The sequence below is a fragment of the Spermophilus citellus genome (assembly GCF_964194105.1).
Source record: "Spermophilus citellus genome assembly, chromosome: 9".
NCBI lineage: Eukaryota > Metazoa > Chordata > Mammalia > Rodentia > Sciuridae > Spermophilus > Spermophilus citellus.
The window spans coordinates 114,319,874-115,473,306 of NC_138191.1; the positions used below are offsets into that span (position 1 = coordinate 114,319,874).

General features: G+C 46.6%; 8 protein-coding genes, 1 long non-coding RNA gene and 1 pseudogene across 27 annotated transcripts; 4 read left to right on the forward strand and 6 right to left on the reverse strand.

Annotated features, from left to right (window-relative positions):
• Positions 1-272,211: 272,211 nt before the first annotated feature.
• Positions 272,212-307,738, reverse strand: LOC308657041 (uncharacterized protein C1orf94; the record flags this gene model as incomplete). Its single annotated transcript, XM_081308498.1, has 7 exons — positions 272,212-272,287; positions 277,075-277,283; positions 280,687-280,764; positions 284,960-285,135; positions 286,148-286,396; positions 289,615-290,297; positions 307,410-307,738. The coding sequence occupies 7 exons, from the start codon at positions 307,736-307,738 to the stop codon at positions 272,212-272,214; spliced, it is 1,800 nt and encodes a 599-aa protein (XP_081164624.1).
• Positions 307,739-324,241: 16,503 nt separating this feature from the next.
• On the forward strand, positions 324,242-871,147 carry CSMD2 (CUB and Sushi multiple domains 2; the record flags this gene model as incomplete). Its single annotated transcript, XM_081308594.1, is given in 71 exon segments — positions 324,242-324,428; positions 385,859-386,075; positions 432,058-432,170; positions 510,566-510,760; positions 521,479-521,686; positions 581,826-581,938; positions 595,203-595,280; positions 600,710-600,797; positions 601,497-601,621; positions 610,754-610,875; positions 626,955-627,058; positions 627,809-627,921; positions 643,952-644,134; positions 668,439-668,765; positions 672,634-672,828; positions 683,186-683,324; positions 684,215-684,402; positions 685,369-685,557; positions 685,741-685,857; positions 691,993-692,208; positions 693,645-693,833; positions 699,175-699,344; positions 709,113-709,269; positions 710,470-710,661; positions 715,081-715,207; positions 733,315-733,517; positions 738,825-739,016; positions 742,822-742,960; positions 746,263-746,450; positions 761,425-761,619; positions 762,798-762,914; positions 765,433-765,546; positions 772,331-772,426; positions 773,638-773,841; positions 774,262-774,386; positions 775,271-775,367; positions 776,399-776,503; positions 780,663-780,781; positions 781,302-781,371; positions 782,055-782,171; positions 785,474-785,683; positions 791,555-791,743; positions 794,541-794,718; positions 796,018-796,163; positions 806,290-806,370; positions 806,854-806,967; positions 811,670-811,858; positions 815,391-815,537; positions 818,612-818,800; positions 821,470-821,655; positions 822,515-822,709; positions 824,791-824,968; positions 826,797-826,841; positions 826,843-827,039; positions 833,110-833,283; positions 834,650-834,838; positions 843,108-843,281; positions 847,701-847,883; positions 851,979-852,155; positions 853,373-853,552; positions 853,965-854,138; positions 857,098-857,271; positions 857,596-857,669; positions 860,423-860,534; positions 861,073-861,252; positions 864,155-864,217; positions 866,297-866,458; positions 867,893-868,005; positions 869,234-869,321; positions 870,620-870,758; positions 870,988-871,147. Coding segments are annotated over 71 exon segments (10,893 nt in total).
• Positions 566,123-566,701, reverse strand: HMGB4 (high mobility group box 4; the record flags this gene model as incomplete). Its single annotated transcript, XM_081308157.1, has 1 exon — positions 566,123-566,701. One exon carries the CDS (start codon positions 566,699-566,701, stop codon positions 566,123-566,125), a length of 579 nt encoding a protein of 192 aa, XP_081164283.1.
• Positions 871,148-889,851: 18,704 nt separating the features above from the next.
• On the reverse strand, positions 889,852-920,310 carry ZSCAN20 (zinc finger and SCAN domain containing 20). 6 transcript variants are annotated; one of them, XM_081306906.1, is made up of 8 exons: positions 920,234-920,310; positions 912,509-913,027; positions 897,203-897,389; positions 896,671-896,747; positions 896,296-896,377; positions 894,277-894,963; positions 892,731-893,156; positions 889,852-892,021 (listed from the first exon to the last, which is right to left on the reverse strand). In XM_081306906.1, the coding sequence occupies exons 2-8, from the start codon at positions 912,917-912,919 to the stop codon at positions 890,748-890,750; spliced, it is 3,144 nt and encodes a 1,047-aa protein (XP_081163032.1). In that variant the 5' UTR covers positions 912,920-913,027; positions 920,234-920,310; the 3' UTR covers positions 889,852-890,747. The 6 variants fall into 6 exon arrangements, with proteins under 6 accessions (XP_081163032.1, XP_081163029.1, XP_081163031.1 ...); XM_081306903.1 differs by having other exon boundaries at positions 892,731-893,159; XM_081306905.1 differs by having other exon boundaries at positions 892,731-893,159; positions 920,250-920,303.
• Positions 920,311-923,585: 3,275 nt separating this feature from the next.
• LOC308655268 (toll-like receptor 12) lies at positions 923,586-926,694 on the reverse strand (the record flags this gene model as incomplete). Its single annotated transcript, XM_081305239.1, is given in 5 exon segments — positions 923,586-924,002; positions 924,004-924,243; positions 924,247-925,038; positions 925,040-926,560; positions 926,677-926,694. Coding segments are annotated over 5 exon segments (2,757 nt in total). The 3' UTR covers positions 923,586-923,816.
• A 30,465-nt stretch (positions 926,695-957,159) lies between these two features.
• On the forward strand, positions 957,160-1,062,272 carry PHC2 (polyhomeotic homolog 2). 9 transcript variants are annotated; one of them, XM_081305089.1, is made up of 17 exons: positions 957,160-957,291; positions 972,612-972,715; positions 983,090-983,182; positions 1,010,003-1,010,230; positions 1,012,707-1,012,865; positions 1,014,043-1,014,120; positions 1,014,565-1,014,729; positions 1,016,509-1,016,661; positions 1,017,757-1,018,069; positions 1,030,605-1,031,008; positions 1,031,252-1,031,417; positions 1,051,614-1,051,816; positions 1,053,474-1,053,603; positions 1,054,438-1,054,552; positions 1,056,207-1,056,348; positions 1,057,268-1,057,544; positions 1,060,876-1,062,272. In XM_081305089.1, exons 4-17 carry the CDS (start codon positions 1,010,057-1,010,059, stop codon positions 1,061,028-1,061,030), a joined length of 2,634 nt encoding a protein of 877 aa, XP_081161215.1. In that variant the 5' UTR covers positions 957,160-957,291; positions 972,612-972,715; positions 983,090-983,182; positions 1,010,003-1,010,056; the 3' UTR covers positions 1,061,031-1,062,272. The 9 variants fall into 9 exon arrangements, with proteins under 9 accessions (XP_081161215.1, XP_081161213.1, XP_081161219.1 ...); XM_081305090.1 differs by lacking the exon at positions 957,160-957,291 and adding an exon at positions 957,314-958,120; XM_081305087.1 differs by lacking the exon at positions 983,090-983,182.
• LOC308655203 (large ribosomal subunit protein eL39-like) lies at positions 1,040,325-1,051,605 on the reverse strand (annotated as a pseudogene). Its single transcript has one exon. The product of its transcript is annotated as a large ribosomal subunit protein eL39-like (transcript).
• Positions 1,062,273-1,064,159: 1,887 nt separating the features above from the next.
• On the forward strand, positions 1,064,160-1,074,835 carry A3GALT2 (alpha 1,3-galactosyltransferase 2). The gene is made up of 5 exons (XM_081305412.1): positions 1,064,160-1,064,439; positions 1,071,044-1,071,130; positions 1,071,313-1,071,402; positions 1,071,691-1,071,828; positions 1,073,616-1,074,835. The coding sequence occupies exons 1-5, from the start codon at positions 1,064,417-1,064,419 to the stop codon at positions 1,074,301-1,074,303; spliced, it is 1,026 nt and encodes a 341-aa protein (XP_081161538.1). The 5' UTR covers positions 1,064,160-1,064,416; the 3' UTR covers positions 1,074,304-1,074,835.
• Positions 1,074,836-1,078,289: 3,454 nt separating this feature from the next.
• On the reverse strand, positions 1,078,290-1,114,586 carry ZNF362 (zinc finger protein 362). Of its 4 annotated transcripts, none has more exons than XM_081305408.1 (9): positions 1,114,431-1,114,583; positions 1,102,444-1,102,569; positions 1,097,327-1,097,390; positions 1,096,904-1,097,150; positions 1,093,142-1,093,475; positions 1,092,181-1,092,405; positions 1,083,249-1,083,327; positions 1,082,991-1,083,149; positions 1,078,290-1,079,815 (listed from the first exon to the last, which is right to left on the reverse strand). In XM_081305408.1, the coding sequence occupies exons 2-9, from the start codon at positions 1,102,479-1,102,481 to the stop codon at positions 1,079,699-1,079,701; spliced, it is 1,263 nt and encodes a 420-aa protein (XP_081161534.1). In that variant the 5' UTR covers positions 1,102,482-1,102,569; positions 1,114,431-1,114,583; the 3' UTR covers positions 1,078,290-1,079,698. The 4 variants fall into 4 exon arrangements, with proteins under 4 accessions (XP_081161534.1, XP_081161535.1, XP_081161536.1 ...); XM_081305409.1 differs by lacking the exon at positions 1,114,431-1,114,583 and adding an exon at positions 1,114,229-1,114,367; XM_081305410.1 differs by lacking the exon at positions 1,114,431-1,114,583 and adding an exon at positions 1,103,023-1,103,756.
• Positions 1,114,587-1,114,921: 335 nt separating this feature from the next.
• On the forward strand, positions 1,114,922-1,123,636 carry LOC308655346. 2 transcript variants are annotated; one of them, XR_014023455.1, is made up of 4 exons: positions 1,114,922-1,115,544; positions 1,116,407-1,116,568; positions 1,116,944-1,117,047; positions 1,122,448-1,123,636. It is a non-coding gene; the product is annotated as an uncharacterized lncRNA (long non-coding RNA). The 2 variants fall into 2 exon arrangements; XR_014023454.1 differs by having other exon boundaries at positions 1,114,922-1,116,568.
• Positions 1,123,637-1,153,433: the final 29,797 nt, after the last annotated feature.

Below are 1,153,433 nucleotides of genomic sequence, written 5' to 3' on the forward strand. Positions count from 1 at the left end.
CCTTGGGGATGGTTGGGGAACATAAGCAGGATGGCCTTGTGTGAGTTATCTGGAGAGAGGTGGGGTACTGACTCAGCCCTCTGTGGGGATGATTACAGCAGGCAGCCAAGGCGAGATCTGCTGTCCACCCAGAGCTCCGGGCCAGGTCCTGTACCGAGTAGGTACATAATAAATATCTCTTGAACAAACACTCAATCCCCCCATACTAAGGCCCACCAGAAGCAGGCACCTCATGGCAAAAACAAAAACAGTTTTTTTTTTTAAAAAAAACGATGTTTTAAAAGGTTAGTAGCAACGGGAGTGACATGTGGCGATAAAAACACCTATTTCATTGGGAGATGAGGTAGGACAGCTCTAATTCCCAGAATATCAAATTAAGATTTTAGTGAGATTTCCAATGAGATGAGGATTTCTAGGCATCCATGCTGCCAAAGTTTAGCTCTGATTTGAAACACCTACATTGCAAATAACGCTGGCGGGGCGCAGGCTTTTTAGAATGCCGAGAGTTGATCCAGCCTCCTTCCCGAGAAGGAGAGGATGAGAGAAGAGAGGAGAGGGGGGATTTTTACCCTAGCTGTGCCAACACCAATGATGGAAGGGGGTTTCCGCCTCTTGCTCCTTTCCCTTCGGTGTCTCTGCTTCCCTGCCCATGTCACAGCCTCTTTATTTACCTGTCACTCTTTTCCTGCCCCCCCTTTCCCTCTCTCCCTCTGCCCACCTCTCTCTCTCCTCATCCTCTGGCACTGCTTTTCTCCCCTCCTGTCTTTTGGCATCTCTTTCTGTATTTTGTGTCTCTCTCCTCTTCTCCTTTCCCTCGTTTCCCAGGTTTTCTTTTCTCTCCAAAAATCAATCAATCTCTCTCTCTCTCTCTCTCTCTCTCTCTCTCTCTCTCTCACACACACACACACACACACACACACACACACATACACACACACACACACATAATTTCTTAAAACAAACACAAACCTCTTTTATATTTACCCAAAAGGAGGTGAACTGTCTTCGACCTGCTTCCCTCTTAAAAAAACAAAGCCAGGGAAGGCACCTAAATCCCCGCTTCCTCTGTCTGGGGCCAGTAGAAATAGGTTTGCAGCTGCTTCTTGGCCCCGAGACTGGTGAATTCACTTTTAGTTGTGCTCCTTCTGTTTCAGACTTTGGACAAACCCCAAGAAGCCCCGCCGGTGGCAGGGCTGGTGGCAGGGCTGGCCATGCCTGTCCAACGCATTGTCACGTGTGAATGAGATTCCCCAAAGGTTCAAGATGTCTTCCTTCTCCTCTAAGAGAATCATAGCACAAACCACAACAGTTAGACATGGCACTCCATGAGTATGTATGCTTTTTATGTCTTTATGTGTCAGTTAAATAATACATTTGATTTCAATGAAAAAAAAAGAAGTATTGTTTGGGGGCAAAAATGGGCAAATTCAATGAGCTGTTTCAAATTAGCTGTCCCACCACCACCACCTGTCATTCTGCATTTAATTCCAAGTTCCAACACCTACCAGCAAGTGGCAGGCAAATTCGCGACCTCTGAATGCCTGGGATTTCCACCTGTAAGAAGAAGGTGATACCTACACAGAAGGATTCTTTCTAGAATTCCACGTGGTCCTGGGTATAAAGCTTTCAGCGCAACACTTGCAACTGAAGCGTAGATGTAACGAGGAACATTCTTTTCCGTCTATTGCACACAAGTGGCGTGAAATGAATTGACATTGGGCAATGGGTTTCGAAAAAGTACCAGGTCCTCCATCAAGTTTATTCTTATTATTCAGAAAATACCTCTAATAGCTAACAGTTATTGAGGCACTTACAATGATATATTTAAAAAACCATTTGAGGTGATTATCTATTTTGCAGATGCAGAAATGGAATCTCAGAGAAGCCAATCCATGATCACGTGGTATGCTTTGAATCTGGAATGTCCTCCGAAGTCTCATGGATCCAGAGGTGGGGTTTGGGGGAAGTGATTGGGTCTTGAGAAGGCTGACCTCCTCAGTGGACTAACCCATTGATGGTTGAATGGACTACAGAGAGCTGGGACCTGGATGGAGGAAGTAGATCCCTGGGGGTGTGTACTGGGCGGTGTTATCTTTGCTCTGACCCCTTCCTCTCTCTGTTTCCCAGCTGTGGTGGGCTGAGCAGCTTTCCTCCGCCATGGTGTTTCTACCTCGGAGAGAGAGGACCATGGACTAAAATCTCTGAAACTGTGAGCCAAAATAAATCTTTCTTCTTTTAAGTTGTTTTTAATCAGGTACAGGGACAAAATATTAATGAACACACCAAATCACACATAGAAAATAACAACATTTATTTATTACCACGTGCCAGACACCATGCTCAGGCTCTCACATGCATTCTTACTTAATTCCACAGTGGCGCTAGATGGCTACTATTTCCTTCGTGTGTGTGTGAGAAAACTGAGGTCTGGAAGTTAAGCAGTTTGCCCAAGATCATGTGACCAGAGGCAGAATCTGTCAGATGTCAAACTTGTTCTGGAAACTTCCTACTGTCCCACCTAACAGGGACTGAGTGGCATGGCTGACTGGAATGGGGCTGGATTCTGTGCCTTTTTACCTTGTCAGACGGAGCTGGCAGGGGCTGTATGTGGGTGGTCCATGGTGTCTGAGGCTGTGGGCACTCTGGCCTCTGGTGCATGAAGTCAGAGACACAGACTTTCTTTTTGCCTTTCCTTCTCCTACCCAGTTCCTCTCTTGCTGTTCTTCCTTTCCACGTGCCTCCTCTTACTCTTCCCTCATGTCTTTCCTCCTCCTGCTTCCGTTAACCTCCTGTGACTGCCTCTCTCCCCTCCCCCATTCCTCTGACTTTTCCTCTCTCTTTCCCATTTTATTCTCCCCCTCCTGTCCCCTGTGTCCCCTCCTCTCCTGGTTTCCCCCATGCCCCTTTCTCTTCCTCCAGGGCCTCTCCCATTTCCCCAAGCCCTCCCCATCCCGCCCCCACTCCCTCCTTGCCTCCAGAGCAGCGCTGCCTGCTGTTGCCATGGAAACACCTCCACTGCGTTGGAGCCTTTCCCTGGGTCTCAGCTGGCCGAAGACCAATAGGAGAAGCCTAATGAAGTGGCCCCAGAGCTTCAGTCCTCTCCTCTGCCTCACAGAGACCTCAGGAAACCTCACATGCTCCAAAGGCCTGAACCACCTGTCCCTGGAAGTGCTAAGGACAGAAGCCTGAGGGGTTATCCAGCATTCAAGAGCAGGCTTGGGCATGGGATTGGGCACAGTCACCTTCACTGGCACCATCAACGTCCCCTGCAAAAGACTCTACTGCACTTTTGTGTACAATATAGCCTAAAAAGAATCCTCCAGCACCCAGCTGCTCACAGAGGTCTCCATGAAGCTGGTTTGTGCCAGTCTCATCCTAGCCAAGTGCCAGGTACTGATCATCTCCTCTGTATGCTGGTGAGAGGGGTCCTGGTCAGAATTCAGGATCTATGCTTGGATCCCACTTTTACTGGGTGACTTGGAGTTTTAGACTAAGCCTGTCACGTGAAGAAGTCCCAGCCACTGTGGGAACCATAGGACTGTGTTGGTGTTGGTGGCTTCTTCTGCCTCTCTGCCTGTTCTTGAACACACTCTTCTCCAGGGCAAAACCCTTTCAACTCGGGCTTGTTCTCTGCATCTGCTGGAGCCACCTACGAGGGAAGGGAAACTTAAAATACTTTGGGCACTACCTCCTTCCTCTTGCCCCAGAGCTGTCTGTGACTTCATTATTCTTATTGCTAAATTTGAAAACATATGCAGATCACTAATTATGTACCATAATGCTCCAGGCGGGTATACAGCCCACCTTTACAACCAAATGCGTTATTATTTTGCAAAGCAGCAAGCTTGGATTATCTTCCCCCTAGGTCTGCTCCTCACAGAGGAGGCTACCTGGTCTGTTCCCTGCCCCTGGGACCATGTCTGCATTCACCAGCGTTTCCTGTGGCAACAACCTCCACCTGCTCCTGCCAAATCTCAATGCCTTACAGCAGCAAGCATTTATTTCCTGCTTGAATTGTGTGAGGGTGGCTGGTCAGCAGTAGCTGTCCTTGGTTCTTCTGGGCTCTGCTAGGTTTGGCTCAGCTCCACTGATCTCCTGTTATTCCAGGACCCCAGCTGAAGGAGAAGCTCTCATCTGCAGCATGCTGTTCTCATGGCAGGGACAGAAAGAAGCTCAGGAGAGAAAGAGCTAAACTAGCACATGGAAAGGTTCTGCTCAGATGTGTAAGTCCTGTCTTACTGCACAAGAGCAAAGCAAGTCATGTGCTTGAGTCTGACGTCCAAGGGCAGGAAGTAGGGCTGCTCACAGGAAGGGGGAAGAGACAATTATGAGCAAAGAATAGAAACTACTACTATGTCCAAACCATCCGAGACAGGAGTGAGCTTTTTGCTAGGACTGTTCTCATCTTACTCTTTAATTCTTACCTGAAATCACAAAAGGGTGGGCAAGTGTGGAGTCAGCTAGACCTGGGCTGCAATCTTACTAGCCATGTGACTGTGGGCCAGGGAGTTGACGCCTATGAACCTCAGTTCCTGCCTCTGTAAAATGGAAACAGTAATAAGTTTTTGTCACATGGTTGATACGGGGATCAAATAGGCGTATTTGGTGTTAGGCACATAATAGGCACTCAATAACCCATAGTTACTGGCATTGTTAATACATAAAAGTGAACACATTATTTTTCATAAAAATAAATAATAGACATAATCCAACCAGCTACTGGTTTTTTCTACTTACACAACTGGGTCATATCACTCAGCCAGGCTATGGGAGGGGACAATATGAATAGCAATCACCACCAGTTAAATGGCACTTACTGTGCACACGGTACTATTGAGGACTTGATGTACTTTAACTCATTTCATCTTTACATGTCTACACATGGAATCATTTCTTCATAGCTGTGAATTTGCATCCATAGATTCAACCAGCTGCAGATCAAAAGTATCTGGAGAAAAATTGCAACTGAACGGAACATGTACAGACTTTCCCCTGTCACTCCCTAAAAAGTACAGTGTAACAGCTATTTAAACAGCATTTACAACGGTTAGGTTTCATAAGTAGTCTAGAAATGATTTCGAGTATACAGGAGGATGTGAATAGGTCATATGCAAATGCTGCACCATTTGATATAAGGGACTTGGGACTTCAGTATCTGGCTTCACAGGGTACGGAGAGACTACTATAATGCCAGTGTTAGCAATACTACTATGAGTTTCATTTTGCAGGGGATGGAACTGAGTTCAGAGAGACACAGAAGGAGGTCAAATGACTTATTCATGGTCACAGAGCTTCTTAGTATAGCAGAGCGAGGACTTGAACCCAGGCCGTTTAGCAGGAGGCCTGTGCTCTTAAGCACTGTGCTATGCTGCCCCTTTGCCCAGGCAGACAGTGGGTCTACTGTGCTACTGTGGCCATGACATCTGCAGAAAGGGGAGAGCTGATGTGTAAGCCTCGCTTGTTGGGCTGAAAGGAAGCTGAGAGTGGTCTGAGTTTGATATCTATTTGAACATAAAGTAGACACTGGAAGCAAGAGATTCTGTGCCTCCTAGAATCTGTGAGGCATGGAGCATGATCCCAGCTGGGAGGCACGGTAGGTTTCCTGGAGTCAGGGGAGGCCCTCTCTTTTCTCCCATTCAGCCTGGGCCTTTCTCTGAAGCTGCAGCCGCCGCCCTGTGGAAGGCCTTGTGGCTACTCTATCCACCTCGCGCATGAGGCAGGAGGGCACAAGCTTCTCTGGGAAGTATCCTTGCTGCCCTTTCTCAAGGAAGCAATAACACTGTCACCCCAGCAGACTCGTGGTGGCTTCAACATGTGCAGAAAGGGGAGAGCTGATGTCACTACAGGTGACACCACCACCACCAGGGGAGGTTGCCCATCGCCTTCTCCTGTTAGGCCACGAGCTGACCTCCAGCTCGCAGCCTGGCCACTGAGGAGGGGACAGCAGCTCACGCCCGCCTGGCTCTGGGCCCTCACATTAGGCTAGTTGGTTGCTGTTGTCTGGAAGTGGAGTGTGGCCCCCAGGGTTCTTGCATTGAAACTGATCCCCCACTGGGAGGCATCAAGAGGGGAGAAACTTAATCTGACTGTGGTGTTTAGAGCCGGGGTCTCTGGGAGGAAATCAGGACTAGATAAGGTCATCAGGAGGAAAGGTGTCTTGTGGCTCCTGATTTCAGATGTCTCAGTCCATGGTTGGCAGACTCCATTGCTGTGGGCCTGAAGTAAAGCAGAATATCATGACAGAAGGGCATGGCAAAGCTGCTGGGTTCACGGAAGCCAGGAAGGAGGGAGAGATGGGAGGCTGGGGGTGGGGAAGGGAAAGGGGAAGAAGGAAGGGAGGGCACACACTTCCTCCAAGGAGGCCCCACCTCCCAGTAGCCCATTCGGCTCTCAATGGACTATCCATGGACAGCTATCAATCCACCCACTGAATGGATTAATCCTCTGATGTGGGCAGAGCCCTTTTGATCCAATCATTGCCTAAAAGTCCTACTTCATGGGGGACCATGTTTTCAACACACGAGCTATTGAAATGTTACAGATCCAAACCATCACAGGGACCAAACCCTGCCCCACTCCAGGTCAGGCATGACCCCTGGATTTTTGCCAAAGCCTTCCTTAGTCATTGATAAGCCAAAGCCCAGGGTCTGAACCTGATACCCATCATGTAGGTATAGCATGACTGTGCCCGTCATTATTCCCTCCTTTAGACTGGAAAGGGCCTAAGTTGGAAGAAATTATCTAGATATTTTCTGGCGGAAGGCATCTCCTGGCTCAGTAGACTCAGTCAGGAGTACAGTATATTCCTGAGTCGCTCTGCAACCTGCCCTTCATTGAGCCAATGAGGGCTTAGCCTGGAAGTCTTCAGGGTCCCTGGTCAGTCAAGTCTTCAAATCATTAGTGCCAGGACTTCAGGCCTGCCCAGTGTGTAGGGGTTATTTAGCCCCTGGGTGTCCAAGAAGGTACCAGGCTGCAGCCTCGTAGCCTGAACCTTGAGGGTAACTGTCTCTTGTCTAGTTCCTTGTTTACGATTTTGCCCGGCTGCTTTTATCTAGCTCTGTAAGCCACACCAGCTGTGCAAGCTCCTCTGTCTCTGTCTCACTACCTTTTATCTCGTGTGTAAGGTACACCATCTCCCTGACCCGTACATGGCTCCTGCTAGCCCTCACACTTGCTTAGATGGCCCTCTCAGATCTGAGACTTCAAAGCCCATCAAATGCCAGAAAAATGTGGCCCTAAGAAAATCCACCAATCCCCATGGGTACGATAGTAAATGAACCAGAACACACCTGACTACCTCTCGTGGGTTTCACGGTTTGGGCTTCTAGTCTCCTCCTTCAGGGAGCCGAATCCTCATCTAAGATAGCTTCTTCAGGAAAACTCTCTGCAAGCCCTTCTTTGCCCAACAGAGGCTCCTGGAATCCTCACGAGCACTGCCAAGACATGTAGTTATATCATCTCCTTCGATGGGGCCTTTCTTGGACTATTAAATTGTCAAATTTAACAAGACGGAGACATCGAGTTTTACCCATCAGATTGGCAAAAACGAACATGATTGACAGTGCCTAGAAAGGCTGTAGGGAAACAGACACTCTCCGACGACATCTGTGGGAGTGTACATTAGCACACATTTTTACTTTTTTGGCGTGCAACTTGAAAATATATATCAAAACTTTGACCTCAATGATTTTCCCTCTAGGAATTTATGAGAGAGTTAATTGGACACATTTTCCAAAAAAGCATATATGTAGGAGAATGATCCTTTCGATGATATTTCTGATAGCAGAAAAAGCTACGAGGTTTGTTAAATAATTTATGTTCCAGCCATTCAAAGAAATACAGCGCAGCTCTTCAAGAGCTTGTTATGGGGAAAATGCATCATATGGAAAGATGTCCATCCCATATTGCCGAGGAAAGAAGTGATTTACACAACAGTGGGTCTAGGATAATCCCAGGAAGTAAGTGTGTGTGTGTGTGTGTGTGTGTGTGTGTGTGTACTTCAGGGAGATCATAGTCTAGCAGTGATGGCAAACACAATAAAAAAGACCAATCAAGAAATCTCGTGGTGTATAAGACTTTGGAGAAATCCAGACAGGAGTGGATCAGGAAGATCTTTCCAGATGGAGTGACAACTAAGTTAGGCACTGGTGAATGAGTGGAGGTGCTGAGAGGGAAGATGCAGAGGTCCAAGGGAAGGTGTCTGGTACATGCTTGGCTTTCTGGACCTCTGATTGTAGCCTCGACCTAGGCTCAGTGAGCTTCCTGCTCTAGCCACTGAGACTCCTGGCCACATACCATAGAGGATGCAGAAAGCATCATTGAAATGAGTCACCAAAATGAGCCACTTGGCAGAAGGAAGATTTGGCCAGGAACATTAGACTTTGGCTCTGCACCCATTGCGTGGAGCAGAGAGTCTCCGCCTTCTCTAAGGGACTTTCCATGTCCTCCTTCCTGTGCCCGCCCTGCTGTGCCCTACAGCCAAATGACACTTGGTCATCCAATCCATTCCATAGTTAAACTTGCACTTTATTAAAATGGCTCTGAATAACTCTGGGGGGAAAATTGTATCCATCTCCATTCATCTTCAATGGCTTTTACACCTCACTCGACATAACTGTCTCCTTTGATTAAGTCTCCATTAGGACTCTGTTCCATATTCAGCAGCTCTATAAGCCAATTAACCCACCGTTCCATAGGTTAGGGCAAAGAGCAGTGCTTCTTCAGAGAGAGAGAGAGAGAGAGAGAGAGAGAGAGAGAGAGAGAGAGAGGGAGGAAGAGCAATAGGAAGGAGAAGCTTCTCTCCCCTGCTCAGGCCACGGTCAATCAGTGTTTGCCATCATGCTGTCGTTTCCCCACACTTAACCCAAAGGCAACGGGAAGGAAATCACAAGCAGGAAGCGATGTCAGTCTGGCAAAGTCTGAGCCTGGCCTGTTACACCAGACTCCACAGATGAGATGCAATTTCTTGAGTCGATATGTTTGGGAGTGATCACGTTCCTCCCCACTCCTTCCTCTCCTGGATCATTCACGAGTCCCCAAGGGCACTCACCCCTAGGCTCAGCCCCTCCATACCCTGCCCGGGCCTGCATGTTAGAAGCCTATTTCTGCTGGCTGAAGTCCAGTCTCATGGCCCCAGATCTGGGGCCCAGTGGGTCTGGAGGCAGGAACCTGGTTGTCCATGAGTGAGCAAAGCAAGTTAAAAATGTGTCCTCCAAATTTCATGTGTTAAACACTTCATACAGTAGTGTTGAGAAGTGGTACCTTTAAGACCAGGTCACGGGGGCTCTGCCCTCATGAATGGATTAATGCTGTTATCTTGGGAGTGGGTTGGTTACCATGGAAATAGGTTCCTGATGAAAGGATGCATTTGGTTCTCTTCCCTCTTTCTCACCGGCCTGCCACCATGAGATGATGTAGCAAGAAGTCCCTAATCAGATGTGGGATCCTTGACTTGGACTTGCTGACTGCCAGAACTGGAAGAAATAAGTCTCTGTTTTTTCTCAGTGGGAGAGATTCTGTTAGAGCAGCACAAGACAGACTAGACAGCCCCTCATCCTCGCCTTACTGAGCAGATTAGAGGGCCAGCTTCTGCTGGAGACTTGGGCAGCATCTGAACACTCTTTAAGATCTGGAGCGCCTCCATGCCTCTGATCCTCAGAGTGGCTGTCAGGAACCCTTCCCCAGCCCTGAGCCTGCTAGTTCCTCTCACTGGGGATGTACCTGAGTCTTCACTCTTGACAATAGGATGGGGTTCTTCCCTGGAGAGACAGCATCTGTCCACCTTTTGATGATGCCTGGAGTTGGAGAATCCCACTGATTCTCAATACCCCATAGGAGTCAGGAACACCACTTATTTGAGACCCCAAATATCTCAAAACCTGGATCCGAGGGCTAAGCCAAATGAGGTGACCTTGAACAAGGATTCTCCTCAGGACTTGTGCTAAGGTCAAATGTTCTTGATCAGGATGAGTAGCTCAGGGTCAAAGCAGGATAGGAGGTCAACCCAGGCTCAGGATGAGAGGATAAGCTGATTTGGACCCGAGTCCTTTTGGGTGCTCAGCCTGTCTGGGTTTGCCAGTCTTGGTTCCCTGCCTTCACACCAGGGATAACGGAAACAGAAAATGTCCAGCAAGTTGTCCAAAGTTCTCTGTCCTCTATCAAATGGCCTTGGGAAGATGGTTTCAACTATCTTCATATAGATGCAAGAGGACTGAAAGGGCTCGTGGCAGCATCTGAATGCATCCCTGTAAGCCTCCCTAAAGTGGTTGGCTAAAGATGGTCTGGCATGGGCACCTGGGATCCTTCAGCCTAGTCCTCTGACCCCTCAGTAGAAGAATGACTTTATGACATTTGCTGGTAAATGGACTGTGGAGAGAGGTGACAGTGATTTGGAGACCAGTGACTGAGATTGGAGTCCCTGGGAAAGTTTCTGTGCAAAGGTACAGGATGCCCCGTTGCTATGGTAATGCCCTCCATGGGGAGGCTCTGTGCTAGAGTTTTGTCAGCCTCAACCTTGCTCTCAGGCCCACAGCTTCTTGGAATGAAGGAATTCTCTTGCTAAAACAACTACAATGTTTCACCAGCTCTGCTGCTCCTGAACCTGCCTGAGTAATAGTAACTTTAAATAATGGACTTTCTAATTCTAGATAGGGAAGAGGGGTGGGAAGGAAAGGGAGGAGGCAGGGGATTAGTAAGGAATGTGATGGACACCATTATCCAAAGTACATGTATGAAGACACGAATTGGGTGTCAACCTACTTTATATGCAAACAGAGATATGAAAAATTATGGTATATATGTGTAATAAGAATTGTAATGCAAAAAAGTACATGTATAAAGATATAAATTGGTGTGAACATACTTTATATACAAAGATATGAAAAATTGTGCTTTTTATGTGCAATAAGAATTGTAATGCCTTCCACTGTCATGTATCTAAAGAAATAAAATTAATTTAAAAAATGGACTTTCTTGAGAGCTACACAATGCTCCTAACATTGCACATTGCAACTGTAGAATGTAACTGAGGAATAAGCTGCATAATGTTGCTAACTCTGTAACTTTCATGCATACAAAGAATAATGCTAGCATAGTCTTTAATCTGATTAACGAGACCTATATAATAAAGATTGCTGGCATAATTCTTTAGACCTGCTTCTCTCTCAGACAACAGCACTCCACCCAATCCCAGCTGTTTTATCTTCACAATCTGTGTATGTGAGTCTTATTTCTTCTTCCAATCTCCCATCTCCCCTCTCCGGAACCTGCTAGTTTGGCTGTGCTGGTCAAGGCAGTGGGTGCATCTGGAGACTATCAGGTTAAGTGAAATAGGACAATCCCCCCCAAACCAAAGTTTGAATGTTTTCTCTGATATGTGGAAGCTAACCCACAGTAAGAAGGGAGGGTTAAAAAAATACTAGGAGTTCAGTGGAGTAGACAAAGGGTAATGTAGGGAAGGAAGCCAGGATGGGGAAAGGAAAGCCAGTGGAGTGAATCTGCCATAACTCTTCTATGTGCACATATGAATACACCACAGTGAAGCTCAGCATGTGTACATCCACAAAAAAATTAATTTGAAAAAAATAACTGGGTAAATGGTAGAAAGACCAGTAGAGGGAAGGGGCAAGGGAGTGGGGGAGGGAAGGGGAAGGAGAGGTACTGAGGACTGATTTAAAACAGGATATATTATTCCATGCTTTGTGATTATGTCAACATGGATTCTACTGTCATGCATAAATAAAAAGAACCCATAAAATTTAAAAAAAACATGAAAAAGACTTCAGGATATCTACCAAAAAACTATAAGAAGTTATAAAATAATACTTTTTTTTTTTTTACCAATCACTTAATATGTATTAACCCTCATTTTTAAATAAAATGATAAAAAAGACCAGCAACCATTCCCAATACAGCAGGGGTATTCTCCTGGGGTGAACCAGCCTTGGCCTCCCTTTATTGCCTACTGAGGCAGGCTCTGTGCTTGGCGGCTCACCTCTCCTTCTCTGCCCCAGGTTCCCCTCTCTAGACCAGGACTCTTCAGACACCAAACTGTCTTTAGGGGGGAGCTCTTGCATGACCCTCTCTTTGGGTCTTGGGGATTTTTGTTCCTTCACTGAATGACACAGAGGAACACATTTAATCTCAGTGTTTGCTCTTTCCCACTTTTAGATCTCATGGATCCTGGATATCACATGCTGGACCTTCATGGCCCAAGCTGTACTCCTCCTGGGACCCATTCTGTCTACTGCAGCTGCCATAAAACCCACGAGCTCAGAGACAGCATTAGTACAAGTGCGGCTTCTGAAATGAAGGTGAATCTCTCCCTGCCAAACCTTTATGTCCTGCAGGTGGAGGATACAGGGTTTTGGAGGCCACGAGGGGACGAGCAAGGTAGACAAGCTGGACCACATACTATGGAGGGTATGGGAGATGGGGACAGGATTGCACATCTTCTGTTGCACACCCAATTTGATCCTCAGTGTCAGGGCTGAGGATCTAAATTAGTGGCAGAGTGCTTGCCTACCATGTGTGAGGTCCTGGTTTTGAGTCCCAGCACTGGGGAAAGAGATGAAGATTCTCAATATCTCAGCCATAAAATGGGACAAACAATATCTGCTTCACAGGATGATTGCTTCAGTCAGCTTTTGCTGCTGTGACCAAAAGACCTGACAAGAACAATTTTAAGGATGAAAGGTTTATTTTGGGGCTCATGGGTTTAGAAGTCTCAGTCCATAGCTCCCCGACTCCATGGCTTAGGGTCCAATGTGTGGCAGAACATCATGGCAGAAGAGTGTGCAGAGGAAAGTGGTTCAGGACATGGTACCAGGAAGGAGAGAGAGGGGTGATGAACTCCCCTCACCACTGACAAAATATAAATACCAAGGGCACACCCCACTTGACCCAGCTTCTCAGACTACACCCTACTTGCCTACAGTTACCACTCAATTGATCCATTCAAGTGGAAAAATGCACTGATTAGGTTAAAACTCTTATAATGCAATCATTCATCTCTAAACTTTCTTGCTTTGGGGACATCTAATACCTAAAACATAATAATAATAGAGAGCATTTAAGGAGAACTTGTATGTTATAAGATAAAGGATAACCATTATAGGGAGGATAGAAAAAAATACTCAAAATCATTTTTGTTAGAAATCTTTTGGAGCATGGGAATGATCCACTTAGAAAAGTCTAGGGGGAACATGATGGGGATTTTTCAAACCCTGGGACTGTGCTCAGAGAAGGGTCTAGAATCAGCCCAGTATATTGGATATTTGGAAAGAATTATTTCTCTACCAGCCTCCCCCTATGCATACAATTATTTTCAGTAAAGGACATAAAAGTAACAATAATCCTACAAAGGAAAAGTAGAGAACAATTCCTTTATTAACATTAATATACATAATCATATTAAAATATGTAATTATTTTAACGTAACCCAACAAATATTATAAAAAGGAAAACAGTGATGTTCTCATATTTTTATTATAATGGTGTAGCTTTGGGGCAAAGGGAAAACATATCCATGGAATGTGACAGTAGTAAATAATAACAGTGCAGTTTTATTTTCCTGATTAATTCTTCAGTTAAAAAATGAGCAATTTAAAAGCAAGTATGAGTTTCAAGATAGCCTTCAAATTCAATGCAGATGATCTAAAAATTGCACTCACAAAAAAAAAAAGAAAGAAAGAAAAGAAAAAAAAAAACCCAAACAAAAAAAAAAAGCCCTATTTCACTTTGTGGTGTTCACTGTTCTAAATTTTAAAACTTCAAATGCTCACAAAGACTGTCAGAATTGAAGTAACTCATTTTCTGTCTTTACCAATTACAGTGCTTATTTTGAATTTACCATTTTAACTCAGGGATGTGTAGCACCATAGCAATTGAAGACATGAACTGTGCTCAGAGCAAGCTGGAACGGGTCCAAACCTTAAGAATTTACTCTTCAAATGAACACATAGAGCTGAGTTTGCATGTGTTGGAGACCAACTGTAGAACTGGGACTTCTCCAAATTAGTACCAGTGTAGAGCACGATGTCATTAAAGGATGAGTAATAAAAAATGTGCTAAATGAAAGCTTATTCCAAATTCATTATTATTATGAAAATTCAACAGTAACTGTAATAATTATTTAGAATTTGACCAACAAAAGCTTTTGTTAAAGAGGAATATTTTACCACTAACCTTCTTCAGAATTGCTGGCGAACGGTGATAATGAAAAGCAGAACAACTTTTAGTGGGTTTTATTATTGTTTTTGCATTCTCTATAGACAATGTTCCCTCCTATTGCCCTCACCCGGGGCTGTCTGCTCCTCCTCACCCCATGATCTGCTCTGATTGGCATGGTGGCCCCAGGTGAAGAGCTCAGCCTGGGTGGGGCATAAGGAAGAGCGTTCGGACTGCCAGAGATCTCCAGAATGGACGGATGGCCAGCCTTGGGAGGTGGTAAATCTGTCAGCAAAGGTGCTCAAGCAAAGATGACCTTTTAGCTCTTTCCAACCTGGGAACTTAGTGACTCCATGAATCAGGAATGACAGAGCCTCCTTCAGTCATTGGGAGAGACTTGGGGACTTAGCTGTGTCTGAGGCTTGTGTACCAGTGATGTCCTGCATAACTAGAACCCCAAACTCTAATGCCAGCTCCACTCCCATCCTCTACCCCAAACCTCTACTTTTGCCAATGACTGGCAGTGTTGTCCATGGTCAGTGACCAGAAAATTACAGACTGCTGGTCACAGCAAACAAGGACAGGCTGGAGCCTCCTGCAGGGTATCATCAGGAAGACGGTTAAGGTTAAGTGGCATTTCCTGGATGGTATCTCTTCCCTCACCTAAGTCCTTCCCTCCATCCAGTGCTCCTCCTGTCAGCCCCTGGAGAGTTGGTATGCTCCCCACTGTTTAGACCTCGGGGGATAAAGCAATTTTGGAAAATGAGTATTGCCCCCAGATTCTAATAGTTCTTCAATCTCGCTGTGGAAGGCTCCCATTATCTCTCTAGTACATGGTACCTTATTAATGGATTACACCTTCACCAGTAAAGGTCATGTTTTAATGCTTTTAATGATTTTAACCTGGATTTTCTTTTCAGAGATATTATTTTCAAGGTTCCCACTGGAAACATCAGTGCAAAAAAGAATGGAGACATCCAAACGCATGGCTGCTTTCTGGGAAATACACCCATCCAGGTATGTGCTGAGCAAGCATTTGGAGACATCCGTTCTGGGTCACAGATGGTTGTAGGCACCAAAAATTCAGACATGTGGAATAAGCCCAGACACTGAAGGTCCCCAAGCCTGCAAACAAACGGAAGGCCTCAGAGGGTGCTGATAGATACACTGTGGAGAGATGTTCCAGAGCGAAGTGGATCTGCTAAGTCGGCTTTATTCACTGAAGCAAATAAAAATGGATTTTGGATAGATTCAGTGGAAGACGTGAGGATTTCTTTTGGAAGTCAGAGAAAATCTTGATCGCCAAGCTTATGGGGCAGAATTGGCTCTGGGAGTTCAAGAACTGTCTGGAAAGCAGCAATTTATTGATTCTTTTTCAATGATACCCACCTCCCTAACCCCAGAAGCCACCTCCCCATCCAGTTCCTGTGTCACTCTTTTCAAATTTCAAATCCCAAGAGAAGGAAACTGATCGACCCAGCTTGACTCACATATTCTTGGCAGTCTGCAGAGAAAGGGCCATCATCCTGGGTCAGGCAACCCATCCTCCAGCAGGGTCAGAAGTTCTTCCAGTAGCAGCAAATCTTGACCTTGAAAGATTGGTCTGGGCAAAAAGAACATCTGCAAATTTCTGGAAGAATTAAAGAGTGTGGCATAATGTGCAGAACTTTGCAAAGCTCTTTGTAAATTTGGAGCAACCATAGCACAGCGCTGGAGTGTAGACTCTGAAGCCAAACTCCCTGGGTTTGAATTCTGTCCCCACCACTTTCTAATCTTCAAAAGTTGGATTAGTTGCTCAATCCCTTGGACTTTAGTTCCTCTCCTGTGAGAAGAGGATCATAATAGCATTTATTCCATAAAATGCATATGGAGATTGAATGGGACTGATGCATAAAAAGGATGTGGATCAGTTCTGGTACATAGTAAGTGTTCAATAAATATTAGTTGTTATTGTCATGGATGAAACATTGAGGGACAAGGGGACAGGGAGAACTCCATCCCTGTCCGGCTAGTCATCTCCAAGGCACCAGATATATGTTGGAGTGTGGGAAGAAAATAACAAGGGCTTTATTTGATTTTAGTTCTCATTTTGAAAATGACAAAGAAATTAAACTTTGCTAGTATTTAATAAATGAAGTGACACCACTACCCTCAATTTTCTACTCATTAGACACCAGTATCTCTTAGGGTGCATAAGAGATAGAGTGGGAGTCTCCACCTGCCCCCACACAGAGGGCTACAAAGATACCTCCTGTGCTTTCAGTCTAAGGAGCCACATAGCAGTCGCAGGGGCTGGCAGAGCAGAATATTGTAAGCCGGAGTTTCTTTGGATGTTTGTAATGAGAAGAGCAGTGATCTTGCCCTGCCCAGAGGGTCTCTGGCTAGCTTGTTGAACTTAACAATGAGACGTATAATTTTCTTTTACAAAAAGAAAAGTTTTCCAAATTTGCTGACCTTTCCCGTCATGACAGGTAGCTGTTGCTATTATATATTTTCAAAAAAAAAAGTAAATATCTGTAACCTGCCTTTTTGAGGTAAAGGTGACATTTTTAACAATGAGTGAGAAAGGGACTGCTTTGGGAAGAGGCTTACATGAGAGAAAGAGCATTTAAAAATGGGCGTTTGAAGTGTTTCCACCATTATGTGATCTTATTGCCTAAAATACTGTCAGTGTGTCACTTGTAAAATCTGTCATATCTGTATTCTATGAAGATTTGGAAACGGAATTTTCTAAGGTGTTAAAAAATCTTCTAAATAAAGAATTCTAGAGCGTTCTGAACACATTTGTTCAAAACATAAAAATGCCACACCTTCTGATTTGTTTGCAAAAAAAAAAAAAGATTGACATGTGGAATATGGAAATCTACTAGGCAAATGTCCACAATGTCTTTTGTATAATTGGTAGTTACTGAAAAATGAGCCTAATGTGTAGAAAGTGCAGCCAATAATGTATATCTTCTGTGTTTACTCTCCATGTCTCTGGGATGCCTCACAGCCTGTCAAATCCAGAAAAACCATGGACAAAATAAACATCCTTTCAACCTGATTTCAAATGATTCTTTAAAAAAATAGCCTATTTTTTTTTCGCCCTCCAGTTCTAGGGATTGAACCCAGGGATGATCTACTATGGAGTTGTATCCAGCTCTTTTATTTTTTATTTTGAGATTAGACCTAATTAAGTTGCCAAGCCTGGCCTCAACTTGCTATCCTCCTGCCTCAACCTCCTGAGTCACTGGCAATATAGGAATATGCTATTGTTCCTGCCTCAACCTATGATTTTTGAAAGCAATGAAGCATTTACAATGAATAATTATACTGATCTCATTCTTTTAGCTAATGACTGGACATTTTTATTTATAAAGCCTATTTTTTTTTCAACTTTGTCTATTCTTTAAAATTTTCTACATGTTGTGCAAAATTTTCCCAACACGCTGGCCCTTTACACACCGACACATTAATTGTACAGAGAACTTAGAAGTAAACAAACAACAGGTTTACATGAGATGCGTTCTCAATAAGGTCTTATTGCTGGGGTGTTTATCATGACCTTAGGTAATGTTCTAAAGGAGTGATGGCACATTTGTGTATTAAAGAGGTGAGACTTGACAGCAGCCTGGGAAGCCCCTGGAACCAGGGAGCCCGGTGAGAAGGTGGCTTCGATGACATTTGTAAGGCCATAGAAAGAAAGTCTGTATTAAGACTCAGAAAGCAGGAAGGAGAAGGGACAGATTTGGAGAAGCTCTCCCCATCTGTCGTGCCTTTCTCAGTTCCCTTCATCCTCCAGGAAACCTTCCCCGGCTTCCCTGGGCTGCCGGGAGCCTCTCCTCTGTGCTCCCATAGACCTGGGACTGTCCCGGCAAATCTCCTATATCCCTGTTCTGCAACTGTCTCTTTTCTAGGTGCCTCGGGAGGCAGAGAGTTAGCATCTATTATTTCTGACTCAACAGTAGGTGCTCTAGTAGCAATTCTTTAAAAAATATTTTAAAAAGTTTTACAATTAATGCATATTTTAAATGGATATATAGGAGTTGCACATGTTTGTGGGTACAGTGTGGCGTTTCAATCATGTATACAATGGGTAATGATCAAATCAGGGTCACGGGCATGTCTATGGTCTCTGGCATATATCATTTCTTTGTGTTGGGAGCAATTAAAATCCTCTCTATTGGCTGTTTCCAAATGTCCAATTAATTGTTGTCAACCACAGCTGTCCTCCTGCGCCGTCGATCAGTACTTCTGAATGGGCAAAGCAGAAGGTGACAAGTCTGATTGAATGTTGAGGAAGGGAAGAGACGCTGGGAATTTATGAGATCAAATCCTTCAAAACAGAGATATTACAGCAGGTCCACGGACACTTTCTCTTTGCCTTCAAGATGTTCTCAAAAAATTTTTAATTAGCTTTCCAGCAGGGTTGTGCATTAACTGAGTGCCACCTAGGACCAGTGGTACCACAGCAGAGAAGCATTGTACTTATTAGGCTGCGTCAATCACCTTGAATGGGAACGTGCAGAGAAGTTGTGTGTGGAGCTGGTGTGTGTGTGTGTGTGTGTGTGTGTGTGTGTGTGTACATATGTTTGCAGTGGAGAGGTGAAGGCAGATTCAGAGGTCTTCAAATGTGCACTTGTCATGTGTTTGAAAGTTCAATCAGAAAGATGCTCATTATGCGAGCCCCATCTTCTAGTAATTGGGATCATCCAATTAAAGCCATTTGGCCAGCGCGCTTATTTGTCATTGTTGCTACAGCAGTGGCTTTAAGAAGCCAAAGAACACCTTTTCAGTTTTCCTCCCTCCTAAATCAATAGTAGTAGTTGGCAACAGAATCTGGATGAGGTGTCTGGACAGAAGGTGGCTGAAATCTTTGAAGTCCATTTCCTGGAAGGGTCTTTGGAAAGTCATGAGCTCCATCTCTCTTGCTTCCAGTCATGCCGATTGTCAAGAAGGGCCGTGGAGCCCTGTTATGCACCAGAATCAGCACTGGGTTCTCTGGTGGGGAGATCAAGGAACAAGGTGCAGCCTGATGGGCGGTGTAAGTCCTGGACTGACAATCAGGAGGGCTGCCTTGAGTGGAAACTTACTCTCTACTGGTTCTAGCCTAACCACTCCTACATCATGGGACCTTCGGTACATCATGCACCAATCTGAGCTGCAGGCTTCTCATCTGTAAAATGAAGGTGATGAGTGGTGCTGGTGCTTTCTGCCTCTTCTTCCCCGTGGCAGTTGTGATGCAAGTTCTCAACACTTCCATGATAACGAAGAGCTGCCAATTGCTGAGCACTTCCTTTGCTCAGGGCATGTGCCTTGTCTCACTCCATGGTCACAGCAACCTTGTGGTGTGCGTTCTGTTATCAGCTCATTGTACAGATGAGAAGCCTGAGTCCAAGGTCGGAAAGCTGGGGAGCAACACAAGTTAACCCAATGATTCGAACCCAAGCCTGTCAGACCTTGGAGGCTCAGACGCTTTGGCACTGTGCTAGACTGCTGTGTCGGGATTTTGGAAGGTCACCCATGAAATAACTGGGTAGTATTTCCCAATCTTTAAAATCCACTCCCCCCTTTTTTGTTAGATGTGCAAATCTCACACTGCCCTGCAGAGATTCTGTTATGGGCCCCTAAAGTGGTGTGCTGACTTGTTCACAGAGTCACCATGTCTCTGAAGTCTATTTTAAATCTAGTAATTGAACGAGAGTGTTTGCACAAGGCATGCAGCTATTGGCACACAGTAGGTCCTCAATCTCTGGCAGTTTTATTGGCCATTATTGGGTGCTTTTCTGGCATCTATTTCTCCTTTCCTTCTTCTTAAGAAAACCCCAAATCTGACATTTTATCCATGCAGCCTGGCTTTAACCCATGTCCAGCTCAGGAGTGAGTCTTGATTGGCTGAAACTAACACGATCTCTTTCACATCTGCATATCACACTCTTCCAGCCATGGCTATTGGTTCAGGGAGGGCCATATGACCCAAATTGGCCCAATCAGAGAAAATCTCAGGATTTCGTTCAGAATCTCCTATTGGTAATGGCAGTGACTGTTATGTCTTACTAGGGATTTAATAAAATCTCCAGAGGAAAGATCTGGAAAACATTGGTAGCACCATTTTTAATCCCAAAGGGAGACAACCAACCCATGAGGAAATTGTGTGTATCTTACAAATCAAATGGGAGGGAGTGACTTGGGGGAAGGGCACCTTCCTTTTGTCCCTCTGTCCTCTGGCCTCCTTACAGCTGAGCCCTCTGGACCCTCACCTAGGTGTGTGAACCTCACCTGTCATGAAGATCCCAGACCAGCGTGAGCTGAAAGCAGGGGCTGAGGGAGTGGAGGGGGAGACATGAGGGCTCTTGCCACTCTTAGGTCAACCTCCACTGTGACTCAGAGACCACAGCCGACTCAGAGCTTTTGACATGTCACCAGAGTCACAGATTGTTTCCTCTGGAGAGCCAAAGAGCTCCTACCCAATACCACCCCAATTTACAACTGGACTTCAACTTTGAGTCCCCCAAAAAGAGTTTCCAGGAACTGTCACAGTTCCCCAGACCCTGGAAGACTGAGGTCCATTCTTGCCTAAGGCCTTGACCTTGAATGGTGCCAGGTGCTGGCTGCACATGCCCTGCTGTCCCTGTGGATGGTAGATACCTGCCTGGGTATCAGCAAGCCCTGCCGCTGTTCCTGAGTCACCCTGAGGCTCGATTGGGTATCGCTAGGCCCTAAGTTACTGTCCCCCACCCCATCTCTGAACCTCTGCCTTCTAGCAATTCTGTACCCCGACATCTGCAGCTCTAGACACCCCCCTCCCTACCAGCCTTATGGTAGAAAGACGAATACGCTTCCCTGTTGGGGCTGCTGCTGGTGACAGGTATAACCTGCCTGGGATGCCCTGGGACAGGGTGGATTTGGGAATCTCTGGGCAAGAACCAAGGGGCTGACGCAGGAATGGTTTGGAAAGGGAGTGATGGATGCTGGTTTGGGGAGCTGGGTGGGCAGTGTGGGAGCCGGTCTAAGCTGGCAGCAATTTTTCCTGTTTCCTGGCTTTAAGATGACAATCTTGAAACATGGCCCGGCACAGTGGCTGGTCAGCTTGAGTGCTTTATTTTTATTTCCTATTCCCCATCAACAATTGTACCGCTTTTATTAGCAATCAAGGCCCTGACAGGAGTGCTGACGCAAGAGACCTGGTGGTGGACTCTCTGACGGCAAGGAGGCCAAGGAGGGTGAGGGGGACAGGAGGGGGAGGGGAGGGGGAGGGGGAGGCAGGACCCTGAGGAATGCTATTCTAAGAGGTTGAAGGAAGCAGAGGTCCATGGAGCTCCAGGGTGGGGGGACAACAGTGGCCTTGGTGAGTGGGGTGAGGCTGGAGGGGCGTCTCAGCATCCATGGCCCACTACCCACCCCCACCCCTTCCCAGGAGTTAGCATGGCCTCAATGGGGACTCAGTTCCCTCCAGAAGTCTGCAGCAGGACGATGTTCCTAGAATGATTCTGTTTTCTTTTTCCCTACGAAGAATAAGGGAAAATGACCCATTTTGGTGAGAGAGAACAAAATCTGTTAATATATTTGAAATGGAAAAGGTCAATGGCAAAGAGTACTTTCTCCCTCCCCATTACAAGCCTGGGGCTTAGCTGGTGGCCTAAATCCTCAGTGGGTCCATCAACATTTGGTGGGTTGGGGGGCATAAAAGGATCCTAACTCTGTTACAGCCTGAGATCCAAGCTCTTGAGGGGTCTGAGCAGAAATTCAAATTTCTACTTCATAGTGGAGCAGTTAAAAGAATGGGCTGGGGTTGGATCCAGCTCAGTCTGAATCCTGACTCTGCCCCCTTGTTGGCTGGGGGACCTTACACCCATGTCTTAACTGCTCTGATCCTGAGCTTCTCAATTAGGAAAATGGGGGCTAGAATGAGATCAAGGAGGCAGAGGGTCCTGTGCATCCATGCTTTAAAGACAAGCAGGGTTCAGATCCCCCTTCTGATCCCCCACTTAGTGGTGGTATGGCCTTGGGCAAGCCACTAAATCAATTATTAAGTCTCAGTTTCCTCATAGTTAAATGGGAACTGATCGTAGTACCTCCCTCCTTAGGTTCTTGTGAGGGCTCAATGCCTGTGAAACACCCTACAACAGGGGCTGGCTCACAGTAAGCCTGTTGCAGGTGGCCTTGTTAGTAACCTGGGACCTTAGAGCAGGAGGGGGGACAGCAGCCACATCATTAACTAAGATACTATTCTCTTATTAAGAAGAAAGTAGCCAGTGGCCCTCATCATAATGCTCTAGTGGCCAGTGGCCCTCATCATAATGCTCTAGTGGCCAGTGGCCCTCATCATAATACTCCAGTGGCTTATATGTTTACTATGCCCTGCCCTGGACCTTATACTACTGATAGAGATACAGATTCTTCGGCTTCATTCCATCCCCTCCAGACTTTTTGATTCGGAATCTGCTTTTTGGCCAGATTCCCAGGAAATTGTATGGACATCAAACCTTGAGGAGCACTGAGCTGGAGTCCCTTAGGAGGAAGGAGGGACTAGGCAGTGTCTAGCACCATGTCTAAACTGGCGCACTCCTGGGAACTCCCCTGGCACCTGCCAAGCACCAGCTATCTCACTCTGTCGACATCACCCTTCTTCTGCCATCTCCCCTACCAGCCTTGAGGGCAGACCCTGTCTCAGTCACTGTGGAGAGATGGTAGCATGTGATGGTCAAGTTCACCAGCTCTAGGGACAGACTGCCAGCCCCCTATCCCCCTATCCTCTGCGCTTCCCGGCTGCATTGATCTTGCTACGCTTCATTTTCTTCATGCATAATTGGAAAATAATAGTATCTGTCTCATGGGGTTGTTGGGAAGATTAAGGAATTAAATAAGTGCCAGGCACGAGGGAAGCACTCAATATATGAACCCTTCTACCGCCGCTGCTTTTTTTTTTTTTAATAGAGGGAGGGAGAGAGAGAGAGAGAAATTTTTTTAATATTTATTTTTCAGTTTTTGGCGGACACAACATCCTTGTTTTGGATGTGGTGCTGAGGATCGAACCCGGGCCGCACGCATGCCAGGCGAGCGCGCTACCGCTTGAGCCACATGGTAGTCATCGTTGTCATTGTGTCCCTAGGACACAGCAGCTCCATGCCAGGCACCCGGGTAGACGATTCATAAACGTCGATTCCATGAATGAATGACCACAGCTGGGTGCACATTCATGTTTTCCACACTCTTGACATTGACAAAGCTCTTTCAGGTATTGAATGGTCAACTCTGCTTCTGTTGTGTGCCTCCAATTCTCTGGGGAGGTGGAAGGATGGGAGGCAGGCTCTTCATTTTCCTGGGAAAAATGACCTGCGGATTGTGGAGGATCACGGTGGCCTCTGTCTTCAGGGCCAGGTGGAGGGAAGAACAGAACTTTAAAAAGTATGGTGATTGCAGTTTGGGGAGACAGACCTTTAGAGCCAAGCAAATGGTGCTCATTTATATTGAAGGAGAAAGCATGGGGCAAAGTTCAGACCCAGCTGGAAACTGTCCTCTTGCTCTTGAACAAGACCGGGTGCTTTCAAAATTTTAATTTTTTCCTTTTTTTTTGTCACCCAGGATCAATGGCTAGAGGAGGGACCTAAGGATCCCCTTATTGAGTCCTTGGCTTCTGGACCTACCTCCATTTCTCAAAGTGATTGGAATGCAGATTTCTGACTCATTGTCCTCCCAGGCAGTCCAACCCTCAGGGACACGGTGTTTAGATGGCAGAAGACATCAGCTTGTGTTTCCAGATGCAAACGCGGACTGCAGCAGGTGCGGAAAGTGTGTCACCACGAGTGTTCATGTCCCTGTCCTCCTCTGGACTGTGAGTGCTGGGGGGTCATTATCCTGTCTTATCTGTGATTGTATCCCCAGCGTCCTAGATGGGGCCTGCCACATAACTGGTGCCAGTAAATGTTGATGTGAATTGAATTCAGCCCTGAGAAGAGGGGGCACTTCTTAGAAAACACGTTGGTCTAAATTAAAGGTCAGGGACTAGAAGACAGGAATCCCGGGCTAGCGACAGTAGTAGCCATTTCCTGAGAGCCTCCATGAGCCAATCTCTGACATCCACCCACAACGTGTATCACCTCTTGTCCCTATTCTACAGAGGAGGAAATCAAAGCCCAGAAACCTAGAATCAAACAAATGCACATTTCCCCCCCCTATGTCTCACATATTCTTTGATAACAAGAGCGGTAATTAAAATCATGGAAACCTGACTTGAGAGGGCAGAATCCCTGCATTTGAGTGCCTACACGTTTCACAGGTGGAACTAGCAGGGGGGTTGCAGAGTGACAATGAGCGGCGGAGCCGTGGACAAGTGGACAGTAGCTCACTGTGAGAACATTCCAGCAATGAAAGTAGGTCCCCATAGAATCAAGGGATGTTTTATTGAATAACTTTTAACTTTTAACTGAAAAAAAAAGTGTTCCAGGGAACTTTAGGTGTATCCTAGCCCTGGAGAGGGGGAGGTAGGGAGGAAGGTGGGAAATTCCGATAGTTTGAGAAGTTGCATCAAATTCCAAGGAATCCTAGGAAAGGAATACTTGTTTCACTTTCTTGAATCCCGTGTTTTTTTCCAAGTGGCATCTTTTGAACATTCCAAGAAACGAATGCTCCTCTAAAAAATGTGGGGAAACTTCTCCGGAACGTGGTCTGGAAGATGCCGTCTGTGTCGCCTCCCACCCTGTGGTCGAGAGAGTACGCTGTGCAGCTCAATGACACAAAAGTCCCACTTAGCCCATTTATAATGATTTCCTAAATTGGGCAAATAACCTCATCCAAATGGCCGAGGCGATAAGCTCGCAGGAGGAGAATGCGCTGGAGGAGGCGCGTGTCCTGCCGCACGCGGTGCCGCTGCACCTCCCAGTGAGGCAGAGCTGATAGCAATGTTTTCCTTGGGTGTTTGAATTTTCCATCCTACAATTATGTTTTAAGCCATAGATAAAATTCACATCCACGTTTCACTCAAGATAAACCTAACATCATAATAATACAAAAAGATTAATTCATGGGAGGAAAATAGAGAAAAAAATGGTCTCGGCTTAAAAAGATGTCAACACTCAAGACTGCTTGTAGAAGGGGATTGCTTCTGCGCCACACCCTGTCCTTGATGGTGACTAGGCCCAGGGGGGTCTTCAGCACACACATGTTCGTGCACGAGACGTGGCATGCTTCCACGATACACCCACAGTGTGACCAACAGAGGTCCGCTTTTGAAGACCCTAAACTCTAAGTGGAACTCACTGTTTGGGACTTACTGAAGGCTTTCTCCCTGAAGTCTTCTTTGACCACACAAACGTTGCTAATTTTTTTCCTTTTATGATCATGTTAGAGAACATATTAGTTAGCTATCATACAATCATGCTATGTAACAAATTCCCTCAAACAAAAACTCAATGGTAACTAACAAAAAATATTTATTTTTTTCCTTCCTTCCTTCCTTCCTTCCTTCCTTCCTTCCTTTCCCTTCCTTCCTTCCTTCCTTCCTTTCCCTCCCTCCCTCCCTCCCTCCTCCCTCCTTCCCTCCCCCCTCTCTTTCTTTCTCCCTTCCTTCCTTCCTTCCTTCCTTCCTTCCTTCCTTCCTTCCTTCCTTCCTTCCTTCCTTCCTTTCTTTCTTTCTTTCTTTCTTTCTTTCTTTCTTTCTTTCACAGTGTGGGGGATCAAACCCAGGACTTTGCATCTGCCAGCCAAGCACTTTACCACCGAGACGCAACCCCAACCTTGCTTTTTTGCTGTTACATCTACAGGTCAAGTGGGCGATGTCTGATGTAGACTGCAATTTGTTGTAGCTCAGTTGAGGTCTCCTTCTTCTGGTAGCAGGGTTCAGTTTATGTCTCTCATTCTTTTGGTGCCCAGAGGCTACTGTGGGCATGTTATTTGGGATAAGATGCCACTCAAGATCTGGAATTTGACTTATGCACTATTCATTCTACCCATGTTCTCTTGGTCAAAGCAAGTTTCATGACCAAGCCCAAGGTCTGCAGGGTGGAGAATGCATTTCCCCCCAAGGAAGCTGATGGGGGAAGTCAATATCTGATGAATAGTATGTGTCATACCACACGGGGTTCATGGTCATGCCCCTGGTTTAGGTGGTTGGTGAGGTACCTCTGTACTCTCAGGAACTGTGTCCTGAGTTTGTTGGAGGTGGTAACATTGGATCTGAACCTTGAAGAATGTTTTCCTCTTTGTGGCCTTATGTTCATTCACCACAGAAATTCTGAGGAAGGGATGTAATAAAATGCCAGGTGCACAGGCAGCCTGGTTGGCATGCTCATGTGTCCCAGCTCTGCTGTGTGCAAGCAAGGCACCCATGACAAGCCTTTTATTGCCTCTCAGTGTTGGGGTTTGGAAGAATCATAACAAATCGCACTCCTCAAGTTTCTGAGCCAATGATACACTGGAGTTTGATGGGGAGGAGAATCTTGGCTTTGTAACTGGTAAAACTCAATTTGACAACAGGTGGGACCTGAAGCTGAAGTGGTTTCCTCGATACCTTCCTTCTCATATGGACCTGAAGCCCACCTGAGGGTAGTGCTGGGACTTGATCGTGCACTGCTAGCCGGATGCATGGAAACCTGTGGCCAGGAGACAGGTCACACCTGGAGAGGGGCGTTTTCGCATTAGAGAAGCACAGACCAATGGATGTCAACCTCCTGCCACCTCAGCAATCACCCCAGTCTCTCCTCCACCCACATGGAGGGGAGAATGAAGGGTGGAAGGAAAGATGGACATATCTCTCCTCTTCTCATTTCATCTGAAAGGGAAACTGGGCAGCATGGGCAGAGGAGGTGGGAAGAAAGGAGGAAGTGGCTCCGATACCCATAAAATTGGACTGAAACTACGTAAAAGGACCCTCCCTTTGCCACTGGTTATTAGCTGGGCCATCAGGTCATTTCCAGCATAACCCTCAGTAGCCCTCTCTGGCGGTCAAGCCCAGATAGATAGGGAACATCCTAACCCTGCTCCCCACCAGGCCAAGTGCTCATGCCACTCTTTGCCTGTTTCCAACTGAATGAAGCCACTTGGGTGTGGTGAGTTCACCTGCCGCCTTCCAGGATGGAGCTCCAGGGGAGGAGATTCCTGAACTCATTGTGCAAAGTCAGACGCTCTCATCTCAGAAACCAGTTTGTCCTGCAGCCATTCAGAAGGTAGAAATGCAGCGTGGTGATGGGTCAGAGAAGACACAGTGGTGACGAGAGGACACAGGGAGCGACGAGGCTGGGAATGACTTCTGAGAGCTTGTAAAAAGCTGCATACTTGCCTGGGAGCCACCCTTGTTCCTCAAGGGCTGGACACTGAGTGAGGCAGAGCTGACCAGGGTTTCTGGGGAAAGGGGCTTGTATTTGCTGAGGTCACAGGGCTACTGCTTACAAAGTCGCAGCTGATCATCCCAACAGCCCATCTGTCTAAGCCCATAGGGTTTAATGGTTGTTCAGAGCACATGGAAGCCAGCTTCCAGGCTCCTTACAGACCAGCTCTATGTCCTGGGGTAAATCCCTGGGCCTCAGTTCCCTCTGTTGAATGGTGACAAAGGAGGATACTCAGAACCTGCCACGTAGTATTGCTGTGGGGGTAAAGTGATTAACTAATGTTGTGAGCAGCCCATGATGTGGCTCCCAGTGGCCCCTGCCTTGAGGAATCCCCTCCCCTTGAACATCGGCCAGGACTAGTGACTTGCTTTTAGTGAAGAGAATATGTCCACATGGATAGGTTTTCACTTCTGGGATTAGGTTACAATCTGTGACTTCCACTGGATAACCTTCTCTTGCTCCCTCACCTGTTCTGATCAGAGCCACCCGCATGTTTGGGCTGCCCAATGGTGAAGCCCACCTGGGAAGGAACGAAGAATGGTAGTTTTGCCCATATTCCTGACCCACAGAAATGGATAATAAATTCTTGTGGTTTTTAGGCCAAATTTAAGGGTAATTTTTTAGACAGCAGTAGGCAACTAATGTAAAACACGTGCAATTTTAGAGCAGTTCCTAATGCCTCGTAAGTCCTCAAGGCATTGACTGTATTTATTATGAATACAGACATGTGTTGCTTAATGACTGAGAAATGCAATGCTGGATGATTTTGTCATGATGCAAACTTCTTGTATTGACACAAACCTAGAGGGTAGAGTCTACCAGCCTCCTAGGCTAACTGGCATAGTCTATTATTGCTAGGCTATGACTGAGTTCAGCATTACTGTACTGAATACTATAGGAAATTGTGCCACAATGGTAAGTATTTGTGTATTTATACATATCTATACAGCTTTGTTTGCTAGCATCACCATAAACACATGAGTAATACATTATACTATGATGTTATGATGGCTCCAAGGTTATAGAAAAAATTTTTAACTCCCTTATAATCCTATGGGACCACTGTTCTACCTGTGGTCCATTGTTGACCAAAATTTTATGTGGTTCCTGACTATATTTCCATTTCATAAATGAGAAAAGTGAGGCTCAGAGAGAGGTGACACAATCAAGTTACACAATATTTAGCAGAATAGGGTCTTTTCCCTTGTTCTGTCTGATTCCATGCTCTGTGCTCTCAAAGTATTGCTACCCAGCTCCTGGGATGCATGTGTGGGGGGGTGCTAAGGAAGGGAAGGCAGGTTTCCAAGGGAAGAATTACCCCCTGAGGCTACAAAGGGCAGGGTCCTTGACCCGAGACAGCCACAGACATCCACCCCCAAGGCTCTGCATGGGGAGGAAGACTGGCTCTTGCCCCCAGACTTAGCGAGGGGTCTGGTCTTTCCAGTACATGGGAGAACCAACACATGTCTGAATCTCTCCCTGGCATATGTAAGATGCTGGCAACTGAGGGGTGGAGCCCTGGTCTCTTGGCTTCTCTCGTTTTGTTCAGGAGCTCATGAACCAGGACCGTGAGGTAAGCCTCACCCAGAGAAGATCTATCTGTCGCAAGATGATTTTCATTGCTGTCTTGTCATGGCACTGACGGTGGTGATGAGAGGGTGGTCATCACCACTCAGGACAGTGTGCCCCGGAGCACAGTGACTGCTGGGAACATCAGCAAGATCCCTCGGGTGGTCTGAGCAAGAAACACAGGAGCCTGCAGATAGGCAGGTGGCACAGCTGCTGAGATATGAGGGACCCGGCAGCAGGATGGGTGTAGATTCAAGCTTCATCACTGTTAAGGTTTGGATATGGGGTGTTCCCCAAAGCAACTGTGTTAAGGCAGGGATGCTCAGAGGTGAAAATGCTTGGATTGTGAGAGCTACAACCTAATCAGTCCATGTCAGTCGGAGTGGACTAACTGGGTGGGAATTGTAGGCAGGGGCGGTGTGGCTGGAGGGTGGGTCATTGGTGGGTCACTGGGGGCATACCCTAGAAGGGTTCATCCTCCCTGAAGCCTCTTCCCCTTGCTCTCTCTCTGCTTCCTGGCTGCTGTGAGTACTGGAGAAAGCTCCTTCACCATTCTCTTCTGCCATGATGCTCTGCCTCACCTTGGGCCAGAGCAGGCGAGTCAGCCCACCATGGACCAAACCTCTGAAATGATGAACTAAAATAAACTTCTCCTCCTCTAAGTTCTTGTCAGGTATTTTGCTCACAGCAATGAAAAGATAACACACACACACAAACACACACAAAATCAAACACACAAGCAGAGGTACACAAGCCCCTGTATTAATACAAAGGGACTCCCAATCACGCAGCCACACCCATAGGAAAACACCCTTTCAGGTATTTAGTGAGGGGCTGGGGATGTAGCTCTTGCCTACTGTGCACAAGGTCCTGGATTCATCCCCAGGCACTGCAAAAAAGATATTCAGCATAAAGACAACAATGCTTAGATAAATACCCAGACATTAGAAAAGAAGGTGAGCACCTCACGACTCCTGTTTCCAGGGATGGTGAGATTTTTCCCACTGGATAGTGGGGGAAGTAGGGGCCAAACTCCTTGCTCTTGCCCACCCCATTGCCTGTTTATCCCCAGAGAAGTGACTTTTTGGTTCAATGTTGAGTCTGGGAGAGAAAATGAGCTTACTCGACATCTCCGGGGCTTCTTTTTCTTCTGCCCTAGCTGCCTGCAGAGTGGGATCGACATTCTCATCAATTCTCTGGTTCAGGGTAATCTCCCGGGGTTGGCTTTGACCCTCTGGCTTTTGCCTGGTGTGGCTGGTGCCAAATGGATACATCTGTCTAATTCATTGGTGAAACATTTGCAAACCCATTTGGCTACAGATCTAAAGCCACATTCTCTACTTGACTTTGTTCAAGTACAGAGTTGACTTTCTGATCTCCACATTTGTCTCTAGGGCTTATTTTCTGAGTTGGTTTCAAATTCAGAATTCCCCAGTCCCAACATCAGACGTTTCCACCGATAGAAAGATACAGAAACATGGACATATGTTCACAGACACGCATGTGTTGGGACATACACAAGATGGTGCATTTGCTGTCCTCAGTGGAGGAGAAACTGCCAGAAGAGCAGTTCTCAACCCTAGTTGGGTGTTCGAATTACCTGGGAAGATTTGCAAACATATCCTAATGCCTGGATCCCAGACAAGTGGAATCAGAATCTACTGGGTTAGGGCCTGGGCAGTGGTGATTCTGAGAGCCCCCAGGTGGTTCTAACAGGCAGCTTCCCTGTGCCCAACATTCAAAGATTCACATATACTTTTGCCTCCTTAGGGATTCTAGCAGTCCCCACGACCTGATCAGTCTTCTACAGACCTCTTTTTGCCATTGCTTGCTCCCAGGTATGGCTCCAATTTGTCTTCCACAGTAGTCCTGGGGATTCTGGTGGTAGCTGACTGCTATTTACCTAGCAGGCAGTTGTAATTGCCAGTGTCTGCTGCTATTCTAACTCTTCTAACTTTTCTGATACACTCGAGGGCTTTTTGCCTCTCTTCAAACACAGATCTCCTCATCCTGCCTTGGGCTCCCCAACATACACGATGCTAAGGACAACTTGGTCCTGTGTGTCTTTTGCCTGCATCCAGTCCTGCCTCCTGCTGACCTCTGGCCAGCCAGCCCCGAGCCGTGCAGGGGCAGGGATGCTGAGCAGAGAAGCAGCTAGCAAACAGCACTCTCCTCACAGCCAAAGGCGCTTTCCTTGTAATGGATGGCAGCCAAACATCTCTGCCAGCAGCAGAGGAGGAAAGGCCAGGCTGATGACTGCAAAATGGGTGAGGCTCTCTGGCATTGGACCTGAAGCTGCCCAGATCCTTCTCTGTCTTTCCCTACACATTGGGGGAATCTATTGGCATTCTGAGCAGGAATCAAGACTTCATCTAGCTCTTGCTCTGGGCTCGGAATTGTCAACTTGTGTGTATGAGAATCACAGATCGCTGGGCCTCACTTCCAGAATCTCTGATTCTGAAGGACTGGGGTGGGGTTGATAGCTTTCATTTCTAGCAAGTTCCCAGGTAATGCTAATGCTGCTGATCCAGGGACCACACTTTGAGAACCACTGCTCTAGGCTGCTGCTTCTCCATTCTTGAGGCTGCTTGGGATGCCTTTGTGGTGTGTGTGTGTGTGTGTGTGTGTGTGTGTGTGTGTGTGTGTTTTCCTCTTGTCATTTGAGGATCCAGAGTGCAGTGCAGGAAGGAGGCATTTAGGTAAACTCAACAACAATATTGTGCTCATGTTTCCTTTAATTTACTCCCTTTATTTACTTCCTTTTATTTACTCCTTTATTTACTATCAGGTCTCATGCTGAGTACTTTGCACGCATCGTCTCATGGAATACTCCCAATTGTTCCATAAAGAAGTTATATCTATTTTCCCATTTTACAGAGAGGAAAACTGTAGCAAGGTTACCAACACTAGGTAACATAACACAGAGTTAATAAGCAGTTGAGCTGGGACTGGAACCTGAACCAACCATGGTCTTAAAATATACATTCATATATAACAAATGTATTTAACCAAATTGTATTAAGCATCATCCATATTACTGGTACCAAGTTCTCATGATATAGCAATGAACGAGGCAGAGCAGATGGCTACTCTCACAGAGCTTAAATTCAACAGGGGAAAGAGACAATAACTAGTATATTTAAAAAATGCACATGAATTTTGATCAACTGCTCCCTTGTGGTCCACAAGGAGAGAGACTTGACTCCTGGCATAGTCAGGGTCTTGAGAGGACCTCTGGAGGTTGGATGGGGTGTGCCACAGTTCTCATGGGTGAGGAGATGGGCAAGGGGCCAAGGTTTTTGGAGGCAGAGCAGAGCTCAGGGTGAGGGCAGCCTTAGGGTTAGCAGTTAGCCACTCCCACCCCCATTAAACTCCACCCCCTCAGCCTCACTGGATTCTGCCAGACTAAGGGACGCTCTGTGTTTGGGTAAGTGGCAGCCCTCGTCTTGGTGGTATGGCTCCTATGGCTCCGTCTGGGGTAAGATCACCTGAACCCGTTGCGTAAATGGATATGGCTTATTGAGCCACTTCACCAAACCCATTCACAGGGTGAGCAGGTGAAGGGGCTTGCCAGGCAGCTTATTTTAGAAAGCAGCCGTAGTCTGATATTTATACAACTCGTATTGACTATCCATGCACCCGGCAGCCTACGTGGTCTCCTATTGGTTGCGTACACCCTCAGCCCTGCCAGTTCTCCGCTCTCTCCATCTCTTATCAATACATGTCCCCGAGCTCACTGAACATTGTCAATTTAACTCAGTGTCAGGAGTCTGCTGCTCAGGGGCTCCTTGAGAGCACTGAATAGATCTTGAGAATCTTAATTTCTGCAGCACCCTGCAGAGTGCCTGACACTTGAATTTCAGTCAATGTTGGATGGATGAATGGGCGAGCGAACGAATGCTATATTCCCTGGTCCCTTGCCGTCCTGCTGCCCCGGGCTGAGGGCCTGCTCCACCGCAGACGCTAACAACCTCCAACACACAGGCTCAGCCTCATGACTCAGCCAGTCTGCCTGGGAGGGGCCGCCACAGGCTCTGCTGCTCTCAGTGTGGAATCTGGAGGGGGAAGGAGTGGCTGAGTGTCACTCCCCTCATTATCCCAGTTAAGCCCTCTCCCTGTCTGCCTCTGTTCCCAATTGCCCCCCTGTCCTCTGCAGGGACTGCAGATTGGCTTGAACCCCTGCCTGCTTTTCTAGAACTCTGCTGGCCTGCCAGGACCTCTCCAGCCCCCTATCTCAGGGGCTGAACCCTGTCCCCTGTAGTTTCAGCTGCTGGCTGGCTGGACCATCTGGAACCACAGCGGAGATCACTTCCCTTGATGTACACATTGGATCTGTAATATTTTGGCCTCTCTAGACTAAGGCTGCTATATTGAGATCCAGCATGGGGACTGGGTCACCCTTTACCTGCCAGGTTAGACAACCCTAAAGGGCTCAACCTCTCCTTTTTACTCAGTGGCCCACTCACACTTCAGCCTCTCTGGTAAGAGCCTACACAGGCTCCATCTTTACTCCCTGTTCTCATCTGCAGTGTCTCCATTAATCTCCCCCAGGGTCTAGGAGGGTCTGATAAGTGGCTCACTCTGGGTCAGGCCCTTCCCACTCCCCTGACCTATCAGTCCAACACTATTGGCCACCGCTTCCATCTCTACCTCTCCTTCCCACTGCAGGTTCCAACCAGACCCCTGTGGCCTTGCCGGTGCAATAAGCCATTTCAAACAAAAATCCAATCTTCCCCTCATCTAATGTATTCTTACCAATCTGCTCACAGGTGCCTTTGGCAATCCCACTGAGAAAACTTACTTTAAATATTTTAAGAAGCAGTTAATGGGTTAGTTAACTGCCCAGCGTCTGGTGTCAGACTGTTAGGGTTCAAATCCTAGCTCTGCCACTTTCTAGACGTCTATCCTAAGGCAACTGCGCATCTCTGGGGATTGACTCCCCCCCTCTGTAAAATAGGGATAATAATGGTGCCTTCTCTTAGGGCTTTTTCGAGAGCAAAATGATTCAATTTATGTAAAATGCTATAAAGAAGATCTAGTGGAAAAAATCACTTGATAAATGATAGATATTATAGTATGCTTATTGATTGTGACCAAATTGCTAGTTATTCATTCATCCATTGAAGACATGGTGATTAAGAACCTACTATGTGTCAGACCCTAAGAAGCGGTGAAAGATGAGCAAGATATGCTCTGGAGCTCCCGGCATGAAGTGGGATCAGGCGTGCATCTCTCCCAGGCATGAGTACAGTATGTGTAAGTGAATGAGGGGCGCAGCAGGGGGTGAAGTGCGGTGGGGGAGGGGAAACCCACCTGGAGGCTGCACACAGGGATGTTGCCTGCGGTGAAGGGGGAGGTATTGGTTAGACTGTGTCCTCAAGGAAATCCTGAAGGCAGAGAGTGCCCTGGTCTTGGAGATCAGGCTGGAAAGAAAAGAGCCTCTCAACTGTGGACACGGGAAGCACCATCCTCCAGGGTGCTGGACTCACAACTCCAATATGTCATGGTGCCACAAGAGCAGGGCATCTTGACTGGCAGGATCCAGTAGGGTTACCTCACCAAGATGTTGGTGCCACAAGTAGGATTATGTAGACAGGAGCCTCTGCACTGGATGTGTCCCCTGGAGTGGGCATCTGGTGTGCCATCCCAGGACAGGGGTCCTTCCCTCACCAAGGTTTCCTTCCAAGGGGTACAGGCACATGTCTCCCTGCTTCGCAACCCTGCCCTCACCTGCCTACACAAAATGAACAGAACTTCATTTTGTCTGCTCTTCATCTTTGTTGAAGCTTCAGGCACTTGAGGTTTTCTTCCCCCTTCAGAATGTAGTGGAAAAATTATGACGACTGATTGCCTCTCCACTTTGCTTGTGGTTAAAGGCAGATGGCTTCTCAGAGGTTACCTTTCTCTGGCCATTTTCTCTGCCTTCTTGAGTCAGGCTACTTCTGTCACCCCCATGCCACCCCACCTTTAATGAGCCAGTTCATCTTCAGTGAGAGAGAGGCTGGGAGGGTTAACTCTCTTGGGGTTGAGTCTAGCCACCCAGAGAGCAATTGTAGCTACCCACGATGAGATGAGTTGCTCTATCTGCTTATATAGAAGGTATAGGATGTTCGACTCCCCCAATAAACTCAGTGCGTGGAAGCAAAGTCTCCACAACAGCTCACAAACACTTGAGGACTTCATTATCTTGAGCTGTCCCTAAGAGATACCAGACATCTGATAGGGAACAGTAAAAAGCCCACAGTGGCTCCACCACTTTTGGCAAACCGAGCCTGCAGCTGAGGGTAGACCATCTTTTCTAGAAGCTCCCTAGTGGAGGGTGAGAGAGGATAGGGTGGTAATAAAAAGATTGAAAGAAAGCTTTTGTTGTGTGGGGGGAGTTGGAGCCTGTTGGAGATTGAGGAGCAGGATCCAGAGGGAGGGAGATGTTGACGATCGTTGAGTGTGTAATGCAGCAGCCAGGACTCAGGGGCTGGCGTGATGGAAGGGAAAGAAGGCCGCCATTTTAATAAGTCCTGTTGATAGTGAGCACTCTCTGCCCCAGATGCCATGCCCAGGACTTCAAACGGGTTGTATCTTTTGAGGCCTCAGGTGAGCTTTCTCATGGCTTGGTGTTCTGGACCAAACCCCTGAAGGTCAAGAAGGTTAAGTGACTCCCTCTAGGTCCCAGAGCTAAAGCATGACACAGCCAGGACTCCAGAGCTCATGTTCCCAACTGATTTATATTTGCCTGTATGCTGTGATTCTCACATCAGAAGACTAATCACTGCTCACATTATTCCACGCATACCCGGAGTTGACACTGTTTTTCCATGGGCTTACTCATTTATTCCTTAGCAACTGGGTGAGGTGCAAGAGACCAATGCCATCCTTGTTTTGCACACGATGCGGCTTACCTGAGTTCACTCAGCTAGTAAAGAAGTAGAATATGCTCTGGATCCTCATGGAAAATTCTAGATCCCTGCACTTAACCCAGTATTCAATGATTTTTTTTTTCAAAAAGAGAGCATGGGGTTAAGATGGGAGTCCAGTGGGGAGTTTCCATCCTGCGACCTTGGTGTTTCCATGAAGATGGAGTCACCTGTTTGGAGTCATGGATGGAGAATCTGATGGAGATGGGTGTGGTGCAGGGAAGGGTGAGTGGGAGGAAGCAGTGTGGACAAGACATTGGGAGAGTAGAAGAGACATAGAAAACCTACCCTACGAAGTATAAGCAAGGCTAAGGGATAAAGCAGAGGGTGGGCAGTGAGCCAGGCCTGGTGGGAGTTGACCTAAGTGTCTCCGCCTGAAGCTTCCTTCAAAGTCCTCTCCAGAAATCTGGACAGAGCTGATGTTCCTGGTCCCGAGTGAAGTACCCAGGAGTGAAGTCCTGAAGTCCCAGGTCTCAGACAGAGAGTTGGTGAGCACTCTGGGGACCCCACATTAGCCTTGAGAGCATCTAATGGACAAAAAGCGTTTTGCTCTGAGAAGACACTCTATGACATTTTAAGAGGCTGCTAATTCATGAAAGACCTGCAAGAGTGTGTCATTGGGGGTCATGTGGGTGATGCCACAGAGGCTCTTTGTCTTAGCATAGTTGATAACAGGCTGTCACCTGTCACAGGGAGCCACTTGAGCATCGGCTTCCTGATGAGAAGAGTCCTAGGCATTTTGAGACTTTGAATGTTTCCGGGCGCTGAGTCCGAAGTATTCTTGGCTTAAAAACCCCCGTGGGAAAGAGCTGACCCTTCAGAAGAGTCCCTGATAGGAAAAGTCCAGGATTGGTCTGATGATTGTCACCCCTCTTCCCTGGTCTTGCCCTGGCACTTTCTGTCTTTGTTCTTTTTCTAGGGGTGACTCCTAGCTCCTGGCCTTGGCTGATGGTGCACCTTTTAGTTTCTATCTCTGGTAACTCATCTCATTGGCCTTGGTGGCTCCATGACTCCATTTTTCTGGAATCATGCATTATACCTAGTTCAGAATTAACCACTTCTTGGCTGGGACCTGACCGTCCTTGCTGTGACTCAGCATATTCCTTGCACTAATCCCTGAACATGGAACACTCATGTCATCCGTGTCCATTGTTCAAAGGAGCCCATAAGCTCTGGGGGCTCCAAGAAGGTGTTGGGTAAAGTTTGATCCCATAAGTCTGCGGAGGTGCTCTGTGGACAGATGCGGACAGTTCTGAGGGCAGTCCCCTGGGGTTAGAGCCCTGGGGGGTTTTGCTCAGCTCTTGTCAGCTAGAAGAATAGCAGAGCCAAGCCACATCCTTGAAGGACTCTCAGATGTGATGGCAGAGAGCGCCCTGGACAGGGAGGCATCCAGAAAGCTCAGAGTATTCATTAGAGCATCATCTTGCTCTGCTAAGTTGGTAGTTAAAAATTCACCTGGAGGGGCTTTTATTGCACCCCATGGAGAATTTCTACCTCCTGCTAGGAGTGCATATTCTGAAGGAAGAATTTTATAGATGGTATAAATGGCTAATCATTCTGAGTTTTAGTTACTCAAGCCTTATATAATTATGCTCCTTGGACTTATAGAAACTCAATCCTTTGTTGACTGTGTGGCAATCACAGGGATAATGCTTGGGCAGAATTAAGGTTCAACAGGGGTAATAATAAAAATAGTAGTGAGAATAGTAACAGTAATTTATAAAGTGTCTAAGCATGGGGCACTCTGCTTAGCCCCTGAAACAGGCTGGATAATGGGCCCCCCAAATATCCAGGTCCTAATCCTTAGAACCTGAGAATGTTACCTTGAATAGCAAAAGGGACTCTGCAGTTGTGAAAACTGTGTAAATTGAGGATCTTGAAATGGGGAGATTGTTCTGGATTGTCTGGTTGGGCCCAAAGTATAATCACAAGCATCCTTACAGAAGGAAGACAGAGGGAGATTTGGCAAGGGGAGAAGGAAGTGTGACAATAGAGGCAGAGATTAGTTATGTGGCCATAAGCCAAGGAATGTTGGCAGCCACCAGAAGCTGGAAGAGAAAAGAATTCAGTTCTACCTTGGGGCCTTCTGAAGGAATCAGCTCCTGGCACCTCGACTTTAGCCCTGGATGACTCATTTCAGATGATGAGAGAATGAATTTTGGTTGTTTTAAGCTGCTAAGTTTGGGGTAATTAGTGATAGAACAATGGGAAATGAATGCTTCACCTTATGTATTAATCAGCTTTCCTTCACCGTGACAAAATGCTTGAGAAGAATAACCTAAAAGGATGAAAGGTTTGTTTTGGCTCACCATTTCAGAGGTTTGAGTCCAGGTAAATTGGCTCTGTGGGCTCTGGGTCAATATCAGGGTGCACTATCATGGCAGAAGGCATGGCTGAACAAAGCTGCTCACCTCATGGGGGCCAGGAAGGAGAGAGGGCCAAGGGAGGAAGGGACTTAAAGATATTACCTTTAAGGGAAGGGACTAATTTATTGATGAGGTTCAAGTCCTTATGATCAATCAGCCCAGAGGCTGAACACTGCTGCCTTGGGGACCAAGCCTTCAATACATGAGCTTATGGGGAAGATTTCAGATCCAAACCATAACACCTTCTACTCCTTAGCTTATTTCATCCTTCTTTATCCCATGAATTAGAAGTTATGCTTCTTATTTGCAGATGAGGAAACCGTGGCTCAGAGGGGCCAACTGGCTTGCTCAAGATCACAGAACTAGCAAGCATCAGAGTAATAAATCATACAAGGGCTTGACACTGGAGCTCATGTTCCTCACCGCAGGGCTATTTGCCTGGCAGATACAGCTCAATAATGGCCTTGGCAGAGGTGGTCAGGAAATCAGGCAGCCTTTGCAAGTCTGGGCTAGGAAGTCATAGAGTCAAAAGCAAGAGCACTTTACAGAGGCCCAGTTACAAGTGTCTTAACCAAGAAGTTGCAGGGGGAGGAGAAGGGGGTGGGTGTTAGGTTCTGGTGTAGACATGGTGGGAGCTCAGCTATAAGGGAGCAGAGGTAGTTGAGGTGCCAGGAAGGGTGAGACTGGGAATAGGGGGTCCTGATCCAAAAACTGCCAACCCTGAAAAGGGTTATGAGCATCCAAATCTCAGTAGGTAGCTCTGTGATGACTGAGCCAGTATTGGGGGTATTATTCCCAGGGAGAGCCCATCCTGGGTGGAGTGTGGGGTGTGTGTGACCTCAAGTGAGAAGGGCACAGTGCTTCTCATCCAAAGTGGTTGCTGCTCAGATCTTGCCTGAGGAGCAGGCAGGAAGGAGGTAGGACTCCAGGTCTGAGACCTTGGTGAGGGGTGGAGCTGGAAAGGGTCAGGTGGTGTGTTAGGGCCTGGCGCTAATCCCAAGGAAACTGAGATACTAGGCGGGTTCACCAAGGTGGACCCAAATGCCTGGGCTGACCCATCTGAAGGATCTGGAAAGCTGTGAGTCACAGGGCAGGCAGATGCCCAGGGTTCGTCTCAGGCCAACTGGCCGTTATTGGGCTAAGTTCAGCAAAAGGCTCAACCTGAAAGTGAGGGGCTGGGGTCAAGTTTCTTTGCAGGTTCTCAGCTGTGTTCAGTACCAGGTCCAAGAAAGATGCTGCAAATGATTGGCTCAGGAGAAAGGGTGGTCCAGAGCACAGGTTCTCAAAGTAGGTATGGTCCCGGATTAGCAACGTTAGCATCACGGGGGAATTTGCCACAAAATGCACATTCTCAGAATCAGAAACTCAAAGGGGTGGTCAAGGCCCATCAGCCCTCTAAGTGAACCTGCTCCCTGCTGAAGTCGAAGAACCACTGGCCCCCCTGTCAACTGGGAACACTGGGTTGCTCTGGAAGGACTGGAGCCAGAGCCGAATCCTTAGCATTTCCTTCCCCTCACCTGTACCACACAAGTGGCAGGTTGCCCAAAGATGTTCACAGGTGTGTCCGAAGCAATCCTCTACATCAAAGAGGCATTTTCCCTCATTTCAAAGATAAAAAATTCCTATCAGCAGATGAGCATCTCCTTTCACTGGGGTTTTTGAATTATACAGGCCTGTGGGAGGAGTTTGGGGAATCAGATATTAACTAGACCTTGAAATATATATTTTTTTTCCAAGTGGATGCGTAGACTTTATTTAAATAGAGAGCATTTCTGGCTAAATTTGGTGGCTCATTTGTAGGAAAACCAGCACAAAACTGACTTCTGGGAGTTGCTATGATTTAGGCCATGTTAATATTAGCTGCTGGTTGAATCACAGGGAGAAAATCGACAGATTTGTTCTCTTGGGGACAGGGAGGAGAGGGAGCTCCCAGCCAAGTCAAGAATCTGCAAGTGCTGTGTCTGGGTGATGAATGGCACCAGACCTCTGCGTACTCTTTAGCCATACAGCCAGTGGCCTCGGGGAACCCCTGCAGCAACGTTGGGCTTGTTTATGTGAAGCAGCTCCTGAGGGCTGGGTACAGGATGTCCGGGCATCAGGGAAGAGGCCCAGGGAAAAGAAACCATCTCCATCTTCCCTTCCCAGTGGAGCTGCCAGCCCGCAGCCTCATGTGCCATGAAAAAATGATGACTTGACTTCATTAAAGCCTTGTCATCTTTCCCCCACTGACAGCCTGGAAAGAGCACTCTCGCCCGAGCAGAATGGAATTCCAGAGGCCACTGGGGGCACAAAAAATCACAGACTGAAAAGCAAAATCCTTCTCTGGGTGTTAAGAAAATGCTGGTTATGAAAACGAAGAGAGGTGGGGGAAATTTCGGTCCCAGGGCCAGGGGCCTGCGCAGCAGCTGAGATGATTTGGGTATGTCCCGCTCAGGGGGATGACCTACCATCACTCCTCTCCTCTGCCTCTGGGCAAGGTGGCATCCCAGCTTTCCAAAACCCAACCTGGTCATGTCTGTTTTGATCTGGTTTTCCCCCAGCCCACGTGGAGGATATTCAAGTCATTAATATCGACTGAGCTTCTAGAAAGCTATATGGTGGTCACAGCCTGTGTGTGACCTCCTGGAGGCCCTCCTTGAATGTGGAATTGTTTCCTGTCATTGCGAAGTCATTTGTTGTTCAAGGTGACCCAGAGATGGGACCACATCAGGAGGCCAAGCCTGACTCCTGTGGTCTTTGGGTCAGTGATATTCAGAAACTCAGAAAGGACTGAGAGCTTTGGCCTTGGACAGAGCCCCAGAGAGACCCAATGCCTTGCCAGTGGCCACACAGCTCACTAGAGAACCCAGATCTTTGACTCATGGCTTGGTGATCTCATTCATTCAACAACAATAAAAGACCTATTTTTAAAAATTCAAACTTCTAAAAAGTGTTTTAAAAACAATGCAGATGGTAAAACAAGTCAAATACTAAAAGGCTTATAATGAAAAAGCAGTCTTTGAACTGATCATTTTAAACTCTTTTAGTTGTTTCTTCTGGTATTACTTTAATCCTTTATCTTACATTGATGCTCATCTAACCCTTGTATTCCTTGTGGGAGGGAAGAATTTAGCTCTCTCATGGTAGGTCTCCCCACCCCACACCCAATCCCAGCATCCCAATTTAATTCTAACCTTGCCTTTCCCTAGATAAATTCTAGGATTTACTATAATCCCATTTCCCTTCTTGAATGGTTTTTGTTTTCCTTTAGAGTTAATAACTCCCTAGCAATTTCATTTATTCTCTCTCTCTCTCTCTCTCTCTCTCTCTCTCTCTCTCTATATATATATATATATATATATATATATATATAATATTTAAAATTTTCAAAATCAGTTACATGCATCATCTACCTAATTTTTAATAAAAATCCCACCATGTGACGTATTTTATCATCACACCCTTTTTGATTTCCATCTTAAAAAAAATTCTTTTGCCTTATTTCCAGCTGCACTGGCTGATCTGAAGGCATGTTGCATGATTACCCTCCAGAACCTTCCAGAGCACCCCTTCCTGATCCTTTGTCTTATTCTTGGGCTACTCCCTAAGTTTGCTGGAGCATATCTTCCAGTAGTTTTTTTTTTAAAGAAAGACACATGAAAAACATCTTTTATTCTGAGTCTTTGATGTCGGATAAATGTTTTTATTTTATCCTCACTTAATTTCTAATTTGGCTTAAGATAGAATTCAAGGCTGAAAATAACATTTTATTTCAACACGTGAAAGCATTGCTTTATTGTCTTTGTTCTGTTACTTGGGAGGTGAAATGCCATTCTGGTTAGTATTTTGCATACAGTATGTTTTCTTTCTTCTTGAAAAATTTCAGGATCTATTCTTATCCCTGGTGTTCTGAAAACTTATATGAGTCCTGAAGTCTAGTTTCAGGAAAAAACTTTGAATCAGTTCTTTGACAGTGTTGTCTTCTCCTTTTTCCTCTATTCTCTCATTTGGTTTGTCCTATTAGTCAGATTCTGGAATTCTGGTGTAGTTATCTAAATTTTGAATTTTCTTCTTTTTTTCTTTTTCTCCTGCTTTCGAATACATTTCATCTTTATCCTCAAAAACTCTCATTAAATGATTGTATTCCCCCTCCTATTCCTAATTTCTTGTAGTTCTTTCTTGCTTCTTTGTAGTGTCTTCTTTTTGAGCCCCATTTCCTTTAATGAACTCTATTTTTCTTCTCTTATGGCTCTGAGTGAACTATTTGGATAATACTTTTTAAGATTTTTTTTTTCTGAGTTCTGCTTTATCTGCGTGTCCTTCTGTTCTTCCTGTTTTGATATTGGAGTTTTCATTTTGTTTGGTCTATCCTTTCTCTTTTGTGTTTGATTCTTCTCTCAAGTGTGTAGTGATTTTTCGTTGTTCATTCATGAAATAGGTTCTGAATATATGATGGGAACCTCCACTTGTGGGGTTGGGGCAGGAAGGATTATTTTCTGATGGGTGTCTATTTAAATCAGTCGTGGTTATGCACTTGTAAGGAGAAATATGATTAATCCATTAAAGTGACAAAGTCCAAAGCTGCTGATGTGGAACGATGCACACTATTTACTGTGGAGGCAGCGGTGGGGGAGTAGATCTCCAAACGGCAGGTAGAGCTCACTCCTACTTTTGTCAGATACCTGTTTGTAAACAGCACGCCTCCGACTTCAGCAACCTGCGAGAACACATTCCCAACCAACCAGCACCTCGGAATACGGCGTTCCCAGCCTTGCTGATACATCTGGGTGCTGCTTGACCCCAGGAACACAGCCTCCCTCAAAGGGTCCCCTGTCATTTCTGTCTGGTCACATTGTGTCACTCTGTAGGAGGCCAGCCTTCTACCTGGACCTCTGAGGTCAGGCCCCAGTAGCCATAGGACCTGGGAGAGGAAGGCAGATATGTTCCTAATTGTCCCTTCCAAGGCTCACCTGCCCAGGCCTTGCTGGCTTTCTGGGGATCTTTCTTTTCTGACAGTGGCTGGTGGTACAGATGCTCATTTTTCCTTCCCTGATGTGGCCAGGGCCTGCCTAATAGCCTCCAAGCGGACGATGTGTCCAGTACAATGGCTCCATATCAGTGCATTCCTCCGGCGCTGGCAGAGGGAGTCATTTGCTTAACGTTTTGTGACAAAAAGCCCATTCGAAGAGTTTTCCCAAAATAAACTGTCGACTCCTGAGGTCAATGCCGGTCTCTATCCCTTTCAAGACAAAAACTGCTTCTATCAAAGGTTTAAACATCCAGGTTGAAAATCCACCATGGATCCAGAATTTCAGTTAGACATTTATTTATACATGTACGTTTAGATATGGAAAGTTTGTGCAAATGTGTTAAGAAGAGAGGTCATTTCAGAGTCGTGAGATGGAGAGTGATTTTTTTTTTTTTAAATTTTCCTTTGGCCTATCTGCTTTTTAAAACATGCACTATTTGTTAAAAAAAAAAAATGAAGTTAAAAAAAAAAGAAGATGCTGAAGCACATTGTTCATGTTCCTTCCACCAGATTCTTAATAAAGATGCTAAGTGCAGTGGGAATGGGGACTGCCTCTCATTGGCCACGTGCCCCGAGAGAATCCATCACCCTTTCCATTTCCCTAGCAGTTGCCTTGGCGGCTGATTTCAGTCCCTTATCATGTCTCAGCAAACGTAAATGCATTTTCAAAGACTTGCATCAGCAAACATTTATTCTCAAGTCAGTAGGAAGAAGGCTACCAAGATGGAGGTGCTGCTCTCCGACAGCACCCCAGGCCTGCCTTGCTACTGGTGACCACTGAGCCCGAAGGCCAGGACCAACCCCAGAGAAGCCCAGCTCCAGGCAGGCTCCGGGCTGGGTACCACAAGGAGGCAGAGCAGAGGTGGCTAGTTTCCTGGGAACAGCGAGTCACGTGTGATTCGAGGGAGTCTGGAGGCAGAGCTCAGGCCTGTGAAAGGGCTTGCAGGACCTGGGGCATCCGACACAGAGCCCAGGTGGCCTCCGTCTAATTGATAGCTGGGGGCTTTAGCAATGAGAACAAGGACGAGGCTGAAGGTGATTGGATGCTCATGCTGGGCCCCCATCTCCAAGGCTCTTTGCAATGACTCTGGAAGGTGCGGCCTGCCTCTGTCACCATGTGCCTCAGGATCTTTGAACCCTCTCACCCCTGCAAGGGTAACTGAGGGCAGCTTCCCAGCCAGAGAGTCTCAGCCTGCCAACCTCTGCTCCCCTTGGCTCTGTGTGAGGGGGCAGATCCTGGATCTGTGGAATCCACATGGGGTACGTGTGCCGGTTACTTCACCTTGGGCTTATCAAGCAGTCCAACCTGGCTTCAGGCCACTGCTGATCTCTTTCCCATCCTGCTTGTGTGAGCTCCATTTGAGGCTCAAGTGAAGGAGTTTTGTGGATCCTTGTTAATTCTCCTTGTACTAGGTCCGTTCCATCTCTTGATCCATGGCTTTTGGATCCCATGAAAGAGGGACTACGGTGGACAGATAGGAACAGATGAGCTAAAGGGATTGTCTAAGTTCACTTGCTTCCTGTACTTGCATGCTGCAGGCTGGGTAAAATGCATAAAGATTAGAAGTTGATTTAGCTCCTGGTTCCAGAACCTGGGATTTCAAAGAGCTCGGTGCTGACATCTGGTGAGGCCTCATGCTGCAGCATAGCATGGTGGAGGGCATCACTTGGCGAGACAGAAAAAGCATGCTAGCTCAGGCCTCTCTTTTCTCTTCTTATAAAGCCACTAATGCCACCCTGGGGACCCCATCTTCATGACCTTATCAATTCCAATTACCTCCTGTGCTAGTCAGTTTTATGTTGCTATGATACAATGCCTGAAAAAATCAACTTGAAGGAGTTAAGATTTATTTTGACTCACGGTTTCAGAGGTTTCACCAGTCCATCCATGGTCACCTTGATCCGTTGTTTCTGGGCCCATGGTAAGATAGAAGATTGTGACTGAAGGGTATGAAGCGGGGAGCACCCCGTTTTATGATGGCCAGGAGGAAGAGAGAGAGGAAGGAACCAGGGTCCCAGGATAGCTGGCATACTCTCAGTGACCTACTTCCTACAACTAGGTCTCACCCCCTAAAAGTTTTCATCTCCTCCCAATAGCACCACCAGCTGGGGACCAAGTTTTCAACCCAAGAGCCTTTGGGGTCTATTTCAGGTCCAAACTATAATACTTCTCAAGACCTCACCTCAAAATACCATTAACACATAAACTTGGGGATTAAATTTACAACGATGAGCTTCTGGGGCACACATTCAAACCATCACAGTGATACTAAGGAGCCAGATGGGGGCTGTCTCCTTGGAGCAAGACCCCAGCGCAACCTGGGGAGGGGGATTCAATGTCCAGGTAGAGCTCAGTATGCTGCCAGTTGGGCCAGGGTGCAGGGAAATCAGGAGCCTGGGTGGGGGCATTAACACAGGCAGGACTGGAAGGCAGAGTCTGGTCCTACAGACAGCTCGGTAGGGTGGTAATTATGGGAAGGGAATTATCTAGGAATGAGGCCCATCCAAGGGCTTGAAGTCTATCCGACTTAGGAGTCTCTGAGGATTCTTGTGCCTGAGGATTAAGGCATTAAGAGTGATTCCAATCTCTACTTCGTGGGTGGGAATAGGGCTTCCAACTCTGTGGATCAGGCAGAACATGGCCGTTTATTAGGCACCTTACATCGTGTGCCTTGCGCTGTCCTGAGGGCTGCGTGCACATTAACTCATGCAATCAAACGCCAAGCGCATGTAAGAGGGAATGTCGGTATTTTCATTGAACAAATGAAGAAACGGGTGCAGAGAAGCCACACAAAATAATTTCAAAGTGACTACAGACCAACAGACCTATCATGTTCCTTAGAGTACCTCCCAATTTCTGCCCTCTCTCTCTGCCAGACCAAAGACTCATGATGCTGGAATGGAACCACCTTGGGGTGGTGCTCCAAACCTCCCCCTCTGCACCCATCACTCTCTTGCTTGCCAAACATTTCTTCCTGCAGTCACCTAGTCCCTCTGCCTGGTGACGATCTCCACTGGGAGCAGGTGTGGCCAGAGGGTAGGACTGCTGGGAGTTAAACCCCAGAAAACAGCCCTCAACCAGCCACCAGAAAGGATTAGCAGGTAACTACCCAGCTTTTTGCCCTCAGGTGTGACAGCTCTGAGCATGCGCCACACAGTCTCCCACAGGCTCCCTGCGGAGCTGAGTCCCAATTGCCTAAATCAGAATCCTGCGCTGGTCTCTTCCCCTTTCCTGTATTCCTATATAAACTACTCCTGCTCAAATCCTTGTCTCAGGGTCTGGTTCCCAAGGTACGTAGCCCCACCGCCTGGCTTTATGGGGCTGGTCCATCAGGACTTCTTGGGCCCCATCCACCACAGGGGGCCTCTTTCTTTCCAGGAGCACTTCTGGGGGTGTGGAAGGACGGAGGAGGCACAGTTTCTGGGGACCTGTCAGCTCAGTTCCTGAGTTGAAAGGAATAAGGGACATTACGCTGTCCGGGAGAGCTGCTGCCTTAGTCCTTAAAGGCGGGGGCAGAAGTGTCCTCTTCCTCTGCGTCTTCGAGGAATTCCAGTTCTCATCCGACTGAGGTGGTCCAGGAAAGATGCATAAAGATGAGGGCGCAAGAGGTCCGCTCTGCAGTTGAGCACCTTGGAAAAGGTCTGCTGTCTGCCTAATTTGACGGGGCACTCCGAGTGACAAAGCCTAAAGGAAATGGAGTCAGTTGTCCTCTTCTGATTTTTAGCTGGAGCCATGCAATGATAAAGGAGGAATCGGACTTGGAATCGGGTTTGCTTAATTACTCGGAGCCTCTGTTTTCTCATCTTGAACATGGGAATAACGGCCCCCTCGGGAGCACAGAGAGATGTGGCTGCAGGGAGGCATCTGGTGTGCAGAATGGGCACTTGGTGGGTTTGAGATGGTTAAACCAGGTTTTTGGCTTATTTTGGAAGTTGACATGGGAGTTCAGGGTCAGCGGGGATGGGATGGGTTTGAGGAAGGCTGTGAAATCAAGGCCAGAGTTCTCCGAAAGCTCTGTGACTGTGATCACAGAGTCACTCAAAGACCTCTAACGCTTCAAGGTGTTCAGGGAAATCATTGCTTGCAAGGCCAAACCAAGTGCATGTGTGTGTGTGTGTGTGTGTGTGTGTACACATGTGCAGGCACCTGACCCTGAGCCTCCACCCATGGGTTATCTGGTTCCCTAGACTCCCTTATCCCTCCTGCCCACCACAGGATCCCTGGTGCCCACACATTCTCCTTAATGCTGTGGACTTTTCTTCCATGAAGTCTTTGGGTTTAAGGGACACTGGACCCTTTATGACCTATGTGTGGGGCTATGGTTTGGATCTTAAATGTTCCTGTATGTTAAAGGCTCTGTGTCCAGCTTGGTGCTCTAGCAAGTAGGTTAAATGGAAATATTGACATTCCCTATCTCATGAGCTTTAAAGGTGGCCCTCATGGGAGTCTTCAGGTCATTAGAGATATGCCCTCAAAGGGAACTAGGGCACTTCTGTCTCTTTGTCTCTCTCTATTTGCTTCCTGTCCATGAGGTGAGTGGCTTGGCTCCATCCCCCCACTTCCTACCTCATCACAGGCCCCCAAACAATGGGACCAACCAACCATGAGCCAAAACCACCAAAGCTTCTAGTAACGGAGAGCTGACTAACAGACCTGGTCATCTGGCTCCTCTGCTCCTGGCTTGCTGGGGGAAAGTCCATCTTGTTCTCAGTGGTGGGGGGAAGGCTCTCACAGTTATCATTTCTTGGGGTGCCCCTTATGTTCCAACCTTTCTGCTGAACTTGAACTTGTAGGAACTTGAACTTTTCTTCCTACAGTTGGAGAAATCCATCTAGAGTTGGGTCTGAGGGCAGTCTCTATAAGACTCCATCTGACCCAAAGTGTCCTATGATGCTCTCTTCCAAATGGAACCAGGGAGCTAAGTATTCAATGAGTTCCTGTTTGCCTCCATTCAGATATGCAGATGGTCTGTAACTTACAATGGTTGACTTACGACTTTTTGATTTTGTGAAGTTGCAAGAGTGATACCCCTTCAGCGGAAACTAGACTTTGATTCTTGATCTTTCCCCCAGACTGGCAATATGCAGGATGATGCTCTCTTGCGAAGTGAGTAGTGGCAGCTGTCACAGCTCCCAGTCAGCTATGAGATGTTCTATGGCATATGGTGGCTAAGCTAGGATGAGCGATAAGTTAGGTGAATTCAATGTCTTTCCATCTTAGAATGTTTTCAATTCCGGATGAGTTTACCTAGATTACTTACCGATTGTAAGTTAAGGAACATGTGTATATATTTCTAGGTCTGCTCAATATCTACTCCTTGAACTCTTGCATAGACCAAGTCTCTGTCCTGAGACTCCTGGTGCTGAACCTAGGAGGCTGACCTCATAGATCACAAGGACTTTTGCCTTACAGATGCCAGCTGGGTTTGGCCAATGAGGGACACCAGTGGGAGATCCCGGGAAGAAGATGGGGGCAGGCAGACTATTCTCCAGTCTGTCTCCCGGTGGGATTGCCATCAGCTGGCGGATACCCTTGACAGAAAACCACCCTTCTTTCTGACTCCACATTCCTGAATCTGTCTCTTCCTGTCTTTCCTGTAGGCTTAGGGTCCTCCAGCATCCTTTGAGGTTACCCCATACCTCACCTGCCCCTTTATAAATTCTCCTCACCCAAGCTGAATATGCCACCTGAGTTCTGCTGAGACTCTGACTGGTACACAGAGCCCTGTCATTTTGACTGATGGAGAATCTTCGTTAAGAGACTCAACTTTGAGTCCCAGTGAAGACAATATTTCTTCCAGAATATTCTGGGCAAAGAGGTCATGACTCCTGTGCCCCAACACCTCTGATAGCCTGAAAAGTAGAGCCTGGCTACTTGGTTAATGAGTTAATGAGATCACATCTTTGTCATAACCATTCTGGCTCTTTGAAAAATGGCATTGATTATTATTTTTTTTCCCTATATGGACTTCTTTATAGACATCAGGTTTTGGGAAAAGGAATATCTTGAGCCCTAGAACCAGAGAATAAGGTTGTACTTTTTGGCATTTTTCTAACACTTAACAAAATGAATGGCTCTCTGTTAGAATTTTCAATCGATTTTATTTACTTCCTTGTACATCTGTATGAAAAGCCCTTTTTGAAGACTTATTTTTTTTTCTTTTTCTTTTCTTTCTTTTTTTTCTAACCAGAATTGCTACGAGTTATCCCAAGGGTCTGGAATCTGGCCGGAGGATGCGTGTGAAATTGCTGTAATTCTTTTTAAATCTTAACTTTTCTTTTAAAAAATCAATAAGCCTATTGTGATACCTTTACTAGAGATTAGATTAGCGTTTCTTTAATAAATATTAGCTTTTACTTCAGAACACCTCAGAATGGTATTTTGATGTTTTGAAGGATGAGAACTTCGATGGCCTTCCTTCTGAAGCTCCTGCAATGTGCTGTTGAGTTTCTTGCTTTGCTGGCCGATAAAGATTTAAAGTAAGTGCTCAATAAATATTTGTAGAGTGGGGTGGGGGAGGCTGGGGTTGTGGCTCAGTGGTAGAGCACTCACCTAGCATGTGCAAGACCCTGGGTTCAATCCTCAACACCACATAAAAATAAATAAATAAAGGTAATGTGTCCAGCTACAACTAAAAAATAAATATTTTTTAAAAAGTGTAGAGTGAATAAATGCAGCTATTTTTCTGTTCTGCTCTCCATGGTGAACAGGCACCTTCTACAACTGTATGGAATGTACCCAGTGCCTAAGACAGCAGGCTCCAGCCAAGACTGTGGGATTTTTGTACTTACTGTTGAGAAGAGCCACTCACAATCAGCAGAAGGGGGTTCCCTCTGTCCTTTCCCTCTCCTTTCCTTCACGTGAAACTGCAGGATCCCTGTTTAGTGGTTTGCTGACAGATGGGTCCCAGGCACCTTCTGCAGAATTGGAACTGGCCGGGGCATGGTGTCTTCCAACAGCGGTATCCTTCCCTGACATACTTCCCGCTGCTCTGGGTTGGCTGATCCCGACTCCAGGATGTGCCACTCAGGGTGTGGCCTCGGAGGGCCTCTTCCTGCCACCCTCCTTGGACCATACCCTGGGCAGCCTCCGTCAGGGAGAAGGAAGAAGACTCAGCTTCCCCATCTGAGTACAGAGGGTAATGTCCCCATCTCCCAAGTTGCATCTTAAGGAGGGAAGACTACTGAATTGCTTAGCACACGGCCCACAGTGACTATTTGTTAAGTATTTTCGATTATTAGTCATTATCACTTGTTTTGAATACAGATCCTCAAGGTGACACACTTATATCAAGAAAAATATAACCACATAACATCATAAAATAAGATTCTACATTGTCATTTTTCTGCATTTAAAAAAAAATTGAAAGCCCAAACATTTGGGAGGAATATGTTAATCTGTTTGTGGGTGGTTTATTCTCAGAAAGGACTGTCCCTTATTCTGATAGTATGTCGTGGGAGCCTCTTGTGCCTTGGGCACTGGGGACATCCCCATGGCTGTGGATTATGCCTGCTCACTATGGGAGCAGGATGGAAGACAACCAGCGCTCATTCACCCCCCAACAATTTACTGAGCATCTATGATGTGCCAGACACTGTCCTAGGGCTACAGCAGTGAACATTACAAAACTCTGCTCCCGTGAAGCTCACGATGTGGTGGCCCTCTCTGCCTGCAAGGTTTATAGTTTGACCCTCCAATAGCCCTGGGGACGTAAGTGTGAAGCCTTCACACTCAACATGAGAAACCCGAGACAGACAAGGTGTCACCAGTAACAGCTCGGTTTAGTGTCCTGGTCCACCGTAAAAAAATGGCGTTCCTGCCACGGAGCCAGGCCCCTCCCAGTGTCCATGTTGGGGAAGCAGTGGGATATGGACACTGCTCCCTGGTGAGTGTGGACAGGTTGGCCTTCCAAGCTGACCAAGCTCTGGGGTGATTTTGTTTCCCACGCCCTGGCATGGGCAGAAGCCCCAGGCCCTGATCAGCAGCTTGTGCTCTATCCCTGAACTAGTCTTGGGTAGCAAGAAAACAGTGGAAAAGTCCCAGGTGCCCTCACAGCTCTGTCCCTGACAGCTGAGTGACCTCAGGCCGTTCCTTCTCCTCCTCCTCTTCCCTGTGGGCGTAATGCCCTTGCAGGGCTTTTGCATCTCGTCATAAACCAGCATATGTGAAAGCAACAGAGCTCATGGCCTGGCCAATATAGTTGCTCAATAAATGTTAGTTGATTTTGAATCTGAAAAATTGAGGCACAGGCGGTGAGCCCAACTCCCGAGACTGCAGACTTCATTTGGCTCATTGATTCGCCTTTAAGCTATTGATTTTATATGCCAGGGCACACATCAGGATGGCGCAGGGAGCCTGATTTATCCAGCTTGTTTTCTCTGATGTGGATGTGATCTGTGATTGAAATAAAGAACATTTCCACAGGGGGTGTCCGGAAGCTCTGTGTACGGATGGCTGAGCGCACACACGGCTTAGCGCACACACCTGTGGATGGTGTCGCCGTGCCAACCACAGAGCACTTGGGTGCCAGGCAGCCCCTCCCCCCTCTATTCTGGGGCCAGCAGGAGTCTTGGGGAAAGCATAGGATTGCTTTAGAAAGCCAGAGAGGTCAAGCTCCTCCTCTTCTATCTTGGCTGCCTCTGCCATCTTACCATGACAGCCTGGTTCCCTCAGTGGACAGAGGACTTGGTACCCTCAAAGACCCAGGCGCAGGGCGGTCAGGAGAAGCCTCCACTCCCACCAACTTAGATGTTAGGACGGATGGCAGTGCTAATGCCAGGAGCAGGTGGTCCTACTGCTGGGTCACCCTCGGGGGGCCCACGGGATGGTTTCTTTGAAGCAAGGTCTGCCCCCTCTTTCCCACAGAGAAAAAAAAATAGACATAGCCATGCAGTGCCCCCCGCAGACCTGAGGAGGAGAATTGGGAGGCTGGGAGCAGGCACAAGGGCTGTGTCCGGAAAAGGGGGCCAAGGCTGGAGACAAGGGTCCCAAATGAGCCATCAAGGAAGCACGCTGGAGGAGAGTGTCAGGGGCAGAGTGTCAGAGGGTCAGAGGAGAGTGTCTGGGGCTGAGGTAAAGAAGAGGGGGTAGGAGACTGGGGTGGGGGTCTGCACTACCTTGGGCACAAGGCCAGGCAAAGGTCTAGCCACCAAGCTGAACTCGGGTCAGGGTGGGCATGGTGGCCATATGGTTTGAGGTGGAGGCCCAGCCGTCTCCTGGTGGAGATGAAGATTCATCCTGGAGATGTGGCTGTTCAGACGAACCCAATTGGGGGGACAGCAGGAGGCAAAGACCTGACCTGTGGACAGGAACAGAAGGCTGAGAGTGTTGGCGAGGACCTGGTGACTCAGGAAGCTTGGGGGACCTTTCTCTGGTCCCACCCAGCATTGGGTTTGTTCCAGCTCCTGGGCAGATTCCCCACCTTCATCTCAGGCTGTCCAAGTGTGAACCCAAGTGATTGATGTCTCACGCGGGCTGGCGGCCAGGCGGTGCGCTCTGACAGTCTCTGACACCCACAAGGCTGGTGGGTTTGGGCAAGTTCGAGTTCAGCCACTGGCAGACTTATTTGTCTTCTGATTGTAGCTGTGACAAGTTAAAAATTCCCTCCTTTGGTCCCTGGAGGACCCAGCAGGAGGCCCCCCTCCTCACTTAGCCTGAGAAGTGAAGCAATTACCTGGATTATTCAGGCAAATGTGGCACAATAGAACCACCCAGATGGAGAAAGGGAAGGCAACACCTTCTTTTCAAAACTGCTCCCTTCTCTATTTCAGAACCTATTGTGTTAAAGTGACTTTGGACTCAGCTGGGGTCGCCTTGTGTTCCCCCAGAATTCACACCAGCCCCAGCCCTCCCGCCACCCCCAGGGTGATTGCAGCATTGAGTTAAAATTGAACAGATTAGTAAATAGATTTCCATCTTTGTGCTACACAATAAACAGCATGGGAAGAACTCAGGGAAGGATTACTGGATAAAACCCTCATCAATCCAATCAGACGGGGAGGAGTCTCTCCTGCTATAACAGAACACAGGACTATCAGCAAAACACCCAGGAGAGAGGGGCAGCTGAGCAGCCAGAGTCACCCCCTGCAGGTCCCAAGGGTCCCGTCAATGCCTGCCTGTCCGTTTACTGACCCTTGGTGAAGTCCAATGACCTGTCCCCAGCAGACTCTGAGTCCATGCTGGCCAGCCAGGTCCTGGGGGGAGTCCCACCGGCTGCGGGGCCTAGACTCCGAGGCTGTCTTCTTGACCTGGTGTGCAGTACGTGTGCCAGGCCCAGGGTGTTGCCCCTTCCCGGGGCCCTGTGTGCCTGGCCTGTCCACCTGGCCTCCGCCTTTGGTTTTGGTAGCATCATCTGCATGTCACAATGTATCCAGAAGGGTGCTCGGCGCAAAGTCATTTTCTTTTTTTTTTTTTTTTTTTGCGTAATGAGGGGGATGCAGGATTAGGGGACTCCTCTCTGCTCATGCCAAGCCCCCGCAAAGGTAGTCAGGGCTTCAAAATCCATTCCAAATCCTCAGAATCCCACGCTGATGGCACCGCTAACTGGGAATCCGGCCGCTTGCAGGGTTCTACCCAGGCAGGGGTGGGGTGGGATGGGCGTAGGCTGATGTGGGCAGGCGTCTAGAGAAGGTGGTGGGCAGTGGGGGCTCACAGCACGCCCTGCCTGCCTGTCGTAAGAGCATGACCCCGTGGATCAGAACCAGGGATTGCATCCCTCACAGCAATTCCTCCATCCCGAGTTTGCCAGCACTTCCCCCGTGTCACATCCTCACGACACAAAGGAGTCATCCTAGACGTCTTCCTGCTTTTTAACTTGACAGACTGCGTTGGTTGGATTTATTTCCAGCCACCCTCTTGTCTGCTAATTCAGGAGGTGTCCATTTCCTAGTACCGAAACACAGATCCCTTTACTAGTGGGATCAGATTTAACTCAATATGACAATCACCAGCTCAGCACTGGCGTTTCATCTCTCTACCCCCTGAGATCTCCTAGGAAATGGATCTGAAAGCCTCTTGTGTCTTCCAGGTTGGAAGCTCAGCCTACACACAGGGCTTGACCCCTGGGAAGCCTCCCCTGCCCCACTGACTTGACCAGCAGAATATACACACAGGCAGCCGCCCGCTAGCACAGCTCGGGAGGGTGCGTGCAGGAGAGGTTGGTGGCTTTCTGCTGGACTTGCCTCACCTGAAACCCCTCTCCTTGCGTTTTTGGACTTTCAATTTCCATTCCAGCTTCTGGTCTCCAGCCCCCTGCCCTCACACCTGTTCTGGGGCCTGCACTTGGGTGGCTCCTCCTATTGACAAGCCCTCTTTGTGTCTCAAAATTCAGCTTTTCTTTGTTATCAGCTTTGTACACTCCCGTCTGATGTTCTCTGGAGTCTCAGGCAAGAAACTGTGTCTCCCTCTTGCTCTCACTACAAGGTAAAAACTGCTCAGATGTTTCCCAACAGAACTGCCAATAGCCCTTGGGATGGTCTCCGATCTGGCTGTTGTGGGCCACCACAGTGGTGGAACAGCTGAGGTTTAGATGTTGACCACGTCTGACTTTGTTGGGAGACATCTCCTTATAACCTTGGCTACTAGGCACAGAACCTGCCTGCTGTGGGCCCTTGACCCACGGTTTCCTGTTAACTCTGGGGAGTCATGGAGCGAGGAAGGGTGGATCTTTGGTTTTCCTTACCAGATGCTAAGGGCATCTACTCTCTTTGTCACAGGATACCTGAGACTGGGTAATTTATAAAGAACAAAGATTTATTTCTTATAGTTCTAGAACCTGGGAAATACAAGTTCAAGGCGCCTGCTATTGGTGAAAGACTTCATCCTGGGTCATCCTGTGATGGGAGCAGAGGACAAGGGAGAACACACGAGAGAGAGAAAAGGGAAGGGGGCCAAACTCATCCTTTCCTTAGGAGCCCACTCCCACTGTGCTAACCCCTTCTGCGGTACTAGCACAGGGACTCCAGACCTAAGCCCCTTCTAAAGGTCCACTGCTCGACACTGCTTCATTGGGGAGTAAGAGTCCAACATGTGGAGTTCAAGGGGCCCATTGAAACCACAGCATCCAGCACAGCTCACCTTGGAAAACTGTTGGGTGGGGGCTGCTGGTCCGAACTCTAGTACCCTGGTCATAGAGATGGAAAGTTGGCCCAGAGCTGGACAGTCACATTTTCTGTCCTTTCTTTTATTTCCATAAGCTTCCCACTGACTCTTGCTCCAAGAAATGGCACCATGACCCAAGTGCAGCCCCGCAGAGTCCCTCCTTAGGATTTGATACGTTGTGACAGGAGGCACAGGCTCCCCTCTTTATTGGAGTTGGGTAGTGCAGGAGAGTCCTGTCGGCCATGATCACAGAAGCTCATCTGCCAGGAGACAGTGATGCACATGTCCAGAAAAAAACAGGGAGGGAGGCAGGCAGGGAGGATGGGAGGAGGACAAAAATAGTGGCTGGGGTAAGGTCACTGGTTGAGGTGTGGAGTCCTTGATTTCCAGTTAGATCAGTTAACAAAACCTCTACTTTGCTAAAGTTAGTTTAAATTAGTGTCTGTCATCTGGGATCAGAAACGTCCTGGCCAGGGGGAAGCCATTCATTAGGGTCTGGCTTCCCATCTAGAAAACAGCAATGGCAGTAGCACCTCCGGTGGTCCAGGTCCAGGGCCGGGGCCTTGCATACTCTTCTTCATGTTGTCCTCACAGGGACCTTAGAGGGTAGGTACTATTGTGCCCATTTTACAGATGAGGAGACTGAAGCTCAGAGAGGCTCAGACCCTGTTCACAATGAAGACTACCTGTAAGTGGTGTAGCCCTGCTCCAGCTGTTTGAACCACAAACCTACACTCCATCCATGACTCTTGTTCTCCAGGTAGGGCACAGAGATCAGCCAGACGAGGCCTGGCTAGAGACAGGATTATAGGCCCTTGTGAGAGAAGGGAATCCCTTGATCCCTCAAAATTCTCCTTCTTTGGAGCACCTTCTAGAATCACCAGCTCTTGGGCTGTGAGTAAGCAGCATCAGGCCACAGGCAACCCTAACATTTTGGCAATGGCTGCATTTCAAATGGAGCTTCTGTTCTAACTAGAGAGGAAGAGGGAAGGGAATGGGCAGAGAGCGCAGGCCCTGGGCTCCAGCTCAGGGGCCAGTCAAGGTTCTGTCCAGGCTTCCAGGTTCCCTGCTGGGTTCCCCTCTCCTGTTTGCAGGCCACTCACGATGTCACCGATGTCACCTAGGTGGGCGTCTAATGAGGGAGTAAGCGTGGCCGAGCGGATGAGGGCAGCCTTGTGAGCAGACAGTTTGCCAAATACAAAAACAACTCCTCCACCCCCATCCTGAGCATTTATCTCAATACCCATTAGCCACAGGGGTCAGTTCAAGGCCAAGACGCCCCAGCTGGCGAGTGTCTGCCTAGGAGACGTCTGCATTTCACTAATATTTACTGAGCACCTACGATGTACCAGACTTGACTAATAGTAAACCTTTGGTGCCATTTTGGATATCACAGCTGATATAAAATCTCCTCTCTCTACTGCCTGCTCTTTGGCCCTAGGCAAGAATTATGCAGAATTCAATTTGCTTCCTGATGGAAATGGACTTGAGGCCCTAGTGAAATAAATAGTAAGCACACACCTGACGAATCCAACGCTTCTTCTTCTGTCCCTTCTGGCTTTGCTCTGGGCCTGGCTTGGGAAGCACAGGTTGTCAATGACACCTGTCTGTCCTGAGACCCTGAGATTTGATGGCATCCCTGAAACTCCTCTGGTTTTGACATAGCTGCCCCCTCCCTTCCCCAGCTTCCATTCCAGGCCTGGCTTTGGACATCATCCCTCTCGCTTCAGATTCTCTCAGTGTCTTTCATAATAACCTCCTGGGCTCTCTCCCCGGGAACCGGGAAAAGCTCTGACTTGCCAAGAGATGTTAAAATCTAGTTCACATGAGGCTCATCAGCAGTAAAGGACCAGTTATCTTCTCTCCATCTGGGCAACAGAGAGGGGGGGACTGACCATCTCTTAAGGGCTGGCCAGGGAGGGCCAGGGACTTTGGCAACCTGGGAAAGGCTCTTTCAGACCTACTCTGCCCTCATGTTTGGGTGGCTGCGGATGTCCACGCATACTGTGCAGTCCCCACCATGACCAGGTCCAGAGCTCTCTGGCTCACCTATGAGTGACAGCAGATAAACCCTTCAGCTGTTAGGCTACCCGTCCTTCTGCCTGATGACGTCTGACTGGATCCCCTTCCCCCAAAGTACAGGTCTCTCGCACCATCCCTGTTGTCTCTGTTACCCGAAGAGATTGGGATTCTGGGCCTCTTGAGGGACCTGGGACATGCTTGGCTGGACCTAGCAGTCCACACTTAGCAGAGCGAAGTAGTCTCCGGAATGTCTGCCGGGCTGCCACAGACTGGGTGGCTTAAACAACAGAAATTTATATCCTCATAGTTCTGAAGGCTTGAAGTCGAGATCAAGGCCAAGGTTGCTTACTGGTGGAGTCTCTTTTCCTGGCTTGCCGATGAGGCCTTCTACCTGTGTCTTCACATGCCCCTGTCTTTGTGTGCACATGTGGAGAGAGAGAGAAAGAGTGAGAACTCTGGTGTCTCTTCTTCTTATAAAGACCCCCGTCCTATCAGATAACACTCTACCCTTAAAACAACGTTTAACCTTAATGACCCCTTCAAAGGCCCTATGTCCAAATATAGTCACATTGGGGGTTACGGATTCAACATAGGGATTTGGAAGAGACACAATTTAGTCCATAACAATCTCCTAGCCTAGGATGAACCCAAATACTATCCAGAACTCTGGAGGCTATCCACCCTTCCCATCCCATCCCCTTTGGACTAGAATCCTTAGAAACCAAGATTTAGCCTGAGCTTTTCCCCATGAGATCCCAGCCATCCTAAAAGACACAGTCCTGACTCAGAAGGTTTCCCTGAGCCCTGAGCAGTTATGCAGATCCATTTAACTCACCACCAGTCTTACTCCACCACCCTCCAGCACAGCCTGCCTTCTCGGAGCCAAGGCTGATCTCAGTGCCACCAGAAAAGTGGATCAGACCTTGGGAGACTCCTCTGCTTGCCTCCCCCTCCCCTGGCACTTCTGCTTGGAAGCCCCTGCCTCCTGGGGTTGGGTAGGGAGAACCGAGAGGTGAGGACCTGCAGAGAAGGGTAGGAGGGCTTGGGACCAGGGGAGAGAACATGCCAAATGCCACTATGGTGAGCAGCAAGCATGTGGGTGGATGCTCCAGGGGACCAGGAAGGTCAAGTGGAGGTTCAGAGCAGCTTGTCTACAGCAAAGATATTTTCCCCTGCAGGTCTAGAGAGATCTGCCGGGGTCAGAGGTGAGAGCGCTCTCAAATCAGCAGCAAGCTAGGGCTCAGGGTCCCCTGGAGCAAGGTGGGACCCTGTGCTGACAGCTCTTTTGCTCCAAGCTCCAAGCAGGGCCTCACTTTCTGTTCTCTTTCCAACCCCAGTCAGATCCTGAAACTGCCTGCTTCCACCATTGTCCTCTTGACTTAAACTTTCCAAGGATATCCGGGGGGAGGCCTCCCTACAGGCCCTGTAGGGGGAGCTTTCCGCCTGCTTCAGGGTCATGTGATAGGCCAGGGTCTCTGAGATGCCCCAGCAGGGGGCCTGGACCTCCAGCCTGCAGGTCCTGCAGAATCTCCTGGAGACCTGTCAGCTGCCTCCCACTCTGTCCCTGTTTACACTGGCCAGCCCTGTCCCCTTCCTGCCAGGACATTCATTATTCATCCACTCACCACTCAACAGAGAGATTCTGATCATGAGCTGGGTTACCACAATGAGCAAGTCAAAGCAGCCCCTTGCTCACATGCAGATAACTGACTAATTCAGAGCAAATAAACCAACAACGAAAATACGAAGGGTCCACACTCAGACGAGGAAAGTAAAGGGTGCCGTGGCAGCACCTGGTTGGGGCCTGCCCCGGTTTCTTAGATCTGCTGTAACGAATCACCATGATTTTGTGATTTTAAAATCAAAGAAATCTATTCTCTCAGAGTTTGTTAAGGCTTGGTTCTGGAGTGTCTCCCACAAACTCATGTGTCGAAGGCTTGGTCCCTAGCGCAGCAAAGTTCAGAGTTGGGGCCTTTGGGAAGTGATTGGATCACAGTCTCTGACTTCATCAGTGGATTAAACCATCGACGGTTAACTCAGTGGCACCATAGGGAGAGGGTGGAAACTGCAGGAGGTGGAGCCAAACCAGAGGCAATGGGCTATTGAGGGTGTGCCTTTGAAAGACTTGTTTTGTCACCGGTTCCTGGCTCTCTCTCTGCTTCCTGGCTGCCATGAGGTGAGCAGCTTTGCTCGACCACACCCTTCCGCCATGATGTTCTATCATCTCAGGCCCAAAGCAGTGGTGTTAGCCAACTATGGAATGAAATCTCCTAACTGTGAGCAAAAGAAATCTTTCCTCTTTTAAGTTGATTTCCCAAGATACTTACTTAGTCACAGTGATAATACTGACCCAACAACACAAGAGCCTGAGAGGCCAGGAATCTGAACTCCAGCTACTGGCCAGGCATGCTCCCTGAAGAGGCCTGAGCGGAGGAGCTGTCCTTGTGTCTGCCAGGCTTCTGGTGGCTGCTGGTGAGCCTGGCCATTCCTTGGCTTGCAGATGTCTCTCTACCACTGTCACATGATGTTCTCCCTGTGCGTTTGTGTCCAGAGTTTTGACTTCTATGGACATGAGTCCTTGGAGGAGGGCCCATCCTAATCCAGTGTGACCTCGACCTGATGACATCTGCAAAGACCATATTTCCACATCGGGTCAGATTCACACATTGGGTCTTGAGAAATTGAGCACATCATTTAGGGGAACATAATTCAACTCACAACTGGGCTGTTCACATGGACTTGGATCAGCGGTTTCCTGGAAGAAGGGAAATTAACCTTTGAAAGTAAATAGGAGTCAGCCAGGTCAAGAATGAGCAGGGGAAAATATGTGTGAAGTCCAGGGCAGGGGAGATCTTGGAGCATTTGTGGGGATAAAGGACATACGGTCTTGCTGGAGTGTTCATTGGAGATAGGAATGATACGTGATGGAACCAGGCTAGATGGTGCGGAGCCCGAGTCACACGGTAAGATGTTTGGGTTCTATCTTCAGGGCAACAGGAAGCCACTGAAAAGTTTTGTGTAAGAGAATGATGTATAGGATATTTTTGTCATAGAAACATCAGCAAATGTAGCTGAGCTTCTACATCATTTTAGTGCCAACCTTTCAGGGTCTCAGTTATCCTCAATGTCAGCTCACTCTGGTGGCTACATTAATGGGAGAGAGCATCCCAAGGAATGGGGGCAGGTGAGGAAGGCTTTGTTGTGGTCCCAGATAAAGAAGATCTTGGCTTAAACTATGGTCAGGGCATAGGAAATGGAGAGAAAGAGAAAGGATTAGGAGAGGAGATATTGAGGTAGGAGAGGAGATACCACAGGGCGGAAAGAAGGGGCTTGTGGTGAGCATTAGGTGGAGGGAGCTCTGGATCTGCTACAGAATCTTTTTCTGGTCTTTTGTGCTCAGGACATTCCCCCAAGTCTTCTTCACCCCTCCCTCCACCCCCTTCAATGCTCTGGATCAGTGATTTCTGTGTTCCCTTCCCCAGCCTCAACCTCCAGCTGGACTTACCTGTCCACCCCTGGACTGTGGCTTCTAGGCCTGCCCAGATGCCGGGAAGCTCCTCCCAAGCCTCCCAACCTGATCATAGGCAGGAAGTCTCTGTCCCATGAGAGACTTTGGCAGCTGCCTCTCCCTACAGAAAGCAGCTGACCAAGAGAGATGGAAATGAAGTTGCATTTTTGAGTCTGAGAATGATAGAGGTTTTAGAATACCGGGTGGAAAAAAAAACACCAAGGATAATAAGAGTTGCTATTTATGAAGCCATACACTGTGCTAAGAGCTTTTTGCATGCATCATCTCATTTGATTTCCACAATCCCCTGAGTATTACTCTCTCACACAGATGAATAATGGAGGTATAGAGAGTTAAGTGACCTGTCCACAGTCACACAACTTGCTCAAGGTCATACAATGAGCATGTGGCAAAGTCAGAGTGGAAACCTGGGTCTTTTGGATGTTTAAAGCCTGAGCTGCTGATCTCTCCATTTCTCTGAAGATTGATGGCTCCACCCAGGAACTTGGTTGCACCCTGTCCCCGGCTTACTGCATTGGCCAGAGGTAGGAAGCCAGGGTCCCCAAATCAAGCCCACAGCAAGGCTTAGTGAAGATTAAAAAAAAAAAAAAACTCAGATACAAAAATTATGTTAACCATACTCCTCACATCATAGCTCATTATCATAAAAAGTCTGTCCAAGGCCTTTCATTGTTTTATGAGCTTTTTCTACTTTGTCTGCAGTCCTCACTCCTACTCCCTCCCCTCCCCTAGGTACACACTCCAGTGTTCATGATATATGGCCTTACATACTCTTGGATCCTTGTTAAAATCTAATGTTGTTTGTGGTGTGTATGTGTTTTTAATTTACACTAATGGTATTGTGCTATAAATCTTGTTCTGCTTCTTACTTTTTTTTCACCTCTCTGCACTATGTTTTAAGACCTATTTCTGTTGTTTTTACACAGCCAGTTCCTAACTTCAGAGGCCTCCGCCATCTTCTCCCTGTCCATCCCCCCAGGCCTCTGCTAATGAGAGATGGTGCCTGGATGGTCATTCTGGTCTGTGTCCCTTATAAATCTGTTTAGAAATGGCTCTGGACCTAGACACAAGAGAGGATTACTGGATCATAGACAAACTTAATTTTTACTAAATATTTCCATAGAACTTTCCAGAGTGCCTCTACCAATTTATTTTGTCACCAGCAAGGATCTCTCTCTCTCTCTCTCTCTCTCTCTCTCTCTCTCTCTCTCTCTCTCTCCCCACACACACACTTGGTTTCAGCGACCTCTCTAATTGTGTAATTACCTAGAAATTTGTTGGTACAGAAAGGATGGGGTTATGAGACCACTGGGCTGAGCCAGTCACCTACCTCAGGATAATTGCTTCTCCTCTGCTGTTGGCATCCTAAGCTGTGCACACATCTGCCCTGCCCTATGGCATCAGTGAATCTCCCTCTTTCTCTGTCTGGACTTCTCTAGCCCTGTTTAATCAGCACTAGCCATCAGCACTGAGCACCATTAGCATTAGTGGTGTTGTTTGCTGTTCTGTGTCTGGAGGTGTCCCATCAGTATTTCTCCCACCCCCTATACAAGGTTGGCTGCAAAGGTAGCTGGGCTTCTACCTCATTTCTATGCCAACCTTTCAGGGCTTTAGTTATCCTAGTCCCCTCTGTGACAGCTATTTATTCCTCCCTGTCCCCATACATACCATTCTCCCAGGTAGAAATCCCACATGCTTTTCTCCCGAGGACAGCTGATTATTTGCAAGAGGAGCAAAATGACCTGCTGCGAACTTGTTGTCTTTACACTATAGCAGAAAGGCATATCTTCAGATTTCCTTGGGGGGATACTCATCAGGAAGAAATGGAACTCTCTCAAGTTCTGCCTTGTGCCTGGGAATGGTAAGGAATCCTCTGGGTTTCTAAAGTTGAGTTCCTGGTTGATCGAACTCCAACATGGAACAGAAAGGTGGAATAAGTTCTCTGGGTTTCAGAATTTGAAAAAGGAACTGATCTAGGGCTGACTGAAGATTCCTGAAAACCAAATCAGGAATCATGGATGTTGTTCCATCCATGGACAATCATGTGTAAGTAGAAGAGAAAGAAAAGATGTGAGTTTTAGAAAGAGATTGCAATGAAACAGAGGAGCAGAGCAAAGCAGAGATGAAAGACCACATGGAACTGGAGAGCAAAAACATGAGAGTCACTGCTGGACAGTGGCACCAGTTTACTATTGTCACTAAATGCTGTATAAGAGACAAGCATGACCTCTCAGTATCATATGACAAGTATTGTTTAGATGTGCATCTTTCCATTAGCTAAGATTGGTTGATACAGGCTGGACTTAGCTAGTCGGTTCTGTTGGTCTCAGCCAGGCTGACTCATGTATCTGTGACTAGCTAGGGAACGGCTGATCTAGGTTGGGCTCTCCTGGTGGCGGATCAGCCCCATGTTTCTCATTTACCTCCTGGAGTTAGTGGGCTATCCCAGGCATGTTGTTCTCCTGGAAATGGCAAGGTGCAAGACAAGCCCATGCACACAGTACTTTCCAAAGCTTTGGAGTTTGAAATGACTCCAAACAAATATGGTTTGCTACATGAATGATATATTTTTTGCTCTGATAAAAACTTGGAGCATATACTCCTGGCCCCTTAAGAACATGGCAGTGAACTTCCCTTTTCCTTGGGAATGTTACATCACACTTTATTAGACCCCCAGATGTGAGTTACTGACCTCAACTGCTCGCCTTCAAAATACACATGAATCTGAGTTTGACAGACACTTTAAAAGCTTAGGTGTAACAGGTTGCCCTCTGTCAGCCACTTCTCTGAAGGCTGACAGCTCAAGTAGCAACAGGGTCGCATGTCGTTAAGTCTTAGAGCTGCTCTCTGCAGGCTCACCCACCAGTGCCCTCCAGTGTCAAGGGACCTGGCAAATTGTTGTGAATCTCCATTGTACCGGACTCCTCCTCTCCCAAGAACCACTGGTAAAAGGTAAACCCCGAGCTTTAATTACATTATTTCCCACTGAGGCACAGGTTATGATTTAGATGTCAGGTATCTCCAAAAGCTTATGCAAGAATGCAAGAATTTTCAAAAGCGAGATGATTAGGTTATGAGAGTTTTAACCTAATCAGTGGGTTAATCCACTGATATGGATTAACTGGGTGGTAGCTTGCACAGGAAGGGTGGGGCTGGAGGAGGCAAGTCACTGAGGGTGTGCCTTTAGGGTTTATATTTTGTCCCTGATGAGGAGCCCTCTCTCTCCCCCTCTCTCTCTCTCCTTCCTGGTGGCCATGTTCTTCTGCCACGGCCTTCCATCATGATGTTCTCCATCACCTCAGGTCTAGAGCCATGGAGTTGGTCATCTGTGGACTGAGACCTCTGAAACTGTGAGCCCCAAATAAACTTTCCCTCCTCAAAGTTGTTCTTGTCAGGTCCTTGGGTCACCGCATACTTCCATCCTGCCAGAGTAACTAGACTTTCATAATTTTGCAATTCACTCACCAGGCGGTGAACATGCCTGGTCTATACAGTGTGCTCCCTGCAACTTTTGCCCACATGATTCTCCTCCCACCCCTGCCCTGCCATCTGTCAGCATTATAAACCTTAAAAAAAATCTCTCTGTGTAGAAGTGAGTTGATTTGTGAAATCTCCCTCTGATTATCTCCTTATTGTCATTTGGTCCCATGATGCTTGTTGTGAGTTCATTGGCCCATGAGTGACAGAGCAGAAGGTATGGACATAGTGGAGGGGTGAGGATTTGAGGCAATTAAAAGGCTCTACTTTTAAAACTTTCCATTCTTCTGAGGCCTGGTTCTATTCCTTTATCTTATCTCATTTGAGTGGTTTTCCTTTTACTTTACCAATGGATTCCCAATCAAGGAAACAAAAAAAAATGTAATTCTTGTTCCTGTGAATTCCCTTGAGGCTTCAGGATACAGCTGAGTTGACCAGCTTGACTTCTACTTTGCATCTTTTCTCATGGCAGGAAGCACAGGGCTGGTCAGGGGATACTGGGGGAGACAAGGAGAGACTGATGAATGCAACCAGCCTGGGAGAAATGACCATGAGAGGAGAGTTGTCCCTGGAAACTTACCCAAATCACACATCCAGGGAGGCTGTGCAATCTGCTCCCTCCCGTCAGAGTTTCTCACTGGGGTTGTCTGTGGAGGCAGGGTGGGTAGGCACCGCCTTGGGGTTCCAGGTGTGGTTTCAGTCTCATGTGAAGTGTCAGAGAGTCTACACGGGTCAGTATGGAGGACAACAGAAGGATGCAGGTCTCCAGGGAAAGGAAGGACTGACGGATCATAGTCAGGATCCAGTGGGTCCAGTTTCAACAGAGTGCCAGGGTGAGGCCAGGCCCCAGGCTGTGACAGAGGGTGCAAGAGGGTTTCTAGCTCTGTGGGCCCACAAGTGCCCAGAGCTCTGCCTCCCCAGGTGCAAGAAATGGAGTCGCTTAAGACTCCAGATACAGGTTGATGCCTGATGTTTTTGTAGACCTGGCTTCCACTGGCCAAGGACCAGGGGGAGAAGCGTGTGCGTGTGCGTGTGTGTGCTTTCATTATGGTGCTTCTATGAGGCTGGGACAGGTTTCAGTACTACAGAAACAAGCATCCAGAAGCCTGGGTTTTCAGGCGAGAGTTTCTTGCCCTCTTCTCTTTCTCCAACTTCTTGGAGGATGGGAAGAATCTGGGCAGTCCCCCATGACTTCTAACACTGCCGTGGAGTTATTTAGTGGTCACCAAGGCCCTATCCCTCACCTACAACAACTGCTCAGCAACCAGATCCTTAGGAGTTTTATGGGTAGTCAGGATGTGTGAACCAGAACAAGTTTGACTCCTTGACCCCCATTGAACTGGCAATAGGAGAAGTGAAATCAATTCTGGTAACCTAAGTGGCGGGAGAAAGCAGGCAAGAGGAACGGGAAGCTGTCAAGGCCACTTTCTTTCCTGCACAACAAGGAAGAGGAGAAAAAAACGAGCAAATCACAACACAATGATTGTGTATTGATGCCCACAAAGAGGCGGACCCTGGGATGAATAATTGGATGCAAAGCTGCATGAGATGTGGTCCCAGAATTGGTGCCAGAACAGTTGAAGCTGGGGCACAGGTATAGACATTTACATACAACATGTATGTGGAAGAAGAGCCAGAGTGCTGTTTGAGCCTAGAGAAGCCAAGACTGACCAACTTGGTCAGGGAGTGCATGAGCTAGGTTATGCTGCAGTAACAAACAACCCCAAATCTTAAGGGTTGAAAGCTTTCCTTCCCCTATATGGGTTGTCAGGGGAAGCTGCTCCACATTACTATTCTAACTCTGGGACCTAGGTTAAAAGAGTAGCTGGCATCTGGACTTAACTGGTTTCCATGCCAGAAAGAAAGACGAATGTGAAGAGTCCCACATGGGCAAGCAGATGCTCAGGCCCAGAACTGCTACACATTACTCCTGCCCTTGACTCATTGGCCAGAACTAGTCACATGACCTCAGACACAACAGCCCTGGAAATGTAATCCTATTGTGTGACTAGCCTGTGGTTGAAATGGTGAATGGCACTCGGGAATGTCACAGGACGCTGGAGGTTCTTCCTAAAGGATGGACTTGGGATGGGGTGTGGGAATAGGCAGGCCATGAGGCAGAATGGGAGGGAAAGACCTACGAGGCTCAGAGGTTCATGGAGACATAAAAATGTATGGTCCGTTCCAGGAACCCTGAGGGCATCGGTGAGGCTGGAGTCCAGGGTGGCGGGTAGTAGAGGGTGTAGCTCCTTGGTGTGGAACGTCTTGTGAGCCCTGCTTGGGGATTTGGAGTCCACATTCAGCAATGTGCGGGCAGCAGGCAGCTTTGAGTGGCAGCACTAGGGATGCTTAAAAGGGAAATACCCAGGAGGATTTGGGGAGAGCTATATTGGGCACTCGGCTTCCCAGGCAGAGGCCTGCAGTCTGCTGGCCTCAGCCTTCATTGTCTTTGTTTCTCCGGATAATGCTTTTTATAACTCTGTAATACCCAACGCTTGCTTTTATTTTAAACATTTTTAAAACCTGCTGTTATGACCTGGGTGCAGTTTGGGATTCTTAGGGTGAATGCAATTATGCTTTTTGTGGCTTTGGAGACAAAACATATGAGTGATATCATCCATGCTGAGAGCCTGGGAGCTCTGGGGTGTGTCTGAGATTGCTCCCAGGTCCCTGGAGAGGGTGTACCTCCCGGGTCACCACAGGGCTGAGGGAGGGCAATATTATTTTGGGAGGAGGCTTCTGAGAACAAATGTCTCTGAAGAGACCGCACTGCATGGGCGCATTCCCATCTGCCATTTCTCTGGATGATTCCCTCGTCAATAACAAGTGAGGAGACGGAGCAGGGAGGGCACCTTGCATGGGGTTGCAGTGTGGACAGGCCTTAGCCTGAAACACCTTTTGCCAAATGTTGGAGCCATGCTGGAGGCCGGGCCCTGCGACTATGTTCACAGATGGCGCACCCTAAGGGTGAGCCCTTGGCAGCCCTCTCCTGCTCGCATATCCAGGAGAGGACCTCAGTGCTCCTTCCCTGGAGGGGTGAGGACTGGAGAAAGTGCTCCTGGTGTCCTCTTCCCGACGTCCCTGCACATGCTCCCTCTAGGACCTGTATCCATCGTTTCAGTCAGTGAGCTTGGCACTCTCTGCCCATGTTCCTGAGGAGCAGGAGGACACAGCCACCCTGGTCTCTCTTTCATTCCACCCTCTCTCACATAGACACCTCCTGCTTCAAAGAGCCCGCCTCCTCTCTGTCTTCTAGGCCATCAGGATGCCCTCTTCCATTCTGGGACCAGAGGGAGCAGTCCCATTTGTTACCAGCGGTGGGCCTGATTCTGGTTCATGGAACAAGGAATCAGACATTCCATCTGGGCCTCGGGTCATGTTGGCCTTCTCCAACATGCTACTACTAGAAACCCCCAATAAAGCTTCTCGTTGACTCCCCTTTTGCCCCTTAGAGTATTCAGAGAGAGGAAGTGAGTGGTCAGAACTTTTAACCACCAGGAAGCAGCATTAACAAGTTCTCTGAGGCCTGCAAGTCATAGGGGCTCTGTCCTCTCTATTGGCCTTGTGATTCCTGCCTGTGACCATGATAAGGAAGTCCTGGCACTGGAAACAAGAAACGTCAGATTTGTGTTTCCAAGATTGCCAGCTCAAGTCAGAGGGCGTGTCCCTGAGCATTCAATGACAAAAACAGAGCCAGGGGAGAAGAATTTGAAAAGATTCGTTGCCAGGAATTGGCCCACACGAGTGTGGGGTCTGGCTAGGCAAGTCCAGAGCCCACAGGCAGACCATCCGGAAGGCCAGGCTGGAAGTCTACAGTGTGGGGCGAAGCCGCGGCCCACAGGTCGACACTGGGTTTCCCGCAGGAAGCCCCAGCTCTGTTCTGAAGGCTTTTCCAACGGTCCAACCAGGCCTAACCAGATTATCCCAGATAATCTCCCTTACCTGATCCACTGATTATGGACTGGGATGGCATTGGCAGAACACCCTCACAGCAAACTCCAGAGTGGCATTGACTCAGTGACTGGGGACCGTGACTTAGATGAGCTGATGCACAAATGACCACCCCAGGGGGCTTTATCTTCTCTCCATACACCAGAACTACAAGGCTCACTCGAGAGGCTCTCGACTCTGCTTTGTTCATGGCCATGATAGCTAGCAAGCTCCAACTGCCTGAGCGTTGGTCTTCTCTCCGGAAATAAGAAGGAGCCTGGCTGGGGGAGTGAGGCTTACTCACTGCAGGCCTTCCCAGGGGGCCAAAGAAGTTCATGGCCTCCAGGCAGTGCCCTCTTTACCTCGGGGGTAGCATAGGGATACTATGCCCACTTCAGAAGGTCAAACGAGCTGACACTGACCTGTCAACTGCACCTGGACAGATGAATCAGGGTTTCCGTCTGATTGAGACTATAGCATAACACAGTTAGCACCAGCCTCCAGGTCTAAATGTCTTCACTGATGAGACGTTCCTCACTTAGTACCAGTCGCCAGAGTTTTGTTAATATGTTAGATTCTAGCAACATAATCACAAAAAATCAACTTTTAAATGCATGAACCATTATTCTAGAAAGTTATGCGAAGCTATTTCAAGAAGTGTGGTAGAAATGACATTTATGTGACTCGTTTCCTACATAATCTCAGAAAACACCCACTTATCTTCTCACATCTAACTGAAATGTTCCCTCCTTGGTGAAGGCTCTCCTAATGTCCCCAGGCCTGGTAGGTGCTTCGTCCTAGGATGACCACTGATGACAGATGTCCAAACACAGACTCAGCCACTCGCTGCCTGCCAGCCACACACCACCCATCTCCAGCTACCGTCCCCCAACTCACCCAGCGTCCACATTCCTGCCTGATAGTGTATTTGGAGACTTGTTCCCTTTGGTGAGTAGGATGGAAAGGGTCTGGAAGCCTGTTCCTTTTCTACCTGCTGTCTGTTGTGTTAAGGTCTTGAGCCCTGGGGTATCCTGGAGAACAGTGAGCTTCGTTTCTTCCTGCCCTACAGGTGGTCCACCATGTTTTGGGCACTGTGCCAAATGCCTTATATGAATTCCTTCAGTTATTCTTTAATACAATGATAATTGTAACTAGCATTTACCTATTTATGTCTTCTATACTACAGTCACCTTGCATATTATAACTTATGTAAATGTCATAATTCTACGAGTAGGTACTACTATTGTCCTCATTGTACTGATGGCAAAAGTGAGCTTAAAAGACTTGCCAAAAGTCTTACAGGTTGGTAAGTGACAGTTAGTTGGCAAATCCAGATTCATCTAACTCTATGGCCAATGTCTTTAACCATTACCCTCTACTGCCTCAAAACACAGCCTAGAAGCTTCTGTTTCAGTTTCACTCTGCCATTCCCCGCTCCAGTGCCCCCACACGCACACACCTACAGGTCCTTAAGCTATCACTGTTCATTTGAATCTGGGTAATCCAGACGCTGGGCCCGAGTCCTCTCAACCATCCCAGTCTCAGCCACTCCCCGTCCCCAGGTCCTCCGAGGAGACATGGACTCTAATGAGTCTCACAGCCACATGGACAGGGTCCTGTGACACTTGGTCCAGAGTTCTCTCCCCTCCCTCATTCCCACTGCACTGTCTGGTTGTGTCTCCATCTCTTCCTCTTGGACTGACATTGTCTCTTACCCACCTTCCTCTCCTCGGATCCTGACTCAAGGGAATAAGTGAAAGATGGGCAGATCTGCAGCCTTCTTGAGAAAACTCCTTCTGAGGAACGGGGAAGAAATGGGGACACTGAGCAAAATGAAGGGCACCTATGGGGCTGGCTGGGCTGTTGCGGCTGCGGGCTGACAGAGGCTTGGAGAGCCGCAGCCTGAATTTCCACCAGAGCTGGGGACTCATGGAGTTGAGGAACTCAAATGAGGGCGGGGGTTCTGCCCAAGTCTGGGGAGCTATGCAGTGACACTGACAGGGCCACCCCCTGCGTCAATCCAAGGATCACAATCTGGATTTCTCCGCTATTTGCATTTATTGAAATTCACTGTTATTTTCAGGCAAAGAATCATAGAGATACAAGTAATAACACTTTCAAAGCTTGGAGGAAGAAAATGAGAGAAGGAGAATAAAAGGAAGGAAGAGTGGATAAGAAGAAAGGGAGTGAGGGAGAAATGAAATCAACAAGGGAGAGGGAGAGAGAATATTTCTAAATGGACCTCAAGAGGATCCATGGCTGGGATGTTCAGATAAGCCATTGCAGCTTGGCAGATTCTAACTGTATCGCCACCATCTGGCTCCAGAGTCTCAATCTGCCCCCTGTGAAGTGGGCCCTAACCAACTTAGCCCTTCCTCTAAACTCTGCCCTGAAGAAGGACTTAGGTACGATCTCAAAAATAAGATTAAGTCCCTTGCCAAGAACATCACGGATCTTGTCGAGTTTTGCCAGACTTGAGAACTTGGCTCTGAGATGGAGAAAGAGTTATTTTCCCAGATATTCTGGATCAGAGGGGGTGTGGAAGGCAGGGAAGCCACACATGGCTCTTGGTTTGAGAAGCAACTGGAACAGGAGTCACAGAACCTCACCTCTCAGGGTCTGCCTGCAAGGGTCTCTCAGCAGGAGCAATACTTGAAAGAAAGTAGGGTTTAAATAGCAGTGAGCATGCTCCTGGGTCTCAAAACTTATTGAGGACGCCAAAGAACTTTTGTTTGCATTTCAAAAATCTACAGCCATTTATCATATTGGGAACGTGAACCAAAAACCTTTTCACGAGCACACACCCCGAGAGTCCTCAAGAGGGGACATCTTCAGGCAGGGCTGTAGACCAGGGAGAGAAAGAGTGGAGAAGTCAAAACACATCTTAGTGCAGGTAGGAAGACAGTTGAGACCGCTCAGGTACCCAGGTGCTCTCTGGACCACACTTTGAGAACCTCTAGGTCAAAGGCAGAGTGTGCTGATGATGGGACTCCTGTTGTAGCTCCTTAAGCCCCGACAAGACAGGGTCTTCATGCAGTTGCGCTGAGGTCGGATTACTTGAGCTATGTGCACCAGTGGATAAGCAAAGTATGAATGGGTCACCCAGCCAGAGGAGCCAAATCAGGGCGACCTAGGAAGCATTTTAGAAGAATTTTCAGAAGACACCAAGAGGGTCCTGAATCCATGTAAGCCGTAAAATGTGAGGGTTTGAACTCAATTTGTCTGAATCTGCTAGAAGCAGAAAGACCCTATATATTATCTAGGTTCCATCTTATTGTTGTGAAGTCCCAAAGGCTTTGATCGATATGGCATCAGCTGCATTCCTGCCAGGAGGTCAGTGTCCACCCCCAGCCCCACCTGCCCGTCCCCTTTCCCCATGTTGGAGGAAATAAGAAAGGGCTGCATCAAACGAAATGTCAAATGTTTTTCAACCCGAGGAATAGCTGTAATTTGCAAGGAGACAGAATGCAATTAGCATACACTTGTCAGAATGGGAGATGGCTCTGGGAGACCCATATTGCCTCGGTTTTATTAAGACTGGGCTGATTCCTGCAATTCAGTTTTCTTTCTGCCCTGTTAATGGCCAAACCAGAACAATCAACAGGAAGTCAGTGGAGAGTGCTTGTGAGCAGTATGACATGACCCTCGAGGGTCTTCATGGAGGAGAGAGAAGCACTCGGGCCCACATGTGATGTTTCGCTGGAACGAGGGGAAATGATGGCCTGGCCCATGATCCTTCACCCCACTGACCTGGCAGCACCTTTTGTAACCTTTGCTTCCTGGGTCACAGTACTTTGAGCAGCAGGCAAGAAAATTGGGGGCAGATGGTCAATAATAACAGCATTAACCTAGTATCTAGATGAGGCCCTGGGGGGAGAGGGGAAGTTATAGTTTCCTAGGCAGATTCCAGAATGGCCTTCCAATTGTTTCTGTCGGGACACTGTTCTTTGCTATGTGACATTTGTCAGCAATTGCTGCTGCCTGCTGTCCCTACCTGACCTTGGAGTTGGCTCTGTAGTTCCCCCCTGAACCCCATTACTTCTCTGATTGCTGCTACAACCGGGACTCAGCCCTTGCTGCACCCTACACTCCCTGCGAATATGTAGGAGATGGCACTTCCCAGGCCCCTTGTCTGTCCATGACCCTGCTGGATCCCCTTCCATTGGGCTCCATTTAGGGACATGAAGCCTGCTCCTTCCATGAGCATGACCTGAAGATATGGCCGAAGCATCGTTTTCTGTCTCTGCTCTCATTCTCTCTTTAAAATTTATTCAGTGAAGACCATTTTCCCCTTGCCTGAGGATGAAATCTCTGTCTCAGGCAGGTCCCATAATTTTCTCCTGGCTTTTAGGTAATAAAAAGATCTCTGAACACTAAACCACAAATACGGTCTCAATTCAGTAATTAAAATGTTCTCATCCGATAACAGTAATTCTGAACTTGTTTTAATGCCCGCTAATGGGGTCCTTCACCACAGACACGAGGCAGGGCCGCTGTCTCGTTTCCGACCACAGCATTCCTCCTTCTTTCCCAGCTGCACTGGGGATTTTGGAGGTTTCCGACCCTTTCAGAGCTGGGCTGGCAGGGACGGGGTCTCTGGGAAGCTGATGTGGGTCTGTGGGCTGAGGCTTCCTCTCTGGCCACACCGGTCCAGCTCAGGTCTCCTGGCTTCTAGTCCAGAAGCCTCCTCTGCCACCCAGCCTCATCAACACCCGGACACCCTTTGCCCAGGTCTAGATGGCCCCTTGGCAAAATGAAGACGGCTGCAGGATGTGAGTTCTCCTGGCCAGGGAGAGAGGCCTGCCATCTTGTCTTGCTGCGGCAACAATTTCCCAGGTCACACTGTCCTGCAGTTTTGCCTTCTCAGCCTGACAACCACAGCCTCTCCTTTGAAATCCCGTGTGTGTGTGTGTGTGTGTGTGTGTGTGTGTGTGATCAGTTTAAAGGGCTCCACAACATACAGAGGCCCCACTCTGGCTCTCTGAAGGTCCCTTAAGGGCCCCCCTATAGCCTGAGGTGGAGAAGATCATGTTGCCCACCAGACACTCACCCTGTTTGGATTTCCAACTCCAGTCCCTGTTTATTTCTCTCTTGCAGATTTTGATTTGGGGCAGAGGTTCCTGCTGAGAGGCCAAGGAATTGTGAATCGGTTCTCAGCTCCTCCCTCTGCTGTGCAGTACCCTTTATGTTGGCACTTCCTTTTCCAACACAGTCATGACATGCATGGGGTGCTGGGGGGTTGCTCCTGCTCCTTCTGGGGATGGTGCCCCTGTCAGTGGAGGAAGCCACCTTGCTTTCCTCCTGAGCCATGTGGCTTGATAGGTCCTAGCTCCAGCAGAAGGTCTAGATGGACTTGGATCAATCAGTGTATTCTGTCTTTCTAACCACAGAGACTGGCTTAGTCGTAGGCACTAACCTGTCCGAGAAAGAAGGGGTGCAGAGACTTGCTGGGGATTTACACAGGCTGATACAGCCTCTCTGTTCTGTGGGAGTGACCAAAAGAGACCACCTCTTCTCCTGGTCAGCAGAATGAGAGGCTAGGAGGCCTGGAATTGTGAGGGCCATTTCATGACCATGTGAGGAACATGTGGAGCTAAGGGGGACCTACACATGGACCCCGAGGATGCACTGAAGCCACAGAAAGCTTACGTCTTGGTTGTGAGAAACCAGGTCTTGGTGACATCTCTGCCCAGTTTTCCTGGGCAGACGCCTCCAACCGGGGTTGTTCTAAGTACCCTCCCTACAGGACAGTTGGCAATGTCTGCAGGTATTTTGGGTTGACAATAACTGGGGTGTGGATCGTGGGGATGCCATCAACATCTAGAGGGCAGAGGCCAGGGATGCTGCTAAACACCCTGCAGGGCATGGACTTCCCCCAACACAGAATTATGTGGGCCCAGTGTCAGTGGTGCTGAGGTTGGGAACTGTGTCTGACACCAGAACCATGTCTGGACATTTCAACTGTATGACCCAGTGTGCTCCCTGCCTGCATCTCTCCCTCCCTCCTTCCCTCCCTCCCTCCCTTTCTAATTCAGTTTGAGTTGGTGTGTGTGTGTGTGTGTGTGTGTGTGTGTGTGTGTGTGTATGCGCAGTGTGATTGAAAGACTCTCAGTTGACGGTTCCTGAGGCAGTGGCAGCTCAGGCCTGCAGACCGCCTCCCAGGAATCACCCTGCTTGACACAGTCACTCCTTCTGGCTCTTTGTAGGTACATCTTAGGAATTGTATGCCCCCTCCCTGAGTCCCCATTAAAAATCCCATCTCCTTCAGTCTTAGATGTATTTGGATACCCTTGTGCTTAAACCTTTCAAGGTCGCTATTTAAACTTTTTTTCTGAGAATTGTTTCACACTTACAAAAAAGAGTGATAGAATGGGCACCTTCTAGCTTGATAAATATGTCCCTTCCCCAATTCCACTTTCCCCTTCTCCCCGAGAGAAGCCAGCATCCTAAACTTGGTAGTTCCCTTCTTGTGCATGTTTCATATCATATCACATCACATCTTTGTGATTTCTAAGCATTATGTGCTATTTCTTTGAATAATATATAATTATATAAATGATATCATTCTGCGTGTATTCTCTTGCATCTTGTTTTCTTTGTTATATCTCCCAGAACCCTCCAGACGGCTTTAGATAGCTCCTTTGGGTTTATGTGGTTCCATTGCATGAATTTCTATATCAGTTCTCATGCTGAAGCACAGTCCAAGATTTTCTCAGGCAAAGAGGATGCTGTTCCGGAGATTCATGAGCCTGGGTCCTGGAGCTTCCAGGGCCTTCACTAGAGGGGAATTGTGGAGTTGGAGCGGGTGCGCACTGTCAGCTCTGCTAGCCATTGACAGATTGGTCTCCAAGGTCCCTTGGATTTTACTTAGGCTGTATATGTTGTGCAGATGTGTTCTTGGTCTTGGTTTATCTCAATCACAGGGTCTAATTTACAGGGTCTACTCACAGACTCTGTGAATAAGAGTGCTGGGAAAGAAAACAGTGACCTCTCCCAAAGTGTCCACTTCTAACTTCTGGAACCTCTGAGTATGTTACTTTACAGGGCAAAAGGAAGTTTGTAGATGTGATGAAATGTAGGGTGGTGAGGTGGGAATGAACCTGGAGAATTTACATCAGATGTAAACACGAGGCTTCTTAAAAGAGGGAGGTAGGGAGGTCAGAGCCAGAGAAGGCTGGGTGACAATACAAGCCTGGATTGGAGTGAAGTAAAGAACAGTCCAAGAGAACTAGAAGTTGGAAAAGGCAAGGAAATAAGTCCTCCTCTGGAGCTTCCAGAAGGAACCCAGCCCTGCTGGCCCATTTTAGATTCTGACCTCCAGAATTACAAATTAATACATTTATGTCATTTTAAGCCACTAAACATGTGGTCATACAACAGCAGTAGGAGACTAATACAGTAACCAATGCCAACTCAGGAAAATATGAAGACCGCAAAGCTTGTCTCCGGTGGCCCGATAGGTCCATTGCAGTGCCTGACCTAGAGTGAGCTGTCCGTTTATTCAGGCTGTTAAAACAAAGTACCACAAACTGGGAGGATTACCAGCCACAGACACTTATTTCTCACAGTTCTGGAGTCTGGGAATTCCAAGATCAAGGTGCCAGCAGATTTGGTGTCTGGTGATGATCTGCTTTCTCCGCTTTCCGAGGCTTTGTATATAAAGCCACTAGTCCTGTTGACCCATCATTTATGAAAGCATTTGTTATTCCTTCATTAATCCACCTCTCTGATCTAATCACATCCCAAAGACCCCCCTCCCACCTCCTGTTATCAGTGCTAAACCCTGGGCCTTATAAATCCTAACCAGGGAAACTTCCTAATACAGGTTTCAATGTGAGAAAATCTAGAAGATTCATTAGGAGGTCTAGCAAAAGAAAGACACTTTTATCATGAGTCAAGTACTGCCCAGGGACCTTCCCGTGGTCATTTCACTTGAGCTTCATTTCACCATGACAGAGGGAGGTAGTGATAATAATGATCTCAACTATAATGAGTACTTACTATTAAAAGCTTATGATTGGTTCCAGGCTCCATTCAAAGGATAGGTTTAACCCTTTATTGAGGAAGGCTAAGTGACTTATCCAAGTCCCCAAAGCTGGCATGACATGGAGAAAGGATATGTAACTCAGATCCTGCTTCTGCTTCTTTGAAGACAATGTCCTGAGAAAAATGGCTTTAAAGAGATTCTAACCATTCTTGTCCCTCTGTAGCAGCAACCATAGCCCTTGTTCTCTTGTCAGTCCCACCCGTCCACCATGAATCCCATCTCCTCCAACCCGTGTTGTGTGTTTATCTGTTGAAAGAAGAATGTATGGCTGCTGGTACTAAGCAGGTTGATAGGACAGTCCCAGACCAATACCGTAGTGGCTATAGAGAATGAGAAACCCTCCACAAGTGGTAATTCCCCTGCAAATACCTGCCTTCCATCTGCTGATGATAACCTTCTGGTTTACCACCGCTCCCATAGCAGGTATCTATCAGACAGCATCTTTAAGAAAACTGATGAGTTGCTATCAGCATGTTCCTGAGGGAGTGTGTGTGTGTCTGTGTGTGTGTGTGTGTGTGCGCGTGCATGCCTGTGCGTGCCTGTGCATGCACACACTCAAGCACACTTGTGAGAGGTGGGCTGCTGTCTGAATTCCTTTGTGATAGCTGGATTAGACCAAAGATCTCAAGCGTGGAGATCACTGTGGATTGTGATCCACAGATGAAGCTTTGAGACAGGAGAGGGGCTGTGTATAAATGAGAAGATTCTAGAGGTCATTTTCCTGGTAAAGGCAGTTTTATGGGCCAGAAAAATATCCAATCTCTTCTTGGAAAGTTGCTTAAAAGACAACTCGGCTTGCCTAGTTCCATGTAGGTGTGATCATGTGAGTAAGTACCAAAGCAATTCAATGTGGAAACTTCAGGGTCATTTCCAAACAAAGACAAACCACCTTTCCTGGATGTGGCTCCGTTTTTCCCTTCCAAAAATCTGGGACTGACTTCACCACCCTACACCATCTGGATTATGGTACAACTGGGAAATAAACCACTTTATGTAAGCCACTTCATCTTGGGGTGCTTTGAAATAGCAATGGAGTAGTTTTACTTTCATTGACATAACTTTACACAGTTCCAAGAGGCAATGACTGAGGCTTTACACTTGCAATAAGGATTAAAATTATTTGGGGGCATATACTTTGGTTTTTTGACCACCAGGGTTACAAATTGAAACATTCCCCCAACTCATTTCTACTTCATTTTTGACTATACAGTGGAACTGCATTCTTAAATGGGTTAATTTCTGTAGTTGGGTTATAAGGTGAGAATGATTAATATTTAAAATAGACTTTAATACTCTGGATAAATTCAGTGTGGCCAGAGTTTGCTTCCAGCATTGAAAGGTGGCTGTTTCCTGGGTTTTGCTCTTAATAAGGGTTGACATTTAAGACCCTTATTCTGTGAAAAAACATTTTACAGATGCTTATTCTGCCCCCAGCCCAACTTTCCATGTCTTGGATAGAATTGGGTTTAACCTAAGATTAATGCGTATGAAGCAATTGAGCATAAACACCAGTGGCCAATGGCCTGGCTGCTGGGAAGGAAGTGCACACTGAATGCTGGAGGCCAATCCATCTGGTTTGCTCTAGGTGTGGTCCTGCCTTGGGTGAGGGAGCTGGATGCAGCAACTTAATGAGGTCGCTTTGAGCAAAGGCAGGCAGCCCCCAGAGTGGCAGAGGAAGCAGTTGCTGGCAGGGTAATCATTCTGTCCCTTTCCCGTTCTCTCAAACATCTACCAAGTATATCACAATTTACACCCCAATCTCCTTACTCGGACTTAATGCTTTAATTGATGTTTCCACACACAGGTCCTCACAATATTTTCCATTGCTTGTTGCTTATATATAATTTTTACAAGCTCCACTTATTTATGAAATATTCATTGTGAGCATTTGGTAAAGAAAAAAAAAGAATATCACCCATAGTCCCATCACCCTGCCTTGACAACTATTTTCATTTTAGTTTACAATCCCATTTAGCCTTTGTTCAAATGGATATATTTTTTACTTATTTGTAATTATGTCAAACATGCTAGTTGATACGTGGCCTTTTTATTTAAAGTTTTATAATTGAAATCTTTCCATGTAACTACATATTTGTAATTATAATTTTAAGACTTGCATAAAAGTCTATTGAATTTATGTAATATATTTTACTCCACAGCTGCTACAGCCTGTAATGGAGAGAATAATATCCGCTCCTCAGAGTTGTTGAGCTGATTATATGGATCTATGGTACTTAGCCCAATGTCTGACCTCGCACAAGATTGGCGGATGGCGTGGTTTCTGCACCTAAGACTCTCAGATCTAGCATTTAAGAATCATCTCTACCTAAGTATATTTAGGGAATAATTTACCTTCTCTGTGCCAATTTCCTCAGCTTTTAAATGGGAATGGTAGGAACTCCTAACTCAAATGTTTGCTGTGAGAATCAAATAAGTACATGTGTTATCTGTTATGCTTATTTTTATTCCTCTCCAAGACACCTGGTCTTTGTCAAAGTTTGAGAGTCCTTTCAAATCACTAATTTTGTGTCTTATTGCTTCATCTAAAGCTCCCACAATTACAAAAATTATTAAAAGTTTATCTGGCATGATTGCTCTGTTGCTTGTTTTACAGTAGATAGGTTCTTAGAGTTATCATGAAGCATATAGTGGGATTTTTCTACATAGTGGGTATCCTTTTGGATACAAAAGTGAATATTTCTTTTTCTTTATTTAAAATTCTTAGCATAATAAACAGGTTTTAGGTTGTATCTAATGCTTTGTGTCACTAATTGGAGAAGTTGTGTTATTAACATTTTTTTGCTTACTATTAAAGTGATGTGCTTTCGTTCTTAACTAGATTTGCTTATAATTTATAGTAAATTTCCTTAGATATTTGTTCTTGTTATTCTTCTTCTGGTTCAGCCTGTAGCCTCTATACATACATAAATGGTAGATGTATTAGGGCCCTCCAGAGTGACAGAACCAAAGGGCATAGATAAATAGACAGACAGATACATAGACAAACAGCTAGATAGATAGATAGGTGGAGGGAGTAGGGGATTTAGTAAAAAGAATTTACTCATATAATTATAGACACCAAGAAGTCCCACAATCTGCCAGTCTATGAGCTAGAAGCCCAGGAAAGCCTGCAGAATAGTTTCAGTCTGAGCTAGAAGGCCTGGCAACAATGATAAAAGGTGATGAAAGTCCCTATCTTAATGCCCCAAAGCAAGAGACAGTGGATGCCCCAGATCAAGCAGATTTGAGGCTCTGTATTATTATACCGACCTCACAGACTAAAATGAACACCTTGACATTCTTTTCTTCACTTTGGAACAGTTTGTAGCACAAAGGGATCATTTGTATTAGGAATAATTAGCACATCTTTATAGGCATTGTAAATAATCTTCAACTTGAGTGTAAAACTCTTCATTTTTTCTTGAATCCTTTCCTATACCTTTTTGATCTATTCAAGCCCTCAGTGGATTGGATAATGCACATCATGTTAGTGAAGGTGAATTTCCCTTACTCTGTCTACTGATTCAAATGCTAATCTCATCCAGAACATTCTTACAGACACACCTAGGAATAATGTTTCACTAGTTATCTGGGCAACCCTTAGCCCCGTCAAGTTGATGCATAAAATTAAACAGCATAATAGGAAAGTTTAGGTAAGATTCACCTGGGTGTGGGGGTCATATGAACACCCCAATCTGTGAATGAGCAAGCACTAAGTGGTAAAGACCACTTCTAGTAATTTCTAATCAAGACTAGCAATGAGTACTAGTTAAAATAGTTTAATTCATTTGGTGCATATTTAGTGCTTATTAATGTTTGAAAATTAATGAACTTGGGGGGATTTTTTTATATGTGGTTCTGTGACTGTTACCAAAAAACTTTAGATTGGACTGCTCATTTCTTAGGAAATCTATTCAGCCACAGGCCACACTGCAAGGCTCTCTCATTAATTTTTCCCAAGATTTATGAACTGTTCTGTCTGGTAGGAATTTTGCTATTTGTGTTTACAAGCAACATGGGCACAAATGATCAAAACAGGCAATCTGAACTGTGAAGGTCTTTTAGAACTGTACAAGTTACAAGAAGTCTGGCTGATATGAATAGATTATTTTGCCAGAATAAATCCTATATGCTTTTGGTATATTATTCTTTCAACTTGCTGATTTTACTTACTGATATTGTATTTTAATACTTTCCATCTGTATTCAAATGTGATGTTGGCATAGACTTTGCTTTGTTGGGGTATCTTTATCAGATTTGAGGCTCTGTATTATTATACCGACCTCACAGACTAATATGAACACCTTGAAATTCTTTTCTTCACTTTGGAACAGTTTGTAGCACAAAGGGATCATTTGTATTAGGAATAATTAGCACATCTTTATAGGCATTGTAAATAATCTTCAACTTGAGTGTAAAACTCTTCATTTTTTCTTGTATCAAGTTTGGATTGCTATGTTTCAAAGATACTTTCCTCTACTTTATGGAGTTTTCAAATTATCTGACAATTGGACATAATTGTTTTACATTGGTTATTATATCAGTTTTAAAATTTTAATTGTGTTCATTTGAATTTACTTTTGATTAACTTTGCTTAGGTAGGTTTCTTCTATAATTTGGAACCTGAATGTCCTCGAAAGGTCCACATTTTATCCCAGTATAGTGTTATTGGGAAGTGGGGGAATCTTTGAGAGTTGGGGCATTTAGGATGTCCTTAGATCAATGAGAGCATGCCCCTGAAGGGAAATGTGTGATCCACCTCATTCTTCTTTCTCTCTTTTGCTTCCTGGCCATAAGGTTGAGTGGTTTTGCTCTGCCACACATTCCTGTCATAATGTGGTGCCTTGCCACAGACCCAAAATAATGGAACTAATTGACTGTAACCTCTAAAACTGTGAGCAACATAAACCTTTTCTGTTTGTAAACTGATTATCTCATGTATTTTGTTACAGTGACAGAAAACAGAATAACACAGTTTCTTTATTTTGTCACTCGTTGACTTTTTTCTTTCTTAATTCCTTTGTGTTTCTATTGCCATTATTATTGCCAGTAATATCCTTTGCCCCTGTGACTTGACCCTTTTTCCTTAGTCATGGATGTTTGGCTGATCTTCCAGAAGGACGGACTAACCATTATATCCTTACTAGAAATGTAATTAAAAGACTCAAAATCTATAATTTTTCATGGTGGGGAGTCAAGCTACAAGTCAGAATGTGTGTAGACCAATCTCATTGTCACCAGCAAAAGCCCATGAAAGTTAAAATAGGGGAAAGAAGGATATCAACCTGAGCTTAGGAAAGAATAAAAGAAAGCCACTTGAATCAATCTGTGAAATATGGTATATTAAGAACTATGTAATGTTTTGAACAACCAACAATAAAATATTATTAAAAAAAAAAAAAAAAAAAAAAAAAAAAAAAGAAAGCCAAGAATGTGCAGACAGAAGCAGAGACCAGGGACCATGCCACCCCAGCTGTCCCTGTCCTTTCATTTCCTCTGAGGTCTGGCTGTACTTGTACACAGTATTTCCATGAAGATCTCCCTCTATTTTTATATAACTCCTATTTTATCCTCAAGCTAGAATTTCTATTTCATGCAACCAAATAAGTCTTAAGATATTTTCTCACATTTTAAACCTTAATGCTTATCTGACTTAATTGATTTTTTTAAGAGGCTGAATTTGATGCAAATTCATTATTTCTTCAATGAATCACTCAGAAGGGTTCAGATCCCTTGATTCTTGGATAATCTTTGTTTTGCCCATTTTCTGCTATTCTTAGAAGTCATCACCAGGACATAGCTTATTTTTAATGGTTGTCTTAAATTTTTTCCCAAGAAGGTAAGGTACCAGATTCTTATTTTGAATTACAAGTCCAAATTAGGTAAAAATCAAATCTATATCTCTCTGTGTGCATATCTACACATACAGAGAAAAAAAAAGAGATTAGAAGAAAATAGACCAACATGTTATGAGCGGTTATTCATAGGTTTTATTTTCTTTTTTGTGTTTCTATTTTCTGCAAACAATGAAAGTGCATTATTTGATAACCAGATAAATGCAATTATGTTATTCTAAAAAAATGAACAATTAATTTCCTCTTGATTTTTCTATAAAACAGAAGTTTTTATATTTAATAATTTTGTTTTTGTTGATTTCCACATTTGTTTTTATTTGACCAAAAACATAATTTTGCGGAGGATTTTCTTCATCAACAAGCTTTAAGGCTGTTTTGTCTCTTTAAACTTATGTTACCATTAGAGCATTATTTGCCTGGCTGCCAGACTTGGGGGGAATTTTAGTCACAATACTTGTTACTGCCTGCTGTGCAGCTGGTCTTTTGGCTGGCTCTGACCTGTCCTTTCCTGGCCCAGGTAGAACATAAGTGGTTAGCCCAGGTGAATTTACTCCCTCATTACTTCCAACAATTAACTTGGGTGGGACTTTCAGTTTGCTTAGTATTATGCTAGGGTCTGAGGATAAATTCAGAAGGGAATAAGACAGACAAAACATGGAGTTGATATTCCTAACAGGGAGACAAGCAAATGACCCAGAGGGTAAATGCAGAAATAGGAACAAATCCCTTCTGCCAGAAAAAAAAAAAAAGTTTAACCAGGATATGAGAGAGATTGGGGTTTTTTGGGGAAGGATTCTTTGCAGTCACCATATTTACAATGAGCTTTGAAATCAGAGGAGAAGTAACTCCAGATAGTAGGGGCACCCGTGGGAAGAGCTTGAGTATGTGAGAAGGACCAAGGCGGCCCGTGTGGCAGAAGCTGAGTGGGCAGAGGAAGGACATTGAGAGGCGAGTCCAGAGAGGTGGCAGGGGATGATTCCTGAAGGCTCAGACCAGGAAGGGGTGTGGGATTTGGGGTGTGGGGTGGGGGAGTGGATAGGAAGTCACTGAAGTATTTTAAGAAGAGAAGAAATGTGATTTGTTTTATGTATTAAAAAGATAACTGGAGACGTCTGTTCTGGGCAGATGGAAGAGATGTACTTTTCCCGATTCTTTCTGCTGCACAAAACTAAAAACCCTGGATGCTATATATAAATAGCATATATAAGAAGATTCAGAAAGGTAAAGAGAAGAAGCCAGACTGGCTGGGAGCCTTAGGACCTGGGGAGCAACAGATGGTGAGTTTCCTATTGTTTTTGTACATTTTCAACTTTCTACCTCATCTATTGTAGACTTAAAGTAGAAGAATCCAGCAACTCACAAATGGGTACTAAAACCACCCCCCAAAACTCTAATAAATGTTTATGCTCTCTATCCTCCAAATGACCAGGAAAGGAACAGGTTCTCAAGACAGAAAATGTTTAGACCATAACCACAATGTAGCCCAAGGCTCCATCCCATCCAGCAAAGGGTACGTGGGAGGCCTCAACCTCCACTCTGTCCAGATGAAATGGGGCCCCAGCCCCTCCTGCAGAGTGTTGGAGAAGGCTGAAGACGGAGCTGGGACTTTCATCTTGTCAGGCAGAGGAAAGCTCTTGTGGTGTCCATGAAAACTGCATGGAAACCTGGACACACACCTCCATCTGGTAATAACCAGACACTTTTCTCCTTCCTCTCTGAAGTGGTGTCAGAGAAGGCCTCGGGAGACATGAGACTTCCACCCTTGCCCAGAAGGAGTCTACTGCCTTCCCTGTGGTGACAGTTGGAGCAGTAACAAGGCACTCATGCCCCTCCTAACTGGGAAGGTGCTAGTGAAGGTCTAGTGAAGAGTCAAAATGCTCAACCTTCCTGGCAGCGATGAGGGACACACCTCTTCAGGTGTCCATAGAGGCTGGCCTAGGAACCTGGACTTTTATCCCTACCTCCTAAGGAAGAGGTGACCCAATCTGCTTCCTCTGGTGCTAGTGAAGAAGAAGACAGAAGCAGCCAGCTTAAAGAGAAGGCTTAAATAAGCTCCATGAAATAATGCCCAAATGTCCAGGTTTCAGTGGAAAATTACTTGTCATACCAAGAACAGGAAAGCTCAAACTGAATGAAAAAAGATGATCAATAGATGAGAAGACAGTGGGTAGGACAATCTGACCAAACCTTGAAAAAGTCATCTTAAAAAATACATTCAATGAGCAATTATAAACAGCAACAACAGCAACAATAGCAATGACAAAACTCCTGATGTGCTCAACAGAAGACTAGAAGGGATAAAAGGGAGAATCAGTGAACTGGAAGGTAGAAAAATAGAAATTACCCTGTCTGCATAAGTAGATTAAAAACAAGCAAGTAGATCCTTGTGGACTTTGCAGGACTATGTAGCAAAGTATTAGAGTCCTGGAAGATAGGAGAAAGAGAGCAGGAGCAAAAAAGTAAAAACAAGAAATAATGGCAGAAACTCCCCAAATTTAACAAAAAACATAAACATACAAATTCAAGAATCTCAGCAAATCCTATACAAGATAAACTTAAAGAAATACACACCAGGGCTGGGGATGTGGCTCAAGCGGTAGCGCGCTCGCCTGGTATGCGTGAGGCCTGGGTTTGATCCTCAGGACCACATACAAACAAAGATATTGTGTACGCCGAAAAACTGAAAAATAAATATTAAAAAAATTCTCTCTCTCTCTCTCTCTCTCTCTCTCTCTCTCTCTTAAAAAAAAGAAATACACAGCAAGGCATCACCATCAAAGTTCTGAAAAATAAGAAATAATCCTGAAAACAGTGAGAGAGACAGGACACCTTATCTATGGGGGAAGAACAATCGAAATGAGAGTGGATTTTTCAGTATAAATTAGGGAGGCCAGAAGGAATTAGCATGGAATTTTTCAAGTGTTGAAAGGAAAGTCAACCTTGAATACCCAGTGAAATAATTCTTTAGGGATGAGTGAGAAACCAATAGTCAGACAAATGAAAAAATATAAGAACTAGTCACCAGCAGACATTCCCTAAAAGAATTGTTAAAGGGGATTCTCTAAACAGAAAGGAAAATATAGGAGGGAAATGTGGAACATCTAGGAGAGAGAAAGTATGAGGTAGACAAAACTAAGTCAATATCAATGACTCAATTCCTTCTCTGAAGTTTGCAAAACTGTGTTTGACAGTTGAAGCAAAAAAAATGATAACCATCTCTTGTGGGTGTTCAATATATAGAGAGGGAATATTTAAGACAAATTTGTATCATAAATGATATAGGGTAAAGGGCTATAAAGAGAGGTAAAGCTTCTATACTTTACTTGAACTGGTAAAATGATTACCTCAATGCATTAGATATTAGAGTATGAGAGCAGTATATAATCATATCTACAACAACTAAAAAAGCTAAACAAGGAGACATATCTAACATCAATAAAATAGAATTCTAAAATAATGTTCAAGTAATCAATAAAAAGTCAGAAAAAGATAATTAAAAAACAAAAATGAAACAGTGCAAAACAAAATATAAAAGGCAGACATAAGCTATAACATATAGTTATATTAAATGTAAATTGTCTAAATATGCCAATTAAAGACAGAGATATTGAGAGTGAATTAAGAAGTATAACCTAACCATGGACTATCTATAAGAAACTCCCTTTGAATATAGCAATATGGGCAGGATAAAATTTTCATTTTTTTTAAAGAGAGAGAGAGAGAAAGAGAGAGAGAGAGAGAGAGAGAGAATTTTTAATATTTATTTTTAGTTATCGACGGACACAACATCTTTGTTTGTATGTGGTGCTGAGGATCGAACCCAGGCCACACCCATGCCAGGTGAGCACACTACCGCTTGAGCTACATCCCAAGCCCTGGGATAAAATTTTTAAAAAGTAAAACTATGTATCAGCTGAACAATCATCAGAGCAAAACTGAAGTAGACTCAGAGCACCAAAATCATCATAGATGAAGTTGGATATTTCATAATGATAAAAGAGTCAATCTGTTGTGTATAAGCACCACATTTTCTTTTTCCATTCATCTGTTGAAGGGCACCTAGTTTGGTTCCATAGCTTCGCTATCATGAATTGAATATCTAAAAAGAACAAATAAGAAAGAAAAGAGTCAATCCACCAAGAAGATATAACAAATCTGAAATACATCTGCACAAAATAAGAGAACTAAAAAAAGTGTGAGTCAGGTGGGGTGGCACATGCCTATAATCCTATAAACTCAGAGGCTCAGGAGGCTGAGGCAGAAGGATCAAGAGTTCAAAGCCAGCCTCAGCAATGGTGAGGCACTAAGCAATTCAGTGAGACCCCTGTCTCTAAAAAAATTCCAAATAAGGCTGAGGATGTGGCTCACTGGTTTAATGCCCCTGAATTTAATCCCCAGTACTCCTCTTCCCAAAATGTGTGATACAAATGATTTTGGATTTGTATGCTTTTGCATTATAAGTAATCCATCTATCTTTACTACTGAATAGTTTTCCATTATTTAAACATTCCAAGATTGATTTGTCTATTCATTATTGAAGAGTATATGTTGTTTCCAGCTTGGGACCGCTATGAATAAAGTTGTTATGAACACACACACACACACACACACACACACACACACACATACACAAATGTGTGATGCAAAAGCTAATATTATCGAAAGGAGAAACAAGAAAATTGTTGGACCTTCAACATTCATCTGTCAATAATCGATAGAGCAATTAGATAGAAAAATCAAAAATATATAATAAGTCAATAATACTATCAAAGAATGGGATTTAATTGACTTTTATTATTCTAACTTGTTATGTATGAGAGTAGAATGCATTACAATTCATAGTACATGTATAGAGCACAATTTTTCATATCTCTGGTTGTCCATGAAGTAGAGTCACAACATTCGTGTCTTCATACATGTACTTAGAGTAATGATGTCAACCTCATTCCACTGTCTTTCCTACTCCCATGCCTCCTCCCTTCCCCTTTGCCCTATCTAGAGTTCCTCTAATCCACCCAATCTCCCCCAAAACTCCATTATGAATCAGCATCTTATATCACAGAAAACTTTCAACATTTTGTTTTTGGGGATTAGCTAACTTCACTTAGCATTATATTCTCCAATTCCATCCATTCACCTGCAAATACCACGATTTTATTCTCTTTTAATGCCGAATGTATTCCATTGTGTATATATACCACATTTTTGTTATTCATTCATCAATTGAAGAGCATCTAGGTTGGTTCTACAGTTTACTATTGTGAATTGTGCTGCTATAAACACTGATGTGACTGTGTCACTGTAGTATGCTGGTTTTAAGTCCTTTGGGTATAAACTGCAGAGTGGGATAGCTAGGTCAAAAGGTGGTTCCATTTCCAGTTTTCCAAGGAATCTCTATACTGCTTTCCATAGTGTCTGCACCAATTTGCAGTCCCATCAGCAATGAATGAACATGCCTTTTCCCCCACATCCTCGCCAACACTTATTGTTGTTTGTATTCTTAATACCTGGCATTCTGACTGGAGTAAGGTAAAATCTTAGAGTAGTTTTGATTTGCATTTCTCTAATTGCTAGAGATGTTGAACATATTTTCATACATTTGTTGATTGATTGTATATCATCTTCTTAGAAGTGTCCAGTTTCTTGGCCCACTTATTGATTGGGTTATTATGTTTTTTTTTGGGGGGGGTGTTAAAATTTTTGAGTTTTTTTTATATCCTAGGGATTAGTGCTCTATCAATGTGCATGTGGTAAAAGTTTGCTCCCATTCTGTAGGCTCTCTCATTGCCTCATTTTTTGTTTCTTTTGCTGAGAAGAAGCTTTTCAGTTTGAATCTATCCCATTTATTTTTTCTTGATTTTAATTCTTGCACCATAGGAGTCTTATTAAGGAAGTTGGGGCCTAATTCGACTTGATGGAGATTAGGGCCTGTTTTTACTTCTATTAGGTGTAGTGTCTCTGGTTTAATTCCTAGGACCTTCATCCACTTTGAGTTGAGTTTTGTGCATGATGAGAGATAGGGGTTTAATTTCATTTTGTTGCATATGGATTTCCAGTTTTTGCAGCACCATTTGTAAGAGGCTATCTTTTCTCCAATGTATGTTTTTGGTGTCTAATATAAGATAACTGTAGTTATGTGGGTTTGTCTCTGTGTCCTCTATTCTATACCATTGGTCTACAGGTTTATTTTGGTGCCAAAGCAGGCCATTTTTGTACTATTTCTCTGTAGTATAGTTTAAGGTCTGGTATAGTGATGCCACCTGCTTCACTCTTCTTGCTAAGGATTGCTTTAGTTATTCTAGGACTCTTATTTTTCCAGATGAACTTCATGACTTGTTTTTCTATTTCTTTGAGGAATGTTATTGGGATTTTGATTGGAATTGCATTAAATTTATATAGTGGTTTTGGTAGTATGGTCATTTTGACAATATTAATTCTGCCTATCCAAGAACAAGATAGATCTTTCCATTCTTCCAAGGTCTTCTTTAATTTCTTTCTTTAGCATTTTGTAGTTTTCATTGTAGAGGTCATTCACCTCTTTTGTTGATTCCCAAGAATTTTTTTTGAGGCTATTGTAAATGGGGAAGTTTTCTTCATTTCCTTTTCAGAGGATTTGTCACTGATATACAGCAAAGCCTTTGATTTATGGGTGTTGATTTTATATACTGTTTCTTTGCTGAATTCATTTATTAGTTCTAGAAGTTTACTGGTGGAGTTTTTTGGGTCTTCCATGTATAGAATCATATCATCAGCAAATAGTGCTGATTTGAGTTCTTCTTTTCCTATCTGTATCTCTTTAATTTCTTTTATCTGTCTAATTGCTCTGGCCAGTGTTTCAAGAACTATGTGAAATAAGAAGTGGTGAAAGAGGGCATCCCTGTCTTGTTCCCATTTTTAGAGGGAATGCTTTTGATCTTTCTCCATTTAGTATGATGCTGGCCTGGGGTTTAGCTTAGATAGTTTTTATGATGTTGAGATGTTTCCGTTATCCCTAGTTTTCTAGTGTTTTGAACATGAAGGGGTGCTCTATTTTGTCGAATGCTTTTTCTGCATCTATTGAGATGATCATATGATTCTTATCTTTAAGACTATTATTGATGTGGTGAATTACATTTATTGATTTCTGTATGTTGAACCAACCTTGCATCCCTGGGATGAACCCCACTTGATTGTGGTGCACTATCTTTTTGATATGTTTTTGTATTTGATTTGCCAGAATTTAATTAGAATTTTTGCATCTATGTTCATTAGAGATATTGGCCTGAAGTTTTCTTTGATGTGTCTTTCCTTGGTTTTGGAATCAGGATGACACTGGCCTCACAGAATGAGTTTGGACATGCTCCCTCTTTTTCTATTTCATAAATAATTTGAGGAGTTTTGGTATTAGTCTTCGTTAAAGGTCTTGTAGAAATCAGCTGTGTATCCATCTGGTCCTGGGCTTTCCTTGGTTGATAGGCTTATGATGGCATCTTCTATTTAATTGCTTGAAATTGATCTGTTTAAATTGTGTATATCATCCTGGTTCAATTTGAGCAAGTCATATGACTCTTCAATATTTTCTATTTTATTGGAGTACAAGTTTTCAAAATAATTTCTAATTACGTCCTGTATTTCTGTAGTGTCTGTTGTGATATTTCCTTTTACATCATGTGTGTTAGTAACTTGAGTTTTCTCTCTCCTCTTCATTAGCATGGCTAAGGGTTTGTCAGTTTTATTTATTTTTTTTAATGAACCAACTTTTTGTTTTGTCAATTTTTTCAATTGTTTCTTTGTTTCAATTTCATTGATCTCTGCTCTGAATAATTATTTCCTGTCTTCTACAAATTTTGGTGTTGGTTTATTCTTCTTTTTCTATGGCTTTGAGATGTAATGGTAGGTCATTTATTTGTTGACTTTTTCTTTTTTTAAGGAATAAACTCCATGCAATGAACTCTACTCTTGGTACTGCCTTCATATTTTCCCAGAGATTTTGATATGTTGTATCAGTGTTTCTCATTTACCTCTAAGAAGTTTTTAATCTCTTCTTTGATGTATTTTGCAACCCATTGTTCATTCAGTAGCATATTATTTAGTATCCAGGTGTTGGAATAGCTTTTGTTTTTTATTTTATCATTGTTTTCTAGTTTCATTCCATTATGATTTGATAGAATCTCTACTTTTTTATATTTGTGAAAAGTTGCTTTGTGGTATAATATATGGTCTATTTTAGAGAAGGATCCACGTGCTGCTGAGAAGAATGTGTATTCCCTCGTTGAAGGATGAAATATTCTAAATATGTCAGTTAAGTCTAAGTTATTGATTGTATTATTGAGTTCTATAGTTTATTTGTTCAGCTTTTGTTTGGAAGATCTATCCAGTGGTGAAAGAGATGTGTGAAAGTCACCCAGAATTATTGTGTTGTGGTCTATTTGATTCTTGAATTTGACAAGAGTTTGTTTGATGAACGCAGATGCTCCATTGTTTGGGGCATACATATTTATAATTATTATATCTTGTTGGCATATGGCTCCCTTGAGCAATATGTAGTGTCTCTCTTTGTCCCTTTTGATTAACTTTAGCATGAAGTCTACTTTATTTGATATGAGGATGGAATCCCTTGCTTGCTTCTGCAGTCCATGTGTGTGGTATGATTTTTCCCAACCTTTCACCTTCAGTCTGTGGATTTCTTTTCCTATGAGATGAATCTCTTGGAGGCAGCATATTGAGGGTATTTTTTTTGATCCAATCTGCTAGTCTATGTCTTTTGATTGGTGAGTTTAGGCCATTAACAATTAGGGTTATTATTGAGACATGATTTGTATTCCCAGTCATTTGGTTTATTTTTGGTATTTAACTTGGTTCTCCTTTGATTAGTTTTTCCTTTAGTGTAATATCTCCTTTTGCTGATTTTCATCATTGTTTTTCATTTCCTCTTCATGGAATATTTTGCTGAGGATGTTCTGTAGTGCAGGCTTTCTAGTTGTAAATTCTTTTAACTTTTGTTTATTATGTAAGGTTTTTATTTCATCATCAAATCTAAAGCTTAATTTTGCTGGATATAAGATTCTTGGTTGGAATCCATTTTCTTTCAGAGCTTGGTATATGTTGTTCCATGATCTTCTGACTTTGAGGATCTGGGTTGAAAAATATGCTTAGCTACAAATTGGTCTCCCCCTATATGTGATCTGATTCTTTTCTCTTATAGCCTTTAAGATTTTATCCTTATTCTGTATGATAGGAATTTTCATTATAATGTGCCTTGGTGTAGATCTGTTGCAATTTTGTACATTTGGTGTCCTGTAAGCCTCTTGTATTTGATTTCCCAATTCATTCTTGATGCTTGGGAAATTTTCTGATATTATCTCATTGAAGAGATTGTGCATTCCTTTGGCCTTCCTCTATTCCAGTAACTCTTATATTTGGTCTTTGATGCTGTCCCATAATTCTTTGATGTTCTGTTCATGGTTTCTTACTATCTTCACTGTGTGGTCAACTTTATTTTCCAGATTGTATACTTTGTCTTCATTATCTGATGTTCTGTCTTCCCAGTGATCTAGTCTGTTGGTGATGTTTCTATTGAGTTTTTTTTATCTGTTTAATTTTTTCCTTCATTTCAAGGATTTCTGATTGTTTTGTTCTTCAGAGTCTCTATCTCTTTCTTAATGTAATCTTTTGCTACCTGCATTTGCTCTCTTATCTCTTTGTTGGAGTGATCAATTTTTGCCTGTATTTGCTCAGTTAGGTCATTCTTTAATTCACAGATCATTTTAATTATGAACCTTCTGAACTCCTTCTGACATTTCATCAACTTCACTGTCCATGGGTTCTGTGATTGTAGTATCCTGGTTTGTTTGGGGCACTTTCCTCCCTTGTTTTTTCATGTTGTCTATGTGTCTTCCTTTCTTTCAGTGTGGATCTGAGATATTACAGTTTCTACCCTATAATCTTGTAGTATCTGTGCAGATTATCTGTACTTCACTTGATGTTGTACTTCTAGACCCTGCTGGTGTCCCTCAATGTATGCTACTACAACTAAAGTTGGTGGTGGCAATAGTGGAGGTAACTTGAGACAGCAGTGGGCATTCCTCAAGATGGATGCAATGTCTTTCAGAGAGGGGGATGAAAGGGTGGGCTTTACACTGTCTTTGAGATGCCTCCTCTGAGATGCATCTACTTTTAGGCCTTGTCTATTGTTGAAAGGTAAAAGCTACTGCATGGGGAAGGCTTTGGTGATGTCTGCAGTGTCCCAAGATGGAAGTGGGTTAGGTCTGGGCTCCCAGGTGTGTGTGTGTGTGGGGGGGGTGGCAGACTGAGACCTACCCTGGGCCTGAGTCCCACACAGGTAGGCAGAGGTGGTCCTGTGGATAATCCTGAGCTATGGTGGGTGTCTGCCCATGGTGAGATGGACCCGGGCTTACCCTGAGTATGGGGTTCTGTGAAGGTTGGTGTAGGCAGATCAGGACCAGGCCTAGGCTCTGGTGGGGGTCTGCTGGTCAGAATCTAATTGACTTTTAATAGAACACTCCCTCTGACAACAGCAGATTACACATCAAATATCCGCAAACAATGTCAAGATATACTATAACTAGGTGATAAAATAAATTTTTTCAAATTTAAAAGAATTGAAATCATACAGAATATGTTCTCAACCACAAGGACTCAAATTATAAATCTTTAACAGAAAGATAGGAAAATCTCCAGACATTAGAAACTTGACAATAGTCTTCTAATAATCATAGGCCCAAGAGGAAGGCTCAAGAAAATTAAAAATAAATAAATAAAATTGTGAGTCACAGACAAAGCAGTGATTAGAGGGGAATATACAGTATTAAATACACACACTAGGAAAGAGTAAAAGTTCTAAATAAATAATATAAGCTCTTTCCTAGCAATATAGAAAAAATATCAAGTGAACCTAAAGTAAACAGAAGGAAGAAAATAATAAGCAGCAGAAATCAATGAAACTGAAAAGAGAAAAAGAATATAGGAAATCAATAGAAGAAATAATTCAATGAGTTCATACTTTTGTACCTTTGAGCTGCCATGAGTGGGATCTGGCTAATACCAGAGGTACCCTCAAGGCATCTTTTCCTATTTTCTCCAGGTAAAGTACTTGGCTTCTCTGTAATGGTACTAATCTCTTTGGAAACCACACCTACCTTGGCCCGCAACTTTGCAAATGCTTCTTTTTCTAGTCAAATTGCAAGTTTTGCAAGTCTTTCTGCTTTGCTCTTTACTCTCACAGTAATTCTGGCTAAAAACAGCCAGCAATGCCCAAGCCAATACCTTAATGCTGTGCTGCCTTAAAATTTCCTCCAGATTAATTAGTCCATCACCTTTAAACTCAGCCTCCCACAAGGTCTCAGGGTATTAGAAAAATGTAGACACGTTCTTTGCCAGAATGTAACAGGAATGACCTCTATTCCAATTCCTGATAAAATCTTTATTTCTACCTAAAACCTCATGAGGCTGGTCTTTGCTTTGCATGTTCCTGTCATCATTCTGGTCTTCTGAGCTCACACTAGAACCATCCATGAAGGTCCATTAAAACATTTTAGGGCTTCTCTAGTTTGCATCTCAGACCTTTCCAAACTCTTCCCACAAACCAGTTCAAAATTCTGAACCATATTGAAGCCAGATTTAAAATTAGGTAGTCAGTGTAGTTAGGTAAATCGGGTCTAATATCATATCGAGTGAAATCTAAAATGGAGGCCATGCTGACAATGATTTCAGAAACTGCAGGACAACTCATGGAATGTTAATGAAGTTGAAGAAAAGCCCTAGGCCAAAGTCCACCCCAAAGGAATGTTAATGGAACCCAGGAAACAGCCCCCAACAGATTTGGAGGTAGCCCATCCCAAAGAAGTGATAATGAAGTCCTTCCTGCCCAGATTACTTGTTTGGCCCACCTGTGTCCCACCCCTTCCCCCTTACATTCCATCACCAAAACTATAAAAAGGGGAACGTCTGCCCTTCAGCGGATTCCACCTCTTGGGTCCCCTTCTTCCTCCGGGAGAAGTCTTTTCTGCTGTCCCGCATGCTCTCTGGTGTTATTCTTCAACATCGGGGAAGCAAGGACTCGTCACCGGTCAACAGCGGTAACAGTATGATCAGGTAGAGTCACCGTGACAATCCTACTCCTGGGGTCAGTTTTCCATCACTGTGGCAAAACCTGAGGGAAAAAACCTTAGAGGGGACATTTACTTTGGCTCAGGGTGCCAAAGCTTTCAGTCCATGGTCAGCTGGCTCCATTGTTTCTGGACCTGGGATGAGGCAGTGCATCATGGGTGAAGGATTTGGTGTAGCAAAGCTGCTCACCTCATGGTGGCCAGAAAGGAGAGGGAGAGGAAGAGAGAAAGAGAGAGGAAGAGAAGAGGAGGAGAGGGGAGGGACCAAGGACATTCAGATCCAAACTATAACAGGAATTTTACTGCTCTTTCTTTTTTTTTTTACTTAATTGGTTTTATTTTTTTTTTAAATACACAACAGCAGGATTCATTACAATTCTTATCACACATCTAGAGCACAATTTTTCATATCTTTGTATATAAAGTGTGCTCATGCCAATTTATGTCTTTATACATGTACTTTTTTTGCATTAAAATTCTTATTACACATATAGAGCACAATTTTCCATATCTCTGTTTGTATATAAAGTAGGTTGACACCCAATTTGTGTCTTCATACATGTACTTTGGATAATGATGTCCATCAAATTCCACCATCCTTGCTGATCCCTTGCCTCCTCCCACCCCTCTTCCCTATCTAGAATTCATCTATTTCTCCCATGCTCCCCCTCCCTACCCCACTATGAGTTAGCCTTCTTATATCAGAGAAAACATTCAGCATTTGTTTATTTTTTTTTTGGGGGGGGGGGATTGGCTAATGTAATGCTAAGTGAATTTACTGCTCTTTCTTCAGGTTCATTGAGTGTTTTCAGTTGTGTCCAGAAGTGTAGGGGACTTGACTTCATGACTTTTGATCTTATGATGAGTGTTATGGAAAGCTAAGGAGACCGTGGACAGACAAGAGACCTAACCTTACAAACATGTTGAGAATCTCACCCTTACTGCTGTGGGAGGAGCAGAGCAGCAGCAATCCCAGTCCTCCATGACAGATGGCGTCCCTGCGGATGGTGGGTCATGGTGAAATGTGGAATGATTTGGAAAGTTGAATCAGTTGCACAAAATCAAAAGAAGAAAAAAAATTTAAATTCTCTATTATTTTCATTCAGAATGAGAACTCCTTAGTCCGCTCTTTCACTGCTGTGACCAAAAGAAATGACAAGAACAATTTTTAGATGAACAAAAGTTTTTGGAGCTCATGGCTTCAGAGGTCTCAGTCCAGAGACAGCTGACCCCCAAAGCCCTATGCCCAAAGTGTGGCAGCAGAATATCATGGTGGACGAGTGTGGTGGAGGAAAAAGCTCAGGACGTGGCCAACAGGAGGGTGGGGGAGAGAGAGAGAGAGAGCACTCCATTCACAACAAACAAAATATAAACCCCAAAGGCACATCCCCAGGGACCCAACCTCTTCAGCCACACCAGACTGGCCTACAGTTACCACCCCGTTAATCCCTATCAGTGCACTGACGAGGTTAAAACTCTCCTAAACCAATCATCTCGCCTCCTAACTTTCTTTCACTCATGAGCTTTGGGGGTGACACCTCATAAGTAAATCATAACAAGTTGTATATCATTCTTGATTTCTAATACTTATGGTCATGTGTTGCCTAATGCTGGGGATGCATTCTGAGACGTGTAGTGTTAGGTACTTGCTGGTTGTGCCAACAGCATAGAGCGTGTCTACATAAATTAAGACGGCTACAATGTCACTAGGAAACCTAATCTTATGAGATCACTGCAGGGCACATGCAGTCTGTTATGCGGCACATGACTGCAAAAATATTTTCTTTGCTAATCTGTTTTATTATTTATTACAAACATCTTCCATGTAAATAAATTTTATTCTAAGGTATAACTTCAAATACAAAAATAAATGCATAGTACATAAATATGTAATATTTGATCACGGGATGTACCCAACTCTACTTAACCTCTACTGTTGGACATTTACATGATTTTCCATTTTTCCCTGACTTCGAAACACCTACTGCAATGTTTATTCTACTAACCAAATTTGCACATTTTTTACTTATTTCTTTAGGATACTTTCCCAGATGCACATAAAGCATTTGCATGTTCTTAAGGATTTTAATATGCATTTATTAATCACCCTTCAAATTATCCTCCTACTGGCAGTTTATAAATACTCTGCCTGCAGTACCCCTATTAAATTTTATCTACTAACCACAGAGCATTATCATTGTGTTTGATCTTTGCCAGGTTGATAGGCAAACCATGTTATCTCTTTGTTTTAATTTGCTGTTCTTTGATTATAAGCGAGGTTGAACATTTCCTTGAAGACATCGATGGACTCTTCCCTACTCATTGCTCAGGCCACAGTTCACCTGCACTGGCATGAAGAATATGCCTTTGTGGGGGCGGGGGCGTTTCTTTTGCAAGTGACAAACAACCCAACTCAGGTAACTGAAAAGCCTGTGAGTCGAAAAGCCATATTCAGGTCTAATTAGAGGCGAAGGACTCCGTTTCTCACTGTCGCCCTCAGTTCTCTTTTCCCTTGTACTGGGGTTTAAGGCTAAGGCTTTATATGATACCCTATGCTGACAGCCATTCCAAAAGTTCTCATCCTCAGGGTCAAGTCTGGCTGGCCAAAATGCCTGCCCCTGTCCCAGAAGTTGTGACAAAAGCCACAGTGCACCCCATTGGTTCCAAGGACTAAGCAGCCGGCTCTGGGCCCAGCACAATGGCCTGGGGAGGGTGGGGGCTGTCCTTGGTTTTGGCCCTGGGTTACATATTCTGGCTCTGGGACTGGGAGTAGAATCATCCTCATCTGAAACAGAGGGAATGAGAGAAAGGGGTGTAGGAAAGCCACAACTGATCACTGGGATGCCGTTGTCACTGTGGAGCCAAAGTGTGGAGAGGAAGTCTGTAGCTTTGCTTTCCACTCTACCCTCTCAGGATCTCAGGATCCATCAGAGACTTTTTTGCTAATATATGGCCCTTGGCTGGCGTGGTCAGGGTGGCGGACTAGCCTCATCTTCCCTGGGATGCCGTGGTCACCCACCATGGGTAAGAAATGGTGTCGCAGAGAAAGGGGGGTGGTATCCAGATGTTTGAGTCACAGACTCACCTGTTGGCAAGTTCCGGATCTCTGAAAAACACAGGAACAAGCAATCCCAATTCAAAGTGGAAATGAAGTGAGGACCAAGTGCAGGTAAAATGACCTGGGGAGGTGAGACAATCTGGAGTGGAGGGAGGTTCTGCAGGGGCAGCACCTGGGCTGAGCCCTCGGCTGACTCTGCGTGGGTGTTCCATAGGTATCAGGTATGGAGGGTGAGGGTCAACTCAAGCCCGCAGCCTTCCACGCGGAGTTTCCAAACCCTTTCTCACAGAGCTCTGCGCAAACGACGACTTGTAAATTATAGGCAATTAATTGCATCATCTATATTCCCCGCAGATCCAAGCCAGATCTGGTCTCAGCCTCTTTAACACAAACAGCACAGCCACACTCTTTCCCTATGGCAGATGCTACTTCTTTCAATTATTGAAGCTCATCTGGCCTGGATCGGGGGGGGGGGGGGGGGGGCCTGCCACCTCTCAGGCACTCTGTGCAGGCCCCGGGACTCAGGTCGCCAGGAGCAATGGGAGGGACTGTCAGGCAGCACCCGGTCGGCCCCAGCTGTGCTTGGTCTGATTCCAACTGGGAAAGACTTGTTAGTAAACAACCTTCTTAATAGTTACCATTTTTAATTTCTCCTGAAATATTGGCAGGGGAAGTCCCCACAGAAGAAAAATGAGCCTTGTGAGATTCTTCACTGACACGGGGTGCAGTCATGCTCACAGCCCAGCCGAGGTGCCTGATCCAGGGCTGCTCTATTCATTCCTGCCCCCAAATTCCCATCAATAACTCCCTAACAATAACAAATTGCTACATGACACCCTCGCCACGGTGTTGGGACTAAGCACCTGATGAGATGTTTGCAATAAATTCGAATCCTCGCCTTTCCTTTCCTGCTCATATTTCATAGAGTCTGCTAATATTTATGGAGTATCCACCTTGTTCCAGGCACATAGCAAACCAGATGAGGAAAGTCCCTTCTCTTGTCATGTTGGCATTCTATACAGGGCAGGGACTTAAACAAAGAAAAATAAGCTTAGCCTTTCAGATGGTGGGAAGTAGGATAAAGGGAACAAGATCGGGTAATGGGAGAAGAAATGATTGGGTGCGACTCTTTCCTACCCATCGGTTGTGTTAGTTCATTTTCCATTGCTATCACAAAATACCCAAGGTTGGGTACTTTATGACCCATGGGAATCAGCTAGGTGAAGGTCCCAGGGGAAGAACCTTCCAGAAAGAAGACACAAACCAGGAAGAGAGGCCCTTGGGGTTGACGGACTGTGGTCTGGGGAAGGTGGTGGTGTCTGAGCACATTATGTCCCCCAAATTCGCTTCCCTTCATTCCCGATTTCCCTTCCTCCTCCCTGTGCCGGTCCCTGTCCCCTCCCTTGCACCAGGCTATAGGATTCCTCTCTGCAAACGACCAGATCTTTGATCTGTGGTCTGTACCTTCCAAACTAATAGACTTTGGGGAGTCCAAGATTTTTTTTTTTTTTTTTTGAAGTTTGACTCTTGGCAAAGTGCCAGCGCTATTTCCATCTTGTGTGGAAAATATAGAATTACCGTGAATTATATTGAAAAATTAGATTCATTCACTGCTGTGATAATTTATCTCCCAATCTGTCTCAGAGAGTTAGCAGCTGGTGAGAAAATAAAATGTAATTTAGGCAAAAAAAAAAAAATCACTTTTAATCTATGTCTGGCAGGGAGAGAGAGGCTATTAAGTGAATTTACTCTTCGCCAATCAGGTAGTTTTCTTAAGCACACCCTCAAATGAAATGTTGTGGTGGAGGCTAATGGGGAGCTTGTTGTCCCTGGATGGGCCCCGACAGCCGTGGATGAGAAGTCAGGCCCCACTTACCAGCCGAAGCTCCCTGACCGGCGGCTCCTCCCAGGGCCTCTGCCCTGACAGCCCATGCACTGAGGAGACGCTTGATGGCCCGGCTTTTCCAGAGCAATTTGTGCCTTGAGAAAGGAGGAGAAACAGCCCCCAATTTTAAGCCTCATTGATTTAAGGTATTTGAAATATTCTTCTCCCATTGGTAATGATGGCCATTTTTCTTCTTCAGAGTGCCTGATTCTGTGCCCTGGAATTGTCCTGACATCACTGGATGAGTCAGAGCACTGAGCTAATTCTGCTCTGCCCAGAGACAGGTCCAGAGCTCCCTGCGCGGATGAGTCAGCGCCTCCGCTGTAGCAGGCCTGGTGGAGGCCTCAGGGGAACGGTGGGCTCTAGGTGTTGACCGGCGTCCCTCCCCCACAGCACCCAGTCCCGTGCTCCCTGAGTGCAGGAGCACAGTGTCCACACGTCCAGGTGGTTTGCTCTTGTCTGTGCCTCGGTTTTCCTAGCATAGAGGGTCATAAGCCAGGCAGAGTGGAAAGCAGCATATTTCTGTACCCGACCCCCCACCCTACAGCCTTGCCCCCACAGAGTACATTCCTCCGGAGCCGGACTTCTTGCTGCATGGTAACCTGGTGGATGGTATCACAGGGTAGGAGAACATGAGAGAGGAAGAGAGGGGAGCGCCCAACTAGAACACACTCTGGCCATAACCAGCCCCCTCCCATGGCAATTGCTTTAGTCCACTCCTGAGAGCATAAAGGCACCTCTTAAAGACCCCAGCTCTTACTACTGTTACATTGGCAATTAGATTTCAGCATTAATTTTGGAGGAGACATTCAACACATAGCATGGAGATTCTGCCTTTTGCTCCTTGTATAACCTGGGGGGAATTTTTTTCCCCCTTCTTGGTTGGAGCTGCCTCATCTAAAAAGTGAGAAGTCTGGACAAGATGGCCAAGGCCCTTCCAGCTCAGAGTTTATTTTGCTGTGAATTTGTAATTCTAGCTACTTAGATGCATATCCAGCTCCACTCTATGCACAATGCATAGAGCAGAGATATTGAATCTAAGCTCGGGCTTCCTTGCAGTCTTTGCTCAAAGGAATATGTCTCAGGTGACTTTGGGGAATGGATGGTGGATTTTAGTGTGGGGAGGGTGCAGAGCAGAGGGGGGCATCCACTTATCATCAGTGACTCCCATGCCGGGGCCTCTGATTTGATGCCACATTATGTAAGCTGTTGGTTTCCTCACAGTGAACTGAGGAGCCTCCTATAGCAGGTGACTGGGGAGCATAAACTGAGATCCTGGGTGTGGAGGGCCCTCTTCGAAGTCACCTAGACTACTGGGTACCATTCTGAGCAGAACTGTGCCTCAACTACTTCCCCAAAGATTGCTTTGGCTTCTTGAACATGACCTCCAAGGCCAGGGAAAAAAGAAAAGGTTTGATTTAAATTCAGTTTGAACTTCCAGGAAAACCAGAGTTCTCATTAGAGATTCTACCTGCCCCGCCTGCACCTCTCCACACTGGGTCAAGTTAAAATTACCAATAGAATATAAAACAGGGACCATGGATGGGTGAAATGTAAGGAGAGTTTTGAAAGATGGAGGCAGACTGGTCCAGGGGGAAAGAGGGCTGATCACATGCTCAAGCATGGACCAAACGGATCCACTCATTCAACAGATTTTTCCTGAGTGCTTTCTTTGTGCCTTGCATTGCTCTAGGAATTGGGGACACAGAAGAGAGAACAGGACAAAACAAGATCCCTGCTTTTGGGTATATATAAACCAGGTTGGAGAGACAGAAGACTAACGGACATATATGAAAAATATTCTCTGGTGAAAAACACCAGGCGATGTGATGGAGTTGAGTGGACAGTTAGGTTACACACCCCTGGATGGTTAGGAAGGCCTTTCAGGGGAGGTGAGCTTTGAGCAAATACCTGAATGACAGCAAGGAGCTGCCTCATGAGAAAGACAAGAGAGAGAATATTCCAAGAGAGGCTGAGATGAGAGCAGCCTGGCAGAACATGGGGAGTGGAGTTGGGGGCTTTTGAAGTTAGAGAAAGATCCAGGTGGAATGCTACTGTAATCATTCTTGCTATCACATCTTAGAGAAAAACCAGAGATGAGGGTGTACTGAGGGTATGTCGTCGGAGGTGTGTTTGGGTGGTGAAGCATTCCAGGGCTGGGAGTCATAGTGACACTGGTGTCTGATCAAGTTACAGGAAGCAAGCACCACTGTTCCATTGCTGTGAGATACAGCACCAGAAACACCAGGTCACCTCTCTTGGGCAAAGGGTCCCGAAACATCTTCTCCCCTAAACTGCTGAGTCTCTGGATCATCCAGTACATTCCCAGTAAATCTGATTTTTCTTCTTCCTTTTGCCTGAATCCAAGGGCCACTTTGACCATCCATCTCAGCCGGAATTGATACCAACTCTCAGTTCTGGGTACACCAAACTTCTCCCTGGGAGGATGAAGGGACAGAAAATAGTCAGACATTGGGGAAAGAAACAAGTTACTCATGGGACACATCGGATAACTTGACTTCCTAAACAGTAAAATTACTGAAAGAAGCAAGACTTAATTTTAGAGAATTTTTAACTGTCCTTTCAACAAGATTCAAAATGTCATTGCATCTATGAATTTGAAGCGGAAGCTCACCCATGAAGACATGAAAGGAGAACAAATTAGGACAATCTAGAGGAGGAGATGACTCAGAGAGATGGTGGGAGCCTGGGCTGCGTGTTGGCACCACATGTGTGGGCACTGTGGTCCCAAAAAAAGTCCTAGAGCCCATCAATATCCTAAAAATAGGGGGTTTAAAATAGTATCTTCTGCAGAGAGTGTTGCAAAGCGTAAATAAGGCAACAGCGTGCGAACAGAGCCTAGCGCAGTGTCAGGCACGCAACGAACACGGTATTCTTGGGAAGATGGACAGGACACAGCCGCTGAATTTAGAGATTACCTCGAAGGGCACCAACAGCGAGCTAGTGTCTTCAGAAACCGAGAGCAACCTGGAAGGCAAATTGGGAAAATTCTCCCTCGTTTCAAAAGAAAAGACGCAAGAGAGGAAAATGACCGAGATTTCACAAGAAGAGAGGTGCCCGTCACAGGGGCAGGAAATTCCAGAGAGATCTTGGAAGTCAAAAAGGCGATAACTTGACATTGAATTAATCATCACTATTATTATTTTTTTTAATTGGAAAATATATTCTGCTTTTTACGCCCGTGGAAAGGACTCCCGGAGCAAAAAGCAACAGACTTCGAACAGTCCAGGGAAACATTCGAATTCCAGCGACCAGGAAAAAGAGATCTGACAAATGCACAATTAAATTGCAAAGGGAAAAATCAGACCAGTTGGACTTCTGTCTTCGGAAGCCAACCTGGATAAGCAGGTGCCATACGAGAGGGAAAGAGCGATGGGGGATTCTGATTGTCATTCGAGGTCCGCGTTCCTGCGAGAGCAGCGGGAAGGTGTTCTGATCCATGTAAGGGCTTCGAGTACACTCCCCTCGGGGCCCTGATGGAAAAACCGCCCAAGAAATGGATTCTATGTAGAATTCAAGCCTGCAGAGGCATAAGTTAAAGAACTGTAGAACAAACTCTGGAGATGGAGTCGAAGCTAAATGATTTACCTTTCATCATATGCAAATATTTTCTTTTAAGAATGCCTTAAAATGATTTTAATATTAACCCAGATTTAATATCCTATATTTCTTTTTTTAAATTGACAAATGGGAGTAATAATGAGGGAAGCAAAAGTTTACTAGGTTTTTCCCTTCTCAAGTAAGTACTGATAAAGGTTTCTCTTCTCACAGGAAGCAGAGAAAATGATGTCTTTTTTAAAATTTAAAACCACTTTCCAGGACAAACACAGGATATAAACTTCATATTCTTCAGGCAAAAAGGACAGAGAAAACTATTTCCATAGAAGAACAAAACCAATAAATAAAATAATGTAAGCATAAAAACAAAATCTAAATAAATAAAAATAAAACCACCTTTCCTCTATTGTGACAATAAATGTATCTTTGGTTACAATTAAAAGACTCCTATTAAATGATGAATTGAAATCCATTGAAGTTTATATCACAGAAAAGTTAAAACCCTGCTCTAGGTCATAAAAGAAGGTGAATAAAGTAAATTAATGTCTAAAAATCTCATGTTCCTTGATAGGAAGCCTTAACATTTTAGAGATTCAATTTGTTTGTAATTAATTCATAAATAGAATATAATTCTAATAAACATTCAAATAGAATTTTTAAAAACTTGGCAAAATGATTTTTAAGTTATTCTGGAAGAATGAACATGGGGAAAATCAAAGTAAAAATTGAAGCAATAGAATAACAGAAGCACTTATATTTGATAGTAAGAATACTTTGCAGTGAATTAATTAAGAGAGTAAAAAAAAAGGTGTTATTGAACTCTACTAGAAATCCTGAGAATAAATAAGGTATTACTTCATGGCATTGGGTAAAGAATAGATTATTAAGTTATTTGATAGTTTTTGGAAATTATTGAAATTGGATCCCTACATTATAGTCTACATCTAAATGAAACAGAATGAATTAAAATGTTAAATGTAAAATATAAACACACAGAATAACTAAAGTCAAATAAAGGTAGAGCAAGAATAAAGATTTGCTTGATCTCTTGGTAAAGGAAGGAGGAAAAACTTTTTTCTTATTTATTTATTTATTGGTACTTGGAATTGAACCCGGGGTGCTCTACCACTGAGCTACATTCCCAGTTGTTTTTATTTTTTTTATTTTGAGACAGGATCTCACTAAGATTGTCCTCATGCCTCAGTCTTCCAAGTCACTGGGATTATAGGCATGTGCTATAACGCAGTTGGAGAAAGAATTTCTTAGCTAAAAAAAAAAAAAAAGCAAAAAAGAAGACAGAACAATAGTAGAAAATAAAGGGCTCGACAACAATATTCAATATTAGAAAATAATAATTTCTCTGTCACCAAGTTCATAAACCATGGGGATGGGGTTGTGGCTCAGTGGTAGAGTGCTTGCCTCATGTGTGAGGCCCTGGGTTCGATTCTCAGCACTGCATATAAATAAATAAAATAAAGATCCATTGACACATAAAAAATATTTTTTAAAAGTTCATAAATCAAACTTAAAAGAGAAAAAGCAGAACAGGAAAGTGATACACACACACACACACACACACACACACACACACACACTCAAACTTAATGTCCTGGCCATATAGAAATTAATACCAATTGGAGAAAAAAATAAAGCACTTAATAGAAAAAAAACTGGGCAAAACACACAGTGGAATGAGTTACAAATAAAGAAACACAAGTAGCCAATCAACGTATGAAAAATGTACAACCTCATTAACAGACAAACATATTCAAATTCAAACAACTTGTCTGCAAATTGAAAAATTTTAAAGACTGCACACTGCTGCTGAGGGTTGGGAGAGGGCCCAAGAAATAGGCACCCCTCCACTGGAATCCTTCAAAATGTTCACAAACCTGGATACAAATGTCCCATTCCTAGGAATTTCTTCTAGGAAAACAGGCAGGGATTCACAGTAAGATTTAGCTATGAGGATGATCTTTATAGCATTTTTTTAAGCAGGTCAAAATCGATGATAATAAGCAAATCTAATATTTATTTATTGAGCACATAAAATAGCCAGGCACTCTGCCAAGCCTTTCACATGCATTATCTCATTTGATCCTCAAACAGCCATGTGAGGTACATCCCATTATTATCTGTATTTTACAGATGAGGAGATAGAGGATTAAAACAACTCAAACGCCTAGCAAAGGGAATGGTTACACATAACCGTGGAACAAAAATAATGAGAATGTTTTAAAGCCATGCAAAACCCTATTTCTCAGAGAGTGTGGAGCGACATCCCTAATTGTTCACAGTACACTTGTAAGTGTGTGTGTGTGAGCAGAGTATCAAACATGGGGCCTCAAGACTTTGGAGAAAGTAAAATATAATGTCTCTTCCTAGGAAAGCTCAGATGATGAAAGAAAGGAGGAGAGAGAAGAAAGGATGCTGTTAGCACCGATTCCCTCTTTCTAGGAGATAGAAAGATGGTGAGCTCCATTTTCATTTTATCGCCCTTTGTCTTCACATTCTCTTCAATGAGCTATGTGCTTGCAGAATAAAGCAGAATTTAAAATAGGATTTTATTGAAAGGGGGAAAGGAACTGATGCCAATTTCAAAGGTCTTCTTTTTAATAGAGAAACAGGATTGTTCTCTGATTGACAGCCAAGCCCTAATGGTTGATCCTAGGTTGCTGGGGTCACTCAAGTTGTCAGAGCTACCTGATCCTCCAAGAAGAAGAGGACCAATTTATTTACCTTAGAATAATTCCACCCTTTGGTCCAGAGAGACTCCAACTTAAAACACATTCTTTGAATCACTAATCCTCCCTCTGGCGGAGGGTTTTGCTATGAGGCTGAAGCTCCTCCACGATCCTAGCTAAATATACGTGTCCTGAGGCTCAGGTTTTCTCTATTGACACTTCAGCTCCATTTTGGACCAAGGCAAAATGACCAATCCCATTGCAGGGTCTCCTGAATTTCCACGACTGATTATTTTCACTAACAGGGAAACGAGTCCTTCACCTTTCTGATCAATTCACAGCAGGAAGGTGGTTTGGGCTGTGGAGAGAAGGACTAATTGCAGAAGATGTCAGGGAGACTGTCTAGTCTGATGGGTTTGGGGGACGTAGCCATAGGCTGATCACACGGGGATCTGTCACGGTTGCTCCTAAGGCTCAGGCCCACGGGCAGGAGGGCTCCTTCCGGAAGGGTAGTTTCAGAAATCTCGTGGGTGGGTTTCAGGCTGGGGAATTAAGCCGTCACCATCTTTAAACGAGGCAAGAGCACAGAGAAGTGTGCTACCGATGGTGCAGTTGGGCACATTTGCACTTGAACCTTCCTCTCCTTCATTCAAAGTATACCCGTTGATCAGGCAGAATGTGCCAGATCCTGGGGATATGGGGTTGGGCAAAGAAGATGAGGTCCCTGCTTAGGTGGAGATTTAATAAAGATGTGAACATATAAAAAATAAGATAATTTCAGAGGGAGGTAATTGTTCAGAAGAGAACGTGGTCATGAGATGGAAGTGACTGGGGATTAGTGTTCTAGGGTGGCCAGGGAAGGCCACACTGGGTGGCAGTGGAGTGAAATATGGATGAAGTGGAGAAGTTGGCCACTCTACATGGTGCACTGATGCCTTCCTTAGCCTGCCATGCCTGTCCGTCAAGCCCACCTCCTCCAGGAAGTCTTCTCTGAAGTTCTCAGCATCTGCTGGTGCCTCCAGCCCAGAGCAGCGCCCACACTGTGCCCCACCAGACAACTCTCCCAATGATGTGTGTGTGTGTGCGCGCATGTGCAATGCACATGCATGTCCTACCCTTCCCCACAGGATCATGGATAGGCGAGGGATATATCCTGTGGTTAGTCTATAGTTGAGGGGTCTGAGTTCTTCCTGCGCCTTGGCCCAGACCCCCATATTCAGTTGCTCCCTGGATGGATTTCCCTGAATCTCCAACAGACACCTTGTACACCTCTGTACATCTCAAACTGAATCCATTCCCCTTTCCCCTCCCAGGCCTGCTCCTTTTCCTACACTCTCTGTTTCCACAACATCTCAGCCTTTGTTTCTTTAAGGATCTATCTGCCAGGATCACCAAGTGTGGTTGGGAAGATTGTGCACTGCACAAAGACCAAGGGGGAAACTGAAACCTAAGTCATATTCTTGGTAATCACATCTTTTGGTGTACAGCTGGGTTTCCCCAAAGGAAGGGGTGTCTTTGCTTTACTTGCCCAAAGATAGCATCTACTTGCCTGGCCTTACACCATATCCTTCTTTTACACAGAGCAGGTACATTTTCCTAATTTGCATAAAGATGTGCTGTGGCCATGCTGTGGCCCAGATCTCCACTTACAATGTGATCTTCCCAGCACATCTTTGTGTTGTGAGATGTCCAGTGTTCTCTCCAATCAGCTATTCCTTCTTCATCCTTCAAGGTCACCCCGAAATCTTCCTTCTCCAGGAAGTGTCCCTGGTACCCCAAACTCTCAATCTCGCCTCTTCTGAAGTCACAGCACAGTCTCTCTCTCTCTGCTCACCTTTCTTACCTTAAGGGATGCTTTCCCTAGTGAATTTTGTCATCCCAACTGGGATGGTGTGTTGGACCTCTATGCCTGGCTCTGAGTGATGCTTAGATCACAGAAGTCTCAAACACATCACTTGTCTCCAGGCCTGAACTTCTTGTGGTCTTGTATTTCTCCACGTGGTTTCTTCGAGCTGTCTGCGTCTGAATCCCCAGCGTGTTCTGGGCCCACCCTGCACATCCTGCACCAGGATCTCTAGGGGCTGGGTCTCTGGATCTGCATTATTAATTTCACAAGTGTTTCTCACTGAAGTGTGGGGGCCACAGTCTTATTCATGCTCAACCTCAGGAGGGGCCAGGAAATGCACTGTGATGGTTTAGCTGTGAGGTGTCCCCCAAAAGCTCATCTGTGAGACAATGCAAGAAGGTTCAGAGGAGAAGCGATTGGGTTGCAGAGTCGTAATCCAATCAGTGGTTTAATCCCCTAATTGAGATTAACTGAAGTGGTAGGGTGTGGCTGGAGAAGGTGGGAATTGGGGCGTGGCTTCGGGTATATGTTTGTATCTGGCAAATGGACTCTCTCTGCTTTCTGATCACCATCAAGTGAGCTGCTTCCTTCCTCCACACTCTCCCACCATGATGCTGAGCTTCACCTCCAGCCCCAAGAAATGAAGTCAGCCTTCTATGGACTAAGACCTCTGAAACTGTGAGCCCTCAAATAAACTTTTTTCTCTCTATAATTGTGCTGGCTGGGTCCTTGAGTTTCAGCAGTGAAAAGGCTGACTAAAACAGCATCCCTTGGGGGTAACTGGGGTGGCTAGTTCCTGCCCCTTGAAACGTCTGGTACAGCCCTGCAGTCCTCAGAAGGAATGAAGCGTTAGGAGGGCTGACCCAGAGCTGTTACTGAGCTATGTCTCTAAGTGAATAAAAGCAAAGTCCAGAAACCAAAACAGCAGAATGCAATAACTTGGTGACAAATGATAAATAGATAGATGGATAGATAGATAGATAGATACATGGATGCATGAATGGATGGATGAACAGATATATATAGAGAGAGATGATGTGCACACATGCTTTCAGCGGCAGAGACTATTTCCTGAAAGATATTTAAAAACTAGCAAAAGATTTTCCCCTAGGGAAAAGAACTTATGGGTTAGAGTAGTGGAGAAAGAGTTTTCCCCGTATGTCCATTGGAATACTAGAACTTTTAAAACTATGCACAAGTATCATCTTTAAAGAAAAACAGGAATTGTGATATGCAAGATTTCTCCCAAATAGTTATAATTAACCTTTATATAGTTTTGACTACACACCAGGTATTCCTCTCTGTGGCTTTATCTGTTTTACCAATCCTAAGGAATAGATACTACAATCATTTCTGTCTTACAGGTCTTATAGGTAGAGAAACTGCAGGCGAGCCAAGCAAAACAGTTTGCCAAGTTCACTCTGGTAATGAGCAGGCATTCAAATACAGGCAGTGTCACTTCAGAGAACGGGTTCTTGACCACTAGGTTGCACTACCCTTTGAACCACTAATCCTGGCTTAGTCCTTAAGAGGAGTCCATCTGTCCTTTGGTCCCAGCAGGATCCATAGACTTCCTGATCCAAGTATCATCTCCTTTCTTCTAATCGGTGGATCAATCATAATTCCAGGTACACAGCTCAACCCAAGTGTAGGATATGCAAAAATGAATGAACAAATCAATCAATTGACCTCAGAAAGTCACACATCTCTGGCAGCCGAGATTTGCTAGGTGAGGGTGGCAGTGAGGTGTTGTCATGGTTTGGATCTTTAACGTCCCTTGAAAAGTTCATGTTTTGCAAGTATGGTCCCCAATGCAGCAAGGTTCAGAGGTGCGGCTTTCAGGCAATGATGAAAGCTGTGAACTAATCTGTGGATTAATCCATTTGAAGCATTAATTATTTGAATGGACTCATGAGTGGTAACTGCATGCAGGTTGCACATGCCCAGAGGAAGTAGGTCACTGGGGTGTGACCTTGGGGATTATACATTGTCCAGGATCCTTGTGCATTCTCTCTCTCTCTCTCTCTCTCTCTCTCTCTCTCTCTCTCTCCCACTCTGGCTTACTGGTTGCCATGAACTAAGCACCTTTCCTCCTCTCGCCCTTCCACCATGACATTCTGCCTTACCTCAGGCCCAGAGTGATGGACTTGGCCAACCATGGACTGAACCTCTGAAACCATGAGCCCCAAATAAACTTTTCCTCCTCTAAATTGTTCTTATCAGGCATTTTGGTCACAGCGATGCAAAGCTGATGAACACAGGGGGACTTTACATGAAATGATGAGATTGGAGGGAACCCAGAAAACAAAGTGGAAAGAAGGTCAGTGTGAGGAGGGTACAGTGCCGGGCAGGAGGTGACCAGAGCTGAGGCTGGAGGGCAGCAGGGCTCAGGCCATTCAGGCCTTCACAGAGGATTTTGGAATGCGTATTATGAGCCAAGGAAGCCACGAGGGATCCGAGGGATCCGAGCTGGACCGTGACCTTCTTTGCAAGGCCAGCAGGGGTATGAGTTGTCACCAACAGGATCCGGCCTTGCTACATCCAATTAGTTCTGAGGCTGGGTGAGGCCAGTGAATGGGAAGGGCAAATGTCTCTATCCTTGTCATGCAAATGAGGAGCCTGGGAAGGGGCCCAGGTCTCTCTTTCCACAAGGAAGACCCTTGCAGAGGGTCCTGGAGTAGAACGTGCTAGAATCAATCCCCCCTATTGCCAACTTACGCAGCGGCTGCCCACCTCTGGCCCGTCGCTCCTCCCTCGTTGGCCAGGACTCGAGATGTTTATCCAGCTGGAACCCTGGCCAACAGCTGGCCTTTCAGACTGTGGCCTCGTTCCCAGGCGTTCTGAGTCACAGAGGCAGCCGTGTCAGGAGAGGTGAGGAGCCCAGGATACATTCTCAGATGTGACACACAGATGTGTCAGCGCCCAACAGTCTCCTGAGCTTCCGGGGCCAGCCCGACTTCGACTGAGGTCATGGAGACAAAGCAAATTGGAGCACCCGGCACCCCAGGAGAGGAGACAGAAGTAGGAAGCCCACCAGGCTCCAGGTGGCCTGTTGACACTAAATGCTGTGCTGACCTCAGCTCTTGACCCAGACTCTGGGCTCTTCTCAAGGTCACTGGGCCCCATCGAAGAGCCTAACAGCTGACATCTTTTGTGATCACCTTGGGGGAGTCAGGGAGACGGGATGCAATGGTAGGTGAGAGACTCCAAGGGATCTCAATTCAGTATATCATCGATTCTGGCAAGTTCTGGGGCTACAAAGACACAAACTCTGCCTCTGGAGCTACAATCCTTCTGGGAAGAGAGACCTGGGAGCTGATAATGGTAATAATGGCAATGCACTGTATATTTCCAACAGAAATGATCCACCCAGACCCTGAAGAAATCTGCCTGGGCAGTGGGGTGGGAACAGGATCCGGGAAGCCAGGCATGGAAGGAAGCATTTGATCTGGACCTTGAGGGATGAGTAGGACTTGAGAAGAGAATGAGAGGGAAAAGAGCATTCTAGAAGCAAAAGCAAATAAAGGAGCACAGCAGGTGGGCACAAGAACTTGGGAACCAGAGCACTAAGCTGGGAACAGATTCTGCCACTGACTAGCTGTGTGACCCTGCACCTGCTACTTACCGTCTCTGTGCCTTGGTTTCTTCATCTGTGAACAAACAGTACTGACTCCAGAGAACTGGAGGGGAGATTTGAAAAGTTAAAATACAGAGGGTGCTCAGAAGAGCGTCTGGCCTGTCGTGAGCAGAATGGGGGTATCAGCTGTTGCTGTTGTCATTGTTATCGCCATCATCTTTTGGCGCTGCAGAGCTGCAGGTGAACGGAGGACAGATGCAAGGCTTCAAAGGCAAACCAGAGCCAGACAGCGGGGGACATTGAGATTTCCACCTCCTTCTTCCATGGGGAGTTTTCACAAGCAGAAAATCCAAGCCGCAATTCAGGGAGGCTCACATGTGCCCATGCTCTGGTCCCCCCTCGCTCAGTCTGTACCCAGCTTTAGTCCTAGGAGTCGGAGGGAGAAGCACAGAAGGCTTCCTGCAAACTGGACCGTCTCGGGTGGGTTTGACAGACAGCCCGGAGGCCAGGTGGGGCGAGAGGAGAGATGGGATGTGGCTTGGATGTGGACAGGGCCACTGAAGGACAACCACACACCTAAGGGCAAATCGGAGGGTGAGCATCACATGGGAGTTCCCCACTGAAGCAGGAGGCGGGGAGGCAGCGCTCCCCTCCTAGCAGGAGGCACCCACAAGCTACCATTAGCCCGCTGGACGCCAGGGTCTCTCACCTGTCTTTTAATCCCTGCTTTCCCACCTCCTGGGCAAAATCTTAGGCAGATCTCAGAGAATTGTAACTCAGCACCCATCCTTTATAATAAAGCCCTCTGGTCCTTTCAGGTCTCAGGGTACCTCATTTCCATAATTAGCAACCCAGGGTAGAGTCATCCATCATCAGGGCTCAATGCTTCATTTACCAAGTTCTTGGCTTTCCCCAGCGTGGCCTGGGCCCCTTCCGTTGGTTGAACCAGGCCAGGGGGTGCAAGACTGCTTCTTTGCTTCTCCCCTTCCTCGCTCTTCCTCTGCCCATCTCCAGCAGGCTGCTCTCCTCCCCTCCCTGGATCAAGCAGGAGGCAGAGACAGTGAGGGCAGGCCAGGCCCCGCTGGGCCTGATGATTGGTGTGGACTCTGAGTGGTAACCAGTTCTGACTTGAGGACCCTTCTTGGGAAACTGCCTGTGAAGATGGCTCCAGGCCTGTTTCCCCCCGGGTCACTGGACTCATGGGGAACCTGACTTCCCCCACCACATGCTGCTCTGTTGCCGAGCACAGTGAGTCCCCAGAAGCAGTCCCTGTCCGCTGAGCCTTGACCTCTTGCTCTAGGCTAGTGTTAGGCCCCAGAAATTGTCTCCCCTGATTTCCAGGGCCCAGAGGTCCCCTCAAAGCCCCTTCCCCAATTTGGCTTAAGCTGGGGGCAGCACCCTGTTCCCCACTGGCTGGTGGTGGACACACTGGGGATTGACAGCTCCGGCTCTCGCCTGTCACCATGTCAAACACAACCCTTTGGGATGGTGCTGAGTGAACATCCTCAAAACAGTTTTGGCCACCCCATCTGTTCTGGTCAGCTTTTTCACCACTGTGAATGAAAGACCTGACAAGAACCACTGGAGGAGGAAACGTTGATTTGGGGGCTCAGAGTTTCAGAGGTCTCAGTCCACGGAAGGCTGACTCCATTCTTCAGGGCCTGAGGAAAAGCAGAACATCATGGCAGAAGAGTGTGGTGGAGGGAAGAGGCTCAGGATGTGATCAGGAAGGGGAGAGGGAGGGAGAGAGGGAGCGGGAGAGGGAGAAAGAGAGAGAGAGAGAGAGAGAGAGAGAGAGAGAGAGAGATCTCTGCTTGACAAAGACAAAATAGAAACTCTCAAAACATGCCCCCAAGGACCCACCTCTTCCAGCCACCCCACCTGCCTACAGTTACCACCCAGTTAATCCCAACAGAGGATCAATTTACTAATTAGATTAACTCTCGCAACACAGTCACCTCTAAACTTTCCTGCATTGTCTCACACGGGAGCCTTTGGAGAACATTGACTCTAAAGCATAACACCTTCCCACTTGCATAGGTGGCCAAGCAAGCCACCAAGAAGCCACCAGCCTCCCCTCTTGACTGTGAGCTTCTAAAGTCAGGGATTCGATCTGGGTTACTTCTGTAGTCTCAGATTCTTAACCTGCATTTGACCTTTAGCTGCTGATTAATTCTGGCCGACAGAGGATAAAGGCCCAGAAAACATCCACATCCTAGTCCCCAGAACCTCTGGAAAGCTTAGGCTCCATGGGAGAGGGGAGTCGAATCTGCAGGTGGAGCTAAGGTTGCCCATCAGCCAACCTTGGGAGGAAGAAGCTATCCTGGATTCTCTGGGTGGGACCAGTGTAATCAATCACGAGGGTCCTCAGAAGTGGAAGAGGGACATAGACGAGAGTCAGATCAGAAGATGCAAGGCTGCTGGCTTTGAAGATGCAAGGTGAAGGGATGCAGCCTCTTCAAGGTGGACACTCCCCCAGAGCCACCAGAGCCCAGGGAACATGTGGAACTTCTGACCTCCAGAACCATAAGACAGTGAAGGTGGGAATTATTTACAGCAGCCACAGAAAGCCGGTGCAATCAATGCTCAGTGAATGCTGGTTGAATCCTGGAGGTACATGGAATCAGGTTTTTTAATGAATATGGAATCCAAGCAAAGTAAGAACAAAAATTGGAGGGCTGAGTCCTCCAGGCCCTGGACACTCCTCTGTCCACCCTGTAGTGGCAGGATCTTCACGTCAGTCATGCTCCAAGGGGTCTCCTATGGACAGCCCTGGATCAGTAGTGCCAATTCCTGGTTTGCAAACTCTGCGCTTTCCAGTTTTCTTGTGGACCACTCTACTGCCATTTTGTTATCATTTCTCAAAATGATAAAAGAAAGTATGGCAATGATAACATTTTCTTGCAATTCAGATGAGCATTATAACATGAAAATAAAAGTCCTCTTTCTCCTAACCTTTATTTCTGATCTTCAGAGGAAAATGACTGCTATTTCTATGGATCCTTTCACATTTTTTTTCTACACATGTAAGGGCACACATTTCCATATTTATTAGGTATACACATGCACACACACACACACACATAGTGTTTGGACACAAAAGTGAACTGTACTATAGATAGTGATTTTTTTAAATTTTTTTATTTTATTGTTGGTTGTTCAAAACATTACATAGTTCTTAATATACCATATTTCACAGATTGATTCAAGTGGGTTATGAACTCCCATTTTTACCCCGTATACAGATTGCTGTGTCACATCAGTTACATTTCCATTGATTTACAAATTGCCTTTCTAGTGACTGATGTATTCTGCTGTCTATCCCATTCTCCACTGTCCCCCCTCCCCTCCCCTCCCCTCCCCTCCCCTCCCCTCCCCTCCCCTTCTCTCTCTCCACCCCCTCTATGATAAATCGTTTCTTCCACTTATATAATTTTTCTCCTACCCCTCCTTTCCTCTTATATGTAATTGTGTATAACCCTGAGGCTCACCTTCCAATTCCATGCAATTTCCCTTCTCTCTCCCTTTCCCTCCCGCCTATCATCCCTGTTTAATGTTAATCTTCTTCTCAAGCTCTTCGTCTCTACCCTGTCCTTGGTTACTCCCCTTATATCAAAGAAGACATTTGGCATTTGCTTTTTAAGGATTGGCTAGCTTCGCTTAGCATAATCTGCTCTAATGCCATCCATTTCCCTCCAAATTCTATGATTTTGTCATTTCTTATTGCAGAGCAATACTCCATTGTGTATAAATGCCACATTTTTTTAATCCATTCATCTATTGAAGGGCTTCTAGGTTGGTTCCACAATCTTGCTATCGTGAATTGTGCTGCTATGAACATCGATGTAGCAGTGTCCCTGTAGCATGCTCTTGTTAGGTCTTTAGGGAATAGACCGAGAAGGGGAATAGCTGGGTCAAATGGTGGTTCCATTCCCAGCTTTCCAAGAAATCTCCATACTGCTTTCCAAATTGGCTGCACCAATTTGCAGTCCCACCAACAATGAACAAGTGTACCCATTTCCCCGCATCCTCACCAGCACTTGTTGTTGTTGGACTTCTTAATGGCTGCCAATCTTACTGGAGTGAGATGGTATCTTAGGGTGGTTTTGATTTGCATTTCTCTGACTGCTAGCGATGTTGAGCATTTTTTCATGTACTTGTTAATTGATTGTATGTCCTCCTCTGAGAAGTGTCTGTTCAGGTCCTTGGCCCATTTGTTGATTGGGTTATTTGTTATCTTATTATCTAATTTTTTGAGTTCTCTGTATACTCTGGATATTAGGGCTCTATCTGAAGTGTGTGGAGTAAAGATTTGTTCCCAGGATGTAGGCTCCCTGTTTATCTCTCTTATTGTTTCTTTTGTTGAGAGAAAACTTTTTAGTTTGAGTAAGTCCCATTTGTTGATTCTAGTTGTTAACTCTTGCGCTATGGGTGTCCTATTGAGGAATTTGGAGCCCGACCCCACAGTATGTAGATCATAGCCGACTTTTTCTTCTATCAGACGCCGTGTCTCTGATTTAATATCGAGCTCCTTGATCCATTTTGAGTTAACTTTTGTGCATGGCGAGAGAAAGGGATTCAGTTTCATTTTGATGCAAATGGATTTCCAGTTTTCCCAGCACCATTTGTTGAAGATGCTATCCTTCCTCCATTGCATGCTTTTAGCCCCTTTATCAAATATAAGATAGTTGTAGTTTTGTGGATTGGTTACTGTGTCTTCTATTCTGTACCATTGGTCCACTCGCCTGTTTTGGTACCAGTACCATGCTGTTTTTGTTACTATTGCTCTGTAGTATAGTTTGAAGTCTGGTATCGCTATACCGCCTGATTCACACTTCCTGCTTAGCATTGTTTTTGCTATTCTGGGTCTTTTATTATTCCATATGAATTTCCTGATTGTTTTATCTATTTCTACAAGAAATGCTGTTGGGATTTTGATTGGGATAGCATTGAACTTATAGAGAACTTTTGGTAATATCGCCATTTTGATGATGTTAGTTCTGCCTATCCATGAACAGGGTATATTTTTCCATCTTCTGAGGTCTTCTTCTATATCTCTCTTTAGGGTTCTGTAGTTTTCATTGTATAGGTCTTTCACATCTTTTGTTAGGTTGATTCCCAAGTATTTTATTTTTGGGGGGGATATTGTGAATGGAGTAGTTGTCCTCATTTCCGTTTCAGAGGATTTGTCGCTGATATACAGGAATGCATTTGATTTATGCGTGTTGATTTTATATCCTGCCACTTTGCTGAATTCATTTATTAACTCTAATAGTTTCTTTGTAGACCCTTTTGGGTCTGTTAGGTATAGAATCATATCGTCTGCAAATAGTGATAATTTAAGTTCTTCTTTTCCTATTTTTATGCCTTTAATTTCTTTCGTCTGTCTAATTGCTCTGGCCAGTGTTTCGAGGACTATGTTGAACAGAAGTGGTGAGAGAGGGCATCCCTGTCTTGTACCAGATCTTAGAGGGAATGCCTTCAATTTTTTTCCATTCAGAATGATGCTGGCCTGTGGCTTATCATAGATTGCTTTTACAATGTTGAGGTATGATCCTGTTATCCCTAATTTTTCTAGAGTTTTGAACATAAAGGGATGCTGTACTTTGTCGAATGCTTTTTCTGCATTATCGAGATGATCATATGGTTCTTATTTTTAAGTCTATTGATGTGGTGAATAACATTTATTGATTTCCGTATATTGAACCAGCCTTGCATCCCAGGGATGAATCCTACTTGATCATGGTGTATAATTTTTTTGATATGATTTTGAATCCGATTCGCCAGAATTTTATTGAGGATTTTTGCATCTAGGTTCATTAGAGATATTGGTCTGTAGTTTTCTTTCTTTGAAGTGTCTCTGTCTGGTTTAGGTATCAGGGTGATGTTGGCCTTGTAGAATGTCTTTGGAAGTTCTCCCTCTTTTTCTATTTCCTGAAATAGCTTGAAAAGTATTGGTGTTAGTTCCTCTTTAAAGGTTTTGTAAAACTCTGCTGTATACCCGTCCGGTCCTGGGCTTTTCTTAGTTGGTAGTCTTTTGATGGTTTCTTCTATTTCCTCTATTGTTATTGGTCTGTTTAGGCTGTCTATATCTTCCTGACTCAATCTGGGCAGATCATATGACTTAAGAAATTTATCGATGCCTTCACTATCTTCTATTTTATTGGAGTATAAGGATTCAAAGTAATTTCTGATTATCTTCTGTATTTCTGAAGTGTCTGTTGTGATATTGCCTTTTTCATCCCGTATGCTAGTAATTTGGGTTTTCTCTCTTCTCTTCATTAGCATGGCTAAGGGTCTGTCGATTTTATTTATTTTTTCAAAGAACCAACTTTTGGTTTTGTCAATTTTTTCAATTGTTTCTTTTGTTTCGATTTCATTAATTTCAGCTCTGATTTTAATTATTTCTTGCCTTCTACTTCTTTTGCTGTTGTTTTGCTCTTCTTTTTCTAGGATTTTGAGATGATATATGAGATCGTTTATTTGTTGGTTTTTTCTTTTTTTAAGGAATGCGCTCCAAGCAATGAATTTTCCTCTTAAAACTGCTTTCAATGTGTCCCATAGATTCCGATATGTTGTGTCTGTGATTTCATTTAACTCTAAGAAGTTTTTAATTTCCTCCTTAATGTCTTCTATAACCCATTGATCATTCAGTAACCTATTGTTCATTCTCCAAGTGATGCATGATTTTTCCTTCCTTCTTTTATCGTTGATTTTCAGTTTCATTCCATTATGATCAGATAAGATGCATGGTATTATTTCTACTCCTTTATATTGTCTAAGAGTTGCCCTGTGACATAATATATGATCTATTTTTGTGAAGGATCCATGTACTGCTGAGAAAAAAGTGTAACTACTTGATGTTGGGTGGTATATTCTATATATGTCAATTAAGTCTAGGTTGTTAATTGTGTTGTTGAGTTCTATAGTTTCCTTATTTAAGTTTTGTTTGGAAGATCTGTCCAGTGGTGAGAGAGGTGTGTTGAAGTCTCCCATGATTATTGTATGGTGGTCTATTAGACTCTTGTACTTGAGAAGAGTTTGCTTGATGAATGTAGCTGCACCATTGTTTGGGGCATATATATTTATGATTGTTATGTCTTGTTGGTGTATGGTTCCCTTGAGCAGTATGCAGTGTCCCTCTTTATCCTTTTTGATTAACTTTGGCTTAAAATCTATTTTGTTTGATATGAGTATGGACACTCCTGCTTGTTTCTGCAGTCCATATGAGTGGAATGATTTTTCCCAGCCTTTCACCTTCAGTCTATGTATATCTTTTCCTATCAAATGCGTCTCCTGTAGGCAACATATTGTTGGATCTTGTTTTGTGATCCATTCGACTAGCTTGTGTCTCTTAATTAGTGAGTTTAAGCCATTAACATTTAGGGTTATTATTGAGATTTGGTTTGTTCCTCCAGTCATATTTGTTTATTTATGTTACTAAACCTGATTAGTTTTCCTCTTTGATTACTTTCCCCCCTTTACTGTCCTACCTCCCACTGATGGTTTTCAATGTTATTTTCAGTTTCCTCTTCCTGTAATGTTTTGCCAAGGATTTTTTGAAGAGATGGTTTTCTAGCTGCGAATTCTTTTAACTTTTGTTTATCGTGAAAGGTTTTAATTTCATCTTCCATCCTGAAGCTTAATTTCGCCAGATACACGATTCTTGGTTGGAACCCATTTTCTTTCAGTGTTTGAAAAATGTTATTCCAGGATCTTCTAGCTTTCAGAGTCTGTGTTGAGAGATCAGCTGTTATCCTGATTGGTTTGCCCCTAAATGTAATCTGCTTTCTTTCTCTTGTAGCTTTTAAAATTCTCTCCTTATTCTGTATGTTGGGCATCTTCATTATAATGTGTCTAGGTGTGGATCTCTTATGATTTTGCACTTTCAGCGTCCTGTAGGCTTCTAGGATATGGGATTCTGTTTCATTCTTCAAGTCTGGGAAGTTTTCTCGTATTATTTCATTGAATAGATTGTTTATCCCTTTGGTTTGGAGCTCTGTGCCTTCCTGTATCCCAATGACTCTTAAGTTTGGTCTTTTAATGTTATCCCATAATTCTTGAATGTTCTGTTCATGGTTTTTTAGCAGTCTTGCTGAGCTGTCTATGTTCTTTTCAAGTTGAAATACTTTGTCTTCATTGTCTGATGTTCTATCTTCTAAGTGATCTATTCTGCTGGTAGTATTGTCAATTGAGGTTTTAAGTTGGTTTATTGCTTCCTGCATTTCTAGGATTTCTATTTGTTTGTTTTTTATTACTTCTAACTCCCTGTGAAATTGATCTTTTACTTCCTGGATTTGTTTCTGTAGTTCCTTGTCAATGTGATCTTTCATTGTCTGATTTTGCTGTCTCATGTCTTCCTTGAGACTGCAGATCATCTGAAGCATGTATATCCTGAACTCTTTATCTGACATTCCATCTGTTGCAGCTATTACCTCTTCTAGAGTTGAGTTGACCTGCATTGCTTGTGGTCCTTTCTTTCCTTGTCTTTTCATATTGCTTGCGTTTCTTTCTGCTTGGTGAAACTGTTGTTTTTTTGAAATTTTTCCCCTATTTATTTATATTGCTCTTGTATAGTTGGGAGATCTCTCTTGTAGGGCAGGTAGTGGCTGTGCTCCTCCTCTAATTAGGGTGATCTATCTACCACGCTGGTTGGTACCTCCACAGAGGTACCCCAGCCTCAGGCCCAAGCAGCCCCGGGAGCCCGAGCCTGGCCGCTCCAAACTCTCCCAGCTCAGTGTACGCTCCGCCAGGGCCAGAGTCAAAGATGCAGTCCCCGCGGGCTCCCTAGCCCCAGGCCAAAACTGTTCCGGGAGTCAGAGCCACGCCGCCCCTCAGCGCACAATCCACTTGTAACTGGCCTCAGCCCGGAGTCCCCGAAGGATCCCCCGCCCTGGGCCAAAGCAACCCGGGGAGCTAGAATCTGGCCGCTCAAAGTCCAGCGCCTGCCTTGCCAGGGGCGAGCCCCGAAGAGTATTCTCCTCAGGTTCTCCAGTCCCGAGCCTGAGCGATCTGTCTGCGAGACGCAGGCAAATACCAGCCTGGAATCACCTGTTCCGTAGTTGAATGAGCTGAGATCAGTAGAAAACAGGGATGATTGCATCAGCTCTCCAAGATGGCAGCTGCTGTCCTCCTCCGTGTTCTGACCGGTGTCGGGAATCGAACTGGACCGGTTCTCTCCTCTGTCTCAAAGCCAGAACTCAGCACTCAGCGTGGCCAGTGCGCCGCTGGCAGGAGCCTCCAGAATCCGCTTTGCTGTAATCCCGCTCTGGTACCTCGCCGCTAACTAACTAGCGCGCGCCCCAGACTCCATCCGCGGGGCGGTCCGCCGACCAGGTACTGCTACCCTCCGTGCGGAGAAATCACCCACGACCGAGCCCCCGCAGCCGAATCCCGCGCGCTGGAAATCTGTCCTCTAGATTCTGGAGCACCTCAATTTCACTGGAAATTCCCACCAAGGTAGCCTTCAGCCGTTTCACCTCGTCTTTCTCCCGCACAGTGATGCGGCGCACTGGGGTGCTGCACTCCCATCGCCGCCATCTTCCGGTCCTCTAGATAGTGATTTAAACTTACTTCATGCATGTAATAGTATTTCCTGGGTCTCGTCTCCTACTATCACATGTAAATACACTTCATTCTTTTTTACAGTTGCATAGTAGTCCATCATGAGCCATAATTCATAGAACCCCTGCCATACTGGCACTTTGAGGGCTTGGTGTACAATCTGATTCTTAAATATTTCATCACAATCTCTGAAGACTCCATACTCACAGGCATTTTATAACTTTTAGAGACCCTGAGTACTCACTTTTGGAATTTCTACCTCACATCACATCAAACATATTTAAATACACCCACGTTCCTCATCAAATAAAAATTTTTGCTGTAAAAATTGAAAGGAACTTTATGATTTTGCTTTTGAAATAATCCAGCTCTAGGTAACTTACTTAATTTATGATTGACTACAATTTCTCAGTAATCATCGTGCATACTAGGGAATTCCCTCCAAGTGAGGCAATTTAACCAGCAAATACTTTTTAAGTGTACTGACGTTTTCATGAATACTAAGTTTAGCCACTAATGAAAGTGACATACTGCTATACTTGGTAGACGTTTAAATAAACTCTAATTTTGATTCTGTTGCTTTCTTGTGGATTTTGCAATTAGTAGTTTTGTTTTTTTTAGACCTAACATTTTTCCCTGGGCTTTGAGAAGATCGTATTCCCTACTGAGGATGACAAAGTAAGAAAGGGAAAAAGCACAGCATACACTCACTGTCTGTGACTGGTGTCTGGGCTCACTCTTGGGGTGAGTGGGTGGGAGAGTTGGGGTGTGCCCAGAGCTGGCCTCAGCGGGGAGCATGCCAGGTCTCCAACAGGGATGTTGCCCAAGAGGGTCGGAGGAAGAGAGCAGCAAATGGGTTTCATCAAGAGGATCTGGAGTCACCGTTAAGGAACATCACCTAGGGTTGGTGCTTCACAAAGTCAACAAGATAGGTCAGGGCTGGGCCTCCCCGGGTCCCTCAGCCACACATTATGGGCTCATCTCTCAGAGCCCTCTTTTATTTACTGTTATGGGGAGGGTCTCTCTTGCTGACCCCTTAAAGGGCAGCTACACCTTCAAGGTCTGGAGCTTGCCAATCTGCCACTCTGCTCAGAGCACCATAAAACAAGAGCAGGAGATGACGCTGGCACAAGACTGACTAATGGCAAACAGGGGGTCTCCATCAGGAGGTAAATGTCCCCATCTGCGTTGCTACATGTGAAAATGTCACACTGATGAGAGTGGGAAGAGCTCAGGAGGGAAGGGCAACATAAACGGCAGAGACAATTTGGCATCTCATTTAATTTTCTGACCGCCCCCCACCAAAAAAAAAAAAAATTAAAATTTTTGAAAAGATTGACTTTCTCCATGGAAATTCCTTTCTAATGTGAGCACTTGCTTGATGATGGGCTATTATAAATGCTTATGATGGTGAGGATGAGATTTCTAGAGCGTCAGATCCCGCTATTACTTTGAATGAAATCACCGTGAGGACGATATCAGGTCCCACCAGCATTTCTTAGCTTTGAGAAGTCCCTGTGGATCAGAATGCGATTTCCATAGCTCAGTCACCCAGACAGCCAGGAGGCTAGGCAGAGTCTTGGAGTGGGAGCTGGGGTTGGGGAGGGCTGGGGAAGCCCAAGGAAATGCAGCGGTGGAACTAGACCAAGGGAAGTAACATTTGGCTCCAGGGTTATCCTACCTGGGACAGGAAGAACTCACTATTTCAGGTCCACACTGCATTCCCACATTCACTTCTAATAGGACCGTGGGACTCTCTAGGTGCCTCCTGCTAGGGTCCATTGTGTTCTGGAGAGGATCCTTCGTGGTAACCCTAATGTCCATCTGCCTCGTCCTTCATCCTTTGTTACTCCAATGATGATTTCTCCTACTAACAACAGCAAACATGTCAGCTCCTGAGGAATGTACCAGTACTGTCACTGCTAACAGACCTGCTTCCAGACCAAGGCTGAGGCTGTCCAGTATGGAGGGTGTCTACACTGGTGCCTTCTTGTAGGAGAGAAGGGGTGGCCCCTCAGTACCTATTCTAGTCTTTCTTCTTAGTAAAAGGACTCCAACTTTTGGGTGGGCATATGGGCATCCCGTGAAAAGGCTGTTTCCCAGACTCCCTTGCAGTTACAAGTAGCTATAAAAGTAAGTCCTGACCAATCGTATATGCACAGATTTTGTGTTAGACTTCACAGACATTCCTTAATGTGACAAAGCTACACCCTCCATTTTCCTTTTCCTTTCTCTCAACTTTGCCCAGAATGCAGTGGATGGGATGGCTGGCACTTCAGCAGCAGCCATCTTAGACCTCCAGATGGTGATGGCCTTGAGAATGAAAGTCATGTGTTGAAGATGACTTTCATATGCCCCTAAGGGCACCATAGAACCACCATCCCAGTTTTTTAAAGCCACTTTCATTTTGAGACTTTATATTATATGCAGTTGAACATTATGCTGAGAATTACCTGTGGCTGGAAGTCTTGCTTCCAGAGCTTCTGGAAACCAGGCAGCACCAGGTCTCTGAAGTTATACTCACTCTCCATAGAAGCCCTTTTATCCTATATCCAGACAGTTCGTGGAGCTGCAGAGTAATAAATGAGGCCCTCTACTAGGATCTCCTTCAAATGTCTCCCCATGGACCACTCGGCACTTCGTGGACCTCCATCCATTCTTCCCTGTTGGTCCCTTGGCTTCCTATCCAGATAGACCTCTGGTGGATCATCTCACATTCATTCAACCATGCCTCGACCCGTTCATGACAGAACCATGACTTCTACTGTGTCCTTTCACCTGTAAAATGTATGTGGTCCCTACCTGATTCCTGACCATCATTCAAAGAACACCTTCTTGGAAAAACAGAGAGAAGGTCAGACTACTTGTAGGCACATTGGTCTTTTCCTTGGCAGAAATATCAGGATGTAGTGCATTCATGCAGAGTGCCATCACGTGGGCTCTGTTTCTTTTTGTAGCTTGGCAAGTTTGCCTTTGGGTCAGTGATGCCCCGTGGTGGTGACTGTGATAGTTAGATGTACATTCAATTGTGATATCTCCCCGCCACCTCCCCGTCATGAGTGGAGTGTCTAGATACCCCACTGGTGTTCTGCTTGGCCACGTGACTTGCTTTGACCAACAGAGTGTGGGCAGCAGTGTGTGAAGGTCGAAGCTGAAGATGAGATTCCTGGAAGGGGGTGTCGCATGTTTCCGCTGGTTCCTCTGGTCCCTCACCTGCCAGCCCCTCCAACACAGAGAGCTTATAACTCATTCCATAAGAATGTGCTGGGTTCCAGAATAAGTCACACGGAACAGAATTTCTCCAGTTAAGCCATAGATCTATGGTCTGAATTGGGGTGCCCCAGCTGACATAAATGAGTCTGCTCAATTTATTACATTTTGGGATGGTTTTCGTATGTTATTTCAGATAAAGTCCAACTAATGCATGTGCCTCACAGCATCTCTCAAATCCTGAGGTGGAAAGAGATCCTTAGAAATCCACTGGGTGTGAGTCCAGTGGATACGGACAGATTGGGTCCCGGCCTCTCCTCTGACTCCTCATTTCTCTTTCCTGAGAAATTACAGGAATGGGTCCCAAGACCTGCCGAGGAGAGCCTCTGTCATCTGATTTGTTACTGGTTCCTTCGGAGACCCACCACCCTCATGCTCTCCCACCAGTGGATTCTGTTCAAAACCACCCCCAGCACGCACCCAGGGCTGTCTTCCCAGTGTTCTTGAGAACATCTTGTCTGCTGACGTCCGGCCCATGCTGGCCTCCTTCAGCACCGCACTACGGGCACTTAGTGAATGTGTCCATTTCTTACCATCCAAAGTCCTTCAAGGTCTGACCGTCCCCGTCGACCCCACTATCCCCTCACCTGCCGGCCCCTCTGACACCAGAGAGCTCACAGCTCCGAGAGGTATTCGTGCTTCCCCCTAACGCCCCTCCAAGGTGTGTGCCATCTCCATGGCTGGGACGTCCTTCTTCTCTTCCTTGGGATATGACTGTCTCAAGGTGACAGTGATATGATTGATGAAAACATTCCAAAAGCCACAAGAAAAGGAAATGAACTCTTCATTTAATATAAAGCCAAAGATACAACTAGCTATTTATAGCTGGCTTCCCAGAACCCAGGTTCAGCAAGAGGCCCAGTACAAGGTGACATTAATTAGGATACAGATCTGCTGCTGCAACAGAGATACCCCAATTCCAATGTGCTCTTCAAAGCCCTGCTCAAGCCTCACCTCCTAAACCCTCTTCGGTCTTCATGACCTGCTGCCCAGTCTGTTACCTGGGCTCCTGAAGGACTACCACACTATCATGTCACTGGTCTGTTCAGGTTCAAGAGCCATTCTAGGAGCTTGGGGACAGCAAGGGAGCTGTCACATGCATTTTTTTAAAAATTCATTCCCCAAACATCTCCTTACTGGTGTTCAGTGCTTACTTGATCAACCAGGCTGCTCGCCTTGGACATAGGAAAGGTAGCAGCACACCTGGTTGACAGGTACCACCTAGATGACAGGTGCTTGGCATAGGCTGAGACTCGCACCCTGTAAGCTACCTCCTGTCTCTGGGCTCAACTGCACAGTGCAACCCAAAGCAATTTTCTACCGCACAGAGTTGGCCACAGCACTCTCCTCCTCAAAACCTTCCAAGAGCCGCCATTGCTCCGAGGTCAGAAGCTGAACCCTTCCGCGTGGCTAACCCAGGAGGGCTGCCATATTTAGTGAATCTAAATAGAGGACACTCGGGTGCATTTGAATTTTTACATAATCATCAAATGCTTCCCTTCGTATACATCTACTCTCTTGCCATGTTTAGAATATACTTATTCTAAAAACAAACTTGTTGGTTTTTACTTCTCTAAATTCAAACTTTGAATCTAAATATTTCAAATTTTTAATTTAGATAAATTTAAAATGGAGTTTAGATTCAAATTTTGAGTTTTTTTTTTTTCCTGGCAATCCTGTTTGCAAAGCCACCCACCTCTGCCTCTGCGGCCTCCGCCCTCGCTAAGCCTCCCTTATGAAACCCCTTCCGTCTCTCTCTTTCTTCCTCTGGACCTTTTGTTGTGGGGCGTCTATGAGAATGAAATGAGCCAATGTATGCAAAGTGCTAGAAGAACCCTGTGTGAGGGGCTGAGCGGGGTCACGGCAGGAGACACTGAAGTCTGGCTGTTGTTGCTCTTGCCAACCCTCCTGGGCCCCACCCCCTCAACCTCACCGCCCCACCTTGCCAGGTTAATTCTGACAAGTTACTATTTTAATTGTTAAATGGTCTGAGTGCCCCTCAAGGCTCCATTGTGACTGAAGGCTTGGTTGGCAGAGTGGTGCTATTGGGAGGGGACAGAGCCTGTGGAGGGTGGGACCTTGTGGGAAGCCCTTAGGTCACTGTGGACGGCAGGTAGTTGGATGCAACCCCTGGAATTCTCATAAGAGAAAAGGACACTTATAACAAGAGCAAGGCTCTGTCCATTCTCTTTTCTCTCTGCCCTTATTTGAGAAGTGACGGTTCCAATACATGCTCCCACAAGGATGTCCCACCCTCTGCCCTCACTGGACACCAAACCAATGGGGCCCCTAATCTTGGACTTTGAACTTCCCAAACTGTGAGCTCCATGGGTTTCTCTTTATAAGTAGTGTGTCAGGTATTTTGTTATGGTGATGGAAGCTGACGAACACATTCCTCTCACAGCACGATGGCCATCTCCATTGTCAGGCTCTTTGGGAAGCCTTCTCCAATCACACCTTAGATGAAGGACAGTCTTTGGCATGTGTTCTTGAGTACCTTGTTCTCATCCTATTATAGTTCTGCTATGTTTTGGATGTGATTTGCCCCTTTCAAGACTCATATTAAAATTTGGTCCCCAGTGTACATTGTAGAGAGGTGGCAAGGCCCCTATGGAGTCGTTAGGTTGTCAAGATGGCTTGGTGCCTTCCTTGTGGCAGTGGGTTCCCACTCTCACAGGACTGGATTGATTACTGTGAGTGGATTCTAGGGAAAGCCGGGTACCTCCCTTCAGTCTCGCTGCTCTTCCACCATGTGATGCCATCTGCCATGGGACACTCACCAGAAGCCCAGAAGTCTAGCATGCCATAACTGTGAGCCAAAATAAACCTCTTTCCTTTATGAATTACCCAGCCTCGGGTAGTTTGTTATAGAAACAGAAATGAACTAAGAAAAGCCCTTGTCACATTTGTCCCAGTTTCCCAGCAGTCTGCTTCTTCCAGGCCATAATGTTAGGAGAGAAAAGGATTTGCTTTGTTCATGCCTCTGACCACAGAGCCTGTGGTGGGGGTGGCATTTGGCCCACACTGAGTGAATGAATGAATGGCATTCTGCAACCCCAATATTACCCAGGGAACTGGTTTCCTAGATAACTCAACCCCTTTGTGGTCAAGGTCAAGAGAGATGCTAATGCTGCCCCGCTGGAGTGCCCATTCTGCTTGGGGTCTTCAGTCCTGGTCCTGGTAGAAAGGAGGCCGAATAGCAGTTTCAGTTTCAATTTTGTGTTTTGTAATCCCATAACGCATGAGGCTGGTATTGGGATTACAAAGATATTTCTTTGAATTCTAGCGTCCTCATTTGCAAAGTAGGGTCAATGGATGCATCTGGACTGGACGGGGGCAGAGTTTCCACGAGGTGATGCTGTAGCTGCAAGGCGTGCTGCAGAAACTCGTCAACGTGTGTTTTCCTCCTTTCCCTCCTGGTGGGCTCCCCAAAGCCTGTTTCCTGCAGGAAAAAAAAAATTAAGTTTGGAAGCACAGGACCCAGACCTGGTCAGTTTGCATAAAGCAATGCATTTCAGTTTCAGATCAGAATCAGGAAACCCCACACTTTAAAGATGAGAAGGGAAAATTGTGGACGCGAGAGAGGCCTCGTCTGGAGACTTGAGAGAGAGAGAGAAAAAAGGGGCTGGAAGCAGCGGATCAATCATCAAGGTGAAAACTTAAAAGACGATTGATTTTCCTCCTTGATGTCCACGTTCCAAGGGCCTGTTGGGTTCCTCTGGGGAAATCAACTTTCAGGTGTGTCTGCCACCAAAAGTCATTTCCTCTGAGCTCGGCTTCCAGGGGCTCCCTGGGCTCTGGACAGGAAGCAAACCCTAGTGTCCTTGGAGATCAGCAGTGTGACCTTGAGACCACACCTCACACGTTTTCTCTGTAGTCAGAGGGTGTCCAGAGTGCTGGGCCAGGACAGCTGCACTGAGACCAACCTAGTGGCCTTGTGTGCCTGCCTCACAAGTGCCACATGACCTGTGGGCGGTACCACAGGGTGTCTTGGATCAGAGGCAGATGGACAGGAGGAGGTTGAGGCAGATGATAGAGCAAGAGGTACTGTTAGGACACTCGGTGTCAGAATAGGACAGCCAACATCTCCAGGAGGACTTCCAAGAGAGAGCAAGCCAAGAGTGGGGGACCCAGGTGCAAAGTAGGGGAGGAGATCACAAGGGGAGCAGGCCACCCTGCTTGCTGAGGGCTGGGGAAGGCACGAGGGCGTGGAGGTCTGAATGCTCAGGGCCCAAGTAGGCAAGTCTGTTTTAAGTCCCAGGGTCAAGGATGGTGCTGGGATTGCCTGGGGTAATGGACACAAAGTCCTGTCACGTAGGGCTCCACAAACAGGCTCAGCCAGAAGAATATGAATCAGGCAGAGAACAAAGGAATCGAGTTGAAAGTTCTCTCCCTGACTCTCACACCATAGCCTGCTCCTCACCTGCGGTGCCTGCCCCTGCTTCCTAGCTGTGGGGGACCTGTTAGTGGGCACCTCCCAGCTCTACCTCTGGGGAACGCCCTCCTGACCCTGGGAGCATCTGCGTGCACGTATCTTAGGGAGTAGGGATTGTTTCAATCCACAGAACTCAGCCTGGGTTAGGACCTTGCCATGTTTCGTACTTTTCTTTCACTGAGCTGGTGAAGTCTGTCCATGCTCTTGAGTAGACACCTGATTCCGGTGCTTTCTCTGCCTCACGATGACTGAACCGGATCAGCTCCAGGTCCCTCGCCCACAGTTCACGTGTTCCTGGGTGCCTTGTGCATGCCCCTAAGGACTGGCATGAGAATTTCTTTGGGGGACTGCAGGATCATAGGGCATATATTTTCTTGTTTCCTCCACAGTGTGGCTACACCACAGGCCACCAGCCCATTGGATACCTCCAGCCACACCACTGACCAACCCCATCTGGAGTCCCTACTGTATGGTATACTCACTCCTTGAGTGAAGGCCAGAGTCTCGGGGAACCATCTAACTCAACCCCCCTGTTTTACAGACTAGGACTCCACAGCCCAGAGAAGGGACATTAGAGGTTCAAGTTCACATTGCTTGTACTGGCACAAGTGGAACAGACCACATTCCGTGATAAATCAAGGCACTTTTCATGCTTCTCCAAGGTCAAGGTTTTCTACTGTTTTTCAGAAGGGGAAGAGAGACTCCAGAGACGTGCAAACTTTGGGTTACATGGAAAATGAGAAGGGGGGAAATTGTGGCTCTATTGTCCCTGAAATTGCCTTCCTCCCTGATGTGAATCCCACCTACAGAGGAAGGAAGAGCTGACACAGGCGTCAGAGGAGCCTGGGGTCCAGGTTTGGCTCACTCTATGCTGTGCGGAGCAGCCTGGCCGAGACAGCAGACCCTGCTGTGCTCACCTGTCACCTCACCAGCCTCTGAGCCCTGGCTGATCGAATGGACTTTTCATCCGTCTGGTTTTTCTGAGGCTTCAGCTCTGGGTAGTGCATTTGGAGTGAAGTCTGTTTCCATGTAATTGTCAATTATTCCAATGGATCAAAGTGGGTCTGGGAAACCTGAGGCTAAATGTAAGTCCATTTAAAGCTTATAAAATTGTTTGGGGACAATAATAACACAAACAAGCGGGCTCTTTAATGCATTTAAAATGAAGCCATCGCAGTTTTCATCCCCTGTCCCCCACCACCCCTAGGACATCACTCCCACGAGGAGAGAAAATGCGGGGGGGGGGGGCAGGATGGCGTGGAGGACACAGGGATGGCTTCTCTGAGCACCTCTTCCCTCAGACCAGCCCCAGGACACCTCTAGACAGGGGTCCTCCCAAATAAGTAAAAGAGGGAACGCCCCGTTTGGACTCAGGCTGCCAGGTGCCCAAGGTCCTGCCGCTCAGGCTGTATCACCCTCCAGCTTTTGTGGCAAGAGCAGGGACTCTGGTCTCCTTTGCTGCTGCTCTTTATGCAGGAGCAGCCACGTCCTGCCTCCGCCCCTTCCCCCAGCTCCCCAAACCCTCCCTCCAGTTACAGGCAATTTAACAGGCAGATCTAATCTCACCGCCATTTCAAAGCCTTCCCGTCCATGCATCCTAACTCTGCTTTTCTCTGCCTGTCCTCAGCCTTCTCTTTCTCCTCCACCCTGCAAGCTGGGCCACAGCAAAGACCTGTCAAAGGGTTGGAGGCTCCCCCCTTGCTCAGCTTTGGCTCCATCAGAATTCACAATGGAGGAATGCAAAGTCCTCAGCATTTCTGAGAAAATGTGGATGGGAGCCAGGGAAGCCCGGATACTAGCTGTGAGAACTCAGGCACATCACTTAACCTCTCTGTACTTAGGTTCCCCAACCAACAAAATGGGAATATTAATACAGAAGCTGCCTGTGAGCAGTCCCTACCGCGCAGTCTGGTTTCTTCACTCACAAGCATTAACACCTGTGGTCAATGGGCAAGTGGAATACCTGGCTTTGGCAAGCCTGAGTCGGATGTTAGAACCAGGTGATTGCTGAAGAGGATGCTGCTGAGCAGCCTGGGAAGGGGAGAGGAGAGGGAATTGGCTGCGCTGATGGTTTCTGCATCCTCTTTACCTCAATGTCCTTGGAGCTCAGGGAACATGTGCAAAAGAACCTCTGGAAACCAGCACCAAGTCAGCTGGAGAGGAGTCTTCTGGGCCGGTGGTGAGTAGGTGCTCTGGACACACGGAGGGCGGCTCAGGAGCAGACCTGAGCTGACACAGGCTGGCTGGGGCTTTGCCTTCTCAGGAAAGAGAATGACCATCTTTGCTATGGAAAGGGTCCGAGGAGGAGTAACATGAACGGGAAGTTTGTCAGGGATGCAGAATCTTAGGTCTGTCCCAAGGGCACCTCATCAGAAGCTGCATTTTAACAAGATCCTCCAGGAGTCCTCTACGCACATGGAAGCTTGGAAATCACTCTTGCACCCTGAGTGCAGGGCCGTGGGCACAGAGGCCCTCTTTTGCTGTCCACTGCTCTGTGCCCAGTGTATCCTTGGTATTTAACATCAGCTCTCTCAAAGACCTGGCACCCAGGAACATGCAGCAATCGAAAGGTAAGTGAGGAACTCGGTAGATAAATGAGAGAACCAATGACTGCAGGGCTCCGAGGCTCCACTGCCTGGATTTGGCTCCTTGGTGAATACTAGTGGCATAGCCCAGCGGCAGGCAAACTGGGCCAAAGGGAACAACACCGTATGGCACACAACTCACTGTCAGTGTTGGGCGAGGCTGGCTTCCGAACCTTGAAGCTCTCTGCTCTGTGCAGGGACTGACCTCATGGGTACCATGCATCTCACTCTCTCGCTCAAGTGAGTGGCAGCACAGAGAATCAGGTCAGTGTGACATGACTTGTTCGGGATGTACCCCTGCAGCCGACAGTGTGCCTCGCGTCCTCATCTGGGCATTCACTGCCCACCCCCAGCAGACACCGGATATCCTTTTCTGGCTGGAAACAATGGCTTATAGAGATCACCCAAGGCTTTGAAAACACAGATGACATTTGCCTGTTCCCAGACTGCCCGTCACTACCAGACTTGCGCGACTCCCTCAAGATCAGTGAATTATGGTTAAACAATCACTTTTGCAAGTAAATATACTAGCATTTCATTTGTCTGGGCCAAGAGGCAGGGCAGACACGATGCTCAGGGTTTGACTGAGTTCCCTCTTCCCTTCTTGTAGATGTCTTTTATCCCCACTGATGTTTATGCTACCTTTGCAGTTTAAAGATTATGGTAAAAAAAACTGGGAGCCATTTGTAGCAGCCCCAAGGCCTTAGAAGATCTGTGGGCAGCTCAGGGGACCCCACTGCTCGAGGCTCTCCTTATCTCTTCCCCGCCAGCCCCTCCTGTGTGATCACTTGACTATACAAGATCCTTTAAGAATGGAGGCAGACTGGCAGGTGCTCTAGATTTCACGGCCAACAGACCAGGGCTATGATCCAGCTAGCCAGGGGCAGACCAGCAGCAGAGAGCTGTGGAGCCCAAGGGGACTCAGGTCCCCACACACCTGAGAAGTGTGAGGCTCATCCTCTCTCCTTAATCTACCAGCGCCGCGACCTCCCTGCACTTCCTTGAAGCAAAATATCCTCGCCCGTCTTTGCCCACGATATCCACGCCCAGCACTGCTTTCCTTCTTCCTAGTGACCCCCATTCTGTTGGCTGTCTCCCTTACCCAGACTGCCCATGTTCCTGGGGGGAAGAGGACACAGCCCTGGGTGGTCCATCCTGATGAGTCTAAACTAATTGTGGCCGTTCCCATTTCAGTGCCTGGGACTCCATTCTGGCCAGTCAGTTGTGGGGAACCCCTGCAGGGTTGTTTCTGGGAGAGATTGACTTGCTCCTAAAAGGAGGCACAGAGGAGGGAAGGTATCATCTTTCTTCTCAGTGTCAGGTCTGGATATGATGCCTGGAAATGGCTTTCGCTCCAGGGAGAACCCAACTTAAGACAACGCCAAGGCGCTCTGGACAGCAGAGAGGAAATATAAAAAGAGCTGGACGGCGTCTCCAGGCCTCTGAATTAACCAACCCTGGAGCTGCCCTGCCTCTGGACTGGTTGTAATATGAGATCATCAATCTTGTTGTCTGGGGCCTCGGAGTTGAGTTTGCCACAGCCCAAAGCAAAAGAGCAAAATGTGTGATTAGATACAGACACCTCCAGAGGAGGGTGGTGCCTCCGCCTCCTCCACGGTGACTGATCTGAAGAGGAGCCTAGTCCTGGGGTGAAGCGTGACGGTGCTTGTAAGTGTGCACATGCTAGGCAGGGACACGCAAGCGCATACATGTATACACACGCGTGCACACACACATACACATCCCTATCAGCCAAGAAATGGAAGCGTTCATGTGAATATTCCCACCAGAAGAACCTAGTTATGTTTAAAGACTAAGGAATAAGAAGCCTGTTTTGTTCAGATCAGGGAGTTGAAGCAATACCAGGTAGGATTGGGTGAGAACAAACCAATTAAGTTGTGACATTTATTAGTGTCTTGTCCCTGAGCACAGGGCCTAATTGGTACACATTTGTCTAGGAGAGGACTTCTGAAGCCATATTTCTGTGACTAAAACTGAATTTCATAATTCTGATGCTAAATGGTGCTTCTGTTCAGAGTCGAATATGTAATTCAAGAGATCGACTGCGCCCGGCGTAGTGGCGCACACCTGTAATCCCTGTAACTGGGGAGGCTGAGGCAGGAGAATCACAAGTTCAAGGGCAGCCTCATTAAATTAGTGAGGTCCTAAGCAGCTTAGTAAAACCTTGTCTCTATATAAAAAAATAGAAAGGGCTGGGATGTGACTCAGTGGTTAAGCGCCCTGGGTTCAATCCCCGGTATCAAAAAGAAAAGAGAGAGAACATACCTGAGGCGCCAAGTTCCCTGAGGAAGAAGAGGAAGGCGGGGGAAAGTCTGCTAGGCTGATCCTTGCCCATGCCACCCAGCTGTGCCCAGAGGTCACCCTTGCATCCACCCCTCATCATTAGTCTAGCAGAAGCCAAGACCTTACACCTTGTCTCAGGTGCTTTTCCTCTGGAAACACTCTGTGATGGAAATTTGCATTTGCGAAGTTTATTATGCAGAAGTGGAGGGAGGTGGGAGCCTGTGGGGGTGAGTGGGGGGGGTCGAGCCTTGGAACCATCTAGAAGAAAATGAACAAGGGCAACAGGATTGGGCGGTGGAAGAGTTCAGTTGGGTTATAGTAGTTGCAACTGAGACCTTAGGAGATCCCACTGTGGAACTGGGGTGGCGCTTCAAAGCCATCCTGTATTACAGTAAGGAGACTGACCTTCAACCTACTCATAGATCAGTTGTGGGGTAGCACTGACCCCAGGCAAGGCAGTGCCTTTTAGAAGATTCCCTGGGAAGAAACTATGAGCCTTCAGTGGCTAATATTGCTGACCACATGGGGCATAAATTGCCTTAGTCCCATGAGGGGGGGGCGCTCTTGGTGGCTCAGCCAGCATCCATAAGACCTTGGGGGGTAACCATGAGAAATAGAAAGTCCGGTGGTCCATTTTTAGAACATAACCTTAATTGGATCCAATCCTAGCCATTTTAATTATAGTCCTTCCCTTTGATTGCCCCAATCTTAAAATTAGCCAATCGCATAGATTGTGCCCCTCAGCTCCTCCAATCAGGGCGCAGGTCGCGATGAAGGCCGCTGCAGTATTGGCATATAAATAGGCTGACTGGCAGCCCAGGCTGCTGGCTAGGGAGGTTCCCTAGCACGTTCTTCTGGGGGGACTAAAAAGTTTGCCTGGCTCGCCCACTTTTGAGCACGTGTCTGATTCTTGCAGCCCTGCGGTATTTCTAGCATAACTCTCCATCTTACCTCAGGTAGGCAGGGTGTGGCTGGAGGAAGCAGACCACTGAGGCTGCTACTTTGGGGTTCTTATTTTGTCCATAGATCTCTCTCTCTCCACTTCCTGGTGGCCGTCCTGATCTGCTTGCCTCCACCACGCCCTTCTGCCCTGAGGATCTGCCTCACTTCAGGCCCAAAGCTATGGAGTCTATTGACTCTGAAACAGTGAACCAAAATACACATTGCTCCCCGTTGAAGTTTTCTTGTCGGGTCATTTGGTCACAGCAACGCAAAGCTAACTAAGGACTCCACTGAGGTGAAATAAAAGAGCATGCTCCCACCTGTCTTCAGCCACCCCCACCCCCAGGCAGAGAAGGCACGGCCATGTGCTGAGTGAGCTACCAGGTTCTGTGTAAACCACACAGATCTGCTGGATAAGGGGAGAGAGGATGACAGGGAGCTCAGAAGGCTTATTAACTATTTGAGTACATAATTAAAGTCACTGCCATTGCAACATTGTTGTATTGCAAACAAAATAAAATAAAAGTAAACTAAATTCCAGGTGGTTAAAGAGATAATTATTAAAAAAAAATTGAAACTGTAAGTGACTTAGAATAGTCTAGAGAGTTGTCTCTATAAACAGGGGATGGTTAAGCCTTCCTAAACATCCCTAAGCATTCAAGCACTTCTAAGCAAAACAATAAAGATAAAGATTGATGAATTTGATTACTTTAAAATAAAATCATCACTGGGTCAACAAAAATACCATAAGCAAAATTAAAAGGCGAATAACACACTGGGGAAAATACAATCAGCATGCATTCAGACGAAGGGTTGGTATATCGGCAGAGGTCTAGGAAGTCAAAGGAAAAGATAAGTACCCCCATAAAAATGGGCAATTGACAGAAATAGGCAATGCACTAAAGAAAAATTACAAGTAGACAATAAACATATGAGGAAACATTGAGTCTCACTGGAAACAAAAGATATGCAAATTAAATAAACAATGAGTGCAGGGAATTGGGCATATTTCTGGGCCCTGTCTGAGAGAGTGTGATTTGGTGCAACCTTTTTAGAGGGCAATTTAGCCATATCTATTAAAAGCCTTAAATATATGCACACATATCCTTGACTCAGCAATTTTACTCCTAGGAATTTATCTTAATGATCAAAGGAAATCTATGTGCAAACTATTCATGCCTAAGTATATTCAATAAAGTTTTATTCATATTAATGAACACTGGAAACAATCTGCATATCCAACCATAGGTAGTTGGTAAATTACAGAATATCCATAATATGAGATACTTTGTAACTATTAAAATGAAGTTGTTGAATAATATTTACCAACATATAAAAATGTTTGTAATATTGCTGAATGAAAAAAGGGGGCTACAAAGCAATATAGATAATACCATGGAGTGTGTGTGTGTGCGTGCATATGTGTCTATACACATGTATTTTCCAAATTTTAACTTTATTTTTCACTTGGCAGTGGATTACTGCCTTTTATTTCCTTTGTGTTTTTCTGTGTGCTCTCCCAATTTTCTGAATTAAGAATATTTTTATATTTAGCAAATAACATGTCATGAACAAAATAATTGGATTTGGGGGCATAGGTAATAGTAATGTAGCTGTGAGTAGTAGTTGCAGGGCTGGGAGCCCCTCCCAACTTCAAGGTGAGCCAGCGTTTGACCTGTCTCATTTGGAAGCTGAGGACTAAGAGCCAGAGGAGACCCCTGGTGTGAAAAGGCTGCTGGTTTGAAACCATCTGTTGTTTGAGGGCAGGATGAATCCCAAGCACCTCTGCGACCTGCATGGGACTGACAGGGAGCCGGATGAGGGTATGAATGAGTAGCATAATTAGAATCCTGCCCCCTCTCCTCGCCCCTCTCCTGCAAGGTCTATTGCGCTGGAAAAGGAGCCAGCAGGATGCTTTTGTCACCAAGGCAACCTGACTCTGAGCAGAGGTTGTAGCCCCATGGAGGCCAACTTCTGCCTCAGATTTCATCCCCCTACCTGTCTCTCCCTCTGGCCCTTGCCTAATTTTCTCTCCAGGGAGTTTCTGTCAATCTCAAGGAAGAGAGAGGGGGCTGCCCTGCTTGAGGACGTCTTGTGGGAACCCTGGCCCCCGGATAGAACTGCATGAAACTCCCGAGGGCCCAAGCAGAGACTGTTGATTCAGCTTCATGCGGACACAGAGGCTGACAATGCATGGAAGCGTGGGCATCCACCAGGCCTGGGTGGATGGCTGGGTGGTGGGTGGGTGGAAGAAAGGTAAGATGGAGAGATGAGTGGACAGTAGGTCAGTCTTCTCTAGAAGAAGAGTGTAAAAAATGCAGTAGAAGGTCTATAACTTGGAAAGGGAGGCTGGAAATGACTGAGAATGTTGACAAGCGGGGAAGGGGTGATCACCTGTACTCATCTTCCCCCAATTCCACTCATCCCTATTCCCTTCTTCAGGACTCAGGGGCACCCTCCCCTACACATGCACAGCCCTGAGAGCTCTAGCACCTCCGTTTATGTCCAGGGAGGAGCTACACAGCCTGGCATAACTGTTCACTTATTTCTCTTCCTATCTAGACAGTGAGAGCCCCCCAAAACAGAAAATTTTTCATGGTACCTTTCAGTTGCAAGTTAACGAAAAGTTACTTCAAACTGGCTTTGGTAAAAGAGTGTTTATGTGTCTATTAACAATTGAGATCCAGGAAATAATACTGGTGCAGCTTGATGCAGAGGCTCAAGCAATTCCACCACAAATGAACTGGTTTCTCTCTCCATCTCTGTGCTGTTTCCTCTAGGTCAACTCCACTCTCAGACAGGCCTTTCCCTTGTGTAGCAAAGAGGGTTGCAGCCGCTCCAGCAATCATACCTTCTCAGCTTCAAATCCAACCAAGGAAACATCTCAGATTCCCCCCACCAAAAAATGTCTCATTACCCTGCAGATTCTGATTGGTCTGCTTGTTCACCCTTGATCCAATCACAGTGATCCAATCACTAAGAGCTCTCTGGCTTATGTTTTAGACTAAAAAGAGGATGGTCACCAAGAGAGAAGCAGCCAGAAGAAAAGTCAGGATATGGACAGATACAAGGACCAGATGCCCACGGCAGACCTGTCCATTCTAGCATGGGGTCCCACACCTGGCATTGACACGTGATACTTCCACAACCCCATCCCAACTGGAGACACAGCATGAGCGTGTTGTAGAAGCCCTCCAGGATTTCACTAGACCCAGCTGGGCTCTGCATCCACGTCCACCAGCCCCCTCTATTTCCCTGGCCATTTTCCTGCCAGCCCTTGCACCTAAGCCACAAGGACCTGGGCAGGCCAGTCTACCCCTCCTCATTTCAGAGCACTGGTCCAGAAATGTTGAAAATGGATGCAAACCTAGAAAACTGAGAGTTAGGTTTCTCTCTCTTCCTCCTAGTTTGTTTTTTGCTCAGTGAGCCAGAACAGTTGGGGACTGACACACTGGCCCAGATCTGTGCCCTAATGACAATCTCACCAGTAACAACGAAGGTAGTGTTACAACAACTCCCACTTGAAGGAGCCACAGTGCACCAAGCCTGTGAGCCTTTCACCACGTTACTGTGCAATGACTTTGAAAAGTGGTGTCACCAAGATCACGACACACTTTGTTCACTTCTAGGTACAAATGGTATTATGCTACTAATTACTACCCAAACCTCACAAATTTGTTGCCACCAGATGCTGGAGCATCATCCAGCTATTTCTGTGGGTCCCCCATGGGTCCTGGGCTGCTTGTTGGTTTTCCTTGCCACCCCCCCAGATCTGCCAGGATCCATGGTTACTACCATGACTGTTCACTAGCACCCCAGTCCCTACTGAGCCACCAGGCACTGTGCTCACTACCATTGCTCTGGAAACTTGGCTCTGCCGTTCTGCATGGAGGAAAACCTGGGGAAGCTCTCTCCTCCTGTACTCCATACCACTGTCTTATTCCATTTGTCATTGCTGTAACAAAATAACAAAGGCTAGGAATTTTATAAAGAAAAAAGGTTTAGCTCACAGTTCTGGAGGTCCAATACCATGCTATGGATGTCCTAGCAAAGGCCCCACTGATTGAATCAGAACGTTGCATAGAAGCAGAAAGAACCAGTACATGCAGAAGGGACCAGCTACATAGCTCTTGCAACTGACTCTTGCAAAACGTAACTCACTCCAGGAGACCAGCATCAATCCCTCTGAAGGGTGGTGCTGTCATGACCTATTTACCTTCCTTTAGGCCCTGCTTCTTAAAGGCTCCACTGCCTCAACACTGTCACATTGTGGATTGAACTCCTAGCATGTGAACCTTCAGGGACACATGAAGACCATAGCAGCCACATAAGGTTAGTGGGGTCCTAGTAGTTCTGCTTGGGCTGTGGTATATTACACAGTTACTGAAATGTCTCCATCAGTGCCCTGTCCTCAACACATATATCCTTACCACTGGCACTGGCATGACACTAGAGGGGACTGGGCGGGGAGACAAGTATAAACATCAGAAACCATACTGCATCCAGGAACCTACCTGCCCTCTCCTCCCCTTCCTTCCACTCCTTCTTCTTTACTTCTCCACCCCTCAAACTCCACCCAAGGTTGTTTTGTTGGGTCAGTGCTTTATCTAAGTCTCCTTTCCTCAAGAGCATTTCTCCTACCTGGCTGAGATTAGGCAGTCAATAAATGTATCTTGAACGGTCGGATGGGTGGACGGATGGACGGATGGGTGGATGGATGGATGGATGGGTGGATGGATGGACGGATGGGTGGATGGATGGGTGGATGGATGGTCAGATGGATGGGTGGATGGGTGGATGGATGGATGGGTGGATGGATGGGTGGATGGATGGTCGGATGGATGGGTGGATGGGTGGATGGATGGACGGATGGGTGGATGGATGGGTGGATGGATGGATGGATGGGTGGATGGATGGTCGGATGGATGGGTGGATGGGTGGATGGATGGACGGATGGGTGGATGGATGGGTGGATGGATGGACGGATGGGTGGATGGATGGGTGGATGGATGGTCGGATGGATGGGTGGATGGGTGGATGGATGGTCGGATGGATGGGTGGATGGATGGTCGGATGGATGGGTGGATGGGTGGATGGATGGTCGGATGGATGGGTGGATGGGTGGACGGATGGACGGATGGGTGGATGGATGGACGGATGGGTGGATGGATGGTCGGATGGATGGGTGGATGGATGGGTGGATGGATGGTCGGATGGGTGGATGGGTGGATGGATGGATGGATGGATGGGTGGATGGATGGACGGATGGGTGGATGGATGGGTGGATGGATGGTCGGATGGATGGACAGATGGGTGGATGGATGGACAGATGGGTGGATGGGCCAATAAAATGCCCATTAGTTTCTGGTAAGCTAACTCCACGTCTATCTGAATCTCATTTAAACTCAAGCTGGGATTCTTGTTAGAGTTCTTAGGATTTTCTTTTACTTTGCAAAAGCAAAAACTGAGGCCCAGAGAAGTTAAGTGATTATCCAAAGTCATACAGTTAAATGGTGGCAGGGCTGGGATGGCGACCTGGGCCCAAGTGATGCTCAGAACCTAATCTCTTGTTTTCACTCTGCTCCCTCAGCAAGAAGATGTTGGTGGCTGTTAATGAGGAGACTGGTGTGCCTCATATGAAGCCACATCACGGGGTCCCCCTGCAGTAGGATCTCCTCGACAATGTGGCACCACTAGACATAACACATCCAGGCTGAAGACCCCCAGATGACCCGCTGCTGCTGCGCTGCTGCTCCATCAGGCTGAGTCTGCTCTTCCCTGTTCTCGCCCCTTGTCTGCTCACTGCCTCTGGGAGGCCATCCCTGCTCTGCAGTCCTCCTGGCACCACAGGCTGCAGCGTCTCTGGAGTTCTGGAGAAGATCCCTGTTGGGTCAGTTCCCAGCAGCCAACTCATTTCCCTGAGAGGCAGAATTAAACCTCCTATTGAAGTCTCAGCCCTACCCAAGTCCAGGACTCAGGAAGCCGGGCTGGCCATGGTCCGAGGCTCCTGCCATGCTAGTGAAGGAGGGAGCCATGTCCTCCTCATGAGCTGGAGCTAGCCACCGAGCCCAGGCTGTAGCCTCCGGATATTAGAGATGCTCTCTGCTCTGCTGACAAGCTCCTGACCCAGCTCCTGGCCATCCTTGGGACATCCAAGTCCTGGAGCAGCTTTGCTGCCTGTGCTCCTGAGACCTGCTATGTGCCTCTCTCCAGGTGGCTTGCATTCCCTGTGTTTTGGGCTGCTGTCTGGGACCCTAGTTCCTTATGGTCATGTCCCCCTTGCTCCTGAGGCCAACTGTCTGGGTGCCAGTGCGACCTTGATCAGACAAAGTTCACTTCCCTTGAGCCCAGCTGGACTGCTTTCCCCTCTCAGGCTGCAGTGGACAATCTGCCCTAAGTCACAGCCATGTGCAGCCCCCTCCTGGGCTAAAGTGGGGGAGCTGACACTAGGCGGAGGGCTTGCAGGCAGGTCAGGCCTCTCTCTGTAAGGCCAAGGACCCAATGCCATAGACCAGGGGCTGGACAGCACAGCAATAAATGACAGCTGGATTTTGGACACCGGCCTGCAGAATCACTAAGCAGGAATTAGGGATTGCTTTCCGTATGTGCATGCTAGTGTGTGGGTTGCTAGAAGCCTTTCTGCCCTTCTATTAATAACATTTACTCTGAACTTCCTGTGCGTCAGGCCCTGTTCTAAGGACTGAACTCAATGCTAAATATTAACACATTTCATCCGTATCTTGTCCTTTGAGAGAGCTACTGATATTATCCTCATTTTGTTATTTTGAAGACACTAAGGCACAGTGAGGTCGAGAACTGTGGCCACCCAGCCAGCAAGCCGTGGAACCGGAATTTGAACTTGCTTCTTTGTGACTCTGACTTCCATGCTTCTGACCTCTGCATCTGTTTACTCAAATCAAAAGTGAAGGGCCTTCATCCAGGGAGAAGAAGCAGGAAAGGTGGACAAGAGTCGTCTGAAGGCTTTTTCTTGCAGAGAAAGGGAGTGTTCAAGAGTCTATACCTACCCTGGGGCCTGTGGCGTGGTAGTGGCCATCTGCTACCTAGGTTTTGTATGCACCATTTTTTCTTATTCCTCATAAGGGCCAGTTGGAACAGGCCCCATGATCCCCATCTTATAGTGTGGCTCTGTAAGACTCAGTAAATTGCCCATCACCACTAGCACACCATGGGCCTGACATTCAATCCCAGACCCCTGCACATCTAAACCTGGGGCTATGTGAGGGTTCGACTTGCCTGGCTGTGGACCTACCCACATGGACGGGAGCAGTGGTATGGGGAGAAGGGACCCTGTGCTCCTCTCTCCATGCCATCCCGTCTTCTTCCCTCCTCCCCACTCCCCCTACTCACTCCCCAAACACCCCACCTACCCCTTTTGACTTGCTTGGGATTAAGTTAGGAAAACAGAAATGAAATGAGCACCGTCCTGCCAACCCATCCCCGGAGACGCCGACTTACACAGGTCTGGAGCTGTTGATGATGTTCTATCGATTTCCCCTCTAATTGCTGCAGCTGGATCTATATTCATTTTCTGTCTCAAACTTCTCTTTTGTTGGTTCAATCAGCTAAATGAAGGGCCCATTTGTCTCTGCTCCTGTCCTGAAAAGCCAAAGAAGTTTCAAATGAAGAGCTCTCTTCAGAAGTCAGCAAGGTCAGCAGACGGGGGACAGACAGGGCTAGAATTTGATGACCTCTTTTGAAGAATTGGTTAAGAATGCAGCTGGGAAAGAGAGGGAGAGAAAGGTTCAGTTGGCAAAAAAGCAGAAATATCCCACCTTGAATTCACAGATCATAAGTCCATTCATTCATTCATTCATTCATTCATTCCCTTTATTGAGGAATACAAGCACTAGTAGAATACAACCTACCGTTGACCGGACCCTATGGTAGGATCGAGATATGTCTAGATATATTTAGGATTATACAAATGATCTCAGCTCCTGCCCTCTTAGAATTAAATGTGAATTGAGTGGACATAGATCAATCAAATAGTTAGATATAAATATTCTATGCTGTGCAAATGTCTGGGTCAACCTCAAGAACCACAGGAAGGAATGTCAGGCTGGGAATCAGAATTGGTTCAAGAAAGACCCACCCTTCCTTTTGTTAGCTCAGCAAGGTTTTCTGCTCCACACTAACCTGAAGATGTGCGATGAAGAGAGAAAAACACAGAGGAAATCCTCCATCTGCTTGGGACTTTGTACTTTTCTTCCAGGAGCTCACTCGACAGAGGAGACAAAACTAGGCACAAGAAACTCTGAGTTAAGATAGACAGAGATAGATGTTAGAATAAAAGCATAGTCTGTGTGCTGTGAGGGATTGGGAAGGCAGAGGTGAAATCTGGGATGTGAGAGGAGTTCTCTAAGGAGGGAGAGTGTGAAGAGAGCTTTGAAGACTTCATAGAAATTTGACAGCCATACCGCATCTGCTCGATGCCCAGCCTTCTGACAAAGCCTGTGGAGGACAAAGAAGAGTGAGGGGCTGGCCACGTGAAATGATATCTGGCGACAGTGAGAATCAGTGCTAGGAACATTGCAGGGAAGCCATATACTGCAGTTTAGTCCACTGCCAGAGACCTGCTTTCATTTGACCATTCTTTCCCTTCCCCTCTCTACTCATTAGACCAGGTGAGAATATGAGGTGGACAGGGACATTAGTCAATATAGGTGAAGTTATGCTGCAATAACAAATAATCCCCCAAATACAAGTGGCTTAACTCAGTGAAGATTTGTTTCTTACCCATGTGAAGCCTGCAGCAAGTTCAGTGGCTTTCAAGGGCAATCACTTTTTAACTAGTGCCGTGGGGTCTGGGGGTTTCCAATCTGTGATTCTTGATATCTTAACACATGGTTTGCTATGGTCATTCAAGAGCTTTTGACTGTGTGGTTCTCAAAGTGACACACATTATTTCTGCTCACGATCTTGACCAGAATTAATAATATGGTTCCACCTAACTTGAAAGCTTCCCAGGAAGAAGAACCAGATATTTGTAAATTCTATTCATGTCTACTTAGTTCATCCAGCCTCTGAATAGGAGGCCTGTTTATAGATATTGTCATCTGGGGCCCCAACCTTTCAGCCCATCCTAGACCATCTTCTCATTTCTCATTCCCATTCATGGCCTCCGTCTCCATCTCCACTAGACATACTTCTCAGCCAGTACCTGTAAGCTGTGAATCAAGTTCATGTCTACCTTCAAAAGGAAAACTCACACCTTTCCTTCTACATTAAACTGCTTTTGACAAAAAGCCTGTATCCTCAAAGCACTTCTGCTCTTGTTGGTGCAGTACTGAGACATGCAATAAAGCTGGAATGGCTCAACTGCAGTGAGTAAGAGTGGTTTTTGGAGTGACACTCACATAGGTCCAACTCTCCACTCTGATATTTAGTGTTGGGTGACCTCGGCCAAGTGACTTAACCTCCAATTTGTGCATCTGTAAAATGGGAATTGTAACAGTCCTCACTCAGGGTGGTTGTGATGCCAAATGAGCTAATGTGTTTAGTAAGGGCTCAATAAACAGTAAGTGCTATTAGTATTATTATCGATGTCTGGAAGTCGATATCTAATCAAGGATTTGATAGTGTGTTTCAGACTCAAATGCTAAAGATGTTAGGAGAAGAGGGAGGGTGAAGCAGAAACACTTGGGGAATCTGAGTTTTCTGCAGGCTTTAGATGAGTTCTTGGGCAATTAAGCTGCCAAGGAAGACGGAATGGTCAGGATATGTCAGGCATGTACCACAAGAGTAATGGTGTTTGGAGGTAGGGTCGATAGGTCTCTGAATATAAGGGTACACAGATATAGCCTTCTTTGCTTATTCTGCATCCTTGAACTTAGGATGGCTCCCCAACATTGCTTGAAATGTTGCATGCTAATGCATAGCAAAGACCCAGGCCTATAACTTTTGCTCAATAAATAATAACAATTATCATTATGATCATTATCATTCTACTTCAGTAGGTTGGCACATTGATGTGGGGGACCATAACAAAGCAGTTATCAAGATTCTTATTCTATATATTGTTGAGATACATTCTCAGCATGTTAGGGAATCCTATTGGAGATCAAAACCTCCTTTAAATAGCATGAGCTTGACATGAAGACATGTATTGCTGCAGACCTTGAGGAGCTTAAAGTCTAGAAAGTGAGTTGGATGGGATGGTCATGACACTGTGTACCGAGTGCCTTGTTCTATCCTGTGCTTATCAGTAATATTATCTCCAGACTTCCCAGCAGTTGAACAAGATGAAGAGTTTTTAAAACCTCGATTTCCTCAACTCCAAAAAGGGTACAACAAGAAACTTGACCAACTCACTGTGAAGATGAGATACAAGACCAATAAAGAGCATGGAATAATTCCAGGCATGATGATATTACAAAAGATGACAGAGAAATTTCCAGAAAATAACAAGGATGTGTCTGTTTAGTTGCTGCTGCAGCAGGAAGGTATGTGGGGGCGGATGGTGACACAGGAGTCTGACAGCTGGAGTTTGGGATAGAAGGGTTGTGTTGAATGAACTCTCAGGCCCTGGAGGAGGTTGGGGAAATGAGGAAGGGGATGAGTGGGAGGGAGTTGATGTGAAACATGTCAACTCTTCCCCAAGGGAGGCAAATCTCAGACCCTCCAGGGCTGCCATCTGAGGCTATTGCAGGGTCAGGGCTGGGTATGAGTGTGGGACAGCTCTCTCCCTGTCCTGTCCCACCTCCACCACCCAACTAGGTCCAAGACAATCCAAAATTCAGGTCCACTTCCTTATCTGAGACCTGAGGGCTGTCTGCATCTCAGACTTCTTGGGTTTCTTCTAGGTTTTCTTTGCAACCAACCAGTTCTAGAAGTCACTGTGCCAGAGATCAGCCTTGGGTAGAGCAACTTCAAGTCTCCCCACAACCTCCCACTCCCTCCCCCTGTGCTATTTCAGAGTGCAGGTCTAGGTTCCTGCCTATCATTCCCACACCCAGCACTCCCGTCTGCCCTCGTGACAGAACACACTGGAGTGTGACCCTGGTATCATCCACTTCTTGGTTCTGCTCTATGTGACACATCTCTTTCTTCTCTGCTTTTAAGTACTTGACTTAAGGTAACATATTAATGGAAACACAATGAAGAGCTTTGCAAGAATAAGAGGTACACACCTTTTCAGGTTTAGCTGGAGATAGCTACCTACAGGGTGGACTTTCTGAAAGTTCTCTCATCTTGTTTGTTACAGGTTAATCAATTCCACCATCTTAGGCATTTTATTTAAATGTGAGTTAAGTATCATTAAAACTCAAACCTTTCTGACAAGAATAATAGTTATCAGAATTCAGGTCAATCTTAAAAGGGGAGTTTCTTGATAAGGTTGCCTGTGGCAGAACCCATAGTCAGAGCCTGGAAGGGCTGATAGTGTGAAGGTAGTTTGGAAGTCGTATGACCAGGACCACGGACAGTTCCTTTCTGGTAGGAGGGATTTCTCCATCTGCTATATTGCCTATAGGTGCCATCTGCCTCTCAGGAGAAGGCTTCTCTAGCAGACCCTTTTAGACTATGAAGCCTTCAACCCTGAGTAAAGGTGAGGGCCATTCTTCTGGGCGAATTGGAACTTTGCTTGAGTTTGTGCTCAAAAGATCCGCTGCACTGGGACCTGAGGATGATGCTGATGCTGATGCTGCTGATGATGATGGTGATGGTGGTGAAGGTGATTATGCTGAGTTCTTGTGGTTTAGATATCAGGTGTCCTCCAAAAGCTCATGTGTGAGACAACACAAGAAAGTTTAGAGGTGAAGTAATTGGGTTATGAGAACATCAACCTCATCAGTGCACTCACACACTGATACAGACGAACTGGGCAGTAACTGTGGGCAGCTAGGGTGTGGCTAGAGGAAGTCCATCTCAGAGGTGTGTGCCTTTGGGCTTTATAGTTTGTTCCTGGTGGACAGAAATCTCTCTGCTTCCTGTTTCCATGTCCTGAGCTGCTTTCCTCCGCCATGCCTGTCCACTATGATGTTCTGCCTCCCCTTGGACCCAGAGTCATGGAATCAGATGTCTTGAGACTGAGACCTCTGAAACCATGAGCCCAAATAAACTTTTTCTCCTCCACATTGTTTTTGTTGGGTCATTTGGTCACAGTAACAACAAAGCTGACTAAAACAGTAGTTAATGTTTATTGTGTATTTGCTAAGTGCCCACTATGATTTTAGGTGTATTAGTTCACCAAATACCTAGAATAAGCCAAGGAGGTGGGTGGCACCACCATCCTTATTTCACGGATGAGGAAGGAAAGCACAGAGGAGCAAGGTTTCCCGGTGCCTCTGCACCACACAGCTCCAAGGGTACCTGCCATTCTCACTGTCATCTGGATGGTGTCTTGTAGGCACACATTGTTCTGCCAGTCTGCAGAGAGACTAAGTGACTTTCCCAAGGTCTCAAAGCTCATTAGAGGCAGGCTTAGAAACAGGGTAGTGTAGTTCCCCAGCTGATCCTGACCACTGCACCTGATGGTGATGTCAGGGCTTTCTCTTCAGGTGAGCGTACCGTAGGCATGATGGGCTGTCTGAGTTGGCTTTCCGTGACTTTCCATTACAAATGCCTGAGATAATTAACTTCAAAAGAGGAAAGGTTTGTTCTGGTGCAGTTTTGGAGATTCTAATGCAAGATCCGTTGGCTCTGTTGCTTTTGGGCCTGTGGCAAGACAGCACATCATGGCTAGGTGCATACAGTGGAACAAAGTCAGTCCCCTTGTGGCTGGAATGCAAAAGTGAAAGGAATTGGCAGGGTCCCACCCTCCCTTCAAGGACATGCCCCCCCCCCCCCCAGTGACCAGGAGACCTCCACAAAGCCCTGCTTCTTAAAGGTTCCACCGTCTTCCAGTAGCACCAAAGTAGGGACCAGTCCTTTGACATATGGGCCCTTGGGGACATTTAAGGTCTGAATTGGCCACCATTTAAATTCATTTTTAATCTTTGTGTTTACAAAGATACTATGTGCTTCTAGAAAAAAGATCAAACTGTAAAAAGCAACGAATGCAAAGTCAGATGTGCCCCCGCCCCCGCCCCTTGCATTCCTCACTGTGGGTCTCTGCCCCACATGCTTCCATCAGCCTCCTACTGACAGGAAACAGACAAGAAGGAGATGGTGCTAGGTTGGCTGCATTATGGTGTAGGGAAGGGGTTTGATGTAAGAAGGAAAGACAATAAAGCTTGGGTTTCATGGTAACTCAGGGCAGGCTTCCTGACCACCTCTCCCCTGCCTGGAGAGATGAGATGGAGACTCTGTCAGATACACAACTTCAAGGAGTAGATTCAAAAGGCCTTCATGAATGAGGTTTTCAGAGCCGTTGGATCTTACTAGCACTTATTAGACTCCTGCCAGGAGGACAAGGTAAGCAGCAGTGTATGGTATCAAGAGTGAGATGTTTTGTTCTCATTCGATGGACTCCAAATTGTATGGTGCTTCTGAGCAGGTTCCCTGGCTAAATCTACAGCAGCTGCTGCAAGGACATTGCTAACCAAGGGTCATACAGTGGCAACAGGCGCCTCATCTGACAAACATTTGCGTGCGTTTTCTTTTCAGATCACACTCTTTTCTGTCTACAATCTTTCTGCTCCATTCTCTATTAGACACCACGCACATCTCCCCACGTCAGTATAAAAAAACCTACCACTTTTTCTAATAGGGGTGTGGTGGTCCTCTGTGAAGCTGCACTACAATTTTTTTTGTCAGCTTCCTGTTGATGGATATTTAGATTGTTTCCAATTCCTTTTTTTTTCCCCCTTGCGGTGACCAGCAATGCCATCACAAATGTTCTTACACATATCCTTTCACTCCAAGCTAATATTTCTGTAGGAAGGGGAGTTTCTGTGTCAAAGGGTACGCAATCAGTTGGTTTTAATGATGCATCCAGATGTCGTGAGAAACAAAGGAGAAGCGTTTGAATACGAGGGTGGAGGCGTAATGGCTCAAAAGTGGTCCTGGGGAGCGTGGCAAACCAAATGCTGACCTGAGATTCTGCACCTTGGCAGAATGAACAGCTGTGGCTTGAGAAGACGGTGGCGGAGCAGCGTCCTCTGGGGAGAGCTCATTCTCAGCTAAGGCAGGAGGTGGAAGGGGGCTTCTGGGAAAAGTTCAAGCAGGCAGGAAAGTCTGTCTGCCACAGAATGGGAAAGGACCGGAAATGCAGGGAGGGGACCGTGAGGTTGGGCCAGGACTGAGGGAGCCAAGCACAGTGTGGGGCAGGAGAAGAGAGAGGCTGGATGTGAGGGAGCACCTTGCACAGGGAGGTGAAGAGCAGTGAGTGACGAGCTTGTGAGGCTGGGAGACGGCTCCAGGGGTCAACTGGACCTCCAGGGAAGAATCACCCTCAGGGCTCAGGGACACTTGGAAAGCATGCTCTTAATATGGATTTCTGTGTTGGGTTTGATTCCCTGAAAATACAGCCCGAGGGATTTGAATGTGCCTACTTTGTTAAGAGAAGCTGCTTTAGGAAAACCTACAAGACAGAGAGAAGCAGGAAATGGAGGGGAGAGAGCCAAGTAAAGTCTACCCTCGCCTGACCCAAGGAGGTGCCCTGGGGTGGACACCACAGTGTGGAATGATCATTTGGTAGGACGACAGGGCCGGGTGTTTATCCACACCTCCCAGCCAGTCACTGAGTATAACCGACACATTTCCAGGATGGTTTCCTATCAAGCAAGGACAAATCTCCAAAGAAGGCCACGGTCATAAGCCATTAGTCACAGGCAGTAGCAGCAGCTCAGGAACATGCATGGACAGAGAAAGGACTTGGGAAAGATATCAGGCTCCAAAGCGTGGTTCAAGGAGCTGCTTGGAGCGACCCTATTAGGACACCTCCATTGATGTGCAGGATAGAGGTAGAAGGGAGGAGTCACTGGCTCCCAGGGCACACAGCCTGGAGGCACCAGTGGGCCGGAGGACGCCGGCTTCTTCAGATGAGTGGTGTGCCAGAGCCTGGCCTGGGCACACTTGGAAGATCAACCCCTTGGAGAGCAATGGCTGTTCTGGGAAGACGAAAGGCTGGTGCTGATGTGGGATGTGGCCTCAGGGCCACAGACCTTGTGGTGCAGGAAGAGCATACAGGTGATGCAGACGAGGTCTGTCCTTCCCTTGCCCCACACTTCACATGCCTGGAGCATCTCCAAGCCCCTCATGCCCTGGTGGGGCTCCTGCAGCATGCACTTCACAGGGCCATTCGGACATAGTTCTTCATAGGCTAGTGTGCTCCTGCTGCCGTCCACACAACCAAGGGTGACTTCTTGGGTGTGAAAGTGGGAAGGCTCTGTTTATTGGCCACCAAATAGCCATCTCCTCTTTCTCCCTTGCCCACTGTACCCTCATTTTGTTCAGAGCAATGATGTGCCCAGTCTTTGGAGGTGAGTCACGAATAATTTCTCATCTGAGCATGAAAATGCTAGTCCTTGTTTTCCTGGCAAGTAAGGCTGGCCTATGGACATTTTTGACTAGAAGTCTTCTGAGTGTTTCTCAGGAAAGCTTCTATGTCCTTGATAAAAGGGAAAAGGCAGAGCTGGATCTGTCTTCCTCTTTCCCCTCTCTCTTCCTTCCCATGTTGGGCTTGGGTGCCACGTCCAGAGCTGCAGTAACCATCTTGTGGCCATGAAGCAAAATGCAGAGGTAAAAATCAAGAGAATGGCAGAGATGCCATCTCTGACATCATTTAGCAGCTAAGCCATTTCCAGATGCCTCCTTTGTTTAAAACACCTTTAGCCAATTTTTCTGTTACTTGCAGCTGAACGCATTCCTAGGCAATAGAGGATCTGTGGGGACTCCAGCCTGAGCTCTCCATTCCCTTAGGAGCTCGGCACCAAGGTGAACAGCAACTACTTTGAGTGGGCAGGGCCAGGGCTCCCTGTTCAATCCTAGTCCTAGCTGGTCCTATCTTCTTCCTAGTCTTGTTGAATCATAAAGGTGCAAATCTCTTGTGATCAGTCATGTAAGAGGAGCAGCAAAGTGGGCCAGCAGAGTCAGGAAAGAGTTTGGAAAGATTCCCAGAGGAACAGAGCAGGAGAAACTCTTTTATGGGATGTTTGCTTTTAGGTCCATAGGCAGATGGCCAGCATAGATGCTCCCAGGCAGTGATAACAGACTGACTTTAAAATAGAGCCAGAAATGCTACTTCCACTTACTGAGCATCCGCCAAACATTCTGTGGTTCGTTTTCATTATCTCATTTGCACGACCACCCCATGACATGATTACAGCTAGATCCATGTTTCAGAAGAAATACTGAGGCTCAGAGAAGCGAGGTAACTCATCTAAGGCCAGCCAGTTAGGAAGGGGCAGGGCCTGAAGACACACCCAGACTGCTGACTCCACTCTCCCCAGATTTAATCTCTGTACCTAAGGGCATCAGCAGGTGTGAATGTGTTCTAGGGAGGTGAAGTGTGGAGAGAGGTAAGATATGCACAGCTGGCCTTGACTACACACTCTACAGGGTCCTTGGGTCCCCTCCCAAGCAGTGGCTGATTCCCCACATCCCACATCAGCATCAGCCTTTAGTCTTGATTCTCAGAAAAGCCACCCACCCCACAAGCAATTGCTCTTCCTAATTGTGCCCAAGCCAAGCTATATAAGCAGCTTACTGAAGAAATCCGAGTCCTCTCACCCACTGTGGGCAAAGTTTCCAGGAACCAGTGAGTCCCCAACCCCGTGCCTGGATTGCATGAGAGATCCTACCATCCAGGGCTCAACTCCATTCATTCCAGCCGGACTGACCAGAGGAAGGCAGAGAGGTGTCTGCCATCAAGATTTCCTGGAGGTACCCAGATCCTGTCAATGACAAGTTTGATTTTTTTCCTCTTTTTTGGTTTTGTGACCTCCCCATATGTTTCTAACAATATCCTTTTTGCTTAAGGTAGTCAACAAACCTTCTAAGATGTCTATCAACAATCGGTTCCCTTTGTGCATGCAAAACATGCCGTGGTCAATGGAGACTCTGCTTACCTGTCATGTTACAGACACTGCACAACAGAACCCGCCCCAAGCTTGTTTTGCCGACAGCAGCCCATGCCCCCTTCTGTCTCTGCTCTTCAGTACGCCTGCTCATGCCTGCTTTCCAACCAGAGTGTCTGTCTCCTGCAGCAGCCCTGTCTTGGGGTAGGCAGCAAGCACATGACAATTCCTCTCCTCTGAGAACTGCCTTGGATCCAGGGGTGGGGGTTAAACTATCTGAGCTGAGTCTCAGCTAAATAAACAGGAATGAGCCTCTGACCCAAGCTTGGCCAATCAGGTTCTCCTAAGAATCTGGGATTTTGCACCAGATACCCAAAACCAGGAGTCGGTGAAGATGTATCTCAATACAAGCTGTTTGAAAAGGAGGGTCATGATCTTCTCCCAGACTTCTGGATTCTTGCTACTGTTGAGATTTACTAGTTCATTTCTTCCTTGGATTCCTGAAAACAACCAGATTCTCTGGATAACTCTTATTTAAACAGACTGGTCAGTTTCTGCTACAAGCAAAATATTCAACACATTCCTGATTCTCTGGCCTTTTCCTCAAGACTGTTATGTTTTGAAGGAAACAGATGGAAAGAACTTAAGGAGCAAGGAGTGTGGAGGCTGTCTCAGGCTGCCCCATACAGTTGTGCTAGTTGAACACTGCATTATTTAGGAGCAGGGGCAAACTGTCTCTTCTTTGCAGAAATTGGCCAAGAAAGGAGCTTCACTACTGTCACTTGTTCAAGTGCAGAAATGATGCAAATGTCTCTGGAAGCTGGGTGTGTGGAGACCATTCTCTAACCCCCGTCAAGCAAAATAGTCCCCATCTTATTCTGTGTCCCCCCAAGACTGAGTGCTTCCTTCCATCGCAGTATTCTGAAGGCTGGGCCACGATGTGATATGTGTCTGGACTGCGAGGTCCTCAAGGAAAGCAGCAGCCTTATTTATACGTGTGTTCCCAATACCAATTTTACTGCCTGCAACATAATAAGTGTTTATTAAATTCTTCTTGATTGACTGATTAAACAATTGAATGAAAGAACAATTAGGGCTAAATTGGAGATAGGCTCCTGAAGGGTTAAACCCATTCCCTTTTCTGTGGTGTGTGTGTGTGTGTGTGTGTGTGTGTGTGTGTGTGTGTGTGTGTGTTTGTAGGTAAAATCTGCAGGGTGCTGTCAGCAAGAAACCAGCTCTGCTGGACTCATACCTTCACCACAATGAACTACTAGCTGTCAGAATCCCTTTGTCCTCGTAGAACTAAGTTGGTTTGCTGCCTGTTGCTTAGAATGAAAAGTCATAACATCAGGGACCGCAGAGTCCCTTGATCGTATAGAGATCTCCTGTTTGCAGAGGACCTCAGAGGGCAGACTCCTGGCCATCCCCTTGACTCATGGCTGTCTGGAGTGGGTCTCTGAGGAGCAGGGAGAGTGGCCTTTCTGCCTGGGGAAGGGGGTCTCACAGGGAGCATCAGAGCTGAGCCGTGTCTTCCATTCTTCAGCTGACAGTCTCCTGGCTCTGGTTCTGCATTCGAATTTAATGACAGCTACAACACACAGGTAAATAAGAAACTCCCAGCAGAGGAAGGAGTCCCAGAAGGACCCGTCCAGTGGATGTAACCGAGACCCACATAGCACAAAGCAAGCGCAGTGGTAGAGAAGCAGGGCGGGAGTGGACGGGTGGATCTTGCATGCGCCATCTGAGGCTGGGCCACCTGACCAAAGCATGGATGGCCACGGAGCTGCATCACCTACAGCAAGAACTCAGCCTGCCCCGACCCGTTGTGCCACTTTGGACACTGGATTCAAAAGGCAGAGATTGCCTGAAGTTCTCTGAAATGAGGATCCGGGCCAACGATGGCTGAGAGTTAGGACATAGTTATGATGATGGAGTGATCCTAATCACAACTAACATGCCAGACATGGTTCCGAGTACAGCAGCTGTGTCATCTCATTCAATCCCCATAGTAAACTCACGCTATCAATACCTCTGTTATCCCTGGTTCACAGAAGTGGAAACAGCCCCGGGTGTTACACAGCTCATCAGACTCACCCGACTGGCCGTGGGGGGTTGGACGGGCCAGGGAGCAGGATACTCATGCCCAGACTCCAGGCCCTAGATGCTCCTCCACCAGCCTGGGCTCCTTCTCCTCAGAACCTCTGCCTCTGCTGGGCTCTCAGTAACTGATAACAACTGTTTAGGACAGCACAAGTTTTGGCCAAGCCTCCGAGACCACAGATCTCAGACACCAGCCTGACCTGTGAGACAGATCTGCCAGCAGACCTAGAAAAAGTAGCCAAATCCTGGGTAAATAAACCTTAAACTTTTCATCCTTGTACAGTGAGTTAACAGAATCAGGAGAAATGAGAATTAAGGAAAAGGGGTTTTGGAGAGAAGATGGAGACACAGTGATTCTAACCTACTGATTCTAACTCACGTGACCTGGGGAAGCTGAAGTTGGTCTGCAGATTCTCCATGGCAGGCTCAGAGCTGCTGTTCATTAAAGCTCCATCTTTCCCTCCTCGACTCATGGCTGGATGGCATCTCCCAGCTTCCCCTGCCGCTGGGTGTGGCCATGTGCCAGAATTCTGGCCCATGGCACAAAAGCAACCATGTTTGCCAGGCTTGGCTCAGACAGTTCTTCCACTCGCTCTCTTTCCCCACCTGCCAGCAGGGATTCTAACAGAGAACTCCAGGGCTCTGAGGGGTGGAAGGACTGACCCCAGGGACGGACCTTCATAGAAGACCACCCTCCAAACACCCGTCTGGACTTTACTTTTCCTTATTTCTTTTTGTGATACTGAGGATTTAACCCAGGGAAGGCTTTACCACGGAGCTACATCCCCAGCCCTTTTTATTTTTTTACTTTTTAAATTTTGAGCCAGAGTCTTGCCAAGTTGCTTAAGGCCTTGATAAATTGTTGAGGCTGTGAAATAATAACTATTATTTTTAATAACAACAGCTGGAACTGCCTCAGCCTCCCTAGTCTCTGGGATTACAGGCATGTGCCACTGCACCTGGCCTGTCTAGACTCTTCACGGGTGAAAAATGGATTTTGTTAATCCACAGAAATTCACAGGTTTTAGCCTAAACTTTCTGAAAACTTTGCCAGGAGAAGAACATAGGTAAGCCAGCTCACCGTAATTACAGAGAGAAATCAACTGATGAAATTGCCAGCTATAGAGATAGGTGGAAAGACTGACTGTGGAACATTCCCCAGCCTCTCACAGCTCCTCCTATATTTTGGAGCAATCAATCTAGCAGTGAATTTTTACTGCGTGCCCGACTCATCTTACAACCACAGGAGAGATGAAAGATTCCTCCTGGCCCACCAGAGGCTTTTAAAGGAGACACAGTATGTCCGTGGAGTGAGATTCCAGAATGTTCCAGAAACCTGTGCAAATGCTTATCACACATACACCATTCATGGATCCCCTCATATCTTATCATCGGTGACCCTAGAGTTATATAAATTAAGACAGAGACTTCAGAATTTTTAACCTTAGAAGACTTGATCACTGCAGAGATCAAGGCTAAATCATAGTCAGTGAGAGAGGTTTTTATATATAATGTATAAGTTACAAAGTTCTAGCCACTGCCCGGGACCTTCTCATCCACCCCATCACACTGTCAGCCCCCCAACATGCCCACAATAAGCGCTGGGGAAGTGTAGATTCATTGAGAACTACTGGCCCTGTTGATCTAGCCAGAGAGATCAGGGAAACACTTTTGCTAAATATTTTTAAAAATCCGTGTATTCGGTCCCCAAATCTTGTTTCCTTGGATTATTCTGACCCCTGTTCCATGTGCCCTGGGCTTCCTCGTGGTTGCAGGACCAGCCCTCCCCATCAGTCTTCAGCTGGCTGAAGTTCCTCCACCAGGATAAATCTTTGCAGGTGTGTTTGCTTCTGATACCACCAGCACCCTTTTTGGTGACTCCCCTTGTTTAAGTGGTTGGGATCGTTCATTTTGCTTTCGGCATACTCAGGAAGACAAATGGACGCGCTGACCCCCGGGAGCTAGGCCCATCAGTGAGGGGAAGACCTAGTGGGGAGGGTTTGGGCCATGAACGTGAACAGACCCCAAAGCCAAAGCAACTGGGGAGCAAAGTGAGTCTGGGAGGGAAAGATGAGCCCAGAATGGACTGTTTATTTCCCTGAAGGCCCAAGAGGTCTCCAGGAGGAGGTTGTGAGTGGCTAATGGACATCCTTAATCTTCAAAGAGCTCAGCCTCCCTGCCCTTCCCCGGCAGGTCTCTGTCCCTCAGAAGGCTGCCATCAATTTGCACCTCCCTTCTGGACCCGCCCATGAAGGCAGAGCAGGGAGATGGAGCCCTACACCCCCGGATTTTGGACACTCAGCCCCATCCACTGACATAGCCTGAGCTGCAAGCCTGGACAGCTGGGCCCCAGCATTCGCCCTCCATTCCCCATGTTGCTTGGAAGGGAAGTGAGGCAGCCCCTGACCACAGACCCTTCCCCCTCCTTGCCATCTGGCTTCATGGGAACTGCTGGAGCAGTACAAGGAACAGGAGAGGATGCAGCAACTCAGAGGCCTCAGAGGAAGGAATCCCACGTGAGGGTCAGGAGTGAATCACAAGTTTTTGAGAAGCTCTGGGAAACCCAGGCAGAGCCTGGTGGAGGGGCAGCCTCCATGAACCACTGGTTGCCCAGTGCAGCATCTGCCTCGAACAGGCTCAAAAGCTCAGAATGTTCTGAAGCCTGCCTCGAAACGCATTTAGTGAAGTAACACATTTCATTATAGAGAAACCAGAAAAGCTAGAGGGGGAGAAAGTTCTAGAATCTCAGCCCATGGGGACAGACATCTTCTCATCTTCACACTTGTTTCTGATCTTCCCACCAGTACTTCTCTACATACATCTGCACATCAATATATTTTACACGGAGGGCTCCGTGCTACCCGTACTGTTTTGTAACCTTCCTTTCCGCTCGATGATACGTCATGTTCAGCTTTCAATGTCAGCACACACAGTGCTACATCATTCTTAATGACTGCATTGCGATCCTTTGGGTGGATACACTAAGATTCGTTTAACCAGCCCCCGACTGTTGGATATTTATGCTGCTTTCAAATATTTTCCTATTATAAACAAACCCCTAGTGAATATTTTTGCACATACAGTCTGTGCCCTTGAGGAACTCACAGCATAAGAATTTGGGAAGGGGAATTCCATGGCTTTGGAATATGGCAGGTGAAATAATAACTGTTATTTTTAATAATAACAATGAAAGTAAAAGTCACTTTTACTAAGCGCATACTTCATGCCAGGCGTTGCACTAAGGGCTTGGCGCTCATGTGTCACTTGATCCTTACAACAACTCGGCGAGGCAGGTATTATTAATATTCCTATTTTGTGAAAGAGGAAATGGAAGCTGAAAAGAAGGAAATGATTTGTCCAAGGTCACATGGTGATTAAGTGACAGAGACAGAATTCAGACCTAGGTCTGAGGCTCCCATAGTCCATGCTGTAGGCTATGCACTAGATTCTCTCTTGACAGTTACCTGGATCTCTTCCTGGATTTTGGCCTCATACTAATCCTTTTCAGGTACAGGTTTAGGCAATGAAATAGTGTAACAGACCATGTGTGGGTGGAAATGGCCACAGATTCTTTCTCTTCCCGTACCTAGGCCTGTTTGCAACACGAGTTCAAAGCTCCTCCCTTGGAGAGTGGAACTGGTTTCCCTGACCTTGAAACCAGTGCTGGCCTCTGTCACCTGCTTTACAAATGGATGGGGCAGATGGGATGCTGGGCCAGTTCTGAGCTTAGGCCTCTGGAAGCGCCTTGGCCTCTGCTGTCACTCTGACTCTCTGCACTGCAGAGCTCAGGTTTGATTGCTGGAGGTGGACAGCTGTGGCCCATGACCCATCCCACAGAGTCCAGCTGACTGACAGCTGTCTGATGATGAAGGTGGGCACCCAACCAGGATGGACAGACCCACCCACTGAATTGTGAGCTCATAAATACTTGTGTTTTAAATCTACACGTCATGGAAGGGTGGTTATGTAGCAAAAACTCATGGGAACGCTGCTAGTTGATCGGGTGGGTGAAGCAGACTGGGAAAAAGGGGGCTCTGGTGGGATTTGCAAGCACGTGGCCAGGAAGGCTTCGCAGAGGAGCGGGGTGAGCAATAACTTGGCAGGGGGGTGGGCCTGCCATGAGATCAACCTGGCTGCTGGGGCTGAGGGTTGCCAGAAACTTCTCTCCAGAGCCTGAATTAAGCAGAAACCTCCCTCTGGCCAGAAAGGCAGCTAGATGTCACTTACACACCAAGGCAAGAAATAAAACACCTGGCAGTTTCCCTGGCAGCCTCTCCTAGGTCTACCCCGAGGGCTGGAGCAGAGATAAGTTGATGATAGTTTCCCTTTCAAGTGGAGCATTGGAATTCCAATTCACAGGAAGACGTGGCTCCTTCTAGGGCTTCTCCTGCCCCTGACCGGGTCTCGGCCCTGCAGCATCCTGTGCCCTGGGAAGTCCTGAAGGAATAAGGCCTGTACCCTTCCACTAGGCACTTTGTGTGAAGTGTGCTTTCCAGTAACCCGTACCCAGGTGACCCCGTGTGTGCAGGCGGGAGGGGGGATGCTCCCCTCATTCACTCATTCCACCAACGTGCCCAGCCCAGGCACAGTGGCACTGTGCCTTGTCTAAGGTGACCCTGCACAGCGCACATCCCAGTGTGGAAAGCAGACTCAAGTAGAGGTCTGGGATCTTTAAAATCCCACCCTCGCTAGCCACCTCTTTCTCCTTTGCTTTCCCTGGTTGCTCAATTAAATGTGTCTCTTGAAAACTCCTGCACCTTGTTGCAGCTAAATCTAGCTGAGAACACAGGGGGTGGCCCAGGAATGGACCCAGTCTGGTCTGGGTGAGTGACGGAGCACCTCTGGTGTGTGCAGGAATCAGAGGAGCTGGATAATGAGAGCGATGGGAGAAGGGGTGGGGGAGTGGAGGCTGGAGGCTGAAGCTGCGCACTCTTGGGTTTTGGTGTCAGCTAGGAGAAAGGGGGCCCAGGCGGAGTTGCTGAGGCCTTGTTCTTGTAGGAACTCAAGGTGACAGGTTGGAGTCCAGGGGGCATTGCTCCCTGGTATTGTGCCATTGTACTAACAGAAACCATTTTTCACACTTAAAGTTATTTTTTAGCAATGTTCACCAATGCCCTATTGTACTAGCCTTACGGGAGGTACTAATAGCATCTTGCCTGTGAGAACCTGTGGTCCACCGACAAAGGACAGGTGTGCAGACAAATAAATGGCTGCATTCCAAGGTGACTGGCACATAGATGGAAGGCCAGGAAGGTCAGGGAGCCCAGAAGAAGGGCCTGGGTGGGCAGGGAGGGCTTTGTGTTGGAATAGGATATGTAAGAATTTTCAGGCGATGAAGAGGGATTCAGGAGGATCAAGGAATTGAATATACCAAGATGCAGTGGAATGAAAACACATAAGACACTCCAGGGTCCCCACGTTTAAAATGAACAAAGGTTAGTGGGAAGAAGCCTGGCAGGAGGCAGGCAGGAAACCAAGCAGGATTTATGGGCCCATTGGAACAGCCTGGTCATCCTGCAGAAAATTGAGAGCTCTTGAAAAGCTTTAAGCAGAGAGTGACTTGATCAGAGCTGTCTTTTAGGAAGAGTTGGGTGATAGCTATTGGGGGTGGGGATGATATGTAAAGGTGTAAGAGCAGGGTACTTATGCCAGCTAGGAGATTCTGTAAGAATCTCAGCAAGAGATGATGGAGACAGGCACAGAGGAGACCAGAAGCCTGCCTGCATCCCTTACCAGCTGTGTGATCTTGGATAAGTCACTTAACCTCTCTGTATCTGACTTTCTTCATCACTAAACTAAGGTTCATAAACACAAGTACCTCACAGCAGTTGTCCCATGAATGAATGAGATGATCCACATAAAGCACCGAGTACTTTGCAAATGCTCTGTAGTTAATCATTATTAAATCCATGGACCTTATAATGATTAGATAGGGCCAGTTAGCTAGAGGGTGAGTCTGGGGTTGGTTTCTACAGGGCTGGCTGTAATGGTGCCATTCCCAGGAGCAAGAAAAAAAAGTATATTGGAAAAAAAAAGTCTGTTCTCTTCCAGGAGAATGAAAAGGTGCCTAGTGTATAGATTAAGCTCTGCAGCTCACTTTTAAAGACACCTGCTAATGCCGTCTGGGTTGTGTAACAGGTCAGATTCCGGCCCAAGCCTAGCAGCAGTGAAGGAACCTACAGAGGCTCTCCTGACTCATCCCACTTATTCTCTCCCAACCCTGCAGCAAGTCTGTGATACAAGTGTCGTCTCCACCTTCACAGGTGCAGAGGCAAGGCTCAGTGCCATTGCCAAGAGAAGTGAGCAAAACGGGGGGGCACGTGTCACACTCAGATCTTCTGACCCTCCCATCCAGCAGATGTGACTCTTTGTGGGTTTCCCAAGGCCTAGGTGACAGCCGCGTCCTGTGGAAGCTATGATCTCTGACCTTCCTGACTCCCTGGAGTGGAAGGGACGGGGGCACGGGAAGGACCCAGCGGGGAAACCCTAGCTCTGCCTGAGCTTCCATAGAAGGAGTTCAACTCCTTGAAAGCCCTGCTACAAGCCCAGAGATCTCTGGCCGAGTTAGGAGTAGGCAGGAGAAGCGCCACCTGAGCCTCCCTTTGGAGATGCCCCAAAGAAGAACAGAGAGGAGGAGGCGGAGAGGTAGTGTCCTCCCAGCACCATGTTCCAGAGCCAGACAATCCAGACAATCGCCGGTTCACAGCCATCAAAAGGTGATCAGTGCCATTGGGGGGGTGGGGGGGTGGGGGAGGTATGAGAACATTGAGAGCCAGGAAGCCAGGCACCCAAATTGTCATCATTCTTCTGTGACAACTGCACCTTTGGGTGAGGACAGGAGCTGGGACACAGCAGGAGGAAAGCCTCCTTTAACTCAGTGTGTTTTGCCACTCACCCGAGAAAGTCTTCTACCTTTAATGACTGCTTTTGTGAGGATAGCCGGCTGAGTTAGCTACTGTTAAAGGGGCTCCGTGGAGCAGTAGGAGTGGGGAACGAGCTGGCTTTTTCATGGGGCTTAATGTGTATCTGTCTCCAGCCTGTAATAACGATGGTAGCTAATTAGGAAGGAAATTCAAATGGAACGTGCTGACAGCCAGGAAATGTAGTCAGTCCCTTCTATACATTATCCCGTGAACACTCCGACAACCCCAAGCATTAGATTCCCATCCCGTTTTCCATCTAAGGAAACTGAGGCTCAGAGAAGGGGAGTGACTTCTGGCTCCAAGCTCAGGCAGCTACAGGACTGGGTGGGCACGGTGCAAAGACCATCCATGGTGACTGGATCCACCCTGGAGACCACCGGGCAGCTACAGAAGCTCAATCTTTTTTTTTTTTTTTTTAAGAGAGAAGGAGAGAGAGAGAATTTTTTAATATTTATTTTTTAGTTTTCGGCGGACACAAGATCTTTGTTGGTATGTGGTGCTGAGGATCGAACCCAGGCCGCACGCATGCCAGGCGAGTGCGCTACTGCTTGAGCCACATCCCCAGCCCCCAGAAGCTCATTCTTAAGATGAGCCTGGAATAGGAACTCCTGACCCTGGATTCCATCCCTGAATGGAAAGACCAGGACCTGGGCATCTTGGATCAAACCTGTGGCCAAATTGCCCAGTCCACTGCTCATTAGTGGACAGTGATCAGAACAGGTCAGGAGATGTAAAAGACCTAAGATGTGAAAAGACCAGTCCTGCCCCTTAAGAGCTCTTTGACCTCAGAAAAGGGGTTTTACTTGGCTTGTATCTCAGATTCCCAGTCTATAGAACACAACCAATTACAACGCCTGTTGTTCTGATGACCATGGCTTCAGAAGAAATCATCCCTCAAATTGGCAGTTTACGACATTGTGGATTGGGACCTTGGGTAAGGTTAAGCTGGACAGACCTGCTGTGGGGCCACTGTCAGATGACTCTAGTTGAAAGTCATGTGGGGCTGCTGCCCTCGGAAAGCTCAACTGAGCTAAATATCCAAGGCAGTTAGGGTGGCTGCCTGAGGACGCAGCGGTGGAGCTGCTCCTGTCATGGGCACACATGTCCTCTCTAGCTTGGCAGCTTGGGGTTGAACTTCTTCCATGACACTCAGAGCTCCCAAAAGGGACTGTCCTTTCTGCCACGGGGAAACTGCATCACCTTCTCTGACCGAGAGCCTCAGAAAACAACCAGCCACTCCATAGCACTCTATTGATTATGAGTGAGTCACAGGACAGCCAGGTTCCAGGGGAAAACGAATTGTGCTTGTAAATGGACGAGGGGGTCCTGTGACACTGTGGCTGTCATTTTTGGAAAATGCAATCTGCCACCCGTGTATTATGGTCTTGCACGTGGGATCACACTTTTGTATAGGAAGCATTTAAGACAAGGCTGTGCCTGTAGGAAGAGATCGGGGAAGGCTGGCCACTGGGACTAGGTACGCCCTGCTTGGGAGACACCTTTCCACATAGCAGGTTGGTGGAAAGGGTTGAGGGAAGGATAAAAGGAGTTACTGGTGGTGGAGTGTTGGCAGCACTGGCTCACAGGCCCCGGCAGAGAAGGTAAGATTTCCCCCAAAGAGCAGAATTTTCAGTCAATGGGCCCCAAGGGAGAGGAAAACGGGAAGGACTTCTGAGAGAGCGCAAGAGTGAATTATCGTTTGTGCTGCTGAAGGGCCTGACATCTTGAGCAAGGGAGCTGTGATCTAGGAGCCAGGGAAGAGGAGGCGAGGACGAGAGCCAGGCTGCCTGAGGCTGCGGTGGGAGGAAGTAGCACCTCCCAGGCTCCCGCTGTATGGGAAGAAGAGGAGATGAGGCTGGGGGAGGCTGGGGGAGGCTGAGGGCGCCAGCCCAGCAGGACACCAGCATGCAGTTCCAGAGTATAGGGCTCAGTCCCCAGGGACAGAGTAGCTCTGGGCCTGTGTCTGGGCTGGTCCCCAAATCTGTTCATCAGACAACAGGATGAATCTGGCGGTGTTTCCTGCTGGCTTCCCTAAGATTCTCTATCCCAGGGAGTCTCAGCAGGAGGGGAAGGATGTCTGGATTTCCTAAGAAAGTCTGAGGAAGCACTCCTGTGTTTCACTACTACTCTTTTAAAAAATGTTTTAGCTTTATTTAATACCTTTATTTAATTTATTTACTTTTATGTAGTTCTAAGGATTGAACTCAGGTCCTCACGTGTGGGAGGCAAGCGCTCTACCACTGAGTCACAACCCCGGCTCTTCACTCCTACTCTTTTAAAAAAAAATATTTATTTATTCTAATTTGTTCTACATGACAGCAGAATGTATTTCAGTTCATAGTACACAAATAGAGCACAATTTTTCATGTCTCTGGTTATACACAGAGTAGAGTCACACCATTTGTGTCTTCATTCATGTCCTTAGGGTAATGATGTCCATCTCATTCCAGCGTCTTTCCTATCTCCATGCCCCCCTCCCTTCCCCTCCCTCCCCTTTGCCCTATCTAAAGTTCCTCCCTTCCTCCCATGCTCCCCCCACACACCCTCATTGTGGATCAGCATCTACATACCACAGAAAACATTTGGCATTGTTTTTTTGGGATTGGCTAACTTCACTTAGCATGATATTCTCCAACTCCATCCATTTACCTGCAAATGCCATAATTTTATTCTCTTTTAATGCTGAGCAATATTCCATTGTGTATGTATGCCACATTGTTTTTATCTATTCATCTACTGAAGGGCATCTAGGTTGGTTCCATAGCTTAGCTATTGTGAATTGTGCTGCTATAAACATTAATGTGGGTGTGTCCCTGTAATATGCTGTTTTTCTTTGAGTAAAGGCCAAGGAGAGGAATATCTGGGTCTAATGGTGGTTCCATTCCCAGTTTTCCAAGGAATTTCCATACTGCTTTCCAGATTGGTTATACCAATTTGTAGTCCCACCAGCAATGTATGAGTGTGCCTTTTTCCCCACATCCTCACCAATGCGTATTGTTGTTTGTATTCTTAATACCTGGCATTCTGACTGGAGTTGAGATGAAATCTTAAGAGTAGTTTTGATTTGCATTTCTCTAATTGCTAGAGATTTTGAACATTTTCTCATATATTTGTTGATTGATTGTAGATCACCTTCTGAGATCTGTGTCTGTTCAGTTCCTTGGCCCACTTATTGATTGGGTTATTTGTTTTTTTGTGTGTGTTAAAATTTTTGAGTTCTTTATATACCCTAGAGATTCATGCTCTATCTGATGTGCCAGGGGTAAAAATTTGCTCCCATTCTGTAGGCTCTTTCATCGCCTCACTGATTGATTCTTTTGCTGAGAAGAAGCTTTTCAGTTTGAATCCATCTCATTTATTAATTCTTGATTTTAATTCTTGTGCTACAGGAGTTTTATGAAGGGAGTTGGGACCTAATCTGACATAATGGAGATTTGGGCCTACTTTTTCTTCTATTACATGCAGTATCTCTGGTTTAATTCCTAACTCCTTGGTCCACTTTGAGTTGAGTTTTGTGCAGGGTGAGAGATAGGGGTTTAATTTCATTGTGCTACATATGGATTTCCAGTTTTGCCAGCACCATTTGTTGAAGAGGCTCTCTTTTCTCCAATATGTTTTTGGTGCCTTTGTCTAGTATGAGATAACTGTATTTGTGTGGGTTTGTCTCTGTGTCCTCTATTCCGTACCATTGGTCTACAAGTCTACTTTGGTGCCAGTACCATGCCGTTTTTGTTACTATAGGTCTGCAGTATGGTGTAAGGTCTGGTATAGTGATGCCTCCTGCTTCACTCCTCTTGCTAAGGATCGCTGTGGCTATTCTGGGTCTCTTATTTTTTCAAATAAATTTCATGACTGCCTTTTCTATTTCTATGAGGAATTTCATAGAGATTTTTATTGGAATTGCATTAAATATGTATAATGCCTTTGGTAGTATGGTCATTTTGACAATATTAATTCTGCCTACCCAAGAACAAGGGAGATCTTTCCATCTTCTTAGGTTTTCTTCAATTTCTTTCTTTCTTGTTCTGTAGTTTTCATTGTAGGGGTCTTTCACCTCTTTTGTTAAGTTGATTCCCAAGTATTTCATTTATTTTTTTTAAATAAAGTAGTTTATAAATCAAGTAGTTTACCTAGTTTCTTTTTCAGAGGATTTGTCACTGATGTACAGAAATGCCTTTGATTTATGAGTGTTGATTTTATATCCTGCCACCTGGCTGAACTCATTTATTAGTTCTAGAAGTCTTCTGGTGGAATGTTTTGGATCCTCTAGGTATAGAATCTTGTCGCTGGCAAATACTGATAGTTTGAATTCTTTTTTTCCTATTCCTATCCCTTTAATTTCTTTCGTCTGTCTAGTTGCTCTGGCTAGAGTTTCAAGAACTCGGTTGAATCGAGGTGGTGAAAGAGGGCATCCCTGTCTTCTTCCAGTTTTTAGAGGGAATGGCTTCAATTTTTTAAGTCCAATCTCCACGATAGAGCTTACAGGTTCATGCTCCTAATTTGGTCCCTGCTATTTCTACGCTCTCACCTTGAACTCTACCTCTCTTCAGACTTCAGTTCCATTGATTTCTTTCAGGTTCTTAACGCTAAACTGTTTCTCAGGGCCATTGTACCTGTTCTTTTATTGACTTCAAATGGTTTCTCCTCCTCCCTCCGTGTCCTCCAGATCTCAGCTGCAGCATCACCCTTCAGTGAAGACCTTCCTGATATGCCAGTCTGAACCAGCTTCTCCCTTCTGTCTCAGTCCATATTGTGCCACCAAAAGAGAATGCCTGAGACTGGGTAACTTGTAATGAAAAGTTGTCTATTGGCTCACATTTCTGGAGACTGGGAAGCCCGAGATCTAGGGAATTGCATCTGAAGAGGGCCTTCAGCTTACCACTTCATCCCATGGTAGAAGACAGAAGGGCAACAGAGTCAAGAGATGGCCACCTCCTGCCTTTTATTATGGCCCCAGGCCTGTCCACCAGGGTGGAATCCTTGTGCCTTAATCCCCTCTTAAAGTTTCTGCCTCATAATACTATCACAATGGCAATTAACTATCAACATGAGCTGCTGAAGGGACATTCAAACTATAGCACCTTCTTATTCCTTATTTTCTTTTAAAACACTCTATTGTTTTCTTTATATAATTTCATAAATTTTGTGTGACACACGAGTGCATCTTAGACTCCTTCTTCATTTATTTTCTCCTGTCCCCACTAGACTGTGAACTATCATGAGGATGGGGCGAAGACTGTTGTTCTTACTTTGTGTACTTAGCACCTGACTGAGTGCCTGGCGCTCAGCATCTGCTCAGTAAACATCAGTTGTGAGGAAGTCTATAGCTCCAAGACTACGAAGCCAGAGCAAGATAGAATGAAATGTGGAGATCAGCCATGGCCTTGACCCCTCAAGAGAGCCCACGGGATCAGAGGATGAAGTGGTTTTTGCTCCTGTGGGTCAAGACCCCCTCAAGGTGGCTGTCTTAAGCTGATCTCCATTCCCTAGTGTGGTCCTTTTGAGATGGTTTTCCGGAAAATGTTTCTGACAAAATTCAGACAAATTTTGTTTCAGATGTAGGAAAATGAAAACTCTATTACCCAATTGCTGTTGCTACCAGGAAACAGAATCTAACTTATGGCCTGCCACTTGAGATGGGCTTGGCGGAGGTCCCTGCGTTAGCACCCTTACAAGGCAGGCTGCTTGCCTTGGTCCTGCTTATCTCTGTGCTCCACCTATACATGTACACATGTTATAAACTCATCCACAGCACTCTCACGAGGGATGAGATGGCAGAGTGCATCTGACATGCATGCATTAAGCTCCTGCTGTATTTATGCTAATGACTAGGATGGTTAGACCCTTTCTGTAAGCAAGAGTAGAGCATATCTCTTGAGGTAAGTTTTTGTTTGTTTGTTTTGCAAAATGCCACAATTATTTCCTCCCTGTGTCCATGCCTCTTGCAAAATGATATTGCAACTCCTGCCATCTAGCAACAGTGTCCATTTTTCTTGAATCTGGGCTGGGCTGGGGTGATGGAGGTGAAAGTACAGCACTTTGAAGCCTGCCTCTCAGAAAATACCTTGGACATAGTCCTTCTTTCTCTGGGAGCTTACCCAGTTGTCATGGGAACAAGTCCAGGCTATCCCTCTGCAGGAGGAAAACCCCACAGCACAGAGATTAACCACCCTAGCTGAGCCCCTTCTAGATCAGCTGTCCCCATCAGACAGTAGTCACATGAGTGAATGCTGCGGGGAGCACTCTGGCCCCACCCAGACCACAAGAGCTGCTTAGCCAGCCCATGACTTATGAATACTAATCAGTGGTGGTTGTTTAAAGTTGCCATGTTTGGGAAAGTTACCTTAAAAGAGCAAACTGGTATGCTTCCTTACAGGAAAGAGTAAATCCAAGCTTTTCCTAAAAGTAGTAGGTTCTCAAAAGTCAAAGGTTTATTATGGGGGTCCTGAAGCAATCCTATCAATGACTACAAAGCCCCAGAAGCATGTGGCCAAAGAACCCTGCTTTGGAAGCAGAGACTTAACCTCTTATCCTGACTCTAGCTGGGTGACCTTGAGCAAGTCACTTGACATCTCTGGATCTTGATTCATTTATGTAGATAGTGGAACAGCAATGTAAGCTGCTTCAGGCTCTTCAGTTTCTGCCACAACCTCTGTGGTCCTGTGATTCTCAGTCTCTGCTACTTTCATTTTGAAAGCAAGAAAGGATAATCCACAAATCATTCTGTCTTACAGAATCATCCAGAAAGATGAAAGTGCCTTTTCCTTAATGGCACCTTTGCTGCTACTGAGACTTTCTAGAACCCGAGTGTCTCTGCAGCAGGAACAGGCACCCTGAGCTGCCAGCTTTGGGATAATTCATCAAGTTTTATCAACACACGTGAACACACTGATTTTCAGCTCATGTTAGAAGCTGGGATGGAACTGATGGCGGTGTCCCCCCAGCAGTCTCCATCATATCTCCCAGAAGAAGTGCCCGTCCCAGAGTGCACATCCTTGTCCCCCATCCCTTCTTTTCTCTTGGATTTGCTCTGGAGGCTAATAAAGTTTGATGTGCGAGGTGAGATTGAATTTCTTTCCCAAACAGGCCCAGGACCAGCACAAACCTGCATACACCATGGTTAGAAGACATGGCTGCTCAGAGCTCTTTACCCCGTGCTAGCCACACACAGGTAAGTACAGTTGTTTAGTGGGGGAAAGCTTCTCCTGTGGGCTGTTCTGAATAAGTTCTAATAACTGGACTCAAGTTTATTCTAGAGACGAATTCTCAGGAATGTCCAGTTAGAAAGCTAAACCTGGGGGTCTAGCTTACGATGGTGCCAGTAACCAGGAAGACATTATCGCAGACAGAGTGTGGTATTGCAGGATCAGGATAAGCACTCCCATGAGGACTGTCAATCCAAAGTCCAAGAGGAAATCAAGGTCAAGGACCATGCACCACAGTCAGCACCTTTACCAGGACCCAACAGTAGGGGAAGTACTAGGGAAGCTTGGCCTGGAAATGTTTTTGAACAAGATGAATAAATAGTGCACTTTCCAGGATTTGGGGGCAGGGGCTGAAAATCACAGAAAATTTCAGCTCAAAACGATCTAGTCAGAAAGGGGCTTTGTGCATCATAAAACTGAAAAGCTCAATGAATAAGATGTTTTCACACATTCCTGATGCAGGAGTTGAAACAATGTCACCAGGGCCATTTCCTCCACTCCCCACCATGTTGGTTCTTCCTTCAGGGAGAGAAACGGCTGCAGCCTCCGCAGATCTTCCATAGCTTACACGCTGCAGAATGAGAAACACTCTTGATGGTTTACAAAAAGTTCTGGGCCTAACTCTTTGGGCATGATGAGACCATGTGATCGAACTTGAACCAGGCCCAGTTCCTGAAGTTCTACCAGACATGGATGAGCTTCAGCTAATTAGGGCCCATCCAAGAGCAGGTGGGGCAGCCCCGCTCACATCACAGGAGCTTAGAGTGCAGGGAAGGAGAGGTCCTCCAAGGAAGTTTGGGATTCTTAGTTTTAAAAACCAGAAGATGGATTAACAGAGGCTGGGGGTAGGGCCCGGGGAAGGAAGCCCTCAGGTATTCGCTACAGGCAGCTATGGATAGAAATATGGGCCGCGGGGCGGGGGGAATCAGAAGAAAGTCTTAAGGTTTTCTGAAAGCAAAGAGGAAAAGTTGTTGCAAGCAGGCAACAGTCTAGACAAGGACTGTTAGTAAAAATAAGTTAAGGCATGGCTAGCAGGGAAGAAACAGGCTTCTTGGAGAACTCTTTCTGGACCGCAAGGCACTGGGGTCCCAGCAGTGCATGGGATCCAGAAGAAGCATCCACCATTAGACAGAGCATCTGAAAGCCAGTCAATGGAATGGGTGTTTCCAGGCACTGGGACTCAGAGAAAGGATGTCTGGAAAGAAATGGGTTGGATTTAAAAAAAAAAAATCGAAACATTTTGAGGCACATCAAGCAGAGCTCTGATTCTTTGGAATGTTGCTTATACCTCGAATGCAGCCTGAAGATGAAAAGGAATCACATTTAATGCTCAAATTACCATCGCTCCAAGCCTCCCACCTGCTGGATTACAGCATTTATAAAACAGGATCTCATTCTTCTCAACAACTGTGTCACACTCTGTCACCTAGGCTCAAAGCAGTTTGCTTCTTCCCCAAGTCCATGATATCTCTCACCCAAACAAATCAATCAGCTGCTGGCTTTAACCCTCTCTCCAGCAAGGCTCAGACCTGCCATCTGGAACCAGAGAGAAGTGGATATCAAGGGCATCTTTACCCCCAGTCTCTTCTGTCTCTACCCTGTTAGTTGGACCCCAATAAACTGCCATCCTCCTTCCACAGCCTCTCAATAGACACAAACAAATGTAAATGGGGGAGAGTTCATTTGTTTGACTAATATTCATGAGGGTATATTGTACAGGCTGCTTGAGTTTACTGTTCAAATAAGATGACAGAAAAAATTTAAAAAGTAAATGGTGTGTCTCTGTGTGTGTATGTACAACAGTAATAAATGCTGCTAAACACTACCTAGATCGGCCTGGAGTTGTGGCTCAGTGGTAGATCATTTGCTTAGTATGTGTGAGGCATTAGGTTTGATCCTTGGCACCACTTAATAAACAAAGTTATAAAAAATTTCCTTTAAAAATGTCTAGATGGAAATTAACCAATGCAATCCATCACATCAGTGGACTAAAGAAAAACAGAAGAATCATATTGCTAGAGAGAAACACGAAATAAGCGTTTAATGAAATCCAACACCTTTTCAGGATAAAAATTCTCATCAGACTATGAAAAGATGTGAATTCTTTCAATTTGACAGAAAATATCTACCCCAAAACCTTTAGCTAACAACATACTTAATGGTGAGAAACAAGATGCTTTCCTGTTAAATTCAGGATCAGTACAGGTGGTATCCTCTCACCCCTCCTATGAGACACAGTACTGAAAGTCTTAGGTAATGCAGTAAGAAAAAAGTTTCTTTTCTGTGTGTGCTGCTATAACAAAATACCTGACACTGGGTAATTTACAAAGAGCAGAGACTTCTTCCTAACAATTCTGGAAATTGAGGGTTCAAGATCAAGGCAGGAGAAGGTTCAGTGTCTGATGAAAGCCTGGTCTCCCCTTCCAAGATGGCTTCTTGTAGCTGCATCCCCCAGAGGGCAGGAACACCTTGTCCCCACACAGAAGGAGAAATGGAAGGCACAAGAAGGGGTGAACTAACACACCCTCTCTTTCTATTTCTGGAGACTCTTTTTTATGGGCATTAGTAGAACCCTCATGACTTAATAATCTCCTAAAGGTACCATCTCTTAATACCATTGGCTATTAAATTTCAACATGGATTTTATAGGAGACACAATCAAATTATAACAGATTATGAAGGAAGATATAAAACTGTCTGTAGATGACATGATTATCTACGTAGAAAATCCCCAAGAACAACAACAAAGACCCCTAGAACTGATTGATAAGCAATAAGTAATAGCAAGGTTGCAAGATACAAGGTTAGCATACAAAAGTCAACTGATTTCTTATATACCCATATTGAAAAATTGAAATTTGAAATAAAAATACCATCATTTACATTAGCACCCCAAAATTAAATACTTAGATATAAATATCACAAAATGTATATGTGTGTGTGTGTGTATATATATATATATATAATCTTATATATATATATAATCATATATTTATAATCATATGTATAATATATATATTATATATATATATAAAATCTGTGAGGAAGTTATAAAACCCTGGAAAATGTGAAAAATGAAATCTAAGCAAATGGAGAGGTTTCCCATGTTCATGGATAAAAGGATTCAATTGTTGTGAAGCTGTCATTTCTTTCCTTTTGGACCTATAGATTTAATGCAATATCAATCAGAATCTCAGGAAATTATTTTTATATTGATAAATTAATTTGTTCTTAAGTTTATATGGAAAGGCAAGAGACCCAGAATAGCTAGTGCAATATTGAGGGAGAAAAACAAAGTTGTAGGACTGACACTACCTAGCTTCAATACATACTATAAGCTACAGTAATCAAGGCAGTGGCACATTTGTGAAAGAATAAATAAATCAATGGAACAGAATAAAGAGTCTAGAGATTAACCCACACAGAGTTAACTCCTCTTTGACAAAGGAACAAAGACAATATAATGGAGAAAAGCTAGTTTCTTTAATAAATGATGCTAGAAAAAAATAGACATCCACTTGCAAAAAAATTGAATTGAGATACAGACCTTACACCTTTCACAAAAATTAGCTTAAGTGGATCAGAAATATGCATGTGAAATTCAAAACTATAAAACTCTTTGAAGATAACATGGAAGACCAGAAAAAAGACATGGATTATAATCTCCAGGGAAACTGCTTAAAATACTACAAAGAGATATACATTAAAAGCCAATGGAGTAACCAAAATGGAATAATAGAAATATTCATCTGACTTAAAAGAATACAGAAAAAGACTAATAGAGGAATCAAAAATTGATAAGATAAATTAGAAACAATTAGCAGAACTTCCATACATACAAGATGATATATATCAATTTTTCCTGCTCCTTCCTGGTAAATAGTTATAAACCCTTGGAATGGCACAAGAGACAACCAAAGAAATCTAGTAAGAATGAGTCAAAAGGAAATAAGAAGAAGGTGACCTGGTGTGTTGTACCATAAAACAAAGAAAACCCACTCAGCCTGGCTTTTTCTAAATCCCAATCCAACAATGGAAGGCAGTCCATTCTTCCCTGGATTGAATAGTCTCATTCCTCTCCTGGATCGAGCTGAAATTTCTTATACAACATCAATCAAGGCCAACGTCTCCAACATGGGAGACTGCTTGACCAGCAGAGGTATTTTCCTTTCCCATGGAACCTGAGGTTCTCCCAATGTTGAGCTGGCATTTGAGATAGTCCCTAATGGTTACAATCCCTGTCTCCACATTTGGCACCCTATTCCATCCCAGTTGCTTCTTTGGGCTGCAGTAGGAATATAGGCACAAAATCAACCAATGCCAACAATTAGTTCTACCAGACGTTGAACTCATCTGGCAGGTACTTTTAAGTAGCCATCCTTAGAATTTTTTAAACAAGTAATTTCAAATTTTTCTGAAACAAATGAAATACAGAAAATCTCAGTTAAAAAAAACAAGTTATAAAAATAATCAAATTGAAATCCTGGAACTGAAGAAAACAAAAACAAATGAAAATCTTACTGGGTGAGCTCAAGAATAGAGTGCTGATGGCAAAAAAAAAATAGAATCAGTTAATTTTAAGAAAGAATAACAGAATTTATCTAATCTGAATGAGAGAGAGAAAAATAACAGAGTGTCAGGCACCTGTGGGACAAACAGCAAAATATCTAACATCTTCAGAGTTCTAGAAGGACAGAAGAAAGCAACATTGAGAGAGTATTTGAAAAAAAAAAAGTTGGCTAAAAAGTTCTCAAATTTGGTTAGAAACACAAACTACAGATTCAACAAATTGGGTAAAAGATTACCCCAATTAGGGTAATCCTAAAGAAATCCACATCAAGGCATAAAAAAGACTAGTTAATTTTAATTGTAAAATTAGCTAGTCTTGAAAACAGAGAGGAAGGAGCACCAATTAGAATGATAGCAGATTCCTCGTCTGAAACTATGGAGTCCAGAAGAAAGTGGCACCATATTTTTTCATGAGGCAAAAAAAAAAAAAAAAAAAAAAAGAAAAAAGAAAAAAAGAAAAGAAAATCATCAACTGTGAATGGAAGGGAGGAATAAAAACATTTTCTGATGAAAGAAACCAAAACCAAACCAACAGACCTAGACTGATACACTGGAAAATTATGGACACAGACTATACACTGTACTTTTTCTCATCCATTTAATAAATCATATTTGATGATTAAAGCAGAAATTATAATATCATCTTATACTAAAGCCAAAGATATGTAAAAATGAGAAGGAGAAAGGGACCTGAATGGAAGATAGATTTCCATGCTTCACTCCCAGTGGCTTCCCGTGGTCTATCTGATAGTGTACAGAGAAACCACTAAGAAAACTCTATGAAGAGATACAATTAAATCCACTATAAATAATATAGAGAAAATTCTAGAGACCAAGAGTGAAAGCACGTGGATGCAAAGAAGGAGGAAGAAGAGGAGAAGGAGGAGGAGACTAGATAGATTTTATGCCTTTCACAAAAATTAACTCAAAATGGATCATAAATCTAAATGCAAAATGCCTAACTACAAAACTCCCAGAAGGCAAGAGAAGATGTAGAACACCCGGCATTTAGTAATAACTTTTTAGATACAACACCAAAGCACAGTCCATGAAAGAAATAATTGATAAGCTGGACTCCATTAAAATTAAAATGTTATGCTCTGTGAAAGATACTGTCAAGAGAATAGAAGCAGAAGCCCAAGATTGAGAAAAAATACTTGAAAAAGATAAATCTGATAAAGAACTGTTATTTAAAATACACAGAGAACTTTTAACACTCAACAATAAGCTAACAACCCAATTGTTAAAAAATGGGTCAAAGGTCTTAAGACACCTCAACGAAGATGAACATATGAAAAGATGCTCCACATAATATATCATCAGAGAAATTCAAATTAAAATAATAATGGTATACCACTACATATCAGAATGGCCAAAATCTAAAATTCTGACTATGTTAAATGCTGGCATAAATGTTTGCCACAGGAGCACTCCTGAATTGCAGGTGGGAATGCAGCGTGATGCAGCCACTTAAAATACAGCTTGATGATTTCTTACAAAACTAAACATAGTCTTACCATACAAGCCAACAATCATACTCTCTAGGATTTACCCAAAGGAGCTGAAAACTGATGTCTACACAAAAACTGTACATGGATGTTTATAGCATCTTTATTCACACTTGCCAAACCTTGGGAGAAACCATGATGCCCTTCAAAAAACAAGTGGATAAATCATCTATGCTTCATTTACACAATATAAAGCAATGAAAAGATATTGGGGAAAAATAAATGCATATTACTAAGTGAAAAAGATGGTCTGAAAAAGTCCATACTGTATGATTTCAATGATATAACATTCTGAAAGAAGCAAAGTTATGAAGACAGTCAAAATATCAGTGGTTACCAAGGATTGGAGGGTAGGGAGAAATGAATGCACAGAAAACATAAGACTTTCAGAGCAATGAAACTACTCTGTAAAAGACTATAATGGTGAATACACGGCATAAATTTGTCCAGACTTACAGAAGGTGCAATACTAACAGTGAACTCAATTGTGAATTACGGAATTTGAATGGTAATTATGTTTTGATGTAGATTCACCAATTGTAACAAATGTGCTATTCTGATGGGAGAAGCTGATAATAGAAAGGCTATGAAAGTGAGGGATAGGGATGTCTGGGAAGTCTGGGTTCCTTCTGTTCAGCTTGCTGTGAATCTAAACTTCTCTAAAGAAGTCAAGGCTAAGGGGGGTGTGGTGGCACATACTACCCATGAGGTCAAGATAAGAAGGTCACAAGTCACAGATCAGCTTGGGAAATTTAGGAAGGCTGTGTCTCAAAATAAAGTTTTAAGAAAAGGATAGGGACATATCTCAGAGGTAGAGTGCTTGCAAGCATGGGCAAGGGCTCAGTTTTGTTCAATCCCTACTAACACACACACACACACACACACACACACACAGAGAGAGAGAGAGAGAGAGAGAGAGAGAGAGAGAGAGATATCAAGTCTACTTTTAAGAGGTAATAGAGAAATATTATATAAGTATAAACAACTTTATACTCATAAATTTGACAAATTAGAAGAAATGAAATAATGCTTCAGAACCCACAAACTACCAAAACGAAACCAAGATGAAATAGACAATTTAATGATACAGAAATCATCATATAAATTGAATTCTTAATAATAAAAACTCCTGAAAAAGAAATATCCAGGTTCAGATAGTCACGAGAAAGAACTTGAGCAGTGTTCAAAGAAAAACTAATACCAATTTTCTACAATCTCTTTCAGAAAACAGAAGAGTGTGGCAGGCAGAAAGATGGCCCTGGAACCTGTGAATACATTAATTTACATGGAAAAAAAAAGACTTTGTTAACCATGATGAGATGGTAATTTTTTCTTGTATTTTCCAGGTGAGTCCACTGTAATTAATTATAAGAAGGTTTATCCTGGTGGAGCTTGCACAGTTTGTTGAATCTATAAGTTTGTGCCCTTAGCCACATTTTGGATTTCTTCAAATATTTCTTCAAATGCTCTTTCAACATTGTTCTTTTCCTTTCCTTCTGGGACTGAAGATACAGATGTTAGAACTTTTGTTATTGCACCACAGGTGCAAAAAGTCCTATTGGTTTTTTTTTCCAGACTATTTTCCTCTGTTATTTATATTGGATGAATTCTATTATTTTTTCCTTATAAGCAAAAGTGGGAAGCTGTGGGATCATGTCCAGGGAGAGATTTGAAGATGACAAACTGACAGTTTTGAATAAGGAGGAAGGAGCCAAGGAATGTAGGTTGCTGGGGGGAAAAAAACAAACAACAACAACAACAAAACAACCAAGAGAACAGATTCTCTCCTTGAACTTTGAACTTCCAGAAGAAATGACCCAGGATGACATTTAAAAAAAATTTTTTTAGTTGTAGATGGACACTATACTTTTATATTATTTATTTATTTTTATGTGATGCTGAAGAACGAACCCAGTCCTCACATGTGCAAGGCAAACACTCTACCACTGAGCCATAACCCCAGTCCCACATAGTGATATTTTAATTTGAGCCCCGTTAGTCTAACTTCAGACTTATAACCTCCAGAATTATAAGATGGCACATTTTTATTGTATTTTTTAATCATATAATAAGTTTGTGGTAATTTTTTACAGCAGCAATTGGAAACTAATAGGTATGGAAAACCAATACAAAGGTAACACTTCTCAATTCATTTTATGAGGTTAGTATTACAAAACCAGACAAGAACAGTACAAATAAACAACAGACCATTATCTCTCACAAATTTAGACATGGAAAATCTTCAAAAGATATTAGCAGACTGAATTTTACAATGTATAAAAATAATTATATTCCAGTGATATTACCACTATATTCCATAGTCAAATAACTTATTTCAGATATCCCAGATAGATTCAATATTTAAAACTTGATTAATGTAATCTATAATATAAGATTATAATATAAAAATCATATAATTGTAAAATTGTCCAGAAAAAGTATTTGACAAAATTCAATACTTATGTACGAGAAAAACTTTCAGAAAAATAGAAATGGGAAAATTACTTCAACTTGATAAAAATAAATCTTCAAAAAAATCTACAGTTAATATCACATTTAATAGAGAAAGATCAATGTTAGGAACCACACAGATATCTACTCTCACCACTCATATTGAAAAGAAGGAAGTTCTTGTCACAGCAATAAGACAAGAAAAAAATAAATAAAAGTCATACAAGTTGGAAAGGAAGAATTAAATTAAAACAATTCTAATTGAGGATAACATGAGTGAAAACATAGAAAATTTAGAAAAACCATCTCATATAAAAGCACATATCTAGAATTAATAAATAAATTTAGCAAAGTTGCAGGATACAAGATCAAAAGCAATTGTATTTTGATGTATTTTTATGCATTTATGGACAGGCAGTTATTAAAATTTATAAAATAAAATAGATTTTACAGTAACTCCAAAGAAAATACTTAGGTGTAAAATTAACAAAGCATATACATAATCTACATATTGAAAATTGCAAAAGGCTAGTGAAAGAAATTTTAAAAATCTAAACAAATGGAGAGACATACTATGTTCATGGATGGAAAAATTCAATATCATAAAAATGTGGAATTCTTCCTAGATTGATCTATAGATTTATGAACACCTATGAAAATTACTGTCATTGTGGGGTTTTTTGGAAACAAATAGAGGCTTATTCTAAAAATTGTGTGGAAACATACAGTCTCTGGAATAGCTAATATAATCTTGACAAAGAAGAATAAAGTGGGAGAAATGATCTAATATTAAGGCTTACCTCATATTTACAGTAATGGAAAAAAACAGTGTGATATTTGTGAAATAACAGACAAATATGTCAATAGGAAAGAATGTAAGACCCAGAAAGAGATCACACAAATATGCCCAACTGATTTTTGACAAAAGAGATGGAAAGAATAGGCTTTTCAGAAAATGGTGCTGGATGCCTATAATCAAGAAAATAAACTTCAACATAAGTCTTGCATCTTAAATAAAGATGACTCAAGATGGACCACATACAAATGTAAAATAAAAAAACTTTTAGCAAAAATCTTATGAGAAAAATCTTCAGGATGCAGCAAGAGGGAAAGAGTTCCTATACATAATACAAAAAAAAAAACAACAACAATGATACTTAAGAAGAAAAAATCTTGATATTTAAATCTCTCTTATCTCTGAAATAAAAAATTAAAACTCTTATTCAGTGATAGGCCATGGGAAAAAAATGAACATTCAAGACAGAAAGAAACTATTTGCCAACCACACATCCTGCAATGGATTGTTATCTGGAATATAGGAAGAGTTTTCAAAATACAACAATGAAAAAAAAAACCAGTTAGAAGATGAACAGAAAACATAAGCAGATATTTCACCATTGAGGATATACAGGTGAAAATAGGTGAAAAGAGTTGAACATCACTAACCATTAGGCAAATACAAATTAAAAACACATGAGACATCTTCATACACCCACCCAAATGGCTAAAACAAAAGATAGTGACAACCAAATGCTGGCAACGGTGCAGAGAATCTGGATCACTCACACACTGCTATGGGGAATGCAAAGTGGTAGAGCACTCTGGAAACAATCTGACAGCTTCTTTGAAAACGAAACACGCAATTACCATAAAATCCAGCAATAGCACTCTTGGGCATTTATCCCAGAGAAATGAAAATTTATGTTCACACAAAAGCCTATACATGAGTGTTCCTAGCACCTTTATTTGTAATAACAAAAACTGGAATCAACTCAGATGTCCTTCATCAGATACTGGTTAAACAACAGTGGCATATACATAGCATGGAAGACTTCAAATTTAAAAAATCTTACCCACTGTATGATGCCATTTTATTACATTTTTGAAGTGTTAAAATTTAGAAATGGAGAACAGATCAATGGTAGCCAGAGGCTTGGGAAGGGGAGGTGGCGAGACAGGGAGAAGTTGAGTATGGTTATAAAAGGGTAATGAGGGAACTATTCAGTACCTTACCTTTGGTGGATACAGGAACCTATACAGATGATAAAATTGCATGGAACTGAAATGTATATGCACACACACTCACACACACACACTTGAGTACAAGTAAGACTGTGAAAATCAGAATAAGACTAATGGAGGGTATCACTGTCACTCTCCTAGTTGTGATATAATCTATAATCTAGTTTTGCAAAATGTTATCATTGGGGAAAATGAGTCAAAAGGCACAAAAGAATACTGTGCTTCATTCCTTCTTTTCTTTTCTATTAATTTTAAGCATTCTTAAAATTACTGAGGTATGATTGTACTGTACATATTTAATGTGTATAACTAGTTTAGTTTGGAGATGAATTAACAGGCACGGAAACATGACCACCATTAAGGCATTAAAAAAATTTATCACTAGTCAAGATTTCCTCCTGCTCCAATATTTTTATTATTATTCCATTATTATTATTACTACTACTATTGTTGTTGTTATTTTGGTGGTAAGAATCTTAAACATAAGATCTACCCTCTTAACTTTTAAGCATACAATACATGCTAGCTATAGCACTGTGCTGTATCCATCTGCAGACTTGATCCATCTTACATACCTGAAACTTTGTATCCTTTAACACACTACTATTACATGTGAACATATAGTTACCTTAGTAAAATGTATATAAAAATTCAGCAAATGTCATATTGAAGCCAAAATTTATCAAAAATTATGCTAGATATAAATGGATTTGGGTTAAAAGTTAGATATATTTGGAAGGAAAAAATGGCCGAGCTATATGCTATCTATAAGATAAATACTCTAAATACAAAGATACAAATAGTTTAAAGGTGTTTTTTTAAAAAAGTAAAATAAATTTTGGTGCACAAAAACATTTTTTAAAGGTGAAACAACAGGCTGGGTATAATAGTGCATGCCTGTAATCCTAGCGGCTCTGGAGGCTGATGAGACAGGAGGATCGTGAGTTCAAAGCTAACCTCAGCAATTTAGTAAGACCCTACACAAGTCACCCTGTCTCTAAATAAAATACAAAATAGGGCTGGGAATGTGGCTTGGCGGTAGAGTACCCCTTAGTTCAATCCCCAGTCCAAAAAAAAGAGTGGGGGATGAAAGAACAGTATAAATTTCAGACAAAATAGGCTTTAAGTTCAAGAAGTAAAATCAAAAATTAATAAATGGGATGGTATCAAATTAAAAAGCTTTCTCACAGCAAAGGAAACAATCAAGAACATGAAGAAAGAGCCTACAGAATGAGAGAAAAATCTTTGTCATCTGTACATCAATCACTAGGATATACAAATAACTCAAAAATCTTAACACTAAAAAGACAAATAACCCAATCAACAAAAGGGCAAAGGAACTGAACAGACACTTCATAGAAGAAGAAATATGGTCAACAAACAAAAGAAAAAATGTTCAACATCAATAACAATTAGAGAAATGCAAATTAAAACTACCCGGAGATTTCATCTCACTCCAGTTAGAATGGCAATTATCAAGAATACAAGTAACAATACATGTTGGCAAGCATGTGGGGGGAAAGTTACACTCACACGTTGCTGGTGGGACTGCAAATTGGTGCAACCACTCTGGAAAGCAGTAAGGAGATTCCTCAGAAAACTTGGAATGGAATTATCATTTGACCCAGTTATACCACTCCTCAATATATACCCAAAGGACTTAAAATCAGCATACTATAGTGACACAGCTACATCCATATTCATTGCAGCTCAATTCACAATAGCTATGCTATGGCACCAACCTAGATGCCCTTCAACAGATGAATTGTTAAAGAAAATGTGGTATATATACACAATGTAATATTACTCAGCTTTAAAATTAAAGGCTTTAACTCACACTGCCAACTGCCATGACCTTATGTGACAGAAAACACATGCTTTTCATGGACACATATTATGTTCACAACAGATAATGTGTTGGGCCAAAAAAAAAAAAAAAAGAGAAAAGTCTTTATAATGTTTCAAAATATTATTCAAAATATTTGAAGTGTTACCAAAATAATTCTCTAACCAACACTAGAAATAAGTAACAATAAGATATCCAGAAAAGCCAAAAATATCTCTAAATTAAATAATGTACTTTAAAAGTATTTCTGTGTCCAAGAAGAAATCACAAGGGAAATTAGAAACTAGTTCACAATGACTGATAATGAAAAACACAAATTATCAAAATTTGTGGCACGCTACTTAAGCAGTGCCTAAAGGGATATCTGTATTTTTAAGTGCTTGTGTTAGAAAGGTAAAAAAAAAAAAAATCAATCATCTAAACTCCTACCTTAAGAAGCTATAAAAGCAGTACCAGTTTGGGGTAAAAGGGAGGAAGCACATTCCACCCAGCCTCTCCCACTGCATGCAGCTATAAAACTTGGACAGAATATATAGAGCAGCTATTTGAGGACTCTGAAAAGAAAATAGTAGCAAGCAGATTGGGGAAGAAGACAAAGTACTTCTAAACGGGTAGTGAATTCACCCTATTTTTTTTTCTTTTCTAGTACCCCCAGATCTACAGATCTAATCTCTAATCCCAATGGGGTCCCAAGATCTAAATGTGAGCACTGGGGTGGGGGAAAACAAACACAGAACAGGAGAAAGCCTCTGCTTCCCAAGGAGTGGGAGAGGAGCTGCTAACACTCAGAGTGAGTACAGAGGGTTTAGTCCAAGAAAAAGTGGTAAAATATGCCATGCTTTCCCCCCCCCCCCTCCCTTTTTTTCCTCATGCAGCTTGGCCCTGCGTGCAAGTATAATTACAGAATAGGGTAATTAAAACTCCAACTTGCTGTCCAAAGGACCAAAAAGGGGGTGCTCCCAGGGAGTCAGAAAGAATTGGAGAGAGAATGGAACTAACTAAAGAAAGCTCATGAAATCTTCTGGATTCTTGGGTTGACCCTCAAGCTGCACACGTGTGAGTACAATCCTCATCAGCATATTAATGACTTTTGAGAACTAAAAGGATAGACCCACACCCAGGTCCAAGACTAGCCTCTAGGTGGCGCACATACAGGGAAAGATCCAATGGCACAGAAAAAGCTTTGGAAGCTGAACCAGCTTTGGAATGACTGGCAGAAGTTCTGACCTTAAAACCTGCTGCCAACCGGGTGCATTGCCTGCTGAAGCAACATCAGCATCTGCATAGGAGGCAAAATTCCAGAATTTCATAACATAATTTTCAAAATGACCAGAATACGATCCAAAAAATTTCTCACAATACAAAATTTAAAAAAAAATAAGAGCATGTCAATCTCGACTCTCATAGTAAAAGAAAACCAACAGACGCCAACACTGAGATGGCATTGATGCTGGAATTAGCTGACAAAGTCTGAAAGTAACTGTTATAAAAATGCTCCAACAGGCTCTGTGAGCATTCTTGAAACAAATATTTCAGCAAATAATGGCTGAAAACCTTCTAAATCTGACCTATAGATTCAGTGAATTCAGTGAATCTCACTCGTGGTAAATCCAATATATCCATGCCTCTGATGCAACTTAATCAGATAGCTGACAACTAGAGACAAATCTCAGAAGCATCCAGAGGTAACTGCCACATTATTATAAAGAAAAATGATTTAGATGATGATCGTGGATTTCTCATCCCAAACCAGGAAGGTCAGAAGGAAATATCACTACGCATTTTAAATTCAAAAAAAATGAAAAATGTCAATCCAGCATTTCACATCCAGCAAATCAACAACAACAACAACAAAAAAAAAATTTCAGCAATGAAGATGAAATAAAGACATTCTCAGATGGAGAAAAGCTAAGAGAAGTTGTTGCCAGCAAAGCTGCTCTAAAAGAATTGCTAAAAGAAGTTCTTAAGACACCAGGGGAGAAATGCCAGAAGAAAACTTGGAACGTCTAAAATGAAGGAAAAGCAATAGAAATGGCAAATACCTGGGTAAACATAACACAGTGTTCTTCTCCTCTTTGATTCTTTATGATTGACAGGTAAAAGCAATAATTATAATATTGCATAATGGGATTTTAAGAGTATGTGGATGTGATATAAATTATGGCTATAAAATAAAAGGAGGAGAATATAAAAATACTAGAAAAGACAAGATCATCTTTTTTAAGAAAAGCAAGGCTGCATGACATACACTACAAGACTTGAAGATTTTTTATCAAATGATAGTAATTAAGGTAAGTGTGGCATTTGCATAAAAATAGACAAAAAAATAATTGCTGTAACAGAATATAAAGTCCAGGAAATGACCCTACTTGATTTTTGACAAAGGTGCCAAAGAAAGTTGGTTTTTTGGAGGTGTGGAATGAATAAGATGAAAACATGGTAGGCTCAAAGCTTTCAAACCCACCCCTGACACACACACACACACACACACACACACACACACACACACGGATATTGAAAGATAAGCAGAAAATGTCAAAATAATATTTGGCAGATTTGGCAGTAGTCTGAAAAACAGAAGTAAGATTTTATTAGAAGGGTTCAACAGCATACCTAAGGAGGCAGGAGAAAGAATCGGTGAAATGAAAAGTGGTATACTTGAAATTAGAGAGTCTGAGGAGAGAGGGGGAAAAGGAATGAATGGAAGCGAACAGATCTTGAGAAATGTGAGACATAATCAAGCAAATCAACACATTGGTCATAGGAGTTCTGGAAGGGGAAGAAAGAGAGAGAAAGAGGAGAAAGAATACCTGATGAAATAGCCCCAAATGGTCCAAATCTGATGAAAGACATGATTCTATAAATCCAAGAAGTCAACCAACTCCAAGTAGGAGAGAGTAAAAAAAGAATCACAAGGACACATTGTAATTATGTTGTCAAAAGCCAGAGGCAAAGGGAGAATCTTTAAAGCAAGAAGGTCCCCATCACTGGATCCTCAATCTGATTCATTTCTCATGAGGAACTCTGGAAGCCAGAAGGCAACGGGATGGTATGAAGAGCTGAAAAAAAGAAATCAAAATCCTACATCTGACAAAACTGTCCTTCAAAGGAGAAATCAAGACATTAGTAGACTTTAACATCCCACTTTCCAATAATAGATGGAACATCTAAGCAGAATATCAATAAGGAAATAGAGGAATTGACAGCACTGTGTACCAACTGGACCTCACAGACACATAGCTATAAACATCCCACAATAGAAAACACATTACTATCAACTACACATGGAACAGTCTCTGGAATAGTCTATGATATACCACGAAACAAGGCTCAATAAACTTTAAAATATTAAGATCATGCAGAGTGAATTTTTTGACCACAACTCTAATCAATAACAGAAAGAAAACTGAAACTCTCACAAATGTGTAGAAATAAAACAACACACCCTTAAGCAACCCATGATCAGGATAATCACAAGAGAAGATACTTAGAGATTAATGAAAAAGAAAACACAGCATTCCAAAACTTATGGTATGTAACAAAGACAGAACTCAGGAGAAAGGTATCAATGTGAATACCTACACAAAGACAAAGCTCTCACCAGTAACTTCATTTCACACCTTGAGGAACCAGAAAAATACAACTAAAAACAAAACTAGCAAAGGGAATAAAATAATAAAGAGTAAAGATTAAATAAAATAGAGAAGTAATGGAATCACTGGAAACATAAACTTGTTTTTAAAAAGATCAATAAAATTGACAAACCCTTAGCTAGACTGGTGAAGAAAAAACGAGACAGAACATAAATAGCTAAAAATATAAATGAAAATCAGGATATTAACATCCAGCTTTGCCAATCCATATAAAAAGGAACACAAGAAAATACAGATACTTGTATATATTAATATTCTTTGGAGAATTATTCATGATAGTCAAAAGGCAAAAAACAATTGTCTATCAATAGATAAATTGGTGAACAAATTTTGGGACATATATAAATATGTGGCAACACACACACACACACACACATAGATGCCTATAATCCCAGTGACTCAGGAGGCTGAGGCAGGAGGATCACAAGTTTAAGGCCAGCCTCAGCAATTTAGCAAGGCCCTAAGCAACTTAGTGAGACCCTGTGTCAAAATAAAAAACAAAAAGGGCTGGAGATGTGTCTCAGCGGCTTAGCACCCTGTGTTCAATCCCAGGTACAAAATAAAAGAAAAAAAGAACAACCAGAATCTGAGTGGGGAGGTGGAAGCATGAGAATTTACAGCTTAATGGTTGCAGAGTTTCTGTTCAAGGTAGTAAAAAGTTTTAGAAATAGATAGTAGAGATGGTTGTATGACACAATAAATGTAATTAATGCAACTGAATTGCAACTTAAAAATGACCAAGTGGCAAATTTTACACTATACATATTTTACCACGATAAAAAAAGCAAGTCTTTGAACAATTTATGCTGGACCAATTAGATGCCCACCTGGAAAAAAACTAAAGTTCAAATTTCATCTCACACTGTATTCAAAAATCAATTCAGGATGTATAGACAGACCTAAATGTAACCTGAAACTCTAAAGCTTTAGGAAAAAAAACCCATAAAATAGTATTATAACCTTGGATTGTCAAAGATCTCTTAGGGATGGCACAGAAAGCAATGACTATAAAATAAGAAATTGATAAATTAGACTTCATCAAAATTTAAATGTAGTGCTCATGAAAAGATACTATTAAGAAAATGAATGGGCAATCCACAGCCTAAGAGAAAACATTCACAGAGCATATATCTTACAAAGGACTTGTATCCAGAATATATAAAGAACTACAACTCCCAAATAAAACAGACAAACAACCCAATAAATACATAGTTAAAGGACAGTCCTCAGCATCTCTAGGAGAGAGAAAAAAATACATGAACCTCAGAAAGCAAATGAAAGATTTTCAAACTCATTAGTTGTCAGGGAAATGCAAATTAAAACCACAATGAGTTGCATTACTATCCATTAGAATAACAAAAAAAATCCAAAGATTGAAAACAGAATATCACTAAGATTATGGAGCAACCAGAACTCTCAGCTATTGTCCGTGGGGTTGTAAAACAATTCATGTGCTTTGGAAAAAGCCTAAGCAGTTTGTTACAAAGTAAAGCCTGGAACTAACCTGTAACCCAGTATTTCTGGTTCCAGGTATTTGCCTAAGAGAAATAAAAGCAAATGTGTATTCAAAAAGTTATTTGTGGCAAATTAATTCCAAACAACCAAAAAAAGGGAACAATTCAACTGTACATTGAGAATGGGTTTAAAAATTGTGATATATTCATACAATAGAATACTAATCAAAAGATATGCCATGAGACATGCAGCAGCACAGATAAACATCACAGATGTCATTCTGAGCAAAAGAAGCCAGACACAAAGATGTTGTACTGTATTAACTCATGTATTTGAAGTTCTAAAAAAGAGTGAAAAAATCAAAACTGGAGGTTTATCTCTAGGTTGGGGGTGGGAATTTAATGGGAGGGAACTTTCTTGATGGGTTTGTAGGTTACACAGATATCTGTCAATCTGTAAAACTTTGCAGCTCTTATTTGTTTATTTTGATATGTGTAAATTTTATTTTAAAATGAAGAACTTTTTTTCAATGTAAATAAGACATAAAATAAAAAGGACACATCATGCTCAGTGAGGGGAGAGGGTGAGATACACACAGGATCTGTTAAGCCTGGATACAACCAAGGCTTGCTCTGTCTGAGAAGGTTCAAGGTCACTGGGGCTGGAATGGATGAGAAAGAGAATGGAATGATATGATCCAGGTCTCACAGACCCAGGTAAGTCACCATCAGGAGTGCTTGTGTTGTGTTTTTTTTTTTTCCGTGTGTGTGTGTGTGTGTGTGTGTGTGTGTGTGTGCGCGTGTGTGTGTGTGTGTGTGTATAATGGAAAGCCACTGGAGGGTTTTAAGCAGGGAAACACCATGGTCCAATCTGTGATTTTTTTAAAAAGATTACTGTGGCAGCTGTGTGGGGGATAAATTGGGGAAGCCAAGAGCCAAATCAGAAAAACTAGAAAAGAGGCCAGTACTATTTTCTTGGTAAGAAATGACAGTGGCTGAGACTAGTAAGGAGCAGCAGGGAAAAGAAATTCTAGAATTTCAAGACATATGAAGGAGATGGAAAGAGATAAACTGGACATCAACATCAGATTCGTGTGGGGAAGGGATGGGAAGACAGGGAGAAGCAGGGTCAGTACCCAGGTTTCTACTTGAGAAACTGAGAGCAGGGTGGTGCCATTTGCAAAGGTGGAAAAGATTGGGAGGGATTTGGATGTTGGGAAGAGGAGGAACCCCAGGACTCTTGGACATGCTGAGTCTGAGAACCAAGTGGAGACGTCATTGAGGTGGTTGAAAGTGAATGTGTGGGAGTCCCAGGATAGTATTATCTAGGGATATAAATTAGGGAGTCATCATCCTCTGAGGGTGTTTGAAGTTCTGGAAATGGAAGAGAAGAAAGTTCAGAGAGACCAATGATCCCAGGCTGAGGGGATCCTGGGATTCACACAGCAGACCACAGAGAAGATGGGTAGAGAAGGGGAAGCCTGCCAAAAGATTGGTAAGTGGCCAGAACCTGGGGATGAACGGATGCAAGCGATGTGACAGAGAGCGTTTTGAGAACGAGGGAAGAATCAGTCCTGTTAAATGACGCTAAAGGGTTGAGGAACAAGGAGATTGTGACAATCAGCTATAGTTGGAGCATCATAGCTGCATCCAGAATGCACTGAGTAAAGGAATAACTGTGGTGACGAATTATAGAGCCCATGTGGGCAGCTCTTTTTAGATACTTTGCTTTGATAGGAACCAAGAAAAGTGGGGCATAAGAGGATTGCAATAGACTAAGCATGAGAAATTAATTATCTAGGCAACAGTGGAACATGCTGATTTTCACAGGTAACCAGTGTGGTGTTTCTTAAGTAGTTAAGTCTCAGTAAAGAAAGGAGTCAGCTTTAAAAATATAAAACAAGAGAAGTTGGTGGCCACGGATATGTGATGTATTTAACCTGCTTATATACAGGCATGGAGAAGATAAATGGTTGAGTTTGTCCATAGTTGGAGTTTTCTCAGAAAAGCATGATAAATGAAGAAATGAGCAAGGAGATTGAGGTTCTTTGCAAGGGAGTAATTATAGCAGTGAGCTACAATTCTCAGTGGTGCATAAGCTGGAGCTGAAGGTAGGTGAGAAAATGTGCTTGATTTGGGGATGGGATCAATAATTGGATTTCAGAGTGATCTAGTGGAGGCACGTGAGGGTAAACATAGGATATAGTCAGAGTTGAAATGATAGTATTGGAGGTAGCGGTACCATTACAAAGTCAAGGGGGAAAACTTGAAAATCATTGGTGGAGAGGAGAAAGTGTCATTAGAGAATGAGGAACTAAAAACGCAAAGGATAGTTGTATTAGTTTACTAAAGATGCTGTAACAAAACACAACAGACATAGTGACTTAAACAGCAGGTACTTATTTTCTCATCATTCTGGAGGTTGGAAGTCTGAAGTCAAGGTTTGTTTTTTTCCAGAGACCTCTCTCCTTGGCTCACAGATGAATGTCTTTTCAATGTATCCACACATAGCTATTCCTCAATCTGTGTTGTTGTGTTCTTCTCTCCTCTTCTTATAAGGACACTGTCATATTACATTAGGGACGCGGCATTTGGCCTCATTTTCCCTTAATGGCCTCTTTAAAGAACTTATCTCCAAATGCAGTCCCATCCTGAGATAAAACCTCACGGTACAAATTTGGGAGGGAGGGCACAATTTAGCCCATTACAACAGGGCCCACTTTATTCAGTTACTCAGTAATAGGGAAAATAATAAATTCACATGATTATCTCAATAGATGCAGAGAAAGCACTTGGCAAAATACAGCCTCTATTCATGATTAAAACGCTAGAAAAAATGGGGATAGAAAGATCATATCTCAACATTGTAAGAGCTATATACAACAAACCCAAGGCCAACATCATTCTAAACAGAGAAATATTGAAAGCCTTCTCTCTAAAAACTGGAACAAGACAGGTATGCCCACTATTCAATTCAGGCCTCAAATCTAGCCAGAGCAGTTAGGCAAAAGAAATTAAAGGGACCCAAATGGGAAAAGAAGAACTAAAACTATCTCTGTTCACTGACGTGATTCTATATTTAGAAGACCCCAGAAAAACTCTACCAGAAAACTTCTAGAACTCATAAATGAATTCAGCAAAGTAGCAGGATACAAAATCATTAATACTCATAAATCAATTTCATTCCTATACTCCAATGATGAATCAGCTGAAAGAAATAAGGAAAACCATCCCATTCATGATAGCCTCAAAATAAAAAATAAAATAAAATAAAATAAAACCTTGGGACTCAATTTAACAAAAATGAAAAAATCTCTACAATGAAAACCTATGGAACACTAAAGAAAGAAATTGAGAAATACCTTGGAAGGTGGAAAGAACTCAATGTTGTTGGATAGGCAGAATTAATATTGTCAAAATGGCCATACCACCAAAAGCACTATGCAGATTTGGTACGATTCCCATGAACATCCCAAGGACATTCTTCATGGAAATAGAAAAAGTAGTCATGATATTCATTTGGAAAAATAAGAAACCCAGAATATCCAAAACAATGCTCAGAGTGAAAAGCAAAGCCAGAAGCATTACAATATCAGACCTAAAATTATATCATAGAGCTATAGTAACAAAAACAGCACGGCATTGGCACCAAAACAGGCAAGTATACCAATGGAACAGAATAGAGGACACAGAGACAAACCCACAAATATATAGTTACCTCATACTAGAAAAAGGTACCAACAACATATACTGGAAAAAAGACCCTCTTCAACAAATGGTGCTGAGAAAATTGGAAATTCATATGTAGTAGAATAAAATTTAACCCCTATCTCTCTCCCTGCAGAAAACTAAGCTCAAAGTGATCAAGGACCTAGTCCAGAAAACCTGCACATACTAGAAGAAAATGCAGGCTCATAATTCCAACATATTGACTCAGAAATAGACTTCCTTAATGAGACTTCTAAAGTACAAGAAGTAAAATCAGTAATCAATAAATGGGATGGCATCAAACTAAAAAGCTTCTTCCATAGCAAAGGAAACAATCAAGAACATGAAGAGAGAGCCTACAGAATGGGAGAAAATCTTTGCCACTGCACCTCAGATAGAGCATTAATTTCCAGGATATACAAAGAACTGGAAAAAAAACCCACACAGATAACTCATTTCTAGCACTTAGAGAAATGCAAATTTAAACTAAGATTTCATCTCACTCCAGTCAGAATGACAATTATCAAGAATACAAGTAAAAATAAAAGGTGGCAAGAATGTGGGGGAAAAGTTACACCCATACATTGCTGGTGGGACTGCAAATTGGTGCAACCACTCTGGAAAGCAGTAAGGAAATTCCTCAGAAAACTTGGAATGGAACCATCATTTGACCCAGTTATATCACTCCTCAATATATATCCAAAGGAATTAAAATCAGCATACTTTAGAGACGCAGCCAAATCCATGTTCATAGCAGCCCAATTCACAAGGGCTAAGCTATGGAATCTACCTAAGTACCCTTAAAACAGATAAATGGATAAAGAAAATGTGGTATATATACACAACGGAGTATTACTCAGCCATAAAAATGACTTTATGACATTTGCCAGCAAATGGATGTATCTGGAGACTATCATGCTAAGTGAAATAATCCAGTCCTAAAGAGCCAAGGGTCAAATCTTTTCTCTGATATGTGGAAGCTAACACACAATAAGGGGTAGGGAGTTAGAGGAAGAACAGAAGCTCAGTAAATTAGATAAGGGGAAATGGAAAGAAGGGAGAGGGGTTAGGATAAGGAAAGACAGTGGAATGGATTTGACATAATTTTCTCATGTACATATATGAAATCCATCACAATGGATCCTGCCATCATGGACATCCGTAAAAATGGGATCCTAACTAGAATAAGATATAAGCCATGCTTGTATAATGATATCATAATGGATTCTACTGTCATGTATGACTAAAAAGATCAAATTAAAAAAAAAAAGACTGTCCCTCCTTCTGGAGATGTCCTTCATTCTCCCTTGAATATGTTTCTACTTTCCTAAATAAACCTCTGTCTATGCTCTTCAAAAAAGAAGAATTTTTTTTTTAAAAATATGATTTAAAATATAAACATGTAATTTTTACTCTAAAAAAATAATCAGGATATAAGTCTGCAGAGAAGAAGGGGATTTAGCCAGGTCAGTGGTAGCAGCAACGATAGTTTGTGTCTGATCGTGGCAGGTTAAATCCTAATGTGTGAGTCTCAAGGCAGAGAAATGGTCTGAAAGCAGCCCTAAGGAGTGAGCACCCCAGCCTCCCGGGTCCTGAAGAATTTGGAAATGCATTCTTGAAATTAAAAGCCCTTGATTCTTGTGTGATTTTGGAACTTTACTCCATTTCTTCATCAGTTCTAAGTTTTTTGGTGGAATCTTTAGGGTTTTCTATATATAAGATCTTGTCATCAGCAAATTGGGACAATTTTTCTTCTTCCCTTCCTATTTGCCTACTTATATTTCTTCCTCTTCTCTGGTTACTCCAGTAAGAACTTCTAATGCTATGTTGACTAGAAGTGGCAAGGGTGGACACCTGGTCTTATTCTGGACCTCATAGGGAAGGGTTTTAATTTTTTACCATTGAATATGCTGGCTGCGCTTTCATCTATGTGGCCTTTTTATGATGAACTCCATTCCTTCTATATGTACTTTGCTAAATGTATTTTTTAACCATAAAAGGCTGTTGAATTTTGTCAAATTATTTTTCTTTCATCTAATTAGATGATCTCATGTTGTTGTTTTTTATTCTGCTAACCTGACCTATCATTATTGATTTGCATATGTTGAACCATTCTTGTATCCCAGAGATAAACCCCACTTGATCAGGATGAATGATCCTTTTAATGTGTTACTGAATTTGGTTTCCTTTGTTTTTTCTTTTTCTTTTTTTTTTTTTTAAGATTTTTGTGTCTATGTTCATCAAGGATATTTTCCTAAATATCGTGTACATCCTTGTCTGACTTAGGTAGTAGCATATTTTTGGTCTCATAAAATGAGTTTTGATGGATTCTCTCCTCTTCTGCTTTTTGGAAATTCATGGATTGCTTTAAATGTTTGATAGAATTCAGCAAAGAAGCCATCAGATCCTGGGCTTTTCTTTGATGGAAGACTTTTTATTACTGAGTCAATCTCCTTGTTTGTTTCTCCTTGTTGGTTATTTGTCCAGTCTGGTTTTCGATTTCTTCATGCTTCAGCCTAAATTCCTTGATTTAGTCTAAGAACTTATGTACTTCTTCCAGGTTATCCAATTTCTTCCCATATAATTTTTCATAATAGTCACTTATAATCTTTTTATATTTCTGTGGTTTCAGTTATCATATCTTCTCTTTCATTTCTGATTTTATTTGAGTCTTTTTATTTTTCTTAGTCTAACTAAAGGCTTGTCAATTCTGTTTATCTTTTCCAAAAAAGTCAACTCAGTTTCATTGATCTTCTGTATTATTTTTCTAGTCTTTATTTAATTTATTTCTGCTCTGATCTTTCCTTCTGCTGACAGTGGGCTAAGTTTGTTGTTCTTTTTCTATTTCCGTTAGACGTAATATTAAGTCATTTACTTGAGGTCTTTCCTCTTCTTACGGTAGAAATTTACTGTGATAAACTTTCCTCTTAAAACTGTTTCACTGTATCCCATAGACTTTGGTATGTTGTGTTCCCATTTTAATTCATCACAGGGTATTCTAAAATTTCCCTTTTAATTTATTCAACATTCCAAATAGAGAAATTAAGAGATCAACTCCATTTACCATAGCTACAAAAAATATAAAATATTAGAAATAAATTTTAACAAAGGGGATAAAACACTTGTATACTAAAAACTATAAAATGTTAATGAAAGAAGTTGAAGAAAATCCAAATAAATGGAAAGATAGCCCATGTTGGTAAATTGGAAAAATTAATATTGTTAAAATGTCCATACTAAATGTCATCCTTAAAGAAGAATGAAATTAAGGCATTTGCTGATAAATGAATGAAGCTGCAGAATGTTATGCCAAGCAAAATAAGCCAATCCCAAAGAACCAAAGGCCAAACATTTTCCCTAATATGCAGATGCTGATTCACAATAAGGGGGAGTGGGCTAGGGAAGAAGAGATGTACTTTGGATTAGACAAAAGGGTAGTGAAAGGAGGGTAGGAAGGATAGTAGAATGAATCAGACATTATAATTCTATGTATATGTATGATTACATGACAGTGTAACTCTACATCATGTACAACCAGAAGAATGAGAAGTTATACTCCATTTATGTATGATGTGTCAAAATGCATTCTACTGTCACATATAACTAATTAGAACAAATAAAAAAAAAAGAAGTTGCCTGTGTTGAAATAAATCACTATTTCCTGTCTCCAAAAAGTCCACACAACCCAAAGCAATCAATAGATTCAATGCAATCTCTATCAAAACTCTGGTGTCGATTTTCTTAGAAAAAAACTATCCCAAAACTCCTGGGACCAGAAGAACCATGAATAGCCAAGGCAATCATGAGCAGAAAGAATGAAGTTGAAGCATCACACTATCTGATTTCTAACTATACCACAAGCAATCATAATTAAAACAGCATGGAACTGGTATAAAAAAATAGATGCAGGGCTGGGGATGTGGCTCAAGCGGTAGCGCGCTCGCCTGGCATGCGTGCGGCCCGGGTTCGATCCTCAGCACCACATACCAACAAAGATGTTGTGTTTGCCGAGAACTAAAAAATAAATATTAAAAAAAATTCTCTCTCTCTCTCTCTCTCTCTCTCTCTCTCTCTCCTCTCTCACTCTCTCTTAAAAAAAAAAATAGATGCAGCAACCAATGGAATAGACCAGAGACCCCAGAAATGAACCCATGCATGTACATATGGTCCATTGATTTTTAACAAAAATGCCACATACACAGATTGGGAAAAGATCAGTCTCTTCAATAAATGTCATGGGCTATCTAGAATGAAATTGGACCCCTAACTCACACTACAGGCAAAAATCAACATGAAATGGATTAAAGACTTAAACATAAGACTTAAAACTGCAAAACCACCAAAAGAAAACAGAGAGAAAAAGTACATGACATTGATCTGGACAATGAGATTTTAGATTTGACTCCAAGCAACAGAAACAGAAATAGACACAAGTTGGATTACAACAAAATAGAAAGCTTCTGGCCTGCACCTACTGCCATTGCTGCTCCCTCTGATCCCGCTGCTGCCAGCCCATGGTCGCCTAGAGGTCTTCTTTCTGGGTGCTGCAGCCACAGAAGAAACTGCTGCCCCAGATGCAACTGCAGCTGACACTGCTGCTGACTCTCAGAGATCACCTGGTGATGCTGCCCTCACAACTTCCCCCACAAGCTACAGCTGTCCCTATTACTGACCTGCTACCAACAACCACCACCACTACTGCTGCTAGCACTGCATAAAGGACTGCTTAGGGGGAGTCTCCAGGTTTGTTTGCATGTGGCTGCACCCATTTTGGGACACCAGCCAGGGCCCAGGGCCTGGGTGCCAGAAGGTTTACCACCACAAGAGCCTCTGAGTGGGGACTCCAGCTGGGACCTGCAAGTCCATTGTGGGAGTTTCCTGTGGGTTTAGAGGAGCCTGGAGTCTTTCTGCTGAGAGTGCTGTTGGCCCTTGTCTTGCTGCTGCATCTTGGGGTTGCTCCTTTGCAAGAGTGTGTCCCTGATGGTGTCTCTGCAAATAGGAGCAGCACTGAGATCTTGGGACTGTAGCATGGCTGAGCCTGAGGTATCTCAAGCCCAGATTGTTGGGATAGAGACTGGGTTTGTGAGGATTTATCTAGGTTTGGTGATCCTGAGAGACATCAGAGACAGGGCTGAGAAATTGTTGAACACTGGCAGAGACAGTTCGACTTTCCAGCAAGATTTGTTTAATTTTTTATTCACTAATCTCTCTACCATATTTGGAACAGGATGTTTTTTTATGCATCAGTGTGTGGAGAACAATGATATATGAATGGTGTTTTGCATTTTTGTTGTATTCTTACGTCTTTAATTTTTTCTCTTTGTTTGTGTTCTTCCTCTCTCTTGTCTATTTTCTTGGATTTTCTTTCCAACTTTTCTCCAACCAACAGCCAATCTCTGTCAGCTCCTCTTCCACTCTTACTCTGAATTTTTACTTCTAGCTTCTCTCTTCCTGCCTCATGAATACTACACTACCTCTGTTCTCTCATCTACCATTTGGAACTGTAAATCATTTTAACAAATATTGTGTTTGACTATAGATAGTTATTGAACTCATCATTTTGGTTTAATGTAAGAAAACAGTAGACGCCTTAGCGGGAGCTATTAGGTTTAAAGCTATATATTGTGTACACTGGGTGCTGTTGATATTGAACTTACCAGTAAAGGCGAAGCACTGGAAACATACAGGAACACTATAGGTCTATAAGGTAGAATTTATCCTGCCTAAGATCCATACTTTTAGGTGGGATAACACACTAACAACATGAAAAAAACAAGGGAATAAAACACCCCAAACAAACCAAGATGATTCAACAACAGAAGCCACTGATAACACAGTAGAAGAAATGTCCAAGAAGGAGTTCAGATTGTATATAGTTAAATTAGTATCTGAAGTAAAGGATAGTATAAGGAGTGAAATCAAAGGAAAAAAAAGGAAGTGAAAGACCACTTCAATGAAGAGATAGAAATTGTGAAAAATAAACAAGCAGAAATCCTCAAAATGAAGGAATCAGTAAACCAAATTATAAATTCAATGGAAAGCATCACAAACAGACTAGATCACTTAGAAGACAGATCCTCAGACAATGAAGACAAAATATATCATCTTGAAAGTAGAGTTGACCATGCAGAGACGATGATAAGAAACCATGAACAGAACACCTAAGAATTATGGGATAACATGAAAAGACCAAATTTAGAGTTTTGGAAATAGATGAAGAAGCAGAGATACAAACCAAAGGAATGAACAATCTTTTCAATGAAATAGTAGCTGACAATTTCCCAAACCTAAAGAATGGAATGGAAAATTAAAAAAACAAGAGGCTTACAGGATCCCAAATGTACAAAATTATAGCAGACCCACACCAAAACCATTATAATGAGAATGACTAACACAGAGAATAAAGATAAAATTTTAAAGGCTGTGAGAGAAAAATATCAAATTACATATAAGGGGAAACCAATTCGGATCTCAACTGATTTCTCAACTCAGACCCTCAAAGCTAGGAGGTCCTGGAATAATATATTTCAGGCTCTGAAAGAAAATGGATGCCAACAAAGAATTTTATATCCAGCAAAATTAAGTTTCAAGTTTGAAGATGAAATTAAGAACTTCCATGATAAACAAAAATCAAAAGAATTCACAACTAGAAAGCTTACACTACAGAGCAGTCTCGGCAAAATATTCTGTGAAGATGAAGTGAAAAAAAAGTGAAAACCAGCAAAGGGAGGAACTATACTAAGGGAACATTCAACCAAATGAGAAACTAAGACAAATTTTAAAAAAACAGATATAAATCAAAATGACAGGAATACAAATAATATCTCAATAATAAATTTGAATGTTAACAGCCTAAACTCATCAATCAAAAGACATAGTCTGGCAGATTGGATTAAAAAGCAAGACCCAACAATAAGCTGTCTTCAAGAGACTCACCTCATGGGCAAAGACATCCATAGGCTGAAGGTGAAAGGATGGGAAATAATTTATTACTCATATTGGTTGTGTAAACAAGCAGGGGTTTCCATTCTCATTTCAGATAAAGTAGACTTCAAACCAAAGTTAATCAGAAGAGACTAAGAAGGACATTTCATACTTCTAAGGGAAGTATATATAAGCTGGACATAATAGTTATAAATATTTATGCCCCAAACAATGTAGCATCTATGTACATCAAACAAACTCTCCTCAATTTCAAGAGTCAAATAGACCACAATACCATAATCCTGGGTGACTTTAACACACCTCTTTCACTACTGGACAGATCTTCCAAACAAAAACTAAGTAAGGAAACTATAGAACTAAAAACTAAATAAGGAAACTATAGAATTAAATGATAGATCAATAATTTAGATCTAACAGTCAAATATAGAATATTTCATCCATCAACGAGCAATTATACTTTCTTCTCAGGGCACATAGCCTTTTCTCTAAAATAAACCATATCTTTGGCTACAAAGCAACTTTTCGTAAATACACACACACAAAAAAAAAACAAAGATAATACCCAGCATTCTATCAGACCACAATGGAATGAAATTGGAAATCAATGATAAAATAAATAATAGAAGCTACTGTGACAAATAGAGACTAAATAATATACAGTTGAATGATGAATGGATAGTAGGAGAAATCAAGGATGAAATTTTAAAAAATTCCTAGAGGTAAATGAGAATACTGATACAACATATCAAAATCTCTGGGGCACTATAAAGGCAGTTCTAAGAGGAAAGTTTATAAAAGAATAAGAGGTCAACAAATAAATGACCTAACACTATATCTCAAAGTCCTAGGAAAAAAAAGAACAAATCAACACCAAAAGCAGAAGACAGAAAATAATTAAAATCAGAGCTGAAATCAAAACAAAAGAAACAATTGAAAAAATTGAAAAAACAAAAAGTTGATTCTTTGAAAAATAAATAAAATAGATAACCTCTGGCCATGCTAACAAGGAGAAAAAGAGAAAACTCAACTACTAAACTACAAGATGAAGAATGAAATATCACAATGGACATGTCTGAAATACAGAAGATAATTAGAAACTATTTTGAAAAGTTATACTCTAATAAAATAGAAAATATTGAAGACATCAACAAATTTCTAGAGACATATGACCTACCCAAACTGAATGAGGAGGTCATGCATTCTTGAACATATCATTTCAAGTAATGAAATAGAAAATTCCATCAAAAGCCTACCAAGCAAGAAAAGCCCAGGACCAGATGGATTCTCAGCTGAGTTCTACAAGACTTTCAATGAAGAATTAACACCAGTACTCCTCAAAGTATTCCATGATTTAGAAAAGGAGGGAAACCTTCCAAACTCATCTATGAGGCTAATATCACCCTGATACCAAAACCAGACAAAGACACATTAAGGAAAGAAAACTTCAGACCAATTTTCCATTGCTGGTGGGACTGCAAATTGGTGCAACCACTATGGAAAGCAGTATGGATATTCCTCAGAAAACTGGGAATGGAACCACCATTTGACCCAGCTATCCCACTCCTTGGTTTATACCCAAAGGACTTAAAATCAGCATACTATAGGGACACAGCCACATCAATGTTTATAGCAATTCACAATATCTAGGCTATGGAACCAACCTAGGGTCCCTCAATATATGAATGGATAACAAAAATGTGGTATATATACTCAGTGTAATATTAACTCAGCTTTAAAGAAGAGTAAAATTATGGCATTTGCCAGTAAATGGCTGGAGTTGGAGAATAACATGCTAAGTGAAATAAGTCAATCCCACAAAACCAAAGACCAAATGTTTTCTTTAATATGCAGATGCTAATTCACAATAAGGCAGGGGACACTAGGGAAGAATAGTGTTACCTTAGATTAGGTAAAGGGAAGTGATGGGAGGGGAGGGGAGGGGATGTGGGGATAGGAAAGATAGTAGAATGAAATAGACATTATAACTGTAGGTATATATGTGACTATATGACCAATATGATTCTGCAACATGTACACTCAGAAAAATGAGAAATTATATCCCATCTATGTACAATATATCAAAATGCATAAATGCATTTTACTGTCATGTATAACTAATTAAAACAAATCAAAAAAATTTTAAAACAGAAGAAAAATATAGAAAGCTTATTCACAACCAATGAAAGAATTAATAAAGTAAAGGGACAAGCTATTGATTGAGAGAACATGTTTGCAAGCCATATACCTGGTAAAGGATTTATATCCAAAATATGTAAGGAACCCAAATCTCTATAAAAAAAAAATCCAAATTTTAAAATGTTTGAACAAACATTTTTCAAAAAAGACACAAATGTCTGAACAAATGTTCAATGTCACTAAATCACTAGGTGAATAAAAATTAGAGGAATCACCTCACCTCCGTTAGAATGGTTATTATCAAAACAGAAGAAATTAAATTTGGCAAAGATGTAGGGAAAAGGGATTCTTTTAATCCAGGGCCTCATGCATGATAGGCATATGCTGAGCGACATCCCCAGTCTGAAAAGGGGATGTTTTTATATACTGCTGACAGGAAGGCAAATTAGGACAGCCATTATAGAGAAGTCTGTGGCGATTCCACAAAGATAGAATTACCTAATAATCCAGCAATTCCACTTCCGGGAATACATACAAAGGAATGGAATTGGAATCCAAAGGATATGTTTCCATGTTCCTTGCAGCACTATTAATAATAGTCAAGTTACAGAATCCACCTGCGTGTCCATCAACAGATGAATAGATACAGGAATGTGGTATATATACATAATGGAATACTGTGCAATCTTTAAAAAGAAGTTTTGTCACTTTATGACAACATGGATAGAACTGGCAAAGTGAAATATCCAGGCACAGACAGATGAATAAACATGTTGTCACTTGTATGTGGAATCGAAAACAATCAAACTCTAAGAGAAGACAGGATGATGGTCACAGAGGTTGGGATCCGGAGGGAATGAGCCAAAGACAGTGAGAGGCTACAAGGCATCAATTAGATAAGAGGATTTTTTTTTCCTTTGAGATATATTGTACTGCATGATGAATATAATAAATAAAATGTATTGTACGTTTCAGAATCACTGACAGTACATTTCACATGTTCTCCCCATAAAAAAGTAAAATATTTGAGGTGATGGATATGTTAATCGGCTTGGTTAAATTATTCTGCATTGTATTCATAAAGCACGTCACTTTGTTACCCTGTAAGCATATACAAGGATATTTTTTTTCATTTTAGAATTAAAATTATTTTTAAAAATTAAAAGAAAATACATGTTCCCCTGAGAAGGGTACCAGAGCAGTGACATCCTCAGACAATAGCCACATGCCACAAAAAAAGCAGCAGATGGGTGGGATGTTGAAGGAAGACGCAAAGGATAAGAGGAAGGTTTGCCAAGCAGAGCAGGCGCCTACCTTAGCTGTCTGGGCCAACCCTGCAGCGTGTGCGTGTAGTGTTCGTGTGTGTGTGTATGTGTGTGTGTGTGTGTGTTTATATTCTGAGTTCCATCTCTTTCAAAGCCACCAATCAGCCTGTCCCACCTCCAAAGTAATAACTCTCATTATCTACTGCCCACATGGGACATTTTTCAGCACTTTAAACCCTGGTCTGGAAGAACCACACTTACCCAGTGGTATGTGGGGCCCACCTGTGAAATGGCAGCTGACTCTGCCATTGAACTTTCAAATCCATTTGTCAATTTGTTCCTGTCGAGTAGGGCCCCTAAGCGCTCACAGCCAGCTTTCTCTCCATTATTCCAAGGATAGCCTGAAGTTAAAGCATCACATCCTGGGATTTGGTGTCTCCATTGGCCTCTCCCATCAAAATGATCCAGTTAAGGTGCCAAAGGCTGAAAGGCCTCTTTATTTCATTGACTAAGGCCAGGTGATTCCTCCCTTCCGATTTGCACATTAATGTCCAAAATAAAAAGTCAGCCGTGAGCAGTGGCTTAGGCAAATCCTACAAGATACATTTAGACAAATAAGCATGAGCAAATGCAGAAATTTGAGTTTGGAGCTGGAACATCTGAAGGACAGGATGTGCCTGCACAGTTAGTACATTTTACTCTCTGCAATGAGCCAGGCACTTGACAAAGATGATGCGTTGCTAAAGACTGTCTAGAAACAGAGACATGAACCCGAGCCAGGGAAGGCTCTCCCAGCTCACAGAGATGAACACTTTCAAGAAATGGGTTGAATTAAAATGGTCTTAATCAGCAGGAGAAAAGAAAAACAATGGCTTTTTTTTTTTGTAAGGAACTGAATATGTGAGAATATCTGGACATGTCAAGTTTAATAATAGTAAAAAAGATCATGTAAAGAATTCCATCTTCATTCATTCAGAACTTTTAAAAACCTATTTTGTATCAGGTCCTATGCTGGGTGCTGGGGACAGGAAAAGGCATGAGTCCTTTCCCTAAGAACCTCCCAGTCTGGGGAAAAACAGGTGGTCACAGACATGATCCCCTCTCCCACAGAAGGTAGTCAAGTAGAAGTTATGATTTCCAATCTGTACACTCGGGAGCAGGAGGCAGAGGGCATCCAGATTTGCAAAATTTTAAGGCACGAGACATTTTCTAGGGAAAAAGAAAAGGGTTTTTTTTTTTTTCACACATAGATGTGCTATTTTAAAGGAGAGTGGATGAAGTTGTGATTAACATGAAGGAAATCCACTTAAAAGCTTTTCTGAGTTCATTGAGCTTCTGGTATTGTGTATTTTTCCAATATATGGATATTAAAAGTATAGCTACACCTGTGCACCCAGGAAATAACCAAAGGGAGCTTCAGCTAGGGAGAGCTGGCAACCCCTAGCCTGGTCACCACCACCATGGGGTCAGTGTTCCCCAGGCTAATTCCAGCACCTCAGCCGGCAGGACCAGAGGTTTCCTGTGATCTGAGTCCAACGCTTCCACCTGAGTTTACAGACCCCATGTCCCTTTCCACCTTGAGATGGTCACTCCACCAAGTACCTTTTCTTGATAAGGTAAATCTCCCCCTCTCTCCTAGAGCTTTCCCCTTAGTCCACAGGCACCCTCAAATCTCCTCCATCTTTACAAGAGTATTCTCTACCATGTCAGTTCCACAAACGTAGTTGGCCTTCTGTACAACAGAGTCTGGAATGTCAGAGAATGGTCCTGGCGAGGTAGAAGTTGGCCTCGGAATAATAAGGAGGTCTGAGCCAGCAAGCACGGGAGTCGGGGTAGCCATAGTTCCAAGCCTTCTGTTTTATCTCCTGAACTATTTTTCAAAAACCACTCTCCTTTCCAATTCCAACTGGTCCAAGCTGCCATCCGCTCCTGCCTGAATTATTATAATGTCCTCATAACTGATATGTTCACAGTCACTCTTGCCTCCTAGGTGGCCCCGGGTGGTCTTTTCAAAATGGGACTCTCCTCAGTTCCTTGCATGACCTCCTCCAATTCCCGGTGGTCCAGGCCCTGCCTGTCAGAGGAACTTGTTACATGCTTCTCCAGCCTGGTGAGGAATTCGATTTTATTTTAAGAGCAATGGAATGTAGAGGATTTGAAGTGGAGGGGTGACGACATATGATTTTATTTATATTCCTAAAGGAGCAACTGGCTACTATGCTTGAGGAGGCAAAAGAGGAAACAAGGAGGCCAGTAGGGGGTCTATTTCTGAGGTTTGGGTGAAAACTAATGGCGGCTTAGACCCAGGTAACAGCGGCACAGATGGAGAGGAAAAAAACAAAACAAAACAAGACAAAAAAAAAAAAAAAAAAAAGATTTGCAATGAACTGGAAACTGGGACCAACAGAATTTGGTGATGGATTTGGTAAAAGAGAGTGAGAAAAATGGGGGAGTTGAGGATGACTCCCTAATTTTGGCTCAGGCAATGAAATGGGTGCTGGTTTCATTCTGCTGAAAACATGCAGGAGAGAGAGATAGATGGGGGCAGCTGTCATCTCTGCTGATCACCTGGCCTTACGGCTCTTTATGGGCAGTGAGTTGTCAGGGTAAAGAGGTGGTGAGATGCTTGAGAGGAAGGAAACGGAGAAAATACCAAAGTACAGGGAAGACCGAGGAGCCTGGGCTGTGCAAACTGTGAAAGTTCAGTCCTTAAAGGTGAACCTGAGAAGTCACCTTGCTGGTCCCTGCCACCAATTTTGTTTCTCCCTGTATACCAGCCCCCTCCTCCCCCGTCCAGCCCAGGTACCTCCCATCCTTCCTGTCTCTCTCTTACCAGTGCCCTTGCCCCATGCTTCCCCAGTACAACTTGTGGCAAAATACCAACTTTGGATGAATCCAATTATCACTCATCTCTGGTTGCTAAGCACTGCTGGAAATCCACACAGATTGGTGTCACTATAAATCTCTGGTGCCGCTCTGAATTTATGGTCTCCGACTTCCAAAGGACCCCAATGCTGCCTAGCGATCCTTCTGCGTCCCTTGTCAGCTCTCTCTCATCCTCCACAGTGGTGGCTCGTACAGGTTTTAACCCTTCCTTAAATCCTGCTTCTCCTTCTTTCTGAGCAGATGAATTTCCTCCTATTCACAGGGTGGGGGGGGGGGAAGAAGCCATCAGGAAGGGCTGGATCTGGAATATCCGCCAAAGGCTCACATGCTGAAGGCGTGATCTGCCCCTGGGGGTGGACCCTGGGAGGTGGTGGAAAATTCAGGAGGTGGGGGTCTAGTTGAAGGAAGTTGGTCAAGGGATGACAGGAGGGGCATGACCTTGAAAGGTACATTTTGTCCCTCATCCTCTCCATCTCTCCTTCCCTCCCCCTCCCCTCCCCCTCCCCCCTCCTCCCCCTCCACCTCTCCATTCCACATCCTTTGAGATGAGCAGCTTCTCTCCACTCTCGTTCCCTGCCATGATGTTCTGCCTCAGCACAAGTCCACAGCAATAGGGTCAAGTAATTATGGACTGAAACCTCTGAAACCATGAGCCAAAATAAATCCTTCCTCCTGTAAGCTGATTGTCGGAGGCCCTTTGCCACAGCAATGGGAAAGCTGACTCACAGAGAGAGCCTCCCCAGCCTTTTTCCCTCAACCTATAAACGTACTTAAGTCTAAAACCATCCATTCTTATCTCTCTCTGGTCCCATCTCTCTTCCTCTGTCTAAAAGGAATACTTCAGCATCGATCTCTTTTCTTATCACTTCTTTGAAATATTCTATTTATTCCCTCTCTTCCTGAATTGCCCAACCACTCTTCTATCAACCCCTTCACACCAACAGCATTGAAGCGTACTCAGGTCTCCCCACTTTTTAAACAAAACAACAACCACAAAAGGCACCTATTCAAATTGGCGCAACCGCTCTGGAAAGCAGTATGGAGATTCCTCAGAAAACTTGGACTGAACCACCATTTGACCCAGCTATCCCACTTCTCAGTTTATATACAAAGGATTTAAAATCGACATACTACTATGACACAGCCACATCAATATTTATAGCAGCTCAATTCATAATAGCTAAACTATGGAACCAAACTAGATGCTCTTCAACAGATGAATGGATAAAGAATATGTGGTATATAAACACAATGGAATATCACTCATCCTTAAAGAAGAATGAAATTACAGTACTTGCAGGAAAATGGATGGAGTTGGAGTTTATCATGCTAAGTGAAATAAGCCAATCTCAAAAAACCAAAGGCCAAATGTTTGCTATGTGGATATTGATCCATAATGGGGGTGGGGAAGGTGCACTAGAGAAGAATGGAGGAACTTTGGATTGGGCAGAGGGGAGTGAGGGGAGGGGAAGGGGTGGGGGAGTGGGAGAGATGATGATGGAATGAGACAGACATTATTATGCTATGTACATATATGATAGCATGAGTGGTGTGACTCTGCATTGTGTACAGCCTGAGAAATGAGGTGTGCTCCATCTGTGTACAAGGAGTCGAAATGCATTCTGCTGTCATGTATAACTAATTAGAACCAATTTAAAAAGAAAGGGCACCTATTCTTCCTCCTACTGCTGACTAGTACTACAAGATCTCTCTCCCTTCTTATCATCAAAATTTTCTGAAAACATTGTCAACACATTTTGTCCCCATGAGCCACCATGGCCTTACTTTCCCCATGACCTCTCCCTCACCATGCTCACCAGCCTTCATTTGGAATTCATTAGTCACCCTTTAGTCACCAAGTCCCTTGGATTCTCAGCAGCCTTGATGCTTTCACCACTTCTCCCTTGAAACTTCTCTCTTCCCATTGGCTTCTGTGACAGCCCAGTCTCCCAGTTTCCTCATACCCCTTGGTATTCAGTCTTCCTGTTCTTGACCTTGACCAGAATTCATGCACTGGTATTTCCTCTCTTTTCCTTCTATACCCTAATCTTGGATTGGTTCTATGGTACCGGGTCCTCCTCTCTCCCCCCATGCATCTCCTGCGTGCTTCTCCTCTCTCCCACCACCTTGTATTGAAATCAGAGTTCCCTCCTTAGACTGAACCTTTTGAAGCCAGGGACTCTGGCCTCAAGAATGGGCCATTGGGTGCTACCTACCTTTCTCCCAGCCAAGCACCATGATCCAACATATTCCAAAAGAATAGTTGCTAAAGTACCACGCAGCATAGTCCAAGTTCAGAGAAGTAAAGCCCAAGTACCCCAAACTGCTCAAATCACCAGCTACTCATGTATCGATCTAAATTTCAGTCCATTTGGCAATTTCTAAGGCAATGGGTCTCAAAATGAACTTTCCACAGACAAAGAACTTGCAAAGCCACTCACCCTACACTCACTCCGAAGCCTTAAAGAGAAACTACAAGAGATCACAGGGGTCCTGCTCTTTCTTTTTTATTTCACTAATGAACACTTTCTCATGAAAACAGACTCTAAAACATGCTAGAAATGGGAGATTTAAGGAGTGGAATTGGTCGTTTTGGCCATAACCCAGGCAATGCAAGATTCAGAGGGCACCAAAAGGTCACCTGCCTTTGACATAGAAAGCCAAACTTCTGTAAGATGGGTGCGGCTTCCTCAGAGTCCCTCATCTCAGAAGCTGCTGTCATCCTATTAGGGGAGGGAAGATGTCATACAGTATAGGGCCATCAATTCTACTTGAGCCATCTCTGATGTGATGAGACAGTGATGAAGGTAGCTGCCTTCAGGAGAGGAGATTCTTTAGAGAACAAAATTCTGGGTTCTAGAAAATGTCCCAAGAAGTTAAAAAACAAATCCATTACCAAGTGTGCAGAGAGCAAACACTGATATAGTGATATAACATGTCTAGAATACGTTTTACAAAGTTTTTCAGAGAAGCATCAGGGAATCCTTAGCCATCTACCTTTCAAGGAATTTCTCTTAAAATATCTTTACTCTAAAATTAAGAGCACACTAGTGAGGGGCTGTTTGGGGCCAGCACAATCATGAGTTGCTGTGAGTTAGTTTATCCTTGAGTTAGGGTGTGTGTTGTAATAATATTTTAGTTATTAATCTGGAATGCAGAAACATTATACATAAGTGAAGTGAAGACTAATAGATGCTCAACAAAATCGTATTTTCCTTTTCTTTAGTATACAGTCAGACTACATTTCCCAGGATCCCTTGCTGTTAGATGTGCCCTTGAGACTAAGTTCTAGCCATTGCAATATGAGAGGAAGTGATTTGTACCACTTCCGGGTTTGGCCCTTAAAATTCCTGTACCTCATTCTCACGAGATGTTAACAATTCTGGAGACACATGTTGGTGATGGTTGCACACCAACACATATGCACTTGATGCTGCTGAACTGTGCACTTAAAAAATGGTTAAAATGATAAATTTTGCAATAGGTATATTTTACCAAAATTTTAAAAATAAATTTTAAAAAAGCCCTCAGACTTGCTTGATCATGTGGCAAAAAGAAGGGAGGTCAATGTTCCCTTTCATTGCACTGACATGGAGGCAGTATCAAGGCCATCTCAGAAGCCATTTGGAGAGTTGACAATGCCAGTCTCTGCAAACACAGCGACAGATCCAATAGGTTTATACTGCATTTGAGCCATTATACTTATTGAAGTCTATGTAATTTTCTATTACGATGGGATACGTGGCCCCAGATCTTAGCGTCTGAAAACAACATTTATTCTCTCATGGTTTCTGTGGATCTGGAATCTAGGTGGGGCTGCTGTCAAAGTGTCAGGGCCACAGTCATCCCAGGCCTGCTGGGGAAGGAGGCGTCTGCTCCTCCAAGCTCACCATGGGTGGATTCTGGCAGGAGTCAGCGCCTCCTGGACTGTCTGCCAGAGGCAGCCCCCAGTTCCTGGCTGTGTGGGCCTCTCCACAGAGGAGCTCACCACACGCCAGCTTCCCTCATCCAGAGAGCAAGTCAGGGGAGGTAGCCAAGTAGAGCGTCTTCTGCAGCCTGTTCTCAGAACTGACCTCCCTTCTTTTCGCCACATTCAGTTCATTAGAAACAGGTCACTGGGTCTGGCCCACACTCAGGGCTAATACGCATGAGCGAAAAAGGAGAGTTACGCAGTGCATGAAGGCCAGGATCCCTGGATGCCACAGCATGTGTCCTGCCCCAGAGAGTACATTGAGCCTAATGGAGCAGCTCTCCAGTTCAGTACTGAGTAGTATTTTTGAAGGTTATTTAAACATCTGCCCTGTGTGTCCTGCCCATTCCCAGCCCAAGCCAGAAGTGGCCAACTTCATGTTATTCATGACTGAAGAGATGGATGAAGACACTTTAAAGAGAACCCAGGCAGCCCAGCAAGAGACACATCGGCATAGTGACCACCGCTGACCAGCTGCAAGACCTCAGGGAGACTTCATTTCCAGATGCCTCCACTTCTCTTCCGCCAGTGACTAGAAACCATGACAGCAGGACATTCCCCACAGTGGTGGCTTTGCTCCCCTGCTCCCTGAAGACCTGTTCCTGATTCTTCAGAAGGTGGAGAAGGGAGCCTGGCAGTCTGTCTCTCACCCAGCCTGAACTGGGGGAGGCCGTCCAGACAGCTGTCAGATGCAGAGATCCTTGCTATGTGCGCAGTTCAACTTAATTGCTCATCTGGCTAAGCCCAGCTCCTCTCCAGATGTTGCATCACAACACGGCTGGAACTGCCGCTCTCAGCCCCCTCTCATCACCCTAATTAAGCCAAAATAATAAGGTAACATGTTAGACACGATGATCAAGTTTTAATTAGACTTTGATAAACCCAATGTGAATTTGGTCTCGTCAGGTGCAACATTTCGGATGAGCATGGAGGCTGGTGAATCATGCGATGGTTTTGGTATAAATAGCGACTGTGGTCTCCATTTCCTCTGTGTGTAGGGAGGCCAGGGATTGGGTATGTGTGTCACCACGAGAACCCTTTACATTTGGGGAACCCTTTCCAGTTTGCAAAGTTTTTTTTCAGGACACTGCTGTGTGGCTGTGTGAGCTGAGGCTCATTTGGCACTAAGCAGGCAAGCCCAGATGGCGAGGAGACGAGAAGCTAACATTTAGTCAGTTCTGAAGACATGCCAGGCCCTGAGCTGGGAGCACTGTATATGGAATAGAAGTCAAATACCTCATCAAAACTCTTAGTCCTTAAGAAGTGTTGGAGTGAGGACTCCCACCTGGTTCTGTTCCTCTGCACCACCTCCTGTGAACAGTCTTCCAAAGCCACCGAGAAGATGACTGTCACAGAGCCACAGACTGGAGCTAAAAGTATCCCTAGAGATCCATCCTCACTGTACCAATGGGAAGACTGAGACTCAGACAGGCAAAGGTGTGCATCCTGGTCACAGAGCCAGGTGGTGGCTGGGTGTGGAGGTGAGGTGTCCCAGCCAGTCTGGGGTACAGGAAGTTAACCTGCAGAAGCCCTCATCTCCTGCTCACCCGCCATGCATGGCTGTAAGTCTTCCTCCCTGGAAAATTCCCCAGCTAACCCCCACCCACATCCCCCTTCCATAATTTCACCAGACCGGAGCTAACCCCACCATCAAAGCCTTGTTTGAAACCCCCGGGCGTCAGCTAGTTACCCTCGTAAGCTAAATGAATCTGTGGACTCCCGCGTCTATCCCAGGCTGCTAATTGGAGTCGACTGACCCCAGACCATTCATTTTCTCCCTCCTTCTAATATGTTGAAGTAGCATTCTAGAGATAAGTGGTCTCTGTCAGGGGCCTTCATATTACACTATGTGGGAGCAATAATCCTTTGCGTTTGGGTAGAATTTTACAATCGACAAGGTACTTTCACATCTATCATGTCATTTAAGCCCCACAAAAGTGCTAGGTCATTATTCCTTTTTTTTTTTTTTTTTTATTTCCCCTAGATTAGAAGGCCTACACTCTTAGTAGTGAAAGATTGGTCCAACATCACACAGCCATTGAAGCACAATTCAGTGTCCAGTGTCCTTTCCAGAACCACAAGCTGGCTGGCCCTGTGGACATTTGGTGACAGGTCACATGGACAAAATAGAGATGACCCAACTCCAAGTTGAGTAGAAATTAGTAGATCAGCATGAAACCCAGGAGGAGCCCAGTGTAGCGCTTCTCAAATTTCAGTGTGTGCAGAAATCCCAAGGGGAGGCTGTCAGAGTGCAGATTCTGTGTCGGCGGGTCTGGGGCAGGCCCTGAAATCCTGCATTTCATGAAATCCCCCAGATGATGCTAGTGCCACTGGCCTCAGACCACATGTCCAGCAGCAAAAGCAAGGTACAAGTCCACAGGTCAGATCCCAGCTCTGCCCCTGGTAGCCATTTGACCTCAGTCCAGGCTCTTCCCCAAGCCTCCCAAACTGGGCAACAGAAATGCCATCATGCACACTCGGATTGTCCCTAACAAGGGTGTCACACGGGGTTTTATGCACCCCTGCACAGAGGCAAATGCCCAAGATGGATGTCAGCTGAAATCAAGCCTCCACTCCACACAGTGTCCCCTGCACAAGGCCAAGTCCACCCAGAGAAAGCAGCACTGTATTCTTATTTACACCAGGGCACTGCATGGACCACCATGCACCATTCCACCTTGACAATGCTCTCGGCTGAATTGATCTGTCACTATCAAACTTGATCTCGTCACCCCAGTCCTCCCCTCTGCCTTGTCTCCTCCCTCCTGGTCCTTGTTTCTGAGAGCTGATCTCCAGGCCTCTGTGGTGTCCCACCACCATCAACAGCCTTGAGGGTAGGACCCATGTTCATTCATCGCCATTCATTTATCAACAGCAATTATTTATGAGGTGGCCTCTGTTTGCTGGGCACAATTGCAGGCACTGCAGTAGTCAACAAAAAAGACAAAGCCCCTGCTCTATGGGGCTACCATGTCCAAAGGAAAGAGACCAGGTACAAATAATGTTTATGATAACAGCAGACAGTGATGCACATAATGAGGAAGAGAACACAGGTGGCCAAGAGATGAAATTTGATCAGAGACCTGAAGCAGGTGAGGGCATGAACCCTGTGGAAGGTGGAAGGCAGAGGAGCAGCCTCCGTCACAGAACCTGGAGCAGCAATATGCTTGGCATGGTCAAGGGAGCTGGGGTCTCTGGAACGGTCTTTGACAAAGGGAGTGGCTGGGGAGAGCTCTGGGTTTTCTTCCTCATGTGGGAGCATAACTCTGGAGCACTGTACCATGGCCGTTCCTGCTGCTGTCATTGCACCCCCGCCCTTTGTCTCTGATTGAAGTGACCTAAGGGGTTTGGAGGGTGACATCATTTATGCAACAAATTTGGCAAATATTTCTCAAGTCCCTCTCGCGTGCCAGACACTCTTCCAGGCTCCATTCTGGACCTAACTTTGAGCTAGACCAGCATGTTCCTTGCTCTCACGGGGCTTCCACTGAAGGCACACCTTTCTGCTTCTCTCTCCTCCTTGCTGAGACCCACGTGGGGGTGACGGTTCGATGGGTGCTGCTTCGTGGAGCCTACTTCTCGTTAGATCTGGGGCCACAAGCCTGAAAGGGCTGAGGCTGCTGCTACCTGCACACCAAGGCTCCCTGTGGGAAACTGCTGTGCTTTAGATGCAATCTGTCCCCCAGAGTTCACATGGCAGAAGCTTGGTCCCTAGGGTGCTGGAGGGAGGGCCTCGTGGACGGTGGTCAGGTCAACAGGGCACTGTCCTCCAAAGGGATTGATGTCTTGCTCTCTAGGGTGCATCTTGCTCTGATGGGAAGTCCGTTTCCCTTTCTATTTCCCTGACAGATTGTAATGCAGCCAAGGTAAGGGGAGAGAGGGGAGGTCCTCTCCAGAGGCCAAACCAATGGCCTGCCTAATCTTGAACTTTCAACCTCCCAAACTGAGCAAAACCAACCTATTTTCTTCACAAAGTACCAGAGTCAGGTATTCTGTTGTAGCAACACAAAATGAACTCATACAGTGACTCATAATTATGAAACTCAAGAACAGGAGGTTGATACCGGGTCCATGTAAACCAGAGAGAAAAGAAAGCCCCAGGAGAGAGAAGCTTATGAGGAGCTGAGCTTCCTGAGGGAATTGGAATTGACCTTGTCCTGGAATATACATAAATTCTGGGGAGAAAAGGAAACAGGATGGGAGGTTTGACCTTGCTTGCATTTTGCATGTATATACATAAGCATTCTGCTCAAACTGTAATTTGCCCTTCAAGATCCAACTTAAAAAGCATCTCCTTTATAGGATTGTCCTTTACAAACTTGATGACTTCCTCCTTTCAATGGATGTCTCACTGTGTACCTAGCTCAGGGCCTTCGGTGCCCGTCACAGAGCCTGACCGACAGCAGGCACTCAGTGGATATGGGCTAGGTCAGTGGATGGACAGATGGATGGATGATATTAGGCCCTAGGTGTGGTTTCACCCCAGACCAGCTTGTTGGTTCCAAGGTGTAGGCGTGGGGGGGTGGGGGAGCCCTAGGAAAGGTCTGAGACTGATTAATTAGTCTCTCTTTCCTCCCAGTAGCACCTAGACTGTGGTCTTGTACATAATAAAAGTTCAATAAATGTGTGCTGAATGAAAGAAGATAAGCTTGGACCAGAAATATGAGTCCAAGGATTCAGCTTTGCCCATGAAACTTTAATGCCAAAAAGAATTTCTGCATATGAAATTCACCCTTCTCCGGTCACCTTTACATAATTCAAGCAGCATGTGGTTCTTTGGGGACTTCCTTGGACATTAAGTTCTCTCTCAACAGTCTGAGAATTGAACAGCTGCACTTAAGCAATTACCATCGATTTGTCATCATGAGGGGGGATGGGAAGTGCTGGGAGGCAGGGCACGGGGATGAGGGCAAGGTGCAGAAGGACCCAGGCTTCAGGAGGCACAGGGACGGGGGTCCAAGACACAGCAGAAACTGCATCTGTGGGGGCAGAGAGCTCAGCTTGGAGCAATCGGGATTCGGGACAAGGCCTTGAACATACCCCAGAGGTGAGGGGACCCTTACGCTCCTTCCTGTTTGGCTCATTACTCCCCCGCCCCCACAACCGTCTCCAGCTCCTGCCCCTCCACATCAACTTGACAAGCGCATCTCAATAAGGAAAATCAGAAAAGAGAAGAGGTTGGAGAGGTTGTCTTTGTTTCACAGTGAAAACCCAGGAGATGGGGGAAAGCATCCAGGCGCTCTTTGAAGATGGAAGTCCCTGGGGGGAGCTGTCAGAGGAATGGGAGTCGGCTGGGGAGGGTTTGCCAGCTCCCCACCCTCTGCTCTCGGGAACATCTGTGCTGAGAACTTGATAAGATCATCCAGGTTGGAGATGGCCAAGAGTGCAGAGGAGCAGCTGGCCAGGACCCTCCCAGAGGACAATGAGTGGGCAACCAGAACTCGGAAGCAAGGAGCCCTGAGAAACAGAAAGAGTGATTTCCTTTCCCGATTCCCTGATTAAAATGAAATGCTCTTCAGTGAGCCCATGTGGAAGAAGAAACCTTCATCCCCACCCACTGAATTAGCAGTGCCAGGTCCTCTTGAGAGTACAGCCACCTGGGGCTGGGGCGAGAAACGGGGAGAAAAGTGGCATTTTCACCCACCCACTCTGGAGAAGGCAGCTTCACATACAGTCTCTGACGCAAGCTCTGATCCCCATTTGTGTGGGTTGAATTGCAAACCCACCCCCAAAGACACATCCCAGAACCTCTCAGAGTGATGGTCAATGGGATGTTATTTAGAAGAGGCGTCTTTGCCGATGTGCATGAGTTAAGGATCTTGAGTGAGCTCATCCTGGGTTATTCTGGAGCCTCCTAAATCCAACGACAAGCATAGATGATGAACATCTCCTGTAGACATCTCCCCAAGCCAAGGAATGACCAGAGTCTACAGTCTGGGAGAACCAAGGAAGGACTTTGCCCTGCACCCTGCAGGAGGAGTAGGGTCCTATGACACTTTGACTGTAGACTTCTGGCTCCCAGAACCGTGAGAGAATGATTTTTTTGTTGTTGTTTAAGCCACCACGTTTGTGGTCATCTATTATGTGGAGTCACAGAAGTCAAGCAATCTCCCAGAAGACACCTGACAAGAATGAGTCTGCTCTGGGGACAGACCTAGGAGGGGGAGTAGAATGTCCACATTCCCCAAAAAGCATCCTCCAGAGAGGCCACCTGAAAAGAGTTCCATAACCAAAATATTTGGGAGAAGCTGTGCCTTGAAGGTTTCCCCTGGTACCTCACCTGCTTACCACTCATTTCCTCGCCCTGGAGTTGGTGAGGACGGCAGGCCTCTATTCCTCCTCGTCGTACCTCTGCTGGGCTCCCCCTCCTGGCACAAGCCTCAGTTACTGCAGGTTTGGAACTTGTGGTTTAGTATCTTCCGACTGGACCACAAGCTCCGTGAGATCCAGGACCACACCTGAGTTTTCCTCTTGTTATCGCTGGTGTTTCATATTCTTGGTACCCGGGAGGTGCCCACTGATATCCGCTAAATGAGTGATCAAGAAAAAAAAAATTGTTTAACTTTTTCAGACCAAGGTTTTCCAAACTTATTAAACCCTTTTCATCATAGCACAGAGAGCATTTGAATTGCAAGAAAATGGCAGGAGGTGGGGGGGGGGGGTGTTGATACCAGGAGCCTGGGCTGACCAACATACTTCCATCCAAAGGGCCTCTGAGCCCAAGAAGACTCTGCCCTGTCCTGGGGGAAGAGAGATGCTCATGGGGCCATGTAATCCCTGTGAACATACTTGCAGGGTTTGGGGGTAAGGAAGAACAGATGAGCTGATTTAAAGTCTACATGGAAAAATGAACATGTGAGGCTAGCCAGAAAATTTCTAAAATTAAAAAAAAAAGGAATAGTTGGGTGCAGGGGTGCATGCCTATGATCCCAGCAGCTCCCAGAGGCTGAGACAGGAGGCTCCTGAGTTCAAAGCCAGCCTCAGCAATGGCAAGGTGCTAAGCAACTCAGTGAGACCCTGTCTCTAAATAAAATTCAAAATAGGGCTGCGGATGTGGCTCAGTAGTTGAGTGCCCCTGAGTTCAATCCCTGACACCCCACCACCACCAAAGAAATAAAAAGGAATAAAGAAATAATAACAAGCTTTTTGAGATATCAAAATGTGATTTTAAAAACCCTATATATCTAAAACTGGGTACTAAGAGAAGACAGTAGAATAAAGAAAAATAGAATCTGCCTAGAAATCCAAGAACACCCAGGAATATAGTGTATGATAAACTTGGTCTTATAAATCAGTTAGACGAAAAGGATTATTCTGTAAGATGTGTTCAGACCACCAACCAGCCCTCTGGAAAAGTCAAGCTGGATTCTTTTCTCACACCAAAGCCAATTCCAGATGGGGCAAAGATTTCAACATAAAAAATAAAGCCATAAAAATACTAGAAGAAACGCAGGAGAAGTTTTTTATGACAATGGAGACAGCCTTTCGAAGCAAGGCACACTTTGTAAGCTGAAAAAAAAAACTACTAAAGAATTGATTCATTTGAGTAGAAAAATTAAATTTCCTGAACTTCAAAGAGTGCTATAAATAAATTCAAAAGTCAACACACAAACTCGGAAATAAATATAGGCAACTCATATGACAAAGGCCTGTTTTACTCAACATGTCAAAAGCTCTCCTAAGTCCATAAGGAAATAACAAACAGCCAACTGGAAAAAGGGGGTGGGGGGCAATAAAAACAAAAACCACAAACATACAACTCAGAGAAAAAGACTTGCAAACAGCTATTAATATATATTTTTTAAATATGTAAACTTTCATATTCAAAGAAGAGCATGTTTTTAATGAGACATTATTTTCATCTCGATGGGCAAAATGCAGAGCTTTTGAATCTCAGACCCAGTGGGAGCCTAGGCCGAGGGAAATGGGACTCCCAGATGCTGTTAATGAAAACAAATCAGTGCAGGCTTTTTGCTGGAGAATCTGGTGACATCTATCGAAATGAAAAGAGTGGACCAAATGCTCAGTGGATAAAATTCCTGCTTTGGGGCACTCACCCTGGCCAGCTCCTCGGGGGATCCAAGTTCACCTGACCTCTGCCCCTTGCTGGGACTCCACATACCCTTTAAACTACCACCAGTGCTGGGGACCCTCCTCATGCCAGACCAGCCTGGACCTCTGTTCTGTGCTCCTCATCCACTGCCTCTGTCATAAAGCTTTCCATCAGGATGACGTGGCTGTAAATAACACTGCCAAGGGGTTTCCTTCTCAAAGCCCATTAGGAGCGGGAACAAGCCGAGAAACCAGTGAAGCTGTGGAACCAATAGGGTGGCCAATGTCCCTTCAGAACATCAAGGAAGCAGCTGGTGGCAAATGGGAGGGGGCTGAAGGCAGTGAAGGATGCCCTGCGCCAGTGTGAATGGGTCATTATGGAAACTGCACAAACTGGCCACTGACACAACTAACCCTCACTTTGAGAATTCGCTGAGACCCATTACCTGAATGAGTAGATGCAATCCATCAAAGAACGGGGTGACCTTGGAGCCAAGTGCTCCACCACGGAGCTAATTTTCACAAGATGGGGCCCCGGGAGTGTGGCGTGATGAAGGATCTTTCTGACAAACACATCCTGGGAGAGAGTGATGGCGAGAGGCAAGCTCCAGGCTGGGTTCCTCTCAGTCATGGCAGTGAATTCCCAGTGCAGCCGGGGTAGCCTCGGGTTCCCTTCACCCTGTGCACATCTCTGTCACAACAACCCCATGTTATCTTTGTGCATGTCCACCATCCCTTCCATAAAGGAACCTCATGCTCACCCCTCCCCCAAAGAAATATTAAAACAGCACAGACATTTTTATCAATGCATATTAATTATACAGAATAATGGGATTTCATGGTGGGATATTCATACATACATATAGCAACACTTTCACCCTGCGATCTCTCTTCTGGAAACTTGTTTTTCAGATATGCTTAGGCATGTGGCAAAGACATGTGGGATTATAGGACTTCAAGTAATAGCAAAGGACAGGAAATAATTTAAATGACAATCAATGGAGAACTAGTTAAATAAATTATAGGACATTATGAAATGGAAAATTACGCAGCCATGAAAAAATATAAGACAGCTGATAACAGGTGCAACCAAGATATATTAATTTTTAAAAAGCAAGGTACTGAGTGTTCTATCGTTGATGCAAAAAAGGGATTATGTATGCATGGACTATTTCTGGAAGAAAAACTGTCAATATAAAAGGTATACAGTAATAAGGAGCTCTCTATCTCCCTGGAGATCAGCCCCAGACCTACTCTAAAGGAGGAAAGATCCATTCCTGAAGTGTGGAGTTGCTCCAATGGGGCCATCCCTCCAACCTAGTGGTCCAGAGCATAGCACTGGGCTCCTGTCTAGGATTGTCATCTAAAATCTGCTTGACTGGCCAGGCTCCAGTAAAGGTGTGGTTGGGCCGCTCTGTTCTGGCCAGGCCACGAACACCTGCTTCCACACTCACAGCCTGGAGGTCAGAAGCCCATTCCCAGGATGCCCGGGCCCATTTCTGGCTGCTCCCCACGTGTGGAACACAGCCTGTGAGGAGCCCCGGCGGGGAGTCCTGGTGGGCGCCTCCGGCTGGGGGACCCAGATCAGCACCTGGAGGACCAGGCGCTGCTCCCCAGTTGTGGCTGTACTTGCAGGCAGGTGCCCGCCTAGCATCATAAGCTCTGACCCCAGAGTCCCCGGCTCTGCTCCCTGGAGTTCTGTGCCCAGCCTGGACAGCAGGTGGCCGTCTGTGGAGGGTGCAGAACCCTGACCACTTCTCAGCACTTGCTGCCTACACCAAGGACTGTGCAGGGCCTAGGAGAGCTGAGCACCACGTGAGGACTGAGGTTGAGTGTAGCCCTGTCCCCGGGATCATGTGGTGGTGTACCTGGCTGACTGCCCCGCCCACCAGCACCACCTGCTCAGGACCCACCTATGGCTACTACTCTCTCCAACCCGGGTTTCTTCTTCCTGCCCATCTGACCTGCTGTTCAGCATCTTCCCCCAGTGATGACAATAACAATTTTTTAATACCTACTGTGTGCTGTGCACAGAGATAGCGTTGATACCTATTGTGTGCTGGGTACAGTGGAAGTCTGGTGAAATTTGTAAGTAATAACATGAAACAGGCCCTACTTCCTCAACCCAGGTTTTGCTTAGACATCTGCAGTATGGTCTGGTAGTTTTCTGAGCTTCTCAGAGTGAGTTTAGCAGTCAGCATATAGATCTTGGTTGGCGGAGCTCCCAGAAAGCTGAGGGCTAGAAAGATGGATTGACTTCATTTCAGAAGAGGCCAGGAGATCTGAGATCAGCTGTGAATGCTGATAGATTGGAGCCCGAGGTCTGTCCAGTTAGTCTCAGGGTGGATCAGGGAACCCCGCATCTCCTCTGGACCCGAGGCTAGGCCAGGGAACACAGGCTATCCCAGGGTACCCAAGACACTGTCTTCTTCCTGTCTTGGCCGCTGCAGAGCTCACTCCTTCCCTCCCAACACCAGTTTAGGCCACAGTTATAATTAAACCACTTCAAGTGTCTATAGCAGATTTCTTTTGCCAGGTGCTCCCGGGAGATGGTACTAACAGCTGTTTTGCCCCTGGGCTGCAAGCCTGGGCACATGGTCAGTGGTTGCTGCGTGGTAAATATAGCAGCCGATCTCTGCCAGGGGTCACTTTCTCTCCCTCTCTTTCCCAGTGCTGGCCCAGCTTTCTGGAAAAAGATGGCTCCCAGACAGTCTCATGCCTGCTTGAGATACGTTGCAAATTCTCATATCAATCAGAAAGCTTCTGCAGCCACCACTATTGTGTGTGACACTCCCATGGTGTCAGGTGGTAAATATGTGCACAAACAGCTGGCTGCAAATCTTAGTCACAAGCAAGTCACTTTTAACTTCTCTGTGCTTTAGTTTTTGCACAGGCAAAAGGGGAGAAAAATTGTATCTATTTCATAGGGTTGTTGGGAAGATTAAATGAATTAATATATCTAAAAGTGCTTGAAATCATGCCTGGCACACACTAAGTGCTCAATAAATATTAGCTAACATCACTACTAACAATGATATACTGAACCTTGGATACCATTCTTCACGTGTGTTATTTAATTCTCGCACAGTACTCAGGGCAGGTATCATCATCCCCCTTTGGCTGATAAGGAAACGGAGTCAAAGAAAGACAAAATAATGTGATGTCTAGGAAGGGATGAGGCAGAGAGGTGAATCCAGGGAGTCAGGCTCAGAGCCCACCGTGACCCTAACCACTGCAATGCACTGCCTGGGGGAAGGCGTCTCCTCTGAGGGGTTTGCTACAAACATCATTGAACACCATGTTTTCTCAGAAACAGAGAATCCTGCTGTGCTTCCCTTGGAGAATGCCAGGGACCATTCCTTGTACACAGTAGGGTACCTGGGCCAAGATCCCTGTAGAGTGGTCTTTGGTTCAGGTGAGATGACTCCAGAGAATGGAGGTAAATCAGAAGGGGAGCCAGCAGCCAAAATAGTGAAGCCTTGCCTAAGCACTGGATTAAACAACTCACCTGCATTTAAACAGCCCATGAGTTCACTCTGTAGATTATGAAGCTCAGGCATAGGCAAGTTAAGTAATTTCCCCTGATCACACAGCTAGGAAGTGGCAGCACCAGGATCTCAGCCCCACACAGTCTGGCTCCAGGGGCCATGCTTTAAACTGCCTGTGAAATTGACATACCTGACACCTACCTGGCCCAGAACACATGCACTGAGGCTTACGGGTTGACTTCCTAGCCCTTCTTCACTCCAGCAAAACAAGATGGAGCCCCAGGCACTGGGAAATGTAGCAAAGTTCAACCATCCAAGGGAACATGCGTTTGGGACCTAGTGTCAGATGCTGGAGGTGCAGGGCTCCAGTCCCCCGATGTGAGTCTGCCAGGAACAGGCTCCAGCCCAGCCAGAGGAGCACTGGGCTGGGAACCGGGGCAGCGGGGTCCTGGTTCCAGATGCATGACTGTGGAGGGGCATTTCCCCCTCTCTGGGCATCTATCTGTCTGCTTGTCTGTAAATTAAGGTGATCAGTTTCTGTGGGCTCTAAAGCTGTCTTTTGTTCTCTTTATTCCGTCAAGAGAATTATGGTCCACTCTGGGAACAGAGTCTGATGTGTCTGAGGTGGACACCCCACGGAAGATGGGGTTACCTTTTAGCTTTCCTGGGGAGGGCCCTGGCTTGGGCTAGATGCTAGTGATGTTAGATGGTGGGATGGTGATGCCTGCACTTGGGATGTGGTCCCTCCAGGGGCCCAAGAGGTGGAATGAATCCTGCACAGTCTCCAGACCCAAGCTTGACCCAAGAGGTGAAGTTAAAGGGCAGAACTCAATTCTGTCTGGGGAAATCGGTGTTATAAATTGCAAGAGGAACCTCCCATCACTAAGGGTGTTAAGGCAGAGAAACATGTCTGCTTTGGAGGGTCTCCAAGTTCCTCATTTCCCCCACTGGGTCCAGGATGTACCACTTCTTGGACCACCTGTTCATTGATCATTTGTTTACCATGAACACTGAATGAGCAGCTTCTCTGTGTCAGACAAGCAGGCTAGGAATTATTGACACAAAGATGAACAAAATACAGTTCTGATAGATTGGAGCCCAAGGTCTGTCCAGTTAGTCTCTGGGTGGATCAGGAAACCCTGCATCTCCTCTGGACCCGAGGCTAGGCCAGAGGTATATAAATATACCACAAGGTATATTTATAACAGGTATTTAGAAGGACTCTCCCCCACTGGATTGTAACATTTGGTGGGTCATGAACCATTGGAAGAAAGCTCTGGACATGCACACCAATGTGGTATTTCATATCCAAATTTGAAGTGTGCAGGGGAAGTGGGAGACGAAGTCTGTTAAGTCCATGAATCCCGCCTGTTAGCCCCATGCCTGCCCAGCTGAGCAGAGATTGGCTGGGGGCCGGCAATGCTGGGGAGATGGCAGACACATCCAGGGACATCCATGGAGCTAGCAGGAATGTGGGGCAACTGCAAACAGAACTAGTGTCAAGGGAAGCCAGCCATGGTGACAGAATCCAAGCTCTAGGAGGGCCTGGGCAGACCTACTCCATCAGTTCACCATCCAAGAGGAATCAATGCTGCTGGCAGGATGAGCACAAAGAGACGGTTCTGGAATGCAGGAGGTGGCAGGGGACAGCAAGAGCAGAGCCAGGTCTTTCGTGGAATTCCAGGAGGAAAACAAAACCAGGCCCATTCAGGTTGTGCTGGTGAAGGGAGCTGAGGACCCAGGCAGAAAGCAGGGTGCCCTCAGCCCCTTAGGGGGTTAGGAGGAGGAAGGGGCTGGTAGGAAGACACACATAGCCAAAGGCAGAGGGGAGCAGGGCAGGCCCTCATCTCCAACAAGGCTCTCTCTGCTTTTGTTCTGCAGAGCAATCCAGCTTATTTCTAACCCACTGATGTTTCCGGGCGCTCTGTGCTCTGTGGGAGGTTAGGGCTGGTCAAAGACCAGGAATGTCCCCAAGAATCGGGAACATGAATAGCTAAGGGCTGCCCAGAACCCTCAGAAACCCACCGACACCCAACCCTGCAGCATCAGTCAGGTTACCTGGGGGTGGGGCTAGGTCCTCAAGAATTCCCCTCTGGGTTCCCCTTAAAAAACAAAAGAGCCGGGACCTCCCCAAGGAGGCCTTGGAAACAGCAGAAAGCCAGATGAAAAGTTGGGATTAGAGGACCTGCTTCTGAAATGAGGTTCGCCTCTGATTCATCTTCCATCAAGGTGGGTTCAAAGAGCTTCTCCCCGGGTGACGCTCTTCCCAACATCGGGCTTTCATCACAAAAGCCCCTGGTAGCTGCTCTCGTTGGCAGGAGGGCCCGTGAGACAGAGGCGGCCTGTCTCCATGTACTGTTCCATTAATTTTAAAAAGACAGAGCCCCCAGCGTCCCTCCCACGGCGCACGGGGCACGGCTTGCGGCACTTGGCATGCGGGTCCCCGTGGCTGTCTTCTTTAGCCCGGGTGGAAGGGGAGAGCGATGTGGAGCGTTTCCGGGATTGTTCAAAATCATGAGTTAGCAATGGCAGAGCTGGGATTCAGTCCCGGGTCAGTCTGGGAGCTGGAAGCTGGGTCATTGGGCAACTAACTGCTCCTTGTCACTTGTCCTAAATTGGTGCTTCCCATGACACCACGGGGCATCTCGTTTCACGGCCTTTGCCATGGCATTTCTGTAACCACAACACCCAGACTGTCTTGGCGCCGGTCTGGACTCAGCTCTGCCCGGTCCTCGCCCTGGCTTGGCCCTCCCATGGCAGCAGCAGTAGCTCCAGGCAGCTGGGCTGCATCTGCTCGCTCACTCTGGCTTCCTCCACGTGCAACTGCTACCCGCTGGGCATCTATTCTTCTACCTGATGCTACTAATTTTTGTGATATTTCTTTCCAAACTTCACCAGTGCTGTCCCTCTGCCCAAGCCTCTTTGGAGTATCACCTGCCATCTAATGCCCCAGAGGCAGGAAGTCTGGACCTGACACCACCCGTTGTCTCCCCTTGGTGTCATCTCTCCCTAAATATCTGCTGATGACGTCACAGGCTTTAAACCTGAGTCTCATCCACATTTAGTCCAGCTCACCCCAGCCACAGAAAATTGCCTCTCTCCAACACCGGGTCTGCCAGCCGAGAGTTTTCAATCCTCAAATGGTCTAAGCCCAGGATGTCCAAAAACCTGTCTCTGAGTTAACTGGGATCTGCTGTGCTGCATCTCAGCCCAGTGGAGATCTGGAGGTTCTGCAGATGGGCCACCATGGTCGCCAGGAGAAGCCCAACCCGCTGCTCCATCTGGCACATCCCTGAACCAGCCCTGGCGTTTGGCCCTTAAACAAATGCCACTGTGAGTCGTGACTTCGCTATCATTTCCTGCCTTCTCTCCCTAACTAGATTGCAGGATCTTCACGTTACGCTCATATTTCATGTCCAAAATAAATAATTGAATCAATAACTGGAGGAAGAGGAGAAGGGAACTCTCATTTACCGAACATCTACTTTTAAAATGGCATTTAGAGCCTGCTATGACTGAATGAAAGACCCCCTCCTTCTCCAGTTCCTAGGCTGATGCCCTACCCTTCAGTGCCATGGTATTTGGAGGTACTGGGGAGGTAATTAGGGTTAGACGAGGCCATGGGGGTGGGTCCTGATGAGGGGATTAGTGCCTTATAAGAAGAGACACCAGAGATCACGATCCTGGGCTTGCCTTCCGTCTCTCTCTGTCCCTCTCTCCCTCTCTCCCTCTAGAGAAGTCGCGGGAGCACTGTGATATAGATGGTATCCAGGAACATACCTGGCCAGCCTCTTCCATCCTGGACTTCCAGCCTCTGGAACTGTGAGAGATAAATTTCTGTTTTTCAAGTCACCCAATCTCTGCCATTTTGTGATTTTGTTTTGAGCTGACAAGACAGGTGTATTCGTCTTTTAACCTTCCAACCACCCGCTGAGGTAGCGGTGAGACACCTCTGGTTTCTACCACAACCCATTTTCCCTTCTTCCTTAGTTTATGGAACCCCAGTTTGGTTTTCATAGTAGGTGGGTCTCACGTGCTATGAAAGGTAGGGCTCTTCTTCAGCCCCAGCGTCTCATCCTTCACCAGTGTGGACTCAGCCTGGAAGAGTTAACTTAATCGACATTCAGATTTCAAGTCTAGAACTTGAACTCTGTAGTCAAGCTCTGTAGTTTCAAATTTAAAAAGTGACAGTTACCTTTTGGGCAAGTTTTTCTTAACCCCTCAGTAGCTTAGAAATAGCAGCTATTTTGTGGTACTATGATATTAAGTCGACCCATTTAAGTATATGGAAAGGTACTTGTCCTGTCGTAGGTGCTCAATAAATGTTACTATCATTATTGGTATGAGCCATAAAGGGAAGCCTCCTGGAAGCTTCAGTGAGGGGAGGAAGGAGGTGACGAGGAAAGCTGCCTCCTCTTCTCTGCCTTGAACTTGATTGTGATGTAATTTGATTCCTGGAGCTGCCATTTGGGGATTTTGAAGCAAAACCTAAGGACAAAAACAGCAAGCCTGCTGAACTTGGAGCAGCCTACCTCAAAACTTCTTTGGTGAGATGATGTCAGCCATATTACCCCACTTTAGTCCCATGGGACCCATGAGGAAATGAGGCTGGGGGAGGAAGAGGGAGTGGTTGGTGTTGGCTCAGGATCCCACAGCTAAATGGGAGAGCTCGGATTCAAACCCACAGCCCAGGCGCTTTCCTGGAAGCAGCGGAGCTGGAAGTCGGGAGGAGGAGAGCGTGTCTTGGAGAGGAGGTGAGGGAGGGGCATGCTCTGCGCTTCCCCGGGAAGAGGTGTACAAGAGCAGGTGCCTGCCTGCCTCCAGTGCCTCAGCTGTCAATAAAACCCCCAGCCTGGCTGTGGCAAGCTGCAGATTCATGCAAATTCAGGGCCTATATTTAGCAGTAATTTAGCTGTCATCAGTCAGAGGGAGAAGAAAAAGCCCTCCCCAACGTAATGGTTATTCATATCGACTACCTACTCCTCTGGTGCCTTATAAATCCAATGGAATCTGACTCAAAGTGACGGTGGCACGCAGGGGGGGCTGGCTGGCTTGGATTATTCAACCCCCTAGAGCAGGGATGATGGGACCACGGTCTGAGTACAAAGGCAAGGAGGGGACATTTTTCATGGAGGGGTGATGATAAGGGAGAGAAATGGAGAAAGATGAGTCAGTTGTAGAAATCTAATAAAAAACCTGAAACAAGAAGGATGCCAGTGAGTCAGAGGACGCTGAGCGGGAAGGGCTCTTGGAAATCAAGCAAGCCCAACCTCTGGGGAAACTGAGGCCAGGGAGGGAGTCATTATAAGAACAGCTCTTGTCATCACCATTAATTGAACTCTTGCTTTCTGTGCCAGGTACTGTGCTAAGCACTTTACTGGCTTACAGTCATTTGATCCTCCCAGGAGTGGTATAAGATCAGAATTATTATCCCCATTTTACAGGTCAGGGACTGGAGATGCAGAGGCCCAACGTGGCAGTGGCAGGATGTCTGACACCAGGGCCATTGCTCACAACCGCCACACCACTGTGGGCCTGGTCAACAGTTTCACAGTTCATGAATGTCAGAGCTGGACCAGACCTTGGCTTGACCCCACTCCTCAGTGTATCCCCGCAAGCGAAAATGGATGGTGACCAGTGAGAGAGCAGAGGAAGGAAAGAAGGTAAGAGGGAGAAGGGAGAGCGAGTTTGTGCTGGAAGGGCCTGGAGGCCTGGGAAAAGAACCAAATACGCTATATCCCCCTTCCATGAGGCATCCAGTGAGTTTACTAGAGGGTGGCTGGGGAGACTGGGGGTTGGGGAGCACGTCAAGGTAGCCATGATGGGGGAGCACTTTGGCCATGCAGAGTGGGGAGATGTGGACCTGGAAAGGGAAGATGGCCAGGTGAACTGGGCCTCCCCCTGCAAAAGGTCTGCTCTCTTGCCTTAGGTAGACCTGGTGCCCCCTCACAGGAGGAGCCTCTGGAGAGGGGGCAACCCTAGGAGGGAGCGATGCCCAGGTAGCACACCTAACCTGATAATGCTCACCTGACCACCAGGTAGCACACCTAACCTGATAATGCTCACCTGACCACCGATTGGAGAGAACTCAGGCTGCACATCCTGTGCTGGTGCCAGATTCTCCACAAGACCCTCTAGGACTAACAGCATATGGACACTGGGACCAAAGTGCCTGGGCTCAAACCTTTGTTAGCTGTGCAACCTGGAGCAAATTACTTAACCGCCTCATGCCTCAGCTTACTCATCTATCCAATGGGACTATAGAGTCCCGACTTCATAGAGTTGATGTGAGGAGCAAATGAGGCCATCTAGCCTAGCCATCTGCCTAGCCCAGAATCAGTGCTGTGTGTTCACTGTTACTGTTGCTCTTGTTAATTCTCGAGATACTTGCCTGCTAAATGCAGGATGGAGCATTTTCCCTTCATAAACTCAGGATGATTAAATTACCCTCTTGCCACGCCACAGGATGTACATGCCAGTCATTCAGATAATATGCAGAAGTATTATATTTCTCTCCTGATCCTTTTCCCCACAACTCCCCGGCGTCACACACACCTCCTCCTCTCTGCATTTATCTGGATAGTAATAGAGGAAAAAATGCCCTGGTCAGGTGTCTTGAGGACAGTTAGCTTCTTTGGGGGGGGGGTATCTGGACTCTAAGTGACTCTACCTGCTCCTCTTCTACCCACACCCCCAGCCACTACTGCATTGTGCCCCCACCCCGTCCCTGCCTCATGCTGCTCTGGTCACCAGGGTCAGAGGCCGTCAGAGCCCCCTTTCTTTCCTGGAAGTTGCAGACATCACGAGCAGCTTCACAGTCAGCACTTTATATCCCCAGCAGCCAGGAAGAGAAATTGCCACAAATAACTGTGCTAATGGAGGTAATGGAAGGAGGGAGACTGATGTCCCCAGGTCACAGGAGAGCTGGTGGCACAAGCTCACCGAGCCAGGCCCAGTCTGAGTGCTTCAGCCAGCAGCCTGGCTGCTGGCTCCTAAAATTAAAAAAAAAAAAAAAAAATGCTGAGGATCAAGTGTATGGGGACAGCATCTCAGGAAAGAGTTCTGCAGTTCTCTGGTCAAGAAGGTACTGGGAGGACCTTCTGTCCATCCAAAAGGCCTGTTCCAACATCTGCCTCTCAAGCCCCTTGACCTGGGGACAAGTGTGCTAGACTGATGGTATCATCCCTCAGTGGCTCTCAGACTGAGGACTCTGGACCAGCAGCAGCCCCAGGGAATTTGTTAGAAATGCCAGCTCCCAGGCTTCCCCCTACATCTGCTGAACACTCAATCAGAAACCCAGGAGGTGGGTCCCTGCAATCTGGGTTTTAACAAGCCCTTCAGGGAATTTGGCAGCGTGCCTAGGTTTGAGGACCACCAGTCTAGTCAACGGTTCTCAATTTTTGCTGAACATTAGAATCATCTGGGGAGCTTTTAAAAATCCCAGTGGCCACTCCACAATCCAGCCCAATTAAATCAGAATCCCTCAGAGTGGGATGCAGACTTCAGTATTTATAAGGTGCCCCAGGTGATTCTGATGCACATGAGGGCTGCATATCATTCATCTAAATATTTAATAGACAAATCCACAATGTCCTCTTTTCAATATGATTGCACTTAGCAAAAGCCATAAGCATATTTTGTCTCTGTGTAAGAAAGGAGATAGCAAATGTATGCTATGCCCATTAGATGCCAAGGTATTATGGTGTCAATTTACCAAGAAGTCAATGAAGGCTTGAAAACTGTTAAGAAGTTTGTTCGAAGTCCAAAGCAAAGCTACCAGAAGGCAAACTGTGCAAGTTCTAATCTGGAGTCTCAGGCTAGACCCTGAGTCTGGAGCTAGACCACAATACCACATGCCGTAAAAAATGTGCACATTACTGTTTCAATAAAAGCAGTTATTTCAACTCTGCTTTAGTTCTTGTGAATGATGTCATCAGGTGACAGATCTCAAGTTCATTCAACTAATGAGAATACAGCAAGGCCAAGAACACCCACCAGTCAGATACTGAACGGTTTGTCTAACATGAGCATCACCAGACAGAAATAAAAGTGTAGCTGTAGAGGGTGCGTCATGTCCTCAGAATCTTAATTCATGACCTGTGGTTAGTACCTAAAAATATAAAGTAGAGGTATTTTTTACCACCACGAGTATAACTTCTGGCCTTGGTTTTACATCCGGTTTCTTTTTTGCAGTAAAAATTTGAATCCTCCTCAGTCTGATCCCAAAGTTTTAGGGACTTGGTTCTACTTTTGAAAATTAATCATTAGGAAACAATACAAGAAGAAAAAACCCTTCTGCATGAGGATGTTCATCAGAGTACCACCTATTATAGCAAAAGCAGTCGAAATCACAAGATGATAAAATATAATAGCGATAATGATAGTGCCTGCCCTTTACTGTGTGCCCTTTAACTGTGTTCCTGGAACACTGTGTAAGAATTTCACACATGTCGTTCCATTTCGATCACAATCAGCCCTCTGAATCTGTGGGTTCTGCATCCACAAATTCAGCCAACTGTGGTCAAACATGCATTTTTTAAAATTCACCTCCACTGAACATGTACAGACTTTTGAAAAATCATTATTTCCTATCACTACAAGATAATGACTATTTGCATAATGCTTATACGGCATCAGATTTTATAAGTAATCTAGAGATGATTTACAGGAGGTGGGAGGATGTGTGTAGTGATTTGAATTACTGTGCCCTTTTATTCGAAGGACTTGCGCTTCCAATGGATTTCGGTATCTTTGAGAGGTCTTGAACTAATCTCCCATGGATATTGAGGTATAACTGTATATGCTGCGGAAATAATTATAAGAATATATAGCTTCATGACTTTATGTTACAGGAAATGATCAGATATTTCTAATTCTCCTTTCCTGGGATACTACATAAAGTTGTACCAGGTCTTCTTTGTTGGTGGGAGGGGCCTATGATTCCATTAGGTGAGTTATAAATAGAAGTGGCATGTGGTTGCTTTGTCAGCCCAAGTCTCTAAGCAACTACAATGAGCAGTCACACCATCAACCCCTACCACCAACCCCACCCATCACTAATCAATCCACAAGGCACATGTAAGAAGAGGAAGAAATAAACCTATTTTTTAAGCCACACGAGCTGTTGGGGGTTATTTGTTATTGCAACATAGCAATGTTTCCTGATTAATACATACATAATATTATCTCATTTTTAATCTTGATAATATCCCTATGAGTGATTGCCATTGACCCATTTTATAGCTAGATATAGAAACTGAGCCTCAGGGAGATTAAAATGCTAATTTGCCCAAGTTCACAGAACTATTAGGTTTTAAATGAGGTTAGCTAACACTGAAGACCATCCATAACACTCTACTTAGGAAATGCTACACCCATTCCAAAGGACCATTAGGAAGACATTAAGATCAACGGTTTTAAAGATGCTGTGGAAACAGGAAGAGACTATGTCTCATGAAATAGATGAAAAAAGCAGATTACCAAGTGATGGGAAAACCGTATTTACAATTAGATTTATTTGTGTCTGCTATGGTCTAGATGTCGTCTGTCCCCTCCTAAACTCATGTTCTCAATAGAACAAGTGTCAAGAGGTGGCAGGACCTTTAAAAGGTGAGTAGGTCATGATGAGGGATGGAGTCAGATCTCCTGGGATTGGATTAGCCACAGAGAGTGGTGGTTAGTCTGAGGCGCCCCTCATGTCTTTCTCTTTGCACATCTGCCCTTCTGCTTCTCGGCGACAGCTATGATGCAGACAAGGCCCTCGGCAGAGGCCAAGCAGATGTGGGTCCCCTGCTCATGGACTTCCACGCCTTCAGAACTGGAGCTAAAATAAACCTATTTTCTTTATAAACTCTCCAGTCTCAAGTATTTTGTGACAGCAACAGAAAATGGACTGAGACAATGTCTAAGATGAACAAAACCTGGAGGGAAAAATAATGCCAACGCAGCGATGGCTGTTGTGTGAGAACAGTGGGATCCTGCGGGACCTGTCAAGTTTCTAGGCTGTTATTTCATGACTTTTTCATTAATAAAACAAATCAATCTTCTTTTTCAAATGCCTACATCTGCACAATGTCAAATATGTGGTGGAAGGTAAAAAAATGTGCCATCCGTCAGCATCGTGTATCTCTTGCCCAACATCCGACATCTGGAAAATCTAAATGAGCCAAATGACTGAATTTTTCATGCTTCGCGGAGGATTGGAGAGTGGGAAGGACAGCTCTCTCTGAATAGCTTGTGAACTTTGTGGAAAAGCAAGTTAGGTAGAAATGCTGCGGAGAGCTATGTCCTACCCAGAAAAGCACTGGTGGGAGGAGACTGGCTCCCACCAATCAGAGCAAGACAGGACGTCTCAAGTCCCAGGAAGAAGCATGGTGGCTGGGAAGTGGACATTTAGCTGGTGACAGATGTTGGGGTTTGTGGGCAGGTACCATCTAGCCAGGACTAGCTGATCTCCATCTCTGAATGTGGGAGGCACTGAGGACGGCCTCAACCCACCGGAAGGAAATGACGCCCCTGTCATCAAAATACAGAGCAGATGCAGCCTCAGAAGACTGGTGTGTGACCACTCCCTTACCATGGGGTCCTTCCACAGAGGGTGTCATGGTGGTACTACATGACATCCCCACCAAGACCCCAGCTGACGGACCCCCGGGAGCACCTAAGCTAGCTGTAGGCTTGGTCTAGCCAGAAAACTCCACTCCAAAAGACAATGTCATCTCCCGAGACCAAGCAAACTCTCTGGTGGAGTATTCACATAGGACAGGTACTGGGCAGTAGACAGGAAGCGGCAGCACAAGGACCCAGAAGGAGAGACTGAGAGGAGGATGTGTCCTGGTCCCCATCGTGACAGAGAACTGGACATTCTCTTGGTTCTTGGGGTAGGAGGGCAGAGCTGAAGAGGGCCCAGGCTCCCGAGCTCCTCTGCCTCCTGGGCAAAAGCAGCTTCCCCAGGTGAAACGAGGGAGACCTTTTCAAGAAAGGAAACACCATCTGCAGAAACAAGGCCTTATTTTTTTTGACTCCACCCCCTTTACACAAATCTTCTTGCTTGTGGAAAAGAAGATCTCTTCCAGGGCTCAGACACTTGCGCCTGTCACTTGTCCCAGATATGCCACACTGTGTGGTTCAAAGCCTCTTCACTGAGCACCGGGGAGAGGCAGAAACACTCCCCACCTGGGTGTCCAATCGACATCTCCTGATTTCTACCCCCTGAGCCCCAGATCAGCTCTTCCCTGGCTCTTCCATCTCATCAAAATGTCACCTTCAATTGCTCAGGTCTATGTCCTAAGGATCCTCTGTCTCCCATAACCTACTCTTCCAGTCCATCACCAAGTCTGACCAGCCCTATCTCCAGAGTTGACCTTGGGTCTCTCCCCCTGCCTTGGCCTCCACGGCCACTTCCTCTGCATGGGACTGATCCGCATCCCTCCCGGCAGCTTCCCTCCTGCTCCCTGAGCCCAGTGTGCTTATGAGGCTGAACGGCCACCCTGCCCTTCTCTCCACCCCCCACCTGCCACTCTCTCCTTTCCCCCCCTTCCTTCCCCACTCGCCTCCTTTCTGTTCTTGGCCTCTCCAGCTTTGGCGTACTTGCAGGTCCTCCGTGTGTAACGGTCCCTTCTGGCTCTTCACACGGCTGGCTTGTCCCCATCCCCCAGCTCTCAGTTCAAACGCCACTGTCCCCTAGGCACCGCCACATCTAAAACCCTGTCCCAAGGTCTGTCACACCACACCATCTGCTTTCTCTAGAGCTTTGTCTTAGTCTGAAAGGACTCTTTTGATATTTTTTAATATATGTTAACATCTATTGTTGCCCCTCCTGCTGGAATCTAATCCCCACGAAGGGATAAACTTTACCATTTGAGCTACTGTTGCTTCCCCAGTGCCTGGAAGAGTACCTGGCACAGATTACAGATTCTGTGTTCAGTAAATACTTGTCACCCTACAGCAAATGGGGGGAAGTATCCTGAGGTCCTCCCTTCCTTCTCTCTCGCTTCCCTCTACCACAGGACGCTGGCATAGACTTCCAACTCACAGGACAAAAGGAGGAACATTTTATCATTATTAGTATATAAGGCAATACAAGATCGGCCCTCTTAGCAAATCTTCAGGTACTAATGCTGCATGAGTGCTGGAGGCTGAGCGCACCCTGTGTGGCCGAGCTCTAGAATGCACTCACATTGTGTAACTGATACTTTACACCCATTGAACAGCCCCTCTCCTTTGCCCCCTTCCTGCAGTCCCTGGCAACCACCATCCTGCCCTCTGCTCCCATGAATCTGACCATGTTAGTCCCTCCTATTATCATTAGAATCATGTGACATGTACCCTTCTGTGACAGGCCTATCTCGGGTGATGCTCTCCAAGTTCATCCACGCTGTCTCACAGGGCAAGACTTAGGAAGCCCACCTAGTCTTCCTCCCAGCCAAGAGCGGAAGGAGTGGGACGAGCGAGGCTGTGTGTGGCACAGAGACCCAGGGCAGCAGTGGTCCCCACTGCCCTAATATACCCTTGGCCCCCAGGAACCCCCGCCTCTGTTTCAGCGTCCTCGTTGTGAGATGAAGACAGGATGGGGGACAGCAGTGAGCTGCGGCCAGCCCCTAGAGTTACCATCAAAAGCTAACCCCAGGAAATCGCCTCAGAGGGATCCTGGAAAGTTGGGGCGGGTGGGGTTTGGGACGCTATCTTGCTGCACATGTTGACCGAAGCCACTTTAAGGAGGACATCAGAAGACACACATCAGAAGCTCCAGAAGGAGAGACTGCCTTATCGTGCTCCATTCTCAGGGCCTCGCTGGAACAGCACCCCATGCATAGCAGGCTCTCAAGACTCGGGGGGAGTTAATCTGTGAATGCCTCGTGTTCTTGTTCTAGGTCAAGTATGACAGACAGAGACCCAGCCAATTAGCCTGGGTTAGCTCCACTGAAATCCTTGGCGCTTGGTTATAATCAAAGAAAGAAAAACAGGAAGATGAACGAGCAAGCAGGTATGGTCAGGACTGCGATGAGATATCCTGAACCTGTTTGGGAGTTAACTACAGGAGTTAGCACCTGGGAACCTTGTTTTTCTGGGCTGTTATTTTACCCTTTTCTCATCTCTTTTTTTTTGTTTTGTTTTGTTTGGACTCAATATATTTCCCAGCAGCGAGACTTCCATATTACTTTTCTACCACGCTTCACTTACCCCAGACAGACTCTGGGATTAACTCGGGCAATCCATTCTGTTCAGATGAGGGAACTCTTCATTTAGTCTGATGAATGTGGAAACACTCACTCAGAATCAGTCATTCTCTGTCAACTGTGGGGACGTTGCAGCAGCCTGGGCCCAAGTCTCTCCGCCTCCTGGCCCTGAAGCGTGGGACTGATGGCAGCAGGACACCTCCAAATGGGGTCAATTCTGAGAGCGGACAATTCCCTGCTAGGTCAAAGCCGTGCACCGCAGTCATTTGGGTGTCTAGACATAGTCCTAGGCTACCATCGGCGGCTCCTGGGTCTGAGCTGTCTTTGTTAGACTCTGTGCATGCGTGGAATTGAGAAAGGAGAGACAGGATCTCAGAGGCCATCTGGTCCCAAGCAGCCCTCAGTGTGAATGTCACGTGATCTACTTCCTCGGCAAGAAAATCTCTCTCCTCTTTTCTTATTTTTCTGTCTTACTTGTCACTCAGGATTTCCCATGCACTCTTCCAGGAAGAATCTAGGCTGAAGATTTCTTTCAAGTCTTCTCTTATCTCAGTGACCGAGCCAGGGCCCCCGTCGTCCCTGATCTTTGTGCTAGCCCCCAACACAATAAGATAAGGAACTTACCTTCGTCCTCTTCAGTCACCAATTTCTTGACAGGACCTATCACATAGCAAGCATCCTGAATTGATCAATGAAACAACTTTCTGACGACCCCAGCGTCCACAGGTGGCAAAGCCAGGTAAATCACCAGCTTCCAAGTGTGGTGAACGGCTCCCCAGTCTCCAGGCTTAGAACAACATACATTTTATTCATGCCCACATGGCAGATCCCTGTATTCCAGGTAGCTTCTCATTCTAGGACCCAGGGGAAGGAGCATCCCCTATGTGGGATGTGCCCTTCTCAGAGATGAGGGAGGAACGAAAGGGGGACACAAACCACAGGCGTAAAGCTTCTTCTCAGACACTGCATAGGTCAAGTCCACTTGTCTTCCTTCGGCCAAGGCAAGTAATGTGGCAAAGCCCAAAGTGAGAGGTCTGGGGACTTTCTTCCTCCCTCAGAAAAGACTGAAGAAGAATGAGACAGCCTAGAACAGCGGGACCGTCTGATCCAGAGCCACCCATCTGACCTCCAGCTTAGAAGCCACCTCCCTAGGGCTTGACCTTAGGAGACAAGAAAGAAGGATCCAGATAGAGAGAGGGAGGCTCATGGTGAAGAGTCATTGGGTCATCTTCCTGAAAGGGTGGTGTCTATTTACCGTCTTGATGGAGATTGTGTGACATTTACATCACAGCACGAGGACAGCCACCACTTCAGTTTCACGATTTCCGGAACTCATTTCATGTAGTTCTGCAAGTCCTAGCACGTTTCAAGGAACCATAAATTTTCTTTCTCCTCTGAGAAACATCCTCTCAAAATAATGTGCATATAGACAGGATCACAGGAAACACACGGAGCATAAACTCAATCCTCTTCCCAAGTCTGTACCCCTGAGCCCCCCAATGTCAGGTGATGTGAGAAAGAGCTGTAACTCAAGCCAAGAACACGGTCAGAGTCCCCAGTGGAGAGATGACATGTCTCCTCAGGAACATGAGCTTAGATTTCCCTCCCAGCTCCCTGCCCTGCCTATCTGTGGTCCATGTGGCATCTGGGCACCATTTTGACTCCTCAAGAAGCTACAAAGGACAAGAAAATCAGAGTGGGACTGATGTCTATTGACAAACTAGATTCTGACTACTAACAGGCAACGTGAAAAACAACCTGGAGATATTACTCAAAAACCCTAGAAAAATTAGAAGAGGAATCAAGGTTTCAATTTCCCAGATGGCAATAGTGTGGTGCCATAAAGTGATGATGTCTCTGAGGACCAGAACATGGGCTACTCTGGCCTCCAGCTGGACACCTGATATCTGCGGGTACACCTATAGAGAGCCTGCTTAATCATTTATGATACCGTCTGGGCACTGTAGGTACCTGTGGTTTTCAACTCTTTATTTACAATTGCATCTTGTGTTCTAGAAGCTACCTATTCTCTTGATTCAGTGAACCCCAAGAACAATGTAGAAGACATCCTCTTCCTCTCCAGACTTTCAAGCCCGTGTCTCTGAAGCCAGAGTGGCTGAATGGCTCAACACCCACAAGGTCCAGCGAATGGCCTCATGTAGATCACTGACATTACTCATCTCTGGAGCATCCCTAATGACTTACTCATGTTGGCTCTCATTGTTCATCTAGAATGCTAGTTAAGTTTGAAAAAATATGGATTTTTTGGTCAAACTGACCTGGACTCAAAATTCCAGCTCCATATTATATTAATTCTCGGAACCTCAGTTTCCTTGTTTGTAAAATGAGCATATTAATTCAGTACTGTTGTTCTGCTCTGTAGATGGATTAAATGAGGTCATGGATGTAAAAAGTAGATGACACATTATAAAATATTCAATAAATGTCAGCTCTCTTTAAAAATCCCATCCATTTATAGGCTCACAAAATATGGATACTCCATAGGTGCAGTAATTATACAGCAAGAAAGCTAGCTTACAGATATGAGTGGGAGAGGAGATGAACAGTCTCTCAAAAGGGTAATCGAAAACTAGGACAGGAATTCCCTCTGTTTTAGGAAATAAATATGCTCTTGCCCAGGAACACCAAGCCCCATGACATGATTTCCTGTGGACAGGCTAGTTCTGTTTGGGGCTCGGGTGTCCTTTTATTCATCGTTTGTACTTCTTACCATTGCACTTGCTTTATGAATCTTGTTAGTCTGGCATCCCATCTCACAGATACAGAAGATAAGGCTCCAGCATGTTAGCCTTGCACTCTCGCTGCAAAAGCTAAAAACCACTCCAGCTATATTTAGTGGAGCAATCCAAAGAATGCACAAGAGTACTGCTGAGCCCTGAAGGGACAGAAATTGGCAAGCTGGGGACCCAGGCTGCTTTTTCTTGCTGCTGCTTGTCTCTGATTACTTGGCTTGCAATTGGCCTGACTCCACCCCAAGGCCCTTTTAACTTAGAGGTGACCAAAAGCTATTAGGTTTTGCGCAGCCCAAGTTTGAGACTCTATCCTTGAATCTGAGGTTCTTATCCTGCTTCTGGGAATAGGATAACAGGTAGAAGACTTTACATAAGATGCTGCACCTGTTTTTTATGAGTTTTTTATACCCTCTGGCTATTCTTCATAGTAGATACAATGGAGGAGAGGCAATATTCAAAGAGAGAATAACTTGGAATTTTCCAGAGTTTTTAAAAAAAGGACCATATTGACATGTGGGTATAACCAAATAATTATTGACCATACAAATAACAATAATAACCATAACAATATCTAATTTTAGATATTTTTTAAAAAAAACACTGAACAATAATAGCCTTATTCAAAAAGGATAATTCTAGAGAGTCCTAAATTCCTTCATTGCCTTGGGTGGGAAGCATATGTACTTATTCTGTTAAAGTATGTCTTTATTCTGTTAAATATACATAATAAAATTTATAAGGTAACACTAAAGTAACAAAAACAGGATGTGAAATTTCTATGCTATTGAGGAATAATGAATTAGAGAGTCAATCAAAAAGAAGGTAAAAAGTAGAATAGAGTGAGAAAAGAAATAAAGAGAAACACTAATATTAAAAAGTAAGATGGTCAAGTTTAACTCTGTCAGTGATCCCAATAAGTATAAAGTAAATAAATTCTCCAGTTAAAATAAAAAGGTTGCCAGAAAATATAAAAACAGTTCACTTTAATGCTGTATATGCTGGAAAGTAATCAGAAGCAAACAAAAAGATTAAAGCATTGGGAAGGTATCAAATACTAACAAAAGAAGGCTTAATAATGTCTGATTAAACAGACCTCAAAGCACAAAGAATTGCCAGAGATAAGAAGGTCACTGCACACTGATAAAAGTTTCTTTCACTAGGAAGACTTAAGTTCGGAACCTACATGCATATGATGGTGATATAACTTCAAAAAAAAAAAAATGAAACAAGAACAGATAGCACCACAAGGAGAAACTGACTTCAAACTGAGAGATTTCAAAACAGTCTCAATAGTGCAGTAATAAACACACGAATCAAAAAGACAGTAGGAGGATTCCAACATGGCGGCAGGCGTGGAGAGATCAAGTCTCTGACCTCTTCAGCTGTGCAGGCATAGGGAGTCGTAAACAACCTAAATCTGTTTGCTCAGGATCAGTAGGCAATGCTGAGCTGACGTGGATCTGGGGCGAACAGTCTGGGCCTCTCAGAACACACACTGAGCCCGGATCGGCTGAATACAAGCTCCCGTTCGCCTGCTTCCCGCAGACAAACAGCTGTGACTCAGCACTAATCCATCCGGCTGAAACAACTGGTCGGCCCTTCTGATCCTACGGAGGTAAATGCCAACCGAGCCTTCATAGGTAGTGGCCACAGGTTTGAAACGGGGCTTGGGAGAGACAGTAAGGACCCACCCGTTGCATTGGTCACCCGGCAAAGGGAAACAAACTGTCGCCATTTGCAAGAGATACCACCATGGCAGAGAACTGACATCATCAGACTGCGGCGGAGGAGATAACTTCATTGAAACCTGCGGCTACAGGTGTGTAATCACCTAGCCTTCCCTCTCCACAAATCGGGGAAACCTTAAGGGCCCCTCCCAGCTCTCCCGTAAGGGCCCCTCCCAACTGTCCCATGAGCGCGATAGCCATCCCGAGGGAATCAGAAATGGCCCGGAACTACCGCTCCCACCAGTGCTGACAGCTGAGGTCTCTTGCACCAGCTACCGGGGAAGTGGCTACCGGAGGGCAAGTAAAATTCGCTGAGGATTCTCAGCCCCAAGCTCTACAAACTTAGGGTCTGAGGGAATGGCACACTGGAAGAGTGTGCCCAGTCGTTCATGAAAACAGGGCTCCCGGGAGCAGCAGACCTGGCGTGTAGCCAGTATTGTGGTGAGCGGCACCCGTGAGAGGGGCCTGGCTAGAGGAAAAGTGGGAAGTGACTAGACACAAGAGCAGGCCCTAGGCACTCAGGATTGGAGACTCGCCCAGTCTGGGAGGAGCTGCTGCACAGTGATTGGATCCCGTGTACTGACAGGAGAAACTTGACCTGGTAGGCACAGCGCCACCTACTGGAAGAGAAGTTAATCAAACTCCAAGACTGCATTTATTAGGTTTTTTTTTCTTTTTTCTTTTCTCTTTTTTTTGATTTGGGTTTTTCTTTCATTTTCATTTTTCTTTCTTGTTGTTTTTTTAAATTTTTTTTACAATTTTTTTAAAAATTTTTTTCTTCTAATTTTAATTTTAATTTTTTTAATTTTTTATTTTTTTAATTTTTTTTTCTTTTTTTATTTCCTATTTTTTTTCTTCTTTTGTCTTTTCATTTCTTTTCAATTACCTTATCCCCCCTTCCTAAATTCTACCTGATTACTCTCATTCTCTTTAGTGACTTCTTCCCTTCCCTTCTAATACCTTTCCTCCCAAGCATCAAATAAATTTATAAGAGTAAACAGTAACTCAGCAGTCAAACAGAACAAGAAGTAACATGAGCAGCTTCAAAAAGCAAGGAAGAAAAGGAGTACAAACAATGCAGGACAGCCTAAATGTTCAGGAGGACCTAGAGTCATCAGAAAAATGGTCATATAAAGAACTCAAGGAACACCTTAGACAGATGGAATGGAACCTTAAAGAGGATACAAGACAACAAATTCAAGCAGTGAAAGAACACATTGAGAATGAATTACATAAACAGATAAAAGAAGAAGTTAAGCATCTTTATCAGGAGATAGAGATTATAAAAAAATAATCAAACAATAATTCTAGAAATGAAGGAAACGATAAACCAAATTAAAAACTCAATTGAGAGTATCACTAACAGAGTGGAGCAATTAGAAGCCAGAACGTCAGATAATGAAGACAAAATATATCATCTTGAAAAGAGTCTAGCCAACTCAGAAAGGCTGGTAAAAAATCACGAGAAAAACATCCAAGAGTTATGGGATAACATAAAAAAAAACAAACTTATGAGTCATTGGGATAGAAGAAGGTACAGAAATTCAAACCAAGGGAATGAGTAAACTGCTGAATGAAATAATTACAGAAAACTTTCCAGAAATAAAAAAGGAAACAGATATACAAATTGAAGATGCATACAGGACACCGAGCACACAAAATCACAGCAGACCAACGCCAAGACACATTGTTATGAAGATATCCAATATACAGAACAAAGAGAAAATATTAAAAGCTACAAGAGAAAGGAGACAGATTACATTCAGGGGTAAACCAATAAGGTTAACAACGGATTTTTCATCATAGACACTGAAAGCAAGAAGGTCATGGAACAATGTATTTCAAACACTGAAAGACAATGGATGCCAACCAAGAATTCTGTATCCAGCAAAATTAAGCTTCAGGTATGACAACGAAATAAAAATCTTTCATGATAAACAAAAGTTAAAAGAATTTGCAGCCAGAAAACCAGCACTGCAAAGCATTTTGAGCAAAACACTACACGAGGAAGAAATGAAAAACAATAACCAAAACCATCAGTGGGAAGTGCCTCGGTAAAGACAGAGGGCAAGGGGAAAGATAATCATGGAGAAACAAACTAAATTTTTTTAAAAAAGGATAAACAATCAAACATGGATGGAAGTACAAACCATAAATCAATAGTAACTCTGAATGTGAATGGCTTAAACTCTCCAATAAAGCGACATAGGCTGGTATCATGGATTAAAAAAACAAATCCAACAATATGCTGCCTCCAGGAGACACATCTGATTGGAAAAGACATACACAGGCTGAAGGTGAAAGGATGGGAAAAAATATACCACGTACACGGTCCTCATAAGCAAGCAGGGGTGGCCATCCTCATATCGAATAAAATCGACTTCAAGACTAAGTTAATCAAAAGGGATAAAGAAGGTCATTATATACTGTTAAAAGGAACCATTCACCAACAAGACATAACAAGTATCAATATTTATGCACCAAATAATGGTGCTGCGACATTCATAAAACAAATTCTCCTCAAGTTCAAGAATCAAATAGACCACAACACAATAATTATGGGTGACTTCAACACACCTCTCTCACCATTGGACAGATCCTCCAAACAAAAGTTGAATAAAGAAACTATAGAACTCAATATCACAATCAATAACCTAGACTTAACTGACATATATAGAATATATCAACCATCATCAAATGGATATACTTTTTTCTCAGCAGCACATGGATCCTTCTCAAAAATAGACCATATATTATGCCATAGGGCAACCCTCAGTAAATATAAAGGGGTGGAGATAATACCATGCATTTTATCTGATCATAATGGAATGAAACTGGAAATCAATGATAAAAGAAGGAAAAATCCTACATCACATGGAAAATGAACAATATGTTACTGAATGATCAATGGGTTACAGAAGACATAAAGGAGGAAATCAAAAAATTCTTAGAGATAAATGAAAATACAGACACAACATATCGGAATCTACGGGACACAATGAAAGCAGTTTTAAGAGGAAAATTCATCGCCTGGTGGTCATTCCTCAAAAAAAGAAAAAACCAACAAATAAATGAGCTCACACTTCATCTCAAAGCCCTAGAAAAGGAAGAACAAAACAACAGCAAATGTAGCAGAAGGCAAGAAATAATTAAAATCAGAGCGGAAATCAATGAAATTGAAACAAAAGAAACTATTGAAAAAATTAACAAAACTAAAAGTTGGTTCTTCGAAAAAATAAATAAGATTGACAGACCTTTAGCCATGCTAACGAAGAAAAGAAGAGAGAGAACTCAAATTACTAACATATGGAATGAAAAAGGCAATATCACAACAGATGCTACAGAAATACAGAAGACAATTAGAAATTATTTTGAAAACCTATATTCCAATAAAATAGAAGATAGTGAAGACATCGATAAATTTCTTAAGTCATATGATTTGCCCAGACTGAGTCAGGAGGATACACACAATTTGAACAGACCAATATCAATGGATGAAATTGAAGAAGCCATCAAAAGACTACCAACCAAGAAAAGCCCAGGACCGGATGGGTATACAGCGGAGTTTTACAAAACCTTTAAAGAAGAATTAATACCAATACTTTTCAAGTTATTTCAGGAAATAGAAAAAGAGGGAGCTCTTCCAAATTCATTCTATGAGGCCAACATCACCCTGATTCCGAAACCAGACAAAGACACCTCAAAGAAAGAAAACTACAGACCAATATCTCTAGTGAACCTAGATGCAAAAATCCTCAATAAAATTCTGGCGAATCGAATACAAAAACACATCAAAAAAATTGTGCACCATGACCAAGTAGGATTCATCCCTGGGATGCAAGGATGGTTCAACATACGGAAATCAATAAATGTTATTCACCACATCAATAGACTTAAAGATAAGAACCATATGATCATCTCGATAGATGCAGAGAAAGCATTTGACAAAGTACAGCATCCCTTTATGTTCAAAACATTAGAAAAACTAGGGATAACAGGAACTTACCTTGACATTGTAAAAGCTATCTATGCTAAGCCTCAGGCTAGCATCATTCTGAATGGACAAAAGTTGAAGGCATTCCCTCTAAAATCCGGAACAAGACAGGGATGCCCTCTATCACCACTTCTATTCAATATAGTTCTCGAAACACTGGCCAGAGCAATTAGACAGACGAAAGAAATTAAAGGCATAAAAATTGGAAAAGAAGAACTTAAATTATCACTATTTGCAGATGACATGATTCTATACCTAGAAGACCCAAAAGGGTCTACAAAGAAACTACTAGAACTAATAAATGAATTCAGCAAAGTGGCAGGATATAAAATCAACACGCATAAATCAAAGGCATTTCTGTATATCAGCGACAAAACTTCTGAAACGGAAATGAGGAAAAACACTCCATTCACAATATCCTCAAAAAAAAATAAAATACTTGGGAATCAACCTAACAAAAGAGGTGAAAGATTTATACAATGAAAACTACAGAACCCTAAAGAGAGAAGTAGAAGAAGATCTTAGAAGATGGAAAAATACACCCTGTTCATGGATATGCAGAACTAACATCATCAAAATGGCGATATTACCAAAAGTTATCTATAGGTTTAATGCAATGCCAATCAAAATCCCAACGGCATTTCTTGTAGAAATAGATAAAGCAATCATGAAATTCATATGGAAAAATAAAAGACCCAGAATAGCAAAAGCAATTCTAAGCAGGAAGTGTGAATCAGGCGGTATAGCGATACCAGATTTCAAACTATATTACAGAGCAATAGTGACAAAAACAGCATGGTACTGGTACCAAAACAGGCGGGTGGACCAATGGTATAGAATAGAGGACACAGAGACCAATCCACAAAGTTACAACTATCTTATATTTGATAAAGGGGCTAAAAGCATGCAATGGAGGAAGGATAGCATCTTCAACAAATGGTGTTGGGAAAACTGGAAATCCATATGCAACAAAATGAAACTGAATCCCTTTCTCTCGCCATGCACAAAAGTTAACTCAAAATGGATCAAGGAGCTTGATATCAAATCAGAGACTCTGCGTCTGATAGAAGAAAAAGTTGGCTCCGATCTACATATTGTGGGGTTGGGCTCCAAATTCCTTAATAGGACACCCGTAGCACAAGAGTTAATAACAAGAATCAACAAATGGGACTTACTTAAACTAAAAAGTTTTTTCTCAGCAAGAGAAACAATAAGAGAGGTAAACAGGGAGCCTACATCCTGGGAACATATTTTTACTCCTCACACTTCAGATAGAGCCCTAATATCCAGAGTATACAAAGAACTCAAAAAATTAGACAATAAGATAACAAATAACCCAATCAACAAATGGGCCAAGGACCTGAACAGACACTTCTCAGAGGAGGATATACAATCAATCAACAAGTCCATGAAAAAATGCTCACCATCTCTAGCAGTCAGAGAAATGCAAATCAAAACCACCCTAAGATACCATCTCACTCCAGTTAGATTGGCAGCCACTATGAAGTCAAACAACAACAAATGCTGGCAAGGATGTGGAGAAAAGGGTACACTTGTACATTGCTGGTGGGACTACAAATTGGTGCGGCCAATTTGGAAAGCAGTTTGGAGATTCCTGGGAAAGATGGGAATGGAACCACCATTTGACCCTGCTATTGCCCTTCTCGGACTATTCCCTGAAGACCTTAAAAGAGCATGCTACAGGGATACTGCCACATCGATGTTCATAGCAGCACAATTCACAATAGCTAGACTGTGGAACCAACCCAGATGCCCTTCAATAGATGAATGGATAAAAAAAGTGGCATCTATACACAATGGAGTACTATGCAGCAATAAAAAATGACAAAATCACAGAATTTGCAGGGAAATGGATGGCACTAGAGCAGATTATGCTTAGTGAAGCTAGCCAATCCCTAAAAAACAAATACCAAATGTCTTCTTTGATATAATGAGAGCATCTATGAACAGAGCAGGGAGGAAAAGAAGGAAGAAAAGATTAACATTAAACAGAGACATGAGATGGGAGGGAAAGGGAGAGAAAAGGGAAATTGCATGGAAATGAAGGGAGACCCTCATTGCTATACAAAATTACATATAAGAGGTTGTGAGGGGAATGGGAAAATAAACAAGGAGAGAAATGAATTACAGTAGATGGGGTAGAGAGAGAAGATGTGAGGGAAAGGGAGGGGGGATAGTAGGGGATAGGAAAGGTAGCAGAATACAACAATTACTAATAGGGCATTATGTAAAATTGTGGATGTGTAACCGACGTGATTCTGCAATCTGCATTTGGGGTAAAATTGGGGGCTCATAACTCACTTCAATCTAATGTATGAAATATGATATGTCAAGAGCTTTGTAATGTTGTGAACAACCAATAAAAAAATAAAATAAAAAAAAGGAAAAAAAGACAGTAGGAATATAGATGATATGAATATACATATATACATCTAGGTATATATATTTTTTCTTTTCCTTTTCTTCTCTCTCTCTTTCTCTTTTTACAGTGCCAAAGACTAAACACAGGGCCTTGTGCATTGATTACAAATTTTAAACCTTGATCCAATTGAACTCTGTAGCAAAAAATGGAGAATAACAATTTTTCTCATGTTAATAAGGAACATTAAAGTCTGAACAAATTTCAAAAATTCTGTATTGCACAGACTATGAGCATAATGAAATTAAATTATATAAAATAACAAATGAATAACTAGAAAAAAATTACTTGAAGATAAAAATTCAGACTTCTAAATAGCTCATGTCAAAAAGGAGAATGTAATGAAAACTAGAAAATGCTGAAAAGTGAATAGTGAAAATACTACATATTAAAACTGTGTGATGCAGCTAATATTAGAGAAAAATTTATAGACTGAAATGTTCATATTTGGAAAGAATATTGCAAATTAATGAACTAAGTTTATTCCAACTTATAAATAAGAAACAAGGGAATAAAACATATTACAGGAAAAGGAAGGAAAAAAGAATAAGAACAAAGTTATTAAAATTAGAAATATACACAATAGAGAGAGCTGGAAAAAGTCAGAAGTAAATACTTCAAAAAGACCAAACTATTTGTCAAATACCTGATAAGACTGTTAAAGAAATGTTAAAATATTAGGTATAAAAAATGGAATATAATTGAAAATAAAAAGGTAATCAAAACCTATCATTAACAAATTTAAGGCAAATTTGACAATATAGGAAATAAAAAAATTCCTTTAAAAAATGCCAAAACGTATCAAAAACAAAACAAAAAACATAAACAGTCCTATAAAAACTAAAGAAACTGAGTTGGTACACTTAAATTGTCCTATATAAAAAATATAGGGCCTGGAAGGTTCCAAACATTAAATAAATGTGTCAATTCCAATATTACACCAATTTTCTCAGAGATTGTGAAAAGAGAGAATACCCCCAAACACATTTTATAAGGCTAATATACCTTGACACTGAAATCTAATAAGTCAGCAAAATAAAAGAAAATCACACCCCAATCTCACTTATAGCCATTAATGCAAAAATTTAAACAACATATTAGCAAATGATTGATGAAATAATACAACATCAATAAATGTAATGTACCTCATTAACAGATTAAGGGAGAAATAGCATGTAATTATCTGAGGAGATGCAGAAATGTACTCAATAAAATTTAACATTCATTAATTATTCTACTTAAAATATATTATTATAAACTAAGAATAGAAGGAAATGTCCTTAAACTGACATAGGGTATCTAGCAAACAGCATACTGAATAGTCAACTTTTTTAATGCTATTTAAAATTAGGCCCACACCAAGAATACTTTTACTCCTGTATTCAACATTACATTACAGCTAAGTAATACAAGGAAAAAATTAGAAGTCATAAAGATTGTGAAGGAGTATAGAAAATTATCATTATGCTTGTTGTGTTATCATTATCTTCAAAGAATACTCAAAGGGCCTGCAGATTATTCAAATTAGGATAACTTAATGAAGTTTCTGGATACTTCAATCAATATGTATATTGATTATTTCATTTGTACACACTGAAACCAAATTCTAGGAAAATGTAAAGTCAATCCAACAAAAGAGATGCAAGACAGGAAATACAGTGACATGACTACATTAAAAATTATGAAGATCTAAATAAGTGGAGAAATGTACCATTCATAGATATTGAGGGCTCAAAAATATAACAATATTGAGGCAATGCAAATTTTTTTTAATACTGGGAATTCAACCTAGGGGCACTTAACCAGTGAGCCACAAACCCAGCCCTTTTTATTTTGAGACAGGGTCTTGCTAAGTTGCTTAGGGCCTAAATTGCTGAGGCTGACCTTGAACTTTCGATCCTTTTGCCTCAAACCCCAGAGTCACCGGGATTACAGGTGTGTGCCACTGTATCCTCCTGGGATGTAATTCTTCTTATAGCAATCCCAAAATGTTTTGGGTGGAATCTGACAAAGTAGGCTATAAAAGGCATGTGGAAAAGCAAAACACACCTCCAGAGAAGAAAAGATTAGTATTGGGGACTTCTACAGAAGTTTAGAATGTACTACAAAATGATAATAATTATGGTGGTTTTCTTCCACAAACCTTGGCCTTCTGAGAAATTCATGGGGGTCCATGCCATCCACAAAAGGGTCCCCCACATACTTTTCCTGGATGACACATCTCTATTCCTGCTTGCTACAGAGATGGTTGGTTGGATCCATGAGCTACACACCTAATGTCTTTAACCAGTGGTTGCCCAGCCCCGTCCTTGGCCAAGCTTCTAGAGCACAGTATCTATCTAGATAGGCCAGGAGTCTTCCAGATCATCAAGTTATGGTTTGTTTTTGCTCAGAAATTCCTGTTTTGATATATTTCTCTCTTCTTCCAGCAGGAAAACACCAGGCTATACTTTCAACATCGTGTTTAGAAATCTCTTCAGCTAAATGCTCATATTCATAGCTTACTTTCTACTTTCCATCCAACTGAACGCAATTCAGCCAACCCCTCTGCTACTTTATAGTCAGGACAGTTCCTCCCAGTTTCCAATAACATGTCTTTCTTAAACTTCACAGAAGTGTCTTTGACATTCATAATTCTAGCAATATTCTGTTCGTGATGACATCTCTATTCTCTAAGGCAACAAAAGCTTTCTCCACTGTTCTCTTGTTTTTGACCCCTGGTCAGAATCTCCTTTAATCTCCATATTCCTACCAACAGCCTATTCAAGGTAATCCAGGATCCTGTTCAGTCCACAGCAGAGCTGGAAGGGTCAGATGCTATACATTATTTAAAACAGTCTTAATATGTTTGAGGAGTGAAAGGGTAAAGTTTCTAAGCTGGAAAGCTTGAATTAAAATGTAAAAGATTAGGTATTATTAAATTCCTCTGTTACACCCAGATTCCTGAGATAGTTAAGACAACGCCCTACTGGCCATTCAGCCTAGGGCCCTGTGCAGTTTGTCACAGGGCCCGAACCAATCAGTTTGAATGTGTACCCAGTTTAGAAGTGACCAATCACCCCTGCCCAGCCTGTTCCCGCCAATGAATGGACTAATCATGTATCAGAGTTGTTGTTCAATTTTCCCGCGCCTCATGATGATTTGTTCTGATGTATGCAAAGCCCCCCACCCTCTCCAAAAAGTGTACTTAAGCTCTGCTTGACCTCTGCTCTGGGCTCTGGGCTGCTCTCCCTTCTTGAGTGAGCACGGAGCCCCAGTGCGCTGGAACGGATCCCTAATAAATCCCCCTTGCCATTGCATGGAGCTAGTCTCGTGTGGTCTCTCCTTCTCCGACGTTTCGCCGGACCCTATATATCCCAAATCATACACTAAAAAATAAATAGATAAAATGATATGTTGTAAATAGGCAAAGTGGAAATAAAATGATATACTAAAACCAAAAAAAAAAAATGGAGGAGGAGGAGGAGGAGGAGGAGGAGGAGGAGGAGGAGGAGGAAAAAACAAATAGGATAAATAGAAAACAAATTATAAGATTGTAAATTTAAACTTTACCCTGCTGATAATTACATTATGTGTAAATAGTCTAAGCACTCCAATTAAAAGACAGAGATTGTCAGACAGAATTTTAAAAGCGTGGCCCAATTATTATTACACTGTCTATAAATAACAGATGCAGAGTCTAATGACACAGACAGGTTAAAATAAAATGATTGGGAAAGATGTACCAGGGAAATACTAATAATAGAAAAACTGGTGTAATTATATTGATATCAATGTAAGTCTTAATACCAAAAAAGTCAGGAATAAAGAGGATCATTTCATAAAGATGAAAAAGTTTCATTAATTTTAAAGAGATGTGGTAATCTTCAGTGTGTGTATGGAATAGAGGGGAAAAAAAACCAAAAAAACAATGTAACTGAGAGGAAACAGACAAACACACAACTGGAGTTTGCCATTCATAGAAGACTGCTCCAACAACAGGCCACGTGTTCTCCAGAGGACACGGAGCATTCGCCAAGACAAACCATGTGCTGGGCCATAAAACAAACCTTCACAAATTAAAAAAAAAGAAAGAAAGAAAGAAAGAAAGAAAGAAAGAAATCTTAGCGCATGTGTTCTCTAAATACAAAGGAATTGAATTAGAAATTAATAATGAAAACTGTACCTGGAAAATCCCTCGATGTTTGGAAACTGAGCCCAACATTTCTAACTCAAATCAAAGAGGAAATCACAAGGGAAATTAGAAAATATTTAGAATCAGATGAAAACAAAAACAAAACAAATTGAAACCTGTGGGATGAAACTAAAGGAGGGCTTGGAGAAAAATGTAGAGGTTTTTGTCCTTATTAAAAAGGCAGAGAGTTCTAAAGCCCTTCATCTCAGCATCTACCTTATGACTATATAAAAATAAAAATATTCAAGACCAAAGTAAGAAGGGGAAAAGAAAGAGCAGAAATCAATAAAGTGGGAAATGCACAAAAAATTGAGAAAATCAATAAAATCCAAATCTCATTTTTGAAAAACAAATAAAAAAAATACAGCTGAATTAATAAACCTGCAGGGAGTGAGCTTGATCTAGAAATGGACACAAATGACCAACGCCAAGAAAGCAGAACTATAGCAACATACTACACAGGACACATTATGAGCAATTCATGCAACAAATTCAACACCTTCTATAAAACAGGAAATTCCTTGAAAGACAAAATTGAGAAAAATCTCATTTAAAAAGAAACAGGAAATCTTAATAGTCCTTTTACCTATTTGAAATCAAATTTTTAATTTAAACCTTTCTCATGAAGAAAACACATGGTCCAGATAGTTTTGCTGGTGAAATCTATTAAATATTTAAGGAAAAATAAGCATAAGACCAGTTTCATTTAAAAAAAAAAAAATTCGGAAAATAGAATACAAGGAAACATTTCCCAAATTAATTTATGAGACCCAAAGTACAATGATATCCAAACTAGACAAAGACATTACAAGAAAAGCAATCTATAGGTTAATATTCTTTGTGATCATAGGCACAAAATCCTTAAGAAAGTGTTAGCAAATTGAATTTAGCCATGTACAAAAAGATAAGACATCTTGACTAATTGGGAAGGCCATATTAGTTTAATGTTCAAAAATCAATCAGTGTAACTCAGCAGAGTAACAGAATAAAAGAGAAAAAGCTTATAATCAGTTCAATAGAGACAGAAAAAAAGCATTTGAAAATTTCAAGACCTATTCATGAGATAATCTCTCAGCAAACTAGGAATAAAAGGGAACTTTCTCAACCTGATAATGGACATCTGGGAGAAAAAAATGCTAACGCTACCATTATACTTAGCAATGAAAAACTAAATGATTTGGCCCCTAAATTCAGAACAAGAAAAGATGTCTGCTCTTAACACTTTTATTCAACATCGCACTAGATGTTCTAGGCAGTATAAAATGACAAGAAGAGATAGAAAAGGCCTAAGTTGACTTGATCTCTAAGTATCAGATCCCAAGCAATGTACAAAAAGGCCACAAGTACTAATAAATGAGTTTAGTAAGGTCATTACACAAGGTAGATTTCACTTCTGCAAACTGCCTGCATTCAGCTGAAATAAGGAAACCAGGCCATCGACAAGACATCACAAAATATAAAATAGGGATGAATTTAATGAAATATGTTCCAGACCTGCATAACAAAAAAACCCTACAAAAACAGAATATAAAGAACTAAAACATGGAGAGACATATCATGTTTATGAATCAGAACACAATATTGTCAGGATGTCTGTCAGTTTTCTCCATACTCATCTAAAGATTCAACTCAATCCCAACCAACCCTAGACACTTTTATACAGAAATTGAAAAGCTAATTCTAAAATTTCCACAGACATGCTAAGAAATGGAATAACAAGGAATTTCTAAAAAGAAGAAGTATCTGATTTAAAGATTCACTGTAAAGCTAACTACAAAGGTAACAGACATGTGGCACTGCCCTAAGGCTGTCTATGTAGATCCATGGGACAGTATGGAAGTAGAGTCACAGGCATACGAACAATTTGTTTCCAACAAAAACCCTACACAGCATATATTCCTTCATGGTACTTTACAGACACTGGTTATTTACACAAATCGAAGGTTTGTTGCAACCCTGCATGGAGCAAGTCCATGGGTACCGTTTCTCCTAATTCTCCCAATATTTCTAATGTTTTTATTATGGTGATCTGTGATCAGTAGTGTAGTGCCTTTGGGGCACCACAAGCCAGGCCCATATAAGACAACTTTTAATCCATCAATATAGGGTGTGTTCTGACTGCTCCATGGTCCACCTATCCCTTGTCTCCCTTCCTTTCTTCAGCTCTCCCATTCCCTGATCACAAGACTACTGAATTCAGACCAATTAATATCTCCGTAGGGGTTCTAAGTGCTCCACTGGAAGGAAGAGTTGCTCACCTTGTACTTTAAACCCAAAGCTAGAAATGATGAAACCTAGTAAGGGAGCTGTGTCAAAAGCCAAGACAGGCCCAAAGCCAGGCCCCTTGTGCCAAGCAGTCAACCACTTTGTGATCGCAAAGAAATGTTTTTAAGGCCACTGCAAAGTACTACTCCAGCCAATACACAAGCCATAGGAAAGCAAAACAGCCCTACTGCTGATAGGAGAGTCATGTGGTCTGAATAGAACAAACCAGCCACAACATTCCTGTATGCTAAAGCTGATCCAGAGCAAGACCCTAACTCTCTGCAGTCCAGCAAGGGCTGAGAGAGCTGAGGAAGTGGCAGAAGAAGTCTGAAGCTACAGAGGTTGATACCTGAGGCTGTTATGCAGAAGATCTGGCTAAGATTATGGATGAAGGCGGCCACACTGAACAACCCGTGCTCTGTGTGGATGGAACAGCTTTATATTGGAAGAGGATGACATGTGGGACTTTCATAGCTAGAGAGAAGTCACTGCCCGGCTTTAAGGCTTCAGCGGACATGCTGACTCTCTTGTTGGAAGCTAATGCAGTTGAAGTCAGTGCTCACTTCCCATTCGGAAGATCCTAGGCCCTTAAGCATTACACTAAATCTGCTCTGCCTGTGCTCTATAAATGGAACAGCCAAGCCTGGGATGATAGCACATCTTGGTACAGCATGGGTACTGAATATTTTAAGTCCACTGTTGAGACCTACTGCTCAACAAAAAACAACTAAAAATTCCTTTCAACAATGCATCTGGTTGCCCAAGAGCTCCGATGGAGATGTACAATGAGGTTAATGCTCTTTCCATGCCTGCTAACACAATATCCAGCCTGCACCCCATGGATCAAGGAGTAACATTGATTTTCAAGTCTTAATATTTAAGAATTACATTCTATAGGTCTATAACCGCCACAGATGGCAATTCCTCTGATGGATCTGGGTAACATAATTGGAAACCTCTGGAAGGGACTATTTTCTCACTATTCTAGAGGCCATTATGAACACGGCATCCTGGGTGGATGTCGAAATAGCAACACGAACAGGAGTTTGGAGGAAGTTGATTCCAACCATCCTGGATGACTTCAGAGGAGGAAGTAACTGCAGGTGTGGTAGAAGTAGCAAGACAATTTGAACTTGAACTGCAGCCTGAAGATGTGGCTGAGGTGCTGTCAAGTCCTGATAAAACTTCAGTGGATAAGAAGTGGCTTTTTTTCTATTATATTTTATATTTTTATTGGTGCGCTGTAATTACATAATGAATTTGTGTTGATTGTACAATAAATACCATTGTTCATTGTTACATATTTGTACATGCACAAGATATTACAATATGATTTGGTCGGTTTTGTCCCCTGGCCCCATACCTCCCCTTTCCCTCCCTCCTCCCTGACCCTGGTCCCCCTCCTTTACTCCATAGCCTCCCCTCTATTATCATGAGATTCTCCTCCTTTTTCTCTCTAGTTTCCTCAGATGAGAGGAGCTCCCTCTTGCAGAGGAGTAAATAAAGTGGTTCTAGAGGTGGAATCGACTCCCCGTGAAGATGCCGTGAACAGTGTTGAAACGACAACAAGGGGTTTAGATGATTCCATAAACATAGTGGAAACGGCAGCACAAGATGGGGGGGTGGGACTGACTCCAATTCTGAAAGAGTTCTCCTGTGGGGAAAAAAAAAACAGCATCACACGCTACAGAGAAAACCTTCAGGAAAGGAAGAGTCAGTCTGCGCAGGGAGCTGCACTGCTGCCTTATTTTAAGAAATTGCTGCAGACACTCCAGCCTTCAGCTGCTACCTCCTTGACTGTCAGCAGCCATCCACCTGGAAACAGGATTCTCCACCAACAAATGAGCATCAGCATTTCTTACAAATGAAGTTTAGTTTTTATTTTTTTTAGTACTGGGGATTGAACCCAGGGGTGCTTAACCACATCCCCAGTCCTTTTTTTAATTATGGTTTATTTAGAGACAGGGTCTCACTGAGTTGCTTGGTGACTCGCTCAGTTGCTGAGACTGGTTTTGAACTCTTGATCCTCCTGGCTCAGCCTCCCCAGCTTTTGGGATTACAGGTGTGCACCGTGCCCGCCACCAATTAAATATTTTTAATTAAGGTATGTTCATTGTTTATTATACATAATACTGTGGCATTATGTAAGCATTGCTTTGATGTGCCCTGGAAAACCAAAAGAATCACGTCACTCTATTGCAATATTCACTTTATTGCAGTAATTTGGAACCAAACCTACAACTATCTCCAGGTATACCTGTGTTAATTTTCTATGCTACTCTAACAAATTACCACCAATTTAGTGGCTTGAAACAACAGAAATTTGTTACTTTAAAATTCTATAAGTTAGCAGTCCAGATCTCAGCCCAGCTGCATTCCTTCTAGAGGCTAAAGGGAGAAGCTGTTTTCATTGCTTCTCTACTTTTAAGGATCTTTTTGATTATATTAGTCCAACCCAAAGAATTCAACATAGTCTTTCTATTTTAAGTTTGGGATATTATCACCCAGAATTCCATCTGTAACCTTAATCCCCCCTCTCGATGTCACATGACCCATCCTAACATCCATGTTAGGTTTGGAGAGGTGAGTCTCCTGTCTACTACAGGTGCCAAAGTGATACCATGGGGAAACAGTCATCTGTCCAAGAAATGGTGTTGGTACAACTGAATCTTCATGTGGAACAGTGAACCTTGACCCTTGCTTTACCCTACTCACAAAAAATCATCTTGAAAAGGATCATGTACCTAAACATAAAAGCTGAAACTCTTAAACTTCTAGAAAATCTTTATGGCCTAAAAGGAGGCAAACAATAGAAAGGAAAAAAATTATAAATTGGTCTATGTCAACATTAGGGATTTTTGATTTTTGAAAGATGCTATTTTAAAAAATGGGAAGGCAAGTCTCATCTAGGAGAAAAAGTTCCCATGCATGCATCTGACAAAGGATTTGTATCCAGAATATGAAAAGAATTCTCACAACTCAGTAAAAGGAAGATGAAAGACTCAGTAAAAATGGATCAAAAGGTGAACAGACGCTTCTCCAAAGAAGATATAAGAATGAAAAATAAATACATGAAAAGATTCTTGACATTAATGGTCATCAGAAAAGTGAAAATAACTGAGATACCCCTATACACCCAGTAGAATGGCTAAAATTAACACAATTGATATTACCATATGTTGATGATACCACAGAACAAATGAAACCCTCATTGATTCCTGGTGGGAATGTAAAATGGAACAACCACTTTAAAAAATAGTTGGGAAGTTTCTTATAGGGTTAAATATCACTTAGCTTACAACCCAGCAATTCGTCTTCCAAGAGTTTCCCTAAAAACCATAGACATACAAAGGCTGGTACTCACATGTTCCTATCAGCATTATTCATATTAGCCATTAATTAGAAACAACTCAAATATCCAACTTCAGATAAATTTCATTATTTTATATGATGGGATATTATGCAGTAATGAAAAGGAATGGATTCTTACTAAATACATCAACATAAACTCATCTCATAATGTTGATTTAAAAAGCAAGTCTCAGAGGAACACACAGATTGGAGTCCATTTACAAAATTCATAAACATATTTATGCATTTATGTAAGTGGAGGAACTATGACAAAAAGCAACAGAATGACAAACTTAACCTGCAGTGTAGTAACAATCTCTGAAAAGGTTATTAAGGAATATGGGTTCACAGTGGGGTGCACAAAAAGAACCAAAGGTTGGCAATCCTATCTCTTACACCACCAAATCATGATAATATAAGTTTTTATTCTTTATGAACACACATAATTGCTTCTGTATTATTTGAACATTTTTTAAAGAGAGAGAGAGAGAATTTTTTAATATTTATTTTTCAGTTTTCAGTGGACACAACATCTTTATTTTATGTGGTGCTGAGGATCGAACCCAGCGCCCCGCGCATGCCAGGCAAGCGCGCTACCGCTTGAGCCACATCCCCAGCCCCTTATTTGAACACTTTAAATCACACATAATTTCAATGATGGGACTGGAATTTGAATTCAATCCTCCTGACTGATAAGACGAGCTTAAGGACCCTAAGCCCAGAGGAGAGAAGCAGATTGACCATCTCCCCTGCAGAATGAAGTCCAATGTCTGGGGCCATGGGTCATGTCCCAGTCACCCATGGGTACAGTCGACACCAGCTGCTGCTTCTCTCTAGAAAACAGCTCTTTTTGGTTCTAGACATTGGACAGCAGATGAGGTCCTATACAAATCAGACTGCGTCATGGGAAGTTGGGACAGTGAGGGTGCTGGCTTCCAGCATGGATGCATTCCCTCCTAGGCATAGCTGCTATCATGGGGTCACATTCAGAGAGGTGTCTAGCAACACTCGGGACCTTGGGGTTGAGCAGGTCACAGAGGAAAAGCAGTCTGTTGGGATCCCTTCCCTCCCCACAAGAATAGCAGAAAACCATCTCTAATACAAATGGGGGATTCAGAACTTTCTCTGGAAAAGACGGTCCCTATGCTACCCAGCTTTGGGGTTGAAATGAGGGGCTTCTAATTTGTTCTTCTCCCAGGACTTTAAAATTAAAATGCATGTTGTTTACCTTGGACAACCCGCAGGCCCTCTCCCATCAGCACAGCTACACTGATGCCATCAAGTCTCTTTTGAAACGGTTCCTGCGTTCACTCCTTCACCCTGACATTTATTAAGTACCTACTAATTGCAGACACTGTCTTAGAGGATGGGGCACAAAGATGACAAAGTAGTCAAGGTATTTTTACACAAGAAGCTTTTAAAGGGGGAGAAAATATATTGATGTATAATTGCAACACATTAGCTTTGGTGCTAATTGAGTTTTGTTCAGAGGAGAAAACAGTAAACTTCTGGACTCATCAGAGGATATGACATCTGAAATGTGGCTAAAAAAAAAAAAAAAATAGATGCTCCCAGGGGAGTGGTAGGTTCTGGTGTTCTCTGGTGAAACAAAAAGAGGTCCCCATGGCCGGAGCTTGGATCTATGTGGAAAGGCAATGTTCAGAGAGGTTCTTTAAGAGTGCTGGGGGCTGGGGGGGGGTACGGGTGCAGTGGCACACGCCTATAATCCTAACGGCTCAGGAGGCTAAGGCAGGAGGATCTCGAGTTCAAAGTCAACCTTAGCAATGGTGAGGTGCTAAGCAACTCAGTGAGCCCCTTTCTCTAAATAAAATACAAAATAGGGCTGGGGATGTGGCTCAGTGGTCGAGTGCCCTTGAGTTCAATCCCCGGTACCAAAAATAAAAGAGTGCTGGAGGGTACAAGAACTTTAGAGTTGAAGTTCTAGGTCAGTTTTCAGCCTGGGAGTCCCCAAAGAACTTGTCAGGACCACAAAGTCATTTAAAAGGAGTCCTCATATTTTTATGTGCACCGAACATTTCCCATTGAATGAATAAATATTGCAAATACGTATGCTGCTATTTTATCATATAAATAAATGTTGCAATGATTTCTTAAACCCAGAGGCATTTAAAAGTCAGTGCTTTCTGGCATCCTACATTTTCTCAGCTGACAGTTACTAAATGCATGGCTGCTATCATGGGTTCGCATTCAGAGAGGTGTCTAGCAACATTTGTGATAGGCGGGAGGCGGAGGGTGATGATCCTAATTGAAGTCTTTTCTCTGTGGCCATGAGGAAAATGAAACAGTTTTAAGAAGGATCAGGACATTATCATGTTTCTGTTTTGGAAAGGTCACATTGGTCATGAGGGAGCAAGATGGATTACAAAAGGGAAACCCCACCAGAGAAAGAGCCACCAGTCTGGGACTCCTGTGGTGACGGAAAGAGGTGGGTAGCCTGAGTTGGCAGGGGGCAGTGAAGACAGCAGAGAGAGAGAGGTATATACCCAGGAGGTAGAGTTGGTGGAACTTAGTGGACAGTTGCAGAGGTCGGTCATCGAGGCTTTCTGCATTACTTCCTGTTACCCTTACCCTGGGAGCTGCCCCTTCTAGAGATGGCCTGGACCTTGACGCTGGGGAATGACTAAGCTCTGCATTGAAAACAAACAGGTCAGGAAACCTGGACCACGTGTTTGAAGCCTAAAGAGGCAAAAGAATGAAGTCACAAAGTGGAGCTACTGAAGAATTCTTCAGGGGAGCAGGGGCTGAGCGACAGGTGCCTCCATACTAGTGAGTCCTATTCATCTGGATCACTCGGAGCCTGGAAGTCACAAGCTTGCCTGTCAACGACTCTCATTTGCTCATGGAGTGATACACTGCTGGAGGGTGACAAGGAGGGTAATTTTGAAGCTATGGCTTAGATTAAATCAGTTGCACAAGGTTTAACAGCTGGTAAATGATAGGGGGGCAAAAATCAAATAATAATAAAACCTAGCATTTACAGAGCACTGGCCAGGTGTCAAAAACATTCTCGGTTCATAACTCATATGAATTTATTTAATAAACCTCCTAGCTCCACACAGTAATAGAATTATCACTCCCATTTTACAGGTGAGAAAACAGAGGCCCACAAAGATTAAATGATCTATTCAAGAGAGCACACACGGTACAGTGAAGACACTAGGAATTGGACCCCAGTAACTTGGCACCAAAGTCCGCTCTCTTACCCACCACTCAATACCCCAGGTCCATCTGCCTAACTCTAGAGACTGTGCTTACCTACTGAGCCACACTACCCTGACACAGGTGAGAAGCCAGGTATGAAGGGAGGGGGTGAAACCAGTTCCAGCCAAGGTAGTAAGGGATGGGGAGCTTCCTTTGTTGAGTGAGGTGGGTCTGGTGGGCCTCTGGGTCCAGGGGTCCTGGGCGGGGGATCGGGGTGGGGAGCAGCAGGATTGAGGGTTCCAGCCTGCTCAGAACAGAGGCAGGTGAGGATCAGGAAGACTGCAATATTCCTCTGGGGCCGAAGTCAAGGCACAGCAGTGGGAGGGGCTAGGAGACTGGGGGCACGAAGCTTGTTGGGATTCTACGGGGGCCCTTTACAAGAAGAGCCAGGCTTTTCTGGGTCTTGTGAAATTGATTTTATTTTTATGTCTTAAGTTTGTGCCGGGATGTTATTTCTCAGTTGAATTCCTTTGACTACTTCTATCTTCAAATTACACTCTCATCTTCCTCCTGTAGCCGCGCATTCATTCCCACTTGCAAACAGGAACTGCAAGCAGACCAGCCTTGTTTCCTGTAGGCTGAACACGGTGACTGCCTGTTGGCCATGACCCAGAAAAGGAGCAGCGTTCTTCCGACTTCAGCAACCTGTGTTAAGTCAGACTTTACCCTTAACTACTCACCGCTCTGACTTTTTTCTTTAATTTCCATTTGCCTCATTAACTCTTCACTCCAGAGTCCTGACTTTTTTTTTTTTTTAACCATAGAAATTCAGTGATACCAGAGCATAAGAAGTTCTGGGAGCTCTCCCCTCTGCTCCCGGCCTCCGCCCCCAGCTAGCAGGCCCGATCTGAACTTCAGGGCCTGGGGCAAGGCTCCGTCCTACTTAAGCCTACTTTCCCTGAGGCTCTGAGAAGCTGCTTCAGAGGGAAACAGCCTTGGAACCTGCCGAGGGGAAGGGGGAGGGTGATGCACATTTATTGAGGTCTAATGATGTATCTGGCAAATACTGGGCATTCGCCAAGTTAAGACTCACATTTCCTAGGTGCCAAACTCCATGCAAAGTGATTCATCTACCAAAATGACTTTTAAAAAATACTAATCTGGGCATGTCCCAGTAGAAAAATTCAGACTTTGCCCCTGCTCCTAGGATGGGGTTCCAACTGGAGTTCTTACCGTGGTCTACAAGGCCCTGGGTGGTCAGGCCCCTGAGGACATCGGAGCCTCGGGGTGGCACCCCAGCCTCTTCCTTAATTCTCACATTCACCCTTCGGATCACAGTCCAAAGCCACAGTAGAAGGGAGGCGAGCGAGCGGGGGTTTCCTGCCGGCCTCCAAGCCGGAACTGGGTTCAAACCCCGGCTCTGGACCTGATTGGCCCCCATTTGGATCAGGTGTCCATGCATCAGCCAATCACTGGCCAAAAATAATGGAACTTGCTGATTGGTTTAGCCAGAGTCCCAGTGCTGCCCCCTGGAGCTCAGGAAGAAAGTCGACTTTGTGGCGGAGCGCGTTTGGGCCAAGAGAATTCACGAAAGCAAATCAGAAAAGTGTTTCTCCAAGAAGGGAGCTCACCTCCGGGCTCCTCCTCTGTGATACTCACCTCGTTCATGTACCAGGTGTCTGTTATTTAATCAGCATTTGTCAAGTCTCCCTTAGATCTTCATTTTTAAATACATTTATTTGTAATACAACCGCAAATGAGAAACCAATATTACTTGCCACAAATAGAAGGTAATCTTAATTGTTTTTTTTTTTACAGTGAAAACAAAACCCTGTTATTAAATTTGTGCTGGAGAGGGTGGCCTGCTAAAAACATCCTGAGACTGTGGCCTTGTTCTCTCTTTGTTAAAAAGAGACATTATCAAGTGTTCGAGAGGTGTAAAGACATACTAACACCAAACTGAGCCTTTCTCCCTGATGTAATCAGAAGGCCTAAGGAAGAATTGAAAAGGAAATTACTTTCTCACTGTGTGATTCAATGTGATGTGAGGCCATATCCATACAGCATCGAGAAGCCGTTTTCCATGCCACTCCCATGCCACTGGTGCTACCTGCTCAGCGCTCTAAAGAACACTGCCTGACCAAGGCTTTGAACTTGGTCAAAATTGTTGAATGAATGAACAAAGACGGGGCGATGGAGGACCATTTTGGTTATTACAGAGGATGGGGCAAAATAGCCAGTACATTTTATTAATAGTCCATTTTATTATTTGTCTAATTCACCCTTTAAGTGAAGGAAAGTGGCTGAACTTATCTGATTTCTCTCCCTGCCTTCCTACAGAGCTGGCCACCCTGGGTCAGATACTGTTCTCAGATGGCACCTTCACCGGCTTCCAGGAGAATGAGCCCTCCTTCTACCCATCGAGAAACCTGAACTCTACCCTTGACGCTTCCTTTTCATTCATCTCCTTCACCAGAGTGATTTTTTCTGGCATATTCAGCCATTTCTACCTCCTAAATGCTTTCTCTAATCTGTCCATTTCTGTTCCTCTCCCCTGCAATCACCATTACCTCCCTCCAGGGCTACTACAACTGCCTCCTAACTGTCATTCTGCTTCCCCTTTGCCCTAATTTCCCAGTCCACTTTCCACCTATCATCCAGAGTAACCTTTTTAGAAAGTGAGTGGGAGCTAGCTCTCCTCTGCATTAAGACTTCAGTTGGTTCTGTGAGATTAGAATAAAAGCTGTAGCAAAGCCTGCCAGCCTGGGTCCTGCATACCTACCTCGGGCTCACAGCTAAGCCCGTGTTACCCACCTCCTTCATTCCTGAGTAGGAGAAGGAGAAGGTCCTCTCCCGTCTCCAGGGTTCTCTCTGCACACTCTGATCCCCCGCCCCTCATCTAGCCCTTTCCTTCTCATTCTTATTCCAAATGTCACTCCTTCGATAATGTCTTCCCTGTCCCCCGATGCAAAGCATGTCCATTCCTCACGGGAACCCCCACTCTTTGCCTTTGTATATTTTAACTATATATTTGTATGTGTGGTTGTTTAATGCCATTCTTCCACATCAGACAAAAAGCTCCTTGGGAGGAGGAAAAATGTCTTTCTCATTCATTGATATATCCCCAACCATTAGCCCAGACCTGGCATTCATTTGTGTTTGGTAAAAGGCATAAACAAATACTTTCCATAAAGCAAATAATGTCCTTAATGTCTAAGTTGGATAAAAGGAAATATGTTGCTTTAGAAGAGAATTTGTAGGCTAAACATTAAGTGTGTTTTGTAAGAAGTTTGGTAGTGGATAAGGTTTAATCATGTGGCTTAAATATGTTTAGGGATGATTAGTATTTTATGCTTAGTCAGTGGAAATAAAAAATCTTTTAAGTTGGGAAATTCAAGAAAACAAAGAGTTCATTCAGACATTGGAAGGAACAGGTAAAGTAACTCAAGGATGCTTTGTGTTCATCTTCTTGAAACCATAGGATTAAGGTGAACAATGGCCATGGCTGGATTTCAGTACATAAAAGGAGGACGCCATAAAGGCTGAATCACGTGACCACCACTCCACCTGCTTTGCTTCACCTGGTAATTACACCGGAAATGGCAAACTCACCTACCAATAAAGCTGATGCAAAGTGGACTAAAGCTAGCTCCAACCCAGAGAGGGCTGGGTGGACAGAGGAGGGGTTTGGAAAGACATTACACTGTGACATCATATGCAGAGGACACCGAGAGTGACGAGAGCCAGTGTGCTCTCAATCTTAACCAAGTTACCTAACTGCACATCTCTCCTACAGGCACGTGCAGCCAGTGTTCATCAATCAAGGGTTCATGGGCCAGGTGTGGTGGCGCACGCCTGTAATCCCAGCAGCTCAGAGGCTGAGGCAGGAAGATTTCAAGTTCAAAGCCATCCTCAGCCACATCGAGGCACGAAGCAACTCAAGTGAGACCCTGTCTCTAAATAAAATAAAATAAAAAAATAGTTCTGGGGATGTGGCTCAGTGGTGAGTGCCATGGAGTTCAATCCCCAGCATCACCCTGCCAAAAAAAAAAAAAAAAAGAAAAGAGTTTATGAATCCCTATTTTGCTCCCTGTTCTGCTTACTATTATGGCTGCCCATGGAAAACCCCTCAGGGAATAGGATAAGGAAAAGCCCAGATAGTCTCACCTGATTTTTATAATTCAGGTATCTTCTCTGTATTACGTTGATACAGCCAATAGGGCCTGGGGATGTGATGGAGGATGAGTGAGCTCCTTTGGGACCATTACATACACACGATTGTGTGTGGTGAGTAAACAGTCCTTCTAAGTAGGGTAACTCTTCAACAGTGGATCGGTTAAACGTGTCAGGTGGAGATAAGTTTGGGCCATCAGCACAAAGCCCCAACTAGATAAACCCTCAGTAGGCTGGAGCCAGCTTATCATGGCTTGCAAGAGTCCATTCTTAAATTTTCCAGAATTTTGTGAACTGTTTATTAAACACAGACATTGTTAGAAGTTAAATTTGCTAAACCCATAATTAAATAAATGTTATTAAAAACAAAGATAATAAATACTCAGAACTCATCCTACTTATTTTACAGTTCGCTGCTGTTTAGGCTCTCGAGATTAGTTACACCTATTAGATTTGTGTGGTGAAATTCTGCATCGTGGCACGCTGCTGCCCATCTCCTCCAGTCTCAGTGTGCAGTGACGTCACCTTGATTGCTTGAAGTCAGCCACAGTGGGAGTGCTCAAACCACAGAAATCCAAAAAATGCTACAAACCAGCATTTGCTTCATTATTTTGTGGATTGTTAAGAAAGTGATGGAGAAAATATTAATAATGCAGATTAAACTTAAAAGCCTGTCATGTCTGTAAATGTTACATGGTTAATGACACAAAAATTGAGGGAACATTCTTGCATTATTTGGGAAGAATTATCCAGTTCAGCGGAGTAGACACTTGCATCAGTGATGAACCCAATAGAGTCCCAGCTTCGATACCATCTTATTCATTGATGTAACCAGAAGATCTCAGCTGCCAATCATGTCAGAACTGTACTTATTCCCCAAGTGTTCCATAGGTTGAATATAGATATAAGAGTTCAGCAAAAATCGATGGAAGTGTTCTTTGAGAACCAACAAACTGTACAGAATTGACAATAAACTGATATTTTATGATTTGTGAAATCTTGTGCTACGTGTTCGATCAGTGAAATTTTAACAAACTTAGATACATAGGTGCAGAATATACATATCTTTTTGAGAGCTAATCTTTTTGAGAGTACACAACTGGATGCCTCCCATAACAAAACAGGGGATCTGAAGCGTTGCTGGGTTCTAATCAAAGACATTGGTAGTTTTGCAGAAAAAAAAAAATGTCAACGGGGAAACTGTACTTCATAAAGCCCTAGGAGGATCCAGGAAAGGGAAATTGCACTGTTTCTCCAAATGACAGACACACTGAGACAAGGAGTAATAAGAATTTAAGGAGTTGCTGTTCGTTGGGGAGAAGAGAGTTTTCACTGAGTTTTGCTGTTGTCTAGATCATAGTTTCTCAGTCTTAGCTCTATTTTGGACCAGATCATTCTTTATTGAGAGGAGATGTCCTGTGCATTTCAGGATGTTTAATAGCATCCCCTGGTCTCCACCCACCAGATGCTGGTAACACCAACCAGTTTTAGCAACCAAAAATGTCCAAAGATATGGCCGCAGGTGTACAAAATTGCTGCTAGCCCAGATGCCACCGGACTTCACTTATCTCAACAGACATTATCACCTATGTGTGGAGATACCCTTTTAGGTGCTCAGAATATACCTCAGTAAGCAAAACTGACAGAGGCCTGTTCTCAAGAGCTTCCATCTTGGATTGACCACTGAGATGATTTTTCTACCAGAATGTGAGTTTCTGATTTTTTAGTTTTTTGAGTTTTTTGTGGGGGGGTTGGGGGGTCATGAAGGGAGAAGGTACTGGGGATTGCACTCAGGGCACTCAACCACTGAGCCACACCCCCAGCCCTATTTTGTATTTTTTTTTTTTTTTTTTTTTGGAGACAGGGTCTCACTGAGTTGCTTAGCGCCTCGAATTTGCTGTAAGGCTGGCTTTGAACTCGCAGTCCTCCTGCTTCAGCCTCCCCAGTTGCTAGGATTACAGGTGTACGCCACCATGCCCAGCAGAATGTGAGCTTCTTGAGAGCAGAAACTGGGTCTTATTCATCTCTGGGACTCCAGCCTCTCAGGGCACCAGGCCTTACACCGAGGTCCTCAGTGAACCTGTAGCACAGAACAGATCCAAACTCCATGCCCAGGTGAGGACACTGCCTGCCTCTGGCCGCATTTCCCTCTTTCTTCTGCTCCTCTCTTTCCCTGTGAGGCCTTTTTTACTGCCATTCTCTGGATGTGTCTGCTTTCTTTTGATGCTTATCAAAGTACTGTAAACCTAGCCCCTTAAAAACATAACTTGATCATCTCACAATTTCTCTAGGATCAGAAGTCCAGGCGCCTTCTGCCAGGGGTCTCTGCTCAGTGTTCATGATGCTGAAATCAAGGTGTCAGCTCGCCCCATTGACACCCAGAGCTCAGGGTCTTCTTCCAGACTCCCTCACATGGTTGGTAGGATTTGGTTTCTGGCTGGCTTTCCCGGGGACCACTTCTGCTCCTAGAGACCACCCTCCTGTCCTTGTCACTTGGACACCGGAGGGCATCCCATCCATCTCATCGCCTTCATGCTTCATCTCTCTCTGACTTGGAATCTCATTCTCTAGGAAAGACCTTGTCCATTTTAGGGGCTCCTGGGATTAGGCCGTAGATTCCTCCCCACTCTAGGTGGAGGGAGTTACTCAAAGGGGTGGGTCCTTGGAGACCATCTTACAATTCTGTCTGCCACCCTTGGAGTCCCCCATCCTCCTTCAGCCTCACTAACCTGGTTCTCCTGCCTTTTAAATCTCAGATGTTCCAATCTAATAAGTATTTAGTAATAGTTTACTTTTAGGGGACTGGGGTTGTGGCTCAGTGGAAGAGTGCTTGCCTGACATGTGTGGGACCCTGGGTTTGATCCTCAGTACCACAATAAATAAACAAAGTAAAAAATCCATTGACAACTAAAAAAAAAAGATTTAAAAAAATAATGATGATAGTTTACTTTTAGTATTTCCAAAAGCCAAGCACCATGCTTTATATATAATAGTGCATTTGCTTTTCTTAATAACCATATAAAGTAGATATAATTTTTAGTCTTTGCACTTAGAGTGCCTCTGCCTAGAACTCCTCCCCCCGTTAATCTCACGTGACCTCCCTCACTCTCTTTTGGTCTCCACTCAAACATCACCTTCTCAGAAAAGCCTTCCCAGATGACCCTACCTAAAAAAAAAAAATCATAGTAGAATGCCTGCCAATAAATTCAGAAGGGATAAGCATGAAATTTAGAAATCACTATTGGGCAACTATTGTATTAGTAATTGATTCACACACACAAAAAATCATCAGTGGATTCTAGAATGAGTGGGTAAAAGTTTGATGAAAGGGAAAAAAATAGTGCCTCTGTGCTTAAGAGCTGATGAACACCACCTTAACCAAAAGCTTCAGAGTTAATGTCACCCATAAGGGGAGAAAACCATCTCACGTGCATCCTGATACAATGTGTTGAGTGAGAAGAACATGATTACTTCTGTGGTTTTCCTGTCACATAAGATATGACCAAATTGAGAGGTCACTCTGAAAAATAGGTAGACTGTACTTTTCAAAAATTTCAAAGTTATGAAAGGCAAAGAAAGCTAAGCAACTATTTCAGATTAAAGAGAGATGACAACAAATGGAACTTGGGTAGTTCCTGGACTAGGAGGGAGAGGGACTTTTTTTTAAGGATTTTATTGGTACAATTGTTAAAATTTTAATGAGGTTTGTAGATTAGGTAATAGCATCAAGGTTAACTTTCTGGTTTTTATGATTATACTCTGACTATGTAAAGAAAATGTCTTTGCTCTTAGGAAACACATATTAAAGTATTTAGAGGTTAAGGAGCATGATATCAGCAACTTACTGTCAAACAGTTCAGAAACTAATAATATTTTTAAAAGAAGGATAAAGCAAATACAGCAAAATGATAAGTTAGGAAACTTTGAGTGAAAGCTATATTGCAACTTTTCTGTGTATTTGAAATTATTTCAGAATGAAATTTACCCCAAGAAAAGAAACTCTCATAAGGAGAGCTCACCATTCTGTCCTTTCTCCCTCACTCTGCTCTACTCTTCTGCAGGGTCCTTATCACCCCTGGTTATAGGATTTCTTTTATTTAACTGTCATAACCACCATGGGAAGTAGGTACTGTTATTATTCCTTGCATTTATAATTCCTGCCTGGAACACGCTTCTCCTCCAGGTACCTGTGTATTAATCCATCACATCTTTCTGCTCTTCAGAAAGATACCACTGATAATAGCAGCAATGATACTTTCTTTCTTACTAGATAGCAAATTCCATGAGGGCAGGAACTTGTTCATTGCTGATTCCTCAGCACTTTCCATAGTACTTACCAAATCAATAGTAGGTACTCAACAAATATGTGTTGAATGAAGCACCTCCACTGCAGAGGACAGAAAAACTGTAGGTTGTAGAAGCAGGCTTTGAATACAGCCAAAATGATTCCGGAACCACTAACCACTGTGCTCTGCTTTCCCAGGAAGCCTCTGGGCTTGCCATCATTCATAACAAGACAACTATGGCAGATGACTTTTGACATGGCCCCAGTAACCTCCACCTCCTGGAAATTATGTGTTTGGATACTCCTCTCCCCCGAGGGTGGGCTAGACCTTGTAATTCACATCTAACAAATAGAATGTGGCAAAAGTGATGAACACCACTTCATGATTAGGATAGTTCTGAAATACTGTGACTTCCCCCTTCTAGAAGATGCTAGATGGCACTTTATCTTGCCTTCTTGCTTGATTGCTGCCAGGTTGTGAGTTGCTCTGTGGAGAGTCCCACATGTCAAGGAACCAAAGGAGGCTACCAGCCAGTGGCATGCAAGGAATCAAATCTTGCTAACAAACATACCAGTACTCACCTTGGAAGCCCATCTTTCCCAGTCAAGCTTTCTGATAAGACCATGGCCTTAGCAGACATGGGATTGCAGCCTGCAAGAGAGCCTAATGCAAGAGGACATGCCCAGGTTCCTGATCCATAGAAACTGTGAGATAATAAACATGGTTGATTTAAGCCTCTGCATCTTGAAATCATTTGCTATGCAATACTGGACACCTGATACTAAAACCCTCTGCACCTCTGCAGCCCCTGCACTTCCCTCCATTAGTAGAAACCCTTTATTTATATATATTTATCTGTGATTCTCACCCTCCCTGTCACTCTGTGGGCATAGACTGTGATTTTCTTACCATTTTATCAGAGCACATTTGCAGTCTCATGCTTGAAATTCAATAAATGCTTGTTGAAACCAATTGAGGAGTCCCTCATTAAAAATAAATTTGCAATTGGATTTATACATTAACCTATGAATTTAAGGACCTGGTAAAGTTCTTGAGTCTTCAGGGCTTAGAAGCAAAACATGAACTGTGGGCACTTCACCATGGCTCTGCTGAACGTGAAGCCCCATCTGGGTGGCCAGCTGGTCCCCTAGACAATATCTACTATCTCAGCATCTTCAACATCATAATTCTTGAAAATAGTGTTTTTAATGCCAAACCACATGAGAGGACAAAGTGACCTGCCCATCCGCCGGTTCTAATTAATATACTTTTAAACCTTTCAAGGAAAACCATTTCTCCTCCTTCCTTTACACCACACAAAGATTTAGCTGTAAAATTTCAGCTTAGAGTAATCACATCCTGAATCAATGGCTTCTTTTTTGGAGTTTTTTTTTTTAAAATCCCTGTAACATGTTCATTTTAATTTAAAAAATGCTATTTTAAATGGTAGGGAGCCTTTTAATTCTCCACTCTGGGTTATAAAAAAATAATAGATAGGCAGAAATGTGTTATTAAAGCTATTTTTCTTGGCGTTCTGGTAATTTAATAAACTGCTGAAGCTAAGCCTTAAGACTTTATGATGCAGCAAGAAGAAGACTTGTCTGTTGATTAATAGCTTCTGATCGTCCCTCACCCAACAGCCCCCTCCATTTCCTGGGGTGATTCCTGAAGGACAACAGGCAATTTCTGAAGAAGGAAGATTTGGGGAAACGTTGTACAATAATATCACATCGGAGGGAGTTTTATCTCCTTCTCTAAGACCTGAGGTCTACAGAGCTGGCTGAGGTGAGTTCCAGAAGATCACATGGAGTGGTCACTCCCCCACTGGACCACTCCAGAGCACTTCACCAGCCTTAAGAGGTCTCTGTGTCCAGGTCACTGAAGGCCTTCTTTCTCTGCTCAGGCGGCCATAATAAAATACTATTGACTCGATCTTAAACAACAGAACTTTATTCCTCACTGTTCTGAAGGCTGAGAAGACCAAAGTCAAGGTGCCAGCAAGCAGGTTTAATCCCTAGCTGATAGGTGTCCACTGTCTCATTCCATACCCACGTGAGCTCTTTGGGAAAGAGGGCCAAGCCCTCCGGTGTCTATTCTTATAAAGACATTGATCCCAGAACAGGAGCCACATTTGACCTAAATATTCCCACTGGTAATTAGGCCCCACCTCCAAATACCATCATACTTCACCCTGTTAATTTGGGCAGAACACAAACATCCAATCCATAACAGAGGTTGTTCCAGTGACTAGACCTGTTACTTGGCTCCAAATGATCCTGAAACTCTACAAACCATCTCTGCTTTGCCTGCTGGGTCTCCGTTAGTCTCCACCAATAAGGGGCACTAGAGGGGGAGACCCAGGGCTGGAGGATGAAGAGGAATTCTTTATTCCTGTTCTGTTCTGACTATTCAGGTCAATTTTTCCCCAATTGTTACCCTCATTTGGCCATTTTCCAAACACTTGCAACACCAGCCTTCCTGCCTCCTTTGAACACCATCACCCGTAAGTAGGCATCTCCTACTCACAGGAATGGGCCCCTATCCCATGGAGCCCTCTGAGTCAAGACACTAAAACCCACCCCCAAACTGCCCTTTCCAAGATCCAGGTGTCTCATTTCCAGCTCTAATGGCTCCTCCTCCAGCCCTCTAGGTTTGCATAGTTCTACCCCTTTCCCTTTGAGTGACAGCTGCTTCCAGCCATTGTTCCTTCTGAGTCACCTTTGGGATTCTTTTTCTAACTTTTCAGCTTTTCAATACTGACTTCACAATTATTTATATTATCTTCTGTGAAAATAGCTGAAGTCACTTCTGTCCCCTGCCTGGGCTCTGACTGATTGTGGAAACCTGGCTGCATTCATTTGAAAGAAAGCCATAATCCCAGGAAATAAAGATAGGCCACCCTCACATTCTCTAAGACTGCTTTTCTTTTGGTAAAGTGAAGCAAACAGTAAATACATTACATTTATGAGACTGACCCCACAAAGCCATTTTTTCTCCTTCTCATTTTGGTAATGTCTGGGCAGTAGAGTTGTAGTAAATAAAGTATTCCTTGTTGAAAAGTCTTCTTTCAGCAAGTTAGCTCTGGAAGAGCAGGATATATGTTTGTCCACTGTGCAACTGAGTACCTAGCACAATGTTGGGTATAAGGGAGGTATTCAATAAATATCTACTAAGTAATTGAATGAGTATATGAAAAGATGGAATGATGGATGGATGGATGGATGGATGGATAGATAGATAGAAAGATGTATGTAAGTATGTATATATGGATGGATGGTTATAACCTGATCTCAAGAACATCAGATAGTGGAAAGAAGAAACCTTTCTTGAAAATTTACATTACTTCATTTTAAGTACATCAATTAGGATTGGGATCGGTGATGTGTGAAACAAACCCCAAATAACAGTGGTTTTAAAAGAGTTCACTGGCTTTTCTGTAAATAAAGCCCAGGGATGAGCACCCAGGGGTTGTCTGGCAACTCCATAATCATAAAGGTTCTAAGAGGGTCAGCTACTTCCACCTCATTGCTCTGCCCATCTCCTAATGTATCTTCTACCTCCACAACTTACATGCCACACTCTTCCTACATCCTATTTGGCTATAATTAAGTCCTATATTCTGGATGGTCACGTGTCAATTTGAAAACAGGATTCCATTACTAAGGAGAAATCGCGAAATGCATAGTTGGTACCAACCGGCAAACCCTATCATTCTGAGGCACAAAAAAATACCACAGAGTTTGCCCTCCCAAAGAGGAGAGTCTGAGAGTAGAATCTGAAGTTCTGGAGGAAGAGTTCAAAGGTTGAATTGGCTTCCTTCCTCTGGGAAGTGTTCCCTCCAGTCTTCAGCCCTGCCCTCCACTCTTAGGTCTTAAAAGTGGGGAATGAATTAGAAGTATTAGTTGTCTGAAAACTTAATAGCCATTAACCAGATGATGTACGTTCCAACAAAGATCTGTGCTATGTTACTGAAAAGAGGGAGGCAGGAGGAAAATCCAGTGAGAATATTGAGTTTGAGTCACCAGGTGATCTTAAATAGGATAACTTAATCACTCTGAACCTTAGTTTCTGCATACGCAATGTGTATTTCACAGTTTATTACAAACATTAGATGATAAAGGTGATGTATGCAGTACTGGGCCTGCACCACTGTAAGTGCTCCATGATTAGTAGCTGTTCCTATTTAATGAAGAGTTTCTGAGAGTCACAAAAACACACCATTTCTCAGCTTTCTTGCTGGAACCACATAGGGCTAGCATTCGTTTTAAGATTTGCAAATAGAATTGTGTTAAGGAAGGAGACTGGAATTATGACTTGAAAACAGACCACAGGAGAGAGAACTAGATGCAGGGATCAGGAATGTTAAAGGAGTAGATGTCACTTGTCTGACTCTCTGAACAGGGTTGCTGGTTAGGTGTTCTCAGAGCTCCCAGGTATGTTCCCTTGAAAACCTCATCACCTTGCACAGTGACTATAATTTAATGGCCATACGTAGGAAGTCATGAGGACACTGTATCTGTCTTGCCCAGATGTATCCCAGAAAATAAGTGTTCAGGAATATATGCTGAATGGATGAGATAGGGGACAGGGATGGGTTGGTAAGAACACAGAGGAGCTTGGAGTTTGCAACCTCACCCAAATCTCATGATCCTGAATCAGGAAAAGTGCTCAGGGTGCCTCTTCCCGATACTTCCCAGCTCTTTCTGAGATTCCTTGAGAGGTGAACAGAGTTGGAGAGTACAGTGTGTTGGAAAGGTGTTGCGCATTGACACCAGGGCCCCCCCTCTTAATGATTCCCTTCTAGAATTTCTTAAGAAAAGAAAAATACCATAGCAGTTTTAGAGAATCCAGTTCTTAGCTAGTCTGGGAGAAGGGCTGGCTGGGCCCTGGGCTCTGGCTGTGTCGGGGAAGCTCAATCCAATTCAACAGGCATTTTTGACACCCACCATGTGCCAAGCATTATGCTAGATATGTTCCACAGGCAATTTTTCTTTTTAAAATAAATGCTTATTTTTATTAAAGTAATACAGGCACATGGTTTAAAAGCCAAATAGTGGCAGAAGACTCAAAAAGGAGGCAGCAAGCCCTGGACCATCATCCCCCCACAAACCCATCCTGCTTCTCATAGGCAAACCCTTCAGCCCTCTTTAGCTCTCTATTCTGGGGTTCACTTCCAGATTTCTAGATGATTATGCAAATTCCATTGTCTCTTGAATCATTCATTTCAGATTATTGCCTCCTGGCCTCCCGTGACAAATGAGGACTTCAGCTCCATTCTCACCCTTCTTTCCACCTCCCTCTTCCCACCATGGTTATATCACCAATCTTGTTTAAGTCCACATTTGAGCTTTTTGTTATTATGGCTTGTAAATATTGTTCACTGCTGAGTTAATAACAATTGTTTCGTTTTTTATTTGAATGTATAGCTAAATCTTTCCACTCCCACCAACCGCTAAATGGACTCGCAATACAATTTTCCAGAATCAACTCTGAAAAATCTACCATTTTCCTTTTCTCCACACCAACATGCCTCTTTTCTAGAGGTGGTTAACTCCCTATTTCAATAAGTACTGGTGGTGGTGCTTGTCCCAAAGAGCTCTGCTTCATGTCCCTTAAGCTAAGACCTTCCTTTTTCCTCCTTCTTACCCAGGAGTCTCCTGGTCTTCTCTCTTGCTTTGGATACCTTTGTCTTTTTTCTTGGTTTACCCCCTAGTCTTCGTAGAGCACACACTTCCTTAGCTTTCTGACAAAGGCACAGAAGATACTTGTTTTGAGACTTTACATATCTGAAAACATTTTCATTTTGCCTTTATCATTAAGAGTTGGGGTTTAGTGGCTGATAATCAATGTGATCCTGCAATCTATACACGTGGGAATAATAAGAATTCATACTCCATTTGAAACAAATGTATGATATATGATATGTCAAGATCAATGTAATGTTTTGAGTAACTAATAAATTTCTGATGTTTAAAAAATAAAAATTAAAATTAAAAAAAAAGAAGCTCTTCACTTTTCTTACAAGTCTCAATGCTGGTTTCCTGATTTAACACACTAGATCCTCTAAGAATTAAAAAAAAAAAAAAAAACCACCATCATCAGGTCTTAAACTTGAAGAAATATCTTGCGGTTATTATTCACTAGAAAAAAAAGTTTGGGTTTAGAATTACAGGAGGGTGCCACTACGCTTTGATGCCAAGCGTAGTGGCACCCTCCTGTAATTCCAGTGACTCTGGAGGTTGAGGATTGCAAGTTGTGGCCACCCTTAATAACTTAGTGAGCCCCTGTCTGAAAATAAAAAGGGCTGGAAATGAGGTTCAGTGGTAGAACACTCTCAGGTTCAATTCCCAGTATTAAAAAAAAAAGAAATCATTTTCACTCAAAATTTTTAAAGTTCTGACATGTTCATCCCAAGATCTTCTAGGTTCCAAAGTTACTGTTGATAGATCTGATACCATTCTAACTCTTGGGCATTTGCATGTTCAAGGTCTTTATGAAAATTGTAGAATCATGTCTTTGTCTCTGATATTCTGGAAGTTCTTATGGTCTTCTTCATTAATTTTGTTGAGCACTAGATTGGACCATTCAACTTGGGAACTTTCCTAGAAATTTTAATCAATATCCCCTTCTCTGTTTTCACTCTGCAGCCTAGAACTCCTATTAGATGTTGGATCTTCTTGATTTATTCTCCCTTTTTTGCTATCTTTTAGCTCCTATGCTGCATCCTGTGTCATTTTTTATTCTTTTTCACAAGTTTCTCCAATGTCAACTTTCAGCCCATTCCTGAAAAAATTAAATCAATTATCACTGTTTTGATTACCAAAAACTCTTCCAAAAACTATTTTTAAACAATACACATGTAGAACATTGTACTTCTATTTTTTTATTTATTTTTTTTGAGAGAGAGAGAGAGAGAGAGAGAGAATTTTTAATGTTTATTTTTTAGTTTTCGGCGGACACAACATCTTTGTTGGTATGTGGTGCTGAGGATCGAACCCGGGCCGCACGCATGCCAGGCGATCGCGCTACCGCTTGAGCCACATCCCCAGCCTCCCCCCCTTTTTTTTTTTTGTACTTCTATTTTAAACACTCTGTCTTCTATTATGCTTTCCTTAGTTCCTTTTGAGTTTTGCTTTGATCTCTTTCTTTCTTGTTGGAAACTGACCATTCTTGTTAAGCATCAGGTCCTGTAAAAGGGCGTTAGTTGTAGGTTAACTTCTGTTGGTCCCTTCAAGGTCACTGGGGCAACTCCAGAGGACTCTCCAAACTCCTGCTCTTGAATAGAACATAGATGTTGCCATTGGAGTGTTTATACGCATGTTTCACTTAAACCCCATTTTTCACCTGGGCACTAATCTCCACAATCTTTATGCGTAGTCTAAAAGTTTCTCTAGAAAAACTTCCTTCTGCTCTCTATGGAGCTTTCTGTGGCCCTTGACTTTGTGGGGTCAGAAGCTACTTATTACATCAACCCTTCCCTTTCATTGTCTCCAGCCCCACCTCCCAGGTCCAGCACCTGGCACCTCCAGATCCTGAGACCTTCAGAGATCTGCAGGGAACCTTGGCTTGCTTCTTGTTGATATTTCCTTTGGCAGACATTTTCACTTTCACTTGACCTTCCTCTGTTCTGCTCAGGCACTTCCCATCCCTCCATCCCATTTCTGCCTTTGTATCTGGGACAGGATTGCTGGCTTCTTCCAGGTTGAGGATGGAGTTTATACAGGTTGTCTTGTTCTCCTTCTTATTTGGGAGTGAGTTTCAAGAGAAGAAGGACAGAGCCATCTTTCCTTTCTTAAACACAAATCTGAATGAAGTAGACATCCAGTCGACACAGAGTCTGCAGTATCTTTTCACCCTTGCAGCTCTTGCATTGCTACGAACAGAACTGAGGTTCAGAGGGGTTAAGTTCTCTCCAAGGTCAAAATTGGAAAGTGAAACCAGATCTTGCCAAGGGCAAACCCGGGTTCTCACACTCTCCTGCCTCCTGACATGCTGAGATCGAGGGAGGGTGGCAAACTAGAGCCAGCCTGGATCAATACCTGGACATAGAATTTGAGGACACCCTAAGGGGCAGACTGTTAATCAAGGATATCAGAAATTCTAGAAGTAGTGGCTGGAGGGCTCATGGAGAATCCCAAACCTAGACCATAGAGAAAGGGGGAAGAATGTAGTCCTCGGGGACTTGGGAGAGAAATTGGTTCCCAGGGATCCAGAAAGAAAGGCCAGTGGAGACAATGGTACCACACCGTGAGGTCAAGAGAAACACTGTGTGGACACTGGCTGAGCTCATCCCAAGAGACTGGTGTCTTCAGTTCCCCAGGCTCTCGCTGGCATTAGGACAAGAGCTCAGAACTGGCTCTCATTGTGGGGCTCACTATCAGGGTTTGTGCATCCTTACATCAACCCCTGATTCATTTCCTCTTGTTAGAGTTTGTGGAAGCACAACACACAGGCTCTATTTCAAGTCTGGTGAGTGACGGCTGCCTGGAGCACCCTGAGGAGAACGGATCTGTGGCTCTGTCCAGGCTCAGGGGAACAGAATGCCATCATTGATTAGCGACGCCTGCCTCGGGTGTAGACTCAGAGAGTTAAAGAACATGTGCTATCACCAATTCATTTTCTCTCCTCTTCCTGGATTGGTGCCCTCCACCAACATGATCAGGATGCCCTCGGTATCATGTCTGAAGTCACGGATAAGAGCTGTTATCCAAGGAGAGTGCTGTGTTAGGCATGGTGTGAGATTAACCTGGAGGTTGGCACTGAAGTCCCATCACTGGACACAGATGGCATTTAGGATTTATTTCGACGTTATTTTCCAGGGCACATTTTCCCATCTTGTGTCCAAGAGAGACCATGAAGAAAGGGAGAGGCATTAATTCTAAGGGAGCTTGGAAGAGAAATTGGACAGAGTCCTTTGATGGTGTCTATTCTTAAGATGCATAAACTGGGTTGTTGGGAAATGAGTGGGTCCCAGAGGAAAAGAGAGAAGCCCTCAAACTTGCCATCCCTGAGAGAGCAGCACTGGGAAGACTCCAGCCCCTGGTCTCTTTTCAGGTCCTGAAGAAATGTTGACTCCTTATGAGGAAAATGAGGGGTGAAGATTATGCAAATTGTAACAAAAATAAAGAGACACATGCCAATTCATGCAGCTCATAGTTTTATCATAAAATACAAACTTTCTAAAATTAAGTATCTTACTTCTATTTTGTTAACAACAACAACAACAACAAAAACAAACAAAAAAAAAATCACTCATGTTACCTAAATACGGGTGCATGTGTGATTGAACAGGTATGAACAAGAGGGTGTGTGCTATGTGTGAGTGCCGGTCAGCAGATGCATCTGGTCTTGCTGTTTTCTGCCTGTGACCTGGTCGGAACCTTGGCTTTCCAAACTTCATACCAAGCAGTTGCAGAATCCAGAATTCCAGAGCCCTGAGCCCTGATCCAAGGGCTAAGCAGGGAAGAAGGAAAAGAGAAGGAAGTCTAAAAATTTATGCCATTCCCACTGGAGGAAAAATAGGGGCTGTTCATCAGGGGCCCACCAGACGTCGAGCCGAACCTGGAAGACAAGAAGGATGGATTCCATGATGAGATTCCTGATGTTATTGGAGAGATTAGAAAAAAGAAAAGAACATATTAATTTTTTGGCTGTCAAAGACTGTGAAGACCGTGACAGACTTGCAGGCTGAAAGCTTTAGCATAATAATAATAATAAAAAAAAGTGTTGACTCTGGAGAAATAAAATATTAAAATGACATAATTAGAGGACAATAAAGAGCTTCTCCTGCCACTAACTTGGACCAGGAAGACCCTGGGAGCCTCTGAGGATTACTTCTATGAAGCCTACACTCGTCCCATGCCAGGACCACAGAGCTGGGATCCCTCTCTGAGCACCTTACCTGTATTTCTGTGACCACTCCACTGCCTTACGGGGCTAGCTCTGCTTTCAGGAAAATCAGAAAAGACAGGGCAGGTTCCTAGCATTAGATCTCAGAGTCCAGACAATCCCAGCACAACATCCCTGCTCACTTCGCTGAGTTAGGCTGCTCCATTTCAAGACCAGTCTGAGAAGCAAGCCTTGCCAGGTGTCTGGGTCTTTACTAAGCCCTCAAGGAAGAGCACAAGAAGCTGTGAGCCTCACCTGGTAAGAGCTGCGATACACACGCCTCTGCTTTCTCTCCAGACACACTCCTATTCGTACTTCAAAATAGGGCTCTAAAGCCCCCTCTTCTGGGAAGCTTGCTGGCCTCTCCAGATGGGAATGCTGTACTCATGCTTCTGGGATCTGATTGCAATTTCTTTACCCATCTGCTAGGATACTTTGAATGATGGGAATAATGGGAACAGAGCTCACTGCAAATTGCAGCAGAGCAAATGGCTAGATTTAATCTAATCCAGGGATTCTCAACCACTTTCCAGTTGGGCAGATGCATATTTCAGATGAGATTCACGTTCAAGGCACCCCTCCCATGAATTGATGAAACAATCAAAGGGGAGGTGGGGAGGGGAGGGAAGAAGCGATGGAGACAGACCACCGCATTAATTTATAATTCCTCTGTGGGTAAGGGTATCTGTTGCTCACTGTGAGCATCCGTAAACCACCTAGGCTTTGTTTCCTACCCTTCTCACTCAAACAAGTTCCACGGAAGAGGAATCTGGTCTGTTCACCTTGTATCCAGCACCTGGCACAAGGTAGGTGCCTAATGTGTAATTAATGCCAATGGTAATCATACCTCTTTTCCTCTCTTTCAAAAATCCTATTGGAGCATAATTAATTAAAAATTATTTTTAAAATACCTTGGAGTCCACTGATTGATACAATGAAGGTTGTAACCCATAACGACGATCCGTAACCACGATTCCTGACACATGTGGTCTCTGATTGCCATACCCCATGCATCTCACTTCTCCAGGTTCAGAACTTACAATCAGACAAACTGCCAAGGGATTGGGCTGGGCAGGATGGATGCATGCTAGAGGGTCAGGAGGAGGAGCAATGGTGTGGACTAGAACTATCAAGGAATGCTTCCTGGAGGAGGATAAGAAGGAGGAGCAACAGCTGGCCTGGCTTCTCCAGTGTGGTTGATCCTGTGCCCTGGTTTGCCTGGGACAGCCTCTGCAATGTTGTTCACAGTGTAATAATTACTAATGCCCCTTTAACTCTCAAGTTCATTACTGCTTGGAAGACCAATTGTGCGGCCGTCCTGTCCTGATAAAAGTATGCAAACTTCCCCTCCTTCCCTGACAACATGGAGGCCTCTTGCTCCTTCCTCTCCCACTTCCTACGCTTTAGTCTCTTGCTTCCTGCCTTCCCTATCCCCCAGACCAAACTCTCCAGTTAGGCCCTCACATCCTCTCTGCCTGGTGCAGCCTCGCCTGGCTCTCCATTCACTCGGCCCTGCTTGCTCAGAAGCCCCCAACGCCTCCTCGTGCTCTGCACTCAAGGAGCCTGGGTTCCCTGGGATAGTGCCCTGTTTGGCTTTCCACCACCGAGATCCCACACTCTCCTCCAGGAAATGCTTCCTGCTTTCCGGGACTCTTCCTGAGCCTCCTACTCTTTCTCCCACCTCACTAGAGGATCCTTCTTAAATCCTCTGCTGGTTCTTCCAATCTCCAGCCTTTCCTCCACCTGCTGGGTCCTCAGTCCTTGGGCCTGAAGGGCTTCTCTACACACATACATTCCCTGGCCACCTCATCCCACCCCCTTTCATTCCATTCCATCCCATTCTTGAAATATCATCAATATGCTAATGACTCCCACATTTATTCCCAGCCCCAACCTGTCCCCTGAGCTCTAGACTCCTATATCCACCTGTTCATCAATTATCTAACAAGCATCTCCAAGTTCACATGTCCAAGACCAAACTCTGCAGTACTGGGATTGAACCTAGAGTCTCACTCATGCCGGGCAAGTGACCTACCAATGAGTTCCATTCCTAGTACCTCACCACCTACCACCTCACGCTTTTCTTTCTCTCTCTCTCTTTGAAAATTTCGAGACAGGATCTTGCTGACTCAGGCTGGCCTCAGACTTGCGATCCTTCTGCCTCAGCCTCCCCAGTAGCTGGGATCACGTGTGTGTGTCACAGCTCCCGGCTAAAGACCAAACAGATCCTTGTGCTTTAGTCATATTGGCCTCAGCATCTTGCGGTGGCCACTCATCCATGCACACAAGTCCAGAACCTAGAGATCATGCCGGATTCCTCCCTTTCCATAGTCCACATCCAACCATCAAATCCCATCAACTTTGCCAAGATGAAGAACATCCCAGATCTTTTCATTTGTTCTCTTTCCTGTGGTCATCGCACAGTAGAAAAAGGCTCCTAACCTGATCCCCTGCACCACTTCTCACCCTCAGAGTCCTTACGTTGGCTAATGTGCTCTGTTGTATACAGAAATTTAGAACATGTCCTCACCCGTTTAAAAGTCTTCCCGGCTTCCCACTGTTCTTAGAACGGCCCATGCCCACCACATCCTGTCCGTCTGGCCCTGGCCTGCAGATTCCAATTCTACCCCCCTCCTTCCAGCTCTCACTGGGACCCAGCCACACATTCCATCTGGGAGCCTTTGCACTCAATTCTTTCTGCTCCCCATATTTATGCATGGCTCATTCTCTCATTTAGATCTCAGCTCAGGAGACCTCCCTTGATTCTCTGTCCCCTCCTCCCCGGCACCTGACTTCACAGGTGTGTTTATCTCCTTGTTGTGTCTCTCCTCCCCTAGAATGTGAGCTCCTTGAGAGAAGAACACCTTGTTCTTGTTCACTGCGGTGCCAATTCACTCAGATGTGCACACATCTTCCATGGATCCTCAGGCCAAGCAGCCAAAAGCCTTTAATAATCCAACCCCAATCTCCCTTTTCTAATCCTGTTTTCCACCTTTTTCAGGAACAAATCTAATACTTCCACCAGCAGCAGCCTTTATCCTCAGGCCTTGGGCTTGCCCTGTTCCTTCCTGCCTGGGGGGCGGGGGGGTGTCTCTCTCTTCCATCCTGGAATGCACCGGAACCTCCCATCCTGCAGGGCTCCTGCCTCTGGCCTCAGGCCACCTTGATGGTCTTCCCAAGTTGCCGGGGCACTGACATCCTGGTGCTCAGGACTCATCTGTTCTCAACTCTCTTTCCTATTCATGTCTTTCCTATTCCGGTGCAGGTCCCCTGCAGGCTAAATTCAAATTAACTCCAGGAATTAACACAGCACAGGGGAGGTGTGTTGGGTGCAACCCACCAGGAGGTGCTCTACAAAAAGAAGGAAGGGAAGAGGGGAGGAAGGGAGGGAGGAAGAGAGAAAGAAAGAGATAAAAGGGGCTGTGGATATCACGTTCAAACCACACTATCGACAACCTTCTTGAACCTTTCCCATGCACCCTAGGAAATTAAATGATCTGAGAATTCCAACAGTTAAGAAATCTGTTTATCTTTGTTTCTCACAGCTTTCCCCAAACAGATCTGACTGCAGAAACCTCTTTCTAACATTTATCCCTTTTAAGGAGACATTCAGGGGAAATGCAGATTGAAAGGGGGGGGGGGGGTTGGGGAATGTGGTAGGGACACTACAGGGAAGGGTCTGCGAGGATGGGAATCAATGTCAGGTCACAGAGTCGGATTCCAATCCTATTAAGTGAATTTCTCAAACTGGGGCACAGACCCCCCATCGTGTGCCTGGGAGACCACGGGGATGACACGCGGCCTGTCTCTTGGAACGTCAATATCAGTTGAAGATTTGGTGGCTGCGACGAGTGGCTAGTCATTATTATATTAAAACAAACACAAATGTGTTACTCAGCAGCATGTTAAATTTGAATGGAATTGTCAGCTCAAACATGGAGTTAGTGTTGGCTGTTTTCTGCTAAGCCCTCAGATTATCCCAGGAAATGAGTCTCTCTGCTGTTGGGGGCTGTGGTGGAAAAGCGTGAGCAGCTCTGATAAGCAGGTGAAGGCCCCTCAGCAGGGCCGCCCGGAAGTCAATGGGATGTTTGGGGGGGAATTAGGCTGGTGGGGGCTTAGGGTGTAGCCCGTGGAGGGACAGCCAGAGAATCACCTGGGCACGTCCTGTTTTTAAACTCAGCAAGTGGGTAGGGAATGTGGTCAAGCTCTCCACCTGCAGGGTGCCCATTGGCTTCTGCCTAGGCAATTGCCACTGGACTGTAGGGCCACACTCCCAAACAGTCCAATTGCCACTGGACTGTAGGGCCACACTCCCAAACTCCCAGGATCTAGACTCTGCTCACCTCCCCACACCAGGTCCTCGAATACCAAGAAAGGCTCTGTGGGGCCCTCCCCACTGGCCCCCATCCCAGCAGCTCCCTGGATACAAGTCCGACCCCCAGTGTGGGCTGAGGACTCACCCATATCCTTGGGGGAAGAGGTACTGCGGCCCATCTCCTGCCATGGGGGAAGGGTCTCGGGGGTTGGCGGACAGCTTTTGAGGTGTCCTCTGTGGGTATGGATAGTTGGGCTGGACGAAGGGGATGTAGCTTAACAGGGGGGTGTAGGACGAGCGGAAGATCTGCTGTCCCATCTGCTGTCCCATCTGTGGGGGGTTGTATGGTGTCACCTGCAGGTCAGAGAGGAGAGAGGGGCAGGGTCACCATTTTTCAGCCCTAACCCAAACTCCAGCGGACACCACTCCATGCCCCAGTTAAGTCACTGCAGAGTCCACAAAAGACAGTACGGTGGGGTGGGACAAGCCCCGAGCTCGACTTCTGCAGTGAGCTTGGCAAGTTTCCTAAGGTATCTGAGTCTTGGGTCCTGCTTCTGTCAGATGGGCAGACACTCTCTACCTTGTGTGGAAATGGAGTCAGTTGATAGAAGTGGAGACAGGCACAAAATAAATAGCCATTAAATAGTATTTCCATTCTTTTCCCTGCCTTCCTACCTCAGTAACCATTCCCAAAGGTTCTCGTTCATTTTTTAAGTTTTTATTCAAATCTTGGAATGTACACAATGCTGGCTTCTATCTTAGGATCTCAATAGAAAGCCAAGTCCAAGACAGCCCACCCACTGGACACACTGGTGACGGCAGGCATGTTCCCTATCTGTGCTGACCACTGTGGCAATCACCAGCCACACACGGTTACTGAGCACTTGAAATCTGCCTGGTGTGAACAAGGAGGTGAATTTTGAATTTTTTTATTTTAATTCATTTAAGTAAGATTTTTTATTTAAATGTATTTAAACTTAAATAGCTACACAAAGCTAGTGGCTACCTTATTGGTCCATGTGAGACAAGGCAAAAAAAATGGGCAATGGGCTCAGCTCGTATCCAAGGGAAAGACAGGAACTCAGTGGGGTTTCTGAGACTACGTGGAACAAGCTCCCTCCAACAACAGGACTCCAGCTTTCCTGCTCCCAATAAGGGATCATCCTTATCATACTTGCTGATATTGCTACGACTCCAAGACAGTGCCTGCCACTGTCCCATTTGGGGTGGGTTAGACAGTGGCTTCTCAGTAATTACATGCTAAATGAGCCAGGTGCAATGGCTCACGCCTGTAATCCCAGCTCCTCAGGAGACTGAGGCAGGAGAATCACAAGTTGGAGGCCAGCTTGGGCAACTTAGTAAGACCCCGTCTCAAAATAAAAAATAAAAAGAGCTGGGATATAGCTCAGCAGCCGAGACCCTGGGCTCAGTCCCCAGTATCCTCCGCACAACAAAAATGTTAAATGAATGCAACAAACAGGAGACTGGGGTGGTGGAAAGGGGGACCACTAAGCATCTGCTCACCTGAAGTGGTGGGAACCCACCGCATCCCGAGCCCTCTGTTCTCTACTCACAGCTTCAAATGGGAGAAAACCTTTTCTCATCTGAAGCGTGTGCTCATCTGGCCCCTGTGTGCTAAGGGGACTTTCAGCCAAGACTGGGGAAGCTTCTTGATTTCCACTTCAACAGGAAGGCCTGGAGTCCCAGTGCCCTGGGACAGCCCTCTCTTGCCCTGCATGCCTTTGTCTGATAAACACCCACTAGGCTAACGCTCACGGAGTTTCTAGGATGTGTGGGCCCTGCACACAGCCCTGGGAGGCAGCCATGATCATTCCCATTTTGGAGATGAGGAAACTGCTGAGGTTCAGAGAAGTGAAGTGACTTGCTCAGTGAACATCTCCAGTTCTGAGCTGGGGTCAGAACCCCAGCAGGGACAGCCCAGAGCCTGTGCCCTCCTCCAACATCGTTCTGCTATGTTCTCTCCAGAGGCAGAGCTCCTGCCCTGGTCCTTGCCATCATCCTCAGAGTAGAGATTCAGGGTCTGGTACAGACACAGGCACCAGAACCCCAAAGAACCAGCATGCCAGGAGCTTCCAGAAAGGGCTCAGGAGAGCACCTCCCAGGCAGCCCCGGTGGGGCACACGGAAGGAGATACCTCTGGTCTTCACGGCAGGGGAAGGCCCTGAGCCTGGAAGAGATGAAGGGATGAAGCTGGTCCCAGGGCACACGCATGCTGTGTGCAGAAATGTACCCAGGATCCCACAGAACCAATCAAAGCCATCAAACAGGGCTTTGTGTGTTTCTCTGGAACCATCTCTAAATATACCCCTCACTGACAAAAGCAACAGATCAGTGTGCCCTGAATGCCACATTTGTATAAAAATGTTTATATAAATAGATGCCACTGGAAAGACACATAAGCAAGGATTGCCTCTAGGTGTTTAAATTCTTTTTTACCATGTTTTATATTACTTTTCTCAAATATACACAGGCATATACACACATGCGTACAATTGTCGACAAGGACTGGAACCAGGTGGGAGATGTCACTGTTGCTAGGGTGGAGGTGACGGACCGGGAATTCCCGAAGGGGGTCTCTCTCATCCCCACTTCATCTCAGGATGCAAAGGGCTCCTACTGCTGACCAAGCAGTCCTGACCCAAGGAATAAAGTGCCCTACCATGAATACTTCTCTACCTTCTGGAACATTCTAGCGTATTCCAGGTAAGAGGTGCAGTTTGCAGAGAAAGTAGAGGAATCTTTGAGGAGGAAGGAGAGGCAGAAGAATCTGGAGTTGTGTGTGGGGTGCCCATCTGAGTGTGAGGTTCCAGGCCCTGTAGCAGGCTGGACTGTGGTGCCCTCTACACCCTCATCCTCAGCACCTTTCCTCACACTCCTACCCCTGCCCCAAGACCATCTGTGTGTGCACCTGCATGCACGTTCACTCAGGCAGCCTGGGGGCGTATGTACCTCTGTATGTACACCTGCTCTGCGTGTGTGTTTGCATTGCTGTCTCTGTCTCTGTGTATGTGTTTACAAGAGGCGCTAAGGCAGGTGACTGGGCACCTGGGACTGCAGAGGTCAAGCCCTAATTCTGCCACTCTGTGATTGTCCAACAGGTCTTCATCCCAACCTACCTGTGGAAGTAACCTTGCCAGCTTTAGCCAATAAGACTGCAGGACACCCAGTGAAATTTGAATTTCAGGTAAACAATAAATAAGTTTTTAGCATAAGTATAGGACATGCCTAAAACATTTTCATTGCTTATCTGAAATTCAAATTTCACTGGGAGTCCTGTATCTTAACAATCAAGCCTACCCGGCAGGGATGGGGCTCCCTGCACCACTGATGCAGGGCAGACTGTGTGATTGGCTTTGGCCAATGGAAGGTGGGTGGCAGTCACCACGCACCACCTCTGCACCTCCTGTGCTCCTGCCACCTAAGACAGGACGAGCAACTTCAGCCCAGACCCAAAAGAAGAATGTAAGGAACAGGATGGAACCTGATCCACAGCCCAGTTCAGCCAACCTGTCAACTCCAGAATGAGAAATCAACATTCAGTATTGATGTCTGTAACTCCAGTGACTCTGAAGGCTAAGGCAGGAAGGTCACAAGTTCAAGACCAGCTTGAGCACCTTAGCATGGCCCTAAGCAACTTAGTGAGAAGCTGTCTCAAAATTAAAAAAAAAAAAAAAAAGAGGGCTGGGATGTGGCTTAGTGGTTAAGTGCCCATGGGCTCATCCATACTCATACTCACCTGTCGGGAGTAACACCCCAGCTGGGGGTGCACAGGCTGCTGATAGGGCGTCCTGGCTGAGCGCTGGGGGTGCAGGCCCTGGGAAGACAGGAAGAGAGGGGCTTGGTGTTTCTGGGCAAGGGCTGCAGCCATGCCTGGCTCACACACCTGCATCTGCAGACAGAGGTGAGCTCCCCATCACACTGCACCTGTCACTGCCTGAGTCCACCTAGATTTAGGCCAAGATGAGCCCAAGTCATGCTGCCGGGAAGCCCTACTTAGGTAGTCTTCATAATGTTTAAACTGCTTCCTGAATCCCAGATCTGCCCTGCAGTGGCTCTGTGACTGGGGGCAAGCTGCTTGGCCTCTCTGAGCCTTTTTCCTTGTCTACAGAATTATGTGTGTTCGGGCCTGCAAAGCCCATGAAGAAAGCCACGTTCTCTGTTGCTGTATGCACACCTTTGCTAAGTGCTTTCCCCAGGCCCCATTCCTGCCCTAACACATGAGATATCCAGGTACATCCATGTGAGTGTGAGTGTGTGTGTGGGGGGGATTAGTGTGGGGATAAATGAATTAATGCATCTAAAGAGCTGAGAACAGTGCCCAGCACTTAGTAAGGACTTGGTAAATGTTAGGTCTGTCTATCATCTCCCGCTGACCCCTCCCTTGAAAAGGCTCTCTGGCAGCTTATGAAAATTTTATTCACAATTCTGTCAGGGTGTGGGTGCTTTGGGGTGTACATTTGTTCCCACACAGACACAAGATACACACACACACCGAGCATGCAGCCCATAGCCCTCCAGTCTCAGGTTCTGTCTACGCCCACCTTACCTGCCCTACCCCCACACAAGGCTCAAAGCCCAAAGCCCCTCCCAGCCAGGACCTTCCCCCCCAGCCTCTGCACTCTGAGGTTCTGCCTCCATTCTGGGCTTGGTTTGTGCCAGTTACCAAAGGGGTGGGACAAAACTCTGCCCTTGACTTTCCCAAGGTCCTCATGAAAAGCTGCGGAACCCCTGACCTGGTTCAGGGGGGCGTCCCTCAGCTCCCGCTGCCCCACCTTCTAGGTTCCCAAGAGAACAGTTGCTCTCAGAGCCCCACCCCACTCTCTGTTCCCCAAGAACAAGACGCATTCCTGCAGTGATCTCTTCCACGTCCACCAGCCAGCCCTTCACCACAAACCAGCTCCCTCCCTCTCCCCTGCACTCCAAGCCCTGAAGCTAGCAGCCTTACCTTTATGACCCAATGGGGTCCCCGTGACACCCACCTTGTCCTGAGCCTGGACAAAGAAGTCACACAGAGCGAGTGGCCTCGCCCATTCCCAGCCCTCAGTCTGCTGCTGCAAGGCCACTGAGCAGGTGGCTGAGTGTCCCTCCCCTGTCTCACCCCTCCCCCATGGACCCCTTTAGCACTTAACCCTGCCTTCCACAGCCACCTTGCCCAGCAGAGGACAGGTGGCCACCTCCACCCCACCCACCTCGGCCCCAGAACCTGCGGAGAAGGGCAGCTGCCCACCCAATCCTTGACTTTAGGACACAAGGGCCACAGTCAACAGGATAAGCAACACCATCTGACTTCCAGGACACTTGCGGTTGTTAGAACAGCACGTCTACAATCGCAATTTTGTAAACTCGGGCTAGGGTAAACATACATTCACTCTTGTTTGCTTGAGGCTGTGGCCTTCTGCTACCCAGCCTCCCTCTTCATCTTTGGGAGCAGAGTTCTTTTATGCTAAGTCCCCGGGGGAGCCGCTGGGCCTCCTCTATGCACGAGTCTTCCTCCTCCTCACCTCTGGTCCCTCTACCAAGGAGCTCTGAGTAAACTGGATTTATTCCTGATGCCACGTGGGGAAGAAGCCGGAAGAGAGTAGACCCCATTTGTCATCTTCTGCCACTTCAAGGATTGTGGAGACCCCCGACCCCATTTTCTTGGAAGATCAGGGCTAAGTAATGACGACATCAAAATCCACTCCATCTCACACTTCGGCTTTTACGGCCTGTTCCCATCCCTGGGCTCAATCCTCACCCCAGATCAATCTGTGCTGCTTCTGCTGCTGTTGCTATGATTACGATGAACCCATCTCACAAAGGAAGAAACTGGGACTCAGAGCAGCTAATTAACCTGCCCACGGCCACACAGTTTGGAAGCAGCAGGATTGTTCCATCCAAATCTACCGATTTTGAAATCTGCCTTCTATCATCTCGGACCCCTTGATCAGCTGTTTTGAAGCTACACAGCATTATGAGATCTTCAGAAGCTGCCAGAAGGTAAATTATGCTGTCTGTTGTTACTTCCTGGGAGGGTCAACTCTTTGCATGGCCCCCTTCAGCTGTGCCCATTCAGTGTGTGAACTGCCTCATGGAACCCAGCGGGTCCTCCAAGCCAGAGGACCCCTTCCACTGCTCCTGCCCAGAAGCTGGGGAACCTTGTCAGAGTAAACCCTGCAATGCAAACCTCTGCCTCTCTGAAGACAGGGGAACGTCATGCTCAGACAATATGTCCATTTCTCGCTCACTCCGAAAGAGTCAAAGCGGAAGAAATCAACACCGCAGAGTGATGCCACCCAGACTTAGCACAGCCAACCATTGCAAATTAGCTTTCCACGGTGCGCTCCCCGGGCGCATCTGAGAGTGGATGTGTGCACACCACCTACAACCCTGTGACTGTTCCTCCCTCGGAGGTGGAGGGGCGTCTGCTGGTCTGTGATGTACTTCTTGGTCATCTTTGAGTCCTCTCACCTAGCCCAACACTCTGCTTATAAAAGCGTGGAGCAAAGGTTTTTTAAAATTCCTTAAGTGCATGAGTAAATAGCAATGGGTAAATCACTAAATAGTGAAATAAATAAACCATGAATAAGCAAGCCTCAAATGCAAGGGTAGAAGAACACTGGTGAAGGAGTCAGTGAATCAACGAGCAACACGTTTCTCTCAGGACCTGTGTAAAGACAGCATGGCTGATGGGAGACGGGCAGGCTTTCATCTCCCCTTAGATCACCCTGCGCTGCAAGCCCTGGCCTCTCCGTGGCCACTTGTTCTCTTTAGCAAACAGACAAGCTTAAAAACAAAACAGAGGAACAGAGAAACAGAACCCTTTGGGATCCAGGAGCTAAGCCTGGTGGGCCAGCTCGGCGGGTCTTACCTAGAGTGGAAGAGACCCGCTTCTGCCTTCGACATCTAAGCCTCAAGGTTGGAGCTCTCTTGCAAAGAAAGAAATGGCTCAGGTGCCAAGGGGGTGGTGGGAGGGGAAGGGACGTGGAGGAAAATAAACTGAATACGAGTGTATTTCCTTTTGCTTTTCCTCTTTTCCCTTTCCAGGCTTTGCTGGGCCAGGAGGGTACAGCAGATGGCCAAACTCCTGGACATCGAACCCCAAGGACCTGCACCTCCCCACACAACTACGTGCCACTCTGGAGAGGAACGAGAAAGGGGAACTGAAGACAGAAATCTTAAATGCTGAGCATTTTTCCTGGGGGGAAAAAAAAACACCTGAGCACTACCTAGAGGGACTGTTTCAGTTATTGGATTGGACAAAGTCTTAAACTAGAGTGGACATTTATTTGATTCTTCCCTCCTTCTACTGAGTGGGCTGCAGCTCTTAAGGGATATTAAGTTAAATGGACAAAATAAAGAAACTACATTTTCCCTGCATAAATAAGTTCTGTGAGTGAAATTTCAAACCCTGCTACAAGTGCTTCACCTTTCCTTTCTGTCTGGTCACTAATTCCTTCTTAACGAGGAGCCTAAGACCAAGAATGCATGTCCAGGCACCTCGGCTGGTACAAGCAAAGGCTACTCAGATACGGTTTAAATAAGATGGTCACCATTTGACCTCCAAACCACAACACTGGGGAGTGAATGGGGATGTCATTAGTAATCATTCTGGGACCAAATGCCTAAGCTGAGATGGTCCCAAGTCGTCCAAGATGAAGGCCATCTGAGTCGCAGGAGGTGGGTGGGAAATAAGGACTATGCCAACCTCCTGTTCCGGGGGACCAAGCACTTAACCAGCCAAGACTGGCAAAGGGCTCTGGAATAATCAGCGTGGTGTGAAGTGTGTGTGTGATATGTGTGTGTGTGTGTGTGTGTGTGTGTGTAGCAAGTGATCTGGTCACAACAAAAATAGCAACAGACGAGGTAACAAGTTGAGAGTGTCCTGTTCTCATTCCCTGGGAGCGTCTGGGGTAAGGAAGTGGCGCCCAAGGATTCTTTGTGAAATAGGCTCCCTGCAAGTCACACCCCGTCATGGTGTGGAGCGCAGGTGGGATGACTGCAGGCAGAGCCCAGCCCCCCCCACTCACCTGATACTGCGGGAAGGTGGAGTGATTGGTGAACACCGGTGGAGGCGGGCAGTTCAGGTTGAGCCAGAAAGGCTGGTTCACTGTCGTGGAGGTCAAGGCTGTGGCAAAGCGTGGGGTGAAAACGTTCCCTGTGTACTTAAGGTTGTTCTTGTCGGCCACTGTTACCGGAGGGTTAACTGCAAGTCACAGGAGAGGTAAAGCCGTTCAGTGTTTGAGGCAGGGAGAGGCCAGGAGGCCTTCAGTCTTTTCCCCTCCCCAGAGATTCTCAGAGGTCAGGGGCTTTAAAGCTCCAAGAGGGTCCTTCAAAGTCCTGGTGAATTTCCAACCACAGGAAAAACATCATCAGTTCATACCTTGCCGATCTGAAGGGGACCCCAGCAGGGTCTCGCTTGGAGCTTCTCTTTCCATCATTGGCTAGTCAGGGGGGCGATTTAGCAAGGGATACAGCAATCCGCATTGCTATATGTCCCCAACTTAAAAAGCAAATTCTTCCAGGTGCTTTAGAAAAATCTAGCTGTGTCATGCAAACAAGTGCTATGTCACTGGAATTCATTCGGATCAAACCCTTCACACAGCCCCCCACCAGGGCCATGCGCTCAGCAGGGACTGTATATCGGGTGTCTATCTGGGAATGACTTTTAAAATATTTTAAAACAGGATAATTCAATGTGAGTGGCTCTAAATTAGTCTAGAAGAATGAGTTTTCTGGATATGAATTGCTTCCTGAGAAACATCTGTGTCCCGGGGGGGCTTATGGGATCAGAAATGGGCCCTTGGTTTCCCCTCCATCTGGCATCATTTTTAGAAAGGAATTTTTGACTGAAACGACTGGAGAGGAGCAAGAAGAGAGAGCAGGGACTTGAAAGTGAAAGTGATTGAAAGCAGGGATTTTTTTTTTCCCCTTGGCTTGGGCATTTTGAGAAGCTAGGGTATGATTCTGGGTTAGGGCTGTATTCAAAATCAACCACTGAAAATGTCCACGTGACCCCTGGAAGCCAACTACCTATCTCTTTAATTTTATTTCCCACAAGGAACATATGGAAAAAGCCATTTCCCCGGTTCTACAATTTAAAAATCCTGACATCAAGGAAAGGCAGTGACTGGCCCTGGTTAAGACAGAGTTACGCCTGGGTCTGAGAGGTCTCTGGGGTCCCTCCCTTGGGGTCCTTGCTGGCTAGGTCAGCTTACGTTTCAGCTCCAGCCCATCCACCTCCACTTTGCTGCGAAGCCTCAGCGGCCCGCTCGGGTTCTTGGCGGCACCGAGGAACTCATAAAGCAGGTTCTTCTCGGCCGGCCATGCAGGTTTCTTGGTGGACATGGTGCCCACTGGGTCAATGCAACCTTCCTCACTGCAGCTGTCCTTCCGACTCTGGGGCCACTGGCTGAGGAAGAGGCTCTCTCGACCCTTGGCCAGCTCCTTGCTGCCAGGATTTCGTTCTGGAGCAGGAGAGAAACGGAGTCAATGCTCCCGGGGTACCAAGTGCTAGATGCAGGGAGCATCTTCTTATGAACTAGGTGACAGGTCTTCCATAGTACTCACCCGAGGCTCGGACTGGCCTGCAGACTCTCCCTCGGCCTAATGGAACCACAGTCTCTCTCTCTCAGGCTTTCCCTGACCACTGCCCCTTCTGGCCTTCCTGCCTCATGATCTAGATGTCTGTCCATCCATCCATCCATCCTCACCTTCCCTCCTTCCTTCCTTCCACAGTGCCAGTCGGGGGGATATAAGGATGACTTGGACTCAGTTTCGCCATCGGGGGGTGCACAGCTTGGGGGGGAAGACACGCGTCCCTGCAGGACACGCGGTCTGAGCCCCACGGTTTGCTCCCTCACCATGGACTCCACCTCGGCTGTGTTGCTCACAGGCAGCTCGGCTCTCCTGTCAGTGCCAGGCCCTGCCCTGAGTACTGGGGACACAGGGATGAGTCAGAGCCAGACTCTGCCCTGCAGGAGCTCACAACAAGGAAGAAGAGAGAGACATGCCCAGAATAGCTCCAGGACAAGGCAGATGGGCACCACGAGGTGACAGAAGTACACAACGGGAGAAGACGGTGGCTGACATCACTTCTATCTGAGAGGGTCCTTTTTATTCCCAGAAGGAAGTGGGGTGCAGCTAGGCTTTGCATGCAGGGGTACCTGAGAGGAGGGTGCGACAGTCCCGGGTGACTATGGACAGAGACTGGGAAGCATTAAAGAGATGCAGGAAGGACACAGTCAGAGCCAGACGCAGGACTCGCTCCAAATAGACCAAGCATCCATCCCCCAGTGCAAGGACTGTCTGCACCACAGTGGGGGCCCCCCACCGCGCTCTCACCCCCCATGTCCTTTTAGCCTTGCAACTTTTTCTTCAAATGAAATTAAAAGCATGTGTGTGGAACAGTGATGGAAAATGCTCTAAAAAAAATTTGTATCTGGGGCTGGGGTTGTAGCTCAGTGGCAGAGCGCTTTCCTCACATACGTGAGGCACTGGGTTCGATCCTCTGCACCACATAAAAATAAATAGATAAAACAAAGATTGTGTCCATCTATAACTAAAAAAATGTTTAAAAATTGTATCTGTACTGAACATGGGTAGGCATTTTTTTTTCTTGTCAATGATTCCTAAACAGCACAGTAGAGCAACAGAATAGCTAACATTTATATCCTATTAGGTATCGTAGATCCTCTAAAGATGGTGTGGAGTAGGTAGGAGGGTGTGCACGAGTTAGATGCCATTCTAAATGAGGAACTTGAGCATCTGTATATTTGGGCATCTAAAGAGAGCCCTGAAACCAACATTTGGAGGGACAACTGTATATACATACATATACATATACATATATATATATATATATATATATATATATATATATATATATACATATATATATATATACATATATATATGATGATCATATGTTTTTTAAAGCACTACTCTGGTTGAAGCAGGGAAGAGGGTCTTTTCCTGCCAGCCCCTTCATTCCTTCCACCATCTGATGGTATCTGAAGCTCCTCAGAAATTGGCATGGAAACTTCCACCTGCCGACTAGATGGCAATGATCTGTGCTGGACACACTGCAGGCACCTGGGGACTCTGGTCACAGAGGGATCAGAAGAAGTGGGCCTGATCCCATCAGTTCTAGGACCTCCAACCCAGTGGCCTTGAGGGCTGAGCAGGGGCCAATTGGGTCTGCCTTCCCAGAACTGTCCCAGCAGAGGAGAGCTGCTCCAGCCTGGGCCAGTTTGGAAGCCAGTGGTGTTTTTAGTAAAATGCATGCCCAGAGTCTCTTCTAAGAGTTTCTCTTCTTGCTGTTTTGCCGCCAGCTAGTTTGCTGAAATAACACACCCACTAATAATAGCCCTTTCCTCAGAGAAAACACACACCTGCAGCCTCACACACACCTATGAGGGCCCCTCCTCCGAGACCTGGGTACACACAATGCTCACGTTCCTGCCTGTTTCTCCTCTGCCTCTCCCACATATACACAACTATACACAGGACAGACACATATGTCGACACGTACACACAGACACAAACAGATTCACCCCCTCTGCATTTTTCTCTAACAAACACACCTACACTGGCAAAGCTCTCTTTGGCACAATTTTGCCCATATATTTGTACACGCAGACACAAATGGTCAGGAGGGTGGGTGGGCAGGACCACTTCCAATCCCACAGCCCCATCTGGTAAGAATGCATCCATGGGTGATTCCAGAAGGAGGGGGAGGAAGGCCCTTCCCCCTGCCTAGAGCTCCACCCTTCCCCGCCCCACAACCCCCAAAGCCCATCATCTCAAAGCTCTCTGGCTCTCCCAGGCCTTCCCAACACTGAATCCAGCTGGTGATCCCTGGCTCCATTGTTCTGGACTCCAGACAGTGCTCAGAATACAGAATGTTCTCAGGGGTGATTGTGTTCTTATTCTCTCAGGGAGATGAATGTGGGCCCTCGTGATACGGGCATCTCTGTTATCTCCCCATGCTGACAGACTGGGGGTGATTCTTCTTTGGTTGGCATGAATATGATATATCCCCCTAGTTACTGCTCAATGTGGGCAAATGCCTCTGCCATCAGTCTGTCTTCTTGGAACCAACTACTCTGAATGACTAGATCAGGACAAAAGACAGAATCTAAGGGGAGAGGAAAATGTGAGAAGTGTCTGGGTAGCAGATCCCAAGACCAACAGACTGAGCCATGAGAACTTATGCATCCACTTTCTGCCCCAGAGAGAGTGACAACTAGACCTAAGGGCCAGAGCAGGTGCCTCCATCACAAGCTAAGTGACCCCAGCTGCCAATCAAATTCCTCTCCAGCCATCTCCATGAGGCAGCCTCAGCCTCACCGTGGACCCAGCTAGGATAAATACTTTCTTCCTGGTGGAGTCAAAACACGGAGCCAGGTACTACATACATGGTACCGATCCCTCTTCCCAAAGTGGTCTGGATCAGGGGCTCTGCATTTGCTCACACAAGCTGTGCCCTGCCCACGGGCATCCAGCAGAGCAGGCCTGCAGGGACTGAGAACAGCCTGCACCTGGGAACCTGTGCCCACCAGAGAGGCTGCTTTGTCCTGCTTCACCCAATGATGCTTTATGTGTGTGCTGTGGCCCCGACGGCTTCCTAGGAGGCCGCCTCCATGCAGGCCCACTCTGTACCCCTGATCCCAGCCCCACTCACCCATCGAGTGGTGCCCCTCCAGGGTGGAGTCAGACTCGGCCTTGGAGCAGATCTTAGCAAACACAGGGAGCTGCCTCTTCTGAGCAGGGAGCTCCAAGAGTTTGTCAGGGGGTGCAGGAGGAGGGGGGGGTGGCAGCAGCAGGAATGGGCCCAGCCCTGCAGGCTCCCTGAAGCTCCCAGAGCCACTGAACATGCTGTTCTGCAGGAAGTCCTTGATGACCCTTGCCTCCTCCAGCACCATCTTGTTGTCGGGGGTCTTGGACATCTCCGTGGACTTCAGTGGAAACTGGGCCAGGAGCTTGCTGATCTCTGAGTTGGAGGCACCCAGGCTGTGGCCCCCATCCTCAGTCTCTTTGATCTTGGCAGCACGCAAGATGCCTGTCACTGTCGACAGGGCAGAATCGCAGTCCTGCCGGCTGCCAATCACAGACACGGCCACCTTCTGCTCCCGCAGGTTGTCACCAGCAATGATGGAGGCTCCAGGGCGCTCACTGCTACCAGCCACCAAAGGAGGTGCAAGAATACAAGGAACTGGTTCTCTGGTCCCTTGGGGAATGCCTCCAGGTGCTGCCAGGTCCCCTGAGCTCTCTTTGACCAGGATGAGGTGCTCTTTGGTGAGACTCAAGAACTCCTGCTCCACCAACAGGGAGATCTCATCCTTGCTGCTGCTGAGTTCCAGAGCTCTGCAAACAGGTCAGAGAGAGAGAGGCGGTGAGAGTGTCTGCTCACCAAGGGGCGGCTCTACAGCAGGACACGGGCCCCAGGGAAAGGGGACGGATGTGGCACTTGATGGAAACGTGTTTCCTGTTGAGGGAAACCTATTGCTTTCTCAAGCAAAAAAAAAAAAAAAAAAAAAAAAGACTGACAGTCTGGCTTGGCTCCTAGATCCCGATCTACACTGTAGCCCCAAGGCTACCTGAGTCCCTCCTTGCTGGCACTGTTCTGGCAAGATCATGGACCCTGGACTGGCCTCACCTCAGTCATGGCTGGTCCAGCAGTTGAGTGGTCCCTGCGCTGATTCCTAAGGATCTCCCGATACCCAACCACTGGCCTCCACCTGTAACTCAGACCTGGACACCTGGATAGACATTGCTGGCCAGCAGAAGCCCAATGGCCTCTGGTGGTCCCAGGGACACCAGGTTCCTGATTGCTGCCAGTCCTCAGCCCCACCTTCCTGCCATCATCCCTGGCAAGGGGCACCTTCTTGCCTGGCACTCTCAGGGGCGCCAGAGGCACTGAGCTTACCACCATCTGTTCTCCTACTCCGTGGGCTCCTGTGAGGGCCGGGTGAGGTGGCCTACACCTCGAACACCTGAAAAACTGCTCAGCACGCTAGCCCTGGGGATACTGAGGAAGAAGATGATGAAAGGCAGACCCCAGGAGTGGAGACGGCACTGGTGTCCACAAAACAGTGCCCATGGAGTGCCCCAGCAGGGGTCTTGCCTTCCTGGCAATGCTGTTTGGGTAGGGGTCTGCATGCGAGTGCGCGTGCATGCACATGCACATGCGCACATACACACAATGGACATATACATACTCATGTGTGTGTTTGACGCACGCACACCTGGACAGGAGCAGAGAGGCACATGATTCATGTGTCAGCACACACAGCATCAGAGCAGTGGCCCCCGCATTGACCACCCACCAGAATGGGCGTTTGGTGTAGTCTAGAGGCTCCCTTTATCTCGAACCCTTTACCCTTTATAGTTACTGGGTCCTGCAGAGGCACATGGGTCCTGAGGTAGGGAGTGGGGAATCAGGGTGCTGGTGCCAAAAAATATGCAGGGAGTGTGTATGAATCTTCTGAGCCCTGAGGCTCCCATCCTTTCAGCACCTCAGTGAGGCTAGGAGCAAGCCCCCTCCAGAAAAACGGACCTGGGTTTGAACCTGGTCACCATTCTTATTTCCTGCCAGACCAGGGAATCTCAGCATCCTCTCCAGTAAAATGACAGTGACGCTCGCCTCCTGGGATGGAGGGGAGGATGTGGAGGGGGAATCCACACTTGAGCTCACTCAGCACCTGCTGGTATGAGCTGGACCGGCCACGCCCCCCAGAGGGCCATCAGGCTGCGTGATGGTGATGTGGGGCCAGTCCCTGCTCTGGATTTTCTCCTTCCTCTCCCTCTTCACTACCCCCTCACTTCTCCCCTTCCTTTTGCCTCCTTCTCATGTCTAGACTTAGGGCTATAAATAGGTCCCACTCTCACTGCTGTGCCCCTGGGAACAATCAGAATAAAGAGGTTGCCAATCTGTGGCCCCAAGTTTCAGATCTCCTTCCTCCTCCTCCTCCTCCTCCTCCTCCTCCTCCTCCTCTTCCTCCTCCTCCTCTTCCTCCTCCTCCTCCTCCCAAAGCAAACAAGTGAGTCTCCATCCCCAGGAACGGGGCATTTGAAGGAATAGCATCTGCCTTCCCTCCCTGCCCCCACTTCCAGTACCTTGCAAAGCCAGCCATATGCCAATAGCTTTTCTGGATTTGAAAGACTCATTTCAATTATGTTAATTTTTAAAAACTGTGATAATGGCATTGTGGTTCTACTTAAACAACAATAACAAAAAAAAATGAGTACTTATCTCTCAGAGATACCCAGGAAAGTATTTACAGATAAAATCATGTCTGGCATCGCCTTTAGATTAATCCAGCAGAGAAGGAGGGCCTGACAGATCAAACAAGATTGGTCTCACTTTGCATATGCTGATCACCACTAAAGCTGGGGAAGACACATGGGATGGCCACACGCAAGCCACTCTACTTTTGTCTACATTTAGTTTCTGTTGTTTTTATTTTTAATGAAAGTACACACACACACACACACACACACACACACACACACACACACACCCCTCACTACTGAATCACAGAGCAGAAAAGCAGCTCCTAAAAGACCCTTGGGGTCCTGAGGTCTTTGTACCAAAAAAATTCTGGGCATGGTCCCTTTTTAGCACTTAAGTGGACACTCCCAGCCCACCCAACCCAGAAGCCAGGTAGCTAGAGAGGAACCAGGAAGCCTTGGGTGCGAATCCTGGTACTGCCCCTAGATAGCTGCCAGCTAAGCCTTTTATTTCTCTTCTGTCAAGTGCCGATAACACCTACCTCTCAAGGTCAGACCATGAGACTGCTTAGAGATGAGTTATGCAAAATACTCAGCATGAGCCTGGTGCATAGCAAGCCCTGGAGAAATGTCTGAGGCATCATTGCTATAATGCCATTACTCTCAGTGGTCAGCTCTCAGTTACAGTGCTCCCGGTGCACTGCTGGGGTACCTGGAGCAACGGAGAAGGCACCTTCTCCATTTCTACTCTGCATCCTTGTGGCATCTGAGAAGATACTCACGTCCCTCCCAGCTTCCAGACCCCACCCCTCCAGGTCATTCTCCTCTGGACACACCACAGGGACTCTTAGAATCTAAGTGGCATTCCTAGGAGCAGCAGCTGTGTGCCAAGAACAGGTGTCCACCCTGGTTGTACCCTGAAAGGCCACCCAAGGGCATCATTTGTCATGAGTTCACCAAAGGCCAGATGGGAAGCCAGGTGCCCACAGGTGGCTCACAAAGAATGTCTTAAAGGCCACAGATCTTGTCACTGGGAGAGGGAGGAGGTGGTGTGGGGCACTGTCTGGTCCAGCTGCCCTGGATCCCTCCTCCCGCCCCAGCTGGGGCTTCCTTTCCAGGGGGAGTTCTCCAGCGAGGTCTCCCCGGCTGGGTTTTTCTCCCGATCTGAATGCAATCAGGGATGTGGCTGCTCTCATCCCATCACTCCAGCCGCGGGAGGATCATCACGCCGGCCGAATCTTGAGCCTGTCATCCGTGGCATTAGCTGTCCCTGACAGCTCCGTGTCAGCTGCATGTCTGATGAGCACATCTTCCGAGTCTTCCGCCAATTTACAGATAGAAATGTTGAACGGCAGAGAGTCCGGGGCAAGGCCATGGGGACACTGCTGGAGACCCTCCTCCCAGCCTGACGGTAATCCTGGATCAACACTTCGGGGAATAAATCAATCCAATACTATCATCCCTGCTCCACTCCTCCATGAGAAGAGCCTTTATCAAGAAGCCCGCTGCAATCAAGATTTGCCAGAGAGTTAGAAGTCCCTGGTCCCAGTGTCTCCCCAACCTTGCACCCTCCACACCCAAGAAAATAAGATTTGCTTGTTCTTATTTGTTCTGGAAAACTGCATGCTCCACAGAGTGAGGACATTCTCAGAACACAGATCAAACCATTCCCCTGCTTAAAACCCTCCTGTGGGTTCTCATTACACACAGGATAAAATTCACCCTCCTTTCTGTTCTCTAGGACACTACTCAGACTGGCCCCATCTCCCCCTTCTTCCAGCCACAGGGGTCTTTTACTCTTCCTTGAAATACCAAGTTCAATCCAGCCCCAGGGACTTTGCACTTCTTTTGGAATGCCCCACCCCCATTCTCCTGAACTGGCTCCTCTTCCTTATTCAGGCCTGGGTTCGAGCGTCATGTTCTCAAAGTGGCCTTTCCTAACCATTTTTTAAAAATCCCCTTCACCACTTACTAGGCTCTCGCTAGGCATCAACTTGCTTATTTTCTCCACAGAGTCTATCACTGTCATATAGTATTATTTTTACATCTTTACTCTCCATAATTAAATGCATTCCTCAAAGGCAGGGCCTCTATCTTGTTCAAGATGGGGGCCTCTGAGCCTAGAACAGAGCCTGACACAAAACTCCAGCTCCATAAGTACTTTTGAGTGATTGAATGAATGAACAGGTTCACTTACATTTACCCTTGCAGGCCCCTCAGAGCTCTTTAATTCCCTGGTGCACATACCTGTTCCTTTCTCAGGCCAGAGGGCCCCAGCTTTCTCTACTGGTTTAGTTTTGGATCCTTTTTCTGCCCTTCTATCCCCTGTTCCACCTCTGGCCTGGCATCCCATGAGCTGATCAGATGACCCTGCTTGGCCCTCCCAACCTTTGCAAAAGCAGTCCCCTATGCAACTGGCAGAGACTCAGAGCGATCACTTGGGGGCTCACAGGACCATTTTGCACACCGTGCATGACTTTGCTGAGTTTGATGTTAAACCTTCATTTTCTGAAATCTATCTTTAAAAAGATTTTTTTTTCCCTGAGAAATTTTGCTGGTCCTGGCACCTCTCCTGTGCTGTTTGCTTTCTCCTTCAGATTGGTTAAAAAAAAAATCTATCAGACTCTATCCAGTGAATCATTCAGGGAGGGCAATCCAGCTCCTGGGCTCTTGACAAAGGAGCTAGTTAGAATCTGTGCCGGGGCTCCAGGGCTTCAGCTCCATGCTGCCACCTCTGCTTCGCCCACCTCCAGAAATGATAGGTGTCTGATCGTGGCTCTGTACTCAAATGCTGTGCATTATTCCTGCATTTGCAGTGTGCAGAGTTGTATAAAAATAAAGGCTATTGACTGGCTGGCACCCCTTCCCAGAATAATGACTAAGCAAGCGTGCTGTTAGCTCCCTCAGCAACAGTTCTGTGTACATGATAACACAGAGCAAAGACGAAAACTGCTATTCATCCGAGCCAAACAACAGAAAATGCAAGCAGAAAATTGTCAGTGCTAGAGGAGACACCAAAACAAATATTTTCTTCCAGCTATGGCATTTTAGACCCACGACACATACAGTCCCCAGGCCGGATGTCCTGGCCACATGACTGATTAAAGAGTGAAGCAGGTAGAAAGCTCTGGAGTCCCACGCAGACTTGGGCTTGGATTGTAATCTGACGGCAGACTGACCTCACAGCTGCGGGGGAGACTCCCACTTCTGTGTGTCTGCGTGAGAAGAAGAGCATTGCCGGGTGGTGAAGAGGTCAGTCTCCAGAGAGAAACTGAAGCAGATCCTCTCTGTTTAAAGGAGGCCTGCCTTGAATAGGTCCGACCGAGCATCAGGTCCTACTCTCATGTCACAAGATAATAGTCAGAGTTAGCGATCATCGATCATCGTGTACTAACAAGCCACCATGTGTGTCTAAGCACTTCACGTGCAAAACGCTCTTCATCTTAATCTCCACGGGAGCCCTTCCTGTATCTAACCTCCCTTGGATAGTTGCCTCTGTTCTTGATTCAGTAAGAAGCAGAAGCTTGAAGTGTGCCTGGGCACCTGGGCTTCGCCTCATTTCTCTTGGGACTAGGAACCTCTATGCAGACAGGCCCAAGCTTCCTGCTGCAAGATGACGTGTCGGATGGAAGAAAATTCCAGGGTGCCTTGTCCAGCTGTGGGCCAGAGCTAGCTGACTGCAGATGCATGGATGAGCATGTGCCAGCTTCAGCTGAACTCAGCCCACAGAGACGCTCCCAGCTGAGCCCAGCCCAGTTACTTAACTATATAAATGGGGGCCAAGTGTCTAGTTGTAGTTTTGAGCCACTACATTTCTGAGTGGTTTGTTATATCTCAGAAGTTAACTGAGCTGGGTGTTCTGGAGAATGCCTGTAATCCCAGCCTCCTGAGTTGCTGGGATTACAGGCATTCTCCAGAACACTCAGCTCAGTTAACTTCTGAGATATAACAAGTTCAAAACCAGACTCAGCAACTTAGCGAGGCCCTAAACAAATTAGTGAGAACGTGTCTCTAAATAAAAAATAAAAAAGGGCTGGTGATGAACTCAGTGGTAAAGTACCTCTGGGTTCAATTCCCAGTACCAAAAAAAAAAAAAAAAAGTCAACTGATTCAAATAGATAACAATCATCCCAGTTTTTTAAATGAAAAAAACTAAAGAAATTAGGTAATTTTTCCAAGGTCACGGAATTAGGAAGGGACAATGCAAATGAACGGAGGCCCTCTGGCTCAGTAGCCACTCTCCTAACCACTAGGCTATCCTGTTCTGAAAACCACGCGTGAAATGCTGTGTGTGAGATTACCAGTCACACACCTAAGTTAGGAGGGCAAGGAAGGCCTCTGTGAGAAGTGTCATTCAAACTGGGCCTAAAGGTCCTGAGTGCTTAGTTAAAGGATGTGAGGAAGAGGGTGCAGCTGGGAAGGAGCTTGGCTTGAGTGGTAGGGCATGCTGTTGGGGCAAAGGGGAGTGGCAGGAGGGAGGTCAGAGAATAAGGCAGGAGTCAGAGTCTGCCAGGCCCTGAGACGGTGCCAGGGAGCTTTATTCTAAAGGGAAGCCACAGCTGAGATGTAAGCAGGAAGATGCAGGCTGCCGTTTCCATGAGGGCAGGCATCTCTCCCAGAGAGCCATTCAGAGGTGTGATGGCAGCCGAGGACAGAGGCCTGGGCCACTCTCTGTGATGACTCAACTCGGTGCCTGGTATTCTGTTTGTCACAGGTCCCCACCACAACATGAAGGACAGGAAGCATCTTCAATCCCAATTTGGAAGGAGGTAACTGAGGCTCAGGAAGGTGAAAGACTTGCTTGGTTGGCCCAAGAGGATCAGTGTGGAGTAGGATGGGATCCCAGGCCCAGGTGGCCCCAAACCTCCCCGAGTGGCCACTTCCCTACAGTCCCTAAAGCAGTATAAGAGGGATACTCTGTGGGCAGCAGACTTAGGTTAACACCCCCTCTGTGCTTCCTGACAGGATGACCTTCTGTAAGTCACTTCCCTACCCTGAGCCTCAGTTGTAGGAGGGCAGAGGCCTCCGGGGATCAGGAGGACAAGGTACCAGAAGACAGAACTCAGAGGACAGGCAGGTGTCCAGTGTAGAGACCTGCTGGAGCCGCGGCAGTGAGTGACAGAGGAGGACCAAGGATCCCAGAAAAGAGGAGGCCCTCCTAGTGTTGGCAGAGGCTCTAGCGTCCAGTCTGCATCTTCCCCAGGGGAGCCCCACCAGGCTCCAGCCCAGGCTGATGGCTACTGCCAGGTCTTCCTGTCTGCGTGGTATCAGAGGCCCACCTTCCAGTCCCCTGGTGTATATGCCACAGCATTCAGGGTGACCCCTGTCCAATATGGAGGGAAGGGAGGCAGCCACCTCTGCCAAAGCTCCTTGTGTCCTTCTCCCTCTTCCCTCTGCTCCAAATCCAGGACTCATTGAACTGCCGGGGTCCCCTCTCCCCATAGACACACACACACACACACAAGCACACACACACACACACACACAAGCACACACACACATATGCACACATATGCACATGAACACACATGGACACACCACAGCCATGCATACACACACGTACACATGTCCACTGCACCCACGTGCGTGCTCACACATGCACACACATACCACCATGGCATCCTGCTTGGAAAACCAGCAGGAGGGAAAGAAAGCAGGGGAGGAGGGTGGATTCCACCTCTCCAGCCACCTGAGAGGTCTGGACCACTCTCAGTTTGGGGGTGAAGGGGCCATGGAGAGAAGCTGCAGGTGCGCCCGCTATCCGAGGTCTGTAGCCCGCATCCCAAAGCTACCTCGGATCTCTGGCCAGGGGCAAGGGGTACACAGATCCCCAGAGGTCTCTGCCCTCCCTACAAGGGAAAGCTTCAGACACCCCACCCCCAGTCCTCCTCCACTCTCACAGACTCTGAGGATTAAGGGGAATGATGAACGGGAAAGCACTTGGTAAATTGTAAGGGCGCTATGCAAATGTTAGCGGCTCGGACTGAGGCTGTGGCACGGGAGAGCAGAGCCTGGCTGCCGGCCTTGGCCTTGGCACTCCGCTGGCCAAGAGTCCCACTTCCTAAAGGTGCAAAGTCGGGCAAGGCACTGAGACCTCAGTCTCTTCATCTGCTAAGCAGGAATGGGATGGTGACACTCACCCCAGGTTATAGGAGACAACACTATGAAATCCCTCGGCTCCCTTGCGGCCAAGCCCGGACTTTGTGTTCATCTAATTTCTTAGCAAAGGTCTTCACACGTAGTAGATTCAATTTTTTTAAAAAATGACATACACTTAGAACTCACAAAAGGTCAGTCTCCTTCCTTCTTTCCAGGCTTGTCTTTGAAATACTTCCTCCTCAAATTTGTGCCTCACTATTGATTTTTAAGCCTGGGGCTCCTCCTCTTTGGCCCCTAAAGTATCAGAGAAACTTCCCTCCATGTGCCTAAGAGAGGCCTGTGTGCTTGTTTCAAATGCAGAGTCCTGGGCACCCCTGGAGAAAGGGCCATTCGGTGCTCTGGAAAGGGGTCCAGACATCTGCATTTTGAGCAGTGTCCTTTCTCCACCTGTCCCCTCCCCCACCTTCCATGGCCCCTCTGAGGCTTTGCGAGTGTGACTTTCCCTCTATGCTGCAGCCATTTCTCTGAATGTGGGTCAGGGCGGGTGGGACAGCCTTGGAAGGCACATTGGCACATGGAGGTGAGATACCCCTTCCTGATTCTTCCCCCCGGGGACAGACATTGAATTGGACCAAAGACTGAGAGTGTTGGGGGTGGTCGATGAGGGACTCAGTGAGCTGGGGAATGAGACAGGAAATACTGGGGAATAAATACGCCAATAAAGGAGCCTGGGCTGGGAGCTACAGAGTGATTCTTATTGTTCAAATTATCTTTAAAACTTTTCATTTGAATCTGTTTAATAAGGGAAGGCTTACCCCAAGGAAGAGGTATTTTTTTAATGTGACTTGGGAGCTGAATTGGAAAGAATGTTGCAACAAAGATATTAAAAAGGGGATTAAACCAAACCACTGGTGGCCCATCTCTGCAGGCTCCCACAACCTGCGACACAGCTCCCGAAACCATAAAATTAAATTACAAAGGGGGACATGGGAAGTGGGACGTTAATCATGATTCATCTCCCTTCACTGCTCATGGCTCCTGGTGCTAAGCAGACGGGGAAGGAGATTCTAAAGGGCTCCTAGTGTTCCTTGGAGTGCAGGTCTCCCACAGGACTCTTCGCTCGGCTCCCTCCCAGCTGGTCAAGTTGCCGAACCTCTCTGAGCCTCACCTTCCTTCTCTGTAAGATGGGAGTGATAGTGACTGTTTGCTGGGGAGATTGCTAAGACAGTTGAGAAGACAGAAAATTCAAATGTAGAGCCTGACACCTCCAAGCTGCTACTTCCCTTCTTTGTAGCTTATGGCACAAGGAGAAAAAAAGACTGCCGTGTCTGGGCTTATTGATATTCTGTCCCTATGTTCCTGAGTGCTTTCTCTGATGGCCATGACCCTTTGCTTGGATCCTGGCCACCTCTGGGCCTCACCCTCCTTGGGGTGGCATTTTAATGGCTCATCCATCATTCACTTCCTCATTCATTCGTATACACTGCAGAGTCACCGAGTGCCAGGAACTTGGCCGGACACTGGGGAGACAAAGATGAGTAAGACTCAGCCCTTGCCCTTAAGGAGCCCATGGTCAAGTGGAGGAGGAGGGATTTGTTGCCACAAGGCAGGGTACACCATGTGCCAGATGACCACCACCTCATTAGAAGTGCCACTCCAGAACACACCGAGTGGTGTGCCGGGGCGCTGGGTTCCCTCCTCCAGCCAATGGGCAATGAGGAGCTGGTTTCAGGCCAACTCTTCTGTTCCCTCACCCTCATATAAAGACCCACACCATATGGTCCTCAGAGCCAGGGCAGTGTTTGTCTCCAATGATGATCTCTTCAGCTTTCTCTCATTAGATAATGAGTTATGAAAAGCAACTCTTATGTTCTCCCTTTTCGCCCTGGCTTGCCAAGAATCTCAGAACAAAATGCTGTCCTCACCAAGTAGTTTCCTTTAGCCTAAGTCTTGTGATATGTAAAGTCTCTCCCCATATCATTTTTGTCTTGTCATTTTATCCTTGATAATAATAATGAAGACAGTGACAATGGTGATCATGGTGGTGGTGATGATGATGATGATGGTAGTGGTGGTGATGATGATGATGGTGGTGATGGTGGTGATGGTGATGGTGGTGGTAGTGATGGTGGTGATGGTGATGATGGTGGTGGTGATGGTGGTGATGGTGATGATGATGGTGGTGATGGTGGTGGTGGTGGTGATGATGATGGTGATGGTAGTGATGGTGGTGATGATGATGGTGATGATGGTAGTGGTGGTGGTGATGATAATGGTGATGATGATGATGGTGATGATGATGGTGGTGATGGTGGTGGTGGTGGTGATGATGATGGTGATGGTAGTGGTGGTGGTGATGATAATGGTGATGATGATGATGGTGATGATGATGGTGATGGTGGTGGTGGTGGTGGTGATGATGATGATAGTGATGATGATGGTGGTGGTAATGGTGATGGTGATGGTGATGGTGATGGTGATGGTGATGGTGATGATGATGGTGGTGGTGATGGTGATGGTGATGGTGATGGTGATGGTGATGGTGATGGTGATGATAATGGTGTTGGCAGTGGTGATTGTCCTGATGGTGGTGGTGATGACAATGATGATGAACATGGGGTCCTTATCTTAATCCAGGTGCTATGTAGGGTTTACATGGGTCTCACTATGTGCTTCAGTTTTGCCCTATCACTTTCTATTTTTCAGATGAGCAAAGCAGGGCACAGACAGTTTGAAGAACTTGGTTACAGCTAGGAAGTGTGCTGGGATTCTAACCCACCTGTCTCCTTATTTTTTGTTATGAGATACCTTTAAGACCCTTAGGGAAGATGTAGAATATTATTTTTTATTTAAATTAAAAAGAGAAACAAGAAAGAAGAAGAAAAAAATGTTGAATGGGATAAACAGTAAAAATTCCCAGGCGGACACACTTACTTTAAAGATGGACAATAACTTGGAAGACAGACAGAGAGCAAGGCACTCCTGACAGTGGAGGCACTGAGCAAAGAAAGGCAGGGCCATGTGTGCCCGCTGGGAGCTCATCTTGGTTGACAGGGCATGTGAAGGAGAACAACAGGACTTGAACTTGGAGAAAAAAGCAGGCCCACTGCAGAGACCCTAGCAGACCAGACTGAGGGACTGAAGGAGAGTGGGGAGCCATGGAAGGAGTGTGGGCAGTGCTGTTGGTGTGCTTCAGGAGGATGAAGCTGGAGAGGTGAGGGACAGGGAGGCAACGGAACCCAGGGCAGCAAGATGAGATGAGGAAGTGACAGAAGAGGGATGAGCAAGGAAGGAAAGGTTCAAAGACCTCGCTTAAGATAGACTGATGGGATGTGGAGGGAGCTGGCCGAGAGAAGGGCCAGGGGCCTCGAGCCTCTGTCCCCCAGCCAGCACTATGTCACTTGACAATCAAGGATGGGGGTGCCTAGACAGCAACAAGGCAGAGTGCTGAGTCCCAGTGCTGGGGGTCAAAGGAGGGGGACACTTGCCAAAGTGCTGGGTCTCAGAGCAATGTGTTCCTCCTGCAACCCAGGGGACCCCCACAATCGTTCTCAAAATACTGGGAGCCTTGGAGATGTGTCTCAGGCAGAAGGGCGTCCAGCAACCTTTCGCAGACTCTCAGAGAAGCACTGGACTCCTCAAAGGGAAGAAAGCACTGTCCTGGGGTTTTACACTCTGGAGACTTTCAGTGCTGGTTTCTGCTATGGGATAACAGCCCAAGTGTGAGTCTTGTTCTTTCCATTCCCATCACCAGGTCTCAAGTTTAAAAATAATCATAGTGACGATGATGATGACGATGATGATAGAGGATATATATTCCCACAAAACAGGGTCTCTCCATTAGTTTAAATAATACTAGCACCAAGAAACTGATTTGTTGGGAGAGCAATTTGAATAAGGCTGAGACATGGGTTCCCGAGACTCACTGACTGCACCAGCGTGGCGGCCTGGCTGGCGGGAGCTGACACTGATCTAATAAGAAAGTGCCAAACAGCCTCTTCCTTCTTGTGACTATCCAGAAAGCTGCGAGTCAGGAATCATTTATGGTTTTTTTTTTTTTTTTTTAATGGTTAAACAAATTTCTTCTTTCTGCAAATTTGTCTTCTTCCTTGGATCTGGCTCGAAATGATGCTCATCAAAACCTTTTGATTCTGCAAACTAAGTTCTGCCTGATTTGCATAGATGAGAAAGTCTTGGGTATTTGTGCCAAAGACCTGGGAGCAACCAGGAAGGCTGACCACACCGGGCCAGGTGCAGCCCATCTTTCCTCTCTCATGGCCCCTCGCACATGCTACATCCTGTCCTGCACCTGCATAAGTTGTCCCTTCTTTCTTATCAAGACCTAGCTCAGGGGAGGCCTTTGATGAGGGAGACCTTCACAGTTACCAGGATCATGACCTCTTCTGCTCCCAGGAACATCTTTCATCACATTCACAGTTCAGAGATCATGTCTGTGGACCCTTCAGCTTGCTCCCCTCACCTTGTCCAGGCAGACTTCCCCAAGTCTCAAGCCTAAGTCAGTTCAAGTCCCCTTGGCGTGCTGCAGGGCTCTAGGATGTCTTTATCACAACACTTATCGTCAAGTGTTGCAAGATGCAGGCAGGAGGTCAGAGGTGACTCCATCTTTTCCTTTCTTGCATGTTTTTCAACATGGGCAAATAGTAGGTGTACAATAAATGTTTACTGGATATCACTGGGAGTTCTTTGACAGAGGACTTCTGTCCTACTTATCCCTCTATCCCTGGGATCCAGCCACAGGGCTCTGGCTGGGAAGAATTAACAAATTCTTTTCCACAGTCAGAGCATGGAGTCAACAGAAAATCCAAAGGCCTCATTTGGAGGCTGTGAAATTTTGGTGATGAGAGGAATGAAAGAACAGGTAATCCTTGAATGTGAGTCAGGAAGCGGCTTGACACAATTCTCCAAGCTCAAACTTATGATTAATTAAAAAATAACTGAAAAAGATTCTGAAGTTTCATTGATACCAGGAAAAACCATTAATTTCTTGCCAGAACTAATTTCTCGCCCTTTCTTCCCCTACCTCGACAAGTGGCACCATGGTCAACCTAGGCCTTGAGCCAAAAACCCAGGATCAGCCTCAATGCCCGCAAGTCAGCAGCGGGTCCACTGGCTCCTCTGGTATGGGACTCTGAACCCCCACCTCCCAGCCATGTTTCTGCTGTCCTCACTCTGCTCCAGTCACCACCACTGCCACCAGCCTCAACACACCCACAAGCTATCTCCACACATAAGCTGGATACATCTTAAAAAATATAATAATAATAATAGTAATAATAATAATAATAATGAACCTATGTTGCTCCCACATCCTGAAAGCCTCCAAACATGACCCACCATATGCAGAATAAAACCTGAACCCCCTCCAGTGATGCTCAGACCTCTAGAACCTTGTCTGTTAGGCTCTGAGATTGCCTACACCATGTCCCCATCCATCACTGCACTCCAGCCAGGCTGTGTCTCTCAGGGTCTTTCCGCTTGCCCTTCCTTCTGCCAGAATGTTCTTACCAGGATTGCCACCCGACCGGTTCCTTCTCAGCATCCTGGATTCAGCTCAAGAGACCTGATCCTCCATCTAAAGGGTCTCTGACTATTACTTTATTCTATTTTATTTCTATCATTGCACTCATTGCTCTCTGAAATTATCTCATTTATTTTTATGTGCTTATCATTGGTTCTCCTCCGAAGGAGAATACTAGTTCTTCTCACACTCCAACGTGATCACAGTTTTTATTTACTTCCTTTTTGGTTGCAGTATCCATCGCCCTAGCTCTATCCCCCAAGCTCTTAGCCCAGTGCCAGGCACGTGATTAATAAATATCTGTTGAAAGAATGAATGAAGTCAAAAAGTGTCCACAGAACAGTCACTGTGGAGGGACAAGAGCATGTGGTATTAATCACCATCACAGGGATACACACAGTAGCCGGGACCCCTTCTGCATGCATTGGACCTCACCTGGAAGACTGCTGTACAACCACACCGCCACGGGCCCAGCCACGTGGATAGGAAACCAACCACACCGGCAGGTTAAGGGAACTTAGAAAACTAGAAGCATTAGCTTGTAGAGACCAGAGAGTCTAGGAGGAATATTGCTGCCATCTTTTATCATCTAAAGAGCTATTGAGGGAAGGGAGGATAGATTCGCCTTGGAGCCCTGAGGGCAGAATCCAGATCACTGGATATTCGTTTGATGGACACAGATTTCAATTACCGGAAGAAAATGACCTTTCGAGAGAGAGTTCATAGCAAAGGAAGGGGCTGCCCTAGGAAAGGGCAGCTCCCCACCTAAGAAAGCATCTGAGTGGATAGCCACCTGGCAGGGATGTAGGGGAGGGGATTCAAACAACACAGGGTCACCTTCAAGATCTCTATCAAACTTGAGACACCTGGGTTTCTATGACTTATAGGACCAGGGTCAAGGAAAAAATTCTGGCTAACAAGAGTTCTAGAATTCACTTACTTAGCTATCCCCAGTGGAAGAAAGTGTCACCCAAACCCAATCTACAAGTTAAGCAATGCAGAGCTGAGAGGTGTCTTGTGGACCTGAAAGCATCCCAGACCTGCCATAGACAGCACCCTGGGTTCCAAATCTATGTGGAATCAACTCAGAATATGCCTCCAAATATGACGCATCTTTGGATAACCATCTAGGGGAAGACAGCCACCATTATCACATCATGACTAAGAGGTCCCCGGGTTTCATTTCAGAGACTACCACTTCCTAAGTGTGTAGGATCCCCAGCAAAGAAATCAACCCATCCAAAGTTGGTTTGCCTCATCTGTAACAGAGTTTCACCTAAAAATGGGGCTAAGGGACCAATGAAGCCCAAATGGCACAATTTGATAATCACTGAAACTCAGCATTAAACATGTTACTATTCACTATACTACTTGATGTTTTGTTTTAAAATTACTATAATAAAAGTAAAAACGATAGGGAATTTCAAATAATACCTACTTTGTGTAATAGTAATAGAAACATTGCCCATCATCGTTATGGGGACTTTCAGGAATCCTAATTATTATCAGGACAGTGGAAATTATCCTATTTAACCACCCCAACAGCCCTGCAAAATGCACAGTAATCATCTCCCACCTGGCAGATGAGGAGACCAAAGCTCAGATTAATTAAAGAGCCTCAAATCCTGCCGCTGGCGTGGGGATGAAATGTGATCTGAAATCAGAGTTGTCCGACTCCAGCGGCACAGCTGCCTTTTATTTCAAGAATAGCTCATTGTGTTCTCCTTGGTTGATATCTACACGATTATAATATCGTTTATTCATCTAAGTCAGTGGCTCCCCGGCTTTTTTCTCAGTCGAACTCTTTTCAAATGTAACCTTCCTCAGAACTCCAGTAAGTAAAACCCATGAAAGCCGAACAGCTCCAGCTGAAGTGGGAATTAGGGCCCAGAAACAGGCCACTTGATTCTGGGTGGCTGCAGAAGCACCCTGGGGTCAATGGAGCAGAGTGTGAAAACCCCAGATGGAAGCCGACCACGACAGCAGAAAGCCCCAGACTCTATGAATTACGTATCAAGGGCAGCCTCATTTGTCTAATGCATCTTTCATTTCCTTGTCTCCCATCACATTTGATCCTCATTATCAACTCTAAGGTGGACAAGGCAGGCCATATCATCCTCAATTTGCAGATGAGCAAATCAAGGCCAAATGGAGTTAAGCAACTGGCCGAAGGTGCGCCAGTTCAATTTTTCGGCCAAGTGCAGACTGGAAGTCGAGTCTGTCTGCATTAATTCAGTGTGACCTGGCAGAGAGGATGCCATCTACTGGAAATTGCTACTGACCCTGGGTCCACAAAGTGGCCATTCAGCTCCTTGGCCATTGAGAGCTGAGCACAGCCCCAAGACACCCCCTGCCAAGGCCCTGTCCCAGAGCAGATGGCCATGGGCAAGGGAAAAGAGCTCAGGATTTTGGCTGTGGACAGGCCATTCCTGTCTGAGCCATGTCATGCTGAGCACAGGGCAGGGGAGGAAGGAACAGCCCAAGTGCCTTCCACCTTCATCTGCAGCAAGTAAATAAGCCTGCGAAAAGACGGCAGGTAGTGCAGACCTGGGTTTCAGTTATACATCACTTTTGCTCTGAGCTCTTGCTTAGACATCCCTGAAACCAGTAGCAGCTGACAAATGCCTGACCTCCCCCACCCCCCACCCCCTGCCACTCCAGAGCATCATCTCTGAACTGTGCTGGAGCATGTGTTGAAGCAGACAACACTTAATTATCACTTAGTCTTTAATTAGCACTTAATTATTAACACTTAATCCATCTGTAAAATGGGGACACTAATACCTGCTTCATAGGGACTCTGGGAAGATTAATTAATGCTTGTGGCCCACTTTAAAGATGCAGAGCATTGAAGAAGTGCTCCACGGCGGCATTAATAACTGCAGCAGATTTACTTCCTTTTCCCAATGAGGTTCCCCTTTTCCTCTTTGCCCCTTCCTCCCTTTGCAAATACTCTTCTCCCCGACAATATCCATCCAACTTTGCCCTGGGGGAGAAACATTTAGCTCTGTGTTTCCCAGACATAGGATTTCCCATCTAAGAAACAGGCTATTTACAGCCATCTTCCCGCACTTTAATTTTCTATTATGTCCTCTGAATATGTCAATGCCTTCCCAGTAAATATTTTGATGCACGCTCTTGCAGTAGCGTATGTGGAGGCTGAATGGGACAGCTGCTCCCCATATTAGGGAATTCCAGATGTGGTTTAAATCCACCAGTCTTATCTGCACGAATGCCCAGACTTAGCATGGGAGAAGGGAGGGATCTTTTAGTTGCCTCTGGGGATGATCAAGAACTGTCCAACCCTCAACCTGGCTAAAGTGCTTTTCAAGGACTCCAGATCCACCTCTAGGTTGCCTATTTAGAATGAGCAATATCCCCTAAGCTGGCTGGTGACAAGACGGTCTGGAATACAACTTAGGTCAGGCTGTCTGCACAAGTAACTTCAGAACCTAGAACCATAGACATAGGACTATGGGAATGGAGGAAAAATATAGAGTGTTTAGGGTTCAACCAAACTGAACAGTAAGCCAGAACATTCTCCCAGGTCTCACTTCATCTCTTCCCTCCGCCTTTGCTGCCAACCAAATAGAGGGATGGATACTCACTCTTCTTGGAAGCTGAACCCACGGTCTCTTGGAGTTCCAGCCATGGGGGTAGAGAGCTGCTCCATCGAGGTCCTGGGCTGCAGGGCCTCAGGTAAGCCCTGAACTCTCTTCCAGATTTCATGGCAAGTCTTGTCTAGGCTGTCTTGAGGTGTGTCCTGGTGGATCCAGACATATCTGGGGAATGGGCCCAGGGCAGAGGGGCGCTTGGCCACAAGGGCCGAGGATGAAGAGAGTCCATTCCCACTGGCCATCCTCCTCCTCTCTTTCTGGAAGCCCCTTTGTCCTCCCAGGGCTGGAAGACAGAGAGACCATCCACCACCGCCCCTCATTCACCAAGAAGGGCGCTGAGAGGGGAGCCTGGGAAGCAGGTCAGTCCTGTCCGGCTCTTGCTCCAGCCAGATGGTTATATTGGAAGGCCTTGGGTTTGTGTAGGGATGGTGGGTGCTGGACAGCTTTCTTTGGGGGAGAGGGGGCTTCTTTTGACTTGTTTTTACTTGCTCGTTGCTGCCTTTTGCCCCCCTCCCCTTCTCCCTTAGAAGAAAATATTTAAAAGTCAACAAAAACCAGTAGCTTAGTAACTGTGGAATCCCCGGGAGCTCAGGAACCAGGGGCCTGGGCGGGCAGAATGACATCTGGGAGCAGCTGGAGGGGGAGGACTGGCTCTCCCCACAGTCCCTGTCACTCCCCCGTTGCGACACCCCTGTGACTCCTTGCGGCACCTGGGGCTCAGCCCATTCTTGCCAGCTGAGCCACAGTGGATGGCTGGGCAAGGTCCTGGCACTGTGCTAGGTTCCTTGGGGGCAGGAGCTTGCCATGAGGTTCTCAGCGCCGGCCTTCCCAGGAACCCCGCGCACACCCAGCGCCAACGGCCCTGGCCCCCCTGGGAGTCGTGGCTGCCGCTGTCCCTGATCCCCGCTTCTGACCCCCTTTCCTGAGGATGCTCTGCTGCCTGGGAAATAAATCCCCAACGTGCCAATGGGCCGGCAGCCCGCCCGGCCGCGGACCCCCAGCAGACACCTGCCACGCCCCCTGCGCAGGGCTGCGATCAGTCCCCGGAAGGTTCCCAACCCTTTTAAAAGGCGCAGTGTCCGCAGGGCCGGCCGGGCCGGGCGGCTGTGGCCAATTTTCTCGCCAGTGGCTCCCACACCCTTGCCGTCGAGCGCTGGAATTCTTTCTGTGGGTTTCAAACGCAACGGCTTGGTGCGCGGGCACCTGCAGGTGGGGTGGGGGTGGGGTGGGGTTCGCCGGACCCCAGGACGCTTTTCCCATTAGACGTCATGGCCAAACCCCTGCCGCGCCACCCCACCACCCCAAGGGAACCTCAGAGCCTGTCTGGGTGTCCCTTTATCCTCCTGATTTGAACCCTAACTGCCCTTCTGTGGGCCTGACTGAGGTGCCAGGCTCTGGATTCATATTAATCTTATTCAGGCTTACGAAATTAGTACCATTTTTCACGATCGTTCTACATGGTGTGAGGAAACTGAGTCTCAAAAGTTATAAAGGGTGTGTCCAAGGCCCACGAAGAAATGGGGAGGTGAGATTCAACCCCAGGATTCTGGGTCCAATCCTGTGCCCTTAACCGTCAGAAAGACTCCCAGCCTTGGCTTCAGTAGGTCCTGGGGTTGGGGGACAGCGGGGTGGAGAAGCAGCCAGAAGGGCTCTTTGTTGATCAGTACCCTCCTAATCTCAGTGAGGAGGCTTCCTTAACCAGAACCGGCTCAGCACCTCTCCCCCCCAGGCTCTCTGGCCCCCAAAGGCAGTGGTAGCTCCTCCAGGGGTCCCCCTGGGAAGGACCTGCAAGAGGCAGAGAAAGAAGGGAGAAGAGATGGCAGCCTATAGCAGTAGAGCTGCCTTGGTCCTGTCACTGCCTCTCCCAGCCCTGTCACCCTGACAGTCTTCTTCCTGGGTTCCCCAATATCAGCGGAGCCCTGGCTCTGTGCCAGGTGAGCTGCTGGGCGTTGCAGAAGCAAGAGGGTGAACAAAACTGGCCAGTCCCTGCGCTCCTGGAGTCCATATTCTAATAGGGGGAGATAGATCACTAAAGGGCAAGCAAGTGAAGGAGCAGTCATAGAGGGTGAAATCAAGGCTCTGGTGGAAAGTAACCGACAAGATGAGGCAATGGGGAAGGAGGAAGGGAAGGTGGTCCAGCAGGGTCTTTGAGGAGGCAACATTTGAGATGAAATGGAAGGACAAAGGAAATCCTTTCCTTAAATAGTGCTAAATAATAAAACTACTTTGAAGATCCCATTTCTGCCACATAGTAGGCCCTCAATAAATACATATTAGATAAACTAAAGGTGTTTATTACTATAAAACGTCTGGCATACCGTAGGTACCCCCAAATACAACCTTGCTCCTTACAGAGGGGCTGAGTTCCTAGAAATGTTGACTCTTGAATTTTGAAATCCAAGCTTCGTTCCCTTTTTGATTTTCATTATAAAATTGAAGATGTTTTCCTTTGGGGGATATTCCGAGGACCTAGACTGAATAAAATTATAGTTAAGAATGTAGAAAACCTTTTAAGATAGTGTATTTAAAGGGAAAGTGATCATTTCTGATGAAATATTAATAGTTCTGAAAATGTCACTCAGTGTTTGTGCTGCTTGCCATTTGATTGGCTAACACCCATGCTTAGCACAGAGCACCAACCACCCTGCGCTGCCCAGGCCACAGGATTCTCGAAAGCCAGCCAGCTGACCCCTTGCTTCCTTTAGCAGGAAACTAGGCAACAGGGGCTGAGATGGAAAGGGTTGCGAGAAACAAATACAGCAGGCAGAGGGAACAAGGATAGAAGCATGGTTCTCAGAGCACACACAGAAGGCTTCTAGAAGATTCTGCAAACACCTTACGTTTTATGCCGTGAAACTGTATAAGGCTGCATCTATTATGGTAGCCACATGGTTTTTGTTTTACATTTTAATTGTATTTTAATGTAAGTTAAAAACTTTTTTTCAGTTTTTTTTTTAATGCTAACCACATTTCAAATGTTCAGTAGCCACGTGTGCCTGTGGCTACCGTGATAAACTGTAGAGAGGACATTTCTATTATTGCAAAACACGTGGACTCTAGAATCAAAGTACTTGGGTTCAGATTCAGAGTTCATTAAATTCTGAGTTCCCTGGCAGTGTATATAGATCAAGGCAAGTTACTATGTGCCTTGGTGTATTCGTTTGCTAGGGCTGCATTAAAACACACACACACACACACACACACACACACACACACACACACACTATATGGGTTTAAATAATAGAACTTTATTTCTTCACATTTCTTCCAGATACAAGTTCAAGATCGAAGTGTCAGCAGAGCTGGCTTCATTCTGAGGTCCCTTTCCTTGGTAGGTAGATGGCCTTTTTCTCCCTGTCGCTTCCGTGACCTCTGTGCAGGACACTTGTCTTTAAAGAGCACCAGGACTAGGGCTATAGCTCAGTGGTGGGGCAGCACTTGCTAGCAAGCATGAGGCCCTGGGTATGATCCTCAGCATTGCATAGTTGATTAAGGCTGGCCCTAATGGCTTCATTTTATCTTAACATCCTCTTTAAAGGCCTTAGGTCCAAATACTGCCATATTCTGAGAGATCAGAGGTTAGGACTTTAACATATCAATTTCGGAAGGAACAATCCTACCCATAACACTTGCTTTCCTCCTCTGTAAAATAGGACGATAATAAAGAACACTTGCTTTGTAGAATCATGGTAGATGTTCTATTACTAAGCAATTGCTTAACACATAGTAATTGCTAGAACAACACCTGGCACATAAGAGCCACATAAAAGTGCTATACATTGGTTTGCTTGTTGATTACATTGAAATGTATGCCTTTAGAGCTTCTGAACAACAGCTTTTGTGCTGTGCGGAGGGAGGGAGAATTTTAGCTGTGCTGGGGAAATTGTTCGATGGATTCAAATCATCAGGTGAGCCTCTCCAGGTTGTTTGATTTTGAGCAACTATCACAGGCCATGATTGTGCAAGGCAGAGATGAGCGATGAATAAGTCCTCTTCTGTTTTAATCAGCTGTTTCACGACAGTGACTGAAGGATCCAACCACTGTAGGGGAGGGAAAATTTATTTGGAGGCTTACAGTTTCAGAGGTCTCAGTCCATACAGAGCCAGGTCCATTCCTTGGGGTTCAAGGTGAGGTTGAGCATCATGGTGGAAGAGTGTGGTGGAGGGAAGCAGTTCACATGGTGATCAAAAAGCAGAAAGAGAGACTCCATTCTCTAGATACAAATATATACCCCATAGCAACCCCCCTGCCCTCTGCCAATGAACCACTTCCTCCAGCCACACCCCACCTGCCTCCAGCCACCCCCAGTTAATCCCATCAGGGATTGAATCACTGATTAGGTTAAAGCTGTGACCCAATCATTTCTCCTGCAAACCTTCTTGCATTGTCTCACACAGGAGCTTTTGGGGGCCACCACATCTAAACCATAATATCTACTCCAGCCAGAGTCACAGCCTAGCGAAGGGGAAAAATTTTTCCATGAGTTCCTGGTATAGGGCAGCCATGGCATAAACAGAGCTTATTCCAGTCTCTAGACTGTAGTAGGTAGTTATGTCCCCCAGCACAAATGTTGAGGTGCCTGGCACTGTTGCAGGAGCTAAAGAAAGAGCGGTGAAGAAGACAGGCTTTGTTCTGCCTTGTTTTCGAGCTCAAAGTAAGTCATTTAATGGTCACAGCTACCATTTCATCTATGAATTATTTTTTAGCTTGGAAAAGTTCTTAAATTCCCCTTTATTACCCTGATAACCCTGGGCAAATTGTCCAGCCTCTTTGTGCTTCTGTTAGCTCCTCTACAAAATAGACATAATAAAATACTGATCTCAGAGGGTTGTTTTGTGACAATTGAGATAATACGCATAAAGAGCTCAGAAGTTAGTCTGGCACCTATATAGAATTTCCACATTGAACAATTTCCCCAGCACAAGTAAATTTCATTAGGTAGGACTCTGAGATCCTTGCTTTCCTCTTTGGAAGCAGGAAAGCCTCAGGGGAGGCGATGCTCCCTACCTCTCCTCTAGCCACAGCCTCTACTCATCTCTGTTACATCTCTGACACAAACTTAGCCACACTGGAAAACTCAGCAAGAGGAGCATGAGCTGAGCTCGTTTATCTTCATAGGCCTGCACCACTTACTCTGCAGGCCCTATTCTTCACCTAGCATATTTTATTAAACACACCTTCCTCTCAGAATAAATACAACTTTTCAGCTATAAAAGAAAATTGCAAAGGGTTTTGCCATTTTGCTTTTGAAAGTCTTTGGCCGTGAGTAATTTATTTAATTTACGATTGGCTCTGATTTCTCACCAATCTTGGGGACTACTGGGGAAACCGTGCACAGTGAGAAAACTCCAACCTACAAATCGTTATCCGATGTAATGAAATTTTTATGACTCCTAAATTCAACAGTTAATGAAGTTGACACAATGTTACACTTTGCATTTAATTAAATATTTACTGATTTCAGTGTCGCAGCTTTCTTCTTTGTATGGTGGGGCTAATAAGAGAATTTCCAGGCCTGAAACATTTTTGTAGTCCCCTAAAGATCCCAAAGACTCCCGTTCCCATGCTGGTAATGCCCAATAGGTCAAAATGCTCAGGGACAGGGCCCCTGCACGGGGAGATCCCAGGAGAGTTTCTTGAGGAACACATCATCAGAGAGGAAGGGAAAGCCACAGCCACATTGCATGGAAATAGGCCCCTCTGGGTGTTGTCTCAGCAGCAGAACCGGGCACCGTTTCCAGGACTTACTTTGAAAAGAAACCTGCAGTGTTCCGGAAGCAAAGCGCTGTGACTCAGTGGCCTCTCTCTGGGCACCAGCATTGGCAATCTCTACGATTTCCTAGGAGGAGCGTGGTTGTCCCTCGTTTCCCATATGTGAGGAGGTAGTTACGAGTGTGGACGGTGACAGCTGGCCCACTCGAATTAGAACTCTTGCTTGTTAGCTGGTGGCTTAATTTCTCTGGCATTTCTTCATCTGAAAAGTGGTAAAAATGACAGACAGGTTGGGGTAGGGAGAAGGTTGAAATAGGGAAATGCAAAGTTCTCAGCACTGTGCCTGGCTCATGGTGTATCCTCAAGGAAAGAAACCGATTGTCGGCTATTAGTGTTAACAACCTGGTAATGCAAAAATGATAGCCTATGAGATCTCCACTTAAAGTCGGGGGAAAGGGAAGGCCATAGTTGTCAGAGGAAAAGAAAATGGCGTGGCAGAGTTGGCCCTGTAAGGCAGCCACAGAGTTAGAACTCAGCGGCCCCATCACTTCCTGCTGGAGTCCTTCTGCCAGACCCCCTTCATGGTGGGCATCCCGAGGTTCCTGCAGAGGCCTTGATGGGATCCCTCTCAACTAGATGCTCCGTGCTTTGCCCTTCCTTCCCCAACTTCCATTCTGGGTCTTTTGTCACATATACATGTTTGTTTAAGGCTTCTTTCTACTGCTGAGTTGATTTGAGGCAGCTTTCAGATTAAAAAGTACAAAATAGGGCATCAAAGAATAAAGCGAGAATTGATTCCACCTAAAGAAGGCAGAAAGAGTTGCTACCTTTCGGCCCTTGCATTGGTCAGACGGCATGGAGGTAATCAGGTAATAAAACCGGGTATTCCTGTTTGTCAGCTACAGCAAAAATGGAAACACGTCAGATGGCACAGTTTTTTATTTTCTGACAGCAGAAAATACACATCTTCATCTGCGGAGACAAAATGTTTCCTGGAAATAACCCCAAGCATGAATTTATCATGAGTCCTTGTATAAAGGACACTGAGTGACACAGTGGGCAATATATTCAATTCTGTTTTCATAAAAGACAGAAATGCTGTTAAGTTGGTCAGTTTCTCACATCAGGGTTCTCTGAAGACAGAGAGTATAACATTAAATCATAACCCAATGAAGGCGTTTCTTTAAGGAACTCAGATAATGAAGTCGAGGAGAGATACCTTTGGGTCCATTCCAACTCAAGCCTCCATCGGTTCACCCACCTGTCCACCTGTCTATCTACCCGTGCTCTGTCTGTGTACCCAGGTACCCATGCATCCATCCATCCAGGATTCACAGAATGTGCACCATGTGCCAGGCACTCTGAATGGCACTAGTGAGGATTGTTGATAAGAGCTGACATCTGGGCTGAGTTTAAAGGACAGAGAAGAAAGCCAGACAAAGGAGGAGGAGAGCATTTCAGGCACAGGAAGCAGCCTGCAAAAGCTTCCCCCACCCTTATGACTCCAGGATCTGGGGAGAAGGCATGGGTCCTGGTAGGAGTGTGAGGACCTCAGGATGGCCAGAGCATGGGGGTTCAGGAGTAGGGAAACTGAACTTGGAGAGTCAGGCAGGGGCAGATAATTGAGGCCTTGAAGACAGGGTCTAGTGGGAATCCGAATTTTACTCTGTAAACCTTGGACAAAGTCCAGGAAGGCAAGGAAGCTGTGAAATCAAGTTAGTGTTTTAAAAAGGTAACTGGTGGCAACAGGAAGACCTGCTACATGGGGCAAGAGCAGAGGTGAGCTGTTACTGTGCTGTTTGAGATGATGGGGGCTATGTTAGTTAGATTTTCATCACGGTGACCAAAATACCTGAAAGGAACAACTTCGTGGAAGAAACGTTTATTCTGGGCTCACAGTTTCAGAGGCCCAGTCCATGGCGAGCTGACTACATCGTTCTGATCCTGAAGTGGGGCAGAACATCATCACAGCGGAACAGCGGAAGGGCACGGAGGAGGACAGCTGCTCAGTTCATGGTAGCCAGAGAGAGTGAGCTCAAGCAGTCAGGGAAAAAAAGATAGAATCCCCAAGGCATGCCCCCAGTGACCTAACTTCCTCCAGTCAACATCCAGTTAGTTCATTCAAATTCATCAAGTTGATTAACCCACTGATTCAGTTATAGTTCTCATAATTGAATAATTTTACCTCTTGCATTAATTAACACAGGAGATTTTGAGGGACACTTCATATTCAAACCGTAACACGCAGCCCCTGGTGTCCAAAATCTCCTGCCCATTTCACAACGCAAGACACATTTAAGTCCATTTCCAAGAGTCCCCACAGTCTCAACAGTTCCAGCATTGCCTAAAAATCTAAGTCCAAAACCTCATCTCAGATTCAAGGCCATATCTTGGCTATGAGTGCCTGTAAAAATCAGAATTGCAGATATTCAATGTAGAAAGGCATAGCATAAACGTTTTTTTTGTTTTGTTTTGTTTTTTAATTCCAAAGGGGAGAAATAGACGCAGAGAAAGAAGGGCTGGCACCAAAACAAGATCAAAATCCACTTGGGAAAACAAGTCTTATAGCTCCATGTGTAGCAACTAGGGCACATGGTGATGTGATCTCCAAAGGGCTTGGGCAGCCCCACCCCATGGCTTTGCTGACTGCAGTCCCCTGGCCTCTCTCATAGGCTGGCTCTCTCTGTACCCAGCCGCTTCCCTTGGCAGACTTTTCATATTACTGGCATCTCTTAATCCTGGGTTCTCCACTGCAGCTGTGGCTTCTGTCCCACAGCTTTACACATCACCCTCTCAAGGGCTAACTTCGGGGATTCTTACCCTGCTACCCTTGGCCTGGCCACACAGGCCTTCCTTTGAAATCTCAGTGGAAGCCTTCATGACACTTTAATTATAGTATCTTGCATTCTTGCAGAACCATTACCATGTAGACAATGTCAAGGTCTGCCCCCCAGCTCAGGCAATAGTCAGGTCCCCTAGGACCACAGCTGCAGTGGCCTCTGAGTACCTGGGTGGCTGAGCATGGTGATTCTGGAGAAACAACTTCCTAGGTACCCCTGTACAAGCAAAGTGCCCCCAAGGTATTTTGTTTTAAAACCTTTATTTTATTTTTACATGGTGCCGAGGATCAAACACAGTACCTCACACATGCCAGGTGAGTGCTTTACCTCTGAGCCACTACCCCAGCACGCTCAAGGTCTCCTATTGTAGATTTCACTTTCATAACCTAGAGCCTGCAGTGGGTGTGGTCTTGCTGATTCCTGAAATCCCCTGAAGGCATCTTTCCAAGTATCTCTGTGCAAAGTACTTAGCTTCTTTTTAGTGGCACTAATCTCCTCAGCAACCCCAACTTCTTGGCTCCAATATTTCTTGTGCTTCCTCTCTGGTCACACTGCATTTTTCAAATATTTCATCTCTAGTTTTTGCCCCAGATTCTCACAGTAAACATGGCTAAAAGCTGCCAGCAACACTTAGGCTACTGCCTCAATACTGTGCTGCCTTGAAGTTTCCTCTGCAAGATCAATTAATTAATCACCTTTAAATTCAGCCTCACAGAAAAAAAACATGACATGAAAAAAATGTAGACAAGTTATTTGCCAGAATATAATATGAATGGCCTCTAGTCCAGTTTCCAACAGAGTCCTCATTTCCCTCTGAAACCTCATGAGCACAGTCTTGACTATCAGCATTCTGGTCTGAGCTCCCACAAGAATTGGCCATTAAGCTCTAATTACAACATTCTATGGCCTTTCTAGTCTGCATCTCTAAAGTTTTCCACACTTCTCCCACAAACCAGTTCCAAAGATTTCTGAATCATATGGTCAGGTTAGTCACAGCAATGACCCCTTCTCAGTCCCAATTTCTGCATTTGTTAGGTTTTCATCACTGTGACCAAAATACCTAACAAGTACAACTTAGAGGAGGAAAAGTTTATTCTGTCTCATGGTTTTAGAGATTCAGTAGATGGTTGTCAAACTCCATTGCTCTAGGCCCAAGATGAGGTAGAACATCATGGCAAAAAGACATGGGGTGGGGGCTGGGGCTGTGGCTCAGTGGTAGATCGCTTGCCTAGCATGTGTGAGGCACTGGGTTCAATTCTTAGCACCACATATAAGCAAATATATAAATACAGGTCCATCAATAACTAATAAAAATGTTTAAAGGCATGGGGGAGGAGTGCAGCTCATGGCAATCAGAAAGGACAGAGTTGGGGGAGAGAAAGAGAGAGAGGGAGCATGCTCGGGGAATCAGAAACACAATATATAATCCCCAAAGCACATCCCCAGTGATCTAACTTCCTCTAGCCATGCCCAACCTGCCCACGGTCACCACCCAGTTAATCAATTCAAATTATTAATCCATCAAGTGGATTAATCCACTGATTAGTTTACAGCTCTCATAATCTAATAATTCCACCTCCTGCATTAACACAGGAGTTTTGGGTGACTACATCATATCCACACCCTAGCAGGGCCTGAGATCTGAGAGTTGTTAAGGATGCAGAATTTAGAGGACCCAGTGATAGTCTGGGTGTGGGGTCCAAGCAAGAGGGGAGTCTAGGATGACTCAACAGTTTTCTGGCTCAGGAACATGAGTGGATGTGGAAACCATTTTCGGAGCTAGGGAACTGAGCAGAGCCTAGAAACGAGTGAGTTCAGTTCTGAGCAGGCTGGGGGCTGGGAATTTCCTCATCTGAGGGAAGAGAGCACCATGCACAATGTAGGCATTGGGGACTTGGGAGGTAAGAGCAGGTTTTTTTTCCATAAGGAGCTGCCGGTGTCCACTGGAGTGGGGTCAAATGAGAAAGTGGACAGTTACTGATACTAGAAGTCACAGAACAGAGGTCTAATTTCTCCTTGGGCCCTTCCTGGGTCCCTAGACTGCTGGGTGGCTGTGGATCATTCACATTAGGTCCAGCTTCCTCACATTGGCCTGTGTTTTCTTTCTGGAAAGTGCTTCTTTTCACCTACCTCTCTCTCTAGGCTGAACTGGAAACTCTTGTGTTGCTTTCTTTGAACCCTTTATCTCTCCAGGCATAATTAATCATGGTTTGCTATTCAACTCTTCTCAACAAGCTATCCAACCCCTGAAGGATTTCTCTTATTGTTCATACTTGTTTCCTTAGCACCTAGCACAGAGCCGCTATGTAGATCAATGGTTGTGGCATGAACCAATGAATGGAAGAGTGAGGAACAAGCAAATGACTGCCTAGGATACCACAACAAAAAGGAGGAAGGATGCATAAAAGGGCATTGTTAGCTGCTGCAACAAGCCCCAATATTTCAATGGCTTAGCACTATCAAAGGGCATTTCCTTTTGATCACGGCCATCTCTATATTGGTCCTTTGCAGGTATTTCTGTTCAGTAGGTAACTTTCCTCCCATAGTGACTTCTTTCATCTTATGGTGCTGCCATCCCTAAGGTTCCAAATGGTATATTCCCACTCAGTAGATAGGGGAGTAGCCCTGGGAGGACTTTATGGTCTAAGGCTTGGAGTGACATACACCTTATTTCATAACTACATACCTTATTTCATAACTGCACCCAACTGTAATGATGACTGGGAGACGTAGTCCTGGCTGGGCATAATTCTTACTGACAGCTCAGCAGTATTGACATTTTGGGCCAAATAATTCTTTGTGGGTAGAAGCAGCCTCCCTATGTATTGTAGGATGCTTAGAAGCAACCCTGGTCTATATCTCCTAGGTGTTGGTAGCATCTGCCAGTTGTGACAACTAAAAAATGTCTGCAGATACTGCTAAGTGTCCCCTGGAGGGAAAAATGGTCTTCAGATGATAACTGCTGCTCTATACTACAGAAGGGGAAGCAAGAATCTGTGATGTCCAGCTAGCTGTCCATGCTGAAAGGGCCATCAAACGCAGCAGGGATGCAAGTGGGAAGGCTTTAGGAAAGGGCACCTGGGGAAGGTGACACTTGAGCTGAGTGGTGATTAGGAGTTAAGGAGAGAGAGAGAATGGCATTGCGGGCAGAGGAAACAGGTGGATGGAGCAGGGAGGAGGTAGTGTAGCTGGCTGGAGGACCTTCAAGGAGGGATGATAGCTGGAAAGCCCCTTGCCTGTGGATTATGGTCTTTGACACACAAAGTAAAGCACTGATCTGTGTGTTGTCACGGGTGTGAGCTCTGTCCCTTCCCTTTCCTCAATTCACAAAAGTATTTTCTAGAAGAATATCAGAACTTGGTGGCCTCAACGTTTGGTGGTTTTGGAGGAACAGACCCTACTGTGGCTCACCGGCTTGCTTCTCCCTCCTGGTTGTGGCGGTCCAATGGCTCGACCTGATTTGTCCTGGGTTACTCTTTCAGGAGCCCTTTCTGTTACCTTTCCTGGGGAAGCAGATTGCGGCCATCTCTACAGTGACAGCCTCAATCTTGGGAAATAAGTGCTTGTGTCTGACCACATGAGCATTTGGAGGAGGACACCTCACAGGATTTAGAAATCCTCACCCCAACTCAGATCCCAGGCTTTCCCTCACTTTACCTGGACACACACTCAGTAGCCCTCCTCTGCAGTCCTGCTTGGCCCCCTGACTTCCATTCTCAGGTTGTTGGAGCATCCATTTTCATTCTCTCTCTCTCTCTCTCTCTCTGGGCTTCAGAAGGTTCTTTGATTTTCTTCTTGGGTCAGAATGAAAATTTCAGGGCATTGAGTCTACAGTCCTTCCTTGAATCAGGCTGAGTTCTCCAGAGCATTGGGCTTTGTTTTCTTTCTAAAACAAACTCTGATCTTATCTGAATATGAGGCTTATCTTAGCAAGTCACTACATTGCATTTGGCTTTTTTGCAATGTGATATCGTGACTAGACCTTGACCCATGGCTGCTCTTGCTCATCTGGAGAAGGGAAGTGGCAGGCAGAGATCCAGTTCCAGGAGGCAGAGACCCACACTTTCTTTGGTCTCTATTGCTCTTAGGGGGTTACCAGGGCCCCCATCCCGGCCTTTGCCCATATCACTCTGATTATTGCAGTCGCCTCCCAAGTGGTCATCTTTTTTTTTCTGTCCCTTCCCTTTCTCTCATTCCCCAGAGAGAAGCCAGAGCACATGCCAGGTTGTCAGAGTTGAGTCCATATTTCCAAAGTATCTTCTGCCAAATCTGCCGTGGTATCCACAGTCTTCACACACAACTCTTGGCCTATGTATTCTGTTTGCTTTCCTTCCTCCAACTCTCTTCCCGTTATGGGCCAAATTATGCCCTCCTCCACTTATATTTCCTAGTCCTAACCCCCAGTCCTTCAGAATGTGACCCTATTTGGAGATGGGGGTCTTTAAAGAGGTAATTCAATTAAAATGAGATCATTAGGGGAATCCTAATCCAAAATGACTGGTGTTCTCATATGAGGAAATTAGGGCCCAGACATGTACAGAGGGGAGATCCCGAGGGAGAAGATGGGCCATCTATAAGCCAAGGAGAGAGGCCCCAGAAGGAACCAAACTTTGGTCACCTTGATCTTAAACCTCTAACCTCCAGCCATGTATTCTGTGGTGCTCTGCTATGTTAGCCCTAGCAAACGAATCCAGGTCCTATTTCCCACTGCCTGGGAGTAAAAGCAAAACTCCTCACCCTCCTGTGTTTTCGTCAGCTTTTTCGCTGCTGTGACTAAAGGATCTGACCAGATCAACCACAGAAAAGGAAAAGGTTATTTGAGGGCTCATGATTTCAGAGGTCTTAGTCCATGGAAGGCCAGCTTCATTTCTCCAGGCTCCAGATAAGGCTGAACATCAATGGTGGGGGGTGTGGCAGAGGGAAGCAGCTCTCGTCCTGGTGATCAAGAAGTGGTGGTGGGGGGGGACTGGAGAGAGAGAGACACTACATTTTACAGATAAAAATATATACACCAAAGCCACACTCTAATTCCCACCTCCACCAGCCACACCCTATTATTTCAGTTACATCAGTTAATCCCTACAGGGGATTAAACCACTGGTTGGGTTAAGACTCTTCCAACCCTTGTGAGACCCTGCCCCACACTCCTTCCCTGGTCCCTTCCCTTGTTTAAGGTCTTGCCTGTGCTCTCTTGCACACCTCAAACCCTTTTCCAACATTGCATGACTGCCTTGCTTAGTTTTAGATCCCACTGGTAAGACGGCCATTCCCATCCGTCCTTTTATGGTACATCCCTACATTCTTCCTTCTTGCACTATGAACTTCTCCTTCAGAGAATCCTTAATTAGGAACTCTATGCATATTTGTTTATTGCCTGCTTTCCTCAAGCCAAGGACTGTTCACTGTGGTGTGTGTTTCTTATCTAACACAGCACCAGGGCACATAATGATGCTTAGTAAATATTTGTTGAGTAAATGAATCTTCACCTGGTTAAAATCTTTATCCAGGCATCAGGGTCCAGCTAGAATCCTACTTCTCTCCTTAAATTAACCTCTGATCTATCAAGTCCAAGAAAAGCCTACTGTCATGATATGCCTCTTCTTCAGCCATGGTGAGTATCGCTGTCGGGCTGTGTCAGTTACATGGTTACACCTCTGCCCTGCCTCCTCCCAAACCAGGACCGCACACTGTGCATCTCCACAAGGCTCACCGCACAGCTGCGCTCCAGGCCCGAGCAGGGAGGCACTGGGTAAAGGTATGCGGACCCAGATAGATCAGAGGGAGCACCCATGGTGGGGAATGTGAGTAACTGGGTCGTCCACAAGGATTAAAAGGGGCCCCCTGCTCTCCACAGCCCCCAGGGAGAAGGAAGACAAATGCTCCTGTTGCCTGGGAGGGTTTAGGGTAAACCTCATCTGCTAGTTGCCACCACGGAGCAAATTTCTGGGGTGGGGGGGGAAATCCAGTTGGCTTGGTGCCCCAGAATTAGAGAACAGCTCAGGCTCTTCTGCCCAGCTGTGGGGCTGCCTAGGAGGCCTGGACATCACTGCCAGCTCCTTTCTCTGGAGGAGAACTGTGTTCGCAAGAGAGCAGGGAGATCCTAGATGAGGAGCCAGAAGCCCACCCCAGGCAAGACCCAGCCAACAGCCCCCAAGACCGCTACCCACTCACGACTGGGCCAGCCCCCGCCCCCCTTTCTAGGGCTGGTGGGAAGGCCTGGCAGACCTCCTCTGGCTGAGCGCTCTTTGGGGGGCGAGGGCTGCGGGCTGCGTATGCACAATGGGAAGCGAAAAGCCCCCTCCCTCCTACCCTGGGGACATAAAGCAGGCCTTTCACTGAGGAGTTCTGGCTGCTTTGGTTGGTTCTTGGCACCCAGCGAGGCGGCGACGCGAGGGGCTGGAAAGCAGGAGTGTTGGGGGTGGGGATGGGGATGGGGCCGGCGATTCTGAGGAGGCTCGCCTGCCCAGGGCCACCGGGCTGGTTCCCCAGCTGTGAGATGAGCTCATGCAGGGAAACCGGAACAACTTGGGGTAAGGGGGGTTGGGAGGAAGACCGGCATCTAGCCGGCTGAGGAAGTATGGCTCTGGGGAGCAAGTTTTTGGTAGGGAATAAAGACAAGCCTCCACTCCTCCGGTCCTGCCCCCTCCCCTCCAACTTGGGTTCCTAACCAGGGTCGGTGGGTAACCCTCTGCATTCCCTTCCCTCAAAATTCCCAGTCCCATCGACTGCCTGCCTACCCGAGTCGCTACTCCCCAATCCCCCACCTGGGTCGCTAAATCCAAAGTCCCTCTCTTCGCCTTTTTGGGGAAATCCGCCCCCCCCCCCCCCAGTCCCCAGCCACTGTCCCCGGGGCCTCGAGAAGATGCCAGATCTCCAGACTGGCCAAATCGCGCAGCTCCCTGGCTCCCTAAACAGAGTACAGGTGCTTTTGGCAAATCGGTAGGAGTGCCCATCCGCAGGTGCCTTTTGGCTGCGCACACCAACCCAGGGCCTCCTTCCCCATCTTTGCCCCTCCAGCCTTCCCCCACCTCCCTAAGCATCTCTTTCCTCTCGCCAAAGAGTTTGGCGTAGACAGCTAAAAAGCCATCGTGACTGGCGGAGGAGCCCAGGGTAGACCAGACAGGCAGCCCTGTCGGGGTGGGGGATGGGGTGGGGACCTAAGCTGAGCTCTTGGGGCTTGGAGGCAGTGGCTACTGAGGAGAGGTGGGGAATGGCTCAGGGCTTTGGGAGAAACTCGCCTGCTTTGGGGCCATGGCTGGGAAGGGGAGGAGAAGAGAAAGAAGGGTCCGGTTATTTGAGAATAAATTGTACAAGTAACTTGCACCGTCCTTCCACCAACCTCAGTCCCCACCCCCATCCCCGCGCACACAGGCATCCTTCTTCCATCCTCAGATTTTGTTTTAAACCCAGGGTAGGACCGCGCTGAGTCAAATGAACGGGTAACCCCCCCCCCCCTCCCAACACACACACCCTGTTCTATCAGTTCTTCAATTATCAACCCTTCCCCTGCCTATGGACGCACGCCCTTCTCCTGGGATGGGGTAGGACGCTATTGTGAATGGGGCTCCTAAGCATCATCCCGGCCCAAGATTGCAAGTTGCAAAGCCACCACCCAAGATTAGCTCCAAAGAGCCATGACTTGGGAACCGCGTCCTTCTTTGGTTACCTATTCCCAGACAGTATTCCAATTCCTAAACGTGGAAGAGGCGTGTGTGTATGTGCCTGTGTGTGTGAGTGCGTGTATGCCTGTGTCACTGTGTGTATGTGTGTGTGTACGTGTATGTGTGTATGGGGGTACATTAACGGTGATCTTATAAATGCAAACCGGAGGACTGAACTTAAAAGAATCTGGTCAATTGTAAAACAAACAGAAATAAACAACCCTTTAGATGTAATTTGTGGTTTATCTGGAGGTGGAGGTGGCGCTGAAGAGGAACCCCCACCCCCCAATATTTTTTCCTTGGCTGCGCCTCCACCCCCAGCATTTGGAGCGGCGGAGAAGCGGCTCCGGAGTGATTAATCCGGGGATAATTCAACCCCCCCCCGCCCCCCGGCGCGAACCCTGCGAAGCGGGATTGGAGCGAGTCATTTCCGAGAGCGCAGCGCGCCTCTCCCCGGCCGGGCGGACACTTGGTTCATTCCAGCCGCAGAAGCTCAGGGCTCCCGCGTACCGGGATTTTTTCCGAGCAGAAAAAAGCTCCAGAGCTCTCCTGACCTCCTTTCTCCTCGGCGGCGAGCGGAGCCTCTCCCTCGGCGCTGCCGGCCGCGCCATGCCGCGCTCGCGGGGACGGGAGCAGGGGCGCTGCGGCTGCCCCGCGGGGAGAGCTCGCGGCGAAGCCGGGATTTCGGCTCTGGTGCCGGGCGCCGGGAGCCGCTGGGGCCGCCCTCCGCCACCAACGCCGCCGCCGCTGCTGCTGCTGCTGGGCTGGGGGCTGCTCAGCGCCTCGGCCGCCGCTGGTAAGTCTGGCTGCGCCGGGGAGCCGGCGGCCACTGAACGCCCCACCCGAACCCGAGCCCACCCAGCCTCGACCCGGTCCCAGTGCCTTCCCCCGCCCCCACCCTGGTCTCAACCTCCCCCTCCCAATTGCCCACCTCCTTCTCATCTACGCCTCTGCCAGCCCCTGATCCTCCACCCAACCCTCCACCACATCCTCACCTCCACCCTCACCCTCATTGCTTTCCCCATCCTCAGCCGCAACTTGGCTGGATTCGGCCGGTGTGGGGGCCTGGGAGACAGACATCCCCGCCCGGGGGTTGCTGGGCACCTGGACCGTGGCTTCAGTTTCTCTAGCCTCCCAGCCCCCGAGGTGCCAGGTTTTTCTCGGATAAACTTTCCCGGAGCCCTACTCCCCCTGCTTCGGATTCTGCTTGGCACGCCTGTCCTGGGGGCTGGAGAGGAACGGCGCGCCCCTTCAGTGTATCCGCGTCTGCAGGGTCTGTCCTTCCCTGCCCCCGCCCATTTTTTTTTCGACTCAAACCCTTGCCCCCGCCGGAGCCGCCCGGAGACTGCGGCCGCCATCCCCCTCCCCAAGCGACCCCTCCCTTCGCGCTTCCGAGCTAGGAGGGGGGTGCAGGTGGGCGCGCGCCCACGTCGGGGGGTCCGGCGCATTATTCGCAAGAGGGCTTAGTTGGGGGCTGGAGGGTGTGAATAACGGGAGGCGGGGGCGGGGGTTGTGCCCAGGGAGGGGGAGGAAGTGTCTCCTCCAGGCTCCGCGTCGCCACATTCCCCTCGGTTCCCACTCCGCGCCAAAGTGCCCTTTCCCGCGCCCTGCTGCAGCCGAGCGCCTGGGCTGCGGCAGCGCCGGCGCGGGCGGCGGGACCCGCTCCCGGCAACCGAGTCCTGGAGGGCGGCAGAGCTGGCGGGTGCGGAGAGTCCCGGAACTTCGCGATGTCTGGCTGCAGCTTGCAGCTCGTCTAAGAGGCACTCGGACGTTCTAGGGAACCTGGTCCCCAATGGAGACTACTGGCCCCAACTGGTCCACTCCCACTTTACCCAAGGCACCCTCGAAGCTCAGCTGTAGCCACAACCTAGAAAGTTCCGCGTGTCCTGATGGGGAGCATCCAAAAAAGGGACGCCTGGAGCCCCATTTCATTTAGCCCCGAGGCTGACACCCACTGGGGAAGAAAACCCGAAACACCTGCTGCCGGGTGGGGGGGGGGCCTGGATCCAAGGCACCTCCAGCCTAGTGTGTGTGTATGTGTGTGAGTGTGTGTGTGTGTGTGTGTGTGTGTGTGTGTGGTGTGTGTGTGGTGTTGTTGTTTCAAAGCACTGATTGAATCTCTAAAGGTTTTGGCCTCCACCTCCCCTGTGCCCCTTCTTGGAAAGTGCGCCCCTCTGCTAGCAGGACAGTGAGTGGTGGCTCCCTGGCCCACTGGCTCCAGCATCTTGTGAACGCGTCTCCCGCATATTGTGTCGCCTTCCCCTTGGCCGCGTTATATTGGGGTTCCAAGTCAGGGAGGGCGCCCCAAGCCAGTCCTGGATGTATCATTTCTACTTGACCGGACTTTCTTAGGTTCTCCTAAGAGTCATAGCCACTGACATCCAGAGAGGGGCGCCCGTGATGCACGCGCTGGGCTGCTCTGGACTCGCGCAAGCACACCCACACCCACAGCAAGGATGCTCACACCGACGCTGCTGGTCGCACAGACTTGCCACACGGATGGTGCTGGGGACAGCTGTTACGGACCAGTAGGATTCTAGGCTGGCTGTTCAGGCGAGTCCCCTCTATGATTTAGCTTACTGGAGAATTACTCCATATCTGGCTGGATTGTTTTTCTGCCCTTTGGGCATAGCATGTCCCTGGGGAGAGAATAAGGCCTACTCACCAGAGAGCTTGCACACTGCCCAGGGGCTCTAGAATCTGGCCTTATAGAGATCCATTTGCTTGCAGCTCTGTGGGTAGATAAGTTGGGGTTGTGGAGGGAATGAGGAGGCCCTGCCCCAACTTCCAGTGCATTCATTTCTTATAAAACCTTTCCCACATTTAAATGCTGTGTCTGGCTTTACAGGCAGCAGAGATTGGAAATGGACTTGGTAACAGGAGATCCGCAGGATGTGGAACACATTCATTTTGTGTTTGCTTCACACTGTTGACTTTAAAAGATGCTTAGGACTGAGCCTGCTCCCTTCCTTGGCTTAGGGATCAATGGCTGAAATAAGCATGAGGATTTGGGAAGCCCAGGCTCATTGCCCACCTTTGCCTGCTTCTTTCAACACCTCTGAGCCCTGCCTCCTTGAAACCTCCATCAGTTACCTTGTTCTCCCACTCTCCATCAATAGCTCTCTCTCCTTGGAACACCTTTCTCATGGCTTCTAGACAGGTACATTTTAACATAAGACAAGCCAGGGAGATTTCTTGGTGCCCCTAATCTCTTTTAACCACTATCCCACCCTTTCTAACTTTTACTGTTCCATCCCCTCAAATATGTCTTCACCCACTTTCTCTACTACCCAGCACTCTCTACAGTCTGCTCTCTGTCCCCCAGGACTCCACTGGAACATTCTAGAAGAGAACCATGATAACCACCAATATTGTCAAATCCATTGTACTTTTTCTGCTCCTTTTATGATATTTTTTAAAATTGTCGATTGACCCCTGTTTTCATTTATTTTTATTATTGAACCCTGTGCCTCACGCATGCTAGGCAAGCACTGTACCACAGAGCCACAACCCCAGCCCCACTTGGTCTGTTCTTATCTTCCTTTTTGTGGCTTTAAACCTTTTGGGTCATTCCTTTTAAAATTTCTCTTTCTTGGGCTTCTGGACATTGTTATTTTCCACCTAACTCTTAGGTGTTCTACCTCAGTGTCTAGTGCTAACACTATTCCCCTCCCTGAAGTATGGTGTCCTGCAGGATTCAATTCCTTTTCCCTTTTCCCTGGGTGAGCTCATCCATGCCCATTTCTTCCACTACACACTCTGCAGCTTCCAGACAGGTCTCTCCTGCCAAGACATCTCCTAATATATGTCTCTTGGCTTCTTGGTCCATGGAAACTCTGGATCCAGACAGCCCATACATCTAGTTGACTCCTGGACATCTCACCTCAACATTTCCCTTCCAAAACAAGCTCATTAGCCTCTCCACTAGGCCTCCAGGATTTCCCAGTTACCTAGCTCAGAACCTTAGAAATATCCTCAGCTCCTTGCTCACATTAGGTGGCTGCCACTTTCTGTCCATCTTATATCCTCGGTTATTCTCAACTGTAGCCACCTTTCTTTGAATGAAGAAGCTCTGAGCATTGGGAGGACTATGATGTAACCCATCCCACTTAGTAAGTAATTAAAAATAGAAGTGATATTAAATTGCAAATATAAAGAGTTCCAACAAGTTCTGATTCCCCCCATGCCACTACCTTCATGGCTTAAGAACAATCAAATAGCAAATTCGTATTTTAACATGTCTCCTGCTTTTCTTGTCAGCTAAGGGTGGGCTTTGAGTCTGCCTCTTGCAAACAGGAGCATCAACTCTCCCAGTGTTCAATTACACTACAAACTGAAGGGTTCTAAAATCATTTATATGTCTGCTTCACCTGTTAAACTGTGAGCTTCCTGAAGGCAGCACCTGGCATAGAATTAATGATCGATGATTGGCTGTTAAATCAGTAACCTGATTTTGCTATTTTTTCCCCCCTTCTTTGGACAGTTTTCCAGGGACCATTGAGGCTAAATCAGGAGTTTGGGGGGTCATGGAAATCAGCTGGTTTCTGATGACAAAGACACTTGGTCCCCAGTTGCCTGATTTCCATGGATTGTTGAAATAGCTCCCTAGATTTTTGAACTGATGCAACAAGTCCTTGGCACCCACACCAGCATGCCAAGGAAAGGCAATTAACTGTGACTGCTCTGTCACCAATGTGTGTATGGAATTTCCATTTGCCATAGAATTGTGGGCTTATGGCTTGGGGGGGAAAAAAAAAACCAAGCTGCCTATCATTCGGCAGACAGTACTGGCCATATCTAGGGCTGCTGATCACGTGACCTTGTTGAAGGGGAGACTAGAATCATGGGCAAGAGGACTGGAGAACCAGATTGCAGGGTCTGGAATGCGGCAAGCTTTCCGTTTGTCCAGAGGAGTCCAGCAGGTGGCCTCAGCAGCACCACCTTGACTTGTGAGCCTGACCTGCCTGTGTCATCCTCATTGTCACGCCAGCAGGATTCAGGGAATCTGATTGCTCAGCAAAGCCACATGTTCCTTGTTGGAGACCTAGCTGATTGCCAGACGTCTCTAGGGCATAGGTTCTCCACCTGCAAGGGGACAAGTCTTTCCTGTTATGGGAAGGATTCTGAATCAGATGCAGAGGGCCCAGCCCCATACCTGCCTCATCCCATGTACCCATTAAATGGCAGGTGGGGCTCAACAGGACTTCATCCAGGAAGTCTGTGTGCCTTGAGCATGTCCTCCTCATGCCCTCCTTCTGCCTACTGTGCTCAGAAAGCCGTGCTGGGTCCCCCAGGGGAGTGACCCTAATAGCTAATGCTTCTGACACTCTCAAAATCACTTGCATGTATCAACTCAGTCCTCACCGCAACCCAGTGAGGCCAGAGGTATTATTGCCCTACTTGACAGACGAGGAAACAGGTCCAGAGAGGGCACATGATTCATCCAGTAATTGACCAAGCCCTGGTTTCGCCCAGGTCTGCCTGCCTGCAAATCCCTTACTTGGAACCACATTGCTATTTGACTTCTCAAGGGACTTAGTAGGTGCTGCCTCCTTGGGATCCTTCTGTCCCCATTTGTTATGCTGTGCTTCTTCTTCTTCTTCTTCGACATTGGAGGCCTGCATCCCAAACTTCCAATCTTCAAGCAGCCGTGGTCCATCTCTCTCTACCTATGCTCTGCCTACAAGGGGACAAGTCTTTCCTGTTATGGGAAAGATTCTAAATCAGATATAGAGGGCCCAGCCCCATACCTGCCTCATCCCATGTGCCCACTGAATGGCAGGTAGGGCAGAGCAGGACATCGGAATCATCCAGGAACTCATCCAGGAAGTCCCTCTCTACCAAAGCTACAAAGTCACAGTTGTTTCTAGTCCCAAACACTCATCTTGGTGGAACTTGGATGTAGGCTCTCATGACTGTCCTCATTCCTTTATTGTAAGATCTTCATCCTCCTTCCTGGGATTCTGCACTTTGGTCAGTTTCTTCCTTGCCTGAAGTATTTAGTATTTAGCTTTTGGTCCCACATGACAGGGGTCCTAAAATGCTGGAGGCTCCTGTCTTCTGCTTAAAGGGGTCATTCTTCAACGAGAGGCTAGGAGTTCCTATGTGGCCACCACCAGGAAACCTATTAGGAACATATACATCTGGCACAGCCAGGAGGAGTACTAAGGCAGTTCGTGTCAAGTCCAACATCAGAAAAAAGTGCTGTGCCTACCCTCAAGCTACTGGGTGGCTGTACCCATGGGGAGCAGAAGCCTGGGTGGAGTAGGGTTCATGTCCATGACTCTGCTCTTTTGGAAAGCTTCTGCACCAGAAATGGCCTTTTACTTTCTATGTATTTGTTTCTGTATTGTTGGAAAATTTTCAAGTGAATTGGTCTTATAAGGGGATGTCAGTCCTGTCCTTGAAAGTCATTATAAGGAACTTTGGTGATGCTAAAAATAATGTATGTATAGTTAAATTACTGAGAGCATCAAACAACTCTTAGAAATTTACTTGTGAATCTTCAGTGTGGTCTAGAGCAGAAAAGAAAGGCTCACATTGCAGCACAAAATAAAGGCTCACATTGCAGCACAAAATAAAGGCTCACATTGCAGCACAAATAGACTTCTTCCCTGCTACCGTCTCATTTATACTCAATTAGGTGCAATTATAACCCAGAAACTTCAAAAAAAAAAAGAAAAAAGGTATGTGTCCATCTTCTAGGTTTTCAGATAGAAACAGAATCTAAGTTCCATTATTAAGTAGCTACATCTATTTATTGATTGAAAGTAAGCAAGTGTGACGGTTGCAACTTTAAAGGGAGGAAGCAGAGACTTTGAAATTTAGACCATTTGAGATACAAGTGTATTATCAGAATGCACCGGCATTTTGTGCAGAATGATTGATGGCTCTTCCTGAGATGAGCAAGTGTGGTAGAGTCGACTCAGTTCTCTGGAGATTCACCTTCTGGTTGCTGCCTTGACTCCCAGCCCTTCCCGCACTCCAGCCTGAGTCCCACTGACTGCCCTCCAATTGCACCCTCCATTGCAATTTCAGGAGTGGAGGTCAAGGATGGAGAGAGATTGGTGAAGCTGGGTGATGATGTGTGGGTGTCTGACACATTACTTGCCAATAAGAAGGAGGTGAAAGTTTAATGGTTTATTTTAAATCCATGTTAAAATGTTCCTAGCGTGAAAATACCCTTGTTGATGATAGCAGCCCTACCTCTGAGGGGCCTCCTGTCTCTTGTCATAGTGCAGTCCCAGAAGGGTGAACCCTAGAGTGTTCAGGAGGAAGGCTTTTTTTTTTTTAGCTTGGGAGTCAGCAAGCCAGTCTCCCAGCCTTGCTCATGCTCCTAACAACCTACGTGGCCATGAGCAAATCATTTCATCTTCCTGGGTCTTCATTTGTTTCACCTGTAAAATGGGAACAACAATACTCACCCTGTCTAGGATGGACTTAGAAACTCTTCCAATAGCAAAACAGAGAACTAAAGTCACTAGTCTAAACCCTGTCCAACAGGAGGTCCTGCCCAACGGTCAGGCTAGCTTGGCTTTCCAAGGATGGGGAGCTCACTACCTCTGTGGACAGCCTGCCTGCCTATGCTCTGTGGCTTTGGGCAGTGGGTAAAGGAGGGCTTGCTGAGTTTCCCAGCTCTGAGCCATTCTTCTGCTCTGCAACCTGTGTGACTACTCCCAGTAACTCCAAAGGGAAGAAATGAGCCATCTCCTTCCCCAGCTTATAAGACATCCTGGCTGCACTCCAACTCCTGCGCCCCTTCCCAGGAGGCAGCACTGTGAGTTCAGCATGGGAGAAGTGACTGCTTGGGCTTCACTTTCATGAACACAGCCATTGGAACTGGGGGCGGGGCAAGAATTGACCTGAGACCTTTGAATTCTAACAGGATGAAATGTGCCTACTCTTAGGGGCCAGTGGGATTCATATCTCCTATGACATTTTGTTCTAAGAAACATGGAAAGAGGAAAATATCACAGGGATAATCTTTCTGAGTCATGTGGAAGGCACAGTTGCTGTTCCTTGTCTTCTGTAAACCACCCCTCCCTCTCACGGGAGCGTAACACAGAATGACTCCCGCCCCCTACTCTCAGTCCGTCACACTTTATGATCATCTGTCTGTGCAATAGCCTTTCTTATCTTATTTAAAATTTTTCCTCCCTTCATCCCCGATCCTAAGGCTATTGCTTCTCTCCTCCAAAAGGTACTCAGTCTAGAAATATGCATGGATCCTTATAAAATATGTAGGGTTGTTTTTGTATGTATGTATATATGTATACATATATATGTGTAAATATGCATTTCAAATTTCTATCACTGATATTGAGCTATAACATGTCATCTGGTTTCTTCCTTTATTTGCTCAACACCCGATTTTTAAGATCTAGTTATGCTCTTTATGTGTGTCTAGTCTGGGGTTTCTAACTCCTGTGTTGATTGTAAGTTCTGCATTCATTGAATTTTATGCCTCCATTCCTGGGACAGATCCCTGGAAGAACTTGACAGCTCTTTCCCACCTTGCCTGAAGTTCTGAAGAATATCCTTGTATGAGCTCTCTTAGGATCCTGTTTGGAAATAACTTTGAGCTATGCAAATACGGGATTGGGATTCCTTAATTATGTTAATTCTGTATATTTGTTGTATAGTGTTTTCCAGAACTGCCATCGCAGGTCCCAGTTCTGTTAAGAGTGAACAAGATGGCTGGAGTTGTAGCTCAGTGGTAGAGCTCTTGCCTAGTATGTGTGAGGTATTGGGTTCGAACCTCAGCACCACATTAAAAATAAATAAATAAATAAATAAATAAATAAATAAAATAAAGGTATTGTGTCCATCTACAACTAAAAATATTTTTTAAAAAAACTAAAAATATTTTTAAAAAAAGAGTGTACAAGAGTTTCTCTGAATTCCCATGTCCTCATCAATACCTAATATTATCCTCCTTTCTAATTTTACCATTTTTAACAAGTTTAAAGTGCCGTTTTATTGTTTTAATTTGCATTGTTCTGGTTACTAGTAAGTTTGAATGCCTGCTAAATGCTTGTTATCTCTTTGAGTTTCTCTTTGTGTGAACTGCTTATTCGAATTCTTTGCCCATTTTAAAATTGTATTTCCTGTCTTAATTTAAAAAAAATTGTTTTTGGTTAATTTGAAGAAGTTCTGTTTATTTTCCAGATATTGCCCTCTGTCAATTTTAGAGGTTACAAAGAACTTCCTCCAATCTTTCATCTGTGTTGTTTATGGGGTCCTTCTTTGAACAGAAAGGCTTCATTTAGATGAAGTCAAATCATCCAGTGTTTTAGGGGAGGCAGAAGTAGAGAAAGACATGAATGCTAATGAACTGGGGACAGGTAGGTCCCCAGGCCCAACTGAATCCTCTCTCTTGCAGGACTGGTCTCTGTGTGTGTGCTTTGAGAGACCCAGAGCCTTCCTGTCCCTCCTGGGCTTCCAAATCCTACAGAAGTTCTCTATTCTGGCTCAAGGTCCTGTGCTGTCTAAAGACCCCAATTAAAGTACAAATTAATTAATCAATGGATGCTACATTTAGAGAATGTGAGGAATTACTCAGTCCTTCAAATTTTATGTGTATTTTGCCAGAATAAAAAATAAACAAAGAGAGGCTACTATCTAGATTCAGCAGACGAGGGGACACATCTAGGAGAGCAATATGTGGCCGATACACTTGTGAATCAGTAGTAGTGAGCAGATGGTGGAGAGAGGAGTGGGGGATGGGAAGAGCCCTGGGCTGGAGGGCTATCTGTGGAGGTGCTTGGTTGAGTAAGTTCAAGGACTGGGAGAGGTTCCTGCTACCTGAAAGGCAGCATGAAGTCTGGAAGGTTTTGAGCAGAGCAGGGGAGGGGCAGCTTGGGTTGGCTGGGAACTGCAGGTGTCTGAAGGAACAAGCAGACCAGAAGGGCTGGTGCTCTGGGGCAGGCAGGTCTTGGGGTGGGTACTTGGTGCATCATCCCAAGAGGACAGCAGGCAGGAGAGCAGGGAGTCCTGCCACGTACCCTCTGCCCTGTGCCCTGTCCTCTTGGAGCTCCTAGAACTGATAGAGTGCATGAAACCCACTCCATAAATCGTGGATCATTCTGCCTCAGCATTAACATCACAAAACTTTCAGGAAACAAAATAAAAATAGAAAACTTCCCTGCTTGGGGCTAAGGCAGCCTGACATTTCACCATTCTGTCTCCAGGGAGTCCTATTGTATTCCACTGTGTTGGGGCCACAGGAGTGTGAGCCTGTCCCCTGCTTGATCTTTCCACCTCTCTCCTTTTCCTTCCCTTCTCTACCAAACTCCTGTTCCTGTTGCCTGTCCCCTTTCCTCCTCGGGTTCCCCTCTTCTCCAGTCTCACCACTTCCCTGGACTCCAAAGCTGCTCTCCTTCTTTGTACAGTCATCCTGCTTCTCACCCTCGGCCTCACCATCAGTTACAGGCTCTTCCTGAACTTGACCTTATTGCCTCCACCCCCACCCCACTCAGGACCCTCCCTTCCCCAGCCTGTCCTTTAACCAGGTTTCAGCCCAGTGACTCTGTCAACAGGGAGGGTTTTTAAGATCCTTGTTTGCTTAGGTAGGACCTGTGGTCTGGTTCACTGGCATATGAACTGGGTACCTAGTGCAGTGGCCATGAGCTGCAGTCCTGGATGCAAATGCCATTGAAAGCCATGTGTCCCCCCCCCACAGCTGTTAGCTATTGAAGGCCCAGGGAGCGCCAAGCACACTGGGAAGGAGAAGGGCACAGAGAATCCCTCATTCAAAAGCTTCTTCAAGTCTGAGCAGGAGTGTGTTGCAGGAGGATGACTTGGACCAGGATGGCTTAGAGGGAGCAGCCCAGTGAAGGCTGAGACAGCAGGCCCTGTATTGGGGGATTTGGAGTGATGTCAAGGTCCCTGTTCTTCCGCAGGTTCTCCCTGCCACCTGCATTACCATCTGCAGTCTTTCTCAGGTTTCAGCTCCCCAGGACTGAAAGAAGCCCTTGCCCACCTGCGCTCCTCTGCTCCCCCACCCACTCCTCTGCTCCCCCACCCCCTTGATGACCCTGCCTAAGGAGGAGCAGAGGAAGGGCTCCAGTGGCTTTGGAGCTGAGGCTGCCTCCACCTACCTGTCAGCCCACACCTGGGCTGCTGGGTGCAGCAACCCCGCTTCCTTCTCCTCCCTCTGCCCCTCTTTGATTACCAGCCCCAGCACTGGTGGTACTGGGGACCTGTTCCCAGAGGCTGTAGCACTCCAGAGGTGGTCACCAGGATGACCAGGTTTGTGTTGATGAGATTAGGCAGCCCCCCAGAGGAGCCTGGGGAAGCGTTAGCATTCCTAAACTGCTTAGTGCACTTCACAAAAGGCCAGTGGGTGGGGGAAGGACAGCTGGGAGCTCCTGAATCACTAAGTCCTTCCTCCAGCCCCGGATTTGTTAGGTGAGAAATCAGGACACTCAGGGGAGTCTTAGCCTTAGCTTCCTCCGTGTGCTGATTCCCATTATTCTAGATTTAATACTCACGGAGGAGCGGACACAAAGCACCAACATGCCACTTTCCCTGGGTCTGCTGTGAGGGGAGGCAACTGGTGGTTTGGGACTGAGGAGGCAGACAGGTGGCAGTGGCCAGCCTCAGGGTGACAGGGGTCCAGGAGGAGGCGCTAGAGGAGGACAGCCAAGGAGCTCAGATTCCAACCCTTGACTCATCTTGGTGGGAGCAGGATGCAGTCTCCAGGGAGGAAGCTGCCAGGGTCACAGCGCCCTAGTCCAGGGAAGGGGCATTTAGAGAGCCTGCAGTCCCAGAGAGGAGCCAGGAACTCAGCAGGGAAACTGAGGCACATGGCCAGTTATGTAAATAGGAATGCTGCGGCAGGAAGTACGGAGACACTGGGTGGCCAGCGGATGGCACTGGTCCACCCAGCCATTCATTCCTTTATCCTTCCAGGAAGTGAGCTAGGGACTATTCAGTGAGTGCCTGGGGGAAGTGGATTCCACTACCAGACAAGTTTGGGGAACAGTAGTCTGTGGTTTCCAGTAGTCCCAGGGTCTCTCCAGGAAGTTTCTTGGAAATGCAGTCTCCTAAGCCTTACCTCCTGCCTATGGAAGCAGAATCTGTATTTTTAACACAATTCCCATGGATTTTTAACATGATTCATGTGCGTTCTGTGAGCACGGATTTTGGAGGAAGGCCAACTGGGAGTGAATCGTGGTTCTGGTTCACTCTGGGCCTCAGTTACCACAGTGTTCAAATGGGACAAAAATCCTGCCCTTGGGGTCACCCGTGAAAAGGTCCATGCTTGCCAAGTGCCTGGCTCAGAGCTTGCCTCTCTCCTGTTCCTGGGTTCCAAGGTGTCCTTCATGCCCCACTGAGGGAGAAGGTTTGGCTCTTATTGTTTACTTGGTGTCCCCAGCACCCAGGACAGGGTCTGCAGCCAGGTAGGCACAGTGAGGATTGTGAATGAATGAATGATTGAAGAGTGGATGAATGAATGCCCATCAAGCTGTTGTCAGCTCAAACTGAACACCCTGGATGCTGCTTTTGGGAGCCTCAAAGAACAGTGAGTTTCCCTTTCCCATTTTCTGTTGCTGCACCCAGTCATGGCAGATTTCCCAAGGCGAAGGATTGCCGAGAGGCTGGGTTAGGGGGTGGTGGAAATTTCTGATACAGAGCAATGAGACAGCTGCTTTGTGTCAGCCTGGGCATCAGGAAGATCTGATGATTGCTGAAATCTTTGGTTTGACCATTTTTATAATTAAATATTATGGGGGATGTTAGCCATTAACACCTTAGTAAGCTTGAACTTATAGGTTAGGAAAGAGTAGGGTTAGGTAGGGTGTTAAGAGGGTAGACCCGTGTGGATTTGGACCCCTCCAATGTCCTCAGACCTCAGATTTTGAAACCAGAAGTTAACCTGCACCTCTGTTTCCTCTTGCCTGGCTCTCATTGGCCCCTCTCACTAAGCTCCGTCTCTATTGTCTCTTGGCCACTCTGGATCCCAGGCTCCATTCTGGCCCTTTCTCATGTGTGGGGCAGCCCACCACCCCCACTTCTGAACAGCCTCCTCTTCTGATTCCCAGAAAGGTTGATGTTAAGGGTAACATCTGTGTGGAACTTGCTGCTGAATTTGTGCAGGGAAGTGGTGAGAATCTTGTACCCCATGTTCCCCGGGAATGTCACTATTCTACTTGACATCCCTGCCCCAGCCCCCATATCTCTAGCCCCTCAATTTCCTTTAGTCCATGAACATACTTTATTTGCATTTTTAAAGTAAAAAAATAAAAAAACAACTTTCCGTGACTCTGCACCCCCTTTTGGCTCTCACCCTGTCTCTCTCTTTCCCATCCCACCACGCCTCCTGCAGGGTGTCTGCCAAGTGGTTTCTCAGTGCCTGTCATCTGGCTTCCACCCTCCCACTCCAGGGGAAGCGCTCCAGCCCAGGGCACCACCTGACTTCCTATTTACCAACTCTGAGAGTCTCTCTTGGCTTCTGGACCTTCACAGTCTGGCCGTAGCTGCCTCTTGACCTTCCCACTGTCCTTCCCCGCCTCCCCTGTTCAGCATCTGATGCTCTCAGCACTCCTTCCCACTTTTGCTTTTCTCTAATGCTGGTGCTGCCCGGCCTTTAGCCTTAGCCCTTTCTTTTTATTCTGTTTCATTCCCTCCTATTGACACTGCTGTCCAAATGCTGATAATCTCCATATCTAGGTCTCCCAGGAAGACCTTGTACTTGGATTCCAGACCTGCATACCACCAACTGGTCCACCAGCCCACGCTCAGTGTGTCACAAATGGAATTCTTCCTTCCCCTTGTCACCCCTATTTGACTCACTCCCACCACCAGCATTTTTACCATCCCAGACTCTTGTCACCCACCTCAACAAATTGCTTCAGTAGCCATGCATCTGCTTGAGCTAGAAATGAGGGATCATCCTTGAATTTCACCCCACCAACCCCCTTCCGCTAGCCAAATCTTGTGAACCTTACCTTCCAAACAATTCCTCAAGCTTCTCCTGCCTCTTTACTGGTGCTGCTCTGACTTGGAACTCATTCTTCTCCCAGATATGTGCAACCTGCACTCTTGCAACTGTGACAGCAGATACAGTACGCTCTCCACATCTGTTTTGGGTTCCTCCAGCTGTTGGCCCACACATCCATCAGAGAGATACAGGGGGCAGGGGGGCTTTCCTCTCAGGGATGGAAGAGTTGGGGCAAGACAGAGATCAAGGAGAAGTTGGGACCCCTTGAAGAAGTGGCAGAGAATCTGAAGCCTGTGGGATAAGAGTGGCCCTGGAAGGTATTTAACTGATAGACCACTGATACCCCTTCCTTCTGGGGTTTCCAGAGATTGTGGTGGGTGCAAAGAACCTTAGCCAAATGGAAGGTGAAGTATTGATTCTTTCATTAATAGCTGGGCTTTTTCTGGATACCCCTCAAAACACAGGTCTTCGGGAGCATCCTATTGGAGAGCATGGCTCCCTGAGGTCACATGGTGCTTTGTCTTCTTCTCCCACCAGGAATCTAATTGTAGGAACTGAGCACTCAGAACAGAATTAGGCAGGATTAGAGCTAGGACTGGGTCTCCACTTGGGTCCACTTTCCCAGATAGCCCTCAGCATGTAAAGGATGTTCTACCATCGCTCTACCCACCAGTTGCAGACAGGGCAGGAGCATTCATAGAGAGGACAAGAGAAAGAGGTCCACTGCCCAGGAGCCCTCCTGAGCATGTGTAGGAAGAAGGTCCATGGGGATGAGGACAGGCGCAAGACTCCTAGATGTCTCTCCTGTGCTGGACACACCCAACGTTTTTATGGCTCTGCCTGCTCTGCCATCCTCTGATTCCTTTCCAAGAACCCTGTGTTTCAAGGCACTCTGCACAGATGTAGATTCTTTCCCGCATTTTTATTCCCGTTTCTCAGCTCTGTTGGCATAGATCAGCTCTCCCTCCTGATCCCACTCATCCCGCAACAATTGCGGGGAGCCGCTGCCAGGGGGCGGGGCCAGGGTTCAGTAGAGTTCTCAGAGGTTGGCTGGGTTCACTGGAGACTACACAAGGACACCGGCAGGTTCCAGCAAGGAAGGCACAGCCCGCAGTAGCCATGGGGCCCTTCCGTCTGCCTTTCTGCTGTTCGGTTCCCGAGCTCCATCTCCCTTTCCGGGGCCTCTGCCTTCTTCCATCCCCTGTGTATCGCGTGACTTGAGGCAGTGAATTGTTCCCTTTGCTGACTTGGGTGGTGCTGTTCTTTGGCCCTGGGAAAGGCACCTCTTGGACCCTCATTCTTCTTCCCTTTATCTAATATTGAGGCACCCCCCATTCATTCCCCCCAACGTGCCTCATTTCCATTTCCCCTTTCAAAGCAGTGGGCAGCTTTGCCAAGGGGCTACAGTTTCTCATGCAGTCAAGCAGAGGGGCTCAGGGAAACCAACATCCCTTAATTGTCAAGCCTCTGGGGTCCCTGGAGGGCCATGGCTTAGACCCACCAATCAGAATGGACAAAGGGCAGTGTGACCTCACTGATTGGGAATTGTTCCAGCCCGAAGCAGACACTTGGCATTTATTTGGCCTGTGCATTTTGATCGTGGATAAATGCAGTTTCTGTTAGGCTCTTTGAAATATTGAAAATAGCTCGCAACTCTCGTTACTGCCTTTGAAGACCCTTAGGGGCCTGGGAACCCCAAGCAGGGAATGCGCTCGTGTCCAAGTCCTTCTCTACACCCTCCCCACCCCCATGCCTTTCTTTCCCTCTCAAGTTGGGAATCAAGTGAGTGAAAAACCCAAGAGGAGTCAAATGGAGAGATCAAAATGCCAGCTTTCTAACCGATAAAGCCAACTGGGGAACGTGGCTTTGGATATGCGGCCAAATGAACCTCTTAATACACCATGCTCGAAAGAGAGACTTCTGTACCTATTCCCCAGCGAAGGGGGTGGCCTGAGGTTTCCCTCATGGGGCAGGGGCTGCCGGAGGTGCAGGGAGGTGCCAGGCAGGTCAGAGCTGAACTAAGCATGCCAAGGTCTTTCCTCCAAGCCCTATTTGCACAAGCCACTGCGCCTTGGATGGGGAGAGAGGGGAGGTCGCAGAGAGACTGAAGAATATGTGTGCTCCTAGCCCTTTGCCCTCCCCGACATGCAATTGCCATCTCTCTCTTCTCTGGAAATAGGGCTGGGATGCACATTCTCTCTTGACATTGCATGGTGGATCGGGGCCCACGGAGGTCACAGCACCTGCTACAGAGGTTGGCCGGGCAGGCAGGCCCTCTCCCATGTGCTGGGGAAGAAACAAGGGCCTTAGCCTCTGCTGTCAATGCCAGCCAGCCCGGGAGGTTTCTCGAAGCCCTCATGCAGACTGAGAGGAGATGTTGACTAAGATGTTCATCATCTGGCTCGCTTATCTCTGTGACATATTTAAATAAGAAAATAAATTGATCATTTTTCTTTTCCCCTTCATTGTCCCCTGGAAGAGTAAATGGAGAATGTGCTGCGTGCAAGTGAATTGCGAGGAAGCGGGACCAATGTCTAGAAGACAGCGTGCTGGAGTCAGACCTGATCCACCTTGGCTAGCACCTTGATAGAAAATGATGGCGGATCAGGGCCGGGCACCAGGCATTTGCTTTGCAGATGAAGGGCCCAAGTCAGTGGAGTAGCAAGTCCAAGGCAAGAGGAGCCAGATGGGGAGGACAGAGATTATCAGCACAAGGCTGCAGCCACGCCAAGACTTTCCCCTTCTTTCTTCTCTCTTCCTTCCATCCCTTCCTCCCTTCTTTCTTTCCTTTCTTCTTCTCTCTTTCTTTCCTTGGATGCAGCCATCCATGTATCCATTTAGCCAAGTCATACTGAGCTCCCACTCGGTGCCGGGCATAGTCCCGGGAGACAGAGCTGATGGGATGCTGTAGCTGTCCTCATCAACCATCTCTTCAGCTCTGGTCATTCTAATCCACCGCCTCTGGGGTGGACAGACAATTAAACAGACAATTTAATTTGCTGTGTGATGAGTACTGTGACTAATCCTTGCATGGGACTAGGAGGGGGTCATGGGAGCAGAGAGGAAGAGCAGGAATCAAGCTGAAGGAAAGCAGAGATGACTTCCACAGGGTGGCCGTGTTTAACCGACCCCTGGAGGCCCAGTGGGAGTTGCTCTGGGCAAGATGGAGAAGACCAAACCTCAGTGTATTTCATTGGCATCCACTGCTGGTAATGCCCCGAGAGACTGCTGCTCTAGGGTGATGTGTGGTGGGAACTCTAGGGCCCCTGTCGGATTCTGACTGATGACCTTGAGCACATTGCTGTACCCAGCCACTGTGCTAGATGCTTAAGATGTGTTGTTACACTCTATGGTCCCCAGACCCTAGAGAGTTAGGTAGTAGAATTGCCCCCATTTTATAGATTTGGAAATTGAAGTTTGCACCAACAAAATGATTTGTCCAAAGGTCACACGGCAGGGAGGAGATGGAGCAGAGGCTAATGCTACCACCCAGCAGGGTCTCTCCCTGGTGTTTGCACCACAGTACAGGGCCCAGGATCCCTAGATGGAGTTCAGCACTGGTGCTAATGACATATGATTTCTCTAATAACAGCAGCAATTATATATATGAAGTTCCTACTTTTAGCTCTGTGCCAAGCATTTCCTGTGCTGCATCTAATATAAATCTTGTGAGGTCTGTTGGATAGACAGCATTATCATTCCCATTTTGCAAGTGGGAAAACTGAGACTCTAAAACTCAGTGACGTTTGGTATCAGCTCAGGGTCACATATGATGGGTAAATGTGGGAGCTTCCCAACTCCAAAGCCCCAGCTGCTGGGCACAGCCTTATTGACTTCCTCTTCGACAGCTTCACACAAGCACAAGGAGAGAAGGGGCCCTTCACACTCACGGCACCGCCACTACCAGCTCGTATTCTTGCCACTTTCTAGGCGGTTTTCTCATCCGTGTGAAGGGGACAGGCATTCTTGCCTGCCTTAAACAGGGGTGGGGGCAGCTCACCAGGGCTTGGCAGACACTGGATTCTATTGGGCTTGTGAGGCACTTGAAGCTGAACCTGAGAATTGCTGTCTCCCCAGCGGCTTGGCAGCTGACTGACAGAGGACTTGAGGGGCTGCTCTGGGGACAAGCCGTGTAACCGAGTTGTGCAGATCCTTCGTCCCTTGGAGGGACATGCCAGTTGCTCATGATGTGGAAAGATCAGAGACTTTTTGTAGACTGAGGGGGGCCTTGAAGACAGGATGGCCCCATCTCTTCCCCGAAGGCCATGACAACTAAGGGAAGCTCAGGAAAGATACTCAGGGGCACCTCACTTGCAGCCATCAGTGAAGGTCTGTGGGCCTGGTGACAAAGGCACAGGGTTACAAAAGGATGGACACCATGCCTGCCTCCAAGAGACATTCTGGGGAGACACATGTGGAAACGGCCACGTGCAGCGTGGTACCCAGGAACCAGGCAGTCACCCCGAACACCCCTCTTTCTCTCCTTCCTCTCTCTCCCGCTGTGAGCAAATCCTGTTGTCTCTACCTTCAAAACACCAGGATCCAACCTGCTCCCACCACCCGCAGCACACCCCGGCGCCTAAGCTGTCCCCTGCCTTTGCCTAACGCCCCCTGGGAGCCTCTTGCTGGTGGCTTTCCTTCCACTTTCACCTCTTGCCATTTTCCCTCACCCCAGCAGCTGGAGAGCTTTGAGCCACATCTGGGGGGTCACGCATTCCTCTCCCTGACAGGGGCTGCCTCACACGAGTCAAGGTCTGTCCCATGTTCTCATCACCGGGTTTCTTCCTGACCTCCCCCTGCCCTACCCCAAGACTTGCCCAATTTGCTCTGCTCTGGCCGGCGGGGGGGCGGGGGGCTTTGCTGCCCTGGCTCAGACACACAGGGCACGCTCTAATAGATCTGGGGCTTGCCATCCCGTGGGTCGTCCATTGCTCCTATCAACCCTTATTTTGGTGGAGGTGACATCTTGTTTTGATGGATGTCACCTCCTCAGAAGCCCTGCTCACCTCTGTTATCTCCAGTAATGTCTTCCTTTTCTTCCTCTACCCTTGGTGACTTCATAGTCCTTTAAACCACCCAATAAATTTTCTATGCTTTTTTTTTTCCTTTTTTTTTTTTTTTCATTTAGTCTGTCTCCTCAAGTAAGTCCCATGAGATCAAGGACTTTGGCTGTCTTGCTGTCCATGGTGTGCCCAGCTCCTAGACAGGGCAGGAGCCACATGAATATTCACGGGGTGTTGAATGGAGAGATGGCCAAGGCTCATGGGAGCCCAGACAAGGAACTTATGGGAATGTGGGGGGTCATTGTTGGGTGCAGGGACATCAAAGGTGAGATTTAAAGGTGCAATTTTCAGGGGTAAAAAGGAACGAGGCTCCCAAGAGGAGCCTCCAAGGACCTGATACTTACAGGACTAGATGAGCGGCCCCGGGACTTGGAGTGGATCTTGTGTGTATGGCAGCTGGGGACAGGACATGAGTTTGAAGAGGGGAGTAGGTGGAAAAAGAGGGGGAGGATGTGGAAGCTCACTGAGAAGTGACTCGGAGCCCAGCCCTGCACGAAAGCTTCGTGAGTCTCCACTGGCAGTGGCTGAAGATCATTGCCGAGGACCTCAAAGAAGAGTGTTAGACATCTTTTCTGAGGACAGGACAGGAGCATCAGAGGGGCTAGACTCACATCTCGTCCCTGCCTGGTCCTGGCCTGTGTAAGAGACTCAGTGCCTCCCTAGGCCTCCGTTCCCCATCTCTAAGCCAAGAGCAGCAATCCCTGCTCCACAAAGCCTTTGCATGATGCAGAGACGATGTGCGGGGAGCACCTAGTCAGGCCTGGCCTGGTACTCGGTCATGGTTGCCAAGGTGACGGGGCCTGCTGAATTCAGGGGAATCAGTGACACTGAGAGAAAATGTGTTTTTGAAGCTCTTGAAAAGGCCTCAGTGCTCTTGGTCCTTATCTGCGAGGGGCCGTGCCTTGGCTCAGAGACTGCTCTCTCTGCCTGCCGCCTTACTTCAGGCCCTCAGAGGGCCATGCTCCTCTTGCCTGTGCCTGGGCCTTTGCACATGCTGATTCCTCTGTCTGGAGGATTCTTGCTCCTTTTTGCTTCATGAATCATGACTCAAGTTTCGCCTCCTCCAAGAAGCCCTCCTGGACTAGACTGTTCCTTGACCTTGGATGGCTTATCTAATTTGATGACTGGACATTGATCAAAGTCAAAAAGAATTTTTTTTTCTGGTTCTGGGAATCCCTTGCCCCCCCACCCCCACCCCCACCCCCAGCCCCAGTATACGAGCTTGTGAACTGAACCACATCCCCCGTCCTTTCTATTTTTTATTTGGAGACAGCATCTCACTAAGTTGTCTAGTCTGGCCTTGAACTTGTGTTCCTCCTGCCTCAGCCTCCCAAGCAGCTGGGATTACAGGTGTGTACCACCACACCTGGCACAGTCATTAATTTATTATGGACGATGATCTCCTTTACTAGACTGTACACTTCAGAGCGGGGCAGGGACTACGTGTGGCTTTGTTTACTGTCCTGTCTCTGGGACACAGATAATCCCTGGCAAATAGTAGTTCCCTCACTGAATGTCAAGAAAGACTCGAGGGAGATAGAAATGACATGTGCAACTATCATGACCTTGTCTTGTCCTGTTCCAAACAAGACTGGGAGTCACCCTAGCTGTGAACCTCACAGGTGGCAGTTTTTTTTCCCCCATACAACAATAGCAATGATAAATAACACATATTCAGCACTCCAGTCACTGTGCTAAGCACTCTGTAGACATTACTTCATTTAATTGAAACGTCATTATTATTGAGAAAATCAAGATGCTGAGAAGCAAGCGTAATATGATCCAATTTTAAAAAGATAAACACCACCAAACTCTGACTATATACATAAATGTGTCTATGCAGTAAGTTTATGTTTGCATATGATTTTAAGAACTAGAATAAAAATATAGAAAGATGCAACTAGATTTTAGGATGGAGTGCCTAGGACCTGTTAGTGGGTAATGTGAGGAGGGGAGGTAGGAGGTGAGGGAGAGAAAGCAAAGTGTAAAATAATAAAATGCAAAATGGCACTAGAATCCCAACACGCTTTAGAACGTCATACTTCTGCATTTATGCAAGATTACCTATGAATGTGTATGTAGAAAGAAACATAAAAATTTGTTCCAGAAAAAAAGGCTTTAAGCTGGCAAGGAGAGTGTGTGATGGGCACTTCTACTAACTGCCTGTAGGAGTGTAAATTGTTACAAACTTTCTGGAAAGCAAGTTGGCAATAGGCTTTAGAATATTCACATGTTTGGACTCAATATTCCATTTCCAAGAATTTACCCTAAAGAAATAACCAGAGGTGCAGTCGACCATCTATGTATAAGATGCATAACATTCTTTAGAGTAGAAGGAAAAATGGGAATTAAATAGCCAGCCATCAGAGAATGGTTAAGGAAACTGTTATATCAACAAATAAATGGAAGTCTCATGACCACAGACCTAGGCACTCTTATTATCTCTGTTTTGCAGATGGAAGAAACAGACTCATGGAGGTGAAGTCAGTTGGCCATCGAAACGCAACAGTTAAATGCAATAAAATTGGAACCTCTATATATTTTCTAAGAATCCCTATCTTACTGTTAAAGCTTGTGATCAGCGTACAAACTGTTGTTCAAGTTCCACCCCCAGGGAAAACTGCAAGCCCCAAAGTATAGGGTAGACGCCCCAAATTCTTGGAACCCTGATCTGGGACCAGCCCAACCATGGTGTGTGGAGGAATCCCCAGGAGGATCATCAGAATGATCTTGCTTCTTTTAAATGAAGTAATTTATAGAAAGCCTTTAGCCGACACTTTACACAGAGTTAACACTTAGTAAATACTATAATTTAGAATTCACATGATCATGATTTCTTGGCTAGAGAATCTGTTAGGAAAAACAGGGGTTTCCTTCTGTATCTTTCTGATTTCTTCTTCCTGGGTTAGCTTGGAAATTGCCCTCTTGCTCGTAGCTTGTTGGAGTGGAAAGAGTCAAATCTTTTGAGTCAGATTTGGGTTTGAATTCCCAAACTCTTTCAACAGCTGTGTGATCCTAAATGAATGACTTAATTTCTCCGAGCCCCAGTTTCTCCTCTGAGCCTCTCTGCTCAAGCCAGAGAGTGCAGTGAAGGTGCATTTGGGTGTCAGATGGAAAGCACCTAAATATGGCTTCTGAGTTGTTGTAGGTGTTTTTGTTTTTTTTTTTTCCATTCCCAATTGGAAGGCACATTCTTTGGTTGAAGTCTTGTTGTTTGGCACTCTGTTGTGAGAGGTTTTAGGCCAGGTTGGACCAGGCTGGACCAGCGTGTAGACTGGGCCAGGGCCACAGATACCTCGGCTAGAACTCCACGTCATGCTAGAGTTCAAGGTTAGCACTGTGGTGAAGGAAGGGAAAGAGTATCCGATTATCTGGGTCCAGAATGGACAGTGGAGGTTGCAGGCTAGTTCTGAGCCCAGTGTGTTTTCTCTTTTTGGTACCTCGATGTCTCAGCTGGTCAGAGAACAGTGTGAACATCTAGGCATGGAAGGAAGAAGGATGTGAAGTTTGGATAAAGACTTCTTGTTAAGAGTGCTCAGTTACATGTTACTTAAAAAGAGTTTAGTGGGCTTTGGAGAAAATGGCAGGATTTCAATCACTTTTTTTCTTACAAAGGCATTAGATCTTGGTTGCCCGGTTTCTCCACCTTCAGAGGCACAATCAAGTCCAGGCTATGGCGTGGGATGAAGACATGCAGCTGTTGAATGGCTGGCTGGCTGGCTGGGTGGGTAGATGGGTGGATGGATGGATGGGGGGATGTGTGGATGGATGGATGGGTGGATGGGTGAGTGGGTGGATGGATGGGACAGGGAGGTAGAAGGTGATGGAAGGAAGGATGGTGCATGAGATGAATAGCTAGGTTGGACTGATGGTGCTTGGGACAGAAGAACAAATGGATGGGCTGAGATTTGGGAGAATGAATGAAGTATGGGTGACTAGGATGGAAGGATGTAGTTGGCTGAAGAGCTGATTAAACTGGAAGGATTAATGGGACAAAGTAGGGTGGATGAATGGAATTTGTGAATGAATGGGAAGGCAAGTGGAAGGATGAATGAACACATGGAAGAACTGACTCATTAAGAGACTCTAGAGATGAAATGGGATGGCTGGGTGAAAAGATTGCTGGAGCAGACAGTGAGTAGATTCATGGGATGGGTAGACGTATGGGTGTTTGGACAGACGAGTAGTTAGAAGAAAGGATCCAGGCGTGGGTGGGTGGAGGGACAATTGGATAATGGGTGGATCAGTGTTTTCATAATTTTTTGCTCAAACAAGCTAATCTGAGGACTGGCTATCCAAAAGTGGGGTTAAGGCTGAACAGGAGAATAAAATATATCACCTCCTTAAAGGGACTTCCCGAGATTAGGAATCAGGATTTTAATGTATTATTCTCTTGTCAATGCCCACAATGTCCTTAATGAAAACTCTTGGGACACCAGGCCATGTTCACGTGGCTTTGTGAAAACAGGCTGTTCTAATGCACGAGCACAGTCTTAATGACTCTGACATGCAGATGGAGGATGCGTCTGCACAGGTGTTCATACTCCAGGTTGTAAATCAGTGAGACCTGTTTGCTCTCTGCTTGGGGCCAAATGAGCCTCAATGGCTAACAGCCCGCAGCCCACTCAGATGGGTGGGTACACCATCAGGAAAGAAAATCGGTGACTTGGGGGCTTTTGCCTTGCTTAAAGGATGTGGTTCTTGCCTTGTCTAAAGGATGTGGGTTTTTTTGTTTTTGTTTTTCACTTTGTGAGAAAAGTGATTTATTTTGAAAGTCACCAGTACCGTGAAATGGGTTTCAGTTTTTCTGCAGTAAAGTCACCTGAGTGACAGCAGATGAAATACAGAGGCGTCCGGGCTTCTCACTTGGGGCCTCGAAGCCTGCAGGTTGTGGTTCCCCAAATGACCTAATTTTCCTTCTCTTTGAGGCATGCTTCTCTCTCTTTCTGGTTCCTTCTCTTTTCTGCAAGTTTAATTAGTTGTAACTACTTTTTAATTACGATGCACACTCAGGGCAAAAATTTAGAAGAGGATATGGTGAAACAAAATCCCATCTCCCCTGCAGACCTCCAGTTCCACTTACCAAAAGCTTCTTTTGAGATACTCTGGAAATTTTCAAAGCCTGTAAGAAAGTAGAAATGTAACCTTTATTCTCTACATTTTACAAAATAGGATCTCTCTAGATATGTCATAATACTATTTGATAACATGCTTTTTTTCTCTTAGCAGTTTCTCTTAAACACCTTTCTGGGTGGGCATGTATAGATTCATCTCATTCTTTTTAATTGCTGCATAATATTCATAAATTACCATAAATCAGTCAATCAATTCTTCATTATTTAGTTTTTTTTCTAGTTTTTTGGCTAGAAAACCCCAAACAGTACCATAAGAAAATAATTGTGTGTTTGTATGTGTGTGTGGGGTGTGTGTGTGTGTTTTCAACAAAAACACATGTGCCTATAGAATGGATTTTTACCTCAAAATGTGTATACATTTATGCTGATGAAAAGCCAAATTACATTCATTTCAATACCATTGGTAGTAATCAGAGCTCTTGGTATATCTCTGCTTGAGTGCACAGAATCTCCTGGAAGACTTGTTAAAGTACGGATTTCTGGGCTCACGAGTCTCTGATTCAGTAGACCTGGGATTTAGTAGGTCTGCAGTCCAGTAGATTGGAATGGGATCTGAGAATTTGCATTTCTAATAAGTTCCCAAAGGATTCTGACTTGCTGGTCTAGGAACTACTGCTCTGTATCTTTCTAATAGCTTTTTAAACACTTGCCAATCTGATAGGTTTCAGAAAGCTATCTCATTACCTTGTTTCTTTAATTATATATGAAATTAAGCATCTTTTCAAGTTTCTTGAGTCTTCTGTATCTTTTTTTTTTTTTTGCCATTTTCTATGGCATTGTCCACATTTTTCTTCTTGATTTGTCAGAACTCTTTGCATTTGGAAAACATTAATTCTTTATGTGCAGTGATGTGGCAGATCTGTTTCCCAGTTTGGATGTTTTCTTTTGACTCTGTGGCATCTTTGTTTGTTTTTACACTTGTAGAGGCTCTATGTGTTTATACCATCAGATTTGTCAAGATTGTGGCTTTCTGGTTTTGTGTCATGCTTGCAGAAAGCTCTTTCTTACTTTAAGATTATATAAAAGTCAACAATGAATATGTCTTAATGCTTCTTTTTTATTTCTCAGCTGAAACAGAGCAGCAAATGTTAGCCTGGAAATACAGTAATTACTTAATTGAAAATGAAAATATGGAGTTTTTATATTTCTGAGTTGACCTGAAGGGATCTCTGCAGCCTCTTTGTTCCTTGTGCTTCTAAGAGAGAAAAGAAATTCCCATTTGATGATTTCCTCTTCTTCAGGCTATTGCTGTGATGCATTGAGATTTAAAAAAAAAAAAAAAAAAGTTTGACGTTTGAGGGCAAAGTGTGTAGGCTGTTTCTGGGCAAGCAGATGTTCCTAAAGTGACAAAGCACAGAAAGTACCCTGGAAGCCCCAAGCAAGAGGCAGCGTGGGAGACAAAGCTGCCCCCTCCCTCCACACGCCACTCACTTTCTGCAGGTCAGGCTGCTGGGGCGGCCTGGGCTTCATCCTCACGCTCCCTGTCCCCTAGCATCTGCTTTTTGATTATGCTGAAGGCTTACCGTTGGAAAGGAGGCCCGGGCGTGGGAGCTGGGCCACACAGCCTTTTGCACAAGCCATTATGATGGGCGACTGAACGAATGGAACCATCGTGATTTTGCAAGGCTTGCTTTTCTATGGGGCAGGAACTCTCTCCTACCGGTCATCTGTCCTAGGACCCAGCACAGGGCCCGACACTGAGGTGCTCAACCCCTACAGGGTGGCTGAATGAGCGAGTTTCAGAGTCTGTATGAGTCAGGGTTCCCTGAAGAATTAGAACCAACAGGATGCACAGTGCGTAGGCATGGGCATTGCCTTGGGAAGGCTGAGAAGTCCCATGATCTGTCCCCTGGCAAGCTGGAGCTCCAGGAAAGTGGGTGACATAATTCAATCAGTCTGAAGACCTGAGAGTGGGGACATGGAGGCACAGGTGGGGACCCCATAAGTCCCACAATCTAAAGGCACTGAAACCAGGAGCTCTGATGTCCAAGGGCAGGAGAATGTTCCTGTTCAGGGAAAGAGAGTGAATTTGCCCCTCCTCTCCCTTTCTGTACGTGGGTCCTTGATGGGGGACGTGAGGCCAGCCCATGTAGGTGAGGGAAGGGCTTCTTCCCTGGGCGTATCCAGTCCGTGCTGCTGTCTTCTGGAAACACCCTCATGGCACACACCGCAATAATGTTCTCCTCTCTGGGCCTCCCCTAGCCCAGGCAAGTTGACCCACAAAACAAACCGTTACAGAAGCTGAGAGGAGGGAGCAAGTCACTGTGGTGACAGAGAGGAGTGGGGATAAGCATGGTGGCTGCCATCTGCGGCACATTAGGGCTTGGGGTGAATTCTGCAGTGTCATGTGGCAAGGGAGAAGGTGACAGTTGACACAGTGGGTGGGTGAGACGGGCTGCATGAGGTTCCCTTCTCTCTCGTCTCCCTGGAGGGGTGGGCTGGGGCTGGGGACTCTGCCTGCCTTTCAGCAAGGGTGTCCTTTCCAGATGATTCTCCTGCTGTTCTTCCTTCCGGTCAGGCTTGTGAGCCAGCTGGTCACTAATGGGACTGCAAGCTGCTCAGACATGGGCTGTTTATAGGAATAATCTAGAAGGCCTGCAGCCTTGCACCTGGGGGATTTGGGGTCCATGGGAAGCGGGAGTCCTCTTTCTCTCTTGGAAAGCTGAACTAAGGGGCCCTGGTCCCATCTAGCTTATGGCTCAGGCATCCCTGAGCCAACCTTAAGAGACAGCCTTGGAGGACCCTGACCCTTCATCACAGTGGGGAAGGGACCTAGGGGCTGAGAGGGAGCTTATGCAAGGACTGACAGGGTGTGGCCAAGTGGGAGATGGAACCCTCTAGTCTGACCCTCTGGCCTTGACTCATTCGAAAACCAGGAAGAAATTGTTTTCCTAGAAAGGAGCGAGCAACTGGAGAAGGTGCCCAGGGAGCCCCACTCTGGGCCACCTCCCTGGAGAGCTGGCCCTGTCTGTGGCCTGGCTGTGGGCGGGGCCAGTCTGAGTCTGTGACTTCAAGGTCTCCTCCGCTTCTGCTATTCATGGTGGGGGGTAAATCCCCTGGAGCTGGGTTCCTGGAGTGAGTGGCCCTGGGGGAGAAGGTGCAAGATGCTGAGACTGATCCGAGGGCCAAGTTAGTGGCCAGGGTCTGTTCTCCCAGAGAGCACAGGACAGAGACATGCCCAGGCCAGGCCAGCCTGCGTAAAGGGCCTCCAAGGTGTATTCATCTGCTTTTCTGCTGGGAAAAAAATTAAGTCGTGTCTCTGTCTCATCTGCCTGTGGAGCAGATAGAACTTGGGGGTTTGAGTCAGGGATATTTGGTTCTCATCTGATTCTTGGCAGTGGTAGCTGACTGTGCCACCCTGGGCAGGTTAATTAACCTCTCTGCATCTCACTTTCTCATCTGTGAAGTGGGGTGATAGTAGCCCCTTGTCTCCAAGGATAGTTGGGAAGATAAAAATGAGAAAATGTTCTTGAAAGGATCCGGGACGCGGCTGGAACTTAGTAATGTCTAACAAAAATGTGGCGCTCATGGGTGAGGGGGAGGTAAGGGAGATGGTGTGGGGAGAAGTGTGAAACCCGGGGCAGAAAAGGACGGGTGCCATCGGGAACATAAGTATTTATTGAGCACCTAGTGTGTGCTCTGTCTGGTGGATGCCATCTTTGTTCTTAAGTCATGGGGGGAGGCAATGATTCAAACCAGGAACCAGGTACTGTAAACATGCGGAGCTGGGGCCGGGGAGGGTCTTCTGGGGAGGTGGGGAGCGAGTTCTGTTGTCTGAAGTCCCGGGAAGTTTCCTGGAGAGGAGGAGCCTGAGGATGGTGGCAGCGGGTAGGACACTGGGGTTGGGGCCGGGCAGGGTGAGGTTTAAAGGCCTCTTTGTCCCCCCAGCTGGTCTGCTGCCCTCACCAGCCCCTGCTCTCATCTGCGGTCGCCCTTCACACAGCAGCCAGAGAGGACCTGGAACACGTGGCTGTGACTCAGTCACCTGTGTGTGGACGATCCAGCTCTGATGTGACCTGGGCTGCCCGTCTCCCGCCTCTCCTGCCCTTTCCTCTGTCCCCAGCTGTGCTGGTCTTCTTGCTGTTACCTTGAACACAGAGCTTGTTTCCATTTCCAGCATGGTCTGCTCTCTTCTCTGCCGGGAGTACTCTCTCTCCAGATTGTCACATGGCTCACTCTTACCCTGTAGGTCTGCTCAAGGTGGCATCCTTGAGGTCCCCAGGGTTGGTGGAGGAGCATCACACCGCTTTCTTCATAGTTCTGATCCTGCTCACTAGAGTATTGCTTATCGCTCACTTGGGTGTGCCCGTCTTCCTCTCACTTCATGAGGCTGAGGATGGGGACTTTGTACACCGACTGCCCTTGGCAGCCTTGGCACCAGTTAGCACCCCATAAATATTTATCAATCATATGAAAGAAAGGCATAGGAGTGGGTGGAAGGGACAGAATGAGTGGTAATTAGTGTTTGTTGAGCTCCCTAGAGCCAGGACTTTCACATTTATAATTTTATTTAATCTTTCCAGCATGCCTGTGAGGGAGGTTTTATTATGCTTCCCTTACAGATGAGGGTGCTGGGGCTCAGAGTGGGTGAGCTGGGTGCCCAAGGTCACACAGCCAGCAAGTGGTGGTGAGGGACTATGAGTTCTGAGGTGGCTCCATCCTGCTGTGCTGGGGGGTTCTGGGTGTGTGTGGGGGGCAGTGATCCAGTCGCAGGGGCTGATACCCTGGAATTTGTAGGTGTGTGTCTGGTAGCCAGGGGTGGTGCAGGTGGAATCCCAGCTGTCATGGGCTCTTTCTTGCTCTCTCGTACTTGCACGTGTGTGTCCTGTCCTGTGAGCTAAACGTGTAAGCACATGTGGTCCTGCTTCTGTGCACGCCGTGTGTTCACACACACACCATTCCCGCAGGGGCACGCTGCTGGGTCACTCCAGACACAGCAGCAGGTGGGAGGGACGCCCAGAACTTCACCCAGATTCTTCCAGAAGGCTGCTGGGGTCCTGGTGGAGGGAGGGGAGCAGCATCCAGGCCCATCCAGGCTGGGAGCGCAGGGTGTGTGGCTGGAGGGCCACAGGCAGGAGGGAGCACTGTGTGGGTGTGGGCGGGTGTTGGGTGTGCAGTGGGTGAGGACACCTGTCTGTCGCTGTCCCTGGGTGTGTTCAAGTGAATTCTGCTCGCCAGCATGTGAGCATCCAGCCAGCCTGGGTCTCGGCTCAGCTGTGGCCTGGGGCGGGGTGGGGTGTCAGGCTTTGACCTTCGGTGTTCCCCTCCCCAGTCCTAAGCTGGGAGTTCTAGGTCCAGGCCCCTCCAGGCCACCTCTAGGCTCTGTTGGGTCCAAGCAAGGCCCTCCTGGGAACAAAAGCCAGGTCTGCTTGTCCCCCCTTGTCCCCCACCCTAGGACTGCTTTTCCTGGCTCCTGGCAGCTTTCAGAAGACCCAAGAGGCACGTCTGTGCTTGGCCACCACGTCTGGCAACAGCCAGGGCCAGCGAGGGCAGCAGCAGGCCCCGCTTCCTGGGCCCTTTTCCCTCAGGAGTGGCAGCCTGGGCCCTGTACTCAGCCAGCCAGGTCTGTGCCTCTGCCTGACCCCTGGGCTTACCTGGACACCCTGATGGCTCTCTGACAGCCTGCCTGCTTGGAGTCCAAGCTGTCCTTGCTCTCTGGGGTAGAGGAGAGGTAGGGTCACACCCTCAGGCCCCAGCTAAGCAGTCCTGGCATGGGTGGGTGCAGTCTCTGAGGAGAGGGGCTTACCCTGAATTCCTGCAAGAGTCCCTGGAGTCGAGCCTCAGGGTCTGCACAGGGTGTTTCCAGGGCTTTGGGGAAGAGCCTTAGAAGTTTCCAGAGCTGGTGTGCATGGGGCAGGCAGGCAGGGCCCGGCTGCCTGAACTTTGCTTTATTCCCTCTGGGCGGTTGGCACCCAGTCTAGAGGAGAGGGACCCTCCAACCAGGGGCACACTGAGCTCAGTGTCCAGAGAGAAGCCCTGGGGTGGGGCTCACATGGAATCAGGGAGCAGTGGGGGCTGATGGCTGTGTAGGTGGAGGGGCTGCCACTTCCCACACGAAATGGACCATGATTTGCAGCCCAGGGGCCAGCAGAGGTCATTGTGGTTTGAATTCCTGGGCAGGGGACATCCCGGGCCAGAAGGCACAAGAGCAGAACAGGATGGTCCTTGTGTGGGCCTTGGACCCTTCCTCTTGAGCAGCCCCTCCTGTCCCTGACCTTCATTATCATGGCCAATCTCCACTGTCCACCCTTGAACAGCTGTCCCGTCCCTCCAAGAAGGGACATTCCACCGCTAGTCCCTTTGCTGCTCCTGCTCTGTGTCCACAGCCAGTTCTTAGCCTACTACCTGGGCTGGAAATCCTGCTGCTGCTAGGCCTCCACTGTCCCCAACCTAAGCTCAGCATGGCTTAGCCATGTTTCTGTTGGCACCTTCTTAACTGGCTACCTGTCATTCCAAGACACAAATCCCTGTTTCCATCACAGAATGACCTCATGGAGACCTCACTGAGGACACATGGACGGTCAAGAATGGGCTGCTGGGTGGGGGTGCAGCTCTGGGGCAGAGTGCTTGCCCTGCATGGGGCTTCTCCTCCTCCTCCGGTTCCTGTGGTGGCCGCCTGAGGCTCCTCCCCTTCTTCTCTTCCAGGAAGAGGTGGGTCCTTCTTACATCCTCAGTTCCCAGAGCCCCGCCCCCTTCTCTCTGTCCCTCCCCTGGGATTTGGCTCTTCTCTGGCCCCTTCCCCTCCCATTTCACTTCCCTTCTCCAGTATCTCCTGAATTTTTTTTTTTTTATTGGTTGTTCAAAACATTACATAGTTCTTGATATATCATATTTCACACTTTGATTCAAGTGGGTTATGAACTCCCATTTTTACCCCGTATACAGATTGCAGAGTCACATCAGTTACACTTCCACTGATTTACATATTGACATAATCATTTCTGTTGTATTATGCTGCCTTTCCTATCCTCTACTATCCTCCCTCCCCTCCCCTCCCCTCCCCTCTTCTCTCTCTACCCCCTCTACTGTAATTCATTTCTCCCCCTTGTATTATTTTTCCCTTTCCCCTCACTTCCTCTTGTATGTAATTTTGTATAACCCTGAGGGTCTCCTTCCATTTCCAAACAATTTCCCTTCTCTCTCCCTGTCCCTCCCACCTCTCATCCCTGTTTAATGTTACTCATGCTCTTCTTCCCTACTCTGTTCTTAGTTACTTTCCTTATATCAAAGAAGACATTTGGCATTTGTTTTTTAGGGATTGGCTAGCTTCACTTAGCATAATCTGCTCTAATGCCATCCATTTCCCTCCAAATTCTATAATTTTGTCATTTTTTAATGCAGAGTAATACTCCATTGTGTATAAATGCCACATTTTTTTTTTTTTATCCATTCGTCTATTGAAGGGCATCTAGGTTGCTTCCACAGTCTTGCTATTGTGAATTGTACTGCTATGAACATCGATGTAGCAGTGTCCCTGTAGCATGCTCTTTTTAGGTCTTTAGGGAATAGACCCAGAAGGGGAATAGCTGGATCAAATGGTGGTTCCATTCCCAGCTTTCCAAGAAATCTCCATACTGCTTTCCAAATTGGTTGCACCAATTTGCAGTCCCACCAACAATGTACAAGTGTACCCTTTTCCCCACATCCTCGCCAGCACTTGTTGTTGTTTGACTTCCTAATGGCTGCCAATCTTACTGGAGTGAGATGATATCTTAGGGTAGTTTTGATTTGCATTTCTCTGACTGCTAGCGATGGTGAGCATTTTTTCATGTACTTGTTGATTGATTGTATGTCCTCCTCTGAGAAGTGTCTGTTTAGGTCCTTGGCCCATTTGTTGATTGGGTTATTTGTTATCTTATTGTCTAATTTTTTGAGTTCTTTATATACTCTGGATATTAGCCAACCCACAAAACTACAACTTTCTTATATTTGATAAAGGGGCTAAAAGCATGCAATGGAGGAAGGATAGCATCTTCAACAAATGGTGCTGGGAAAACTGGAAATCCATATGCAACAAAATGAAACTGAATCCCTTTCTCTCGCCATGCACAAAAGTTAACTCAAAATGGATCAAGGAGCTTGATATCAAACCAGAGACAAGGCACCTGATAGAAGAAAAAGTTGGCTACGACCTACACACTGTGGGGTCGGGCTCCAAATTCCTCAATAGGACACCCATAGCACAAGAATTAATATCTAGAATCAACAAATGGGACTTGCTCAAACTAAAAAGTTTTTTCTCAGCAAAAGAAACAATAAGAGAGGTAAATAGGGAGCCTACATCATGGGAACAAATCTTTACTCTCCTGAAATTTAAAACGAGTAAGCAGTGGAGAGCTCCCTTTGGACCTTGAACTACTGGCTGGCCGCTGCCCTGCTCTTCCACTTAAAGGGAAGTGGGAAGTCTGAACTCAGTTTCCATTTCTTCCCAGATAACCCACAGGGGGGCTCTGGGGTCTCTGGAGCCTTTGTCCCAGGCCTTGGGGAGCCTCCAGTCTTCCTGCCCCCGATGTGGTCTCCCTGCGTGGGGGCCTCTGTACCGTGTCTCTGTGTATCTCTGTCACACTTCTGCCTCTGGATTCCTTCCTCTTCTGTCCGCCCCCCTCCACAGTCTCTCTCCCTGTCTGCCTTTGTGTCTCCTTTTAAAAATCTCTCTGGCTGTTTTATTTTTCTTTTGAGTCCCTGATTTCCTCTGCCTTCAGCTCTCTGTCTCTGCACGTCCCTGTCCCTGTGCCTCCCTCTCCTGCCCCTCTGGGTCCCCCTCTCCTTGGCTTCCCCTTCTGTCCTGGCCAGCCCCTCCTTCCTTCACCTGACTGCCAGGTGGCCTCTTTGCCTTTGCTGATGGGGATGGTGATTCCCAGACAGTGAGAATGAGAATCCCCCTGCTCTTCTCCCTCCCTGCACTGGACATGGCCTTCCGGTCCTCCCGCTGTCCCTCCTCTGGAGTCCAGCTGCTGTTGCAATGGGTCAAGGGCTCAGGACTCTTAGAAACCCTACTGGGTGTGAGTGTTGAAGCAAGCACGTGCGTGGCCCCTTCTGTGGAAGGCAGTGGCTGGGCCCCTCCAGTGCCACAGTGTGAATCCCCCTTAACCTTGGCCTTAGAGGGTCATGGGGCTCTGCTCCCAGCCAGGCATCCTGGGGGTCTCCCTTGCCCAGCCAAGGGAGGTGGTTCTGTTCAGCTCTGCTGACCGCAGGAAGCCCGGCTGCGGGGCAGAGCTGGGCCTTATCTTCTAGGGAACGCAGTGGGGCTCCTGGGGCAGGGGAGTGTCGTGGGCTGGGTTTCTCTGTGCGGGGCCTCAGAGGAGGACTCCAGTGGCCTTGAGTGGTTTAATTCTGAAGATTGTCCAGAAACCACCAGTTGAGGGACAGGGAAGGAAGGGCCGCTAGGAAAAGGTTCGTTTCTGAGTCACTTAAGGACTGTGGGCAACAGAGCGGATGGACTCTTGGCCTTTGCATGTCTACGCCATCTTTTGGGCTATGTGAAGAGTTGGAGAAGGGGGCTGGGGCACCTTTCCCCTCTGAATGTCACTGGATGTCCACAGAGGGAGTGACTCAGGAGATCCCCCATGGATCCTGGGGATCCCCCTTGAGTGCCTCCCCTGGGACCTGGACAGAGCAGCATAAGCCTCCGTGTTCTGGGGCTGAGCACTGTGACCCCACCTGAGAAATGCCTTCTGGGCTGGCGGCAGCAGGGCAGGGGGAGAGTCCATCTCTGCCTATCCGCGGAGGTGGAGGTGCCGGAGCCGTGTGGGGCCCTGAGCGCCTCTAGTTAGTGTAATTACATTCCTCCTGCTGACAGTTCCCACCATGCTCTCAATTGGATGTGACATTCTTATTAAATAACTTCACCGGTAACTAGTAATAATAACACAGCCCTTACTTCCTGACCTAAATTGCTCGATGCTATTTTGGTGAGCAACGCGACGCTGTTGCAAGGCTTCTGCAGAAAGACCCGAGTCAGATCACCAGTAGCGCGCCGGTGTGCGCATGCGCACACCCCAAGCTTGCAGTCCAGACTGGTCTCTCTCCCACACTCACACACATGCACCGCTGAGGCTGATGGGAAATGCCCTTGCATTGCGCACAGCCCACCTGTGTGTGCCCTGAAGCACACCTGGGGGCTGCTTCTGCTCTCCAGTGCAGGACGCCTGGCTCAGCAAGCTTCTCCAGCGGCCACCAACCCTCCCAGCCTGGTTGTTGTACACTCTTGCTCTGGGTCCCCTTGTCCACCAGCCTTGCTTCTCAGCGTTTGTACCCGCTTCCCCTGGCTCTGTAGTTTCTTTCTCTTCCTTTTTTATTAGTGAAATTTTATTCATCTTCAAGGCCCAGATGTGACCTCTGCCAGGAAGCCCTCCCGGATCCCAGCTGGGGAGGATTGACCACTCTGTGCTGCCTGCTGCTCTGTTGGTTCTGGCTCTGGCGCTGTATTCTAATCTTGTTAGCTGGATGTAGGCTGGTCCAGGGCAAGGACCGGGCCATGATCGTTTCCCACGATGCACTCTTGAGGGTCACTGTTGGACTCCCTCAGTGTTTACTGCATGGATGTGGACACAGATGTGTGGGGCGTGGGCATCCATAGCCACTGAGACTCAGTGGTTGGGGACTGGGGGATTTTTGAACAAGAATGAAGTACTTGCCAGGACCTTAGTCTCTTTGTTTTTATTTTCCATCTTTTTTTTTTTTTTTTTTTTTTTTTTTTTAGAGAGAGAGAGAAGAGAGAGAGAGAGAGAGAGAGAGAGAGAGAGAGAGAGAGAGAGTTCTTTAATATTCATTTTCTAGTTTTCGGTGGACACAACATCTTTGTTGGTATGTGGTGCTGAGGATCCAACCCGGGCCGCACACATGCCAGGTGAGCGCGCTACCGCTTGAGCCACATCCCCAGCCCCTATTTTCCATCTTGACAAGACACACACACACAAAAAAAAGTGAGATGCTCACTCTGGCAGAACAAATAGAACTGTGACTTCAGTTTCACAATTTACGTGGCTGATGTTGTCTGCTTTTGACAGTTTTGTCGTTTTCCTGACAGTCACAATTTGGTTTCTCTCCGGGACCTCAGGATGATGAGTTGGGATGCCAACCCTGCATTGACCCACTGGGGGAGCACAAAGCCCAGTCCTCTTTGTCTCTAAGCTGTGCTTATGAACTTGGATCAATGCAAGGTTATCTGATCCAGGTGCCCACTGAGGACAGAAGCAGTGCCCACGTGGAGTTTCCCAGAGTGCCTCTTCACATCTGCTCAGTTTCCTGGAGGATACATATTAACAGACCCCTATCCTGCTGTGCCCTCTGTCCTTCCCTTCCTCCTTAGTGCCCCCACCAGCCTGCAGTGTGTCCTCCAAGTTGATGTGAGCTCCCTAGCAGAGGGGTCATGGCTTGATTTCTCTCTGGATCTTAGCACACAGCACAGGCTTGATCAACTAGAAGCACCAGTGTTTGTTTGCTGCCTGTATGAATAGTGGATGGATGGAGCCATCTTCCAAAGTTTGTAGATTCTTTTCCTGAATTTCAAGTCTGTCTTGGATATGAACTCCATCTCCACTTCTCTCTGCTGGAGTGATTTTGGAAGGTTTCTTTGCAGTTTCCTGTCTATAAACCCAAGAACAGAATCCAAACCTGTCTGGGTGGTTGTCAATGTGAAATGCACAAGGGAACATGTCATATGATTGGCTCTGGACCCAAACTGCCCGGGTTCACACCTCCTTCTACTGCTTATCATCTCTGTGACCTTGAACAGCTTACTTAGTCTCTGTGCCTCGGTCTGCTCATCTAGCTGTGGAGATAACCGGGGTACCTACCTTCCAGGGCTATTGGAAGGATTTTGTGAGAAATCCCTAAAATAGGCCTGGCACATAGCAAGTACCCAGGATATGTGTGATAGGGTGTCTTGGCTGAGCTTCAGAGATGAAGGCATGTAGGAACCTCTCTGGAGCAATCTGGCAGTGAGTGGCCACACTCCTGATTTCCATGAGGTTCAGACATTTCATGAGGAAGAGCTTAAAGTATAGATGGGGTTTGGAAACGTGTAGACATCTACCGGAGTGGCGGCGGAGGTGGTGGGGAGAGGCCCCGTGAAAATTACAATGCAGAATGAGATCCAGAGAGGGAATTTACCCACTCTGAATGAGTAGGAGGACCAGGAGAACTGGCCAGACAGGAAGGCACCAGCCCCCTGCCTGAGGGTGGAGACAGGTTCCAGATGGAGCAGGAGACCCATTCTGCCCCTTGCACCACAGAACCTCGGAGCCTTGAGAAGGAGAGGGAAACTTGGTAAAGGTGAAAAGGTGCCCCTAGCCCCTCTCTGTGGGACTCCCTTATACTACACAATTTCTCAACCTTGGCCATTTGGGGCTGGACACTTTGGTTGGACCCTGTGAGTTTACAGAGCCTCCCAGGTGCCACAGGGTTGAGAACCAGCCACTGTAAGCAAGGACTGGTAGCAGCGACGCCAGGGAGCTGGTTAGAAATGGGTTTTAGCCCCCACCCAGGCCTGCTGGATGCCCAGGTGGCTCTCACACACATTCAAGTTCAAGAAGCACTGACCTGGGGTGTAGGAAGTGGGGGATGTGTCTTCCTCATCCTTTGTGCTTCATGAGCTGTTCTGGTGGTCCCCGCAAGCTCATGGAAAGACACCCACTCCTGCCAGTCCATTACTTCTCTCCCATCCTCTCCTTGTCTCTATCAAGAAGGTTGAAGAATGCAGGAGAGAAGCCCCAGTCCCCAGGTGCCCCGCCAGCTCTCCTCACCTCCACGCCAACGCTTTCATTCATCAGATATTCCTTGTGCACCTACTAAAGTCCACACACCCTTCTGGACTCTGGGAGTCAGCCATAAACAAGAAAGATATTTGTAGTCAATAAACAGATACATGAGTAAATATGTATGTTGGGTGGTGGAAAGTGCTCGGGAAGGCAAAGAAGCAGGGGAGAGTGATTGGAAAGCCCTTTGTGTGCATCTGGAAGGAGGTCAAGTTTTTCTCTAATTGGAAGAGGTGAGGTTAAAATTACCAGCTGATTATTTTTCTATTGTATTCGTTATATTGCTCTCTGTGTAATCTGACCTCGAATCCTAAGCCTCACTCTTTTCTTACTATTGAAGTAAAAAAAAAAAACCCACAACATAAAAATTTACCATCTTCATCATTAAATTTATAGCACAATAGTGTTAATTACATGCACCTTCTTGTGCCAACAGAAATTTTGCATCTTGCAAAACTGAAGCACTCTACACGGGGAACGAGGTCTCTCCTTTGTCCCTTCCTTCAGCCCCTGACAACCACCATTCGGCTTTCCATTGCTGAGTCTTGCCTGTGTTAGGTACCTCACGGCAGGGATGCAGTATTGTCTTTTTCTGACTGGTTAATTGCACTTAAGATAATATCCTCAAGGTTCATCTATGCTAACACATATGATAGGATTGCCTTCTTTTCAAAAGACTCGATGACATGCCATTTTATGTATATGCCACATTTTCTTTACCCCTTCATCCAGCGGTGGACATTTATGTTGCTTTCATCTCTGTGCTATTGTGAATAAGACTACAGTGAACCCCGGTGTGCAGGTATCTCTTGGATCTCCTGTTTTCAATTCTTTTGGATGTAGAAGTAGGATTGCTGACTCAGTTGGTAATCCTATTTCCAAAAAAAAAAAAAAAAAAAAAAAAGTTTAAGGACTGTCCACGCTTTTTCTACAGCAGTTGTACCATTTTACATTGCCACCAACAGAGCACAAGGGTTCAGTTTCTCAACATTCTTATAAACTGTTGTTATTCTGTTTTCTGAGTGATGGTTCTCCTAACAGATGTGAAGGGATATCTCACTGTGGCTTTGATTTGCATTTCCCTGATGAATAGTGATATTGAGTGTCTTTTCATATACGTGTGGGAGTGTGTGTGTGTGTGTGTGTGTGTGTGTGTATACGCGTGTTGGCCATTTGTATTTTGTCTTTGGAGAAATGTCTATTCAAGTCCTTGGTCTCTTTTTAATCAGATCATTATTATTTTTTTTGGCACTGAATTGTAGTTCGTTATGTATTGTGGATGTTAACCCTTTATCAGACACATGATTTGCAAATGTTTTTTCCCACTGGACAGATTGTCCCTTCACCTTGTGAATTCCTTTGCTCAGCAGATTTCTCCCATTTGTTTATGGGAAGCTTAAATATAGTTCCATTTGTCCATGTTTTGCTTCTCTTGCCTGTGCTTGTGATTTCCAACCCAGGAAACCATTGCCAAAACCAATGTCATGTCTTCTTCGAGCAATAGTTTCAGGTCTTACCTCTAGATCTTTAGTCCCTTTGGTTAATAATTTTCGAGTATGGGATAGATAAGGTAAGGGTTCAGCTTTTTTTCTTTTCCAAATGGATATCCAGGTTGTCCCACCATTTGTTGAAGAAACTATCCTTTCCCTGTGGGATTGCCTTGGTGCCCTTGTCAAAGGTCATTTGACCATGTATGTGAGGGTCTATTTGGGGGCTTTTTGTACTCTGTCACTGGTCTGTGTGTCTTTCCTTATTCTGGTATCATATGTTTTGATTATTAGTGTGCAATTAGTCTTGGAGTTGGAAATGTGAGGCCCAAAGTTTTGTTTTTCTTCTTTCAAATCGTTTTGCCTATTCAGGGTCCTTTGAAATTCCATATGAATATTAGGTTTGTTTTCCTATTTCTGCAAAATATGCCTTTGGGACTTTGGCAGAGATTGCCTTGAATCTGTAGATTGCTTTGAGCAATATGGACATTTTAACAACATTGGTGGTCTTCCAATCCATGACTATGGGATGTCTTTCTATTTATTTGTATTTTCTTTAATTTTTTTTTCAATAGTGTCTTGTAGTTTTCAGCATATAAATCTTTTGTGTTCTTGGTTAAATTTATTTGTAGGTATTTGATTCTTATTGATACTATTGTAAATGGGATTATTTTCCTAATTCTCTTTTCAGATTGTTCATCATTAGTGTATAGAAACACGATTTTTACATGTTGATTTTTGTATCTGGCAACCTTGTTAATTTAATCCTAACAATTTTTTTCACCTGTGTATATGTGTGTGTGTGTGTGTATGTGTGTGAGAGAGAAATCCTTAGGGTTTTTTACATATAAGATTGTTTTGCTTTCAAACATAAAGAATGTTACATTTCCCCTTGAATTTGGAATACTTTTTTTCCCTTTTCTTTGTCCTCTGGCTAGCACATCCACTGCTATATTAAATAGAAGTGGTGGGAGAGGACATATATGCCTTTTCCTGATTTCAGTTTTTTGTCATCAAGTGTAATGTTAGCTGTGGTCTTTTCATATATGACCTTTATTTTATATATCAGTACAATATTTCATGTGTTGAACTATCTTTGCATTCCAGGAATAAATCCCATTTGGTCATGATATGTAATCTTTAAAAAAATTTTTAAAAATTTGATTTGCTAGTATTTTGTGGAGGAATTTTTGGATCAATATTTATCAGGGACATTGATTTCCTTTTCTTTTAGTGTCTTTGTCTGATTTTGGTATCAGGGTGATGTTGGCTTCATTAAATGATTTTGGAAGGGTTCCATCCTCTTCAGTTTTTGGGAAAAGTTTGAAAAAGATTAGTGTTAATTCTTCTTTAAATGTTTGGTAGAATTCTCCAGTGAAGCCATCTGGTCCTGGGATTTTCTTTATTGGGAGGTTTTGGGTTGCTGATTCAGTTTCCTTTGTAGTTATATGACTGTTCAGATTTTTTTTTTATTTCTTCATGATTCATTTTCTGAGGATTTATCTATTTCTTCTAGGTTATTTATTTTGTGGACCTATAAGTGTTCATAGTGTCTCCCACTGTTATGGTTTAGATGTGCTGTCCCCCAGAAGCTCACGTGTGAGAGAATGCAAGGTGGTTCAGAGGAGAATGACTGGGTTGTAAGAGTCAACCCAGTCAGTGAATAAATCCCCTGATAGGGCTTGACTGAGTGGTAACTGAAGTGATAGGGTGTGGCTGGAGGAGGTGGAAATTGGAGTGTAGCTTTGGGGTATATATGTGTATCTGGCAAGGGGAGTCTCTCTCTCTCTCTCTCTCTCTCTCTCTCTCTCTCTCTCTCTCTCTCTCTGCCTCTGATCATCATGTGAACTGTTCTCTTCACCACACACTTCTGTCATGATGTTCTGCTTCCCCTTGAACCTGAGGTGTGGAGCCTGCCATCTATGGATTGAGACCTCTAAAACTGTGAGCCCCCAAATAAACTTTTCCTCCTCTGCAATTGTGCTGGTTGGGTCCTTTAGTCACAGCAGCAAAAAGTTGACTAAAATACCTATGATCCCTTTTTTAAATTTTTTAATGTGCCATCTATTGTAATGTTTTATCTTTCATTTCTTATTTTTATTTTATTTTATTTTTTAGCTACTCTAGCTAAGAGTTTGTCAATTTTGTTGATCCTTAAAAAAAAAAAAACCTCTTAATTTCACTGGTTTTTTTTCCCTATTGTTTCTGTATTTCTTTTCTTCTAATCTTGATTCCTTCCTTTGGCTAATTTTGAGTTTAGTTTGTTCTTCTTTTTCTAGTTCTTTGAGGAGTAAAGTTGAGATGTAGATGGTTATATTGAAATTTTTCTTCTTTTTTAATGGGTGTATGATGAACTGCTGTGTTGACTACATTCTATAAATTTTAGTCATGTTGTTTTTCAATTTTATTTGTTTCAATATATTTTATAATTTCCATTGTGATTTGTTCCTTGAACCATCAACTCTTCAAGACTGTAGTATTTAATTTCCACATATTTTGAATTCTCCAGTTTCCTTCTGATATTACTTTTAAGCTCATTGTAGTTGGAAATGATATTTGATATGATTTCAGTTCTTGGGTTTGTTAAGACTTGTTCTGAGGCCTAACCTGGGATCTGGGCTGGACAATGTTCTGTATGCACTTGAGAAAAAAATATATGTACTCTGGTTATGCAACTGACATTTACTTGTTGTCTCGTAGCTCCGTTTGGTCTACAATGTTCAAGTCCTCGGTTTTCTTACTCAGCTTCTGCTTAGTTGATCTTCCTGTTATTTAGAGTAGGCTATTGAAATCCCCTTTTATTATTGTGTAAGCATCTTTTTTCTCCCTTCAAATGTGTCAATATTTGTTTCATACCTTTGGATGCTCCACTGTTAGGAGCACATCTTTTTGTAATTGTTATTACTTCCTGGTTGAATTGACCCTCGTTTCATTATGTAATGTCCTTCTTTGTCTCTGATGACAGTTTCTGACTTAATGTCTATTTCGTCTAATGTACATAGCCACCCTGTTCTCTTTTGCTGACCACTTAATGAAATATCTTTCCATCCTGTCACTTTTAGCCTGTGTATGTCCTTATGTTGAAAGTGAGGTTTTTTTGGAAATGGCATATAGTTGGATATTTTTTTTAAAACTCATTTAGGCATTCCATGTCTTTTGATTGCTGAGTTTAACCCATTTACAAAATAACACAAACAGAAAAGGATTTACTATTATCATTTTTCTGTTTTTTATGGGTCTTGTGTTTTTTTTTTCCTTTTTTCCTCTCTTGCTGCTTTCCTTTGTGTTTTATAGCCACAGGCTTTTGATTCCTTTCTTATTTTCTTGTAGGCCTCTTCTATAGGTGATTTCTTCATGGTTAAAAATGAAGATTACATAAAACATCTTTTAGTCAGGACAATCTTTTAAACTGACAACAATTAAATGTCAGTTGCATAAAAATTTTACTCCTTTATATCCCCTACATTTTGTTATTGATGTTTCAAATTACATATCTCATATTTTTTCTCAATTGACATAGTTTTATAGTTATATTATTTTTATGCTTTTATTTTAAAAATTCAATCTCAGAATTAAAAGTGATTTATACACCACAATTACAGTATTACAGGATTCTGTATTTGTCTATATATCTATCTTTTTCAGAGCATTCTAAATTTTCATAATCTTTCATGTGGCTATATGGTGTGTTCTTTCATTTTAACTTGAAGGACTCTTTTTAGTGATTCTTATAAGGCAGATATAATGGTGATGAACTGTTTCACTTTTTTTTTTATCTTGGAAGATCTTTATTTTCAGAATGGTGTAGCCAGATAGAGTATTATTGGTTGACAGTTCTTTCAGCACCTTGAATATATCATTCCCCTCTTTTTGGACCTATAATGTTTATGCTAAAAAATCTTATGATAGTCTTATGGGACCTTCCTTGTACATGATGTTCACTTTTCTCTTGCTACTTGGCAGATTCTCTCCTAGCCTTTGAGTTTTGATTATTGTGCATGTCAGTGTGGACATCCTCCTTGGGTTCATCCTAGTTGGAGTTCTTTAAGCTCAAATTTGAATACACCATAATACTTGGAAGGGTTGCAGCCATTGTTTCTTCAAATAAGTTCTTTATTCTACCTTTTCTTTCCTCTTCATCTGAGGCTTTCATAAGGCATACATGGACCTGTTGGATGCTGTTCTTTAAGTGCCTTTAGGCTTTACTCACTTTTCTTCATATTTTTTCTATTTGTTATCTCTGTCTTTGATTTTAATGATTATTCTGCTTGATCAAGTTTGCTTTTGAGCCCTTATAATGATTTTTTTATACTCAACTACTTTATCTTCCAGCTCCAAACCTTATGTTGATTCTTTTCAAAATATCTTTATTTAAAAATTTTATTTGTTTTTTTTAGTTATATAGGAAAGTAGAGTTTATTTTTACATATTTATACAAACAGGAAGTATGTCTTATTCTAATTAGGATTCCAGAGTCTGGATGTACGTGATGCGGAGATTCATTGGGGTGTATTTATACATGTACACAGGAAAGTCATCTGATATTCATTCCACTGTCTTTCCTTTTCCTATCACTGATATTCTCTTTTTTGTTCAAGCATCATTTTCCTGATTTTACTTAGTCATCTCTGAGCATTCTCTTGTAGAACATGCACTTCTTAAGATGGCCATTTTTATTTATTTTTTGTCAAGTAATTCATATATTCCTGTTTATTTAGGGTTGATTTCTGGAGACTTATTTAGTTTCTTTAATTGGCTCATGTTGCTTTTTTTTTTTTCCTGTCATTCATGCATTTGATAAAAACAGTGCTGTCTCCCAGTCCTTTTGGGATAGTGTTGTACAACAGAAGACTTTCAACCGTGGTACTATGACTTCTGGTTCCTGTATTTCTCATAAAGGTTTTTGGACTACATATTATTAAGTCAGCGTCTCTGTGGGATAATGAGGTCTTCAGCTTCTTATTCTGCCACCTTGCTGATGTCATTCCCAGGCCCCTTTGGAATGGAGCCTCTTCCAGGCACCTTCCCCCACTGTCCCTCAGTCAGGCCACTAGTCTATAAGAGTCACTCTTGCTACAGCCTCAGTTCCTATTTTGGTGTAAATGCTCCCATTTGGGAATGTGATTTCAGCCTGGGGTGAAATGCCCACGAGCCTCTGCTGTTCCTGAAATACAAGGTGACTACAGTTTTGGGGCAATGACTAGAGATTTGTAGGCATCACTCCAGGGGTCTGGTGGTTGAATGTCCCTGCAAATCTCGAGTGTATCTTAGCTATTTTTATCTCAGTGACTTCAGTCTTGAAGTGGGACAAGAAATGTTACGTAATTTTGGGGCTAATAAACCTGTGTTACACTCCTTAAGTGATTGACATGCCTATGTGCAGAGTTAACAGGAATCTGACCCAAGGTTTAAGGTAATAAAGGAGACAGATACAAAATGAAGGCAGAGATGCCAAGCTTCATCCTTTTAGTGAGCCATTGGACATCTGCAGGCCTAAGTAAAGAGTCACTGCTTTTAGTGAAAGCCGTTTCCAATTCTCTGTGATCGTGTCATTAGGAGGGAGTGAGGGAAATCGGGGCCATAACACATTTCCCAGTTTAAGTTGAGCTGTCTGAGCTCTGGGGTGTCTCAGCCAGGAGCAGAACTTATCTTGGAGCACTGGGGAGAAAACTGGTCCCACAACTCCCCCATGTCCCTCTTTTGCTCTTGTGTATAAATTCCCTGCCCTTCTCCATTATCCACCCACTTACCAGCATTGCCACGGCAGCGTTAGACAGCCTTATAACAGGCCCCAGGAAGTAGCCATTGACTTGGCTTCAATTCTTTCTTCCTATAGTCCTGTGTGCACCTCAATCCAACGAGTTTCTTGCCAGAAATCTCTGATGTCGGGATCATCTAGATTTCAGAGGCCCCAACTTGACTTTCCTTTTATAGATTCTCCTATTGGAAGGCCCATTCCTCCACTGAACCAGTAAACACTTTTGATTTTTCCTAAGGCCATTCAGTAGATGGCCCTGGGAATTTCTGCCCCAGTCTCTCATAGTGGCTGTGTCAGTCAGATTTTCATCACTGTGACCAAAATACCCTATAAGAACAGGAGGAAAAGTTTATTCTGACTCTCAGTTCCAGAGGTTTAAGTCCAGGGTTGGCGGAGTCCATTACTCTGGGTGCAAGCTGAGGTAGAACATAATGGCAGCAGGATGTGGTAGAGGAGTGCTACTCCATTTGTGGCAGCCAGGAAGCAGAGAGAGGAAGAGGGAAGGAGCCATAGGAAGATGCACCCTTCTAGTGCATGCCCCCAGCGATCCACCTCCTTCAACTGTGCCCCACCTGCTCACAGTTCCTACCCATTCAAACCAGGATGGATCAATGAAGTTCTAGCTCTCATAATCTCATTATATCACCTCTGACTATTCCTGCATGAATCCAAGAGGTTTTGAGAGTCACCTCATGTCTGTAACAGTGGCATTAACTTGATATTCCCACAAAAGATGGTGTCTAGCCTTGGAACACCTTCATTCTCTGCAGAGTAGTCCGTTGGAAGCCCCTTGGAGTTACCTCATGGCCAGGGTGCCTGTGGATGGACCTCTGTGCTAGAGCCTGAAGCTCTGGGACAGCATTGTATAGACGGGGCTTGCAGTTGATGAATTTGGGGACATGCAGGATGCCCACAGGCCATTGAGGGCAGAACTGGGTGCCAGAGGAGATGGCCATGGACAGGGATGTCTTTTAGGCCCAAGTCTGGGCCACCAACATCAGGTCTGAACCGGATGCTCCCACACACCCAGCCTAATTGTGCATGTCTATGAGGAGGGGGCAGAATGGAGCTGTTAGGGTTTCCTCTGATAGAGATTTTAAGAGGAAATGCGTTTCTCCATTACTCCTGGCACAATTTTTAGATTATCTATCCACCCACTCAGATATATTTTCCCCTCACTTCATTTTAGTTTTGTGTGTGTGTGTGTGTGTGAGAGAGAGAGAGAGAGAGAGAGAGAGAGAGAGAGAGAGAGAGAGAGAGAGATGGAGAGAGAAGGAAACAGAGACATACTGAGGGACAATTTAAAGGAATTTACTGAAATAAAGTCACTTCACTTCCAGGCCAAGATACATCACCTCTGTTTTCTGGAGGGAAGGGACACAGGGATGAGGCTATGATGGGGCTATCATGTCTGCCCCAGAGGAGAAGCTCCTTAGCTCTGGCCAGCTCCTTTTGATCTCCATGGTGCCTGTGGTGTGTGGCCAGCCCCGCCCTCCCCCCTCTCCCTCCCCCTTGTCACCCCACAGAGCTGGTAGGGTGTATATGTTAAGATTTCAGTCTCAGCAGTCAGACCAATCTGTGTTTGAACCTTGGCTTTGCCAACTGTTATTCTATGTGTGATCTTGGGTGAGTCATTTACCCTCAACCTCATTTGTTAAAAAGGGCAAGAAAAATACCTACTTACAAGGTTTGAAAGAAATAATGCAAGTAAGGAGCTCAGTATTGTGTGGGACTCAAGGTGTTTGATAAATGCTACCTGGAATTCCTTCAAACTCCTGCTTACTGACCTGTGCATCCTGTGTTGAGCCCTTGAGGATATGGTGGTGCAAGAGGCAGGCCATGCTCTGAGACTTCAAGGAACAAAATCTGGTGGGGAGATGGGCAGTTGTCCCACAGGATCCCCCTTCCCAGTTCTAGTTCCACTGTGGCTGATTTATCCATTTAAAACTGCTTTCAGGTGGAGCCAAATCAACTGCTTTGGCTTCCTGGGTATTCAGAAAGCTGGGTTCACATGTGTTGTGCTCTTATAAGTGCACCAGATTGTGGTTTGTTCACTCATTCAACAAAGGATTACCTGATGCCTACTCTGTGCCAGGCACTGTTCTAGGTGCTTGGGATGCATCAGTGAATGAAACAAACACCTTGTTCTTATGAAGTGAATATTCTAGCAGGAGGAATCAAACAATAAACACACTATATGAGTAAATTACATAGTGTACTATAGGGTAGGACATGCTATCAAAGAAATAAAATAGAGCAGTTAAGGAGGATTGGAGGTGCCAGAGATGGGAATAAGGATGGATTAATGCTTTACAAGGGGATCGTCAGATGGATGGACCTGGTACAGAAGGCTATGCTGAGCAGACCTGATGGAAGAGAGTTTGCCTTATCTGGAGGAAAGATCTTTGTGAGAAGAAAGGAAAACAGGTACAAAGTCCTTGGGGAGAGAGCGTGGCCCATGTGCTAGAGGAGCAGGAAGGAGGTAAATGTGGCTGGAGAGGAGTGAGCAAGGGAGGGAGGCGTGGGAGAGCAGAGCCTGTGTCTGTGCAGTGCCTGGCATGTGTGGAAGCCCAGAGAATGTCCATTGAGTGCAGAATCTTTGCTGGCATCTAGGCTGGTCTGAGCTGAGCCAGGCTGGGTCTGACCACACTGCTAATTAGCTTGAGTTTCCCTTTTGATAGGAGCAATTTCCAGATCACCAACAGCTCATATAAAACTCAAATGTGCAGTTGGGGGCATGGAAACACAAAGTCCTTTCCTTTGCACGTAAAAAGAGCAATACATCTGCTGACTGTCATGTTCCTCATGACTAAAACACTCAGGGTCACTCCAGGTGAACTGGGCTGCACGAAATAATCACATAAGAGACAGAGATACCTTTTTCTTTGGGTTCTGTGATGGCTCCTCTGACCTTAGTGGGGGGGGGGGAGAGAGAAAGAGAGAATGTGCCGAACCCTTTTATTGAGGAGAAGCCATTCAAATGAGGCAAGGGGTCTTGTTTCAGTGGGTTGAGTTTAGCTTCATGATGTCTGCTGTCAGCAGGTTGACTGACATCTAGGAAGGCCACATCCAAGGACAGAGCAAGAGAAGGGGACACACAAAGGGCATTTCCATTCTATCCCAAACAGGGCAAAGAGGTAGTATTACAAAGGAACAGGTGATTGTAGCTCCTGAAGACACACCTTCTACTTCCTGGGCTGGGATAATGCCCAAGTCACTACAAAATGCAGAAATGTAGTGATCAGTCAGAGCCTCTTGCTTCAGGGTGGAGGTGTGGGTCATTCAGAGTGGCTCCCCACAGCTGAAGACTGGGAAACACGTGGAATTTCAGAGGACCTTCGAATGCTTTCATGGAAAGAAAAGTCTGGCCTGGGTTTGCCCCATAGCTGCTGTGAGTGTCTCCATGAGTAGACCTTTTGGATTTCCAGGTGTTCAGTCTGAAACTGCTGGGAAATGAGGAGATTAGGCCACCATGGAGGGAGGAGAAGCTGCACCCAGAAGCTGATGACCACATGTCATACCCTTCTGGACTCTGGTCCTCATGTTGTCTGATTTGAGTCTCCTCATCTCTAATTTCCAGAGAGGTAAACCTCCCACTTGTCCCCCTCCCTGTCATGGGCTGCTGAGAAGTGTCAGGAATAGCACAGGAAAACCTCTGAGGGACCACCCAAACCTCCTGTGGAAAACCACTTGCAGTGTTACCCCTAGTTCCATGTGGCTCAGGGACCAAGGGCAGTGTCTCAGACACTCAGGGCCTTGAGTGGAATCCTGAAATCCAGTGCTCTCTGTTCTCACCTGCACTTCATCTGTGTGTATGTGTGTGTGTGTGTGGGGTGTGTGTGCACGCGTGTGCGAGTCTCTTCAATTTCTCACTTGGTGCAAAACATCCTGGGAAAGGTTGGACAGGCATCCCCAGTGACCTGGGGTCAGGAGAAACAACCACCCTGAATGAAGGCATCGATGGTTCAGCACCATGGACAGCGGTCTTGTTCCAGGTGGCCACCGACCATTCACTTGGGTCAATTGTCTCAGAGTGTTTATGGAAAGGTGCCATTTTATAGATGGAGGAGCTCTGAGGTACTTGGCCATACCTCTAGCCAGTAATTACCAAAGCAGAATCAAGAGCCCTGGTTTTCCTATCCTTTCCCTCTGCATGTGTTAGGGTTTCTTGTTATTGTGGTGGTGGTTTGTTTGTTTAATTGATTTCCAAATGCAGGTCACATGAGGGCAAAGGGCTTGAAGTTGTTCATTTGCCTCAGAGATGAGAACGGTTCTACTGTCTGTTTTGTCTGTATGTATCAGACAAAACAACGGCATGTGTTTTTAATGGATAGAATAACAAATGAAAAGCCAAAATAAATAAATAAAGGCACAGATGACAACCACAGTTTTGATTTATTTATCCAACAAATATTAGCTGAACATTCTGGAAATGCCAAGCCCTCTGCTGAAGAGTCACTAGTGCATTGGGGGTGATTCTTGTCATCATCAGGTCCTCGGATTGGTGACAGAGACAGAGACACAAGCTTGGTTTAATGCTTTTTTTTTTTTTTTGACAATTCACTTTTGTTCCCAAAGTTGTTATGATTATTCCCGCCCCCCCCCCCCCCCGGAAGTCTGGAATGCGCAGGCTTCTCTGCGTGGTGTTGCTGTATCAACTGAGGCAACTGATGCAAGTGAATTGTTGGTGGCTTCCAGGAGCAAGACTACTGTCCATGGTGCTGAACCATTAATGCCTTCATTCAGGGTGATTCTTTCTCCTGGCCCCAGGTCACTGGGGATGCCTGTTCAACCTCTCCAGGATGTTTTGCACCAGGTGGGAAATTAAAGAGTCAGACACAGCTCGCTCGCTCGTGCTCGCGCTCTCTCTCTCTCTCTCTCTCTCTCTCTCTCTCTCTCTCTCTCGTCATAGTGGATTTATCCCCCAAGTGGCTAGCAATTGGGCAGAAACCTAGAAGTTTGAGCTGAGATGATTGACACTTGAGGAAGGGGGTACCTGAAGCAAAGTTGTTTTTACCCCTATGAGAGTACTCTAGAAAGAGGTATGGTTTACTACACTGGCCAAAATAAGCAGCTCTATACTCTTCCCCTTCTCCATCCATCCACCCATTCATCCATCCATGAGAGTAGTGTGTTAAGAAGACAGAATTTGGCAGATGGTTGCTTGGTTGTTTCCAGTGGACAGAATATCTAGTTTTCTTGGACCCCAGTTTTCTTATCTGTAAAATGAAAAGAATAATAATACCTATCTAATAAAACCGTGAGGATGGAATGAATTGGTACATGTAAAGTGCCTATGACAGTGGCACTTGGCACAGAAAACGTGTTTAATTATCTATTTTTATTAGAATGTCAGCTTCATGAGGGCATGGTGCCTGGACAGAGTGGGTGCTCAGTACATTTTTTAAGTGGGTAAATGAATGAATCAAGCATTTTCTAAGCCCTGTCTTTCAAGCCCAAAATTTTCAGTGGCTCTGATGAGCCACTGTCCCCTGGAACAAAGCCACAGCATAGTTATCTTCTCAGGTGGAGAAAACTCAATGATTAGTTCCTGTTTTCATTCTGAAAATCCCATACAGGAGCAGGATCAGCCTGGCAAAGACAATTGTCCCCAGATATACCTGTCCCCTTCTCTTGGGGCCGATCCAAGGACGTGGCACAACTCAATGAGAGAGAGTCTCTGTCATCAGCAGAGCAGAGATGCCTGTGCTGGTCCAGGATTCCCCATCAACACGGTGAACAACCGCTAGCTGGTGTTGGCTCGAGATGATGAAAAATGAGCTTCATCTGTATTGCCAGGCAAGGAAAATCATATTTGGTCCACAGTGGTGGCTTCTGTGTGCAGCATGCCCAGGAGAATCAGGGAGCCTGGAGGTAGAATTAGAAACCAGAGCGGTATGGGATTATTCCCACAGAGCAATTAGATATGGTGCAGGAGAGGCTTGCTGCACCCCCCTCCCCGCCATGCATTGTTCTGTGCCTTTGTTGCCTGTACCCCCAGCTTGAGAGAAGGAAGGAAACCTTGTTTGTTTCCATGTCCCTGAGGCACAGTGACTGTGCTAAGCTCTTTTCAGTAAATCCCAGGCTCTGTCCCGCGGCACTAGGTGCAGAGTGGAACCAGGACTGTAGCTTTGGGAGTGTGTCCCCAGATGGCATGTGAAGCCCTTGCAGCCTGGCAGAGGGAGAGGCTGTGGGGATGGAGATCCTGAGCTTTGCCTTCACACAGATCTGGGTCTGAATCCCTGCTCTTCCACGGCTACCTGTTTAACCTTGATGCTGTTTTTAGACATCAAGGTGCTTTGGTGTCTTCACCCATAAAGTGATAAGGGCGTTGTTGTAACAGCTATTTCAAAGGGCAGTATTAGGGAGATGATGTTGGTGAAGCCACTGGATAAATGTTAGTCTCTTTCTTAGACCTACAGAGAAGTGCCAGTTTTCCCAGGTAGTTTGTATGTGCTCCCTTTCATTCCCTTGAGGTCTAACAATGTGGTCTTCCTGAGCCCCTCACCAAGAGGAGACACACTTAGGAAGATGGGCCAGGATCGTGTGTCCCCCACACTTTACAATGAACTCCCTGAGGGCATGGACCTCTCTCTCCCCAGCCCAACATATGTACAGAGTTTGGAACTAAATAGACCTAACCTCAACTGCTGAATAAAATATGGAGAATTGGGCTTGGATCTCTGGGGTTCTTATTGGAATCCAGGGAGTCCCTAGCTTGGATGGGGAAAATTACATGTTTTCTTGAAGTTAGCATTTCTATCAATCATGAATATAGGCAGCAAAGCACAGTAGTATTAGCAGTACCTGGGAATCTGTCACTGATAAGATCATGGGGTATTACCATAGAACATTACGATTGTTACCGCCATCTCTATTGTAGCATTTATGCTTTGAGCTATAGTACTTATCAGGCCTGCTGCTGCATCTTGGTTATAATGCATTGATAAAGGAGTACCTAGATTATTTTATGATAAAATTTTAAAATATTTTGAAAGCCATATTTCAGTATAATTGGTTTCCTTTGAAATGCTGTGCACTTTGTTGTGCACATTTAAAGACATCGTTTGAAAAAGAGGTCACAGGGCTGTCAAAGGGGGCCATAGCACAACAAACGTAGAGCAACGTCAGCCTGAAATGTGTGGAAGCTGTGAGAAGTTAGGTTCCTAGGTACATTATTCTGGAGAGAGAATTTCCAGCTTTCATTAGGAATTCCAAAACGGTTAGTGGTTTTTATCTGGAGGTGACTCACACGCATCCTCTGTGTGCAGGACGGTACCCCACAGCCAAGAACCACGTCTCCTTAACTGTCAGTCATGCTCAGGCTGGGAAAGCTGGCTAGCCTCTTAGCCATTAATGGAAATCTCTCTGCTCACTAAAGCCTACAGGGTAAAAAGTCAGTGCACAGCTTTATTAAAAACCCCTGTCTCTTTCCACACTTATTGCACACCCACAATGCATACCAGGCCATGGACGGGGCACTAGGGTTACAGACAGGTGCCGGATCGTGGAGGAGCCCCAGGTGTGCCATTCAGTGGGCTGTGTGACTTTGCAGAGATATGGGCAAGGTGCTGCCTTTGACAGCTCTCCCAGGGTGGCCACTGGATTTCAGACCATGTTCTGGGCTCTGGCATCATATTTTCCTCTTATTTTGGCTTTGAGGCCTCCAAGGGAGGGTGGCTGTAAACTTAGCCCTTGTCTGGTAGTCAAGGATGGGGCCAGTGTCCCTGTCACAGGGTACCTCTTTATCCTGGAAGATGGAAGAATACCTGCGTGTCCAACCCATGAGGCTGTTTATCCTGGCACATGCCTTTGTGTCTGCTGTCTGGAAGGTGTCTAGTTTATTCCTCCTAAGATAGCCACACGGCAGAGCTGTGACCAGGAGAGCTAGGTTTGGGTGTGGCAGTCAGGGGAGGCACATGGGAGACAGCTCAACAGAACACTTGAAATAGCAGCAGCAGTTTTAATTGCTTCAGGTCTCAGAAAGAAGAGGGCCACACACCTGCAGGGCTGTTCGGAAGCGGGGAGCCATCTGGGACATGCTCAACTAGTGGGAAGTAGGACAGAGGGTTGAGGCATTTACCGGGGTTCAGAGCTTTATCCAAGTGTTGGAATTGGAGGGTTTAGAGCAACAGGCATAAGTTCCAGGAGGTCACATTGTGACTAAGGAGGGTCACCATGGCATATCTACATAGCACACAAGGGGTGTGGGATGAGTTGGTGGATAAGTCAAATAGACACTATCTAGCTGTCTTATGGGAGATGGTCACCTGGAAGCAATTGCGTAGAGCAGCTATCTGGATGATCACATTAGAGAATCACAAGGAGATGGTGAACTGGAGACAGTCCAGGGTGACAAATCCCCACTTCTGGTATGAGAAAGTTAAGCCTATATTCCTCCTGGAGGCCAAGTCAATGTGAAATAGTAATTTCCTGTATGGGGGATCTGTATGGAACAGAATGTGGGCTCTACCTTTATGGAATACACATCTCAGACACTAAACAATGTGGTAACATGTGGTCCATGAGCCAGTGTAGACACAAGGCTCCTGAGAACACAGAGTGCGGTATGTGTTGAAGGAGAGGAATATAGCTTAGGGTAGTAGCCAGAAAGATCTCCTGGGGCCAGTGAAATTTAAGCTGTGACCCTCTGTGACCTAGAGGATGAGTAGAATAGATGAGAGCAGGAGATAAAGGATGCTTCATCAGAGGGAGCAACAAGACTCAGAGTGGGCAACAGTACTGAGCTTTAGGGACCCTAGGGAGCCTACTCCGGCTGGAGAGTTCCCTAAGGGAAGGCAGCTCACAGGGAAGGGCCAGCTCACAGCCCCATATTTAGGATTTATCCAGAGGAGCCATTGAAGGGTTTTAAGCAAGAGTGGCAAACTGTCTTTGTTTTTTTGAAAGACACAGATGAGAGAGAACAGGTCTGGAGTTGGGGGTGGATGGTCACCCCTGTGGGGTCATGGGGGTGGAGAGAGAGAGAGAGAGAGTCAGAGACAGAGACAAGAGACAGAGACAGATCTGTCTGTGAAATGAGAGAGGCCCTCTGAGGAGGTGCTGTGTGAACTGAATCTGAAAGAGTGAGCAAGATTCGCTAGGTAGAGGCAGCGGGGAGGAGCATTCTGGGCAAAGGGCCAAACACTGTGAAGGCCTGAAAGGACCTGGGGTGTTTGCAGCTGATGAGCTATTTGGGATGACCACAGTACACAAGCTGCAGTGGGAGAGGGGCTCAGATGAGGCTGGATGCCAGCACCCCCGATGACCAGGTACTTGGTCCTCTTCTGTGGGGTCATTGTCGAGAGCCAGTGATATTGCTTGACCCCTGCCTCTCCCTTCTGCAGACAACGTGGCCCTGCCAGGAAGCACACATGCAGGTGGCCCAGAGGCCAACTGTGGTCTTGACGTGTCCAGTGGTGTTCCATGTGGCAGCTGAGTCACCTGCAGGGCAGTGACGACTTCCCCGGCACCAGCAGCTCTCCTCTGTGCTCCTTGGAGAGCAGCTTCATTAGTGGCATGGCCGTGACAGAGCCATATCTCCAGCCCAGATTGCACCCCCAAACACTGGTCTACAGCCTAATTACCTTCTGGCCGTCTTTATAGGATGTCCCATTGGCAGCTCCAACTGAATCTATCCCAAATTGACCTTATCAGTCCATAAATATTTGCAGAACCCAATTGAATTTTCCTGCCAAACTTCTCAAAAGAGTTATCTCCTTGAAATTATCATTATTTGTTGACAACATGATTGTGTACCTAAAACGCCCACGGGAATCACCTGAGAAATTTTGAGAATGAATAAGAGTTCAAAAACCTGGTTGGATTGTGAGATGAATATATAAAAATCAATAAAAATTTCTGTGTATCAGTAATAACCAGTTAGGAAAAAATGTTGGGAAAAAATGTCATCTACTAGAGTAACAAAAACATACATAAAATACACTGGAATAACCTTAACAAGATGTGACTGGGACCTACATCAATAAAATTACAAATCTTTACTAAAAGATTAGCTGGTACTTATTGATCACTGACAGTGCATACCAGGTACTGTTCTGGGTAGTTAGTAATTTAGCAGGCAGTATCATGTTCATTCACGCAGCCGTTCTAGAAACAAGTTTAATTTTAAAGATGTTGAAACTAGAGTTTAAAGAGTTTCAAGAAATGGCCCACATGGTATTAAGTGGCAAACCTGAAATTTGAACCCGAGGCTTTTGCTTCCAAAACCTATACTTCTAAGCTTTTCACGAAGCCACCTCCCAAGCAAGCCATAAAAATAGGGACAAATGAAGTTGGCAGGTGTTGCCTGAAAATTATACACCATTAGTTCGATTGGTTCAATCACTCATTCAAAAACTATGTACCAAGTGTCTGTTGAGGACAGGTGCTGAGCTAGGTGCTGAAGAAAAATATGTGACTAAAAATTGAGGAATCTACTTGCAAAGATGTTCACAGAAGCATGGCCTGACCACTGGCGAGGGCAGTGGTGTGCATGGTGAATGATGGGGAAGGACTGGGAGGTTGCTGGAAAGTTCTGAGAAGGCTTCTAGAAGAGGTAGTGAGTCTCAAAGTGCTTGGAGTGAGCTGGCTGCCACACAGAAAGCAAAGTAGGCCGTTGATGGGTATGCATCCACTCAGCCCATCACTCTTCAGTGAGCATCTACTACGTGCCAGGTGTAGCCCTGGGGGCTGGAGGTAGAGCAGAGGATGGAACCACGGTGCTCCTAGTGTCATGGAGGGGTGCATTCTAGTGGAGGTGACAGTGCAGAAAATAACAAGAAAATACACACCAGAGGTGCTTTGTGCTGTGGAGAAAACAAGCAGGGACCCGGAGCACCTGTCTGAGAGGAGAATGACTTGGGTTTTACTCAGGGTGATCTCTGAGCATTGATGGACACCTGAGGGAGCAGGTCATGCAGCTCCTGTGGGAGGAGTTTTCTGGGCTGAAGGGCCAGCAAGAGTGAGGGTCCCTAGGAGAGTGTATAGCTCAGGGAACATCTAGGAGGCAGAGCAGCCAGATCACAGGGACAAAGGACAGGGGGCAAGGGACACCTGTAAACTTGGGTCTCTGGGGGCCACAGCAAAGACTTTGACTTTTCTGTTTGGTGAGATGAGAATCCAGCCAATCTTCGAGAAAAGACTTTCTCAGTGTAAATGAAGGGACAGTATCACCAAGAAAGAGGGAAACGAGGCTGCCTCTGAGCTGTGAGCGCTGGACGCTTAATCCACGGAGGCCTCCAAATAACACAGAAAGCACACACCAGGCAGAAAACAATATTGACAACAAACACCACAGAAGAGCAGAACCCCGATTCTGTACAGAGTTGGCATGAATTGACAAGAAAACAGTCAGATCTACAAGATCTGAGTACATAAAATGTAGAGAGCTCTCTATATCAAACATAATAAAAATAAATAGCGAATACAACTACAAAACATACATGTAGCATGTATTTATTCGACACATATTAATTCAGCATCCATGTAATGCCACAGATGCATAGAAGATTCACTTCTCTTAGATGATATATGGATATGTAGTTCAATAAGAAAAATCAATGCCAGGATGAAAAATGACCCAAAGGTTTCATCAGTTAGTTCCCAAAGAGAGAAATTAAATTTTTTAACTTGAAAGATGTAGAATCCGAGCCATAAAAAAAATGCTAACTAAAACATTGTGCCTTTTCCCCTTTTTTTTTCCAGGCAAAAACTTCTCAATAAGATAACCCACAGTGTTGGCACAATGCTTGATATAGCTGTTCCTAGACATGGCCCTTGGGAATGTAATGGGTGCATGTTTTCTAGAAAGACTTTTGGTGATCAAGAGCCAAAGACTCAGAAGTGTTCATGCCCTTTGACTCAGAAGCCTACACTTTTGGAAAACTGTGCTAGGGAATTTGTCCAAAAAAAAAAAAAAAAAAAAAGAATGAAAAGCAGCCCCAAGAATCCAGTTCTCTGAGGTTGTTCTTGAGCCATGGCCTTGGTCTTGGCCTCCTTTAGTAGCTACATCACCAGAGGCTAAAGGCATGGGTGAGAGTGGGCAGGCCACATGATGCTGGGAGAGAAATGGAGGCCCCTCTCCATGCAAGTCAGCAGCAGCCCTTCCCTGCGTGGGGCAGAACGTCAGTGACTGGATGTGAAGAGCAGGTTGCCTTTTACTTGGAAGAAATTCATATTTCATGGACATTAAAAGGACACATGGCCATTTTGCATGGACTCATTCCATCAGCATTCCAGTCTGGAGTCCGGGCACTGGGTCCAACTTTCCCAACTCGGGAACATCCATTTGGATTCAGGAGACTTCCATACAGGTCAGGCTTTATGCCCTTTTGTAGTCATCCCTGACAGTGCCCGCCACAGACGTCAGCCCGCCTCACAAGGACAGAACCCCACCAGAAAGCAAAGCTGGACACAATGACCACACGAAGTGAACATTCATTCTGGGACTCTGGCCATGGAAAATCATTTTCCACTGCACTGGCCAGCAACCTGTCCCCAGACTCGCTGAGGGTCCAGGTCTTATAACAGAATATATATTTGAAAAAATCCAGAAACAATGTAAATGTTTGACAATAGGAGAATGGTTGAGTAAATTCTAGTATAAACATACATTGGGATGTTGTGGATCCATTTGAAATGCTGTTTATGAACGGATTCAACTCTTGGGAGAAGACTCACGTTATAATGTTTACCGAATTGTTACAAAAGGAAACCAAGAAATGACCCAAATGGCCAGCAGCAGAGGAGTGGTTGAATAAATTGAGATATACCCATGCCAGGGAATATTGCACATTTATATATAAAAAAATCAGTTAGATCTGTATCTACTGACCTGGAAGGTGTCCCCAACGTATTGTTAAGTGAGAAAGCATGCTGCAGAGAAATGCACTGAACTGCAATCTCACTTTTAAAGCAATATAATAAAAATTCTCCCAAAATGTGTCCATATGTTTGCATGAGCAAGGGCGGAGTGGGGAGGGGCTCAGGCCTGGCCGCTAACTTCAGTAACTTTAGATAGGGCGAAAGGGAGGGAGGCTGGAGATGAATTTTTCTTTATACTCGTGTTGCATGCACCCTGTATCTGTGTGTATTACAAGTGCCTTTTGTAATTTAAGATTTAAGAATAATTTACTGTAAAAAGAGCTCCCCAAATTGTATGTGCAATATTATCTCAACAATATGAAATATGCATGGAAAATTATAGAAAAAAAGATGAAAATATTAATAGCAGTTGCCTCTGGAAGGAAAGTGAGATTCCATTTCCTTTTTTACAGTCTTGATGTATTTTTCACATTTTCTACAATGAGCAATGTGTATGTTTTTGTTTAAAATATAATGGCCTTGCAAGGTGCACCAGCCAATCCTGCCTCTACATCTTACAAACCTGCCTCTATCCACCTCATCCCCTCCCACCTGCCTTTGTTGAAATGGATGTATCCACTGAGCAGATAGTTATTGAATTCTAGGCCCTGAAGACCCGCCAAAGACCAGAACAAAGCTCCTATTTTCCGTGTTCTTATTACCAGAGGGACCATTCAGACATCAAACCAAGTGACCTCATCCAAGACCCTCATCTTAGTCTCTCAGTGGTGGTCACCACCTGGAGTCACCTTCTCCTAATGGAACTGCTCCCCAGATCTCCTCTTCCTATTGTATCTGTCTCCTGCTTCCTCCTCTTTTTATCTTTTCCATCCCATGGAAAATGTCCTGAGCACCCTTCACCTCTTGCTCTAGACACTTCTTGCAGAAGACACCATTCATACCCAGGTTCGGAGTCAGAATCTCTAGGCCAGGGCAGGGCTGAGCTGAGGCAGCTGTCCAGGGTGCAGGGGTTGGTGGTGAATGCTGGTATCAACAGTTGTCTGCCAATGAAGGAGGGTGGCCCAGACGATGCAGCCCTTGTGAGGTCCTCAGCGCCACTCTCTGTGACCCTTAGCACAGTCCGTCCCCATGGATGGATGGATTCACTTGTGTCCAGTCTGTGATCTGGGCCCCCTGGCTTTATCATAGGGTCTAACCTAAAGGAGTGAATGAATGAGTGAATGACACGAGGCAGCGACATACCAAGGAGGGTTTAGGGGCATAGAGATCCGGTGCCTGTGAGGTGTCCCCAGGGCCCCTTTAAAAGTTGTGGAGGTGGAAGTTTTATTTCATTATCTCATTTGGGTATATTTCTGGTTCTGTGGCCACTCAAGTCTTCTCTTGGAGCCCATTTTTTTTTTTTTTAGATATAGGGCTTGCTCTTTTAAAAAGTATTATTAGTAATCACTCTTTATTAAGGATGTTACTTTTCTATCATTTTTGTAAGCATTTTGATTTTGTTTCTATTTTGACAGTTTTTAGATAAAACTAACTATCTTGCAGTCTCTTCCACAACTTTTCTGTTCAGAAAATCACAGTCAGATAATTATCTAAATTTTCTTTTAATATATATATTAATACATATTTATATATTAAATATATTAAGTATATATATATTTAATTTTTAACTCTTTACTCCATCTGGAACTTACTTTGGTCTATGGCATGAGTTCAGGAGACAACTCAATTTTTTCTCTGAACAGTAGTTGTACCTGCAAATATCTTTATTTTCTCATGAATTTTTTTGAGGTACTGTGGATAAAACCCAGAGCCTCACAAACGCCAAGCAAGTACTCCACCCCTGAGCACCACCCCAGTCCTTTCTTCTGTTATTTTGAGACAGGGTCTCACTAAGTTGCCCTGGCTGGCCTTGAAATTGTGATCCTCCTGCCTCAGCCTCCTCAGTAGCTGAGATTACAGGTGTGTACCATTGTGCCCTGCCTCCTTGATTTTTAAAACATTTCCTTACATGTATTATTATGTTAAGACTATTCTTATATTACTGTTTCATATTCTATCCGTCACTCTGGTACTACCCCCACATCATTTTCAGTGGTCATTTGTGACTCCACTTAGTATCTTATAATGTGAAACTACTAAATTTACTACCATTTTTTTAAAATGCACTGTCCATAATAACCTATTTTTCCAGTTAAACTTAGGTGTCATTTTACCAAATTTAAAACAGGTCATTGGGCTTTTGATCAGAATTGTATTAAGCTTATAAATTAACTTCTCAATAATTTTCCAAGAGGTCAATATTATAAATTAACCTTTCAGTAGTTAGTCTTTCCACTCAAGATTGTATTGTCTCTCCAATTATTTAAAAATATTTAATCCTTCTCACAAAATTATTTCATGTAATACCTATACATTTCTTACTAAGTTTATTTCTATGTATTATATGCACTTTGTAGTTACCATAAGCAAGAACTTTAGTTTAATATTTTCTCTGTTGCTGGTGTATAGGGTTGTTATTGATTTTTTATGTGTTTTTGCATTTGGCTACTGTACTGAAATTTCTTATTAGAGTTTTAATCACTTTATGATTGATTCTCCTGGACTCTCTAAGTACATTAATGTATCATTTGCAAGCCATCTTTTTGCTTCTTCCTTACTCATTTCTTTCTCTTGTGTCGCATGGGTTAGTTTTTCCAATAAGGCATGAAGTCCCTGGGGGGGAAGATGGCATCTCCGTCTTGTTCTTGATCCTAATCAGATGTTTCGCCAAAAGTACAATGTAGGGTATTGTTCAAAAATGGATGCTTTATCATGGAAAGGAAATATTCTCTTTCCTAGTTCTGAATACTTATTTTAATCAGTTACATGTCTAATTTTATTAAATGCCTCTTTAGAGTTTATTCAGAAGCCCTTAACTTTTTTTCTCCTCTAATGGGATAGTTTGTATTAAGAGATTTCTTAATATTAAAGTCATTTTAGAGATTAAGTGCCCTTTGTCAGTTAATCCCTAAAGTGGCTTTAAAAAAAAAAGTGTTGCGACAATTTATCAGTATCACGGTAAAGAAAGTGGACGACTTTTGTTTAAATCCCACCTCTGAGTAACAGCGGCTCAGACCCCCTTCCCTAGTTTCTCTCTGCCCTAGTTCTGCATCGGTACAATGGGGACCATGTGAATAGTGTCGATCCTAGGGCTGTGGTAACTGATCAGCAGATCCGTGTAGGTCAAGGTCTTAGGAGAGCGTCTAGGCAGATACTGAGTAAATGCAAGAGAGCTTTATTGAATTATTGGGAAGTTACCCCGTGCCTGCTGCTGAGCTGGAGGGCGGAGTCGCAGATGGAAGACTCGTATGGTCTCTGGTCTAACAGACTCACGGCCTGGTGAGACGGTGCTCATGAAACCATCACACGGAGGCCTGGAGACTTGCTCCTGTGCTGAGTGCTGCCAAGGAGAGGTTGTGACAGAAGATAATGGGGGCGGGGGCTTGACCTAATCAAGGAGGGACACCAGACTGAGGTCTGAAAGACATGCCAGGAAAGAAGGAAGAGTGTTCTAGGCAGAGGGAACAGCAGGTGCACAGGGCTCGTGGCTGTGCAGTGGAGGGCAGGTGCGCAGGGCTGTGGAGGGCAGGTGTTTGGCTGGAAAGCCAGTGGGTGTGGGGCAAGAGGTAAATAAAACTAAAAAATAATTTTTTTTTTAAAAAGAGGTCACTAAGGGCCAGACCATGAAGAGACCCTTGTAGACCTTCCGTGTTTTTGTCCTTATTGAAGAGCAATGAGGAGTCATTGAAGGCTTGGGGCAGATGGGTGGGGGATGCCTGATGAGATTTCTATTTTGAAATGATGCTTTCCCTTGCAGGGTGAAGTATGAGGCGTCCAGGGCCAGAGTAAAGGGGACTCACCAGTTGGGAGTTATGGGAGGCCAGCAAAGAGCTTGGTGTGGGGCGGGGGAGATGAAATTGACACAGGGTGACCCACTGACCAGAGGGTCATGAAGGAGAGGGAGTGGTTCACTTACAAGGGTCTCTCTACACAAAGAGTGGAGGTACTACTCCATCCCCAGAGAGAGGGAGCGTCAGAAGAGCACAGAGTGGCCGGGGGTGTCAAGAGCCTCCCAAAGGAGACCTGGGCTTTGAAGGGAGTGGCCGGCACCTGGTCTGGACTGTGCCATTGTGTATCATCAGGTGCACACGTGGGAGGTCCAGCAGGCTAGGGAAAGAGGAGGAGAGGCCCTGGCATGGAGCTGGAAAAGGACAGAGGAAGGCAGTGGAGGGAAGCAGGAGACTGTGGGGGGGGGGGGCGGGGAGGAAGTCCAGGGCCAGGCCGCTCACAGCGTGGTCCCCAAGCCTCTGCTCAGCACACCCCCAGGAAGTAGGAGGAAATGCAGACTTGGCCCCGCCCACCTGCTGTCCATCAGCTTCTCTCCTGAACCAGATCCAAGGGTGGGGCGTGCACCCCGAGGTCACAGATGCTCTGGCCTGGGGAGGGGTGGGAATAGCATTAGCAGCAGCAAGAGGCCAGTGAACCCCGGAGGTGAAACACCACGGGTCGTACCTGTGGCCCCGCTAGGTCTGTTGGGGTGAATCCACGGGACCAGAAGGCGGAGCCGACAGGGTTGGAGGGAGTGGACAGGGTCGGAGGGGAAGTGAGGACGCGGAGACTAATGTGTCTTCTAGAACTCTGGCTGTGGAAGGGGGAGCCAAGGCCGGGGAGGGTGGAGGGGTGGGGTGGGAGTCTTGGTTCCTTCCCAATGGGAAGTTTCCCGTGGAGAGAGGATGGAACAGGTTTGAGAGAAGCAGGTTCTCGGACAGTAGGGAAGGATGGAAGGAACGGGCCTGTGGGGAGCGTGACATGGCGATGGAGAGGGGGTCCCTCTGAAGGAGGAATGAGGACAGCTAGAAGGGCTAACTTTGGGAGGAGGGGGAGTCCGTTGATGGCTTCTCTTTTCTATGCAGGGTGGGAGGACCTTAGCTGAGAGTCAGGCCACAGGGAGGAGGTTAGAATGGCCCTGGGGCACTTTAGCCTTGGTGTCCTACCCCACAGACTTGTTCTAAGGCTTGACTAGAGCAATGCACAACCGACCACCTGGTCACAGGCCCCTTTGGTCCCCCATCTTCCATTCCTCTGGGGCAAGCACACGGTTGGTCCCTAGGAAGCACCTGAAAAGTGGGTCGGTGATTCTTGAACACATTGCTCCCTTCTTTCTAGAAGCTTCTATACGTTCTTCTAGCCACACTGACTGCTTCCTTTCTTTCTCCCAGGCCAGAACTGCACGTTCCAACTGCAGGGTCCCAACGGGACGGTGGAGAGCCCAGGGTTCCCGTATGGCTACCCCAATTACGCCAACTGCACGTGGACCATCACCGCTGAGGACCAGCACAGGATCCAACTCGTGTTCCAGTCCTTCGCCCTGGAAGAGGACTTTGATGTCCTGTCAGTATTCGATGGCCCACCCCAGCCAGAGAACCTGCGAACCAGGTACCACCCTCTCTGCCCTCCCCATGGCACTCAGCTGGGTCCTCGGCCAAGCTGCAGGGAGGAGGAGGTCGCTGGACTGGGCTGAAAGGCTCATGGTCATCAGCACTGGCTTCTGTTTTTATCGGGCTTTCCTTCCACTGCTCTGCTTTCTTGAGGCTCCTAATTTCCTTCCCCTACTTCAGAGTATCCAATCAGCAAGACTGATGAGTAGGGAAAATCACACGGAAAACATAAAAGGAGTATGGAGAAATGCAGATCTTTCTATTGAAACTGGCTTTGCACGTATGTGTGGGCATCTGTTGGTATCTATTCTATGCACAGACAGAAGTATTTATATTTTTCCCCTTTGGACCCCACAGATGTGGGGAATGCAGGATGTGGGTGATGAGTATCTCTTGCATCATGCATTCAAAACCACAAATACTTTGCTGAAATTTGCCTTGCATTTGGGTGGCCTTGACTCTGAGTGTAGAATTGGGAGCTTGGCAGAGGAACGGACAAAGACAATGTGGTATCTATACATTGTGGAGCTTCACTCAGCCACAAAGAAGAATGAGCTATGGCATGTGCTAGTAACTGGGTGGCACTAGAGAACATCCTGCTAAGGGACATAGGCCAGAAATTTTTCTTCCCTAGGGGAAGGCTAGACAATAAGTGAAAAAAGTATTAGGGGGTCCCTCATGAAAATAGTGGGAGATGGGCAGAGGAGAGGAAGGAAAGTGAGGGGGAAGGAGGAGGGAGAGGAAAAGGGGGGACTGCAGAATGAAATCGAGCAAATTATGCTATGTAGGTATATGAACGTACCACAGCGATTCCACCTTCCTGCTTATCTATAAAGCACCGATTATGAAACATAAACCTGTAGAAGGAAGACCAGCAGAGTGGAAGAAGGGGAGCAAGGGCAGGGGCAAGAGGGGGGAGGAGGACGTACTGGGAACCTGCACGTCTGTCGAGATGAACCTGCTGCGGTGGGTAACGGTGATGCGCTAGAAAAAGCACTTTTAGAAATTGGGAGTTTGGGTGAATTCTCACCCTCTCGATGCCATGCCAGCAGATAAAAGACAAAACTGTGGAGCAGGTGAGATGGCTGTCCTGTGCCCCTGAATGGTGTCCCAAGGTGGAAAGTTGACACACCAGGAGGGAGACAGGGCGCCAGGGCTTCCACCCTCTGCAGGAAGGGCAGGCATTTGGGGGTGAAGGCAAAGGCCTCAGAGTGGTAGCTCTGCAAGTGCTCCATCACAAGCCTTGCCCGCCCTGTCCTGTAGCCAGGATTCCCGGCTCCCCGGGAACCAAGGGGTTAATGACTTCAGAGTCAAGGGAAGCCCTCATTGCCTCTAAAGGCTGATACATTAATGAGCTTTCCCAGCCCTGGGTTTCATCTCCAGGCTTTGTTTAAGATGCTTCTGAGCCCGGGCCTCTGGGTGGTTCCCAGAGTGGGGTCACATCACATCTTCAGGGTAGACCCCGCCCTCTTCTCTCCCTCTCCCTGCCCTCTCGGGGCAGTGCACAGGTGAGATGGGAGGGCTGCAGCAAGGGTCCGACCCATTCAGGTTTAGACGTGGCTCATCCATCTTCCCTGGAGATGGGCAGAGTGAGGCACTCGCTAGGTGTTCAGTGAAACTTCGTTAAAGGGACAAGAGTAGCCCTCGTTTTAGCCAGGTGTTCTACCACTGTGACTAAAAGACCTGACCACAACAACTGTACAGGAGGAGGGGTTCATTTAGGGGCACACAGTTTCAGAGGACTCAATCCACAGACAGCAGGCTCCAGTCCCCGGGGCTCAAGGTGAGGCAGCACATCATGGCGGAACAGTATGGTGGAGGGAAGCGGCCCCATGATGATCAGAAAGCAGAGAGAAAGACTCCACTCACCAGATACAAAATATATACCAACAGCCCCTAATGAACCACTTCCTCCAGCCACATCCCACCTGCCTCCCATTACCCTCCAGTTAATCCCATCAGGGATTAATTCACTGATTAGGTGAAGGCTATAACCCAGTCATTTCTCCTCCAAACCTGGCATTGTCTCACACATGAGCTTTTGGGGGACACCTCACATCCAAACCACAACAGTCCTCTTTGCTCATTTGTTCCATAAATATTTCATGAGCACCTACTATGTCCTGGCACTGTGTGAGCACTGGAAACACAGCAGTGAGCAAAACGAAGCCCCTGCCTTCACGGAGTGTATGTGCTAATGGGAAGACAGGCATGCACACACCCTGCCCATCAAACTAGGGAGACCAAGCATGCACGCGGGGTCCAGGAGCGATGTTGGGGTTCTCTAGGGCAGTGGGGGAAGGCCTTTCTCAGGGGAAGACAGCAGAATCATGGAGGGTCACACATGGCATCTTTGTCTGGGCATCTGGGGAATGCTTCCACACTCTGGGTACAGGGAATATAAAGGCCTGTAGGAGGGTGGTCCTGCCCTGGCACAGCCCAACAGCCTACCCTGGCCAGCCAGCCCAGTTTGAGAAGGAGGCTCTGGGGTTCTTTGCCTTCACCCTGCTTAGATTCCTCACCTGGTCTGCTCATTTCAGTTCATTTCAGTAGTAGCCAAGGGCATGCAGGGTTTGCCCAGGGGAAGGCCCAGAGGATAATCTGAATAACATTGGAATATGCTGTCCTTGGGGGTGTTGGAGTGGGGCTTCTCTGGGGGTGTGGACCTTTGGATGGTTGTGAACATTTTTCTTTTTCCCTAGTTATTAGTCTACTTAGGTTTTCGTCTTCCTCATGAATCAGTTCTTGCCTGCGTGTTTGTCTAGGGACTAGGGACTCACTCATCGTTACTAGGAACCTGGCACCGTACCTGTCCATCTTTCCAGTGTCTGGGCTGCCTCCCTTCCGCCATCTTCTCCTCGGCTTGGTGTTTCCTTTCTTGTACTCCATTAGTCTTTCCAGAACTTTGCCTATTTTATTGGCCTTTTTAAAGTCCCAGAGCTAGGGCTATCAATTTCATTCCTCCTCTATTATCTCACATATTGATTTCTACTTTTATCTTTATCCATTCTTTTCTCCCACTTACCTTAGGCCGATGTTGCTCTTATGCTGATTTCGTGAATTGAATTAGTTCCATTATTTCTTGTTTGATAATAAGAACGTTAAGAGGCATTTTCCCCTAAGTACAACTTTGACCATATCCCATCAATTTTGATGGGTAGTTGTTATTTCAGAAAGAGTTTCTAATTGCAGTTTTGTTCTCTCTTTGACTCTAGGGATTTTTTTTCCCCTCAAATTTTCAAGTAATATTTGCTTATACTTAAAAAATATTACCTAGCTTTATTGCATTAAGATCGCATTATGATTTCTACTTGGAGAATTTGTTGACTTCCCCCTCCTTTGTATAAGATCATTTTTTGGGGGTAAATGTTCTATGAGTATTGGGAAAGAACAGATATTCTGCAGTCAAAGGGTAAAAATTCATGTTATTCATGACATACAGTTGCTTTAATTTCTTATTTGTGGCCTAATTGGTATTTGTCAAGACCAATATATTGGTCTCACATTTTAACTGTTTATTTTTCAATTTCTTCTGTTATTTCTAAGTTTTAATTTATAGATTCGGATGCTATATCTTTGGCCCCTTAATATTTGTAAACATCCTATTTTCACAGTGAGTTTTCTATTTTTCCAACATACAGATTATCTTTATCCTTCAAGTTTTTTTTTTTAACCTCCAATTCTGCTTGGAATCGAATATTTCCATGTTTCTCTTCCCATTTTCTTTTCCTTTTGGATTTATTGGGTCCATCGTTGCCTGTTCCTCTATCTTTAATACATCTATCATTGTCTAGGGGATAGAAAAATAGAGTTGGAGTTTTATAAAAAAATTCTCACAGAAAATCTTTATTCTTTAACAGGAAAGTTTAGTCCCCTCACCTTTTTCTGGTGACAACTGATATATGTGCTTCTCTATGATATTTAGTGCTTTCTATTTTTAAGCTTTCTTGCTGTTACTTCCCTTTCCCTGTCTTCAAGTACAAGTTTTCTGTGCTTTTTCTGTGATTTCTATACTACAAGTGTTTCAAGTTACTTCTTTAAAACCTATTTTAAGCTGCATTTCTCTGTCAACATCCTGCCTTGCTAACCTTCTTAATGGAATCTCACTGGCTTTACATCTTGGAGAAGTGCCTTGGCATTCCGTGGCACATCGGTATCTTGTCTCTTTTTCTTAGTTTCCAAGGTGGACGTAAAATATGCTGTCTGTCTGTACATCTCAGGGCATTTTCCTGAGAATCTTGGGATCAGGTGGAATGGGAGTTTGACATGGAGTCTTGGCTCTCCATCTTGAGCTAGAAATTTCTCTTATGAAAGCTTTTACTGTTTTGATGCCGCTGTGAATAGAATACTTTTAAAAATCTGATTTGTGGACTAGTCAGGGCCGATAAATAGAAATGCAGTTGATTTTTGTATATTCACTCACGTCCTATGATCTTGCTGAATTCATTATTAGTTCAAATGATATTGTTTGTATCTGTGAATAGTAGCAATTTTTTGTTCCTCTCTTCTAGTGTGGATGCCTTTTCTTTTTATTTTTCCTTTTTTTATGACTGTATTGATTGCATCCTCCTTTGAATAGCATCGAAGTGGTCAGAGCAGAACCTTGTTACTGATTATAGTGGGGGAAATATTTAGTTTTCCACCGTGATGTATATGTTATCAGTAGAGATTTTGTCAATACCCATCTAATAAAAGTTTTCAGGCAGAGGATTTGGGCCTGCTCTGTCTGCAGTGTGGAAGTCACCTTGGGGGTGGGGAAGACCGGCAGCTGTCAGGCCGGGCAGGAGATGGTGGTCGCCTGGGCTAGAGCATTGGAGAAGGAACACGTGTGGATTTGTGCGAAGTTAAGGGAAAGAGTCATCTTCGGAGTCAGGAATGGAACTGTGGGGACTGTGAGGAGAGAACAAAGGAAAGGAAGGCGTGGGGGACTGTGCCCTCTAGCTGGGCAATAGAAGATAGACCAGACCAGCCTGTGGTGAACTCCTGTCCCCAGGACAACGTGTCCTTCTGGTCTACCATTTGTCACACTGACGCTTTTCCTCTTGGCTAGCAGAACAGGTGGGCCACTTCTTACCTTATTTTCCTATGAAGTGGCAGGGTATAGTAGATGGGGACAGACCTAGACGTGTACCTAGTAAAGCTCGGTATTTATTTATTCATTTTATTTATTTATTTTTTGCAGTGCTGGGGATGCCTCCCAGAGCCCCTCACATGCTAGGCAAGCTCTCCACCTTGGAGCTACATCCCCAAGCCCTAAGGCTCTGCATTTATTAAAATTTTGAACTCATGCAAGGTTTGGTCTTCCCCAAGCCTTATCTGTGAAATGGAGGGGACAGTGACCCATCTGCCGGGGTGGTTATAAGGGATCCCTCAGCTGCAGATCCTTAAATGGTTCTTAAACATCGTTTGCATCTCTTTCTGTCCTGTGTGTAGGATCTAGTGCTCAGTCCTTTCTGGGGGCCTTTGGGGCCTGACTGATTCTCCATCTGTGCCCTCCCTGCAGACTTTTGAGATCGGAGAACTTTGGGCATGATAGAAAGACCGCGAAGAAAGCCCTGGGCTCGGGGAGCCATTCATTTTGCATGCAAGGAGCCATGCATATGCATGGAAAGTGTATTATGTATCACATGCATGCACATAAGGTGTACATGTGCCATGCTTCATGGGTATGCATGTAACATCTATGTATGCATCATATGTGTGCATATTGTGTTTGTACACCATGTTTATGTAAAATGCACATGCCTGTGTGTGCATGGAGTATGCGTGTGATGTATCGGCGTATTACTGATTACTCCATAGCCCTCTCCCCACCATCTCCTCCCAGGCAGATGGTGGGACAGGATCACTAAGAGGCCTGCAGCAGGTTTCTCTCTGCTTGTGTCACCTGGGAGCTTTCTGTACTTATTCTCTGAAACTCAACAGGCACATGGTTAGCAGTTGCTGTTCTCACTGCATTCTTAATGTGTCTCTCTTTTCTCCCCTTCCGCCTGACACTCTTGTCTTCTTACCTTATTTATGGATGTTGAAAGTCACCTCCCGCCCTTTGAAGCCCACCACTCTCCCGCAGCTTGTTCCTGGGCTGCCTTGTGAGGCAGTGAGCTCCTCCTTATAGAAACTAAGCCCTTGGAGCTGGAGCTGAATCTCCTGCTGTGTTCTCTGCCTTGTGGGAGCCTCAGTGGTGGAGCCTCACTGCTCTTGCCCGTGCATGACGTGAGCTCGGGCTCCAGCATCTCCCAGCCGGGAGGGGCCGGCAGGTTGCTTGTGCTCTTGCCCTCGGTGCCTCATCTGTAAAGTGCGTGTATCAGGATGTACCTCATTGCTGGTTGGTGAGAATTAAATCAAGTGTGTAAACTGTTTTGAACTACAGTAAGACATAAATAAAGGAACACGCATATGTTCGTAGAAAACAAAACTAGAAAATCTGATTAAGCAAAGGCAGAAACCTCCCATAAATTTCAAATTCATAAGGTAGAACACCCATTCTCCACTGAAGGCAGTCTTGCCCGCCTTGACTGTGTTGAGGGACACTTGGCAGTGTTGGAGGACACTTTGGGTTGCCACAGAACTGTACAAGTGCAAGGGTGCTAATGGCATCGAGTAGGCTGGGGCCCAGGGTACTGTTGAACACCCCACATGTACAGGACTGTGGCCCATGGCAAAGACCTAGCTGGTTTCCAACGCAGTAGTGCTGAGCTTGAGAACCCGAGTTTGGTCCATTTGAGGAGTTACACTTCAGACGTGCCTGTATTCTAATCCTCTCTCTATGTCAGTGACCTTGGGCAACTCAGTTAATCCACCTGAGCCTTAGTTTCCCCCTCTGCAAAATGGGGCAATCTCAGCGATGCTGTGTCCTGATAGCCTCACCTGGCGTCGCCGATGAAGAGGTGCCAGTAGGCACAGTGCACACAGCTCGTGCCTTATGCAGATGCCATTCATCTCCCAGTGCCTCCCTTTTTCCATCAGGAGTTCAGAGCCATCTCCTTGAAAGCGTCTCACATTTCATCTAGTGCTATTCACAGGCAGCCACATCCCAGGGTGCCAGAATGCAGCGTCTGGCTGCTTGAAATTAAATTTACAATAGAAGCTGATCAGATCCTTCTCTGAATGGATCAGGGTGGGGAACAGGGGGTAGGAGTGCGTCCTGAAGGCTGGGAAGCCTGTAGGAGTTTGGAAATTAGCAAGGAAAGAACAAAGAGCCTTCCAGATAATGCAGAGTCAGCTCTGCCTGGAGGAATTACTGAAACAATCCCCACGTCTCTGCTTTGGCACAATTAGATGGCCTTTCCGTGCTGGCACACATCCTATTGCATTGCAGTTTAATGTGGGATGAAGTTTTTCTAATGGAGCACGAGCAAACAGAATCTATGGAGGCGCTGCTAATAAACCGCATCGCCGTGTATCGGAGGGTTTATAGGGTGCTAGTGATGACGGCGTCTGTTAAGCACAGCTAAGCATACCTTAATTTAGACGGTTGGGCTCAAGTTATGGGAAACACTATGACTCGTTCCCCTGCTTCCTGGCAATACACATTCTGTCATCAGCCTAAGGTGGAATGCAGTTTCTGTCATTTGGAGCTGGTTGCAGATTTTGCTCAACTGGCGTTAGACACCTGTTTGGAAGTTGTAAAAATCCACAAATTTGCCAGATTTACTGTCAACTTATGAATAGGTATCACAGCAGAGGCCCCCAAAGGACCTGCCTGATGGATTCCTTACGAAGTGTGCCTTGCACATCAATAGGGTTGTCCTTGGAGGGTCCTCTGCCCAGAGTCCTTCAGGAATGTGCTCTAGTGGACAGGAGGTGACCAAGAGGACCCAGGGAATGAGGGGAACGTCTTTGTTTAGGACTGAAACAGAGCAGAGACGCCAGAGAGGGCGAGGAAGACATGGTGACACTGAACACCCATTATGTGCCTGTCACACATGCGTTGATTCACTCGTCATTGATTTGACATTCATTGAATGCCTACTGGGAGTGCCAGGTGTTGGAGACACAACAGTTAACAAGACAGCTTCTGCCTTCAAGGAACTTACAGGATCTTGAGGGAGACAGATGCGGAATCAGGCAGACAGTGGAGCTTGATCAGCTCGGGGACCCAGGAAGCTGAGGCTTGTCTGTAGGTCTGTGATGCCCTCGCTCTGGCTGCGCCCTGTATTTGTTTATCTCTTACTGACTCTTCATGTCTCAGCTCAGTGGTCACTTCCTCACCCAGGGAATCCTTCTTGGACACACCTTCCCCACCTCCTAGCCTAACCATCCTGGAATACCTGCTCAGGTGGCCCCACATCCATCCTTTGTGGTTTCCCATGTTCATGGTTTTCCGACACATGTCCATCTCCCATCAAGACAACAAGCTCCATATTTACAGGAACTCCTTCTCTTTTACTTTCCACTGTGACTCCAGGGACTAACACAGTGCCTGGCACATAGTAGATGCTCAACAAATATTTCTAAAGGGAGTGAATCAATGAATGTTCTCAGAAGGAAGGAATCCCCGATAGGGCATAGAGGGAAGGGTAAAGGAAGTGTTTCAGACTGAGAAAAGAGCATGCACACAGGTCCAGGAAAAAATCCACAGGAAGGTGACCTGCAGATTGACAGATTAATGAAGGTTGATTCCCTGTAGCAGGAGTGTAGTGGGAAAGTGGGAGAATGGCCAGGGCCAGATGACCGGGGCCTTGTGGGAGCCTGACACACATCCCAAGAGAGGTGGGGACATGCAGTAAGATTTTAACTTGGCATTATGCATGTCATCTAATCATTCAGCAACACGGTCCTAAAGTAGTGGGTAGTTACTAAACCTGTTAAGTAAGCATCCAAGGTCTCTAATCTGCTAAGTGGCTAGAGGAGGTGGGAACTATGGTCTCTTAGAGCCGGAAACCAGGCTTTTGCCCACCCAAGATGCCTTCTTACTTCTCTGGTTTCATTGCATGGATTCCATTTCCCAACCCATTTTCCTTTCTCAGCAGTTTCTCTGAAATAGTCCAAGTCATGGGCACTCGCCACTTTGGAAAAGTCAAGCAGCACACAGTGTACAGAGAGAAACATTCCCAGTGCCTCCTCTTCCAGGCCCTTGTCCCAGCCCCATTCCCCAGAGGTAACCACTGTTAACAGTTTGGTAGGTGTCCAATTTATTTTTAAATAAAGATTCATTAGACTGCCCATGAGGCTTATTGGGACATCCATCAGCCCTTTAAAAATTGTTCTGATGAATTAAGTGTAAACTAATTAGAAACACGGATTCAATTACCCTCGAAACACACAAGGGTTTAATAATTAATAGGAAGAGGGCTTGAGGCCAAAGACATTATGGATTTTATCAAACCCCTAACATCAGAAAAGTAAATATGCCTGATTCACCCTAAACGCTGGCAAATTTGCATCCAGAGGCAAACCCTGTGGTGGGAGCTGTGTATTTCATCAGGACAGTTATCTGTGAGGAATAAGGAGGCGGCTGAGGTGGGCTTTCAAGGTCAAAGTCAGCTTTACTGCTGGACAGAGCTTCATGGGACAGAGTAGCAGCCCACGGAGCAGGGTCATTACCAACAGCTTACTTTTGGATCCTTCACCAGGCCAGCCCTGGAGTGGGAGGATACCTGCTGAGGTCCTCAGCAGCGAGGTCACCATCCCCAACCGTGGGCCTGGAGCATCTGGAACGTACTTTAGGGGCTTTTAGGGGCAACCCTCAGTTTGTCCGTTAAACTGTGAACTCTGATGATTCAGACGATCTTAGAAGAGGGTCAGGAGGTTGGAATGAAAATTTACTTGTAGCATGCCACCTGCTTTTGATGCTGTATTTCCATCTTCATGATCTTCCTAGAAGTAAGAATTATGACCTCCATTTTAATGGCTAAGGAAACGGAGGCCTGGAGAGGCAGGACACATTGTGGCACATATTCCAACTCCCAGATCCGCTTCACATCCAAGTTCACACAAGTCAGCTGACGGGGGTTTGGAAGAGGAGGGAGTGGGGTCTTCCAGGCTTGGGGTTCTGGAAAGCCATTGCAGTGACCCATGGGGTACCATGTGCTCCCTCATCTACTGCCAAAGTGGGGGTCTGGGCGGACGTGGTAGGGGGAGGGGTTGGTAGCAGGTGATTTACAAAGCCAGGTGGGCAGCAGTGTCGGGGTCCTGAGCAATCTTTTCATTCACAGTAGGAACCTGTGGTTCAAGGTCAAAGTCAATTTGTAGCAAAGACTCACCTTGTTCATTTGCCAAGCCTGCTGTTCAGTAACAGGCAAAATAGAGGATCCTGTGGAGCCCAAGGCTCAGGCCCAAAGCCTTGTGGTCAGGAATGCCCTGACCACGGTGCCTTGTTGGTCAGAGATTCAGCATTCCCTCGAATGGAGCTGGCCACCTCCAGGCTCTCATCTGCACTTCCTTGCAAGTGGCTGCCCACTGGGCCGTGCTGAGCTAGGACAGTGTCCCCTTCTTGATCCTTAACTCTTATTTCCTGAATGTTTGGGGCAACAGAAATTGCTGTGCCAAGGACCCAGAGAACCCAGGGATGTTGTCCTCAGGGTAGAGGTGGGTTTGGACTTGTAATTAATCATAGCCTTACCTTCATTTCTTTATTGGCAGAAATGGTACCCAAATAAGCAGATGCCCAAGTGTTGATTTCTTTATCTCTAGGAAAGACAGTTAAATCTAAAGGAAAACCAATTGTTATCCTTTAAGTGAACCAAGAGCCAAATTATTGCACTCTCAGGTGGGTGAGCTTCCTGTGGTACCAAGAGCCAGGACTGGGCCCTGGAGACCAGACCACTGGTTTCTGTATGATTGTCACTCAGTCCTGTCCCTTTTCAATGCCAGCTGTGTCCTTTTGACTTACAAGATGTAGATCAAAGTCCAGAAGAGTGCCACAGCCACCTCCAGTCCGGAAATTGTGTGACCAAGAACACCAGGGATGTGTGAAGATGGGCTATACGGTGCCCCCATGGTCTGGGGTTGTTTCTGTCCACTCAGGCCCTGCTCTTGACTCCTTTAACAAAGCCACCCTGTGTGTTTGGCATGAGGGCCCATTTTCCCATTCCAAGTTAAGCTATGTGACAGGGAGGTGAAGAGCCCACAAGCAGTCTTGCTCCACTTCCACGATGCAGACCCGTCAGGGGAAGCAGATGCCCAGCCAGAGGTAATAGTTCCTAGCCTCCGGGGCCACCTGACTTAGTGGTCAGGAGAAAGTGGACAGAAGCAACATGCACCCCTCCAGACCTCACCCCTCCAGAGCTCTGGAAAGCTCCCTGTGGGCCTCTACTCTCTCTCCTTCCCTCCAGTCAGAAGCCAGGAGAATCCTGGATGCTGAATGACTCCATGGAGCAGAACTGACCCTTTCCCACCTGCTGCGGATTGATAGGGTTTTACGCAAGTGAGAAACCAGCTTGCCCATGAACTTAGCCCTCTGGGAGTCCGGGGTTTATCTGTCACTGCAGCTAGAGTTTCCTTAGCCATGGGCAGCTCTGAGTCCTGACATTTAGAAATGCCAGGTAGGTGAGGATTCAGGACAGCAGAGTCCATTCGCTTTGCAGAACTGACACGTGGCCATATTTGCTTTGGGGGAGATGAAGCTCTTGGATGGTCTGGCCTTTGTGCCTAAGCATTAGGCCATGGAACTGTAAGGTGTGATTTATTTTTAAGCAATTTTTTGTGCTCCTGACATGTTCTGGATTCTTCTTGGCATTGAGATATGGTTCTGGTGATCCCTAGCCCACATCCTGGAGTGTGGGGGTTGTATTTAAAGCCTGTCTACCTGGGTTCAAGTCCCTGCTCTACCTCTCGCTAGCAGCATGACTTTGAGAAAGCCACTTTGTCCCAATTTCTACATTTGCAAAGTTGAGTTGTAACAGTTCTTGCCTCTAGAACATTTGTGGAGATTCAAACCACCCAGGTTTTACATACCCAGAAAATTCTGGACAAATGGCAAGCGCTCAGTAAATGATATCATATTAAAATTATTGTTCTATCCAGAAGTTCATCTCTTCCAACTACCTTCTCTGTGCCACCTGGCCCAGCATCATCTCTTGCCTTGGTGACAGAACAGCCTTGTCCTGGTCTTCTCGAGATACTGCCTGCGTTCCCTCCAGTATGGCCTGATACCGCAGCTCGAGGAGCCTTGCATTTATTTATTACTTTTCTAAAAAATAATCTTTTAATCAAGTCAAAAAGGAAAAGTTGTGAAGATAATGCAGGGAAGCCCCATGTCCCCCACCCCAGCTCTTTCCCTTATTGACATCTTATGCTCATATGATACCTTTGTCACAATAATGAGCCAATATTATTAATCGGCATGACACCACCCTATTTTTTTTTTCTTTTGGGAGTAATGATTCCCTCTGTATGGTTTTTAAGATACAGTTAACTCCAGTTATCCATAGGTTCAACCAACCGGGGACCAAAAGTATTCAGAAAGAAAACCTGTATCGGTAATCAACGTGTACAGATTTTTCTTGTTATTATTCCCTAAACAGTACAGTATAACGATCATTTACATAGCAATTACATTGTATTAGCTACTATTAGTCATCTACAAGTGATTTAAAGTATATAGGGAGATGACAGAAGATTCTATGCAAATACTACTAATCACTTTTTTGGAGGGAGGGGGATTGAACTCTGGGGCACTCCACCACTGAGCCACATCCCCAGCCCTATTTTGTATTTTCTTTACAGACAGGGTCTCACTGAGTTGCTTAGTGCCTCACCATTGCTGAGGCTGGCTTTGAACTCTCGATCCTCCTGTCTCAGCCTCCCCAGCCACTGGGTTATAGGTGTGCGCCACTGTGCCCAGCTCTACTCATCACTTATAGGAAGGGCTTAGGGCTTGAGCATCTGAGGGTTTGGGCCTCTGTGGGGGGTCCTGGAACCAACCTCCTGTGGCTAAGGGAGGATGACTGAATTTAATGTCATCCCGGGGTAGACCTCATGCTGGTGTCCATATCGTATCCTCTGCAAGAGTCGCATGCCTGGCACATGCTAGGCCTTCAGACACTCACTGTGTTCCTGAGGGGGTTTTGGGTGGAGAGATGGTAAAGGGTGAAGGGGGTGAGTGGGACCCACCCCTGCCCGCTCCTCCCAGCCTTTGGACCCCAGTCCCTGGCCTTATCTCACTACTCCTCTCCTCTTAATAAGAATTTAACAAAGATTCCATCCCACCAGTATATCTCAGACATCTACTGTGCATAGGATTCTTCCCTAGGCTCTAAGAATATGGAGAGGAAGAGTAACCCAAAGTCCACGCCCTCACAGCCCTCACATTCGGATGGGTCAGATAGACCAAACCAAAACAAGACCTCTAGGTCAGTGCTCTGGTGAGTTCACGCCCAGGAAGAGGGAGCGAGGTTATCAAGGTGTTGATTAATAGGGTGGCCAAGGAAGTTGTCACAGGAGAGGGGTAAGAGTCAGTGTCCCCACCTATCTCCAGGTGGCTCCAGAGGGACCTGTTGTGTCAGATTGTGGGGCGCATGGGGTTTCCATTCTCAGGAAGGGCCCCGCAGGTTTTACGAAGGAAATTTAAAGGCAACTTCTGGTGATAGGATGGACACTTGGGCATACACCATGGCACTGATCCTGTGCCTGGAGCTGCTTCAATGGGGGTTCCCGGGGTGACATGGCAAAGGTAATGCAGACAGTAAAGCCTAGTCTCACTGGTGGTCATCAAAGCGACTTCTGACCCCATCAGGATCCTGAGCTTCTTGGAGGCCAGCGATGTGGTGTCTTCAGTTCAGCCCCAAACAGAAAATGTTCTTCTGAGCCGACACGGGCCATCCCCGTGTGTCACTGTGCCCTCCAGATTCAGTCTCCCCATTACCGTTGCCACCTTTATCCTGCGATTAAGCAGTGACAGCCCTGTCAAAGGGCAGAAGGGAGGAAGCTTATACCTTTGGTTCTGCTGTCCCACTGTAATTATTTGGCACCAAAGGGCTCTCAACTAGTGATCTGACCAATTCGTGATGCTCAGGCCAATTGGTGGAAGTATATCCAACCTCCTCCTTGTCCAAAATTCTACAGCCACATATTCACACGCAAGGCACATCTCGGACTTAGGTAAACCCTACAAAGCCAAGGAAACAGCCACAGATCCCAGCTCCGATAATCCAGCTGAGCTTCAATCATAACAGGACTTCACCAGTGTCCAGAGATAAAGAAATTCAGAAAGGTAGGAAGCCGTCAAAGCCCAGGGTGGGTGGGGGATGGAGACACAAAGACTTTCTGCAGACCAAGACAGGCCGGGAAACATCCACCAACCACAAAGCTCCTCCTTTTAAGTGCCCGGTATTGATTATTGCTCCCCGCTTCTGTTTGATTGTTGAAGTTTCCCAGGCACAGTATTTTATTTACTCCTCTCAACAATCCAATAAGCATTGTCTTCATATCATTTTGCAGAGAAAAATGCTGAGGGTCAGAATGGCTAATAAGCCCTATGCTAATAAGATGGCGAGTTGTCAGCACCTTGCCCCTGCTCGGAGCAGTGCCCTCCAGCCTCTTAGGGGATCGGTCTCGTGGGGGAGAAAGGAGAAAGCTCCAGGAGAACTGGCAGCCTGAACAAGCTTCCATCCATGGGGAGCCGGTCAGACATAGGATTTTTCTACACCAGCCCCGTCTCCCTCCATATTGAAATGTACTTTGAACTTGGGCACAAAGGAAGGGAGAAAACAATAGCTGTCTTTCTCTGTTGGGCTCATCCTCCAATGTAAGCTGGGCAGAGGCCTTGACAGGGCAGATTATTTGCAGCATCCCGGAGGAGTGGGCTCCTTCTATTTTGGAGTATGTAGAAGAGTAAAGATTTTCCTTAATTAGATAGTGCCGGATAGATTTAATTAAAGCTTCAAACCTGCAGTTTTCTTTGTTTGATTGATCAGTTGGTGCTGATTGCCTGGAGTAATTATGAAAGGGGAGGTGGGGTTTTCAATGTCGGATGGTGATAAGGAGCGCATCGAGTTGACTCTGGGGTACGCAGGTTGCCCGAATGGTACCGAAAAGGTCTAAATTGCACAGATGCATGTTGGCTGGTCAAATGGAAAATAAGCTGTCTAAATTACGCCGTTGTCTAAATCATGTTCCTGGCTGAGGTGTCTCTATAGAAAAGTTCATTTTTCCTTCCTTTCTCTAAATGTGATCAGGCCCCTGAGACAAGGCAGTATCTTGTTATTTTTTCTTTTCTTTTATGAAATAATTGACGCACATGGTTGGGGGTGCCTCAGGATGGCCTTTTGCAGTTTCTAGAGCCTATTGGGGGGTCGGGAGAGAAACAACAGGCTTTCATCATCTCAGTGAGAATTTATGGAATCAAAAAAGAGATTTGAAGTCGGGAAGTCCTGGATTCAAATTCTGGCAATACCATTGCTGGCTCTTACACCGTCAGCAAGGACCCTTGAACTTCTCTTTCTCATCTTCGAGATGGGAGAGTTGAAGAAAGGGCTCTGTGAGCTGATGTAGGTGTGTTGATGTCTGGCCTGTGATGGGTTCTCACCAAATGTCTATCCCCTCCCTTCCCTGTGCTCTGCCGCCTTGCCAATGTCACCCCCACCAGGACGCTCCATGAGTTCATGAGACTAATGGTGAGTAATGGTCACCATTACAAACATCAAACACTTGTGCAGTGAATGAATAAGTGAATGAATGTCCTGTGCATTTAAGCGCCTTCCCCCGCCTCCCCACAAGCAGGTGACACCTGTACAGGGAGAGAGTCCTGGCTCCAAAGAGTTGTCACATTCATGAAGCCCTGAGGGGTACAGTCTGAAGACTGTCATGGGGGCCATTTAAAAGCTTGGTGGAGAAACTGTTCCTTTTTTCTTCTGAACTCGTCAAACCTCAGGAGACTGAAGTTAGTTCTCAGTTACACTCAGGGGGCGGGGGGTTATGGCGGTGGCGGGTGGAGGATGGGTGAAGGACAATTATCAAGACTGGACAGCATAGAAAAATGTTCAGGTTAAAAAACAACCCCAGGCTGTAGTATGGCCCATGCATGACATATATACATTGCTATGTAAGGACACCGTACACACGTGGACAAGGCAGGCAGGAAATACTGCCATGGGCTAATTATATAGGCACGAGGATGGCTTTTGTTTTTTTTATCTTCTGTATTTAATTTTTTTGGTAGTGTTGTTATTGTGTTGTCTTTACAATAGCAATGCGTTTCCAATTGATCCAAAGTTAGATGTAAGAGAATAGGGAAAAGCATACATCCATTCCTCCCCACCCAAACCCAAAGACAGCCATGGGCAAACTCAAGTGTACCTAAGCGAGAGTGACCGGAATGACGAAGAACTTAGTTTATGTTGTAAGATGGACACTGGAGGACTCAGAGTGTTGACTCAGGCAGGAGGCTCTTAGGGGACATGAGGACTGTTGTTGAAGGCCTGGGGAAAGGTCACAAAGTCTGACAGCAAATGTGGCTCAGCGGGCCCAAGGGAGGCTATCAGATGGACATTGCCGAAGAGCAAACCCCAAGCCACTTCTCACGTGTGTCTAGCTAGAATTGGTGCTTCCTGCTTGGGAGGCACTGATTGCCTGTTTCTAGAATCATCAGTGCAGAGGTTGAAGATTCTGGGGATGCCCCTCTGTGGGCCACAGGTCTCCCATTCCCATCCTACCCTCACAAGGGGGTGGGGGCGAAGCTCTACACACTGATGCTCTACCTGGAGATCCCCCTCCCTCAGCCCTGACTTCCTGGGGTATCAGACACTCTAGGTGGAAGCCAGGGAGAGGAGTAAGTATGTGCAGTTTGAAAAAAAAAAAAAATCAATCTTCAGAATGGCTGTTGATTTCACTTGTTTTCATTCACTTGATTCTGAAGCTTTAAACCACATTAAAGAAGGGGTGATTCTTCATGTGGATCGTAAGAGGCCCCAGTTTTTCCAAGGTTGACAGAGCAATCTAGGTGGGAGCTTCTCGGTCTTGTCTCTTGCATGTGGACCATCTGGGATTCTGCCCAGTCAGCTCAGTGGGTCCAAGGGAGGCTTCGGCTCTGCATTTCCAATGAGGTTGCAGGTATCTGGATGCTGTCAATTTGTGGGCTACTCAGCGTGTTCTCTGAGGCCTTTCCAGCCGTCTCTGGGGGCCCTGGGCTCCCCCGAATGGCAGGGTGTTGGTTGCTTAGGTTCAAGTCCTCACCACATCCTTTACAGAGTCTGCGAAGTACAGAGGAGCCAGGTCGGGTGGCGGACCCACCTGACCCAGGCAGGGCTGAAAAGCTGCATTTGGGCAGCCCTGGAGCTATGCAGACGTGGTTGGTTCAGGTTTACATCTTCTGTTCAGGTTTCTGTTTGTGTCCATATCTGTTTATCCTTTGCAAATAATGTTCTGTTGTCTTAATCCTACTTTTATGGTTAATGATGTGTGTGTTTCACTCCGATCGAGCGTGGGATTGGAGTAAGCATATATTTCTCAACATTTTCCCCTCTAATCACCACCCAGAGCTGTGAGTCATGGAGAGAGTTGATGTGGGAGCCAGCAGGCTGTTCTCGGAGTCCATCCCCTGTGCCGGCCCCCTCTGGCCACCCCATTCATCGCCATCCTGGTGCGGGTGAGCACGCATCCTCACGTGTGTCTTACTGGGAGCTGAGGGAGCTGGGGCCACTTTCTCCATGAATCTGCGAGGGCGTGACAGGCCTACCGATACCGTTGATTGCTGCCCCGCTCCCTGCCGATACCATTGATCACTGCCCCGCTCTGCTCCGAGCAGAGTTTCAGTCTCATTTCCAGCAATTTGTGATGTTTCTAATTTGATTGTTGAATATCGCTCTCTACCGCCTCTGCTCCCGTTCCTTGGCAGGCAGTGCCTTCTGATCTCCAGTCCTGAGCCCATTCTAATTCTCAAGAGGCTCCACCCATACCAGAGGGTGGCCAAGCGCTTAGCTTCCTGGTCCCAGGATCTTGGTACCTAGGACACAATGACCCCTGCTATACCTGACCCGCTAGCTGGTCCATGCCCAGCTTGCCCGGAGCCATGCCCCCTTGGGCCAGGACCAGACCCCATGTGACTCGCTAACCTACTTTCCCTGCAGCTGGATTCATTCAGCTCCTGGCTCTTGACTCCAAGTCAGACCTGGCCCCAGGGCCTTTGCATCCACAGGCCTTGGACCTCCAGCTTCCCTGCATGCCCCACCCCACCAGGCTGGTTGCTGAACCCCAAACTTTACCCCACCTTCCATCCTTGTTTCTTATCCCTGTTGATTCAGATGAGTGTTTGGAGATTCAGAAGAAGAGGGAATGCTGAGAAGTGGAGATTCCAAGGCAGAGAAGGGGGTGCAGGAGGGAATGAGCTAGAAGAGGTGGGATAAACCCAAAGCAAGGCTTTCAACAGTGGCTCTTGATCATAACGTAATACTCATGTGTGTGCATGTGTTGGGGTGAGACATATGTATATATAACATGTAGACTTGCTCAGCACTCTCCTTAGTTTGAAGTGCAGAGTCTTAGTGCTCTCTGCAGCCCCACAAGGTAGGCATGATGATCCCCGTGGTGGAGATGGAACCTGGAACCTGGCAGAGGGTAGAGGTGAAGCCACTTGCCAAGGTCACACAGCTGGTAAGTTGCAGAGCCAGGATTTGGACCTACGCAATCAGACCTCAGAGTTCACAGTCCTGACCTTTATTCAGTATCATCCCAAGCTCCTAATTGGCACCATCAGGATTATGGACCCCTCTGAACTTCTGAAGATACCCAAGGACTTTCCCCCAATGATATACAATATATTCACTTAAAATTTTGTATTTTATTTCAATGGGTGGACTCACAAATTCACCAGGTTCAGAATATTATAGATTTATAGATTGTGTGTATGGATGGCAAGAATAATCATTACTGTACACGTTTTAAGTATTTACCGTGTTCTGAGCACAGTATTAAAGACTCAGTGAATTGCCTCATTTATTCTTCACAATTCCATGAGGCAAACGCGGATAAGAAGACTGAGGTTTGGAGAAGTCAAGTCAGTGTCCTAAGCCTAAGTGGTTAGTACACACCAGAGATGGACCTCAGCCCAGGTCTGCTACCAGGGTCAGGGCTCATCATCCAGCCAGCCTGCAGGAGGGGAGGCTGGTACCCTTGTGCATGGGAGATCCAGGCCTCAGGGAGAGAAGGGGCACTTTGGGGGAGGGTTTCCAATGGATGCTTCTGGATTCTCTTCTTGACCAGAGAATTAAACCCAGCCTAGGCTGATGGAGTCTGCTGTTTGGAATTATGGCTTCTGTGCTTATCTAGCAGTTTGCACCATCTTTAAAGCTGGAAGACGGAGCAGAAAAGGGTTGCCAGACCTGAAGGCAGAACTGGGCACAGGAGGGACAAGGGAGTTGGACAGGGGAGGGACACCACCTGGAATGAGGGCCTGTGGGGGCCTCTCCTGTGAAGAGGGTCCTGTGTTTTTGCCGCTACAGCCACCTTTCATGCTCTGCTTCTCTGAAGACCATTAGTTGAGGGTGACACAGAACAGAGCCTTAGAGGCCAGCAGAAGCACGCAGAGCCTTCCAGTGGGCCAGGCCAGGGGGGAGCCAGGTCCAGAGGCAGAGGCGGGGGTCTGCCTCGGCTGTCCCCCAGGGGTGGGCCCTCCCGCCAGGATCTCGCGCTCACTGTCCTGCCCCCTGCCCCTCCCTCGGCCCTCTCCATCACCTTCCTTGTTCTCTGCGTCCCTCTGTCTGTGGCACTTCCAGGGTATACCCTACACACGGCGACCATGGGACTTCCAGGCCTCACCATTCTAAAGCATCTGCGATGAAGGGACCGTCAGAATGGGCAGCCTACTGTTTTGTCACCTGTCGCGTATGCCATGGACACCCCTGATGGAAGTCATTGAATGTGTGACTTGGTAATAAAAATAGCTGAAGGCGTAAGGGTTTATTTTTAGGTTGGGTCCCAATGTTGCTGCCTCAAAGTGCCACCACGGAGTCTCAGAGGACCTGACGGGTGCCTGCTCAGTCTTGCTCTGAGCTCTTGCCAGCATCTGGGTTCCCTTGAGGTCACGGGCCGTGGTGGGACGCGGCTGTGTTGGTAGATGCATCGAGGTCAGGGGGTTGAAGGTGCGAAGTGCTGCTTCTCTCCTGCTTGACTTCCCACCACAGAGGAGGCCAGCAGTTTCCCTGCACTGGGGTCTTGTCCCATCCTGGTGTCCTGCTGTGGGGGTGCCCTCACGAAGCGAGTCCCCTCACGAAGCTAAGCCAAAAGCTTCCTCATTTGGAAGATGAGGATGGTGCTCCCAGCCTCTTGGGCCGTGCACATGGGTGACGATGGTGGTAACAGGATATAAAGGCCTTGAAGAGGTCTTGTGGAGCTGCGGCTGAGTGTGTGTCTCCGTGCGTGTTGGTACAGACATGTTGCACTTATGGCCAGTCGTGGTGCCCTGTGATCCCCTGTGTGCCTCTGGGTAACAATACTAAGGAATACTATTTACTGAGCCCTTACCACCTGCTCCGCACTGTACCTGCATTCAACCTTGTAAGTCCTACACGCACCCTATGAAATAGGTGTCTGCGTTGTATGGATGAGGAAGCGGAGGCTCAGGGAGGTGGAAGGTGGTGGTACCAGGATTTGAACTCAAGCAGTTGATCCCCAAGCCCCCCTCTTCTCACTAGGATGGCACAGAAGCAGCGAGCAGTGGCCCTCAGTGCTGAGAAGCCACCAGCCTCGTGGAGTGTCTGGATGACCCAAGAATGGGCAGCCGTCAGAGCCACAGGCGCCGGACTGTCAGAATGAGATGATGCCCGTGAACAGGCCTGGCCTGGAGCCTGGCGCATTGTCCAGCAGGATTTGTCCACCACAGCATTACTGACATCTAGGACCAGTGACAATGTCTGTGTTGGGGGGTTCTCCTCTACTTGTAGGACATTGAACAACATTGCCACCTGCACCCCTCCCCACAGTGCGGAAACCAAGCTGTCTTCAGACATTGGCAAATGTCTGCAGGGCACGGAGAAAATAGCCATGGGAATTAGGAGTATGAGATTGCCTCTGCGTCAAGGTCTCTCCCCAACCCACGAGTGAGGGTCTCTTATGCAGTTAGCGGCACCAGGCCGTCCTCTGTGGTCTCCAGGATGCAGGTGGGTGGAGCCTTTGTGCATCTCAGCTTTGTGGCAGAGGTGGGGCTGGGGAGGACCCAGGCCATGAAGGTGAGGCTCGGCGGCCTGGACAAGGCCTTTTTATCCTTTTCCATTCCAAAGGTTCATGACACTTTCATGACTCCATTTCTGCAAAGAATCAATTGAAAGAGATCAAAAATGTGGCATCTGGAGAGTTTAAAATTAGATTCTTACAAAACACAAAGTAGAAGAGAGAGAAAAAAAATAGAAACGGGAGCCCCATGACTTGCACAAATCCCACACTGATTGCCTGGGAGCTGAGCAACGTGGCCCCAGAGGCGAGGAGTCCCAGGATGCTCGGGCAGGTCCCCCCCCCCCAGCAGGGAACAGCGCCACCTGCAGGGCTGCCCCAGCTGGTGCTGTGCACCTCCGCCAGCTCTGCCTCCGCCTCCTCCGCCTCCCAGGCTTCCTCCTTCCCTTCCTTTGATACATGTTTCCATTACATAAATATATTCTAATTATAGAAAACTTGGAAAATGCAGACTATAATAATGGAGAATTTTGAGAAATCAGCTGTAATGTTGCCACCCAGAGAGAACCATTGATAACACCCCCAGGCACACTTATCCATCAATTTTGCCAAAAATGGATTATGCTCTGTATCCCTTGGCCCCCTGAAGGCTGGATTCAGAGTTCCCTCCCGGCCACAGCCTCCCCTTGGCTCGTCCTCCTTGCCCTCTCTGGCATCAGACCCTCCCTGCCCCTGCCCCTACCCTCAGCTCCTGGCACTCTGGGCTCTCCTGGCTGATTCCTTTCCCTCTCTACTAGAACTCAGGGGACGTCCAAGGGGTCAATTCTGGCCATGGCTGTGGCTTCTGGCAGCCCAGAGGTAGTCCATGAAGATGATCTGATGGTCCAGGAGGTGGGGGGACAGAAAGATGAGTATCTGAACAAACACAAATGAGAGGGGACCAGGCAGGTGAGCGCCCAAGGAGAAAATGGCTGGTGAGGATTCAGACCACAGGGGCCTGGAAAAGCAAAAGGTGCCCCAGGACCATGGTGTCTGCCATAGCCAAAGCGGGAGCTTCTGCTGCTTGTGTTCATTCATCCCCCAAAGAGGCCCTGAACATCCAGCAGAGGCTGGGCACCGGGGGCGAGCACTGCTAACTATAGTGGACCCAGAGTCACCTTGCTGGCTGAACTGGGCATCTGAAAAAAGGGTGAACAAAAGCCAAATTTCCGGCTCTCCTGATCCTAGCCTCTAGTTTGAGAGATGAATAAGCAGAGAAACAAACGATGACGGCTTCTGATCAGGTTTTTTGAAAGAAATAAATGTGGTGCTACTGCCAAGCCAACCTGGCGACCTGCTCAGGGGGCCTGAGCATTCCTGGAGGGACTGCAGGGATTGGCGCAGGTCAGGGGGCCAAGGGATGAGGATTCCAGGCAGTGGAACCCCTGGCACAGGCCATGGTCAGGGAGGTGTGGCCTTTGGCTTTGATGACCGCCCCAGGGTGCCTGCCCTCCATCCCAGCCATCAGGCATAGCCACGCTGGCACTGGAAACACCTTGTCTTCTGGTGACAGCGTAGTGAGCTTACACCTTGTTTTTGAGCCCTTGAGCCAGGTCAGGCCCATGGCTGTGGTCGCTGCCTGCCCACAAGTGGGACGTATCGAGTGCCTCAGCCTCCGGATTGGCAGAGGCCTCAGGCCCGGGGCGAGGCCCAAGCAGGCGGGGATCAGGGGCGAGGCCCAAGCAGGCGGGGATCAGGGCGGGACTCCATTTCCTGCGTTTCCTGGGACACTCCTTGACCAGCCCCCAGGAGGCAGAGGGTCCAAAACATGGTCAAGGCTGGGGCTTCACCCCAGGTTTGAGGCAGGCTGGGACCCAAGAATACGGCATCCGGGGCAGAGGGCGGACCCAGGATGCAGGGCAGGTCCGGGGGCCTGGGCAGGGGGCTTCCCAAGGCAGGGCCAGCAGTACTGAGGGCCAGTGTGTACTCGGGAGCAGAGCCGGCAACCCGGGGGCACTTGGGGCCTCAGGCTGAGCCACCCCACACCCGCCGGTCCCCGGGAGTGGGCACAGGTGGCAGTTCCACTCTGAGCCCAGCCGACTCCCTGCCCAGCTGCCTCGGTGCAGAGTCCCTGCAGCTGCAGGCTCCTCCATGTTTTCAACCCAGGGCCACAGCCTCGCTCGCTGAGGCCCAAGGGCTTCCCTATCCTTAGAGTAGGTCAGGGGTTTGGGATTGGTTTTGTTTGTTTGTTTTAACAAATTTTGGTAAGCTATGGAAATAGAAGTGGAGAGGATTTGATTGGTTACCATCATCATCACATCTGCCCTCACTGTGGGCCAGACATCACGCCAAGCTCCTTCCTTAGATCAGCTCATCGAATCATCACACAGATGGTCTGAGGTCAGTCAGTGCTGTCATTACCTCCATTTTGCAGATAAGGGAATAAGGATCAGAGAGGGGGAGGTACCTGCCCAGGGTCACACAGTATAAAATGGCAGAGCCAAGGGTCTGAATTGCTTGAGTGCTGATCAGCTCCTAGGTCTGCAGGAGACTGGGGAGGAGGTTCTGCTCCCCTGCTCAACAGCCATTCTTAGAAAGGAACATCTTGGAGTTTTCTCTGTTCCCACCTCTGCCCTTGACCAGTGACTGTGGCTGGTTCTCCTTCACCCCACTGCCACCCTGTTCCCCTCTCTGCATTCAGGCCTGGAGAAGCCGAATCTGCCAGGCCCTCTGGGTTCCAGGGGGAAGTCAGAAGCAGCCCTGTCCAATGTCATTGCCAACCCAGAGCACAGCTCACCTCTCCGCCCCGCCCCCGCGTGCCTGCCAGCCCTCAGATGTGTGGTGCTATAAAAAGCCAAATAGTAATATGCAAATCGCCCTGATTATTTATGGCCAAGTTAGTAAATAAGCCAGAGAGACAAGGTGGGTTGTTGTTTTTACGATCTCTGCAGTCCTCGCAGGAAAATCTACGGGAAGCAGAGTCCAGGCAGGCAGAACCGCATCCCATGGTTTAATAAACACAGCCTAATTGTCAGGCACCAGGGACGAGCCAGTGGGGGGGCTGTGGGGGGGGGGGGAGTAAAGAGAGGCTCCTCCCCCTCCCCAGGAGGGTGGGGGAGGACAGAAGTGGGCAGCTGGATCCTGACTCTGCCCACCCCTGGGCCAGCCGGGTGTTGAGGGTCCAGGAAGAGGACCTCAGTCTGCAGCTGGCTGTTACCCAGGTTAGTTTCCAGCCCTGTCATAAGTCTGGGGTGACGGCCCTTGGAGGTTGTGATCAGAATGGAGTCAAGCAGAGACCAGGGCAGGGGACACTAGGGGGACTTGAGAGCCAGATGCCAAACAAGTCAGAAGTGCTGCTGGGCATGTGCCTCCGCCCTTTCATCTGTTTAGGTATCCATGGGATGCAGGGGTGCCTAGCAGGTCCTGCAGATGCCCTGCCATAGCTCACTGTGGACCTACTGTCCTCAGGAGTGGGGAGGGAAGCTGGCCCCACCTCCTCTCCCTGCATTGGGATAATTAAGGTGCAGGCGCTGCCTGTCCCAGCCCTTCCCCAGGGCCACCCGGCTCCAGCTCTGCATACTCACGATGGCACCTAAGGTGACCCAAGACCCTTTATTGGCTGCCTCCTCTTCCTGTGTCACCCCCCCTACCCACCCCTCGCTGACTTATTGGACTCAAATTCCAAATAAACTCAATTCCACCCAAAACCTTGACCCAGGTCCTCTTGGAAACCCAATTCAGGTGACTCTGGCTACCAGGTGCTGACCCTTCTGGCAGAAATCATGATCACCATTGGGCACTTACTGTGGACGAGGTACTGATCGAGGCATTTTACCTGTGTGAAGTCATTGGATTATCTTAGTATTCCACGGAGGGTGCATATACCATTATTGACCCTTCAGTTGACAGAGGAACTTGCCCAAGGTCACCCAGTGGAGCTGGGGTGCTCACCCCAAGTGCTACTAGTTTTCAAGACTATTTTCTTTCTGATCACACCAAACTTCAGGCCTCTCCATGATTCACCAAGCACATCACCCTGCCACTCGGAATCCAGAGGTGAAGCACGCACAGCCCCGATCTTGGAGCGCTGCAGGGTTTGAGCAGAAACTTGAAGGCAATAGAGGAGCCGGTGCCTTCTGGGGAGAGGGGTTCAGTGGAGGGGAGTTCAGAGGGGAGCACCTGGGGGGACCAGGGAGGTGTGGCTGAGGAGGTGCCTCCGGCGAATTATGAAAGCAGAAATTAGAGATGGAGGTAGCAGGGGGTGGATGAGGGGGAGTCCAGGCACAGCGGTGTGAGGGGTGAAGTGCGTGCACCGTGGTGATATTTAGGGACTTGCCTGGCATTCTGTATGGCTGAAGAGCTTTTCCCTTGTTAGTTAATTCTTTGGGGTAAGAGCCGGTGACCTGTGGGAGAAAAAGCAGAGACCATACTAGGAGGGGGCTTGTTACCAAGGGGAGGGAGAGCCACCCAGGGGCCCAGTGGAGCAGCAGTCCCTTGGGGGGGGGGGTCTTGAATACCCAGGTGCTCGTGATGGTATCCTCTATCCTTTCTTGTGTGCATTTTTGAAAGATTTTTATTTTAAAAAACAATTGAAAAATAAAAACATTTAGAGAAACCCACAGGGATAGACCAGAATTATTCCCCGCTTCCTTAGGGACACTCTAGTCTTATAAAGTTGAGCCCCAAGTCACAGAGTCAACTGTGACCTCCAAGGATGTCTGGCAATGTCCTGCTTGGAAACTAGTTTTCTAGTTTGGGTCTAGAACCCAAGTTTGCTCTTGCCTGACTTCCAGGCCTGTCCTCTAGACGAAGCCTGAGCGGGTCTTTTGAATCTAGGTCTCAATCCCCCTGGGCAGCCCTCTGGCTTCATGTCAGGCTGAAGTTGACCAGTGGCACTGTCTCTGTTCCCAGAGAAGAAATTGAAAATCATAACACAGATGTATGTGGTAGCCTGGACCAGATCTTGCAACAGAAAGAAAAAAAAAAGGTGAAATACAAATCAAGTCCATCACTCAGTTAGTGCTAAAATACCAACGTCTATGTCTTAGTTTTTCAGATGCACCATGGTTATGTAAGGTGTTAGGAGAAGTTGGATGAAGAGTAATAGGAACGTTCTGGGCTCCCCTTGTAGCTTCTCTGTAAATCTACGGTTATTCCAGAATTTGGGGTTCATTTACAAGTTCTGGTGGGCAGGGTGGCATGGAGGAGGTAGCTGCATCTCAGGCCACAGGAGCCTTAGTCCCAGCTGCTGTCTGTACAGGAGTCAAGTCGGCCACAAACAGGTCCTAAGTGATAATGTGAAGCCCGCCTTCCCCTTTTTGAGTTTCTGAATGCCTTACTGAAGCCAGGGTGTGGCAATACCTACCACATTTCCCTGGTTTTCCCACCTGGTAACTCTTCAAAAAGGTATAAAATAGACCACAGTGAATTTCACCTTTATGTATTTCTATAATGCACTCATTAAAAAAAAAAAAACAAACAACAACACAACTCTAGCTAAATAGCAGAAAGATCAGTAGAGGAAATGCATGGGGGAAGGAGGGGGGAGGGGAGGGGGAGGGGAGGGGAGGTACTGGGCCCTAAATTGAAGCAAATTATACTCTGCGCTTGTATAATCAGGTTGAATGAATCCCGATATTATGTATAACTATGATGCACTATTTTTTTTAAAAGATGAAAGCAAAACAAATCAAAAGCCAGGAGTGACTTGATCATTCTCTCTCTGAGAGAGCTGTCCCAATTCAGGGTCTCCACTTGCTCCTTTCCCCCACTGTACCCCAGTTTCAGCTGTGTGTTGTGTTATCATGTGGCGCCCCATCAGTAGGTCCAATTATTACGGGTCATTTGAAATGATTTTTTATAGGAATGTTGCCACCCTCCATGTATGTTTGTACAGTTTTAAAAGAGGGATGGAGACGACGGTACAGTTCGTAAGGAGCTATAGCTTGATCAAAACACTCACCAGAGGTCGCCTTGGAACAGCTCACGTGGCCCCGCTGCAGCTGACTCTGGCTCATCCACCGAAGCGGTTTCCACTGGTCTTTTCGGGGATCCCTACAGCAAGGCAGAAACATGTCTCCAAGGAACCAGGACCCACAGAGGGCTTCCAGGGTGGCAGAGCTCCATCATATTTTGGACCACGTGGAGCCAGCGTGTGCCCCCGAGGTCTGTCCTCTCCGGGGACTTGCTTGTCTCCCTGCTTGGAGGGACCTGAGGAGTCAGTCACCCGTGGAAGTGTCCTGTTCCAGCTCAGACACGTGGTGGCCTTTCTTTCTTTCCCCAGACAGGTGACCCAGCAAATTGTCCTCCACTGACATCCTTCTAATTGTCCCTGCTGATTAATGAGGTCACTTAAGGTATCAATTATGATCCTGCCTAGAGAATGGATATAAGGCTGTAGCCCATGAACTTGCTTCTTCTATGGAAAAAATCAAGTAATGAGAGATGATTCATGGAGTGTGCGCTGAGAGAAGCCCCAGGAAGGGATGGACAGGAGGGGCAGGTACAGATGAGCATGTTTCATTTGGGGACAAAACGGCTTTTGTTTCAAGGCAGCTTTCCACGGACCCTGTTCTTTTCAGAGTCACTCTCAGAGAGCTGTCCCAACTCGGTGTCTCCACTGGCTCCTTTCCCCCACTATACCCCAGTTTCAGTCTCACCACCCACTGATTCTGCCCTGGAACAGTTCACATTCTCCTAATCGCCAAATCCACTGTCCCATTTGACCCTCTCTCCTCTGTCTCCTCCAAAGCATTTTCTGCCATCTTAATTCTTTTCTAGCTTCTCTGGTATCACCAGCTTCTCATGGATTCATTTGATTTCACATGTCTTTATTGAGCATCTAGTGAGTGCCAGGCACTGTGCTGGGCCCTGCTCCTGCTAGGGTAACCGGAAGAACAAAGTCTTTGTTCTATATGGAGTTTACACTTAAGCAGAGGAAGATAGGCAATTAACAAACAAATACATGTCAATAAACTGTATCAGGAAATTTATTATAAGGGATTGGCTCCTATGGTCAGGAGGGCAGAGAAGTCCCAAGATCTGCAGGGGGCAAGCCGGAGACCCAGGAGGTGATGGTGTCAAGTTCCAGTCTGTCTCTGGACAGCAGGGGGAAGACCCACGTCCCAGCTGGAAAAGTAAGATGGAGTGAATTCTCCTTTTTGTTTCTTCAGGCCCACCCAATACTGGAAGGGCGACTTACTTTACTCAGTCACGGATTCAAATGTTAATCTCATCCACACCCACCCTCACAGACACCCCCAAATAGTGCTTAACAAAGCACCTGGGCACCCTATGCTCCATAAAGTTGACACATAAAATTAACCGTCACAAGTCCCTCCTCTGTCACCTTGGCACCCACACATGTCTCCTTACAACACACTTCACCTGTGAATAAAGACTGTAGCAAACTTACAACTCCACCTAACAGGAAACAGCTGTCCTGCGTCCATGCAAAAATGCATTAATCCCTCCCCAGAAGAGGAGGTCAAAAGTCTCCCAGCGAGGTCTACTGTCTCTTAATTAAAATGCCGTGATGCTGAATGACCCCTGCTTAAATACTACATTTAAAGTCATCACACCTTGTGTTCCATGACAAGGGAATGAGAGAGAAGTGAGCCAAGACACTTGCTTACTATGTATCTGTGTGTGCATGCATGCACATACACACGAGACCCACAGGTTCCCTATAAATACATGTTTCTACACAGATACTGCAAACCTATTAGTAACAAAATACTCCCAACAATTATAGCCTTCACTCTGTGACTGGTTAAATGGCCACAGCTGGTATTTATGGCTAACTCCTACACCATCCTCCGTTCCCTTTGCCTGCAGTATGCGCCTCAGCGGGTCAAGGTCCTTCACTGGTTGTGGCCACCCAACCTCCATTCCTGAAGGGCCTTTGGTACTCCCACTTGGACTGGGCTGCTGCAGTTTCCCATTGATCTGAATCATAGGCTGAGGTGATGCTGAAAGATGCTCCCTGGCATCTCCTCTCTTCTGGACATCGTCTTTCTCACCTCCTGCCGCAGTCTGGCTGGGCACAAAATAACCGAGCCGCCATGAGGCACTTGTAGGTTCAAAACAGGAACTCCTTTATTCCCCGCACTCCCCTGAACGCCACCCACGCGGGACTTCCAGGAACCACCGACTGGAAATCCGTCTTCCGGAACTTCCTCAACCAACTTGAACTCTCCAGGAATCCCCACGAGAACTCCAGGGAGCCCAGGTGGACAGCAGGGGTCTAATATACAATTGAATACACAGCTTAACATAACCATCATCATCCTAAGGGCTCGCTGGCATCACCTCTCAACCACTCCCTTCTGGCACAAATCCTATGTGTCATTCCGACTCTGACTCGGCTGTGGCTCTCAGCAACCTCCCTTGTGGAGCAACAGTCCAGTCCCCCTGGTGGTCAGCTGTCCCCAGCACAGCCACTCCCTTCTTTGCTGCTGATTCTCAGGCACGAGAAGTGTCCAGGTGGGAGTCTCAACTTCCAATACGAGGGCACCACGTTGTCTCTCCTGGCAGAAGCCTTCCTCCCATCCTAGGAGGAAGATCTCTCCACCAGCAGAGCGTAAGGTTGTGGGGACAGGAGGGAACATGAGGTAGTGGTGAGGGGAGCGTCTCCTGCTTCCCCTGCACCCGTGAACCTGGCCGTGGGAGAAAGTGCACCAGATATGGACATCGATTCAGAGCAGATCAGCCTCCCAGAGGACCTTGTCCCAGCCATGCAGGGCATTGCCACCTGGCTGGCATTGTACCCTGATCTTCAAAAGGCCATTCCACTGTTTACCAAGCCCTCTCCTTCAGGATGGCAGTGACCATGGTAAGACCAGTGAACTTTCTAAGTGCAAGCCCCCGGCTACACTCATTGAGCTGTGAAGTGTGTGTGGACATCATCACAGCGGAGGAGGCGTCCTCTAAGTCCAGCGAGGGACTTTTTGATGGAAACACTTCATGCAGCAAAGGCTAATCCAGACCCAGAGTACATATGGGTTCCAGGAAGGATGAAACACTGCCCCTTCCGTCACAGAGGCCAGCTTGTAAGGGCACTAATCTCATCATGAGAGCCCCACCCTCGTGACCTCATCTAACCCTGATTACCCCCCAAAGGCTCCACCTCCCAGTACTATCATATGGTGGGGGGGTTCAACATATGAATTCTGGGGGGTGCAGACTCTCAATCCATAACATATCCCTGCCATGCACTGCTGAGCTCTACAAGGAACAGTTACAACAGAGTTACTGATGGCAGATAATAGGAGTGGTCAAGCTTAGCAGGCGCCATCAGTAGAAGGTCCCCTGGAAGGGACACCTCCACTATGTTCATGTCCCTTAAACCTAGCCCATCTGCAGGGTCTCATGTCTTCCTTTGTGTCATCTCAGTCTTTAAACTCGGGCAGGATGTTGGGTGTGGGGAAAGTTCCTGCTCTGTGGAATGTGGCACTAATAGTGACTCAAAGGTTGGCAGGGGGAGCAGGGAGTAAGATCTAGTTCCTGGTTCCAGTCACCACTTACCTAATCCTCAGGGTCCAGGCCGAATTCAGGGATGGGGTTAGAGCCACGTAGGGTCATGGCGTCCCTTGGAATTGTGCAGCCTGGTGGCCCTGAGAAGTCCCAGAAGCCAAGGCAGAGCCACAGGTTCAGAACAGACATTGGTAGAGGGAGCCCGAAGAAGACCCGGAGCCACCTGCACAGGCTCAAGAGATCAGCCTCTCACCCTCCTGCGGCCCCTCCCTCGCCCTCTCGCCTGTGCAGGTGCAGCCGACAGGTGCAGCCTCTTTACTGTTAACGGCGATAGAATTTGTTGGAATACCATTCACGTCGACCTTCCACGGTTCCCAACCACTGTCACCTGTGACCTGGCCTTTGAGGGTCATGCTCCTATGTACAGCTGTGGGCTCAGCATGCCCTGGAAACCCAGCCTGGGCAGAACCCCCGGGCACCTCCTGCCCCGAGGGGGATCTCCATAGTTTGTGCCCCTTGGGTCTTGACGCTGGAGGCTGCTGTCTACCCCGGATCCCTGGAGTATGGGAAAACAGTGGACATGTGTCCCGGGTGTGCAGGGCCCTGGCTCTGCCCCCCAACTGTTCCTAAGGATAAGGATGCAGGCCCAGCGAAGCTACGTGTGCAGGTGACCGTGTTCCAATGTTGCCATGAACCTGGCACAGACACTCTTGAACACAGAGACGCCATATTTCCAGACCAAGAGCATTGCTCAGAATGGGTTTGGTGGCCAACAGGAAGAGCATCATGGCACAGGAGACAGTAAGGGGTGGCCTCTCTGCAGCACCCCTCCTTTTGCTAACATTTTCAGCATCTTGAATCTTTCTAGAAGTCCCAGGGACTGCACTTGCTTTCTTCCAGTTGGACCTCAGCCGCTGTCAGAGAGCCCGGGTGGCACAAAGCCCTCAGGACGGAGACTCCCGAGGAGACACCGCTGGCCAGTCATTGATATTTGCAGACCTGTTGCTGTTTGTCTTCCTGGTACATAAGGAACAAAATGTCTACGCTCTTCTGGTTGGTGCCAATCCTAGAATGGCACCATCCAAGGGCCTATGTGGTTCTCAGGTGCCCCACGGAGCCCCCTGAGTTGGTGTGCACTTCAAGAGCTGCCCTGATGGACAGCATCTCCCATCCCAAAGGGATGAGGCCCCTGGGCCTGATTTTGGGGAGGCAGGTACAGAAGCATCAGGCTTCTGGAACGTGGCGGCCCCTCTTTCTCAAAGGCCCCATCCTTTTCCCATCCAACCCAACCTCCCACCCCCAGGTGATGGATGCTTCCGTCTCCGTCGTGTGTGACCACGCTGGGGCCAGGTTTGTCAGGCTCCCGTGGAAGCAAATAATGTGTGCATCTGCTAGAAGGCTGAGTAGCCTCCAAAAAAATCCCCTCTCTTGGGGAGACTGGTAATTAAGCAGTCATGGCAAACAAGCGGAGGATGAGCATCTGGTTGCATCCATTTGTTCTCCTGTCGTTGATAGGGGAACAATTTCATAAATTACGCAGAGTTGGGTTTTGTCTTTCCTCCGCTCATATCATCTCTTTTGCTTGAACGGCCTTCCTTCCCTACCATGGCCCTTCCGCCCTCTGGAGACTGGCTAACAATTTCTCCTTTTTGATCAGCTCGGGCTGGGGATGTCTGACTCCCTGGGCACATGTCTATCATTGCACTTACTGTACGGCATTCTAGTTGTGTCTTCAGCAATAATCAAATGAATTATTAATTCCTGGGGTGTGCCCAGTACTGCTTTCAATGCTGTGGTTAGATCAAGTGAACCAATGGATAAGAATCCCTGCCATTGAGGAATTCATGTGCTAGTGGGGGAAGGTGGACTTAATAAAGAGGTGTCAAATATCGTGTCTCAAATGTCAGTAAGTGCTGTGGAGAAATTCAGGACAGGTGGGTCAGGAGCCAGGAAGTAGTACAGGAGTAGGGGGGAGGGTTTCGAGATGAAATAGAGTGGCCGTCAACTTGGTGCAAAGGATATGTGAGCAAAGACCTGAAGAAGATGAAGGAACTAGCCACACACACATTTTAGTAAGAGATGAGATTGCTGGAGAAAGATGAAGGAGTGGAAGGTGCAAAGGCCCTGTGGCAGAAACTTGTCAGGTGTGCATGAGGGACAGCAAGAGGCATTTATGGGTAGAGTGAGTGAATAAATGGAGCTGGTTGGTGACAAGGAGAGGTAATGGAGTGGCGGCAGAGGACCTTCTGGTGATTTAAGGTCAAGAGTTTGTCTTTTATCCCAAATCAAGTGGAAGGATTCCGAGAAGAAAAGTAACACAATCCAACTTCAGGTGGTCATTCAGGCTGCTGTGTTGAAGATGGTCTGCAGGTGGACAAGATGGAGGGTAGAGAGACCAGTTAGGAGACTACTGTGAGAATAAAGGTGAGAGGTGGATAGGGCTTGATCCAGAATGGTAGAAGTGGCAGTAATGAAAGTGGCTGGCTCTCTGGATGTTTATGGACCCTTGAGGGTGAGTCTATATCTTGTGAACTTCTATCCTGAGACCCACGCATCGTACGTGACATTTAATAGGGCGCCCAGTTAATATTTGTTGCATGAATGATAGATGAGCCAAGTTTGTAAATGTTACCAGCGCTAATAAGTCAGCCTCCGGTGTCTTTTTTGAACCTATCAGAGCGTAGAGCAAATCATGGATGACATCTATTTAGACTTCCCAGGCTTGTCGAGAAGGTTGATCATGCTGAAGTACCGCAGGGCACGCTGGCTCCAAGTGTGTTTATTTGTCTTGCAACGAAACTTCTCAGAGCCTTTAATACACTCCAGCAAGAGTGCTCAAAATCTCATAGTTCCAGTTGCCATCAGTGTCTCTAACGTTGCCTTAGTGTTCAAAGGCTAAAAGAAATAGCCATCAGCTCCATTTATTACATAATTAGGTTCAAATAACTAAATAAGTATGGATACCCTTAACAATTTCAAAGCTACTAGAAAAATAACAAACATAAATTTAAGGAAAAAAAATAGTTCTAGTTCATCCTTAACCACAATCACTCACTAATGGCATGTGAATACCTGGTGGGCACTGACAGCCTCCAATCATGGGGTCACATGGAACAGTACCACCCTCCTACCCTGTTCCATGCTGATTTCCCCAGGATACGTACTGTATATCACACCAACCACCAAACCCCAGCTTTGCAAATATATGATATTATCTGACAGAATGTAGCTTGACATTGAAATTAAACTCCCTTGAGCCAACAACAGTTTTAAATTTCCAAGAGAAGCAGTGATGTACAGTGTCGGTTGGACACACAGATATCCCGGAGCATCCTTGCAAATTCTCTGTAGCACCCAGAGAGAGCATCGTGCCGAGCAGTGGAAACCACGTTATTTCACATGCAGAGTTTCCCAAAATCACCTGTCCATTTTCCCAGGAAAATCTCCTCACGTCACACTGGGTGGTGATCTGGAAACACAGACTGGGGGTTTGCAGGATAGAGGACATGGAGAGGCTGCCCCGGGGCTCCTCTGCAGCAGAGTGGGAAGCTGCAGTCCTGTGGGAACCAGTCCTGGGTCCTGACAGGGAGTGTGCTTAGAGGATTTGCCTTCTCCACCTGCACCATTCCTTCCCTGTTTTTAGACCTCAGCCAGGGTTAGCAGGGTGGGGGTGGGGGGGCAGGGGGTGCTGCTCTGTCTCCAGATCTGTCTTCCAAAGCTGGTGTGCATCCTCCCAGTGTATGTTGATTGGGAAGCTGGCATTGCTTGCAGCCAATGTATCCTCCCTCTAAAAAGCAATGTACCTGTGTCACTAAAAGCAGAGGTTTGCAGAGACAGTGGCTCTGGACAGGTGGGGAAGATTCTCTGGAGAAGAACAGAAGTTGATTTTCCATCAGGGATCTGGTTAATGGCAAATCACCCTCAGAAATGGTGATGTTTCAAGGATCTTCAGACCCTAGAGCAGCATCTCTTCTGGGATTCCAGGATCAGAGTGTCAATGCTGTCCTGGCCAGTGCAGCAACAGCCTGACCTCTGTCACCTGCCTTTTCCCTGAGAGGGTTCCGTAGCACCCCAGCCCACAGGAGGCTCTAAGAATAAAAGGGTCTAGGAGATCCATACAGAAAGGCACTGAAAGCCAAATTTTTTCAAGTTTCTCAGTTTTAGAAGCTCTTGATGAAATGCAAATGGGAATTGCCAGAGAGAATATGTGTCTCTAGGGGTGTGTGTGTGTGTATGTCTGTGCATTGTGTGTGATTATGACTAATGTCCATCAATTACCTGCAAATTACTAGATGATGCCCATAATGATAGTTCTGTTTTTAGCTTAATGGTTTATGTATCTAACTAGTGGCTTCTGTCTGGAGCAGGGCTGCCGGCAAATCAAAACACTATTTGCCAAGCCTGTCAGTGTGACAAATGTTGCTTACATTTGCTCTTTTATTCCCAAGGTCAATTGATGTGTCTTTTTTTTATATCACTGTTTGATGTGCTAAGAGCCTTAAATAAGAACCATTCAATAAAGGTCCAATTTGCTATATTACTGTTTATTCCTGGATAATTTTATATTAGTTGGGCTCTTGAAGATTCAAAGTCGCAATAAAGAGTAGATCACCTGCAGAAATGGGGTTTTATTACGAAGACCTCCAGGTCTCCAGTGGGCACAAGAACCGTCTGCCTTGGGGACTTTGGAGATGTGGATCTTGAGCAGTCTCAGGACCACGGTAGCACCCAAGTGCACCCGATGTACTAAGAATAAGAGTCTGTGACCAAATGGGTTAAGGAGCTGTTATATATAATCTGTTCTTGCCTTGGAGGTTTACATTGAGTTAGCGTAATACAAACCCTCACAAGTGCTTAATATTTTGTTTTTTTGCTTTCTGTTGTTTTTACTATTTTTGGGGGTGGGTACCAGGGGTTGAACTCAGGGGCACTTGACCACTGAGCCACGTCCCCAGCCCTATTTTGTATTTGATTTAGAGACAGGGCCTCACTGAGTTGCCTAGCACTTTGCCGTTGCAGAGGCTGGCTTCGAACTCGCTATCCTCCTGCCTCAGCCTCCCGAGCTGCTGGGATTACAGGTATGCACCCCTAGGCCCCACATTGTTTGCTTTCTGAAAAGTCCTTAACTGTATTTAACGCAGCATTTTCCAGTTTTCTGTTTAATCAAAGGACACCCTGGGGGATGTTGGAGATTGACCCTCTGAGCTTCTGTACCTTCCCCGGCCTCCACACCTGGAGCAGGCCCCATTGCTACAATGGCTCCTTGGGCTGGCTCCAGCGCTGGACAGACTCACCCTCCTACCAGGACGTCCTGCTCCCTCCTACCCTCCAAGTGCCTTCCTCTCTTCCCTCTGATGTACCCCTCAGCCTTGATACTGGGGATTGAACCCCGGGGGGGGGGTGTGCTCTACCACTAAGCTACACCCACCCCTTTTTATTTTTATTTTTGAGATAGGGCCTTGCTAGCTTGTCCAGCCTGGCCTCCAACTTGAGATTCTCCTGTCTCAGCTCCCCGTTTCCAGATGGGGATGCCCGAGCTTGCACACCCTTCCCCCCACCTTAGACTCCTCCATGCCACACAGGCTTTATGGACCATGTGAGGGACCCCTCCCTTGACCCTCAGGGCAAGGGGAGCTGCTGGACTCAGAGCCTCAAGCATAGGCAGGTGCTGTCCACTGAGCTTTATCCCCAGCTCTTTTTCAGATGCTTTGACATCTTGGGATCTTGCAGACTGGGACGGGAAACAGCTGACCCAGGAGTGTGTCTTTTGCTTGCAAAGCAACCGATTCAGAGCTGAGCTGCTCCTGGTCCACTAACCAGCCCCGGGCTGGGGACCTGACCCTGAGGGCATCTTCCTCTGGACTCCAGTCTGAGCTCCGCTCATCTGCTGGCCCTGCCCACCTGCTCCTTCACTGGGGCACCACAGTAAAGGCCCCTGCCCACAACTCCCCTGTTCCTCCTGCCTCCAGACAGACCCTGGTGCTTCCTCCTGTAGCCCTGTGTGGCACAGGCCACCCCCTCCTCTTGGAAACTGTAGCAAACTCTCTCTCAATATGTCCCAGTCTGTTGGTCTCACCAGGCCTGCGTACTCACAAAACCCCATTGGAAAACACGGCAGTGGCAAACAACCCTCAAATCCCAGTGGCTTCATCACCAAAGTTTATTTCTTATTTATTCTGCGTGCACAGAAAGCATTTGCAGGGGTTCTGCCCAGTGGTGACACTCAGGGATCCTGGCTCCCAGAGGCCAGGGATCACTGTGGCAGGGAAAGAGAGGAATCCAGTAAAAGGGGCGTAGGCAGCTCAAGGGTCCCGCTCAGAAACAGCTCACTTCCCAGCCACCCGAACTCCTTGGCCAGAACCTGGTCATGGCCAGGCCTGACCTCAGCAGGAACGGGGAGGGGCCCAGAGGAGAGTTTGGAAATGCATGGATGCTTGGTGACAAGTACCAGGGACTTCCACAGGGACCTGTGAGGACATGATAGACTAGTTTGGGAACTCATCTTGCCAGAAACAGTGTGGAGACATTTACAGTAAGATCTGGATGATGAGAAAGAGTTGACTAGACAATTTCTGCGGGTCCTGGAGGGGAAGCGCTGCAAACAGAAAGGGCAGGTTCGAGGACTGAGGATGAAGCAAGGGGACTTGAGGAACCGAGGCCGGCAGGGCAAGGAGGGGGCCGGGGAGAGGCAGGGAAGGGGGTTTTCCTTGATGTCATTTGGGTGGTGGTCGCGTGGCGGTGAGTGGACTTTCAAAGTGTGTGTTGTTCTATTTTTTCAAATTCTGAACAGGAAACGTGCCCTGCAGTTGCCTGCACTCTAGGCTGGCCACTCGGCCCACCCTTGACTGCTCCTGACCCAGGAGACTGGAGGGGCCCGAGCCAGGTGGGGGGTGGAGCAGCGCTAACCTCAAGGGCTTTGCAGACCATGTGAGGGACCCCTCTCTTGACCCTGAAGACAGGGGGAGCTGCGGGTGGACTCTAGGCTGGAGTCCTAGACATCACCAGTTGTTCAGACTCTGGATTGCTCTGGACAGGAGGGTAAAAGCAAAGAAAAGGTGCCCAAGGAGGTGGGAAGGGCAATAAGGCCCAGTCAAGCAGAAGATGAGTGTCATTTGACACGTGTGGCCGTGCCACCTGTTTGTAAAACGCTGCTGTCTGCAGAGTCACCGGGGAGGATCACCACCAACAACAGGGTCTCGCACCATGCACTCCGTTATCCCCCCACCTCTTCCACCAAGTCTGGCTCCCCCCATTGAAGGACGCGCTGCTCCTCTTAATACGGTATGTAGACTTGTCCCGTGAACAATGGGCAGGTGTCAAAGTGTCCTTGCTCATTTCCCCAAGCCACATGAGAACTCCTCCTGACGGGGGCAGGGGGTGGCTGTTCTAAAATCAACCTGGACATACTGAGGGGTGGGGAGGAGGGGAACAAGCAAGCTTCCCATCTCCAGATGGGGATGCCCCAGCTTGCACGCCCCTCCCCCACCTGAGACTCCTCCATGCCAGAATTATCCACCCACCCCGGGAAACGGAGCCACGGTAAACGTCTGATTAGAGAAAATGCCTTGCAAGCTGCAATTCCATATATTGCAAGTGATAAAACTGTAATTGTTTGTTGACAGTGTACATTAGCTATTCACAGCTTGTGTCAATATAGCACCAAGAAACTAGGGTCTAGGAATCTTTAATGGCAGTGCAAAAATACCGTGGAACTAACTGGGGAATAAAACCCACTGCTTCTAGTCGGGGGAGGAGTGCCATTCCCAGAGATGGCTGCATGGCTGAAGCCCTAATGAAGTTTGAGATTCCTCCATGGCGCTGGGCTGTTGGAAGAGAAGGCTGTCCCCAGGCTGTGCCTGGTAAGGACACCCAGGGGCATGATTCTGGTGGGTGTGGGTGAGAGCCGAGTTGTAGCTGCTGTGAACTGGGCCCACGGGGGCCAGGGCCTAGCCCCCTGTCGGTCCCAGATAGGTGTGTGGCCTGTCAGGGACAGTATGGTATTTTATTTTATTTTATTTTTTTTATTGGTTGTTCAAAACATTACAAAGCTCTTGACATATCATATTTCATACATTAGATTCAAGTGGGTTATGAACTCCCATTTTTACCCCAAGTACAGATTGCAGAATCACATCGGTTACACATCCACATTTTTACATAAATCCATATTAGTAGCAGAAGGAAAGAAATAATTAAAATCAGAGCAGAAATCAACGAAATGGAAACAAAAGAAACTATTGAAAAAATTAACAAAACTAAAAGTTGGTTCTTCGAAAAAATAAATAAGATCGACAGACCCTTAGCCATGCTAACGAAGAGAAGAAGAGAGAGAACTCAAATTACTAACATACGGGATGAAAAAGGCAATATCACAACAGATGCTACAGAAATACAGAAGACAATTAGAAATTATTTGGAAAACTTATATTCCAATAAAATAGAAGATAGTGAAGACATCGATAAATTTCTTAAGTCTTATGATTTGCCCAGACTGAGTCAGGAGGATACACACAATTTGAACAGACCAATATCAATGGATGAAATTGAAGAAGCCATCAAAAGACTACCAACCAAGAAAAGCCCAGGACCGGATGGGTATACAGCGGAGTTTTACAAAACCTTTAAAGAAGAATTAATACCAATACTTTTCAAGTTATTTCAGGAAATAGAAAAAGAGGGAGCTCTTCCAAATTCATTCTAGGAGGCCAACATCACCCTGATTCCGAAACCAGACAAAGACACCTCAAAGAAAGAAAACTACAGACCAATATCTCTAATGAACCTAGATGCAAAAATCCTCAATAAAATTCTGGCGAATCGGATACAAAAGCACATCAAAAAAAATTGTGCGCCATGATCCAGTGTGGTATTTTAATGGTGAGGGTCCAATGGGGCGTACCAATCTGTCCCTGGAGACATGAACATTTAGATCAGAGGGAGGAGTCTCTGCTACCTGGGGACATCCACAGGAGACCAAGGGACACAAGAATGGTACCCTGGGACTTGGGTTGTCATTGTGGTGGGCAGGATATTTCCAGACAGCGCAGGTGGCTGGGGAGGGAGAAGTCTGGGGGTTCAAATGAACAGAAGGCAGCTTGAGTGAGGGGTCCGGCAAGGGCCGAGGAGGAGCTCAAGGTCTAGTCCAGGGAGATGCTGATCCCGACCCAGACCTGGTGGAGGGCTGGGGCACTGTCCAAGAGAAGTACAGAATGCAGTCAGTCATATTATTTTAATTTTGGAGGAATCACAGGTGTGCAGGAAGTTTAAAGATAGCGTGGGAAAGTCCCACGTCCCCTCCGCCCAGTCCCCTCCACTGGTCCCCTCCCACATACCTGTAGCACCATAGGAAAACCAGGCAGGGGCACTGGTGCTGCGTGTGGGGATAGACTTCCGTGTCATTTTATCCCGGAAGCTTCTTGGGGCTCCTCCTGCCGTCAGGATGCAGAATGATTCCATCGCCCTCCCCACCCCCTTCAGGGGGTACAGCCGCTTCCCTTCCTCTCACCATCCCTAACTTCTGCCAGCTGCTAATCTGTTTTCCACCTCATGAGTCTGTCATTTCAAGAATGCTATATGGGAGGACTCATGCAGCATGTGGCCTCCTGAGGTTAGCCTTCTTTTCACTCAGCTCGATGCCCTTGAAGGACACCAAGCCGTTACCTGTACCCATCGTCTATTCCCATCGATTGCTGCGTAGTATTCCACAGCATGGATCTGGGGTTTGTTTTATCAGACACCTATTACAGGGCATTTTGGTTGTTTTCCAGATTTTGGCTGTGGGAGGGAAGCTGCTTTGAATCATCAGGCATAGGTTTCTGTGTGGATTTCCAGTTTTCACTTCTCTGGGATAAATGGACAGGAGTCCAGTTGTTATATAATTAGCATGTGATTTTTTTAAAGGAAGAAATTGCCAGATTACTTCTGGAGTGCCTGCGGGTTCTTTTATTCCTACTGGAAGTTTGTGAGAGTGCCTTGTTTCCTATCATCACCCACATTTGGTATTGTCGTTATTTTAGCTGGTCAAATGGCTGTGTGCTGATATTTTATTGAACTCCTGATATCACATTTCCTTCATGCTACAGATGTCGAATATCTTGTGCAATTATTTGTCATCCATATATCCTCTTTGGTAAAATGTCTTTTGCTGATGTTCTAATTATATAGTTATATTCGTGCCTTTTTTTTTTTTTTTTGAGGGGGGTTGGTACCAGGGATTGAACTCAGGGGCACTTGACCACTGAGCCACATCCCCAGCCCTTATTTTGTATTCTATTTAGAGACATGGTCTCACTGAGTGGCTTAGCATCTCAGTTTGGCTGAGGCTGGCTTTGAACTTGCAATCCTCCTGCCTCAGCCTCCTGAGCTGCTGTGATAATAGGCGTGCGTCACCACGCTCTTGCCTTATTTTTAATCTTAGGGAAAAACGTTCAGTATTTCATCATTAACTGTGATGCTAACTACAGGTTTCTTACAGATTTTATTTATTTATTTTTTTACCAAGTTGAGAAAAGTTTCTCTCTGATCTTAGTTTCCCAAAAGTTTGTTTTGGGGTCATAAATAGGTTTTGAATTTTGTCAAATGCTTTTTCTGTATCAGCTAACACAGCATGTGTAATATTCCATTGAGTATATATGCCACATTTTCTTTATCCATTATCTATTGAGGGACACCTAGGTTGGTTTCATAGTCTAGCTATTGTGAATTGAGCTGCTATAAACATTGATGTGGCTGCGTCACTATAGTATGCTGATTTTAAGTCCTTTGGGTATAAACCAATGTGTAGGATAGCTGGGTTGATGGATAAAGAAAATGTGGTATATATATACTCAATGGAATATTACTCAGCTTTAAAGAAGAGTGAAATTATGGCATTTGCCAGAAAATGGCTAGAGATGGAGAATATCAGGCTAAGCGAAATAAGCCAATCCCACAAAACCAAAGGCTGAGTGTTTTCTCTAATATGCGGATGCTAATTCACAATAAAGTGGGGAGCACTAAGGAAGAATAACATTATCTTAGATTAGGTAGAGGGAAGTGAAGTGAGGGGAGGGGAGGGAATGTGGGGATAGGAAAGATAGTAGAATTAAACTGACATTATTACTGTATGTGACTGCATGACCAATATGATTCTGCAGCATGTGCACTCAGAAAAATGAGAAATTATATCCCATCTATGTACGATATATCAAAGTGCATAAATGCATTCTACTGTCTTGTAGAACTAATTAAAACAAAAAAAGAACCATCACTTGTGGCTGGGTGCAGTGGGGCACACATGCAATCCCAGTGACTGAGGACGTCAGCCTCAGGGCAGGAGAATCGCAAGTTCCAGGCCAGCCTCGGTAATTTAGTGGGGCGCTCAGCAACTTGGTGAGACTCTGTCTCAAAATTAAAAAATAAAAAAAGGCTGGGGGTATATGTCAGTGGCAAATGCCCCTGCTTCAATTCCCAGTACATTTTTTTTTTTAAATTTTCTAACAGCATATCTGTGTGAAGATTGATATTCTCCCCATGCTTCAACCAAAACATTGTATCTAAGAAATGGAATGCAGAAGCCAAAAGAGGATCCAGCTGTCTGCTACTAAACCAGACATGAAAGAGATTCGCAGATGTGTAAGACTATATTATTCTCTCATCAAATTTATTTTCCTTTCTAGAGTTATTTTCATAAAAACATTTTTGTGTTAATTATTGAATAATCATTGTTGTTAAATCAACATTATTTAAAATAATCATTATTGTTAAATTAATAATCATTTCAAAATTTCCTTTTAAAATTTCTAGTAGTAAATATTGATAGACATAATTTACCTAAATAAAAATTTTTGGAGTCTTCAAAAAAAAAAAACAAAACTAAATTTTCTTCGCTGACATTTTAAGAGTTTCGTGTTTAGATTCACATGGGACATTGGTCTTCAGTTTTTTTTTCTTCGTTCTGACTTTGGCTTTGGTTATCAGGGTGATACTAGCCTCATAATATGAGTCTGGAAGGATTCTTCTTGGGTTTTCTGGAAGGCTTTGTGCGGGGTAGATTTGTTGTTCATACTTCTCTATATGTTCCGTAGAATTCTCTGGTGAAAGAAACCATCTGGCCCCGAGGATTTCTTTGTAAGGAGTTTTAAAGTTACTGATTCAATTTCCTTAACAGTTACAAAGCTATTTAAATGATCTGTTTCATTGGTTAAGTGAAGGACAAATGTGCTTTTCAAGGAAGTAATTTGTCAAGTGTATGTGAGTCATTCGTGGTATCTCCTTATCCTTTTGACAACTGCAGGACTGTTTTCTTTAACCCTTGCTGGCTGGCTCTTTACCAGTCTGGCAGGTAAAGACTGAGGTGAGGTTTTCCCATTTTAACCTTAATCAGATGGATCATGTGATGCAAAACATTATGGTGGACAGAGAGCCACTCAGCTCATGCCAATCAGCAAGCAGAACCCATACCCTTTGCCCTTCTCTCCTCTTGGTTTGTAAGGTCTCTTTCTGGAGAGTAACCTTCTTCCTGTCATCTAGATTACATATAATCTTCCATTTTGCAGATCTCTCTTTATCTTTTTATAGTTTTTTTTTTTTTTTTTGCCACACATACCTGTTTGGTTTTTTTTTATATATACTTAAATCAATCAATATTTAAGGCCTCTGGAGTTTTCACGTTGTATCCATTCAAGGTTCATTAATTTTAAGAGAAAGAAACCCAAAGCAAACTAGTTTGAGAAAAAAAACAAACAAAAAATCTAAAGAAAACAAAAGGAAGTAATGTTGGCTGATGTAAATGAGCATTGAAGACATTGAAGAGATGGATCTCTGTGTGTCTAGATCAAGGATCTCAAGAATCTATCACCAGGCCCCTGTCTCCTGTCCCACGGCTCAGCTTTTGTTTATATTTATGTAGTGATATTGTGTTTCCTGAGGCAGAGAGGCTCCAGGTGATGATAAAAAAAAAGACTGCTGGCAGTCCCAGGCTTATATTTTAATGATTTAAGATCCAAAAATAAAAGACTTTAGGATCTATATATCATGTTCCACAGGAAGACTCAGAAGGACCCTGCCTGGGTTGTATGCCCTCTTCTCTCTTATCTACGGTCCATAAAAATGAGGGATGGCGCGCCATGATGGATCCTTCACCCAGCTCAGTGGCTGGTGGGCAGGTGGGATCCTGATCAGAATCCTAAGCTATGGGCAGCTCCCTAGCAAAATGATGGACAGGTAGAAACAAAAGAAGTCCCCTGAACAGGTCAGACATAGAAAAGCCATTGCTGGCCTATGTATAGCCGTATTCCTTGGTTTCAAAGTTCAGCCCATGGTGAGCTTACTCCGTTGATCTGGGCCCAGGGTGAAGCAGAACATTATGGTGGACAGAGAGCTGCTCAGCTCTTGGCAATCAGGAAGCAGAACCCAAGTGGGTTCTTGTTCCTGGTTTTGTTTTTGCAGTGCTGGGAATTGAACCCAGGGCCCTCAGCCCTCCAATCAGGTTATTGACTTACTCTGCTGAAAAGAATTTCAGAACCCATTGAAAGCAACGGCACTGGCAAAGGTTTATTAGAAGGACAGCAAACAAAAGTATATGCACTCCCAAGGCAGGGTGAAGACATCCCTCTGGTGTCAAAGAAGAGGAGACAAGTGTTGTCCTCAGGGTTGAGCCTCCTACTCTGGAAGTGATTTTCCTGGGAAGAGAAGTGCAGGTTCCCCTGCAAGCTTTTGTGAAAATCAAATCCCATGTCAATCACTTAATGTTTGGAGTTTAGAATGTTTCTTCTTGGTTAAGCAGTCTAGCCATAAATCAGTTGTGGGCACGTTGTGGAGGTCTTTGAATCTGGTGACATTTAAATTGATTGTGTTTTTGTTCCAACTGAACTGGTACAAGCATATGTTGGATCTGATGTTCATGTAACCAAAGAGACAAGCACGGCTTGTCTCACAGATCCGGGTCTCTTTCTCCCTCTCCCCGAGAGCCTGTCTATCTCATAGGAACACTGTAGCTATCCTAAGATTATAAAAATAGGGGAAAAGGCAGACCTTGACTCCCACCCCCCACCAGTGTCCCGAGAGGGATGGGAGGAGGCAGGGTGAGCCTCAGAGAGAGGGTAAAGGACAGAGGTGCCCAGGAGACTGGCCGTTTCCTACCACCTGTGTGTGCACTGTCAGGTGGGTGCCATCGTGCATAGACCCCCAGTGATAGACACATTCTTTCAATAAATATGTCCCCAAACGTCCAGTGGTATGCTTTTAACCTCAGAGGAATCTTTAAAAATGACCGTCTTATGCTCAAAGTATATCATCTTAGGTTCAACATTTCCTTTATTTTCACCCATTTATGTGTTTTTTTTCCTCATGTAAATTCCAGAAAGAAACTATAAACATTTTGATTTCAGAAGCACACACAGCAAGATCCCATTTGTATCGAATTATTTCTTTGAATATGATCCCATTATTGATCCTTCCATCTCTTTGCATGTCAGCTCTCAAGAATGACTATTTCTAGGTTATGGGTTTTTTTTTTCTTCTTTTTCACCTAGTAAGCACTTATTTCTGTAAAAACCCGTAGACATTCCTCTTAAGGAATAAAACATAAAGTAGCATCCACGTTCTGCTACTCAGAGTTGGATGTATTTTCCTAAATATGTGAACAGGTATTATCCACTGGCAGTTATCAATTATAAATTCATGGTGCATTCTACCCAGAGCCTCAAAGGACCTCAACGAGAAAGGAAGGGGACAGGAAAAGGAACCAGAGGAGAAAAAGCGAAGAGAAACAAACCTGGCAGGCAGACCTGTGGCTTGGGGATTATCAGGCCATGGCTTGAGGGAAGTAACCCTTTTATACTTCTCTGTCAGCTGACTGCTGGTTTTCATCACCTCTGCTGAGAATCTTTTTGCCTTTGGATACCCTCTGTGTGCCTGGAGTTAGTCTTCTTTCCTATCCCTGCCTGTTTTAGTCAGCTTTCCGTTGCTATGATAAAATGCCCAAGATCGTCAACTTAAAAAGTGCAAAGGTTTGTTTTGGCTCACAGTGATGGAAGTTTCAGTCCACGGTCAGTCATTCCTGTTGATTTTGGGACTGTGGTGAGGCAGCACACCATGGCAGGGAGCATGTGGTGGAACAAGCTGCTCCTCTTAGGGTACCTGGGAAGCAACAACAGAGGACCCAAAGGGATAGCTCAGTGCCATAGTGCTTGCCTAGCCTGTGTGAGGGCCTGGGTTTGATGCCCAGCACTGCAAAACTAAATAAAAGCACCCCACCCCACTGAGCTAACTCCCTTCCATTAGGTTCCACCTTCTAAAGGTTCCACATCTCCCAGTAACACCGTAGACTGGCAGCCAAGCCCTCAACACAGGAGCCTTTGGGGGACATTCAGGATCCAAACTATGAGAGTCCCCATCCCTAGATCAGCAATGCACATCCAGCCGGCACCCAATAAGAGCGCCATGGATGGGCACCTTCCCACGGTGGCCCTTCTCCCTAATCGCACCTCTTTGTCTTTCAGGCTGACTGGCTTTCAGCTGCCAGCCACCATCGTCAGCATGGCCACCACCCTGTCCCTGCGTCTCATCAGCGACTATGCAGTCAGCGCCCAGGGCTTTCATGCCAGCTATGAAGGTAGGTGCCTGCTGCCGGGCCGAGGGAGCCTGAGAGGCCAGGTCCTGGCCATAGGCGGGCCACGCTGCCGTCCACGGGGCAGGGCTCTGCAGACTCAGAGCTGGGGCCTGTTTTCATGAGGCTGGTTCTGCACCAGGAACTGAGTTACTGCCCTGGCCCCTCCCCCGATCCTGGAAACTGAGAATGGAAATCAGAGCTTGACTGCAGGAGTTTATCCTAGGGGCCCCGGGATGGCCACTTCTTTGTCCCCTTTAACTGGGTTCTGTTGTGTTTTATTTTTTTAAATTCTGTTTTCTGCTGGGCTCAATTGCATATGGTACCCCAGGTTGTTTTGGAAAATAAGAGCGATAGATGCCCCAAGGTGGGGCCTATAGGAAGGAAGTTAGGTCTTTGGGGGTGTGTCCTTCCCAAGTAACAGAAAGAAAAAAAAAAGCAGCTGGAAGGTCAATACAGTGATTGCAAAAAGTCAGATTTACATCATTCCAAGAAAGAACAATCAATTTCTCCTTAATAGCATGGATTAGGGCTGTGGGGTTTGAGCTCTGCAGATGATTTCCACTTCTCTCAGTCTGTTTAAATGTGGTGTTAGAATTCAAATTAACACTAATATCTTCAGATTATACACTATTATTATTATTAACTTTATTATGTTAGTTCAGAAGGTGGTACTTCTAGATCTCTGTCATTTCCCTGGGAAATTTACATCTCATTAATAGGTAATTAGGCTGCTCTTGGCTAAGACCTGCACTGCTGTTTTGTGTTGAGATCTTTAATAGGCATATTTTAAGACCGTTAATGATAATTAATAACAGTAATGACATAACACCCTAGTAAAGCATGCCAATTATTCTTTCCCTAGCCTTTGTTTAAAAACTTAAAAGAATAAGTGATGCTTTCTTGAATGAAGCTATAGCAATAAGGAAATACACACTACCTTTTGTCTTGGCCAGGAGCACGGCACACAAAGACGAGTCCTACCTCCTTGGCAAAAACCTCCCCGAGTATTATGGGTATGGGAGAGGCAGTTTGATGCTTTAACCCGAGCAATTAAGGGCTCCTGAAAAGATCTCAGTTATTTTTAACTTAAGATTCCTGAGAAGGCTCCTAAGAAAGTTCCACATGCCTTTAATTGAGGGCTTCTGACATAACTCCACTCCACTTTAACTGATGGCTCCTGACAAAGTCCTACCTGTTTTTAAAGTAAGTATGCCCAAGAATACCTGACCTCTTTTTAAAAAATGACCATTTCTTCCCCGAATCAACTCTGTGATCTTAGTCATCCTGGTTATAGCTTCACCCTGGATTTAAACTAATTCTTTCCAAGTTTGAGCTACAAGTTCCTTACTAAGAGAGGCCTTTGCAGGAGATATTTAAGTCTTTCTGGCCATATATCCTTTTTCCATATGTTGGACCTGGGGACATGGACTGTGTCTGGGGGTCAGGGAGGGGGACTGAGGCAGTGACACTGAAGGACATGCCTGCAGAGGCTCTGGGAGTGACTGATGTAGAGGTCCTAGCTGGGCCCTGGCTCCTCTTGGTGCCCTCATTTAGCAATCCTCGGGGATCGTAGCCTGAGGCCTTAGGAATCAATAAAATTAAATAAAATTTGAAATCTAGTGTCAGTTTCGCTAGTCTTACGTCAAGTGTTTAACAGCCACATGTGGCTTGAGGCTACCATATTGGCAGCAGAGACACAGAACTTTTTCATCAGATTCACAAGGGGGGCCTGTCATGTAAAAGAGGTCACAGCACATCAGGGAGAGGTTAGAGGCCAGCGGGTCCCTCCTCTGTCCTGCCTGGCACAGGTCAGGCAGCCCAGATCGGAGAGTGCTCAGCATTGCACGGGGACCCCCAGGGCATTAGCACAGGCCTGTCCTACACAGCCACATGATGGCGTCAGATCTCCAAGCCACTGGCACTGAGAAAGTCCGGTGAGGCTTGGGAACCCTGGGCCATTGTAGACGGGTTGCTGTAACTCTGGGTTTCTGTGCAGTCACCCACACGGGATTTCTGCACGCTTGTCACGAGGTGTAGCTGGCTGTCCTTGTACCACACAGTCTGGTGGGTCACCCATAAGCCAAGACTGTGGCTATCACCAAAGCCTGTTGGTTCTGCTCAGGGATGAACCATGAGGCAACTTGTGCATCCAGAGAAAAAGTGATTTACACCTACTTTGGAGACACCCAGGGTGGAGGAGCAAGGAGGGAGGAGGAGCAGCAACTGTGGCACCCACGTGACCTATACCCTGGGCTTGCTCGGTCTCGGGCCTTTCAACAAGAGATCTAAACTCCCTTCCTTGCACACACTCATTTCCTGGCCCTGTAACTGATTAATGAAGGGATGGTGGACAGATGCCAACCTCTCTGGGCTTCCTGGGGTTGGGAGAGGGGGGAGATCCCAAAGTCAACAGGAGCCAGGGAGATTTTGCTGTCAGGGAAGGAGGCCGGCCCCTCCCTCCCTGGAGGAGACCACCCTTGTCCCGGTGCTGGGTGGCAGGCCGGCAGGTGCCAGAGGAAGGTCCCCCGCCAGCCAGGGCTGCCCCCATCAGGATGGCTCCCTCAGGTTCCCATTCACCACGCAGCCGGCTCCATTTCAAAATGGCATCAGGGCACGCCTCTCGGCCGCTGCCCTTGGCTGGCGGCCCTGAATGTGCGCTATCAAAGCGGGTTTGATCCTCTGCCCTCATCTGGAGTGTGAGAGCAGATAAGGGACAGAGCTGCTGCTGGGGATTTGGGAGAGAGGTGAAGTCAGGTGAGGGTGTCAGTTCCTGGCTGCCACCACATCAAGGGAAAGATCAAAAGGCCAATAGTCAAACCCTGAGATGACAGGGGATGCTCAATTTGTAATCCCCGGGGGCAGGAGCATGGGCTGCTGGGCGGAGGGAAGGGGCTGGGCTCTCCTGAAGCGCTGACTGTCGCCCGGGCACTTTACATACATTATCTCATCTAATCCCCAGACAGCGCCAGGGAGCTGGTCCTATCTCCATCTTACAGATGTACCTCTCGGCTTCAGGGCAGTTGTGTGGGCCGCTCAAGGCGACTTGTTGACCAGGAATTTTAAATGTGGCTTTTCTTGTCCAGCTCTTTGATCCCTGCAAAAGTCCTTGAGTAAGGCAGAGGCCAGGGACTCCATTTCACAGGCAGGTAGACTGGGGCTAAGCCAGAGGCAGGAAGGACGCAGAAATCCTGCAGTGTCCCTAGTAACCTTCTAGGGTGACTTGAGAGAAAGAGCAGGATGCCCAAAATTGGGATGGATTTTGGTATAAGTATGTCCCAAACATTTTGTGGGCTATACTTACACTAAAACATTGTATGTCTGTTTGAAATTCGAATTTAACAGAGCCTCTGTATTTTTAATTTGTTCCATCTCACAACCTCATTTTTAGGCCTGAGTTCTGAAAATAGGTCTCAGGAACCCTCACACCCTGGGTCTCCCCCTGTCCTGCTATACACCAGCAGGGCTGTCTGTCCAGGTCCAACCTTACCTCTGCCCTTGAAGGTCATGTGCATGCAGACATCTCTCGGTGCGCACATACACAGGCACACCAACACAGGTCCACGGGCAAGTGGGATTATGCTGTATGTGCAGCTCTGCAATCTAGTTAACGAGATCCATGTTCACAAAACTGGCCCTGGTTTGACCTTCCTAATGACCTTCCTAATGACGCTCAGTGAGGGGGCCACGGTGGTTTGAACATACCCCAGTTATTTAGCCAGTCCTCCTCTGTAGACATTTAGATGAAGAGCAGCCTTATACATACAACTTAAGCCCTCGTCTAATTATCTTCTTAAAATAAATTCTTGGGAGTGCAATTGCTGGGTCAAAGAGTTTGCAGATTTTACATTCTGATATATGATCCCAGAGTGTCTTTAGAAATGTTATGCCAACGCAGGCTTCCGGCCACCGTGCATGAGCAGGCCCAGGCCGGCTCCCGCGACCTTGCCTGGGTTGTTTGTTGGTGAGCTTTAAATCAGTTTCATTGATTAAAATGGGTGGAAAAAAAATGAAATCTATGTGTGGTTATAATTTGCATTTCTTTGATTATAGGTAAGGTGGAGCACCTGTCACCACTTACAGGCCATTTGTAGATCATTTTGTAAATTGCCTGTCCCAGTTTTTGCTCACATTTCCATTGGGTGTTAGTGTTTTTCTTATCTTCTTCATAAGTAGTTTTTGTATATTAAGGATATTAAGGCGATGGGCTTCCTTTTGATGTGCAGCCGTTTTAATTTTTACGCCACTAATTTTAAATTCTAATTTTTAATATTTTTCTCTTATGACATTTCCTTTCGGTGCCCTGCTTGCCAAGGTCTTTTTCTGTGCCAAGATCAGATAACTATTCATTTAAATGTTCATCTTAGTCCCTTCATTTTTTTTAAAAATTTTTCCCTTTGAAGTCCTTCTGGGGTTCAGTTCCATCTGTCCTGGCCCCTGTGACACCCCTTTTTCTGTGTGTGTCATTTTTGCCTGAGTGTGGTGAAGCTTGCATCTTCCCTAATGGGACCCCCTGGCATCTGTCACCAAAGCCTCTAGTCTAGCTGCTACCCAGGCATTGCCATTCCCACCCCAGCCCCCAGACTTCCCACCTGCCCCTCGCCCAGCCCTCAAAGGTCACATGGAATTGTTTATGTCTGTTTCAGGCTGATCACCATGTAAATAAGAGTTATGAGCATCCCAGGATGTCCATCAGGCAAGGGTCTGTACAGGTTTTCAATGCCTAACCCTGGTTACACCTTTGCATTTTAGTATCGTAAATCGCATGCAGTCGCCCTAAACTCGTGGGAAGGGTAGCCCATCTGCGACTGCCGGGTCTCAGTCTGTTAGATCAGTTTAATGGTCTAGACCTCGAAACAGGCATTTCTTTGTTTAGTGAAGTCCATCTGTGATCTTGGTAGCTCACCATCAACTGCAGGAGGCTTCCTTAAAATTACAAACTATTCTTTTATACAAAATGAGGGACCCTCATTTTTGCAAACTGCTGGGTGACCCTAAGGGAAGAAGTGGCGAAGATCAAGGATTAAGATCATGGCTCTGGGTTGAGATGCCTGGAATCAAACCCCATCTTGTCAGGCATTTGCTGTGTGACCCTGGGCCAGCATGTCATTTCTCTGAGCTTCTTTAAATAGGCCACTGTGCCTGTAAAATCAGGGTATGAGCCATTACAGGTGGAGCATCCCTAATCTGAAATTTGAAATACTCCAAAATCCAAAATTTTTCCAGTATCAATGTGATAGTCCCTGTGGAAAATTCACTACCTGACTTCATGGGATGGGGAGACTCCGTCAAATCTCGGATGCACCTAAAGAGTTGTATAAAATTACCTCTAGCCCGTGTGTCAAAGGTCCATAAACTTAAGTGAATTTTGTGTTTGGACTTGGGTCCCTTCTCCAAGAAATCTCATTACATATATGCAAATATTATAAAATCTAAAAAGATCCCAATTCGAAACACTTCTGGTGCCAAGCATTTCCCATAAAAGACACTCGGCCTGCGGTTGGTTACTTCACGGAGCTGTTGTGAGGATTGAGGGAGAGAAGGCACAGATCACAGGATGTGCTCGGCACAGGACCTGGTGAACTGTCAGCACTTGATAAATGTCAGCTCATTAATTAAGTCACTCTCATCCTAACCCGACTTGACTGGGATTCTAACAGGAGATGGAAGAAATATGTCAACTCCACAGGTCACAATCACAGCTCCACCCCAGCTCCCTGGCCCCTGAGTTTGCATAAATGCGCAGTCCTGCTCTTCATGGTAAGGCTCCTCTTGCAGGAGGACCCTGGCTTCTTCTGGGGGAGGAGCAGTGTTGTCATATGCAGGAGCTTCTTCCAACCCCGCCTGGCCCGTGTCCACAGATAGGGAAGCAGTGTCAGGCCCTGTCACCTGGCACAGGAGCTTATGAGCTCAGGAACTTGGTGCTACCATGGTCTTGCTTTGTATCGGAGATCTTGGCCTTAGAGCTAAGGGTCTAGGCCCAGCGGTCCCTGTACATTGGGGGTCATGGGCTTGAAAGCTGTGGACCCCCTCCCCCCGCCCACACACCACATTTTCTACATAATTAACTCAGGGAGTTCACAGATGCCCTGCAGCCCCCTACCCCAAGATGAACCCCTAATCCATCCAAAAAAGGGAGCCCAGATTTTTGTCACTCATGCAGTGGTGTTGGAGATCTGTCACTCAGGGAGCTACTGTTTATTGAGTGCCTACTGTGTGCACTCCTTGGGTTTCCATCTAAGTCCATTTCTATAGTCACATTAGGGCCCTCCATCCTTCTCCATGTCCCCTCCCAGAGAGGACCAGGGAGGAGGAAGAGGTGCTCTGGAAAACACCTCGGTGTGCTCTTCTACCAGAGGGAGGTCAGCGGTGCCACCTCTGTATGGGACGGGGCATGTCCTGGTGGGGTCCGACAGGTGCATCTGTGAGGGTGGGACAGACCAACAGCTCCTTGTCTCGCTGAACCTGGAGAGGCTGGTGAGGAGCAAGCACGGAGTTCCAGTGTGCTTCTGTGGCTCTTGGAGGTGGTGGTTGGGTTGAGGGGGATCGTGCCTCTGCACACAGGGAAACCAGGGCCCAGAGGTGGAACCAGGACCCAGCCATCGGAGCAATGGGCCATTCCTGAGAGTCCCCACAACCGTCTTTTTTAGTTACACTACCTGGTTCTCCTCTCCTGTCCTCAGCCTCCAAGATAATTTCCTCCATTCTTAAATAGAGTCCCAATTCTAGGACTTCATGCAGACATCTCAAAATTGGGCTAATGGAAGCTATTTGATAACAGATGAATATACAGATATAGATATAGATTTCAGAATATATATATAGGGATATTCTCCATATGCAATGTGCACCATCCAGACCGCCCTGAGCCAGAACAGCGGGGCTGCCGGAGCCTCCTCCAGGGTGGGGGCGCCTAACTTCCATTTCCTCTGCCCAGGAGGACGGCTTGTGCTTCTTGAGAGAACCTGCTCCATTTCCGACGGCTGTGCCCTGGGAGTTGGCGAGCATTCGTTTTAATCAGCACTGTGGAGTAGCAAATTAATACACAGAGAGGTGACATTTGAGACAAATTGGGCAGCACTTCTCAATAAGTGGGGAATCAGGATGATTTTCCTATCACGTCCTCAATAATCCCACCAATAGCCCGTCACGCACAGAGATGCTCCCTGCTTTGGGAAGCGGCATTAGCACAGCTCCAAGATGCTATCATGCCAAGGGCTGGTGTCCCGACCCTCCTCCTGCCAGGGTGTCAGAAGAACCAGGGATAGGTGGTGGCACTTTTAGGTGGCTGGCTTCCCTGCGGGGAAGGTGTTCCTCCGAATGCTCAAATACTCCCTGTTCATTCATTCATTCCTTCAGTGCTCCCTGAGCACCTGCTGTGGCTGAGGGCAGGTAGGCTTTGGATAAGCAGTGGCCTCTCTGTCAAGGAGCCCTGGACCCAGGAGTGTCGGGGAAGGTGACAGCACTGTCACAGGGCTCAGGAAGATGTGGCTTCCAACCCTGGCTGTGCTTCATACTAGCTGCGAGGACTCGGGCAAGTCTCTTGACCTCTCTGAACTGATTTTTTTTTTTTTTTTTTTTTGCAAATAATAATAACACTTGCCCACGTCAGTGTGTTGAGATGAGGGTCGAAGGATTCCGGCATCTGTGGTGCCTGGCAGAGTTGCTATTCAGCCGTCTTGCTTGGTCAGGTCTCTGGGGGTCAAGTTTGAGCTCTGCTGGTCCTACTCTGTAACCTTGGGCAAGGCACTGCACCTCTCAGACCCCTTCTATGGAAAATGAGGAAACACCCTCTTCTTTCAAAGGAGTTGCAAGCACTAGGGGCAAACTACAGAGAGCATCCAGCATGACATTTGGCACCTAGTAGTCACTCAGTAAAAGGGAGCTGTTGGAACAGGGCATGGTGTGTTTTATGGGAGTGAAAAAATATTTCCTTGTCAAAGGCTTTGGTCAGTCAAGTCTCCTGGTTCTCCAAGGGCCACACTGTCACCTTACTTCTTGTTTCCTCTGACACTGTCACACCTCAGTCAGGAGGGACCCTGCCATACAGCCAGGGCTTTTTCCTCCTGCTCTGGATCCTCGTGAGTCTGTATGTCTAGGACCTTGTGTGCCAGTTAGTACAAGTGGCCCCAGGAGGAGGTCCCATTAGTACGTGGCTTGGTGATGGGGTATGGGCTGGGTTTTAGTCCTCATCTCCTCTCTGCCTGGGCACACTTTTATTATACCCAACCTACACATCTGTACATGGTGAGCTGGCCCCAGACCCTTTTCTGCAGCTATTCATTGTTCAGAAAAGATTCATAGAAAATTACATGCCAGAGTTTGAGGACCTTGAAGAGCTTCCACTGAAAACACTTTAATTGTCTCCAGGATGGAGTCCAAGTTCTTTACCTGGCCATCAGAGCCCTATACGTGAGCCGCACGCCCACCCTTCCTCCTCTAGTCACGTGCGCTTTGTCTGGTGCTTGGATACACCACATTCCGCCTTCTCACTCATCCTGAGCCCCACCCCCGAATTACTCTGATCTCTGCTCAAATTGAATGAGTCCCTTAGTCCTCTGTGCACGGTGGGGCCCGCAGTGTCCTCTCCCTGCCCTCCGTGTGACTCTCTCCAACACGTGCGTCCTGTCCCTTGCTTGTCTGCCCACAGCCAGCGTGCCCCACGGAGCACCCAGATTAGATGGCGCTCAGGCTCTGGGGCAGAGCTGATGTGCAGCTCAGTCAGCTGGTCGCCAGAGTGGTTTTGAGCAAATCACGTCACCTCCCCTGGCCTCCCCGTCACAGCAGGACAGCAAGGATCATAAACCCTACTGCAGGGGACTGTCATAGGGAAGAGATGAGGCATCGTGTGTGAGGCTTTGCCAGCACAGAGCAAGCACTCCGGACGCAGAGGTCTGGCCGTGGTGATCACAGTCCACAGTGGTGCCTCGCCTAGGGTCCGGCATATAGTAGGTGCTCAGTGAAGACTGGTGAAATAAGTGAATGAACACGCGATCATCGCGCCCACCGTAAAAGACCCAAACAAGAAAGGAGACTGGCTCAAGGTGCCGGGTCCCAGGTTCCATTGGCTCTAAGTTGCTTTATCCAAAGTACCACTAAGAAAGGAAAAAAAATACTGCCAATTACAGCATGACGTGCCACCGCTTATGAGATGCATCCCAAGTACAGAGGCATTAGGTACACGGAAAAGCTTGCCCCCTGGATGCCCCTAGAAACAGCAGCCGTGGGATGACTTTGGTCAGCCCTCAGCCTTGGTGCTGGTGGGCTCAGTGTTCTGACCTCGCCGTGGCCGCCTGACGGCTGGACTTGCTCTTCTCAGCATTCAGGTGGAAGCTCTGGGCAGTGTGGTCACCTCTTAATTTGTTCTCCCAGTTCCAAGTCTCATTACTTCTCAATTTTCTGCATTGAACTCTATTTAACACCTATTAGCCCAGGTCTTGAGCTGAGAAATTTCCTTTTCATGGGAGACGGCAGGGTGCCCAGGCTGGACCCTCCCTCCCATGTCTGTACCCAAGCAAAAGACCACAGGACCCCAAATGTGGCTCCTTCGGGATGCTGCCAGCCCCCTCCCCCCGTGATGCTTCTCACCCCAGGTGGAACTCGGAGGTGACCCTCCCTGTAGGAGACAACCAACTTTCAACCACTGCTCCTGCAGGGACTAGCCAGGCACATGGTGCACCTGTCTCCCTCCTGTGGACAGGAGTCAGGGGACCCCATCAGAGCTTTTTCCGTTGACCCCAGCCTTGGAGGCTCAGGGGACACTTGCCTTTCCACCACCTCTTCCTTGGGTGACATCTGGCAGCCCAGGAGCCCAGCATCCACAGGGAGAGCAGGTGTCCTAACAGAAGCACCACGGGGACCATCAATCCACTCCTCCCACCAGCGATCACTTGGGGGTGTGAGTCGCGACTGGGGTCATCCCCTGGTCCTTCCTTCATTGCTGTGGGTAGCGGAGGGTTGAACCCACCCACGTTTCATGTTTATCAGCAGAGGGAGGTGCGCTGGCCGGGCGGGTGGAGAGCCTATCTGGAGACTGGTGGGGGACCATCCGTCTCTGTCCTTCCCTCCGCCGTCCCCTTGGTTGCTGCTCAGCCCTGTGCCCTCACCCATGCTGCAGCCACCAGGAGCCCGGGGCTCTGAGATGGAGGAAACCCAGGAGCCTGGAGCCGGCCCCTGCTGAGCACCTCTGTCGTGCCCTGCGAGCCAGGGGCGCGAGACACCCACACACCAGCTCATGAGCGAGGCTTCGCCGCCCCCATGTACAGTAAGGACGAGAGACCCAGAGAGGCTGGCTGGTTACCAGCCATGTCTTAGGACTGGCCCAGACCCGGGAGTGAGGCTTGTGAGGAAGGGGGCAGAGAAATGACCACTCAGGCCCGTTAGGCCTCAGGGCCTGCCCCCTGCAGGCCACGTGGCCTGGGGGCCCCAGAGCTCTCCCCCACCCCCACCCATCTCTGCCCGGACACCCCCTTCCCCAGAGGCCTTTCCTGCCTCGCCCTGCCCCGTGGTTCTCTGTCACCCTTGGATGATAAGAGGATTTGTCCCTTTGCCTGTCCGCCTCTCCCCGGCCTGGACCTGAGCTTCCTGGACTCTGTCTTTGGTGCCTTGTTATTGCTCTCTGCTGCGCCCCCAGGTCCTAGAAGAGGTCGGGCACATGTTAGTAGCTCAATAAATATTTATTGATTGAGTGAAATCAAAGGCCAGAAGAGGCCTAAGGATTTGAGCAACTGAGAGAAACCTGGCAGGGCACAGAGGGGACAGAGAGGGGACAGAGCGGAGATGATGGAGGAGGCCCAGGCTGGGAGAGATGGGCCATCGCCCAAGCTCCTGGTCAGGGAGGTGACACGGTGAGAGGTGTGCTTTAGAGACAGCGTGGACGGAGAGGCCCGACTGGAGGTGAGGGGCACGGGACACGGGGGACCTGCGTGCAGCACAGAGCAAGCCTGGACCCGGCCAGCGCGGGGGACAGCGCCTGGCTCCCCACGCGCTCCATGCATGTGCATCTGGGCTGCGGGGACAGAAGGAATGTGTGTGGAGCCCCTCGGCTGTCACAGCTGCTAAACAAAAATGTTGGTGACATTCTTGTCTGTTCTGCACACTTCTGACATGACTGCAACTGAGTCTCCAAGCTCATGGTGACAGTCCTGATGAATCGGTGAGTGTTCCGTGCTGGGGTCTCTGGTTAGAGGAGATGGGGCTGAAGCCCCCTACTTGGAATTTATGCAGAGCAGGGCGGAAGAGTCAGTGTGTGGCCTGGGATGACTGAACTGATGACAAGAAGAGCCTCACATTTTAACATTTGATCCTTACAGCAATCCTATGAGGTAGGCACTGCTATGATTCCCATTGCACAGAGGAGCCCAGAAAGGTTAGGTAACTTGCTTAAGTTCACACAGCTAGTAAGGGGTTGGTAGAACCTGGGTTTGAAGCCAAGCAGATTGACTTAAGGCTGTAAAAAGGCGTGTAATAACTGCACATAATCGGGACTACTGGATCAAAATAAAATACCCCTTTATGACAGGGAAACGATGCCAAGCTTTGCATTTTAAAGAACCTAACAAAGAAACAGATGCAATCAGACAATATTCAAATGTGGATCTTTTTACAACAAAAATAAAATAAAACTGGTGTCAAATAATATTATACCAAATATGGAAGCAAAGGATTAATGTCTGCAGTTTTAAAGAGCCCATCCAAAATGATAGGAAGGATGCACGGACGTCGCACCCGAGGAAATGCGCTCTGCGACTGCGCACACGGGAAGCCCTTGCTCTCCCTGGTTATGGGAGCCCCCGAGTCCCGGCAGCGCGTGGCACTTGAACCGCATTAAATTAGCTCAACGACTTGAGAGGGTGAGACCGGGCTGGAGTGGCCGCCCAGAGACGGACACCTCATGCGCATCGCCGCTGGTGAGGTAAATGAGTCCCTGGAGAATCCAAGTTGACAACATATATCAGGAGTCATAAAATGCTCCTGTCGCTGACCCAGTAATTCCCCTCCTGGGAATGTTTCTTCTAGAAATAATTCAGCAGCCGAAGAAAGTTATATGCATGAAAATGTTGATTTCAGCATTATTTATAATGATGAAAAATTGGAAACTGTAAAAATGTCCAACAATCGGGGAATGGCTAGGAAAATTATGGTAGATCTACCTAATGGATTTATGCAGCCATTTAAAATTATAATAGCATTATTTAGTAATACAGAAAGATGTGTGTGATATTATTTTCAGCAAAAATAAAGCAGAATGCAAAAATTGTTGCTTCCTATTTATTGCACCATGTAAAGTAGGTCTCGTATGGACAGGGACAGGGTGGAAATAAAAAGGGAGACAATTGGCATGGGAGAGCAGTGAGCTTGTGGGTGTTTTTTTTTTTTTTTTTTAAGATTTCTTCTTTATGGCTGCTCTAGTGTTGTTTGTGTGACTAATAGCAAATGGGAGAAAAGCCAAAATCAGAGTAAACCAAAATGAAAATCAACTGCCATGAATTCCTAATTTGTGCAAAAATGACATAGAGGTTTCAGTTGGCTATGCACAGAACACCAGCCAAATGTCACATGGTTCTATTAATGGAAGTATAGATTCCATATCTTGGAGGGGATGCATTCAGGGGAAGGAAAGTTGGATAATAATGCACTGATTGATCGGGAAGCAAGATGTTTTTGAGGGTCGTGCACTGTGTCTCCAATACAAGACCCAAAGCAGAGTAGCTACCTGGGAGGAATGAAAGAGAGAAGTAATGACCACACAAAGAACAGCTCAAGAAAAGGTGAGTGACATGAGGGTTTGTCACAGAGATGTGAATAAGTGTTCACTCTGGGCTGTTCTAGTTAGCACAACAAGGTCCAGTGCAAAGATAGACAAAATGTAAATAAGAATCAAGAACTGGTTTTACCTAGCTTCAATTACCCTAAGTGGGAGCAGGCTGTATTGTGAGGTAATGAGTTCCCCATCTCTGGAGGTGATCAAGCAGAGGTCTGATTGATCCAGACCTGCCAGGGATGCAGTGGGCGTATTTCTCCAGTTGGTATACATCCTGCATTTCACTGAAGTCAACACTCTGTTGATTTTAAGATGTATGTCATTATTTTTTGCACCATTAAGAAAGGAAAAACTCTGCCAATTCAATTATGACCTATCTTTGAATGTAAGACTCATCCTGACTTGGGAGATGCTTAAATATAGAAAAAAAATATATCAATGAAATATCATGTAGCCATGGAGGGCATGGGGTATGGTGGGAATGCCCAAATCTGTAGGGTAATCATGGTCACCTTCCAATCTTGTCAGAAAACCACAAAAAAAAATATGTAATGTTTCTTATAGAAATAATTTAATGATTTATTATTTAATTTACATATTCTTAAAAAATATTAAAAATTTAAATTAATTTAAAGTTATTTACATAGAAATTAAATCATGAGAAAATATATATTTTAACTAAATATAATTTCAGATACAAAATCTATATGGAATTATGTAAATAAATATGTGTGTGAGAGAGAGAGAGATGCAGTGGCATCTGTTAAAATACGGAGGAGAGTGTCCGAGCTGCCTCTGCAGGGCTGTCGGTTATGTGCAGCCCTCGGACCCCAGACCCGGACCCGGACCTGGACCCCGTGTGTGCGCACAGTTCTTCTGCACAGAGTCTTGTGGGGGCCGTGGCTGCGCTGGCTGGGTGGGCCCTGGATGCCTTCTGCCATCCGTGACAAATCTCAGAGTCCTTCCTTGGACGGGCCCGGGACACCGTAACACCGCTCCGAGTCAGCAGCTCCTGTCCACTAGCTCCGTGGACTCCCATTGCAAAGCACTCCCTAAGCTCTCGCTGGGTCTCAGCAACAAGAAGCCCAGGGTGACCGGCAATGGCCGGCCTCCCCTGCTATCCTGCATCCCAGCAGGTTCTGGAACCTCTGTCCCCCTTACTGATCCAGGAGGCTGCAGGGGCCAGAGGAGGCTTGGGCAGGTGGTCCCCGGCACAAGCAGCCTAGACCCCTCACCTACCCGGCGCCCGCACCCAGACACCAGGACAGGCTTGCACTGGGGGGTTTATGGTGCTGGTGTTCATCCGCCACTCCCCATGTGTCACCTGGGGAATGCTTGTGATGTCTCAGAGCCTCGTCTCTGGGCCTGGAAGTGGGGACTTGTCACCGCCATGCCCAGTGAGGCTGAGTGTGCCTCCCCCTCCGAGGGCTCTTCGGGCCCTGGGACCCCACGAAGCGCTCCCCGAAAGCTCCCACCTCCATCTCAAATAGAGGGGCTGAGCTGGGCCTTGCTCCTTCCTGGGCAGGGTGTGGAAAGCGGTGACTCTTGCGGCCCACCCTCCCCAGCCCTGAAGAGCCCCGTCCCCAGGCTGCGCTGCGCCCAGCTGCCTCGGAGCACAGCGCGGACCTGCGGAGAGGTGCACGTGGCTGGCTGGCTTCTGGCTGCGGCCTCCTGGGACACAGAGTCTTTCTTGGCTCCTCATTCTGCCCAGTCGAGCACACGCAGGAGAGAATGTCCCCAACACCGTGAAGGTTGTGACAACCTAGTTTCTTTGTCAACCTACCCATCCATCCATCCATCCACCCATCATCTGTCACCCGGCCAGCCAGCCAGCCCCAAGCCTGGATCACTGTGAGCAAGGCCTGGAAACCCAGGTCAGTAAGAGCCGCCCTTTGCAGGGTCTCAGTCAAGTAGCTGGATATGGTGGATAACTGCTGGAGGGACGAGGGCTTGGGCATCTCTTGGCCACTCACTGGGAGATGGGGACTCCCACATCCTACCTACCGGGCTCTGAGTCAGTGCACTCCAACCTCCAAGGAGAGAGATTCTCTGCATATCTGGGGGACAGAGATGCAGCAGGGGGCTGGGGCAGAGTGAGGAGTGAAAGGAGAGTCACTCCTAGAGAGGGGATGTCGCTTTTGCTCTGAGTGTGAGGGGCCCTGCGACTCAGCTGCTGTGTTGAGGATGTGATGAGGGGGACAGAGGCAGGAACCGGGAGGCTGGTGGGTGTGGGAAGCAGACAGATTCCAGGGCGAGTTTGAAGGTGGAGCCGGCAGAACAGCTCACAGATGGAATGGGGTGTCAGAAGTCAGTGGTGGCCCCAAGGGCTTTGTCCCCCACACTTGGCAGTGTGGGGCCTCCATTGATGACAATGGAGACGTCTATGGGTTGGGCAGCCCCGGAAACAGAGACAGGTGTGCAGAGTAGACAGTATTAGCATCAGGATGAACTGGCAGGTAGGCATGTTGGAGGGAGGGGACCTGTCCATCACACGGGCCTGGGTGTCCTCAGCAGGTGGGTAGTATTTGTAGCCACAAGGGCGGGAAGGGGGACAGCCTCTAAAAGGCGAAGAGACCAAAGAGAGATTCTCTTTACTCCCAGAGCTGCACTTGCCCCTGGCATCCAGAGGCCCCTCCCCCCTCTCTGCCAGGTGGGCATCTGGGCATCGGTTCTGTTTCCTGGGTCTCGAGGGGATGCAGCTCAGTTCCTTGCAGAGGTCCAGGAAAGCCAAGGCAGCCTGCAGGAAGGATGGGTCCAGGGTGAGCTGGGCCTCCTGGGGCTACCTGCTCCTCCTTACCTGCTTCCCGAGGCAGGTGCCCGTCCCCCCTGGGCCTCAGTGAGTGCTGGCTGAGCAGGGATGCAGGGTCCCCGAGAGGGGGTCCTCTGTGCTCAGAGGTGGCCTGTGTGCATCGGGGGGGGGGGGGCTGGGGAGCTCATGGCAGCAGACAAAGGCTGGCCCACACTTCTGTGGACTGGGCACCTATTGCCCTGGAACTATGGATTGAAAAATCCATAGCGGGCGTGACAGTGAGTGATAATACTTAAAAGGAAGTTGCGATGTCGGCTTTCAAAGCGGCCTTCCCCAGAATGCCGATCTGGCTTCCCGCTGCTGCACCTGAGAGAAGGCCCCAGCACTTAGCCAGCTCGCTGGTGGCTAATCAGTGAGTCTGCGGTGTGGGCTTGGCCTGCGGCCTCTTTCTAAGGGCTAAGTGTTGGTATAACATGTCAGGCCTGAGGTGCATGTTGCAAGAAAGCACTGGCCAGTCCTGGTTACTTCAAAACGCAGACAAACTCTGGGAGAGGCAGATGTGACTCCTTTGTCCCTGTGCCCTGGTAGCTATAATGAGAGGAACTGTCTAGGATTTGGCAATGTGTCGTTGGCCTTGCAGATGGCATTGTGTTTTGGAAGGAAGATCATTCATTCATTCCACAAGTTTTTAATGAGCACCTACTTTGTACAATGTGCCAGGCAGCTTGAAATTCGAAGCTGAAAGAAGTGAGCAAAACCAAAATTCCTGCCCTAGAGAGCTTCCGTTCTAGTATGTGGGGGAGAAAGTGGGCAAGCTAATGCATTAAATACACTGTGGATCAATGAATGAGGACCGTGGGGTGGGGATGGGTGGAGAGGAGACGCGTAGGGTGAAAAGCACAGAGCATAGTGTCTATTAAATACTCAGGGAGGTGCAGGCAGGAAAACCAGAGAAGTATCCAGAAGGACCCAGGAGGCCTCGCAGCTTCAGGGAGGCGGCTCACAGTGGGCTGTGAGCTGAGCCCCTCTGCCCATTGCAGTGGGCGGCTCAGGGAGCCTGGAAGGAGCCAGGGCAGCCAGAGGAAGAGGCTCCTGGAGGGTATCACACAGGACCTACCGCGGGGACGAGCCTGTGCGGGGACCAGGGGTCAGAGCTTGAGGAGAAGGTGGTCAGCTTGAGCAGTGCACCGAGGTGTCCAGAGATGGAGGTTGCACATGGGGGCTCCATTCTCGGATGCTGCCTCCGGGTGATCCGGGTTCACGTGCAGGGCTCCCCAGTCCAGTGCCAGGTGGAGGAGGTCAGCAGCGGCGAAGGCGTCTGGGCCCTTCTGAGACGTCCTAATGGTGGGGGGAGCTGTGGCCTGGGAGCAGCCTGCGTTGCTGCGAGGCTCAGCTCCTTCACCTCCAAAGGGCCTGGCTGTGCTGGTCCCGCCTGTCCTGGCCCCGCCTGTCCTTCCTGACCCCTTTGTCTGGCTGCCCTGGTTCGTTCTGGGCATTTGTTAGGCTGCGTTTTGTGACAGGGGACGAGGGCGGTTTTAAAACTGAGGAGAAGGAGCTTGCTGGAGAGGAGAGGGGTGGCCATGTCCTGGGGGGAAGCGGAGGGGCCCTGAGCAGCCGGAGGAACCCCTCAGGCTCTGAAGCTGCTGGGGGTCGTTAGGGGTGCTGTGGGTGCGGATGAGTTTAAATGCCCTGTGTGTGTTGTGTGTAGGGGTGGTAGTGTGTGTGTGTCTCTGTGTGTGTGTGTGTGTGTGTGTGTGTGTCAGGGGCGGGAGGGGGTGGAAGAGGAAGCCGGGGAGCTCACCTGCAAATGTCTTCATTTCCTCAGTGACAGGCTTAGGTGGGAAGGGTAGTGAGGACTTCACACCATTCATTCATTCATTTATTCAGCAGACATTTATTGTGCACCACTGTATGCAGGGCGCTCAAGAGGTGCTGTGAATACAGTTAACAGCGCAGATCTGTCCCCAGGAAACGTGCAGTCTCCCAGGGAGGAGACATTCAACAAATAGCCACACCAAGAAATGTGCGAATCTGGGCCTGTTACCCAGCGGCTCTCGCAAGACTTCACTTGGATTCTCAGTGTCAGCTCAGAGAGCCGCCCTCCGTGTGCCTAGAGAAGGCCCTCGGGAGCCTGAGCTTGTCTGCTTTGTCCTTCTGTTGAGCAGGAGAGGACCACGAGAGCTCCCTGTGGCAGACCACTAGAGACTGTCCTCCGTTAGCCAAGCGTCCCCTGACTTGACCCAAGGTCATTTTCTTGGTACTCAGGGCCTCGCACCTCTCCATCTCAACTCCCAGAAGTCCCTCCCCTCCACGGTACTTTAGGTCCCGCAGGAGACAAGGCACAGGTGCAAGGGCTGGGATGAGTCAGGAGACCTGGGTTGAGGTCCCAGTCAGGCCCTCACTAGGGGGACGTCCTGGGGGAATGCTGACAACTGCTGTCCCTTCTTCCCATGACACTTGAGAAGTTTAAATGAGAGGACACGTGGGAGGGTGGGTGGTGAAACCTGATGAGCCGAGCACACCTGGGGGTTTCCTCTCTCACCTGTGCCCACCTGGAGTAGGAGCCACTGGCAGAGGAGGGCAGGGAACTGGAAATTTCAGGATCCCCGCTGGCTTTGGCATGCTTTGTAATGCACGATTGTTTGTTGGTTTAAGTGAGGTCCCAGGCTTTTTCAAAGAGTCAGACAATTAATACTCAAACCGCAGCTTGACAGGCAGATTTGAATACATGCTCACCTTGTGTTCAAGACCAGGTGTCTTCCTTTTATATACATTGTATTCCAAGTTCCCCAGAGATGGTGGAGGATGCTCACCAAAGCACAAAGGAGAAAATTAAAAACATCTGTTATCTGACCCCCCTATATATAACTGCAATTAATATACTGTTATTTATTCTTAGATTTGTGTACATAAAATTGGAAATGTATATATAGATATAAACCCTTATATATGTATATATTCTGTACTATTTATATTGCTGTAATTATTTAACCAATCCCCTGTGTTTGTTCCCACTTTTCCCCTATGATGGATAAGGCTGCAGTGAAAAACCCCTATACATAAATCATTAGGTTGCCTCTGATTATTTTCTTAGAATAAATCCATAAGGGCGTGGCCATTTCAAAGACGGTTAGTATATGATTTCAAATTGCCTTCCAGAAAGATTTTTTGTTCTTACCAGCAATGTACACCTATCCTCCCCAACAGTGAAAATTAACATTTTAAAATAAGGATGCACCCAATGGAGGAGTAAAAGATGGTTCACCAACAGGGGTGCAGAGGAGGCTGGCTCTGGGAGGAAGCCTGCCTCTGTAGGGATTTCAGAAGCCTGTGGTTCCGAGGCCACAGCCCTGGTCCATACCTCCTTCACTGAGGTCAGACCTAGGGGTGCTCCCTGAGGACTCAGTGAGTGCTCCCGGCCTGCCTTCCCCGGAGTAGGGCACCCCCAGGAGGCTTAGGTCAGACCTGATGCTAAGGGACATCTGTGTCCTAGAGAGGAAGGAGGTGCTTCAGGTGGAGGCAGGCCAGTCCCTTAAACATCATCTTGGATGTGATTCTGGGATTAGACACTTTTAGGCTCCAGCAGAATCAGGTTCTGGAATGTTCCAGTTGTTCACACTGCCTTCCTCTTCCTCTGGAGACAGCAGTTGGCATTCCCCTGCTGTAAGTGCCTGAGTGGCCAGGCCAGCAGGCTCTTTGCGGAATGCTGCCCTCTCTCACTAGCACTTGCTTACTCACTGGGGCCTTCCACTCTCCCAGCCCTGGTGCACCTTGGGGTGATCATAGCTCTGCCCGGAACGTGGTCGGAGGCCCACGGGAAGTGAAGACAGGGAACATGAACTTCCCCCGTCAGTGCTCAAGAGTAAACTGTGGCTCACTCATTTATTTATTCCTGCAATTTGGCATGATGCCGGATGTTAAGAGGAGAATGAAGACGGACAGGACCAGGTCCTTTGGTGCCCTGTAGGAGCTCGCAGGCAAGTAAGATAGACAGGCTCACAAACCAGCAATTGCAAAGCTCGGGGGTGCATGAGATGCCTGAGAACAGTTTCTTCCTGAGACTGGAAGCCCAGGCTGCTCATCTACCATCATTCATTATTTATACTGCAGGAAAATTTCCTCTGGAAGCTGCTTGGGTTGGTGAACTGGAGGTGAAGGGGCCAGATAAGGAGATCTGGGGTGTGATGGGCTGAGATTCAGGAATTTGGTCTTCTGCAGCAGTTGGTTGAAGTTCTTGGGGTTGGTGGGGTCTGGAGATCCCAGAATTTTCCAGTACCATCTGCAACACCCCCTTCCTCAGATATAGGGCATCAGCTTCTAAGTGAGGACCACAGGACTCAGGTGAGGCCTGAGAGGACAGCCCACAGGTACCCCTAGACTGAGATACCTTGGGGTGTGACGTGGCTGGGAATCAGGATGGGGTTCATGATAAACCAAGGTGGGATGGAGTCCTAAAGGGAAGGAGGCCAGAGTGTACTGATAGAAGGATCCAGCAAAGAGGGCAACTTCATCTTGGATTGCCACCGTCAGTCAGTTGGTTATGGTTGCCAAGAACCATGTACTGAGGCTGCATCTAGATTCACTGAGGAGAGTGCAGAGATGAGTTAGTGCTGTCAGCATGGGGGGATGATGGGAATGGGAGTGCTGTGGTACTTCCGTCTTTCTTGTTCTCCGTCATCAGGAAATTGTTGTAGGGCGGAGGGCAGCACCATGGTGGTATGCATGCTTGACACACGTGTCCATGGGCCCTGTTGGATTGCCATCTGAGGTGCCAAAGAAGTAGGAGCCAGGACATCCCCGAGCTCAGCAGAGCATTAGGGTCCCAACCCTGGTGACCAGATTCCAATAATGTTCCAGTACCAATGGAGCTATGTTTCCCTAGACACAGCTGGGGTGGGAACCCGGGCATGTGTACTAGGCCCACATGCTGGGGTTGGCCAGGCTTCAGCTCAGCGGGCAGAGGGCTCTTGGCTCCTGATACTGGGCCTGTGGCCACAGAGCTAATGTCGAGTCCACCTTGTAATGATGACCCTGCCCTATTTGGTGCATCATCAGAGCCTGGGCAGGACAGAGTCACACCTGCTCCTGAACATGTCACAGATCAGTCATTATGGGGGACGTAGTTCCTGGGAAGTGATATAAGAGGAGCATTTTAAAAGTCACCTTCTTCCCTCTGACCCCTGTTCTCTTCTGTAACCCAAGCACTTCAGAGGTAACCCCATAAATAACTAAACAAAAGATGAGCCTATGTCACTGTCCAGGAAATAAGTCTCACTCCCTGCCCCTTGCCTTTGGCCAGGCAGAGGAGGGTGCCCTGGCTGGACGCTCTTTGATCTGGGCGTGATGAAAGCGCTCCCTCTCAGCTCTCATTAGCCTCCCTGTGGAGAGGTCATTTTCCCTAAACAGGGAGGACACGGTTTCCTGAGTCAGTTGGTTGGTTGGAAGAGCTGATGGAAGTGGTTGGAGATTGTGCCCCTGCTGTGGCCTTTCGAGTCCCCTGTCTTCAGTGGTAATTGACAGATGACTGATGAATGGCAGCAGCCCCTGCCCTGCCCCGCTCAGCCCAGAGACAACTCAGGGCAGGTCACTGCTGAGGGAGGAGGAAGAGATGGGATTAATAAATCCGGGACAGACAAGGAAACTTCTCTGAGAATAACAGCAAGTTCCTGGGTGTAAGAGAAAGTTGGAAAGAGCAGATTGGTAGAATTAAGATGGCATTTGAACAGTCCATTGGGATACCTGGAAACTGTACCTTAGGCCATCTCTTCCTTAAAGGTACACTAGGGAAGCCCCATTTCTCTCTGATTCCAAGATGTACTTCCTGCCCCCCCACCCCCTGCCACATCTCACCGGGTAGTTTAACCCTTCTGCAGTCAAAACAGCTCTTACAACCAACAAATGCAGTTTGTGCTGTGTTTTACTATTTCTTTTGATTCCAAAAAGCTCTAATTAAATTGACAGTGCATGTCATTATTGATGGCATGCTTGAATCAAGGAAATATGGTATATATTCAAAGAATGAAGCTGGCAAAGAAACCCTTGATTACTAGATAAAGCTGTGCCTTCAAATACTCTAGTGCACTGGCCGGGTTCCAATGAAAACGTCTTTAGCCTAGTTCCATGATGTTTTCCGTGGTCCATGGGAGAAAGCCAACTCCCAGGAGCTTGAACACAAAGGGAATCTATGGGCTCAAGTGCCAGGGAAGTTCAGGAACAGCTGGATCCAGTGTCACTAGGACCTTGCTCATCTCTCAGGTCTGCTTTATCTCTTGTATGTGCCAACAAGATGGCGCTTGGGAGCTTTGGGCTTGCATGATCCTAGAGAAGGAGAGAGATGGTGTTGCTCTCAACTTCCCATATATCAGAAGTCATGGAGCAACTCTCCCTGGCTCTGCTTGGGTTATGCGCTGCATCCCCGGAGAAATCACAGAGAGCTCGGGGACTGGGTGCCATCATGGCCAGCCACATGTAGTGAGGAGGAGGGAGGACATTGTGATTTGATTGATAGAACACACAGGACCACATGGGATGGGGACAGGGCAGTCCTCCAGTGGGAAGACAAGTATTGGGCAAGTAAAAGCAATCACTGCCCACTCTTGAATAGGCCTGGGGGGTCTGGGGCCAGAGAGCTTCCATCCAGAGCTCAGAAATTAACTTACCACTTCTGCTCAAAGAAAGGTACCGACATTTCTTTGGAGTGACAGAATGTGTCACTGCTCCAGGACCTGAACTGTACCAGTGCAGGAGAGTCCCTGGGGCAGGGGGCACATCCCCAGAGGGTGCATCAATGTCTACAGGAAGGAGTAAAATAGCTGGAGAGGCTTAGAGCAGCCTAAACCACGGTGCGAGGGAGGCAGGGACAGGAGAGATTGCTTCCTCCTGTGAAGATAATACACCAGGATGCTGAGCCCGGTGCCTGGCACCCCGCACCCAATCAATAAATGGTAGCTATTATTATTACCCATTAGGGATCATCCCTCAGTGCCTGCGGTCTGGGCATGGTGGATGCAGGCTGTGTTGGTGTAATGGGGATTATTTATTAGTCACCTTGTAAAAAGCAATGACAGAAAGGCACAAAACCAAGTTACCACGGAGGAATCTTATCTCATGGAAATCAAAAGCTTCTGTTTTTCCACCAGGACACAAGAGCACTTGTTCTTAGAGATTAATCCAATTCTGCAGTCGAGACCTCGAGAGGAAGAAGGAAATGTAATTCCCACAGATTTCAGTGTTGCTTCTAGGATAATTCTCTCCCCTCTCTGCCCCCCACCCCCGGTCCCTGAGCACCTAGGACTTGGGCACAAGGGAAGGGGGAGATGATGGAGGAGGATGGGAGCTGGAGGAGTGGGGTGCTGGTGGGTAGAAGCAGGAGAGTCACAAGTAGCCCTGACTTCTCTACCTCAGCTCAGGGCAAAGCCCAGAGGTGGCATTTCTGCAGATCAAGTTCTGTTGGCTGGTGGGGAGGCTGGCCTACCCAGACCACTCCCTCCTCCCATGCTCCCGGCTTCCTGGTTGGCCCCTGCAAAACACGACATGGTCCCTATTCATTGCCATCTCCTACATACACTGTTTCAGAATGCTGAGCGTCGCTTTTAAATTTTATTTTATTTTTTCAGCCAACAGATGTAGCCAGAGTTTCTTTTATTTTTATATTTTTTTTAATTTTTTTTTTCTGTTTCATTTTTGCTACCTGGATTTGAACCCAGGGGTGCTTAACCACTGAGTCACATCCCCAGCCCTTTTTTATATTTTATTTTGAGATAGGTTCTCACTAAGTTGCTCAGAGCCTTGCCAAGTTGCTGAGGCTGGCCTCAAACTTGCAATCCTCCTGCCTCAGCCTCCCGAGCTGCTGGGATTTCAGGTGTGTGCCACTGTGCCCAGCAAGCCAGAGTATCTTTATGTGCCAATGATTGTGGTGGGGCAATTCCGAATGGCTGCAAAATCCAGATGCATAAGATGAGGTCTTCCATCGATTATGTGTTTAATGACAGCTTTGCCTAATAACAGTTGAAGACCTAAAGACAATAATCAGCAGCTCTTCCCCAAAGAACATGGGGAATGTTAAATTTATGTATCAAATAGAAGGCAGCATACAAATCCCTTCCCATCAGCACGTGATGACACTTTGTGGCCACTCTGAACATTAACATCGAGTCAGCACTGGCATTTCCCTGATGTTTGACTGACCCTTCGCGGAGATTCTCTGAGGTAGTGCTGTTAACTATTTTGTCCCCATTTGACAGGTGAGGAAATTGAGGCACTGAGCAACTAATAGACTGGGGGAGTAGTGAACCCAGAACTTCAAAGCCTGTGACCCCAAGATGAGTCCTTCTGGTAGGGAGCGATCTCATCAACATGTCCAAAGGAAGAGTAAATTATTTGTCTCTATTATAAATATTCAAGCAATTTGGTAAAATGTAATTACAAAACGTCTTGCAATCACATAAAATTCTAACAGTCCCAATGTGAAGCACTGTCAACCCCTGAGAGCATCACCCCATACTTCCAGTTACCTTTGGGAGATGAGCTCATGAGAGAAATGGCAAGAAAGACATTTAAGGGGGAAAAAAATTGGGGTGGCTGCATGTTCTTCATTTCGTTTTTCCTTTTGAAAATTTTGCTTAATTTTCACAGATGGAGAAAATTTTTTTTAAAAATTGAAGGTGTCATTAAGCTTCACATAAATAGACATTAGTTCCTAAAATATACTTCTAAAAATAAGAATAAGGTTTAAAGAACACATTAAGAAGTTGCAGTCATTATGTTCATTCTTTCTATTATTCATTATTTTTATAACATTTATTAACCCCCTGCATTTAAAGAAAGTACATTTATATTCTCATTTCCCTAACCTCTCTTTCCTGATTTAAAATTTAAAGTCATCGTATTTGGCAAGATTCATGACATTTATTCTGTTCTGTGTGGTCATTCTCAGTGCTATGCAATCTTAGCTCCATATTTAATAGGATTTGACACTCACCACCAATCTCCTCACCACGTAGTTTGCATTCTAGAGTTCTGTATTTTGATGGATCTCTTCTTTTGCTGAGAAAGTAAAGGGTACACCGCCAAGTACTTTTTCACAGAAGGGCTCGTGGGTGTTGTAGTCACCAAGTTTCTACAAGCTCAGGCACGTCCTGCCTATTGTCTAAATACAGAAATGACAACTTCACTGAGTATGCAGTTGGTGAGCCGTCATTCTCAAAGCATGCATGGGTTGATCTCGGTTGAGGCCAACCAGAATTGGTTTTCTCTTTGATTATCTTGGTTTTCCTGCCTGGGTACCCATGTAAGTCACTCTTCTTCCCTTGAAGTTTAGTGACTTCATGAGACTCTATCTTGAAGGTGATTGCTAGATGTAGAGTGTTTGGAGACCTCGTGTACCCTCTTGATCTTGAGATTTAGCTTTTTCTATTTCAGGGATGTTTTCATTGATTATATCTTTGTATATTTTCTCTATGGATATGTCAGATCTCTTGTAACACATCTGTGGTCTTTATCATCATGCTAAGGTAGTTGATCTTCCGTGTTTATTTATTTAATTTTCTCAGGTTTGCCTTCCGAGTTCCTGATTTTTTTATATTTGTTTAATTTATTCCTCCTTTACTTCCCTCCTCCTCCCCGTTCTGCTTCCTCCTCTTCCTCATCTATCTTTTCCTCTTCTTCTCCTTCAATGGTCTTCATCTTTCTCCTCCTCCCACCCCACTCTATCATTTCACCTTTGATTTTTTTTTTGCTTATTTTCCTTTTAGATCCTTTACACTCTTCCTTGACTTCCCTTTTCTAAAAAAATATGTCATTCTTCAAGACCAGAGAGCCATGTTTTTCTGAGTTCACCTTGCTGCTTTTGATAATTCCTTCCAACTTCTATGTTCTCTATGGTCTTTTTCTTTGTTCATTTCTGCCTGTCTTATTTTGTTTATGTAGTTTGTCATCCCAACTGATATTTCTCTGGCTGATTTTATCCAATCCTCTCTCTTTGGGGGCAAATATTTACTGAAGAGTAGTGTGCCCAACTCTGGGCCCAGGGGGTCATGAATCGAGTTGTTCCACCTTGCAGTCCAGGTTTTGGAATCCAGATATGGATTTCTATCTGCTGTGTGTCAAAGTGCTCCAGGGACAAATGAGTCACCATCCGCTGCCTTACTCTGAAACTTCCCCAAGACAGAGGCAGGGCCAAGACCCTTCAAGGGAAAGGCCTCATGTCTCTCCTTCTGCCCCTTGACTTTTTGGTAGAGCTAACAAAGTCTATGCCTGATATTCCAGTTCCCCCGTGGTTGGTCCAAATTTCCACTTCTTGTCCCTCTTTTCAAAAGTTCGTTGAAGGCTTTGGGGAGGGGTGAGAGGTTTCGCTTTAGGGAAATCTGCATTTGCAGACATCTGAGGACCATGTAGACTCAACATCTCTCCTTGTTGAGTCTCACCCACATTCCGCATTATTTGGTGTGTGTACCTAATGGTGTGTGGTTGGCACGATTTCCTGGTCTCCCACAGGCTTCAGCCTTTACTTTCCTGTGTGTCTGTTCTGATCATTGTTGGTTTTGGATATCAAGGGAAACACAAAGTGTAAATGCTTTACTTCACTCTTTAAGATGAAACCTTCATTCCTCGGTATTTATCCTAAAGAATTAAGATCGGCATACAATAGCAACACCAGCATACACTGCTTGACATCATGATTCACCATAACCAAACTCTGGAACCAGCCTAGGTGTCTATCAGTGGATGAATGGATATAGAAAATGTGAGATGTGTGTGTGTGTGTGTGTGTGTGTGTGTGTGTGTGTGTGTGTGTATAAATATAGCGTTTTATTCAGTCATAATGAAGAAGGATATGTCATTAGCAGGAAAAATGGATGGAACTTGAGAACATTATGTTGAGCAAAATAAATCAAACTCAGGAAGTCAAGGGTCACATGTTTTCTCTCATAAGAGGAGCCAGGGAGGAAAAAAGTAAAAGACAGATGGAGTTGGGGGATCTCAAGAAAATCAAAAGGAGATCAGTAGAGTAGAGGAAAGTGACCAGGGAGAGGAAAGGGGAAATACTGGAGAATGACATTGGCCACATTATATCATTACATTGTGTGCACGTACAAATATGTGATAAGGAATCTCACCCTTATATACAACTGTCATGCACCAATAAAAATATAGGGAAAGGAGCTGGGGTTGTGGCTCAGTGGTAGAGTGCTCATCTAGCATGCTTGAGGCACTGAGTTTGATCCTCAGCACCACATAAATGTAAAATAAAGATATTGTATCCACTTAAAAAAAACTAAAAAATAAATATTAAAAAGAATATATAGGGAAAAAGAAACCTTTCCCATATCATCACTGAATGATCACATAGAACCCCACAGTGCAAATGTAGCCACATTTAATTTGTGAAAATTCTCTCTTGCAGGACACTTATCTTGTTTCCTTTTTTCTTCCTCTTCCTCTTTTGGCTGGTTTGTCTGTAAACAGTGCTGTAGGAATGCCCTTGGAGATCTGTCCAGTCACCCTCCCCACCCTTTACGAAACAGGGGAAGCCACAGAGGGCTGAGGGGCTGTGCCCGTGGGGTCAGGAATCTCCTTACTAGCAGACCCGCGGGCCTGGGCTACAAGCTCAGCCTCAGGATGCTTGCGTCAAAGCTGTCCCGCTGCCACGGCTCTGAGTCTCTGCTCATCCCAGGAAAGACCCTTCCTTCCTGGTGTCCGGCTTGTCCAATTTGCTTCCTCCTCTTCTGGCTCCACATTCTTGTAGATTTAGCCCCTGTTCTCCGAGGGATTAGCTGTAAGAGGATTTCTGTGCAGCTTTTCTCTTGGATTCACACAAAAGGACTTAGATAAGTCTTGGCTTATGGGGGCCTTAATGGGCCATCAGGGGAAACGGGAACATCAGGGGCCAACTGGAGCCAGAGGACAGCATCAGGGAAGCTGGACGAGCCTTGGAAGGCCCCTCAAACCCTCTTCTTCAATGTCCTCATTAAAGGCAGACTCCAAGAGTCAGAGCTGTTTGTGCCACCGAGATATTTGGACTTTATTAAATGGTGGATCAATGCTTTGGTGGCATCCATATGTAAATGGCAGATATGAAGTATCTAATGTGCAGACAGGGCCAGATTCTCAGAGCTGTGTGTGTAGAAGGATCCAAGCTTTGTTGGACGCTCTCCTGTTGCCTCTCGAAGTTCTTCATCATTCTGGAACAAGGGGCCCTGCATTTTCATTTTGTCCTAGATGCTGATGAAGTCACTGCTTCTCCAAGATGCTGGACGCAGTCCTGAGCTCTGTCCCCTGGGGCTGCCCCAAGGAAGAAGCAGGGAACTGGATCTAGGGCTGCAGGTCCTGGAGTCTACCAACCTGCAGAGAGCTGCCCCCGCAGCCTGGCATAGGAACAGCAGCTAGACTAAGGCCACCAGGCAGACGGAGGGGCACCTGGACAAGGTGACCATCCTCAGGACCTGTAGCCCTAACTCCTGATGCTGCAAACCAGCCATCCTGTATGCAGATGAGCTGGGGGTCTCTGAGCTGTATCTCAGATGCAGACGAGATGCACCCCTGCATTCTTGGGTGCGTTCGATTATGGAGACTGCTTGAAAAGAAGGTGTTCATTAGATGCTCGATCCATTTTCCTCCATCACCAGCCACATCACCAAGGCAGAAGGGTCTTAGCTGAGAAAATTGTGCAGACAGATCCTAGCCTTCCTTCCTAACTGTGGCTGAAAGACAGTCTCTGTCCCCTGCAAGTCTTTCTCTGTCTCTCCTTTCTTTTTCCTGTTTTATTAGCTACCCACAAAAAGATTTTTATTACTCAAATGAGCTCTCAGCACGTCTGCTAATACACTCCTAATGGGTTTTAAGACTTAAAAGCAACAGCACGGATCACCATTTGCCTGCTCAGCAAGAATTTGCCTGGTGGGAGGGCGGGACTGAGGGAGGGAGGGAGGCAGGGGACAGGAGCTACCTCTGTTGGCCAGACCCACCATGCAAATGAGCTGGGATGCGGTCCCAACATATTAAATGGATCAGAGCAGCTTCGTGTTCACATGTGCAAATTAGATTAATCAGCCCAGACACCGAAAGAGGAGAATAATAATGCCGTTACTAAGGGCACGCAGACACCCGCAGGGACACATCTGAACCGAATCTGGACTGGGAATGATCTTCGGGTGACAGGTCATGACCTGGCTCCTCTCAAGCAGTCCAGAACTGCCAGATGATCTCTGCCTCTGCAGCCCTCCAGGTTCCCCCTGTCAGGCTCAGCCAGCTCGGGCAGGTTCCTGGGCACTGAAAGGAAACTAGCTCTACTTTCTCCACTGTCTGTTCAGTGCCGAGGACTGAGCCGTGCTCACAGGCCAGCCTTCGGGGACACGCAGGGTAGACTGAAGATTCAGAGCTCAGAACCTGGAGTCTGACGCGCTGGCCTGGTCACTTACCCACTGCATGACCTTGAGAAAGTGACTTGAACTTCACTTTCTGCAGGTATCAATGATCCAATGATAGTTCCCTCAAAGGGTTGTTCTGTGGAGTAATGAGATAATGGGTGCAGATCACAATGCCCAATGCAATGTTACCAACCCTTCCCTCCTCCCTCCCCACTCCTCCCATTCCTTCCTTCCTTCTTTTTTCCTTCCTTGTTTTGGCTCATGGATACATTTCCAGTTGATTCATAGAATCGATTCCATAACTTCTCTAATTCCATCTTCCAAGAGGGGCACACAGCCCTCCTGTGCAGAGAGGGTACCCTCTGGACACTGCTGTGCCTGCCTGGAGGAGCAGCCCCTTGGTGGCCAGCCTGTGCCTGCTCCCGGGTCTCCCCCTGGGCTTGGCTCAGACGGCTCCACTGTCTGCCCAGCTCTCTGTAGCCGTGGGATGATTAGGACCTGCTGCCGCGACATTCTGTTTGTCCTCTGCATGTTGCGTGCCGACAGCTGAGACACACAGAATCCACACACCTGTGCCAGGACCTGTAGGCCAAGAGCCTGTCATGGAATAGCCTGGGCAGAGTGACTCGGGGCTTAACCGAGTGTGGCTTCTCACCCTCCAGCACTTCCCCATCCTCTGTGTGTTTTATTTTGTCAGGCAAGGTATGCCCTGGACTGGGGCAGGGTGGAAGAGAGAGCCAGAGGGTGTGGGAATGTCATACCACTCCTATCAGCGGTATTGAGCATCTTTCCATGATTATCAACCATCTGTATTTCCTTCCCTGTGAATTTTCTCTCCACATCCTTCCCTTGTCTTCTTGGGCCATTTGAATTCTTTTCCGTTTTTGATAACTTGCAGGAGCTCTGGATGAGGGCGTTCACTGTTGCTGTGTCTGTTGGACATGTTTTCTTCCAGTTGGCTGCTGGTCTTCACTTTGTCAATCTTGTTTTTCACCATATGGCTCCAGCTGACCTCAGCGAGGTGGCACCATGTCTATAAAGATGGCTGGGTTCGCCCTAGGGACAGTATATGTTGGGTGCACATCAGCAGAAAGACCCAGATGACCCTCTGCTGCAGGTCACTCAAAATGAACACATCTGGACTTTGGAATTTGCTTTTCCTGTTTGCAGTAAGTCATTTTCTTTCCCAGGTGAGAAAAGAGCCGAGATGGGGTAAACTCCCACAGTCCCACTGTCCCTGGGAACCGAATATGAGCAAAATTGTTAGCGAATAACCCAGTAGGGGGGCCTGGTGAGACGGCTGCCATGGTTTCCGATTTCCTGAGAGACAAGCTGGACCTAAGAGCTCGGAGGTTCTGCATGAGCCCTGGGTCTTGATCAGAAGGCCAATTATAGAGATAAGAATTCCACAGGCAGGAAGCCAGGCTGTGGCTTACGGTTCTAGATTATTGAACTGGAAGGAAATGAAGGCCCAAGAGACTAGGTCTGGTACCCCAGAGCACCGCCCCGAAGCCACCAGACCCTGCCTGATTCAGCCCCTTTGCAGTCTCTGAAGGTGGGCCTGCAGTAGCCCTGCCGTTGTGGGTTCCAAAGGGATGATTCCAACCTCAGGAGAGTGGAACCCTTCCTCTGTGTCTACAATCTGGGGCAGGCCGTCTGTGAGGAGCCAAAAGAGAACAGAGGAGTCCAGGTGTGGACTTCACGGGCGTCTGGGCTGCCCACGTCCACTCTTTGGGAATTTACATTCTCGAAGAAGTTTATTTTCCCTTTCTCTTTGTCACTCATTTACGGGGCAGCTCTTGTGTTCAGGGCTGAGGGGAGATCATGGAAATGTTTTTGGCTCTGTAAACCAGCTGGTCTGTGGACAAGGCCAACGAGATTAGATTCCCAGGCCCATCAGTGTGGGAGAAGTGGAAACGACTTTAGGGAAGGCGGTCCAGGGTGACAGGCATTTTAACCAACGACTAACTAGATTGCTTTCTTTTGATGGGGATTTGTGGAATATCTACCATGTGTCGGTCGAGCCCTGGGTGGGCTGCGGAAATAGAATGAAAACCAAAAACAGGTGCAATCCTTCTCTTTGTGGATCTTCAAGCAGCAGGAAAACGTTAATCAAGAACCCACCCGTAAGCACATGTAAAGTTCAACTATGAAAAGGGTCACCAAGGAGCCGCCTAGGGCGTTGTGAGCATGAGACTGGGAAACTGGCCTAGTGAGAGGAATGGTCACCGAGTTGACCCTAGAATTAAAAGGACTCTCCAAGGGAGCCAGGCAGGCCTTCCCCGCTCAGCGAATCACACCCTCCTGCCACTCATTCTCCCTCCTGCCTCGTGCTTGGTGTCCATATTCCTTAACCCCATGGCACACCTCCAGGGCCAGGGGCTCACTAGGTCCTCTTTATTCTACCCCCAAAAAGTCCATTGAGTTAAACCGCCCTTTTCAGATTTCTCCACTGTCTCCGCCTTGTCCATTTATCTCTCCCCCCAGATTCCTCTGAGGGACCTTCATTGTTGTATCGTCCTCCACTGTGTCCCTTCACTCATCCACACATCCTGGAGTCACAGAAGGCCTCCATCCACGGGCAAAAGCCTCCCTCATGAATCCTTATTCAGCGAACCACCCCACATGGGAAGAAGGTCATGAGCCAGGCAGGAGGAGGCTGTGGGACTTGGGGGGGAGAAGAGGGTGAGTCCTGGGGAAGGGGGTAGCCATTGAGCTATGCATAGAAGAATGGATAGAATTCGGATGTCAGCGGTGGGTGGAGGAGGCCATTGTAGGCAGGCAGAAGAGCAGAGTTGGATGTGGCTGAGGGATCCAGGAGCGTGAAGCCTGAGAGAAGCCAACGGCACGGGACCGACAGGAGGGGCATTTCCAGAGAAGTGTTTGTTTAATATCATGGGAGTAGATAAAAGCTGGGTGACATGGAATTATGAGTCATGAGGGTCATGGGCCAGGGGATGCCTTTGTCTTTCAAGATGTTTTGTCAGTAAGATGGCAGCTGGAGGCAGTCAAGGTAACACAGGAAAGAAGTTGGGGAGAAAGAGAGAGAGAAGAGAGACTGAATGGACAGAGGTGGCCAAAATTGAGTCGAGGGCCCAAGCCCAAAGGTCAACCTTGGACAGAAGGTTTAAAGACCTTTCTGAGAAAGGAGGCAAGCGGAAGTGGGAGAATCTGTGGGAGGGAGGCTCAGGAAGGGAGGGAGCCAGTGTGACGCCACCACGGGTCTGTCAACCAAGTTCTTAAATGACAAAGGAAAATATATGGACAGTGTATTTTGCTGTAAAAATTCCAAACAATACAGATGTCTCCAAAGTTATAACTGAGATTCCCCTTTACCAGCCCTCGCCCACATCCGCCTCTCAGATTGTTCAGGGTTCCTGGTCTGACACGTAACCTTCTGGATCTTTCCTGTACATTTATACAATCGTATACGTATCTAGGTAGAAATATAGACATAGACACCTGTGAACACACACATATATACATATACAGACATCATGCTTCTTTCCAAATGCCGCAGTCTGGCTGGGCACAAAATAACCGAGCCACCACAAAAGCCTTGTAGATTCCAACAGCAACTCTTTATTCCCGAACTCTCACCGGCACTCTACATGCACGTTCTGGGAAAATACACACCCTCCACAGGGCTCTGCTTACCAAATACTCTCAGAACCCAGGGAGAACTCCACGGGAACTCTAGGAGCGGGTGCCTGATGCAGCAGGATACGCCCTATTCCCAGCAGGATCCACCTTAAACCTGGAGCCACCCTAATCCAGCAGGATCCATCCTAATCCAGCAGGATCCTCCCTAAACCCGGATCCACCCTAAACCCTGAGCCGCTCTAATCCCTGAGCAAGGTCACCTTTCAAACCCAAACTCTCAAACATTCATGCAATGTCACTGCAAATGACCTGGGTCCAAGGCAAGCCCATTTCCACAATGGAGAGTCCTCCCTCTAAGCAACATTGGGTAGGCTGACAAGGAAATTGCCATGCGTCATTCCTACTTGGCTATGGCTCTCAGCAGGAAGTCTTTAGAGTTCTCTGTGTGTTTGCATCTGTTCTTTGTGGCTCTGTAGGTTTCTGTGCCATGAGTTATCACGCTATGATACTGATGGACATTGCGGTGACTTCAATGATCTCTGCTGAAAGCAATGCGTCTCATTGTCCATACACGGTTGTGGGCTCACGTGAGAATGTCCTTCGAACGCAAAGGGAGGAGTGGCGTTGTTGGGTTAGAAAAGCATGCCGGCCATCATTCTGATATCAGGCAGCTCTGCTCCCTTGAAAGCCAGACTCATTTATATTCCCACCCACAACTTAGGTTGATTCCCCTTCCTTCTCCCAACCCTAGATTTTATCCGTCTTTTTCATTTCTGCCAATCTGATTGTCAAATAATGCTACCTCATTGTTGTTTCAATTTGCATTTTCCTAATTATTAATGAGGTACGTCTTTTCATATGCTTATCCTCTTTTTTTTTTCCCAAGTGAATTACTTGCTCATATCTCCTGCCCACTTTTTTCCTGTTTGGTTATTTGCCTTTTCTTTTTTTTTTTTCTTTTTTTTATTGGTTGTTCACAACATTACAAAGCTCTTGACATATCATATTTCATACATTAGATTGAAGTGGGTTATGAACCCCCAATTTTACCCCAAATGCAGATTGCAGAATCACGTTGGTTACACATCCACAATTTTACATAATGCCCTATTAGTAATTGTTGTATTCTGCTACCTTTCCTATCCCCTACTATCCCCCCTCCCCCCCTCCCATCTTCTTTGCCTTTTCTTTATTAATTTGGAGCTCTTAATGTATTCTGAGTGTCACTGTTTTGGTTACTGTACACATGGTGACTTGTAACTTACACTTCGAGGCCCAGTGGAGAGGTGAAGATATGGAGTGGAAAGAGATCTTCTAAATACTGGCCCGGGGTCCTTTGGCCCAGGCTGTGTTCTGTGCTCAGCACTATTTCCACCAGATCCAGGAATCTTCTGCAGAGCAGCAGGGTGGATTTGTACAACTGAATACACTCCTTGGTATGAGCTGGGGTTTTATCAGGCTGCTGAGCTAAATGAGACCGGAAACCCATGATGACGGGTCTTGCTTGGTTTCACTCCACCTCTTCCCCTCCTTCGTCTGTCAATATTCTAATGAATGAATCTCAAAGATTGACCAGCTCATAGTTCAGGCTCACGGAGGACATGCTGCTGTCCACTGAAGGGTTTCAAACTGTGTTCTTTGGAACCCTCGGGTTTCAAGGATAATGGATCAGGGGCCAGATTTTGGAACAGGGTTGCCAAAATTTGCAATTAGAACAGAAGGGCACCTCGCCAAGTTTGATCCGTGGAAAATAATGAGTGCATTTTGAGTTGTAAATCTGTCCCATATACTATCCTAGTGTAGGTATGTTCCCTGTAATATCTATTTATACTAAAAAATCATTTGTCTTGTATCTTAAATCAGATATTTCTTTGACGGAGGAGCTGGGAAAGGACAGGGGACCCCGGGTGGGCTTTGGTAGGTTGACCTCAGGTCTCAATCAAAAGGGAAAACTTTTAAATGTCCCAGATTTTGGAATTTAAGATACAAAGAGATAAGCAACTTGTCAGAGCTGAGGATTGGATCAAGCTGTGTCTCATGGATGGGCCAAATTGGTCTGAATGTGGGGTGGCCAGGCCTCCTCTGTAGCCCTTGCCAAGGCTCAGATGAGAAAGCCCAGGAATGGCGAAGGACAAGGAGAAGCCTTATCTTAACGGGGCTTCCCCTGCAGGTAAAGTGAAGGGAGAGGGGATGGATGGAGAGAGAGAGAGGGAGAGTAGTGTGTGTTTCCCACAAGACTCTCATCACCTTAAATGGAGTGAATCCACATTAATTCAAATTAAATAACGACTTAATTGACTCTAACTCCATTTGCAGGAGTGAGTTCACAGCTCGTGTTTGGATCTTTGGGCCTCTGGCGGCTCTCTCTCCTGTATCAGTACACATTCTGCACTGCCTCGGATGCCTATTGTAAACGTTTATCACTTTTATTGAGATATATGGACCCTACCAGAGGTACCTATCTTAGGTGTACAATTGGAAGAGTTCTGGCAAGTTTATGCACTTGGTGGATGCCAAGTGACCACCACAATCAAAATATGAACATTTCTGTCCACAGAACTTCTTTTGTGCCCGTTTTATCCCCCATCCCACCCCCCGCCGTTAGCCCAAGCAACTGATTTGCCTTCTGTTCCTTCAGATTTGGTTTATCGCTCATAGATCTCACATCATGGTATCCTGTAATGCATCCTCTTTGGGATCTGGCTTCTTTCTGTAATGATTGGGAGTCACCCATGTAGTTGTGATTGTACCCCTAGTTTATTCACTTCTGCTGAGGGAGATTCAATTGTATTAATATGCTCTAGTGTGTTTATCCATTCACCTGTTCACGGAAATTTGGGTGTTTCAAGTTTCAGGCTGTTATAAAGAAATACAGCTGCCGTGAAGGAGCATTTCTATACAAGCCTTCGTGCGCTCATACGTTTCCATTTCTCTTGGGTCTTGAAATACCTAGGGGTGAAGTTATCAGGTTATGTGGGAAGTGTGTGTTTAGCTTCATACAACAGATAACAGCTCCAGTGTTTTCCATACGGTTCTGCCATTTCCCATTCCCATCAGCAATGTGTAGCGGACGCCTCCTTTGCTAAAACAGTGTCCTCTGTCTTTTGATGGTTAGACATGCTCACGGGAGCATAATAGTGTCTGGTTGTGGTTTAATTTGCATCTCCCTGATTGGTAAATGGTTGGTAAACATCTTTTCATGGCCATTTTGGGTGATGCAGGATCAAGTTGTTTGCCCATTTTTAAATTATTCATCTTCTTATTAGTGAGTCATAAAATTGTGTATATATAATGTATGTGAGACAGAGATTTTTGCTTGTCTCAAAGCCATGAGAAATCACTGTTTGTTTCTTCTACAAGTTCATGCATTTAGTTTTTGACCCATTGTTAGCTGACATCTGGGCACCAGGTGAAGTGGGGGTGGAGGTTCATCTTCCCACGGGGACACCCAGTCTTTCCAGCACCATTGATTGAAGACTGCTAGATCAGATATTGGCTAAGGAGAAATATGGCTGATACCCAATCAATTCTTTTCTTTTGTCCTTCATCTCCTCACCCCTGATCAATAAATATTTGTTGAGTTTTTGCACCTGTCATGTGTTGTTTTAAGGGCTAAGCCGCAGTGGTGAATAAGGTGGAACTGTTCTCATGAAGGTCATGGTCTAGCTGCAGGAGACAGACAACCAGCAATCTCACAAAAGACATATGTATACACAGTGGAATACTAGTCAGCCTTAAAAAAGAGATTCTGTTTTCTTTCCATTTGCTGCATGGATGAACCTGGAAGGCATTATGTTAAGTGAAATATAAGTCAGGCACAGAAAGCGATGGTCCTGGGAGGGTCCCTGCCAAGCACACTGCCAAATGCATGGTGTGTGGCTAAGGCCCTGGATTGTGATGCCCACTCCCTCCTAGCAGGGTGACCCTGGGTGACTCCCCTTTCTCTATGCCCCTACTTCTTTGTCTATGAGCCGTAGTGAGGATGACTCTACCTTGTGGGTGTTATGAGGATTAATCACTCAGCACTTGTATGCCACTTGGCCCAGTGTTACACCCTACTAAGTGTGACCAGTGACTATTAGTCAAAATATCCATTAATTCCCACAGCGCCTCTAATGGATAGGGATTATCATTAGCTGCGTTACAGGCAGGATCCACCCACCATCATGGCATTGGGCTGTATGAAGACCAGGACCTGAACACAGGTCTGTGTGTCCCCACAGTCCCCCATATAAGACTACTGTCTGGTGCAGCCGGAGCCTGTGCACCCCTTGACCTCTTGACTCACACCTCTCTAGGCACAGGGGTTCCCAGCTGCTAAGCTGTGCAGGCTGGGGCCAGAGGACCCCTCCAAGCAGCAGGCCTTGCTCACATTGGCATCCTGTGGCACGGCCTTTCTTAGCTGCTCCAGATGGCCCTGCCCCGGGGCCTGCAGGTCCTTCCTCCTCTCCCAGGAGGCTTTCCCCGGAGCCTCACTTCCCCAGAGTGCTCCACCCCTGGGCCCCCGTAGGGACGATGCACACACGTTGCCTGGACAATCTCATTTTTTTTTTTAAGTTGTAGATGGACACAATTCCTTTCTTTTAAAATTTATTTTTATGTGGTGCTGAGGATGGAGCCCAGGGCCTCACACATGCCAGGCGAGTGCTCTTCCGCTGAGCCCCAGCCCCGGCCCTGGACAGTCTTGAGGAGTTCCTTGGCCTGATGTTCTCCCCCCACCACACCCCCCCCCCCCCCCGCCCCATGCTGAGTCAGGGTCAGGCGTTGTGTGTTCCCTGCCTTGGTCTCAGGGCAAAGGAAGAAAAAGCCTTCCCATTCACGGTGGAAGTCGGTTCCCTGGCCTGGGGTGGTGCGCTGTGCTCCGGGTGCCCACTGGAGAAGAGAGCTCCCGGGCCCTGGCCAAGGGAGCATGACAGCATGGGTTTGAGGCCAGGAGAGCGAACGGGGAGATCTGTAAGGTCATTAGCAAATAAAGTGCAGAGAAGTTCTGACAGGCATCAGTTAAGGAGCCCAGCCAAGGCCCAGCAGGAGGCAGAGGGCAGGCAGATCAGGTGGGGAGGGAAGGGAGCCCGGGACTCACCTGCTCTGTCTCAAAGTGCTACCGCCTCCCTGCACCTCAGTTCCCTCCATTGTGGGGGTGACACAGGTGCAACCCTCCGAGGGTCCCAGTGAGGACTAGGTACTGAGTCCCCGTGTTAGAAGTCGGCTTCCCCAGCCCAGCCCCTGCCACCCGGGGAGGGCGAGATCTGCAGGGCCGACCTCACAGCCCTGGGAGTCCAGGAAGCACAGGGGCTGGGGGAGCAGAGGGAGGGGCTGGAGCCTGGGGCATCGTGGCGGGCACAGGGCCCCAGGATGGAGGGATTAGGGGGCCAAAGTAGATAAAGAGGGAAGGACCCGTGGTGCAAGGTGACTGAGGTGTCACCTCTGTCCTTAGGGAATGCCGAGTGATGAGGTAGGTGGACTCACATCTGGAGCATCTCTATTGGGGGTTTCCTGATGATGGAGGGACCCAGGTCAGAGGAGAGAGTGGTGACTGCTGCCCAGTGCTTCCCCAAGAGCCTCGATTGAGTGCCAGGCCCTCTGTGTCCCTCTGTGGTGCTGGGTGTTCCGGAGGCTCTAGGCCTCTGCTGTGTGGACTGGGAGCTTGGAAGGGAGCACAGGTGGGTACCAGCAGGACTACGCCGGGCAGCGCCCTGAGGACCTTGACCTCTAGCGAGTGAGAAACCAAGGTGCCAGATCTGCTGGGGGCAGGGCTTCCACACTTAGCCCAGTCAATTCTTCTGGAATTACAGGGCATCCCCTTTTTATCTGAAGCCCAGAGAGGTCCAACAACTTACCTACAGCCACACAGTGAGCGAGCGGCACCAAGAGAATTCACACTCGGGTCTTCAGTTCCACTGGCCAGATCCTTCCCCACCCTGCAGTCCCCAAGCCTTCCCAGGACACGGCCGGCTACGTCTGCCTCTGCCCAGCTCTGCCTCCCTCCAGATCAGCCTGGGAGCCTCAGGCCCTGGGTCCCTCCTGTCCTCCCCTGCTGCCAAGCCACTAATTAGTGTGCCTGGCCCTGTGGACTCCCCGTGTGCACTAGCAATTGTTCTTCACAGTGTCCCTCTCACTCTGTGTCCCCTGGAAAGCCTTGCTTCTGGCTATATTTAGCTGAGGCTACTTCCCAGGGAGGGACCGGCTCGATGGGGAAGGAGGGAAGTCTGGAGCTTTGAGCTCCAGGTTGGGAGGGAGGCCGCAGCTGCCCTGAATCAGGCCCCCCGTGCCGCCTGACCCACAGCCCCTGCCACACAGCCTGGGACCCCCTGCTACACAGCCTGGGACCTGTGGCCACAGGGCTGCGGCATATCCTCAGTGGTGGACCCTGAGGCCCATATAAGAGCTTCAGGAACCGTTAACGTCAGACTCCTGACGTCATCGGAGCCACCTTGTTTCCCTTGACGCGTTTTGTGATAAGCAGACTCCACATTTCTACGTGCACGATGATTTTGCATGGACGTCATCTGCTCTATGCCTCAGGGGCTCTGTGCAGGATTTCTTTTGAGAGAAATTTGTTTTCTTTGGGGAAAAAAAAAAAGTTGGGGACTGAGACCTTCCCATGTTACTGCCGTGCTGCTCCTGGTGTGGCCCAAGGACCCGCAGCCGGGGCGTCCCCTGGCTTAGAAGAAACGCAGAGCTCAGCCAGCGGCAGCCCACACACAGGGAGTCGGACCTGCCCTTTGTGGGACCCCGTGACCCCCACACTGCCAGAGAAGCCCTGCCCCATCTGGATCAGGAATGCAGATTCCCTGGCTCCTCCATGATTCTGACCGGGGCTGGAACAGCCTGTATTTTGTAGCCCCCAGCACAGGCCCCTCCAGCTGCCCTTAGAGAGGCTAGTTCCCCTCCGCTTTCTGACAACAGAAACCAATGCACAGGAACAAGCTTCCTGCGAAGCTCCCCGGCCTTTCCAGAGGCCCCTCCTCTAAGGTGCTGCCCCCATGGGCAGGGCAAGGGGTGACTGCCCGCTCGAGGCGCACCCCTGACCACGGCCTAACAGAGTCTCACTTGGCTTTGACCCCAGGTATCCGACCCTGCAGAGACAGGAGGGCTATGATGATGGCCTGTGCTCTCTGGGACATTTGTCCCCTTCATGAGTCTAAACACCTCAGCAGGACGATGGCCTTTGTGACCCAGGCCTTGCCTCCTCCCCAGGCTGAGTCCTTGCTGGTCCCTCTGTGGGCCTTGTGCTCCCCAGAACCACACTAAGCCTTGGGGGACACCGTACCCTGTGGGGCGCTCTGCCTGTGACCGCTGCTGCCCCATCAGGGATCCCCTTTCATCCACCCTCCGGTGGCTTCCACGACCCTCCAGGGAGCCACCTCCTTGTTCCATTGAACAGGAATTGAGTCAGTTCCCTTCTCTTCCCGTGCTGAGCCTGCAGTCGATACAGGAACTCCTTTGAAGTATCGAGAGCCCCAGAAGCTTTGGGATGGCTCCCCCCTCCCCTTGCATTTTGCTAGTGGGGAAACCGAGGCACGGTGGGGTTTGATGGCTTGCTCAAGGACTAGCAACCGGAAGTGGAGGGCCAGGACTTGAAGGTGGAGTCTGGCTCCAGAGCCCACTGTGCAGCCTGAAGACAAAGCCCCCTGCTCAATGTCATCCGGCCCCCACGGTCCCCTGCTCCAGCCTCCTCTGGCCCCGGTCCCCCTCCTGTGCCCCTAACTCAGAGCGTGGGAGCTGTGCCTGGGTCAGAAACCTCAGCCTCCACCTGTCCATCACCCGGTCCTCGTGAGTATCTCTCACATCAGCCCAGCTTCCCCACCGTCCCCTGCCACCTCCTCGCCCGAGGTCCCATTGTCTCTCACCTGCACCGCTGCATTAACTGCCTTTGCTGCCTTCGCTGCCTTCGCTCTTGTCCCCGGCTGTCCAGTTTTCACGGAAACTAGCAGATTCTCAGCCAAGCTGATCAGGTCACCCCACCCTGGCTGTTCTCAGCCCTCCCCACCCAGCCCAGTGGGACCGTGCCCTCCCTGAGCTCCAGGGTCCTCTCGCAGGCATCCTCTTCTGTCCTGGACCTGTGTGGCTTTATGTCTGCATAGTCAGGGGTGTCTTCACACTATAGACACTTGTCCCCTTCATGAGACTGAAGGCTTCAGGAGAGGAGGGACATGTCCAGCTCTGATCCTTACTGTATCACCAGCACCTGGCCCAGTGCCTGCCATAGAGCAGACCAGAAATCTCTGATGAACAAATGAAGGGGTCACTGCGCAGCTCAAATAAGAGAATGCATGCAGAAAGCACCAGGCAAGGTGCCTCGCATAAAAGGAGCACTCGATGGTAGGGAAGAGTAATTGTTGTCATTGTTCGAAGTAATCTTGAGCAAGCTTTACCTGATGCCCAAAGGGGGGTAGAAATTGCAAATAACTGGAGTGGTGACTGCAGACAGCTGGAGAGGGACTATCAAGAACTGAGGGTGGTAACTGCAAACAGCTGGGAAGATGACTGAACAGCTGGGGTGGTGGCTGCAAATATCTGTGGGTGGTGGCTGTGAACAGCTGGGGCGGGGGTGGCACACTCCTGAGGATAAGGCCTGCAAATAAATGGGTAGGGAGTGCAAATAGTTGAGGTGCCGAACTGCAAACAGCTGGGACTCGGGGCTGCAAATAGCCAGGGAGCAGACGGCCTGCGGACACTCGCACATGCAGATGGCTGTGGCCTGCTTTCCCCAACCAGCCCCAGATCCACCTGCAGGGCCGGGCCCCTCACTTTCTCCTCTCTCCCAGAAAAGTGTGCCAAGGAGACCCCCGAGGTGTCTCGTGATCCCTCAAGCAAACCTGCTCGTCTGGTCTCCTAGGAACCTCCTTCCACTTCTCTTGAGCTCCAGCTGCCCCGCCACGCACTTCCTCGGTGGGCTGTGCTCCCTCCTACCACCCGGCCTTTGCACCTGCAGCCGCTCCCCTATCACCATATCAGAGGGACTAGATCAGATTCTCTTCTCCATCCTCTGCCATTTCTTCATCCTCAAGGAGGACAATGATTATGTTCCTTTGTTTACATATACTTGTGGGGTTTTCTGATGAAAGCCCATCTCCCCCACTAGCCTAGAACTTCTAGAAAGTGGAGGCCCTGTCCACATCACCACTGAATGCTTGGTGCCTTGGCCAGAGCCTGGCACACAGTGGGGACTCCTAAGGAGGAGCTGGGTGGAGGGATGGGCAGAGGAACGAAGTGAATGTCTGAGTAGGTGGAGAGTCCCACAGAGGCAGAGGCAAAGAAAAGAAAAGAACTACCACTGATTGAGCACCTACTGTATGCCAGGCTCTGAGCTCAGTCATCCCTTTTAGTTAGTGTTCCACATGCCTGTCTGTGAACCGTCTGTCTGTCCAGAGTCTGAAGGCTCCACCCTCACTGTGCTCACTGCGGGGCCTGGTCTACCTGCAAATGTGCCAGGAAAGAGCAAAGTACCCTGGCGGTGCCCTGCACGGCAGCTCCCCTCCTGTGCCCTGCTGCAGAAACAGCTGGTGGCCCCAAGAGCTCATCTTAAGGGAGGATCCACTGCTTGGTGATCCCCAAGGACCGACCGCACAAGGGTAATGTGTGAGTCTGCAATGAATCTCTGAAGAAAGTCCCTCTTTTCATTTCAGACCCTGCCATATCCTTCCCGAGTCTCAGTCTCCAAACAGCATCCTGGGATCTGGTCACTGCCATTCCCGTCTTAGCCAGGGGAAGATTCATAGTGATGACTCCAGCCTGGCTCAGGGTCACCTGTTTCAACTACTGAGCTGCCAACAAGTATCTTGCAAATCTATCAAGCCCATACAGAATCCAGACTCACGCAGCACATAAACCAACCAAGAGACTCCAAATAATAATTGTCAGTCCTTCAAAAGCTTGGCTAGATTCCAAGCAGCCCTATGAACTGAAGCTCAGAAAGGTTGATAAACTTGCCCTAGGCCACACAGCTAATCAGTTGCAGAACTGGGCTTTGGTTCCAGGCAGGTGGGCTCCAGAGTCCCTGCTCTGAACCCCTGAATCTTAGGCTGAGATGCCACCACCCGACATGCTGGCTCACAAAAGCACCCATGGGATCAGCACAAACTCTCCCTGGGAAACCAACAAAGTGGCTGGGGCTCGTCCTTGTCTTCTCGTCTCCTGAAGTACGTTTAGGCTGCGCCGACTGAGCGCTCTGCACGAAGCCAGGAAGGGTCTGTTGTCGTGGTTTCTCTCTCCGAGGGACGGCCGTTCTCAGCCCTTCTGCAGGCCAGGCTGGAAGTGAGGCTTGGAAGCCAGGAGCCCGCAGTTCCCTTGGATACTGGTGCCCTTGGTGGGGGAGGGAGCAGGGCTATTTCTCAGCAGGCCCCTGGCCTGGCTTGACAGCTGTTTTGGGTGGTGGCCAAAATGCCTCCTTTATCTCTGTCCCATGAATTCAGAGATGCCATAGGAAACCCGTTAGGACAAAACCAACACAGCCCCGCAGCCTCTGTAGGGAATGGGCGCCTCTAGCCCCTGCCTTCCACGTGGCAAGGGAGGGAACCCAGGCCTCTGTGAGGACAGGAGGGAGGGTGGGGGAGGCCGCCGTTGATCTTGACCTCACTACTTACTGGCTGTGTGACTGAGGGCCTGTTACTTGACTCTCTGTGCTCCACTTCCCTCTTCAGAAAAATGGAGTTGGCAGAAGTGCTCACCTGTGAGGGCCGTGGCGAGCATCCAAGGAGGTGATCTTGCAGAGAGCTGAGCACGCTTCCTCCATGTTGTGAGCGTGCAGTAAACGTCAGCCCTGATGCTTGGTACCAGTGAGGGTGACGGGGATGAAGCTGGGGGTGGAGACACAGAAGGGACCATGCTGGGGGCGAGGAAGGGGACATCCGGGGGCCCAGGGACAGGGCGTCCTTAGTCTCTGCAGCTCCTTAGAGGTGCCGTCTGCTCTGGGCCTTGGCTGTTCCCTCTGCCCAGAGCATCTCTTCCTCACTCTTCTTTAGACGAACTCTGACTTATCTTCAGGCCTCAAATCCAGGCCTTGCCCTGTCTGAAAAGCCCTTGCTGACCTTTGCCCTGTGGGGATCTGCTGTAGGCACTTCTTCTTGGGACTCCCAAGACCACCTATGAGCTTTCCCTCCCAGGAGGGTGGGTGACCTACCTGTCTGTCCCCACTGAAGGCAGGATCCCCAGGCCTCTCGCCCAGCACAGAATCCCAGAGTGTCACAGACTGGGGACCTGTGGGTGCTGAGTAGCTATGTTAGGACACGGTCCTTTCCAACCCAAGTGCATCTTGAACACAGACCCTGGCTCCTCTCTTAGCACCTTAAAGCTGTACCGAGACGTGATGTGGCCAGGGCTCAGGTCTGGAGTTGGACTTGCTGAGTTCTGACTCTGTCTCCTTCCCTAGTAGCCATGTGACCTTGGGAAAGCCACTGAGCCTTTCTCTCCCTCAAGTTCCTCATCTGTGGAATGGGAACAGGGAGGTCTCCCCCTGGCAGAGCTGTCCCCAGGGTGAACGGTGCATGGGAACGGTTCCTCCGCAGCCTTCCCAGTCAGGGCTGGTCCCCAGAGGCCGGCCCCTCCCCTCGGCCCAGCCTCTTTCCTGTCTGTTGACGTCGGGCTGTGGAAGCTGATGGAATGTTTTTCCTGATTTATGCCGACATCTTTTTGTGTCCTGACTGAAAACCAGCAAAGCCGTTTAGAAGGTTCAAGAAAGAATGGAGAGCCCCAGGGCCAAGGCGGGAGCAGGGTCTCCAGGGTCGGTGGGATGAGGGGCGAGGCTGCCCGTCTCCGTGTGGGTGTGGGGCAGGGTCTGCCGCCTCTGGGGTCACACTGGAGCTCAGTGTCCTCCACGCCTCAGCTTGCTGGTCTGGATCCTGACATCCTGCCCCTTCCGCGGGGCTGGGTCTGCTCTCTGTCCTCTCGACTGCTGGCTGGGCCTAGGCCATCTCCCCACCCCCCATCACCCAGGCTCCCGCGGGAACACCTCCCCAGCTCAGAGCTGGGGGCTCAGCAGCTCTCGTGAAGGAACCTAGCTCCCGAGTGACTCCAGGACAAGCCCCCTGAGAGCAGACGTGGCCTCCAGGGTCCTGCAGGTGGGGTGTGGGCTCCCCTCTGGGCCTCATTCATCCCCAGCCACAGGGCTTCCTTGTTGTCCCTCCACCCAGAGTGCTGTCCCCCTTCCTGTTCCTCTGTCATCCTGCATAGAGATCAAGGGTCACCAGCTCAGGGAAACCCTCAAGGCCCCTGGACAATACAGTCCTTTAATTTCTCACTCCCAGGACCCCAGGATGTGCCTCTATCACCCCTCTCATTGCTTGTCATTGTTAATTAATTATACCTTGTGTCTCGTTAATGCCTGCTCCCACTAGACCGGAAGTCCCTTGTGGGCAAGGCTGTGGCCGCTGTCTGCATTTCTCACCCTGGAACCCAGCTTATGCTCCACGCAAAGTCCCTCGATCACACACTGGGGCTAGGCACTGAGCTGGGGCAGCAGGCGCCATGGTGTGTGAGACACGGCCCGGAAGAGGTGCCAGCAAGCTCCTGCCATGTGACAAGTGGCAGGGTGATTGGGGTACTGGGCAGCATGGCAGAAGGAGAAGCCCCAAACCATGGTTTGAAAGCAAGACCCTGGGCGGGAGGGGCCTTGGAGGGGCGGCTTCCCTGTTCTGCCACCACCGTAGGTCCTAGTTCCATGGGGTTGGCCCGGTGGAAGGGAAGGGGCAGAGGAGGGCATCTGGGGCAGAGCGGGGCAGAGGATGGAGGCCAGGGACGCGGCCCTGGGAGCCCATCAGCCCTGGTCCCAGTATAGCTGAATGCTCCCAAGGGCTGGGTGGGGGGTCCCTGTGACAGCTTTGGAATCTGTCCTGAAGGCAATGGCATGTCTTCGAGGTCTTTGAGCAGAGGACAAGAGCCCACCCTGAGGGAGGCTGACGGAGGACCAGCTGCTGGGGTTGCACGGGTGTCTGAACACTCTTGAGCTCAAGTTCCCCATTTCCACAGGGCCACGGCCTTACCCAGGCACCTCACCCACCAGGTCACACCAGCTAGGTCCATTTGCTAATCTGCCCCCTGGGACCCACCTCTAGTACACACCGGGGGTCCTGGGGGAAGGTCATTGCTGGCTGTGTCTGCTCCAGCACCCTGGACAGGGCCCTACCCAGCGGACACTGAAGCCCTCCTCTCCCCCTCCCTCCCTTCCAACTTCCCAACCTCCTCCCCCCATCTCTGCCTTCTCCTGCAGTTGTGTTGGGCTGTGACCCCATTTCTCTCCTCCTTTCCCATCATCTGCCACTTTTCTCCTGGAAAAGCACAGAACTCAGTGACCCTTGAAGAACCCACAGGAAAGAGAAAAGAACTGCTATCAACTGAGCACCTTTAAGATGCTAAGGACCATGCCAGCAACGCTGACTACGTCATCTAAGTGTCAGTCTACCCCGGAGGGAGGCATTAGTGTCCCCATCTTGTCCGTGAGAGAACACTCTGAAGCAGCCCCCGTGGCAGCCAGAGGCCTCACCCCAAACCGCGGCTCGTGGTGGGACTTCCGGTGTTGTGATGGCCCGGGGAGGGGGGGGGGAGGTGTGCAGGAGAAAGGGGACCTCCCCAGGCCTCTCACCTAGTGTCTGAGCGGTGAGGCTGCCCTCTTTTCTGCCTTGGGTCAGGGCTGCCCAATCCACAGCCCTGCTCTGAGTCCAGAGTGGACACCCTGAGTCCCCTGGGTCAGATGGTGCTCCAGATGGGTGGAAGCAGCTCCCCACTCAGACACAGCTGCAGAAGGCAGTGTTGGAGCCTGAGTAGAAAGGAAGCCAGAGGCCCAGGTCCCGGAGGTGTGTTGCATGGCTAAGGGCACAGCCAGGCTCCCCAGGTGGGTCCTGAGACCCTCCTGCACTAGGGTTCTCCTTGAGATCCATCTCCCGCACTCGGCCCCTACTCATGACTCCACACCCAGTCGCGCTGCCGGGCCAAGGTGGGCAAGCTTCTGTTCTGGGCCTCCCCGGGGCAAATGGAAATCCTGAGCCACCCACGTGCTGAACCTCTTCCAAATGCTGACTCAGCATATTCTGCCAGGGTGAGACAGCAACCCTGGTCCCTTGGCTCAGCATCAAAGGGCCTACCATTACCAGCAAGTTGCTTTTGAAAGAACAGAGAGATGAAATGTGCGAGGATATAACTTTTAATTTAAAGTACACTGCCCTCTGCATTCGGGTGTCAGGAGGGATCTTGAGTGACTTTTGTGGAGCTGCTGGGGTGAGCGTGTGGGGTCAAGCACACTCATTAGCCATGCTTGCAGGAGAGGCAGAGGCAGCAGAGATGGCTTTAGCAGCACCGGCTCGCTGTCAGGAGGGAAGCAGGGCTCCCACCCAGCCCGGCATCCCAGGGGCTCTGTGAAGGCAGCCCATGTGGAGCACCAAGGAGATCCAGAGAGGCCATGCTGGCCTCTAAATATCCTTGCCTGCCGGGAGGGAGACCACAGGTAGCTCTTGAGATGGCATCTCTATGGTGTCATCTCTACTTAGAGCAAACCAGATCTTGCATGGCAGGAACTTTCTCATGGAAGGAATCTGAATGGCCAGACATTGCACGGAATTCCCTAACCTGTGGAACTTGGAAATCTTTGCAACATTGTGTGTGTGTGTGTGTGTGTGTGTGTGTGTGTGTGTGTGTATGTGTACGAGAGAGAGAGAGAGAGAGAGAGAGAGAGAGAGAGAGAGACTAGAATCTATTTAATGTCTTCAATTTGTCAAAGAGGTTTATTTGTTTATTTAAAATATGTTTACTGAGCAATTACTACATGCTGGGTGCTTTTTTAGGCACTGGGGTTACAGCAGTGAACTTAGCAAAGTCTGTTTGTACTCTAACCCAGGAGAAAACAAATACACAAACCCCTCAGTACTGTGCTGGATGGTCATATATACCATGGAAAGCAAAGTATAAAAAAGGGTGGGCAGTAGTGTTGTGGGGTACAGGGCCCTAAAAACGAGAGCCTGCAGTATAGACAGTAAGTGGATTCTGGTCCATGGGAAGGGTATCCCTTGGACCCACAGCATCTTGCACAACAGGTCTGGGTGTGAGCAAGATGCCTTCAGACGCCAGGCCTCTGTGATGGACACGTGCCCTGCCGAGAGGCACAGGGACCCCTCCCTGCCCTCCTTCCTGGAAGCAGGCTGGTGCTGGCTCCTGGAAGGCTGAGCACCTGGCAGGGGTCAGCTGAGCTGGGCAGGGCCAGCCCCTCCTCCTTGCAGGGGTGAGCTGGGGACACGTCAAGCACCTGACATCATGTCTGGCTCCCATTGACTGCTCCGCCTGCACAGTGCCCTCCTCCTTCACCTTATGAGGGACTTTTTAGGCAAAAGTGGTGTGCAGTGTGGTGGGGGACAGGAAGTTCCAGCCCGGAGCAGATGGCTTCTTGGAGAAGCTTTTTCTACTCTCTGGATCATGGTGACTTTACTGTGCAGATAGGAGTCAATTCCAAGATGAGCCTTACGGTCCCTTCTGTCCCTCAAATTTATGCCCATTTATTTGCTGGTATTTTCCTGAGTGTTGCTGTGTGTCTGGCGTCTTGATGAGATGAGCCATGTTCAGACCCTGACCTCAGGAGGTAGAAGGACATGCAGGCAAAGTGGCTGCCACCAGCCAACTCAGGGATGTGGAGCACATTACTTAAATTTCTCTAGGTCTCAGTTTCCTCATCTGTAGAATGGTAATAGAGGTAATAGAGGACTTTCTAGAGCTTTGGCAAAGACTCAGTGGGTTCAGCACCCCGAGCACTCAGAACAGCATACATAAAACTCGCTCCTTGGACAAGCAGAGAGCCTGATTTGCTTGTGCCTGTGTCCCAGGGCCCAGCCCTCGGCCTGGCTTGGAGAAACATTCCCAGGAGAAAGGTGGAATGAACAAAGCGCAGGAGGAGTCCCTTCTGCACCCTGGGTTACCACTGTCGGGAGCCACGTGAGGTGGGTGCGAGCCCACGTGACCCGCAGACGGTTCTTGCAGGCTGCTCTCCAGCCACCACCAGCACCTGGCCCTGGGAGCCTTTGCATTGTGAATTTGAGCCTTTGATATACGGGGATGTTTGCCAAGGGAGAAAAATGTTATTGGACATTTTTTTTTTTGTGGTTGTAAAGATTACTTCTTGATGAAAACACACACAAAGAAAGACTTACAAGCTGCCCTTAAGGTAGGCAAATGAATGATGTGTGTTCACTGCATCCGGGCCATTGCTCAGGGCTGTCGGCTCTGCGCACTCCTGGCGGGGGCTGGGGTGGGGGTGGGGGTGGCCCGGTGGGTGCCTGGGCAGAGGGCAGTTCCCAGTGGCCCAGGATTCAGACCCATGCCTCCGCTCGCCTTGCCCCTCGTGGCGGGTCTGTTTGTTCTACCAAAGACCCAGCTTTCCCCCTGAGGTCCCTCCTCCCCAAACTAGAGGGACACTGTCCTGAGCAGTCAGTCTGAGGTGCCCAACCCTGCTCAGGCATCATGGGGACTCCGGCCTTCCTGTGTGGGGTCCTGTCTTCCCAGCCAGGTCCTGAATCCTGAAGGGAAGGGTCACAGCTGTTCCTCTGAGCCCCCTCCTGCCCTGAGTGCGGTCGCCTGCCTGTCTCAGGCAGAGGACAAGGAGAAGCTGCTGGGAGAGCAGAAGTCGTCTTCAGGCAGCTGCATGAGCTCTACTTCCACACTGCACTCATCACAACTGCTGCCTCCTCCACTGACCCGTGACCCCCGGGGACAGGAGCCTGGGCTCTGTCAGCCCAGGAGCCCCTGGGGGTCTGTGTGAGGGGAGAGTGAATATCTGAGTGAATGAGCACAGCATCAGCCTCCGCTGAGCCTCCCCCAAGTCATCTCAGATCCCACTGCCCTTGCAGGAAGCCCCCCGGGCCTCCCCAGTGGCCAGCTACACTGCCCTCACTGCTCTCTCCTTCCTGCTGCAAGATATCTTGGGGCCTTGCCAGGGTACCTGGCAATAGGCCCAGCACACCCTTAGGCAGATAGTGTGGGCAGAGTAGGGTTCTAGCAGGGCTGGGTTCTGGCTGGGCTGGGCCTGGAATCTGGTTGAGGAGGGGGTTAAAGGCAGCCTGGGATGGGATGGGTGGCTAGGAGCTGACAGTTGAGTTGGACTTAAAGCTGTGCAACCTTGAGTGATGGCTTACCGTCTCTGAAACTCTGCTTTCTGTAAATTTGTGATGGAGAAGCTTGAATGGAGACCTATTGTCTTTTGACCATGGGATTCATCCTGCTGCTCCAGACCTTGAGCTGGAATTTGGAGAAACATCAGCAGACCCGTCAGCAGCCCTGAGCAGTTCATGTTATGTGTGTTCGTTTTTTTTTTTGCCGCGGTGACACATCTTTACAAACTTTGTGGCTAAAACAGTAATTTGTCATCTCATGGTCTGGAGGTCAGAAGTCCTAACTCGGCCTCACCGGAGGCCCACGGGGGAGAGTCTGCTCCTTCCCTTTTTGGCTTTAGGGGCCACCTGCATTCCTTGGCCTGTGGCCCCTTCCTCACTTTACTCCACCCTCCTGCCTCCAGGGTCACATCTCCTGCTACTGACTGGCTGCTGCCTGCTTCTTCCAAGGACCCCGGTGCTGTCATTGAGCCAGGCCTGGTAATCCATGATAGCTCCCCATCTCAGGGGCCTTGATCACAGCTGCAAGGTCTCTTTTCCCCATAAGGTAAATTGTCCTGTGGACGTCTCGGGGTACGGGGTACTATGAAGTGTGCCGCAGTGTGGTGAAATGGAAAGCTGTCAATCAAATGACCATCAAATAACGGTATCGCGTGGACCCTGGACTAGCCCTAGCCATGGAGCAGCGGTGCCCTGTGGGTCCAATGGGGTCCTGGCCTAGCCTGGGGGACAGTGAGGGCTGGGAACATTCCCCCTAGGCTTCCCCCCATTTTCCAAGCCCTGTCAGTTCCCACTGCCCCATCTGCAGTCCAGAAGTCCCCAGGGAGTCCCTGCCTGTCGCCACCCACTGCCTATACTCCCAGCTCCTGTCCCTGACCAGGGCAACCTTCAGGAGTCACCAAACATCAGAGTGGCTGTCAGGAATAGCAACAGTGCTCTCCAGCCCTCCGCAGCGGACCTCGGGGGAGCAGCCTCCCCCGGGAGTGTCAGGGTGGACATGTCAATGTCATGAACACTTGTTTCTGGAGAGTGTCTTATCTCTCATCCCACCCAAATCCTCCTGTGCTCCTGGGAAGGGTTATAGGAAGAGAGCTTGCCATCACCCCTCCAGGATGTCCAAGGCCCTTGGAGGAGCCATCTGGCAAGGGAGGGTCGGGTGGTGTCCTGGCTTCTAGGGACACTTTCTCTCCCACCTTCCCAAACAGACATCCCCCACCCTGCAGAAGGCACCTGGACGGCCCCGCTTGGCCTTCCACAGCTTCCAGTAAGACAAAGGAGCTCTCAGCCTCCTAATCCCTGGCTTGCATGGGGACAATGGTAGGTCCCTCCCGTTTCACAGCGATGTGACCCCCAGAGCTGCTCCAGAGCTAGTGGCTCTGCTCTGGCCAGCATGCAATGCTGAGAGGATGCTGGAATGTGTCTAGCTTCACACAAAAGCTGAGGCAGGCAATGGGGACCAGGGGACGGCCCCAGCTGCTGCAGCGCTTCCCCAGGCCCTGCACATCCTCCAATCTGTAAGCAGCCGCGGCGTTGGGCTAGGTGCTGCCTCACCCAGGAGGTGGGAGGAAGACGGGTCATGAGCATCCATTTCCCTGAAGCCACCGGCACTGGCTCAACCATGCCACAGGCCACTTCTGCAGGCCCCAGGGACTCTGGAGTTCACTCCATGTGGCCCGGGTGGGGCCTCCAGGGAGGACCTCGGTCAGCGATCCTCCACCGCACATTAGTCATGAGTCCTGCTCTTCTCCCTGGAAAGTGTCCTTGGCTGTGCCAGAAACCTTGAAGGAGGTCCTCTTAACTGCCAGCCACTTCCCAACAGTCCCTGCAGACACCAGGAGGGCCGCCATAATGATAATGATAATGGTCCTGATAATGATTGCGGCCCTCATTTGCCCAGTGCTTAAGCTGTGCCAGGCACTGTGCTAAGCTCCTTACGAGCATTATCCCAATTAATCCTCCGAGCAGCCTGATCGTTATCATCCGAATTTTACTGACGAGGAAACTGAGGCCGGGGGATTCAGCAATGATGCAGATGGTTGGTTCAGGAGGGATGCGGCGTGGGCTATGGCAAACAGAGAGCACGTTCTGGAGCTGAACAGTCCGTGTTAGAATCTGTTTAAGTGACCCGGGGCCAGACCTGCGCCTGCTCACACATAAACCCAGGCAGCACTGAAGGCTGGGAAGTGGCTCAGAGAAAGCCATCTCCCCTCAGGGGAAGGCCCAAGCTGGCTGGCTGGGCCGTTCTGTTGAGTGGGCATTTGTTTTTCCTGGCAGGGAGGGGGACCGAGGGCTGGGCATAGCGGTGAGCAGCTCAGGCTTTGGAGTCAGATGGACCTGGCTTTGATTTCTGTCTTTTCATTAATTCTTCATGTGATCTTGGGAAAGTCACTTACCTCTCAGAACCTCACCTTTCTCTTGGAAATAAAAATACCTAAATTAACAGGATTGCAAGGAGGATCAAAGAAGTGTTGTTATAAATCAGCACAGTGTTTGATACCAGCTGATGTTCAAAAAGAAAAAAAACCTGTCAAATCTCTGTCTGTCTACATCTCTGTCTCGTAGAAATACTGGGTGAACCTCTAATGCCAGCCATACATGTAATTTTAAGCTCTAGTAGCCCATATTAAAACAATAAAAAAGAAACAGGTCAACTAAATCTAATAATGCGCTTTGTTTAGCCCAATGTATCTGGATCAGTGAGATGGTCTCTGGTCTTCCTGTTGGTAGCTTACCCGTGTAGACAGAGCCTTTGAGATTCATGCATGTCACACAGAAGGTCTCAGTTCAGATCAGCCACCTCTACACAGGAGCACCCCGGGACTCCAGCTGTTCTGTGCTCTTCCGTCACTCTGCTCCTTCTCTGTGATCTCACCGACTCCCACGGTGACAGTGATCCCTTCTAAAGGTAACGGTGCTGGGAGTGATTTAGAAGACAGACTCCAAGCTAGAGAACGCAAAGGAAGTACATGGAGCAGATGACCCAGAAGGGGGAGGGGTAAGCCAAGGACCCAAAAACCTCCCCAAAGAGCCTCAGATTGGCCAAGTCCCAGAACAGCAGGTACATTTATTTCCTACTGTTAGTAAATGATCACAAACAATTACCAATGATCACAATGATCGATTACCACAATTACGGAATTATCACCCACGTCACCTAAAATAACACAGTGCTGTCGAAGTTTCTGTGGGCCAGGAGTCTCTGCCCAGAGGCTCACAGGTGTGGTGGAGGGGTACAGCGTTGGCTGGCCGGCGTTCTCAGCCGGAACAGGCACGTCCATTTCCAAGTTCACTCTGGTTGCTGGCAGCTGGATGTCATCTGGAGCCACCCTCAGGGTCTAGAGGCAGTGTGAGTTGCACAGAGTGACCTCAGTTCCTTGTCACATGAACTCCTCCAAACTGGTCACTTACTTCTCCAAGCTTTCAAAGAGAGTCTGTCTGGCCTACTAAGTCAGAGTCTTATATCATGTGACATTACCAGGCATGACAGCCCACCAGCTTTGCCATATTCTGTTGGTTGGGAACAGGTCGAAGGTCCCACCCACACTTACAGGGATGGGATTACTCCAAGGCATGAGCACCAGGGTAGAAAATTATTAGGACCGGCTTCAAAGGTCTGAAAAATTGTGAAGATGAATAGCAAAGTCAAGGGGTATAAGGTGCCCCCTGCTTCCCTTTTGAGTTCTTAGACAAGGAAAGAAGAGTCGCCAAGATAACTTACCGAGTCGGAAACAGAGAAGCAGCTTGTTCATTTCTGGTCAAGCTGCAGGACCTGGATAGGGCTGGATAGAGAACGTGGGGCTCCCCATCTTCCTCCCACAGCCAGGCCCATGGGGCAGGGTGGGCCAGACTCACCCCTCTGGAATCAGTGGGCTGCAGGGAGAGAATGGTGTGCTCTCCCCCTGGAAGGAGGATTAAATCAGCAAAATGCAAGAGGCAGGCCCTTTTCCCGCCTAGGCAGAGACCTGTTTCTCATAACACACCTGCCTCTAGGACCTGTGGACCTAGGCTCTCGATAATCTGTCACATGCGCCTCTTTTCTTGAGGAGGGACAAATAAAGATGGGGGATGGGGAGAGACAGGAGAAATATTCTCTCCTCCAAGGAAGGGAGCTAAGTAGCCTCCTCAACACACATAAAAAGAATTTACAGTTCTGTTGGAGCAGGGAGAGGTGCGAGGCCCCCTCTAGTTCCTAAATAACCTCTCCTACGTGCGCGGTGCTCAATTTATAGACTCCTGACGGCTTCCGTGCCCCTGACCTAGCAGGTCTTCTTGCCCGCAGTGGCCAGGGCAGGGGTTTAGAAATGAGAGGGCTGAAGCTCCGAAGGGTCAGGTGGCCTCTGTGGTAAGGTGAAGGCTGGGCCTTGACTCCAGGTCTCCCGGCTCCCCACTCCTCTCCTTCCTCTTTCCATCATGCCGGCCACAGAATGAAGACCGAGCACAGCAGCCCAACCCCTCTCACTCACCTCTGCTCTTTTTTATGTCAACCTTGGGGAAAGTTTAGCAAAGACGCTGAATGAATAGCTGGAGAGTATCTAGGGGCCAGGTCAGCACAGCCACACCAAGAACATGACCTCTCAGCTCTTCCTTATGGGATCATTGGTCGGGGTTTGAAAAAAAAAATGACAGATGTGGTGGTTCCCATGCTTGGGCATCCACAGCGGTGGTCTCTCATCCATTGTTTTCTGACCTCACAAAAAGCTGCCCAAGGAAGATGGGGCGTCCCTCTGAGTTTGGGTGATCCTGGAAGATGAACCTCCCCCAGTCAGCCCTCCCTCTCTGTCTCCAGGTTTATGCTGCTCTTCCTTCCCAGACCAGAGGCCTGAAAGTACAACAGGAAAGATGAAGGTGTCGGTTGGGGTCTTCTCAGAGACCCACTGCGCCCACGGGGGGACTGGCATTGGGGCATGGCGAACCCATCTGCCTGATCTCCTGCAGGCATTTCAAGGTCTAAGGCCTAACTTCCCGGTGAGCCCGTGGGTGGTTATAGAGAGTGAATGCACTTTCTTAGTGACACCTTGGGACACCCTGTGGAGGGACTTTTGTCCTTGACCTGGGGAGTCAAGAGAGGTTAAAGTGAGAAAGAATCAGTAAGGTTAGCTAGGTAGGCAGAGGGTGGACACACTTGAACCTGAGCTCACCTTTGGGCGCAGGTGTGTGGGTGAGAAAGCAGGAGCGTGTCACATGTGTGTTCCACGAGGACATGGGTGTGTCTACCTGTGCATAGAACCTGCGATTCCAGCAAGACACACATCCTGAGCCCTTGACATTCTCAAACCCTCAGACGTCTTTCTAGAATATCTCCCCTGTTACTGGAGGAAAACATGTTTGGATGGCCTCTTCAGACCTTCAGGGGCTCCATAAGTAGAGGACCCAAGTCATTTATAAAATATTAAAATCAATTCTCCACTAGGACAAACTCCAGTCTGCCTCGCTCCCGACATTATAACTAAGGAATTTAGGTAAAGCCAAGGAGCCCAAATAGGATCTGGAGGAGTAAAAATGCCACGCCCCCATTAACTTCCCGGTCGGCGGGGGAGAGCACTTTGCAAAATGTTTAAACCTTTCCTGGTGCTTAAAGGTCAGTCTGGAGACCACAGCACCCCCCCCCCCACCTCCTGGCGCTTTATGGACGTGTTGATACAGCTCCCAGCAGCACCCCGAGCGCGGCTCCTCCAAGCCAAGGACTCCTGGGCATATTCTCACCACGCTCTCAGCCACCTTTTTAGCTGTCACGGAAGTGTTCATTTCCACTCAATGAGCAATTCTTGCCCTGGCTGAAACACTTGCCGAAATGATTTCATAAAATCATCTTTTTCTTGTTTTCAAACACTCGCAAATCAGGGCCGCCGTCGCATCCGACATCCTCTCCTTAATGCACCCACAACTTCTATTTTCTAGCTGAAAACCATTACTTCCTTCAACTCCCTCGCTTACTTCACTTCCATTACCACCCCGGGCAGTTGGCTCTATTTTGGGAAAATGATTTTTCACAATAAAATAAAAGATTTTTCATCACTTTACGGGGGTTGCCTCATAAGCTAGAGAACAAAACCCCCAAGAACTTGACGTGTGATGGGAGGGGGGGTCCTCACTGGCCAGCTGCCTGCCCCATACACCTGCCTCTTCCACGGGAGACTCAAGCTCAAGCCTCGTTGTAGCTGAGAATCATGAGCTGGACCAAAGCTTCACTTGATATAGCCTGGGCCTTGGAGGATCTGCAATCATCAGGGCAGAAAGTGTCCCAGGTTGCAGTAGGTATGGATGGGTGGGGCCAGGGGGTGGCTGAGAATTGCCCAGGAGAAGCCTTCGCTGCCAGTGGGGTGCCCAGAAGCAGGATCTAGCCTGCAGCTGGACTTGGTGGTTCCAGGAACTCCCTAGAAGTTCAAGGAGCTGCATAGGTTTCCAGTCCTGTAAAAATCAGACCTGGCGCCATCTCTCCCTAGATGTCACCTCTGACCTCCCAGTTGCTTCCCCAGAGCAGGTGATCCGTTTCCACTAGGTTCAGGCTGATGCCTGTCAGGCCGTGGCCTTGGACTCGCCAGGCTGGGCTTTCCCTGTCTGCATCTCCATTAGACAGTGAACTCCCTGAGGCAGGGCCTGTCCTTCCCGTCCCCCTCATCTGTTCTGTTGCCACTGGTTCCTGGAAAGGATGTCCCCTTTATGCAGCTGCCAGGGTGGATGGCCCAGGCAGTCCTGCAGGGCACCAAGGGCCCCCTGCCTGGTTTTATGCCCTCCTGCTGCCATCCTGAAATTTTAATCTATTTTTCTTTGGACAAGGGACTTGGCTCTGTATTCAGCATTGGATCCTGCAGATGGGGTACATTGGATCCTGCATCTCATAAACTGGTAAACAGGGATGCCTGACAGGGCTGCTGTGACCCCAACTCTAATGTCAGGAGAGCCCCAGGTGAGAATCCCTAAGGCAGGGGCCACAGGTGCAGCCCACTTTCTGACAGCACCCAGCACCCGCTCAGACTCCAGGGCGTCCTTTACCATCACCCATCCCCTTGACTTTGGCTGGTGTCAGCTGAAAATAAGGAGAGGGCTCCCTGCACCCAGGAGGACCCAGGAGGACCCCTGAGCAAGAAACTTGGCTGCTCCTGGAGGCTGCCTTTCCGACGCTAAGCATGACGTGCTTTTTTCCTCTGGCATAATTTCAGAGCCAGACGGAGATAAAGGCAGGAATGTCAGGCTCTGATGAAGCCTCACAAATCAGGGAGGACAGAGCACCATAAGCCCAAGCTCTTTATCAGGCCTCGTCCTAAGAGGCCCTCTGTGGGAACCTGGAAGAAGCCCAAGAGGCAGTGGATGAGGGTGAGACTGCAAGAGGAACTTCCCATCCATCCTGGCTGACTCCGACTCAAGCCCCAGGCACTTTCCCCGGGGGGGAGGGGGGGGGAAGCTGCTGAACAGAGGCAGCCCAGAGGGACGGAGTTGGCTTAGGCACCTGGGCCAAGAAGCCCTCCACCTCTCTGCTCTCCAGGTGTCAAGAAGGAATAACAGTGAACATTATCCCAAGTGCCTTTCACGTGCCACTTGTCACAGTGCAAAATGTTGAGTGTACAAGTTTCCATCGGATACTCCGCAACCCTGTGGGGAAAGTCCTATGAGAATGTACATTTCAGAAATGAGGAGATGGAGTACAAGGAGACTGAGGCCTTGGCCTGGGCCCTGAGCCCCATCTCCAGTTCCACACACACACACACACACACACACACACACACACACAGAGTGGCTCGTCAAGGACATAGCCCAGTACTCCCGAAACCTGAGCCCCAGGGCTGCAGCTCCCTGCTGCTCACCATCTGGGACCCAGGAAGCCCTGCCTCTGGGTCCTGGGGAGGGGTTTCATGTGAGGAGCGAGGGTTAGGCATCCATTCCCCTGGACGGGCCAGGAGAGAGGGGGTCTGGGGTCCTCATCCTCAGGAATAAAATCAGAGGAGCAGATGGCTTGAGCCCTGGCGTCTTCTCAGAGGGTGTCAGGCTCCTGATGGGAGGACCCTGAGGATTCGGGGAGTGGGGGGAATTCTTCCATGGCCCCACCCCCGCAGCTCCCGTTTGGATCCATCAGTTACCTCCAAGGAGCAGGAAGTGCACGAGGGACTAGAAGCTTAGAGCTGGAGAGACAGTTACGTGCCCAGCGAGGAGCTGGTGCCTGCGAATGTGGGTTTGGCATCAGGAGCCCTTATCCCGGCACCCCAGGGGGCAGGTGCTGCTCAAGAAGTGCAGTTCATCTGCATTCCATGAACCAATAAGGACAGAGAGGGTGAAGTCCCATAGAATGGGACCTGAACTCGGGCGTCACTGCCCAGCACCACCTCATTCGCAGAGCTCTTGCTACTGAAGCAGTTGCTCTGTACCCCAGCCACACGAGAAGCACCCGGGCCACTGTCAGAACCACCCGTGCTCACTGACGCGCACTCTCGGTGGAACGCGGGTGCCCTCCCCAACCACCTTGGCAAAAAAAAAAAAAGGCAGTTTCTAAAAAATGTAAGCACATCTACTATATGAACCAGGCATTCCCGTCTCAGGTATCCTCCCAAGAACCATAAACACATGTCAACCCCAAATCATGTGCCCAAATGCTGATAGCAGCTTTATTGGTAGAACTCTAAGCTGCACATAATGCGGGTGTCCATCCACGGTGAACAAATAGCCAGGCTGGGTATAGAGAAAGGGATGCAGGTCGTGCAACACGGTTGGATCTGAAGGGAACCATCCTGAGTGGCAGGAGCCAGACGTAAACCAGCACTGCTGTAAGACTGCACTTAGGTAAAGGTCTTGAAATTGCAAACTCATTGAGAGGAGAGCAGATCAGTGGTTGTCAGGGCAGGGGAAGTGGGTGGAGGGGAATGGAAGGAGGGATTGCAGGGAACCAAGGGGGACTCTCGGAGGTGACAGATATCGTCATTATCCTGATCGAGGTGACGGCTCAAGAGGAGCATACCTATGTGAAATCATTGGAGTACATTTTAAAGTTTATGGGTTTTTTGTATTCAGTTGTGATCCCAGAGATTGTAAAAAAATGAAATAAAATAAGCCAGGTGCGGTGGCCCATGCCTGTAATCCCAGCAGCTTGGGAGGCTGAGACAGGAGGATCACGAGTTCAAAGCCAGCCTCAGCAAAAGTGAGGCACTAAGCAACTCAGTGAGACCCTGTCTCTAAATAAAATACAAAATAGGGCTGGGGATGTGGCTCAGTGGTCAAGTGCCCCTGAGTTCAATCTCTAGTACCCAAAAATAAATAAATAAAATACAATAAAATGTAAATCTCCATGCTCAGGCCTCATCCAAGGCCAGATACATCAGCCACTAGGAGCAGAACACAGATATAGGACGTTGAGGGCTCCCCAGCGAGGCCACTGGGCTGCCAGGCTGAGAACTGCTGGTGGCGGGGAGATCTGGGTGCATCGATGGCTGGTAGCTATTCACACTGGGGGGGGGGGGGCTCCGTGGTGAGAATCACATGCCAGGGTTCATTCAGTGGGCCACTCTGAGAGCCGGCGTGAGGAGGCGGGTTCCAGGCTGTCCCCTCTCCACAGCAGGGTCCGGCTCTGGGCCCTGTGTGTCCTGCTCCTCCTTCCCTGGTTCATTGTATCCAGCAGCCCTTTGCCGAGGGCCCGAGAGGGACCGGATGCCCTGTCAGCAGAATGAATGAAGCCTTTTCCTCGCGCAGATTTTGTCCTAGAGAAAATAAACAGCCTACTTGTGTGTCTCCATGTCCTATATGATATGTTAGGTGCTTAGAAGTTTTACAAAGAAAAAAAAAGTCGGGGCAGAGATGGAGAGAGAGGGAACTGTGGGCAGGGCTTGCAATCTGAAGCATGATGATCAGGGAAGATCTTACCGAGAAGCCGGCATTGGAGAAAATACCAGAAGGAGATGAGGGAGTGGGCCTTGCCAGTCTCCAGGCCTTTGCAAGTGCAAAGGCCCTGAGGCAGGGGAGCAGGGCAGAGGACAGAGAGGGAACGGCTTAGGTGGGGCCTCCAGCATTCACTGTGAGTGAGGGAGAGACAGAGAAGTGGTTAATAAATCCATTCCCACATGGTTGTTTGCAAAGCAGATGTGTGTCAGGTGAGTTCCGGATCTCCCCTGAGAGCCCAGGCTGACCCCAGGGCCCCGCATGCAATGACAGGGCTCCCCAGAGCAGGTGCATGTGCACAGATTCTAGACCTTCTTTTCCCACATTAAGTCTTTCTGTGACTCCTTGAACCCCAACCCTTCTGAGTTAGAGAGCAAACTTCTCAAATAGCAGCACTGCCCATAGACAAGCCCGTTTCTCCACCCCAGGGGTTGCTTTGGGCAAATCCATTCACCCTCATTAAAAGTGGATAAAGCCTGCAAAGAGGGGTGGATGCACACCCCAGAGGGTGACAGTGTGGGCCGGGCTGGCCCTGCAGTCACCCTGAACCAAGGAGCCTGAGCCTCTCTCTAGCCGGTGCATTTCCGCCTGGCTTAAACCGCTACCGTCCCACTCCTGGCCCTTACCAGGAGCCGCTGTTGTGGTGTTTTCTGCAAAGTCTGTTCATTGAATCTTCTCAATGTCCCTGAGTCTTAATGTCTCCCCACAGGTGAGCCGCCCAGTACCAGCAGGTGCATTGCATTTCTCAAAGTCACATAGGCACACCTAAAATAGGTCCCCAGGTCTGTCTGATTGAAGAAGGGTGCTTGGAACCTCTATGTGACATCCTCACACTCTCCAAACTGTCACTGAGATGCTCGTGTCCATTGCCCTCCAAATGGGACAGAGACACAACAGGCCAGGACACCCGGTCATTCCCAGGGAACACAATTCTCCACCCCTCCACGGCATAAGGAGACGTCAGGGGCAGGCTGTGGGGAAGGGGTCCCTTGGGGACTGTGCTGGGCTAGGGAGAAGTGGCAGGCTGCAGGCCCTCAGGAGGGCACCCAGTGACATCAACTAAAACCTCAAACACCCCCTCGTGTGCCTGCAGGGGGTTGGGTACAGGTGAGACCAGGTGGGCAGACTCTCCAAGCCAGGGAGTTCCGGGCGCTCTGGCAAGGGAGGGCACGCAGAGGAGGGGGCGGAGACTCCCTGTCACCTTGACGGACAGTTTCAGGTCCAGCACTGGCTGGGAGCAGGAGAGAAGAGGAGGAAATGCAGTCAGAAACCTGGACCAGGACCAGGAAAAGGACAGGCGATATGGCCATGTCAGAGCCCACCTGCCCGGGCATGCTGCCACCGCGCGGTCTCCCAGTAACTCCCCAGCATGAGTCGCCTCCAACCCAGCTATGTCCCCAGTCACTGGGCACTTTCCAAAGGTATCATATGCATAGACTTCTGCGAAACAGGAAGGAATGCAAAACTCCCGTCCTCCTGAGAGATCCTCTCAGCTGGGGAAAGAGGCATTTGATTCTCGAGATCAGACAGGCTGACAAATGAGGACTCCTGTTTCCATGGGAAATGCACGCCACCCCCAGCCTCCCCCAGCCTCCCCGCCCCTGGGCCCCGCTTCTATCCCGGCACCCCCCCCTCTTCTCTACCTACTTCCCTCCACATCCGTCTCCACCACCAGACCGTGAGCCCCTTGAAGGCAGGGCCTGGGTTGGGTCCCCATCCCTCTCTCCGGTGCCTGACTCAGGCTGCCCTGTAGAGTTATAAAATAAATTAATGACTAATTAGGAAGAAACTGCTTCGAGAGCGCTCGCAGGTTCCGAGCCAGCGGTCTGATAATGTCTGTGAGTGAATCCGGCTCCCAAGGACTTGGTGTGTTGAATAATTGAGAGGCGCCAGAGGCAGAGCAGATGTGGGTTTTCTCAAGCCTCTGACAAATGAAAGGCAGTTTCCAGTACAGAGGACCCGAGGCCAGGACTCATCCTGGGGGCTCAGCCTCTGGAGACCCCCGGGTGGCCGACCTACGGAGGAGGAGGGTGGCCGAGTGCACCAGGGGAAGGGAGGGGCCGGCCACGAGGCTTGGACTTCCCAGCAATCAGCCTGGTCAGAGAGCAGGGTAACTGAGGTCAGAGGGTCACCTAGAGGGTGTCATGAGGACCAAAGCATGCAGGCCCACCCCTGAGGTTGTGCACTTTGGCTTCTCTTCTGTTTGATGGGCACAGGAATCAATGACTCATTTTTGAGGACGAGCCAGATAAGAGCAAGGGTGCGTGGCACACAGTCCCACCCTCGTGGATGAAGCGCCTGTGTGCTCTCTCACGTTGGCTGTTAAGCCAGAGATGGCCACCTGGGTATTTTCCTTTTCAGGAGATCCATAGGACGCTGGGTCCAGACATGGTCTCCCTGTGACCACAAGGAAGCGCACGTTATTTGATCTTGGGTAATAACCCAGGTCATCCTGGAAATCGATCCTGGCTCACTTTTACTGGTGTGGGCGTTAGAAGGTCACAGAGCAGCAGAGAGACTCAGGATAGGTGGGCAGTTACAGTGCCTCGTGATGGGGCCTCTGGCAGTTGTGTGAGCAGCCAGGTGTGATACCCCAGGAGCAAACATCTGTCCAACACACTGACTGCATCAGCTTCCTGCTGCTGTGTAACAAATTGTCACTTAGCTTAAAATGCATGTATTATCCTGTAGCTTCCAGGGGTCAGAAGTCTCTGCTGGCCTGCCTGGGTTCTCTACTCAAGTACCCACGACTCAAGCCATGATTCATAAGACTGAGGCAGGGGTCTTATCAGAGGCTTGGGGTCCCCTCTGCAGCTCACAGGACACTGTGGGTAGGATTCATTCTTTATGGTCATAGTTCCCGGCAGCTTGCTTCTTCTTGGTCAGCAGGGGAAGCTCTGGTGTTCAAGTCTCTGGCCCCCAGACCCTCGGGGCTCAGCTGATTAGGTCTAGACCACCCACAATAATTCCCCCTTTGATTAGTCAAAGTCAAAACCCATGGGGGCCCTGAGTTATGTCTGCAAAAACTCCCTCAGCCTTTGCCATATAACTTTATTTTCATCAGGAGAGTGACATCCCGTCATATCCATGGCCGCCACCCACACTCACCAGGAAGGGATTGTGGGGGTGGGACCAAAGGCTGGGACTCTTGGGGTCCATCTTAGAATCCGACTGCTCATCACGTTAGCAGCACCTTCCAAATTATTGAATTCTCGGGTCAATCCTTCAGGATATATACCAAGTCATCCTTAGGTCACAAGCCAGGGTGCTGAGGCAGAGAGAGGGTCAGGGATATGTTCAGGGTCTCCCAGCCAAGACGCCCCAGGTCTTTGTTGAAGCCCAGCCTCGCAGAGCAGGGACCCCGTGCCGGGCAGGGAGGAGGAGGGGAGGAAAGTCCGCCAAGTTTCTCACTGCCGGTTCATAAAGCGTCGCCATGGAAACCCTGCACGAAGCATCACTTAAAGAGCTGTTTGATTATTTTTTCGGGGTGCATCTGCAGGCACGCAGCAGCGCGCGCACACACACACACACACACACACACTGTGGCTGAGTTAAGGGGTCTCGCAGCAGGCACGCAGTAGGGGCTCTGGAAGGTCCGTTGACAGGCAGATAGACTCACTGGTGGGACCACAGTTCTGGCCGGTGTCCCTGCTGCAGAGAACCCAGACCCAGGAAGCCTCAGGTCCCGATGGGGGCCTCGCTGTCAGGCTTCAGTGACCGTGGTCTAGAGCTTGACCCTCGTCTCAGCTGCCTGCCCCACACCTCTCCAGCCCTAGGCCACCGTCCCCCCCCAGCCCTGTCCTTCCTCCCTGGGCCTCTCACTGCCCAGTGGGGAGTGGAAGTGGGCAACGCAGGGTACATGGATGTTCATCCTACATGACACCTCTCGAGGCCTCAGAGCTGCTCACTCATGGCCCCTCTGATGAGTCCCCACTACCAGCGTGACACATAGTGATCTTGTCCCTAATGTTAATGCTAGAGCTGCCCTTGCGGGTCGAAGAGGCAGAAGGTCCAGGGTAATGATTACAGTGACACAGGATGGTCATGACTGCCCGCTAGTGTGCCACAGGTGGGCCCCACACGAAGCGCTCCATCCACACGATGTCCAACTGCTCATTTGTCACCTCAACAGATATGTATTAAGCACTGATTCTGTGCCTGGTTCTGGGCACATGCAAAGGAGTGGGTTAGACGGTGTCCCTGATCGTTGGTGGAGATCACTGGCCTACAGAAGGGGGAAGAGCCCATTGTGAAAAGAATTAAAGTAGGACAGCAGAGAGTGAGGACCTGTGGGCTTCTCTGCTGCATGAGGGGAGGCCTCCCTGAGGAGGTGGTAAGCCAGCAGATATCTGGATAAAAGTCTGTACCAAGGAGCAGGGACAGCTTGTGCACAGGCCCTGCAGAAGGGACTGGCTTGGCAATCCTGGGAACAGAAAGAAGGGCCCCTGCGGTTAGAGTATGGTGTGTAAGGATGCAGAGGCTGGCTAAGTGGATTCTTAAACTTAAAAAGCAGGGGCAGGGTGGCCCCCACCCACTATAATATGGAAGAATGAGGTAGGAAGCCACCATACAGAAGTGTCTCAAAAGACAAGTGCTGTGTGGCTCACTCCACCAGAGTGCTCAGAGCATCAGGTTCAGAGAAACAGGAGGACTGGAGGTGACCACGGCTGGGGGAGGGGAAATGGGCTTGATGTGTCGAGGGCCCAGAGTTCCAGACTGTTAAGAGGGGGACGTTCTATGCACGGGCGGGGGCCATGGTACCACAGCCATGTTAGTGTACTTAGTGCTGCTGAGCCGTGCACTTGACAGTGGTTACGATGCTCAACACCAGGATCTATGTATTTTACCACCATTAAGCAAAACAAGCCCAGGATCCCACAGTGGGAAAGAGTCCCAGCCAGTTTTGAGCTCCCTGCAGTAAACCAGCACAGGGAACCCCCAGAGGGGGCAGGTGGGATGCTTGACTGGAGAGAGGAGCAACAGAAAGGAGACCGCGTCCCACCACTTGGCTTTGTCTGTAGTGTTGACATACACAGCGACTCTTTTTTGGTGTGGGATGGGTACTAGGGATTGAACTCAGGGCCATTCAACCACTGAGCCACATTCCCAGCCCTATTTTGTATTTTATTTCGAGACAGGGTCTCTCTGAGTTGCTTGGAACCTTACTTTTGTTGAGGCTGGCTTTGAACTCACGATACTCCTGCCTTAGCCTCAGAGCAACCGGGATCACAGGCGTGCACCATGCCCAACCACAGCAACTCTTTAGAAATGATAATGACGATAGAGATGATTACGAGGACGCTGTCTGCTCCCACGTGTTGGCACACATGCACCACCTCCATACCCATAGCATTTATCTGTTGTCACTGTGACCCCGCCGTGCAGTCCACCCATCATCCCCAATCTACAGATGAGAAGACTGAGGCTGGGCGGCATGAAGAGGCTTGTGCCAGGCTGCCCCCAGCAAGCAGGCACCACGATGCCAAGCCTGGCCTGTCTGTCAGCAGAGCCTCAGGCCTTTCTAGTAACAGCCCGGGTTAAACGAGGAGACTAATTAGGAGGGTACAACTGTGCTTGTTCTATTTTTTGGGCCAGCTTGAAGGGACACCGAGTCATTATTTCCTGGAATGAGCATCCTCGGCACAGGCCCCGGGACGCGCACACTCAGCCTCCCGCATGGAAGCTGACACTGCACTTGCTCAGCGACAAGTCACAACAAGGCTCTGCACACTCCCGCCCGCCCCACTCCAGCGGCACCTCATGGGGGGAAATAAGATAAAACAAAATCAAGCTGGGCTCCTAATTCCATCTCCGGCAGCTCCTGGATGATAAATAATTCTGGAATTGGAAATGAGGCAGGCAGGGGGCAAGTGGAGACCTGGGCAGTGTGGCTCCGTGGCCGCTTTCATTCAAGATCCTCTACTTCCTGCCTGGGGCTTGGGAGGCAGGGCCCACTCATGGCTGGAGATGGGGCCCATTGCCTCCCCGCCTTCTTTAAATCACTATTATTTTTAATACAACAGAATTTGCCATCTTTTTTTTTTTTTTTTTTTGGTGGGGGATGTCAGCGATTGAACTCAGGGGCACTCAACCCCTGAGCCCCATCCCCAGCCCTATTTTGTACTTTATTTAGAAACAGGGTCTCACTGAGTGCCTTAGGGCCTCGCTTTGGCTGAGGCTGTTTGATCTCAGGATCCTCCTGCCTCAGCCTCCCAAGCTGCTGGGATTATAGATGTGCACCACCATGCCTGGCCAGAATTTGCCATCTTAACCACTTCTGAGGTCTGGTGGCACTAAGCACACCCACGTCATTGTGCCATGGCCACCATCATCTCCAGGATTCTTTTCATCTTTCCCCAAGTCAAACTCCATCCCAAGTGAACCCTAATCCCCCTTCTGCTCCCTTAGCCCCTGGAAGTCTCCATAGAGTTCTCCGTGTCTGTGAGCCTCATCTCGACGGGCCTCGTGTGAGTGGGGTCACACAGCGGGACCACACAGCCCTCTCTTTGTACCTGACTTCTTTCACTGAGCAGAATGTCCTTAGGTTTTATCCCTGTTGTGTGTCAGGATGTCACTCCTCTTTAAGGGGGAACAGTATTCCGTGGGAAGGACATACAGGGGTCCATCCTTCATCCTGTGATGGACACCTTGGATATTGTAAATACTGTCACACAGCTCCTTCCCCCCAGCCTTGACGTGACTGACTACAATTGTATTCGGGTGGCCAGGGTTAATCAGTGTCTCCCCACAGGACAGCCACCTACACTATACGCCGACGCACCCTCTCCTGGCCTTAACAGGTCTATCCTGGGCCCTGCAGGTTTCCATAGCAACCCTGCACCCGTCAGCCGTGAAGTGTGGTGGTGTGCAGTGGTTTGAGCTCTGGCTGGGTCCCCTGTGATCTGGGGTGCTTAGTTCATGTCTGGGTTTGCAGTCTCCTCATCTGACGACCTGGTGCATAACCAGGGGGCGTAGTAGTCCTGTAGTCCTGCAACAAGGGGGCGTGCTGAGGATCACCAGCCCTTGGCTTGACTATTTGATCCTTAGAGCTTCTCCAAGAGGTGGTCATGTTATCATCCTCTTTAGAGAGGATGACACAGTCTCCGGGACTTTCTAGAGGTCCCCCACTGGGGAGCCAGGATGCTGACATTCAGAGCACAGGCTTGTTCTCTTGTCTACAGGAAGTGCCCAGCAGGTGGGGGCCGGTCTGGTACATTTTGGACAGGATCCTGGGTTGTTGAAATCAATCCATGTCCTCAGGTAGCAGAGTCAGCGTTCACAGCCAAGGCCCGTATTCAGCCTGCACGTTTGGAGCCTGGAGCTGGGCTAGCCGGTCTGCCACGCTGGGCCAAAGCACCAGGGGTCCCTGCCTGACCTTGAGCATCTGTGGATCCTGTCTTCCTGGGAAGTGGGTCCCTATGCTTTATGATTTCTCAAAAGATCCCTAACTCCAGCATGGTAAGACCTACCTGGATTCTAGCCCTAGGATCCCACAGACCCAGCAGACATCAGGCCAGGACAATGTGCCTCCCAGGAGGAGACGTGGGTCTGGGCCAGGGGCAGGGTTTGGCTCGGGCCCTATGCAGCAGGAGGCATTGGTAAGACTGCAGTGTGGAGAAGGCAGCAGGACCCTGGGTGGGAGCCGGGGAGGTCTGGCCTGGGACTGAGTGCAGACAGGAGTTTAGAAGCCAATCGAACATGTCACAGGTGCTGCTGAGATCCTGGGCCAGTGCCAGCCTCTCTACCTGGAATTCCTTCCCTTCTCTGCCAAGACCGTATCGAATACCTCTTCCAGGAAGTGGCTCTGACTTTCTGCTTCCCATCATCCCGGATGCTGTGAGCCCCTGGCTGGAGGCCCTGGGGCAGCCCTGGGCAGCTGAGGAGAGGGGCTCACTGAAACGAAGGCTCCTTCTGGCCTCTGTGTTGTCCTGCATTAGGGGATGGTAGGACCACTCATGACTTATGCTTTTTAATCCCTTGGGGAGATCTTTCAGACTCAGACCAGCAGCCTCCGCCTGGCTCCAGAGGAGCAGCGTAGGTCCGAGGAGAGCCACTGGAGAGAGAGCAGGGGCCTGCCCATGCTCCAGCCCAGGGGCCACCTCCTCTCTCCACCTGCTGCCCAGCTTCTCTTATTTTGGCTCCAGCTCTCCTGCCCAGCCCTGGAATCTTCTCCCAGAGAACCCCAGGGACTTAAATGCAATCACAGCCCAGATTTATTAAGGATTTACTATGTGCCAGGCTCGGAGACAAGCACTCTGCCTGGTCTTTTTTCCTTAGTCCTCTCAGCAGCTCCCCACCCACCCCAGGTAGGCACATTTTATCGATGGGCGGTGGAGATGCAGGGAGGTGCAGTCACCTGCTATTATGTCACAGGGTTGGGATTTGAACCTGGGTCGTGTGTTTCCAGGGTTACTCCTCACCTGCGTGCGTTGCTACCTGTTCTGCAGCAGCTATGAACCAAGCTGGGAAGAGCCCAGATGGATTCAACCCATGTCTGTGGGAGACCAGAGGCATCCTCTATGCAGCTTTGGCCTCCCTGCCCCCCAGGGGGCTCACTCCCCTCCTCAGAGATCATAGACGGAGCCCACAGTCACCTGATGCAGCCCTCAGATCAGAAGTGACCCCTAGCCCAGCCCTGCTGCCCAGCCAGGCTGAATCCAGCATGACCAGAGCTCATACAGAGGTGCTAGGTGGCTCCATGAGTGTGGGGACAGTGACCCAGGCCTCTAGGGGTATTCTGGTCATGGTATTCTGCCAGAAAGGATTATGAGTCCGAAGAGGCTGCACAGAAACGGATGCGTCTCTTGAGACATAAACAGGTGTTCTCTCTCTCTCTCTCTCTCTCTCTCTCTCTCTCTCTCTCTCTCTCTCTTTAATATATTTAGTTGTCAATGAATCTTTATTTAATTTATTTGTATGTGGTGCAGGTTCCCTATGGGAATAGGGGGGCAAGGGTGTGTTGTGTCTGTTCTTGGGTGTGTGACTATAACAGCTGTGCACAGAGCAGGCTCCACAACATCTGTGTGCAGATGTGTTCTGCACTGGAGTGTGTAAGGGATGCTCTGTGGGTGGAGTTCTGCCCGTGGCTGTGAGAGGCCATGTGTTTGCATAAGACCTTGGTGGCTCTCACCTCTAGCTCATGCCTCTGTGACCCTGCAGGACCAGAGCAGACGGTCTCCACCTGCCCTGCTGCTTTGTGGAGCCTTTGAAGAAGTTGCTGGGCCCTGGGAAGGAGTAAGAATGAGTGGACGAGCAAGAGGCAGGGCCTGTCCTTCCCCAGGCACCATCCGCTTCCCACAGCTGAGGGACCCTCTGGGATGAGGAGCCCTAGAGCAGACTGCTGAGCCAACTGGGGAGCCCAGAGCCCTGCTGACCCTTCTCCACCAGGGCACAGGAGCCAGGAAAGAGGAGGCCGAGGCCGGCCGGCTGGTCCACACCCCAGCTGTGCAGGCTCTGGTCACATGAGTGTGAGCAGCTCTCATCTCCTCACCTGAGAAAGGGGCAGAGTCTCCACCCAGCACCGTCAGGAGTTTAGAGTGAGCGGGGCTCAGAGCAGAGTTAGTCCATGACAGGGGTCAGGCAGAAAGTGAAGAGAAAGAGCCTCTGCGGGACGTTCTGAGGGGTCGCAGATGCACCCGATGTTTAATCATTGTCTTTAATTTTTTTTATTGGTGCATTATAATCATACATACGAGTGGCCCTCGCCACTTCTCCTGGTCTCCTTTCTACTTTCAGATCATTGGCTTTTGTCATCGCTGTACCCACCTTCCTTTGCAGAAGGTACCAGGAATGAGTGGAAGAAGGTGCTAGAAGCTTGCTTCTGAGGGCGACCCTCACAGGGCCCTCTGTCCAACTCTCCTTGGACCAGGTGGCCCAGGGTCTGTGGAGTATCGTGTGTCCACACCCACCCCTGGAAAGGGGACGTCAGAGCCTGGTCCAGCACAGGGCTCCCACTCTGGGGAGGCTGAGGAGAAAGCTAGGCCAGTTTTGCACCCTGGGCCAGCTCTGGTAAGGGGTGGGATGACCTGCTGAGTGGTTGGCCTTAGGGATAGCGACAAGTCCCAGCCTTGAGCCAGGACCCTCCTTCAGGACCTCCAGCTCTTAGGTTCCTTCACGGGGTCAGTGCAGGGCCGAGGCTGCAAGTGTTGACATCGCACTGCAGCTGGGCAGGGCTGGGGCCATCAGGACTGGCCCTCCACCTCCAGAAGCCAAGAGTCCTTCTGCCCCAGCCAAATGAAAAAACACCCTGCTCTCAAAGTTGTCAGAAAAAAAAGCTAGAGCCTGCCCTTTGCCCTCTGTAGCATACACTGCCCGCAACTCAAAGTGACACATTCACCTCTTCAGTCAGAATCCGTCTTATGCCCGGAAGTTACTGACCAAGAGCCCTAGGAAACCTCAGTTCCTCCCTGTGTCCAGAAGAACAGGTCTGCGTGAGCCCAGAGAGAATCGGGCCAGGCAGCTTTTTCACCTCTGTGACCAAAAGACCTGAAAGGAACAACCCAGAGAGCAGGTGTTCATTTGGGCCTCAGTCTCAGAGGTCTCAGTCCATGACAGCCAATGCCATGGCTCTGGGCCCAAGGGAGGCAGAACATGAAGGCAGGAGGGTGTAGAGGAGGAAGAGGGCTCAGGACAGGTCACCAGGAAACAGAGACAGACAGTCCCCCCACCAGCAGACAAAATATGAACCTCAAAGGCTCGCTCCCAGTGACCCACCTCCTCCAGCCACACCCTCCCTGCCCACATTACCCCCAGTTACCCCTAATCAGTGGATCAGTGCACTGAGTGGGCTAAGGCTCTCAGAACCCAGTCATTTTCACCTCTCAACCTTCTTGTATTGTCTGGGGGGGACACCTCCTACCGTAACAGGTACCATATTTGTTTTTTAAAAAAAGAGTTTGTTAACCTGGAAAGTCCTATGAAGCCATCCACTATTGATGCTGTTTTTTGCTTTACTATGATAAAGACTGATAAGGAAAGGGAGGTAACTCAGGCCTTTCTGAATCTAGAACCCTCAACGGCAGAGCCCAAGTGTGTTCAATAGAGAGGTTCAGAGGGTGGTAGTTGCTACTGGGGAAAAGTGAGCGCTTCTGTCAACGGGTGTTTACAAATTCCGGATTAATTAAGGCTAAGCAGGTTCTCCCTGCAGAGACCCTCAGAAAAACCTGTTGGCATTGTTTTTTTCAGAAGGAGGGGATTGTGATGCGTCCAGCATTGCCCTGCTACTCAGGATGGCTCTTGCTGTTCTGGGTCTTCTACTATTCCACGTGAACTTCAGGACTGTTTTCCTGGTTATTTTTTGTTTGGTTGGTTTGGTTTGGTTTTTTGGTGTGAGAAAGAAAAAAAGGTGGTGGTGGTGGGAGGGTCCTGCCCTATTTTCCAAAATAACCTGGCCCACGGAGGGTTTTGCTCACGGGGTTCTCAGCCAGTGTTATATAAAGTAGGCTTTTGAAACTATTTCTAAGCTCCATTCTGCAATTAATCAAATTTATCCCCAAATTGTATATTTAGCGACTCTAAGTTTCACTCTAATAGTATTTGGCATTGTGTCCCCATGGGGTGCCATTGATTCTTCAAGGGTTTTTCTGTCTAGACAGATCCGATAATCCCTGGGCTGGGGTCTGGCAGGGCAGGAGGGCCGAGCTGGGAGAGATGGGGCAGGAGCCTGGCAGAGGACCCAGTGCCACCTAAAGCTCTTTATCCAAGGAGCTGGGGCGTGGCAAGGCTCCTGAAGCAGGAGTGGCACGTGTTATGGGTTCAGCAAAAGTGAGCTCCACCTGGGGAGTGACAGGCAGCCCACCACTCCCCTGAGGCTACTGACCCCAGGCCTCCTAGGGCCCTATTGAGGAGGCCCTGCTGCACCCACTCTTCCATGGGAGCTCCCTGGGGGCTGGGGCTAGCTCTCCCCACTGTTCCCTCCTCATTCCCCAGAGAGGTGGTCCCAGCTTTGTAACATATTCGAGTCTTTGATGCATAGGAGACACCTCTTTTCTGGGTCAGGGCTGTCACACAGGTAAATTGAAATACAAAAGGCCCAGTTAAATTTGAATTTCAAAGAAAAAATACATTTTTGACATAAGGAGGTCCCCGACATTTCAAGGGTTATCACTTGTACTGAAAAAAGTATTTATGTTTATCTGGAATTCGAATGTAACTGGGCAGCCTGTATTTCACTGAGCACCTCTGTTCTGAGGACGGTGAGGTTTCCTTCTTGGTGTTTCTAAGACATCACAGGTGAAAGAGGAAGCCGGGGGCTTCAAATCAGAACCTAAAATAAGTACATAACCAACTGCAGCTGCCTGGTTTTTGGTTTTTTTTTTGTTGTTGTTGTTGTTGTTGTTGTTGTTGTTGTTGTTTTCGTTTTATTTAGAGTCATGGTCTTACCGAGTTCTTAGGGCCTCGCTAAATTGCTGAGGCTGGCTTTCAACTCGAGATCTTCTTGCCTCAGCCTCCTGAGCCACTGGGATTACAGGAATGCGCCACCGCACCCAGCTCAGCTGCCTGTTTTTATAAATAAAGTTGGACTGGAGCATGCGTGACCAGCGGCTGTACTCACAACAGCAGACGGATTGAGTCCGTGTGGTTACAGACTTTCTTTACTAGCTGGCCCTGTATAGAAAAAGTTTGCCGATCCAGCACCCGTTCACTGCTTCAACACCCCCCGACACATATAATATAGTTTTATGATTTATAAATTGTATAGTTTTATTTATATGAATATATATACACATAATTTAATTGGCTCAATACATCCCTATTTCCAGCTGACCCCCTCCCCCTGCCAGGCACTGAATCAAATGCTAGTGTTATAAAGGATGCCATCCCAGTTCCTGCCGGCCAGGTGTCCAGAGGTGAAAATAGACACCTAAAGGACCAAGACACAGGCTCAGCTGCTGTGTGGACTCCAGGGTGTTATAAAGGAATGGGTGACTCACCCGGCTACAGGACAAGTGTAGGAATTGAGGTGCCAGTTAAGCCCCAGCAGAAGGCCACATGAAGAATCCAGAAAGTCTGATTGCTTAAAATGTGGCACTGGGCAATGACCAAATGAATGGAACCACCGGGGCAGGCTCGGCTCACCTTGTGGACCAGGAGGGCCCAGACTCTGGGAGCCACTTTCCAATGGCATTTGGACATTCGATCAAGACATGGGACTTTCTGGTTTATACAAGACACAAGGTGTCCAGGAGGGCTTCAGAGAGGAGGTGCCACTTAACTGTGGCCCTGACTGAGGAGGACTTTGCCAGCTGGAGAATTTGAAAGAAAAGCAAGGTGTGCAGATACTGTGCCTTAGACAAGTGATGACGGAGGGGACAAGACCAAGACAGGGCAGCAGGAGAGAAGGTGACAACATCAGCGGGGTTAGAGCATGGGAGGATTGGGCTGTGGGGCCTAAGCTTTCCCTCATCCTGACAGCCGTGGAGAGGGTCTTGAAGTTTTCTTTTTATTTCCTTTGGGTTTTTTTTTTATGGATCTTTCAAATAATTTTTCTTGCACTGGTCATTCAAAAGGCCAGAGGGCCTGGGCTGCCTGTGCACCCTGGGCAGGGAGCCCACTTTGGCACAGGGGCTGCTGGTGGGGTCCACAGGGAGCTTGCCATTCTAGAACCCTCTCTCTGGCCTTGGTGGGGACCACACACTGCAGACAGGGAAGAGATGACAAGAGTCTTCCAACGAGAAGGGATTACAGGGCGGGTGAGATTTATGGAGGACATAAATCCAGGGAGTGGCCAGCCTTGCTGCTTGCAGAAGACAAAGCCAGCGACAAGAAAGGCCCTGGAAACTGAGCAGCTCAGAATCCGAGACAAACCCAGCTGGGTCCCTGGAGCAACTGAGGGGAAAGCAACTGCGAGCTCTTCTCCCTCTCAGCGTGGCCTTGCCGTCTCCTGAGCACCCCAGAACCCTGGTCCTTTGTATTTCTTTTTGTTGTTGTTGTTTTGTTTTTTGAGACGGGGTCTCGCCAAGTCACCCGGGCTGGCCTCCAACGCTCCTTCTCTACCCTCAGCCTCCCCGGTAGCCCACATCACAGGCATGAGCCACCTTGTCTAGCTTCAGATGCTGAAATTTCACATCGGAAATTCTGATGCTGCAGGTTGGGGGCGGGGTCTAGGCATCGATATCTTTATAAAATTCCCCACATGAACCTGAGGCTGAAAGTTGCAGAAATCACAAACAAGAGCCACTGATCGGACTTCTGGTGGGTGGATTATGCACGACCACAGGCAGGGGGAGGCCGGGAAGGCCTGCTGTGAGTGGCAACTCACGCTGGCACCCCTCCCTTGGTTTGATTGACAGGGAGCAGGAAATGCCCAGGACTGAGCTCGAGGTCAACTTGCCTGGTTGTCACCCAAATCCTCCTGAGGACACTGAGTGTGAGTCCCTTATCAGGATGTGTCGAGGTACACGGTCACCATGCACTTTCATGGGGAAAGCTCAATGCAGGAATGGCCAACAGTGGGCAGGAAGCATGCAAGCCCAGGGGTCAGGCACAGAGGGGAAACAGCTCTGTTTCCCCTACATTGAGCTGTGTGGCCTTGGGTCACTGTCCCCTCCCTCTCTGGCAACCATGTTCACCTCAACAAGGAACAACAGCACCTTTATCAATAGGTCATTGAACGAACTTTTTTCAACATATTATTAGATAGCAAGTACTATTCTGAGAACTAAGTGAACAAAACAGACCAAATAAGGCTCGTCCTCATGTAGTATGTATCGCAGGAAGGTGACACAGACAAACCATAATGACTGCGTCCAACATAGAATACCCCGTGCCGTTTGTTATACATGATATAGATAAATCATATATGTCATTAAATTCTATATTAAAAAATATATATTTTATATCCTATAAATTTATGTGTAAGCATATAATAACATATTGAACATGACAGAGGAGCTGAGGGGAATTGGAGACAGCAAGTATGGTGGATGGAAATAGATGCAAAGCACTTGACATTGAGGATAGCACAGAGTGAGTGTGCGATGAATTACATTTCAGAGGCCAAACCACTAAAAATACAGGCATTAAGATGAAGTAAGAGCATGTGTGGTATGAAGGGCCTAGACAGGGCCAGGAACCAGAAGACGGTGGCTTTTATGTCTCTCTCTGTGACCCTGACCACCCCTCCCCAGGGACGTGGGCAGCTGCTCGAACATGTAGCTCCATCTCTTCTTTGCATGTGGAGGGCGGTGGGAAGACAAGCTCCTTCTCCCCGGATCCTTCTTCCCAGCTCTCCTGCCACTTCAGACCGTCACGTGACCATGAGATGAAACAAGTCACTTGATGGAAGATAAGAAATCAAAACATACGGAGGGTCCTTGTCCAGAGAGCGCAAATGACTCTTCATTGTAATATGTGAACCAAAGTCTCAAATTAAAAATAAAACAAGGCATGGTGTTGTTTTTTTGCTGCAATCCAGCCACTGAGGAGAGTCATTGTCACACAATCACGGAGAATGTTATGTTGATTGGCAAGAGCTGGGCTTTGTACAAGGGACAAAATTCCCCACAGCTAATCTACAATGGAATTGTTCAATGTCAGGTACAGCTTTAATAATATCGTTCTGGGATGCGTTGGATGTAAATATCCCACTTTTCATTTTGTAAGCAATCAAAGGGAAGCTTTCCAGACAGAAGAGCATGAACAGTTATAATATCTGTGTGAGAAACACACGGACAAAACAAAAAAAAAAAAGAATCAAAGAACACTCCACCTTAGAAAAGCTCCGCTTTGTGGCTTATCTCCAATCTCCTCTGTCTGTCCAGCAAGTTGCTTATTAGACACGCCACAAAAGACCACACTTTTAATGTTGCCCTTGACATTATTAAAAAGAAAAGTACAGGACTGGCAAATCAGACTGGAAAAATCAGACCATTGAATGTGGACAATCAGGTAACTGCCCTTGATCTCATCCAGGTCTGGGGCAAGATGCAAAAGGAAAGAAAACACTCTTTTAGTAAGCACCTACTATGTGCTTGGCCCCTTGGCACATTCCATCTGAGGGTACTGAGTGGTGGAGACACCTAGGTTCAAGCCTAGTGCTGCCACTGCCTAGCCGGGTGGCCTTTGGCAAGCGGGTTGGTTCGTTGAACTCTCTGTGCCTGGGTTTCACCCATTAGGTGAGCACAATACATTCCCTACGGGGTTCATTTTGGGGATTAGGAAATAACTGTTGAATCAGGACTAAAAACAGCAGGCACTCAGCGGTGGGTATTATAAATCTAATCTTAATCCCCACAACAACCCTCTGTGGGTTGAGCTGTTTTCCCTCAAAAGACACATTGGAGACTAGCGGCCACACCTATGACTGTGATCTTGCGGATGCTCAAGTTGGGATGAGGTCAATAGGATGTGCCCTATCCAATATGACCGGGGGCTTATCTAAAGAGGAAGATGACGAATGGAAGTCCAGAGAGGCGAACGCTACAGCTCAAGTTTACTCAGCCAGAGGTAGATGAACTGGAATTTGAACTTGGATCTCTTTGAATTCCACGCTCCGCTCACCACGCAGCCTCTGGGGATCAGAGCTTGGGAGAAAATGGTGAGATTTGCCATGGGTGCCATTTGTCACACCTAGGTCACAGTGGGCTGATTATGAACAGCTCATTAAGTAAAGAGCAGTAAGCATTTGAGAGTGACGTTTTAAAAAGAATCGACTTTTATTTATAGGCGACATTCCAGTCATTAATTTCGAAGGAAGAAAGCCCAAAGCAGAAGCAGGTTCATTAAAAATTTGACATTAGTAATTTAATTAAATCGGGTCTTCGCGTCTTGTTGCAGAAAATGAAACGTTAGTTCTACACCAGTTCTCAGCCCATTTCCCCTGGTGGTCTCCCTCCCCTCACCTTAGCTTACTTTCTTCTCCAAATGTTTACTGACCCACTCCTCCCGTCCCCAGGACCTCACACATTCATATCCTTACTGCCTCCGCTGTAAGTGAGCAGCAGGGGATCATGGGAAATGTTAAGTGGGCCGGAAGCAGGGGATCATGGGAAACACAAAGTGGGGCTGGCAGCATAGGATCATGGGAAATGTTCAGCCGGGCAAATGGACAAGATGATAGAGGCGAATCCTTCCATCTGCTCCTCTCACTTGTCAGAGGCAGAGAAGGAAGAGATCTCTGGTCCTTAAGATTTTCCAACAAAAATATAAGCCTCTGAGGACAGATACTTGCTCTGCCCAAGTTCTCTGCTGTTTTCCCAGCACCACGCACAGGCGGCCACCATACATTTTTATTGCAGAAAGAAAATAATAAATCAATGAGCAACTCTTCAAATAACTAATTAATGAACACACAAATACATCCCTTACCAGTGCCAGGCACTGTGTTAGTCCCCAGGATACACTTGCCCAGGCCCTTGCCCTCAGGGTTCTGTGGCCCCGTGGAATGAGAACATCTGCCATCTTTTGAGAGCTACCGTGTGCCAGGCACTGTGTGAGCCGTGGAGTATCTACTGTCATAACCTCAACCATTCCTTTCTCAGCTGAGGAAACTAAGTCTCAAAGAGGTCATGTGACTCAAGGTCATGTGACTCAAGGTCATGCAGAGTAAGGTGGTGGTAGCGCCTATTTCCAGACCCAGAGCAGGATGATCCAAAGGCTTCCTTTTCCCTCTGTACCAAGCTGTTTTGTCCCAGGATTTTTTCCTCCCAGGGAAGAAGAAGGATGGCAGGCTGCCTTTTGGAGGGTTCTGAGATCATCGAGGGTAGAGCAGGTCCAGGTTGGCAGCCACCAGCTGCAGCGTCACGGGGAGGCTTTTAGAGCCCAGGCTGCCATCTCCACCTGCTTATCATAGCCATTCCACCCTCTCAATCTAGGTCTCTTGATCCCTTAGTTTATCTCAGGACCTTTGCACAGCTCTGAAATACTCTTTTTGGCCTTGTTAATTCATACTAATCTCTTGGAATTCTACATAAATGTCACCTCCTCTGACTCCTAAACTGGGGTTGGAAACCTGCCTTGTCCTTATCCTCCCATAACGTTTCACCTGCCTTCAGCCATGCAGACCTCCCACGGGCCTGGGAGCTCAGGGTGCTGGTGTCTACCCACTGTGCACCAGGCTCTAAGTGCTTTGTATTCATTAGCTCACTTAATTCTCCCAGTGAGCCTTTGAGAAAGGTGCTGCCATGATCCCATCTCACAAAGGAGAAGCGGAGACAGAGAGGTTAGGAGACTTGCTCAGTGTCCCACAGATGGTGAGCTGTCCACTAGAGGAGTGACCTGGGCCTGCAGGTTGGAGTTGGCACCCTCCCTCCTCTTAGAGATGCCCATGATGAGTCATTATCCAGTGGATTCACTTGAGCCGTGGTCTGAGCAGGGCTGAGACCCCTCGTCCTTGCCGGATGGGACTGTCCTGGAATGGTGAGGGGGTATATGATCTTCGGGGGGCACTGGCAGTCCCAGCTCTGGGGACGAAGGCAGAGGGAGCTGGGTCAGGTAACAGGTGCCACCCGGGCACAGAAGAGCTGCATCTTCCCTCCCTCCTAGCTGGCAGGTCACGCTGTTGTCGCGTCCTTAACAAGACTCTTTGTCTGGTTAACGAGAGTGAACTTGCTGCTGGTGGCGATGGCTTCGGCTCTGGTCACTGTACACCGTGTTCCCCAGATCCCAATTCTCTCTTTAATCAGATCAGGCTGATGAGAACTCAGGCTCTCATCTTCTCCCCTCACTGCTTATTCCAGCATTAACGAAAGCTGGAGCCCCCAGACCCACTGGACCACAGGACTCCCTCGGCTGAGGGGAAAGGACATTGGGTTTAATGAGCAACTACTCTATGCAATGCTCTGTGCCCCCTCCATGGAGTCTGAAATCAGGGCAACTGTACCCAAGCAATGACAATGTTTTCCTTGGGATGACATCCCTCGCAATCAGGATGGACACCCCAACACCCAGGGCAGCACATTAGAAAAAGTAGAAAATGTAGATGTCCCATGTGGTTCCTCCCGCTAACCTACTGGCTGTGTCTCCTCTCCTCACAGTTCTCCCCAGCCACACGTGTGGGAACCCAGGGAGGCTGCCCAATGGCATCCAGCAGGGTTCAACCTTCAACCTGGGTGACAAGGTCCGCTACAGCTGCAACCCTGGCTTCTTCCTCGAGGGTCACGCCGTGCTCACCTGCCACGCTGGCTCCGAGAACAGTGCCACGTGGGACTTCCCCTTGCCCTCCTGCAGAGGTAAGTGGCCGCAGAGAGTCTGAGGGCTTGAGTGGGGAGGGGGTGCAGGAGCTTCCCATGAGATCCAGTCTCGGGGCGGGTGGCGGGGGGACATTACCTCACTGCCCTAGCAGGGCATGGCGGACCCACTGTGGCTTGTCCAATCTGGGGAGCATCCAGGGTCCTTGGGGTGGGACTCCAGGTATCAGGAGCTTCTCAGCCCTTCCTGAGCTCCCAGGATTTCCTCCCCTACATCAGCAAGCTTATTTTTAGCCACTCTGCCCTGTAGAGTTATTTGGGAGTCCTGGATCCATGGAATGTAAAGATGAGAGTCCTCCTGTCACAGAGGGCCATCATTTTCTTTTCCTTCCTGTGGTAGGCCATCCCTCCTCTTGCGTTTGCATGTCTTCTCCAGCGGCTTTCGGACAGACCTTGCCCGGGCAATTATTCCTTTCTTAGAAATTCAACCTCTCTCCCTATTTAAAGGTTGTTTCCTCACAGCCTCCAAATAGGTTCAAAACCTGTTAACCTCAACATCTCCCCACAAAGAGCAAAGCCACCCAGCTAGTGTGACCAGCTCACCCCCATTCACCCAGAGTTTTCCCATTTGTAGCTCTGAAACTCCCATGTCCTGGAACCCCCTCAGCCCCAGGCAAGCTGGGACATTGGGCATCCTACGCCCAGCCTATCCCTAATCGTCCCCCTCCACACACTCATTATAGCCAAGCTTATTTCTAGAACAATTTCCAATTCTTATCTAAAGATAAAAATGATATAAAATTGTTTTGAAAAATCTTAGACAATGCAAAACATAAAGAAACCAAATCTGTCAATTTTAACCATGAGTTTTGTGTATTTCTTTCATCTTCTTCCTATAATGTTGCACAAATGCATATTCTGCAATATGTATCTAGATGAGCATCGTACTGCACCGAGGTAACTTTTAATCCCCTCTGAAGAACTGCCACACCCACTATGGCAGTCCTCCATGCCACACCCACTATGGCAGTCCTCCATGGCTCAGCTCTGTGAAGGCACCATCTTGGTTTGTCTCCCCACCTCACCTCCCATCACCCTCCTCAGAGTGGCACTTTGCCCCCAGTGTTCTACTCATGCAGCCAGGTCAGATGGGAGGTTTTTTTTTTTTGTTTTTTTTTTTTTAATCTTTATGCTCCTTGGCCTCCCAACAGCCCTTGGCATTACTGATCCTTCTTTTCTTCTTAAACTCTCACCTTTACATTCCATGGATACAAAGCCCCCAAATAACGGCCTAGGAGAAACATTTCAGAGAGTTGAGCAATGATTGGAAGAAGAAGCTTTTCCTTTGGTTTGAGTTTTACTTTCCTCTTGGAGGAAGCTCTTATGCAGTTACTCTCAAAAGACTAGCTCCGAGTCTAAGCAGCTTCCTCCGCCGCCATATGCACACGTTTCTTAGTGTTGATACCAGGGATCTACGGTACTTGGCATGTGTACCTACTCCCCTTCTTCCTACTCCCCTTCTTCCCCCTCCCCTAGCAGACTTAATTAATCCATCACAGAACACCCTTCTTGCTTGAGTTCAGAGACAGCTGTGAATTCCCTCCCATCAGGCAGACCACATCCAACCAATTTGATTTGCCACCTCCCTTCAAGTTTGTTTACCCCTCTTCAGCCAGTGGAATTGGCTTCAGCCATGTTGATCCTTCTTGGTGGATCCCAAGGGGACCAGAGTCTCCATTCTTGCCTTCCTAAGTCCCGTCCTCTCAGGTCCTTCGTCTTACTCCTCTTTTCATGAGATGGAAATCAGGAGTGACCAAGCCAATTGGGTTAGGACCCTGGCCCTACACACAGGTGTGAGGCCCTGTGGGACCTAACCTCAGCCTGAAGCAGGTGTATGTACTTCCACAGAGCACCTCCTGCCATGCCCTGCTTGCCCTGAGGACATGACCCTGAACATTCTGGATAGTGTCAGGGTTGTGATATGCCCATAGAACAGGAAATAGGAGAGTAGATGAAATTGAGTATTTATTTTGTGAAATATAAGTCACAGCTTTTTTGTGCCACCAGAAACGTCAGCATTTTTGCTCAAGCCAGACTAAATATACAATATGTATCTAGATGAGCCTCGTACTGCATCAAGGTAACTTTTAATCCACTCTGAAGAACTGCCACACCCACTATGGCAGTCCTCCATGCCACACCCACTATGGCAGTCCACCACGCAGCCCCTATGGCTCAGCATTGTGAAAGCACCATCTTGGTTTGTCTCCTCTCCTCACTTTTCATCACTCTCTGCAGAGTGGCATTTGCAGTCCCAGTGTTGGAGGCAGAGAGGCTGTCATGTTCAGGAGAATTTCCACCCCTAATCCATGCTCTCTCCCAATGCCTTCAGGAATCCTCTTCAGATTTAGCCTCCTCTGGACCTGGAACTCATGGCCGGCCATGCCTCGCTTCCCTGGCTGGGAACTTGGTCCACTTTTCTTGAGTCACCCTCTTCCAAACAACAAAAACAAAACCCAACCAAACCAAAGCACAAAGGTGTTTGCAAGCAGTGCCCCCGTTACTGAAGCATTGTTCACAGCTTGGCCTTACAAATGACTTAAAAGGAAAGGACCACCATTGAGTCTGAAAGTCTCCTGGCCCCGGCCCCTGCCAGCTTTTCCCTGGCTTCAGCCTTTCCAGTGTCCCCATGGTGTGCACTGCACCCTCTCGTCTTCTACCAGCCCCTTCTGCCTTCGTACCCGCCATACTTGACCCTGTTTCAGGACTTCCATCCACTGCTTAGACAGAAGCCCATTTTCCTCCTGGATTTGCCATCTCCTTACATCTTCCTCTTCCCCACCCAAGCTGATTAGGTGTAGGGGGACATTTTCTTGAATAATGAATGATCTCACCCTGAAAGGAACTCTGGGACTGGCTGCCAAAATCCTTTCGGTCAACCTCACCAGCCAGAGAGTAGCCAGGAGGGCCACCTTGACATGCGTACCCCCTCCCCTTCTTCCCACTCCTGTGGCAGACATAATTAATCAATCATAGCACCCTTCTCGCTTGAGCTCAGAGACAGCTGTGAATGCCCTCCCAGGGAGCTCTTCCCTAGGTCTGATCACATCCCCACACTCCATTGTGTGCCCGTGCATGGCGGTGACTGCTGGTCTTTCAGTGGGAAGACACCCGTCTCCTGCATTCCCTGCACCAGTGATCGTGGGCGCGGGCCTGGGTGCCCCCCGTTGGCACGACCAGGCCCTAGTCTCTCCATTTTTCTTCCAGCTTCTCAATTGATGATGATCCTGTCCCCACCCTGGCTTTTCTCCCCCCTTCTCCCCTCCCTCAAATGCCGGGAGCCCAGTGAGGCCTCTGCTCTGGGAATTTCCTTCCCTGTCGGGAACCTCTCTTCAGCTCTGATTCTGACTTTGGAAGCTTCAGCCCATGTGGAAGTCGACCACTCCCCGGAGCCCCCTCTGGGATACGCTCCAAGCTTGGCACATCCACACCCTGGCTCCGTTTCCCCCAGCATGGTGAGGAGTGTCCCCTCCCGAGGTGGCCAAGCCTGGCACATCCGGGCACCTCAGGCTCCGTCCTTCCTTCCTGCATCACTGGCTGCTGCCCCCTGAGCTGCCCACTCTCACCACCCCAGGCGCTCCTCGGGAGGCCTCCTCCTCTCCACCTGCCTCCCTGCAAGCGCCCCTCTGTGGACAGCCGTCCTCAGGCCCACACACCACCCGGTCTGTCCTCCACAGTGGGAGTGAACTTTCTATCTGACGCCATCACCCATTGCTTGGAATCTCGTCAGGGGCTCTTTGGCACTGACAGGGTCAAGTTCGGATTCCTTCGCATGGAGCCCAAGACCTATCAGAAAGAGAGAGTCCCACAGATCTCTCTGCTCTGTCTTCTCCTAAGTAGCTCCCTGCGGAGCCGCACAAGAGCACTCCCTCCCTGGCACACCAGGGAGCCAACGGAGGAGAGCCTGGCATCCGGAAGGCGTCAGACCCCCGAGGCGCCCTGCCATCCAGGGCGGAGGTGGGGTTCTGCTCAGAGGCTGAGGAAAGACACGATTGCTCTCCAGTGCCGGGGCCCCGCCCTCCTTCTGGGGCATCTCTGTGTCCTAATGGGCAGCCAACCGCAGGGGCACCCTAAGAGGCCCCCTCAGGAGTGTCAGGTGTTGTTCCTTAGGAGGCCAAGCCACCCGGAGCACAGGGTGCGTCCCAGGGTCCACAGTCAGGCCAGAGTGGAGGGGCTGACGCTCCAGAAGGATGGAAAGCCTCTTGGCCTTTCCTCTCCTCACGGAGAACTCTCGAGGGCTGGTATCTATGTGGATCAACCCGTCCACTGGACAGTGGTCTGTAAATATTTGCAGAGGGAATGGCTGGATGGGCCTAAGTCCCCGTCAGGGTCCCACAGGCAGACGTGCCCAAGAGGGAGATCCCTGGCCCAAATCACCCCACGGGCCAGCAGCTCTGAGTGACATGATCTCTTTGCCACCAAAGCCACCAGAGTCAGTTGGAGAGCTGGGTGAGATGCTCTATGTGCCTCGCTGAAAGGTGGGCCCAGGCTGGGGTCAGAGCAGGGACGAGGGGAATAGGAAGCCACAGGACCAGGGGCAGAGCAGGTGTGAGGCCAGCCTCCAGGAGGCCCATCCCAAGGGTCCTGGCCCACTGAGGTTTGGTCCAGCTGGCAGAGGGCAAGAGGCAGGAGCCGTGACTTCCCTTTGTGTGCGTCACACTCTGGGCACATGTGCAAAGACAGAGGTCCTGGGGAGGCCCTGGGCCTGGTGGCACCTCTTGGACTCCTAGGAAGGGGTGACTGACTGAGTGATTTCCGCAATCAGCCTCTGGCTTTTGAAGGGTGTTGGCTCAGGATCAAAGAGGGCTTCATGAGGAAGAAAGGGAATTCAGATATGCCAGGGTCCAAGAGGCAGGTGGTCGGAGAAACGGGCCAGAGCAAGACAGGCTTGGCATCAGAGACTCACAGCAAGCGCTGCAGGCTCAGCCAGATCTGGGCAAACAGTCAGTTGGTCTGCAGAATCTGTGGTGACGTGCATTCCAAATGTTCTGGCCCCAGAGGGAGGTATCTACAGAAACAGATGGAGGGGCGGTGGTACCCTGGTGGCATGGACCGTGTGTGGAGCCAGACAGCCCAGGTTCTGCCGAAGCTCAGCTGTGTGGTCACCGGTCAGCTGCTAAACCTCTCTGAGTTTTAAAGTTGGGACAGAAGGAGCAGCCGGATGGGTCTGATGGCTCACTCATTTGCTCAGAGATTTGACAATTCTCTCTGGAGTGTCCACCACGTGCTGCCAATCGGTCATCGATCAGTCCGCATTTACTAACGGCTCATGTTGTGCCCGATAGTGTTCTAGATACAGAGGATTGCAGTACTGATCAAGTCAGATCGAATCCCACGCTCTTGTGGAGTTGACCCTGCAGGCCACCTCGGGCTAGGAACCGGGAAGGAAGTGAAGTAGTCGGTGGTGAGGAAGGAGCTTGGGATGGAGCCACCAGCAGGGGATGCAGGAGCTGAGTCCTCAAGGACCAGAAGGGTCCTGTTATGTGAAGGCCTGGGGAGCGGCATTCCCAGCCAAAGAAAGAGAAAGTGCAGAGCCCCTGAGGTGGGAAGGAGCCCGACACGTTAGAACAGAAAACAGGCCCCTGCGGCAAAAGCAGGATGGTGGTGGGGTGGGTAGAGAGGGCAGAACAGCGTGAAGCGGCTAGGGGCTGGTTTGGTTCTAAGGTAGGAGGCAGCTGGGAGAGAGGGGACCGTCAACTTAACTTTTGAACAAAGATGACTGTGGATGCTAACAGGAGAGGGCTTGTAGAGACACAGGGAGATGGGTGAAGAGACCGTCGGGAGAGGATGCCCTCAGTCTCGGGTGGTCTTGGTGGAGGGACATGCATAGATTGGGGCTGTGGTTTGGGGTGCAGCCCACAGGCCTTGCCAGTGGTCAGATGTAGATGCTGAGGGGACAGAAGGACAAGATTGATGGCCAGGCTCTTCCTGAGTGCCGGCTGGGTGGGCACCAACAGGACAGGGGCAGTAGCTCAATCCGTCCAGGTAACATTTGCAATGCCCGTGAGACAGACAGGTGGGGGTGCTAATTCTGCAGCTCAAGGGAGTCCTGAACTAGAAAGTTCTGGGGGAGGATAAGAGACCCCAGACAGCAAGCACAGAGCAAAGGGACCTGCATGCTGGGCCTGCTGCGCTCATAGATTAAGTAACACGGGCAAGACGCCGGACGCCCTGTTGGCGCAGTAGCACCTGGAGTCATTCTGAGCTTGGACCCCAGCTGGCCCCTGACTGCAGGGTCTTGTGCAAGCAGTGACATTGCTAGTTCTCCTCCCTCCCACCACCCCACCATTGCTCCTCTACAGAACCACTTCTCCACCGGAATCTGAAGTCCCGAAACCTGAGTTCACGTCCCAACCTTGCCACCTGCCCCTCTGGCTGGGCGGCTTTGGACCAGTTATTCAACCTCTCTGTGCCCCAGTTTTCCCATCTGTCCATGGGAGCAAGAGCCCTGCTGAACTCGGTAGGTGGACCTGGGCTTCTTGTGAATAAATGCACAAAGCAGAGGCCCTCATTCGCAGCAGCCATTCAGTGAGGGTTAGTTGTCCTTGTGACTGTCACTGCCATGACCACTGCTGGCTGGTGCTGTAGGCCAGACCCTGGGTTATCTCATTTAAACCTCACAGAAGCCCTAACAGATGAGGCTATCACCGCCCTCTACTTTGAGAGAGGGACCTGAGGCCTGGAGAGGTGAGGAGCTTGGCCCGGGTGGCAGGGCCAGGATTCAGCCCCCGTGTGGGTGTCCTCCAGCTATGACCTTGACCACTGCTGTCTGTTGCAGGCCGTGGTGGTGGCCTGTGACCCTCAGCAAGAGACTCACAGTGACAGCCACTTCCAGAGTTGTTCCAGCCCTTGGTCCAGGGCTCGGGTGCATGTATCCCCTGCAGGGTCCGGCAGGCCAGGGACTGCCTGGGCCCTGGTGGGTCGCTTGACTTTCCTCCTGACTTGCCCCGGGAGCTCTTGGAGGGGAGCCCCTGGGGAAGGGCCCAAGGTCGTCGCTCTGCTAGGCGGGGGCTGCTTCAGGGTGGGGGCTGGGGGGCTGCCTTTCCTTCTTCAGAAGGAAGCCTGGCCCCAGGGCTCAGCCACCTCTCCTGAACAGGAGCTTCTGGGTCAGCATCATGGTGACTGAGCCCCGGGAGGCAGAGAAGCAGGTGGGTACTGGGGCTCTGGAGTCCGTGTCCTGGATTCAAATCCCAGTTCTGACATGTGGTTGCTATGTGACCAGAGGAAGGTTTTTAATAAATCATGAGCCTCCATTTCCTCGTCTGTAAAATGGGGTGGCGCGCCTGTCTGCGCAAGCAGGTTGAAAGTTGAATGAGGAATGCAGGTGAAGGCTCCCGCCTGATGCCCTGTCCCTGGGGAAAGCGCCACAGAGACCTGCATATTCGACAGTCAAGGCCTGTCCATCGCCCCAGAAGGACGGTAGTATCTGAGGAAGGAGCCCCGGGGTCATGGCGATGTTCTTATGGATTGGCAATCTCCTAACTGTAAAGAGTGTCTTTGATAAATGCCAGGTATAAAGGGGCAGACACCGGAGTCCCCAAGAAGAGGGGACTGAGGAGGCTGAACAGGTTATGGGGCCCAGTATGGACAGGGACATGGTGCCATATAGTTCGAGGAAAGGGGCAGGCCGTGGCTCTGGGTCACTCCTCCCATCTCCCTCCTTCTTACCCCTGGGCCTCAAGATGGCGGCCTCTCCCAGGGCCTTCCAGCTGTTTCTCTTCTCAGAGGCTGAGGAGTCCCAGGGAGGGAGAATATGGACAGAGCCCAAGCCAAGGACTCTAGAACCTCCCTGTGTCCAAGACGGTGCCCTGGAGGTAGCCTGAATAACGTCCCAGTTCCTCCACGGCCACCTGGACCTTGAGCGCCATGGTGGAGCCAGCAGACAGCAGGGGATGGTTCTCTAAAATCATGGCTAATCGGAGAGAGTTCAGTAGAGCCCAGCGTCAATCATAAATAAAGTCATAAACTTGGAAAGGCAGCTATCAGCAAAATACACCTGCCCCTCGCAACATGCATGGCTTCCTGGCGGAGCCCCGGGCCCCCTGCCAGAGGAGGAGAGTGTAGATGAATATTTTAGGACCGAGGTGTCGGATGAAGGTTGTACTTTATGACTACGAAGTTGTGACCGTGAAATGCGGTGCCTGGTTTGGAGTAGGAGGAAGTGGCCAGACAGCGGTTACTGCCTCCTAAGTCCAAACAGGATGGGGCCAGAGCCAGGGCGTCAGAAGGGCCCAGGAGGCACGGGTGGCATCTTCACAGGGGACTGGTGGCTCTGGACCTAGGGACATAAGTGCCCAACACTTGTCCAGAAGTCATTGGCTGAAATCAGGAAGTTGAAAAATCTCAGGATGACTCACCAAACCCCAGGGAGGTGCGGTAGAGGCCACCCTGGACTCCACTGAAGCCCTAACTCGGCCACCTCCTGTGGGGCCTTGGGAAAGTCGTTTACCCTCCCTGAGCTTCAGGTTTTCCTGTTTCATTTATTTGCTCAGCAGATGGGTTTTGCAGCTGGCTGAGGGCTGCGGACAGGGCTGACATGGCTTTGCTTTCAGGGAGTTTACTGTCTAGATACTTGTTGCGGTTTAGATACGAGGTGTCCCCAAAAGCTCCTGGGTGAGACATGCAAGAAGGTTGGGAGGAGAAATGATTGGGTTATGGGAGCCTTAACCTGATAGAGCATTAATCCTGATGGGATTAGCTGAGTGGTGGCTGGAGGCAGGCGGGGTGTGGCTGGAGGAAATGGTGGTCGTGGGGCCGTCCGTGGCTTTGGGGTCTATATTGTATCTGGAGAGTGGAGTCTCTCTCTGCCTCCTGGCCACCATGTGAGCTGCTTCCCTCTGCCACCCTCTTGTGCCACGATGTCCTGCCTCACCTGGAGCCTCATGGAACGGAGCCAGCTGTCTATGGCCTGAGATCTCTGAAACCGTGAGCCCCTAAATCGACTTCCTGTCCAAAAATTGTTCTGGTCAGATCTTTTAGTCACAGCAGCAAAAACACTGACTAAAACAATATTAAATAACAAGAATAGGCCAACAAAAACTGAGAATTCATTATGAAAAATCATGTAGGGCTCTGAAATCTCAACTGGGGAGAGAAGAACCTTCTGGAAGGATCTCTAGGGACAGCGAAACTTAGACTTGACCCTCCAGGGCCCCGGCTGGGCAGCTCTTCTCCTCCTACCCCACCCGAGTCCCACCTCCCTGCCTGGGAGGGAAACCCCTGCCAACCCCGGCTGCCTGCTCTTGTCCTTCCCTCTGTCCCAGACACCCTCTCCCTGCGGCCACGAGGCAGGTGGCTCTGGGTGCACTATGTCCTGCCAGCCCCGAAGACACTGACCATGCCTCACGGCTACCACCTGGCCCCAACCATCCTTCCTCACCTGGGTCCTCCCAGCGGCCTCACCGGGCACCCCTGCTCTCTGCCTCTGCCTCTGCGGTCTGTTCTCTGCCGCAGCCTGGAGGTCCTGCCCCACTCAGGACCTTCCACTGGCTTCTCGTCTTATGAGAGTCAAAGCCCTTGTCCTCACAGGCACCTCTGAGGCCCTCCTTGTCCAGCCCTCCCTGGCCTGGCCCCCTGCCACTCTCCTCCCTGTTCCTGCTGCTCATCCTCTCAGGTCTCTTCTTATTCTTCAACAGTGCAGGCCTCTGTACCCCAGGGCCTTCACATTTGCTGCTCCAGCTATGGGAATGCTCTTCCTGCAGATGATCACATGGGTCCTCTCTCCCTCCTTCAGGTCTTGGCTGAAATATCAACTTCTCCTTGACATTTTTCTGACCCACCCTTTCCAAAATGTCCATGCCCCATGGGACACACCTGTCCCCTCTGCTCTTGTCACCACCTCCTTTGCCTGAGTTTCTTTATTGGCCATGGAGTGGCCTTTTTTTTTTTTTTTTTTTAAAGAGAGAGAGAGAGAGAGAGAATTTTCAATATTTATTTTTAGTTTTCGGCGGACACAACATCTTTGTTGGTATGTGGTGCTGAGGATCGAACCCGGGCCGCACGCATGCCAGGCGAGCGCGCCACCGCTTGAGCCACATCCCCAGCCCCTGGAGTGGCCTTTATCATGGGGCAGTGGCTCTTGTTTTATTGAACTGAATCCTCAGCACTTTGTGCCGGAGGTTGGGATGTGCACAAGGCTGGGTCCCAGCCGGCTGGGGGACAGGGCAGAAGGAGACGGCAGAGGTGGAGCGGGGCTCTGGGGCTCTGGTGCCCTGGGGTTCTGCCCCAGGGAGTTGTGTGGAGTTTCTGTTTTATCAAATATCCCACCTAAGATCTGGTGGGAAGAGACGGTCTCTTCCCGTCAGCCGTGACCATGAAGATCAACACAGTGGCTGATTTCTGCTCCTTCCTGGTCATCGGGGAGCAGTGTGGGGTCGTGGTTAACAGAGCGCTTGCTAGGAGAGGGTCCAGATATGAGCTCTGCCGTTCATTAGCTGGGTGACGCTGGGCAAGTCATTCAGTGTCTCTGGGCTTTGATTTTCCTTATCTGTTATATAAAACAGCAAAATATCTGAAATCCTCCCAACGGTGCCCAGCACCCAGGAAGGGATGTGGAAGAGTTCAGAGTCACTTTTCTTCTGCCCCTTCAGGCCAGAATCTCATGTGAACGGTCTGTGTGCCACGTTCTGGGCCCCTTTCTGCCCAAGTGCCAGGTCCTGGGGACCAGACCTCTCACGTGAACCCCTTGTCTGTGCCCACAGCGGACGATGCGTGTGGAGGGACCCTGCGGGGCCAGAGTGGCATCATCTCCAGCCCCCACTTCCCCTCTGAGTACCACAACAACGCTGACTGCACGTGGACCATCCTGGCCGAGCTGGGGGACACCATCGCCCTGGTCTTCATCGACTTCCAGCTGGAGGACGGGTATGACTTCCTGGAGGTCACAGGGACCGAAGGCTCCTCCCTCTGGTAAGCACCCGCTCCTTCCTGCCGTCCTGCGCTCTGCTTTCTGGCCCTGCGCCAGGACGCGGCCAGTTCCTTGTTCCTTCGACTCCTGCTCGGAGCCTTTCCATCTCGTCCTGATGAGAAACCGCTCGGTATTTTTAAAACTCGGGTAAATTTTAATAGTGATTTTCATGTCCGATTCGAAGCATGTCCTTGATGCAGAACCTCTCGATGGGCCTTGGGTGACTTGCATTGAGACTAAAGTGTTCTGGTTTCAGGACGCGGACGGGGTCTCAGTGACACCAACTGAGCTATTGTTTCATTGAGAGATTGGTCTAAGACTCAGGTCCCACCATGGGACCAGAACCTTCGGGGGCGATCGCTTTCCCACGCCCAGAGCCCTGCGGGGCATGGCGCTGTGTGCTGGTGTGTTGGTGTGTGCACAGAGACATCCACCAGCTTTGCCAAGGGTGCCAGCTGCCCGTGGTGTGTCCCACGGACGTCCTGGGACGTTGCTGGGTCAGGGAGAAGACGGGTGGCCGAGGACTCAGCAGCCTTGGTTGCCTGGGGTCTCCCAGATGTGGACTCAGAAGTGCCCGCGCCCAGGTTGGCAGGTTGGCTTCAGGAGCTGCCTGTTGGGTGGAGGGGCTCCCGGGCTCCTGGGACGGCTGTGGTTGTGTCCCTGGGATGAGACGCGTGAGGCTCTGTCTGCGCATCAGGAGCCCAGGCAAAGATGTGTCCAGATGTGCCCTAGGAAGGGACTTTGTGGCCTCTCTGCTGCAGAGGGGGTGTCGGAGAGGATGCTGGGAGAAGCAGGAGTGGCCGGGCCCAGAGTCAGACAAGGTGGGGTTCCTGGGCATCAGGGCTGTGGTGGATCACAGGACCCAGGGCAGGAATCACGCCTGACGACCTAGAGGGACACTGTGGGAATGGACTCTGCCCAAGGACAGACCCCGATTTGGGGACCAGTGTACCCAGGAGAACTCAGGCTTCCTGATGCAGCGGCCAGCGGGGTGGATGCAGCCCAGAGACCTTGGTCACTCCTCTCCTCCCCGGGGAGGTTGAGAGAAGCCCCTGCAAGGCTGGCTCTGCCCCCTGGAGGTCGGGGTCCCCTAAACCAGCCTCGGAGCTGGGAGGGAGTGGGGTCAGAGGTCAGCCGAGCCTCCTCTGCACTACAGTCCCCATGAGAGGCCCTGCCCCAGATCCTGGACCCCTGCCTCTTTTGGCAAAACACTTTTTTTTTTTTAATTGTAAAAGGAAGACCAAACAGAGAAAACCTACCGAGGTAGAGAGAAATGAATAACAATGATTAAAAGTCTGTCATATTCCCCCTTGGTCCTTTTTTTTGCCTGGCCTAGTTCAAGCTAGCTGGCAATGTTAATATTTTATATTTATGTATTTTGATATTACAAAATTATGATCTTAATATATCTGTAGTCATGTATTTTTTAACTTGGCATGAGATCATGAAAAATTTTTCTTGTTTTGTTACAGATGCCCTCCAAACTATAAAAGGCGTGATAAATGTATCATTTATTGAGCCTTTACTACCAATAGGTGCCAGGCCAGCTCTAAGCTCTTTCTAGCTAAAATTTCATTTTTTCTCCATAAAAACTCTGTGAAGTAGGTTGCATAATTTTCCTCCCTTCGCAGATGAGGAAAACAGGGCCCAGAGAGGTTAGGCTACTTGCTTGGGGTCACACAGCTAGTAAGGTACAGACCTAGGATTCCAACCCTCCCCCGGGTTAGGTCTATTCTAATGCCTGTCTTCTCAGGACAGCACACAAGTATACACTCCATTTGTGGTGGCTTTCATGGCTGTGTGTCATTCCCTCTTAAGACTGCGGCATAGTTTACTCAGATGTCTTGTTGGATTGTTTTTACTGTATAAAGAGACGCCCAGGTGGATATTCTCACCGGTCCCCTCTTTCCCAGGCTCAAGCCCTGTTTGATTCACTTGTTTATCGGTGGGTCCCACCGTCTCCCACGGCCCCTGCCCCCCCAGGGGTGACTCTACACATGGTCCAAGCTTCTCGACTGAAACAAATCTGAAAGAGTCTTCTTTTTCCTATTAAGTCACTCAGTGGGGAAGGCATTAAGCAGAGGAAATCGTTGGGGGAGTCATTCAGAACTCTTTGCTATAAGATTAAATTATAATTATTTACAGGGTTGGTGTCACCATCCAGGCAGGATGCATTTGTTGTTCTAACTAGCAATTATGGGAAACCGACGTGGAGGCTGGGCCGGGTGGGAGGGACGCGCTGTCCCCGGCCCCTCTCCTTTATGGATCCCCGGCTCCCTGTGAAAACCCGATGCCGCCCGTTTACGAGCAGACTGCTTTTATTTGTGCGCATTAAGACTTCAGGCTGTTCTGAGTTCTGTGCCGAGGCAGAGCGAGACAACAGACCCTGTTGGAGAAGATGGATTTGAACAGAGGGGCATCCTTTTACCTGTCAAGAAATTGGGGACCCCTTTGAGAGAGAAAAAAAAAATCTGCATGTCCTGTACCGGGCAGCGGGCAGAAGAGAAGGGGGCGGGCCATGTCCCTGACTCAGTGTCCACACTGTGCGCCTCCCTCGAGTGGGGAACCTCGGGAGAGGTTTAATGGGGGGTGCGGGACTAGTAAAAGAGGCCTAGAAACCTAGGACGGATGATATTTTTTATTTTATTTTGCCAAGTGAGACTCATAGAAGAAAACCTGTCAACTCTACAAGCACATCATTTTGTAAAACAAAAGACCACCCACAGCCAAAATGTGACAGGAAATAGTCCCTTGGTCACCTCGTGTTGACATCAAGGATGATGGGCCCCAGAGCCCACATGAACAGCAGTGCCTGCCTGTCACCAGAGCCCTGTGGTGCCCATGTGCCCACTGGTGGTCCACGCCGGCCTGGGGAGTCCAGCTGTGCGTGTTTGGGACAGGAAAAGGCTGTCGCTTTGGTGAGAGCTGAGCCTGGCTGCTCTGGCATGTTTGGAGAGTCCCTTGGGGCTTCGAGTCACTCTCCCTATGTGAATTGCACCGTGTGCATGACATTGACCAGGAGCAAAAGCTGGGTGTCAACAATCCAGACAGTAGATTAGGTGCTGTTCCGTCATTGTGCACGCATGCCTACACACACACACACGCGCGCGCGCACACACACACACACTCACTTTGTCTCTGGTTCACTCAACTCAATTTAGAGGCCAGATTTCTCACCTGACCCTTCGGCAGGTGGCCTGTTCCTTGCTCTGCTCTGACCCAGCCAGTTCCCTCTGATGGTTCTGAACGAACTCCTTCCCCCCAAATGAGAGGAAACTGCCGTCCTGTTGCTAACGTCCATCACGAGGCCCTGGACATTTTCGGAGGGCTGGGACCCAGAGATGTGGAGGTCACTTGAATACACGGGACTCCGGGTCCTTGGGGCCACCTCTGCTTTGGTGGAGTCAGCGGAGCACCGTCACCAAAAGCCGCTGGCCCAAATGTCTCCCTCCTCCTCCTGTTGAGTCTCTTCTGAATTCTCCTCTGGGCTAAGAAAAAAGACAGACAGATAGACATCCCCTCCAACAACATGGGTCAGGGGGCCAGCGCCTCCCCCTGAGGTTAGGCATCCAGTGGCAGAGGGTGTCTGCAGAGTGGGGCACAGGCTGGGGTCGTCAGCATGGCCTGGAAACCCAGGTTCACCCTGTGGCTGTGTCATCCTGGGATATTTACCCACCTCTCTGGGCCTCAGTTTCCTCATCTGAAAACGGGGCTCGTAACCGCCCTAGGCCAGCGAGCCGCTGCCTGGCCCCACACGGGCCGGACAGTCCTGGGACGGGATCAGCGCTCAGGGCTCATCTCTAAGGCAAAAGGGGTAAGGCAGGCATCTCCAGCAAGCTGAGCCTCCTGGGTCCCCTTCTCAGTGGTGTCCTTGAGGCCGTCATCCACCAGGCAGAAAGGCACAGCGTGGCTGCCCAGAAGGACCCGGCTCTGGGTGGAGGGTCTGGGAACTGGTGGGGGCGTCCCTGGGTCAGAGTGGAGGACGCCCTTGCAAAGGTCAGAAGGGGGGGGCGGGGCGCAGAGCTTTTGCAACTTGCAGGCTCATTGGTGGGAAGTGCCACCCCTCTGTCCTGCCCAGCCCCCGCCTGGCCCATGAGCCTCACCAGGGCTGGCTGCTGGTGCAGGGCTAGGAGCCCGGGCTCCCCACAGCAGCTGGTGTAGCCCCTGCCCCGAGGGGCCCAGGGAGCAGAGAAGAGAGACTGAGCCTGTGGACACAGGGTGGGGGCATCTCCTCCAGGGCCCTCACTGTCTCTGACCTTGAGGCTGGAGGTCCCCTGGGCCTTTCTGTCTCCTTGTCCCTCCAGGGGCAATTTCTTCCTAGACCAGGGCGGGCAGGTGTGAGCCAGGGCCTGCCTTGCACTCAGACCCAAGCCACACTTGTCCTGGGGGCCGGCTGCGTAAGGTTGGGCAAGAGGGGCCCAGAGTCACCCACCGAGGCCGTTCCAGAGTCACCCACCGAGGCCGTTCCAGAGTCACCCACCGAGGCCGTTCCAGAGTCACAACCAAAGACAGGGGGATGGCTCTAGGGCCCACAAAGAAGTCCCACGTGGGGGAAGGAACTTTGGGCTCCCCCACCATGTACACCCCCCACCACGCAAACCCCCATTGCATGATCATTTGATCACATGATCATCCCCTGCCCATTCACTATGTCCCCAGACCTAGTCCCCACAGTCCTGTAGGTGACATACTTGCCTCCTCTGAGCACCTTGAAAGTAGGAAAAGAGCCGACTGCAGGGCTTCACAGGAGGACACTATCCCCAGGCAGGAGAGCAAGGCCCCTGGGTGGAGGCTGCATCTGAGCCAGGCCTCGGCAAGGGGACCAAGGGGACATTGATAATGACAGGGCAGGAGGAGAGTCTTACAGAGGTGCTGCCTGGGTCTCTCTGCCAGAGAGCGGGAGCTCCCTGGTCCCTGGGATGCTGGGTGGAGAGGACCCGGTCCCAGGCATTCTCCAGGGAAAATGCACCCACCACACACCCCTCCCAGGGGCCCGGTGTCCATTTCTGAGCCCAGGCAGCTCGCTGCCCCTGAGGAGAAGAGAGCCGCTCCTTCCCTCTGCACTTCCCAGGTCGGCTCCTGGGCCGTGGACCCGCAGGCTGCTTTCAGACAGAGCCTTTCCAGCAGCCAGCCCCAGGGGCGCATGGCTGACCCTCCTCACCTGGCCCCGCCTCTTCACCTCCTGGGAGCCGGGAGGAGTTCTTTCACTTTGTTCTCCTTCGCTGGTTTGATTTCGTATTTGTAGGTGGGGAGACAAAAGCTGACGTTCCTTCGTTTGAATTTTTTGCTAGTGAGATCCTTTCTCCTTTTGAAAGACCTGGTTTTAATCATGAGGCATTTTACACACTAGGAATTTAAGCCAACCAGAAACATTTGATCTCCGTGACTTTTAACTAGAAATTTCTTACAGAAGCCATTAGATGCAGATAGAGTTAGAGTGAGAATTACGTGCCAACGGGGATCTCTTAATAATAACTATTTGCTTATTTGCTCATTCACGTGCACTTTATCAAACCATCGGCTTAGATTATTTACATTCATTGTTACTTTCCCCCTATTTACTCTCCATAATCGTTTGTTGAGACCCTTGGGCCCAGCAGGCTCGCCTGGGTGCTAGGGAGACAAAAGACACAGCCTGGGTTCCTAAGGAGTCATTGATTCACTCCACAAATGTTTATGTAATAGCCATGTACTGTTCGGGACCCTGGAGCTCACACTCAGAGCCAAGAGGCAGAATATTGTTCCATGTTTTATAATATCATATGTTAGGTACTTTTCTAAGAGGCAGAGAGAAGATACCCCAGGGAATGAAAAGACAAATGTCACCGCCAGGAGTCTTCCGGTTCAAGAAATAGAAACCCACCTCTGACTGACTTAAGCTATGGAGGGAATGTGTTGCCTTCTGTAACTGAAAAGCCCAGGAATTGGCTTCAGGTACTGCTGGATCAAGGTATACAAATAATGTTGTTCCCCCTCCCAAGGGTTTGCTGTCCTATGTGTCAGCTGCATTCTCAGGCAGGTTTTCCCCATGAGCCAGCAAAAGTGACATCCATGTCCATCAAGTCTCTGTTTCAGCAATCCTAACTGGAAGGGAGCGTCTTTCCAGAGGGTTCCTGTAAAAACTCCCAGCTAAACCTTGATTGGACACGACTGGGTCACGTGCCCATGCCTCAACACCCTGGAGCGAGAAGGTGACCTCATTGGCCAGATCTGGGTCACATGATGGCAAACCCCACCCAGACCTTGAGCTGGGAGTAGGAGTAGGGGCTGTCCAACCAAGGAGAACCTGGTACTAGCAAGGCGGAAACAGATTGCCCTGCAGAATGTGTCTGTCTCCCCAGCGTGATGGAGGCACTAATGGGGGACTTGGATGCATGAGTCTCCTGGGGGCTGACCTTTGACTTGAACTGAGGAGCCATCTTGCTGCAGTGTGAAGCAGGACAGAGTCCTGTTGTGTCTGGGTGCTGTAAGCTAGGCTCAGGGGACACGGCCGGAGGGGCAGGAGAGGAGGCCTGAAAGGACCTGCAGGTCAGGGAGAACCCAGCCCATGTGCAGGGTTAGAGTGAGTTCCCAGGCTGTGGAAAGCGACCGCGGGGGTTTAGCAGGGAAGTACGACGACCACTCTAAACTTGGATTCAGTCACACCACAGGGGCTAGAAACCAGCTGTAAGTCTCTTTGGCGGCCACCCAGGCTCGGGCTGATCCAACCCTGAGCCTGGGCAGCTGTGAAGGGAGGGGGAGGACGAGGTGTCATCAAAACATCTCGCAGAATCAGCTGCGCCTGGGGGCTCACGGGAAGGAGGGGTGAGGACTGGGGAGGGTCCAGGGCGAGTCCCACGGCCCTGGCTGGCAATCTCTGGTGATCTGTTCACGGAACAGAGGACCACGGGGCTGGAGCAGAGTCGGAGCGCTGGTGCTCGCTGGCCAGCTCTCCAGCACACACTGGGCATTGATGAGGAAGTCACGAAGGCCCTGAGGCTGGAAGCAGGGGCACCGCTGCCCTGGGCCATGATACACAGCCCTTGGGAGAAGATTGGGGAACTCGGTAGCTCTGTCCCCAAGCTTGGTGTTCCAGGTGACCACACAGAGTGGTCTTCCCCAGCAGCATGTCCACCATCCCCCAGGTCACTCCGTTATCTCCGTCTTCATGGCCGACGTCTGTCCATCAAAGTTCACTCAAACTGCTGGGCCCTTCTCTCGTCGGGGACTCGGACAGGGCTCGGCACTGGGAATACAGACATGGTCCGGGCCTTTGTGGGACTCATGATCTATTTTGGCGACACCGAGCTCTCTGCACTAATCACTGAACAAACATAAAATACCCCCACCGTGCTCCGTGAGAGAGATGAGCAGGGTGCGGAATGAGACTAGCATAGATCCTGCTACAAGATGAAGGGCCAGAGGAACTCACTGAGGGGACAGGATATAGGCCGAGACCTCACTGTTGAGAAGTGTCTTAGGCCTGGTCCTCTGCAGTGTCACCCTCTGTAAATGCCAGGAGCCAGGTCGGGCCAGGGCGGGCAGAGACGCTCCCTCACACCTGTATTGTTCGGTGACACAGGAGGCTGAGCCCGTCTCAGTGGCTGGGAGCCACTGGGCCTGCTCCAGCTGAGATGCGGATCCTGCCACCTCCCTCCCTGGGCTGTGGGATGTCCCGGTCCCTTCTCCTTCCCCACCGCATCACGACGCTTTAAGCCACACCAAGAAACCGTTCTCGCTGATGGAGCCCATGAAATCGCCTCTGTTCTATCCATCAGGAGCCAGCCCATAAATAACTCGCCTTTAAAATCTCATCTCCCATATCTCTCCGAGTTGGAAATAGCATTATAAGCTCTGCAGCTGAGCCGTAGGAAAGGATTAGTACCCCGGCATGCGGCGGGCACGGGAGCATCTGCAGGGCCAGGGCCGGGGCTCCCGCGTCCTCCACAGGGTAGCAGCGGGACTCACTTGCCTCTGTGGGTGGATGGGAACTGGCTCCCAGGAAGAGAACCTAAGCCAGACCTGGGAGGGGCAGGGAGAGAGCCGGCCTTGTCTGCAGCTCTGCCAGAGCTCTGGTCAGGGCCGTTCTGTGCGTGGGGAGCCGAGGTGGGCAGCTGGCCTGCCCCCCGTGGGCCCGACCACAGGCAACAGGTTGGTACTAAGTGTGGCATCTGCGTGGAGGCCTGTGCCAGGGCTGTGAAGGGCAGCAGACAGCAAGAGGCCGTCCTCCACCTCTCCCGAGGAGCTGTCAGATGCCTGATGCTGCAGCTAAGGCAGATGGAAGGAGCTGCTCTGGGCCCTTCCAGAGCCCCGGATCCTGGCAAGACCTGCCTTCCGGAACCATGTTGGTTCATTGAGAATGTTCAAGGTCTCTGTTTTCTCATTTGGCCACAAACCTTCATTCCGCCCGCTCTTGGCTTAACTTAACGCACTATTTGACTTGGGTTTTCCTCTCTCGCGCTCCTGCACGCTCCTCCCAGATTCCTGAGACCGACCTAACGCCCTGCTTGCGTCTCTCCTCGAGAATAGACTTTTCTTTTCATCCCGGAGATCCCTGTCCAGGGGCTGGGGTCTGACACCCCCAGGCTCACCAGGGGAGTAGGATTCACACAGGAAAACAGCATTGGATGATGTGATGCGATGTCAGAGCCATCACGGCTGAATTCAGACACGGGGCAGGGCAGGGTTCAGGGTTCGTCTGAGCAAAACGAGAGGGCGTTTCTGATCCCAGCTCCTCAAACGGAGGCCCCCACTGGCGCCCCACATCTTTCCTTCTTGTTCATCCCCCTCAATCTCCACCCGGGCCTTTCCCGAAAGCCATTTCCTATAAGATCGTCATCAGAGACCATCCCCGCCCCAAACACTGCCCCTTCCTGTCGCCAACTCGAGAAGACACTTTCTGGGCCCCTCTTACGGGTCACTCTGCAAGTGGTTCTCCTTTGGGAGCCGTCCTTTCTCGGCTTTGTCCTCCCCTTACGGATTCTTCCTGTGCCTCTCGGACCCTCCCTTCCTCCTCTCTGTGCATTGGTGTCTCCGAGGCTCTGTGCCCGCTCAGCCACACGTCCCCCCTAGGTCTTCATTGTTGCGTTCATGGTTTCTGATGCCACCTGCCTGTTTGGTCCCCGACAGCTGGCCCCTCACCCAGCCTCCTCTCGGAGCACCAAACAACAACACCAACTTCCTGGTGGGCACCCCACCTTGCTGTCCCACCAGTGTCTCCAATTCAGCTTGTCCCCCCTTCACTCACACGGGACCCCTAGGGTAGCCGGAGTTTGCTCTCTTTCTTGGTTGATGGCCCGGCCCGCTACCCAGCTATCCAGCCCTCTGAGATTCGCGTGCCAGCCAGTTAATTGCTGGGTCGCCCTGGGGTACCTCCTACACTAAGTTTTCCACCCCTGCTACAGCCCCCTGGACCCCACATCCTTTTCTCTTTGTGGGTTTCAATGGCCTCCCAGCATCTTGGTTCTCTCCAAGGCATCTCCCCCACTGCTACCAGAACGGCTTAATTAAAATGCAGCTCTGACACACCAAGCCCCAGGCGGGAAACTTTCAATCATCTTCTGTTGTTTAACAGAATAAAATGCAAGCCTTTGAGAGGGCACACAAGAGCCTTCTGGAACTAGCCCTTGCCTACCCCCAGCCTCCTGTCTTGCTGCTTCCTTCTTTGACGTTCATTAACCCTAAAACTCAGCCGTGTCGCAAAGGAAGAGTTCTTGCTGGTCACATGCCTGTTATGGGTCCATGGGAGTAGCTCTGACCCTCCGTGCTATACAGGTGGGCACCCAGGCTCAAGGGGGCTCTGCCACCCGGGAACTGCACAGCCTAGAGTACGTGGCCTTCCCAGTGCTATGGTCCACCCAGAGCAGGGTCATCACTCACTCCTGCTCCAGATAAAAGGCACCACCGTCTAATTCATAGTTCACTGGGCAGGAACGGCTGCGGGAGCCAGGAGGTACAGAGAAGTTGCTAGAAGGCCCCGGTGAGCCCGCCTCCCGCCACACCTTGTGCGTCTGCTGATGAGAGTCCTGCTCCTGTCGGAGGCCAAGCCCTCCCCTGTGCTCCAGCCTCAATTCCCTCAAAACTTCCCCCTAGATTCACCCTCTCCTGCTTGCCTTCCTTGACAATCCTTCCCTGTGTCCCTGCTGCTCGGCCCTGGGACCCTCCTCTTCTCCATCTACCTTCTTGCTCCGGGCGTTTCTGATCCCAGCTCCTCAAAGTGAGGTCCCCACTGTTGCTCCACATCTTTTTCCTTCTTGTTCATCCCCCTCCGTCTCCACCCCCAGCCTTTCCCTAAAGCCATTTAGTATACGATCCTCCAACCAATGACGAGTTGGCTTTTCACGCCAGTAGCTCTCCATTTAAATGTCCAGCCCCGAGGTGTCTTCTGGGCTCCCTGGATATTAACAGGTGTCTCAAAATGAGCACGGCCAACCCAATGTGGCGAGACGGCCGTAACGTAAGGTGGACCATTTTAACCATTTTCAGTGTACAATTGAGTGGTGATAAGCACTTTGGTTATTTGAGGGCCACTCTCGTTTCTTCACCTTTCCAAACAGAAACTCCAGATCCATTAAAGAATCGCTCCCCACCATGCCCCCTTTCTCTGTACAAACCTGACTTCTCTGGCTACCTCCTGTAAGTGTGGTCACACACGATTGCTCTTCTTGTGTTTGCCTTACTTCTCGTAGCATACTGTTTTCTAGGTTACCCATGTTGTAGCAGGTGCCTGGATTTTAATAATTTTTAAGGCTAAGTAATATTCCATTGCATGTGCATACCATATTTTCTGTATCCATTCATGGACATCCGGGTTATTTGGAAGTGGGCCTCCTCATCCCCTGTCTACCCATCGTCTCGTCCTCTCTCTTTGCCTTCCCACATCTACCTACTCCCAAGAGGCACTGCTTCTGCACACTCTATGCCCCCAGCATGTTTGGACTGCTCAGTGCCTGACGCCCTGTTTCTACCGCTCCTGTAATCCACCCTCCATCCAGCAAGCGTGACTTGTTAGCCATCCAGTTGGGTCTCTCCCTGTTCCAAGCCCGGCAGCAGCTTCCCATCAGTTAGCATAAAATCCTACCAGACCCTGCATTTATCCAGCCCCTGCCTGTCTCTCTGACTTCCTTCCTGTCCCTCATTCACACCCGCTCCCTGTACCCCAATAATGCTCTCCTTCAACCTGACCCTTGGCAGGCTAAGTAGGTCCCTCCCTGAGCCTCTGCACTGGCTGAGGAACTCCCGCTACAAGGTCTTCAAATCTTCTTCCTTAAGGTTTTCTTGTTTATTTGTTTGTTTGTTTGTAAGACCTGGCTCTTTTGAAACAGAGTTCAATTTAAATCCCCCCATCCCTGTCCATGAAATCCAAAGTGGCCCTTTATTCTCTATCACACCATCTTGTTTTATTTGGGCATTTGGCACTTAGTAGGTCTCCAGAGTTGGTTTGTCAGGAGGACAGATCTGGCCCCCGCCTGGCCAGTAACAATGTCCTGTGGCTAACTGCAAAGGTGAGCATGGAGCCCCTCCACCAAGTATTTTAAGTAATAACCTTCCTGGGGGACATTTGCAAATTAGCAGTGACTCTTGCTGATTACTCCTCCTGAACAGTCTGATTAATAATTAATCATCAAACTGCTTGGCCAGAGAAGGCTGATCAGTGCAAGGGAAAAAAAATCTTAAATTATGCAAGTCATTTGGCCAGTCTTTAAAAAAAAAAAAAGAAAACAAAGAAAATGCTCAGCAGTTGACGGAACTGGAGAGCTTTGATTGCAACGTGAGCCAGGTGAGGTTTCTTGGTTGTTTGTTTTTCTTTTTTGTCTTTTCTCCCCCCTTCCCCTTTGACTAAGAAATCAATTAGGCTCCAACTTGCAACCTCGGAGAGAGAGACGGTGGAGCCCAGAAATAGAAATGTGCTAAATATCACTTTCTTTTTTATTCCTTTCCTTCAAAAGAGTTTTGGTCTGAGAAGCAGAGGTTAAAATTAGCCTGTTTGCTAAGTGAATGCCTGTCTGGCACCTGATGTCGGGCTCTGCAGCCACGTTGGCTTCAGCTCTTCCTGCACGGGGCCGGGGAGGGACTGACGGGCACTGCACGTCCATCCACCCTGGGCTGGGGACAGAACCAACCTGCCAGCAACCTGTCCCACCAGGAGTCCTAATAGCGCTCTGTGCCTCCCGCCCACAAACCCCAGGCAGAGAGGAGGAAAGACAGTCAGGGAGATGGACAGACTCCTCATGGGCAGGAGGAGCTTGGTGACCTCTAGGGACCCCATGAACCTTCAGACCTCAGCCTCTGTCCTCAAAGGTCAGTCCTGCATGTGGCTCCGTCTTCTTCTCTAGATTCCTCTTCTGGAAAGGCCGAGGGGAGACTCGGGGAAAGCAGAAGAGTTGGTTGATGTCCATCTCTGGGCCGGAGAGAAGGTGAGGGAGAGAGGATTGAGCAGGATCCGTGCAGCTCTGACCCCAGCCACAACCATCAGGGCAAAAAGGTGGTGCCCAGGACTCCAAGAGGAACCCCCAGGGTAGGATCAGGCTCTGGTGATCCCAAGGGATCTCAGTGTGCACCGCAGGGAGAATCAGGGACTGAGGGAGCCTGGAACTTCGTATCCTTTGATTTACCTCTTCCCAGTCCCCACCCTCCACCTTCCTTGGCAACCAACTGTTTTATTCTCTCTCTCTCTCTCTCTCTCTCTCTCTCTCTCTCTCTCTCTCTCTCGGTAGCAGGGATTGAACTCAGGGGCACTCGACCTCTAAGCCCCATCCCCAGCCCTATTTTGTATCTTATTTACAGACAGGGTCTCACTGAGTTGCTTAGCGCTTTGCTTTTGCCGAGGTTGGCTTTGAACTCACGATCCTCTTGCCTCAGCCTCCCGGGCCTCTGGGATTATAGGTGTGGCCCACCGCTCCCAGCTACCACCGCTGTTTCATTCTCTTTCTATATATTCTATATGTAATATGTATCAAACCTTCATTTTAAGATTCTGCATATAATTGGGGTCATGCTATAGATTTCTTTCTGGATGTGGCTTACATCTCAGGGAGCAGTGGGTTAATTATGTGAGATGACAGACAGGTCACCTTGTTCCATTCTAGTAACTATTTTGAGATATCTGTCTATCTATAGATATTTCCAAATATCTCCAGATAGATAGATCTTAACACCTCCTATTGTCCATCACACATGTACCTAGTAACATTTATTTTTTAAAACAAATAAATAAACACACAGGCAAATCTCTGTCCCCTGCCCGGAGGGACTGGAGGCCATCACAGAGGCTGAATGTCCTCACAGATCTTGCTGCATTGAATCTTTGTACCGTCTTGAGTTAGGGAGTACATACCCACCTTGCAGATGAAGAAATGGAACCTCACCTACGTGCTCTCCTCCACCGGGCCTTCCTGGCCGGTTCCTTCTGCAGATCCTGGGCCAGCCGTTGTTCCCAGCCTCAGCCCTTGCTCTCGGAGCTGCTGCAGACAGACTCCCTGGCTTCCCTGAGCCTCTGATTTCCTGCCTCCCTCCTGCCTTGGAAGAGCGTCACCACGCTAAGAAGCTGCCGTGCGCCCAGCGTTGTTCTGGGGTTCACGTGTACGATCTCACTAATCCTTAGGAAACGCTGTGGAAGAAGGTCCCACCCTCCCTCTTTCAAGTGGAAAGCTGAGATGGGAATGATGAAGACATCTGCGAGCGTCACCTGCAGTCGGCCCCTGAGCCAGGAGCAGGAGCCCCAACCTCTGAGCTCCAAACCCTGACCTGTCCCCCACCACCCGCTTCTGCTACTCTGGGCTCCGGTTCGTCTTCTGTTCTGACACCACGGCAGGCAGCATGGGGCATGGCTTTCAAAGTCAACCTTGGACTCCGAGACCAATTCCACTGCCAACTCTTCTTGTGACCCCGGTTAACTCACCCTCTTGGGGCGTTACAAAGAGTTACAAGAAATAATTTGGCACAGTGGACTTTGAGCAGGACCAGCATTTCAATCCTGCTCATGTCCTTGCTCCGACCTTGTGTGGCTGCGGCACCAGGGCCTCCCTCCCTCCCTGGGCTCCCTGCAGACAGCTGTGCTCAGCTCCCTTCCCAGGTTCAAGGTGCTGTGGGGCCCGACCTCTGCAGCCGAAGGGCAAGGGAGGCTGCTTCTGGCTGGCCCAGGGCACAGGCCTCAGCAGGGGACTGTCATGTCCCTCTGGGCCCGGCAGCTCTGAGGTCCTGGGGCCATTTGGCAGCATCCTAAGGGCTCGGGAGAAGATCCGGTGAACAGAAGTGACTTTGACTCTTGCTGCCAAGAAGTCACTCCACTTTCTGAACTTCCATTGTCCTGGTTTAACAAAGCAATGGGGGGGGGTCCCTGACCCCCTCCCACCTGGCTGGAACTTGAGGCCTGGGACTTGGAGACTTTCTCATTTTTCATGAATAAACACAGGACCACACATCTCCCTCCAGCAAGGTCTGCCCGTCCCAGGGTGATTTTTCTGGACCCGGGAGGGTCTGGGGAGGAAGAGGCGAGCGCTGTCTGTAGAGTCCCTGCTACAAGCCAGGCCTTGGCCCCCTCGGCCGCTTAGTCTCTGAAGCAACTGTGGAAACTGAGGTTCAGCCAGGCCATGCGCCCCTGGTCACAGAGGTTCCAAGTTGCAGGCCAAACCCCTCTTTGCTTCTCTGTCTCTGTCCGTCGTGTGGACCTTGGAGGGTGGGGGAGACGGTGGGCTCCTGGAAGAACGCATCTGGGCCTGCACCTGGGCCTCAGCTCCTCCACCCTGTGCTGCTCTGTCCCCTGGGCTGTGGCTGAGGGACACTGCAGGTGGCTTCCCAGGCAGCCCGGCTCCTTGAGGCCCTGTTGGCCAAGTGCTGCCGGCGTGGGACAGCCCGCCGTCCCCTTTCCCTTTCCAGCAAAGCCCTGTCACTGTAGACAAATGGCCCGTGTCACTCAGCCACGTCTTCTTCTCATTGCTGGTCGGTGGCCCGAGTTGTCCTGATAACCTGTTCCATTTAGTGCTGTCTCTGTGGGTCCCCAGGCGATGACAGCCCAGCCTTGGCCCCGACCAAGGAGAGTCCCGGGCAGGCAGCCCTCGCCATCACGGGCATCTGTCAAGCTCCATCAAGGGACACGGTCCACACAAGTGTCCCGTGGGTCTGCTTGAGCAGGGGATGACATCCTGGAGGCTGGATAGCATCCCTGCCTCCTGCAGCGGTTCCTCCACGGTGGCCAGTGTCCCAACCCTGTGGGGTGGCGCCCTCCCGATCCCCAATCCCTCTGCCTGTGGTCACCAGCCAGGCCGCGCCCCGGTCCCACCTCCCCTGGCGCCTTAGCAGGTAATTACCTTCACAAGCAGGTTGACAAGTGTCTGGCGACTCCCATCATTCCGTATCTGGAAATAACCAGCAGCATCGGCCGGCCGAGGGGCCCAGATAACACCAGGGTAGAACTTCTCCATTCAGGGGAATTAATTAGGATTCCTTATTAAAGATCCAATTAGGCAAAAGGGCATTTTTATCTGTGATAGTCAGCTGCTCTGGTTTTTCTAAAGCTATAACTCCAAGTTGTTGTTGTTGTTTTTTAAGAAAAGGAGGAAAGCAGGGGGCTGCGTCTTTCTCCAGAACAATCCGCTCCTCCGGTGCCAGCTCTGTCTTCATCAGGATGTGAAAATAGATTTTTCTCATTCAATTTGCGATGCTTTATCTCTTCGGGGTCTGGTGATGACTCCACGGTCTCCCTTCGGCAAGAGCTGGAGCCCAGATGGGTTATCTGGGGAGTGGGATGTTGGGTTTGGATGACTACGTGACAAACAGCATTTTTTGAGCCATCTGATTCCGTGGGCTGGCAGGAAATACCAGCTCTGTGCTGTGCTGTGCTGTGTGATATTCAGAATATTACTTTGCCTCTCTGAGTCTCGGGTCGGGGTAAGGATTAAGGGTAAAAGGGTGCTCTGTAGGAAAGTGGCTATGGGCCGAGGGTGTAGCTCAATAGTAGGGAACTGGCTTTTCAGGTACAAGTCCTCAGACTTGATCCCTAGATCAAACACTAGAAAGCAAAGGGAAAGGAGAAGTGGGGAGGGGGAGGGAAGGAAGGAAGTGGGTGAGAACCCAGGCTCTACGGAGACCACCTCCCACCCACACTTAGAATCACGCAGCCTTGGACAAGCTGACTTTGGAACCTTGGTTTCGTCATCTGTGAAATGGTATGGAAACTCCTCCCTCTTCCTCCAATGAGCCTCTGGGAGGGTCAAGTGAGATATTATGGGACGTCACCTGGCCCATGAAGGGCGCATAGCTCCCGTTTGTCAAGCCTGAGTCAGCTCATTTTGTATTTCTCTTGAAGAGGCTTCCTGAGGTTTCCTTGAGAGAACTGTTCCTGCTCTCCACCTGGAGAGAATTGACTCACTTTGTCCCAGGTGGGGGTCCCAGCAATTCTCAAGTCCACCTGAGGCTGACACTTCCAGCACTACATCACCCAGTGGCGTCCTCAGTTGGCTCCCAAAGGAAGCAGTACTGGGGGTGAGGTGGCCTCTGGACCTCAGCTGTCCTGCTGTACCCGGGACCTGTGGCCCCCAGGTCTGCTGGCTCCCCTGGGCATACGTGGCCACACCCACAGATTTCTACTGGCACCACTGAGCAGAGCAGCCGCAACTCACTGATCCCAGAGAAGAGAAGACTCGGGGAAATCACAGATTCCAAAGCTTCCAGAAAATTCCATAGAAAGTGTGCTGTTGTCCAACCGCCTCGTTCCACAGAGGAGGAAACGGGGTCCCGCTGAGCATCACTGAGCGAGCCGCAGCCGGGGTGCAATCCACGCCCTTCCACTCACCTGCATGAGGCGCTTCCTGGCCACCAGCCTGGCTGCCAGACCTCGTGTGAGGGGCCAGGCTGGCGCCCACAGAATCTCTACCGTGATCCCTGCTGGACACGACACCACATTCCTGTCCTGGTTTCCTGTAATTTATTGTCCCTTGGTGCTTCAGCTGACCTCAGGGAGGAGCCACTTTAACCTCTGGTACTTTTTCTCACCTTTTCTCCATGTGGCCTTGACCCCAACACCCTCCTTAGAGGGCTGCACCCTCTGACTCTGCTCCTCCCCTGCCACTCTCTGACCTCACCTCCTCCCATGCTCTCACTTCCTGACTCCCACAGCCACACTGGCCTGCTGGCTGCTCCTTAGACACTGGGCATGCTCTTCCCACCCCAGGGCCTTTGCACTTGCCATTCTCTTCCTCTGGACTCACTCCCTCACTTCTCCCAGCTCCCACCTGCAAGGCCACATTCTCAGCAAGGCTTTCCCAAAGCACCAGTTGAAGGTGCCACAAGCCTCTTCCCTCTCTTTAAAGTGTGTTTCTTGGCTGGACGCCATGCCTGATAGTACCTAGCACGAGGGAAACCTAGGACTCAGGAGTTCTAACCCCCCTCTTTAGTTCCAGCTCCCAAAGTGCTACTGCTTGACAGCCATCTCCTCCAGATGAGGACACTGAGGCACAGGGAGGTGGTACAGGCGTTGCCCAAGTCACCCCTGGAGTTAGTGTGAGAGGAGCAAGTCCCCGGGTGACCTTCAAGCAACTCTAGAGGTCGAATACTCCCAGCCTCTGGGTGCAGCCTCCCCGGATAATGTCCCCAAGCTTCTCTGGGGCCTCCAGGACACGGCCGTGTGCAGGACCCAGACCTCTGTCCTGGAGACAGATGCACTGCTGAAGAGAGCGCCGTCTGGGCTGAGAACCAAGGAATCTCTCCCCGGCCGCCCCGCTCGCCCCCTCTCCCACCCTGCCAATTCCCCCATCAAATAATTCCTGATAATGAAGTTAGGATGATTCATTGGTTTTCTGATGAGCGTGAATTCATCATCCAAATCTACATATTCCAGTCCCCTGGCATGTGCTCTCCGACTCCAACCTGATTAATATGGAAAGTGCTTCATCCTGTGACTTGAGCAAGAGAAAGCCCCTCTTAGTTTTAGGGACACAGGGAGCTCGGGCCCCTGGGGTCCTCGGGAGATGCTGCTGGAGTGGGTGGCGTTGGGAGAGGAGGTGAGCCACTCAGGGCCTGGGTCCAGGTGCCGGCAGGCCCGGCAGAGAGGGGAGGTGGTGTTCAGGGTCGCCCCTGGGACGAAGGGCACTGTGATCTAGAAGTCCCCACCTCAGAACCTGCAGGGGAGCTCCACATTCACCACCTGGCCACTGGGGTCTGGGGATGGCCCACCCACATCTGGGAACCTGGACACCCACGCCAGATCCCTGCCACATGTCCCCACGCCTCACCAGAGGCACAATAAGCATCTTGAGATCCTCCCGCAGCCCAGCGGCTGGGGTTGGTCCTGCTGCAACCCTTCGTCAAGGAGTCCCTCGATTTAACATCCAGCCGCACCACGTCCCCATTCACCCCAGACCACCCCAGGGTTCTGCCATGGCCCAGGCTGGACCCCTCTGGCCCGGACTCCCTCAGAGCAGGTGATCGCCCACACCCCTCGGGCCCCTCGGGCCCTGACCAGCTGCACACCCCTCCCTGGGAGGCCCAGAGGCTCTGGAGCCTGTGGCCCAGACCTCAGCTCCAGCCTCTCTGCGCCTCTGTTGCCCAGCTTTGAAACAGGGCTGAAAGGATCGCCAGCTCCCACTCCTTCGGGCCGCTGTGCGCTTCAGGTCAGCCCCACGCAGAGCGCCTGGCCTTCCACACGCAGGTGACACTCATACCGTAGCCACCGCTGTCCCTCATGGTCACGGTCACGGCGGTTCACTGACGTGGCCTGGGGGTGCGCAGGAGTGGACGCAGGACGTGGTGAGCGGGGCCAAGCTTCACGTCTTCACAGAACCGCTGGGAGCCTCTGGGGACAGAAGGACTCGGGACTCCATGAAAGATGCGGGTGTCGTTTCCTGGGGAGTCAGTCTTGCCCCGCAGGAGATGAGGACTCAGTCGGTGCCCTGGGTGTCCCAAGACAGAAGTCCCAGGAGAGCTGACACGGCACGCGTCTGACGCAGGAGTTCACAGCACCCTCGTCCTGATTCCCATGTCCCCAAAGCAGACCTGAGACAAGGGCACAAGGGCAGGCGGCATATGGGGAGGGCAGGTCAAACCAAGAGAGGAGGAGGGTGTGATATCAGGAAGGGGCAGCAGCCAAAGAAGGGTGTGAGACCCTGCCAGCCACCACAGTGGGGGTAGGACACAGGCTCACAGGAGACTCTGGGAAACCCTGGTCCACAGAACCCAGCGAGGGACGAGGGCACAGCAGTGTTTATCCACCAGGTCCTGAAAGCCCAGGAAGCAGGGCTGCTCCTGGGGGCGTACAGAGTGTCCAGAAGACCAGCAGCGGGAGGTGGTGAAGGGATAGCATCTTTGCCTTAGCCTCGGCAAGCCATGTGACAGCGAGTCCACAGAGACCTGCAGAGGGCACAGTGGCTGGGCAGAGTGGGTACCAAGGATAAGAATCCATCCTCAGGGGCCCGTTGCTGTGACTGTAAACCCCTCTGCCATCACGCACGCAAACATACACACGCGCGCACACTACACACACACGCGCACACACACACACAGTACACGCACATGCACGCACACGCACAGGTACACAGAATCGCTTCCTGGGACGCACGCATCTGCCATCCACATTCAAATACTTTTGCAAAGCTTGTATTTGGGGGCTGTGCACTGAAGTTGTGCTCATTTCCCAAGTTGTAGGCACCGGAGGTGAAGTCAGCAGGAGCTCATGCATAGTCGAGCAGGAACGCCCACCTGGGACTTTATTTAGACATGCCCCAACATTCCCTCCATCACTTTCTGGAACCACTGGGAGAAGTTTCAGAACGCAGCCTGGGGAGGAAGAAACGTGCAAAGTTGAGACAGTCTTTTCTCCCGCGCGTGGGCGAAAGCTCCGTCGTGCGCCCCGGTGTACTGCCCTGTCGTTTGTCCTGGGAGGCCTTGTACCTGGACTCAGACAGACCAAGTTCCACCAAGCTTCCTTGGACAGTGACAGTCTCCCAGCATTCCCTTCTGCAAAGTGGGCACTGCAGTGCCCAGATTGGTGCTGGCCACACCAGTGGTGTCTACTAAGTGCTCCGTAGAAGCCATTCCCGTCTCCTTCCTTTCTTAGAAGTGATTTGGGTTCTCTCTTTTCATCCTGTTCTCTTGCGCAGCCACTCAGACAGTCCCAGGCATGTGACCCAGATATTCCTACAGATGTGGGGTGGAGGACAGGAGCCTGAGGATCCATTCACAACCACAACGAGGCGTCATCAATCTATTCACACATACTATTATGCCAGGGACAGCCCATTAATCTCTTTTAATGGGGTAACGGGAACCTTTTATCAGCCTGTTTGCTCTGGTTCCCTTCTCGCATCTGGTGATTCGCCTCCTGCATACGGGCTCAGGGCCCTGTGCAGGGCCCAGCAGCACCAGGCCCTGACTTTCTGCTTCCAAGTCACCCAAGCAGCCTCTGCAGAAAAATAGGAAAGAGCAACAATTTTACCAAATTGGTTTCCAGCAAAAAAACAAATGAAACAAGAACTTAAAAAGAATCAAGGGTTTTCTTTTCTTTCCATTATAAACATAAGGCATGGTTATCAAAGAAAATTTAGGAGATAGAGAAACACTGGGTAAACGCCTCCGTGGACATTTTTATCTATTTCTTTCTAGTCGTGGCTTTGTTTTTAATTTAAAGGGTTATATTCATAGACTGCCCGGGTGTGTGTGTGCGCGTGTGCAGGTGTGTATCCCTATTTTTATTATTTACAAAAGCAATTCATGCTCATTGTGAAAAATTCAAAACCCAGGGGTACAGAATAAAGCTGTTGAGGTCTTCTGCTTCTCAGCACCTGCGCCAACTCCACAGTCCTCTCCATGGGCAGCCATTATTAGCAAGTGACCATGTATCCCGTGGACCCGTCTCTTTATGCACCTCACACATACCCGGGGTGGGGGGTATGTGCGCATTACCCTGTGGCTTGTTTTTTAAGGTACATTTAGATATTTCTCTCTCTTTCTCTCTTCTCTCTCTCTCTCTCTCTCTCTCCACACACACACACACACATACACACACACACATATCTCGTTGTTTTTAACAACTGCCTCACATTGCATTTTCTCACCGTCTCCAACAATGCTCCAGTTAGCACCCGCATGCACTTAACTTAGGTGCCCATTGGTGCATTTATGGGATCGCTCTCTTAAAGTGCAATTTCTAGGTCACCGTATACATTATTTTAAAATGTACATTCTGCCAAAATGTACTCCTAAAAAGCTGTGCCAATTTAAGTTTTCCATCAACTATGTATGAGGCTGGGCTAGCTCCCTACCTCCTCCCCAAAGTGAAGTTTTGTTATTTTTATCCATCTCCGTGGGTGAGCAATAACACCTGAGTTATCTGGGGACAGTGGTCCCAGCCCTTGGGAGATGGAGGGGGAGGATAACTTGAGCATGGGAGTTCAAGACCAGCCTGGATGACACAGAGAGGCCCTGTCTGGAAAATCAGAAACCAAGAAACACCCCATCTCATTCTTCTTGTGATTTCGATCCCTCCAATTAGTGTAGCTATTAATCTCTTCATGTGTTTGTGGCTATTTTTTTTTCTCTGAATTGCCCATTCCTATTCTTTGCTCATTTTTCTATTAGTTTATATATACTATTGATTTGTAGGTGCTCTTTATATATATATATATATATATATATTTTTTTTTTTTTTTTTACACAAATGGAGCACAACTTTTCCTTTCTTTGGTTGTACATGATGTAGAGTGACACCATTCGTACATTCATACCCATACATAGGTGTAATAATGTTTATCTCATTCTACCATCTTCCCCCCACCCACTCCCCCTTTGTCCCTTCTCTCCCCTCCCTCTCCTCTGCCCTATCCGAAGTTCCTACTTTCTTTCCATGCCCCCTGGGTCAGCATCCACTTACCGGAGAAAACATTTTGCCTTTGTTTTCTTGGGGATCAGCTTACTTCACTTAGCATGATATTGTCTAATTCCATCCCTTTACATATAAATGCCATAATCTCATTCTTCTTACAGGCTGAGTAGTATTCCATTGTGTGTATATACCACAGTTTCTTTATCCATTCATCTATTGAAGGGCATCTAGGCTGTTTCCACAGTTTAGCTATTGTGAATTGGGTGCTCTTTATATATTTTGAATGTTAATATATACTGTAAAAAAAGTTTTGTCAATCAATAAGTTGTCAAATAGTCTTGTTATTTTATTCTCCTTTATAGGAGAATTTTTAAATGTTTGTGTGATCAAATCACCTGATCTCCTGATTGGGTCACCAAGAACTCCTGAATTCCATCAGCTAGAAATATCTCCCAACTTGGAAACTATTAAATTTGTTTTCTTCTACTCCTTGTAGAATTTTCAGAGTTTCATATCTTAAGCTGAAGTTTTTAATCTGTCCTGTACCAGGTGTGAGCTATAGATCGAGGTTTATTTTAGTTCCATTATTGAATTATCCCCCAACCTGTCCTTTCTGATTTGAAACAGCCCTTCACCAGAAACTAAGGTCACAGCTGGCCGTGGCTCTGTCTGGACATTCTCTTCTGTCTGATTTCTCTATTATTTCAGCTTTACTATAGTTCTATGCTAATTTTTGTTTTCAGTGGTCAAAGACCTCCCTCGTCATTATTATATTTTAAATATTTTATTGGCCATTATGCATTTACTTTTCCAGATGAGTTTGAGAGTCAGTATTTAAGACTTCCTCTAAAAGAAATTCCACTGTGATTCTGATTGGAATTTGTAGTTTCATTTGGAGAAACTGACACATTCACAGTATCGAATCTTCCTATCCAGGGTCATGGCATACTCATGTCGTATTAAGGATTTTTAACAAGACTTTTATAGTTTTGTCATGTGGTCCCATAAATTCCTTCTTAGGTTTATTCTTAGGCTTTTTTATGTTTATTTGTTTGTTTGTTGTACCAGGGATTGAAAGGCCTTAACCACTGACCCACATCCCCAGCCCTTTTTTAATATTTTATTTAGATGCAGGCTCTTGCTGAGTTGCTTAGGGCCTCAATTCATTCCTGAGGTGAGCTTTAAACTCACAATCCTCCTGCCTCAGCCTCCGGAGCCGCTGGGATCATGGGTGTGCGCCCATCCGCCCAGTCTCCTGGGTATTTGCTATGGAATAGTTTTTCCTGTTATTGTGGATGGAACCGTGCGGTGGTGCATTTTCTAATTGCTGATTGCTTGTGAATAAAAACCAATCGATTTTTGTACATTCCTTTCTTCGCCCGCCATCTTGCTGAACTCCCTCATTAGCTCTAATAAGTTTAACGTTGATTATTTTAGATTTTCTGGCTTAGGCAATCATGTTCGCTGTAAGTAAAGTCACTTTGCTTCTTTCTCCCCAATTTGCATGCCCTTTCCTTTGCTTCCCTTTGGTTTGTTCAGCCAGCACCTCCGGAACGACAATAAAAGAGGAGTGAAAGGTTCGTCCACACCAAGATTTCTGCCTAAGAGGGACTGAGCAGAAAACAGCTTTCTTTCCCTGGATTCCTTATGACACAGCAATTAAAAAAAGAAACATGTCTAGAGACTTTTTATGCCCATTGGATATTAAATTGAGAAGCCATACATTTTCCATGTCATTTTTATTTTTTTAATCTGGAGTGACTTGGAAGGGGCCGATGGAGACTGGATTGGAGACTGCCCCAGCTCTCCAGCGAGGCTCTGCATGATGATGTCCCGGGCCATTTCATACCCTGATCATTTCCACCTTATCTCATGAGCATTTGCTATGTTCTTGTAAACCCTTGCCTGCAAATATCCCATTATGTGGATAGATCACAACTTACTTAACCACTTTCTCCTTCTGTGCACATTAGGGCTGTCTCTAGCCATTCGAGGTATAAATGTGGCTGTGGAGAACATTTTTGTATGTGATGCTCCTTTTCTCCCCGCCCCTCCCCGAATTTATGATTATTTCTTTAGGAGCAATTCCCAGAATGAATGTTTTTTTAAGACTCTTGATTCTCATTGCCAAATTGCTTCCTGAAAGCGCTCCATCACCTCCCAGCGCCACCGTCTGCGTGCACGCACATCTCCAGATGTGGACCTTTGAGAATTAAAGATCATGAAGTAGGCTGCTGAGGAGGAGAGACAGTGGGCTTTGGAGTCAGGGAGTGGGGTTGGACTTCTGGTTCCTCCCGTGAAACACTGGCTCGTGTTTTTAGAACGTAGCTGTCCGGGCCTCAGTTTCCCTCTCTGTTAAATGGGTGGCTAATTCCTCCTGTGCTCATGGTAAAGGCAGAAGGAGAACGCACTGTGGATGGTGTTTGGCACAAAGTAGTCATCAACAAGTGGGAGTCACCTCCCCTTTATTTGGACTCTTCCGAGGTTTTTATTTTCTAACCAGCTTTGGCGATTTCCCCCTGAAAAATCTGCTGCAATTAGGAATGACTTCTGCCCCTTTGCCGAGGTCCATCTGCCAAGAGGAAAACCCTTTCCCGCGGCTGGCTGCTAGCCCCAGCTGGAAGCGGGGAGGCTTCTCCTGTGCAAAAATTTCCCTTGGGCTGCTGTTGTAACCCACTCTCCGCAGGCGTCCCTGCGGCCAGACCTGTGTACTGTGCTTTGGAAGAGGAAGGGGCAGCCAGCCAGGCATGCCCCAGGAACTCCGTGGTGGGGATCCCCAGAGAGGCCACTGGCTCCTCCCCAGCACGCCAGCTGGATCCTCTCTTGTGTGGACCTTGCACAGAGAAGGGCAGGTGTCACCTGCTCCCATCTCCTGATTGCCAAGTCCTGCTAGTTCTACCTCCTAAATGTCTTTCCGTTTTCTCCATCTCTGTCCCACAGGGACACTGGCCTGTTCAGGTGTTCTCGCTCCTACAGCATGAAGCTGATCCTTCTACTCCCCAGATCTGCTCCCTGACGTCCAGCCTCTATTCTGGCCCATTCCCGGCCATGCTCTTTCCCTGCTGAGACCCCTTTGATGGCTCCTGCCACCCCTAGGGGAACTGGCCAAACCCTTATTAGCACCAGGGTCTCCAGCTGGCTAACACTCTTTAGCAATGCGCCACTCACGTGGGGTTTGGAGTTATAATGACGCTCAGTTTCCAAGTCACCGCTTTAGAACAAGAATGGTGTTCACTAACACACGTGCACTCTTTCTAGGCACCTGGGGCTTGTGCTGAGCACTTTCTGTGCCTCATCTCTCTTGTCCCTTTTAGTAATCCCACGAGGCAGGTATTATTTTCATTTCCCCTTTTACAGATGAAGAAACCGACGTTCAGAGAGTTAACACAGCCTGCTCAAGGTGGCTCCGCTGGGAGTTCAGAGCCAAGTCTTTTGTCACTAGATCCCATGCCTCAACCTCTCATCAGTCCCAATTTATTCACATGTATTATGTCTGAGAATATCTATTAAGCTGGTGATATCTTTATATACGTATCCCATAGGAAGTATGGGCATAGAATTCACAGCGGTAATTAGCCACTAATTATAAAACGGACCAGGGACTAGCATAAGAGATGGCCAATTTTTCTCCTTCTAAGTCTCCAGGACTGGCCATTAGATTCCTGCCTTGTCCCCTGGCCCCCAGCATCCCACTTCCTGCCTGGGTTCCTGGTGATTTCCCAAGAGGGGCCTCTGCCTTGCTCTCTGCACTTTTCTCAGCCAACCCCACGCGCAGAGCGTGGTGGGCACTCGATAAATGCACTGAATTAAATTGGATTGGATTGAACCAAATTGAATTCAGAAGCAGATCTTGTGCAGTAGTGGCTGGGATTTCAGTTCATTGTCGTCCTAATCACCCTGTGGTAGATAACATTGCCTTTCCCTTAAGCCAGGCTGAGCACTTAGGTTTTTGAGGATAGTATATCTTTAGAGGTTTCTGTTCAGGCTGAGTAGCTTTTTCTGCATAGACCATTGCAAATAGATGTGAATCGTGCGTGCTCTTTGATTCCGTTTTCTGATATGTCTTGGAAGCCAGGCAATCTGGGCTTAAGAATCATCTGTACTACTTATACTGGTGCATGACCTTGGGCAAGTTACTTAACCTCTCTGAGTCTTTAGTTCTTTGTCTGTCTCTGTCCCGTGAGGATACTGCAAGAATTCAAACAAGAAATTGAATACGAAACTCTTACTATGCGTAATGCATCGTCAGAGTGCCCAGGCGTGGGCGATAATTACCATAACTGCCCCTCTTTTTCTCTTTTTTCGATTTATGCTGAATTACACAGGCAGAGGATGAGAAGCAGCAACAGTAAAGAAAAGACAGAGAGAAATCTGCAAGCAGGGTCTTCAAGGGTTCAGAGCAGGTCTCATTAGGTTGTCCATCTTCCCCAGAGTCAATGCTACCCCACTCCCATCTCCCCACCAAACTGTCCTGAAGAAGGGACACTTCCCAGGTTCTGTGCCTGGAAAATTGGAAAACTAGGAGGTGAGACTATGAGCCCAGAGAAGCAGACAGGGGCCAGATTATTTCTCTTTTATTCTGATGACAATAGGGAGCCATTGAAAGCTGTGTAGCACAGGAGTGATGTGACCAGCTTTGCATTTATGAAAGGCCTTGCTGGCTACTGTTAGAGAACCCGGTGGACGGGAGGGTGCGGCCAGGCAGGAGCCACTCATGGCTGCAGCACATGTGAGATGTGGTGGGTCCAGATGAGCATAGAATCCCTGGGGACTGGGGGTTGGGGGAGAAAGGGATGAGAATCAAAGAGCATGGAAATGACATCACTGGGCTAGTGACCCAAAGCAGAGGAAGAGGAAAGATGGTGGCTACTGGCTCGTGGCTTGAGTGGCTTGTGGACAGACTGGCAGGGGATGATGGCATGGTAGCTTCAGATGCCCACGGGGCACCCAAGTTGGAGAGAGGTTAGGATCTGAAGTCTGGAGAAAGGTGTGGATTGTAAAAGACGTTTGGGATCCATCAGCATCAAATTGGGTGCAAGGACCCAGATGACAGCTGGAGGTGACGGGGCAGGAAGGTGGGTGTCAGGACACTCAAGGCCATGCTGGGACTTCCGGGAGCCCAGCTCCTGTAGAGCGTGGGCCTGGCATTGACTGTGTGTCGGGGAAGGGCCGGGGCCTTCCATCACCCACTGTGTCTGGTCCTGGAGGCCCCGCAGCTCTCTGCCTGGCCTACCTGGTTTCACACTCAGGGCCCATAATGAGGGAGGAAGGTGTTTGAGAGTAAGACATCCTGAGAATGAGGCCTTACTTTCTAGATCAGGGATCAGAAGGGTCCTTGATTATGGACCCTCCAAGAAGGTTTGAAGAGTCCCCGTAAGTACTAAGGGCTTCCAGCTTCTTGGCACTGTGGAAACTGATCTGAACTAAACAAATGGAAGTCTCTAGATTTCACTGTCATAGGATGCGACTTGGTAGATTAAGTACATGACCCAGTCTACATTTTACATACTCACCCCAGGTCATCTTGCTGCAATAGGTAAGAGGTCACCTTCAAGAAACTTGACTCAGAAAAAGATAATAGCGAGGGCTCCAACACCTAACCATTTGTCATGCTATTGCCATTTCATTTGGTCCTCATGAGTCTCCAGCAGGGTACATGCATGATTATATGTGGTCCAGGAAATAATCTGAGACCCGGAGATATTTAGCAACTCGCCCAAGAATACACAGCCGGTTCACTAAAAGAATCAGAATTGGAAGCCCAGGTCTATCTGACGTTGATACACCAACCCACCACCTACCGCCAGGAAAATGGCACCTGGTTGCAGATAGTTAAATATCCATCCTATGGAAGAGATTTCAGATAACCGGGTACCTACAGGAGACAAATCTTGTTTCAGTACAACAGCCCAATAAAAGAACTTCCCGAGTGTTAAGTTGGAGCTGGACAAACGCTAGTTAGAGAGTAGGGATTTAGGCAGTGGGCTGGCGCATGGGACTCTGAGTCCTTTTGAAGCCTGTGGCGTGGGGAGTTTGGGCAAGCTGACCCCCGTGTCTGGTCCTCATGTTAGCCATCTTCTGTCATTGCCTTTGTGACCATGAAGTGCACTGTAGTTCAGGGAGTGGGGATTGAGAACATTAGGGATCCTGACACTTTCTCCTTCATTGAGTCATTTCTTAACTATGAGACCACTGAGGAGATGTGTAGTGACTAGTACCCGATTTCCTTTATGGCGGAGTGAAGTGTGTGTCCAGTATTGACCCCTTTCGTGGACCCAAGGCGCTGAAAAAGAACCCTCCTTGAACCAAAGTTCAGAAGAGCAAAGTTTGACTTGTGCCCTTCTTGCTAACGTCACCCTGATGCCTGCACCCACAAAGCAATGCCAGTCAAGAGAGAGGAAGGGAGATGTGTTTCCTCAAACACTCTAGTGCGGAGTCGTGCCTCGGGCAGCCTTAAAAACGTATGAAGTTACAGGCTGTGGCATCGACAGCCTGTCCTTTGATGCTGTCTCATTAGACCGTCCATCTTCCCCAGAGTCAAGGCGAGTCCTGCAGACTCAATTACTTCTGGCCACCCCGCTCCCATCTCCCCACCAAACCTCTGCCACAGACCCGTGGATGTGTCGCCCACACTGGATTCCCAGCCGGCCACTCACAGCTGTTTCATCTTTGGCGAGCCGTTTAACCTTTGGGGCCTGGTGCCCTGTTGGTGGGATCATAAATTGGCACAACCTTTTCCGAAGGTAATTTCACAGTGACGATTAAAATGTAAGATGTGCGCAGCGCTGTTAGGAATGTATATCAAGGGAACAGTTAGGGCTGACGTGGCGCTGTGTGTGCAGGGATGTTCACTGCAGTGTTATTTATTAGAGATGTTTATTGACATTAATGAGTCAATAAACTGTGGTGCATGTGGCTGATAAAATGTGGCCATTAAAAATTATAATTTTGAAGAATATTCAAAGAAATTTGAAAGTGCTCAATGTGTGATATGAAGTTAAAAAATCAGCATACAAGGCTGAAGATATAGTATCAAGTAAAATTTTTATTCATACATTTATATAATAGTCATAAAAAGGGAAAAAAAGTCAAAATATGTTAATGCTCTTAGCTCCAAATGGGGTATTACTGTTTTTTGTTTTTTGGGTTTTTTTTACTTTATATTCTTTTGTGTTTTCCATAATTTTTACAACAAGGCTATGTTATTTTCTGGGGACAGAAGAAATTAAAGTTAAAAAGTGGTTGTGTGTGTGTGGTCCGGGGATGGAACCTGGGGACTTGTGGGTGCTCAGCAGACACTCTGCACCTGAGACACACCCGCAGCTCCTTAAAATGGATTTTGAGAGTTCCCCCCACTTGCAGGGGAAGAGGAAACTTCCTAAGGGGTCTTCTTAAGGTGAGATCACCCTAACTCAGCACTTTGGTCTCCTGCCCCTCCTGTGGCTCTGTCCTCCCTGCCTCCCCCATCCAGAATGAGCTCCTCCACATTTTTCAAGATTCAATTCAAGCACCTCCACCTCTTCCCTGACTGCTCATGGCTTCCGGTCCTTTCCCCCTAGGATCACTTTGCGGAAACTTAATCAACTTATTCACTATCTGTCATCTCCATTTTCCTTTCCCAAGATTTTGTGGGAATCCCAGAGAGGGCAGACCCAGTCTGTCTTAGAGAGCCCAGAAAGGCTTCACAGAGCAGAGTTCTCAAAGCATGAATAGGAGTTTCTCCTCGAAGCCAAAGATGATCGGCATCCCACCCAGTTCAGGAACGAGTTACCAGACAGAAGGCTCTGGTGACTATTTCTCTCATCACCTAATCCCATTACAAAGTGTGCCACACATGGGCCTGTGTCTCTCTCCACAGCCAGGGGATTCCCTGGGGGGCTTTGCACACACTGGGCATCCTGTCTACCATTCTGTCCCAGAGTATGAAGGTTTGAAAGGACCAGTTTGCAATCCCCTCTCTCCTTGTCTTCATGCAAATGGGGAAGAATTACATTCTTATTGTTGATTACCACTGGTTCCAATGATGACCCCAGAGATGCGGACAACACTTCATAAATAGTCTGTTGATCCAAACCAAACTGAAGAAACTGTTCACTGGGTGGACATTACAGGAGATTCTGCAGCATTTGAGCTTTGCTTGAGTATAAGAATCCCACCAAGAGGAGCTTCTCTTCCCCTTTAAATGACATGCCACACCTCCAGAATGACACCTTGGAAATAAATCCTGTTTGAGTAATGTTTCTCTTGGACTCATAAAATCTTTATGGCCACCTTTCCTCATCTCCTAGACAGTGAGAAGGAAGAGAAAGCCGGAACTCCAGAGCAAGGGGTGGAGGATGCAGTCTCTTCCCCCATGTGGGTCACACACGTAATGCAAATAGCTTTAAAATGCAAATCCAATACTGACTACACATTAGCACCAAAAAAAAAAAAAAAAAAAAAAAAAAGAATCCTAGCTCTGTCCAAAGTGCTGAATCTGTGAATTCAGATCTCTTAATCTCTGATTAGAGAGTAGGTGGTGTGGAAATGTGCTCATTCGGATGGAAGGCTTGAATGTATTAAAAGACCCAGTAATAGCCATCTGAGTGATAAGAATGCAAACACTGGAAGAAATAAAAACAGCAGCTTGGTGCCTCCCCCCAAATAAAAAGAGAAACCAGAAATTGGTAGACCTCATCTTCAACCCAGTGATGCAAAAAGGCAGTTGGGTCTCCAACACAATTGGGTACCTAAAAGACATAGACTACCTAAAAGACATAGACTACCTAAAAGACATTGTACTAGGACATTAGAAATAGAAAATCATAATCTTTGGTCTCCATGGGGTCACGGTCCGTGCTTCTCAGCCACTGACCAGCTGTTGACCGTGAGCAATATACTTAACTTTTTAAGCCTCAGATTTCTCATTTAAAAATTTGGGATAATGGGATCTCATGGGATAATTGTGCAGATTGAATAAGGTAACGCTCGCAAGGCACTTTGCATAGAATTTAATATATTGAAAGCTCTCAGTGAATGTTACATATTAGCATTAGGTGTGATGGACGGTGCTGAGTTTATCTCATTAATTCTCTCATTTATTTTATACCAGGCTTGTTGAGTAGGTCCTAATATCTCCTTTACATGGGCGAGGAAAATGTAGCTCAGAAGAATAGGGTTAGGGAACCTGCCCAAGTTCATATGGTCAATGGGTCTCTACAGAATTCAAAGCCAGTTCTTTCCTCACCTAAAGCCAGTGTTTGTGATTATGCTGGTGCTGGTTAGAGACAGACTGACAGCAACTCTGTCAACCATCCAAGGAAGTAAGGCAGTTTGAGAAGATAAAGTCTAAGGGCCCCAGGTGGGCGTAGGAGTCGGGTGCTTGGGTGAATTTTAGGTAGGGGATACTTGTGGATAAATAGAAAGAAGGAGGATAAATTCCAAACCTCAGGAGAATGGAGCCAAACCTAGTCATCCAGAGTTTCACCTGCCTCCAACCCAAGGAAGAACAAGAACAGGGGCCAGAGATTAGAGCTGATGGGTAAGGGGGAGACAGAGGGGTGGTTAACTAGGCTAAATCTCATGCCACCTTAGATGGGTGAGGGGCCCTGGGACACGGCAAGATGACCTGAAAATGGGCTAAGCAAAGGCTGGACCAAAGCTGGCCTCCCAGGAGCCAGAGTCCCCCACACTCCGTTTGGAACGCCCAGGTGGGAGAACCAGCGGCTATTAGAGTCTGTGCCCCGTGGAGCAGGGCTGGTGGGGGTTCTGAGTGAGTGACAACATGCTGCTACCTTGGTGGTAAGAATGTGCTTTTTGTTTGAGTCCAAAAGCCTGTGATTCAGCCCTACAGAGTCATATAAATATATATTCTCTTTTTTCCTCCCAGTAGGGAACATGGGGCTACATGGCACTGCTCCCCAGGGCTGCCCCATAAACAATGGCAGCTGTTTGGATTCCCTTGATTGAAATTGGAAAGGTCACATCTCAATAGTGTCTGCGGGGCTTGCTTTTTCCATTTGTGACAATCCAGTGCTGTCCTGAGGCCTCCCTAAGGTACCCTTCCAGCTTTGACCTTCCATGGTATCTTTCAAACACAGGCTCTGGGCAGCCATCAATGGATCAATGAGGACCGTTCACGGAGCTGAGCTCCCTGGGCCTCTGACTGCTGCTTTCAGCCCTTGCTGCCACTGTCAGATCCGTGGGGGGCACAGGTGGCTGTGCTGTGACATAACAATGGCTTCTGTGCAAGGCTTTGCTCAGTGCTTCTCCACGCTGGGGAGGTCAGTGGCAGCCGTGCCCAACACACCAGCAGCTCTGGGGAGGCCCATGTTGCCTTCTGATAATGGTCAGCAGGGGTCTCTGGAAGGGCCCGCCCCCATGCTGAGTTCAGATCTCTCCCCGTTCGCTGGGAAGAGTGGTTGCTCCCATCCCATGTCCATGGAGCCCCTGGGTCACCTCTGCTGTGAGTGAAGGGGAAGCATGTGCTGTGTCTGAGGAAACAGAGCAGCGGTTTCAAGTCGTGAAGCCATGGCTCACAGGATGGCTTCTGGCTTCGGAGTCCAGGGCTCGACTGAACAAATGCATGGGATGGAATGTTCTGGAAGCAACTCTCAGGTACCCCTTTTCTCTGCTTATTAATCGGTACACATGGTCCCACTAGCCCTTCTAGCTCTGGTGTCTCTGGTGACTCCATTTCTACATCTCTTATTTAAATTATCAAGCAGAGAATCAGGCCCGCTCTGTCTTTAGTCAAGGGTCTGCTCTTTATGCAGTCAGCTGGTGAGTGGCTCGGCAGGTGCCAGCCTGGCCAACAAGGCCCTTACCCTTGTGATAGGGTAGGTGAGCAGAGCAGTCCCCAGAAGAGGGCAGGCAGCCCAAGCTGTACCTCTAAGTTGGTTTCACCTCTCTCTTCTCACTGGTCTCCCTCAGGAGGCAATGGGGAAAATTACTCTTTTCAACTAGCTCCTTAAGCTAAACCAAATTACGCAGACCAAAGGCCCTGGCACGCTGTGGAGAGAACTGGAGAGTAATTCCGGTTGTCCTCACCACTCCAGTATTGTCTGTCTGGCTTGCTGTCTGCAAAAAGGGAGCTCAGTAAATACCAGGGATTACTGTGATTATTATGAATCCTCTAAGTAGCTAAATTCCCCAAATTCTCAGAGTTGTAATGCCTTGGGATTTGGAGATGTAATTAAGAACAGATGAGCCTCCAAGAGGTTGATGGTGATGATCTGGGATCGCATCAAACGGCACGGAGAATGTTGATGTGAGTTTCGGGCCTTGGGCGCCCCCTGGTGGCAGTGGAGTGAGGACTGGAGGTGGGGTAGTCAGAGGCCCAGGCGTCCTCCGCCTTCCAGGCTCCAGGGACTTGGGAGGCCACCCACGAGCCCACTCAGCAGGCTGTCGAGAGGCAAAGCTGTGCGTCAAGGCCACTTGTGACAGCTCTGCGCTGTTTCAGGAGGGAAGGAAACCGGCCAAGTCTGACCCATCTCCTCTTGGCAGCCACCTACCTTCCGCCCACACGTGGGTCTTGCCAGCAGAGGGCTGTGCTGCAGCGTTGGGTCACTCCCCCACCGTCCCCACCCCCGCCTTCCTTAGTTTCTACTCATTTTCCAATGTTTTCCTCTGACTTTAGAGCTTACTGGAAGAAGCGGAAATACCAACAAGGCAATAGTACGTTTTATTTGATCTATCCACGGCAGCGACCTGAATCTATATGATCTGTCAGGCCAAGAATGTTTTGACCTTCTGAAAGGAAATGAATGTTCTCCGAACCAGAGCCAAGCAAGCGGCTTAGACCCAGCCACAAGCAGGAGTCTGGGGCCAGGGGAGTTCCTGGGCATTCAATCTCCATCAAAATATGACTTGAAGCTCATGATTTAGGGCAGCATGGGAGGGAAGGAGCCCCATAATTACCATGAGAAGCAGTAGTGTGAGGGTGCTGTAGCCAGAATGCCCAATGTCTGCTACTTGGTTGGCTGTGCGGCCTCAGACGAGTTGCTTAGCCTCTCTGTGCCACCATTGTCTCACCTTTGCGCTAGAAGGTAATAACAGAATCTTTCTCATGGGGTCACTACATTAGATGAATTAGTCATGTGAGGTACTTAGAGCTGTCTGTCATGCCATAGGTGCTCAGAGTGGTATCTTGTCCCCAGGTATTGCTTAGGTTCTTTATGCTACATCTCCTTGTTTTATCCTCACAGAAGCCTGGGAAGCAGGTTTTTGTGATTCTATTATGCAGAAGATACTGAGTTTCTGATGTTTATTGAATCGCTCAGGGTCACATGGCTAGAAATCGGCAGGGGCAGATTCCTTAGTGGAGATCTCTGACTGCAAATCCTGTATTCTTTCTTATTTTCCCCTGTGACACTTCCCCCCATGGTCAGCCCTGCTGCCACCATCATGGCCTATCCCTACCTGTCCCCCATGTGCCCCTGGAGCCCACGGGAGTTTTGGTGGCTCTGGAATCTCAGCATGGCTTCCTATCTGTGACAACCTGGACAAGTTCCTTGATCTCTCTGAGCTTTGATTCCTTTTGTTTCTGTAAATTGGCCCAAGAAACTAAGAAAGGGAACAGCGACGCTGAGTGTCAGGATCCCGGTGGCATGAGCAGGCCGTGTGCCGCCAGGGGCTGCCCTGTACCCACACCCAGGCCTTGGGCTTCTCTGGGTGACCATAAATAATTCACAGAATGTCAACGCCAGACGAGGCCACTCTGTGACCATGATGGATTAAGACAAAAACAAGACCACTTTCAAATCATGTCTGAACCCAGACAAAACAAGAACATTATCCAAAACACAAAAATACCCAGCCGCCCCTCCCTTCCCATTCTGATTGACATCACAGAAGGCTGTTCCTTTGCCCGTTGTGACTCTAGTCCTGTTTGATCCCCCACCCCACCTTCTAGATTGAACGCACTAAATTCCCATTTGTAGGATCAGCCCTGCCATCCGGGGCCGCCAATCCCCACCAAAGCCCTGCTTCCTTGAACCCGTCCCCAAATCACCTGACACGCCCTGGTCCTGACCCACAGTGAGTTCTTCCCGGTGCTCTCCTTAGTGGGACACTCAGCGTTCCCTGGGTTGTTGGGAACCCCCCCTCACTGCCAATAAACCTCAGTTTGTTTGGCTCCAGGTGGGTTCCTGGTGTTCTTTGGCTGGGGAGGGAGGACACTGACTTTGCCTCCAAAATGAAACGTTATGATATCTAGAAGACACTTCCAAGTGGGGCCTGCTATGTAGCAAGTGCCCAGTACATTTGAGTAAATAGCATTTATATTTATTTCAAAAAGCACCTTCCCCTGTGGGCAGAGCTGAACTGTCCCTGAGCAGCCCGTGTCGTCTTTGAAGTCCTCGCAGACACCCTCTGATGCTCACCTTGGCGTCACCTCCCGCTGCCTTCCTCGGACCTTTGCCTCTCCCTGCGGACCTCAAACCTATGAAAGCCCCTTTTACCCAGGACCCATGGGTCTGCCCTGTCCCATGGAGGGCACCCTCGAAGGATGTTCCGGCAACACAGAGGAGAGGTGCAGGCTAACAGTGGCTGGATCCTCTCTGCAGTGGCCCCCTTCTGGCTCCCTGGCAGAGCAGGGGGTCTGCAAATGGAAACTCCCTCGCCCCCTGGCCAGCTTCATCGGTGGGGGTCCGTCCCAGGGACCCCAGGGTTCTTCTAAGCCCATGGCTGCTGATTGCAGATAATGCATTAAAAATACAGATCCGCATCTGTTCGCTTGAACACGGGTGTTGGGGAATTTCTGTGATTTGTAATGACAGGGTGTGAGGAGAGCAAAGTGCTCGTTGTGCCTGGGAGCCCGGCGCTGCTGCCAGCCAGGAGCTGGAGGCATGGTTTGGGGTGAGCATCAAACTCCTGGGCTCCAGCCAAGCCTTTCTGCACAGGCACCAAGAGGCGGGTCCAGGCATTTCACTGGAAACACCTAACTAGGTAACCAGTGGAGCATAGAACAGGGTCCAGTCCAGGAAGGACTCAGGCCCCAGTCTGGTGTTTGCAAAGAGTTCCTGACAGGAGGGGGACCGGCCTTTGCCAGACAAAGGTCAGGAGGAAAAAGCGTCTCTCGTGGGTCAAGTGTCCATTTCCCAGCAACCATGAGAGTCCAGTTCCTTGTCTGCAACACAGGGTGTTCAAATTAACTGCTGGCTGGGGTGTAGCTCAATGGTAGAGCATTTGCCTAGCATGGGCAAGGCCCTGGGTTGGATCCCCAGTAACTCACAAACAGAGCAGCAAATAAAAGTACCTACCTCTTAGTTTTATTTTTTTTAAAAAATAAGGTAGTTATATTAAATTGCTTCAAACAGAATGGGGCACAGCATAGTAGGCACTCAAGGAAAGTTTGCTATTGTATAAATTATTTTACTCTGTGAAATATTGCATTAGATTCTAGGATACTGAGATGATTGAAGGCGAGGCTCTTGCCCTCCTCCACCAGCTGCAGAGACAGTCAATGGTCACCATGTGCTTCACCTTGACCTTATGTGTGGACTTACAGATATTTGGTTTTGCATAACCTGTTGAGAGGGCACAGGCTGGGGTGGGAAGGTCAAAGAGCTTCCTGGACAAAGGGACACTTGAAACCTGAGCATAGACAGGGTGATCTTGGCCTGGAATAGCATATGCCAAGGCCGTGGGGCTCTAGGAGGGAACAGAGAGTGTCTCTGGAGGAAATACAGTATAGCTAGACTTTGGGGTGGGGGTATTAGGCATCTACTTCCATGTCACAAGTTGCCACAAAACTTAGTGGCATGAAACAACATTTCTTATCTCATATTTTCTGTGAGCCAGCCATTAGGTGTGGCTTAGTTGGGTTCTCTGGCTTTGAATTTCTCATAAGGCTGCACGCGTTCAAGGTGTCCACCAGGGCTGTGGTCACTTAACAGGTGAAAGGATTGCTTCCAACCTCACCCACACAGTTGTTTGCATGGATTAACCCCTCTGTGCTGTTGATTGGGGAACACCCTCAGTTCCCTCCCGTGGGGCAGCTTTTTGCTCAGCTGTATGAGAGCAAGCCTGAGAGAGAGAATGAGACAGAGGTCATAGCCCTTCGTGACCTAATATCAGAGGTGACATCCTTTCCCAGCACATTTGCTGTGTTCTGCCCCCTAGAAACAAGTTGCTATGTCCAGCCCAAACAGAGACAGAGGACTGCACGGGCATGGATACCGGAGAATGGGGCCCATTTAGTTATTTTTTAATCTGCCCACCACCACCTGCACCCTGGTTCTCAATGATAGTGGTCCCTTCCACATACAACTCACCTTCACTCCTTCTCAAGGCCTCTAGAGATCTCATTTCTTGACAGCATCAAATGAAAGTCCAGACTTTCAACATCTGAATCAGGTCCAGATGTGATGAAGCTCTTGGATGTGCCTCCTTAAGTGGGGGCTCCAGAAAACTCTCTCTCTGGATTTGGTGACTTGGCAACCAGAGATACATTATCTGTCTTCAGGTACTCAACCTACAATCGTAGGACAGACAGAGGGTAATGGGTATTGACACTCCTGGCCACCAAGGGGAAAATGTGATTCACGAAGTCATTGGTCCATAACAATTTTGAAATCCAGCCAGAAAAGTGTTGCAAGTTTCTTGATGAGGTTTCAAAGCCAGGGACTAATTCTCTGTGACTCTTAATTCCACTTTGTAAGCTCTGGTTCCCTCCCTCTGAGTTGCCCTTCCCTTCTCATGAAAGGAAGCACGTGTTTGAAGCTGACCTGGTTCCTCAGTCGGCTTCCTGCCAGGACTCCTGTGTCCGACGCCCCTTTTCATCTTGTGCTCTCCCCCTCTGTTCCTTTCGATCGCAGCCTGCAATGTTTCTTCTGCTGATGGTTTTCTCAAAAACATTGTTGGTCTCCTGTAAATCTCATTGAGAGTCCCACTCTGCACAAGGCACACCCACAAATTTGTTTAGATTACACTCTTTCCCTACCTAGGCCTTCTGTTATGGGGACCAGGAGAGAGCTCTTTTTCTTCCCAGCCTCCCTATGGTTTGATCATGAAGAATTGCTCAGGCCCACCTTGATCTCTTTAGAGTCCATCGTGTGGCAGACAAAACACGACGGTCCTTTGATCTTCCTGCAAACCTCAACCAAAGGCTACACAGTCACACCTTCGGCTCTGTCTTCGGACCGCTTCTTATCAGCATCAGAGCCATTTCTTCATTTTAGCATCCTTTGCTATCTCGGGGGACTGAGAGCTTTCAAAACTAGCAAATCCTGGCGTCTTTCTGCCGGACAGCGATTCTTGTCTTCTCACATCAACACCCAGAAGAAATCCACTTTGCTTGGGTTCTGTTGCTAGATTCCTAAGTGTGTCCAGCCCATGTTCTCCAAGTGCAGACAACATTGTCACCAAGCTTCCTGACCACATAGCAAGGACCCTGTTCCTCTGGTTTCCAATGACATGTTCTTCATTGCCTTCGAGCCTCTACCAGAAGCATCTTCAAAGTTGCGATGCCTTTGAGGAAAGGGGGGATTTCTCAGACCTCAAGGGTACCCCCAGCCTCTGCCTGTCACCTCCTCCCAAAGCCATCTCCCATTTTTAGGTGTCTATCATGATGCTATCTTTCTCTCGATACCAAAGTCTACGTGCACCCCCTCTTCCAGTTTGTAACAAATCCCACCAAGCCTTAGTGACATGAGACAACATGGCTTGGTTTCCGTGTGTTGGGAATGAGGTGTGTGTTAGATGAGTCTGTGACACGGCTGTGGCCCAGGTGTCTCCTGAGGCTGTGGGAACCTCAAGGCTCACCTGGGGAGGGGTCCGCAGCCAAGCTCCCTTGCGGTATTGGCAGGATCCCGAGCCTCACACGCTGCGGGACTGTGGGCCTCGGTGCTCATGAGGGTTGGCCAGAAGCCACTCTCAGGTCCTTGTCACACGAATCTCTCCATAGGACAGCTGTCCACATGTCAGTTTGCTGCCAGCAGGTGTGCGAGAAAAGCCACAGGCTTCCGTAGCCTAGGATCCAAAGTGACACCCCCACACGTTCGCCCTGTTCTACTCATGAGAACCCAGTCTCTCGGTCCTTTCAGGGGCAGGAGTGCGCGAGGGTGTAACTGCCAGGAGATGAGGACGCTGGGAACATTCCAGAAGCTTGTGTGTGACCGGTGAGGCCTCGATGGCCTGATTATGCCACGTCAGACCCCCAGAGGTGAAGAGCCCCCACAGGAGCATTTCACTGTCCGGCGGAGACTCGGAGAAACACACTCAGCCTGGGCGGGGTGGGCTATCGCTCAGCAACCGCGACAGGGGCTGGCTGGTAACAGTCAGTGCACATTGTGTCACCGGTACCCAACCCAGAGGTCAGGGTCAGCTCTGACCCGTGTGTGTCCCATCTCCACTGGGCCTTTAGCCTCGATCTTTCTCCTGCTTGAAACTCCCTTTCTGGATTGTTCTCACCTGCTCTCAAGCATCCTTCAGAGACCAGGGCAGGCCCCACCTTCCTGTGACGTTTTTCCACACCAGATTCCGTTTGTAACGAAGTCCCTGCCAGTTACTTGTTCTGGGCACGCATGAAGGGCAGGCATTGTTGGTGGGAGGTCACGTGACAGGGGGTGCCATGCCTTTGTGACCTCATCCTGGTGACCTCACCCTCTACCCAGACCTGACCTCCAGTCTTTGGAGAGAACAGAACCTTTTTGCCCCCGAGCAATTGATGTTTTTCAGCGGAGGCTAAATCCAAGATCCCAAAGTGACCGCGCCACCCAGATGCCACTGGATTGTTTTGCAACTGGGATCAACATCTCTGTTGGGATTTGAGGGAAACCCAATCGATAAAATATACTTATTTCCCTCTCAAGCGCGGAATCAATTGGCAGACGCAGGAGAAAGCCAGGGGAGGATCAGCGTGTCACCTTTATGGCTGATGAACTGATTGGAAGGTAGATCTGAATACACTCTGCAGCTAGGGACAGAGAGGGAAAGAGCACGAGAGAGGACAGAGAGAGGGTGCGGGGAGTGACGGAGCCCCGTCAGCTCCTGCTGAGCTCACAAGCAGCCTCCTCTGGGAGTGCACAAGGGACTGCGAGAGGGAGAAGGGTCCTCCTGTCTTGGGACCTTCCAGTGTCACCTGGAAGTGTCTGGTCCAACTCTCAGAAGTGCTGCTGCAAACTTGGGGCAGGGGGGGGTCCCTCTGAGTTCTAACACATCCTCCCGGGTTAGCTAGTCATTAGGTCTCGTGGAAGTTGCCCCCCATGGCTGAAACTTCTCTGTGACTCCTATTGCCCTTAGATTCCCAAATGGATCCTTTGCCAAGGCCTGCACCTGTCCAAGGGCATCTCACCAATGCTCCCACTTCTGTCCCTCTCATATGCCACCCCTTCCCAGCACTCCTATACAAAGCCCCAGGACCTTTGCACTTGCTCCCCTGCTGATGGAAGGGCTCTTCCTCAGACTTCTGGCTCCTTGTCCTGTAAGTCTAAACCCAAACATCGTCCCACAGAGAGCCTCTGCCTGCCCATCCCGAGTGCCCTCCAGTCTTCCTCTCATTGATTTTCTTCAGAGTGCTTGAAGAAAGTCCAAAAATTGATCTGATGTGTTTATTCATTGACTTCTTTGTTGTCTTTCCTTCCCTCTCTGGAATGCAGGGATCAGGGACCTTGCTGTATCCCTAGCACCAGAGCAGTTGCTGGTTTGTTGCTGGCATAAAATTTACATAAATATTTATTGAATGCATACATCAATTCATGACTGCATGAACACAGGAGAGAAGGATTAGACTGGAGGGATTTGATCATCAAGATGACGGTGGGCCCAGAGGCTCTCCCTCCTTTTCCAAAAGACAGGGTCCCCGAGCCCAGCTGAGTAGACCTGGAAAGCCAGCCCTGCTCCGGATTCCCTGCCTGATTTCCCTCTTCCCCATGACTCTCAGGACCTTGTGGTCATTAGGGGCTGGCCGACTCCCGCCCTCCCCTCCTCTTCTCTATAAAGAACTATTATGGACTTGATTTCCAGCAGGGGGCGCTACACATGGTCATCAGAATTCTGACTTAGTCCTCCACATTCCCATAATTCATCACACAGGAAACCAGAGAGCAGTGGCCCCAGGGCTCTTTCTAGAGAGGAGTGGTGCAGCCCCAGCTGCTGCCCACCAAGGGCCCACAGTTCCGATGGAAAACAAGACAGCCCGCGGGAGCCACTGCATAGTGACAGGGTCTAGTTAGCACTGTGGTGTTGGGGGGACCTTCAAGGAAGGGAAACTAAAGGGGTCGGGTAGAGACTAGAGGGAGAATGGAGGAAGCTGGGTTTATGGAACAATGTATTAGTCACCTATTGCTGTGTAACAAGTTGCCACAAACCTAGTGGGCTAAATGTGAGGGGGAAAGGTACAGTCATACATGCTGGTGGGACTGCAGATTGGTGCAACCACTCTGGAAAGGATTACAGAGATACCTCAGAAACCGTGGAATGGAGTCACCATTTGACCCAGCTATCCCACTCCTCGGTCTATACCCAAAATCAGCTTACTACAGTGACACAGTCACATCAAGGTTTATAGCAGCTCACTTCACAATAGCCAAAGTATGGAATCAACTTAGATGCCCTTCAACAGGTGAATGGATAAAGAAAATGTGCTACATATACATAATGAAATATTACTCAGCCTTAAAGTTGAAGAAATTTTGGCATGTGCAGGCAAATGGATAGAGCTGGAGAATCTCAAAGCAAAATAATTCAATCCCCCAAAAGGCAAAGGCTGAATGTTTTCTCTGACAGGCGAATGCTAATTCACAATAAGAGGGGCGGGGTGGCTAGGGAAAAATAGAGGAACTTTGGATTAGGCAGAGGGCAGTGAGGGGACAAGAGGGTGTATGGGATTAGGGAGGATAATAGAATGAATTAGACATTATTACCCTGTGGACATACATGACTACACAACCCGTGTGATTCTACATCATGTACAACCAGAAGAATGAGAAGTTATACTCCATTTATGTATGATGTATCAAAATGCATTCTACTGTCATGTATAACTTATTAGAATTTTTAAAAATATCTGTTTATATTGTTTAAACATTTACATGTGTAAACATATACAGCTTCTGCAGGTCAGAGATCCAGTAACAGCTGGATTCAGCTGCAAACAAGGTGTCCACTAGGACTGGGTTCTCAGCTGGTGGCTCAACTGGGGCAGGATCCATGCCCCATTTGTGTGGTTGCTGCAGCATCTAGATCCTGGCAGTTGCAGGGCTGAGTGCTTCTTCCTTTTTTTTCTTTTTCTTTTTCTTTTTTTTTTTTTTTTTTTCTGGATGTAGACCTGAGGCTGCCTTTGGCTGCTAGAGATTCGTCCCTGCAATTTCTTGCTACGTGGGTTTCCTAAAGTCAGCTGCTTATTTCACTGAACCGCAAGGAGAATCTCTGGGCAGACTGGCTAGTGAGATGGGGTATTACATACCATTACATAACCAGGGAAGTGACATCCCTCTCCTTTGCCAGCCTCTATTGATTAAAAGTTAGGTGACAAGTTCTGCCCACATTTAATGGGAAGGGGTCAAACAATGGTGTAGACACCAGATGGGGGAATCATGGAACTGCCACCCTAGAGGGGTGTCAACCACGGTGCCTATCAGGTGTTCAGGACTGTGCCAAATACGTTTACATATTCACCAAAATGGCCTGCAAGGCAGGTGTCATCCCATTCCACAGATGAGAAGCTAAAGTCTCAGAGCAATGCACATTGGCCCAAGGTCCTGCCGGTGTGAAGACTCGAACAAACATCAAGTGAACTTGGGCCCAGTTGAGACCAAAGGCTCAGCATCCTTGTAGTGGGGAGCAGAGGCCTGAGAGAGGAAGGGCAGGGAGTAGCTAGAGGAGGGCTAGAGTGCCCCAGGAGACCTGAGACCACAGGAAATGAAGGGGGGTAAAGTGCATTTTGAGAAAGAAAACAGAGCACTTAAGTCTGATGATCTCTATTTTCTCAATGAAGCAGAAAATGAGGGTGTCTCCTGAGAGGGTGGAGGATGGGCTGGAGGGGAAGCAGAACTGAGTTGGCACAGCAGTTGGGGGGTGATGGGGAACAGGAGCTTTGCCAGCCCAGGACACATTGCCAAGAGAGTAGGCTGCTTCTGCCGTGGAGACTTCAGGGTGGGGTCAGGAGTGGTCCCCACTCCCTCCCAGCATTCACTCTCCTCACTGTGCCTTGGAGTGCTGTGATTCAGGCCAAGTCCATCTCTGTCACTGGAAGGAAAGTTCTCGCAGGACAGGGACCTAACAGCAGTCCACGTGGCACCTCCCCATGCCCAACACGGGACCTGGCACTTGAGAAGCCTCCCTAACCAGCCTGATTCCAGACAATAAATTTCTAAATCGTTCTTGTTTTACCACTCATCCCTAATGGCTCACGCAATTCTAAAAGACATTTTGAAACTATGTATTTTTACTTTTATTTTGGAAGTCAATGTTCAAACGGTGCCGTGGAGTAGAAAGTGGGGTTAGGCATGGCATCGGGGAAGTATGCCACATACCTAACTCGGGGACAGAAAATCAGCTCAGCATCTGAGACCCGCCTTTGTGATATCAGGAAGTCAAAAGAACCATTTCACAGTATTCTGTTGCAATCTACTTTGATTGGAATGAAACGTTACCCACAGTGTATTGTGGCCTGGGGAAAAAAAAATCCAGTTACTCTTCAGACACTTGTAGTACCATCCTGCTCCCGTCAAATTACTGTCAAGAAAACCTAACTCATGCCATCCTAGGTTCAAAAGAGAGAAACATTCAGTTGCATCTTAAGGGTCATGTCCAGGAGGATCGATGCCCAGAGGCTCCACTATTTTGGCCTTGGCCTTAGGCTATTGGGTGGCAATTTGCTGGCAGCTGGCAGCATCTCTGGGAGCGCCACCCTTCCCAGGACTCCTATACAAAGCCCTAGATCTTCTCTAATCGGGTCAGCTTGGGTCATATGCCCATGAGTCAGTGTGGCCAGAGTGATTCAGTCCTCTCATCAAGCCTTGGTCCCAGAAGGGAGTCACAAAAGGGAGTTGGGGTGCTGTGTGTGATGGAGAGGTGGAGTGGGCGCCAGGGGATTATATATTCAACATGTTCCGGGTCTGGGAGCTGTAGTCAGGGACCTCATTTTATTTGCCCAATCAGCCTCTCTTGCGTTGGTGGTATAGTGGTGAGCAAAGCTGCCTTCCAATCAGCCTCTCTTCTCATCCTAACTAGGGACACCCCTGGGGTTTCATCGTGGGCCACTAAGGGAAGCTAAGTCTTGGAGACTTGGTATCCAGAAGGACTGGAGAACCCTGGGTCTGAATTCCAGCTGCCTAACCTTTGCTGGACTTGGTGCCACCATGGGGTGCACTCCTGTTGACAGTCTTGTCATGTTTCTCTGATGGGACCTGGAGTGGAACCATGAGCTGTGCTCCAGCCTGTCACCCCCACCACCAGAGCTGGGTCTGGTAGGCTTCCCACACCTGCCCCGACCCAGTGGGAACCTGGGGCTCCTGCCTCATGACTCTGACCTTCACATTTCTGCTCCACGCCATTTACGCATTGCTGCCACCTGTTCTCCAAGCCACCGCCCACCCCCCACCCCCCCACCCCCCCAGTCCCAACCTCTCTCCAAAGCCACTCAATTCCCCAACACAAGTGGGAACAGCTATTCAAACACCACTCATGAGACCGGGGCCAGGAAGTAGAGTTCAATGGCACTTTATTTTTTTGGACTGGATGTATCCGTTTTTCCCAACTCAGGTTTGCCTTTCTGCTGGTTCTTAGCCAGGATTTTCTTCATGCCATGGTTTTGCTTCCGATAGACTTCAAGGTCCTCAAAGTACTTCACTCTCAAGAGAGCTGCTTTCTGTTCATATGGCTGCTTTCCCATCTCTGTTGCTGTAGACCACATCTTCCCACTGGCCTTTGCTACCTGTACCACTGACCAGGTGGGGTTCTCCTTCATCAGCTGGGAATAGTGATCTTGGCAGAAGAGCAGGAAGGATGATGGAGGCCGTCTGGGGGCCAGGGGGTCCCGTTTTCTACGTTTTTTCTTCTTGCCAACGAAGTGCGACATTTCTTCCTGATAGCGGGCTTTGTCGAGCTTGGCCAGGGCTTCATATTTGGCCTTTTCATGCTTTGAGATGGATCTCCATTTTTCTGAACACTTTTTAGAGAACTCTTTAAAACCAAGGTAGGTATTTGGCTGCTGTTCCTTGAGTTTGTTTCTGTAATTCAACAAAAAGTGGATGTAGGAAGAGACGTTCACCTTGGGCCTCAGCTGGACTTCTTTTCCCATGTTCACAAGATCATGCTTTTTTCTGGGTTCAGTACCTTGGACAGCAGAGACTTTTGCGGGCACATCCAGGAGCAATATACAAGGTGCTCCGCTTGTGGTGATTTTTTTCTCTCTGGGAAGAGCTGCAGTCCCAGGTTGGCCTTTTCAGTGGTGGTCCTATTGTTGGGTCAGAGGAGGAGAATTGTGACGTCACTCGCAAGCGGGCCAATCCTGGCCCTCACTTGCGTGTATTTGCATACAGGGGCTCTGATTGGTTGGTTCCACAAGGGTCATTTTTCATCTCTCCAGAGCGATTGATGGTTTATCCAAAGCAAGCGATGGAGCTGCGGATTCCTCTGGGAACAATCCTCCTTGGCTTCCTGGAGGCAGAGGGTTTTTCCTCTGCTTTGAGGGCTTTAAATCTCTTGGGTGTAGTAACCAGGGTCTGCCTCCCTCGCTGTAAGAGTGTCAGGATGCCGCATCATCCCTTCCAAAGACGGGCTGGAAATAATGAACAGGAGGGGGTGGACGGCCCCCGAGCTGTCATGATAAAATGTGAAGTCTTTCTGTTTGCCTTGAACAGTGGCAGCTCCTGCTGTACAAAGGGTTTAGTAGTAACTCTAAAAATAATCGGCTATGACAGGTGTGACTCTGTTCCTGTCAGGACAAAGTTGTCTAATTTAAAACCTGAGCACTCCGGCTATGAGTCTGAACTCTTCATTTCTCTGAAGAAATTTGAGGGGAAAGAGGGAGGAGAAACTTGTGATTTTATTAATTACCCTCAAGTCCATGAGAATGCAGTAGCATTCTTGACACCTCGGAAGCCTCCCCACACTCCCAGGCAGGGTCCCCCCCGCCCCCCCCCCCCCCCCCGTTCCTTATCATTAGAGCACAAAGCTCTAACCGCCACACTCAAACTAGTTGGCTTCTGTCTTTTTAAAGAATATTTCAGGAAGCTTCCAGTTGGAAGAAAAAGACAAGAAAAGTGTTGTTTGCTGACCTTCAGACCCTGCTCTGTACTTGCTTACGTGGAATTGGATTTAATACAACTCTGTGGTTGGTGATAGTGTCATATTTATAGGATGAGAAAACTGAGTTTCATTGACATGAGAAATAACAAGTTCAAGGTCAAGACAGCTATTAACAGCTGGGAGTGTGGATTTTGACTGGCACTGTCTATCAAGCCTATACTTCATCCTGCCTGCACAGAACTGTATCCTGGGGGTCCAGGGTCAAGATGTGTGGTCTCCGCTGCCAAACCTGAAAAGGAAACTTGCCTACAACCACATTACAATTTGCATTTTTGCCAAATCCATTCTTAGGACTCTATGATTAATTTCAATTTTTTGGCCTCCATTTAAAAAAAAAAAAAAGAAAATGATTGGAGTCCCCAGTCCTGAATTCTGGCCCCAGTTCTGCTGCAGGTGGTCATGCTGCCTAAGCCATGCCCTTCCTCCCTGTGAGCCCAGGTTTCTCATAAACTAAGCTTTTGAACTCACCAGGGAAGCCCCTCCAGGTGACATGCTACAGTTTTGTCATCTCAGACGCCAGTGGAGGAAATCTGCATGTGTGTATGTGTGTGTTGGCATCAGGGGTAAAGAGTGGGGATCTGGCCAATAAAACAGATTTTTCTGGGGATATTTACCAACCTGGTTAGCTTTTTTCACTCTTCTTCTTTCTCCCAAGGGGCCAGAGACTGGCTCACCTGTTTGTTGGGCTTGAGCTGGCTGCAGAGATAAATGGGATTCTTCCTGAAATCCAAAGATGGGACGTGAGGAAGAACTTTAGCTAAAGTTGACACAGATTAATCAGACTGCTTAGGCACATATACACATATGCACATGCAGGCATGCGTGTGCATGTGCACGCGCACGCGCACACGCACACACAGAACAGTTTGTCTATGCTTCTGTGCGTAACTTCCTACCCCTCTCCTGAGGATACAATCCAGGAAGACTAAGCCCATGATAACCATCTGGAGGCTGGCAGATCCAGGAGGAGGCAGTGAGAGTGCAAAGCTGTGGCAACCTGTTAGGCCAAATTACCAACTTGCAAGGGAGATGCGGATGTGCCTCTGTCAGGAGGCTGGGGAATCTGATCCCTAGCTTTCTAAGTCAGTGCCAGGGACACGTGTCAGTCTGCCCCTCCATACTCCCTTTCTACCCTTCTCTATTTGGCTCGATCCTGGGAAGCTGACTCACAGGGGCCATACGAAGACTCCATGCCCTGTGGCCTCCCTTGCAGTTTGGCCTATGGGGACCCCATTACATCAGGGATGGAGGAAGGTGAAGTTGGGGTATTCGTGCTGCTGACTCCCTTCCCACAGAGTCACCTGGAGCTGGATGCCTCCCCCAACTGCAGGTCTTTGCTCCTCCTAAGGTGTCCCCTCAAAATGACTCTCCTTTCAGGTTCAGGAATTGCTCCCTTCCCCTGTCCTCTCCTGCCTAGGCTGATCACAGCTAGGCTTCTACTGGCCCTTGGGGACTCTGCCACTTTCATATATCCAGTGACTTTCCTGCACCTAGCCCTCACCCTGTAGATCTTCACTTTATTAAACACTCCTGGAATTATTCTAATTTGAGTCGCCATCTGTTTCCTGCTGACCAAAAGTGCCATGTCACTTGGCTGCCACTGTGCAGGCGTCAGTCCAAACCAGAAGGGTATTGAGCCTCTGGAGACCCAAGTGCCCAAAGTCACACAACCTCGAGTGGCCTGCAGAGGCGATGCCTGCTACTGTGGGAGAGCGACAAGGCACCTGGCCTGGGAAGAGTCGTCTGAAGCCTCTGCATTATGAGATGACCCCCAGGCAGGCACAGTGATCTAGACGGGCAGACAGTAAATACATTAAGTTTTATGAGCTCTAGAGTTTCTGTTGCAAGTACTCAATCTGCCATGGTGGCTCAAAAGCCACCATAGACAATACAAATGACTGTGACTATGTGCCAATAAAACTATACTTACATAAACAGGCTGTAGGCTGGAGGTCACAAATCTGCTGACCCCTGGTCCAGAGATGTGAGTTTAGTATTTCCAAACATTTCAGTTGTAGTCTGATAAGAAATGCATTTTACATCATGATTCATTTATATATATGCTTATTGTGTATTTAATGCTTACTATGTGATTATGGTATGTGTATCAATTCATTTAATTCTTATAACAACCCTGTGGGCTGCTATTTTTATCCTCAGTGTAAAGATAAAGGCAGCTAAGCACAGAGGTCACACAAACAATAACTTGTACCAAACTCTACTTACTACATGTGTGATAGACTCTCATTTTCTAGTCTGTTAGTCTCCACTACCTTCTTTTGTTATTTGCAATACAATCCACAGACTGATTTCATGACCTACTAATGGAAAAATTCTGCCTGGGCAAGTCCCCTCGGAGACCGTGAGCACCCCTTTCCTTGGTGGCAGTTCCACAAAGTGGACTAGCATGGCCCTTGGAGCCAGACAGAGATGAATTCAAATTCTCTAGCTCTGCCCTTACAGCAGATAATGTGGTCAAGACTAATCCTTTTACAACTATGTCTGTAGGAAGTAGTGAGGTGGATGATAAAGCCCAGATTTAAATGATGGGAGTAAAAGCAGCTGGCCTGCCTGTCCCCTGCAGCGTAGGCTGGAAAAGGACAGTGACTTCAGAATGGGGGAAGCTAACAGGCACCACCTCAGCCAACTGGTCGAAGGGGAGGGTGGTAGTAACGGGACACCCTGATATCACCACACCCCCACTTTCTCTGATATCACAATAGAACATCTCACCACATGGTGTCCTTCCCCCAGATCCATACCCAGTTCTTAATCCTGAAAAAAAACATTGAATAAACTCAATTTCAGGGACAAAACAATCTCTGAGCAACCAAGTCTATACGGTTATTTAGGATGTCTTAAAAGAATCAAGTGAGGTATAAACACAAAATTTCTATACTATTTTTGCAACTCTGTTCTTATTTCAAAATAAAGTATTTTTAAAAGAAATCTCCCACTTGATAGTAATATACACCCAGCATTAAGCCATGCTGCGCTTAATGTCCACCATCTCCAGGAATCTCAGGGTCCGAGTCGACCCTCAGTTGCAGCAGCATATGCCCCCCTCACCCTCCCCCTGCACCCCACCCACCACGGTCAAAGGATTTCTCAAATTCAAGGGCACACAGGCATTGCTTAGCTCTGCAAAGTGCTAGGGCTCAAGTACAACAACCAGAACCAAAGTACCCAGGACAGGCATCTCTTCTTGTCCTCCCTCCTGGAATGGGACTCACTGGTTGAACTTATGCTCTGAGCAAGGTGTCTATGGCTGGTCAGATCATCACCTGCCGATGAGCCACATCCCGGAAACCTGTGAACCTGTTGCCTCCCCTGGCAGAAGGGACTTTGCAGATGAGATTATATCTAGGCTCTTGAGATGGGGAGGTTTGCCTGGCTTCTCCAGGTGGGTCTGTAATTGTCACCTGGTCCTCTGAAGAGGAGGGCAAGAGTGTCCATCCTGCAAGACATGATGACAGATGTAGAGGATCAGAGTCAGAGACTTGAAGGTCCTAAACTGGCTTTGAAAATGGAGAAAGAGAAGCTAAGAAATGAAGGTGGTCACTAGAAGCTGGAAGCTTGAACCACCAGAGGGGGAGCCCTGCTGACCCCTCCATCTTGGCCCAGGGATAAATCTGTTTGGGACTTCTCACCTCCAGAAGTGTAGAACAGTAAGTTCGAGTTGCTTAAGCCACTACGTCGGTGGTAATTCACTCAAGCAGCCGTAGGAAATGAGCACATTATCTTTCGTGTGCAGCTGGTGGTCTGCAATTTTTCCCATGCTATTCCTAACCCCCGCTTACGTTAATAAAGATGAAAAATCTACACCATTGCTTATTGGATTAGATGGGGGGCAGAGAGTAGGATCCACTCAATTTTACACACTCGTCCTCACTCACTTGCTGACTCATTAAGTCACTAATTCCCTCATTCACTCACCAATTAATTCACTCTTATATTTGCTCAGTTCATTCACTCACACGCGCACACACATCTCAATAAATAGTTCTGGAGTTGCTGGGGCGGTGTGGCTGCTTCTTCAATGACCAGTGACGAGCAGTTTGAGAGGTGGCTGCAGCATAGGGATGCACATGTACACTGAGGGCTCCAGCACAGGGATGCACACGTACACTGAAGGCTCCAGCGTAGGGATGCACATGTACACTGAGGGCTCCCTGCCTATGAGAAGCCAGGCGGGGGCAGGGCAAGGCCATGAGCAGTTAGACCCAGACTCCTTGGCATTGACCTCATGCCAGGAACTGATAATCAAGAGAAACCGTGGTATTTCCATGAAATGATGATAATGGTTTAGAAGCATCATCTCTGAAAGCTGAGAGAGAGAGAAAGAGAGGTATCTGTCCCACACCACACAGCAATGAGTGGCTTCAAATTTGGGTTTATTTGACTCCTCAGTTCATGTATTTGGCCTCTGCTGAGTCTGGAACTTCCTGACACTGAGGCCAAGGGAGGAAGAAACCAGATGGAACAAGGCTAAGTGCTTCAGGAAGTGGACAGGTGGAAGGAGAATAAATGGCCTAAATCTAAACATTTAAAGGGACTCAAGCAAGTCTTTCCTCACACTGGTTGGTTCTCATTCGTGGAAGATCTAGTCCCTTTGTCTCCTGGTCATGGGATGCTGCAGGTCCAGCAGGTAGACTGACCCATAGAACTTCACCTGCATCTAGAGGTACCCACAGAGCCTGGATCCACTCCAGGGCAGAGGCTGAGCAAAGCTGGGTGTTATGTCACCACCCAGCCCAATGGCCTTGTGGACAGCCAGACAGGAAATGGGACAGATGACCAGGCACAGGAATTGGATCAATATGGAGAGGGGCAGGCAAGACTGGTTACCTCTAGCAAAGTCTAGAATAGGTTTAGGACAAGGCCAAGTCCAGGAGGAATACCCCCACGCTTTATGTGAGGACCCAGATCATTCAGCCCATTCCACTGACTCTTCCAACCACGTGGACATCTTGTGACTGGCCTGCATAATATCTCTCCCTTCTTTTGAGAATATTCCTTCTTTTAGAGAACTGTCCCCACGTCAATTGTTATGCTTTGGATAGGAGGTGTCCTCCAGAAGTGAGATACTGCCGTAATTTTTTACAGGTGAAATGATTAGATTATGAGAGTTGTAGTCTAGTCAGTGGATTAATCCATTGATATGGATTAATAGGGTGGTAACTATGGACAGGTAGGGTGTGACTGGAGGAAGTAGGTCCCTTGGGGAGACATGACCCGGGGGTTTATATTTCATCTCTGAACATGGTTCTCCCTCTCTCTCCTTCTCTCCTTCCTTGTTCCAAGTTGGGACTGCTTCCCTCCACCTCGTCCTTCCACCATGAAATCCTGCTTCACTTTGGCTCCAGAGCTATGGAGTCGGTGTCTAGGGACTGAAGCTCTGAAACCATGAGCCAAAATCTAAACTTGTACTCCTCTGTGTGGCTCTTATTGAGTCTTTTGGCCTCAGTGATAAAAAAGCTAACTGAAACACCAGGCCAGGGCTCCTCCTGAGACCCACGCATTGGCCCCAGGGATGAGCACATCGCCCACCTGAACTGATCAGGGGCCTCCACGGGCTTTCTCTAATGAGAACTAAGATCTTCGGGTTCTCTCTGATGATGGAGGTGAGAGGTGAGTCAGGGACGAGGATGGCCATGGTCCTGGCCTCACATAGCCGCCATCTGCCATAGAGAGAATGAGGCCAGCAGAGCATGGCAGGGGTGAGCCCCGAGAGGAACGTGTGGCATTGGCACTCCTGGTTCAGAGCATTCATTTCTTATTTGTTCTTTTAAGATATAATGACAGTAAGAGTGTATTTCGACACATTCATGGAATGTATCTTATTCTAATTGGGTTCCCAGTCTTGAGGTGGTGCCTGATGGGGAGGTTCATTGTGGTGAGTTCGTCTATGTACATAGGAAAGTTATGCCCAATTTGTTCCTATCCCCTGCCTTTCCCTCCATCCCCCTTTGTCTAATCCAAGGGAGTTAAAATCAGCAAACTACAGTGACACAGCCACATTAATGTTTATAGCAGCTCAATTTACAATAACCAAGCAGTGGAACCAACCTAGATGCCCTTCAACAGATGAATGGATAAAGAAAATGTGGTATATATACACAATGGAATACTACTATGACATTTACTGGTAAATGAATGGAAATAAATAAAATAAGCCAATCCCCCAAAAAACAAAGATGGAATGTTCTCTCTGATATGTGGATGCTAACACCCAATAAGGGGATGGGGAGGGGATGTGTGCAACTCTGGCACACCCTGAACCTTACAGCACTAATGTGTGTGTCTGGCCCTTGCTCTGGGCAGGTCCTGTTCTGGAAGTGTCTGTGTGCTCCTCCCCCTTCACCCTCTTGACAGGGGCCCTGTGGTCGGTGCTACTGTGGTCTTATTAAATGGACAGCAAAGCTTGGCCCAAAGCAGGCCTGTTACTTATCCAAAGAGTAATCCAGAGCTGAGATTGCCGGGCAGGCTCCCCCCAGACCCCAGGGCTAACCTCTACCTTAAACTGCTTTCCACCCTGTGCAGGAGTCCCTTTGCCCAGAGAGGACTGGGAACATGGCGGTGGACAGCCAGGCAAACACTGGCCTGGCGGCCCCTCCAAAGCCACCTGCAAACATTCCCTTCCCTCTGCATGAGACGCGCTACCCAAATGGCACCTCTGGGGGCCTCTGCAGGGCATGCACTGCCACCTCTCTGCCAGGGCAGCCTCCTTCTCCAAGTCACATCTGCCACTAACGGGAAGTTGGTTGGCTGGGGAGCGGGAGCTAGGGGAGGGGCTAAGAGAGGGGACTGGTTGCTCCGGGTACCACAGAGCATGCTGTCCTTCCATCCAGCACAGTTCTGTCCCCACTTCTCTGGGGCCTACCCTAGACTTTTCTGAGGTCTGCTTAATCCTTGTCCTCTGGAGGAAGGGTTCAAGGGACTGGTAAGACCCCGCCTCCTCCTCTCAGACCTAAGCAAGGGTGGAATACAGCTCACACCTACCAGGCACCTGCTGTGTCAGGCACGGTTCTGGACACATGGACAGAAGCACAGTCTTTAGAGGAGTCCCATCACACAGAGAGGAAGCTGAGGCTTAGAGGAGGCCTATCACACGTCCATGCCCACATAGCTGATAGACAGTGGAGCCTGGATTCAAATACAGGACTGTCCAGTTCCAGAGGCCTGGCCCTCAGCCCTTATCCTTCCTAAACCTATTGCTTCTGTGTCGGGAGCAGACAGGACATGAACTAGACAAGTCTCCATTTAGGCAGAGAAGTGAGCAAGGGAGGGGGTCAGGGTAGAGTTCAAGGCCCTGTGGTCACCAGGCTGTGAAGGCTGGAGCACGCCCACAGGACATCACACAAGGGTCAGGGTGAGGAGGCAGCTACCAAAGAGGAAGAAGTGATACTGGGGCCCTTTCCCCAGTGCCCCAGGAAGCCAGCCCCACTGGGCCTTTCAGCCCTTGTGTCCACCAAGTAACCCCAAGTCAGGGGCCCTGATGGGCTCAGTTTGTGTCAAGTGACCACCCTGATCCAATCAGCTTCCGCCCAAAGGTCACAGAACGGCTGCCCCTTCCAGGATCTGTGGATTGAGGGAGCAAGGCTGATCCTCAAAGCCTTCCATTGCTCGGAAAAGAGGGTGAACTGCCCGATGGAAACCTAGAGACACAACAAGGAAGGAACTGGCAACACTGGCAGGACGCGCCATAAACCAGGCGCCACCAATTCCCACCTTCAGACCTGAACCCATCTGTCACTGCCACACCAGGGCTGCCTCCTCTCCTCTGGGCCAGAAGCCCACCGCCCCTCAGTTCTAGGAAAGGAGGGAAAGTGACACGGAGCCACCTCCAGGACTTTCTCCAAACGTCAGGAGCAAAGCCCCGGTCCCCAGGGCAGACACAGCCGGAGCCCCGTCCCCCGGTGCTCCCAGGCGCAGACACATGGCCTCCAGAGGGCCAGGCGTCGGGAAGGAAGACATCCACCTGCTGTGGTCCCTGCGGACTCCCTGGAGCTCCCCGAGCAGGAGCAAGCTCTGATAACTGGTTGAGTGTATCACATTTCTTCTGGGAGAAAAGGGACATCTGCCCACAGAGCTTCCCAGGCCCCTCTGCGGCTGCCCTGGGGAGGCGCCCACCTCTGAGGAGTGTCCCTGGAGGGGGCAGCAGCAGCTGGGAGAATGGGGAGCAATCCAGGCCGAGGGGCTGAGGAGGTGGTGATGGTGATAGGGCTGGTCCTCCTGAAGGAGGAGGGGTAGCCAGAGGAGGTGTGGGGTGGGCACAGGTGGGCAGAGAGAACTGGCAGGGAGATGAGTGCTTGCTGTAGGAGACATGGCAAGGTCGAGACTGCTGGGCTTCATACCCAGCTGGGGACAGGGCCTTGGAGGCGCTGAAGTCTTTCCCAAATCTAAGAGCTGAAGACTCGCTGGTCCTTGTCCTTCTGATTGGGGGGGGGGGGACCATCGTGAGATGTTGACAGCACCTCACCGCCCGCGTTCATTCCTGCAGTCGACTCACAAGCCTGTATAGGAAGCAGCCTCGGCCCCTCCACCATCGCCGCTCCAGGGACCAGCTGGCGCTCCCTCCCGAGGCTCAGCCCATCACCCTGCCCAGTGCCCACGGTGCCCACAGCGCCCCAGCACCCGCCGCCGCAGCCCACAGCGCCTGTGCGCTCCCGCTCCCGCCAGCTGAGGCTTGCCCTTTCCGAGAATCGGTTGGGTTTGTTGCCAGCTCTGTCAGTGCCAGTCATACTTGTTATTGTAATTATGTGATTTAAATTAAACATCACATAACTGATGAAATACGAGTGTGAGAGGAATCTAGTCGCAGCGATGGAAGCTCCATCGGAGGCTTTGGAGTGACTCCACCCAGGAGCGTCTCGGCAAAGAATTGCTTCCTCAATACTGTACCCCGCTAGAGGAGCCCCCCAGGGACAGGGGAGTCCGGAACAAGGTTCCCTGGGGACCAGCACCATGCCTGGCGCACAGTAGGTGCTCAATACATATTTGCTACCTGAAAGACCTGGAGCAAAACTGGAAAATGGAGAATGTCGTTACGGTTGTGATGGACACGAGGTAGACACCGTGCGGACCATGTCCAGGGTCAGAGGGAAAGGCCTCGATCCTGCGTTACACGATTGTCAATTACATGGATGTTGAAGTCATTTTACGTTATGATGGAACATTTACGCTGTGTTTGGCACTTTTATGATGCCGTACTTGGAAATGAAATTTTAGCTCACTGACCCGATCGTCGGTGAGGTTCCTATGGTGGGGCCAGCAACATTTTTTCCTGCAAATATTTTTAGCTTTGCAAGTCATTGTCTCTGGTACAATGACTCAACTCTTCCAGGGTGACACCATCCCAGAGCGTGGAAGGTGACTGGGAGCAGAGGGCAGGCCAGAGGCTGTCTCTGCAGCCCTGGTGGGAAGCCACGGGGCTGTGAGGCGTGAGGTGGGGAGAGCTGGCCACAACTGCCCTAGGGGTGCAGGGGAGGGTGGGATATGGGTTGGGTGACAGGGAGGGGTGTTCCAAAGAGCATGTAGAGCTGGGAAGCTTCAGTGTGTCCAGAGCACAGCGACCAACCCCACGTCCACCCCAGGGAGCCTGGAGTTGAGTCTTCATCAGGATACCAGGCTCCAGGGGCTGCCTGCGTGAAGGTGCGGGCAGGTGCCTCTGGGGAAGAGTCTGGGGAGGCCAAGGGGCCCTTTTCAAAGGCCAGAGCTGAGGGAGCTGTGGCTCCCACTCCTAGGGCCTGGCCTCCTAGAGGTCTACACGAGTTTCTGAAACCCATCTAACATCTTGGGTTGTCTTGGGAAAGGGCTCGTCCTCGCACGGAGAACCCAGGCCCCTGGCTGTCGGAAGGTGATCATGGAAATCACTGTGCTGAGACCAGGTGTCAGCACTGAGATGACAAAGGTTTGCTGCAGGGAGCAGAGGTAGCTTGGCCAGGGGCAGGAGCAGAAACCAGTCTCATGAGGACCTTGGTGCCCTTGGCTGACCACTGACCAAGACCCAAGGGCTTCCCTGCTTGCACCCTGGTGTCCTGTCCAACCCCGGTGGCTGGTGAGAAGGGAAGAGGGCTTGGGAGCACTGAAAGGGCCGCGAGAGCCTCCCTCCCCTGTCTTCCATCCCCCCAGCATCCTCAGGCACGGAGCGGTGGGAGGGGTGGGTGAGCTCAGCACGAGAATTCAGGAAGCTTCACCCCTGAGTCAGACGTGGGCTGTGTGCATGACTTAGTTGGGGGACATCTCCCAGGGAGGCTCTCGGGGAGCACAGAAACCAGATGCCAATGACCCAGGAGTGGATACTGCACAGAGAATGGCACATCACAGCTGGGATCTGAGGTGACAGGATTCTGGTGACTCTGCATGTCCAGGGAGCTCAGAGCCCTTGCACACCCTGGTTTGGCCAGTTCATGAAGGAACCTTGTCCAGAGGCTGCCTGTTTCCAGGGATACCAGGATCTCCTTTCTCTCCAATTCCTTGAGAGTCCCTGTGGGGAGTGTCTCCTAGCACCCCCAAATCCTGACTGCACAAAAAGCTTCTAAGAGATGGACGGCTCCTTGCAGTCTGCCCTGAGCCTTCACATTAGCAAGAGAAAGGCTCAGAGCTTTGTGCTGAGGAACTCAGAGCCACGACTTCCCTAATCAGCCACATGCATTAAACAGAGCGACTTTTATTTTGATTCTCCCCTAGCCAGATTCCATTAATGAAGCCCCATTTAACGGAAGTCAATTTACCAAAAAGAAAAAAAAATTGAGTGTAATTGCTTAAATACATTTTATGTTGTACTGCAACAGCAATTTACTGGGCGAACTTGGAATTCCCCAGGCCCCCCATAGTGAAGTTAATGTGGACAGAAAGGTTTGAAGGGGAGAATCTCTCTTTGTGTTTCTCTCCTTTAATTACGATTCTAAGAGGGAGCAAAATTAAAGAGGATCCTGGTGGGGTGGGGAAGAAGGAGGGAAAGAATAGGAACAGAAAGGAATTCAGCCTAAATGCTTCCGCCGCCCTCCCTTCATGTTCGCCCGTAGGTGACACTCTAATGCAGTGGCTCAGTACCTGGGTCCTGAGTGGGTTGGCCTGGGTTCGAATCCCACCTCTGCCATTGAATAGCTGTGTGACCCTGATGAAGTTTCCTTACCTCTCTCTGCAGCCAGAGGGTGCAGCAGGAAAGGGCACACAGAGCAGCAAGGGTAAAGGCCGAGAAGCTCAGAAGAGCAGCGTGTGTTTCAGGACCAAGCTCTTCTGTTTGACTAGAGAACTGTGTGCACGTGTGTGCACACTTGTGTGTTTGTGCATGCTCAAGATGAAAAGACAGACGGGTGTCAGACCAGGTAGGCCCCACTGAGAAGGTGCCATTTGATCAAAGGCCTGGAGGAAACAAGAGAGTGAGGCAGCTGGAGGTCTGGGAGAAAAGTCAAGAGTAGCAGGCAACAGGAACAGCATGTGCAAAGGCCCTGAGGCGGGAGCAGGCCTGGCCAGTCTTGAACAGCAAGGAGTCCCACATGGCTGGAGCCTAAAGAATAAAGAGAATAGAAGAGGAGGAGGCAGGAAAATGGAGAGCAACTGGCTTTTTTTAAGGCCTTGTATGTCAACCTAAGTTACTCTGAGTTATTAGAGCCACTGAAGACTCACTTTGCTTTGTTTTATTTTCAGTTAACTCTATTAAGTTATAATTTACATAAAATAAAATTGCCCATTGTAAACGTACAGTTCTTTGGGGCTTTGACAAAGCTGTACCTACCATATTTTAGTATTTCATTTAAGACAGGGCCCTCTTGAGCTCCCTCCCAGCCTACCTGCTCCCCTGACCCCCCAGCACCCCCAACCTCTCTCTGCCCCACCATGAGTCTTTTCCAGTGTCCCCGTGAACAGAGTCACCCTGTGTACCCCCTCCGTCCTCCCAGTGCTCAGTGTGAGGCCTCTCGGTGTCCCCGTGCGGTCCCCCACACTGGCAGGTTCTCCCTATTGCAGGAATTTGAGCAAAGTCTGACACCATCTCGGTGGCTGAGTTTGCTGAGGGTCCTGCCTATTGATTCTTGGTCAGAGTCAAGAAAACTCTCAAATGCTCAGCACAGAAGCCTGCAGAGGCAGTGGTTGGGGGGGGGGGCGGGGGGGCAGGACAGAGGAAAGATGCTCAGGGTCCTGGGAGGTTGACCTTGGAAATGAACACTCTGGAGAATTCCTGAGAGCCTGAAAGGTGTGGGAGAGACTGGAGGTGGGAGACGCTCCCAGGGTTTCTCAAGTTAAAGCGACCTGGTGAAAGTCATCACCTGGTCTCAGGAGCTGGGGAAGTCCTGCTGATCTCACCTTGCTCTTGAGACCCCAGCACCCTACCCCCACCCCACCTCATTCTATTTGGCAGTAAAGAGCCTTCGGTTCTGAATTATTCAGGAAAATTCTCCTATTTCTACTTCCTGTATGCAAATCGCCTCCAAGCTTTGTCATTGAGATAGAATTGGATTTGGCCTGGGGGGAAAAAAGAAGCCCACAATATCATTTGTGGTTCCTTAGAAAACTTAAATGACTCACCCTGTAATAAACTATTTTAAATGGGAACCGGTGAAATACAGTAATTGGTTTCTATAATAGTTCTCACCCTACCACTGTGGGTTATATTCCTAGAGTTTGGTGTATGTCAGCGTTTTCATTATAGTAACAATTCAGTTTTGCAGGGTGTGAAACTCCTTGGTGAAGTCTTTTGTTGACTACATATTTATGAAGATCCACTTGGCCAGACCTCTGCCTCCTGCTCCTCCAGATCCTCTCCCTTGCTTTCTCTACCCTGCTCCATGCGTGGGGAGATGGGCCTGTGGGAAAACCTCAGAATTACCCCCCTTTTCCCTGTGGCTTTCAATTAGACTAGATCAACAGGAGCATCAGCAATAGATTTGAGGAGGAAAGAGTGAGTGAGTTCATTCTTTGCTCCCTCCTGATGGGGTTTTCCTACACCTGTTGTAGCCCACTGAAGACCTGGGTGCTGTGCAGAGTTTTGCCATGTCGCCCTGTGTCCCCTGTGTTGGGGCTATTTCTTCTTCTCTCTATTCCAGGAAGAGGAGTCCCCCAGGATATTGTCCCCACCCTGGTGGTTTCTCTACAGCCTGCCCTCATCTTTGAGTCATTCATCAGACCCCTGGAGTCACTCCTGTGACAGTGCCACCTGATTTCTGCTGGACCCTGGGCTGCCTAGTGTTAGGTTTGACGTGGGGACCAAGACAAAGAATCAAACAGCAGCAGGTGGTACTGGAGTTTGCTCCCACCAGGGGTGCAGCCACTGGATCCTTGATGATGGTCCTCACTTTATAGACGAGGTCCCTGAGTCTCAGAGGGTTTAGGTGATTTCTCTAAGGTCACACAGCAAATTCCTGCAGGACCTGAGCTGCCTCCCCCTGGGCTCTGCGGACCCTTTTGCGGGATGATCCCAGGGAGACACACACCCGAGGAACTGGATGAGAATTCAATTAAGTTGCTGTGGCAGCAGAGAGGACTGGAAGGCAAAAATTAGGGCGTGAGCTCATGTGTGCCAGACTGGGGGCCAGGCGCCTGCCCCTTCGCTGTCTCCTCCCGTCCCGCCGGCTCTGGGGCAGGTGCTGTTCTCATCCTCAGAGAGGTTAAGGAGCAGGTCCCAGGTCACACAGGGGAAGCTGGATCTGAGCAGACATCTGTGTGCCTTCAAAGCCAGGAGGGGGAGGAAGGCTTCCCAGGGTGCTTCGAAGGGGCCCCTGGGGTCCTCTCAGGTGTGTGGACAATGCAGGAGGAGGGTCCCAGACCTCAGGGGGGTTTACTCCAGGCAGAAAAGGGACGGAGACCCAGAAGAAGGAAGGGCGTGGGATGTTTAGGGGGTGCGCGAGGTAGTGCTGACCCTCTCTCCCGGCCTGAAGGGTCAGCCCCCTGCTCTGGGCATCTCAGGGACCCTCGGGGGAAATGAGTCCTTGGAGATGTGGTAGAAACCCTCAGGCCCCAGGCCCCTGGGGGGCCACCTGGGACCGTGCAGCACCCTGCCGCTCCTCCAGGGCTGGGCTGAGCCTGGCAGGCCAGGAGGAGAGGGCCACTCCTGGATGCCTGCTCTGTCCCACCTGGCTCTATCCCTGACCTGCTATGTCCTGTTCCCACAGGTTCACTGGAGCCAGCCTCCCGGCTCCTGTCATCAGCAGCAAGAACTGGCTACGGCTGCACTTCACAGCAGATGGCAACCACCGGCAGCGCGGCTTCAGCGCCCAATATCAAGGTAGGCAGGGCCCGGGCCGCTGGCCTCCTCCCCCTGACAGTCTGTACTGGGCCTCACCCTGCCCCCAAACTGGGTCCATGGACTGTCCCCTCATCTCTGCATCTCACGCCTCTGCCCTTGGGGACTTGTGCATCAGGGAGACACTTTCTGAATAAGGTAACCCGTGCTGTCCCTCTTCAGGCCAGGCTAATGGGGACTTTAATACGAATGCCACCTAGGAGCCAGAAACAGTGCAGGCCCCCGACAGGCATCTTCTCATTTGAATCCTCAGCATTACATGGCCAGGTAGGTACGGTCCCCTGACTTGGGAAAAGGGAGCTGAGAAGCTCAGCCAATTCCCGAGGCCACCTGAATTGCTGCTTTGGAGTCAGAGGACCCCCGACCTTATCCACCGACCTTTAACCCACCTCCATACAAAGTTGGGGAGTGTCCCACATTTCCATTCTTTCTTCATTTTACTGAGAAAGCTAGTAAATTAGAAACACAGGCAAAATCACTTTAGGGAGCATTGTTGCTGACATGCTCAGATCTGGGAAGAGCTGTCAGGTGGCCAGAGATCACACCAGGAGTGGCAGGTGAGATTTCAGGTAAACACATTTCGATGCCAACCATGACGCAGTTCCTAACCCCAGAGCCACCGAGAAAATGGAGCGGGCTAACCCAGAAGCAGGGAGCTCTCTGCAGCTGGAGGTGATCCAGAAACCCAGGGATGCAGGGGGGACAGAAGAGGATTTCCTTTCCAACCTTGAATACTCAAAATTTACCAACACCAAGGGTGGGTCTCCTCGAGTGCTCGTGGAGCCTTTAACTGCTACCAGTCACAGGCTGATGGTGGTCTCGTAGATTTGACAGTGCATTTCTACGGGACATCTATTAATTTAAGGCCTTATGTGAGGCCTTGGAGTTCCAAAGCCCAGGGCCTTCTGTCCCACCCGGAGGTGGCTTGAGGCAGAGCAGAGCCCCCTCTCCAATGTCCCTGGGGAGCTTCCAGCTCTCTGGCTGGAAACTGGGCTAAAAGTGTCACTGGAGGCAGAAGTGTCATCTTCAGAACCTGTACCTCTTGTGAGCGTCCTCATTCACTTAGCCTGGAGTAGGGGACACCTTTGAAACATCTAAAAAAGTTAAACAAGAACCCCATTTGGTTTGTGGTGCTTTTGTGGAGACGCTTGTCCTCTGCCCGGGCTGGGCTTTTGTGGGAGGGAAGCATCTGTCTGAATCTTTCTGTCCTGTTTTCCAGAAGAGAAAAAAGCAGAACTGAATGTTACAGTTTCTTCTGATTAAAGAAGTGCTGGGTGTGGGGAGCACTGGGGGTGGCTCCGTTTGTCATTGTAGTAGGTTAAGGCAAAGGGAGGTCAGGCGATGGCAGACCTGGTAGCCTCAGGAATTGCATACCTACTCTGTGCAGGGCCCCGGGCCGAGCACCCGTGCTTGCGTGGCCCCATACGTCCCTCCCATAGCGCAGTGGTGTATGTGGTTTTGTTCCCATTTTTTTTTTCCAGTGGAGACCCCAGAGGTGGAAATCACTAGCCCGAGATCACACAGCCCCCGAATGGGAAAACCTGCATTCACTCACACACGCACGCAGGTTCGTCTGCAGAATCACGGGGCCATCTGCTAAGTTAACCCAGGAGAGGGGCTTCCTTTCCCTGTTTGACTGTTGGCTCTTTAACTGTGTTGAGCTGCCTCACCCCACCACAGCATGCACATAATATTTCTATTTACATACATTTAAATGCATGCTTTCCCCACAGTGCAGTTTACACACGTATCCATAGAACTACAGGGAAAATGTCACCAAGGGCAATTAACCCTTACTAAGTGTGATGTACCCTGAACATTTCTTTCCCATTTTTTATGCTAAATTCATAACCTCTAAACTCATTTCACAAGTCTGCAGCAGGGAACACCCCTCAAGCTGAAGAACCCTGTTTCATCGCTCATGTCCTCAATGAGGTCAGGCCCCAGCCCCTCCACCCAGGCCCCTCCCACATGCCCCACGGGGGTTTCGTATCAGCGTGTGCCCATGTTTGAGGGGCTTCCTTGGTTATGGGCGTCACCATTGATGACGTTGCTCCTGCGGTCAGTGTGTGCCCCATTTAACAGATGAGCAAACAGCCCTAGAGAGAGTGCTGAGGGTTCAAGGTCTCAGGGTGTCAAAGCCCCAGTTTGGCCCCTGACGGTGTCAGTCTGGACCTGAAGTACCTGGTGACTGCGCAGTTGACACATGATTAGTACACGGTTAATGCGATAATTGTGTTAAGACGTGATCCTCCCCTGGAACCTAGTTTTTCTAGTGATTTCCAGATGGCCGGTGCCTAGTGCAAGGAGGTACCGTGAGCATTTAGCAAGCACTGGCGACCACCCCAGGAGGGGTCTTCACCCTCAGCGCACGAACATGGTAGGCTGGGTGGTGCTTCAGGACCTAGCCGATAAGGGTTTCGGGAAGGGGCAACTTACAGGTGAGGGTGGGGTTCAAGGAACCCATAGGGATGGGAAGGTCCCCACCCAGGACCAAACAGCAAGTTTTTGCCACCACTAGGCTTAGAGGGGACAGGGGACCCAGTGGCAAGAGCTAGAGCCAGGGGAATGTGTGGCCAGCGCAGGAGGAGGGCCACGGGGATGTCTCCCTCCATCTTGCCATGCTCCCACCTGCCCACCAAACAGGTAGTGAGGAGTTGGGGGTAGAGGCCGTGCTCCTTGCCCTGGGAGGACGGTGGGGCTGCCAGTGGCTCCTTTGCCCTCTATCAGCCTCAGAGGTCAGGGCGCGATGGAGGAGTGTACAGGATGGACCTGGAGGGGCGGTGGAGAAGCATCAGCCTGGGGTCAGTTTCACCCAGGCTCAGCTTTAGGCATTAGAGACTTACATGATTTATGGTCCTTCCAAGCTAATAATTACCAATCCCTAATTTGTATTGATGGATTTTTTTCTACCTCAGGGAAACAAAAACTAAATTAAAAAAAAAAAAAAAGATAAATGACCTACAACCGCGCACATCCCATTCTTCTTTCTGTCCAGGCACAGCGCAGGGGACTTTGTGTGCAGACCCAGTGGCACAGGGTCCCAGGGGGTCTGACTTCCAGTTGAGTCTCCCTCCCCTGCTGTCAGCACCTAGGCTATGGGGTTCCACGAGCAACGATGTGATGCTCCCTGTGACAGCATAGAGTGACGGACACTAGTGGGCCCTCGCTGCTCTCAAGGAGAACAGGTTAAAGAGGCACAGATGCCAATCTGCAGACTCTGTGCGGAGTGATAAGGGCTGCAATTATGTCGATTAAGAGTTTTAGGACCAGAGATAAAGGGGCAATTAGCATGACTGTGGAGACTTGTAAAAAGACAAAAAAAAAAAAAAAAGGAGCAAGAAAAAGTCCAAGTCTTAAAGGTGAGTCTCAGAAAGGTGCCAGAGAGACAGAAAAAGGCCAAATCTAAGGAAACACAAAAATTTAGGCATGCACGGACCCCAGCCCCAACACAGCCCTCCACCTGTTTCTGAGATGCCTGCATGCTGAGTGGTCTCCCAGTTTTAAACAGCCGAGGAGTCAAAAAGAATCAAAAGAAAGAATAATATTTCATGACAAGTGAAAATTGTACGAAATTCAAATTCAGGTGTCCCTAAAGAAGGTCTCTTAGAACACAGCTCTGCTCGGTCATTTATGCTTTGTCTGTGACTGTGTCAGTACCACCAGGAAGAATCCCACAGATTATGCGGGGTGGGGGTGGTGGCCTTCGAGCTCATGGCTTCACTGCCGGCCCGTTCACAGAATGGCTCTGCCCAGCTGCAGGCAGCTGGCCACCTGGAGCAAGGGTGAGCGGTGGAAGGTCACTGAGGCCTGAGACTGAAAAGCCAGGTGGGGTCCAGTTGGGGACATCCTGGGGAAACCAGGCTTGCCGCCACCGTCCGAGTTGAGGGGTGAGCAGAAGTTCTGAGCAAGAGAGGTGACATGAGGAGCTTTTCACTAAAGATCTGTGCTTGAAAATGAAAATCATAGGACGGTTAGAAGTCTTTGAGAACCCTGGGTCCGGGGCCAGAGTTTCACCCGAAGGAGGGGAGACGGTGAGGGGGAGATAGACCAGGAGAGCCGTTCCCCCGTACGCCACGCTGGACTTGGGACTAACTGGATTTGGTGGCAGGAGGGTGGGGGAAGATGAGGGAGAGAAGGGCCTTGGGAAGCTTCTTAGGTGTGTGGCTTGAGTCACTGAATTACAAAGATTATTAATCAAGACAGTCTGGGGCAGGGACCAGGGACAGCGTTTGCTTAGTATAGGGGTGTCAGGGTTGGGGGGACTATCTCGTAGTCAGTGGGCTGTTCTGTGGGTCTGCAGCTCAGGGAAGAAGGGCCTGGTCTCTATCTGAGACCACAACCCCCTCCCCAAGCGTAAAACACGTTCTTCAAGGAAACCTTAAAGTTCCTTCTTGTTCTGGAAGACACGTGAAGGTCGTGTCATTGATCTCTCTGCCTCCAGGTGAGGAATCTTGCCAGTCCTTCTCAGGGTATTAATTGCTCTTGTGGATTTTTTTTTTCCTGAACCCTACCAGGACTGATGGTGAGGAGAGCCTTTCTTAGATGCACCCAGTGATGACTGATAATCACACCTGCTGAGGGCCTTCCCTGGCAGGAGGATAGTCCCATCTATACCCTCCTTATCTGTACACAGGGAGTGTCATTAAGTCACAGAGCTATTGAAAATAAAAGGATATCTTGGCAAAATACCTGGCACATAGTAGGTGCTCAGGAAACAGAACCCTTGACATCATACCCCACCAACCACCTTGACTTCCTCTGTATGGTGAAACCTTATGCAGGGAGAGCGTGAGGGTTAGTGCTGCCGCCTCCTCCCCAGACACCTGCCTGTTGCCTCCCACTCGGACCTGATGATCGTCCTCTGGTGCTTCACCTCCCCTGCACCCCAATCCCAGCCCAACCCTGCTCTTCCTCTCTCTGCCTCTCTTGCCAAGTCAACTTTGGTAGTGAGACATAGAAGATATTCCTCACTGAAAACCATTGACTCCTTTGCCTTCTGAATGCCTTGGGGCGGAAGGCATCTCAAAAGCCCGCAGACTAGACTTCCCATTTAAAAACTGTTCGCATTGACTGAGATGCATGAGGCTAGTCGTGGTCCTATGTTTTCCACCTGAGCATGTGGCCTTCATGCTCAGGGCTCACCTGCAGCCTCCAGCCAGAGACAATTCCTTGGGGCTCCCCTGTCCCAGCTCTGGCTCTCCTGTCCTCCCCGTTGACCTGCTGAGCTGCCAAACTCTTTCCAGCCTACTTTCAAGCTTTCGGGTCTCCAGGGCCAGGTAGCCACAAAGCGAAATGCCAGTCCAGGTAATAAGTCTGTTACCCAGGTGGAGACCCAAAACCCTGCACTGCTCCCCAGATTTCAGGTGTGCTTTCACCCGCCTGCCTCTTGCATTGCTGATATCAAAAGACCTGATGAGAACAATCTTAGAGGAGAAGTTTTTTGGGGGCCCCTCAGTTTCAGCATTCTCTGTCCATAGATGGCCGGCTCTGTTGCTCTGAGCTAGAGGGGCGGCAGGACAGCATGGCGGAAGAGTGTGGAGGGGGGAAGTGGCCGAGGACATCACACCAGGAAACAGAGAGGGACAGGAAGCTCCACTCTCCAGAGACAAAATATATAACCCAAAGGTGCAGGCCCAAGGTCGCCCCTTCTCCAGCCACACCCTACCTGCCTACAGCTACCCAGTTAATCCCCATCCGAGGCTGAATGCACTGATTAGGTCAAGGCTCTGACAACCCTGTCGTCTCACCTCCAAACTCTCTTGCATTGTCTCACATGTGAGCTTTTGGGGAACACCTCATATGGAAACCCTATGACCCACCCTTTTGTCAGGAAATGAATTTAAAACACACATCCTTCTAACAGTTGGCCTTTCCGCCTTTCAGTCATCAAACTGATATCAAGAACCTTCTGTGTGCCAGGCTCTGCATCAGCCCCTGCAGGCAGACATCTGAGCTCCTGGGCCAGGACTAGACAGACAGGACATGGCGTGCAGTGTGATAAAGTTTTCACTCCTGAACAAAGTCTTGGGAGGACAATGACTTCCAGAGAGGGCTGGAGAGATGGCCACAGGGAGGTGGTAACATTTGAGTCAGGCCAGACAGAGGACAGGTGAGAGAGAGCGCAGCATTTCAGTCCCTGAAACCAGTAATTGATGGCTGCGGGGATTCCCTTCAATATCTTTCCTCTAGTCCTTTTTTCCAGCCAAATTCTCTAAAGTTGTTAATGAAGGCCACCAATAAGGACAATCCTACTATAGGGACTGGAACAGGCCATTCCCTATCTCATGGCCCCTCTACTATGCAAGAATCCTTTTTGTTAGAAATTCCAGTGGCTTCAAGATCTGCTATGGCTAACCAAGAAGCCACCCCATATGGCATCCTTCAGAACACTTTTTTTTTTTTTTTTTTTTTTTTGGTACTGGGGATTGAACCCAAGGACACTGACCACTGAGCCACATCCCTAGCCCTTTTTTTTTTTTTTTTGGTTTTTGTATTTTATTTTGTGACAGGGTCTCATGAGTTGCTTAGCACCTCACTAAATTGCTGAGGCTGGCTTGCAACTCACAGTCCTCCTGCCCCAGCCTCCCGAGCCTCTGGGATCACAGGTGTGCACCACCATGCCCGAACAGGACACTTTTACAACCTTAGTTGGGGACGATGGTTATTCTTTTCTGCCATATTCAAGAAATCTCAAGCATGGTGCATTAGCAACTCATGAGTAACTTTGCATAATTTTCTTAGTTATCAGTGATCCTTCAACACCTGCCTTCTTAGCAATGGTTGCCAGAATTTGGGAGGCTCTTCTAGTGATTTCTGTGCCAATTCTTTGCTCTTCGTTAGCTGGAGCAGTGAATCCACAGAATGAACCCAGGCCCCCAAATGACCTCTGTTTTTCCATAGCAGATCCTGTGGCACCAGCCATCTGTGACTGTAGCCTTTGGTTTTCTTCTCCCCTTGTCCTGTCAATCTTGGGCACAGCTACCACATCTCAAGTTTTGCCAGATGTTCATTATTTTCCCTCCTCATGGATACAGCGGTGATCTCTAATGGCTCGCTGATTTCTTGCATAGGCTTCTCCATTTGAGTCTTGTCACCTTTACATCTCAAGAACTTGACATTGTTGTTACTCATGATAGCTTCTCCAGCTTTCCCTAAGTCCTTCAGCGTACAGCACCAGATCATCAGTAGCAATAGTTTTGATGATTCTTTCTATGTCACCCAAACTAGGAGCTTGAGCCACCATCACCTACAAGCCAACTGTTATCCTATTCCAAAGCCTCTCCAGCGAATCTGAGAGGCATCCTGTGGTCATTGGCCATTTTAAGAGTGAAAACAACGTACTGGGCCTGGAAATCCCAAGCATCCTAGGGTTCTTCTCTCTGAACTCTGGATGTGTCATATGAGTAGCTACAGTTGTAATGTTGATCCATCTCTGTGCCTTCGATTTCTCATTTAACATTCAATGTTTTTCTGTCCTTGGATATGATGACACGTCTCCAACCTCTGAGATGACATCAGATACACTGCTGCTAATTCCTGCCTCCATTTGCAGACATGGCGGCAAGCTGAGAGTCTCCCCAGGGGGTGTCCCAGGTTTAGGCTGCTTCTAAAGTTTGTAATTACAGCATCGACATGCAGCCTCACCCCTGGCCGGGCTTCCACTGAATGGACGCCTTGGCTAATCGTCGTTAAGCCTTGCATGGCAATAAGATATGCCAGTACAGTAGCTAGTAGTGCGGCCTCTTCCTGATCAAGTCAGGTGTCCATAGTTTTATATTTATTCCTTGAGTCAGTTGATCTGGCTGCAGACTCGCCATCTTTCACATGGAAGCTCCCCACCTCTGCTTAAGGGTCAGTGTTCTTCCAGTTGGCAATGAACAGCTGCAGGAATGGCGGCAGCCCCTGCTAGATCCTCACCTTGACACATGAGATCGCAGGCATCTGCGTCAATTTTATATCTGTGGCATAAATATGAGTGAAATTAGTAGCCAGTGTTCCCAATGCTGGCCTCATCTGGCAAAGCATTGTGGGTAATCGAAGCACATCCTCAGGGTGGGTGGTGAGGCTGTGGCAGAAGCCAATCTCAGTGGCAACAAGAGGGACTGACGGCAGGACAGGCAGACAACATTTGCAAGTATGAAAAGGAGATTGGATTTCAGGTTTCCAAGGATCACCCTCTGCAACTTTTTAAAATGTGGGCTAGAGGGAGTGACAAAAGAAATTCACGCAAAAGAGGATGAGTTTAGGCAGAATTGGTTTAGGCCCTTGGAAGAAGGATGCATGTTGGAGAAATTTTCTAAGGGTGAACCAATTGGATGTGAGAAATGAGTGGGCAGCGGGGAGAGTCAGGGCTGGCTCAGCAGGCAGGATACCATTTGGCAGACACTGGACGGTGACCAAAGTAGTGGAGGGACTCCTCCTTGGGGAGGGAAAGCTGAATCCCTTGGGACAAAGAATCTAACTCTTGTTTCCTAGCACTCTGGGGACAGACAGGTCAGGCCTCCCTGTGCCCTAATGGGTCCTTGTCGCCTGTTAGATCAGCCCAATAACTCGTGCTGCAGACTCGAGAGCCATTTGTATTGCCAGATTCTTCTAGCTAAATGTGTACCATGTGTCCCGCTAACCTTTACAACAGCGGGGAAATGTCTTGTAATTAAGCAGAATATAAAGAATGAATGGAGCCGCCTGGCAGTCTCCTGCAGTCATTATCACTCAGAGGAGATGAATGTACCTAGTAAGATTTCCATCAACCAGTTAGAGCCAGCACGCTTCTCCTGGGAGTCCTGACTGGGTTCATCTGTGGGGGAAAAGCACGAATATGTGTGTGACTTGCATTTTGTATGTGATTATTTGTAGCCACGTGTTCATGTGTGCATGAATGTGTAGTGTAAGGGGCTCGTGGACATGAATGCTCAGGAGTGCATGGATATGTGTGCAGTGAGGGGTGTAAATTCCAGTGTAGCCAGAAACATAAAGCCAGCTCCGGGCTCCATTTGGTCTTCACTGCCTTGGTCATTAAAGAAAGACCAATTCCTTTTAGAGACCAGTGTTTCAATAGTATCATTGGCATGTAGCTAGTGACACCCCACAAGTGAATGAATGTACAACCTGAAAGAATACGTCCCATCAATTCTGTAGGTTCTTTCTGTTTTGTCCATCTACTGTGATGCCCATCACCTTCCTTTCTGACTGGGTCTGTCATTTGTGCACTCTGGAGTTCTAGAGGGAGACCTACCCTCTTCTCTGATCCTTCACACTTTGTCCACTTTGAAATGCCAAGCTTGCTCATCAATGAGCTTACTGTGGGTTCTCCATGATCCCCAATGGCTCACCACCCACCTGGGCAGACTTAAAAAAAAAAAAAAAGTGCACTAGATACAATCCCAGGTGTGACTGCTTCCCTGGGATTGCTCAAAAAACAAACTGAGGCCCCAACATCTGGAGGCAGTCTCTTAATGCTGATGTCCTTGGTGATGTGAGTCTTGCCTAGATCCACTTTCCTGACCCAGTTGTCCATTTCCACACAGTGGGCCACACCTCCCCAGAGCCTGGCCTGGGCCAGCTGGGCCCTGGATGTCTGTCTTTCAGAGATTGTGTTGTTGGAATCAGAAACCTCTACCCTTAGAGCCATGGGCCCTATGTTTCCCAGGCTAACAACATGGGAACAAGAATTCTATCCATGGGATGGTAAGGTGCATCTGATGATCGTGCAGTAGCCAAAAGCCATGCAAGTGAGGAAAAATCAGTCACAAAGTTTATATGTAAATTAGAGGCCCCCAGTAGCTTTTTAGGTTCCTTATTTAATTCTCATCACCTTGACAAGCTCCATCCCATAGTAAGTATCAGGAAGTGAAAGAAGAAAAACAGAATTTAGTTCCAGCCTGGGAGGCGTGATGATATCATCCCCTACTAAAAGTAACCCAATGAGTATTAGGCACCAAGCCGGCAGACTGTCAGGCCTTCCCGGGGAGGGATCAGGGGACAGAATCACACAGAAATCACGATTCTTTCCTGGGCCTCTAGAGGGGATTAGGACAGGAAGCGTGTCCTCAGTACAACTTTGAGAAGAGAGGAAGAGGGGCTCCCTGTTGGCAACACCTCCTCTCCTGCCTACCACATCTCACAGTCCCCATCAACAGCCACCAGGAAATCCTGAGCAGCCAGTGCCACTGGGAATGGCATCTGTGGCACATCCCCCTCCCTCCACTGGACCCTAGAATGGAAGACAGGACACAATGAAAACTCTGACTCTGTCCCTACTTCTTGGTCAGGAGTTCCTGAGCCGTCTTTGCAGACTGACCTCATATGGGCTACATGAGTCACAGAGATCCTGCCCCATTCCTGTCCGCCCCCCCCAAGAGGTCCCCAGGGCCAAGAACTTGAACTATTCTCGTGGGGCTGGGCTCCTCCAGTGCCCCTGGAGATGGTTGAATCAGGGATGCTTCCCCTGTCACACAGTATTAGCCAGGTTTGAATAATGTATATTTCCCTACTTATGCCCTCTGTTTGATAATGGGTCCACGTTAGTGTTCATTGGAAATTTTCTTGCTGGCTACACACAGAGAGCAATGCACATTTGTAAAAGAGGTTTGAATGCACGCCGGGAGGCTAGGACTCTGGTAGTAACTGAATTTTATCAGGCATTCAGCTTAGACAGCGACTTACCAGGAGAACAAACCCTTGGCAAATTTTTTTCTTTAGCCAGAATGGGGGTTCTCCCTGATTGCTGTGGGCTTTGGTTTCAAGATGGGCGTGTGTTTCTTCAAGTCTACTGTGAGCACCTGAGTGTTCAGGGCCTGAGCTGGGGAGGAGCAGATGCTGGGGAAGGTCAAGGGTGCCCCTGGAATTGCTCCAGGGACAGGTCACAGAAAAGAAGCTGGAATTCAGCTTAAGGCACAGCTGCTTCCTACTTGTATGTCCTACAGCCTGTCACCCAAACCACTGTGGACCCTAATTTTATTTTCTATCAAGTAGATACAATAATTACAGGTCAAAGATTTTGAAAAAAGGACCAAATGAACTGATTATTGAGGCCCCACCGTGTCTGCACCAGGTGTTCTTCTAGGCACTGAGGAGACAGCCGTGGGTCAAAGTTCTGGACTTTGTGGAGCTTACTTTGCAAATGTGGGTGACAAAAAAAATGACCCAGTACATAATAGAGTATGTTAGAAAGTTGGGGAGACTAAGTAGGGAGGGGGAAGGGGGTGTGGGAGTTGGAGGTGTCAACTTAATGGAGTGGTCAGGGAGAGCCTCGAGGAGGAAGTGGGTTTTGCAGGATTTCTTCAGGGAAAAGGCAGCAGGTCATTCAAATACGCGGGCAGAAGCATTCCAGAGGACTGGCAGGCCGAGGCAATATGCCAGGAGCATTGTGGGAACATCAAGGAGGCTGATGAGGCTGAGGAAGAGTGATCAAGGTCAAAGAAAGGCCAGAGAGGTCACAAGGAAAGCACATTGGTCCTCACGGGCCATTTTAAAGATGCTGGCTTTCACTCTAGGAGAGAAGGGTCACTGCTGAAGAACTCCAGGCAGAGATGGAGTGTGGGCTGGTTTATGTGTTAACTGGGTCCCTGGGGCTCTTGTGCTGAGGGTAGACTCTAAGGAGGCCAGGGTGGAAAGTGGGAGGATGGGGCTACAAGGAGAGCAGGATCAGAGGGAGGTAGGCAGAAGGCTATGGGCAGTGGTTACATTGGTGATGTGTTTGGAAGAATGTGCTGAGGGATTGTGTGTGGGTGTGCAGGGGAGCCAAGGAAGCAGATTTAAGTAAAGAACTTGTAGGGCACCCAGGCCTGGCATATAAGAGGTAGCTGGTCCCAGTTCTTTCACCACGGCTGGGTGTCGGTGTTAGCACGGCTGTACCCACCTATTGGGCCAGCTGGAGGGGATCTGGGATTGGGCATCTAGCCAGAGATGGGGCGAAGCCCTCTGAGGCCAGGAGAATTCCCTGGGAAACAGGGATAGCCCAGCCAAAGGAGCTTGATGGGTACAGAGGAGTGGCCTCAGGGACTGTGGAGAGCTGGCTCTGCTGCCATGTGTGGCACAGTCCAGATGAGCTGTGGACTTGACTGAATCACAGGGTCAAAGCCATATTTAATGCATTTGGTACCAAGCCCTATCCCTCAGTAACTCTCAGAACTGAGCTTACCCTGCCCGCAAGAGGTCAGCTAATGTGGGCCAGACCCACCTAGGCCAGCTGGCTCTGCCCCATGTGTCTCTCATCCTCCTAGGACTAGTCTTGTCTTTCCACAATGGTGACAGAGATGCAAAAGGGCAAAATCAATCTGCTTCCTAAGCCTTTGGCAGGTCAAGGCCTCCAAAATTCCAATGGTCAAGTCCAAAGTCAGGGGGTGGGAAAAATGTATTCCACCTCAGTAACAGGAGGGACGACAGAATCACATCACCGAGTGTGGTCACAAGGAGGGATGGCAGCTTGGCGTCGTAACCCCATCTACCATCCCCTGCCAGGGCTGGCTCAGAAACTGAGCAGGGCAGAACCTGCAGAGGAACCGAAGGGCAGAGAGGAGTGGCAACTGGGCGGCTTCCCACTCCTGTGACGCAGTCCCAAGGTGAATCAGTTTCAGAAGAGGGAAGTTTGACTCTGGCTCAAAGGATTTCAAAGGTTTCAGTTCATGACCGATGGGCCCCATTGCTTTGGGGCCTGTGGTGACACAGTACATCCTGGCGGGAACATGTGGCAGAGGAAGCTGCTCACCTTATGGCAGCCACGGAAACTAAAAGATTGGAAGGGACAGGGTCCCTAAATCCCCTTCAAGGGCCCACCCTCAGTGACCTAATGTCCTTCCATTAGGTCTCACATCCAAAAGGTCCAACCACCTCCCAGCAGTGCTACAGGCTGGGGACAGAGCCCTCAACAAAGGGTCCTTGGGGGACGTTACAGATTCAAACCTCAGCAGGTTGTGGGGCTTCTCAGTTGGATGCTCACACCTAGTTCACCAGGAGCAGACTGAACTCAGACATATCAGTTACCTGTAAGGGCCACCAGGGAGTCCCAGAGCCTACCAAGTGGGAGGGCACCTTTCCTGCTACCCCCAGAGGGTGGGCCTTCTTAGCATCTCCTCCTCCATGTCTGAGTCCCTGCTACCCTCGATATGTCCCCCTCCAGAGGAGCTCCTGCTTAAAAGTCACTTCTATAGAATATTCCAGACCAGAAAATGGGTCGTTCTAGAGGAAGCCCATCCCTGGCCACAGACAACTCAAGCTGTCTTTTCTCTTCTCTCCTCTCCAGTCAAGAAGCAAATCGAATTGAAGTCCCGAGGTGTGAAGCTGATGCCCAGCAAGGACAGCAGCCGGAAGACATCTGTATGTAAGTGTTCACTCGCCCCCTGCCGGGCCTCTTGTGTGGGTCAGATCTGCTGATGCTGTGACTGTGGGGACACCAGATGATGCTGGATGGCTTCCCTTCACCCCTGCTTCCCTCCATCCTGGGCTCTGCACATGGACACACTGACCCGGTGGCCAGTGGGAGGCCCGGGGCCTGTCCTCTGCCTTCTCCTCCTCCTCCTGCCCTCCCCTTTCCCCTTCCCCCCTCACTTCCCATCTGAACCGCAGTCCAGGGAGTCATTACTACTACATTTCTCTCTTTATTTTTCCTTTTGAATCACTTCCACCTGCTAAGATGGTCCTCTTCTGGCTCCTCTTCTAGGAGTCGATAACCTTGGGTTGGGATCTAGGGGGCTACTGAGCCCCAGCGTGAGCTCCCAAAGCCAGATTGAGAGCGGAGGAAGGGACATGCCTAGGGACCTCCTCCAAGGGGCCTGGTGGGACAGCCAGAGGATGGGGTGGGGGAGCCGTCCTGCCTCTGAGGATGATGGTGAAGGGCTGGGGCTCACAGCGGGGATCACATCTCCGAGAACAAGTTTCTGCCATGGTGTTTGGAAGATTAAAAGGGCTCCAGGGCTGGGGGTGGGGGCATTTGGAACGTCACCCTGGGAAACACCTGATGGGCTCTGTGCCGAGGGCCTTTTGAACGAGAACAAAGGGCGGGGGATTCTGGGCCCCCAGAAGGCTTTTCCAGAAATCTTCCATTTGCCTTCTGGAGGCAAGTGCAGGGAGCCTGCCCTGGTCCTCTGAATGACTGACCCCTGGTTTCCCTCCCCCTCCCTGTCCTTCTGCTTCTCTTTCCTCCCCTTCCCTTCACCCTCTCCTCCGCCTTCCCACTCTCCCCCATCTTTCCCCTCACATCTCCACTCCCCCTTCCCTGCTTCTCTAATGGTGCCTGCCTGGCTCTCTGCCCTCCCCATCGCCCTCCTTCCATGTCACTTCTGTGTGCTGCCAGAAGGGTCTGTTATGGAGAGATGGGGCCGCCGTGGAATTCCCAGCTCTGTGCTGGGGGTGTGGCCTGGAGAAGGTCGAAGGCAGGGGCAGTTGGGGCCTGGTCCCGATGGGCCTGAGCCTTGGTATAGGATTTTCAAGCCCTGGGAATGGAGATGGCACAGCTGGCATCTAGCATCTCTGGTGGCCCCAGCCTGAGGGGACTGGATAACAGGGCCGTCGGGAGGCCCTGTTGCTCTGTTTAAATGGGGAAGGGGCAGAGATCCCTGGGCCAGGCTGAGAATCTGAAGAGAAGGCTGGAGCCGTGACCTTAACCCTCACAGGTCCTTTCTGTCTGTAGCCACAGGAGACCATATGAGCTGGGGAAGGCATGTTCAATTTCTGACTTTGCCCTGGTGTGGCTCCAGGACAAACTTAGGGAAATGGCCTGCATGGGGACCCAATGCTCATCCCAATGGTGTCCTTCAGGTGGCCATGCCACCCGGGACACTCATGTCTCAGCTTCCACATCTGTAGAAAGGAGGATACAAAGCCCTTCCTAGCCTTCCTCTGAAGGATACTGTTGGATCTAACGTGGACCTTCCTGACCTTGGACTTCAGGGGTCCATGAACTAGCTGAGAAGCTGCCTGTGCTCTTGGAGGTGGTTTTCTGGAGCAGGTCCACGTGCTTTTCATGCCCAAAGCTCCCTCTGAAATATGACAAAAACCCTATTCTAATGAAATAATGCAAACCCTCTAAATATATGAGTATCTTTCCATCAACAAGGGATTAATAATCTTCATTCCAAGATTTCCTCAGAAAAGTATGGATGTGACCAGGCTGCTCAGAGGCCAGAAGCCAAATGTCTGTAGGTTTCTGGCCCTTTGGGTTCTGCCCCAGTTCCCTGGGAAGAGGTCCTCCACTTGAGGGGAGCAGTGGACCTTGCCGATTGCTCTGACCAGGCAATCTATGAGGACCCCAAAGCCCTGGCCATCACTGCTCCTGGCCGCCCATCTGTCCGTGTCTCCCTTCAGTCGGGTAGAAGGCATTGCCTTTTGAGCATGTCACAGCTTGTCCTTACTAAGGGGCCTTCTTGGGGCAGGGGAAGACTCACACTCCATCCTGTCCCTTAGTAGCCAATAGTCAATCAACACGGTCAACACCAGCCACTGGGTTTAAATGGACAGCGGAGAGTGGCAGGAAGCAATGAAAAGGGCAATGCCTCTTGCCTCCATGATTAGTTAGTAACCAGTTCACTGAGATGAATGTTTGCTTGTTTCCTGGGGAGGCGTGAAGGTCCTCCTGGGACTGCCGTCGCCTGCTGGGTCCTCCTGGTGTCAGCTGCGTCACGGTTGGGTTGGAAACTTCCTGGATGGCGCCTGAACCTCCCATGGGGCTGGCTGACTGAAGGGGAGCAGCGGGGTCTGCTCTGTGGTCAGGAGCTATGGCTGGGCAGGTGGCCTTGGCCATGGTCCAGCTCTACCGTCACCCATCAGTCTTCAACTCTGTCTGCTTCCTGGGTGGTGTCAGTGATGAATCAGAGGGAAGAGAAGGCATGGGAACCTCTGAACAGTGTCACCGTGCTGAGAGCGCTCTGTGTGGCTTCCCCGTGGTGGGCAGCAGGGCCTCTGTGCTGGGTGTGGCCTGTGGCAGGTCAAGTAGGCAGGACCTAAGGGGTACTTAGCTGCGGTGGGGACTGGTCACTGGGGCTGTACGAGTGGCCAACCTACCAACAGGAAAACTAAGTATAGTTCAGGACTGTCTTCCGCACCTCCTCTGGAGAGAGGGTCCATGGTTCCCCTCCCCTCTGGGGTCTTCTTCTTTCCATCACTTGCTAAACACCAAGGCTCCCAGGAAGCAGGAGCTTGCTGTACCTTTGGGGATGACACTGACATCTTCATGTCCCAGCCCAAGAGTTTCTGGGCTGGTAGGAATGGTGGCTTTGTTTAGGATGTAAAAGCTCTGGAGGTAGAAGCTTGGCAAGGTAGGGGGCATGTTTAGGGGAGAAGCATCCTGGGGAGGAACTGTCCTTAGCCTCGCGGTGTGGGGGTTGGAGAAAGGAGACTACCCAGAAGGCCTTGCACTCGTTGTCACACGCTGCAGGTGTGTGGTGTCTGACTGAGCATGCAGTCTGCCTCAGTCCTCAGATCCACGTGCTTGGCCACCTGGATGTTTGAACAGGGTCTTTGTTAGGCCTCTACCTTTAGAAATGAGTTTCAGAGCCAGTGAATCTAAACTGGGACCCCCCACCCCCGCCACGGCCTCCATCAACTACCACATTCTCACAGGGCCCCGGGCCCAGGAAACCCTGCTCCCTCTCCTGTCCTAGTCCTCCACAAGCTCTGGTGATCCTTTCTTTGCCATGTCCTTTCCCACTGTCTCATTGCCTGTCCCCATTATCAGGTTCTTGTTGTCCTTGAATAATCACCAAACTTCCTAACTCATCTCACAATGAGAGTAATCCAGGTTTCACCGTCCCTTCTCCCACTCACAACTCTTCAGGAGCTCCCCGTGGTATTTGAGATCAGACTCAAACCCCTTAAAATCCTGACCTCTGAAATCTCATCTTCAACTTTCCTTATCACCCTTCACACACCCCCTCGTCTGGCCACACAGAGCAACCCCCAGTTGTTTCCACCTTTCTCCTGTGTGTCAGTTAGCTCTTCATTGCTGTGACCAAAATACCTAACAAGAACAACTTAGAGGAGGAAAAGTTTATTCCAGCTCATGGTTTCAGAGGTCCAGTCCACGGTTGGAAGGCTTGATTGCTTTGGGCCCAAGATAAGGCAGAACATCATGGAGGAAGGGTCTGGTGAAGGAAAACTGCTCAACTCAGAGCATCCAGGAAGCAGAAAGAGAATGAGGATCCAGGGGCGAGATATATCACCCCCAGTGACCCACTTCCTCCAGCCACGCCTCTCCTGCCTCCAGCTACCACCCAGCGTGGTCCATTCAGATTATTAATCCATCAGTTGTAACTTCGTCCTCTGATTAGATTATAGCCCTCATAATCTAATCATTTCACGTCTGAACATTGCTGCATTGTCTCACACATGAGCTGTCTACGGGACTCCTCAGATCCAAACCATAATACCATATCTGTCTGTCTGTCTGTCTTTGTCACTCTGTGTTCAAATCCTACCTCTCCAGAAGATCCATGTTAAATACCTCCTCCTCCAGGCAGCCTTTCGAACTTCTCCCAGCAACATGACACTGGTCCTCCCTCTGAACATCCCTGTAGCAGCATGCTCATCCCCTCCCCAGTGCAGTTCTGTAGTTCATTTCCATGTTCCATATCTTTACGCAACTGGAAGCATCTTGAGGATAGTAATCATATCTGACTACACTTGGCATCTCCTATGGTATCTAAAAGAAGGCCTTGTACACATTGGATGCTCAATGATTGCTTGTTGTGTGCTCATGTGCAGGAATGAATGAGTGGGTTATAGAGCTCGTTGCTCACATTATGGGATGTTGAATGGAGCGGCGGGACATGGGCAAACTCAGGTCCTGATGCTCCAGATGCCCTACAACTTCTCGTGCAGAGGTTGCTGTTGGGATTGTGGGATGGGTGAGTCCTTGAGTGAAACTGCTCTGGCCAGGCAACTCCTGGCCATCCTCAAAGCCAGGAATCCAGGGTTGTGAGTGCTTCTACCCTCATCAGTGAGCGCATCCAAGAACAATGGCCAGGCAGGGACTGACAATGACTCACCCTCTGCACCGTGTTTGTATGTGCCGCCCCAGGACCAAGCGCCTACTCTAGTGGAGAAAACTGTGCATATGGTTTCCGTAAATAGGAGTCTGGTGTTGGCAAGTGTCAGGGTTATTACACTACCTGCTGGAACCACAGATCCCATCTCTACTTGGTGGGGTTGGCCGGTGGCATTGGGCAGGGTTGGGGGAATTCTTTGGTTACCACTTACTCTGGCTTGACAAATGGCTGATGGGAAGAGGTTTGCAGAAGAAATATCAATATTTGAGCTCAAGTCCCTGCTTTGAACTTCAAACTTCAGCTTTCTCTTACATTCTTTACTATTTCTGATCATGCATCCACCTTTTATTTAACTTCCTTTGAGTCATTTCTCCATTGGGGGCTGAGGTGGGGGGGCTCATCTCATCTAGAGTCTCCACCCCTTGGAGCACAGGGTGGGGAGGTCATCAGGGGCTATGAACGGTCCACCTCTGGCCACTGGTGTGGGATGAGGGAATCAGGTGGTTGTTGGTGGAGGGAGCGTGTCATGGAGCCCACAGACTCTTGGTAAATTTCACTTGGATTTTTCTTGCAAAGGAATTTGTCAAAAGCAGATCCCTACCTTACTCACTCAGGAAAGCCCAGCCCAAAAGACCCCAGCCACCAGACAGGGCCCCACAGAGCAGGGCTTCATTCTGTCTCTGCCTTCACCCCCCACCCTGAGACACTGCCCCAGATGGTGCCTTTCTGTGACTATCCATTTTGTATGTACTGTTTTTTTGCCTTGTAGTAACTCAGGTTGGTGTGTCCCAAGGACATAATATGTGTCCAGACCCTGGCATACCTGAAAGGGGCAAAAGACTAGGCTCGGATTTCAGGTAAGATCCACTGGGGAACTTTCTGATTGCAAGAAGGGTGGGGTGGCCTGGTTGGGGGGAGATGAGGCCTGGCCTTCCTGGAGGTGGAATGAAGAGGAAGGCATGGATGAGGGAACTGGCAATTGTGGGAGAAAAAGCCATGGCCTTTGACCTTCTCTCCTGGTCCAGTCTGTAGAAGCCATGTCTTATGGCCAGTGGAAGTTGTCAATGGTCAATGCTGTCCAGAAAGCCTATGTAGCCAGGGTACAAAAGACCACCATTCTCAGGAATGATAAGCCAGCAGCAATTCATACCTGCAATCATCTAGGAGACCCCAGGTCCCCGAGATAGTGCATTTTGCAAAATTTCAAACTATCAAGTTATGTTCCCATAGTGCTCCATTTCCATTACAGTGTATGGGTATCTCCCCCTACTCTTTGCTGCCCTAATTGGTACTTATCTCAGAGGACTGCTGTTTTGCTCACAAAGTCAGCTTTTAACTCAATCCTAAAACCATTTAATGATCCAAAAAAAGATGAAGAGCGGATATTCCTTCCATTGGAGATTTTAAGTAATAAACAGTAGAGCAGAGATTAAAGGCCAGAAGGAGAAGGAACTTGGGGCCAGAAGTTGCTTGGGGGACTTGATTGACAGGAAGGACTTGGGGGCGGGGCTTGGCAGGCCCAGGCACTGAGCTCACGGACACACCTTGTCTCCCAGGTTAGGATCCAGCGTCCAGTTCACCTGCAATGAGGGCTATGACCTGCAAGGGTCCAAGCGGATCACCTGTATGAAAGTGAGCGACATGTTTGCGGCCTGGAGCGACCACAGGCCCGTCTGCCGAGGTGAGGGCGCCCTGGGGAAGGGAGGCCACCCAGAAAGAGGGGCTGGGATCGGAGGACGAGGCCCAGCTTCCAGCTCTTGAGACCCAGGCTCTCATCCTCCTGCTCTTGGGGCTTTCAGTCCTGCGTTGATTTGCCAATGACCATATTTATCCGGCAGCCTCTCTGTATCAAGGCCTACTAGGATCGGGACAAACAGAGGACATTACCGTTGAAGGAAGGATGCACTTATGTAGCAGATTGCTAGCTCACTGCACAAAGACATCACAACCACAACGAGCTAGGGAAGGACATCAGCCCTTATCCTGTCCCCTGGAGTCCTCCATTGTAACACATACACACTAGAGCCCTCTGTTCCTGTGACCTTGTTTGTTTACCCACATGGTGGACCTAGAACATCTGAAATGATGTTTTTAGCTCTACTTAAATGGAATGGACCATTGGATCCAAAGGCTTCTCTCTGGGCTTCCTCTAGCCCCATACCTGGGCACCTCGTTCTAGAGGGCACTGCCACCCACATGTCCAGGTATCACACAAACCAAAGATAACCTGGCCTGGCACCCTTCCCCCCCACAAGTAATCTTAAAACATCAGACCTGAGTGGAGGCCTTTATTGGAGCAGGACCACACTGCTGCTTTGGTAAGGAAGCCCCTGACCTTATTCCCCAGGATGCCCTCAAAGGAGGCTCCTGAGCACTGGGCTCTTAGATGGCCTGAAAAAGTCAACAGGGGCTCATTTCGGTGCCCCTTTGGGAGAGAAGGTCTTTTGCCCTCTGAAAAGTTACATCCTGGATCCTTCTGACCTAAGGAGATTCTTTGCCTCTCTCTAGACACAAGCATCAGCATGAAATTCACATAGGGTAAGAGAGGTCCAGGAGAGAAAGCAGATCCTTCTTACACCAAGGAAGAGGCAAGGTTGCAGCTGAACATCAGTCCCTTTCTGTTTTTTTTTAATTTTTTTTTAAATAAATGACAGCAGAATGCATTACAATTCTTATTACACATATACAGCACAATTTTTCATATCTCTGGTTGTATATAAAGTATGTTGATACCAATTCCTGTCTTCATACATGTACTTTGGATAATGATGTCCATCACATTCCACCATCTAAATCCTTTCTTTTTTTTAATATGATGATAAGAAATCTGGAAGAGGGCCATGAAAATCTTTAAATAAGTCTTAGGTTTATTCTTTTTCACTCTTCTCTGAGATGGCCACGATCCCTGGTTTATTACGTGTTCTGCGTTTCCATGACTTTCAGGTATATTATTTCAAAGGTATACATAACTATTATTTTGAAAAATCAAATAACAACAAAAAAATTTAGTATAACTCTAACCTATTCTGTTCCATCATCCCAGATGTGGAACACATATAAAAACTTAAATCAATCAACAAATGTACTGTGTATGACTTGGGACTTAATGGGCCAACTAACTGGGCAATTACTTATTTCCTGTGGGCCTATAGACCATTGTTTGTTTGTTTGTGTGTTTGTTTTAGTTTAGTGGTGCGGGGGATCAAGCCCAGGGCCTCGCACATGCCAGGCACATGCTCTACCACTGAGCCCTGCCCAGGCCCTATTTTTTTCACCTATAAGCATGGCTAATTATACTGACCTAGCGCTTGTGTTTTGTGTGAAGAGCAAATGGTTTGTAGTTTTGTAAATACTTGATGAATTGGCAGGTGCTAGAGGAAATTAATACCCTCGTGCTAGAGCATGAGCTCTATGGGACAAGGACTTTTGCTTCATGCATCACTTCCGATAGGGCCTGGCACCCAGTAGGTGCTTCATAGCACATGTTGAATGAGTGATGGGATGAACGCGTAACTGCAGAGCACATCCCTCCAACTGCACAGCCAGGGCACCAGCTATGTGGAGAGGCAGAGAATGATCCTGTCTGAGGACCAAGGGACGCATGGCCAATCTGTTCTTCCAAAATCCCTTTCGAGAAGCCAGAACCCAGTGCCTTCAGGCAGTGCTGGGATCTGATGTCTCACCAAGACCTTTCCCTGGGAGGAACTTTGTTCTTAATGATGGTTGTTTACACGAACATGCCAAGGATGGAGAAAGGCTAGTGGTGAGGAAGTTCCTGGTGGGGTAACATGCTCATCTTTTTCTCCAAAATTGTGGCTCATCCAAGCCATCTCCAGTGATTTGGACCCAGCGGGCTGAATTCTCTGCTATGCTTTCACCAAGCATTGGGCTAACCTTTATCACATCTGTAATCTCATTCTGTCCCCTGCTGCTGTGAAACAGAGGTGGTGGGAGTCGTGGTTCGAATCCAACTCTCATCGCTTTTTTACTTGGTGTCCTTGAGACAGTTTCTTCACCTCTCTAAATCTTTTTTTTTTTTTTCACCCTGCAAAATGTCAGTGACATTCGAACATTTCTTGAGGGCATTACTTGGGGAATGAGATGAGGCAGTGGTCTTGACAATGCTCTTTGAGAAGTGGTGCCAACGTGCTGCTCACTCTGGCTCGTGCACCTTCTGGGCATTGTTGGTATACAGCTTCCTCAAGTCCCAGAGCAAACCTCAGCCACGAGCGGCTGTGCATGTTTTCAAGAGCCGCTGTCTTGTTCAATCTTAATGCAACCACATGGTTTGGAAGTCACACAGACTTTGATCTAGATTACAACTCTGCCGCCTATTATCTGGCTGGCCCTGGGCCAGTTTGTCCTTTTTAACCACAGGGCCCTTGCTTGTGAATGCAGAAAAGAAAACTTCCCCTGTCTACCAATTCTGAAGTTTAAAAAAGTTACATTGCAGAAAGTGGCAAGCCCCAACTGCCAGGGGGGGCAGGGGGCTCAGGCTCACCCCTTGCTTCTTCTCCCTCTTCTGCTCCTCTTCCATGGGCCATTGTGAGGGAGACAGAGAGAAGGCCAAGGCTCCTCACTTTGTGCTTGACTGATCTGTCCTGGGCTTTCCTGCCAGCTCAGGCCAAGGGCTGAAATGAATATTAAATTCTAAGGTCTCTTTATTTTGGAAGTCTTTAAGGTTTTCTTTTAAAACCACTTTGGTTTTTTTTTTTTATTAATTGGAATTGCTACTCTAATTATGATTTTTAGAAGAGTTTTGGTGAAGCCCACTTTAAGAATAAAAAGGACAATAATCTTTCAATTATAAGAAGCTCTGCTGAGAAGCAGGTTACCAAAAGATCATATTCTAAAAAGCATCGGCCGCCATACATAGTGGTATTATTTTCCCTCTAATGCATTTAAAATATGATTTGGTTTTAAATATTCATTTTTTTCCACACAATTAATTCTACTAAAACACAGGGCCTGGCAAATAATAGGTTCTCAATAAATAATAGGTTCTCAATAAACCTGGATGAATCAGAGATTGAAATAAATGAACAATATGGAACTGTGCCCTCATTTTGGAATTTGAAATTAGGTATTCACAGTCCTTTCTTTTCTTCCCCCCCCCCATCAGAAGAAATAAACTTCTAATTTTTGACTCCTAGAAATCTTTGATCATGCAAAGGAGATTGAGGGCAACACAGAGAACCGGTAAACTAATTCCGGGCAGCCCCAGATAGAGGCAGGGTAGTATGGCACAGGGCTTTCATGGGGGGCCAAATACTTCAAAATAAACTTTGCAACAAGTAAAACAGATACAACTAGAGTTTCTCTGATTGAAATAGGGTGGGAAATTTGGAGGGGCTCTTCCCTGGCCACTCTCAGCAGCGTCCAACCCTGGGGCTCTGGGAAACACTGTTTGTAAACCACTGATATAAAGAACAGGATCAAATTAACAACACAGCAACCTGGTTTCCTTCTTTCTTTTTCTCCCCCCAAGTGCTGGGGTTCAAACGCAGCATACTAGGCAAGTGCTCTGCCACTGAGCCATACCCCAGCCCCTAAGATCTGGTTTCTCTCGACCACCAGTCAGTGTGGATGAAACAGCCCCAGATGAGATACTGATTCACCTGTAAATACTGATTCATAAAATCAATCATTAACAGAAAACCATATATTATTTTTTCTTTGTGGCTAAATCTGTGTGTGTGTGTGTGTGTGTGTGTGTGTGTGCACATTTGTTCAAAATCCATCCTTTTTGGTGGAGAGAATACCAGTCTTGGGACTTCAGAGACCAAAGTTCAAGTTCCAGCTTCATTAGGGAAATCACTGACATGACCAGAATTGTTTCACTCACCCGTAAAATGGGTGAAGTGTGGGAAACAGTACGCAGGCCAGGCCGAATCCAATACCATTGATAATGACAGGTCTGCTCTTCCTTCCCGGTGGCCTTCGCTGGATCAGCCTCCTGAGCCTCCCCTTGAACACTGTTGGTTTTCAGAGTTCTAGTTTCCTCTTTCTTCTCTCTTCTCTGCTCTTTTCTCTCCTCTCCTCTTCCGTCCCCTCTCTCTTGCATGTCCCAATGCTCCAGCCCTAAGAATGTCCCCGAATCCCTTACCTATATGTGCTAATGACAAAGCTCCCATTTATTAAGCTATTTATACTTGTCGAAAGCCTGGCACTAGGCATTTTTCATAATTTCTTTATGAGGAAGTAGCAATAACCATATTTCACGTTTAGCTGGTCAGCAACTTACCCAAGGGCACAAAGCCAATCATCAGTTGATCTGAGTTTCAAACCCAGACTCCAGAGGCTCTAGGCTTCTTCCACTTGAAAATTGTTCCTGCCCATCCTTCAGAGTGTGTTGGTTGGACCATACAGAATAACGCCCTTCCACCTCCACCTCCCCACACTGGGGGTAACTTTTTATTTTAATATAACTGTAAACTTATAGAAAAGTTTCATTTAAAGTGCAAAGAAACTCCCATATACCCAACACCCAGATTTAGGCAACTTCTTTGAAGAAGTTAATGGAGCAGGAACTCAAGGAGGGTGAGTCAGAGAGACAGGAGAAAACCAAAGAGGCATCCTTGAAGCCAAAGAAGGGTCCGTGGGGTCAACAGATCCCAGAGAGGTCAAGCATAATAACAGCTGAAAAGTGACCAGATGGGTATCTGGCTTGAGCAGCTGGGGAATGTTTGAAGTTGTCTTTGCAGAGAATTAGCCAGGAAACCAAAGGGAGAAGGGAGAAGAGTGATCTGGAGCTTTAATTATGGTGGCAAACCATGAATTTGGGATAATGCCCCAGTTCTCCTGGAGGTTCCTGTGGCCTCTGGAATCAGGAATAGAAAAGTGGATGGTAGAATTGACGCAAGCAGGCATTTCCCCCAAGCACACGGGAGAGTGCAGAGGGAACTAAAGGCATTGGTGAGTGGTTTTGAGGTCAGACTGGGCAGTGGAAGAAGGGTCGGAGTGGGTCAAGAGAAGGGGAGAAAGGTGGGAGCAAGAAGGCTAGAGCGGCCCAGGATCCAGGACAACAGGTGCATAGAGACCAAAGTCACTGTCGGGAGCTTAGACAATGGAGGAAGGGATGGGCGGTTGAGTTGAAGCGCTGAGAGTGAAACTTACCTCATGGCCCGGGCAGTGGGGCCCTGGTATGACCAGAGATGTCATGAAAAGGGATGTCCTCTATAAGAAGGGACCACCCCTCTGTTAGGACAGGAGAAGAAAGAAAATGAACACATCAAGAGACAGAACTGCACACTTCAGGAGTGGGAGCAAGGATATGCCTGCTAAATGCTTCTGTTTCCTTCAAAGGGGAGGAGACAAGACCACCAGCCCAGAGCAAGGGAGGGGAGAGGAAGGGGAGAGGCCCAGGGGCCTGTCAGAGGCATGAAAGGGTCTTTGAGCAGGATGGAAGTGAGCTCAAGAGCTAAATGGCAGGACTGCTGGGCGAGACCTAGTTTTCTTTGCAATGGGAAATCATGAATTTATAATGACATCAATCTTCTTTCTTTTGTGATTTTCTTTTTTCCCAGCAAATCTCAACCATGTAGGGGCAGGTATAGAGAATGCAGGCAGAGAGGCTCCTCCCAACCAATGGCTTCCAGGCAACTGATGAAAGGGAAGAGGGCAAGGGACTTAGGAGGGTGACAAGGAAATGACCATAATGGGGGACCATGGGGTATAAGCTGGGTGCACGCAGAAGGAGGGGGCTGGTGAGCAGAGGGAAGACATTGGTGTCAACATAGCGGAGGTCTTGACGGGTCAAAGTGAACTCTGGGGCTTAGCAATCATTTCCAAAATGAACCGCCAGCAGCTTAGTAGGTGGGAGGGACGCGACCTCCAGCCAGGGGGCTGCAGAGGAAACAGTGGCCCGGGGAGAGGTGTGGGACGCAGTCAGGGCCTGATTTGGGGCAGGAGGTTCTGAAGAATGGTGCAGCCACAACACCCCAAGGGGTTTGTCCACCTTGGGGGTGGTGGGGAGATGGTTCCAGGGGACAGTGGACAAGGCAGGAGGAAGATCAGTGGTAGGAGAAGCAAGGGAAGGCAGACGGTGCCAGGAGGAGCATGATGGGGAGGAAATCTAGGAGGTAGAGGGACTCCCTTCTCCGGTGCCAGCGCTGGCCGCGGGTGCAGTGGTCTCTCCCACTACATGGCACAGTGATGACCAGAGGAAGAGGGGGAGGGGCGCAGAGCCCAGAAGTCTCTCCTGAAAGCTACTCAGAGGAGGCTTCAATAGGAAAAGGCAAACAGAGAAACACAAAGAGACGTTCACTCATTGATTCAGACATTGTCTGAGTACCTACCATTTTGCCAGCCCATCTGAGTCCCAGTAAGGAGCTTTTCTACCTGCTGGTGGGATCTCAGGAGCTGGCTGCTCAGGGGGAAGACTGTCTGCCCGAACAGTGAAGGGAAAAAAGTAGCTAAAGCTCTATTCAGAGCCTATTTTAAGGTGCCTCGTGCTAACTGCAGATTGTAATATTTTAATTAAGCCCCTCCAAGCCCTTAAAGTGGGAAATGCCTTTTTGACCTGTTCTCTCTAATTACCTCCAGCATATTTCAACAGACTGCAAACAGCATCTAATTCTTGGAAACAAGTGCAGGATAAATTGAGTCTGAAGCTCAGGGTTTTGGCAACCAGATCTGATTTTCCAGAAGAGGTGGAAGATGGTGCTGGTGGAGATTTGTAAGGATTCTCTGCAGGGCTAGAGTTCTGAATCCGCAGGTCCTCTCTGCAGCCATGAGATAGGATCGTGGTTTGGGTTTTCATTATCTTATTCTAACTGGTTTAATGATGCTGTCATTCTCAAGTGCAGTCAAAGGAAAAAGCCTATATAAAGAAACTTCAGGAGAGGCAGGAGAAAAAGCTCCTTAGCCTTGAGAGAAATCTTAGGCATAGAGAAAGGGATAAACATGGCATTGATCTGGTAGTCCTGGGTCCCCATTGTTGAATACTAACAATGTCCCTGGCTCTGGGCGGAGCCTTCATGTCCATCATCTCATATAATTTCATCTTCGTCTCCTCTCCATGAGTAGTTATCACTCACAGATGAAGCAAAATCAGAAAGGTTTTCTAATTTACCCAGGCTTAACCAACCAGCAAATGGACTTAGACCCGGAAGGGGACATTGGTAAGCCCCAAAGGCTCACCTCTTCTCTACCATGCCACCCTGCCCTGGGGCCCGGGGACATCAAGTACCATCGGTGCATCTAAGTTTCTCAGCACGTGATTAAAGGAGAAATCAGAGACCCGTGAGGGAAACTGGGGAGGGGGTGTGGGTCAAAACTCAATTCAGTCAATATCTGAGCTCCTCCCAGGGGAGCAGGTATCCCCCAGGTGCAGGACAGGTTGAGCCGCTGGAAGGAGGGGCTTGCAGAGGGACTGAACGACAGGGAGGAGGGAGCGATTCCTACCCAAGCCCCTTGCAGACAAGCCTGCTGCAGCTCTTGCTCGCTCTATCGTAAGTGTTCCCATGCCCGCTTCCCACATTTTCTCTGGCCCTTTAGAGAGGAGAAATGATGTCGGGCATTTTTCTCTCCCCATGTTCTGGCTGGACCGTAATAAGCACTTAATAAATGTTGGAGTGAATGAGTACATGTGACGGGAAGAGATTCATTACGTCTGGGAGCCATGCAACCTGCTCCCAGACCCTGGGAAGGGTTTCCCGGGAAAGGTTTATCATGGCCCTGTCCCAGCGTGGAGAGGAGCTCCGGGACATTTGGGCTCGTCAGTGGAAACCAGGTTTGACACCACTTTCATTTTATATACTTAGGCCTGTTGAGTTTGCTCACTCTTTCTTTCCTGTTAGGCACTTTGCCCACAATTAGGATAAATTGCCATGTGGGCAGCGACAAAGCAGGTTCCTAGAGCCCTTTATTAAAATAGCTGCACGCTAACATTGAAGAATGAAGTGGCCGGGACTCGGGCGCACGTTTTTAAAGAAAGCAAACACCTAGATACAATGTCGTACCTTAACTGTGATCAATCACTACTTAATCTAATTAGTTTAGAAGCTATTTTAAAGAGCTTAATTAGATTAAGCTGTGATTGATAACACTTTATATCTACTTGAGGAGAGCTCTTCTTCTAATTCACCTTGAATCTTTACACTTCCTGGCAAAAGCGTGTTTCGGGCCTGGGCTGAGTATGGGGAAGGATTTGGAAACTACTTGGTTGGCACTGAAGTCACTCTGGTGCCCAGCACTGGGCTGAGTCGGGGACCTTGGCAGGGTCCTTGGGAACAGGACTTCTGAGACCTAGTGGAGTGGCCTTGACAAGGACATCCTGAGATTCTAGTTCAGGAGGACTGCAGTTTTGTAGATGGAGGGATTGAGGGCTGACAGGACCTGGCATGAGGTCAGACTCCTAGGTAAACAGACTTGGGTCCAGAGTAACACTAACTATTTGGAGAACTCGAATGAAAATAGGGAAACAGCCAGGTGAACAGAGGCAGGTCCATAGCTGCCCTCACCCAACCAGCTGAGGGCAACACGTCTGCACCCTCCTGCTGAAGATGAGCTCAGTGGAGTCAAGGATGTGGGTAGGAGCTTCAGGGAACTTAACCTGCCTTGGAAATGCATCTTTGCATGCAGAGCAGCAGGAGAGGGCTTGCGGGGCCTGCCCTCCCCTACCTCAGTGCTCCAGAGACTGTGATCCCCTGTTGAGCCTGCTGAGAGCTATCAGGGAAGGATGCAGGAAGCAGGTTATTTCTGGAGTGGGACTGTAGAGATTGGGTCTCTTCTGGGCTGGAAGTGGGAGGCGGGAAGGGGGACTAGACCTAGTCTAAACTGAAGAGGCCTGTCTCCCATCTCCTCTCTGCAGCCCGCATGTGTGATGCCCACCTTCGAGGCCCCTCAGGCATCATCACCTCCCCCAATTTCCCCATTCAATATGACAACAACGCGCACTGCGTGTGGATCATCACAGCCCTCAACCCCGCCAAGGTAAGGCTCTTGGGGTGGGGGTGGGTGGGGGGTCCTGTGGGCAGCGCCAAGTCAGGGACAGTTGGTCTATGAGGGATTTCAAACACAGAGCCTGGTGGTGGAACTTCTCTGCAAACAATTCCTTTAAACTTGTTTGTTCGGTTTTTTTTTTTTTTAACTACGTATTGAATAAATAAAATCATTCATAAAATATAAACAAGATATAAATAATATCTCACAACAAATGCCTGCATAGCCATCTCCCATCTTAAGGGGGGGGGGAGTCACAGTCACCTTAGTGACTCCTGGCTGTCACCAATCCGAGCACCTTCCCTGCTCCCTTGGAGGTAAGCACTGCCTCACCCATGTGTTGATTATTGCTTTGCTTTTTTTTTCATACTTAGCACTTAAGTGAATGTCCCTAAATGGATTGTTTTGTATGCCAGCATTTGATCCATGTAAACATGATCACGTTGTATGTACTGTGTGCTAACCAACTTCACTCAAAATCCATCTATTTTGTGTGTAGTTTATCACTTCTGAATGCATCTTTTCATATGTTTATTTCCCGTTTACCTTTTTTTTCCCTGGGTCTTCTACTTTCTTTTATAAATTTTTACATCTTACCAAGGTCCACAACAACCTGGGTGAATCTTTCTTTTAATTATATCAAAACTGCAGACCAACGGGAGAAGAATTGCTGTCTTTCGATACTGAGTCTTCTAGTACCTGAGTATAGTATATCTGTTTGCTTAGGGTTTCTTTAACGGCTTTTCAATAAACTTGTGTGCTTTTCTTTTTTTTTTTTCCATCATAGATATTGTACATTTTTTAACACATTAACTCCTAATTGTCTTCTGTTTGTTAGTATAGATACTCCTAACTATATTAAAAGTCATACCTTTTAAATTGCATTTTCTACCTGTTTCTTGTTGGTATTAGAAATGCAATTGATTTTTGTACTTTGATTTTTGTAGAGAGTAACTTGTTGAAATCATTTATCTGGATGTATTCTTGGGGGTTTTCTACATAAATGGTCATCATCTCCAGAGAACGATGACATTATTTCTTCCCTTTGAGTCCTTCTGCCCTTTTTTAATTATTATTTTTCTTGCCTCATTGATCTGACTAGAACCTTCCATATAATAATGAATCATTGTGATGATGGTGGGCAATTTTGTCATTGTTTGATGTTAAATAGATTTTTTTTTATTTCTCTGCCATTAGATATGATGTTTGCTGAAGTTTGTTTTTAATTTCCAGATACTCCTTTTGGAATTGGGGAAATTCCTTTCTAATCCTAGTTTGCTCAGAGCAAACTGTTATTGAGAAAGGATGTTAAATTTTATCAAGCTATTTTTCTGGATCTATTGACACAATCATTGATTTTTCTTTTTTATTCTCCTAGTGTAAGGAATTACACTGGTTGGCTTTTCTGTTAAACCAACCTGACAGACCTAGAATAAACCTAACTTGGTCATTTCGTACTGGCATTTGTGTAGGTGACAATATTTAATTTGCTAACATTTTATCTAATAATTTGTTTTTGTTAGTGAGATTGGTAGGGTTTTCTTTGTTTGTTTTCACCTTACCATTGTACCAAAATAATATGAGTTCCATAAAATGGCATGGAAAATATTTCTTCTCTTTCTGTCCCTTGGGCTATTAGTGGAAAATTGAGATGATTGTTGCCTTGAAAGTTTGGCAGGATTATTCAGAAAACTTACAGGGCCTGATGTTTTCTTCGTTGGCAGATTTTAGACTATAGATTTGATTGATATAATTACTAAGGAATTATTTAGGTCATCTGTGTGTTTGTTTCTTGAGGCCATTTTAAATATTAATTTTACATTTAATATTTCAAATTTATTGGCTATAAAATTGTGTGTCCATCTCTGATCCCTGTTATTGTGTTTCTGTTTCCCTTTTTCATGCCTGTTTTGCTTATTTCTTAAATCACTATTCCCGGAAGTTTTATCTTTGTTAGTTTTCTCAAAGAACCAAATTTGATTTTATCAATACTCCTTTTAATATATTTATTTTCTATTTTATAAATTTCTGCTCTCGATTATTTCCTTCCTTCAATTGTATTCTATTGTTCTTTATCTAGCATTTTAATTTTGATGCATAAGTCATTATGTTTTTCACTCTTATTTAAGTATCTAAGGCTATAAATTCCCTTCCCAAACCAAGTTTGGTTACCTTCCTACAAAATTTTCAATGCCTGTAATTCTATAATAGTTTAGTTCTGAGTATTTTCCAATTTCTATTATTGTGTCATCTTTCAATCATTGAGAAGTATTTCTTAATTTCCAAACAAGGTTTTTCTAACTTTTTGTTACTATTTATAAAACTTGTGTTTAGAGAAACTTGTCTGTTTTTGAATCATCTGAAATTTGTTAAGATGTGCTTTCTGAATGAGAAATGATTTTTTTCACATTTATTCTATGTGTACTTGAAAAATTAAATGACAGTTTTTGTCTTCTAACATGTCCATTACATCAAGAATGTTAATAATGTTTATGTCTTTTATAGTCTCATTGATATTTTTGTTTGTTTTCTTGATCAATCCACTGCAAAAGAAGGAAAATGAAAATCTTCCCATAGTGGATTTGTAATTCTTTGAATTTGTTGATTTTTTTGCTACATAATTTCAAAACTGTATCATTAAAGCATACAAGTTAAGAATTATCTTCCTGGAGAATTGAACAGTTTTAACATAACAATGTAATAACTCTTTGTAGTGATGTTCTTGACCTTAGAGCTTTCCCCACCCTCAGCTTTCTTTCGGTCTTTGTCTAATAAATCTTTTCCATTTTCTTACTGTCAACCTCTGCTTACTTAGGCTTTATATGTTTTTTCATATAACTGGATTTTTTAAAGTCTAGTCTAATAATTTAACTAGAGAATTGAGACCATTTAAATTATAGAATTGTTTCTGTTCTTTAAGAGTTACCCTTAAACACCCTAGAGATATGACCACTTCTTCCTTCACCATTCTTTCTTGCATATCAGTCCTTCCCTTCCCTTTGGAATTACTTTCTGCTCAAGGTGCCTGCTTCAGAATTCATTTTTTTCTGTTCATAGTGAACTTTTTTAGTTCTTCTTAATTTCCAATGCCTCTTTCCCCCTATTCTTGAAAGAACACAGGCCCTCCATGTACATTTGATTTTCAGGAGACCGTCACGTGCTCTTGCACATGGAGATATTGTCCCAGTGCCTTCGAGCTAACGTTGCTGCTTTCCATTGATTGTTGTTCCTTTGTTTGACATCTTTCTGGCTGCTTTTATGATGTGTTTCTTGTCTTTCGTGTTTTGCAGTTTCACCGTCATGTCTATGTGTGAGTATTTTTGTACTCACCCTGCCTGAATTCATAGAATGAATTTGGAAGTGTTCCATCCCTTTCTATTTCATGGAATAATTTTGAGGAACATTAGTGTTAATTCTTCTTTAAAGGTCTGATAGACTTCAGCTGGGAATCCATCTGGTCCTTGGCTTTTCTTTGTTGGAAAGCTTTTTATTACTGCTTCTATCTCGTTGCTAATGATGAGGCTGTTTAGGTTTCCTACATCCTCTTGATTCAATTTTGGCAGATTCATATCTGTCTAGAAATATATTCATTTCCTCTAGGTTTTCCAATTTGTTGGAGTATAAGTTTTCAGCATCCTGCTTCAATTCATTAAGCTTCTTGAATCTATAGTTTATGTCTTTTATCAGCTCAGGAAAATATTTAGCCATCATCTTTCCAACTATTGTTTCTCCTTTATGTTTTCTTTTCTTCTTCCAGAAGTCTGACAAGATAAATGCATCTTTCTCACTCTATATGTTTTTATTTATTAACTTCTCTCATACTTTCTCCCTCTCATTCCATTTACTTATTCTCTGATCTACTGTATCTAACCTCTGTTAAATTCACCCACTTGAGATTTAGTTTAATTCCAAAATATTAGAATTTTCATTTTTTGAAATCCTATTTGGTTGTTTGTTTTTTTCAAATGTTCTCTGTTTTTAATTTTTTGAAAGAATCTTTTTATTATATGACAATGGTAGAAATATATAATTAAAAAATAGATCTATATAATCAAAAAAAAATCCACAGGAAAACATTTAAAATAAGAAAATCGTATTTTACAGTCTTTCAATTCTTACCGATATGTATGGATCCTTCTTCTTTAAATATATTAAACCTATTTATTTTATATCCTATGTGTGTTAATTCTAATATCTGAGATCTTTGCAAGTTCGATTCTGTGGTCTCTTTTCCCCTTTCATGGTTCTTCCAGAACCCTGTTTCCTTTTTTATTGGGTAATTTTATTGGGTAACTGCGTGACTAGAATCATCAACTAGCTCTTTGGAAATCCTTTGTGACCTGAGTAGAAGGTGGTTTCTTGCAGAGGAGGTCTGCATTTTCTTCTGCCTGGTGCTGAGGTCATCACTAGACAGAAACCCCTGCAGACCAAGTTCTCAGCATGAGGGTTTTAAACCCCCCAGGTAACATAGAGGCTGCCAACCAGGGGCAGTTATGGATTCTCAGCAGAAGTTTTCTGTTTTCTCTCCTCTCCCTGTCAACGGAGAAGGAGCCTCCAGGTCTACCCAGAGAGTGGTAGGGATGTGAGAGAAGGCAGACAGGCTTGTTTCTAGTTCGCCCCCCACCCCCTGCCCTGTCCCATGCAGGAGTGTCCTAATAGAATCTGTACCCTGAAGGCCCTGGCCTTTGGCTCCTGTCCCTTCTTCTCCATGAATCCAAGAAAACCAAAGTTGTGCTTCATCAGATTTTTATTTTTAAAATTTCACTCTCCTTTTTTATTGATTGATTCTTTTTAGTTGCACATGACAGTAGAATTCATTTTGATAGATGAATTCACCAGCTTTTTATCATGCACTCAAGGCCAAAGCTGACCCTCATGCTCCAAGTTCCACCTTGGGTCCCTACCCTCCCTGTGCGGTGGGCTCCCAGAATTCCTCCTGAGGTGAGTCTGCTCAGACTGCTGTAACAGGACACCCCAGCTGGGCAGTCACTTAAACTACATTCATTTTCTCCCATTTCTGGAGGCTGGAAGTCAGGATCGAGGCGCTGGTAGATTTGGTTTCTGCAGAGGCCGTCTCCTCCCATGTCCTCACATGGCCTTTCCTCCATTCGCTGGAGGAGACAGCCCTCTGCCTTCTCCTCCTCCCTGCACAGGATATCAATCCTCTCTCATTAGGACTTGGCCCCTCTGACCTCATTTAACCTCAACTTCCTCCCCAAAGGCCTCATCTCCAAATGCAGTCAGGTGGGGAACTTGGGCTTCGGCATCTCAATTTTGGGAGTGTACTATTCAAACCATAACACTAACTTGTAAAAAGATGTTGTTTCTCTTTCTAAATTTTACCTAACACTTCAAAATCCTTTGGTTCAAGTGCCTGAGGCCACAGTCAGTACTGAAACACTGGAAGCAGATCTCCTCTGCACAGCATTTTACAAAGGACTCACGTCTTCTTAAACCATTTCATGGTGAACCTAGTCTGGGGGAAGGATGCTTCAGCCACACCGGGTGAGAGTGGAGGCAAGACCAAAAGAAGGACTTTCTACCATGAGGTTATTGGATTGTTGACCAGAGGGCTCTTCCTTGGGCACTGTCAAAGACACTTATCTTTGTTTGATATTGATAAGATCTGGGGGAATTCTAGGCAAGGCCTGGGAATTTCCTAAGAAACAATTTGATTCATTCCCATTAGGCCTCTACTAGGCCAGTGTGTGGAGGTCAGTGGCCTTGCTGGTCACTCTCAGACATTCCCGGAGACATCACATCAGCCTGGGCTTCTGAAGCCCATCCCTTTGAAGGATACTCCCTTAGTTGCAAAGAGTGTTCCCAGCATCTCCAAGGGTCTTTGGTGGTCTTCGGGAAGTGCTGAGGGAGCCCCATCCTATCCTGGCACCAGGTGGGGAGCAACAGGCCACGATGCAACTAGGAGTTTATAGAAACTAAGACTAAGGGGTCAGAGAAGCCTTCCTTCATACAATGGGGGTAGCAGGAGCAGTTCCTAACCCTGTGATGGCACTGGTCCACACTCGAGACATGGGCATGTCCTGCCACTCCCACCCCAGGTATCTCTTTCAGCTAGAAAAGAACAGTTGGCAGTATGTTTTAAGAGATGAGCATTCATTCATTCATTCACTGAACACAGGCACAACCTCTGTCTCTGAGGATCTCACATAGAGGACTGAAGATGGCATGTACATAAAAAATAGAATTCAAGCAAGTTCTGATGGCAGTGTATCCAGAGTACTAGGGGAAAACCAGGAAGGAGCCACTAACGGGAAGGTCAGGGAAGTTTTCAGAAAGGTGGTGACATTTGAGCACAGTCCTGAAGGATGAATGGGCTTGGAAATCAGTGTCTCAAAGTGTATGTGTGGGCAAAGACCCTGAGGTTTGGAACGGTGTCGTAGAACTGAAAATAGTTCAACATGCTGGCATCAAGGTAAAGACGGAAGGTCAGCAGGATCCAGATCACAGGAGCCTGCCTGCCTGACAAAGATGTTTGGGTCTTATTTTGAAACAGACATTTTTAAGGCTGGAAGTGTTAGACTGTTGTTAACAACAGTAATAGCTTTTATTGAATAATGTCTACCCTGTGCCAACTACTGAGCTAAGCCCTCTGTGTAAATGATTTTATTTCGTTCTCTTAATAGCACAATGAATTTGCTTTTAACAGACCTACTTGAGAGATGAGGAAACTGGATCATGGAGAGGTCAAAGGTCAGGAAACAGCCATAGCTCTCAGCCAGGAATTGGTAAAGCCAGATTGAAACCAACTCTTTCTGGCTCCAGAGCTCAGTCACTTAAGTAGCCATGCTATGCTGTTGGATGGAACAAGGTCTCAGAGAAGATGGAAGAACTGGAATTAGGAGCACTGGAATGAGCTAGAAAGCACTAGAGCCATGCCCTCTTCCTCTCTTCTACCTGAGCAATAGTGGGAAAGTCTCAAGTTTTCAGAAGATTACTCTGGCAGCACTGGAGGGAACTAGAGGAGGATACTGGGGAAGGAGGGGAGCAAGACCAGCTACCCAAGGAGAAAAAATAGGGGCATCCACCAAGGTTTTTCAGACATGGAGCAAGAAACAGATGAGAGAGCTTGAGGAGATGGAATGCAACTTGGTGTCTGATTGGATGTAGGGGTTGAGGGAGGACATTGTGTCTCAAAGGACCAACACAATGCCTGACATACGGTAGGCATTCAGTATGTATTTAGTCATTGAATAAATGAATGATGACTCAGTACTTCTAGCTTGGACTAATGGGAGAGTTTAAAAGGGAATACAAAAGGAAAAACAGGCTTTGCAAGGCCAAAAGGGAAATGAATATGGTCTACCTGAAGTATCTGTGGTTCATCCAATAGCATTTGGATATACTGGGTGGAAACTCTGAATACATCTGGGTTCAAGAGAAAGATTTGGGCATTATCTCTTTAGCACATGGGTAGGAATAGTAGCCTAAGAAATGGATAACATTTTTTTTTGAAAGAATGAAGAGAATAAGAAGATTTAGAATGGATCCGGGAACCATGCTTATAGGTGTAAGAAACAGAAGGAGTGGTTGGAGAGATAGGAAGAGAGTATGACGCAGAAACAGGACATTTGCAACTAGGATGTGTTTGATGGAAGAGGACTGAAAGAGATGGTTGGTTTGGGCCTTGGCAGGAGAACCTTCAGAATGGAGCTCTGGGGTTAGCAACAGATAGCTCTGGACGGGGAGCAGGCTGGTGGGAGGTGAGCATCAGAGGCCATGAGTATAGACAGCCCTTTGGACATATTTGGGCAATAGCATGCGAGGGAGGCAGATGGAGAGAAAGCTTGTAAGATGTCAGGTTGTTGATATATTGGAAATAAGATTGTGTGCAGGCTGAGAGCAGAGAGAGCAAGGGGACCGAGATGGTGACAATGTGGGAGAAAGCAGACAGTAAGTGAAGGAAAGTTATGGAGGAAGTGAGAAGAAAATGGGGTCCTTTTCAGGGAGAGGTGGTGCTGTCATGAGCAGGGCTGAGCACTTTGCCCGCGGGAGTGTGGAGTGGGACGCACGTCCCTGGTCTTCTCGGGATCAAGGAAGGATTATGCACCTCAGGAACTTGAACTTGGGTGGACATGAGGAGTCCTCCTGGAACTCCATCTCCCTTGTAGGTCCTCCTCCAGCTATGCCTCAAGGGACTGGGGAATGTCCTGGGCCCCAGGAGAGGAAAGCAGAGGCTCTGATGTGACAACGGTCAAGAACCTGATGCGTGAACCTCGTCTTAGCTGAGCACAACCAGAAACCTGTTCACACTGGGGAGGAAGGCTTGCAGTTTAACTATACTCAGTAAAATAAAAGCACCCTAATCCGTTCTAGAGGCTTGGTGGATTCAAGGAAAGGAAAAAGAAGCCTCAGAGCAACGATGCTGGCCTCCTGCACGTGCGGCCTCCCTCCTCTCCCTTGATAGGGATGACCCTGGGCAGTGCTCACCCTCCTCCAGCAGCTAGGCTCCTCTTTGTCCTTGCAATATTTATCTGATGTTAATATTAATATAATATCTGCCTGCCAAATCTGACTCCTCAGCCAAAATACCTGGGGAGACTTTAAAGGCTAATCCTCTCCCAAAGATATGATTCAGGGGGTCTGGGGCTAATGCTTGGTAGCTTTATTTTAAAGAGCATCTGGTGACCCTGACCAGCCAAGCTGACATGAGAAATCTCAGTCTCTTCCTTCCAGCAAAACATAGGCCATCCCCCAGGCCCAGCCCCCAACTCCCTTCAGGCAGCCCCAGCTTCAGCCACATTGAACTCAGGTTCATAGGCATGCCTGGCCCTTTAAGAGCTCTGCCTGGGCACTGTTGTCCAGCGGGCCTTCCCTTCTCCTCCAGGCAATCCTGTCCCCACTACCCACCCCCAGAAGATACAGTCCTCTTCCCAGAAGCCTTTGGACTCCACCAGCTCTTGCCCCTTGCTCTGTCCTCCAGCCTTTCCTGGGCACCTTTGGTTTGCCTGCCTATCATGTTGTGCTGTGTTTAGCATCTATTTCCCCCAAGCCTGGAGCACCCTGCAGCAGGGGTGGGGTTTTGTTTATTTTCTCCCCCCATCAGCACCAGGCTCTGCAGAGAGGAGCTCGGGGAAGGAGGAGCAGCCCCAGCACCATCTCCACCCACGTTGGGCTTGAGGTCAGGCCGTGGTCCTGGGTCCTCCTCTTGTGAGGACCTTTCAGCTCAGCCTCAGGGAAGAAGCCAGAAGAGCTCCTGACATTTGTGCGGTCAGGACTGAAACCCAGACCTGTGTCGGGGGCCCCCCACCTGCACACATCTGCCTCTATTTCCAACTTCTCAGTATGATCTGCAGACATGTGATTCAATTTGCATAGGAGCCTCTGAATTGGATCGGAAAAGTCAGTCCACCCTTGCTAGAAAAGACGGCAAGACAGGCCCGAGAGAGGGAGAGAATGAGGAGGGGAGGGCAGAAGGAGGGACCTCGAAGAAGCAGGGAAAGGAAAGCCCATTCCTTGAACTTCAAAGTCAAAGATAACAACATTTTGATTATTCACTCCTGGAGTGAATCCTGCCTCTCTCCACTTTGTAGACTGAAAGAGCAAGGAAGAGCTCTCTCTCCAGGCAAGTGATCGCCATGAGTGTAAATGTCAGCAGTGCCTTTGTTGGTCCACTTGTTCTCTCACTTATTCATTCAATAAACATTTACCCACCTCTCTCCTGTGCCAGCCCTGTGTGAGACGCTGGTGATCAGAGAGGTTCCCCTGGATGCTTCTGATGCCTGCTTCTCCTGCCTAGGGAGCTCCAGAGGGACCCTTTAATGCCCCCCCCAACCCCTAAACCTGATTCCTTTCCTTTACACAGTGGTCTCCCTTTACCTCTCTTGGGGGCGTTCCTCAGCCCCAGCCTGGCCGAGGCCCTGGTGCATCCACACACTCTTCCTGTTGCTGGAGACACACCTACCTGCTCTCCTGGCTAAGATTGTGCCCCTTAGATTTGCCCCTGCTCGTGCTTTGGAGCCCTTCTCATACCATAGATTTGCCATGTACTTAAGGCCCTCTGTGGCCTCCTCTCCCACGTGAGGCCTCTGAGGTCCATGGCCCGTTCATCCTGCCTGTCCATGTCTCCCCAAGCCCAGCACCTGCAAATGCGTGTTAACTGTGCAATGACTAGGTGGGTGGAGGAACCACTCAATCAGGAGTGAAGGAAACGGGGATGAGACGGCCAACTGCTTTCAGAACCACCAAAACTAACCCAAGGCTGACGGAAGTTCCAGAACCTCTGGGAGTTCTCAGTCCCTACCCCAGGAGGGAGGCTTCTCCTGAAGCGCCTGAGGTTTCAGTCTTCAGCCTCCACCTTGGCCTCCCTCTGTTCTACCCCCAGGAGCTCCTTCTCCAGCCCTGCTCCGACCCCAGGCAGGAGGCACCCTTCAGGTTGTACCCAGGAAAAGCCAGTCCCCTCCCCTGCAGGAGCTGAATCCCACTAACCACAGCAATAGCCTGCAGAGGGCTAAGGGGCCAAGGTCGACCCTCTGGAGCTCAGAGATGAGTTCTGGGGAACTGTGAAGGAGGTAGAATTGGCATGGGATTGGGGGAGGAGCTCTGAAAAGCCAAACTCCCCCCTGAAGTTTAAACAACACGTATTTTATTTTCTCCACAAACCAAAGATCCAGAGACAGAGAGTCTGGGCTGGTTTGGCAGTTCCCTCAGGCTCAGGGATCTTGTATTTTCCCCTCTATCATTCTTTGTATGTGATTCTCCTCCTCATGATCACAAAAAGGCTGTCCCATCTCAGGCCTCACATTTGTATTCCAGGAAAAGCAAAGAGAAAGATGGGAGAATGTCCTGAGGACTCACTAGCTCAGTCTTACTGCTCAGAATTCTGTCATGGATCCATCCTTAGCTACGAAGTTGGCTGAGTACAATGCCACACTCCCAGAAAGCCAGGGTTCCCCTAGGAAAGAGCAAGTACATGGAAAAACATTAAGTAAATAACTACATGTCTGTCAAAGAATCCCACAATGTGAACTATCTCAAAAGGGAACCATATTGGTGGAAGCAGGGCCTTGCCAGTTCTTGCTTGTTCTCCAACTTGAGGTGGTCCCTGAAGCACCTTTATGAAATCCTGGGGTGCCTGGGAACCCAGTCTGAAAACCATTGCTGTAGAGCATAAGAGAGCAAACTTTTCTGTAAAAAAGCTATATGATAAATATTTTAGGCTTTGAGGACCATATGAGTTCTTTGTCGCAGGGTGTTGTTTTTTCACTCTTTAAAAATGTAAAAAAAAAAAAAAAAAAAAAACCACGTAACTCTAGGGACCGCCTGAAAACAGGCTGAGAGCCCGATTTGGCCTGAAAGCCACAGTTTCCAGTCCCTGCTCTAGGGGATAGTGAGGAACTGGGAGTTTGGGGAACAGAGTGAAGGATGGGACCCAGAGGCAGAGCCCCCGGTTAGAGGCTGTTATAGAAAAATACTCATGAGACAAAACAGCCTTGGTCCAGGTCCACAGGGACTCCGGCTTCCCAGACAACCACCTGAGCTGTGGAATCCTCAGCAGTCTTACCCAGACCTTGGGCGCAGGATGGCAGGCCTGGAGCCCAGTCCTTTGGTTGCTCTTGGACTGAGCTTAGGAAGGGGGAATGTTCCCCAGGGCCCAGGTGCAGTCCCTCAAGGTCCACTCCATCCCAGAGCAGGTGTTGTGAGGGTCTAGACTCCAGCCCCCCGTCCCCTCCCCAGTGTTCACCACGAATACAGGCTCACGCTCCTCCTGAACCCTCCCTGTTCCTGGACACTGGACCAGCTCCTTCCTGGACCCTCTGCCTCTGCTCCTACCTTCACGCTAAATGACAGCTTCCCATCAACTTGACCCTGACATCCAGCCTGAATGCTCGGCCGCTGGGTAGAATCCAACTGCAGATCACGCCACCTGTTCTCGCAGCCACACGTCCCCTGCCTCGGCTGCCCTGCCTGCTCTCTGCTCCCTCTCACGCTCACAGCCTGGCCTGGTCTGAGCCCCCGCTCTCCTCCACCCTCCAGGCCCAGCACACCCACCTCCTCTGCACACCCTCTTCTGTCCTTCTCTCCTCTGCAGTCCTCGGGCACTCACCGTCTGCACCGTGCCCTTGGCATTTAGCTTCTGCGCTGAATTGTCAGGTGAGCCAGATAACTTATGGGCAGCAGCTAGCCCACTGCGTGGCACATGGCAGGTGCTCAGCGATTACATCCTGGATGATGGGTTTGTTTATTCATTTAGCCAATGGCTTTAAGTTGGGTGTCTGAGCTGTATACAAATGTGCCTCTTTGATCATGGCTTCTATTTCTCCTGCCTCAGATGCGCTTTGTGAGCTTGATTGATCTGCATGTCAGTTAATGAGTCATTACAGGATCCTGTCTTTAAACAATGGCCAAAACAGAGGAGAAGGGGAAAAAAAAAAAGTTCCACTACGTGGTGCAGCAGGGCCGTCCTGAGGCCGCAGTGCTGTGTGCTGCGCCGTGTAATTAACTCCTCCATTAGGGTCAGTGCTCTGAAATGTGGTTCACATCCATGGCAGCGCTAACCAGTGATGTGAATCATTTTATGGCTCTGGGTTCTGGCCTTCAAAGCAATATTTTCCCATTACAGGCCTAATAATCATGCACTCCCTTTTTGGAAATGGCCTGGTGATCAGTGTCCTCTGCCCAGGGTCTGGCTGGAAGAGGCTGACTGGTGACAGAGCACAGCCTTAGTCCCCGCAGAGCCCAGGCCCCTCCTCCTGCAGAAGCCACCATCTCCTTCTGGCATTTTATGTACAGCAAGTATTTGCTGAGCACTTGCTAGGATCCGGAAAGAGCTTAAGGGAGATTTTGTGGACAAGCATGGTCCCTGCCTTCAGACCTGAGACCTTGCTGGGATACTCTGAGGCAGTGCAGCCAAGTGACAAAGAGCCTGGCCTCTAGCTGCCTGGTGTAAGTCCTACTCTGCCTCTGAGCTGTGTGAGCCTAGGCGAATTGCCTAAACTCTCTGTGCCTGGGCTTTCCAAATTTGTAAAAAGCAGGTGATCAATGTAGCTATTGTGTTTTTTCCAGGACTGGAGACAAAGTAGCCATTGTTGTTGCTAAGTTTTACATTGAGTTCACAGCTTGGAACAACAGAGTTAGCGTCCCTTCTTACAGTGAAGAAATAAGAAAAGATGATTTGTCTAGGATTAAGGGATTGGCAAACTATATCCTGTGGACCCAATCCAGTTCATCACTTGTTTTGTAAATCAGGTTTTATTGGAACGCAGCCACACCTACTCAAGAACATGTGTATGGCGGTGTTCCTACTATCCCAACAGAGCTGAGCAGGACCAACAGAGAGCCCTTGGGAAAGGTTTACTATCTGGTCATTGACAGGAAATGATTGCCCGCCTTTACTCTAAATGGTAACTGCAGTGAGGATCCCAGAGCCTGGTGATCTGTCCATGCTGGAGGATCAGGAAGGGTATGGAAAACATCGTGCCATCCAATACTCTCCAGGCCCCTGACGTGTGCCTGGCATACAGACATGCAGTAGTGTACAGAGGGCGTGTCACCTGTCCCTGCCCTCTGGGAGTCTCTGGTCTAGTGGAAGGGCAGGTGGACAGACAGATCACAGCCCAGTAGGTAAGTCCTGAAACAGAAGAGCAGAAGGTGTTGTCAGGGAGAACCCATCTTGCAGAGGGTGGTCAGAGAGAGCTCACACCAGTCAGAGCTCACCGAGAGAAATTTGCCAGGGGGCAAGAGGGAGAGGGAAGACACTGAGTAAATCCTGCTCCAGATTAGGCCATCACGGTGGGGATGCCCAGGAGCTCAGGTGGTCACACAGGCCATGTGATGGGGAGCAGATGCAGAGGCCCCCCACCTTGTGTAACAGGTAGATAATGAGACTCCAGGAAATGTTCTGCATGATAGGACCACGGGGGGTGGGCTGGGGGGGCAGTCGGGGATTCCAGCCCAAGCAGAGGATTCCATGATGAAGCCACTAGCCAACAAAGAACATTCTAGTTGGGAAACTTAAAAGGGCCAAGGAACCTCCCACCCACTAATGATAGTTAAATTCCCTCCCATCCTTACTAACATCGCCTCCTCTGCTGGACCATCACTACCGCCCAGCAATTGCTGGTTTCCAATATCCCTCAGTGCTGCTGCTCCTAAAGAAGAAAGCTCATGTCAGGCCTGGCTTATAACTCTCCATAACTGTCTTTAGGACACAGCCCCAAATCCTTAGCGTGGAAGACAGCTTTCATAATCTGGCTCCTCTTCACTACCCTTAGGTTGCCACCCCCTGCTTCCCTCTCCGTTAAACAACTCCAGGTTCATTACAAGTCTCTAAAGAGCCATACTGCTCCACGTCTCTGCGGCCCCCTCTGCCTGGATTGCTTTCCCCTCCATTTGTTGGACTCCTCTGGCTCACCTCCGAAACTCAGCCTGGGCTTCACTTCCTCCAGAGAGCTCCCTGACCTGTCCCCTAGCCAATGAGATTGCTCCCTCCCCTGTGTCTACCTGTAGACCTGCTCACATACTTAGGTCTCTTCTTAGCCAGAGATTTTCCTCTCTGTGCCCCACATCTATGCCGAGGGCACCAGGTTCATCAATGGGTGCAAGATCAGTTTGCTTCTGAGATGCCTGAAGCATCCAGGGGTGAGGCTCTGCTGGCATCCTGGCAGGATGAGGGTGCTGGGCTGTTGGGTTTGGACAGAGGAAACCTGCAGAAGGCCTCAGTCACAAGAAGGAAAAAAAGATCCACAGGGATTGTGTAGTCCTTGGGTTGTAGAGTAGAAAGCCAAGCCACCTTGTCCTCCCCATTGGGGGAGGGAAGGTCATTGTCAATTGAAGCCAGTTAGAAATGGACAAAAAGAGACCCGGATTGAACATTAGAAGTGAGTGACTCTGTGCATCCCGTCTTCATGAATGGGCCAGAAATCTGCACATCAGCCCAGATACCCCCACCCCAGCCCAGCCCTGAAGCCCTGAATGTCCTTAGGCCCTGACCTCTTCTCCACCCACCGCTCTCCACTGCTCACCTGCGTTGACCCCAAAGCCCAGAACCCTCTTCACCACTCGCCTCACTTCTGCCCAGCAGCCAACCTGATGATGTCACCTCCCTCCAGAGCAAAGCCACTTTTTTCAGGGGACAGGTATAAGATCTTTGGGACCCAGCTCCAGGCACACTTCTTGCTTTCCGGACCTTCTGGAGTCACCTCCTTGCACTGAAGCCTCAGCTGCATGGTCCCTAGAGCCAGGCAGCTGGCAGCTGTGCCTGTTGGTAGAGCTGTCATTACACCGAACAGATCATTCCGGAATGTTCCATCTCTGCCACAGCACAGACCCTGGGAACTCCTTCTCACAGTGTCCCCTCCCTCTGCCAGCCACACACTTTGGTCTGACAGTCTTTAGCCTTCAGAGTTCCCTCAGATGCCGCCTTCCAGAGTGGCCTCCTCTCCCGCCCCAGTGGCAGGTTCCTCTCTGCTCCCCAGTCCCCACTGTAGCCCCCCGTCACCTATAGTGTGCTTCTCAATCTACTTCTTGGACCCCTTTGTCACTCTAGGCAGGGACAGTGTCTTGCTCACTGTGAAAGCCCCGCCCCCTGGCCTGGCATCTGGCTGGTAAATATTTGTGGAAGACAGGACTGAGAGAAGTTAAGAGGCAGGAATCTTGTCAAAATCCCCTTCTGAGAACATTTATTTATTCAACAAACAAAAAGGATGGAGAAAAGCAGGCAGAGAAAGACTAGCGGAGGCCCCTGGGGGCAAGGGAACCGAGATTCCACATGTGGCTTAAAATATTGCCACCGAGCCCCCAGGGATTTCTATGCAGTAGAGTGTGAAGACAGAGTCCAATCCCATCTCAGCCCGACAGATGTGCCTGGTGCTGCTCTGACAGCCCTGGAATGAGGCAGCTGTGCCATGAACTTCTTCAGACACAGGAGGCCCCAGAGGACATGTTGCCTAGAGAGAAATAGTCCACACTCCTAAGGGTGGCACAGAAATGGTCCGTATGCCTACAGTGACTATGGACATCAGGACCCAATGAGGAAAGTTCCTGCTGTCCTCCAGGTTTTGGGAGACTCCCCCGCTTCCCCTGCCCCCGCTAACCCTCTGCTCCCCCCCTAGGTGATCAAGCTGGCCTTCGAGGAGTTTGATTTGGAGAGGGGCTACGACACCCTGACTGTCGGGGACGGTGGGCAGGATGGGGACCAGAAGACAGTTCTCTACATGTAAGTGAAGTGCCAGGTGTGATCCAGAGGCTGGGACGGTACTGGGACCTTGGCTGAGGGTGGGGCTTACCGAGTCCTCCCTGGCTCCCACACCTCGCTGCAGCAGGGACCCTGTCCCGCGACCCTGTGGTTGCTTCACAGGAATCCTCTGCCTGTCTCTACTCCTGCCAAGCGGGGAGGAGGCACTGGGCCAAGTCCTCACTGTGAATTCACATGGGAAGTGCCCAGAGTCTCTTCAAGGGCAGGGCGAGTCTGGGGTTCCCGCCTGGTTGCCTGCTTCTCTGCAGACCCCGCGTGCGTCTGCTGCCCAGCAGGGTTTACTCCAGAGCTGGCCCCCCACCGCAGAGCCACCTCCCACGGAGCCGGGGGAAGCATGTTCACAACTATCCGACTCCTGAGATTGGAGGTTCCAGAGAATCGAGATCAGATAGACGTAGTGACCCCGTTTCCTGAGTGGAGGAAGGCCCCTGTGGTGTGGTGTAGTCAAGGGAGAGGACAGTAGCAGGCTGTCCTATGATTCCACTATGTTGGGCCTTTGATCTTGGGGCCAATGAGTTCTCCTCTGCCATCACTTGTAGACCCACCTGAGAGCTGGGGAATGCTGCCCTTTGGCGCATGTGGCCCAGCTTCAGAAGCAACAGGCCTCAGGGCGGGCCTAGCCCCCTGATCTCGAGATGTTGTCAGTTGGGGAGTCATCTTACTCGGGTGCCATGGTGGGGCGCACCTCTCTGAATCTCTCTCTCCTGACAGCCTGACAGGTACATCGGTCCCAGATCTCATCGTCAGCACCAATCATCAAATGTGGCTCCTCTTTCAGACCGATGGCAGTGGCAGCTCCCTGGGATTCAAGGCTTCATATGAAGGTAACTGTCCTTGGAGAGCCCAATAAACTTCACTGCAGATGCCAGAGACTTGGGGTCTGGATTTACAGTCACAAACACTGGGTTCAGATCCCAGTTCCGCCCTGTGCAGCTTCGTCAGGCACATTATTCAGCCTCTCTGAAATCCAGCCTCCTTTATTTAGGGGCTTTCCACATTTTTTTTTTCATTTTAGTTATAGATGAACACAGTATCTTTTATATTTTATTTATTTATCTTTATGTGATGCAGATTTCAAACCCAGGGCCTCACACATGCTAGGCAAGTGCTCTACAGCTGAGCCCCAGCCCTAGCTCCTTCCCACATTCTTTTGAGGACTGTCTGAGATAATTCATTTAAAATGTTGAGCCCAAGTGCCAGATTCACATAAAAATCCCATGCCCAATTTATACCTGGCTCATGTGGACTTTTTTAAAGGCCCCATAAACTATCTGAGCCTCTCTTATTTTTAAAATCTTTACATGGGGACATTATCTTCCCAAGCCACCCGATTTGGATATCATGGTGCTGAGTGAGTGACTCTAGCATAGGGCTAAGGATAGACATCACCATTGTTGGTAGCCTGAGGAGGATGCAGGCAAGGGTCTTCATCCAAACAAACTTCATACAAACTCTGGGGCCCAAGTGCTATCCCACCATCGCCCCTCCATGAGCTTCCAAACCTCCTGTTGGCCAATGTCTGCTAATGCCCATCCCCCCAAAAAAGGGAGAAGACATTTCACCAGTAGTTGTTAAGCCCCTGTTAGGTACCAGCCACTAGACCATCCCTAGGGCAACAGATGTGCCAGATGTAGGCTTGGCCTTGAGTCCTCTGCTGTAGCAGTGAGACTGAGGAAACAAATGAATGTAAAAGCAAAATGGCAGCCCAGACAGCCAGTGGGAGCACAGGGTAGGGATCAGCCACCCTTCACCAAGGAAGTGAGCCCTAAGTCCTCAAAACAACTTTGTGTTTGCTAAAGAGACAGAAGGCAGGGAACAGGGGCAAGGAGGCGTGGCTTAGTGTGTCTTATACACCTGCTCCTCCAAAGGTTCTTCCTGTACCAGGGGCTGTATTGTTCCCAAGCTGGGTACACAGGAGGTGCTGGGGCTTCCCCAACCAAACCAGGGAGCTTAGAGCAACAAATGTATTCTAGCATGATCTGGAGGCTAGAAGTTGGCTCCAGGTGCCAGCAGAGCGTGCTTCCTCTGGGCTCTGGGGAGTGTCCCTCCTTGCCTCTTACTGACTTTGGCTGGTGGCTGACAGTCCTTGGCATCCCTTGGGTTACAGCCATGTCTCTCCAATCTCTGCCTTTTTCATCACATTTTTAGGTGTCTTTCCTCCACTTCTTATAATGATATAGCATATTGGATGAAGGGCCACCCTACTCCACCATGACCTTGTCTTAACTTGATTTTATCTAAAAGACTATTCTCAAATAAGATCCTACCGACAGGGACCAGAACTTAGAACTTTAACATCACTTTTTGGGAGATAAAAATCAACTGGTAAGAGGCTAGCCCATATTTCCTATGCTAACACTGTCATCCCACTGTGTCCCCCAGGGGAAGATGATGGCTGCAATGTTCCAAGAATAGGGAGCCACGTGTCTAGGTGAAGCAGAGCAGCAGGCAGAGGACACAATGGGTCACAAAGTGCAAATCCTGGTTCTGTCCCTTTCCACTCTATGGCAGGTCCTGGAATGTTTCTGGGCTGTTTTCTCATCTGTAAAATGGAGATAACAATACAATCTAGGTCACAGGGATATCTGCAGAGTTTGTTAGATCAAAACTATGAAAATTAAAATGTGGGAAACTGCAAAGCAACGACTATATAGGTAGTTAAATGAATGAGCTGTTCAGATATATAGTTATACACAAGGAGATGTGTGGCCATGAAAAGTGATTTCCCCCAGTGAGAAATCAGAAGAGCTTGATGCAGGTCCAGTATTTTGAAAATGGGAGCAGATTTGGATGCAAAGTTTCTAAGTCTCCCCACCCTGCATTTCTGCAATTCCATGGATGCTCATCAGTGCATGCTCATCAGTGCATGCTCCCAAATGTGGGAGGGATAACGCTGTGTCATCTACATGCCCCTGATCTGCCCAATGGTTTAAATAAAACACAAATAGTTCGAGCTTAAAAGAGATGATAGTATTGGTTGCTTGAGATTGCAAAAAGGTCTGGGTTTCAAGCCACATGCAATGCCACACGCCTGTCATTCCAGCTATTCAGGAGGCTGAGGCAGGAGGATCACAATTTCAAGGCCAGCCTTAGCAACTTAGCAGAGAGACCCTATCTAAAATAAAATTTGCATAGTTAAGGATGTAGCTAAATCAGTAGAATACGACGAAGTAGGAGCAATATTTAAAAATTAGCTGCTAGAGCTTTTCCCGAGGAGTTAGTTGTTCTTTATTCTTCCCTGATCAGGAATCAAAGAGTGGAGCTTAGCTGTGGAGACGTCAGCGTGGGATGGCTAAGGAGAGGATTTAAGCCAATCCCTGTGAGAAATGTCTGGGTCCCCTGAATGTTTACGGAGGAAAAGGTAGACTTGGGAGAATGGAGAGCTGGGCCTAGATATTGAAGGGCTGTCACACAGAAAAGAGGCATTCGATTTGTTTGGTGTACCTTCTTTGGAAGAAAAAAGGAACATTGCTTGAGAGCTACCATGTGCTGGATGCTTTCTGTTCATCTTTTCAGGGTTCTCAGTCAATGTCATATGGCAGAACCTTGGGGCAGCCCCAGGGACCACCCGATGGAGTAGGAGATGCCAGGGGGAGAGCCTGTCTCTGTTTTCTCTCCCTTCTTCTCTTTCTCTCCCTGTAAGCCTTCTTTAAAGAGAACATTCATTCTACACATGGTCTGAAAAGCAATGCTTCATCTCCCGCCTTGCTGACAGCTCTCCCAGGGCTGCTATTGTGTAGATGAGGCATCTGAGACTCAGACGGGTGCAGTAACCCACCTGAGGTCACACAGGAGTCTGGCAAGTGGAAGAGCTGGGAATCCAGCACATATCTCAACCTCAAAGCCCATGTTTTTATCCCCTATTCTGAGAGCCTCCCAAAGTTACAAAACTTAATTCCTTAGACAAATCTTCATAGAAGCCAAAACTTTGCCCCAATCAAATGCTCCATGTATCATGAGCCGGGGTTTCATTTCACGAGAGGCTGGAATTTTTGTTCATTAGTTCATTTGTCCACTTCACTCGGCCGGTATTGATTAAACACCTGTCACGTGACCAATACTATGCTGGGTGCTGCGTTAACAGTGAGTCCCAGACATAGTCTAAAAAGGTACATGGTGTGAATGCTGGCCACCGACGAGGCATCAGCAAGACTTCTTCTTGGACCCATGACAAATGAGGAAGGATAGCCTGGGGGTTTAGAGGCCTGACTCAGCCTTATGGTGTGTCAGGTCCTGGGAACAGAGACAGCAGGTTCAGGGAGGATCAAACACACTCAGGAAATGGATCAATCTGGTGAATCCCAGCAGGGTCCCAGCTGGGTGACCCAGAGAAAGCCACATGGTGTCTCTGAGCCTCAGTTTTCCCATTCATAAAATAGAGATAATCATGCCAGCCTAGGAGTGATCTGAGGTCACAGAGAGCTCCTGGCACACTGCCTGTCCCCAAGATGGCACCTTCTTCTTGAAAGCCACCAAAGTTCTCTCCATCCAAACCTTCCAGGCTCCTTGTCCTCCAGGCCAGGCCTGGATCTGCACCCAGGTGGCCCACGATGGCTCCGACAGGCCCTGGTCTCAGATCACTGCCTCGCACTGGCAGTCCCCACAGGCTGGCTGGGAAATGAGCTGGCTTACGGTGGCGAGTGCAAGGTGTGGGGACAGATGTGGCAGGAAGCCAGATCACAGAAGCCCTCTAGTCTTCATAAAGCATTTGAACTTTGTCCAGTGGGGAGAACCTGGGAAGGGCAAATCCCCTTTCCCTTCTTAACCCCTCCACCCTGGATTTTGACCTGAGGGGCGAAGCCCATCCGTCACACACCTTCATGGTGAGGAGAACCTTCTGCTGTCCAAGGTGGTGGGTGAGTCCTTCCACCTCTCATTCCTCCGCCACCTCTGGCCGGTCCTGCATGCTTGCTGCCTGGCTTCCCACTACCCCTTCTCTGCCTTCAGTCCTCTCATTCTGGCACCTTCTGCAGTCCACCCATCTACTCCCAAGCTTCCACCTCCACCTGCACATACGTTCCCCACCCGCACGTCTGTCTACCCTTGCACGACTCTGTGCACATCTAACATCAGCCCATCTGCACTCGTCCACCAGGGCTGCCAGCACAAAATGCCACCCTGGGTGGTTTAAATGATAGCCATTATATTTCCTCACAGTTCTGCAGGCTAGAAGGCTAAGATCACGGTTCCAGCCACTTGGGTTTCTGGTGAGGGCTTTCTTCCAGCTCTCAGATGGCCACCTCCTCCCCGTGTCCTCACACAGCCTTTCCTGGGAAAAGCACATGAGTTCCTGGTGTTCGTCTTAAAAAACATAAATCCTATCAAATCAGGGCCCTGCCCTTATGACCTCATCCAACCCCAATTACTTCCGCAGAGGCCCCATCTCCAAATACGAAGCTCGCCATCTCCCACCCCCACTCCCACGACCTCGGCACATGTGCCCCACCCTGCACCCCATCACCAAGCCACGTCTCACCTGCTTTCTTCTCCCTCTCCCATTCCTAGCCCCTCTCCCAGATTCATCGGCTCCCCTGTAGGAGATCATCCCACACTCCCTTTAGTCGCTTTGGTTAAGCTTGTCCCTTGTCACCTCTCACTTTGATAATGGCACAGCCCTCCTACTTAGCAGCCCCTCCCCACCCATCTGCCACTTGGCACACAGTGATCTTCCCGGAATCGAAGTCTGGCACAGTTCTTTGCCACTTAAAAGAAAGAAACATGAGACTTTAATGACAATTTCTCATTGACTTCAGGGTGAAGCACAAAAACTTTTCATGTGGCATCCCAAGTTCTCTGCAATCATAATTCCAAACCAATTTCAAATTCCAGCTCCTCAGATTTCATTCAAAGCAAAGATGACAGTTGATTAATCTCTCCAGTCCTACAGGGCCGGGCCGGGGCCTGGTACAGAACATGTGCTCAGAGAAGCTTTGCAGAGTTAAATTGCAATGACGTTTTATAAGGGCACAATCAGCAGCCTCCTCCCACCCTCAAAGCCTCCCTTCAGTCCCCTTTATCACTTCTGGGTGCTCAGGTGCCAAGAGTGCATGCATTCCCTACATCCCCATAGGCTTGGGAATTGGATAAACCCAATTTACAATCACGCCCTCCCATGGAGCCCCACAGGCCAGTCCCTCCTCATCCACAAGCCAGAGTTTCCTGGGCTGTCAACTGGTAAACCCACTCGGGTCTCCTGAGGGCTCTGTTCTGAAGCACCAAGCACGGCGCCTGGCACATAGGAAATGCTGGGTTGTAGGCTCGGTCCCTTCCCCAGGCCTGCAGCTCTTTTGACTGACACCATTGCCCAAAGCTTCAGTATTACTTCTTCCCCCATCCTGGCCCTTCATTTATCCCAGGTTCTAGGGAATTCCCTTGAACCTGATTGACATCTGGATGGAAGGGTAGCCAGGATGCAGATGTCCCGCGGGGTGATGTGAGGTATTTGAGAGCAGGGACCTCCTACCTCTATCACTTCGGCCCCCCCTCCCCAGGCATAGCTGGGCCCATCATCATCAATGCCCCCTTCTCCCCAATTCAAGCAAAGAAATGAGATGTTGGGCTGGGCAGGGGCCTCCGCAGCATCACATCTCTCCCCCCATTGAAAGCATGAGCCCCAGTGGGAAAACTGGGGCACTAACTTCCCAGAAATTCTTCCAGCTCCACTTGTCACAATCCTAGGTCAGGGTGGAGGAGGAGACTCAGGATCTATCAATATCTGAACATTCTGAGCCCAGACACTCAGTCTCCCTCTGGGGGCGGCCAGCTGTGAGCAATGCATTCATAGTTGCAATTGCTTTGCTTCCCAGTAGAACAAGAAATATTTAAGGAGCAGGCAATTAGCACTTACCAGAAACATTATAAAATTACACACAACTTGCTAACAAGTTTTCACATCAATCTGGAAGTCTGCTGGCTTCCTGGCTGAAGCCTGGAATCTGGCAGCCGGAGGCTGAGTCTGGGAGGCTGGTCAGGAGGAGGCAGGAACAGGGACCCTGCCCCTGTAGCAGGGAAGAGCAAGGCAGTAGAAATAATGCAGAAAGGGACTCAGATTAGAAACCAGATCATCCATCTGTTGATTCAACATTTTTTTAAGGCCTGGGGGAGGAGGTGTTGCAGACACTGTCCAGGACATGGAGGGTCTGAGGACAAGACCAGCTCTGCCTTCACCTAATGCATGGTCTGTTTTCACCAGCATGGAGAAAGTTCTAGAAGGGGAACTAGAGAGGCATCAGGGAAGTCTCGCTGGAGGAGATGATGTCAGACACTGAGACTTACACCTGAAGAATAAAAAGGAGGTTTTCAGACATCCCAGAGAAAAGGGACGTGTTGGCTCAGACAGCTGACATGTGGATAGCATGGAGTTTAAAATCTCCATAGGAATAAATTTTGAGAGCAAGTAGTTGGAGAGAGCCAAGATTGCCTTCTGCCAACAGTGCCCCTGCCCCCTTCTCTAGAACATACCTCTGACTTGGGTGCAGGTGAGCCTCCTCAGAGAGGTAGAGATGGAGGCCATTCTGGAAGGAGGCCCAGGGCAACACAACAGCACCACAGACTCCACTCCCTTTCGGCCACTGCCCCTCCTCCTGTCAGGTGTCAAGGACGTGGCCATTTCCAGCCTTTCCTCTGTTTCAGGGCTCCTCTATTTTTTTGTCTGGTCCCTATAAGTCAGGAGGCCAGAATGTTCCAGCTCCAGCCAAGAATGACACCTGGCATGTTCCTAAGACACTCACTGAGTTTGCAAGATACCTTTAAGCATTTTCCAGTCAGTGGGAACAAAGGTTCAGCTCAAGAGAAGCAGCAGCTGCCTCCTCAGAGAATCCGGTCTGTTCTGGCCCCTGGGGGCTAGGCTGGAGAGCAGCAGAGGAGGCTGCAGCCTCACAGTTTGGCAGGAGGTAATTTGTCAGGGAGATATACGCTAAATGTATGGGCTTTTAACAATGGGAAGCTCTGGTTTGGAGCTAAAGCAGACAGCTTGGAGGCAATGTCCTTCATGTCCCTATTTACCACTGTTTCCCAACCTCCTTCAGCCAGGGAGAGACGTAAGACAGAGTTGTGGAGGAAGAAGATGGGAAGGAAAGAACGTCACCCATTTCATCCATCCACACCTCTGTCCCATTTGCGAGAATCATGTGCAGAGAGATGTATGGCTTTTCACCTCCTGGTTCCTTTCCCAGTATCAAAAGTAGAAAATCAGGGTGAGATGAGACGACAAAGAAATGCAAGAGATCCATGCATGTCCAGGGTGTGGTCCTGATACCAATTTGTCCTGGTCAATTGCTCAGATGTTGTGCTAATTGAACTTTGGGTTCTGAGCACTTAGTATGCATAAAGTACTGGGCTTGGTTCTAGAGGTGGACCCCTGGCTTTGAGGAGCAAAGGCCCTACCCACTCGTCACTCATTCAGCCCAGCCCTTCTCAGTCTCCGCAGAGTACCTCCCTGGCCTCATCCCTCTTCACCATCCCTTGAACTTCCTGCCACAGTGAATTTGACTTCTCCAGACCCCACACTCTCATTTTCCATTTCCCTTTCCTGTTTCTTGCCCTCCATCCTTTCCCCCTCACCCTCCCTCTGGCACTAACTGGGTGTCCCCTCTGTGCCCTGCAGTCCACCAGAAGCTGGGAGACAGACATTTCAGAAACACAGTCTGGGTTCTCGAGAAATTTCACCTTGAACAGTGAGAAATGCGTGTCCAAAAGGTCAGCACTGTGGCTCTGGCAGAAGCCTCCTAGGGGACCAGAGCAGGACAGGAAGACCCCTGAGGCTGCCTGCGAGATTCCAGGGAGGACCTGGGTCGGATGCACTTGCACTGACACCAAAAGATGATTCTTTACCTGACAGATGAGCACAGGGTGTTCTTTTCAGGAAGAGCAGATAGCAGGTGCCCAGTTTTAGCCCTGAGCAAGCCCATGGGGCTCTGTCAACCAGGGTGACAATAATAACGATGAGGAAACGCCCTCTAGTTACTGGCTGTGCACGGTGTGCTGGACATTTTGGCAAATCTTCTCATACAAATAAGCTCATTCCAAACTCACAATGACCCTGGAAGGTGGTGTTACTCTCGCCATTTCCATTATAGAGATGGCAAAACTAAGGCTTAGAGAGGAGAAGTAATGTCCCCAGGACTATTATTTCATGTTGGATCCTGGACTTTGTGACTGCGGGGTCCTTGCACATCACCATTGCCCAATTTCACCTCCCTCCAGATCACTGAATTTCAGGTCGTGGTCTCAAGACCCAGGATGGTTGAAAATGAGACTGGGGGCGGGGCAAGGTTTGCTCAGGAGTTAGGGTTTTAAACCGTGGGTTTTAAGAAACCATGAGAAGATCAATGAGGAGGGAACAATGCAATCGTACTTTGGTTTCTGAGTTATCTTGCGCTGCTCTGTTAAGTGTGGATAAGAGAGGAGGGGTGAGGTTCCACCAGGTTGCTGCTGTCACCCAGGTGGGCAGTTGTGGGCTGTGTCCAGGCAGAGGAAGAGATCGAGCTCAGAGGGTGCCTGGATGTGAAGGGAGGAGGAGCCAAGGCGAGGGAGGGGAGGGGAGAATGGAATCTGGGCAGACAGCACCCAGAAAGCCTCACCTCTGCTCCCAGCCAGAGGCCAGAGCTTCTACTATCCTCCAGGCTGCGTGGTCAGGTCTGCACCTCGTCCTTCCCTCATCATCACAGTGGAATCCTGTCCACACCCACCTGACCCTGAGTCCTCCAGGCACAGGAACCTGGAGAACAGACAGCTCTCTATCTTGGTGCTTCGTGTGCCATTTGGCAGTTCCCATACAATCAATGTTCGATGGACGGACTCACGCATTCAACAGAACAGTCTCTGTGTTCCAGGCAACGTGCTGGGTACAGCGTGATCCAGAGCACGTGATCGATGCCTGCACTCCTAGGGCTTTCCTTGAGAGCATGGGGAGACAAGAAGCAAGGAGCCCCCCTGGGAGTGGAGGGTCCAGGGTAGAGGGTCATCGTGTCTTGGCTGCCCACGGAGATGGTAATGCAAGGAAGGCAGATGTTTGCCCTTTATTTCCCACTGCGGTAGCCCCAACATCTGGAACAGTAACCAGTAAATACTTGTTGAATGAGGAGAGGACTAGTTGGTTACAAGGGGGCAGGCAATAAGAGCTATGAAGGGAAAGAATGGGGTGCCGAGAGAAAAGAAAATGGGTAGTTATCTCAGGTGCACGGTCAAGAAGCAAATCAGAGGTGATAGTTTCAGTAAGGTCTGCTGGTGTGAAGAGTTGGCCACACCAGGGGAGGAGAGGAAGCTCCAGCCGAGGGGACTGTGAAGACACGAAGGGACGCATGAAGTCCCACTGTCTGGAGAGACAGCTGAGGCAGCCCTGGCTTGGACTCCCGTCTCCCCCCATCGCTGGAGCACATCAGACAGCAGTGGATTTATAGAGACACGGTGCAGTTCCTCCTGTTCAGACGTGGCCATAAAGGAGGATTCCAATTTAGTATTAGAAATTGAAAAACTGGGAGAAGACTGCGAGGTTGATCATAGATGATAGGGTAAAATAGCCGAGGAGAAAGCAAATCTACTACGCCTTGTCTTGGTGGAATCCTAGAAGCCCTGGTCTCATGCTTCCCTGCTTGCTTTTGGTACCAAAAGCAGAGAGAGAGAGAGAGAGAGAGAGAGAGAGAGAGAGAGAGAGAGAGAGAGAGAGAACAGTACTTATAAACTAGAATTATATTAAACCAGAAAGCAGGAAATTGCATGAGTGATTTTTTTTTTTCCAAGCCAAAGTTCCACTTAGCTATTTATAATTCTGGGTCCTGACATCAGCTTAGTTAGCACCTGGCCTGGAGAGCCAAGGCCTAGGGTCCTTCAGGCAGAGCAGCAGAACTCAGGGGGTCCTCTGCAGGAGGGCAGGGACTTGGTTCCTGTGTTCCCACAGGGGTTGGTGTTGGGCTCAGAGGGAAGAACAGGCCAGGACAAGCCCCAGCCACCTCCACCTTCCTGAAGGACCTCCCCAGCTCTCACCCCCCCTGCTCTGTCCTTCCCCTCCCTCCCTACAGTTCCAGGTCCTCTACTGAACACACCCTCCTGGACCCAGACCTCTGTGATTTCCCTCCAGGTCATCGTTACAGGGTAGCCCTCTCTGGCCAGCAGTGGTTCCCCACCCCCAGTAAACTTTGTCTCTGGGAGGTGACCCACAAACTCCCTCTCCACCGCCCTTCCACCTGTGTGACCCTCTCCTTGGACTGTTGCTGCCTCAGCTCAGCATCTCCTCCATCATCCCAGCTGCCCCTGGTCTCGTCCTCTCCACTCCAAGTCTTGACCTCACCTTGTCCCCCGGGTCTGGACCTTCTCGCTTCCTTTCTCCTTCCATTCTGGCCGCCACTGGAGCTCGTCATCAGCCCCTCTGAAGCCCAAGCTCACAGTCCTGCTCTGGGGCCTTGTGTCCCCTGGCCCTTTCACTCGTCCCTCCCCCTCCCCCTTCCTCATGCTTTCCATGAGTGATGAGTGACATTCCTCCTTGGCCTCCTGCTCTGATCACTTCCTTCTTCAGCCTCAGGTCCTCGTCTGTGACTCAGCCATGCGCTCACAGTGGCCTCAAGTCTGTGTGAGCCCAGTGACTGCAGGCTCCTTGGGACAAGGACAAGGGGTAGAGCCCTACGAGCTGATGCTTATACAAGAGAGCCATCCCTCACCCCTGGTGGGCACCACAGGTGCATGGCCGACCACCCAGCCTCAGTTTCCTCTTTTCTGAGTGTTGGCTTCAGCCATTCTTGTGAACATCAGGTCCTTGCCCCCCTGACTGCTACCCCACCTTTACCCAAGGCCCAGCCTCCTGCCTCACTTAGCATAGAGCCTGTGTCACACAGGATTTCCTTCAACCTGCCACCCTGCAGGAAAACCCATTGCCACCACCGCTTCCTTGCTCGTTCCTGTCAGCAGGGAAGGAGAGTCCCTCCTGGTCTCAGGGCCACCCTCCAGCATGCCCAGGGTCCCCTGCCTCCTGCTTTCCCTGGGGTCTCATGCCACCATTTCCCATCTGTCCCCCTTATCTTCAACTAACCATTCCACCTCAATCCCCTCCCTCCCCCGGCTCCCTCCCTCTCTGCCCACCCCTTCCTCTTCCTCTCTCTCTCCCTCCTCCTCTCCCCCTCCCCCTCCCTCTCCCTCTTCTCTCCTCCTCTCCCTCTCCCTCCTCCCTCCTCCCTTGTTCTTCTCTAGCATTGAAGTCTAGTCAAGTTCCTCCCATCTTAAAAATATTTGTAACCACCCCCCAAGGACATAACCCTCTTGCGCTGCTACCCTCTTTTCCTTCTTTGTCAAGAAATTCTTCCTTTGAAGGTCTTCTCTCCCCGTTTCATCCTCCTCTTCTCCCATCTGGCCTTGTCCCGTTGTGACCCTTGGTCCACTCCTCCCAGCACCAGCAGTGACCCCCTCCTGCTGACCTACTTTCTGGGCCTCCCTAAAGTTCCCTGCAGCCTGGGCCTGTCCATCTCCTACTCAGAGACCTCCTTCTCTGAGCTTCGTGACCCCTCCCCCAGGACTAGGCCTCCCATGCTGCTGTTCCCTGCAGCCTGGGTACCTCTGTTCTGTCCTGGTCACCTCTCCCCACCCTCCTTGGGTGGGCTTATCCTTCTCATGGCTACTCTCCCAGCAGAATCTCAAATTCTATCTTTCTAGACCAGACTTCTTTGTGTGTGTGTGTGTTTCTGTGTATGAAACACCTTTTATTTATTTTTTAGGTTTTATTTCTTCTTTTTAGTTACACAAGACAGTAGAATGTATTTTGACATATCATACATACATGGAGTGTAACTTCCCATTGTTGTCACATGATGTGGAGTTACACTGGTCATGTCTTCATATATGAACATAAGAAGGTTATGTCTGATTCGTTCTACTATCCTTCTCATTCCTAGCCCCCCTTGTTTCCCCCCATTCTCCCCTGTCCAATTCAGTGAACCTTCACTCCTCCCCTGGCCCCCACCTATTGTGAGTCAGGATCCTCATATCAGAGAGAACATTTGGCCTTTGGTTTTCTGGGATTGGCTTATTTCACTTAGCATGATAGCCTCCAGTTCCATCCATTTACCAGCAAATGTCATAATTTCATTCTTCTTTATGGCTGAGTAATATCCCATTGTGTATATATATATATATATATATATATATATATATATATATATATATATATATCACATTTTCTTTATCCTTTCATCTATTGAAGGGTGCCTAGGTTGGTCCTGTAGCTTAGCTATTGTGAACTGAGCTGCTATAGATATTGATGTGGCCGCATCTAGACCAGACTTCGCCCCTCAACTTAAGACCCATGTAGCTACTTTCTACTAGATAATTCCACTTGGAGATTCCACCTGTACCACACAACTCGGCATGCCTCCACACTCACACCAGCAGCTCATCCTGCATTCTCACCTTAGTGCCAGTACAGCCCAGTGCCCTGGCCAGGCCCTCAGCCCAGCACACTCCTATCCCTCCTTGGTCCCTATCCTCACCCTCAGTATGGCCTATGGCTGTGTCCTGCTTTAAATGCCCCAAATCTTCCTGCCTCTCTCCAGATCCTCTGCCCATGCCCAGACTAGGATGCATCAACACATCTGCCAGACTACCATGAGCCTCCCAGTAGTATGAAGCCTCCACAAAGGCTGGGCTTGCATCTGCCTTGGTCTTTGCTGCACCCCCAGCGTCCAGCACAGTGGCTTAGACTAAGCAGACAGTCTGATGTTTGTGGAGTGATTGAATGTTCTCTCTTCCTCTCCCCACTGCCCCGGACAACGATCAGAGTGACCTTTTTCACATACAAAATATCAAATGCTAAATAGAATGAAATCCCTTATTGATGCACACTGCCTACCATGTGAAGTCCAGTCTCCTTAGCAGATAACGGGGGCCGGGGGGGCATTCATGAGCTGTCCCTGCCCATGGGTGCCTTTGCCAGCTCACCTCTCATCACCCTGCTGAAAGCACTTGAACTTGCAGTGGCACAGGATTAGGGGCCCTGGAGCGTGCACCATTCCTAGTTCTTTGGCCTCAGATAATTACATGATGCCTCTGCATCTCAGTTTCCTCACCTTTAAACTGGAAGATAGTGCCCAGCCCTCAGGGTAACTGTAAGACTGAAGTAAGTCAATGTATGTAAAGTCTTCACAGCAGCTGCTGACAATCAGTTCTGGAGTTACTCGCTATATAACTAAAAGTTAGTTCTGATCCTAACTCTTAGGTGGCTGCGCTCACTGCTGTACTGCAGTCTTACAGTCTGACCTCTGGGATTTGGCCTAGGCTCCTCCCTTCCCCCTTCTCACCTGCTATTCCTGTCACCTTGTTGGCCCTTCATAGCCTCAGGCCTCAGCTCAGACGTGGCCTCCTCCAAGTCCCTAACCCATGGCTGGGACTCAGATCAGGTGAGGCGCCCACCTTGGGCACAAAAATTAAGGGTGAGGGGAAAAAAGCTCAGTAACTAAGATTAATAATAATAATAATATATTTTAAAATCAAGATCAATGCAAAATATTTGTGATGAAACTTTAAATAAAGAGGCAGGTCTAGGATAAAGGTGAGTGAGCCAAGTGCAAGGTCAGATTCAGTCCTTGTTTCTTCATTGGGTGGGTTGGATTTATGTGCATTTGTTGTGATTTCCTAAGGAAAAAATCAATTGCTTTGAGACTTAGTGTCTTGATTACTGACTCCTTGGGACCCCTAAAGCTTTGTGAGCCTCACTCCCTGAACCTTCTTTTCAGCCTGGCCCTTCAAATTGGAGTCAGCTGCTTCTCCTGGATGCTCCCATAGCACCTTCCTCCGGGTCTTAAATCCCCATCTCCTTGTCTGTTCACGCATTGGTGATGGGTCTCCAGGGCTGGACACAAGGGCTGGCACACAGTAGGTCCTTATAGTACACCAATGATTGCATTAATGGGAAGAAAAATTAGGTGCATGTGTCTGTGCCCAGACAGTGGTGGAGGGGGTTGGGCAGACTCCTTCCTCCTGCTATGGATGCCTGTCCTCTTGTCCCCATCACAGTCTCAGATTAGCTACAGAGCGCAGGGACAGGGACACATGTACCCAGTGTATGTTTTCTACAGTATGCTGGGGGCTCACTAGGAAACCTTAAATCTGGATCCCACACACACACCCCCATTAGCAGCACCCAGCTCTGTCTTCAGATGCCAGGGAACTTTCACCAGATTTCAAAGGCCTATGGGTACAGTCCTGGCATCCCTGGAGCTTAAATTCCAGAGAGCATGTTTAGAGACACCTGGAAGAAGGATGGCCCCGAAGCTTGCCTCTCCAGGTCAACTTGTAACAGGTGTCCCTACTTCATATCCTCCCTATGCCAGGAGCTCTGGGACCTGGAACAAAGGGGCCACCTTCCCTGGGATTCCTTCAGCAAATCCCCTCCCCCGTCCCCTCCCCTGCACAAAGCTAACTTCAGATCAGGGCTCAGATAGGACTTCAGCAGAGGTGTGGAAAGTGGGGCCAAGAGAGGCCAGATGAGGGGTGGGTGGGCCGGCTTGGACTTGAGATTCCTTGGGCCTGGCACATGGTCATGCAGACCCCCTTCTCTAGGACCCTTGATGTTTGACTTAGCTCACACATGCATGTATGCACACACACCACCCCCCCCACACAGGCTCACAGAGTCCCATAGAATGCTTTGTCCTGATCCTCTCAGCCCAGGGCTGGAGGTCCTGGTGTTTGATGTAACACGAATGTGACAGTCAAGAGCCTGCCCATCTATGGCAGAGTCCGGGATTAGCAGGAGCCACCCTGATCGGCCCACAGAAACCTCACAGCTATGGCAAGAAAGCTTTAACAGAATCATCTTGTCAGGGTCACACACAGTGATTTCCACAACTGGCTTCTGATGGCTCAAATGATGTCTACAGAAAAGGCAGGGTTCTTTGGGCCTGAGAACCCTGGGAAGGTGTCTGAACCACTCCCCTAGTGGCTCCAGGTGCCTCTCTCCCAAATCTCAGAACTCCTGTGGTCTCACCTCACCACCTGGCACCCCTGTCTTTGCTGTAGGCCGCCTTCCCCCCCACCCCGCAGCAGAGCTCTTTCCCCTCCCTCTCACAGCCCTAAGCACAGCACCGGTGGAGATGGGGTGACTCTGGAGAAACTCCAGGGGTGTGGCAGGGATGGACTCCAGGGGTGTGGCAGGGACGGTCTCCTGCGGGAGCACTTGGCTGGGTCCTAGCCGACTCTTGGGTAGTGACCTGTCACGTCCACAGCGTCCAGGCCCCCAGGACTGTCTCCAAGAGCCCCCGCCAAACAGGCTGACTCACCACTGCTGGCTCAAGTGAACTTGAAGAGTTGACTTAACGAGTCATTGGCTTCATTTTACCTGCTGCCCTCTCAAATTGAATTAAAAAAAAAAATCTTCATGAAAGCGCTTCTGTCTAGGAAGGCTGCCAATACTGAGTCTCGCTTAGTCTCCATTTTGAGACAGTGGCAAGCAGCAGGGTGTCCACTGCCTCCTCATCCATGCTGGTTCTACTGCCCAGAAGTGGACTGTGCTTAAGATCCGTTTAGCCACATCTGTCATCAGATGCAGGGTCAAGTTCAACTAGGAAGTCTCCAAAATTTGGGACCCCTGGGATGCATAACCCACAAACAATCATGTCGGTCCACCTTTCCTAAATAAAAATCTGCAGGTCTGGAGTACTTCAGATGGAGCCAGGGTTGCAGGCATGTGCTAGCTGGAAGGCCAGCTGGATGCTGTGATCAGACATGAAGCTCGTCCCCTGTAAGAACGCTAAATGTCTACTTGTGTGACTCCGAGCACTGACTCTTGGCAGGAGGGCAGCGAGCGGAACATGAAATGTCCAGGAGAGCTATAAAGTCACCTTTTGTCTGTTTTCTCGTCTTCCTGTCTTTCAGAGATCGAGCAGGGCAGTTGCGGTGACCCTGGCATACCTGCCTACGGCCGGAGGGAAGGCTCTCGGTTCCGCCACGGCGACACACTCAAGTTTGAGTGCCAGCCTGCCTTTGAGCTGGTGGGGCAGAAGGCAATCACGTGTCAAAAGAATAACCAGTGGTCGGCTAAGAAGCCAGGCTGCGTGTGTAAGTGAGCCGGAGGCAGCCGCTGCAGGGTCCCCACAGAGAGGCAGGGCCCGTTTCCTAGCTGGTCCCGGGGCCCATCCTTGGCCACATTGCACTGTGTGCCCGCAGCGCCACATTGGTTGGTTTCTTCTGATCCTTACAACATTGCTGGCTGGCTCCTCATGTCTGGCAGTACTGTAGACAGCAGCATTGAGAGCGATTGCTCTTGACCTTGGAGGGCCTTCTTCACCGTCGTCTTACCCTCCCTGGTGATCCGACCCTCGGGCATGGCCCACAAGGCTCAGATCCAGACATTTCTTCCTCACCCTTGTTACCATGTCTGACACCACTCAATCAGCTGGGGCTAGAGGGACTGGCACCTCTACCAGCCTCCAGGGGGCTGCAGGAAAAAACAACCTGGCATGAAATATCCCCTACAGTCGCTGCCTCTTGTATGGAATTTAGGTTCAGATGAGGGCTCTGGCTGTCTTTGGGTTGTTGATCTTTGGGAGAAGGAATGGAGTAAACAACGAAGGGCCCTCTACCTGCCTTCCACTCCGACGGGCTGGCCATACTTTGCGGCGCAAATGATATCAGAAGTCCTCATCCCCAGCGGGACCCCAAGTGTGAGGGGCTCTGGGTAGCAAAGCAAGGCAGACATGGTCTCTGTCAGAAATTCCAGGGTTCCAGCTTCTCTGGGTTGTCACCTCTTCTTCTCCCAACCCTGGCCCCCTGACCTCTTCCAGCTCTTTCAATGTGCTTCTTTCAGGGAAAGGCAGAGAGCCTGCCCCTCTGATCCTTCTCCCACCCTAGGGGGCCACTCAGGACCTCAGAGTCCTGCATATCAGACAATGATAGCCCCTTGGTGCTGGGGAGGAAGAGACTGGAAGACTGTCAGGATCTCCAATGATGAGGGTTTGGGGCGTGTGAGTTGACAAATTGGGTCATAGCATAGTGATTATACTTTACAAACAAAAAAATAATAATTCTATCTGACAAAGCATTGTTTATGACTTGTGAGTTTATCTGCATAAGAATTCTTCAGAGGTTTATAGAGTTTAAACCACTTTCAGATATACATCAAACAAATCATCCTTACTGAAAAAAAAAATTAGATTGCAGGGTCATCTGCCCACTTCTGCTCTCCATTGTGGCTGGAAAATAATGTTCACCAACTTCTTAGCTTCCTGGGAGCCATGGGGACAAAAGGAACATTGCAGAGACCAAGCCCAGGGCAGGAATGAGCAGAACAGGGCTCTGCAGACACTGGCTGGCAACAGGGCTAGAGAAGGCAAAGTTACAGCCTATGGGAGCCCCCAAATACCATGGGGCTTAATTTCTGAGATCCATCTAGATAAAGCCAGGCGGCAGAACTGGAAGACGGCCAAGTGTCTGGGACTGAGACCTTAGCTTCCTGGAAGTGGGAAGAAGAGTCAGCCAGGTCCTCCGGACCAGAACAAAACTCCCTGGCCCCACAGGCAGAGAGATGCAGGTAGTACCCAGAATGCCCCTGGAGTCTTCCAAGAATTTACTTGACCCTCCACCTCTTAGGAGTAGTTTCAGAACAGTTTTCTTAAACCTTCACTAAGGGCATAAAACCTTGTAGCGTAGCTCATCCGGCCCTTCATTTCCAGGAGCAGGGTTGGCAGCCTCCAGCCAGCTGGGCATGGCTTGCAAGCAGCTGAGAAGAAAAGAGGGCAGAGCTGTCCCCGCAAGTATGGATTGGTGCCCTCTGTGTTTCAAGCAAGGATGAGGGACCTGAGCTTGCTGATAAGAATTGCAAAACAGGCACTTGGATGTGGGCATGGGGGCTGGCATTTCTTCTGCTAGACAGTTCTGGGATAGAGGAGGATGACATCCCTGGGTACTTCTGTCCTCAGCTACTCAGAGTCCCAGGGATGCTGGCTTCAGTGGAAGAGGCCAGGGAGAGCCAAGTGTCCCCATGACTCTGCACCTTTGTCACATCTGCAGCTCCTGGACACGAGGCACCACCATCTGTCTGTTGTCTGCTCAGTACCCAGCCTCTGAGCTGACGCTTCCTGAGGTCCTGGGCTTCGCCTCATAAGCTCGCCATCTAATTGGTAGTGAGGGACAGTGATAAGGAAGGCCTGGCATACTGAGATAACTTTGGATTCCAAATCTGGAGCCCTGATTCTTGGTCCTAGCTCAGCTTCTGGACTGTAGCCAAGGTGTCTCGTCTTGGATTTTGGTTTCCTGATCTACCCAGCAGGGCAGCGCTTCATTCTGGCTCCAGAAGCTCTAAGCCTCTAGGATCATATCCCTAGGGAAAGATAACTACAACATTTCCACAATGAATTCTTGGAAACTACTCCATAAAGTGGATCATTACAAAGCAGGCCATACTTTGGTGGAGGGAAAGTTCTGTTCCTTGTTCTAGGTCAAATATAAAGTGTGTGGTCAACAGCAAAGGAGCAACATCTATAAATGCCTATAAAATATAAAAGAATAAGGTTACCTTCTATGCATTGTTGAGTGTTTGAAAATGCACACAGGAAAATACCTTCAGCAAAAGTCAGCATAAATGTCCTGAATTTTACCGCTCATTAGTGACAATAAATATTAATACAATACTTAGTGAACAGCACTGCTATTTCCTTCTCAGGAGTTAGAAGGGGACTGGGAAAACTATTTTAATGGCTCAGATTTCTTTGAACAATTGTCCAAAGAAGTGCAAAGCAGGGCATTTGTTCTTCTCTTGAAACATTCTCTTCAAAACAGCTCTTGCCAGGGAATCGCCCTGCCGAGACTACACAAATAACACTCTTCCTTCATGTTCCCCAACATTTTCTGTGGCAGCCAGAGACTTCAGAATCATTCTGTGGGCTTTGATCTGCCCTCACAGTAGTAGATCCTCAATAGACAGTCTTTTTCCACCTTGGTTTTCAGGAGGATGATATATCTCACAGCGAAAAAGCATTTTGAAAGAAAAGATGGAGCTGACTTCTTTCCTCTTGTCCTCTTCAGTTAATGCATGTCTCCAGGGACCACTGATCAAAATCTACCTGAAGTAGTACCACTTTCCATCCATTCAGGGATATTTATTGTCTACCCTGTGCCAGGGGCCCGGTGTTAGATTCTGAGCTGTTCAGCCTCTCCCTGGGAATTGTGCTCCAACTAGATGTCCTGGGGAGAGAGCTTTGGCCAGGTTGCACACATTCTTTCCCTTCTAGAAGCTCTGCCTGTTTTTACCCATCCTGACTGAAAGATGGAGGGCCATTCCACCACAAGAGCTACGACAGTAAGGAAGATACAAATAACTCTGAGGGTGGTTTACACAGTCCAGGATGCTTTGTTGACAGGCTAGCAGAGCACTTCACACATCATAAGGAAGCCTGGAAACCAATTATCAGTCCATTAGCAGCCACTTTCAAAAGAAGTTTCAAAACAGCCTTCACCCAGAGATGAGCCAGGACAGCACAAAAGCTCACTTTCCTTCCCCATTTTGCAAAGCGCTGTAAGAAGGTGTGAATCCTAATTGCTCAGGTCTTCCTGTATATGGCATATGTGTGAAATAAGAAGCCAGGGCCTCCTGGGGTGTGCACAGTTTAAGTTACAGATCAGCAGCCAAATCTGGAGAGGTCAGAGAAGGAAAATTGGGTCTCTTGGGCGCTCAGAGAAAATGTCACAGGGGACAGAGGGCTTTAACCAGGCTTTGAAGAGTTGGGAGGTAAGAGAGTGTTCTGTGTAGGGAGGCTATAGGAAATGGCCCCTCCTGGCATCCTCTTGTCCTTTTGCCCTGAATTCCTCCCTACCCCCACTGCACATCCATATGCACACATGCCCTACCACCCTGACCCACTGCAGAAAGGAATGGATTGTGTCATAGGGTCCTTAGAAAGCTGGTCCCTCCCATGGACCATTACTCAAGTGTAGGATTAATCAATCTCAGCACTATTGATATTGCAGCTCAGTATAATAATATTGAAGATAATCTTCTGTATGGGACAGCTTTGAGCATCAAAAGATACTTTAGCAATATCCTATCCTCTACCACCAAATGCCAGTAGCACCCACCCCATGCACCAGTAGTGAGAATCAAAAGCACCTCTAGGCATTGCTAAATATTCCCTGGTAGAAAACCCATCCCAGATTAAAAACCACTGGACTAGGGAAACTTTGTCCCATCTAAAATGAAGACCTATGTGGATTTACATTTTAAGTGAGACTGTGATTAAAGTCTATAGCATTATGACAGTGAGAAAGTAGGGGGCAGGAGAGGATGCTGGTGCTTATTAAATGCCTTATTTCATTGGGGCACTATCTTGCCCACAATTTAGCAGATTATATGTTCTCTTAGCTTATAGATAGATGAAAACAACATTCAAGAAGATAAGGCCACTATTTCAAAGGCTGTGCAACCACTAAATGATGGTCTAAAATTTGGACGATTAATTGACAGAGCAGTAGCCATGTGAACCTCGATTCCCACTCCAAGTCCTGCCAAGGCTCATCTGCAGAAGCAAGGACAAAGAAGCCTTAGGACAAAATTACTGGGCCAGGGACCTGAAGTACACTGAGCTACCCCCATAAAGTAAAAGAGGTTGTCAGGAGTTAAACAGATCCATGAAGAATGGATCCATGGTCCTTATTAGAACTAGCCCAGCACCGTACACCACCATGCCATGTACTTGTGATGAAATCTTTTCCAAATCTTCACTCTTTCTCATCCCTTCTCCCCATCCACTATCTATTCCCCTACCAGGCACAAACTCAGCAACCTTCTTAGGTTAGGGCTGTTCTTGATCAAATTCTCACCTGGAGGGCGTGGGAATGACCCTGCTCAGGCTGAGGGGGCGCTTGGTTAGTGCTGTGTCTAGTGTGATGTGTTGTGACTCTCTATCAAGAAGAACCTACAGGTTCACTGCTGTGATGCACACCTATAATCCCAGCAATTCACAAGGCTGAGGCAGGAGGATCGCAAGTTCCAGGCCAGCCTGGGCAACTTAGTGAAAACCTGTCTCAAAATAAAAAATAAAGAGGACTGAGGATATAGCTCAGTGGTAAAGCACCCCTGAGTTCTATCCCCAATACCTCAGGTGGAAAAAAAAAAAGTATCTTCAACTCAAGAGCCAATATTCCATACAGGCTGTTGGTACGTTCTGGTATTTTAAAAGCTTAAATGAATTTAATGATTTGAATGAAGAAAGTACTCTTAATCTCCCTCCCATAAATTAAAAAAAACAGGTTCAAATTTGTCCATTGCTTTTTTTTTCTTACACATCTGCACATCTTTCACATTGTTCCAATCAAAGCAATCATACCATTTTGCATTGTTTCCAAGTCCGTATGTGGCGTCTGTCTTACCATGTGGCTCTGTGTCTTCCACAGTTCTCCTTCTAAAGATCAATGGAATATTCTCTAGTGAATGGACCATGACTTATTCAACTGATCATGTTCAATTATTTTACATAAGACTATAATGAACATCCTCCTGCCCGTGGCTTTTTCTCCTCCTCTTAAATTATTTCTTTGGGATGAATTACCAGAAGTACAGTTATCAGGCCAGAGTATGAATGTTTTTTTTAAACTCTGATGCACACAGTTATATTATTCTCCCAAAATGTTGTCAATAGCAAAAGCTGTAAGATTGAGATTCCTGTAGCCTTCGGCCTTGCTATCAACAAACAGCATAGCTCTCTTTTTATGTTCATCTACTTTCACTTTCTAGAGATAACAGCTTAGTGGTTTTCTTCCTATAGGTCACATAGATGGCTTATAACCTTTATCTGCTTCACTAAACCTCAAGTATCTGTGTGGCCTTTTAAAACTTGCTAATTTAATACATATGAGTTGAATCTGTCCCTATGGCACACCCACCCCTTGGCAAATGCTATAAAGTGCCCAGTGTTGTAAGTGTTACAAGTGCTGGGAATCCAGACTGGAATGCCTGAGCTCCGGAGCCCTCCCCTTGCAGGGACAGACAAGAAAGGAAATGGTTCCTTGAGCGTTAAAATTTGTTTTCTTCAATGAGAAGTCCTGATGCCATAGATATGTTTAAGTTTGGTTTGATTTGGTTTGGTTTGGTTTGGTTTGGTTTGGTCTGGTTCAGTTGGGTTGCAGTTCTAGAGTTCAAACCCAGGTCTTACACTTGAATTTATGATCCTCCTACCTCAGCCTCCCAAGTCGCTGGGATTACAGGCATGTGCCACCATGCCTAGCTCGTGGGCCCATTCTTTTATTTAACACATATTTATTGAGCATGCCTGAGGCAATGCTCAATAAATATGTGTTAAATGAACAGGCTGCCATGGCCCCTCTTCTCCTAGGGCACCATCTCTGTTAGAATGGTTGACCAGAAAACGGGAAGACAGTGTTGGGGCCTGTTGGTAAAGGACACATCCAAGTTGCAGTAGTGGGTTCTAAGAGAAGCTGAGAGGTGTGGGCCTGTGCAAGGGATGGAGAGGTGTTCCATGGATGCATTGACACACACACTCATACACACACACACACACACACTCGTGTATACACACACATGCACTACTAGCTGGGTAATTGGGATTGCAGGGGTTCCTAGAGGGTAGGTGCTGCCTGGGGAATGTGAGTAAGGAAGGTCAGTGGGGTCCATGGATAAGAGTGTGGGAAAGAGGCTGTCACCCCATCCATTGTGCAGAGCATGCCCCTGTTAGGACAAGATGTATGGAAGACATGTCAGGAGAGGTACCAGAATTTCCATCCCAGGACACTGGATGGGGACTTCAGTCCTGGCCTATCCACAGCCACATGGGGTCCAGCCTTGTCTAACAGAGACATGATGCCTTTGCCATGGGCAGTGCCATGTGGGGACTGTGGCACACTAAGGTCTTGGTACTTTCCAATCCAATTTGAAGGTGCTCTTTTTATCATGGGATAGAAATCCTCTATCTTGTCTTCCCCCCTTTCTAGTTTGCTAATTTGTATTGTATAGTTAGTTGTTTTACATTTTTATGTAGACAAATCCCCCAATGTTTATGATTTCTTTTCAAAGCTGACAGAGTTATCATTCTGCCACGGATCTGAGAAATACTCTCTTCTATTTTTAGTTATTTGTCAGTAATTTGATTTGTTAAACTACAATTTGTTAATCCATCTGGAGTTTATTTAGATGAATGTATAATATTGTCCAAACTCTTAGGCAGTTTTCCAACATAATTTATTAAGTAATTCACTTCCCTTGTGATTTGAGAGAAATGGATTGTTTTATCATATACCGAATCCTCAAATGTGGTTAAGTCTATTTCCTGAGTCACCGCTTTGTTCTGTTGCTCCGGCTTTCCTAGCCCCCATATTGAATAATTTTAATTGCTGTTTTATAATATGTTCTAATATCTAGCAGAGCTGAAAACAATTCCTTCCTTCCTTAATTATTTTCTCTTTCAGACTATTCATTGTTATTCTCATCTGTTTGTTGTTCAAGATTAATTTTGGAATCATTTTTGTCAGAGTGGGAAAAAGCTATCCTGTTGGGACTTTGTGTGTGCACTCCTGTTAAACTGTAAATTAACTCAAAGAAAATGGGCTTTGTTCTAATACGCAGGCTTCCCACCCAGATCCATGACGTGTTTGTCTCTCTTTTGGTACTCCACTTTCATTTTTCTAAATATAGGAGCTCTGTGGTTTTCTTCATATAGGTCACATACATGGCTTGTCACCTTTCTTCTGAAATTGGCAGGTACTTTTCTTTAGTTCCACTCCCACCTCAACCTCCGTGCTCCGTGCACAGGCAAAGCGTGTCCCCATTTTCCCGCCCCTCTGTGACTAAAACCTGGTATTCCCTGTAAGTGTATAATCCCAGATTTTCCAGGACAAGTGCAATTTCAATCATCTTCTCCTTCGGCCCAGAAAATACGATCTCAATAACTGGAGTCCTTGACAGTTACCTCCTTCAAGTATTCAGAGCCAGAGTTGGGACCAGCTAAGGTCTGAAAGTGTTAGATTCCGTATGGGAAACAGGATTCCTGGGAATGTTTGTGACAGGGCACTGACGGTGATGAGGGCTGAGTGAGCTTCCTCAGCTTTGTGTAATGTCCTCAGGCTCTCGGTTTCCTTCAAGGACCCACTGACCACAGAGGGCCCCAGGAAGTGAGCAGACAACCTGGGGAGTTCCAGAGCACCCTCCCTCTGCCACCCAGGTCTCAAAAACCTAGACATGAGAACCTGTGGTCTCACTTTGCTAGTGATGTGCAGAGCTAGGTGTGGTCGCCTTAGTGGAGTCTGTGCTGGTAGCAGGGGCGCATCTATTCCTGACCTGGAGAGTGGGCAGCTTAGTCACGGCTGGGGATGGGCCTCCTGGCACCACAGGGCAGCCACAGCAGGGTAAGCCAGAGCTGAGGGAGTCCAAGGCCAGGAGAAGGGCTGAAGGGATGGCCACAAAGGCACTGCCCACACTGCCTATCAGGATGTCCAAGGAAGTGGAGTCAACCCCTGTCCTCCTGGGCCAGTGTGAGGCCCATACATTACTTATTGCCTTTGTGTTTAAACAGCAAATGCTTGATGGTGGAAAGAGGCCTCTGGATTGAATCAGTTCCATACTCAGGAGAACAGGGGGTAATTCTGGCTGGACCCCTACACCAGCCAGGGGCCACAGCTTCAAAAAGGGCTTTGCTCAGCACAGAGACTAGAGAAGAAACCAGAACCAGCTCTAAAGGTTGGTCCCTGGGCTGAGCACACATGTTAAGAAAGGGTTGGTGGGAAGGGAGGGTCCTAAAGCCTAGAGGGCCCATGAGTATCTGAGCTCCTCCCGAGCCCACCCCCCTGGCTTGTGGGGTCGTAACATCCCAGTGTGCCACCAGGCTTGGCTTGACTTGGCTCAGGACCTGGCTGTAGGATCTGAACTGAGGGAATACAGGTATCCAGTGTCCCTGGCCAGGGTCAGATCAGGCAAAGATTGGAAGGAAGGTTGGCTCACAGAAGAGGCTTTCCTATCAGAAGGTCCAGAGGAACACAGTCAGCACTTTTCCTGCCAAACAAGTGTGGGTCCCATGTATCATTTACTGTTTTTATGTTCAAATAGGCAGATACTTTATAGGGGAATGAGATGCCTTCAGTGGTTCTACCCAGTCTAAAAGGAACCCAAACCTGACTAAAAATTAGAATCACTCAATGGTATTTTAAACTGTGGAAGCCCTCGCCTCATTCTTAAAATACCCGGTAGACTTAGGACAGGGCCCAGGAGTTGTTCTAAGACCTTCCTAGGTAACCTAGATGTTATGCCATATTTCTGAACCTCCAATATGAAACACCTGTCATGCCAGCTGCTTGGTGGGGTCTTGTGTCCTTCCTGAGGGTTTGGTCCCTTGATAAGATGGCAGCCCTATGAGACCTGGTAATGATGCATGAGATGGTATATGATGGTCATATGCCACGGCTCTGAGGCTGGCTAGGCTGAGACTGCCAGAATTCAGTTATTATGATAGTCATGGTCTTATTATGATGGTCATGGTCTCCTTGGATCTGTGAAATACTGGCCTCCAGCAAGGAATGAGATGCATGGTCCAGCACTTTGACATCATAGCCTGTTGTTGCTATCACCTGCTTTCATTTAGTTTGAATGCAGCAAAATGTGAGGGAGAGGCTACCGTGTTCTGTGCACTGTGCTCAGCACTAGAAGAGTATTAGAGACGGTTGGCACAGGGTTCTTGCCCTCCAAGGGCTCATAGTCTAGTAAGTGACATGAACACCATATTTCACAATAATAGATGTGGTCACAAAGTATTTTAAGAAAGGAAGAAAAAAAATATATTCCAACTGGAAATATATTCCAATTGGAAGCTTCTCAGAAGTCTTTTTGGAGAATTGTAACATAGGCAAAATTTAGTCCAGTCCAACCTAGGAATCTATCCAAAAGTGAACTGCAAACATGACTTAATTCAAGGCCTTGTCCAAAGGCCATGTTCCTATAGCCAAGAGTCCTGTCCAAGAAATGCTAGGACCGCAGCCATCTGGGTGGAACTGACCAAGCTGCAGTAATCTAGTCCTGGGTAGTGACCTCTACCTGTGGGGAAATGGGTATCTCAGTCACTCTCGCTTCAGCTGTGATCAAACCAACAAGCTCTTTTTTTTCTCTGTAAAATATTGAATGCTATGGGCATCTTCTCAGCTGTGCTCTACTGTGTCTAACTCAGAAAACAATGGAGGCAGACACAGAGCTCCACCAACCAGGGTCTGTTCTCACAGCTACTGACTCAGGAGCTAGAGTGTAGAGTTCTACCAGGATCCTTCCCCCTGTTCTCTGGGCCCCTTGGTGAATACATCATCTTATTTGGACAGAAATCCATCACTGTCAGCCCTGGGTGTTGTAGGTGGCCTCGGGTTCTGTGGTTCTTGGAGAAGACACCACTCACCTCTTATAGGGCTTGGCTTTCTAGGAGAACCCTTTTGGCCCTCCCTTATGTACAAAGACAACCTTATGGGGAACTCAATGGGAGGGAGTTCAGTAATGGGCCTCTAGCCCCAGGCTTCCCCCCCTATAGAATTGAAGGTAGCTGTCTTAGGCTAACAGTCCATACCCCTGGATTATGGCGGATTCCTCTGGAGGGAAATCCAAATGGACTTCCCTATGATGGTGCTGAGCAGCCATCTCTATTCTTTCCCAGTCTTCTGTGGGTGGTGATTTGAGGTGGGACTGGGTATGGATGATTCTAGTCTCCCGGGGTGAAGGTCTTCTCTCCCAGTCTTCTGTGGGTGTTGATTTGAGGAGTGATTTGGCATGGGTGGTTCTAATCTGCCTGAACAAAGGTCTTCTGCTAAAACCATTGTTGGAAACATGGTGACCTCTAGCAGAACTCAGGAGTCATGAGAAGAGGACAGGCCCCAAGGGCCTCCAAGACCCGGTGGCCTGGGCCCACTATCCTGGAAGCACTATTTTTTCCCCAGAGTTTTTATTAGTGAATTATAATTTTACATAATAGTAGGTTCTGTTGTTATATATTTATTCAATCACAAAATATAACAATATAATTTGACCAATATCATCCTCTGGTATTTCCCCTTTCCTTCCCTCCTCCCTCCCCCTGTTCCTTTTGGGCTGTTACAGATGTTGTCCACACTCTTTTTTGAATTGCTCTGGGCTGTGGAATGGCTTGGGCTTTGGGATGGCATAATACCAAGCCAGTTTTCTCCCCAGCTGATCCCTGTGTCTGGCCTGCGGGGTAATAAGAAAACTGAAGCTAACCCCAGCAGGGCACAGAGACTGGCTGGAATCTGCCCCTGTGGCAAGGATATCACCCTCTGAGTCAGTCACACAGGGGCTCTAGGGACATGGAACCGGTAATTGTGCGACATCACAAGGGCAAGAAGTACTTGTGAATAGCCTTTGCTTGGGACATGGAGGGACTGGGTCTTCAGGGAAGCTATTGCCATGTGTGTCTCAGCTTCTCAGAATCCCCAGTCAAGCTCAAGAATGACAGAATACCGGAGCTGGGGTTGCAGCTCAGTGGCAGAGTGTTTGCCTAGCATGCATGAGGCACTGGGTTTGATCCCCAGCACATCACAAAAAAATGAACAAATAAAATAAAAGGTATTGTGTCCACCAACAACTAAAAAACAATTTTTTTTTTAAAAAAAGAATGACAGAATACCCATCTCTCCAGTACAAGCTGTGAGCACCAGGGACCCCATAGAGCTGACAGAGCATCTCTTCTGCCCACAGAAGACAGCAGCTCCCTTCATAGTTGGCAACCAAGCAGTCAATCATTCCTGAAAACGAGGGGTTCTATTAGAGTTTTCTCAGAGTTGTCTTGTTTGGTGGATGCCAGACTAAGGCAGGGGAGGAAGGCAGCCCCTTTGCTGCCTCAGTTGGCCAGTTGAGACTCAGAGACACCCTGAGCAGAAGCATGAGTTGGGACACTGCCTTCAGCAGCAGAACTGGCTCAGACCCTCTTGTTTCAAACCAGGGAATGAACGTATACCCCCAAGTATCAGGCACATGCTAGACTCCCTGTCTCCCAAGCTTCATGGCACTGGGTCTTCACAACAGAGCTCTAGTTTAGAAGTTACTAATCCCATCTTCGTACATGTGGGAAAAGACTCAGAGAGGTAAAATACCTGCTCTCCCACCACCATCAAAGTGTACAATTAGACCAGGCTCAGTGGCTCAGGAGGCTGAGGCAGGAGGAACGTGAGTTCAAATCTTGCTCAGCAAAAGCAAGGCGCTAAGCAAATCAATGAGACCCTATCTCTAAATGAAATACAAAATAGGGCTGGGGATGTGGCTCAGTGGTTGAGTGTCCCTGAATTCAATTCTCCTGGTACCAAAAAAAAAAAAAAAAAAAAAAAAAAGTGTACATTTAGTAAGTAAAAAATGAGATGCAAACTCAAAATTTTTAGGATTCATATTTGCTCCACCTTTGGGATGGTGGCTTTTTTTGGCTACATGTATGGATTTATGATCATTTTTTAAGGTAAAATCTGAGCCCTCCAGTGTGGACGCAGCTAGTTATAAGGAGGGCAGACTAAGGGACATTCTTCACACTTTGCTCCATAAAGTGTCAGAATCTGTCCTGTGAGCTGGTGACATGAGACCCCTCCAGGCCTAACCAGCAGTGAAGGAGCTCATGAATATCCCAGTTCATGTCCTGGCCATGAAGAGGGTCTGGAGGCCGAGCAACCCCAGGAAGGTTGGGTGGGCATCATTCTGGAAGTGTGGCCAGAATCAGCCCATGCTGCAGGATCATTGCAGGCTGTGGGTAATTCTCCGAGGTGGGACTGATAAGCAGACAGGTAATTGAAACCAAGAACCTAGTGAGGTTCTAAGGGGCATGGGGGATGGCCATAGTGGGCAACCACTCCACAGCTTTCAGACCCTCATCAATGAGCTTCTGTGTGGGGTTCCGGTTCCAGAAGGGAATGGGCAGTAAGGAAGGAACTTGAAACAGAAGTGACTGCCAGCTCAGAAAGGATGCTTTTATGGTCGGAAATAAAAGGACCGTGAGTGGGGTCTCCATATATCCCTATTTGCTTGGGACAATCCCAATATACAACCTTTTGTTCTACTGATTATTAATAGTTTCACTTTTAATTTTCAAAAGAGTCCCAGTGTGGGCAATATTTTATATGGCCACCCTAGCTATGGCCCAACAGACCTTCAAGCCAAGCAAGGGATTGTGCCTCAGCCGAGTGTTCTGGATGCCAAGGGAGATCCCTGAGCAAAAGGCCTAGGAGGCAGTCCATGGTTAACTCCCTCCCCCCTCTCTCCCTCATCTCATGCCATTCTTCCCCTCAAAACTTTCCTACCTCAGTGCCTTTGCAGCTGGCATTTTGCCATATTGAAATGTCCCTCGAAATGCTGGTTCTTCCTCATCATTCCTCACCTGTCACCCTCCCAGAGGGAACGTCTATCCTTATCCAGAAGTGTAATCCTTCCTTGTTTATTTTCTTGAGAGTCCCCTGCCCCTTTGAGGAGTCTAGACATTATCCTGCAAGCAGCAGGGAGTCCTTAAAGAGTCCCAGGCACGGATGCACCAGAACAGTTGTGATCTACAAAATTGGCTCTCCATATTGAGCCACTATGGAGGACGGATTCCAAAGGAGTGAGGTTTAAAGTGGGAGACTGGGGTCTCCACTTAATAGAGCTGTGATGAGGATGTGACAAGTACAAGAGATTACTGAGGAGATAGAACCCACAGGCGTTAGCTCCTGATTGGCTGTGGGAGCGTGGGAGAAGCAGTGGATATATTTCTCTTAGGCAATTGGACGTTGTCATTCATGAAGATAAGGAATGAAAGAATCTTTGGAAAATAGATAAAGAGTTCAATTTTGGACACACATTCAAGGTGCCGGTGGGATTTCCTGTAGAGCTGTACATCAGGCTGTTGTGCATCAAGTCTAGGGTGTGTCTGGGCCATGGGTGTTTGTTTGGGAGCAAGTGGGAGGTAAGAAGAGGGCCAAAGGAAAGCTCACACTGGGTGATGGCAGGGTTGAATCATCTGTAGATGCCAGGGAACATTCTAGAATCTAGGAGAATCAAGTTTGGGGGAGAAGACCAGAGGTTCAGCTTGGAACATATTTAGTTAAACTTGCTGTGATAAAACCCAGACCCCTTTCCATGGGCTCAAAGACCTTTGCCATCCTGTCCGACTCATCTCATGCTTCTTGTTCCATCCACCGCCACGCTTCTGCCACACTGTCCTCCTCTGTCCCCCACAAGTCCCAAGCTCATTCCCCACTTGGTCCTTTGCAATTAGAGTTCTTTCCACCTGGAGTGGTTGTCCTTGGGATGGCTGGCTTTTTGTCATCAGGCCACAGTTCCAAGGCCACCTCCTCAAACCGGCCATCTCTGTTCCCTTTGTTGAAAGTCGCGCATGCTCACCCCATTCACTTTTTCCCTTTGCTGGGTCTTAGGTTCTTTGTCATCTGTGAGAAGATAAACAGCACAGGGTCTTGGACGTGCTTCTCCATCCTGTGTCTGCTCACCCCATCTGCAGGGCAGAGGCTGGCAGGCAGCAGATGCCACATCATGCCATTGAAACGCCACCTAGGTGAAGACGTTTCAGAGACTATCGCACATCCATGTCTGTAGCTCGGGAGAAGGTCTGTCCTGAGTCTACAGTTAGGAGGCGTGTGCGGGGTGGGGGCCCTAATGAGAATGTGGAATTTAAAATGAAAAGATGACCCAGAAAGAGGGCCTTTTATGTTCCAAATGTAAAAGTCGGGGAGAAGACAGAGCTTGACGTCCAAGCTGGAATGGGTGTCATGGAAGACAGAAGCAGGAGGGGGGACTCTGTTGAATGTCCTGCCAATTCATCTCAGGACACCAATTGTCCAAACCCTCAAGAGGCGGGAATCAGGCAAAAAATAAATAAATGTAAAAACTTGAGCACAATTCATGGCTTTCGGATCCGATTCTATCAAATATGAATTTAATAATTAATGTGCTCAGGACATATTTAGCCAGGACTGTCTATTTGTGCTTGCTGCTCCTTATGAAATGTGTGTACATTTCTAGAATACTGCGTCTTCAGTATTCTCAGAGAGCACCAAGGCTAAAGTTAATCTCATTTATGATAAGGATGAAGCTGCCAAGTGACTAGCTTCACCCCTGATGCATGTCGCCTTAAGAACCTCACACAGCCTCCTTGGGACCAGTGAGGCTAAATGATAACTTTCACCCAGACCCAGTCCCAAAGGTGGCATCTAGATAACTGAGATGGAAATGACGGTGAGCAGAAAGAGGCAAAAGAAATGCAGGTGAGCTGCAAGGCCTCCCTTCCAGCCCAGCTCTAGCCTTAATCAGCAGGGCTTCCTCAGTTTACTGATCCAGAGACACAGAGTGAACCAAGAGCCATCTGAGTGGGCCACATCTGCTGGGGTGAGTTGCTGGAGGAAAACCGCCCAACTGGGCAAACTGGCACTGCTACCAATTCATGGTCACCCATCTCAATCAAGCCTGCAACATTGCCTGGCAATCCATCTGTGTTTTTCAAGTCAGGCTATTCTCCACTTCTCCATGGAAACTACCCCAAGCATTCTCCCTCTCCTCAGACCCATTCCCCACCCCCATATTGCACTTGAGAATGACCTTGCCTTCCATCTCACAGGCAACTCATGCAGCTTCCAAAGACTAAAAACATCAAGCGTGCAGACCATCCTCACTCTCCCTCCATCCTTCTCTCCTTTTATAATAGATGATCCATCTTTTCTCCTATTGAAAACCAATCCCACCATAGATTATACATCAGGAAGAAAATTTTAATATAATCACATTTATGCTTAAGGTCAGGCATCTCCAGACACCTGTAACATCACATTAAGAAATGCATTTTTACATCACATTCAGTACACACTTGCACATTATTGCAGCCTATCTTTCACAAACAGTGCTTACCTTTACTACCTGTACTGAACTGACATACTTTTCTGTTCTCTTTTGTTTTTTGTTTGTTTGTTTTTGTTTCTTAACACCTTGCTCATGATCTACCACATCAGTTTCATATGGGTCACAGCCCACTGATTCACCCATTTTGCTATGGACTCTCCCCCCACCTCTCACCTTCTGTGTCAGTCAACTTTCCATCACTATAACAAATAACTTAGATACTCAACTTATAAAGCGAAAAGGTTTATTTTGGCTTAGAGTTTTAGAGATTCCCATCTGGGATTGATGGGCTCCCTGTTTTGGACCTGTGGCAAGGCAGCTCACCATGGTGGGAGCACAAGGCAGAGCAAAACCACCCACCTCACAGCCAGGAAGCAAAAGAGACAAAAGGCCAGAGTTCCATGATCCCCTTCAAGAGCATCTTTTTAATGACCTTCCACAGGTCATTAAAAATGGCTCTACCATTTTTAATGGCTCTCAATGGTTCTACCACTCCCCATAGCCTCATCCAATAGCACCAAGCCTTTAATACATGGGCCTTTGGGAGACATTTCAGATTCAAATTGTAGCACCTTCTTGGAACTCATCCTCCATCTGCCTCGAACTTCAGCCGCTTCCCTTCTTCCCATTCCCTCTAATCAACATTTAAAATTTTCTTGGACCTCTATCAAGAAAACAAAAGCATCCTTCTCCACTTCCGGCATCTCCTTTGCACGATCCTGGGTACACTCTCACCTCTGGGCTTCACTGACAGTATCTCTGCCCTTGCTGTGTGTGTGCCTCACCTCCCAGGCCCCTGTCATCCACCCCCTTATAACTGTGCATCCACAGAGCCTCTAAATCTGCTCTCCCAGACGTCATCAGGGAGCCTCTTGTTGCTGAAACCCAGTAAATAGTTTTCAGTCCAGAGAAGACATGCACACAGCAGCCTCCCCAAGCAGATGCCCTGTCCTCCTCTAAAATCCCTTCTCCTTGTCCATGTGACACCACTCTCCTGTTTTCCTGTCTACCTCTTGACTGCTTGGTCTCCACCTTGCCAACTTCCCTCCTTTTCCTCAAAAAGTTCTGTGCCATTTTTGTCCTTGGCCAAATCAGTAGCTCAATCTTTTTACATTTCTCTTTTTCTAATAATATTGTATATCTTTGCACATCTTCACTGGCCAACTTTACTCCTTTGTTAGTTCCTCTTAAATTTCCTCGGTCAATATCTATTTTGAGTTTCTCTTATTTCTGAATTCCAGTTCTTTGTATCTGAAACATAATAAATATTCAACTGCAATAACTTGAAACTATTTTCTCTCCAGTTTGTTCCTCACTGACTGTTGAGCCTTGATTATGGTGATATTTTAAATCCAAAATTTTCTATTTCAATTTAAAATATTGTTTCCTTTAAGATTTCTAACTTTGATATAATGCTAAGAAATTCCTCCTGCACCTCTGAAATTATTCAAATATTTTTTATATTTTCTTCTGATGTATGGAAACAGCTGTTGTCTAGTTTTTGGTTGTTGTTTTTTTTTTTAACAAGTGGTTAGCCATTTGTTCTAGTATCTTATATTGATCAAGTAACCTTGTTAATTTGAAATCTCCTTCATCATATATTAAATTCTTACATTCCTATGTCTATTTGTGGACTTTCTTTTTCAGTTCCATTGATCTCTCACTCAAAACCAATTCAATACAGATTTCATTGTTACAGCTTTATAGCATGTTTTAATGTACTTAGTATCTGTATTGACAAGCCTTTTGTCCACTGAGTAGAATCATATGTTGTGGTTGAGAGTGTGGGCTCTGGAACCAGCCTGACGGGGTTCATTATTCTGGTCCCATCACATAAGGCTGTGTGACTGTGAGCAGGTCACTTGAACCCTTGAACTCAACTTCTGCATCTAAAAAATGGACTTAATAATTAAAAGTATCCACCTCAGAGATTGTTATGATGATTAATGAGTTAAGACATGATGCTCTTAGATGTTTATTAAGACCCCATTTGTTATTTTTCTCATCTATCTCAAGGAGAGTGTGGTTGTTTTGACTTGTTTATTCCAACAAATGGAACTTACAATTGCTGTTAGTTCCAGGAAAAAAAAAAATTGGTATGGATCTTCTCTGGAATTGGGTTAAAATGTGTATCATCACTTGAGGATAATTGTCAACTTATGAACTCTTTTCAACAAGGGACATTGTCTCCATTTTAAATTTACTTTTCTATCAGTAAAGTTTTGCTATTTTGGTTATATAGGCTGTGTTTTTATTGTTTTGCGTCTGAATTTGATTTTTAGCACTTTGCATATAGGATTTGTGCTACACTGTTGATGTGACCATGTGTGAGTAGGTGGATAGAAACGTGTACACTATCATGGTGAGAATATATGTTCAGGATTAATTTAAATAGTGTGGCTATTAAAAGTTTGTATAAACGTTTAAAGCACTACCTATGAAACCATCTATCCCCTAAGTAGTTCCCATTTGCCTTAGGATTTTCCCTTCATACTAATTTTGGTAATTCAGATTTGCCTGGGAAATTCTTCATTTTGACAAGATTTCAAATTTATTAGTATATTATATTCATCATTCTTTTATAATTAGATTATTGCCTTAATTTATTATTATTATTATTATTATTATTATTGTCATTGCTGTTGTTATTATTTCTTAACTAAAACAATCAGCAATTTCTCTTTTATTTGTCTCTTCAGAAGCTGGCTGTTTTTATCTCTTCTGAATTTATTATTCTCCCTTCTCAATCTTCTTTAGTTATTCTCTTTGTAATTTTTTGAGTATAAATACTCATTTCATTTATATTTCTTTATTATTATTATTATTATTATTCAATAATGAGTAAGGCTATGAATTTTCTCCTTACTACTGCTTTGGCCTAGTATCATCACCATTATAAGCAGTCTGTATTGAAAGCTCTTCTTTCCTCTTTGAACTCAGGAACTTAGGAATTTTGTGAATTTTCAAATGATTATGGATTTTCTTTATTCTTTTTTGTTGATTTCTAGTCTGTCCTGCAAACAGAAAATGTGACCCAGTAGTTTTTGTTTTGTAGTAGAATTTATGGAGTTTTCCTTGTAACATAAAAGAAGATCTGTTTTTGCCATATTCCATGGGCACCTGTAAAGAAGGTTGTGTTCCTTATTTAAAAGTCACAGAGTTTCAAATAAACCCACATGTTATGGTTTGGATCTGAAATGCCCCCCCAAAGGTTCCTGTGTTGAAGGCTTGGTCCCCCAACGCAGCAATGTCTATAGGTGGGGTTGTTGAATAGTGTTTGGATCCTGAGGGCTCTGACCTCATCAATGGATTAATCCATTGACAAGTTCATTGCCTATGGATTATTGGGTACTGGTAGAAACTTTAGGAAGCAGGAGCTAGTTGGAGGAAGGTCACGGGGGTATGCCCTAGAAAGATTCTTTTTGTTCTCAGCCCCTTCCTCCCTCTCTCTTGCTTCCCAGCCATAATGAGGTGAGCTTGGCCACACCCTTCCACCATGATGTACTGCTCATCCCAGGCTCAGAAGCAATGAAGCCAATCGACAATGGGCTGAAATCTCTGAAACCATGAGCCTAAATAAACCTTTCCTCCTTTAAGTTGTTTTTCTTGGGTATTTTATTATAGTAACAGAAAGCTGACTAACACATCATATCCACTCCTAGTATTTTTCAGATCCTCCTTATCTTTATTTACTTTTGACTTCAAATTAGCATATTTTATTATGTCTGTTTCAATGCTTTGGGGCATACAGAATCATAACTGTCATGTCTTCATTTGGGAATGGGCTCATCATGCAGATTTTAACTATCATCTTTGGCTTTTCATTTTGGTTTTTGTAAGGATTGGTGAAGTCTCCCTTCTCTTAGTCCAAGTAATTGACTTAGAATTTTGAAAGCAGTGAAGCAACAGTGACCACACCAAAAGGAAAGTGTACTAAGAGAATTCTCCAACAAGCCCCTTTCATTTATTACTCAAGATCATAGTAAATTTATATTATGCACAGTATTTCCACCTCCATCTGTTCATGAGTTTTTCACCACTATTGTTTTTCAAAAGTCTAAACCTCCTTAAGAACCTTCCATCTTAAAAGCTTTGCCCAGCCAAGGTCATGAGCGATAGCACCACCTGGTAATCACTTCTGAAAGGGAGAATCACCTGATCTCTCCCTTCTAAGTTGGATGATTGATAACGCTGAGATCCAGTTACAACGCTTTGTTGTAGTTACTGTCCTCATTTGGGAACTGAGAATCAGGCCCTTCCTATTCCCTATAGAAACAGACCAGTAAACTGTCTATATAGTTTTCCAGAGTGAGAAAGATGAGGCTATGGTGGGACACTGCATATCCCTTCTCCTGTCCTGGTTGGGGCAGGTCTGGGTTCTCTCTTGAGATGGAAGACAGAGTTTATAAGGCCATAGTCTCCTTCTAATAGTGTCAGTTTTTCAGCCCCATCTCATTCCAGGTGCAAGAGGAAATGTCTTTTGGTAGCTGTCCAAGACTATTGGCTGGAAAAAAGGGCCATCTAAGAGCCAGCTGTAATATAACATCAGAGGGTCTGAAGTTAAGGTTAAAACTACTTTTTGTTCACATTTACTTCCACCAGTAGTTCTTAAATGCTGGATGCAATCTAGGATTGCCTGGGGAGCTTTAATATCCTTGATGACTAGGCCTACTACACCAACCAAATGGGAGCCTTTGGGGCCTGGGCATTGGGAAATTGTGACACTCTTCTGTTGTGAACCAGCTTGGCCCATTCCTCTCCTTTCGACTACCTAGACTTACTTTGTCTTGTCTCAAACTAAGGGTTGTATTTTACTAGAAGATTAAGCTATATATATTTATTGTCATAAATCAAATTTTGTCTTTTTTAAGCACCTTACTTTCTAGTTCTCCTCTATACATTTTTTTTTCCTTTGAATTCCATTTGTTTTTTCTAAATTGACTGCTTTGCTTTTTCCCCTTTTGGTAATTGTAAAGATAAGCTATTTCTTATTCTATTACTAATTACACTTAACATCTTTAAAAACACACTCTAACCTATTTTTCTCTAATTAGCCATAGAAACTATAAAACAATTTCTTACAAGATGAGGAAATGAGCAGATCTCCTTGCTCTAACTTTATTCTTTATGTCAGTATAATCTGGAATATTTTACCCTGGGGTTTGGATGGGAATGATATTTTCTGTGTTCTCTTCCAAGGAATATTTGTTACCTTTACATTCCATTTTATAGCAATTATTTAGATTCATTACGATGTTGGTTTATTCGCTTGTTACTAATCTTTTTTTTATTAACCACAGCTTTCCCATACTTGAGTTCTTCCTTTTGACTCATCTCTCCATTGAACAGAAAATATCTTCAAGTAATCTTTTATGAATGGTGTGTGGAGACCATATTCTTTGAGGTCTTTGAGAGCAGCTTCTGTTATGTCTGCTATTCAATGACTTGGTTGGGTCACACCCTTTTCTACTATTATTTAGGGCTACATCTGTACTGTGTCTGAGGGAAATGTATTGACGATCGTGCCACAGTATTTTCTCATTTCCAGGACTGACACAGATGTCCAGCTATTTTTACAGGCTTTGGTCAATTCTGTTGCTTGAGTTTTGGAGTGGGATGAGATTGTGAAGCCCATATGTCCAGGTCACTGTCTTTTCACATCTGTCAACCATTGGATACTCACTGGTTCATTCAGCGAGTGCTGGCTGAGCACCTAGAGTGTGCCAGGTACTGTGGGAGCCATTAGAAGTTTAGAGCAATTAGACAGGATTTCTGCTCTCACAGAACATCTGGGTATATGCTGGGGAGAAAGAGGGCCAAGCCGTAAACAACTAAACAAGTGAACAAGACAAATTTAGAGATAAGTGGAGCTACCATATATAGCTACTCAAGATCTAAACTGGTGCCCCTGAAAAAAGGGCTATAAATAAAATGAGTGATGGGGTAGCGGGTGGGAGCTCAGATGGTATTAATTAAATTCTCTTCGACAAATCCGTTTGTTCATCTGGTTACAGTGTTCCTCGTCATCTTCCCTCTGAAATTGTAGCATCTTTCTTCGTCTTTGGCTTATCTTAGACTGGTTCAATAGGCCACATGACAGGCCCCTTCTGTCTTCAAGGTCATTGCCTGTGGGCATCATTTGTATGGTACCCACAACTGAACTACCACAAAGCTGGGGTCAGGGTGGCCGAGCCTCCATTTTCTGGCCTGATCAGGGCTGAAGCAATGCTTGGGATAAACAGAAGGATCTCCCAGGGACGCCACTGTCAGACTGAGGCCCAGTGGGTAGTATCATTTTCATACTGGGTGTGGAGGGGTGGCTGAGCTTGGTCCCTGGAGTCAAACTGTATGGATATGAATATGGTACTACCATCTACTGGCTATGTGACCCTGGCACAAGTTACTTACCCTCTCTGTGCCTCAGTGTTTTCATGTTTCATTGTGGTTAATAATAATACCGACCTCAAGAATATTGTGACCGTTAAATTGAGGAATTGATGGAAGTGCTTAGAATAGTGTCCCATATTTAGTAAACCCTCAGTAATACCCAATAATCTCTGCTCTTAACTTTATCATGCATCGCTTTAAAAGCTTCTCTGTGTTCTTTCTCCCCTTGATTCAAATTCTGTCTATACTTAAAAATAGAGGGATTATAAGGATGAGACAGAATGGTCTTAGAGACCAGGCTCACTTTTCTCAGGTTGGTGGGAGAGCTGTCTGTGGCAGATTGGAAAAGAAATTCCTCTTGCACATAAGGAGATGGGTGGGGCAGGGAGAAGCAAGAGGAAATTTGCCACATGAAGTCACTACTTCCGTGTGTGTGTGTGTGTGTGTGTGTGTGTGTGTGTGTGGTGTTTCCTTGGACAAAAGGAATTTTATTATTTTTTCATCTTAGCTTCATTTATAGTTAGTATAACTATAAATCAATATTATTAACACCAAATATAGATATAAACATACAGGGATTTAAGTGATTATGCATATTCCTTTCTCTCTTCTTTGTCATTTTCTGTAATTTTTTAAAAAAAAATGTTTAGAAATGCTATAGCATTTTTGCAATCACAAAAATTAAAAGGTATTTAATTTTGGAAAAAAAAAATCACCCTGAAACCTATTACCCTAATACCATTTTTATTTGGGGACCGTGTCCAAACCTCATCCATACATAAACAAGTGTTTAATAGCTATCATCAAAAGTACACGTATAATTTTATGATCTACTGTTTTACTTAAAATGATGTTTAACACTCTTTCTACAAGGTCATATTTATCATTTTAATGATTGCGTTCCAACCGCATCACATTAAAGGCTATAATTTACCTCACTTTATTGGGCTGACTGACAGATAGCTTGTTCCCATTTTTTTTTTCTCCATAATACAATTATGTCACTATCGTCAGCTTTGTCCGGGTGGCTCTTTTTCTTTTGAATTAATTTCGGGAGATTACTGAGTCAGAGTGTTCAAACAGCTCTGTGGCTCTTAATAAGAATTCCTATGCTCCCTTCCAAAGGGTTCCATCGGCTTTCCTCTGCAACCGGCATTAAATGCATGTTCGAGTTCCCACAAAGCCTCAAAGGTATTGGGTTTTATGTCTCTTTCTTGACTTTTCTCTAGTGACATGGACTGTGTTTTCATGTTCATTCTATTTGCTCTCCTCTGAGTGCTCGGAGCGTACTCTTTACTCATCTTGGGGATGTTCATCTAGAATTATAAAAGCCTTAATTCAATATTGATATTTCCCTGAATCATAGTTGTTGCAATTATTTGTTCGTCTTTTATTTCCTCCTTCTAATTTTGATTTATTATCTGTTGGTCTGTTTTTCCATTTAACGCCGTTTCCTTGCCTTATCCTTGTTTCTGGGCCTGGAATGACCAATTGGCATGAAAATGGTTTTAAATGAGGGCTTTGGAAGAAGATTGGGTTCTCAGGGTGCAGGGAGGAAAAGGTAACAGGAAGTGAGCAGGACATTAAGATAAGACCCTGTGGCCTCTCACCCAGTTCCTTCAAAAGCTTTGGTCTCTAAGACATGGTGCTCACCTGGTACCTCATTAGCATAGCATTTGTTGTGGCTTGAAGCTGTCAGAATCCCCAGGGCTACCTATCATTTTCCCATCAAAAACATTTAAAAGAGAGAAATGGACTTGGATTCTCTCTGGGAGATTTCCACCACTATGTCAATCTCCATGATCAATGTCCTTTTGTACTGCTGCACACCAAGCCGACAATACCCTCAACACCAGGGACCAAAAGCATGCAGACTGCCTGGGGTGGCCACTGAAATGGGGAGAGGGGCCAAGAGACTACCAACTCCGCCATGTCTGCCCTTTGCCAAAGGGAACCTTCTAGTCTACGCTTGGCATGGAACTCAGCAGGCCTTCCGCCTAGAGCTCAGAGCCCAGCCAGTCCAGCCCAACCCTGGAGTAGATTAAGAAAATGCTCCTCTGCCAGGCCTCAGTGGCCTGGGCAGAATGTTGGGGACACTTGTTGAACTCCCCTGCTCTTCTCTTGCAGTTTCCTGCTTCTTCAACTTCACCAGTCCCTCCGGAGTCGTCCTGTCTCCCAACTACCCAGAGGACTATGGCAACCACCTACACTGCGTCTGGCTCATCCTGGCCAGGCCCGAGAGCCGCATCCACCTGGCCTTCAATGACATTGATGTGGAGCCTCAGTTTGATTTTCTGGTCATCAAGGATGGGGCTACTGCCGAGGCCCCCGTCCTGGGCACCTTCTCAGGAAACCAGCTCCCCTCCTCCATCACGAGCAGTGGCCACGTGGCCCGTCTTGAGTTCCAGACTGACCACTCCACGGGGAAGAGGGGCTTCAACATCACCTTTACCAGTGAGTCCTCCTTCTGTCGCTATCTGAGCATCTCTGAGTGACCACTTCTGAGGATGAGGGGCGGTGCTCCAGGGAGGAGTGCTGATGTGGCATTGCTGGCTTACAGGCCCTGGCTTGGGAGACCCCAGAATGACCAGAAAAAGCATAAATGTCTGCCTGCTGGGCCAGGACCTCTTTTCTGTGGTCTCACTTTCCAATGAGCATTATTTCCCTAGGTGACACGTGATATAAAGGGAGCTCAGAAGCCTCCTTTATTCTCCCGGTCTACCCCTTCTACAAGGCCCTTCTAGAACCAGGGAGGCCTCTGGCATTCTGGCATTAACTCCCAATTCCCTCTCTGCTGTGCTTCCCTGAGTTCCTGAACACTACTTCCTGTTGACCCCTGGTGTTCCTGGGGGTTACCCACTCTTTGCTTTGCCCAGTCCCATTCCCATGGTCAAAGTAAAAACAAAGGTTTGGAGCAGCATTTCTGTTTGGCCTGGAGACCACTCTTAGGGCATCTAGTCATAGCCCCTTGTAGAACCACAATCTCAAAGTTGTCACTTCCAGTTTCCACCCTGGGCCCCTTCTCTAGAAGCAACTTGAAGTTCCATAGTGAGTATTTTTCATTCCTGTATCTCAAGATAACAGTGGGTAGGAGTGGGATAGAAACCTAGGGACTGAACAAAGCCAAGCTCCAAAGATAGCAGCAAGTTGTTATCAGGTCACAGGAAACAATAAACCTAGGGAACTTGGCCCCTGACAGATAGTCAGGTGGGACTGAAGCTTCCAGATCCTTTCCCAGAGGCTGCTTTGGAAATGCAAGTCCCCAGCTGAAGCTCTGCCCCACACCCACAAACACTTACCTGGAGCCATATGAAGAAGCCCATCTCTTCCCAACCCCCACCCCCACCCTTGGCAAAGAGATTGTGTCCCCTTGTCCCACCTATCCCTGGGGCCCAGTTGAGCTGAAGACTTCAATGGCTACATAGTGGGCCATTTTGGGCCCCAAATTTTAAGTAAGCACCCAGGCTCAGGCCCCATTTCCCTCACCACCCTTCTTCAGGACAGCAGACTTGCTGGGAACAGCCTTCTCAAGGCACGACTCCCCTGTTCCCACTGTCCAGGGACAGAAGGAGGTAGAGGCCAGTCCCACCTTTCCTAAGCATCCTCTTCTAGCCTCAGGGTCCTGCTCTTGAGCATCCCTGTCCTCCTCCCTGCTTTTCCCATAAGATCATGAGCTTCGAGAGGAGCAGGTACCTGTTACTTCTCTTCCCATCCCCTCTGCCCAGCATGGGGCATGAGATGAGGCCAGGATCAGTCAAGGCCTGTTGAATGGAAGGAGCTGTGGGTGGCTGTGGCTTTTTCTCACCCCAGTGGCCGTAGCAGGAATGAGGGGAAGAGGAAGCCTGGGAAGCTCATGCCTCGGGGACGGTGAGAGCTGAGAGCTCCCCAGTGAGGAACCTGGGCATATGGATACTTTCAGTGAACAAGGAAAATCAAATCCCACTAAGTCCCTGCTTTCCAGGGAAGGAACATCTCCAGAGTCCTGGGGAAAAGGAGGCCCAGGAAGCCCAGGGAACCAGCTCCATTGGGAGGGCAGACCCACCTGAGGACCCGCTCTCCCTAGCGTTTCTCTCTACCATCATCAGGATGATACATATGCAACATGGCAACACTCAAAATCTGGGACAGGTCAATGCAAAATAATAAGCACCACCCAGAATCCCCCACCCAATAATGGTCTTTGCCAGCACTTGGTGAATTAGAATTAGAGGTAGCAAGTATTTTTCTATACACTAATATATATAGCTGGATGGAGAAAGACAAATAACTTTTTACATAACTAAACCCTATCCTAGTCCTACTGAGTCAGAATCTCTAAGGGGACAGGGTCCCAGAATCTACAGAGGTGAAGGATTCAGATGCATCCAATGAAACCACTGGCCCATGGATGAGCATTTGGGAGATAGCACAGTCTCCCCCAGAAGACATTCATCTCCTCCCCCGTCTCAACTGGTGATCATCAGGGCTGAACCTGACTCGGCCCCAGACAGTTCTCTCCACAGCTAGAGAGGTGCCATGCTTTCCCACATGGGACTTAAAATCTGTGCCCCTGTAGCAGGACTGGGAGATCCCCTTTCAGCAGCTCCTGGCAGTAAACCTGATCCTTCTTCCACATGGGGCATAACTGACAATGACAATTCTAGCTGCTGTTTATTGAGCACTTACTGTGTGTCAGACCCTGCGCTGAGCAGTCTACAATCTACCGGTAGCTTCACAACCAAGCCCCATAAGCCAAGATCCTTCTCACATATCAGGAAACTGAGCTTTGAAAAGGTACACAGGTAGAAATAGTCAGGGCCTAAATCCTTGACTTAGAGATTGTGCTGCTAGATTTTGTGAACAGCTCCATATTCCTTCTGTATGCATATGTGTACATCTGTGTGTGTGCACAGGTATGTGAACATGTACATTCATGTGGGCAACTGCTAAGAGGTTTTAATAGAAAATGTCTGGACTCCCGGACCCCAAGTACCACTTTTCTTCCCTCCCCATATCTCTGATCGTCAGGGCACCCCACAATCATAGTTGCTAGTGATGAAAGGTTGGGAAACTGATTCTGGGCTGACCCAGACTTTGCAATTCAGAAGGAAGGTTGTGGGGAACTATACAAACGAGGCCCTGTAGAGCCATCCCAATCATCTTCCCGTCACAGGCTCCCGCAGCTCATCTGAGGTGGGAAGGGTGACAGGTTTGTAGTGCTCTTGCCTCCAGCCAGATTCCACTGCCTCCAGGGTCACTTGTGGTTCTGAGTGCATGTGTGTCCCCATCACCAGGGAATGTCAGTGTGCTGTGCATTGGGTTCTTTGAAGTGGCACATGCCCATGCACTCATGGAGCCTGGCCTCCACGGGGAGGTCACCATCCTTAAAACAGTGAGGACACCCATAGGGCCTAGCCTCAAAGATATTTCAGGATAGAGCTGTGGCACTCCTGGGGGAGGAGGACTGGAAGTGGGCTTGGTGGAGATGAGATAGCAAAGGGCATCCTTCCATGCAGGGGAGCAGGAGAGGAAGGGAATCATCCTTAACGAGCACCTACTGTCTACCAGGCACCACACCAAACCCTTGCTTCTGTCATATTCCAATCAACTTGCATTTTATTCCTATATTCGCATGGCCCTGCAATTGAATAGGATCTCCAAATTACAGATCAGCAAACTGAGGCTCGGCACCATGACACACGTCACCCAGGATGGTGGAACTAATTAGAGGCCGAGCTCTATTGAATCTGCAGTGCTGCAGATTTTGCTCTTCCCCAAACTGCATTAGCAGTCACCTGGGCAGAGGGAGCAGCAGCCCGACAAGAAGCAAGGAAATGAAGAGGACGGCTTCAGACAGGGTTAAGTCCAGGGCACCTGCTTTATGATGTTAATGTCTATGAGCGTCACAGGATTGAGAGCCGGCTCCCCTGCAGCATAAGCGATCCCATAACCTTGTGAAGTTAAGGAAGCAGGGAATGGATTTGACATTGAGGAAACAGATTTGCTCCTTGACTACATGGAGCCTCAGTTTCCTCGTCTATAAACTAGGGTAACGGTGTCTGATGGAGGGAATCGTGATAAGTTATAAATGAGCACATGCCTGATCTATAGGTGCCCATTCGAATGAAATTGGATTGGGTGCTCAAGCACCTGCTTCACACCCAGTGGGGCCTATCAGCCATAACCTGGGGGATCCCAGGTTATAGGGGTTCTAGCTCTCCTTCCATCATGGCAGGTTCTTGGGGAAGTGGTGGAGGTCTGGTTGACCACCATAATGAAGCTTGCTGGCTATGGTCCACACACCAGCTCTGTCTAATCTTGTCCTTGACCCCCATCCATGCAGCCTTCCGACACAATGAGTGCCCAGATCCTGGTGTTCCAGTAAATGGCAAACGGTTTGGGGACAGCCTCCAGCTGGGCAGCTCCATCTCCTTCCTTTGTGACGAAGGCTTCCTCGGAACCCAGGGCTCGGAGACCATCACCTGCATCCTGAAGGAGGGCAGCGTGGTGTGGAACAGTGCCGTCCTGCGCTGCGAAGGTATGTGCCCTCGGGCGGGGGCCATGGCTGTCAGCCAGACAGGTTCCACAGGGGGACTGAGTGACCTGAACCTCAGAAGTCCATTGCTGCATCCGTCCATCTATCCATCCATCCTTTCCTCCCGTGACCCAGGGCCACTCCTTGCCCTATCCCTGGAGTGGCAAGGGCTTTAGAGGAAGGGTCTGCAGAGGAACTTGAATTGGGACCAGAGATGACACAGGAGAAAATGCTGGGTCTGGACGGTCAGGCATCAGAAATGCCTCCGGTTTCAGCTGGGAACTCTCCATTTCACAGCCAGTAGCAGCCCTGCCCCAGCGCCTGCCCAGGGGAACCCAGCAGCGATGGCAGCATTGAGCGTCCCAGTCTTCCCGGCTGCTTCTCTCTCCTTCTCCGTGTGCTCGTATTCCCCAGCTCCCTGGGCTCTCTCCCGTTCTGGCCTTTGTGCCCCTGTTAAATGCTGCCTTGATATCTTTGTGGCCACTCTCCCGGCAACTCAAGGTAGACCAGCCAGAAGAAATACGGCTCACAGCAAGCTCTGGGCCTGTTATGGCATCTCCTCACCCTATCTCAGCCTACAGGGCAGCTTTTGAGTCGATTTCGGGGACCAGCCATCTGTTTCACCAAATTGCAGGCACAGATGAAGGGCAGGGACCGTGTCAAATGTGTGTACCAAGCACAGTGCCTGGCACAGAATCGGTGCTCAATAAATGTTTGGGAACATGGATGAAGAGTGCACACACCCCAAATTTCCCTTAATGGCAGAAGTGTCATCCAAGGAGGCAGGGGCTGTGGTTCTATCCTTTGGGGACAGAAAGCTTTTCATTTCCTCTCCTGTGGTGGGCAGAGGATGGTGACTTAGAGACTTCTTACCCAGTCCTGACTCTCCATCTGAATGGCCCCACCACAAATGGGAGAGCTGCAGGGAGCAGAGAGGGCTTTGCCCCGAGGCTGGTGGGGGTGTGGGGGAGGATAGAGACCACCCCCCACCCCACCCCCAAACACTACACATGGCAGGGGGTCCAGGTGGGCTTCCCAATCAGAGGATCCTGAGCTGGATCCAACAAGTTGCTTTTCCTTATGAACCTCTGCTCTTTGGGCTGGAGAAAAAATAAAAATAAATAACCAGACAGGATGAAAATAAGCAGTGTATGTAAAGGGCCAGCCCAGGTATAAAGTTAAGTACTCATAACAGTGAGCTATGCTTCTACTGGTACGTGAGTGCACAAGGTTAGAGAATCTTCCTTGGCCTCTTATCCCCACACCTGGCCTAGTGCTTGGCACTTATAGAGGCTCAGCCAATACTGACTGATGAATCATGGAATGAATGAATGAGTGAATGAATGATCTCTTACCTAGAGTCTCACTAATCAGAAGCACATCAATGAAACGCCTTCAGAGCCATCCTTCCTGCTGCCTCTGCCTTGCAACCTACCTGGCTGGGCATCCTGAGCAAGCCACTTGACCTCTCTGAGCCTCAGTTACCCCCATCAAGTGCAGGTTACTTGTGGAACCTCCGTGGGGTTGTTCTGAGCACGCACAGCTCCTGGAGCAGCACCTAGTGGAGAGGTGGCACTCAATAAGTGTGGCTGCCAGCCTTCTTTTAACCAGATTTTAACCCTGTCTTCACTAGACCCATCAGTCCTTGCTCCACTTGCAGGGAAATGCTGTCTGTTTGGGGGCAGTCGGCACCTGAAATAAGGGGCCGCCTGTTGGAGACACTGAGCCGACACAGGGAGAGCATGCTCAGTTTTCTCCAAGTGACGAGCCTTTCGTGCCAGCCTGGGGTGGGGGATCTGGGGGGCAGCACTTTAGAGAAGCACAGTGAGAGGCAGACGTCACCCGGAGCAGCTGCACCCAGCACAGAAACCTAGGACGGGGTGGGACAGTGCAGCCCTGGGGACTTGCCCTCCTAGGCTGCTTGGCTGCCTTTTGCCTGAGCCTTGGGGGGTCCCTGCTTTGTGGTCAGTGTCTTTGTCGTGTCCACTCTTTGTAGTTTTGTTTTTGATTAAGTATCTCCACCTTGTGGACAATTAAACACAGGAGCTAAGGGTCTTGTAGAAAATCTTTTAATATATGCTAAGAGCCACTTAGGTTTTGAGAGGCTGTGATAGGACATGGGAGAAAATGTCTCCTCCTAAATTTAGAAAGAAGGAGGGTCATGGGAGGATCGTGGGCGCATGGGGAGCAGGGGAGGGCACAGTTTTTCTTCAAGGGCCAGAAATGAAGTACTTTTGACCTTGTGTGTTGTAGGGTATCTACTCAATCCCGTCACTGCCATGTGAAAATGGCCTTAGACTGCATGTCCATGTCTGGGCTGGGTTTGGCCTGCGGGTGGTAGCTTGATGACTGTGGATCTAGGGTACAGAAGATGTGGGGTCGGGGGTTTCCATATGTTTAATCAACAGTGTCCTAAGAAAGACTTCCAGGGAGTAAGTGAAGCCACCTAAGAACGGCCTGTCATCTCCCACATTCTTCTTGTTATTATTTTTAAAGGAGAACCCACCTCAGTGTTTTAAAAACATCCCCCTCATTTCAACCTTTCACCAGCCCCAGGGAATAGGTGCAGTTACTGTCCCCACTGGGACCTGGGAAGTTTGGCCACCTGCCCAAGGTGCTCTCAGCCTGTAAGTGGCGGAGGCTCCTGGCTAGCTGGTCCTTACTTTTTTCTTGAATTTTATCACTTGAGAGAATATAGTGTCAAACCTGTTTACCAAAGACTTAAAAGCATCCACAAATGGAATGAAAAGTGGGTTTTCTACTTTCCACATCCCAGTAGAAAATTAAGACAAAAGGAAACACTCTGCCTCTCACGAAAGACAAAGCAGGCAGGACACCCCATGGAAGCATCAGAAATCGACAGCGTAAAGCAAAATGCCAGCAGTGAGAGGGACGTATCAGCTATTTAATTACGGAGGTAATTAGATTCCTTATTAAAAGACAAAGACTCTCAAACTGAGTTTAGGAAAATATCCTGCTTACAAGAAATACACAAGGAAAAGGGAGATAAATAATGGACAGTGAGTGCATTTTCACGTCTCACGTTTTAAGGGAATACGTGGGTTGTAAAATTTTCACACAATGCACAGGCCAATCATGTTCCAAGTGAAAATCCTCAGGCCCCAGCCCCAGCCCCTAGTGCACAATGGTTTAAGAATTCGGTATAAAGGTATCCACATATTTTCTCCCGTATCTACATCAAATGCTTTACTGTAATAAAAAATGTCCGTTTTTCTCCACTCCCACGAGAAATCTAAGCCATGGGTTTAGCTCATATAGGCATCCAAAGAAGGATCGTGAAGGGATTGTTGTGTTTCTACCATTATCTCATTAATCTTATGACTCTTTTGAGAAAGTTATTGTTATACTTTATACATGAGAAGTCTAACAACCAGTGAGGTGAATTGAGTTGCCCCAAATCACCTGGTTTGTATTAACTGAGCCCTTACTATGTGCTGTGTAACATACGTTGTCTTATTGAGTCCTCATGACAACCTTTAAAGTGGGTCCTATTATCCTCACTTCACAGAGGAGGAAACTGAAAGCAAAGAGTGGTTAAGTCCCTCACCCAAGATACACAGCTAAGTAAATGGGAGGAGAGTCCGTGTTCAAATTCAGGTACCCTGATTCCAAGAACATTTTTCACAGCCGTGTAAGTCCAAAGTTGGTTCTACTTTCATTCTACCACAAAAGGGTAAAGGCTGGGTGGTGAGGGGCTCAGGTGGGGAGTGGGGAGGGAGTAGGAGGCCACACTTTTAGCTTCAGGATAAAGAACTTCTGTCATTCTGGTCAGAGGTCACTCACACTGGACAAGTAGTCAGCCAAACCCCTCTGAAGGCAGCCAACATCTCACCACAGAAACAGTGGGCAGAGGTGGCATTCCCAGGCCCACCTGTCTGTCTAGAAACCAAGGCCCTAGAGCCAGGCCTCCCAGGTTCAAGTCCTGACTCCGACACTTCCCAGCTGTGGGCTCCTCAGCCAGCCACCACTGTGTGTCCTCAACTATGAACTGAGGCAAATACTGTGCCCATCCATAGGCTGTGACGCAAAAGCCAGGAGAAGCCCAGACCCATGTCCAGAGCAGCGTCTGGCACCTTGAGAGGGCTCGGGGAGGGCTTGTTCTCGGTGCATGCTCTTCTGCCACCATTCCAAACTCCTCTTTCCCTTGCACAACTTTAGCATCAGAGGTCAGGAGAAGGTGACCATCCCTCACATGTGTCACAGTAGACACATCCTTTTATCACTTTCCGGGAGGTGGAGGGCCAAGTCTAGGCGCGGGTAGTGCTGACTTCTCCTGAGGCCTCTCTCGGTGGCTTGCAGGTGGCCACCTTTTCTCTAGGTCCTCCCATAGCCTTTTTCCTGTGTGTGTGCCCACCTCGGGTCTCTTTCTCTTCTAATAAGGGCCCCAGCCCTGCTGGATGGGGGCTCTGCCCTTTTTACCTCATTGAACCTTATTTACCTCCCTGAATGTTCCCCGTCTCCAAATTCAGTCACCTTCAGGGTACAAGCTTCAATCTGTGATTTTCAGGAGGAGCAGCTCAGCCCACAACACCTAGTACCTCTACCTTGCAGTCATATTTCTATCCTTCAGCAAGTATCTGTTGAGCATCTACTGTGTGCCTGGCACAGGATCAGGCACAGGCCCTCCCTTCTGTCCTGTGCTGGGCTCCCCTCCCTACTTTCTTTTCCATGTATTTGTGTGCATCCACACTTGCCTTTTTATGTCTTACCATTTTTTTAATGGAAAACTTCAAACTTATACCAAAACAAAGAAGATGGTGTAATGTACCCCATGTGTCTGTCCATTCCTCACTCTGCTCCAACTGTAAACCCAGGGCCAACTTTACCCAGGGCCCCACCCACTGCCCCTTGACCCCTCACTCACTCTGGACTAAATGTTTGGCATAATATTGCATCCTCAACATTTTAGTATGCATGTCTGACAGATAAACTCTTTAAAACATACCACCATGCTATTATCCTAAAAATTAAAAATGATTGGCTAATACATTTGTGATATGTTTTTGAAAATTGGAATCCTAGTTAGTTTCATAGGTTAAAAGGAACTAGTTTGTCTCAAGTCTTTCTTAATCTATGGGTATCTATTCTTGCCCTTGTGTTTTCTATTTTTCTTTATCTTCTTCTTTTTTTTTTTTTTTTTTTTTTTTTTTGGTGTGTGTGTTTGCATTGACGAAGGTCAGGGCATCCATTCTGAAGAATCTCCTACATTCTGGATTTTGCTGATTGCTACCTTGAGAGTTTCTTATATTTCTTTCAATTGTCAGTAAGATCTAGAAACTTACTCAGACTCCTTTTCCATTTATCGTCCAGAATATTTTACAAGCTGGGTTTTGTGTATTTATTGCAGGTGAATAACATCTGGTTGCCTCTCTTTTGGGGACAGTAGAAGTCATTGATGATCATAGCCCAGGAATTGCAAAATACTAACATTTTATAGTTCTGCTTTGATAAGCTGAAATATTTAAAGAATAATTGTCCTCATCAGTTATTCACTTACTCTAAGGTATAATTCATGACACAATATAATATAATTCGTGACAAGTATAATTCTCTCCTGTCTAGGAGAGACACTTATTTTCCTTTATTTGCCAGTTTTCATATTAATGAGTTAATTCCCTAACATTTTCCAAAGTTGAACATTTTTAAATGTCATTACAGTCCAATGGATGTAATATTTTGTATGTTAAGTCTATTGCAATTATTATTCTAACTGATGCTCAAGTTTTCTCTTTGCAGAGAGAGACTTTTGAAGATGGCACAACATCATCTCGTACATGTTCTGCCCCTGACCTAGAATTGGTTATTTCTCCAAGGAGCCCTGGTCCCTTAGAGGAAACTGACATTTAGAAATTGGATTTTTTTTTCAGTGCTTAGGATCAAACCTAGGGCCTCATATATGCTAGGCAAGCACTCTATCACTGAGCTGCACCTTCGGTCCTTTTTAGTCTTTGAGACAGAGTCTCACTAGTTGCCCAGGCTGGCCTCAAAACTGTGATCCTCCTGCCTCAACATCCTAAGTAGCTGGGATCACAAGCTTGCACCACCGTGTCTGGCAATATTTAAAATCTGGACACTGGGGGTGCTTATTACTCTCAAGTTGTTCCTGTTTCGGAGGTTTCTCATTGAAGACAACTAAGAAATGCTTTTTAAAAGAAAATGCATTGTAGGGCTGAGGCCATAGCTCAGTGGTAGGTCGCTTGCCTAGCACATATGAGGCACTGGGTTTAATCCTCAGCACCACATAAAAATAAAGGTATTGTGTCCATCTACAACTAAAAAAAAATAAAAGAAAAAAAAAAGGAATTGCACTGTTGCTAAAAGGTAAAAGGTCCTAAATACCATTGTCACTTCCCATCATAACACATACCCAAGAATCTCAGAGCGGCCACGCCAGTATTACCGACAACATGACTACTGAAAATAATCTTCTCCTTATTCATCATTTTTAGTTCTTTTGTTCTTTGATATCCTACCAAGGATGAGCTATCAGATTACTGTTTTAAAATCTCCTTTAAGTAGTTTCTTCCTGTGTGATTATGCTACCAACTGATATAGTATCGTGTTCAAATTCTTGGTGCATATCAAATTTAATCTTTCTTTTTATTTATATAAAATAGTTACATAGTTCCAAAGTTCAATCTATAAAAGAAGATACATTTGGGGAAAGTGTTGCTTATAACCTACCCTTTCTGCCCTGTTCCCATCCTTTGTCCATGGATAAACCTTTGGTTTTGGTTTACTTTTTTATTCATTATTAATCTGATTGAATATTAATACTTTAACATTAATTTGACTTTTAATATTAGCTCTTTCTTAGATAAATAGAATCAAATTTTACCCAGTATTCTCTATGTTGCTTTTATTCACTCGGTCATATATTCTGGGGACCACTCCATAATATTGTGTAGCATATTCTTTGTTTTTTGTTTTACAGCTACATAAATAGTTTGTTTCATTGATTACCTAGTTTATTCAGTAGATTCCTATTGCTAAAATTTGAGCTGTTCTCATTCTTTTGCTATTACAAATAGTGCTGTCTTGTATAGCCTTGTGCAAATAAATGTGTATTTTTTTCTTTTTTTACATTTGCCAGCAGATCTTTGGGACAGAGTTCTAGAAATAGAATTGCTGTGTCAGAGAGTAAATGCATATGAATTTTGCTGTTTATTACCACATTTCTCTCCATAGGGGCCTGCCATTTTTTATTTCCACCAGCAAATCACCAGAATTCCTGGCTTTTGCAGCCTCTATGACCTCAAACTTTGGGTGTTGCCCACCTGATGGATGAGAAATAATGTCTCATTATAGTTTTAGAATGAATCGTTCTTATTAAAAATGAAGTTGAGCATCTTTTCAAGTGTTTAAGGGACATTGCATTTAGAATCCTCCCCTCCAGATCCCAGCCCAGCAACTACCACTCTCCCTGCAGTATCAAGACGAACAACAGGAAGTGAAGAACTGAGTTAATAGAGAGGTCATTTGACACTCACAGGAGCAGAAGAAGAGATTAACTAAGAGAACTAATGAAGCAGTGGAGCAGATAAAACCAACTGGTGTCCACCAAAGGAAGGGGCTATGTTTCCCTCCCTCAGGTTATGGGAGGGTTGTGTTGAGACAGATGCCCAGCGTGGAGAGTGCTGGGGAGGCAATAGTGACTTGGGTAGTCCAGGGATTCCTGGAGATTAACTACAGAGGTCACAGTTCAGCAACCAGAGATGCTGAGCCTGTGCTGATCTATAGCTGGGAAAGAGCCTCAGCTCACTGCTGAGACCCAGTGCCTGCCTGAGAACCTTGGGACGTAGCAACAGGCACAGCTCCCCCACCTTCAAGGTCTAACATGTCCATTGAAGGAGGAGAGAGGAAGCATTAGGAGGTTCAGTGAGATGATAGATGGGTTTTGAAAACTGGTGTTCCCCAGAAATGACAATACACATATGTGGTTTATTCCCTCAATGCTGATGATGTAAGTAATGTGTCATTACTTAGTCTCTATGCCTCCATTCACCAAAATGGGGTAATGACCCCCTTCTATGTAATGAAGACCATAATGTGTGTGCCTTTTATCATTGCAGTTGTCACTCAATAGTACACATCAAGTCCTAGCACTTGGTGAGCTGTCCAAACACTTGCAGAGGGACTTGGAGACAGAGGTCTCAAGGTTAAGTCTCAGCTCCAACTTCAAGAGCTCAGTGTCCTTGATCTAGTGTCTCAACTGGCTTGGCCTTATTTTCTTCCCCTGGAAAGTGGGGATAATGACTTCACAAGGCATGTGCATTTAGATGTGATAATACACGTGAAGAGCTGACAGCTCCTTTTGTCATCATCATCATCATCATCATCATCATCATCATTATCTTTGTTAAAGTTCCTAATATAATTTTTATTAAGACTATTGATAACTATTTTAGATAATTCCAGAAGGTTATAGAATTGAGAAAAGAAGAATGGGGTGCATTTGGTGGTATTCTTTTTTAAAAAATTTACTATTCTTTTTAGATATACATGACAGTAGTAATATGTACTTTGACATATTATACATACAAGGAGTATAACTTATTCTAATTAGGATCCCATTCTCATAATTGTACATGATGTGGAGTTTCACTGTTCATGTATTCATATATGAACAGAGAAAAGTTGTATCTGATTCATTCTACTCTCTTACATATTCCCATTCCCCCTCCCTTCCCTTCATTCCCTTCTCAGCCACAGAGAATGAGATCAGGGCATTTGCTGGTAAATGGATGGAACTGGAGACTATCATGCGAAGTGAGATAAGCCAGTCCCAAAATACCAAGGGCCAAATGTTCTCTGTGATGTGTGAATGCTAACACAAAATAAAGAGAGGAGGGAAGAACAGAAGTTCATTTGGCTGTAATCTATGAAACTGGTTACCTGGAGAAATCTACAAAATTTTGCAAAGAGAGCAGCACCCTGTAGCTCATTTAACTCTTTCTTAGTTCTGCTAAGGAATGTTCTGGCCTCCCGTAGCTCCTCAGTAAGACGGTCCAAAGGAAACAGGGGTTCCTTTAAAACCAGGAGGCTGCTTATACTATGATCCTGGTTCTCTGCTGCCCCAGTCTGAATTCAGACTCTATGACTTGCAAACCCCCAGCCAGTTCCTGAACCTCCAGACACCTCAGCTTCCTTAGGAGCTAATAATTGTGCCAGCCTCACAGGAGCATTTGTTTCCTGAAGAGTGAACCTGATTATGTGTGCATCTGAATGTGTGATGTGAAGGGAGCGCTTGATCCGGGACAGTGGTGCTGACAGAGGTGACAGCCTTAGCGGTGGGTGGTGATGCCACCCTCATCATCAGCCCTGAGCGGGTAGACTGAAAACAGACAACCCCCGAAGAACAGGATGGCCGAAGAACAGGATCACCCAGCACTTGAGCTCTGTAGTTCAATTCAGGTGAACAGCGGATCTGCTCGTTGGAGTCATTTAAAGGTCCAGGCAGATGGTCTGCCATCTTGACACTGCTTCCATTGTGGAGAGACAGGAAACAGGGCAAGTCGTGCCCTGGTTCCTACTGTTTCCTCCTTGGCGTGACACGCAGCTCTTCTGCTCTCATTTTATTGGTCCAAGCAGTCACGTGACCTTGCTTCCACTTCCAAAGGGTGGGCCATGAAATCTACTGTGGGCCCTGGAGGAAGAGTCCTGGAATGGCCCTGATGTCCACCACAGGAGCCAGGATCTAGTTTCAGGGTCAGGCAGGAGTGACGGGAAGATGCAGGTGAGAATGGGGGAGCTGAGTGAAGGGAGGCCAAGGAAAGCAGAGGACAGGCCAAGGAAAGGAGAGGACAGCGTCTTGTGGAGTTGCTGCCGTGGCTACACTGATCCATCCTTTCATTCATTTATTCCATAGTCATAGACGACTGTGGGCCAGGCACTGTGTTAAATTCTGGGGATACCAAACTGTGAAGAGATCAGTATCAGTGCCTGCACCCCAAGCTGAGTGGGGTCTGGCCGCTCACTCCCTAGTGTGGATAGGAGGAGGTAGGCCCAACAATGTCTCTGCCTCAGGCCTGACAATTGAGTAAGGAACAGAGAAAAAGCCAGTGTGACCCAGATTTCGCTGCACTTCTGCCCTTCCAGACTGAGTAAAGGGCTTTGTTTAAAGGATTCTTTTCATTTCTCCCCTCTGGCCTTTAATAAACCTCCCAATGACGTAACTCGGCCCATCATGAAGGTTCCGACAGGCAAAACTCACAGTTTATGGTTTATGTAACTCTCCCTAAAAACAGAGACGATCCTTGTTGGCTGGTCTAGTGGATAGAGATGTATTCTTATTCATTTGTCCCCCAAGAACGCGGCTTCTCTCCCTCTGTCCTCCCAGCTCCCTGCGGTGGCCACCTGACTTCGCCCAGCGGCACCATCCTCTCTCCGGGCTGGCCCGGCTTCTACAAGGACGCGTTGAGCTGTGCCTGGGTGATCGAAGCCCAGCCAGGCTACCCCATCAAAATCACCTTCGACAGGTGCTGGGCACCACGGCCTGGGGGAGGGGGCGAGGGAGTGAGGGGAGGGGCAGACGCCAGTACTGTTAAGGCACCGTCAGAGGACACTGGGGCCAACTGCCCTTGGGGGAGGACTCCCTGGCTTTGCCCTTGGGCTTGGCTTGTGCTGTGGGGGTCCTGTGACTGGACAGGGGAGAAGGCTGGGCTCTCACTGGGGATGCCAAAGCCTGCCCTTCTCTTAACCCCCAAGGATGGAGAGTGGCAGATGGACACCATCAGATGTTGAAGCCAGGCACGGCATCCAAACTTCTAATAGGAATGTGGTCTTCCTGACCTTGGTCCCAAATCCTCCACATGCCCCACGTCTACTCCCACCCTGCCTCTGCCCCTCAGTGGGAGATATGGATACAAACTTCTTCTGGACAAAGCAACCATGACCTGAAACAGCAGTCTGCAAATTTTTCTGGGAAGGAGCAGATAGTAAATCTGCTAGGTTTTGGGGGGTTTTCTTGCTCACTTTCAGATCTCTGGTGCATATTATTTTTTGCTTCTTCGTTTTCAAACATCCTTTACCAAATGTAACAAACATTCTTAGCTTCAGGCTGTATGCCATGTTTGGGGCTTTAGTTTATTGACCCCTGGCCTAGGAGCTAGGCCTGGCGCCTCGAAGGCTTAAGAACCCAGGCCGTAGAGAAGATTGGAGAGCGGCGTCTGACCAAGGAGGACGAAGGGCGAAGCTCAGTAGAGAAGGTCCTTGCCATATCACTAGTAAATGTGTCCAAATTATATTAAAAGACCCCAGCCTGCCAAACTCTGGGTGTCTGAAGCACTGAGTCAGGTAGGGTTTTCATCATTTGCAAATTAATAAGCCTTGGGTTTCTCAAGAGGTCTTCACTTGCGTCATTTGACAGATTTAAAACTGAGGTCAACTATGACACCCTGGAAGTACGAGATGGACGGACATACTCAGCGCCCTTGATCGGGGTTTACCACGGGACGCAGGTCCCCCAGTTTCTCATCAGCACCAGCAACTACCTCTACCTCCTCTTCTCTACAGACAAGAGCCACTCGGACATCGGCTTTCAGCTCCGCTATGAGAGTGAGTCTCATGGGGTAGGAGAGGGAGGCAGATGACAAGGTTGGCTCAGGTGGGTGAAGGGACCTGGGGCTGTGCACCAGGGAGACCAGATCCAGCCATCCCTTGGCACTCCTGGCTAGGCTGTCCCCTTTGGAAGGTACTCCCTTACTCTCAGCATCACTCAGGGATCATAGGAGCTAAGAGTTGCTCATGACCTTCGTGCCAGATCCCATGTTCATACTCCATGCCCTCCTCTGGGTGCAGGTGACTGGGTGCCACAGCGCCGGAGACTCTGGGGACAGAGTATTTGATGAACCATGAACTTGAAGTGGAATGGCAGCTCTTACTCACACTGCCCTCTCACATCATCTTCTGCACCTCTCCCCTTGATTTAAAGGATCGATGTCACTGCAATTCTTTGCAGACCAAAGTAGAAAAGATTGGAAGCACCATGAGGACAGGGTCATTTCTTATTCATGTTTATATCCCTAAGCCTTAGCCTAGCACCTGCACCACAGCTGATGCCCAGCTAATGTTTATTAATGAATGAACCCACAAGCAAGTGATCTCCTATTCAAGAGAGAAGTCTTCAAGCCAGGCCCCATGGCCCACACCTGCACTCCCAGCTACTCAGGAGGCTAAGGCTGGAGGATTGCAAGTTGGAGGCCAGCCTCAACAACTTAAAGAGACCCTGTCTCAAAATAAAATCAAAAGGGTTGGGGTTGTAGCTCAGTGATAGAGAACTTGCCTGGCGTGTGCAAGGCCCTGGCTTTAATCCCTAATACCATAATAATAATAATTTTTTTAAAAAGGAAGAAAAAGAGATAGGTCTTTAGACAGCCTCTCCACAAAAAAAATAATGGCCACATTTCATGAGTGCTAATAGCAACTTCAGCCTTTTGTAAATCCCTCCTCTCTGTGGGTCGGCTGGTGCCCCTCAGTGGGGGCGGTGCACATTCTATTCCAGCTGTGACCTCTTTCTTCCAGCGATCACACTGCAGTCAGACCACTGTCTGGATCCAGGAATCCCTGTCAATGGACAGCGTCACGGGAATGACTTCTATGTGGGCGCTCTGGTGACATTCAGCTGTGACTCGGGCTACACACTGAGTGACGGGGAGCCCCTGGAGTGTGAGCCCAACTTCCAGTGGAGTCGCGCTCTGCCCAGCTGTGAAGGTGAGGCCCGTCAAAGGGCACACGCCTTTCCTGCCAGGAAAACCAGGAGCTGAGACGGCCACTGATTCCCGGACCCACAGGGAAGATGGAGGCTTGGGGAAGAGGCGGGGCAGCGGGTACCTAGAGCACGTGGCGTAGCTCCCTGAGCCACTCTGGTCTTCACTGCCCTCTTCCCTTCTGTAGCTCTCTGTGGTGGCTTCATTCAAGGCTCCAGTGGGACCATCTTGTCACCAGGCTTCCCTGACTTCTACCCCAACAACCTGAACTGCACTTGGGTTATCGAAACCTCGCATGGCAAGGGTAAGTGTTTGGGCGGATATTGGGAAGTGACCCAAGGTCAGGCCCTAAGCTCCCAGGTCAAGGCAACCTCAATGGGGATTTCCCTAGAGAGTGATGTGTAAGCACAGTCTGAATATTTCTCAGCAGAACCTTCTCATCTCTTTGAGTCACAGAACTCATTCAATAAATATTGTTGAGAATCCAAAATTGCCCAAGAGATCATACTGGTAACCAACCATGGAATCCATCCCATCAGGGCCAGGAGTCCTCTCTAAAGCACCTCCAGTGGGGATGTCTCCCACCCGTTCCACAGTGGTCACATATTTTTGATAGTTCATTTCCCTCCTTATAGCCTATTAGGTGGCTCTGAAACCCATGTCCCTGTCCTATGTCCTGGAAGAACAGAGGGCACCTCTGCTTCCTCCACCTCGTGTCACCCCTTCAGATTCTGAACACGGGGATCCCCTTCTCGTGTAGCTCAGCTCTTCCCCGAGTGACATGCATACATGTTCCTCCTGCGCTGTTGCCCCAGCTTCCCTAACCTAAGTGGTCTTTGGGAGTCCAAGTTCAAAGTCAGGGTACTGATTATAAATAAGCATTAGTTAACATACTCTTTCATCCAACAAATATGCTTTAAATGCCACCCATGTGGAAGACACTGGGGCTGCGGGAACCCCACAGGTGTGGAAGGTTATTCCAGAGCCTCTGTAGGGTGCTGTCTCCTGCCCCTGTACAGTCTGGCAATGTTAATGCTGAGTTAATGCCAAGGCTCCACCCCAGAGGCATTGATTCTCTATGTTGGGGGTAGAAACCAGGCATGTACATTTTGAGGACATTTTGTCAGTCACTCCGAGGCATGCCTTTAATTAAGAACCTCTAATCTAGAAGAATTAACCAGGAAAAAGAAGAGCCCCGGGAGAGGGGGAATGAAGTGGAAGAATACCCTTTCCAGATATTCAAATGTTGTTATGGGCTAAGAAAAATGTGAGTAGCATGGCAGGAGTGCAGGAGTGGACATTCAAATCTGTGAGGGACGATAAAGATCCAGAAACAACCCCCCCCCCCCGTGTGTGTGTGTGTGTGTGTGTGTGTGTGTGTGCACGCGCATGTGCTTGTGGATGAGAGAGAGGGAGACAGACTTCAGCATATGATTAAAGTGTCATTTCATTTGAAGAAAAGAATTTAATAAATGGTGTTAAAACAGTGAGCTTAACCATTGGGGAAAAGATCTTAATGAAATCAACCAAATTATGCTATGTCCATGAACAATGAATCCCACTTTTATGTATAATGTATAATTAAAAGACACAAATTAAAAAAAAAGTAGAAGGGAGACCAGTAGAGTAAGAGGAAGAGGATCAAGGGGAGGGAGGAGAGAAGGGAAAGGGGAGGTACTGGGGAATTAGACTGATCAAATTATGTTATATGCATGTACAAATATGTCACACTGAATATCACTATTGTGTATGATTACAATGCCCCAATAAAAAAATTTAAAAAGATTTAAAAAAAATACAATCTATACTTTATACATTTAGCCACACAAATGCCAGCACTAGGAAAACATGGATCTCTAACCTCAGCTGAGAAAGCACCTTCTGGAACACCCAAAGCAGAATCTGCGAAGGCAAAGACTGTTAGATTCAATTAAGTAAAACTTTAATAGGATTTATGTAAAGAAAGCTCCATAAAAAATGCAAAGTCGAATAGTAAATAGACAAAAATATTTGCAATATATATAATTGACTGAGTATTACCGGCCTGGTGCATACAGAGCTCTTCAGAATTTCTAAGAGAAAGAAGCCTGGCCCACCAGCCTGCAGAAAGAGCAAAACTATAAACAAATGCTTCCTAATTGCAAAAACACAAATTGAAAAATATCAACCCCATCAATAATGAAAGAAATGCAATTTCAGCTGGTAGCAAAATCCCATCTTCCTTTTCAAGTCATCAAAGAAAAGCTGTACTGTGGGGAAAGGAGGAGAAACGCAGGCCCTTCCTCCTCACCTGGTGGTTTGGTAATAGGAATCAAAAGTCTTCAAAAGATACATGCCTCTAGACATGCAATTCCACACACTGGAATTTACCTGCAGAAAATAAGTAAAACCACACATTTAGATTTAATAGCCAAAGTGTCCCCTAAAACATTTATTTATGATATTGAAAACTTAGGGACGATTCAAATGGGCATCTGTAAGAAAGCATGAAATAAACATACAGTTGTATGTTGGGTGAACAGACTGCTAGGCTGCTGACATGGATTGTCCCTGAACACTCCAGCTAGGGAATGGTCATGGAATGAAATACTAGGAAAAATGGGAGAAAATATTTGCAGATCTATAGAAGTAGTGGCAAAAATTGTTAAGAAACAAAGCTTGCTAAAAGATAGGTTTTGCTAAGGAGGATATTTGCACAGAAAATGGTCTAAAAGATTTACCCAAAGATTTTAACACTAGTTTTCTCTTATTATTCTCATTTTTGTTTTTTTTCCTGATTTTGAGCAATAAATATATATTGCATGTAAAATATGCTATTGTACAAAAAAAAAGAAAATTATTTCTAGTTTCATCATGTGTACTTAAGAGCTTTACTTTGGTCTAGATGAGCCCTTCCCTGGCCAGGTCTCAGATGTCCCAGAGCTTCTCCAGGCAAGGCAAGACCCTCCGGGCAGTCCAGGGAAGCCCCCCAGAGTCCTTGGAGGGACAACCTCTGTGGTCATGATTTTCTGTACAGGAGCAACTGAGATCATCAGGGTGAATGATCCTGTATGTCTTTGCCTAGAAGTCAGTGTAGCTCATCAACTACTTAACAAATGCTTATTGACGCCTGCCCTCAGGAGTTTATGGTCCAGGGCTAGACAGACAGCCTAAACACAGAGCTCAGAGCAGCAGCATCTGTGTAGTGGAACACACATCTGCAGCCTGGCCCAGGGAGTTAGGCAGGAGGCCTGGATCTGAGACATAAGCTTGTCTTCCAGAAGGAACAGGAATTAGCTAGGATGAAATGTGCTCCCGCAGAGAATCAACAATCATGCCCGAATAAGTGACTGCTTCTTCTCAGAACCCTGACTTCCCCTAACCCTTAGCACAGGGCCCCAGGGCTTAACGCAGTGAGCCAGGCCCTTCAGCCTGCCTTGCCTTTCTGGGCCTCATGCTGAGCCCTCCAGACAGAGTTGGGCCTCCACAGGCCTTTGTTCAGGCCCTGGAGCTTGCCAAGTTCTTTCTTCTCTGGGGCCCTGCACTTTTGTCTGAGTTCTCTCTTCCTCTCGAGGGGGGTATGGCGGTTCCTATTCCCTTTGCTTGACCAGCTCTTCAACTCTCCATGCTTGCTTCCTCTCACCAGCCTCTCCTGACCTCCCCTCTCCAGCATCCAGGTTGAGCTTCCCTCCTGGGGAGCTCCCACAGACCCCCGTTCTTCCCCAGACCTCACCCCACTTGAACTTTCACCACCTGCCCACAGACCTGAACTCTCTTGCTTCCTGCAGTTATGCCTGCCCAGCTCCACACCTGGCACCCAAGGAACCCCAGGGGTATTTGGAGACATGCGTCTGACCCCAGATCCTTCCACTCAATCTCTGCTCCTAATATGTTGGGTGAACAGACCGTAGGCTGCTGACTTGGATCGTCCCCGAACACTCCAGCTGGGGAAATTCTAAACTTTAGGAAACTCAGAATTGCCCAGCTGGCCACTCCTAGGGAGTGGGCAGTTCAGGAGGCTGGAGAATGTGCCCTTGCAGAGACCCCAAGACTGCAGCTTCTTAACCCACAGGGTCATCTGGGGCTGGGCTGAGCCGAGCAGAAAACACCTGTGGGTGCTCACCTGATGAGGGCCAGGGCTCCAGGCTTTGCATATGCCATCCCAATGTGCCACCTGTGAGGGAGGGATCAGCATCCACACGTGCTGCTAAGGACACACACATGCAGTTCTGGATGCAGGCCTTCAGCTGGTAGACAGGCGTTTGATCCCTGCCTTTCCTGCCCTGGTGCAGGGTTGATATCACTCCTACTGTTCTGCCCAGTTCACTCCAGTGTGTACATCTGTCACACCAAATCTGGATTCAAACTCCAACATGGGACCTCTCTGTTTCTGTGACAATGTCTTCATTTTCTCACAACGGCCAAAACAGCCCCAAGCAATCAGCACAGCTGGGAACCCCAGGGGTTTCATCTAGGTTGTTTGCTCATCCTTAGAATCCCTGCCAAATGTTTACTCCTTCCGAGGGGCTGTATTTGCACACTAGAAGAACAGTGCAAAGCTTGGTGCTTCATCCTGCTACTGTATCTGACCCGCTCTCCACCCAACCTGATGTTCTAGCAAGGACATACATTTCCCAAGCTCAGTAGTTATCTGCACACATGTTTGTGTGTCAGGAGTATAGCACACATGGAGGCACACATGTCCACACGTCTCCTCTGCACATGCTCACATCTCTTACGCCAAGGATCGTGTCCCTATGTGAAGCCCTCAAAGCAGAGTTCCCTGTCCTTCCTCATGCCCCATGCTGGATTCTCACCATTGATGCATCTGTCTCCTCTGTGAAACCAAAAGATGTTTCTCTTCTTAAGCACTTGGCTTGGTACTTGGTAGGTGCTTAAGACCCATATCCTTGAACAAATAGATACATGATTGCATCTCGATTGCCTGCAAACCAGTAATTTGCAAACCACAACCTACCACCTCTGCTAGGTTATGTCTCTCCAAACCCTACTCAGAGAAGCTCCAATACTCCAGGATCACCAGATCTTATCCACAGGGAGGCAAGAATAATAAAACTTTTAAAATGCTCTATTACAGGCTTGGCTCCATCATCATTTATTAAAACTTCATCAGTAATTATCTAGGAAAGTATTTCTCAAACTTTTAGGTGCCTATAAATCAAACAGAGGTGATTCTGCATTTCTAGCAAGCTGGTCATGGACCACACTTTGAGTAGCAGCTAGGCACAGCACTCCCAGTCTAACAGTGCACCTTTCCTGGCACCATCATAACATATGTCCCCATGAACACAGACTTGTTGGAGGCCATGCATTGACGTCTGTATCCAAGCAAATACAGCTGCTGCCACCTGGACAAGTTTGAGAGCTGCTTTGGGTGTTAAGTTCCTGCTGCTCCATAACCTTACTCACTACCGACCCTCTCACCACCTGCCACCCTCCCACCTGTCTCCTTTTGTGGCCTAAGAGGCGACATCCTGGAGTGGCTCAGCAGTGAGGCCTCAGCTGCCCAGCTCTACCACCTGCCAGCTGAATTACCCTGGACAAATGACTTCATGCCTTTGTGCCTCATTTTCCCCTAGTGTCGTCGTAGGACAAATGAGGCTGGACACCCGAGGAATTTTCAGGAAGCAGCTTCATTTAAGTCCCTCCCACAAGCCCCGTCCACACTGGTTCAGTGCACATCAGCCCACATTCCAACTGTTCTTCCGGCCTCCTCTTCTTCCACTTCATCCTCCTCATGGTCACCAACATCTTACTGGAACTGAAATTTGATGTACTCTGGATAGGACAGCTTCTTGTGACCTCCAGAACAGTGACTGACTGGCCCCGCCTACCTTTCCAGCCTCAGTTCCCAGTTATCTCCCACCACAAAGCCTTGGGAGGGACAGCTTCTCTGTCCCTTGACTTGGGCTGGTCCTGTATCTAGGATGTTCTTTCTTACCTTCCCCAGTTAACTCCTGTGTTTCTGAAGCTGCCCCCCACTCCCCGCTTCCTACTGTGAAGGGCTGTCCATGCCGCCCCCTGGCACGCTGATCTACATTTCCTTATAGTTTTCATCATTCCATTTTGTAGCCATTTGTCTAATGCCTCGTGAATCCCCTTGCACTTCACCCTGGATCCCAGCCATAGGACATATTCAACAAATATGCAAATATTTGCTGGATGAATTAATGACTGGCTATGAAGCATCCTCTCAAACTGAGCCATAAATCCCCCTTTCACATGCTGACAACCATAAAGAGCTGTCCATCTCCCTGCCTGGATCTTCGGGTCATGGCAAGTTCAGGTCCATTCACTGGTATGTTGATCCACAGATGCTTGTAGTTGGACACGCTGACAGGTAGGTGCAAATTGGAAAGGTCTGGGCAGGTCCTGCCTCGCCACTGGGCTGCTTCAGCCGCCTCCCGCGGCCAGCTGGACCCCTCTGGTCTCTCTGCAGGTGTGTTCTTTACCTTCCACACCTTCCACCTGGAGAGCGGCCACGACTACCTCCTTCTCACCGAGAACGGCAGCTTCACCCAGCCCCTGAGGCAGCTGACCGGCTCCCGGCTGCCCGCACCCATCAGTGCCGGGCTCTATGGCAACTTCACGGCTCAGGTCCGCTTCATTTCCGACTTCTCCATGTCCTACGAAGGATTCAACATCACCTTCTCAGGTACAGGGTGTGGGTGTCCCTGGGGAGAGGAGACCGCTACACCATTCTCTCTCTCCCTCTGCTGCCAGTCTCTGGTCTTCTAGTAGATGTACAGTAATCACTCCCCTGTCTCTGAGAGAATGACCTCAATGCTACAGCTAAAGATATTTCGGTTAGATCCATGGAAGAACTTCCGTATAATGGTCTTGGAAGGAATTAGCAGGTTCCTTGAGGAATCTCCTACTCTGATTCAGGATTTGCTCTGAACATGACCTACCCAGCTGATGGCTTCAAATAGCTCCTAGTGGATTCACAAATGTCCCTTCCTGCCCTAGTAATTCCAAATTCTTCTCCTGATTCCACTTCCACTATTTTACGACTCCAGTAATTAACAAAGAAGAAGAAAGGGTGTGAAATTAACATACAGGAGTGTTTTAGTCTCATTTGGGTGCTTCTTCATCAATGCTAATTTTGTAGTAATAGATATTTATCTCTGTGTCTAGGAATCCTGAAAAGAAACCTCTTTCATTTGGCATTCAGGGAAACATGTCCCCATGTGAAGCCCTCCTCCCCCCGCCCCCCATGCTTGTCCCAAGGTGCCCCAGGGCCCCCTAACCCACCCCTACCTTCAGCAAGAGCAGGGAAGCCAGATGGATTCCTCCCAGGATGGGCAGGAGATGTCAGCCTCTAAGGAACAGGGATGTGGCCCAGCTTAGCCCTAACACCCCCCACCCGGCCCTCAGGCAGAAGCCACCTGCCATGTTCCAGGGCAGTCCTGGCTGATGGGACATACCCAACCAGTGTACCTCAACTCAAATGAGAGAGATGCTCCTCCTCCACACAGCCCCAGAGGACTGCATCCCAGAAGGGAGATGCCCTGGAGGACAAGAGACAGTCATTTCTATGCTGTCTCTAGAAGCACCAGGCAGGTCCCTGGCCCATGAATGCCACCCCATCCTGCTTGCCATCTGCCTCAACGCCAGCTTTCTGAGATCAGGCTTAGAGCAAAGCATTTGGAGTCCTTTGCTACTCCGGTCTCCCAAAGCTGTGTCATAGACTGACCCTCTGAAAGCCACTGACTGGATTGATCTGGTTCAGTGCCTGGAGGGGAAGAGTGGGAGAGTCAAGGGGGCCAGAGGCGGGGGTTTCCATGGAGATGGAGGGATGGAGAAGAGAGAGCCGAGGCCTGAGGCACCTGAGGCCCTGCCAGAAGTTCCTCAGGAAGGAGACACTGTGCCCCAGCCCTCTCCTCCGCCTCCCTGCACTTCTCTGGGCCTCTGCTCTTCTGGGGCTCGCCCTCCTTGCCTCCTCACTCTGGACCAGTGTGCACCTGGTCTGTGCCTCTGTCTGTCTGTACTCTGGCCCTGTCCCCTGGCATTTGGGCCTCCGTGTTCTGATTTTCTTTCTCTGCACCTCCTGAGACGTCTCTGAGCCCAACCTTTCTGCTGACCTTGCAGAGTATGACTTGGAGCCCTGCGAGGAGCCCGAGGTCCCAGCCTACAGCATCCGGAAGGGCCTGCAGTTTGGCGTGGGCGACACCTTGACCTTCTCCTGCTTCCCCGGGTACCGTCTAGAGGGCACCGCCCGCATCACGTGCCTGGGGGGCAGACGGCGCCTGTGGAGCTCGCCTCTGCCAAGGTGTGTTGGTAGGTGGTCACGTGCTTTCATTTTGCTTCACTTGATGGGGTGGGCCAGACATAGCTGATCGGTGTGAGGAGGTGGACGCGCACGCCAAGAGGCAGAGGGAGCTGGGTTTGGGGACTAATGTAGCCCAAGCTTACCTGCAGCGAGACCTTGGGCAGGTGACCTCAACTCCTCTCAGCCACCTTGTCTGAAAAATAGGCACAGTAATGCCTACTCCATGAGGCAGTTCTGTAACCTAAACTGACCTTTGCCAAGTGAATCGCCCATGGGCTCTGAAATGAGGTTGACTTCAGTACTCTCACCTCCTGCCCTTAACATGCAGGCCCCTGGCTGAAGGATGCCTCTTGCAGGGAGATCTGGATGGGGCCCTGGATGAGCCCTTTGCCTGAGTCTCAATCCAGGGCATTGGGTGGGTGCTTTGACTAGTCCAATGTAAGGTCTTGCTCTGGAGAATCCCTTGGAAGGCAGCCCATCCAGGCAAGGAAGCAGGGACAGAATTTGGGTTCATTGAGAGAGCACCCATTACACATCCAATGCGTACCTAGGTCCAGAAGATACGAAAGTGAACAAAACAGAGAAAGTCTCTCCATAGTGGCCTCCCATAATGGTGGAGAAACACAAGCCATAATACATAGATACACAATGTGTCCAGCAGTGTTAGGAGCACAGAGAACAATGACAAAGACTCAGGGTGTGTGGAGGGGAGGTTGCTTTGTGGCAAAGAGTGGGCAGCAAGTGCCTCTCTGATGAGCTGTGTTTTAGCAGTGGGAACAAAGCGCCAAGATGTAGCTGGTTAGGGGTTGGCAGAAGCCCCACCTGCCTCCTTGACGGATCCCTAAAGGCTGATCAGAGCTTTGGGCCCAGAGCATAGAGGGAAGTATGGTGATGGCCCAGGGAGCAGGACAATTGCTGGCTTCTCCTAATTTGTAAAACTCACGGCTCTGCTTGCCCGAACCCACAGTGCAGGACAGGATGAAATGCAGGCTGAATTAGGGGAGTACTTACATGCTCACTGTTAGCCATGGAACTCACTTAAAGTGAAATATTACGTAAAACCCCATAAAAATATACAGAATTGATAGATCAAAGCAGCACTGCACAGACTGAAAGAGGCATCAGCATCCGAGGGGCCTGGGAGTGGCCCAGCAGCAGAGCACTTGCCAACACAGGTGGGGCACTGGGTTCCATTCCCAGCATGCCAAAAAGAAAAGGAAAAAAGATAGGCCTAGGACACGATGTCACCAAGGAGCCCAGGGCTCTGCAGAGGACAGCTGAACATTGAATAGGCTCGCAAGACGGGCTGATCTGTCACTCAGGCCCCAAGGTCAAGTCTCTGCTCTGCCACTTACCATCCCTTAGAGCCACCAGACTCCTCAGTCTCATAAAGCTTCCTTATTTTTAAAGCAGAGATAAGGACAGCCAACACCCAGGCTCTACTCCAGATGAGATGAAATAGTTGACATAAACAAGAAAGTGCCACATAATGACTATTTTGCCAATAACTTTTTTAGCCGTACTCATGGATAACTAACTGTCATTTTGTCAATAACCTTTTACAGTCCCAGAGGAAAACATTAAGATAAAGAGTCGCAGAATTTCATCTTTGACCAATTAAATGATCTCAAAGTTCCTCCTTTCTCCTGTCCCCATCCCCCCCAAAGCATCGACTATTGACCAGGACACACTCAGACACTAGAACGCCCCCTGGGAAGGTTTGGTTAATGCCCCCAAGTGCAGCAACTCTTGCCTCTGGGAAAGTGTCCTCAGAGAGGGGGTGTGGGAGATATTTTTCTTGAATGGAGATCTCCAGGCCCCCAGATGCTCAAACGGCTGAGACTCTTGCCTCATTGGTCTCATTACACGAACTCATCCTTTAACTTATTATTTCAATTACTGTTTGTTCATGACACCTCACAATATTTTCATTATTATACATTTGTCTTCTGTTTCACATGTCATTAATAACGCACAGCAATTATAATCACCTGTAATTACTGCCAGCCCTGTCGCAGAGCCTCATGCTGGAGGTGTCTTGGGAATGCCCACCCGGGGGGTGCACCCAGTTGCTGCATGCACTGTGGGTGTAACTGGGGTTATTTGGCTCATGTAGCATTACCAGAAACATTCCCATCTGAGAAGGAGATGAACAGCCTGGGCTCCAATTCATGGTGTGACAGGGGTGACATATCCCCTGACCTCTGGGGCCCCTGAATTTGATGTGGAAGAGACAGCCCTGACCCATTGGGACCCCAGTCTGCTGCAGGAGACAGGGCCCTGTCCTTGGGAGCCCAGTGTGATGGAGAAGCCCTAACCCTCTGCCTCAGGAGCCCAGACTGATGGATAAGATGCAGCCCCTTCCCTTAACAAGACCTCTCTTGACAGGGGCGACAGAAGTCACAGATGTCTGAATCAGCGGCAGCGTTTTTTCTCTGCACATGACTGTTTGTTTCCCTGGAACATTTATTTGTTTCCATTTACACCCCGTTTGGCTTCTCCGTGCATCTACTCACCTCCCCTGTTCCTTTGGAAACTCTCCCAGAAGCCAGTGCCACATTCCTCAACCACCCAGGCTCTCCCTGGTACCCAGGACCAAGGCCCTGGCAGGGAGTCAGGACTTGGTGACTGGCCAGGGCCTGGCTGCATCTGAAGCTGTCAGCCCTGTGTCCTTCCTTAAAAAGGTGTCGGGCAGGTGGGAGAAACAAGAGGGTCATGCTGGGGCAGGGAGGCGACTCAGGAAGCCAGGGCTGGAAAGACAGTTCAAAAATATGCCAAGGCCCATGTTGAAAGGCAGCTGACTACCAGGAACTGGGCAGAGGGCACGAGGCATCAGGGACCGCCTGAGGGCCCTAGCTGAGGCATAAACTTTCCATAAGCTTCCCAGGCTTTCTGCCAGTCCCAGAGGATGGTCAGCTAGGGAATGAGTAGGAAGAGAGAGGAGGAATAGCACTGATGGAGGACCTACTATGTGCTAACCACGACTTCCCATTCATTCACTTTTATACACAGAAAATCTGGTGCATTTGTTCTCTACAGCCTTAGGAGGGGCCCTTATGATCCAGGCAAAGACAGATGAAGATGAGATGGAGACTCAGAGAGTTGATATAACTTGTCTGTCTTCTCCAAAGTCTGTGCTCATCTCAGTGCACCACATGCCTCAGCCTAGGTGCAGGAGAGTATGTGGGACCCCAGAGACTGTGGGGAGACACCTCAGAGCTGTCTGTGGTATGACCGTGTACTAGTGTGTAACTGCCTAGTCTGAGGGCACCCATGAACTGCACACTCTCTAGAAACCTGTCTACTGAAATTGTCAGCAGCCACTGTCCCAGGGGGCTTGGCTGCTACTACCATTGCCCCTTCAGTTCAATGCCTCAGTTCGGCACATTCATTAGATACTTGGTTTGCTTGACAAACCAGCCGAGTTTAAAAATCCACCAGGCTACTTTGCTCCTGCAAAATAAATAAACAAATGCTTCTGTAAAGCTTCAGGAAACCAAACTGACCTGAACTTCACAGGCCCAGGGAGTAGGGCCAGTTGAAAAGTAGGGACTTGGTCACCATCTTCAAAGACTAAGAGCAGCCTTGGGGACAAGAGAGCACACAAGCATATGACAAACCCAGCAGGAGGTTCATCTCTTAAGGTGTCTATGTGCTCCATCTATGCTGCCCAGCTTAGGACAATTAGTGTCCTAAGAAATTATGGTCAAAGAATTAACAATTATAACCGAAGAAATGGCCTCTCGGTCAACATCGGAGTCCTTCCCCCAAAAAATTATGCCTAGAATAAGGACAGGAGGGCTGGCTTGGAGAAGGCAGCCTTGATACCATCAACTGTAAACATTTAAGACACGCTCCAAACTCTCCATATGTCCAGACAAATAGTGAGCCTGCCATCTGGTCTTGTATTTACATCCTTCTGGAACCTAATTATTTTTAGGACTGTACCTCTTCTAAGGTCAGTGTATGCCATATTCATCCATTCATGCATTTGGCAAATATTTATTTTGCAGACCATCTGGGTTGAGCCTTGGAAAGTCATAGATTCATCAGGGATGACTCTGGCCCTCAAGTAACTCACAGTTTGAGTGGGGATTACAAGCAAGTAAAAGCAGTCAGGGAGCAGGGTGTGATAGGTTCTCTGATATAGGGATGCACAGAAAGGGGACTCATAATCAAAAATTCAAACAAAAGGAATGTGGTGGTACATGCCTGAATCCCAGCATCTCAGAAGGCTGAGGCAGGAGGATTGCAAATTTGAGGGCAGCCTCCACAACTTAGGGAGACCTTATCTCAAAATTAAAAATAGAGAGGGCTGGGGATGTGGCTCAGTGATAAGCACCCCTGGATTCAATCCCAAGTACCAAAAAATAGAGAGCCACTGCAGGGTTCCCCAGATGTGCCCTGCCCCTGAGCTCTCTGCTTACATCTTCTGAGGGTGTCCTGACCAGGCACTAGAGGGGCATTGGGAAGACAGAAATATGACCAAGGCCCACGGGATCACAGTGCAGTGAAGGAGACAGCAGTATTCACAAATAAGTCAAATAAAATGCGATAGCTGCTATAAATAACCGCATAGGAACAACAGGGAAGAAATGACTAATTCTAGAGGAGGAGAAACCAATTTCCAGGAGAGGGTGTGATTTCATTAGTTGTTGAATGAAACAGGGTTTCAACAGGGGTGTGCCAAAACTTTCTCCAGAGCCTCAGGGGCCCTAAACTACAGCCTGAGGGGGTGGCACCCTCTGTGAATTAAGAGACTTGGTCTAAATTCCTTAGTTCTAGGCTCCCTATTTTTAAACTGAGGATGATAACTGGGCCTACCTTGGGGGACCGGTTGCTGTGACAGGTAATGAAATGAGCCTTATTAAGTGTCTATTGTGGTGTTTTGCACATAGAGTTAGCAATTATTGTTCCATCTTGTCCCCTCCTGGTTTCCATCCTTGGACACTGAAAGTCGTCCTTTCTCCTGACTTGGCTACCCACTCCTCTGACGTCCTCCTCCATCATTTCTGTTGCTATGATACCACACCAAGAGATGCAGGGAATGACTGCTTTATAGCACCGTGAAAGGAAAGGGGGTCTGGTGGTTAGTTTCTATTTCCACAAAAAAGAGAACCAGCCCGACAGAATGGGAGAGAGGGAGACACCAACAGAACTCTAGGCAGGCAGGTTTTATTTTTTATTTAAACCTCCACAGGCAGTCCTGTAGGCAGACAGAGAAGCCACCAAGCCACAGGTAGACAGGCTGGCGGCTCGTCACCTCTGTCAGGTTCTCCAGAGCTGTGAGTTGTTTTCTGGATGCGGCTGACGGGGGTTAATCTGTGGTTATTGTGATTCTCTTTCCAGCTGAGTGTGGGAACTCAGTCACCGGTACTCAGGGTACTCTGCTGTCCCCCAACTTTCCTGTGAACTACAATAACAATCACGAATGCATCTACTCCATCCAGACCCAGCCGGGGAAGGGGATTCAGCTTAAAGCCAGGGCATTCGAACTCTCAGAAGGAGACGTCCTCAAGGTAAAATCGATGGACTGCATAGCACATGCGTGTGAAGGTGTGTGCTCGTCCCTGCGGGAATGGTCCAAGCTTTCTCCTTCCTCCCTGAGTCCCGAGATGGTATCCTCACACAACTGGGAGGAAGTGAGGATCAGAAAGAGAGTGTGTGCGGGCATCTGAGAATGTAGGATTGGAATGTGCTCAGAGGCTGCTGCCGCCATAGGCAAGTGCGGCTCGTGGGAGTTGACTGCATCATAAAAATAATAGTAGTTCAGTTGGAGCAGCCAGTGGGCCAGGTTTTCCATTGTGAGTGCCGACTTTCCACGTGAATCATGAACTGCTCACAGTGTGTGTGTGTGTGTGTGTGTGTGTGTGAGAGAGAGAGAGAGAGAGAGAGAGAGAGAGAGAGAGCACACACACATTTGTGTAGCTACATGTTTGTGAACATAGATACTTTTACATATATATTTTCACATGGGTGTGATTCTGTGAGAGTGCTTGGCATCCCTGCACTCAGATGTGATTTGAGGAGGCAGTGAGTGTCCATGTACCATGATAAAGGCCCTCGTGTGACATTGCCACTAAAGAAAGTGAGCTCAAGGCACATAAATATGTAAGAGAAAGAAAGGACAGGATGGGATGGTAGCGCTACCGAGAGGGAGTTGGTGAGATCCTGACACACACACGTCTTGTAGTTCCCTGTGTGATCATGTGGCTATCTCCAATAACGCACCCTGTGTGTGTTTACGTATGATCAAGGGGTTGATGTCCGAGAATCTATCAAAGAGCTGTCCTAATAAAATGGATTCTGAAGACAGCCTCGTCCTGAGTAAGTCTATTTTTATCCTAGACCAAGGATCTTTTGTAGTTTATTCCAATACAGTTTTATTCTCTGTAGCTAGAGAAGTCCTGACATTAGAAGAAAAAAAATAGAAACAACCAAAGGTCACTACTCTGGAAATTCCATAGAGAAGCCATGAAATGCCCCTCTTTTTTATGTTCAGATGATACTCTTGACCCACCCTGGGGCATGTGTTCTCCGCTCTGTGTGTGTGTGTGTGTGTGTGTGGTGTGTGTGTGTGTGTGTGTGTGTGTGTGTGTGTGAGAGAGAGAGAGAGAGAGAGAGAGAGAGAGAGATTTTTCACTCTTACTTAATCTCCTTTGAACCCAAGCTGCACTCATGAGATGACAAACTGGGGCTGGGTGTGTATGAAATAGGACAGAACAATCCCAGGGGGCTGTTATTGGCTTCTTCAGCTCTGCTTTCAATGCCACATAGAAACAAGACAAGCGGACACAGGAGAGTTTGATACCCTTGTGATATACCCCATGATACCACACCAGCAGATGCAGGGATAAATCTGCTGTATGCACTGTCACAGATACATGCACAGATGCACACACACACACACACACACACACACACACACACCATGCCTTCAGGCCTCTCCCTGGATCCTCACTTCTCTCCATCTGCTTGCTCTTCATCAACGGCATGACTTCAGAGGACCTAACCAGCACAGCAGGGCAGAGAGGCCTCCTCTCTGTCATGGTGCAGATGAAGGGATGTGAACTGGGCCATGCAGAGGCCTTCCTGGATGAAGGCCCAGCAGGAAAAGGCAGCTTTGAGGCACAGGTAATAATTAGCAGGTGTTGGGGGGTTGGGCCAAGTTCTGTGCACAGGGCTTGATAGGGGTAGAGGGGCAGAAATGGCTGCTGGAGGTCACATGGAGCATGGCCAGGGCCCTAGCTCCCTCAATAGGGTGTTCAGATTCAGGCCTTCAGAACCCAAGACTGGCCAACAGAGTGCCTGCACAACTGTCTGGCCTCGGCATCAGGCGATCAGCATAACAGACAGGCAGAAGAGTGATTTTCCAAGGCAGTCAGGGTAACAAATGGACAGAAGTTGTAGGGCAGAGGTCAGGGAGGCTTCACACAGGCACACCTGCAGAGTTGCAAGAAGGGGAAGAATCCCTGCTTTTCTAAAAGAGGACCACCCCAGACTCCAGACCTGGCCTCTGCAGCCACATGCCCAGCCAGCCCTGCCACCCAGCTTGTAATATGGAGCTCAACCTTCTTGACAAAGAGTGTCCTGTGTCTGCATCTCTTAAACCTGCTCATTAGGTTGCATTGTGGTTCTGATATGGCTGAAAGGCCACAAGTGTCCCTGTGACCACTGGAATTTCTGGAACAAATTCCTAGGGAATTCCTAGGGAAGGAAGAGCAATGGATTCCAGGAGATTGGGATAGCATCTGTGTCCCCTCCTAGGACCCTTTTCTTTCCCAGACTCCTTACCTTCCATAGGGAGAACCTGGGTCACCAATGGGTACCAGAACTATTTCTGGTTTCTTTTAATGAAAGAATTAAAAGAAACCACAGTCGTAGTTTCTCAGCAGAATACAGAGCCACCCTGTCACCTCAGGCAGCTGCAGCAGCCCTGCTGTTGAAGCCTGTCATCTGCTCTACTTCCACATGGATATGTGTGGAAGGAACCCAATGCACAACAGTCCCCTCCAAGAACATCTGCCATTGCCCTAGTGTGACCGGCCCATCTGCCTGAATGCTGGTATGTTCCTAATCCCAAGGCCTTGCCTGTCCCTACGAAGATGCCTCTGAACTCCAAGGAAATCTATCCACACTTTACTTGTCTCTTGAGATAGGATGTCTCCCGCATCTGACTAACCCTCCAAACTTTCTTGCATTTCTGACCCTTGAAAAATCCGTGTTTCCCTGCATGTGTTTCATGCCCTCAATAACTGCAGATTTCCCAGAATCACCCCGTACTTGTCACTCCAGCTTGTCTCCAATTACCACCTGACTTCTTTTCCTTTGGTCCCTGCCAGGTGATTTTGCTACTACCTTCAGATGAGTAAGACAGGAGAGGCTTTTAAATGCAATAAGATTTTTGCAAAATGCAAAAGGAAACACCACTTCCAGCTCATGAGGGCAAGAGAAGCACATGCATGTAACTACATCCTCCACCAGTTCCCAGTAGAATAACCGAAGGGACATAAGACAGGGGAATGTGGTCTCAGCCCTGGAAATTGGGCAAAAGTGTCTTTCGCATAAAAGTTAAAGGAATTTCTGCCAAATGGAATACTCAAGGAAGAAAATCTTTATTGAGAAAGGGCCTAAGCAAATTACAATTCATGCAAATGAAGCAAAATCCTGCCTGTCGTTTAAGGACCAGAAACCCTAAGGAAAAATCCATGTAAGACCGTGTAGTTCAGAGCAGCAGAGCTTGGGACCAAGAATATAGACCATTGGCAAGAACAAAATCTCCATCCTTCTAGCTCCTCCAGACAGGAGCCTACGTGGATTCCCCCTTGACTTGACTTCCTGGCCTTCATTTGGCTTTGGGGGGCACATCAGGAAAAGCAAGTAACGCCATGCTGGTACATAACCAGGGTACCAGGGTGGCGAGTCTCACTAGGGAAGGGGCTACCATCTCTCTACCGCTCTCCCTCTCTCAGTTGGAAATGCCTCAGCTTGCTGTGCCCTGTTTGGGCCTAGCTCTTCTGCTCCCCGTTAGAGACTTGGGGTGTTTACATTCTCCATTGCCATTCTCCCGCCACAATGATATGCCAACAAGGAAATTAACCGAAGTGTGTAAATATTCAGAGGATCAGAAGAAGGAGGTCTGCCTGAGGAATCAGAGCTAATTGCCCCTCTGTAAGCAACTAAGGACAGAAACACACTTTAAAAGCTCTGAATTTGTATTCTTAGCAGGATGTGAGAGAGTATTATATTGATGGCACACAAAAAAATAGGCAATAATGAAAACAGAACCATCTGAGATGAGGAAAGATTGGATGGAGATGAAAAACACGATCACCCAATTAGAAAGTGGAATGGAGGCAATGAATGGAAGAGGGTGAGCCACAGAAAAATGAAGTCAATTCATTATAAGATGTGTTGAAGAACTTCTCCACATCTCATAAGGAAATGAAAAGGAAGGTTCCATTATATTAATAAAATGTACAATCAATCTGCAGTAAAACTTTATGTGCCAAATAACATAGTATGAATAAATTAAATAAAAACTGATAGGAATATTAAAAAAATTTTAATAAAGTTACAATCATCATGGGAGATTTTAATGTACCTCCCTTAGTCTCTGACATGTCACTCAGATTAAAAATAAATAAGGATTTGGGTCGTTTGGATAATATAACAGAATAAATCCAAAGAAAGTAGGGGAAAGATACTTCTAAAGATGAAAGCAGAAATGACTAGATAAAGAATAGCAATTATCAACAAAACCAACTGGTTGATAATGAAATAGATACACGTGGCAGGATGAATCAAGAAATTAAAAAGAGACAAATATGTAATGCTAGGCATGAAAAAGGGAACATAATCCTTAATACAATAGAGATTGTGAAAAGAAGAAAATATTTAGAAACAACTACTGTTCTTTCAAGAAATCTGCAAGCTCAAATGAAATGGAAATTTTTGTAGATGAAAAGTACTATGAGGTACTATGATGTAAATAAATGAAAATCTGAATAAACCAGAAACCATTAACAAATTGGAATTCTCCTAGATCCCTTCTCAAAAGCCCCAGGACCAGACTGTTTTACAGGTAAGCTTTAATCAAACTTAAAGAAATAATGAATCCCCACAGTAATACAAATATTCTAGAAAAGATAAAAATGAAGATCCATGTCCCAACTCTTTTTTTTTAATACATCAAATAGAAACCTGGATGACAATGAAGAGAATGGTGTTGACCAAGGCTGGGGAGTGCTGGCACCAGACCATGATGGTCAAATGGGATAGTCTCGATTACAGAGGAGGAATAGGGATTTTTTCCTTGAGATTTATTGCAAAATATGATAACAATGATGATAAATAATAATGTACATTACACCACAAAAAGAATAAGTACTTGAGGTGATGAATATGCTAATTGGCTTGATTTGATTCTCCACATTGTATTCATATATCACCATATCAACTATCATGTGTCAATTTATAATTTAAAAATTAATTTAAGAAAAACAAACTATTAGACCAAACAATCTCAAGATCATAAATCTAAAAATCCTGGCTATGATATCAGACTGAATCTAGCTGGATGATAAAGCAAAGATGACCAAGGGCCTCTGAGGCCAGGAGTGTGAGGATGTGTCAACCGTGGGAAAAGCTCATAATGTTTATTCTTTAGACGAATCACATGAGATTGCCTTTGTTGTAGTCAAAACTGGCCAAATATTGGCCATTTCCTGTGACTCAACCTAACATTCTATAAACAGACTAGAAGGGAAAAACACATGATCCTGCTGACCCATTCCCCAAACATCAGGTGATCAAGTTCAATATCCATTCACGATTTTTAAAAGTATTCATAAAACTGTGAATAGCACCTTCTCAATTTGATAAAGTGTTTCTCCCAAACACCTACAGCAAACACTGTACTTAATGGCAACACTTCCTGAGGATTTCTAGTGGCATCAAGCCCAAGAACAGTGACTTGCAATCACCCGTAGAATCAGCGTTGCACTGATGATCCAAGCTCGTACAATTATACCCAGAAATGAAAAGGAAACCATTAAAATTATTTATAGACAAGAGACATAGTCCATGCAAATAAACATCCAGAGAGAAATATATAGGAATATGGAAAATTGCCTCTCTTATTTAGAAAATACGAAAGGATCAACAAATAAACCATGAGAACTGATAAGACAAGTCAGTAAAGCAGCTGGTGTTTCTACAACCAATTATAATATGTAATCAGGGAGGGACATCTCATTCGTAATAGAATAAAAACTATAAGCCACCTAGGAATAAGTCCTCCAAAATGCGGATAATCTTTACTGAGAAAATTATAAAGCGTTATTTTAAAGGCAATATAACTAAAACAAATGCAGGGAGATGTCCTTCCCCATGGATGAACAGCCACTCATGGGAGAGAAGAGGAGAATTGTTGATACTCAATTACCACAGCCTTAGTGAGAATCAAGGAAATTAGAGTGAGATACCATTTTGCACCCATCAAACTGGAAAAAAAAATTATGCCTGGAAATACTAACAGTTGGTGAGTATATAAAATGATGAAAAGAGCCATCCGTTGCTATGGGATGGTATTGATTGGTATTCCTCTTCTTCAGAGAGCAATCTGGAGATAGCTAGCAAAGCTGAAGATATGTCTTCCCTCAACCAGCTTCTTGTGCTGGAGAAACTCAAGCCAGGCATGTTCATGGACACAATAATGCTTGCATTGTGTTTTAGTCACCTTAGTCGCTGCTGTGACTAAAGGATCTGACCCGAACAACTGTAAGGAGGAAAAGTTTATTTGAGGGCTCACAGTTTTAGACCTCTTAGTCCATAGGAGGCCCACTCCATTCCTTGGGGCTCTAGGTGAGGCTAAACATCACGGTGGAGTGTGTGGCAGAGGGAAGCAGCTCACAGGAGATCAGGAAGCAGGAAGAGACTCCACTTGCCAGATACAAATATATACCCAAAGCCACACCCCAACTCCCACCTCCTCCAGCCACACCCTACCAAGTCAGTTACCACTCCCTTAATCCCTATCAGGGGATTAAATCATTGATTGGATTAAGACTCTCACAACCCAATTGTTTCTCCTCTGAACCTTCTTGCATTGTCTCATATGTGAGATTTTGGGGGACACCTCACATCCAAACCATAACACATCGTCACTTAGCATGTTCATTTGGAAACCAGCTGCCTTGCTGACCTGTCTTACTAGATGTCCCGGACATGTGTAGATTCTCCTGGATTTCTGAGGGAGATGTTCCCCTCACCCTGTATCTGATGAACTGGATCATCCAGCAAGAGCCTGTGAGGAAATAAATGTGTGCAAAGGCCCAATTCCCTAAAGCAATTGAAAATATAAAAATACCCAGGAATAAGTAGAGAAATTCACTGAGAGACATAAATGACAACTTGATTAAATGGAATCAGACACCATGAATATGGATCAGAAGAGTTAATATCCCACAGGTGCATTTTTTTCTCAAATCAATCCATACATTTTAATGTAACTTGGAATGACACAAGTTTTCTTTTTTGCATGTTTGCTTTATTTTTTTTTAATTTGGGGAAATTCTTGAGTTTATCTAGAAGAGTAAATATGGGAGAATTTTTTTAGGTGAAATGAAGACTTTCTTACTACATATTTGAATATGCTATCAGCCTACACAAACTAAAAACATGGGTCATGCACAGGAATAGACAAATAGCCAAATGCTGTAGAATAGAAGGTTAACAAACAAACCACATTTATGTAACTATATATGAATTTTATATGAATTTAAAAGATACATAAATTTAAAATTGATATTAGATGGAACATTTACAAACAGGCTTTTGTGAAATGACTAACCAACTAGGGAATAAAGGTAGAATCTTATATGATAGGCCAAAATAAATTCCAGGTGGATTGAAGAATAAAAATGCTAGAAGCCAGGTACTATGGTGCACGCCTATAATCCCAGTGGTTTAGGAGGCTGAGGAAGGAGGACCCTGAATTCAAAGCCAGCCTCAGCAACTTAGCAAGGCACTAAACAAATTAGTAAGACCTCATCTCAAAATAAAATATATTTTAAAAAAGGGCTGAGGATGTAGTTCAGTGGTTAAATACCCCTGGGTTTAATCCATGATTACCATCCCCCCCCCCAAATACTGGAGGAAACATTGGTTTATTTATTTACCATATATTTTCTGAGTGCCAGGATGCATATTCTGTACACTGTTGTGCAAGTAATTGCGTTGTGAATTGAGTTAATGTTATGATGGAAATCCCTGCAGCTATTTAATTGCCACTGTGAAAAAATACTTGATGACTTGAAAAGTATGCATGTTATGTTAAGTGAAAGAGTTGAGGGTTGTCTACTGTATTGATAATTTGAGCTTCTTTTTATAGAATAAAAAATATTAATAAATCTAGGTAAGGAAAGTAAGGACAAAGCTTGGAAGGATTATACCAAAATCCAACAAGTACTGAGAGTTGTTTTTCTTTTCTCTGTGCTTTTCTGTTTTAGAAGTTTTTCTGCAATGCACATTTTATTGTAATGTTACAAATAACATTTCTGTGCCTAGCAAATGAGAATGAATTATGCTTTAAAATTAAAGAAAATATTCTATACTCATTATACTTTTTATTAATTAACAATAATTTCTTCATACCATCATCCATCCAGTGAATGCTCAAATTTCCAATGAGCTCATAAATGTCATAGTATTTTTTTTTAATTTACAGTTTATTCAAATCAGTCTCTAAGGTCCATTGGGCAACAGTAGATTAGTTATCTCGTGTGTTTGTTAACCTGTAGATTTCTCTCTCCATCTCTTTTCTTTTTATGCTTGTAATTTATTTGTTAAAAAAAATCTGGCTGTTTGTTCAGTGGAATTTTTCACACTCTGGACTTTGCTGACTTCCAGCGCATAGTATCATTTTTAGTATTCCTCCTTCCTCGGTATGTCCTATAGGATGGGAATAGGATCTAGTGGCTTGATCTGATCAGGTTTGACACTTTGGCAAGGTGATTCCCTAGATGGTGACCTGTTTTCCATTAAGAAGCTCTTGATGTTTAGTTTTCTTCCTTATGGTGATGTTAGCAACTGGTGAGAATTAACACCTTGATCCATGAATTCAAATGTATGCCTCAATGGGTAAAAATATTTTTATAATAATTTGGATACAGTCATGGGCTAAACTTCGGAATTGGTGCCATCTCTGTGTTGGTTGGACTCCAGGATCCTCTCAGTATTTCAATAATGTAACCACCAACACATCAGATCTGGAAAGAGACTTAAGGCTCCCTAAATGAATCTCTGTAATCTATGGCACTGTGAGCTTGAAGGATGGCTTCCTTTACAGAGCGCTGCTTCATAAATAGGAGGATGGAAATATTGTTCCAATTTGCTGGCAGCTGGCTCCACATTGTGCACCATGCACAAATATCCATCACCCACCCATAGATCCCATCTTTGATATTTACTAAAGCACCAGGGGTTCTTTCACTCAATCACAACTTCTGTTGTTATTTGTACAATTATCTAGGAAGGAGCAGCAACCTCGAAACCTGGGGAGCCAGTTCATTATTCTGATGATTGTTGTCTTTGCTGGTGCTCAGAAGTTCAGGGGACAGATGGGAATCAGGGAGGCCAGATGCCTGAGCCATTCCACCCTTGGCAAGCCCAGCAGGCCCTAGCTGGAGCCCTCATTACAAGGGGAAGGGGCAGAGACTGAGCTTGGAGAAGGGAAAGTCACCATACCCTGCTGGCCATTTTGACTCCATCCTGCCTGTGTTCCAGGGATCCTGTCCAGCAGATGGTTAAGACAGGTCACCCCATGGTGTGATGGGGGTCAGGTCCTCCCCTCTCCTGGAAGGACGGGAGTGACTGTTTAGCAATGTAGAGATGTCGAATGCTTTCAGCCTGCCTGTCTGCAGAAACAGATGGCTGGGGAGTCAGGCAGTCCCAACCTGGCCTCCCCAGGCTGCTGAAGAGGTGCCATTTGAGGGCTGAGGGACCAGGAGCAGGTTTCCCTGGAAAGGTTGGAACGGCAACCAGTTTTCAAAGACTAGATTCACAATGGAGATGGGCTGGGCACAGCACTGGCACCAAGAGGAAACAGGACGAATGGTTGCTTAGCCGCCAGCTTCGTGCTGCCACCTTCCTTGCTGATGATAATTAACTACCCATCTAGCAGTGGTTGTCAGTGTTAACACCGGAAAAGGTGGGCCATGGGGTGTGACCATGTGGTCGATATAAGGCTGTGCTGGTGTTACCAGATTGGGATGTCTCCTGCCCAGGTCTATGATGGCAACAACAACTCTGCCCGTTTGCTGGGGGTGTTCAGCCGCTCTGAGATGTTGGGAGTGACTTTGAACAGCACGTCTAGCAGTCTGTGGCTGGATTTCATCACCGATGCCGAAAACACCAGTCAGGGCTTTGAGCTACAGTTTTCCAGTAAGTCTTTCCTGCATCTGAATGGACAATGAAGTTGGGCTTTCTCATTGTACTCATTTGTTTGAGCTCCTGTTTATCTGGTAGACATGCTCTTATAGACTATTTCAGAGTCCAGTAAGTCTCCATCAATTGAGGGATGGATAAATAAAATGAGATATGTCTGTACAATGGAATATTATGTGGCCATAAAAACAAATGAAGTAGTGATACATGCTTCAACATAAGTGGGGCTTGGAAAAATTACACAGTCCAAGAAGACAGTTACAAAGACCACATAGTATATGACTTCATTTTTACAAACGGCCCAGAGCAAGCAAATCTATAGAGACAGAAGGCAAATTTGCTGAGAGTGCTGAGAGAAAAACTCATCTAGGCTGCTTTTTGAGGTGATAAAAATGTTCTAGAACCAATAGTGATACTAGTCGCACAGCTCTGTGGATAGATAAAAGAAGACACTGAACTCTACACTTTAGATGGATGAATTATGACATGTGAATTGTGTCTCAATAAATATATTAGGGGTTTAAAAAGGAAACAATGTGTATTCAGGATCCCCCTTGTCTGGATGTCAGGCCACCTGGCAAAGGGATCTTTGCCTATTTCAGAGATGGCTCAGTGCATGAGAATTAAATAGACTCAAATTTGAATTCCATTTCCATTACCTGAAAGTCACGTGAGTTTGGAACAATTTATTTAACCTTCCTAAGTCAATGCTCTGGGTTGTAAAACGCAGATGATTAAACCTACCTAAGACTCCTGTGAATTAACAACTGAGAGGCAGCAGATGCCAAGCCCCATAGCAGGATCTCTGTATAAGTCAGTTTCTTCCTTTTCCAACAGAATATGTTTAAACAGGGCATAATGAGGCTCTTGAATGTACCTTTAAAGTGACTTTTTCGTATTATCCTGTCCCATCACAATGTCTCAGAGAGCAAATTGGAAGGAACAGGTCTCTAGCAAAATGCTGTGGGGTCAACAAAAGAAAAAGAAAATCCAGCGCCTAGGCCTGAAAACTATTAAAAAGCTGGACTCATTTACATGTAAGCACAGGGGAGAGAATGTTCCCTGGAAATGCTGAGGGATCTCAAGTGGGGAGCGGTGGCCGGACATCTTCCTGAGAACCTGGGCTTGAAGGAGGAGCAGAAGTTGTGTTTCTGCCCCCACAGGTCTTGCTCACTCTGCCTCTCATCTCATCTCCAGGTTTTGAGCTCATCAAATGCGAAGATCCCGGAACGCCCCAGTTTGGCTACAAGGTTCATGATGGAGGTCACTTTGCAGGCAGCTCTGTGTCCTTCAGCTGTGACCCTGGCTACAGCCTGCGGGGCAGCCAGGAGCTGCAGTGTCTGAGTGGAGAACGCAGGACCTGGGACCGGCCGCTGCCCACCTGTGTTGGTAGGATGCTCGTGCTGTTCAGGGGCCCCTCTGGTCTCCCCTCACCTGAACTCCAGCCTTGGTCTCATTGAGGATGCCCAGGGCTGGGGGCTATCTACCTGGACTGGATCCTCCTGCTAATAGGCCTTGTGGCTTGTCTCTTCCCCAGTTCCTCACGTTCACACCTCATTACACCTGTGCAGCCACACAGTCAGGCACTGGCCAGTCATTATCACACATTTAGCAAGTGGAACCAGAGCCAAGTCCTGCCCTCAGGGTGATGGGAGAGTGGTAGACTAATCCATTAAAAAGGGGGAGGTGAGATTTTGCCTGGTTTCTGGGGCTTCCTACCATACCGACACTCCAACAAGTCTCCCACTCACTATGGGTCTCAGTTTCAATGTAAGCAAAATAAGGCGCATGCTCCCTTTTCTGGGAGAATGTTGAAAGAAAGGGTAAGATAATGAACCCTCGCCAATCTTCACTCTTAAGAGCATGATTGTGAGCTTGCATCTTCTTGAGCCCCTGTTCTTCCAGAACATCAGCAAAGGGTCTCTGGAGGCCGTGCGCAAGTGTCCTAGGACAAGCCACAGTAGCCTGGAGTGGAAGTACAAAATAGGCAAAATCAGATTCTCCGTTTGTCCGGGCTTTTCCCCTCCCTGCTAATCAGGATTCCCATCACACCGTCTGGTCTTGCTTCCCCAGTGGCGGGTCCTGCCCTCTGCTCCCTTCACCACGCATCAAGCCAATGCATCAGCGCAGCCCTGGCTGATCTCATAAGAACAAAACATCTGGTGGGCAAGTATGTAAGTGCCCCCAAGCCCCACAACTGGGCAGGTGTAGGCCTGGGTACATGGAGGCAGAGAAAGAATGAAGTCTGTTTCCTGCCCTCAGGAAACAAAAGTAGATGGTTAACATATAAGGTCATCACTATACAAAGGGGCTGTGTGCAAAGTGTTGGGGCAGAGGAGGAGTTTGCAGTTCAGAGTTGGAAGGAAGGGTGGGTGAGAATTCACCCACAGGAGAGGCGAGCGGGGATGGTGGACTTTCTAGCCTGAGCACAGGACCTACAGACAACACTGCAGTAAGTGTCAGTGGCCACAGTTGGTCCTTCCCCCCTCCCCCCCCCCCAGAAGGTTACATTTCAACAGGATCTGCAATGCGGATACACAGCAGAGAATCAAGGGACAGAATTTTAAGTCTGAAAGTAGGACCAGGGCCCTCACCTGTAAGGAGCCCCCAGGGACTTCCTCTTCCTTTTCCTCGCGGTGGGCCTGGTCTATAGACATGTCCCTTCTCTTTCTCCCTTCACCTCTCTTTTCATTTCTTTCTTTTATTCACATGTCAAGCCCTATGCTAGGCCCTAGGAATGCAGAGAAGAGAGCTCCCAGGCCAGCCAGGGGACACATGACTGTACAGCAGTGTGAGGCCTCAGGCAGGGGAGCCCAAGCAAGCCAACTCTCAGGGAGGAATGATGACTCACCTTATAAGAAATGTATTTGCTTTGCAGAAAAGATTTACTGTAAGATTCCCTTGACCATCAAATATGCCCACTGGACTAGACTTAGAGGAGCCGCTCAAGGCTGGAACGAATATTTATCCTGTGAGCTGTAGAGGCCTTCCCCATGGAGGTCCATCAGGCCCCTCGCTTTTAGCAGGGTGAGGCTGGGTATTGGGGATTATGCGTGCATATTTTCAAATATGTCGCCTGTGTTAGACTCCAGCATGCTCTATCAGAGGCAACGAGCAGCTTCATCGATGAGTAGACTCAGCAGCCCAACACGCAGCCAGGGCTCTAGGACAGAAAGGAGGGGAAGTTAGGAAGAATAGAATCTTACATCTCACTGGTGAATCTGCGGCAGGCTGGCCTGCTCGGCCCCCTCCTGCCCACCTGCCAGTCCTCAGATACATGATCCCGTGGGGGAAGAAGAAGCAGTTGTGCTCCATGGAGGAGCCCCCAGGGCTGCTGCCTCTGAACATACACTTACTGGGAAGCAGGAGGTACTTCCCTGGGAATATGGAAGGAAGCTCTGGCCAGGGACAGAGATGATATCCTGCCACTATTCCAGCCCCGTCCTCCATTGGTGGGGCCAGCAGGCTTCCTCCCCACAATTGTAGTCCATCCTCTCCTGGACGCCCTGCCTTGTCCCCTTTCACTCTGGCTCCCACCCCAAGGCACCATGGGAGGAGGGCCCTCAAGTGAGGCTTGAGCAAAGGGCGTGGTCTCCTGAGCACACTCACGGGTAGGTGGTCCTTGGGGTCCAGGAGATGCTTGGTGGGTCTTTCATAGCAACAAGTGAGGGTCACTATCGCATCTGGGACTTTGATCTCCTATGGCTTCTAGCATCTCACTTTATCAATTATTTCCTTTCCCAGATAGCACTGCCATGAATCTCTTCCTCTCTGTTTTCACTCATGCACCTTCAACTCAAACACATAGCATAATTTTCCTGGGAAGCAATAGCTTCTTTCCTTTGTTCGATCATCCACCGGTTCATTCAATAAACATTTATTAAGCTTCTACACTGTGCCAAACACCATAGTCGGCACTTGATGTACAAACATGAGTAAGACAAGGTCCCTGCAGCCAAGGAGCTTATAGTCTTGTGCAGGAGATTGACATTACTTTAATAACAAGTTATACCTCTTCTGACAAAAATCCATTCACATTGTAATGGAGATGCAAAGGAAGACAGTGTCAGCACTACCGGAGGAAGGGAGGGGTATTGCAAAAGGTTTCAAGGGAGGGTGTTTGTCAGGCTGTCAGTCCAAGTAGCAGAATGAGGAGGCCCAGCTGCCTGGGCAACTGGAGCCTGTAACACTCAGCGGGACCAAGGGGTTTGTGGGCTGGGGGTGGGGTAAAGGGAGCCCTGTGGAGGCTTTAGACTAAATTCTGGGAAGGAAGATTGAAAGCATGGGTGCATATTTGCATTTCGTAAAGATCCCTTAGCTGGCACTGCTGAGGGTGGGCTACTGTGCCAGCTGAGAGATGGCAAAGGCCTGAGCTAGGACTCAAGAAAGAGGAGCTAAGTAGAGTCAAAAGTGAAAAGAGTCACAGAAGTTCAGGGACTGGATACTGGAAGCAGATCAGACATGGGAGAGGAAGGAGGAGTAGGGGAGCCACAGCTTGCAATTTAGGTGATGCTTCTCACTGGGAATACCCATCTCTCTGCAAGACTCCCTGTCTCTAGCTTCAGCCCTCTGTGACCCTCAGAGCTCAAGGACCAGTCTTGGTGGCCTCTGTTCTCCTGGCAGCTGGCACATGCTCCCTTGCCAGTGAGCAAGTACAAGTGCTTGTGTTTTCTCTCTAGGGGACTCTGAAGAGTTTGGTCACAGAGTAGCCATGCAGTTCCACACCCATTGACCTGTTTCTTAGCAGGCTTATTCACCCACTTCAGGTGCACAATTTAATATCTTCACAGGGCTGCAAAGTTCCCTAATGTGTAAAGTGATAATTCACTCACATGCTTGCACGTTGCAGTTCTTCCCTATGGAAGTAAGCATCAAGTGTTTACATCAATACGTTAATTCTGGAACATTTTCCCCATTATAAAGAAACCCTATATCCATTAGCAGGCACTTCCCACTGATTCCCTGGGTCCTTCACAACCATTAATATACCTTCTATCTCTATAGATTTACTTGTTCTGGATATTTCCTATAAGTGGAATCACACAATGTTTTACCTATGGGTCTGGCTCCTTTCACTTAGTGTATGCTTTCAAAATTCATCAACATTATAGCAAGTCTCCCAAATTTATTCTTTCTTGTGGCTAATATTCCATTGTATAGATTTATCAACTCTTGTGTGTATTTTCTTCACTTTATGGACATTTGGGTTGTTTTTACTTATTACTGCCATGAATGATGAGGCTATCAACATTCATGTTCAAGTATTTGTGTGAGTGTGTAATTCTCTGGGGTGTGTACCTGAGCACAGAAGTGCTGGATCATGTTTGGTAACTGTATTTAACATCTCGAGGAACTACCAAATTGGTTTCCAAAGCGTCTGCATCATTGTCTGATTCTGTCCTTGATAAGAGGGTTCTCCCCACCCTCACCCACTCTTGTAGTCTGTGTTTTGTTATATCCATCCCAGGAGCTGTGAAATGGGATCTCATCGTGGTTTTGACTTGCATTCCCCTAATGGCATCATTGCACACGGATATTGGCCATTCACCTATCCCCTTCAGAGAAATGTCTATTCATTCCACTCCCTTGCCCATTTTTTAATTGGGTTTTGTGTCTTTTAAGTATTGAGAATTTGTCTCAGGTTCTGCATACAGTTCTCATCGTGGAACCTGTCTGTGTGCTGGCCTCAACCTTCTGGAGTGGATGAGAGTGACTTGGGGCCCACTGGCACCCAAGGAACTGGTGACTGACTGACTGCTGACACCTTGGGTCACTCTGCGGAACTCACCCTTTGGGTATTTCTTTCAGCTGAGTGTGGAGGGACGGTGAAAGGAGAGGTGTCAGGACAGGTGCTGTCGCCGGGGTATCCAGCTCCCTACGAACACAACCTCAACTGCATCTGGACCGTGGAAGCAGATGCCGGCTGCACCATCGGGTAAGTGTTGGACTGCCAGAGTAACCCTTGCTGTCCTTTGTGGGTCACCAGGCTGCCCCAGCTCATGCCTGGTCCTTCCTGCCTCTCCTGGAGGCCCTTGGGATCAGCGATAGTTGGCCATAACCCCTGGCGTGGGCTCTTTCCCATGGAAAACCTGGACAGGCTGGTGTCAGCCTCCCAGGGCTGCAGTCTAAGTGCAGAAAACAGGTACAGCAGCGGAGGAATGGGCTTGGAGCCATATAGCCCCAGGCTCGGATCCCAGCCTTTCCACTTACTGGCTGCAGGACTTTGAAGAAGTCAAGTCCCTTTACCTCTGGGTGTCTCACTGTCTTCTGCAAAGCATGGGACAGAGCACTTGAATGATACACTGCCTGGAATGCACTCAGCCAGCATTTGGAACACAGTGAAGGCTTGATTCTGGCACCTGTGCCCATTCCTCTGATAGTCAGTGAAGGTCAGCTGAGAAGTGTATGATCCCGGGCAGGCTGCTTCCATTTCTCAGTGTTTCCTCATCTGTAAAATGAGGACAAGAATGCTTGTATTGCGGGGTTTGGGGGCAGGGAGTAAATAACAGAAGCCCGGTGGTGCCTGGTACTTGGTACCTTCTCCCTCCAAGTATAGCTTCCTTCCCACGTTAGCACCTGACTAATAGGAATTCTTTATTGGAATTCCAAGGAACTGGGAAGGAGAGGAGCATCAGCACTTCTCACCTCAGGACCCGTCTTCTCCACCCCTCACTGTAGCCCTGTGGATAATAACAATATGCCCTGACATGACATAGACATTATTATGATTCCCATTTTATACGTGAGAAACCTGAGATTCCAAAAGAATGCATGTCTAAGTTGCACAAAGAGGCAGACGGCTTGGGATAGGAACCCAGATCTTTCTGAATCTTTTCTCCATATCCCACTGTGGGCAAGTCTGGTTCTTGAGCCCAGTGAGTTAGCAGGTACAGAGCAGGTTGGGGTGGCAGCATGCATGAAAGGTGTGATAGGAGAATTGAACAAGGGAATTGTGGGGTCACCAGTCTGGCTGGAGCAGAGGATGCATATAAATAAGGACAAGAGTATGGCTTGGCTAGGGAGGGTCTTCAGTGCCAATAAATAAGGAAGTCGTGGTGGGCTCTTGAGAAGGGTTGGCTCACTAGGGTCCTTGGCAGTGCAGAGAGCCCATGAGAAAGCAACGATCAGGAGCCTGTTCCAGCCATTTAGGAATGAAGTACTGAGGATTTGGAAAAATGGTGAGCCAAGAAAAGGAGAAGAGTAGCCAGAAGAAGAACCCTGTTCTTGAGAATTTCAATAAAAACTGGCTCAAGGATTGCCTTGTTGCAAGAGAGGTAGACGTAGATTCACTGGGGGACACACGTCCTGAGACTCAATTTAATTAAAGTTAAAGAATGTATTAAGTATTTGCTGTGTGCAAGTTTTTGAGCTGCACCCTCAAATGAGGCCAGCAGTACTCCTAGGGACTTTGTACCACTAGGAGGATGAATTCAATAGACACTGTCATCCTGCACAGCTGGGATGCACTTCCAGAAGCACAGATGATCCATTCAGCCTCTGACTAGAAGCCTCCATGGCACCCCATGAAGCTTGGGTCACTCCACGAGCAAAACCTCGACATCTCATCCTGGCTTTGGGGCCACCATGACCTCAACCCTGTTCCCCACCACATGTCTTCAGCAATATTCTGGTGACACTAGAGTCTTAAAGGATGGCTAGGAGGTTTCCAGGTAGCCCAGGAGGAAGGCTAGTGGGAGGGGAAGGGCCCTCTCTGCAGAGGAAGCCTGGAGGAGCTAGAAATGGTTCCCGTGACTAGACGGTCACCTGTACTTGGTGGGTGGCCATAGCCACAGAGGAGATGGAGCTGGTGGAGCAGGTGCAGCCAGAGCTTGGAGGGTCATGGGCCTGGATGGCTTCTGGCAGCTTCCGGGTGGCCTGAACCTGGGAGCCTCGTGAGGAGGCCATTTCCAGGTGTGGTGATGCGAGGCAGTGGCAGCAGAGAGGGGGAGGAAGGGGCACATCCAGGGGACATTTAAGCAGCCACACCAGCTGAGCTCACTCTCCTTAGTAAATATGGAGATGGAGGTTTCTTCACTTTCCCCATGTTTTAGTGTGTAATAGACAATAGGTAACATACGCAGAATATCTGGGGGAACGGTGTTCCAAGCACCTGTCCACCTGCCACCAAGGTTCAGCCAGGCTCCTATTTTGTGCCTTCTGTCATTTTTTCTTCTTCCAACCCTTTCCTTCCTCTTTTTGGTTGAATCACTCAAAAGTACAGTGTAGGCATCATGTATTTGTCCAAAGATAAAGATGATCTCCAGGACAAAACCACGTGGGCCTTCCTAACGGGCCCCATGGCTTTCCTTGAGGAATCAAGGCTTAGGACCAGGGTTGGAGGAGAGCAGAGCAGATCTGGGGGCCGTGGACAACAGGGAAAGCACAGAAATAAATCAAGGGAAGTCTGGGCACAGGGGAGGGCATCTTCACTAATGGGAGTGACCAGCTGGGTGGGGGATGGGCAGGAGGCTGGGGTCAAAGCCAACAAGGACATACTGTCTCAGAGGGAAGCCTGGGGCTTGCTGAGTGTGCATGGGGACCCGAGGTGGGAAACAGGATGTGAACAGAGCACCGGTCCCCACTCGGGAAGGCTCCTGGGAGCCACAGCCAGTAAGTCAGGGGTCTGCACTGAGCACCCAGAGTGGAGATGGAGGTGCCAGACACACTTGCCTTCCTCCAGTGGGCACAGCGGGCACAGGAGCCCATCGACACTCTTGTGGGTACTCACTCCCTCTCCTTGGCACCTCCCTCTCTCTCCTCCTTCTCCTTCTTCCTCCCTCCCTGTCTCCCCTCATCTGCTCCCCTCCCTTTCCTCCCCCTCTCCTTGCCTCCCTCCTCCCTCCTCTCCTCTGTGTGTCCCTCACTCTCTTCTTCCTCCCTCCCCTCCCCCCTCACCCTCACCTCCCTTCAAGGAACAGCAGCAAAGTTAAGGGAACTAATAATCCCACAGACATGAAAAGACACTTTTTTTGTGTTTGAGTCCTTATTTAGTCAGTTTTTTAAACTGGGAATATATTTATAGAATTTTCTATATAAAAAAAATAGGCATGCATTTTTAAGACTTCAAAAAGTAAGAGTAAGGAAGGTGATGAAGTATGCATCCACAGTCCCCACGATCTTATCCTGTCATCCTGCTCTCCCATACACCCACGTGAGGAAACCGTCGATATCTGGATGTTCTGCTTTATTCTTTTAGACATTTTGCACACCAACAAATACATAAAGCTAATTCAGTAGGCATGGTTCCTAAAACAAGATCATCCCAACACATGACTCAGAGGCTTGCTGTTTGTTTTGCCACTTAATCCTACAGCACCATCTTACTATGTCAATATGTATAGATCTGCCTCATCCTGTCTGATGGCTACAGAGAATTCTATTATGGCCATCATTTATTTAACTACTCCTGTATTGACAAAGTGAATATTTTCAAGACTTTAACTCCAACAAACATCCTTAACATGAATCTCTGAAGAGCTGTCCAATCATTTCCTTATGGTATATTCTTAGAACGCCAATTTTGGTGCATGACCTCAAATTTCCTTCTAGATACTGCAGCAACTTACAAGTCCACCAAAGGTCTATGGGACCAGGCTTCCCACACAGCCTGGCTGCATGTTGTCTGTCCCTTGTGTCTTCACCAATCTGATGGACAAAAGGCTATTTAATGGATCCACCCAGTCACATCCTTCTTTGGGGTAGCTTGTCTAATTCATTTAGAGTGTTCATTTGGGCTCGTTTCTAAATACTTCATCATTTCAGTTTAGGTTTCCTTTAAACCCAAGAATATCTCAGGATTTTTTTTTAAGTTACTAAGTGGTTATGGTGATTATAACTGCTGTAGGATGGTGGTTAAATGGTCTCTTTAATTTTTTTTTTAACTTTCACTGCATTGAGGCTTTTTTTACGTTCTGAAACTTTCTGTTGTGTTTATCTTCTGTGGCTGCTTAAGAGCATGAGAGGAGAACACAGTTCTCTATTTCTCTCACATCAAATGTTATTATGATTGCTTTCAAATGAAATGGATTCTGCCTCTTTACGAGTTTTAGTTTTGACTCTCTTTGTTGGATGCTGATCTAATTTAATTGGCTTTGTTTTCCGCCTAGTGATTGAAAGTTCTCTATCCTGTCTTTATTCTGCTGGTGGTGGTCTGGTTTTATTTTTGTTTGTTTGCTTGCTTTTTATTTCGGTACTGGGGATTGATCTCAGGGGCACTTGCCTACTGAGCCACATCCCCAGTCCTTTTTTGTATTTTATTTAGAGACAGGGTCTCACTGAGTTGCTTAGCACCTCGCTTTTGCTGAGGCTGGCTTTGAACTCAAGATCCTCCTGCCTCAGCCTCCTGAGCTGCTGGGATTACAGGTGTGGGCCACCGCAGCAGGTGGTCTGGTGTTTTGCTAATTCGGTTCTAGAAGGTGACCATCCTGGCACATACTCCGCCCTTCATTCTGGAAACCTTGCTTTTGTTTTTATTTCATTTTGTTCACAACTGTCTTGACAATCTTCTTTTGTTTTTATCAAAATCGTCGTCTTGCTTCTCCCCGAGGATACTGTTTATGTTTGGTTTTACAATGTCACTTGTTTGATTATTCAGCTGGGTTCTTTATGTCCCGTGAGTTTTGTTCGTACAGCCTCAAGTCCCAGCTGAGAGCTGGACTCCCTGCCAGCCTGCCTGCATCTCCTTAGCCACGCAGCCACATCTGTGCCTTAGTCCTCCTGTCTGAAAAATGGTGATCAAAACAGTGCCAACCGCCCGGTCGCTATGGCGATTAAGTGAGCCCTTTAAAAGAGCAGCCAGCACCGGAAGCCGAGTAGCTAGTTGTTCATTTTACCCACCCATGGGCATCCCGTGTGCCCAGAAGACACAGGTGACAGGTGGTGGCTGCTGTGTTGTGGAGCAGGAGCAGGTGTGCCAGTCGAGGACATGTGGGATGGCCTTGGGACAGCAACAGGCCAGCCCCTGAGACTGTTCCCAGGGCTACCGACAGGAAAAGGCTTCCAGGAGGCTCTCGCCACGCTGTGCCCACCCAGACCAAGCCCTGGGAGTGACCTGAGGAATCCGTGGCCAGGTTCTCCCTAACAAGGTGGGCAAGGATAGTGCCTTCCAGGAGTACCCAAGAGGGACAGTGGGTGGCTGCAGGCTTTCCCTGGGAGTTGTCCCTTCCTGGGTGTGTTGGGTAAGAGCTGGGGGACGGGCAGACCTTCCATTCAGCCCACGGGGCATCTTTAGGTGTTGGCAGGTGCTCCTGCCTGAGTGCCAGGAACGGGACCAGTGGACCTACTAACTCCGTTCAGGCCTGGCGGCTCGCAGCAGGAGAGCTGAGCAGTGCCCCTGCATGCCTCTGCACCTGGGCATCAACTCCTAGCACACAGAAGGCTCGTCCTGTGGGCCTGGGGCTCTTCTCCATCTCCAGTGAAGGCGGGGTTGGAGTTTTCCTTCCTATGTCCATGAACCCGCTCAGGTGAAAATTGGAGGAGAAAGGGGAGGAAAGCCTTCAGCTCTGGATCTTCTCCTCCACCAGCCTTTCTCAGCTATCTACAGCGCACCAGGTTCTTACAGTGGCTGTGCCCCCATTGTGTGGATGAGGTCACCAAGGCCCAGAAACAACTACCTGAGTCTTGAACCTGCTCTGCGTCCCTGACTTTACTCTTTCCAGGTTGCCCTCCTGGCCTGGTCTAGTTCCGTAGCAGGTGTCCAATGCCTCTTCTGTGCCAGGGACTGTGCCATGCTGTGCCGCTGGACCCACAAAGAGAAGATGGGGTGAAGCGCTGTCTCCCAGGGGTTCCCGTCCCAGCACAGCAAGCAGGGACCCCCGAGACGGTGCAGTACTTGAAAGCCACACAGAAGTTCAGTAACTGAAGATAGAGGGCCATCTGGCTTGGAGGCTCAAGACGACCCTCCTGGAGAAGAAGCGAAGGCCTGAACATGGACGAAACAGGGCAGATTACTCCTTGGCTTGCTGGAGCCGCTCAGGGGCAGAGAAGGCTGCCAGGTGAAGAGGGGTCTCAGTGGCACCCTGAGAGCCAACATGAGAACTCTGAATAGACTTCCCGGTGTTACAAGGAGCCATGAGAACATTTCTAATACAGTCACAATGTTCTAGGTGAAAATTTGGAGTAACTATTCAGCACGGAATGAGGTGATTAAAAATAAGGGAGAAATTATCTTTCTCTTGAAGGTCTCAGTATTACTGAGAGAAATTTTATCATTTAGGAAAGGCAACAGAAAACCTTTTTCTCCTGGAACAAGAGTCTGAAATTCCCATTTGGACCTCACACAGCTGCTCAGGGCACTGTGACCTTTCCTCTTGTTCCCCCATCCTGAGGCTCTTGTCCTCATGGTTACCCAGATAGCTGCCACAGCTCCAGACATTATGTCTGTGTTCCCATTTAAAAGAAGAAGGAAAAAATAAAATAATAAAAGATAATGGAAGAGGAAAGGGCACTGAGCTTTCTGCTTTTGAGGGTTTGCATATTTACTTGAGTAAAACCACCATCCTTGGAAACATCTTGTTTATCTAATTTGTCAAAGCTTGCCACACCTGGCTGAGGAAAAGTGAGAGAAATCAATTTTGCTTTGCTTTTACAGTCTCAATAGTGGAGACAGATGAGAGGTTTGGAAATAAACTACAGATGAGCCAACCTGCAGATTCTTAACATAATGTGATAAATGCTAGAGTAGAATTACATACCAAACACAATAGAAGAGCATCTGGGAAGACGTTTCATAATTCTAGGTGGCAGTTGGGGGGTGGGGAGGTACAGAGAGGAGTTGCTATTTTAGCTATGCTTTAAAGAACCATGCGGAGTAGAGGGAAGGGATTCCAGGCACATGGAGAGGGGAAGGTGCAGATGCATTCCGCAGCATCTGGAACTCTCCTGGTCTGGGGTGACACAGTGATGTCTCTGCTTCAGGACGATGCACAGTGGCACTGCAGAGGATAAATTGGCTGGGAAATCAGAGACAGGCCTAGCACAACCTTCTAAGGATCCTGGTCACACTCAGAAGAACCAGGTTCTGTTTCTTGCACACAAATTCAATAGGGACAAAGATCTGGGGTGGCTGACTGTAGGGAGGAATACTTAGGAATACAGAAGAGATGGTCCTTTGCAGGTGCGTCCTCTGTGCAGAGATCTGGACCTGTGGAGGGTGGAGAATTTCTTGCTCTGGGGTGCTCTGATTTCTACTCCTAATGCCATAAAACTCACATTCCACTAATATCCTTATTTGTGGATTTTTAACTTCCTAATGATGAACACAGAGGGCAAGCTTCATTCTGAGATATTGGCCCCCAACAGCAGGATTGCCGAGAGGAGGGGCACAGTTTGGATGAACCAGATCCCTGTGCAAAAGAGCTTGTCTTCAAAACAGCTGGCCGTGCCTGCAGCCCAGAATCCCCTGCTGCAGTTTCCGATCCTTCAAGGGACAGCAACTCCCTGCTGGGTTGTCATTGCCTCCCTCCAGCCAGCAAGTGGGCACTGGCCCAGAGGAGGCCAGAAGGCACCGGAAGTGAAGCTTGCATTCACAGCTCTGGCAAGAAGTCCTGGCCACAGGTTCGGCAGCTTCCAGAAGGTTTCTTTTTGAGCAGCCACAGTGAGTTAAAGTTTAAACAGAGAGGGGCTGTGTTCTTGCACTGGGAGAGCTGCCCTCCCGAAGGAGCCCCACAGATGAGCACACGCGGCGGGGCCGGTCCTTTGTCAAGAGTTAAGGTTTCAACAAATCAGGAAACAGCCAACAGGAGTTGGGAAGGTGTTTTGCAGGAGAGGATGTGGATAGCTTGGTAGGTATAAATGTGGCTTTGAGAGTGCTGGTACTCTCTGGCGATTTCTTTTTTCACGGATCACCTCTAGAAAAAGAGACAAAAACTACCTCAAATTATCCAAGAACGATAATCCTGCCGGGCTGCCCTGGGTAATTGGACTGACCACAATACAACCATTTAACTGCCAGTTTACGATCCCAGAAATGAATTTCAACACCTCGTAGTAGGAGAACGAGCAGTTCAGCCAAAGAAATGGACGTGTCCTGTGGAGTAACACACTGGACCAGGGTAGCTCTCTCCCTTTCAAAAGACAGGTTAAAAAAATAATCAGTGAAACAAACTTAAAGGGTGCCATACAAAACATGCCATCCAAAGAAAAAGAACCATTTCCCTAAAGAAATAGGAAAACTGTTTCTTTCTGCAGAGATTTTACTACAGTGGACAGAAGAGAGTTCTGAGGGCTTTCTATGTAATAGTCTCATTCAAATATAAGGAATGGGACTGGGCACAGTGGCTGGGCACACCTGTAATCCCAGTGGCTTAGGAGACTGAGGCAGGGGGGGTTGTGAGTTCAAAACCAGCCTCACAACCTAGAGAGACTCTATATCAAAACAAACAAACAAAAAAAATAGAAAAAGCGCTGGGGATGTGACTCAGTAGTTAAGTACCACTGGATTTAATCCCTGCTACCAAAAGCAATAGGAATAGGAATAGGGAAGATGGGTAGAGATGGATGGTGAAATCGGGGAGAGAGCCCCAAAGGCAGAAGGGTGGTGATGGTGACACGTGAGGAATCCCAAGAGAGTAAATGTCCAGTAACAACTCAAATCCACATTAGCAGCTTGTGCCCTATAAGAAACCAAAGCATTGAAATAGATGACAAGCCAGAGGATCTAAGACTGCAGAGAGAAAGTAAAGGTGCAGAAGTCATGATAAAAAAAAAAAAAAAGTAGCTATGCACGGAAGATAGAGTGACAACACAACCCAGAGAGAATAAATGAAGAACATATAATAACCATTTCTCCTTACAGTTCTGGAGGTCACAATGTCCAAGAACAAGGCACAGGCAGATCTGGTGTCATTCCTCATAGGTGGGACCTTCTTGCTGTGTCCTCCCATGGTGAAGGGCCAATAAGCTTCCTAAAGTCTCTTTATAAGGGTACTAATCCTATTTATGAGGGCTCCACCCTCATGATGTAATCACTTCCTAAAGGTCCTGCCTCCTGACACCGTCCCCTTGAGAGTTAAGATTTCAACATAGGAATTTGGGGAGGACACAAACATTCAGACAGGCCTTCCTCCCACATCCCAGTGACTGAAATGTATTCCATAGCTGTGCCTTATTGTAAGGGAGGTCACACCTACGAGGAAGAGGACTCAGGAGTTGAACCCATGGCATTGTCGCTTCCACCAAGAGCACACATGTCAGTTCTGCTAAGTATAAACCTGCCTCTGTCTGGCCACCCCGCTGAGTGAGGTAGAAATGAATGAAGGGGCAGAAGCAGCCTCTGGAGCAGGCCAAGGTTAGAGAAGCTCAGGATGGAGGGTCCACAGATACAGGGCTGTGAGCAGAGACAGGCTCCAGCCTGGGGCCTGGATGAAGGATCATCAAAGAACCAAAGTGAGAGGGAACAAGAGTTCAAGACTCAGATCCAGAACAGATGATGTGGGGGCGGGGGGGGGGGGGGACATCCCAGAGAAGGGACCTGGAATGCTGACACACAGAAGTGGGAAGCCTCTTTTGCTACCGGTTAAACATCCATATTTCAAGGCATAGATAGGTTTAAAAAAAATCTGACAAATATTCAAAATGCAAAGCTGTGTCAAAGGAATAGAATGTGGACACAAATAAAAGGCAGGCATTAATAATATTGATTTTCTTTTTTTAAAAAAAAAAGATAAAATTCAAGGTAAAACCAAGAAGCATTAAAAGGGGCAGAGGGAATTCTTTCATGGGATAAAATACAGAGTCCACCCCAATAACATAAGGAAAAAGCATAAAGCACAATCTATCAGAGATTGACCATCATAGTCAGAGACTTTAGCACATCCCTGCAGTCTAGTAAAATAGTAAATAAATAGAACAAAAGTGGAATTAGTTTCAGGTGGTTTTACCATTTGTGAATGTTACTCATGTTAATCCAATGCTGTACCCATAATTCCATTTATGGAACCCTCTTAAATAATGATACTGTCCTTTTACAAAGGGGAAACTAAGGCTCTGCAAAGTTGCCCAATCAGGTCTTTAACTCCATAGCCGGGGGGATTTTCTTTTTTTTTTGGGGGGGGGGATGCATTTCTTCCAAGGACAGAGGCACCTCCCTGTCATCAAATTCCTGACACATAACGGCAAGCTCTAATGACAGGCAACCTCAGAGGCCCCAACCACAGGATGACCATGAAGAGAGGATAGTAAGGTCCAAGGTCACCTTTCACAGTAGAGGAAAGCACAAGGCCACAGCCTAAGTCACCACTCTCAACGGATACCCACTTTTTTCAGTGATCTGAAGCCTAGTTTTGTTTTTTGACTTTCAAAAATAACCCAGGAATCGCTTTCTTTTGAGCACCAGCTGGTCCTGGGAGCAGAGCACCACTGACACCACTCTAGACACCGGCTTTGGGCTTCGGGTTGTCTTCTCAGTGCTTGCTCTTTGGATAGCACGATGCCTTAATTATTATTGTCTGTTATTATGATCATGGTTTAATTGTTGGTTTGCATTTGTGTGGCTCAGAGGGGGACATTTTCTCGAACAAATATTATTTTCTTATTGTCATCTCCAGTGTCACTGAGGATAATTTAAACTGCATTCTCATTTGGGGGCAGGAGTGATTTCTGACCCCCCTCCCTCCTGCAGCAGCTGTTCATTCACATGCCATTTTCCCCTAACATAAAGATCCGCTAAAGGCAGCTGAATACAACAGACATGAGTATGTCAATATGTAAATCAATGGAAGTGTAACTGATGTGACTCTGCAATCTGTATACGGGGTAAAAATGGGAGTTCATAACCCACTTGAATCAAAGTGTGAAATATGATATATCAAGAAGTATGTAATGTTTTGAACAACCAATAAAAAAAAGAAAAAAAAAAAGATCCGCTGACACGGATCTGTGTAGGGTCTGTTGGGTTCACACCAGTGGTGACAGTTGCCTGGGAGCACCCCAAGCACTTCCATATTCTGGGGCTCCAGTCAAAAGGCAAATGAAATCCACATATTGAGATGCCATAGGTGTTTTTTTCTTTCTCATTTTTGAATGGCTTTCCAATGTGCAACAGATACAAATGAGATGCTAAAATGCAAATCCAAAAGGCCCTATGTGTTCACGTTTCCTTCAGACTGAAAGAACCTAGGAGCTGAATCTGGGAGCGAGCTTTGCCTGGGCACAGCACTTGAGAGGGGCACGCTCCAGCAGTGAGAACCCAGGACTCTCCTAGCTTCTCAGATTTGGGCTCCTGTATGGCACCTCTCCCTGGTGTTGAACCTCACCAGCCTCACCATCAAGGCATGGTGGAGTCTCAGTGGCGGCAGGTAGGAGGAGGCAAGGCATAAGAGCCAGAGGGAGCATTTTCAGCAGGGACCCGCTCTTAGGGGACTGTGGTAGGACATGGGACTCTGGAATTGTCATAAGGAAATCTGCCGTATTCCTAACTGCATCTGCAGTGGCTGCTAAGCTATGTGCACCTGGTCCCTGCCATTTGTTGATTGTGCAAAATCATTACCTACTGAATGGGCCTGGGAAACCTCCAGGCCACATTTAAGGGGTAAGACCACCGTGGCCTAACCCCCAGTTTCTCCTGAGTTTCCTCTCAGCAGTGAGCTGGCCCAGGTCTGTGGGCTGGATAGAGCCGACCTCTGGGGTAGTGACAGAGCACCAGAGATACCCTTGTAAGACCCAAGGAACTGGACATGGGAGCGCAGAGAGATGCCAGACCCTCCAGAGACTCAGAAAGCACTTTCCTTAGGATGGAGGGGTTGTTCATGCCACTGTCTCTGGCCAAGTGGCACCCAGTTGGCAAGGACAGTGGGTTGAGTTAGGCTGAACTGTGGAGTCTCTGACAGCTGTGAGCCATTCATTCGTTTGCCAATTCAATCAGACCATATTCACCAAGTGGTTCGTGTGGCCAGGCTCGAGGCTCAGTATCAGAGACAAGGCGATGAGTGAGACACAGGCCCAACAGTGAAGGGAGGCATCAAGACAGGGACGTCAGTAGGTGGCTCTTTTCTCTTACACAGATGATATAAATCCCTAGGTGTAGGCCCACCCTAACCCGGTTGACCTCATGGTCTTAGCTTAATGACATCTATGATCCTCTTTCCAAATAAGGTCAAATTCCCAGGTACATGGGATTGGGACTTGAGTGTATCTTTCTGGAGAAGCACCCCTCAACCTCACTACTTGTGTTATGGGATAGGTTGGGGGGTGGGGGTCAGTAAGAGCCTTCCAGACAGGAAGTCCCCAAAGCAAGAAAACCAGGAAACAGAGAAGAGCGAGGGGCAGGAGAAGGCAACAGGGGCCACCATGAGGGACTTCCTAGGTGCCATCTTCCTCTATTCTGTAGGGAAAGAAGAGTGATGGATCAGAGGCGTGGTACAGAAGTCACTGTGCCCTGGTTGGGGGGGGGGGGTGCGGGAGGCAGCTGTGTCCAGCAGGCCAGCTGGACTGCTCTTTTTATGTCGGGTATGAGCCGCACTCTCTCTTGCCATCTTCCTCTCTCTCAATTTCTTTGAGTGCTGCTTTCTTCCTTCAAAACTGCTTCAAAGACACCCTCTCCTCCAAGCTTTCCTTCCCTCCCTGAATTAGAAGAAGATGTTGTAAAGGCAAAGCCTTCAGACCTGGTGGACGTGGTTGTGGCAGTGGTTCTGGCTCCTTCTTGCTGTCTGATGGCTGGCAGGTGGCCTGTGTCAAGCCCTCAGAACTTCATAGCCCCCTTGGAAAGATGGCACAAACAGACTCTAAATTGCAGGCTTTTCACGAGGACATGAGGCAATACACACAGAACAGCTGGCGCAGAGGTGGTCCCCCCATTGTCTAGCTCTCTCTTTCCTCCAGTTGTTTTGACAGCACCCTGTGGTATCCCACTCTGCAGCACCTAGGACATAGATTACTGTGTGTTCCGCGTCCCCTTAAAGAAGCACAGCAGCCTCCAGCTTCGCGCACCCCAGTGGCTCAATGCTAAACCAGATGCACAATATACGTCATCCATCTTCCCAGGGAAATGACCTGTTTTGTGTTGATGATACACACACACACACACACACACACGCAAGTCATCAATAGGAAGGGGTACCTTGTCACCTCTTCTCTCCCCTTCACTGCTTCCCACTTGGGGACACAGCACAGGCAGGGTCCTCAGACCATTCGCAATATTTCAAAACCCAAAAGAAGGCCCAGGGTTCACTGGCTGGGGAGGTGCTCAGACAAATCCAAATGTCTGCTTGGGCCTGGAATTGCTTCTATTGATCAGAAACTCTAATTAGTATTTATGCACTTTGATGTCCATAAGATGAGGAAAGTTTTCAATAGGAGTCTGAATAAATGTGGCCAGTGTGGCAAACCCAGTCTTCCCTGGCTATCATCAAGGGTTTGTAACCAGGCCCCTAGCTAATTCTCCTGCATCTACTCAGGCCCTTCTGTCAATCTATTCTCGTCCTTGGAGCCAGAGCCATCCTGAAATACAAATCAGACCTCATCAAGCCTTAGCTTAGAATCCTTCAGTGACTCCCCTTAGCCCAGAGAATAAAGTCAAACTTCTTCCCCAACCCAAGTCCCAGCAGGCCCGGCCTCTGCCTGCTGCTCTTGGCCCCCCTACTGCCCCCATGGCCTGTTTGTTGCTCAGATGCCCTGGGGCTGCTTCCCTTCTGGGGCCTTTGCAGTGCTGCCCTTTATACAGAAAAAGCTGCCTCCCACCTCTGACCCTGCCTGCTCTGCCTAGGGCCGGCTCCCTTTAAGCCTGTCACCTTGCTTAAACTTCACCTTCTTGGAGAAGTCTTCTCAGGCTGCTGTTTCTTAAACGGTTCCTCTGTCTCAGCACCCCTCCATTCCCCTCACCATGGCTGCCACAGCTGTTAATATTTTAATGGATTTGTGCATGCAGGGGTAGCACCCAATTCTAGGAACTTCTGCAATATGGCACCCAGGGTTGGGAACTTGACCCCCAGTCCTTTTAGTTGCCAAGGTACAGTTCTCCCAGCTCCCTCCTCTCCCCTCCTCTTGGTCTCATCAATACCAATAAGACTATGTCTGATTAATAGATTAACTGTGCTGAATGCAGTGATCTGGCATTTAAAATTCATGGTCTTGCATCGTTGTATATGATCCACGTGGAAGCAGTTCATTTCTGACAGCTCCTTTGCAGCCCATGCTCCACTTTCAACCACTGTATCTTCCTCCTGGGGGTATAAGAAGCCCCAAGACCAACCTGGATGATCATTAGGTCATGTTCATTCCACTTACTCTTTAACGAGCCCTTGACCTTGGGCAAGTTACTCAGCCTCTCTGAGCCTCAGGATTCTCATTTGTAAAGATGGTACTGATGATACCAACAAAAGAAGCTCAGGCAGACTCGATGAGATCATGGGGAAGGACCTTATACACTGTAGTTGTTAGAGAAACATACTTTCTTTCATTTCTACTCAGTCTCCATATCCTCGCTTTCCTCTGCTTCCTGTCAGACTGGACCTCCTGGGAGTTCCTGTATTCATTCATCCATTCACTCCCTCGCTGTTCAATTATTCACCCTCAGGGACTCGGGACATCCTCTGGAACGGCTTCTGGCTAACAGAGGATGAAGCCCAAACTCACGTGGCTCTTTCTGAGACTCATTCGTTTCCCCGCTCCACCCAGCCTGTTCCCTCTGACATCCTGAGGCCACTTGGACCCAAGCATGGAGCTACCTCTTCCCAGGCACCTTGACCTCCTCTCTGCCTCCATTCTTGTCTCATTTTATTAAATCCCAACACTCCCCCTTTTATGCCACCCAAACTTCAAGTTTTATTTCCTCCTCCCTTCCGTGACAAGTGCAGCCCACATCAGCCTCTCCTTTCTGAGAGCAGGTGCATAGGCCTGCAGCACAGAGTCCATTCTTGGGGTTGGCTGCTGATTCCACAGGGTACTTACTGAGTAATAGGGAGAATGCAGAGAAGGAAGGGGACAGCAGGGCACCGCAGTGAGTGTGTTTCCCCACTTTTCAATCCAAGGTGGGGCCTCAGCCTCATGTAGCTCCTGTTATTGAGGAACCTCCATCTACAGCTAAGAAGGGTCCACCAGGGAAATCCCAGGGATTCCCTTGAATCTTGTTAGGACCAACTGGTGAATGAAAATAAGACACACACACACAAAATAAATAAATAAATAAATAAATAAATAGAAAATGTAACTAAAAATTAAATCTCATTCAATGGAATCCCAAACCATAAACTTGTAGACAGCCAAAGAATGAATTTAACAAAAAAAAAATGTGCTAAGAAGACAATTATAACAAAGAAAACCATAAAACTTTGCCAAGGATATTTACAGTGCTCCTGACTGGGGGAAAATTAGTAACCACAGTATCAATTCTTTCCCATATTAATTAATAAATATGTGCAATTCCAATCAAAGTTTCAATAAGATTTTTTTCTCAACTTGCTAAGAGTAAAATTTATCTGATAGAGTAAATTTGGGAAATAAGCTAAGACATTTTGGGGAAAGTAGATAAAGGGGAATTTTCCCTGTAAGCATATCAAAATAACCAGGCATGGTGGTACGCCCTCATAATCCCAGCAGCTCAGGAGGCTGAGACAGAAGGATCACAAGTTCAAAGTCACCTCAGCCTCAGCTAAGCAATGCAGTGAGACCCCATTCTAAATAAAATACAAAATAGGGCTGGGGGTGTGGCTCAGTGATCGAGTGCTCCTGAATTCAATCCCCGGTACCCCCGCTCCAAAAAAAGAATATCAAAATATGAGGATATGAAAAGTACAGTGAGCTGTGACCCCAGTACCACCAGTGTAGGCTATGTGGTGCACTAGAACTCAGCAGAGACCCAGAACAGACCCATGACCAAGGGGACATTTCAAACCTGGATAGTTGAGGTCTTCATGCCATAGGTACTCATGAACCCTGTCCCAGTGGTCTGGAATGTCCTAAGTATGAAGCTGCAAACTTAAACAAGACCCACACTGATGAAAATCACTCTCGAGCTGGGGAAAGAGATTGTGCACACAGAAATAAACTACATTTACACTGAGTTTCTTCCTAAGGAGGAAGTGAACTGGATGTTTTAATAGACAATATGTGAAGGAGGCTACTTTAGATAGGTGTCCGGATAAGTGAATGTCCAATTGAGAAAATAATGAAACTATGCAAATTCTGTAAAAACAGTAAGGTTTTGGTTTTTAATTATTTTGGAAATGAAAGAAGGTTTGCCCAGGTTTAATATAGCATCCCTGTATCTTTAAAAGATTAACATATTTTATAATATAAAATAAATAATGTCTACACAAAATGAATACCATAAACACAACTTAGAGGTAAAAAAGGAACCAGACATAAACTATTTGTATTGAAATACATATCATATAAAAGAAGAATCAAAATATGTAAATATAACAAAATTCATAGTGCATAAATAGAATTTTAAAAGACCAATAACACAATTAAGATGGATAAAGGATAGGAAGAGATAAAAATGCCCCAATAAATATGTGCAAAGATTTCCCATGTTAGGTGAGATTCTAAATTATCTAAATTTAAAATACCAGTGAAATACCATTTTGGTTTGGCAGCTGGGAGTATTTTAATATAGAAGATATTTGCAACATCATAATATTTGATATTTGAAAAGTGGAGTTTAAAGAGAATATAAAATTAATACTATTTAGTGGGAATATAAATTTACAACCACTTGAAAGGATAATTTAGCAATTTAGCAGAATCTATCAAAAAAAGTTAAATAGATACATTTCCACACCCCCCAAAAAAAATCTATTTCTAGAACTCAACCAAAACATTAACATAAATGTGCAAAGTTGCATAAAGATGAAAAAGTTCCCTGCAGTTTTATGGGAAATAGTGAAATATAATGTTAATTTCTATAGAAAAAAAGGGATGGATATATATATATATATATATATATATATATATATATATATATATATATATATATTAAGTGAAGAAAGAAAATTTTTTAAAAATTATTTAAGATATGGTCCCATGTGGGGGAAACAATATGTATAGAAGCACATTGAGAAACTTCCGGAAGGATATGCATCAAACCTGCTATTATGTGGAAAACTCTGCAAAAGAGATTGGTTGTGTGAGAAAGAGACTTCAGAAATTCAATGTACCCATGTATTGATTGCTTTTTACTGACTTAGGCATGTCTCATTTTTATCATTTAAAAAGATGTTTTTTTTAAAGGGAGCCTTAACTGGGTTGGATCCCTGAACAGGAAAAGAATATTAGAGGAGACACTGGTGACATCCACAGCAACTCTGGAGCTTAGTTCATGGCAGCATACCTGTGTAGGTTTCTTAGTTGTGGCAAATGTACTATAGAAACGTATGATGTCCCCACTGGAAGACCTGGGTGAAGGGTCTGTGGGAATTCTCTGTGTAATCTCTGCACTTTTCTGTAAGTCTAAAATTATTCCAGAATTTTAAAAGAAATCTACTAACAGAGTCACATAAGCTTGGAGCCAAGGTATCTTTGGCTGCCAGAACCATTTTGTCTGGGAAGAATTCTGGTTCCTACCAAGCTTCATTGCTCTGCAAGTTCTGAGCATGACTTGCAGGGCCCCATACCTGGGGGGGCCCCTGTCTAGCCTGCTGAGGTTTGCAGGGATTATCTAAACCAAGCCTGTCTGTAGCTGATATCCCTAGAGTTCTGCTCTGAGAAACCTAGACAGAGGTTCACCCCTGCTCCTGCTGCAGGTGGGCCAGCTTCTCAGAGACCCCACATTGCCCCCTGTCCCCTACCTTTTTTTAAAAACCTGTGTCCTTTTCCAACCCAGACCCCTCCCCAATCTAGAATTGACTCAGGTCTGGGGGCTTCGTAGGATAGAAGAGAGGGGTAGGGTCTGACCATAGCAATGTAGAGTTCATAATAAATGAGATGCATAAAGTCTGAACCCCCTCACTCCTGTCCCCATTGCTAGTGGTTCCAGTGAGAGGATACTGCAGATGCTGCCTCCCCCTTCCTCCAAGTCTTCCTAGGCTTAGGACCTGCCCTGCCCAGAAGTCCCTGGAAAGAAAGAGTCCAGCCCGGCGTGACCACCTGCCTCTTCTCTCCATCCAGGCTCCACTTCCTGGTGTTTGATACAGAGGAGGTCCATGATGTGCTGCGCATCTGGGACGGGCCTGTGGAGAGCGGGGTTCTGTTGAAGGAGCTGAGCGGCTCAGTCCTGCCCAAGGACCTGCACAGCACCTTCAACTCGGTCGTTCTGCAGTTCAGCACGGACTTCTTCACCAGCAAGCAAGGCTTTGCCATTCAGTTCTCAGGTCTGTGCTCACCCTCTCCCAGCCCCTCTCCATGTGTCCAGCCACGCCACACCAACCTCCTCTATCCCTGCTTCCCTCCATCGCTCCTTCTATGAAAAGAGATTTCTTGAGCATCTGCTGTGTCCCTAACTTATAACTTGTTCAAATAGCCTTGCTGAACTTATTCGGGTAGGGAAAGCAGGCAGGTTGATAGATACTTGCATACAAATTGATCAGCTGTGGATGGAGACATGGACCATTGCCGTAACCTTGGAACATCAAGGAAGGTGTTCTAGAAAAGGTGGTATCCAAACTCAGACCCCCAAAAGTTGGTAGAAGTAACTCAAGAGAGTGTTCAAGGACAGAGTGGTTCTCTATGAAATGGAAGGTGCCACTGAGTCGGACTCAGACCCCTATTATGTGAAAAGGAGAAAATTGGTGCAAAGAACCTATGAATGATGCAGGAGCAGGACCATGGAGTCCAGAAGCAGAGGGTGGTCCCTTGGGGCTGAAAGGCCAGGCACATGGAGGAACGGTACAACATGCCACATGCTCTGGCTCTTCATTTAGGGCAGGTCAGGGTGAGGACTGGAAGCCAAACACAAGTAATCTAAATTCAATTAATTAGGTACCACAGTAGCCAGTTATGGAGGAGTGTGACAAAGCGCTGCCCAAAGCAGGCAATTCTCAAACATCCAAGTCCTGACACTGGATAGCTCCTGTGGCGTGCCTGCCTCTCCTCAAACGCACGGTCTCATCTCCTCCCAAGTGCCTCTTCCATCACTCCTCTCCCTGAACAAATGACTCTGCCTCTGCTGTCACTTATTTTTATTATACAGCAGCTGTCCTCATTACCATCTCTTTACTCCGCTGTGTGTGTGTGTGTGTGTCGGGTGGGGGGAGGTTTCCATGGTGATTCCAGAGCAAGTCTGTGTGGCACCTGGGCCACGGCTTGCCCCTACATCCCCTCCCAGTTGGTATATCTATGCCTGGCATCGTCAAGGCTGTAACAGGATTGCACACCCTATTTCTAGCTCTTTTCTGCATCTCTGTTGTTGTTGTTGCTGTTTTTCTCAGTGGAGATGAGCATTTAGCAGCGTGTGGAGTAGATGAGGGTCTCCAGGATCATGTTCTTTCATATAGTCGGTCCTCTGTGTCTGTGAGCTCTGCATCCATCAATTCAACCAACCCTGGAACACAATAGCTGGAAAAAAATAGCCTTTGTACTGAGCATGTACACACTTTTATCTTGTTCTTCCCTATCAATAGAGTATAACCACTATTTACCTAGCATTTGCATTGTATTAGGTTTTACAAGGAATCTGGGGATGGTTTACAGTATAGAGGAAGATGTATGTAGGCTATAGGCAAATACTATGCTGTACAATGTAAGGGACTTGAGCATCCCTGGATTTTGGTGTCCTTGGGAGGTCACCTGAAACCAACCCCTGAGGACACTAAGGGACAGCTCTACTTATTAATTTGCCCACTTAACACTTGTGCAGGCTTCCAGCCTAGCATTTCCAGTCTCTCTCAGAGCTCCGTGGAATATTAATGGGTACTGCAAGAAAAAGAAGTTTGCATGGTCAAGTAATATTAGGAAGGTGCTGCTTGAGGCAGACTCAGAGAGATTATCCATAATGTGAGGCCTGTGAGCGTGTTTGGTATGCTCCTGCACATATGCTCAAAACATGTCCAGTAGGTCTCAGTGTGCAAACATGTTTGACCATGGGTGGCTTTGCTGGAGGCCATCTCAAGAGACCTGCATTTCATGGAACAAACGTGAACAAAGAGTGCTGGGCTTAGGTGGTGGAAGGCTATCCCGCTGGAAGGCTGTCCCAGCGTAAGGAGGGGAGAGTGCTACAGAGACTCGGGCATTCTGGGGAAAGGAGCATCATGAATAATTAAAGGCAAACATGTATTTTCCCCAGCAATGCCCAAGCTGATGGGTATGGCTTAAAACAAAAGCCAAAACAAAGAAGAAGCCCATTATTATGCTGACAGATTCCCCCAGACATTTGCATTATGTGACCTCCCCTGCGTCCTCAGCATCGCCATGTGGGGCTGAGTCCCTGGTGCTCTCCAGTGGTCATGCCCTTCTGGGACTGCTTTCTCACACGTGGCCCTGCTCGCAGAAGCCCGATTCATCCTTCAGGGTTCATCTCTGATGCCACTGCTGCCCGCTGTCCCCACTCAGAATAAATTGCTGCAGCCACGGCAGCCCCAGCACTTGGCTTCCATTTCTTGAGCACATTGTCAACACCTGTCGTTCTGCTGTGACTTGATGCTTCACCTACTTGCTATCCCACTCGATGATCTTAGTTTTAGGGTCATGCCATGCCTCCCAGACTCCCCCGCAGTGTGTGTATGCAGCAGGAACTTACTCCCTGCTTCGTGAGCAAGTAGGCACATGCAGACTTGCCATGTGATGGATAGTTTTCATGGCTGCCCTGAGAATTGCTGAGGCCCACAGGGGGAAGAGTGGTCAAAGCTACTCAGCCTGGGCTACAAGAAGGCCATGACAAGCTGGCCCAGTATTCCAGACATAACCAGGGTGTGGGAAAGGTCACCTTCCCTGTTGCTGTCATCACTTAGCAAATACCAGGACTACTCTAGGGAGGAGAGAATGGCTTACCCCATGTTAACTTTATAGTGCGTGTTTGACAGGAGATTGTACAGAAATGCCAGGGACGATTAGTGCAGGCTTGGCTTTATTAAGTAAACATAACTGTGTAACATCTAACATCCTGTCTGTACCACATGGATCCAGCCTTTCCCCAGGGATTTTGCCAAGCAGCTCAAATTCAGGAGCATTAAAGAGAAAATGAAAACAAAACCAAAAAAAAATGGTGAGCAGGAAGTGCGATCGCAGTATTGAGTAGGTGCCACACTAACTTCACTGCTCCATCATCTCTTACAATTTTTACATAAACCTTATGATATGAGCACCATGATGTTGCAGATGTGGTTCTGAGGTGGCTCATACAGGGTCATCTGCTAAATAAGTAACAGAACCTGGATCAAAACCCATGAGCCTGATTCCCAGACCTAGGCTCTTAATCTTTGCATTCTATTGCCTTCACGATAAATAATCTTTCTGAGTATGGTCGGAACAGTGAGCTATTTTCTTTCTAGGGAATCATTTACATGTGTACAGTGCACTGTAAAGCCAGAGATGAAAGCTAAGTCTGTTTTTAATTGGGAAGGAAGAAGATTGATTCTTATTTGACTTTATAAATAAATCCAGTAAGTGTCAAACGCTGATGATTTGTTCATTCAGTCATTCATTCAACAAATATTTACTGAGCACTATTATGTGCTGAGTGCTGCTCTAAGCCCTGGGGACACAGTTAGAAGCAGAACAGCCAAGGTCTCTGTTCTCATAGAGATACCCAAGTGATATACAAGAAAGAGGCAAACAAATAAATTAGCAAGATTATTATAGGTTGTGCCGTAAAAAAGAACAAAATGGGATCATATGATAAAATTGATGGAAAGGGATTCCCAGATGAGCCCAGAAGCGGGTGATCAAGGAGGCCTGTCTAATGAGGTGATGTTGGAGCTGGGAACTGAAGGGCAAGATGGAGCTGGCATAGGAAGATCTGCAGCAAGACTGTGCCAGGCAGAAGCAGAAATGCAAGGGTCCTGCAGGGAGGAAAGAAGGGGACACTGAGCTTGCTCTGTTGGAAGATTCTACAAATGTAGTTGGAGCATAGCGGTAGCACATCATCCATGCTGTTAATGACTGAAACTGGATAAAAGCAAAGGATCAGTTTTAAAATGTGATCTCAAACACAGAGGGCTTAAGATAGGATACCATATACCAGGGATTGGCAAACATTTTCTGCCAAAGACTAGATACTCCTTAGGCTTTGTGAGCCATATGGTCTCTGTTGTAACAATTTGTTTTCTGCCAGCACAGCATGAAAGCAGCCACAGACAACATGTAAACAAATGAGCATGCCTGTGTTCCAATAAAACTTTATTTTTAGAAAGAAGCACAGAGCCAGATTTGGCCATGAGCCATTTGTCCAAGGCTACCATTGGTGTTATTGAGTCTAAGGTATAGGTACTGCTACTCCAGACTGGCCCGCACAATCCCAGATCCTATAATTAGTGACATTTTTGCACAGTTTCTCTAGAATGTCTCTTCTGGGATTTTTCTGCTCAAGGCCTCCTGGTAGCAAAAGAGAATGGGTGCATCTCTGCAGGAGGGCTGGAGGATGTAGAAACACAGAAATCTCTTTGAGGCTTCACTGTTTGGGTAAAAGCTCATGTGAATTTTACATTCTGCACCAGAATAAATTCTTCTGCTTTAGTGTAAAAGCAATTTTTTCCTGAAAATTTTTAGAAACACTAACCCTCCCAGGAAAATGAGCATGAGTTATTCCTTGACCTCCAGATCCTCTTGCCCCTGGGGTCTGTTCCTGGGGTGTAGGAGGGACAACAAGCTGAAAACCAGGCACTGTTGTCAGCTCTGAGTATGGAGGCACCTGGGTTTGTTGCAACTGTCTCAGAATTCTCTGGACTTTTACACCATGTCCTCTGGTGCATTTTCTCATGATATAATCATTCTTTTATCCTTCATTCATTCCTCCACATTCACTCAGCACTTGCTTTGAAAAACCTGCTCTGTGTTCAACTATGTACCATCCATGTCTCCAAAATTCCCAACTTAAAAAAAAGTTTTAAGACCCCCCCACCCCCGTCCATTTGCCTTGGTTTTGAACTTTGCTCTGCCACTTGCTATAAATATCTGATTTATCTTTACCTGTGGTTTGGGTCTGATGGCTCCTTAGTTGTTTGCGCACATGCAGGAGACAGCATGGTCTTACTGGACCTCAGTAAACTCCCTGCAACTTCACAATGACTTCTCAGATGTGGGCAGGCCACCTCCAGACTCCTTTGCAAACCCTTATGATTGAATGTGTGGCATGTATGTATGCTCTATTTATCTTCTCACTCCCTGGTCCTGATCATGTTAGTTATGTTTTACAAAGTTGCAGAGCCTTGTCTATACAGCAATTTTTGTGTTCTTAAATTAAGTTGAATTCAATTCCACAATCATGCTTTCCCTGTAGAATCGCATGACAGTTTAGTCATGACAATGGCGAAGGTATTGGGAGAACCGCGGTGGTGGTGTCAGTGTGACAGGTGGATGCTGTGATAATAATGTTGGAGGATGGTGGCCCTGGAGTTGCCGCAGCTGATGACCGTGGTCTTAGCAGTGGCACTGGTGACAGTGGTCAGCATGAGTAATGAGCTGGGAGCTTCGTTGACTGGCAGACATGCAGGCAACCTGCTCCCTCTTCTGTTTTCTTGTCCCAGTGTCCACAGCGACATCCTGCAATGACCCTGGGGTCCCACAGAACGGGAGCCGGAGTGGCAACAGTTGGGAAGCTGGGGACTCCACAGTGTTCCAGTGTGACCCCGGCTACGCGCTGCAGGGAAGCACAGAGATCAGCTGCGTGAAGATAGAAAACAGATTCTTCTGGCAGCCCAGCCCGCCCACATGCATTGGTATGGAGCAGCTGCGGAGTGCACTCTGCCCTCGGGTCTCACAGTGGCATGCCCCAGATTCCTCCACACGAGTGGCAGCTGCGTCTTGAGTTCAGGGCCAGGAGAACTGGAACAGCTGAAAGCTGCAGAAAATCCAAAGTCTACCCTCCTTTGCACAAGAAGGAGCAGGGGTCACCTTGGGTAGTGGGGTCAGCAGGTCCTAACGTGGCCCTTTAATTAGCTAAAGCACCAGAAGGGGCCTCATAGGCTCAGGTGCAAAGGAAAGGTGCTTGTCCTCTCCAGGGGATTGTTGGCTAGATGGGTTTGGGTTCATGGAATGGGTCCTCAGTCTTAGAACCTCTCCATTTGACAAATGAAGAAATAGAAGTCCTGAGACTTGTAAGGGGTGGGGCCTGAATAACCTTGTCCCCTCCCTACTAGAGATGGGTGGAAGAGGGAACTTGAAGGAAGAGAGGGACAGGAAAGAAAAAGAGGTAGGAGCAGTCGCCCCAGGTGCTCACTTCCACGTGGCTCTTTTTCTCAGGTGAAATGATAAATGCATTGATCGCCCGCATCCATGATGGGTGCTCTCAGAGGACAGGTGGTCACTGAACCCTTGCTGTGTGCCCCACGCTGGATGTTTACTTAGTTGACCTCATTGAACTCACCTCTGTAGCTCTTAGAAATTAGCACCATTTTCTCATCAACAGTTTTGGAAACTGAATAGACAAAGTTGGATGTCTTGCCCAAATCACAGCTAGGACATGGTACAGCCATCACCTGCATCCACACCAGTCTGAAAACAAAGCCTTTCATTCTCCCACCTTCCGTGCCAGGTCCCCTGTTGGGAATAGACTCGGAGGGCTTCCTGAGACCCCCATCCTGGGGATGCTCTGCACCTCTTTCCACATGCACTCTGTGGGAGGCACCATCTGGGCACCTGAGGACTGGCCATGGTCAGTTGTGGGTCAAAGGCTAGAACTGGTAGTGAGATGCCAAGTCCTGTTCTTCAGTGGGAAGAGGGGTCACCTGCATGTATGAGCAGGATCATGGTGAACACACAGGAGGTGGAGACCTGAGTTCCAGAACCAGCTCCATTCTTAACTACTCACCGTGATGTGTAGGAAAGAGCATGGGACATGGGGGCAGATGAGTCTGGGTTTAGCATTTGGCTCTGTGGCCTTAGGAAAATCGCTTCAACTCTCTGAGTCTCCATTTCCTCAAGTGCAAGGGTAATTGTGGCATTTTGGGGTGACAACACAGCTAACCTTTATCTCAAGAAATAAGAATGTCCCTCCCTCCATCTCTGCTTCCTTCCCTTTCTTCTGTGTTTCCTATTTCAAATTCCTGGGCTCACTTCCCTTCCCTGAGCCAGAATTTCCCTCTGATCAAGGGAATCTTGGTGAGGCCGAAGAGAATCTCAGATGACCTCTTAGGCCCCTTCCACACTCCACTCTGCACAAGGCCGTGGTTCCTGAGACTTATTTTGCAGAGAAGCAAGTCCTGAGTGGAGCTGCCCCGGGAGGGGGAGTTGCACTGCTGGGCCAACGGGAGCCGTAATGGGCAGGAAGCAGGGCCACGGGGTTAATTCAGCTTTCATTGCTCGTTCCACACACGGCATTAGGAAGTGTTCCTTGGGCAACAGAATAAATGTCTTCGCCTCTTCTCACAAACAGACTGGAAATCCCAGTGACAAGCCCCTAATTTCCAGCTCCTTGGCAGTCTGCCATGAGTGGGTCTAGCTGGCCCTGATGGCCCTTCATTATAAGAGGGAAGCAAAGAAAGAAAACAAATATTTTTCGAGCATCCTTCTGTGATAGGTGCAAAACTAGACATGATCACAGTCAAAGTCGCCATGTGAGCTTAGAGCTCGGGTTCTGGATTCTGACCTCTAGGTTCAAGTCTGGCTTCACTGCAACAAGCTGTGTGGCCTTCTACAAATTGCTTATCCTCCCTGTGCCTTAGTTTCCTTGCTGTAAAAAATGAAATAATAGTACCTATTTCATAGGGTTGTTTTAAGGTTAAACAAGATAACACTGTAAAGTTCTCAGAACCATGATGCCTGGTTCCTAGTAAACTCTCTGTGTGTGTTAGAATCCATTATTATCATTGTTTTTTTTTTTATTTGAGAGATGAGGAAATGGAGGCTCAGAGAGGGAGAAGAACTTGCCCAGATTCATACAGCTCATGAGTGGTGTCAGCATTTGAACTCAAGACTGTGTGGTTTCTAAATCAATGCCCTTTTTGCAACTCTTGCCCCTGAGTACAGCCTTCCCGTTTCTTGGCTATCTGGGATGATTGGCAGCTGGTGCCCTCTCCCAGCTGGGTATCTCCATGGTTTGTTAAATCAGCTCGCACCCCTGTTGGTGACACAGCTCGGGAGTCCACCAGGGCCATGGGGTACCCCTGGCAGAGGGCATAAAAGCCCATGCAGGGTCCTGAGTGGGAAGTCAGTCCCTGCCTATCAGATGCCTGCAGCCCATCTGGAGGAGAGCTGGGTCAGGGTCAGGCCTGGAACCCATAACTAGTGCACTTCCCAGACTCACCTCATCTTGAGGGGAGAAACCCCCCAGCTGGCAGAGAGAGGTCCAGGTGATGACCTTTGCCTAGAGGTGAAGCCTCACAGAGCCCCCCAGGGATGACTCCATGGTGGCTGGTGCTTCTGATGGGAGGCAGGTTTTCTACTCTCCCTGGCTACATCTAACTCTTTCTGGACTGGCCAGAGCAGTGTGTGACTGGGCCTTGCAGTGCTGCTTTATGGTCCTGACATACTGACCGCAGTGTGCCACTCTATCCATCCCTCTGCCCTGAGGCTCAGTGGAGAAGAATGAGAGAGAATCAAGTGCCCGACACCCGCTCTTTGCACTCTGTGGGTCACTGTCTGCTGACCCCACTACCTCAGCAGTGCCCTGGGGCCCTCTTCTCCTGCTCTTGACCCCACACAGTTCCCAGCTCTCACTCTCTTCAGCCTCCTGCCACAGAACAGCAAGAGCCCCAACCAGTGAGGGGGACCTGGCTCAGGATCTGGGGGAGGTAGCCCAAGAGGTCCCTGGGTGAGAGCTTGCTGGATGACCTGGCCACCTTGCCCCTCCACACCTGCCTGTGATCTCAGAGAAGGGGACCATCTAGGACTCACTGGGGATCTGCAGTGCCCCCATCCAGCTGAGGGAGGCACCCACTTGCTCTTGGAAAAGGGCTTTTGGAAAGCTGGACCATATCTGAAGCCCCGAGCCGATGCCAGGAGCACTGGCAGCAAGGGAGGCCAGCACTTGGCAGGTAGAGACCACCACGTTGCCACTCCTTCTGACACGGAGTGGCTGGAACTGGCAGCCATCACCCATGAAACTCCCCTGGAATCTGGACCTGAGGCTGCACAGTTCATGAGTCAGGAAGAGAGATGGCGCCCTGTTGACCATTGACTCCATGCCAAATGCCACAACAGACCCTCCAAGAACACTTACAGCCACCCCACAGGAAGGACACCAAGGCCAGAAAGGTTAGGTCACACAGCCAGGAAGTGGCAAAGCCAGATATGGTTTTAACATAATTTATAGATGTAAAATGCCATGGCAGAAAACAGCCCATTTTAAAGGGAACAATTCAGTGTCGTTTGGTACAGTCACAATGTGGTGCCCCTGCGGTCTTCTTCCAACACATCTCCATCACTCCCAAGTCGAACTGTCATCCCACCGTCCCCTCTGCTCCAGCTACATTTTAACTTGGGCCTTTCGGCCCCACCCCGTTTTCTACCTTGCTTATTGGATACCCACTAGCAGGTGACCAGGGGGAAAAGGACAGCCTCACCCTCCACCTCCTCTGTCCTCAGCTCCTTGTGGGGGAGACCTGACGGGACCATCGGGAGTCATCCTGTCGCCAAATTATCCTGAGCCCTATCCGCCAGGCAAGGAGTGTGACTGGAAAGTGACCGTCTCACCAGACTACGTCATCGCCCTGGTATTTAACATGTATGTACCTTTCCCCCGGGTGGGAGACGGAGGGTTCAGAGCACCTAGGGGTTTGAGGACCTGGGTCCCCAGGTGAGTAGACACAGATCTGTGGGCGGAGTTCTCGGAACCTTGGGAAGTGAGCCAGTCAACAGGAGAGAAAGGAAAACCAGCTGATATTAAATCCCTCCTTCCTGGGCTCAGTGGTCCCACGCCGTCCCCTCCAGGATCTTTGTCATCATTTCTAACATGGCCATCGTGATTTCTTTTCTGATTCAGAAGGGAGGCCCTTGCTGAGGTCCTTTGCGTAGCCTCCTGCATTTTCCTCCTTTGCTCCTCCCCACTCCCTGGCAGAGGAGCAGGCTCAGGTCCCCCAAATCCTCCCCGCCTGGCTGCTGCCCCGGCATCCTTCGTCCCCTTTACCTGCAGGCTTGCAGAAGAACTGCCTCCACTTGTTCTTACTCCTCCCTCCCAGTCACTCAGCCCAAGGAGTCTGGCCTTGCCGCCACTATTCCACTGCAGCCTCCACTGAGAAAAGACACCAACCGGACTCAGGTTGTCAACAACATGGAGCTTTCCACGCCTCACCCCGTGGTCTTGACCACGTCCACCACCCTAGGCTGCTTTCCCTTGGTTTTGTGAAGTTCCTCTCCTCTGCTTCTCGGGTCTCTTCTGGGCCTTCCCAGCTGCCTTTCCTTGTCCCTGTTCCTCTGCCTGTCTTCGCCATAGCCCCCTCTTTGCACCCACACCTCCCTCCAAAACAAGCTCGCCCCCGCTCATGGCAGCAACCTCCTTGGAAGTGAAGGACTATCCTCCCCTGCTGCTGCTCTGGCCTCCTTACAGCTGCTGGTGCCCATATCCCGCTTCGGGACAGCTCTGCCTGGTGCCTGCGGGCACCACAGATGAAGCTTGCACAAAACCAAGTACTTTTCCCAGAGCAACTCTTCTCATCACGGGCAAGTGGCCCTCGCCTCCCCTCACTACCTCTTCCTTGAGCCCCCAAGGCATCCATCTCTATGCCTTAACTCCCCCTCTGTTTCCCTCTTTTGCATCCTACCAGCTCCTGACTTGTTTTGACCTCTTATCATTTCCCACCTCAATGATGGCTGCCGTCTCCTGACTGGTTCCTCTGCACCATCTTGCCTCCCAAGCTAATTTCTTCTTAAGCTGTCAGAGTGAATCTGTCACTCAAAAATGCTGAAATAACTACCCATTTTCCACTTAAATATCCTATAATGATAGTGCTCAGCAGTATTAAAAAAAAAAGAAAAGAAAAAAAAAAAAGATGATCATGTAACAGTGTGGATAAGTCCCAGAAATCCTATGCTGAGTGGAAGAAGCTAGACACAAAAAAGTCCAGAATATAAAATTCAACTTTATGTGAAGTTTTAGCGTCAGCAAAACTAATCTATGATGAGAAGAGCTCAATGGTGGCGGCTTCTGGTACTGGGGAAGATGAACTGGGAAGGGGCCCTAAGAACCTTCTGGGGTGATGGGAATGTTCTGGGTCAATTTAAAAAGAAATAGATTCTCTATTTTTAAATCTTTTAATGACCTTCTTGTCATAATAAGTTTGAAGTTTTGAGTTTTGCACCAAATGATCTGGCCCTTGCCCGACTCTCCAGAAAGTCCCTCCATCCCATTCGATGTCCAGAACCCCAGCCAGATTGAACTTCTGGAGTCACCAGGGTCTCGTAGATTCTGTCATGACCTTGTGACCTTGCCTCTGCCTCTGCCTTCACAGCCATTTCCTACTCCCTCCTTGTCCACCCACTGAGGGTCTTCTCATGTCCCAGGACTAACTCAAGCTAGACCTGCATGAACACGTGATCTCCACCTACTCAGGGATACCCATGTGCTCTTGCTCTGCCTTCTGGGAGTTTTGTACTCTGCTCTGCTAGCTATACTCCATGGCTTTCTATAGCACCATCCCCTCCTGGGAGGCAGTGGTGGTATCTGAATGTCTTCCAGTCCTGGGAACCTGGCACAGTGCCTGGCATATTGAAGGTGCTCTGATAAGAAGTCCATGATTGAAGGAAGGTCGGGACAGACAGAAGGCAATTAATTAAGTTGTGATGCCAGACTTCAAAACCGTTCCCAGGAGACTTTGAAAGAGCAGGTGGGAGGAAGCTGAATTGCAGAGGCAGGAAGACCATATTACCAACTGGTGGGGTGACTCTTCATCCAGCCCCAGTGAGAAAGGATTGGTGGGGTGACCCTACAGCCTGCACCGGTGTGAGAGTGGGCCATATAGGAAGTGCATGTCTGCCTCCCAGACCCCCACCCTGTCTCCCTACAAGCCTTGGCCTCTTTGTCCCAGAAATGTGGCGGCCTCTCATCATTTCATTCTCAGTCCAGCCAAGTGGTATGTCTTGAGTTTCCGGCTCATGGCTGGACAAGATTGAATTTACATTGAAAAATCTGTTTTCTGCAAACTCATTTACTTTTCTATTATTTTTATCTTTGCACACTTGATTGGCATAAATTGCTCTTGCAAGATACTTCAGAGTGGGCCTACTGCATCCCAGAGCAGGCCTGTGTTCAGAGTGAGCAGATCCAGCCTAGCTGCATTCCAAAGTGGGCGAACCAGTTCACAGGCTGGCCTGCAGGGTGTGAGGGCCCAGGGGCTCTGCTGCTGGGCAGCACTTGGCATTTTTTATCATTTTTCACTCTAGCCAATCCAGTGGGATAAATTACATTCAGGAGCTTTAATATCCAATTTGCTAAACTAAGATAGTTTTTCAAGTGGATTCCCCCCCACTCACCAGGGTCAAGACAGCTAAGAGAGGCATCCCTGGGTGGGGTGCTAGGAGTAGGATGTTAGCAGATCCCAAAAAGAGCTAGAGAACTGGATTGGGATAAAAGAAGAATGTTAGGGTCCTGCAAGGGGGCAGGCCCCTTCCCTCCTGGGAATGGCTACCTGGGCAGTTCTTCCCTCTGATGAAAAGAAATGCAGAATAGCATGATATCAAAAACACGGGTGTCAGGTAAGAGACCTAGGTTCTGGATCTTCCTTGGCTAGTCCCTCGGTGCCTAGAGTTGGTGCCTCGCTTCCCTTGTGTGTAAGGAGGACAGTAGGTTTTCAGCTAGCTGCAGGTTTGGGGACACTGACTCTGGAATCTGATGTCATCATCTTGCCTGACTGGGAGGTCACCGGGCTCCATCCTCTCCCCACCTCCCCGCCAGCCAGATTTCAGGGGTTGGGTCCTGGTAGAAGGGTGGTTGCTCCTGGGGAGGCCCCATCCTTGCTGTGAGTCTAAGGCCCCAGCATGAGCCTTTCATTTGACCATCATGGGTGGGGGTGGGATGTTTTTGTTCCCCAGCTTTAACTTGGAGCCTGGCTATGACTTCCTTCATATCTACGATGGACGGGACTCTCTCAGCCCTCTCATAGGAAGCTTCTATGGCTCCCAGCTCCCGGGCCGTATTGAAAGCAGCGGCAACAGCCTATTCCTCGCCTTCCGCAGCGACGCATCTGTGAGCAATGCTGGCTTTGTGATTGACTACACAGGTAAGGGCCCTGGCGCCAGGCACACTGAAGGAAGGGCCAGCCAGGCCTGGCAGAGGGCAGCAGTGTAGTGCAGAGAGGAAGCTTGGCTCCCCACAGGAGCCCATGCCGACCCTGGCACTGCTGCCCTGCAGGGGACCTGCCCTCCCTGCAATTCTCCGGGTGGCTTCACCTTTCACACTCAAATACCCAGGGCCCAGGAGAAGGGGAACAGCTGTCTGTTTTGCATCCCTCTTCTATTTCCAAATCATGGCTCCTCTTCTCCCCCCTCTTCTGTGAGGATAGTTCCTCACTCTACCTCACTCTCCTAACCTCACTCTAGGTAATGCCCTCCTGATCACTCCTCTGCCTTAGTGAGGGTTCTAGTATGAGTCCCAATTGTCCTCTCCATACCAAGTCTCCCCATACCAAGTCTCCACCATCCTGGGTAACTTCAGTGACTATGTCTGAGTCCATCTTCTGCTGCTATAATGTTCTAAGGCTAGTACATTATAAAGAAAAGAGGTCTATTTAGCTCACAGTTTGAAAGTCCAAGATCAAGTCAGCCCATCTGTTTGACCTCTGGTGAGGGCCTCACGGTTCATGACATCAGGATGGCAGGAGCCCAAGCAGAAGAGATGACATGATGAGACAGGAAGTCAAAGAGATCACAGAGCCAGGCTCACTCTTTATAACCACAAGAACAACTCTAAACCCTTCCAGAGGCAGTGTCCCACTCACGACCTGACCACCCTCCACTGGGCCCTACCCCTTAAAAGTTTCACCACCTCAGTGTCACCACTCTAAAGGCCAAGTCTGCACATCAATCTTTGGGGGACATGCTCAGACCATATCCAAACCACAGCAGACCCTATGGAGAGCCTATCTAATCCTAGGGTCACAGTGCTTGATCCTCTGTCCCAAAGACACTCCTTAATCATTCTCTGGCACTTTGTTGAAAACCAGGCACTTTATGCCCCTTCCTGATCATAGTTTTTTTGTTTTTGTTTTTGTTTATTTACCTATTCACTTATTTTTTTTCTTGCAGTGCCAGGGGTCAAACTCAGAGCCTTGCACATACCAGGGAGGTGCCTCTATCACCGAGCCGCATCCCCAGGCTCCCCACCCCATGCATGTGCTCTCATCCTACCAGTGCTCCCATTCTCTGACTCCCATTACACCTTTGTATTAATTGATGCAAACTGAATAGTGGAAGAAGTCAAAAGCAAGAGCCAACAATTTTTCCTTAAGGATAGTAAATATTTTAGGTTTGCCTATGACAACCATCGTAGCATGAAGCAAAACATAAAGGAACAGGCATGGCCATGTGTCAATAAAAAATTTCTTGCAGAAACAGGTGGTGGTCCCTGCCTAGCCAAGAGCACAGACTGTCAGATTAACGGACTGAAAATTCATGCTCACTACTCAGCGATGGCGGGACCATATGCAAGTTATTTAACTTCTCAAAACCTCCATGTCTGTAAAATAATGGCAGGAAAATTCCTGCCTCATAGAAATGTGGTAAAGATCAATGAGTCTAGGCACTGAAGTCCCTGGTAACTGCCTGGCACCTATCAAGCATTCTGTAATGTTCAAATATTATTAATAATGATAAGTATGTTCCAGGCTCTCAGGCACTCATTTTTTTTCTACTTACTCCATTATTCTCTTTTTGACCTTTCTCTCTTCCTTAATTATCCCAGACCCCATTATCCAAATCCCAGCTCCATTTCTTGCTTGATTTGTGTGCTTGGCAAGTTATTATCTCCTAGAACATCATCTTCGAAATGGGGGTAATGAAAATTATGTTGCAGAAGGTTAGGATTAAAAGATATTTTATACATACATATTATATAGAGATATATAGAGATAGATAAAGAGAAGAGAGATGAGCATAATGCCCAGAATGTACACAACACTCTGAGGCTACTCTAGAGATGATAGATTTTGTTGTTGTTATTATAATCCAAATTCACTCGGACCTCATCAGCCTCTGTGTACAAATGGGGTCATATTACCAGTTAAAATTAAAAAGTTTCTGGCTCATGTTTCCCACTTGCATAATGCAGAGTCTCAGCCTCTTCAAATGTCCCTTAATCAAATCTTTCTGGAAACCCCTGGGAAGAGCTCATATGAGTTTGCAAATAATGCTAATCATGATAATAGCTAACTCAGCGTTTATCAACTGCCAGCGCTGTCCTGGGTTCTTTATGTCCGTCAGCTCCTGGAACTCCTTAGAGCTGTCAGTTGTCTGCAATCTGTCAAGCACAATTCCAGAAGATACTTAGTGCACAGACTGTTGGCCTGAAGTCTTCTTGCCTCACAGGGCTGACCCGGGGAGTGGATATTTTGCTGGTATCAATACAGATACAGTCAGATGTTCTGGAATTCTAGCTGAAAACAGGCCTTAGACTCACCTTCATCGCTCCACTTACTACCAATCCCACTGCTGCATCTTCACGATCATTTTTCTTGCTATTCATCCCTTTATTCATATTCTCATTAGTACCCTCAACTCGCCTGCTCCTGGGCCTGCTATTACGTAAACCTTGACAAACCGCACCCTTTGGAAACCCACACCCAAGTGGCAAGGACATTAAGAAAGTTTCACAAACATGATACCTGCAGCTACTATAAGTGACATCGCTCCACCCAAGCCAAGCATTAGCCACTGCCAGAGCTGCCCGGAGTCCTCTGCAATGAAGCTCACAGGGGACAGCCTCACGTCCAAGTCCTCATTCCCCCCTGTGGCTGCGTTCCCCTCCTTGCTTCTTCACTCTCCTAGGACAGGCATGTCCTCCCTCTCGACTTGGAATTGCTTTCCAGTTTACATTCCAGTTCCAAGTCCCCATGGGACTGTCAAAGGGACCAGACTGAATTCAAGTGTCCACTGAGAAAGCATCATGCCATTCAGCTTGTGTATCAGAGACGAGACCAGGTCAGGCATTTTTATTTGTTTGTACTATAGATATTAGCTGAGCACCTACTGTGTGTCAGACACTGATACAGGAGCCAAAAACAGAGCAGGGAACCAAAGCCCCTGCCTCCATGGAGTTCACATCAAAATGACAAACAGACTGACAGACACTTCTCATGCAAACGCAATGTTGAAGGCCCACCTAATTCTAAGGCAAAGAGTTTTAGGTGGGTCTTAGGTGGCTGTGGACCATCTCTGGACCAACCTGCTAGGAGAGGATTCAGAATGCGGTTATCTGTGGGCATCTATTGAACTAGGCCTCTGGGGCACTTCTCCCTGGACTCCATACTCCTGGGTAGCTTTACCCTTTGCTGGAGGAAGCAAAGGGTCAGCATGGGGAATGTTGTCTTGTGGGGTCGATCACTAACAGTGAGTTCCAGGGAAGGCTTATTGTCCTTCTTCTGGCCAGTAAGTCAGTAGGAAGGATGGGTGGAAAGACCTTTATTTTCCTCTTTTGTGGTGGCCTCCTGTGAGTCAGGAACAGGCTAGAACATCCAGGCATGTGTATGAAACCATTTGTTCATTCAACAAGAACTTACTGGGCTCCTCCTTGGCACCATGCCTTCTACTGGAGATTGAGGATTTGGCCATGAGCAAAATGTCCCTGGTCCCTACCTCAGTCTAACTTAAAGGTGAGTGACAGAAACGGACAATAAGGAGACAAACCAGAAATAAAGAAGTGTATGAAGTTAGGGAAGAAAAGCAAAGAATGAATAACAGGGCACCCATTCAGAATGGTAGGTAGCTGGTGATGGACTTGCCGAGCGGGAGCCATTAAGAAAGGGCTTTGAAGGTGGAGGAGATCTCTGTGCAAGAGTCGGGGTGGAGTTCAGAAGGAAGGGTTTGAAGTTTGTGAGAGAATCTGCAGCAACTCAGGAAAGGTCAAGATAAATCAACTTTTACCAGAAAAGTGCTAGTATATATCTATTTTCTTTGCCAAACCCTTGGAAGTAACACCGTGGGCCTGAGAGTCGTGGCCAGATTTCTAACCCAACCTCACCGCCACCTGCTCCTACCCAACCCTCACCAGACACAGCCGTGGGTCTTCCTTTATAAATTCAAAATGGAAACCTCTTCCTCTTTCTTTGCCTATTGTAAAAGTAAAATGATTTTTGGAACACTTCAAACCACATGGAAGATGTACTCTAAAAACGTAACATTCCCCTTACCTTCCCCCATCTCCTAAAGGACCATAGTCAACAGTTCATCACCTCATTACAAAGGTTTTATGTAAGTATAAAATAACATAAATTCTATCCCAGGGGTTGGCCAACATTTTCTGCCAAGGGCTAGATAGTAAATGTCTTATTCCATATGGTCTCTGTTGCCACCATTTGGCTCTGCCGTGGAATCACTGAAGCAGCCATGGACAGAATGTAAAAAATGGGCATGACTATGTTCCAATAAAACTTTATTTACAAACACAGACAGCCGGCAAACTGTGGGCTGTGGTTTGCCAAGCCCTATTCTATATGAATGTGATCACACCATATGTACTAGTATGTCATCTGTTTTATTTTTGCCCACCAATAGATCGTGGATATCTTCCCACATTCATTTTCAAAGACTTGTGCTATCCTTTTAAAAGACTGCATGTATTTCAATGGATGGCTCTAATCCAACCTTTCAAACCAGTTCCTTGCTGATCAGATGTTTGGATTGTTATTTTCAGTTTTTTGATGTGACAAAATTTGGAAGTGGACCTCATCTATTAGGACCTGATTCTTTTTATTTTCCGATTTGGGGGAGGCCTGGGTTTTATTTATTATTATTATCATGATGTTTTAGTCATTCGGTTTTATCATTCACAGCTGAGCTCTGGTTTGGCTGACTGAAGACCTGATTTTGGTCTTAATTCTCTGCCGCAGTCTTGGCTGGGCACAGAATCACGAGCCAATCAAGCAGGAACAAAACTTTATTTTGAAAAAGCCGCTAACACTCTCAGCGCCAGCAAGTCAAAAACCGGTCCTCCCACGAGGGTGTCCGACCGGAACCGCGCGCCGACCGGAACCCCCGGGGTCCCCCCGGACCTCCCCCGGAATTTCCTCCTACTATCCTTCCCCAACCAATGGGAACTCTCCAAGAGTCTGGTAACATGAGTCCGTAACATGAGTCCGGTAGCAGGCCAAGGTGAACAGCGGGAGTCCAATTTGCATATGAATGTAAATCTTAACATAATCATCTCAGTGGCTAGCTGGCGTCACTTTACAACCAAAGGTGCCATACATTGTATATTTGCTTGTGGCTCCTAGCATCTGCCCCCTTCTGTTTAATTAAGCAACAAGCAATGTGGCTAGGGACCGTGCCTGGTAGGTTGTCCAATTTAACATATGGTTCTTACCCGTCATGGGAGAACTGACCTTTAGGCGTCAGCTTCCTGTCTTAGGTTGAATCCACTGTAATCAGAGCAACCCGTCGCTGACTACCGGTCCAGCATTCAGCCATGCTCGTGGATAGGCCTATGCACCAGTGGGGGGGTGAGGTTCTTGCCTCACCTCTGTTGGCCCCCAAATTTTGCCTTGGTGCCAGTGGGGGGGTGAGGTTCTTTGCCTCACCTCTGTTGGCCCCCAAATTTTAGACCATCACTAGTAGAAGGGAGGAGGATACAGAAATGCCACGACACCAAGCCAATTGATGGCTCCTTGGAAAAATTGCGTCACTGGTGACACCATCAGCAAAGATATGCCAGTATTACCACAATAAACATGGGGTGAGCTGGCAAGGAAATTGCATCACTGGTGACACCATCAGCAAAGATATGCCAGCAGTACCACAATTCGGTGCACCAGATGATATTTTACAATGTATACAACTGATATATAGTCCAGGCAAGTTCTGCAAGCAGTTCAAATTGGAGGAGTCTATCAATATGTCCATTTCCTCCCAAAGTAAATCAAGTCCTTGATTGAGCATTACTTGTTGAGTTATATTCATTGATGCATCAGTTTATACAGTTTACTGTGATAGCTATCATAGAAGCTGTAGTTTGGTTTTATCTCAGTCTTCACCGGAATTGGGATGGAGATGGAAATTCTGGCAATGATGCTAAAGAGACATTATCCTGAACAGAGTTATTAAATATAATGAAAAGGAATGGTGAAAGTAAACAAACAGATCTGTTAACCATCTTTAACAACAATCATAAACAGCTGTTCACCTAATTTAAATTAAACCATATAAATCACGTGAATAAAGAAAAAATTCGGATCCATTTTTTCATGAGCGCTCCTCATATAAGAAATATGGACATACACACATACAGACATACAACACAAAACAGAAGTGTGCACACAACATACAACACATAAGACAATAGTAAATAAAGGCCTTGTAACTATACTTAGGTGAAATCTCCATTGCAATGTTTAAAAACTCCACAGTCAAAAAATAAATAAATAAATAAATAAATAAAAAAAAAATAAAACACAGTCAAAAAATAAAACTGATCAGAAAAACATTAACCTAGGTTTGTATGAGCTCAAAAATAAAATAGAACTTTATGATGTGGAAAAATGCAATAATAAAATAGATACTGAAAAAAAAAAAAAAAAAAACACCTTGGTTAATCACTGTCGCCGATGTAAGAATAGCCAAGCTGGAGCTCTGGATGTCAGCTGTTATGGATTTGAGTCAAATCATCTTCTTTTTCTGTAGAAATTGTTTTAGTTAATCTCTCTGGAATCCAAATTGGTTGCTGTTCATCCTGTGGGAAAACACAGACAGCGCCCCGATTCCAGACTATCACTGGATCCGGGCCTTTCCATTGTCCTGTTAGAATATCTTTCCAAAGTACCTTAGGCTTATGTACATTTTTGGGGTACAAATGTCTTTCCGCAGCACTAAGTCCCGATGAATCTAAATTTAAAAAGTTTAGAGTAAAAAGGGTTATTTTAAGTTTATCTTTGGGGGATATATACCCCTTTCCAATTCCCTCCTTTTGTTTTAATAAGTACATTTTAATAGTTTGATGAGCTCTTTCAACTATGCCTTGTCCTTGTGGATTGTATGGAATTCCTGTTATGTGAGTAATACCAAATGATGAGCAAAATTGTTTAAAAGAGGAGGAAGTATAACCAGGACCGTTGTCCGTTTTTAACTGTTTTGGAACGCCCACAGTGGCAAAATTTTGTAAGCAATGAGCTATAACATCTTTAGTTTTTTCTCCGGCATGAAGGGAGCCCATCAAAAATCCGGAAGAGGTATCAACTGTAACATGTAAATATTTTAATTTTCCAAATTCTGGCAAGTGTGTGACGTCCATCTGCCAAATATGGTTAGGTATTAGTCCTCTAGGATTGACTCCAAGATTAACTTGTGGTAAAAATGTCACACAATTTTGACATTGTTTTATTATATGTCTGGCCTGTTCTTTAGTTATTTTAAAACGCTTTTGTAAAGTATTAGCATTGACATGGAACCTTTTATGAAAATTTATAGCTTCTTCTATTGTGGAGAAAATATGTATGTCATGTGTAGATTTATCTGCTAGTTCATTGCCCATACTAAGGGCTCCAGGCAATCCTGTATGTGCCCTGATATGACCTATGAAGAATGGATCTTTTCGGTCCCAGATTAGACTTTGTATAGCGGAAAACAAAGAGAAAACAGTAGAGGAAGGGGAAATCCTACCAGCATCTTCAAGGGAATTAATAGCATTAACTACATACTGACTATCAGAAAATAAATTAAATACAGAATCTTTAAACATCATAAAAGCTTGTAATACTGCATTAAGCTCTACCTTTTGAGCTGATTGTTTGGGTACTAAAAATGTAAAAGTTTGATCAGGAGTAACTACTGCTGCTGTACCATTGTTTGACCCATCAGTGAATATATTTGGAGCATTTATGATAGGGGTTTTTCTTGTCATTTTTGGAAAAACTACAGGATGCTTAGACCAAAAAGACAACAAAGGATTAGATGGTAAGTGATTATCAAATGAAACACTAGTTTTACACAGGATTATTGCCCAAGTATTTAACTCATTAGCTAACTCATCAATTTGATCCATAGTATATGGAGTAATAATTTTATTGGGAGAAATCCCAAACACTCCCTTAGCTGCTTTTATTCCTTTGAGTATTAATTGTCCTACAGCCTCAGGATATCTAGTAAGAATAGTGTTAGGGGAATAAGATAAATGTATCCACAATAATGGACCTTCTTGCCAAAATACTCCTGTAGGAATATTTTTTGTTGGTAGTACAATAAATAATAAAGGCAAACTTATATCAATTCTATCCAAATGCATATTTTCCATATATGTTTCAATGATTTTTAATACTTTTCTTGCTTCAGGCGTTAACATGCGGGGTGAATTTGGATCTGATGGACCTTTTAGAATATCAAATAAAGGTCCTAACTCTCCTGTTGGTATGCCTAGATAAGGCCTTATCCAATTTATGTCTCCCAATAACTTTTGAAAGTCATTAAGTGATTTGAGTTGATCTACTCGTATTTGAATTTTTGGTGGACGGACCATGGTTGAGGATAATAGAACTCCTAAATAATTAATTGGAAGATTTAATTGTACTTTATCTATTGCTATCTCTAGATTATAATTTTTCAATAAATTTGTAAGTGTGGCATAACATTCTAGTAATGTGTTTTTATCTTTATGTGCCAGTAACACATCATCCATATAGTGAAATATTTGTAGTTCAGGATTTTGGTTTCTAAGTGGCTGGATTGCTTTATTAACATAAATTTGACACATAGTTGGGCTGTTAGCCATCCCTTGAGGGAGTACTTTCCATTCATATCTCTGATCAGGACCTTCATGATTCAGTGCAGGGATAGTAAATGCAAAATGTGGACTATCCTCGGGATGAATTGGAATTGAAAAGAAACAATCTTTAATATCTATAACTAAAACATGCCAGGTTTTTGGTAAAGCAGACAATTGAGGAATCCCTGATTGAGCAGGTCCCATAATAACCATCTCATTATTAATGGCTCTTAAATCTTGTAATAATCTCCATTTACCAGATTTCTTTTTAATGACAAAAATGGGAGTATTATAGGGGGATACGGAAGGTTGTATATGTCCTTCCGCTAACTGTTGTCTGACCAAGTCATGGGCTACTTGTATCTTTTCTTTAGTCAAGGGCCACTGAGGAACCCACACTGGTCTTTCTGATTTCCAAGTAATTTTGATTGTCTCAGTGGCCCTTTCTGAAAACCCAATTCATGTCTATTTATTTCTTGATCTATTTGAATAGGTGCTGTCATACCTTGTTCTTGTTCTCTTAATCTTTTTTCTTTCCTAAAGCCTTGTTTAGCCCTAGTAGTGGGCGCGTTAGGATTGATGTTATTTGTTAATGTCAATCCTAATTGATCTAGGACATCTCGTCCCCATAAATTTACAGGAAGATGATCCAATACATAGGGCTGTATAGTTCCTTCACATCCTTCAGGATCCCTCCAATCTAATACCATAGCACTTCTATGGGGATTTGTTGCCACTCCTAGGCCTCGAAGCGTTTGAGTGGCTTGTTGTAATGGCCAATATTTTGGCCATTCTTGACGAGAGATGACACTAAGGTCAGCTCCTGTGTCCAGCAGCCCATTAAAGTCATGTCCTTGAATATTTAATTTTAGCATTGGGCGAGAATCTAAATTCAAAGACAGCATAGCCCAATCTACACCTGTGGAGCCTAATCCCTTGGAACCTCTTTCTACATTACAACTGGAAAATTTATCATGCAGGCTGGGTATTATTAATAACTGTGCTATTCTATCTCCTGGTGAAATTACTGATATACCTCTTGGAGAACTAGCTATAATTTTTATTTCACCTTCATAATCGGGATCAATTACCCCAGGACTTATCATAAGTCCTTTTAGTGTAGAAGAACTGCGTCCCAATAATAAGCCTACTGTTCCCTGGGGAAGAGGTCCTTTTACTCCTGTGGGAATGATTTGAATTCCCATCTCTGGGGTTAGTACTGCTCTGGCAGAGGCGCAGATGTCCAGCCCTGCGCTCCCTCTAGTTTGTCTGATGAGGGATTTAATGGATAATGCGTCCTGGGCACTACCTTGATGGGGCTGTTGGGTTCCTCCATTGCCCCATATATTTGTGGTTTGGGGCCCCGGGGCATTGGGCCCTCTAGTCCGTTTTTTGGCAATGGAGCTTGATACCTTTCTCCACGATATCGTGGGTAAACACTTGGTCCTTGTTCGTTTTTTGATAACGGAATACCCTCTATGGTGGTTTGAGAACGGCATTCATTAGCCCAATGTCTCCCTCTACGGCATCGTGGGCAAATACCTGGTATTCTATTCCTTTGATATCCAGCTTTGTTAAACCCTCCTCTTATGGGGCAACTCCTTTTAAAATGTCCTGTTTGATTACAATTATAGCATGTTCTTGGCCTGGCATCTAAAGCCTGTTGTACTGCTGCTAAGACTTGCCCCTGTTCATTAATGTCTCTACATAATTTAATATATGTGTTTAAATCCTCATGTCTCCATGGTCTAATGACCTCTCTGCAGCAACGATTTGCTTGGTCATAAGCCAGTTGTTTTATAAATGGCATTACCTGTTCTGTATTTCCAAATATCCTAGAGGCTGACTGAATAAGTCTATCTACAAATTCAGCATAAGGTTCATTAGTTCCTTGTATTACCTTAGATAATTGACCTTGTAAGTCTCCATGCCCCTGTAAAGTTTTCCATGCCCTAACTGCATCTACAGCAATTTGTGCGTACACACCAGGGTCATATTCAATTTGTTGTCTTTGACCCTCATAAGGTCCCTTCCCCAAAAGCATGTCCATATTTCTTTGAGGGTACCCAGCTTCTGCATTTCGCCTAGCTGTCTCCATGCAAAATTCCTCATTGGCAACCTTCCATAACAAATATTGTCCTCCGTTTAGCACAGATCGACACATGTTAGCCCAATCTGCTGGTGTCATGTCCAAGTTGGTAACAGATTCAACCATGCTTATTGTGAAGGGAGCTTGCGGCCCATAGGTCGTTACAGCCTCCTTTAATTGCTTTATTGTTTTGAAATCTAAAGCACGGTGAATTCGTTGCCCTCCTGCCTGCTCAAGTACAGGGCATGCTAATCTTTGGGGTCCTGCCTCAGAATTCCGTCCATCAACTACGGTAGTTGAGGGCCGCTCAGCGGTAGATGGAGCTGTTGGCTGAGTTACGCCCTCTGGTGATAGAACGGAGTTGGTAGCAACCTCCTGTTGTAATTCTCCACCTGATGGCTGCTTGTCCTCTAAGCTTGCTTTCTTTAAATTCTCCTCTGTCTGACTAGCTTGAGAGACCTTCTCTTTTGCTTGACCTAGCGTTTTTTCTACCATAGTCTGGACCTCTAACAATTTACTTAACAGTTTTTCGGTTTGTTTTTTATTGGATTCTAATCTACTATAACCTAACCCAATAAGGTAGGATAAAACAAAGCCGAAGCAGAATGAAACAAAGACGGAGCAGACAATGGTTGTATCAATTTTCTCTTTCTCAGGGCTGAATAACTTCAAACCTTGAGCCAACCATTTTTTCCAGTTCGCCTGAGAAAATTCTAGGGCTAGGGAGCTCGAAATGAAAACAAAATAAATCAAAACAAGAACACATTGTTTTCTGAGAAGGTCATCCATCCTGTCGCCTTCCCTCAGGGGCGAGCAATTTACTCACCTCTAAGCTTCAGGCGTTCCCCGCACGGGCCGCCAAATGCCGCAGTCTTGGCTGGGCACAGAATCACGAGCCAATCAAGCAGGAACAAAACTTTATTTTGAAAAAGCCGCTAACACTCTCAGCGCCAGCAAGTCAAAAACCGGTCCTCCCACGAGGGTGTCCGACCGGAACCGCGCGCCGACCGGAACCCCCGGGGTCCCCCCGGACCTCCCCCGGAATTTCCTCCTACTATCCTTCCCCAACCAATGGGAACTCTCCAAGAGTCTGGTAACATGAGTCCGTAACATGAGTCCGGTAGCAGGCCAAGGTGAACAGCGGGAGTCCAATTTGCATATGAATGTAAATCTTAACATAATCATCTCAGTGGCTAGCTGGCGTCACTTTACAACCAAAGGTGCCATACATTGTATATTTGCTTGTGGCTCCTAGCAATTCTCTCTCTTAATAGCTGAATGGCTTGGAAAATTCATTTAGCTTCTCTGATCATCACACTCCTCATCTGTATCCTGAACATGAGCCTACCTGGCCCTGCCTTCTGCAGAGGGTATTGTGAAACAGAAATGAAATAACAAATTGCAAAGTGCTTTCAAAATTATAGGTGATATTCCTATGTAAGGGTCTATCATCATTGTCATTATCCTCATCATTATTATTAATATGATAATGCTTGGAATGATAAGCCCAACTTCCTCTGAAATGTGAGTAAATATACAATAGAGTCTGTTGTTGGAATCAATGATGTGGTTGTTGATTTTCCAAGCTCCAAAATGTTCAGCCAAACAATCCAGCAGCCGCTTATTAAACCTGTGTTATGTGCCAAACATGGCCATTCCGGGTGCCAATTTCTGTGCTTATTGCCGGGGTTATGAGAGGACTAGATGATTATCTCTACCCTCTAGGAGGTTAGAACCTACTAGAAAGAAACACACTTACCCAGCCTACCGAGTCAACGTGATGCTGTAATCCGGGAAAGAAAATCAGATTCTGCCAGAGAGAACCTGCTCAGAGATGGTGGCATTGAAATGAATAGGAGTTTGCTACACAGTTTGTTCCAAAAGGATATTCTAACATGCGTATAGGTCCTGGAGCAGACCTACACAGCTGGGGACCAATGCAGTTGCTTAAACAAGAAGGAAGTTTATTGTTTTTCCAATGAAAGAAATCTGGAGGTAGGCAGGCAGGACTGGGTTCACTTCAGCACCTTTGGTCTTCCTGCTCCATCTGCTGATCTGTGGATCCCACCCTCAAGGTTATCAGAATCCAAGATGGCAACTAGGGTGCCAGCCATTATGTCTGAGTTCTAGATTGCGGAAGGGAGAAGAAAAGATGGATGGAAAGGCCAATGAGCATTCCCTCAAGTCATCTTCCCTTAATCAGCCTTTCTACCAATTAAGGGTATTTATAGAGTGCCTCCCATGGGCCAGGCCCTGCAATACAACCATGAACAAAATGAAAAGCTGGCCCCTGGAAGGGACTTAGAAATTCTCATGGAAGAAGATAGAAAAAATTATCTGAATATATAGTAGATGAGAGGATACTAATCACAGCAGAGAGAAACACAGCAGAATAGCGTGAATATGACCACCAGGGTAAGGAATATTGTGATTTTTAAAATAGCTGCTCAGGAAAAATGTCACCAAGATGGAGATGTTTGGGGTTAAGTCCGGGAAGAGGTGAGGGAGGGAGCCAGGCAGATGGAGGGATGGATGTTGTGCATGGAGTAAGGTCAGGCCTGGAAGGAGGGTCTCCCACTCTGAATGAGAGGAGGGGCTGGCTTGACTTCAGCAGGCCAGATCTGACATGTTTGCATCTCTCAGGCCAGATCTAGCTGCCCAGGAGGCTGGGAAATGTAGAATTTAGCTGGCACCTTGAACTCTGGATCAAATCTGGATTCCATTATTCAAGGATGAAGGGCGGGGGGGATAGACACTGGGTGTCAGTTAATTCTACTTTGCATGAGCTGAGTGAACTTGGTTCCAAATTACTTAATTTCTTGAACTCAAATAAGATTTGACCCACTTAGAATTTATGAAGAGAATGCACGAATAAGACACAGTGACATTTTATTACATCTCTTTGACAGGGGGACAGTTTTTCAGTTTTATTCATTATTGTATTCCAGTGTCTGGTACATGGGATGGGCCACTGGCCATTGTGTTCTGACCTCAGTCACAAGGTTTAGGAAGAGGAGAGAGTTGATGCAGGGGTCAGGTTGGTGCAACCCCACCCCCACCCCCAGGGAATGCAGGGAAACCACTAAGGGGCCCTTTTCCAGGTGAGTGTTTTCTGGGCTCACTGGAGTTTCAGTGCGATAGTGTCTCTGGGACTGCTCCACGCTCAGCTGCTGGCAAAGACTTAAAGAGTAGTGTGCCCAGCATGGCTCAGATGCAAGAGCGGCTAGATGTGACAGAAGTGTCAAGATTCTCTCCCATCAGTCAACAGCTTGAGTGGCAGCTAAATAACAGCCTCAAGCAGCAACTGCCCACTGTGTAGCTAGTCTATAAGGTACCCAGGTGACCACGGATGGCCCTCAGCAAAATTCCTCCTGAACTATTTGCCTCTGAACTCTGATCCCTTGGCTCTTTCCTCCTTAGCTCCAACTCTTTGAATGCCAGGGTCCTTCTGCAAGGGCTGTCAGCACCTCTCTGTGAGCCCCATCTCTAGACAGCCTCCAGGACTCTCAACAAAGTCTGATACATAGTTGCATGTCCCTGGTATGAACTGGCTTCAGCTATGTCCCTCCAATACCCAGCCCTGCTGGGCTTCTTGCCCATCAATGCTTTTGGAACAGAACTAAGGGAAGTCAGTGATGGAGAGAAGCTAGCAGCAGCTCCCAAGAGCTCATGGCAAGGGAGTCTGTATAGTCCTCCAGGGACTCAGGACCTGCCTGTAGTCCCATCCTTAGACAACATCGAATGCAACCTTATGCAGTGCAGAGGGACATCTACAAGAGTAGATGCCTATCAGGCACATCCCCTGTAGGCCTGACTGGGAATACATGCAAGAATCAATGACCAAATAGAAAAATCTGGTTGTTTTGAGTGCAAAGCCCTAGAAAACTCTGTTGGAGAATTTCACTTATCCCAGAAGTTGAAGGAACCAACCCAGAGGTGGGAGTGGTGTTTCCCTGAGCACTGACATTTACTACCATAGCCCTGCATGGCACCATGATGTGGGGTGGGGAACACTGGTTCCCAGCAGCACCTGTGGGCAGCTTCTCTCTTCCATGATTTCCAGGCTCAGATTTCTAACCAAATGTGGAGATATTTCTAGACCTGAAGGGAATAGAACCAGCAATCCTCAGTCTCTAGGTGTTCCTCATGGAAGCAGGTCATTAATGAGCCCTCTGTATGTGGATGTGTTTGTCTGTTTTTCTAGAAAACCCACGAGAGTCATGCTTTGACCCCGGTTCCATCAAGAATGGCACACGAGTGGGGTCTGACCTCAAACTGGGCTCTTCCATCACCTACTACTGCCACGGCGGCTACGAGGTGGAGGGCTCCTCGACCCTGAGCTGCATCCTGGGGCCCGATGGGAAGCCCGTGTGGAACAACCCACGGCCTGTCTGCACAGGTGGTGGGAGCCAGGGACAGGAGGGTCTGAGAAAAAGCAGGCATGCTGTTGGCTGGGGGAGGGGGAGGGGACACAGTGTTCCAGGGTGCCTCCTGTAAGCAGGGCCAGCAAACATGAGGGTACTGTGACTGAGGATGGCTAATAACCCACCAGGCGTGGCAGTCCCTGTCAATGTGTCATCTCCCTTGGATCACAGAGTAATCTATTTATTCAGATGGTTGCTCATGTCCTCAACAGAAGCCTACAGACATGCAGCCCAGAGAGCAGACCCCAGGGGAAGGGGGCCTAACATGCCCTGGGCTTGTTCCTGAGCTTGGGGGAATCACTAAGGGCTCTACTGTATGGAGTAAGGCCATGGAGTGGGCCACCTCCAAGTGGGCCTGGGTCAGTTGTGGGGTCCTAACAGGGGTGAGAATGTCAGAACACAAGAGCACAGGACTACCCAAGTTGAAAAGTACAGCCTTAGGTGGGCATGGTGGTGCACACCTGTAATCCAGTGGCTCAGGAGGCTGAGGCAGGAGAATGGCAAGTTCAAAGCCAGCCTCAGCAACTTATTGAGGCCCTAAGCAACTCAGTGAGACCCTATCCATAAATAAAACATTATAAAGGACTGAGGATGTAGCTCAGTGCTTAAGTGCCCCTGAGTTCAATTCCTGGTACCCAAAGAAAGAAAGAAAGAAAAGTACAGGCTCCCTTCTGTCTCCACGAGCGAGAGCAGCCCTTCTCTTGCAGAAATTGGCACCAGAGATGGAAACAGAAGGTGGCCACTCCCAGTGGGTTAGTGTGAGGGAACAAACATCAGCCTCTTACTCATGAGACACCAGTTGCCCAGACACACATCTGCCACTGGAAAGCAGAACAGTCTTTTCTAGGCCCCATGTGTGAGCAGGAGAGCTCCTGACCTGCACCCTAGAGCTGTGCTTTCAGGGACCAGTCAGTGTTAATAGAGGGCAAGGGTTGATGCGTGTCCAAGAGCAGTGGGGTGGGTTTCAGGCCAGGCCAGGAACGGTGTCCTTGAGCAGGGAAGGGTAGTGTTCTGGGGACTCCCCTTCTCTGTGCTCAGGGCTACTTTCTCAGGGCAGCCCTACCAGGGGCTCTGCTAGGAGCAAGAAGGAGGATGGGCAGTTAATTAGAAACCCACAGGGTCACCTGGCCCCCCTACCTGGTTTCTCTTTCAGCTCCCTGTGGGGGACAGTATGTGGGTTCAGATGGTGTGGTCCTATCTCCCAACTACCCCCAGAACTACACCAGCGGACAGATCTGCTTGTATTTTGTCACCGTACCCAAGGACTATGGTATGTGTTATTTTGTTTTTGTTTCCTGACTCTTCTCCCTTATTCCAAGATGGGAAACTCCTCAGGCCTTTCCCAGTGATCCACTCCCTAGTGGGCACAGGCAGAGCAGCCTCCAGCACCTCAGCAGGACACTGAGTGCTGATGCTCCAAAACACACTGCCGGAGGTGTTCCTGACACTGGAGGGAAGGGCTCAAGTGAGGCTGGCCAGAATCAAGGGTATGGACTTGATGAGGAGCTACCCAGACAGAGGCCAGATGTCCCGAAGGATCCCCAGCACAACTATGACTGAGTGGAGGGGCAGAGGGCCCAGCAGCAAGAAGGTTGGGGAGGATAGGATGGAGCTGGGCTTGAAAATGCAGGTAAGGGATATAGGAGCCACGTCACCCATGTCCCATCTGAAAAACAGCCTGGCCCAGAGCTATGGATAGGAGGGACTAGAAAAATGTGGGGAGGAGCCACTGCCTTGAGAAGACAGAGAAACCTCCAGACCCCAAGAGATCCAGACAGGAGGAGCCAAGCTCATCCATCACCTGCTGGGCAGTGGTGACATCTAGGAGTCCTGCCAGCCCTAAAGCATTCAAGAAGATCCTAAAGGGCAACCAGGTGGCCAGCCTGGTTGCTTTCTTCCTGAACCTCGTTGTAGGATGATTAGCAACTCTTTTAAAACACGATTGATATTGAGCACAGTGAAGGATGATAATGTATCCTGATCAGCTAGGAGAGGGAGGGACAGCCTGCAGAGAGCTGGCTGCTTATTCCAAAAGGTAGGATGGAGCAAGCCCAGGACAGGGTCTGATGCTTGAGTCACTCAGCAAACATGCAGTAAGCACCTATTGGTGTCAGGCATTCTCGAGTCCTGGGGCCACTGCAATGGGAGAGACATGCTCCTGTCCCTTTAAACTCCCAGTCTCATCTTCACCCAGGACTCCAGACACCTGTGCACTTGCTCCTGCCTCAGGACCTTCACTGCCCAGCATGCTTATGTGGTAGGAGCTAAAGACCTGCAGGATCAAGGGAGAGTCGTGACAGGTTGTCCAATCCCATCTGCTACTCAGCGGCATCCTTGATAGGCAGACATGATGTTCATGCTTGCATTCCTCCAATGACAAGGCGCTTACCCCTCTGCACCCAGCCAGCCCTGAGGCTGCTCAGTGTCAGTGAGCTGAAATCTGTCTGTGGGCACTGGCTCTAAAGGGGCAGAGATCTGCTCCAGGCATCTTCTCTTCGCCAGTGAGGCCAACCTCTGAGCCCAGATAAAGGGTATATTTTCCCTTCTGGGTCTGGATCACTTATCTTCCAGCTCAGCTGTCAGCTCTGACATCATCTCAGAGATCTTCCTGTGGTCTCTTATCTAAAGTGACCTGCCTCACCCTCTCTTTCTGCCCATCACCCCAAAACTTAACACTCTCTGAAATGATCTTTTTATCTAGTTGCTAAGTGTTGGTGTGGGTTGGATGGGGCTGTCCCACTAGAATGCACACTCTGAGAAAGCAGGAACCCCACCTGTCCTGTCCACCACTGCAGGGAGATCCCCCTGCCACTAGCCCGAACCCAGTGCCCATTCTCAGGGTACAGAATATTCTCTTCCTCCTGCTCCTTGGCCCATAAGTCCAGAGCTAAGGATCTCATTGCAGCTGCTGCTGTATTCAGCATTACAAACACTTGCTTATCATGAATCCCTCCCTCTGCCTCAACACATACAACACACGTATACAACACACTTGCACACACAATGCATGCAACATACACACACATACAGTCTATTTTGTACATAATTAAGGCTCTGAGCCAAAGTGGAGAAGGGTCTACCCAAGCTCTTGCCATCAGCATACCAGGCCAACTGGGAGTCAGGAGCAGACAGAATGAACCCAGGTCTGGCCAATAGCTAAATGGAATTTTGCCTACAAAATTCGAGGAAATTCCAGAGACCATAAAAAGAACAGGCCAAAACTCCCCCACCATATTCCCATCTCTGAAGGCCCTTCTCTTCAGAGAAGTCTATCTCTGTATCTCTGTTGCTTTTGCAATAAACCTACTTGTTGCTTGATAAAAAAAAAAAAAAATTTGAATAATCTCTGGAAAAGTCACAAAGATGGTACACATAGCAAAGGTGGTGTCTGACATCCAATAGGTGCTTAATAAATGTTATGCTCTCTCTTCGGCAAAATGAGGTAGAGATATTGCCTGCTCCATCGACAGTTGCTCCTTCCCCAGGAGCAGGCAACTACTCCCCACTCTCATCCCTCTTAACCGTGGAACATCGGGTATCCGGTCAGCTTCAAAGAAAAAGTAAGGGAGAATCTGGGGTTCCAAGATCACATGGAAAATGGGGATATTGCTGAAAGCCCTTTCAAGACCTCAATTAACTGCTGTCACTGCTTTCTCAGAAGGAATAAGCTGAGCTCAGGGCCACCTCCAACAGCTAGACCTTGGGTGCTGTCCTCAGGACCCCTCTCCGTGCCCGCACAAGCCTCTCTGTCTTCCCACTGATGTTTCCACACCCCGTCTCCTCCACAGTGGTGTTTGGCCAGTTCGCCTTCTTCCACACGGCCCTCAACGACGTGGTGGAGGTGCATGATGGTCACAGCCAGCACTCTCGGCTCCTCAGCTCCCTCTCGGGCTCCCACACAGGTACCCAGGGCAGGGCCAGCAGGGGATGATGGTGGGCTGGGGGCAGGCACCACAGGCCAGCTGCTAGGAATGAGGCCTTGTAAGCAGCAGGGGCCGTAGGTGGACCCTGGGGCTTTGCATCCACCCACAGAGGGGAGGTCCCGTGGGCGAGGCCCCTGCCTGTGGCTTGAGGGCAGGCCTGGCCCTTTTTTTCCTGATTTTAGACTTGTTTCATTTTCACTGTAGAAAATTTAAGGGCAAAACGAAATAATCAGAGAATTTAAATTAAAACCACCCAGAAAGAACCACTGATAAGATGTACTACATTTCTTTCCACTCTTTATATCTCCTTAGACTTCATCTTTTACATATTTTATTGAATAAAAACAATAGACATGTTTTAACTGTGAACTTTTCTCTGACATTTTTTTTTCATAACAAGGTATTAAAAGGCTGCTTACTAGTGTTTCATGTAGTTATTTAAGTATTCATACGTAAGTATGAATTCCCTGGAGATGCCATTTACATTGTTTCTATATTTTATTCTAATTAAGAGTAATTCGAGGTATTAAAAAAAGTAATTCAAGGTATTATATGTATATCTTTATGCGTATCTCTGACTGGTATCTTAGAAGCAGAATAACCAAGTCAAAAGATATGAGAGATCGTTATGGCTTTTTATACAGATCGTCAAACACCCCTGTGGAAAGATCTTTGGGGGGGGGTGCACTTGGGTTATGACTCAGCAGTAGAGCACTCACCTAGCACAGCGAGGCACTGAATTCAATCCTCAGCACCACATACAAATAAATAAAATAAAGATATTGTGTCCAATTACAACAAAAAAAAATTTTTTTAAAAGACCTTTCTACCTTGTTCACCAACTGTGAATAAGAGGGTGTTATTCTCATGAAACCAGGCAATTAAGACACCCAAAGCATCATCAGTTTGCAAAGCAAAAACAGTATCTCATTTTCTAATTCACCGTTTTTTATTACTGGTTAGGTGGTAACCTTTTTATAGTGTGTTTATTCGCCTACGTATTTTCTGTTTGCAAATTTGTGTCGATTTTTCCATTAACACTTGTTTTTCTTATTTATTGAGTAAGAGCTCCATATAATTATAAGCGATATACATTATATACGATAAAACCTTTTGTCTAGATTATATGCTATAAAATGCCTTCCCCTCCAGTTTGTCATTTGCCATTTAATTTTCTTCGGGGTGTTTTAATGTCAGAAAATGGAAATTTCCCATGATATCAAATCTATCAATGTTTCCTTTTATAGTTTTCTCCTTTGCTTTTATGCTGATCAAATAAATATTCCTCTGTGTTTTCTTTTGCTTCTTTTTAGTTTCATTGTTCTGCCTTAATACCCTTGGAATTTATTTTGATTTATTATTTGATACAGAGGATCTAACCAGTTATAGTTAATCAGTTGTCCTAGCAGAATTTTAAAAATGCCAGATTTACATATATTAAATTTCTATGAAGTGAAGGGTCTGTTCCTAGACTTTTCCTCCAGTGTTTATTCTTATATCACTTTTAGTTATTGTAACACTTTTACCGATACTATCGTAGTGTTTAATGTTATAACCATTTTAAATACATGCTCTTATCAATCCCCATGGTCATTCTTTGTTTTGAATTTTTTTATTGACTCTTCTTGCTTACTTTTTTGTTTCCGAATAAAATTTAGAACTATTTCATCAACTTAAAAAATTGCATCAAGAATTTGACTGGAATTTCATAAAACATAGATTAAACTAGAGAGAACCCACATCTTTAGGTGAACACTTCTATCCATCCAGGAACGTGGTCTATCTCACCATTCATTTATCTTTTGTAATTTAGGGGAAGGTGCAGTGATTTTTATTTAAATTTTTTAAACTATTTTATTTTTTGGTTGTAAATGGACACAATATCTTTATTTTATTTTTATGTGGTGCTTAGGATTGAACCCAGGACCTCGCACATGCTAAGCAAGTGCTCTACAGCTGAGCCACAACCCCAGCCCTGATTTTTATTTAAGCAATATTCATTTTTTGTTGTTGTTAACTTTATTCCTAGAGACTTCATTGAGATGTTTTGTGGCCCTTTGTGTTGCTCCCACAAATGGATCTTTTTCCCGCCTCATTGTGTTTTCTAACTGGTCTTTGTTACTAAATTCCAAGACAGGCATATTTTTGGTATATTCATTTTGAATCTTCCAAAATAGTGCTACCATTGTCAACTAATTCTTGGCCATTAAGCAAGAAGCAATGTGATTTGCAAATAAATTTACCTCATTTTGCTTCCCTCTTTTCTGTGTTTTTTCTTTTCTTTCTCTGTTTCCTTCCATGATCACTGATCTATTCAAGCATATTACTTTGATTTCAGTGGTAAATTTTTTTTTTACCAAAAAAATTTGTTTCATAATTTCTTTTAAATTTAGCAACATAATTCATATAATATACTAGGATAATGTTTACTATCCTTCATTTACTTTGTTTGCTGCTCATATCCCCTGACCCTGTATGCTGAATGCTGTATTCATAGTTCCCCTTTTTCTCAACTGTAGGCGAGGTTTTGTGTTTTTTGTTGTTGTAGTTGGTTGGTTAGTTGGTTTTTAAATTTTTTTCTTGCTCCAATTTGTCAAATTTTCAACACAGTTTATTGTTATTTTCTAATTAACCTCTAATTAATTTCATAATTTCTCTTCTCTTTTGCCTCTTCAAATTATTTTGTTCTTCTTGTTCAACTTCTTGAATTGGGGTTCCCCCCCCCATGTAAGAAAGAGTACATTTACAGCAGAATAATCAGTTTCAGGCCACACATCTTAATATGTGCTACTTTCATTATCATTACTTTCTAAGTAGCCCACAATATTGCTTTTGCCCAAGGATTGACTAAGAATGTCTCTTCTTTTCCATGCAAGACTTTGGATCTTGTTATTGTTACACTTTTGTTGTTAATTTCTATTTTTCTTGCCACATGGTTACAGAATGTGGCCTGTGCCACTTCTACTTTGGAGAGTAAATGAGATCTTTCAGTAGCCAAGGACATTTTGATTTTAAACCCCCAAAGGATCTGAGAAGAATGTATGTTCTCTGTAGAATGGAGAGGCCACACAATAGCAGGGGCCATCTTGGACTCTGCAGTCACACCAACCGGACTCGTCCGAGCTATTGGCCTTGCTTGCTAAGTGCATGAGCACAGTACCTGACCTCTCTGACTCTCAGTTTCCTCAAGTGAAAAAGGCAGATAGCAGAAGTCTTACCCCTAGGGTTATTAGCAGGAGTGAAAGGGCCTTGAAAGCTATTGGATCAGTCTTACTCAATTTTGTTTTTCATATCCATTTATCAGAGATTCTGCACCAAATGACTCCTCAATGCCACCATCCCACAATTATGCACTCAGCCAAGAGTATAAATCAGGACCCCTCAAGATGGGATATCTTTTCAGTATTGATCAATTGATTGACTGATATAAGTATAGCTGTAGAGATAAAAACCTAAGATTAGGTATGTGGTCTATAGGTAATGAGAGATAGGTAGGTATGTATTTAGAAGCTTTGGATGCAAATATGGATACAGATACAGGTATAGTTATAGGTGTGTAGGACTAATAGAAATGAAAGGAAGGAAGGAAGGATGGAAGGATTAGACCTATCACTATTGATATACTCAGAGAGTTTTATTCCTCCCTTGGAGAAACACTGATAATGAGCCCCACCGGTACTGATGGGGGTGAACTGTCCATAGTGTATTGGGGCTAAGAAAAAAGCTTATGGAGCATTACTGAACATCTTCACTTTGTTTTCTATTGGATACAGCAATTATGGAGAATCTTGCATTAAAACACCTCCCACAATTCTGATATTTCTTGGTCTACATATGTCTTTTAACAATTTTTGTACCCTTTGTATCCCTATCTGCCTTATCTCTCTTTCCTCATTTCCCCTGAAAGCTTCTTTTAAAAAAAAATTTTCTAATTAGTTACACATGACAGTAGAATGCATTTTGATTCATTGAACACAAATGGAGCACAACTTTTCATTTCTCTGGTTGTACATGATGTAGAGTCCCACCATATGTGCAGTCATATATGTACCTAGGGTAATAATGTCCATCTCATTCCACCATCTTTCCTGCCCCCATGCACTCTTCCCTCCCTCCCTCCCCATTGCGCAAAGTTCTTCCTCTCCCACCCCCAGCACACACCCATTATGGATCAGCATCCATTTATCAGAACATTCAGCCTTTGGTTTCTTGGGATTGGCTTACTTCGTTTAGCCTGATATTCTCCAACTCCATCCATTAAGCTGCAAATACCATAATTTTATTCTCTTTTAATGCCGAGTAATATTCCATTATGTATATGTGCCACAATTTCTTTATTCATTCATCTGTTGAAGTGCATCTACATTGGTTCCACTGTAGACTTTCTAAGAGGAAGATTATTTACTTACTTTGCAGGTAAAACGTGCGGCTTGATGTCTGTCAACGGCTTGTCCTCTCTGGTTTTACTTGTTTTGTGTTGACTTTGCTATACCTTCTTTCCATTCAGACCTGGCCCATCTCTAATTTCCCATTTTTTGTTGGTCTTTTAATTGTTCTTAGCAATTATTTTAAAATCATGAATCTCTTCCCCACGGACAAGTTTTGGCATCTGTACTCAGTTTTGCTGCCTTATGAACAGTGATTATTTGGGGTTGCCCATACTTTCCTGGCAGTATTTATCATTGCTATCCTTCATTTCCCTTTTTAGCTCCTTTTTTCCAGTAGGGCTCCTAACTGCAGTACTTCCTGTCACCTTGCATGTATGAGAATGCCTTTCTTTTGACATATCATATAAATGACAACTCAATTGCAAATCAAATTATGGTTCACACCCTTTATCTTTCAAAACTGCAGCAACTATTCCACTTTATTCCAACATTTAATATTACAGACAAATTGTGTTCCAACCTGATTCCTTGTCCTTGTAAATAACCGATGCTTTTCTATCCCTATGATTTTTATATATTTTTTTCCTTTAAAAATCACACAGCCCACTGTGTAAAGGGGCATCTCTATTCACTGCTCAGATCTGGCTCTTGGCAAGTTGGTGCAGTCTAAACCTTGAGTCGTAGAAAAGGTATATTCCTTCGTATATTATTTCTTCTCCTTTGATTCCTCCACCTTCTCTCTCTGGAACTCCTGACATACGTCTATTGGGTTTTTCACATCCATCATCTGTGTCACTTGTCATTTCTCTTATTGTTCTGATAACCTTCATCCTTTTTCTGTGGATCCTGGAAGAAATTCCCATGTTTCATCTCCACTGTTTGATCTCTGCAGGGTCCAGAAGCTGTGTATGAGCATTCCTGCCCCTTCATGGCCTTCATCTCAGATCCTTCCTTTGGCACGTCCTCCTCCTCTGACTTCACAGATGTGATGTTCCAGTTAAACTTGTGACAACCGTGACCAAGAATCTTCTGAGATTTTTTGCTGTCCTTTGTTGTACTTGACATAAAAATATTTGCTTTGACTTCTTAGAGTGGTCTTCTCTCTAAATCTTTTCTTGTGTCAGGTGATGTTGCTCTGTAGAGAAGGAGGTCTGCATGCATTCTGGACTGAAGTCTCAGGCTGTGTGAGCCATCCCTGGGGTCCTAACCCACATCTGTCAAACTAAACAGTGGGAGGACAGCAGAGTGTTCTCTGCCCACCTCTGTTGCCAGGAGGAGCTAGAGAGGGCCAGCACTCTGGGTTATGTGTAAATTTAAGTGTACTGTGCAAAAGGTCATCTGTTCACTGTGACCAGTAGCATCATGTGGGCTTTCTGGAAGCACTGGTGGACCTCCCAGTGGCTCCCAATGTCTTCTTGGCAGGTCTGAATTCCAGCATGGTCCTTTCTGATCCCTACTTCCCTTCTGCATCCACTTTCAAGGACCCATAAGATTGCACAGGAGAAGCATGTAGCAGTGGCCATATCACTCACCGTGTCTCCCTGGGAAAGTCCTCCCACAGGAAGGTGATGAGAAGCAGGACTGTGCTTCATGGCTGCAGAGCAGTTGGTGCTGTCCTTCCTCTTGTGCATCTGCACCACACCAAACAGGACTAGACCTTTTTCTTCTGCAGCCAAGGCTGCCCACCTTCTCCAGCCTCCCCTGCCCATGTAGATGTCCCCAGTGAGTGTGTTGTGACAATACCTCCTGATTTGCCCGAGACCATTTTAGCTTTCACTTGGATGTCCTGGCATAATTATTAATAGCATGACATTTTACTCTCAAAAGTGTCCTAGGATGAGCAATAAATTACATTATTGCTCTGCTTATCCATAATTTCATAGGAGGTCTGGGAAAGGCCAGCTGCTCTCAGGTGATCATGTCACCCTCCTTCCTAGCCAGTGCCTTGTTTTGTTTTGTCTTTTTGTTTGTTTGTTTGTTTAATCAGATGGATGTCAGTTTTCCAAGTACACTGCCCATCAGCTTGGTAATGACCATTCTGTCCATCCTTGTGGGTCAACACATCTTCAGCCACTTTCTCCTTTCTGGGCAGGACATGTAATCTTTCTGAACCCCCTTGTCTTGCTCTGTTAAGTCAGGGTCCTGAACTCTGCCATGCCAACTCCCAATGACCACAGGTCAAGGTAAGTCCATGGGTGAACTTGTAACTGTAAGGTACACTGAACATGTGAGGTTTTATTCCAAGAAGGCCTGGACTGTGGAGCAAACTGCTGTGTGGGATGTGGGCAGCCCCTGCTCCCTGGCTGGGATTTTCTCTGCTGAGCCGGCTGCTAGGCTCACAGTCTTCCTCCCTTCCTCACCCCTTATCTCTGCAGGAGAGTCTCTACCATTGGCCACCTCCAATCAAGTTCTCATTAAGTTCAGTGCCAAAGGCCAAGCACCAGCCAGGGGCTTCCACTTTGTTTACCAAGGTAGGTATGACATGGACGCTGGAGGTTCAGAGGCATCTCAGCTTCCCCATGACTGTGATCCTAGAAACAGGAACCTTCAAACCCTCATCTGACCTCTTTCTCAGTATATCTGGGGGACAATTATTCTTTCGTGAGGCAATTCCCTGACACTCAGCTGAAATTCATACACTGAACCTTTACCCAAAGTACACATTTCTTGGACCAAACTCTGTGGGATGAGGAAGAAAATTAGACCCAGGAGGCTAACTCCTTCCCAATTCCTCACTGTTTCACTCCTGCCCACTATCTGGGACAGTCCAGATGGATGGGGGACACCAGCCCGGCCTCTTTACCTGGACTCTGTCTCTCATGGAGCTTGGTTTTGTTTGCAAGGCACAGTAAGGAATGGGGTACACAAGCTCTGAGGTGAGGTGGTGTCAGCTACTGGACGCCTTGGAGCCCAAGTTTGCTCGTTTATAGAACAAGGGTAGTACAAGTTCCTCACTGACAGGACGAAAAGAGTTCATGGCTTAGCTGGTACCAGGCAATCGATGTCCATTCCCTTCTTTGTCCAGAAAGGCAGTGTCTTAGAGCACCCCAGCTTTTACCTATGGCCCCAGCCTCCTCTTGTCCAGGAGAACATACACTTTCCTAGGGCCCAGGTTCTAACTTGGCCCTATGTATTTAACTCTGTCCAGGATAAGATGCATTTTCCTGCATAGGGGTAATCCTGCCACACAGGTGCCATCTCTAGAGCCTGGGTTAAAGAGTTCCGCAATCTGCCATTGTGAACAGGTCTTGGAGAGCAGCCCTAGAGAGGGTCTTAAGGCATCCGAGGAAGAGAAGCCAAAAGCAGGCTGACAGTGAAGGAGGAAGGGCCATTCTCCCCGCTAAGGAATGCAGGACCCTAATCAGCAAGGGGCATCCTTGGGAAGCAAAGAGCAGCTCTTGGCCTGATGTTTGCCTGCAGGGTTCCTTCCCTTGTTCCCCACCCCCACCCCACCTCCATGGTTTCCCAGAAACTGGGCTACAACATTTTGTGTCCAACTATATTCAGAAAATGCACCTCATGCTAGAGAGAGAACCTACCCTTCCCCTAAGGGAAACTGCCCATGGCCTCCCAGGGTCCCATCCAGAGTGTCTATCAAAGTCCCATTGTGTGTGCATCCATCAGCCACTTTCTAAAGGAATGAGACCTTCCCCTCAGTGCCCTTGTCCCCTGCCCCTTGCAGCGGTGCCCCGAACCAGTGCCACACAGTGCAGCTCTGTGCCAGAACCCCGCTATGGCAAGAGGCTGGGTAGTGACTTCTCAGTGGGAGCCATCGTCCGCTTCGAATGCAATTCCGGCTATGCCCTGCAGGGGTCCCCAGAAATCGAGTGCCTCCCTGTGCCCGGGGCCTTGGCTCAGTGGAACGTCTCAGCACCAACCTGCGTGGGTGAGTACTTGGGCAACCAGGATGGGGCTGCCAGGAGTCCTCTCTCCCTGGAGAGGCAGTCGGTCCCCACAGATGCCCTAAATCACAAAGCAGCCCTTCCCAATATGTACCTTAAGTAGGCGACCCATTCGGGCCACAGCACTCACTGGTCCTGCGGGCCAGGAGTGAAGACAGCGAGGAGGAGCTGGGTGAGGGAGGCTTGTGAAGGGAGGAGCCGGGGTCCAAGACCCTGGGGAATAGTCATGGAGGAGGCCAAGAACAGAAAAAGAAGGCAGAACTCGGGGTCAAAAGGAGAGGCCAGAAGAGTCTGAGTCAGAAGCTGAGGCTGGGATCCTAAGGGAGGAGTCTGTCTGGGAGGCCCCCAAGGAGCCACAAGGACAAGTGCAAGAGGCCGCTGACCAGAGCTGTGTCTCCTCCCAGTGCCGTGTGGAGGCAATCTGACGGAGCGCAAGGGCACCATCCTGTCACCCGGCTTCCCAGAGCCCTACCTCAACAGCCTCAACTGTGTGTGGAAGATCATGGTCCCTGAAGGTGCCGGCATCCAGGTAGGAGCCCTGGGCAGGTCGCTGCACACAGGTGCTAGATGTGACCCAGCCTTGAGCCAAGAGGAGGATCCCCAACTGTGTCCCTGCCCCTTCAGCTAAAGAGGTGCAGTCCAGGTGTGGAGGTGTGACCACACATGAAAGGACAAAGCAGCTCACATGGGGCATAAGGAGGGAGTCAGATAACTCAGAAAGGAGAAGAGGTGAGCCTTGGCTCAGGCCAGCAGAGCAGGCTCAGAGAAGGAAGTGGACCTAGAACCAGAATGTAAAGATGGGGGGCTTCTTGGGCTTGAAGGATGCTTTTCTTAGACTGTGGAGGGTAGAAGGGGAGACCTTGCTGAGGGGAATGAGCAAGTGCCAAGCGCAGGTAAAGTGTGGAGAACCCAGGGAGCCAAAATGGGGGTGTCACTGGTGCCCAGGATGACAGCCAAGTGGAGGGAGGCCCAGAACTGGGGTGGAGGCCTGGAAGAGGATCCAGAGCCCACCAAACCAAGAGAGAGGCCACAGGCTGGGATTGGAGTTACACGACTGGCTCATTGCTGTAGCATGTCTGATGCCAGGGAGCCAGGAGAGTGGGGAAGCCCAAGGAATATTCCAGAGATGAGAAGGGCCGGTCGGACTCAGGCCTTCCCAATTCCTGGAATCTCTTTTCCCCGTTCTCCACCTTGCAGAGAAGCCCACTGCCTGGTGATCTTTCACTTCACATCTGTCTTCCCCACTGGGCAAGAGCCCAGGGGAGGGGCTGCATCTTGCCTTGGTGGGGAGGGCCTCACAAGTGTCCAGCCCCCAGCAGGCACTCCATAAATCAACTATGGGCGAGGAGGAGAGCGGAGGGAGGGAGGGACTCCGGCTGCCTAACCAACAAGTCAATCCCTCTGCCTTCCCAGATTCAAGTTATCAGTTTTGTCACGGAGCAGAACTGGGACTCCCTGGAAGTATTTGACGGTGCAGATAACACCGTCACCATGCTGGGGAGTTTCTCAGGTAAGCCAGAGCTTCTGAGGCTTCAATTTGGAGATCATAATAAATATCATCATCTTTAAAATCTGATGCTGACAAACCATAAATTTCACCATTTCAAAGTATACAGTGCTGTGGTTTTTCTGTATATTCACAGGGTTCCCCAACTATCTAATTCCAGAATATGCTTATCATTCCAAAAGGAAACCATTTGTACTCATTCCCTACCCCTCCCCAACACACACACACCCAGCCTCTGGAAACCACTAATCTTTCAATCTCTGGATTTTCCTGTTCTAGGCATTTCACATAAACAGAATCACACACTCTGTGGCCTCTGTGTCTGGCTTCTGCCACTTGGCACGGTGTTTCTGAGGTTCACCAAGTAGTGGTGCATCAGCACTTCATTGCATGGCTGTCCACCTGTGCATTTGTTGATGGACACTTGGTTTGTTTCCAATTTGGGGCCACTATGAATAACGCCAGTGAGAACACTTCATGCACAAGTCTTTGTGTGAGCATGTATTGTCAGTTCTCTTGGATAGATACCTAGAAATGGAATTGCTGGGCCATATGGAAACTCAATTTAACCTGCTAAGAAACTACCAAATTGTTTTCCAAAGTGGCCACACCAGTCTCCATTCCAGTGATGGACTTCTGCCTGCAGGTGGTGTGTATTTTTAATTGCCCAATGGCCAGGGCAATTAACCGAATCTGCTAGGTCCAGAATGCCATGCTTTTGAGATATGAAAAGGAATCATGTGATCCCAGATAAACTGTCTGCACTGCTGGGTTGCCCAGACAAGTTCACATAGCAGAGTCATTTTGAAGGTGGCTGGGTGGGGACCCACTTAGCTGGTGCATGACCACAGCGCTGCTCATCTTGAGGGGAATGGTGTGGAGTCTCCCCTCTCGTGGCCATTGAAGACCTGGCACTCTAAGCGGGACCTTGAGAGCTGCCTGTCAATAGGCAGCAGAATCGAGAGGAACAGGGAGGAGCTGGGGGGGGGGGCCTGGGAGGCTATGCCTAAATGATCCTTGGTTTCCCTACCCAGGGACCACCATGCCTGCCCTTCTGAACAGCACCTCCAACCAACTGTACCTTCACTTCTACTCAGACATCAGTGTGTCTGCTGCTGGCTTCCACTTGGAGTACAAAAGTGAGAAAGCGGGATCTTGGCTGGCTGGGGGGTCAGGGTGGGAACAGACATTATTGGGTTCCCTCCACGAGCAGGGGTTCTATTAGGGCTGTACATTCTCCATCCCACTCAAGCCTTACCTAGGTGAGGAAGCTAAGGCTCAGAGAGGGTCTGGAACCTCCCCAAGTCTGCACAGCCAATGAGCATAGGAGAGCCAGGACTCACCAGGAGTGTCCAACCTGTGAGCTTCCTTTGAGTCCAAATCAGGAATTGGAAAGAGGGTTGGTCATTGGCCTCAGCCCAAGTATATAAATTGGGATATGAGAATGTGGAGGTGCTCTCCTCCTCCAGTCCTTCAAACTGGCCTCTCTGATCCTTGGTTCTATGATCCAATTGTCTTCAAAGTTTCTTCTCTCATTAGAAACTTCACTCCTCTCGTACAAGATTTTTCCCTCTGGGCTCAAACCCCTATATCCTGACTTTCCACTTCCTTAAGTGGTCACGATTAAAACTCTAAACAAAAAGAGCTGGGGGGCATAAAGAGTTTGTGGGGAGATTGCATTTATCCTGGGACTGCTCACCTGACTCCTTTCCCCACTGGGTACAGGAAAGACCAGGTAGGTGGCAGCAAATAATCATTGAGCATTTACTATGTGCCAGGTGCTCTGCTGGTTTGTGCTAGGATTGGGTAGGATCAGGAAGGGTTAGTCCCTTCCAAGTCAGCCATTCAGAGGCAGATACCTAGAGAAGAACATCACAGCATTACCGGAACTCACAGGGATATCTCTAGACAGCAGAGCAGTGGCTCAAAGGAGAGAACCAACACTTCTTCTGGGCAGGTGGGAAGGTGAATGTCATGAAGAAACACTGAGTACCAGAAAATGCACCAAGCCCTGGGTTAGGGAACAAAAATAAGAGATGGTTCCTGCCTTCAGAGTGTAGGGGAGGGAGAGATGTGGAAACAGTTATTTTAGTGCAGCCTGATATGCTCAAGAAATACAAAGGAAGGGAGCTAGCCAAGTAAGGCCCTGCAGAAGGGGACGCCTGAGCTAGGTGTGGAATGAGAAGCAGGAAATGTGGGAAGCATGGTTGGCACCACTCTCTGTGTCAACATGGGCCCCTCAGATGGAAGGCTCTAGTGGCACTAGAGGCCTGATGGGGTGAGCGCTGGCTGTTACGCAGATGCCCATCTGGCTCTTCTGGAAAAATGAACTCTATCCAGGTGGTGGAGGGAGGGCCAGTGGGATCCCCGGATGCCCCACCCCTAAAGGACTGAAGTGTGCACCTGATGGGAAAGGCACAGCATAAGCCAAGACCCCGAAGGATGGAGGACAGGACAGAGACCCCTGAGACCTTCCTCCCCCCACACAGGAAAGGCTTCACTCAGCGGGGGGACTGAAATAGCCTGGGTTGTTGAGTAATTCACATTATTCCCTTTATCCTCCCTTCTCTGTTCCCTCCAATTTTGGTTCTTTATTATCTCTTTTGAGTCCTTAAATGTTCCCTAAAACTATTGGCTGGTTCTTTCTTTTAAAGATCACTTCCTCCCTAAGTCTGCTTGTCATTCAGTTGCCTCATTCTAGAAAACACCTGTCCCTTCTTGCTTTTCTCTGTCTGGGGAACCGGCTGTTTTCTCCAGGTGGCATTTCCCATGCACTGTCCTCTCATGAGGGACATTTGGAGTCTGGAATTCCTGGAAGCCAAGACCCTGTCATGTTTTGTTGATACTCTATAAAGAGGGTGCAGAAGATGGAGAATGAGCTGCTATTGCAGACACAAATGGTGAGGGGTGCCGTAGAGTCACATCTCCTCCATGACTCATGTTTAATTTTTATTTAATTGAAATGGAAGTTGGAACAATACACTTTCAAAAGTAATAAATTACATAGGATAAAAAAATAATTTTTCCTTTGTTGTAAGCACGGATTAAAACCAAGCTGCTCGGCGTGAGAAGGGACTTTTCACTCCTCCTGCTTTTCCTCTCTCCAGCCTGGTGCCCTTCCCCCCACCATGCTCTTTTGTTCTCTCTCTCCTCCGCTCTCTGCCCCCTTCTCCTTCCAGCCACCACTATCTTCCCAGGAATAGGCCTCAAGTCCCTAAGCTGTGACCACCCCCACTAAATAGTGAGGTGCATTGTTGATAAAGAGACCTGAACAGCCAAGGTGAAGTCCTTCGGCTCAGCTGGGAGATGGTTTTAATCCTTGTCCTTGGGGTCTTTTGTCTCTTTTGCTGAGGTTTTGGACACAGGCCCAAAGAGGCTTCACATCTTCAAAGAACAAGTAGGACAGGAGCTGCCTGGGAAGGGTGGGAGGGGCCTTCTGGAGGGAGAGCAGCTCTGTAAGTTTGATGGGGGTTTGGGGGGTACAGGGGCAGGTATATTTACCACCATGACAATCACACTTGACTATGTACATGTATAGTTCATGCATTTCGCTATATGTAAATTGTCCTCAAAAGAAACAAAATATATTATTAGTGTCACTTCTGAATATAGCATGAGGGCTCATCAGAAGAAGAGGGCTACAAAAGAAGAGGGGGCTGGTGGTTGGTGGCTTTGGCTGACCAGTCCTTCTCTGTTCCTTTTCCATGGACACCTGGCTCCCTGAAGGCACTAGACACCCTGGGAGCCTGTATCTCTCCAGGGAGCCACCAGGAGGGCAGAGGCTGCTCAGTTAGTGCCCCCGCCCCGTTCTGCCTCCCTGGGTGCAGAAGCGTAGTTTAGAGCAAACAGAGCACCCAGCACACAGTCACACCTTTGCCTCCTAGTTCCTGGAGAAGGGCACTCCATGTTCTGTCCACCAATACACCGGAATTTATTCTGTGCGTCTGAAGTGCCTCTACCTGCAGATAGGCTTCTGTGGGGCACAGGAGAAGCACAAAGCCCCCCAGCAGGAGCCTTGCCCTTCTGGGTGCTGTGCTTCAGCCAGAAAGGGACTCAGCAGGCTGAGGATGAGTTGGAGGCCTGGGGGGGGGGGATGAGAAAAGGAGGGGTCAGAGCAGGCAGTAGGGCAGCTGGCTGGGGCTGGGCCTCCTCTTGGCAGACTGGGCTCCATGTGAATCCCAGCTCTGTGGCTCCAGGGCACAGGCCGGGCCTCTCTTGGCCAGGGTTCTCCTCTGTGAAATGGGGGCTAAGGCCTGCCTCGAGGGGATTCAGGAGGCATGTGACTTCCCAACCTGGCCTCACTCCTGGCCCTTGCTCAGTGAGTGTTGCTCCTAAGGGGACGATGGTGCAGGAGCAGGAGGACAAGGACAGGTGCCCCCGCTAAGCCCCGGGTACAATACAGGGCATATGGTGAGGACTAAATGAGCAGAGGTTGAAGTTGAAAAGCCAAGAGGGAGAGCAAAGGAGAATTTGAGAGCCTGTGCAGGTGATTTAGAGAAAGGACCTACCTGGCCAGGATTGCAAAGGTGCCAGAGGCCTAGGATGAGAAGCCTGGGCTTGGTTTGATAGGCCCCAGGGACCCACTTCAGGCCTCTAAGCAAGGAAGGCCCATGATTCAAGGAGAGATCTAAAGCAATGTCAGTTGCCTATGAGGGCAGGTGGACTGGGTCAGCAGCTTGGGGCAGAGGATGAGCCGGCGGCTGTTATGGGGTCAGGCAGTGAGTGAGGGCCAGCACTGACCAGGGAAGGCCAAATGTGAAGAGCCGCCAGTACTTCTCCCAAGAAGAAGCCAGACCGACCTCAAAAACAACAGGAGAAATAAAGCAGAGGAGAGTCTTATCTGCTGGCAAACTTCTCCCAGGACATTCTAAGATCCGGCTATTGGACCATCAGGGATAAGCCAGGCATCTGGCCCGCTCCAGCATCTCAGCCCAAAGGAACTGTGTTAGGGCAAGGAGGAGGGAGAGTAGTTGGGAGGTTGGGAGCAGGCAGCAGAGGAGACATGGGAGAGGCTCCCCCACAGAGGCTTGGGGGTCTACAACCAGGACCCAGAGCTCCCTGGCCCACAGTGGGCAGGCAGGGCAGCTTGAGTCTCCAGGATGATAGCCTCCTGCACCTGGGACATTTGGCCTGTGCACTATGAGGTGTAAAGGGTGGGAGGCACTGGCCTAAAGCCAAAGAAAACACAGGTGAGCCCCCGCCTCACCCTCCCTGCTGCCAGGAAAGCCCTGAACCTATTGTCCCCCTTGACCTGCTGGCTTTTCCTTTCTCCTCTCTGTCTGCCTCTGTCTTGTCCAGCGGTGGGCTTGAGCAGCTGTCCAGAACCTGCTGTGCCCAGTAATGGAGTGAAGACTGGCGAGCGCTACTTGGTGAACGATGTGGTCTCTTTCCAGTGTGAGCCGGGCTATGCCCTCCAGGTACCTCCTCTCGACACCCCAAGGCAGGACAGGTGTCCCCTGAGTTGCGATTGGCCAGCTTTGCCTCAGCAGAGGTGCTGTCATCAAAGAGCAGGGAGCCGCCCTGATTCCCATGAGGACCTGTTCCCATGAGGACATTATCCTGTCCCAGAGCTGTTCATGCAGAAGACAGATTTTGCTAACTTTAACAATTCAGTGCAAGCCAGCCTAGAACATGTTCCTGCAAAGCTGGGTTTGATTGGACCTTAACAAAATTTAATTTTCCTTTTAAGGCCATGAGGGAATTTAGTAATTAAAGGAATCTCGCAAGGAAACCTTTAGTAATGAGAATTCTTCGGTAATGGTTGTTAATAATTGGCCTTCCCCCAAAATCACTCTCCCTCTGCTTTACCTGAAGTCCCACAGTGGACCTTTGTGTCTTCGTATATCTTGTTCCTTAACACGAGGCCCCTGTTCTTGGTTGTTCATACAATTGTGCCCCTGGGGACAGTCTGCACATCCCTGTTTCTAATTCCTCCAGGGTCACGCCCACATCTCCTGTATGCCTGGGACGGTGAGGAGATGGAACTACCCGCCTCCGCTCTGTATTGGTAAGAGAGCCCAGATTTTTCCATCCATTCAATTCCATCCTTTAGTGTATATTGTTGAGTTCAAGTTCAAGTCAGGAAAAAAAAATAATTTGATGTTCTGGATTTGTTCCAAGTGCAGTTTTGGACTGATGATTTTGTAACCTCTCTCATTCAAAGCTGTCATGACTTTTGGAAACCTCTGGCCCGCAAATGAAAAATCCCAGGAGGTTTGCCCCTTGGAAAAAGCCTGGCACAGAGTGGGGACAGGATGCATAGCGATCCCTTCCCTTCCCTTCCTCGTTTTTCTGCAGTCTTGGAAGAGTCAATTGGGCTATGAAATGAGGAGAGGGAGAGTTGGGTGATAGTGTGAGACATGGTCAGACTTCTCTTGGAGTGGACCCCTGTCATTTTTCCTGCCTGCCTTGTTTATAAGGGCACTGATCTGTGATCTTGATCTCAAGGTCAAGAGCCATCACTTGGGTATGTGGACTCCTATTTACCCTAGAGTGTGCTTTACTTCCTGAATTTACAGACTCAGTTTTGCCCAGGTGTGCAGCTGTTGGGGGAGATTCCTATGGATTCTCAAAGGGGCTTATAACTCTAGAAAGGTTTGAAGTAGCTGCTGTAAAAGCTGCCAGACATTGGTATGTCACTGCTGTCTCCTTGACGTTGTCCTAACACCCTGTCTCATGTCCCTCTCACAGCGCAGTGCGGAGGAGCAGTGGAAGAGTTGGAGGGGGTGATCCTGAGCCCTGGCTTTCCAGGCAACTACCCTAGCAACATGGATTGCTCCTGGAAGATAGCACTGCCTGTGGGCTTTGGTGAGTCTCCACAGCCTCCTAGGGAAGGCGGCGCCTCTGGCCCAGGCCCCTGGGTTAAAACAGTGGTCTGCAGCCATCGCAGCACAACCTCGGACACATCTGATCAGTGCTATGCTTCTCTAATCCCCCTCAGTGACCTCTTGCATCAATCTTGAGGATGCATTAAGAAAACAGAGATGAGGGCTAGGGATGTGGCTCAAGCGGTAGTGCGCTCGCCTGTCATTCGTGGGGCACTGGGTTCAATCCTCAGCACCACATAAAAATAAAATAAACATATTGTGTCCACCTAAAAATAAAAAATAAAATAAAGAATGACAGAGATGAAAGTGCAAGGGGGAAGGAATCTTAGAGATTTCCATCATTATCATTTGAGTAGTGAACTAAAATACAGAGATGTGGAATGAGAAGTTACCTAAGGACAGTTTAAAAAAAAAGAAGAAGAAGAAATCTATTCTACCAAGACTGGGCCTCAAGTTGTGCTTTTAATTCTCCTATCCGATTTATCATCCTAATTAAATTGAGCCAAGGTCAATATGAAATCGAGTTTGCATTCTTCTTAGGCACATTCTAGCTGGCCTGGAGATTGTGAGGGCAGTAGGGGGAGGGGACATGGACTATATACCAGGCATAACAGGTTGCTGGGTGTGGAGGACATTAATCTGGGTATGAAATTTAACTGCTGGCGATTCATGCATCATGCACAGGAATATAATTTGACCCCAGATATCCCCTGTTGAAGGGATAAAGGCTGTGCACTGACAGGAAATTGATGGGCTGTACACTGGGGTCATCTCACCCAAATCATCAATTGCTCTGCTCTTAGGAAAGAATGCCCCAAGGGAATTATTCTGGACAGGCTGCAACCTCCCAGTCTAGGAGCCTCAGAAATGAAGATTGCTCACTTTGTCTTTTATTCAGCCAGGAGTGTGCCTTCTGATTAGACAACTAGGTCTCACTGGGCTTCTTTAAAGCCACCTGGAAGGGAAGGGAGAGGTTGATGACCTTCCTAAGTCTGGAGTCTTCTAGGTAGCACCATCTTCTGAAGGAAACTGGGTGCAAAGTGATGACACCTTGGCAGCCCTGGGAGACCCCAGTTTTTTGAGGGGTTGAGCAAAGACGATCTGGGAGCCCCCATAGCTCTACATTCAGGCTTGGAGCAGAGGAACATAGGCTGATAGAGGGCAGGGAGAGGGCCACATGCAGAGGCAAACGAGGTTAAACGGGTGCCTGTTCCCTGTGAGGCCTATGTTCATCCACACAGACGCTCTGTCTCTAAATCCTGGGTGCTTACCTGTAGGGAGCAAAGCTGCTTTGGGCTGGGTCACACAGGCCAAGGTCCCCCCTCCCCTGCAGGTGGATAAAGAGCCTCTGCATTTATACAATGCTACCACTAGATGGCGGACACAGCCCAGCTCTTTCCAACAGCTCCTTAAAGAGCCCTTTATGGGCACACAGGGACAGTGCTCTCCAACATGGAAAGGTGCCCAGTGGGTGGAATGGAAGACACAGGCTCCACTGGCAATGGGTAGAGATGCTCATCACAAAACTGTAACTTGGAAACAGTCTACAGTTTCATTAGAAGGAGGGTGAGTTGTGTGTTTGGGTAATCATAAGATAGACTTGCTTAATATGTAGTTAAAATGAATGCATTGTATTTTTGTATATTAACACAGATTGACCTTGGAAAGCACAGTATTGAGTAATAAATAACTTTTTAAAACTGTATGTACAACATAATATCATTTATGTAAATGTTTAAAATACAGTAAACCCACACATATATTTAAGCATCTACAGCTAAACTGGAAGGATATCTTCCAAATTCTTCTGTGGAAGAAAGGAGGGGGGATGGGACAGGGCAGGAAGTGAAGGGTCCTCAACATTATATGTCAAATCTTTATTTTATTCTTCACATAATCAGTTGCAAAAGCAATTCAATTACATAGATGTGTTCATTCTAAGAAAATTAGAAAGTACAGATGAGCAAATTTGAAAAATCAGAATCAGTCTGTAATCCTATCATGCAGAGATAATCGGTAACAGCTTTAGTCCCCACCATTAAAATATAATGCTCTTGAAGACTCTCTGATCTTGTTCATCCTTTAGAATGCCAAGCACAGTCCTACTGCAGGGCAGATGTTCAGAAAATATTGTGGGAGAATGAATGAATATTCTTCTAGGTTTTTTCACCCAAGAAAATTAGAATTGGATTCTACATGCTAATTTGAAATCTGATTTTCACAATTGACAATATATTGTGGGTATTTTCCTATGCTCAGTAAAGAGAGTTCTTCAGTAACACTTTTAAAAAATATATTTTTTTTAGTTGTTGATAGACCTACCTTTCTTTCTTTCTTTCTCTTTCTTTCCTTCCTTCTTTCTTTCTTTCCTTCTTTCTTTGTTTCTTTCTTTCCTTCCTTCCTTCTTTCCTTTCCTTCTTTCCTCCTTCCTTCCTTCCTTCCTTCCTTCCTTCCTTCCTTCCTTCCTTCCTTCCTTTCTTTCTTTCTTTCTTTCTTTCCTTTCTTTCTATGTGGTGCTGAGAAACTAACCCAGTGCCTCACAAATGCCAGTCAAGTACGCTACGGCTGAGCCACAGCCTCAGCCCAGTAACATTTTTTTCAAAGTAATCCAATTTTGAAAAATCTTAACAGTAAACAGATATTCATGTTCCTACCTCCCATTCTCCAAAGCACATATAAATATGTAAACTAGGGACTTAATTAGATTCATTTCACCTGTCAGGTTGCTAAGAGATCTTGATTAACCCACTAAGATCCCCAAAAGTGTGAACTTCATTTGGCTTCTTAATGGAACAGACGGGACAATGTAGACTTCTAAGCCTTGTGTTTCTGAGTCATGTGAAAGGTTCTAGAAAATACTAGAAATAGAAAATACCAGTTTTAAAGGTCATGCCTTTTGAGTAAGTATGGGGTTGTTATTTTTAAGTAAAGAGTTTATTTTAGTGAGGCTATCTTTATATTGATATTAGACTTGTCACTTAAATCAAGGGATGATCTTGAACTGCGCATTCAGGGAAGTCAGATAGACTCAGAGTGGAGCTCTGAAATGTTCGATGCCTTCACTTTAGAATGAATAACAGGTTTTGGGGGGAGGTCCAACCTAAAGGCAAGAGAAGGAACTGAACCAGCAACTCAAAAAGCACATCCTGGCTGCCATGACTGGTGGGAAGTCAGTGGTGGGAACTCCCCTGGTGGGGGCTCAGCTGGGGATGCTTTCCTGGGGGCACACTTGAAGCAGGACTGCATGGCCCGTGGCTTTATCTGCCTCTATTGTGCTCCCAGGAGCTCACATCCAGTTCCTGAATTTCTCCACGGAGCCCAACCATGACTTCATAGAAATCCGGAACGGCCCCTACGAGACCAGCCGCATGATGGGCAGGTTCAGCGGCAGCGAGCTCCCCAGCACCCTGCTCTCCACCTCCCATGAGACCACTGTGTATTTCCACAGCGACCACTCCCAGAACCGGCCCGGATTCAAGCTGGAGTATCAGGGTAAGGTCAGGAGTGCCCTGTGAGCTCCTGTGTCCACCTTCATCTCCTGCCCCAAGCCACCCATCTTCCCAGCCCTCCCTATGGGGGAGAGAGAACCCCAGGAGGGGTGGGTTGGGGTGGGGCAGTAGGCCTGTGCAGAGGCTGTCCTCTAGAGGCACGTCCCCTGGCCCTTAGGATCTCCCCTTTGACAGCTTAAGTACTGCCACCTTTCCAGAGTGGCAGGCCCCACATGCCCTCTGAGGTTCCACAAATGTCTAGACCCAACAGCTTTCCCTGGGCAAATTGCTTTTTGAATCCCTGACCATTCAGACAGCCACTTCCTCTCAGGCCTGAGAAGCTAAACTATAACCTCAGGGTCCTTCCCTGTAAATCAGGCCCCATAACTGCCAACAAAGCTCTTCCTATGTCAGGTTGGAGGATTCTAATAACAACCCAAGTAGCACCCCCTGGAACAATGAGATGGGTTTTCCTGTGTGAGGCCCAACCATGCTCATGGGGCTCAGCTTCCTAAGGCAAAACCCTACAGCAGGCCTCACTGCTGCTGGTACACTTTTCCTGGAAAGGCCCCTTCCCAATCCAATTCGGGTTTCCCCTATGTGATGGGCCATCTGTCACTTATGGCTATGGGGATTGTGCCCAACCTATGCAGCTGTTGGGCACAATCCCCATATCCATAAGTGACAGATGGCCCATCACATAGTAGGCCCAACTTCTTGCTTGAATGCTTTCCTACTAAAACTGACTGAATCATTTATTCTAAACTCTTCCCAGATTCTTCCACTGATATTTTTTCATATTTTTAGTATTTTTCCCAATGCCAGTACATGCTTTTTAAAAAATGAAAACATTATAGGGGTTTTTGTGAGCACATTGTGTTAGTCAGCACAAGCTGCTATAACAAAATATCACAGACTGGGGGCGCTTACAAATAGAAATTTATTTCTCACAGTTCTAGAGGTGGAGAGGCCAAGATCAAAGTGCTGGAAAATTCTATGTTTGATGAGGGCCTACTTTCTGGGTGGTAGGCAGTGCCTTCTAGCTGTGACCACTTGGCAGAGGGGGGAAAGGATATCTCTGAGGCCTCCTTTATCAGGGCACTGATCCTATTCATGAGGGGAGACTTTCAAAGACCCCACCTCCAAATACCTTCACACTGGGAATTAAGTTTTATTGTGAATTTGGAGGTGACACAAATATTCATGCTATACCACACATCATAGTCAGAATTCTTTTTAAATCCCATCCATTACTACCCTATGCAGAGATACCAGCTTTTAGCAGTATAATGCATGTTTCCCTATTCTCCTGTTGTAGCTCTCTTACTATATCTTTAGTAAGATAGAATCTATTTTAGTAAAATAGAATCATACTATAAATGCTGTTTTGTGAATTTCTTTTTTTCAAGTTAATTTTTAATCACACAAACAATCCACCAACATAGTCAACTGGTTAGAAAAAGAAGAGAGAGAGAGAGGGGAGTAGGGAACATTCTGGCTGAAAGCTAGCAGTCTGTCTACAACCTCTAAACCCAGGTTTATTCTCCAGAAACAACCACTGTTCTTTTGATGTGAACTTCTCAGATATTTTTCTGTACTTCAACAGGCCTATGTTATATGTGACCAGGAAGAATAAGGAATGTTCCACAAAGTTTTCAGCCATGTTTTCTGTATAAAGAGCACCATGCTGTTTGTAGTTTTCTGAGACGTAGCTTTTCCCTTGTCAGAGACGGGTACTGAACAAGGACTGGGCTTCTTACCCAGGGTTGGCCTTAAAGGGTGTCCTACCAGGTGGCTGCAGCTGGGTTGATTATACAGGAAATGCTCCTCAGTGTGCATGTCTGGCTGGGACAGGAAGCTTCAGGGAGTGTGAATAGACTTGTCACCTGGGGCAGGGCCCTTGGCGGGAGGGCCTCAGTTAAGAGCTGGGCCTCGGCAAACAGTGCTGGTAGTAATGAGTCTGCCTCCCTCAGGGAAGCAATGTGTGGGCTTGTCACAGAGTTGCCCATCAAGTGGAGGGGGCAGCCTCTTCAGTGGGTCGTGATGTGTTAGATGGCCACAGTATCTCACAGTGGTCTGTCACGGGAGAGACCTGGTCCCAAGTACCAGGTCAGTGCTCCTTGCTAGGATAGACACAGCACCTCCCACCAATGCCTCCCCTGTGACTTATTTTGCTAGGGTGGCCATCACAGAGGACCACAAACCCAGTGGCCTGAGCCACAGCAACTTGTTGTCTGGCAACCCTGGCTCAGGGAGTCCAAGATCATGGTGTTGGCAGCGCTGGTACTTCCTGGGCTCTGAGGCAGGACCTGGTCCAGGTGTCTCCCTAGCTCTGGGTGGTTTGCAGCATCTTCATCTTTGGAGTTGCTTGGCTCTCTGGTCTCTGGCTTCATCTGCTCGTGGTGTTCTCCAGATGTGTCTATCTCTAAGCCCCTCTCTTTTCTCGATTGACACCTAATAATCATACACATTTAGGAGGTGTGATATGGTGTTTCCATACATGTATGCATTGTGTCCGATCAAATCAGAGCTGTTCGCATATCCATCACCTTAAACAGTTATCATTTTTCTGCTGTTGGGGAAGACTTGGAGCAAAAGGAGCCCTTCTGCCTTTAGTGGAAATGTAAATTAGAGCCATTATGGAAAATAGTACAGAGGTTGCTGAAATTTCCCCTTTTTATAAGTACATCAGCTGTATCAAGGTCTACCCTAAAGACTAATGTAGATAAGATAGGTGAAGGTCCTTTCTCCCAATAAATTACATTCTGAGGTGTTAAGGGTTAAGATTTCATATCTGAATATGAAGGAGACACAATCTAACCCTGGAGCTCTCTCCCGAAGGCCTATCCTCTCTGATAAATAGATCTGTGGAAACACCACCATTCTTATAGGACAGTTGCTCTGGGCTCACTCCATGTCTTCACCCTGAAATGGCCACAGTCCACCTACTGAGTCCATTGTGATAGGACAGTGACTCTTGCTTGGCCCAGTGTGTAAGCCCACTTGTCTTTGTAAAGATTGTCCTTGGATGGCAACCTCAGACTCTCCACTGACTCCTCCCACCCCCAGAAGAGACCTACCACTCCCCAGGGTCCTAGCCCCTGACTCAGATGATTCCCCCCCCCAACCCCAGACTTCCCCTTTCTTTGGAGAGAGTCCTGCAGAACCTGCTCTGCACAAGGAATCCAACTGTCCCTCAGGCTTCAGGACAACAGGCCAACACTCTGGGCCAGCATTTCCCTCTGTGACATGCCTGCTGCTTCCACTGAGCATCACACATCAGAGGCACCCGCCCTCCTCTGAGGATCTTCCCTGTGGGGAGGACAGCGGGAGGGAGGGCCGGAGTTTGCATTTGGAGACTTAACACTGCACCAGGAGAGGCCAGTCCAGTGGGGAGCCTCCACCTGGGACAAGACCCCGATTTCACCTTCAGAATTTGCCCTGAGTTCCCCTGAGTTACAAGTCCACTGCTTCCTCCACACCTGCCCACGTATCATGACACCTGTGGAGCCACACGTGGCTCAGGTCACCTGCTGCCCTGAGAATGGAGCTCAGCTTCCATTAAGGCTTTTTGTCTGAGAGACCCCACCTCACAGACTAGGTTGTCTCTGGTGCCAGGAGCCCAGGTACTTCCACTGAGGCCTCCAGGCTGTGACAGGCCCAGACAATTCTCCCAGCCTGATAAGCTGGCATTCTAGTGTACCCCTCCCTCATCCCTGTGGAGTCGTGCCTTGTAAACAAGCTCTGGGCATTGCCCCCTCCCCAGGCTTTCCTTTCATGGGAAGACCCAGCTTTATGGAAGAGCCATCTGTCCCCACTGAGGCTAGTTCTGTCAAACAGGCCCAGCTCCCTGTGGTCCTTCGGCTGTCCTTGGAAGAAGTCCAACGCCTCCCTCTTCCTCCAAAAGCCTTAGTTGGACGCTCAGGGTTTCCAGGGTGAGGCTTCCTTTTCCATCCCTCATGAGCTACTCTTACTAGGCTCTATCGGACTTAACTCACTCCTTTCACACTCCCAGGAGGCTCATGTTCATCTAGAACTTTTCATAATGATTAAGACATATATCATGGTTCCAAAATGTTAGGCATCCTCGCTATTAATGTTCTAAATGGTGGCCCTTTGTTTGAGATCACATGTGTTCTCACTGAAGTGTCTCCTTTGGGACAACCCAGCTCCTGTCCCTGAGAGTCCCGCCTTGGGTAATGCAGTGAGTTCTCCTCAGAGGGTTTAGTTCTGTCCCCTAGGTCCCACCTTTGCCTTGGAAGCTCCTTCCAGGGACCAGGCTCTGAGATTTTTGTCTCAGCCTTTTGAAAGGAATCCAGAGAATCTCACAGAAGTTTTTCTCCTTTTGAAAAGCTCCTTCCACCCGAACACTCCCCAGAGCGACACTGGGCCCTCTCATCAAGGCTGCAGCAGCTTCTCACACTCAGCCATCCTCTTCAGGCTCCTCCGAGTCCTTGGGTCCACCGAGCTCCCACCCAGGCTTTCTGAAATGGCCCACCCCATCCCACCCAGTGGGCTGGGCACCAGACTCCCTGCCTCCACCAAGACTTTTGTGGCCAAATCACCCAACCCCCTACCACCACCACCCCCAGTGACAGGGCCTCTTCTCCAGCCCACCCATTCCCACTAAGGACTGCTTTGTTTTGAACACACCCAGTTATCTCAGTGATTTCTCAGGAAACCTGCCCAGCTCTCCCAACTGAGACTTCTCTCTACAATCTCAAGTGGAAGCACAGACCTCCGCCATGATGGCAGAATGGGTGCACGGGAAACCTCAGCTGAGAGGCCATCGTTATTTACATTGTCATTACATGCGATAAACGCATCCCCTTCAGGAGCATTCTTTCTGGCTCATCTACTCCCCCTGAGAGCTTCCGCTGGGGGATCAAGCCTTCTCCTCCTTAAAATTATTTCCTTTGCAGAATGGTCCCAATTACTACCACAGAGGATAGTCTTTGTCCTGTGGACCCAATTAGTGGGAGGCTTTGCTCTGCGGTGCCCGCTGGGCATCTCCCTCAGCACCTCCCCATTTTGGATGGGCCTCAGCCTTGCCCATTAAGGCATCTTCTTTTGAGTTGGGCCCACACATTCTCATGGGGGCCACGTTTCTGCTCTTTGGAGGGACTCGCTTGCATGACAGTCACACATTCCTACCAACCCAGCTCGTCCCTCTGCAAAGTTGCTCTCCTTGCTGCAGGTTGGCTGGCTTCCACCAGATTCCTTCTGTCCTTCCTTCTTTGTAGGTTATAATCCTGCAGAGTCGACAGGTCCACTCCTGCCCTCACTGCTGCTTCCTATGTTTGTGATCTCGATCCTTGTTGCATGAGATTCACAATACGAAAACACCTAGGCCGATGCCTGGCCCCAGATGGGGGTGCTCAGTGAATAGCAGCTCAACCTAGCAGTGTATCCCTTGAGCCTCCTTTTCCCATGGGGACACTAACAATAGATAATACTTTTTCTTAATATATATATTTTTTTAGTTGGAGGTAGACACTTTTATTTTATTTTTATGTGATGCTGGGGATCGAAGCCAGTGCTAGGTGAGCTAGCTAGGTATGCTAGGTGAGCGCTCTACCCCTGAGCTACAGCCCCAGCCCTAGATAACATTTTTTGAGCTCTTACCATGAGCCAGCACTGTGCAAAGGCTATGCATTTGAGATTCTACTCGGTCCTCACAATAACCATTTTATAAATAGGAAAACTGAGAAAGATGAAAACTGCAGACCCCAAGCCAACATCTAGCAGGTGCCGAAGGTTCATTGGAGTCCAAGTCTCAGTGCTTCACCCTGCACTAACCCTCTGCTGCTCCTATATTGTGATTGGAAAGAAAATACCCAGAGAGAATGAGACAACCTCTTCTGATGTTTTCCAGCCTATGAACTTCAAGAGTGCCCAGACCCAGAGCCCTTTGACAATGGCATTGTGAGGGGAGCTGGCTACAATGTCGGACAATCAGTGACCTTCGAGTGCCTTCCGGGATATCAGCTGACCGGCCACCCTGTCCTCACATGTCAACATGGCACCAACCGGAACTGGGACCACCCCCTGCCCAGGTGTGAAGGTATGTTCCTCCCTTGTCCCTGCTGATCCTTCCTGGGGTGACCATAGAGACGGACCCAGAGCAGCCTCACATTCCTCCTGCCTTCCATGGGTCACCAATACTCAGTGGTCCTGGCAAACTTTATTCACCCTGTTTTCATTGGGTGTGACCCAGTCTAGCAGGGGGGAGATGTGGACCATAGCCAGGGAAAAGACATGCCCAGCCCTTGGGAAGACCCAACGAGACATTCCCAGTTGGAAGGGAAGATGCAGATGAGGGTGTAGGGACCCAGCAGTGTGTGCTGAGGGGTAGAGAGGTAGAGTTAACCATGGCAGCTTCCCAAAGGAAGAAGAAAATGAGACTCTTTCTAAGAACTGGCCTGCTCCCTCTCCACTTGTCTTCACACCTGCATTATTCTCTCCTTCCTCCATGTTCCTAGAGATTGATAAATTGGTCACACCAAGGTGTGGCACTTTCTCAGGTCTTCTTCCTTGACCAGAACCAGGATGACTGAGAGGTTGTGCAGCCTCTACTCCCTTCTGAGTTCCATTTTTTTTAACCCATCATGATTGGTCATTCTGGACCTGCTGTCTAATCACGTGCTACGTGACCAGCTTCACTGAGGACTCTGTTCCCTTCCTACTCTTAGTTTGTCTTTTATGGCATCTCGGGAGAGAGATGAGCAGTTCTTTTTCAGCCTGCTGTTGGAGCCAGAAGCTCTCCTCCCTCCCCAGAAAGCTGCTTTCCTTGACCTCGTCAGACAGTCTTTTCTTGCTCTCTAACCACCTGTATGCCTGGGCCCACTTTTGTGGTCATCTCTTCTTTGTTCCTTAAGTGTTGTTATTCTTTGGAGTTTTGTTCTAGACTGCCTTCTCTTCTTTCTCTCATTCTTTCTCATGTCCCCAAATGCCATCTATGTCTGGACCCTTTATCTCCTATTGAGCACCATACCCGAATATCTAATTGCTTACTTATTATCTTCACTTATTATTATAATTATTATTATTATCTCCACTTATTTCAGCGACATCTAAATCCCAACATATTGGAAAGACTTACTGTCTTTCCGCCATGAAGCTGAAATCTCCATCTAGTGACAGGCACACCTGGAGTCCCTAATTTGGGCGCCTTCCCTTCTGCTTGTCTCCCATATGTGCCAAGTCCTGCTTTCTACATGCTAATTTTATTTCACACGCATCCTCCTCTATCCACCACCTCTGTCTTAACACAGGCCACCATTAGACACATGCACCACCTCATTGGTCGGACTTCACACCTCACTGAGCCAATCCGCACACAGCCTCAGCGCATTCTTCACCAGGCAGGGAGTGAGTCCCTAGGACACTCCCCTGCTCAGAATCCAGCAAGGCATCCCCTCTCTTTGGGTTAAAGTTCACACCCTAATGTAGCACAGCCTGGCCCCTGTTTCCTTCCCATGCTGCCTCTTCCTAGGTAACCGTCCTCTCTGATCTGCAGTCCCAGGCACCCCTCAGGTCTGAGCCCAAAAGTGAATTCTACTGGGAACACTTCTCTCAGAAGACCAGATGACAGGTTCCCCCCAAATGTCCCCGTGGCATTTCACAATGATGACTTGCCCCATCCTGTGCCATCCATGCTGGTATTCTTGGCTGGGTCCCAGTAGACTGTGGGTACCACAGGACAAAACTCAAGTGTTGTGTTCCCACGGTCTCCCCAGGCCTTGCCTGGCACCAAGTGGATATTGCCCATCTGGAGTAGGGATGGTGTGTCCATGTGCATGCATTTAGGATAAATTCACAGGAACCCTGCCTTCTGAAGGGGAGATTCTTCTTCCTCGGTCTGATCTGCCCCCATCTAGCTAGCTGCTGATGCTCCGTATCAGCCACAAATACTCTGGACCAACATCCCTGACAATTAAGTCCCAATACCAGGGAGGCCTCAAGCATCTTCATCCCCTGCTTAAAGCCTGGATGAGAGTGAATCTAAAATCGGACCTTACTTTTAGAGAACAGGAAGATAAGGAGAGAGGGTCATATCTATGCAGTAGATCCCTCCTCGGTGGGTAAGATATTGGGCCAAAGGGTTCATTTGCTTATTTATTCATTCTCATGTTTATTCATTCACTTATTTATTTATCATGGTGCTAGGGGTCAAAGCCAGGGCCTTGCACATTCTAAGCAAGGTCTTTGCCACTGAGCTGAATCAACAGCCCTGGACCGAATATTAGATAGGCATCATTTCACCCAGTTGCCACCACAGTTCTATGAGTGGTGTTCCTAGCCTCACTTTACTGGTGAGGAAACAGACTCCAAGAGACTAAACTACTTGTCTTGGGTTCTCTGGTCAATCAATGGCCTATCCATGACTTGAACCCAACCTCAGCCTCCCCACAAACATCCTCAACTCTAGTCCAGAAAGACCACTATAGAGAAAGCAAATCAAACAGAAAGAGAGACATTTTTATAATCTCTTAGCTCTTCCCAGAAAAAGTACTGCAGCTCTCAGCCTAGCACCTGCTCCTCCCCTTTCCTAGGAAAGGAGAGGGGACAGCTTCCGTGCATCCTTTCTTCTTGGCAGGATACTGTCATGAGAAAGAGAAGGAGGCCAAGGGTAAGACCAGCCCACAGAGGCACCTTCAGTGACAATTGAGGGCCAGCAGAGTGTGAGGCTGGTGGGTAGAGTCAGCCACCCTCAGCCCAGTCTCCTCCCCACCATCCACACAATCCCCTGATGGGATCACTGGTGCTGGGAAATGGGATTTGTTAGGAAGCCCCTTGAACTTGCAGATGGGTGGGGATCTCCAAAACTCATCGGTCTGTTTGTGTCCCCTCCTTGGCAGTTCCCTGCGGTGGTAACATCACCTCTTCCAATGGCACTGTGTACTCCCCGGGTTACCCCAGTCCATACTCCAGCTCCCAGGACTGTGTCTGGATGATCACTGTACCCATTGGTCATGGTGTCCGCCTCAACCTCAGCCTGCTACAGACAGAGCCCTCCGGAGACTTCATCACCATCTGGTAGGGCCAGGCGCCATGTTGAAAACCAGTTAGACGGGAGCATTAGCAGGCTCTATGCTGGGTTGAAGCTTTAGTTAGTCACTCTAATACTTCAAAGGGAGAGCAATGAGAGGAACCCAGCATGGGTTCCTCATAGGGGCCAGTGAAAGTAGCAAAGGGATGTGAATGGCAGTGGGCATGGATAAAGAGGCGTTCCTCAATGTTTCCAGAATTCAAATCAATATTCTACATGTACCATAGATAAGCTACCAAGATTAATGGTAGTAGTAGAATTTTATGAAGTCCCTCTGGTCATCTCATGCTGAGCCAGTGCTGCACTAATTGAGTGTTCTATGTCCATGCTATCCAACATGGGAGCCACTAGACATGTGTGCCAATGAGTGCTTGGTCAACATGGTAGCCACTAGACACATGTGCTACTGAGCATCTGGATGTAAATAGAGTGACTAGGGAGCTTATTTTAAAATTTATTTAATTTTAATGAACTGAAGTATAAATAGCCACACATGGCTAGTGGATACTAAACTGGACAGTTCAGCACTGATTTATGAAGTGATGTATAATATAACAAGTTAATTTTAAAATGAAAATACAGGTTATTTATGAATAAATGAGTTTTCCTAGATGGTATTTTTTCCAAACCACTGAATCTTTGAAGAAAGGGATAGTATAATTTTTAAATTCCTTTGTTTAAAGCTTAGTACCTTTTGGGGAATCATCAGGAGATAGTGGGATTCTTTTCCAAAACTCCCAGTACTTGCAAAAGATAATTGTAACCAGTCTGTCCTGAGTTAATTTCTAGCTAAATTTTCAAGCAATTGCTAAGAAAAGATAGGAGAGACTAAATAGGTTCTGGTGAAAAAATCCTGCGTCCAGAAAGGCAATGTGGTTACGTCTCTTTGGGGAAAAGAAAATGGAACTGACCTGTATAACAGTATGAGGTTCTACACCAGTTCCTCAGCCCTGGCCCAGGGCTGCTCAGACTGAGGACTGCAGTTAGACTCTCAGCCCTGCTCTGTGGCACCTATGTTGCCCCTGGAGTCCATTTAAAGGATTGGGCTGGTGAAGAATCAGGTGAATAGGAATCCATGTGAGCTTCACTGATTCTATCAACTCCATTGGGAGATAAAGTTGGGAGGGTTTGGAGAGAGGTGTTTAGGACATTGGAGAAAGAGCAGTGGGTACAAGAAGAGTCATAGTCACCTACTCCTGGTCTCTCTTAAGGCCACTGATGGCACCAGGGAGAGCAGGCAGCCACCATGACTGGTGACATGCCAGGACCTTCTTTCCTACATGCAGGGATGGGCCTCAGCAGACGTCTCCACAGCTAGGAGTCTTCACCCGGAGCTTGGCCAAGAAAACAGTGCACAGTTCAACCAACCAGGTCCTGCTCAAGTTCCACCATGATGCAGCCTTGGGTGGGATCTTTGCCATCGCCTTCTCTGGTCAGTACGAATCTTGTCCTGGTGGGAAGGGCAGGCTCTCAAGACTGGACTTGACTCCTGACTCCACCATTTGCTAGCTGTGTGACTTTGAGTGAGTGCTATGGTCTCTCTAAGTCTCAGAGTCCCCAGAGTCATGAGAGGGAAGTGGACTAGCCTGTGTGTGAGCTCCCAGCACAGGAGTCCGTCAGCTGACCTGTCCATTCACCTGTGCCCACCTTCTCCCTTAGCACCTTCTAGAGGGTAGTCCCCCTCCATAGGGATCTGAAGCTTCTGCTAACTCTCAAGGGATGCTGTGATTTCATGCACCAAGACAGTGATTTCAAGTAGGATGAGCATGAACAGTTCAGGTGGGTTTGCCCTTGCTGGAGGCTCATTCTCTTCTAGGAATCCAAAGTTAGTTCTGAACCTGGATATTTTTCATGTTGTTATAGCAGATGCTGCTTTAGAAAAAAAGAATCATAGAAAGTTCTCCATGGGCTTGAGCCGCTCTATGGAATAATGTCCTTGTCCACAATTTACAGAGCATTACTATATTTGAATTGGAAATCAGGAAAAGTGGATTTCATTCCTGGCTCCACTGGGTGGAGGGGGTTATGTGACTGTGTGACCCTTGTACAGGAGAGATGTTTCTTCACTTATGCCATGCATGGTTTGGACCTTTTGGCCTCTAAGTTTATAGAGACATTTAAGGCAGATATTATCATTTCCATTTTCCAAAGGAAGAAATGAGAGCAAAGGAAGTTTCCAGAACATGCCCAGAATGTACAGATAGAACTGGCAACAACACCCAGGTCTTTCTATTCTATAGTATCAGCTCTGGTGTGGCTGTTGGGTGTGAGTGCATTTATAGAAACTTGAACACATTCAGCCCTTAACCCATGGAAGAGGCAGCTGTATAAAACCAGAGACGAACAGAAACAAAAATGTAAAGATGACGGGTAGCTCCAGCCACCACCCTAGGAGCTGTGGCCCAGAATAAGTGTGACCCAGAGACAAGACTCTGCCCTCTGGGTTGGTCTCAGTACCCACACCCCTCCTGTTGAACATACCTCTTCCCCCAAAAAATGGGACGCACACTTTCAAGTGATTTCATTTCAACTCTGCTCCCTAGAGAAAGTGTGGACTCCAGAGTCACAGGCTTACAGGCTTGGGTTCAAATGCTGGCCTTGCCATATATAGGCTATGAGGCCTTGGGTCTCTCAGTTTACCTTTCAAGGCCTCAGTTTCATTAGCCTCCAAATGGGAATGATATCAGCACTAACCACACAGGGTTATGTTATATAATGCATAGAAATCCTTAGCTTCAGGCTCAGAGTACAAAAGTACTCAACAAATGGCAATGTCCAATTTCTGTCACCATGACTAGATACCTGAAGTAAACTATTTATTTAAATGAGCAAAAGTTTATTTTCACTCACGGTTTCAGGGGTTCCAGTATGGCTGCTTGGTCCTCTTGCTTTGGTCCTGTGATGAGGCAGGGAGTATGCAGAGGAGCAAGGCTGGTCACATCACAGCAGCTGGGAAGCAGCGGGGGCGGGGGGTGGGGGGGAGAAGAGGACTGGGGCCCCAGTATCCCCACTAAGGGCAAGCCCTTCATGACCTCACTTCCCTCCACTAGGTTCCACCACTTCCCAGTAATGTCACAGGCTGGTGACCAAGCCTTCAGCACACGGCCTGTGGAAGACATTTCAGATCAAAATTGTAGCATTGGTAGCCATAAGAGTCACCTTCGTCATGGTTATTATTATGACATTACGGAGGGCAGGGAGGCGTTGCCTTGGTGCTAGGCCAGATCTCTCATTCCTACCTGTGCCAGGACCCAGGGAAGGAGGCCCAGCCCAGCCCCAGGCCTTCCTTGTTCCCCACTTCTCCAAGCAAGTCCTCATGAAGGGCACGTCCTTCAGGGTGACTCCTGGGCACTGTGCCCTTCTGTATCTCAAAAGAGACAAGCAGCCCTTGCAGTGGTCTTCATGCTTATGTCCCCCTAAAATTCCTGTGTAGAAATCTTAACCTCCAGGGAGATGGGGTCAAGAGAGGTCTTTGGGAGTGATTGAATCACAAGGGCAAAGCCTTCATGAAGGGGATTAGTGCCCTTCTGAAGAGGCCCCAGGGTGCTCATTGACCCTTTCCCCCATGTAAAGACTCAGTGAATTGACCTGGGCCAGTGAGCAAGCCCTCACCTGACACTGAAGTTGTCAGGCCTTGATCTTAGGCTTCCCAGAATCCAGAGCTGTGAGAAGTGGATTCCTATTGTCCATAAGCCTGAGTCTCAGGCTATGGTAACTTGTTACCCCAGCCCAAACAGACTAGATGGCCCTTAAGCGCCAGCTTAGTTAGACCTCACTTCCCTCCACTAGGTTCCACCAAGGACTCGTTGACCAGAGGAGCAGGCAAGGGCGCTACAACATACATGTTATTTCCATTATATAAATGGAAACATTCTATAAATGTCTGTTAGATCTGTTGCTACAACAAAATGTCTCAGATTGGCTAATGCATAAAGAAAAGAGGTTTATTTATCTCACAGTTTTGGAGGCTGAAAGTCCAAGATCAGGCAGCCCCATAAGTTCAGTTTCTGGTGAGGGCCTTGTAGTAGATGGCATCACAAGGGTGGGAATGTGTGCGGAAGAGATCACATGGAAAAACAGGAAGCCAGAGAGATCAAGGAGCCAGGCTCACTGTTTTTGTAACCCACTCTCACAAAGACTAACCAGGAACTACATCCAAGGCAGGACCTCCAATGACACAATTATCTCCCACTAGTTCCTAATTCTTCAAGGTGCCACTACCTCTCAAAATCACCACACTGGTGACCAAGTTTCTTGCATACCTTTGGAAGGCAAACCACAGCAAATATTCTTCTGTGGCTTGATTTTTTTCACTTAAAAAAAATCAAGTTTATGAAATTCATGCTGATGTGTATGCTTGCTCTTAGCTCATTTTCAATGCCATATAGTATTCCATCACACAAAAATGCAATTATTCATCTAATTTATTGTTTGTTTTTTTTGAGAGAGAGAGAGAGAGAGAGAGAGAGAGAGAGAGAGAGAGAGAGAGAGAATTTTTTAGTATTTATTTTTTAGTTTTCGGCAGACACAACATCTTTAATTGTATGTGGTGCTGAGGATCGAACCCGGGCTGCACGCATGCCAGGCGAACGCACTACCACTTGAGCCACATCCCCAGCCCCTCATCTAATTTATTGTTAATGAACATTTAGGTTATTTTATTTCAAGCAATATGAACATTGTTGTCCATTCCTTCTTATGAAGGTTGCACACATTCATCAGAGTTTCTCTAGAGAACAAGCCTTCCCAGTGTCATAACATTGTAAGCATGAACATGTGTGCAGTTTCACTAGGTGACGAGATGTCATATAGAGTGGTCATAACAATTTATTCCTAGCAAGTCAGGAAGTGTTCCCATTTCTCTGCACCCTTGCAGACACTGAGTTTTATCAGACCTTTACATTTTTAGCAATCTGGTAGATTCATGAAATGACATTTCACTTTTACGTTAATGATGAGGTTGAGCATCCTTTCATGTCTTCATGGACTTTCTCATTCTGTAAAATGCCTGCTTCCATTGAGCTTCCTTCCTCTATAGAGAGACAGCAATCAAGTAAGTGGACAAATCAAATCTTTTCAATTTGCAATAAGGGCTATAAAAGAAATGCATAAGAGGCTAAGACAGCAAGTAGCAGAGCGGAACTCTACTCCATGTAGAGTAACTGTACAGACTAAGAGGAAGTGTTTGAGACAAGAACTAAAGGAAAAGAAAAAATTAGACCTGCAAAGAGTTGAGAGTGGGAGTCGGGTGGGACAGAGAAAGTCCACCTTCCTACAGGCTAACATCAGCCCTAAGTAACTTTCTTTTTCCATAATGATCAATAAGCAGAAAAAGAAAATACCTTCAAGAAACCTATGAAAAGATTCTATGATTGTTTTTAAAAGGAGAAAATAGGGTTTAAACTGCAGAGAAATTTTTCCTAGAAAAGATATATTGTTTAGGAAATAGAAGTAAATTTTAGAAAGTATCTACTTCTGCTTTTACATAGGAATCTAGATCCCATGGATTCTAAATAAAAGGTAGGATGTTGAGACAACAGGCAGAGATGAGAAGAGAGTTCTGGCTGAGGGGTCAATATAAGAGGAACTAAGTCCTTTCCCTTCCTGAACAATTTAGTCCTAAGGCCCCTGCATGGAATGAGGCAAAATAGATGTCCACTCCTGTCAAGGAATGGGAACCTTTGTGACCCAGGCCACAGGAGGGAGAAGGAAGTCCACCCCGCGGGGCTACCTGGCATGGGAAGTTAAAGCCCATGAGAGACAAGCTGGCATCTGTACAAGGAGAGAGCTGGCCTGGGGTGTCAGAGCTCAGAGCAAGATGAGCAGCATCCATGTAGGGTTTTAGAGACAAAGCAGACCAGCAAGGGGAGTCAGAGCCCAAGTGGGTGAGGGGCAGAGTGACAGTAAAATGAGACCTTGATTCCAGTTAATATGTTAAGGATGATAGAAGGCAGGCTTCTCGCTATCAGAAAAGAGACTTAGAAACACAGGAAGAGCAAAACTTAAGATAAAGGTATATCCTATCTTTGAATTGGAGATATCAGTGTGAATTTACAGTGTTCAGTACTCAGAGGGGTGTGTGGGGGTGTGTGTGGGTGTGCGCGTGCGTGTGCGCACACACACACATTTGTGCCTACACATACTCCTTAGCTCTTTCCACTGAGAGGGCTTCAGAGCTCTGTCTCCCCAATAAAAATGAACACATCAAGCACCAGATCCTGGTTTCTAAATAGCACTTTTCAGTAAGATGGACCAGGGCTCCTTGAAGACATGGCTCATCCCAAGGCTGAGGCAGAGAAATACAAAATGAGCCAGAAGTATCTGATGGCAGAAAATAAGGAAATGCCCAAGGAAAGATGGAGACATGTCAAAAGAGCATAGACATTGGCTTGAAGGAACTCCTGCTGACCACACCAGGGATAATGTGAACATCAAAGGCATTGGTAATGGTAACAAATGGCCACCTGTTGAATAACACGACACTACATCTAGCCACACAGACATCAGTGAATGCATTCCAAGTTTTATGAGAATGGATTATTTGCACGGTTTCAAGCTTCTTCCTTTAAAATAGCTACAATCTGTGTTAGAATCGCTTTTGGGTAGAGAAGCCTAGAAGTGCCACTGTGATCACGCAATCCTGGTTGGCATCGTCAGTGATGGGACAAGACATCAGACCCTGGTTGAGAAAATGCAATTGAGAAGAACCTGCCGTGACTCCCATGATGGTCCAGTCAAAGATGCACAGTCTGAGTCTAATCAAGAGGAAGCATCAGACAAACCTAAACTAGGAGCATGCTATAAATTCACTGTGAATATTCAGCAAACTTGGAAAAGCATGAAGGTCAAGGGAAAACTTCACAACTGAACTGGACTAAAGGAAACCAAAGAGACATGACATCTAGCACAGCACGACTTTGAGCTGGATCCTTCCGCTATGTGAGACTTTACTGGGGCCAGCAGAGAGACTTGCATGAGATGGAAGGATTTGAGGGCAGTAATGTATCATATTCATTTCCAGATTTTGATTGCTATTTTGTGTTTGTGTGGGAGAATGCGCTTGTTTGTAGGAAATACACACTAAAAAATTCCATCCAGGGTTATGAGACATCGTGATAGTTGCTTTCATTCAAACATTTCATGGAATGAAAGGTTTTTGTAGTATGGTTCCAACTTTTCCTATACCTTTGTGACCATTTCAGATTAAAATTTGTTAATTGACAGGGGAGCTAGATAACAAGAAATAAGATTGAAAAGAAATGCAATAGCACATTTTAAATCAGCACAGGAATTAGCTAGGAGAACCTACATTGTAGAAAAACATTTCAGAGAAGTGGAGAACAAACTCAAAAATGTCTATAGGAGGAGGGAGGAGGACAGAGACTTGAACTTGATTGGGAAAAGATGGTGAACCAGGAGAGCCAGTGAACAAAGATCCTGCATAAGGATGGAAAAAAATATATAAAGGAAAGAGCCAAATGAATGGAATAGAAATATATAAATAAATAAACTTTCCTGAGATGAAGGAAGATCTGTATAGGTAGAGTGAACAGGTGGACCTTATAGCAGAAGAAATCAAAAATAGCCAGGCAATATTTTCAAATTCTAAGGATGGAGAGTAGGAGAAATCTACTAGAATCCAGGCTGAGAAAGTTACCATAAGGGAACCAAATCCAGGCAATTCTCAGACCAATATTTGGCATTGGGTTGCAGAAAATAAAAGACACTGCTTCTGTAGATGTGTAAGGCAGGGAAACATTGGGGCTCCATGTGTGAAGGGAGGAAGCAGTCACCTGTTGGGATGTGGGAGCTTAATGACAGTACTACCCTAGTCTTAATCTGAACAGTCACTCAAGGACATACTCACCCAAGGGGGGATGAGCCAAGAACTCAAAACAAAGAACACACATTAGCCAGATACGGTGGTGCTCACCTGTAATCCCTGAGGCAGGAGGATTACGAGTTCAAAGCCAGCCTCAGCAAAAGTGAGGCACTGAGCAACTCAGTGAGACCCTGTCTCTAAATAAAATACAAAATAGGGCTGGGGATGTGGCTCAGTGGCCAGTCCAGCATACCCATCAGCCTGAGGAAGGGCAAGCAGAAAGAGACACAAGACAGAATACGGTGTACACTGGCCTCAATGGCCACTGCTGAGTGGACAACTGCTCACATAAAGCAAGGACCCCACCTGCCTTCCAGTGACCATGTTAACAGTACTAGGATCTGACTAGCCCAAATCAGTGCCTCACCACCAAGGAGGAGGAGAAGGGTGGGCATAAAACAAAACAAAGGAGTCAGCCTTGCCTGTCCCCCACCATTGATGTAATAGTGTGTATTGGGGGGTTTGGGATGGAGGTGTCTATGAAAGACTGATGGTCGTGCACCAAAATGCCAAGAGTATTATACCTAGATGGGGGGACTGGGGGAATTTTTGCTTTGTTTCTTTTTGGCCTTTCATAAACTTCCTGCATGGAACAGACATTTGTAATTTAAATAATAATAATAATTTTAAAAATGCAATGGGAAATCACTCCCAATCCAAATAATAACCACAGACTGTAACATACCCAGGCTGTGTTTAAGTGGAGATTATTTTTTAGTGATTTTTTTTCTGGAAAAGTTAAGCATACCATAGAAGTTTTAAAGGTAAGTATGAGGCTAAGAATTGAAGAAAATTTTAAGAAAAAAACTATTAAGGAAAACGATAGTTATCTAAATTTTTTTTTAAAAAATGATACTTCTATAATCAAAAGAGTGCCATAAATAAAATTTAGCAAATGACAAGCTGTAAAAATAGAGTTAAGAGGCTAAGGTCAATCTTGAATATCCAGAATTCTTCAAATTTGTAAGAAAAAAAAAGGAGCAAAAGACATAAATAGAATGATATTGGCCAAATTACATTGTTACTTTGTACATTATGTACATGCACAAATATGTAATCCCGTCAGTATGTATGACTATGAGGCACCATTTAAAAAATGTGAGAAAGCCAGGTACAGTGGTGCACACCTATAATCCCAGTGACTCCAGAGGCTGGGGCAGAAGGATTGCAAGTTCAAAGCCAGCCTCAGCAACTTAGCAAGGCCCTCAGTAACTTAGGGAGACCCTGTCTCAAAATAAAACATAATAGAGGTTGAGGTTGTTGCTCAGTGGTTAAGCCCCTCTGGGTTCAATCCCTGGTGCAAAAAAAGAAAAAAGCGGGGGGTGGGAGTGGATATGAATAGACAGTTTAAAAGAAAAAATGCAAATAGCCTATTAGTGTATGAAAAATGTTTAACCTATTAGTTATCAGATGCCAATTAAAAGAAAATAACTGCTGGTTTTTTGTCACGTTGGCAAAGATTGAAATGAATGACTGTCTCCCCCGGTGGGCTCTGAGTCCTGGGTGGGTAGGGACTATTGCTTGTTATCCTTGTATTCTTGGCACAGGACCTGACCCAAGGTGAGCCCTCGATAGGTCACCACACAGTGAATTGGACAAAAGAAAAACGGCAGCCCTCGGTGTTGGACAGACTGTCATCTCTTGATATGTCAGTTGGAACAATTTTCCTGCAGAGTTAACTGGAAGCACTCCTCAAGAGCAGACGCGGTCCTCCTGGTTTCTGTTAAATCAAGATTATACAGGCTCAGCTACCTCAAGAGCACCTCTTGAGCTTTAATGCCTGCACTCCATAAAGCTCACGTATCTCTCAGTATGACACTCTTCAGCCAACACAACTGTATAAAAATTTAAAGTGAGGTCGCCCAAACATAATAAGACATTTTAAATAAAACCATACATAGGGAACGTCCCAAATTACTTCCCAGCTGCAGTTGGTAAAATGACAGCATGCCACGTGAGCATCTGGAAAGAAGCTCAGATTCCACAGTGGAGTGCAAGTGAGAAGTGTCACAGGAGCGGTTCGTCGCCATGGTCCTCTACCACCGCACACCCGTCCGGAACACATCCCCACCGTGGCTTTCATGTTCTAGCCCTTGTTTCTGCTCCGAGTTTTACATCATGAAACTCCTAAAGTCTTAAAGCTCAGCAGTTTTGCAGGATGCACTGAATGTTTATGGTTCAGGACACAAAGTATGTGTGAGGCAGTGCACCAAGCCCTTTATTTAGCCATTTAATAGTTGGGTGCCCAGGAAGTGATGTTTTAAGTGTTTGGCTTCTAACATAATGGCTGTTGGATTTTATGGTATTTTTCTTTCTTTTTGGATTTTGATGTACAATGCATTATGTTTTTCCATGTAAAATATCAGAAAAAGGAATCCTAGTTAACATTTGATTCCTGGGAATACATTCTTGGCATTCAACAGGAGATGCTGCACTTTTAAAAGGCCATGCATTTTAATCAGTCCTAGTTTCTTAAAAAAAAAATCATTTTTTAAAAAAATTCTTGTATGCAGGATTTCATCACAGTTTTTTAAAATTGCAAAACTTTGGAAACCTAAGTGGTTGACATTAGAAATCTGCTACAAATTATAGTAAATCCATATGGTTAAATCCTGTGATGTCATTTCCATCATATTTTTGAAGAAATTTCATTATATGGGAAAATTCTTATAATGCAATGGTACTTGGCAAAGATGAGCACAAATTATATAACATATGCAAATGTGGTAAGAGAAAAATAGCTATAGATGCAGAGAACAAATACTCCAAGTTCTTAGGGTTAAAGGTAACTGATACCTCAGAGAAGGAAATGCATGGGTTTAATTTTCTTCCTACTGTTTTCATAGAAAAATCTCAGCTTTTTAAAAATTCACAATGTATTACATTTATATCATTTTTAAAACCCCTATTTTTAAAAAAACATAGCAGGGGTGGAGGTAATTTTGTAAATAATAACAGCAGTGGCAGCTGACGCTTAGATAGCACTTAACTATGTGCCAGGGGATGAAAGCCAAGTTGGGACCCCACAGTGGCCTCTGCCTGGGAACGCCACCCTGCACCTTAATGCCATCCAGCCTCTGCCCCAAGGGGAAGACTCAGGATGTCCACTGAGGTCAGCCACGTTGGGCCAAAGTTCAGCCAGTGCTCATAGCAGCCACACTCAGGACGTAGAGTGGTGGAAAGAATATGGGACTTGGGAGCAGCCACATCTGGATTCCAACCCTGCTAATGCCACTTAATACCTTCATGACCTTGGGGAGGGAACTTCACCTTTCTGAATTTCACCTGCTCACAGGTAAAGCAGGAACACCTCCAGGGGATCAGCCACATGAGACTTAGGGGGCTCAGCACACAGAAGCATCAACATAGAGAAGGTGCTCAGCAATACCCCCCTCCCTTAGTGCTGAGGACCACGCTGGCTGCTGCTTTATTACTAGTTATGAAAGATGGTTCCTGGTGTTTGCACCCAAAACATATCAAGAAAATAAAAAGCATGACAGAAGACAAGCAAAATGGTAGTTGGCTAAATATGCCCCGGGTACAGATAAATACTCATTAATAAATATCTACCGTGTGCATGAGCGAGTCCTGAGAAAGTGAGGAATTGAGCAGATGAATGACTGACTCTGTGCCCCGGTGACACTTTTGCCTGACTCAGATTCTTTCCTCTTTTCAGCTTATCCACTCACCAAGTGCCCACCTCCCACCATCCTCCCCAATGCTGAAGTTGTCACTGAGAATGAAGAATTCAACATAGGTAGGTACCTCCTTCCAAATAGCAAGCCATGGCTGGAGGGAGGGGCAGGAAGCAGGGCTCAGCTCTTTCTCCTGTCTAGGGAGAGAAAAGCAAGAGCCCTGAGCAAGAGGGTTGACAGTCTATCAACTGAGTTTGCATCCAAAATACCCTCCCTCTTCCTTTTTGCCATGCCCGGGAAGAGGAGCCAGGAAAGTGGTTTTCCTCTGTGATTCAAATCAGCATTATTTTGAGAAATAAATCCATGTAAGACAGTGTGGATTTCTTAGAATATGAAGATATCCATGGTCTCCGGCCAGGCAGAGCTGTGAGAGGGAAGCAGGGGTTATCTGGGCCCTGGACTAGAGTTGAGCCAGTTGTTGAAGTCTGACAGCATGTGACCCCCCCATGGATTGCTTGCTTGGAAGTGGATTCAAGGTGCTAAGGGGTTCCCAACAGCCCTGTCCAACTGCTCCAGAGCATCCCCATGTTGGTCTCTCTTGGCAGGTGACATCGTTCGCTACAGGTGTCTTCCTGGCTTTACCTTAGTGGGGAATGAAATCCTGACCTGCAAACTTGGGACCTCTCTGCAGTTTGAAGGCCCACCCCCAATATGTGAAGGTAATTGCATCGAACCTCATCTATTGGGCCTGGAGTTCCTCCCAAACCAAACCCTGGCTTCACTCCTCTCTCGAGTCCCAATTCTTAGCTCAACTGTCCCTGCCTCGTAAGCTAGAGGCCATGTGGTAAATGCTGGTGAGTGAGCAAATGAGGAATGAGTCCCCACCCTGGTCTGAGGTCTGGGCTGTGAACTGGCCACAGTGGCCACATTTATTTCTGTCTTCCCTTTTCCTTGCCTGAGCATTCCCTGGAATTGCATACTGAGCTTTGGAAGGAGAACATTCTGGGTCCTTAGGGAGAGCGGGGCTCACTCCCAAACCTTGCCCGACTGCAGTGTAAATGTGCTCAAGGTCCTGTGTGCTGACAGGGGACCCCGAGTCCACAGTTGTCTTCATCCAGTGTGGTGCCTTAACAGCAGGTGAATTCCCTCCTCCTCCACCCCAAACAACCCTCCCCCGACCAGGCATCTGACCCAGGGCAAGGCACCCCCCGTCCTGTGTATAAGGTTCTCTTCCCTGAAATGAGGAAGACGACTGCGCTCAGGCCCTGGGGCTGCTGTGAGGAGTGAAATGGGATCCTCACATGGACCACTTCAGAAAAAGGCCAGGCATATCGTGATGGCTCCGTGTCACTGCTATTATTACAACGCGTACTACTGCTGCTTCCTGGGCTATTGCTACAACAAACGCTTAGTAGCCTGTGGAGAAACAGGCCAGCCTCTCCTCCACCCCTTGGGAAGCAAGGCAGAAGGAACCTGTAGTGGGGGTTGTTAGTGAGAAGGAGAGGAGCCATGAACCACAGAACTGGGCTCCCAGGACATGGAGAAATTCACTGCCTCTTTATTTCAGTTGAGCCAACGCACCTGCATGCCAGACAGCTCAAACAGTCATGCTCAGTCCCGGGCTTTCCTGGGGGACTGTGTCATTCTTGCCCTTGTAGACTTTCTTTGAACAACAGCTTCATTGAGATATAATTCACACATGATGCAATTCACTCATTTCACGTGTCCAAGTCAATACTCTAATTCATTCAGAATTTTCAGCCATCACTGTGAACAATCTTTATCACTCCAACAAGAAAGACCACAAGCCCATTTGCAGGCACTATTTCCTTCTAACTCCTCAGTTCTATACAAACACCAATCTGGTTTCTGTCTCCATGTATTTGCTTAGTCTAGCCATTTTATATTAAAAAATCATACAATATCTGCTCTTTTGTGACTGGCTTCTTTCACTCAGTGTCATATTTTCAAGTTTCATTCCTAATATAGTGTGTATCACTATTATCTTTGTTGTTGCCAAATAATATTCCATTGAATGGATATACCACATTTTGTTTAGCCATTCATCAGTTGATGAACATTTCGGTTGACTCCACTTTTTGGCAATTGTGAATTATGCTGCTATGACATTCATGAATCTGTTTTTGTATGGAGAATATGTCTTAATTTCAATTAGATATATACCTAGAAGTGAAATTCTGGGCCTATGAAAACTCCCTGTCTAGCCATTTGAGGAGCTACCAGTCTGCTTTCCAAGATAACTAAACCATTTTACATTCCCAACAACTGTGTTTGAGGCCTCCAACTTTTCCACACCCTTGCCAACACATATTATTATTTCTCTTTTAATTCTTTCCATTCCAGTGAATAGAGACTGTTATCTTATTGTGGTCTTCATTTGCATTTCCCCCAGGGCTAATGATTTTGAGCATCTTCTCATGTGCTTATTATATATCTTCTTTGGAGGAATGTTCATTCAGGTTCTTTACCATTTTCAAAATTAGGTTGTCTTTTTATTATTGAGTGGTCATAGTTTTGTGTATTCTTGATAAAAACCTCCCATATGTTATTTGAAAAAAAAAATTCATGGATTGTCTTCTCACTTTCTTTTTCCTTTTTCTTTTTCTCTTTGGGCACTAGAGATTGAGCCCAGAGGTGCTTTAGCATTGAGCCACATCCTCAGCCCTTTTATGTTTTATTTTAAGAAAGGGTCTTGCTAAGTTGCTGAGTACCTTGCTGAGTTCCTGAGACTGTCCTCAAACTTGCAATCCTCCTGCCTCAGCCTCCCAGACTTCTTGCTTTCTTGATGGCCTTCTTTGAAGCAAAATCATTTTAATTTGATGATGTCTGATTTATATATCTTTCTTGGGTTTGTTGTGCTTTTGGTATCATTTTTAAGGAATTCTTGCCTAGTCTATGCTTTCTTCTAAGAATTTATAGCTTAAGCCCTTGCATTTAGATCTTGGATCCATTTTTATTTGATTTTTGTATATGGCCAAGGTACGGGTCCAACTTCTCTTTTTTTGCATGTAGAGATCCATCTGTCCTAGTACCGTTTACTAAAAGTGGGGGGAGTCCTTCAACTTTGTTCTTCCTTTTCAATATTATTTTGGGTTTTCTGTGTCTTTTGAATGCCTGTGAATTTTAGGATCAGATTGTCAACATCTGCAAAGAACCCAGATTTGATTTTTGGTAGGGATGGACTTGAATCTGCAGATCAGCCTGGGAAGTACTGCCATGTTAAAAACATGGTCTTCCCACCATGCATATGGGATGTCTCTTCTTTCCACAACTTCCTCTGCTCTTTGGCTTATTCCACTCACTACTGCATCTAACACCTTTTCCAATAAAGTCTCAGTTCTGTGACTAGGATCAAGCATTTTGTTATAGTCCTAGCAGCATGCCTCTGGCTGTGGAAACACGAACGAGTTGGTGAAGACTGTTAATCTAAGAACATCTCAGAGCAATTCCAACATTAAGAATAAAGTCATGGGGCTGGGGTGGTGGCTCAGTGGTAGAGCGCTTGCCTAGCATGTATGACACACTGGGTTCGATCCTCAGCACAATATAAATAAATAAATAAATAAATAAATAAATAAATAAATAAATAAATAAATAAACTGTGCCCATCTACAACCCTGGGAAGCAGGACTGGTAGAGGCCAGAATGGACCAGATCCCCTTAATTTAAATATCACCTCGCCTCAGTAGCCAGTGCAGGTCAGGTTAGTAAGGTCAGGAGCTTTGCAAAAGTCAGGTGGGTCTCCATCTAGAAGCCATTTGCTTTCCTCTTCCTCTTACCAAATGAAAAAGAAACTCTCCCTGGAAAAGCTAGTGTCTGTCAATGCCACTTGGAAGGAATCCTGAATGAGTCATATGAAACTCATTTGGGACCACAGCAAACCCCTGCATGTGAGCCCATCCCCAGAGCTGATCAGCAAGCCCCTCCTCTGTGAAGGCAGGGGATGAAGGAAATGGTGAGATGGATAGAGAGCTACAGTCTCCTTCCCAGGGTTACTTCTTGGCCTTCCTTTCCCAGAAGCTCCCTTTTATCTGTCGCAGAATCCAGCACACTCAGGAAGCCTGGCTAACGGCACATCTACAGCAAAACACCAGTTCTTCCTGATACTTGTACCACTGTCAAGGGCACCAAAGAAATTGATTTAGTCCTTAGAACTTTGCTTTGGAGTCCCCAAACCAAGCAAATGGAACTTGATTCCATGGATCCCACGTAATTTGTTCCTTGCTGTTGTGACACTCCCCGTGCCCCAGGACAGAGCAGCTCCTCATACCTGGGGTGTGCAAGGCCCTTCTGAACCAGCATCTTCCCAGCCCTTCATTGTGACATGAGAAAGCCCAATTCTCCTCTGACTCCTCCATTCTTAAGGTCCATACTGAATGTCTTACTTAGGGTGGCATTTTTTTCTTCAGGTATGTTAATACTGCCACTTAGCCAGTCCAAGTGTTGCTGAACCCTTTATGCTCTTGATGCAATCACACCATCATCATCATCATCTTTATCACCATCACCATCACTATTGTCACCACCATCACCACCACATCACCACCACCATCACCCACCACCAACATCATCACCATCACCATCATCACATCACCACCACCATCACCACCACATCACCACCACCATCACCCACCACCACCATCATCACCATCACCATCACTGTCACCATCATCTCTACTATCATCATCACCATCACTATCACCATCATCACTACTATCACCATCACCACCACCATCACCATCACCACCACCATCACCATCACCACCACCACCACCATCACCATCACATCACCATCACCATCTCTATGATTTGTTGAAGCACTATGTTGTGTACTGTACATATAGTGTCTCATAACAAATAATATTTTATATAATACAATGGTCCTGGGAGGTAAGTCATATCTCTTGAGTGGGAGATGGAGAAGCCATCACACAAAGCAGAAAGAATTTGTTGAAGACCACACAGGTTGCTAGGGCAGAGGTGAGCTATAAATCCAAATACATTTGGCCTAAACTTTCATGGACTTACCTGCACCCTATACTATCTTTGTATAAACTTAACCCTTCCTAGAGATCAACTCTTTTGAGTTTGTGGTTCCTTACTGCTGACTCTACGTTTGCACCATCCCTACCTACTCCAAAGCCAGGTAGCAGTGCCCACATCTAAGCTAGGAAGTGATTCCCAGCAACTGGCAAGGCCCAAGTCCCAGCAATACTGTAGTGTTGACACAGTGTCCAAGGTGACCTGATGTCATGGAGCAGTATAATGCCAGGTGTGGGTCTTGTTTATGCTCAAGTACTGGTTTTCCAATGGTTGACTTTTGAACCAGGAAAAAGCAAATGTGTTGGTCCCCGTTCCATCTTCACCCCATTTACCTGGTGTTTCTTTTTTTCCTCCAAGTGCACTGCCCAACAAACGAGCTTCTGACAGACTCCACGGGTGTGATCCTGAGCCAGAGCTACCCTGGAAGCTACCCCCAGTTCCAGACCTGCTCTTGGCTGGTGAGAGTGGAGCCCGAGTACAACATCTCCCTCACGGTGGAATACTTCCTCAGTGAGAAGCAGTATGATGAGTTTGAGATCTTCGACGGTGAGTCAGGCCAATGCTGTGTACCTCTCTACTACAGAAGGCTTCAGGTCTCTGAGAGTCTGTGCTACAGTTTTCCTGGCCCCATGTGCTATCTTGCTCTACACATAAACCCAAGACTCTGGATCTAATGGGCTATGTGGCTGCTGGACCTGTTACAGAGCCCCTTCCTACTCTAGTCCCCACTCAAAGCAAGCACACTTGACTGTCAGCCAATAAATTGGGTCATTCAATACCTTACTCCCAGGTAAAGACCTTGCTGCTTCCAAAACACAAAGAAGTCTACACTGAGCTGCTTCTTTGGTCATGGGAGGGGAAAGGTGCAGTCATTTGTTCTTTAACCCAGAAGGAATAATATCTCAGCAAGCCCCAAACCACTGCACCCTCAAAATTTCACTGCAGACCTTTTAGGATTTATATCTTACTCTGTGGAGCATGAGCCTTGCAAAGGCATCTCCACTAATTGTCACTAATGCCTCATCAGATCCGATTAATATGATGCCCTCAATATAGTGAACCAATATGCTAAATTCTACAGGATGTCCAGATGGCCCCCAGTCCTTCATACTCTATTTTGACGAAATGCAGGAGAATTAATACTGCTGCCTGCTTCATGTGGATACAGGTTGATTCTGATCCTCCTTTCTGATGGGTATGGAAAAGAATGCATTGCCAGATCCATGTAACCAAGACTATGTTAATCTGCTCTGACGAAGATACAACATCAGGCACAGCTGTTCCAACTAGGTTACTCCTTGGTTATGTTTAGACTGTGAGGTAGAACTGGGCCAGGTCTCCATTTATTACCAACTTCAATCTAAATAGCGTAGTCATGATAGGCTCTGAATCTTCAGGAATCAGCCTCATTCACACCTTGTATCCAAAGACTTTAAGATATTTAGACATTCTCATTTCTACAATATTCAGCTATTGGAGTATATAGTGGTAGGGCTTTGGGGGGAAGGAATAGAGAAATCACTATTATATACAATTGACATATTTTGCAGGATCCTTTTTCATAGGGACCCAGCCTCTCCTTTAGCAGAAACGTTCTGGAATGGGAGATGCAACCTGGCCTGGTGGTCTGCAAACTGTACAAGGGATTGAGAATGTCCAATGTGGGCAGCTTTCCTTGCCCACTGGTTACCTAGTCATCATCTGCTTTGCTCATACATCTCTATCCTTTTTGGCTGCCCATTGTCTTGCCCCTAGGAATCCCATGTTCTATGGGCCATCTCCATAGACCCCTCTGATCAGGCCCTCCCAAGGCCATTCTAACCTTGGTACCCATTTTAGTAATTTCTCCAACTTTGCTTCAGGCTGTTCACTGATTCCACTTGGCCTATGTATCCTAGGATTTCTGCACCAGTCACAGTAGAGAGAGGGGGTCTTATAAGTTAGACTACAGAAGCAGTGATCTGCCAATGTCTTGGCTGGGCACAGAATCACGAGCCACCACAGCTTTGTAGATTCAAACAGCAATCTTTATTCCCGAACTCACACCGGCCTCCACACACACTTTGGGGCAATCCCAGTTCTCCTCCGCCCAATTCACCTACTCCACGAGGCTTTCTTTCCAATATCCCATTTGAATCTCAGGAGAACTCAACGGGAACAAGCAGCAGGAACACCCTAATCCCGGCAGCAATAATCTTCAACCTCCAACTTCCCTAAAACCCCTATTGTCTTAAACCGGGAACGCCTTAAAACCAAATTATCTTAAACCCGGATACTTCCTAAAACCTGGATCCACCCTGGTCATTGAGCAGGGTCACCTTTCTCAAACACGCATGCAAGGTCACAGCAAATTTCCAAGGCAAGTCCATTTAACATGGGGTACGCTGGCAAGGAAATATCGATGCATCATTCCTACTTGGCAATGGCCCTCAGCAGTGATCTTAGCTTGCTTAGCTTGCTTTGTTCTCCATATGACCATCCTCAGTACTCATCCCCATTACTACCAAGGAGCCTGGTGCCATGACAGCCTCTCCTCCCAAAGCTTCTGCTTATGGAGGACAGCCATTGCTCAGGGCCTCAGTAATGCTGGTGATCCCCCTGCCCAGTGCATTCTCGATTACTTTAATTAAACAGAGTGTCCTCCAGACCCTTCCAGGGAATACCGCCAGCTGGTGGGAGTTCTGCTCTCACACCTATTTGAGTCTGCTGCTTGTCTGAGCCTCTGAGCCCCTTCCTCCATGGTGTGCCACAGCAGTTTTGATGGTCCTGCTTTGTTCAATGTGGTCCATTACTTTCCCAATCTTCCTTGAGTGGTCTAATAGTATATCAGAACCTTCACTCAGGGCCTTGTCCAGGGTGATAAATCCTGAATTATGGATTATCCCACTGTGTGCTGTGCCTCCCTTGAATCAGCACCCCAGGCATTTAAGGTAGGAAATGCAATCCCAGGCATTTAAGGTAGGAAAAGGGAAGAGGGAGGCCTTCCTCAAAGGGCCTTGGAAGAAATGTTGGGGATCTCTGTTACTTATGATGCTGAGATCTCGTGTTTTCCTCTAGTTTTGCTGCTCTCTATTCATTCTGTTTTTAGCATGCAGAAGAAGGGTATCCAAATGGAAGAGGTTCCCAGTTTGAAAACCTGCTCTTCCATCAACCAGCTGCTTGACCCTGGCTAAATCTCAAAATGGCAAATAGATATCATCTTACCTGCCAGCTGCTCTAGGCAGGTTCTCCCGAGAGCACTGCTTTAGATCTGGGCTTAGAAGGAAAGAACCCTTGAGCAATACCAGTGGGTGCAGAGAGAGGATGCTGCTGACCCTCAAAGTCACCCAGCACTTTAAGCCCTGGTGTCAGCACCTGTGCTCTGTAGAGCTGGAATGACCTATGTCCCCAGCCCAGTTGTGCTAGACTAGTGGGGTGGGCTGCAGAGACCAAGGAAGGCACCCAGAGATAGCAGGTAAGACATAGGTTTATTGAGAAATGCTTACAGAGAAGGTCCAGTAGTGACAGGCTGGATGGGAGACTTTGCCAGAGAGTCCAGTAGCAACATCTGAAAGAAAGCACCCCCCTCCCTCATGGTGCTTGGCCACATAGTACCTACTGTCCCTCATAGTGCTACCTCAAAAGAGATTGCCTCCAATCCCTATGGTGTTTTGTCAAGGGGTGGTCAGCAGCATGAGTGACATATAGTCTATCTAGTGCCCTGATTTCTGCACCAGTCATGGTAGAGACAGGGGTCTTATAAGTTAGACTACAGAAGCAGTGATGTTAGCTTGCTTAGCTTGCTTTCTTCCCCATATGACCAGCATCCAAAGAAGCAGCTGTCCTGGGGTACATACAAAAAAAGCAGCTTTCTACTCCTAACACTAACTTATCCCCATTCCCAGCACTTAAAAGAGAATTCTGTGTCCTTCAAGTTGCCACTATCTAGACATCCTGGCCCGGGGCCTGCTCTCTGTGATCCCTTGACTTTGCCAAGTTCATGGGAAGTTAAAGTGGTGTTCCAGGGACATGGTGTCATACTGCCCTCCTTTTCCTTAAGGGTGTTGCAGCCTGTAATCATGTGTCCTTCTCAACCTAGGTCCCTCAGGACAAAGTCCTCTGTTGAAAGCCCTCAGTGGGAATTACTCTGCTCCTCTGATTGTCACCAGCTCAAGCAACTCTGTGTACCTGCGCTGGTCATCTGACCACGCCTACAATCGAAAGGGCTTTAAGATTCGGTATTCAGGTGAGTAACCCATCAGGGCTCCTGAGAAGGACCAGGGCCTCTGAGGCCCTTCAGTCATTCACCCAAAACACCCAAATAAGCTGGGATCCAGCTCCTCAGCAAGGTGGTGGGTACCTCCATGGGGACTGGGCAGCCTCTCCCTGTCTAAATCTCCCCCTCCTGGGAGTGGCACAGAGGCAGAATCCTGTTGCCGTCTTCTCATAGTGCCAGCCTTATCTCTAGGATAACTTAGGGCTCAGCTCCTGCCAGCTATCATACCAGAGCCCATGATGCCCAAGGGGGCTCCTGTCCCCCTTTAAAAGCCTCCCTTTAGAAATTTAGGAAACATTAGTAAACTTCCTCAACCAAAAACCCTACAGTGGATCTCTCTCTGGGAAAGGTCACACAAGCAGCAAGAACGGGCTGTATTCTGAGGCCAGGAGCGTCTCCTGTGCTCTGCAAGCCCCGTCTTTTTGATTCCTATTGCTTTTTTATTTTTTATTTTTTTAGTTAACACATAAACCTTTACGTATCTATGGGTACAGTGTGACATAGATCTATCTGTATAGTATATTATGTATATGCCACACTGTACCCCTAGATGTGTAAAAATATATAGTGATCCCACTAGAGCAGTTAGCAAGTCTGTCACTCGAAGCGTCTACCACTTATGTTGAATATAATCAAAAACCTTTATCTCGCTATTTTGAAATACACAATTTATTTTTGACAAGGGTCACCTTACTGTGTTGCTGAGCACTCTAGGATTTATTCCTCTTGTCTAACTGTATTTCTGTACCTGAGAACCGACCTCTTTCTGTCCCCTCTGCTGGCTCTCCTTCCCAGGCTCTGGAAACCCCTATTCTACTCTCTACCTCTGTGAAATCAGCCTTTTTAGCTTGTTCATATGAGTGGGAATATGCAGTACTGTCTCTCTGTACCTGGCTTATTTCACTTAACAGAATGTCCTCCAGTTCCATCCACATGGCCCCAGGTGGCAGGGTTTCATTCTCTTTTATGACAAGCCACATCTTATAGGCAGAGTCAGATCCAAGGCCAAGCCACACAAACAGCTGATTCAGGAACCCAGAAATATCCCTGGGCATGTAATGAGATGGAGAAAACCAAATCTACCCAAACTGCCATTACTGACTTGTTGGAAGAGAACTTGCCAAGCTGCTTGATACCCACTCGGAAGGCTGGTACCCCCTGACTGCTGGCTGGGCCCTGCAAGCTTGGAGGGGGGAGTTGAATTACTTAAGGCCATGGGGAATTCCACCATGCCCAGTGCCCTTCAGCATACTCCAAACAAGAGTGGGACACATTTCTGAAGTATATTGTTAGGGAGGGACATCAAGTTCTCAAGTTCTACCTTTGGTATTGCTTGTCTTTCTTGATCCATGTCTTGCTTGGGCCTCCTACTTACAAGACCAGCCCAAACTTAGAGGGCCCACTAGAGCAGTTCTAAAGAACCCTGGAGTGTGGCCTCCAGGGAGAGACAACCAGATAAAGCTGCAGGAATCCTGGGAGGAGATAGATCTTTACTACCTCGGGGTCCAGTTTCCACATTCTCTCTTTTCCCTGATGTACACCCTGGGGTGGGGAATCATGACCCCCCCCCCCCAGGATCAGTCAACAGCTCTATTACGGTCTAGCTCTAGGATTATTTACCAAGGCACTGAACTGCTTCCGGCCTCAGTTTCCTCTTGATGAAAAAGAAACCTCTAGGTGCCTCTCAGGGAAGAACGAGACTCAGTTCTCTCCAGGCCTATGACTTGGGACAGTTCAACTACTCAGTCTAAAGGGAAATCAGCATTTCCTACCCTTGTTGATAAATTGGGAACTAAAAACTATTAAGGAGTTGCCCTATCCTTGATGTTCAGAGACTCATCCGTTTGGGAGCAGTGATCCAGTTGTACATACAGCAGATATGCCACCTAGAAAAGGGGCTAATTACATTAGTAACAACAATTAGTACTTAATAATTACAATACAGTAGATATGTTTAATTTGCATGTGTCTTTCACTGTGACTAAGTGTATTTTATAACATGTTCCTGAGTGAGGGGGACTCATAGATACAATATATGCAGGACAGAAGGGACAAAGAGAGGAAAGACACCCATGAGTATGGTGTGGAGATATTTAAACCACCAGTTCTGTTCAAAGAGGAGTGTGATCCCAGACAAGAAGAGGCCAGAGACTGGTGCCCTCTTCCCTCATCCCTGTTGGCCTGGGAGACCCAACCAAGGACTCCTCAGGCAAACAAAGGGGCACATGCCACTTGTCCTGAGATCATCCCTCTTTCACAGCCTCACGGGATGGGCCTGCAGGTCCCTGGCAGGGCTTGTCATGTGAGTTTTCAGCTGGGATGCTTTCCTGGAAGTTTCCTGTCTCCTGAGCACTTAGAACAGACGTTGGCATGTAAATGGACATTCTAAATCTTTATGTTGGACAAATGGATGAAACACTGAAGCCATATGTCGAGGGGACATGTCGGAGAATTTATGTCCTGGATTCCCAGGGGTCCCCTACATAGCAGAAACAAAAAAGGAGAGCAATCATTAATGGAGCACTCAGCGCCCTGCACTGTGCTGGGAGCTTTATATACATGGTGTTTTTTAAATTGTCCACAGACCTGAGGTGGATACGTGTAGATCCCAACTTCCAGGGGAGGACACTAGAGCTAAACAAGTTCCAGTGGTTTATCCCAAGTCACAGGCCTGGAGAGGTTAGAAACTGAGGCCCCCTGCAGTCTCACCTTTCAGGAGCCAATCTCACCGGGTTGCACTTTCCAAGGATGCCAGGGAGCCTGATCCGGGCCATGCATCCAGGGCTGCCCTCAGGCCTCAAAGAGGACCCAGTTCTTCATGGAGCAGTTTTTTAAAGTCTCCTTTATTCTGCTTTTGCTTTTAAACTGGCTTTTTTCTTTTTCCCAATATCAACCACTCAGACCTTCCTAAATAGCAGAGGACACGACACGGCAGTGGCCAAGATAAAGAAATGGGAAGGGGGAAGAAGGGGTAAGGGCCAGCATGAGAGACCACCTGTGCTCCTACTCACACCTGGTTCCCTGAGCCACATCTTGTTGTTCAGCCCCTTACTGCAGCCTGCCCAGGGCTCCACTCCACGGCTTCATTCTGGGCCAGACCAGCACCCAGCCCGGCGGCTCCATCCACTTTGGCTGCAACACAGGATACCGCTTGGTGGGACACAGCATGGCCATTTGTACCCGGCACCCCCAGGGGTACCACCTGTGGAGCGAGGCCATTCCTCTCTGTCAAGGTGAGAAGCAGGTGGGAAGCAAGTCACAAAGTGACTGGGATCAACTCAACTCTTGGCTTCTGTCAAAATGAGTCACTGCCACATGCAGGTTTCCCAGGGGTTTGATAATGAATTCATTAATCTAGCAAATATTTACCAAGCATCCATAATACCTTCAGCCCTGGGATGACATATGCATAGCAGTCTCTGTTTTCAGAGCCATGGGGGAGATGGATATGTGAGCACATAAATGCAGAGTGACAGAGTAAGAACAGATCCACCCACTAGACAGTGAGGGAAGGCTTCCAGAGGGGAGGAGGAGGAGGGGAGAGAGTGAGTTGATCAGACATTTGAAATGTACAGACTACCATTTAGCTTGCAGGCAGTATCTTTTAGACTTCACTTTTGACCCCTGGAGGAATATACATTTAGACTAGGAATATGGGGGCGGGGGGGAATAAAACTACAAATAATGCAAAAAAAAAAAAAAAGCAATAATGAACAATAATTCCATCACAGGAGATTGCTACTGCTAACATTTCAGCTCGTTTCCTTTGGTTTTCTATAGATTGATTGCAAAAATAGGATCGTCAGTGTATAAAACTTTTAATATTTTATCAATACCTTTCAAATAATTGTATATACTTCCTCATTATTATTTTTGGTGATTGCATAGCATTATGGGAAAACTGACATGTAATCAAGTATAGTTCTACTGTGGGTCATTTGGAGTCCATACTTTTTGCTACCCAAAACTTTTAACTCCATATTATGAACACTCATGTTTATTTCATCAAAATAAATGCCCAGAAATGAGACTGTTGAATCACAAAATATGCAAAATTAATAGCTTTCGATAAAAGCCTTTTACAAATGTTGTCCTCATTTACACTTCTACCAGCGGCACATGGAGATTGTCTTTTATCCCACAATCTCAACAATATGTACTGCATTTCAAAAAGAAGAGGAAAACTTTGTCCTTTATATAGACAAGAAGAGGAAATTATGCTGCTGTTAGATTTTATTTTTCTTTGCTTCCCAGTGTGGTGAAGTGCTTTTAGTGACATTCATCATCGCTGATCCTCACAACCTACTGGTCTGAGCCTGCTCTTTCCCAAAGAGAAGAAACAGTGTGTTGTTAATATTCTACTGTAAGCCCTAAGCAAAGGTCACAAAGAACTGACTGTCCACAAATGGCAAATATTATCTGGCTTCAGTTTGTGTCTTTAATCACATCAACATGGACAAGTCTTTTGTCCAGAGCTCCCATTGCAAACTACCCTCATCTGTTACCTTTGTCACTCTCCAAGGAAGCCATCCTGGTGTTGCTCCACGTGCCTTCCTCCCATTCCACACTAAGCCTCCTTCCGATGCCCTCCCTCTGCGTTCTCTGGAATCCTGGTTCTATACCCCACAAGCACACACCCTCACTGGCTACCCAGGAGGCTCTCCTCACTCCCTCCTCCACGGGGACCAGGGCTCTCCTGAGCATATGTGTGCTGTGGCCCTTGAAGTAGGGAAAGTTAATCCCCCCAACACCATTTCCCATATTCAGGGTCAGGAAGGGTCTGACATTCTCTCTCTCAAACCCTGAATTCACTCTACCTGAGAGATTCTGGGTCCCCAAATACCTCTCTGTCCTCCCCAGCCCCATTCTCTGTCTCTATGTAGTCTTCCCACAGAGGTTTCATTCCATACGTTTCAGATACTTTGTGCTTGTATTTCTCCTCCCTGACCCACAGAAACGTCCCTTTACCTCTAGGTTGGGGGATGTCACTTAGGCATGGAGAACATGAGACTCAGACTTATCCTCTCTCTGGCTGAGGAGTCCTCTTCTGTCCTCTCAGCTATCCACAAGAGCAGGGCCATGAGAGGTGATTGCTGTCACTCCTTCACCCGAGGTCCCCAGGTGCCTCAAGACACTATGAATCTAAAGTTTAAAGATTACACATCTTCTGTTTACTGAATTAGCTCTGTTTCCTAAGGGGATCTTTTCCCCTACTTTTTAATCTTATCTTTGTGTATCACATGGACACCTACTGGTGTTCCTCCTACATGTAGTGATCTGTGATTATTCATATTTAAAAAGTAAAGGCTAGGTTGATTTTTCCAGGCAGCAAACGTGGATTGCCTTTGTTGTTATTTTATACAAATGTCTTTGCCCATAAGTCTCTCCCATGAATAAGAGGTTGAGTTGAGGTGTAGCCAGGATAATAGAGGGGCATCCCTTAGGTTCAGAGACCTTAAATTCTAGGAAAAGAACTCTTCTGGGATGGCAACTCCCACCACAGCTGCCCTAGTTTGTTGAAGACAGTTCTTTCTCTGACCTTAAGTAAAAGAGACAAAAATCTCTATTTTGTTTGGAAAATAGATGCTTGAATGCCCCTATGCTGTATTTGTGGGAAGGGAGGGAAGTCTCACCCTGAAGCCTTTCCCATATATTTCTGAGCTGCAGATTTTTTGCTTCATTTAATCTATCTAGGCACTTTTGTCTTTACTCCGTCTTCCATATTTTTTTTCCTCAAAATCTCTGCCAATGACACTCCCATTTTCTTTTTTTTTTTATTGTGAGTCTTTTCCCTTTTATTATTTTTTACTATAATATTATAAGGCCCCAGAGAGAAGAAGAAAGATCAAAATATTTCCCAGAACCCCATCCAGAAACTCATGATGCATCTCTCCTTTTCTAGCTCTTTCCTGTGGTCTTCCTGACGCCCCCAAGAATGGAATGGTGTTTGGCAAGGAGTACACGGTGGGGACCAAGGCTGTGTACAGCTGCAGCGAAGGCTACCACCTCGAGGCTGGTGCGGATGCCACCGCGGAGTGTCTGGAGACAGGCCTGTGGAGCAACCACAACGTCCCCCCTCAGTGTGTCCGTGAGTCCCTGGGCAATGGAGTGGCTGGGTAGACAGCAGACAAGATGCCTGCAAGGGCTGAGCTGAAGAGGGGAACGTGTACATGACGGTCGAGGGATTCGGGGAGGGGAGGAGTGACCTCTGCCAGCTTGGGCTGCCATTGAAGTTACTCTCAGAGGATTAATGGACTGTTGTGCGGGGACATTTCTATAAACCACCACAGAACTTACAAGTGACCTCGTCTAATGGAGAAACTGTCAGAGAGTGTGTATGAATGTCCCTCCATCACAAAAATCTGAAATGATGACTTTTAGGCTAGAATCCAAATTGGCAGCCTCATGGTCATACTTAGGTCAAAGATACAGTTTTTTTGGTTTCCTTTGGCCTACACTGTGCTTTGTAAAAAAAAAAAAAAAAAAAAAAATGCTTCTCAACAGTCTAAAATCAGGAAATTTTCAATAAACATCCAGATTCTTGGCTTCTCCTGGAAAATAAAGGCCTGACCAAATGGAACTTACATTCCCACAACCAAAAAAACCAACCATCAACTGTGACTGAGTACCATCTCCCTGCTCTTTTTTCTCTCCTCCTCCTCCTCTTCTTTCTTCTCCTCTTCCTTCTCCTCCTCCTCCTTCTCCTCCTCCTCCTCCTCCTCCTCCTCCTCCTTCTCCTCCTTTTTCTTCTTCTCCTTCTTCTTCTGATCTGCACTCCTCAATTTGCCGTATCCCCCTCCCCAGCACTTCACCCATTTTCCAAACCTCCCTAAGGACTTAAGGTTCTTGAATTTATCATGACTTCACTGGGTTCTCCAGTCCCCAGCTCTGGGCTCCTGCACTGTCTTCCATAATTGATTAAACTTCCTCCCCCATTGTTCCCCCAGCTGTGACCTGTCCTGATGTCAGCAGTATCAGTGTGGAGCATGGCAGGTGGAGGCTCATCTTTGAGACCCAGTACCAGTTCCAGGCCCAGCTGATGCTCATCTGTGACCCTGGCTACTACTACACTGGCCAGAGGGTCATCCGATGTCAGGCCAATGGCAAATGGAGCCTTGGGGATTCCATGCCCACCTGCCAAAGTAAGCCCAGGAGGGGAGGGTGGGCAAGTTTGCACAGGGTCTCCTACAGGGGGTACATTGGAGAAGGGGAGAGGAAGGGTACCTCCAGGGATTATAGTGTCCTCTTTTTGTACACACACCTAGAATCAGGGGCTGGGGAAATGCCTGATCCACTGACAAAGTACTTCTTAGTACTTCATATTAGAAGGTACATTTTTAATAAGCTGTACAGGTGAGCATGCACTGATTCATTTGTTCAGCATTCCTTAGGCCCCACAGCGGGGTACTCCAGGTGTTGTAGGGGTATAAAGAAGTAAGACTGTGCTTCCTGCCAACAAGGAGCTTGCAGGACTAGAGCAGCAGACAAAGAAGCAATGATAATATGGTGTGTGGTGAGACATGGTGTGTGCAGGTGTGAAGCTCGCACAGGGACGAGACACCTGAGCCTGTCTTCTTCTTCACTGTTATTTTTCTTCAGTTCTTTAATGTACTTCAAAGGTCACAGTTCCTGGGAAGTAAGTTGGAAACAGAGGTTAATTAGGGAGTGCTCTTGGGATCTCCACTTGTTGGGAGGGGGCAAAGTTGCAACGTATGCAGTCGAGGGGAAAAATAAAGAATGTCCACGAGTTTCTGCCCCTTTCAATGCTTTATTCACTCAACTTACTCAATATAATTTCACTCTATAGGTTCTTAATCAAGAAAATGACAATCCTTAATGCTAGGCACTGCAATAGACATAATCACTTCACAGCAAACAATTCTAGATTAATCCATTCACAGCAAACAATTCTAAGTATTGCAAACACACTTAATCAAGACAGGCTAATGACAGACATTCCCTCTGCGTGCTAAGTTCAAAAGTCTCAAGCCTTAGGCTTTATGTCCAGCAGATGCACACTCACTCAGACCATGGCAACCGGGTCCGGAACCAAGGCAGGCTTTTCCTGGTGTGTAGTGGACGACCAGTTGAGGAGAGGGTTGTAGAGAGAAGTTGCAGCTCTCGCCAAGGTCCGGACAGGCAGTAGAGTTTAAGAGCCGTGAGGATCACCCAGAGGCTCAGGAACGATGACAAGTGATGGGAGGTCAGGTCCTCATCAGGCTCTCCAGCTCAAGTGCATCCTTGTTTCTGCTGGCTGAATCCCTGTTCATTTGCTCTATTATTTATACTAAATTTGGGGGCTTTTGACCCCCTTTTCAATCCTTATCAGCTACCACTGGATTTCTCAGTGACATCATTTACCCTGGGGTCAGAAACATCTGTCTGGTGGTCTCCACCCTGATCTTCTCACCTTTCCCTCTTATCAGGGGAGGACAGCCTGCCAGGGGCTTCACTCTGTTTATCAGGGTGAGGGGAAGTAACTTGTCTGAGGCCACACTGGAGGGCTCTGTGGGTGCTCCTGGTGAGACTGCAGGTTTCAAACTGGAGTTTGTAAAATAGAGTTGCTTAGTCTCAGGCCTAAGGCCATCCTCACACCACTGTAGAAGGGAAGGGAAGGGTGTGGGCCTTACAGTGTGATATACTCATATGTGAGTGTGTGTGTGTGTGTGTGTGTGTGTGAGAGAGAGAGAGAGAGAGAGAGAGAGAGAGAGAGAGATCCCCAAGGTCATGAGTATAGGACAGCCTCACTGCAGTGCAGCTTGGTGATTAGGCCTTACCTTGATCCTCAGCCAAGGCCATCAGCAGAGCTCTTAGAGAGCCTGAGGCCACCCTGGCTTCAGCAGAAGAGGAGAGGTTGACTGGCAGTGCCTGCCCAGGGCATTGGGGAGTACAGAATCACCACCTCTTCCTAACCACAGTGCCTGCCTGAACCTCCTGAGGAGTTGTTTTTAAAAAAAAAAATACAGATGCCTGGGCCTTATTATCTCCAGAGATTGAGGGCATCTGGAGTAGAGTCAAGGATATAATAGCTCCTCTGGTCCTTCCAGAGACACCTGCAGCTGAGACATCACATCACACAAGTCCATGTCACAACCCACATTCTGGTCTTGAGTTCCTGGGGAGGAAGGCTAAACCGATGTTACTTTTGTCATAATTCATGTTCATCGGAAGCAGCACATGTCCCTCCTCTTAGAGCCGACTGTGTGTTTTCTGGTCCTTTCAGTCACCTCCTGTGGAGAGCTCCCCACGCCCCCCAGTGGCCACCGCATTGGAACACTGTCTGTCTATGGGGCCACTGCCATCTTCTCCTGCAATTCCGGGTACACGCTGGTGGGCTCCAGGGTGCGGGAATGCTTGGCCAACGGGCTCTGGAGTGGCTCAGAAGTCCGCTGCCTGGGTAAGTGGTCTTCTTCGGACAGACCAGATGTTTCCAAAGCTGGGAGCCCGCTTTTCACCAGGATCATTTTACCTTCTGTCGTAAAATGTTTACCCCAAGCACCATTCTGCAGCTGCCATGTCTAAAACCCCGAACCAGCTTCTGTTGAAGCACTCAAGTCCGATGAGACCAGCCTTTGAGGGGTTCTCATTCTGATCAGAAAAACAACCCCTTGTTATTGGCCCTTGCATAAGGGGTAAAGCCTCAGCCCCCACCTTACAGAGACACATTCCTGTAACATACCTCAAATACCCTTTATATTATATATTAGCAAATTATTTAAAATATATATGTATGTATATATGTGAATTACATCGTATTGCATATATGTGTGTGTTTTCTTACATACATGATAAGAAAAAGACATACATAAAAGCAACCGGGCTTACAAAATACGAAGTTTTCATTTTTCTCTCCTCTTGCTTCTCTCAATTCCAAAAGAGGGTCTCAGCCACATAAACCTCACAGAATCAGTTGGGCCATCTCTCCTGGGTGGACAGTGCTACCCTCCCACCCTCTCAAGCCCCTGTTAAGCACACAGTCATGGGTTATTTCTACACAGCGCCAAAGGAAGCCAATAGAGGAGCCAACAGAATGCCAGGAAGACCCGCTACTCAAACCCTGCCACAGTCTGGCTGGGCACAAAATCACGAGCCACTCACAGCCTTGTAGATTCAAACAGCAATTCTTTATTCCCGAACTCACACCGGCACTCTACACACATTCTGGGCAAAATCCACGTTCTCCACCAGGCTCCAATCAGCAGGATACGCCCTATTCCCAGCAGGGTGCACCTTAAACCTGGAACCGCCCTAAACCCGGATCCGCCCTGGTCCTTGAGCAAGGTCACCTTACTCAAGCATACATGCAATGTCACTGCAAATGACCTGAGTCTAAGACAAGCCCATTTCCACAATGGAGAGTCCTTCCTCTAAGCAACATGGGGTAGGCTGATAAGAAAACTTTGATGCGTCATTACTACTTGGCAATGGCTCTCAGCAGAACCCCATTGAATAAAGATAACTCACCCAAGTGTCACTCAAAAAGGAAAGAAATTTAGCCAAACCATGTTTTTATATAGTGTTTTTAATATGACCAGGCTTTGACAGCCTTAATTAGACCGTGGCATCCTCCATGAGGTTGATGGTCAGTAAATGCTGGTTGATGAGAAGAAGAGACACCCCTGTGTTAGTCAGCTTTCCATGTGCTGACAGATGCCTAAGGTAACCAACTTGTGAAGAGGAAAGGTTCATGGCTCATGGTGTCAGAGGTCCCAGGCCATGGTCACTCAGCCCTGTTGCTCTGGGCCTGTGGTGAGGCAGAACATCATGGAGGGAACTTGGAACCAAGGAAACTGCTCACCTCATGGCGTCCAGGAAGCAAAGAACCTGGACAGGATCAGGGTCCAAATACCCCCTTCAAGAGCACCCCCCATCCCAGTGACCTAACTTCCCCCAACTAGGCCCCACCTCTTAAGGCTTCTGCCACCTTCTAACAGTTGTGTGGGCTGGGGACAGGGGCCTCAGCACAGGGGTCTTCCAGGATCTTATCTAAACCAAGGCAATCCCTGAGGCAGGTAAGTTCCCACATGTGTGCAGCAACAAAAGCTCAGAAACAGGTGGCCATTTGGGATGCAACCCTGCGATTGGGGGTTGCCGTGCCCTCGAGACCATTTCTATCATGTCTCTGATTCCTGAAGTCACTCCTGTATTGCTACTTTCAGGGGGAGCTGGGAAAAGTGAAGGGTGCTTGGCACTCGATGCTTTTTCCCCCATATCCCTGTCTCTCTCCACCTTGACCAAGCTCTGCCTCATTTTCTGGAAGCACCTCTTTGATTTCCTCTTTCCCATCTCCCACCCAAGCTGGACACTGTGGGACCCCTGAGCCCATCGTCAATGGACACATCAACGGAGAGAACTACAACTACCGGGGCAGCGTGGTGTACCAGTGCAACGCCGGCTTCCGCCTCATTGGCATGTCCGTGCGCATCTGCCAGCAGGACCACCACTGGTCGGGCAAGACCCCTTTCTGTGTGCGTAAGTATGTCACCCACTCTCCCTAGTCCCCGGCTCAGATTCAACACGGACCCTCTCTTAGGTTAGCTAGAAGATTCGTAGAGTTTTTAATTTTTTTTTCTTTCTCAAAGATGTAATCATGACCTCCATTGTCTTCAGTTGTCCACATCATTAATTGTTGCTTTCACTTGGATTGTTTCTTCCCTATGATTTGGTTTGCCTTAATAGTCATGTCCTAGCTTCAGAGTTGGGATTTTAATTCATTTGTTGGGATTTTAATTCATTCTTTCATTTGTATAAATATTTATTGACATAAGTATTTAACCCTATGGAATTATTTTTGATCACCTGTTTTAATTGTATCTCAGAGAGTCTCATAATGAAGGTTTATCATTTGTGAGAAAGTCTGTAATTTTGGTATTATAGTATCTCTCTGTCCATATGTGTGTGTGTGTGTGTGTGTGTGTGTGTGTATAGAGAGAGAGAGAGTCATGTAGATATGTATTTCATAAATCATGTTGCTTATGTCCTCTTTATTCTTGCTAATTTTGGTCTACTTGGCCTTTTTTCCCTAAGATGTATATTTAAAGTTTCCTATTATCAGTGTGTTTCCACTTTTTCTTGCATTCCTTGCAGTATCTTTCTTTCTTTCCTTCTTTATTATGAGAAATTGAACCCAGAGGCGTTTAACTACTGAGCCGCATCCCCAGCCCTTTTTTGTGTCTTATTTAGAGACAGGACCTCTCTGAGTTGCTTAGGGCCTCACTAAGTTCCTGAGGCTGCCTTTGACTCTGTAGTTTCTGCTAAATAAAGGTAATTGCTGTGTTATTAGGTGCATAGATATTCATAATTATTGGCATGAATGTCAAATTGTGGGTTTTAGCCTTTAAAACTGTCTTCTTCATCACTGATAACATTTTTTAGTTGAAGTTTTACTTTGCTTGATATCAGGCTTACACCAACTCCTACTTTGATTCTTTTTCCTGATATGGTCTTTGACCATCCATTTAATGGTGGATAAATCTCTTAAATCAAGTGTGATTCTCATGCACAGCATTGAATTTAAACTTGCCTCGTGAGTCAACTTGAAAATCTTCCTTTTATGAGTTAAACTCATTCATGTGTATTGATAGGTCTGATCCATTTGGTCTTAATTCTGTCATCTTTATGTAGTTAGTATTGTAAAATAGTATATCTCTGTAAGATGTGTTTCTTTGCTTTCTTTTTCATTTCTTTAGGTATTTAGGAAAGCTTGAATCTTTGTTCTTTGCTTACTTCTGTACTTGTAACATTTTAATGCCATTAGCTCTGATTGTCTGACTTAACTTTTTATTATGTAGTTTATCAATTCTTACCTGTTTATACAACAATGAGCTTATTCTATGTTCTTTCCCTTTTCCCCTTTCCTTTCACTTTTAGTTGGATTATTCCTACTTTGTCAGGACATAAAATATTTATAATGTTTTTATATATTCTATGTGTTTATATATTCTATCTTTTCCCCCTACCTCTACTCCTAGATCTATAATTAAATATATCAGAAGCTCACCCAATTTATTGAAGTTTTCCCAGTTATCTCTTAGTAGGGTCAAGTTCAGTCTCTTGTAGATTCTTCAATAAGATTCCTTGCATAATATTCTCCCAAGTTCTTACATATTTAAAACTGTTTTTCTGTACCTTTAAACTTGAAGGACAGCTGGATTGGAAAATCCCTGGCCACCTTATTGCTTTGACTGTCTAAAAAGTGTTCCTCCACCATTATTTTGCTTAGCATGTTACTCTTTTTTTTTTCTCACACCTTCCTTTTTATTGTATGTATTCGAACTGAACTACAGAATGTTTGGAGACCCAGTGAAAGGCTTAGTACACTCCATGTAATTAGCATCTCCATCTTCTCACCTACTTCCCTTCAGGTGTTTGTGGGAAGAGCACCCAAAGCTGCTTTAGGAAATTTCCACTGCACAGCACAGTCCTGTGAACTGAAGTTGCCATGCTGTGGGTTGGATCTTACTTGTACTACAACCTTGAACCCTTTAACACTATCTCCCTGTCTCCCCTGCCACTGCCTCTGGTAACCACCCTTCTCCTCGCCATTTCTATGTATCCAGCGTTTAGAATTATAAGATTGGCTTGATTCCATTTTATAAGCTATTGAATGATTTTCTGGGGGTCCTGATTATTTTTTTTCCTTTATTCTTAAAGTCTAATATTTTAGCTAGGTGATGCCTTTAGAGTTGACTGTTCCAAGACAATTTCCCCAGGTGTTCTGTGCATCTGTGAATGTGTAGATTCAGGTCTTCTTTTATTTTATTACATTCTATTGGGTTATAGTTTTAGAACTAATTCTGGCACACTGTACCTGGGTTTAGTGTTTATTTCTCTACTTCGCATCATTTAAAGTTTGTAGCCTTCTCTGTTTTCTCTGCAGGTGTGGGTTTTCTGTACTTTCATTTGTTCTTGTTAATCTACAACTTTTAGATTTAGGCAACCACCATTATCCTCCACTGCCTGGAAGCAATTTGGACAATTTCTCACTTTTTAAAGTTCCCTAAAGTGAGATTTATGTAAAGTGGAGGGTTATGTTCTTCATTTTTATCTTTGTCTTTATTTGGCTTTTCCTATACAGGATAGAGCCATAAAGTTATTTTACCTTTTTATCACTGTCTCCAAAAGATCTGGCAAGAACAAAATAGAAAAGAGAAAGTTCATTTGGGGCTCACAGTTTCAAAGGTCTCAGTCCACAGACAGCCGATTCCATGGCTCTGGGCCCAGGGTGAGGCAAAATATCCTGGTGGAAGAGTATGGAGGAGGAAAGCAGCTTAGAACACGGCCACCAGGAAGCAGAGAGAGCTCCCCTCACCAGAGACAAAATATACACCCCAAAGGCATGCCCCAGGTGACTTGTTTCTTCCAGACACACCTTACCTGCCTGCAGTTACCACTTCAGTGGATTAATGCACCAAATAGGTTACGGCTCTCATAACCCAATCATTTCATCTCTGGGCTTTCTTGCATTGTCTCAATCATGAGCTTTTGGGGGACACCTCATATCTAAACCATAACAAAAAACACAAGACTTGCTGTTTAAGCAATGCATGAACAGTAGTCCTCGTGGTGGCTTAAGAATTATTAATGTACAGAAAGCAAGACGCATTGGTATCCAGTCACACCTTCAGATACATCTAAACAAACCATGTTCAGCTTCATGAGAAGACGCAAATTCAAATGCCTTCAGGAATTGGCACCCAGTGTACATGAAGAGGTTTCTTGTGTGAATAATGGAGAGCAGGGGTCTGGATGGAGAATGTCTGCCTGACCTAAAGATACTCGTTTTTAGGCCTGGGTGGTATTACCAGGCGGCACAGTGAGGAGGCAGGCACACAGTTGTGGGCCTCAACCACCCGGTGCACACCCAGCTCCAGCCAGACACCACGTGCTATGTGACTGCAGACCAAGCAGCTCATGCACTGGGTGGGCGCTAATTTCATCAGCTCTGAAAAGCCAGTCCCTCAGCTACTGTCCTGAGGATTAAATAAATTAATACACGAGAATAGTTAGAACAGAACCTTATTGCTGCTGCTGCCAGCCTAGTGATGACAGTGACCTGGGTGGTGATATTGCCACCCTGTCACATCACAGAATCCAGGATCCCTTATGCTGGCCCCTTTCTATTCTCAAGCACTGAGCCTGGCATGCTACCTAGAGGAGAAAGGCAAGTAAAAGAACAAGCCAGACGCAGTAATCCCAGCAGCTGCAGAGGCTAAGAGGATCTCGAGTTCAAAGATAGCCTCAGCAACTTAGCAGGACCCTGCCTCAAAATAAATTTTAAAAGGGTTGGGGATGTGGCTCAGTGGTTGAACACCCCTGAGTTCAATCTCTGGTTAAAAAAAAAAACTAGTAAAAGAAGAGACGTGGGGGTGCTTACTCTGTTGAAGGCCCTGCATTGGCTGCTGTCCATGTAAACTCACTTTCCCTGGTGTCCACCAGACTCCGGACCTCCCTCCCTCCTGCACTGCCCTCCTTAGCTCCCCTGCCCTGGGCCCACACAGCTATTTCATGCTTTCGCCAGCCTTCTGAAGACCCACATTCCACACCCCTGCCTGTACTCTGGGGAACTAGCTAAAGTGGCAAAGCTGGCCTGGAATGAGAAGCTAGGCTCAGAACTCAGATAAGCCCCTTGGAAATGGAGCCCCCCAAACAAGTGTCTCAACTCCCCTGATAGTCTCTTTCCCATGGGGATAATGACCCTGCCTGTCGAGGATGAAATGAGCTCATGCATATAAACCCCAACCACCGTTAGGTAATCGGATCATCCCGTTCTCTATTTTGCAGAGATGATAGAAGCCATAGACAATAATCCCTCCTACTTCCTGATTCCCCACCCACCGACCCATCTCATCTGCATCTATCCCTGCCCTTCCCACCCTAGGAGCAGGAGAATCCCTCTCCCTGTCCAGGGCTGTCCCTTCCCTAGACTCTGGGTCTCCTTCCCTCCTGCCTCCATGATGAGCTTAGTCTGTCTTGAACGATCTCTCCTCCGTTCTCCCTGTTTTTTATTGCTTCCCTCGGCCATATTCAACCAACATTCCTTAGCACCCAGGACTGCCAGGCACTGTATTTGGTTTCGTGGAGAATGGAGTGTGTCATAGTCTTGCCCCCAGGAAATTGAGGGCCAGGGGTCCAATAGGGTCAGCCCCTGTTGAGTGCTGATGCCTCAGCAGGACCCTTCCTTTCCCCCTGGTGATGCCTTCCCTTTTCCCCTCTGCAGCCTGTGTTAGGTCTCAAGGAAAACAGCCCCAGCAGGAAGTGTGTGTGTCTGGAGAGAGAGGGGTTTATTTGAGGAAACTACTCATGCAGCCATGGAGGCTGGCAAGTGCAGAATCTGCAGCACAGGCTGGAGACTTAGGGGGGCCTTGCTGTTCTTGGCTGACGGCAGTCTGCAGACAGAAGCCTCTCGTCTTCCAGGAAAGTCAGGTGTTTTCTATCAAAGTCTTCAACACGTTAGGCAAGGCCCACCCACACTATGGCAGATGATCCACTTTACTCAGAATCTCCTGATTTAGATGTTATACTCATCTAAAAAAAAAAAAAAATGCCTTCACGGAAATACTGAAAATAACATTTGAACACATATCTGGGTACCACAGCCTAGCCACATTAACACATAAAATTAACTGTCGCATGAACTTACTGCTTGACAACATTGTCTACTCAAATTGCTTCCACCTCTTCCCACATTGGCAGCCAGGGCCACTGAAATCTGAGTTACGCCCCCACCATTTCTCTGCTCCAATCAGAAAGAACCTCCCAGGCAGTAGGAGCTCTGGTCCTGGACCACATCACAGAGTCCTCAGGGCCCTGCAGCCCAAGAGCTGTGGGATGGGAGTCCAAGGCATGGCAGCCGGAGCTCTGAAGCAGGCAGTGACCCAGGATCCAGACAGCTCCAGGCCCTTGTGTGGGGATACAGGATATGGTACCTGGTGGCAGCAGCTGCTCGGTTCCTGTTGCTCCGTGGACAGGGCCTGGGAATATGTGAGAGGCAGAGAGAAAGAGCCACAAGAGACCAAGAGACACTGCCAGGTCACCAGTGACCCTTCGGATGCATTGGTGGATGCTGTTCTGTCCTTATCTTACTTGACCTATGGGGTGCCAGCATGCCTTGTAGCTCTGTCCTTGGCCTCCGTGACACTGCCCCTTCCTCCTGAGCCATGCTCGCTCCTTTTCCCACCATTCCTCAGCTTCCTTTGCAGGTTTTGTTGTCTCTGTGCCCTTCAAAGGTGGTGTCCCAGAGGGTTGTAATCCTAAGCACAAGGCTCATGGTTTTTAACCTTGGGGAGGGGGCCAAGCCCCTTCGCCCACCTGGTGAAACTGGAGGGTCCTCTCCCAGGCTGCCACTTCGCAGATCTTCGCAGTGAACGCACAGGCTCATGGAGCTTCTCCCCAACTTGACCACTGCCCCATTGATGGTGAAGTCCTACTTGCCCTGGAGTAGGATGGAGACCCCGTTCAAATGCCATGCCAGGGAGAAGAGGCTCAATCTCGGGGAGTGTGGAACAACAGGGGGCTTACCCGTCTTCTGTTTGGGTTCCAGCGATCACCTGTGGACACCCAGGCAATCCTATCAACGGTCTCACTCACGGCAGCCAGTTTAACCTGAATGATGTGGTCAAGTTTGTCTGCAACCCTGGGTATGTGGCGGAGGGGGCTGCGAGGTCCCAGTGCCTGGCCAGCGGGCAATGGAGTGACATGCTGCCTACCTGCAGAAGTGAGTCTCCCTTCCTGTCCCCCTCTACCTCTCACTACCTCCACCTTCTGTGGTTCTGTAACCAGGAGCAAAAGCCAGCACCTTCAGTCCTTACGATATTATGACTCAGGGAACACTTGAGACAGAGAAGGGTCAGAAGTGGAAATTTTGTCGACCCCTAGATATGGCCATGTAAAATTTCTTCATGGGTTATATGGAAAGCAAGACTTAGCTTCATTTTTCTAAATCTTCAGTTGTTGGCAATTTCATAGAACAAATAATCCCATAAAGCCACACTCTTTTATAAGCAAACAGGTTTACTTTTCCTCATATAAGCAAGAAATCTAAAAGTAGTATTATTTCTGTAGCTGCTCAGTGAGGTCCAGAGCAACATCTTGGTCTTTCCTCATGGTTGCAGATTAGCTACTGCAACTCCATTGTAACCACATTCAATGGAGCCCTGTTCTTGATGAATTTGTTTAAAGCAGCAGAGTTGGAAAGAAAAATAACAGAGGAATTTAAGGGTCGAGACAAAGGGCTAGGGCTGGTGTGTAAGAGGCCCAGAGAGGAAACCAAAGACTCCACAGGCAAACAGGGCAGAGGATATCCTGGCCCTATTTGAACTATTTAGGAAGTAACTTCTAAAGCTTTTAAAGGCTTTTTACAGCAGTAAAGCATTGAAGTCTTGAGAGTCTCATCAATAAGTACCTTATACTTAAAGGCTTATCAGAGAGGAAAAAAAAAAAAGACTCTGGTTAGATAATGAATGTGAAGGTGTTTTGAAAGCAAAAGCACATATTAGAGGTTATGAATAATACTGTCATTATTCTAAAATCTCACCCTAATTTTAAGTAAAGCTGCTTTGGAGACACTTTAACATTTTAAAGTCAACTATATCCTTGGGGGATTAGTGTCTCCCTGAAGCACTCACAGAATTGATTAAAACAGTTTCCAGGCCCCACCTGCTGTGGACGAGCTTTGCCGTGGGAGCCACATTGTGTGAGGGACCCGGCACCCCGAGTAAGAGGGCCATGCCCCCAAGGGACATATATGGGCACCAGTCACAACCCAGGCCGGGAAAGTCAGCAGTACAATTTGTGCAGGGGAGGGCCTCGCTCCAGGAGGAGAGGCAGGCTTCTCTGAGGTGCCATCCAGCTGGACATGAAGGATGGATCCCTTGACCCAGGGACCTAGGCGGGGACAAGGCAGTAGCCTCAGGTCCAGCCCACCCTCCTGGGGAGGATCAGCTCTGACACCTGGCTTCAGCCTGGAGTTCTGCTGCTCTGGGAATGCGTGGCTGGTCTGACTTGTGAATTCTCCCTGCAAAGTTGAAAAAAAAATCTTCACATTGAGTTTCCTGCCTCTTAATTGTCCCTCTTGATTACAGTCATCAACTGCACAGATCCTGGGCACCAAGAAAACAGCATCCGTCAAGTCCATGCCAGTGGCCCACACAGGTTCAGCTTTGGCACCTCCGTGTCTTACCAGTGCAACCACGGCTTCTACCTCCTGGGCACCCCCGTGCTCAGCTGCCAGGGGGACGGCACCTGGGACCGTCCCCGTCCCCAGTGCCTCTGTAAGTAGGCGTCATTTGCTCAAAGTGACTGATGGGTGGTCCATGGCAAAGATGGGTCCTGTGTGTGTGTGTGTGTGTGTGTGTGTGAGTGTGTGCGCGCGCTCACGCAAGTGCGTGTTCCATCATTCTGGCTGCTCCTCGGATAGCAGGGCCCCCACTGAGCCCTTGCTGGATTCATTGCCAAACCAACTCATGTGCTTCTCCTCGCTGTTCCCTTTCTTCTTAGTATTGCCCCCAACCCCTGCAGGCTTCAGGGGTCCCTTCATAAATGAGTGCCTAGTGGGACACCATCTCCTCATTTTAGCCCTCCGGGGATTTCCAGAAAGGCAGCACAGGAACCCCTTTCCTTTGGAGGACTGAAGCGAAGTCCCACAGGCTCCGTGGCAGGGCCTCCCTGCATGTGGAGCTGGCTTTGCCACTGAGCGTGCTGTGTGGCTCAGGAGAAGTTAGCTGCCCTCCCTGAGCCTCAGCTTCTTCATGGCTGGACATCCCACTCATCCCTGTTAGAAGATTCAGTGAGAAAATCCACAGAGTGTGTCCGTTTATCGTGTGGTACATAAAAGCTGCTCCATCAATAATAACTGCATCCATTCGTCTTAGAAAAAGTTATGGGAACAACAGGGCAAAAACAGAAACCAAGCCTGGGTGAGGTGCTCAGGCCACCAACCTCTGGTTAAGAGCCTCGGTGTCCTTATGAGAGCAGTGCCCGATCTCTCACACTCTCCTCTGGGTCCCCAGGAGAGCCCCGTGGATCACTCTCCCATCCCCCACAGGGGGAGCTGAAGACACGCTCCCGAGGGACTGGTGGTAGCCCTTCAGCAGAGCCCTGTCCTATATACTCTGGAGCCCTCCAGCCCCAGGCCTTCTTCTTCTTATACCCTGCCTCTAAGGATGATAGGAGCCTGGTACAGCGACCCTCTGCACATAGTCCTCCTATTTGAGGACCCTGACCTGGCTGTTGAACTTGACCAACAAGTTGTTGGTTTTGAATGCACATCCACCCATGTACAGTGGTCCAGCAGAGATGTAGAGTCCTTGGTTAAAATAAAGCTTTTATCATGATAAAATGACCTTACCTACATCACATTCTGCCCCCAAGGCTTCTTTTATCCGATGTTAGTACTGATAAATATCAAATTTATAACCCCTCTCCTTTGCTTAGTACGTATATGATATATTTTGGTCCTTTTTCTTTTAACCATTCTTTATGCAAAAGAAGAAAACATTGTATTGTTACCTTTTAAACCTATCGGACAATCTTTTCCTTCAGTTGGAGGATTTGATCCATTTGCATTTTTTCCTTCAATGAAATATAATTCACTCTTTTAAAGATGATGTCAACTTGAAATCAAAATACAGAGATGAATCTCACAGCCAAGGATTTAGCTGGGAATAATAGGCAAGAAGTAGAATGGCAGTTTGGGACACACAGAGACCATGGCCCCTGGTACATCCAGAGGCGGCGTGAGTTGGTCTGAAAGTTCGTTGGTCCTGTCAGTGTCTCGCAAGAGCTCTCGAGTTCTGACTGGGGAGCGCCAGGAGTTGCTAGGAAGGACTGGTCATCTTGGAGTTATGGTTAGGCCCTTGCAGTTTGATATGGGGCTGGTGATACCATTTTTCAAATGGTCCTATGCAAACTGAATGTCCTCCCCTTGGCCTCTGAACTCCATCTTAGTTGGATATGACATAAATGGCCCCGTTTTGTATAATCAACTTGAACACAAACAAATCCAGCAAGTTTTACATTCACAAAGTTTTGTGACCATCACCACTAGCTATTTCCAGAACATTTCATCACCCCCAAAGGAAATCCTTTAGCTTCTAACCCCCACCCCCCACCACCACCCTATCCCTGTGTGATCACTAACCTACTTTGAGTCTCTATAAATTTGCCCATTATAGACATTGCAAAAAAAAATGATTATCTATGTGGCTTTTTGTATCTGGAATATTCCACTTAGAATAAGTTTCAAAGTACATTATGTCTTAGCATATATCAGTATTTCATTCCTTTTATGACCAGATACTATTCCATTGTATGGATATACCATATTTTGTTTATGCTTCATCAGGAGATAATATTGCAATTATGCATTGGCTATTGTGAAGAAAGCTACTTTGAGCATTTGTGTACAAGTGTTTTGTGTGAACACATGTGACAGTTCTCCTGGGTATACCTAGGAGTGAAATTGCTGAGTCATATGGTACCTCTATGTTTAATTTTTTGAGGAACTACCAAACTTTTCCAAAGGGGCTGCAACATTTACATTCCTACAAGCCGCATGTGAGGGTTCCAATTTCTTTGCATCCTCACCTGAGCTTGTTATTGTCCATCATTTTCATCATAGCCATCCTAGGGGGTATGAAGTGATCTCTTCTCATGGTCTTGATTGCATTTCCCTGAGGACCAATGATGTTGAGTATTTTTTGTGTGTGTACACAATGGCTGCTTGTATACCTTCTTTAGAGAAATATCAATTCAAGTCCTTTGTCTATTTTTCATTGGGTTTTTAGTACAGCTGAGTCAATCTGAGTTAAAACTGGTCTTTATGTGCTCTGAATACTATAGCCTTATCAGATCTATGATTTGCCAATATCTTCTCCTGTTCTGTGGGTTGTCTTTTTACTTCTTGATAATGTCCTCTGATGTATGAAATTTTTTAATTTTAATAAAGTCCAGCTTATCTGTTTTTTTCTTTTGATCTGTGATGACACCCCCACCCAGAGAAACCCTTTCACTGATGCTTCATGATTATTGTGACACTGTTTTGGGGCTAACCACATCTATCTATCTAGAAGATGTAGATATACCTGTGAATATGGTTGTGGCAAACTGTAGAGGACTTTAACATCCCCCCACCCCACCCCACATCAAGCTAGTCAGTGAAAATCCTCTGTTCCTTCCAGGTGAAGGAAAACTGCTTTAATGAGTGTGGATGTACAGGGACCAAAGAAAATGCATGACTGGGTCTATTTCTCAGCTGGAGAGCTGTGGAAACAGTGGAAGGCGGTGTCTGGAGAGTACAGCTCTCATACTCAGGGAACAAGAACAGTGAAGGGTCCTTTTATTTTTGCTGTGGGACTTGGCATAGCCCATTCAACCACTAATTCCTAATTTATATTTTTGGGTTTTGCTTAATTATAATGTTATGGGGTTTTTTTTCAACCCCCTGTTAAATGTGTACTCTGTGTAATTCAAGAAAGTCTGTTATTATTAGGCTTGCTAAATACCTATCTTGTCTATTTTCATATACACATTTTCATTTAATTTGCAGTTAGCAGTGAGAGTCAATGACATGACCCAAAAGACCTCATTTGGACACCAGCCTGAATATTTAAAACATTTTTTTCCAGTATAAGAGATTGGATTCAGGGTCTTGTGCCTGCTAAGCAAGTACTCTACTGCTGAGCTACATCCCTGGTCCTTTTTATGTTTTTCATTTGTTTGTTTGTTTTGTTTTTGTTTTTGTTTTTGAGACAAAGCCCCACTAAATGGCTGAGGCTAGCCTTGAACTTGTGATCCTCCTGATTAAGCTTCCCGAGTGGCTGGGTTACAAGTATGTGCCACCCTGCCCAGCTTAAAAGCATTTTTTAAAAACTTTATTTTGACAAATTGAGAAATGTAGCAGCAGCTATTCACATTCTTTGTTCTCTGCCTACTTGATTTTTATGCAAATATACTCCAAACATAAGTTGTTTCTCTCATTATCATACATCTTTTTCTTCTTTTTTCTTGTCCACAGCAGCCAAATGGTATTGTCATTATTTTATCTTTTGTCACAAATATTATTATTAACTTCTTCATCCTTTCAAATTACAAACTACAGAAAGGGAACCAAACAATAGAATATATTCCTCTGACTTTACAGATACCTGGGTAGCTTAGATCAAGTCAATGCCAAAAAATAAAAATAAAATAAAAATTCATGTGCTTTCTCAGAGATTATTAGATATTCCCACAATACAACACTCTCTTCAAACCTTCCTCAGGAAAATTTTAAAGCCAAATAAGAATATCTTTTTAAAAAAAAAAAGAAAAGAAAAAAGAAAGAAAAGCATCCAGGTACTATCCAGAAATCATGAGATCTAGCCAACATAAAGTACGTGCACGTATATTCCAATAAACATGAACAAAAATGTTCTTATTGGTATTATTCATAAAAATCCAAAGGTAAAAACAATTTAAATGATCATAAGAAATGGATAAATAAAATATGGCATATTCATGCAAAGATGACCCCAAAGTTCCACGGCTCATGCATTCATGTACCCTCTCACACTGTACCAGAGTTGGTCTTGTGACCAACATGGTGGAAGTGGTAGAAGTGGCTTCCAAAGATACATTGTAAAACACATTGCCACTTCTGCCTTGTCAAGCTTTTCAAGGGCACCTTGCATCCTGGGCACCACCTCATGAGGGACCCTGAGCCAGAACCACCTTCAAATTTCTGACCTTCAAAGCCTGAGCAATAGCAAATATGTATTACTGACTAACTTTTAGGGCAAAATCCAACCTATGACCTGTTTTTCTATGACCCTGGGCTTATCATGGTTTTCACATTTATAAAGCATTTTTTAAAAGGAAGAAAAGAAAGGAAGAAGAAAAATAAGCAACAGAGACCCTATATGGCCCTCCAAGGTTAAAATATTTACTATCTGGCCCCTAGAGAAAGTTTGCCAAGCCCTGCTCCATCACAATGATAATGAATGAGCTCCTGCATCCACATACCTGCTTCTCCAAGCAAGATGCCAAGGGGGTAAAGCCAAATGCAAAATGCATACCCAATGATTCCATTTACATAAAATTCAGTCAGTGCACAAAAATTTGTAGAAGCAAGCAAAACTAATGAATGGTGTACAAAGTCAAGATGGTGCTTTACTCTAGGGAGGTGGAGAGGGCAGCCGTAGGTAGAAAGCATGGTGGCTTCTAAGGTGCTAGCAGTGTTCTACTTCTTGATCTGGGTATAATGAGTGTGTTCATTAACGAGTGTAATTATGTGTTCACTTTGTGACAATCCATTAAGCTTGCACTGGTGATTATTGTATTTTTCTGTACGTATGTTGTATTTCCATTAAGGAGAATATATTTGAAAAACTATTAGAGAGTTTAAATTGGACAATTTAGGGAAGTGCAGAAATCACTAATAAATAATCATAGAAGCATTTAAATGAAAATTGGAGACTCCACTGCTTTCAGAAGAAGAGAATTCGTTGGTTGCATTAAAATAGAATTGCAGAAGGAAGTCCATTAGCATGCATAAGAGTGTGGCCCCTGCAAACTGGTTTCCAGAGCTGACTCTGTCATTGAATAGGTCTGTGACCTTGGGTAACTTACATGTCCTTGCATTTCTTATTCTCTTGATCAGTAAGATGGAGATAAAAATGGTGCCCACCCTATAGGGTTATCTCAAGAAATAAATAGCAAAATCTTTGAAACTCACTGAATTAATGATCAATTCTGATCTTGAAACTTAGTACCACCTGTTCTTGTTTTCTCACAATTTTATAGGTCACAAATTTAGGTAAGGCTTAGCTGGTATATTAGTCTGGGTTCTTCAGTGAAACAGGAAGAAGATATATAGACAGATAGATAGATGATAGATAGGTAGATAAATAGGTAGATAGATAGATAGGAAGAGATTTACCATAAGGAATTCGTTCATATAATTATGGAGGCTCAGCAAGCTGGGGACCCAGGAGAGTCAATGGTATAAGTTCCAGTCCAAGTCTGAAGGTAGGAGAAGATGATATCCCAGCTGGAAAACAACCAGGCAGAGAAAATTTTCTTACTCTTTTTTTTTCTATTTAAGCCTTCAAAGGATTAAATGAAGCTCAATGACATTGGGGAGGGAAACCTGCTTTGTCCAGTCTGCCTATTCAAGTGTTACTATTATCCAGAAACACGCTCAGAGATACACCTAGAATAATGTTTAACCAAACATCTGGGCACCCCATAACCTAGTCAAGTTGACACACAAAATCAACCCTCAGAGCACTTGGGACTGGCTGTGGGCTGAGGAGGAAGCTGTTCTTCTTGATGTGGCATCTCTCCATGTGGCTGCTCTCTCTACCAGACTGTCATTGTCTTCTTCCACAAGGTTATTTTTCTAGGACAAAGGAGAAAGTTATCAGATCTCTGAAGAACAGAGTTCAGAATTCCTCAAACCTCATTCCACCACATTTAGTCAATCAAAGCAGCACAAGGCCAGCCCAGATTAAAGGGAAAGGGAAATAATAGACTCCACTTCTTGGAGTGGGAAGAGTGGCATGCAGGTGCAGGGTTGGAAGAGTTGTTGGTGCCATCTCTGCAGACAGTTAGCCCTCTGTCACCACAGCCCATAGCCTTGATTTGTGCAGTATACAACTCCTCACCCTCAAGACCTCCAACATCATATTTATTGTGTTCAGTTATCTATTGTGTAACAAATCACCCCAAAACATAGCTGCTTAATGCCACTATAATTTTATTGCTATGATTGACAATTTGGGCAGGGTTTAGTGGAAACATTCATCTCCACTCCACACATCATTGGCTATTGTGGCTCCACAGAGCCTAGAAGATCCAAGATGACTTCACTCACATATCAGGGATCCTGGAGCTTGCTGTGATCTGAGACACTATGATTGTTCTCTACCTGGTCCCTCTCTCCACATGATTTCTTCTCATTCAGCAATCTACACAGATTCCTTATATGGTAGGACTAATATTCCAAGACATGAAGGTAGAAGTTGCTAGACCACTGAGGCTACCACTGGTCCAAGGTCCCCTTCATGACATTCTATTATTCAAGGCAGATCAAAAACCCAGCTTATAGCCAAAGAGAGGGGAAACAGGCTCCAGCCCTTGATGAGCGGAATTGTTAGTGAGAATCTTTGCAGATAACCTACCACAAGCACTTAGAAGCATTTTGGACACACTTTAATACCACAATGAGATGTGAAGGTACCTAAGACCTATTCATGTCATCAATGTGCCCTGACACAATTTCATTACCAGGGACAGCATTAGTCCAACCCAGATGTTATCCCTGCATCGTCTGTCCTGATCAGCATCCATGTCAAGAACTCTGCCCTTCCTGGAAACTAGTTATGGCCACGAGGATCTCCCACCAGGCTTCAAGATTTAGTTGAAGTCATTATCATCTCTTCTGAAACTACTGCAACAGCTCCTTTTTTCATGCCCCACCCTGGATTTTTCCCCACACAGCAGCCAGAATAATCAATCATATTAAAATGTAAGCTGGATCATATCTTTCCATAGTTTCCTATCATGCTTACAATAAAATCTAAATTCTGTGCCATGATCTGGTTCCCAGGAGGAACCCCCTCCACCCGTGTCATCTTCTATTCTTTCCTCACCTCTTCTATTGCAGCATCTCTTTTCTTGCTGTTCCCCAGCACACCAAGCTCCTCTGTCCCCTGGGACTTTACACCCCATGTCCCTTCTTTTATAGCACTCTTCCCGCTCAGCTTACATGGCTCGTCCTTCACATCATTCAGGTCACCCCACTCAAAAAGAGTACCTGTGCCTCACCCTGAACACCTTTTTCCTTTGGCAACTTTACTTTTCTTCATAACACACCCTGGAATTACCTCTTCATTTTCTTACTTTTAGCGTCTCTTCCCACTAGACTATAAGATCTATGAGTACGTGGACTTTGTTCTCCCCAAACACAGAGAACAGCGCCTAGCTCATAACAGATGCTCAATAGATGTGTGGAGTGAATGAAAAGAGCAGCCTGTGACAAGGACAGAGGGAAGGCTAAGCCCAACCACAGTGGTAGTATGGCCCTGCCCTGGCTTGTGCACCTCAGTTCTGGTGTCCCACTCTTACCACCACCTTCACAGTGAGACCTTGGTGTTTCCGGAAAAGGAACTTTCAGGGTAAAAGGAACAATTCAGTGACCATTGATGAGACAACCGTAAGATGCGGTTGGAAAAGGGCTGTCACTGGCCCTCATTCTGGAACCATGGTCAGCAAGAGGGTCCCAAAATGGTGGATCTCTTTATCTTATGTTCCCTTGTGAATCATCTTTCTTCCCAGAGACCCCCTGGATATGTCCTGTGGCCGTGGGGAAACAGGGAGAGGTGGGCTCAAGGGTTTATTCTTCCCCGTGCAGACCTGGGCACTGCAGGCAGGTGGGAGCCTTCGTCTGCGGGTGTCCAGCGGGTGTGACTGCAGGAAGCTTGCTCCCATCGACACCAAGGGTTTCTCCTCTTCCCTGCCTCCCACACAAAAAGCTGCTGAGCTGTTTGCTCTTCCCCACAGTGGTGTCCTGTGGCCATCCAGGCTCCCCGCCTCATTCCCAAATGTCCGGAGACAGCTATATCGTGGGGGCAGTCGTGCGCTACAGCTGCACGGGCAAGCGGACTCTGGTGGGAAACGCCACGCGCATGTGCGGGCTGGATGGACACTGGACCGGCTCCCTCCCCCACTGCTCAGGTAAGGAGCTTGGCACCGGGAAGGGGTCTTGGGGAACACGGGCTGTTGGGAGGTGGACTAGCTCCCACCGTCTGAGCATGCCTGATGGGTGGGAACCCTGCCCCTCCCCTGACAGGTGGAGAGGGCAGCAAAAAGAGGTCCTAACTGGACTTCAGCCCTAGATGGTCTGAGTGCAGTTCATCCTATTTGGTCAGTTCTGGCCACACCCATACAGATTGCAAAATTAGGAAGCGGCACAACTTTGTGAATTCACACTCCTATCCAGACACTTGACTTCCTGAGCTTCTGAGAGTAGTCTAAGACTTCCTGACCATCCCAGCCCCGTCCAAAACCACATCATTGTTTTGAGTTTGTTTTGTTTCAGGGATGATTGAACCCAGAGGCACTTAACAACTGAGCCACGTCCCCAACCCTTTTTACTTTTATTTTGAGATAGGGTCTCACTAAATTGCTGAGGCTGACTTTGAACTTGCAATCTTCCTCAGGCTCCCAAGCCACTGGGATTATAGGCAAGTGCCACTGCGCCCAGCACATCTGTGTTCTTTTCTACCCTGTTTCAGTCTCCTGGCCCCTAGCTTGCTTCCTCTTCTTTCTTATCATGTGTTGGCTGCCTAGTGGGGTTGTCTTCCTCCCTGCTACCCCCAGGTATAGTCCCCAGACTTTCTTATTAATTAATTTTACTGCTAATCTCTATAAGGACACTGACATACTATCAAAATAGTAAATGTGGGGAATTGGCAAAGCTCCCACATCCATATTCTCCAAACCAAAAATTCATCTGTAATGTCATATAACAAGGAAAATATTTGAAAGTGAATTAATTGTGCCATTCATAACAGAAACCGCCAGGTTAAAAAAAAATTAGCACCCACAGCTTTGTCTTCTTTGAGGTTAGTCTGACTGGCCCAAGGAAGGGATCCCATTTGGAACATCACCCTCAAGAGGACAGCTGCTCATGTAGCTCAAGGTTCCTAGGGCGCTCACCTTGGCATTGAATTAACCCCAGCCCTTCCCACACCAAATCCCTTCTAGAGGTGAAGGTCTCAACCTCCTAATAGAGAAGATTTTTCTCCCCATAAGATATGCGGCTGTTCTTGCAGTTTGAGATTCCCAAATAAGCCTGTCGACCAAAACTTAAGACTGTCAAAACTAGGTATTCATTAGGTCTCCCCATAAAGGAGAGACCCTAAACCACCATTTCAAAATGCTGTTGGCTTCCAAGGACAGTCCCAAACATACGGCCATCAGGACTTTGGACCCTCTCTCCTGTTGATCTCATTGGAGAGTTAGTAGTCAGCCAACCAGTGAACTGGGAAGGACTACCTAAGAACCACAGGATGCCTGCTAACTGAGCACCTGACTTATTTCTTTTGAACTTTGTGGGAGGATGGTAAGGGAAGAACAGGGTCATGTACATTGAGGCCACCTGGGAACCCACTGAGAAAGTTCCAGAAGGAAAAGAAGCATCCCAAGAGGAAAGGGAGCCATGCACACATCTGCCCCAGTCCCTTTTGCGCTAATCTTCACATAAAGCTCCTCCCTCCAGGATACTGGGCTAATGGCCATCTTAAAGTCTACTTGATCTATTTTTTTTTGGGGGGGGAATCTTTATTCTTTGTGTAAAAGGAAGTACAGAGTGGGGGAGAAAGAAACCAGAGGAATGCATCAAGCACCTCCTGCACCTTAAAATTGGAGTTCAACCACATGGTCACCCCCCGGACCACTGCAGAGCATTGAAAATCTCTTCTTTTCCAAACTCCAATTCCTCCTCTCAGCTGTGTTAACAGATACTGGGAAAGGAAGGATTTTGACCTGAGATTTCATTGTTGTGTGACCCTCTGAGTGCTGGTCCTGCATGGGGAGAGAAGAGTTTCCTTGTCAACATCAAAACTCTAAACAAGCAGATACATTGGGGACATGAAAAAGTAGAAGATTTAATCTCTGATCCTGAATAGTTAGCATCTTACTGCCGGGTATTCAGCAAAGGTGACAGACACTTAGGAGAAACCAATCACAAGCCGAGTCTTGTGGAAACCTCTAAGGGCAGAATGAGAAGGGATTCTGTAAATGGTAAACTGGGGGATGAGTAAGCCTCAGTGCCTTAGTAAGGAAATTAGAGGAGAAAACAGGCAGTCAAGAAGCACCTTTAGGTACACTCCAATGAGCCAAGCAGAGCCAGTTTCTCCCTTCCCAGAGTTTGCAGATATCATCTTTTGCAACAGCATCTCCCGCTATATATATATCCCTAAGAAATAAACATTCAAGAATTCCAGGTCAATTTTCTGAGCCTCATCCTGTGCATTCCATGGACTCAAACAATATATAACAAAATCTCCCAAGTCCTTGAGTTGTACACCCCTGCGCCACATGGACCTGCAGAGATTTCAGGAGGGGTTTTTTCCCTCATTCAAAAATTATTTACTATTGTTGTTGTTGTTGTTATTATTATTATTATTATTATTATTATTATTAATTGATGTACACTAATTATACAGAATGGTGAGTTCATTGTGGCACATTCAAATCAACATAAAAATAATTTTAAAATCTTCATTTTTTTATTCCATCTGTCTTTTGCCACAGATTTCAGGAGTTTGAGACTCACTTGGGAAGCTCATTGCCCAATTATCTCATATCACTCACTCACTTTGCTGATACACTCTTTTTTTTTTTTAAGAGAGAGAGAGAGAGAGAGAATTTTTTAATATTTATTTTTTTAGTTTTCAATGGATACAACATCTTTATTTTATATTTATGTGGTGCTAAGGATTGAACCCAGCGCCCCAGGCCTGCCAGGCAAGCACGCTACCGCTTGAGCCACATCCCCAGCCCACCAATACACTCTTCAGTGAAAGATTGTTGCTGTTTATCTAGTCCAATGGTGCAATATTCTGACCAAGACTCCTTTATAGCATTGAAACAGAAGACCCCCCCAATACTACAGTTGGCTCATTCTGTCAAAACACACCCCTAGGACTGGAGAACTCCGCCCTATTTACCAGTGCTGACTACAGTCGAGGTCAGCTAGCCACCAGCAAGACCCTCCAGCAACCCAGAACTGCCCGTTGCATGAGCTACATCCTGGTAAACTCCGAAAGAAAATCTAACCCAGTGTGACAGGGACCCACTTTGTTCAGATGTTTGAGTTGAAGGAAACCCCCTTCCTTGGTAGGGAGCATGGGGTTAAAATCACATTCTCACAGTCTGCTACTAGAAAAGGAAATAATTCCAAGACTGAGAAGGCAAAAAAGCCATAAAGGATAAGTGGTAGGATATACAGGAATTGCACCTTTTTTACTCCAACAACCTGACTGTGGTCATTCAGATGTTACCACTGGATGCCCACATATGTGGGGTCATGAGGAGATAAATATCACATCAGTGGGAAATTATCCTCTCACACAGGAGCTAAATAATGTGTCATCTTCTGTTCTCAGGCTTATATGGCCCAGCCTGACCTGATTAATAATGGTGTCTCCTGTTCATCTCTGTTTATGGGATGTGCTAACTTGCTCAGGCATTAGGTCCTGTGGCTCTGTCCCCTGATATCCACCTCCCTCACCTCTTGGGTCATTAGCACTCACTTAAGTGGATTTGTACAATATCAGAGCTGGATAAATAATGGAATGAAACATGGGATAGAGGGAAGGTAGGAGGAAATGTGAGGGCTTAGGACACTCGATCCAGAGCTCACATAATTTGTAAGTAGGGAAATCTTGATTAAAGTCCTAGGATCCATATCATCAGATAGTTACCATTTCTTAATGTTAAGAACATGTAAAACCCTCTTTCAGCCATTTTGAAATACACAATATGTGTATGAAAACATCACATTTTACCCTATAAATATGTATAATGATTACTTGTCAATTAAAAATAAAATAAAACTTTCTTAAGAAGTCAGAGAAGATACATAGAAGCCCAGGTTCAAGGTTTAAGCTGAGCCACTGAGAAGACAAAGTCATGCTAAGAAATCTGGGCTTTGTCCTGTGGCACTGAGCCAGTACAGGTTTCTGCAGGAAAGATACAAGGTCAGATGATTAGTGGTTGCTCAGTTTTCAAGACTGGAGGATAAAGTGGAAGTTGGGTTAGAGAAAGAGTTTAAGAGGAACTTAGTTGGGAGGCTCCTGCAGTAGTTCAAGCCGAAGAATTTTGAATATCTAACTCAAGACTATGGCCTTGAAAATGGAGAAGGGCACAGAAGCAACAGGTGTTGGTGAGGAAGAGGGAAAAGGAGCCACTGGAATTCCAGCAGAACATGGACAAAAGAACTCAGGCACATTCAGCTGTCACCTCCCTCATCCCAGGTGGCCCGCTGCTTCCCTTAGCAGCAGCCCCATCTCCATCCCGCTCTCCCCGTCCTCCACTCCCGTTCATTCCATGCAAAACCAGCAGCGTCTGCTTGGTTCTGTTCCACAGGCACCAGCACCGGAGTGTGTGGGGACCCTGGGATCCCGGCCCATGGCATCCGTCTGGGGGACAGCTTTGCTCCAGGCAGTCTGATGCGCTTCAGCTGTGAAGCTGGCCACGTGCTCCAGGGGTCGTCAGAGCGAACCTGCCAGGCCAACGGCTCGTGGAGTGGCACGCAGCCTGAGTGTGGAGGTAATGTATGTGACCGTTCTGCTTCTCCCCTTAGCCCAGCCCCAGCACGCCCCTGCTGCTCCCACTCCCCGTCCAGCACCCACCCTCGTAGAGAAACCCCGCTCCAGCCCTGGGCCTGGCAAACAGGGAGTGGGCATCAACAGAGAGCTGGGTTCCTCCTCATTAGTGATCCAAACACAAACACAGTCCCACCCTCACCTACCCAGCGCAGGAGGAAGCCACCAAAGACTCCCCCGTTCAGTCCTCATATAGTTTCATTCAACAATTATGTGCAAATGCTTTGGTTCCTGTGGGGACGCAGGAGTGACTAAGACAGACACACTGCTATGGTCTGAACATTTGCTCCTTCTACTCCCACCTGTGCCAAAATTCATGGTGAGAACTGATGGCCATGGGGATGGTATTAGGAGGTGGGGATTGGGGAGGTAATTATGTCATGAAGCCAGAGCCCCCATGAATGGGAGAAGAAGCCCTTATAAAAAGGACCTTAGAGAACTCCTTTCCCCTTCTGCCACATCAGGACAAAGCAAGAATATACCATCCCGAAGCCAGAGAGCAGGCTGTCCCCAGACACTGAATCTGCCAGCCCCTCTATCTTACAGCAGCCTCCAAATTACTGTGAAAGTAAATTTCTGCTGTTTATGAGCCCCACCAGTCTGTCGTATTATCACAGCAGCTGAACTGACTGCAGCACAGCCCACTCTCAGAACTTGAAGTCTAAGGGAAGAGACTATGTTAAACAAACAGGCAAAATGCCAAAAGAAATACAAAGAAAAAATTTAAAACCCTTTAAAAGTCATGTGGTCCCTCAGTGATGTCTTGGAAGGTCACACTATTGGGAGAAATTATATTTTTCCACACACTCCTAAATTTCTAGGGGATGGGGAATCAATTCTAAAAGTTCTCTTGGTAGAGTCTCCCTTTTTGTGGCTAGTACCCAAACAGCCTGCACAGGACTCTTGTAGGCAGAAGGCGAGTTGAACAGCCAGAGTGAGGTTGAGGAGAGAGGAGTGGTATGAAATGACCATCTAGTAAGGTAGTGTGGGGCTGGGCAGGGAAGTCATTACCACAGCACCGAGGCCTTACTTAGGGTCAGTAATTCAAAGCGAGAGCAGTCAGCTCCAGGCTGTTTGTCCAACTGTGTTTTGCACTTAGGTGAAGGCAGGGTAGACGGTGCGTTGCGTTTGAGGTTGGGGTTTGACCAGGAGCTGAGACATTGGCAGAAAGGGGCAAAGCAAAGGAGGCTGGGTGTATGTGTGCAGTAGTTATGAGGGGCCTTGGCATCTAATGGGCAAGGAAGGAGCAGATTTCTGAGTGGAGTAGGAGACAGAGAAAAGTAGGTTTGTCAGTCCCCGGAGGACCAAAAACCTCAGGAAAGAACTAGTCCCAGAGGAAGAGTGGAGAGGCAGCAGGCACAGAGCAGGCTACTGGGAAAGGCCCTGGAGCAGTCCTGCGGAGCAGGGAGGGGCATCCTGGCCTAAGACCTGGGGACACCTGCCCAGGAAATGAGACATGGAGTCAAGGCCCCTCCCACTCATCCACCCAAAATCCTGCCTTACCTGATATGCTGTTTGCAAAGTTAGTTTCTGTAGAATTCTGTAGGCAAGGCAAAAGAGGGATTCTTCAACCCCCATGACCTATGTCCTATGTCCTGTTTAATGCATTCAGATTCTAAGCAGAGTCAGTTACCAGGTCAGGAGTGTTCAGGGTCAAAAACTGGGCAATTAAGAGTTTGGACCTGACAGTGAATGTTTTAGAGAGAGGGAAGGGGTGAGGAGAGAGAGAGAGAGAGAACATCTACAGCTCCTGTGTCTTCTCTTGAAAAGCTCCTACTTTTCCCTAAGGATTCTAATCTCCAGCCCCAGTTGGCTACTCCCTTCTTAGTGCTCCCTACTCCCATTTAAATATGACACTTATTATGTCATATTTCATGTTTTAATTCATCTGATTATAGGTAGGTTTCTTATTAGACTATGCTCCTCAGGGGCAGAGGACACTATATTGTAGGCTCATGTACTCTGGACATGTAGGCAGCACAGGTATTTGTTGGATGAATGGATGTCAGAGCCTGTTGTGCTCATTATACAGAAATCATTTTGTAGTTTTACTTTGGGACTACATAAATGTACATACTTACAAAATTAAATTTCATCTAAGATTAGAGATATGCATTCTCTCAATATCAAAATCTTAATGGGAATAAGAGAACCTAACTATATATCAAGTTGGTGATTAAATAACCCAGAGAATTATTTCAACTAGATTGGAAAAAAAAAAGTGAAATTTGTTATGGTATATAGCCCAAGGACAAAGAGAATTGCAAAGAATTCTTCAGCTGTTTTTAGCAATCAGCAATCATACTGTTAGTAACCATATTGATATTACTATTCTAAAAATATCACATCTTAAATACTTTAATATATATGGGATAAAGCAAAGACATACTATTTACTGTTACTAAGAACCAAGATTTGGGGCATATAAGAGCTACAATATAAAAATAAAGAAATCAAGGAAAAATCTCATTCTAAATTTGGGCTGGCAATATCAATATAAACTCTTAACATATTTTCAGTTTAAATGGTCATTTTTCCAGCTCTAACCACTGTAAAATCTAGATTCAATGACTGCATCAGTAGTAAGATTAGTTTCAGTGTCCATACTGTGGTCTGTAAACCCATTCTCCATTGGAAAGGAACCAGGTTCTTTGGAGAAATATTTGATTCTAGGGTTAAAGCAAGGAATATATAAGATAAACACAGGATATCTTATCACTCCAGCAAAGAATCCACCTAAGATAACTGGGGTCATGTGAAAGGAACCCAGGAGCCAACTAGAAGACTCCTATTGGCCAAAGATGGGATAACATGAGCATTAATAAGAATAATAATGACAATGGATGACATGGTAAATAGATTTAAAAAGTTCAAAATGATCCCTAAATAAACCTATCAGACACCTTTGAAACATGCTAGGGAACAAACTTGTTATTCTGATGTCTGACAAAAAGAATCAAGCATTATCTGATCTTCCCCTATGAACCATATTTCAGGGTAAGCAAATATTTGATGATATGAAATTTCTTTATTAAAGAATTCTCATGCAGAATTAGAATATCACCATTTTCTAACCCTTAAGAAATAATGAATCTGGTCAGTGATCAGCAATTGCTGCTAAAAACCATTAAGTGAAAAATTAAGGGGAACTTTTATAAAACCAGATTAGACAAGCAAACCTGCAACCCTTGATTAGCTTCAGCATCATGAAGAAGAAAGCAGCTACACAATTCTGCGCCTTCCAATCTAGTGCATCAGGAAAGAGAAAGCCACCTAAGGACCTTTGCCAACGTGTAGAACGCAATGTCAGGGAGCTACAGGGGACAGGAACATGTTAAAGGACCCCTCACCAATGCAGTTAGCAAAGTCCAGAAAGTGCACAGTTCTGTAGAACAGGATCCCCTGGTTTCTATGACAAATCCATTATAGGAGGGGGAACCCTAGGCTCTGGGTTCAAATTCTTAGAGATGTGCCAACCAAATGCCCATGGAGGCCTTATCTGGATCCTGATTCAAACAAAACAATTGTTAAAAAAAAAAAAAAAGAGGGAGGGGCTGGGACTGTAGCTCAGTGGTAGAGCACTTGCCTTGCACGTGTGAGGTACTGGGTTCGATCCTCAGCACCACATAAAATAAATAAATAAATAAAGATATTGTACCAACTACAACTAAAATAAATTTTTTAAAAAAAGAGGGAGAGACGGAGAGAGAGAAAGAAATGAGAAAAGTTGTTAAGCACTGATAGACTATTTGGTAATATTAAGGAATACTATAAAATTTTAAGTACGATCATAAAATATATAGTCTTTTTCCTTTTTAAAAAAATACAAAATTTTTAGAAATAAAAAAAAACAAACAAACATATCTGTCCCTCCTTCGCTTCCCTTCCAGAGGTGAGATGATCAGATGGGAAAACTGCAAGTGGGGCGTCTCCATCCACGGGTCCTTAGGTAGCAAGGGATTTCTGTGCCAGGCAGTCCTCGGTCCCCTAGGTGGCACCACCATTGTCTGGTGAATAATGTGCTGTTTTGGCTTCCTAGTGATCTCTTGTGGGAACCCTGGGACTCCGAGCAACGCCCGAGTCATGTTCAGTGACGGCCTGGTGTTCTCCAGCTCCATTGTCTACGAGTGTCGGGAAGGCTACTATGCCACGGGCCTGCTCAGCCGGCACTGCTCTGTCAATGGCACCTGGACAGGCAGTGACCCTGAGTGCACAGGTGAGAGCCAGGCAAGCGGTGGCCCATGCAATTGGCCCTTCCTTGCTGAAGAAGCTGGTCCGTGGGAGGCTGGGAAAACTACTTGGAGGGGTGGGATTGAGCTAGAGTAAGACGCATACAAATAGCTTCTGCTTATTGAGCATGCGTGTGTGGCAGCCAGGAGCCACGGGCTTTGTTTGATATGTATATGTCATTTGATTTTCTCCACAACCCCATGAAGTCGCTTCTAGTAGTCCCATTTCTGATATGGGATGACTGAGGCTCAGAGAGGTGAGAATATATACATTTCTATCTAGTTTGGGTAGAAAAGTAAAAGGAAAGAAATCCCACTCTACCTAAGGACCTTTGGATGGAGATGGCCACCTGCTGCTTTCCATCTGATCATCTCACCCCTGAAAGGGAAGGAGAGACAGAGACTTCAATACCCTCAGGCTCAGCCTGGTTCCCTTTCTGCTTTAAAGCTGCCACCATCCACCAACTTTGTTCCTTCCTTCTCCTCCTTGGGCCCATCCCCGATGTGGCTTGGCTCCTGAGCATTGGCTTCCCTTCCTCGCTCCTCTCAGGGGTCACCCAGACCCTTTTACCCGGAAAGTCAGACACAGTGGAGCCCAGATGGGATGAGAGAATCTGAAAACATTCTCCCTTCCTAAGTCCAGTCTGTGATTTCAAGCCCATCTGAAGTCTGTGTCAAGCTCTGAGACCAGCAGCTTATCAGATCCACCCTTGCTTGATACCACAACAGAGATGTGACCATTGCTTCTAGGCCATTTGGCCTACAGAGGCCTCCTAGGCAGAACAGCAGATGATAAGAGGCACTCGGTGGGCAAACTGTCTTATGTGGTCCACGAACACAGATCAGGCTCTTCAACCTAGAAATCCCCTCTCCCTGGGCCCCAGCCCCATTTAGGTGAGAGCCCTCTTCCTCTTGGCAGGATGGTTATAAATAAGAGGGTTGATCTTTAAGGCCCAAGTTTCTGGGTCACGTAAAGATGGTGTGGGCAGGGACAGCAGGGAGTGGGGAGGCCAGTCAGGGAGATTTGACTCAGTGGACTTTACAATGGGCATTGCCCAGCTGGGAGGCTGGAAGGGCACAGGACGTCACTGATCTGACACTTTTCCTCCTTGGACTCATGCAGGGAGTGGTAGTCATGACGTTGGAATGCTGAGAAGTGGGGTCCAGGCTGGGAGTCAACAATACTGTCTCTCTCTCACCCTAGTCATAAACTGTGGTGACCCTGGGATTCCAGCCAACGGCCTCCGGCTGGGCAATGACTTCAGGTACAACAAAACTGTGACATACCAGTGTATCCCTGGCTACATGATGGAGTCACACAGAGTGTCTGTGCTGAGCTGCACCAAGGACCGAACATGGAATGGTACCAAGCCAGTCTGCAAAGGTGTGTCTGAGGGCTGAAGATGTGGACAGAGGGCCAGAGGATACACAAGTGAGATGTGAGCCTGGAGTATCTAGAAGGGAGGGGTGGCCGAGCAGAGCCCTACCATCCTCTGGGGAAAGTGTCCAAGGTGAGGACTGGTCCTGAATATTGTCAGGTGGGAGATGGAAGATACCAAGGTGAGGCCTGGATTTGAACATCAGTGGGAGGGCTGTGCAGAGACAAGAAAGGGTGGTCACACTTCAGATGCAAGATCAGAGCTCCTACAGTAGGAGGGGTCCTTTCTGATTCTTTCTGCTTGGCTCAGACTCCCAGCTGGTGTAGGAGACCCAGGGGAATCCATGATGGTGTGGGGAGAGGGGGGCTGATTTCCCCAGGACGGCACCAGAACTCGGCCTGCTCTGGTGTCCGCCAGCTATCATGTGCAAGCCGCCTCAGCTCATCCCCAACGGGAAAGTGGTGGGATCTGACTTCATGTGGGGCTCCAGTGTGACTTACGCCTGCCTGGAAGGGTACCAGCTCTCCTTGCCAGCGGTGCTCACCTGTGAAGGAAACGGATCCTGGACCGGAGAGCTGCCTCAGTGCTTCCGTAAGTGGCTCACAGGGACCTGGGGTGCATCCTGTCTGATGGCTCCTTCCCTTCCCTCCACAGAGCTTCGCTGGGGGAAAGCCTAGAGTAAGCAGCCCCTTGCCCCAAACTAGGGAAGAGTTTGTCGCTAGTGTCTGGAGTCACAGTGAAAAGGAATTAAATCAGATGTAGGAAGATGTTTCTTCACTTGAAGCGGGCAGTACCCAAAGATTTGGGACAGCCAGTGCTAGGAACATGCCCATCTTTGTGGAAAATCCCTTGCGTGGAAAAGACTACTGGAGTTCCCTGATTTTCTGGTGAGATGCTACCTTTTATCCACCTGGCCCAGCTTTGTCCTGATGAGCCCCAAGCCCATTCCAGGACTCATTCCTGACCAAGGTTTCCAGAGAAGTAAACTGTGGGTCTCTTTTTACACACCCTATGAATGGGCTCTGGAAGCTTTTCTTCTTGCCCATGCTTTGGGTAAATAGTAGAACCTATTTTTCCTTTCTAATCAATATTTATGTAATTCTGAAAATTACATGCTCATGACACTGTTTAGATACCTCTAGGATTTTGTTTCAGTAAGGAATTTCAGCAGAGATTAGGGCCAGCAGCCCAAAAGTGGACATAGGCACTTGGTTCATGGTTAACAACCACAAGGGAGACATTGAAAGTTTACTGAGTCTCAGCACTGAGTGTGGACTCAGCCACCTTGCTTTTCCTATTGAGAAAAATGGAGTTGCCAATATTTCTTTTTAACAATGTATGATGGGGACTGCGGGAGTGGGGGTGGCAGTATAGCTGAGTGGCAGAGTGCATACTTGGCATGAGTGAGACCCTGGGTTCAATACCCAGCGTGTGTGTGTGTGTGCGCGGACACCAAATAATGAATTAAGGCCATTGTAAAAGAAAATTGAACTATATTAGAAAATAATATTTCTCAAAGATAAACCATAAAGTCAGGCTTGGATTCTGCCTCCACATGGATCACATGTATTTTTCATATACAATGATACACACACAAATCTCTATAAACGGTGTTGGATCATGCTGTATGTGTTATTTCATGACTTGTATTCACTGATGGGCCATAAGGACCTTTCCCTCAAAACCTCTCTCTATTAGTATATGCAGATATATGCATCATCATTTTTAATGGCTTTAAAGAATTTCCTATACCACACCACAGTTTGCTTAATCTCCTCCTATTGGTGATGAATTTAGATTGTCTCCAATTTAATCATGTTAGAAGAAGTTCTGTAGTAAATATCCCTGCAAATAACATTTCTTCACTCTCATAAGAAAGGCTTAGGAGTGTGATTGCTGGGCCAGTGGGCAGGCCCCTGTGCTTCCTGACACATGTTGCCCTGAATTGCCTTCTGGAAAGAGCATCCTCATTTACATTCCACCTGCAATTTCAGCAATGGTTCTTGACTCATACCCCCATCAACAATGGAGTTGCCAATATTTTAAAATATCTATGAGCCCATGGAGTTTAAAAACATATCTCATCCCTTTAAATTGGTATCCCATTGCTTGTTAGGCTGAGCAGATCTTTGTCAGCCTTTGCATATGTTGTTCTTGGAGTTGTCTCTTCCAGATATTACGGTATCTGATCTACTCAGCCTCTAGCTAGCTTCTGATTGGTCAGCTCAGAATCTCCAACTTCCAGGGCATAGGCTACGGGTTCATCTTGCATTTTATCTTGCCTATGATAATGAACCTCATGGCTGTGTGCACACATGATAGCATAAAGTGATGTTTGTAGTGATGCCACGGGAGCTTTGCCATGGCATTGGACCTGGGACTTTGCAGTTGCTAGGCAAGCACTCTACCACTGAGCCGCATCCCAGGCTACTGGTGGTGAATTTTTTTTTTACCTTTGCTTTTTTTTTCTTTATTTACTGGCTAATGCCATAATTTCATTCTTCTTTAATGCTGAGTAACTTTCCATTGTGTATATATATCACATTTTCTTTATCATTCATCTATTAAAGGGCACCTAGATTGGTTCCATAGTTTGGCTATTGTGAATTGAGCTTAATGATATTTCTGATGTTAACAAGAACTCAGTAGAATGGGCACACTCATACACACCTGCCACAGTGTAAATGTCAACCTTTTTGAAAGAAATTTGACACTATACCTCAAGGACGGAGACCATGCTCAAACCTTTGAAGATAAGTGCACTCCTACAAAATTCTCTTAAAAAGATAATATGTGTGGAAGGAAAGTCATGTATAATTTTATAATAGAAAATGCCCAACATCAGAGTTATGATAAAATGTAATTACAGTTGGGTGCAGTGGCAAACGCTTATCATCCCAGCTACTCGGGAAGTTGCTAAGGTAGGAGGATTGCAAGTTCAAACTCGGCCTCAGTGACTTAGCAAGACCCTGTCTCAAAATAAAAAGGTTAGGAATGTGGTTCAGTGGTTAAGTTCACCTGGGTTCAATCCCCAGTACCCAGAAATGTAATTATAGTACAACTATCCATTGCAAAATTGTGTAGCCAATAAATGATGATAATTTTATAAACAGAAAATATTTGAGGATGATATTAAGTGAATGAAACAAGATTGCAGTCATATGGGTACTGAGTTTGTAGCCAAACACACGTATAAACACAACCAAATAAGGAATGGAAGGGGATATGCACAAAAATTGATCTTTTTTCCTTTGCCATACGGGGAATTGAACCCACAGCCTCAACATGGGCCCTACCACTGAGCTACACCCACAGCCCTGCCTCCATATTCTGAACTCCCTGAGATGTTACTCCTTTACGCGGACAGTGATTGCCAGGCTCTCTGATGCAAAGGACAGGGGATTAGCAGTCGAAGCACAGAGACAGGTGGAAGCAGCTTCGGTCCCAGAGTTCAAGTGGAACCTGGAAGGACACAGAACAAAGGCAGAGCCGGTGGACGACTGGGCTCTAGAAAGTAACTGAGACCCGCCTTTCTCCCTTGTCTTCCCAGCCGTGTTCTGTGGCGATCCTGGGGTCCCGCCCCGTGGGAGGAGAGAGGACCGAGGCTTCTCGTACAGGTCATCTGTGTCCTACTCCTGCCACCCTCCTCTGGTGCTGGTGGGCTCTCCACGGAGGTTTTGTCAATCGGATGGGACATGGAGTGGCACCCAGCCCAGCTGCATAGGTGAGGGGGCTGTGGGGCTGAGTGCGGGGCTGGGCAGGTGGCGGGGCAGTCATCTTTGGGACCTGAGAGGCTGTTTTCCCTTTCCCGTCTCATCTGCAATAAGGAACAAGTCCTCCTCCTTCAGGTTTCTTGGAGCAGGATGAGAAATGGCCAGAGTTAATGTCTTGGGGAATCAGCGGTCAGCTGGGGCTCTGGGGCAGGCAGAGCCTCAGAAGGCAGGGGCATCGGGATGTGGCTTGGTTTTCTACATTCGTCTGTCAGGGTGACCGCCACGGTGAAAGTGTGGGTGACCATGTGGCCTGCTTCTTTGTTTGGGCCATCCAGATCCCACGCTGACCATGTGCGCGGACCCCGGAGTGCCACAGTTCGGGATACAGAACAATTCCCAAGGCTACCAGGTAAGGAGGTCAGCCAAGATGGGGCCTTCCTGCCTCCTGTCCCTTCCTGTCACAGCATCAGAAGACTCAGGGACCTTCTTGGGACAGCACGGGGGCAAGACAAGACTTGAAATTGGAGGAAAAAAGTGTTCTGCTTTATCGAACCCTTCGAAACTGGAAGAGCTCTGCCCACCAGGGAGGCAGAGGAGGCAGGCAGCTTGCAGGGCCGTGAATACTCCCCACAACCCCAGAGTTGGGGTGGATGTTTGTGGAAATACTGAAATGCGTGAGGCAGACAGACCTCCTGTCCTCAAGGCACCCGCACCCTGGCCACAGACACAGCTTATTCTGGGTGATGGGAACCAGCAGGGGCCACCCCAGAGGCATGTCTGCCAGCAGGCAGATGAGTGCACTCCTAGAAATTCTCCCAAGAAAATAATACACATGAAAGTCACGTGTACCTTTATAATAGAAAATGCCTAACATCAGATTTATGATAAAATGTAATTACAGTGCAACCGCCCATTGAAAAATTGTGTAGCCAATAAATGATGATGATGTTGTAAACATAGAAAATGTTTGCAGGATGATATTAAGTGTATGAAGCACCCTGTGAGGATGGAGGCCCCTCACACATTTCAGAAGGAGCTATGGGAGGAGGAGTCTTGGAAGGCCTGGGGTGGGGGGGGAATGAATGGAAGAAAGGAAGCAGAAAGGCAGGGGGGTGGACAGTTAGCTAGAGCCCAAGACACGCCCAAGAAGGTGTCAGGGACTAACCTGGGAAGGACAGGCTGGGCCCTCACCGGGTGACATCACTTACTCCTTCAATCTGTGCTCAGGCAGCAGATATTCACTGCCATGAGCAGTTCCAGATGAGGGGACTCGGGGTGAGTGGGCAGGCGAGGGACTTGCCCTGATGGAGCTGCCCAGATGGTGACAATAATCCAACCACCAAGATCACTTCCACAAGTACCAAGCATCACATAATGTGGTATAAGGGGGCTTGAACAAGGTGGTCACTATTTTAGGTAGGGTAGTTAGGGAAGAGCCCTCCTGAAGGTGACATTTGAACTGCAGCCTCCACAATGAGAAGGGCAATCCTGTGCAAAGCCAGGTGACACTCCTGTCTGAGCCAGGGCCAGGGCACAGGAGCTCTGAGGCAGGGAAGGGCTTATCAGGGTGAGGCTGGACAGCAGGCCCTCAGCCAGCCTGCAGCCCAGTGGGCGAGGAGGAGAGGTGAAGTCAGAGGTCTGGGCTAGGTGTGGAAGCTTCAGTGGCTGCTGAGGTTAGACACAGTACACCTCACCAGAAGTTTCTGTGTGGTCCAAAAGTTCCACTCCTGGAACTTTTTTATTGCCTAGAGACAGTCTTGCACATGTCACCAGGGAATAATAAAAACTGTAATATAATCATAGAGTGGATTATTACACAGCAGTGAAAATGAATGCACCACAGCTCTACGTAACATGGATGCATCCTGGAGATGCATCATTAATGACAGCGGTGCACAGATGAAAACTAGTAAGACTAATTAAACTGTTTGGAGATGTATTACACATTGATGGGATAGGACTACTATTATCAGGGTAAGGAAAAATTCAGGAGAATGGTTACCACTGAGAGGGTCTCAAGGGATGGGGCGGAGAAGGAGCAGGGGCTGTGACCACCATGCCACAGAGTTGAGCCTTCAGTGGCACAGTGGTTCCACTCACGGAGCTCGTTCTGTGATCACATGCCCTGTCCCCATCAGTTCTGTGCATCTTTTTGTACGTCTCAGATAACTCCTAATAATTTTTGCAAGGAGGGGATCTGGGCCAGGCCATGCAGGGCCCTGAGGCCAATGTCATCTCCTGGGTTTTATTTGAAAAGTCACAGGAAGCAACATCATTTGAAAGACCACTTGGGCTGCCGAGTTGAGACTGAAGGACAGAGGGGGGAAGAATAGATGCACTCAGACAAGCAGGACGCTGTGGAGGTGACTCACGTGAAAAGTAAGGGTGATGTTGTGCGAGCTCAGGGACAGCAGGGAGAGACATGGAGCCTTCGGGGCACAGTGTCCTTCCACAGAGCTAAGAGGACCTGACCATGGGTCGGACTGAGGCATGGAAAGAGTCAAACGTGACTTGAGGTTTCTGATTTGCACAACTGGGTGGATAAAGTTGCAGTTTGCTGAATCAAATGATGAAATCTAAGAGGAAGACAAGTTGGGTGTGGAAGGGAGTGGAAATCATGGAGTTCCATGTTGCATTGGAATTTGCTCCAGGAGGTGACAGGGACACAGGAGCATCTGAGCTGGGAAGTGGTGCAGTCTGATTTGCTGAGTAGGAAACTGATGTGGTCACACAAGTGGATTGGAGAAGGGGAGGTGGGGCTGGTGGCTGCAGGAGTATGGAGGGGGACAGTTAGGAGCTAGTGGAGGTGACAGTGGGGAACGCAGCTGAGCAGGGGAGAAGTGGAGGAAGGGGCTATTCTGTGAGTGAGATGTTCAAGAAGCCCAGAGCCCTGCTGGGGGAGGGACATCCGTAAAGAAAGCAAGTCTCCCATCCTTGGGGAACTCACCGTTTCATAGAAGAAAGGGACACACTCCAGCGGTGATCTGTACACCATGTTTTCCATCCCACCACCGCCTCATCTGAGAGTCAACCAGGCAGAGACGCCCAGGGTTGCAGGCAGAGGCAGCAGCCTGGGCAGGCGCTGGGTCAGGGCAAGTAAGCAGCGGGGGACAGGCGTCACTGGCTGGAAAGGGATGACGGGACCCTCTGTCCTTGCCACAGGTTGGCAGCACGGTGCTCTTCCGTTGTCAGAAAGGATACCTGCTTCAGGGCTCCACCACCAGGACCTGCCTACCCAACCTGACCTGGAGCGGAACCCCGCCCGACTGCGTCCGTGAGTGCGGCCCCCACCTGCGTCCCCCTGCCTGTGGACACCTGGGAGATGCGCTGATGCTCTGAGTACCCTGAGTGGCAGGGAGCGCTCTGTCCCCACCAGTGCCGACCTCTTTGTGGTGCTTGCCCCCTGGGGCTTCACAGGTGTCTCCACACAAAAGCCTTTCTGGAATTAGACGCAATTCCCTGCCTTCGCAAAGCAAAATCTGTCCAGTGGCAGCAAAAACTAAGTACAAGGCCCCGCCCTGGGGGTCCAGGGATTTCAGGCTCTGACCTCAGTGACTCCATCATCCCGTAGGCAGTGCTGCAGGCTTGGATTCCTCCAGGACTGGCCAAGCCATCTGCCACGCGATCTCCATCTTGGCCATTCCTAGACTTGACCAAATCTGGGGCTGGGGAGGAGTCGGGGGGGGGGGGGGGTGGGCAGGAAAGGACCCAGAAGGGAAAGGGAGGGAATGTTCCATCTGGAACCAGAATGGTGGAGGAGGCCCCCGAAGACCCCATCTCCTCAGGTCTCACTACGTCTCTCCTCCCGCCAGCCCACCACTGCAAGCAGCCGGAGACACCAACCCATGCCAACGTCGGGGCCCTGGACCTGCCCTCCATGGGCTACACGCTCATCTACTCCTGCCAGGAGGGCTTCTCTCTCAAGGGTGGCTCCGAGCACCGCACCTGCCGGGCGGACGGCAGCTGGACCGGCAAGCCGCCCATCTGCCTGGGTGAGTGAGCCCGCCCAGAGCCCCCCCTCCCCCCTCTCCCCCTCCCCCCCCCCCCCGTGGGAGGCCAGAGGGGACGCTGTGCTTGGGCTGAAAAGGCGAAAGGAAGGAATAAATGGGATTTCCAGGAGCCAGACCCTGGCTCAGATCCTGCGAGGCACTGTGTCTCCAGGAGACCACCCCAGAGCAGTCTAAGGAGGCGCCTGGTGAACCCCAAGGCTTAGCTCGCCACCTCTGCCTGTACTTAAGCACATTGCAGGGGCAGGCTCATCACCAGGCACAGAAAAGGTCGCTCTTCCACCAAATCAGAAGGACACATGACACAGATTATAAACTTGATGAAATGGTACCCACCCAAGATGTCCAGGACCCCCCCACACCTTGTTACTTTTTTAAACTAATACATAAAAATAATGCACATTTCTGAGGTTGTATGTGACATTCCAGTACATGGACACTGCATAAAGTTCAAGTCAGCAAACATCTCTCTCCTCAAGTGATCACCAGCCCCTCCCTCTTCTCCATCCACAATTTCTCTATTTCTTGTGCATCATCACTGTGCGGGATTCAGTGCTGGAAGACACAGCCCTGCCCTGAAAGGAGCTCATACTTGACTTGCAGAGACACAGACGTGTTTTCAGGTCTAACAATACCTTGAGGAACGTAGCGATGCGCTGAACACCGAGGGAACGGGGAGGGAGGGCGCTAAACCTGGGGGGAGTCAGGGAAGGCTTCCTGGAGAAGGTGATGTTTGAGTCTGGCCTTAAGTGAAAGGGTCAAATATAGAGCATCAGTTGATGCTGGAATAGAATTGAACTCTCTTATAGGAGCTGACCACACCATATGCACTTTGTGTGAGTTAGCTCATTCAGTCCTCATCATCCTGTGAGTTAGTGCTGGTCCCATTAATATATGAGGAAACTGGGGCACAGAGAGGTTAAGTCATATGCCCAAGGTCACCAGCTGGTAAAGGAAAAGATCCAAACTCTGACATTCTAACTTCAGGGTCCATCCTCTTAACTACTTGGCCATCTTGCCTGCCAAAGAAACTTTTGATGATCAGAGTCTTGATCAGAATAACATTGTATGGATTATTGTAAATTTTATTTATAGAAAGCAATATTTGCTTTTTAAAGTTTTTTAATTATTAAAATTGAAGTGACACATTTGTGCATATGTATGGGGCACATATTTTGGGGTATGGCATATTTATCCTTTCTATGTGTTTTCCACATATGGAGATGATACATGGGTTCTTTTTAAAAATATATTCATTATTCATTTTTTGTTGTGGCAAAATGTATACAACATAAAATTTTAAGTGTACATTGGCATTAGATACAGTCACAGTATCATTCAGCCATCACCACTATCCATTCCCAGAACTTTGTCATCATCCTGAACAGAAATTCTGTGCCTATTAAGCAATAACTCCCATCTTCTTAGCCTGTGGTAACCTCTGTTTTTCTCTCCATCTCTGTGAAATTGCCTGTTCTAAATATCTTGTGTCAGTGACATCATACAACATCTGTCCTTTTGTGCCTGGTTTATTACACTTGGCATAATGTATTCAGGATTCGTCCATGTTTTGGCAGTCTCAGAATCTCATTCCTTTTTAATGGCTGAATAATATTTTATGATATGTTTATATTACATTTTGTTTGTCCATTCATCCATTGATGGACACTTTGGTTGTTTCTACTTGGCTATTTTATGAAAAAATGCTACTTTTAACAAATGTGTATGTTTTGTGTGAATATTTTCAATTCTCTTGGGTAGACATCTACAAGTAGAATGTGGCATGTTGAGAAGCTGCCAAGCTGTTCTCCACAGTGCCTGCACCATTTGCATTCCCAGCAGCATATATACTCAGGTTCCAATTGCTCTACATACTTGCCAACACTTATTATTGTCCATCTTTTTTAGCACAGCCATCCAAAAAGGATGCCAAGTGGTGCCTCATGATTTTAGTTTTTTCATCCAATTAATGCTTCATTTTTCATTGACAAATAAATATTGGTATGTGTACAACATGATGTTCTGACATCTGTATATGTTGTGAAATGGCTGAACCAAGCTAATTAGCACTTAAAAACTACTCTCTTAGCAATTTCATATATACAATACTTTGTTATTGAGCTGTTCACGACCACATACAATAAATCTTGAACTTGTTCCTCATGTCTAACTGAAATTTTGTACTCTTTGACCAACATCTCCCCAATTCCATCTATTCACTGCCCCAGCCCCTGGGAACTATCATGTTCCTTTCTGCTTCTAGAGTTTAACTTCTTTTTATTTCTATATGATTATAAAAAAGAAGTGAGCTCATGCAGGAGTTACTTAGCTTATTTCACTTACTGTCCTCATGTTGTCAGGACAACATCTCCTTTTAACAGGCTGAATAGCATTCGTGTGTGTGTGTGTGTGTGTGTAAAAATGGACAAGGGGGTTGATTCCATATCGTGTCTGCTGTGGATGATGCTGAACTAGCAGGGGAGTGTTGGCATCACTTGGGCATAGTGACATCAGTCCCGCTGGGCAGATACCCAGGAGTGAGACCTCTGGATCATATGGTAATTCTATTTCCACTCTTTCTCCTGGCTACTTCAAGATTATGGTAGATACTGTTCCCCTAGTTATTTAACGCAGTAATAAATAATCACATACATGGTTATCTCCTAAAGCCTCATTTAAAATTTTAATAACTGTCACTGGTGCAATGGATTTCCTTTGCAGCTCTTTGTTTTATTATTCTGAGATGGGGCCACACTCCTTGTCTAAGAAGCTGAGTCCAAAGCAGGTCTCACTCCAAAGAGGACCCACTGACCTCGTGTCACACAGTTTCCAATAGAGTGTGGACCAGAGGCTGATGCTGTTTTCTTCCATTCTCTCTCCCCAGCAGAGGTCCGGCCCAGTGGGAGACCCATCAACACTGCCCGGGAGCCGCCACTCACTCAAGCCTCCGGTATGTACGGTCCAGACCATTGGCTCAAGACACCTGTGTTGTTTCTACTGCCTAGTGAGCCAGAAACACGCGCATGAGTTCCAGTGGGAGGGCACGGTTTCCTCACCTTCCTCCCCAGCTAGGCAGCCTAGAAGGAAGTGAGACTGAAGGAAGCAGAAACCTCATCAGAAGAGAGAGGCAGGGCCTCCCAGAAACATGTCCAGAGCTCTGAGCTCTGGCACCATGAATTGCTCCCATGGCATAGGCTTAGATCCAGGTCCTGCCCAGGGAGCTTCCTGGAAATTGTTACCTCTTTAAGATTGGTATTGTGTCTTTCAAAGACAGTTCCAGAACTGATGGAATGACAGATGTGGTCTGACCAATGCAAAATTAATGCAGACTATCACATGCCTTTTTTGAACCTTCTTCTTTTTTTTAACCACTTGAGTTAGTCAGCTTGCTATTACTGTAATAAATAAATACCTGAGATAGCTTGTGAACAGAAAAGGTTTATTTTGGCTCATGGTCTTGGAGGTCAGCCCATGAATGATTGACCTCTTGTTTTGGGGACTATGGTAAGGCAGCACATCATGGAAGGAGCAAGTTCATGTTGAGGTGCAAAAGAGAGACAAGAAGAGAAAGGGGAAGGGTCCTACAACCCCCTTCAAGAGCATGTTCCCAGTGACCTAAACCCTCCCACCAGGCCTCACTTACTCCCAATATTGCCCAACTGGGGACCAGTCCTTTACCACACAGGCATTTAAGATCCAAATAACAGCACCACGTGAGCCTGTGTGTCACTAGGAACCAAGGCCAGATTTGGCGTCATAGACTCAGTTCTAGTGCCATTTTGCTATCTGACCAGCTCTGTCCTTAGGCGGATGTGCGTCTCCACTAAAGCTTCAATTCACCTTTTGGTAAAATAGGGATTGGAATTCTTGCCTGCAAGAATGATTACAAGGATAAATGACAGTTTTAGTAGCCATCGTGCATTAGGTGCTGTGAGTGCTCAGCACGGTGTAACATGCAGTTTGCAGCATTCGGTCGTTTAGCCTGACAGTGAGGTAGATGGGTTGGCCCCGTTTAGCTGAACTACAGGTGTGGCCTAGACAGGGAGGAAGTCAAGGTTCTTGCACATGATCAAGCAACTGATGATGACAGCTCAGACTGGAATCCAGAGCCCTCTCACTTCACCAGCTCATGTTCCCCCCTACCAGACTAGACTGGTGGCACTTTCCTCTTCTCTCCCCTTTCTCTATCTTTTAAACCCCTTCCTTCCTTCTTTTTTTTTCTTCTCTTTTCTTTCTTCCTTCTCTCACTATCTTCTGATTCCCTTTCTTTCTTCTTTTTTTTAATATTTTGCTTTTAATCGACAAATAATAAATGTATATATTTATGGGGTACAATGGGAAGTTGTGGTTTTTGTGTTTTTGTGGTGAGCACATCTAAAACCTGCTCCTTCAGCAGTTTTGAAATATTCAATACATAATTATTAACTGTGGTCACTGTGCTGTGAAATGTATCACTAGAACGTAATTCCTCCTGTCCAGATGAAACCTTATACCCTTTGACCATCTTGCCTCTCCCTCCCAGCCCCTGGTAACCACCATTCTGCTGTCTGCTTTTCTTGAGTTCAGTTTTTAGCACACTCATCTAAGTGAAATCATGCAGCATTTGTTCTTTCTGTCCCTGGCTTATTTCACTTAGCATAATATCCTCCAAGTTCATCCATGTTGTCCCAAATGAAAGGATTTCCTTCTTTTTCAAGGCTGAATGCATATGTTTACCACATTTGCTTTACCTGCTGATGCATTAATGAGACACTTTGGTTGTTCCCATAATTTGACGCATATGAATAGTGCTTCAATTAACATGGAAGTACAGACATCTCTTTGATGTACTGTTTCAACTCCCTCCACCCATCCACTCTGAGACTCAGGATGATCACAAGAGAGCCAGAGCACTCGACCACCTTTCCCACGTGTTAGACATTGGGGGAAGAAACAGCTTCCTTGAGTGAGCTGGGATCACTCCTCAGCTGGCCCCCATTTATGCCCCCCCACACAAATCCTTCTCACGCCTGTTTCTCAATTCCTCTAGTTCCTGGGGATGTTTTTGCCAAGAATTCCCTATGGAAAGGGGCCTATGAGTACCAGGGGAAGAAGCAGCCAGCCATGCTCAGAGTGACCGGCTTCCAGGCTGCCAATAGCAAAGTCAACGCCACCATGATTGACCACAGTGGTGTGGAGCTGCACTTGGCTGGTAAGGAGGAGACCATGTCCACAAAGCAGGGCGGGTGGGAAGGTGGTGGGTGGGCTCCCACCTTCACCAGGAAGCCTCCTATCTCGCATCGCACAGGAGGCTCGTGCTTGTGCCTGGTGGTCAGGGAAAGAGGGGATGTCTGTTCATCTTGACCACACACTAATGAAAAGGTTAGATGACCAACATTAATACTTCAGTGTGTAAAGAACTCTTAGAAGAGAGAGTTCTATCCTTCTATCCCTAAAACCAAACCAAAAAATGGGGCTGAGAATTCTCAGAAGCCCAAGTATACAGCAATCAATCAAAGAAAATGTATCTTTCGGCAGTCATTGAAAAAATGAACACAAAGTGTGGTTTTCCACTGACCCCATTAGCTCAGAGCTTTTAAAGTGATAAAGCTCAGCGCAGGTCAGGTCTAGCAAGAAGACCCAAGGAAAATATGTAGAGTCTAGAAGTGAGTTGGGCAATTCACATCAAGGTCCTTGAAGGTGACGGGACTCATCAATTACATTTCTAACAGTTTTTATCATAGAAATTGATATGGACAGAGTCCAACACTTATTAATAAAGGATATTCTCTTTAGAGGGTTCTTTTCTACAAAAAGCTAAAAATAGAAATTTTCCAAAAAATAAAATATGTGTTATAATTATGTCATATCTGCTAGATAAAATACCATGTCAACCTCAGAGGGATTTGCACCCATTATAATGCGTTCAAAATCTGACTCCAGTTTTTGAAATGAAAAAATGTATTTGTAATAAAGAAAATTGGTATCATTTACAATGAAATGTTAACATTGGTTATTGCTTAGTCATGAGATCAGGAGGGAATATTTTTTTTCCTTCATGTACCTCTGCATTTTTTTAAAAAAATCTCCTCAATCTTCAATGTTTGTATAACCAGAAAAACTAAAAATCTTAGAAAGCGAGTGTTTCTTCGATAGATGATAGACTGATGAATGCACAAGTAAATGAGCATGCTGATACACGACCCCATGTGTTCATAGTCACACATACACACAGCCACATCTATTGATTTGTTCCAATACAGTCTTAAACACATTCATTTACCCCACGTGCATGCCCTCAGGTCTTCCTGCACCCACTGAACTCTAAGCATATATATGTATTAATGGCAGACCAAAATGCAAAAATTCACATTCTCATGTGTGCATGTATAAACAGGATCAGTCTCCACCCAGTAGTCTAGTTACTAACACATAGTTGCACACACTTGCATGTACTCACACTCAGCCCATACTAACATGTGACAGTATACTCACCTCCTCACAGGCGTGCAGAGAATGTTTCCATCGATGGATACATGTGAAATTCCACTTAAACCTTCACACCCATTTACCTGCAAATTTAGATTTTGAGATTTTCATACTTCTTTCAAGTATACCACCCACTCTCCAAACTTTCTTTTCCCAGGATATTACAAGAAAGAAGATTTCCATCTCCTGCTGCAAGTCTATCAGATTACAGGACCTGTGGAGATCTTTGTGAATAAGTTCAAAGATGACCACTGGGCTTTAGATGGGCATGTAAGTTCAGCAAATTGATCTCCGCATACCCCACCCCATTCCCAATTCCCAGGGAGGAGGAGGAGGACAGAGAGTTATGGAAACTCCAGGGATCAACATGGAAACTTGGAGGTTCTCTGTGGGGCCAGGACTGGGAGCAAGGGAGACCTAATAAAGTGGAAAAGGGAAAAAATTTAAAGGGCCAAAGGGTCACCATATCTGAGAGAGATGAGGAAGTTCTGCTTTTAGAGCAGGGTTAGAGGCCATGGGTATAAACAAGTTGAAGGTCATAGTTTGGTGCATGAGAACAGGAAGAAGGTGGTAAGTGGCAAGTGACCTTGAACATGTACTTGCAAGATGTGGACTGTGATTTTTAGCAGAGCTTGAGAAACCAGCACACGTAGGAAAGGTTAAACTTCCTTGCATTCTCCTTTGGGAGAGCATTACATGCTAGGGACTCCTCCAGGTGGAAGTCAGTCCCTGTGCAAGAGAAGAGAGATTCAGGACCAGGAGCAGCTACAGCCTAGGCCAGCCAGGGCGTGTTTAAGGGGATAGCAGGGTAGATCAGCCTAGAGTGCATTAGACAGAGGGTGTGCCCTGGGGATGGAGCAAGGGTTGGGAGGTACACCAGCAGCTGAGCATCCTCAAAGCCCACTTTAGCTGCTGAGGTCACCGGCCACCTGTTTGAGCATCATGGAGGCAGAGAGAGAGGGAGCAGGAAGGATTTATGGCCTCTACTACCCACCTAAAACTAACAGCTATTGAAACTATGTTCAACTCTCCAAAGCACATTAATCTGCTAGGGATATTTTAATCATGTTTGTTCCATGAAGCTCCAAAAATTGGTTTCCATCACAGTAATAATAGCTCCTATGTATCTAAGACCTATAAATGTCCTAGTGCTTTAATTCCAATTCATTTAATCCTCCCAGTAACCCTATAACATACTGTTATTCCCATTTTACAAATGAGAAACTGAGGCCCAGACCTCAGTGATCTGAACAATAGAAAACAGAATGTTCTTCCTACATCATACCAAGTACATGCCCGCCCCCCGCACACACACACACACACACATCAGTGCCTTGGTGTAGGCAGAGTCATGTCTGTGCTTTGAGCAGCAGGTTGGTAGAGGACACCAGCAAGAACCTATGACCATATCTCTGGCCTGACCTGGTGTGGCCAGCAGGAGTTCTAGATCCTTCTAGCATGCCTTGCATCTTGCTCTCTCTGCCCCCCACCATTGCAGGTCTCCTCGGAATCTGCAGGAGGTACCTTCATCTACCAAGGCTCCGTCAAGGGTCAAGGCTTTGGCCAATTTGGCTTTCAAAGACTTGGTAACTAGCAATTGTCCCCTGGAAGTGTGGGCTCGTGGGGTGGGAGGGAAACTGTGTTCTGGAATAGAGGAGAGGACTGGTGAAGTTCAACATCTGAGACAAGGTTCTTAGCCTCTTTTGGATCCAGGACACCTCTGAGATCCTGACAAAAGCTATGTCACAACTCTCCAAACACCGATGCCTGGCAGTTGACTTCTGCCACACAGTTCCTCGCTCAGCCCTTGAGTTCAGAGTCCCGACTGCAGGGCCACCAAGAGCCTCAGGCATCATCACTGCTGCCACAAAAGAGCAAGTCATCCTGGTTGGCATTGTCCTCATTTCAGATGAGAAAGCTGAGCACAAGGAGGTGGCCCTTTGCTCCTCCCCAGCACCTCATGTCATCCTAGTCCAGCCTCCTCACTTCAGGGACGGCCCTGACCCAGAGCCTCAGGGCACCTGGCCTCAGACTATCGCAGAGAGGGGCCCTGGCTTCTCAGGAGCAGTGGAGGCGGAATGGGGTGGGGGTCATGGGTGCTCCAGAGTCAGCCCCACTCCCCAGGCACTGGGCCCCAGGGTCCCCTGCCTGCCAAGGCGATCCATTACATTTTCCCATAGCTCTGACCTCCAGAAATTTCTATTATAAGCAGAAATCTGCTTCCCTGTAGTCCCCCTGTTTGCTGCCCCTCTCCAGAGTTGTTTGAGTTCTGCCATCATGGACTGCATGGAATAAGACCACCCTCTTCCATGCAGCAGCCCTCAAACCTTGCAGAGTTCCCCAGCCCCCACAGTTGAGTCCACTGGGAAGACCTCAGAAAACTGGGGCTCTTGTTTGGGCTCCACAATGGACCCTCTATCCCTGTACTCTCTTTTAGAGTTCTAGCCTCCTCAGTTAGGTGGGCAAGGACCAGAGTCGGCTTGTGGTCATCTGGGCCCTTCCAGCCTGAGGTGGGGAGAGGTGTCCCCCAGAAGAGGGAGCCTCAGCCCCTCCCCACATCAACCAGAGCTGTTCTACCTCACCTGTGCTGGGTTTTGGCTTCTGATAAAAGGCTTCTAAGGCCAAAGGAAGTATATAGAAACTTTCAAAGGGCTGCATCCTTTTAAGGTCTTATCTGGGAACATGGCTGAGTCCTATGTGGAATGGCTTCCCCTGGATGGACACTGTCCCCAGGACATCATCTGGGCTCTTCTCAGGGGAATCCCATCTGAGCTGGGGAAGGCAGACGCCTGGACTAGGTGCCACTTCCCGATGGTGTGCAGTGGGACCTTCCACCTGGGGCTGTGTCTCTGTGACTTGAGTGTTATGTTTTGGGACTTTGCAGACCTCCGGCTGTTGGAGTCAGACCCCGAATCCATCGGCCGCCACTTTGCTTCCAACAGCAGTTCGGTGGCGGCCGCCATCCTGGTGCCTTTCATCGCCCTCATCATCGCAGGCTTCGTGCTCTATCTCTACAAGCACAGGTACCGTGGAGGAAGGGGACAGGAGCGAGAGCGGGGACCAGAGGGTGCCGCCCCGTCCCGACCCCACCCCTCCCCAGCCCTCCAGCCTTCCTGGCCCGGGCTGTAACTTCGGAGAGGAAGAGCGCGCTCCTGGCCTCCACTGCCCACCTGTCCCCTTCCCTCCTCCCCTCGGACCCGAGTCTCTCCACACCTCCCTCCCTCTCTATGTCAAGGTCACTCTCATCCCCAGGAGAAGACCCAAAGTGCCGTTCAATGGCTACGCCGGCCACGAGAACACAAATGTTCGGGCCACATTTGAGAACCCCATGTACGACCGCAACATCCAGCCCACAGACATCATGGCCAGCGAGGCGGAGTTCACAGTCAGCACAGTGTGTACCGCGGTATAGCCCCCAGGCCTGGCTGCCGCCGCTCCGCCACCGAGAGCCCCGCCTCCAGCAACTGGTGAGCTGGGCGGGGGAGGCCGGAGGACTGGGCGGGGCGCGGGCTCGCTTCTGCGCAGGCGCGGGCTCGCCCGGAGACCCACTGCACCCGGGAGCAAGGGGAGGAGAGGGCGGCGCCCTGAGCGCAGCTGTGCATCTGTGTGTCGGCGCCGAGCTGGGGACTTGGTGGATCTAATTGAATCCCCACACCTCATGTGAGATAGGTGCTATTGGAATCCTCGTTGCAGAGGAGAAAGCTGAAAACAGGTGCTCAGAAATCAACAAACTTGACCTAGCTCATGCAGCTGAGAAGTGGTGGGGTCAAAATCCAGTCTCCAGCTCAATACGTTGGCCTACAAGGGGAAAAAGACCACAGATGCAAAACACTATATTCTGTTGTATCTACCTACCTCCTGCCTTCACCTCACCCTCAGTTTAGGAAGGTTAAAAAAAATCAAAGGAAAAGGTGGAGCTGACGAATTGTCTTTCATTCTCTCCCCTGTATTCCTTCCTGGTTTTGCCTCTCTTCTCCTGCTTCCTTCCACCTGCTGCCACCCCTTCTCCTCTTCTGCCACCTCTGCTGTGGCTTGTTTGTTCCCAGCTCCCCAAGGGGCAGGAAGGAGCGCCCCTGAGCACAGCGCCTGGTGCCCGTCTTCGTCTGTCTCTACGCCTGTCTCTGCCACTGCTGGGACTCCAGCCCACACCCTGACACCATCTGCGCCTGCCACCCTGGAGAGGACTCCTGCGATGCCCTGGCTTGGGGCAGTAAAGGAAGAGGGGCTTCAGACAGAGGAAGGAAATTTGTGGATTGAAAGTGGCCAAGCAGCTTGTGGATGTGCATGTGTGTACAGGCGTGTGCACAGGCCTGAGCACACGCACACGCACGCACACACACACACACACACACACACACACACCTCTCCTTCATCTGCAACCCATGGAAGAGACCACAAAGGCTTAAAAAAGAGAAGTGTGTGTGTGTCAAAGATGCCCCTTGTCAAAGATGCTCCCCACAAACAGAAAAGAAATGAATAGGGAGAGGTATAGTCAGCTCTCAAACCAACATGCCTTCCCCCTGTCCCATGTGTGAGGACACAGCGAATGCATTGGTGGGACACATCAAGGAGTCAGTGTGCAGATAGATACCAGCCATCTGCAGATGGATGATCCCATCTGCACAATGACAGGATTGCCCTGAGGGCAGGGGGGAAATCTTCAAAAATAGTTTGGTAATCATTTTTTTTTAATTTGTTTCAAACATAATTGCACTGAGTTCTAAACCCAGTGACTTAAAAGTCATTTGGCTCCTGGGTAGCCCCTGAAAAAAATGGCAAGCCAGAGAGAACAGGGCAGGATTCTGGCAGGGAACATCTGGCTGTCAACTGACCAAGAAAAAAGAACACACATGTATGACCCAGATGAGTGGCAGGTCTGGAGGCAGCAGGGAGGTGCTGTAGATGACAGGAGAGCAAACCTGCCCCGGCACTCAGAAAAATGATGGCCACCACACACTGGGTTTCTCTCTGTGCCTAACACTCTTTGTGTGTTATTTCTAGTTTGTACACACTACCAAAAGAGGATATATTACTCCCATTTTATAGATGAGAAAACAGACTCCTGGGAAGGTAAAGAGACATGAGCAACAGATTGAATAAGAGTAGAGTCAGGATGCAAATTAATGAATCTGACCCCAAAGTTCACTCTACTTGCTGCCAGAAACCCAGGTTTAAAAGGGACACCAAAGAAAGGAGGTGTAGGTGAATCTCGACTAAAGCACTGTGGCCAGGTCTGGCAGACCAGGCAGGGGGCACCTGTGTCTAATTTTGTTTCTGCTCTCTCTGCCTGGGCAGCATCAGGACAGCGACCTATTATCTCCAGTGTGCTGGAGATGTTGCTGGCCCCAGAAGCCCCTGACCACAGCAAACAAAGGGACCTAGCAGCTCTGAATCAAAAATAATAATGAAATGAATGAAAGTCACACTCTCTCCAGCTCCTTTCAGTGGGTTTGACTTATTTTGATAGTTTCATTGTGCTTGGGTCGTTAATGAATTTCATGTGTATTGCTGGGAAGCTCATGAGTTTAGAAAACAAAGTCAGACATTTAGAGCCACTTTCTCTGTCCTTGGGAAGGTCCCCATGGGCTCACTCCCCTGTGCATGTGTGACATGCCAGCCTTGGATATTGGTATAGCGTATTGAAATAGCAAATAGAAATGAGTGGGAGTAGGGGGAGAGGGCCACCTGGTTTTTAAACCAGTTCTGAGTTGCAACAATTAAAAGATCTGACCGATTGATGTCAAGATGAACTAAAGTGAGAGGTGTCAATTTCCAGCAGATAGAATGGAGACCGGCAATGGCAGGAGCCCACTCCTGCCCACAACCACCCTGAGACCTGGCATCCTGGGGCTTGGTGGGGAAGGACCCATCCAGACAACACCCTCACACCCTCATTTCTTTCAGTCCCAGAAAACAAGTGCAGGAAGTTCTCGATGCTCCTTCCCCTACTTATATTCTGCCACCCACTGGACTCCTCCTCCAGCGCTGGCTCCATTCCCTCCCCTGTGTCTCCTTGTAAAGTCCTAGGAGATGCCTGAGGAGCACAGGCTGGTGGGCACCCAGCACTCTGCTTTGCACCACCCTGTACCACCTCTGGCATTTTCTCTCCACCTCCAGAGGCCTGGAAGGGAACAGGGCAGATGAAGCCCTGGGCCCACCATTCACAACATACACCCACCACCGCCATCCCATGAGGAAAAAAAAAAAAAAAAGTAAAACAAAAACAAAAAAAATCTTTTGTACAGAGATATATTTTTATTATACAAAGTTTGTACAGTACCAAAAAAGACAGAAAAAAAAAAGGTGTAAATTTTTTTTCATTATTGTAGGTAAATGGTAGTGGAAGCCTTTTTTGTAAATGTAATAAAATGTATAAATATGGTTTTCAGAAATCATCAAGTGCTGTAAATATGTAATCTACACACCTTCTTGGCTTGTCTGCAGTATACACATTTAATTTATCTGTCTCTGTATATGAGGCTTCCCCCTGGGGTCCTGCATTATGGTACTTTACTGAATTTGAAAGCAATTTTAAATTTTTTGAATTCAAATAAAATATAAATTTTTGCATTGGTTTTCTTACATTTTTATGGCCTCTTTCATGGCTAGAGGACAAGAATTTGTTGGGCAAGAGGAGGAAAGACATGTTTTAGGCAAAGATCCAAGAGTCGAGATGTGGAAATACCTTCTTAATTGCATTATTTGGCCACTGCTGTGTTTGGAAACACCCAGCAAAAAATGACATATATAGAATTTCATATATCCAAATGGATCAAAGATCTAAAACTATAAAACATAAGAAAACATAGGGGGAAGCTTTATGACACCAAAAGTATAGGCAACAAAGAGAAAAAATAAGGGCTGGGTCAGTGGTAGATTGCTTGCCTCACATGTGGGAGGTACTGAGTTCGATCCTCAGCACCACATAAAAATAAATAAACAAAAATAAAGCTACTGTGTTCATATACAACTAAAATATATATACATAAAAAAGAAGGTGCATTATATCAAAATGTAAAACTTGTGAGCACTAAACAACAAAGTCCATAGAGTAAAAGGCAACCTATAAAATGGGTGAAAACATTTCTAATCATATATATGATAAAGTATTAATATCCAGAATGTATAAAGATAGAAAGTATGGAGAATATATAAGGAACTCCTACGAAAGTCTTGGTCATGTCTCCAAAGAAAACATAGAAATGGCCAAGAAGGACAGGAAAAGATGCTCAGCATCATTAACCACTGAGAAGTACAAGTCAAAATCATAACCTCACACCCACTCCTGCCAGGATGGCCATTTGAAAAGAAAAAGAAAACAGGTGTGGGCAACGATGTGAGAAAATTGGAACAGTTGTGCTCCGCTGATAGAAACATAAAATGACACAAACACTGTGGAAAACAATATGACGGCCCCTCAAAAAATTAAAAACATAATTACCATATGATCCAGTAATCCCACTTCTAGGTATATTCCCAAAAGAAAGTGAGATCACAAAGAGATATCTGCATGCCAACGTTCACAGTAGTATTATTTGCAATACCTCAAAGACGGAAGCAACCCAGATGTCCATCAGCAGAAGGATGGAGAAACAAAATGAATGTGTGCACATATCAAAAAGGATATTACTCAGGCTGAAAAAGAGAGATAACTCTACCAAGTGTGGTGGCACACACCTGTCATCCCAGTGATTCCAGAGGCTGAGACAGGAGGATGGCAAGTTCAGCAACTTAGTGAGACCCCGTTTCAAAATAAAAATATAAAGGGTTGGGGATAGCTCAGCGGTAAAGTGTCTCTCGGTTCAATCCCCAGTAACTCAAAAATTAAATGAATAAATAAAGTAAAAATAAGAAGGAAAAAAGGGAAGGAATTCTAACATGTGCTGCAGCACTAATAAACCCTGAGGATATTGTGTTAAGTAAAATAAAACAGTCACAAAAAACATATACTGAGCTATTCCAGTTATATGAGTCCCCTAGGGTAGTGAAATTCATAGAGATGTTTGAATGTGGTTGCCAGGGGCTGGGGGGTGAGGGGACAGGGACTTACTATTTAATAGGTATAGAATTTCAGTTTTATAAGATGAGAACTTCCAGGGATTGGTTGCATGATAATGCAAATTCACCAGACACTACTGAGCTATACACTTTAAATCATCCAGATGATGAATTTTATGTGTATGTTACCACAATGAAAAAAAAAAAGTTTTAATTTAATAGTGAAGCCCAGGTCAGCTCAGAACAAGAAACTGGGGACAACGAGTTGAAGGGATAAGGTTTAGCAGGACTGTGGAGGTCAGGATAGAAGGATTGCCATCTGCAGAGGCAGAACAATCTATAGTAAAGAAAGACCCACCCACGGAGGATCTTCCAGGCAAGACGTCATCAAAGGAACAGAGGAGGGAAAGGAGGCCTGGCCAGGACTTCCCTGGGCATGTTGAGAGTTGTCATTTTATGTGGAGAGTTTGCGCAGATGATCTTCAGTTTTCTGGCTTCCACTACCTTCTCCTTTGCACTGTAATTCAGGTCCAAACCCCTGCCCACTTGTCCCCTCAATGACTCGATTTAGACCAACTTTCCCAGTTTCAGTAAAGGCATTTCATCTGAGGAATAATGTCTGGCATTTATCTCTAGCCCTCCCCTGGAGACCTAAGGTAGCTTGTCAGGGTTCAGGGTCAGGAACCAAACTGATGTAAAACATGTTCCTTTTGGATTAGAGGTTGGAGAATCAGGCAGTCGATATCAAGTCTAAGTCCAAAATATTAATTCACCACAGCCATATAAAGACTTACCAGAACATTCTGAACACCTCCAGAAATCAGTCCAGGGCAAATTTTCATAAGCAAAAGGGCACAGAAAGAGGGGACAAGTTCAAATCACAATGCCTGGGAGACGAGCTATACCATCTGCACAGAACCTTTATACAAAGAGAAGAGAGTTCTCTTGACCAACACATCAAAAGAGTATCCAAAAGGCAAGGTGGCACACACCTGTAATCTCAGCAACTTGGGAGGATGAGGCAGGAGGATCACAAGTTTGAGGCCAGCCTTAGACACTTAGCAAGGCCCTAAGCAACTTAGCGAGATCCTGTCTCAAAATTTAAAATAAAAACGACTAGGGGTGTGGTTAAGTGGGTTTAATACCCAGTACCAAAAAAAAAAAAAAAAAAAGAGCAACCAAAGCCATCCCATCCCTCTAATAGAATCAGCCATTATTGCTGGTCTATGAAAATCCTACACACTTTTTCATGAAGAGAGTAGAACATTCACATATCTTCAAAGTTTCTATAAGAATCAGACAGAAAATGAGTAGCTGAACATTTTAACTAATTAAAATATTCTCCCCAAAATAAAGGGAAGGAATAGATCTTAAGTGTCCCAATATTAATTGAATTCAATTAAATAAGCAATTGAAATATTAAAGCATAACACAAATCAGAAGTTTAAAAACTCAGAATATAAATGGACACACAACAAAAAGTGAAGTAAGAGCTTATCAAAAACAGGACAAACATGTTTTAGAAATTAAGACCAGATTTACAAAGTGTCCAAGATACAGAAAGAAAGCATAGTAAAGAAAGATCAGCTAGGAAGAAAATTAAAACATTAAAGAAAATAAAAATTATTTGAAAAAGTAAAAAGGATGTTAAAAGTGAAATGCAAGAAAGCAGACCAATGTATGCACAAGAGGAGCCCCTAAAGAAGGAAGCTAAAAAAGGGGGGGGAGCACAGCATTCATGTTTTAGATGTGCTCCAAGAAAACTTTCTAGAATTAAAAGAAAAGCTTGACCTATAGACTAGAAGACCCCCATGTTGCTGGAGCAATTACCCTGGAATGGTCATATCCCATAAAACTCTGGGCCTCAAGATTTAAAAAGAAGTCACTTGTAAAGGGCAGAAAACCAGGTTGTCATCGGATTTCTTCTTAAATAAAGCAAATGGAAGGAAAGAAAGAACGAGCCAAGGATTTCATGTGCAGTGATTTTTAATCACCAAAACTAAGAAAACACAGCATTAAATAATCCAAGAGCTCAGGGCTCTTTTCTTCAGCAGCCCTTCCCAGAGAATCTACTATGGGATAATTGGGGAATTTCAGCAAGAATTGAATATATTGAAATCTAAAGTGAAGATGGCGGCAGAAAAACAGTATTTTAATGACATAGATTCCAACAAAGTAGAAATACCATGATTTTTTAATGGAAAGAGAAGGGAGAGAGAAAGGGTAAATAAAGTGAATGTTACCATCAGTTGCCACATAGATAATAGGTAGGAGTCAAAAGATATTTAAAGGACTTGGCATAATTGACATGTTAGGCCAGATAACGTTGTGTTGTAGTTGAGGGCTGGGCTGTCCTGTGCGTCACAGGCTACTAGCAGCATCACTGGCCTTTGCCCACTGAGGACCCCCCTCTCTGGATTGTACCAGATGTTTCCAGACATTGCCAAAAGTCCTCTAGGGAACGAAGCCCATGTGCACAGGACTCCCTCCCACCCACCCAACCTCCACGGAGAACATCTAATCTCAAACTAATAACACAGTAAGAAAATAAGCAGAAAAAAAAGACAAAGGGCATCATACAAATATATCAACACAAAGGTAATCAGTAGAATATAATTACAAGTTTTGATAAATACATGTATTTTTAAGGTACCCCCAAAAAATCACGTTTTGGAAAGAACCAGTAAATATGACAAATGAGCAAAGTAAACACAACATAAAATTATGTGACAGATTTAAGAACCAACATAGCCATGGTATTGTTACCTGTAACTAGGTAACTAAAATCTAAAATGATTTTTAGATCAGCTCAAAAGGTAAAACTCAACTCTGCTATAACAAGGGGCATCTCTAAAACAAGGGAGTTAAAATGGCTCAAAGCAAAGGAATAAGAGGTGTGTCTCCCGCATTGCCTGGATCACTCCTCTGATGGTGGACAGCGGGTTGTTCTCTCCTGGCTGTTTTGAAGAGGGCTGCAATAAGCTTGTGAATGCAGAGGTTTCTTTGACATACTGACCTCATTTCCTTTGGGTGTATACCCAGTGGTAGGATCCTGGATCATGTGGTAGTCTTATTTTTTATTTTTCCATGGAACCACTATACTTTTTCCACAATGGCTCTGCTAAATTATATTCCGACCAACAGGGTACAAGATCCCCCTTATCCACCTCCTCACCAACACTTTCCTTTTGTTTGGATAACAGCCATTTTAACTGGAGCAAGATGATAGATCTCCTTGTGGTTTAAGTTGCATTTCCCTGATGATTAGTGATGCTAAGCAATTTTTCATGGACCTATTAAAGTCTATGCTATTTTACAGGAGAAGAATATGTAATCCCTACCTTATATGAATTATTCCAGAGAGGGGAGGGGGGAAAAGGAAACCTTATTCAAACATATAATAAATAAATAATAAAAAATAAGAAGATGCAAAGTGATTAGTTGTACAAAACTTCAACCAAAAACTGCATACAAGAACACAACAATATATAAAATTTGCAAATAATATTTCAAATAAATTTTGACCCAGTACCTTGCCAACAAATTTTTTACTGAGATGTATTCTAAAAACAAAAAGAGAGGAGGTAAACTTCAGAAGCCTGATAAGGACCCTCGATCACCTCTGGTGATCACCTTGCTTTTATTTCATAGAAATGTAAATAACTTGGGCTGGGGATGTGGCTCAAGCGGTAGCGCACTCGCCTGGCATGCGTGCGGCCCGGGTTCGATCCTCAGCACTACATACAAACAAAGATGTTGTGTCCACCAAGAACTAAAAAATAAATATTAAAAATTCTCTCTCTCCCCTCTCTCACTCTCTCTTTAAAAAGAAATGTAAATAACTTTAAATTTTATGATAAATTAATTTTGACCATGATATAAAAATCACAACAGAACATAATCTATAACCCTGAGGTAACCATGGTAACATATTGCTATAGATCCTTTCAGAGCATTTTTGTGGGCCCACACACTTTTGTAATATTGCTCTTCTCAGCTAACAATTTATAGTGGGCATTTTTACATGCAGTTGTATATATGTGCTTTTTACCATTTTATTTGACTTCTTAGTTTTCCAATACCTGTTGGTAATACATTTGCATCACAATCCCCTTCGTTGGACATTTCAGTTATAAAATATTTTGACTTCGTATTGATGCCACAAACAACCTCCTAAGAGAATTGTTGGTCATTGTATAGGACCTGATGGACCATGGCTTTATTACAGCACCAGTCTTTCTGATAATGTTTCTTTTTCCTTCCAGAAAAAAAGTCAATAGCATGAACATAGGCAATAGAGAGGCACATCACTGGATTCTTTCATTTGAGATATGCCAAGCAAATGGAATATAAGACAGCTCTAAGGCAAACAAAGATAATGGTAGGAGTGGTTGAAATTCTGAATTATGGTGCCTAAGCTGGGCAGGAAAGGATACGAAGAGAGGAGGGAAGGATAGAGAGGAATAGAAGGGACTAGAGACCAAAGGTCCTTAGTTGTATTTCTTTCAGCTCCAAAGAGGAAACCATCTCAAACTAACTTAACAAAAAAAAATGTATTTGCTTGCAAAGTCTAGCAACCAAGTGGGCTTTGAAATTGGCTTAGCCAGTATCTCCAGCTCCATTTATTTCATTTGTCTGTTTTATATTACTAGGGAGTTTACAACAGGGATGCTATATCACTGAGCTACATTCCCAGTTCCTTTTTATTTTTTTGAGACAGAGTCTCATGAGTTGTGCTGGTTGGCCTTGAAATAATTTGCAATGGGGCTGGGGCTATGTGGCTCTGCAGTAGGGCACTTGCCTGGCATGTGTGAGGCACTGGGTTTGATTCTCAGCACCACATATAAATAAAGGTCTATCAACAAGTTTTTTAAAAAAAGAAAGAAAGAATTTGCAATCCTCAGATGGGAAGATCCAGCTCCCTTTGGGGTTCCCTCTATTGGATTGGATGTGTGGCTTTGGCTCCAGGCAGACTTTTCTCAAGGTAGTTAAAGGAGGAAACTGATTCTCTAGCCCTGCCACTCAACCTCACATCTCATTGGCACAAACTGGGTCATCCATTCCTGAATGAATCTACACCATCTTGGGATTGTCACTGATTAGCTTATTGTGTACCTGAATGAAGGCACGGGTAGGGGAAGTGGGATTGTCTTTGGACAAAGAATGGGCGCATTGGAACTGGGAATAGGGGAAGTGCTGAGACACAGGAGCTTCATGAGACGAGCAAGTTACCTAAACAAAAATTGCAGTATTTAGGGAGACCAGCAGCATCCAACACAGACACTAAAAACCAACATGTAATAGCAGCCCGTGGTGAGTGGTATGAGGAAAACCAGTGGGTGGGAAGGTGACATAGGTTAGGGTAGGGGTCAGGAACCGCATTTTTGTGACTTAAATTGAGACCTGAGAGGTGAGCAGGAATCAGCCAGGTGATGAATGCAGCAAAGAGCATCCTGAATAGCAGGAACTACATGTGTAAAGTTTGAGAAGGGCTTAGACTGTTGGAGGACCTGAAAAGAGACCAACATGGCTGAAATATGGTCAAGTGGGGGAAATACCATGTGACAGAAGGCAAGTGCGAACTCATGCATCTGTAAGGGGAAGTTGAGTGACATGACTTTATACACATTTCAAGAAAAGAACATGCTAGTTTTTGAGCTTGGGTTGAAGATAGCCAAGAGTAGCAGTAGAAGTACTAGCTTGGCAACTGCAGTCCATCAGGTGGGTGATGGCAACCAGGATGAAGGCAGTGGCAATGGGAATGGAGAGAAATGGATGGAGTTAAGAGATCTTTGGGACATTTACTCCACACATGGCATGGGAGAGAGAAGATTCAAGGGTGACTCCTAGATGTCTGGCTTGAGCATCTGGATATATGATGGCACTCTTTGCTGGAATGAAAAAGAAGCAAGTGGATAGTTGGAGAGTGGGCTTAGGAGGAAATTGGCATGAATGTGCTAAGCCCCAGTGAAGATGCCAAGTGATTAGTTGGGCAAATCTGGAACTCAGGAGAGAGATTAGTGTCTAGATGAGTTGAATGATGATATCAGAAGTAGTGGTTTCAATTACTAGGATGTGGTTAAGAAGTGAGGAGGCAGCAATGAAATCAAAGATGGCCATCCACGTGGCCTTCCTGTGGATGGCCACGTCATTCAGGGTGGAGGCAAGAGTTGGGATGCAGAGGACTGCCATCCAGAGATGAAGTCTTAGATGAATGCAGGAGAATGTTCAGGAGGTGAGAGCCGACTCAAACAGGAAAAGGATACTGGATGATACAGACAACTGGCACTGGCATCACAGAGAGGAGCTTTCCAAGGACCTCATGGTGGAGTGGTGGTGAAAGTGCAGCCCTAGGGCCAAACCACTGCAGCTGAGCTGCCATCTGGGCCTCATCTATACACTGAGGTTCTTGGGTCTTCTCTAGTTCGAATGCCCTACAACAGTGCTAAGAATGGAAACATGATGCCAGCCACAAAGGCAAGCAGCATGTGCAATTTAAATTTTTCTGGTAGCCACTTTATAAAAATAAGAAACAGATGAAATTAATAACATCTTATGGAACCTAATATATCCGAAATATCATCATTTCAAGATATAATCAATATAAAAAATATTGAGATATTTTGCTGCTTTTTCATAGAAGTCTTCAAAGTCTGGGATGTATTTTATATTTAAGCCACATGGAGAGGGCTCCACAGGCACATGCTGTGAGTGGCTGCCATCTTGAATGGCGTACTTTAAGAATTCTTGATCTTGGTCACTATGGAGTCTGAGTCATGGAAGTAGAATGTAGAATACTGAACCAAGCAGCCAGCCTTCCATCTGTCTCCTGGAAACTATGAAGAAGCTGCCTCCTTGTTCTCCTGCTTCACTTGCCCCTCCTCCTACTCCATCCCAGCTCTCCTCACTTCCGACAGCCGTCTCCACCTGTCCCACTGGCTCCCTACCTCACTCCCTGCACACCAGGCAGGGGCTCCCTATTTCTACCTCTTTTTCATCTTGCCTTCCCCTACCTGTCCCTCTGCTCCTCCTCTTTCCTTTTCTATTTCTCTGCACATCTCATCCACCCAGCTCCATTTTTCAGCTTGTTCCCCTTTCTTCTCTGTCTTCTGTCCTTTGACCCTGACTCAGCTCTTTCCTCAAGCTACCTGAGCGCTGTGATGATCAGGTTCCTCTCTCCTCTCTAGATGTCAATCCCAAAGATGCCCTGACCTCACCAAATGAACCTCAGTGTCTAAGGATTGGGTACCTCTGCCTCTAGGATTCCTGGACACATTGTATTCAGCATCTTATTGGCTTGAAGGCCAACGTAGCCAGCCTGTCAATGAGGCATCTCTCTCAGGTAGGGTTTTTCCTACTGTTACATCCTAAGTCATACTGACCTTTCAGATAACAGAGTTCTTGTTTTTATTTGGATTGGCTGACAAGCTTTCACAGATCCTGACATTTATAACTAATCTTTATGCTTTGCTGTTTGGTCAAACCTGGCTACAAGCAAGAGTATGGACAAGAAGGAATCTGCAGCCTCCAGATGACCAGAAAGGTAAGCCCTGTGGGTCTGGTCATTAGAGCAGAAGCAACTGTTAGAAAGAAGTTATATACAAACATGTTAAAAATCTAAGACAATGAAGTGCCTATATCCCACTCAACAAGGATAAAAGAGTGAACTTTTTAGGACACTTCAACCTGGAGCTACAAAATCTCCTGAATGTTGGCAGAAGGGAAATGGATGGAGGAGGGAAGGGACAGAAGACCCATGAAGAACCTCCAGCTCCCCCTGCTCCTCAGGTCACTCTATCCCAAACTAGAATTTGACTAGCTTTAGGAGATGTACATAATGCCTCAGAAAGAAGAAAATAATAAAGGATAGGAAAAGGAAAACAAAGCCAGATAGGATGAAGCCAACTGCAAGCCAAAGGGTCTGTATTTAGAATAGAACCTTAAATCCCAGAGTCTCCTAGAGGCCAGCATTTAATCCATTTTTATTTCAGTCACCAAGAGAACCAAAATTAGTCACAAATGTCCAGTTTCCCATAAAGTACTTGAGAATCAATCTATCTAACAAAAGAGGTGAAAGACCTCTACAAGGAAAACTATAGAACTCTAAAGAAAGACATTGAAGAAGACCTTAGAAGATGGAAAGATCTCCCACACTCCTGGGTAGGCAGAATTAACATTATCAAAATGACCATACTACCAAAAGCATTATATAGATTTAATGCAATGCCTATTGAAATCCCAATGTCATTCTTCATAGAAATAGAAAAAGCAATCATGAAATTCATTTGGAAAAATAAGAGACCTAGAATAGTTCAAGCAATCCTTAGCAAGAAAAGTGAAGCAGGAGGCATCACAATATCAGACCTTAAACTATACGACAGGGCTATAGTAACAAAAATGGCATGGTACTGGCATTAAAACAGACCTGTAGACCTATGGTACAGAATAGAAGACACAGAAACAAACCCACACTAATACAGTTTTCATATTAGACAAAGGTATAAGAGTGGTGCCAAAAACATTCATGGGAGAAAAGACAACCTATTTAACAAGTAGTGCTGGGAGAAATAGAAAACCACCTTAACAAAATAAAATTAAACCTCTATCTCTCACCCTGCAAGAAACTCAACTAAAAGTGGACCAAAGACTTAGGCACTAGAACAGAGACCCTTGAACCTACTAGAAGAAAAAATAGGCCAATCTTCACCACACTGGCCTTAACAAGACCCCATCTGACTTCATTAATAAGACCCCTTAAGTGTAAGAAGTAAAATCAAGAATCAATAAATGGGATGGATTCAAACTAAAAAGCTTCTTCTCAGCAAAAGAAATAAACAATAATGAAAGAGCCTACAGACTGGGAGAAAATCTTTACCACATGCACCTCAGACAAAGCATTAATCTGTAGGATATATAAAGAACTCAAAAATCTTAACACCAAAAGAATAAATAACCCAATCAATAAATGGGCTAAGGAACTAAACAGAAACTTCACAGAAGAAGAAATAAAATAAATCAACAAATATATGAAAAAATGCTCAACATCTCTAGCAATTAGAGAAATGCAAATCAAAACTAAGATTTCATCTCACTCCAGTCAGAATGACAATCATCAAGAATACAGGAAGGATGTAGGGGAAAAGGTACTCATATATTGCTAGTGGGACCACAAATTGTGCAACCACTATGGAAAGCAGTATGGAGATTCCTCAGAAAACTCGGAATGCAACCACCATTTGACCCACCTATCCCATTCCTCAGTTTATACCCAAAGGACTTAAAAATCAGCATACTACAGTGATGCAGCCATGCCAATGTTTATAGCAGCTCAATTCAAAATAGCTAAACTATGGAACCAACCTAAGTGTCCTTCAGCAGATAAATGGATAAAGAAACTATGATATGTATATATTTTTTTCAATGGAATATTACTCAGCTTTAAAGAAGAATGAAATTATGGATGAAGTTGGGGAATATCATGCTAAGCAAAATAAGCCAATCTCAAAAAACCAAAGGCCAAATGTTTTCTCTGATATGCAGATGCTAACTCACAATAAGGGGAGGGGGGCACTAGGGAAGAATAGAGTTACCTTAGATTAGGTAGAAGGGAGTGAAGGGAGGGAGGATATGGGGATAGGAAGGATAGTAGAATGAAACAGACATTATTACCTTATATAATGCATGACCAATGTGATTCTCCAACATGTACAATAAGAAAAATGAGAAAGTATACCCCATCCATATATGGTACATCAAAGTGCATAAATGCATCCTACTGTCATGTTTAACTAATTAAAACAAATTTTAAAAATTTTTCAAAAGAGAAATGTCTACTTTCTGTAAGAAGTTGATTGATCAAGAGATGTCCTTGGAAACAGCACCTGTGTTTCATTTCCCCAGGACACAGCAGAGGGGCTTATTGTGACTTCCTGCCTGGAGACCCTCACTTCTCCACCTATTTCTGGAAAACTCCAGGAGCAGGGTTGGACTGGGAACCTCAGATGTAGTCATGAACTAACCCTTTCCTGACTGGTTGCTGCCTTCAGAAACATCCTCTCCTGCCTGGGTTTTCCAGCTTCTCACTACCCACCTCCAGGGTACGCCCTGAGACCACCTCCTGCTGGTCTCTGCTGCCTCTAAATAAGCAGAAGCTACTCTGTAGTTTATCAATCAGTTCCCCCAAAGCACTGAGGCCAAGCTATTTTCTGCATTGAAATAGAGAGAAGCCCCCTTTCCCTCTGTGTCACTTGTCACCAATGTAGGGCTTCCTGAGCCCCATTGATTTGAGATTCTGGTAACAGTTCTGTCAGCACCAGCCTTGTAGCACCTCTCCTGCTTGAGCTTAGGCAACCACATAATGCCACTCCAGGACCAATCTTAAGAGACAGACTCTTGTTTTCCTAATCTCCCTTCCTATGGATTCCACACTGGAGTTGCACAATTACAGGGTATTTTTCTACTATGAGAATGTGAACAATAAATGTGACTTTACAAACACATATCAAATAATGGTAGACAACATCAGAATTATTGCTAATGCAAACAGAATCACTAACGGTGACCTGAGTGGGAAATCAGGGCTGTGAATCCCTAGCCCACTTGTTCAGTGTATTTAGGCAACATTGTTTAATTGGATTCTTCCCTCCACTGTTCTAAAGCTCTTGACTTAACCAAGTGGCTCTTAACCCAAAGATGCTGTCAGTTTTGAGAGTGGAAGAACTGGCATACCCCGAGAAGAACTGAGGACTCTGCCCTCTCTACCTCCTCCAGGCAGATCAGGGTCCTGACAGGGAGCAGGGGAAAGATGTGAGAGAGGAAGAGGAGGAGTGGAGGCCATTCACTGATCTGCAGTGGGTGGAGAAGGAACAATGAGGTAAATGTGCATTTGGAGGAAATTGCACATTTGCCCAAAAGCAGTGAGAAAAAGTAATGCTAAAAACACACTAGTGGTGGTGCTGATGCTAGGAGTTGGTAGAGATGGGACCAGGAGCTGAAGGAGAGAGACTACAGTGTTTATTGTCCATGGCTTTGCAGCCAGTGGGGTACCAACTCTCCGGCAAGGATGTGGATCTCCCATGGTAGGCAGCAAATTGGTGCAGGGCCTTAGGACTAGTGTCTGCTGTTAACAGGAGGGGACTAGGAAATCCAAAGGGAAGAGAGGATCAAAATTGTAGTAAGGGGGTGTTTCACTGCATGCATTTGACTTTAGGCAAAGCCTCTTGTCACAGAGACTGCTCAGGCAGCTAAGAGCCTCAGCCCAATCTGAAAGACTCTCCAAGGGAGAATGTGTATTTGTGAGTTCCAGGAACGTGTGCAGGAGGCTTGTTGGTGAGCCATGAAGTACGTATGTACATGCACAAGCTAAACAGGTGGGTGGAGGTTACAGAGGGTGGCAGGTAGACAGGGGCTTTGAGGGACTCTGGAGTCACCCAGGCAGAGCTGGCAGGTTGGCAGTTGGGCTCCTGAGGCCCTGGCAGCAGGCAGGTTGGGAAGACATAAGCTTCTCTATAGTAATAAAAGCAGAAACAAAGGGAGAGGCAAGCCTGGGACCACACTGAGAGCACAAAGACAAAGGACACCTGCCACACCCACCTCCACTGCACTCAGGACTTCAACCTGCTCTCCCCACCCCAGGGCAGGCATTCTTCTCCGGTGACTAAACATAAAGTCCTCTGCAGCCTTCAGGCAGAGTAACCCTCCCTGCCCAGAGACAGGATGAGGTAGGGAGAAGGGCTGCCCAAGGGTCCTGACTCTACTTTTTTAGAATGGTGGGGCTCAGTTGCTTTACACTGCATTGGGGAGTGTGTAAGGGGAACAGTAGATTCAGGGTGTGGGTGGGACTAAGTAAAACCAGGCATCTAAAGCAGCCCTGGCCCACGTTTCCTTGAGCCTGCTGCGTCCTAATGAGTCTGTAGAACGGGAGGCCTTAAGTGACTTTCCAGTACCTCTTGGTGAAGGCAGAGGAGCGAGTGCCCTTCTTGGGGTGAAGGATCTCACCTTTAGCAGCTCACCCACAACATCCTCTGGGAGAAGAATTTGTTCCTTCAGTTTCTCATAACCAGGGTGTGACCCATGGCTGGGGGGCTGAGGAATTGTCCACAGTTCTGTGGAGTGAATGTACTTCCTAAAAGCAAAGGTGTAAAGTAGCAAAGACCTGCTGGAAGACACATGGGTGCCCCAGCAAGGGGCAGGGTCAGGACCTGAACACTGACCAACATCTGAAAGAATGCTTCTTCCAGAGGAAAGGTCACATAGGGAGAGAGCGAGACCACCTGGGTCCACTGTTCTCTCTTGGCCCATGCTGCCCTCACCTTCACGGCAGAGCCTACGGTTCCAAGTTGGAAGAAAGGAGCAGATAGATAATCAACGGCAAAACTGTTCACTGGCAACAGGAGACAATGGCACAGTCCCCAGAGAAGTGGAAAGAATAATACTCAAAGAAGGAGAGGGTATCCACTTTCACATAGAGCTCAGCTTGCTTCCACAGTGAAGTTTCCAGAAAGCTCGGGACTAAGAATTTGGAGCCAGCATCCAAAAGATAACAGGATTGAGAGTGCAGAGTGGTCCACATCTCCTCTGAGGGCACCTTCCTCCCCATTTTGGTGCTTCCCAAGTCCTAACCCCAGCCCAATACTTTTTTGACTTTTGAGCATAATCTCTTTCTCATTAATTACCACATGAACACAGGTATTACTCTAGGTCCCCTCACTTCAGGCCCAGAGATATAATGCACATCCTCACCTGGATGTCCATTAGGCACATGTCAAAATGTCCCAGTAACTTAGGATATCTTCCCTCCTGCACTACCTACATCTGCTCCTCATGTCCCTACTGAGTGATAATACACTCTAAGGCATTCCAACTTTCCCCTGCTCTCCTCAAGTCCACCCTGAAGCCCTAAAATGCATCCCCTCAACTTCAGGGTAACTACTATTGTGGCCTAATCCTTGCCTTCTGAGATACTGCCATGGCACCCCGCGGTGGCTCTAAGTGCAGCATACCCAAGTTCTAGTCAGCTGTTGGATTTTGACAATGCATATCTGAACATGTCACCTGGTATCCAAGCTCCACTCATACATGATGTCCTTTGTGACCTTGCCCCACCACTCCCCCACCCACTTTATTACCCCAGTAGTACTAAGAAGTTTATGGTCACTTACCTGTTCCCTGAATCACTATTACACAACACAGTGATTCCACTTGTATTGGAATAGCAATTCCAGAGCAAGGAACTCCTTTCTCTCCACTGTGACACTTCCTTTCAGCCCCTATTGGTGCTCTTCATATTGTTAACTTATTGCAATTTACTGACATCTACTGGTTTCAATCCAGGGCCCATTCCACAACCCCTCCCCTCAAAGATAAGGTGAAGGAAAGGGAACCAGGGAGGGGATGGTTCACATAGAGCTTAGCTTGCTTCCACAGTGAAGTTTCCAGAAACTTCAAGGGGATGAATGGTATTCCAATATCATAGGCAGATGTTGGGAGAAGGACTGCCTTTTAAAATCCTATGGAAACCAAAGTTCTTGGTCAACACTTTAAAACCCTTCTAAGAGGAAACTCTTGGTGCCTACATGATACAAATGAGAAAATCCTGTGTGAACTTCTCAGCCTGTGTGAGACTGACCTGCATGGATAAGCACGGGATAGCGGGGCTCAGGATAAATTGGGTCTGTGAACCTAGAACATGGAACTGCATTCAAAGCCCACTCAGTACAAAAATCAACTTCTTCCACATCAGTCTTGGCAGAGGAATAAAGCTTCTGCCACACCAAAAATTAAAGGGCTCTCAGCAGGCAAAACACAGGGGTGAGTGCTGGAGGGAGCTTTCTAGGTTCCAGGAGATTTAACCTATATAATGAGAAGGAGACTGACCCCAAAAAAGGAGACTTAAACTCTACTTCCTCAGTGTGTAACTAAAGTGGTGTCCCTCGTTGGAAGCACTATCTCACTGGAAGAAGCATCACTTTGGCTTCATATTTTCCCCATCTCAACCCACCCACCTCTCTCACCCTGTGACTATAAAGATGGAAACTCCCATCAAGTGCTTTGACAACAGTTCAGCCGTGCTCAAAACACTTTTCCATTATGAACATTCAGGTCTACTCATCTTTAGGAATTCTCAGCTTCTTTATTTGTTAAAAGGTAAATTCATTAAGTAATCATCACATTTTGAGATCCTGACATCTGTGTTAGCTGCCCTACTAGAAAAGGGACTCAGTGGAGCACTGGGAGCACTTCAGATTCCGGGGATACATCTGGCTGAATCCTCCCTCTCTCACTTTCAGATGTGTCACCAATGCAAGTTACTAACTTTCCCAGGCCTCCGTTTTCTCTTCTGGGAAATGAGGAGAAAATCAGTTGCTATCTCCTGGAGCTGAAGTGAGGACTAAATGAGATGATGTCCACAAAGTACCTAGCATAGAGCCTGCCACAAAGCAAATGCTCAGTAAATACTGGCTATTTATGCTATCATACAAAATAAGGATTTTTTAATGATGTTATTGTTGTTCCTACTCCACTGGGTTCACAGTGGACTACTCTACGTCACTGATTCTCAGTTATGCTCCTCTGTCACCAGTCTCAAGGTTTTCCCATAAGGACGTGCCCCAAATACAAACTACCGCATATGAGAAGCTTCTCTGATGGGGTGTGTACACATGGACAGTGTGAAGGCCTCTGAGCGAATGACGCGCGGTCAGGGCCACTGATGTAACTCTAATCCCCTAAGTTACTATTCTGGCTCATATATTGATAAAGCTCTTACAAAACAAATATAAGGATAGCCTGAGGATTGTGTAGGTTTTAACAGGAGAAAAACAAATTACTTTGAGAAACAAAGTGCCTTCAATTCTGGATCCTTAGTATTAGGAATTCACCTCTGAATTACCTGGATTTTTATCAAGATTACTCTCTGGGTATACCCCAGGCTTAAAAATTACAAGGTTTCTCTCTAGTGTCCATCTCAGGATCTTGGGATCTGGATATACACGTATCCACTGGGGAGAGGTCTCCTAAGATGCTTTCCCTCCAGCGTGTGTCCTCCGGTGGGCGCTGAAGTGGGAGCTATTGTTGAAGTCTTTGCCACACTCCATGCACTTGTAGGGCTTCTCCCCAGTGTGGATTCTCTGGTGAATGATAAGACTGGAGCTCTGGTTGAAGCATTTCCCACACTCTCTGCACTTGTATGGCTTCTCTCCTGTGTGAATCCTCTGGTGAGTGATGAGGTTGGAACGGTCCCGGAAGAACTTTCCACACTCGAGGCATTTGTAGGGCTTCTCTCCGGTGTGCACCCTCTGGTGTGTGATGAGCTTGGAGCGCTCGCTGAAGCACTTCCCACAGTCCGCACACCTGTATGGCTTCTCCCCTGTGTGGGTTCGCTGGTGGTTGGCCAGGGTGGAGCTCTTACTGAAGCTCTTTCCACAGTCGGCACACTCGTAGGGTTTCTCTCCCGTGTGGATTCTTTGGTGACTAATGAGGGCAGAGCTCTTGGAGAAGCGCCTCCCACATTCTGAGCACTGATACAGTTTCTCCCCAGAGTTGGCAGCGAGCGGCCCAGGAGAGCTCAAGCTGGTACTGACACTGTGAGGCTGTTCTGAGGTCTCCTCTGTGGAATCCTTCCAGGTAGCACCCAGAGACGGGCTCTGGCCGAGGCTCTCCCCAGGCTCACTACTCTGGTTAGGACTTCCTCCCAAATCAGGACTTCCTCCCAAGTGGATTCTCTGATGCTTCAAAAGGTTTGAGCTCTGGTTGAAGCTTTTCCAACATTCCCCACATTTATAGGGCTTTTCCCCGGTGTGGATTCTCTGGTGGGTGACGAGATTAGAGTGGTCACTAAAGCTTTTCCCACATTCAAGGCATTTGTAGGGCTTCTCTCCAGTGTGGATTCTCTGATGGGTACTGAGGTTGGAGCGGTCACTAAAGCTTTTCCCACATTCCAGGCATTTGTAGGGCTTCTCCCCTGTGTGGGTCCGCTGGTGGGCGATGAAGTGGGAGCTCCTACTGAAGCTTTTCACACATGTATCACACTTGTAGGGTTTCTCCGCGAGGTACAAGCCCTGATGGTCAATGAGTTTTTCCAAGTCCTCCTCAGAGGAACTCTCTTCCCACTGTTCCTGTGGAGGATCTCCCCACACCCCTTCACCTTCGTTTTCGTTGTCACTGTCTTCTTCCCAGTCATGAGGGTGGCAAACAGCCTCAGTGCTACACTTTGATAAGGCTCCAGGCAAATGCTCAAAAATGTCCTGCTCTGAAATTTGGTCTTCATCCTCATGCCTCAACTCAAAGCCTGAAAGAATGGACAGAAATGGAGGTTCTGTTAATTCATTAGTTAGCATTTATTTATGTATCCGTGTCATCTGAATTGTGAATGTGGCTACCATGAATTTGTATCTTATGTCTCACCTGGTGGAAATGTGACTAACATGAAATGATCAAGTTTTTGTGCATGCATGTGTTTCTAAAACTTCTCTCTTTTTTAAAAATATTTTTAGTTGCAGACATACACAATACGTTTATTTTATTTATTTATTTTTATGTGGTTTACCTAGGCAAACGCTCTACCACTGAGCTGCAACCCCAGCCCTGCAAGTGTTTCTAATCCTGCAAAACTGATGAACACAGTCTGGGACTTGGTAACCCCACCAAGAGAACCATAAGGCCCAGCCCAGCTGCTGGCCAGTCAGCTTCCCTGCCAGCTCCCCGATCTCAATACTCCACAATGAACACATGCCTCCTCCTGGTACACTCAGTGGATCCTCATGTCATACAAGATTGAATCAATTCTGTAACTGGCCAGATGTATCCCAGTATAAGCAAGACTAACCACCTCCTTTGGGGGTTCACACTAAACCACAGATAATAATCAGAGCAAAGCACAAATTCTTTTCTTATTCAATCCCATTCTTTTTGCTTAGAAACAAAAAAGATATCAAGCCTGGCCCCCCACTTTCCACATGCCTATGGACTTTGTAGATATCCAGTGCCTCCCAGCTTACCTGTGTCTGGAGTTTTAGGATGTGGGGTTGGTGGTTTGATGACAGCTTCATCTGCTGTCTCATCCCAGTCCTCCTGGTCATCAACCTTAGTACTTCTCTGCCCAGACCTGGGGAGACCCGTGGCCTCCCCAACAGTCTCCATGGCCCTGACTGAAGTCCGAGCCCTCATCAGGGAGTCCAGCTCCTCATAGAAGGGGCACTTCCCTGGTGGGTGGCTGCTCTTTGCTTTCCGATAGCTTCTAAGGAGGTTTTTGAATCTGTAGCGACACTGCTCCAGTGTCCGCAGGAAGCCCAGTGCACATAGCCGCTCTGCAATGGCCCGATACACCTGGCTGTTCTGGTGACAGGTGCGAAGCTTTTCAGAGAATGGGGACTCACTGAGAATTGCCAGGAAGGCCTTGGTCTCCTCATAGCCCCAGTGCACACCTGCTGTCAGGAGAGAAGAGTTCAGAGGCATTAGATTTAAGGAGATTGCCTAGGTCTTCAGAGATTGGGGTCGCCTGCCCTCTAACCACCTAGATCACCAGCATCTCAGAAACTGTTCAGATGCCCAGAAATACACCAGTGCTTCTCAGGATTATTCTGGAAAAGTTGGCCAGAATACCCTACTCCATCACTTCTAGAAGATCCTATTAACACCTTGAGACTTGCAGAAGGGGCACACTTAGATGGTCGTACTATATCAATTATCAATCCCTTGGCTTCAGCTGACTGGTACCTGGGATTCATGAGATTCTCCCCACATCCAGTCAATACATATCTGCTATTTCCTTTACGAACTCCCCTTTAACAAAGCGTTGATGCTAATAATCCCTGATCATCAGAGGTATCAGTAGATTTCAAATGATCATGCAATAGAGTCCAACTGCAGATGCCTTTTCCTCTCTTGTGGAAGAATAAAAAGGAGACAGCCTAATCTCAGCTCCTCTGCTGGTAAGTGATGTAGCCCAGGGAGGCAGCAAAGGAGAAGGAAAACCATATGCAACTAGCAAGCAGGAGCCACAGGGCTCTCCTCATACCTCTTCTGTGTCTCTTTAGGTAACATGCTTCATCTCTTAGGCTTCCATGTTTTCACCTTTACAATGACTGGGTGTCTGTCACACAATGACTATTCAAGCAGAGCCTGATTTCTGTTATATCTGTTCGATATTGCAACATTTTTCTTTAAAAGCCTAAATTCACTATCTGTGAAATCACAAGTTGATGTACTCACACATTAAGAGGAATATGTACTATTAGAATTAAAAGTCCACTAATATGACACCAATGATCATCTCCATATTACCTCTGACACTTTGGAAAATACTGGACTCTCTCTTCAAGGTCAAGCTTTAAAAGTGTTTGCTTCTCTAAGAAAATTCTGAGCAAGAAGACCTTGTCACGGGAGAAGAGGGTGAAAGTCTGAGGGTGACCCAAGGAGCTTATACCCTACTTTAGTGTCATCAATCCAGACTCACAGTCTGAGCCCTGACCTCAGGAGCAGCAGCCTGGCTGGTTGGCTAGTGGCAGGGTTGCAATCTACATGGTCAAATCCCCAAGTTCTTACCAATACGACTCTGGAGCAGAGCTCGGCCCCCTGGAATCCTGGGCCTCTGGACAGACCCATCAGTAGCTAGACCAGCACCATTACAATCTTCTGCTGTTTCCTCAGGCTCCCAGCCCCCTTCCTCCGGCTCATCCATCTCTGCCTCACTATCCCCCAGCCTGGGGAGTGCTACTACCTCTCCTGGGCCATTTCTGGCTCTGATGGCTGTCCGAGCCCTCACCAGGGCCTCCAGCTCCTCATAGAAGGGGCATGTTCCTGGAGGGTGGCTGCTCTTGGCTTTCCGATAATTCCGGAGCAAGTTTTTGACTCTGTAGCGACATTGTTCCAGTGTCCGCAGGAAACCCCGTGCCCTTAGCCGCTCTGCAATAGCCCGGTACACCTGGCGGTTCTGATGACAAGTCCGGAGCTTTTCAGAGAAAGGAGACTCACTCAAAATTGCCAGGAAGGTCTTGGTTTCCTCATAACCCCAGTGGACACCTGACACCTTTGTGTCCTCCACGTCCCACTGGCACTGTTCTTCCCAAGCCCCTGAGTCCCTCCAGGCCGATGCCTGGGCTGGTTTTGCCTGTTCATTATCCAGGCTATAATTAGCAGTGTTCCTTTTCCCAGAATTTATAGGACTTAGACCCCAAAATTCTGGTCCTTGCTCTTGCTGGGAAGTGACACTTGCTTTTGAAACAGGAACTCCTACACAAAATGAAGAAGAGAAATGACTGAGTAGAAATGACCTGCTGAACACTGTATTTGTCCAAAATGTCCCTGAAACTTATATCCTTTCCCCTAAGAGGCTTCTGAGAGATTCACATGCTAATCCCCTAATATGTCTGAAGGGTTGAGGAGAAGTAATAGAAATAACAAGACTCGAGCCAGAACAAAAATGCAAGTAACACGATGGCTTTGTTCATTTCCTTTTTTCTTATTATTGTTTTGAAATATATAAAAGAGTGACTATAACTGGTCTACAGATGGACACGTGGCCTAAACTGGCCGCATCAGAATGAATTCCATTGTTGGAGAAAGGATTCTATGTGTATGCGTGTGGTGAGTCGCTCTCTTGCTAAGAAACATGTGACTCATTCCACAAAACCTTTTTTTCTGCCATCCTCAGGATGGCAGAAAGGATGCAGGTCCATCAGGGCCATGCTGAACTAGTGTGTCCTATGGTTGGCACACTTCCTCCTCTGGACTTGTAATAATGGGAGAAAATAAATGTCCTCCTATTTCAGTTAGCTATGTTTAAAGGACTACTATTACAACAGCTCCCATCCCTGAAGTCTTTAATTAAAATAAATGTTTGAAGAAAACTACATCTAAAAGGAGGCTTGAGGGCAATCTAATTCAGCATTTCCCAAAGTTGGTTCCTTTAACACACTAATTCCACCAGATATCATGTATTAAAAAAGTGGGGGCTGGGGGGGCTCCTCTGTGAAGCAAGTAGACAACAAGCTTCTAGTATCTAACTAAAGCAGACCTGTCATGGTCTGTTTCACCCAGTCAGTGTCTAAGTCCCCCCAAGTGATCCCAGGGGAAATGGCTTACTATTATTTGGTTTCTCATGCAGATGAACTTACAGAGAAAGAAGTCTGTGTTGTCAGGTGAGCTTCAAGTATTCTAAGGCCTGTGATACTTTTTTCTCACTGTGGTTTAATACGGGTTTCATGGGTTTAATTCACTTGAGTCTGCCCTAAGAGGCAGATCTCATTTGGTTGGAAAAGATGAGATTTCTCAGGCAGCAGGCTAGACAGAGCTGCCACCCCATGGTGAATGTACTGAGGTGCTGGAGGTAATGAGTGCCAACAGGGAAAGCTCTGAGAAACTGCCCTGCTAGCCTCTCTCCAGGTGTACTCTCCCTGCTTTACAATGTTGACTACAAGGACCAAGTCTTCTTCCAACCTCAGAAAATCCAGAGATCACAGAGCTATGATTCTCTCTTAAAGGAGTAGCAGGCAACTCTTAGGAAACTGAGTGTACCAGAAAACTGGCATCTTACACCCTGGGGCAGGGCATGTTCTTCCTTACCCAGGCACACACTCTTTCCACAGTCGTCTCCCCGGGGGTCCTTGCAGAACTTCTCAGCATGTTTGCCAGGGCCCAGGGCTTCCTGTGAGATGCATGAAAAGAAGGACCTCAAATATCACTGATCCTTTAAAATGGCCTGAGAACCCTGCCAGACCCCAGGAAAGATCAAGGAAATACAGGGCATCAGGTATGGGACTAGCATCACACGCAGCAGCAAGACCAAGGAGAGGCCCAGACCAGGGTAGAGGACGCAAAGGCTAACACCCTGTGCCTTATCCCCTTAGCTGGGGGGAGGCCACAGACAAAAGAGGAGCAATGAAGGGTAAGAGCACAGCAGTAGCCATGGCAGGAAGGGAGAATAAAAAAAGAGCCTACCTGGGACTCAGCGGTCACTTCCCAATCTCCAACACTCCCCATCTTTGGGACAGTAGGGACTCGAGGAGTAAGGACAGCTGAGGAAAAGAAAAAGTCTTGGAAACCTAAGTTCTAGTTCCCTAAAATCCACCTCCCTTCAGATCTAGTTTTCCAAAGGTCAGACATGGATCAAACTAAGGCTATTCCCGTAGCCAGTGCAGAGGTCACCTTTTACTTCCCTCCAGGGCATGCAGCTCCTCAGCTGCCTTGGGTAATGTGGCACAGGTGAGACCTAACCCTGAGCACTTGAGCTCACCACTGGTCTCATTCCAGCCTATATATGTAGTAGGCATGCTGGCACCATTCAAACACCCTCCTCTGACAGTGCCTTCTTACCTTCCATTATGTGTGTCCCATTAGGCACCATCCTACCCCCTGCCTTTAATTCTCTATGATCGTCCTCCCTGAACACTACTCCCTACTGCCCAACCCAACCCTCTACCTTGAGAGAAAAGTCTTTATTCCCTGGTGTTCCCAGATTCTTGGTACTCACCATTCTCTTTCAAGGGCCGTGGTGCCATCTTAGCACTTAGATGCTTGGGAAGGTCTGGGCAAGTGTTCTTCATACACTGCTTCTGGGCCTGTCCCTCAGGCCAGGGATCTGCTGGCTGTAGTTTGAGGCTCTGAGATTCTTGAACTGCCTTTGAGGACCTGGTCTCTTCTGCACAAAACTCCAGTTCCTACACACAGATAATTGAAATTCCCAATCACCAATTCAATAAGACCCATTTTGATAAGGCAGACAATGTGGCTTTGAGTATGACTATGATCCAGGAGTTAATAGGCTTTTGAAGATTTGAAGAGGGCTTCAAGTATGATGAGATGAAAGCCTTTAGATTGACTTCAATACAAAGACCAACATTTATACCATCAAACGAGTACTGGCTTGTTCAACACTGGGCCTCCACTATTCAAAGTATTTTTGACTCAGACATAAATTACATATAATGTCTGTGACATTCAAAAAATTCATAAGCATGAAAATAGTCTTTTTTGTTTTTAAGTAGTTATAATTATAATGGAATTATGTGACTGAACTCAAGAACAATCCTTTTTTTCATACAGGGGATTGAACTCAGGGGCACTCAACCAATAAGCCATATCCCCAACCTCATTTTGTATTTTAATTAGAGACATGGTCTCACTGAGTTGCTTAGTGCCTTGCTAAGTTGCTGAGGCTAGCTTTGAACTCGTGATCCTCCTGTCTCAGCCTCCCCAGCTGCTGGGATTACAGGCATGCACCACTGCACCCAGCCTCAAGAACAATCTTTGTTCTCAGCCCCAGTTCCTTCAATTACTATCCCTAAGCAAAGATTTTGATGCCAGAGATGATCATTGTAGACATAGAAAAAAGTAGCTGCAAATGACAATGAGGGGGCAAAAACTCAGTCAGACCTCTTGTTTCTAGTCCAGTGATAAGAGCTGAGAAGTTGCCACTTCATCTCAACAACAGGTTATAAGCTGAACAAACTGAAAAATCAATAAGTCTTCTTAGATCCATCAGAGAAGTGAGTCACAAGGCACACCACTACCCTCAAAATTGGAGAAATCAGACAGGTGTATTCAGAGATCACAACTTACCTGAGCAGAAATCTCTGCTGGAATAGTGCCAGGCAGGAAAAACTAATCTGTAATTGATGAACTGCTGAAGGCTCAGTGTAGACAACTCTGAGAGTAAAAGCCCCAGGGCACCCGTCATGGAGTGCCACAGTCTAGCTGGGCACAGAATCACGAGCCACTCAAGCAGGAACAAAACTTTATTTTTGAAAATGCCGCCAATACTCCGTACGCGCCCAGCAAGCAAGGCGGTCCACCCACGCGGATCGCCTCTACCGGAACCGGGGGCCCAGGACCTCCCCCGGAATTCCCTCCTACTATCCTTCCCCTGTGGTGAGCCATTTTGCTGCGCTGCCTTGTGTGGGTGTTGGCTTAGTTCTTGGACAATAACTCAGTGCTTTGTGGTCGGCCAGTTCCGGAGCGAGCCGATATGATAATGTGCTGAGTATTCTAAGAACCAGTAAAAACTGGTAAGAACCAGTTGACCTGTACTTACTGGCTCTGGGCACCAGTGCTGAATTCCTTGCCTTATTGGCTGCTGCTGTGTTGCTATGCGCTTTTGTCCAATCACATGAGACTTAGGCCGCGGCTCTAGTATATTAGGGGTGGTCTTTTCGGGCTCAGGGTCCTTTCTCTCAACGAACCATAATGGAAGCTCCCAATAAAGCGTGCTAGAGAAGAATCCTGTTTGTTGTCATCATTCCTGCTGGCGGGTAGACGCGACAAGTGGTGCCGAAATCCCGGGAATTGTCATCTGTCGGCTACGAGGGGACCCCCGATATTTTGCGGGAGGATTCAGAACTTTACACGCGGAGCGGTGGCGCCGGTAAGTAATCCCCTGATCCGGTGGCTCTGGCTTAGTATAGTGCTCTATCATGGGTCAATATCAGTCTGTTTTCCTGAAACCACTAAAAAGGGGACAGGATATTTTGATGGAGCATCAGGATACTGGGTCAGAGTCAGAGGAATCTAAGCAAGAAAGACATGAAACAAAACAAAAACGGGGATCTAATGCAAAGTTAAGTGAAAGTGCACTCAAAGAACAAAAGGATGTGACTCCAGCGTTAGGAGCACGCCCAAAACTTTATCCAGATTTATCTGCCTTCCGTAAATTAAAGACAGTTGATTCAGATGAGTCTGAATCGGAAGGCGAGTCAGAAGGTCTTGCCCCAGAAGAAGAACAAAGCTTAGAGAAAATGGCGGCTGAATATGAGCATGGCCGCTATGACGCGGCAATGGCCGCCGCCCTTCTTCCTCCGAAGCCTCCGGCATATCCTGTAGCCAAACAACTGTTGCCACGGAAAGGGTCTCCGCCCACTGCTCCAGGCGGATCTTGTGGCTTCATAAAACGCAGTACTTGGAGGAAGCTAGAAGAGGAGGGTGCATATCCTGTTGGTGCATATCCTGTTTTTGAGGATGCACAGGGACAGAGATATTTTGAGCCCATTCCTTATAAATTAGTTAAAGACATAGCTGAATCTGTAAGGACAAATGGTGTCACAACAACTTTTACAATTTCATTGCTTGAATGCTTACATCTTAGTGCTATGGCACCAATGGATTGGTATCATTTAGCAAAGGCTTGTCTCTCCATGGGACAATATCTTGATTTTAAGGCATTATACTTGGATGTCGCTACACAACAGGCTCATCTAAATGCAGCTAATGGTCAACAAGCCTGGGATGTGGATATGCTGACCGGGACAGGTCAGTGGGCCGAAAATCAAAATGTTTATCCATTATTAGTATATCAACAGATTAATATTTTGGCCTTACGTGCCTGGAAGGCTCTCCCCAATAGAGGTGAAACAACGGGGAATCTTACAAAAATCATACAAGGCCCTACTGAGCCGTTTTCAGATTTTGTCGCCCGTATGCTTCAGGCAGTCCTCTCGCAGGTTGTCAGTGGTCAACAGTCTGGCTCTGGAATTTCTTCTAATAGAGGATGTGTTGGAGTTACCACCCTACTTATGGTTAGTTATGTAACCGTTCCAACATATCAGGGGACACCAAATACTACCAAAATGAGACCTGGGCCACGGTGCTCACCTGATTATTCCTTTCCGCCAGAATTTACTCCTTGCCAGAGTCCTCTGGTTCCAGAAAAACAAGTTGCCCCGGGATTTCAATTATCCCCTCCCCTTAAAGGGTTTTCTTTTAATATTACTAGAAATTCTACTAAGACAAATTTGGCAGGATGGCCTTGGTACTCTTGGATATTATATAATGAGATGGGGGCGGGAACAGACTTCTCCGCTGTAGCCTATTTAAATGAGGGAGTTCATTGGATTAAGAATGTTTCTGGAAATACATGTCAGTCTGGAACCAAAAAATACTTATCAAATATTACTATCAATGAAGAATATCATAATACCTCCTTTCCTGCTGCTGAAATATGTGTTCAGCCGCCATTTATGTTCTTACTTGTTAATCATACTGATAATTCTACTATAGTTAATTGCACTGTGAAAGAGTGTTATTTAACCCAGTGTTGGAATACTTGTCATTGGCTTTGGCGGTAAAGGTTCCGACCTTTGTGCCCATGCCAGTTGAGGCCGATCCTAGTTCTTTTCCTCTGGTACAGTTGGTCAGGGAGAGAAGAAATTTTGACATTACAGCTGCTATAGTTACAACTATTGTGGCGACTGCTGCGGCAGCTACTACTGCAGCCATAGCTATGGCCTCTCAAGTACAAACAGCTAAAGTTATTAATAGTGTAGTAGATCAAACAACTAAAGCTTTAACTACAATAGAAGAAATTAATAGACATCTCACTGCTGGTATTCACTTACTTAATCAAAGAGTAGACATAATACAAGAACAAATAGAGGAAGTTTATAAAATTACTCAGTTAGGATGTGTATCTCATTATGAGTATGTGTGTGTTACTCCTTTACGTTATAATATGACTGCTTCTGTGGAACAAAGTAACAGATTGTCTAGATTTTTACAGGGAAACTGGACTAAAGGAGAACGGCTCACTCAAGAATTGCTGTCTCAGATTGCCAACTTGAATGGAACACGTGTGGAGCCTCTTTCTGTTGCAGACTTTGCCTCCTGGGCCTCTTCTATATTTTCCTACTTTAAAGAGTGGGTAGGGGTTGGGTTATTCGGTATTATGCTTCTTTTTGGCCTTGTCTTATGCCTTTGGATGATTTGTCGTATGTGACGCACGCAACAAAGTGACAGGGTCAAGGTGGTTCAGGCACTCGCTGCATCGGAAGCTGGGGCCTCCCCACAAATTTGGCTCGCCAGCTTGGCAAAATCCTAAAACCCCTGTTTTGATGTGGATGGCCTTTGCACACCAAGTGACCTTGTTGTCATTGCACCTTGGATGTCTTAGGAAGACAGCCTTTGCACTCTGAAGGGTAAATGTTGCCCATTGCACTCAGAAAGGTGACTTCCTTGTTTGGCCTTTGAATGCCACCCTTGATTGGAGGGGTCATCATGAGGACACTTCCTAGATCGGGTGAATTTTAAATGGTTCAAACAAAATATAAAAGGGGGAACTGTGGTGAGCCATTTTGCTGCGCTGCCTTGTGTGGGTGTTGGCTTAGTTCTTGGACAATAACTCAGTGCTTTGTGGTCGGCCAGTTCCGGAGCGAGCTGATATGATAATGTGCTGAGTGTTCTAAGAACCAGTAAAAACTGGTAAGAACCAGTTGACCTGTACTTCCTGGCTCTGGGCGCCAGTGCTGAATTCCTTGCCTTATTGGCTGCTGCTGTGTTGCTATGTGCTTTTGTCCAATCACATGAGACTTAGGCCGCAGCTCTAGTATATTAGGGGTGGTCTTTTCGGGCTCAGGGTCCTTTCTCTCAACGAACCATAATGGAAGCTCCCAATAAAGCATGCTAGAGAAGAATCCTGTTTGTTGTCGTCATTCCTGCTGGTGGGTAGACGCGACATTCCCCAACCAATGGGAACTCTCCAGGAGTCCCGTAACATGAGTCCCGTAGCAGGCCAAGGTGAATAGCAGGAGTCCAATTTCCATATGAATGTAAATCTTAACATAATCATATCATCTCAATGGCTAGCTGGCGTCACCTTACAACCAAAAAGTGCCATGCATCATATTATTTGGTTGTGGCTCCTAGCATCTGCCCCCTTCTGTTTAATTAAGCAACAGGCAATGTGGCTAGGGACCGTGCCTGTTAGGTATGTCCAATTCAACATATGGTTCTTACCCGTCATCGGAAAACTGACCTCTAGGCGTCAGCCTCCTGTCTTAGGTTGATACCACTGCAACTGAATCATACCCGTCACTGACTACCGGTCCAGTATATAGCCATACCTGTGGATAGGCCTATGCACCAGTGGGGGGGTGAGGTTCTTTGCCTCACCTCTGTTGGCCCCCCAATTTGGCCTTGGTGCTGGTGGGGGGGGTGAGGTTCTTTGCCTCACCTCAGTTGGCCCCCACATTTGGCCTTGGTGCCAGTGGGGGGGGGGTGAGGTTCTTTGCTTCACCTCAGTTGGCCCCCAAAATTAGACCATCACTAGTAGAAGGGAGGAGGATACAGAAATGCCACGACATCAAGTCAATAGACGGCTCTTTAGGAAAAATTGCATCACTGGTGACACATCAGCAAAGATACTCCAGCACTGCCATAGTTCGCTGTATCAACAAATAGAGCACAATGCAAACAAGTGATACATAGTCCAGGCAAGTTTTGTAAGCAGTTCAAAGTGGAGGAATCTATCAATATGTCCATTTCCTCCCAAAATAAATCGACTCAGTGATTGAGCATTACTTGTTGAGTTATTATTCATTGATGCAACAGTTTATACAGTTTGTTGTAATAATTATTGAAGAAGTTGTAGTTTGGTTTCATCTTTGTCTTCACCGGCACTGGGATGAAAATAGGGATTGACAATGATGTTAAGAAAAGAAAAAAATGTAACATTTTAACAGGTATTAAGAAAACAATTTTTAGAACAATTTACATTATCCTGAACAGAATCATTAAATATAATGAAAAGGAAAGGTGAAAGTAAACAAACAGATCTGTTAACCTGCTTATTTGTACACATATTAAAACAGTCTTCAACAGCTGTTTACCCAAATTAAATTAAACCATTAAAATCACGTGAATAATAAAAAAAAAAAATTGGGATCCATATTTTTATGAGCGCTCCTCATATATGATATATGGACATACGCACATACAGACATACAACATAAAACAGAAATGTGCACACGTAACATACAACATATAAGACAATAGTAAAGGCCTTGTAGATTTACCTAGGTGAAATCTCCATTGCAATGTTTAAAAACTCCATAGTCCAAAAATAAAACTGATCAGAAAAACATTAATTTATGATGTGGGAAAAAGCAATAATAAAATAGATATTGAAAAAAGCATCCTGGTTGATCACTGTTCCAGATATAAGAATAGCCAAGCTGGAGCTCTGGATATCAGCTGTTATGGATTTGAGTCAAATCATCTTCTTTTTCTGTAGAAATTGTTTTGGTTAATCTCTCTGGAATCCAAATCGGCTGCTGTTCCTCCTGTGGAAAAACACAGACAGAGCCCCGACTCCAGACTATCACTGGGTCCGGACCTTTCCATTGTCCTGTTAGAATATCCTTCCAAAGTACCTTAGGCTTATGTGCATTTTTTGGGTACAAATGTCTTTCCGCAGCACTAAGTCCCGATGAATCCAAATTTAAAAAGTTTAAAGTAAAAAGGGTTATTTTAAGTTTATCTTTGGGGGATATATACCCCTTTCCAATTCCCTCCTTTTGTTTTAATAAGTACATTTTAATAGTTTGATGAGCTCTTTCAACTATGCCTTGTCCTTGTGGATTGTATGGAATTTCTGTTATGTGAGTAATGCCAAATGATGAGCAAAATTGTTTAAAAGAGGTAGAAGTATAACCAGGACCATTGTCGTTTTTTAACTGTTTTGGAACGCCCACAGTGGCAAAATTTTGTAAGCAATGAGCTACAACATCTTTAGTTTTTTCTCTGGCATGAAGGGAGCCCATCAAAAATCCGGAAGAAGTATCAACTGTAACATGTAAATATTTTAATTTTCCAAATTCTGGCAAGTGTGTGACGTGCATCTGCCAAATATGGTTAGGTATCAGTCCTCTAGGATTGACTCCAAGATTAACTTGTGGTAAAAATGTCACACAATTTTGACATTGTTTTATTATATGTCTGGCTTGTTCTTTAGTTATTTTAAAACGCTTTTGTAAAGTATTAGCATTGACATGGAACCTTTTATGAAAATTTATAGCTTTTTCTATTGTGGAGAAAATATGTATGTCATGTGTAGATTTATCTGCTAGTTCATTGCCCATACTAAGGGCTCCAGGCAATCCTGTATGTGCCCTGATATGTCCTATAAAGAATGGATCTTTTCTGTCCCAGATTAGACTTTGTATAGCGGAAAACAAAGAGAAAACAGTAGAAGAAGGTGAAATCCTACCAGCATCTTCAAGGGATACTATAGCATTAACTACATACTGACTATCAGAAAATAAATTAAATACAGAATCTTTAAACATCATAAAAGCTTGTAATACTGCATTAAGCTCTACCTTTTGAGCTGATTGTTTGGGTACTAAAAATGTAAAAGTTTGATCAGGAGTAACTACTGCTGCTGTACCATTGTTTGACCCATCAGTGAATATATTTGGAGCATTTATGATAGGGGTTTTTCTTGTCATTTTTGGAAAAACTACAGGATGCTTAGACCAAAAAGACAACAAAGGATTAGATGGTAAGTGATTATCAAATGAAACACTAGTTTTACACATGATTATTGCCCAAGTAATTAACTCATTAGCTAACTCATCAATTTGATCCATAGTATATGGAGTAATAATTTTATTGGGAGAAATCCCAAACACTCCCTTTGCTGCTTTTATTCCTTTGAGTATTAATTGTCCTACAGCCTCAGGATATCTAGTAAGAATAGTGAGAATAAGATAAATGTATCCATAATAATGGACCTTCTTGCCAAAATACTCCTGTAGGAATATTTTTTGTTGGTAGTACAATAAATAATAAAGGCAAACTTATATCAATTCTATCCAAATGCATATTTTCCATATATGTCTCAATGATTTTTAATGCTTTTCTTGCTTCAGGCGTTAACATGCGGGGTGAATTTGGATCTGATGGACCTTTTAGAATATCAAATAAAGGTCCCAACTCTCCTGTTGGTATGCCTAGATAAGGCCTTATCCAATTTATGTCTCCCAATAACTTTTGAAAGTCATTAAGTGATTTGAGTTGATCTACTCGTATTTGAATTTTTGGTGGACAGACCATGGTTGAGGATAATAGAACTCCTAAATAATTAATTGGAAGATTTAATTGTACTTTATCTATTGCTATCTCTAGATTATAATTTTTTAATAAGTTTGTAAATGTGGCATAACATTCTAGCAATGTGTTTTTATCTTTATGTGCCAATAACACATCATCCATATAGTGAAATATTTGTAGTTCAGGATTTTTATTTCTAAGTGGCTGGATTGCTTTATTAACATAAATTTGACACATAGTTGGGCTGTTAGCCATCCCTTGAGGGAGTACTTTCCATTCATATCTCTGATCAGGACCTTCATGATTCAGTGTAGGGATAGTAAATGCAAAATGTGGACTATCCTCGGGATGAACTGGAATTGAAAAAGAAACAATCTTTAATATCTATAGCTAAAACATGCCAGGTTTTTGGTAAAGCAAACAATTGGGGAATCCCTGATTGAGCAGGTCCCATAATAACCATCTCATTATTAATGGCTCTTAAATCTTGTAATAATCTCCATTTACCAGATTTCTTTTTAATGACAAAAATGGGAGTATTATGGGGGGATACGGAAGGTTGTATATGTCCTTCCGCTAATTGTTGTCTGACCAAGTCATGGGCTACTTGTATCTTTTCTTTAGTCAGGGGCCACTGAGGAACCCACACTGGTCTTTCTGATTTCCAAGTAATTTTGATTGTCTCAGTGGCCCTTTCTGAAAACCCAATCCATGTCTATTTATTTCTTGATCTATTTGAATTGGTGCTGTCATACCTTGTTCTTGTTCTCTTAATCTTTTTTCTTTCCTAAAGCCTTGTCTAGCCCTAGTAGTGGGTGTGTTAGGATTGATGTTATTTGTTAATGTCAATCCTAATTGATCTAGGACATCTCGTCCCCATAAATTTACAGGAAGATGATCCAATACATAGGGCTGTATAGTTCCTTCACAACCTTCAGGATCCCTCCAATCTAATACCATAGCACTTCTATGGGGATTTGTTGCCACTCCTAGGCCTCGAAGTGTTTGAGTGGCTTGTTGTAATGGCCAATGTTTTGGCCATTCTTGACGAGATATGATGCTGAGGTCAGCACCTGTGTCCAGCAGCCCATTAAAGTCATGACCTTGAATATTTAATTTTAGCATTGGGCGAGAATCTAAATTTAAAGACAGCATAGCCCAATCTACACCTGTGGAGCCTAATCCCTTGGAACCTATTTCTACATTACAACTGGAAAATTTATCATGCAGGCTGGGTATTATTAATAACTGTGCTATTCTATCTCCTGGTGAAATTACTGATATACCTCTTGGAGAACTAGCTATAATTTTTATTTCACCCTCATAATTGGGATCAATTACCCCAGGACTTATCATAAGTCCTTTTAGTGTAGAAGAACTGCGTCCCAATAATAAGCCTACTGTTCCCTGGGGAAGAGGTCCTTTTACTCCTATGGGAATGATTTGAACTCCCATCTCTGGAGTTAGTACTGCTCTGGCAGAGGCGCAGATGTCCAACCCTGCGCTCCCTCTAGTTTGTCTGATGAGGGATTTAATGGATAATGCATCCTGGGCACTACCTTGATGGTGCTGCTGGGTCCCTCCATTGCCCCATATATTTGTGGTTTTGGGCCCCGGGGCATTGGGCCCTCTAGTCCGTTTTTTGGCAATGGAGCCTGATACCTTTCTCCACGATATCGTGGGTAAACACTTGGTCCTTGTCCGTTTTTTAATAACGGAATACCCTCTATGGTGGTTTGAGAATGGCATTCATTAGCCCAATGTTTCCCTCTATGGCATCGTGGGCAAATACCCGGTATTTTATTCCTTTGATACCTAGTTTTGTTAAACCCTCCTCCTATGGGGCAACTCCTTTTAAAATGTCCTGTTTGATTACAATTATAGCATGTTTTTGGCCTGGCATCTAAAGCCTGTTGTACTGCTGCTAAGACTTGCCCTTGTTCATTAATGTCTCTACATAATTTAATATATGTGTTTAAATCTTCATGTCTCCATGGTCTAATGACCTCTCTGCAGCAATGATTTGCTTGGTCATAAGCCAGTTGTTTTATAAATGGCATTGCCTGTTCTGTATTTCCAAATATTCTAGAGGCTGTCTGAATAAGCCTATCTACAAATTCAGCGTAAGGTTCATTAGTTCCTTGTATTACCTTAGATAATTGACCTTGTAAATCTCCATGCCCCTGTAAAGTTTTCTATGCCCTAACTGCATCTACAGCAATTTGTGCGTATACGCCAGGATCATATTCAATTTGTTGTCTTTGACCCTCATAAGGTCCCTTTCCTAATAACATATCTAGATTTCTTTGAGGGTAACCGGCTTCTGCATTTTGCCTAGCTGTCTCCATGCAAAATTCCTCATTGGCAACCTTCCATAACAAATACTGTCCTCCATTTAGCACAGATCGACACATGTTAGCCCAATCTGCTGGTGTCATGTCCAAGTTGGTAACAGATTCGACCATACTTATGGTAAAGGGAACTTGAGGGCCATAGGTTGTTACAGCCTCCTTTAATTGCTTTACTGTTTTGAAATCTAAAACACGGTGAATTCGTTGCCCTCCTGCCTGCTCAAGTACAGGGCATGCTAATCTTTGGGGTCCTGCCTCAGAATTCCGTCCATCAACTACGGGAGTTGAGGGCCGCTCAGCTGTAGATGGAGCTGTTGGTTGAATTACGCCCTCTGGTGATAGAACGGAGTTAGTAGCAACCTCCTGTTGTAATTCTCCACCTGATGGCTGTTTTTCCTCTAAGCTTTCTTTCTTTAAATTTTCCTCTGTCTGACTAGCTTGAGAGACCTTCTCTTTTGCTTGACCTAACGTTTTTTCTATCATAGTCTGGACCTCTAACAATTTACTTAACAGTCTTTCGGTTTGTTTTTTACTAGATTCTAATCTACTATAAAGGTAACGCAACCCAATAAGATAGGATAAAACAAAGTCGAAACAGAATGAAACAAAAACGGAGCAGAGAATGGTTGTATCAATTTTTTCTTTCTCAGGGCCGAATAACTTCAAACCTTGAGCCAACCATTTTCCCCAGTTCGCCTGAGAAAATTCTAGGGCTAGGGAGCTTGAAATAAAAACAAAATAAATCAAAACAAGAACACATTGTTTTTTGAAATGGTCACCCATTCTGTCGCCTTCCCTCAGGGGCGAGCAATTTTACTCACCTCTAAGCTTCAGGCGTTCCCCGTACGGGCCACCAACTGCCGCAGTCTAGCTGGGCACAGAATCACGAGCCACTCAAGCAGGAACAAAACTTTATTTTTGAAAATGCCGCCAATACTCTGTATGCGCCCAGCAAGCAAGCCGGTCCACCCACGCGGATCGCCTCTACCGGAACCGGGGGCCCAGGACCTCCCCCGGAATTCCCTCCTACTATCCTTCCCCAACCAATGGGAACTCTCCAGGAGTCCCGTAACATGAGTCCCGTAGCAGGCCAAGGTGAACAGCAGGAGTCCAATTTCCATATGAATGTAAATCTTAACATAATCATATCATCTCAATGGCTAGCTGGCGTCACCTTACAACCAAAAAATGCCATGCATCATATTATTTGGTTGTGGCTCCTAGCAATGGAGGGGAGAGGACATGTGTATTTTTTATGAGTTTTACCTCCAGGAGCTACACCAGGTCCTCACAGTGAAAGTAAAGAGAAAAATCGCCTCCAGCTTTTGGCAGAGTACGGGAAAAGAACCATTCTGACATATGCCAGCACACTCTGTTCTTCTTAACCAGGCCTGCCCTCAGGATAAACTAGTTTACCAGAGTCTAACCTAACTTACAGAAAGGAAATATCCAACTTCAGCTCCCTCTATTGTTCCACATGCGGATGAGAAACACCCAAATGAAGTCTCCTCAGGGAAAAGAACTTGAGAAGCACTAGTGAAGTTCAGAGTCCAGGGCACAGGCTCACCACAGGACTGAGACCTAATCATAGAACAACAGCATGCTTCCTGCTCTCCTGACACTTTATCACATTATGAAAGGCCTATTTACAATGGTTCCTTTTATTCAGTACCGCATGTCCCCCTTGCAACAACAAAAATTACAAAGCATAAAAATCACAGTCTGAAAAGAATATTAAGTATCAGAACCAGTCAGATATGAATCTTTAAAATATTAACCTAACTATATCACTAATCACCTCAAATATTATTATTCTAAATGTACCAATTAAAATACAGATTGTTTCAGTGCATCAAAAAACAAGATCCAACTATATGTTGTCTACAGGATACACAGAGATAAAAAGTGAAGGGATGGAAAAAGATATACCAAGCTAACACTAATCAAATGAAAGTGAGGAAAGCTATATTAATTTCAGACACAGCAGACTTTAGAGCAAGAAAAATTACCAAGGATAAAGAGTGGCATTACAAAATGATACAAAGGTCAGTACCCTAAGAAAAAGTAACAATACTTATTGCACATAAAGATACACATACACTTAGTCCTGAATGCTCCTAACAAAGCATATGTGAGGCAAAAAACTGACAGAACTATAGGAGAAATAGATTAATCCATTACTACAGTAGGAGACTTTAAAACCCCTCCATGAAAGGACAGAACCAGCAGGCAGAAAATTAATAAAGACAATATTGAACTAAACAGCACTACAAGGGTAGTAGGACACATGAATGGAATAAAATAGAAGAGATATAACGGACATCTTATAAAGTACTTCATCTAACAACAGCAGAATACACATTCTCCTCAAGCTCACATGAAACATTTATTCACTAGGACAGACAACAATCTGGGTCTTAAAACGCATCATAATAAGTCTAAAAGAATGGAATCACACAACACTTATTCTCAGACCACAATGTAATTAAACTAGAAATCAGCAACAGAAAGCTGGAAAATCCCAAAATATTTGGAGATCAAACAACATATATCTAAATAATACACAGGTCAATGAAGAAATAGCAAAGAGAATCTTAAAATATTTTGAACTAAATGAAAATGAAAATATAACTTATGAAAATTTGTAGGGTACATCAAAAGCAGTGCTTAGAGGGATATTTATAGCACTATATGCATATATCAGGACAAAAGAAAGATCTAACATCAAAAATCTAGATTTCATTTTAGGAAACTAGAAAAAGAAAAGAATCTAAAATAAGCAGAAGGAAAGAAATACTAAAAATTAGAGCATAAATCAATGAAATTAAAGACAGGAAGAGAAAAATCCAAAAAAACAAAAGTTGGTTCTTTGAAAACATTGGTAACACCAGTTAAGTGTTTAATCAGGCTAATAAAATAAAGGCTCAAGGCACAAATTACTAATATCAGAAATGAAAGAGAGGACATCACTACAGGTGTCATGGACATTAAAAGGATAATAAGGGACAGACAACAATCTGGGTCTTAAAACGCATCATAATAAGTCTAAAAGAATGGAATTATACAACCCAATACCTTCCTTTTCTCAATCTTAGAAATAGTTCAACCTTTGGTCAGCTCATAGGAGCATTAATCTGAGAACCTTTGGTCTAGTCCAACCCTCTGATTTTACAGATGAAGAATCAAAAAAGACCTAGATTTAAAACAATTCTCATCTCTTGATATCAGGTTCTACATATACCAGCTCTGAAGTCCTAAAATTTCTTTTGTTTTTTCACTGCCATTTAAGACAAATAGCTATATTCTTTAAAAGAAATATGAGAAGGAAATATACTAAAACTAAGCACACTCTCATACTTAGTTCTGTAACTTTAAGATTCTCTTTGTATTTTCAATCCATTTCCTGAATTTGCTGTTGGAATCCCAAGTGCAAAGCCACAGACCTTAACTCGTTCTTCCTCTGAACTCACATCTTTCAGTATGTTATGGTTTAAATGTGAAGAAAGCCCCTGCCATTTACAAGGATATATTCTCAAACCTATAACTTTCCCAGTGAAGTGTGGTTAGCACATCACAAGCATTTCTGACTATAACCAGTGGAAAGCAACAGGGTTGTATTTAGGTGAGTGTTCTGGATGGATGACACAGACACAGCCAGCTCAAGGACCTGTTCTACATATGCCAGCTTCAAAGCAGTATCCAAAATCCATGTCATAGCAAAATTTTATTTATACACACACACACACACACATATATTTGTCATTGTCTATAAATTGTTGAAACTGTAATGTTAGATCCACAATACTTTCACTTTTCTTAGCGCTACCATTTAGCTATATATAAATATAGACAAATCACTTACCTCTCTTTCTGTTAACCTATTTGGAAAATGAAACCTATTAGTTCCTACCTTATTAGACTGCTGGGTTGATTAGGTGAGGGATACATACAAAAAGCTTAGAACAGAGTCTGATACACAATGAGCACCCACAAAATGTCATTTAATAGTTCATCTGAGCCTCACAACTGAGAGGTATTTTAATTCCCACAGACTGCAGATGAAGCAATCTGTCTGTAGTAGAAAGAAAAATGGAACTCTGGAACCCAAAGATCTGAGTGGAGGCTCTAGTGAGCCATCAGACTTTTGGGGCCTTAGTTCAAATTATAAAGTGAGAACAATAATACTATTTCTGTCTACTTACATCACTGCCCTAAGCATCCAGAGAGGTCACATATGTAAAAAGATAGTGCTAAAACATGAAACATAACACTGCACCAACTGGGAGGCAGTTTGGAGTGGTCAGGTGTGCAGGCTTTACAGTCAGAATGTCCAAGTTCAAAATCTAGAAGCTGTATGATCCAGAACGAATTACCTATCTTTTCTCTGCCTCTTGTTTCCTCACTGGTAAAATTAGAATGATAGCATCTATCTTATTAAACTGTTGACAAGACTAAGTTAGTACATGTAAAGCAATTAGAATAGCACCTGCTATATAGCAGTGATCAATAAATGTCAGTTGCTCAAGAATTATTTTTGGCAATTATTAACCTAGTCTCAGCCCCACTGCCTTGCCCAGCTGGCTTCTCAGAGAACAGACTATTTGCCTCACCTGCTGTCCTGCAGCCCGGGCCTCTCGGTGCCAATCCTCCACCAGGGCCACGGCCTCCTCCCCACTCTGAGGATGGCGTGCCTGCACCCAGGTCTGCACCTCACTGGGTAAGATAGTCAGGAACTGCTCTAGCACCAGCAGCTCCAGGATTTGCTCTTTGAGGCGGACCTCTGGCCTCAGCCAATGACAGCAGAGAGCCCACAGCTGGCTGAAGGCCTCATGGGGTCCAGCTGCATCGCTGTATTGGAACTGCCTGAAGCGCTGGCGGGAGGCCTCAGGGCCAAGGTCATGGTCCTTCTCCCGATGCTTGGATTCTGATCCCCATGTGTCCTCCTCCAGTTTCACAATAAGGAGGTCTTCAGGCTCTGGACTGGGACAGGCCTGGGCCTCAGATTCCAGGGCCACAGCCATCTTCTGGCCAGGATGCTTCACGTCAAATGGGCTGTCCTTGTCCAATGACTTCCTGAATCTGGAGTATATCCTTCAAAGGTCTCCTGAGTGAAGGACTATTCCCCAAGGCTGTGAAAGTAGAAAATACAGAGAAGTGAGTGGGCGAGAGGACTCAGAAGCCTCACTTTGCTCACTTCCCCCACACATTCCACCACCTTTGCAAGGCACCTAGGCACTAAGAGATGCTCCCTTCCCACAGGCAGAAAGCGAGACCATGATCTAGCACCACGCCAGCAGCAGCACTTTGGAGGAAGACAGCACAGTGTTAAGTCCTTTGGGACATGCCTAAATGCCCCAGCCTAGCAACCCAGGCCTCCATGACCTGGCCTACCCTTCTTCCCTTCTACACATGTCCAAAGTCTAACGTTCCTTCAAGTTGGGTTCCAAATGTCACCCCCTTCATAAGGCCTTTCATTCTGAGCCTTAAAACTTGGCACTGCTCTAAGGATGCTCTCCTCACAAAATCCCTCTCTACATTCCCCACTGGTCACCCCATCCATTTGTCATTATTCAGCATTTCTAAACTAATGACTCTCAAACTCCAGACAGGACTATCTCCAGATCTCCAGCCCCCCCACATTCAAATATCTACATGACATTTCCACTTGAGTGTTTCTTAGGTACCTAAAATTCAATGGGCCAAAAAAAATTCATTTTCTCCTGCAAACCTGTCCATCTTCTACAGTTCCTCATGCAGTGAAGGCACCACCTTCCATCAAGTTACCTACACCAGAAACCTCACCATCCTCTTTCTCCAAGATGCCCCAACCAATTCATCAGCAAGCTGTGTCCACTTGGCATCTACCTCCCCAATACCATCACCTCAGTCCAGAGAATCATCAAGTCTTCCACTTGATCAGCTTCTCAACTAATGGCTCTCCCCCACTCTCTCCACCCCAACCTCTGATTTGTTCTCTGTACAACTACCAGACTAGGTCAAAATATGACCATGTCAATTCCCTACTAAACTCCTTTCCATGATCTCCTTTACCTTTAGGAGACCATGTAAACCTTGCCCATGTCTCCAACCTCATCTCTTTCCCAAGCTCCCACCAGTCAGAGTGTTCCAGCTGTGCAACCTGCAGTTCCCACAACCTGCTGCTCTAGGAGCCTGCCTATGCTGTGGTCTCCTTTGTAAAGTTTCCTCCTCCTCTTCGCCTAGCCAAGTCTCTGCTTAAACTGCACTTGCTCCATGAGGCCTTCCCTCTTCCCTGAAACAAGATTCCATCCTCAGCCACAAACTTCCATAGCACCTTGTTTTCTCCTCCATGAACCTGATCATCCTTTACTGCAACTACCTTACTTACTAGATCATAAGTTTCAGAGGCTTTAGTACAGTGCTCAGCACAGAGGACACAATGAAGTCATAAATGCTTAATGACAATGGTGTGTCATGAAGCAAGGATTACAACAATGCCTTTCTGTGCATAACAAATAAAGAACAAATGACCTTCCTCCTCATGCCAGAAGGACTTCCTTTCTCCTCTTTAGTTCCATCCCTCCATGACACTTACCACTTTCTACATTGTATTAGAGGGATGTATGCACATGTGTCTCCAAGGAGATTACAGCCTCCCTCATGACACCATGCTGGATTGTCTGAGAAAATGAGCTCTTTGTGACAAGTCCAGATGACATAAATCATTCCTCTTCAAAGGAGGCTATTGGCTGCTCCCAAATGGAGTGAAGGGAGGGTGGCATTTTATATTTTAGACCTTCTGACTGGGCTGTTCCTACTTATGACAAGCCCCATTAGACTGTATTACTAGGACCAATATGATTCTTACTCAATTCTGTATCTACAATGCCCCAAACAGCACGATAAACATGCTAAAAACTAAAAGCTTATCTTAAAGACCTCCACATACTTAGCAAGAAGCTAGAACAACAACTCATGGCTACCTGGCAACATCTGAGTCATCCATCAGTACCAACCCAAACGTCACTTTCTTTGATTAAAGTTCCTTCACATGCCGTTGTCATGCCCCACTCCCATCCCCACTCTCTAAAAATTGCCTCCTTGATCCTCTGTTCCCAAAGTGGCTGGTATATACCTCTACAACATGTTATCCTACATTATTATAGTTACCTGTTCCTACATATGACAACCCCATTAGACTGTATTACTAGGACCAATGATTCTTACTCAATTCTGTATCTACAATGCCCAAAACAGCACTTGATAAACAGGGTACTTCAGTCAGCCTTTCACTGCTATGATTCAGAAGTCCCAACAAGAACAGCTTAGAGGAGAAATAGTTTATTTTGGCTCACAGTTTCAGTCCACAGTCAGCCAATTCTATAGCTCTGGGCCCAAGGTAAGGCAGAACATCTTGGAGGAGAGGTGTGGCAGAAAAAAAACCAGCTCAGAAAAGGGCAATCAGGAAGTAAAAAGAGAGCTCTGCTCACTAGGGACAAAATATAAACCCCAAAGGCACACCCCCAGTGACCTACTTCCTCCAGCCACACCCTGCCTGCCTATAGTTACCACCCAGTTAATCCATCAGTGCAGATTAATCCACTGATTAGGTTACAGCTCTCATAATCTAATTGTTTCACCTCTGAACACTCTTTCATTGTCTCACGCATGAGCTTTGGGGGACACCTCATATCCAAACCATAACATGGGGCCATTAAAAAGTTTTACCATTAAAATGGTAAATCTGGTATATCAAAGCCTAATGGTGGCCAGGCACATCTTAGCAACTCAGGAGGCTGAGGCAGGAGGATCCACAAGTTCAAAGCCAGCCTTAGCAATAGTGAGGTGCTAAGTAACTCAGTGAAATCCTGTCTCTAAATAAAATATAAAATAGGGCTGGGCTCAGTGGTTGAGTGCCCCTGAGTTCAATCCCAGTTACCCTCACCCCCCATCCCTACCCCCAAAAAAATGGGGACTGGAGATGTAGCTCAGCAGTAAAGTGCTTGCCTAGCACATGTGAAGTCCTGGGTTTCATCTAGCACCACAAGAAGGTGGGGTTGGGGGGCCTAAGGAGCCATGGAGGGTCCCTTGTTTATATTAAAAAATTAACCTGGGCTGGGGTTGGGGCTCAGTGGCAGAGCACTTGCCTTGCAAATGTGAGGCACTGGGTTCATTCCTCAGTACCACATAAAAATAAACAAAATAAAGATATGGTGTCCATGTACAACTAAAAAAAATTTTAAAAAAGAATTAACCTTTCATGATTTTTTTAAGACCATAGCCTTACTGCTGCACACAAGTCTAAACACATTTCTGTCACTGTCTCACCCAAGAACTAACTCACCAGGCATTCACATAGTACCCAGTGTGTACCCTGCACTGCAATGGGAGCTAGAAGAGATCTGCCAGGAGCTAGGACAGACAGTCCCTGCATTCATGAAAGCTGCAGTGTAGTAAGAAACAATGAGTAAGCAAGCAAAGAAATTTGTGCTCCTGCATAAAAAGGCAACACAACAGGCAACTGGTAGTCCTATAGGGCCCAAAGCCCTGAGTCTCAAATAATTGGTACCTTCTTTTGGGAAGACTTGCAATTCCCAAGGTTAGTTTCAAACAGAAATTAGAAAGACAAGGTCCACATTCAACCTTTTCCACTCCTTAGACAAATATGGATAGCAGCCTTCTGTGGGGAGAGGGAGGTCAACAGCCAACAGTAGGGTGACTCACACAGATAACCAAGAGAAATGGACGAGGCCATTCCTCAGTTCTGGAGCTTCCCGTGAATATCCAGGATATCCCCCCCAGGATCAACAACCTTTAAGAGTATACACTTGCCCAGTGCCGAAGTGTTCCACGTTCACATTCTCACCCATTCTTCCAGGCAAGGAAGTAGAGAGTTTGAGCTGCATTCCACGGACCTGTAACTTCTACTTAGACCAGAAAGAAAGCAAGAGCATAATTCAATAGTGCAGCCAGTTCCATCCACCACATCTGTTCCAGAGTGGGCACATGGTGATGATACCCATGACTATGCTACTCCCAGGGCAAATCTTAATTCTCTGAAGCCTCTGTCCACTGAGAATGAGTCTCCGGAGTATCTTTCATACAGCACAGTCCCTACATAAGCCAACTCTTTTCTTGTAAGGTTCACGCAAGAAAACCCAGCTGTGCTGGTTCCAAGTGCATTGGCTTCTGAAATGGCTCCTTACCAAAGGATTTCAAGCTGTGATTCAGGGCAAAATGTGATTTTCACCTTCTGTGAAGATTTCAGAATGTAATTCTCTGATACAGTAGGATTCCACTATATCCTCAATTACATACAGGAAAACTCTGTCTCTACAAAAAAGATTCATGTAAGATTACGTAACTAGCAAGTAACCAATAGATGTGTCATCTTCTCACAGATCCTGGCACCGGATAGCAGAGCTCGGACCCAGGCCCACATCTGTTCTCTCTTTTCTTAACCACATCACATGGCTGCCTATGTCTGCTAGTCATCCAAATTCCTGAGGATATGGTATGGAGAGAAGACCATGAAGGTAGAAGCAGGTAGACTGGGGTTCTACTTCCATTCCTGCCACTTATCAGCCATGTCACTTCAAACAAGTCAGGAAGCTCCTGCAGCTGCCCATCCAGGTTGCAGCTTACAATCTGGCCCTATTCAGTAGTTGTCCCAGGTTTGCTCAATAGTGTGATGGGGGTAGAACAAGGCATAGCAGGGAAATCAGAATCAGTGGGTATGAGTTTAACTGGCTGCAGAGGCCTGGCAACACAAATGAGTGAATGGGTGAAGGGAACGGGATAGGCCCAGGGGGAATATAGACCCAGGGTGTTCCTACACTTTCCAATTTTTCCAAGAGAAGCTAGAACTCTGGATTTTTAATGTCAAAGCTGTTATGATTTAGATATGAGGTGTACCCCCAAAAGCTCATGTGTGAGGCAATGCAAGACTGTTCAGAAGTGAAATGATGAGTTGTAACAATCAGTGAATTAATCCATTGATATGGATTAACAGGTGGTAACCAGGTAGGGTGTGGCTGGGCAAAGTAGGTCACTAGGGACATGACTCTGAGGTTTATATTTTGATCCTGGAGACCAGCTAGCTAGCTCATGCACTCTTCACTCGTTCTCCCTGCCTCTCTCCCTCCTGTGTTCCCTCCCTCTCTGCTTCCTGGTTGCCACTCCTGAGCTATTTTCCTCTGCCACACCCTTCCACCATGGTGTTTTGCCTCACTCAAGCCCAAAGCAATGAGTCAGGTGACTGTGAACTGAACCCCTCAAACTGTGAGCCAAAATTAACTTTTTCTCCTTTAAATTGTTCTTGTCAGATATTGTGGTCATATAAATGCAAATGCTGATTTAAACAATAACCAACTCAAAACTGCTTCAAATACCATGAGAATTAAATAAAGTATGATGGCAGACTTCATTCAGAAGGCTGCCACTTTGCCAGCTTTCAACTAGATGATCTGAAAGGTCTCTTCCAATATCCAGGAAGACCTAGAAAGAGCACAGATTCTCCCAAGTGATGAGGGAGAAGTGCTGATGGTCATCAAAACCAGGATCCTTTTACAAACACAAGGGAGCTGAGAAGCACCTTGGCTCCGGAGGCAGAGTCTGGATGTGAACATGAGAAGTCCACACAAGGAATGTTAGGATGGGACTTTCCAACAGAAAGAAACAAAGGGCTCCCAAGGGATGTCATGTCCATTAGACTAATGGCCCAAGCTGTGGCATAACGCAGGCTGACCTCACAGTTAGGGATTTAAACCAGGGATGGCAAATAGGTGTCATTTAAAGCACCAATTTGAATCAACTTAACTGGCTGCCTCAACTAACGTGCCGAGGAATATGAGATCCACATGAATATGTGCTGTGACCAATTAGCCATGACAGGGACACAGGAAGAGGAAGTGACAGCACATAATCCATTTATTTGGCACCCCTAGCTTAAATTTCCACTGCTATTGAATCGGCCTCAGCTTTCAAAAGCCAAACCCAACAGGCAGGAGAAGACTAAATCTCATGTCACTGGAAATCCACTGAAAGTAGCAGTCTTCAAGCCTAGCATAATAAAGCTTACCCCCAATGGCCTCTATTCACACATTCACCAAGTATTTACTGATTTACTTGATTTATATCAAGAGTTCACTGCTCTGAGCATGCAATGGGGAAATGAAATGACTCAGACATTGTTCCCATCCTGGACATGCTCAGTCTAATGGAAGACCAAAAAAAAAAAAAAAAAAGTCACAGATAATTAAATCAAATGAGGTCAATACAGTAAGAGGGGTTATGGGAGCTGGAGGTTGGAGATGACTTAATCTGCTTAAAGGAACTGAACAAAGTAACAGTTGAGTTGGTTCTTGAAGGAAGAGTGGTTCTCTAGGCAGAGAATTGGATGGAAGGATATATTCTAAGTAGAGAGAACAGCATACATAATGGAAAATCAAATAGCCTGCTAAGGACACGCAGATAACCTTGATAAACCTGTAACAAAAGTTACGCTGCCAAAGGGAGTTTATGAAGGGTCCCGAATATCAGACTGTATGGACTTAATTCAACACGTGATGGTTTTTAAAGCAGGAGAAAGTATAATCAGATTTGTGGGTTAAATACATCACACCAGCTGCAATGTATCTGTCCATTCTGGGGAAGTGAAAAGGTAAAGGCTTCTGCAGATACCCTAGACATTAAAGAAACTGAAGGACTCGTGGATGTGGAAGAACGCAAGTGGAAAGAACTAGCGGGTGAAGCAAGCAGGTAGGTAAGTAGGCAGGCAGGCAGGTAGGTAGGTAGGTAGGTAGGTAAAGTGGATGATGGTGCCATTCACTTCTATCAGGCCTAAGGAAAGTGCAGGTTTAGGCAGGACACAATAGCCGTCCCCCGCCCCTGGGTTCTAGAGGGAAGAACCACCAATCGAGGATATCAAATTGCGTGTGTTTGTCCCAGACGGGTAGGTGGAGAAGGAAACTATTTTTACTGTCGGGCTCCCAGCTCTGGCCTCTAATCTTCACTTCTTGCCAGGGCCCTAGAACTCTCTATCGTCCCCTCTGTGCTCTCCAGACCCTCAAGTGACTCTCCCACCTCCAAAACCTCCCTCTGCCGCCTACCCTACAGACCTTTCTAACCCCCGCCTCACTCCCAGGGCCCTCCACGTCCCTCCTCATCTCCGACCCCTCCATGACCCGTCCCATCTCCGGACGCTGCATCTTCTGGCCGCCCCTCACCCGCTAACCCCACACCTACGCTTCTATCTCCCCGCTCTCCTTCCCCGGCCCCCTGTAACACCACCACCTCCTAAGCTTCCAGCCCAGTGCCTGAGCCTCAGCTGCCCCCGCCCCGCCACCCGGACTCACCCACCAAGACACCCACTTCACAACAGGGCGGAAGTGCTCCAGAACTCGCGCAAGGGATTCTGGGACGCGGAGTCCGGACCGGGCCACCCCAGAAATGGAGCGTCTAGGACTACAACTCCCAGAAGAAACCGCGCGAGAGCGCCAGTGGCTCCCTCTGATTGCAGCCTTTCGGATGATGTCAGCCAATCGATGTGTCATCTTCTCGCGGATCCTGGCACCGGAATAAATCGGAACAGGGCCCATGCCTGGGGGCGTGGCCTGCTTCAATCCTGACCCTTTCCATTGGCTCCGAGATAGAAGCACCGCCCAGTAGGCGGGCACTGGTGCAAAGTGGGCGGGGTCTGTTGAAAGAACTGAGCGACCTCTGTAGACGCGGAGAGATCAAAGCAAGAAACAATATGAAATAAGCAAAGGGGTAGCTAGAGATGAACAGACCGTTTGTTGGGCAATAGAGAGACAGTTGTAGGTTCCATTTTCACAGCTATGTCGTGTGGCTTTGGATGAATTCTGAACGTGTAAAATGTAGGACAATAATAACATCCATGTCACAGGATTTATGTGAGGCTTCATGAGACAATACGATTAGCTCAAGGACCAGCGGGCCTAATAATGCACAGTGAATGTTAGCCATTATTATGCAAATCCGTTTGTACAGAGCTTGACACTTCGTGGGTGTCAGAGCAATGTTAATCATTATTACAGAATAATCTTAATATAATATGTAGTTGCTTTGTACCATTGTGAATAGTTCAAGGTAAGAGCAATCCAATATGGAGCTGAGAATATGGGTTTTATAGTCAGACATGGATACAAATCCCAGCCCCAACTACTTCCTAGCGATGTAGTCTTGAACAAATTCTGCATCACTTTTGTCTTCAGTTTTTCCATATATAAAATGCAGGTAATATAACAGAACCTACATCATGGATTGTTGAACAGATTAAATGAGATGATGTGGGTAAAGAAGGGTCTCTATAGTCCGGCTGCTTTTGTCCAAAACTTATTATTTTCAAATGTAAGGTGCACATCTTGCTATTTTTTTCTTATTTGTGAAACTTTAGGCAAATTATTTAATCTCTTTATGTCTCAATTTCCTCATCTGGAAAATGGGAATGATAACAATGGTATCTTTTTGATAGGGTTGTCGAGAGTATTAAATAGGAGAAAGGATGTAACAAGTCTGGTACACAAAAAGTTTAATAACCAGTAACCATTATTATTTTGTTAATAGCTATAAGGTGTGGGGTAAATTAACAGTACCTAGCATATGACAGAGGCTTACTGTTAGCTAGTGTTAAAACTAGGGGAAATCCATATCTTAGTTTTAATAACCCAGTTCAAATTCCTTGTCCTCTGTAAACCATGTACCAACTTATTTATAATGATGTCTGTTGTGAATTTACTCAGTAAATGTAATACTAACAGTCCTCATTGCTGAAGTCTCACAACATCTCTGTGTGTTTGATAGAGTTTCCCCCAATTTGGGAGTGGGGTCTTAGAGAAATGAAGTAACCTGCTCAAGAATGCATGAGTACTAAGTACCAGGGTTGGAATTTGACCCCCTGTGTATGTACCTACAAAAACCTCCTCTCTGACATTTCATGAGGAAGAGACCTCAGACAAAATAAAGGGAAGCCTCATGGGGTAGACAGAATATGGGGTGCTGGGTGGGCCAGAGACATTTGAGAGCGTGTCAGGATCTGAAGCTGAAAGATGGTTTTTCAGGGTCAAGTAAAGTCATCTTCGGCACCTGCCTTGAAGAGAAAGAATGGAAGTGAGTATGCAGAAAGTGAAATACACCATTAGGACACAAGAGGGCGCCCCTTGCCCTAAATCCAGGAATTGTTCTATAGCTTCCCTTAGCTTTTAGGTAATAAAAGCCAGGCATTTTACAAAAAAGTAAAGTTCCCAGTTTCCACAGCTTAGTCCCTAAGAAAGTCCCTAAGAGTCCAAGTGCCCTGCCCAATGTCATACAGAAATAAGCAACAGAACCTGAATAAGACTTGGGTTCTCTCTAGTTCAGCATCCATCAGCGTTTGGTTTATAAGCATTCTGTACACTGTTGTCTATCAGAATCCTTTCTCAGCTGGGCCAGCAGTAGGCTCCAAGAGTTCAGAGATGACTCAAACAAACCTGGTCCCTGCCTCCAGGATCTGATCTCCAAACTTTCCCAATCAAGCTTTCCTATGAGTTTAGTAGAACATTAGAGAACACATATTTCCAAGGTATGTATATTTACTTATAAATGATATACATGTAATAATATCTTCTATAGAATATTTGTAATGCATGATTAGGTCCTGGTCTCAGTGTTTCAGACATATTAACTCATTTAATTCTCACAAAATCCTATGATAGAGGGTGAAATGCTATTCCATAATACAGAATTTGAAACTGTGGTACAGAGAGGTTAAGTAACACACCAAAGCCTCCTGGTTGAAAAGCAGCGCATCTAGCTTCAGAATAAAGTGAGAAAAAAATAAAGATAGATAGAAGCTATAACATTTTCTTTCCAAAGTCCAATAGGTCATCTTGTACACCCCACTTTGGAGACACTGCTCTAGGGGCTCCCAGGTCTGCAGTCTGTCCTTTGAGTCAGAGAGGTCCAGGAAGTTATGAGAGCCCAGAAGCAACAGCTTACCCAGGTGGGAGGTCTCTGAAGGCTTCCAGAGAAAATAATACCTGAAATGAAACTTAAAAGAATGCTTAGGAAAAAGGGCTGGGGTTGTGGCTCAGTGGTAGAGCACTTGCCTAGCAGTCATGAGGCACTGTGTTTGATCCTCAGCACCACATTAAAAAAATAAAATACAGGTATTAAAAAATGTGTAATCAAAAAACAAAATGCTTTGGAGGTCCCCAGGGAAAAAGTCTTCTTCAGTAAAGGAGCAGTAGGTACAAAGGCCCAGAGGCAAGAGCATATGTTATTCTGGGAGTCACAGGTGGGTTATCTTAGTTAAAGCACAGTGGTACTCGGATACTCAAAAGGACAGAAGATTTGAACACGACTTCATATTTTCAAGGAGGGAACAGGCAAGCAGTCTGTTGTCTCCTGGGCAGTGTCCCAGCTTTTAGTCCTCAGCTACCAATCCCTCTATAATCCCAGATGGCAAAAGAGGCCTTGTGCCCCTTGAAGATCTGATTGAACTTAGCCTAGTCCCAGATTCCACAGTTTTGGAATGTCCAGAGCCCTCCCTCCTTCCCTGCATGCTTCATAAAATCCCAGCCTTATTTCCTTTGTGCTGCAGTCTCTGTGACTCAAGTTCCTTTGCCTTCTGCCTCATGTGGGTTTTCATTAAAAAAAAAAAAAAATCAAGTCAAGTATTTCATGGACTTAGTAAATTTACTGGAGGATTTGGAGATGTTGAAATCACATCACAAACAGCAAGGCCACCTGCTGTTTTCCAGATATTCTCCTTCGGCCTCCAGAAGCTCCCGAAGTCTGGGTTGCCAACATTTGGTCCTCCTGGTGCCTGCAGAGCCCCATCCCACTGGAAGTTGGGTTCAGATTCACGGCCCCATATATCACTATCTCCCTGCAAGGCGGCTTGCCTTCCCTACCTCTGCCCTCAAACGGGCCCCCATTCTACCTGCACCAAGGCTGCCCCAGCCTGCCCCTCAACCAAGCCCAGAAGCTGTCCTTTCCTTCATCTTCTTTGGGCCATACGCAATAGTCTCCTAGGCGGAGCAGCCGGGCCAGTCTATGGTAGCGGGGGAGCTGGTGGCAGGAGAAAGGCTCCAGGAAGATCAGCAGCAGCACTGGGGGGTGAGGGGGCAGCCAACAGGAGGGAAGTGGCCAGGCGCAGCTCCAGATGGCAGCGGGGTGTACGTAGGGCCCGGTGACTCAGCACACAGAGTGTGATTCGGCTGCTGGCCATGCTGTCCGCCACATTGTCCACCACATCCTTGCCTGGCTCAAAATCTCGCTCGGGGAGGCAAAGACGCAGGCCCTGGCCCTCCGGAGGGCAGCCCTCCAGGGCAGGCAGCAGCTCCTGCACCACCCAGCCCTGATCTTACCTACAGTGAGACATAAACACATCGTAGAGGAAATTCTTGCCCTCATTCTTCTGACCCCTCAGGCCCTGGAACCAAGCCCTGAACAGGGCCTGGAGATAGAGGACCCAGGAGTTCCTGGCTTCCTGTAGAAGGTGCAAGGAGATCAGAAGCAGCAGCAAGGCGAAGCTGCCCAAAAAGAGTTCCAACTCCAAGGCCTCCTGGCAGTGGTTCAAGAGAAAGGGGAAAAGAGGATTCTTGGAGGGGCCCCCTGATTCTGCCGGGCACAGCTGTGGTGGTTGTACCCACATGTATGTTCTGGGGGACCGTTCAAACCAGGGCTCCAGCCATGCATTGGCACACCGGCAGGCTAAGGGCGAAGTCAGAATGTACACATATTGGGGCATCTGAGGACTCCGCTCCTGTAGACTACCATCCAGCACAAGGCCTTTCTCCCAGTCCAGCACTAAGACCTGGAGACTGCCTAAGCCCTGGAAAGCAGCAGCAGACAGTGTCTCCAACCCTGTTCTGGCCAGCTGCAGCACCCGGAGCCGTGGCAGCTCACCCACCAGCTCCTGGAGCTGCACTGGGCGGGGCCGAGCTCTGTACATCCACTTCAGCTTCAGCTCCTGCAGGTTGGGCAGCCCTGTGATGCAGCAGGGCCTGGGGCTGTGCCCATCTCCGCGTACCTTCAGGGACTGGAGCCCGGGAAGCTGCCAGAGGAAGAAGCTGGAGGTGTCCTGAGAGCAGAGGGCCTCCAGGCTACTGCCAAGAAGGGTAAGTTGACAAAGGGCCGGGAAGATTTCCGAGATGTTTCTGTGTCTCCAGGTGCAGTCCCCAGCCATCTAAAGTCAGAGTCTCTAAGATTGGAAAGACATTAGGAAACAGCTTCCAGTGCTTCATGCCTGGGACTGCCTGAAGCTCCAAGCTCGTCAGCCTTTCAGGCAAGGATAATGCTACCCCAGCATGGGCAGAGGGGAGCTGCAGTCTCAAGTGGTGCAAACTCTCTGGGCCCCAGAAGCCCCAGGTTGGCCTAAACAATATGTGGGTGTTGAGAAGGTTTAGAGTGGTCAGTGAAGGCAGAGGAGCCAGCCAGCCCCCACCCAGGTTTACCAATGGATTTGTACTCAAGTCCAAGATCTCCAGCCTCCATAGGTCCTGGAATACCTCGCCCTCCAAGCTTACCAGCTGGTTTCTCTGAAGTAGCAGCTCCTGCAGGTGGGACAAACAAGAGAAGGTGGCTGGGGACAAGGCGAACAGCCTATTGTCAGACAGATTCAGGGTCCACAGTCCTGACACAAATCCTGTCTCATTCATGCACAGCCTGACCCTCTGCAGTTGGTTTCCAGCCAGGTTCAATCTCTGAAGCCTGGGCATGGCAGTCAGGAAATTTGGTGGCAGATCAGTGAGGCCACCGTTCTGAAGAACTAAACTCTGCAAGCTGTGGCAGGAAGCCAGGGCTTCCAGAGTTATGTGCCCTATCTGTTTGTTTCCCACCTGCAGTTCCTGCGGCTCAAAGTGAGCCACCGTCTCAGCAGGCAGCTCAGCCGTGACAGTGAATAACACCGACAGACTCTTGAGCTTCTGCAGTCCCAGACGCAACACTGCAGCTGCATCCATCTTTGTGTGGTCCAGCTGCAAAGTCCCCAGCCTGAGGCCCTGGAGGGCCCCAGGACTGGCCATCTTCAGCTGCCAGTTGAATGATAAATCCAATACATCCAGGGTCCGGGCATCCCCAGAGAAGGGACTATGAGCCAGATCTGGGAAGATGTCATCCAGTTCCCCCACATCCTGAAGGCAACTGTACCTGACAACCAGCTGACGTAGACTGGTAGGCAGTTGGATACTCGAGTTCCTGTCCAAACAGGGGCCCAAGAAATTGAGTTTTTGGAGGGATGTCAAGTCATCAAGGGCATTGGGGTATAGGAAGAGGTAATTCTTAGACTGAGGAGCCATAAAAAAGAGCTCCTGCAGCTGACCCAGGCCTCGGAGAGCTCCTGGCAGGAGTCGGGTAAGAAGCAAATTCAACCCCAGAACATTGAGTCCAGGGTAGTTGGAGAAGGCATCCTGGGGCAGAACAGAAATGGAACCAGCAAGACAGAGTCCCTCCACACTCTGAGGCACAGCTTCCAAGGCCTGTGTCAGGTTGGTCACCTTGGTGCATACAGCAAGGAAGGGCAGTCTGGAATTCAAGGGGCAGTTCAGGAAGAAGTGGGAGACCAGGGGCAGCCAGGAGCCTTCCGTCACTAGGCAATTGGAAGCAGTCCAGCCAGCAATCAAAGGAAGTGACAGGAACAGACAGTGTAGCAGCAAGTGCCCAGCCATCCCAGCACCAGCCTGATCCACAGAGAAACAGAATCACAGAATCAAAGCCTCTCTCAGCAACCCTCCTTTTTGCAAATAAATTCCAAACCCACCCTCTCCTTCTCTACATGCACATGCACAGTACTTACAGCAGTGGCAAGTTGCATATCCTCAAGTGCCTGGGAGGCCTGGGAGCAGGGATAGAGGACCACAGTGCTTCCAGACTATACAACTGTTGGGGAACTGAATGGGAGGGTGGGAACAGAATAGGAAATGCTTATAGCTGAAACTCCAAGGGCAGGGAAAGGAAGTACACTAGTGCAGAAGTGGGCCCAGGTCTCACTTCTCTGTTGTGAGAAAGCAAGCAGTGCTTTTAAGCCTAAGATCTAGAGCCAGAGAGCCAGGATTTCACTCTGCCATTAACCCGAGCAGGGCATTTCATCTCTCTGAGCTTTGGTTTCCTCATCTATAAAATAAACCTACTAACACCTGCTTCATAGGGTTGCTGCGAATAATGAATGGGGGTCAGAAAGGGTTTCTCGCCTCATCACTTCCTTCACTACTTCCTCCTTTGACTCCTAAGAGAAAGGAGTCCTTGAGTAAATTACAAAGCAGATGTTTTGGAAGCAAAATAATATATCAAAATGATGCCTCTGTGGACATCTTGCAACATTCCACATGGAAGATTCCAAAACCTTGAGCTTCACCTGAGAGGACTGAAAGGCCCTTGAAGTCTAGGGCAAGGTAGGAAGGTCTTCATGGCCTTGACCTTGACATGCACTCCCAAGATGGAGGCAAGACCCAAGGGAGGACAGAAAGAGAAAAAGGAGTTTTATGGTTATATCAAATGTTGCAGTAAACCGTTTCAATACAAGCCAACATATGTTCATAATTTTAAAAATAATGAACTGACAGAAGATAAATTCCTTGACTTAGAAAAGGTATCTATCTCAGATCTGTAACAACTATAATTCTTAATGGTGAACCAACCATTGCCTTAATTGAAAGCCAGGAATGAGACAATTATTAGTATTTCTGTTCAACAGTATAATGGAAGTAGGTCTAAGCCAAGGAAATAAGCAATAAAAGAAATTAAAATTTAAAAATTAAAAGTATTTTAAAGGCTGGGGCTGGGGATGTGGCTCAAGCGGTAGCACACTCGCCTGGCATGCGTGCGGCCCGGGTTCGATCCTCAGCACCACATACCAACAAAGATGTTGTGTCCCCCGAGAACTAAAAAAATAAATATTAAAAAAATTCTTTCTCTCTCTCTCTCTCTCTCTCTCTCTCTCTCTCTCTCTCTCTCTCTCTCTCTCTCTCCCTCTCCTCTCTCACTCTCTCTTTAAAAAAAAGTATTTTAAAGGAAGAAACACTAGGTTAAGATGCTGATTGTCTACACAGGAAATCTAAGAATTTCTAAAAACAGACTATTAAAACTAAAGAATATTTACCAAAGATGCTGGATACTAGACATATTTTTTAATGTTCTAATGCTTTAATGCCTTAGTTTAGGTCTCTATAGAAAATAGCACATTCAAATTAATATTTTTCTAGCAATTTTTTGGGCAAAAGGACTGATCAAAAAGATGTTAACTGGTTTTGGGTATCACAAGATAGTTCAGGAAAGTTGGCCAGATTGACAAGCACAGAAACTGTCTCCTTTCCTAAAATTGAATGGATAAGATTGGGAGGAGTTACTAGGTCCTAGAAGGAAAGGGAGTTTTGTTGTAGGATTAGGATTGTAGGATTTTCATTACTTGACATTTGGTCAAGTAATGAAACCAACCTGAGGGGACATCATAGGAAGGAAAAAAGAATCCCAAATGTCCTGATATCTCCTTGCCACACACTCTTTATCTCTCTCTTTCTCTCTCCTCCCTCCCTTTGATCTCTTCTCAGGATGCTCCATTGGCCCCAGAACCAAAGGGAAGAAAAACCTTAACATAATTAATTCAGTTCAGCTTCTCTGAGCATAGAGCCAAATGGAGACAGAAAAGTGGATATAGTCAGAAAAACTAAAGAAACACAGCAGCAATACCACTGACAATTAGAAAATGCACTCTGATAAATAATAATAATAATAATAATAATAAACATGGATTTGTAGATAAATGGAGCAGAATATAGTCCAAAAATAGGACTAATCATATCTATTCCCTGATTTATAAAAGACACCTATTTAATTCCATTTATCTTATCCAAAACAACTCAAGATGCATCATAAGTCTAATCATAAAAAAGAAAACAATAGACAGGCATGATGGCACATGCCTGTAATCCCAGCAGTTTAGGAGTCTGAGGTAGGAGTTTCATGAGTTCAAAGCCAGCCTCAGTAACTTAGTGAGGCCCTAAGCTACTTAATGAGACCCTGTCTCTAAGTAAAATGTAAAAAGAGGATTACGGCAGAGTACTTGCCTAGCATGTATGAGGCACTGGGTTTGATCCTTAGTACCACATAAAAATAAACAAATAAAATAAAGCATGCTGGCCATCTACAATTACAAAAAAAATTAAATGTAAAAAGAGCTGGGGGTGTGCTTCAGAAGTTAAGCACCCCTGGGTTCAGTCTCTGGTGTCAAAAAAATAAAACAATAAATCATCTAGGTGAAAACAGAATATTTTTATGGTCTTGAGATGAGTAAAATTTTTCCTAAATAGGCCACAAGAATTACTAGCCACAATCTTTTTCATAATTTAACTTCATTAAAATTTGGAAAATGTGTTCATTTGAAAATGTGACTAAGAAAGTGCAAAGATAAGCCTTGCATAGGAGAAGATATTTTTAATACATATGCTTAACAAAGAACTCAAAGTGTGGGATATATAATAAATATAAACCAGAATCACACATGGGCCAAAAAAGAAACCATAATGAAAATTAGCAAGTGCTTTAATTGAATAATAACAAAAATCCACCAAAACAAAATTTGTAGGATAAACCTAAAGTAATGTCTGTAAGGAAAATGTACGATCTTATTTATCTGTGTTAGAAAATATAAGAGCGAAAGTCAAAAATTAGTGAACCAGGAAAGAGACTCAAAAATATAGAAAAGAAATAATTCAAAAATAAGAAGATTCTCACTGCCTCCATTATGTAGCAACATATCAAACTAGCCCCCCTACCACGAACAAATATAAAACTGGACCAAATAATGACATAACTACTCTCAGATACAGGGACATCAGCTCATTGTATTTGTGTAACTAAATAGCACAGACTGGGCATTCTGTAATAATCAAAAATTTATTTTTTATAGTCTGAGGCTGAGAAGTCTGAGATAAGACACTGGTGGGTCTGGTGGTCAGGTGAGGACTGCTCTCTGCTTCGCTTCCAAGATGGTGCCTTATTGCTGGATCCTCCGAAGAGAAGAACACTGTCATCCTATGCACAGCCAGAAAAGCAAGATAGCTAAACACTATGTGAAGCTTTTTTTTTTTTTTAATACAAGGGCTTAATCTCATTCCCAAAGGAGGAGTTTTGGGCCTAAACACCTCCTAAAAATCCTACTCTTAATACTATTACATTGGCAACATTTAAATTGTGTAGGAGACACATTGAAACCATAAAGATGAACATCCTTGAGAGAAGGGAAACAAAGGATACTAGCTCTACAGTTGCCCTGACTTTCTACCTGTAGGTATTTACTGATCCCCAGCAGAAAAGGGTGGGGACAGGGGAGGGAAGGCAACAGTGTTTCTGAGCTGAGAGAACACAAGATCAAGACAACTACATCTGTGAACCAGAGTACAGGAGAGGAGGGAGATACAGAGAGAGCTCCAGAAATTTCTAGAAATCTGCATTGGTCCCCCAGATGTTTGGACTGAATACTAAGTTGAATGTGTCTAGGATGAAACACCACAGGACTAGGCAAAGAATAACTGTTGGAGAGTTCTTCCAGGGTTGGGATATGCTCAAGTCTGGCCAGTCAGACATGAGAGACATAGTTGAATATGCAGAGCAACTAGTAGAGAACAATTAGGTTACTCCTTACTAATACAGTTAACATAGCCTAGAGCATAGCCTTAAAAAAGCCTTAAAAGTCTTGAAATTATTAATTATTAAGCTGTCTGCCCAAACTTTAACATAATATTTAAAGGAAAACAACAAAGTCCAGCTTGTCCATAATGTAACATTTACAATGCCCAACACCTAATAAAAATTATAAGATGTTTTAAAAAGGAAAATGAGACTTATAACCAAGAAAAAAATAATCAGTACAAACACACCCAGAAACTACAAAGATGATGGTGTTAGCAGACAAAAATACTAAACTAGCTAGCATAAATATTTTGGTATGCTCAAAGATTTAAAAGAAAACATGAACATAATAAGAGAAAGGGAAAATGATTCTTAAACTAATGAAACTTCTAGAACTGAAAAATTACATTTCTGAAATTATAATTTCACTGGATAGGGTTAAAAGCAGGTTACACACTATAGAAAAAAATGACTAGTGAACTTGAAGACCTAGAGATAGAGACTAACCTGCCAGACATGGTGGTGCACACCTTTAATCCCAGCTATTTAGGAGGCTGAAGTAGGAGGATTGAAAATTCAAGACCAGCCTGGGCAATTTAGCAAGACTCTGTATCAAAATAAAAAATAAGGGCTGGGGTTGTGGCTCAGTGGTAGAGCTCTTGCCTAGCACATGTGAGGCACTTCCCTAGCACCACATGAAAATAAAACAAAATTTATTTAAATAAATAAAGATACTGCACCCATTTACAACTAAAAAGATATTTTAAAATAAATTAATTAATTAAAAGAGCTGGGTTTGTGGTTCAGTGATTGAGTATCCTGCTTGTGATCTCCAGTACAAAAAAAAAAAAGGGCGGGGAGAAGAAGAAGAAGAAGAAGAAGAAGAAGAAGAAGAAGGAGAAGGAGAAGGAGGAGAAGGAGAAGGAGAAGAAGAAGAAGAAGAAGAATTATTTTAGTTACCCTGATGGATAGAAAGAAAAAGCAAACAATCAACAGCAAAAAAAAAAGAGAGAGAGACAGAAAGAGATACTGAATTAAGTCAAATGGAACATGGATGAGTTTTTGGAAAACAGAAGTGAAATAGACCGTAAGAAAAAGAAGAACTTCACATATATTTGCACTTTCTTTCTTGATGTGCCATATGGATTTTATATTAGCTATTGTACTTCATCAATTCTGAGATGCTCATTTATTCATATTTTAACACCTTTGAAAAAGGGCTGCATCCCACAATTAAAATCACATTGGTATTGCTGGTAACCAGGCAACATTCTTAATTACTGTTGCGTGCACATTTTCTTAGTTGGCCATAGCTGTTCATCTTATTATCACTTCAGTTGAGCTATGCAGATTATTAGTACTACCCATTTTAGGTTAATTGTCTTTTTAACTGTTCTCAAAAATATCACACTATAATTCCACTTTGAAATAAAAAGATACTCTATGTGCAAAACAGCATGGAAAGATAGTAGTGAGGCAGATATTTTTTGTTGGGGAAATAATGTAGGAGGAATTGAAAGTAGGACTATAATATAATTTATGGCACAGAATATATAATTTTGAGACAGGATAATGGTATTACCAGAGGAACGACCATCACTCACAGACTGTGGACTTGCAACAGACTATAGTTACTTATGGAATTTGGGTTGACTTCTTTGGGGATGGATAAACAAGTTAACAGTTTTTCAAAAGATGGTTGTTGAGCTGGGCATATTGGCACATGCCTATAATTCCAGCAGCTCAGGAGCCTGAGGCAGGAGGATTGTGAGTTCAAAGCCAGGCTCAGAAATTTATTGAGGCCCTAAGCAACTTAGTGCTACCTTGTCTCAAAACAAAATATAAAAAAGGGCTGGGGATGTGGCTCAGTGGTTAAGTCTCCTTGGGTTCAATCCTCGGTACAAAAAAAAAAAAAAAAAAAAGATGGTTGATTGTATTATACTTGGCAGAAAGTTTAAACTGGATAGTAAGTATTGGAGGAAAGGGATATGTCAATGGACAGGCAGAGGATAGACCATAGTGGGCACTTATTTTGTATCTAGCACTTAGACTCCTCTCCTAGTCCTATTTGGTAACCATGTGCATCTTGCTACATATGGGTGGTTAAGTGCTACTACTTGGAGTCTACCACTCTAGGATCCTGCTGTCTCCATTGAAATCAGGAAGCAAATGCTATTTTTTACTACTACTCCCAGCTTCATAGAAAATAGCTTCAGCAGTGTCTAAAAAATGACAGGGTTCCTCTCACTAATATATTTCTCAATTTCTCCACAAAGGGATTGTTTTCTGGGTTCATTCTGGGTGTATAGTTAGCGGGTGTGAAACACATTGCACATGGAAATGTACTAATCTCCCTTCTAGTTAAGGAAGTTAAGGCATCTTAACATTGTTTAGTAGACCACCATTTAGTCTAAGTTCCAGTCAACCAATCAAGAATGAACAGAATCTTCTTGCTACTGAAATTAGCCTGCTGAAATAAGAATCTCTAGTAAATGCATTCATATCCATAAATTCAGTCCAATCTGAAATTATAGTACTTGATCCTTGGTCCAGCACCCTCAGGGTCTATTTCCACATGTATTCACAGCCTAACTTTACCCCTATTTGCCTCTCCTCTTGAGTTTGTCTTGGTAATTTGCCCTCTAGGTACACTGGGGTCTGATTCTAGTTCTACATCACTGGACCACAAAGAAAATGCTTCTTCTTTTAATTTTAGTACCAGGGATTGAACTCAGGGGCAAACTCTACCTTTGAGCAACATACCTGGCCCTTTTATGTATTTTCTTTAGAGGCAGGGTCTCACTGAGTTGCTTAGCACCTCATCGATGCTAAGCCTGGCTTTGAATTCGAGAGCCTCCTACCACAGCCTTCCAAGATGCTGGGATTACAGGCATGTCCTACCATGCCTAGCAAAGAAGATGCTTTTGCTGTGTCCCAGATCCATCTCCTTTCTCTCCTCTGCTCTGTATCACAGATGGGCTGATGCCTTCTAGTTATATTTCCTGACTTCTGGGTGAATGAGAGGTTGGAGTAGAAAGGGAGGTGATGGGACATTTCTCCCCTTCCTTCTCTGCTTTGGTGGCAACTCGTCAGGGTCTCCAGACCCTGAAGGAAAGACCTGTCAGAGTTCCAGCTTCCATTAGCTGACTCTAGGCTCCGGGCTTCTAAGTAATACAACCCCTTCTCTTTATTCCTGCCTCTGCGAGAAATATGAGGCTTTTTTCAATCACAGTCATAAAAGACCCTTAGCTTTTAGGTGGACACTTGGGCTGAAGAGTCAGGATATGAGCTCCTACAGTGTAATTAGAAGCAACCACCCCACTTTGCTCTTGAAGTCTCTGTGCTATTCATGCTGCTATATAGCAATGACCCCTCAGCCTTGTGGCCTTGCTGTTAGCGGACACTTCATTTTAGTTGACTACAAGTTCTAATTTAATTGACCATTTCACCAATGTGTGCTTGATCTGTCAGAGTCCCATTGCTTAAAGCTGAATTTCTCACTGCCCTTGGTTCCAACAGACACAAATAACGAATTCTCAGCTCACCCCCTGGTCCTAAGGGTCTGTGGTCATTAGTCACTTCTTGTACAAAGTTCTGTATCAGGCAGGTTTTAATTATAGGCAACAGAATGTGAATCTGGCTAAATAAAGCTGAAAAGAAACTTATAATAAAGATTTTGGTTAGCTCATGGAATCTTCAGGGATATTGAGAACTACCCATAGAACCACACAGCCAAAAATTAGAGCCCAAATCATGCTGTAGAATTGATCCAGTGGGAACACCAGTTCTGCTGCTGGTGTTAGCTTGCCCTGCCAGTCTCCCAAAAATTAGACACTGGAGCTGCTGCCAGACTAGATGTCAGGCATAGCTACCTTCTGCCCCTTCCTACCCATGACCAAAGAGACATTCTGCTTGGTCCCTGCTATTTAAAGTTGTATCTTCCGATTCACAGTCAAGGTTAGATGTCCCTGATTGAAGAATTCTAGTCCCAGGTTTGCACGACAGAAAGCAAGCCTTTGTCATTTTTTTGGTCTTTTCTAATGAGAAGCATGTTCTACCGCCCTGTGGGTAGAACCCTCCTCTCCTAAAAGAAACAGAAAGAAGATGTGGATGACAGACAGCCAAAAAAAATTCACTACCCTGCATGAAATGCATTGAGTTCATTGTGGGTGGGAGGATGCTTCCTACTTCCTCCTGATGTTTCCTTTCATGTGAAGGAAACTCCATCAGTATAATCCCCTTGCCTTCACCCCATCACACCTCCTTGGGTATGATGTAATAATGTCCTGGGGGAGTCAATGGGGGTATGTTAACTCTCTGCCTTCCTCTTTCCTTTCCCTGTGGGAAGACACATTTTATTTCATGAAATACTTTGTGGATTGTTACTCCTCACATACTGTTGGGGCCCCCTCTCCAAAACCTCCATTTCCTCACGTTCAAGGCTCCCTGATTCAACCCAGGCCCTTCTGGCTTCCTGGAAGACAGACTTCTTTCTTTGAAAAAATGTTTTTATTAGTACATTATAGTTATAAATTAAGAGTGGAGTTCATTTTGACATCATCGTACATGCATGGAATTTAATTTGCTCCATTTCAGTCCTTGGTGCCTCCTGTTCCCCTCCTCCCTCCCTTTTGTCTACTCTACTGATTGGAAGACGAATTTCTAAGAAACCCATGTAATCGCCCTCACTAACAGCTGTCAACCACTGCACGAATATGAACTCTACTCAGAACAAATGTACAACCATTCCATGGGGAACCACATTAGAACTCTAAATAAAAAGAAGCAGCGCAGCTCTGCCCACCAATTCCAATGGTTTTCACTTGCCTGAGTTCCCATCAGTTCTTGTCCCAACACTAAACATGTTTTCCTTAAACCTGCCATTTCGGCTTCCTAAGCCCCAGACATCCTGATAAGCACTTTAAACCATATCACCAGCAATGTTTTATTACCAGAATCCCCCCCTTTTTTTCACTTCCCCAGAATTACTTTCTCTTATAAAAAGAACATCTGTTGAGACCGCACTAGGTGCCATATTATGCCCTCTTTTAATCCTCATGACCCAGATTTTGTATGTATGTGTCCCACCCCTCCTCCAAATCTCCAAAGGAAGTTCTGCTGCCCAAAGAGGTTCAGGGAGCTGCCACTGGCCCCAGGGTAGTTGGTTTGCTTCTCCTCAGAAGGAGAAAATGTCTTGGTTACCACTTCCCCATTTAGATTTCCAGGGGCCAACTAGGGTTTGACTGCCAGATCCTTTATTTTTATTGCCTTTGTGGCTTTGGGGTTTTCGGGAGCAATTGCCAGGTATCCTTGACCAAAAGATGCCCCTCTTTCCTGATATGTCAAACATCACAAGGAGAGATGGAGGAGTCCAGCTAAGAGCCATCCAATGAGGAGATACTCATTGATTCGCAGAACAAATGGGGAAGCAAACAGGGCAGCTGCGCAGAACTTCCAGAGAAGATCTTGCCCCAGAGCTGCAGAGCCAGCAGCCTCAGCCCTCTGGGAAGTGAAAGTGCCAGGCCAAAAGTGGGCTCAGTTGAGTTTTCTGCGTGAGTTTCTTTCTGTTTTGTGTCCTGAAATAAAAATAAACTTGGATTGCACAAGCAGAATTTGTGGGAAGGTGGGGGGTGTATCTTAAGGAAGCCTAAATCAGCCAGGTCTAGAGGACTAGAGTCAGAGAGAGGATGCATCAGAGACATACCAATGTCTGTCTGTCTGTCTGCCTCTCTCTCTCTCTCCCCACTTTCTCCTGAATGGCCATCTCTGCTTCTACATGATATGGTTGGTGATGTCCACACTCTCAAGAAACACCAGGCTGAATCCAAACCCAAGGCCAGCTTTGGGGCAGTGGGGGGAGGGCAGAAATGCCACCCCTTGCTAAACTGGACCACCCACCACTCCCAGTACACCTGCTTGAGGTCCTTCCTCTGCTGGCTGCAGATGTTGATGTCTACCCTCATGCACATCACCCCAGGGATCCACCATGGGGGCTCAGGAGGGCGGAAGCCAGCACCTTTCTTTCCAGGGGTGTTCTGAGAAATCCCTTTCCACATGGTTCCCTGTCTATATTGTGGACCTTCTCGCGGGTGGTGGGTTTCTACTCAGTCCCAGGGAAGGAAGCAAAAGATTCACTCAGGGAAGGGGCAAACCACACCAGTCTTTCATCCCCACAAATGGAGTGGGGCCTCCTTTCCTTTTGGCTTACAGATTACATTATTCAGCCAGCCTCCAAGGTCTGCAGACATTCATTCGATTCCCTCATTCTGTTCAGGCCATACCTATCCTGAACTGGGCACTGGGTACAAAGGCAGAGTCCCTGTCCTCAGGAGGCTCATAAGAGGTGGGGGCAGCTAACCCATTGAAAAGGAGGGACACAGATGTCCTCCTGATTCTCCAGCCTGCAGGCCACACTTCCTTTTAATGTGCAAGCAGCAACCATCAACCATCTGAGCCCTCAACCTGCAAGACCTCAGGAAAGTAGGTCTCTGACCAGGTTCCCTTTGCCAAAAGTCTCTGAGAAAACTTACAGGTTCCACCAACTGTCTGTGGTCGTGGCGTGTCACCCCTCTGCTTCACTGGACCCCAGGGGACCAGACCAGGACTTTCTCTCTCCAGCTGCTGCTTCCCTTCAACTCTTCCCCACTGTGAGCATATTCCCAGAGGACCCCGAACCCTTTCCTTCCTCTGGGTTCTCTTCACAGGTGACCTTGTCCAGTCTTGTGGCTTTTGGATATCATCGATTTGCCAATCATCAGCACTGACCTTTCTCTGAGCTCCAGACTCGTGTCCAACTGCCTGTCACCTTTACTAGAGGTCAAGACAAGCAGTTCAGACTTCACTTAGCCAAAGCATACTCTGGACTTCTGGCCCTGCCATGTCCAACCCCACCTGCTCCCCCCTCGCCACGTCTCCACCTGGGCTGGCTTCAGTATAGGACACAGCACCATCCACTTCGTTGTTCAATCCACAAACCTGAGAGTCACTCCTGGGTACTCTCTTTGCTCGTGCCTGGCAGCTAGCTCTGCTGACACCCCATCAGGCCCCTTTCTGAATTTGCCTTCTTCTTTGCATCTCTGTCCAGAGTCCCCTAGACCATGTGGCCATCACCTCTTGCCTAGATGAGAGGGGTGATGTCTCTCTGCTTTCATCCTGGCCCCCTGCAACCTGTTCTCCACAGAGAACCCGAGTGAATATTTTAAATGTAAATGCTCCTCTCCTGCTTAAGCCCTTTTTGATGGCTCCCCATCAAAGTTAGAACAAAACTCAATTTCTTACTCTGACTTACAGTGCCCTGCCTAGTTGTCCCCTGACTATCTCTCTTAAGCCATAGTGTTCTCTCTCTCTCTCTCTCTCTCTCTCTCTCCCTCCCTCCCTCCCTCTCTCCCTTTCTTTCTTCCCCTGTCTCTCTCTCCCTCAGCCACACTTGACCTTCTCTCTGTTCATCAGAAGAATTGGACCCACCTCCACCCCTGGGCTTTCCTAATAGTAGTTTCCTTTGTCTGGTAAGCTCTACCATCTGGGAGGGGTTTTGGTTTCTGTTTTAGGGAGATTGGTTGTTTTGTAGATGTGTCTGCTTATGTGCGTGTGTGTGTGTGTGTGTGTGTGTGTGTGTGTGTGTGAGAATGCCTATGTGTATGCATGTCTGTCTGTCTGTCTGTTTTTACTAATCATGTATTAATGCTATAGAACCAATGGCTTTGCCCATGGGCTACCACATTAGGAACTTTTTGCCTGAGACCAAACAATTCTCCTAGACCATCAGGAGGTTCTATTCTCCCAGCCTATTTTCTTAGTGGATAACATGACTTTGAACCTAAAACAAAACAAATCACTTTGAAATCTTTCCAACAATGAAAGGACCATAACTTGGTAATCATAATAATATGAAAACAAAATAGAATTTAAGGCTAAATCATGAAATGAGATTAAAGAGGCTCATATTGAAAGAACAGAAGCTATATTGCTAGAACAACACCACACCCAACATAGCTTTCAAAAATATAAGGATAAGTTGATAGCACAATTTTAGTTTTCATTTATTCATCCAATAAATGATAGGCTATTATGTGCTAGGCACTGTCTTAAATGGTGGGGAATAAGCACTGAACAAAACATAAAATCCCCGAGACTGCAGAACTTGTAGGAAACAGCAGTTTTTTATAAAACATGTAATAATATTATAAAAGTAAATATTGTAAACCACATATTTGCAATAACAATGAGTCCTATGGAGAAAAATAAAGCAATGACAGTGGATGGGAAAAGGCAAGTGTAGGAATAGTTGCAATAACTAATGTAATCCAAAAAGACCTTAAAAAAAAAAAAAGGTAACATCTGAGCAGAAACCTGAAAGACAGAGGAAACTGTAAGTGCAAAGGCCCTGTGGCAGTGTGGGGTGGGGTAGGGGGCAGTACCTGGCCCTTTTGAAAAAAGCTAGGAGACCAGGGTGACTAAAGTAGAATGAGCCAGAGAGTTGTAAAAGATGAGGTTCAAGAGGTTGGGGATGAGCATAGACAGCTCAGGGTGGAGCCTATAGAGTATTATGAAGACTTTAGCTTTTATTCTGCATGAGGAGTGATATCATTATAAGGTTTTGAGCAGAAAGGAGACATGATCTTATTTATACTATAAAAGAATTATTCAGATTGCTTTGTGGAGACCAGAAGTGGTGGGTAAGTAAAGACAGAAACCAAGAGATAAGCAAGTAGCAATTGCAATAATTCAGGTGTTAGATAATACTGGCTTGAACCATGGTGGTAGACTTGAGTTAAGGATTGAAGACATGGTTGGATTCTGGGTGTATTTTGAAGCTAGGAAGCATTGGTTAATGACTTCAATGTGGGATGTGAGGAGAGTCAAGAAGGATGGCGAAACTGCAGAACAAGACTAGGAGAATTAGTATTTGACTTTTGAAGTGTAAACTTAAAATGACCCTCCTATACCCAAGTACAGGTGTTAGAAAATGTAAATTGCTAGGCAAAGGAAACACTTGATGCGTGCAAATCCATGTGCATGTGCGTGCATCGTGTGATGTGTACATGTAGGTGTGTTGACGTGAGGCCCACTTCTGTCTCTTGGTGGTCGTGTGATCTTGGCAAATCACCCAGCTTCTCTGGAACACAGAGATAATCGGGCCTACTTTCCAGGATGTTTTAAATCATGTCTACAATTTTTTGACACTCTGTCTAACCAAAAAAAAAAAAAAAATGTTTTTAATTTCTCTCTTTTTGCAAATGAGAAGACCTTAGTGGCTGATTGCCGAATGCGGCAAAAGTGAGACAATCAGACTGCCAAGGCTAAGCTAGCCAGATTTCCGAGCTCTCCCTTAGAGGACACTCGCCCTGGGAACCCACTCACTATGTTGTGGAAAGTCCAGGCCACAATAGAGGCCATATAGAGGTTCTAGCTCAGCTCCAGCTAAGGTCACTGCCAGACTTGCAAGTGACAGAGCCTTCAGATGATCCCAGCTGTCCCAGATAACATGGAATGGAGCAGAGATGAGCTGTTCCCATCAAGCCATGCCCAAATTGCAAGTCTGTGAGCAAAATGGCAACTGTAAGTACATTATGTGCACCAGAAAGCCATCTAGAGGGATGGAGCCATAGTCCGTATATATCCTGAGCTACTCATCTAGCAACTCTGGTCAAGTCTTCCAGAGGAGAACATCCAATCAGCCCGGCTCTGAGATTTTCAGCATTAGGAAGCACCACCAGGATGCCTTGCAGCCATCAACTGGCCCTGGCCTCCTCTCAAGTACAGTCTTCTATCAGGTCCTCTCGTGCGTAACTTAATAGCACCCAGAGAACTTCTTCAATGTGCTATACTCAGCTACATCTGCTTCCCACCCATCCCCACCCCCATTGTCCACACTCCCTCTTCCTCTCCCAGACTCCGGGAACTAGATTGGCAGGTTTCCCAGGACACAGGGGTTTATTTTTCCCAATCCAATCTAAGGCAGGATCTAAAATCTTCCTGCAGTAAGAGCTTCTTCCCACTTCCCTAGAGACATAAAGTCTGGGGCTACTTCCCAGAAATAGGCAGGGCACAGTGACTTGACACAATGACTTCCTAGAAGATGGGAGAGCGTGGTGGAGAGAGGCCACCATCAGCTGCTGACAACCTCAGCTACTGATACAGCAGGAAGAAGGAGTTGGGACAATACACATGAATTAGTGAACAGGATTTTGAATAATCACATCATCTCCAGCCCCCTGTAAAGTGTCCCCACCAAGTTTTATTGGTTCCCAAGACAAGTCTTACTTGTGCTTAAAAAAACAAGTCCTTTCCCAGAGTGACCCTTCCGGTTCTGCTGATCCCTGTGTCCTCCATACTCCTTCCAAACCCCACTTCCCACAGCTACTCCTGCTGGGCACAGCTGTTGTTTGCAGCTGCCTCAGCCACACTGCCAGGGAGGGGGTAGTGGGGGCTCCCCTGCTGTACTCCTGGGCACAGAGGACACAGCTGCTGCTTCCTGCTGTTCCACCAAAGGTCCTTCCCACACACCCCAAGTTCATCAGGTCAATGAACCCTCTAGGAGATGTGCGGTGGACGCAGAGCAATAGTGGATTTGCTAAGGCTGCTGTAGCAAAGTACCACAAATTGTGTGGTTAACAACAGAAAGGTCTCATCTCACAGTTCTGAGGCTGGATGGCTAAGATCCAGGCATCTGCAGCCTCGTTCCTCAGAGGTCTGTGAGGGAAGGATCAGCTCCAAGCCTCTTTTCTTGGCTGGTAGATGGCCATTTCTTCGCCGTCCCTTCACACTGTCTTCCTTTTATGTGGTCTATCTCTGCCCAGATTTCCCAGCCATAGTGGATGGCCAGTTGAAGCCACCCTTAATGCCTTCACTCTAGAAAGGGCCTATCTTTAAAGGTTATATTCCGAGATACTGAAAGTCAGGACTCAAGTTACCTTTCTGTAAGTGACACAATTTGACCACAGCAGGTTTCTTCTGTTCATGTTCCAGGAGTGACCTGGAGGCCATAGACCTCATTTATATGAATGAGGCCAAGGTATCATTTGGACAGTACATTTTGCTAGCTCAGTTCTGCCCCACCCCAGCCTAGGTGACTGCAGGGCTCAGAAGCCTCATAAGGCTGCTTTGCCCCCATCTTCAGGGTTTCCAGCACTATCTGGGCCCACCGAAGCTGCTGCTCACTCTACCTGGGGGAGCAGGACAGTGTTCTACATGGACAGGTGCTCACATTGCACTGCCTGCCCTTTGACTTCCTCTTGATGGACTGCAGCCTGCCATCCCTCTTGGATCAATCCTTGCGCCCCTGATCCTGGGCCTTTCACAGATTCCTTCATTTCCTGTTCAACCATGTGTCTCTTCTGTGCCAGAAAGCTCCTCCCTTCTGGTTCAGAGACAGGAGCTCTTGGGCAAGAATGGTTTGACTCCCCTCCCCACGAATGTAATCACCTCACCTTCCACCCTCACTGCCCTCCTGTCACCTCAGAGGGGACGTTTCTCTCTCGGTTCAAGGCTGCTGTCCACATATTTGTGCTTGGTCCCTTTCTGTCTGCTGTGAGAGGTGTCTCTCAGGTACAGGGTGCTAACTCTCACTTTCTCACATCTTCAAATGCTCCCTCCCTAAAATATTCCTCTTTGCCTATAAATATTCTCAATGTTAAAAACAGAAGAAGAAAATAAAAGAAAGAGTCTGGGGGTATAGCTAGTGGTAGAGTGCCTACTTGGCATGCACAAGGCCCCAGGTTCAATCCCTAATGAGAGAGAGAGAGAGAGAGAGAGAGAGAGAGAGAGAGAGAGAGAGAGACACCCCTTTTGTACCTTTGACTTATACCTTTTGTATCTAGGTTTGACACTCTTTCTTCCCTTTCTCCTCCAAGTTATTCAAAAGTGTTGTCTTATACTTTGAGCTCCACATTGACACTTCTAGTCCTTGACTCCTTATGATCTTCAGGGCCACAGAAACTTCATTAATGCCAAGTCCAGGGAGCACTTTTTTCCCCTCGTCTCACTGGCCTTTCCTACTGCATTCAACTATGCAGGCTCAGTCCTTCATCTTCTCCCCCAAGAGCAGGTACTGGCAGCAGAGTCTTGGAATTGCCCTCAGTGGTTGCCTTTCCCTCTTTCTTTTCTCGACATCAGAGTTGAAACAGAGAACGTGGAAGCCCAGTGGAATTGTCCATTCTCCATCTTTCCTGGCAAGTAGGTAGAGCACTCTGATTGCCAATAGGAAGTGAGCACCCTTGGTGCTGTGAACCCTGAGATGAGACCCTCAAGTTAAGGAAAGTAACATCAACTTACAAATCTGCGTTCCAGATGACTCCTTAGGACAGAGCCAGCTCTATTAGCAATGGACTACTCAACACTGAACTATTCATGTAAGAAAAATAAGCATATATTTCATCTAAGCCATTGTGTGGGGGAACTTTTTGTTACAGCAGCTTAATCTGTACTCTAGATAACATAACATTGACTCACTAGCTAGCAAGCCATATTCCTTTTGAAACCTCACCACTCCCATCCAACCTAAGTCTTCCTGTTACACTGTCTTGTAGCATCCTGTATTTCTTCTAAACACTTTTCACAGACTGAAACTAAATAATTGTGCAACATAGTGGTCACTATTGAATGCTATTCCAATATCTCTCCATCCTTCCTTCTTTTGACTTCAAGGAATCCTGATTTTATTCAGGTATGCATTGCACCTCATCCAGACTTGGGCTGCATGAAAAGGTGAGGTTTGGCCCATTAGATTCTATCTTGTAGACTTTGAAAAGCAATGAGCCACTTATCAAAAGGATCTATGATTGAAAGGTCATAATGTAGAGAAAGCTGGTGAAACTAGAATAGGCCATAGGCAAGCCCAAGTGAGCCAAAACTAAGAATGAGACGGGCCTGGGAATAGAAAAGAAGCAGGGGTGTTCGCACACTGTGTCACCAGTGAACCATGCATCCTGTCTTCAGAGGACCTGCTGCCACCTCAGTTCCAGGATTACCTCCCAATTCTAGTTGCTGTTCTTGGCAATAATACAACCTACCTCTGAAGGTTAGTGTGAGATTAAAATTAAGTAATGGGTGTAAATTGCTGGCATGCGCCTGACCTGCTGCAGTCAACAAAAGTAGATGTTGTTTCACTACCGTTACTTTTATCCTCCTCACTCAGCTCTCTCCCATTTGCCCTGTCCAAGGTAGAGCTCTGCATCTTGTCACAGACACAGTCTGAGAGCTGCTTCTCCGCCGGGCCTCCTGGAGCCAGGCCTGCATGTGTCTGTGGAAGGAGGCAGGCAGAGGAATGGCCTGTAATTGATCCCAGTCAGGGCTGGGCCGGTCCTGTCTTCCTTGGTTGGGGCCTCAGGAAGCAGGGTGCTGTCTGATTTATGTCCATGTTGCACCAGGGATGACCTGGTGCCCTCTCTACGTGTTCTAGCGTCAGACAAGGCCATAAAACGGAATTGGTGCTGCCTGTTTGTTCCTTTAGGGACAACTTGTCCGCGGATGCACCCAGCTCAAGTCAATCCCTTGCAGAATTCTCCCTGGGAAATGTTATTCTGTGTGGCCACCCTGTGCGGTCAAGGTTGCTGGGAGTTCGGGACCCTGATCTTGGCCCAGGGACAATGAACGGAAGGAAAAGTCGCACTCTCATGTGCCTGCATGGCTTCAGTGAGCACCTATTTGCAAATGTCTCCCAACCCACATCTTGAACCTATACTTCCCTTCAGTTTCAGTCCCAGCTGTCCACAGGCCTGCTGGACACCTCCTCTCACATGTCCCCAGTTCCAGTCTAAACTCCCGTTGACCTGCCTGCCTGCTCATCTCCCTGTTCCTCCTCCCCTGGTGTTTTTAGTCAGTTTTTTTCTTTGCTGCGACCAAGACTTGAAAAGGTTCATCTGGCACTCATGGTTTCAGAGGTCTCAGTCCAGACAGCCAACTCCATTGCTCTGGGTTTGAAGTGAGGCAGAGCATCAGGGCAGAAGGGTATGACAGAGGAAAGCAGCTCAGAACATGACAACCAGGAGGCAGAGAGAGCCCCACTCACCTGGGACAAAACAGATCCCAAAGGCATACCCTCAGGCACCTACCTCCTCCAGCCACGTCCTACCTGCCTTCAGTTAGCTCCAATTAATCCATTCAAGTGGATTAGTGCAGTGATTAGGTTAAGGCCCTCAGAACCCAAACATTTCCCCTCTACACTTTCTTAGTATTGTCTCACAAATGAGCTTTTGGGGGACACCTCATATTTAAACCGTGACATCTGGTTAGCACCACAGTGAGTCTGAGAAAGCTGCTTCTTCTGATCATGATGAGTATCTTCATACAACCTCCTCTTTGGCCCTGTTTTTTGTTTGTTTGTTTGGTTGGTTGGTTGGTTTTTTTGTTTGTTTGTTTTTAGTTATACCTGGACACAATATCTTTATTTTGTTTATTTTTACGTGGTGCTGAGGGTTGAATCCAGTGCCTCACATGTGCAAGGCAAGCACTCTGCCACTGAGCCACAGCCTCAGCCCTGTTTTATAGGTAGGGCACTTGTCATAAATTTACCATCATCCATATCCTATAGATAAAGACTGTGGACTCCTGAAAACGAAGAATGGGATCTGACTCATCCCTGTACCCCAGTGCCTACAGCAGAACCTGGCACAGAGGACTTCTATTTCTAGCTGAATGGTTGAAGGAATAAACATAGGAACAGAGATGGGCCCATTTATCAAGACTATCTTTACACACACACACACACACACACATATGTATATTTTATATATATATATACACACACATATGTATATTATACATATATATATATAATATATATATAAATCTTTATTTTATTTACTCGTTTGTTTATTTATGTGGTACTGAGGATCGAACCCAGTACCTCAAGAGTGCAAGGCAAGCGCTCAACCACTGAGCCACAACCCTAGCCCCTGAGGTAATTCTTAAAAAAAAAAAAAAAAAAAAAAAGAACAAGCCATTTGAAGTTCTGCTGGGAATAGTGAAATTAGATATTAGCTTCCTGGAGCCTGCCATGGATGGAAATTCAGTGAATTGGAATTTTAATCCTCAAGTTCATTTGGTTAACTGTATTTGGAGGTAGAGCCTTTAGAAAGTAATTAGGATTAGATGAAGTCATGAGAGCCGAGCCCCCATTATGGCATTTGTGGCTTTGTACCAAGAGAAAGAAAGATCCGAGCTGGCACACTTTTTCTGTCTTGCCATGTGATGACCTCTGCCGTATTATGATGTAGCAAGAAGGCCCTCGCCAGATGCCAAGCAGATGCTGGTGCCAATCTCCAGAACTGTAAGCTAAATAAATCTCTATTCTTTATAAAGTATCCCATTATAGCAACAGAAAATGGACTAAGACAGAGTCAGAAAGACCTTATTAGTTGCATGCCCTTTCACGTAAGACAACTGAGACCCAGAGAAGTTAAATAACTTTCTGAGTTTGAACAAGAATTTGGTGGCATCGTTCCTGAGCCAGTCCCCAAACCACCTAACTTCACAGTCCACAGTGCCCTCCTCTCTCCCTACACGCTGAGCTTAAAGTCAGTTCTTCACAAACTCCTGAGCTTGGCTTCCAAAAATAGAAGGAAGGTAGAGGGTATTCTAGACTATCTACAACATTTTATTAATGGGATTGATCTATCATTAATAAATTAAATTAAATTAGATTAAAAAACAAGATAAACTTCTCAGAAATGTCCCGTCCCCAAAGCAAGTATAAGATCATATGACCATGTGGCTCTCTAAACTTTAGTTTCCTCATTTGTGAAATGGTAATAATAGCGGCACCTGCCCTGACACGCCTGTTTTTCCATTTTAGGCCCTTTCAATAGATGGTAGCATTATTCCCTATGATTTTTCTGGACTCTCAGGAAGAGGATTACCCATCCCTACCCTTTCAACACAATTTTGCAGAACCTCTTTGTGGGAGGAATAGACCTCATTGACCCCTTGGTGCCAGCCTAGGCCATTGGTTTCCCTTGTCCAATGGAACAGAAGTGACATGTGCCACATCTCAGCAGAAACTTTGAGTCTTTGCAAAATTCACCCATCACATTTTTTCTTGTCTTCAGATTGATATAGGCAGATATTTTAGTCTGGAACCTAGAATGTGAAGACACGTTGAACAGAAGTTTAAATGATCTGTAGCTGTCATTTAAGGTAAGTAGAAATAAATCCTTTTTTTTTTTTTTTGTCAGTCATTGAGATTTTGGGGTGATTTCTGTAGCACAACCTACCAAAAGCTGACTAATGTTTTTTAAAAATATTTTTTAGTTGTCAATGGACCTTTATTTTATTTTATTTATTTATACGCGGTGCTGAGAATCTACCCCAGTGCCTCACACATGCTAGGCAAGTGCTCTACCATGGAGCCACCACCATGAAGAGATCCATAAAATGCATCAAATTCCAGGTAGCTCTAGGGATGAGAATTAGTGTTTAGGGCAAGCTGCCATAATAAAGAAACTCCAAAATACAACTCTTAAATAAGATACCTGTTGACTTCTCTCTGATGAAAGGGCCTGGAGGTAAGTGGGTGGCCAAGGGTTGCCAGGCAGCTTTGCTTCAAGAGGTTGCACAAAGATCCAGGTTCTAACTAACCCCCTGCTCCTTCTGGCCCCCATGTTATTAGTCTCATTTATACCAGGTCTGCAGTCCCAACTACTGGACGGAAGAAAGAGAGAAGTACGGGCAGCCAGTGATCCTTTAAGGATGTGACAGAAAAGTTGGCCACATCATTTCTACTCACAACCCATTGACCATATTGTACTTACATGGCCATTTCTAATAGAAGGGGGGGAAAAAGCTGGGAAATATAGTTTCTAGCCAGGGGGTCACCTGCTCTGATGAAGTTCAGAGGGCGCCTCCTAATGGTAGAACCCAGGAGGAACTAATTCAGTGTTGTCCTAGAGCTGGCTCACCCAAACTCATGAGAGTCAGTTGCATGAATTTCCCCAGATGCTGCATTCCTTGACATGGGCCTTGAAATCAGCCCTGAGGAGAGTATTTACACCACAGAAATTGGCCAACACTCCAATCTGGGCTCTGCCCCTCCCACACCCTCCACCAAAAGGCAACTCAACATTTGTTAGCACTGAGGATAGTGGGTGCTGGGAGGCAGTTAGCAGCGTCTGCCATAGCCAGGCCATGTCTTTGCTGCTTTCTCCTCTCACTCTGACCACCATCTCCACTTTCTGCTCTGCAAGCAGCCCTCCTTTTCTCAAATTCATGAGGGTAGCTCCTCTGTTATTTATTTTCCTTGGCCTATGGATTGCCTACCCTGAGCAGGATGTCTACTTACCTTGGGCAACTCAGTTTTGCCCAGGGCTGGAGGAGCTCTATCACCACCATGCGTAAAACTAACTCCAGAGGATCTGTGGGTAAAACTGGCAATAGAGGTAAGCACTGTATGCATGTGAGGAGGAAAAGCTCTTTCTTCCAACCTACCAAAGGTTTAATTTGTAGCAGACTCTCCTTGTGATGCTTTTCTAGTATTCTTTTGTATCTTTTATGATCATGTGGCTGTCTGGTGAAAAATGTGCTTGTTGGGGTGACAAGAAGTCTTTGACTGTGCCCTGTATTACAGGGGTATTGTTTAACCATATAGACAGTGATAGGAAGGATTTGCAGGAGAACTGAGATCCCTACCCTAGGAAAAGTGGCAGGGGCAAAATCATTAAGGAGGAAAGAAAAGAACACAGACATCAGAGTCAGACAGATGTAGGCCCACAGCCCAGCCCTGTCCCTTCTCATTGGATGACCTTGGTCAAGTTCATCTAATGCATGCCTTATTCTTCATACCTGCCAGGCCCCTGTACCTGACAGCTCTTCCCTCAAGTCCTTCAGAGGCCTCCCACCTAAAAGCAAGTCTCTGCCTGAACTCCTGTGCACCACCCAGGTCTTTTCTGTAGCACTAATTAGTATTTGGTCATTCAACTTGAGTATTTGATACTTATTTAAAATGCTTGAGACCAAAAATGTTTCAGATATTGGATTTTTTTCAGGTTTGGGGATACTTTGTATACAGTATCTTGGGGATGGGATACAAATTTAAACCTGGAATTCATTTGTTTCATATATACTTTATTCATATAACTGGGAAATTATTTTATACAATATTTTGACTTCAACCTGACACTTGAGATTAAGCATGGAATATTCTACTCATGGTATAATGTTGGCATTCAAAATTTCAGATTTTGAAGGATTTCAGATTTGAAGTTACAGATTAGGGAAGCTCATCCTGTATATATTTATCTACTTGCCTCTTAATTTTTCATCTGTATTGTACCAATCTGCACTTTCCACGTTAGTTTTGTTCAATATTATATCCTTGGCACTCAGCCAAAGACTGACATAAAGCTGCTACTCAAAATTTATCCAATATATGAATGACTGATTTAAAAAAGAACAAAGTTAAATTCTCTAACCCTTATCTGTAAACAGGGAGGATATTTAAAGCTTCTAATGAATAAGACAGAGGCAGTAAATATGGCAAACTGGCCAAGTTTCTCAGCCTGAACTTGAGGCACAGCCTGAACTTTGGAGGTTCCTGCTGGGCCAGATATCAACCCTTAGTTGCTAGAAGGTACAAAGGTCTAGGGAACCTCAGGGGAGAAACTGAGGGTCCCAGGGAGGTTAAGGAGAGTACTTAGAAGGCTTGGAGCAGGCTGGGCACAGTGGCGCACGCTAGTAATCCCAGCAGCTTGGGAGGCAGAGGCAGGAAGGTCGCAAGTTCAAAGCCAGCCTCAGCAAAAAGGGGGGCACTAAACAACTCAGTGAGACCCTGTCTGTAAATAAAATACAAAATAGGGCTGGGGATGTGGCTCCGTGGTCATGTCCCTCTGAGTTCAATCCCCAGTAATCACCACCCTCTCTCATAAAAAAGGCAACTTGGGTCAGTAATCAACAGGAAAACATTTCACTAAACTAGCAAGCACTTGAGGCTGTACTGGTGCAAAGCAGCTAAATGTCAGCTACATTTGTAAAATGGAGGAACAGAGACTTAACTGAGCACAGGAGGAGCTGGAGGAGATAACACGCATAAGCTCTGTGGCATGTAAAAGAGGCAGGCCTACAATAAAGGAAAACCTAGAAATTATCCATAATGCTAGGACACACATAGCTACACTCGACCTTCCTGCTCCTCATCCCCACCCCAGCCCCAAGAAAGACAGAGAGTCCTCATTGCCAATTCCAGGTGTGCAGGATGAGTCTGGCTCAAGGTGGAGAGGCCATCAGTGCCCGGGAATGGGGAACATGAAGGAAGAGAACAGTGCTGGACATCACAGTAGCAGAGCAGGCTGTGCCTCCGGAGAGTCCTCTGTTACTCGGGGAAGTTAAAAATAGGAGTCTCTCTCTTGAAAGCCTGGCCAGGCACCCAACTTCTGTTCAAGATTCCTCTGTATTCTTAAAGTTCCCTGACCCCAAAATTTCAGAGGCTCCAGAACTGAGGTAGGGATTTGGGTCTCAAGATTCCAGACCAGGGCCCTTGAATTTGCTTCTGTTTGAGTAATCCTTGGGTACAGACATCTTGAGCTGTTGGGGTCCTTCCCAAGTGGCACCTGCTACATCTGTCTTATATACAAGGAGGGATTACTATAAGGATAAGGAATGAGTCACAGGACTCAAGGCTGGAGATGGTACTGGACCCCAGGATAGGGAAGCAATCTGCAAACTTAGTTTCCTGGGAAATCTGAGCAACGGCTCTACTTTTCTTCCTCACTACATACTGACTAGCTCTTTCTTTTTTCTGGTATGCATGGTGCCAACAGCTTCTGCCTATATATCATCTGCATACAAGGGAGGAGCTAGAAATAGCAGAAAGGCTGTGGGGGCCTGGAGATGGTATATGATTGGCTCAGCTTGGGTCAGATGCCCACTTAAGTCATTATCTGTGATCTGGAGTGAAGGGCAGAATCACAGGTATATTAGGCTACTCTACTCCCAACCCTGTAGATGCAAGAGGGTCAAGGCCATTTATAAAGATATTGCACAAGCATTAGACACAGGTACTTTCTTCATGAGATATGCCCAATGTCACTCAGCTAGAAAATGGAACACTGTTAAGGTTTAGATATGAGGTATCCCCCAGAAGCTCATGTGTGAGACAATGCAAGAATGTTCAAAGATGAAATGATTAGATTATAAGAGCCATAACCTAACTGTATTGTGCATTAATCCACTGTTATGAATTAACTGGGTGGTAACTACAGCAGGTAGGGTATGGCTGGAAGAGGTGGATATGGGGGTAACTTTGGGATCTATATTTTGTCCCTAGTGAGAAGAGCTCTCTCTGCTTCTCTTCCTGGCTGTCAAGTCCTGAGCCACATTCCTTTGCCACACCCTTCCACCATGATGTTCTGCCTCACCCTAGGCCCAGAACTATGGAGTCAGACAACCATGAACTGAACCTCTGAAACCATGAGCCAAAACAAACTTTTCCTTCTCCACATTGTTCTTATCAAGTCTTTTGGTCTCAGCAAGGAAAAAGATGACCAACACAAACATCAAGTACCAGTGACTCCCAAGCTCTTTCCATTTTGTTCCAATTCAAGATTATGAAATGAAGGCCTCTGTGCCTGCAGGACACCAGAGGTAAAGCCCAGAGCCTCAGAATCCAAAGAGGGTTCAAGAACTGAAGGAGGTATTTTTAATACTGGTTTCCCTGCTAGTCTATAACCTGGAGAGGAGCCCAAACCTAACAAGAGGCCTGGTAGGTAGAAATTCTCAGTATTTGTAGAACAAAAGAACAAATGAACTAATAATGAATGACTGAGTGAACCAAGAACTGTGCTCCCACATCTCTTGTAGAGATGGATTTAAAAAAAAAGAAAAGAAAAGAAAAATGGATAACAATAGTAAGTAACATTTCTTGGTATTCTAAGGGACTTTGAAGGTTTTAAATCATTATCATCAAGCCAATGAGCAGAGTATTATTATTCCCTTTTAAAAGTAAGATGCTGAGGCACAGAGAGGTTAAGAAAGACACCCAAGCTCACTAGGTTGATGGCAGAATCATTACAAATCTAAGCAGCCTACTCCAGAGTCTCTCCTCAACTACGGCATCACACCATCTCCAAGATGCCAGCAGGTACCCCAGATTTAAGGAATCAGAATCTGGGGGTGGGCCCAGAGAATCTCTATTTTAAAAAGTTCACATGATTCTGATGCACAACCAGAATTACACCTACAAGTGCCAATCTAAAAAACAGCAGTAAGCCCAGGGCTACAACAAAGGAGGCTGTTTTGACTATTTTGAGGTTTATCTGATTCTATGAACATAAAGCCTGCTGAATGATCATATTGTCTTTGTGACAAGGGAACTCAAATCCAGATCAATGACAAAGAACCCTCCGGGGAGGGAACCCTTGAGCAGAAGACCTGCCCAGAGGAACTGCCTAGGAGATATTCTCTCAAGCGGTTCCAGCTAGCAGGCCTCTGTCCTCAGTAGAGTCAGGACTGGCCATACCTGCCCTACTTCCTGGACTTTGATCTCCCATCTGACCTCCTGTTCACCCCTGCTCTGATCTGGCAACTCCTGCTGGGTTGACACCCTCTCTGACCCCTGGCCTGCCCCAGTTTTCCGCCTCACTGCTCCAGGCTGATACCTTACCTCATGACAGCTCAGGCAGGACAATATTTGTATCAGCCACCAAGATTAAAATCGAAATGCCATCTCTTCTAATGATGTAGCGACAAATGGAATATTTGTTCCACTGTAACTCTGAGAGTGGAATTCAGGTATCTTAAACCAATTCAACCCGGTCACTGAGCATGGGATATAGAAACAGAAATAGCCCTTGGCACAAGCTGGCACAACGTGGGCTTTCATCCGTTGAACAAATGCTTTGTGAGGGCCGATTCCATGACAGTTACTGTATTAACTTTGGGGGTGAAAAAGATGAACAAGTCATTGAGTCTGCCCCCAAGGAGTGCCCTTATGCCCAATTTTGCTGCCGTATTCAGAGATGAGATCAGGCAGTTAATTGGACCCAAGAGAAGAAAGGTTATCAGATTTCACTTTCAGAGAAGGGGTGTTTGTAGCTTAATCCAAGGCTCCAAAGTGCTTCAAGTACTGGATCAGCTGATGGACACATGGGGAGATTGGTAATGCCCCAGAGCACAGTTTTTAAACACTTAGATCTGTATGTGCATCAGAGGTTCATGCCTAGAGGTATGGGTAGCCTTCCTAGAAGGCACCAAAAGGGCCCAGGAGTGGGGTTCAGGGTACCTGTTCTGTTCCTGGCTGTACTCTAACTTGATATGTGATCTTAGACAAAACTCACATTTGCTTTCTGGACCTCAGTTTCCCCAGATGATGTATTTTTTCCTCTCAGTGCCCAGATCCTCAAAGCTTATTTGGTAAATGTTTATGGAGTGAATGAGCAAATCTTTTCCAGCTCTGGTGTTGTAAGTCTATGTGCTGGAGACCTCTGAGAAAGAATGGAATTGACCAAGAAGAAAAAAGTTGATCCCCTTCCTGATGGGCCCTAGGTCATACTCTGTCCTGTCAGAGTGATCTGCCCTTCAAGGACCACCTCCTCTTTCTCTTTGTTCCCATCCTTCAATTTCTATCTCCTTTCCACTCTACCCCATATTGTTGTGGGTTGAATTGTGTTTCTCCCAAAAAAGATATATTCAAGTTCTAGTCCCCAGTACCTGTGACTTTATTTGGAAACAAGGTCTTTGTCAATTAGGGTGGGCCCTAATCCAGTAATTGTGTCCTTATAAGAAAAGGGAAATTTGGACACAAATACACAGGTAGAACTCCATGTGACAACAGAGACACAGACTGAAGCGATGCATCCACAAACCAAGGTCTGCTGCAGCTTGCCAGCCATCACCAGGAGTTCAGAGATGCATGGAACAAATTCCCCCTCTGAGCCCCAAGAAGGAATCCACCCTAGTGATGCCAGATGTCAGACTTCTGGCTTCCTGAACTGTGGGAGAATCAATTTGTGTTGTTTTAACACACCCCAGTTTGCGGTATTTTGTCACGAAAGCCCCAGGAAACAAATACAATGCCATTATTTGGAGATTATCCCACTGATTAACAGAGCTCTAGAGAGCTCTGGTGGCCCTGACATCTCTACAATTATACACTGAAAGTGAGTCATCATTTCTACTGTGGATCTCTAAAACCAAGAAGCCTGACTTCCCTGTAGGGAAAAAGATGGGCGAGGTCTTCCACGTGATTATTATCCAGAAGAGGATGCTGGATGGGGAAAGATTGCCAGATGCTTTTTTTTTCCCTCCCCACTAGGGACAGGCCAAGAATAAGGAGCTTTCATCACTGTAAGATGATGTCACATTTATTTTCATTAATTCATTAAATATATATGAAGTACTTACTATGCCAGGCACTGGTGGGAGACAGGACAGAGTGTGTAGATGGATGGAGGAGGAATGCTAAAGAAATAGAACACACATTCCCTGAGTTCTAAGAGCCAAGCTGAGTTGGAGGAGCCTCCATGCAGCCTGACTTGGGGATCAGATGGTCCTGGTTGGGATTCTGGCTCTACCACTGACTTCCACTGAGATCCTGGACAAGCTTCTTAATCTCCCTGGCCCTCAGGCTTACTGTGAGGATTAAATAAAATGATGTATAGAGCAGAGGGCCAGGATAAGTGCTCAATAAATATTTTGGAGAGCAAAGTTATTTCCAGAAACAGTTCACTAAAAGAGCAGGGTGATTTAGATCAGGCAGGACCCCTCGTCACCTCTTGCCAGATACCATCTGACTGAATGCTCAGAGCAATTCTGGGAGGAAGTCAATCTCATTTTATAAATAATGAAACCGTAGCTCAGAGATATCAAGCAACTTAGCCAAGTTCATGTACACAGCAAGGAATGCAAAATAGAGCGCCTAAGCACACATTCTTCCTATTCCTGAGTGACATTTACATGCAAATCAGAAGGGGCTGGAGGGCAGCACATTGTTTGGGAGAGGGTCTAGGACACTTCACTGAAGGCTGCAGTGGCCTGCAAAGAAAGCACATTTACCAGATTTACATTTTGTTTAATTACCAAATGTATCTCTAGTCCTTACCATAGGGTGTCCTAAGCACTCTATCTTAGAGCCTATAAAATGGGCACTGTTGTTTGTTCCGTTTTACAGATGTGGATATTAAGACAGAAAGAGGTTAAGCAACTTTCCTAACATAGTACAGATATTGAGTCACAGAAGACAGAGTGTGCACATAGTGGGGGTACAGGGAGGATTGACACCCCCCCCCCAAACACACACAAGCCACCCTTTGGTGCTATTGCTGCCATAAGACCAGAAGTAATTTAACCCTAAAAGGTGAATGGCAGAATGGGGCTGTTTAGTTCTGGGACCTTCTGAGTCAACAGCTTCTCATCCCTGGTCCACTTCCTGAAAGCTTTTTGCGCCTCAGTTTTGGAAGCCCTTTGAGTACAAAGAGCTCATTTCCTGTGGCCGGGAAAGACAGGACAAGTTCCTGACGACAGCTCATCTCCCTCATTAAGGCGCTCATAAAAGTGTTTCAAGGAGGCTGACTTACAGCTCGACTGTTTGTCAAGATCCTCTTCTGCAAGGAGCCACTCCGGTAATTTGGTGCTAGGAGATGTGCAAGAGAAACCAGCTCCTTTGAGTCCAGGAATTATTTATGGTCCCAAGAAGAGAGTATGTCATTTGGAGAGATAACAAGACTTCACCAGCACAACAGGCTATTTAATGTGCCCGAGGGATTCGAGGCAGCGTCAAAATTCCAAAACCAGTTAGGAAGGCTTGAGAGACACTGTCGTACATGTGGGTTGTTTGTTTTGAAGAAAACTTTTGGGACCATGACAGAAAAGACAATAGCTAACAATTACAACAGTTAACCCCTAGGCCAGGATCTGAACTAAATGTTTTTTGTACAGTAATTCATTTAATTCTCACAATCTTCCAATCCTATTTTCCAAATAAGGAAATCTAGGCACCGAGAGGTTATATAATTTTCTTGAGATCACACAGCCAATGAATGGCCAAGTCAAGATTTTAATCGAACCACATCTGAGTCTATATTTGTGCTCTTAAGCATCAAATAGTCATAATTTAGAGAGAATTGGGTTTTAAGTCAGTCCAGTAAAGTGGAAAGCATGTGTACACACACACACACACACACACACAAACACACACACACTTTTCAAAATTCTTTACAATGCCTATACAGTTTGGCTTATTTCATTTAAGACTTCAGGTCCCATCCAGTCATTCATATATAGTACTTTAAACTTAAGAGAAATACTGAGCTAAAAATGTCTATATGCAGATGTTTGTGCTTTTAAGCTACCCTGCCTCTAGGTGAGCTATGGAATCCACAGGGGTGAAAATAAAGAGAGAGAATTCTAGAGTGCATCTACCGACCCAGTGACTTCTCTTTTCATATTTAGCCTCTGTAACCTTAGCACATGTCACTTGTCACAAGATATACTTGCTATAGGATTAAGAGATAAGTTTACATCTTGAAAGTTCTATTAGAGAAAGGAGTTCTAATGCCCAATCCTAAATTAAATGACCCTGGTATAATGAAACTCCACAAGGTTATCTTTGGAGCCAGACAAACCTGGATTTGAACCCTAAATCTGCTATTTGCTAGCTGTGTGACCTTGGGCAATTTGTTTAATTTGCAAAAGTTTCTTAATCTGTAAAATGGTTACACCTATAATACTGCATTGAGAAGGCCGAATTTAAAAGTTTCTAAAAAAATCAGTTTGAGAATATACGAATAATAATAATTAAGCTGGGTGAGGAGGCACAAGCCTGTAATCCCAGCCGCTTAAGAGGCTGAGGCAGGAGGATGGCGGGTTCAAAGTCAACCTCAGCAAAAGAGGAGCACTAAGCAACTCAGTGAGACTCTGTCTCTAAAATAAAATAGAAAATAGGGCTGGGGATGTGGCTCAGTAGTCAAGTGCTCCTGGGTTCAATCTCTTGTACCCCCCCCCAAAATAATAATAATAATTAAACCTTAGCTCTCAATAGCTATCTGACCTAAGTGAGGTCACATCCCCTCTCTAGGCCTCATTTTCCCTCATCAGTAATGTGGCTATATCTATTCTGCCTGCTAACCTCAAAAGTCATTGCAAGAAAACAGTAAGGAACTGGGCAGCTCATATATGAGGATTTTCTCAACTGCTTGGGATACCTGGAATTGTGAAGAGGTGTTGGGAGACCCCTACTGGAGAAAAAACTCAGGAGAGTCCTGGGCCTGAAGTCAATCTACACCTTTGCTGTTTGGTGTGGTTGAGTGACTTTGGATGAGTGACCTAATTTCTCTGGGACTCCGTTTTTCCTAATATCAAGTGAGGTTAATAGTACAAACTTCTCAGGGTTACCCAGAGAATCATATTCGGCAGAAAAGTATTAAGCACGTGATTAAGTACTCCGTAAGTATTTGCTGAATCTGAATCTCGTTGGCTGATCCAAACTCAGCCCCTCTCCCTACGTGGGATGGGAAAAGTACTACGCGGTACTGCCAAGCGGAGCTCAGGTAGAGGAGATGCTCCCGGGGACCAGCGCACTCTCCACTCCCCCGCCCAGTCGTTGCCATGGCCACCGGTTCAGGTCGGAGCAGCAGGGAGGCGTGTTTAGCCCAATCCCCGCCTTTCCAGAGTGACTATTGGCTAGAGCAGCCACGTGACGGCGCTGGTATGCTAATATATGGTAATAGCCCCCACGCCCCTCCTCCCCGGGCCGCGTCCGAGTAGCCAGCAGGGTGCGCGGCGCCGAGCCGAGGGGGCGGGCTGAGGGGCGGCCCCCGGGAGAGAGCGGCCAGGTGGAGGAGGAGCGCGAAGGAGACCGCAGGTAACGGGCGGGCGCGTGCGCGCTGGGGTCGGCTCGCGGCGGACCGGCAGCTTGCGGGGGACTCCCGGCGCCGCGCTGCCGGCTTAACCCTTTGGGCACCCAGCTGTCACGGAGCAGCGGGGCGCGGCGGCAGGGCCCGGCCGCGCGAGGCGGGGCATTGCCGTGGGCAGCGGCGGCAGGCGGCGGACGGCCTGACCCGGGATCTGCAGCGCGGGGCCCGCGCGGGGACTGAGCAGCCGGGGCGGGCGACCTGCTGACCGCGGCACGCCGGGGCCCGGGACCCAGCCGAGAAGAGGGCTGCGGCGAACTCTGCGGTCCGGGTTTGCGGGAAGCTGCGGGGAACCGGCTGAAGTCCTGGCACTCGCGCGCTTTAGGGAGCGGGGATCCGGTCCGGCGCAGAGGCCCGCCTCAGCAGCCAGTGGCCTTCGCGGCCTGCGTCTCCGCCACTGTCCCGCAGAGTGCGGGGAAAACCGGGGGTCGGGCCTGACCACGGCGCCCCCTCCTCAGCCGCGGCCTGACAGTCCAGCCGCCGGCACTTTTGACCCAGAGTCAAGCCTGGGGTCGGGCACGGGGAGGGGGGAATCCTGCGGGAAGAAGGCGAGATTGGTGCGTGGGGTCACCAGCCAAGGGAACCCCGTTGTTGGTCCTGGGAGGAGAGGACAGTCCCCTTAAGGAAACACAGGCCCCATAGTATGAAAAGGAAATTTACCCAAGAAAGGCACTGGCCCCTTGTTTTCTGTGCTGGGTGATGACCTGACACCCATGGAAAAAGGTCACTGCGGGACACCTGGATCGGGTCTGTCATGTACAGAGGAAGCAGCTGTTTTACGTGAGTTTCTAACAAATTTCTTATGAGGAAAGATTTAAATTCATCTTTCTCCCCCCCCCCTCCTAGGACTGCTACAGAAGTGACGTCTTTTAATTATTCCCCCTCCCCCAATTCACTAAGACTGGCGGCAGCTTTAGGCTCACAGTGTAATTTAGCTTTCACTGCAATAGAAATGGTAGGATGGGAGATGTGCCACTAATATTTAGTTTGCCCTGGGAGTTTTCCTGTTAGGGAAAATTTTTTCATCTCCCATGGTGATGAAAAACCTACTAATGTACCAGTCATATCAATGGAGTTTCATTTATGAGTCTAAAGCCTTTTCTTCAAAATCAAGGGAAAATGTGGTTACACATGTAAAGTACCAGGAACCAAATGGATTTTTGCAAATGAAGTGCAAATTGCACTTCCGTGTTGCTCTTGATGTCTTTTATCACACAATAAACACTTGGCGTATGCCAGGCACTCTGCTATGTCTTGGGGATGCCATGATAAATAAGATAATTATTCCTTGTTCTCAAAGAAGTAGTGGGAGAGACAAAATTGTTAGTAAAAGTGATAGCAGCATAATAGAAGAGGGCACAATTAACTGTGTAGAAGATCAGGGAAGAACACACTTAAGCAAGGTGATAAAGGATGAATAAGAGTTTGCTTTGCAAGGAAGAGTGAAAGGACTTGAAGAACAACCAAAGCAGAAGGACCAGTGAATGCAGCCACTTAAAGAACAGTTTCTCTGGGGAATGGCTTCATATTGTAACTGTGGCATTTTCCCTTTCTCTACAACATGCCTTTACCAATATTACCTAGAATTTCTCACTTCTTATTACAATTTTCCAGTGGTATTTGTTTTTCTCCCTCATATTTTACCCTCATCAGTTTTTCTGAGCCTCATTCCTGGTCTTTGTCATCTATATCTTGGCAAGAAAGTTTCCAACAAGTGGAAGTAGTAACAGGGTAGTTTACAAGACTTCCAAGGTAGAGGGCCTGAAAACTGGGCACTAGAAGCAGCTTCCTAGGAGGACAGATCTAAGCCATACAAAAAGAGAAATGCAGGTCATAGCCAGGGAAGCAATGCTGGATGTCAAATCTGTGAGACCTAGGGAAATGAGTAATAGGATCAGAAACTAGAAGGATCTGGATCAAAAGAGGATTGGACTGTGCCGGGAGTTAGGGCAAGCCCATTGGGGACAGGCCATGAATCACGCAGATGAGTCAGAACCCACTGTAGTGTAAAACAGCTGTAGATCTGACAACTTCAAGCACCTGTGCAGAAAAGGACAGTGTTATTTCCTTGGGAAACTATTTCCAGTGCTGTCTCCTTTCTGTTCTCTCTTCGTCTTTACTATTTATCCTCTTAATCCCAATTTCTACCCATGATTCACTTTTGTAGGATTTCTTTTACTAAGGTCTTAACTAAGAGAGCAGAGAAAATCCTATTCTTCTGCCTTAGTATGTATCTCCAGAACTATAAATAGTCCATTTTACCTCATAAGCCATCAACTTGCCAGCCTATTTTTACTTTCTGGTCATTTAGAAACAGCACAAGGGTAGGTGACAAAGTTGTAAGATGGACCTTTTCCCCAGAGCTCATCTAATGTTTGAATCATTAAAGTACTTTTAGTTTTATGTAAGCCAAAATTTGTTTTTAGAGTGAACTGTGGAGATTTTTTGGACACATCTCTTGTGAACTGCATTACAGATTAAGCTATGTAAAGAAGGTAACTCAGGGGTGATGTGCCTAAAGTGCTTTGCTAAGATTGACAGTTGTGTAAGTTCTAGAAAATCATGAGTAGTACTTAAGCAATCTTCTCAATATATTTACTGAACACCTGCTTGTGTGCAAATACTGTGCTGTATTTGTGCTTTGGAGAAGACGGGAAAATGAGAGAGGTGATGTGGTATGGGGTTATTCTCAGTTAACTAGGATTTAGATCCCAGTTCTTCCAGTTACTTGCTGCATAACTTTGGGCAAGCTGTTTGACTTCTGTTTCTTCATCTGTACGAAAGCCACCTACCTCATACTATTTTGAGGAGTAAATGAAATCACAAAGATAAAGCATTAATTCAGCACATTTTGGAGGTACTAAACATGTGTTATTTTAGGAGTTGAGAAGGAAAAAGATCATCATGCTGGTTATAGTGGTGCATACTTATAATCCCAGCTACTTGGGAGGCGGAGGCAAGAGGACTGCAAGTTCAAGGCCAGCTTCAGCTACTTAGCAAGATCCTGTCTTAAAACACAAATATTAAAAAGAGCTGGTAATATAACTCAGTGATAGAGCACTTGCCTAGCATGTGTGAGACTCTGGGTTCAATCCCTAGTTCTGGTTAAAAAGAAGAAGAAGAAAAAGAGGAGGAGGAGGAAGAAGAAGAAGAAGAAGAAGAAGAGGAAAGAAGAAATAGTCATGAATTATCTTAGGGCTTCAATTTTAAAAGGAAAGGGAAGAGGGGCTGTGGTCGTGGCTCAGAGGTAGTACACTTCCCTGGCATGTGTGAAGCACTGGGTTCGATTCTTAGCACCACATAAAAATAAATAAAATAAAGGTCTATAAACAACTAAATACACACACACACACACACACACACACACACACACACACATATATATGTATTTTTTTTTAAGGAAAGGGAAGGGAAGGAAAGGAAAAGATCAACATGAGCTATGGACTATGATTACCAAAGAAAGCTTTTTCAGAACTATGGTGAATTCTGTTGGAAGGAAAGTGAACAGGATTTCCTGATGGGAAAAATAATGTTCATTAAACATTAGGTGGGGATATAGATGAAAATTTCAGGCATCAATTAATGAGGTTAGCCAGTCTGGCAAGATCAGAGGATTTAAGTAGAAAAGTGTGAGACTGGAAGAGTTTGTTGAAAACATATTGTCACAAGCACTGAAACGCTGTAGATGACGGAAAGCAGATTTTTGGTTAGGAAAATGTGAGGTCATGAAAATAATATTTTAAAAAGATTCTCAACAGTCATATAGAGAATAGACTTTAGTAAGGAGAGAAAGAAAATTTTACAACCAGTTAGTTGGCTATTTAAAGGATGTTAGTGCGAGGGGATCAGGAATTGAATAAGGGTATTGCAATGACAACAATAAAAATGTGTCTAATAAGTATTATAAAGGAGAAATGAACTAGACTTTGTGATTGATTGGATAAGGAGGGCAAGAGATAAAGTAGCATCAAATGTAGTCTTGACCCTAGGCAAAGGATCAGCAAAAATAGGACAGAGGAAGGAAAGCCAGGGGAGAAGAGGAGATGCTAATATCCTGAGATATTAGCTAGACTTTTTCTAGATAAATGCTAGACTTTTCAGTGGACATGCTCCACAAGTGTTTGGAATTTGGGGGCTAATGGTCAAAAGAGGGAAGATAGGGAATTATATGTAGAGAAGGTAGTAACTGAAGTCATGTGGTTAGCTGGGTTCACCAGTGATTATGGCATAAAAATGGAGGTATAGAGAACCAAGGATTGAGGCTCAGAGATTAGCCACACTTAAGGATAAGGAGGGGAAATGGAGCTAGTACGGCAGAAAACAAGAAATATTAGAAAGGCAGAAGAACTCATTTATTCATCTAAGGCGTGCCTCCTGTTCACCACTATTTGTGGTGCCCTGGTGGATGCATGGCCATGCTGCTAACCATGAGAGTGCAGCCTCACAGAAGTCACGAGAAAAAGGGTTTCAAGCTGGGAGAGTGGGTCCATAGTAAGAAACTATGCAGAAAACACGGGAAACACCCATTATATTTAGGAGATAGGAGGTCGGAGTAACTTTTTGAAAGTGATAACTTTAATTTGGTGGGGGCAGAGAAGCATGGATATTAAAAGCCAAAAAGGTGTGTGTGGGGGGGGGAATTGTAGCATGAGACGCAGATAAGAAATGGAGACAGCATGTAGATTACTCTGTGTATGTTTGGCAATAAAAGGAAGAAAAAATAGGAAAATGGTTAGAAAAAGTAGCAGAATCAAAGAAAAGATTTAGTCCTCCCTTTGTGCCTCATTATTTTGTTCTAAACTGGTGTTCTTTTTCTTTTGTGACCTTAATAGCAAGTCAACAATTCATTTCTTCAACTTACTGCTTTAATAACTATCTACCTGTACATTACACTGAACAGTAATAGTATAGTTACCATTTATTAAGTGCTAGGCATTGTGCTAAGCATTTTATATATTCTATTAAATATCCCATTTAATTCTCACAAGCTGGATTCTAATCACACAACCTCTTGGAAACATGGAGAGGTGAAATACATCGCCTACGATCACATAGCTAATGAGTGGCAGAGATAGGATTTTGATCCAACTCTGACTCTTCAGCTTTTCTACAGGACCATGCCTTGCTGTCTCTGAAGGCAGGGCCAGCTTCATGGACATGCAACCTATGCAGTCTCCCAGGACCCTGTATTTAGAGGGGCCCTGTGCCTGATTTAGTGCTCTATTGTTGCTGGCTTGCAATTTCAGTGATTTTTAACAAGGGGCGCTGCGTTTTCATTTTGCACTGGGCCCTACAAATCATGTAACCATTCTGGCTGGGGTATCAGTGCTGCCTTTAGGTGTAAAGCTGGGAAAGTGTGCCACGCTGTAGCCTTTATTTTGGTCAAGTGGTCCAGAGTCCTTGCTGTGTCATGATGCACAATCACATTTTCCTGTCTTCCTCTCATTTTGGTTTGGTGGTATGAAGGGGAAAAGGAGATAATTTGAATTTTAAGTGGATTCCCAGTCAGTATGAAAAGAATAGAGAATGAAGAGACAAGGAATTATTTACTCAAAATGACTTTTGGAAACTCATCCATTATATTTCAAAGGTATTATTTGATAAAGGTATAATCCTGTGCTATTTTACTCCCAATGTAAATAAAACATGAGTTCATTTCTGTTTCCTTTGTAGTTAGATGTACCCATGTGTCTATGGAAAGCTAAGGAGACCACTTTTCAAACTACTTAAACAGAAATTAGAGTTGGACAGTTTTTCTGTGACTTATCTGTTCTCTTCTGGTGCCTTTTTACCCAGACTGCCACCTTTCACTCCCAAAGCACAGACTTTCCTGTTTACCCATAGTGTCTGGAATGCTCATTTTCTGCTCTTGCCTTTATTGCTCATTCTGTTAAAATTTCATGTACTCCCACAGACCATGAAAAACAGAAAAACTTTTTTTTACATTTTCTTTCTTTTTTGCCTTTGCTTGAACCTGAAAAATTAAAAAATTAAAATTTTATGGTTTTAGTGATTATTATTCTCTTGAAAACAATTTTTACTCACCTTCTCTCTCCTCCTATTCTCTATCTCCCTGAGTAATAATTTAACCAAGTACTAACCAGGTCTTGACACTAACCAACCACTTGACCTAGTCCTACGCCAGCCAACCCAGATGTCCTCATGGAGGAAATCAGACAGGACTGAGATTGTGTTTCCTCCTTCCCTTACCTATCTCCTTCCTGTTTGGAATGTTTGTCTTCCTTTCCTATTCCCAACATGGACCAAGTAAACCTAAGAAAATGTGAGATTAAAAATATGAAAAGATTTCCGGTGCAGTATAACTTATGGCATACCTCATGAGGCAGTTTAGGCGGCTACGTGTTCTCCACATTCTCTTGTTTGTGCTATGATATTGCTGCATAAGAAATTACTCAAAGTTTATCAGCTTAAAACAATCAGCTTCTTTATTTTAAAGCTCTATTCAAGCATTACTTCTCGGAAACACATCCATCTTGCTTTTATTGACTTAGTATCTTTCCTCTCTGGTCCTCCTTTGTACTTTAACATCTCATGATAGCATTTACCAAATTTTATAATTTCTAGGGACTGTGTCTTTTTCATACCTATAGCTCCAATTTCTAAAACTATTCCTTGAACATGATAGATGCTTAATAAATGGTTGTTGAACAATCTTAAGGATAACTACTACCTTTCTTATCTTTTACACTACTCTTTAGAAAACTTAGGTATACTGCAAAGTATCCAGCCTTGTGCCCTAGGATAAATATATCTTTGTTCATCTTCCCATCTATAGATCTATTGTCACTGAAGGTAAAAATGTAAAGGTTTATGTCAAGGACTACTTGACATGCCAGCTCTTTGGCTCTAGTGAGGACTCAGCCTTCTCTCACTCTGTGAATCCCTGTGCCATCCCTTCTCTAAAACCAGTTCCAGATCTCATATGAAATCATATAGTTTCAAAGTCAACATTGGTTCACTTTTCAAATATTTAACTTGAGACTTTATAAAGGCAGGGTCTGTGTCTGAGTGTTAGTTGCTGTATTCCCAATACCTGGCACTAGAAGCTACTTAAATACTTGATGAATGAATTAATGGAACTCTTTTCTTGAAAACTTATGCCTATTCCTGCTATCCACGTGCTGACTTCTCATATGGCCTAGACTTTCTGCCCTGGTCCTTAATTCTTTTCTCCAATGCATAACGTAGCTTGCTTAGAACTAAGTTACCTTGTTGTCTCTTGGTCTTCCTAACTAATATTGGCCAGATGCCCTTGGGACAATATTCTTTTCTTTACCTCTAACCAGAAACATCTAGCATATGTATTCTGTTTTAAAATATTGAACTAAAGAAAATTGCACTCAAATTTCTAAAGTGAATGTGTCCTTTTTAAGAATGAGTTTGGGGGGCTGGGATTGTGGCTCAGCAGCAGAGTGCTTGCCTCATATGTATGGGGCACTGGGTTCCATCCTCAGCACCACATAAAAATAAATAAATAAAAATAAAGGTATTGTGTCCATCTACAACTAAAAAAATATTTTAAAAAAAGAATGAGTTTTGGGCATAAACCAGGGTCTAAACTTTTTTGTAAGTTTATTGGACTGATTGACTTGTAAGCTTCAGCAGCTCAATGCAAATTAATTTTTATACCAACCAGTGAATCAAAGGAGGGGAGGGAAATGAATGGATGTGTAAATATGGTTGCCAGGGCAACTTTTCCTGACAGAAGAGAGACCTCACAGGAATTTATACCGTCCCTAAGAAGCAATGTAACCTGATCTTCCTCTGTTCTTTCTGATGGGAGAAGGACATGAAGAAACCATAGGTGCAGATAAATGGGGCTTGAGACTTGGAGACCTAAGGTGTAAGTTCTCCAAGTTAGTGGAGTTCTTCAGGGCACCTGACAACTAGCATAAGGCTCCTATTCCTTTTAAGGAACCATCTGGAAATGCAGAATTTCTGTGAACCCATCTCTGAAATAGTATTTCTTTATTCAACAGTTATTTATTTGGCATTTTCTAAGGTCCATTGCCCAGAAGGAAATATAATTGTAAGAGATTAATAACTATTTGGAGGTAATGGATTACACCTTCAATTTTGCTGTAAATTACTTCTTTGAATAGAGGATGACATGGAATTAATTAAATAGTTAATGTTTTATAAAAAATAAAATTGACTTCTGTAGAAAAAACATAACACAAGTGTATCTTGTGCTGTATTTGTGTTCTTCAGCCATTGCTCCTGAGAACAGCCTAACTTGCTGATTCGTAAAGCTTTACCCTAAGGTAGAAGTTCATCTAGTGGCAGTGTCACCTTTACTGTGGATTTAGTAACCATGAAAGACAAGTCATCTTCTTAAAGGCTAAAATCACAAAACTCTCCTTATTTTTGCTATAGTTGGTAGGTAGATTGAGAATTTAAAATCTTGTCTGCAAGATGTGATTGAAATATCAAACCTTGCCCCATATCTGAAGCCTATTATTCACTGCTGCTTTACTTTTCTTTTCACTTTTATTTTGTGTTCAGTTATAATAAGGCTTGCATTTGTTTGAAGAAAAAAAAACATATAACTTTAAAGCCTTTTAATCCTTTAATGTATTGAGGTTTTGTTTGGTGCCTGCTAGCTTTCATTGGCCTGCAGGGAGGCAGGAGGTGAGGGTAGCAGCAAGGACACTGAAGCCAGAATGCTTGGGTTCCAGCCTGCCTCTGCCACTCTTTAACTGTGACCTTCATTCTTCAAGTCTCACTCCGTGCTTCCTTCTTCTTTTGTATATTGGGGATAATCATGGCTCCTACTTCTAAGAATTATGGAACTAGATAGGTTAATACATGTAAGGTGCATAGAAAGCACTTTGTAATTTTTTTTTTACTATTTCTTGTGACCTCCAAGATAGTAGAGTTGATTCCCTTTAAAGGAAGAGAAAGTTGAGATGTATAAATGTATAATAACTTCCCCAAAGTTGTTCAGTAAGATTGAGCTCATTATTCTTACACTTAGTGTGGCATTGAAATTTCCTATTCTGCTTTATAAAAGAGAAAGAAATTGAGAATTAGAGTAAAAGGGAAGAACTTTGCTTTTGGAGCATTTTGACATAGAAATAACTTCACAAAAGACACTGAAGCACATGAAAATGAATTTTCTCTCTCAAAGGCAGAATGAATGTGAGAAATGATTGGAATAAATATAAGAGAATATCATTTTGAGCCAGGGTTGTAGTATATCCAGCCCTGTTATTGATAACAGGGAACTATTGGATGGCAGTACAACAGCTGCCAATCATGTCAAAATCTTCTAATTATAGAGGTGAACTTACCCATCCCTCACAGATTTTTAGTATCCCATTCTGTCTTGTTCACCTGAATATATAAGCTTTATTTCTATTTTTGGCCTTTAAATCTATTTATTTATCCAAGAAACATCTTTAAACTTCGTTACCTCATTTTTATGGATGCTAAGATGGACACAACCCTACCCATAGGTCTCTAGAGACAGACACAGAAATTTTAATTCTATACTGTGGTTAGTGTCATTACAGGAATATGGGTAAGAGGTCCGACAGCTTACTAGAGGGACCACTTGGCTCTGCAGAGAAATGTTAGGAAATTTTTTCTGGCAAAAGTGACTTTTGAGATGATGATTGACCCATAGGGAGGGACTTCCCAGGCCAACAGGAGGCAGTATGTGCCTAAGTGGGGCATCTGCCGGTGAGAGCATATGTGGGAACTCCAAACAACCCTGAGGATGGCAGTGCAGCATGAGCGGGGTAGTCACAGAAACCAGGTGATGATGCTTTACTAAACCACCTCAAGAGTGGCATGATCAGATTTGCCTTTTAGGAAGATCACTTGTAGCATCACTGTTCCCAGTTATGCTGCTTGGTTCGTTTTGAGGTTAAATATTATGAAGACAGGAACCAACTAATATAACCCGGATAGTAATTTCAGCAAACACAGATGAAGTACTTACCTTGTGCCTGGTTCTGGTATAAGCAATTGAAATATATTTATTCATTTTATCCTCGTAACAACTATACTATTATTATCTCCATTTGTAGATGGGAAGTTTAAAGCACAGAGAAATTGGTAACTTGGTAAAAGTCATGTGACTAGCAAGTAGGAGGGCTGAGACCTGAACCCTGGCAGTCTGGCGCCCACAGTCCATGCTGTTGAGCACTGTGCCACACAGGGCATTATACTTGGGAACTGGTCAACAGAAGACATGTGACAATGTCTAGTCCCTTCACTCCTCCAGCCCCTCCCTCTTCTTTGTATTTCTGATTTTTGCTGTGTTTTTCCTCCTTCGTTATCTTTTACCATTAATATCTTTTTATCCTTTATTAATATCCTTGTATAGTTTGGGTATCAGGGTAACTCTGAGTAGGCAAGAGTTTCCTTCTTTTTCTGTTTTCTGGAAGAGTTCATATAGTGTTGGCATTATATCTTCCTTTTTTTTTTTTTTTTTTTTTTGGTACCAGGAATTGAACCACCCAGCACTGAGCCACATCTCCAGCCCTTTTTATTTTGCTTTTGAACCTGAAATCCTCTTACCTCAGCCTCCTGAGCCACTGGGATATGGCATGCACCACCATGCCCTGCCCTTTCTTGAATATTTAATGGAATTCACCAGTGAAGTTATCTGGGTTTTCTGGACCATGAGTTGTCTTTGTGGAAAGGTGTTTAAGCCAAGAATTAAGGTTCTTTAGTAGATTCAGGGGTATTCAGGTTTTCTCTGTCTTCTTGAGTGAACTCAGATAGTTTGTGTCTTTACAGGAGTTTATCCATTTCACCTAAGTTGTTTAATTTATTGGCATAAACTACTTTATACTAGTGTCTTATTGTCCGTTCGTATCTATAGAATTCTTTCATTACTACTATTGATAATTTTTGTCTTCTGTTTTGTTTCTGATCCCTCTCACTAGAAGTTTATTGATATTATTGATCTTTTTCAAAAACCCAACTTTTCATTTCATTGATTTTTATCTGTCATTTTTCTGCTATTTCATTAATTCCAATTCTCATTAATATTTCTTTTCTTATGCTTACTTTGTAATTTGTTCTTCTTTTTCTAGCTTCTTAAGGTTTGAGACCTTTCTTCTTTCCTACTATAGGTATTTATTCCTATAAAATCCTTGTATTAGCTATATCCCGCAAATTTTTTTCTGTCATGTTTTTATTTTATTAGGTTCAAAATATTTTCTGATTCTTCTTTGACCCATGAGTTATTTTGAAGCACATTGTTGGTTTCCAAATACAAGGGATTTTCCTACCAGCTTTTTCTTGTCAGTTCTAAGTACACTTCTATTAGGCTCAGTTAATATATTTTGTATGATTTCAATTCTCCCAAATTTAATGAGTCTTACTTTGTGGTTCAGAATGTGAATTCCATTGTCATTAAGTAGAGTGTTCTATATATCTATATTAGGTTAGTAGTGTTATTCAATTCTTTTGAATCTTTATTAATTTTAACGTCTGCTTGATCTAATAATGACTAAAAGAGGAGTTTTGAAACTTCCATCCTTAAATATAAATTGTCTTTTCCTCCTTTTAGTTCTACGAATTCTCCCCTTATGTGTTGTGAAACTGTTGCTGGGTGCATGCACATTTGGGATTGTATGCCCTTTTGATGAATTGACCCTTTTATCATTATAACATTATCTTATTTTTCCCTAGTAATATTCTTTGTTCTGCAGTCTACTTTGTTCGATTTTGATAAAGTCATTTTGGCATGTTTTTTGTTTGCATGGTATATTTTCTCCACCATTTTATTTTTAACCTATATGTGTCTTTATATTTAAAATTGGTTTCTTATAGAGTGTGTATATTTGCCTTTTGATCCAATATAACAATTTCTTCCTTTTAATTGGAATGTTTATTTATATTTATATCTGTCATAATTATTGGTATGGTTGGCTTTAAATTGATGATTTTGCTATTTTTTTCTGTTTACCCCATCTATTCTTTTTTTTAAAATGTTTTCTCTTATTTTAGATTGAGTTTTTTATTTATAACTCCATTTTATCTTCATTATTGCTTATTGCCTGCTGTAGTTTAGATCTGAAATGTCCCCAAAGGCCCTTGTGATGAAGGCTTATTCCCTAGCATGGTACTATGGGTAGGTGGTGAAAACTTTAAGAGGTGGACCCAGTGGGAGAATGTAGATCACTGGTGATGTGCCGCAGCAGGGACTGTGGGACCGCGGTCTCTTCCTCTCTCAATCTCTTTCACTCCCCTGCTATGAGATGATCAGGCTTCCTCCCCCACATGCTCCCATCATGATATTCCATGTGACTATAGGCTCAGAGCAATGGGACCAATCAGTAATAGACTGAAACCTCCAAAACCATGAACCAAAAGAAAACATTTCTCTCTATAAGTTGATTATCACAAGTATTAGTTACAGTAATAGGATGCAAACATATTGTCTTTATGTCTTTATCATTTTTTAGTGGCTGCTTTTATAATATCTCTTTTATTTATTTACATGTTCAAATAATATTGTATCACTTTGTATATACTGAAAGTACTTTAAAACTTTACACTGCCATTTTTCCCCCTTCTGTCTGCTATTGTCATATATTTCATTTAATATGCTATCACTTTTGCTTTATTTTTTTTTAAAGAGAGAGTGAGAGAGGAGAGAGAGAGAGAGAGAAAGAGAGAGAATTTTTAATATTCATTCTTTAGTTCTCGGCGGACACAACATCCCTGCTGGTATGTGGTGCTGAGGATCGAACCCGGGCCGCACGCATGCCAGGCGAGTGTGCTACCGCTTGAGCCACATCCCCAGCCCTCACTTTTGCTTTAAATAGTTGATTATTTTTAAAAGATATTTTAAAGTGGGAAAACAAGTAACCCACCTGTGTACTGTTTCAGACATTCTTTATTTCTTTATGTTATTGAATGCCATGACCTTGGTAAATTCACTTTGGTTCCAAAAGGTTTTGAGTATCTTCCTTAGAATTTTCTACAAATTCAATCATGTTGTCTGCAAATAAAAAGTTTTTCTTCTTCCTTTCTAATCCTCATGCCTTTTTTTACCCATCATTTTGTATTTTGTATTTTGGGACAAGGGATGCTCAACCTGTACTTTGTTTTTTGTTATCAGTTTCCTTTAGCTTCAAGAACTTCTTTTCATACTTTTAGTAGTGCAAATATGCTAAAATTAATTATTTCCATGTTCATCTGTGTGAAATGTTCTATTTTATTTTCATTTTGAGAGATAGTTGGCTGGGCAAAGAATTCTAGCTTGGCAGGGTTTTTGTTTGGTTGTTGTTGTTGTTGTTGTTTGGGGGGGGGTGTCTTTATTCCAGTACTCTCTTGCCTGCCAAAGCTCATAAAAAATCTGTAATTTTTATCTTTGGTCTTCTGTAATGTGTCTTTTTCCCTGTCAACTTTTAAGATTTTCATTTTATCACCTTAGCAATTTGATTATGATGTTATTTGGATCATTTTCTTTATATTTATTCTGCTTATATTTGGGCTTCTTGGATCAAATACAGAAATGTTTAAATATTTTAAATTTTAAAAATGTTATTCCCTTCCTCTCAGATCTCATTTCCTTCTGGAACTCCAATCCCAAAAATATTAGATTGCTTAGTGTTGTCCTACAGGTCGCTGACGCTCTGCCCATTTTTATTCAGCCTTCTAGGCTTCATTCTGGATAATTTCTAATGCTGTATGCCTTTGAGTTCACTGATTTTTTTCCTGAAATTTCTAATCTGTTATCAACCCCATTCAGTCTATTTTTCATTTGAGATGTGTTTTTAGTCACTAGAATTTAATTTCAGTCTTTTTTTATGTTTTCCTTTTCTCTTGTTCTCATTTCATGTTTTTGCTACTTCTTGAACACATGAAACATATTTTTCTAAAGATATTTAAATACCTTATGTGCTAGTTCTTTCATCCCTGTGACTTCTGGATCTATTTTTATTTATTTACTTTTTTATCCTGATTAAGGGTCTTTATTTATATATTTATTTATTTTTTCTAGTGCTGGGGATTGAACCCAGGACTTTGTGTGTGCAAGGTTAGCACTCTACCAACTAAGCTATATCCCCAGCCCAAGGGGTCTTGTCTTTTTGTTTTTCTGAATGTCTTATGATTTTTTATTAGATACCAGGCACTGTGAATTTTATATTTTTCATTGCTAGATTTTGTTATATTCCTTTAAGTAGCTTTGGCTTTTGTTTTGGAATACAGTTTAGTTACTTGAACATAAACTATTAACAGCCCTGTGTCAACACTGGAGTTGTTCTGTCTACTCTTTTCAAATAGTCTTCAGTAGTTTTCTCTCATGCATGTGTAGATTAGTACTTAGCCAAAAACTCGAGGGAGGCCTGTCTGTGGAACTCCAGGGTGCTTCTCTTTCTCTCCATGCTTTTCTTCCCTCCCTCCCCAGCCCTTCACTCTGGTTCTTTGTTCCACGAATTTAAGCCATTTTGCCCTCCTTGATCTCTTTTCTCAGTCTCCTCAACCCAGGGAAACCCCTGGATTGGTTGTGTGTCCCCTTCTGCATTGCATCTTGGAAATGCCTTCAAGCAGCAAATGGGTAATTCATAGGGCTCACTTTGTTTCCTTTTTCCCAGAGACCACAAGCCTATCAGCTACTGCCTGGAAACCATTGCTTCTATACTTTGTCCAGTTTTTTAATTGTGTATAGTAGGAGGGTAAATCTGGTCCCTGATTCTCCGTCCTCTAGGTAGAAGTCTCTACCATTTTTTAGGGACCTTACATATTGACAGTAGATTGCTTTCTTTAAAGAGCTCTCACTGTAACAGACACGGCTTTTGAACAGTTAAAAAGTAGATCTGTATTTAAAGTAATAAAAATTGTATATCTAAATAAATCAAAATATGATTTAGGAAATTTAGATCTTCCCCACATGGCTGTCTATCATATGACCGGAGACTAATTCATTGCTATAGAATTGCATGGGGTTGAAAAGTAGTTTCAGAAGAGGGCTAAAGCAGATCAAATTGTGACTTACTGAGGAACTATGGTTGCTCAGAGCTGTACCCAGTCACTGAATCTTAGCTATAAACCCTCCATTGCCTTACTGTCTATTTAAATCCTTTGTCAGTGTTCTTCAGGGTTTAAATTTTTATTTTGATGTTTCATCCATTATTCGAATAAGGAGTAAAATACTCAGAATCAATGTGATAAAGATCAAAATCATAGTGAGAAAGTCAGACAAATAAAATGCAAACAATATTTAAACTGTGATAGTCTCCACTAACTACTGTTTAACACCAGAATTAATATTTTTCTCCAGATCCTTGCTGACTGCACTGAAAATAAGTGAGGCTAATTATAATAATCCATCCTTGGGCCAACTTCTGTGGAGCAATAGATCAACCTCAACTATTAACCTTTCGTGTGAGTATGTGTGGTGTGTGCGCATGCATGCAAGAGACAGAAAGTGCATGTACAAGTACACATGCTCCCTGACTTATTTTGCACCTTGTATATGCCGGGCATCTCAACCATCATGACAACCCTGTAAATTCAGGTTTTTAGGTATACATCTCAGACATTTAATGAAAAAACTGAGATCCAGAGATACTAAATGACAAGTCCAAGTTTTCCCACTACACCACACTATCTCTTACAGTGCCATGCAGCATTACCATATGTAGTATCAGAATTCAGCTGACAACAGACCACAAACAACCTTGGGCCATGCATCTTGCAGTCATGTACCCTGAGCTACAAAAGGCAAGTAAGACAGTGTTGGATGGATAATCATAGTGTCTTTCATTAGGAAAAAATTTAAAGTTTATAATTCACATGCAGCAAATCAAAACAACAATGAAGTAATTAAGGCAGTAGTACATTATTTTCTTTATTTAGGCCAATTTAACTGAAAGAGACTGATGCGTGCCCAACACCATACTACCTGTTGCTAGATAGGCCTTTAAGTTTGAGGTTATAGTCACTATTAACAATGTCTGTGTTTGCACCTTTATCTGTTAAATTGATGGTCTTCATAAAGACCTTCACATTTGAGATTGTACCATGGAATAATTTTTCTGTAATTGACTTCTAGCTGTGCCATACTGTATAAGATCCTACATCAACTACAGGTCAAGTATCCCTTATCTGAAATGCTTGAGATATTTGTATTTGGGGGTTTAGATTTTTTTTTATTTTTTTTATTTTTTCAAATTTTGGAATATTTTCACATAAATGATGAGATGTTTTAGGGAAGGGACCCAACTCTAAATATGATATTAATTTTTGTTTCTTATATATATCCTGAAGGTAACTTTATATAATGTATTTAATAATTTTGTGCATGAAACTGAATTTTATGGCATGAAATTTTCCACTTAGGTATTATGTCGGTACTCAAAATCTTCAGATTCTGGAGCACTTTGGATTTTAGTATGGTCAAGGCATGCTCCACCTGTATTTTGCTTGCAGTCATCTTGATTTGTCTCATGATGATGAAGCTGCCTCGGGCTCCTCCTTCAGCTTCTCTCTGCCCGTGTTGGTGTCCATTGTTGGTAGATTGCTGTTATTACAGGAACTCATAATTAGATAGTAGGTTCAATGAATGCTTGTTAATTTATCAGTTCTAGGTATCTTATTATTTCTACTATTATTGGTACAGACAACCTTGAGTATGGCTACTTAAAAACCCATATATAAAGTCCTTGGTGATAACCTTGAGTTTCTCCTATAAAGATACAAACACTAACAGATTTACTTTGGCTTGTGGCTAATCAGGTATTAGTGCCTTACTTTCAAATCCTACACAATTTTAAAATAGTTTCTGCATTTATCAGTGAGCAGTGCTCTCTTTCATATTGTTTTTTGGTATTATACATAGGTTGTATTGAACTTGAATTTGCCATTTATTGGGATAGAGAATTGTAAGGTACATATATCTGGTACTGTGCTCGTCAGGAGTTTTTCTCAATGTGAAACATGCTGGCCTATGTAAGGATTATATCTACAACATTGATTTTTATTAGATAGTCAGTGGTCATGTCATGCTTTTGTATATAGAATGGAGACTCAGGATTCACTTTTTTTTAAATTCCTCATCTCCAAAATTTAGGGTAAAACTAGTGGTAATTAAAAAGGGGAGAAATTATGTGTAGTGTTTACATATATATGTGTGATAACACTTTGATTATTTTTTAATTTTTATTTTATTTTATTATTTTTAAATTTGTACTTTTTATTTTTAATTAACAAATCAATGTACATATTTATGGGATACAGTGTTATAATTTAATATACTACACTTATACAATGTATAAAGATCAAATCAAGGTGATTAGCTTCTCCATCTTCTTATATATTTTATCATTTCTTTGTGTTTGATGCATTTAAGCTCCTCACTTTAGTTCTTCATAAAATATATAATGGGTTGCTATAAACTGCAGTCACCCAACCATGCTGCAGAACACTACATTTTATTATTCCTATTTATCACCCATAGTCCAACCTCTCTCTATCCACCCACCACACTCTTCCTTGTCTCTATCTCTGTCCTTTCTTCTTGCTTGAGAGAAACTGTCTCAACTTCTATATATGACTGAGAACATACAGCATTTTTCTTTCTGTGTCTGGCTTATTTTATTTAACATAAATTACCTCTGACTTTGCCCATTTTGCCACAAGTGACAGGATTTCATTATTTTTTAGGCTGAATAATATTTCATTGTTTATATTTACCATTGTTTCTTTATCCATTTATCTGCCGATGAACATCTGGGTTGATACCGTATCTTGACTATTTACAAATAGTAAGCCTTGGTTTTTAAGTTACCATATAAATATTAGTTAAGAAATCCTCTTCAGGACCAGACTGCCTGAACTTGAACCCTAGCTCTTCCAGTCACTAATTGTAAGTGTGACTTTGGTCAAGTTACTTAACCTCTCTGTGTTATTGTACCCTGTGACCTTGGTAAATTCACTAATTCTAATAGTAGTTGTTCAATAGATTCCTTAGGATTTTCTACAAATTCATTCATTTTGCCTACAAGTGAAGACAGCTTTACTACTTCTTTTTTAAACCTTTATGCTTTTCTTACTTACTTTGTTGTGCTGGCTAGCACCTTCAATGTAATATTAAATGAACAATTGAATTCTATTCCCAGTCTTAGGAGAAAAACATTCAGTCTTTCACTATATAAACATGATGTCAGTGTAGGCTTTTGTTATGTGATCTTTTTGAAATTGAGGACATTTTCTTCTATTTCTAGTTTGCTTGGAGTTGTTATGATGACTGAGTACTGAATTTTGTCAAATGATTTTCATCTATCTATGGGGATAATCATATGCTCACCTTCTTTGTTAATATGGTGATTTATATTGATTGATTTTTTCAAATGTTAGAATTTCTCTTAATATAACAAAAGGAAATTGAGATATTCCATTATCTTTTTTTGTGCATTTGTTGGGAACTGGTAGTATTTTAAGATAGTTCAAAATCTCTAGGCTTATTCTCTGTCTCTCGGTTATAAAGACAATATGTTAAAGACATAATAGACAACAATAATATACCCTTTGGGGGAGAAACAAATGATTATATTGAGACTTTCTAACTGGTGATTTAAATTTTGTGATGAAATAAAAACTATAATAATATAGTATTTACACTAGCTTCCTGATCATTTAATTCTCCCATAATTCACAGAAAAGCAATTTTAATTCTTTTGAGATCGTCCTTTTCAAATAAATGAACACACTGGGTAATGAAGCTGACTAGGTAACATTTTATAATTGTTGAGATGTAATTCACTCCATATTTAGAAATATTTTAGAGTGGCAATTATAATAAGCACAAGTGTCCAAGTGATAAAATGCTCAGTTCTTCATTGCATGATAAACAAAATGGGGACTTCCGTAGTTGACACCTTGATTTGTCACATTTGCTGTTCAACTGTGGCCATCATATGATGTTCGTTCTCTTTATAGGAAGGTATTTTGGTTGTTTGTTACTAGGTATTACAAGGCCTGTCTTATCATAGTGACTGCTATTTTTGTAAAGAAAGTGATTTAAAATAAGTGTTCAAATATAGAAAGAATGATTCATTCTCCTGTTGCCAGGGCCAGTACTACAAATGGAAATCGCACTGAGGGGGACATCAGCTGATTGAGTCTTCCATTAGGTTTTATTTTCATAGCCTTTGATTCCTAAAGCCATAGCTTGCCCATTGCCTCAACAAATGCATTGTACAAACACAACTGAATCACATAGGTGAGTATGTGGCTGAAGGCAGCTCTGGAATCTTGTGATGCTTCCCCTATGTGAGCTGCATCAGCTCTCTCACAGGATTGGTCTTTTCAGTTTCCAGAAGCAGCATGGTCTGCTCCATTCAGCTGCCATGCCTACCCCATTCTTTAACTCTGTCTCTCGCTCCCTGAGCATCATTCACAAAGACAGTCTGCTCTAAGGAGAGGCACAGCCAGCTGAGGAAGGAGGCGAGGGAATCATGCCAATCAGAGGGGAAGAGTAAGACATTAAAAATGACATCAGTGCAGTAATCCCATAGGGACTGAAACAAATTGAGCTGGTAGGTTTTTCTTGGAAATTCCAGCTCTTTCCAGGCATTTGTTTTTCTCTGTAAGAGCAGGGCAGGTTTGAGTCTTTTTATGTGACAGGCCATTCAGCAGAAGCAGTTAAGCCTACACAAAACTACTAAATAAATAACAGGCCTTCCAGCATATACTTCATGTATAATGATATGAAGTCATATAGTTTTTTCCTTATGGTATTCTTTAAAAATCTTTTATTTAACTTGGTGCAAAAGAAATTATAAGGTAGGGATAGTTTAAAAGGAAGACTATTTGATAGAAAATGATCACATTTGAAGTATTTGTCATTCTCTTAACATTATGTGGGTAGATTTCTGGTTCTTAGCAATCAGTAAAGTTCAATAAATATGTATTATGACCCACCCACTCATGGATGAGTGCCACTCTTTATTTTGTGTAGGCCATCTGAGACAGAGGATGGAATTAGAAGATAAACTTCTTTGCTAATCACTGATTGAGGATGGATTGGACCTGGAAAGCACTGGTCAGAGGTGGCTAATACTAGGCAATAGATATAAAGGAACTCTAGGGGTTTTTAAATAATCAATGTTGTTTTTTCTAATTACAAAAGTAATATGTTTTATTATAGAAGATTCAGATAAGCAAAGTCAATTTTATAAACCTATTATGAAAGCACCCTAAAGTAATGCTGTTACCATTTTGTTTGACATCCTTCTAACTTTTTAAGTTTGTGAATATATAGACATAGCTGTAGGTATATTTGTTTTTACAAAAGTCATGCCTTATAATCTTTTGTAAACTGTTTTTATTACCTTATTGTGAAACTTTATCCCTGACTGATGGAATTTAAAATTTTTAATTTCCCTCTTTTTTTATTATTTGTTCTAATTAGTTATACATGACAGCAGAATGCATTTTGGCTCATTGCACACAAATGGAGCACAACTTTTCATTTCTCTGGTTGTACACAATGAAGAGTCACGCCATTCGAGCATTCATACATGTACATAGGGTAATGATGTCTGTCTCATTTCACCATCTTTCCCATCCCCATACTCCCTCCTCTCTCCTCACTCCCCTCTGCCCCATCCAAAGTTCCTCCATTCTTCCCTTGCCCCCACCATTATGGATCAGCATACATGTATCAGTTCCCTCTTTTAATGACCATCCAGGTAGCTAAATCTTTGTGACCATCCACTTTGTTTGTTTGATTGTTTGATGTGGGATCTCACTGTGCCCCAATCTTGAACTCCTGGGCTCAAGCAATCCTGCTGCCTCAGCCTCTTGAGTAGCTAGCTGGGACTTCATACACACTACCTACCCCCATGATTATGTAAGGCAAATTCCTAAATATGGAATTACTGTGTCAAAATTATATGAAATACTATGACTCTTAATGTAGTTTTTTTATTTCCCCCAACTTATCAGGAGCAATTGTGTGAGAGAGTATGGACATAATTGAGCATTAGCAAGCTCTTTATTTGTATTTATCTACTTATATATCCTTGCACTTTCAAACCTGTTGTAAAGTAGTTTTCATTGTTCTCAGTCATCAACTAATACTCTATTATAAGTAGGTGGGGGAGGGTGGAAGAGATGAATTCCTGAGAACCTATTTCTCTCTTGGGACCTCAAGCCCCAGGCTGGTGACAAGGAAGGCAATAAGACTGTTTTGGTCCTAAACAAAGAGTAGATACTTATAAAAAAAAAAAAAAAAACAGAAAAGATACCTAATCTTTAAGAGCTCATTGCGTAGTCAGGAGAGAGAAAACACATACATTTGAAGCAAACTAGTATAAATACAAATTCACAAGATTAAAACTATTTTCTTTTTTGGTTGATTCTGCCATGCGACCAGCGGTGGCTTCATTAAAGAAGGTTCGATTCGTGAGCTCCAGGACAGCTTCTCCTAGCTCCAGCCTCCAGCCACCTAATGCGAGGTTTACTGAAGAGGCCAGCGAGAGAGAGAGAGAGAGAGAGAGAGAGAGAGAGAGAGAGAGAGAGAACATGCCAGGGAGTGGACTTTTTGTTCCAGGGAAAATCCCATCCAATGAAGGTTAAGGGGGGCAGGATCCCAAGGTCAGGGGCGACGATTTGGTCTTTGGGGCAGTGGCAGACACGCCTCTGCACGGACAAGCCCTCCGACCTGGAGAAGGGTGGGGAAAGCTCTAACAGCTGTGTCTAAGCACCTCTCACCCAGCCAGGGAGGTAACTCAAATCACGTGCGAGGATGGCCTCCCACAATTGATGATTTAAATACATTTTTCCTTTTGCCTATAAACACTCTGACAGAAGATAATCAAGACAGGATGGCTGATTACCTCTCCTCACCCCACCGAGTTCCCTCACTCTTACTTGAGGAACTTTTACTTCTGTTAATGGGATCTAGGTACTTAGAGTCACTGGTGACAACTAGAAAAGCTGAGAACAGCATTCTTTTTAAATTTTATTACATTTATTAGAGTGTTAACAAAATAGGAAGGTAGTACTGAGCCAAAATCTTGGGTAAAGCAAGTATGCAGAGAGGGAAACTTAGCACTCAAATCATTTTTCTTTGAATGCATTTATTAGTCTGAAAGAAATGTATGTGAAGTCAAGCTGAGTATTTGCCAATCTCATAGGATAAGGAAGATAGGTATCAAACCTAGAGACTCCCCCAAGTAAGAAATTGGATAAGGGGAACTATGAAGAGCTAAATCTAAGAGTGATCTGGAAGTAAACCATTCCTGGAACGGGTCAATTTTGTGTCTCCTAGGTAACAGACTTCTGGCTTAGACCAGGGTGATTCTATACTACTAGTGTCTTCTGGTACCTGACAAAAGCAAAGAAAAATCCTTTCTAAAGAATGGTTCCACTATCTAGGACTCAAATTAATCTTTAAACTTGTTCTGGTATAATTACCTGCAGTTATCATTCCATAAAATAACAAGATACCTTGAGTAATAACCAACAGAAGAGCTCACTGTGGAGACAGGAGAGAGAAAACACATACATGTAAAGAGTCATACTCTTGAAAACACAGAGTCCCACAAAACTTCTTTCAGATATTATAATCAGTAGGCAAACTATGCTATGTTTAAAGATATTTTTAAATGATTTTTAAATATCTCTAAGAACACGAATCTATAAAAAGTATTATAATAGATCTGAAAAATAATTACATATAATTTCTAAAAAAACACATCAACCAAATTAAGAACTCCAGTTAACATATTTATCAGAAAATCATTCATAACTGAGGACAAAACTGGAAAATAGGTCTGAAGAAATTATCCAGAATACAGCATGGAAAATAAAATGACAGAATATATGCAAGAGACAAAGAGGATAGAAGGAGAACATCTACTAACATACCTTTACTTAGAGTTCCAAAAAGTGAGGAGTTGAGAAGGAGGTGTGTTTGAACAAATGATGGCTGAGAATTTTCCCTAAGTGACATAAAAACTACAATCTACATTTTCAAGAAGCTTAATGAATCTCACACTGGTAAATGAAAAGAATTCACACTTAAGCACATGATAGTAAAGCTGAAGATAACCAGAGATAAGTCTTTAAAAGATGATTAATAAGTAAACAATTTACCTTGAAAAGAAGCATCAGGTAAAAATATGGCTAACTTCTGGATAGCAATAATGAAAGACAAGACTTCCACAGAAGTCTTAGCAGATCCTTTGCTATATAAGGACCTCCTGCCAAGGGGGTGCATGAAACCAAAATCTAATCCTCATTCCAAGTGTCCAAACCTGGCCCTGGCTCTCAATTGTTTCTTCTCAAAGAATACCTTCTCCTAATTTCCACAAAGTATCTTCCATTTGCCAAGCCACGTGTCTGTAGAGCAGCGTCTACTCATTGAAGGTACCTTGTTTTAATTTTCATGAAATCACCAAATGAGCTAGCAGCAGCTCTGCAGAAGGGTGGAATAATGTCAAAGTGTCTGTTTTGAAGTTATATGTTCTTTCTCTTCTTCCCACAGGTACACTTAGGCAGAAGGAAAATTAAATGCATTTGAGCCAGACAGATGCAGAGAGTTTGCCATTATTACATTAAATGTAAATGGGCTAAATGTTTCCACTAAAAGACAAAGATTGTCATACTGAATAAAATAATTTAACACTCTGCTATTTACAGAAGACACACTTAAAATATGTTAGTAGTTTATAATCAGGATTGATTTCTATTGTAAACTACAATACACAAGACTGCCCCCAACAACAAAGAATTGTCTAGCCCAATTTAATAATACCTGGGTTGAGAAACCTTGATATAAGTAAACAAAAACTTTACAAATAAAAAGATAGGAAAGAAGATATACCATGAAAATGCACACTAAAAGATAAGCCAATACAGCTATGTTAACAATAGACAGAATTATACTGAGTCAGCACTTCTAGAGATAAAAGGGGCTACTTTTAATCTTAGTTTTAATTTAATTAAAATTTCCTCAATGTACTGCTTTTTCCCATAACTTAAAAACCTCTGGGATTATTAATAAAATAATATGCTAGCCAATTTTATTGGACAAAATATTTTAAAAACTAAAATTTTCATTTAACAGAAAGATTTAGTAATTTTAAAGTTATGTGCATCTGTCTAGACGTAGTGGCATTCACCTGTAGTCCTGGCTACTCAGGAAGCTAAGGCAGAAGGATCACTTGAGCCCAATTGGGGGCCAGCCTGGACAACAAAGCAAGACTCCATCTCTGTAAAAATGAATTAATTAATAATGAACTATATTTATCTAACTAAATAGATAAAGCAAAAATGTCAGAGCCACAAGGAAAAAGACAAGTCCACTCTTAAGGTGTTTTACATACTTCGCTCAGCATTTGATGTAACAAGCAATAAAAAGACAGAACATCCAATTTAATAACACAATGATCAAATTTTATCAATGAACATATTTAGAAAGCTATAACATTTGCAGAGTATATTTTTTCAAGAATACATAGAACACTTATTAAAGATATCCATATACTGGATCATAGAGCTAGTGTCAACAAATTTCATAGGATTAAAGTCACATATAACAATCCTGCCTGGCCACAATGTAATTATGTAATTAATTATTCAATAAGAAAAAGGTGACTAGAAACTCATCACCACACCAAAAATTTGAAAAGTAACTAGTACAGTTCTATATAACATCATCATTCAGTTAAGAATGTTTTCTAACATAAAATCTTTTGGTTTATACATAAAACTGAGCTTTGAGGGAACTTTAAGTTCATCCATCTTAAGTGGGAGAAACAGCATTCAAAAAAGTGAAAGCAAGCAAATAATGAAGGCGAGAACAGAAATTAATGAAATAGAAAACACTTATAGAAAGGCTCTGCAAAGATAAAGTCAGTTCTTTTAAAATACTAATAAGATAATTCAACCTTATAAAGACTGGTCAAGGAAAAAAGACACACATAACCAATAACAGGAATGAAGAAGTGTACATCAATGAAGATCCTACAGATATTAAAAAAATACATTTCTAAACAATTAAATTCCAATTTCTTATTCTGGATATGCGAAGCCCTGTATGATCTAACTCCTGCATTCGCCTCATTTTACACCACTCCTGTCTACTATGCTGTCATCAAACATGCCAAGCTTGTTTCTCACTTAGATCTTTGTGCTAAGTAGTACAAAGGGATGCAATGTCGGTCTCTTTGTAATTTGATCTCAATTTTAAATATAACCTCCTCAGAAAGGTCTTTCTTGATCACCCAATCTATAATAGTAACCCAATTATTCTCCATGATGTCATTCAAGTTCTAATTCCTAATTAGCTCATATTATTGTCTGACTTTTTATTTGCTCCCTGATAGATGTAAAATACACGAGGAACCTTATCTTGTTCATCATTCTATCTCAGAGAGCACAGAGCAGGTTCTCAATAAATATTGAATGAAAATACCATATTTTGTTAGTTGTGGAGAGGTGGACTGGGGGAAAAATGTAGAAACAGAAAATGAATAAAAAAGAAACTATTGTGTGCAAAAATGTAGTGGAAAGAAGAGACATGAAAACATGCAGAAAAGAATTAAAACAAGGAGAGAGGAAAATACTTTAATTATATATTGTTACTGTTGTGTTTTGGAAAAACTTAATTAGAGGGAAAGGAACTAACTGTATTGAACACCACCTATGTAGGGAACCTAAATTGCCAGGTGATAGTTTTTGTTTGTTTATTTGAAAGGTTTTATTCTTACTGAGAGTTATCACTAAAATAACTTTTCTCCTTTTCAGCTCTTCCTTAGGAAGAAAAGAGAGTGTTTTCATTCTACAGAAAGAAACGAAAAAACTATTTGTTTTCCTGGAATAGATTGTCAAGGATGACAGGTAGGGCCATTCCCTAAGAAAGAATGGTAGCAGAACTTTTGGAGAGAAATCATAACTTTCATTTTTAATGCATTAAGGTATAGCTGCTTCAAAAAATCCAAATAGAGATGTTGACTAGATGATTGGGTTCATCCACCTGGAGCTCAGAGGCGAGGTCTAAGCTGGAGGTCTAAATCTTTGATGTATCAAAGCCATAGGCATGATGTGAATATCTATAAAGAGAGAACAGAATTCAAAAGAACAAGATTCCAGGGATGAAACTTAAAGAACTCTGATATGTAGTGCTCTGGATGGTGGGAGACAGCCCCAGGAAGGAGGCTGCAGGAGGGCCAGGAGAATGTGGTTTCGTTGAAGCTAAGGTAAGATGCTGTTGCAAGGCGAAGAATTGTCAGCAGTATCAGATGCTGCTGATGCACAAGGAAAATGAGAATTGAAAATGTTTTTTAGCTTTAGTGACATTGAAGTCTTTGAGCTCAGTGAAAGTAATTTTAGCAGAGTGGGGATGGAATCTGAGTCTGGTTTAGGTTAGTGCCCACAGTATCTCTGCATGGGGTAGATGCTTGATTTTGTTTTGTTTTGTTTTATCATGAAACATATAATTATGCAGACAAATGTATAATAGCATATATGTAGCATTTGAGGAATAGAATGAACAAAGTTGACCTATAATCCAAGCTAGGAAATAGAATCTTAAATGACACCTATTTGCCCTGCCTGGTTGCATCTACCTTCTTCCTCTGCCCAGGCCACATATGTATTTTTACAATATCCTTTTTCAGTTGCAGCTGATTTTGAACTCTCTTTAAATAGAATCAGACTGTATCCATTCTGAGTCTCGCTTCTTTTGCTCAAAATTATCTTTTTGAGATTTGTTTGTATTGATATATGAAATTGGAGGTCCATGTAAATATTGGGGAATCTCTATTTAGTTCCATTAAGTGGTGTTCTAGTAGCGTTTTGCAACCGGCTCTTCCCTCTCCTGTCCTGTACACAAGGTACCCGTATGATATTGCTAAGAGATGTCAACAAGTGGAGGTAAAGAATGGTATCTCTCCCAGTCTAATATCAAACTTTCTTAAGAAATAGAGCTGGATATCTGATAGGGCAGTTTTCTTTACACTCTTCTCTTTAAGAGCAATTTGCCCATTCTTGGCCTTTTACATTTTCATATAAATTTTAGAATCAGCCTATCTGTTTTCTTTTTTTAAAAAAACTAGGGACTAAATCAATCTATTTGATTTGGGAAGAAATGACATATTTATAACATGAAGTTTTATTGAGGAAGAAATAACATATTTATATTATGAAATTTTCCAAAACATAAACATAGTACATCTTTCCATTTATTTAGGTTTTTTAAAATGCTTTTTAAAATTTTTTATAATTTACCCCATAAGTGTCTTGTGAATATTTTATTACTCTATTCTATTCTTGATACTTTATTCTTTTGCTGCTATTAGAAACAATGTAATTTAAAATTTTTCATTTACACTATTGCTAGTGAATAAAAATACATTTTATCTGTACAAATTGATTTTGTTGCCAGAAATTTGCAACTCTCAATAGTTCTAAATCACTAAACTTAATTAGATTCCATCAGGTTTTCTGTTCATACAATCATGTAAACTGCAAGTAAGGATAATTTTTGTTCTTTCCTTCTCTATGCTTTTACTTTGTGTATTTGAATTATTTTTCCTGCCCTACCATGATGGCTAGGACTTCCGTTATAATATTTCATGAGTGATAATAGCAGGGGGCTGGTCACTTTTCATCACAAGGCATGGCATCTTATTACATATGTGAAAAGAATATTGAAAATATAATTAGGGTGTGCAGACTAGAAAAACTAGGTACTTTGGAGAAAAGAGGGCTCCTTTGGTTAAGGAAGATTCTTGATTGAAATCCAGACTGGATAGACTGCTTAGTTAAAAAGTGCAGGCCAGGGGAAGGGGCAGGGAAGGGAAATGGCAAGAACAAAGGCAGGAATGAGCTTGGCACGTGGTGGTAGAGTAAGAGGCTGAGTGATTATAGTTCATTTGGATTCAATCAGCTAATCCTGTCAGCTTGATCTTCAAAAATACATCACATCTAGAGTCAGACCATTTCTTACTACGTCTTTCATAGCCCCCAAATTCAGACTAATACTTCTTGCCTAGATGGTTGTAAAAGTTTCCTGACAGGTCTCTGCTGCAGCCTGTCCCCTGTACCATTTATTCTCCATTTGGTAACCAGCATGATACCTCTAAAATGTCACCCCTTTACTTAGAACCCTCTAGGATTTTCCCTCTCATATAGAGAAAAGCCAAAGTCCCTGTAGTGCCCTGCAAGGCCCCACATCAGGGTTTCTCAACCTTAACTCTACTGATATTTGGGGCTGGGTAATTCCTTATTGTGGGGGCTCTCCTGTGCATCAAAGCATTTGCAGCAGTATTCCAGGCTTCAACCTACTGAATCCCGATGGAACCCCCGATCCAGTTCTGACAACCAAAAGTGTTTTCAGACATTGTCTAATTTCTCCTAAGGGTAGAAACTGCCCTCAGTTGAGAACCTCTGCCCACAGATGCAGTGGGCACTATTACTCAAACCTCACTGAGCCACACTGGGACCTTTCTATTTTTAGATACATGCAGGAAGCATGCTCCCACCTCAAGGCCTTTGCCTCTCTCTTTGCTTGGAATACTCTTCCTCCAGAGAACTACGTGGCTCACTTGCTCATTTATTTCAGTTTTCTGTTCAAATGTCCCTTATTGGAGAGTCATTCTGTGGCCACTCACAAATAGCGACCTTCCCTACCACCACCTACCTGTCCATGTACCCTTGACCTTACTCTGCCTTTGATAAAGCATTTACCACCACCTGGTATTCATTCTGTATCTCCCCACAAGGAAGGAACTTTGTCTGTTTTGTTCACTACTGTATCCCTTATATTGAGAGCACTTCCTGGCACATATTTGATGCTCAGGACTTTGTTGAATGAGTAAACAGGGGTTAGATGGGTGGGACCAATTAAAGGTCAGTGCCTATCACACTAAGTAGCATGAATTCTTTCCTAAAGTGTTGCTGTTAAAAATCTTAAAGGGAGAGGACTGTAAAACCAGTATTATAAAAAGATTAAACTAATGCAGCAGGACATGATGAATCAGAGACGTGACATGGGAAAGAGGGGAAACCTCTTCAAAAGACTTTTGCAACAACTTAACCACATTATGATGAGGGCCTCGACTAAGGTGGTAGCAATTGGAATGGAAAAGAATGGAGTGAAGATAGACTGGGCAAGTAGCTATCCTTTTCACCAAGAGCCACAAAACAGCTTAAATTTCATTCAAATAGATAGACTTTAGCTATGCTGCTTTTCCTAATTCCCCATCCTTCGGCCAGGCCCAGACTTTGATGCCTTTGTGCTCTTATTGCTATTATAAACTCCAACCTATTCTCCCTTTGTTTCTGCAGCTTCTTTCTATCCAATACATGGCCTTGGAACAATCTTCATTTAAAAAAATGTCATCACATCAATCACTTTTATAAACAAACTCACAATGGCCTGTGTTACACTTTAAATCTAGACCTTGTTTGGCCTTGAGGATTCAATACCAATTCTCTTACCATCTTCCCCTCATTCTTTCCACTCCCATTTCCTCATGTGCTAAGGAAATCATTTAGTTTAGGAAAACCCACTTTAAAATTTGCATTCACCATCCCCTCTCTCATACCATCCAAACAAAATGAAAGTCATTTTATGCTATTTTTTATATATATATATATGGACTGGAGTCTTTTAATATTTAGACAGGTTTCCTAAGGCTTTTATTTATTTAATATTTTTAAATATGGAAAATAATGATATGATGATCCATTGATATATCTTTTTTTTATTGACACCAAGAGAAAACATCTGAAGAAAATCATCCCAACCTAGGTCTTTTCAGTTAATAATGTATCTTAGAGATTTTTCCCATATCAACACATACTATTCTAACTAATTCTTTTTAACAGAATATTAACAGAATGCAGAATATTCTATTATGTGTGTATGTTTATGTGTGGCTATGTGTGTGTGACATAGTGTTTAAGAGCATGCACTTTTAGAAGCAGACTGCCTATCTCTGGATCCTGCTCTGCCACCCTGCTAAGTGATAGACAAATTTCTTTCCTCTATGAATCTCATCTTCTTCATTTATAAAATGCACAAAGTAACAATGCCTACATCATAGAATTGGTATGAGGACTTATAGGAGACAATTCATGTGAAGCATTAGAGCATCTAGTAAGTGCTCAATAAATGTTAACTGCTATTTTTTCACTCTTACATTACCAGTAATATTTAGCTAATTTCCATATTTCTGCTATGATAAGCAATGCTGAGATGAACACCCTTGTACATATAACTTAAAATATTTGAGAGGATGTATATCCCTAAAGGTAAATTCCTATAAACAGAGTTGTTAAGTCACAGGGTATGTACCTAAAAATGGTATCTATTGCCAAATTGCCTTGTAAAAAGGGTATTCCAAATTTCAGTTTAAGAAGTATATCACCTTATATCAGCCCAACTATTATCAAACTTCTAAGTGTCAATATTAACATTACCTTTAAATATGAGAAAGGTTAAACATACTTGTACGCTTAACATCTATACTTTTTTACAAATAATGATGAATGCTTTTTCATCTTCATTGACTATTTTCTCACTAAGTTATGTATGTATTTCTTGTTGATTTCTGAGTCTTTGGTGCTTTATAAAAAAGAATATTGTCAGATCAGGTTTTAGAAACATAGTTACTATGAAAGTTAAATATAAGTGTGAAATAGTTACATTCACTTGATATTATTTTGTAAAGATTTTAAAGCTTCCTTTCCCTTCCTCCCCCTCAATATATCCTGAGCATTTCCACCTATATTTGGGGGGGGGGTGTCAAGGTCTATGACTTCTATCCCTTATTCCTTCCTATTTCATGTTTCTTTGGTAGCAAAAGCTTCTTTGCCAAATTCAATGACTGGTGCAGGGAACTTGCTGTAAAAATTTTCAAAAAAAATGAACAGAGTCACAGTCCCAAAATATAAACCACCCATTGGGTGATGTGAAGCCTGAAAAACAAGAAAAGTGGACTAGGGGCTAAACAGGCTCTTCTAGTATCTTCAAAAGCAAAATGCTTAAGTCAATTATAGCAAATAAAAAGGCTGATCTGTTTGTGTGGCATCTTCCAGAAGGATGCAGAGCCTTTAACAGCTTTTTGGTATGCATTCTCCTATAATTGTATGATTCCTTGGAACTTTTCTAAATAATGACAGTTATGATGATAATGTGACCATAATATGGCCCTCATGGTCCTTGTGAGCTCTGTGCCCAAAGAATAATAGTGCCAGACCCTTTTGTAGAGGGCCTGCTGTATGCGAGTGCTGTTCCAGAGGTTTTACACGCATCCTTTCCATTCCTGAGTGTCTCTTTGACGGATGCTCTTTCCACTGTAGATGAGAAAATAGCAATTATGTGTGGTTCTGTGCCTTGTCCTGAGTCATGCAGGCACTGAAGGACAAAGGCCTGGACTCCCCAATGCTCCACAGTGCTTGGCTGCACTTTGTACATCTCTGGTAGAATTGTTCACATTTTGCCTTGTATAGATTTCCATTGTCAAAGTCCGAGAAGGCGGAAACCACATCTCTTTCACCTACCCTCCAAGCAACTATTTGTGATGTTGTCCAGGACAACTGGGTTTGCCCCAAGAAATGGTCAGTGTCTGGGTCATTTGGCCAACTGTACTCTCTCTTAAGAGACAATCCTAGGAATCTGGTGCCTCCGATCTGTGTTTGCCTTCCAGCTCTAAAAAACACCAAGTATTCCCTGGGTCCACTGGAATATGGACTCAGGAAACCAAGAACACCTTCAGTCTTTGGTGCTGCAGGTGTCTGGACATTGTGGGCCCCTGTGGACAGATCTGTGTCACCAGCTTCTGAGTGATCTGTTGTCTAGATAGAGGAGTGTCCTTTCCAGAGTTTTTATCTTTCACCTGTGTTTCATATAAGGATATGATGCTAAAGCCAGATATTTTTTAAAATAGAGATAATTTTAAAAATAAAGAAAAGCACAAAGTAAATAAAAACCTATGGGGTAACCCTGTCCCTGAAAGCAGCCATTCTTTTTTTCTTTTTTATTTATTATTTATTTATTTAGCTGTAGATGGACACAATACCTTTATTTATTTATTTTTATGTGGTGCTGAGGATTGAACACAGGGCCTCACACCTGCTAGGCTAGCACTCTACCACTGAGCTACAACCCCAGTCCCCCATTCTTAACATTTTGAAATATATCTTTCCAGTTAAGCTATATGTTAAATAACATGTACTTAACAAAAATGGTATTATATTGTGCATTCTCTGGGACAAGCTTAGTACCCTTCCATATTTACTGGTTCTCCTGAGCCTTGTGAAAGCCCACTAGGGGAAAGTCCAGTCCCTCCTTTCACAGTGATTTTGTGGAGTGGAGGTGGAATTTGATTCATCCCTACACTTACTTAATATCATTTAAAACTTTGCAAAGCAAAGCAGGTTACACCTCAATAAGGAAATGACTTGGTCATGGTCACAGTGCCGAGGCAAGACAGCATCTGTATCTGCACTCCAGCCACAGACTCTTTCCATGGTGCTTTTAAGTTTCAGGTTTCAGGAGGGGTGAGGGCGGTAGGAGTTGGAAGCTGGAATGACAGGGCCAGATGGGGTATTGTTTTTAGCTGCCATCTATCTGAGACATTCTTGTTCATGTTATTATTGACTGACTAATTATTTAATGTATTTTACATGCACAGGGAACAAAATGTAAAAGATATAAAAGAGCATACAGTGAAAAGCACCCCTCTTCCACCCTGCCTCCCTGCTGCTGAGTCCCTGGGCCACCCAGTTGTCCTCTCTGTGGGTGTCTCTGTCAGTGGTTTCCTGTGTGTCCTTATGAGAAGCATTCTTAGTTCAAAGGGCAGGAGATCATAGAGGTCATCCAGGGTGCACTCCCCTGTCTCATTAGTATCCTCTGCTGAGGTCATCTGAGTAACCCTGCCTCCTACCCCCAGTGGCATCTGAGGGAACCCAGTCACCCTTCAAAGCCCATGGTGGCTGCATCCCAAGGCCAGGTCAAGACCACCACCACTGAGACCACCCCAAAGAAAGGGAGCAGAGCCTCAGGGGGCCACCTCTGACCCTGAACTAGTCTCTTCTTTTTGGAAGACCAAAAGCCTCATCCAGCTGTGCTGTGGCCTCACTGTATACAAATTGTCTGACCTTTCTGAACCTGGACTTTTCACTAGGTAACCCAGAGTCCCTTCTTTCTTTGACAGTGTCACATTCTAATCAGTAGGTCACTCACAACACTGCTCAAGCTTTCCTGTGCCCCCCATCAGTCCCTGGTGCCACACATCTGGGGTGGGGCCTGAAGTTCTGCATTTTCAATGTGCTCCCAGTGATGCGATCCACTGCTTTAAGGGCCACATCTTTGGTATCAAGACTGTGATCTGTCCCAGGGACTAAGCACCTGGAATTTTGAAATAATGTCTATTTCAAAGCCGAGCAGCTGCCACTGGAGAACCCTGGCATTTGTTTTCCTCAGACCCCTATGTGGTCTTTCTGGTCCTCTTGGCTCGGGTTGCCAAGTGGAGACTGAGTGAGCACTGCTGTGTGCCAGGATAGTGCTAAATGCTCCAGATACATTCCCTCTCTCTTGACTCTCAAAGCTACCCAATGAGGTGGATGCTATGATCATCCCCATTATACAAATGAGGAAACTAAGACCTAGGGAGTTAGCATGCTCAAGACTGCACAGCCGGTAGGAGACCTTCCAGTTCCAGACTCCCCTAAACCAAGAGAAGAATGGCTTTTTCCACTGCAGTCTTAGAAGTGAACACTACAGGGATAACTGTCACAGGCCTCCTCTTATGTCTCTGTGGGATGGGGCACTGCCATTGTTCAGCTCCAGCGTCTCCTCCAAGGCAACACATCTCGGCTTGCAGATCTCTCCTCTGCCTCAAAATTTTCTGGATAACTTAAGGGGTTCAGAGTACAGCTATGTCAATCAGGGGGTAAGAAGGGTTCTTCCATCAGCCTCTCTCTCCCTCAACAAGAGGGTTCCTTGGCTGTGAACAGCACTTAGATTGTGTCAGAGGAAGGCCATGGGCCTTCACAGGCCACATCTATTTTCATTTACCTTCTGAAAGAAGATTAAGGGGAAAATTCAATTTTGCCTAATGCCTCCCCCCAAATGGCTAATTTATATGCTAATTAGCAAGATAGGGATCGATGAAACTGGTAATCAATATGATATCCAAGGCACCAGTAATGAAATTCATTTGGAGATGCACTGCCAGTGGAAATGAAGCAATTATGCAGAATAAATGGGGCAGGTCAGGGAATAGGGCTCCATATTGCACTTGACTGTATTATTTCCCCTTCACTCCTCCCCTTACCTTTCTCCACCCCATTAAAATAACTGTCCATTCAGATCCTTTGAGGTGCCACACACCAGTTTCTTTCTTATCCTGCAATGCCTTATCCTGCAATGTCCCTGTGGATTTGTGGAAAACAGAACTAAAGAAAATTAGAGTCTGAAGAGACCAGAGGTATGAGCCCCAAAGGAGAATTAGAGGCTAAATAGGAGCTCTTCATGCCATATACTGAGTAGTAATAAGTACTTTATTCTCATGCTGTGAGATTGGTTTAAGATATTTTCATTTTAGAGAATAATATAGTTACCATATTCCCCAGAACTTTAGAACTGCCTGATTACAAATATTTCATCCCATGAGACCACATATCAAATGATGTGTCCAGTGTGAAGTAATCCATAGTATCTCAAGAAGATTTAGCCTAACTCTGAGAAGTCTTGTTGCAACCTGGACATTCATTCATAGTTCAGATATGGTGGTGGGGGTGGTGACTGCAGTTATTTCTGGACATTTAGGACACAGAGTTATTGCACTTTGTACTTTTCAATTCAGATAATTGAAAGTTGTCTTTTATCCCAATATCTGCTTGTTAGAATCATCTGAGGAGATTTTCCTAAAAATTTTAATGAAAATGCTTAAATATAAAGTTGTAACATTTACACAATGCCAAGTGTATTCTATCTAGATTCTACAACTGATATTTTACCAGACTTGCTTATCATATATATATCCAGCTATCCCTCCTGCTATCCATCAGTTCATCTTTTTGCAAAATATATTTCAAAGTTGCAGGCATCAGTATCCTTCACCCCTAAAAGCTTCAACCTGTACATCATTAGCTAGAGTTTGAAATTCATTTTTAAGGTAAAATTTATGTACAGTGAAATATACAAATCTAAAAAATACCATTCTGTAAGTTTTGACAGCTGCATACACTGATACCAAACAAATCGCTAGGTCTTGGTCATCAGAAGTTCCCTCATGCCTCTTCCCTCCCACTCCCTGCCCCTTCCTCCTATTTTCAGAGGCAACCACTTCTCTCATTTTTTTCTATCACAGATTAATTTTTTAATAAATTAATTATTTATTTTTCCTATTCTTAGAAAATCATATAAATGCAACATAAAATTCTATATAGCAATCCATCATCTTAAACATTCATCATTTCTTTGTTAGAACATTTAAAATTCTCTCTCCTAGCTATTTAAAAGTATACAATGAACTATTGTTAACTATAATCATCCTACTGTGTTATAGAATACTAGCAGTTAATCCTCTTATCTAACTGTATTTTTGTATCTAAAACAACCCTAATATTGCCCTGAATATACATAAGGCTTCTTTCATTCAGCATAGTATTTTTTAGATTCATTAATATTGTTGTATATATCAATAGTTTATTCCTTTGTTTTTTGATGAGTAGTATTTCCTTGTATGGGTATATCACAGTTTGGGGGTTATTATGAATAAAATGGCTATGAATATATCTATACAAGGCTTTTCATTGAAATGTATTTTCATTTTACTTGAGTAAATTCCTAGGGTTGAAATTTCAGGGTTACAGATTGAGTTAATGTTTAATTTTTATATGAAATTGAGTATATCTCTTAGAGTGGAGAGTAGAATAGTGTTCACCAGAGGATAGTAAAGAGAGAGGGAGAAGTATGGTTTAATGAGTCCAAAAATACAGTTAGAGGATTAACTGCTAGTATTCTGTAGCACAGTAGGGTGACTATAGTTAACAATAATTTATTGTATATTTCAAAATAACTAGAAGACAGAATTTTGAATGTTCTGACACAAAGAAATGATAAGTGTTTAAGGTGATTGATGTGCTAATTACCTTGATTTGATCATTTTGCATTATATATGTGTATCAAAATATCACCCTGTACTCCATAAATATGTATAATTATTATATGCCTACTAAAAATTTTAAAAATTAAAAAAAAATTGTTGTGCAGTCATTTTCTGAAGTGATTGTGCTATTTGTGGGAAGCTTTAAAAATAAAGCTGCCCTTCCCTCAAAAAATGATTAACTAATTAATTAATCGGTGAGGAGCAGGCACGGGTGTCTTACACACATCTTGGTGGGTCTAACGTCCATCTGGAGGGGAGTCACTGAAGGCTTAACATTCAGCCCCAGATGAAATACCTTCAGTTACTTATAATAAATGTGAAAAGTTGATTTTCTTTTTTTACTTTTGAAAAGTAGACTTTTTTTTTGCTATTCCCTTTTTTCCTTTACTTTTACTGTTACAAAGTCTTGGGGTGTTCTAAGATTATTTGGACACCATGCTGCAGAATTTAGAGTCAAAAGACCCACTTTTTAATCCCGCTTTGCCACTTGGTGACTGTTCAACTTTGGGAAAGTTACTGAATGTAGGGCTTCTCCCGTGTGTTCCAAGGCTATGAGGATAAAAGTGCCTGACTCAGAGAATTTTCAGCAGGGTGGGAGTAGAGTTATCTAACCCCTCCAAACCAGTTGGATTCCTCAACTCTGCCTTTCTGAACAAAGGCAGATTGACAGTTCTTTTCTTTAGTTCCATAAAATGGCTGTGGATGGTGAGGCTGTAGATGTCAGAGGTTGAAGAGCTGTCACTACCTTCTTCTAATGACTGACGCATAATTACCTCTTGTCTTACATATATGTAACTCAATAGGATGGGGATTTCCTGATAGCGACTTGGGCTGATCTCCCTATTCACTGTCCCTGTGTACCCACATAAACCTTTATAGGACTGCCGGTTAGAGTCAGTATTAAGAGAACAGTGGGGAGTGATCCAATAGCAGAGGTTCTAGTTTATCCATGCCTTCGCTGGCTCCGGATTGCTGAGCTTTGAGTCAACAACAGCAAAGGAACAGACCTATTCAGATTTGATCCCTACTGTCTGAAGTCACACTCCCCCTGAGGAGACAGACATGGAAACTCTTCTGAATCCACTTTAGATGGCACCATCCAGATCTGATTGAACAGGTCCCTGAACCTTACAGAGAGTTGGTGTGTATGGCTCCTGACAGTGTTTTATATCAAACACTCAGTACTTGTTGGAAGAAAAGAAGTCTCTTAAAGGGATCTTGTATGTGATATGGTCTCTCATCCTTCAACTATTTAAATGAGGATTTGCCTATTAACAGCAGGAAGAATGGAGTTGCAAATAGTGGGTTTTTCATATTAGGTGAGATAGGCCAGCATGGGTACAGATGAAGTGCCAGGCTTTAGCTTCTTTCTAAACAGGAAGGCTGAGGAGGATTTTCCTTCCTGTCCTCTACAGACAGCTATAGAGCAGGTAACATTCTTTGCCTTCCTGGGAAAGTAGAAGAGCTTTCAGACTATCAGAGGCTGCTCTGGGCTGGGGCTATCAGTACATAGGTCTAAGGTAAAGGTGGCTGCTGGTGAGCTCTCTTCAAGTTTTGGGCCTCTCTAGGATCTCTATGGAACCCTCATGCTTTGTAAGAGGGTACCAAGCGGAGAGAGAAGGGAATGAGATCAGATGGTCTGTTCTCTGAAGCATGTGTCTGGCTTCAATAGTCCCCTTTTGGGTTGGTTGTGTTCTGTAATGTGTCCCCTGAGAAGACAGACTAAGCAGCCTGTGTTACCCTGCAATTTCTCCAAACTATTTGCATGAAATACTGCAGACAAAAAGCCCAGCCCCTGATTGGCTGTTGCTAGGTAACAACATAATCATCAGGAAATTAGGCTGTCCTCTTTTTTTCCAACCCAGAGTATGTGTGTGATTGCAGCGTTGTGCAGGAAGAGAGAGGGAGTGGAACAAAGAGAGATAAATGGGATGGTCTTGAAGGCGGGGACACCACAGCCACAAACCTGCATCCCACGGTAGGACAATCTGCTTTGGGTTGGGCTATTTACTCAGTCAAGCCAATATTGGTACATTTTCCTTTTATTTATTTATTTATTTTTGTACAAATGACAAAGCTGGCAGGGCCCTGCAGACAGCAGGAACAGAAGCTATGGAAGCAACTTTGACATTTGAATTGATTTTTAGAAGCAAAAGGCAGTGTTTGGTATGTGGGGAAGACTGAGTGAAGGCGAATAACTGAAGGTGTGTGAGGAATGTGTATTGGCAGGTAAGAATCCATTCGCATGGCTGCAGAGCGCCAGCAAGGAACAGAACGTGAGAAAGTGCATGTGAATGAGGCATGTGGCAGAAAAAGCAAGCATGCTATAAAATGTGGAAGGGAGCCCCGTAAACTGAAGTTTAGAACTGTCTGCTGTAGCTCCTCCTGCGTTGAGGCATGTGGTCCTCCAGTCATTTGGCCAGGCTCTCTCATCCTACCCTCTGCCTGGTTACACTTAGCAGGTAGGTGAAAAGACATTAGTATGTGAATGTGTCTGTGTGTGACTGTGTGTGCACGTGCACACATAATCAAAGGCCCTGGTTCATTATTAAGATTGTGTCCAGGGTTAACAGCGCATAGAGTCCTAGCAAGAGCACAGCCCTACCTGGATGCTCCACTGGGTAGTGAATATCCACGAAGACCCTGAGCACTGTCCTTTCCCTTCATGTTTGCCCCAGGTGGCTTTCCCACCTCTAACCTCCCTTGTCTTATCCTCCTGTTCAGTTCCCTAGCAATGACCCTGCCCTTAAACTAGACCCTCACTTGCCACACTGCATACTTTATTGGCTTGCTACAACCCCAGGCAAGCTAATTGCCTTTTGCCATTCATTGTCTGCCAGATTAATGACTCCTCCTGTGTCTGGCTGCCCAGAGCCTCCTGAGATTCTGCTGTGTACTTTTTCTGGCTTATCTTTCCCTTCTTCCTACATCCTCAGCTCAGCCTTTTGAGCTCCACATCTGAGTTTTTAGAAGCCATTCAATTTAAATACTAAACTAGAAGCACTACCATATTTTGCCTAATCACAGGATATAGTCCCAGACATAATGCAGAGAGGACCATTTTGTAGGAGTGGTAAAAATGTACAAATACATCAGAAGCAAGACAGAATGCATTCCAAAAATCCAGACTCAGAAGATAAGAAGATCCTCCCAACCACACCCCTGCCCCAGTAAACACTGGCTATTGCCAGTGGGTAAGATTAACAAGACTCAGAGCTCCTGCCCCAGAGGGAAAAAGCCATCCCTAACTCACAGGGGCTCATTGCCCCTTTCAGAGTACAGATACTAATGGAATGAACCTGGTACTCTGTGAAGGATCTCTGTCTCCAACAGTGACTTTTGTTACCTCTCAGTTCTCAATTCTTCATCCCAGCTTTCTCATACATCAATTCAGAAAACAATCTCTGTTCTACTCTTCTTCCCCAGCATTCTCCAAGACAGAATTTCAAAGTGTAATCACTGGACCAGCAGCATCAGAAGTTTGAGGGTGGAATTCAAGCAACCATTTAACAACCCTCCAAGTAATTCTGGTGTACGTTAAAGTTTGAGAACCACTGTGAACCTGAAAACTGCATTTTAAATAAATTATCAGGTGATATTGACCACTGTAAAATCTCTGTTCCTTGAAAACAGGGGACAATGTATATTGAGAATGATCCTCTTCCACTTAGTACCCCTTCCTAAAGTCCCAATCAAATCCATCTCACAAGTCCCACCCCAAGTAAAACTTTAACTGATTCATCTGAAGGTTGTCATTTTACCCTTTATCACATTTCCAGGGTAGGCAAACTAGGATTCACAGGCGGGCCAAACCTAACTCACAACTGTTTATGTAAAGCCCTCAAGCTAAAAGCAGTATTTACATTTTTAGATTGAGGGGGGTCAAAGAATATGCAATAGAGACTCTAAGCTGTCTGTAAAGCCTAAGTTATATACTGTCTGTACCTTTACAGAAAAAAAAAAAAGGCTTTCTAACTCTTTTTATAGATGTTATGTACTTATTTCTCCTCTTACACTGTTAACTCCTTAAGGACAGAGTTAATATCTGAATCACTTCTGTATTCCATTCAGTTCTGAGCACATAATAGCTGTTCAATAAATATAGAAAGAATGGATGAGCTAGTGGTGGTTGGGTGCACTAACTGGATGGTTGTCAACCACCAAGTATTCTGGGAACCCAAAAGAGATCAACTTTCCTACTTAGCCACTTTGTAGCTGCCCATCCATGAAATAGGAACAATGACTTAAGCAGATAAAAAAAAAAATCAAGAAGTTCAGACTTATGGTATTTACTCTTTTCCTTAGTATCTAAAATGATGAAAGCCAATTAGGAGTTGCATTGCATCTCAAAAAAAAAGATTAGCATTTAAAAAAAAGATTAGTTCATAAATGAAAGTTAAAAATAAGAAATGGAAAATCTTCAAGTGGATTTCTGATGTTCAGTAAAAGGTTTTCATGGAATAATACACTACCAGTGCTAGTAGCCTTGAGGATTACACTTGCCTTGAGGATACCCAGCTTGGGTGGACATCTCCCCAAACAGAAGCTCATGTCCTCAGGAAGCAGCCCTAGTCCACCTCTTAACAGCCTAATTGGTAGGAAGTTCTTTTTTCTATTACAGTGAAATCTCTCTCCTTATAATTTCTACCCTGTGGTCCTCATTCTGCCTATGGTAATTATCAAAATTAGCTACCTAAGCTTTGTAAGTATGAGGTAGGAAGTAGGGTAGAATTATACCTGAAAGGAAAGGGTAGAGTGTTGAAGGGAATCTACCCATTTAGATAGTTTTCCCCTGAAAATAGTAAGAGAATAGGTTAGAAATACGAGAAGCTAAAGGATAAAGATTTATGAAGTTTTTTTAAGACACCATTTTGTGAGCAAAAGGAGTTCATTTGAGCCGGCTGTAGTGGCGCACACCTGTAATCCCAGTGGCTTGGGAGCCTGAGGCAGGAGGATCTCAAGTTCAAAGCCAGCCTCAGCAAGAGTAAGGCACTGAGCAACTCAGTGAGACCCTGTCTCTAAATAAAATACAAAATAGGGCTGGGGATGTGGCTCAGTGGTTGAGTGCCCCTGAATTCAATCCCCTGTACCAAAAAAAAAAAAAAAAAGAAAAGAAAGAAAGAAAGAAATACAAGAACTAAAAGCCAGCACGTATGCTAAGAAGAAAGCAAACTTGTAAGTATGAAATGAAATAGGACATTCTGGTGGCCACGGGAGATCATCGGCTGACCACAGGTATGCAGTATGTCCCTGCTAGAAAGGAATGTTAATCACAATTAGAGGCTATTATTTGGGTCAAATGAGTATGAGGAGGCCCCAGAGCTGAGCCTGAGGGACTCTGCAATTGCTTTGTGATTCCAGAGCTTTGAAACAGTGGCCCAGACAGGATGCTAGAGCAGAAGCAGAGCAGGAGAAAACCCCTTAGGAATGGCTGAGTTCTCTAAATGGTGGGTTAGGCCAAAATAGAGAGGGCCTTACACAAAGACCTTCCCCAAAGAGGATGGAAGAAGGGAGTGAAGAAAGAAAGCCTAAACTCCAAGTCATATGCCTGTCAGCAGCATAATGTGCAGCAGTGTTGACATTAATCCAAACACCTGATAAACCAATCACTGCATGAAAAATAGTCCCAAGAAGAATGCTTACTGAGCGTTCGCCGACTCTCCAGATTTATAAGAACCCTTACTGCACAGCCAGGAGTCACAGGAGGAATGTTATCTAGTAATAGCTGTCACTAACCAGCTTCTGGCTTCTTGCTTTATCCCTTCCCTTCACAACACGCATGTGTACATGAGTGCACATGTTGTATGACCACCTCTTACACACACACACACACACACACACACACACACACACACATGCACACAGCCTGGCTTCTGTCTATTCGGGGTTATCACTTCTCCCAGTTTCACTTGGAGGTGAGTTTTTTTTTTTTTCTCTTTTTTCTTTTCTTAGGAAGACAAGAAAATTCCTAGGATTTAAGAACAGAATTTTTTGGCCTCTAGTGGAACACTCACATCCAAGCCAGGACTCAGAGCATATTCAATCACATCAAGGCTTAGGCCCCCATGTTGGGGCCTTCCCTTTGCACTCAAGGCACTCCCTTATTACAATTTGAACATGAGCTCTAGATTCAGGCTGTTTTGGTTTATACTGCTTAGTAGCTTGATGGTCTTGGGCAAGTTACTTTAATTCTCAGAACCTGTTTTCTCATCTGTAATTACTGCTCTAAAGCAAAACTAAAAGGATGACATAGACCTGGGGGGGCATGGGGCAGGGATAGTTTTAACCAAACCAGCACATGGTGCAAAACATGGTATTGAGTGTTTGCCTCTGTTTTCTTTCTTACTTTTCCCAAAACTCTTTTCATACACACACACACACACACACACACACACACACACACACACATATACACACACATATATTTTTTATATTTTATGTATTTTTTATATGATGCTGAGAATCAAACCCAGTGCCTCACATTTGCTAGGCAAGTGCTCTACCACTGAGCTATAACCCCAATAATTCTTGATAATTGATCTGTTAAACACATGAGGAAGCTGAGAAACTGAGTTCATGGAGGTTAAGTAACCTGTAAGGTCCCCCAGCTAGGATGGAGGCAGAAATCAAAACAGCATTCCCTGTGATGCTGCTCTTCCTCTGTCTTATAAGTCATGCTGCCCAGCCCTGTGCCCAGCATTCAGGAAAGACATTCCTCTATCCTTCCTTGCAAAGCACTTTGGGGCAGTTGTCATCGTTTTGTGTTACTTTACAATTAAATGACTGCAAGTGATTTTGTAAACAGTGATAACACAACCAGTCTTATGTATAGATAACATATGTGAAAATACTTATGAACAGGAAAGGTCTGTGGATGTTGGACTTGCTCCAGTTACTACGCCAGTAGTGATTCTTGGTGGCAGCACCTGTGTGAGCTGTGGTTGACAGATTTGCTTGGACTGACTCTACAGCTTTGGATGACTTGTGAGACAGTCTACTAGACAGAAGACCCTGGGGCCAGGTTCAGTTCATAATAATGGATTAACTCCAAGCAGCTAGACTGGAGTGAGCATAAGCAGTTTTGCCTCTTGTGTATGGATGTACAACCCTGGCTTTGAATCCTGTGCCTGCTATTTGCCAGCTCTGTGTCCTCTGATAGTAATAGACCCTCTATGAACTTCAGTTTTCTTGTGGAAAAAAATGAGGAAATAATCCCTGTATCAGAGCTCAATATAGGGATTGTGAGATGAGATCATTTTCCCTAACAAGCCCACAGTAAGTGCCAAGAATTATGATTATTTACCAGTATCAGTTCCAAGGATGCTGGCTTCCTAATGGATAAAAGATCATTTACATACCAAATGAAAGTATTATGACAAGAGATGCCCCACCTGTCCCTGGCAATTTGTCTGTTTAAAATATGTCAAAGTGTTCAAAATCTGTTCCTTTAATCTCCGCAAAGAGGATGTAAAGGGAAACACTTAGGCTATGCCCTTGGAAAAAGCTCTGTGGGAGCCTGTTAGGGCACTCCAACATGATACCTGCTTCTCAGAGGCACTTTGGTTTTTTGTTGTTGTTGTTGTTGTTGTTTTTTGGGGGGGCGTGTTGTTTGTTGGTCTTGTTTTTTTTTTTTTTTTTTTTTTTTGAGGGTTTTTTTTGTTTTGGTTTTGGTTTTTTGGTTTTTGGTACTGGGAATGGACCCAGGGGTACTGAGCTACATCCTCAGTCCTTTCTACTTACTTATTTTTTAAGTGTGAGACAGGGTTTTGCTAAGTTGCTGAGGGTCTCACTAAATTGTTGAGACTGGCCTTAAATTTGCAATCCTCCTGCCTTGCCCACCCCCTCACCCAGTTACAGGGATTATAGTCGTGTGCACCATGTCCAGCTTCAGATGCACTTTTGATGCTTGCCTCAGTAAGTCAGCAAAGTCCTTAGGCTGCAAAACATCAACCGATGCCTAGAGGGAAGCTATCACCACAGCCCAGGGGACAGTGCAACAGGAGGAAGCAGAGAGAAAAAGGCTGCTCACTGTTTCCTATAATCCCTGGCCTGCTTAATTACGCTGCTTGTTACTAAGTAGCAGTGATAGAAAGACCAGCCTACCATGGGTTGCACTGACATCAGACTAGTTCAAGGATGAGTTGGGGTGACAGAAAATGGCAAGCTCTAGAAATGGTAGATGTGGGGTGTGTGTGTGTGTGTGTGTAAGAGAGAGAGACAGACAGAGATCTAGCATGGAGAGACTTTAAAACAGTCTTTTTGTAGCCCTGGCTATCAAGATTTCTGTATATAAATCTCCCAAAAGTATAGCTCTACTAAGACTAAATAAGAAAGAACTGACTAGATCATATAAAAAGAATTTACTTCATTATTAGAAACAAGAAAGATTTTTTTCTAATTTGAGGCTATTGAAGGAAATTATAGTTTTTCTCTAGGGGAAAAAACATCTTCTACCCTAACCTACCTACCAGTCTATGCCTGAGTTATGCTAGGTGTTTTTAATTCATTGTTTCCCCCATTCTTTAAAACAAACCAATGAAATCTGTACTATTATTCTTCTGTCTTTTTTGCATAAAAGGAAAATGAGGCATAAAGAGCTAAGTAACTTGGCCGGGGTTGCTTTGGTATATTCTAGGCCCTAGTGACGTTTGTTCATTTGTATAGTACTTAATTTCTCTTCCTTTTTTTCTGAACTCTCTCTTGACATTTTGCGTTTGTGTAATTTTTGTTTCCAAAGTGCTTTCTTATATGTATCTATTCTGATTCATTTTTGCAAAAGCTCTGAGAGGCAGAAGTGAGAAGATTGCCGTCTCTGCCTGTGTTAATACGTTGAGTGATAGAGCTGGTCTAGAACCCATTATTCCTGACCAGGATCTCCCACACCTGCCTTTTGCAGTGACAGATTCACATCACTTCAACACCACCTTCCTTTAACTTTCCCTCTTATTCCTTTTCCAAGCCAAAATGTGCCGGGCTCTACTATTCTAAATAGTAGTCCGGACCAACAAATCTGAATAAAAGTGTTAATGGCTATTGAGAGTTTCAAAGGTACCTTCTCAATGTCTCGTGTTCATGAGGTACTTCAGTATCTACTTGGGTACTTCCTCATCAGGAGGAAAGATCTATCAGCAGAGTTTCCAGCTTTATTCATTCCTCACTTAACAGCATTCACTGCTGCTGGCCAGACACTATGTTAAGCATTCGGAATCTAAAAATAATAGTCAAGGCCTGCTGAAGAAAATCAGCCATCCTGACACATTATCAAAGATCAGAAGAAGGTACCAAACCCAGTACAAAGAGAAGCCTCTAGGAGGAGCAGACATTCAAGCTGAATGGCACAGGATGACTGGGTTCTGGCCAGGGAAATGGGAAGAGGACACAGGAGTGGCCAAGTAGAGGGAAGGGTCCAGGCAGAGTCATGAGACAAAGTGTGACTGGTTCTGGAACTGCGGCCTGTGGGCAAGCAGTAGGTGCAGTTGGAAGGAAGCACTGCCAGCCGCATCTCCCCTTTCCACGGCAGGTATTTGGGGATCTTCAGCAGTGAGCAAGCTGTTTGGTAACTGTCCCCAATTCCACCACTGTCCATTTTCTTCCTCCTCCTTTAGGAACTTTATAATGATCATTTATATCATAAAGGCAACTACTCATTTTTTAAGTATTTTTTTAGTTGTAGATGGACAATATATCTTTAGTTATTTTTATGTGGTGCTGAGGATTGAACCCAGTGCCTCACAGTGTGAGGCAAGCACCCTGCCACTGAGCTTGCCTCACAGTGTGAGGCAAGCACCCTACCACTGAGCTATAGCCCCAGCACCTCATCTTTTATCTTGTACAAGGTATAACTGTAGACTTTATGTGCATCGGAATTCCTCAAGAGTGTTCATGAAGATACAGGTTGCTGAGTGACATTCCCAGGAGTTCTGATTTGGTAAGTCTAAAATGGGACCCAAAAATTGGCATTTATTTTTTCTTTGCAGTACTGGGCATGGAACTCAAGGCCTCGTACATGCTAGGCTAGTGCTCTACTGCTGAGCTACATCTCCAGCCCTTTTTATTTTATTTTGAGACAGAGTCTTGCTAATCTGCCCAGGCTACCCTCAAACATATAATCCTCCTCAAACTTGCAACCCTCCTGCCTCAGCCTCTCAAGTAGCTGGGATTACAGGCATGTATGCCACATGTGACCCCAAAAGTGGCATTTTTGAAGAGTTGCCAAGGACCATATTTTGAGAACTTCTGCCTTGAAGTATGCAAAACTGTTGTGAAGACAAGGCGGTTTTTCATCCTTTATACCAATTTCATTTGTATTCTTTTATACCAGTTTCTGAGCTAGTTGGCTTCAATATTAGGCAATATGATTTAGTGTTTGCTAGGGTTACCCATAACAAAGTACCAAAAACTGGTGGCTTCAAGTAATTGCAATTCACTGCTTTGGAGACTAGAGTCTGAAATTAAGGTATCTGCAGGGCCACACTCCCTCTGAAATGCTTTCTTGCCGCCTTCTAGCTTCTGGTGGCTTTAAACATTCCTCAGTTTGTGGCAGCATCATTCTGGTCTGCCTCCAGCTTCACTCAGCCAGATTCTCCCTATGTGTGACGTCTCTTCACATGACTTCTCTTATAAAGACACCATTCATGCTGGATTAAGAGCCTATAGATGTGTACTCTGTGCCTTAGAGCAATGAAACTAGAGCTGTCCCAGTCTAGACAAACTCACCCTCCTGCTCAGTCCCCAGATACTCAGCATGTGCAGAGCATGCCTCAAACTATGTGTCCCTTCCAAAAAGATCAAATCCTTTTTTCTCATATTCTTCAACCAACCAGTACTGACTTATAATATAAATATTTGGTAAAAATCTTCCTTTTATAAATTGTGAAGAAAATAGTAAGGTTTCAGATAAAGATTATTTGTTTAAATTTATGGTGTTATGTTCCACAGTGAAACCATTCGGTTTAATTTCTATTGCTAGGACTATATGATTGGGTCTAACTTCGCATCTTTTACATCTGTCTTGTTGACCTTCATTTATTTACTCCACTTTCTAGAGACACTAAGGGTGGTAACACAGACAACTAGGAAGAGTGCATTTGGACTGTGCCAGTATTTCAATCACTCCAGCCTGCTGTCCGAGGACAGTTCCATGGGTGTGAATCAGGGTCCTATGTTCATGCAACAACTTGAAAGTATAAAGAGGTCTCCTCCAGGCCAGTAAGTTTAGAAAATTGAGCCTTCTTCTCTTGTTGCCTTATGCCTCAGAGATATGGGCAATCAAAGAAGAATCTCTTCCCCCTGCTCAGACTCTGCTCATGTAAGCGGAACAGGCATGATAATACCAACAGCAGCCATTATAGAATTGACTAGACCTCTCATTTCCTGTCAAGCTCTGATTCCATTAGGAAAACCTCACCCTGCTTTACCCCAGGGCTTTAGACTAAGTTTGAGAGCTCCATTTTCAGTGTCTTTCTCCTCTTGTCCCTGGAAAGCTGTCACAGCTGTAATCCACAGCAAATGGATTTCCCTGACCCTGGGGACAAAGGCCTAGTGTTTCCTAGACTTGGCGGCTCCTGGGAGGGCAGAACCATCAGCATTTCTCCAGCTGCTGGTCTCAAGCCCTGTGGGCGGCAGAGACCTGTAATAAGATCACCATCTAAGCCAGTTACAGTCAACACATCATTCAAAGTGGTCCCTTGAGGTTGGGAGGGGAGAATCAACGGAAATAGGAGTCCCGGCTCTAGAGAGCACAGGCTCACACAAAACCACACAGTGAGTTGGAACCCGGAGAAAAATAGACTTCTCATGCTGGATGTTAGCCATTAGAGAGATTTGGCTGTGGTTCACACTGGGATTCCACAGGGCTGGGTGGCCTAGGGGAAGAAATAAGGCATTTGTCGGAAGAAATAAGAGTAGAAATTAAAAGGAAATTGAATATGAGTGGGTAAATGTTTAAACAGTAAATACTAGGAATGTTTAAGGATTCCAGTTTTCTACTGTGGAATACCAGAGGGTGAGACTTAGCGAGATGTCTCCGTAGCCCTCACTCGCCACCAGCCCAGAACTTTGAAGCAGAAGGAAGATAGGAGTGGGCAAATGTGACAGCTATGGTGCAAAGAGTGGAACTACAGAAGAAAAGGCTCAAAAGCCAATATAGTGACCCACACTTCCTGATTAATTCAAGTTCCCTCCCACTAAGAGACCAATGAAAACCCGATATACGGCAACTTTCTTCCTGGATTCTCTTCGGGGCAAACTTCAGCCTTCTGATCCCACCACCATGAGGCCAACAGGCTTTCTGGGGGTGCTTTCCATGGTGCCAGAGGAAAGTAAAAAGAGCCAGGTCACCTTGAGTAAGGCACTTACTCTCTAAACCCTAGGCCTCAGTTTTTGCATAGGAAAAATTAGGTTATGGTAATGTTCATTTTCTTAAGTTGGTTAATAGGTACACATGTGTATTATCCTTTATACATATAGAGAGTTTATTTTGTGAATATAAAAATATTTTATGGACATTAATTAGTAATTAATAATTAGTAATTAGGGGATTAAATTTAGTAATCTCAGTTCCTTTCAAACTCTAAAAATCTAGTATGCTCTCACACAGACTTTGTTTAATGTCACTGAAGTACTAGTTCAAGGTGAGATTATGGGGAGTTGCAGAGTATGTAGGGGAAGAGCACTGGCTTTGGAGTCACACATGGGTCTGAATCCCAGTTCTTTGATGACCTTAGATAAATTATTTAGATAAGTTTCCTACTGACAAAATTTGGGTATTAATAGCTACCCCATAATGGAAGTCATGAATCTATATAAAGCATCTGCTATGCTTGACAAATGATAAGTGCTTAATAAATTTTAATCACTATTGATGGAAGGTGTAGTAATTAAAAGATAATTCATGTTTTTAAACTAGCTGGGAAGAGTTCTGTAGGTCAGGTGGAAATTAAACTAAACTTTCAAATGAGCAGTAGGTTAGAATGTGGCACTCATCATGTATTGCTAAACAAACATTTATGGACTGAAATCCTAGATGTGCATGGGAAAACATGACATGAGCCCTGTTCTCCAGGAGTTCAGAGTCCAGTGGGGAAGACCCACCCCAATCAAATCACTTTCATGTAATTCTACACTTGTGAGTGCTGTAAGTGAGGTAAGCACAAGGTATTGTGGAAGCAGCTCTCCACTGGATGGCTTAAAGGAAAAATTCAGACCAAAAGCAGAACAGCTAGAGGTTGTTATAGTCAGTGCCTGTTCCATGGCAGAGACTCAAACTATTGAAGATCTAAGGAGCTGGTTAAATGAAAGGTGGAGGGAAGGCATTTCAGAGGAAGGGAGCAGCATGGGTAGCCCACAGCAGTAAAAGAGGTGGCAAATAGTAATTTAGAATCATTCTGAGCCCAGTGGGTGTGTGGTATGGAAAAGTGGTGAGAGATGAGGTGAGAAAGACAGGCAGAGTAGACTTGGGGACTTTACACACACTGAGCAGCTTACCAGGGGAACCACGTGGACCCCAAAACTTGCAGTGGTAACTCAACAGCTGGAGCAGGGACAACTGGATACTCAAATGTCCAAACACAAAATGTCATATGGTCCAGCAATTTCACTGCTACTTATATACTCAAAAAATTGAAGGCAAGGACTCCAATAGACACTTGTATGCCGATGTTCATTGCAATGTTATTCACAGTAGCAGTAGTCAAGAGATAAAAATCAGTGGCCATCAACGATAGATGAATAGACAAAATGTGGTGTGCAGACATACACACACACACACACACACACACACACACACACGTGAAACAAATGAAATTCTGATATATGCTACAGCATGAATGAACCTTGAAAACATTGTACTAAGTGCATAAGCCAGACATGAAAGGAAGATATGGTGTGGTTCCACTTCCATGAGACAGAGTAAGCAAACTCAGAAAGTAGATTTGAGGTTACCAGGGCCCAGTCAGGGGAGGAGGGCCATGGGGCCTTATTTATTGCTTAATAGTTATAAAGTTTCTGTTTTGGGTAATGAAAAAGCTTAGGAAATAGACAGAGGTGATGGTCACACGACATTGTGAGTTAATGTTACCAAACAGCATGCTTAAAAATGGTTAATCTCCCGATCTTCCCATCAGAGTCAGTGCCTTCCTTCTTTTTCCCTGTTTGTGAGCGATTAGGAGACAGCTGTAGCTACCAAGAGCATGAGCTAGGACAGAAAGGGCTGAGGGATGAGACACATTGTGAGCATGCACTGTCTAAGGATTAAGGGTATATGTGTGCCTGAAAGGGAGAGACAGCGTGTGTTTGATCAGCGGGTGGCAGAGATCCTCAAGAGGAGAGAGAACTGGAGCTGAGCAGCATGGGAGCCCATCACAGAGAGGACTAAAGGCAGGCTGTCGAGGGCAAGGGGCCAAAGAGAGTGAAGAAATGAAGATTAGGAGAGAGAGCTCATCAGTGAATGAAGGGGAAGAGTGACCAGGCCAGACCAATCAGGAGGGCAAGTGGGCAAGGGAAGGAAGGAGAGTGAGGAGGAGAGCAGGCTCTTGGGAGCAAAAGCACAGTGAGGTGAGGCACACTTGGGAGGACCAGCAAGGAGATAGCCACCAAGGCCAACGGGGAAAGGGAGGGTGTGAAAGGGTAGGGACAGGGGCAGCCCCAGGGGCCAAGGGAGCAAAAACCAGACAGACGGAGCCAAGAACAAGAGGAGAGAAGAGAGAAGGGAGAGGCGTGCTGGCCACAGCAGGAAGGACACATGGTCAGGGAGTCCAGGAAGTGCTGTGTGCCTGAGGCCCCAAGTTGCTAGGTAAGTCTCACCCTACAGGGGAGCAGAGGCTGTCCTTACCTGTGCACTTTTTCTATAAAGGAATGCCTTGCTCTCTGTAGGATGCTGTCTTGTTTTTCAACGAGGATTGAGTACACACTGTCCACGATAGTGTCCCTAACTGCTGCAGAAGAAACAAAAAGGAGCTGCGGCTTGATCCCAGGCCTGGACAGCCTATCATCTTGATTTGCTGTGGCTGTTGCCCTGTTTTCCCATGTATTTCCTACAAGTACTTTAGTTGAGATTTCCTAGGGTGGGATGAGAAGCAGGAACTGAAACCCAATGCAGGTCAACATTTGGGGAAAGGAAGTGAGGCCTTGAACTGAGAAAGGACCTTGGGATTCAAAGGGGTATTCCATGTCTGGACAGAACTGTTGTTTACTGATTTCTTGCTCAGTGATCTTAAAATCTCAGTTGAGCCCCCTCTTGACAACTAGTTTTTCAGTTTCTGCAAGGTCATGAATTAACCCTGTTGTCATTCTCCACCCAGCCTAGTCTTCCCCCCCTAGAATGTAGATAAGGTGGATTTCCACAAAGCAGAGGACAGGAAATCCTTGTTGACTTTGCTGTGCATTGATTCCCCTGTCATCACTATCGTCATAAACATCCTTAACAAGTGAGTAGCCAGTGCAGTTCAAGGCAAAGGGAATTCATGGACAAGGGCCTTGCCCTGTGCAGTAAGAGTAGACATGGAAATGCTAGGGAAAACCTCTACTGAAAGGCCCAGGTCAGGAGCATGGTTTGCAGACGGGTTCACAACCTTGGAAGCCAAAAGCAACTTGCTGCCTGCCACGTAGATAAGAGTCCTGCCTTTCAGCCTTCACCCATATTTTTAAAACCCACAGTGAAACCCACCCTAGTCTGAAGAAAACAGCCTGATGAATGTCAACCCCCAAATTGAGCAGCACTAGGGAGATTCCAACAGGACATTAATGACTATTTTGATTGTAGAGCTTCACGCATGCTCTACCCCTGAGCTATATCACCAGCCTTTCAGTTTATTTTATTACCTCCTTATTCGCCTCTTTCTCTTATTCTGTTCTCTCCAAATTTTTAATCCTATTTCTTTCACCGTCTGGCTGTGTACGTAATAAGCATGCTGATGTTCAGTTTCTCCATCCCAAAAAGAAGAGGTTGACAGGGTGGAAGATGATCCCTAAGATAACTGCCAGGAGAACATGCAGAAATCCACCTCCTCTGCACTAGTTTTACCTCCTCTGGCAGAAGAAACTTGTCATAGACTTTAACATCAGTCTGACCTAATTTCAAATCTCGACTAATGAACCAAGCATGGCCCTGTGCTTTTGGTGACAAGTGTGTCTCAAAACATTGGTTTACAAGTGGCTCCATGGCAGGCTGTTTGGAAAGGTGATGTGCATGTAGTCAAACCTTGGTATCAGTAGCAGATTTGTCCCAGGACCCCTCATAGTCACCAAAATGTGCAGAAACTCAAGCCTCTTATGTAAAATGGATAGTATTTGTATATATCTTACCCACATCCTCCCAGATACTTTAAGTCATCTCTAGATTATCTGTACTACTTAATACAATGAAAATTCTATGTAAATAATTGTTCTACTATATTATTTAGGGGAAAAAATAACAAGAAAAAAAAGGTATTCAAAGCTGGTTGAACTCAAGGATGCATAACCATGGAGGGCCAACTGCATGCACATTCTCTGAAAGCATTTGTTAGATATTTTACTACTGCCTCTTCCCTCCTAGTGTCTGCCTGCTCTTCTGCTGTCTGTGTGCCCTGACTGTGCCACTCTGTAGGCCATGGAGAATGAGCTGCCAGTCCCGCACACATCTAGCAGTGCCAGTGTCACCAATAGTACCAGCGGGGCCAGTAGCAGCAGTGGCTGCAACAATAGCAGCAGTGGTGGCAGTGGACGCCCCCCGGGACCCCAGATTTCTGTATACAGTGGCATTCCTGACCGACAGACCGTGCAGGTAAGATTCTGATTGATCCAGGAATTGCATTCCTTAACCATCCTCAGGGTTAGCCGGGCAGAGGTGTAGGCATGATCTGCTGGAGTAACCTAGATGCCTCCCAGATGGGCAAAAGGGAGTAGGTTAGTAGATCTATATTTGTATATGGTTAGGGGAGTGGGAGAGGCGCAAGGAAATTTGGAAAGGGAGAGTACTTAGCAGATCATAAAAATCTCTTTCTTACCCAACAGTGTAGATCCCAGGGTGATATTTTAGGAGAATAGTGTGTAAAAGGGCAGACAGCTAAAAATAAGAAACAGCAAAAATGACTTAACTGCTCAGCCAAAATCCAAACCCATTATCCAAATGACCATTGACCTGTCAGGAACAAATAAGTGTCTCAAAGACAGAGGAGCATAAAAGAAGCCCAAAGGAGTCTATTGTTCTTGAGCTTTTTTCTTTTTTCCCTGAAATTAACAAAATGTCATCCATGAGACCCCCAGATGATTACACAACGTTCCAAAATGCAGTCCTGGCCATGTGTTGCCACCTTCTGTGTGCCCAGCACTGTGGCAGCATTCTGCATGTTTATTTCTCCAGCTATGAGAATGGCTGTTATCAACACAGTCCTATAACTGCTGAAATGAGGGCTCTGAGAAGGCAGTAACTTGTTTAAGGCCATTCAGATAAAGAAAAAAAAATGAGCCTAAATCTGACCCCAAGCCCATGTTCTTAATCACAACAATATCTGTTTGAGGTTCCTAGATAATATAGGCAGAAGAGAGAGGCCACAGTTGAGAAATGTTTACTCTAAGTACTTTTGCTGTACTGGAGGAGTAACCTCATCCCGTTTTGGCCCCAGGCCCAGATAAGGGAGTGGGGGAGAAGCCACAGCAGACAGTGAGAAGCCTGAGAAATTCAGCTAAAGAAGACATTAGTGGATGACCTGGACTGTCCCTCTCCTTGTTATCTCTGCCTCATACTTAATCTAACCATGTCTCCAGCTCCCACCCTGCTCCCTGCCTCTTCCCCTGCCCCTTCATGCATGAGTATCTGAGCTCTGGTATCCAGCATCTGGCATCAGGGATGTGCCCTCCTCCCACCACTCATCAGAACTCAAGGCAGAAGAGGCTTGGGGCTTCTGCTGTGGCAGCCTTGCATTTACACCCAGGCAGAGCCACTGGGAGCTCCTCCTGGCCCATCCACTGACACCCTCTGGTGAGGAAGAGTCAGAACCTCAGGTACTGCTGGCTGAACTGCTGAAAGGTCACTTAGGAGGTTAAGGAAAAAGAAGGGCCAATTTAAGGGGAAGAAGAGCAGATGATTCTGGGGACAACAGGGGGTTAAAAAGTAGAATCCAGATGAAGAGGATCTGAGAGAGTAGAGCGTACTAGGGAGAGAGGAGTCAGAGAAATATGTGCAAGAGTTGGGGTTAGGGTTTCTAGGGAGACACCAGAGCCCACTGAGGATCTGTGATATCAGCCTGTTCTCAAGAACCCCAAGTCTGAGCCCAGAGCTTTCGCCCTTAGCAGGGCCTGGGGTCAGGAGCAGCCCTATAGCCAAGGATCCCACAGAGTTGAGGGCAGGGAGTAGGCCAGAACCCAGGCAGCACTAGTGCTGGGTACCAGCTGGGAAGCAAAGGTAGGAGGGAGAATAAATGTCTCTGGGCCTCCTAAGAAGAAGACAGAGGGCCTGAAGCCTGCTGTGTAGCATCCAACTCTCTTTGTTCCTGGGGGTGGGGGAGGATCAAACAATAGCCCTTTATCATTTCCTAGAGGCTGCTGTTCAATCAATCAGGAAGGAGGGAGTAAGCAGTAAGGCCACAGAATGGGAGAGAGTAGCTAAAAAGAGGGAGCAGAGGAGAAAAGAGGTGAGGGAGGGAAAGAAGAAAAGGGGAATGTATCATTCCTGTGGCCCAGCTTGCTGCAAGGCCACCTTCTCAGGACTGATAGGATCCTTTGAGCATTGTGTGCCAAACCTGGGGAGTAGCACCCATTCAACCTTGTAGCCTCTGCAAAAGCGTTGCCTTTGCATGAGTCTCAGTTTGGCTGCTTCTGCTGAACCTGGCCCCTCTGATTCAGCTCTTCTTCCCAGAACCTCTCTTCATTCTGCCTCATTTGCTTCACCTTCATCTGAGCTACAGAGTGCTTGGGGGAGACAGTACCTGGCAAGCCTGGCATGGGAGGCTTCTGACTCTGGGAGAGCTGGTTAGAGCAGTGGTATGCTGCTACGACTCTCCTCACAGCATTGATGCAGGAGCAGGCCCATCAGGGAGGAGCTGGAGACTAATCAAAATAGCCAAAAAAGACAGAAAACTCTTCTAACAGATGTCTCTTGAGTCAGAGGCTCTGGAGAGGGCAGTGGGTTGTGGTGATGGTCACAGATCCTGGGGTTCCCCGAGCAGCTGAGGAGAGCTGGGTTGACAAGCCATGACTGCAGTAGGGGTGTGCCATGCAGCCAGCTGACATCTCCAGCTCCCACTCTCCCTGCCTCCCAGGTGATCCAGCAGGCCCTGCACAGGCAGCCCAGCACTGCGGCTCAGTACCTGCAGCAGATGTATGCCGCCCAGCAGCAGCACCTCATGCTGCAGACAGCTGCCCTGCAGCAGCAGCACCTCAGCAGCGCCCAGCTCCAGAGCCTGGCGGCAGTACAGCAGGTGAGGAGCCTGGCAGCGGGGATGAGGCTCATGGGGTATCCAGACTGTTAGAGCAAGAGGAAGAGGAAGTGGGTACTGCCAATGCTTCCCCTGTCTCCTCTTGCCAGTCCACAGAGTCCTAGTGAGGGCTTGCCATCATTTCTTTTTGGCAGACGAGGAACAGAGAGAGCCCAGCTAGTGAGTGGAGCAGCTGGAATTCTCACAGGTTGTCCCATAGAGAAGTGTTAGGAGAGCCACTTCCTCAACCACATCACTGTGCTGCTGGGAAAGGGACCATAACTCCAATGAGGCACTCACAGGAGAAGGGTGTGCCAGACTCACTTTCTGTCTGTTTCCCTCTGCTCCCAGTAGTTGAGAAGAATACGGTCATCCATTTATTCTTCCACTCATCCATCCATCCACCCATCCATCCATCCATCCATCCATCCATCATCCATCCGTCCATCCACCCACCCGCCCATCCGTCCATCCACCCACCCATCTACCCACCCATCCGCCCATCCATCCATCACCCATCCACCCACCTACCCATCCATCCATCCATCTGAAAGAATGTTTTATGCAAAGTTCATGTCAGGTACTGGGTACGCTGTGGACCCTGTCTTCTTGGAGCTTGGAGTAGGGAGTTAGCAAGTATATAGGACCAAAATAGACAAGAAAAGAAGCTATTTAAATATCTCAGTTGTGGTATGATGCACTATGACAGAAAAGAACAGATACTTTCACTGAAGGTCAAGGAAGATGACCCTACATTGGGTAGTCAGGGAAGGTCTGCCTACTGGGATAACATCAAAACTGATGCTTGAAAGATGACAAAGAGGAGAGGCAGAGGGGAGCAGTTGATACGTGAGACAGAGTATCGACACTCTCCGCATGGCGCAGCGAGCTGCATGGGTGGGGAGGAGGCCTGGAGAGAGCTGCAGAAACGGGCAGCAGCAATGGCTGACAGAGTGCTTAGTGCCTGTGTTCTCTTGTTCAGTCCTCCCAGCAACCTTTCAGCTGGGTATGGTCGTTATCACCCCCTACGGAAGGGGAGACTGGGCCCTTGCTCAAGGCCCATGATGGGGTTGGGCTCCCAGGGTTGCTGTCCTTACCACTGTCCCTGGAAGATGAGAGCTCAAAAATGACTGGGGGTGGGGTGCTGGGACACTAGTAGCAAGAGTCTGTTCTTTTCCAGGCGAGCCTAGTGGCCAGCAGACAAGGGAGCACTTCTGGCAGCAGTGCGTCTGCACAGGCCCCCGCCCAGTCACCTTCGGTGAGTAGAACTGGGGAGCAGCACACAGCACCCATAGCTCTGGACCAACTCCTTCCTTCTTACCTAAGATGCTCGCGAGTTCCTGGACCCAGCGATCCTTAGTGAATCCTTAGCTGTGCAGGATCATATCTGGAGTCTGTTGCTCTTGCCAGGGAAATAAAAAGTGCATACGTCTCTCTAACCCTTATAACAATGCTCTGTCATCTTTCTGGTGTCAAGGCTCTGTTGCTAGCTCCTCCTTTGAATGCTGAGTCCTCCCTGAACCTCTGTACCTAGGCCAGAGATGGGGAAGTTCTAGGTGAAACTCCTTGACCCAAGGACCAGAGGTTCTAAAGGAGGCTACATAAACCAAGGAACAGAAGAGAGGGAGAGCAAGAAATGAATGAGGGGACACAGCTCACCTCAGAGCCTCCTGTACCCTACTGCACGTGTCTCTTTCATCAGATCAATCTGGCAGCCTCCCCAGCAGCAGCCCAGCTCATCAACCGGGCTCAGAGTGTCAACTCAGCCACAGCCTCAGGCCTTGCCCAGCAGGCCGTGCTCCTGGGCAACACATCTTCTCCAGCCCTCACCGCCAGCCAAGCACAGATGTATCTCAGGGCACAGATGGTGAGTACCCCTGGCTTGAGCCATAGATTTGGGGCCAGGAAGACACAGGCTGAGAGTTTGGGAGCTGGAAGACTAGAAAAATGAGGAGACAAGAAAAGGGGGAAGAAGTACTGTGGGACAGGGGCAAGAGGAAGGGGGTAGAATGAAAAGGGTGGGCCTGGAAGGCTGAGTGGGAATGTGGTGTAGACTCCATGACTCAAGGAAGGGTGGGGTTCCAGGCTGAGAAGAAGTTACCCATAATACTTCCCTTCCCCGTCCTACAGCAAATAAAATCATCTCCTTATCAGAAACTGTTCCTGAGAACTAATTAGGGTAGAGTGTGCAGGGGCCCATGCCCAGCCGATCCTCCACACTCAGACTTAAGATGAGCATACACACAGGTACTTTCCCAAAATGGAATCTTCCCCTACTCTGACAGTTCTTGCATGGACTGACCACCTCTAGCTCAGGGGCCAAAGGTACACTGGAGAGCAGAGAGGTGCAGCTTTAGGGCCTGATGCTTACTGCTGCTGCCCCCACTGCCCTCCCATACCCCCCATTCTAATCAGGTTCCCATGAACTTGTTTGGGCAGGATACACCCAGGCTATCGCCAGCACACATAAAAGCTCTCCTTGGCACCTGTCCCTAAGGGGTCCATTAGAAACCTGATGGGCTTCTAAGATTCTAGAGAATTCCCTGGGACAATGACAGCATTCTCCCTAGCAGGCAGTAACTAACATACGGCCTGTGTTGAGCTCCCATCTGAGTTATACCTCACATTTCCCATGCTGAAGAGTTTTCTCATCAGCCCCTTGGCACACCATCCTGAGAATAGTGCAGTCCTGCCCCTCCCTTTGCTCTTATGGCCAGAACTTGGCAGTTGGAGTTTTTTAGTCTTGCTACCATATGCCTGTCCTGGGCTCTGAGTTCCTCATTTGAGGTTCATCCCCATTCTCCAGCAAGGCCTCTTAGACACACAACATCAAATTGACTTTCACTTCCCTAGCAAACTGACAGCCACACATTGATACCTCCCAAACCTCCCTTGCCTCCACTTCACTCACCCCCATGTCCCACTCAGTGCCCCCACTAGGACCCCGATGCCTGCCTGCTGCTCTCCAAAAGCAGGACATACACATATAGAGGAGTGAGCCTGGAAGCGTGGCCACGGAGCTGAGGGGAAAGCCCTGACAGCACCGCAGCCTGTCCACACTGGTGCAGTCTAGACCCACATGGGGCGAGGTGCCAGCTGGGAATGGCAAGTAACCTGTGCCCTTCCAGATGAGATTCAGACACCAGTACAGCTCCAGATTGTCTACTTCCTCTGCTATTGCTGCTCCTAGGCCCCTTCCTCCAAATTTGACTTAAAAATGACCAAAAGCATATGTCTGATTTGGTCCCTTCTGGAGGAGAATTTTGATCTGATTCAGCCGTTGGGTTAGGGTTGAATTAGACCCAGAAAATAGTCCTTGGGCACCTGTCTGAGGTCCCTATTGGCCAGGATGCTGAGGAGACAGTGAGTTCAGGGTGTCCACCCCACCCACCCACCTAGAATGAGCCCCTCACAGTTCTGAAGACCCAGAGCAGCTCTCCTGCTCCATCCTGTCACTGCCCAGCATGGGTCAGCACACTACAAGCCTCTTGAAACTTTCAGGTGGTCCTTGGGACCCCTGCCCTTACCTGCTTCCTTATTTCTACTTCCTAGCCAACCCCATCTCTGCTCCCTGGCTACAGTGTTCTGCCCTGTGGCTGAACCCACATGGGGCAGGTAAAAGGCGCCTCGTTTCCTGTGATTCCAGGCCCAGCCAGGTAACCTGGTGCAGGTAGCTAGGAGCCTAGGCGGCACTGTTCCTTTGTCCCCTCAGCTCATCTTCACGCCCACGGCCACCGTCGCTACTGTGCAGCCTGAGCTCGGCACTGGCTCCCCCGCCCGGCCCCCCACCCCCGCCCAGGTGAGGATCCCATGTTTGTGGGAGGGCAGGGGGGTGGGCAGCACTTTACAGGGGTAGGATACTGGGGATGGGCAGCCCTGGAGGAGCTCTGAGTCTTTGGAAAGGCTGGACTCTTCTAGGGAAGCAAGTGGAGACCAGATGGCCCACTGCTCCCAGACCAGCTCTTCAGTTCCTGTCTAGTCGGCCTCAGCCCCTCTTGACTGCTTTTCCCTCAAGTACAGTTAGGGTTCAGAGGGCAGCATGCTGAGGGTTTAATACCCCCACAACACTCCTCGGGATAACTTGCTTATTGCTGCTTTGCAAGGGGAAAATCCCACTCTGATTACATGTGCCAGCTCTGCCAGGATTCAGGGGAAATGGCACTGAGAGGGAGGAGATGAGTCCTGGGTTCCTGCTTTCTGCTGGCAGCACATGGATATTCTTATGGCGGTGAAGATTCTAGGAGCTGCTGGGGAAGGAGGAGTCCTTCCAGCTCCCATCTCTCTACCCCATCTCCAGAATGGGGATGGGAGCCTAGGATTGGGTAGCAGTTATCAAAGTCTGGCACAGCTTCCATGTATCCAGCAGAGGGCGCCAGGAACCAGGCTGAGTAAACATGCTGCCCGTTTCTGCAAAGGCCTGGAGTTCACCTTATTTTGAGGACAAGATAATGCTTTGTTTAGTGACTTTCCTGGCCAGTTAACTTTCATTTTTGCCCTGGCCTTTTCCAGCATGGGAAGCCCCATGCTCACTATATCTGGGAATTATTTCCAGTGGTATGCATCCAACCCTGTTAGTTTGGGGAGGAGGGAGGCTAACTGGGGGAAGAGCCTGGCCTCCCTGACCCCGCCTGCCCCAGCTTGGGGAGCAGTCGCTTCTGAGAACTCAGTTACTTTTGCTGGTGGATCCAGTCGGTAGTGATCTTTCTTATTCTTTCTAGAATTTCACTTGCTTCTGGTTCCTCTTTCAGCCCTAACTCATTCTTTTTCTGTCTAATTTTATAACCCACTATCCTGTTCAGCCACTGCTGGATCCATCCCTAAGTCCTCTCTCTTGGTTGTGCTAGCATTTCTCCTGCCCACTTTCTCTGGACTCCCAAAGACCCCTCTTTTCCAGGTACAGAACCTGACCCTCCGAACACAGCAGACACCAGCTGCAGCAGCCTCGGGCCCTAACCCCACTCAGCCTGTCCTGCCCAGCTTGGCCCTGAAACCCACACCTGGCAGTAGCCAGCCTCTGCCTACCCCATCACAGGGCAGGAACACTGCTCAGGGTTCCCCTGCAGGTGCCAAGCCTGGCGTAACTGACAGTGTGGTGGAGCCACTCAAGAAAGGAGATGGCAATGGCAGCCTGCCAGGGAGCGTGGAGGGCCGGGCTGGGCTCAGCCGAACTGTTCCTGCTGTGGCTGCCCACCCCCTCATTGCACCAGGTAAGGGCTCCAGGAACAGAATCCAGACCAGGCTGTGAATCAGGAGGAATCTTTCAAACCTTCATTTTCCCCATGGACCAGCTGTGTGTCTCTCTCCCCTCTTCCAATCTTAGGGTGTTCATCAGCTCCTGATTCTGTTTCAACTTTCTAGTTTGATTTCTGTTTCTAACTTTAAGAAAGGAAGCCAGATGTGTAGGAATAAATGAGTTCTTCACAATGGATCTTGGAGTACACTATCATATCTCTTAACCTTGAGTGAGCAGAGGTTGGCAGGTGGACTATTTTAAAATTCCCTGTGACTCAGTGAAAAGAATTGGGGCTAGCCAGAAGCGCGGAGGAGCCATGCAGGGAGTGGGAGTAGAGCATTTGTCTTCTCATCATTCAGCAGATGTTTGTTTACTGGTGTTTGCCAGTCACATTGCCAATTCTGGGTGTACAGAGATCAATGAGAGCAAGAAGGGCACAGTCTAGGTGGGGAGACTGACAGGTACAGACAGGCTGTAAGCTCCAGCCACTGTAGGAGCAAGAGTGGGCCAGCCTTGTAGAGAGGAGCTGAGAAAGGCTTGCCAGTAAGGGTGACACTCGAGAATAGATCGAGGAGATTAAAAAAAAAGAAAAAAAAAAACCCAGCATATTCTGCAGGGAATGAATCAGTGTTCCCTGGCTAGACTCCTTTCCCTGCTTGCTAAATGTTCCCAGCACTGCCTATTATAGGCAATCTTTAATGGGAAAAATCTGCCAACAGTCCTAGAAGCCAGACTTTATCGGTCTAGGGAAATAAATAGAGTGGCAGGCAATATGGCTTGGTATTAAAGAAAGACTCTGGTCATATACCTGAGAAAACCACTAACCCTCTGCCCTCATCCAGGCCATTTTACCATTCAATGTAACTTGCATATTTTTTTTTTATTGAAAACCTACTATTTGTTTACTCTAAATTAAAACCAAGATCATCTAAGCATGTGTGTGTGTATGTGTGTGTGTGTGTGTGTGTGTGTGTGTGTGTGTACGCACACATACACACACAATTCTGGAGATTGAACCCAGGACCTCACATATGCTAGGCAAGCAGTATACCCCGAAGCCATATCCCAGCCATTTTTATTTTTTGAGACGGGGTCTCACTAAGTTGCTGAGAATGGCCTCAAACTTGTGATTCTCCTGCCTCAGCCTCCCTGGTATACCGCTGCATTACAGCTACTATGCCCAGCTCACAGTATGACTTCTTACCTAAAGTGTGCAGCCAAAGGGAAGAAACCAGATATATAAACAAATCCATTCAATTTCATAATCCTATTAGGTACCGTGGAGCACATGATCACCTCACTGCCAGGCACAATGGTCAGAGGTGCCATATCCTGAAAGCATGAGCAGTGACCCAGCAGATGAAGCGAGGAAAGGTATCCCAGGCAGACAGAGGGAAGCACAAGAGAGCATGACCCTGATTGGAAAAAACTGGGCTGAAATAATTTATTCATTTTTTGAGACTCCAGAAACCACCTGGGACAAAGGGCCTGTTGCTACCTCCAAGTGGCCACTGCCGAGTGAGGAAGACACTGCCCTGCTGAAGCGACGTGGCTCCCAAAGTTTCTCAGTGGCTGACATAGCTTTCCCCAGAGACTCCAGCCTCTTCCTTTTATGGGAAAAGAAACTGAGGCTCAGAATGGTGAAACTCAAGGGGATCTTACAATGTGCTGACAGCAGCTTGGATTCCAGCTAGAACTTGGAAGCTGCGTTTCTTCTACATTCTCACTCCCACAGACCCTTGAACAATACCAGGACTCAGGACTCCCTGAGAACCCCATTCCTGCCCAGTCCAACATATGGCTTCTCTCTAAACCTAAGCAAGCCCCCCAAAGTCTAACGACTTTTCAAAAGAAAGAGCAGTTCTTGGGGTCTTCCCCCTGCTAGACATCTCTGGGTTCTCAAGGAAATTAGATAGAAAGGGACCAGCATTAGGGAAAGTCCCTCATCTGTTAATCTGCTAGGCATTTAAATCTTCAAAAAAAAAAAAAAAAACCCTTAAGGTAGGTATTTATCCATGTTATAGATAAGAAAACTAAGGCTCAGAAGAACTTAGTATATTCTAAGTTCTTAAGGTCACCTAAGTAGTAAATGGTAGAGTTGAGACCTAACTCCATATCTGGCAGAGTCAGCTTCTGTCCTTAATCAAGCCAGGTTGCCCCTTAGTTCTTAGATTGCTTGGCCTTGCCTGATCCTGACCCAAAGCTCAAAGAGTCTAGGCGTTCTAAGACTGTCTGGACTTTGCAGAGCTGATGACAGGCTCTCTCTTCTTAAGCCCTATAAGCATCAGTGAGAAACAGTCTTGTGATCCGGGAGCCTAGGTGTGGCTTGAGACTAACAGTGTGTGCCCGACACAGTACAGAGGCCAGCAGCCCCATGGCAGTCTGCGTGGAGCAGCTGTGAATTGAGTGCTTACTACAAAGACCCTCTCCCCAGAGACACAGATCAGTGGGCTTTGCCCTACTCCTGCCTCCCACCGGCCTCTCCTATTCTGGCCACCCCTCCTCTCTACAAGCCCTTGGTTCCACTCCCCCTCTCTCACCTCCCAACGGAAGGCAGCTGGGGAAGGCTTAGGAAGCTTGGATCCTCTGAGGGCCTCCAGAACAAAAAGACTAAAATGATTCTTATGGCCTGCTGGGGACAGCGTGAAGCAGCACCTGCCTTGGGCTTCACAGTTCCCCAGTCAGAGGTGACTTCGGGCCTCCTACCCAGAGGACCCATGGTGAATGAGCCAAGGGAGGGAAAGAGCTGAGGGAAGAGTGTGCTCGTGCATGTGAGGCAGAGAGTGTGCGTGTTTTGTTTGCTATTTGAGCGTTTTGGGGGCAGCTAGCAGGCAGCCCCCAGGGAAAGTAGCCAGTGGAGACCCTGGGGGGCTGCATGTGTTCTCCTGGGTGTTTCCTCCCTGAGAGGCAAACTCTCCCTCCCAGCTGGGACTGCTCCCACTGACAGCTGTTTGGGGGCAAAGCTCCTCCCCCATGGCAAGCTCCCTGCTGTTCCTGCTCCTGTCACCTTGGCAACCAGCTTCTTTAGGCTCTGCAAATAGAAAAGGTCCCTTATGCCCTGAAAGGGGGCGGGGTGGGGGAGGGGAGTACAGGGAGGAAGGGAGCCTGAGGTTGCACTCTGAGGGGAAGGCAATGGTCTGGTCTTGCCCTTCTCGGTGATAGGAGGACTGGACCACAGAGGGCAGAAGACGAGCAGGCAGCAAGGGTCTCATGGGCCTGGCCTCCAGGGAAGCCGAGTCCTAAAGGAGTTGGGCCACAGCTCTTGCTCGGTTCTTGGAGTCCTCATTGTAGAGGATAGCTCCAGGCTTTGGGTGCCCAAAGGTGAGGAGGAAGTTGCTGACTGGGAGGGGGGATGCTGTGATAAAAGGGAGCTCTTGGGTCATTGAAAATCTGGGGTCCTTTTCACCCAGTCCTGCTTCCAGATGCCAGGCCTTTGTTCCATAGCCTCAACCCGCCTCAGGACACTGAAGACAGAATTCTCTGTTGGGCAGGCCTGCCACATAGCTGCTTTGTTTAATCACAGAGAGTATTCTGTGTCAGGGTGCAGAGATTTCCATCTGTAATAGACTGGACAATGTGATGCTTGCTGATTTTTGGATTCTCGGGTACCACATTTCCCTTCCAAAGCAGCCACCAAACGATGGGGTAAACACACTTTTACTTACAGAATCCAACTAACAGCAGTGAATGCAGGTGAGCCTGTTGTCTCTGGAAATCAAAATTCCCACCAATTTTAACACTAAAATCATGGAATTAGCCATGCAGGTCACTTCAACTATCTACTGTAGAATCACATTTAAATGATGAAGAATCTCTTCTTACTATTCAGAGGGAAAATCCAGAAGATATAGGTTAGCAGTAGAGGAGTTTTATATTTTGCTTAACATCATTCACTGCATATATATGTATGCATATGTGTGTGTGTGTGTGTGTGTGTGTGTGTGTGTGAGAGAGAGAGAGAGAGAGGAGAGAGAGCCCACGGTGATACACAAAGGGCCTTGGAATTGTTCAGCTTTCCTTCTTTCCTAAAATTCTTTACCTAAGGCTTCTATTATACTACTTCCCTGGTTGCTACCAGCTAATAATAATAATTTCTAGTTAGTGAACAACCATGCTCTAGGTATTGTACTATTTACCTATCTATCTCATTTAATCATAATGGTGATCATTCCATTGCATAAATGAAGATCTAGTTCAGAAAGAATAATTAACTGCCATTCCCAAATGATTCTACTCTATCTCTTGTTCATTTAGCAACTATTATGTGCCAAACATTATTCTAAGCACTACAGGAGTTACATAACTGAGTAAGAGCTGAAATTTTAATAGGGGGTATGAAAATTTGGGTCATGCTTTTAAAAATGAGTCTGTTTCACGTGAAACAGAAGGAGGATTGTCTCAGCTGGCCCCAAGAAGCACCTGAACCCAAAGTGGCCACATATATACGTGACCATCTAGGTGTGGAGGTAGGACCTGTCTTTGCCTTTTCCCTTGCCTGCTGCCATTAGCTGTGGTCTCCTCAGTCCTGTGCCCCCTGTGTTTATTTTTAACTCTTAAAGGAACTTATCTGTTCCCACCCCTCAGATACCTGCCACCTGTCTGCCAATAGCTTCTCAATATGCATCCATCCCTGCGCTCATGCCCTCTCCCCAGCGATTTCCAGCTTCTCTAGGGTATTCCTACTTTGGTTTCATCCCACTTTATACCATTTTTTTTCCCTAAGAATTCATGAACAAAACAAAAACAAAACTTCTGAAGTCTTCCTCTATGGAGACGTCCCCTTTCCCAGATTCCTGACCACTTTGCACAGCCCCAAGGTCTTCCTAAGCCCACTTCCCTTCACCAGGGAGGCAGAATGTTCTAGCAGGAAAAGCAGGGGCTTCAGCCTTAGACCTGGCTTCAGATCCCAGTTTCATCACTTACTGGTTTAATGATCAAGTTACTAAACCTCAGTTTCCTCATGTATAAAACATTTTCCATAGGCTATATCAATGAATGAGAGGCCTGCGAAAATGACCAACACAGAAAACGCTCTTCTCTTTCCCTTCCTGTTCCTACCCTTACCTTATCACCAGTTGATCACCAGGTTCTGATGATGCATCCTCTGTACTGGCTTCCTGCTTTGCGCAAGGCCAGCTGATTTGATGAGGCTTAACTGATCTCCAGGACATCCTTCTAAGCTGCTAGAATTATCTTCCTAAACAGCTGCATTGTTTCTTTCCTGTTTAGAGACTTCACAGTGTCTGTATTTCCTACCTGGCCAGTTGGAATGTCGAGTCTATAAGGGCCCACAAAGCGGCATGTTGATGAGTGCTGATGGATGACTCTCTGACCTGGGTGGGACCTTCAGGACCCTTGACACACCACTTGATTGCTATGGCTTCCTCACATAGACACTCTGTTTCAAGCAAATATGGTCTTGTCTCTTCTCCCACTCCCACCCCTTTGTGACTGACCTGACCAGATATATTCCTTTTGCCTCCTACCTTCTGCCAGAACACACCCTTTTCATCGTCCATCCCTCCAAGACTTTCTCCAAAGTTCTCAGCAGCCACAGTTCATATTCCTGGGCTTGCCATATTCGTTTGTGCTTGTTAACAGCTATTCACTCAGTCATAGGCATTTGGGGCTTTTGCTGTAGGCAAGCCACTGGGCCTCCTTTGTCAAATGAAGTCAACGTCCCCTCAGACTTCTGCATTGTGGAAGTCATTTGGAAATTACTCTCAGTTCTTGGTTGTAAAATGGGGACACTGCTCAATTGCCTCATAGGCTTCTTATTAGGAATAAATGATATTCAAATTATGAAAACTGAGAATTTCAAAGCAATGGTATTTTTAAAATATCATCCTTTACTGAGCATCTTCTGAGTACCAGTCATTGAGCAAAGGCAGTAAATGTTTTTGTGGTTCAAACATAATATTCTGTTTGATACTAACAATTACCCTAGATGCTATGTATCAATCATTTATAGGACAGGAAGTCAAGATGCAGAGAGGCTTAGGCAGTTTCTCTAAGATCATAGGTGGCAGAACCAAACCCAACCCAGATCTACCTGACTCTAAAACCCATGCCCTGTACTCACTTCCCTGTAGTGCTGTCCCTCTGCCAAGGGAGGGCAGGGGCAGAGATGCAGAAAACAGTTTCTTTTTTAATTCTCCAAGCCACTCAGCAAGGAATCCTGCCCACACAAGAGTATCTGGTGGTTTTGCCAGATGCTGCCAAGCAGACCCAAAGACATTAAGGCTGAATAGAATGTGACAGAATGCCCTACACGTCTGTTTTTATGACCTAGTTTCCTCTGACAGGGAAACTCCCCTTAGTTCTCCTTCCCCTCTCAAACCTCTCCTGACCCTAAGCCTGGAGGGAATGCATCACAGAAAATTCATGTAGAATTGTTTTAGGTCTTTCTAAAAAGAGCACCCTTGCCAGATATAGTTGTGCAATCCCAGGGGCTCAGGAGGGTGAGACAGGAGGATTACAAATTCAAGAGCAGCATCAGCGACTTGGCGAGGCCCTAAGCAACTTAATGAGACCCTGTCTCAAAATGAAAAACAAAAAGGGCTAGGGATGTAGCTCAGTGGTAAAGTACCCCTGGTTAAATCCCCAGAATGAATAAATAAACAAATAAATAAATTTTAAAAAGTGACCTCGTCTTTTCATGTGTGTGTGGAGCTCTGACCTCTGGTGAGCTTCAGTCTCAGTCACCTCCTGAAGCCTGGTCACATGAGGCTTCTTTGGAGCAGAGCAACCTCTTGAACATGGTGCACAACTTAGACCCAACCTAAAAGTGCCTGCTCATCTGGCTCCCTCCTACAGACCCCCTGGGCTGAGAGCACTGTACAGAGCACTCTGTGGGTCCCTTAATACACCACAGTACCTTCCTGAGGGAAGCCTTCTTCTCTGCCCTCCTTCCAAAGCCAAATCCTCTTTTCCATGTTCTTATTATTCTGTGCTTATCCTATCACAACATTTACCAAATGATGCTGAAAGTCTCTGTCTACCATCTGTCTCTTTTACTAGACTGCAGTCTAATCTAGGGACCATATTTTATCCAGCTCAAGCATAGTGCTTCCTCTGTAGTAGGTGCTTAGTAAATGCTGACTGACTGAATGGTTGAAAGTATATCTTCACTTAACTTTTTAAATCTTGAAAAGTAGTGGTTGGAAAAAGATACACCATTTCTCTCCCACAGGCATCCTCCAAAGGAAGTCAGTTTACTGGACTCTCAGAAAAATAAGGCTGTAGGCAGACCCACCACCCGTAAGCAGGGTGCTCGCAGTATTTCTAAGACAGTGAGCTGTTCCCTACCTATGTGAAGCCTTGAGATCAATAGAGAACTATTATTGATAAATTTTGGCAGTGGATGCAGTCAAGGGAGTGTGCCAGTGACCCCTCAGTCAGCCCTCCTGCCCGCGAGATCTTAATCCTCTTGTTAGTATCAACACACTGGTTTGGAAGCAGTGAATTGGCCTCTTCAGATTCTAAGGAGGCAATTCAGGTTAGAGCACCAGCCAGGAAGTTGAGCGATGCTTCAAAGCAGTCTCTCCTTTGAGCGAGGTCCTAATTTGCAAAAGCCCTCAGCCTGCCTCTCCCCTGCTCCATAACACAAAGGATTGATCAGGCTTTGCAAAGCTGTGGTTGAGATCCCACAGAAACGACCCATGTTTCTTAGAAGCAATGAGCTTTCTGGCAGCGAGGGAGTGTGTGAGCTGGGGAGAAGAAAGCTATTGGTCTTTAGGAAGAAATAAGAAGAAAGGTCTGGAGAGATTTCTGTACATTAATATTTCACAGTCTGATATACCCATTCTAGCTGGAGGGGAGGACATGACTTCTGGTATTGTGGCCTCACTGCCCCCAAATTGAACAGGGAGGGAAAGGAAGAGGGAGAAAGTGAATTGATCTTGTCATGATCATCAGAACACATTTGCTGATCACCTACAAACTTGCCATTATGTTAGACAAAGCAGAGGGTAAAAGAAGCACTGCTTTAATTTAATTAGAGTACATCTTTTGGATTAAAAGATAAGACTCAAAAACCTTTGACTTAAAAAGCATATAGTCTACTTGGAGCAATAGGACATCTACACACAAAATAATAAAAGTATTCCCATTTCATTTAATCTAAGACATCTCTTAATTATAAGATGAAAGTTATTTTACTAACTCTTAAGAAAGAAACTAGCATCCGCTGTAATACGCAGCAGCCCAATTCCAAAGATGCTAAAATGGAGGGGGATAATCAATTTTTTTAAATCTGTGAAATATGTATATAGGAGAGTACCTATTACAAATGAATCAAACAAAGCATTCAGGAACTCTAGGGAAACACCTGTAACTGAGGCCCAGCCAAAACCCCTTAAACCTGAGATCACTGAAGCAGAAGGCAGGCATCTCCACAGGTGGAGGCACTAAGAATGAGGCCCAACAGACATGATGGGACAGGAAGTCTTATGGCACAATGAGGGAATCAGGGTGGGTGGGTACAGGAAGGTCAGGATAGGCTGGCGGGCACAGGGTTCAGCCAGCTAGACTGTTGGTGAGACCGTGTGGCCTGTGGGATGATACCCATCTCACCCATGGACTGGCTCTAAAGAGAACAAGTCCCAACATACCATCACTCATTCACTCAGTAGTGCTGACTAAGCATCTTCTAAATTCAAGTTACTTTGGAAGAAACAAATGAGTTCCATAAATCTTGCTTACTAAGATTAGTCATTTATTGAAATAACTACAAGACAGATATCATGCTTACCTCCATTTTAAAGATGATGGCAAAAGGGTACAGAGAGGTCAAGTCACTTACCCAACATCACACAGATGGTAAGCAGCGGAGTTGGTATTCAAATCCAAGCATATTGACTCTAGAACTCACATTTACTGCTGGGCACATTGCATCTTAGAGGACAGTGTTAATCTGAAAAACCTTAGTGGCAGTTCAAAAAATGGAAGAGTCCCATTGGCTATATGCATCAAGGAAGAATGACAAAAATTTGGTTTATGAGAAAAGGGACTAACTGTACAGGGGATAGGGCACAGCACAGTGAATGGTAGAGATTGCTTGGGTCAAAGAAATAATAAGAATAAAAAGGTTACTTTATATTGAAAAGAGATCTTGAATGCCAGGGGCTTGGGACAACTATAGATAGGAGAGTCCTTGGTGGCGTTCAGTCAGGGGTCAGATCTGAGCACTAGGAAAGATTAATTTGCACTCTATTCATAGGATGAATTATAGCAGAAAGAAACTGGAATCAGGAAAAGGGTTATAAAATTATTGCAATACTCTATCAAAAGGATTTTTTTTTTACCCCAGGATAAGTTAAACCATGTGTTGTTGTTTTTTTTAATTAACCTCAAAAATACCTATTCATTCCTCTAAAATACCTTAGGATCTTTAATCTATGAATTTATTTAAGTTTTATGAGCTTTATTTCCAGGTTGGGTTATAGTGGCATTATTTGTCCTGAAACGATTCCCTTTGGTTTTCTATGAGCAGCACAGGTTAGGGGAGAGCAGGGAATAGGGTGGGAAGTGCAGGAATAGAGGGCCAGGAGCTGGTGGTTTCCTCTCCCAGCCTTTGGTGTTAGCTTTCAATCACTGTAGCAATCACCCAATCAGCTTATAAAGAGAAAAGGTTTATTTGGGCTCACAGGTTTGGAGGTTCCAGGCCATGACTGGTTGGCCCCAGTGTTTTGGACCTGTGGTCAGGCAGCACATTGTGTCAAAAGCATATTCATAGTAGTTGAGCAAAACCACTCACCTCCTGGCCAGGAAGCAAAAGGAGGATGAGGGGGCAAAGGTCCCATAGTCCCCTTCAGGGGCAGCACACCCCCAGTGACCTAAAGTCTCCCAGGGCTCCCAGCACATGGACCTTTGTGGGTTGTTTAAGGTCCAAACTACAGCATTTGGTACAACAAATATGTATTATCTCTAAATTTATTCTCTGTCCTCCACAGATTTAGACCTTTTGCCTCTTCAACCTTTCCTTTCTCATCTTGTTAATCCTGAATTTTAATCTTCCTACTCTAACCACCCCAATCAAGTTGTAGAGCTAGAGAAAATTTGTGTGAGCACCTAGCCCAGAACTCTTGTTCCACTGGGAAAAGCTGAAGCTCTGACCACATCGTCAGCAGGTGGTGGGACACACCACTGATGCTGTAAGCTCCCGACATGGACCACTTCCAGCTCTCACCTCAGATGGGTAGCCCCTGGGATGACTGTGTCCCATGGGAATGGGTTGCATTTTCAGTGACACAAATGCCCATCACTTGCAGGTCCTTTTGGCCACTGGGGTCTAATAGGCATCTGCAGTATCTCTCAGGTGCCTTATCAAGAGTTGTTTTTCAAAATACCTGAGTGTTAGTTTATCTGATGAACAATCTTTGCTGATGGGTGACCTCAGAGCTATCTGACATAGTGTTAGGAGACAGGACCTAGATTGGGATCAGGGACAATTTATAATCACCAAATGTCTGCTGGCAGTTTCCACCAAGGTCCCACCATCACCTCAAACTCAACACATTCCCCTTAAACCACTTCAATGTCAAGTTTCCTAATTCCCCCATCCAGGACAATTCAGATTAAAATCTTATGGGCCATCCAAATTCCCTCGTCTACAGCAGTCACCAGGACCATTGTGACTTTCCTTCGTATTGCTTCTTGTTTCTGTTCTTTCCTTTCCATTCCTGTTGGCATCCTTCTTGGAATTCCAGTTGGGCTGTGATGAGACAGTCGGAAAGTTGCATATAGACAAAAATTTTCAAAAGAAGGTACCTCGCCTAACTCAATTTGAAATCAGCGTACCTGTAGCATCACAGAATTCTTTTTAAAATACTAGCTTGAGACCCGGAAGGTTGTGAGCCTCTAGTTGTAAAATCCATGTGTAAGCTTCCAGCTGTGACTGCCAGGGCATTCAGATGGCACAGGCTCCTCCTGTGGGTCTCCAGCCACGGGAGTCTGTAGAGAGTGGCTTCTACATGGGATAGAATCACTGAGCTACCCTGGGTGCCAGTAAACAGAGGGATTTGTGGGAGGAAATCAATCACTTGAGCTGAATTCCCTGAATCCTTAATATATACAGAGCAGCCGCTAGATGCTGAAGGGATTACTAAAAAATATAAGCTTCCTTAATCTCAAAGAGACGGCCTGGTTCAAATAGCAGAAAGAAAAACTACCAACACATGGAACAAAGAGATTCCAGATCAGGTCAGGCATGATGGCACACACCTATAATTCCAGCCACTGGGGAGGCTGAGGCAGGAGGATTGCAAATTCATGGCCAGCCTCAGCACTTACCAAGACCCTATCTAAAAAGAGAAAGAGAGAGAAATTTAGATCAGGCCAGGTGTGGTGGTTCATGCTTACAATCCAAGCTACTTGAGGGGCTAAGGCTGGAGGATCACAAGTTTGAGGCCAACCTCAGCAATTTAGCAAAACCCTATCTCAACATTTAAAAAAAGGGGTGGTTAGGGATGTAACTCAGTGGTAAAGAGCCCCTGGGTTCAATTCCAAGCACAGAAAGGAAGGGAGGAAAGGAAAAGAAAAGAAAGAGAGAAAGAAAGAAATTCCAGATCAAGACATGTTTTATCTTCTTGTAAATAAAACGATCGCTGTCCAGCACTATGTTAGGTACAGGATAAAGAGATACATTGTAGTTTCAGACCACTGGGGATTCATGACTTAAAAGGAAGACAGATAAGTAGCAATATCACCCACCAAGAATAATATTATTATGACAGAGGTAAACCAGGGATGCTTTGAGAACCTAAACTAAGATGGAAATAAATTTAAAATTGTATCTAGAAATGATTGATCATGGCTGTGTGCCAGGCACTGCTATACACATTATGTCATTTGCTTACATTTTATTTTTAGGTTTTCCCCTCCTTTCATCTTTACAGTGATTTTCTGGGCAGAAACTATTTCCAATTTTTGGATTAGGATGGTGAGTCTTGGAGAGGTTAGGTAGCAGTAACTAGTTAGTTCCCATGGTTTGTTAAAAAAAAAAAAGGAACCAGGAGTTCAGCTCTGGTCTGCCCAATGCCAGTGTTGGAGGACTACTGTGTCCACTGACTCTTCTTCTAGGAAGCTCAACCTGGGCAGAGCCAAAAGGATGGATAAGGATGAACCACGCAGAGCTGGGTGTGGATGGAGAGGAGTTTGCAGATATTGTAGGCATAGAGAACAGCAAGTGCTGGGCTTGGAAGAGAGAAGAAGAGGAAACACTTAGAATCCAGTATTTCTCTGGAATGTGTCAAGGAAGCCTTCTCAAGGGGCATGAGTTTTGAGTCAGGCTTTGACAGACAGCCCATAGAGTCCAGTGTTTGACATAAGAGAAAAGCAAGAAGGGAGTATGTGTTGGACTCTGGCATTGCCGAGGCCAGGCTCTAGGTGAAACATGAAAGGGTACATGGCATTGGGGAAGCCCTTTATTTGTGGGTGCGGGAGGGGTGCGTCGAGGGCCATGGCAGATGAGCTTCAGCTGTGCCTCTAACCTGGTGTTTCCCCTTCAGCTTATGCGCAACTACAGCCACATCAGCTCCTCTCGCAGCCATCATCAAAGCACCTGCAGCCCCAGTTTGTGATCCAACAGCAGCCGCAGCTGCAGCAGACCCAGCCGCCACGACCTGCACCCCAAGCCCAGTCCCAACCCCAGCTCACCTCAGTCCCTCCAAGCCTGGCCCTGCAGCCTGGCTCAGAAGCCCACACCATGCCCCTGGGCCCAGTTACACCCACCCTGCCACTCCAGTGTCCCACTGCCAATCTGCACAAGCCCAGCAGCAGTCAGCAGTGTCACCCTCCCACGCCAGACCCTGGGCCTCAGAATGGACATCCCGAGGGCATGTCCCACACCCCTCATCGCAGGTTCCAACACACCTCAGCTGTCATCTTACAACTACAGCCTGCTTCACCAGTGGTGAGTAAGCTGATCCTAGGATGTGGAGCGACTGGGGAGGCCGCAGCTCAGGCAATCCCACAGCCCCATTTGGATGTGTTTTTGGGTAGGCTAAGTGTTGAAGTCATCTCTGGGTGTTCCAAGGAAGATGACTGAATCCTAAAGCCCTGCCTGCTGCCCTAAGCTCCACAGAAATGGGGGTAGTGTGTGAGAATGCAGAAGCAGTTTATGAGAAGACCAATCTCTTTGTCCTGCCCCTAACAGCCCCAGCAGTGCTCCCCTGATGACTGGAAGGAAGTGGGACCTGGGGAGAAGAGTGTGCCTGAGACTCGGTCAGGTCCATCACCACACCAGCAAGCCATTGTCACTGCCATGCCTAGTGGCCTGCCTGTAGCCAAGAGCCCTAACATCCAGCAGTCTCCAGCTCACGGTATGAAGCATAGTGGGGCCCTTGGAGGAGGGGAGAAAGTCGGTCTTCCTAGCCATCCCCTGGCACATTTCACCTGAGCATCTGGAACGTGAGGGTAAACTGTAAACCCAATGAGGCAATGAGAAAGCTAGGCAGTTAGAAACAAGAGGGAAATGAGAAGCTGCATCAGGGATGCAGACAGAGGACCCAGGAGATATAGAAGGAAATTGGTAGAGAAAGAAAAGGAGAGTTGAAAGTTCTAGAGCCAGACTCTGCAAACTTCATTGTCACTGGTGTCAGATGTATGTGCAGATAGATGCACCAAGTTGAGAGTTGAGGTAAGGCATCCCGTTGTTGATTGTCTGCTTCATTTAGTATGAGAAATTTTCGATTTCTTGAAATTGGAAATATGGCAAAATGGTTGCCATATCTCAAAGATAAGGGGATCTAGAAGGGATTCAGAAAGCACCTTTGAGGGAATTGTGCTCAGCCCTGGAGTCCCCACCTGTCTGAGAGTTACCGCCCAGGATTTAGGAGGCTGGATCCCTCCTCCCTGATGGGAGAGTCTCAGCAGGACCTCCGCCCTCTATGGAGATCCATTTGCTTCCTTTCCCTCTCTGCCAGTTCGCACAGCAATCTTGGCCCACATCTCAGTGACATTTTGAGCCATGGGCCACCTGCAGCTCAGGGAGGCAGTTCAGTCACGATGCTAAGTGTGTGCTAGGAGTAGGGATGGAAGAAACCAGAGAAAAAGAATCTAGAAATTGAAAAAAGAGAAGGGAGGAGAAAAATACTTTGGAACAAGGTAGGGCTAAAAGTTTATAAGGACCTAAAAGGAATAGGGGATGAGATCAAGGAAATAGAAAGCAAAAGAATATGGAGAAAAGATACTAGAAAAATTAAATATGGGAAGAAGATCATCCGTTCTCATTGTACACTTGCAATGGTAAGAGGATCATCATTCTGGAAAGCAGCCTGGGGGTTTGGCTCACTGGTCCAGCACTTGCCTGGCATGCATGGGTCCTTGGGTCCCCTGGGTTCAATCCCCAGCACTGAAAAACCACACTCACACACACACACACACAAAAAAAAAAAAAAAAAAAAAAAAGGAAAAGAAAAAGAAAAGCAGGCCCGTTTTTTTCATTTATTTATTTATTTTTCATTTTTATTTTTTGTTTTAATTAGTTACACATGACAGTACGGGCCCATTTCTTTTTGGAATTGCTCTAATTATCAGAAAGTTGCTTTTCAAGTAAGCCAAAACCTGCCCTTCTGGAACTTGACCGTCACTGATGACGATTCTGTCTTAAAAATTTTAACAAGAATCCATCTCACAGTATCATTGACAGTTGTTATGTCTCCACCATCTTCCTCTAACAGAGAGAGAGAGAGAGAGAGAGAGAGAGAGATTGAGGCCATGCATGGTAGCATGTAATTGCAGCAATCCGAGAGGCTGAGGCAGGAGGATCACAAATTCAAGGCCAGCCTCAGCAACAGAGAGGCTCTCAGTAACTTAGGGAGATGCTGTCTCAAAATTTTAAAAAGAAGGGAGGGCTGGATGGAGCTCAGGGGCAAAGCACCACTGGGTTCTATCCTCAGTTCTAAAAAAAAAAAAAAAAAAAAAAAAAAAGAAGAAGGAGAAGGAGAGAGAAGAGAAGAGAAGGAGAAGGAGAAGGAGAAGACAATGACAAACCTCTCCAGGCTAAAGACCTGAGACTTTTTTCATTTTTCTCTATGACTTGTCAAAGCCTCCATTCCTACCATTCTAGACTTGCTTATCAATCCATGTTCTTTTACTTGTTTTTCTAAAGTGTGACATCCAAAATTAAACACAGTACTTCCAAATTAAAAAGTCACTAATCTTTATAAGCCTTTTAAGAGACAGGACTATTTCCTAGATCCACATGAAAAGGTAGGAAAGAACTAAAATTTGCTGAGCACCTACTATGTATTGGATACTCTTCTGTCCTTTACTCACTCATGATACCCCTGAGATAATTATTATTATCCCCATGATTCACAGGGGAAAAACAAAAGCCTAAAGGAACTACAGATCACACAACTGTGCAAGGGCATCAATCTGGCCCTGGCTCCCAGTGTAGTAATTCCCTCACCTTCCTTTATCGATGTACTGTGGCCCCATATTAACTCCTCCCACTCATGGGAATGGTGCTGTGGGTTCACAGAGTACTATGTCAACTGAATTTCAGAGGGTTGGATTTAGTTTTGGTTTTATTTCGGAGGGCTTTTGTTTTGTTTTGTTTCCCCATGAATTTGCTATCTTGCCTGGTCTCTCCTCAGTCTCAAACTTTCAAAATTTATATTTTGAACCAAAATATGATTAATTTTATCTTCTAAATGTTACCTTGTGAATTTAGCCCATAGTCCCATCCTAACAATAATTAGTGATAGTTAATACCTAACATTTATTAAACTCTTTCTAAAAGGCTTTACATACATTTCCTCATTTAATCCTGACAATAGCCCTCTGAATAGGAACTATCATTTATCCCTATTTTAAAAGTGAGAAAACTAAGGTACAGAAAGAATAAAATGTGGGAAAGGAATTTTTTATATATGAACCCTTTTTATTCATTATGCTATCTTTTCTACTTAGCTTTGCCACCTGTAATTATACAGTATGATTTCCTAGTCTTTTACCAATTTGCTGATAGGAATGTTGTATAGGACCTACCTGAGCTACATATCTGTCTCCAGGCTGTTGCTAATCAACATTCTTTGTTCAAGGACTTGTTATCCAACATCCCCTAAGTGAACTGACATTTGCCTACCTTCTTTCATCTTGTCCACAAAGCTCTCAAAATTATCTTTCTGCAGAGCACAGTGGCGTATGCCTGTAATCCCAGCGGCTCAGGAAACTGAGGCAGGAAGATCACAAGTTCAAAGCCAGTCTCAGCAAAAGCAAGGTGCTAAGCAACTCAGTGAGACCCTGTATCTAAATAAAATACAAAAGCGGGGGTGGTACTGGGGATGTGGCTCAGTGGTTATGATCAACCCATAAAAAGCATCCTGTTCTTGAGGTCTTATCTTATGAAAGAAGTAAGCCTTGCATAGTGGAAACAATTGCCAATCAAGCCTGCCTTAAATATCCATGCATTCGTGTATGTGTGAATGCCTGCACTGTTGGATGGGAGGCAATACACAGACTGTCTCAACCTTCAAGGAGTTTAACATCTGCAGGGAAAGATGTAAAGTACACAGGAAGAAAATTACAGTAAAAGCTAAGGTGCCATGTTAAATGCCATAGAAGAATCTTAGGTAAGTGCTTTACAAGTGGCAAGGAAGGAAATGTTACTGCCAGGTAGAGATTACAAGGATGAATTCCAGGGAGGAAGTGGCATTGTGCTAGATCAGGGATTGGCAACTACAGCCCCAGGGCCACATCCATCATAACCCTAGTATTAACAGTTTGCAAGCTAATAATGATTTTAACAATCAAGAGAATATTATTTTGTGATACAGGAAAACTCTATGAGATTCAAATTTCAGTGTTCATGGCGAAGTTCTATGGCATCTCTCATACCCCAATGACAGGGTGGAGTAGCTGGGCAGAGACCATGTGGCCTGTAAATTCCAAGATATCTCCTCTCTCTTCCCTTACAGAAAAAGTTGGTCACTGCATTTCTTGAGTCTGGAATATAGAAAGTTGAGGAAAGAGCATTCCCAGAAGGACCAGTGGAAGTTAAAGGGGTGGGGTCAGAAAGTATGGGTAAGTTTGGGGAATAGAGAGAAGCTGAGTATTCAATCCCTCATTACCTCAGTTTGTAAAGCAAAATATAATATGTAAGAAATGCAGAGACACGGGGGTAAGGAAATGTGAATATTAATAAAAAAGGGACTTGAAAAATAGTAAAGTGGAAAGAAAAGGAATGATGGGAAATGGAGAGAAGTAAAATTTAGAGAATGCAAAATAAATATAAAACGTGGAAACAAAAAAAAAGGTATGAGGCCAGAGGGTTAAAAGAGACAGAATGATAGAGAATGAATAGGAATACCAAGAAAGGCAAGATGGGGGAATATTGGGAATAGACAGAAATTCGCTGTGGTTTATCCCCAGCTCCTGGGGTGAGAATTGTGTCATGTTGTACATCGTTCGAACCCCACAGCTCTTAGCATGTTTTCTGAATGAGGGTGTTTCTCTAGACTGTTCAGGTTTAACTAGTGTGTTCTGGGAAGAAAACTAACATTTATTGGGCTCCCACTGTGCGTCAGACGCTGCAAGCAATTTGTAAATCAGTTAACCCTCACATTAAACCTAACGGGTAGGGATTACGCCCTTTATGGAGGTATGACTGGGTCACTTTAGTCATTACTTCCCCTCTCTGATCTTCGGTTCCCAGTGGGGAGGATAATGACCACTTGGAGGGTTATTGTGAGCACAGGACAGAGGGCGCGTTCACTTAGGCCCTGACACATACTCAGCCCTCAATTACTAGTGGTCGTTATTACGATGCTTGCCTTCCAGGCCCCACAGACAGTGAACCGTCAAGGCGGGAGTCACAGGCCACTCCGCCCCGGGGCACTTCTGCGGAGGACAGGGGCAACCGTGCTAGGGCGCGCCACTCGCCTCCCGAGACCCAGACCCGCTCGCCCGGCCGCGTTGCCCCGCGGACCCGGCCGTCCCCGCGGTCCCCGCCGGCCGCGCCTTCCGGAGGGCGCGGGCGGGGCTCCGGTGCACAAAGGAAGCGCGCGGCCCGGGCCCACGGCCCCGCCCCGCGCCCGTCCCGCCCCGCCCCGCGCTCGGGCCCCGCCTCACCCTAGCCCCGCCCCCGGCGGAGGCGGCCGCGGGAGCCGTCCCGGACGCGCCGCATTGTCTCCGCGGCGCTGCAGCCCTCGAGCGCCCGCCGCGCGCGCGCAACCCCAGCCGCCATCCGCGCCCCCGCCCGGGCCAGCGCCCCCGCCGCCCTTTGTTGAGGCCGGCAGAGCCGGTGCGGTCGGATGCGCCGCGGCAGCCCCGGGCCCCGGCTCGGAGGCTCCCGGCGGAGAGGAGGCGGCCCTCCCGGGCCCGGGACCCCGCGCGTGGCGGCGCCGGGCCGAGGGGCTGCATAGGCCCCGCCCGGCCAGGCCCAGCCGGGCCCTGGACAGGTCAGTGCCGGGGCGGGAGAGGGGTTCTCGCCTGGAGAGGCCGGGGCCGTGCGCCGCGCTGGAAACCCGGCACCGCCCTCCGGGCTGCGCGCGGCGGGCCTACTCGACTGCCAGGCCGTGCCAGCCGCTGCGCTCGCCGCCTCGGCGCCTGGGAGGTGCCCGGCCGCCGCCGCCTCGCCTGGGGACCCTGCTGCCCCGGCCGCGCAGCCTTGGAAGTCGCCGCGTCAGCTTCGCGTGCCGCAGGCTTCCGTGTGTCCCTGTCCCCGCACGCCCCCGCCCCGGCTGGTCGCCTCCCCGGGAGCACGATTTCCTGGGTGGACGGTCCGTTAGAGCAGGACTGCTGGCATCTGCTGCTCTTTACTGGGAGCGGACTACCTATCCCGGAGGCGCCTGCGGCCTCGCTGGAGAGTTTTGTTCTTAATCTAGTTCAGCCTCATGAGGTTTTTTATTGGATGGGAAAGGGACAGGCTGTTCCGTGCCTGTCCTCTCTTCCATTTTTAGAAGAGCGTTTTCTCTCCTTCCTGTGCCAAATGAAGGTATGCTACGTTTGTTAGTTCTTTGCGTTAAAAGCGGGATCTGATCGATTCTTTATTTAAATTTGAAGTCCACAGTGAGGGAAATAATTTGCCCAAGGCCAGGTTGCAAACCAGTGGTGAAGCTACATCTGAACGCCTAGCCCGTGGCACCCGCGTTGGATGCCAGTTTGTGCCAGTGCGACCCCCCTTTGCCAACCTAACCTTGGCCTTGCTGCCTGAGTAGATTTCACTAATACACTTTCGGTTCTGATCAACTTTCCTTTCCTTCCTACTCCAAACGTAGAATGTTTACCAGCTTCATGTCTGGTCTACAGAGCACACACTTTTTCTTTTTCCTGCTTTACAAAAATCAATGACAGCTTTCCTCTCACACAACTCCCCTCCTTGGATTCTTAATCCCCGCCTATTAGCATATTGGGCCTGGAGAGGATCCCTTGTGAAATAAACTACCAACCTAAATCTATAATATGTCTGCAATTTTTCTAGGATAGCCCCAATTTAAACTATTACGTCCCATTGTCTATCAGCCTGAGTGTGTTGATTTTTGGTTTAGAAAATAATGTTTCACTGTACCAGACCCTACTGTCTCTGCCTTTTCCAGCCATTTGGCCCTGGGGCATTACTGGGTAATCCAATTATCACTCACCTGGGATTTTTATTCCCCTCCTGAGTCAACCCAAATGTTGGAATTGCCAGGATTTCTAGGTCAGCATGAACATTACAGTCTGATGAAGCAAAGAAATTTCTTCTTGCTCCGTATTCCCCACTTCCAATCCTATCTTATATTCCAGTGCAGTGCAGGGCAGGTCACCTGTGGTGGTGCCTATTGCTTAGGGTTTAGCTTTGGGTCACAGGAGTATAGAGCTTCACATCATTTGGACTCTAGAGCATATCCTGCTTCATTAGCTATAGGGCAAGGAATTTTGTCTTGAATATTAATATACCAGTATAGCTAACTAGTTTGGGTTTTGTTTAGTTAGACTTAACACACCTTAAATTTTTAGGTAAAACACTAAAAGGTAAAATACAATGTTTGAGGTAAAACATTGTCCTAGTCCCTGTGGAGAATAAATAAAGTGCTTTTCACATATAAGCTTCAGTGTCTGGATTGAGGATGTGCCCATTTTTTAAATCAGCTGATAAGCTATGTTTTTTCCACGATTCATTTCTACATGTAGGCTCCAGCCCCTGCAAGGCAGGGACCATGGCTTCTGGCTTGGCTCCTTCACAAGGGCAGGCTTGTTTCACAGAGGGCCCGGCAGATGGGGAGTGGTGCTCTTTGGGCACCTGCCCTTTCCAGGCCCTGTTTATCACGTGAGTGCTGCTTTTCTGCCCACCCAGGATCTGTTTCCAGGCTTGCCCATACACACTGGGAAGAATAGATGCTTTTTTCCCCTCCATCCTCTATCTTGAGGAGTTGGGTAGCTTCGTAGTCCACTCTCCTGTTGTTCTCAAGTTGGTGTCTCAGTTACCCAACTGCTTTTCTACAAGTAGTCTTTCCTGTTTTCATCCCCTTATTTTTCCCCCAACTTTTTTTTACTGACATGTGGCATATAAGTACTAATGGATGTTGATGTTCTGTCACGTACCCACCTTGTAGCCCTGTCTGCTTCTCTTCCACATCCCATCTTAATTTCTAATTTACTTCATCAAGTGTACATGGTGTATTTTATTTCCTCCCCTTAGAGTAAAGAGGATATTGCAGCCTTCTTCCTTCTGTCACAGCTATGGTTCTCCTGCAGGTCTTCAGCCATTGCTTCTCTGTACCTTCCCTGGAGGACAGCCTCCTTGGAAATATATTGTTTTGTTCTCCAGACATACTCTGTCACTGACTTTCTCGTCCAAGCTGATTGACTCTGAGATTTCTCTTCCTGCCACCCAAACCCCTTCCCCCGTCTCTGACCTATGCCTGTTACTTTTTCTGGCTCAGCCCCAGAATCCACTCTTTTTCAGACCACATCCTTTTTCCTGCATTACTCATTTCCTGTCTCAGATGCTTTGGATCCCTGGTTCTGATCTTTCAGGGGGAGAGAGAATAAACTAAGTGAAGAGGAATAAATGGAGAGATGATCTTATAAAATTGAGTTTTTATTACCTCTGGCCCTGCATTCTCTTATATAGGTTGCCCTCTCCCTATATTGTCTTATTTAAGGAAATGCAAAGAGAGGAAAGGATTACTGTCTCAAAATTAGGAACTTCTTCCTGTATGCTCAGGAATATCTTATCTCTATTTTTTTTCCTGTTGTGAATATGTAAATAGGATGACTGATTGGCTTATACTCTTCCCTCTAGGTCTCTGTCCTACGTTGGGCTGTGGGTCTGATGTGGGCATTCTGTAACCATTTGCTGAATAAAGTTCACCTGCCTCCTGCCAGAGTCCCTTACTTCTAGACAGCATGAGTCAGCAAGCTCAAATGAAGTTAAAGTTAAAAACTATGGAATAGTGGTTTTGATCAGAACCACCAAAGGAGTATCAGATACTCCTTTTCCATGTTAATATGAAATTACCAAGGTTTTTTTTCCCCTTTTCTTGAGTTAGTCCATGTTTATATTAAAGTTTGTCCAGCTGTTCAATATTTAATCTCCAGACAGTAGATCCTACCCACAAAAAAATTCTGTTGTAAAAAGGTGCCTACTAGAGATGGGAATCAACAATGAGAATGAGCCGTCTTTTTGTTTTGTACCATTTTACAATTGAAATATGAAGGTGATGACTTTCTTGTGGTCAGGGGGAATCTCAGAAAAGTCACTGGGAGAGGCTTTTGGGTACTCCCTCAGGAAACTGCCCTGAATGAAGTGAGGCTGAGTGTTTGAGCCTGCCACCCCCCTTCCACCTCCCCACCCCAGTCCCTTCCACATGGAAAAGCCATGTGAGGTTGAGACCACCTTATGCAGCCTACTTTGTTAGGCCTTCGAGCTAATGACAGAAATCTTTCTCTTCAACAATTTAACAACTCCAGGCTGGATGACTCTCAAGGTAGAGGTCTGAACACATATAGATTTATGTTTTCAGTGTTTTTATGGCATGGATTAAACTATAACATGAGTAGTCATTTAAAAAGACTGAGCAGGGGCTGGGGGTGTGGCTCAAGTGGTAGCGAGCTCGCCTGGCATGCGTGCTGCCCAGGTTCGATCCTCAGCACCACATACAAACAAAGATGTTGTATCCGCCAAAAACTTAAAAATAAATATTGAAATTCTCATTCTCTCTCTCTCTCTCTCTCTCTCTCTCTCTCTCTCTCTCTCTCTCTCTCCCTCTCTCTCCCTCCCTCCCCCCCTTAAAAAAAAAGACTGAGTATATTTTTTGTTAAAAAATATGCCATTTAAGATCATTTTAATTACTTATTCACAAAATCAAGTAGTTGTAGGTTTTATTTTAAGTGTTAAAGTTTTAACTTTCATTTTTAATTAACTAGCTTCATCAGAGTTATTTGTAAATATAATCAGGGACAAAGTATCTTAAATTATACTTTATTTACAATGTGCATATTTTGGGAATTGTCAGGAAAATAACCATTTGTTTATCCAAGACAACATTCTTACAAATTCTGGACTTTTTTTCTTCATCAATAACAAAACTAGAATGTAAATGACATGGTCAAGAAATGGACTTTTTATAGTTCATCAAGAATTATGCAATTTTAAATTACTAGTTTTTGAAGATGAGTATTGTAAGAAACACAGCATGTGATTTAAATAAATTTTTGCCATGGGATTCATTATAAGACCATCTAAGCCATGATAGTAAACTTCATAGCTCTTATTTCTCTCTTCCCTTCCAAATTATTTATAGTTAGTGGGAAAGGACGTGCTTTCCTAGTCTTCCAAATGATGTCTTAGTTTAGATAAGTCCAAAAGGAAAGACCATTCTTTCTACATCTGCTAAAGAAATGATTACAGCTAAACACAGATTGCCAGTGTTCTGAGGATGAGTCCAGATGTTGAAAAAGAGTCCTGGTTTGCTCTTACAACTTTCTTGAAAGTGTAAGGAAATGTCTGTTTCTTGGATAAATTTCTTCTTAGCAGTGATATTATTATCATTTTTAAGATGAGATGACTGTTAGATGCCATGTTATAACCGGTCTTCTGTAGCAGATTAGGAAGACCAGTCCTGATACTGAATATCAAAACTGTTCACAAGAAAATGAAAGTTCATGTCTGCTGGGAGTTATTTTTAAAGCTTTTAGTTGCATTGCTATTATGTCTCAAATAGTGCATAATTATTCCTAGTTACTGATATCTTTAGTATATTTGAAACTATCCCTGTGTGGCTTAAAGCTATACAGCTATATTAAGACATTTGAAACACTTTAAAACAAAATTAATGGCAAGCAAATGCATTTTAAAAATCTTGATTAAATCCACATTTCCAGGCTTCCAGTATTCAGTATTAATCTGTTCTGTTAGTTGATTGGTGCTAAACAGGGTAGTTGAAAGCTTAGACAATGACTATGAGAAGAAGGGATAATGTTTTCCAAAAGAAATGTTCAGGATTGATTTATAAGGTAAGTATCATCTGGACTATTATGCAGGCAAGACAACTGGGACTGGGTGCATCCTCTACCCCACCATTTATTTGAGAATATTAGTGATCCTGTAGTTGGTAACTGAAAATAAATAACATGTCATAGTGGGGAAATGGTTGCTTTTCTACTGCCTGAAAATAATTAGAGCATTTACTAAATATTTCTAGATTCTTTTATAAGCTGGAAGAAATCCATCATCCATGAGTTTATTTTCAGCTTTTTAAACTCATTTCGAACACCAAAACACCTGCTATCATTACAAGTTCCATAAATTTACTAAATAGGTAAAGGGGTTCTTCCCTTTGTCTCAGGGTGAACCTGTTTTCTGGTTTCTGAAGTCCTTGTGCACTGTTTGCTTGATGACTCTGAGTCTCTTGATGGAAGATTCGTATAGAAAGGGAACCCGGCATTGCTTTCTTGCCCTTTGGATTAATAACTATTGATGGTGAATTGAGACTTGGTTTACCTTGAAGGGCATTTCTGTTTCTTGTTATCACTGTCAAAGTGAAGGTAACACTTTTTTTCTGAAACCCAACCCCAAGAGTGAAGCACTGGACACCCTGAGTAGCTAAGGCATCTAGGGGACACAATGATACCTTTTGAGGCCCAGGAAAGACTAGCCGCCCTGCGGAGATGAAGAGGCCAGGCTCGGTGAGAGCGAGGTTAGGGTTGCTTCCTAGTTTTCTCTCAGCTCTCAGTGATATTGCCACTCCCATGGCCAGGAAAAGCCTATCCCACTCTGTTGTGTTGCATTATCTTATTTATCCTTGCTGTAGCCATGTAGGACAGATACCCCCTGCCATAGATCAGGAAACTGAGACCAAGAGTACTTGCTGGCGTTATAAGCTGGGGTTTGTGCCTAGGGCCTTTCTGATCTCAAAGTCTTATAATGCCATGTAGCACAGCTTCTCTACACGTATTCAATGGCAGGCATTTCACCTATATAAAATAATATTGTAACCGTGCAAGACAGGCAATATGATCCTTCTCCTTAGAGATATAGAAAGCAAGGCCCAGCAGGTACTGAGTGCCTGAAGCCACACAGATCATCACAGATGGAGCCCCGTACATGAGCCCAGATCTGACTCTAGACCCAGTGCTCCTTCCTCCCTGCCATTCTTCCTTCCATTTACTTTGATCTGGATACCTCTGTGAGGCCTCTCCCCTGGCCCCAGACTTGTATTGCCTTTTGAAATCATAGCATCTGCCAGAGTACTGTACTGTGAGACCACCTGGGAGCCATGAGCTCCTCACTGCATACCATCGTGTGACTGGCCTCCATTGCCAGTGCTAAACAGAACTCTGAAAACTACCTTGACCCCTTGCAACCAGGGCTAGCTATCATTCCTGACGCACTGGCCTGTTGGAAGTCACCCTGTGGTCCTGCTATTGTGTTTGACCTGAGCCCTATTGTGGTCCCAGCCTGTGGCCTGGGAAGCAGTTCAAGCCGCTGCTTGGAAATCCCCCATTGCTCCCAGTTGTCCTGAGCTGCATGGGGGAGGGCAGCTGTTCGCTCCATTGATTCTTTCCCTCCTAGCTGGGGTAGCAGCTTGGAAGACATTCAGCTGTTTACAATTCAGCTTATGTACACGTTAGCTGGGGATTGTGGGTGAGTCAAAAGGGCCCCTCTCTTTGCCTGTGTCCTAAGAGACAGCATGAAAGTCAGCTGTATGGTAATGGCTGCCAGCAAAGGAGGAGCCAGCCTCTCTAAAAGATGTCTCAGCCGAGGTGCTTGAGAAGACTTCTTGCTACCCAGACTCAAGAAGGTCATTCTGCTAGCCAGCTTCCTTTCCTGCATGGAACCCCGCCCCCCGCCCCCCCCCCCACTGAAAAGCTCACCATTGTGCTGGGCAGGATGCCCCAAGAGGTCCTCCTGTCATTGCTGTTTCTTCCCTTCTGTCAGGTTTTTCAGAGCAAGCTGCTCTTGTTGGCAGAGCTGAGAAGGGTGCTGGGGGCAGGCTTGTGATGGCACCCCGTGTGAGAGCCACGGCCTTTGTGTCCTTCAGGCAAGGAGGTCTTGCACGTCTGACAGCCTCATCCTTAGCAGCACTGAAAAGATTACAAACATTTGGCACTGGTTCCTCTGGTTTTTCCTGTCTGTGGTACTCAGTACCTGAGGGTGGGAAGGGGCTTAGAATTTTTTCACTACTAAGAGCTCCTTTGATGTGTGTTCTAGAAGATACTGCCTTCCAAGTGGCACTCGTTCATCTTGGTTCTAAAATGCACACTTAGAACATGTATAATCTGCAAAGAAGATGCATGTGTGATCTTGTGTAAATTTGTATAAAAAATTTTGTGAGGGAGATGGGTCGTTTTAAAGTTGGGGAACTTCTTTTAAATAACATGTTTATCCCTGTTGAAGGTAGATGCACTGTTTCCTTTTAAGTGTCTTGAAATATTGGATGTAACTTGTGGGTTCCCATTAACCTGTTCAGGATCCTGTTCTTATTACCCCAGGAATCTCGTTCCAGTTATTACTTACCAGACCACATGTGATAGATATCTGGCCTCTGCTTCAGAATGTCCCAGAATGCATTCTGCATTTTCGCCTACTTTTCCTAGGTCCGTTTCTGCTATCCCATGACTAAACAAAGCCCAGCTCTCCCTCCAGTGCTCCACTTGAGCAGTCCATTCAGGGAAATCTAAAGCACTGGATTCTGACCCCTGACTAGCTTTTGTGACCTTGGGTAAGTCACCTCACCCTGAGACCACGTTGCTTTATTAAAATTAAGAGGGTTGAGGCTGGGGTTGTAGTTCAGTGCTAGAGCGCTTGCCTAGCATGTGTGAGGTCCTGGGTACGATCCTCAGTACCACATAAAAATAAATAAAATAAAGGCATTGTGTCCAGCTACAACTAAAACAAAATGGGATTCATGAAATGCACTTAAAAAAATTAAGAAGGTTCAAGATCAATGTAATGTTTTGAGCAACCAATAAATTTCTGATGTTAAAAAAAAAAATTTAAGAAGGTCAACTCAGGGCCCTCAAGCTCTTAAACCTTTGTAAGTTAGTGCCCCATCACCAAAACAATCACTGTCTATACCCCCCCCCCACAACATATACACACCTCTGTCCCTAAGTAGGACTAACTTTTAATCCTCTCAGCTGAGTACTCCATTACCAAAACAATCACTATCCCTCCCCCCACAACACACACACACACACACACACACCTCTGTCCCTAAGTAGGACTCATTTTTAATCCTCACCAAAACAATCACTGTCTCCCCACTCCCATACCTCTGTCCCAAAGTGTGTGAGGGAGAGCACTTATTTGAGTGCAGTGATTCACAGTAAAGTGTAAATGTCTGTAGGTATACACTTGATTTGAAAGAGGATTGTTAACCTGAGAATCTCTAATTGATGGGCTCCCTGAGGGTCCCAGGATAGAGCTCCAGCCTGCCTCCCTGACCCCAGTCCTCCTCTTCACTTTCCTCTCCTGGGAGTCAGGGGGAGGAAGGGTGTCAGTAAATTGGTATTCTTGGAATGCACCTCCTTCACTTTCAGAGTGCCACTGACCTTTTGGGGGGTGGCACATATATAAACTAGAGATTGTAAAGGGTGGCCCCAGACCTCTCTACAGCTTACCAGTCGGCAAGACGGCAAGCATGTTGCTGGGACCAGAGCGGGTGGTCTGCATCTGTCTGTCTCCTGGATATGAATTCAGGGAGTCACTTTGCAGGTGCTCCTCTCACCTCTCTAGAGCAGGTGGTTCCTGAGGAACCCTGCTGTTACCCTCCACCACTGCTTTGTCACTTACTGGGCCTGCTAAGCACAGGCACAGAGCTGTCAGCACCCAGCATTTTATTGGCAGTCTTGTCTTGCCATTTGTGGAGCAGAATTTGCCACAAGAAGATGATCCATGTTATTACCTAACTCTGCTTCCTAAGTCCTTGAGTGGCTTCATTAGCTCTGTCTTATTCCTGCTGTCACCAAACATGGGCAGATAGAAGTCTTTTAAATTAAAACAATTTTAAATTAAAGCAATCCTTCCTCATGTCTAGAGAAAGGAGGAAATGGCCATTGGCCAGGCAGAGGAGGTAGAAGCTCTGCTTGTTCTCCATTTTCTCTGTTGTCAGGTCTTCCCGGCTCATCAGACTTAGGTGTACTCACTTAGAATGAGTGCTAGACCATCTGATACCCCTTGCAGTGTTAGTACTGAGTCATAGTCCAGCATAATGAATGGTTTTGTTTTATCTGTGCATATAAAGAACATTAAAATTGGTCTGAAGTAGCCAGATGTGGGACCAGTTGGACCTTTGTCTTTAGGGGCTAGAGAACAGGGTCTCTCTGGACATCCACCCATGTGTCCTGAGGGGCAGGCCATTTTTCTAGGCGCCTCCTGGCTTTTGCCTCTAGAGGTCACCCTCCCTTGCCAAGTTCCTGAGTCTGGCATAAATGTTTCAGAGAGGACAGGAAATCTGAAATTCTGGATGCCTGGGCTTGGCTCCAGACTCCAGGGCCGTATCTCCCCTCTGCTGAGGAAATCCCCACTGTGACATGAAGAAGTAGGCCAAAGAATAGCCATTCTTTATAACCAGGTACCCAGAAATGCCACCCCTGAAGATGGATATCAGCCTAGTCTCTCTCAAATCATGATAGCTCCAAAAAGCAATTCATAGATCTCAGTTGGTGCAGAGTTGCTTGTTTTAATATTGGGGAGACCTGAACTCTTTATGTTGACAATGAAAACAGAGACTCTGGGTTCCATACATTCCAGTGTAACAGACGTTGAGCATTGGTCCTGTCTTGGACATCAGGTTAGCTCCTGAAGGCATAGAGGTAAAAAAAGTATAGCCCCCTGCTATGCTTAGCAGAAATGACCAACCCCAAAGCAGATAATTTCATAAACATAGGACAGAGAAGGGATACTGGATGGTCCTTCCTATCTCGTCCTGCATAAGGACGATGTCTGCCAAAGCCTATAAATGAGACTAGAATGGCAAAGCAGCCTAATTTTGAGCAGACATTTTGCAAGTATCCCCAGCCCATGCTATTTTGTTCATGTTTTGTTCATTCTTACCCAGATGCCTAGCCATTTCAAGGCAAGCTCCACCCACCCAGTGGAGCTTGGTTTTACTTCCCTTCCCAGCGACTTCCAGGAGCTCAGGGTGGCCTGCCCTACCACTCCATTTCAGGTGCCAATCTGAATAAAGGCATCTGAGACCTGTGGGAATCCCTGGAAGCACTTTCAGCCCCAGGACTGGCTAAGAGAATAGAGTAAGGAACCGAATTCCATAGACTGTTTCTTTGTCTCTTTCATCTGGCCTCAGGGCCAGCAGGGCAGGTTTTTGCAAGTTTCTCTGTTAAGCTGCTTTCCCCCAAGCAGGCCGAAAAGCAGTCTGGGAAAGCGGGAAGCAGATTAAATTAATCTCAGTGTGCTGAGCTTGGCAGGGGGTGAGATTGTATTTGGTCATTCCAGAAATAGCCCGTACTCCTTTGTTACTAAAGCAGATGTGGAGTTATTGGCCTAGAAGATGACTGCACAGCAAAACAGCTGTGGACCTTTGTTATTTATAAAACATCCTCCCTTCTGTCCCTTGGATTCTCTCTCTCCTGTAATCTTCCCCAGGGCTATAATGGAGAGTGGGAGCTTCCAGTTAGGGTGAAATGATTTATTAGTTAGTCTTCTCTTTTAATGAGAGATTCAAAGTCTTTGCTTCCCAGAGGCAAGAACTGGTTCTGTAATATCTGGGTTGGGCTTGAAGAAAGAATCTGACCTCAAGACCAAGCCACCCCACCCCACCATTTTACAGGCAAATCAATATGCACAGGCCTGAGAACAGGGAGATTGCAATAGAGCAAGGACAGAGGGATCCCATAAAAGGGGATAAGATATCAGGAACTGTTTAGTAATGACTATTAATGAAAGGTGAAAGGTGGGAGTGACCCCAGAATTCAGAGAGAGTGGATTAATTCCATTGTTAACCCCAGAGGTTAAACTAAAGCAAGGGGTATACTTGCTTCCCCCTACCTTTTATTTAACAGGATGTGCACTGTTAAATTTAAAAAAGAAAAATCTCATCAATGAGATCACTCAGATGATTACATTTGATATGTTATGTTCAGTATTGACTGGGCACCTGATGTTTAAAAGTGTAGACAAAGAAGATCAAGGATGACTAAGAACTCACACTTTTTTTTTCTTTTTGTATCAGAGATTGAATCCAGGGGTGCTTAATCACTAAGCCATGTCCTCAGCCCTTTTTATTTTTATTTTGAGGGCAGGGTTGCTTAGGACCTCGCCAGATTCCTGAGGCTGGTTTTAAACTTGTGATCCTCCTGTCTCAGCCTCCCAAGCCACTGGGATTACATGCGTGTACCACTGCACCCAGCTAAACTTGCACCATTTTTACATAAGGAGTAGTTGAAAGAGCAAACTGGGTTGCCTGGAGGAGAGATTACCCTAGAGTCTGGAACAGCACCCTTCATTTCATGCGGTAAGGTGGCACTGCACTGCTGTTCACAGCAACACAGTTAAGCAGATATCAGCATTCTTATTTTATACCCTGGTGTGTTAGTCCACTGTGACAATACCTAAGAAAAACAACTTGGAGGAGAGATTTATTTTGACTCATATTTTGGTTTCAGAGGTTTCAGTCCATGCTTGGCTGGTTCCTTTGTTTTGGCCCTGAGGAGAGACAGAATGTCATGGTGAAGAATGAGGTGAAGGAAAGCAGCTCAACTAGTGGCAGCTGGGAAGGAGACAGAAAGAGAGGAAGGGACCAGGGATAAGATATGGTACCCAAGGGTACATCCCCAGGACCCACTCCCTCCATCCATTTCCCTCCAATCCTCCTACAGTTTCCAACACCTCCCAGTAGTCATTCAGCTCTGGCTTCCTCAATGAATTAATTCATTGGTGAGGTCATAGCCCTCATGACCTGGTCATTTTCTGAAACTCACCTCTGTACATTGCTGCATTGAAGACCAAGTCCTCAACACATGAGCCTTTGGGAGACATTCCAGATCCAAGCCATAATACATGAAACAGGCTTGGAGGGGGACCATGACCCATCATAACTTGTTCAGTAATAGAGACCAGTCTCTAAGCCAGGTCTAAGCCTATGTTTATGCTCAGTGTACACATCCATCTGGCCTTGGTCTCCTCAGTCTTAAGGAACAGGACCTGGATTAATTGGGCAAAAATGTATAGGACAGATTTGGTGCTCATTATAAGGAAGAACTTTTAAGTTGCATGATGCTCGGTACAAACAAGGTTCATAGGTAGCAGATTTCTTTGTCACTGGAAGCATTCAAACAAATGCTAGGAAATCCCTGGGTGAGGTACTATGGAGAACATTGGTGAGACATAGACACCTACGTTGTCCAGTTTTATGATCTGTGGTTCATGAGATTCCTCAGGGAGTGTTTTACTAGGCTCTAATTAGGAGGAAATCACCATCATCTAAAAACAACAATTTTAGTTTTTATGTTTTAACATGTATCCATCACTTTAAATAATATATGCATTTGTTTCTTTGTATTTAAAATATTAGAAAGTAAGAACCGAGGAAAATGTAATTGTGTAAACATAGACTTAAATATTTAAAACTTAAAAACAGAGAAACAATATGATTGATTGTCGTTAACTCAGTTCTAGCTATTCATGGATAGTGAATATTTTTCAGTTCCCAGATACCTTTACAAATTAGAAAGACTAATTCCAAAAGGGGAATTTTTTTCATCTCTTCAGAAAGGCAAAGCTATTAAATTATTTTTCCAAATGAATATAGACACTTAAGGGAATTTTTCTAACTTGTGCGTCAAACAAAAATTAATTTTAAAAAACCCTCATCAGTCACTTCTTCTGAACGACTTCTTTGGCTGAACTCTGAAGTTTATCGTATAAATGAATTGTGGAATGACATGTGTCATAGACAGTGCTTTTTTCATTGAAAAGATTTATCCTGATTTATTGAGCCTTAGGACTACTCGTAAGCAAATGAGCCCAAAGGAGGCAAAGGCCTGTTGTGACCCAGGTAAAAAACCTTTACTACTAAAAAAAAAAAAAAAAAAAAAAAAAAAAAAAAAAACCTTTATTAAATGTGTCTATTTCAATTTCCCCATGCTGCATAATTTCCATTTCATCATGATATTTTGGGTTCTTAATATGAAATAACATCTTCATGTAATGTTTTGTGCAAAAATTACTTACCTAACAAAGGTACTGAAATCATTTTTTAAAATCTATATCATATACCACTGAGTTGTGCTTAATATAATAGGTGGGTTGCAATAAGGAAATGGCTTCTCCCATTTCGTTTTTAGGAAGTTCCAGGTTAAAGGCAGCTCAGCTCAATGGACAGTTGGTGGTGGTAGAGAATGACCCTGGGTAGAGAAGCTGGTGAGAGCTTAATAATAATAATAATAATAAGGCCATGAAACCTTACTGTGTAAGCAGTGAGGCAACTCAAGAGTGATGCTGTTGGTAGTAGAGGGAAGGTGATCTGCTGCAGTGGGGTTGCATAAGGCACCTTGTCACACTTTTTTGGAGTACTTTTAGGTCTTCTATAGGAAAGCTAGGTGATCCACAGAGAGATGGAGGGATTTGTTGAGTGTTGGAGTGGATATAAAGCTGTTTACTGGGTGGGGGGCTTGATAGCCCAGGACCACAGAAGCAAGACAGAAGGTCCTAGACCTGTGTAGCATCTTCTGTGGTGGAGAAAGAAAATTTATGCATTTCTTAATGCAGTAACCTTCAAAAACCAGTGTCTGGATAATTCAGATCCATATGGTAGTGTCTGGTGTTGGTTTGACATGAAATCTCTTGGCATCAATTTCTGGGGTTCAGTCCCCAAAGTTTCACATATTTATTAATGAGCCACCCAAAACCAGTACTATAGCACCTTTGTAACTAAAGAAAGCTCACATTCTCAGTTAAAAATTCTCAACTGTCCAGATAATGGTGACATTTTCAGCTTGATGTGACAAGACGATCATAACCTTGATACAGCATAAATATGTGTACCTTTTCATGTGTAATTCCTTAGCTCCAGCTTGGTTCTCCTCCAATGTCTCCTCTTAGAATTGTACCTGATTTTATTATCAGTTTTCACTCAAATCCATTGGGGAATGGGACTATTTTGCTTTCGTTTCTTGGCCAGAAATTGCTTGATCCTGAAAGTTTTATGAGAAAACATGGATCTCAGGGCTTTGCTATTCCCAGGGCTCTTAAAATCTAGTCCTCTAGCCAGGGATGATAATGACTACCTGTAATCCTAGTGACCTGGGTAACTGAGGCAGGATAGCAAGTTCAAGGCAGGCCTGAGAAACTTAGTGAGGCCCTCAACAATTTAGGGAGACCTTGTCTCAAAATAAAAAAAAATTAAAGGGCTGGGGGTATAATTCAGTGGTAGAGTTACCCTGGGTTCAATCTGTAGTTAAAAAAAAAAAAAAAAAAAAAAAAAACCTCCAAGGAACCTCACAGAAGGTTCATGTAACCTTTGATCATCAGACTCCAATACACCCTAAACCTTATATGTACATAGTTTATACATAGTTTAGCTTTTCTTCCTGGTTTTAAGTTTCATCTTGAATACAACTTAATTTTCTCCCTCAAATTGAATGTTATTTTATTTGTCAGAATCAGTATTGCCCAAGGCTTTACCTCCTTAAAGACACAACTTTTGACTGATTAAACTGTTCTTAGCACAGCTGAATGTTGGAGTGGATATAAAGGTACTGAAATCATTTTTAAAAATCTGTATCATACACCACTGAGTTGTGCTTAATATTATAGGTGTGTTACAATAAGGAAATGGCTTCTCCCTTTTCCTTTTAAGGAAGTTCCAGGTTAAAGGCAGCTCAGCTCAATGGGCAGTTGGTGGTGGTAGAGAAATGCTGCTAGTTGAGTTGCTGAGGAACTGATTACACACTTGGTGGTGTGTCCATTGAAACAGTACCACTTTTCAAGTAGGTCCTTGAGGAAAGGGACTGCTTGGGTTGGTGTTGGCATTTGGTGGCACACTTTGAGTTCCTGCTGTCCCTCTTCAGGCCTGATCTCTGTTCTGATCTCTGCTGCTTTGTTTCTCACTCTCCCCGTGCAGAGACAGGGCAGGGCATTGTTCATGCGCTGACCGACCTCAGCAGCCCCGGCATGACCTCAGGGAACGGAAACTCTGCCTCCAGCATCGCCGGCACTGCCCCCCAGAATGGTGAGAATAAACCACCACAGGCCATTGTGAAACCCCAAATCCTGACGCATGTTATCGAAGGGTTTGTGATCCAGGAGGGGGCGGAGCCTTTCCCGGTACGGACTACTTCTTTTCCCCTCTTTTTTTTTTTTAAGTATATTTTGGATGTGTATTAGAATATTTTTACATTTCCGTGTATGGTTTCTGAAAATGTGAACAATTTGCTGTCTTGCTAATCCCTTCCCCTCAAGCCTCTGAAAGCATGTCAGAACCATTTCTTTCTAGGATTGATTATCTGTCCAGAGTCCAGAAGGGCTCAGTAATCAAGAATAATTGGCAAGACCCCTCAGTTAGAAGTTTCCACACACAGACCCAACTGTGTCCCAGTCTGGTAATTTGAGACCCTTTGGCTAGAAGGGAGTTAGTTCACCTCAAGGCATTTGGTGAGAGACTGTGGACTTTGGGGTTTAGACCTCATCAAGTTTTGAATGCCTCAACAGCGAAACTTTGGCCAGTTAGTGAACAAAAGAACTTGATTAGTACTGAGTTCTTGGAAATGAGGATAAGGGGCAGGGTTGCCACCTGAAGCTTGTTCTGTAGGGACAGAGCCTTGATGGGTGTGCATGAGATTGAGGGGCCCTCAGAAAGGGCACAATCTTGGGTTTCCAACAGAAGCATGAGACTGAAGGGAAGTAGCAAGAATCATGAAGATGGTCTGTTAGAAGAGAGCTCTACAATTGATTCTGTGCAGCGTGACTCAGGCAGGTGGTGCTGCTCTGTAGGTGTGCAGAGCCTGGAGCCAGGTGCACACTGGCCTGTCTCCTGATAAGGATTATCTGGCTATTAGAGACCCAGTCTTCTGGGATGCCATCTGCTTTTTGCTCATTCTTTGGATTCATGGGTGGTCTGATTAGTCAGCAGAAAACTATGAACTTGATAACCTAGATGGGTGAATAACCTAAAATGTCAAATGGCAAATAGGTCCTTGTCCCCTTTACCCTGGAGGTTTGATTGTCCAAGGCCATTGGCAAAGAAACCCACCTGGAGCACCCTAGCCATGAGGGGGCTCTACATTGCTGCAATCCTCCCCTTACTGGACCAGGCCTCCCCTGCCCCTGCAGTAACTCTGGGAACCAGCTGTCCTCACAGGGTGGATACAGGTTGACAGCATCATCCTAGAGTTGGACACCAGTTGATCTGGTCACCATGCTGCCTGGACAGACAACAAAGGGAGGACCAAAGGGGCGAATAAGCCAGTCTACAAACTGGCAACCAAAGGGGCACTTGTGCTGTTGCCCAGGGTCTGATTTTCTGCTCTCCCTCTGGCCTCCTGTACTTTTGGCTTGGATAGGGCATTGGTGAGGTGGAGAATGGTAAGAAATCTGAGTCTCATAAGTGCACTCACACAGACTCAGCCCTGCCCCTGCCTGGCAGCTTGTAAGCTCAGGACCTGGCACTTGGCATAGCACTGTGGGAAACCTGATCTTTGCCTCCATCGCTGCCCTTACACATGGAAAAATAGTCTCCTAACCTCCCAAGCCATCTATTGGTTCTGCACCAAAACCATCCTCATACTTTGGTGCCTACTGCATCCTGCCTTGGGAGCTAGACAGCAGAATCAGGCCTTGAGCAGGCACCCTTGGATAATGGCGTGGGGGAGGTTTGCAGAGGACTGACATCTGCCTGGCTACTTTATACATGTGATTGTGATGAGGCTGGCAAGGGAGCTGCTCCCACCTAACCCTCGCGGCCTCCATGTCACCTGTCCTGTAGGTGGGACGCTCGTCCCTGCTGGTGGGGAATCTCAAGAAGAAGTATGCACAGGGGTTCTTGCCTGAGAAGCTTCCACAGCAGGACCATACCACCACCACTGACTCTGAGATGGAGGAGCCCTACCTGCAAGGTAGGTGCCTCAGACCTGGATCTGAAGGCTTTCCAGGTTGGCAGGAATGGCAGGCCTCACATTCTTCTCTTTCTGAATGTCTATGGAAGAACTTGGAACAGGGACTAATAAATACATTTCCTCTAGTCCTTCCCCACTCTTATTCCCTGGAGAATAGGGATGGCAGAAATTAGGTGCCTTTTGTCCCCTGCTTCTCCAGCCCCACTCCAGCCAACTGTAGGGTTTCAGGAACTGAGCTTTCCATTGGCAAATTCTTGGGGCGAATGCAGCACCAGTCAGGTATTCCTGTCTTTTACTAAGGAGCCTGCACTCAGGACTGGAGCTGGCTCTGAGGCACAGCAGTGGCCAGGCAAAAGACTGAACCCCTAACAACCTGGACGCTGTACAGAATATGGGAATGTGGGCTCTGGGGTTCTCTGACCCAGGAAGCCAGCTCCATGGGACAAGGTCAAGTGGGATAATTCCAGAGGAACAGTCGTGACAGTATCCAGAGTATTTCCTCTGAACCTCCTGCTTCCTTCCATGATTGTGAAGAAGGTTTCTGATGCTGCCCCACCCAAGATGTGCCCCAGACTTGTAGCAATTGGCAGAAAAAAATGTTAAGTTTACAAAGGACACCAGACACCTTGAGAACTTCCCAGTGGGGAGATACAGCACTTCCAAAAACAATGGCAAAAGCACTGGCATTGTCCAAGCTAGAATGCCACTGTATATGATACCCATGGGAACATAAAAAAGAGACAGGATAGAGTAGGGAGGCCCTGGAGTGTGGCTTCCACTGGCCTGTGGGAATTCCTCCTTCTCCATATTTATACCCATTTCTGTACTTTTCAGAATCCAAAGAGGAGGGTACTCCCCTCAAACTCAAGTGTGAGCTCTGTGGCCGGGTGGACTTTGCCTACAAGTTCAAGCGATCCAAGCGTTTTTGTTCCATGGCTTGTGCAAAGAGGTGAGTGACCTCAGCCCCACTGCCATGCCAGATCCCTTCCCTATCCTCAGGACTGCACTTTGGAATCTTGTTTTTATGCCGCCACCCATTATCCACCCCAGAAGGCCATAGGTGTGTGGCTTATCCAGCATCCTATTTCCTTGACCTGCCTGGATGCACTCTTGCATTCCTAATGCACCAAGCCTGAGAAACCAGACCCCCAGGAGTGGATCAGAGCACAGCAGAGTCTGAAGAGAGGAAGCAGTGCTTTAGCTTTCCTGGCTTTGGGGTCCCACTGGCACCCTTTCTTTGCCTGCCATTGGCAGCTACTACCTTCTTAGTGTAAGCTCTCCACCTGAAGCTGTGCCTGGAACCATAACACTAGTTACAGTGTTCCTGTGGCAAGTTTTCACCCAGCTTAGAAGACTGGTGATCATAACAAAAACCATTGTCATGTATTGAGAACCTGCCATGTGCTACGTACTGTGCTAGTCGAGAATATGCATTGTCTTTATCTTCAAAATAACTCTGCAAGGTAGCTATTACTGTTGTCCTCGTTATACTTACTGTTGTCCTTTTTGTATAGGCCTATTTGTAAGGCCCAAGGAACAGTTGTGCTTACAGTGACACAGCTAGTAAGTCATAGGCATGGAGCTTTAGACTTGTCTGACTTTAAAGTCTTAGGTGATATTTGTTCCAAGGTGAAAGAGGCAGCTGATCTTGAAGCCTGGAGCCCCCTAGAAAGAAGAAATATGTAGGTCCCAGGCAAAGGTGCCCTACAAATTAAGCTAGAGTCTACTGTCCTCAGCCCTCATCTTGCTTAGGCTATGCTGGCGGTGGCCAGGGCCCCTTTGTCAAACTTTTCACACCACTGTCCAAGAGAACAATGCATAGCAGCTTCCTGGCACAAGTAGGATTAAATAGAATTGTGTCAGCCAAGTCCCAAGTTGTTATGTTAATTAAACATGTCACCAATATTACTTCATGTCATCCATGAGACCAGTTTTAGAAGGTGAGTGGTGTTATCCCAACTCACAGTAAGACTCAGAGCTTAAGTGATTGCTCGGTGCCATACACCCAGCAGCAAGTGGTGGAGTCAGGATTTGAACCAACTAAAGGACTCACAGATTGCCAAACAGCCTGGCTGCCTATCTTGAGGCAGCCAGCATATTGCCAGGGTAATTTTCCCTGCTCAGAAGGGGATAAGCCACCTGAGAAAAATAGTCTGAAGTAATTAGGGAAGAAATAAGAGACAGAGTCAGAAAAATAGTTTTAAGGGAATGCCTGATAGATTCTTCTAGTCCTGGTAGGAGCTGGAACAGAGGGGATACATCAAAGGCAGAGAAGGTTTCAGCGGGTGGAGTCTTGCTTCATGGCATCTTGACAAGCCACACCCATCTCTGGGAGGCTGTGTGGCTATGTGGCTACAGCAGGTCACCCCATCTCCAGAGCTGAATAGAAGCTCGCATGTACCTGGGCAGTCTCACCAGCAGAAGTGCTGCTGCTGGGAGTTAGTTCCCAGATACCTGATTTTCCTATTCAATGGTTACCATGCCGATCTGGTCTATACACATTTCATGGGTGGCTTCCGACAGCTGCCTTGTTCTGTCTGGTGCCCATGAGCCCTATGACTGCTCTGACTTCCCTGACTTCCCTGTTCCTCCATCTTGGACAGGTATAATGTGGGATGCACCAAGCGAGTGGGACTTTTCCACTCAGACCGGAGCAAGCTGCAGAAGACAGGGTCCACCACCCACAACCGCCGTCGGGCCAGCAAGGCCAGTCTGCCAACACTTACCAAGGATACCAAGAAGCAGGTGAGAGGCAGGCAGAGCCCAAGGCTCCATTCCGCAGGTGCCCGCCAGTTTCCCTGCTGGCATGGCCCTTATGCCCGCCGTCCCTGCAGTGCTGGCTTCAGCTTGCTCTGTGCTTTCTCATTTCTCTCAGGCCAGTCAGGTCAGGCCTTCCCTGCGTCCCTTCATTTAGACTCGGGGATACTCGTGAGGCATCTTACCCTCTCCAGTGGCCTGACCCTTGCCTTCCTGCTGACCTCTGTTCTTCACTTGTGGGCCGTGGAGGTGGGGTCTCCCTTGCCTGATCATAGGCAGAGATAGGCTGTTGGGTTACAGCCCGTCTTTCTTGGAGGGCTAGTTGAGATGGTGGCCTTCACCCTATCCCTGGTATCTTTCTGCCCCTTGAACACTGGAGCACTGAGCTCTTGAAGGTCCCCACCAGGACCCTGAGCAATTCATCTATTAAATATTTTTTAGCACCAGCTCTGTGCCAGGAACTCTGTTAGGCCCAGAGACTCCTAAGACATATACTTACCGTAAAAGAATTCATAGCCTAATTTGTTTTTTAATTTGTTGTGTATTTTCTTCTTGTTATTTTCATTTTAAACTTCATTTAGAATTTGATGAAAGCTGTGGTCCAAAAATGTACAGGAAGTGTCATAAGTGATTTCAGGTGGTGCATAGACCGCCTCCTAAAATGAATAGAGCCCTGGTTTTAAAAGCTACAACTGAAGGAAAAGGTAGACGTAAGATCAGGCTATTGCAATATAGCGTGGCCCAGGTGAAAGTATGAGGAGGGACAGCACAGATAATGCTGTTTGATCCAGGGTCTCTGAGGTAGTAGTGGACCAGGCTGAAAAGGGAGAAACACCTGCCTTCGCCCATCATTGCTGCTCAAGATGGTTGTTCGCTGTCCTGAAGAAGCTGTTCTCTCTGCTCCCAGCCAACAGGCACTGTACCCCTTTCAGTTACTGCTGCACTGCAGCTGACACACAGCCAGGAAGACTCCAGCCGCTGCTCAGATAACTCCAGCTATGAGGAACCCTTGTCACCCATCTCGGCCAGCTCATCCACCTCCCGCCGGAGACAAGGCCAGCGAGACCTGGAGCTCCCAGACATGCACATGCGGGACCTGGTGGGCATGGGACACCACTTCCTTCCAAGTGAGCCCACCAAATGGAATGTAGAAGATGTCTACGAATTCATCCGCTCTCTGCCAGGTAAGGCCCTTGCCTGGAATAGCAAGGAATGAAAGGGAGCGAGAGACCTCACCTCACTCCATCAGGAAGGATTAGGTAGTTCATTTAATGGCTCGGGTCTAGGACCTGGGGTGCAGAAATGAGTGACGTGAGCGCCTGCATGTAAGCTTATTTTTTAGCATAGAACACATCTTATAAATAATATTCCTCAGCTCTAATTTTAAATACCTACTAGGGTGGGTCTGCATAAAATGCAGAGATGATAATGAAATTTACTCCATCTCTCTTCCTGGGGCAGGCTGGGAGGGGAGATAGGTGACAATGTAGGAAATCTGTCAAGGAGGACATCAAAATTGAGAAAATTTAAACTGAGCAACAGTGGGCAAGTGCGCCTTTGCCAGGTGGAGAGACTGCCCCCTGGAGCAGCTTGCACTGAGGAAGAAGACATGGAAATGCAGGACAGAGCTGGGACCGCACGTAGCCTTTGGGGCAAAGTGTGCACAGCTATGAGGACTGGAACCCAGACTGGCAGACTTGTGTCATTCCCAGATGGTCAGTGGAACCCCAGAGCTGCTCCCTCTGCTCAGCCAGTCTTATTCATCCACTACTCAGTGGCATAGTAGTTGGGAGCACAGACTTCCAAATCACAGAACTGGTTCATACCCTGGCTCTGTCACTTAACTCAATGAATTTTCATCTATTGCTACATTCCCCAAATCTGTCATAGCACAGTTACATTAGGTAAAGACTTCTGGAAGATTGCATGTCTCAGGATGTCTTATGAGTTTGCAGGGGTCAGCTAAGGCCAAGATCTGGAGGCTTTGCTGGGGCCAGAGGATCCTTTCCCAAGGTACCTCAGTCATGCAAATACACAAGTGGAGGCTGGCTATTGGCAAGAGGCCTGTTCTCCTTACAGGCCTCTCCAGAGGCTGCTTGCTGTTTTCATAACATACATGGCCACAGTTTTCCCCCACAGGTAGTGAATCCAAGAGAGCAAGGCAGAAGCCAGTGTGCACTTGATGATCTAGCCTCAGAAGTCACATACTGTCACTTCTGTATATCGTATTGGTCATAACAATAAGCCCTATCCATTGAGGAACTCACAGGGACATGAGTACAGTAAGTAAGGATTATTGGGAGCCATTTGGAGGTGGGTTAACCCTTGCTCAACATGGTTCAAGTTCCTTCGTATACAAAATACCCTGCCCTCCTGCCAGAGTCCCCAGGAGTCTCAACCCAAGACAACATTAGTTGAAGTCCAGAGTCTTGTTTTCTAACTCGGGTCTTAGCATGGATGAGGTTCCATGGGTCCAGCTCCTGAAGTGTGGTTCTTTGCAGTCTGCAGACAGTGAGGACTAATCACAGGCTGTCGTCCCCCCCAACACACACACACACATCCAGCATGTAATGGAATAGGTGCAGAATAATTCGTGCCCAATCGAAAAGGGGAAACAAAGAACATATCAGAGCCACTGATCCACACCAGTTCCCAATACAATAAAGCACAGGTTGGCATTTTCTCAGTGAAGACTCAGCCTGGGAGTGATTCTTGCTCACCTCTAGTTCCACCCTCTGAGTCATCCTTCCTTTTTTGTGAAGGGAATTTTGACTGTTTAATGTGGCAGGTTTTTTAGCCCACTTCCTACTGCCTTTTTTTTTATATTACCTGACCTTCCAGTCCAATATTTCTACCCATATAATTCCTTTTTTTATTTATATATGACAGTGAAATGCATTACAATTCTTATTACACATAGAGTACAATTTTTCATATCTCTGGTTGTATACAAAGTATATTCACACCAATTCGTGTCTTCATACCTGTACTTTGGATAATAATGATCATCACGTTCCACCATCATTAGTAACCCCATACCCCCTCCTATCCCCTCCAACCCCTCTGCCCTACCTAGAGTTTCTCTAATCCTCCCATGCTCCCGCTCCCTACCCCACTATGAATCAGCCTCCTTATATCAGAGAAAACATTCAGCATTTGGTTATCCATATAATTCTCTTAAAATATTTATAGTAGTACATTCCATTAGACAAAAACCACACCCAAAATTGTCTTCCAGATAAACCTTTCACCATGTTGAAATGTGAATGGAGTCCTGTGTTGAACATTCTGTGAGGCTGCCCAGACTCCTTAGAGAGCCCCTAAGGCATCACCTTAGAGCTTCCTGAAATCTGAACAAAGGATTTGCCATACCCTCCATTTCATGGGTAGAAAATCATTTCTTGGTTGTGCCCTGGGTTTGACTTGGGCTAGAACCATTTTATAATTCCAGCATCGTTTGCCATCTGGAGAGGCCCGGAAGTCTCCCCCAGCTCCTTGGCATTGAACACCTTTTTCTTTACCTAACCTTTCCTCCTCCCTTTTTTACTATGAGCAACAAAAAGAAGCCAGGCAACACCTTTGGCATTCTTCCCGAAATCTCCTTAACTATTCACACTGTTCGTTGGGATCTTTAAACTCAGCATGTTATCATACCACCAAACAGCATTAAGAAAGTTTCTGCTATTTCAAAAACAATATGAAATTGAAATTCCCATTTCTTCCAATCTCTCATAACAGTTTCCTCACTTTTTTTAAACCTCCTCAGCAGCTGCCTCAGAGGCCACTGGACCTTTGCTTACCAGCTCAGCGCACCTTCTATATTAACTGACCCTCCTCAGAGTTATTACAGTTGCTGCCCATGCCTGTTCCAGGGCCCCATCTACATGTTTAGAGTTTTTTAATGGCCACACCCCTATTTCAGATACCATAATCTATATTAGTTGCCTATTGCTGTGATACAAAAATCACTATCTGAAGGTCAGGAATTTGCAATGGCTCTATCAGGCCCCTGGCTCAGGAGCTTATGCAGGATCTTAGTGAAGATGTCAACCAGGACTGCAGTCACTGAAGGTCTGAGCCGGAGAATCCACTTCCACCGTGGCTGCCTCACATGGCAAGTGAGGCTGGCTCTTGGCAGGTGGCTTCAGTCGCTCTCACATGGGCCTCTCCAGAGGGCTGCTTGAAGGATCTCCTTACAGGGAGGTTAGCTATCTGAAAGAACAAGGTGAAAGTTGCTGTGCCCTTTGTGACCTAGCCTTGGAAATCATACCCTATCAGTGTGCACCATCTTGTTGGTTATCTAGGAGGGAGGTATGAGCAAGGTCGTGAATGGGGATGTTTGGATCATGGCTACCTGGGGTCAGTCACTTAGCCTCTCTCAAGCCTCAAGATAGCAACACCATCTTCAAGGTATGGCTGTGAGGATTGAAGGAGAGAAGGTCTCTAAAGTGCAATGGCTACCATGCGTGGACACTGGCCGCTTAACTGATGTTGTTTTTGGTGGTGTCCCCTCAGGCTGCCAGGAGATAGCAGAGGAATTCCGAGCCCAGGAAATCGATGGGCAAGCTCTGCTGCTGCTCAAGGAGGACCATCTGATGAGCGCCATGAACATCAAGCTGGGCCCCGCCCTCAAAATCTACGCCCGCATCAGCATGCTCAAGGACTCCTAGGGCTGGCTGGGCAGCCAGGATCCTGGCCCAGGGGTCCTCCTCCCAACTGAGTAGAGCCAGACAGACATTCCTTGAGGGCCCCAGAAACGGGGCTAGTTGGAGGAAAGGGGCCTCCCTAGGGGCATGGCTGGTGAGGAGGTCTGGGCCCTCCTCAATGGCTCTCAGGGGCCTTTCATTTCTGTGGGAGGGGCAGAGAGGGAGGTGGCACAGAATGGGGCTTTATGCTTGTATATATTGATAGCACTGGCTTCTTCCAAAGTCCCAGTACTCTAGCCCCGCTCTCTTCCCCTCTCTCTGTCCCCCGTTTTCCAGGGGGTTTATGGTCAGGGCTTCCCAACCTAAGTTGGGTTCCTTCCAAGGGCAGCCAGCAGGCCTGAGCGAGGCCTGGAGCGCCCTTGCCTTCCTTCCTCCACTTCCTTCTCCAGGCCTGGTGAACCTTCCGTTGCCAGCTTCTCCCCTTCAGCCTGTTTCGGCAGCAGCCAGGGGCTTCCCTACACCAGGTGCAGGTGGAGAGAGAGAAGCTGGGCCCAGGTTGGCCGTGCCTGCTGGCATAGACGCCTTAATGCTGTGTGTGTGACTGTGTGACTGTGGGAGCCTGGACTGACAGACAGTCCACAGCTGCCCTCTGGCATCTCCAGGTGTTTTGTAGCAAATGGCCACTTAGTGCTTTGTCCTGGACTCCACTCCGCCTGAGGATGGGGAATAGAAAAGAAGGGCAGCCTCTAGGGAGAGGCAAGTACCCCTCCAGAGGAGTCAAGAGGTCTCTAAGCCCCTCCCCACACTGTGACGTCCCCTGACTGCCCTGCTGCCTCACAAACAGCATTAAGGAAACTGCCGGTGGGCTGGGCACATCAGCTGAGCCTCTGGGTCAGTCTGCCTGCCTGCCCGCTCTGGAAGCCCAAGTGGTGGGGGCCCAGAGAATTAAGCAGGGAGAGAGCAGCCAGTCACGGTTGGTGTGAAGAAGGCAGCCTTTGACCTCCCACTCCCACACTTTTTAGCTTATAAAACTTCCTAGCAGCAGTTACAGCTACCTGAGGAGGAGGCAGGGCAGGAAGGGTGAGGACCTGCCTCTGACTTGCCCTGTCCTTGCAGGCTCCTGGGGGAAGAGTTGGACTCTTCACAGGAAGGGGTGGGCACCTTTCTCAGCTTGTTCTATTCCCCACCCACACCCCCAGGCAAGGTTGGAAATGAAGGACTTTTTTTAACCTTTTTGTTTTTTTAAAAATAAATTTGCAAAATCTGCCTCTTCTGTGCCTTTCTCCCCTGGGGATATCAGTCTGAAGCCAAATGGCTACTTTTCACCCATAAGGAAAAGGAATGGACCCTGGTTGAGGGAGAGACATCCACCTCAAGTGAACAGTATATCCTTCATGCTTGGCTGGGACTCCAGATCATCTGAGGTTGCTCCTAGCCCCAGTTCACATGGTGTCCCTTAGCGCTGGAGGGTCCTTCAGCTCTGAGTCCCCCTGGGAGATTTGGTGGGCCAGCAGCATCTGGAACGCCTGGGCCAGAACCCAGACTTCATCCCCCAGCAGATGGCCTTGGAGAGAGCTGCCCTGTGTCCAGAAGAGCCCTTGGACGCCTCTGGTTCACTCAGCACTTTACAAGCCTATTTTATGATTATACAGAGGAGGTGACACCTAAGCCTTGCCTAAAGTAGGAGGAAGGACATTCCAGACCAGGCAGTGTAGGAGGGCACAAATAATATGACTGGACATGCAGATGAGTTGGTCCATGCTGGCTACGTTGGGTGAGGTGTAAGTGGCCAGCAGTGGCTGGGGTTGGCCATGTAGAAAGGAGTCAGATATGAATGGGGCAGTAAGGAGACTACTGCCTCACTGCTCCTTCCCCAGGATTGGGGTTTTCCTTAAAGTGTCTGTTAGGAATGTGGGTTTGAGGCTCAGCCCCACCTGTATTGAATCGGATTAGTCACAGTAACTTTTAAGAACCAATACCCTCCCTATCTTGGTGACTCCTCTCTGGAGAGCCTGTTAAAATGTAACTACCCACTTGAGGAGGAGGAGAAACAAACTGGTTGGTATCCAGTAGGACCAGGGCCTGGAAAGCTTAGTGTCCCAGAGGCAGGGAACACTGGGAAGCCAGAGGGTTCAGGGAGCCTTGGGTAGTTGCCTGAGTGGAGAGTCCTGGGACCAGGATGGGGACCGCAGCAGGAAGCCGCCTGCACCTCTTCCCTCTGCTAAGGCACACAGGGCGTGTACACAGGTGCACTGCAGCCAGCAGCCCTCTGGGCAGGTCTCTCTGCTTCTGGACCTTGACTTTTTTCCTGGGAAAAATGAAAACCAGGCCTCACCCCAGTTTGCTGGTATGTGTGTGATGAAGAGAGGGAATGAAAACCACTACTTTAAGAGCATGGTCTTTCACAGCTAAACATTTGTGTTTTCTTCACTATTGTAAGGTTGTTGGAGTTTTGTTTTTTAGGCTCAGAATTAATATTTTATTCTAAAAACATTCTCAATGAGTAAATAAGGGGGATATGTGTGTATTCATTCCTTTGTTTCATTTTTATTGGTCCCACTCTTAGAGTGGCAATCTATTGCAAGTTTAAAGGGTGCTTCCTTAAAAATACATTTGCTCCTGTTGCTTATACTTTACACAGAAATTGGTTAACTTTCCATCTTGACCTTTAGTTTTAAAAAATATTTCCCAATGGTGTCTACACACTTAAAATAGAACCGAAATTTCATGCAACAACTCCTACCTGTCAGATGCATACTGTACATTCTGATGCTGTTTTTTCAATCTTATTTCAACGTTTTAAAATCTTGATCAAAATCCACTAATTTCCTGTACCTCTTATGGAACACAACTTGCATTTTTGAAAACAGGTAGTGTGAGCTTCACAGAACTTGTTCCACAGCCCTGATCTTATCTCACACTGGCCTGAGTGTTGGGCATGTGTATTCCACATTCTTGAGGAGAAGTGGATTGCTCAAGGTCACAGTGCCCAGTACCCTCAGCTCTAGCTGGGGCTCTGTGGAACAGGGCTCTCCCGCATGGGAACACCTTAGCCCTTTCCCACCCGGTTCCCTGCCAGTCCCAGGAACAAGACTCTGAAGAGGGCTTAGGACCCCTGGGGAGGGAAAAGAAGTCTGTACAAATAGCTCCAAGTCCCTGGCCAACCAGAGCTGGCCGTACTCAGATCCACCCTCTAGCCGGTGATTGGCCCCTGGGGGGGTTACCACCCCCCACCCTACCCTGGAACCAGCTTCCTTCATTACGCCTCATCTCTGATTGCTTCTGTGGGTGTGGCTCCTGAGGCTAGGGGCAGGAAGGAGCTAGTTTGTCCCTACCACGGGAAAGAGGTCATTTCTTCCCCGGCTCTGAGCTGAGAAAGTTCGTGGTGGCTGCCCCACTGGCTCCTTTCTATGGCTCTCAAGGAAGGACTGAGGTGAGTGGGGAACTGCCAGGGAGTGGGGACAGTGGGACAGCCAACCTGTGAGAGGTGCAGTCTGGTGGTCAGAACGGTCAAAGGAGAGGCACCAATGTTAGCTGAGCCACAAGCCCTGGGAAAAGGTGGCTCACACAGCCATGCATGGACTGTGGGGTATGAGACCTGTGTACCTGGAGTAGAGCTGGGTGCCTCCTCTTCTCTTGGTGAGGTAGAGAGCAAAGGCCAGAGAGGTTCTTAGTCCCCCGGTGGGCCTCACTGTCCAGGACTAGGAACTTGTTCTTCCTGGAGGACTAATGGCTGATCCTGAAAGGGAGGAGGGAGAGTAGGGCATGGGCGGGGCTTGAGGGACCACCTTCTGCTGGTGGAACAGGGCCAGACAGGTCCTTCTGAGGCTATTTGACCAAGGAATGTGGAGGAGTGGGTCAGGCAGGTTCCTATAGGGTAAGGGCTCCAGAATGGGGCACAGGAATAGTGGGTGGAGCTGGTGGGTCCCCACCCCAGGCTTGGGCACCAGCACTCACCCTGAGCTGACCATGTGAGCTTGCCTGGCCCACTCAGGACCAGCTCTGCCTGGCTACCCTGACAGACCAGTGCCCAAGATAAACTTTGGCTTGTCCCACCCTGGTTGGGCGGGGCTGGGGGCTGGTTAAAAGGGTCAAGAAAGCCGATAAGGCAGAGAGTGAGTGGCCAGCTCCTGCCATTTCCTACGGCTGCCAGAACCATGGACTCAGGCTTCCGGAAACCAGAAAAGCACAGCTGCGGCCAGTCTTCCAGGAGTCCAGAGGGGGCCGAAGACAAAGTGTGGAAGGGGAGGCTTCTTGCAGGAGAGACACTGGCCACTGGCCACAGGTCACTTTGGAGGAGCCAGGCACCCTTGTGAGAGGTGCTCGGGTTGCACAGGGATCCAGTCCCAAGGAGCCCAAATGCCATTAGAGGCCCTACTCAGAAGTCAGACTCAAACTCAAGACTCACTCCTGCCAGCTTGAGATGCTGAGGAAGTGATTTAACTTTTTCTGAGCTTTGATCTCCTCACTCCCAAGGTGGAAATAATCCTAGTGCCCTCTGCAAGGGACTGTGGTCAGACTTCAACAAGACAGTAGAGTACAGACTTAATTCTGTACATGTCTTAGCAGTGTCTGGGATTATTAATGAGTGCAGACTTAATTCTGGGAAAAATGGAGTTTAAAGCAAATGAGTAATAGTCAGTTTGGGAAAGGATGAAGAGAAAGCACCCCAGCCATTTACTGAACAAATTATTCATTATTTAATAACACCAAGTATGAGGCAGGTTCCGGGCTTTGGGGCAGAGTACCAAGGCTCATGAATCAGGGGCACTCAGCCCCACAGGGAAGACTGTGCCCTCACAGGTTGGCAAGGGCCAGAGGAACCTCCTGGGGAGGGGAATGGGAGGTGTTGAGGAGACCAGCAACCTGACTGGCAGAGGATGGCAAAGCGGCCTGAACAAAGATGGGACTGGACACGAGTCATCTTCACTGGGAAGGTGAAGGGTGGAGACAGGTGCAGGAGGGAGTGCAGAGAGTTGTAACTGAGTCCCGAGGAACAGGCAGTGGGAACCCAGCAAAGATGTGTTGCGTGGCTGGGCGGCAAGCGCAGGAATGGGGGAGAGACACACAGAGCTGGGGGAGAGATCTCGGCGGTCCTGGTGTGGATTTTTTTCTAAGAGCAGTGAGATATCATCAGAAGACCTTGGCAAGGGGAGGGGTGGGATCTCACTAACATTTTGAAAGATCATTCTGGAGAATGGATTGTAGGGGGCAGTCGTAGAAATAGGGAGGTTGGTGAGGTGGCCAGGGGGAGTTGTCCAGGTGTGGGGCACAATGGCCTGGAGTGCAGTGAGAAGCGGGGGAAGGCCAGTGACAGACTGAGTGTGTTTTGGGGGGGGGGACCACGGGCTTGCTGGAGAATTAGATGTGGAGAACTGGAAAAAAAGAGGCCTCGGGAGAGACTCCAAGGCATGTGTGCAATAGGGCAGAGGAATGATCATGGCATCACTTGCCAGGAAGGAGAAGATGGAGTGGGTGCAGGTTTCTAAGGAAAATCGAGGGTTCCTTTTTGGCCATATGTATTTGAGATGCTGTGAGACCCTCAAATAGAGAGCTCAGACAGCACCAATGCCCGCAGGTCACTGCACTCACGATGCCCAGATCAGCCCCACTAGGGGCTCCAGGCATGCAGAGCCTGATGGAGGCAACTAGCTGGTACATGGCAGAAGGAGCGATGCTCACTGCACACCGTCAGGGAGGAGGTGGGGGCGTGGCGCCCCTTCCACCCTCCACTGAGTCCACCACCAACAGCTGTTGCCTCTCCTCTAAATCCACACTGTCCAACATAGAACTGCCACAAGCCACATGGGCCGACGGGCCCCCACAGTGTGCTGTAAGCCTAACATTCACGCTGGGTTGAGTGTTTAGACACAGCACAAAACAAGTCTGGAAAATAGCTAAATAATTTTTATATCAAGTACATGTTGAAAAGATGTTTGGGATGTGTTCTGTTCAATAAAAATACTATTTAAATTAATTTCACCTTTTTCTTTTCACTTTTTTAATGTGGCTACCTTGAAATTTTAAATCATCTATGTGGCTCACATTTTATATCGCTGGCCCATGCTGTTCTGTCTAGACTCTCGCTACACATTTATAGAACATGGATATATATGTGTGAGTTCATGGACATACGGCCTAGGAGCCTCTCCTTACAGAAGTGAGATCTGCCTCCTCAGGGAGTCCTGTTACTCCTTTTCCACTTAACACATTAGGGTATCTTATTGTCGACCTCATTCTTTTTAGGGGCCATGTTAACTTCCATTAAATAGATATGCATGATTCTTTCATCCAGTTTCCTACTGGTGAACACTGAGGCTATTGATATCCATTTGCTTTTACAAACAATGCCCCAAGAACATCCCTGGACTGTCCACTGTGGAGTGTCCATGCCTAGAGGCAGGGAGAGAGGAAGGGGAACAATGAAATGCAATGATGGAAGGTTCAGATTTTGAAGGCTCCTTAGGCAGCACTGAGAGACGTAGACTTTGTCCTGAAGTCAGAAGGAGGCAATACAATAACTTTTTTCCTTGTAAATTGCTAACCCTGTATTTTTCTTCTTTATAAAAGCAATATAGTTGGGCATAGTGGTGCAGGCCTGTAATCCCAGCAGCTCAGGAGACTGAGGCAGGAGGATCATAAGTTTAAAACTACTTCAGCAACTTACCAAGGCCCTAGGCAACTTAGCAAGACTCTGTCTCTAAATAAAATATAGAAAGGGCTGGGGATGTGGTTAAGTGCCCCTGGGTTTAATCCCCAGTACCAAAAAAAAAGCAATATAAAAACAGTTTTTTCCTTTACTCAGACTCTTTTTCATTCTTGCAAAATTGCCATCACTTTCAGATCCTGCTTTTTTTCCTTTCATGCTCCAGGGTACGCATTTTCCTGTGTGACTGCAGGGTCTCCATGACAATGTGTTTAGCCAGTCACTCTGGCCAGATGCTGGGGCCTTTCTCAGGTTCACCTGAGTGGTACCTGAGCAGCTCAGATGGTGAGTGTCCCTGTGACTTCAGACGCCTCTCTGTGGATGTTTTCTAGGCAGCAGTCAGCAAGATGGTCTCCCTCTTGTCAAATAAACACTCATCTCCCTTGACCCCAGCCCTGGCCCCTTCCAGTTTCCATCCTGTGTCCTTCCTGCTTACAGCTCAGCTTCTGAGAAGTCACCCACACAGCACCTTCCACTCCCCACTCAGTCTCCCTCCAAGCCTGGGCCCGGCCTCCTCTCCCTCCATGCTCTCTCCCATGGCACCCCTGCCCTCCTAGAGAGCCCCCAGAACTCTTTCCCAAGCCTGCCTGCCTTCTGGGCTTCTACCACAACCAGAAAAGCAGACAGCCCTGTCCCTCCAACTGGTGGCCGAGTTCTGCTCATTCCCCCTGCCTGACAGCCCTTCACCACCTACTTTCCCCCACCCAGCCCCCCACACCTGCTGTGCTCCCCAGAGCTCCCACAGCGGGCACAGATGTCCTCACCTCCACCTCATTTTCTTGCCTCCCTCCAGCCACTCCCTCTCTCCCAGCACACCCTGTCTGGACTCCACGGTTCAGACTAGGTACACATTTTTTATTTTCCAAATAAAACTCTGGCTGTGGCACTCCCTGGAGGAAATACCTTCCCAGGCTCCCCATGGCCCTCAAGATGAAGCCCAAGGCCCTGAGCCTGCAGTGTGGGCCCTGGCGGCCTGGCAGAAGGCCCTGCAGCCCCACCCAGCTCTATTCCATCTCCTCACTGTTTCCTGCTCATGATCGCCCTTCCCCCTTCACTTCCTCCTTTGCTTGAATAATTTCTAATTTTTCAGGTCCTAGCTGATAGGTCACCCCCTCCAGGAAGCCTCCCAACTTTCTCACTTTCTGTCAGGGCTCGAGGCCACCCTTCTGCTCGTCCTCCACACCTCATGAACGCTCTCCTCAACATTCACTGAGCACTGGTTCCTTCATGCTTTCAGTCTGCCACATCACCTGTCCTCTCTGTCCCCACCCCACACTGTATGTTGGCTCCACACCTCTGAGTGCCTAAGGTTGTGCCTGTGCCCAGTCTGGACGTGTAGAAAGCATATCTAGACAGAATCTGACGACTGTCTCCATGTGCACCCTTTGTTCCCCACACTGAAGGCTACCTCCTTTGAACAGATTCCCAGCGACTGGGGTTACTGAATCAAAGGGAATGAACATTCGAAGAGTTCAATTCCCACAGCCAGGAAACTTTCCACAAGGCCCAACCATCCACACAGCCACCAGCAAGCATAAGAGAGCCTGCCTCACCATGTGCTGGAAGCTGGGCTGTTTTCATTATGTCTGTTCTTTAAAGTGTTCATTTTATAGGCAAAACCGACCACCTTGCTCTGATTTGTATGTCTTTGATTACTAGTGGGGGTGAACATTTTTTCCATATGTTTGCCTACTGAAGGCATCTCTTCGAGGATTTACCTGTTTGTGTGACACAGACACTATTAAAGGAGGTCAATGTTTTACAAGATGGCTCTGGGGGCTGTGCAGGGAGTGACAGGGAGCAGCGAGGGAACTCCTGCAATGGTCTTGGTGACAGATGATCAGGCTAGGATCATGATGGAGGTTGCAGTGGCTGGAGGGACGGGAAGGGGCGAGATCAAGAAGGACAAGTCAACCCAACCCAGGGGCTGACAGCAGACAGTGGATGCAGCAGAGGGAGTGGTTGGGGGCCTCAGGTTTCAGGTTGACTAGATGAATAGAAGGAGGTGCTGTGTGCTGAGAGGGTGTCCAGGTGGACACACACACACACTCCAAGGTTTTCAGAGCCTCTCCTGGGTTCGTCTCTCAAGCATCCCTTAAGTAGGATAGCAGAAAAGGCAGGGGCGGAGGGTCTGAGGCAGGCAGCCTTCTTGAAAGAGAGCAGGGGAGCTGGGGTTTGGAAGGATTCGTAGGGCAGGGGGCAGAGCTAGAGGCTGCCCAGGGCATGATGAGGCTCTGTTAGGAAGAGTCATCATCAACAGTGGAGGGAGCGATTACGGTGTGTAAGCCCCTCATTCTAATCACTCAGCTCATGTTATCTCAGAGTCCACGGCAGCCCTCTGCGGGCTTACTACCCCATCTCACAGATAAGAATGATGGGCAGAGCGTCAGGCCTTGCCTGAGCTCAGAGAGTTTAGAGGTGGTGGAGCTGGGGTTCAAACCTGAGGGTCTGGCCCCCGTGTCTGCTCCTTACCATGTGGTTGCAGAAGATTCTCAACATTTGAGACCCTTCCTGGATTTACCATAGACAAATTCCAAATGTACCTCCCCTAAGCCAGCAATTAGGCCACTAAGGTCTGCGGAAGGAACTCTTCCCCCAGCCTGGCTTGGGGCTGCCACAGGCACATGGTCTCTGACCACAGCCAGCCTGACCTCATCTCTAGGTCCCAGACAGCTCTTCACTCCCAGACACCAACCTATAAGTTAATCGGTAGCCTCCTCTGGCCTATTCTCTTGTCCAAGGTCATCCTCATCCCTCCCCAGGCTAAGCCCCCCAAGCCTTGATGCTCCTGTCCTCCGTGCCTGCCCAAAGTCATGACCAGCACCACTGTTGCCCAGAGGAAAGGATCAGACGAGCCCTGGTTAGGCAGCTGGCGCTATGTCCACTCCATGGCACATCAGGCAGCTGGACAAAAGGGTGAGGGAGTTCTCTAAGTGCTGAGATGATAATCAGACATACTGGTCAGTGAGGAAGAAAAGGTGCAGGACAGCATGTCCACTGTGCTACCGTTTCTGGGGAACTAAAAGAAAGGAAGTGAGAGTACTTGCCACCACATTCACCCTTCCCTGTGTATGCACAAACCACTGCTGGAAAGACATGACACTGGTCCCTCTGGCTGTTTCCATGCGGAGGAACAGGAAGGAACTTTTCAGTGTTATCTTTCATCCTTTTGAATGTCTGTACCATTAAACAATTATTCTTACTCAAAATAAAATAAAATGAAGCACTGAAATCACAAAAAATGATTTCTACCTTGCATGTGCATGCGTGCTCGCGCGCGCGCGCGCGTGTGTGTGTGTGTAAATGGGCTGCTGATCCCCCTGCCTTCCAGGCCCAGGAAGAGAACCTTCTGGCGACTGATCCTGCTTGCACTTGGCCTCTTAGGGTTGCTCCTTCTGAACTGGCTCCCTATATTCAGGTACAAATCCCTTCCCCAGCACCTGAGATGGGACCATCACCAGGGTCACACTTAAAGTGGCTCTTTCCAAGTGCCTTGTTGAGAGATAGAGGGTGGTGGCTAGCTTGGCCTGGGCAAGTGTCCTTGTGAGCCCTCCCTCCTGAGCAAGTGACATGCCACTTCCTGCCGCCCCCACCCCCTAGGAATCTGGAAGTCTTCATCCCCATGGGTGTCTGCCCTTCAGCCACAATGCTCCAGATGAAAGACAACTTCACAGGTGTCCTGCGTCCCTGGTAAGGAGTTATCCTCCCCCCTCCCCCCCCACCCTGAGAATGCCCACAAACCTAGACCTCTGTCCCAGGCCCCTGTCCTCCTTTCAAGTGCTACTCCAACAGATCCAAGCACTGCACCCCCAACCCCAGGGGCCCCACTGGGTCATACTTCTCCTTTAACTGTCTAGGGGTGGTTCCGACCTAGGGGCAGGGACTGGTCTGATGCATCTTAGGTCCCTAGGGGAGGTGGCAGTAATCATGCATCCATGAGTGGGTGACTAGAGCTCTCTCCATCCTTGTCCTGGCCAGGGCCCGGCCTGAAGTCCTGACCTGTACTTCCTGGGGGGCCCCCATTATTTGGGATGGCACCTTCGACCCAGATATAGCCCAGCAAGAGGCCAGACGGCAGAACCTCACCATTGGGCTGACTGTCTTTGCTGTCGGCAGGTAAGCCTGGGGAGGGGAGTGCCACTGTCCAGCAGGGAGTGGGAAGGATGTGGCCCCATGGCCCTGGGCCTTGGATCCCAAAGTGCAGCTGGAGGCTGCACCCTTGTCCCAGACTCCCAGGGTGGATGCAGGAATATCCTCTCCCTTCCCCTCTTCCCTGGACACCAATATCATGGAGCCCACCCAGCCAGGGGCTCAGAACTATGTGCCAGAAGGAACCTGCTTAGGGGCTAGGGCTGTCCACCAGGAAGTGGCATGTCACTGATGATGAAATGGTGGAGTCTTCCAGGTGAGAGGGGAGAAGAGGGAAAGAGCAACTGGGCAAGCAGAGAGACAGAACTGGCTGTTGGAGGCAGCAGCTCAGCCATAGCGCACAGTATGGTGGGTCTCGCCAGGAAAGCCAGATGGTGGGAGAGGGGCTGGAGAGCTAGGGAGGTTGCAAGGGAGTGAATCTGAGCGTGTAAGAAGGTACACAGAGGTGACAGAGACTGAGAAGTGGGAAGACCACCAGATCAGAGGGCTCAGTGAGGCAGGACTGTGAGGGGTGTAAATCAGAGCAAGTGAGCCAAAAGAATGAGGAACCCACACAGTGGCGTGGGTGAGGCTGCGGTTTTGAAGATGGGATGCTAATGATGTCCAACCTGAGGGAGTGGCCACAGGAGTGCATAGGTAGATGTGGATAGAGGACAGAATCACAGGAGAGGAAGTCAATCAAAGAACTGATAGGCCAGGCAATGGACAGGCCTCCAGGTATGGAGTCTCAAGAAACAGAAATTCCAGGATCCTGAGGTCTGGAGTTCCAAGACCCTGTAAGTCTAGCACCCTGGAATGTTGAAGTTTCCAAGAACCTAGATTCCCCTTCCCACAGTCCCACCAAGAATAGAGCAAGTGCAAGAAAAGATACAAGCTTCAATGCCAAGTTGGAATCAAATCCTGGCTATACTACTTACCACCACTTACCAATCAAGTATACTTTTCTAAGTTGTTAGAGCTTTGTTTACAGTACAGTAGACTGAACCCAGGGGACACTCTGCCATTGGGCAACATTCCCCATCCCTTTTTATTTTATTTTGAGAAGGGTCTCACCAAGTTGCTGAAGCTGGCCTCAAATTTCCAATCCTTCTGCCTCAGCCTCCCAAGTAGCTAGGATTTATTAGAGCTCTTTAAATGAGATAATGCACATTGACTTCAAAGTGTCTGCTACAGTGATAGATGTTCAAAATATCAGGCATTATTACTTTCATTTTAAAACTCTAGTATCCTAAGAGCTAGGATTCTTAGTATTTGAAGCACTCTACAAACTCAATGACTTAAAACAATGTATTATTCCTACAGCATGATCTAGTGTGCCAGGAATTCAGAGGGCTCAGCCGGAAGGGCTTCTCACTGCTCTCAAATGTCTGGTCTCCATTAGGAGACCAAAGGCTGATGACCAGCCGGAGCCTCTCTATGTCACTAGCCTGGGTTTCCTCAATTCGTGGCAGCACCAAGTTCTGGGATCTCTTGATGGAAGGCCTAGAGCACTAAAGAGGCGATCACTGTCAGTCCTCCAAGGGCCAGCACAGCATAGCTTCCCTGGTACCCTATGGCCCCGGGCGGTCAGAGGCAAGTATCTTCAGAGAAGATGGTGCAGGCAACTTGCACCATCTCTAACCCGCCTCTCCAAGGTTGAAAGAGGCTTGGGGGATCTGGAGTTGCAGAGCCGGTGTGGGTAAAACTGGGAAGCACGAATGCAGGCAGGGGTGGCGAGTGCGGAAGGGCAGCCAGCCAGGCTGACTTTTTTGCAGGTATCTGGAGAAGTACCTGGCGCGCTTTCTGGAGTCCGCGGAGGAGCACTTCATGGTGGGCCAGCGCGTGGTGTACTACGTGTTCACCGAGAGGCCCGCTGCTGTGCCTCGCGTGGCGCTGGGCCCCGGCCGTCAGCTGCGAGTGCAGTACGTGGTGCGCGAACCGCGCTGGCAGGACGTGTCCATGGCACGCATGCGCACGCTGCACGAGGCATTAGGCGGGCGTCTAGGGCGTGAGGCGCACTTCGTGTTCTGCATGGACGTGGACCAGCACTTCAGCAGCGCCTTTGGGCCCGAGGCGCTGGCAGAGTCAGTAGCGCAGTTGCACGCCTGGCACTACCGCTGGCCACGGTGGCTGCTGCCCTTCGAGCGCGACTCGCGCTCAGCCGCCGCAGTGGCCCAGGGCGAGGGCGACTTCTACTACCATGCCGCCTTGTTCGGGGGTAGCGTGGCCGCGGTGCGCAGGTTGACGGCTCACTGCGCGCGCGCCCAGCAGCAGGACCGCGAGCGCGGCCTCGAGGCACTCTGGCACGACGAGAGCCACCTCAACAAATACTTCTGGCTGCACAAGCCCGCCAAGGTGCTATCGCCCGAGTTCTGTTGGAGCCCGGAAATCGGCCCACGCTCCGAGATTCGCCGGCCCCGTCTGCTCTCTGCGCCCAAGGAGTACGCGATCCTGCGCGACTAGTGCCAGCCACCGGCACTGACACCGGATGACCTGGACTAGGAGTTACAGGAGGGAGAGACCCTTCCTTCAGTTGGCTTCTTTCTGGAAGCCACATGATATTTTGGAGGACAGAGAAAGATTGAATGAAAAGAACCAGCTCCGCTCCTGTGCGCCCTTCCCTCACTTTCAATGTGGGCTGAAACACAACCGAAACACCTCTGTGACCATCCAGAATTCACCTGATGCCTCCTCAAGTGATGTTCTATCCCTACCTCATCTCCCCACCCCCCACCCCACTCGCTTTTAAACGAGATTGAGACACAAAGAGGGAACATAATCGCCAGAGGCTGAGGATCTGTGTAGTGGCATCAGCAGTTGGGAGACCCAGGACTCTTGTCTGACCCCACTCCACTCTCAGTCCAGTTGACTTTGAGAATGAGCCATAGAGGGACAAACACAGAAGGCATCCTGGTCATTGGCTCTCCCTTTTTACCTGTCCTGCCCATAAGCATGGCGTGTACATATGTGAGTATTATTATAATAGATAATTTTTTCCAAATTTGTCCACATGGGCCTTTTCTACTATAATCAAATCACACACACACACACACACACACACACACACACAAATGACATTCGTGGGCTGAGGATGTGACTCAGAGGTAAAAGCACTTGCCTAGCATGTGTGAGGCCCTGAGTTCAGTCCCCAGCACCACCCAAAATAAAAAATTACATTCCTGATCTTGGGCTGGTAAGGCTGTTTGGCCAGAATCTGGGAGGTAATTTTCCTCATCCACACCTGCACTTGACTCTTCAAACTACGAGAACAAACACAGGCTCTGAGTGGGGGCTGGAAGTCATCAGACCTTCCAAAGAAAGTGGCAACTGGAAGCCCTGGAGATTTTGTCAGACAGCTGGAGAAACTGAGGTCCTGAGGGAGTAGGACTTCACTGTGGGTCTCCAGTATTTTCTATGGAGCATTCTCACTGACCTTGAATTTTTAGCAGCCTCCGCCGTTTGCAGGTAGGACAGCAATTCCAGCTATTTACCTGGCCCTGAAGATCTTTAGACGCTGAAAATTTTTACAGGCAAGTTCAAGTATTGATGATAAAAGAGGAAATCTCACCTTTCAAAAGCAGTTCAATGTTTCCCAGTTCCTTCTACCAAAACTAGATGAGCAAAACTCAGTCCCTGTGGACTCTGGAGAAAGGGCAAGCCAGGTGTGCCCAAGAAAAGGTCATTCATTGTTGGCTGACTAAGTTGTCATGTGCCTTCCCCTGGTGGGGCAAAGTTTATCCTCCATCTTCTGCTGCAGACTTCACCAACTTTAACACCCTTGGACGGTGGGAGAGCTGACCACAAGCCAGTGAGAGCTGGATGTGAACCCGTTCCTCTTCTGTGTGTGTGATGTAGACAAGTTCCTTACCTGGGCCGAGTCTCAGTTTCCTCACATATAGCCCTCTTAGGGGTTTTGGTGATATTTCAGAGGACAGATATTGACCTTTTCCTCTCTCTGCCTGCCCTTTCCTAGCAAATTCATGGAGTGCAAGAAATTCACCCAAGAACAGAGTTTTACAGGGGAAAACATGGTAAGTTGGGAATTTCCTGATCCCAGGCTCTGGGCAGCCATGTGCTGCTGCTGAAGACCTTCCAGAGGAAGGGGAGGGGCTTGAGGCAGGGCAGAGTAGAGCAGTGTTGGCAGCTTCTTGAGAATGGCTCCCTCCTATGGATCCCAGAGGCCTAAGGAGGGAGCAGAGATTATAGAAGGACTTGGGTTGGAGACAGGTCTGACAGGGAGAAAAAACTCCTTCTGTAGCTAATTCTGTGGCCCACACCTCTGTCCTCCTCAGCACCTATCCTGGGGCCCACACAGACAGGGGTGCTCACATGTTCCCCAGGCAAGCAGATGAAAATACAACTCTCAGTCCCAAGTGTCACTGCTAAATACAGAATCTTCATCTGTCCCAGGTGCCCCACCCTCTCATGATAGCTCAGATATCACCCCCGCAAATACCAGAGCATCTTCAAGTCTCTTAGGAATCAATGATCATAAGGAACATAGATCCAATGGAGCTAAGTCTAATAATAGCAATAATGACATTTACATTTTGGGGGTACTTACGTGTACCAGGCACAGCTTTAAGCATAAAACATGTATTGATTCACTTCATCCTCACATCCACACTATAAATTGTTCACCATTATTCATCCCATTTACATAAGAGGAAATCAGATATGAAGAGGTTAAGTCACTTCCCCCATTAGAACCTAAGTTCAGGGTTTCCAGAACAAACAGGAAAGCAACATGGCTAGAGGATAAAGGCATTGTAAGGAACCGAGGTTGTCACTAGCTCTCCGTCTCCTCTGTCCATTTCTGCTTTCTCCTACCTTCTTTGTTCTGTTTGTGTCTGGACCCACACAGATACCCCAACTCCTAGCTATAGGGTCTTCCAGTTCAGGTGCCTACCTTCTCCTAACTAATTTGTTCCTGATTCATGGACTGGAGATCTAAAGCAGTTTCATCTAGTGGTGTGCCAATAAATAGCAACTAGCTCTTCAAGGAAAAAGAAAGCCTTGATTTTTAGCATTTACCATTTTCCATGGTATAAATCCCACCGTGGTCAATTATAAGCTACCAGCATTTACTGAGAAGTCCCTTGGGAAGAGATACACAGGATCTGCTCTCCAGAGCCAGGACAGCCCCAGCACACAGTTAGCTATAACCATGGATAGAGTCACTCAGTCAGGTGCCAACCTCTGGCCAATCAGCTGTAGGCTGGAATGGGGTCATATATCATATAGCTGCCAGAGCCCATTCCCTCCAGGCATTGCAGGCTGTGGAAGGTCAATTTCAGAGCAAGAAAAGAGGCCTTGAGATTAATGAAAACATGCTGGTTCTGGGCTCCCCCCATTCATTCCCCCTTCTGTGGCAATGCACTCTTGGTTTCCTCTTGGGAAGACATACTTTGGATGGAGGATTCACTCTCTGCTCCAGCCATAGATTATGGGCCCTAGCCAAACCGGTACATACCATGCCTGGGCCAGAAGGAGGAAGACCCCATGAGACCCTTGCTGGGTCTTCTGACAAAGGGACAGGATGGCTGCTGGAAGGCTGAGCAGGACTGTAGGCTGGAGTTGACCCCACAGGAACCTGAGGATGGAGAGCCAGCGACACATTCTTTGGATGCTGAAGCTGTCCTAGGAGTTTGGACCTTCTGTCACTTGCCAACAAGCCTGGACCCATGAAGACCATGAGGACTCAGAAGAATGAGGTCCCAACGATGAGCTCCACGGTGGCTTGTGGCTGAGTTACTCCAGGACACTCCACAGGGCCAGCCTCAATAAACTTGGGGGGATTCGTTCCTTCATTCTCCTCCTATGCAGTCACAACACTGGCTCCCCTGTAGGGGAAATGTGCATGGAGGGGACCTCTTGAAGAAAGCCTGTTCCCTTCAAACGTGGGAACAGCTTCCACAAATCAGGCACTCATGATGGACCCCCCAGAGGGTGCGGTGCTCCTCAGAAAGCAGCGCAGCTGAGACCCCTTGGTGGACCCAGAACATGTACAAAGGCTTTAGAACTAGAAAGACCTGGTAAACGTATGTCCTTGACACTTAACAGTTCAGCACAGAGCACTAGGGGCTCTGTCCTAGGGTGAGACCAGCCCCCAGTAAGCCACCATCTCCTTGCCCCCAGTTAGGGGAGGGGAGGGGAGAGGAGTCGTGGAAAAGTGCCCCTTCCCGCTGTCACACACAGCACGTCACACACCACTGCCACCCGGGTGCAGGTACAGTTTATTCTTCACAACAGAGAAATACAAAGAGCAGAGGGGTTGTAATTCCCTAGTTTTTTTTGCCCCTTTTAGTGTTTTTCCCCCACATTCGATTTTTACCTTGCTCCCCACCCCCTTTTTAAAATAGGATGCAAACTTCTCTCCTGAAGTGTCTGAGAGACACCTGCCCTCACCTCCCTGCCACCAAGATGCAGACTGAGAAGCCAACAGACTCTTTTCTTTTTTCTTTTTTTTTTTTAATAAGGTAACTAGTTCTAAATATGGTGGCTTGGAGGTCCCATAGAAAAAAGCAAAGGGGTGTTAACAGTATGTATGACAGCTTATTTACAGGGCAGTAACATGCGGACAAAAAGCTACAATACTGAGTATCAGACGACGCAAGTCAAACAAAGGGGCGAGGGTGGGGGCAGAGAACCCCATGGGAAAAGAAACCCCAGGAAACGTTAAACTGGTAAATCAATGGCGAGTTAAGGCTTAAAAAGTGTATAAAAATAACACAGTTAATATTCAAAACGGAACTCCAGATACAGAATATATAGATGAGTTTCTGTCTAGTTTTCTTTTTTTTTTTTTTCCCGAGGGGATGTGGAAGGGCTTCTCCGGGCTCTGTACATGGTTCCTATATACATGGACACGCATGGCTTTCAGATTGGGGTGTGTCTGTGGGGGCTGGGGGCAGGGTCTGCTCCTGGGACCCTCCCCAAGGATCCCTTCCCTGCGGAGGGGTGCACCCAGGCTGAGGATTCCCCCACCCTGGGCGCTGACCCCATCTGGAGAAAATTCTGGAAGGAGGTCCCAGGCCCAGACCCACTCCCTCCCATCCCCCTGCCCACAGTCTGGGATGACAGGAGAGGTAGCCGATAGGTTTCCTGGCCAGCACCGAGGTAGACTGGGGTGGTCTTCAGGGCATCAGGGGAGGGACTGGGTCTTACCCAGCCCACCCCACCCCATTTCCCTGGGCCCGCTGCCCAGCCTGTTACTGCACCCTTTGGTCCTACAGATCTCCCGGCCCCTCGTTTTGCCGCCTCCTGAAGCCTGGATAGCCCTGATAGCTGCCACACCCTCTGCTCAGTGGTAGGAGCTGGGCACCAGGGCTAAAGGGCTCAACTCCAGCTGCCTCGGCTCCCACCCATCTGGGGACTCCTTTGCAGTCCAGAGCCCCAGACCTGAGCCTTCCCTTAAGACCTGAGGCCGTGGCCAGAGAAGGTCCCACGCAGCCCTCTGGTTCTCTGCATCCATCTGCCTGATCCTTTTCATTTCTCGGTCTTAGCAGCACCAATGTCCTGGCCAATAAATAGCTTTTTTTTTTTTTTTTGTTATTTCCAAAACAAACTTAAAAAAAAAAAAAGTGAAGCAAGTGAGGGGTGGGGAACAAAAAGAAAATTCAACAGACAGGTTCAAAGTGCTCTGAGATCGTCTTTGGATGCCACCAAAACAGTCCAGAACCTTGCAACTGGCCTGCCTGACCGGCCCGGGACTGGACCAAGCAGGGCTTCTGCGGCCCAAGCTTCCTGGCAGGTTTGGAAGGTCATGAAGAGATCAGCAGTGCCCAGAGGCCCCGGGGCCTGGTGCTGCCGGTGTCAGCCTGCCAGTGGGCCGGGCGGGCGGCGCCTCAGGTGGGGCTCAGATGAGAGAGATTCGCACTGGGATGCCTGGGGACTCGGTCCTCTGGGGTGAGTGATGGCTCACCAGGTGTTCCACCACCGTGTGTTTGGACATGTGCTTCATCAGGTAGGTCTCCTGTGGGCAGGGTGAGATGCGGAATGGTCACCACTGGAAAGGAGGCAAGGGAGGCTGCAGCTCCCAGAAGTGGCCACTGCAGGGGTCCTTGGCAGGTGGCTGCACTGGTGGTCTGCAGCCACAGTCTGGAGGCCCAGCCAGGCCTGGGCACTGGCTCTAGGGATATGGCCCTGCTGCCAGCATCAGCACTAGCCACCCTGCCAGGCTCAGAGCCCGCAGAGCGCTGTCTGGGGGAACTGACCGGCACCAGGCCCGCCCCTCAGCAGTGCCCACCTGTGGCTCCCCAAAGTCAGGTCAGCTGCCTTTACCAACTGGCTCTAGCAGGGAGCACTGCATGAGACATAGCCCTGTCTGCAGGACAGAGCTCGAGTCCCTGCACCTGGCTGGGGCTCCCAAGGGTGGGTGGGGGGTGGGCAGTGCACCCAGCATTGAGCCTGGTTCTGCCATTTCTTAGTGGTGAGATCTTAGGCAAGTCATCTCACCCCTGAGCCTCAGTTTCCTCCTCTGTAAGAAGGGAAGGGAAGGGTTGTCATGGTGATATGAATAAAGCCCTCAGCATGCAGCCGGGGCTGAGGGCACCACCCTTTCCCCAGTTTCTACTTTTTTTCCAGGTGGTGGTAGGAGTCTTGGCCTCACTGGACCTACCCTGGGGGTGAAGCCAGGCCTGGGACCCTCACAGGCTCTGCTAAGTCTGTCCTGAGGCAGCACCAGTAGGTGAGCAAGGGGACCCAGGCTTACTGTAGGCCCCTGACCTCAAGCTACACCGTATCACCCACTGGCCTTGATCAGGAACGAGGTGGCATTCTGGGTCCCCAGCTGCCACTCCAGGGCCTCATACCTGGACCTGCTCAGATGTGGCAGAGGAAGCCCTCAGATGTGACAGTGTGATAATACATGGTGACCTAGACAGGCACCCATCAACAGCCACCCTAGGAAACTCTTCTGCGAGTGTACAGCAAAGAAAAGGGGGAACTCTGGATTAAAAGATACATTGACCCAGTACAATATAGGAATATTATTTGGATACTGATTAAAAAATAACACTGCAAAAATTAATAAAGACTGAAAAAATAACACCACAAATAAATAAAATTATGACATGCAGGAGAAATGAAAATCATCAACGCTGACTCTATAGAAGTATTAGATACTGTGGAAATGCTCTCTTTTAAAAAAGGAGTTATCATTAGAGACATAAATTTCATTTACAAATGAAATAATTGATGTTTAGGTTTTGCTTTAAAAACTAGGGGTTCAGATAAGGTGGGACTGGAGATGGTGAAGGGGGCCATCAAGAGTGTGGGACTTGGGAGACGCAGGGACAGACTGAAGGTCAGTGGCTGAGGGGGGGTTTCCTGGGGGCCCTCGTCCTGCAGGTCTGCCTCTCAGCTCTCCTCTGCCCCATAGACTCGACTCCAGGGAGGATAAATATCACACACTCAGCACTGGGCAAGAGCAGCCCTGGCTGGCACCTGACAAGTCCTGACTGTGATGACCCTACCCCACCTCCACCCAGAGTGACACTGACATTTCAACAACGTGCTCTCTGACACTCTCAGGGGTAGGACAGCTTCTCATTCTACCTGGAAAAATATCCAAAGTTTCCAAATGGCTCCCAAGGCCCCCCAGTCAATTCCTGCTACACACCATTTTTATTCCACCCAGGGCACTGGCACTAACTGTCCTCTATATGGAAGGTTCTTGCCCCTCTTTCTCCTCTTCATTTAATTATCCTTCAAGGCTTCATCAAAATGTCCTGCTAGTCTGGGTCTACAATGTCTCCCAAAGACCCACGTATTAAAGGCGTATTAGTCCTCAGTTTATGGGACCTACTGGGAGGAAGTTAGGTCATTGGGGGTAGGCCCTTGAAGGGATATTGGGATCATAGCCTCTTCCTCTTCCTCTCTTTGTTTCCTGGACATCATGAGGCCAGCAGCTTGCTCTATCTACCACATGCTCCCAGCCATGATGTGCTGTCTTGCCACAGATCCCAAAGCGACAGGAATAACTATGGACTAAAACCTACAAAACTGTGAGCCAAAATTAACTTTCCATTTTTTTAAAGTTGATTATCTCAGGTATTTTGTCAAAGTAACAGAAACCTGACTAACACATGTTCCTTTCTCAGATAGCCTTATCTGGACCTTTCAACCTTCCCAACTCTATTTTATAGTTTCCCCTGCTGCTGTCTCTTAATCCTTAGAGCAGTGATTCTCAATCAAAGACAATTTTGACCCCCAGGGGACATACAGCAACGTATGGAGACATTTCCAATGGTCACAACTTATTGCTCCTGGCACCTAGTTGGTAGAGTCCAGACATGGCTTAGCATCCTACTAGATGCAAGACAGCGCCCTATGACAAAAAAGGTATCCTGCTCAACGTCAATAAGGTTGAGAAACTCTATTTTAGAGCAGTGATCACAATTTTTCATTAAATGTTTATGTGTGTGATTACTTGTTTAATATCTATCTCCAACAGTAGTTTTTAACCTTCCTGAGGACAATAAATGTCTGGTATCCAATTTCCAAGAGTCTGGCAGAGTGTTCAGTAAACAACAGGTGAATAAGTCATTGCACTAGCTAAGGTTTATTTGGCACTACTCTGCCAGCCAGAAACCCCATGAGTTAATCCATTTGACAGATGAGGAACCTGAGGCTCAGTGATCCCTATGTTGGGTATATGAGAGTCTGTTAACCAGAACATTTAAAGAACCTAAAGCACAAACACAAGTGACTCACCTGGATGTCCAGAGGCCCCCATTTGGGGAATTTTCCCACCTAGGAACAGGGGGCTGGAAGCAATGACCCTTCTGGTGTTATTCAGGCCTTCCCTGAGATGAGAGTGACTGAGCCAAGTCACTGTGCCCCCTTGTGTCCATAATGGGGATTGCAGCTACAGGAAGCAAGGAGACTCTTCCGGACTCACAGAGCAGGGTGCCCAGCCCCACCACTACCTTGAGGATTCTAGGGCCTTAGAAACCCAGGATAAAGGCAGGCAGAAGGTGGCCAGCTCGGTCTGGGGCCGAAAGACACTGAAGTGGGAAGCAGAAGCCCTGGCTCTGTCATTGCCTGTGATCGTGGGGAGTCCCTTTCCCTCTCTGGGCCTGTCATTTTGCTTGCAAAGTGGGGAGTCAGTACAGTGGGGAGGCAGCTGGGGCCGGGCTGGCACTCACCGAGGTGTAGGCCCGCCCGCACATGCTGCAGCAGTAGGCCTTGGCGTGCTTGATGGCATGGGCCGAGAGGTGGATCTGCAGGGAGGCGGAGTCCGAGTAGGCCCGGTAGCAGTTGGGACACTTGTAGGGCTTGTCCTTGTTGTGCTGGCGCTGGTGAGACTGTGAGGAGCACAGCAGGGGTCAGGAGGCAGTGGGACCCCCCCACCCACCCCACCCCTTCTTGTGTCCCTGGGGCACAGGAGGGAGGCAGGCACTCACCTGGAGGTTGGAGAGCTGAGTGAAAGCCTTTTCGCAGCCAGGATGTGGGCACTTGTAGGGTCTGTCACCTGTGTGGATTCTGCAAGGGGCAGCCTGATGAGGAGGAGGTCCCAGACCAGCTCCAGAGTGCAAGCCCTTGGCTGCCCTGGGCCATACCTCTGCTCCCAAGTCACTAGACTCGGTCCCCTTGACCCACTCTCCTCAGTGGCCAAGAGTGAGCCCACAGAGAGGTCTAGGGACTTCAAAGGCCATCGTCTCTCCTTCCCTCTCTAGCTTCCACTGCGAGTCTGACTGACGCTTTCCACTCCCCCTAGGTCCCTCTGCACCCGACCTATGAAAAGCACCACTCAGAGACCCAGCCCAGCCTCCAGCTAAGCGCAGGGAGCTTGCTTGGACTTCCTTCTGTCCTCTCTGCCATCGTGAAAAGAATGGATTCACAGTGCTGTGAGGACCTTCCCTCCCACCCTGCCTCCTTCCCCAGAAGAAGGACATCCCCCTTGAATGGCTCCTGGCCTCTATTTCCTGTCCCTTCTCCATGTCAGACATATGTCCATGATGGTGACATGTTCACCCTCATGTATTAGAAAATTCAGGCCCATGGCCCTGAAGCTCAGTCCCTCTGTGTTCCTTTTTTTTTTTTTTTAAGAGAGAGAGAGAGAGAGAGAGAGAGAGAGAGAGAGAGAATTTTCAATATTTATTTTTTTTTAGTTCTCGGCGGACACAACATCTTTGTTGGTATGTGGTGCTGAGGATCGAACCTGGGTCGTGCGCATGCCAGGCGAGCGCGCTACCGCTTGAGCCACATCCCCAGCCCTCCCTCTGTGTTCTTAACGATAGCTCCTTGTGCCCCACTCCTCTTCCTGAGTTCTTATCCTGGACCCACCATTTACTAGTGGGGTGACTCTGGGCAAATCACTGAGCCTTGGTTTCCTCACCTACAAAATGGATATAAAAATACAGTCCCTGCCTCACTGGGCTTTGTGAAAAGTGCACCAGATAATACATGTAAGGCTCTCAGCCGAGAGTCGTCACAGTAGCACTCAAGAAAGGCTTGCCAGTAATTATTATTCATTCATTCAATGTTTATCACACCAGGTTCCTGTGTGCTGGGCACCATGCTAGGCACTGGGGATATATCAGGGAACAAAACAGACAAAAACTACCCCCTGGCAGAAAAGAACAGTAAGCATGAAATAAGGAAATAACTCACACGCGGAAGGTAGTCAGTGTTGTAAACAACTGAACAAGGTCGGGGACTGGGAAACGCAGGGGACAGTTTTACACACAACAGGATAGGACCAGTTGAGAAGGTGACATCCTCATGGCTGACCACAGCTCACTCTTGTCCAACAGCCAGGTGGGGACAGAGTGGTGGATGGTGCTGAGTGCAGCTGACGCCTTGCACATGCCAACAGGTGGCCTTCCCTGTGCTGCACACTCCAGCCCCAGGGCCAGCTCCCCAGCTGGCCCAGAGGCACCCATCCTGCCAGACCCTCTGTGCCAAGCCAGTAGGCAATGAAATGCCAGTTGGGCCCAAACCTTGTTCGCCTAAGTTGCCAATGAGCATCCTTAAGTGGAAGGAGAATGCAGATTGGGCCAAACAGGGCCCTCTCACCTTCTCACAGCCCAGATCTGCTCCACCTTCAGTCCATCTAGAGACCAAGGCCCTGTAGCCAGGATCAGTGCTGCATTTAGGGACTCAGGGCTCCCTGCTGTCAGAGAGCTTGTAATGTTGGTTGCCGATATACCCAGAGCCAGTCGGGATTCTTCAGTGTGTCACTCAGGCCTTTATCGGTGGCCCAGCTTCACCTTCATACTCTGTGCACCGTGTCCTGGTCAGGGAACCACTTCTTACCTGGAGACCACGTCTGAGGATTCTCCCCGCCATGCCCTGCCCTCACTGCACCTCGTTCTGCCCAGTGTCACCTCATCCTTCCTAAGTTTGCTCCTCCCTACCCGACCCAGGGTTCCCTACCCCCAGAGCTTGGCAGCTCCTCCACAGTGCTGACACCTCTGGATTCTCAGTCTACCAGATTCGTACACACATGTCTACCAGACAGGGAACCCCGAAGACAGGGTAAGGCTAGGGCCCGGCCCACAGATTGCACCTAGATGTGCCAAGTGGAACTGACCCAGTTCTGAGAGCACCTATGGACCTGCACATGGTGGGGTGGTCCACCAGGCCACTGCTCTGTCTTTACAAGGGAAGGACCCTCTGCTCCAGCTCCACCAGTGGCCAGCACCCCTCCATTTCAACCGCTCCTCATTCCCCTCCAGGGCAGGGTGGGTTTGATTGAGAGCAGGTGGCAGGGAGGGCCTGAGGGCCCCTAGAACACACATCATTTTTAGTTTTCAACCTCACAGGCTCGTGCCCACCATCCTCCCTCCTGGCCCCGAGCCCAGCCCCGCTGGCAACTCGGGCATCTAGAGCTCCTCCTCCTCCAGCCCTCTGCCCTGCCACCTCTCTTTCAGCTACCCTGGCTCAAATCCACCCTCTCATTCTCAAGGCACATCCAGGACAGCCTTCTCCGAACCACCAGAAGAGGTCAGACCCCTGCAGCCTACCCGCCTAGCCCCATGAAACCCCACTCCCACAAGTGTGTCCACACTTCAATGTCTGGTCACCGTTCTTGGCTGCCTCCTTGAGATCAAGGCCTCTGGTCTCATCTACCACCATCTCCCCAGCAGTGGGCATGACCTCAGCGCACAGAGGACACCATAACTAGCTGCAGACTGAAGGAAAGTGAGTTCTCTCTAAAGTCAGCGGCTGACAACAGAATATACTCCACATAATCAACTTCCATTCCGGAGGTGTATTTTGTGTTTGTTGACTAACTGATAGTTCTCCAGGGACTTCCGGTCCCCCTTGGGGACCTAGCCAAGCCCTCCTGACCAGAAAATTCTCCCGGTGGCCTCCTCCTACCCAGGTTCACCAACAGCTCAGACCCTTACCTGGACTCTGGCCTCAGCACCTGCCCCTGACCTCAGCCATGGCAGCAGCCACGGGTATCGTACCTGATCAAGGCTCTGAGCAGTAACCGCCACCATCTCTCCCTTTTTCCATGACAGAGCCCCAAGGCCTTGCCTCAGCTTTCAAGGCCCTTTACATTCCAGCCTCCTCCCGACACTGCTCTCGCTGGTATCTCACTACCCTGCCACCACCTTCCCCAGCCAGCCTCTGAGCCTTTGCTCAGGCTGTTCCCGCTGCTGGCACGGCTTCTCCCTCTGCTGGGAAGGGCGACGGATCCCCCGACACTGGGCCCAGCTGATCCTCCCCAACCTCCACCTAATACTGACCACTGTCACGCATCCACCAGTCTCTAGGTTACAGTGGGAGTTCCTCCAGGACAGGGCCTGTCCCTGACCATTGAGTTGTCCCTGTGTGTGGCACCCAGCACTGGGCAGCTCAAAGAAGGCTGCAGGGAGCAGCTGCTGGGTGAATGAAGGACCAGGCTGCTGTTCCCACTGGCCCTGAGGCTCTCATCTCCAACTCTGAATGCAGGTCAGGCCCCGCCCCACTGCTCCTGTGGGAATCCTACTCCAGGGCATCTTCCCACCAGGGGAGCACCCAGGCCTGGCTCCCCCCTGCAGAGGGATGGGGTGCCCACGTTAGCTCCTGGACTGCTCCTCCGTCCCCATAACCCCTGGCCCACAGGGAGCCCCAAAGACTGGTCCTGTTTCCTTGCCCAGCACCTCCACCCCATGTGCACTCGAGCTTAGTCTGCAGCCTGACAGCCCAGGCTGCTCCTTGTGCACTGAGCCTGAATCCCACTTCTGCCACCTCTTAGCTGTGTGCCAAGGGCAAGTGACTGGCTCCATGAGCCCCAGTTTCCTCATCTCTAACATGGGGATAATAATAAGGATTGTGAAAACTGTAGCAATTAAAGGACCATACATAAAAGGTGCTCATAAAACATTCCACCATGTTAGTTTTAATACATTAATCTCTAAGATAAATGATTTGTGTAAAATAAAGGGAAATGATTCGGCGTTTAAGTAAGATTACTAAGGATTCAGAAGACGGAGTAGCTGTCGCTGCTGTTTTTACCCATTAGAATAATAATAATCTTCCGCGTTCACTTTTCTCTTATTTCTCAGGTATTTACTCCACTACTAAATGGCTTCAAAGTTGCATCTTGTACTTTGTAACTGAAACAATGGTAGATATAGTGAAAGTTAATATTTCTTAAAATGATTTGCTCTCTGGCATTTTGAAATTCGTTATCTCTTACAAAGAAACACAAGTTTCTATAGTACCAGAACTTTATGGATACCTTGTATAATAAAGCACCTTGTGTAGGACCAGGCTCGGAGGAGCTCTTTGATATGGAAAAGCTGAAGATGTTACTACCATTATTATCATCAGACTGAGAAATCAAAATGACCCTGTCCCCCCTATCGCAGTTATCATTAAGGATGCTGGTAAAATCAGAGTCAGGAAAAGAAAAACAAACACCAAACACACTTTGCACCCTGAATAAACAAACAAACAAATGCGTCACTCTGTCTGGCACTAGGTTCCACAAATAGATAAAACCTTGAGCCCTTTCCTATAATTTACTAACTCTCTCCCCAAACAATTTTATCCCTGTCTTTTGCATTGAGACATTTGCAGACGTGGGATGGTTCTTAGGCAGATGCTAACTCCGAGAGACAATTGCTGTTTTTCTGTCATCGATTGACTGTAACGGGAATGTTCTATTTTCTCCATAAATACACGTGGTATTTATTATTTGCTGGGCTGATCCTCAAATGTGGACTCAGGCTACACTTTACAGGTCACCTCCTTTCTTCTCCTTGTTGTTCCTTCCTTTGTCAACACAGGACATCCCAAGATGCCTAGGTTCACCAGTGCCACTAAACTATGTCCCCCAACAGCGTCACCTAGGTACACTGTTCTCTACAACTAGGAACGACTTTCCTCGCTCTCTTCAGACTGTTCCTCTCTCACCAGACCAGAGCTGCTTCTGCTTTGGACATGACCCTCTCCTCTCCCCTTCATTAGTGGCAGTTATACTGGAAAGACGCATTTGATTAATGATATGACCTGATTGACTTCCTGCTGAGAGGTAGGAAAACAGGACAGGGTCTCTGTCAAAACAGCAGAGGATGGGGAATCTGGAATCTGTTTGCTTCTTTAGGTTTGGCTTTGTTTATCTGTTTGTCCAAAGGACTCTGAGACTTTGGGGCAACTGGGACACTCATCTCTTTACCACTGGGCTAGGACACATTGGCTTAATTATATGTGCCAGTGCCCTGTGACTTATAATTTTTTTTCCAATTGTTGATAGAATTCTCTTATGTTGTTTGCTTGGTTTCCTGCCATTATGAACTTAAATCACACAGAAGGAAAAAAGAGACAGAAAAGAAATTTGTGCCCTCAGGAATGGAGAGTAATCCCTGGGTCTGGATGTTTTGGCAAAATACTCTCCTTCAAGGGCCTACTAATTTTTATTTATTTACTTATTTATTTTTGGACATGGTCTTAAATGATATTTTTAAACAAAGTCTACTTCTGAAAAAAAAACAAAAACCACCACACAGAATTTTTCATCATTGTTATTACTTGCTACTATGTCTGTTTTCAACTGGCCTCTGACCACTTCATGCTGCAGCCTTTCTCAAATTCAGTCCTCTAGTGCAGAATAATAAAATGGGCAAGGTGTCTTTTACATGCAAATGCTCCTGGAGTTTCCAGATGGCCGCTGGGCAACACCAAAGATTTGATCCGAGGCTTCAGAAAAAGAGGGAAGCTCGGAATGATTGGGCCTGTTTTGTATTTTCCATATCATTAATTAGCTGAACGCTGAAGGGACAGCTGTATAAGAAAGTGTGCAGTATAAGAAAGGTGGAAAACCAAGAAGAGAGCTCAATGGACTCATTTTACATTTAAGTAAATAATATGCATATACATTAAATATATATGTTTTGTGCTTTGTGTGTGTGTGTGTGTGTGTGTGTATGTGTGTGCTGGGGATTTTTTAGTGGTGTTTAACCACTAAATCACCCAGTTTATTTTGAGACAGGGTCTTGGTACATGGTTTAGGACCTCACTAAATTGCTGAGGCAGACCTTAAACTTGCAATCCTCCTGCCTCAGCCTCCTGAGTCACTGGGATTACAGGCAAGGGCCACTGCACCTGGTGTTTTGTGTGCTTTTTAAGATAAACCAAAAAAAAAAAAAAACCCACATCATTTTAACACAGAGAAACTGGCACAAAAAAAGCAAACATAAAAGCATTTTTTAAAAAACATTGCCTCAAGCTGGGCAATGTTCAGTGGTGGAGCGCTTGCCTAGCATTCATAACGACATGTGTTTGAACCCCAACACCATTAAAGAAAAATAGGTCTCTAGATTTAAAATACCCTTACCAATTAATAATAACCATAACTCATACTTTATGAGATAAACTGAAAGACCCTGAAGATTGGCCAATGCCTTTGCTGCATATAATACGTACTTAATCTGAGAAACGGATCATGCCTTGTATCTTCATAGAAGCCTCTGCTCTCGTCTGTTCTGATAGTGTTGATTATTATAATAAACTGACCAGATTCGTTTAGTCTTATCCACAGGTCTCACTTCCCATTTCAAGCTTGCCTTAAGGCCTCTGCTTTGAGTGGCAGGTCAGAAATGGAGTCATCTGAAAGAACTCCTAGGAGAACGCAGCCTCAGGAGGGGCTGGGATACACACGCTGGGCTCTATGTACTTCAGGAAAGAGCCAAATGGGTGCAGGTTTCCAGTGACATCACCACAGGATCCAGGATCTTCTGGTCCAGAAGTGGACAACTTAGCAAAGTGGACCAGTTAACCCAGGGTCAGAGGAAGAGAACTGCTATCTAGAACGGGATGAAGCCGATTTCACTGTGGTTAGTGTCTCATATTCCAAAGGGCATCTGAGAAAACCTTTTTCTCCTTGGGTCCATCTCCAGTCCTCAATTTAGGAGGCTATATTTAACAGAGTGGAGTAAAATTGTTCCTTAAATGGCGCCCTGTTCTAACTAACCCTTCAGAATTCCTGGGGAGCTATAAAAATTTTAAAAATCATCAAAGTAACTTAAAAATAACAATCCTACTGAGAACAACATACGGAATTGGCCTCGTCTACAAAACTACTCAGAATAATTGCTAAAAAATATTCGAAGTGCCTTTAGTGAGACCCCTTTCTTTTCACAATCATTAATTCCGTGTATAGTTCAATAAGAATCTGTCCTCTTTCCTAACAGGATATAATTGGGTAAATCAGATTTGTCACCATGACTATGCCAGAAATGTCACATTTAAAGACAAATCCCATTTAATTAGGCATGACAAGCCTCATAAGACAGTACTTCATATGTGAGAATGAGGCCTCCCCAGGCCTCAGGCAAATGACTGGCACTGCTCCATGGCAGGGGAGTTCCAGCCTCGAAGACAATAAAAAACCATCAGTTCCTGAGCTTCCAACTTGAGGATTCTCCAAAAAAGAAGGTACTTCTACCATTATGCAATCTGGCAGAGTTGAATTGGTGGTTCTAAGTTCCTGATCTCTATTAATATAAGAAAACATTATTCACACACACACTTAAAATTCTGGCCCAAGAGCTTTACAATGTCTCCTGACAGAAGTTAGATTCTGAAGCTTATCATATGCCATAATCTTAAGAACCATGCAACCAGGAGGGTTTGTTTACTAATCAACACCTTGCTACTTATACCTGTTGTCCATAACACTGGCCACCTTAGAAATAAAATCAAAGTAATGACAACATCAGAAAATTGCTGAAACAAACTTATGTGGTCAGATCTGTGCCTTAGGAGGCAGGGAAATGAGAAAACAGGCTGACAGCTTGACCTGTGGCCACTCTGTCATTTGTTCTTACTACTGAACCTACAAACCATACCCCAAAGTCAGAGAAACGGACAAGGTAAAACATTTTGCGCCTTGTGATAAAGGATACAAAGACCATGGAGACGAATGAATAACTAACAAAAACAAAACAAAGTATAGAGGTCCCTCTGTATGGTATTAATCTCGCAGAAGAGAGAAAACCTCCAGTTTTGTCAGTAAGTGACAAACTTCACAGCAAAACAATTTTCTCCCTGCCTTTGACCATGCTGATACTGGCAGACACAGGACCATGCTTCCAGAGATGATAATCATCATGTGAGCAAACCGTGTTTCTTCCCCTATGAACAGATGAACTGCAATCTTGGAAACCTTTGATTTGTTTCTTTAAATACCTAGGGTATTTTTATTTGGTGAGACAGCCTTTCTGATGTCTATACTCCCCTGCACCAACTTTTCTTCCCTTAAAGCATTTATCTTTGAGTCTCCCTTTCACACACTCAGCCCCACTGTAAGCCCCGATGGGCAGGGGTTTTTGTCTGTTTTATTCCTGGCCGTGTCCTTGGTACCTAGAACCGTGTCTGGCACGGTGCACGGGCGCTGCAAAAACTTGTTAAATGGATGAATCGTATGCTCTACAGGAACTAGTTCTATTTATTCCACACATATTTAACAGATGCCCATATGTACCACACCCGGGAGATATGGAAATGGAGACGACCAAGCCCTTCCCTTCAAGAGCTCAAATATATGGGGAGCAGTGTACGAGCACATGGCAGCCCACCACTGATAAGAGGAGGATGCACTGGCCTGTGGGAACACAGAGCCCAGGCTCCTTACCCAGCGTGGGGACCAGGGGGCTTCTGGGAGGACGGTGGACTGAGAGATGGACAGGAGAAGGCCAGAAAACAGAAAAAGGACACAGCATGAACAAAGACCTGGAGAGAGGGGTGGTGTGAGGGGTGGTGTAGCAGCAAGGGTTCCCAGGGCCCAATCAAAGAAGGCCCAGAATGCTCACCAAAGGAAACGGCTCTTGACCCCTGGGGGCCACAGGTGCTGAACTGAATGGGTTGCCGCAGGGCAGCATGAGGCAGGCCACCTACCTGGTGTGCTGCTGGAGGTGGGAGAGCTGTCGGAAGGACTTATCACAGTAGGAGCAGTGGTAGGGCTTGACACCCAGGTGGATGCGCAGGTGCTGGGCCAGGTAGGAGGCATTGGCAAAGGACTTGGAGCAGTGCGGGCACTTGTGGGGCTTGGCCTCTGTATGTGACTTGGAGTGGATCTGCATCTCAGACTTGGTGAAAAAGGTCAGCGGGCATACCTTACACCTGCAGGGCAAGAGGCAGGGTCACACCTGGGAAGACATCCCAGCCCCTGTAGGATATCTCTGGGGAGATCTTCCATGTTGGAGGACCCTGTGTCTTTGAGGAGTCCAGAGGGCACAGGCCCATCTGGGAAAAATAAGGACAGGCTCCTAGCCTGGGGACCCTCCAGTCTGGGGGAGGAGAGCCTTAAGTCTGGGGGACATTGGCAGCAGCCTGGGGAGCAGGTCTATGCTCAGGGAAGACAGGCACCATGATCCGGGGGAAGAGGTCTTGCCCAGGGTCATGCCCATGGTCCTGGAGAACGAGATTCTAACAGGCTAAGAGATTCTCAGTCTAGCTGTACATTAGAATACTCCGGGGGCTTTTGAGAAATATAGATGCCTGCTTCCTCTGATGCTCCCACTGCCAAAACATTAACTCAGAATCCCTGGAGCTACAGCTTTGCCAATGGCATGTTCTGAAAGTTCAGATGGCTCACACGTGACCAGGACATCACTTAAAGGGAGAAGAAATGCATTCTTGCCACACTAGACTGTGACGGAGTGCCAACCACAGACCTCCTCTGAAGGCTCTAGTCTAATTCTATCCCACAAATGGGCTTGAAATATGAGCGAGGCTCAACAGGAGACAACAACCTCTGGACCCTAGCCCCACCCTCAGCCCCAGGTCCCCTTTTCCCAGCCCTCAGCATGAGTTCCTGGCCTGAGATCTCTTGGTCCTGTCACACCAAGATCCCCACCTGTACGTCTTGCCTTCCTTGGCAGTCTCGCCGGAGGCCAGGATGGGGTAGGGGACAACAAGGACAGGTGGACCCCCTGGGTTCTCCGCCTTGATCTTTTTGCGGCCACGTTCAGATTTGGGGGGGCCTAGTAGGCCGTGGCCCTGGATTGTCTTGATGGAGTCCAGGAGGGGGGGGCTGGTGATCCCTGAGATGAGGGTGGGGGACGAGGCGATGAGGCGGCTCTGGCTGGTGGTGGTGGGTGTGGACGGGGTGCTGGTACCCGTGCCGGTGCCGGTGCCGGTGCTCGACTCAGATGTGCTCACAGTCGGGGTCCGGGAGGAGAGCCCCAGACCTGCAAAGATACACAGGTTGGGGGTAGGGATGAGGGGAGCTGCAGAGGTCCCCTCAGCCCCAACTGTCCAGATGTGTGACTTTGGCAGGTCGCACTGCCTCTGTGATTTCCCCCTTCCCATTCATAAATTATTACCCAGGGGGAACTAAATGAGAGAGAGAGAGAGAAAGAGCGCGCACAAATACCTTAGACACCTTAAGTCTAAACTGAGTTAGAGCCTTAAAGGCCGAGGGGTCTATAGCTCAGTGGTAGAATGCTTGCAATATATGAGGTGCTGGGTTCAAGATGTTCACTACTGTGTTATATAACAGAAACATTTAGAGACAACTGAAATATGCAATATTATTTGGAAAGTGTTCAGTACACAGTGATCAATCTCATCTACTGAACTTGCCATTATGTTCATTTTTAAAACCTGCATGTGTGTGCACAGAAAAAAATAAGTAGAAGGACCAAAATGTGATGTGAATAATAGAAGTGATTGGTTAACCTGTACTTTCTAATTCTTTGACAATAAATTTTTTAAAAACTTCTATAATAAAAGTTCTCTTTAAAAAATGAGAGGCCTAGATCAGGCATGGTGGTTGTCATACATCTGTAATCCCAGTAACTCAGGAAGCTGAGGCAGGAGGATCCTGAGTCTGAGGCCAGCCTCAGTAACTTAGTGAGATCCTCAGAACTAAGACCCTGTCTCAAAATAAAAAAGGCCTGGGGATGTAGCAGTGGTAAACTGTCTCTAAGTTCAAGCCCCAGTACCAAAAAAAGAAAAGAAAATATGAGAGGACTAGATTTATAATATCAAATTTAGTAGACAAAAACATGAAAATGGCATCTATTATGTGGTTCAGAACACAAAAATCTTTGCACTGAGAAAGAAAATATCCAGAGTTGGCAAGAGATATGCCTGGTATCACACACAGTACCCCAGGACTGCACATTTCTGCAGTCTTCATAGAGGGCAGTTTAGCCACAGCCATGAAAATTGTAAATGTACACAACTTTCAATCAAGTAAATTAACTCGACTTCTGGAAACCTACCATAAAAAATATTTGCACATGAACACAAAGATCTGCGTACAGGGGCCTCTCATACAAAACTGTGATTAAACAAAATTGGGCATAACCCGTTGGTCAGCAGGGGCTGTGTAAACAGATGTGGGGCCTCCTGATGATGGAGAACTTCATGCACAGCCGCGAAACAGGACAGATGGAATGCAGCGACAGAGAGGAACTGCCAAAATGTGCTGCCAGGTTAAAAAAAAAAATGCAAGTCACAGACATTGTGAATTTATCTATTTTAAGACACACACACTCAAAATACATAGGTATACACGGACAATGTGTGCATGTGTGAACACTCGCAACAGATCTGAGAAGAGGCACGCTAGTGTCCTCTCCAGGGAAGGAGGAGAATTTTTTGTAATAGGAGATTTGCAAGCTTTCCCTGTCAGTTTCTATATTAACTTGGTTCTTTTACCTGGTGAATTCATCCACTTTTCACATCTATGATTAAAGGAAATAAAATATAGGGAAAATGTACAAAAACTCTAACAATTATAGGACTAAGCCTAATTTTTTCTCCTTTCAGTTTGTCTGCAATTTCTAAATTTTCTATAATGACTGTTACTATCTTTACAATAAAAGTGCAATAAGCATGTTGATGATAGAAGGGCAAGTTAAATCATGGCTCCAGTCCTACCACAAGCTCAGCAAAACACACACACATATTAAAAAAAAAAATATGGGAAAGGAAGGAAATGGACCAAAAGGCTCTTTAAGCTGCAGGGTTAGGAGCTGGAGATTATGAACGACTTTTTTTCTTAGTTTCTCTTTTTTTTCCCAAAATTCCCTTAATATGCTTATATTGCTTTTTTAATATTGCTTTTATAATGAAAAAATAAATTTAATAAAATCATAATAACAGGAGATGTGCAGAGTGCAGCTGCAGCCTGGGGAGGCCCACCAGCCCTGCAATTTCTGGGCATCTCTGAGGAAGGGAGGGAGGCAGGGAGAGAGGCAGAGGCACCTGGCTGGGGGTAGAGGGTGAGCCAGAGGAAGAAGAAAGACCTAGCTAGCGTGGCCTCCTGGAAAAGCCTGTCCAAGCTCTAAGTAGGGTATCAGAGGGCTCCAACCCTTAGACACCTACCCTGAGTGTCCCCTGCCACCTCTGCCACAGGCTAAGACTGAGCTCCACTCTTTCATAAACCTCTTCCTCTGTGGATTCCATCCCAGCCACAGAGCAGGAGTCGTCTCCAGCCCGTCCTCCCTGTGCTCACCCCCTACATCCTGGGAAGCACCAGGCCCTGCCCACTCTTCTTTCTCAATCTCCTCACATCTGCCCACTTCTCTCCATATCCACTACCATTGCCTGGTTCACATCACCGCCCTCCTGAAGGTCTCCCGACTTCCATGTTTGTCCCCAACAACCCAGTCTTTACATCACCGCAGCAGCCAGACTCAGCTTTTAAACCCAAAGCTGAGCAACCCCCTCCCCTACATAAAACCTTTCTGTGGCTCCCCACTACCAGGGTAAAGTCCAAGCTGCTGAGCCTTCCTTATCCCATGCCTACTTCTTTTGAGAAGACTCGGACCCTGGAACACACTGCCTGCCATGCCTCTTCCTAGCCATGAAAGCTTGGTTTCACGACTTGACCTTTCTCTACCTTGGTTTGCTAAACTGTTGAATGGAGACATTAGGGTGAAGCACATGAAATTACTGTTTTTGTAAATCAAAAACAGTCCATTGTTCAAGCTAATACTAACAGCATCTGTCCAGTGCACAGGCTGAGGTGGGTAATAAAATGATTATCAGTAAATGCAGAAGCTATCGGGAGTAAGCTGCCATTGACCCCTTCATCATTATCACCATCTTCTGGTCCTCCTCAACCCACACAGACAGCCTTCTCTTGCTTTCTACACACATTCCTTCTGCTCCATTTCCCTCATTTGCCGTCAACCTTGCAATTTGGCTCCACCAAGAAAGTCTCTTATCCCCCCAATCTGATCAAGTTTCTTCTCTTTAGTCTCAAGGTTCTCTAGGTTGATTTGGCTTCCCTGGCAAGCCCCAGCCTTCCTCCTGTCCACTGGAAGAAGGGAGTCCTCCAGTACAGGGTCAGAGGACGTCTGTTGGCTATGGCTAGTCTTCCCCCCTCCCACAGCCACCTCAAGCTTCTCTCTCCCTAACTCCTCAGCTTCCCAGCCCCCAACCCCGCCCATCCTGTTCTCACCTATGCAGCCCTCTCCAAGCCGACACAGACCTGCCCCCTCAGCTGCCCAGGCCTCACCAGCCTCCACCTTATTTCCCAGGATCCGCCCTTTCCCCGCCCACTCCCAACCAGTCTCCGCCCCCATCCAGGCCCCGCCCACTCCCCGCCAAGGACCGCCCACCAAAGGCCCGCCCCGTTCCTAGCCTACCGCGGGCTGCCCACCTGTGACCGTGCTGGTGGCTGGCCGCGCGTGCAGCGCCACGTCTGGCTGCGGCACAGCCTGCGGGTGCAGCCCGGGCACCTGCTGCAGCTTGGGCAGCGACATGACAGCTTGGCTGCTTTCAGCGGGCGCGGGTGGCACTAACAGCGGCTGCTGTGACGAGGCCGACGTGGGCGGCAGGTGAGGTGGCCGGATCTTCTCCGCCATCAGCTGCTCCTTGATTTTATTAATTAGGACCAGGTTGTCCAGCTATGAGCGACAGAGGAGACCTGCTGAGGGGTCTTGGGCCGCACCCTGCCCCTTCCCTGGACCCCGTCCCCCGGTGAATCGGGAGCCCCTCTCCCGCAGGGCACAGACCAAACCCGGGCAAAGTGAAGCGGCTGCAACGCCGCCGGGTGCAACTGGAGGGACGATGTGGGTCTTACCTGGCTAGGCATGGTGGGAGGAGGGGGCCAGAAGTAGGGGTTGTTAAATCGAGGTTCGGCCATCCTGCGGGGAGAGAGCGACAGTCACAAGGAGGTTCCCATCAGCTATGCACACTCCAGTAGGAGCCAGTGTCTGGAATCCTTCCCTTGGCACCCAGAAGAGCAGGCCTTCCACGGGGCCCAGGGAAACCACATCTTCAGGCTCATAACACTGGAATTTAGTATCTCCCTCAGTGGGCCCCAGAGGGCAAAGGTCACATCCAGACCAGAGCACTCCCAGGACACCCCCCCAAACCCCAACAAATCTCCATTCCCCAGTAGGTTCCTAAGCTGCAGAACCAACCCCATGGATTCCACACAAAAGCCCCCTGCCCCCATCCAGAGATAAATTGGGGTGTCCCACAGCAACTTTGTAAATGGCCACAGAGCAGAAGCAATTGTCCATCCCCTATCCCTGCCCTTCTGTCCATTGCTCCCTTGAATAAAGGCCTCCTCTTCAGGGGACAAACTGGGGTCACCAGATATAGCTTTTTTGGAGGGCAGTTTGGCAGAATGACTTAGAGATCCAAATGGAGACCCAAATGATTACTGTCCTTTGACAAAGAAATGGTACTTCTGGAAAGCTATCTAGAAACAGGAGTTGGTGGACACATTTGACTTACAAGATGTGCATCAGGATGCTCTACCTAAGGAGGGATTGGAGGCCTGAGGCTAAGGGAGTCTGGGGCTCTTTAGGCAAAGTGTGTGACAGTCTGATTGCTGGCCCTCACTCTGGCAAGTTCCATGGCAGGCCTGTGTGGTTAGAAGGCCTTTTCAACCAGGGCTGTAGGAAGGGTGAGCCCTCAGTGCTATCTCAGTCCTCCGGAGGGTCTGAGTCTTCTGTGACCCTAGAGTAAGTCAAGAAGTGACTTACAGGGACCCTGCTGCACAGACATATCACATTAAGACTTGCTCCCTATCAAGTTTCTCTTAATTTTCTTACAGAAATTATTTAGCTACCTGGTATTGTTGCTTAAATAAAATTGTTTATTTTGAGAGGGAAGGCCAAATTAAAGAGCCTTCAACCTCTTTTTCAGGTCCCATGAGCTTGAGAAGTCCCTATTGGAATTATAAGCATAGAGTTCAGGATAAAACACTCAATAAGGACATGAACTAATCTGAACATTTTTTAAAATATTTCTTTTTAGTTGTGGATGGACACAATACCTTTATTTTATTTGTTTATTTTTATATGGTGCAGAGGATCAAACCCAGGGCCTCAAGCATGCTAGGCAAGTGCTCTGCCACTGAGCCACAACCCCATCCCCTAATCTGAACATTTTAAGAAAGAACTTTCATATAAATTATCTCTTATGATCTTTATTTGAAAAGCAACACTAGAGTTATAATGCTTCCCCCCCGCCCCAAGTACTGGGGATTGAACTCAGAGTCTTATAACATGCCAGGCAAGCACTCTACCCCTAAGCTACATCCCTAGCCTTTTTTCTTTCTTTCTTTCTTTTTTTTTTTTTTTAATTTTGAGACAGGGTTTTGCTAAGTTGCTGAGGCTGGCCTCCAACTTCTGATCCTCTTGCCTCAGCTCAAGTCAGTGGGATTATAGACATACGACACCACACCTGACTTATTTCCATTTTATAGTTAAGAAACTTGAGGCTTGGAGAAAGGGGAAGGAAGCGACCTGTCCACAACCACAGGGCTGTGATGCCAGGGTCAAACTAGAGATCAGATTTTCTCAAGCTGATTCCTTTGGGGAATTTGTATTGCAAACCCTAGTCCTTGGTAGAGTCAGTACTCACATGTAAATAGCTCAATACCTACATGCAAAAATCTTTGCCCCTCACTTCCAGCCCGGAGCTGGTTTGGTCTGAGCCTGGCCAGCATGGGAGTCTGAGGCAGCTCCTGCCCTCTATCAGCCTCCCGCTCCTGCCACTCACACAATGCCCTTCCCTCTGCCCATCCAAACCCTACCCACTCCTTACAGCCCAACACAAGAAATACTTCCTGCCTGGAGTTCCAAATCCTGGGGACTGCAAATCCCTGGGGCTTCTCCTTTCCCAGAAAAATCTCAAAATAATAGCAGAGAGGAGGCTGCAGGTCCTCAAAAGCCTACCTTATGCAAGCACACTGACAGATACTCATCATCCCAATTTTGCAACAGAGAAGTGACTTTCTCAAAGTCACACAGCAAGTAAGCACATAAAGCTGAGATTCCCACTCCAATCTACCTGATTCAATGTCCAGTGCCTCTGTCCCTTAGCTGTTTAGGGAAAGGACAAAGCATCCTGACTAGGCTTGTGGATGTACCCTCCCTCAGGATAGCATGGCTGTGACCCTATGGGTGAGCAAAGATAGGGCTAAGGGAGACAGTGAGATGGGGGGACAGGGGAGCCTGGGAACTGTCTGGTTTGTCTGGGTATCTCCAGCATTCAGGCCCAGAGGTTATCAATAATGTGAGGTGCACAGCAGAATGAGTAAATGAAGGAATGTTAATCAGAATCACTGAAGAAAATCCCACACAATCCTCTAGCTGTGCACAATTTGTCAAGTCCTTCTGTACCCACTGTCATAACTTCCAGAACCCCAGGAGGATGGAAACCAGGGAAGGGTGTTTGCCCCCTTTCCACAGAGTAACACACAAGGGAATCAGTAGGGAGGTTGCTTGCTCTGGGCCACGGAGATGGCAGCAGTGCTGCGATGTTGGGGGTCGGCCCTCTAAGCCTCAATTTTCCTCATCTGCAAATGGGGTGAGAGAGGCTGCCCTACCTCATTCCATCCTTGGCCCAGGACACTATCCACTGTACCAGGCTGCTCCTCAGACAGTTCTGGGGGAGCCACCTACCCCTCCTCCCTTCAGTTCAGTGTCAATGTTAGGGAGCTTGCCTAAGGTCCAGAGCTGCTGCTCATCAGCTTGTAGTCCACCAGGGACCACTGCTTACCCTACTGGGGATCCAGGCCCACAGAGGGAAGGGGTCTGCCCCGGGTCACTTTCATCTGTGCAGCCCCTACCTGGTTCATCCGCACCCGTCTGGCTGGGGAGCTAGGTACTATAATGATTTAGTCAACGACCCTGGCTCTGGCGTCCACTTCCTATGTGCCAGATGCAGGGAGGCAGGGACAGAGCATTTCCTGAACCACTGCTAGGTGCACAGTGAGTGCCCAACAAGCCTTGGAGGTCCCTATGCCACCCTGGGACCTGGCAAGAGGTGAAGAAGGAGGAAGGTAGACAGAGCCAGGCTAAGCTACTACGGCCTTGTCTTGTGGGGGGTGTGAAGCAGGAGACAGGTGCAGCCAGCTGTGTGCTCGGGGCAGATGGATGAGGCAGAGAGCATTCCTGGCAGAGGCAGCAGCTCGAGCAGAGCATGGAGGTGGCAGCACACAACAGGCTTGGGCAATGGGCACCAAAGAGCAGGAGAATGAGGAGGTGGGAGGGATGCACGTGCCAGCCAGCAGGGCCTCAAAGGCCACGCTGAACATGAGGACGAGCCAGATGTCAGTGGTGCGGAGGCTTCAGGGAGCATCCTGTGCACAGGGGACTTCCAGGGTCAGGGAGAGCCTGGGTGCCTGGCAGGGGTCGGGGTGGGGAGGTAGAGCAGGCAGGCAGCTAGGGTTGAGCAGCCATGCCCAGATGGACAGTGGCCACACGCTGGCACTTGGGAAGGACAGGCAAACTGGGAGGGGCTTGAAGCACCAGACAGAAACAGGGATGGCGTCCTGGAAGCCCAGCTGCAGCACGGGCTCGCCAGCCATCATTTTGTTTCTCTTGTTCTGAAAGGTGAAAAGTTGGATGGGTGATGAATGGCCTGCCTGGGAGCTGCTCCTGGTGGCTGCTGGCCCTCCAGCCACTGTCCAGCCACCCGTGCCAAATACCAAGCTAAGCCACGGGCCACTGCTGGGGAACCTGAGTGGAGCCCTGCCTGCCTACGCTACATGGAAGGGCACACAGGTGACCGGTGGCTTCAGTAAGGAAGAGCTGCCGCCACCACCATGAGCTCTGCCACTGTGCAGTGCTCCCTCCCTTGGCCTCAGCAGGCCTGCAGTGCACTTGGCCTTCCTCCGAGGCATGCTCCTCCTCTAGTTACCCTACCTTCAGCAGGACATCACCATCTGCCCAGATGCTCCACAGACGCTCAGTGACCACAGCTCTTGTTCTCCATCCCCACCCACCCCAGTCCACCACCAGGAGTGGTCGGGAGTCCTGAGGAGTTCATTGCCAGGATCTCCTTAAAACCCCGTTCCTATGCACTAGACCCGTCGCTAGCACCTCCTCTGGGACCAGGGAACAGCCTGCTTTGTTTGGAGCCCACATGCTCAGATTCAAATCTTGGCTCCAACTCACCAGCTGTGTGATCTGAGGGGAGAGTCACTTGCCCCTGTCCCCAAGTGAGGGATTAGCAGCCTGGAGCCTGGGGTGACCCAGCCTGGAGAAGGGAGGGAAGACTCCCCTGGGGAGGTGAGGCCTGCCTTGGGTCTTAAAGGGTGAGCAGGAGTTAGCCAGGCAAAGACAACGTGGGGACATTCCAGCAGAAGCGACAGTTCAGCAGAGGCCTGCGGGGAAGGTGTATGGGGAGTGCTCACTGGGAGATGGGCGGGGTGGGGACAGGCCCAGGAGGCCTGGAGTGGAGACTCCAAGCAGTGGGTGATGGGACAGGAAGACCCCTCGGCCTGCTGCGTGCAGAAGGGACTGGGGAGGCCGGAGGCTGGCAGCCAGAGAGTCCGTTAGGAGGCCCTGGAGAAGGGAGGTGGGAGGCAGGGGCAGCCCCTGGGCGGAAGAGACCTGGTTAGAGCTGGAGGCCAAGGAAGCAGGCTGCTCCCCAGAGTGGCCTGGGAGAGCGCTGGATACCGATTTGGACAAACATGGTCACAGCAACATGCAGACAGACAGCACCAGACCAGACACACAGGACAGACACAGCATGGACCAACAGGGACACAGCAACTGCCATGAGCAGGAAGCCACAGCCACCAGGACACAGGAGGCTGCTGCGGAGGGGGGGAGCACACACCTCCCCCAGGGCAGCTGTGAGGGGGGCTCAGGACACGAGGATGAACACAATGCCTTAATCCCCCAAAGAACAAACCCCTCAATGACAGATGCAGCCTGAAATCAGGCTCCTTACCTAGAGTGTCCTTTCCCACTTGGTGAACTTCTACTCATCCTTCAAGACCCAGCTCAAGTGTTCCCTCTTCTACGGAGCTTTCCCTGAACCCCCAGTCAGTCACTTCCTCTGTGTTCCCAACAGCACCTTGTATATGGGAATAACAATAACAATCATAATAATAAAATGGCAGCTACTATCGATTTCAATACCTGTGTCCTGAGTATGATTCAGGCCACCGAATCCTCCCAATGATTCTGAGATGTGCACTTAATAGAAAAAGAAACTGCAGCTCTGAGAAGTCAACCAACTTGCCCAAAGTCACACAGCTAATAAAGTGAGGGAGTTAAGATTTCACCCAAATCTGGTCTAGCCCTACAGGGCCCATCCCACCCAAACGTAGTCCTGTTTCCCCACCAGTCTGCAGAGCCTGTCACAGGCAGGGCTGGTGCTCACTCAGCTGTGCCACAACTGGACCCCAGGTGGTCACTTAAAATGCGCTGGGAACTTGGTGGAATAATGATAGCCATTACTTTACTGTTTCGGTGAACCCATTGGACAGATGAAGAAAGTGAGGTCCAGAGAGGTTCAGCAACTTGCCTGAGGTTCCAGAGCTGAGTCTGGATTTGAAAGCAGGTCTGTCTGACACCCTTTCCCAGGAGGGTGGCTTCTGAGGTCAACCCGGGAAACTCCACAAAAGGGCTAGGGAGGGGGGACTGAGGGAGGGAAACACCAGGTGCCAGGCCCTGCAGTGTGGGAAGGTTCAGACCCAGACAGCAGGACACACAGAGGCCAGCGTCCAGGCTGAGGCTGAGGAGCCTCGCCCACGGTGGAGCAGGGGGAGCTGTTGAGCAACGCGTGCCCCCCCCACCCCCACCCCAGCCCCAGACATTAAAAAATGCAGCCTGCCCAGGGCTCCCAGGCCACAGGGGAACTTGCTCCCAACAAAGCAAACGCGAGAGCGCAGGACCCAAAAGTGTCTGGACACTATGATTACAAGGAGGCAAAAATAAAAACCTGCGTCAGAAAAAGCAAGCTGCAGGGAGCCACGCCCAGAGGAGGGGGGTAGGCAGGCGGGCAGGCGCCCGCCGCTTTGGGTTTTTGTCTTTGTTTCTCTGGTTTCCAAATTCTCAGTAATGTCATTCAGTTACTTTTATAATGAAAACAATAAATTTATTCTCTAAAAAAAAAAATGAAAGAAAGTGCTTGGTAGCCCGAGGGGGGCAGCAGATGCAGGGTCTGGAGGCATGAAGGAGGCGGAGCAGGGGAAGGTCAGGGGCGCCAGCGCCAAGCCCCCCACAGCCCCCACCCCCCAAGCATGTAGGACTTGCGCCAAGTCCCCCACAGCCCCCAACCCCCAAGCATATAGGACCTGCGTGGGGAGTAGGTGACTGGAAGGGCTACCTGAAAGAAGTGACATGCTTTGAGCACTGTGAACCTGCTTAGGAGTCTACAGGTCGGAGGAAACAGGAAGTCACCCCTCCCCTGTTCAGGTCCAGGCCCCCTCCAGCTCTGGCCTCAGCTGCTGCTAAGAGACCACTTGCACCCTCATCTTCCATTCCATCTCCCACTGCAGTCATGGGCTGCCCTACTGAGCCTCCCATGGCTCCCTACTTCCCTCCAGTCTAAAGGTTCTTTGGATCTTACATAGCCAGCTCCTGCTGACCTCTGTGGCCTGTCATTCCCCTCTGTACATGGCCCAGACAATCTCCTTGTCCCCTGGAACTCCACTTTTCTTCTTGTTTCCTCAACTCCAAGCAGGCTGTGCCCTCCCCCTGATACCTTCTGCCCTCCCCATTTCCCTGGTTCATCCCAACTTTTCCTGGGAGCCCCAGTTTACAGGCCATTTCCTTCTGGAAGCCCACAGGGGCTGCTCCACCTCCACCCTGGGCTCTGCTCCCTGTAACCTGTGCCTCCATCACCAGATCCTCACTCACTCCGCTCGGTGTATTTTCTCTGCTGCTGGACTCAAGTGCATCAGAGAAGCATCACGGCTGAGTGTTGACCTTTTAAACGCCACATGGTGTCTGGTAAGGGTCTGAAGGCATGCATGCTTGGGTGGAAGGAGCTAGAAGGTCAGGGCCTGGCTAGAAGAAAGCCCCTCCACCTCCTCTGAGTCCCCACTACCCATTATGCCATCCCCTGCATGGCACTGTTCTCTATTTCCTGTATCTAAGCATCTCTTCCTAATTGATCCGAGGAAGGGCTACATGTCTCCGTAAAGCCTAGCAGACCTGAAACAGAGGTTAACAGCTCATAAACACAGCAAATGCTTCTGCTTCCCTGGCAGTGAAAATTAAATGAGCTTCACCTGTCAAAAGAGCAAAAGGAAACAAGAAAATGATAATACCCAATACCAGCGAGGGTATGGTGAAATTGGCACTTCCATGTATTATCCGTGAGAGTGTAAACTGGAATAATCATTTCTGAAAACAATCTGGCCATCACGTGTCAAGAGCTCTAAAAAGGTTCAGACTTCTTGGCCTAGTGATCCCATTCTCGGGCATCCATCTTCAGAAAATAACCCAAAGAAAGACAAAGCTGTTTGCTTCTGTGGTTTCACAGCAGCAAAAATCTGGAACAGCCAAACTTTTAAGCAATAGGGGGATGGGTCTGTTAATCGTGTGGCTCAGCATCGTAGTCGACAGTCATTAGCAAGAGCCAGTGCTACTGGCATCCTCCGGACCCCTTCAACATTCACATAGACCTATCAGGAACTGAGGCACAGAGAGATCAGGTGACTCGTCCGGCATTGAGTGTAGAACTTGAATCCAGGCCACTGGGTTCTGAGCCCAGGATCTCCACCCCGACACTGGATCCATTAACAAGAAGAATTAGAAAATACTGCAGTTATTTAGAAAAACACAAAAAAAGTATTCATGGAGAAGATTGAAATTTTATATCTATAAATAAAGCAATGACATCTTTATAAAAACTGAAAGAATTAGGTTATAAACATCTAAATGCTAATGTGGTAGTTTTTGAATCCTGGAGTGGGGCAGAGATGGGGGTAGGGTTGATTTATTTCATTTCTCTATATTACGGTTTTTCTACACAGTGGCTACGTGACTTTTTTTTTTCCCCCAGTACTAGAGTGTGAGCTCAGGGCACTCTACCATTGAGCTACCTCCCTAGACCTTGTTGTTTTTATCTTGAGATGGTCTTGCTAACTTGTTGAGGATGGTCTCAAACCTGGATCCTCCTGCCTCAGCCTCCCAAGTTGCTGGTATTACAGGAATGCATCACCATGCCCAACACTATGAGACTTTTTAAAGAAATACTTTTTAATACAAGCAAAGCTTCAACAAACTTTAACAAAACAAAAACTCTGGGGCCAGCCCACGGCCCCAGAAAGGACTCCGGCCCCGAGTCCTGCAAACTGACCCAGGAGATTGGGGTTCTGAGAGGAGCATCAACTTGCTTCAAGTCCCACAGTAAGCCCAGGCTCACCTCGACCCCAACAGGTGAGCCGTCAGGAAGGGGCTCCCATCCCATCTCATCCAGAGGCTCAAACGAGGACAGGCCAAGGGACAGCCTAGCCTGCCCAGGTTACTCGCTCTCCCACTGAAAATCCCTCTCGGGTTCCCATGCTTTGGGGGTCCAGTCTAAAGCTGCAGCCAGACACTCAAGGTTTTTGCCAGGAAGGTCCTGCTGGCCACATTCTCCCACGAGGCATGCCACTGGCAGGTCCTCCAACAAGCTGCTCTTGTGCATCGTGCCTTATCCTATACTGACCTGGGGCCAAACTATCCCCCTAGACCCCTGTCACCAATTCTGAGCTCAGATGTCACCCATTCTTATGAATGGCCTGGATGTCTGTCCAGGCCCCCGTCAGCTGTGAGCTCTGAGGAGGGGCTTGGGCCTGGGTCTAGGTGGCAGTCACCATACTTCCTCTGGGCCCCACAGCTTGGCTGGGTCTTCCTTCAGGCCTCAACTTAGAGGTCACTTTCTGACCTTCCCCCAACAGGAACTGGGTGGCCCCGATTTACATTCCTGTGCCCCTTGCATTCTCTCTAGCCCAACCTCTCACACCCTAAATATTCCTGTCTCCCCATCAGTGGTGACCCAAGGACAGGGCCACTGCTGCGGCCTAGAGCCAAGCACAGGCCATGAGGGCCATGGGAGTCCACAGTGTGCTCAAGGAGCACCCAAGAGAATCAGCGAGAACAGGGATCTTTCCATGGGTCCCTGAAGACTGAGTGGGGAGGGCGTGGTCAAGGGTTTCAAGGGATGGGTCCTGACAGGGCCAGAGGATGGCCTGGAAGGGATGAGCAGGAGGCCATCTAGGAAGGAGAAGTTGAGCTGTCCCAGCTCCTGGAGACCCTTACAGCTGCAAATCCACCTCCCATGGACCCACTGCCTCCACCCACCTCCACTCCCTGCAGCCTAGAGCCCCTCTGCTGCACCCCACCCTATCCCCAAGACCCTGGCCAGGCCAGCCTCAGAAACTCGCTCCCGGGAACCCCCTGTGAGGAGCAGGGCTCCTGAGGGTGCTGGATGCAGTTCGGCTGGGTCTCCTCAGTGCCAAGGCTGGGCAGGGCTGTCTTCGTGGCAATGCAGAGCTGATTCTAGTGGGAAGGGGCTGCGGTCTGTGCTGCCCTATCCCTTCACCCTCTGGGACCCCACCTCCAGTCACCTACAGACGCCCCAGGCAGTGGACCTTCTCTGGGAGCCTGGATGCCCTCACCGAGGGACAAGGCCCACACCTTCTCAGGGCCGAGAGAATGTTCTGCAAACTATGAACACAGGCCCGCTGGGGACCCCGCTCCCATGCCCACAGGCCGAGGATGATGATGATAGAAACTAAGTACTTCTTTCCTTCCGGGTGCCCTTAGATGCTTCCAGAGCATTTCTCATTGGGACTCCTGATGACCTCGTGCGGTGGATGCTGTGAACATCTCAAGATACAGCACATACTCAGAAAGAGGCCCAGAACACCCTCAGTGGCACAGGGACTTATGTAAAGCATGTACCCAGGACGCCCAGGCTGCCTGGGCCTTTCTCACCCCCAGTCCCCACCTAAGGCTCCTCCCTCTTGCCTTCCATGATAATCTCTTCCTTGTTTGGGGTCCAAAATGAGGCCTAGGGTGGTTCTCACCTCCCCAAAGCCATGTGCTGGTGAGGGTCAAGGGAGCGGAGCCCTCCAAGTCCCCCTCCTCATTCCCTCTTCCAGGGGCTGAAGGGCCCAACAAAGTCGTACCCTGGGCCCCTGGATGCCCAAAGGGGCAATGTGGCAGCCCAGGGGTTAACAGTATGGATTCTGGGACCCGACAGCAGGGCTTGGCTCCTTGGGATCATTACAAAGGCCCTGAGTCTCAGTTCTCATCTGTCAACTGGGATGGCAGTGGTGTCCCCACAGGGTTACTGAGAGGACTACACGCCTCAATAGGTTAAAGCTGTAGAATGGAACCTGGTGTGCAGGAGGGACTCAGGAGATGAGAGCATTAACTGTCCTTGGTAAGTTCCCCAAGGCTTAAGGGAGCCTTTTCCTACACTAGGAAGACCTGCAGGAGATTCCACTACCTGGGACCCCAGGGCTGCTCTGTTGACAGCTGGAGGCCATCCAGCTCTGCAACCAATTCAAAACAAGACTGCAGCTGGGCCTTGTCCCCAGGATCCTTTTAGACAGGTGCCAGGGTTCCTGGGAAGCAAACCCCTGGCAGGTGATCATAAGCCCCTCCCCATACTGTATCTCAGTGCTCCTCATCCCCCTGCCTGGCAGGTAGCCTGTGGGGCAGGTCAAGCAGGGCTCAGGATGGCTGGGGACCAGAGGACACGCAGCACCAGGCAACCAAGAAAGAGAGAGAGGGTCCAAGCAGGTACCATGTCACTTTTCTTTCCCTCTACCCCCAGCATCTGCCACAGGCCTGGGACACAGTAAATGCTCAATAAATACTGCTGGATGGATGGCAAAGAGCTGCCTGCTCCTTCAAGCAGATCCAGGCAAGAATAGGGCACAGGCATAAGTGCAAGGCCTAGAATGCAGGGCTACATTCTCATTGGTGTAAATGAGCATGTGTGCAAGATGTGCCTAAGTGTACAACACATGTGTACAGGCAAGCCTGGGTGAGGAGAGCTCTGTGTAAATGCACAGGCTGAGGACCACAAGTGTTCGAGGACATACGGCTGAGCAGGCCCTGGCTGCATTCAGTTTCCTGGGAGGGTGTACACAGTGTACACAGATGTGCAACCCTTCGGGTGGCAGGGTGTATGTACATGTCCCTATATGGTGCATGCACCAAGGTACTGTTTCTGAAACGGCAGGGAAGCACCCCAAATTAGCAAAGATGGGGCAGGGGCTAGGGTCAGGAGTGGTAGTGGAATAGCTAATTGTGTGAATATGTAGGAACGTGTATGTTTGAATGTGTCAGGGGATGTGTCCACCCTAGCCAGGAATCCTAGAACTGGCTAGCTAGACTATCCCCTCAAGGAGGCTGAAGCCCTTTCACAACATTCAGAAAAGGACCTAAATGGTGGGGAGGCCCCAAGGACATCCTGGTGGCCACAGATGGGGCAGAAATAAGATAGGACTTCTTAGGCCCCAGAGCCAATCCCTCACCTGTCACACTTTTTCCACCAAAGACACTAACCAGCCACCTCCCCAAATCCTACCTAGTCTCTAAAATCCAGCTCTGACCCTGAGTTCAAGAGCCATCCCCACCATCCTATCCCTCAACCCATTCCTGTCACTCAAGTGACAGACGCAGCCCTGTGCACCCAGGAATATCGCCCCCAAGGCAGAGGTGAGGAATTTAGTGCCAGAAGGGGAGCAGCTGCCCCACTGAGGGCTTTCTCCTGCCCTTGAACTCCCAGGCAGAGGCTGTGGCAGCCGGGAGTGGGTACCTGGGGAGCAGAAGTTCCCCCAGGCAGAGCCCCAGGAGGCACTCCTGGCCTTAGACAAGGCCTGCTCCTCTTCCCACTTAAGATTCCCCAGTGATAAAATGAGGTTTGGTTGGATCATCTGTGAGCTCCGCCTTCCCAAAGTGCTAGACCTGGGATTGCCCATGATTCCCAAGATGGTATCATCAGGTATTCACTTTACTGCAAAGTGCCACCTTTCCCCAACTACACTGAGCCTGTCCAAAAACTCGGGACAAGTGCCAGCCAGTGCTATATCGAAAGAAGCTCAGGAAATACCAGGTGCTAATGCCGCCTCTGTGCACCCATTCATTCATTCAATCCTCCACATGTTCAACAAGGCTACCTGACCCAGGGAACTCACAAGTCCAAGAGAAAGAGGCCATGAAACCACAAGGTCAAAAGCACTGGGAAACTGTAACGCTAACATCACCTCGCAGGTGTCAGTCATTGGAGAGGGGCAGCCCTTTACACTTTAAAAAAAGAAAATCTTCCCAGCAAATGAGAACTGTCTGACCACAGGCAGCTGCAGGCCTGGTAAAGAGGGAGCTCGCTGGAGGGGGGTTTCTGGCAGAGATCAGAGGCCCTTTTGTCAAGATGTGAGAAGGGGATTCCTGCTCTGTGCAGGGGTCAGGTGAGGCTGGGCTTCCCCTGGATAGCCGGGGGACCCTAAGAAGTCCCACCGTGCTGGGTTCCAGCCCCCGCAACACCATGACAACTGGTTACTTCATCTGTCTGTACCTCAGTTTCCTCATCTACAAAATGGGGGTAATATCAATGAGGATTAAATAAGTTCATATTTATAAAGCTTTGTAGTACATGGTGTGGCTCTGTCAAATTGAGCTCTGTCACTAAATAAATAAGGTGGTGAGAGTTCACTTTGTAAGATTCTAAATCCAAGATCAGAGCATGCAAAAAATCCAAGTGTCAAAGGTTCTCAGCTGGAAACTGCTCAGATTCTGAGATTGGGAGAGTCTGGGAGTCTTAGATTCTGCGATTGAATCATCTCATTATTTCCTAACAACAACCCAGAGCCTCCCAGGGGAAGGAAAAGACAGACCTCATTGTAACTTCATCTCCCAGGCCGCTGGGGCTGCTGCCACACCTGGACTCCGCAGCCTTGCCCCACCTCAGCCACACCATGCTGGAAGCTTGCAGGGAGCCTGAGTGTGTTCTAGTGGTATAGAGAGCAAGTGCAAATAAAGAGAGAGGGAAAGAGGGAGAGAGGGAGGCAGGGAGGCAGGGAGAGAGAAAGAAAGAGAGCGGGGGGAGGTTTCAGATCTGAAAGCTGCAAAAGAAAATAAAAAGAAGCTCATGTGACAAAGAGTGACAGTGGGAAGCTATTTTAGAGCAAATGGTCAGGAAAGCCCCTTTGAGGAGGTGATATTCAGTTGGTGCCAGTCATGCAAAAGGGAAAAGCAATCCTGGCAAGGGGATGTGCAAAGGCCCCACCAACAGGCTTTGTAAATTTGAGGTACAGAAAGAAGGCAGGGTGGCTAGGGGTGGTGAGATGGGCAAGCAGGGCAGAGGAGCCCAGGCTGAGACGCAGGCAAGGCCTGGACCATGAAGTGCTTTGTTGGTCCAGAAAAGACTGTTGCCCCCCCCTTCTAAATGTCCAGGAAATCGCAGAAGAGTTTCAAAAGGGAATGACAAGGCAGAAGCAGGGCCTTCAGATTCTCCAGATCATTTGGCTCATTCTGAAACCACCACCTTAGTTCACAGAGGAAAGGCAGGGCCTTGATGGTCACTGTCAGTGAGCTCCTAGGACATGTCTGGCCAGCGATGGGAGACACTGCAGATGCTGTGTTGCTATCACTGCCACCAACCCAGGAGAAACTCACAGACAGTACCATTTTAGAGATGAAGAAACCAAGGCCAGAGAAGGAAACAATGTGCTCAAAGCCCCAAAGCCATGTGACACAAATGGTTCTTAATCCAGAACCCAGTTCCACCACTGTGACCATCTACAGAACTCCTCTGGTGTTTTCCAGGCTCCTGCTCCCTGAGAGGCTTTCCCTGGGGACCCATGTAGGCACCCCGGAAATGCTGCCCTGGATGGTACCTCACGCACCTGCAGCCTCACCTCTTCTTCCCTGTTGGCTTTAGAACCCTGGAGGACCAAACTTGTACCTCCACCTGTGCAACCGGGCTAGGTGAGCCAAGGATTGGATGGATGGACAGATGGTTAGATGGAAGGACCACTGAGTTGACTAACCAAAAAACCAATGAATGGACATTGAAAAGGTAAACGAACACTCTAATAACGAATGAATGAATAAACTAATCAATGGCAGAAAAAACGGATGAATGGAGAGAGGTAGGGCAAAGAAGTGCCCACCCAGGGAAGGGCTGGGGCCAGACTAGCTTCAGACCTAGTCTGTCCCTCACCCACACACCACTTCCACTTTCCACCTGGGACCAGCTTGCTTCCACTCACCAAGACTACAGGTGGCCTACTCCCCAGCACCTAGGACAAACACAGGTCACCACTAAGTGCTGGCCATGATGCCCACCAGCAGCTTCACAGCTCCCCTGGGCCCAGGTGGAGCTGGCGGAGCTGGCAGTGGGAAGAGTGGTTCATTGTCCCTAGTGTCTCATAGAGGAAAGGAGACAGGTGGCCAAGGCAGGCCGTGGTCCTAGCTGGGATAAGAACCACTGAGTGACTTTTAGCAGTGGCTTCCTTTCTCTGAGCCCAAAAGACCTCCCCAGGGCCTTTCCATCTCTGGCATACAGTGGAGGAGGGGGTCAGTTTCTGGAGTTTTACATAGTCACTGGGGTCAGCAGAATTTCAGAGACCAAACTAGAAGGTTGGGGAAGAGTCCTGCCCACAAGCACCAAAGTCTGCCTGAAAAGCTCCCCACTGCCACTGTCCAACCTCTCCAAGTCTCAGTTTCCGAAATTCTAGTATGGAGTCAATGACCCCATCTGAACATCTCACCCCAAATGAGTTTCCAGGAGGTGGCAAAAACTGGGTGCCACACTGTCACTGTAAAGTTTGATTTCTAAAGAAGGATTAAGATGGCAGGGGTCAGTGGGAGGTTACACTGCCCCACTCCAGTCTAGTTCTATCCAAAACGAACCTTCTAGGCACCAGAGCCCTCAATGGACAACAGCTGAAAGAGCCCAACAGTGGGAACCTGGACACGTGGGTCCTGGGCTCAGCTCTCCTTCTACCTGGCTGTGTGACTTTGGGCAAGTCATTTTCCCTCTCTGGACCTGTTTCTCCCTCTAAAAAATGCCCGGCTTGGTACCCTCTGACCCAGGCATGCCTCGCTCTGCAGCTCTGAAGCTCTAAACTCCAGCCTTCAACCACAGATTCTGCCCCTTAGGGAGCTCACATGGTCCAGGAGATCCAGGACATAGACCAGGGCTGAGACATAAAGGTCTCTCCTCCAGGAAATGGGGGTTGGAGGCAGGGATTAGACAGGCTCAGAGCAGAGTACAGGGTCCTCCCAGGTCAGACTTTCCCAATGGGGAAAAGGTCAGGTCCAACTCTGCATGGCCCGTTGGACAGCACCAATTACCCCAGATTCTGTGGGCCTGGTCTTCAAGCCCCCTCTGCAGGGGGCAGAGCAGGCAAGTCCTGACCCGTCCAGCCAGATACTTCAGGAACTAACTAAAGTCTAAACTGCCTCCAACTCAGAGGTCTCCAGTATGTCCCACATAAGTGGCAGAAAGGGGTAAGAGCATGCATAGGAGACAGGCCCACACCACAGGGGACTAGCAAACCAGGCATAGTTCATCACCCACAGGATCCCCGGGGCTGCAGGCCTACACCCAGCCAAAAGCCCACCATCAAGGGCATTCCTCACCATCTCTGGGGGCCACGAGGACCACCAAGTTGGGGAAGGGGCTCTCCCACTGCCGTCAGCTAATCACACTTGCCCCAAGTCGGGGTGGGAGGGACCGCACCGCCCAGAGCACCATTCCCGCCTACCAAGGGGCCTTGGCCACCCATGAAGGAGAAAGGCCCACCTCACACACAGCTCCTAAAGGTTCCACACTGAGGGCAGGGTGGTGGGGAGAGAGCAGGATTACCGCCTCATGCCAGGGGTCTTAGCTGGAAACCTCGGGCCCACTCCAGGACCTTAGTGCCAGATCTCTCCCCCAGATCTGAGAATATAGTTCCTTACAATGCCATTTTTATAGAGCCCCTTCCAGAAGCCATTCCCAGGCAGTCCCCAAACTCCTAGCCCAAACCCTCCACGTCCCCCCCCCCCCACGCGCAGCTATGAGGAAACCGGCAGTTAACTTTTCTCAAAAACCCTGCAAAGGCGGCTAGCTGGGGGGAGAAATGGGCCCGGGATCCTTTCTCAGCATCTCACTGACTTCCCCCACAAAATAAAGAAAGAAAGAAAAAAAAAAGCTTAAAAAAGAAAAGAAAACTTTCGGAGTTAACTTTAAAATTCCCAGCCCTCCCCCCGAAATCGCCCGGCAGCTTCCCTAATTTTTTTTTCTTTAAAGTGCAATTGCATTGTGTCTCACCTCCCCGAAAGGCTCGCGGCTCTCGCCAAAGAAAAGGAAAAAAGCCAACCCTTCGGGTGCCCCCTCTGCTTCCAGCCGCCTCTCCCACATTCTCAGACAGTTTTATTAAAATTTTCAGACAAAAGAAAAACAAAAATGGCAGCCTGGCTTATTTTTAAAACAGGACAGGGACGCCATATTCTGCAGATCTGCAAAAAAAGGGAGAAATCCGGCACTGGCCGCTCCACCGGGCCGGCTGCAAAGTGCGCGAACCGCGCCGTTTGCAATCCGTTTATTTGCATTAAGCCCCATGAATCATTGTTTACCGGAGAATTGCAGCAGGTTTGAATAGCCCGGCTTAAGAAAACACACACACACACACACACACACACACACACACGCACACGCACACACACACACACACACACGCACACGCACACACTCGGAGACCAACCCCAGACACGCCGCCGGAGACACTTCCTACCCCGAGCGCCGCCGCCGCCGCCGCCGTCACCCCGGACCCGGCCCGAGGCGCAGGCGGCCCCGGGCCCTCGGAGCGCCCCGGCCCGCGCTGACAGCGCCCTCGCCCCGGCCCGGCCCCCACCCGCAACTCGGCGCAACTTTCCCGCTGGCGGCCGCCCGCCGCCGCCGGGCCCGCTCCCCGCGCACCCCGGGCCCGCACGGACCTAGCTGTGCTGGCGGCGCCTCCGGGACGCGGCCGCAGCCCCGCGCCCGGCGGCCCGAGCAGGGCCGGGCTGGGGCTCCGGCTCCGGCTCCGGGCTCGGGCTCCGGCTCGGTACGGAGCCGCGCGCAAACCTTCCGGGTCGCCTGCTGTTCACTTCTGGGTTCTGCAAGCGCCGAGGCGGCGGCGGCGGCGGCGGCGGGAGGCTGGGTCTGCAGCGCCGCGCGGCCCCCCGTGCGCTCGGCGAGCCCCCGCGCCAGGCGCCCGGCTCTGGGGGGGCCGCGTCGGGCCCCCGCCTCTCTGGCTGCGCAGCCCGTCCGGCCCGGGGCTTCGGCGAGTGGGCAGCGCCCGGCGCTGGCGACGGCGAGGGGAGGGGGCCGGGGCGGGGGCGGGCCGCGCGCTGGGGGCCCCGCTCGGGCCCCGGGGCCTCGTCTTGTGCTCGCCGCCGCCGCCTAGCAAAGTTGCGCGGCGCCCCCCACCCGCGCCGCGCCGGAGGCAGAGCCACAAAGGAACTCCTCGCCCCCCTCCGCCCGCCGGAGCCGCGCAGGGAGGGCACCGGCGCCCGGCCCTAGGACAGCCCCTTCCCCAGCACGGGGGCTCCCGGGGCCCCGGCGGCCGCGGCCATTGTCCCGCCCAAGCCCGGCTACTGCCTCACCACCCCTTTCCCGGGTGATGGCGGGCAGGGGACCTGGACTTGGCGGGCCGCGGCCCTGACCCCGCTGAGCCCGCGCGGTGCCAGGATGCCCCTGGGGTCTTCTTGGAAGAAGTGGACCCTCACACCTGATAATGAACAACCGTGCTCAAAATCCAGGCTTTTTTTTTTTTAAAGACAAGGACATGGGGTGGGGACCAGAAGTTTGCACAGGGAAGGCCACCCCTTCCTGGTCCTAGGCCTGAATCCCAACGGACTGGGCGGCCTGAGCCTGGCAGCGGCACTCCTCACAGTCTATCAGAGGTGGCACGGCTGTCCCCCAGCTCCGGACCTCAGAGCCATCTGTGTGACTCCTCCTCCCGCTTCACCCTCCCCAGCCAATCAGTCACCAAGTCCTCCTGATTTGGCCTCCCGGGCTGTGTCAGCTTCCAAACTTCACTTCTACCTGAGGAGGCAGCCGGCTCAGGTCTCTTTAACCGAGTAGATTTCTATGCACACATGGCTACCCAGCCTCTAGGATGAATCCAGGTTGGCCCTGCCCTCGGGAAGCACCCAATCCCCCCGGGAGGGGCACACACATGAACAATCATATATCTTCCAGGAAGCCTTTCCCAGTCCAGTAAACATTTATTGAGGACCTACTAAGTGCCAGATGATGTGCTGGTTGACTAGGAGCACAGCTATGAATGAGTTGGACAAGGTCTCTGTCCTCATGGAGTTTCTAGTCTAGCACAGGATGGCAAAAAATGGGGGTAACTGGGGACAGGATCCATAGAGGCCCTTTATTCCCAAGCCCCAATCCCCAAGCACAGTGACTGGCACAGGGCAGAGGCACCATACTTACATGTGGCATGAATTAGTTGGCATCACAAGGCACAGTGTGAGAACACAGAGGAGGCCACTCTTCCCCGGAAAGCTGAAGGTGGTTTTCAGAAAGTCCTTCTGGAGTGAACCTGGTGGGGAAGAAAGGAAGATCTTCCAGCTTCCAGAAATGAGAGTAAAAGTGCCAGTCCATTGTTGAGATATTTCATGAGTTAATCCACCAATAAATGGGGCAAAGAAACAAATCACCTGTACAGAAGAATTCCAGATAATTTGTGTGGCTATTCCATACTGCTTAGCCTTCGTCTACACATAGTGAGTGCCTTCCAAAGAGCACAGTGTGGAAAAGGAGGGAGGAAAGTACTTTACAGTGGAAAAACCTGACAACTATCACCTCAGCCAAGTGACCAAAGCCAACATCAACAGTCATGAACCATGTTGATAGTATGTGAGCTTGATATTATGTGATAAAAATTATACTTTACCTTTTTGGTCTTCTTCCCAAGAACCATAACCCTAGACTTGCTGGGAGAAAAATATCAGACATCAAGTGTGGAGCATCCAACAAAACACCTGTCTGGTTACTCCTCAAAACTCTCCAGATCATCAAAAACAAGGAGAGTCTGAGAAACTGGAGCAGCCCCAAGGAACCGGAAGACGCATGACAGGTATATGTAATGGGGTGTGGTAAATGAGAAACAGGAACGGGGGTGGGGGGGAATGGCATTAAGGGAAAACTCAGGAAGTCTAAATAAACTACAGGCTTTAATTAACCATAATATATCAGTAAAAGTATCCATCAATAATTATAGCAAATTAAACAGTAACATAAAATGTTGCTAATAGGGAAAAGTGGTGAGAATGGGTTCCCAGGAATTCTCTAGAATGCTTTCTGTAAATCTGAAAGTATGCTAAAAATTTACCTTAAAAAATAAAGTCTAAAAAAGAAAATAATTTGGTGGGGGTGCTGGGGATAGAACCCAGGGGCGCTTAACCATGGATCCACATCCCCAGCCTTTGTTTGTTTGTTTGTTTGTTTTTAGAGACAGGGTCTCTCTAAGTTGCTTTTGAGCTTCATGGAATTGCTGTGGCTGCCTTTGAACTTGTGATCCTCCTGCCTCAGCCTCCCAAGCCGCTGGAATTACAGGTGTGTGCCACCACACCTGGCAAGAAAATAATCTTTCAAAATGTACTAGCCATAGCATTGTTGAGAGTGTCAATGAAATAATGCTCATCATAGTACCTAAGATTCTGAGGGTCCTCAAAGCTATTATGTCATGATCATCAGCAGCAGCACTTAAAACCGCACGCGCAGAGGCAGAGGGGTGCAGGACGAAAGAGAGGCAGAGAGATAGAATCCTAAAGACCTTGGCTGCTGAGCTAGGCTTTGGAAGGGACTGTGGGGGGGCAGATAACATGACCTGGCCCATCTCAGCCTCACCACCTCCTCCTCTCTTACCACCTGGAAAGCCATGCTCCTGTCATCCCAAGTGAGCTGCCTCTCAGACCTTGCCATCTCCCTTCTGTGTGACCTTTGCACATGCTGTCCCTTCTTCCTGGAACATCCTTCCTTGTTGTTTCCTCCCACCTTTCCTGGCTACCTTCAACTCGTCTTTCAGGTCTTAGTTTAGACATCCTCTTTAAAAGCCTTCTAGGACCTTCCGTGATGCTGTTAACATGGTCTGAATGGAGACAGTGTGGTGAGGTGCAGGAAGTCACGGAGACTCGCAGCTCTTTGCCACTGGTATTCACACTCCTCTCCTCCCAATCCAGCCATGCTTTATGCTTCTTATCCCTGAACACACTGTGAACTTTCATGTGCCAGTCTCTTCTCGTGCCCATCCGTCTGCCTGGCAGCCTCAGTCCTTTTCTCCCATCTCTTCTCTCTGATGAACACCTACTCATCGAGGCTCAACTCAAATATCACCTCTTCTGTGAAGCCATTCTAGATCCTCTGCACAGAAAGAGATGCTTTCCCCTAGTTCCCCTGATCCCCTTGGACCTCTGGCCACACTTCTGACAAAGCACTTATCATGGTGCATCAGAATAAATATTTGCTGAATGGATCAACAAATGATGGGACAGACAGCAAACCCAGCTCATTTTTTTCGATTCTGCAAGCATTCCTCACGGTCCTCTAGGAAGCTCTCTGTGGTTGCTCTCCTTCTCATTGATTTACTTTTACAGTCTGGCCTTTTACTGTAGAGAATGTAGTATTTTTCTCTTGCATCAGAGTAAATTCTTTGAGGAAGGAACCATGTCTCATATTTGCTGGGTGTTTTTCCCACTTATTCCACAGTATTTACAAGCATGTGAAGGCTCAGAGACAAGGAGGGCTTGCCATGTTAAGGGGACAGGAAGGACAGTGGAGCTGCAATGGAATGAGGGGGACTGTGAAATGACACTCTGGGATGGATGCCCCAGGTGGGCTCGAGTCGGTGAGGGTATAGGATTTTAGTTTAAGAGAAGTAGGGAGTCATGGAGAAGTAGCAGTTAAATAAAGAAGTAACCCATGGCCCAAGTTCATTCCAAAAGGCCTATGTGGCCACTGGGGTGGGGGTGGACTAGAAAGGGGCACAGCCAGGGAGCCAAAGTCTTCCGTGGGAAAGATGGCAATGGCTTAGACCTCGGTAACACTGGCAAGGACCCAGAGAAGTGGACAGATGATAAATATGGGGCACTTTAAGGACTCAGTGCTCCCAGGACTTGGTGACTGGTGGTTGTGGGGAGTGAGAAATCAGGAGGTGTCCAGAGGACTCCAGGGTTCTGCAGCTACCATTCTGCCCAGCGTGAACCTGGCTTCATTTCCTTATCCCCTGAGCATGTTCACAGTGAGACCTTGATGTCAAGAGAGTCCCATCTCCTCCTCCCTACCCACCAGCCAAGCTAGCCACTGCCTCATCCCTCAAAGTGGGGTGTAGCCCCTATCAGAGGTCAAAACAATCTCAACCACCAACACAGGCACCTTCTACTTGACCTCCACAGCAGTTCTGAGAAGAAGGCTGGGGAAACTGAAGCCCATAGGTAGGAAGTGGCTGGCTAAACCTTGGGACCAGCCTCTAGCCGGGGTCCTCCAACTCCTGGTCAGAACTTCTTCTGAATACCTACTTCACAGGGTAGCTATTCAAGGAGAATGTGTGGGTCAGGCTGCAGCAATGTGGCCCTCTGTCCTCCAGAAGCCTGCTGCCACCTCATGGTGGATCCACGTGCTCCTCATCTGGCAAATGTTCCCAGAGGACACCAGCCAGACAGCAGCCTGACAGGAGCTCTTCCAGCTCTTCGTGCACACCTCCCAAGCTATGATGTGCAGGGAAATGGCATTTCAGTCCCCAACTGGCTGCTTGGCTTCTTAGATTGTTGACCTAATTCCTATTGGTGAGAGATCAATTCTCTCTGTCCTCTCCTTTCTACTTTTTGAGAGAATGGAATTGGAAAGGAAGAACTTCTACCCCTTTCTCTAGGGAGACTCTGAATATTTGGCTTCTGTTAAGCAGAGATATCCATGGAGCTTTGGATAAACCACAGTTGTCCATGAAGTGAGCAGGGGATGGAGGTCTACTTTGTTCTAATGATAGAATGTTGGGGATTGTGGCCTCCAGGTCTCTACAAACTCTTCATCCTCAACTAGGGTTGTTTTTCTCTTTGGCCTCAGTCTGCAGCCACATAGGTTTCCTGTGAGTTAGTAGAAAGCACATTGCCACAGGGCCTTTGCATGGCAGTTCTCCTCTTGGGCAAGGCCCTTTCTGTTTAACCACACCACAGTCTCACCTAAGAAACTCATAATCACCTGCCTTGATCTGGCCCCTAGCCACATCCTTCTGCCACCTTCAGGATGCTCTCACAGATTGGTGATCCTCTCCCCTTTTTGCACACCTATCCCAACTATAATTCTATATTCAGATTTCTAATACTTTAACTTGACAGCAGTTTATAAATTCAGTGCATATTAGTTCATTCGTGTAATAAAAAAAAGTGATGGGGATCAAATTTTTGAAGGCAGAGGGGCTCAGAAAATGAACAAGCTGAAATGTGTGACTATTGTCTTGAAGTGTGGAGTGATCAATAAAAGAGAAGAACCTGAGAAGAGGGGTGGGCAGGGGCCAGGGCTGGGGGACTTGTAAGAACCAGGATATCTGCTCTTGCTCTTTCTGACCTTAGCTTTGCTACCATGCAACCCTTGCTCTGTCTCCTTGAGCCTCGTAACATGAGCTGTACTCTGAATATTAGGTTGGCACCAGGTCACCTGGATTGGCACTGAGCAGAGAGGAAAGACAAACAGGGGAGACAAGAGTATGGGTGCATTGGGAACAGAAAATTAGAGATGGAAGTGACCAGGACTTTGTGAGTTACTGGAATTTGAAGAAGTCTTGGGGACATCATCGGATTTTCCCAAGATATGAAATAGGAAATTCCAGTCAACTGTTATCTAAATCTCAAAGGCCTAGGAATCTGGGCTCTAAACACAAAGAATGCTATGACTGATTAGCAATGTCTGTCACAGGCAGTGACAGTTCATAAGCCAGCCTCATTCAGCAGCTCCCAGGTCTGCAATTCGGCTTAGCGTTTTCTTAGCTGGAGGGTAAAGACTGTGTCTTAGTCATCTTTCATATCGGTGCCATCAGTAGTGAGCTGGGGGGCATGGGATGGAGGGAGCTGGCGGGGGTACAGAGAAGAACCAGCAGCAGGTCAGAACCTCAACCAAGCAGCGCCCAGAATGTGACTCCAAGTCTTAAGACTCTGTTCAATCCCCTGTGAGCTGGGGCAAACTGTCTGACTACTCTGGGCGTCGATTTCTTCACCTGAGAAACAGGCCAAGAGTACCAGGGGCAAGTATGAGCTTTGAGGTCAGGCACTTAGGGTCCGAATCTTGGTTCCTAGTCCATTTAGCACCTGAAAGGCTCTCAGTGTTCTTTAAAAAAGTGGATGGTAATCTTCACTTCACAGGGCAGTGCTCTGGGATTAGAAATTGTACTCACCACCATTGGCCAAGTATTTGCTTTGAGCTAGACATCTATCTGGACTTCTCTTGGGCAGGACCGTTGAGGGCCACAGCCGAGTCGGGATGACACATGGCATTTTTGCCAGAAGTAGTGGTTGAGAGGTGATGCCAGGAAGCCATTAAGATGATGACTTTTGAGTTCTCGTGGTGTTCCCATTGAGTTCCTGTTGAGCTCTCGCAGGGATTCCTGAAGAGTTCGCTCTGGTTATCAAAGCGGCTGGAATCCAAATCGGCTGCTGTTCTCCCTGTGGAAACACACAAACAGAACCCCGACTCCAGACAACCACTGGGTCAGGACCTTTCCATTGTCCTGTTAGAATATCCTTCCAAAGTACCTTGGGCTTATGTACATTTTTTGGACACATATGCCTTTCCGCAGCACTGAGCCCTGATGAATCCAAATTTAAAAAGTTTAGAGTAAAAAGGGTTATTTTAAGTTTATCTTTGGGGGATATATACCCCTTCCCACAGGACTTGGCCCAAGTAGGCAGGGTGCAGTGTCCAAGCCATGGCCATGCTCAGCAAGTGGTAGTTAACTCCCTTGACCTGTGGGATCCGAGGAGTTCTTGGGTACAGAAGGGCTGCATCAGCCGCAGGTCACCTCTAGAAAGCAAGGCTGATGACAGTAACTATTTACAGCCCTCCCTTCCCAGCTGGGGAAGGTGATGTCCTCCTGGAGTGGCCCTTACCGTAGATCTGTACCCAACTCTCTTTTATGACTGGCCTGGGGGCTGCCAGAGGAAAAGGGCAGATGGGCCATAATGAAAGGGCAGACAATTACTTTCCCTTTTAATTATCATTTGCTGTAATTAAATAATAATAACCTTTTGTAGGCCCTGAGAACTCAAAGCAGCCCATTCATAACATCTGGTTCCCCTCCCTTCTGCCAGGAATGGAATGCCCACAGGAACAGGAGAGGGAAATTGAGGCAGAGAGGAATAAGGCCAGTTGCCCTCAATCATATGCAAAGCAGATTGCCAGAGTTCGGGAAAGGTCCTTAAAGAAATGACTCCAAGTGCCCGACAACTGAGGGCCTCAGCTAGCTCCACCGCTCACAGGGATTGGCTTGGTTGGTTCACTCCTCTCTCTAGACCTCAGTTTCCCCATATATAAAATAAGATGGAGCCCACTTGACCCGCCATAAGCCTATCATGCTTGGCTCTATTCTGTTCATATGAAATCATGGGCCATCCTTTTTGCACACTCTGGGTTGCAAGAGGTAGTAATCTATCTATCTAAGGCTGGCAAGCAAGCAGAAAAAGAGGGTTACTCACTCATAGAACCCAACAAGGGTTGACAACACACTTGAACAATCAAGCTGTTAAAACACACACACGCGCATGCACACACACACACATGTCTCAGTGCTACAGTTTGGATCTAAATGTCCCCCAAAAGCATATGTGCTAAAGGGTTGGTCCCCAACCTGGCATTATGGAGAGGTGGTGAAAACTTTAAAAGGGGGTAGGTCTCAGCAGGAGCTCTTCCAGTCATTGGGGATAATGGGGCTCCAGCCTTCCTTCCTCTGTCTGTCTCTTCATATTTCAGCCATGAATCAAACCAGGGACAAGAACACCGCTGCCTCCCTCAGATAGCAACTATATTCTTCCTCCATATGGTGAGAAAAATGGACACCAACATCTTCCCCAACCTGCAGTTCAAAGATTCAGCCTCCTAAGGGCAACTATCCCTATTGCCCCAGCCTGAGTCAGGTGACCACCCTTGGACTAATCAAATGCAACTAGTAGACCAGCATCTATGATGTCCCAAGGCCACCTTTAGGATTGAAGTTAGAGAAGGGGTCAGGCCTAAAGGAAAGGGGGCCACTGAACAAGCATCATAATTGGTGTGTATTCACCAGAACAAAGTTCCTGAGTTTGGCCTACACAACATTGGAGGGAAAGTGACATTAAACCAGAGTGACAGCACAAATCGCCAGGAATGCAGAAATGCTGGAGGCTCCCCCCGGGAGGAGGAAGAGAGCTGTACCATCCAAGGCAGGCTTGACTTCAGACCCCAGCCCTGGGGTACCCATTCCTGTCTGAGCATCCCCTTTGCATGCTACAGCAATGTGGAAAAAAAGCTGTCCCCAGGTTTCTCCACTGCCAGGTGACATGCCTCATCAATGGATGTGGATATCACATGGGACTCCAGGGATCACATAATCTAAGCCAGGCCAGTCACAACCCTTCTCTGGTCTTTCCTTGGGAGACATCTAAGGTCATTGCCCCATAAGAAGCCACCTAAGCAAATAGAAGTCTATGTCAAAAGGGGCAATGTCCACTATCTGATCCCAGCCACCCCAGAGTTCAGCCTAACTGCAGGCCCTTTCCCTTGGTTTGACGACAGTGTGCCAGGCCAATTCTCCTTTGGGCAGGTATATGTGCTTCCTGCAGCTATCATAATGAATTGCCACAATCTTGGTGGCTTAAAATAACAGGGATTTATTCTCTCACAGCTCTGGAAATCAGAAGTCTAAATTCAAGGTATCCACAGAGTCCTTCTGCTCCCCTTTTCCTCCTCCTTTGACCTTTGACTTTTCAGTGACACTTGGCATTGGATTTGAGGACCACCTGGATAATCCAGATTGATCTAATCTCAAGATCCTTAACTTCATTACATCTGCAAAGATCCTTTTACCAAATAAGCTCACATTTACTTATCCCTATTTTTTTTTTTTTTTTACTTACTTAACCCACTCTAGCAAGTCTATGTTCCTCAAAACCAAAATAAACGCAGTGGCTCAGTGTCAGTACTACTAAGTCCAGGTAAACTCGTTTGTGTTTTTGATTTTGCAGAGTTTTTGTTATGTTTTATTGTTTTGTTTTGGGGTGATGTTTCATTTTGAAATAATTGAAAATTTTAAAAAAAGATGCAAGAATAGCACAAGCAATCTTGAAAAATCTTTTACCCAGATTCACAATGGTTGATATTTTACTTCATTCACTCTGTTATTCTCTCCAGCTCTACCTAGATATATGTTTCTCTCTCTCTCTCTCTCTCTCTCTCTCTCTCTCTCTCACACACACACACACACATACACACATATACACATCACTCACATGAAAGCATCATGCCTCTTTTCCGCAAAATATTTCAGAGTGTGTTTTCTAAGAACAACAAATTTTTTAAAAATTTAAAAATTTTTAAAAATTTATTTTTTTTAAGTTTTAGGTAGACACAATACATTTATTTTATTTATTTATATGTAGTGCTGAGGATCAAACCCAGGGCCTCACACATGCTAGGCAAGTGCTCTACCACTGATCCACAACCCCATCTCAGAACAACAGTATTATCTTAAATAAAAATACAATCACAAAAAAACAGGAAATTAATATTGCACAATTCTGTTGTCTAATCCACAGTCCATGTTTGAATATTGTCAATTGTTTCAATAATGTCCTCTATAACTACTTTTCTCAGTCCAGAATCTAAACAAAGACAGCACATTGCATTTCATTGTGATCTCTCTTTAGTCTCCTGTAATCTGAAACAATTCCGGAGCCTTTCTCTATCTCTCTTCACCTTGACATTTTTGAAGATTCCATGAGCCAGTTATTTTGTAAAATGTCATTCACCTTGGGTTTGTCTGATGTTTCCTTATGATTAGAATCAGATTATACATTTTGGGTAGAAATACCACTGAGGGTTGTACACTTTTCAGTGGATCTTCCAGAACATGCAAAACCCAGAACAGAACTTTTTTTTTATGAACACTCCCTCTCCCAGATGACATAGTTATTTTCAGAAATAATCACAAAGATGATATGAATAATAATAACAGCCATAAAAGAAACACAGATGTGCCAGTAACAATATAAGAAAATTAAAGATTTTTAAATCTTATAAGACAAAAAGGAAAAAATAATGGGCTAATGATTTTTAATTACATTCGTATAGTTTTAAAAGAAGGGTGGAAATGTAGACCTACACATTAGTCTGTCCTAGAGAGACAGAATCACTTTACAGTTACTATTTTTGTGACTTCTAAAAATTTCTCATGACTTCATCAAAATTCATCTTCCTATGTTCATATTTAATAAAAGTGTAGCCAGATTTATAAATCTATCTTCATTCAGTTGATAAAAATACATTTTATTAATTTTAATTTAGAAAAGTTTCTTTCACATGAATCAACAGATATACAAATAGTTAGGAAAAGTCTTAAACACAGGGGTGAGTCTGTAAGGGACTCACAAAAATCCTCCTTCATACTATTATTACCTTTTTTTTGGTACTGGGGATTAAACCCAGGGTGCTATACCACTGAGCCACATCCCCAGTCCTTTTTTATTTTTTTTTTATTATTTTTTTAATATTTATTTTTTAGGTGTAGATGGACACAACACAATGCCTTTATTTTTATGTGGTGCTGAGGATGGAACCCGGTCCCGCCCGTGCTAGGCGAGCGCTCTACCGATGAGCCACAATCCCAGCCCTTATTTTTATTTTTATTTATATTTTTATTTTGAGACAGGGTTTCACTAAATTGCTGAGATTGGCCTCCAACTTGTCATCCTACTGCTTCAGCTTCCCAAGTCACTGGGATTACAGGCATATGCCACCATCCGGATATTATTATTATTTTGGATGGTGCTGGGGCCTTATACATGCTAAACACGCATTCTATCAACTGGGTACATTTCCCACCCTCTTTCATAATAAATTCAAGAATTTGCAGTGACGCACATGACTTCATTTCTTTGGGGCTGATACCGATTGAAACATTTGCAATCAAAAATTTTCCATTAAAATATATCCACCAGCACACTCAACTATTTCTATTGTATTTGGGTTAAAAAATAACATCTAATGGTTTTCCCTTTTTGTAAAAACAGACAAAATGGCTGAACATTAGCATTATTTGGTTGTCTTTGAAGAATATCCAATTCTTGATGAGGATGATTGTGGCATTCAGATTTTTCCCTTTTATGTCTTCTGGCAGCACAAGACTAGCATTTTCTGTTGTTTCTCCAACTCTCTTCTTTGGGGTTTGATTATTTTTCCTAGGTAAATGTTCATTTCCTTACACTTTGCAGTTGCGCAGTTACTGAACTTCCTGATTTCTGTATGTCAACCTTCTTTAAAGGAGCAATCTTAAAGCTTGATATTTTCCCGTACAGCAAGCAGGGCTGACTCCGGCTGTTTCCAAATATTTCTGTATCTGATTGACCTCACCTGAAACATCACACTTGAAAAAAAGCAACTCAGTGGGGGGAAAAATTATCACGTACAGCAGAGAGCAAAATCTGAACGGATCTCTCTACTGATCACACAGCACTTCAAACGTTGAGGTTAACTTTGCAAATACCATCTCTACTGCATGCACAGCTTCGTGTGGAGACAACGTTTCATCTGCAAAAAGAAGTCTTTTCACTCTTACACACCTTTATTCTGCAGCATTTCCCATCAGTGAATCGAGACTGAAAAGAAGTACATTTTCCCCAAGTTCCAAAAAGTGTCACACGTGGGAGGAAATCTCCAGGTAGCCACACGGAATGTCAGAATTAAACTAACTCAAGTAGAGTGTCTTTGCCATCATTCTGCCACCAGAGCTGATTTTGAGTCTGCTCTTTAAACACAGAGCTATGTAACACAACAGGGCTCCAAAGTCAGCTTGACCCATAAGAACCAAAATGAAATTACTCTCAAAACAGATACGTTTTGCAGATTCCACATGTACCACAGCCAACTGTATACTTGGGTTTCAACATGGATTGTGAGAAGACAGTTCGTGGAACCTCTCCCTTGGTTCTGGCTGTGTGACTCTATCTTCATGGCTGTGCTGATTGGCTAAAGAGTAAGCCTGGAACGGAATTTGGCCAATCACAGCACTTCACTGTCCTCAGTTATGGTGATTGGTCCAGCCAAGGGCACAGGACTTGAGTTAGCTTTCCACACTTCTGGAAACTGGAAGTTCAAGATCGAAGTGACAGCAGGGTTGGAGTCTGGGTTTTTTGTTTTGTTTTGTTTTGTTTTGTTTAATTAAGGGATTTAAAAGATCAGGAATATATCATTAAAAAAAAAATAGAAGGCTACCATAGTAAAGATTTTTGGTCTTGGGATGCTATGATTTGAAAGCCCTCTCTAAAACTTGTTGTAATTTAATTGCCATTGCAAGAGTGTTAATAGATGGGAAATTTGACAGATGATTAGGCTGTGATGGCTCCACCCTTAGGGGGAATACTGGAGCTGTAAGAGTTCAATCCCCTGCCAGGCGTGGTGGTGACCGTCTATAATACCAGTGGCTCAGGAGGATCTCGAGTTCAAAGCCAGCCGCAGCAAAGCCAGGCGCTAAGCAACCCAGACAGACCCTTGTCTCTAAATAAAAAATACAAAATACGATTGGGGATGTGGCTCAGTGGTCAAGTGCTATTCTGGTAAGCCCTCCCTGACATAAAAGAGTTCCTCCCCCTCTCTCCATCTCACCTCCTACCATGTTACAAGAAAGCAAGAAGGCCCTGACATGTCTTAAGGAGCTGGTACCAGCCCTTTTTAAATAAACAAAATAAAAATCTAAACCAGACTAAATTTAAAAAATCACACCTAGTAAGGACATTGTTTTGTGGACTTTCGTGTGTACTGGTCATGATAGAAGATATCTTTCTTACTATGGGCTGCAGTCACTGCCCTAATTCCCTGGCTCCTCCCTACGGCCCAAGGAAGGAGGTTTTATTTTAAGCTCCATCCTATAGGGAAGTGGAAGCAGCCAGGGTGACCTCACTGGCTGTGGCCTGCACAGCTAGAAAGTGGCCCAGTCAGCGTTTGCATCTCTACAATCTGTCTTCCCAGTCCCACTCTAAGATCTGTCCTAATGTCCTCTGATGCATCAGACCCTTCCCTTTGGGCTTCAGCTCCTTCAGGTGGCTTTTTGTTGTTGTGTAAACCCAACATTCCTGACAGCAGGGAGGAAAGAGTCTGGACCAGGCTGGCCAAACTTTAGTCAGACTCCTGAATCTCCTCCTGGGCCCATCTGTGCATTTCCTTGTAAATCCAGTTTCACAAGAACCCTGCTAAATCCGTTAAGCAAGAATTCCCTATCCTTAATATTTGATTAGTTCCCCATCATCCACCCCTCCCCGCCAAGTATGTCTGATCACTGTGGTCTGCCTTCAGCAAGAATCCTATTAGGTGGTTTTAGCCAGAATAACTCTACACTTGATGTTTCCACTGGGTAGTTTTCCATTCTCTGGTCCCCACCCTGCTCCTTGGCTATAAATTCCCACTTAGCCCTGCTATATTTGGAATTGAGTCTAATCTCTCTCCCCCACTACACAATCCCATCGCATGGTCCCTATACCTATAGTGATGGTCCTGAATAAAGTCTGCTTTAGCGTTCAGCAGGCACCGCGGAATCATTTTCTTCTTTAACAAGGTGCTGGATATGGAGAGAGGAGGCCAAATCCTGGTGAGCCTCCTAGAGCCTTCCAGAGATCTTCTAGGAGACATCTCACCTTCCAAATCTTTGTTTTCTCCTCCGAGAAAGTGAAGAAGGCAATAATGTCTTTCTCAGAGGCTTTTGCAAGAAAGATGGGAGACAATCTAGGGAAGTAACAGTTCTGTCTCTGGCCCTGAGTACCTGGGAGGTGGGGTGGGGTGGGGTGGGGTGGGACAGAGGCTGCTCTTGCGAAGGTGCAGAGGAAGCACTGGGCAGGGCAAGGAGAGACCAGCCAGCCAGGATTGAGGGTGGAAAAACAGACCAGGAATGTGGATGGGGCCCAACAACTATGGAAAGTCACGAGAGGTTCCAGAAGGGTAAAAGGGAAGCTCCTCAGTGTCCTAAGGTATAGGCAGTCATTTCCTGTGAATTAAACTTGGAGAACACACACACACACACACACACACACACACACACACACACACACACGGTGCCTGCATTCCAGGTGGCTCACAGAGGAGAATGGAGTCAAGTATCTCAAACCTCTGACCCAGGACTGGGGTGAGAGAGTGAAGAAGCCCCATGTCTGACCTTAGCTGAGGCCTCCGCAGAGGCCTCAGCTGTTCCCAGGGCCGCACAGCAGGCTCTGTGCAAAGCAGGAAGCCAGGAACTGCTCAGAGGGCCGCAGCTCAGCTGTGAGGCCTCCTCTGGGAAACCAGCCTTTGATCTCCTTGGCAGCCAAGGGGATCCTGCTTCCTGCATCCCAGAATGCCTGCTCTGCAAGGGACCTCAGAGGTCACGGAGCTCAACTCCACTGGACAGATGGGGCCAGTGGAGCCCTGAGAGGCACAGGGAGCCAGAGAACGAGCTGGGCCCAGCATCTGGGCCACAGTGCTCACTTGCCCTGGACCTTCCCATTCCCCCAGCTTCCTCTCACTCAGTGGGGAGCCAGCGGGAGGGCCAGCTCCTTCCCAGCTCTCTGCTGTAGGGAGTCTGCTTCCTGCCAAAGCTGAGTAAGTTCAAAGGCCCCTGGATGGTGGGGGATTGAGACAGTGCAAGACAGGGAGGGGGGTCTTTAAACCACAAAGACTACTTTATCCTCTGAGATTTTAAGTGGACAGAAGCCAATTTACTAAATTCTTTCGTCCAATGTGGCCCTTGATAAAAATTATGCCGCAAAAGGGTCAGAGATGGGAGGAAAAGTAAGGTATCTGAGCTCCTACTGTATGCTCAGCTCTGTGCAGGTAAATCTTTCATAGACACAACAGCCTTTCCTTGGAGACAATGGCTTCCTCATTTTGCAGACATTCAGGGAGGTGAAGCAACTTGTTCAGGGTCACATAGCTAGGATTTGAGCCCAAGTTTGTTGAATACCAAGGCCTTAACAGTGTTGGATTTGGGGTCACTAATATTAGAGCCCTAGGCATTGTGGTCTAGGAAATCTGAGTTCCACTCCCCTATTCTTTCAATAAACACTTGCCAAACGTCTGGTAGGGGCCAAGTGCTTTGAATACAGAGATAATAAAAATACGCAAGCCTTACTGAGTACTTCCTATGCACCAGTCACTATTCTAAGTATTTTACATGCTTGAACTCATTTAATCCCCACAACAATCACGCAAGGGGAAACTACTAAATATCCCCATCTTAGAGGGAACGAAAGTGAGGCACAGAGAGGCAAGAGAACACGTCACAGTTCCATAGCCAGGAAGCCACAGGCCTGCCAGTCAGTCTTAGTGTGACAGCCCATGCTCACAGTATGATGAGAAGACAGACTTGGCTCTAGGTAATTGTAATAATGTGAGAAGTGATGGACGTGGCCAGTACGGGACACTGTGGGCATGCAGAGAAAGGGCTGTCAAGGCCAGCTTGGGTGGTCAGGAAGAGACCTTGGAGAGGAGGTGACAGCATAATCAACTCCTGAAGAGTGACCCAGGAGCTGGGCGGTAGCTCAGAGGCAGAGCATGTGCCCTGTGTGTATGAAGCCCTGTGCTTGATTCCCGGCACCGCAAGAAAAAGAAAAGAGTGAATCATATGTGGTCAGGCAGAAAGGAAACTGACTGTGAGGAGGGGTGGGGGGCAGAGGGCACACTGGGGAACCACAGGAAGTCTGGCTAAGCGGGGAATGAGGTGGGGAGCGCAGAATGGGAAAACTTGAAGCTGGAGATGGAGAAGAGAGAACCAAGATTCCTAAGAAAACTGAATGCCATGTTCAGAAGTTTGAATTTTACCCTGCAGGTGGTGGGGAGCCTTGACCTGTGACCCTGGAGAAGTCGCTTGACCTGCCTGCACTTCAGCTTCCTTCTCCGTGAATTGGGGTTATAAGGACCTATTTTGCATCTCATAGTTATTGAGTGGAAGAAATGAGACAATGCAGTTGTAGGGAGAACCCCACAAATGTTAGTTTCCAGCCTTCACCTCCCACCAGCCCTGAAATGAGGAACCAGAAACAAAGAGGTGCAGCTGAATAACCAGATAAGTGCCACACAACCAGAGCTCCCTGTGTGCCAATCAGGAGGCTATAAGCATCAGGAAGAGGAAAGCCTGATTCAACATTCAGCCATAAGGAATTCATTTTCTCACATAACAAAGGAGAGAAATTCTGGGATTTGGAAATTCAGTGGCTCAATGATATCTTCACTGAGGTCAGCCTCCTTCACTTGTTGACAATACCCTGCCTTGTATGGCTGCAATAGCACCTGCCATCATCTGCAGACATGACGCTGTGCAGTGAAGAAGGCATTTCTTCCTCTGCATCTTGAAAGGAAACAAAGGCTCACTAGAAACCATCAGATTTCCCCTCAGTCCCTTTGGCTGGAATTAAATCATACAGTCTTTCACTAAAGCAATATTTAACAAAAGGAATATAGTCACTGTGATTGGCTTAAACCAGTCATGATTGATGTCCAGTACTGAGGAAGGAAAAGAACCAAACAACAATAACAAAGAAACCTACCTGGGCTTTCCTGGGAAATTCTCAAGATGGGAATTTAAGTTAATGCAGAACCATCTTGGAAAACAATACGGAGGTTCTTCAAAAAACTAGAAACACAACCACCATTTTGACCCAGCAATCCTGCTACTATTTGTATGTATAGTAGTGGATGGATGTATAAGGAATTGAAATCAGTATGTTGCAGAGACACCTGCCCTCTGATGTTTATTGCAACACTATTCCCAATAGCCAAGATAGGACATCAAGCTGAGTGTCTATAGAGAGATAAGTGAATAAAGGAAATGTGGTCCATATAGACAATGGAATATTATTCATCCATAAAAAAAGAATGGGTTTCTGTCCTTTGACACAACATGAATGGCACTGGAGGACGTTATGATAGGTGAAATTAATCAGGCACAAAAAAACAAATGCCATATGTTCCCATCTACATGTGGAAACCAAAAAGCAGATCTCAAAAAAAGTAGAAAATAGTGGATTCCAGAGACTGGAGGGGTGTGGAGGAGAGAAGAAAGGAGAGAAGATGCTTAATCAGCACAGGGTTCTATAGCACAGTAGGATAACTGTGGCTTACAAAATTAGTTGACTACCTCAAAATATTCAGAAGAGAGGATTTTGAATGTTCCCAACACAAAGAAATGATAAATGTCTGAGGTGATCATATACGGATCTGATCATTACACATTGTACACAAGAATTGAGAGGTCACACTGTACCCCATAATTATGGACAATTACTCTGTGTCAATTAAAAATTATATATATATATATATAATTTATTATATAAATATATATATATTTTAATCTGGACTTTCTTGCCAAGAAGAAGGTAGGGATGGATGTGGGTAGGACATCAGCATTACATGTGCCTCTAAGGACTTGAGTCCAGGCTGTAGGCAATCAAAGTCATTCCAGGTCCCACCTGGCGGTGGCTCAGCACTAACTTCCTTCTGTAGTCCCTGAGGTTGGAACATGCTGACTTCAACATCTTGAGCCTTAGAAATCATCTTTGCAGAGCTGAGGGAGCCAGGGTGTACCCCCATACCCTGAGTCCAGCTCAGTCTCTGGAGAGCCCATCTCTCCCCCACTCACTCCACACGTGATAATTGGGCACCTACTTTGTATTGGGGACATAACAATGAGCAAAACTCAGCATGCACCTGACCCTCACAGAGCTCACCCTCTATTGGAGAGATAGTCAAATAGCCACACAGGTGTGTGTAAAATGATCAGCCTGGATGGACAGACACCTGGTGCTGAGGGGGCATGTCAGGAGACTTGGCTCAGGCAGAGAGGTGGAGGACTTTGGGTTCACCAGGTGTCATTTGGTGTGCAGGCTCACTCAGCCACTTACTGGCTGTGTGACTTTGATGCTTATTTGACACTTCAGTGGCTTGGTCTTCTTTGGGAAGTTACTACCTTCCAGGACTGCTAGGAAAACTAAATAAGATAATATGGCTTGCCAGACCATGGTGCAATAACTACAGTTCCAAGAAACTCAGGCCATTGATAATCAAGTAGGATAATGCAGAGTCAGACCAAACTCATGTGTTTGAGACCAGGCCCTACCTCCTTCTAACTGTGTGACATTGAGCAATTGTCTCATCTCCATAGGCCTTAGTTTCCCCATCTGTAAAATAGAGCCGATCACAAAGAGGTTGTTGTGAAGGTTAAATAGATCGTGTAGATAAAGGCTCTTAGCACAGAGCCTGCCAGGCAGTAAACTCATTAAATGTTAGCAAACATTATTAGTATGATTATCATTCTTTTGAAATTAATCACAAAAACCAAATGTGAAAATATGGTAGGGTTAGATATTTTCAGGCTAGCAACTACAAAGTCATTTTTCTTATCAATGTCTCAATAAAGGTGTTTGTCATAGGAATATGTGTTCAGCTGTGGAAGTGAAACATCCCTGAGCGTTCCTGGGTTTCTATTATATCCAGATTGTCCACCAAGGACCCAGCCTTCCTATCCCCACCATTACCATCCGTAACACACCTGGAGAAGCAACCATTGTTAAGATAAACAAAGCAAAACCCAGCCAGCAGCCGCAGCTGCCAGGCTGCTTCCAGCTTGCACGGTGTATAACCAATCACAAGCTGCAAGATGCAAATTGTGTTGTCTAATTAATCCAACAAGCTATGCACAGATTGGGTTCTGAAAACTGGCTCAGTGGTAGGAGGAATGCCTGCACATGCAAACCCTTCGCACCGGGCCCAAGCAGGCGAAGTGTTTGGGAACACCAGCTATTCTCGGTGGTGATATGTGTCCTCTTTAATGGTGGCAGCATCAACAGCTGTAAGCTGGAGAGAACCATGAGCAGCATTGCTTTCCCTTCCCTTTGTAAAGTGACAGGAGCCACTTTGGCTACTGTGTTGTTATTTCTGCCTCTGCTTTGGAGGGCGATTGGGTGGTTTACCTGAGTTTAAGTGTGGGATAGACTTGGAAAAATAGGTATACAGCCTGCTCATGCACTCAGTAAAAAAAAAAGAAAAAAAAAAACAAGAATAATAACACTTAGAAAGCATTTACCAAGTTCACTTTCCAGATTTAATCCTCAACACCTGCCTGTAAGGTGGGTAATAATACCAACCCCATCTTACAGGTGAGAAACAGGCACATTAAATAGACACATCTTCATTGGGAGAAGACAAGTCACTATATGGCACGTTGGTTGTAAAAGTGTTATAGGGAAAAGGAAAGCTGTTGAGGGGTTTGAGGGGCAGTTCAGAGAAGGGGGAGCTAGGGCCTGCGTTCCCTTAGAAACAGTCTAGTACAGATGGAAGGAACTGAGGGAGCCCTGTGGGAATCTTGAGCAAAGCCATTCCTTGCAGAGGTAACAGCAGCCTCCAAGGCTTCGAGAGCATCTTCAGGGAGAAACAAAGAGGATCAAAAGGATCACTGAGGCTGCTGTGTAGGAAAAAGACAGGCAAAGTTGGCAGCAGGGGTTGGGGGGGTCAGTTAGGAGGCCTTTATGATAATCCTGGGGAGAGATTATGGTACTTCCAGAGCCATAGAGTCACATAGAGCGCTGGATTCTGAAAAGTAGTTTGGACAGATTATTTCCTGACTTACTGAATATGTGGTGCAGAAGAATCAAGAGTAAGTCCCAAATGTGTGGCCTGGGCATCTGGGAGAATGGAGTTGACATTTCCTGAGAAGAAGAAGATGGTCCAAGAGCTAGGTATGTGGAGGTAAGCTGGGAGTGGTTGGATATGTTGAGCTTGAGATCCCTTTCAGATGGCCCCCGGGAGAGGTCAAGTAGTTGGAGGATGATCTGGAAAGATGCTGAGAGGAAAAGTTAGGACAGGAGACAAAAATTTAGGGGTTATCAAGGTACAGGCAATACTTAATGCCTGTGCACTGGATAAGGAGGTCTACAGTGAGTGTCAAAGGAAAGGGTGACTCTGGGGTTTTAGGCATGGGCTGCTAAGTAGGATTGTTTTTCTTCTTTGGAAAAGAAGGACACAGAGAAATGATCAGGTTGTGAAGGGAAAATGGTGTGTGTGTTGGAGGACACACAGAGGGATGTGGCCTGGCACCTGGACAAGAGACTGAAACAGGGGCTACCCGAAGTACCGGCACGTTTATATAGAAGAAATACAAATCTATACCAACCTGAGCCCTTTTCCCAAATCTCAGAAGAGGGCAAACAGGTGTTCATGCAGGTGTCCCAGGGATTAACAGAAATTTGAACCTGCAGGTAAAGTATTCAACCATACATAATGTCAAGGAAACACCCTCAGAGAAGAACTGAGTGAGGGAAAAGGACCCCTGCCCTCCCCAGTTTTGAGCAGCATCTGCTTCTGCGGGGCACCTGGGAAGGATCAGACGGGACAGAGATAAGAGTTATAAAGTCAGAAGTTTCTGGCAATCTGTTGCTGCTTAATAAACCACCTGCAACTTGACAATATAAAACATTTTTATTATGTTCCTGGATTTAGGAATCAGGAATTGGGGTAGAGCACAGCGGGAATAGCTGGTCTCTGCTCCGTGATGGCTGAGACTTTGCCTAGGAGAACTCCAGCAGCTGAAGACTGGGGTCATTGGGGCTCCTTCCATCATATACCTGGAATCATATAATACGTGGTCTTTTGTGACTGGCTTCTTTCATTTAGCATATTTTCAAGGTTCATTCATCTTATAGCACGTATCAGTACTTCATTCCTTCCTTCCAAATAATAGTCCATTGTGTAGACAACCACATTTTGTTTATCCATTCCTCAGTTTCTGTAGTTTGGCTCATGAATGATGCTGGCTGTGAATATTCCTGTACAGCTTTTGGGGCCAGTTTTTTTTAAACCACCTTTGATCCACAGGCAGGACATCCAAAACAATATTTCAGCTCTGTGATCTTTAGCAAGTCACCCAGCATCTCTGAGCCTTATCTACAAAGTGAAATGAAAAAGTATTCCTGGCCAGGTGAGGATTAATATTAAGTGACTTTTTATTTATTTTTTAATAATATTTTTTAGTTGTTGATGGACCTTTATTTATTTATTAATTTAAATGTGGTGCTGAGAATTGATCCCAATGCCTCATACAGGCGAAGAAAGCACTCTACCACTGAGCCACAACCTCAGCCCCTTAAGTGACTTTTTAAATGATTTTTTTAGAAGACACTTGTGGGTTGCCTACCAATAGCACTCCCTTCCTTGGTCTCAGAATTCTGAGTATCCAGCAGTTGTCTACTTATAGTTCTAGACCCCCTCCTACCACAGAGGACAAATGGATCAGTCTAAGCCACTCACAATATGCATTGCTGCTCATAGCTGGCTCTGGAATGGCCTAGTGATGCACTATTACTGGTCATCAAGATAGAGGGAAGTCTGCTGGAGAACATTGCAGAAAATGAATAGCTTAGCCCTTTGGAAGGAGCAGAAGGAGACACAATCCCTCTTTAGTAAGATAATCAGCTTGCTGAGTAGGAAAAAATGTAAAACTGGACAGCTCATTTATGTCATGAGTGAGCTAACACTAGAGAAGTTTTGCCTCTGGATGAGTTCTTATGTGATATAATAGGTGTCCTTATTCTTTTTTTTCCCTTTCCCTCCCATCTCATGTCTCTGTTGTCCTTATTCTTAAAGTCACTTGTAGTTGGGTTTTCTGAAACCCAGGTGTGTATGATCTATTTGTCCACCTGATCAATTTCTTTTTTAAAAAATATTTTTAGTTGTTAAATGGACAAATACCCATTTATTTATTTGTTTATTTATTTTTATGGGGTGCTGAGGATTGAACCCAGTGCCTCACACATGCTAGGCAAGTGCTCTACTACTGAGCTATAACCACAGCCCCACCTGATCTATTTCTGGAGAGTAATCTTACCTTACAATAAAAGACACAGGGAAAATCAAAACAGGGCAAACAAGTAATGAAGGGGGGCTTCTGTTTCTGATATCTTGATCTACTCAATGAGCTTCTTGATTAAAAACAGGTGGAATTATTTAAAATACATATTTTTAAATTAATCAGCTTACCTTTAAGTCAAGGATGACCAACCAAAAGAAAGTATAAATGGTAAAGTATATAGTATGTCAGAAAGTAATCATGTGTAAAGAGAATAATAATTCAGGAAAGAGAGATGGGGAGAGTCAGACGGAGTACGTTTCAGTTTTAAATAGGGCAGTCACAGTTATCCTCATTGAAATGGTGACATTTGAGAAAAGACTTGACAGTAATTAGGTCAATAGCCATTTGAATATCAGAGAAGAAAAAAAAAATCAAATACAGGAAACAGCTCAAAAAGCCTGCAGCATGAACATATCTGGAATGTGTGAGAAAGAAAGAAGCCAATGTGACTGGAACTGAAGGAATGAGGAGGAGAGTAGAAGAAGACAAGGTCATAGATATAGAATTATTAGGTCATGGATATAGAATTCTAGATTGGCAGTGTTTCCTTTCAGCAATTTGATATCACTCATTCCATCATCTTCTTGCATCCATGATATCTGAGGAGAAGTCTGCTGCCAGTCCTACTGTAGATTCCCTGAAGATGTCCTTTTCCCTCTGACTGTATTAGGATTTTCTCTTTGCCTCTGGTGTTAAGAAATGTTATTATCATGTGCCTGAATATAGCTTTGTTTGTATTCATTCTGTCTAGAGTTCAGAGTTCATCATGCATCTTATAACTCAATGTCTTTCTTCAGATTTGGAAATTCTCAACCATTATCTCCTCAAATATTGTCCTGTTTTCTCTTTCCCTCACTTTGAGACTCTAATCACACACAATTTAGACATTTCTACTGTTTGATATATATTTTACATTGTTTGTTCTATGGTTTTTTTTTTTCCATTTTTTAGCTTCTCCTTAATTTGGTCAGGGTTTTTGGTCTGAACTTCTCCTTAATTTTGGTCTGGTCTATTTCCAGTTCACTAACTTTTTTCTCCACTTTTGTCCAATCTGTTGTCAAACACATTTCTTGAGTTCTTAATTGCAGTTTTTACTTTTTTAAATTCTATAATTAATTTTTAAAATAATTTTCATAGTTTCCTTTTCTCTGTTGAAATTCCTCATCTTTTCATTTATTTTGCTGATCACATTAATCATTATTATTTAGAAGATTGATAATGCCAATATCTGGGTCTCCTGTAGATTTGTGTCTTGTGGAGAGCCATTCTCACACGTGACTGGGCAACTCCTGGTTTGGGTCTGAGGCGCTCTGGCTAAACTGTGTCGGAGCTTTCCCGGCCCTCTCCTGGTGTGAGAGCCTGTCCGTGTGGGGGTGTGACTGACCACTGACCCCCGGGGGCCAATCACTGACCCTGACCTTGGAGTGCGACCCCCCTCAACCTTCATTGGATGGAATTCTCCCTTGAATTTCTTGTTCCCCAATAAAAGGCTACTCCCTGGCATTCTCTCTCTCTCTCTCTCTCTCTCTCTCTCTCTCTCTCTCTCTCCCCCTCTCTCTCTCTCCCCTGCTAGCCCTGAGTAATCCCTGCTGCCCTACCTGGTGGTTTGAGGTGAGAGCCAGAGGGGGAGCCGTCTCGGACCTGGTCATAGAAAAAGGTAACTGAGTCTGTGTGTTTTATTTCGATCTCACTAGTTAACTTTTATGCCAAGAACCTCATTAATGAAACCAGTGCGCTGGTCTCATGGTGGAGTGTCTATCACACATTTTTCTCTTGATATTTTGGTCAATTCTTGTCTTTTTGCATGTGTATTAACTCTTGATTAAAAGTTGACATTGTGAATGAAAAACGGAGATAATTTGAAGCTCTGGATTATGTACTGTCCTCAAGACAGGATAGACTTTTACTTTTGATGGGTAGTAGAGGCAGATCACCTTCATGCAATCAGACTGAGCAGTTCCAAAGCTGGTTTTCATTCTACGATTAGTCTATTTCCAATTCACCCAAAGTTTGTAATTTGTGAAAAGTGCTATGAAGAAGGTAAAAGGGGTGATAAAACAGTGTACTTTGGGCTGGGAGTGAGAAGTAGATGCTGCTTTAGCTGGGGTACATAGGAAGGCCTCTATGAGAAGTGACAAATGGAATGATGAAAAGACAACAGCCGCGGGAAGGTGTAGATTCTTCCAGACAGAGCAAGAAACAAACGTGAGTGCCCTGTGGTGGAATGAGCTTGGCAGCTTTGTAGGATAGAAAGAAGGCAGGATGACATTGCAAGGTAGATAAGAGTTAGCCACTAGAAGCCCTGGAAAAGAGTACATATTTCAGTGAGAAATTATTAAAGAATTTCATGCAAAGCAGTGACATTACCTGGCTTGTGTTTGTTTCTGAAAGATCATTCTGGCTGCAAGGGGAGAAATATCCATGAGAAAATAAGACTTGAAGCAAAGAGACCAGTGATCCAGGTATTCCAGGTAAGACAGGGTAGTGGCTTGGACCAGGATGCAGGACAAATGAAGATAAATAGATGAATTTGAGATTAATTTTGGAGGTAGAACTTACAGAACTTGTAGTAGATGTAGATTAGATGTAGGGTTGGTGGGGAAAGAAAAGGGCTTGAGCAAATGGTTGGGTGGTAGAACCATACACCAAGATTGGGAAGGATGGGGAAGACATAAATAGGTTTGAGGGATGAAAGTCAAGAGTTTCATTTTGAGCCATTTAAGTGCTACACACATGGCATTACTTTGGTGTCTTTTAGTTTCAAGTGACAAATTGGCCTAAACAAAAATGAGAAATTGTTGGCTAACATTGTTGGGAGTTAAAGGCTTTGGGGCAGCTAGATTCAGGCACTATAACAATTATCAAAACACACATACACTATCTTGCTCTCTCTTTGTGTCTCCTTCCCCTCCTCCTTCACTTGTTTCCCTCTCCTTGCTTAATCCTGGAGTCACTGCAGCTACACCCCACCTACAGAGGAAACTGTCTACAGCAGAAGAAAAAGTAGCCATCCCACAGTCTACCATTCATGCTGAGTGCTATTCTTTGGATCTGAGATGTCTCCAAAGGCCCATGTGTTAGAGATTTGATCCCCAGCTTGGCATTATTGGGAGGTGGTAGAAAGATGAAGAGGTGGGGCCTAGTGGGAGGTCTTTAGATCATTGGGGTTTGCCATTGAAGAGAATTGTAGGATCCTGGCCATCTCTCCCTCCCCACCCCTTTTACTTACCAACCATGAAATGAGTGGTTTTTTCTCTGGGATACATCACACATTCCCACCATGATGTGCTGCCTCTTCTCAAGCCCAAAGCAAAGGAGTCAAGCAATCATGGAATGCAACTTCTAATATTTTTCTCTTTGTAAGTTGATTATCTCAGGTATTTGTTATAGTATTGGGAAACTGACTAACATACTAGGTGGGATTATCTATCCATCTGATTATCCTTGTAGGAACAGACAGAACACACCTTAAGGTCAATGAGTAGGTCTTACTTACTTTGAACCTCAAACTTAGTGAAATGAGACATGATTCAGCTTTGGAGTCAGCCAGTAAGTACCTGGCTCTGACATTCAGTATCTCCTTGGCTTTGGACAAGTCACTTAACCTCTCTGAGACTTACTTTTCCTCAGGTATAAACTAATGATTAAAAATATAAATTGGATGGATTTATGAGGATTAAAAAAGATCTTGACAAGAAATACCTGGTCTAATAGGCACTCTGTGCTTTGATTAATGAAGATATAGCTGGGGCCGTAGCAGCCCTGTGGGTATGATCTGGAAGCTGGGGTGAGGAAAGGCCAGCTCAGGCAGAGGAAACAGATTTCTGATGCTCCTGTACTGTTTCCTCGGCCAGCTCCACCTCAAACCTGGCCTCAGCCTAGGCCTACCTGATAGGGGCCCCTTCCCAGGATCCCCACCCATAGCCAGGACAGGCCCTGGCCCGTACCCCACTCCTCTGCCTGCAGCTGGAGTTTGCTAAAGCCACGTCCACGTACATTCCTGAGGGATTGATAAGATTCAAGAAGCCACACCCACCACCCACAAGACTAGACCCTCCCCTCAGTGCTACAGGCAGGTGACTGCCAGCACCTCTTACCATAGGCACACATGCCCTGCCTCTTCGTCACAGGACAGTACAGCTTTAAGGAACTCCAAAGAACCCCTGCCACCTTCCCGTTGACTCTGCCCTCTGTCTGGTGACCCCTCCCGTGTTCTCCACTGAGTGCCAACCAGTTTCATTCCTTTCCTCCACATGAAACTTGCACATTAAAATAACTTCCAGCATTAGGGAAACCATGGCCAGGGGGCCCCATGGTGGGGAAGGTACCCAGCATCCTCTGGGCTTCTTCACCTTGATTATGGCTCTATGGATTCTGGGGACCTGAAATCCCAGAATGGAACCACTAATCTTGCTGGACAGATGGGCAAATGGAGGGCCAGAGAGCAAAAGCAACTTTCCCAAGTTTGTCAGGCCTGAGATGCTGCAAGCCAGAACTTCCAAGACCTGGCCTGTCTCTCACCTGTGGCCCAGCCCTGAGGACCACTCATGCCCACAGAGACACCTTCTGATGGGCTCAGGACACAGTCCAACCATGACTATAGGGGCCAGGGGATAAGGGAGTTCTTAGTTTCTGGGGACAAATGGAAGACTCTGCCCTGACTCCTCACTGTGATCTAGGACAAGGGACTTGACCTCTCTGAACTTCCATGTCCTCCGTAAAATGGAATTCAATTATAAGGTAAGTGAGGAGTCAATGAAGTAACACTGTGAAGGGTTGGCAGGAGACCTGGCATGTAGGAAGCCATCTATAAAGGGAGCCCTATTGCCATCATTCTTAATGATGAAATAAAATCTACCCTGCCTTAACCCTGGGACCAGGTTGGAGATCCAGGGAAACAGCCCCACTTTACATTGTAGAGCCCCAGGATCTCACCCTTACCTGTCGGCCCCTCCTTCCCCAGAGCCCACATCCCTGGGGCTGGGCCCAGCCCTCTCCCTCTGCAGACTACTGACTCATCCTCCCCAGGCCATAACTGTGCCCATCAGAAAGTCACTTTTCCGGTTTCTCCTCCTGAGCCAAGGGCCCCTTGGGCACTGCCTTGCTGCCAGCATGAAGGGAGGGGCCGGGAGCCCTGAGCTGGAATAAGGGGCTTCCTCTTGTCTCCTCCCAGACCTGGGATCTGGGGGAGTTGGGGGACCAAGGCAGAAGATGGAGAGGAAGGAAGGAGGAGGCAGTCCCTCCCTGGCCTGAATTAGTCTGGAGCAGCTTTGATCCCTGGGCAGGGATGGACCCAGGTTTGGCTGGGGTGAGAGGTATGGAGGGAGGCAGGGAGGAGGAGAGGGGTCAGGCTAGGGCCATGATTTTCCCTTGCTGGGAGGATCTTGAAAGTCCTTATGGCACCTCACACTCAGTACAGTGCAGGCAGAACTCTTCTCCTCCATGATAAAACTATGCCTCTCTAGCTGACCGCCAGGTCCCTCAGATAGAAGCCAAGGAGCCCCCACCCTCTGGCCAGCTTATCAGTCTCAGGTGTTGGCCTTCCTACCTGGACCAGCAGCTGACCTATTGACTCCTCCCACCCAAGACTTTTCCAGGGCCTGGGTTCAGTCCTCCTAGCTCTTCTCTCCTCCCAGATCTCCTCCCCTGTGCCCCCTCCCTCCACCCCAAGGGGGAACCTTCCTTAGACAAGGAAATGATTGAACCTGAGGGTGGGCTGGGGAAGGAACACACCCAGCTGTGACCACAGGAGCCAGAACTTCTCTCTGGTCAGCCAACAAGTGAGGTGGACAGAGGCTGGGGAGCGGGCTGAGAGGCCCAGCACCCGGCTCCGGCTCGCCGAGCACCTTCCATAGCCCAGGCCGCAGCATCCCTCAGTGCCCTTCACTTCCACCAGCGAAGTAGAGACCACAGGCCCATTTTGCAGATGAGGACAGTAAGAGGCAGGAAGGTCATGAAGGTCATACCACCCTACAGCTGGCCAGCAGCAGAGTTGGATTTTGAACTCGAGTCTGACTGGAGGGCCTGCTTCTCTTTACTGTTCAGACCTGTCTCTAGAGACCATGGGAAAGGCATCTGTGTCTGGGGCCCTGAAGAGTCAATGGACCAGGAGAATTCCTGAGAGGCACTCTGGAAGGCTCTTTGGTGTGTGTGTGTGTGTGTATGTGAAGCTCCTGGTCAGTCTTGCATATGATCTGGCTTGGAAGTGAATCTTGCCCACTGCTGCCCTCCACTGACCAGAGGCAGAACTGTTCCAGTCTCTTGGGAATCTGACAACAGGACTCCAGGTGGCTCAACCTCAGCAACCCTGAGAAACCCACCGGTCTCAAGTTAAATCCTTGACATGCAAAGAGCTCTCAAAAAGGAATACAAAGCAACCACATGTACCCAAAATAAAAACAAAGGGTATAAACTGGCCATGTCACACAAAAAATCCACCAAATAACCAATAAGCAGATGATCAATGTCACTAACAACCAAATAAATTACGATTTTAAAAAAATGAGATGGCACATTCACCTCTTAGATTACAAATGGATAATGCCTTCTGTCGAAGGGGTGTTGAGAAATGGGCATTCACATATCATTGGTGGAAGTGAGAATAAGCAATGACTTTTGGGAAGATGATGTCAAAAATTTTAATACTCATATTTTTGACCCTGATGGGGGCAAAATTCCACATCTAGAAATTTATCCTAAAAATAGAGAAGGATGTATGTTTAAAGATGTTCACGGCAGCATGTTTATGGCCCAACTACTTATGAAGTAACAGGGACCCACTGAACACAAAGAGATGGCTGGAGTCCACTCACAAACCTGCTGATCACATTTGTACATGTTTGAAAATTGAATAGTTGTGAGTATGGGATCAGGAGAACATTTTGGAGGTAACGAGTTAGATATATGTTTTACATAGATACTTGTGACATATTATTGAATGGAAAACTTAGATTGCTTTCACAGTTAAAACACTCCAATCCTGGAGCTGGGGTTGGGGCTCTGTAGTAGAGCACAAGCATCCAGAAAAACAAACAAAAAACTACTACTGTCCTGTCGTGTTATATATAAGAGTGTTGGAAATATGCGTGTGTGTGAATAGAAGGAGTTATCTGGAAGATCATTACCAAAACCTTCATGGTGGTCACCTTTATACAGTAGGATTTTGGTTGCATTTAACTGTCTCCTTTATACTTCCCTTATGGTTGAAATTTTTAACAGTGAGTCCATAAGAATTTTATAATGAAAACAATAAATTTACTTTTATTTTGAGGAAAGAAAGTGAGCAGAAGCTGGTGGAGCCTGTGGTAAGGCTGACAGGAGACCCTACAGGGAGGGCCTGCCAGTGGGCTGGGTCTTTAAGGTGGGGCACAGAGATCTGGGCCTGGATCTGCTGGCCCAGTGTGAGGTTTTTCTGGAGTGAATCCTGAGCAATCAGATGGAAGGGTCTAGTCTCCCTTTGAGGCACGAGTGTAGCCTGAATGGCCCAGAGAGGGCAAGGGACTTAGCCAAGGTTATCCAGAGAGTTAGTCGTGCTTTATCAGTCACCACTAGGACCCAGACTTTCAGACCCAAGGCTCTTTCTTTGTGGCTCTCACTCCATAAGGTGGACTTGAGTCAGAATTAAGCTCACTGTTAAACAGCATGTTCCACAGACCCAGTGCAGTCCCTGGTTTGCTGTCTTCTGACGACTGGGGATGTGCGCTTGGAGGAGGTATTGGGAACCTCAGCCCTTTTCTCTTCTTCTCTTTTGGTTTCTTCCACCCATAAAGTTAGCAGCTCTCCTCCACCTGGTGCTCCCTCCCATGATAGGCTGCCTTGCCCCAAGTCCAAAAGCAACAGGCCAACTGACTAGGGACTGAAACCTCTAATACTGGGATCCAGAATAAACCTTTCCTATTTTTTCCCCTCTGGTCTTTGTTACAGTAATGGAAAACTGACCAGCACAATCATTACTGTCAATTTCCAATACTTATTTAGATTCACCAACAAATTGCCAGTTTCTTTCTTCACCATTACTTCCTACTTCCCTTCTGGTATTTTTTAACAGCTTTATTGAAGTATAATTGATAGATATTTACAGTGCAAATATTTACAGTGAACAATTTTGAAGAGTTTTGACATGTATACACCCATCTAATGTTCACCACAATTAAGATAATGAACATCAACCCCAAAGTTTCCTTGTGACTCTTTCTAATTTCTTCTTCCCTTCACTCTCTGCCCCGCCTGTTGGCAGGAAACCACTGATCTGCTTTCTTTCCCTTTAGACCAGATGTCACTTTCAAGAATTTTATATAAATGGGATTATTCTACATATACTTTTTTGTTTACCTTCTTTTGCTTAGCACAATTATTTCAAGATTCAGCCATGTTGTGTATATAAATAATTTATTCCTTTTATGTCCTGTGTAATAGATCATTGTATAGATATGCCACATTTTGTTTTCCTACTCACCTGTTGATTTTGGACATTTAGTTTACTTCAAAATAAATTTTGGCTATTCTAAATGAAACAGCAATGAGCTTTTGGGTATAAATCTTTTTGTTTTAATACTTTTTAGTTGTCAATGGGTTTTTTACCTTATTTATTTATTTATACGTGGTGCTGAGGATTGAACTCAGGGCCTCACACATGGCAGGCAAGCACTCTACCACTGAGACACAACCCCAGCCCTTGTGTACAAATCTTTATATAGACATATGCTTTCTCTCTTGGGTACCTAGAAGAGGAATGGCTGTGTTATATGGCACATATATATTTAGCTTTTTAAGAGCTTGCCAAAAAAAAAAAAAGAAGCTGCCAAACTATTTTCAAAATGGATGTACGTTTGACATTCCCACAAGCAACATAAGAAAAGGTAAATTGTTCCTCATTCTCACTAGAACTTGGCAATGGTCTTAGGCATGGCAACAGGTACATGGTAGTATCTTAAGGTGGTTTTAATTTGTATTTTATGAGAACTAATGATGGCAAACATCTTTTTATATGCTAATTTGACATCCACATATATTCTTTGGTGAAATGTCTGTGCAAATCTTTTGCCAATTTTGGGGGGAGCGTTGTGTGTTTTCTTATTATAGAGTTTCAGAGTCTTTTAAAGTAGCCCTGCTCTATCTCTGATATTTTTTTCTGTGCATTCATTTATCACACATCATCCATGGTTTGAAAATGTTAAGAGGAACATCCCAGGATTAAATGGTTTATGAGTTTTAGATTATGCACTATTCTGAGTAGCAAGGTGAAATCTTGTGCAGTCCCTCTCTGTCCAACCTGGGCAGGAATCATCCTTTTGCCCAGGGTATCCATGCTATAAACACTGCTACCTGCCTATGGCTAGAGCCTACAGATTGGGAGAAAATACTTTCAAACTACTCTATCTGACAACGGGTTAATATCCCCTATATATAAAGAACTTACACAACTCAATAAGCAGAAGAAAACAAACAATCCAATTTAAAAATGGGGAAAGGACTTCCATAGACATTTCTCTAAAAAAGATATTAAAATAGACAACAGGTATAAGAAAATGTGCTCAACATCACTAAGCATCAGAGGAATGTGAATTGAAAACACAATTTCACCTCGAATCTATTAGGATAGCTATTATCAAAAAAGAGAGCCCTGGTATACTGTGGTGGGAATGTAGATTATTATAGACTTTATGGAAAACAGTATGGTAGTTCCCCCCAAAATTAAGAGCAGAACTACCATGTGACCCAGCAATCCCTCTTCTGGGTATTTACCTAAGAGAAATGAAATCATTGCCTCCTAAATATATCTGCACTGCCACATTCATTACAGCATTTTTCACAATAGCCCATATATGGTAACATCCAAATAAATGAATAAAAACCCTGAAATATACAGCATACAACATGAGGACATCATTCAGACTTTAAAAAGGAGATCTGCTATTGGCCACAACATGGATGAACCCGGAAGACTTTACGCTAAGTGAAATAAGATTCACACAGAAAGAAAAATACTATATGATGTCACTTACATGTGGATAAAAAGAAAAGTTGAAAACACAGAGATGGAGAATAAATCAGTGGTTGAGGAGGGTGAAGATACCAGGAGATATAGGCCAAAGGATACAAAGTTGCAGATGTGTAGGATGAACAAGTCTAGAGATCTAATGTACAATATCAGGACTATAGTTAATAATTTGAGTTGTATTCAGGATTACAATTAGCTTCAACAGATAAAATTTAAAAATTAATTAAAATAATGTGTCTTTTTAAATTAAAAATAATAAGGGTCCTGTATCTCTATTATCCCTAATGTGTTGAGAGTTATAGTCAGGAATAAATTTTGGCTTTTGTGAAATGTTTTTTTTTTTCTGCATCTATTAAGATGACCATATAACTTTTCCTTCTCAGTATGTTAATATGGTGAGTTATATTGATAGCTTTTGGAATTTTACATAATCTTCCAGTCCTAAGGTGTGTTACCCTTTGGGCTATGATATAATATTCTTTTTATACATTATTGAATTTGGTGTACTGGTCTCATAGAATGAATTGAGAGTTATTCTTTAATTTTATGGAAGATTTTGTGTAGAATCAGCATTATTTCTTTCTCATATGTTTGGAAGAATTTCTCATTGAAGCCATCTGGCCTTAGAATTTCAAATGCAAATTCAATTTGTATTTGTAAGGCTATTCATTTTATCTATTTCTTCTTTGAGTAAACTTTGGTAGTTTGTATCTTTCAAAAAATTTCATCTAGGTTATCAAACTTTTTGGAATAAGTTGCTCTTATTCTCCTTCTCATGTATTTAAAATTTATAGTGATGTCATCTCTCATTCCTGGTATCAATAATTTGTATCTTATTTTCTTTTGTTTCCTTGATCATTCTAGATAGAGATTTTCCATTTTATTGATCTTAAAGAACCAGCTTTTGGTGTTATCAATTTTCTGTATTGTTTCTGTTTCCATTTTTGTTTAACCTGTCCGAGGTTTTATTAGCGGGACGGCAGCAGCCAGTCACAGAAGAGAAGGGGGTTGAGCAAGAGTCCATTTCTTTATTATTTCCTTTATTCTGATTACTTTTTGTTTAGTTTTCTCTTTTTTCCAGTTTCTTGAGGTGAAAGCTGAAGCTGTTGGCTGATACCTTCCTTCTTTTCTAACACGGGTATTTAATGATAAAACTTTCCTTCTGTGTAGTACTTTAGCAGCATCCTATAAATTTTAATATGTTGAGTTAGTATTTTAATTCCATTCAAAATACTTTTTGTTGGGGCTGGAGTTATGTCTCAGTGGTAGAGCGCTTTCCTAGCATGTGTGAGGCACTGAATTCAATTCTCAGCACTGCATATAAATAAATAAATAAACAAACAAATAAATAAATGTCCTCAACAACTAAAAAAATATTTTAAAAACTACTTTCTGGTTTTTGATTTCTTCTCCAGTCCATGGGTTGCTTGAAAGTGTGTTATTTATTATTCTCCATATATTTGGAGATTTTCCAGAGATATTTCTGTTGTTGACTTTTAATTTCATCTTATTGTGTTCAGAAAACAGACTTTATATGAGTTGAATCCAACAAACATATTGATGTTTTTTTCATGGTCCAGAATATGGTGTGTCTTGGTAAATGTTGTGTATTAACTGAAATGAATGGGTACTCTATTGATGGTGGTGAGTTGATTTGCAAACATCTGGTAGGTCCAGTTTGCTGATAGTATTCTCCAGCTCCTCTAGATCTTTGCAGATTTTTGCCTATTTTTCTTGTCAACTTTTGATAGAAAGGTATTGGAATCGCCTGCTGTGATAGTGGATTTGTCTCTTTCTCCTTGAAGTTCTATCAATATCAGCTTCCTGCATATATTAGTTTTCTAGGACTGCCTTGACAAAGTACCACGGACTTGGTGGTTTAAATAACTGAAATTTATTTTTGTATGGTTCTGGACTCTTAGAAGTCCAAGGTCAAGGTGTCAGCAGGGTCAGTTCTGAGGCCTTTCTCCTTGGATTTTTGATGGCCATTTTATATCTGTCTTCATGTGATCTTCCCTCTATAAATTAGGTCCAAATTTTCTCTTCTTATAAAGACAGCAATCATGGAATATTAGGATCTACTCTAATTTAGGTTACCTGTGACTTTAGAGACTATCTCCAAAGGCCCTCACATTCTGAGGTACTAGGAATTAGGACTTCAACGTAATGAATTTAAGAGGTACATAATTCATCCCACAATCATGTATCTCAAGACTATTTTACTTGCAGAAATGTTTAAAGTTGTGATGTCCTCATGTTTAATTAACTCCTTGACCAATAACTCATTTTATCCCTGATAATATTCTTTGCTCTGAAATTTAATTATTTTGATTGGCTGCTAAGTGGTATGCATTTTTACATCACTTTACTTTTTTTTTTTTTTTGTACTGGGAATTGAACCCAGGGTCACTCAACCTCTGAGCCACATCCCCAGCCCTATTTTGTATTTTAATTAGAGACTGGGTCTCACTGAGTTGCTTAGCACCTCACTGTTGCTGAGGCTGGCTTTGAACTCACGACCTCCTGCCTCAGCCTCCCAAGCCACTGGGATTACAAGCATGCACCTCTGTGCCTGGCTACATCATTTTACTTTTAATCTGTTTGTGTCTAAATCTATTTAAAGTGAATTTATTTAAAAACATAGAATGTTCTATTTCAATATGAAAATCTGTTTTTAAATTGAAATATTTAGATCTTTTACATTGAATGTAATTTTTTTATATGGTTGGGCTTACATCTTGCATTTGGCTTCTATTTGTTTCATTTGTTCTTTATTCCCTTTTTTCTCTTTTTCTGCCTTCTTTAGGTTTTCTATATTTTATCTCCTTTGTTGGCTTATTAGCTATAATTTATTGTGTTGTTCTAGTTGTTGCTTTAGTATTCACAGTATACAGCTTTAACTTATTACAGTCTATCTTCAGTCGATATTATATCACTTCACCATAGTGTATAAGAACTTTGTAACAGTATTCTTCCACTTAGCTCCTCCAGGTTTTCTTGCTATTTTGTCATATGTCTTGCTTATGCTTATGCATTGTAATTATTTTTGCTTTAAATAGTTGATTGTTTTTTAAATTTCTATATTTGCACTGGGTATAAAATTCTGGGTTGACAGATTTTTTTTTCTTTCAGTGCCTTAAATATGTTGTCCTTCTGTCTCCTAGCTTGCATTGTTTTATCATAAGAAATCTACTGTCATTCCTTGTTCCTCTGTAAATGATGTCTCTTCCTCCTCTGTATGCTTTTAGGATTTTCTCATTACCACTTGTTTTAAGCAATCTGGTGATGTGCCTTGGTTTTTTGTTTTTGTTTTTGTTTTGTTTATGTTTCTTGTATTTGTGGTTCATTTAGTTTCTTGGATCTGTGAATTTATAGTTTTCCGCAGATTTGGAAATTTTTCAGACATTTCTTCAAATTTGTTTCTGCCTCTCCTTCTCTCCCTCCTTCAGGGGCTTTAAATACTACATATTCTACTGCTTTAAGTTATCACATGGCTCATTAATGCTCTTTTTATTTGTTTTAGTCTGTTTTTTTTTTCTTTTTTCTTTTGGATAGTGTCTATGACAATGTCTTCAAGTTCCAACTTTTTTAAAGTTCACAACTCTTTTTCAAGTTCACAACATCAGAACTGCCATTAATTTCAAGACTTTTTTTTAGCTCAAACATTATGAGCTTTCATCTAAAGAAGTCTAATTTTAAAATATCTTCCATAATTCTATTTAATGTGTTTAATCTTTTTTCTAGCTTCTGAACATATGGAATTCTGTTACAATTGATATATTAATTTTTTTTTAAAGAGAGAGGAGAGAGGAGAGAGAGGAGAGAGAGAGAGAGAGAGAGAGAGGAGAGAGAGAGAGAGAGAGAGAGAGAGAGAGAGAGAGAGAGAGAATTTTTTAATATTTGTTTTTTGGCGGACACAACATCTTTGTTTGTATGTGGTGCTGAGGATCCAACCCGGGCCACATGCATGCCAGGGGAGCGCGCTACCGCTTGAGCCACATCCCCAGCCCTATATTAATGATTTTGTCTCCTGATTCTGTTATGTGTTACTTCTGGGTCAGTTTTGATCGACTGGTTTTTCTTTCTTGTTTTTATGGTTTTGATCTTAACTGTCCCATAAAGCCTCATGTGTTGAAGGATTGGTCCTCAGAAGATGGCACTATTGGGAAGTGGTGGGACTTTTAAAATTAATGGTGATATCCTAGTGATATCCTGAGAGATAGGGCCTAGTGAAAGGAAGGAAGTTATGTCATTGGAGGTGTGTCCTTTGAAGGTCTCTCTCTTCTCCTTCCTGGCTGACAGGAAGTGAGCAGACTCTCTGTCACTCACTCTGGCTGCCTTGATATTCTACCTTGCCACTGGCCCAAAAAGCATTGGAAACCAACTGGCCATGGACTGAAAACTCCAAAAGCAAAAGCTAAAGTAAATCTTTATTACTTCAGATTTATTTTCTCAGGTATTGTGTCACAGTGATGGAAGTCTGATTTACACATAAACAGAATTTTCTTCATCTTTACTTGCCTGGGGATTTTTTTATTGGAAACTAATCATTGTAAATTTAACCTTGTTGGACGTTGGATACTTTTTCTATTTCTATAAAAATCCTTTAGCTTAGGTTAAAATGTTGTTAAGTTACTGGGGAATAATCTCATCCTCTCAGGTCTTGCTTTTAACATGTTTGGCAGGACCAGCATTCAGTCTAGAGTTGAGTTTCCCCTTTACTGATGTAAACTGAGTACTCTACCCAGTGGCCCAAGAATTATGACATTTTTCCACTGTGGTTAGGGGAATGGCACTATTCCTGGCTATAGGTGAACTCTGAGAATTGTTCCTCTTATCCTTTGGGACGTTCTTTTCCCAGGCCTGGATCATTTCCTAATATTAATTTATCAGCATTCATCACCATGAAACTCTCCCCTCTCTGGTTCTCTGATCTGCAGACCCTAGTATCTTTGCTCCTCTTGGACTCCCACTCCTGTCCCTTCATCTCAGGCAGGCATCCAGGGTCAGCTTGGGCTCCTCTTCTCTATACCATAGCCTGGAAACTGTCTCTAGGCAACAGCTGGGGCAATTGTGCCGCTCACCTTGCTTGTTTCCCATCTCTCAGATATCCTGTCCTTGATGGCCAATGTCTCAGGAATTGTTTCATATATTTTGTTCCATTTCGTTGCACCAAGTATGAGCATAAATCTAGTCCTTGTTATTCCATCTTCACTAAAAGATAATTTCTTTCCTTCAAATTTAATTTCTTCTGGCTGCAGTTTATCCTTTACAGAATCTCTGAGCAAAAGTAAAAAAAAAAAAAACAAATGGTCACTTAAGCAAAACTTTTGAGTAAAAAATTAGTAAATGTTTTATCTGTGTATATCTGAAAATTTCTGCTTTTTATGTTAACTTTAAATGCTGGATAGCTGAGTGCAGACAATAATTGTTTTTCTGAGCTCTTTGAAGTTAGTAGAACATTGTCATCATCCACATGTTACAAAATAAAATTAAACTCCTATCTCTCACCACCCACACAACTCAACTCAAAGTGGATCAAGGACCTAGGAATTAAACCAGAGCCCCTGTACCTAATAGAAGAAAAAGTAGGCCCAAATCGCCATCATGTCGGATTAGGCCCCAACTTCCTTAATAAGACTCCTATGGTGCAAGAATTAAAACCAAGAATCAATAAATGGGATGGATTCAAACTAAAAAGCTTCTTCTCAGCAAAAGAAACAATCATTGAGGTAAATAGAGAGCCTACAGAATGGGAGCAAATCTTTACCACAAGCACATCAAATAGAGCACTAATCTCTAGGGTATAGAAAGAACTCAAAATCCTTAACACCAAAAAAAAAAAAAAAAGCAAATAACCCAATCAATAAATGGGCCAAGGAACTGAAAAGACACTTCTCAGAAGAGGATACACAATCAATCACAAACATATGAAAAAATGTTCAACATCTCTAGCAATTAGAGAAATGCAAATCAAAACTACTCTAAGATTTCATCTCACTCCAGTCAGAATGGCAGCTATCAAGAACACAAACAATGTCGAGGATGTGGGGGAAAAGGTACACTCATACATTGCTGGTGGGACTGCAATTTGATGCAGCCAATCTGGAAAGCAGTATGGAGATTCCTTGGAAAACTTGGAATGGAACCACCATTTGACCCAGCTATTCCACTCATTGATTTATACCCAAAGGACTTAAAAACAGCATACTACAGGGACACAGCCACATCAATGTTTATAGCAGCACAATTTACAATAGCTAAACTGTGAATGGATAGGGAAACTTCGGTTTATATACACAATGGAACATTACTCAGCATTAAAAGAGAATAAAATCATGGCATTTGCAGGTAAATGGATGGAGTTGGAGAATATAATGCTAAGTGAAGTAAGCCAATCCCAAAAAAACCAAAGACCGAATATTTTTCTTTGATATGAGGATACTGACTCATAAGGAACTTTAGATAGGGCAAAGGGGAGAGAGGGAAGGGGAGCTGGCAAGCAGGTAGGAATGACAATGACGATGGAATGGAATGAGTTAGATATAATTACCCTAAGTACATATATGAAAACACGAATGGTGTGAAAATACTTTGTGTACAACCAGTGACTTGGAAAATTGTGCTCTATATGTGTAATATTAAATAAATTGCATTCTGTCATCATGTACAACAAATTAGAATAAATAAATAATGTAATCAAAGAAAAAAAAGAACATTGTCATCTATTGTTGCTGATGAGAGCAAGCGTAATATCAGCGCTTGGGAAGCTAAGGCAGGAGGATGGAGAGTTCAAAGCCAGCCTCAGCAATGGTGAGGCACTAAACAACTCAGTAAGACACT

Coding starts and splice junctions, on each gene's coding strand:
- ZSCAN20 (XM_081306903.1), bottom strand. CDS start 912,919: ATGGCTGTGGCCCTGGAATCTGAGGCCCAGGCCTGTCCCAGTCCAGAG. Junction 896,748..897,202: donor ACGGCCCTTGAAAGAGAATG/GTGAGTACCAAG, acceptor TCTTTTCCTCAG/CTGTCCTTACTCCTCGAGTC. Junction 892,022..892,730: donor TCCTAAAACTCCAGACACAG/GTAAGCTGGGAG, acceptor CCATTCTTTCAG/GCTTTGAGTTGAGGCATGAG.
- PHC2 (XM_081305089.1), top strand. CDS start 1,010,057: ATGGAGAATGAGCTGCCAGTCCCGCACACATCTAGCAGTGCCAGTGTC. Junction 1,051,817..1,053,473: donor AGGGGGCGGAGCCTTTCCCG/GTACGGACTACT, acceptor CCTGTCCTGTAG/GTGGGACGCTCGTCCCTGCT. Junction 1,056,349..1,057,267: donor CCAAGGATACCAAGAAGCAG/GTGAGAGGCAGG, acceptor CTCTGCTCCCAG/CCAACAGGCACTGTACCCCT.
- A3GALT2 (XM_081305412.1), top strand. CDS start 1,064,417: ATGGCTCTCAAGGAAGGACTGAG. Junction 1,071,403..1,071,690: donor ACAGGTGTCCTGCGTCCCTG/GTAAGGAGTTAT, acceptor TGTCCTGGCCAG/GGCCCGGCCTGAAGTCCTGA. Junction 1,071,829..1,073,615: donor ACTGTCTTTGCTGTCGGCAG/GTAAGCCTGGGG, acceptor ACTTTTTTGCAG/GTATCTGGAGAAGTACCTGG.
- ZNF362 (XM_081305408.1), bottom strand. CDS start 1,102,481: ATGAGTAGAAGTTCACCAAGTGGGAAAGGACACTCTAG. Junction 1,093,476..1,096,903: donor AGCCACCAGCACGGTCACAG/GTGGGCAGCCCG, acceptor GTATCTTTGCAG/GTCTGGGGCTCTCCTCCCGG. Junction 1,083,150..1,083,248: donor CTCAGCTCTCCAACCTCCAG/GTGAGTGCCTGC, acceptor TGCTCCTCACAG/TCTCACCAGCGCCAGCACAA.